The 1005552-nt window shown below is 38.9% G+C and overlaps 63 protein-coding genes, 5 long non-coding RNA genes, 2 other non-coding genes and 1 pseudogene across 169 annotated transcripts; 36 read left to right on the top strand and 35 right to left on the bottom strand.

Moving 5' to 3' along the window:
* Positions 1–6508: 6508 nt before the first annotated feature.
* On the top strand, positions 6509–42988 carry LOC105838663 (zinc finger protein chinmo; the record flags this gene model as incomplete). The annotated part of the gene is given in 6 exon segments (XM_036289858.1): positions 6509–6736; positions 20730–20950; positions 21334–21722; positions 22181–22428; positions 22549–22845; positions 37472–42988. Coding segments are annotated over 6 exon segments (1613 nt in total), but the record flags the coding sequence as incomplete, so codon positions are not given.
* Positions 41441–143519, bottom strand: LOC105838656 (neither inactivation nor afterpotential protein G). 11 transcript variants are annotated; one of them, XM_036289849.1, is made up of 14 exons: positions 143234–143509; positions 142886–142948; positions 142260–142317; positions 141983–142038; positions 105622–105707; positions 84555–84639; positions 49553–49755; positions 48884–49243; positions 48457–48627; positions 48240–48393; positions 48015–48136; positions 47624–47807; positions 47269–47491; positions 41441–47177 (listed from the first exon to the last, which is right to left on the bottom strand). In XM_036289849.1, exons 1-14 carry the CDS (start codon positions 143283–143285, stop codon positions 47030–47032), a joined length of 1965 nt encoding a protein of 654 aa, XP_036145742.1. In that variant the 5' UTR covers positions 143286–143509; the 3' UTR covers positions 41441–47029. The 11 variants fall into 11 exon arrangements, with proteins under 11 accessions (XP_036145742.1, XP_036145740.1, XP_036145741.1 ...); XM_036289847.1 differs by having other exon boundaries at positions 48240–48627; positions 143234–143519; XM_036289848.1 differs by having other exon boundaries at positions 48240–48627; positions 142943–142948; positions 143234–143519.
* Positions 51464–53009, top strand: LOC105838668 (probable ribosome biogenesis protein RLP24). The gene is made up of 2 exons (XM_012684390.3): positions 51464–52047; positions 52345–53009. Exons 1-2 carry the CDS (start codon positions 51967–51969, stop codon positions 52789–52791), a joined length of 528 nt encoding a protein of 175 aa, XP_012539844.1. The 5' UTR covers positions 51464–51966; the 3' UTR covers positions 52792–53009.
* On the top strand, positions 68462–137567 carry LOC105838666. Of its 3 annotated transcripts, none has more exons than XM_012684385.3 (5): positions 68462–73194; positions 122414–122651; positions 134517–134632; positions 135291–135624; positions 135806–137567. In XM_012684385.3, the coding sequence occupies exons 2-5, from the start codon at positions 122619–122621 to the stop codon at positions 136040–136042; spliced, it is 720 nt and encodes a 239-aa protein (XP_012539839.1). In that variant the 5' UTR covers positions 68462–73194; positions 122414–122618; the 3' UTR covers positions 136043–137567. The 3 variants fall into 3 exon arrangements, with proteins under 3 accessions (XP_012539839.1, XP_036145753.1, XP_036145754.1); XM_036289860.1 differs by lacking the exon at positions 68462–73194 and adding an exon at positions 84652–92738; XM_036289861.1 differs by lacking the exon at positions 68462–73194 and adding an exon at positions 113500–122013.
* On the top strand, positions 137913–141703 carry LOC105838662 (BTB/POZ domain-containing protein 1). Its single transcript, XM_012684380.3, has 6 exons — positions 137913–138545; positions 138689–139375; positions 139624–139783; positions 139873–140030; positions 140105–140339; positions 140423–141703. The coding sequence occupies exons 1-6, from the start codon at positions 138205–138207 to the stop codon at positions 140582–140584; spliced, it is 1743 nt and encodes a 580-aa protein (XP_012539834.1). The 5' UTR covers positions 137913–138204; the 3' UTR covers positions 140585–141703.
* Positions 143520–143653: 134 nt separating the features above from the next.
* On the top strand, positions 143654–145576 carry LOC105838657 (trafficking protein particle complex subunit 2-like protein). Of its 2 annotated transcripts, XM_028191420.2 has the most exons (7): positions 143654–143885; positions 144061–144184; positions 144636–144679; positions 144837–145018; positions 145092–145179; positions 145268–145347; positions 145437–145575. In XM_028191420.2, exons 1-7 carry the CDS (start codon positions 143847–143849, stop codon positions 145477–145479), a joined length of 600 nt encoding a protein of 199 aa, XP_028047221.1. In that variant the 5' UTR covers positions 143654–143846; the 3' UTR covers positions 145480–145575. The 2 variants fall into 2 exon arrangements, with proteins under 2 accessions (XP_028047221.1, XP_012539819.1); XM_012684365.3 differs by lacking the exons at positions 143654–143885; positions 144061–144184 and adding an exon at positions 144271–144532 and having other exon boundaries at positions 145437–145576.
* Positions 145577–145935: 359 nt separating this feature from the next.
* LOC105838671 (T-complex protein 1 subunit beta) lies at positions 145936–148676 on the top strand. The gene is made up of 7 exons (XM_012684398.3): positions 145936–146090; positions 146418–146727; positions 146799–147235; positions 147318–147395; positions 147507–147731; positions 147838–148219; positions 148340–148676. The coding sequence occupies exons 1-7, from the start codon at positions 146088–146090 to the stop codon at positions 148510–148512; spliced, it is 1608 nt and encodes a 535-aa protein (XP_012539852.1). The 5' UTR covers positions 145936–146087; the 3' UTR covers positions 148513–148676.
* Positions 148677–148805: 129 nt separating this feature from the next.
* On the bottom strand, positions 148806–153101 carry LOC105838672 (NADH-cytochrome b5 reductase 2). Of its 2 annotated transcripts, none has more exons than XM_012684399.3 (4): positions 152692–153101; positions 150381–150710; positions 150122–150310; positions 148806–150007 (listed from the first exon to the last, which is right to left on the bottom strand). In XM_012684399.3, the coding sequence occupies exons 1-4, from the start codon at positions 152713–152715 to the stop codon at positions 149624–149626; spliced, it is 927 nt and encodes a 308-aa protein (XP_012539853.1). In that variant the 5' UTR covers positions 152716–153101; the 3' UTR covers positions 148806–149623. The 2 variants fall into 2 exon arrangements, with proteins under 2 accessions (XP_012539853.1, XP_012539854.1); XM_012684400.3 differs by lacking the exon at positions 152692–153101 and adding an exon at positions 151107–151427.
* A 1602-nt stretch (positions 153102–154703) lies between these two features.
* Positions 154704–157656, top strand: LOC105828417. The gene is made up of 7 exons (XR_004964124.1): positions 154704–155022; positions 155265–155269; positions 156087–156273; positions 156508–156756; positions 156887–157021; positions 157096–157201; positions 157283–157656. It is a non-coding gene; the product is annotated as an uncharacterized LOC105828417 (transcript).
* On the bottom strand, positions 156361–160810 carry LOC105828416 (anaphase-promoting complex subunit 4). Of its 3 annotated transcripts, none has more exons than XR_004964123.1 (9): positions 160540–160810; positions 159974–160353; positions 159694–159894; positions 159236–159517; positions 158917–159137; positions 158280–158839; positions 157722–158199; positions 157267–157399; positions 156361–156700 (listed from the first exon to the last, which is right to left on the bottom strand). XR_004964123.1 is itself a non-coding variant. In XM_036289846.1 (8 exons), exons 1-7 carry the CDS (start codon positions 160643–160645, stop codon positions 157754–157756), a joined length of 2199 nt encoding a protein of 732 aa, XP_036145739.1. In that variant the 5' UTR covers positions 160646–160806; the 3' UTR covers positions 157195–157399; positions 157722–157753. The 3 variants fall into 3 exon arrangements, 1 of the variants encoding a protein (XP_036145739.1); XR_004964122.1 differs by having other exon boundaries at positions 158917–159140; positions 160540–160806; XM_036289846.1 differs by lacking the exon at positions 156361–156700 and having other exon boundaries at positions 157195–157399; positions 158917–159140; positions 160540–160806.
* A 43800-nt stretch (positions 160811–204610) lies between these two features.
* Positions 204611–535255, bottom strand: LOC105839983 (zwei Ig domain protein zig-8). Of its 4 annotated transcripts, none has more exons than XM_028191742.2 (7): positions 534958–535255; positions 490396–490523; positions 335001–335188; positions 283280–283502; positions 217936–218063; positions 206737–206905; positions 204611–205262 (listed from the first exon to the last, which is right to left on the bottom strand). In XM_028191742.2, exons 2-7 carry the CDS (start codon positions 490457–490459, stop codon positions 205171–205173), a joined length of 864 nt encoding a protein of 287 aa, XP_028047543.1. In that variant the 5' UTR covers positions 490460–490523; positions 534958–535255; the 3' UTR covers positions 204611–205170. The 4 variants fall into 4 exon arrangements, with proteins under 4 accessions (XP_028047543.1, XP_012542121.1, XP_012542119.1 ...); XM_012686667.3 differs by lacking the exon at positions 534958–535255 and adding an exon at positions 496322–497814; XM_012686665.3 differs by lacking the exons at positions 490396–490523; positions 534958–535255 and adding an exon at positions 337082–338771.
* LOC118646482 lies at positions 259894–266675 on the bottom strand. Its single transcript, XR_004964056.1, has 2 exons — positions 262250–266675; positions 259894–262177 (listed from the first exon to the last, which is right to left on the bottom strand). It is a non-coding gene; the product is annotated as an uncharacterized LOC118646482 (long non-coding RNA).
* On the top strand, positions 320399–323689 carry LOC118646481 (myb-like protein X). 2 transcript variants are annotated; one of them, XM_036289473.1, is made up of 7 exons: positions 320402–321381; positions 321533–321744; positions 321878–322033; positions 322117–322270; positions 322450–322634; positions 322983–323211; positions 323279–323688. In XM_036289473.1, exons 1-7 carry the CDS (start codon positions 321009–321011, stop codon positions 323407–323409), a joined length of 1440 nt encoding a protein of 479 aa, XP_036145366.1. In that variant the 5' UTR covers positions 320402–321008; the 3' UTR covers positions 323410–323688. The 2 variants fall into 2 exon arrangements, with proteins under 2 accessions (XP_036145365.1, XP_036145366.1); XM_036289472.1 differs by having other exon boundaries at positions 320399–321381; positions 322983–323689.
* On the top strand, positions 357669–361298 carry LOC105829739. The gene has a single exon (XM_012668799.3). It carries the CDS (start codon positions 359777–359779, stop codon positions 360977–360979), a length of 1203 nt encoding a protein of 400 aa, XP_012524253.1. The 5' UTR covers positions 357669–359776; the 3' UTR covers positions 360980–361298.
* LOC105829738 lies at positions 363345–365509 on the top strand. The gene has a single exon (XM_012668798.3). It carries the CDS (start codon positions 364200–364202, stop codon positions 365412–365414), a length of 1215 nt encoding a protein of 404 aa, XP_012524252.1. The 5' UTR covers positions 363345–364199; the 3' UTR covers positions 365415–365509.
* On the top strand, positions 366161–367895 carry LOC105829926. Its single transcript, XM_012669010.3, has one exon. The coding sequence runs from the start codon at positions 366602–366604 to the stop codon at positions 367811–367813; it is 1212 nt and encodes a 403-aa protein (XP_012524464.3). The 5' UTR covers positions 366161–366601; the 3' UTR covers positions 367814–367895.
* Positions 535256–539891: 4636 nt separating the features above from the next.
* On the top strand, positions 539892–542788 carry LOC105829237. The gene has a single exon (XM_028191693.2). The coding sequence runs from the start codon at positions 542004–542006 to the stop codon at positions 542427–542429; it is 426 nt and encodes a 141-aa protein (XP_028047494.1). The 5' UTR covers positions 539892–542003; the 3' UTR covers positions 542430–542788.
* Positions 542789–543040: 252 nt separating this feature from the next.
* On the bottom strand, positions 543041–545337 carry LOC105829238. Its single transcript, XM_012667942.3, has 3 exons — positions 545169–545337; positions 544117–544773; positions 543041–543956 (listed from the first exon to the last, which is right to left on the bottom strand). Exons 2-3 carry the CDS (start codon positions 544749–544751, stop codon positions 543449–543451), a joined length of 1143 nt encoding a protein of 380 aa, XP_012523396.2. The 5' UTR covers positions 544752–544773; positions 545169–545337; the 3' UTR covers positions 543041–543448.
* Positions 545338–546206: 869 nt separating this feature from the next.
* Positions 546207–552080, top strand: LOC105829239. Its single transcript, XM_012667944.3, has 4 exons — positions 546207–546375; positions 547077–548038; positions 549056–550730; positions 550934–552080. Exons 1-4 carry the CDS (start codon positions 546210–546212, stop codon positions 551968–551970), a joined length of 3840 nt encoding a protein of 1279 aa, XP_012523398.2. The 5' UTR covers positions 546207–546209; the 3' UTR covers positions 551971–552080.
* A 1234-nt stretch (positions 552081–553314) lies between these two features.
* On the bottom strand, positions 553315–563535 carry LOC105832175 (tyrosine-protein kinase CSK). 4 transcript variants are annotated; one of them, XM_036289406.1, is made up of 9 exons: positions 563232–563535; positions 561272–561315; positions 560192–560694; positions 556274–556686; positions 555210–555863; positions 554937–555132; positions 554775–554858; positions 554605–554697; positions 553315–554533 (listed from the first exon to the last, which is right to left on the bottom strand). In XM_036289406.1, the coding sequence occupies exons 3-9, from the start codon at positions 560411–560413 to the stop codon at positions 554438–554440; spliced, it is 1758 nt and encodes a 585-aa protein (XP_036145299.1). In that variant the 5' UTR covers positions 560414–560694; positions 561272–561315; positions 563232–563535; the 3' UTR covers positions 553315–554437. The 4 variants fall into 4 exon arrangements, with proteins under 4 accessions (XP_036145299.1, XP_036145296.1, XP_012528342.2 ...); XM_036289403.1 differs by having other exon boundaries at positions 554775–554861; positions 563232–563534; XM_012672888.3 differs by lacking the exon at positions 560192–560694 and having other exon boundaries at positions 554775–554861; positions 563232–563531.
* A 535-nt stretch (positions 563536–564070) lies between these two features.
* On the top strand, positions 564071–568335 carry LOC105832176 (ufm1-specific protease 2). The gene is made up of 10 exons (XM_012672889.3): positions 564071–565091; positions 565309–565524; positions 565696–565923; positions 566112–566279; positions 566371–566464; positions 566599–566859; positions 567062–567199; positions 567274–567400; positions 567506–567759; positions 567874–568335. The coding sequence occupies exons 1-10, from the start codon at positions 565053–565055 to the stop codon at positions 568083–568085; spliced, it is 1737 nt and encodes a 578-aa protein (XP_012528343.2). The 5' UTR covers positions 564071–565052; the 3' UTR covers positions 568086–568335.
* Positions 568132–569180, bottom strand: LOC105832173 (mitochondrial import inner membrane translocase subunit Tim8). The gene is made up of 2 exons (XM_012672887.3): positions 568922–569180; positions 568132–568750 (listed from the first exon to the last, which is right to left on the bottom strand). The coding sequence occupies exons 1-2, from the start codon at positions 569033–569035 to the stop codon at positions 568583–568585; spliced, it is 282 nt and encodes a 93-aa protein (XP_012528341.1). The 5' UTR covers positions 569036–569180; the 3' UTR covers positions 568132–568582.
* A 114-nt stretch (positions 569181–569294) lies between these two features.
* Positions 569295–574106, top strand: LOC105832177 (microprocessor complex subunit DGCR8). Of its 5 annotated transcripts, none has more exons than XM_012672893.3 (7): positions 569295–569439; positions 570499–570962; positions 571330–571413; positions 571494–571878; positions 571956–572224; positions 572330–572766; positions 572866–573198. In XM_012672893.3, exons 2-7 carry the CDS (start codon positions 570542–570544, stop codon positions 573196–573198), a joined length of 1929 nt encoding a protein of 642 aa, XP_012528347.1. In that variant the 5' UTR covers positions 569295–569439; positions 570499–570541. The 5 variants fall into 5 exon arrangements, with proteins under 5 accessions (XP_012528347.1, XP_028047576.1, XP_012528344.1 ...); XM_028191775.2 differs by having other exon boundaries at positions 569360–569439; positions 569996–570962; XM_012672890.3 differs by having other exon boundaries at positions 569361–569784; positions 572866–574106.
* A 135-nt stretch (positions 574107–574241) lies between these two features.
* LOC105828942 (RILP-like protein homolog) lies at positions 574242–578848 on the bottom strand. 2 transcript variants are annotated; one of them, XM_028191780.2, is made up of 6 exons: positions 578039–578848; positions 577809–577929; positions 577528–577655; positions 576910–577280; positions 576687–576785; positions 574242–576619 (listed from the first exon to the last, which is right to left on the bottom strand). In XM_028191780.2, the coding sequence occupies exons 1-6, from the start codon at positions 578348–578350 to the stop codon at positions 576496–576498; spliced, it is 1155 nt and encodes a 384-aa protein (XP_028047581.1). In that variant the 5' UTR covers positions 578351–578848; the 3' UTR covers positions 574242–576495. The 2 variants fall into 2 exon arrangements, with proteins under 2 accessions (XP_028047581.1, XP_028047580.1); XM_028191779.2 differs by having other exon boundaries at positions 577785–577929; positions 578039–578844.
* Positions 578849–579021: 173 nt separating this feature from the next.
* LOC105828955 lies at positions 579022–581586 on the top strand. 2 transcript variants are annotated; one of them, XM_036289408.1, is made up of 7 exons: positions 579022–579164; positions 579549–579821; positions 580318–580495; positions 580578–580713; positions 580811–580960; positions 581047–581176; positions 581248–581586. In XM_036289408.1, the coding sequence occupies exons 2-7, from the start codon at positions 579738–579740 to the stop codon at positions 581443–581445; spliced, it is 876 nt and encodes a 291-aa protein (XP_036145301.1). In that variant the 5' UTR covers positions 579022–579164; positions 579549–579737; the 3' UTR covers positions 581446–581586. The 2 variants fall into 2 exon arrangements, with proteins under 2 accessions (XP_036145301.1, XP_036145302.1); XM_036289409.1 differs by lacking the exon at positions 579549–579821.
* Positions 581587–581610: 24 nt separating this feature from the next.
* LOC105828954 (dynein heavy chain 7, axonemal) lies at positions 581611–601015 on the bottom strand. Its single transcript, XM_012667552.3, has 51 exons — positions 600465–601015; positions 599791–600301; positions 599462–599610; positions 599223–599376; positions 598999–599145; positions 598723–598914; positions 598154–598530; positions 597844–598065; positions 597350–597647; positions 596800–597147; positions 596475–596740; positions 596210–596363; positions 594508–594734; positions 594223–594424; positions 593911–594145; positions 593711–593826; positions 593314–593592; positions 592792–593049; positions 592420–592704; positions 592115–592363; positions 591667–592012; positions 591423–591592; positions 591210–591341; positions 590915–591136; positions 590332–590783; positions 589974–590168; positions 589682–589829; positions 589369–589590; positions 589120–589286; positions 588730–589039; positions 588369–588614; positions 588043–588272; positions 587755–587974; positions 587419–587607; positions 586934–587308; positions 586624–586796; positions 586285–586530; positions 585919–586206; positions 585446–585637; positions 585147–585373; positions 584700–585073; positions 584454–584634; positions 584191–584379; positions 583537–584134; positions 583257–583467; positions 583119–583127; positions 582952–582969; positions 582566–582800; positions 582244–582395; positions 581891–582172; positions 581611–581817 (listed from the first exon to the last, which is right to left on the bottom strand). Exons 1-51 carry the CDS (start codon positions 600791–600793, stop codon positions 581611–581613), a joined length of 12204 nt encoding a protein of 4067 aa, XP_012523006.2. The 5' UTR covers positions 600794–601015.
* A 152-nt stretch (positions 601016–601167) lies between these two features.
* LOC105828956 lies at positions 601168–606412 on the bottom strand. Of its 3 annotated transcripts, none has more exons than XM_012667556.3 (5): positions 606174–606412; positions 605598–605835; positions 605458–605476; positions 604675–604779; positions 601168–603862 (listed from the first exon to the last, which is right to left on the bottom strand). In XM_012667556.3, the coding sequence occupies exons 2-5, from the start codon at positions 605796–605798 to the stop codon at positions 603816–603818; spliced, it is 372 nt and encodes a 123-aa protein (XP_012523010.1). In that variant the 5' UTR covers positions 605799–605835; positions 606174–606412; the 3' UTR covers positions 601168–603815. The 3 variants fall into 3 exon arrangements, with proteins under 3 accessions (XP_012523010.1, XP_012523008.1, XP_036145304.1); XM_012667554.3 differs by having other exon boundaries at positions 606270–606407; XM_036289411.1 differs by lacking the exon at positions 606174–606412 and adding an exon at positions 605923–606167.
* A 2342-nt stretch (positions 606413–608754) lies between these two features.
* LOC105828944 (dmX-like protein 1) lies at positions 608755–627671 on the top strand. 8 transcript variants are annotated; one of them, XM_028191769.2, is made up of 32 exons: positions 608755–609139; positions 609636–609833; positions 609949–610102; positions 610368–610454; positions 610974–611186; positions 611278–611413; positions 611727–611924; positions 612058–612236; positions 612361–612591; positions 612676–612829; positions 612915–617545; positions 617629–617943; positions 618035–618136; positions 618225–618422; positions 618505–618738; positions 619131–619268; positions 619437–619669; positions 619775–619956; positions 620047–620416; positions 620494–620727; positions 620811–621063; positions 621150–621354; positions 621427–621694; positions 621849–622022; positions 622102–622200; positions 623621–623707; positions 624832–624892; positions 625008–625216; positions 625302–625446; positions 625559–625776; positions 625875–625958; positions 626032–627671. In XM_028191769.2, the coding sequence occupies exons 1-32, from the start codon at positions 609053–609055 to the stop codon at positions 626146–626148; spliced, it is 10194 nt and encodes a 3397-aa protein (XP_028047570.1). In that variant the 5' UTR covers positions 608755–609052; the 3' UTR covers positions 626149–627671. The 8 variants fall into 8 exon arrangements, with proteins under 8 accessions (XP_028047570.1, XP_036145291.1, XP_036145290.1 ...); XM_012667532.3 differs by having other exon boundaries at positions 608756–609139; positions 612379–612591; positions 618508–618738; XM_012667530.3 differs by having other exon boundaries at positions 608756–609139; positions 612379–612591.
* A 476-nt stretch (positions 627672–628147) lies between these two features.
* Positions 628148–638160, bottom strand: LOC105828947 (asparagine--tRNA ligase, cytoplasmic). Of its 4 annotated transcripts, none has more exons than XM_028191777.2 (11): positions 638148–638160; positions 631212–631282; positions 630909–630971; positions 630323–630730; positions 630099–630256; positions 629861–630004; positions 629608–629756; positions 629413–629541; positions 629079–629328; positions 628742–629005; positions 628148–628671 (listed from the first exon to the last, which is right to left on the bottom strand). In XM_028191777.2, exons 3-11 carry the CDS (start codon positions 630931–630933, stop codon positions 628540–628542), a joined length of 1659 nt encoding a protein of 552 aa, XP_028047578.2. In that variant the 5' UTR covers positions 630934–630971; positions 631212–631282; positions 638148–638160; the 3' UTR covers positions 628148–628539. The 4 variants fall into 4 exon arrangements, with proteins under 4 accessions (XP_028047578.2, XP_028047579.2, XP_012522995.2 ...); XM_028191778.2 differs by having other exon boundaries at positions 631212–631278; XM_012667541.3 differs by having other exon boundaries at positions 631212–631288; positions 638148–638159.
* LOC105828945 (uncharacterized protein PF11_0213) lies at positions 631719–638993 on the bottom strand. Of its 4 annotated transcripts, none has more exons than XM_012667539.3 (11): positions 638770–638993; positions 638519–638686; positions 638030–638343; positions 637202–637772; positions 636865–637096; positions 636569–636765; positions 636387–636497; positions 633409–636285; positions 633092–633333; positions 632700–632952; positions 631719–632607 (listed from the first exon to the last, which is right to left on the bottom strand). In XM_012667539.3, exons 3-11 carry the CDS (start codon positions 638107–638109, stop codon positions 632548–632550), a joined length of 4623 nt encoding a protein of 1540 aa, XP_012522993.2. In that variant the 5' UTR covers positions 638110–638343; positions 638519–638686; positions 638770–638993; the 3' UTR covers positions 631719–632547. The 4 variants fall into 4 exon arrangements, with proteins under 4 accessions (XP_012522993.2, XP_012522994.2, XP_012522992.2 ...); XM_012667540.3 differs by having other exon boundaries at positions 638793–638993; XM_012667538.3 differs by having other exon boundaries at positions 638746–638808.
* Positions 638994–639102: 109 nt separating this feature from the next.
* LOC105828957 lies at positions 639103–642512 on the bottom strand. 2 transcript variants are annotated; one of them, XM_028191781.2, is made up of 4 exons: positions 642354–642512; positions 641957–642284; positions 640941–641206; positions 639103–640750 (listed from the first exon to the last, which is right to left on the bottom strand). In XM_028191781.2, the coding sequence occupies exons 2-4, from the start codon at positions 642037–642039 to the stop codon at positions 640158–640160; spliced, it is 942 nt and encodes a 313-aa protein (XP_028047582.1). In that variant the 5' UTR covers positions 642040–642284; positions 642354–642512; the 3' UTR covers positions 639103–640157. The 2 variants fall into 2 exon arrangements, with proteins under 2 accessions (XP_028047582.1, XP_012523011.1); XM_012667557.3 differs by having other exon boundaries at positions 641957–642267.
* A 480-nt stretch (positions 642513–642992) lies between these two features.
* LOC105828943 (pyridoxal phosphate homeostasis protein) lies at positions 642993–644556 on the top strand. The gene is made up of 4 exons (XM_012667529.3): positions 642993–643248; positions 643433–643793; positions 643895–644136; positions 644218–644556. Exons 1-4 carry the CDS (start codon positions 643156–643158, stop codon positions 644284–644286), a joined length of 765 nt encoding a protein of 254 aa, XP_012522983.1. The 5' UTR covers positions 642993–643155; the 3' UTR covers positions 644287–644556.
* Positions 644557–646911: 2355 nt separating this feature from the next.
* On the top strand, positions 646912–648185 carry LOC105828952 (neuropeptide-like protein 32). Its single transcript, XM_012667551.3, has 3 exons — positions 646912–647070; positions 647429–647555; positions 647768–648185. Exons 1-3 carry the CDS (start codon positions 647062–647064, stop codon positions 647929–647931), a joined length of 300 nt encoding a protein of 99 aa, XP_012523005.1. The 5' UTR covers positions 646912–647061; the 3' UTR covers positions 647932–648185.
* A 186-nt stretch (positions 648186–648371) lies between these two features.
* LOC105828951 (cuticle protein 67-like) lies at positions 648372–649197 on the bottom strand. The gene is made up of 2 exons (XM_012667550.3): positions 649056–649197; positions 648372–648929 (listed from the first exon to the last, which is right to left on the bottom strand). The coding sequence occupies exons 1-2, from the start codon at positions 649065–649067 to the stop codon at positions 648522–648524; spliced, it is 420 nt and encodes a 139-aa protein (XP_012523004.1). The 5' UTR covers positions 649068–649197; the 3' UTR covers positions 648372–648521.
* Positions 649198–649837: 640 nt separating this feature from the next.
* Positions 649838–651248, bottom strand: LOC105828950 (MORN repeat-containing protein 4 homolog). Of its 2 annotated transcripts, XM_036289410.1 has the most exons (5): positions 651093–651248; positions 650704–650887; positions 650494–650603; positions 650165–650358; positions 649838–649964 (listed from the first exon to the last, which is right to left on the bottom strand). In XM_036289410.1, the coding sequence occupies exons 1-4, from the start codon at positions 651100–651102 to the stop codon at positions 650210–650212; spliced, it is 453 nt and encodes a 150-aa protein (XP_036145303.1). In that variant the 5' UTR covers positions 651103–651248; the 3' UTR covers positions 649838–649964; positions 650165–650209. The 2 variants fall into 2 exon arrangements, with proteins under 2 accessions (XP_036145303.1, XP_012523003.1); XM_012667549.3 differs by lacking the exon at positions 649838–649964 and having other exon boundaries at positions 650095–650358; positions 651093–651247.
* A 27-nt stretch (positions 651249–651275) lies between these two features.
* Positions 651276–655366, bottom strand: LOC105828948 (MMS19 nucleotide excision repair protein homolog). Its single transcript, XM_012667543.3, has 9 exons — positions 655270–655366; positions 654730–654968; positions 654313–654645; positions 653639–654233; positions 653260–653541; positions 652441–653156; positions 652094–652351; positions 651858–652022; positions 651276–651604 (listed from the first exon to the last, which is right to left on the bottom strand). The coding sequence occupies exons 1-9, from the start codon at positions 655364–655366 to the stop codon at positions 651404–651406; spliced, it is 2886 nt and encodes a 961-aa protein (XP_012522997.2). The 3' UTR covers positions 651276–651403.
* A 358-nt stretch (positions 655367–655724) lies between these two features.
* On the top strand, positions 655725–658142 carry LOC105828949 (cytochrome c oxidase assembly protein COX15 homolog). Of its 4 annotated transcripts, none has more exons than XM_012667547.3 (6): positions 655725–656429; positions 656520–656646; positions 656897–657029; positions 657104–657228; positions 657439–657731; positions 657794–658142. In XM_012667547.3, exons 1-6 carry the CDS (start codon positions 656271–656273, stop codon positions 658046–658048), a joined length of 1092 nt encoding a protein of 363 aa, XP_012523001.1. In that variant the 5' UTR covers positions 655725–656270; the 3' UTR covers positions 658049–658142. The 4 variants fall into 4 exon arrangements, with proteins under 4 accessions (XP_012523001.1, XP_012522998.1, XP_012522999.1 ...); XM_012667544.3 differs by having other exon boundaries at positions 655725–656161; positions 656270–656429; positions 657104–657731; positions 657794–658048; XM_012667545.3 differs by having other exon boundaries at positions 655725–656176; positions 656270–656429; positions 657104–657731; positions 657794–658048.
* A 412-nt stretch (positions 658143–658554) lies between these two features.
* Positions 658555–662428, bottom strand: LOC105828958 (ubiquitin domain-containing protein 1). The gene is made up of 4 exons (XM_012667558.3): positions 662237–662428; positions 661291–661650; positions 661091–661209; positions 658555–660983 (listed from the first exon to the last, which is right to left on the bottom strand). Exons 1-4 carry the CDS (start codon positions 662316–662318, stop codon positions 660822–660824), a joined length of 723 nt encoding a protein of 240 aa, XP_012523012.1. The 5' UTR covers positions 662319–662428; the 3' UTR covers positions 658555–660821.
* Positions 662429–668502: 6074 nt separating this feature from the next.
* Positions 668503–678530, bottom strand: LOC105828689. Of its 8 annotated transcripts, none has more exons than XR_004964031.1 (14): positions 678516–678530; positions 675160–675398; positions 674822–675095; positions 672907–673043; positions 672695–672824; positions 671807–672022; positions 671392–671536; positions 671218–671247; positions 670285–671082; positions 669972–670150; positions 669515–669627; positions 668945–669422; positions 668664–668839; positions 668503–668578 (listed from the first exon to the last, which is right to left on the bottom strand). It is a non-coding gene; the product is annotated as an uncharacterized LOC105828689 (long non-coding RNA). The 8 variants fall into 8 exon arrangements; XR_004964032.1 differs by lacking the exon at positions 678516–678530 and adding an exon at positions 672366–672527 and having other exon boundaries at positions 671807–672090; positions 675160–675289; XR_004964036.1 differs by lacking the exon at positions 678516–678530 and having other exon boundaries at positions 670285–670604; positions 670802–671082; positions 675160–675279.
* A 2950-nt stretch (positions 678531–681480) lies between these two features.
* On the top strand, positions 681481–699023 carry LOC105835213 (protein unc-79 homolog). Of its 7 annotated transcripts, none has more exons than XM_036290214.1 (47): positions 681481–681737; positions 682358–682477; positions 682618–682791; positions 682870–683040; positions 683454–683543; positions 683772–683957; positions 684160–684392; positions 684492–684706; positions 684796–685106; positions 685768–685909; positions 686002–686178; positions 686263–686534; positions 686662–686807; positions 686927–687151; positions 687251–687397; positions 687775–687904; positions 687996–688168; positions 688395–688543; positions 688711–688868; positions 689060–689241; positions 689418–689619; positions 689755–689949; positions 690092–690163; positions 690954–691102; positions 691263–691384; positions 691584–691821; positions 692025–692166; positions 692252–692447; positions 692795–693062; positions 693192–693421; positions 693699–694135; positions 694211–694300; positions 694423–694599; positions 695016–695101; positions 695235–695488; positions 695595–695708; positions 695789–695929; positions 696014–696168; positions 696410–696504; positions 696638–696889; positions 697012–697239; positions 697371–697532; positions 697623–697795; positions 697871–698132; positions 698220–698360; positions 698471–698593; positions 698673–699023. In XM_036290214.1, exons 1-47 carry the CDS (start codon positions 681716–681718, stop codon positions 698859–698861), a joined length of 8316 nt encoding a protein of 2771 aa, XP_036146107.1. In that variant the 5' UTR covers positions 681481–681715; the 3' UTR covers positions 698862–699023. The 7 variants fall into 7 exon arrangements, with proteins under 7 accessions (XP_036146107.1, XP_012533765.1, XP_012533757.1 ...); XM_012678311.3 differs by having other exon boundaries at positions 690092–690205; positions 698673–698861; XM_012678303.3 differs by having other exon boundaries at positions 684796–685145; positions 687787–687904; positions 690092–690205; positions 698673–698861.
* A 604-nt stretch (positions 699024–699627) lies between these two features.
* Positions 699628–710100, bottom strand: LOC105835250 (angiopoietin-2). The gene is made up of 10 exons (XM_036290220.1): positions 707066–710100; positions 706138–706409; positions 705327–705856; positions 704939–705201; positions 701854–702130; positions 701451–701582; positions 701096–701283; positions 700814–700957; positions 700054–700178; positions 699628–699900 (listed from the first exon to the last, which is right to left on the bottom strand). Exons 1-10 carry the CDS (start codon positions 707230–707232, stop codon positions 699794–699796), a joined length of 2205 nt encoding a protein of 734 aa, XP_036146113.1. The 5' UTR covers positions 707233–710100; the 3' UTR covers positions 699628–699793.
* Positions 710101–710843: 743 nt separating this feature from the next.
* LOC118646716 lies at positions 710844–719447 on the top strand. 4 transcript variants are annotated; one of them, XM_036290224.1, is made up of 6 exons: positions 710844–710977; positions 713119–713287; positions 715636–716224; positions 717784–718053; positions 718156–718320; positions 718431–719447. In XM_036290224.1, the coding sequence occupies exons 3-6, from the start codon at positions 715838–715840 to the stop codon at positions 718845–718847; spliced, it is 1239 nt and encodes a 412-aa protein (XP_036146117.1). In that variant the 5' UTR covers positions 710844–710977; positions 713119–713287; positions 715636–715837; the 3' UTR covers positions 718848–719447. The 4 variants fall into 4 exon arrangements, with proteins under 4 accessions (XP_036146117.1, XP_036146118.1, XP_036146116.1 ...); XM_036290225.1 differs by lacking the exon at positions 710844–710977 and adding an exon at positions 711085–712034 and having other exon boundaries at positions 712394–713287; XM_036290223.1 differs by lacking the exon at positions 710844–710977 and having other exon boundaries at positions 711085–713287; positions 715658–716224.
* On the bottom strand, positions 719436–724727 carry LOC118646511 (SURP and G-patch domain-containing protein 1-like). Its single transcript, XM_036289582.1, is given in 6 exon segments — positions 719436–719615; positions 719708–719788; positions 720186–720298; positions 720300–720375; positions 720378–720418; positions 724651–724727. Coding segments are annotated over 6 exon segments (519 nt in total). The 3' UTR covers positions 719436–719484.
* Positions 724728–726868: 2141 nt separating this feature from the next.
* On the bottom strand, positions 726869–735035 carry LOC105830836. The gene is made up of 6 exons (XR_004964172.1): positions 734550–735035; positions 733151–733276; positions 729767–733004; positions 729103–729374; positions 728716–728979; positions 726869–728564 (listed from the first exon to the last, which is right to left on the bottom strand). It is a non-coding gene; the product is annotated as an uncharacterized LOC105830836 (transcript).
* LOC105840589 lies at positions 734212–741415 on the top strand. The gene is made up of 6 exons (XM_036290221.1): positions 734212–734341; positions 736317–736472; positions 738083–738553; positions 740067–740336; positions 740437–740601; positions 740709–741415. Exons 3-6 carry the CDS (start codon positions 738164–738166, stop codon positions 741123–741125), a joined length of 1242 nt encoding a protein of 413 aa, XP_036146114.1. The 5' UTR covers positions 734212–734341; positions 736317–736472; positions 738083–738163; the 3' UTR covers positions 741126–741415.
* A 114-nt stretch (positions 741416–741529) lies between these two features.
* LOC105829690 (SURP and G-patch domain-containing protein 1) lies at positions 741530–746840 on the bottom strand. 5 transcript variants are annotated; one of them, XM_036290217.1, is made up of 9 exons: positions 746384–746833; positions 745005–746233; positions 744633–744735; positions 743152–743333; positions 742731–743071; positions 742270–742594; positions 741986–742070; positions 741761–741890; positions 741530–741678 (listed from the first exon to the last, which is right to left on the bottom strand). In XM_036290217.1, the coding sequence occupies exons 1-9, from the start codon at positions 746602–746604 to the stop codon at positions 741652–741654; spliced, it is 2643 nt and encodes an 880-aa protein (XP_036146110.1). In that variant the 5' UTR covers positions 746605–746833; the 3' UTR covers positions 741530–741651. The 5 variants fall into 5 exon arrangements, with proteins under 5 accessions (XP_036146110.1, XP_036146111.1, XP_036146108.1 ...); XM_036290218.1 differs by having other exon boundaries at positions 742731–743068; positions 746384–746832; XM_036290215.1 differs by lacking the exon at positions 741530–741678 and having other exon boundaries at positions 741685–741890; positions 746384–746835.
* Positions 746841–747328: 488 nt separating this feature from the next.
* On the bottom strand, positions 747329–750574 carry LOC105829692 (zinc finger protein GLI1). Its single transcript, XM_012668734.3, has 4 exons — positions 750331–750574; positions 749734–749834; positions 748579–749565; positions 747329–748510 (listed from the first exon to the last, which is right to left on the bottom strand). The coding sequence occupies exons 1-4, from the start codon at positions 750430–750432 to the stop codon at positions 748381–748383; spliced, it is 1320 nt and encodes a 439-aa protein (XP_012524188.1). The 5' UTR covers positions 750433–750574; the 3' UTR covers positions 747329–748380.
* Positions 750575–751320: 746 nt separating this feature from the next.
* LOC105829688 (Meckel syndrome type 1 protein) lies at positions 751321–758688 on the bottom strand. Its single transcript, XM_012668726.3, has 5 exons — positions 757230–758688; positions 755519–755821; positions 754730–755150; positions 752152–752513; positions 751321–751992 (listed from the first exon to the last, which is right to left on the bottom strand). The coding sequence occupies exons 1-5, from the start codon at positions 757304–757306 to the stop codon at positions 751587–751589; spliced, it is 1569 nt and encodes a 522-aa protein (XP_012524180.1). The 5' UTR covers positions 757307–758688; the 3' UTR covers positions 751321–751586.
* LOC105829689 (rhomboid-related protein 3) lies at positions 753019–762861 on the top strand. Of its 4 annotated transcripts, none has more exons than XM_012668731.3 (6): positions 753019–753476; positions 759521–759599; positions 760041–760229; positions 760363–760475; positions 760647–760865; positions 760958–761468. In XM_012668731.3, exons 1-6 carry the CDS (start codon positions 753424–753426, stop codon positions 761466–761468), a joined length of 1164 nt encoding a protein of 387 aa, XP_012524185.1. In that variant the 5' UTR covers positions 753019–753423. The 4 variants fall into 4 exon arrangements, with proteins under 4 accessions (XP_012524185.1, XP_012524182.1, XP_036146106.1 ...); XM_036290213.1 differs by lacking the exon at positions 753019–753476 and adding an exon at positions 758894–759221; XM_036290212.1 differs by lacking the exon at positions 753019–753476 and adding an exon at positions 758894–759360.
* A 1005-nt stretch (positions 762862–763866) lies between these two features.
* LOC105832307 lies at positions 763867–846252 on the bottom strand. Of its 11 annotated transcripts, none has more exons than XM_036290198.1 (19): positions 844043–846252; positions 826244–826357; positions 823343–824053; positions 815683–815977; positions 798206–798974; positions 795835–796308; positions 795005–795301; positions 794361–794780; positions 793289–793333; positions 792448–792804; positions 791730–792205; positions 790407–790621; positions 774422–774733; positions 773480–773856; positions 772969–773223; positions 772316–772784; positions 769925–772170; positions 769598–769785; positions 763867–769516 (listed from the first exon to the last, which is right to left on the bottom strand). In XM_036290198.1, exons 4-19 carry the CDS (start codon positions 815955–815957, stop codon positions 768718–768720), a joined length of 7974 nt encoding a protein of 2657 aa, XP_036146091.1. In that variant the 5' UTR covers positions 815958–815977; positions 823343–824053; positions 826244–826357; positions 844043–846252; the 3' UTR covers positions 763867–768717. The 11 variants fall into 11 exon arrangements, with proteins under 11 accessions (XP_036146091.1, XP_036146098.1, XP_036146099.1 ...); XM_036290205.1 differs by having other exon boundaries at positions 772316–772781; XM_036290206.1 differs by having other exon boundaries at positions 795005–795295.
* LOC105829906 (protein PRRC2A) lies at positions 783313–790161 on the top strand. 2 transcript variants are annotated; one of them, XM_036290210.1, is made up of 4 exons: positions 783313–786039; positions 786842–787274; positions 787769–789085; positions 789203–790161. In XM_036290210.1, exons 1-3 carry the CDS (start codon positions 785718–785720, stop codon positions 789036–789038), a joined length of 2025 nt encoding a protein of 674 aa, XP_036146103.1. In that variant the 5' UTR covers positions 783313–785717; the 3' UTR covers positions 789039–789085; positions 789203–790161. The 2 variants fall into 2 exon arrangements, with proteins under 2 accessions (XP_036146103.1, XP_036146102.1); XM_036290209.1 differs by having other exon boundaries at positions 785718–786039; positions 787769–790161.
* Positions 846253–856996: 10744 nt separating the features above from the next.
* Positions 856997–859439, bottom strand: LOC105834733 (39S ribosomal protein L44, mitochondrial). The gene is made up of 5 exons (XM_012677411.3): positions 859235–859439; positions 858389–858755; positions 858220–858304; positions 857766–858069; positions 856997–857682 (listed from the first exon to the last, which is right to left on the bottom strand). Exons 1-5 carry the CDS (start codon positions 859302–859304, stop codon positions 857558–857560), a joined length of 951 nt encoding a protein of 316 aa, XP_012532865.2. The 5' UTR covers positions 859305–859439; the 3' UTR covers positions 856997–857557.
* Positions 859440–859626: 187 nt separating this feature from the next.
* Positions 859627–887065, top strand: LOC105829334 (ankyrin repeat and BTB/POZ domain-containing protein BTBD11). Of its 4 annotated transcripts, none has more exons than XM_036290182.1 (15): positions 859627–859963; positions 860632–860926; positions 866802–867045; positions 880132–880336; positions 880526–880771; positions 881145–881624; positions 881773–882103; positions 882388–882623; positions 882781–882983; positions 883147–883881; positions 884065–884330; positions 884430–884635; positions 884737–885030; positions 885193–885375; positions 885461–887065. In XM_036290182.1, the coding sequence occupies exons 2-15, from the start codon at positions 860890–860892 to the stop codon at positions 885665–885667; spliced, it is 3873 nt and encodes a 1290-aa protein (XP_036146075.1). In that variant the 5' UTR covers positions 859627–859963; positions 860632–860889; the 3' UTR covers positions 885668–887065. The 4 variants fall into 4 exon arrangements, with proteins under 4 accessions (XP_036146075.1, XP_036146074.1, XP_036146076.1 ...); XM_036290181.1 differs by having other exon boundaries at positions 859627–860521; XM_036290183.1 differs by having other exon boundaries at positions 859820–859838.
* A 150-nt stretch (positions 887066–887215) lies between these two features.
* On the bottom strand, positions 887216–891829 carry LOC105829333 (syntaxin-12). The gene is made up of 6 exons (XM_036290195.1): positions 891680–891829; positions 890445–890648; positions 890168–890333; positions 889911–890041; positions 889349–889482; positions 887216–889186 (listed from the first exon to the last, which is right to left on the bottom strand). The coding sequence occupies exons 2-6, from the start codon at positions 890645–890647 to the stop codon at positions 889011–889013; spliced, it is 810 nt and encodes a 269-aa protein (XP_036146088.1). The 5' UTR covers position 890648; positions 891680–891829; the 3' UTR covers positions 887216–889010.
* A 619-nt stretch (positions 891830–892448) lies between these two features.
* Positions 892449–908561, top strand: LOC105839260 (eukaryotic translation initiation factor 4 gamma 2). Of its 5 annotated transcripts, none has more exons than XM_036290188.1 (8): positions 892449–892560; positions 902462–902573; positions 902717–902933; positions 903015–903972; positions 904068–904208; positions 904306–905195; positions 905321–905626; positions 905982–908561. In XM_036290188.1, the coding sequence occupies exons 4-8, from the start codon at positions 903054–903056 to the stop codon at positions 906054–906056; spliced, it is 2331 nt and encodes a 776-aa protein (XP_036146081.1). In that variant the 5' UTR covers positions 892449–892560; positions 902462–902573; positions 902717–902933; positions 903015–903053; the 3' UTR covers positions 906057–908561. The 5 variants fall into 5 exon arrangements, with proteins under 5 accessions (XP_036146081.1, XP_036146078.1, XP_036146080.1 ...); XM_036290189.1 differs by lacking the exon at positions 892449–892560 and adding an exon at positions 893322–893471; XM_036290185.1 differs by having other exon boundaries at positions 902462–902933.
* Positions 908562–910339: 1778 nt separating this feature from the next.
* Positions 910340–916207, bottom strand: LOC105839261 (V-type proton ATPase 16 kDa proteolipid subunit). The gene is made up of 3 exons (XM_012685442.3): positions 915938–916207; positions 912843–913032; positions 910340–912640 (listed from the first exon to the last, which is right to left on the bottom strand). Exons 1-3 carry the CDS (start codon positions 916014–916016, stop codon positions 912436–912438), a joined length of 474 nt encoding a protein of 157 aa, XP_012540896.1. The 5' UTR covers positions 916017–916207; the 3' UTR covers positions 910340–912435.
* Positions 916208–917197: 990 nt separating this feature from the next.
* Positions 917198–922312, top strand: LOC105833244 (periodic tryptophan protein 2 homolog). Of its 2 annotated transcripts, XM_012674821.3 has the most exons (15): positions 917198–917529; positions 917734–917864; positions 918227–918339; positions 918465–918559; positions 918668–918796; positions 918876–919146; positions 919295–919720; positions 919823–920327; positions 920477–920814; positions 920895–921042; positions 921164–921332; positions 921403–921546; positions 921613–921687; positions 921785–922004; positions 922089–922312. In XM_012674821.3, the coding sequence occupies exons 2-15, from the start codon at positions 917847–917849 to the stop codon at positions 922219–922221; spliced, it is 2784 nt and encodes a 927-aa protein (XP_012530275.2). In that variant the 5' UTR covers positions 917198–917529; positions 917734–917846; the 3' UTR covers positions 922222–922312. The 2 variants fall into 2 exon arrangements, with proteins under 2 accessions (XP_012530275.2, XP_036146077.1); XM_036290184.1 differs by lacking the exon at positions 917198–917529 and having other exon boundaries at positions 917656–917864.
* Positions 922313–922316: 4 nt separating this feature from the next.
* LOC105833245 (glycine receptor subunit alphaZ1) lies at positions 922317–934306 on the bottom strand. Of its 6 annotated transcripts, none has more exons than XM_012674826.3 (9): positions 928643–934306; positions 924473–924540; positions 924275–924368; positions 923942–924096; positions 923714–923869; positions 923493–923633; positions 923072–923301; positions 922793–922927; positions 922317–922718 (listed from the first exon to the last, which is right to left on the bottom strand). In XM_012674826.3, the coding sequence occupies exons 2-9, from the start codon at positions 924507–924509 to the stop codon at positions 922461–922463; spliced, it is 1206 nt and encodes a 401-aa protein (XP_012530280.1). In that variant the 5' UTR covers positions 924510–924540; positions 928643–934306; the 3' UTR covers positions 922317–922460. The 6 variants fall into 6 exon arrangements, with proteins under 6 accessions (XP_012530280.1, XP_036146083.1, XP_036146086.1 ...); XM_036290190.1 differs by lacking the exon at positions 928643–934306 and adding an exon at positions 927241–927456; XM_036290193.1 differs by lacking the exon at positions 928643–934306 and adding an exon at positions 927125–927238.
* Positions 927733–949729, top strand: LOC105833246 (elongation of very long chain fatty acids protein 4). Of its 2 annotated transcripts, none has more exons than XM_012674827.3 (7): positions 927733–928236; positions 945934–946015; positions 946323–946510; positions 946651–946731; positions 947036–947207; positions 947771–948048; positions 948137–949723. In XM_012674827.3, exons 2-7 carry the CDS (start codon positions 945937–945939, stop codon positions 948311–948313), a joined length of 975 nt encoding a protein of 324 aa, XP_012530281.1. In that variant the 5' UTR covers positions 927733–928236; positions 945934–945936; the 3' UTR covers positions 948314–949723. The 2 variants fall into 2 exon arrangements, with proteins under 2 accessions (XP_012530281.1, XP_036146087.1); XM_036290194.1 differs by lacking the exon at positions 927733–928236 and adding an exon at positions 941376–941556 and having other exon boundaries at positions 948137–949729.
* Positions 949730–950309: 580 nt separating this feature from the next.
* On the bottom strand, positions 950310–953416 carry LOC105833242 (coiled-coil and C2 domain-containing protein 2A). The gene is made up of 3 exons (XM_012674820.3): positions 951366–953416; positions 951135–951286; positions 950310–951024 (listed from the first exon to the last, which is right to left on the bottom strand). The coding sequence occupies exons 1-3, from the start codon at positions 953077–953079 to the stop codon at positions 950485–950487; spliced, it is 2406 nt and encodes an 801-aa protein (XP_012530274.2). The 5' UTR covers positions 953080–953416; the 3' UTR covers positions 950310–950484.
* Positions 953417–953535: 119 nt separating this feature from the next.
* On the top strand, positions 953536–957485 carry LOC105833251 (squamous cell carcinoma antigen recognized by T-cells 3). The gene is made up of 6 exons (XM_012674834.3): positions 953536–954075; positions 954159–954352; positions 954450–955324; positions 955409–956039; positions 956235–956382; positions 956535–957485. The coding sequence occupies exons 1-6, from the start codon at positions 953631–953633 to the stop codon at positions 956969–956971; spliced, it is 2730 nt and encodes a 909-aa protein (XP_012530288.2). The 5' UTR covers positions 953536–953630; the 3' UTR covers positions 956972–957485.
* Positions 957458–971253, bottom strand: LOC105833240 (annotated as a pseudogene).
* Positions 958110–962947, top strand: LOC114254704. The gene is made up of 4 exons (XR_004964173.1): positions 958110–958331; positions 958703–958892; positions 958969–959503; positions 961806–962947. It is a non-coding gene; the product is annotated as an uncharacterized LOC114254704 (long non-coding RNA).
* LOC114254705 lies at positions 965098–970032 on the top strand. Its single transcript, XR_003626032.2, has 2 exons — positions 965098–965421; positions 965722–970032. It is a non-coding gene; the product is annotated as an uncharacterized LOC114254705 (long non-coding RNA).
* A 210-nt stretch (positions 971254–971463) lies between the features above and the next one.
* Positions 971464–973218, top strand: LOC105833252 (vacuolar protein sorting-associated protein 37B). Its single transcript, XM_012674835.3, has 4 exons — positions 971464–971789; positions 972013–972184; positions 972260–972342; positions 972399–973218. Exons 1-4 carry the CDS (start codon positions 971658–971660, stop codon positions 972660–972662), a joined length of 651 nt encoding a protein of 216 aa, XP_012530289.1. The 5' UTR covers positions 971464–971657; the 3' UTR covers positions 972663–973218.
* LOC105833241 (dnaJ homolog subfamily C member 30, mitochondrial) lies at positions 973080–977817 on the bottom strand. 2 transcript variants are annotated; one of them, XM_012674836.3, is made up of 6 exons: positions 977547–977799; positions 977243–977447; positions 976319–976906; positions 975996–976220; positions 974125–974866; positions 973080–973968 (listed from the first exon to the last, which is right to left on the bottom strand). In XM_012674836.3, exon 6 carries the CDS (start codon positions 973848–973850, stop codon positions 973221–973223), a length of 630 nt encoding a protein of 209 aa, XP_012530290.1. In that variant the 5' UTR covers positions 973851–973968; positions 974125–974866; positions 975996–976220; positions 976319–976906; positions 977243–977447; positions 977547–977799; the 3' UTR covers positions 973080–973220. The 2 variants fall into 2 exon arrangements, 1 of the variants encoding a protein (XP_012530290.1); XR_003626027.2 differs by lacking the exon at positions 973080–973968 and having other exon boundaries at positions 974319–974866; positions 977547–977817.
* Positions 977818–978796: 979 nt separating this feature from the next.
* On the top strand, positions 978797–990082 carry LOC105833250 (ornithine decarboxylase 1). 2 transcript variants are annotated; one of them, XM_012674831.3, is made up of 9 exons: positions 978797–978934; positions 987732–987905; positions 988020–988259; positions 988326–988402; positions 988485–988658; positions 988769–989108; positions 989176–989381; positions 989478–989686; positions 989770–990082. In XM_012674831.3, exons 3-9 carry the CDS (start codon positions 988073–988075, stop codon positions 989984–989986), a joined length of 1410 nt encoding a protein of 469 aa, XP_012530285.1. In that variant the 5' UTR covers positions 978797–978934; positions 987732–987905; positions 988020–988072; the 3' UTR covers positions 989987–990082. The 2 variants fall into 2 exon arrangements, with proteins under 2 accessions (XP_012530285.1, XP_012530287.1); XM_012674833.3 differs by lacking the exon at positions 978797–978934 and adding an exon at positions 986929–987178 and having other exon boundaries at positions 989770–989986.
* A 412-nt stretch (positions 990083–990494) lies between these two features.
* Positions 990495–993970, bottom strand: LOC118646718. The gene is made up of 2 exons (XR_004964174.1): positions 993295–993970; positions 990495–991588 (listed from the first exon to the last, which is right to left on the bottom strand). It is a non-coding gene; the product is annotated as an uncharacterized LOC118646718 (long non-coding RNA).
* Positions 993971–994138: 168 nt separating this feature from the next.
* On the top strand, positions 994139–996119 carry LOC105833249 (12 kDa FK506-binding protein). The gene is made up of 4 exons (XM_012674830.3): positions 994139–994372; positions 994779–994826; positions 995189–995375; positions 995538–996119. Exons 1-4 carry the CDS (start codon positions 994336–994338, stop codon positions 995593–995595), a joined length of 330 nt encoding a protein of 109 aa, XP_012530284.1. The 5' UTR covers positions 994139–994335; the 3' UTR covers positions 995596–996119.
* Positions 996120–996263: 144 nt separating this feature from the next.
* On the bottom strand, positions 996264–1001523 carry LOC105833248 (protein EFR3 homolog cmp44E). Its single transcript, XM_012674829.3, has 16 exons — positions 1001338–1001523; positions 1001143–1001219; positions 1000614–1000729; positions 1000203–1000365; positions 999983–1000135; positions 999791–999897; positions 999568–999711; positions 999407–999485; positions 999200–999335; positions 998781–999052; positions 998536–998708; positions 998073–998433; positions 997785–997984; positions 997573–997669; positions 997267–997422; positions 996264–997188 (listed from the first exon to the last, which is right to left on the bottom strand). Exons 1-16 carry the CDS (start codon positions 1001342–1001344, stop codon positions 997036–997038), a joined length of 2394 nt encoding a protein of 797 aa, XP_012530283.1. The 5' UTR covers positions 1001345–1001523; the 3' UTR covers positions 996264–997035.
* Positions 1001524–1003036: 1513 nt separating this feature from the next.
* LOC118644156 (chymotrypsin-1-like) lies at positions 1003037–1004626 on the top strand. The gene is made up of 4 exons (XM_036289884.1): positions 1003037–1003384; positions 1003508–1003821; positions 1003972–1004223; positions 1004354–1004626. The coding sequence occupies exons 1-4, from the start codon at positions 1003342–1003344 to the stop codon at positions 1004486–1004488; spliced, it is 744 nt and encodes a 247-aa protein (XP_036145777.1). The 5' UTR covers positions 1003037–1003341; the 3' UTR covers positions 1004489–1004626.
* Positions 1004627–1005552: the final 926 nt, after the last annotated feature.

Below are 1005552 nucleotides of genomic sequence, written 5' to 3'. Positions count from 1 at the left end.
GAAAATTTATTGCGCTGCCGTTCGCTTTACACGGCGACCAGAAAAACCGTTCCTTCGCGGCCCCGGGCGCACGAAAAAGTCAACGCGACTTCCGCGACGCTTTTCAAGATCGTTTGCTTGACGAATCTTACTGAACGGACTTTTCGAACAAGGTTACTCTATACTGTGAAAACCGAGCTAGAAGACAATTATCAATGAAACAATTTTTAAAATAGAAATTTGATCGTCAGATACCAAATTAAAGTAATTATTTGAATTTTTTCTATATACCAGACAAAGACAAAAAATGAAATAATTTTTATAAAGAATGAAAAATTTAATATTATAAAAAATACAAGCCTAAAAATAAATATCATTTTATATTTTGTAAGAATTAAATTATGTAATTTTTTTGTTTATGTTCGACCCAAATTATTACTGAATTTGATACTTTATTTAATTTCACGTGTATGTATAACATTAATTTAGATATTAAAATTTTTATTAAAAAATAATCATAATATGCATGCTTTTATATTAAAATTAAATTTATACAGCAAATTCGGTTATATTATTAGTTATGCTAGATAATTAATTATTCGGGTTCCTTTCGCGCGCCGGACATATTTATTGATAATCAGTACTAAATACAGCATACATGATCCTGGTCCAAATTTTTAAAATGCAGAAATACAAAATGAGAGGAGCAAGCAATCGCTTCGTACCTGCAAAAGAATGACATTTGGTTGCTCGCGATAAGAATTTCGGGGAAGGGAACGTGTCGCATTCCGGAAGCTTATCAGGGAGCACTATGCAGCGGAGGAAGACATCGCGCTGCTCGCTCGTGTGACGGTCAAATCCACTAGTAGGGGCACACTGTTAAGCCGACCCAAAACCATAGGGCCGCCGGCGGGGCGGAGGAGGAACGAGCCCGCGAAAGAAAGAGAAAGAGAGGGGAAGTCGGAACGAGCCGGGCATAACCCGTAGAACAGTCCAATTCAGATCGTGCTTCGCGCTGGGCGTTTTCGGTGCCTATCGTGCTTTATTTGCGCGCCTCCGGACTGCGAGACTTGACGAAGAGTGGTGCCTATCGTCCTCCTCGGAGAGACGATCGACGTTGATCTCGCGTACACGCTGCGGCTATCCCGTCGATTGTCGTAATCGCACGCCGCAGTTACCGCGCCTCCCTGCACTTCTGCTCATTGTCTTGTGAATGAGTCACGGTGATTTGTAAGCGCGATTTCTCTTCCCGAGGGACGACGACACGCCAGCATGACCGGCGCAGCGAAAGCGCATCCCCGGACGCGTTGCACCGAGGACTCGTGAAAGGACGTGTAATTACGGTGAGGGTGTTTCTTCCTTCTTGTTCTTTCCTTTGAGCTTTCGCGTATATTTCCGAGTCGCAAAGCGATGACGTCTGCTAATTGATGGCGAATTAATTATTTATTGCTAACATATGATATAATCAATTATTTGTTACTTATTTACTTGTTAAAAAATCGGCGAAACGCCGATCGAAATATCCAACGTGACGTCGACCTTTCACTACCGGAGATATTTGCCGTCGTTCCGTGAAGGCGTGAAAGGCAGAATTTTACGAGATATGAAAGTTGCAAGCTGCACGCAGATCGTCCCCAGAGGCCGTCATCCACATTGACGTCCGATCCTCGATTATTTGTCGCCGGCAAAAATGCGCTGACGTCATCGCGCCTGATTGAAATAATTTACGACGACGATCCCACGAGAAAAAAAAACTCGTGACTTTTTACCTACGTCGGCGAAAGCTGATTAGCCTTTCTTCTTCCGCGACTTCACTTTAAAACGCTTATTTCATTACGCGCTGGCAACCTGTTATCTCAAACTAGTCCCGGAGACATTGACCTCCAAATTAGCTTCCGCTGTGCCAAGTTACGGCTCAATTAGCTCACGGTGATATTATATTAATTATCCATATTTCTTTATCTCATATGTAGAAGTCCTTACAAAAATCTTTCATGCAGTGCCAGCTTCCTCAATAGCCGTGCAGTTTTCAAAATATAAGTCTTTAAAAACAGATAAAATAATGAAACGTACGTCACTTATATTGTTCTCCTAAAATAATGAACGCTGCAATTTTCAATTTACTCAATTCTTTCCCAATGGAAGATGTGCAACGAAACGAAATCAGAGCGAAATTACGTATTGTCTTCACGCGAGTTATCTATTACTCGGTGTAAACAGAGAACGCGTATCTCCTCTTCTTCTTTTACTCGAATCGTTCCGTTATCGTCGAACGTGTTTGCGTCTCTCGCTCAGGCATTTTCGTCAGCCCGATCAACCCTTTGGGTGCGTTTTCTCCATCCCCGGACGATTATTCGTGGGATTCGTGCAGATATCTCTTCTTCCTTCATTTCTCTTTCGTATCTCTCGCCGAAGGCAATATACTGTAGCAGTTGGCTTTAGCAGAGACCGATTACAACATTGAATTCTATCGAAGCAACCCTTCCATAGAATTTATTTTCCACGATTTTGATGCTTGTCGTTTTCAAGTCGGCCTGAGCACAGCCGATACTTCCTTCCTATTTACATTTTTCCCAGTACGTGATGTGAATTTTCGTCAAGTAGATTAACGAGCCTAATGAAAATGCACATACACGTTTTCGGTGATGTAACAGGATCGCTGTATTCGGTGCCGCGAGCGCAACCATGTTGTAGGAATTAAGACTAGAAACTCCCATCTATCTTTACGATTGGATTGTCGCTGATATCCCCTATACGCGACTTCAATTTGCCCAAGTAATAACGGGCGGCACTTCCTATGAAAGCGCTAGCGCGTTCTCAAAGCGCATTGAGCGTATCAAGCACGCGGCGTTGCTTAGTCGAATCGAATTGGGGCTCGTATTCGTTGTAACGCGCTAATACGGTTTCCTTCCTGGGCGAAAAAAAAAGAGAGAGAAAAAAAAAGATGAAACCTACGACAATGACGACTTTCTCCTATTACCCATATACGGCGTACGCGGTTATTGCTAAGAGACGCCCCACAAAATAGCATTCACCGAACCAGGCGCCGTTCGTGTTTTTCTCGTTGAGTCGCGATACGCTCTTTTCATATAAGAGACCACCCTTCCTCCCTCTCTTCGTTTGCATTAACTCGACATCACGACGCCATCCTTTTCCATATACTTGCCAGGCAATACCGTCGTCGCTATGCCTCGTTGTACTCAACCATCCCCGTGACGTGAAGGAAAACGACACTCCTTGTCGACCACGTCGCGGTCTTCTTTCATTTTTTTTTTTTTTTTTTTTTTTTTCATTTCGCCGAGTTGCCCAATTTTTCTCCTCGCGGAAGTTAGATCGCCTCATATTCGCCCGACCACGCAAAGTCGGCTGCCATCGGCGCGGCATGTATATATCGAGTTACGCTATCGCGTGATTACGGAAGCTTACGCGTGTTACATTGCGAATGCAGGATCGGAAGAAGCGCCGCGTCTATTTTCGTCCGCCTTCGTCGATTTTTCACGGCTTCTGCGAAATTTCCTACGCGAATAGAGGCTCGCTGATGGCGCGAGCGAGAGAGAAAAAAATGCGGACGATACACGCCTACCTATTATCCGCATCTTTCTTTCGGGACGAGATGAAGCGCAGAAAATCGCCGATATATAACGCACACCCTTCCGCGTATATACAATTTTTTTTTTTCGAGAAGCCGCTCGCGAGAGGAGACCAGAGCTCTGTTTTTCCGACGCGCGTATGCGATGACATAATACCGCCGCCATAAGAGCGCCGAATTACGACGCTGGCGGACGCGCGCGCACACATTGCCAAAGACACGCACACACGCACGCACGCGCGCGCCCGCGACCTACGCTGCAGCGCGCGGGCGCGCATCCGTGCACACGCCCGTGTTGCAGCGACGTATGTATATACCGGCGTGCGTGCGCAATGCGGAGATACGCGTGCGTGTGTGCGCGCGCGGTTGAGGCGCGTGTGCGGCCCCGCAGCGACCTTGAGCCTCCCTCTCGGACCTTTCTCTCTCTCTCTCTCTCTCTCTCTCTCTCTCTCTCTCTCTCTCTCTCTTTCCCTCTCTGCCGACCAGCGTGCGTTTTGCCACCACGCGATACCACGAACCCCCACCTACTTCACCACCGCGGTGCGTACATCCCCCTCCTCTTTTTTCGGCCTCCTCCTCCTCCTCCTTCACCTCCTTCACTCTCCGCGCTCCTCCTTTCGCGCGGTTCCGGAGCCACGCAACTCTCGAGGCGCCTCCAACGCCTAAATTTCCTCTCTACCTTCGCTTTTCGTGCCGCCGGTGGTTCTTCTAGCGATGGGCATCGATCGCGCAGCTCCACCGATTTTTTTATTTCAGTTTAGGCACGCTATGATATGACTGTGCCGAGCCTGGCGGTTTCGCCTACACAAGATACACAAGAGCGATAAATAATGTCGAGATGGCCAAGAGACGTTTTCGAACTTTACTTGGAATATGCAAATTGTTCTCCAGACATCTGCGCGCACATGCGCTTATCAAGGTTGTCGCTTGCACGCAGCAAAAGATTCCTCTTCTATTGCGTGATGTGACGTTTCGCTCCCGCGATGCGGCCCTGGACGAGAACAAGCAAGTGGGGACGCGTGATACCTTAGAAACGTTAGGGGCCGGGGAGGAAGAGGGAGAGGCTAATGTCGAAAATGAGATGAAACGAGATAGAACGCGCGGGAGCGAAAGAGTGAAAAAGTTCTTCAGCGTAGAGAGAGAGAAAGAGAAAGAGAGATAGAGAGAGGGAGAGAGAGGAAGAGAATAGGAGGGGAGAATCGCGAGAGTCGAACTCCTAGCCTTAAGCAATCGCTTCGCCGTTCCAACGATCCCTACCCCTCCGAAGAAGAAGCCACCAAATCGTCAATCCCCCGCCCCTGGCCACCCACCCGGTGCGGTCCTGTTTCCCCTTGCCCCGGTGATTCCGCGTTTTGCCGGGTGCTCGAAGAGAGCACCGAAAACCCCCCCTCCACACAAGCGCACACGCACACACGCGCGCGCTTAGGTTCCGTGTAACCGTCGCATTTGCATCGCCACCGATGACCCATATTCACACTCTTCTCGACGATACACTAGCATACGGCGGCGGTCCCTCAGCGTTACGTTCTCCCTTGTCCCTCTCTCTGTCTTCCTGGCTCCCTCTCGAGCGGTCCGTTCCCGTCCCCTGCCGTCCCGCGTCGTACCGCGTGTTGCCGGCCTTCCCCTCCTCCTCCTCCTCCTCCTTCTCCTCTCTCGTACCCGTTCCCTCTCGCTCGCGCCCGCGATTTTTCGGCTCCCGCGCGCACGGCGCGATGGACCCTCCCGCACGGCGACCGCGCGCACCCGGGCCCGGCCGCACCGCGAACGACGACACAGTCACGCGCGATTCGTTCATGTGCCGATGCGCGATGCAAGCCGGTGGTGACTCGATTTCGGCCGGCGAGTGCGTATAGTAGTCAGTCGTCGTCTATTCGGTGCGTCGGTTGGTCCCGGACCAACACCACGACGAGTTCTACTTTCCCGCGGTGCCGCATTCCACACACCTCTCTGGGTCGATAGGATCAGTCGGGACCGGCGATACGATGCACAGTCGATACACGCGCGGATCACGCGCCGCGTAGAGAACACGTGTCAAAACCCGCGGCGTCAAGCTTTTCTCTACTTCTTCATCCTCTTCCGGTAGCGGCGGCGAGTTCCCCATCCGCCGCGCGAAACAGAGACTAAAGTGCATTTCGGAGTAGCGTCGCCGGTTGCCGTTTGTCGGGCACCACATTACGCGCCTCCGTGAGAGATCCGTGAATGAAGTCGCGGAGCGGCTGTTCCGCTGACACGCCCCTTGCCTGCCATCGGCAAGGTCTCCTCTTCTCGCTTCTCGGCGTTTTATCGCGCGGAAATGCGGTGGAATTTTGACAAGGCGCCGCCGGCATCGTGCGATCGCCGGAGTTCGTGACTCTCCCCCCTCTTCCCCCCTCCTCCGGATTTCAAACTGGCAGAACACTCCGCTGACGCGGTGAGCGACACTCTGGACAACTGGAATTCCGTCCGTGACGCGCGCGTGAAAACAACGTCGGCTGGTAGCGCCGGATCCCCCCGCTGCACGCCCGATTTCTCTGTCACGATAAACACATATTACGTACGGAGCCAGTGAATCGCGTAAGAGGTATGTCGCATTTGTGAGCGATATCTCGTATCTCGGAGTCACCAACATCCGACACTCAAAGCTGGTGACACTCGGTCGAACTGTTATATGTATATTATTCTTTCGTGAATCGCGCGCGTTCATTCACGGACGAGAGATTTCGTTACAGCGTACACACCAGCTTGATAATTGCGTAGAATGGCGAATAAATTGACGAGGAGGATACGAGTTTCTTGATGCGAAACGTTCCCTTCCTGATTGTCGACTTTTTTCAACCTCTTGACAATTTTATTGAATTATATTTTTATCGAAATTTAATTACTGTAACATCCGTGAGTGTATTCTCTTTGACGAGAAAGAGAAGGAGGACCGGTCGATAATCGAGATTGTTTTCTGCGTAGCTGGACGAGCAATTGGGCACGAGCGCGAGCAAGGAGGTAAATACCTACTGGAAGGTGGCTGCGAGAGGAACGGTGAAGGACACGGAGTTGAACCTAAGGGTGGCACCATGGACTCTCATCAGCAGCAGTTCTGCCTCAAGTGGAACAGTTTCGGCAGCAATCTAGCAACGACGTTCTCGAATTTATTCAAAAGCGAAAGTCTCACCGACGTCATCCTGTTCTGCGAGGGTAAGTTCCTTCCTATGTGAAAATTATTACCTCTTTTTTTTTTTACGTCTACGTGCGTCCTTTTGTGATGTGAACACGATAAATTTCTCCCTTGAAACGATTCTTCAACGCGGCATTATGAGGGAAAGGCTTTTTACAGACTGACTCTTTGAATATTTCGAGGAATAATTGAACGTAAAACAATCACTAAATATTCCGAAGAGTTATTAGTAAACGTAAGATGAGCGAAATGTAAACATAAACTTGGAGAGTAACGGTTAAACTGAAGAATTCGACTGACTCTATTCAAGGCCTTGACTCCTTGGATCATTTATGCAGGCAGAAGGACGACGGCAATTGGCAACACGCAGAAAGAAGCTTGACTTCGTGCAAATTGCATTCGTTCGAAGTAAGATTTCTGACGCTGCATTTTACTGATTTTTGCCGAGTCGGATTTAAGCGACGAGAAAGTGTCTCCTCACGCGAGCATAGAACAGTTTCGGGCTTTCACTTTTTCGACATCGCACTCTCAAACGTCCGAGGTGCGCCTGTCTGAAAGTTCCATCGTTATTCGCTTTCGATAGAACGTCGCGTTACAATTGATGCAGCACCAGGCGCGTAATCCGTCCATCAATTCGACGCGGTGACGCAAATTAATTCGATATTTAATTATTTCCCAATGTAAATGCCGTGCGTTACACAAACGATGATCAAACGCAGCGGCGAGCTCTTGCGTCACCGTATTACAAATTGGCTTCTCTCTCGTATGCCTGAGACAGAGGAGATGGGCCAAGTTATGCCAGTCTCAACTCGTTTTCTAATGGACCGCCGTAACGATTATTTAATGAATGAGCTCTCTTTCTGTTTCTTTACTGACTAACGGAATTCTAATTAAAAGCGTGATAAATTCTCAGATATTACATATTATATAAAGATTAGTATAAAAGATGAGCGACAAAAATTAGATGATAAAATTTCAATCTGCTACTGGAAATAAAATAAAAGCTGTAACTCTTAACGTGATTTATGTGAGAATTTGCTGAAAACTGTACTAACGGAAGAAGGAAATTCACACAAATATAATTTGGTTCGCGTAAAAATAGGGCAATCATTTCGAGAATTAAAACGGCGTGACAAGAAAACCGATTGAGAATCTTGCAACGCTTGTTTTGGCACCTTGCAGATCGCGTCCGATCAAACGCGAACCGCGACTCCTCGCGCGAAAGGGCTGCCGGCTCACGGCGCGTTGCATTCGCATCACTCGCACCGGCAAGTGGTACGAGTTCGCGATTGCATAGGAAGTGCAGGGGGTAAACGCCGGTTGGGTCGGCCCCCTCGGGGACGGCCCAATCGGTGCGCAGAGTCACTTGGCGCGTATACGCGCGAGTCTCTCTCTCTCTCTCTCTCTCTCTCTCTATTTCTCGGTTGCGTTTCTGCCGAGTGCAGTGAGTATACACATGCACATGCACGTGCACACGCAAATTTCCCCACCGACGCAGCAGCGAATGCAGCGGGCGCTCTTGTGGCCTGTCCGCGCGAAACCGCAGTTTGCACCGAGCAGCGATGCAATGCGCTTCATCGTGGCGTATCGCGGATGCGCGACTTCGCCAACTGCGATTTCGTGAGGCAACAATCGGCGTGGAAATCTTTCGCGGGAATCGTAATGAGACGCTCACGTCGCCCGGAGCGCGATAAACAAGACGCGTAATCGATGCTCTTAAAAGTGTAAACAGATCGCCGAAATCGCGCGACGCACTGTCGGTGTCGAGGAACTTTTCGTCAGCCCCGAGAGGTGACGTAAACACGCGTTATTGCATATAATTTACGTCCGTGCAGTGTTTAACCGTGCACAAATATACGCGTTCACGGACGGCAAATACAGACGAATCTCTCGAGGTTACGCGACGTCAATAAAATTCGGAAGGACTTATCAGTGGAAGTGCGCGATAACGCCAGCATGCGAAACTAGATATTCGCTTCTTTATCGCGAATTCAGTTCGCGCTGAATAAACAACAATGTGCAACATTTCGTGACAAATGTGCTCTTACGCTTCGCTTTTTGACCGACTGATGCAGGACGCACATACACGCTCGCGAGCGCGATAACGCATGTGTGTATTTAAAGATTCCTTGGTGTTTCTCTCTCGCATGAAGAGCGTTCTGATCGATCGACTAATCTCCATCGCGTACGGGGACCACGGAATCGGTCAAATTAATTGACCAGTTGGTCCTACATACGCACACACACACACACACACACATGCCGCCCGAGTCGTTTTCGTCCGCCACGATCGTTCGTAGTTGTTCAGTGATATCAGTGAGACATCGTTGAGCTTCTCGATATTTTGATTATCGTCAAACTTCCACATGCAATTGTGGTGACCTCGGACTTCGGAACTCTGGAAATCCGGAGATCCAAGAACGTTGAAACGTAAGTTTTTAACGCTTCCTGGATTTGCGCGCAGGAATACAACACAATTTCTATTAAGAAAAATTGGGTCTATCGTTTTTATATGATCATTTATTTCCATGCCGTCATTCATTCGTCTTAATTGATAAGGATAAACGATTTTAATGGGACACGTGCAGTACATAATCGGCAAAACATCGGACGATCTAAACACTGCCTCGAGTAAACACTAATTTATCACGTACGGGACTGATATCTATTCGACGTACAAACTGGATAAGTATACCGCATAAAAGCGATAGTACTATCTCTTGCACTTGAGCCGTAAACGTACGAACTTATAGTAGGGCTAGTCAAGCAGCGAGCTACCTTCGCAACAGTTTTATTACTATTTTTCGTTGTTGCGATTCGTGTTGCATTATGAAGCGGAGTAGCCGATTATTAGAAGAAATTGCGTGGCAATTTTTTCATAGACATAGAAATGATAGAGCGAGCGTAAAGCGCGAAACATAAAGATCACTTGGAAAACGGTTAACGATGAAAGAGAGAAGAGACAATTGTCACAACTATCTTTTTTATATCTGATCTTTCTACTTGACATTAAACACGCTTGGTCTATTCTTATCGTTTATCTGAACTTTATAGAAATTTGCGTTAAAAAATTCCTGCCCTTTCCCCCTCTCTCTTTCTTACTCTCGCTGGACTATTTTTCTCAGCAGATGGACGAGCGAGGTCTGTGTTGAAATCGAACCAAGTTAAAGTTCAGTTCATGAGTATCGATTCGTGATAACCCTCGTTGGCTGCCCCCTCTGCTTTCGGGATCGCACTTCCGAGGCTCTCCTCACGTTTCGACGTCGATATTAATTCTACCACGTGTGCAACCGACATGCTGTCGCCATCCGGAGACGACCCGTTATCCAATCCCCGTCTAACGCTTTCACCTTGCGAGTCGCGTGCGCGTCCTGATTTACGAAAACCGCGATTGTGAACCGCGTTTTTAAGAAGATTAATGTGTGAGAGACAATACTTTCCTTCACATTGTGGAATAAATCGAAGTAAGGGATACGTTGTTTCTCATACGAAAGGATTAACAATTGCATCTCTGTATATTCAACGCTGTCTCTGAGCGTCGCTGAATAGCGTAAGACATGAAACTGATTCCTTTTCGAAAGGCCAAAGGGTGAAAATTTGAAAGGAAGCACGCGAGTGGGAAGGGTTCAAGGACGAGAGTCAGAGTCGGGAAAGGAGCGTCAAATCGTAGCGGCATTACGTAGAGGTGCGTTAGGCAACCGCCGAGGGCTTTGTAGGCGCACGCGCGCGCGCGCGCGCGAGCGAGCTGGTGTGTAAGTACACCCGCAAGTGCGTGTACGTAGGAAGCTGAAAAAGTAGGTCTTGGTTACAGTTAGATCTAACCGTCCTCTCTTCTTCGTGCTCGTCGCTCGTCGATGCACGCGGCGCGCGCTGAACGCACACCGGTAGAAATGTAGAAACGGGCCGTTTCTCCTCGGGAACCTTGACGGCGAATCGAGAATCCCGATCGAGAATCACGCTCGGAATTCACGAAAGAAGGGACGAGCGATATCACACCGAGAGATAGAAGGTAATCTCCGCGGGCCATCGATCGATCGATCTCTCTTTTCCGCAAGGGCGCCGCGGAATCAAATTGTTTTGTGATATCAATTTGCAACTAACAGTCGCGATATATCCTTATCAGAAGCGATCTTATATAAATAGATAAATGCTCTCACACATACGCACAATTCTACTTTTTTTCTATGCGTGTGATTGAAAAACACGGTGAGTAGTAGAACCACGCGTGTTTAGAAACTGTGTTAATCTCGAGTTTGATCGTGCGGAGGAATTGTATGTATACGCAAAGAAAAATTTATATTATTTAAGAATTACTATAGCAAATAGTGAGTGCGAAGGAATTATGAAAATTTTTGCTATGTTTTTTATTAAACTATCATAGTATTTACACTTCTTATGTTACAATTCTCTGAAATTTCTGGTCCGTGTATACTACTGAACAGGGAGAGAAAGATTTCTTTAAATTTAATAAACCGTTTCGACTATTCTAATAAATTTTACTAAAACTAAAGGAATATGTATAAAATTTATTAAAACTAAAGAAATATGTGCTTTGGAATAGTCGAACAAAACTGTTTATTAAATCTAAAAAAATCTTTCTCTCTGGGTACATAGTAATTTCTGATATAAAATTTTCTTCGTGCGGAGCATAAAATTAGAGCGTGATAAAATAACAAATTAAACATTGCATAAGCGGGAGCGCTCTCGTGTTATCAATAGCTTCACGTCGCCGACAACAGTTTCATCAAAACATTCAGGTGGCGAGTGCGCTCTGCGCGCGCGGCTCCACTGTTTGCCGTGCTATTAGCGCACGCGGCACCTCAAATTAGCGCTAAGAGGAAGCGCACAAGTCGGAAGTAGTACACGTATATATGTCGGGAAAAAGAGGAAGGCAATCGCCTATACACGCTCATTAGTGTCAATCTGTTATGAATCGTCGTCGCCGAACGATTACGTACTCACGTTCCATCGATCCGAAATGGTCATACGAATGGGCACCAGGAAAGCTACTCCAAGGTAACCGCATTCGTTTCCCCTTCTGAACGCGGGATATCGATCGAGACGTCGATAGGCGCCAATCGGCCCCGGGCTCTATCGGGCACTATTCGGCATGCATGCGTGTGTACGTGCGTGCGTGCGTGCGTGCGTGCGTGCGTTTGCTCGCTCGCGCGCGGATGTCCATGGCTCGCTGCGATAGCTAACAAACTTTACAAGCGGCGCGTTGAATTTAGGACCAGAGAGCCATGTATCTGTCCCCCACGCATCAGAGGCAGACGCGCCGAAACGCGCGTACACGCACACGCGCGCGTATGTGACATCGACGTTAGACAAAGACACTCGCGATGTTTCGCAAGTAGCTTAACCGTCTCTCGAGTCAGAAGCTCGTACGAACGATTGCGCATACATACATATATATATATATATATATATATATATATATATATATATATGCATGCAAATGACGGCGATATTCGTCGTTGGTTTCAAATTAGAATTCCGGCGCATAACTCACGCACGCCCTGCGTCCGCGGCTATGCGTGCCGCGCATCGCGCGCTCGCAGTTACGGTATCCGCGGCGTGCTGCAAGGCGACACGTGGAGCGTTAGAAACGGCATACACACACATACGTACCGTTTGCCCTCGGCCGTATTTGAAACCGCGGCTGTTCTTTGTACTGTCGTTCTAAGTGCGAGAAACCACGCTGCTCCGCCGTGAAATATTACGATCCGCACGTGTCACGGTTATCTTAAATATTACACTTATCCGGCGTTGCCTAGGTAACGGTATGGATTAGAGGAGTTTCCGCAAGATCCTCGAGGGTTACTCTGAAAATTACGATGTTTACCATTTTGGCGAGTTGCCACAATTTGTTGTAATGAATCGAATTTTCGAAATTACTGTGTGTACGCTCGAATAACTTTGAAAGAAAATTAAATGTCTAATGTCACGAAAATTTTAGTTGTATATTCGAACAGTTTTCCGAAACCATTAAAACTTCGGCATTTGAAAGACATTATTACAAATTTCATAGATAAATGTTATAAATTAAATTTAAAAAAGTTATAGTGTATCTACAGATTTATAAAATTTCATAAAATTTTATTTTAATTTTTAATACAAAAATTTTTGAAAATTTGCAATCATATCCTCTTGATCCTAAACGGTTGAAAATTCTGAAAAAAGTGCGAGATGCGGAAGTTTCAATTGTCTCAGACATCCGTTCGAATAGTCCATTCATGTTGTGTGAGAGAGTACGTATCCGTTTTCTGGGTCAGTAGGGCCTAGTGCAGCGCGATAAGGTAGTGCTCTCATTTTTTTTTTCTCAAGCGACGCGTTATCTGGGCGAGCCAAACACATTACGGGAATTAGGCCGTACTTGCGGTTCACGGCACGATTGGGTGTTGCAACAGCACCCGAACAGTAGCCGCGTGAAGTGACACGCATCGATGCTTGTCTGGCGTTCGCCCGTTCGCGTACGCACCTGCACACGCATTGTGCGTACGATTAAGCATTTCGTCAATCGATTACGGCCGGGTGGCCGCGGCGCGAGCCTGAATTATGTACATTCATGCAAGCCATGCATCCGGTAGTGATATCGCGAGATACTTAATATTGCATCCGCCCGTGGCGGATACCGTTTGCGGTCACGCGACGGACGTGTCCGCCGAAAAGATCCCTATTTCATTGGTTTGGTTTCAAAACCTCGCAGTAAACGTCAAAAGCAGAATCACATTATGTAAATGGAGCGAGAACTAAATATATTGAATACAGGAAATTTTTTATCAAAAATTATGTACGATAGTGCCTACGGGCCATAAAAAGAACTCTTAGAGAACTGTACTAAAAATAATGTAAAATATGTAAATATGTAAATAATGTAAATACTATGGCAATTCGATGAAAAACACAGTAAAGATTTTTATTATTCCTTCTGTGGTTCACGCTTACTGTTTATCATAGTAATTTTTGATATAAAATTTTTTTCGTATAAAAATGTCGGGTGCAGCATAAAAATTTCTAATACTTTGCAATAATAAAAATTAGTTATAATAAAAAAACCGTAGATAACGCGAGATAAAAAATCTGCATTTAATTCCAGCGGCAACAACCAACAACGGTTCAACGGTTAAATTTGTCACGTCAATTGTGTTTCTCCTCGCTTTTGGTTTTCTATGCCTCCGCATGAATGAGAGATGCCATTGAGTGCGTCAGTAACCTAAGTAAAGCGCACACAATGCGTGCGGTAATATCGATGTACTTCGGCGATAATAGATGAAAATGTTACCGAAAGATTCTAAAGTGGCTCGCGTGTGCAATTCAAATTTTTCACAAAGTGAAGTATATCTTCGACATCTCGGTGAGATACCGATCATAGTTTCACTCGTCGTTTCATTAACTGTATAATATTTTTTTTTTTTAAAGACGTACTCGTATTTATACAAAGATAAAAATAATTTCGCGTGGTGAAATGATAAAAAAAGTGGGGCTGCGATATCCGGAGGTTAAGTCACAGCTCATCTCGGAATAATAACTCGGTAATATCGCGCGAAGACCTCGGAGCTATCTCGCTATCTCGGACAAGCCGAGCCGAGAAGCCTCTACGCGCTGATGTTATTCTTACGTACGTCATCGCGGAATGCAAGGCGAAGCCACGGCGGTATAGTACGGCACGTAATTCAAAGAACCTCGGATGCGTGACCGAAGACTCCCCCCCCCCCTCTCCCCGAAGGGGGATAACCCGGAGGGAGGCAGGAAAAGAAGTTTCGTACGGCGAGTGAACGAACGCTCGCAAAAGTTCGCCGCGCTCGTGGCAAAAGTACACTTCCTGGAGTCAAGGTTAGCCGTTATAGCGAGCGCTCTGATGCAACAGGATTGTGCGGGCGTTGACTTCGCCCGCTTAGGGTCATCCTCCCCTCGTCCTTGTCCTCGCGTTCCTGCGTCACTGCTCGCGAAAGCTCGCGGGCACCGGGTGAGTGCACCAAGTGAATGACCGATTGAGAGATATGGAAACGTCGTACACTGAAGAGCTCGCGATTTTTAACGGACGACCGGTTACGTAAGTGTCCGGTCCGATATCGATGGACTTTACCTTAACTGACTATAAGTTCACTGGACCTTGTTATTTTTCGAATGATACTGGACATTTTCCAATTCTAATCGGCGCGGAAAATTTAAGAGAGAAAATTTTAAAAAGTCTAAGTAGTTCAAACTTAGTTTACGCGAGCGTAGAAATACGTGCATATATATATAGATCCCGGTGGTTAATGACTGTGTCAATCGGGCATTCACTTGATATACATATCCTCTTCTCGCTGGCCTTCTCTGGCCGGGTGGTCGGTGATCTTCTCGTTTCTTGGCTGAACACCGCGTGGCCTTCTCCGCCGTTGCTATTTCTATTACAAACATGTAATCCGGCCGGCCGCGTGCGTCGTTAAACGCGGAACTCGCTAGATCGCGGAACTGCGCGACGGACTTTTTTTCTCGCCGTACTTTGTTACGCTATAAAGATTAGGCTTTGCCCAACGCGAGATCGTTGCAAGAATGAAAGGCACGCGGCACGAGATCTTATCTCACTCGGCATTCTGCTGTATCGCAGAAAATAAAAATCGACGTGTTTCGCTTAGGACCTCTAAAGTTTTAGTAGCTCAAAACCGGTTCTTGAAGTAATCCTCGCTATTAAAACACAGCACGCTTTAATCGTTAGACTATTATGATGCAATTCGCGTCGCCTCCCTCGCCCCTTCCTCCCCCTCTTGCTTCCTCCCTTCCCCCGTGCTTGATTCCGTGTTTCGTCACGGTGTCACACTTTAATCGCATTCGAGGCGGACCGCAGTCAGCACAAAAGTCAACAACGTTAGATGCGTGGAGGTGCGGCCTAGTCAAGGCCTAGTTCGTTAGTATTACAAGGCGAGCGCGGAGTTACGAAAGCGCGGCACGACAGCACCCTTATCAGATTATTAGAGGCTTGCTGGCCGCGTTAATCTTCGGGCGGAAGAGCGCCGACGCCGAGGAGGAGATAAAGAGGCGGGATAACATTCTTCGGCGGAATAATATTCTCCGATGTGCTGCCGTGCAGGATAACGCGATGCGAGAAACGACGTATTAATTATGCGTACACGTCGTGCGTAAGAAGCGCGGGCGCGGTCGCGCTGATAAACCCGGATCGAGCTCGAAATCGCTCATCGAAAATGGGTCAACGACATCGGCGGTGAATTGCGCAACGTGCCGCGTGCGTGCATTTGCGCGCCCCAACGACGAGCGCTCGTGACCGTGAATTAGACGAACGACCGGAATTAGAAGCCGTTAGAGGTTGCTTTGTAAGCGCGCGGCATTATATTCGCACGGCGTGAGTTCCATCGTGGAACACTGATTATTATTCTCGCTCGTCGAAAATCGAATCATTGGCCAAGGCGGCGAGTCACCGTCCGACAGTTAATATTTTACATTCGGAAGATAATACTACCCTAATTGAGAAAAGAATGTATCGTTATCGCGTTTAAATGTTAATTGAACGCCACGGTCTTATTCTCGGCTGAATTGGGATGCGTTCTCATCCGCTTTTCTTCCGGCAACGGATTCCCACGAAATTCTCGTAACCCTCGGGTGAATTTTCGTGGAACAAAGATCACGCGCGTACGGTGCGGCGCGGTGGAGCTCCCGAAGCTTCATGGAGGAGAGGCTGCGAGCGAGAGAGGCCGATTTAACATTCACGGACAAAGAGACGCGCGCGCGCGCGCGTTCTTCGTCTATTTTCCGCGTGTGCTAAGCGTTGCTCTTCCTACGCTCCTCGGCGAGCGTGTGCGTCCGTCCGTATACACGCATACTCTCGCTGATTTATCGCAGGAGCAACCTCGAGATTCACGGTCGCCTCTCCACGTGTCGTTTCTTGCCCGTATCGCGATGCGTGTGTATGGTGCTCTCTTCTCTCCCCCTCCGCCCTCTCGTATCTTTTTTTTTTCTTTCGCGCTTTCGCCTTTGCTGTGCAACTATGTGCGAAGCGGATGGCCTTGGTCCCACGCGGCCATTGGCCGGGCCTAGAGGAAGCTCCGCACCACGATTGGCCTGTCATCTTTTCGTACGGGCGAAGTTGAAACCGAGCCGAGCCGAGCCGATACGATACGGCAAATACTATACATTCGCCCGAGCTACTACGCTCTGCATTGTCGGCCTTGACGGGGCATTGACCGTTGTTCCCTCTTCCTCCTTGGCCGCGTATTAGAGTTTTGTCTCTGCTCTAATCAAATCGGCGACCGCTCTTATCTGCTCGCGAAACTTGGATATCGCGAGCGCAACGCGTGTCGACAATCATGGGACGGACCAGCGCCTCGTAAATTTTCCGATTTGATTGAGAGAACGCGCGCGCAATATGGTCTTAATCTTTTTTTTTTTACTTTTTTAATAACAAAAAGTCATACCGAGAGTATCCTCATTTTATCCAAGCTTAAACGTCTCTCAATGACGTTCATTATATTTGTTACGTCGAGTTTAACCCAGGCGGAGTGGAGATTCCTCTCCTGTGGAGCCATTAAATTCACTCTTGTGAAGTTGTCCTTTGATAGATATCGCGGTAACTTTTACGACGTATCGGTCGCTGACATCGCCACGCGATTGACATTGAGTTAAGCCGGGTAATTGCCGGGTTCTTCACCTACGTATGTGCGTATTACACGCATTCGATCACGGTGCACGTACACAAGGCCCCCCGAATTATCGTTGCGTAGTAGGGGGAACGATGACCGTCGTGTAAGAGGCTTCGTCGAAAACCCTAACTCCCAAAGAGCTCTACCAGCTGGCCTTGGAATATGAATAGATTGCTCGCGAAGAGTGCATTGCACTGTTGCGTAACTACGCGTGTATTTTATTTGCAAGTTTCGTGACGGCAGTCACGCCGCCGGCAATCTCGCCTCTTCGTTACCCAATCCTCACGTAATCCCCGTGCGTCGTGGTGACAATATTTGCAACGTAATCTCTCAACTAACGCGCGTATACGAATAGGCGCGGATGCGATAACATTAGAAGCCCGCGGTGACTGCAGATAACGCCCGGCGTAGACATCTAATGAGATAATCTAACGACACGCACGTCTGTTGAATAAACACGAATAAATTTAACAATTATGCAGCTTCCATTTATTCACACAAAAATACGGCGCGTGTATGTCGCAGATAAGGAATATTTTTCTTCTCGTGCCGACGCCGTCGAGTCGCTATTATCGCTTATCCGCAATAGACAGCCTTCGCGCTACGACAGCGGGTGTTGCCGGCCGCATTCCAAATATAGTCTCCGGACTATGAACACAATATCTAAATAGATAAGTACGCGTGGACAACGCCGACAGTCGCTCGTGTGCTCTCTTTCTGTGCGTTATCTCTACCCGCTCATTCAGTAATAGCCAGTACTCTCGCCTCGCTCGGCGAGCCCGAGTCGATGATGACAACGGCGTCGCGGCCTGTCGTAAACACGTCCTCGAGGAGGCGCCTCCTCGCGCGCCCCGGCGTTACGCAACGTGTACGCGCCCCGCCGAAATTCTTTGCGACATTTCTGCATGCGGCCTGATAACGGGAACAACAACGCATGTGCGTGAGAAGCATGCCGCGGGCCCGACCCCGTCGGCGCGACGCGCCGCATTACATGGAATTTATTAATAGTCCCGGGACTATACGCCCATGAACTCTGCATACTTCATTATTTCCACAAGTGTGCCGGCGAGCTGCGCTACCGTCCATGTCTGTGTATCTCCGAACGCAGTTTGCAGATGTACTCGAGGGGAGACAGAGAGAGAGAGACCCGCGCACATCTTCGCATTACGAGCGACTGCCAGTAAATTTCGTACGGGATTAAAAATGTATGAACAATGACCGAGAACATAGACCGATAAAAATTAAAGCATAAAGATGGTTAATCAATTTTGTGCCTTTTCTTGTGTGATTTTATATGGATTTTTAAATTCTATAAAGAATCTGTTGCGAAAAATAATGCTTTGCAGTATTTCGGGAAAGAAAAATTTTTATTGGCATCATTTTTAGCTTCACTATTGTTACTAAATTAATGAACTTGAAAGTGTGTATAAAATCACGCAAGAAAGTCGGCAGAAGAGCTAGTCGTAATCAAGCAAATAAACTCATCTTAAAATTTGTCTGTTTAATCCGGTGAAATTTCTTTTAATGTTTAATTTTCTTGCTCTCACTGCACAATATTCGATACCTGTCTAGATTTTTTATATGATCGTCGATATGAGAAATGAAACGAGTTGCGAATCGTCCACTTACAGACACACGCGACTCGGCTATTGGCCCTTGCATGATAATGTATAATAATGAGCTGTATATTTGTTCCAAACACCTGTAACATGCATCTTACATTGGACAAATTAAAAGCGGAATTATTATAAAGCGATAATTAAAATAACGCGGTTATTAGCAGTAGTACGGAGAATTGTTTCTAGATCGAAATTCGATATCAAAGATTGTATTCGTTGAGTAAAGAGACACTGCCACTATTATATGCAAGGCAAGTTAAGGATCCCGACGTATTCTGACGAGCACCGCGGGTGAACGCGAGCTATCACAGTCGAGTCGTTGAATCGTCTATCATTGAATCCTCTCTTCTCCGGATACGCGGTAAATCCAATATTCGTCGGATAAGAGGTTTGAAATTGGGCTCAACGGGGAGTACACGGAAATATGATCCCGCGCTGGGAGGAGGCTCAAAGAGTTGGATACACTTTGTGTATCGGAGCCACTCGGAAAGACAGGTGCTTTGAGCCACCTGGTCCGTGCCCTCGTCACCTTCCTCCTCCTTTCTCCTCTCGCACTCGATTTCCTTATTCGGAGGAACCGATGAGACTTCTTCCCACATCCGTCTAAACGCACTTCAACGCTCTTTCATGAAACGCCTCGTTCACCTGATTCGCACGGAACCATCGCGGAATAATGAGGCGCGGAAAGAAGTAGCGCGAATAGTTCGATAACGAGCACCGTACACATTTACGTATGCAGCTAGTTTTCGTTAAAATTAAATCAGTCAAGAAATTTGAATGAATCAGAACAAAGTACTTTAGATCGAGTTAGATGTTACTTTATGAACATGATATACAACAAATATTTTTGAGAGTTTCTTTTAATCGTGCAGTGCTATTGTGAGTGAATTTTCAGTCAGGTGCTAATTCAAGTTTAGTACCGTTTTTGTTATTAAAATTTTGACAGTTTAAAATTATGTAACCAGTTTTAATTTTTTTATATTAAAGTTGTCTTGATTCAATTATTCTAATACACCTTATAATCCATAAGGTAGAAAAAATTTTAAAAATTCGTATTAACGTCAGAAAAATATAAGTAGCACTCTAGGGTTAAAGAAAAATTTTCCCACATGTTTAGCCGCGTCGCGGACGGATTTTTAATCGTGGACGGTCGGTTACAGTCACGGTTTCTTTTTTCCTTTTTACACGCAGCCGTTTCTAGATACCTCGCTTTACGTGCAGCGGTCGCCCGTGTCATATTACACGCCCGCACGCTGGCGGACGCGCATTATACTTGCGCGCGTGAATTACGAATTACGGAAGATCCGTGTCCGAAGATGACCTACATACGCAGCGGGCTGCGAGAAAGGGCATCGACGTCGTGCTCTAGCCTCGGTTCCTTTATGTCGCGTCGTAGAGAGGGAAATGGTGGGCCGGTTGAAAAAAAAAAGGGTTCGTCGGTCACCGGCTTCCTTTGCACGCTGAAATTCCCGCGCTCGTTCGCCGCGCGCGATGGCGCCCGTTTACATTGTAAGCCGTGAGAAAGAAAAGACCCGAGCATCTTGTGCATGCACCAAAAATTCTCGGGTTTGCTACGCGACGATTCGCGCGATTACTAATTTATTCTGCGATACGCTTTTAATTTGTTGAGCTATTCAAAAACAAATCGGCGATGACTCGTCGAACGTTTACTTTTGACAACCGTATGTTGGCAACCAGTCGATCTTCTTACACCGCTTACATTTTGAAGGCAATGCATCATATTTGTGTTACAGGAGTTACGTTCAAGGCGCACAGGCTAATCCTCGCGGCATGCAGCAAGCACTTTCAGGAGCTTTTTGAAGGAATGCCGCCTTCTCCCGCGGGATTGATCGTTATTCTCGATGGGACGAGTGCCCACAACATGGCGTCCCTCCTCGAATTCATGTACCGTGGAGAGGTACATGTGTCCCAGGAATCCCTCAGCTCCTTCCTCAAGGCAGCTGAATGCCTTCAAGTACGTGCCTGTCTCTTTTTCCGTAAATAATGACCCTGAATAATGTTCCCCCCCGAATAATTGTACACGTGGCGTGGCGCCCCGACGCGCCTAAAGTCTATATGTCATTTGCGTCGTGGAAGCTCGAGAGGAGTCAAATCATTTATCAGGCCCTCCTCGAAAATGCGCCATTGAATTCTGCGTATCACATGCTCGACATTTTCAAGTATTTACAAAAATGCAAAAAAGCATGATCTTACTTGATATACATGACATTAGTTACGCGGAATTCTTATCGATCTCAGATGTGATAAATGTTTTTATAATTCTCTAAAATTATTTTTGACAATATTTTTCTAAAATATATATACATTCATTTTTACGCACAATTCTCGCAAATCCAGGTTAAGGGTCTATCGATCATTGAGCACGAGAAACTGGCGGTGGAGCAGAGGCACGCCGCGGAGGGCAGCAACACCTCCGCGGATGCTGAGAGCAACAGCGGTGGCGGGGGCAACGGAGGCAACGGCGTCGGCGGCGGCGGCGGCGGCGGCGGCGGTGGCAATGGTAGCGTCGGAGGTAGCGTCGGTAGCGGTAGCGTCGGCGGTACCATCGGCAACGGGGGCGGCGGTGGTGGCGTCGCTGATATGAGCGACATGAGCGAGTCGGGTGAAGCCACCATGGTCAAGAATATCATGAAGAGAACCGCGTCGTCGCCCCCTCCGGAGTACTCTATGCCCAACGTGTACTCCAGCTCGCACTACTACGACAGCCCGCCGAAGAAGCTGATGAGGTGAGGACCTTTCTGGTGGCGAGGTGCCATAAATACCTTTTATGCGCGATCTCTCTATCGTTCTAATGGCTGCAATGACGGATGTGACAGTCCGCGAATCCGGCAGAGCGATAAACCGTTTACGAAACGGTTGTTTTGACCAAGCGACATTTCTTTACGATCTTTTTACGATTTTTTTTTTTGTTGGATCTTTATCTCGGCTTGTCGAAATATTTCATTTTTCGATGAAATTAGTTTTTCGCCGAATCGCGAGTTCATGTGTTACGTAAGTGTTACGCGAGTCAGAAGAGCATGTAATCTTTCAACGAGCTTAGACGCTCTTTCATTCGCGCTGCACTGATTCCCCTCCTCCTTATCGTATTATGTGCGTGTTTACCAAATATTCGGGCCGTGTTACGTGTTTCTGCCGATTCACTCGCCGCGTAACTTTTTGTAAGCTACGGCCGTCGTATTTTTAGATCGCCGAGCGACGTCGATACGCTGGGAAGAGCGAGCGTGTTGCGCGACGGCGCTGCCTTCCGACCGGCGTCCGCCCCGCATCCACTCCTGTTGGAGAACCACTTTTACCAACCGTTCACTCATCCCTCCGAACCTTCTTTGCATCCCCACACCGCGCCACACACGCCCACGGAATTGGAACAGCAGTTGGAACGAGCGCGGTCCGAGGAACGCAGCAACTGTGATCTCAAGGAAAACGTTGCCGAAGGTGAGAGAGATGTTCAATAAAAACGGATGTAAAATCGAAAAGTTTCCTCTCCCTCCTCCCTTCCCCCCTTTCTCTAACCGGATTCGCAGATAGATATCTCGATCTCGCGATTCTTCGCAGATCTTCGAATAAAACAGGAGCCAATGGAGTTGACCGATCGGGAGAGGACGGAGAAGCTGGCGGAGAGATTGTCGAGGCGGGATGACGAGGTTTATCCCGGACGGAGGTTTGACGCGGGCTCGTACAGACCGAACTCGGATCATCTGTCGCACGGTGCACAGCTGGGTCCGACGATGGTCCCGATGCCGGCGGCTCATCCGCCGACTCCCGATCAGAGTCCCGCCGCGCCTACCACGCCCGCCTCTATGTGGAACATGAAGATCAACAAGGCCGCCACTGTCTCTACTGTCGACGGCGGTGAGTGCCATCCATTGTTTTTTTTTTCATCTATCGCGAGATACGTATACTTACTGGCGAGGCGGCGCGGTTACAATTTTATAATGATTCGGCCAGTGGCCGCGCGTACGAAATGCGACACGGTAATGCGTTGGATCGCGAAACCTTCGCAGGCAACAGATAACGACGCAGCTAAGTCTATTGACACGTGGAACCAAGGATAATGTACCGAGTGAACGGGCACATGAGCCCGAACCGATGAGTAGAACCTTGCAAGTTTGTTGAACTCCCGTGCGCGCGCGCGCGCCCGCGTTCGCACACGTGTGTCTTGATTCATTGCCAAAATATACAGCGTGAATGATTAATTTTCTTGCACGCGCGCGTTACGATCGTTTTGGAAAATTAGATTTCACGACCTAAAAAAAAAAAAAAGAGAGAGAGAGAGAGAAACGGGCGCGACATTCAACCGGCGGGCGATTTGATTGAGCGACGTGTTGCTCAACGAGTTCTCACATACGGCGGAGCGTTCTAGATATCCGATAGACATTATCTGGCTCTAACAAGCCGGGTGGAAGGCCTTCTGGCTCCGGAGTTACAAAATGCACGGGCGTTGCATCATCGCGGCTGCACGTGGAGCCTGACCGCGGATGTTGCAACTGCCGCGTTTCTCTCATCCTTGTGACCATTCTCTCCTACCGTTTTTCTCCCCCGTTTCATCTCTCGGGCGGCGAGAGATAAAACGGTGCATCGTAAAAAGAGGCTCGCTACGCGTTGTAAGGCGCCGCCTGATGCTCTCTCTCTAACTGTCCCCTCTCTTACGAATTTTTCGAACGGATTCGAAGTGAATTTGGAATCTTCCTTCTCGTTCGATTTCTTAAGCTCTCGAAGGGTGAAGGGAAAAACCGATTCCAGACTGATCGAAGAATTTATAGCCGGCAGATAATGCGACACGGGCGTTTTCGGGACGGTTTTCGTGTAGATCTTTTTTCGTCCACGTGTACGTCAGTCTCCGCTTCGGCGACGCTCTAACGTGCAGAAAGAGAAAGCGACGACGCCGTACGTGGATATACCTGGATTTACCGAGTCTCACCCCGTCCGTGCCCCGGGACAGAGTGATGCCTTACGACTTGCCTTCACGGTGTGAACAAAGTGTACAAAGAGGATGCAGGCGACGGTGCAGCCACTGGGAACATCTTTTGCTCCGGCGAGCAAATCACCGAGCGTGACGCTACGACGACGCCACGTGAAACAGGGGCGCGGACCGGCGCCGGCCACCAACACCGACGTTCGGCTCGACGTCGGCGTCGGCGTCGCGACGGCCGTGTGCCATCGCGGATGACACCCCGACCATTTTTAATCGCTCGCTCGGCCGCTCGCTCGCTCGCCCGCCCGCCGCAAAGAAAGTAACGAAGCGTCAACTAATGCAACGGTTATTGACATTAGGCCCGCAGAGGAGAAAGAGCAAAGAAACGGGAAGGACGGGAAAGGCGATCCGTGCATGTTAAACGTGCTCAAGGAAGAGTGAAAGAAGCCCGCTGATAGGCGGAGGAAGCTATTTATTAATGTACCAAAGTTCGGGGCGCCCATGCGGTCATCTCGAGAGCCTTCCTTTGCACTTTCAGCCACGTTACACGGAGATTTTCAAAGATGCTCTGAATGTATATTAAAAAAAAAAAAAATTAGATTATCGTTGCTGCGCCACGAATGTGACGCCGAGACGAGATGACATTGAAACAGAAAGATTTTGCTGAGGCTCAAATTATTCAAAAGTCGTACGAACAGAGACGCAGGCGCGCGATGAATCTTTGAAGAGATTTGTTGTAAAAAAAAATTAGGTGAGACAGATGGGGGCCACACTTTATTGCGTTAATGTAGGTGTGACCGCGGCAAGAGTGGTTCTTTGAAGCTCTCGTCGTGTGCGAAGGAATGTGGCGAGAGAACCGCGCGGTGAAAAAAATCGTGACCGCCGCATTGTTGAGTTATTCTATCGGGAGTACAGTTATGCTCACCGAGAGCTCGCCGTTAAAACGTTACTTTTTGTTAGATCCTTCGCGAAGAGTCGTTAGAAACCGCGCCGCTTCGCCGTTCCCGATCATCACCTCGACGTGGAATTTATGTGGCATCGCAGTGTGCTATTGCGCAAGCAAGCTATTTGGCAAAGAGAAAAAAAACCAATCCGTGAGGTGTCCTCGCGTGTCCATAAGATTTGAATTTTATGGAATCTTCTCAAGCGGCCCCCGAATTAGAGTCACTTTTTATTGCTTTTCGCCCGTGAAATGGCGTCTTCTTAAACTTCTACGTGCTCGGTAGATGACTGTCTGTATTGCACGGGAGAGACGGTTTTGCTCGAGTATCGTATAAAAAATTTAGCTGGATACACACGTAGATTTGAAAGTGATTTGTTAGATCATTAAAATTATTATATAAAAGACGTCACAAGTGTGAATAATGCAATTAAGTTTTAGCATTCTATCACAGTTTGAGCATTCCTACGTAATTATTTGAATGGAGACGTGAATTGATGATTCGATATAAAAAGCATCGCCGTGAATAAAAACCTCTGGTAAAATTATCTTTCGAAATATTAGGTACTTTGATTATTTGAAGAAAATACGTAGAGGCTACTTCGTATTCCTTTTAAGTCGTGACTTTTGACTTTTGCCGCTGATTACATTCTGAAGAACGAACGGCAAATGAAAGTTATAACCTTTTTATATACATCATACGAGATCATCGAAATTAAACTACAGAAAAAGAAAGCATCCCACGATCATAAGACTGTACACCTTTTTTTTTTCTTTTACGTTTTCTTTTTCTAACGTCCACAGTACTTTCTCTTAAATTCCAGAATACCTTCTCTCGACTTTCTATTACGAGTACGAACTTTGTAAAATGGCTGAATTAACATTGCTCAATATTGCATGATTGTTTTGCATAAAAAAAAAAGAATTGATTTATAAAGGTTGCCTATTTACATATTTAACAGAAATTTCTAAATTTACTATTATACGATTGTAAGAGTTATTAATCAAACAAGTCACATTTATTCGATGTGCGAAAGATATACGTGCACCGTGACGATGCAACAGCATGATTCGAAAATGTCTGGCATGGAACAAAATTCATTATTATTTTATTCCGAAGTTCTCGTTCTGCACTTGCAACGACGACGACATGGTAGCATCACTTATTTATGCTTCTGCCATCGCGAGTAGCTCGTAACTTATGCAGTCATGGCAATTACCGCTCGCGCGAGCAGTGGAAAGAAATGGCGAAATAGTTGGACGACATACGAAATGACGCGGAAAGTGAAAGCGCTCTTTCAGAGAGGGGGGAGGACTAAATGCGTTTTTTTTTTTCCTTTCGCTTGCATCAGTTTGTTCCGTCAAAGCAGAGAATACGCGATGTTGTTGCTTAATCTGGTCTCTCGCTACCTGGTAGCCCTTCGCAAGATGGAAACGACGACACGCGAGAGAGAACTCCCATCCCTCGCTCGCTTCTAATTCGCCCCCGCTAAATTATGAATGAAGCTTCGTGCGAGGGAGGAAGGAAGGATAGGGGTAGTGCAGTTGCATCGGCGGACACGTGCGGGTTCGCACACAGGTGCATGTCGTCGTCGACCGGCCGGCCGGCCCTCGTCTTCCCTCGGCCGATTATTTCTCCTTTCGCTCTTTCCCTCCCTGTCTGCTTCTTTTTTTTTTCTATCTCTCCTTGCAGGAGAAGACCCTGCAACCCTTCTGCAATTTCGCGCGCGTGCCTCGTAAAAGTTTCAGCCAGGCGTGCGACGAAACTCCGGCGAGAAAGCTCGTGGCAGCACAAGCGGCGACTTGCTTAAACATTAATTCGTCATTCCCGAGTATTAATTCCACGTGCGCCGTTGCGGTCTACGACTCTACGTCATTTGGCTGGACGACGATCTCGCATCGCCGCGGTAAGCACGGAGGGTTTGCTTGACGGAGGGAAACATTGTAAGCGATTGCGTGGAGTCACGAGAGAAATCATTATTATCGATATAAGTGGAGGAGTATTTTTTTTCTCCTGATGGAAAGCTATTTTTCAATCCGGGAACGCATTATACTTCTCGTCTGAAAAATTTTCTGATATTAATTTAATATTTAATTCTTTTTCGTCAAAATTCCAAAGAGATATTTATGAAATTTTCGTACTTAAATTTGATCGACGTTATTATTATGGTTACATTGAATGATTTTTCGGCGCCCTTCCCGTTTCGCATGCACGCGAGTTGCCATTACGTAGCATTTAAAAGAGAGGGCCGGCTCATTCGGCTGACAGGTTCTTAGAAGCGATTAGATATAATTCAGCCTTGCCGCGGCGTTCTATCGCCGTCACGAGACCTTTCATCGCCGAAAATCGTTGCACAAGAGGAATGCGAGACCTTCGCCCGTTACGTTGCGGCACTGCGTCGAAAGTCGTGCAACCGTCGCGCACCAGCTTTCCTTCCTACGCAGCAACGCCGATTAGGCGCCCGAAATCCGGTTACGTCAGGGCCTTGGAACAGTGTAAAATTAAATGCACGTCCTATTTTTATGCCCGCAACTCGCAACGCGGATTAGTCAACTCGTGTATCGGCGAATACATTATATTCCCCACTGTGCCCCGTTATCATTGGCGAAATAATACGGAGCAAATCTCCCGGGTTCCGATTTGTACGATCTTTAACTTTGAACGGATTTTCATTTTTATTCGCGATGCGAACTCTGAAATTGAGCCGATCAACCGCGCCCTTTTGTGCACGGCGATAAAGGTAGCTATTTTCGAGACGTGAGAAAATAGCGGGTTCCCTCCGAAGACAAGGCAGCAGATCCCTCGTGAGTTATGGGTTTAGGCTGTTTGGACGTTCCCGGGAGAGGATGCGAAAGGCAGGCGGCTATGTGTGTCACGGCCAGGCGCGGTGTTTTAGAAAGAGAGTTAGAAGAGCATGAGTCGGCCGTTCTATTCGCTGCAAATTATCTTCGTAGAAGAAAACGTCCGTTTCACGCGTTCGCGGTAGGCATCCTAAAACACGTCGGCACGATCCTCCCGGAGAAGACGTGAAAGGCATCGCCATTCGAGCGAAAATAAGTCGCGAAATTTTTGGATCTGCTACAAAGGTGTGGACATTTTGTAGAAACACGGAGGGATTATATATATATTCGCGTGCTCGAATCTATCGACATTCCCGGATATCTGGCGTAGCGTTTGACGAGAGTGTGAGACATAGAAAACGACGTGACAGACACGTCCCCACGTGTACAGTTCGTATTGATCGGGGACGATGGAGTATGCGGTAGAATCGCAGTAACCTGAATTAGAGGCCAACTGCGGCCTAAAATTGTTCGATTACTTCGTAGATTGCACGAAATTATTATCTGCCCTTCGTATAGCGGCGGGCATTTATTCGACAAATAAGCCGTATCTCACTCCACGCGACAATAATGGTGATGTAGTTATCGTATAGTTATCAAGGAGACAAATTCCATATATTGAACGATAATCTTCACCCAAATCCGCTGGATCGATTTATCGATCGAAAATTACAGTATCGCGGAATTCGCGGCTTAATTCTGTCGTGCGTCGGCTCGCGAGAGAAACTCGAAGTATTAAATTACTTAAATGTAAAGAAAAACAGCGGCTTTCATCAAACGATCGCGTGACTTATTTGCCTCCCTCGACGTCATTTCGAACTGTACACGGAGAGAATTTTCTCATAAAATTTACCCTCAAAATTTGGTAATTGTGGGATAATGTGTGACCTCGAGGAATTTTACTATACTTCATAATAAAATGTACTAAAAGTATAGTAAAATTCCTTGAGATCACACATTATCACACAATTACAAGATTTTGAGGGTAAATTTTAAGAGAAAATTATCTCCGTGTACAATATTTTTGTGCGTAACCACTCTTTGCGCAACTATAGAATAACAACTTCATATCTAGACGCGCATTATACTTAATCGGGAAATCGAAACGGGTTATGCCATGCGTAAACGGAGCTTATCAGTGATGTCGTAACGATTGCAACGATTGCACGTAAGCGCTTCTCAGTAGGTCGATGCGCAGAAATGGCGGCGGCGAGGCGGAGGGCAGGGGGTGAGCGAGATACGATCATTTGTGGCTGGCCCGTGATAACGCCCAATCTTGATGTCGCACACACGCACACACATACGCGCGCGCACAACGAGCTCTTCGCGTTTTCGTGGGGCCAAACATCAAAAACTTCACGTACTGCACGTATTGTTTCGTCACGCGCGCACGTACATGTACATGTAAATCGTAGTACACACGTACAGCACGCTGTTAACCACCGTTAGACCACCGGATACGATAGAAGGAAGGAGGGAAGGAGCGAGAGAGACGGAAAGAGGGAGTCCGCGGGCACACACAATGCTGAATTCGGGTCACGAAATAATTCATGATAAGCCATTGGAGCACCCGCTCGTTATACGAGCGACCTGATAAATGAGGCATGGAACGCAATCGACAAAAAAAAAAAAAGAAAATACACATACATACAGAGAAACAAGGAACACGCGCTCATTTTCTCTTGAAGGTCTTGTTGTTTTTCGTGAGACAGAACGTGATACATCGCGCTTTGACGTAACGCGGATGTGTGCGTACGGACGTATGGATATGCATTATTGAGCAGAATAATGACTGTCAACGACGTACATGATGGACGCGGAATCGTTGATAAACGACGTGCTGCCACGAGCGAAGATTACTTATATATGCGATGGGGCCGGAACGACGTAGTTACGATTGAACTCGGAGAGATTAACGCTAATTAAATTAGGAAAATAATCCAAGAAATGGTAATGGACGGCAATTTTCGAGGAAGGACTCCACGAAACGCCACAAACTGAACGCAAGTCTCTATACGCTTCCCGATAATTTGCGGAGCGGTTTCTGAAACGTTGACGAATGGCCCGAAAATGTTGTGTAAAAGGCACGTGAGAAAAAACGCACTTTGCACCGGAGAATGCTACGTTCAATTAAAGCGGGGAATTTACTCATGCCTTTCGGCTCGCGGTATGTGACAATGGATCTCATTTGCATAATGTTATGCTCGCGTACATTTCCGTATGTTTAATGATCGTGACTACCACGTGGGCAATTAACGGAACCGCTTTCGATGGAAATACTAGAACTCATTTCGATTATTCATCGTGCACTAAAAGCGTGTACAAATGTTACAACGGGAGAAATTGCAACTACCTTTTTCGGTTTCGTATTGGCTATTATTTTCTTTTAAATAATTTTTAATTATCGACTTCGCTTATCCGCAATCGTTGTAATTACCTTCTCGCGATTTTTCTTCGTTTCGTCGTAGTTTATATTATATGAGGCTGGATTTGCAGAAGCCCGGACAAAGCATCGTCGATAGTCGCGGCCATAAATTTTTCATTCATTTTCATTAACCATCGCCCACCCTTTGGAGGGTCGAATTTTTTGTCGTCGCGGGTGCGCGCGCGACGCATTTTTTTCGTGCTTCCTCCGTACGGACGAGAACAAAATAGCCGGACTGTAGCCCCCTCCGAAACCCTTCCCCTCACCCCCTTTTCGCGAGCTTTATTACCATACTCCCCGTACCGGCAGGTTCGAATAAAACAACGAGCGCGACCGTCCTGCGAACCGGCTTGTGCGTTACCCTCCGCCCACGCACAATGTGCGTAACCCTATCTTCGCTGAATATCCTCTGTTCCGCGTCGCTCTCTCTCCGGTCCAGGTTTTCCTATACAAAGAACAAACGTTGCCCGGTCGCGAGCGGGCGCGCGTCTTCTTTCTCCGTCTTTCTTATCGTCGTTGCATCGCGCGTGAGAAGAGGGAACCGCAGCTCTCGAGAGACCGGTAGAATGGGCCAGGTCTCACGCGTGTGCGCGCACGCACAACCGGCATTATGTATTCCACAAAATAAAATTTCTATCTCTGCTTTAATAATAATAATAATCTTTTCGCGGTTAATTAATTTTTGCTTCGTCTTGGGTAAAACTTTGGCCTGAAAAAAAAAAAAAAACACATGTATTCGTCGAAAATGGACGTGGAACATCCGGCCGGCGAGCTCCGCCGAAATTCGTGCGACGAGTACAACGCGCTAACGGCGCCGTTTCGGTGCACGGGCATAGAAATTAGGCCCGCGATGTACGCACGCTCACGCGCCTCATGCGTGTTGCACGACGCATCGCATGCGCTGCGTCATTGCGTGAGGTTCGCGACGCGCACGCAGGATAGCGCCAGTTGCTCGACGCCCAGGCGCGTATATTTTCGTGACAGGGAAGGTGGGGGTGAATCGCCAAATTGAGCGGGTGCTCAGGCGTGGGTGCAAATTTACTGCACCACCACCACCACCACCACCATCATCACCATCACGTCTCGCGACTTTGCTCGGAGAATTCGTCATAGCCGATTACTACGCCGCTTCTTTTCCGGCGATATTCTTTGCACTGATTGTGAGACACACGACCGACCGTTCATCGTTTTTATTAGTGGCTGTGATTTAAATCGCGTCCAATAAATAGCAGTATAAAACATATTGCGCAATATTATGACATGTTGTGTAGGAACAAGAACGTGCAAATAATATTAATGTTCTTCTGGACGTGATTTAAATAAAATAAGAATTATGTCCATTTCCATCAGTGCAGATTACCATTGATCTCGGTTCATATATACATTCTTTATCCTCTTCTATAATAGATCTTTATTTATATAATTTTCACCATATATGTTAGAGAGTGCTTATGGAAGTCAGTATAATGTAATACTAAATGGTATTAAATCTATATTTTTCGGAATGTGGAAACGCGAACATTAGTCCTTCTTATAATCGAGAGGAAATCGTAATAAAATTTTGCGAGAATAAAATTCTGTATATTATTACCGTAATGTCCTCTCTCAACAGACTGCGAAATTTACCAGCGTCAGGAGAGTGAAGTAGAAATATGATAGTTATTTCTGCCACTTTACGCACGTGCGGAATGTGCACCTCGCTATCGCGAGGAGGGCCGGTATAGATGCCTTCGAAGGTATTCGTATTTTCAGGAATTCGCGTTTTCCGCTACATTATGGTGTAGGGCACCGAGCGTCCCTCGCGTCGAGCCTACCAATCAATAACGAATGCGTGAGTGCGTGCGTGCGTACGTGCGTGCGTGCGTGCGTGCGTGCACGGGGCTGCGTGTATGCGCGCGCGCAACGGTGTGTGCGTGCACGTGCCGCCAAAACTTTCGTCGACTTTGCGTGCTTCGAACGCATCCGTAGCGTTGAATGCGCGCGCGCGCGCGTTCGCGACACACGTATGTACGCGGATCGAACGATGGAGGCGTGTATGCGCGCGTTATATGTTCATACTCGTGACACCACACGTAGCCGTGAACAAAGTAATCGCACGTCACCGTGGAAAATTATGTCTACACTATTTTCATCGCGGACACGCAGACGTTCGGAGACACGCAGCTTTTTCAGAACGTACGCCCGCGCGTCTAGGAAGTGACGAGCTTTCGTCGCGTGGGAGTGGGCGGGCGTAAATCGAAAATTCGCGTATTCGCAGACGAGATAATCGATCATACAAAATTAGTATGTCTCGAAATTAGTGCAATAATGTACCATATTTGACAATTAGATCTCTCGTTGCTCTCAATGTCGTCGAGCGTGAAAGTAAAAAGTTAAATTTAATGAAGATTTAAATTTATTTATTAGAAAGTAAATTCGTCGATTCGTAAGATTAACTATTTGCAATAGGCATATTGCGCTTTGTACTTCAATATTGTCAATGTCATCTTGTTACGTCGACGCATCGGGATTCCAAGAAGGATTTATTCTCCAGATTATTCCGCGCGCTTGTAGAAACGAATTTTTGCGGTCGGCCAAGCTTCCTGCGAAGATAATTGTTCTTGAGATGAAACGCATACATAAAATTTTTTTTCTTTCTCTGCACCGCTCAGTTTCTAAAATTAGAAATCTTGGTTTTACAATCCTGTGCACTTTGACAATCAACATGCTTTGTACCCGTGAGTATAATGGGCTGAGAGATGCATAGTCGAGGCCTTTCCTCGAATTCCCTCCGATTCTTAACTATTTCCGAGCCCCACGGGTCGCTTCGCCGACTACACGGCCAAAGTATTTCAGAATTTCAACAAGTTTTAACTCGCGCTGTTCATGGCCCTGAGGAGGTCAGGAAGACCTTCGTCAACTCCCTGTCCAAGCAGCGTCGTTTTCTTCGCATTCTCTATATTTCGAAAACGGAAAGCGGTATTCCGTTTTAACGAGCGGCGATCGTCCTTCATCTTCGCTCTTAATAGCGATAACCCGAAACACCCTCATTATAGCAAAGTTACTTGTATTGCCCATGGTTGTACACATATACAAAATACGATCTTTATTCTCGTTGGAACTCGAAAGAAATGCCGGTAGGTAGATACCGATACTCGATACGCGAAGGTACATCGTAAGGGCACCGCGATTCAGGGAGGCCCGGGAAGTGGACCGTTGTGCGGGTTATGGTTCACTCCAGTCTCCGAGGGGTTAAAAAAAAGGGAGAGGGTGTGCGCTCCCGTACCGCCGTCCCTTGCAGAATCGACCGCCGGGTGGCAAGCCGGGATAGGAATAGCGCGGGAGGCCTGGGCTCCCTTGATTTCGGGTTGCAACGCACGTTGCTGACATTGATTTTCCTCCGCCTCGCCCTCCTCTATCTTCTCTCTCCATTTTGGCTCTCGGCCTCTTCTCTCTCTCTCTCTCTCTCTCTCTCTCTCTCTCTCTCTCCCTCCCTCTGTAACTCTCCTCTTCGCTCTTATCGCGCCGCGGCCTCTCTTATCCTTCCGATTCGTCCGTCCCTTTGTCCCTCTTTCTCCCCTCTTCTAACCGTTCTCCTCTTCCTCCTCTTCATTCTCTCCCGTTCGGAGCGAGTGCTCGGCCGAGCGGCGACCAATTTGGCGCCACCGAACGAAATGTGTCAAGGCCTGGCGAGATCCGCAGCGCCACACAGCGCTCTTCACGTATATACGTATACACGCACACGCATCGTCCTATTCTCCCCGCGATGCGCAGCGTTTTTAACTTTCCGCAAGGTGGACGCTCGGCCGGCCGGCTCGGGACCTCCATTTCTACTATAATGGAATCCTACAACGTATCCGGAGGCTGGATCCGCAGTATTTCATTCTTGTGTCGAACCGTGCCGCCACGAAGTAGATAATCGTTATCGTACTATCTTTTATTTCGCGTTCCCCGAAACTGTTTTGAGTTATGCGATACCATCTTGCGCGCTCTGGGCCTCCATTTTCCCAGCCCGCTCACGCACGCGTCAGCGCGTGAGATATCAGGCGGAGGCGCGGGCGAGAGATCGCGCGCTATGTATCCGGGAGGGCCGAAAATGAGGACTGGGGAGGAACGGGAGGAGGACGGGACCGCACGCTGATAACACGCGATACGCTTGACGAGGCAGCGGCGGCGGCGGCGGGCGGCCTGGCGATCGATCGCAGTAAAGCCCGCGGTGAGTTTGCTACGCGTTGCGGTAGGGCTGCGTGTATATCGGGAGTCACTCTTCGGCGTTACACGTTTGTTCGATCCATTCAGTCGAAAAGGGAAAAAAGGGTCAGGTCGTTGCGCGGTCGGCGAGGTGTGGGGGGAGGGGGGAGACCTTGGAGGCTGCCGTTGCGTTTCGTAACTTAACCTTTCCATTTTGCCGCCTCCCGACCGCACGTCCCTCTCCCTCTCTTTCTCTCTCTCGTACCTTCTTCCTTACTCCTCCACCCCCTCCTTCCTCGAGCCCTTCGGTCAAACACGCACGACTCCTCCGAGAATCGGAGGTCCGCTCCGAATCGTCGTACATCCCCCTTCGCTATCCCTTTCAGACCATCGACTCCCCAAGATCCTCCCCGGGAAGACGTGACGGTAATTCGAGGCGCGAGCGAATACCCGGCCTCGGCAGACTAATTGAATCGCTTACTTTCGTAATAATAACGTGCCATGCGTGCGGAGGCGAGGACGCGCCTTCCCTCTCGGCGAATGACATTTTCTCGAGCGACCTAGAGAACCGCGCGCGCCTTCATTTCTCGTCGAGAACATTTTCGCGTTTTTCGAGGAACCTCGGCGCCGCACGGCTCGCATCTCTCGATACACTACGCCGGGCTACGTGTGGTGTAATCATCGATAAACACGAGAAGACCCGGGCAGCAGCGGCGGGCGGATCGGCGATTTCTTGGGCGGCGCAGATGGCGCGATACCTTTCCCAGAAGCGCGCTCGTCCCGCTTCCTGGCCAGCACCGTTTTGCGTTTCTGCATGTCTCTCAGGGGCGTATCTACCCCGCAGCCTCGTCCCGCCTGCCCTTTCTCCTTCTGCCAATGATCCTCTTCACCAACTTTGGTCTCTTTCTATCTTTCTCTCTCTCTCTCTCTCTCTCTCTTTCCTCCCTCCTTCTCGCTCGCTTCTCTTTCGGGGCCCGTCCGGCCACACTCTCCTCTCTTTCCCTCTCTTCCGGCTTACGGCGTCTTCGCGCGTACGTGCCCCTTTGTTCCGGCGCGCGGATCCTTTGTGAATTTCATAGTCAGCTGCACGAGACCGTGTGTGCTACCCCGCGGCCCCGTTTACATTTTCTAGGATGCCACGGCACATACTATTTTTAGGCGCTGTCCGTCGAGAACTCGGCGTGGCGAAGTTCCACGCGTACACGCGCGCGTGGTTCTTTTTTTTTTCTACGCCGCGACTGATACCGTCATTCGCCCGTATTTTCGGCGCACGTTTAATGATAAATGTGGCCGTTTGTTTCGCGCGCGTCAGGTACACATCGGGCGCAGTTTGCGTATCAAGCGAATAAATCTAGGAATGTCGTTGCATAAATGATGACGTTAAAAAAAGAGGACAAATTTCTCACAAATTTGTACAAAGTTTACTATACTTGCGCCACGACTTGATTATACGTTGAATATTACCGTCGTAACAATTTTTACAGCGGTCTACCGTTACGTGTGATCGGTTCGTTTGAGCGGCGATATCTTCTCATCGCTCGCATTTTTCCCTGCCATCTCTCGTGGCAACACCTGAATACTACGACGAACGAAGAATCGTTTCGTTCAGGAGAGAACGGGCCCGATGATGGGCGGTCCCCTCGTTTTTTTTCTTCTCCAACTCTTCACCGAACTGTTTCCGATTAATCTATATAATTCCGATAATGACACGGTGTGTCACGCGCGGTCCGCTGGTGAATGGCCCCCGTTCAGCTCGTAAAACGCAAACGCGAATTTCGGCCAATTCATCGACTGCGATTCAGCATAGAATTACGTTAGAACTTATTATTACTGTTAAACGCGCGCGCGTGCAATGACGTGGCCACGGTTAGGGACCGATGGTGTCACACCATGGGCCGAGATGTTAGAGAAGATATATATATCTATATGGACAAAGAGAAACCTTCCTCGCATTAGTAAAACAAGCGCGACGAAACGCGCGCATTTTATTCGGAAGTGAATTCGTCATTAATACGCGTAGTCTCTTCGACTTTTAGTAATAATAAGTTTTTTTTTATATATATAATGAATTTCTTGCTACGTCTATGGCTACATGAGATACAAGTTCAAAGACGGTGTCGAGATTAGATCGCGCAATATTTGTTGCACCGACAAAAATGTTTTATTTATTAGGAACATATTTTTATTTTGGTATCATTCTCTTGATAAAAAAAGTATTTCGTGAATTTATGAAGAAATTTTATACTTGCTAATATCCAAGCATAGGAAATGTATGTAACTCCCGGTAAGTAGCTAATTTAATTGCAAAAAAGTTCCGTTGCACAATAATTGAGAGCGGCGGAAAAATTCACGTTAAACCTTTGTATTTAGGATTTAGTAACAGAATTTAGGAAATATGCGGGCTGCGTTGGAGAAGCGTTACACATGACAAAGATCATTTATCGATTGCGCGCGTTCGCGCGTAGCGAGGAGGCCGAACCGGTGGTCGCCGTAAATAATACTTCGGGCGCAAGTTAATCGGGCTAGATGGGAAGCCGTATTAGAGCCCGTGGAGCCCGAGGTTGGCCTTGCACGCGCCAACAATCTCGAAGGCATTGGCCTAATGCTTCACCATGAGTCGTCCGCCTGAGCCTGAACTTTGTTTTCTTCTCGCCGATGGGACTAATGGCGAAGCGCGGACAGAAAAAAACTGTGTACGTGTGTGAGAGACAGAGAAGGAGAAAAAGAGAGAGAGAGAGAAAGAGGGGGGAACGAAAAAGAGAAGCTAGGTTGCGCAATCTGCATTCACGCTTCCTTCCACGAAGGTTTCGCCGCGGCATTACACGCGCGTTTATACGCAGAACGCTATGATTAGCTCATAGGCTTACGTGTCAATTAAGTCGGGCAATCCTGGGCGCGTAGAAAAATTTTAACTTTATTTTACGAAAGAAAAAAAGAGAGGTTTTTACGCTAGGCCTTCCGTGCACGGATCTACATCATTTAATACAGTTCTGTAAAGTATACTTTTGTGTCCATTAATATTCTTAACCATCACGCGTACGTTATTATAAATTATATAATTTACATTTATCGTCTATGTACAGGTAATGTAGATACTTTAGCCTAAGTTATCGCAAACCGCGAATTAAACGCAGATACGATTTACCAAAGGTGGATTTGTAAACAAAGGTCTTTTTGATCTTTTCAGGTAGGAAACTGAAGTGCCCCTACTGCGAGAGATTATACGGCTACGAGACGAATCTACGCGCTCACGTACGGCAGCGTCACCAGGGCATCAGGGTGCCGTGTCCGTACTGCTCGCGAACGTTCACCAGGAATAACACCGTCAGACGGCACATCGCGCGAGAGCACAAAAACAACATCAAGGCCTTGATAAACCAGTCTAACCATTCGGTCTCGGACCCCATGCCTCAGTAACAATGTCTTCGGCGTCGCTGTCATCCTCGCCGTCGCCACCGTGGTCGTCGTCGCGGTCCGCGCGCGGTGGTACCGTTGGGTAACAATCCCGCCGGTGACCACCTCGCCAGAGAGCCGACCGTGAGACTGGACCGCGGTGAGTGCGCGCGAGACGAGAGGAGAGGCTGCAGTTAGGTACCTTCGTTTACCCTTCGTCGTCGTCAGCGAACGCCGTCCCGGATCCTCGGCCGCGAGGACAATCTCTTCGCGTGCGCGCCTGGAAAATCGCACGAGAAATCGTAACTAGGGGCACGACCGTGAAGATTCGTACGGGGGAAGAGGCAAGTACGGAAAAGAGACGTGAAGGAGGAACACGGAACAGCAAGGACAACGCAACGGGGCGCCTCGGGCACGCTCGCGAAAAAAAAAAGAAATAATAATAACGCTGCGAATCACAAAGCTAGTCAATGAAAGTGCAACGGTCAAGTAAGGATTATTACTAACTAAGGAGCTCATTAAGCGAGGCGGGAGAAGATAATGGGTGGAAGATAACGAGCAGAGCGGCGAACGGCGCATAAGCACGTATGTACACGCAGAGCCGTTATAGCGCAGGCGACTGCGACGAGAGAGAACCAAAATGCACAAACTCAGGTAAACTTGAATCCGTGGCACGGACACAGCGCCAGGAGTAAAACAAAACAAAAAAAATAATAATAAAAGCGCTACCTTTTCGATAGTTCAACATTACCATAGCTCGGATTACTCGCCGTCGCATTTCAATCGTTAAAAACGCCGTTAACCGGTTTACCTGTTTTCTGGTACTACTATCGCTGTTGAAGAAGTCGAGCCTATAGGATCGCGACGCTCCGACGGGCGATACCTGTCCAATAACGTTTACGTTACGTTACGCGCGCACCAGTGCCAAAGACAAGACGCTTTTTCTACTATACTGGAGTAATCACACGTCAATCTCTTTTTTTTTTTTTTTTAGTTTCGCCTTTTCATACACCCGCGTACAACACGCACCTCACTACTATAATATAATAATAATAATATTAATAATAATAATAATCGCGGTGGGACCCACATATCGCGCCGAGACGACAACCGACCAAGTACACACCTTTTATACAGTTACGATTTTATAGAACGTTTACGAGATTACTGCGATTCTAGGGCAGACGACTGTCGTGCGATTAGCCGCGAGGGTGCCGCGCGACCGCTCGCGCGCAAAGATACTTTTTGGCGAACGCGCGATGCAGAAGCAAGTCGACCAATAGCAATAATCACGTTGATACGCCACTACACTACGTCGACATCGATTCTTCTGGAGAGGAGAAAAAAAATGAGAGAGTGGAAAAACGGAAAAACGAATCATGGCGTTCGCCACGAAGAATTTGTCGCGCGGCGGTCGCGGCGCTTCGCGGCGAAACGAACACTACCACTTTGTTACCTGTTTACAATGTTTAAAATGCGGACTTTTGTCCGGAGCAATAGTCGCGTACCGTGAAATATAAAAATAGAGTATAGCCGTCGATCACACATGTGTGATTTTGAAACAGTGCGCGCGATTACGCGCGAAATAGTTGCTATCCCGGTTGTATAAGATGTGATCAATGCAATAGATTTATATTACACATTACCTATATGTATAGATATATAGAGATATACTCCTAGTCAGGATAGCACCGACGATATTACTTGTTACAGTATTTACAATTTATGCAGATTAATCTGTATCTTATTTTTTTTTCCTTTTTTACTTGTTCTCCCTTTCGTTTGATTTTGTTCTTCCTTTCGCAGAAAGTTTTTAAACGGTTATATTCTCACAACGACGCCCGCCTACCGTAAGTTATTCAGAGACAATAGAGAGATATAGAGAATTATTTAGTATTTAAAAGCGCGTTGTGTGCGCGAGCTGGGGTTATAATAGTGCACGCGGGATAGAGGACCGAAGGAGAAGTTCATTTCCAAGTTGTTTTTATTTTACTTCTACTGCGTTTCGTTTTTTATTTTTTTTTTCTCTTCTTCTTCTGTTTCTTTCACGTTAATTTCTTTCTAGTAACATGCCAAATATAATACGTGAGCACTCGTCGCGCACGCGCGCGCATAACTCTGCCAAAAGTATGTGACAGTACTACCTCATCGTTTTGCAATGCATTACACACACAGGGAACACAATAGCGATATATTATACAGTATAATAGAAACCTGTACATTCCGTACAGCCGCTACTACTATTACTACTACTACTACTACTACTACTACTACTATTACTACTACTTTGTCCGGTTAGTGTCGGAGCAGTTCTCCTGCCATTGCTACCCTCCTGCAGGGTAACGCAAGATCGTAGATCTCGGAGCTCACAAACCGAATCGCTACATATTTCGCTCACTTCGTAAGTCAGAACGAATCGATCCACACTAGTCAACCGCAACGTACGTTCGATATCCTGTTTCTGTAACCGCCGCAGTTTCATTCCTGTCCCGCGAGGTCCATTTCAACCGCGTAGAAAGCTCCGGGATCTCCGATTCGCGCACGTGATGTCTGTCTGTACGTAAAATAGATATCCGTTTTCTTTCCGTATTTCTTTTTGTCGCGAGGGCGCATTATTAAGATGCAACATGTATGTACAACTGTGAAGCCGTAGTGAGTGAGCGCGAGAGCGAGCGAGTGCGTGCACACGCATGGTGCGTGAATAGCCGTGAAGCGATTCGCGGGTAGGAGATGGAGCCGCGATTGTCGTCGCGGCTCGTTGTCGAAATTTTGTCGCGAGATCGTCCGACGTGTGTCTCGGACTGTTTGCTAGGCGGTTGCGACTGGTTGCACCGTTTTCGTTCCGGAGATGAGAAGCGAGAGAGGTGATGGGGAGAAAACGTCGAGCTCTCGCTGAGAAGAAGTTGACGAAATCAGCGCCGATGCGCTGGCAAAAACGGTGGTAGTGATGGGGAAAAAGCGAAAATTATTCGAGCGTAGGTGACATCGATTATCCCGAGAGAGAAAGAGAGCGCAAAGAAAAGTTAACCGGGGGATGGGATTGATGCTGGACGACGGAGATTACATAGTCATAGGGAAGTTAATTCCCGGAGGGGGAGAAGCCGCGGGAAAAGGATATTCAAAGATGTTATGTGTCGTTTACGTATGTGATGATAGGAACATACACACACGCGCACACACCTACACACGTACATACACGTACACGAAGGGTTAGGGAGAGGGAGAGAGAAAGTTATGGGAGATACATACGTACACACGCACGTGGATATAGCACACATGCTCGTGTAAATAGATATCGCGTATGCCAAGTTATATAATGAATCTTTTACTTAATATATATACAAAATATATATATTGTTTTCGGCTGTTCTGCTAAGCAGAGGCAAGGATGGACGGGGGAAAGGATACCTTTAAGTGGTACAATGAATTAGCGTTAAGTTTAAATAAAGGGATCGAGTTATCGGCAGTGGAGCGGCGAAATTTGGCAAGTTAGAGTAAATGACGTCACAGGCGCGGAATTTCCGGGGAAGTCGGTTAAACCCAGGGTTTAATTGTTTTGTCATACGTAAAGAGTGCATACGTAGTAAAGGTATTTCAGACACTCGACACGTACGCGAGAATACACACGCACACGCACATACACACGTACACATGTGTAGTAGAAGATCGGAAGAGCGAGAGATAAAACGTCGGTCGAGGAAGTGAAACAAGATGACACACGTACCTAAAAGATAAACGGGGTAGAATTAAAAAGTGAAAAATTAGAATTAATTAGTCGTATATTATCGCGACATCGGTATTAGGCACGTAAACATACGTAATTCGGGACGGCCGGAAATCGGCAATTGGACTCAAATCGATTTTTAATCGTTGATTTCGTCGTCGCTTTGCTCAAAAAAAGAAGTAACCGAACGATTCTTGTGAACGCGCTTTCGAAACGAAATTACTCTTATTGTTTTACTCTTTACTCTCGATTCTCGCCGATCTCGTCAACCTCGAGCCCTCTCCGGCTCGAGGACGATATTCCAAATTCGCTGTTACAGTCGATTTTCGTCGAGGTACGGATCGGCGATTGGAAGTCGAAAACGCGGAAAACGAACGCGCGCTTCCGCCTTCCATGCTTTCACGGTCCGTCGTGCATCCGGTGTAAGAATTATATTTGGTCTATATGTATATATATGTACACGCAAAAATACATACACATACACATACAGACAGCAGACACGTAACACACGCTACACACGTACACGACACTCGCGCGACGCGCGTACGCGCAAAACGCGTGTACGCGTATGTATGTACCATTATTGTATCACGGCGGTAGGATAAAATGTTGCATGTTGTTTCTATAATATGTGTTTTACGGATTGAGAATCCTTTATAGATGTCGTGTGTGACACAAGGCTTGACACGAGAGGCGAGAAAGATTCACACCGTGGCTCGCTCGCGCGCGCCACGCTTTCGAGGAGCAAAATGCGAACGCGTTTTGTGCGAGGAAGCTCAACGGATTAAAAATTTGACAATCTTTCAAAACGCGTCACTCATTTCTAAATTGATCGCGCGAACAGTATCTTCGAAATTAAAAAAAAAAAAGAGTGACCAAAGTTACACCAAAATTCCACGAGACGAGACGTAGAGGAAAGTCTCGCACGTATTCGGTTCTTTCGGCAAGCAATTCGAACGTTGATGACTGTCATTAAATTAAACAATGACTTACGATATTTCGACCGCTATATTCGAAAGCTGCGCGTTTTCGAGCACGTTCGAGATGAACGACGGTCACGGTGTGAACGGGCTTTCCGTAACGGGGAACCTTCGTTATCATTCACGTCGCACGGGCAGCTCCGGTAGGGCAGAGAGAAAGAGAGAGAGAGAGAGAGAGAGAGAAAGGAAATCGCGGGCTGCCCGCGGGCGAGGAGTGAAGGAAAACAAAATTGATGTCATCACTGCACCTACACCGCGCGCAGAGAGTGCACTGGCAACTACTGTACCGTTTGCTCGTATAGTATATAATAGTACTATACCGTAGTTGATAATGATTACATAGTACATGTATCACGCACGCATTAAGCATATTTAAAAAAAAATTGACGGAGCAAGGAAAGGAAAAAAGGGGAAAAAAAACAAAAAGAAGATACACGGTAGATGGGGGGACAAAACGAAGGAGACAAGGGAGATAACAGACACACGGTGTATGTAGCGATGTCGCAGAGCGGGACCTCGAACGTCCGGGGAAACGAGCGGCCGTCGTTTTCTCGGCCGCAAACTTATAGTACAAAGTAAACGTAATGTTTAATAAGAGTTAATTAACAAAAAAAAAACAAAACAGGACAGGCAGGATGTGTGGGTTTTATAAACTTACTATACACGCTGTACAAACAAGGGAAAAAAAAGGGCAGAAAACTGTGAATACACGTAGGGGAAGAAGAGAGAGCGAAAAAAAAAAAAATATCAAGCGCGCCGCGCGGCCGGACGCGTGTCGGTGACGAGGTGCTCGTCGTCGCGGGGACCATTCCGCGCGATCGGCCTCCGCCGCTCACGGAGCCCAACGCGATCACGATGAACGATTTCTTTTTTCCCTCGCCGTACCCCTGCACCGTGTACCTCATCGACATCGGACACATCGACGGTTCGAATGTCGTTGAATCGGAGAATCCGTGTCGTACTCCCGCGCCGCGTCTATCTCTCGCGTTCTCCCCCGTTCCTTCTTATCTTATCAACAATAAGACTGATCTCTCATCGTGGCGACGTATGCGAGAACACTGCCACAGAGGGGCCGGGACCTCCCGTTACCGTCGATCCTCGTCGCCGATCGCGCTCGAATAACGGCCCGCGGCCGCCGCCGCAATAACGGATCACAATACTTCGTCACACACTAGTACAAATGCTACCTCACACACGACATACAGGGTGCGCAGAATGAAGCTTACGAAAAATCTCTGTGTATGAACACGGTGAAGCGATAGTTTTTGCAAGATCGGACGGGATCGTCGCGTCGCGTCGTCGTCTTCGCCGTCGCAGTTTCATTTCGGGCGAGAGGAAGGAGTGGGGAAAAAGTAGAAAAGGTTGTCATTAATCGGACAAGCCTCCTCTCCCTCCACCCCCCCGAAAGAACGACGACGCGGTGTGCGGCGCGCGTCGCGGATCCTTTTCTCTCAGGAATATGAAAACCAAGTACAAACTACAAAGTATAATAGTCGATAAGGTTCTTAATAAACATAAATCAATGAATCAAGTGATGCAATAGTCGGGTGTATAGTAGGGACTGTGTCGGTGTGTTCGTTCGTTATATTAAAAAGGACCTCTTCTCTCCGATGTATTAATACATCGCCGTTGGGTCAAACGCTTGTTGATTGACCGCGAATTTCTCGATCGCTCGCCACAGAAATCATCATCGGACTTGTCGCCGATTTCTCTCTCGCGATTTTCCCGCACGACAACCGCCGCGGTTTACGCGTACGTAAAAATATTATGCATACAGCGAGTCCACGCGCTTCTCTCTCGGAGTTTTCTTTACGCGAATCTTTCTCCGGCACACGTTGAAACGCGTGCGAATGTGTTCTCGTTTCTACAATATATATATATTTATTCCTCGTTGACTCCTGTTTCTCGTCCAGCGACGTTAGCGTTTCCTTTTCTTTTGTGGCAGCGGCACATTCGTCGATCGATCGATCGTTCTGTTCGCCGATTTTCTTTTGACCGGCCAATTGAGGCACGTCGCTTGTATAGCCCACCGAGTTATAACGATTTTTTTTTTCTTAATATATACATAAAACGTAACGTGGTTACTTAAAAAAAAAACCGTAATAATAATGAAAGGAAATTCCGTACAACATAGACGCAAATTAGGGATTTGCTTTGCTTTTCATTTCGTCTCGGTGGACGCGAAGATCATTGCCACTGGTCTTAGAGGAATCCTCTCCTCTTTTAATCAATGAACAATTATCAATTTAGATAATTAGCTGCCGCTCTTATCATTTTCTTTTGTTTTTCACGACGCCGTGTCGGCGGAAAAATGCGAGTTTTTTTTGGTTGTTGGACGCGAGTCGTTTACCTAGTACTCGGAAAATACCTATAGATCAGACCAATTTTCACCAAACGCTTACACACACGCAGATGTACACGCATACACACGATGATACAATATATTGATAAGTATACGAAACCGCTTCTACCTCAGACTCCGTATCTATATTTATATACATATATCGATATATATATAAATGGTTACGCGCATTACCTACGGTTCCTCCGGTTTTTCTGTTTCCGCGAAGTATTATTTTCGTTCTTCATTTTCTCTATCATCGCGCCGCATATTTACGCCGAGATGAAGTCGTAGGTATGCCGGCAACACATAGGAACAACAGGCGAATGAGATTTATACGTAAATATACATATATATTATACATATTCATATATATTTAAAGAGAGAAAAAATAGAGAAGGGAATATATATATATATATATATATATGCCCGAACCTTCCACGATTGATATCACACACCCCTCCCCCTTTTCTACCCGAGTATAATGTAAATACATCCGTTTATATTTATTTATTTATGTTTCTATGCGCTGGACGCGTCTATGTTACACGCAATTACAAATTAATTGATAATCTATCCCTATATTAATAACGAAAGAAAGAGAGAGAAAGAGAGAAAGAGAGAGAGAGAGAAAGAGTACACTCATTTTTCAATATAAATATATATATATATATAAAAGTATATATATAAATACATATAATAGATAGTTATATACGTAATATTAAGGAATACTTGTTTAGATCTTAAGCGATCCCCGTCGTCGTGGTCCCGTGATGCGACTGCACACTCTTCGAGAGAGCCGAAGCAAAAAAAATCTATCTATAGTAAAGCGAAAACGAAAATAGAAAAAGGAGACAAAGAGAAAAAAATATTTCATGCATCCGATGGCGCGGTGCACGTCCGGCGAGCTTCTTCCGCGCGCCGGAAATGCCGCGAGGCCCGAAAGTCACACGGCGAACGCTTCCCCGCGCGTGTTTCCCGTTGATCCGAGCCGACCATGTCGCGATCGAACGATCTGCCCCTTCCGGGGTTACGAAATCTCCGCGTTGAAACGCACGTAATCGGATTCGCTGATTGAATATAGATTTTAATTGTAAAGCCGAGGCTGACCGATCAACGTGAATCACGTCGATTTCTCGACAGCGCTCTTCGGGTCACGTCGGCCACGGCACAGATCAATCGTCGTCAAATGATAACGACCGAGGAGGATGTCGCTCGATCTATGGATCCCTTTCTCGTTCGACTCGCGCGTTGCTTTTGTTCGTACCATTTTTCTCCTCCCGCACACGGATGAAACTTGTCGAGAAAGTTTTACTTTTCCGGAGCGGGCGTGAGGTTCGCGGCGTGCGCCGCGAATTATATGTGGTTACCAATTTTTGTTTTTAAGTTGAGAGATTAAGTTTACGTTACGTAATTATTACTGTAAATGGAGTGAAAGAGAGAGAGAGAGAAGAGAAGAGAAGGAGATGCGAGGCGCCGAAATCGGGCTCGTTTATTTGCGACACGAGCGAAGCGCGCATGGGCATAGTTGCGTTTTGAAAACTGCGAAACAACAGTTTATTGCGAACTATTTTATTTATAAGAGGCGACACAGGTACGCGTGCGTGTGAGTATGTATGAGTGTCCGAGAGACGGAAGAGAGAAGAGCTAGAGAAGCGATCGATGCGAGGAGAGACACAAATTCATATGAGACGGAGGAGGAAGAGAAACGAAAGATCAATAGAAAGGAAAACGCAGAGAGGAAAGAGAGAAAGAGAGAGAGAGAGAGAGAGAGAATGAGAATGTGTGTGTGTGTGTGTGTTTGTGGATATGTGCGAAAGAGAAAGAGGTAAAACGCGGAAATGGGATAGGAAGAACGCCGAAACTCTGCCATCGCAAGACGATCCCGGACGGGAGATGGGGTTGAAAGAAATCCTTTCGAGAGGAGAGGGCGTGTAAAAAATGTATGAGTTTCTTTTTTTCTTTATCCGAGCGCGGACGGGGTGGCAGGGATTCGTGGCTATGCCGTTGAGTGTAACTCACCCTTTTTGTTTGTATAAAAATTAATCGAAATTTAATTAGATTATTAATAACTGTTCGATTACTGTAAAACAAAAGAAAACTTTACCATTAATTATAAATTACAAAAAACTTGGAGCATCATGGATTTTGTTCATTTACAAACCGATTTCTTTGCCCTTTTCCTAAATCACAACAGATAACAGGTCACAATAAGTGTAATTATAAAATTCACGAGTTATGTGAATTGCCAACATTATTATTTTTACAATTGTATATATTACATGTTATATATATATATATATAAAATTAATTGGCTTTCAGTTTGGACGACCAGTCTAAAATTATATCAGACGCGCGTTCGGCCATCGCGACAAGAACTGAATTCGGATTGCCGGAGATTGGAGATGGCACTACGCTGGCGTCCATTATCCTCAATCCACTCACGCCTTTTATCCTAGAGAACGTAATTATAATTTTATTACAATTACTCCACTCATCCCGGAGGCCTTTAAGATGTCCATTAAATGCGCCTCATCATCTTTTACCTTAATTCCTCATCTACAACCGCGTTATCGTCCGCGCCTAACCTGCACGTGCCACACGGATGGTAGCTCGTGAGTCCTGAAATTCTCATGACGCACTCCGAATAATCGATGTCCCGATAATCCTGTCGCAAGTGACGACACTCCTCGAAATCGGGGATGTGAACCTTCGCGCCGTACTCGCGAAACAGTCTCGTATCAAGAGTATCCAGCGCGAAGTTTATAGCTTAGCGAATAAGCAAAATTAATTATCAATTTAATTAAAATAATTCACGCTAAAGAAATGAAAATAACTTTTGCAATTTATTCTATTTAGCAGAGTAAAATTTATTTTGACACGTGAAACGATCACGTTTACCTCGATAGGTGCACGTAATGTCGTCGGGATCTTGAAGGTACGCGGGATTAATTTTTGGAGGGTCGCGAATGTTACTCGATCTCAATGTTATGCTTCCACGACTCTTCGGTTGCAGACACGTAACGAGATAGATGAATCCCTCGTGCATGCTGTCGTTATACGACGGAAACAATGACCTGTACGTCTAACGAACGACTGTTAATTCTTTTCGATGTAATGATTATTAAATTGCTACTGATACTCGCTATTAGATAACCGAGTAGAAAACGTTATCTATAATTAATAATTACGCGATACGACGAAAAGTGCGATTGTTCATCATACGAAAAAAGCAACGTCTACGATATTTTAGTTAACGTCCAAATATACAACTGCCGGATGGTTCATTCACCTCGGTCTCGAAATTTGAGATGGCCTTCAGCAATTTTTCCTCCGCGGACGCCACACCGAAGAGGAGGAGGCCACTGTTATTAGCACGCCCCAATCCCATTACGCCGTTAGTGGCCAACCATCCTTTGACATGCAACGGAGAAAAAGATATACGATGAGATTACAACATCGACCGCGTAGAGGGTAAATAACAGCGTCGTTACCGCGTATGCGTTATCGCATTTACCGGTTCCAAAGGCAAAATAATTGAACACCTCGGATACAGTTTGCAGCTTCACAAGCGTGATGCTAACTCGTTCTCGTAGGTTCACGTAAACGGGCACGTTCAGATGATCGAACAGATTCCGGCCTACTTGAGAAAGATCTCGTACCACGGGTATCTGCAGATCGTATTTGTCGCTTTTAAAATTGAAAAGTCTGACGATGATATTTTCATTTATCACCTTATGTTTGTTTAGTTCGCTGGCAGGCCCTATGCCTGAAATTAAAAGTAATTGCGGAGTATTGATAGCACCCGCGCAAAGGATCACTTCCTTTCTAACGCCGATTTTCCCGACGGAGCCGTCTTTATATATCACTTTAATTCCATCGGCTTTATCGTTTTTGAAAAGTACCTACAGCGTTTAAATTAAAAATATATATTTATATGAACAAAATTGAACAGCTGGAATATATAAATAATTATTTTTAATAAAAATTGTTAAATATATGATTTATATAAAAAAAATTAAAGAGCAAAAATATGAATGATTACTTTAGAAAAAATTTATAATATACTGATTATTTTCTAATATAAAGAATATGTTTTTGAAAAAGAAGATAGCTCAAAAGAAAGTTTTCTCTTTTCAGCGTGATAAAAATGATGGAGACCTTGGCGACGAGTGTATTCATTAGAATATGTAAATTCTTGCGATTCCAAGCCTTCCGCAAATATGCGTGTAGAGTACTCCATCTGCTTCCCTTTTTCGCGGTGTACATCGCTTTTCGTAAGGATATATTATCCAGCTTTAACGATTCCTCGGCGAGAACGAAGGCCTTCGTTAAGTACTCTTCCTCCGGCATCGGGCTAACGTTCATAATATCGGACACCTTTTGAAAGTAGGGAAGCAAGTCGGCGTGCGACCAACCCTTCGGCCATCTTTTGTAGTCCTCGGGCCTCCCAAAAGAATGAACGAGATAATTAAGCTGCCCGCTCCCTCCAAGTCCTCTTCCTCTTGGATAATTTTGTCTCTAAACAAACGTGACCAATGAAGAAATTCCGACGCCAAAAATACCATTCCAAATTCTGTTATGTATGAAAGTTACTGGAAGATTCATTTTGCATTACTTTTTATGTAATACATGTCAAAAGACATTTCATGAGACGTGATATAATCTTTTAGATTAATATTATTATTACGATGTTATTATTCGTCAGCGTATAAAATGTGCTGCACGGTCTGTGGGAATTATGATCGATGTATAGTAGAAAATTTCTACAAAAATTGTTTTCGCGAAACGGAAATTTCTTCACTGAAAGAGAAATAGAACTTTAATTACATAGCCGTAGAGCCCTCGGGACGAGAAGACTTGCGGCTCCGTTTGGTAGGCCCAATCAACCTCGGTGCCTTGCATCATCGGTGCTAAGAGCGGCATAGTAGATAGCCATCCGAAGTATCCGCCGGCCTCCACGAGCAAAACGGTCACGTTCGGCATTTTTGAGAGCCGTGATGCAATCACGCAGCCAGACGTACCAGCGCCGACTTGAACCCCGTAGCAACGAGAAGCGCAATTAATTAAAAAAAATATATATATATATATATTAGCAATAATATATGAAACGTCGATCGTAGAAACTTATTAAATTTTAGATATGTAAACTTAAGTCTGGAATACAAAACAAGTAGCATTCAAAGATGTGCAATTAACAATTTTATATCTCAAACTTTGTTTATATAGAACAAAAAGAGAATTGATGTTTCGTCATAATTGATATTTTTTTCGTTCGTTTTTCCTGCAGCATTTATCAATCCAGCACAATGTGATTTGCGCTAATCCTCTTTGATTAAAAATCGATGCTGTGTATTTCGGGACACGAAGCGGAGGAGGAAGAATCGCGACGAGACTGAGGGTTCCGGCAACCCGATAAATATAAACTAGGAAGCGAACTCACCGACAATGTAGTCGTAATGCGTTTCGGGATAAACGATAACGCTAGCCGGTTCGCTGAAGTGATAATGATAGAGCAACGCCAGCAGGATTGTGATCGTGATCGATATGTGGCCCCACATGTCTCCTCTTATTAAAAAACACGGGAAAACACGTTCGGCCGATAGTCGCTGCACGACAATACTGAAGCAACGTGCAAGACAACGCGGAACTGCAGCGACTACACGTTCGATCCCGATATTAAATTAGTAGCTCTTCGTAATCGATACTAGTCTATAAGTCTAACTCTATAAGCGGTCCGAAGCATCCCAACGACGACCGGCAACACGGCATCGAGGGTATGTAATTGTTATGTCGGATAAACTCGTATAGTACCTCTTACAATCGGCTTGTTGTACTCATATATTAAATATCTTGAAGATTTATAATTTTAATTATTTGTTATCAATATTCGTAGTTTACTAAATGTGTTCATATATTAAACTTTTTATTATCTTCTAAATTAAAATAATTTTTTTAATGTGAATTTATTTTTCATATAAGTCTATTATAGTAAACGTATTTGTATTAATATATTCATTCTACTTCAAATAGTAATTTAAATTATTTATAAATTTTGTTAAATATTTGTTATTAATTTGGTATTAATACATTTTTTAATTACTAAATATAGAAACGCAAACATTTAATTTTTAGAAAGCTTGTTATAAAGTAGAAATAAATCTCCGTGAAATTAATCTATCTTATTGTTCTTATAACTTTTATATAATCAGATGTTATATAATCGAAAGAATTTTAGCTTTCTTCGATACAAGTTTAAAAACGAGTTTTAGCAACTAAACAGAATAACAAAGAAAAAGATGTAAAATTGTTAATTTAACACTTATATCACTATAGAAAATTGAATTAATCAAATTAACTTTTCTATTTAAATTAAGTAGAATATTGGCATATGCACAAATGAGAATTAGAAAAATTATTGTAATTATAATATTGTATATACTATTTCATTTACTGTATAAAATATCGTATGGTGTATCTTAGTATTTTGTATGCCTAAAGTTAATTATAAAAACTGATTTTTTCATCGTAAATTTTCCATTAAATATTTTTTTATTTTAAAATATATAAAAGATTCTCTAATATGAATCCTGATAAATCTTTTATAACATGTTGCCGTGATCTATTGCAGTGATCTCTATTACCAAATGTTGGAATCATCTCACCATCAACGGGGTAATATAATTTAATTTTTTTTTATTACATCGAAATTCATAATATTATAGTGCCGAAGATCAATTGTTCTCTTATCTCTATTAAATCACGCGTGAAGGTCGATGACTATCAATATTATTCTCATTCGTCAATAGTTCTCTTATCCCTCCATCTGTTTTTCTATTCGATAACACCGTAGGATTGCGTTCAGAAATATCACTTTATTATCCTTATTTAAAATTCGGCGAATAACAAATATAAAATATTTGAGACACATTAATGCTCGTGAATGGCAATTGCAAAAAGAAACCTAGATATTGAACTATGTAGTCAATATATCTCTTATGAAACCTGTAATGCGTTCATAATATTTTAGTTCTCTTCCGTGCTATAACCAGCAGAGTTAGGTCGCCGTAAGCTTCATGATTACACCACGATCGTTAAAGGGAACGTACCCTCACGCACCTCCAAGAACGCATTCTAGAGTCTGAACCATTCGAGTGATTGGTTTCGGAACGCAGATCAGAGAAGCGCGTGTCTACGTGACGTAGTTAGGTTAAATTAGGTTAACTCTCGCAACTTCTCGCAACATGCGTATAGAGACATGTTATTTCTGCTCGTCCCGGATATTTCCGGGACATGGAATTCAGTTCGTAAGGAATGATTGTAAGGTAAGAGCTGCACAATTAATTTCATATTAAATAATACGATAGACTTGTAGAATAAAGAAATATCACGTGTATAGCGTGTTGTTGATTGAAGTTAGGTTTGTTTATACACATCAGAATAAGATAAAATATAATTCTTTCTTGCAATTAACTTTTCAGATTGAAATGTGAAAAGTAAATCTTTTTGAAAAAAATTATCGCTTTTGATTCTTTACAATATCGCAATTGTAATTTTCAACAACCCATTGTTTGTTATGTTCATCGAAACGATATTGTTGCATTTTATATATGATGTTTCAGATATTTAAGTTCTGTCGCTCAAAATGTCACGCTGCATTCAAAAAGAAGAAGAATCCCAGGAAAGTCAAATGGACTAAAGCCTATAGGAAAACCGTTGGCAAAGAATTGGTGGTGGATCCTTCATTTGAGTTTGAAAAGAGAAGAAATACACCTGTTAAATATAATAGAGAATTATGGAATAAGACTATAGAGGCAATGAAGAAGGTAGAAACTATCAAGCAGAGGCGACAGAATTTGCACATTATGCAGCGATTACGCAAGGGCAGGGAGCTCGAACAAGAGAGAGATATCAAGGAGGTGCAGCGTGACTTGTCTCTCGTCCGCTCGCCAGCTGCTGGCCTCAAAGAAAGGAAGAAACAGGAAGAGACAGCCGAAGAGCAACAACAGATGCATGTAGATGAAGATTCTAGCAGTGAACTTGAAGCCGAGGCAGTAGAAGTGAATTAGATCATTGTATATACTTTATAAAGTATATACATTGTACGTGTCTAATCGTCTTGTTATTTTTGTATCTCTCTACGAATTACATCCACTGTGTTAATAAATTATGAATTATAATATGTGTATAATAATTTTATATAGACGAATTATAAAACAAGTTTTTTTTTTTAATTTATCGATTAATCTATCGCTTTATGCACAAATAAAGGTTTTACAGAACAAAATTGTGTATATAATGCAATTAATCAATTGATGAATTGAAAATCCTGTATTGGGGAGAGACCGGGAGAGACGGGTAGAGATGGGGAGAGACCGGGAGAGACGGGGAGAGATGGGGAGAGACCGGGAGAGACGAGTAGAGACCGGGAGAGACGAGTAGAGACCGGGAGAGACCAGGAGAGACCGGGAGAGACGAGTAGAGACCGGGAGTGACGGGGAGAGATCGGGAGAGACGAAGAATGTTTCTAAATCCATGGCAGCTTTTAGAAAAAAAAGTTAGAAGTACGTGAATAAATGAATATTAGATTTATTAAAGATAGATAAATGCTTATTCAAAAATAAAATAAAAAGAACAATAGTAAAGCAAGGCTCTTGAAAGTTAAACAACGAAAGCAAAAAAAATTTGAAAAAAATGCATAAGAATAGAGAGCCACAGCAACGCGTGGCAGGGCATAGCTAGTATATATATATAAATATAGGTAAAAAGTTGAAATAATTTTCTTTAACTTTATATTACAATCTGTTACTTTTCCAAGTTTGGCAAATAAATAATCATATTCATATTTATATTCTCTTAAATTTTTTAATCTGAAATCTGCATTTCAGAATTTTCAAGAGATTTCTACAGATGGAGCTACTAGGACCGATCAGACGTGAGCAGACTGAAATGTATTCGATTTAACACACATATGATTCCTGTTGTCCTAATGTCCATTCATTCCATTCATATCCATTTTATCATTCATGCATTTTACAAGAGACATACTGTACAATGTTCTCGTCATCGAGAATACTGTAATAAGAATAAATAATGTTCTCCTATTATAATATACAATTGTACATACAATAGACGTGCATAATTGCAGTACCCACGTCCCAAGATTTTGACATCAATCGGTATTGTGTGCAAGTACCGTTTCTCTTTCATGTTTTATTACGTGTCAAATGCGTAATTATAAATCTGATATCCGCCTATAATATATCTATAATATATCTAAGTGACTCGGACAGTACGCAGGATTTATTGCGTGTATAGACATTTTTTCCCATAAATGAGAGAAAGAGAAAATAAAATTTTATTGCGTAAAAGAATCACAAGACAAATTATATTTGATTAAGAACTAAAAAATATTATGACACTTTAAAACCTAAGGACGACTTTGATTAAATTTTGATTAACTTAATTAATGATTATCTTATCGAGTAATACCAGTAATATTTTGTTAACATAAAATTGATAACTTCGTTTTAAAAACAAAAAAGATTAAATAAAAAACAATAAATATTTTAAAATCTTTTTTTTATTAAATAAGATTTCTGAGAGTTTCTCATAAAGAGAAGAGAAGATAGATAAAGCTTTTATTGACATTCTAGGGTAAACTCTCTAAGAACGTATCATGACAGAGTGCAGGCGCAAAGTACAAGTAAATTACATCATTAGGATTGCTGAATCGAGATACAGAAAATAGAAGCGTAGGAATACAGACGCATAAAGAAATAAATCGCGGATTAACATTGAATACATAGACGGCGCAAAGTAATTTGAAAAACTGGCAACCTGTAAGAAATGCAAGTAACATGCGTAGAGATAAAAATTAGATGTTGAGTGCAATATTAGCGCATATAGGTATAGATGAAAGATGATATAAATATTGTAGAATGAAAATAAGGTAAAGTACAAAGAGATGGAAATGAAATACAATAAGATGGAATGAAATTAAAAGAGATGAAAGTGAGTGGAATGGAGTGAGCTGAGATAAAAATGATAAGAAATAGAGTTTAAAGTAAGATACAAACGTGCGAGAGATGATATATTTAAATATAAATAATTAAATAAAATGGATTAATACATGAGTGAGAGAGAAAGAGAGAGAGAGAGAGAGAGAGAAAAAGAAGAGTCGGAGTCTCGTATTCAAAATTTCTCAGCGGTCACATTATGGACCGTGCATCGCTTATCTCGTGACGGAACACAAGCTTTCATAGGACCCGCACGTCGCCGAGGTGCGACCGCGCCTCGATGACACTGTAAACACTCGCAAGGTGTTTCCAGCAATTACCAGGCAAACCACGGAGCGATGTTTGCCCGCGAGCGAAAAGCCTTGTAGGAAGCGTCCAAAAGGGAGCACCGCGACGGGCAACTTATGGGACGGCACTCGTGTTACGCGTACAAAAAAATATTTTCACGGGCGTGAGCTTGCAGATTCCAAGGAGGAGAACGCGCCGCGACCGATCCTTTCGACGAAAAGGCCTTTTTGAATCTCGCCGACGACGACGTCGGCACCAGCTCAGGACCGAAATTGCCTGGTAACGCGACGCTGATCGACTTCGGATTGATTGTAGATGACAAATAACAATGTTTCTTTTCGTACGTCGAAAATAAGATACAGAAGTATTAACAGGTCTGTCACGGTGAATGAAAATATCATATCGTACATGCACGTGTAAATCGCGGGAAGGTGATTTTCTTATTAAAAAAAGATTAAATCGATACAATAAAATGTATAAAAATCGAGTTTAGCACGACACAAAAAAACTGCAATTTTGAATGATAAAAACTGTACGCTTCTGGGCTGCACCCAAGAATTAAATACGTTACGGTGCACGATTTTCAAGCGCATTTTTTTCCGAGTGCTTCTTGAGAATCCCTCGAGGGACCACGTGCGCGAGAATTTCGTACGAGACCAGAAATTCGCGAATGAAAAGAAATGCTTTCGACCACATGCGATGGTGCGCCGGTGTTTGCTAAGGAAACAGACATATATGCATTATGCGCGTGTTACGAATACAACTCGTGTGCATTCGGTCAAATAACAAAATGGAAAGCCGTACGCGTCGTTGTTGCATCTACATCGATCGATTGATCAATAGTCCGTCTCGCGTATGGCACATCTGATAAAGTCATTCTCGCGTCGAACAATGAAACGATCGTTTTATACGATGTGAAAGGAAATTATTTCCCGACGAAGAATTTGTATCCTGCTGGTTAAGAGAGACATTTACATTATTGCCTCGTAAAGAAAAATTTCCAACAAGCATATTATAAATGTTTTACAAGTCCGATTTTTTTTTAATTCTGCGACAATTGATTTACCATTGGTAATCGCGATCAGGATATTTTATTGTCCATTTGGCAATTTCCTTTTTGTCGCCCACGCAGCTCCGAAGAAAAAAAGGCACGAGAGGGACGACGAAGCCATTGACAAAACCGACATTATCCGGGCCCTACCAACGTTTATGTGATCGTCGTCGCGTATCGTAGGAAGGTCCTTGTAATAACATCTTCTACTGAGGTCACGAGAGCAACATAAATAAATATATATGAGGCGACCACGCGGACGGACTGGAGAAATAGTTTGTCCGGATTCCCGAGTCTCCGGCATTTGGTTGGACAATATTTTTTTATGACGACTCCAACGGTCTTGGAAGTTTCTTTAGATCTCACCGATCCGCGGTCCAATCGTAATTGTAGTCGCGTATGCATGGAGAGGCCCGACTAATTGATACGCAGTGCGCATTTCCGAGCTTAAGAGATACCGATAATCGTGGATTTATCGTCTTTTAACGGTAATATTTGTACACATAACATTTTTTATCTGCCCGTTTAATCTGGTATGAATCGTCCGGTTACTTTTTTAGTAAACTGTATTGTTACCAAATCGCCTGGAATCATTAATCTTCACCGTATGTTTTCTTAACGCGGGTGTAGCTTCATTTTCTCGAGTTCGGTCGCGTGGAAAGCTATAACGGTTCGAGCTCGTAAACATCGTGGCTAAAAGGCACTAAGCTCCGTCAGACGGCGAGGCACATTTAATTAAATTTCGATGTCGCGCCTTATCACAATGGGATTCAAAGTGGGATGAATCTTTTCGATAAAGACCTAACTCACGTAGCTTTCACTGTCCATAACTTTGGAATTCTCTTTTTCTTTTCCTCCCTTTTTTCTCTCCCTCCCCTTCTATCCCTCTTTCTTTCAGCATATATTACATAGTAAAAATATAGGCGACAAATTGTTAAATTCAAGATACAGTTAGATATGAGTTGCTTTAAAATATATAGTGTTTTAAGACTGATGCTCTTTTGAAATTGAATTCTTATTAACTTTCGTAATCCTCAGTCCACGATACAGATAACTTGTCCCGTTCGGTAATATTATTTATTTTGTCAAAGCTTGATCACGAAACACAGAATTCAACTTCCTTTACATCAAACTCTTCGATCTAAAGTCGCGGTTCTTCCCCAAGGGATGAACAAGGGATTCGGTTCACACGTCCAGAAAGTTCACGATTAGCTCGATATCTCAACAATACGGTCGTGATTTGCGACAGTGTCGTAGCGCCGACTATTATTTACATCAAGCGTCTTTCATCTCTGTTTCTCTTAATTTGGACCCGCGTGCGGCGAGCAGACAGACTTCGAGACCGCTCGCCTACTTCGGGCTCACTCGCTCTGATCGGGCCAGATAGGGCAGCGCGATCACCTGGCCACTCACGACGATAATGAATAAAGGAAAAACGTCGTTTCCGAAAGCAGCATACCTATTACTATCTCCACGGGAGAGGATGCAACCTACCGGAGAGAGATGAATGTTTGACATTCCTGTCGCAGCCCCTGTGACGAGGCTTCTGGTTACTAGACGGCACAGGATCAAATTAAAGGATAGAGCTAATTAGCTCTGTAGCGCAAATTAAAAGTAACATTATATATAAAAGTTACGTTACTACATTTAAATGCATTTATACTTTTTTAATTTGTTTGATTGTTTCGATAATTTGTATTCTTTTGTATCTTACTTTTCAATGTTGAAACATCACTCTTTTTAATTTCTATTTTTCAATCGTTATCTTTCTCACGAGGAATTTTTATATTTACCCCCTGCTTTCTTTGTTGTTATGTCAAGGGACTGTATATTGTGGAGGATATAATGGGCGCATTCTAGCGCGCGTGTGCGCTTTCGCTTGCCTTCACCGATGCATCGTCTCTTAGGCGTGCGGCGTCGCATTCGAGCGCTGTCGCCGACGTCATTTAAACGGATTAGATGGGATCTCCGGGACGATTGAGTTTCCTCGAACAAGTTGGCGTTTGGATTATCCGCGGCCGACGAACATAAAGATGGTGTCGAAGCGATAGATTCGCTTGTTTGCACACCGCCGACGTTGTCTATTGTCCCGATCAATGCCGGTTAATGTCATCTTAGATCTTAGATCCCGTTCGAAATAAGATTCGAGATCCGCCTGTATATACATGATCGACCAGAAAAATATTTAGAAAGATTCGTTCAAGCCAGACTCCCAGATTTTCTGGAAACAATCGGAGCTCGTCTATTCTCGATAAACATCGAATAGAAATAATCACGCGCGCGAGCATCCGTCTAATTGTAATGTCTAAATATTTTAATAGAATCGCGATAGTCAGCCTTAACACCGTCTTGACCCGAGTCGTATCTCGCTCAGTCGACGTTACGTTCGATTCAAAGTGCGTTGATACATTAAACATGAAACATTGTTTCAAAAGCGTAAACGGAGGAAGGAACGCATACTCCGACGTAAGAGAGTGCCGGACACTTCGGTGAATCGATATTTTTATGTATATCCCACGCGTATGCTACAAAGATCCTGTCAGTTTTTGGTTTTCAGATCGGTGCATCGGAACGTAGCTTTCTGTTAAACGAGTGACGTGAACCCGCATTTCATTCGTATACACGAGCCGAGCGCAACGAGCCAAGCGCAACGACCGAATATTTCCGAGTACGAATTATCGACGAGTATTATTTCTGTGAATTCCGAGATGTATATATACGAGAGGGATTTTTTCGGCGATCTCGTAAGTCTTTATACAGGCTGCCTCGAAACATTCAATGTAATTATCAGAATAATCGAACAATTGTTCTTTATATCAAATAAGTGATCGATTGTCAAGATTGCTTACGACGTATTTACAACGCTGTTACAACTTTTGTATTTGCATAAGGTGTGACATCATCATCGTACAAGCGTGAGGTATTAACAATTAGTCAATCGTTAAGTCGCTTAACACGGGAGATACTACGGGAGATAGTGTGTATTGCGCAAACAGTCGTGAATTTGCATTACGCTTAATTTATGCAAATTGAAGCTAAAATGAAGAAAAAATGTGAAAGTAATTAGCCCGTCTCCAACTTAATTATCATCAGGCGGCTCACTTTATGGTACGGTGCAAAGGAGAAGCCAGCTTTCTACGCTTGCGTGAAAAGCTGTGCGATCAGCGGCTGAAATGAATGAAGTGAAACGTGACGCTTGTATACACACACATATTTTAGAGGAAGGTCGCCAATACTGTCGCATAAGCCTAAAGTTCCTTTTATTTCTTGGAAACTAAACATTGTACTATAAAAACTCGATCTGCTTAGATAATTAAAAAATAATAAAAATCTATAGTTCATACGTTTATGGCTCTTTATAAAATCTATTAACCTAATCCAATATTCATAGTATTTGTATAATTTACGAAAAAAATGTTTTACATCGAAGTGAAAGGCTTTTAGAAATCTTTTTTACATTAACTTGTAAATATCCTGTACAAATAATTCTATACAAAAAAAAACTACGGACTCCAGCAAAAGCAGCTCTGTTCGTCATTTTTTCGTTTTAAGGTAAAGGTTAATCTCAGGGTCTCTCGAGGAATCTTAGCGTTTCGATGAATGATAATAGATTATTGTCAGCCACCCAGGAAGAGAGAGAAAAAGTGAGAGAGAGACTCACTGTGAACTAACTGTTAACGCTAGCAATACTCTCGTCGGACAACGTACCTCGCGGTGGACGTCAACGTAAGAGGCCCTCGATCACGTTAAAGTCAAGAAACGCCGGTGCGCACGTCGCCTTTCCTCCATCAAGCGACGACCGACGTCTCAGCATGATATTACGCGATCGTATTTCGTACATTCGTTCCGTCCCGTTCTCACGAGTAGTCAGGAACACGTGGCGATCGACGGACGAATTGCGAAAGAAGAGAGTACGTCGGGGCCGTGAAATCACGGATTAAAAACTTGAAGAGCTCCGTGGAAGCGTCGCGATATCGAAAACTAAAAAAAAAAAACACACGCAATTACAATCTTTATTAAACATTTCCGTGTTTGTCGATCGGTTTTCCAAACGCAAAATAAAAAAATCGGTCAAGTCGCTTATTATTTAAAGTTTTTACATTGATATTTTGTAAAAAAAAAAAAGGAAGCTACGAAGTTTCTATCGACGGGTGGTCATTCGTTTTTCTTCCCCTTCCTCATTACGTTTTTACGATCGAGATACGGCCGATGATATACTAATGCGAGAACAGTAAAGTTTATGGCGGCGGCAGCGGCAGTGGCGGCGATCACCCTGTCGCGATGGAATTATGTAAACTTATGTAGCCGCACGTACGACACGGCACGTATTTACCGCCCGGCTCCCACGGGAGGCCGGGGATTGGTAGCCGGCTCTCACGGCTCATCCTTCGCACCTCCGTGCGCGTCCCTCTCTTCTCGGGAGGGAGCATCTCGTGGAAATCCACTTTGTCAAGGCGCGAGTCGTTTCGAGCCATGGGCCCGCGCGATGGAGAGAAAGAGAGAGGAAGCCTTTTTTACAATCTGATACATTATGGGGTACCGTGTACCATTAATTACCGGGACAAACAAACGCCGGCAAATTATACGTTCACGCGGCCACTTCACGGCCCCTTATCCGGCATCTTATTGTGAACGCCGTGGTTTATAACGTCGTGGAAAGGGATATCGGGATGCTTTACGGATATCTCCGGCCTCTTTTCGCTCCTTTTCTCCTCGATCCCCGTGGTAGATAGGCATCCGCGCTTCGTAAACACGTTGCCCCGATATGATGGAAGGCGGGGTTTTTAGCATAGGTGTAAACGCGCGACGTCATTAAAAAAAATCCGAGAGGTGGAGGAAGCGGGAGGGAGGGAAAGCTTTTATTTGATAACGCGGATCATGCGCTGCGCATTTGAATATCACATTACCGACCCGGTCCGTCGCCATTAGTCACGCGAGTGGACGTTTGCGATCCTTCCCCCCCCCCCCTCCCCGCGTGAGAATGCGATAATTGCATAGCGCAATATTATCTCAATGACAATCTTAACGGCGTAATTGGGGCGTTGCAATATCCGCGCGCACAACAACTGCCGGCTCCCTAATGGCGGGAGGTTAAGAATTTCCTTTGAATCATCCGGCTGTTAATCGCGATCGTTCCTCGACACCCACGCGTTATTTTTCGCAATACTCTGTGAATCATCGGGGCGCTATGCGCACATTTCGAATGGCCGTGTAATGGCCCAGAGAGGTAAATGCTCGTGAGCGATCGATGGCTTTTCGCGAACGCGCCACACGTGGTGTTAAGCATCGTATCGGCGTCATCGCAGCAGCCGTCGGAGGATCCTGTTTTAAGAGTGCGGTGCGCCGCACCTTCGGACACAAATTTCCATAATTAGAATACGCGCGTGGTGTTTTTTAGCGCGATATATTTTTACACGAACGGCCTGCCGAGTTCTTAAGCGATTCCGCGATTTGCTTTTATATTTCGTGCCCCGGCCAAGGTAGGAACGACCGCCGTTTCCATTTAAATCAGACTTTATCATCTGTAGCCGAAGGAACATCCGGTTGGTCCGGAATACACTCTGCGTATTCACCTCACAGTCTTTCTCTCTCTCTCTCTCTCTCTCTCTCTCTCTCTCTACTCTCTGTTCTCGTTGCGCCACCGGGCGGAATCGTAAGCACGGAATGATCCGTTGTTGAGAACTTGGCTCGGCGAGAGGCTATCGGCCATCTCGGTGCACGGGACCGACCGGTTACAGTTTCCTAGGGGATACAGATGAGTAGGCGCGATGGATACACTGCACAGAACACGCCCGACGCGCTAAACGCGTTCGCGTCCGGACTCGTGTAAACAATTATTCATTCCGAGGTCCGGACTCTCGCCAACCCCCGCTCTTCCCGCTCTTCAGTTTGAAATCCGCCAAAGTGGCGGGGGCTTGAATCATTCCGCGTTGGTGTCTGACTTCCGGTCCCCCAAGTCTCCCACAAACGAGGAAGTATTTAGAGAAGCGCGCGCGTGCTCGCCCTCCACCTCTCGATAACTGTAAATATTTAACGTTTATCGCGCTACCACATTAAATGTTTAAGAGAAACGTACGTGTATTTACAGTGGTGTCGGGTATTTCCCGGAGAAAGAAAAAAAAAGATAAGCAAGACCGGTCAATCAATATTCGATAAAAGAAGCGGCGTAATCTACTTTGCGAAACGATCGCCAAAAAGGCCGACAGGTGACGGGAAACGTAGATCGGGGACGGCGTCGCACGTAGATCGTGTAGACACACGTGAACGCGATAGCCAGGATACGTGGCGCGAATGCGGTATTAAAAAGGATTATTTATCGGCGGAGATCCGTGCGACACAACGAGCGTAACGGGCGGTCATATCCGCGCATTAAGATTCCCGGCGCGCCGGAGGCGAACTCGACACGGAGAAAAAGGGAGGACCGAATTTCTTCGAGACCGCGCCGCGGTCACGGGGAAGACGCGGGGAAGACGTACGGTCGACATCGTCGGGCGATGCGAGAGGAGATGCGACTCCACGACGATTCCCCTCCCTGAATCGAACGGCCGGGAAAATCGGCCGCCGCGGTCCGGGCGGCGAGATGGTTCTCTCTCTCTCTCTTTCTCTCTCTTTCTCGTCTCATAATCCCTCTAATCTCTCCAATCAGGACGCGAGTTCTCCGTTACACGCGTGGCACGTACTACTAATTTATGTCCGTGCCTCGAAAGCGAATACGACGTGGAAGACGCACCGCGGTCTCGGCCGACTTGTTGTTGATGCCTTGAGAAGGGATAGATAATCGCCGAGGCGTAGAAAAATGTCCGACGGAATCACTTTTATCTCAAGAAAGTAGTTATTCTACTTTATAGTTTCAACTCTTCGGGCCAAGCGGTGCAGAATTTTTTTTTTTTCGAAATTCATAGATATAATATTTTACGTTAATAAACTATTATTTGTGTTTCATTCTTTACAACTCAAGAGATCGACATCTGAATGATTTTCTCGTTTTCCTGACAGCATCTGCAATGTCCGTATTCTGCGAGATGCCAAGCTCGAGTCGTAAGTCGATTTCAATTCAGCGCGGACTTTGAGCGTGCTTTCTCGATCGCCAAAGTTATATGCACCACGCGTTGCGCCATATGGAAATCTCTGCACCGTATGCAGCTTTCTTTCACCTAGCAACGAGCATTTGCTCACGGAAACCGCGAAGTGGCGATGCCTCCCCTTCCTCTCGCCTGATCGCAATAAAAACGCGGAAGTTGATGTGCATTAAAATGAGAGAGGATAGAGAGTGCACTTAAGGGATCAAGTGAAGCGTCGACCCAGCACTTGCGTTTGCGTGGGCAATCGACCGTCACGGCGAGTGATTTCGACGAAATTTTGAAAGCCGTAATTGCGGCATGCATTACACGAATTACTCTAGCATCTCTAATTTTATTGTCGAGAGTCAGAGAGTCCGCGCGAGGGCCGTGGCAGGTTTCGCGTCACGTCACGTTCATCTCGCAGACGGGTGCGGATATTCCGCTCCAGTACGCAGGCGCACCCACGCGACGACATGAATTATGCGATTTACGAGCTGATAAAAACGATATATTTCAATACAATGCGACGTGGGGAGGAAGAAACTCGGCCTGCCGTCGTCACTAATCGACCGGATCGTAAAATTAACAACTACCGTTAAGCTGCACTGTCGGCGAGACATATCGACCGGGTCGCCGAAGGTGAAGAAGAAGAAGACGTTTCTCTCTGCGACTGCTCTTCGTAATTCACGATCGGCGCGGCAGAAGAGGAGGCAGTCGGGGCAGGGCAGAGGGCCGGTGGAGGAGAGAGAAGAGGAAGAAGCTTGTAACCGCGCGCGGCGATACAGATTTTTATGGGGGCGTAAATCTCGGTGACGGCCGCAAGAAGCGACTTAGGAATCGTGAAAGGCGCGGCCAATTCCCTAATGATTCTGATTTACCGCCGCCGGTCCGTTCCGATGAAGCCGCCTCGTAACGCGTACCTGAACCCACTTGCCGGGACTTCACAACACGGAACGGAAATCGCGAACGTGGTTTACAAATTACGAAATCTTCCGTTCCGTTTATTCCTCAAACAGAGAACCTTGCGAGAGCGGTTTCAAATGAATCTTACGAAAATTTACAAACACCTCTTTCTGCACGTTAAATAATAGTAAAGTAATTGTAAATGTTTGTTGCTGAAGCGGCAAGAATTGCAATCGCATTACAGAAGTTTTCGTCTCGGCGACAGATGTTCAAGGTATTCCGCTGGACCGCGATCGAGTTGGCATTTCGTTTTATTTCTAGAAATTCTCTCCCGTGTTGTGAAAGTTTCTTGATCGGATGGCGGGAGCCCGCTATAAATTCGAGCATGCGGCAACGAATCTCACGGGAAGCGATCTCGGATATCGGATATCGGACGGGCGACAATGCGTCGGAGATGCTATCTGAAAGGTGCAGGTGTAAATCTTCAGCGGAGGCGACGGTGGTCTCGGGATCGTCGTTTTAAGAGCGCCGGAGATCTGCATTAGCAGATGCTCCAGCTAATAATCTGTCACCGCCGCTCTTCGCCGACGGGCTATTAGGTGGGCGTTTAGGAGCCTTCTCTAATATATTTTCTATCGCATTGTTGCCGAAAAGCTTAGCCGCCGACCGCTAATTCCCATCGCGTTCGCGCTCCAGCGTGAACGATCGTGAGAATTACTTTCACGGGATGCGTCGTTCGATTTTCCCTTGAGAATCCTACAGCATTTCGCGTGTTGCGTAAATGGCATGTAATAATTCTAATATGTATTTTTTTCTACGATCGATAATTACTAATATCAAGTTGAGTTTTCAAGTATGTTTCGCACGCTCAAGATGAGATGATTGTAACAGTCGCTTTACGAATTGGGCGCATTATCTGTGATGAGAAGGATCAATCTGCATACGCGTTGGTGAATCATGGATGTGATCAGGACGCTCGAGACTAATTGTAAGCGAATTCACGCTGGCGACGATTGTTGTTTGCCGCCGCTGCTAAATTTGCGGCGTCCTTTCTGTGACGCCGGCGCCACGCACGTCGTCACGCAAACCCGCCAGCTGAATTCCGTCTTCGTTCATTCCCGATATGTTGCAGCTGAAGCTCGCCGTCTGCGAATGCAACTCGTCATTAACGTCCCCTTGGCTTTTATCATTTCGGTGGCCCGGAGATGAAAAAATATGAGATCACGCTGCGAATGTTTCATTGAAGAAGAAACTTTAAAAAAAGTATCACGAAAAAGAAAAATTGCGAACGTGACGTTTCGCTAAGAACCTCTTGCAATAATTTCATATCAATGGAAAGCAGAAAATTTTTGTTCAGCTATAAAAAAAGATGCAATTTTTATCATGTCGCAGCGACACACTTCTGATTTTTACGCCAATTAAATTGAGAAGAAATGTGATCGTCTACGCTCTCTCTGTCAAGGAAAAAAAAAACACATTCGGATTATCTTTATTTATTGTATGGAGATCAGCCAGCACAGCAAGGAGAACCGGGTATGGTGATGGGTGACGAGCAGGTCGCCCTCGGCGCCGTGGGCTGTTTAATTTTAAGGCATTACGCGCACAGGCGGCAGCCTGGCCGATGCTAAAGGGTTCCCCGGGTCGGTATTTGCCGAGATATTATCGCCAGGAGATAGAGGAAAGGGAGGCGGCAGCCCCTTCGGGGTAACGAGGAGGGCGTGACTCTTTCTCGGAGCTCGGCAAAGAGGAAGAGAGAAGGAGAGCGAGCTCTATGATGCATCCGACACCGTTTCGCGAATTAGCCCCGGTGCTCTCATCATCGCCTCCATCGGTCTGTCGGAAGGCCGAGGAAATCGCTCGGCACCAGAGGCAATAATAAGTTGTTGCCTCGCGTCCCGCGGAGAATACCAACCGCAAGATTGCAGTTGGAATAGGCAGGCGCCGCACAGGAGGACCATGCAATCGCGTGGCGATCGAGCTCGAAACACACGATAAGAACCAACGCCAAGTCTATACGCCGCTGCGGTTTTTAAATCATTCATCCGTTACTCACGTAAAAATTGCGATAAACGTTTTCATATAACGTATACAATAAAAATTTTTAATCATTTCTTAACAATATTCTTAATATTAATTGTTATTGTACGTGTATTAGATAAAGAGCGATATTAATTGGGCCCAAGAACAAAGTCTCGGTCATATCTTCAGGAAATTGTCTTCTCGTTGAAAAAAAAGAGACTCTCTATGCCTAAGGCTGATGGTATTTCGGCCGCCGTGGCAGTTAAAATCTTTAATTATGACGTCTAAAATATGCAACGTGTTTCTGTTCTGCTGCGAACGATCAGATTTCACGTGGTAAGCGTAACCTTTCATTGGCATATCAAAATGATCATCTCCAATTTTAATTTGCGCCTTGAGTGAATAAGGTGCAGGTAAGAGAGATCATCCACCGTATGGCGTACGTCTGACGCATTAATATGCAACAAACATTTTAATTCTTAATTTGATCGGCAGTAATTAATGAAGTCTCCTCTTAGATCAATATGAGTAAGAGCGTATCTTTATTTGCCTATGAGTGTGAAAAATAGTCGTTCTTTGTCGGCAATTGCCGCGAGTCTAAGACTCAATTAATCATTCCGTTAATGCCAAAAAAAAAAAGGAAAGGAGTTTTATTACCGGAGAAATTTCTCGTGTTCTAAATACGTGTCGTCACTTATCGCGTCAAAAACTTCGTGAATGCAAAGATAATAATTTATTTCATAATTATCGTAAATAATGGCGCATGTAACACGCGGCGGCTGATTGTTTCGCTGTACGTGGGTTTGTTTACGTAGATTTTTATTCGTTCTGCGATCGGCGATCTTCTCTCTGAGATAGTTTATCAGCACAAACCGTTATCGGGTTTTATCGTGTTTCATTGTGAGAAAGAAAGAACGAGATTTCGCATTATCGTCCCCGCAATTCTTCTCGGATAAGTATCGTAATTTTTATCTAGCATCTATTGAAAATATCTTGAAAAAAAAATGAATAATATATCTATACGCAGATAGCGTCGCGAACAACAAACATCTCGAGGCGACATGGCGCATCGACGCCGATGATTCGCTCTTCGTACGTGGTGCACGAACGTTATATGCAGTCATCACGGTGCGTTTCGTGAATATTCATGGTTCGATACTTTCGTGGACAACGGCGAAGTCCGAGAAACGAAAATCTCTACGCATGGTCACGTGTTTTCGTCAATATGCAACACTTGGAACGCGATTGCAGTGCATATCAATGTGAAAGGCCTGAGCTCCACATAGTTGCATCGTTTCAGACTTGCTGTTGCATATATCTAAATCAACTGATGTGTGATGCTTTCTAATTCTCAATGTTGTAACTATATACAAGTTCAATAAATAAATAGTCAAAAAGTTAATATTTATTTATTCGACATAATTATATTTTGTTCTTCATTTCCCTAATTCAAAACGGAAGTTTAATTATTTACTACTGACGTATAAAAATAACAACTTTTTATATTACAAATCAGAATACAAATTAATCGAATAATCAGCGCAACGGTGGTGAGATCAAAGTAAATGGGTTGCGATCGATGTTGAAGATTGCAGAGCATCGAGACGGATTCCGGTCGTCGTCCTCGCGCGTTTCCAAGACTTGGGGGAGATTCGATTCGCGTATTTCTTAGCTTCTTTAGCTTTACGTCAACACGTGCGCGTTAACGTACGCTCGCCGGTAGCCAGCAGCCGAGCTAGGTCGTGCACGCCTCGCGAAACATCCGGTGCTTTAAAACGCGGCTCGTGAACCTAACACCCCGTCGAACCTAACACTCCGGGGCGCGGAGAGCCCCGCCGCCGTTTTCCGCCCGGGACGAACGATATACACGCCTCTCTCTCGCACGAGATATCCGCGTTTACTGCGCCGTTCGTGAGCGGCGAGCGTATACTTATCGCGAGTCGCGGGCTCACAGGTGTTAAGTGCATGCCTATCTACGCGGCTAAGTATACAGGCGGCACGCAAGCCCTGCCAAATTAACACGCGAAAGTCACGAATCGCGGCCGGCCTCGCCTTCGATTCTCGAGCCGCTCTTTCGCACGGACGGAATAGATCCCTCACATTGGCTGTTGGCGGAGATGCCTGCGGGTTAAATCGAAAGCTGTAACGCGAGGTCTGTAAACGCATTTAGGTATATACGTTTGGCTCAAGGAAAGATCGCAGAACAGAAGCTTATTTCTCAAATCGCCGTTATACATATGTAGGTCCTCCTTCTCAAAACTCGACTTTTTCTTTTTAGAATGGCGTTTTCGAAACCTCGAACCGTTGCCGCGTAAGAAACGTCTTTGGGAGCAGAAGCGCAGGAGTAAAATCGGCAGGACCCGTAAATTCCGCGTGGTGGACGTGTCCGTTCCTGGAACAAGAGCGTCGGTAATTGAAGCGGACGCAATCGGGAGAACTGAGGTGCCGAAACGGGTCCTAAACGAGTTCCAACGATGAGATAAGGACCCCGTAATACCGGGCGAGATCGATCGGCGCGCGCGCGCACACGCGCATATGTATAGGAAGGAAGTCTCGCCTTGGGCAGTGTCATATTTTACGACTCATTTTGCTATGTCCTTTCTCGCACCTCGGCATCGTGTCCTCAAACTCGCACTCGGATACTTGACGGCGTGAGTCCCGGCGACGCCTCTCGATCGCTCACGCGATGTAACTTTTTGCCCGTATTTCGTTCGCGCTAAGGACCGTCATAATTCCAGAAGTAAATGCGCATAAATCAGTTCGTAGGACGCGAATACACACCCCAGCTTTCAACGAGGGTCTAACACGTTGGGCGACGTCGGTGATAATTTTATAGATGCGCCAACGAAGATTACGCCAATCTCTCTTGCGGCAGTCCCGAAGGTGAGATAAGCGAGAGCGTGCAATAACCGATCACGTAAATATTCTCGATACCTCTGCGAGTTGCAAGGCAACTTGTCGATTTTTTATATTTTCATTGTCAGTATGAAACTACACCGTCCCCTCGTAAAGGACAAATACGCGCGCGACAGAGTACAATTATCCGACAATATCCCTGGACCAGTCATCAACTGGCGCGTCCGCTGCAAGTGGATAGACCTCTTCATAGCGAGCGAGTATCAGCTTCTCGGGAGACGTGGGTTAAGTTTAACGAAAATTAAATCTCGCGTAATTTCGCCGCAATTAAGCGCAGACCGGTAATTTGCGTGCCTCTACGTAGCAATCTTTTAGCGAGTATTTTTAGCGAGCGCGAGCGCGAGAGCGAGAGAGATCTCGGTTTCAGGTTCAAGGAGATAAGCGGAGATCTCGCGAAGAAATAAGTAGTTTAAGACGGTTCGCGTGGCCGGAGATTGGTCTGACGCTGACGTCGTTCGCCACCGGGAGTGGGGCAGGGCATTTTACGCTCTGGATGTTGATGCATCGTGTACCCACAGGTGCATCCCGGCCGCTCGGACGGAGCGCGTCGAACCTGGCGGTTCCGTGTCAGGGAAGACACGACGCGTCGGTTTGTCGTGCGGTTTTGCGTGTATCGGAAATGTTATCGACGCGGTGGATTCCAAGGTGCGAGCGCGTCGATGCTATCGCGGATAATCGATGTGCGAAGTTAATTCGGTGACCCGGAGAATCGGCTAGGGCGAAAACAAACCTTCCCGCTTGGAATCTCGCGATTCTTCGAGGCAATTTTCAGGAGAGAAATCGCATCACGCTGAACGAGTGCTTTCGATCCATCGGTTCGGAAGATTCAGGATGCCCTGGAAGATGTTACTATCGATGGTCGTGTGTTTTATATTTTACATTAACCGTGCGTTACTTGTACAAGTACCCGTCACTCGAAGATAGAAGAATGATTTTACAGAAACTTTCTGTTCGCGATAAGTGAGACCCGACATGGATGTGTAAGCAGAAACGATAAAAAAAAAGAAATTATAGATTGCTACTTGTTTGAAAGTATTCATAATCGTAGCGCAGATACTGGCAAAAAATAAATATCCAACGTCGTTAACATACATATCGTTCCGCGACAACGAAGTGATGAACTTGACTTTCAAATCGTGTAGAAAGCCGGGTTTCGTCAAAGCATAATAAAAGTCGCACAGACTTTTCCGACCGGACTCAGTTACAATATTGTCGTTGCTCAAGTTACGAGTAATCGTGCTCCGAGCTACGTACGCGGGGAACGGACATTGCTCATTAATCCCGCGTCGCACCTCGAGAGAGGGTAGACGCGGGTCCAAGCGTATAGGGACCGAAGGAAAAAACTCGCTTGTTATTCGCGTGCCGGTGTGCGTCGGGATCCCGTCCCCGGCACTCACCGGGGGGATGCCGGGCATCCCGACGCGATGGTGGGGAAGAACGACGGCGGTGCGGGGCGGGGAGAGCGGGAGCGTGCGACGTGCCGGGCTTTGGGGTTCCGTCTGGTGGTGGTGCCGGCGGTTCGTGAGAGGAGCCGACTGATCGAGCCGATGCGCTCGTGTCGCGCCGTGGCGAGAGAGCACACATCGCACTCGCAACGCGCGCAAGGCGGCCACACGCTCGCTCGCTCGCTCGTTCGCTCGTTCGCTTACTCGCTCGCGCCGCGCCGCGCCGCCAGTCTAGTCAGCGGACGGTCGTCGTTGCGGTGCTCTCACGCGAAGTCTCCGCCGTATGGCCATGCGTCGCCCCGTCGACCTGGTCACGATCATCGCAGGAGTACACATCGTCGATCGCCGAGTCGCCAATCTCCGGGCGCGCGCGGGGACGAGCGGCAAACGCCGCGCGGCTCACCCCGAGCGGAACAGCAGGCGGGACGCGTCGCCGAGCGCGTCGAGAGACGCAAAGTCGCCTCGTCCTTACGAAGGAAGGCTCTCACCTGACCTGAAGTCGATCGTGAACGCGCGCATTGCTGGGTGTTCCGCCGCTTTACGAGGGGAGTCAGGGAGAGAGGACCGTCGCCTGGCTAAAGTAACTTTTGCCCCGTCGCGACACGCTCAGCATCCCCGAGAGATCGGCGCGCCGCACGCGGCACACAAGCGGGCGGGAGGACTCTGCCTATCGCCACGTTGCCTCGGCCGAAGCGAGTTAGTGCTACTCCCGATTTCCGCGCGAGTGCCTCACCTGGTCGAGGACGGTTCGCCGCGCGATCGTCGTACAGGTTCCGATTTCGCGACGTGTCGAATTCCGCGCCGACGAGACGGCCAGTGATATTTCGCCGAACGAGCGAAAACAACAACGGAGGAGATTCACGAAGGGATAGTCGAAAAGGATAGTGCGAGTCTCGTTTTCAATATCTAATCCGATAGCGGACATCGTTCGTAGGATCTGTCGAGTGACACGCGTCGTAATTATCGTGGTTCGACCAGTTTGACGTCTTGCGACCGCGAGAAGAGAGACTCGGCGCCTCTACGACAGGATAGTTTTCGTTTTTTTCTCGCGCGTTAACGCGTTATTGCTGCCGCTGCTGGCTGCTGCACGCCGAACACCGCAACACCGTGAGGGAGAAGCGGCGCGAACGCTCGCTCTTTGCCATGATTACGTAAACGGGCGCCGACGGTCGTTGCGCGCTGGACCGATCGCAGAGGTGGTTTTCTCGCGGGAGGAAGTGAAGGAACGGGACGCCGAGATCGGCGGCGCCGAAAAGGAAAGAAAACGCCGCGGTGCCGCGGGAGACACGTGTCCATTATCGGCGATCGAGAAAATCCTGTCCTACCTCCGACGACGACGATTTCTCCGACTGGTACTGCGGAAAAGCCGCGTAAGGAGGCGAATATACTTACGATCTCTGGAACGATGCGTGATCTACCGTCGACCGCCTCTCGGCGCGGTTTTGTGCCAGCGACCAGCCGGGCGTCGACGTAGCGCGTCGTCGAGCGTTTGGCATTCGCCATATTTTATCGTCCTTCCTCCCTCCTTGCGAGGACGAAAACGATAATACGACGAGGGAGGACAACGCTCGTTGTCGAGGCCGCGGGACATCAGACGCTGAGACGGTGATCGGAAGGAAGTAGTAACGCGTACAGTCCTCTTCTCCTGATTGCGCGGGACCATCTCATATATCTCTACGTAATGCGCGTAAATTATGCGCCTCGCGTTTCTCTCTCCGAAGGAACGGAAACTAGAGGCAAAAGAAGAAGAAGAACGAGCGAGAGGCGCGTTTGCACTCCGAGATAACTCCGCCTGTTGCGCTTCCTTCGAACCTACGATCTTCTCGCGGTGAGAGAGCCAAGTACGGTTCGTGCGGACTTCGACCACGGCACGCTCGATGGTGCCATCCGCGGCTGGTTGTCAACGTGACCAATTCACGTGATCAAACGTACCCCGCGGATTATGTATTTGCGTAACGCTGTTGGCCACGTGTGTCCCGTCGCGTGTGTGTAAGTGTGCCATGCCGGCCGCCTCGCCTTTGAAATTCGTCCAGGAGGCCGATCTTTCGTGATCCATGCGATTCGGGGAAGCCCGCGGGGACGCCCGTCTTGCGATCTTCTCGGAAGCTTGGGAGAACGGCCACGCGATAATTATGCGCTCCGACGGGGGATACACCGCGTCGATGCAACGTGAGAGAGCATTTTTCAGACTGGCGTCAAGAGTGAATGGAGGTCGCGCATGAAGATTTGAGAACGGCGAAAGTCAACCGAGGGCGCAACTTCGAGGCGAAGCGCGATTTTCTCATTTTCGACTTTAGATTGCCCGGCGTCGCGACGACGAGGACGACGAGGACGACGAGGAGGAGGAGGAGGAGGAGGAGGATCATCGCGGAGTGACATTTCTCTCCTCGCGAAACGTCCGGTACCGTTATCCGAGCTCGCACGCGCGCGCGCTTGAGAATCCATTTGCTTAGATCTCTCGAAAGCAAACCCGTCGACAATAATATCTCGAGGAGTGTACACGTCGAGTAACTCGCGCGACGGCTCGCTCTTTTTCACTTCACACGAGCCGCTCGCGCACAAATACTCCGGATCGCTCTCCACGTCTGGCCGGATCTTTTTGTTCGAGCTCTTCCGGCTAAAGATTCTTCGAGAAAATCGTGAGGATTCGTCCGGAGGGAAGCTCCAGCGTCCGTGCTCTTGCTGCCGTGCAGAAACCGAACGCTTCGATCTTGGGAGGTGGCCTTTGAGTTGCAGTTGCGCAGGAATCCCCTACGTTGCCTCCGCTCCGGTAAGTGGTTTTTGAAGAGAAATTACGCGTGAATGCGATCGAGTACGACATCGAGTACAACATCGAAAGCGTTTGCACGCATGTCAATCTCTGGAAAAATACGCGAACGTGACATATCCGACACGTGAATTGAATATATGCTGACATATTTCTCTTAATTATTGTATAAATTAAGAGTAAAGTGGCGATCGATATGTATCTAATTCTTACAGTCGTGTGAAAATATTTTTGCGATAATTATTCCGCCGCCAGGATTTGCAGAATCGTTGACAGGATAATTTATTAATTAATCACCGCCGCCGCCGTCGCGACCATCGAGTCGCGCCGTTAATTTTTCGCGCCGCGTGTCGAAATTAACATAATCAAGCGTACGCGCTAGGTACGCAGCATATTCCGAGCTAGTCTCGGGTAGATAAGGAAAAAAAGGGAAGGCAAAAACGCGAGAAACGCGATATTCTTGCATAAGCGCGTGAGAGGCTTTATCTTAACGTCATCGGCCGCGTGCAGCGCAAACAATTTGAGGGAGACGTTCAACCTTAACGATGCACCGCATTTCGATGATCGTCGTGTAATAATCATTGCGCGAAATAATAAGTCCTCGTGCGCGTCGAGCGTGAGATGAAAGAAGCGAGGGACTGAGAGGGAAAGTGGTCAGAGATATGCGAAAGAGCGAGAGAAAGGTACACGAGGTGTATCCAAAGCTGCGTTTGAACTGCGTGCACATTTCTGTGCAACAATACATTGATATAATAAACTTTTAACAGTAATTTATCTGTTGAATATATAACAATTTTATCTTTTTTTTTTCTCAACTCCTATTCTTTTTATTTATTGTTAGGATTAGATGGTGACTTTTAACTTGATTAATCCTAATAAATTTGTCTGCTTCACATTACAGTTGTTTTAATTTATATTAATACTGATGTCAATTTAGCTTTAAAAAATTACAAATTTCTAATTTCATATAAATAATAGTTTTCAAAATTAAGTAAAAAATTAATCATAACTTTTTGACTGCGCGTTTTTTTCATGCAACCTTCAATGTAACTAAAATTAATTTTATAAGTAAAATAACTTTATAAGTAACTGTGATTCAGTCTAAAAAAAATATTAACTTACCCAACCTTATTTATCGTATTTGCGTAAAAGAGAATACGGTCGAATGAAATTATCCTGTATAAACGATGCGATCACGAAACGTGAGATCGTAAATCGTGGTTGCACCGTTTCGCGGGATACGCCCTGTTAACTCGCGGGTTAAACGGCATAATCCGCCCACGTTTCGGGGTGAACAACGTTCCTCTCGTTCGCTCCTTACTCCTCTCACCTCCCCCTCTCCTCTTTGGAATCGGTACGCAGAATCGGGGGAGGAGATCGTGTTCGACCTCTCGTCGATTTCCGATCGGGTTAAGCAAACATCGGATCGGTTCTCACCTCTATCGCGATAATGGCTGTAATTTCGGCAGCTTCCCGGACCCCCCACCTCCATTCTTACCTTCCCCCTTTCCTCTCGATTTCACGTACGCGCAGATTGCAGAGGCCGATCGCGGCGGATTTGATTGCACGGCGCGCGACCGTCGATTTATTAACGCTCTGAGCGCTCGGCCTTCCTCCTCCCACCTGCACCCGCGCCGATCTCACGAAGCGAAGTAAAATCGCCTTACCCCGAGGTAACATTCTTAACGTCCTCCTCTCTCGCGAAATATAGTCAACGAGCTTACTACGCGTGACGGCACTTCGTGCCCGCCGCATTTCCATCGTCGTCAAGTGTGCTGGTTACGGAGGGCTCAAAGCACGCGCGCGGTACCATGTTGAATCCGTTTTATCCCCAATAATAATAAAGCGACGTATCAGCCACTCACCGATTTTGCGGTGACCGTATTATTAATCGCCGCTGTCCGCGACGCAAATGACTGGCCATCCATTAACTCCGCATTTTGCTATTGGTTTTGCACGACGCGGGGTGGTCCACCTCCGTGCGCGTGCACGTGTTGCATGCCCCTGGATCAGTTTCCCTTCTACGTGCCTATGTACGTATAACAATCTAGCCGCGATTGCCCGCGAGAGACCGGCTACATTGCACACTCTGTTGTGCAATGAAGTGCACATCCGACATGCGCTCGCGTCTGGACGTCGACTTCGATGAGCGTCATCCGGCAGAGGGATCGCAGAGATGAACGACGATGCACGTTTTCCGCGCAACATGTTACCACGTGTCAATGGCGGCTTTCAGAAATTTTTTTTATCCGCTCTGCGCGAGCAAGTGACACACGTCGCTCGTCTCTTTCACTTCTAAACCGGTATTACCTCCCTCGTACAAAGTGGGATGCGCGTGAATACGAACACGATACGTCGTGACGAGCCAAAGCGAGTAAGTCACTTTTTTCTTACAAAACGTTTCACTTTCAAATCCCGTTAATCCGTTCGCTATTGTGGTTTAAGATTGTTCTCGATATCAGCGTAAAAAAAAATGGATTATCGGAGAATCGCATATATAGGTTTCAGAAAAAAGCGCTACATGTCTCAAGCTAAGTTTTATCAAACTACTCGACAGATATGTATGTGTCATTCGCAGCGGTTTTTCGAAATATCTGGCTAGAATTGCGCGATATTGTGTATAAGCAGTGTTTACTATTATCTACATAAAATTATGCATTAATTAGATAAAGAAGTATATTAATTAAAATGCATATTAACTTTATCTTAGAAGTCTGATCCTTTTCAAATTATCTTAGGTAGTATAATATAATATGTGTACAAGAAGTATGTCCTTAGGCTTCCAAGTTACCGTTTATTCTAACAGGGGAGTTTTTCAAACTGATAAAACCAAATGTAATTTTATCGTTTATCTAAATAGATTCAAATTAAAACATCTTTATCTTATCTGAAACGTTTACATGATTTATCTTATCTTTAGCTAGTTTTAAGTTACCTAAACGCTGTGTGTAAACTGTCGCTCGAAATGCTTTGTATAACGGAGAGACGCTCTCGATAAGTGAGAAATGTACTAATATAAATATAATTGTACGAAGAGATAACAGAGTCATCCGAGGCAATCAACGCGATTCGCGCTGCAATCTCCACTCGATCGCGTTATAATTAGCGACTCGAATATACGTTTCATCTTCCCTTTTTTTTTTTTGAAGCGACAAGAATTTTATCGTTGCAAGTCAGAGCGCTGATCGGAGGAGGGCGAGGCGTTATTCTCGACTCATGGCCTTCGTTAAGTGACACAGTGACAGCGCAGATTCCGCGACGTTTTTCATCCCGGCGTAATTATTAATTACGCTTTTCCCTCGGTTACATCGGTGAAGCACAATATTGATCGACGCCAATCGCGGGATCTCCATTAGGCTCATATCAGACTACGGACTGAAATTAAATTGAAATTTGACCAATCGGGATAAAGCTGTCAAAACTCTAGATTAATTTACTTGCTCTGATTAGTTGGATTTCAATCCGTAGTCCTGATTCGGGCTCTAGGGATGAGATATCCAAGTACAGTACACGGTTTGTTTAGCCACGTCCGTCCGCACAGCCGAAAACATGCACGCGCGTATTAAACGCGCGGGGGTGGGGATTAGCTGTGAATGAAACTAACCGCCACGCGCAGCGTCTGAATGGGCAATCGTCCGCCGCCGCGGGGAGAGTGTGCGAGTGTATTTCCGTTCGTGTTTATAGGCCGGGGATGCTGTCGGGACATTTGAAACGTAGCAGATCCGCGGCGCCGTAGCGGATCCGAGGGTGGCTAGGACCGCAGTTACGCAGCGAGTAACGATCGAGAACGAACGCGGGAAAGGGGATCCTGCTCGCCGACTGTCTTCGTACAAATAACGACTATTTTCAGCCGCGCTGCTCGTGCGCGCGTGACGCTTCGTCGTACGTAGGAAATTTATGTGCGGCTGGATGACGACGACGTCAAGGGTCAACCGCTAAACAGCCGATTCTCGTCGCTCGCGCGGCCATTATTCGCCGGCTGTCGATTTTCTTTCGTACGTCGCCGTCGCCCGCGGGGAACATCGATCTCACGGGCCCGATGACAAACGCCTCGATGGAGATATACGTTAAAGCCCACGTCGTACGCGTCGTACGTGCGCCTCCTCGTTGTTCCCATCGAGAAATGATGATCCTACGCGGAGTAATATACGGCGCTTTCAATAGAGACATCCCCGAGAGACGGACGCACCTGTATTCTTTCGCGAGCGCCCACGCGGGCGCCGCGTCTCGTCAGGACACGGGAGGGTGAGGCGCGGAGAATGGTTGCCTTTTATCTGCGGAATGTGTGCTCGATAACTCGACGCTCGTCCGATAATGTTCCTCAGAGTTTCGCGGAGGCGAGACCGGCGGTATCTCTCTCTTTTCTTCGCTGCATCCCTCCAAGATACAGAAAAAGGTTTGTGTTATCGGGGGAAAAAATCGGGAAAACGATCATCGCGAGATATCGACTGCTAATTTTTATTGGTCTTTCAACATGTATCTGTAAGATTCTTGCGGAAACGTATTATCTCTTATTCGCGAGATTGATAATAATCTTCCCCGGCGTTTCGCAGGCACGCGATTGTGTCGGTGATTTTTCTCGGCGCGTTAAACGGTTTACGTCACAACCGGGAAACTCGAGGCGGCCGGTCTCGATCGCGTTCGATAAGCGAGGAGCGTAATCCACCGTTCACATTCTCTCTACCAAACAGATTTTGACATCTCTCCAATCTGGATGTACCGTGGGAAATCGCGACGCTCGGCGCGCAGATCGCGGCATTCGAGAGAAAGTTACGAGAGCGCGGCGCGAATACGAGTTCCTCTTTCCCCTCTTGACGAAACCGCCGACGATCGTCAAAAGGCCGATTATCGATTATCGTATCGGCGGAACCGGCCAGATCGGGCTTACGGTACCGTTCACCTACCGTTACCGGCACACGCCGTGGACCAATGGCGCGGCGCGAGCCCGTCGATTGGTCGATCGCGACGCAATTAACGAGATAAATTTACCTACGAGGTGGCACGACCGGTTGCGGAGGCCGCGATCGAAATCGCGCCGCGCCGGTCTGGCGATTCGCGACGGCGGATTCGCCGCGGCCGCGATAATTACGCGCGTCGCTAAGCCGATCGACCGAAATAGCCCTTTGTAGGGCCCAGGATTAATCAGTCACGCCGCGTGCCGCGCGTGACAGACAGACCGACCGAGCTGTCCGTCTCTCGCGCGCGAAATTCCGTCGCGCTTTCGTCGCGGCTGCTTATCCGCCTTAACGTTTTTTAAGCCGACAAGCGTGCGCCCGACCGCGAGGCATGCGGCGAATTTGCACGGCTCACCCTGAATGATCGCGCCCCGCGAATGAATCACGGACGTCGGCTAAACGCGCACGTCGTACGAAACGAACGACTCTCGGGTTTTAGCTTGGATTTTTGGAGACGCCTCATTAGAAGTGACAAACCGCACGATCTAATTCCACAGGCATTTTCATGGCCTCGGATCGAAAAGGTGCATTTGCTTCGATAACCGGATCGCGCATCATCCCCCTCGGATTTTTTTACTTTTCCTATTTGAGGGACGGAAAGTGCGTCGAATCGTTCGCGCGATTTATCCTGTTTGGAAGTTTTATTTAATTTTTGTAAGGACGCGCCGGCGAGTTCGTACGTACGTGTTCAACGCTTTTGACGTCTCGTTATTTCGCAGGAAGCAATGTATCATTGCTCGCGACGCACTTCCTGAATCCCTATGATCCGCTCGTCAACAATGGTGCGATCTCGACGTCGAGATAAGTTATAATTGCGCGCGTAAGAATTCGAACGAAGTGAAACTTGTGAAATATTTGTTTACACGTTCGCGTATACTCGCGTAATTATACTTCTACTCGCAGTATCACGTGATACTCTACGCTCATTATATCGTCTTGCTTCCATCTGCGATTATTAATTCGCGAATAATTTTCACCCGAGCGGCATGCAATCAGATACGCGTCCTGCAGGATTTTCCGCGCGCCTCGGAATTACATTCAGGTGATATCACCGCGCTCCACGTCAATTAGCGTTTGATGTGCCGTACGTATATGTAATTGGGAACGATCCGCCGGGAGTTTCGAGATGTCGGAGGACGCCGGAACGAGGACGAGGGGTTGCCGTTGCGTCTGTCACTTCAGTTGACAAAAGATACGAGCCACGTGCGTCCTCGCCCCCCCGAACGAAAATATTCGAATGAAAAACAAACCGGTGAAGCATTCGCGACGACATCGGTGCTACAAGCGGTGGAATACCGAGTGACGGCGAAGCACTTCGATGACACGCCGGCATATTCAAATTTAAGTACGGAATACTCTCGACGCGCGACGGGAAGAAGACGGGTGACGTATACCGCACGGGCATTATAATTCCCGTTTTTGTGGACACTTTCTCTTCACGACGCGCGTATCCCACCCGAACGGAAAAAGCTCCGGGGGAATTATCCGGAGGGAAGGGAATTCGAAGACGCGGTTCGCTCGCGCGGATGGAATCCGTGTTGAAATCTTAAACGCAACGAGAATTCGAGTCCGCCTTCGCATAGTTTAGCGTTACATTCCTACGTGACAGTCCACCCGGTGCTCGATCGAGAGGCCTGCGTGTATACGAGGCACCGCTCGAATATTGGCACCGGTCGGCGTTCGTCGACGAGCGTGTAAATCGGGTGGAGGGTTTAAAATAGCACGGCGTTGCCGTGTGCTGCCCTGCACGCGCGTTATACATCTTTTCCTATTAGGCACGTATTTATCTCTCGCGGAATGGAATATTCTATCTGTCGAGATAACGCGCGCGCGTATCGAGGCCTCTCTCGAGCGGCCTTAAACCGATCCGATGATGCGGCACCCGAGCCGCATCGAAACCGCTGCAATCCTCGTAGGCGTGACTTACGACACTCGGACACTCTTTCGCGCGGCCGTGAGACACGTTATCATAACTTAGCGCGACTAATTGGACGCAGCGGGACGACGATCGCACGGAGATATCATTAGCGGTCATTATAGCTCGGCGTCTCGCGCGGAAACGGAAATCGACTCTCTCTCTCTCTCTCTCTCTCTCTCTCTCTCTCGCTCTCTCTCGCAATTGTTGATTCGCTGTTATGTCATCCGCACGTAAATCGAGTATACGTGCTCGTCCCCGATCGCATAGAGATATCAGCGAACGACAGATTTAAATTTGTGCAGTTCCGCGGGAATGCGAGACGTAAATCTAATTAATCGTTCAACGATGGTCGATCGTCTGTGAATTGCCTCTTGCGAGGACACCTGCGCGAATGTAAAGTGACGTAAATTCGCCGTCGCCGTCAACGTATTCAGACGTAAATGAATTATGCATGTCTAAAGTCTATCGTATATTAGTTACATACGTAACGTATTCACAATGCATAAGAATTGCAATTGGTCACTCGACGCACGCGGCGAACGCCGGTGAATCGTCTAGGGTTTATCGTCGCAAGAGTGTCATAATTCATAACGGTCGTCGGTACGGGAAGGGTCGTTATCGGGGAATTTTCGTAATATCATACTACACCTGTGTGCGTTCGGCTACCAGCGCGAATCGGCTGCGAGCCCATCGTGGAAAATTTGCATTACCGTTGCACCGCCGCGCGGACTCTCTTTCATCTCGCCCGAAATACCGTAAACTCTCGTCAATTCGACTAATTTAGTTTCGTGTACAAATACCTCGCGTCACGTGTGAATTTCACCCGGAGCCACGCGAGCCACGTGAGTCGCGATTTTTCGCGATTTCACGTTCGCGGTTTAACGTGGCAACTTTTGCGGCGAACGTTGCGCGAACTCGTCACCGGTAAGTACCGTTGCGAGAGGTGCAAATTAAACGGTGATTAGCGGGTGAAACCGCGACGAGCTCCCGTCTGCGAAGCGATTAGTATAAAGATGTTCGATAAGTTTACGAGTCTCGGTCTCGTGAGCAGTCGCCATTATAGGTCAACAGATAACATTTTTTTTTTACACTCCGCTCGTCACTTTAATAATGTGTTAGATGATGTTTTATTCAACAGTATTTTGAGCGAGATTTTGATACGCTGATTCCGTTTATGATTCATATTATATTATTTACCGAGGCTGCATCTGTGATTTTACGACAGCCATTGTGTATTAGAACGGAAAATAATTATTATTGACGCACATTTTTGCATCGTTCAGTTCTTAATTAACGTTAACTGTCAAATAATTGAAGTCCAACAACTTGTACAAGTTTTAAATATAGTAGTGTTGATTTTTTTAAATCAGCGTTATATCGAAAGACGAGAAAGCGCTACATGAAGCTTCTTACACTCGCGTTCCTGACGCACAGCTTCACGACGAGAATTATTAATAGACATTTCAAGGAGTAAACGAACAGTGGAAGATTGATTTAAGAAAGTACGATGCTTTTAATTAGATTCTCGCGACGAATGACATCATAGCTGGCATAAATCCACGCGTTTTATTGCTCGTGATTTCTCAGTTTTTACCTCGACATATTTCGACTACTTTGCATTATAATTATAATCCTTCCGTTATAATTATGTCTTTCTCAACTCATTCCACAGAATAGTTTGTTTAGCGTTCGCCGTTATTTACGCTCACCTATAAAGCAGACCGATAAAGAAGGCATTTTTTTATGACACGGCTCTGTGAAAAGCGCCACTTGATATTCTTCAGGCATGTCGTTAGCGTATCGATATTTTACGTTACGTTGGCTGTGTACAAGAGATCCTTTTTATTAGACCTCAGCGACGACGTATCGGACGACGACTGGCGTATCAGTTTGACGCAACGATTCGATTCGTCGAGAGGGATACATGAGATGACGACGGTCGTACAATCGTTAATCTCATTTCACGGAACTCATTTTACCGTCCGCAGAAATATGCGGCGAGATAATTTGACGACGATGAACGGGGCTTCTACCTGGTCTGGCATCTCATATTATTTCGCCGTCGTCGCACTTTACAGCGCTGTCGCGTATCTCGAGCGTGTTTCAATCGTTTCTAATATGTACACTTAATAAATTGGACGGATCTTCGCGCCCGTAAACATGTCGTCGAAGATACCCGGGATGCTCGGAAAATCATAAACGGCGCGGAATCGATTGGTAGCCGAGGCGCGATCGGGAACTTATTGGCCGTTTATACGCCACTTACGATAAGTGGCGTCGTAAATGCGATTGAATGCAGCGCTCGCGCTCGCGCGCTGCACAATGTGGCGTTTCGGCACGCCTCGTTGGGAGTTCCCGCCGATGAAACGCCAATGGAACGAGTTGCAATTGCGCGTAAGGTCGAGATACACGGTACAGAGAGTCGGTGTGCAATGCACGCCGATACGTTCTATTCGCGTTAATAAAAACGAAAGAGCTACCACTCGGTATCCTACAATTAAAAACGTCAATCGCTTTTTCGACTGCGTAAACGCGAGATCTGTTTGGGGGCAGCGCGCGACTGAAGAATTATATATCTAAAGCTGCAAGGATTACGTGACGTAATAAGAAGCAGAATGTGGAACATTACGAGCGATAAATAACAGGCTCGGGATAGAATAAGGGCAAAAAAAGCCGAGGCGAATATACGAGACACGTGATTTCCCTGGTGCGCGGTCGAAACACGTATACGCACGCAAGTGGTCTGACCGCCTTCGATTGACGTCGCGTTTGGCCCCGGCGCGCGTATAGTAATCCCCTCCCCCTCCTACCCCGTTTTACGAAAGCCGCGCTGTTCTTGTGCCTAAACAAAATTGTTCGCTTAACAATCCGAGGGCGCGTTTCGCGCGCGCGCGCGACAACGTGCGTGTTCCGCGAATTAACATTTGATTTTGTAAGTAACGATGTCACTTTACGCCCACTTATGATATACGGCGAGATAGTCCCGCGCCGGCGACAATAAAATTTTAACGCGGGCATAAAACGCGCCACCGTCCGCCTCTCGATATCGCCAGGCGAGCCCAGACGGATATTTGAGTATACGGCCCCCTCGCCGCAACGCGACGGCCGTAAGAGCATAAATAACGGAAATCCAACGCGACCATTTTGCAGCGTGCGCGCGGCCGATGAATATTTACGCTGACATTTAGACTTCCATTACTCCGCTCTCGCTGTGTGTATGCGCCCGCAGCGCGACAGGGGGGGGGGGGAACAATAGTCCGGTAACCACCGCGAAGAATCAATCCCTGTGATTTACCGTCGGTCGCGGATAAATAATTTAAGTAGATAAATACAGCCGCGGCGGAAGTGAGAGAGAGAGAAAGAGATCCATCGGTCGGAAAGAATTACTTCTTTTCGCGATTGACAACCTGCCCCTGATCTATCCCGCGCTCTCACTGCCGCCAGAGAGGCGTCCTTTATTTCCGGGGAAGCGATTTCTCTGCAGTCTCTACACAATTATGTGTAATATAATAAGGCGGTAAGGATTTACAGGAATTTTTTTGGCGCAGTCGTTGCATTTGGTTCTACACGGCGGATTTAATCCGACGCGCACGAGCGACGCGCGATCTTCGTTAAAAATTCCAATCATCTGGGCACGATCCTTATCCGGGACCGACAAAAATTCTAATTGCCGCCGCACGATCGTTATCGAGTGCTCGGAAAAGTTCTGACGGCCGGTACACGATCGTTCCGCTTCCTCCGTTCCGAGAAAAAAAATTCTGATTACCGGGAAGCGAGCGAGGACAGCCGGCATTAATCCGCGCTAATCGCGCCCGTGCGGGAAGTACCGTTCGATTAATGCCGCGGAGCAGGGGGGGGGGAGGGAAAGGGAGAGGGGAGCAAACGTCGAGCGATCGCCCGCTCGTTGGGACGACGGACCTAATTTACGATTTACCCTCGCGAAATCCGCGCGCGAGTGCCCGCGTTCGTGGACCGCGCGCGCGAATGACTAAGAGCTCATTAGCCACGCGCGTCAACCCGCGCGCCGTCAACCCTTTTTTCTCTTTTATGATTTCGATACGCGGGACGCGCGCTTTATTAGCGCGCGCTCCGTCCGCGAACTGCATCAATTAGAAGCGTCGCGAATACGTACGGGGACTTGATAGACGCGTAATTAGCGAATACCGGCCGCTTATCCGCGATACCCGCCTAACTCGTGTACCGATGCTAAATTATGCGCACGCTTCTCCAACCGCGGCGACACACGGAACTCTCGTTTACGCTGTTCGTTATCATTGATCGATCGTATGATCTCTCTCCGCCAGTGAATATACTCTCGATATATATTACGTATGTATGAGCCCTTTTTTTTACATTGCGTGAGTAAGCGTCGTCGTTAACGACAACCGGTATCGTTTCTTAGAATACTGTCTTCGTCGTTTGATATATCTATTATCTAAGAATTTTTCATATCGCATAAAAAAATGTTGTAAAAATCGTACGTTACCCACGTCCAGAAGTCCCTCGTAGTCCGGATTTCCTCGTCTGCCTCATCCTACCGCGCTCGCTTTCGCACACGGCGCAGCATGGGACCACCTAGGCGCACAAAAGAAACGTCGATTAGCAACCCGCAATAAGTCACCGAATGCCTTGGCTAGCGGCTATGTGCGTTCCAGCATTACCGGGCTCATTTGATTCGCACTGTCCGTAATTTCGGCCTCGCGAAAGAATAATGGCAAAATACGCAGACTTTCACCCGGAGGGAGCGCCAGTTCTCGTGGTTGCACCTGCCAAATTTACATGACACTCGGAGCCCAAGCCGGGTTTCGGCCGAGACGGCGAACAGCCGCCTTCCGTTTCTTCATCCCTCAATATCACGCATACACACGCATCGATAAATAATACACAAGCTTGCGAAAACATGTATAATTTGGGTTTCAAATAGCGAACGATAATTCTTTAATAATAATAGATTAGATAATTTCTCCAAGATCTCGAGATTGAAAATAACAAAGTTTTATTTGACGTTACTTTACGCTTCACAATTGTTGTTCCAAATATTTTGCGCGCAGCAGATAAAATTGTTTGAAAGTTTGAGTTAGATTTCGATAGCTTACTCCGCGTTATCTACAATCAGCTATGTTTCCGTTCGAAGAAGAGATATACTACCGACGTACGCAGATATCTGATACGTCGTGAGAGTATGGGAGAGTAACCGCCATAAATATCAAGCGGTCGCGGAAAGAATCAATCAATATAATCGCGACATTAAATCTCCGTCAATAACGGTGCCGATGAAAAATCAGCTCCGTTTCTCAGGAATACGTTGGAACAGTTGTAGATCGATATGCAAATAATGATCGTAGTCGAGGGCTGCCGATTACTACACCGATCAAGACAGCCGTTAAATTTAACGTAACGTGAGCAATTGATTGACGCAATTAAAAGGTTATTTTTTTTATAGCGATAATGCGGCGCGTAGTCGAGTGTTCCGCGACTTTGCAATCATTTAATTTGAAAATCACCGATTAGCATTTTTAAACCGGCAATCATTTCTCATAATATTAGTTTTATAGAAGTCACTGATTTCTCTTTAACCTCGCGAGCGGATAAACGCAGAAAAAGGGACGCGGACGATTTATGCGACGTTTCAACTCTCGCTGTGAGAGACGTTGGCGATTTAGATTTAGGACCCGGAGGGAAATCCTGATAAATTCTTGGACGAAAAGTAGCGGTTTCTCGACGTCCGACAGCCGAACATGCGTCCGCAAATACGATAATCACCTATAAATTTACGGATGGACATAAATTTCTTCGGAATTCCGCTTCGTCGATTATCAATTGAAACAAAACCGTCATACGTACACATAGGATTTCAACCGTAAAATCGGCTCGCACGTTCAAAATCGCGCGACAATGTAGGCTGTACAGTCAACTATTAATCAACCATTCGAGCGTATCCTTCCGCTCTAAATGTCCTCCTCGCTGCGAAAAGCTTACAGGACTCATTACATCGAACCTGTTCTCCATATGTATTTTTTCCACTTGTCCAATAATAGTATCGATATACTTGACTCTCTCTTGAAATTATAGATGTGAAACTGACCGCAAAATCGCACAATAAATGTCCCTGTCTATTGTCAGTTGATTAAACAAATTGTTTATTGTGCAGTGTAAAATCATATAAAAAAGTATCCCTACTACTATTCAATAAAATATGTAGATTTGCTGTTTCTTCTGTTTTTCAAAATGTAGACGAAAAGAATATAGAAGAAAAATTTCTCAAGTTAATCATACTTGTTTTTTGAACTGACAACAAAATTTACGTACATAAATTCATAAAAATTGTTCTGACTCTAGCAAAGAAAAAAAATCACGTTTTGCTACTGCTAGTTACTTGGAGTCATTGTACAGTCCCGTTTTTGCGCAATATTTTATCCCGTCATTTAATTATTACAAAACTGAATGCCGCGTGCAGGCCCGCGTCTGTTAATATTTTTTATTCACCGCGAATACGATACCTGTTGTGCATTAGTAATTTGAAATAATGCGCGATGACGTGACTAAGGTATCGTTTTGTTTCTGAGCAAAAAGGTAAACGGTCGTTGTTGATTGAAGTGTCGCATTCATTAATAACGCGTAAAATTACATGGTGCAGTTTTGTAACTGTAGCCAACATATTTATGACATTTAACCCGAGACATAATGTCTTTAGATATTAATAAATTATGTAACAATCAATGACGTACAAGTACAATATTTAGTTAATAATAACTTTTAATTAAGTTATAAAAATTACCTCAAATGCAAAAAATTTAATGTTCATTCCCGAGTTAAATATCAATTAGATTATAACTTTGGGATGGAAATATTTAAGTATTTGCGCTAACTTTTATTAATTTATTGTTACAGAAACTATGTATTGTTTTTAATTACTATGACCTGCATCAATATGTTGTAAAATGTAGCTTTAAAAAAATTTGCATTAGTACTGTTACACTTCATTAAAATTAAGAGTGCCCAATTACGTTTTATCCCGAAGACAACTGACGAAATTGAAAGTCGATTGTCGGCAGATTTGCATTTCTCAAAGACGCGTCGATTAAATTATCGTTAGGCCGGCGCGTCAGATTACTAATTGAACGAATCGATTGTTTCACTCTTATGTCGGACCAATTGATCGCTCGTCTGAAAGCTTTAGCCTTATAATGGTACCGCGGCCCGATTTACAAACTTTCATTCGATAAAGCAAGTTTCTAGATGCGTCGAGCATCTTCATTCCTCGAGCTGATAATCTCGGGTCGTTTCAATGTAATTATATGTGTGACTGAAACACTACACGCTAAGTACAAAAATTATTTTATTTTAATATACGATGGTCATGAAAAGTCTCGCTTTCACGCTTGAGAATTATCATTTAAAAATTATATGTTCATAAAAGTTTTAATGTATTTTGTAATGTGTAGCATTAGAAAATAGAATTAGGACAGTTATCTATCCTTTTTTATGGTTTCATACTGCAATTAATTATAATTAATATTTAAATTTATTATCACCACTTGTAAAAAAAATTAAATGTTTTCGATCGTAGCATATTGTTATTGATATTTTATATTAAGTTATTTCTTCAAGAAATTATTGATTACAGCAGAGCAATAAACTCGTCCTCATTCTATCTGTTTAGATTGATTTCACCAGATTTGTTATTCGCTCTCGGAGAGTGTATACGCAATGATACGCAGCGTTTATTTCTACTCCCCGGCACACACGTGATATCTCACGGAAGTAAATGCATGGCGTTAGCGATTGCAACGTACGTTCGGTGCGGCCAAAGACCGGAGAAATCGATGGATATTGTAATAGATTATCAAACTATTTCATCGAGCAATTTGAACTGATTTTCTTACCGTTGAAAACGAAATGAGAACGTTAATCGCTTTTCGTATCTTACATTTGCATGTTTACTTGCTGCGTCATTGTGGTTCTTGTATTGTTACATGCGCATATCTGCGATATTAGTGAACACGTGGTTGTAGTTGAACAATCGATTAATCAATTAAACTTACGTAAGATATTAATACGTATGCCATTTATCATTTTATGATTCTTTGAATTTTGTTAAGTTTAAAATTCAATGGTCTCGAAAGGAAATGTTGAGAACTTTATGACAGACTTCCAGCACGTTTCTCGTGCATGGACAATGACATTAGTCAATCTGTTCGAGTAAGAAATAAAATCAAACAGTCGCACGTACCACGTTATCTTTTACGGTCTCCCTTCTCTTTTCCAGATTCTTAGGACGCGCCTCTTTATCCCCGAGGATTTCTCGAACTTGTTCCCTAATGTCCACGGAGAGCGAGTTCTCGGCAAACAAAGCGCATTAGTATAATTATCGGGCCAGCCCTAGAACCGAGCTGTGGGAAAATGTCCACTGTGTGTAACCTGTCGATACCCGACGTTTATCCAATCAATTATGATCTCTACGCGCGGACTGGACCATACTATCGGTCGATAATGATCTTTAGAACAATCGGCAATGAAACCTCGTAATCTAAATGCGTCAACATTCGAAGGATCTACCGAAGCAGCATTGTTGTTTACAGTCTCAATTCATATTATTAAAATTCCCCGATTGATCAAAAACACTTGTTCTTACGGAAAAGAGTATGAGAATATAGTTTTACATATTAAATATATATGTAAAGAAAAATATCTTCAATTTTATGCTTAAAATTGAGAAAAAAACGGGATACATTATTACGCAAAAATATAGTCCATTGTATAAATTTGAAAGAGAAATAAATTATTTGCTACCGCACTTATTCTAAGACTCTCTTACTTTCTTTACAATTCTATTTATATGACGTTGCTGAATTTTTTATCTCCCGTGTAGTTGTATTCGATTGCGTGAATAGAAGGCGATGGATGTTGCCATCATCATTTATCTGGTTTATCGAGCGTTGACATTAATGGCGACGATCAGTTTACGACAATCACTTCGGAGAGTGTGAAAATCTTAAGGCGCCATCGTTATCTCCTCGAGCTCGAGCTTGAAGCCTCTGCCATGATTTTTCTCCTCGTTCCGCATTCAAGGAGGCCCGCTCCTCAAAGAGTATCGCGTAACGTGCGTTCCGCAGCGAGGAAACGTTCAATATAAACATTCGTGGGAAAGAGTTCCACAAACTGGATGATTGATGATTATGTTTGGAACGCGAATGGCACCAACGCGAGAGAGAAATGGCTCTCGTTAAAGAACAAATCGTAAACATGCCCAAGACAATCGCTAAACAGTCATCTGGCGCGTTCCTGCAGGCCTCATTGCCTTGTTTCAAGCGTAAACGCACGTTTCGTACCGCAGTTCGACGGTCATTATTGCCGCATGTCGCTCCGAGGCAACAATGAAACATGGAAATAAGACTCGGAAGTTACGGTACAGTTATCTTGACTAGTCACGATAGATGATTAAAGCGAAATTTGTTTACTGAATTGTACATTGAATAATTGGCTTTATAATTTTTGCCTTTCCTTTTATAATCGTGGAAATAACTGTACGTTTTTACATTAATTTTAATATTTACGGATCTAACAGTCTTTAATATCGCGTGATAATTGAGGCGTGATATTGATGTCACTGGTATGAGTAAGTTTTGATAAATCATCATGCGCCACACAAAGTGTCACATGCGATCAAAAGTGAACGTGCGCTATCCAGAAGAAGCCGATTAAAGAAAAAGAAGTTCAGCTGCGTCAAGTCCGAGCGTTCTCGCTTCGTAAAGACGATGACGCGACAAATTAGAATTGTCGTAAAAGTCAATCTGGCAGTATTTTGATCGTCTAAGTACGCATTTAAAGATGATTTCACTCATAAATTGATGAACTGTTGTGCATGTAGTATATAGATTTATTTCTCTTAGCACATACGCAACGGAGACTCACATTTAAAATATTTTCTAATCCTTCTATATCCTTGCAAAAAGGATATGAATATAATCTAAGATCGAGCTACGGAATGCACCAAACGGTTTATAGAAAATTCGCTTCAAGGGAAGAAAAAGATGGAACCTGAGATATCCGGAATTAGACGGAATTTCGATGTAAAATATACATCGATTGTAAAACGTACGTTCGCCTACCGGGGTCGATTCTAACGAGTCATCGGTTATCTGCGGGTTATATCGAGTCGTCGAGCCCCAAGCGCGCAGGCGGCTTGATACACATATATCGATTGATACGCCTTGATAGCTATCTGAGCTTAGAGGCACCGTGGTAGTAGTCGTCTGGGACGAGTAGCCGGGTAATTTGCCGGCGACCGCCTCGAGAGATACCGAGTCGCGCGGTCTCCATCGGGACGCTCCGGAACGCGAGTAATGCGCCTTCGGGGGATATCATCGGGCATCACGGTGACGTCGCGTCACCGTCGCGACGGTGCTCCCTATGGACCGAGGATCGATCCGCGCTGATAAATGACGGTTCACGAGAGTGAAACGTGTCGAGCGATTTCGGGCGGATTCGCTCTTAGATTGTATTCTAGCGCGCGCCACGCGTTCATTAATCTCTCTCTCTCTCTGGTTCCACAGACGAAATTATAACGTTTCCGAGACGGTATCTCGGCTCGGGAGATACGAGACATGTTAGACTAAAAAATTCCAATCCCCCGTGATTCTTTTCTTGTAACGCGGTCAACTTGAAAAGAATGATCCCGCATTTATTACACGAGAGGATATCACATTCAAGGTCGCGACGAACCTGCTGCTTGTCTATCGTGTGCTCTCGATAGGATCTGCGGAAAGCTGGTTTTCTTTGCGGCGTTTCCCTGGTTCCGAGAGCAAAAGAGGAAGGGAAAAAAAGGAGAGAGAAAAGAAGGCGCCCGAAGCGCCAAGTCTCTTGTTCTTTCTTTCTCTTTCTCGGACATCGAGCAGGTTTACGAGACATTTATTTCCGCTCGGTTGGCGATTCATAGGGCGTATCAGAGGAGCAGTGGCAGAATTTCCTCGTTCGTCACGCGCTCGTAAATCTCTCGCTCAACGAGACCAGGGGACATATTTCGCGGATGAATTATCGGACGAGCCTCGCCGCTTCGAGGAAACCGTCGCGTCGACAAATTGATCAAGTTAGAATTCAGAAACGCTGCACTTTTTGCAGCATCTTCGCGTGCAATTACGCGCAAAGGACGTACTCGGGGTGGATAGATATACTGCGGTTAAGTCTACCGTGTTCTCACTTCCTACACAATGCGATATATAAATAAGCGATCTCGCGGATGAGATAAAAATCTGGACAATTGCACAGCGCACAGTAAACATTCGTTTTGTAATACACATTTGAAGAGATGTTTCAGTTAATCTCTAGTATAAGATAAGAGTATTGAGTGATAAGATTTTATAAATGGGAAATCGTACATAAGAAATGCCGCGTGATGAGGATTTTTGTGGCTTAATTATAATTCACAAGATAAAATACTTATTATTTTTGCACAGAAGAATTAGCAAAGTACGTCTCGCTCCTAGATGGTATCTCTATTTTGCTGTCGACTCTCCTGTGCTTATGTGACTTTCTCGGCTTACTCCTTCCGAGAAAAGTAATTGTTATCGACTTCAAAGCGCCACTAAAACGACTGTCGGTTATCCCACGCAAGAGTGACCGGTTACGAGCGAACGTCTCAAAAAAGTCCCAAGACCCAAGCCTAATCCGAGTTACATAAATAGGCACATAAACAGCTTTTTTCTATCTGCTGATGGTTTAATTCGATTAACCCTTTCGTTTGCACGCCTTGCACGTGCAAGAATGAAATAATATAACACAATGTAATACAGAATTTGTAGGAAAAATAGGTTCAATTATATTCTCATATTTTTATTTGTACCGTGGCTGCAAATGCCTGGATAAATAATTAAAGTCACGTAATATTAAATTGATAATCAAGCCAACGATAATGGTATTAATAACCTTTTATTATCTCTTTCCTCCAAATGCTGTATAAAATTTGTTGTGGAGAATAATTTATATTATATAAATAATTAATATTATGTGAAAAGAGATATATGCATTTCAAAATTTAATTTATAAAAATATGAAATAAAAAATCGAGTGTTTTATTGAGCTGTAAATCGAGATCTATTAAACGAGGACCATGACTTTTCTCTCCCACGTAATCAGAGTTTCGAAGTTGCGTCGGAGAAGGGAGTCGTCGCGGGGACATCCGGAGTAGTCGGCATTATCTTGCATGAGTAGACACGTAGACACGGGGCCGCGTAAGGGGAGGGTGAACAACTCGGAACAACTCACTCAACCTGATCCGAAGCCGGCAGGCATCAACATGGTTTCTCCGCGCCGCGTGTGCTGCGTCTGTCCGGTTTTGTTCCTTCATCCGTTCGTCCGTCCGACCGGGCGTCCGTCGGGTCCCTGTCCCGCTGTCTGTTCCTAGGATGATCCTTAACGCGTGTTTTGACGCAATTAGTGGCCGCGTGAACAACGCCGCCCGTTGTTCCCGCGACGCGTGATCTCGCGTGTGAATCCGTTCAGTCGTGGTCCTTGCCAAGGACACGGTTGGTTATCGAGAGCGGCGAGAAAGTCTCTTCTGAAAGAAACTCCTGTTGTAGGCCTCGAAGGTCCTTATCGCCCTGACAACGAGTCGGCGACGACGGTCATTGTACGTATCGATGCGTCTAGGTTTCTTCGGCGCGCTATTTCTTTCGGTGAGTGCATGCTTTTAAATTGAATCAATGAAAATTTTACGGACTTTTCAAGGATCTGCCAAGTGTTTCACTTATTTTCACACTTTACTTTCTCATCTTATATCTTATCAATTATGGAAATAAGATTTTATTATAAGAACGGTGGCAATCGCACATATCAGCAAAATATAACTTTAAAAGCATTTTACACTTTAGGTTGCTGTTATTTTTTTAAATTTATATTCAAACTTAAATTAATTACATTTTTTAATTCTTAAGCTATTTACAGCAACGTTTCAAATAATATAATCATCTTTCAACGATAATATCATTGATTGAAACAATTCATTGATCCACTTCCTTTTACTGAAATTTTACTAAACTATAATTCTTCGTTCTCAGTAATAATTAATTTAGTTTAGTTTAAAGAAGGATCTGTATATAAAGAAATTTGTCAGCATTCGATCTTATCTTTCTACCTGTACATAATTGATATTCTGATGCATAATTTAGCGCCACTTTCTCTTTTATGCGTGGCTTACTTTTATTCCTATATTAATTAAATATTAATTAACTATCGGTGTTTATCAAGACCTGCCACCGCTCTTACCGCCCGGAATAATATAATTGAAAGTATCAATTACCCAGTTACGAAATATTGGTGTTATTAACGAGAATATGCGAAATATAAAATTAATGTAACACGACATTTTTCGCCGTAACGTGTTCCGCTCGCCCGGCAGCGTCGCCGTCCGACGTAATGGTGGAAAAATTTGCTAGAAGATTAATCGAGGACGCTATCGGTATATTAACTGCGTATTAATCGGCTGTCGGTTATTGAACATGCGTCTAAGTGAAATTGAAATCGCGGCGAACAGCCACTGTGTAATTTGCTACCGCGTTTTAATTGACCAACGATATTAAGCCCCCTCCCCCTCTGCGAGAAATAAGAAACGACGCGTGACTAGGGGATTAAATTCAGCGAATAGGATATCGGCGGCAAAAAGGATTAATTTGTTATTCCGCTTTAATTACATCGGGGAGCACAAGCGTTGCTTAGCGAGTTTCCGCCGATAACAAAGCTATCGGTGGCGCGTGTCACGCGGAATAATAATTATTCCACCGCAGCGGATAGTCGGCCGTAAACGGGATCGCTTTCGAATTCCCGCTGCAGGCCATAATTTGCAATACCGACAGATAATATACCACACGTATTAATGTGTCTCTCTCTCTCTCTCCTTCTCTCTCACGCAAACGCATGCTTGCCCGAGCGCGAGAACAGGTACTAGCAATTAAACTCTTTTTTTTTTATCGGCGCCAATCGACGCGAATACCAATGTTCGTCTATCATCGTTGTATTATCGTTGTACTAATAAACTCGCTCCAAATGCAGACGTGATTTTATTGTGACACGAGACACGACGTTTATTCGATTCGCAAACATCTTGTTCAGTGTTCTGCTATCAATTTTCTCTTTGTAGACAAGCACTCGAGGAAACGCGACTTTAGAGTCTCGTGGATTTCTGTCGGAATTTTTTGCCCGTGTATTGTGCACGAGGCACGTCCTATCTGCTCGCTTTCTTTCTTCCTCATCGGTCGCGACAGCTGACTGTGCCCAACCGGGTATGTGGAAATTGACAAATGCCCTTGCGCGAGCGCCGCGGCACGTAAATTAAAGCTCGTAGTCGACTCGCGTTCCCCCTGCGTTATTAATTTTCCGCGCCGTTAATCCCGATCCGCGTCCACGTAGCTCGCATTATTCGACGGGTGTCCGGCGTGAAACTGTTGCGTCGCTATACCTTCATAAAGCCTCGACGAGAGATGCCTCCTTCGGCCTCCTTCTGAGAATAAACAGCGTCCGATAGGCCCGGCCCGTTATCGCGCGAGTCGATTTTAAAGAGTTCGTAATGTATGTGAAATCGATATTGAACATGCGAATACGTTTCTTGGAATAATTAAAAGTAAAATAAGCACCCACGGCGAGGAGCTCACTGAGATGTATTCCTAAAAATAATTCTCTAACCGTGCGTTTCGTTGCGGTAAATTCTAACAACATCCCCCGCTCAGGCACGCTCGTTATCAAACTTTGGCTCTCCGCCTCGGACTTCCATTTATTCTGCCATCTATTTATTCCTAATATTTTGTCTACGGCGCCGTCGGCCGTGTAAACGGTCGTGCCGCATAATGCGTCAATCGTTGGACGTCGGGTGTGCGTAAGTGCACGCGTATTTACGCACGACACGGCAACCCCGTCTACCTGCTCGACCGTGTCTGGCACCTGTACGGTCGCGTACTGTTCCGCTCGCAAAAAGAACTTCATAAATTGTATATTTATAGTGCAGTTGCGGTGTGCTTTCGCGTTGACGTCAAGGCGGGAATGAGCAGCAAAATGGAAAGTTTGGACCGATCGTAAATTCGCAAGTTTCGCGGAAATTTGAGAACGTATCTCGCAAAGGCGGTAAATATCGCATGTTATTTGACGCGTTATTCGGCGTGTTGACGGCGTGTACTTGTTTCTGAAGCACAGATACGGTGTCTCGTTGTCGGATTACAACGCGGATTACGAATACGCAAGCGATCACAATATCTCACGCGGCGAGAGAGTCACGGCGGAGGAATATCGACACAAAGTTGGAGAACGCGCGGGTTGGACGACGCGACGGTTGTCGCTATAACGCATCGTCGCGCCGGTTGACAGTGGCATTAATTAAGACGCGATTCCGTAGCGGTAATCCGACAGGCAAATTGCCGCGAACACACAAACCCTCATCCCGCCGCTGGCGACGCGTCGAGGCGATTTTGCCGCTAAGTTCACGCTGATCCATTGCCGCATTTGGCGGCTGGCGCGCTGTCGCGTTTTGATAACGCATGACTGGCCGCGCGAACATGATGCCGGGAGATAACGTTTTTCGGTGAGGATCGTTTCCCGTTCCTTGTCGATGTCACTTGATCGTTGCAGCTCGAGCGTAATCGAACATATCCAGTACGAATGCTCATTTATCTCGAATGACGATGAAGTAGTTTAACACGAACATAAGAACGTCGCTCGACCCATATATGGCTCGTTCTTATTATTTGAATCCTTCCCGCGAGAAATCGAATAATTTTTCAACCTGGACCAGTCACTTTAGCCAAGAAATTTCTCGGGTCACGTGGCAAGTTTTTCTCGTCAAACATCTTTAATACTTATCTTTAGAAATTAAATTAAAAATTAAATATCTCTTTTTAACGATTGCAGAGATCCGCCTAGTTTCTACTTTTTAATTACATCTAAAAAAAAAATAATAGAAAAATAGTTTTAATTCCTTGAGACAGATGAAACACGTAGGAGAAGGAGGGGGATTAAGGAATGCGGCATCTCGCTGTTCGTTCGCCATCAGCTGGCATCTGACAAATTGAATTTACTTCGGCTCGATGGAAGGAGATCATCGTGAAACACGACACGCCCTCCTTACGCTTCTAACTACCGGGGAAAATCAAAGGAGCGACGGAGAAGCCTCCGCGCCGAGCGCCAATAAACCCCTTATGTTATTGTGACGCTACGATAAGCCGCGCGCCAAGGCAGATGAAAGGAGTCGCCGAAGATATCCGGCGTTTTGAGAACTGTCGCCCGGATATTAATGCCGATATTTGATCCCGCCCGATATCACTGTCACAGTATCTTACTCCAGATACCGGCGTGCGTGCGGACGCGTGTAGATTTTACGTCGGAATTTTTCGTGGCGCTGGTTTATGACGCTCAGAACTATCGACGGAATCTAGTGAAAACGCAAGTTTACTCGGACGGGCGCTTTAGAGGCCGGGGAATCTCGGTAAGAGGTGTATTGACGCTTGTAAATTACTGTGAGGTTTTCGCTGTCACGGTCACTGTCGTCCAAGGTTGCTTCGTAGAAATGTAGAAACGCCTCGCCGTCCAACGGCTTTCTTTTAATGACAAAGATTGCCATTGTCAGCGCCGTTAATCCTCGTTCATATATTTTTTCTCTCTCTCTCTCTCTCTCTTTCTCCCCTCTTACATCTTGCACTTCGAGAAATTTTCGGAGAATTGTCTCGAGGTGCGAGCACACATTCAGTTGACTAACAAGTTACAATACCGCGTCGTAAAACTCGTTACGTACATGCGACGAAAGAAAACGCGAAGAGAGGAGCATCGTGAGGCACGCGAGATTTTTCAAATGTCTACATTTCAGCGGTAACAAATTAACATATCCGCCGTGCGCACTTTACACGCACGGCAGGTCTTCCCGAAGCACTTGTAATCGCCCCATTCATGCACTTAAATGCTTTGCAATCGTAGAAGGGGCCTACTCAGACGCGTTTAAGCGATACGGCTGCTAAGGTAGGCGAATCCTTATTATCCACTCAGACTACATCCTTGTCAAGGAAGAAAATCTTAGCAAGCGGATAAGCGGCAAGCCATGCTATTTGAAAGGAAACGTTAAGTCGCGTCTGCACTTGAGCACGCACGAACTGTACGCGCATAAACGTGCGAGAGGAAGAAGAAAGTAATCTTTCCTTTTTATTTTTATTTTTAACTTGAAACTGTACGACGATAAAAAACTTTTGCAAAAACAGAAACGTTGTGTAAGCGATCAGTTAATGTAGATATTATATAAAAGATATCAGAATTAAACCTGTGATTCGAGTGCGATGACAAGAAATATGCGAACGATTTGTCGGCCGGTACACGGAGATATAAAATATCGAGACGCATCCGGTATGAGGCCGATGCTGTTTCGTATGAGGAATTTCGCTAACCTGGCGAGCAAACACACGGCCAGCCAAGTGGCCATTGACTAGGCTGACCGTTTAATGGCGCCGGAAATACCGCGCGAAACGGTCACACTCTCGCGTACTTTTAACGCCGCTTCTCCACCGCAGGTAGTCACTTTATGCACTACGTCTGGAGAGAAAGGATATTCTATCCGCGGCATCTTCAAGCGCCAAACGTCGAGACGAGATTCCGAGAAAGTTAAAAGGTATTGCTCGCGTTTCAATGTGCAACAATGTTTCACTCATCCGCAAGAAAATATTTATTTCATCCTTGCTAATTCAGTCATTAATTTATATATATATTTTTATAAATAATCTACTTTAGAAGAAAGCGTAATTTGGAGAAATAGAAATTCAATATATACATTAATTATATTCTCGTAAAAGATCAATTGAGGTTGTATAGGTAGGAAATTCTATGAAATGGATAGCAATATACTAAATGGCTGGTAATGTTGGACAAACGAAAAAAAAAATACCTAGGAGGCACTTCCAAGAGGCTAAAAAATGTCTTTCTAATAGCTGGAAGAAGAAAAAGAAGACGTAATCAGAAAGAGGGAAAAGGAACAGCGTCATTGATTAAATCTACCGTTTAACCACGGCAACTTATTACGGTGGTAACGCAAAATCTTCCACTTAGAAACGGTCTTCTTCTTGAACCGGTACCCTCGGCGGGAGCGAGAATGAGGATCGAGAGGTAGGCAGACAGCACGATAGACGAGCAGAGGCTAGAGGAGAAGCTCATTGATCGTCGCGCGATTTAACGACGTTGGGACCGTTGTGGACATTACGTCGCTCTTTTATCTCTATTTGTCCCGAGACAGGCACGCGTGTTACAGCGATGTTACCGCCGGCAATTACCGGCAACATCTTCGTCTGTCCGAGTCGCCCACGGGGCGGATTACGAGGAACTGTCATTGTCGGAAATGATCGCGCCGATTTAAATCTGTCCCGTTCGCCGTTCGTTACCATTATCAAGTCATACCGTGCAGCGATAGTAATCGCTCTCCCTCTCCCCCTCCCCCGCCGGTCAAAGTACTGGTGGCAGAACTGGTTTGTGTCCTTTTTTTTTTAATTACCCTGCCGTAGCTAAGCGCGCACTAGTTGAATCCTATCGGGAAAAATGCGCGACAAAGATAGCATTAAAAATTTACGCAAGCGGTCAAATTACTAATCTAGAAAGTTATCTTCGTGGATGAATGAAAAAAAATATCGTGGCATTACGTGTTTTGAATTCCAATCCTTTCGTGCGTCCCCGCGCGTTCGTTCAATTTCAATTTTGTCCAGCGGGCGCGCGTATCTCTGCAAATCTGTTATTACCTGTGTGGTCGCGTTTTGTAACTCGCGTCGTATCCTGCAATTTGAAGATACGGTTCGCCAGAGCCGGTACTACGTCGATACTCATTATACCAACGATACTTCTCTACATCGCGCTTTATCGGCCGGCCTACGGAAGTCTACGTGTTTGTCTATCAGTTTTGATATCGATTACCGCTCGTCGTAGTCATTTGCATAATCGCTCGTGCCGTTTACTAATGGCGTTCACTTAACGCGTCACGCGATTGCTCAAAAGAGCGGGACAATCTTTGGAAATCTCCGCGATTCAACGAGTTTCGGCAAGACCGAAAATATCGCGCGATATTTATTCGCGCCAGTTCCAAAGATTTTTATCGGCTATTTGTATTCGTTTGCACCTCCATGCGGAATGTCGCTGATCGAGTGCGTAAATGTCTCGCTATTGAACACATATCTCTGTCATTTCACGGCGCCAGGACACCGATTTCGTCGCGCGTGCGTTGCTGCACCTCGCCAACCTCGCGAACGTACTTACCGATCACCCGATTGATTTATTCTAGCTTTGAATGGCGCCCGTGCGGATGACGGGCGATCAATAAAGGCGCATACCTCGTGACAAGCGTGAAAGCTGGACCCGTCAACCGGCGGCGGTATCGCGCGGTACACTACAACATCATTAACCCACTTTTTCGTTATCCGCGGCGATCAACGGAGTTGCCGCTACCTCGGGTTAGAATTTCGTGGAAACGCGGGCAAACGGTAAACTTGTATTGCGAAATCGTCCCGCGGAGAATGCCTCTTCATATTAGAGTTCGCACTTTACGAGAAAACTCTAATCACTTTATCGATCTCGTGATAGTTAGCTGACGATTCCAATCGAATTATCATCAAGTCGATAATAAGACGCTTTTAGTTGTTAGTCGGCATAATTTATCGCACTTTCGACAGCTCGGTTATTTTTTCGTCTTTAATATAATATTAAACGTTTAATTTAATTTAAAAAATTAAACGTCATTTAACATGTTAAGTGGCAATCGCGTTTTTTTTCTCAAAGCGCTTTGCGCTTCTGTGAACTGACACGTAAATTGTTTGTCACGCGCGAAATCGATAGAACCGAATAGATTTATCATCGGATAGTGCGAGATTCAAAGAGACGACGTTTCTTATTACGATGATGCAATCTCGTATGATCCGCTGCCTGTCTAGAATGCGTTCTGGGTACCTCGACTAGATAGAATTCGAAGCAGAGGTTGAGATGTAAGGTAACGGGCCCCCCGCTGTGCACCCTGTCACGACGGTCAGCACTCTCATGTTTGCCACGTGTACACGTGTTCCAGATGACAAGAAATCGCACACGAAGAATTTCAATTCCGAGTACAGTAGGATTTTCGAATAAAACGAGAGAGATAGAGAGAGAACCAAAAGGAATAAATTTCTAAAATAATATACAATCAAAGCACAAAAGAGCTTTGTGAGTGACTTCAGTTACATGAAACTAAATAAGATTAAAAAATGAATAAATATGTATTCTTTATATACAAATACATCTTTTTTTAGAGGTCTATTCGAATTTCAATCGCAGATTCTGAGCGGTTAAGCGAATCGAATCCTTGTAATTCGATTCTACGTCCCTAGGGACCGCAGCGAAAAAGGGAGCCTAAAAGACGAGTGTAAAAGTACCGGGTTCTGTTATTTAAACAACGGAGATCTTAACCAATGCGAACTCGTAAATCACATTTTATCGAGCGTGTAATACGAATGAGAGTCCCGCCATTATTAAATTTCTACGCTGCGGCTTAACGATGACATAATTTTATTCGCCGCGGCAAGATCTCCCCGTTTGTAGTTACACACATGTGTTATTCTGTTTAACGAAACACTCGGAAGCTTACGAAGACGCGTAGCGTGTGTATTTCAGGTCATAAAACAAAACCCGCATTCGTACGTTTCTTTTTCTCCGTGCACACCGCGTCGACTGATTTATTCACGGCAACCCTGTTTCGTAATCCGCGTAAGCTTTACATTTCTGACATTCAAGATTCAACACGTGGTGTTTCTTGTCGCCGATTTCACCGAGGAAAGAACTGGCGGTTGTGATAGTAAAGGGTTGATCGTAAAGCGTCATCTGGCGATACTTTCACCCGAGGAAAGCCCACGTGGATTTAATAAAGTATTGTTTTCACAGCTGAGATACGTTTTCGTTATAGACTATTATTTTTTGTTGTCATTAACATTACTCCGGCGTGTATATCTTTAATAACAATTTACAAAACTACGATTATTTCTAGTATCTTACGGAGTCGTGAGATACTACAGACGTAAAATCGCATGCTCGGTATGTTTAACGCGGAGATTGCGTTTTTAATTAATAGAGAGAACCAAGATGGAAGTTAGTAAAGTGTCGAAATATTTTTTTGTGAGTCTGTAACACTTGAAACAGCATGTTGTTTCAAACATACGTGTGAATACGGTCAAGTGGCGTAATGTAATATTTAACATATATTTTCATAAATTAAGTTTTCGTTCTTCTAAATTCCATCTATAAATACTCTTAATGAGGTTCATTGAAACAACCACAGGTGGTCATTTTTTAATTCGATTTCTGTGTCGTATAGTTTCAAGTAGAGAGAAAGAATTATCGCCATTGAATGTATGCGTAAAAAACTTGTATAAAAAACTTAAATATTCTTTATCGCATAAGAGAAATTTCCAATAAAATGTTCAAATTATGATAATAATAAGCTTCTGGTGTCGCGTATCTTTGCGTCTTAAGCCTTAGTCTTAAGTCAAAGCCGATATAGAGACGTTAGCTAGTATTAATATCTACAATTTTCCCGCGTCAAAGCGAATCTTCGGCTCGCGCACAAAATCGAAATGTCTTTCTGATCAAAGCGAGTTTCCTCTGTGATTCCTCTGTGAAATTTTGGCACGACGTGACGCGCGGAAGGCGCCAGATCGGAACCGTCGTCGCATTGCATTTAGAGATCGTAATAATTCGCATAAGCAATCCAGTCGTAACATCGATTTCTAGAGAACCTAGAAATCCAGAAAACCGAGAAATAGAAGCTATTTTAATATGTTTACTTGTGCAATCGCAAACATAATACATTTTGCAAATTGCATCGGCGAATGTATTATCTAAAATTGTATCAACTAGTTACGAAATGAAATACAATCGACGTCGGACAAGGCGTGTGTGGGCACGTTCCAGTGTGCTAAATGTGTTGCAGCCGTGGCATGACTCGGGATCGATTAGGGACGCTTCTCCCGCGGCGCAGCAAAGAAGCCAAAGGGTCTCCCCGGTGGTATGGTCCTTTTGTTCCCGGCGAATCGCCAGCGCGTCAGAAGGCACGCCACGACCTTGCCGCCCACAATCCCGTCGACTGTCAGAACTGTCAGTGTTTTGCAGGTGCGGTTGTCTTATTCGTTTTTCCCCCCTCGTGCATTTTGCACTTCCATTTCGTTGTTTTCGTCTTTGTTACGCTTGCTATTTCGCCCGCGATGGGCTGCTTCCTCGACTTTCTGTCGCACCGTTGTACAAATCATTTCAAGATAATCTTTGATAATAAAATGGTCGAGACTGTTGGATTAAATTTACAGCATTCTGCCATTTCAGATTTACTTCATCGTAAACGAGAAAAATATTGCACGAACGTTTCAGTGATCTAATAAATATTTCGTTAATTTTGTTCTGAAATATTCTATAATTCTATATATATTGCATTTTATGCGTGAAACGCGACTCGCGGTAGAGCAGAGCTCATTTAACGCCTATTCAAGTCCGGCCGCAGTTTGTGCGGTCGTCGTGACACACACGTGTCCGTGCGCGCTGTGCATTAGACGAATTACAGGTCGAGATCCGGTGGTTCGTTAACGAGATAAAGCATTCTCCAGCGCTCGTTGGTCAGCCCGTAGAAAGCCCGCGTTGCCATCCGACACTCGTCGCAGTGTTATTCCTTTGTGTGAGTCACGCCGTCAGAATTATGAGACCACCAGTTCGGCGAAGTTAATAGAATATACATCAGAGTTATTCAATTACATATTTTGGAAATTGCGTGAGATAAATCGTGGGGAGGAAATATAATCTTCGTATACACATTTTTGTCCAAGGAGAGAACATATACACATATCTCTCAAACACCTCTTGGCTGGCACCTAAATTCTGTATGGTATAATCGCGAAAAATCCGACGACGAGCGATTCGAGATTAAGACGCGATTTCGGGTCAGACGGCTCGCCTCATCCCTTCTGTTGTAAAAATATACGATTCCGAGATATATAATCTCTTCCATTGCTCGGCGGTCGTCGAGCAAGTCGCAATATATTCTGTCGCGCGTTATATGTACCGTTGCTGGATACATTTCTTTTCTTTCTTTTTTTTTTCTTCAAGGCACATACGCGACAATCTTTAATCGGCGTTCGTAAGGTGGACTGTATCTTTCCGGCTTTTATCGCGTCACTTCGGGGCCCCGACCGACCGGGCCCCCGTAATGCCACAAATGAGGTCCGGTCTCTCGGGTTCGCGGCAACGGCTACGTAATCATCGGTATCACGAAATGGCTCGCTTAATGCCGGATTTGAGGTAGCCAGTTTCATTAAGCGCCCTACATCCGCCTTCGCACCAGTTCTCGACTCGCTCCCGATGCTATCTGACCGCGTTCCTCCCCCGGCTTTTAATAAACGGTCTCGCCCGGGTAATCGTTATTTCCATCATTTCGTTCACAAGTTATCCCGTGAGAGACGAGGAGTATACCCGATGATTAATTCCTCGCAACGATTTTGCGCTCTTCGCCCCGTTTTTTATAATTATAATAAAGTTATTTGTAAAAATTGCGGTAAAACAGCTACGTAGCCGCGTTAAGTGGCGCGGCCAGCCACTCTCGGAGCGTGTTTCCAGCACGGATTCCTTCGTTCGCAACATAGCGCTTCGTAAACAATGAGAAACTTTTCTAGAAACGGCCCTCGCTAATTTGCCGCAAACAGTAGTAGTCGCTTTCGGGTAAGGTAAAAGTATCAAATTCTTCGAAAGACGATAGCGTGAGGTGGCAGTTCTTTTTTTTTTTTTTTTTTCCTAAGAGCTCCGTCGCGTCAGTGAGAGGCTTTCCCGGCGGAAGACACTCGAAAGTGTGCCTCGAAGACGGATAAACTCCGCGGTCAGCATTTTCGGCACTCGGGTTTCTCATAGCTCGTGCTAATCCAAGACACGGCCGGTGCATCGCGACGAGGAATTGTGAGATCCCGAGAACAAACACGCAGCGAAGGCCGCCTCTTTCCTATCTGGTGGACTGTTTGTTTTCTCTCTCTCGCTCGTCCGTCTAAAATCCACATAATTACTGTGAGAACCGAGAGCCAACAGCAGCGCATAGCGCCTGCACACGAGGTCGGTGAGAAAGGGAGAAAGATTCGAGAGGACCGTGCCCTCAAAGGGATACGTTTGCTTAGGTGGTGGTCGATCTTTTGTTTCTGTATCTTGTCTTGGGCGCGAGAGAAGGGTTGCCCCGTTCTTCCCTCCCGTTTGGAGTGGAGCCACTCGGGAATGGGAGCCTCGTCGACACTCCGTCGTCGCCCGGGACCGCCGCTAACGCGCGCGCGGCTGTGTGTGAACGGAATGTAACTCTTCCTCTTCTTTTTCTTCTTGTGTACGGCGTGTCGCGGGCCAGCGTGGTCAAATATTGAGGAACATGTGAACGGTAAATAATCGGGAGGCCTTAGGAGAAGTTAAGCCCGGCGATTCCCGCCCGATATTTACTTCAATTTAACGGGGGCCCGTAGACGAGAATTTTTCTTTCCACGAACGAACGATCGTCGCGTGGATGCATTTCTATTTACTACTCGTAAACGAAGCATCCAGTGAGAATGGACGTATATATATATATATATATATATACTGGATGTCCTCCAAGCTCTGTCAGCACTCCCTTTCTCAGCACGCTACAACGGACCATGGGGGATTAAGGCACGCAATCACATCTCGCGTTTTATCGTCTCGCGGACGTCTCTCAACGTCTCGAAATGGCACGTACACGGGACGCTCAACAGCATAAGCAATTCTCGCTTTTTTAGCGCACGTGAGCCCAGCCGGACGATGGGGGGAACTTGTCATCGATTGTCGCAAACGTTATGACATGCCGAGAATCGGTGACGATAATCTTAGGATCTAATGTCGGCAATCTATTTGCGGCCGATGCTTTACGTGCGCGTGATATAATATACGAATCAACGTTTGGTCAAATAAAATGAAGCCATAATAAAGCGCTTTTCGTAAAACTGTTACTTGAGTCTCCGAGATTAGAGAGACGTTTCTCTCTTTGATGAGACATTTGAAACAATATTCAACTAAGAAATTAAAAATTTAAAAATAAATAAATTGCTATAAGAATATTTTGTTTCTTTTGCAGAAGATAAATGTTCATGCGTCACGGTATAAAATAAAATTGAGCAAACTATGTTTTGTTTTAAAAAGTTTATCTAATAATTTTCATAATGATTATTATATCGTAGAGAAATGTGTTTATTTAGATCAATTTTAATTTAAATCCGTGGATACTATGTACATGCAACCTACGCATTATTTAAATATAGCACAGATATCGTAAGAAATAGTAACGATAAGATCATTAACTCTGGTCGTACTATTTCTATTTCGCGTTCATTATATATAATTACAGAAACACTACTTGCAGATTCGATTTAATCTTAATCTCCGGAATGTCTAATGGGCAATTTGATTTTGATTTTCCCCGTGAAATTTATGTCACGGATCTGCTTACGTATTTATTCACGTCCGCCTGCGCGAATGGATTTGTATTAATAAAAAAAATTTTTTTCAACTTACCCCCACGTGAACATGTCGACGATGTTGAAGACACCGGCCGCCTCCTGGCTTTATTGTCCGCGTTGTCGTACCGGGCAATAACACGTCTGTTAACAATAACAATACTTATTAATAACCGCTCGCGCATTGATTTGGGTTGAGAGACAAACTGCTGGTTGGTAATGCATCATCGCCGTAGGGCGCGGATGCAAATTCACCGGGTGACATGTGACATATTCAATAAGAGAGCCGGCTCACGGCTCGCCGTGCCCCTGCGTATTAACGTATTCGCCATTCGATGCGCTCCCTCGAAGCGCCGGAGTTGATAAAACAGCAACTCGTTTGTAACGCGGGCTTATAGACGACTTACGATATGGTAATGCCCCGGTATTCGTGGTGCGTGACATACTATTGTAACACGCTCGTAAAACCGATGCAAATGTACAGGCGTTGCTAAATGCCTTCAATCATACGTTTAGACACGTTACAACCGTAGAACCTGCGCCGAGACAAGATTCCAATGCGCTTGTATGCGAAAGACACATGAGTTTCCGCTGGCGACTGTTGTGCGTTCAGATAAAACGAACAGATTGATAAAGAGAGAAGGATTATATTGTATATAATTCTATCGATAAGATCTATCCGTTCCGTAATGTAACTCTATCTGGAAAGAGAGGTCCAATGAGATATTCGAAATTTCCAAACGTGCTAACAGTGTTATACGCGCTATTGACAGGGAGAAGGAGAATTATTGCCCGTTAGTGGCAATGCAACTGCTACCAACAAGGTGCGATTTGTGTGTCGCCAACTACGGTTTCCCAGGTGTCCGCCCACAACCATTTCTCCGCGATGGTAAGCCGTAGATACTATCTACGAGTCAATTCGTGGGCCGTTCTTGTCTGCGACATGCACCTAGAGAACGATTCTGCGCTGCGAATAAGTATTGATATTTATTTATACTCGACTCGAAGTTGACCGATAAGATGCATCCTGGAGGGAAAAATACCGAAATTCCGAATGCAATTATTGTTAAAGAATGCACGAGTTTGTGCACGCTGGTCCAGTTTATTATTCATATTGTAGATAAGACGGTAATATTAATACATGAAATACAATCTACATTTAAATAATGTAATCTGCATAATTTTTTTTCGTCCCCTCTGTCTTATAAATTATCTCGTAAATATTATTTATGAACGTACGCCGTATTTATACGAAAATAAGTATTTTAGCTCGCGTTATTGATTAAAATTTTTCAGGCGTAACCCAAGCAGTAAGAGAACGCCGTTAATGCATTAGCCGAGGTGGCGAGAAGGTGAATGAGAATAAACGAAGTGAGAAACATTTGAGGAGCGGCCCTTTTACATTAAAACCCACTCTCGACATTTATCATCACTGTAGCTGCTCTAATCCCTCGATTAAGCCTCAGCGCGCGATGAAACTGGATTGCCGAGGTATATTTACTGGAATTTCTGCCTTCTCGCCGATTTAATCTACGTTACGTTACATCTATTGCGATGTAAAGCAAGAAGCGATCGGCGGCCCGACGGAAAAAAAGTCACGGGATAAAATTAATCACTTGTCGGATTATCGCGATCTTGAGGAGAGCGCGGTTTCACGGGGCGCTGTATGAACATCTTTTGCACACGAGCCGAATATAAAAATGACGCGACGACATGTATCCGAGCTTGCTCTTCTTCTTCTGACAAATTGAATGCGCACGATGTACATACATCTCGTAGGTGATGTATCTTTTCGTTAACGGTTTCGTTACTGTGTTACGGAGCATCACTTTGTATTCCGCGAGAGAGGCACGTATATGCACAACAACTGCAATTAATATTTCTCTTAATTATATTGCCCGCGTACGCAATTACTCAGTAAAGAATTCTCGTTTTGATGCCACAAAACAGGTTCACGGCGGGTATGGCGTTTCACTTACGATAATTGCAAATAATAATAAATAATACGCGGTGGCGAGTTAATATCACACAGCGTAAGCTCATAATGCGCGACTACGGACGCGACGCGCCTTTAATGATACGGTAAAAACTTAACGATAATCCGCGTGATAAGCTTCCCAAGAAGATATCGATCTTTGCGAAACGTTGCGCGGTGTGCACGTGGAATTAAAGTTCCTACTACCTTATGTTGTGCATGACCCCGCGGATTTTTTAATCGGTCGTGTCTGTCGATGCAAAGGTCTTCTTTGAAAAGTAACGTCGGAACATGGGCATTATAATAATTGAAGGAAAAGTGAAAGATGCATGCCGCGTCGCGCATTATCGTCCCCCGTTAAGTGATTATTTACATAAGCTTGTTACTTATCACTATTACTTTAATTATTGACGTAATTTTTTTTCCATCGATTCCACACCTAAATCTCTATTCAATTGAATTGCATTTTTCCCTTTTAGATTCGGCTTTGGCAAGTAACTTTTTTTTACATCCACGTCGATTGAAGAAAAAAATGTCGGTGAAACAAAAAGAAATGCAAATATAGCTCTCGTGTGAAATCGCGGCGAGGTCCATTTTCAGGAGACATCCCATTGCATACCGGCATAACAAATCGCCGCGATAAAAAGGCATGAAATCAAATTGGAGACACGACGCAGAAATAACAAGTGTGCCGCCCTGCTAATGCACGCGGGCTCGACGTAGAAGTCCCGATGTACCGATGCGATTTATCACTGTAAAACGGTCCAATGAGTGTTAGCTGTCAGGTCGACCGATCGCCGATTTGTCAACCGGCGGCTGGCTCTGCGCTTTGACTAACTTTGTCGCGTTGAATCGCGGTGGCCGGCTTGATGCCGCCGGTAGCGATGGCCATCTCGACTTCGCGCTAATGCGACCGTCAGAATGACACGCTCGAGAGTGCATAAAAGCGCAGATCGTATATCAAAGAGGGGTCCCCTCTGTCCGTTTTAATCCTCTATAGCTCGTGCCGCCTTGGTTGCACTTTCGCTCGGGTATCTCGGAAGAATTCCTAGCGGTTTCTACGATTCTTCATCGGGCGCCATAATATAATCACAATACCGTTTACATTTAATGTTCAAAAAGGGAGAAAACTAGCGGTACTAAATATACGCGAATTGAAAATAAATTTCAATTATCCCTTCGCGTAATAATATTATGACTAGATAAGAAATTGAGTTTCTCCAGTCGTGACAACTCGGTGATATTGAAATAATGCAAACACGGATTACATGCGCGGATTACATGTGCGAAATGATATTGCTTGAGTGAAGACGTGGAGAGGTAGATTTTAATCAATTCCGATCCAAGACTTGCGTTAATTAGTCGCGTCTGTTAAGGACGAAGTATTCCGAGTCATTTGTAGTCAACATTTAATTGCTCCCATCCTGTTGCGGCGCGACGTACAGACCGAGGGAATTTACTGCTAAAATTCTATCTGACCATTTAGATTACGACCGGTGGTAAGTACAACGTGCGTGGATAGGCTTAATCGCTTCATAATATTCATTGACTCTCAGTACCCTCCTGTTACAAGTATTTTGCGAATTGAAACGCCCAGCTGGTTATAACTCACGCGACCGATATTAACTCTTCACCGTTCTGCTTTGGACTCGTCATATTTCATCCGCGCGGGATGTCATAAATTACCAGTCATATTTTTAAGTCAAATTATTACGTCCCTATGATAAAACGAGTTACATGTCCGTAAATTCCGTATAACCCGTAATCGTACAAATTAAAAACGAGAACATACATAATAATTGGACACGTGAAATCTTCCTAATTGGTAAATCGGCACGACGTAAGTTCACAATGTTGAATAAAATGCCGTTTATTAAAAAAAAAAAAAGTTTATAAAACGCGGAACCCTACGATTCTCTCCTGGCCGTCTCTCTCTTGTCGTGAGAAAAGAAATTACGGTCTTTACGGTAAATCCGTAAACGAGAGCTTTTATATTCCGGCAGCTGGTTGGTATGCCATCGGCGCGGCCCCTCACAAATTTGCAGTCTCTTTACGGCGTAATGACATTACGCCGTTACGGCATCCTCGTGTTTTCACCCTAGTTTATGCATTTATGCACGAGGGAAAGGGGGAGGAGGTGGAAAGGAGAAGAGGCGGAGGTGAGAGACGCATCTCTTCGGGAACGGGCAGGTAGGGATAATGAGAGGGCGGCCGATGGTGCCGGTTTAATCATCTCGCGAAACACCTAACGGCTGTTACTCACGACGTCGTTGACCACGACCGCCGCTGCAAGGAGTCGTATCCTAAGGTAGTATAAGTCTGCTCAATGTCTCCCGGCATGAATCACCCTCGCCTCGTAAGTTACTTACTCGGTCGTGCGCTTTTTTCGAATCAATCACGGTATCGAATCGACGCCCTCGGGTGAGTTTGCATGTAGAGAAAGTATTATTGATTTTTGACATCAGGGATAATCCTGGAATCCTGCGCGGAAAGAAGTTTTGTTAAAGTATCTGAAAATTGAGCTAGATATAAATATAAAAACAATCATTTGGGACTCTCCAACACTGATTACTCGATTGTCAAAATTGTTTGCAATATTGCACATTATGCTTGGGTATTCTACATAATTATTATTTTCGATTCTGTATCTCTAACTAAATTTTTGGATGCTTCAGCAAAATCGTTCCATTTTGCCTTTTTATTTTATTTTATCTCTCTCTATTATCTCTCTCTCCGTTTAGTTTCTAATCTTACGGTGACTAACGTCGACATAGATTACGTAACCATTAAGAAAACGCACGCGAAATGTTACACCGAGACCAGCTGAAATGCCACATCGGCGACTTATCATGAGACTGAGTACTCGAGGTGAGAAAAACACGCGAGGCCGAAACGGAGCGAACGGAGCGCGTTTGCATTCCGCGCGAGAAAAATGAGGTCCAATCTGACAATCTTTAATGGCCGACGATTACGCTTACATGGATATATATTGTGCAGTCGGTAATTACACCTTGCACAACGAGATATACATCGCGTCGGAGGACAACGCGTCGTCGTCGCGCCGACAACGCGTGCGCGCTTTAATCCCATTCATAAAACCGGCGCCGCCGGTAATTACGAGGTCAACATGATATACGCACGTACAATTGTCGTCCTGGTATCGATTTCTGATTGCTATCGGCGCACGAAATCGTCGCCGATGCCGCCCCCCCCCCTGTTATTTCTGTAAAAAAATGCAGCGACCGCCTGAAGAAACGCCATTCGATCTCGTTTGCCTCTTCTCGGAGGCAGTCGAGAGCGAGGGAGAAAGACCGAGTCTTCCTCTCTCGGAAGCCGCGATTAGGCGCGGGTCGAATTAGGCGTAAAGGAAGCGCGACCTCGTGCGCTCGCGCACGATCCACGGTAAATTATCGAACGACAAGCGACGAGATGGGATCTGACACAACATTTTTACGCTCGTCCGACGGCACGTACGAGGCCCCCATTACTTACTCGTAATGGGATTAAGGGCACCGCGTAGTGATGCAATCCGCTACGAGAGAGGTCCGAGAAGCTGACCGAAGGCGCAGCGAAAAGTGATAAAACAGCGAAAGTCGTACGGCGTGTCGTTTTACGGAGCGTTAGGCCATGAAATTGTAATTTAATTGCTTCTCCCGTTTCTGTGGCAGTGATTGCGGTCGGTCGGTCGGTCGGTCGCAATTTGCATCCTAAATTAAAAATCTCCTGAAGATCCGGATTCGCCGCGAATCGAGCCGCGCGATAAGTCTGGCACGCCCGGCCGCTCTTCGTTGATTATGCATGAGCGCGTTCGGTATAATATTCGGTCGATTTTGAAGCAAACAATGTACAAAACACACTCATCTGATTATGCCGCTGCGTGTGGCTGAGTCGCGTTCGCGAGATATTACGATCTGCCGCGCTAACGAGCTGAATCACACGAATTGACATTCGACATGATTTTAATTTAAATAATGTTTCCTTCGGACAACGCGCAAAAAAAAGCGCTGGGAAGTATTAATATTTGTGGACTCGCAGCTCACTTTTTTTCCCCCTACGGGCCAATTAGAGTGTTGATTTACACTCGTCGGGTCACCGAGCTCTGAATGAATTAATTATTACGGCGGATGATTATTTTGCTCGTAAAAGCGACCAATTAAAAGGCTGCGCTTGCATCTTACCCGCTTTTACGACTGCTCGCAAAAAAGTTGCCCGCGGAGAATGTTTACATTATTTATTGCACAAGCGTACACCTTAAGTAACTCGATTACAATCGGATTTATATGTTGAGAGTGTGTCTTGAACCAGCTTGTAACTCTCGAGTAACATAGGTAAAATGGTTTCCCACTCTCATTAAAATACCAAATGCCTCGTCTCCTTTGTAGATGTTCGAATACGATAGTATCGAATGCCCGAAAATTAGCCGAATTAGTAGAAACACATGGCTAAATGCGTGAAGACGCTAATGAACCTCCGGCGTAAGCGTACTTTTCGCTTTTAAAACGGCGCAGATCGTAAAAGACGAGCGATAGCGAATGATAAAGCCGGCTGCCAACACGCACGCTCTGACTTTTCGACGAATGACTGGTATTATAGATCATAATTTATCGGTTTGTCGAGTTGTCTCGCGCACACGCGTGGATCATTCTCGCAAGATAAACATGTAAAACGCTGTCTGTCGTAGGCCGCGCGAGGATTCATCATTCTCTGTTTCGTATCCTTTTCTTACCCCTATTTACCTTTCTCTTTCTCTCTTTCTCTCTCTCTCTCTCTCTTTCTCTCTTTCATCTCTTCGCACGCGATTTGTCTTCCTTCGAGTTCGCTGCGACGGCTGTCAACTCCGCTGACACCGAGATCACGCTCGATTATGTTTCCCTTTGCCGATATTCGACCCGATAATGGGAAGCTAGTTTGCCGCGTTGCGCCCACAGTACGCCGGATGAAATTTGCATAAACATTAGTCACGTTCCCTTTTACATTCCGATATGTATCACGGCGAGCAAAGTGGATTACGATGCTAGCTGTGCGGCGTGACGAGGAAACGTCAGCGATTCGCAAAAAAAAAACAAAAAAAAACGGACGTCGCGATAATGGCAAGATAATAACTCGAAACAATCGTCTCTTATTAACGAAATTACAATTTCAAAATAGTCATTGTGAGGCTACTCGGTCAATACTAATTGCCATTCAAATCGAAACGTCTCATTATAATCGACCACACGGACGCGACGTGTATCGCCAACAGCGCCGTGAGAACTTACTACGAAAAGCAGGACGGCGCGAGAAAACCGGACAGTAACGAAAGGAGGAAAAAAAAATATAAGGAAAATGAAACGATGCCCCGAGATACGGCTGAAATGGTCTCTGTTTGCCTTTGAAGTTTACCGAGACGTTGACATCGATGCGACTCTATAGTGATGCAAATGAGGTCTACCCCATACTTCTATCTATCTATGGGAGTCCATAGCTGACGCATTTAAGAACATAAGCGAGTTTAATGTCAATTTAAACGTTATGTAATATTCTATAAAGCCCCAGTGACAGCAGTTAGTATTGAGGTGCAGGATTACAAAAATATCATCGGCGCGTCTGAGATGTTGCCACTTTATTATAAACAGTTTTTGAGCGAAAGCAGTGTCCACTCCGAAATGACGCAAGGAGCCGTGACGTTTACGTGCTGATACTGGCGCGATTTTTACGACAGCGCTCCGGTATTCCAAACAACCCGTGAGTTCTAGTGTTTATGGCGCGTCTGGTAGCTTTTACTATTGCGCTCTTCCGGTGATTTCGGTGGTTAATATAATTACGTATGTGTATATAGTGCGTAGCTATGTATATCTGTACAACGTTGTTCTTTCTCTCTTTCTTTTTTTTTTTGTAAATAAGAATTATATGAGATTAAAAAATCTTTGGTGAAATCGACGGAAAATTTGCATTTTTTTCTTCAATTGTCAAGTTTGTTGTAGAAAATTATTGTAAAAAAAAGATTTTTACTATTTTTTAGATGAAATAAAATAAAATGTTAAAAATGTAACTCTTGTCATTGATTTGCGGCGATTCCACGGGATAAAATTTCACAATCAGTGGTTTCGATTTTTTCGTGGGTCAGGCTCTGAAGCATATCGCGGCATAAAATCTGCCATTAAATCTAAACTCAAAATTAACGGCATGGAAACTCGGCCACTTGGGAACATGGTCACGTCAGAAAAGGCCATAAATGCAAAAGCGGAAAGAGTAAAATAGAATTAACAGTGAATCGGAATAAAGACGGTTGTCAACATATTCATTGTCCTCATTTGCTTTACAGCACATCGTCCTTATTACAAAATTGTTAATCTTTACTGCAAGAACAAAATTTTTCATCGTTTTCTTTTTTGCAATTAATTTTAGGACCAATGTTTAAGTATCACAAAAATTTTTGTTGATTAGGAAAAAAAGAATGAAAAACCTGCTATTTTTTAATTTCGAACTTTTAAGTTTTTCGAACAAAAATATCCTTAAACAAATTGAATTCTTATTTTTATTATAAGCATTAAGTGATCTCTTAAGTTGAATTCTTAGATCCAAATTAAATTAAATTAGATTTAGACAATATAGTATAATTAAAATCATACTGTAGGTAACCCGGAATTAAATTTACTTAACAGTCGCGAAAAAGTTATTATAACATGATGCAGTATTTCTGATCATACCATTAACGTTGTGGTACTTAATCAATCAAATCGAATTATTAAAACATGAGCACGACTGCGCCATATTGCGTGGAAAATGATCGATCTCCCAAAAGCAAGGAAAAAGCTGATCTCGTGCGTCACGCGCTATTAAGCCCAGACTCGTGGCGTCGCGCAAAACGCCGAAAAAAAATTGTTTGAAAATTATAAACATGTCACTGCGGTCGCCTGCGAGTCCGTTCTCGCTCGCGGTTCGCGGTTCCAAGATTTACGCACCCGGCGCTAAATCAAGGAGAAAGAGAAACAGAAAGAAAGAAAGAAAGAACATTCTATACTCTCGAGGTACCGTGGTTAAAAACGCCGGACGTAATGCGTACCGAGTACTCTCGGCATTGTAAAGGCACAAAAAAATCATTGCAAAAAAAAACTGAAGAGGTCGATTGTTCGATCAGACTTTTTACGCTTGCAAGGCTTAAAAAATTGGCATTATGATATCATTACAACCTAAATATTAGTCTTCTAATTTAATTCACACTACAATCCATGACTTTATCCATGACTTTACGATTCCCCATCCGCGTATGATGTATCTCGATTTTATTTCTAAAAATATATAAGTGTTAAATATTTTATTATACAACGTGATTTGTATTTATGTTGGGTTGTAAAGTTGATTGTAAACGGCAAGAAAGCGGGAATGCGTGAGAACACGTTAGGGAAGCGTGTGTATTGCGCAAGACGATCTGCAATTATACTGGGATGCTGCGCCTCTTTATTTATGACTTTAAAACACCTTTAAGAACTTGCTCCGAATTGTATTTCAGCCACCGCGTAACGGGTTCGTGGACCCTAAAATTGATTTATTTTGAAAGAGCAGCAAAGAGCATCTTAAAACGCGGATGCCGTTCGCCGATCGAAGGTGGCGACTAGACGTAGAAGTTAGCGCGAGCGCGTGATGGTGGAGTAAAAAAAGATCTTTACGACGAAATCACAATTAACCGTCCCCTATCTTCTCCTCCGATCTTTGTGGTTTCGGTACGAAGGATGAGAGAATCCGGATGAAAATCCGCGGCGGCGGCGGCGGCAACGCGCGCTCATTGCAAATCTCGCAATAAAAGTGCAATAAATTCATGCAGTTTAGATGCGTCTGACTGGCGACTCAATTTGCTTCTGGTTCTGCCGCCTGCTCATTGGTGGAACGGCGATAAACTCGTCCGCTGTCGTACGTATACGTAAGCTTATCTCGCGGCTCTAACGTGATTTTTCACCGTAAACCGGCAGTGAATACCGTCCTATCTAAATGCCATGGGATATCAATATCGTTGAAAAAATCCGAATTTCACAAGGATGACCAAATCACTGAAAATACGTGGCAAAAGAGGCGATATCAATCATCGAATCGCGACATTATATAAACGTATGTAACGCGCTATTATTAGCAATATGACCCGATTGCAATTTACGATACCCCACTTCTTTGTTCCAACGTTGTTCATTATTGTCGGGCATCGCGTTTGTACTTGTTGCACTCGCCGGGTTTTACTCGTTGATCTCTAAACAGATTTCACCCGCCGCAGGCGGTGCCGCATATATCGCGATAATGAAGGCAATCCATTTGCTTATTCACCATGTCACTCTCGTGGGAGTAAAGACATTAGCGCGGCAACGAGTAAATCGTCTGTGCGACAGAGTGAACGTAGGCGCCTCTTTTGCACGACACGCATCCAAGTTCCAGATTCATCGCCGCGCGTATCGGGTGAACGGATCGCGAGCGGTTGATTTACACTGGGCGAAAGCCCGGTTCAAACAAAATCCATCAGATGAATCGAATGCTAATTAATATTATATTGTCACAAAAGTGTCAAACAATTATCGCATTATCGCGTCATTTGTTACTCTAGTATGTTTTAATATTCTCCAAGTTGCTGAAGCGTCTTGAAATTAATGCTGAAACGTGGGGAGTCTTAAATCAAGAGTGCGTACATTCATCGTTCGCGATCAAGGTCACTGCGCCGTCGCGGAAACACGAATTTCAGGTTTTCGTCACAAAAAATCCACAATTGCTTAATACATAATAAGTACGGAGCATCGGCTTTGTCGGTGTCACTTTAATTGGCGACTGGTCCGGGGAACCAGTCCTCCCGCCGGACCCGATTCACCCAGTGATACCTCAGTCTGGGCGAGTTTCCTGAGGGCCATTCACAAATGATATCATGAATGAGCTTCGTTCTGAATAAAACCTCTCGCGGCGAATCCGCTCGGCCGCGCAATATCCGACGATCCGTCGCGTTTAATATCATAGAGCCGGTTTTGAAGGCGAGTCGGCCTATTTGCGAAAATGATGAAAATGAACTTCGACTTTTACGCAGGATTTATTTGTATCACTGCCGATTATTTATCGTCGGGTCCAAGATGTAAATTCGTTTAGTTAACAAACTATCGTCATTACACAACAGTTATGCCACCCAGGTTTAACGTTAATAGTCGAAATTTAAATTCGCTCCCGTGGCAGCCGCTGGTTTTCGTAAACACTGTGAAATCGCAATTATGCAGAATCAACCCTGATTTATACGACGGTCTCTCGAGTGCACTAATTATGCGACAGCCACGAGGAAATTATTCTCAAGAGACAGAGTTCGAATAAGTCGCTTAATTACATCGGATTTGACGATTAGGTAACCGCGCTTTACAAGTCTCCCTATAAGCGTTTACACCCGGCAGTTATCAAACCGTCGTCAACCATTTAGTGTTTCCTACACGGTCGATTAAATACGTTGAACCTGTCATTTGAATTGGGACAAACTTGTATCACGATAAACTCGATTGCATTACTATCTTCTTTCAGATATTAAAGTTTGTATTCTTCACGAAAAAAAACTTCTTTTATATAAAAGTCAAGGTCTCTCTCTCTCTCTCTCGTATTTATCCCTTTATGTACTCAATATAATACCGAGCAATCGTTCGTCGAATGTCCTCCGCAATTTTCTTGCTTATTAAATTGTACATAGACTTTATTTATTATTCACATTTAATTTTGCTTTAATATATTCACGCTATAGATAACCGACGGCAGATCGCGAATGATGATAAAACCATGCGGAATATTGCGGTAATTTATCGCGTCGGCACTAGAATATGAATCGTAGCGCAAATTGATCTTATTTTCATAACTAATCATATGTGTCTGTACGTATTACGCCTATTAGAGAAGTCGGCCAGTCCTATTCACCAGATTTTCCCAAAGATTTTTCCCAGAGCGAATACACGAGATGTCTATTTACTGATTAGCTGTCGATCTCGGCAATTTGCTGAGCAAAGCCATTGGAATATATTAAACAATATTTACCGTTCACGTTTTCATAGACTTCACTTCGATGTGAAACATCAACTAATGAACGTTACATGTCAAACAGACATAACGATACGTCGATAATTCCTGCTTCAATGAATATAGCCGGTACTATTTTTACGATGTTTTCGTATTTTAAATGATTAACGTAGCTGTAATGAACATCGTAAAAGAGCAACTGCGGAAAAAAAGAACGTAGATGACCAATATTTCATTGAATTCGAGATCGCGAGAAATTGTGCTGGCAGCAAGAAAGTTAAGAATCATGAACGATGGCGTTTTCCCACGTGGAAAAAAACTCGCGCGGAGTTCCCGCGGATTCTCCGGCTGACTTTAACGAGTGCGGTTGCACCGCCCCGGCTTCATTATTTATTCTAAGTACGCGACTGTCGGTGTAAATTAAAGATCGCGGATTCGTTAAGGCGGATTCGTCGCGTGGGCGGAAGGAATGGTAACGTCAAGGGGCTCGTAAAGAGAATATACGACGCGACGTCGCGAAATATGTAAGCCTGCTAATGTGTCGGGAGCAGCTTATCACAGGCACCGACTGCTGTTAAATTTTTGTTATAGAGTCTCGCGAAATTCAATTCCTGATCGGTAGCGATTATTAAATATCGACTGCATGAATAATTGAGAACAACATGGACAACTTTTTTTTCAAGAGCTAGTCTCTCTCTCTCTCTTGGTTACCAATCTGTTTCACCACTCGCGCTCACGATCGGCATTCTCCTTCACCAAGGGCTCGACGTATGTAGTAATTACCGCGAAAGTTAACGGTAATAAACTATTACTAATAAATGACAGCTCAGAGATAGAAGGCGCCAGGTAACCAGGCTTAACGCATTCTCCACTATGTTTTTATCGCTGTGTAGTTAGGCGCCGATAAGTGACTCAATGCAAATCCTGACGGCGGCGGCGGCTCCGCCTCTGCTAAATGCCAATGGGCTTCTACGTACTTCGTACTTATCAATGCGTTACGCGGCAATTTCGCGATACAAAGTCCCCGATCACACGTCACCCGGGCGAAATTCTCGCGAGTCCGCAAAAATTCGAATTATTACGCTTATCGTGTCGATTAAAGTTCTGTACAACTGTAACGTCATCCTACAAAATCGTATCATGACCGATTCTTACGTCACTACGTACTTTACCGTCTCATTCATATCTTGTCGTAATCAAGCGAAAAATTGCAACAGTTATATGGGTTTACCCGCGACTTTAACTATCAACTCGGAATACAATAATCGCGATTTGTTCCGCTCGGCGGGATATTAATGCTTAACGATACATACCGGGATAATCTCGCGATGGCGAGATAATCAGCAGTAAACCATTGAGAATACTCATGCAGGCCAAATTACCGGGACTGCAAGTCACCGCGCGAGAATTATGCGTCTCGTTCGTTACTCGTAAACGATACCGTAATTAAACCGCAAGCCTTCGCCTTCGTGCCCGTGTCTTCGAGAGCAGGCCGATTGACTGTTTATCTTGCGGCATCGGGATCGTTAATACGTCGATCGATGATGATTGCGCATCCGGCTCGACGGGGTGTTCATTTGACGGACCTTGCTCGTACGTGTGCACGAAAGAGCGAACGAAATGAAGGACAAGGCAAAATCGGAGGGTAAGAGAAAACCGATGTTTTCACGTGGGTGGACAACATAATGTCAGATCTAGTTCCCGAAGGATTAGTTACGCTTTCTTGCTATAAAACATTTCACTTCCCGTTGTGCACCGGCGATGACCATCATCCACTGTCACGCGACATTGATCTTCGGCGTTAAATCCGCGGCTGTTTCCTGGTGGAAATCCTGTTTGACAATCGAACAAATTGTCGCGACTGTGTAGTTATTATGCAAATTATCGTAGAGAACTGATATTAAGATTTATCCGGGCTTTATTGGGGATTTAGAGGATTATAATTACTTATCTTCTCCCGTGGGATTGTACGGACCCTTAATGCCGATGTTGTTTATGACATTTTAGCCGCAGCTTTAAATCCGATATTATTTATTTAATGCTATTTTGTTACTGTCGGCTATCGGTTTTAAAATTTTATTAAGGAATCTATCGACAATGCAATTATACATTTACATAATTTCATATCATTCTAATCATATTGCTTTAGTTATAGTTTTACTAAAAATTGTATACTATAAAATTTTTAATGTTCAGCATTTATTGTATAATTTTTGTAATTGTGAATAAAATCTGTATATTATATTTATAACTTGATTATGTGGAACGCTTTCTCCAAGTTTGTAACCGTCTATCTATACCTATCGGCACGAGTAATCCACTGTATTTTTTTCTTTGAACCGGAATAAAAAAATTATAGTTGCTAATCCCTTTCTAAAAAAAGGGGGAGAAAAGGAAAAGGAGTTATATAGTTATAAAATCTATAAAATCATGGCTGATACGTCAATGGAGCGATCATATCCGTCAATAGCACGTAACAGCACTCGTAAATCTACGAGCGGTGAATTGCATGAATGGGTAGCGCGTGATAACGACGCGTTAAAGACCGTTCGGTTATCGTTAATCGACGCGAGATCGACCGCACGTGTATCGCCACGTTTTGATAAGTACACGCAGGTACACGCACGAGAGAACGATGCGTAAATCGCGAAGGAATGCAGGCCGACGCGAATTCTACGTTTCCATCGATATTCCATCGTGAGTTTGCGATAATGTGTTCAGTGTCGAAACGAGAGTTACGTGTCTTTTTTTATTATTGTGTCTGTCTACCCCCCATCGTCTTTACATGCGCCGGGGAAACACCACGATAAGAAACCGTGATACGTTTCGCCAACCGTGAACCTGAGCATCTTATCAAACAAATTCCACGCGCCGTGACTCACTGGCAACGATACATATGTATTACATTTCCACCGTGCTATGTCGGCGCGATAATCCGAAATTATAACCTTAATCCGCTTACGATTACGCACCACGCCGTCGCGCCGGTCGCTTTCATCGATCCCCGAACTCCGCCTACTGGAAGCAATCGAATCGGTAATGGATACCACTATTTTGATGATCAGCGGAAGGAGGACTCCGATGATTCATGACGACGGACGAGCCCACGGACACCCAGGCTGATTGCCTCGCCACGGAACATCTACGTCATCGAATTGCCCCATAATTATTCATAATTGCCTTTGATAAACGCCTTTAATTGTGCCGCTGTAAATTTTGCTTCTGATAATAAAGTAATAAATTAATTTCAAGTAATAGACAATTAGTTTTCTTCCCGTAAACTTATCGCAAAAAAAAGGTCATTGGAAATTACATTTCACATATACTTGACAACTTTGTTTCGCTAAGCTTTCTTCACGCTTTGTATACATAGATAGCTTTGTTTCATTCATCATTCTTTGCATTTTGCATACAAAGTGCGTGTAGCTTGCGACAAGTTAGGAAACGCGCGATTGCAGACGGATCTCGTTTCTGATCGTGTCGCGTCACCTGATTTCTTAAAGGATTCAACGGAACCCGTGAGGTTCTACAATTGTTGGTGACGGCTTTCCTTCGCATCTTGTCGGCTCTCAAAGTAGTTAGTTCCGTTTCGTTAGCTCGGAACGGCGAACGCGCGCACGCGTGAAGTCCCGTCCATTACAGCACGGTGAGAAGGCGTGTTTCCACCGTGTGAGAGGCGTCGCGACTTCCAGACGGGGACCAATCGATGATTTCTCGAGAGTCATTAACTCACATAACGAATGATGCCAGGAGAGCGTCGATGCCGATACCGCCATACTGTTGTGCATGGCGCTCGCACTCTTCATCTTTATCAATCAAAATTTATGCGGCTGCGGAATTATCGGGATTTAGACAACGAGCCGGATTATCACTCACTTCACGGTTTATCATGTATTAATTGATCGTGCGATAGTCAAAGCCTAGCGTATAGCACAAATAAATAAGTTTAAGGATCATGTGAATAACATAAAAAAGAAAAAGAAGAAGTAGTTGTCGCGCAATGAACATTCATCGAGGCTCTCACGAGGGAATATATTCCTGTCCGGTAGGTCAGTAACATACGTTACTGAGCGACGTAATCACCGGAATTGTCGGAGACAAGTGAACATAAGATAAGATATCAGTTTGGCAACATCGTTGCAATCGAGTGACGAAGTATATAGACGACGCCCGCAACTTGCACGCCGGCGTTCAGCTTCGTTAACTTTATCGGCAAATCTCGAATATCGGGTCCAGTTGGTTGTGACACGTCGCGGAGAACGCATCGTCCCCTCGATTCACGCGATTCCGTCGTGTCGTTCACGTAATTAGCTTGAGATTTTCGTGGACGAGGACTTATCGAAGAATCAAGTCTTGGAGTTTCAGTCGCGATATAGCAAAATTTTGCGTTTGTGTAGAATCGATTGCATAAATATCTCGAATAAATTTGAGATGACACGTTGCCTATAAAATTCGCCGGAGAATTTTTGTACGTGCCAGGTGAGAATATGTGATCGCGATAAAAAAAATCGTGAAACTTTGTAAATTGATATCGCATATTTGCATCCAGGATCAGGACGCTTTCGTATTTTATGTTTTATGGAGTGCAAAAAACTTATAGTTCATAATATTATGGAATAATAATCTTATCAAACGAAACTAAAAACGGGATAAATATCTATTATTATCTAGATATCAAGAATATTACTAAATCTATTTGAATAATTCGGAATTCAGAATTAATTATCGAGATTATCGTAGTTAATAATAGTGAACGATAGTGAGCGAAATGAAAATCGATCGCAGGTATTGATAATGATTCGGACGGCGCGATGATTATCTCGTCGTGATTAGCCTAGATGTAAGAAGAGAATAATATGTTTATCAATTCTGTCGGCAGATCGGCGGCGCGGTAGCCATGTCATCGCCGGATCGGCACGGCGGATCATCACGAGAAATCGGCGTGGAGCCGGGAGAGTGCCGTCGTCGTCGGCCCGATATATTTGGGGCCACCGAGTAACAGCCGACAGCCGAGGGATCGGTAACCGAAGGGTCGATCCACCAGCTCGCAACCTACGGCCTCCTTGCTGGCCTGGCCAGCTACTATGCGAATTGAAGCTCTCAGCACCCTCGTCGCGGTAAGTCCTAATTGGAAGGTAAACGTTTGGCGAACTGCCACTTGCACATTTCATCGCGGTATATTTCACGACGAAGCTCTCTCTCTCAATACGTTTAGAGAAATTACATACATGCACGAAGAAATGTAACGAGTAATCTGGAAACTTAGAAGAGGATTCAGAGAACAAAGATATATAGTAATTGAAAATCGCATTCGTCGTATCAACTTGAAGTACAACTTGACAACTGCGTTGTCATTAAATTAAATCTTGAAAAGATTCAATCGAAACTTGCCCGACACTTGGAGTGTTAACAGTAGCCTCACCATGAATATCTCTTAATAAAATCTTTCATCGGTGCGCCTGTTGCGTGCAGAGTGCATAAGGTCACCCATAATTACAGTCGCGCACGAGAGCCCCCGTACGATTGATGCAATACGATCGACGAACGCGTAATGCACGTTCCTGCCGGTACATTGTATCGGATGTGCGAGCAGCGAAACAATAATTACAATGTCCAACGACTACGTAACGATCGTAAAGTACCGCCCGCCGCGTGCGTATTTGCATATTATTGAGATAGCGGCGTACACACCCGCCGATAGAGCTGTGGATGTCTTAACGTTTCCCTCTGCCGACCGTCACAAGTACGACAGTAAACTTTTAAGATTACGGTGCAGATCGCGTGTTTCACGTCTTTCTTCCATTTCTCTTTTTCCACCCCACGTTTCGTCACAGTTGAACGTCCTCGTCACGTTTTTCCCACAAATAATTTTTGGTAAAAATGTCATCTCGTTTAAAAGAACTGGAGAGTCGAATTGTTCTAAAATCTTTGACAATTTTTTCTAACAAAGTGAATAAATATACAAAAGTGAAATTTTTTGATAAATGTATATATTAAGAGTAGAAGAAACTTTTTCATTAACAAACACTTATAAAGATATAGAACTCAGATACACTCCGTTTCTTTTAGTATGGATCATTGTTTTGCAATTGCATCTTGGCTTTCAGTAACCAGTTTTTTAAAGCAATAACTCGCGCGGGAATCTTTTTGACGATATTCGAAGCTACAATCTATCGGATAAGATATGACAAAAACTTTTGGCCAACATATTTACTATCTTGTGAATGACTTGTAAATAAATATACTTTGCCGACGTTGATTTCAACGAAGCGATCAAAAGCCATATTTGAAAACAATATTTCCCTTAGAAATTTCAATTGCGTTATATAGAATCTCGATTATATCGTTCGACGTCGCGATTATATAGCGTTCTTAGGACCGCACGCGGACCTGCGTCCAGGACCGGCTAGCAGATTCTGCAACGGGAAGAAGGAGCAATATCCCTATCACCGGTCGGCGTCGCGCATACCGGTGTTATCTACATAATATTACGTACTGACGACTTACGTACAGATACACGAGACCGACGGCGATCTCGCAGCGTTACTACGCCCGTGATATTGATAAATGATAATCATTGGTGCACCGCGCCGCTGCTGCACCGATAATTTAATAATGGTAGATTAGTAGCGCACGCACACGCGCATAAACCGGGCACGCAGCGGGCCGGGCCAGCCGCTCTCATGGCGGCATTACTATGCTAATCGGTCTACATCGGCGCCGATGCCTTCAATAAATAATCCTCTTAACGCGACGTTAAACAAGGGGGGAGGGAGGGGGAGAATGCAGCCTATATTCCGCGTGCATCCCAGTGATGTGACGACGATGCATCGACGCACGACGACGACAACGAGTCCCGCCGATTTGTGCGAATGTCGGATGCTGCCGGTACACGATGAAGATACCGTCGGGATTTTTCGGAGAGCAAGATCTCTGCAACGTATTCCCGATTGCCTCGGATCATCATAAATATATTACGTCGCCGTCGGCTCGTCGTCGGCTACATCAAGCGCGCGGGACAGCGAAGCTTTAAGAGCGCGTTTAAATTCCCGCAAAAATGCAGCGGCGCTTATTAGGGCCCACAAGGAAACGAAAATAAAAGGTCTCAGAGGCAAGAAGCCCTGAGTTATCGATTTCTGGACCTTGACGCGGTGCACGAGATCTTAAACAAAGTATCAAATATGTAGGAATATAAGTTTTAGTAGCGTCATTTCGAACACGAGATTATATCCATTGCGAATTACCGAAGAATGACTGTAAAGAAACAGTTCTTGATTTGTTCGATCGATACGTGCCTGCATACAGTTTGATTCCCAATGAGATCGTATACTGATCGCGATTAGCATTGGTGTCGATTTCAAAGCCGTTGGTCAGTCTTTCCTCTGTTGAATCATTTGTACTCTTAGCATTTTGTGACGGTAGCAACAATATTTTTTTGTCGCTGATATAATATACAAAAAGAGCTAAAATCGACGACTGGCATCGAACCAAACCGGAAATAACTCTGCCGCCGCACCTGGCTTTTATGCAAACGCTAATGTCTCGGTTAGTGCGTTAAGGCAACTCGTACACTTTTGTATTCTAATTTATACGCTAACTGGAAATATATGTATATATAAAACTTAATTAGATATAAGTTCTAATATGTCAAGACAACTCCATCGTTCACAAAAAAAAATGAATACTTCTATATTAATTGTTCACATCGTATCTTTGATAGAGCGAGCTCAATGATAAAAAAGTGAAATTTTTTTGCGATTTATATTTATTTGTATATATGGAATTTATATGAGCTATTCGGCACGATGCTCCAGGTGCCCACGCAAGAAGATATCGTCGAATGGACGCCTTCTCCTACTTACTCGTCGTAGTCTGTAATTTGAAATAATTTGGAAATAACATATTACGAATCGAAGTTAGGCGTATAATATAAAGGGGGTTGGCTCTCTAAAACCCGCGTGGCTCACTCCGTGCTCTCGCGCGAATGATTTAGTGAGTCGTCGTGGGTGTATTTCGCCGTCGGGGCATCGTCCTCCAATAGTTCCTTTTTTCGTACGGTCTAACTTGATACACGATGCCGGGGAGGAGGAGAGGAACGCACCGACGAGAGAAGGACGTTAACCGCGAACGGAGCCCCGATGTTCGTTAAGTTCGGTTTCGCGACGATCCACGTGTGTACAAGGAGCGCATAAAAAAAAAGCGTAGCGCTTCCTCGTTTTCCCAATTAACATTCTATCCCGACATACCAAACAGCCACGACGTCACGCTGCCGAGGACAGGTGTCTCGCGATGGGAGACCCTGGTAGAGGTACTTGTTTTACGGAAACCATCGTCGCGTCTCTCGGATTCCCGCTTTAATGACGACTTCGCGACAGACTGCGCGAGAAGTATACATCGAAGGGGAAAAAAAAAAGGAAGAAATTTACGACGCTTCTCCCTTCAGATTCCGATTCCGCTCGAATCTGTCGGCTGGCACTCGGCTGGCCATCTGTGAGCTCTCACGTGGCGCGTATAACGAGCGGATCGTCATTAATTTGCCGCGTACTCGAGGAGTAGGAGGAAAGAAGAGTGTCCTGTGGTCTCACGCGCGCGCGTAACCGTACGCACGATTACGCGTCGTGCCGCGCCACACGCACGTACGCACGCACGCACGCACGTACGTACGCAAGGCACGAAACGGCAAGGCGACTAACCAAATATTTATACACGTCAATCATAACACATGGCGAAGCATTCGCTGTCTAAACAGTACCGCGGTGCCCTTCCGTGCGAGCCACTTCGCCGCTGGCTGTTCATTATGCCGGCGGCACGCTGGAGGACCTTTCATTGCTCCTTACCTATCTCTAACAGGCACTCGATAGTTGCCGTTTGTCATGCGCTCCACGATGTTTGCCTTTCCACAGGGGGAAAAAAATCACATCGCGCTCGTCCGACTCGCGCCGTACGTCGCTCGCGCGCGTCGCCGATACGTACGCGGTATTAAAACGTGAACACTCTCGTCGTGCCGTCGTTAAACGATCGAAATCAGAAAGACGAATGGCCGGTAGTTAGAGATTCAAATCGCTGTTACGATCGCTTTGAGAATGACAGAGTGACACTTGCCGGTAGCGCTCGACCACCAATAATCAGCAGAAAATTCAAGAAATCTGTACATGCGAGATTATGGTTAGCGGATACCGATATATATCAAACGTTATTATAATGCAAAAATGTGGTATAAAGTATGCGGAGGCTCGCAAGCCTCGCAAGCGGCGTGCAACGAAATGCAACGGAATCAGAAAAAATCGAGTGGACGCGGGCGAGGGTCGAGTGACTCTCACAAAACGTTCGATAAATGGCGGGACGACGGTGTTGAAACCACCTTTGGCACTTTGCAATAAGCCGGGAGTGCCTCCGGTCCTTATAAACGCACAAAGACTATGCTAATGATACGAGCGTTGCATTGACGGCTGGGTAAATACGAGCCTGCCACGGGTCCTGCCGCGAGTTTATCGTGTAAACTGCCTTTAATGATCGCCAGCAAAGGCGAACCGGCCGGTTTCAGCGCGTTTTGCTATTTCAGTGGCTCGAGTTTTATTTGGCGTTGCCGCTATCCGACCATTTTAATTATCCGGAAGCGCGAAAGCGTAATTATCGAATGGTCGTCAACGCGTGGAGATCATCTTGAAAAGTCATTAGCACCGATTTCCCTCTCACCGAATGTGACAGGTTATTTGTCGCGACTATAATTGTGCATTATAACGAAGGTAATTGAACTTTTGTAAAGTACTTGTATATGGAGAGCGGAGTGTTCTGCGAATTCGGTCGTACCGGAACCTTCGTTCGACCATTATACTATATATTTTAACGTTAGTCAAACAGGCGATAAAATCTTGTCGGAATGCAATTCGCGAGTTGTTACGAGCGCGTAAAAGTCGAAAACACCGCGGCGTGTGCCAAAGCGCGTGCTCCTCTTCGGATGTACTAATCTGAATGAATGGAGTAGTAAAGTCTCGGAAGACTGTTCTTCTACGATGAATCAATTATATGCAGAATCGCCTTAAGCAACGTGTCTTTCACGTGTCGGGGCAAAAGTGACAGTCAGCTTTTTTTTCTCTAATCTTGATAAATAACCCCCTTTCAATAAAATAGATTATTTTTAAAACAAAAATTATGTAAGACACTTTAAATCTTTTAGCATTTTTAATTGATAAAGTAATTTAATATGTGTATAGACTTTAATTTATATTCTTCTTTTTTAATTACATTATTTTTTTATCTCTAATTATCCTCATCTATTCACTCTCACATGAAAAATCTCACGTATATAGAAGTGAGCGTTGAGCTCGGTTCCGTGGGTTCGCTAAACCTAGATGATTATGCGAATCAGTCATCCCCGCTGGAATATTTAGTGATATATTCTCAATCGTTAAGACATAACATATCCCGTGCACGTATATCGTTGCCGCCCGCGTCTTATTGCGAAGTCTTGCTACCCGCGAGTGCGATTAAAACCAAGTAGGACAGGATATTTTTTCCTATGCATTTCGAAAGAGAGTCTTTCGTCATTCGTCGCGGCGCAGGATTGATATTCAACTAGCGATGGCTTATTAATTGTACGATACGATATCTCATTATTTACGACGGAGCGCCGGACGCTTCTGCAGGCGCACAATGTAACGGTGCAATTTCTGCGAACGGAAAACCCCGCACTCGGGCACTCGAGGAGGCCCATAAATTAATGCCACGCGTTTCTCCAATCGCTGCACCCGCGGCACCCGCGATGAAAAATCTCGCGGCCAATAGCGGGAGAGAGAATGCCCGCTGGATTATGCTTGCGCGCGTAACTGCCGCCTCCAGTCGCGCAAGTGCACGGTAGAAGGATCGTGGATTTTTTTTATTGGGGTCGCAGTTTGCCGCCGCCGTCGCGATTTTCTGCGCACGCATATATCTTTACGATCCGGCACTCACCACATTTCGCGCGAATATCGTTCCCGATATTTGCGAGCGCGTGTGTTTTACGATTTGGTAACCTCGTATTTCTCTAGTAAGCCTTTTAAATATAATAACACCTTTGCTTAGATCTCCCGGTGTACCCTGTAAATCTCGCTGCCGCTCTCGACAGTGGTGATAAATAACGCGCACCGATTACGCTATTGAGACTTGACATTAAAATGCCGGGGTTTTAATTAAATGTTTACTCGCGTTTCGTTGAGGGGATTAGTAATCTCTGCGCGATAAACGTACCTATGAATTATAGGAGAAAGTTCTTTTTTTTAATGTCTTACACGGAAAGAACGGTGTTATTCAAGTATCTAAAAATTTATATATAGATACAGATCTGAAAATAATTTTGTTGGATGATAAGCAATACTGGGAAAAAATGTTGAAATTTTAGCAGTCACTTTGAGCGTCCAACATAATTATTTTCATTCTAAGTTATTTTTCAGATCTATGTCTAGCCAAATTGTTAGACATCTCAGCGAATCCGTTCTTTCCATACAAAAGTAGACAAAGTGAGCATAAAATATAAATATAGCGTAAAATATAAAGTCGAGCATGAAACACACAAAAAATTTCCTAAAATTTCATCTCTCCGGAATTTCGATCGAAATTCTTTGCTGGCGTAATTTTATCGCGTAACACGTCCTTTCGACACATCCTTCTCTTTCCGAGAATCTTAAACAGCTGAACTTTTAAACAAATTTTGATGACATCAATACATTAACATCACCGGTACACTCGCTTAGTGTGTTAATCACCGATGATTTGCGTGTATATGTATACATACGAAAGAACGATCGTCATTGATTTTTCGGATCAGTAAATCGCGACAGGAAGAGAGAATAGGATCCGGAGCACTGCGACCCACGTGGCGCGGAGACATAAACACACGTCAGCCGATAAACCGCGTCCTCGCGATACCGGTCTTCTCAGGGTTCCTCGAACGTTATCGGTACACCCGGGATACCCATGTAGGGTTTTACAATCGGCTCAGTACTGCGCCAACAGTAGTGAATACTGGCCGTCGGAGTTCGGGTACTGGTGCGGTACTGAAAACACTATTGGCGCAGTACTGGCGCAATGTTGGATGATAACTTGGGTCGACTATTGACAGACAGTACTGGTTCAACCGTCGTAGCCAGTACTGCCCCAATACAAGCATTACGATCGGCCCTGTACTGAGCCACTACCGGTTGCCAGATTTTCAATACCGGCGCACTACTGGTAGCACTAACGGTTTAGTACTGGTCGCAGCATCGGATTACAACTGATCTGGATGTCGGCAACTTATGCTAGTTTATAGACATTAATTTGATGAATAATTGAATACATGTATTTTTATGGATATGACATTTTATTGTATTAATAATCTGTCACATATATATATATATATATATATATATATTCAATTATTCATCAAATTAATGTCTATAAGCTAGTATTAAAATGTTAACAATGTCAAATATTATAAATATTAATATTATAAATATTATTTATGTATATAAATATTATTTTACACAATGTTTTTTTTTTTCTTTCTTTCTCTCTCTCTCTCTTTCTTTCCCTTTCTTTCAATTTGACAATAACACTCTTTTCAACATACATTAATTATAATTTACTTATATGTGTACATATGTATATAGACTTACTTTATTTTATTCTTCTTACTTTTCTTTCTTAATTTTTCTTAACTATTAAAATTTTTTTTTCTCTCTCTCTTCTTACCGACTCTTTCTTTCTTTTATCTATTCTTCTTCTATTCTACTTTATCTTCAAATACAGTGTTTCTTCCTCTCTTTCTTTTAATATATAACTAAAAATAAAACATGGCACAAAGTATATTGACTTATCATAAAATAATTATTTCCATTAAAAAAATGGAAAATTTTATATACTTATCTGATTGTACAATGGATAGTACGTTATACTATAATCTCTCCTTCCGAAATGTAATATGCGTACAGAAACTAAATAAAAACTTGCTCGCCATTAACCTCGCGCATGTCACATCATTAATCCCGAACTGTCACATTATCGCCGTGAAGCTCGCCGCGGACTCGTCTGCTAACGTCAAAGCATATTCGACTGTATATTAGTCTGGCAGTAGTGCGCCGGTATTGAAAATCTGGCAACCGGTAGTGACTTAGCCAGTCACTTGCCAGTATTGGCCCAGCATTGCCTGACAGAATCTTGGCAAAGAATCGATTGCCGTAGCATTGGCCAAGCATTGGTCTTCGTTGTAACGCCGGATTATTTTATTAAGGTTATGTTAGATAGACAGCCAGTCACTTGCCAGTATTGGCCCAGCATTGCCTGACAGAATCTTGGCAAAGAATCGATTGCCGTAGCATTGGCCAAGCATTGGTCTTCGTTGTAACGCCGGATTATTTTATTAAGGTTATGTTAGATAGACAGCCAGTCACTTGCCAGTATTGGCCCAGCATTGGCTGACAGAATCTTGGCAAAGAATCGATTGCCGTAGCATTGGCCAAGCATTGGTCTTCGTTGTAATGCCGGATTATTTTATTAAGGTTATGTTAGATAGACAGCCAGTCACTTGCCAGTATTGGCCCAGCATTGGCTGACAGAATCTTGGCAAACAATCGATTACCGTAGCATTGGCCAAGCATTGGTCTTCGTCGTAACGCCGGATTATTTTATTTAGGTTATGTTAGATAGGCAGCCAGTCACTTGCCAGTATTGACCCAGTACTGTGTGCCAGAATGTCGAGCAATGTATGGGTGTTAACCATCGGCCAAGTACTGGTTTTTGTTGTAAGTAGACAGCCAGTCTTTTGCCAGTGATGGCCCAGCACTGACTGACAGAACCTTGGCCGACAATTGGCTGCCCTAGTGTTGGCTAAATCTTGGTTTCATTGTTACATCCGGCAACCCTATATGGGTATATCGTAGGTATAGGTATATCACGGCGGCCTCGAGTGCATTCCAGGAGGCATGGAGATACGAAGCGGAGAACTAGTCGGTTCCCGGTGGGTCCGGCGGCCGGTATGTAGCGTCATCGCCAATGCGTTATGGGACTCTAATTGCATCACAAATTATTTTCCGCCGCTTCCACGTGGGAGGGACGATATGTCGTTGAGATACACCGTGACAGTGAAGATTAATCGGAATAAGGGAAGAAGAAAGTAAATGTTACTTTTATCGCTATTTCGAGTAAGTTTTTAAGTAACTTTTGGAATTAGATGTCATTAGTGTAATCGGTACTATCAGTATAATTAATACAATCGTCATTAATTACACTGATACGCGTGATTCAACGCATCTCTAGTAATTATACGATTGGCCTTTTCTGAAAGATATTTTCACGATCGTGTGAAAAGCGCGAAGAAAGAATTTTATTAATAATTGTTACTAATAATCGAAACAAAAAATTAAAAATAGATATTTTTAAGAATAAATTAAAAGACACATCTGGTTAATATGCTAGTATTGGTAAGCTTACTTTACAATTTGTAGACAAGTGAACAAATAAAAATAATGTAGTTTTGAAATATTATAAATTCTAAAATGAATTAATACATGTTTTTTTGTGTCAACATATTAGAAATGTTAATTTTGAAAAAACATGCTTCCATAATAGACATGCAATGTATGTTAAATTTAACACACGACATATTTTTTTCGACTGTGTACTCAAACGAACGCGACAGAATTCGGAGAACGTAAAGGAGCCGTAAAAACGTCATCCTCACTTAATTTTACCGTCACGTGGTGACTTATAATGGACCCGGACAAAACGGTCCGTTCGACGACCGATATACGAATCTTCCGTGTACACGTGATGCAATACTCGTAAATGTAGAACGAGTTTGCAATCCAAGTGTCGTAGCTCATGCGGCTCTTACGCGGGCGCGGACAGCCGCCAGCGGTAAATCTTTATCCACCGAAGATTGATAATGATCGGGGCGGGTAGTGGCGAAGTGTCAGACTGTCATTATATAGTTAGTTAAAAATTGCCAAGACGAACGAAAGATGATTGCCCACCGGGGCGAATGGGATTGCGAAAGTATGTATCCGAAATATATTCGGGATTATCTCGTATTCTCTCACACAGGACCCGAGAAACGACTGGCCAATTTCGACTTTCGCAAAAGTGCCTCTCGCGCTCAGACAGGATCGTTTCATTATCGCGAGGGAAGGGAGAGAAGAATTCGCGGACGCGCTAATTGACGTTTTCTTGGCCCGGGCACAACCGCGAGGCTTAACTTAACATTTCTTTAGGAGCGTCGCCGTGAAACTTCGCGTCCGTCTGCCAGAGAGAGGAAGAGAGAGAGAAAGAATTTCCGTCGTGCAGGTAGTGCAAGTAGTATAGGTACAGGTTTTATTGCACGTGCCGACTTACTTTATTCCAATCTTAATACAAATGTTAATAACTGAACCCTCTCATCGACGCTCGCGTATACGATCGTACAATTCAGCCGCGGTGGTGCAATAATCGTTTGGTATTTCGATTTAGCGAGCAATTAACGCTAAGTGTCATTAAGTTATGCCGCAACGTCCGCCACCGCGCCACCGGCTACATCTCTATACGATTAAAATCGCGCTGCTAGTGTGAGAGAATTCCTCCTCCATTCGGTTCTGATGCAAGAATCCGATAAGGATCGCGGAGAGCGTGATGTGTGGTCTCGCGTGTATGAATATCCGTTTAAATCCTTACGCGCGCGCGATCTTCTGCCCAATACGAGTTCCTCGTATGGAAGGCGCCGCGCCGCTTAGTTAACCGTTCACCCCGCAGGAACGATGGCTTAATTAAACGTCGGCGATGTGCCGTTTATATCACGCTGTCTCTCGTTCACGTGAGTCTCGCCGAGAAGCTTTCGTCTGACCCTTCGATAGTGTTTTGTAATTATGTGAAAAAGAAATGTCGATAATGTAATGCAGCTCTTTCTCTACTAAATTAGAATTCTGATCTGTAATTTTTTTTTTTTTTTTGCTCAAGTTTAACTGTGGAATCCATTTGCGATATCTTTATATCTTCTTTTGAAAGAAGTATTTTCTTATCAATACCACTTTTTTAGCTTGCATAATAAAAAATCATAAATATTACATCTTATGCGCGAGAATTCTTCTGCTCTGAGAAAGAAAAGAGGTTTAGGTTCAGTTGGGTGAATGAAGCGAGCAGGTTCTGGTGTGGTTTCTGTGTGGTGACGCTATGTTATGCGGCGCAATTAAATTGAAAGTGTGGTATACTGCGAGAAAGAGGCATGCTCGTATTAACAAGCGGCGAACGGCGACGGCGGCGGCGGCGGCGGCGCCGTGAGGCCTGTTTTGCATAAAAATTATAAGCCGAATTAATGTTTTCACCTTCACGTAAGCTTACACGTATGTATGCCGCGGATTCGGGCGATGCGTGACTAACATCGTGCTTTATTGCACGTTCGTACCGATCTCCGACATCCTATCCGGTATTTTCTCACGCGCGATCCTTCTCCGCGATATTATTGATGCAATTCTAATCTGACAATTCGCAAAACATATTTATGCACATTAGTTATATCCGTCAGATATGACTGAGAGTTGTTTACACCGCGCCGCGTCAAAAATACGTTCGTGGCGTTAAGACATGCAGTCAATATACCTGTTATGATAGAAATATATTTATTTGTTAAAGTTATCTTTCTTAAAGCGTTGAGTTGTTCCACTCCGAGAATATTCACAGCGGTGAAATCAAGGAGAAAACACAGTGTTCTGTTACACTCTTAATAGATATACATTTGTTACTTCTAAGACAGTGCAAAAGTGTATGCGTTAATTACGCAAAAATCACACACATACACCAGAATATATCAAACGAATACAAATGCACTAATTGTTATTTTAATGTAAAAATTTAATTTTTTTGTATTAGATATACAATCACAGCGATGATCGGTTTTCTATTATTAACATTTATGTTTCTAATTTGTAAATTTAATGTAGAAAAATTATATCTTAGATATGCGAACACAATTTGAATCATTCTCATGATTCTCGTTGCAGGTGGTTTGGCTGACCGCAGTCCTGTGCCCGCGGCTTACTGCCGCTAATAATCTGACTTTATCCTTCTCCTCTCGAAGGCCTAGGGAACATCCTTTCAGAGGACATATCTCTCGCTGGTGAGTAAAAATTTTCGGACGAAATAATAAAATGAGAAAATATTGTTTTCAAGCTTACTCGATTTAATTTGAGCATAAATTAAAATGAATTTTTTTTCATTTTTTAAACTCAAAGTATTAAAATATACATTTTTCCATCTTAACTTTGCCATTTTCAATAATCATTTAATAATATTTACTAAAACGCGACGTGCGTCACATTTGGATTTATTTTATCGATCACGTAAAGCCCACTATCTTAATTATTATCGCCGCTGTGCATAAAATGTTAATAATGTATGCGAAATGAAGTAAAATATCATGTTTTGCGAAACTTTTTTAAACCGCTATAACATTTTGCCTAATTTAGATATAAGCTATTAGTGCGATCGGCATGAGATGAATATCGACGTTTCCCTCGGTAGCAAGTAGAATCCGATTTAAATTCAAACGGGACACACACATGTACGGCGTAGCCGAAGCATGCTTTTATTTTTTTTTTTAACATATATTTCCCATTAAGTCGCCTGTTAACACGACGATCGTACGCGCGATTAGAATTTATGCCTGCACTCTCGAAGAACATTAGCCGAGTGGAAATACGTTTGATTAGGGAATGATATCTATTGAAAACAAGAATTGATTAAGTAGGAAAAACCGTTGCCATTGCAAATCGCAGGGTAGAACCACTGGAGGAGCCGACGAACAAGCGGATGACATATCGGGAGATGCAGATGATTCTGCGTCAGGAAGGGGGCGAGGATGGCCTCCCGGTTGACTGCTGTCCTACGATAGAGGAAATGGTGCAACCGGTCGGCGGTCGAAATCGAGAAGACATGTACGTCGAGCTCTATCGGGACGGCGAGAACGTCCAAAGGTTCTTCGAGTATTCCTGCAGGCCAGACGTCCTCGGCAAGCCGTGCAGGTTCGTCGACCGGAAGTTCAGCAACCAGTCTAGATGCGTGCAAAAGTTCTCGTACACGTACGCTATCATCCAGAATTCTGGATCAAAGGTACGGTCAGAAAAAGTCAAAATTCTATCATAATTTCATGAAGAACATTTAAAAAAGATTATATATTCTTTCAATTGTATTTTTTGCGAATATTACTTTGAGAAAAACTCCATAGGGTGCTTAAAAATTTTCGAAAGAAAGTCATCGAGAGATATTAATTATTGTTCTAATTCTCGTTTAGATTGGAATGGAAGAGCACAGAAGGCATCATCACAGGGAACACCATCACTTTCCCGCATTTTCCAGTAACACCGTGAGCGGATCCGGATGGACGTTGGACTACATCAGTGTGCGAAGTGGCTGCAGCTGCGAGATCATGCCGAAGCCGAAGAAGAAGAAAATCGTAGCAACCAAGGCGAGGAAAGTGAAGAGCAAACAGCGTCAACCAAGAGATCAAGAGTTAGACCTTGAGACGTGAAAAAAGTGTCGATTCTCGTTCTAATGACAATACATTGTGCAGTAATTATGTTGCGACGGACAGATTAATGCGCGTGTGAGATTATGTACGAAACGTGGGGACGTGAGCGTGAAAAATATTACTAATCGTCGGACGCAATGAAAACGTTACCAACGATCATATCATCAATTTTTCTGATGACAGTTATATAATGATAATTTATTAGACATTAAGCACAGGCGTAAAAACGCGTTGTTTTGTGAATGGCACGTTTGACGTCGATCAATCGATTTGTACTCCTTGGTGCTTCATTTACAAATATCTTTCTTAGCGTATTTTAAATATTTTTCTATTTATTATCAGATATTTTGATAGGAATTTTTTATGAATTAAACGTAAGCATGATTCATCACATTTCATCAACATTTGCCGATTTTGAAATTATGATCTTACAATAACAAACCGACGAGAAAATCGAGAACTTTTAATTTAACGAATGTAACAGTTGACCGATGTCACGATTCAAGAACAATATTTCAAGATAATATACTTCACATAATTTTATTGATTCTTAATAAAATAGGCGCGTGTCTTGACGCGCATTAATTTAATTATGCTTTAGCTTAATTAGATCTAATATTCATTTTATCGGCGGCCAGTTTTCATTTTTTTACTGTGTGTATTATAAATATTATAAATTTGTATGTACCCAAGTAGCTTGTGAGAGTTCTCTCTAATAAGATATATAGTATTTTAATTAGAATATAACTCTTTGCATCTATATCTAGATCTGCGAGGCACGTTATTGTTCAATAACGAAGATGCAAATCATAGTACTACTAAAACCTATTTAATTAAAATTGGTGTAAAGTATATTTTATTTAAACTAATATGATTCAGCTTAGGAAACATTGACTATAGATGAATAAAACGTGCCAACAACCCCATGACAATTATTAATATATATACATATATCTGACTATCGTAAAAAATGCGAAAAAATACTGATATAAAACCGTAGATTAAGTAACCGTAGATTTTTTTCACTGCACGAATTTTCATTGCACCTCAATACGATGCGTATAATAAAGATATATTAATAATGAAAATATTTCTCCTACTATTTTTCTCTTATATATTTTGTTGCACCATACGTCAATAGTTTTGATTAATCCCTGTATTATTGCGATGTGCAATGCAGATTTGTGGAGAGTATTTTTAATTTACATATACTCGCAAAATAACTTTATATTAGTGCGTTTCTGAAAAATCTGTAATGCACAGCTGTACATATTTCCGCGGGAAATAAGGAATTTGCTGTTTTATGTCACAATGTCTATGTACGTTTCATAATATTAACATGCTTTTTTAATTACTTTTGAGACATATATTTCTTCACTATAACTGCCATATTAATAGTTTAAATGATTTCCAGATAATATTTGTTGTATTATACGTAACACCGTAAACCTGCGGACATGTTTTCTGTATCACCGTGTAAACATTGTACATAAACGTCATTAATACACTTGTTACAAAATCTGACTTAATAATATTTTTTCCACACATGATTCCTTTCGATTAAAAAAAAAAAAAATATATAGTGTCGCGTTTTGCAATCGCAAATAAAATTATGGTGGCGAGAAGAGTAGCTTCTTGACAATTTTTTAACTTGATTACTTTTTCTGTCTCAAGTTACTCAATTAATAATAATACGCGTTGCTTATATCGTTTATATAAGTAAGATTCTTGCGATAAACATAACGTAAATAATTCATGTATAGACGTAAAGAAATTTACAGGGCACAACTCTGTCGCAACTTTTAGCACAGACTCGAACCACAATCCATTCTCTGATGTTATCGGCAATCTCACAAAATGTATATGCTACGTATAGGTCGAGGAAAACGGATCGCGGGTGAGGGAGTACGGCAGGATGTCGCTGCAGCGCGTCGCCGTTGCGTATGTTCTTGAGTGACATTTCTCACGCATCTCGGCGAGTACCCGGCGACGGCCCCGGCGCGCTTGGAGAGGAACGGAGAAGACGGGAACGCGAACGCGCGGCTTAGCTGAGGGTGATAAGGTGAAGAAACCGCGCCCGCCGCCGCTCGCGTTGGCGCGAGGCGACGCGATTAAATGAGACGGGGCAGTACTTGGTCAGGTATTACGTCTGGTGTGCGAACATGTCTACGGAGGCCGCCCTGAATGACGTGTCGAACGTCGCGTCGAGGCTGCAGGGCCTGCGACTGGCGACGCACGCTGAGGACGAGCGCGACGCGGCCAGCGAGAACGCGACTGCGGTTGCTGGTGGCTCGACGACAGCGGCCGGCAGCAGCGTGGTGGCCGACGGCGGCGGTGGACCGTCATCGTCGTCGTCGTCGTCGTCGTCGTTGTTGCGGGAGCCGCTACGGAATATCACTCTCATCCGGGCGCGGCGCGCGCTTAACTTTGTCGGCGACGAGGATCAACCGTTGAGCTCGACGTCCGCTGCGCGGAGCGAGCCCTCCATCTCTAACAGCGACAAGTAAGCAATTTTAATCGCACGGAGAGAACTAGCGTTGTTTATCTAAATTTCTTCTGAATTAACTTGAAGTATTTATTTTGCGATGTTTGACGAGATTGTAAATATGTGTTATTTGATATACAATTGTACTCTTATACTTTTAGCCGGCCACCTACCAACGCAGCAAATATATCGTATCTGGATGGACGACCACAGAATAATGCTACTTTAGAGAACTCCACTACGCAGAATCAACCTGCAGTTATGTACAACTGGCAAGGTACAAAGGCAACAATGCGCGAGAGGATTGTATTCCTTTTTAATAATGAGATACTGTCAGACGTGACTTTTCTGGTGGGAAGAGGAGCGCAGCAGCAACGCATACCGGCTCACAAACTAGTCTTGTCCTGTGGAAGTGCTGTATTTGACGCAATGTTTAACGGAACGCTTGCAACAGCTTCTTCGGAAATAGAAGTACCTGATGTAGAGCCTGCTGCATTTTTGGCAGTGCTCCTTTTTCTATACACTGATGAAATACAGATAGATCCTGAAACTGTGATGACGACACTATATACTGCTAAGAAATATGCAGTGGCTGCTTTAGAGAAGCATTGCGTCGATTTTTTAAAGAACAATTTGACAAGTGATAACGCTTTCTTGCTGTTGACACAAGCTCGTCTGTTTGACGAGCCACAATTAGCCTCTGTATGCTTGGACACCATAGACAGATTCACAACTGAGGCCTTCAATGCGGATGGATTCACAGATATTGATATTGATACATTGATGATAGTCTTAGAAAGAGATACTCTCCGTGTTAGGGAATCTAAATTATTTCAAGCTGTTTTAAGGTATGTTGTACTGTGTACAATAGAAGAATATTAGATATTAGGAATAGGAATTAGAATCTTAGAATCAGTTTCCTAAATGAACATTAAATATAACATGATACAACATAACTTATTATATATCTATGATAAATTTAATCATTGTTCAATGAAAAAATTGATTCTAAAATTCTAATTTCTATTCCTAATGTTTAATATTCCTTTATTATACGTAAGGCCTTATTGTATATAATGTTTATAATTTTTAATAGGTGGTCAGAAGCTGAATGTGTGAGACAGGAATTATCAGTCACTCCAGAAAATCAACGTCTGGTTTTAGGCGATGCTTTATCTTTAGTTCGTTTTCCTCTTATGTCTAAAGAAGAGTTTACAGCGGGTCCAGCGCAATCTGGATTATTAAATTATTCAGAGGCTAGTATTGCAATATTCTTTCGATATGCTAATTGTTATATTTAGACTAAAAAGATTACACTCTGAAAATATGCAATTAAATTTTATAGGTCTTATCTTTATTCTCATATTTCATACTAAATCCTAAACCTTCGGTGGGATTTCAAACAATGCCGCGGTGTTGTATGACGGGCAAGGAACAAACTGTATGCAGGTTTCAACATACAAAAAGTAGATGGGGATATTTTGGAACTAGTGATCGTATTCGGTAAAAATATGATTTTGTTTATAACAATGAAAATTCCTGATGTGACCGATATTGTAACATTTGAATTCTTGCAGATTTAGCGTGGATAGACGTATCTTTTTGATCGGTTACGGCGTTTACGGTAGCACCCAAGAACCAGCGATATATGAAGTAACAGTCGAATTAATTCACACTGCATCAGGAAAAGTGATAGCTACAAATGCAACAAGTTTTAGCTGTGATGGATCAAAGTACACATACCGTCTAATGTTTAAAGAATTAGCGGAAATCTTACCCAATACGATTTATACGGCATCAGCAACTTTTAAGGTTGTTATGATGTATCTTTTTGATTTATTATTTAATTATTATTATATATGCAATTTCTAAAAAGTTACATATTTATTTTTCAGGGGCCATATTCGTATTATGGCACAAAAGGAATGAAAACAGTGTTGGTAGATTGTGATTCAGGAAATGGAAAAGTGAAATTCAAATTTAGCAGCGAATTAGGAGATAATAATGGCACGTCTACTGATGAAGGTCAAATACCCGAGCTTATCTTTTACACGTAATATCATTCGCGTAATGACATTCCTGGTACTTGTTTGACTGACTATCATAAATTATGTAAATTATGTGAAAGTATGCCGGATTTTGTCAATTATATATATCTTGTGATCGTTTAAAGCAGTGATTTGATTTAAGTGATCTATGGGCATGCCAAAGGAATTAACCCAAGATTTTTTCATACTCTTATATAGTTGATATCGCTTGATTTTATTGAATAATAAGTTTGATAAATTTAACATTTTTACGAGATACGCCAATCTTACAATCAACCATGTTATTATATGCGTTTGATCTTTCTACAAACATAACGTAATATATTACTCGTCTTTCAGATTTACATATTAAGATTGTTTCAATATATCAACTGTAGTTGATATGTTAATTATTAATTAATTGTACAAGTAAGATTGATGTTTAGAATTGGAGATGTATAATCTATTTTTCTATCGTTTTAATTAAGATTCGTGAAAACCAAAAATATAGTTGTATAACGATGTTAAAAAAAAGATCACGAGAATAAGTACAAGAAGGAGATCAATCATGCACACTCTGATTTTGCCTAAACATTTCTCTCATTCAGAATATGTATATCGACATAATTTGAAATTGTAAGTAGTTAAATGTATATCCTTTCTTTCAATGCAAAAGTAATTAACACAATAAAAGCCTAAAGCGTGTGAAATATTTTTTAGTAAATTAGTATTTTGGTAATCACAGTGCGCAAAGCAATGTAGAACCCAATGGAATCTTGTTACTGCAATTAAATACGAAAAATAGTCAAACGAAAGTAGTATAAAACACCATTTTTTATTATTTTCTAATAAAATACTTGTATCTATTCGGCGATTTATTTAAATTTTGATAGAACTTAATATATTCCTCTTTCTTTAACGAAAGAAAACATTTAAAATTTTTATTTTTGTTAGTAATAAATGGTGCTAGCTAATGAGATAACATTGTTATCCTTAGCATTTTAGAGATAAGCGTACTTCGTAAGTTCAATATTGTGTTTTTCTTGAGATAGCGTGTATGATTTCATTTGTGATTATATTTAATTTTTAAAGATGTACACACATATACACATGTAACGTTAAATAATTAAATAGATTTATTCCGCAAAATATTTGTTATAATATTAATATATCTTTATGCTCTTTAACATGTCCCTTTTTTACTAAAATAAAGCGTGTATTGTATTTTAAAAAATTTATATACTTTTCAATGATTGTCTTTTGTTATCAATAATATTAATGAAATAATATTAGAAATAAAAAGTATTTTTACAGATAAAAATTTATGTAAAAGTACCGCTACGCGACACCATTCGCGCTCGTGAATATCGAGAGTGAATAACGCTCTTAAACGAATTATGACGGAAAATTAATGTGCGTTACACTTACCGGTGATGTGCAAGTCCATTCGCTCCGGGGTCGATCCGTCCCGCGTTCGCCGCGTTCTGTAAACAAGAGGCAAATGAAAGATGAATGTACGCCGTTATGGCTGAATATCATGACGCTGAAATATCCGCGTTAATTACAATGCTTAAAACGCGATCATCACGTTGTCGATTGTCCACGGAAATGAAGATCGTATTATCAGTTATTGCGAGAAACGCGAATATATATTTACTCATTCGCTTGTTCTAGCACATTCTAGCATCATAATAATTTGACTTACCGAGTAGATATGGCGCAACATTTTCCCCGGCACCGGTCTATATTGGACTTGCCGCGATCTGCAAATGAGGAAGAAATGCTGTTAAGATGGCGGAAGGATTCCTTCCTGCGCGATCGATTTCGCGTATTACGAATATGTCTCGCTACGAGTCGCGATCTTCACTTGAACAAGTGTTGACGGATACGCATTCGAATGAATTACAACGCAAGGTTGGATACGTGTTATATAGTTACCAATTAAGAGATTCGCGATGCCACTTATTCAGGAGCCGGTCCATCTTGCGTCCGTTACGTTCTAACAGCGATATGTAAAAGATGGAGTGAAACGGCTTCGTCATTCTCGCGCGGTCAACTTCACGCGTTAAAAGTGACGCCACGTCGCGCGGTTAACTTCACACGCCAAAGGTAACGCCGCCGCCGCGCGATCGGTACGCCGAATCTTTTTGCAGCATCCTTATTGCCAGCCATGCATCCTTACATGTCGATTGCTCACAGAAATAATCGATAATGCGACGACTGTTTTTTTTCCCCGATATTGCGAGTAACGCGTATTGTCCAATGGAAAATACACGAGCGCAATGTTAAGACTGAGAACTTAACCCAAGTTATGATGTAGATTTGATTTACCGAGTAGCCATGGCGCGACATTGCTCCGGCACCGCGCGCGGTCCACATCAGACTTACCGCGATCTACAAATGAAAATGAAATGCAATTAAGATGACGAAGGGATTGTTTCTCGCGTGATCACCTTCGCGTATCGCGATTAATGTCGTTACGAGCCGCGATCCTCGCTCGAACTAGCATTTACACGGCCTGTTCTTTTTAGCTGCACTGCTGCATTGGTGCAATAAGTTAAAATGAGAAAAAACATATTTGTCTCACTTTAACTTGTTTGTGTGCAGCTAAAAATAACAGGCTAACAGATACGCGTTCAAACGAATTACAATTACGCACTGTTAATATGTTATACTTACTAATTAAGAGATTCACGATGCCACTTGCTCCGAAGCCGGTCCATCCGTCCATCCTGCGTCTGTTGCGATACGCAAAAAGATACCGGTATGAAGCCAGCTGTCGGTCTAACGCTTTTAATAATTTTAAAACAAACCATATAGGTCTTTAGCTACTACTCACTCCAACGCATTCTAATAGGTTGGCGTCATCGGAATCAACGTATTGGAGTGCGTTGGGGTGAATAGGAGCATGTTGGGGCATGTGACGCGAACAGACCCATAGTATCTCTAGATAAAGTAATACCATAGCGCATGCGCTATGACTTCTGCATTCTGCCTTATGGCTCCTGTAATTTTATAGGTGCGTTCGGGGAGACGCTATTAGCGCTACCAACATTAGTCCATCTTCATTACTCATTAAAAATAGAACAAGGCTAAACTGATGCTGATAGCGCTAATAGCGTCTCCCCGAACGCACCCTATGTGCTTCCACCTTTAAAGTTATGTTAATTCATGTGTGAGGGCCTTGAGGATCTTAATGGAAACGATCGCAGATGATAATGATTATCATTTTTGTCAATTGACTTGCAAGAGCCCAAGTTAGTTGCTGTTAGCTCAAGATTTATTATGTGTCATGTCACAGCGCACTAAAGTCATTCATTTGTACAAAACGGTAATAACAAGTTATTTGTATATATATTTAGTTATTATCATTTATTCTAATTAATAATTTGTTAGATGTAGCTTATATTATATGAGGCATATATTTTTTGGCATGCTTTCTTATTACACATTAGCTTATTAAGCTAATGAATCTAATTAGAGATTTATTTTGTACTATCTTTTAGCTGTTGTACATGGGCCGAGACTATCCAAAAGGATATCAATATTTCAGAACAAAGCTAAAAAGGGCCTTTGATAAAAACAAAACGGAGACCGATCCCGAAAAGATAAATAAGATGATAAATCATGGTAATTTTGTAATCAAAGAATTAGAAGCCTTGTATATGTTGCGCAAGTACAGGACTTTAAAGAAAAGATATTATAATGATCAATATTAGAATTTACATATATTAGAATGATACATATCAGATGTTCAATAATGTATGAAATACTTGTGTTTTGTATAAATGTAATTGACATGTAATTGTTATAAATTAGGATTACTATATGTGCCTAATGTACATATTTTTTGTACCATGCTACATTTCTATTTTATGTACTTTATACCAGTAAAATTATTTGTAAAAAAAAAATGTTTCTCTTTATTCAAATGACATTGACACGGTGGTGTCGTTTTAACCTAGCATCATTAAATTGGTACGGAACGTTCGCGTTGCGTACTCGTGATTATTTTCGCTCAAAAATACATCCAACAAAAATGTATAGTGTATTTTAAAAGATTTTTTTTGCGTTTTTGTAGAATCTTCTAAAATGGCCGCTTGCGTAGCTGTTATCGGCAAAGATGCAAGTATACGTGTTTTCTAATTTTATAGGTTATAACGTAATATGACAAAAATTTTTCAGCATATATATATATATATATAATAAAGCACTTGTATAATTAAATCTCTTTACGAGTTGTGAACATTTAATTAATGCAGATTTAATAAATTTTTTATAGAATTCTCCAAAATTTATTAAAATATATCAATGTGCGGACGAAGCTGCTGGATTGCAGTTTCATTACAAAGTACATACGTCGATTGATATTATAGAGGAGAAGTTGAATGTAGGAAGTAAAACAACAGTTGACATACGTGATTTATATTTAGGTTTATTATTTGCAACTGAAGAATACAAAATGTATGTAATGCAACGAATCGCTCCACGATAGATACAAACTGTATTAAATACATTCGAAAATTTCTATTTTCAGATATGGTTATGCTACAAACACAAAGATCAAATTTGTCATAGTATTACAATCATCCAATGTATCATTAAGAGATAACGAAATAAAAACGGTAACTCTTCATGCTTTATATAATTTTGATATTTTAATTGCAGTATATAATTAATATTGTGAAAATTTTTCATAATCTCGGTTGACAGATTTTTAAGAAGTTACACGCTGCATATTCCAATGCTGTTTGCAATCCATTTTACATTCCAGGTGATGAAATAAAATCTAAGTAAGTATATACATTCTATATGTATTTAGATAATTAAATATTTTGTAAGTAATAAGAGTACTATAATTATTTATATTGAATTTTAATAGGTCATTCGATACATCAGTGCTGGAAATAATGGGCGTTATATAATCTTTTACAAAGATATTTAAAAAATATTTTAGCAAGCAAGAAAATATACATTACATAAAAACTATATGTAGCTAATAATAAATAATATAAAACTCTCTTGTGTTGTAAAATGTAACCAACTTTAATATCCTAAATATATTTTTCTCATTTGCATATTTATCATTATATATTTATATATTACTTTGACAAGTAATTATATTTGATATTTTATTATCGTTAAAATTCCTTTATCAGAGGTAGTGAATTGATTTTAATCGCGCTCAAATCTGACCTTAAAAGGAATTAAATTCAGAAGCTAATAATTCGCTAAAGCAAGCCTCACATCACCTACACTTCAAAGTTCTTGATTGGTTCATGCAAGCATTCGTCTTCACAATCGAACTTTACAATTCGTTTGCATAACTTGATGTCCAAAAGCAGCGAATCGTAAATAAGCCGGAAAATAATCGCTTCATAGAAATGGTTCAAATATCATCCAGCATGGCGGTTGCCTGAATTGTAAACGTTTGTCGTCAACGTGTATCTGAGCTGATCTGAGCATTTCCTTTTTAGAACTAACGTGATTTTTCGTTGGAGAGAAGTATCCACGTACACCGTATTGACTCACAATGGTAATTATTGCAGTTCTTATATCTCATATGTTGTAATTTCAGTAAATGGTAGCGATTGTCAGAATGTTCCGGTCTGAAAGCGATAAATGACTCACGTGTCAATGAAATCACGAAGGAATAAACAATACGCGATAAATAAAAATAATTTTAATATATTCTATAAGAAAAAAGTATTTTTGTTCAACTTTAAATTGATTTCTGATACTATGTTCACAAGTGGTGGTTACCTCTTAAAAGCATTTTACAATCTTACAATGAAACATTGTAAATGAAGAATTGTATTGTGGATACAAGAAAATGAATCGTTTTATTCTATTTGATTTTAAGGTCTCCCTAAATCCAGTACGGATTCTCAAAAATGAAGCTGGAGAAGAGAAGGCAGAAATTGCTAGGTTGAGCTCATTTGTTGGAGTTATAGCTATTGGAGACTTGGTGAAATCTACTCTTGGTCCTAAGGGCATGGACAAAATACTCGTGTCTCATGGTAGGTCCGAGGGACAGGTACATGTTACTAATGATGGAGCTACTATCCTTAAGAGTGTTGGCGTTGATAATCCTGCTGCCAAGATTTTGGTGGATATGTCTCGTGTCCAAGATGATGAAGTAGGCGATGGTACCACTTCAGTCACTGTTCTTGGTACGTACAATGATTTTATTCACTTGAGTTTTTAATTGTTTAATCTTAAATATCATTTAATTTTTTTGTAGCTGCCGAGCTTTTACGAGAAGCTGAAAAGTTAATTGAGAATCAAAAAATTCATCCACAAACTATCATTAGTGGTTGGCGAAATGCTACAAATGTAGCAACTGAGGCTTTAAAAAATGCAACTACGGACAATTCTGCTAATCCTGATCGTTTTCGAGAGGATTTACTAAATATTGCGCGTACAACACTGAGTTCGAAGATCTTATCTCAGCACAAAGAGCACTTCAGCAAGCTTGCAGTCGACGCAGTGTTACGTCTTAAAGGTTCTGGTAATTTGTCTGCGATTCAAGTTATAAAAAAACGTGGTGCAACACTCGCGGATTCTTTCTTGGATGAGGGATTTTTACTAGATAAAAAACCCGGTGTTCATCAACCACAAAAAGTTTCTGATGCGCGTATACTTATCGCTAATACATCAATGGATTTGGATAAGATCAAGGTTTGTTACATTTCTTCTGTTATATATAATAAGATATTTTTCTTAATTATTTAATAAATCTAATATATACATTTATTTATAGGTATTTGGTTCTAGAGTACGTGTAGATTCAATGGCAAAGATAGCTGAATTAGAAGCTGCGGAAAAAGACAAGATGAAGGTAAGAGACAAATTTTTTAAAGTTTCACGCATATCTGTAAAGTTATAATCAAAATGTGTAATAATTTTCTTATGTGTATAATAAGATAATTTTCTGAAAATCTACACACAGGATAAGGTTGATAAAATCTTGAAACATGGATGCAATGTCTTTATCAATAGACAATTGATATATAATTATCCAGAGCAATTGTTTGCCGATGCTGGAATTATGGCTATTGAGCATGCTGATTTTGACGGTATCGAGAGACTTGCGCTTGTTACTGGTGGGGAAATTGTTAGTACTTTTGATAATCCAGAATTAGTCAAACTGGGAAAATGCGATCTTATCGAACAGGTAAACTTATGATTCGTTTTCGCAATTCATGTTGCACACGACAAAACAATACATTATATTCACAGTGTATATAATAATTACTTTAATTACATACTAATTGTTTCAGGTTATGATAGGAGAAGATACGCTCCTAAGATTCTCTGGAGTTCCATTGGGTGAAGCGTGTACTGTCGTTATTCGTGGTGCAACGCAGCAGATTATCGACGAAGCCGAGAGATCGCTGCATGATGCACTCTGCGTTTTAGCCGCTACAGTACGTGAGTCGAGAATAGTTTACGGTGGTGGATGCAGCGAAATGATAATGGCTTGCGCCGTTATGCGAGCGGCCGCGGCCACGCCGGGTAAAGAAGCGGTGGCGATGGAATCCTTCGCACGAGCGTTGCAACAACTGCCGACGATTATAGCCGACAACGCTGGCTATGATTCAGCGCAATTAGTTAGTGAGTTAAGAGCCGCACATAATTCCTGTGGCAATACTATGGGATTAGGTGAGTTTCTCATTATTACGTTTTTTTTATCATTCATAATAGTATTTATAAATAAATGATGCCTAAATAGTTTTTTTACATGACATAATATCAAATTAAATATATTCACTAATTTTACAGATATGGAAATGGGTAAAATTGGATGTATGAAGCGCCTAGGAATCACTGAATCTTGGGTGGTAAAAAGACAAGTGCTTGTGAGTGCTGCTGAAGCAGCAGAAATGATACTTCGAGTGGATGATATTTTACGCGCGGCTCCTAGAAAACGCGTACAAGATAGAGGACGTTGTTAATTCATTAAGAAAAGAAAGAAATTTTTACTTTTGCTTCAATTTCATAATTGCTTGAAATGTTTCATACGTAACGTTCGTGTGGTCTCTTCAATTAATCAATGTGTTTAATAATTTAAATATTACATTGTATTAGTTGCTCATCGATAAAAATGCATTTGATAATATTAATGTATTAATAAAAATATATCCGATTTTTTAAGATTGTCATTTATATATATATATATATATATAAATTATAATCTATACTTGAGATGTCTCACAAATAAAGTATTATACAATAAAAAGTACATCTGTACATTTTCAATTTTTTTTAATAACATTATAATGAGTTTAACATTATGCCTGTTCATGTTATTTACATTTTTTTGCACTTAGAATCTTCGCTTTCTTTTCAGCGGCTAAATGTATATTTCAAGTGCAAATATTTTTGAAGGTTTCAAGCAACACGAACAAATCTATTAATAAATGCTTTGAGATACATAATACTTTATATGAATATTCCTTTTTGCACTAGCAACATACTTTATTCATTTATTTTATATATAGATTATTTGTATAAAATAATATATGCAAGTATTATTATAAATTGAATAAAGGATTGAATAAAGTATATTTTAGTGATCAAAGGCAAATATTCATTTTACAATGTATTTTATTTGTAACCCCTTTCTCTTACATTAAGCTCTACTTGAAATATAAGAATTAGGTGTCATTTGCCAATCACAGCCTATGTCCCAATAAAAAAATGTAAGCAAAAAAAGGACAAGACTTTTTGGCGAGTCTTGTAAATCTTTTTTAAGATCATCGTTATATGGAACAGTCACTATGCTATTAGTATGAGTGCATTTCAATGATTAAGTTAATAATTTTTATGGCAATTTTCAATACTGTTTAAGGTTTTTATGAATAAACTTATTTTTTTTCTAATAGATCTTTCTGACATTTTCGAGCACATTTTCGAGATCTTTCATTAGTGTGTATGTATAGAATCGATTATATATTTAATTAAATAAAAAACCTTTAATCTTTAATTTTACTGAAGTACTAAAAGCATGTAAATTTCCATCAAATGCAACTGTCTACTGTATTTGTGATCTTAATGATAAATCAATTAATACGCGAATCGTAATTTACTATCGTAACCAAGTTTATCGAGATTCGGAGTACAAGCAAAATTGATCATCGGAGGTGGCCCGCACATTAATACGATAGTATCAGGTGATGGTGGAAACATATGCTTTTCTATCATATCAGTGCTTATGTATCCCGTACTATAAGACCATCCTTCGCTACTCGAGTCTAGAGTATACCAAAGTTTTAATTTATTCGGATATTTTTTGGCGATTCCATCTAATTCGTTTTTCAACAAAATGTCTTTTTCTGTTTGATTGGCGAACAGCAAAGAGGTTTGAGTTTCGTCTGTAGGATCCTTTATTATCGCGCGAATTAGCTGCAGCATCGGTGTGATGCCCGTACCACCAGCGAGCATAACCATCTGTACAGATTTACATAAACTTGTCATTTACATGTGTCAAAAACAGAATTGTTCTTAATATATAATAACAATAAAAATTAATAAAAAAATATATATATATACAGCAATACTTGCTTTTTTAACATTATATTCCACAGGTGGTTCCTTCCTAAGAAGTTTTATACTGACTTTTCCATGTCCTTTATAAATCAGTCTACCAGATGGTCCTCTAAAGTCAATGGTATCCCCTATTTTCATGTTTTCCAAATATTGAGACATTTTTCCTCCTTCGGGGAATTTTGGATGAACATTTTTAAAGTATACCTATATAAATCATGCACGATTAAAACATGTTTTCTCTCATCATCCAATCCTATATTGTTATTTTATTTACCTTAATAACAAGATCAACATAGCCTCGATTATCATCACTTGAAACAGGTGTATATGATCGTATTACAACCTCTTCTCCAATTTTTGCTGTTAAATGTATATGTTGACCAATTGGCAAACCCAAAACATGATTTGGCGTTGGTAATCCAAATCTGAACTTTCTGGTATCATGACTTATTATCTCTTTTTGGATTAAAGGTAAACTATACTTAACTACTGGATCAACCAGTAATATTGGCGACTTTTTCTTTTTGTCATTCCAGGATTTATATATTTTAAATGCTACTCCTATAACAACCACCGTTCCTATCGCAGCCACGACTGGAAGCATCTAAAAGCATAAAATTTTACCTTAATATTCTTGAGTTGTAACAAAATTCTTCCTTTTAAAGTACAAATGTGTTACTTTTTACATTTTTTAAAATGTTACATAAGGCAAGAGAAAGAGAGAGATTCAATTAAATTTCAGATTTTTACAAATTAAGCTTCAAGAATATAAATAGAAAAGTAATTTCCTACATAAAAATTAATATTTGCATTTAAAAAATCGGATCTCTACGAAATAATCACAAATCGATGGATGCATCCCAAAATTGTCAAGTTACCCGACTTGAGTTGTTGTTAAAGAAAAAAAAAAACACCACGTCTACTGTGTAAATCGTTGTGGCAATAATCACATAACAATATCATGATATCGGATGAATCGAGTCGTTTTGGCAGGACTTACCAACGCTCGTACATTCGACATCGCAACCGACGGTGCACGTGGACCAGATCGAGGTTAAAGGACAACGCGATGGAGCCAGTGGAAGTCCGCGTACCGCGTAGACGCTTCACGACGCAAGTTGACGCAATCGGGATTGCAGATCAACTTTCGTCAGAGCGATAACTCGCCGGCGTGGCGTCTACGGGTCAATGGGACGAGTGCCGTCAACTCCGGAACTCGCTCTAATCCGTTAAAATAGACTCGGCTTCTCACGTTTTCGGAATATAGGACCGTTAGGCGCGCGTATTATTTATAGCCGCATTTACCCGCGGCAATATTACGTTAAGCTGAAAGCGCGTGGTTTTGTCATCGGCTGATCTATATGTGAGAGATAGCCGCACAATCGGTCTTGCCACATGTGGATATCTCGATCAATGCATCTCATTATTATAAACAATTATAAATTTCGCGCAGTCAGCCAGGAATACAAAAAAATGTCAAACTTGACGATTGTTTTACTAATTCATCATTGCACACTGATTAGATCATTTGTTTACATTTCGTTCAATTAAATTTATCATCCGGCCTTGATCTGATTTGAATTGTATTTTTTTATTTTGTGCCGTTGTATATTTATTTATTTCTTTTTCCTGAACTTTAAGGGTGTATTTTGATATATATGTGTCACATAATTCAAAGTGTTACTAAAAAATAAAATTTATTGTCCTATTATTGTTTGAGTATGTGTAAAATTGGACCATAATTCTCTCATTGGTTTAAAATTTATTAAATTTTTTGTTTAATTCTTAATTCTCATATAAAATCATGTACATTCCACTGCTATTACAGGGCGCTTTCCAACAAGTGACACGAAAAGACATAGTGTAACACAGTGGATTATTTCATCCTTGTTTAACATTGACAAACAACAAGAATGAAATGATTCACTGTGTTACACTGCGTCCTTCGATCGTATCGCTCGTTGGAAAACGCTCATATATAATATTATAGTTATTTGCCTCTTTTAAAACGATTGAGCATATTTAATTCTAAATTTATTTTAATACAATCATTATCACAAACAAAATACAAACACGAGAGCGCTTATATAACGATTATCATATCAATTATTTTTCTTGCTGATTATGTAAAAACATGGTTGCATTGAGTTCTCTCTCTCTCTCCCTCTCCCTCTCTCTCCTTCTATTACGTTTCTGTAAATGGGTACATTTCGTCTCATGCATGTTGCGCATGATACATGAGCATTTATCCTTGTTCAACAAGAATAAGTGATGCATCATGCGCATTACGCGTGAATCGAAAAAAAACCTACACTCAATACATTAATTTTCAAGACGCAATTTATGCTCCAACATGCATTCAAAAAGATTCATCCGCGTCGAGATTTAATACATCGATTAATCAATAATCCACAAATATGACCTGCGTACGTAAAGTGCAGTATCAGTCACTGATAAAATGGTTGTTCAGCGGCGTGTATTATTGACGAGTGTATTGAATTAAAATAAGCGAAAAATAATTGAAACTTTTTTTTAAATCCTGACAAATAACAATTTATCTTTTACGATATATAAAATATACGTACTTCAGAATTGGTTGTCGCGTCCATTATTCTATTTCAGTTTCATCAAAGGATGCGCGTGTACACAAATTGCTGCAGTTTCTCGAATAGTTTTAAACTGTTTGACTTTAAGCAGTCCGACGCACGTTATGTCATTCGACTGAAAGAAACAGTCAAATAAATTTATTCACGAGAGAGATTTATTCTTTGGTCTTTGGATTTCCGAGCGAGAGACGAGTAAGAAATGAAAGACTGCTCTCGAGTACATGTCTAGAGAGAAAGAGAGAGAGAGAGAGAGAGAGAGAGAGAGAAAGAGAGACACATATCGCATATCCCAACATTGTTATCACCAACAGTAGTGGAACTAACATTTTCTGCGCACCGCTCCTACTTTGTTTTATAAAGAGAGACATTTTACGGCAATTTAGGGAATTTGTAGGCTTATTTTGATAACTTAAATTTACTTTCATCTATAGTGCACGCAGATTATAATAATACTAAAAGTGAAAAACAATACGATAATATATGTGAAAAAAATTATTAGAATATTATAATGCGAATAAATTTCTATTTTTTTCTTTCCTTTTTTTCTCTTTTATTTCCTTTCCATTAAAAAAAAAATTTTTCCTCCTTTCGTATATCCCCCTCCCCCAGATAGCACAAAATATTATCATAAATATTTATAAATATTTTACAAATTTATTTTCAAAAAATATTTTTTAAAGATTATATGATTATTTTCATAAACCATTTAGAAATGATACAAAAATTAATTATTATCAACAATATTATGGAATATATTTTTAAAATGTACTAAAAAATATTTATGATATGGTATATAAACTTGAAATATTTTTTATATTCTTTGATAATAATATGGTATAAATATTTATTTTAAATATTTTCATAAATATTTATCATAATTTTTTTTATACCTGACAAACTCGGACATAAAAATATGTACAAAATATTTATCATAAATATTTTTCCTTCTTATAAATATTTTATAAATATTTTATAAATATTCTGTGCTATCTGGGATATTCCGTGTTATATTCTTGCATTCGTCTATTTCTGCTTCGTTAATTTTTTTTCAAAAGAAAATTTCAGGCTACGATGCATTAATGCCTAGCTGCATGTTATAGATACATAACTGTCGTTTAGTGATCTCACAGTGACGTTTTCTTACACGAATGCTTCTATTGGCCGTTGGTAAACAGCAGACAGTTAATTTATCTTTGGCAGTTCAATAATGCAATAAACAAATTTATATTTTGAATTCATAATAATTGATCCGAGTTTTTTCCTATTTTCTATATTAAATCACTTTTAATTGCCACTCTGTAAATTGATCCTTTCTCTGTAAATTAAATTTGCATGTTGCTTAATTTATGTTATAGTTGCATTCTATATTACGTTTAGGCCGTATTTAGGTTTGCGAATGAATAGAAAATAGCATGCAATATTTTTATTCTGCTTATTAGAATTGTAAGAGTGAGGAATATTTTATTTTAATAAAAATTAAAAAAGGAAATGAAAAGATTTGACTAGAGGCAAGAGCTTTAAATGATATTTTTGGAATAAGGAGGAGTTTCTGTAATTTATAAGTCCATGCAGTCCAGTGTAACTTTATCACACTAGCACGAAGAATGTACGTAATAATAATAGATCACTGTAAAAAATCATTGAAGTTCATGCGACGTAAAAAATTTTACGTTTGGTTTTCTTATCACCTCAATATCTTATTAAAAATTTAATTGTTAAATTAATATATATTTATTGACTCAATTAGAAAAAATCAATTAATATGTATAACAACATAAAATAATTGTTACTATTAATATTTATTTTATTTTTTTATAATCATACTTTCAAAAGTTCACGTTAGCTCTGCATTGTTTTCATATTTATTTAAAAAAAAAGACGAAATTAAATCTGCAATGTTATCTTATATTTATAAATTCTTTTAAAACACTGCAGCGTTTGATAAATTGATAATACCCGTCGATAATACTTTGTCGGTAAAACAGACTATTGTAGCATGTTTATTATCAGGAGGAGTAGAAGGTTAGAATTGTCAAAAGTCAACGTACGAATGTATGAGTTTTATAAAGCTGTATATTATTAATTAAATATAAGTCTTCCATGGCGGTTTTACATCGCGCCTTGCTCACGTGGTTCAATTTGCTTATATTCTTAATTTTATTGGTCTTGAGGCTTGACCAAAGAATACAATGGAATTGGGTTATAGTTTTCATTCCAATGTGGTTCTACGACAATATTCTTCTTATTTATATTATTTTTAACATGATTTCTCACTGCAAGAACGGGCGTATCAACAGTTTGCAACGAGAAGTAAGTTTTTCATGGCTTTAACAACCTAATGAGATATAATTTTCTTTTGTCTTTTTTCTCATAATTGGAAACATTTTATTCAATTTGTATTAATGCATGCTTTTATTTGATAAAAGAATCCAATATTTTATATAAACAGAAGAGCATTTTTGCAATTGAAAAAAATCTCTATATAATAAATTTTCGACTAATTAAATAAAGTCAGGTTTTAATATATGTATGATAAAAACAAATTCTTTCAGGCATGGTACATGGTAGCTGTGCTTTTAATATTATGCGCTGAAATCTTGATTTGTTTGAAATTGGAAGCTCCTCATTGGTCTCTACCAGCCAAAGCAGTACTGGCACCATTCTGGCTGCTTCTTCCAGTACTAGTAGTAGACGTCTTCATCCATTTGATACACCAATCTAGATATTGACAATTAACGAGCTTCAGTTTATTTCAAATTACTTAAAAGTATATGTTATATTAAAATACTGTTTGTAAAAGTATACGTTATATTAAAAAATTATTTTGTATTTTGTATATAACTATTGTAATATTATTTGCTATATATGTATATATATATATATTACATTATATATAAACACACACACAAAATCAAATGCATAATTAATGTTAATGTATTTATTATTTTTATAAATAATTCAATTTACATTTTACCATTATATTAAATAATAAAACATTACGTTTGTTTCATCCATATATATATATATATATATATATATATATATATATATATATATACATATATATATATATAATATAGTATAAAAATATATAAATATTTTATATCTGTTGAAGTTATTCATTTATTTATTCAAACATAAGATTCTCTCCATAAAAGTAGATTGATTTACAACAGAATCTTTGAAAATGTATACCAATTGCAAAGTATAAGTCTAGTCTACTATAAATACTTAGTATTGCACAAGGCCAAATAGGACAGTTAAAAATAAATAACTCAAGTAATGGCAGTGCTTGTTGTAGCAATCTTCTCATCAGTAAATGAAATTGCGTTTTCCAATTTAAAATCATTAATTTATATTGGTGCTGTCGTCAGTGAATTCAATTGCATAGAAGAAATAGAAACAAGTCAACTGAGAAAGACAAGAGAGAGAAAAAATTGCTTTTACGATTACATAACATTCACTCAAAAAAACATTTTTGTGTACTGTGTAATTAATGTGACAATTATCTGTGAACAAACTGGTTTTGCAGCAATTGTGAAAAAAAGGTAAACATTAAGTGTAATTAGAATGTAATAATGAAAGAAGACAGGCTAAAATAATATCTAACAGTTTGCCAACATTGACTAGCAGAATATCATAATTGAATAAATTTCTGTACATGTTTATTTTCTCGAATATTCATTTTTTTACATGTAATACAATTTAAATAAATAAGAAAAAATTTGTAATTGACTTTTTCTGATATTCAACTGTGAAGTAATATATGGAAATATTTATAATATCGATTTTTAGGTGACCATGTGGCTTTTTGTACTTTTTTATTCATTATTTATATTACAAAAATCCGAAACTGCAAATGACTTAGTAACAGTGAAAGAAGTGATAGCTGGACACTTGGCTGAGCTTCCTTGCTTAAGTATTGATGACCATCATCGTTTCATGTTCTGGCAATTTGGAACTAACAATGTTATTGGCCCAGGAAATCCTTTAAATGAAAAGAAATATAATTATGAAGTATTAACTGGCACGCTTCAAATCAGAGTAAGTTTATAGGTATATTTTAATGTATCATACTCTAAAATTCTTTTCTTTTAAAAAGACACTTGTATGTAGGCGATATATAACAAAATTTTATGTTATTATTTTATAATATATTTTATAATTTTTATAGGGTGTATCGACAGCAGAATCTGGGTTTTATAAATGTTTTTCAAAAGGCCTATTTGATGATTCTCAATTAAAAGTTAATTCTGTTGAATTAATAGTCACAAACGATTGGGAGCAACTTTGGGAAAATGATTTTGAGGTACTTTAATACATAACTTATATAAAAACAATCATAAGGTTTTAAATTTTATTAAAAAATATAATTATAAATAGACAAATCTGTTACGGGGAATGACTGCTGTTATGGTATTGGTGGTTGCAGTAGCTGTTGTTCTTCTAATTATTACTGTTAAGAGAAAAAGAAGTCAAAGATTCTTTGGTAATTTTTAATAATAATTACTATACAAAAAATGCACTTTTATATTACAAAGAAGATTGTCTTACGAAATCATCTTTACAGATCTGGACGAATCGAGAGAAAATTCTCCGGTACACTATACATCAGATAATACACCTGGTGTTTCATCAAGCATCGAAAACGTTGGAATGGATAACGCTGTTCTCGATATCGATTTCCCTAAAGTGTTTAAACAAATGCAAAAAGAACAAGCGATGCCATAAGTAGTAATTGTATTATAACACAAATTACATTATATTTTAGTGTTTTCTTTTATCCTTAAATGTATATTTTGTGATAGATATATCGATATCTTTCTTTTATGCAAATAATAGTTTAGTTCATTTTTGCAATACATGTAAATATACTTTAAAAACATATCTTGTGAATATTAACTCTATATATTCAAAATAAATGAGTTTAAAATTAATTTTGAGAAATAACTGAAATAAATTAAGTTATTTGTAGTCTTTTTGCATGCATATATACAAATTATTCATACCTTAAGTATATTGTACATATTCTATTTCTACCTCAGCTTTCTTCCTTATAAAACTCTTGCATGTCAATTTTTGTTGTTTCTACTGGAAAATGTGTGGTAGGTGTAGTATCCATATTTTCCATAAAACGTCCTTCTTCATCATCATCATCTTCTTCATCCTCAGGTTCTGCTTCAGTCTCGAGCAAACGAATCTTTCTATTATTTTCACTTAAAATAGCAGCTACTTTTCGAGGACCGCTGACCGCTAATCGTCTTGCAGATATTCCTTGAAATGGTTTTGGCCACGTTGTACCAATGACATCAGTTATCAATATTATTGCATCATTGTCTTGATATTCAAACATAAATATACCATGTAATGGCATTTGTATGAGAAACGATGCATAAGTCTGTCTATTTAATATAAGCAAGCTAAGATAATCTTGTGAGTAAAATTGCAGATCTACTATCACAGTATCGATTTCTTTTAGATGTTCTCCTAGATAAAAAGAGGAGTTAATTATTTTAATAAAGGGATATTTTTTCAATATACATTATAATTATATATATGCTACTAACCTTGTTTGTGATTCACTTCTATCGTGACCATTTTTGAACCAAGAGACATAGGTTCTTCAGGTGAATACTTTACAGTAAAAAGTTTCAAAAGTTTGCTGTCACTATCGCTCATAGCTAACAAAAGATTTTCATCATTTGTTACAATTTGCGAAGACATGAGAGATGTAAATGATGGTAAAGAGATGGAATTCATCACAAAGTGATCTACCAGACTCTGATAAGCTTCATCAAAAACCTTTTCTACAGCAGCGACTAATTTTTCGTGAGATTGTAATAAAGATAAATTAAAATTCTGCTTTACTATATGTGGATAATTACGCAAACAATCAGTTGTATCAAGCATAGCAGCCCATTCACTTCCTTCTGAAGTCAGGGGAGTCTGTAGATTTTCACGACGTAAATATTGACCCAATTTTTCTAAATTTATTCTTCCATTTGCTCTTGGTTTATCAAAATCGCTCAGAAATTCTGCGATAAATGTTAATTCCTGTTGGCTTACACGGCTCACTTCTGATGGTGCTCTTTCATCCGTTAATTGAAGAATGGCTACGTATAACCATCTGTAAACGCAAAGGCAAAGAGAAATTAAAATAATTCTATGTAAGCAACGACAAATTATTTAATTTTTTATTCATACCGAAAAAATGCTTTGTAATTACGCATACTCTGATCTATAACTTGCTCGATTTCATAAGATTTTGCCAGAAAAGCCTCAGATTCATTAATAGCATTAGTTATAAGCATTTCATCACGTAATCCTAACGCTTCATATGTGCCACCTACTCTCACCATACCTCTTAATTCAGCTAATTGATAAACTAAGGCCATACCGACACTAGTTAAATTTTTTGAAACTAGCTTCTGTGAAAATAATTTTCTTAATATTCAAAATTTATACATACATATACGTAATATACATAATTAAATTTTTTAAAAATATAGTATTTTTACAATACCTGTATGTTACTATAACACATTTCAATACTGTGTCCAAATTTTTTTAATCCTTTCTCTGTGAGATCTCTAAGTAGAAAGGTCTCTAAATTTTTTGTGGGTATTCCAATCATTAATAATTCTAAAAAATCTGCAGACATAATACCAGGTTGATTTGCTTCTGAATATCGCGTGAGTTTTTCATCCATTTCTAAGAGTATTGTCTCCCAAGCTTCGCAAGTGGCCATCAAGGTACGCGCGAGATAATCTTTTAAACATTCTATGTTGGCTTGAGTTTGTGCAACCTAAGACAAAATCAATACATAAATTTCAATCACAAAATTTAAAATTGTCTTTTCATAACAAATTTTATGTTATCAAGTAAAACATTTTAAGGAAGTCTTGTTTTAAATCTTTATTATAAATGTTGGATAAGTGTAATAGTTACTTAATACAATTGTAACATATACTGTCAAGATACCTTGAGAAATGCTGTGCTTTTTTCAAATAATGGACATGATACTCTAGTTGTTTTAATATAGTTATTATCCTTCCAGGTAATCCAGATTGGATTAGTAGATCCACCTGTAATCTGCAAGATTGGCCCATGACCTACAGTTATGGTACCACAATAAAACATACCAAAAATATACATTAATGCTGTACCATTTTTTTGCCCAATCTACAAAAAAAATACATATAGCTATTAATCACAGTTATAGTCACAAATATTAATTAGAATTGTGCTTTATAATATTTACAAACAGCATATCTAGGGTATGAGATAAAAATTCTTTTCGCTCAGGTTCTAAACTGTAACTTCTGATTAAATTAGGCAGAGGTGGCAGGTATTCGCCTGTAGGTTTATTAGTTTTATCACTTGTCAATAAATTTTCATGTTCAGTATTGGACAGTGATAACCATTTGACACAGACAGTCACTTCATTTGTAGGTAATTTGGTTTTATGAATGATATTTTTAGTCTCAACATCAACAAGACACAACAATTTGGAAGTTTCATAGCACACTGCAAGCAACTTTCCATCTGGTCTCCATGCCAAATAAACAGAGGTATCGGATTCTTCTTGAGGACTCAACAACCATACTCTCTGCCATGTGAGTCTGTGAAGGACGACTTCACCTGTAAAGTTTTTTGTGGATAATGATTAGTTTTTTTCTAAAATCTATTTCTCATTGATGTTTGTTAAACACATATGTTAAAATTAAAGTAATTTATTTTTATTTTTTTATAAACAATAGTAAAAAGAAGGAAAATAAATATTAATCAGCGTTTATGGCCTTTACAATGGTAGTTTTCGAATCTAACCTTTGACATTACTAACTGCTAAAAGATCCATTTTCGGTGACCACAGCATTGTCGTCACTTCTGCAGAGAGTTGACGCTCCTCCAATTGTCTCATGGTACCAGCCATATCTCGAAATCCTTTTTAAACCTCCTTTTTTTCTCCTGTAATTATCAAATTTATATTAAGAGCCACTGCACAAGCTCTTCCATAACAAGATTGGGAGCTTTCCAGCAGGACACAGTGGGTGCGTTCGGGGAGACGCTATTAGCGCTACCAGCATCAGGCCATCTTCATTACTCATTAAAAGTAGAACAAGGATAAACTGATGCTGATAGCGCTAATAGCGTCTCCTCGAACGCACCCAGTGTAACACAGTGTCCATTAGTGAGAGAAAGAACATATCAGCGTGTCTCGCTCACACTAGTGGACACTGTGTTACACTGTTGGTCTGTTCTTTCTAGCTGCACTGTTGCACTGGTGCAATAAGTTAGAATGAGAAAAAATATACTTGTCTTAGGCCGGTATTCATAGTCAAATCTTATTTAAAGATCGTCTCAAGCAATGTCTTAAGATGCTAATACGGCTCTGTGATTGGCTGATGACATCTTAAGACAGTACTTAAGATGATCTTAAATATAAGACCCGACTATGAATACCGGTCTTACTTTTGGTCTGTTCTTTCTAACTGCACTGTTGCACTGATGCAATAGGTTTGTTCTGGTTGCCTACACTTTTACACTTTTACGAGAAATATAAGTTCTTATTGGTTTATATTTTTAACCAGCCAATGAGAACTTATACTTTTCGTAGAAGTGTAAAAGTGTAGGCAACCAGAAAAAACCTAATAATTATTGCACCGGTGCAACAGTACAGCTAGAAAGAACAAACCATTGGCCTGTTCTTTTTAGCTACACTGGTGCACTGGTGCAACAAGTTAAAGTGAGACAAATATATTTTTTCTCATTTTAACTTATTGCACCAGTGCAGCAGTGCAGCTAAAAAGAACAGGTCTCATGTGTCTTGCTGGAAAGCTCCCATTATTTATTATGGGAGCTTTTCAGCTTTCCAGCAAGTGACACAAATTGATACAGCAGTATAGTTCTGGACGCGTACAATAGTTTTTGAAAAAGTTACGGTGTTATAATTAATTAAAACATTTTTTAAACAATTATTTTGCCCGGGAAACTTGAATATTGAAGGCTAGACGTGAAGTGCTAATAGAATATCGACAGATTTATTTATTTTAACGCAGTTTTCATATAGTTTGGGACGCGTACAATATGTATCTATACAGTTAAGATGATATAATTAATTAGAACATTTTTTAAACCATTATTTTGCCCGAAAAACTTGAATTTCTAAGGCTACACGTCAAGTGCTAATCGAATATCGACATATCTATTTATTTTAACGCAATTTTCATATAGTTCGGGACGCGTACAATATGTTTCTATAAAGTTCAGGTGATATAATTAATTAGAACATTTTTTAAACAATTATTTTGCCCGAAAAACTTGAATTTCTAAGGCTACACGTCAAGTGCTAATCGAATATCGACAGATCTATTTATTTGAACGTAATTCTCATATAGTTCGGGACGCGCACAATATGTTTCTATAAAGTTCAGGTGATATAATTAACTAAAACATTTTTTAAACAATTATTTTGCCCGAAAAACTTGAATTTCTAAGGCTACACGTCAAGTGCTAATCGAATATCGACAGATCTATTTATTTTAACGTAATTCTCATATTGTTCGGGACGCGTACAATATGTTTCTATAAAGTTCATGTGATATAATTAATTAGAACATTTTTTAAACAATTATTTTGCCCGAAAAACTTGAATTTCTAAGGCTACACGTCAAGTGCTAATCGAATATCGACAGATCTATTTATTTTAACGCAGTTTTCATATAGTTTGAGACGCGTACAATATGTATCTATACAGTTCAGATGATATAATTAATTAGAACATTTTTTAAACAATTATTTTGCCCGAAAAACTTGAATTTCTAAGGCTACACGTCAAGTGCTAATCGAATATCGACATATCTATTTATTTTAACGCAATTTTCATATAGTTCGGGACGCGTACAATATGTTTCTATAGAGTTCAGGTAATATAATTAATTAAAACATTTTTTAAACAATTATTTTGCCCGAAAAACTTAAATTTCTAAGGCTACACGTCAAGTGCTAATCGAATATCGACATATCTATTTATTTTAACGCAATTTTCATATAGTTCGGGACGCGTACAATATGTTTCTATAAAGTTCAGGTGATATAATTAATTAAAACATTTTTTAAACAATTATTTTGCCCGAAAAACTTGAATTTCTAAGGCTACACGTCAAGTGCTAATCGAATATCGACAGATCAATTTATTTTAACGCAGTTTTCATATAGTTTGGGACGCGTACAATATGTATCTATACAGTTCAGATGATATAATTAATTAGAACATTTTTTAAACAATTATTTTGCCCGAAAAACTTGAATTTCTAAGGCTACACGTCAAGTGCTAATCGAATATCGACATATCTATTTATTTTAACGCAATTTTCATATAGTTCGGGACGCGTACAATATGTTTCTATAAAGTTCAGGTGATATAATTAATTAAAACATTTTTTAAACAATTATTTTGCCCGAAAAACTTGAATTTCTAAGGCTACACGTCAAGTGCTAATCGAATATCGACAGATCTATTTATTTTAACGCAGTTTTCATATAGTTTGGGACGCGTACAATATGTATCTATACAGTTCAGATGATATAATTAATTAGAACATTTTTTAAACAATTATTTTGCCCAAAAAACTTGAATTTCTAAGGCTACACGTCAAGTGCTAATCGAATATCGACATATCTATTTATTTTAACGCAATTTTCATATAGTTCGGGACGCGTACAATATGTTTCTATAGAGTTCAGGTAATATAATTAATTAAAACACTTTTTAAACAATTATTTTGCCCGAAAAACTTAAATTTCTAAGGCTACACGTCAAGTGCTAATCGAATATCGACAGATCTATTTATTTTAACGTAATTCTCATATAGTTCGGGACGCGTACAATATGTTTCTATAGAGTTCAGGTGTTATAATTAATTAAAACATTTTTTAAACAATTATTTTGCCCAAAAAACTTGAATTTCTAAGGCTACACGTCAAGTGCTAATCGAATATCGACAGATCTATTTATTTTAACGTAATTCTCATATAGTTCGGGACGCGTACAATATGTTTCTATAGAGTTCAGGTGTTATAATTAATTAAAACATTTTTTAAACAATTATTTTGCCCAAAAAACTTGAATTTCTAAGGCTACACGTCAAGTGCTAATCGAATATCGACATATCTATTTATTTTAACGCAATTTTCATATAGTTCGGGACGCGTACAATATGTTTCTATAAAGTTCAGGTGATATAATTAATTAGAACATTTTTTAAACAATTATTTTGCCCGAAAAACTTGAATTTCTAAGGCTACACGTCAAGTGCTAATCGAATATCGACAGATCTATTTATTTTAACGTAATTCTCATATAGTTCGGGACGCGTACAATATGTTTCTATAGAGTTCAGGTGTTATAATTAATTAAAACATTTTTTAAACAATTATTTTGCCCAAAAAACTTGAATTTCTAAGGCTACACGTCAAGTGCTAATCGAATATCGACAGATCTATTTATTTTAACGTAATTCTCATATAGTTTGGGACGCGTACAATATGTATCTATACAGTTCAGATGATATAATTAATTAGAACATTTTTTAAACAATTATTTTGCCCGAAAAACTTGAATTTCTAAGGCTACACGTCAAGTGCTAATCGAATATCGACAGATCTATTTATTTTAACGTAATTCTCATATAGTTCGGGACGCGTACAATATGTTTCTATAGAGTTCAGGTGTTATAATTAATTAAAACATTTTTTAAACAATTATTTTGCCCAAAAAACTTGAATTTCTAAGGCTACACGTCAAGTGCTAATCGAATATCGACATATCTATTTATTTTAACGCAATTTTCATATAGTTTGGGACGCGTACAATATGTTTCTATAAAGTTCAGGTGATATAATTAATTAGAACATTTTTTAAACAATTATTTTGCCCGAAAAACTTGAATTTCTAAGGCTACACGTCAAGTGCTAATCGAATATCGACAGATCTATTTATTTTAACGTAATTCTCATATAGTTCGGGACGCGTACAATATGTTTCTATAGAGTTCAGGTGTTATAATTAATTAAAACATTTTTTAAACAATTATTTTGCCCAAAAAACTTGAATTTCTAAGGCTACACGTCAAGTGCTAATCGAATATCGACAGATCTATTTATTTTAACGTAATCTCATATAGTTTGGGACGCGTACAATATTTATCTATACATTTCAGAATGATATAATTAGATTAGAACATTTTTTAAACAATTATGTTGCCCGAAAAACTTAATTATTTCTAAGGCTACACGTCAAGTGCTAATTCGAAATAATCGACATGATCTATTTATTTTAACGCAATTTTCACGTAATTCTCATATTGTTCGGGACGCGTACAATATGTTTCTATAAAGTTCAGGTGATATAATTAATTAGAACATTTTTTAAACAATTATTTTGCCCGAAAAACTTGAATTTCTAAGGCTACACGTCAAGTGCTAATCGAATATCGACAGATCTATTTATTTTAACGTAATTTTCATATAGTTCGGGACGCGTACAATATGTTTCTATAGAGTTCAGGTGTTATAATTAATTAAAACATTTTTTAAACAATTATTTTGCCCGAAAAACTTGAATTTCTAAGGCTACACGTCAAGTGCTAATCGAATATCGACAGATCTATTTATTTTAACGTAATTCTCATATAGTTTGGGACGCGTACAATATGTATCTATACAGTTCAGATGATATAATTAATTAGAACATTTTTTAAACAATTATTTTGCCCGAAAAACTTGAATTTCTAAGGCTACACGTCAAGTGCTAATCGAATATCGACAGATCTATTTATTTTAACGTAATTCTCATATAGTTCGGGACGCGTACAATATGTTTCTATAGAGTTCAGGTGTTATAATTAATTAAAACATTTTTTAAACAATTATTTTGCCCAAAAAACTTGAATTTCTAAGGCTACACGTCAAGTGCTAATCGAATATCGACATATCTATTTATTTTAACGCAATTTTCATATAGTTTGGGACGCGTACAATATGTTTCTATAAAGTTCAGGTGATATAATTAATTAGAACATTTTTTAAACAATTATTTTGCCCGAAAAACTTGAATTTCTAAGGCTACACGTCAAGTGCTAATCGAATATCGACAAATCTATTTATTTTAACGTAATTCTCATATAGTTCGGGACGCGTACAATATGTTTCTATAGAGTTCAGGTGTTATAATTAATTAAAACATTTTTTAAACAATTATTTTGCCCAAAAAACTTGAATTTCTAAGGCTACACGTCAAGTGCTAATCGAATATCGACAGATCTATTTATTTTAACGTAATTCTCATATAGTTTGGGACGCGTACAATATGTATCTATACAGTTCAGATGATATAATTAATTAGAACATTTTTTAAACAATTATTTTGCCCGAAAAACTTGAATTTCTAAGGCTACACGTCAAGTGCTAATCGAATATCGACATATCTATTTATTTTAACGCAATTTTCATATAGTTCGGGACGCGTACAATATGTTTCTATAAAGTTCAGGTGATATAATTAATTAAAACATTTTTTAAACAATTATTTTGCCCGAAAAACTTGAATTTCTAAGGCTACACGTCAAGTGCTAATCGAATATCGACATATCTATTTATTTTAACGCAATTTTCATATAGTTCGGGACGCGTACAATATGTTTCTATAGAGTTCAGGTAATATAATTAATTAAAACATTTTTTAAACAATTATTTTGCCCGAAAAACTTAAATTTCTAAGGCTACACGTCAAGTGCTAATCGAATATCGACAGATCTATTTATTTTAACGTAATTCTCATATAGTTCGGGACGCGTACAATATGTTTCTATAGAGTTCAGGTGTTATAATTAATTAAAACATTTTTTAAACAATTATTTTGCCCAAAAAACTTGAATTTCTAAGGCTACACGTCAAGTGCTAATCGAATATCGACAGATCTATTTATTTTAACGTAATTCTCATATAGTTCGGGACGCGTACAATATGTTTCTATAGAGTTCAGGTGTTATAATTAATTAAAACATTTTTTAAACAATTATTTTGCCTAAAAAACTTGAATTTCTAAGGCTACACGTCAAGTGCTAATCGAATATCGACATATCTATTTATTTTAACGCAATTTTCATATAGTTCGGGACGCGTACAATATGTTTCTATAAAGTTCAGGTGATATAATTAATTAGAACATTTTTTAAACAATTATTTTGCCCGAAAAACTTGAATTTTTGGGCTAGACGTGAAGTGCTAATAGAATATCGACAGATTTATTTATTTTAACGTAGTTTTTATATAATTCTGGACGATATATTTATAAATCCAATGACTTTAACTTTGTCCTGTTAGCTTTGTGTGTGTAGCGATACGAAAGTAGTACTTTTTTTTTAATTCGGAATTTCGTGTGCCACAGTTTGTATTGCTCGCTTTACTATTGTGTATTTTTGCTTTATAATGAGTTGTGGCGCAGACTGCGCTAAGATATTGTGAGAAATATCGTTGTCGCGTGTGCGCGAGAAAAGAAAACGTCAATTTTCGAATTTCATATGAAATTACGTATAATCCGTCGTATTTGAAGTTCTTCTACTTTTTGAAGGTGAATTGAATCCAGATTCAACATGGCTTCAAATTTTCGATTTGGTCTATTGTTCGTTTCCCAATTTGTTTCGAAATTCTAGATTTGAGTTAAAATATTTACCAAAAATGAAAGATTTGCATGCTTAAAGAATATTTTTTAAGCACGGAACTGTATGAAATATGTATGTCAATTGCCGCGAGATGAAATGGACCCAGTAACACCGAATATAACATATACTACATGTAATGTTGTATAACATATATGTGTTAGATATTATATGTATATCTATGTTATGTAGCATATTGCATCTACATTTAGTGTTCGCTGGAGAGATACATGATTCAAGTGACCCAAAAATAATGTTTACACGTGGTCACGCTGGAAAAATGGCTCAATAAATTTTCGATAACTTCTCATTAGTAAGAATGACGTGAATTTTGATCCAACTTGCGTGCATTGAAGCGCATTGCACTTACGCGACGCGATCAAGACGTATACGGCGACGTATGTTCTCTAAAGTGCAACGGGCGCAGGAGCAAGAGCGGCGATAGGTGACAGGAATACGGGAAGGCGATAAGAGAACCGGCCCGTTGTTTAGGTCTGTTAGCGACTGCGTTACGTTGTCGCCGTCTCCGGACGGTACAGAGGTAGATATCGCTTCGTATCAACAGACCAGCCGCCCATTGTGACTCGCGTGCATATACGTACGTACGTACGTCTGGCGTCTGGCGTCTGCCGTCTGCATCTTGCATTTGCACAGAATACCGCGCGCGTATTCGCGAGAAGCGACTGCGTATCACACAGCCGATCATCGGCGCCGAGTGCGTGTGAACGCCTCGATTTCGATCGCCCAGCCGCTTCCGAATGTTTGCGAATGCTGTTTCTTCGCGAGACAGCGCGATCGACTTCCGACAGTCGACTCACGTTGGGAGAATTGCAACCGCAATCTTTTCAAACATCGTACATCATTCAGGAGAACGGAACTATTTTCGAAAATAATCTCCCATCTCTCTATTCTATCGAAAATTGGCAAGTTTTAGTTAAAATGTATATTTCGGGCGCCGTTTCTCCATCACATAAAAAAAATAAAAAAAAAACTAAACCTACGGCCTACTTTATCTGTAATGGATTTTTAGGAAGAGATGGGTTACGAGAATCGCGGATACACATTATTCGCGCGCATCATCAATTGCGCGCAATTAATTATTGGAGGTGATTAATTATAAATGGACAAAAACAAGAATACGAGGGTCGCGCGACCCAGTTTATTACGCGTGGTAATGTTTTAAATGCGACGCTATTCATTTCGTAGGATTAAACGGTCCGCAACGGCAGGCAGTCTTTGGAACATATAACACGGTTCTCTCAATAACTCTGTACGCGCGTATACAACATCACTGTGATATTTTGCCATGAACGAGCTCCGCTTAAACATGTATCGGATAATGTAACAATATCATTTGTACCATTAATACCGTTTGCCCCGGTTCGTGTAAATTTCATTATACTTGCATTCGCATTGTCGACCGCAATTATCTTTATAGCGACATAATGCGCGATATTATACGTCGTTAATTTACGTCGACTGCCCTTATGGACTGCAGGCTTTCGGTAATATGAGAAATTCTAAATATCCAGCCAATGAGAAAAACGTATTAGCACAATTTTGTTTCGATGATGTATAGTATGATTTTCTCGTTCGGACGTGCCGATGGCTCTTCGTAGCCTTTAATAGTTGGCAGACATCTGCTTTTTGTTTCATCGATCAGTTTTCATCTCAATTTTTCTTGCACACGGCATTGGAAACAAATTAATAACTAAAATAACGTTTTAGATATTGACATTTCTTTTATTAAAACGTCCTGTCGACGATAAATTATTATCAGATTATTTGATTATTATCAGAAAACAATATCCGCTTTTAAATATGTAGATTCCACGCTTTCAAATATGTTGAGAAAATAAGTACAAAGAGAATAATTTAAAAAATAATATTGTGAAATAATTCAAATATATTGTGCGAAGATGTAGCGCTTCAAATTAATTCGAGGATTATTTAGGAGAAAAAAATTCAAAGTATTGTTAGTGTGAAAAAATAAAAAAAAACTCAAGCATACATATTCTAGAATTATGTAAAACCTACACTTTTTAGAGATTTTACGTTTAAGTATAGATTTTCTTAGGTAGGCAGTTTAAGTATTTATATATTTTTTTCTCAAAACAGCATGTGCTGTAAGCTTAATCGAGAGAAGAGGCTAGCAAAGGAAAAACGAGACTGAGAAATGAAGAAAATGCAGATGGTATGAGAAAAAAAGTGGCGCAGAGTAAGTTTGGCGAAGGAAAAGAGGACGAGAAGAGGAAATAAGAGGTGAGTAAAAAAGGAATGACGAATGTTATTAACACTATGCATCATATACTAGCTAGGTAGTCCGGGAAACGAGTAGCGAGGCTTTTTATTGCTCAAAAGATAGGTAAATCATGGCGAAATACCGGAAGTTGACGACTTTTCACCGCACACTTTACCCTGATTAAACTTGGCTATATTCGCTCGCGAACTGAGACATTTAACTGTAAGGTTGTCCCGAGAGTTTCTACTTTGGTCTATGCTGCATGCTTCCAGCATAGTATTAACATCTGTAATTTTGCGACAAGAGAAAGAAAGAGGAGACGAACTTTTGCACGATCTCTTCAACAAAATTCGTAAAGTAGACGTCTCTAAAGTAATGCAGAAGCCATTAAATACATCTTTTTTTTTTAATAAAAAGAACCTGATTAGTTTACTGTTAATACATCACTTCATAAAAGTAATAGGAAATAATTATTATTTAAAGAAATATTAACCCTAGGTAGACACCATAGGTCTGTGGGACCCCGAGAGATTTTTCAAAACTCTGTCATTTTTGTACAATGTACTTAAAGCATTTGAGAAGCATATGAAAAAAAAAAACGAAAACTTAGCCTAACTTTAGGCCTACGGAACACTAGTTTATGATTATTTTTGCTGAAAAAATACCGTCTTTGTTCCTTTAATATGTAAAACGATTTGCGGAATATTATATTATCTTTTTCTATCACCTATTTTATCTGTATGACATAATTTTACCGACGATATGCGATAACTTTAAGTTTTTTTCGAATATTCATCAATTATTAACAGTTTAATTATACTCTTGTGTTTTTTTTAATTATACATACAGTTATTTTTATTACGACTGAGGACTTTATAAAGTCGAAACGTTTCAAAAGTTTGTTTAATATTATATAGTACATTAGTTTTTATTCGTGTTTATATTTATATATTTAAATTATATTAGTCAATAAATTATAATGTATTGGGATAACTGTTCTTGACTCCATGCACTAGCGGATTCTGATAATGGGGGGAAGGGGGAAGGGTTTAATAAAATTTTTCTCTGAACATCGTATATCGGACATCAGACAGTTTAAATACAGTAATTCTTATGCATAAAAATTTGATCCACAAGCGCCCGCGTTAATCGGTCTGTATCATTTTACTTAAATTTTTTAAATAAATCCAGTAAGACTATCCAGTAAGAATTTTTTAATTTGGAAGATATAGTCCCCCTCTCCCTCTCCCTTAGAATCCGCTCGATGCATTGACCTGTATTTTCATATTATTTATTGCTTTGTATATACTAATCTCTTTATAATATATGTTTTGTTTATTACTGCTTATTTGTTTATTTTAAAGCAACTTAAAGTTTATTTTGGGTCTGATGAACCCATATGCGTCAAAGGCGTAATATTTTCTTGAAAAAGCAACTTCTTTTTCTTATTAAATATATATTAAATATAACTGATAAAGTGTATGTATACATACCATAAAGTATAAAATTAAAAAAAAATTTTTTAATTTAAAATTTTTTAAAAATTATTTTAGTACATAAGATTTACAGAGCAACTTAAAATTTTAAATATAGTGATTTTATGAAAGCTCTTAAATTTCTTATTTTTTGGTATTTGTCTTTTGTATTTTTTGTATTTTTCTTATAATAAAACAATATTATACGTTAAGTACTTATGTGTGTCAAATAATTAGGTTTGATTATGATTTTAGCACTATAAAAATACATGATTTTCATCACTGGAAATAATTATATTTTTTGAAACATATAATACTATTACATTTTTTTCTATTAATTTTAAGTATAATAAAGAATTTATCGATTCTTTTGCTTAATTTTTATTTTAAAAAATTGAACATTTTAAAAATGAGAATTTAATTGTTCTTACAGTTTTTTCTCTTTTATTTATTTGTTTATTTGCTTTCTACTTTTTATGATTTGATTTTTAGTATTATTTATATAGATTGTTATCTTCCTCTCTTTCTGGCATTTCAAAAATCATATTTTGGGCCTTAAAATATAAATCCAGTCAAAAGTTATTAAACAATGAAGTTCTCGAGTCTTATAGACTTACTTTATGTAGGTGTCTACATAAAGTACCAAAATATGACTAGGGTTAATACATATAGTACTCTAGGATTAATATAGTAATTTAGGATTAATATAGTAAAATAGTGTCTAAATAAATAGAACATTTTACAATAATCGTTTTGAGTCTATTGACACCGCTATTTTTAAGATTACATTAAAAAAAAGTAATTTAATTTTAAAATGTTAAAACGTTTTGTTCTCTCTTTGTTTTTTTACACTTTAAAATGTTTTAATTTTAAGTAATGTTTAGCCTTAAAAGCAAAACATTTTGAGAGAAATGTTAAAAACCGGAAACAGAAATACGACATTAAAAAATTTTTAAATTAAATACCTTTTTTTGGTGTATCTATTATTCCGGATGGATATATATACAACGACGATTACAATGAGATGGAATATAGAGTTTCTTCTTGTCCACGTGGCGTTGCTTACAGCTGTGTATCGAAGGTAGATCCGTAAATATAAATCAGTACTCGCAAAATCGATGGCGCGCACGGTACATTTCTCGCGCTTTACCGCCGTAACGTGTTGCAACCCTGTGCTCGCCCCCATTTGTACGTCTACGAAATTTCATTTCCAATTCCAATGGACACCAATCTCCAAATTGAGCGCCGTTGCGCACGCGGTTCACGAGCAATCGTTTGCTCGACAGTTACAGACGGTCGTCTCTTACGAACTTTATGATTTGAATTCAGAGCGTAGTGCCGATGCCGCGGTTGCGTAAAAGAAACGTGGTTTCGCTTCAAGTTGATTGCAGCTCCGTGAATAAAGATCATTTGCACGCGATAAAATTGGTATTTCAGAAATTGAAAGTCATGTATTCTTGATAGAATAGCATTGACAAAAAGTAGATTGAACAAAATCCACTCAATCAGATATTACAAAGTAATCAATAAACTATATTTATGTAACCACTTTTGGTTCATTTGTTATTAAAGTAATTGCCTCGACAAAATTTACCATAGTTAATATGCAATTTTTTAAATAAACTTGATTTTTCAAAGACAAAATTATTAAGTTGGTTCATTGAAGCATCTTATCCTTTCTTTTAAAAGTTATCTGTAAAGAAGAAATTTAATCAATATGTACGATCAAATTAATAAATCTAACAGTATCTCAAAACATAATTCGTGGCTAAATAGAAGTATAAAAAGTATAAAAAGTTTCGCGAAAGCTAGTAAAATTGTAGTTTATAGATGGGTAGATTGAGTATAGAAAAATATAGAGAAACGCTAACTTGGAGTAGCAAAACTTGATTATCTAATAATTAATTTTAAAGATTACTCTTTTGAAAGATATTGTCAAAACTTAGGCAGGGAGTGAATGTGACGAACAACTGGCACCATTTAGAATATTGCATTCTACTGGTTGACACGTTTAGTTGAATAAGGACACGACAATTTCCTGATATCTTTAATGCACAAAATGGAAATTCGGGCGAGCGACTTTGGGAGCTGGGTTGAGAACTCGAGAGTTCGCGGGGACTTGTAGGAAACGCGAAATTTGACATTAACTCTGCACCAACAGCAGTCTTAAGCAAAATGAGTTAATCCTCTCGATATGTTCGACACTCAACTATATCGCGCCTCTAATCGTTTAATTTAATGTAATTTATTTCAAGCGCATTTATTGATCGCCCATATGTTTATTCGTGCCACGTTCGTGTCTCTTTACAACAAAAAATTGAGAAGCTATCGCGTAACGTTGCTTCATCGAGATTTTGCTCCACAAACAATGCGATTATTGAATATGTGGCACTTTATTTGAAATTTCGCGCTTGGCTTGACAGTTTTGAATATACCCTACAATAAGAAAGTGTCTCGTCTCGCTGAATAATACGGTAGCACTTCCAACAACTCCGGGCTGTCGTATGTAAGATTCATCGCACGTACAATGTGCATAACTCGTGATAACAATTTTTTATGTACATTACACGCAATGCGCGACATGAAGCAGATATAAAAATATCGAATTAAAAAGGCGCTTATGTTGAACAGTTTGTTTAAGTTGTGCAAAATGCGATACAACTATGATTAAAAAAGCGCATTTTTAGTACCTTTCATATTTTTATCGTGCTTTATTATCGTGCCTCGAGCACATTAACATCAATGGACGATTCGATTTATGTCAAGATAATAGTTTGTTCCGTCGATAGTGTCTTGAATGAGATTGTCTTTCCAGTAGATAGTGCATTAGCATCGTTATTATGTCAACGATAATACGTTGTAGATCCCGAAAGTGATAAAACAAAAACTATTTTTCTCTAATATAAGCGCTAATATAATAATAGAGAAGGAATTCGTTACCGAGAAACGTTAACTGAATCTCGCGCTCTGTATTGAAATGCATTTTGCGTCAAGCCACGGTCGTCTCGCATTACAGCATTTCTCCACGGCGAGAAGCTCAGCGTCGGTGTCGCGTATAACAAAAAAAAAAGAATCCGATTTTATCACTCGCGGTACGTTTTCCGCGCATCACAGTTTCACGTTTCCTCGCATTGCATCGTAGTCGCGCGACTCGTCGATGAATTTTCATGCATTTGACGCGTATCTCGCGCAGCAATGTATGTCATTGCAGCCATTATTTCGGACGGTGAAACGGCTAAGTCCTTAGAACGCCCGGCTCAACTTCGGATGCGCTCCGCTCCTGTCCCAACTTCGCTAATTGTGCTTTAGACGGTGTTCCGGCATTTATATCTTTGCTCGCGCAGTTCAAGTTATTTCGTGGCCCTAAACAGTACGAGCATGCTTATCGTGCTTCGAGGACATTAGATTGGCACGGCAAATGCGTTCTGGTGAGCAAGGTAGTGCCTATCATCTCGTTAGCTTAACGGCACATCGTTGTTAAAACTGCCGCGTTAAAGAATATTAACGTCTTTGACGTTGCACATTCTGATTTACATTTCAGTTTAGTTTTGCCGAGGTTTACAATTTGTTAAGGAGATCTTAAATAAGTTGTCCTGTTTACCGATCGATATGATTATTTTCCGAATTCGCTAATCTTTTAATTGCATTTACAGATTTAAAAATCCTTTTCCACAAATAAAGTACAGACGGTAACGTAATGCGCACGTAAAAATTTTCTACAAAAAAAAAAACGAGAAAAAATTTCAATTTAATTTTTTACGTTAACGTTAACGCGTTTACCAACATACGTTTATTGAAGTAAGATCGATGGTGTAGTCGACTCATTAAAATATTTTGGGGTTTTTTTCCCCTAAAGTATTCACCCAACAAAAGTATATCTCTTTTTGCTAAAAGTTGTGGCACAAATGAAAACCAGTAGAGATATTAGAACTCTCGCTGGACGTTGGTATGTTTCGCGAAACGTGGGAGAATTCGCTGACGCACGAAAGGCGCATTTCGTGAAAAATGTGTTGGACTTTCGGCAAATAGAAGCGATTTGCGTGACGTAAGGATCGTCTAAATTTGTCGGCTATTAAACAACGTGTGTGATATATCTGGTAAATTTTGAACTCATTGTTGAAAACTTTCATCACAGCCAAACACGATCGAATTATTTCATTCGCGTTTGTACGACACAATTAGACTACTTTGATTGGTTTACATAAAACAAGTAAAACACTCTCCCCTCTTTTTTTAATAACAATGTATAATAAGGGAAATGTCGTATTTAGAGTCCCTTTTTAAAATATATATCGAATAAAAATATGTGTCGTCTTTCCACTTGCGCGATGAGGAAGGTACGATATTTATGCTACGGAGCCAACTCTCTTGGCCAGATGATGGGAAATCCTAAGACGTACACATATGCACGTACGTATGTATCTTGGCAAGATTCCTCTCAGACGACCGTCTAGGGAAACATGTTGTCAAATATTCCAGAGTACCCCTCGAGGCTCGTTCCTCTTCAGGAGCGACTTTGGATTCGTCTCTCGACCGCTCGTTTCCTTCCGTCGTCCCTGAAGAACTTTCGCGACGGCTAGTGCGCCGATGGCAACTTGTATGACGACAACGGCGATGGTGACAGGTCTCTTGACCTATGCCGGAGGAATGAACGATCTGACTGTCTATCTGGTTATTCTACTTGAAATTTTTAGGCGGGTGTTTTCAGTTAAAATAAGAAACCTTTCTCCCCACACAAAAAGTCGTAAAACTATAATATAAATTGGATATAAACTATTGTTAATATTATCATATTTATAATATGATAACAAATGTGTATATATGCTTTCATTATAAAAGAAAAATTGAATTTTTGGGGAAACTTTAATATGTACATATTATATTCATATTTATCTATTCAATATGTAGATATCAAAGGTGTATTACATTATACAATAAATATTAAAATATTAAAAATGGATTATGTGAAATACTATATACAAATATTAAACGTAATTTTTTAAATATTTTCATATTTACATATTAAACTGAAATATTCTCTGGACGCTTGTATTATTGGATATAATGTATCAGAGTAATTTCTTCTCTAATAAATTGGAACATGCGAAGCGAAAATTTTCCTGGGGAATATTTCACGGCGCGTAACCACGTCATTGTAATGCGATTTATTGTCATCGAGTTAACGTGGTTTTTCGAGTGTACCTGTCTACGTATCGAATACGTAGTCGTCACGTTCTCACGTCGTCTTCGCGTCACTTTGCGCAGCTCATGTGTTCCATTTACGTCGAGGTTTCGCGAAGAATCGCGACGTGTTAACACGCCTGTGCGGCGCGTCGCGTCGCGTCGGCTGCAATTTGCACGCCAAAACGGATTAGCCCGGCGGAAACGCGAAGGGCCCGAATTCCGCGGGACAGGACGCGGACGGAGGACGGTGGACGGAGCACCCATCGGTTTTGCATTTAGTGATTGCGGCGACGCTGTTGCGGTCGTCCGTCAATCGCAATGGTATAGGACGCGCGACATATCGAAGCTGACCGCAAAGACAGAGGCTGTAAGCGACGTTTCGAGCTCGCGTTGTAACTCGATGCATCAAAGTCTATAGCGTTGAAACGGCGCGTGAAATTGTTTGAATAATACCAATTGTATCGGAATCGCTTCTCAATCACTTTTCACTGTTATTCTGTATACTCAATATTTCGCTAGTAAGTTATTTCTTAAATTACAAATGTCATACTTGTAGGGACGTAAAACAAATTTAATCGATTAAATCGAATCCATTAATTATCCCACTTTCATTCGGGTGTGCGTTTCTGTGCGATTTCATTCTAATAATTGCCCATGGCAAAGACATGTTCCGCGTAATGGCTCGTCAATGGATAGGATTATCGGATTCGAAATCAGCTAGCTGGACGTAAAATCGATCACGTAGCGCTCAGGCGTAACGCAGATACATCGATGTTATCACGCGCATTCTAATATTGTAACGAGGTCCTTTAGCTGCACTCGAGTGTATTTACTCCAAGTGGATTTATGCACCTGCACGATTGTGATGCACTTGACGGAAGAACGTACTTCTTAAAAGCGGCCATGGATTTATACATCTCGGGAGCATTGCTTGCCAAGTTACTCCTTGGTGTCTGGAAATATTTTAAAATCTCGAATGTGTGTGTCGTAAATCGTATTTTACCAGGCTGGTGTGAGTGTAATGTGTGATTCGTTTCGAAAAATATATAGGCATAAAAACGGTGACACGGGGGAAACGCGTGTTAACTTTTATTATTAATTTTCTGTCGATCAAATCAATGTGCTTTTTCGGAACTAAAATAATTGGCTCTATAAAACATTCAATTTCGCCGTTTCACGTGCAATACCTTTACCGTTTATTTCCTCGCAAGCGCATCGGTATCTATTAATCCCTTTTTTTTTATTTGTATCTAGCTTATTACATTGCTTACATTTTTTATGAAAATGCAGGATCGCCGTACGCGATGCCTTTAAAGTATTGTGGAGTATTCGCTAGGATTTATCGGTGAATGCAATGGATGACTGGTCGAAAGGTTGGCATCTCTCTCTCTCTCTCTCTCTCTCTCTCTCTCTCTCTCTCTCTCTACCTCTTTTCCCTTCCCTTCTTTTTCGCGATCGTGTTGTGCATAATCCCAATCCTTCGTTTTCCTTCAATTTTATCTCTACGTTGTGTTCGCTTCCGTTCTACCTTCTCTCTCTCTCCACGCAGTCGCGGTCCCTTTTTTGCGTCTGTTATGCATCATGAGATTAGTTATTCGTGAGTGCATCACGCGTCGTATATATAGTCGCATGCAATATTCCATATTTAAGTAAATTTTGCCTTGCCGGAAAAAATTAAATATTTTCGATGGAAAAAAATCAAATGCCTCTCCCGTCTCATACGCCAGTCGTTGCGAGCTATTTTTCGCGTACAACTTTAGGCTTTTCCTGAAATTGCTCGATGTGTGCACGTGCATGATATTTTGCAGATTCGTTATTCTACTTCGAATATTCGTTATTTTGGCGAGAAAAAAAAACACATCGCGTTGATGCGCTTAACGTGAAAAGTTACGGTTTCATAGATACGCACAAACTTACGCTTTCGTATCAATTATGCAAGAGCATGTTAAAACGATAGTAAAGCTACAAGTTATAATCTCATTTAATACGATGTTCAATCCTTAATTCCCTGCTAAGTACATTTTTTTGCATTTTCTATCATACTTTTCTCAATTTTATTATATTTTCAACGTTTCAAATCTAAAATAGGCTAGCTATTTCGGTAGAATAAACAGAGTGTTAACTGCAATTGATATGTTTATGGTGCGTCCCATCAACGAGCGGTTTACAAACTCGTGAGAATTGCCGGAACGCACGATAGTGCATTTCATTCCGCTATACACGTAAATCACCACAATAAAAATCAAATATTTCAGCCGTCACGTCCATACCGTAACTTTCACGAAGCTGCTTGTCGCTATTTGAACCACGAAAGAGAGAGAGAGAGAGAGAGAGAGAGAGAGAGAGAGAGAGAGAGAGAGAGAGAGAGAGAGAGAGAGAGCCTTAGCTATCTAATGCTAACGTTGTATCGAAGCCGCGACACTTCAGTAATGGATTGATATAACGTCTGTTACGCGTACTTTTAGGTTGATGTGATATTATTGATATATTTTGCTATCATCAAATTCAGGAATTTCTAGTTGTACGTCACCTCCAATATCTACATATGAAGCTATTTGAGTATATAAGTTTATTGTTCTGAAAAAATTATGGTAACTGATCTGTGATTAAACCATCTATATTTAATTTTTCAACTCTCAGATCAATTTTTTTATTTTCTAAAAAGAGTAGAGTAAATCAATACAATTATTTCAGTTCTTATTGTATTAAAAAAAATTTTGACGTGACAGTATTTAGAAAATTGCTCGATAAGACATTATACGTTGAAAAAGAATGTTGTTAATTTGACTAAATTTTCCAACTAAATTAAATTTTATCTATTCAAGTATTTATATATTTCAATTAATTATATAAATACTTGAATCAAAATCTGTGCATTTAAGTTAAATGCATAAACTCTTGAACTGATAAAATTTTAATTTAGTTGGAAAATTTTGTCAAACCAATAATATTTTTTTCTCAATGTATGTACGTCAATTCGGTAACATTTTCCTCAATTTATGATCAGTCGATCGATTTTCTTTGCGTTTTTTGGGAGGCGATCGTGTGTTATCTCTTCTGTTGTTCCCTTTCTCTTTATTGTCCGAAGGATTAGTAACATCGAATTCACATACGTATGTACATGTTCGTGAAACTACATTTTGGATACGGGTTCACATGTAAAAGAAGAATACGAGAATGGGTAGTAGAGGATGAGGGTGATCGTGGGGAAAAAGTAAAAAAGAGAGGGAAAAGAGAAGGAAAGAGAGAGCTGAAACGGACGAACGGTGAATATTTCAGTCGGCAAGCATACTGGCGTCGAAACGAACTCTGGCTTTAGTCAGAGTACAGGTCAGGGTTCAGCTTAACCCAGCTTCAACACGAAACTCTAACCGCGTAAAATATACAGCATCAGAAACACCCCACCTCGAGAGACGCCACTCTCCTCTTTGCCGTAGTCTTTCAACGTTTCGGTTGAAAACTCGCTAAGTATTTAGATTTACATTGGGAAGTCGTTTCCTTTTGATTTAAACGGCCGCGATTAATCCTTAAGTATATTTAGATACGGTCTCCTCGCTGACTTCTGTGAAAACAATGTTTAATTTTTAGGATTTTGATATGAAACAGGCTTTTGATTCTTTTCCGAAGAATCTTGGTTCTTACATTTTCTTGAGAATTTTAGATAAAATCTTAAAAGTTTTATTAAAAGGAATATATCAATTTTGATTAAAATAGAAAATTTATTATCAATTTCAGTATTTAAAACATAAATTTGACACATTTCGTTGAATTTCCATTTTTTATATTTAATAACTCTTTCAAGAATTTTATTAATTATGTTAAAGTTATATATATATACATATTTATATATATATAGATAAGATGTATATATTTATATATAGATAAGACTAATTTTCTAATCGTTTTTGTAGCGCTGCATTTTTAAATAAATTTACCTTATGTACACTTTTTGAGAATTTACTTTAGCTTCTGAAAAAAATACCTAAAGGAGTAAATTGGATGGAGCAAAATAATTGACGCTATTAAATAAAACAGGTCAATTTAAATTCAATGATTTTCCGATGATAAAATTGAAAGTTGAATTATTTAAGTAACTTATTCAGCCGCACTTATCAGGCTGACAATTATGCACGAAATATTTTGATATGCAATAATAGAAAAGCAGTTTGCTCTAGTCTAATGTACGTTAAACGTATTCACAGTAACTAGAGATACAAAATTTCAATGAATTTTTTAAATAATCTTGTCATCAAGAACTTGGCATTAAAAAACAATGTAACATTTCATTATATGATTATGAGCATATGATTAATCAAATCAATAAGATATGCGCTGTTAGCATTTTTATCATAATAGCTAATGAACAGAGAATTATAAGCGAATGTTGAAATTTAAATTATTTATCATCGATTTTTTATTTCGTATTAACATATTGCTAGAGAGTAGGGAAAAAAGGCTAAAAAATTGTTCCTCTCTCTCTCTCTCTCTCTCTCTCTCTCTCTCTCTCTCTCTGCGTGTGTAATTATTGTAAGCTTTGAATCACAAATTGATATATGAACGATCAAGAGACTAGGAGATAAAACTGTCATGCGAACGTGTCGGTTCCGCTTTGCTTTTATAATTACGAGGAAATGTTTGACACTCTTTCTTTTGTCTCTTTCTTTCGTGCTTTGGCGACCCGTCAACCATTTCACACTGGCATCCGCACTGGTCGACTTTGTGGCTTTAACGAGCTCTCTCTCTCTCTCTCTCTCTCTCTCTCTCTCTCTCTCGTATGGATAGCAATTAGTGAGAATCACTGAAATGTCATGTCAATATCGACAATATCTCCAATCCATATTTTGAATCAATTCAATTTATATTTTACACACACACACACACACACACCGAATCTACTCAAAATATAGATCGAATATATAATCCGTTATATTTATTAAAGTTTAATCCCTGTAAATGTTTCGCGAGCAATATTCTGTTCGATATTATTGTTTTATAAATATATCAATCATATATCATAACATTCTAGTTTTACTAAATTTTTGAATATATAGACAAATCGCGATTTTTGCATGACTTTATTTTGTTGAATTTGCCATGAATATCTACTATTGTGCAGACGATGACATTAAAACGTCGACCAACAAAATAATAAATAATAAATGTTTTATAAAGTTAGCGCCCGTAGAAACAAACGTGAAATGATAACTTTAAATATAGTATCCACTGCAACGTATGGTTTGCAATAAGCAATACAAGACACGTATTCAATCGAGCACTATGAGGTTTTCCTATTTTTGTAGTGTCAAGAATTTGATTCGTCGAGAGAACAATCTCGCATGCAAGAATCGTGAAACATACGAATGATTCGTAGATGTACGCGAAAATTTCCCCTGGCGAAATCTCTTTTAGACTTTCTATATTATCTCACCAAATATAACAGAACCATTACATTTTTGCACCTGCATTCTGGTGAAAATTTCACCGTCATTTTTTGTCTGCCATATTTTTTCATTGCATTTTCTGTAATATCTTTTTACATTGTCTGTTAATTTATCCTCGCGGCCCGTTCGTAGTTGAAGGAGCGTGAAATCACTCGACCTATTATACGACACCGTTATACGAGAGTCTCTTCGTTGGCTCAGGAGAAGAATAAATGGCGTGACGCGTCTACATCACGAATAAAAAAATATCTTTTAGAAAAAACAATTTCTTATGGTTTTAGAATCTAGATTTTTGAATCAAAAGTTTACATGACATATTCACATGATGAAATTTGAAAAAGTGTAAAAAATATAAATTTTGTTTAAATGTCTTGAAGAAAAAATTATCCTATCTGAATAAACTTGAATATCAGATCGATGTTATTATTGATATAAAGAGTAGGATTATTTTTTATTATTATTATATGATAAAGCGGATTCTCTTTTAGTTACAAGTTAGAGATTTTAATTTATTTTTTATTGATTAATAAATAAAAATTTTAAAATTAGATTTTACAAAAATTTAAAAATAAATCAACAGAAAGAAGAAACAAGTTATTAGCTTGCAATGTACTATCACGTAAAATGTTACATTATGAATGATTATTGCTGATTGTGAGACACAAATGTGCGTTCTCACGCGAAATTAAAGGTAAAATTTTAAAATAGTCGCACGCAAACCAACTGGTATTTAATGCGAGACATCGTGAGGACGGGTTGTGGTTTAAGAACAAAAACGAAATTACCACTAAGCGTTAAAGTGTACCCCACAGTTTAATTAGTACTTCCGAATGGCGGAGAAGTTTCTTCTGTGTAATTCACGATAAACATGGTCGTTTGATGTTAACTAGCTTGCCAAAATCAGCCGGTTGATTTTTTTTTTTACGGAAATATATTTTCCGAATATAATTGCGCCTGTCTGCGTTTGCATGCATACGCACACTACCGCAAGTATGTACACGTGGATTAAATTCTATGGTTTATGTTTCCCTTTCCTAGTCTTTGCACGAACAATTTTCTATATGGTATATGCGATTAAATCCAAATAAAGATCCATATACAAGCTACAGATTAATTTTATGCGGAAACATATACAATATGCAAACGCTAATGGTATTTTAATAACATACATAAAGTATGTTACGGAAATAACGCAGAAAAATACTAAATATATATTTGCGTGTTTTCCTGAAAATTCAAAGTATATGTTGTGCATATATTCGAACTCTACGGAAAGTAAAGTACACTCAATCAGCGAGGAAAATATTCTTCATTAAGTAATAATTTCCTCTGTTTATGTAGAAATGCAATTTTGCATATCTCTTTATTTATGTATGGTTATAATTAATGGATATGCTAATAAATTTTATTCTTTCACACACATGTAGATATTATAAATAAAATTAATGAAATATTTCTTTCAAAGTTAGTTTTGATAAAAGTCTTACAGCATAATAAACGTGTTTAAAAAATATATTTAAGAAAATATTTGAAAACTATTTAAGAAAAATTTAACGATATAATTTTGAGAGAAAAAAAATATATTTATTGTAACACTCATGTTATTTTAGTAGAAAAGAAAGACTGTTGTAATCTTTAACTATTATATATTTTCTTTTTACGAAACTTAATATCTTTTGAAAAATATTTCTAATAAAACCAATTAGCAAATAAAAATTGCAACTTTTTTATTTTACTGTAAAATTATATATTTTAATTTGAAAATAAATACATTTTTTTGCTTTCTTTTGGAATAAAGTATTTTTCTATTTATCAATGAAAATAAATTATATTGTCTCTGATATTTTTCGATATAACTAAAACGTAGCTGAAACGTAGTGTGTTTTACATCTGATTGATATCTATGTGATATCTTTATACAATTATCTCGGCACTTGCGCAATCCTTTTACCGGCGTTGGCTGCAACTACTCACGGAATATTTCCATTAATTTTTAATGACATCGTTCTTTTAACGATTTCGATCGCATAAATTATGCATTTGGTTTCGAGTGTTCTCTCTGAAGGTAGATACGCAGAAATTCGTCCGCTCGTGTTTCTACCATCCGTCCGCCCGTCCGCCCCAGAAACGGTTGGAGCGATCTTACCCTTTGAAGATCGGCTATTTTCATAATAACGAAATATATCTTCCCCTCAAGACGACGTCCCATTCTCACGCGATACGGTCCGTTTCAAAAGTAGGTCGCCCGGGGCGAACGACTCGCAAGTAAAAAGACGAAATCGAGAAGCAGGAAGAAGAAGACGCGCAAACACGTACGTACGTACCTTCCATGACGGCCTTCGTGAAAAGCAGACGTGCATTAAAGTGCAGACGGAATTTAAGCGCACGCATTGTGCGCGCTGTGATGCCGTTGCGTCGCCAGTGATGAATCTCGTTGGCACGATGAATGGACAGTTAATTATTTTTTAAAACATTTAATTCAGTCTTTGGTCTGCGTCAACAAACAAAATTTTATTTATTATCAAATGATTACCGGATATATGCATCTGTTACACGTAGTAAATATTTGAATATTTTTTAAGCCGATCTGCGCTTATAATACCATTAGACAATATACAACGAGAGACACAAGTGCATTAAAATTATATTTGTGCTCAATAAAGTTTTTAAACATTGTGAAAAAATGTAAACTTTTATACAATTTATATTAATGCTTAACTTTTTGTCACGGCTTTACGGATCTTTTGTATAAAACTTAGAGAGAATAAAAATTTGTCTTCATTTCTACGCTTTCGCTTTCAACGTCGCAATTCCGTTGCAATTAAATGTTGAACGAGCACACAAAGCGGCACTGCTTGTGATCCGGATTATAGGAAGGAGAAGTTTTTGTCATTACCAAAAATTTGTCATTTGATATAGCCGATTATCTTGCAGTCGCTTAAAGTAAGATTAATGGTCCGTTATTAAATCTTTTCCGGCTCGCGGCCGCGACTTCGAGACGTAATTTTCGAGAATACTATGCGTCATTAACGGCATTCGAGCACACATCACGTTTCCTTTTATGACGTGGCACGACCACGTCTTATATTCCGACGGGGATTTTCGTAATGCGAGAAATAGGACTCCCGGGACCTGTAACCGTTTCGGAGTATAAACGTTTTTATCGATTGTTTGCGGCACATGTTCGGCTTTTTCCACGGCGTTTTAAAATGCCAGTTTAGTTGCGGATCGTGAATATATGAATCTCGCTCTACGTAGGCCGAAACCCGCGTAAACCCTCCCCTGTCTGTGTATAAATCTCCCCGGGCCTTTTAGACAATCGGGTTTAGACAACCGTTATTTGAACGCGGCGCGTTTATTGATTCTCTCGGTGTGTGTGTGCGTGCCTGAATTTAATTCTAACAAATTTAATCTGTGCTGCGGTTATGCGCGAAGATACTCACATCTAACATTAAAACTTATACTAAAAAACTTAATACTTGTCGCGAGATTATTTTCTTTTATCTTTCCTTCTATCATAAATTTTTTTTAACCCTATCAAATCATTTCCGTTACTGTCTCATATAATGTAGCGATAATGTAACGATAATTTATTCCGTATTAAAATAATACGAGAAAGAAAGCTGATCTGACGCAGTTGGCCATTTTATGACGCAATAATTAGTGATACGCGTGAACATTGTAAATCTGGTTCGAAGAGATGGCGATCTGAAAAACTTTCTTCCCGAGCCAGATACATAATTTAAAATGTACAACATCTCTTTTTCCAGTAATGATATGTATCTCATTAAAATATATTACTAATCCTTTACCTATATGCAAAGCGACAAATAAAGTTGGTAACTTGGATTTAAAGAGAATTTACAGAAATGGCTTTTTCTCAAACAAAGAAACTTTTTAAATGTCACGTGTGATACACGACATACAAATTTATATGTAAATCATTTTGACAACGAATATACATTATAATTATAAGTGGATCTGCATGTACATTATATGTAAAGTAAATTATCTAAAATTATTAACAGATTACGTAATATTGCGATTACGAGATTGCAACATTGTCGCACAATTTTTGGAATATGCTGCACGATACCTATTATGCGTGTTTTCGAATGGTATCGTGTTATCGAGATACGCAATACCATTCATTATTGTTCTATTACCATGTAAATTAGTGAAACCGTAGCGCAATATTATCTTATTATGTGCAAAATATCTCGTGATATTTTCACGCAAGTAGCGGCGACTTTCGGACGCGTGCGGTTGCTGTAAAAAAATGACTTTTTAGAAAACTAATTCAAATACCTTCGTTCGGCTTCGGTTTAATTAGAAACGTGAGTCGAAACTTCGTGATGGAACTTCTGAAAATTAATTATACGTTCCCCACACATTCTGCCAAGCGATTAAAAGCCCATTCGAAACGCTCGTGCTGCGAAGTTCCATAAAAATAGTTCGCCCGACGTGCAACGTCTACTTGTATCGACTGTTTCGATCGTGCAAAAAAAAAAGAAGATGCAACGTTTTATTTGCCGCTGTTTAATTTGTTTCAGTCACATACATCGCTCCTTTGTCGCGGCATTACGATTCGAGAAATGTAACTAATGGAACGATTCTATCTTTTTCTTGCCTCTCAGTGTATTAATTAATTCAATCAGTCAAACGATGCGACAAATTTGTTTCAGTATTATTCCATCATTTACATGAATATAAATGACTATCTAAAATTATATTTGAATTTAATTGTATGTAACCATTTACGTCAACCATTTACGTCAATCATATTTTACAAAAAAATATTCTATTCCTATTTCAGCGACACGATATATTACATTATGCATTTTATAAATTTTTGCTTGGATTTACTTCCATTGTCCCCAATGAAGAATATAATTTTTTTTCTCATTATTTGAAATATTCGACGTATACGTTCTATTAGCAATGACAGATTTTCAGTCATCTAATTTCATATTTCCGTCGAATTCTGGTAATCTTGAATATGCTTAATAAAAAATAATTAAAGCAATAAAAATAAGATTCAAAGATTAAAACTGTATTCTCTTTGAATGCCTCGTATCATTGAAAGAAAATTTAATCGAATTAGTTTTTTTATTAACATAAGCATTTCGGAGTAGTTATTAGTAATTTTAACTTGAGTGATAACAAATCAGTCTAATAAGGCTTATTGAAATCCTTTTAGATCGAAGTGTTTTAATTTTAAGAAGGAGCGAGGTAACGCGAGATAGCATAAACATTCATGATTCTTATATTATCTCATTCCTATACTCAGCGAGAAACGATAATGAATTCGACATCAATTCGATGTCGAATCGACATCGAAATGATAATTTCGATGTCGAATCGATGTACTATTTCTCACTGAGATACATCTACCTATAATATCATTCTTATATATTGTATATTGCGTTATAATATTTATAGACAAAACGTCACTCTCGACTTGCTATTTTGGCTTGTCGGCGATCAAGTAGCCATTTAACGTTAAATGCGCGGCGAGGACTCGCGCTCATACACTTGCCGAGATCTCCGGAGATTCGTAACAATTTCTAATTCGCGAAATATGATTCGTTACATCGCAAGCTGCAAAAATATATTCACGTGCTTCCGCATTATACAAGCGCTGGTTTGGGAGTCATTCGAGGTTGGCCACGGTAAATTGCGACCGGTAATGTCATGTTCTTAATAACGGCACGGCCAGCTGGTAATATCGATCCGTAGACGGCCGTGGCGAGTGCGCGCGATCGTACATTTTTCAGGCCTAGACCGCGCGCGCCGATCGGGTACATCTGTTTACAGTCACTATATTACAATGTTAGCTCATACATTAATTAAACCGACGGTGCATTCTCATTACGTGGTAACGGCTCCATGACGCACAATTTTGATTTGAAATCTCGCGATGGTTTCCTTTTTTTTTATAAATATTCAATCGACAAATACGTTAATATTTTTGACTTTACTTAGGGCAAATGTGCAAAATTTGTGTAACAGAATGTTAAATTTTCAATTTGTCAGGATGTGTCGAAGATTCACGTTGGTACGAAGACGTGTGTAAATTCTATGAAGAGCTGCAGTATACTTTCCCAGGATTAACCGAGAGCACAGTCCACGTCGATAATTCACCGAAATGCGCATTGCATTTGCCTGGTAAATATACCGGCGCTATACCTCGAGGTCCGCCCTTCGATTTCCATTCGTCGTCCCGCGCCGCAACAGCAGTAGCTATGAGGCAAAGGGAGAGAGAGAGAGAGGGAGAGGGAGAGGGAGAGAGAGAGAGAGAGAGAGCGCGAGAGAAAAGGAACGGACTTCCGCATTAACATAAACGTATTACGGGGCACCGACGACAAGTTCGAGAGCAAAAGCGCTCTAATGAGTGAAAAATCGACCGATATAGATCGTCGTCGTGACGTGTACGGCCTCGGCCCTCCTGGATTAGATCGTAACGAGTCCGGGGGTTGAGGACTCGTTTCTTTTGCCTTCGTCGAGGAAAAAGGCAGGCGCGATCTAATTACGGCGAGGGTAGCGAGCGAGTCGCGGGAATTCCCCGGGAAAACTCCGGACCTTTTCTTCAGCAGCTCGGCAGGCGAGAGACCTGTTGTTGTTGCCGGTGCGCGATAGCTCGCGCTGGGGATGGGCTCGATGCACTCTCTCGAGGTTGCATGGTCGCTCGCTAGCTTTGCTCGCACTGGCTTGGCTGGCACTGGCTGGTGACGATCGATGCCACTAACATTCAACCGATACCGACGACATAATGAGGATGAATCGACCGATGGCAGTCTAGGCTCCAAGATCGATTCTATATCGAAGGCTCGAAGAGGGATATATGTACGATGCGCGACGTATATACGATATGTACGTATGTACAAATGAACGCGAACGTATGTGCCAGCCGAGAGATAAACAGCCGGGGTCGTCGGGAGTTATGGTTCTTCGCTCCGCATTGTTTCTTCCTCGCTTTTGTGACGCCAAAAAAGTACTTACCAATGTGAAGAGACGACAAAAAAAAAAGAAAGATAAAATAACTATAAGCTTGAAGTAATTTGCTTGATAGTTGAAGCACTTTAGTTGTTGAGATTTTGTTAGAATATCAAATGGGATTAAATTTTGGAAAACTAAGCGTCGTTTTTTCTTTTTGTTTGAGCGTATCGTGTTTTCTTCCGTCGGATAAATGCGCGCGATGGATATTTCTTCGTTCGCTCGTCACAGTTTCTATTTCGATGACGAGTCACATGCAAAACACACGCTCTGGAATCTATCTACGATTACATACGAATGAATGCATCTAAATCTGCCCGATGTGAGAGTGACTATAGAGCGTGTCGATGTACATATTTTCTCTTTCTCTTTGCACTCGATATGCGCGCAGATGGGGCAGCGTGCCAGAGCGAGGGGGACCGAAGCGAAGAGAAACGAGAGGCGAGAGACGGAGGAAGAGAGAGAGAGAGAGAGAGAGAGAGAGAGAACGGCATGAGAAGGAATAGGAGAGGAAGTGGAAATGAGATAGAAGTTGGTAGTGAAGGAGAGAGGTTGGATCGCTGGATAGAAAGGGAGAGAAAGATGGGACGAGAGAGGGTTAGAGTATGAGAGGGAGTGGAGAAAGGGAGACCAGGAAAAGGGACGAAGAGCTACCAGCAGAAGGGGTGGATGAGGAGGAGGAGGAGGAGGAGGAGGAGGAGGAGGAGGTGATGGCGGTGGAGAGAGGGGCAGATTTGACCCTGCTTGTGCACCTGGATAGGAGGCTGTAATCAATACCACAGAAAGCGCGCGCTGCGCCAGGCTCACCCCTTATCCGTTCGCCTACCGATACCTGTATAAACGGCAGCACACGCAGAGGTCTACTTGCGAATTTTTTTTTCAATAACACATGTGTGTCGTTCGACGTACAATAAACTCCGTTTTCAACTTGATCAACTATGATAAAGTTCACCTGACATCACTGACGTATATATCCTTTTGTTTTCTTCTAAAGGGCAACGACAGGTCAAGGGATGCAACAGTTGCATTTTACTTTTTAAAAAAATCATATTTCTAATTCAGTTTTAGTATCTTTGTCGATGATGTAAAGAATTGATGAGAAAGTAAATTATTAAAATAAAGAGTTGGTGTTGAAATTGAAAATTCTTTTCAATTTGACGTCTCTTTGTGAAATTCCTGGAAAGTATTAAATAAATTATAATTTATCAATAATAGGTATAGATTAATACAACTAATGTACAATGTTCTCAAAGTTTTTGTAAAATCACTTGCGTAATTGACTGTTTCTTATTTATCTTATGTATATATATAAGACAATTTCTATATTTATCCGTTTGTTAAATCCGCTTGTTTATTTGCATGCTTTCATTATATATTCTTCGCTGAAACAGATTGCGTAATTTTCTTGTTGATGAATCTGTAATTTATAATTATGCGCCATAATTATTCCACGTTATAACATTCTTTGATTAACTCGAAGCCGATTTTTTTCTTAAAGAGAATTCTGATTGCATAGCATCTTTTCCAATTTTTCAGTATCCGATATTAATAATACCATAACTAAACTGTAAATTAAAATCCAGTTTAATTAAAATCTACTTAGAGTAAGAAGAGGATTTTATTATCCATTAACAGCTCTAAAACATAGGGATATTCTTCAGTTTTATTCACCCATCACGCTGCTAATGATGCAGTATTTTTACTTTTCTACTAGAGAAGAAAAGTGGAAAGATTGCGTGTGATGAATTAAGCAGCCCTCTCTTTCAAATCTGACGTCACAGATTTTGCGCAAGTCATAATATAAGCAAGCTCATAGAATAATCGCCCAGCATTTCCGCGAGTGGGGCGTTGGTCGCGACATTTGTATATGCCGCACACGCGCCACATTCCTGCAAGTTTGTCGCAATGCATCTTCATTGCTACTTTTCATAGCGAGATGCTGTCTGAATGTGGAATCGCGGTTGTCTCAAAGAGACGTATTTCGGTGTCGCGACATCTGGCGAAGTACAATCATTTATTTTAATGGCTTTCCTCTCCGCAGTCAAATCCGGGATACGAAAGGATGGGTTGCAATAAGGCCGTTTTTCGATCCCCCACCAAATAACACGAAACTTCGTGATTTTGTTGTTCATGGTGGGACTCATTAATCTCCCACGTGATTTCCTGAAGAAACAAGTGGTTACTGTAAAATGACAGTTTGAAAGTTTGCATTTTACATGGAATTTACGCTATTGACGTGTTTGGCAGTTTATTTAACCATATTCTAAGGCGTGACTGTTCACCATACTTTTCCAAAAACTGTCTCAGGGTATCATATTTAAGATATAAAATCCACCAACAAATGCATCTATGGGAAGAAGGTAATCTAACGCTTTAAACTTAAAGTGAGCAGTAGCGCGGTACTTGTGTGCCGCAGCCACACATAAAGATACTTACTCTACCAAAAATATTCAGACGATTCTTCCAATTGATTTTTGGTGTAATATATATTTTTTTCTTAACGATCTGAAAATAAAGTTTATCGATTTGATTCCCATACTTCTCATGCGATTGCACGCTATACACACGTGCGACTGCAACAAATTAACGGACCCGGAATAAATTGAAAGGTTTAGCGAGGCTCGACAGAGGAAAGCGGAATAGGTAATCGTTTGAGATCAGCTTAGACCAAACCACAGGCGGTCTAATTGCGAGCGAGCTTTCCCTTCGGTAATCGCGCGATAGGGATGTCACATTACACGTGTAGAGATAATGCATCGTCCATGCAAATTCGTGTCTTGCGTGTCTAACGTTTATCCTTCATCGGCGTCGTTCTCCCTCGCGCGCGAGATTCTCGAGTGGGTGCCGACGATAGTTAGCGATGGTCAGGACACCTCATTTTAATTACACTACAATTATCGATTACTCGTCGAGTCTGATCTCATTAATTGCCTACCATTCTTTTGCGGATGATACGTATATTATACATATATGATCATTACTGTTTTTTACTAACGATCAAACGCTCAATTGTTTACAAGCGATTCTAAACTCTTGATGCTTCACTATATATGTATGTATGTACATTATACACGTATATATTTTGAAATTAAATCGACGAGGAAAAAAATAAAAGAATAAAATCTGGTATCCCATACATTTAAAGTATTTTTTTATTCTTCACATTATCTGCTATTTATTTTCAATCGGTTGATGAAATCTGCGTTTTAATAATTTTTCTATGGACGATAATTATAAATTGCGAGAAAAAAATATCAATTTTTTCATGGATAGAAAATTAGATTTTTTTCCTATTTATGGTAGAAAACTAATTCTCCATAACTGTAACGTGTCATGTGCGATACAAGATTGAATCCGATTAAGCTGACACAAAAAAATTGATTTGTACACTTACATTATGTAGGATAGGTGAATTTGCTGTGACGTTGCAACATTAAAACTGTCGACAATTAATTTCTGTCGATAATTTATTTCTGATTATAGATACAATATACATCGTAGGCTAGACGAAACACTTATTAGGTATATTAGCCTATCTATAAATGGTACGATGTGAACGCAACACAACGAGTTAGGAATGTAAAACGGATAGAAACTTAATACACCGCCGTGTACAACGCGACGTTGTCCGAGGAAACATAAGTTCGATCGATGAATGCGAGGATGATCTCCTTTATAGTTTTCTCGTATCCCGCGTTAATAGAGGGATTTACGCTCGCGCGCTCGAGCGAATGCATTCTGCGTGTTGTCTGTCTGTTGTCTGCGTATGCGTGTGTGAATAAATGCGTGTGGGTGTGTACGTACGCGTGGGTGTAAACGGCACCATGTTTTTTTCTTTTTTTATTTAACATCATTGTCGCGACACATTTTATCACTCTTGTCTTATTTAATTTAATTAGCTACTCTCGCACGAGCGGAGAGTGAATCGAAGTAATTCGATAATATTTACACGGCCACTTATTAGTAAACGTCCAACACGGAACTGGCAGTGTTCCGATATGCGGTGCTCGATCCGATCTGTGCTTGTGATCTATCTCGGACTTTACTGAAAAAATAAAATTATTGATCCATTATTCTTGATTTCAATATTCGAATACTCTATCACCTCTCTCTCTCTCTCTCTCTCTCTCTCTCTTCTGTCCTCTGATATGAGCAGAAATTGCATTATTGCAGATTATGTTTTATAATTCACAGTATTAAATTATTTCTCGTTATATTAAAAGCTATTAATTTAATGTTAAAACATTTTTGTATAAAATTATGCGCTGTTGCATTGGTTATTAAATATTAATTAAACTTCAAATAGAACAAATATCTTAAAATATCATTAAAGTTATGTACACAAAATCATCAATTTAATTTTTTTAAATCTATAAAGTAAGAAACATTAAATATAGCAAATATTAAAATGTGAATGATTAATTATTAACAGGGCATATTTTATATACGTAATGAAATTCAAATCAGTTTCCAATATCTGTTTTCGGAAAGTATTTCATGCCGATTTTTTCGTGCGTGGCGACCATCAGAATTTTTATTGAAACCGTACGTCATTCATTATCACGTGCACTTTATCGGAACCGTCGTTCATCGTTCGAGAGTCAGTTACTAATTCCATATACATTCGCGAACCGATCGTTCCTCACAATTAACTGATACGAAGGGAACTCCGCGCGCGATCCCATCTAAAATTCAAATCCGCGTAACCAACTATCCGTCGAGAGAAAGTCTTTTTCTCCTTCTCCCGCGATATCTGCCGCCTGTGCCGTTGCATCAGATTAGATCGCAAATCGAATCGCACCGCATTTCTTCGCGCTACTGATCGCGCGACGACGCCCGATAGCAGCCGATGGCTCGACGTTCCTCCGATATTACCCCTCCCGCACGGGGGATTCGTCGAGGGTTGGAGAAGCGCGACCTTGAGGAGAATTTCCGCGTGGTTGGGATCGCGAATGGAATGCGAAGTTTTTTCGAAACTTCCACGAGCAATTCCACTCGCGCGCCCTTCTCACACTCGTACGTACTTGCGAGCTCCGCTTTGATTCACCTCATCTGTCTTTATTTCCCTCTTTATTCTCCCTGTTTTTCCGTACGGACTTCTGTGATTCGCACGGTAGTGGCCCCTTTTCTTTTTTTTTCTACAACATGTAACGCATTTTAGATGTATTCCTTCCCTCTCTTTCTTTTCCGTCCCTTATCTTCGAAAGCTGATTTAGGAAAGAGAGAGCCTTGAAATTTCCCCGCTTTTTTCCCCTCGCCATCTTTCCGATCGGTTCCCCCCCCTCCCCGATGCGAGACAAATCGTACTTCCGCGCGTCAGGTTTTTTCCGCTTACTTACATATTCACAGCTATAATTTCGATCCTGTCTCCTTTCCGCGAGAGAGATCGGTAAGTCCAGACGAAGCTTTCCTCGGTCAGATCGGATTGATCACGCTTGGACGCCGGCATTCTGGCCGGAAGATCTAGTCTTGGATATTGACATATTTACAATGTGTAAAGTTTTATGAATTATTCTAGTCTCGCGTGTGTGATTGTTGATATCTTCGACGATAGCGTATCAGAATATTGTGTTGCACGAACATGTGCGCGCATTACTCAGGAAGGAATCAGTCGACAGAGTCATTATTGTTAATTAATCCGATAGGGATTGTCGGTTGGTTCCTTTCTCTCTGTAAGAAGATCCACATAACTCTTTCATCTAGATTTGTCTGAGGAGCAAAAGTGAAATATTAATTAAATGTTAGAAATAATTTTCTGACCTACAATGGAAAGCATAATAAATTTCATTGTTTCAGAAACATTATTCAGTAATTTAATATCTTGATTCCATATCTAATATCTAGTTAATATCCGAGTTTTGCTCCTCGTAGATGTCTCGAAATCACGTTGACATAAATGTTAACTAAAGTTTTTCGATAGACTTTGACGATTGTATCAGAAGTGGTCACTTGAAGGAGGCAAATCCTCGAGTATTGCAAATGTGTCGTACGCATTCACGATATCAGGAGTTTTTGGACGCAGTTCGATGTTTTGTGTAGTTCGTCCGCGTGCGATTTCCAAGAGCAGACGCGCACGAGATATGGAGAAAGGATGCAAGAAAAGAAAGAGGGAGGGAGAGAGAGAGAGAGAGAGAGAAATAAAGGAAAAGAAGAGAAAAAAAGTGACCGTCATAATTATCGCGCGACAACACTGTTGTAGATCATTAAAAAACAACTCACTTCCATTCGTGTCTGGCCTGCTAAAGGTTAATGAGAGCGTTCGTGGGTATGCAGCGGCAAATCGAATATCGGAAAAGTGATCACGCGCCCAATTCTGCTCATACATACGTAGACATTCGCGCACACATGGAAACATGGAATATTTTAAGATTACGTTAAAGCTATCCGATCTGGCACCCAGCCATCTTCGGTGGCCGCGTCATACGATTTCGTGTGAGATTTACGAATGTAATTAGCATAGGCGCACTCTTTCATCCACTGGCAGATTCACAGTTTCTCTCTCTCTCTCTCTCTCTCTGTCTCTCTCTATCTATCTATCTAGCTCTCTCTCTCTCTCTTTCTCTCTCTTTCTTCCTCCGGGATTTCAATGAAAGTTCACTCTTTTCAATATTTTTGGTGATTAATTCGAGCGTTATGCTTGGCCGGGACCGTACAAAAAATGAAAATGTTAATTATGTAATAACAAAGTTCTAGGAAATATTTTATCGCGACGGTCGGGCCATTGAAGGTCTCCTAGATCCGCCGCTGGTCTAGACAGGAGCACATAAAGCGAAAATCACCTCGCGTATATACAAATTTATCGTCGGTTTGAGGAGCGAGGAGTTTTTCGTCTTTCTCGCAACGACTGAATGCAAATGTTACAGCAACAACACGTTGCCACGTGTTTGCACGTGTGGTACGCCGACGTCAGTAGCATTTGCATTTAAGTCCTTATCGCCGCTCGATTTACCGAATTACCTGCGGTGTTTCACGTTATATGCAATTACCAGCGCGGCACGTCGCGGCGCGTTGCTTCTTCATCTCATGCTCGGTATAGTTCATTTAAAACGCCTAACGTTACACCACTAAATTCCCAATTTCCCTTGATTTTTATTACCATCGTCGCCGCCGCGCAATAGTCAAGATTATACACACATGCATGCACGCACGCACGAATCACACACACACACACACACACCCAGGCATGTCGTACAAAATGAATCATAGTATAGTGATAAATGCGATAACGTCGTAATCGTCATATTGTCGAGACCAACTAAACAACTAAACAGCCTTTTAAGTACATATTTACATACGAGAGAAGTAGTGTCGATCGAAAGTCCGTCGTCGACAAAGATGGTCTGTTTGTGTGCGTATGCCAGATGTAGCTTCGTGTTTAATGTTCGTTTAATTCATCAAACTGGCGAATTCCGCCCGAGCGAGATGTAACGCACGAGCGGAAAATGCAGATTGCGCGTATCAATGCCTGGCGTCGTGGTCATTGATTTAATCGTCGAAATTAGGCTGAGGGACTGCCCGCACTCGGTTTCCATGACCTGCGTGTGCGCATAATTATTACGCGAATATTGTACGAAACTGAATATCATTAAACGATAACCGCTCGATTATTCGTCATTAATTCCCCACTATTATTAACCATCCATTAGGAACATATAATGGTAAATTGCGTTAAATCTGCGTTTTGCCTCTTTTAAGCATACATGTTGTACTTTATTCGGAACATCGGAGGATAACATTTACAAAATCTTATGGCATTTTGGTACCATCTTTACGCCAAGTACAATTCCGTCTCTGATTACTTTACAATTTAATAAAATTGAATATGAGAATATAAAAGATAAGTTTCTCGTAAGATTTAAACGTGTTTGTTTGATTTAGTAAAAGGTACCTGTATCCAATACGGCTATATACCCTATTTAGTGCTTAACTCTCATTTTCAAATAGTTACACAACAAATTTCACAGAAAGCGCTAATATATCGCTTAGGAAGTACGATGTATTTATGTCAGTTAAGTGATCAATATCTGCTTTCTATGGCTTGTAATCGCACTTTATTCAAATTGTGTTCTTCCGAATCTAAAATTTCAGAAGTAAGATTTTTCTTTGTGAATCTATCATGTGACAATTATAAATATCCGCAATTCATGTTATTGTAGCTCTTTATTTATGCTTTTCAACAGTATATTTACTTTACATTCTCATTAAAACATCTTGTTTATAATTAAAGAAAGAAAACTCTTTGTATTGTAAAATCATTATGGTCAGAAACACTACTAAAAGCACAACATATTAATATACAAAAGTTTAGATTCTATTTCTTTATTTAGTGTTTAACTTTTGATTAGTAATTTTTGTTTCTTTTCTAGTCAGTTGAAGCTTTTTGACAGGTAAAGGTTGAAATAATACCTTTTGTAGTAAATAAACACAATTTCATTATTTAATAAATAACAGTATGTGCAATTTTTTCCACAAGTTGTATGAAAATACATAGCTGAACTACATTGAGTATATATGTAATCAACATGGACCAAGTGCTATCTTTACTATACTTAAATAAAAAATTGAAAATGTTCCATATATTCTTTTTAGTTTCAGAAATGTTTCCTAAATGTTTAAATCTGATCCTTATTTTTCAATTTCGTATTCATCAAAAAATTAGGACAATCTCCAAAACATAGGTGGAACATATTGGATACAGGTATTTTAATAAATGTTTAGTACTAATGTTTAGTACTAATGAAATTATCTGAGAATCCTCGTCTTCAATATCAATGACGAAAGTATAATTTTAGGAAAAATGTGAAAAATTGTAAACAAATGCGAGAAAATTTTCTGCGTGATCTCACGCATCGAAACGCTAACGAATCGTCGTCATCATCGTACGTCGCGTCTCGCAGTCGATAGCGCACACAATGCGTTGACTTTTTATAAATCGTCACGTAAAATTCTCTTTCTCGTCGCCGGATCGTGCTGCATACTAATTCGGCGCTGTGCCGAACGAATGAGAGTGGCTTTTTCGCATTTTCTTTTTCATTTTTTCTGTTTATATTCTTTTTTATCTCGCCGGTCAGATTTTTGAACCAAAAATATACACATCGCAGCGTAGTTATTGGAAATTTGCACATGCGAAAAATTGACAAATACACAGCCGATTGAAAAAAAAGGGGGTCGGTCAATCGATTCGTTATAAATCGCGACGAATCTTATAGTGAACCGAAATGATTGATCGAGAAAGATGGAAGAGAGATAAATTATCGCATAAATACGAGAAACACACGATTCGATTCTGGTCTGGTCTAGCTTTTTTTCACCTGCTTCATTTATATATACGTATGTTAGTCATGTTCGGAACTATAAATCACAAAGAACAATATTACTACAGCGACTGAAGAGGATCGATCAAGAGTAGAAAAAAAAAAATAATAAATGCCATGTATATTTGCTGAGTCGATAGAACGGGAGGATTTATCAAACATCGAATATCGAATGAGCGGACGCTGATCGCCTGACCTCCGCTTTTTCCACGTGTTTTTCCTCACGTACGACAATCAGTTTCGGCACTCGCATAATTAGGTTTCTCGCTCGAGATACGCTCTCGCAAGTACCGAGATTCGACGGGGAATCGTAACGGAGAATTTCCTTCACGGGTACGGGCTTATTCGAGCGTGCACACCACTGATACCAGAGGGGGTGGAATAACGAAACCACGGCACGCACCGTTTCTTTTATTTGCGTATCCTCTGCTATCCGAATGAAAAACGGCAACCGCCCGCCGCGATGCTCTAAGCGTATCGCGCCTCTCCATGTTAACTGTTACGCGATTATTCGTTTTACCCCCCCCCCCCCTCCCCGCGTTCTCGTTCTTCCTTTCTCTATTCTTCTATCGCAACCCGCGTTACTCGAATCTTCGCTCGACGTTCACATCTAGTGTTATACGGGAGTGGAATCTACCGCGCGCAGTCGGCCGATTGTCGCTGAATACTAACGCGCGCGTCGCGACTACCGGGCACGATTCAATCTGCTTTTTTTAGTACAACTATTTAAACTCCAGTAAATTAAAGGCGAGCGCGCACAGCGCCGAATAACGTTGTAAAAATTCACGGAGAATTGCCGTCACTTTTTTTTTTTACACGCGAAATTGCATTTTGACCGATAAGCATTTCGTTCTCGCGTGAGCATCCATGTTTCGCGAATCCACTTTGGCAGTGGCCGTTCCGTCTCGGTGCTGGTATAAAAACCGTGTAAAGTTACCTTACAAACCTTATAAACTGCTACGCGGACAGATCCATCTCTCTCTCTCTCTCTCTCTCTCTCTCTCTCTAGCTGCGGAAGAGACATGAAACGCGCAGGGAAGGCAAAGGTTTAATCCGTAATCGTTCGCATTCGTTTTGAATTTAAAAATGATGCGCGTACCGTGTTTGAATATTTTGCGACGCGACACCGACACGTAAAATGCGCGACCGTAAATATATCAGTTTTTATCTCTAAATCGCGGAGAAAATAATACACTGTCATTCTTCAAAACGCAAAACGTTCTCTGACATTTTTTCCTCGACGGGAATTGTTCTTGTCACAATAAAAGGACTCTTGTAAACGAACCAGAAGTAGAGACTTGCGATATGAAGGAGCAGACGAGGGTGCCCTTATCTCTCTCTCTCTCTTTCTTTCTATGGACAGACGTCCTTTCGTTCTCCGGACTCGGTATCGTTTTCGGTCAATGTTCGGGAAACGCGCAACGACGTCGTTCGCCGAGCGAGTTTGCTACGTCGGCTTTGTAACGCGACTCTAATTCGCGGCGGTAACGACCTCGCTGCTGTGCTTGTAACCGGAGTCGGAAATTATACCGACGTTTAGTTTTGCGCCTTAATGAGTGGCGCGCTCTTCGGAGAGGTAGTTGTCGGACGATGTACTTCGCGGACCTAAGTATCTAACATAAATGGCGACGTAAATTGACTCAAGTGGCAGATTAAGTTGGAAGATTCCGGCTCCTCTGTGTTTATTCCTCCGATAACGCGTTTATTATTGTGCTTACGATGCGGAAAATTCTCAAGAAAATATACACATTCTAATCTTTATTCGGCTCACGTATCTCAGAACAATCTCACGGATGTAAAGAAAAAGCCGTTTGCTCTTTATCCCTTTGGTCTGTGCCAATCGAGTTATCTCGAAAATGTATTTTTTTCTTATCCATTAAACAATTTTATGAAATAATTATTAAAAATTGCTTTCTTTCGAAATGAAAATGTTCTAGCAAACAATATTTGCTCATTTAAGTTTTATGCCATTACATATTTGTATTCCATGGAGATAACATTTGATGTAACGTTGATCATATTTTTCTGACTGCCTCGTTCATTCATATAGAAATATGATTACGTATGAACAATTCGTATAAAGACAGTCGGCAAAGTAACAATCAGAAATGAAACAATAACATTTATCCCGTTGACGTAATATGAGAAAAAGTGCCGCTCATTTTTAATTAAAGCCGGCTGCACGTACGTGGAGCTGCGGACGTCCCGGAAAAGCGAAACGAGAGGAAAAACGAGCACGTCCGACCAAGCGCGAGCATATAGAAAGTCTCGTTTGCCGGTCACGAACGGCATTCTCATGTCGGATGCTATTATAGTAAAGAATAAAAGTGGATGGAAATACCAAGAAACGGCGATAGGCACGCGTTGCATGCACCCCGAACCTCCGGTATTGCGCGGCGCCCATGTTCACTTCCGAGGGGCTTGCTCCCCTCCTCCCCCTCCCCCCTCCTCCCCCACCATCCGCGATTGAAAATGTATCGAGGAATACGATGCTCTACAACACAAGTAGAGACGGCTGGCGATCTTGAATTATTACAATGCCTCGAAATCACGTTCGTACATAAATCAGCCGGATCTTTTGCGCGGGAAAGTCGAGAAAAGCTCCGTGCGTGATAAGAGATTCTAAGGTTGTCCTGTTTTACTGATCAATGTGATTATTTTCAATTCACTAATTCTTTAATTCGTTAATTGCACTTAGAGAATTAAAAATCCTTTCCCATAATTAAAGTACAGACGGTAACATATATAATGTGCACGTAAAAATTTTGTACAAAAAAAAAACGAAAAAAAAATTTTTTTAATTTGTAAATTTTTTTTTCGTTTTTTTGTATAAAATTCCCATGTGCGTATTACATTACCGTCTGTACTTTAATTGTGGGAAAGGATTTTTAATTCTGTAAGTGCAATTAAAAAATTAGTGAGTTGGAAATAATTAAATTAATCGGTAAAACAGGACAACTTTATCATCCAAAACCTCGCTACGATGGTTTTATCATAAGTTCAAAGAGTCTATAAATTTTTAATATGAGCTTCTTTCGTCGTCAATTTTATAATGATTCGTATACATATGTTTATGGTGTGATATAATAAAATGATGCTCTCGAAGTAAGAAACGTGGGAAGGTGCTCTTATGCATGAGCTTTCCATTCGTCGTCGTGAAAACGCTGGAATATTTAATGGATCGGTCAAGGCGCAACTTTGCGTCTTGGTACACAGTGGTGTCATACACTCGCGTTGATACTTTCCGCCATATTGATACATCGAATTAATGCCCCCGATCGATGTTTAACCGCGTGTTAAGTCGGTGCTCGTGCGGGAAACAGGAAGGATTAACGGGCATGTATGAGCGATCGCGTACACGCGCGAGAGCGCGTAGAGTACGAAGCCGAGCGTACATCGCGCGTCCGCTTGGAGAATCTCGACCGACATTATGCAGCCGCACCTCGCGTTTAACTTGATAAATGAAGGCGGATCGCGGTGAGTGTCGTACCTTCCTCCTTCGATTCACATCCCACCCTCGCACCCTTTTTTTTTCCCCCGTCGTAGTCCGGTAACCGCCTGATCTTTCCGGCCAGAGAGAAGAATGGAGAGGTAGCCGGTCACGCGGACGGGAGGCAACGGGGGAAGGGTCCACTAAACGTCCACCTCCGGCCGAGGGTCGCTGTCCTTTTTTGCCCGGGAAATAAGGGGCTGGAGACAGGGACTTGATTATCCGGTCGACAACGACAAGAGGCGTTCTTACGCGTGGTCGAGCCATCATATTACTATGGCCGTTGCAAACTTTTTTAATCACGTTCTTCCGTTGCGGATATTGCTCGTCTTTCGCGCTCACGCGTTTTCGGCGTCACGACACGTTCATCCACACTTTTTTTTCCATTCATTATTCATATTTTCCTCTACCATTTACTCCCGCTCGCGTTCGCGACAGCTTCAAGTTTTATTAATGTTACAAACCTTTCCTCCCTCCTCCTCCCCCCCCCTTCCTCCCCCGTTGTCGTTGACGGTGGCGAAACGCGGGCGTACTGAATTATGCGCCGTCCCGAACAAGAAGTCGTTTACGAGTTCCTAAATGTATTTTAAATCGGTCATCCCCCCCTCCCCTCCCCTCTCCCGGGCTATAATAGCTATTCGCGCGCATCCCGATCGGGCGTAGTCAGTAGACGAGAAATATCTAAATGTCATATCTTATGATTTCCGTTAAAAAGATTGATAGAACCAAAGAATATCAAATTTTGCGAGGTTACTTTTTAATAAGGTCCTTTTTTTTACGATTATGCATCCTGATGTACGGGAATACGTTTCTTACACCGCATCAATTTTCGCAAGAATTTTTTGTCAAGCCGTTTCAAATATGAATGAAAAAACTTATGCGAATTTTAATCTCAGTATTTAAATACGATTTAAGGACGGGAGGGTTGAAAGAAAATAATGAGCGATGAATTTTTCCGTAACGGCTTTTACGTGTTTCGACGAAAGGCAGACAAAGCACGTGCAACGTAAGAAACAAATGGGACAGCAATAGCGCGAGCAAGAGTTATGAGTCATGTTGAGGGCGTCGCGTAGAAATTCGATATTATACTCGAAGCTCCCAGCCCAGCAGCGAGTCGTAAAGACAAATGGACAATATCGTTTGTAAAAAGAAAATGGCAGGAGCTAATTGAATCGGACGCATCTCGCATCTTTCGCGCGCATTTGATCGACCGACGATGCACTCTCGTTGCTACTCTCACCGCGTACACGCCATTCTTACGCTCGCGTGCACGCTATATATGGATTGCACGCATGACCGACTTTTCTTCATTATCTTCTGCCTTCTACGGAAATGCTCTTCCGAGAAGTAGGAAAATAAATTCACTTGATATCCCGCATGATTTTTTTTCTGCCAGCACGGACAGATCCCGTACTTGCGGAATTGCGTAAACAAATGCAAATACACGAGGGGGGAAAAAAAAGGAAAGATTCTGCATATTTGAATTAATTAAGAGGATTTCATTTTAATCCCGCGCTGTAAAATATTTTCATCCGACGTTCCGTGCATGCTGCTTTATTTTTATTAATTCTGACAGAAAGAAGTGCGTTTACGAAATTTAATTTGCTTTATGACAAAGACATGATCGCTAGGCGAAATCTCGAAAGCTCGCAAGCGGTAGGATGAAAATTTTACTTGCGCAATACTTAAAAAATACCGCTGTCGATTGTAGTTGTATTAATATTAATATTTTTTCGAAAAATCCTCTGCTACATTGTTGTCACATGAATGTTGTTTGCTTTGTAACGTAAAAGATTCCGTTCTTCCGCGAATTTTTGAAAGGCGCTCAAATAAAGCAATTGCATTTAATGCAAATATCGTTACACGCGGCGAATCTCGCTTTGTCTCTTTACCTTTTGAGGTAACTGGCGGAACAGAAGCGTAATTACTGTTGAATCTCATAACGCGCAATTTCTATTTCGCGTAAGCTAATTGCGCCGCTTTAGCCTCAACGACGTTCCTTGATTGTCAAGTAGCGCGATCGTGTTTAGCCGAGACCGAGAAATAATCCGAAAATCGCTACCTACCGCATCGGATCGATAATCGCGTGCGATAAAGGCTTTTATCACCCGCTAATTGATTTGCGAGATGCTGCGCGGGGAGGGAGAGGGGGGGGGGGGAGAGAAAAAAGCGATAAGTGAAAAGAGAGACACGAGACGCGAGACGCGCGATCCGATTACGTGGTAATCGTCTCCGCAATACCTTCCGATCTCAGCGTAGAAATTCGAGATTTCGCCCCGCCGCGTCGTTCGCTCCTTCCTCACCAGTGGCCGGAAATGCGGGGTCAATATTGAAACACGAGACTGGAGGATCAACAAAAGGTTCCTCGCGCATGCCGCTAGGGAAGAATCGCGGTACACAGAAGTATACAATCCCGGTCGCAGTGGCCGATGGTCACACGGGCGCGGATTCCGGAGCATATACTCGGTCAAAGCCGCGGTTGCATGGCAACGATTCGTTCTCTCGTTCTCGGTGCACTCGCCGCCACCAATCTTGCCAGCTGAAAGTCCATGAGTCGGCAGATGCTTCGAGTTCATTCGAATTAATCGCAAAGAGAAAGACGAGCACTGGAGCGACATGTACGTACTCTCTCTCTCTCTCTCTCTCTCTCTCTCTCTCTCTCTCTCTCTCTCTCTCTCTCTCTCTCTCTCTCTCTCTCTCTCTCTCTCTCTCCGCTCCGTGTTCTCGGCCGCTTTTCGCTCAAACGTGCTACACGTACGTCCCTTTGCTATATGTGTGTTGTGTACAACATGTCCCAGAAGACTCACGTTTTCCTCGAACTAGAGGTATTTGCAGTCGTAGCGAGAAGAGAGTTGATTGTTTCGAGAGTCTCTGAGTTGTGAACGATTGGAATTCGAGAATCTTCAGCGAAATACAAATGAGTTAGGCGAAAGTTACGTTCCGATGCCTTCGAGAACTCGGTGGGAATTTTAAATTAAGTACCGATCATCGGAATCTTTAAAGAAAATCTGAAAAGCAACGCGAAAGAAAGCGTGGTTTCGGCAACATCATTTCAATCACACTTTATTTACTTTTCATCAACATGGAATTATCTTTTATATGACGAATAATTGTATTCATCCATTGTGTGTGTGTTTTTTTTTTTTATCGACTTGGATTCCGTGACTGTGATGCGTTTCTCTTACATGTATCACCGCATATCTTGTAATCTCGAATTGCGCGCAGTCTCATCGCCAAAAGCGTCCTGTCCTGTGGTCATCGCGGTACTCTTCCGGACGCGCCGTCGTCGCTCGGTTGCATCGACAAACGGCGCGTCGTTGCAAAAGAGTTCATCGTTCCGGTGCACAGTCAAAAGCGTCCCCGTCGGATGCACATCGTCGCACGTATCTCGCCACGGTTTCCATGACACCTGGGCAATGTTCGCGCAATTCGTGACGGAAATAGCTCTCTCTCTCTCTCTCTCTCTCTCTCTCTCCCTTCTTTGCTTTCTCTTTCTTTTTCTCTCTCACACACTCTCACTCATTCATTCTTTCTCCTTTTCTTTCGAAAGTGTCTTCCGATTTCTCCCTTCGAAAATGCGCGATGGAATGGAGCAATTAGTAAAGTAGCAGACACAGGCAGAGCAGAAGGGAGTACAACCTCGGTTGCTTGGCCTGACCGCCGTGCTGCATTGCCGCGGGATACTCTCCTGAAACAGAGGGCAACACTTAAATTTTCTGAAGACCCTCGGCGCTTGGCATTCTCGCTCGCCAAGCTTCCTCTCCTTCTCTCTTTTCCCTTCACATTGCCCTTTTTGTTTCTCAGCCGAAATGGAATGCAATTTAGCTAATTATTTCCCGTAATTGGCGCGGTTTCTCCTTGCATTCTCTCATTCCGAAAAGAGAATTTGCCAATTTTATATGAATCATATATAAACGGACACAATCTCCGAACTATTGAATATTAATTTTATGTTAAAAACTATGAAAAAATATACATATAGTGTTTATTCAAATCAACGACAAATTAACGATAAATGATATTATATCCGATATGATATTAAAGTACCTGTACCCAATATGCCTCACCTAAGCTTTTTAATGAGTACAAAATTAAAAAGTAAGGGTCAGATTTAAAATAGGAAACATTTCCGAAACTAAAAAAAAATATATAAAATATTTTCAATTATTTATATAAGTATAATAAAAATTTAAAAAAAAGGTATCACTTGGACCATGTTTATCACTGTATATACTCGATATGGCCCAGCTATGTATTTTCCTCTTTTTTGTAAACATTTTTGAAAATATGCCAAATAAGAAAATCAACATGTTTAATTAGGCATTTATTAATATACTTATGAAAAAAATTACACATACGGTTATTTATTCAATAATAAAACTGTGTTTGTTTACTACAAGAGACGTTATCTTAACTTTTACCTATCAAAACCTTTAACTAAACTAAAGAAAGATAGGAAATACTAATCAAAAGTTAAACACTAAATAAAGAAATAGAATCTAAACTTTTGTATATTAATAAGATATGTTGTGTTTCTGGTAGTGTTCCTGGTTAATAGTTTCACAATACAAATTTTAAATCATAAACAAGATGTTTTAATAAAAATGTAAAGTAAATATAGTGTTGAAAAGTGTAAATAAGAGCTACAATAATACAAACTGTGGATATTTATAATTGTTACATGATAGTTATACGAAGCAAAAACTTATCTCTGAAATTTTAGGTTCGCAAGAGCACAATTTGAAGAAAGTGCGATTACTAAAGCCATAGAAAACAGATATTGACCAGTTAACTGACATAAATACATCGTCTTCTTAAGCGATATATTAACACTTTCTGCGAAATTTGTTATGTAACTATTTAAAAATGGGGGGAGAGCCAAATTGGATACATGGCCATAATTAGTACAGGTACTTTATATTCCGATAATACAAAATTATTCAACCAAAATTTAAAAACTGCATCGTTACAAAATGCTAATGACAAATTAATGCAGATAAAAGATTTCTTAATAAAGCTGCGGTATCTTATATCGCATTTTTACATAAAATTTCTCAAAAATTGATGCTAAATTCCGATATTATCCAACGTCCTGGGATATTTTTAATCACGATCTGACAAGAAACCGGCGGCGCATTGTCCTCGTATCATCGATTACTCACCGTTGAGTACGTGTACGGTGATCGATTTCGGTTGAGCATTACTGGGGTTACAAGTGTACCGTCCCGAGTCCGACGGCTTCGCTTCTTGCACCAAGAGGAAACTCGTCGTGCTGTCACCCTTCTCCGTGACCACGGAAACGCCGCCTCTGCTCGAGTCGTAGCTGATTATCTGGAACAGAGATCGACCGATCATCCTGAGACAAGGTGACGTTTCTCGGGTTGAACGAGAAGTCGCGGTGAGGATGGAGGCGAATGAGAAACCGGCTAGCCAATGCCGGATACAGTTTTTATTGGGCAGCCCCGATGGGTATTGGCTATGAAGACGACAGGCGCGGAGATAAGCCCGTCGAAGGACTCCCTTTCGGTTCGCGCGGAGAGTACGGGTGAGGATGGAAAAAATACGAGGTTTCTCTCCTTTAACGAGAATTCTTAGCGCGTTCTACAAGATCGACGATCGGGAAGAGGTTGTAAAGTACGGTATCCCCGGACGTCCGGTGATACGAGGGAGGTTTGGTGCAAATTACTTCGCCGGCGACTTACGCCTCGAGGATATTTTCCAAGATAAATATTATTCTAGATACGGATAATTTTCGGTGGCGGATCTCCCCTTGTTGTTTAGCTTTCTATCATTTTTAATTATCCCCTCAAGTTATTGGTAGTTGCGTTCAATTTTCTTGAAATATAAGCGCGTACTTTAATCTTTATATAGGAAATATATTGAAGAAAGTGGGAAAAAAATCTCTATAATATCTTTTAAAGGTAAAACCCGGCACAATTTCTTTGTTATAAAAATCAAAATATACATTTTACTGTTTAAAAAAAGGACAAATTTTTTCGCACGCAAAAAACACTTGGGCCATTAGAATAATGAAAATATTTCACAAATATTATTAGAGTCCGTGCATTTACCCTGGAAAATTGGATGCAACTGCTAGTCCAAATGCTAGTAGTGCACTCATCTCAAGACCCCGACGAACGTCGTGTTTATCCTATGTCTGTTCCACTTGACAACGCTCACGAGTGTCGCTTTAACGCGAAGTTGGCAGAATCCAACGTTCGGTATACGCGAACGAAAGGAATAAAGAGCGCAGAACGTCGCCGGAGATCCGAAAAGGATTTTTAAATAAATAATCCGCAGCTAGAACCTTACGACCAGTATGTCTCCGTCGGAGAGGCACGTAAGCCTTCTTAAGGGATTGAGAAACGTAGAGCATTCTTGACGACATGTTGTTGGATATTTGCCTCTTGGTTGTGTTTCACTGTTAAAAAATTCAAACGTCATGTGTTCATGTGTTTCTTTCAAGATTACATATTTTGATTAAACAAAAAATGTCAAATCAATAATTATTGTAGTTTAATTTCTTTTTTATACTTTTCATAGGATTTATACTCAATATTTAGTTTTTCCAATACTTAAAATTAAGAAAAACAGACACAGTACTTTCTTTACAATGCAAAAAAAAAAGATCTAAAATTATTGTCATGCTATAATTAAATTAAGTAATATATCAGTATATTAATGCACGTATTAATAAACGTGCAAGTGATATTAAACAATCTCGCCGTTTTACTTCGAATTATTTGCTTCGATGCACCGATTTTGATATTATATTGCAAGCTCAGATTTCACCGACTCGCAAAAGGGCAAATCTAAACGTACAAAACGTAATTACCTCGTTCAGAGAGAAAGAAGAAACGCTTTTTTGAAGTCTCTTTCAGTAAACGTGCAAATATATAAGTTGGAGAAAATTTAATCTTTCCAGACTGATGTATTTGTGGTGCGCGGCATCGAATCCCGGGGATAAGAATATATATTGGTTGCCGAGCTGTTTATCCCCATCGTCCCCATAGTCTCGAAGCGCGCGATTAATCGGACGAAAGTTAGTAGTCGCGCACCGCGCCGCCGCCGCGAGTTTGATAAGCGCCGCGCCATGCTTCCTTCCGTTCCGTTATCTAAACCGCGCGTTGCGGTCTAACGCAGAATAATATGCGAAACTTTCGTTCGAAAGTCCATAGTTAATCCCGGCCTTATATATACGAGGTGCAATAATGTCGGCGTACTCAGACACGTGCATCCACGACGCGCTCCTCTGCCGCTTCTCAGAGAGCAGAACTTTCCTTATCCTATATGAAACGGGGCTCGGCGTTGGGGGGTTTTTACAATCCGCCGGTAACTCGCAAATTAATGTTTCGAAGAGCGTTCGTCCTTTCAGCTGCTTCGTATACAAGCACAAAATTAAACAGCGCCGACAAAGTTGCATTTCTGAAATTTACGTAACGCAAACGAAAACTTGCGTTTCAAGAATTCGTTAAACTTTTATGATCCGCCCGATGTTTGAAAGTTTGTGCGTCTCCTTGTAATGTAATGGCGACGTACGCGATAAACCGGGCATGATCGCTCTTAAATATTTTGCTATTGGCAGTATATGAATATGTGTATTGAATGTTTAATGTGTCCCTACGTTGCCGTTTTCTACCTTACTCACATTCGCGATACGCGCGAATTATTATTGTAAACGACGTTCTTGTAATTACTCGGGCGAGCGATGTTTCGAATTGAATTGATTTTTATTTAATTCTACTCGATCATCAGGATGGATAAATAATATCCAATTTTCAGTTCATTAATCGTATAAAGTGCTGACTCTGCATTGACGATTGAATTAAAACAGCGACCAATTACTCACCGATTAACTCTCGTGACTGTAAATCGATCTGAAATATATGAGCGTTACATTTAAATTGAATATTTACATTTTTTTTGTCCTGTCAGTTACAAAAACGTTTGTTAACAATATTCCTCTTTTTTCTCTTTCTTTCTTTGATAAAAGACAATTGTATTTATGTAATTTTAAATTATTATATTTTAATGTGTTAGTGTGTTAAACATTATCTGTAATTATTGAAAATAAATGAAATTACGTAAAACGAGATTAATACAAAAAAGATTATAATCACTTTCGATTTTTATTTTAAATAATATCAAATTTACAAAATGCAAACTTTTTTACTTAAAAAAAATGTGTAATACTTTACTTAAAAAAATTTCAAAATGTGAAAGGCCCACGCAATTAGAAATTGTTATACAGGAATTTTGTAAAGAAAATTAAAGACTGCTAGTTGACACAGATTTATTCAACCCATAAATTTAATATAATCAACAGTGTGAGAGAATGCAGCTCAACGAATCAGATAATTTTAGTGCGTCTTAGATCCCATAATTTCCCCAAGTTTTAAAGACGCATACGGAAGTTTGTACGACGGGATAAGGAGACATAATGCTGATGAGGGGGGAAGGGGGAGGTTCGTCAACCTCATTACATGCTTTTACTGAAAATCGACATTCCACGGGATTGTCGGTCGGCACCAGAGGAACATCTTGGGCTCAATGGTCCGTGGGAATGGTTTTCCTCCCTTCCGTTTCTTTACGGTTTAGTACTTTTGTCTTATCAGTCCTCGCCGCGCATTCTGATAGCGTATCCTCCGTTCCGCACTCTACTGTCACGCCATATTTTTATCCTTTCTATCGCGATGTTTGCACGCACATTTTTCCTCTTATCCTCCCATCATTCATCAAATTTTGTCATTTTTAGCTTAGCCCTTAAATAGTATCTTAATCTATATCGTTATCGTTAGTTCTTATCGCCGGTTGTATACACCGTGTGTGGTGGAAAACTGCAAGGGAATAAAATCGATCGCTTTGTCGAGGCAGATTATCGTCGCGTGATTGCTGAAAACGTATCAAAATTATTAACAAAGCGGTTGAATGTACTAGTCACTCGTATTACACTCGTAGCCGCATATTGCGTAACTGTGTGAGTTTTTAACGAATTTGCACGAAATATTAATTTGATAACACATTAATAAATCGACTGACATCGTAGGCAGATTATATGAATTTAAATATATATTTCTGCGTATATAAAATACAAATGAATTAAATAGAATTACAATACGGCAATGTCGTTTGCAGGTATTGCACAGATGTACGAAATAAAACGACGCTACGTTTGTAAATTATTATTACAATCGCCGTTTTTGCATTGATTTCAAAAGGTACAGTCGTTTTTCGAATTGTTCAACTAGATTTGATGTACCTTGCACAATTCCTCCTTAGTTTTCTCCCACATCTCTATGTCTCACTTCATTTCACATATATGTCGTAACTAATTTTGCTTCTCTAAACATTTCCAACTGCCGGCGAGAATAGAGCGGAATTAATTCTAATAAGATTACAGTAATGAAATTACGGAAGCGAAATTAACTCACTGAGTCCCACTTATTTTTCACCGGCATTTTTACCGATATTTTTCTATGCGACATTTGCCGTTTCCATATATACTTATTTATTCTTCTTGTTCCCCGCGTCACCATTTGCTATTTCGTTTGCTTTGCGAAATTCAACCTTCAACTCCCGGAAGTCTCTCAGGCGAATTTTTGACACCGCTCAGCCCGCGCCTCTCGCCGTAGGAATAAGGAGGAATAAAGTTGCCGGTTGTTACGTTGAAATCGGCTGTTATTTCAGGATTTCGTTGTTCCTCGAGGTGGTGGCGAGCATCCAGCTGCACGTCGAACGCGTGCAAAATGTGAAAATGTTACCGAAAAGCGACGCGACCGACATACGTACCCGTACCCCGCTGTACGGTATCGTAATGCCTGCTGCTGTATCCTCGAGAGCCCTGACGTGTTTACCGTGGGATGTATTCAATACCGCGCCCGAAGTGACGTGAGTTTCACTGTCGACCAACCAAACGTCCCGTTTAATAGAATGCAACCTGGATCATTCCATCCGGTTAGGCGTATCATTCGATATTCGTGTTGGGCAGCAGCAAGAATATCTACTCTAAGGTATACGAGAGGTACTTTTTGGCGACCCGAAGGTACGCTTCTGTGCGCGCGCGTCCGCTTGTCCGTATCTCGGAAAATTACGCGAATCTGTATTTCTCTCGCAACACACTCCCGCCGTTTATTCCTTTCCCTAATTTTACTTTGGGTTTCCTTATGCTGGAAAATTGCCTCGTCTTATTCCACCAAGTGCTCCGAGGACAAAATCTTATCTATTTAAGTACTCGTCGCGCGCGCGCGTGTACCACGAGGAGCAGAAATTTCAGAGAAATCTCTTAATTATTAATTGTACCATTGTAATCTCTGTTATTGCGCTTTGCAGCGTTACTTGAATATAATAATTTTAACATTATAGCAGCCTAATGATGTTAAATAAGCACGTGTAGTAAAATACGAATCTTCGTACGAGTCGAATAAAGATTTACTATGGGAAAGCGGGACTGTACATTGCAACCAAATAAGGTCAGCAATGTAAAATATTATTCTTTCATTTATTCAAATTTTATTCCCGACGCTTCACATTCGCGTTGAAATAATAAGTTCGTTATCTCTCGACTGGGCAGAGTATGGTCTCCCGATTTCTCATAGAGAATGTTTCAGGCCGCGTAATCGCAGTTTTTGTATAATTAATATCTATCTACCGATGTTATTCCGATGAGAAGAACCGTGAGAAAATTGCAAATTTTTCACTGATCGAAACTCGATTCTTGCTTTCTGTGTCGTACATAATATAATGCCGAGTTTCATCTGACTAATCGTTGTCAATCTAGCATACCGCCGACTAAAAGGTACCTGTACTCAATATAGTCATGTTGCCCATACTCAAATTGGCTCACCCCCATTTTCAAATAGTTACACACAAAATTTCATAGAAAGCGCTAATATATCGCTTAGAAAATCGATACAATGTGTTTATGTCACACGGAAAAATAATCTTCTTAGAAGAATTTGAAAATCTTGAATTTCAACAATATTACAGTCTTATTTCAATATTATAATTGTTATTTCAAGAATATAATATAATTATTTTGATAATTTTATTCTAAGAAAATTATAATCTTTGATTTGAACATAATAATATTTTCTATCCAACATTTTTTTGTTTTCATTCAAGAAAATTATTCTTAAATAACAAGAATATCACATTTTCTCGATTAAACTATATAAAATCTTAAAATAAATCTTCATTGAAGTACATTTTTTTGATTTAACGCAATATAATCTTGTTTCAAGGTTTTCATTTTAAAACTGTTACAACTGTTCAAATAACAATATTCTTTTTTTCTGTGCAGTTAACTGGTCAATATCTGCTTTCTATGGCTTGTAATCTTATTTTATTCAAATTGTGTTCTTCTGAACCTAAAATTTCAGAAGTGAGATGTTCCTTTATGTAACTATCACGTAACATTATAAATATTCGAAATTCATATTATTGTAGCTCTTTATTTATGCTTTTCAACAGTATATTTACTTTACATTCTCATTAAAATTTTGTTTTTAATTAAAGAAAGAAAACTCTTTGTAATGTAAAACCATTATGGCCAGGGATACTACTAGAAATACAATATATCTTATTAATACACAAAAGTTTAAATTCTATTTCTTTATTTAATGTTTAACTTTTAATTAATATTTCTTGTCTTTCTCTAGTCAGTTGGAACTTCTTGACATGTAAAATTTAAGATAACGCTCTTGTAAATAAACGTAGTTTCATTATTTCATAAGTAGCTGTATGTGTAATTTTTCCATAAATATTTTAATAAATATTTAATTAAACATGTTAATTTTTTTTATTTGGCAAAGTCTTTTCAAAAGTTTACAAAAAAGAGGAAAATACATAGCTCGGGCACATTAATTGTATATGTAATCAACATGCTTTTTTTAAATCTTTACTATACTTATATAAATAATTAAAAATATTTCATCTTTTTTTAGTTTTAGAAATATTTCTTATTTTAAATCTGACCCTTATTTTTCAATTTCGTATTTATCAAAAAATTAGAAAAATCTCTAAACGTAGGTGGGACATATTTGGTACAGGTACCTTATTTGCCAAACTATTTTGCTTCCCTCAAAGCTGCGTAAAAGGAATCCGTTTTGCGAGAAAAACTAGGGGAAAAAATGTCGCGTTCGAGGTATACGTATCACGCACGGAATGTAACACGAGGGCACTCCGAATGATCTGTTAAGTGCTACCTTTTCGCCAAAGCTTTTCGCACTCGACATCGGAATTGTAACAGCCGTAAATAAAAGCGGTCAGCGCTTATCCCCGCGAAGGGCTCCTCTCATTTTGTACGTGAATAAACGAAATAAAGATTATACCCGATTCGGATGTTTGCACGAGGATGAGGTGTCTACGTGTTGTGCGCCGTACGATAAATGGCTCCGGATGGACTGAAAATGAGTAGGTTTCACGAGTGTACATAAATTGCTGTTTGTCTTGCACGCCTTACGGCTGTTTGGACGGTATCGGCAGTTTTCTTTGTCCAACGGGTTACACATTTTTCATTCAAACCGAAGGATTAACGATCGATAACGACGTCAACGCATCGAAAAGTAGCATCATTTATTTGAAAATGTGTTCGTCGTGATTACGTAAAGTTAATGATAAAGACATTTAAGTTGCTGCGGTCTGTGCAATATGATTTAATTGCGATTCCGTTTGCGGGTATTTTAACACTCGCGCTTCGGAGAGCCATTCGTCGTTCATCGGACAAGCGGTAACCACAGATCTGTGCAAGGCAAAACATGGTTTTATTCCTGTCCTCCTCGTAATACCGCGGAAATTGATTTGGCAACAGCATCGGCTCCTCGCTCTTTTCTTTTGGCAGCCTTCCATGGTCGACATACAAATAAAATGAAATGTTACCCTGTTTAACTATTTCGTAACAGAATATCTTTGAAATCAATCAGTTACCTCTCAATTGTGCTTAATAAAAATATATTATAGAGCCAGGAATAAGTATAATTCAATAAAACTACGAATATTACGCAATGTGCTGGCTAAAAATTGATTGATCACTATACTTAAGCACGATTAGCGATAATGAAAAAAAAAATGCATGTTATAATATCCTAAATTTTCAATGAAACGATCAATTTTTCCTTTTGCTCCTTTCGAAAAAGCTTTCCTTTCATCAATTTTTAGCATACTGTCGAAATATTATTCACACATTTTAAGATACTCGAAACTTCTTTAAGATATACAGAGGTATTTCAATATCGTATCGTTCGTCGCGCGCATCGACAAGCGACGGGCCCGTCGCTTCGGGGTGCGGTCGTCGCAACAGACGCGGGCATGAAATTCAATCAAAATCAAAGGGATAAGGTGTATCGGAGCGTAAAAGCAAACGCGCCCGGGTGGCTCCGGTGGATTCCTTGCGGCCGGAAAATGTTTCGCGTCGCGGTGGATCGATCGGGGGCGACTTTATTATCGGAGGAGAATTTCAGCCGTTCCCCCCGGGACGATTCCTGAGGGGGTTGTCCCTCCCGTTCCTTATCGGTCGTAGCGGCCGCAGGTTTTATCACGTTCAAAGGCCAACATGGCATCCTTCGCGAACGTATGAATCATTATATGAGCGCGCAAAATCACGATTATGGATACGAACAGCGCGGGTTATTTTACCGGGTCTTTTAATCGATCCCTCGGGAACTCGGGCAATCTCCCGTGAGGTCTCTTTGCCAAAAGTACCGAATGTACTGACGAAATATTTAAAGAGGATCGTCGAAGAGACGCACCCCGGTCCATTGGACTAAGCGAGCGAGAATCTACACGCGTAATCCTCCGAAGTGCAAAGTGAAAAGTAGTCAAGATAAAGCGTGCTCGAAAGTGTAAAAAAAAGATACGCCAAAGATACCGATAACGATATTTTAATTAGAAAACGGAGCATAATACGATATAACCCTTTCGAGCTTGTTTTATCACGTTCGGTATCTTTTAGATAACCGATATGTCTACGTATACGAAACGCTGCTTCTGCGAAGATACCTCGGCAGGAAATATTCCGAGAAGCGGGATCACCGTATTAATTATCTATGCACGAAGGTAACGTTACTCTATCTTACGCGGTGCTGATAAATCTAGGGTCTCGCTGATCGCACGGGATATTATCAATATCTTCTACGGCAAGCAGCTCGCACGGGAGGGACGGGATGGGTTAAACCGACGGAATGATATCCCGAGGAATTAGGGGGTCCCTCTCGGCTCATTTACGGTCCAGAGCCCTGCGAGACTGCACGCGTTAGTCACGCACGACGGAGTCCTCTTTAAGGCTCGCGAGCGAACGTTGTTTCTACGTACCCAGGCGAATCCCAAAGCTCTCGGTCAGGGCTTAATGCGCCTAATGGAACCTCCTGAGTGCCGTTACCAATTTTGCCGCGACTCTCACGATTTAGCGGCAGACCAGCCAACCAGGACATTATCAAAATTTATTGGCCGGTCAGCCGTTCGCAAACAGTCGCTGCCACCACCGCAGGAATGTTTTATGATCTCCCTTTGTGCGCGCGCACACACTTAATTCGTCCGCCAGAAAAAAAAACCTAGTGTGAAAGATTCCAAGTTCGCGTATACCGATCCAAATAAATATTCAAATAGGAAAACGATAAAATGTTTTTTCAGTCTAATCCGCACTTTGTTTTCGCATCTTTAATGCTTTGTTATTTTTAACGGAGATATTTAAAATTTTTTAGAAAGAATGTTTAAGAAGAAGAACATTTGCATATCTGCGCACAGCACGTTTTAAGAATTTAAACTACTCAAGTTTTTAGAATATATTTTTGGTTGGTTTAAACGTAAATGCACACCCCAAAAAAATTTTTTGCTATAGACTGATTTTTTGATATTACAACCTAAATATATCGCTAGTTTTTGTACCAGCTAGAATTTTGGCTGTCACGTATAGAATTTGAAAATTCTGCTTCTATCAGTTAGATTGATGAGATGCAATACATATACATATCACAGTATTTGGTAATTATTCATCTATTTCAACTAAATTTTACACATAATTTTTGTTAAAATTGCAAGATCTTTTTTTTTTAGTGCATATAACTCGTGCGTTATATTAATTACGTACCCATGCACGCACGTGCAATATTTTGCGTGTTTTTTTTTTTTTAGCGTAAACAGGCAAATTTTGTATGCTCTTTATCTTCCTTTTCGGTGGTCGAAAATGTGACGAAAATATTTCAGTCGAAATTACATAAACAGAAGAAATACTTCGCCTCAAAAGATGCAAATACCGCTCAATTAATTCTTAACTACGGAAACATTTCAAGCTGCTCCACATTCTTGTATGACAGCAGGTGGTTAAGTGTGCCTACCGTCCCCTATCAGTGCCCTAATCGGAACTGTTCGACTTCCTGGAGTTCCAGGCGAAGTACCTAATTAGGAACGACCTTCGCCGACGCCTGTACGGCCATTTATCACGCATCTCTTCGTGACTGTTACCCGTGGCGAAATTCATGAGAGGCAGATTTCATCTCAAGTAGCCATTCGGAATTTCTGCTATTCATATTGTCATCTCGATTCTCGAAATTATACAGATGGAAAACAGAGAAAAGCTTATTTCTAACAGACGAGCTTCGTTCTACAAAAAAGAATTCCATCATTTCCTCTACATTAAAAAAAAAATCGTAATTTACTTTTAAAATATAATGATATAAACTTTTTCATTAAAATTAATAATAATCACTCCTATATTTCCTGTATTGTTTTTTTGTATCGTTATATTTTTTTCTAAACGTTATTAATAAGATAATTTTTCTAATATAATTGTTTTTAATAATGAAAAGATCTACCCGGAAACAAAATTGTAATTTTAAAGCAGAAAATGTAAGTATTTCTTATCTACAATGTAAATCACTGAGTTATTATATATTTTCGAACTGTCATTTGTAGAGAGTAAATGACATAAAAATTTCTAGAATGTAATAACAACGACAGCAGCAACGACAATAATAATCTCGAACAACTGTGTACGCAATAAACATGACGAAGAAAGACGGAAGTTTCAGCCGGCGCTGAAAATTTCATCTCGCGGAAACTTGGTCTCGCGGCGGCGAGGCAGAAACTTATTCGACGCGTTGCCTTCCGTGATATTAGAATATATCTCGGGAAGTAGGATCATCATTAATTATCCGTGCGCAAAGTCAACGTTGGCCAGAATCGCGCGCGTCAGTAATAAATCTAGGTCTCGCTAATCGTGCGATATTGCAGCGTCGTCTGCGCATTATTTGTTGCGCGTAAACTTCGTATGCTTAAGCTCGGAGTATTTCCCAAATGTCGGTTCTCGTAGCAGGGCAACTGCTATAGAAATGAAAATAATAGGGATCGGGAAAAAGAATCGAACTTACCGCATCGTTGTGATTCCAGAAAATATAGGCGGGTGGTTCTGGACTCTGCAGAACGACGCATGTGAGATTGATGGTGCTACCTCGATTGATGAACAACTCTGGCGCACCCAGAATCTCGGTTTTTGGCTCTGAAAAGTAAAAATGTGATTTTTTTACATGATCTATTCTTTGCACTCAATTTATCCCAAGTTATTGTAGTAAGTTTGTTCATGTCTCGTGAGAAAGAGAGAGAGAGAGAGAGAGAACTGGGGACTTTTAGTTACAGACTGTGTACACGCGTAATGGTGACTTATTATCAGGACTATTTTGCTGGCAGAAGAGAACAGTTAGGTACTGTAATAAGTTACGGTCGTGTAATTAAATATTACATTACACGAGAGGAAGGGGAAGAAATATTTCGTGTTTCCCCCCCCCCTCTCTCTCTCACTCTCTCTCTCTTTTTCTCTCTCAGCAAATGAGAGCGCGTAACTCTTGTCTGAATTAAATTCACGAATCCAAGTACGGAATTACGTCTGCACTTAGAATCCTTATTTCATGCAAATGTCAGACAGTTATCGCGGAACACTTCCTTGGGATACGTTATGATTTCTCAGTACCTCGGTCGAGCCGCTTTCGTCGCGAGTATGTATCGCGAGATGAAGAGACGCGCGAGTTTCTTCCGCATTAAACTTCAGAATCCGAATACGTTGGATCCATATCGCGCGTCTCATGACTTTATGCGTGCTTTATGTAAATAACGGATATTTGTTACGTCGCGCTTCGGGGCGACAGTTTACCATGCCCGACGTAGAAGGCAACTTGGTCCTCTCGCGCGCCGGATTAAATCTAAAGATTTGAAGATGAGATTCCGTCGCGGCTCAGAATTTTACGTTTCTTTCATGTAAATGTCTCCTAGCTCGACGCGTCCTGTTTTTTTTTTTTTGCGATTCTTCAGCCACGCGTTAGCTTAAAAAAGTGACGCTGACAGGATATAAGGGGTGGGCTCCGCCTTTTAACGCAAAACGTCGTAATACTGAATCTTATTATTCATATCGTCACAGAAGATCTAGCTATGTGTTTGCAAAACGAAAAGGCAACATTCATTACCGTCAGCGTACTATAAAAACAACAAAGCTAATCTTCTCTATATCTTTTTATCTCGAATATCTTGCAAGAGAGAACTTACCTCACCTGCCGTAAACGCCGTGTTTGGATAACAAAGTCTATTTTCTGATAGCTCGCACATTTTGTTCAAGTAAACCTTTTTGCCATTGCGGTTTAAAAATTATTAACGTTAATTATTTAAATTATTGTTTAACACTTACAGTGGGAAAATATACATATGGCTTTAACGATTCGAAAGTTACATCACATACAGGAATATGTTTTCAGTTAGAGATGGTATACAATTGCAATGTATACATTTTTGTATATCCAGCACGTGGAGTAAATCACACGCTGTTGAAAAGGATCGCAATAAACTTGTCGTTCATTTTCTGTCAAAGTTCACATTCGAAATTCAAATTGGGGAATCGAAGCGGCAAGATTGCACCGTCGCCGTCGTGGAGACGGGCTTAGGATGAACGACTCGCGGTTAGAGAACAGCACACACACACACACAACACACAACACACACACACAACGAGCTCGAGGAAGTTGAATCAGAGGCTTGCATCTGTTGAGAGAATTATGCATATTACACGTGGTGATCCCGACGGACAGAATTATCCCCGGAAGTCTCTATCAACGTCCGTTACTCTTTTATACCGCGTCCACCGATAATAGTCCGTCACGGAGGGTGAATTAGACTGAGATTACGCGTGCGTCGGGAATTTATTTATAATGCCGAAAAATGCCGGTCAAAAATGTCTGGGTATTTATAGTTCACTTTCGAGCAGACGGAGAAGCGAAGACTCCGTTTTGTGTCCTTTTGTGGTGCCGAAGAGTGATGCGGTTGACCTGGCCTCTGTGCCTGTCTTCGAAAGAGCACTTTGAGGTGCTTCATATATAGAGAGTATCCGGTATCTGTTACTGTGGCGACGAACCTGTTCCCGCTACGCGTGCTTGTATTCGCACGTAAGTGTGTACATGTACACGTATTACAAGGGAGAAATAGGGAGAGAGAGAGGGAGGGAGAGAGAGGTCAACGGTAGATCGATGTGAATATTTTCTGGGCGGTCTCCTCCTCGAGGATTGACCGAAATAACCGGGCAGCGTGCTTTACGGCTTTTGTGCAACGGATGATACCCGGGGACGACGGTTAACCCCTTCCGAGTGGTTAACGGTACCGAGACATTCCCTCTATCTCCGTCCTCGCGTTTGCGCTTTCTCTTTCCTCCATGCTGCGAAAGCTCTTCCTTCCGGATTTCTCGCTGAATCCGGATTTCGACTTTAAAACCTTGCGACGTTTATTTTTAAGTCTACGGCACTTCGTTATATCTTGCGTCCTTGTCGCCTGCCTTCTACCCGTTAAGTCTCTTGTTCTTTCTATTTTTCTATCTCTAAGCTCGCTCCTCCAATATATGCTTCATGTTTCCATTTATTTTAAAATTGTTAAGTATTGTGAAATGCGCAATGAATACCCTAATGTTTTTACACACTTTGTATTCGTATATTTCATTAATCCAAATTATTCTGCTCACATATACCTTAATTTTTAAGTAATTTTTATTATTAGTTTTCACAATTAACATTATTATCTATTTCATTAAAATTTTCAGCGTGCCGAAGGGACATTGGATCGTATCTCCCCAGCTTTTCTTCGTATTCGTGTTTTAATGTAAGTAAATTCAGTTATCTGTGCACGTGCATTTTCCTAATCTTACAATTTGTTTTGTTTCCTTATGAATAATATTATCGAGAGAAAGAGAGAGAGAGAGAGAGAGAGAGAGAGAGAGAGAGAGAGAGAGAGAGAGAGAGAGAGAGAGAGAGAGAGAGAGAGAGAGATAAAGGTGACGCCTATGAACTGATCGATAGCACGAATGTACGCTTTAATATCGATTAACCGAATAAAAGCCGACCTCTCATCAGACGGTAAACTTCCGAGACTTGGTCAAGCCCTTCAACGAAGAGTTTCCGAAATTCTCAATTTGCTCGTATACTCGTTACGATCTTGGCCCGTTTTAAATAAACGTAAAGAGATTTAGTAACGTCGGACCGTAGGCATTGCTATTTTTCTCTAACCAACCGTAATTATTTTTTCGAAGAGTTCAACGAGAGTGTTGATAAGAGATCATCGTCCATCGACGGACACTGTTTGTTTCTTAGTAAATTTTTAAGTATTCGTTGATACACATAATATGAATCATTTATTTACAATTAATTTTTACCCAAAATCATAATCCAGATATAATCTCTAAAGAAAATCAAATTCATTCTTTGAATGAGAAAATGTAATAATTGTCCACTTCCAATAAATATAGAAATATATATAATTATTACAAACAAGAAATATCTTCAAATTTCAGTATGTGGAAACTGATAATAACGTTTCAGCAATAACTTTGCAAGAGAGAAGAGGAAGAGAGAGAAAGAGGGGAATAAGAGAGAGAGCAAGAGGCGATGTCCCGCGTAACGCTCTCATTTGAAACTTTATTAAAGAAGTTTGTCACACGATTTTGCGACACGGGTGCTCAGATGAATAAAAGATGTCGATAGACGACGGAAGTAAAATGTAAACTAGGATAAGTTGGACGTTTTGAAGCGTCGTTCAAGAAGCATTCGCAAAGAGCATCGTCCCGAGAAATCGATTTTGTCTTTGCTTCCCGTGCGACGCGTTTTGGAATTGGCGCCTTTTGGATCCGGGTTAATAGGTTTGACGAATAAACGTGAATAGAATTCTGAAGATGCAGAAAAGCTAAAATGTATCAGAGAAAGTCAACTCTATCCTACCTGTAGAATACAAAATTAAAAAAAAATCAAATAAGGTACCTGTACCTAATATGCGAATACGAAATTGAAAAATAAGGGTCAGATTTAAAATAGGAAATATTTTTGAAACTAAAAAAAATATATGAGGTATTTTTAATTATTTATATAAATATAGTAAAGATTAAAAAAAAATAGCACTATATACCCAATGTGGCCCAGCTATGTATTTTCGTCTTTTTTGTAAATATTTCTGAAAAAATGCGAAATAACAGAATCAACATGTTTAATTAAGCATTTATTTACATACTTCTAGAAAAAATTACACATACAATTATTCATTACATAATGAAACTGTGTTTACTTACTACAAGGGGCGTTATTTTAACTTTTACCTGTCAAAAAGTTTCAACTAATTAGAGAAAGACAAGAAATACTAATCCAAAATAAAACATTAAATAAAGAAACAGAATCTTAACTTTCTTGTATGTTAATAAGATATATTGTGTTTTTAGTAGTGTCCCTGTCCATAATGGTTTCAAAATACAAAGAGCTTTTTTTCTTTAATTATAAACAAGATGTTTTAATAAAAACCTAAAATAAATACAGAGTTGAAAAGCATAAAGAGCTACAATGATACAAAAATACATCGTATCAACTTCCTAAGCGATATATTAGCGCTTTCAATGAAATTTGTTGTGTAACTATTTGAAAATGAGGGGTGAGTCAAATTATGAGTACATGGCCATATTGGGTACAAGTACCTTAATTAAGTTATAATTATATATCCTTTTTACAAAATTCGCAAAAAACAAATAGTAGAAAACCTTGATAAATTTAAATAATCGATAGCTTTAAGGTTTCTAATAATTATTAAAAGAAAAAGTATTAGAAAGAATTAAAATCATTAACAGTATAAAAAAATTAATACTACATCTCAAACATGGATCTTGTAGATCCAAGGATTAGCAGGAAACTCGTACAAACACGATATTAAACTCCTTTATATAAAAGAAACAGCAATTTGTAGAAGAAAAGGCAAACTCTTTCCAATAATAGATTCTTCTCCTTGCCTTAAAAATGCGTTTTTTTTCATCCCCTTGAAAAATTTAAACTTGCATTTGTAACAGTACATTTCTAAGATATATATTGGATCATTTCCAGATACCTGTAAGACCTTTATCCGCTTTCTCGATTTACCTGTTACGATCAATCGATCGATCCGATCGAGTACATCACCGATATATGCGTCAGTCGTGCAAGAGCTTCGCATTCAGAATCCGTATTTGTCGAGCACGTAGAATACACTCGCTCCCGATGCTTGACCTAAATAAAGCACAATCGTGAATGCCCGTTCCTTCCTGCTGCGGTTTCAGCAAGGTGCAAACTGCATCCGGTCAGTTCGACCCAGTCGATCCAGTTCGGTTTACATCTCGGTCTTGGAAAACGTGCGCTATACGCGATAACAAATGGCACACTGTCCGTTGCATCGATTCAATCCCGTATACTTTTCTTCGTCGCATTCACTGCGGACTAGCAAAGCGAAACTTAAGATAAATGCACCGAATGTGATTTACGCCGCTGCATGTTTGTCTCGCGGATTCTCTTTCTCTCCTTTTCCCTTTTTCCCCTAATTCATCAAACAAGCACGCGAGCTTGGTTATTTTTTGTACATTGCATTACAATACAAATATCCATAAAAACTCAGCAAATTCACATTATTTTCTTTTGGATGTCGTTAAATTTATGACAAGCGAGTGTCTTTCGGGGAAAAAAGGTTCTAATGGGTCAATGGAAGTCGAAACACACAGGTTTACACCGATCTTTTGTAAGTGCGATTGAACTACATCGAACTTAAGGGACGCAGTTGTACTTCCTGCTTTACGAATACGATGGACGATCACGCGTTGGACGAGATGCTAAATTGCGTTTAAGCGACCCCGATCTCACGGTGATGTACGTGTCTGCCGAATACAGATGCACTTCGATGCAAATAGACAGTGATTTCGAGTGAAATAGGGAAACGCGCGATTGACTAGGAACGGAGTGACTATGGTTGACATGGTGGTCGAGGCGAATGAAAGGCGCCGTAGGAAACGAAGATCTGTTTCTCGCGCTACAACGAACGGACGGAGCTCGATCTGATTTGCGAAATGAATCTTTACGTTCGGCCATTCTCGGAACCGTCTCGTCGGCAGCTTCTCCCTTTCGTAGTGTTCTCCATCTCGTTATCCTCCTTCTGAAAACCTGAGCTTTTCAATCTCTGGGGGAAAAAAAGTACGTCTGGAGAGATGTAATTTCGTGATTGTGGTTTTTCCGTTTTATGCTCTTCTCTAACCAGATTAGAAAAACGGTAAAGAAATCGATTGTCGACTATGGGATCTATTAAAGAATGTTAGTATCGCGATCGTTATTTTTAATAATTTATATTTTATCAATAACAATGGTGTTATGCTGCTGCTAGCGGCATCCATTAATCTCGAATCACATATTTTAGAAAAGTAATGTACCGGAGCGCCGTAACACATCGAACTTACGGTTACGGGTAAGCACGTCGGTAAAAACAGGGAGTCGCGTCACGAATTATGATACTCGTGCCGGCTACGCTTGTCGAAAGTGGGTCGCTCGCTGGTATCCCCTACTGGGAGTAAATTGATTCTACGCTCGGGGGAGGAATACGGTAAATGCAAATCGTCGCGTTCTTCTTCAACCCCAATGGGAAACGCCCCGACTAGCCTAGGTCGGGCCCGCACTTTCGATAGCTCGAATGTCGCCCTCCGTGCTCCCGTTGCGTCCGTCGAAATCGTGTTACACCTTCGTCGAATACCATCATCGAGGAATGGCGCCCGGGCCCGGCTTCTTCCCTCGTTCTCACGCGCCACGGCGACGGAATGCAAACTGGTTATTTCTTGGTCGCCCGTTCGAGGTCGACGGTCGAGTCGGTGGATAGAGACACGAGCGTACAGATGGGGACCGTACAGCGGGAGCAAGCAAAATGTAGAGGTTCATGAATACAGATTTATCGATGTTCCTTACTCTTTTCAAGAGAGAAAGATACCGAACGATATATTGTAAAAAAGCTTCATATATATATTGAGATTTTATTTTAATTTTTAATATAGCATTGTATTATGTATGTATACTTTTTTAAAAACTTGTGTAATCTACTTATTTAATCAAATATTAAACGTGTGTAATTACAATGTTTTGGAATACATAACATACAAAATGAGTACTCATTTCATATTGATGATTTGCTACGTAACGAATTTTTTATTCACTTCATTAGACAAGGATAAATTGAATTCGATCGGAGTTTCGATGAGCATGAGCCAGCAGGTAACATCTCAAGTTCTCCTCGATTATCTTTTTAAACGGGATTGCGACAAGATACAATGACATCGTTCAGATTTATTAAAATAAGTGTACAATTTGTTCATTTTGTTGTCTTTATTCGCAATTTAATTGCTCGATTCAGTTATACACATATGCCGCCTATTAAAAGACTCGTCGTTTTTAAGCGAAGAGCAAAATCCCGATATTACGATAATCTACGCGATCGCGATTGATTTCCGTGGGGGAAAAAAAAGCATTTTTTACGACGAGCATCAAACTTCCGCTACAAACGGATTGGACTACGAGTCTAAATGGATTTGACGCTTTTTTCTCGCGGGCCATTTGGACCTTAGACGGAAGGATATCATCGATAAAAGCAAGTTCTCGCTCGCATCGCTTCTCGTCCGAATGGAATATAAACGGAGCCGGTTTCCCCCTACATTCCTGTTTGCGTTCACGTAACGTGATCGAAGAGGCGGCCGAGCAACTTCCGCAAGCTCTCTCCACGAGCAACTTTACCCGTTCTGGATTGCCATTCGCATTGGTTATTTTTTTACTAACCATCAGGAGCAGTGGTCCATGCAGTCTTTCCCTCTCTTTACGTTTCTTTTTCTCTTTTAAACGTAAGAATGGACAAATCGCTCGTATGGAAGATCCACGCTACTGGCGTATTGTAATTAATTTCATAATTGACGGCCTATGAATTTTCACGAAACCTTAACAAAACATTTTTTTTTTTTTTTTTCGTTTCCACAAAACTGCCGTGTATAATTTCGCTCGTAACAATCGCTTTGTTCTCACCGAGCGTATCGTTTGTATTCTATAATTTAATATAGCGCATGTTTGCTGCCAAAATTTTCGATGGTATTTAAAGCGTTGAAATAATAATGAAATCTAGAGCCGCAGTCGGTTTGGTTAAGGTTAATTAATCTGCTCAATTCGTAACGTTACTGGCATTCATAATTAGACGTCAATACGACTATTATTGGCGATGATATGGTATTCGCGCGGTATTATCGCAGGTTCTATCGATCCCTCTTTCACGAGTTCCGTGGATCCTGTAATCACGGGCATTTCCGCGATACATATGTACCACCATCTCGTCGAAAAGCTCGAAATTAGTTTTACCGTCGCAATTACCGTCGCCGAGCGGCGGAATTTGATTACACGCAAACATCGATTCGGGGCGGTCGGAACGAGCGATTGCGATTTTATTATCGTGTATATCGCGGTCGTAGCCGGCGGTCTGCGCGGCATAAATCGAAAAAGCCGTTCTTGTCGCGTTTCTATTACCAGCGATATAGTCGACGGCGCGAGGTCGATCGAAGGAGCGTTCTAAAAAATATATATATACCTCAAAAATAGTAACACGACCACTGTAAATTATCGTGTACCCGAGGATCTGAGATAGTTTTCAAATGGCCAATAACGGTGCGTTATTGATCATTCTGAAAACTGTTAAATCAGCAATAACTCACACACGGCCGTCGCCATGGTAATGTATTCAAGTTTTAGTAATCAGTAAATAGTTTATACGAGTAGTTTATGATGTCACATTCTGTATATTTTTAAAACATACGACAATGTTTGTTTTACCAGCCAATAGATTCGAAAACGCGTTACATGTTTTTCCCCGCGAGCTGTTTCCCAGTTCCGTTTTATATTTAAAACGTTGCTTTGACAGCGGCGGCGACGCCAAATTCTTCGATCGAACATTAGCAAACCGACTTTGCACTTTCGTGCGACGTTTTCCCAGAGACAACAATATTGTTTAACCTCTGAAGCACGTCCCGTGAACTTTGGATGGTGCTTTAATCGTCTTTATCATCACTCAAAGATGCAACGCCGTTAAGCGAATATATGGTGACACGGTAAATAGTCTCGTTTTCCAAAGTTGGCGGTCTTCCTCTTTTCCCTTCCTTTCCGCCTCGAGAGTACTTTTTATCAGCGACCGTTTGCGGAGGCGTCTCCCTCTCTCTATCTCATCTAAGTTTTTATTACTTTCGTCGATGGAAGATTATTATGTTTGCTACGTTTCTAATATTGAACGATACCCCCCCCCCCCTCACATTCGTGACGCAATTTCAAATAGACGGACGGATTTTTCTATTGCGATTTTACAACAGGAGACCATTCCTTACGTTTCGTTAAATATATCATATGATAAAAATTTCAAACATAAAACAGATGTAATCCGATATTTGTATTTCTATTTTACACGTATCATTATAATACACGCATTATATATTTAAACATACAGTAAAAAATAAGGGACGTAAAATATTCTGAGTGATAAAAAATAATTCGAATATATTCTGCGAAAGTACAATGGAAAGATCGAAGTAAAGGTCCAATTTCGCGTAAGGAAATCTACTTTCTCAGTTACTAAGCGCTGATTTACGTAATTATTTATTTTGCTTGCGATTGTTCCTTCGTGCTTGTAGAAGTTTCATTTTCCGTGCTTGAAGTTGAAGTAGCCAATTACTATCAGATTAATGAAGAACTCAGGAGAAAACTGACTTTTCACATTGCTGACGGGTTGAACCTTTCAAATCTACGATGAAAGAGAAGAGATGTAGCAGGAAAATGTAACATAACGAAGAAAGATAGGTAAAACGATATAGCACGGGTTTAAAAAAAAAATTGTTTGAATTATCTCGAGAGCAGAGAAAAATTAATTTAAAGGTACATTTTTGTAGATTAATAACTTGTTAACATCGTTTTTTTATATTAATTACGAAAAATGATCTCTATATGTTGTACGTTTACTTGCAAAACTCAACTCAAGCGTAAATACGCGTCGAAAAAGCTAATAGGGAGAAATTATATTTACTTGTTTTTAAAATTCTTGAAATCGAAACGGTTAAAAAAACACCTCGTACGCAAGAACTGATTTCTATTGTTTCGCCAATGAAGCGAGCCGCGTCAGAATATTTCACTCGCTTCTTCGTTCTCGCTGTTTTCCTTGTTCCCGCGAGTGACAGTTTTCTACTTGGTCGCGCATCGGTCTCAACGCCGACGTCGTCGTCGAAGAGGAGGCACCGAGACACTTCGCGAAGCGCGAACGGCGGTGATGAAACGAAATTATATGGTCTCCTCAATATCATCACAGAACGATGTGCTGTTCCTCTTTTACAACGCATACTCTCGCAACTAACTCATCTCTGCAAACACGTGACGAATTCAAGAAATAAAGTCGAATCTATCGGATATGTTAAGCCGAAGGCTGTACTGAAAACTTAAACGAAATCTTCGTTGGACGGTACGAGGTAGGAATAACGTCTGCCACAAAACTTAACGTTTATTATTTCAAGCTAAAAGCTCGGCCATTCCTCTTCCACTTCCGTTCTATGCTCCAGCCTTTGCTCGGTAGAGGAGGCTTTAACGCGTCCTCTTTTCTAAAAGGCATCACGACCTGAACTTTCTCGCGTGCTCGAGAGCTTTTCTTAGGACAGCGATGCCTTCTGTACGGAGCTAACCACCGAGGGTACTCCGCGAGCCACTTAACGCGAAAAGTCCTTTAAATCGCAACGACACGTATGCAGATGTTCCTTTCCGTAACTAAGATCATCCGTGGCCAACGAACTCGAATGAAGGAATCCGCAATAATTGTGAAATCGACGTGAGAATACTTTGCGCACGGTTAATTTTTTATTTCGCCTCGCAACGGGAATGTATATAGATACATTATTACGTAATATATTGCAAAAACGCGTTCTTTGAGGAATATCCGTGGGCAACAAGACTTTCCAAATTAAATCTCTACTTCATACTTTTCGCCCCTCTGATCTAAAGCACCGTTAATAATAATACCACCTTGCTATTTTCGTGTTCTTTCTTCACGTACTAAAAAATATCCCCTTTGTGATGAGGTAAGTAGAAAACGCGTTTACGTCAAGCACTGGTGGGATAGTAGACATTAATGCGTAAATGTAATTTTCTTCTAATTACACGAGAAAAAAGGAGAGTCGCAAATATTTTTATAATACTTCTTATACATATATGTCACAGTAACATACTTTACAAATGTGTAAAATTATATTGTGCATATTTGTGTCCACCGCCTCGGTGCTTCATGTAAACGCGTTCCCTACTTGTCCGGTCACAAAGGAGACTGTTTACGACTGATACACAGCGTATGCTGGCGAATGCAGAATGCAATGGTTATATTGCGGGAAATTGGAATCTGGTCAAGCTGCTTTTATCGAGTAAGGAGATTGTGCGCTATCGCATATGTACGCCCTACGTAAGCATAGCTGCATTCTCTCGCGAGATTGCTTGTATGTCGTATAATCATTACGGTGCCCTACGGCTCGTATCGCGGAACGGGCTCCTCGCAAAATACAACAAGTTGCACTTTTCTTCCGCGGACAATCGAATATTTTCAGTGTCCCGGAAAGAATAACGCTAAGAAGCGCGGTGCTTACGCAGTAAGTAGATATACATGCATGTACGGGGAAAAGATGTAGCGCCGAAAGTCGCCTACTCCGGAATATCTTCTCTCTATCGAAACGTTTGTATTCCTCACCGTTTTCCGTTTTGTATTTTTCAGAAATTTTTCCCAACCAGCAAGCGCGCTGCGAAACGTGACACGCACATCGGGACCGGCGAGAGAAATAAAAATCCCAGATTACGTTCCTTTTCCCGCGTCATGTAAAACAGTGCGGTCTTGGAGAGCCTCTTAGCCGCGACGACATGTACGTGCGAGGTTGCTCCTTACTCGAAATCCTGGGGGAACTGCCGCGCGGATGCATATGCGATGGGGAGGCGAGAGTCCCGGCGGCCTCTTACGATTCCTCTATCCGCTACATCGGAGATATGATTTTTGTTGCGCACGGATAAGCTCGACTTATACGTTGTCGGGCCGGATAGAGAAAGTTTCCAATGGATGGCTATTAGATCAAAAAAGATATTTTTTTTTTTTAAGATCTGGGAACATAAATGTGAAAATATACAACGCCAAAAGAGCTGTATTTTTGTCCCTTGCACACTGAGAAAAAACTTTTTGTTGGTAAAACAAAAGGAGTGATAGCTAAAAGAAAACAGTTACCATTGCAAATTATTTGTTACTTTAAGAAACATATTGTCTGAGATACAAATCACATTTGTTCACTTAGAGTTCAACGGCTATAACAGCAAATCAAACATAACAAATTATTTATTCTTACAACAGAGTTATTTGTTGTCCCACATCAACAAATCATTTGCTACAGTAGTTTCTGTCTTGTTAATTTAATAAAAATATGTAAAAATCTTAGTGTGACGGATTTAAAGCCGGACACTTAAAAAATTTTTTGAAATGCACATAAGAAACTATTTTTTTTTAAATACAAAAGCTAAAATTCCACACAAAGATTTGAAGAGAAAGCTAGAGAGCTCTCCAAGAAGTGGTAGCTACTAAAAAAAATTAACTCGGACGCATAGTCATTTACGGTTCTTAGAGAATACTTAAAATCTCCGAGAAGAAGTCGAGAGTGTTGTATCTTTAGGAACATTCAAAAATTGTAAGGAATCAACGAGCCATAATGCGCGGCGCTTTATGATACTCAGCCATTTTCTTGCGAGCTCGCGTTCCTTCGCGATATACGTTCACTAACGATACCCGGTGTATACAAGCGCACGATGCTGCTAGCTTGTCACTTCGGTCAGAATGGATGACACTCGGCCGGGGCCATAATTTATGGTGCGCCCGCGAAAAGAAGGAGTGATACACTTCTTACCGCCGAAGCTCAGCGAAATAAAAGTCGTGACGCGGCCCCGTGGCGCGCTTCGTCTTTTTGGCAAAAAAATGCCGGATTTCTGCGATACGCATGGCGACGAGCAACGTGGAATTTCTCGACGTTTATCCGAATGCATACGTAATCGTAAAATTACGAACGGACGAGCGAGTGAGTTTTTGCTAATCTTTCAACCGAGAAAGACTGCCGTGATGGATGACGGTCTCGCGTCCGGCAACAAACTATGTCGTTTCTCGCGATCATTTTTTTCGGAAGCCCCTAATTATACTTTGATAAAGTGCATTCATGTAAAATTGTAATTTATAACGCGGCTTGTTGTGTTCCATTTGCTTCGTCAACCATGATAAAATCTCTTGTGCAATATAATTAATAATTTTTCATATTATCGTATCATCTCAATCGTAAGCTCGATCCATAAAGGGAAGAGATTTAAGTAATTTAAATTGAATTTCAAAGATTGTGATTGATGCAAACTTTTCTCTTATACGATATATCTTATAAATAATTATCTCGATACAGTGTTTTCCGCACTTTTCTTCAGTGAACTCTTTGTATATGAAATAATGAACTCTTTTGCATAGTAATATACTGTATAATGTAATGTAAGCGCACAAATAATTTGTAATGATACCAAATATCTAGTATACATGAACATTTCTTCTTTTCTGTAAGAATGAAAATAGTAATATTAAAATAAAAACTTGACGTAAGAATAACGAAATATTTCGAGACAGACAGCTTTCGTTCGTTATCGAAGACGCACGATCCAGGAATGCAAGGCGGAAGCCTTTCTCACTTCGCGACGCAGGAAATTCCAGGATTTTTGCCATCTCGTTTCTTGAAAGAACCCGCGACGTAAACTTTGATCTCGCGAGCTTCACTTAAGGGGAAGAAGCTTCCTTTTGGAGCTGTTCCTGGAGCTAACAACCGATGGCACTCGTGTGTCACTTAAAGTGCCGACCTTTAAGCCGCGACGTGTATGGAGATGTTCCAACAGCGATAGGGTCTCGAAAGGGCGGCTCCATAATGGATGACGATATATATTAGACAATTGGTTTGGTGCGTTCTTCCGTGGCCGTTCGCGAGGCCAATCACAGCCCATCGAAAAATTACGTGAGTACGGTATCAAAATTTTCTGCTGCAATTTATCTGCCGCCTTTCCGCCTCACGCGAATGAATTGCTGTTGCGAATATAACGCGTTGAACTAACAAATGGGTTAAGTAATTATTCCAGGACGTACCGTGTGTCCTTTAAGTTCTTGCGTAAATCACACCGTCGACGGAAGTCGTTAAAGCTACTTTTATAGCTGACGATACCGAAACGCGTCGTAGGAGGCGATCCGCGCGTACTACTTTCTGCGCGAAACGAAATTATTTGGTTATTTTCATTTATAAACACTGTATGTACATACACATACATATACGCAAATATCAATTTTCTTTTATGCAAAAGAGTCGACCGCATGTCGGTGTAGTTTCTTTTAATAGCCGAGTATTACCAATCTTTATTCGTAGGAACCGTTCGTATTTTTATTGACAATATCGTGCCTAGTAAGTGGCAATATCGTACATATTGTGGCAAAGAAGGCTATAAAAAAAAAAAGTGGACGAACCTCCTTTAATGGCTTGCGCGGCAAGCATTTTTCTCGCGTGCGTCAGAAAATCCTACCGCGGTACGAGACGTGGTTAAATGCGAATGTGCAAGTGCTATGAACATTTGCGGTCGCAATTATAGCTTTTACTGGTTTCTTGGACTGGAAAAAATACGAGGGACATCGCACGTTGTACAGTCGGTAAACAGCGAGTCATTTTCATCCATGAAGCTTGCAGATAGGCATATAGAAGTGTTATTTCTTTTTATTAAAAAAAAAAAATTGAAATAATGTTGAATCATAAAACATTTTTGTAATGTTTCAAATATTGATCCTTCTTTTAAGTAGAATAACTTCCAATTTACGGTACAAGTATTTGAAAAATTTACTAAAATATGTTGTTTATTATTCCTTCATAAATTTTTTTATGGGAATATTTTTGCGTCATTTTACGCGCACCTCTCGGGTGAACGAATCAATATGTCATCATTATAACGTGTAAGAATATTTGTTTATCGATTGACATAGCGCACGGTGTAGACGTCTTTCTTTCTTTTGTTAAGAGATACAACTTGAATATTCATTGCATTTCGTTCATATTTAGATAGCACACTCTGTCAATCCACTCGTTTTGCTAACAATGCGAGGATAACGAGTGGCATACAGTTCATCGTATCAAGTGAGTAGTTATTACGTATAATTGACAGCGCGTTGGTTTTGGGTCAAAGCTAAACGCGAAGTGGGAATGGAATATCCCTGAGCGGAACAGTTAATGTCAACCAATAACTCGATTGCCCTTTCAAAAAGTACTCGATAACAAAGGTTGGTTGGATTCATTCATCCGTGCCGCCGCCAACTATGGTGATAGGTAGCGAGAATAAATCGAGGTTGGTTGCGATCAAGTTTTCATCTATCGATATTTTTATTTGCAACGTGAACCACCGGGCAAACCCCACGTTCCCGATTGAACAAAAAGCATAATTGTTTTAATTGATGAGAAAGATTATCCTTATCAATTCGAACGATTGTAAAAGGGGGCGACATTACATCACAATTGAGAATCTTTGAGAAGGCTATGCGGTGAAAGATATCTATTTCTCGCGAGAATTTCCGGTGGGGAAAGGATTTTTATGAGGACGCTAAATCCTTGGCTCGATTTTTCATCGGCGAGAATGTATGTTTACAAACTTCTCCAATTGTGTGTGGGAGTAACAGTTGCGGGTCTATTGAGAACAGACTCCATTTGAGAACATCGAACGGCGGAAAATATCTCTCGGAGGAAGGAAAGCTGGTTGTCGCGTTTTCCTCGATGGAGGCGGCAAGTGGAAATCACAAATGACTGATAAAGCTCAGGCGGGCTCTCTTCAGCTTCGCTGCTCCATCGTCGTGTTCGGCCTCGTCGTCTCTTTATCCGGCGAGTTTGTAAAGGCTTTTCCCCTTATCGGCGAAGCGACTCATCTTCTAGTCGTTAGACATTCTTCTCGCGCTCTGAAACCGTGCTGCTTTCCTTTCTTGACTCCTAGTCTCTCAGGCCTCGTTACGACTCACTCATTTTCTACAGATATACGTGCGCTCGCGGTGTATGGTGTAATACTCGAAGGTAGAAGGTGAGGGAGAAGGAGAACAAGAATCCGTTATTGCGACAGTTTGATAATAATTTTGACGATACCGCGATAATGACATGTCTAGAAGCGCAAGATAGACCAACTAAAAGGATTCTTAAACGCTTAAATATAATGGAGGCTAATGAATGTAACATGATTCACGTAGAATGATAAATTGTTCTTGTAATTCCAACAATAGAATCATCATTTTACATTCCATTTTAAATTGTAATAGAAGAGATATCGTTGTGAGTTTAAATGGAGAAAAGATGTCGATCTTCAATTATTATTAATTAATATTAGCATAACTATCGTTTATCCCGGAGTTACTCTCCCATGTTTATACATTTATGCGCCTATAAATTTTGACATGACGCTCGACAAGGCGCAGTAATTCGAAACTAATGTAAGACATTGTCTCACTGATTAAGCGTACTTTTCAGAAATTCCTCGTGTCTCACTTGGTTCCAATTAGGGCGGTATCGCTTTTGTCGCGTACTTCCAAAGCCCGGCGATAATTGGTTCCCCGAAAGTTCCGTTCCGACTGTGAAAGACGTCGTCATCCGGTTCCTTATCCCCAAGATATCCCTCCGTCCGCAAGAGGGCCGTCGTCTCCCCTCCTACCATCCTCCTCTACTCAAAACTTTTCGTCGAGACGACTCGAATAGCGAGAGTCGTATTTTACGCGAGCTCGTTCCGCGGCTTTATAAGCGAACAATAACGCGCCGCGCGTCCGGCGAGCGAGCGTCCGAAATGGTTCGAAGAAGCGCGAGAACAAGAAGAGCCGGTTGTTTCAACGAGCTGCAATTGAACTTCTAACCCGCTTCTAGCTAGCTAGCTAGCTAGCTAGCTAGCCTGGTTTTCATGATTAATAAACCTGCTGTTAATCATCTACGTCCCTGCTTCTCCTCCTCCTCTTTCATTCTCGACTGCGCGACCTGCTGCCGGCTGCTACTACCCTCTACCACGATCTTTTTCTGCCTTCCTGCGCACTGCACGACCTGGCTCTCTCCCTCACGTGCGATGAACTTGGCCAGAATTGCCATGTTCACCGAGCCGGATGCATCGCGCGCGCGCCTCGTATAATTGGGTGCATTAGGTACACCGGAGGTCGCGGCAACGCCTCTCACGCATCTGCTAGCAACTATCGCAATCTCTCACCCGCTCGCCGGCCACCCCTCCCCCCTCCCCCCAACCTCTTTGACAAAGAGAAGAGTCCCTTCGTTTTTCCGCTAGATCGGACATGGCGCGCATAGTCGTATCGCGCGAACCGTGACCACGACACACTCCTCCTACTCGTGCCGGTCTTGATTGATGACGCCAGCTTTTACAAGCTTAATCCTCCCTCTAATGTCGGGGCGACTCCACCGAAGTTTCGTGAGAGACGAATCGTCGGTCAGCATGACAATGAGTCTTGCAGAATTTTCAATCTTAAACGCGACTCTTCCAGTCTGATTTTGCTTCAATGTTTCCAACGGCTTAAAAAGTTATTACCAAAAAACTTATCTTGCCGAAAAAGGCAGACGGAATATTTCTATCCGTATTCTCTTTTGTAAACGTTGACTATTTAATTTGGATCGAAAGCAATTTTTTCCCCCACACGAATTACAAGAAATCCCTACGTTACCGTTGATGGTGTTGTATCTTGTACGGACGTTTTCGCGAAAGTTTTATGACGCTCGCGTAAACTTTATGTTAATACTGCCGTCTTAGTAGCAACGTAGCGACAAGTTATTATAAGTAGCGTAGTTTGAACTTTGTTCGCGCGCGCGAAACTTCGATGGATCGTCAGCGGCAAAATTACGAGAATGGCGCGTACATCCTAGGAAGACGTGCATAACGTAGATCCCATATCTAATGTAACAAACAAACTTCTATACTCAAAGCGATAACATTCCCGATCAAATTACTGAAAACTTTATTCGTAGAAAACCAATCTGCCGATAACGATTCTACAAAAGAGAAGGGAGAGAGAGAGAGAGAGAGAGGGAGAGAGAAAGAGAGAACTTCGTTTAAACTGTCCATTATCTTAATTTTCATCGGGTGCGCAATTCTCTCGTTACTATCGCTGTTCAATAGCGCGTAGTTTGATAAAATTTTAAAGATTCGTAAAAAAGGAAATGTTTCTCACCTTGTTTCTCATTTCTCGCTGCTAAAACGAAATGACGAAATTGCTTTCTTCACTGATTTTATTAAAACAATCATTCATCAGGCACAAATCAAATTTCAAGTGAATCCAATTTGGTCGAATCGAACTTTCCATGAGTCAGCAAGACTCCTCTCACCTTTCTGCGGGTACAAATCGAAGGTCGATTTCAGCTGCATTGTACGCTGTTTTCGAGATCAACGGTGGTGATACCACGTTTTCCTTTAACATAAGCCAGCGTCAAAGAAAGTGGCTCGGTAGAATCAGATATCCCTTTCGTTATCATAATACGGTTTTCTCATTGTGATACGTCATCCGATTCGTAAACTTACGGATCATCGGTTAACGTTTCGGCGTAACATAATACTATATTGCGATTAATACGCCAAAACATATCTTTTATTTCACAAAGCATTCTTAACAGGCATTTACTGTTTTATTTATTGGCTATGAATAATACTCGAAAAGAAATAGAAATAAACCTGAAATTTAATATCTGTCATTAAAATCGATTTTATCTATCGTCTCATGAACGTAATCAAATAAATCCTTATACCAGTTTATCCATATCAATGAAAAGTTTTATACCAAAGGAAATATTGAGTTAGGAGAATTTTTCATTGTGAATATATATTAAGTAAATCAAAGTAGATATTTTCGTAAAATTATACAAACTTCTCTATGTGAAAAAAACTGTTTAGCAAATTTATTGTATACATAAAATTATATACAAACACTATTTTGCTCATAATAATAATTAAATTATTATTAAAATAATTATTTACGCGCGCAAGTCAAATAATTTACGTAATGTTTATTATACGGAAACCCATGAAATGTGTGTTGCCAAGAGAGTCTACCACTGGTAATGAACATAATACGGAAAATGTTTCGAATTTCACTCGGTAAATGTACGGGCAAGTATCTCGCAACGTACATACACGAACACATACTTTTCTATGCGTGAACATGTGTGCGTATATTTTGTACTTTCTTCCTTCGGGAATATACATTCTCTGTGATATGTTTTTGACATCATTACATCGCGAGATGCATCTAGTGATAATCCTGCAGTATTTTCGCGCGGGCACGCGAGCCGTGTATTTAACTGTATGAACGATGAAAGAAATTGTAAAGCGAAAAATTATAAAAGCGACTACACGTCAAAATTAATATTTTCAGTTTTAACTTGCAAAAAAGCTTGCGAAGAAAAAAAATCTTGAAATTTACACGATATAAAATAATACACGCACAACTATGAAAATGTAAACATTCAATTTAAAATGTTCGGTTATTTCAATGGCTCTTTTCTTCCTTAAAAAAAAACTACATACAAAACTAAACAAATCGACAATAGTAAAAAGAGTTCAAAATCGGGAACATTGATCTAATCATCCATATCGATATGGAACTCGGCCGAATGAAGTTCAAACAAAATTTGGAAAGTCCCAACTTTCTTTCTATCTCCAATTTTCTTCCGACTGAAATAAACTTCGTCCCAAGGGAAAATGTAATATTCGGTTTGTACGTCTAGAGCGCGTAGCAGATTCCATTCGCCGAGGTTTGTGCATCGTCCCTCATTCCTCCCCCCCCCCTCTCTCTCTCTCTCTTTCTCTGGTGTGAAAGCCATGTTCTCGCACTGCGTTAACGCAAGGAAAACGTGTGATGTCAAATGGTAAAACAGCAGATGTCCTCTCTTGAGGCCGCAGGCAATTCGAAGGAGAAGAGAAAGAGAGTAACGGGGGAAACTATGTTCAACGCAATCACGAGAGTGTCCCGCGCGATTACGTCCGTACAAAATTCGGGGCAACGTGGCCGTAAAGCTCCGCGCGTCATCCGCGCAGCGGTTATATTTTCCAAACGAGCGTACCCACCACGTGGCCCCATCTCCGTCCTCGTCCACGGTATACAATCAGCGATGAAACGAGTCGCGTGAAACGAGGCGAGAGATGAGGTAAGAAAATGGCTGAGGCTTGAATACGAAAGTGCACGTAAACGTCTTAAAACAATCAAAATTTTACAACTTGTGTGCGCTAAATTTGTCAATGTTCCTCTCTTTTTAGATGCAAATACCGAATAATAAAAGAAATCATATTCCCCAAAAGATTGTAAGACAGTATCGAGTATCACTAACATATCCATAATATATTATAACATTAATAAAATTATCAAAATTTCAAGATAGTAAGGTACTTGTGCCTAATATGCCCCACCTATGCTTTGGAGATTTTTATAATTTTTTTAATACACGGAGAGAATTTTCTCTTAAAATTTACCTCAAAATCTGGTAATTGTAGGCTAATGTGTGACCTCGAAGAATTTTACTATACTTTTTAGTAAAATTTACTAAAAGTATAGTAAAATTTTTCGAGGTCACACATTGTCCCACAATTACCAAATGTTGAGGGTAAATTTTAAGAGAAAATTCTCTCCGTGTACAAAATTGAAAAATAAGGGTCAGAAAATAAGGGTCAAAATAGAAAACATTTCTGAAACTAAAAAAATATATGAAATATTTCCATTATATATAAGTATAATAAAGATGAAAAAAAAATAGCACTTGGGCCATGTTTATCACATATATACTCGATGTGGATCAACTATGTATTTTTCTCCTTTTTGTAAACATTTTTGAAAATATGCCAAATAAGAAAATCAACATGTTTAATTAGGCGTTTATTAATATACTTATGGAAAAAATTACACATACAGCTAATTATTAAATAATGAAACTGTGTTTACTACAAGAGACGTTATCTTAACTTTTATCTGTCAAAAAGCTCCAACTGACTAGAGAAAGACAAGAAATACTAATCAAAAGTTAAACACTAAATAAAGAAATAGAATCTAAACTTTTGTATATTAATAAGATATGTTGTGTTTCTGGTAGTGTTCCTGGTTAATGGTTTCATAATACAAATTTTAAATCATAAACAAGATGTTTTAATAAAAATGTAAAGTAAATATAGTGTTGAAAAACATAAATAAAGAGCTACAATAATATGAATTGCGGATATTTATAATTGTTACATGATAGATTCACAAAGAAAAATCTTACTTCTGAAATTTTAGATTTGGAAGAACACAATTTGAATAAAGTGCGATTACAAGCCATAGAAAGCAGATATTGATCACTTAACTGACATAAATACATCATATCGACTTCTTAAGCAATATATTAGCGCTTTTTGTGAAATTTGTTGTGTAACTATTTGAAAATGAGAGTTAAGCACCAAATAGGGTATATAGCCGTATTGAGTACAGGTACCTTAATTTATAAATCTACCGGCGCACCGTTCCAATAAGTGCACCAATGATATCTTCGCGATAGATAATTTTTTTCACATCGCGTTCGTTGAAATTAGCGATGAAACGTAAATCATTCGTTTGGGTAATTTCTCGGGGCGAACAGACAGCGTCAACTTACATTTAGCTCTGTGTTTATTCGATACAGTAATACACAATGTTTCATTTGTCGACGAAAAGTCATATTTTCAACCGTGTCGCGCCAGATTATCGCCCGAGCATAAAAATATTTTCAGGCCTGTGGCGGAGATACATTCAGCGGTGGAGTTTGGTTCTCTTCGTCATTACACGCGCGAGAAACTTCGAGCGAGCGTGCCATAAAGTTGTCGACCGCGTTTATGTTCTCGTGGAGAGGAGAGGAGAGAGAGAGAGAGATAGAGAGGGAGAGAGAGATGAGTTGCGTTTCCCTCCTCATTTCCGTCAGCCATCTCGGGGCTACTTCCGATCGACTTGATGCCACTTCCGTCGCCAAATGACCGATGTTTCATTTATAATACTGCAGTCGCCCGACGTTCGACGTTATTACCGCGCCATCAGTAATTAGAAGATAACGTTTGGCAAATGTCGATATAGCTGACGTGACGCTTCAACATGGACAGCATAATAAACGCTAAATGATTGTTAAAAATATCGGAAGAAAACAACAACCAAATATCGACGATCCGATATCGTTCGTATATGCATTTGTTAGCATTTTATATCACAAAAAGCGATATTTCGCGGAGGGATTTGATTCGAACCGGCTATCGCGTAGAACTGCCTACCGTAGCACGTAAATATCAACCGATATTTTCTGGCGAGTGTAACAAAAAATCTCAATATGTTGCTGATAAAAGGAAAAGCTATCGCTCTTTAAAAATGCCGTTTAAAGCATACAAACTGTGTACTAGACTCGCGTTGAGATACCTCGTAAACTCTTCTCATATTTATGTAAAACATATAACTATTATTGGATATTTTACTGTGTTACGCGGCATGTTGATTATCCCGCATATTTTGCGATTTAATAACCGATATGCAGAATAATTATATATATATATATATATATATATATATATATATATATAGCTGTGTTATCGAAAATCTATAATTAGGAGACGTTTGCGAATCTCATCGAGATAAAAACGTACAAAAAATAAATCGCGCGCCAGCCTAGTTCGCGATATTCGGCAAAGATTAATTATACAAAATTCGGGTTAGATTATAATAAACGAGTAATATTTCGGCGCGATCTCGACGTTTCCCGTTGCACAAAGTCCATTAATAGGTATTAATGGGAAAGCTGTTTTAAAAGCGGCTATAAAATTTACGTGTGCGCGTGCTTTTATTTTCCACCGCATGGCAGGTAATAATTTCGCAATTGGAAGCTTATCCGTCGACATTGGCGCAATAAGGGTCGAAACGTGAATACGCACAGGGAAATACTCAGAGCTGAACTACAAAACGCAAAATAAAATCTCACACTTATTACTATAGGTAGAGGATCTACTTAACTGTAATACCTTCGAATACGATGTACGTCGCGTTTATCGAGTTTCCAAGTTTTCCTCGAAAAGTTCGAGCCGGTTGGACAAACGTGATCGTGAGAAAAGAGAAAGAAAGGAGAAGAAAAAGCTTCCGTTCTCTCCGAAATTCCGCGTAAAACTGGAGTAATAATCGGCTCCCGATATGCCCCGAAATTCGCGATTGGAAGCGCCGGGAAGTAGACACTCGCGTATTCAAAGCTCGACAACCTTATTATTATCATGGACCAGCGGGGAGATTTTCAAATATTATTGGAGTTTGCCGTAAATTATACGATAATGAATAATGCGATAGTGTTCATATTAGCGATTAATATCGCAAACGCGAATCGTTTGCAAGTTTATATTTCTAGTGTTTTAGTTAATTACGCGCATTGATTAAATCGTTATTCCCTCTCGTTCGTGATTTAGTAAATAATTTTCGGATTTGGTTTTACGAAAGTCACTTACAATTAGATAAACAGATTGTCCCAATGCGCTCGACTGACGCTTTCGCTTAGCCGTGCACTGTTTGGTGAGTAAGTACAGAGACGATTCGAACAATGTTGTTAGAGGATGTAGCAACTGTTCCTCTTCCACATAGAATAGCTTGATAAGAATCTATATTGAAATGCGCGTAAAATATGTTTTTTTTGCAGGATGATTCTCCCGTATAATTACATGATCACCTTTACATAAAGCTTATTGTTAGTGTGCTCTTTTATCTCTTCGCGCCTTCTAGCCGCGGTTACACATGTAAGATATAAACATGCGATTCAAATAACTAAATTTGACCACTACAATTCTCAAAGTGCAGTGCGCACGTTGTATACGAAATACACTAATTTTCGCAGCCCCAAGAGAAATTATATCGCATATGTGATGAATGCCTTGGCACTCAAATAATATCTAAAGTCACACAAAACATATTTCGTAACTTACATTTAAAATCTTCACGTTAAAAGATGTCTAAAAAACGTTGAGAAAATAGAATACCTCCACAGATAAATTTCATATATCGCACATAAAGATTCTGTATTTAATTTCTACTTGATTTTTGTATGGTGGCACACTAGAGTGCCTCGGATCTCTTTCCTGAAAATTCAATGTGGAAATTAGAAGTTATATAACTTGTCGGCGTTCAATTTCGGTGTTGCCTACTTCAAGATTCAACTTTGTCGGAAATTTTTCAACTTTGTCGGGAAGTGTGGTAACGATATATATATATATATATATATATATATATATGCATAAACGCGAAAGCGTAGTTATTAAGTCCAAGTACGCGGAAGCATCTCAGCTTCGCCATGGGGAAGCCAAGTTACGAGAAGCTTCACCATTGCCATTGTGGTTAGCGAGACCGACTGGTTGCGAGAGAACGTGAGACGGCAGCGACTTCACTTTTGCGTTTCCGGATATACGATGACGTCGCTCTACGAATACTATATCACGTACTTCTTGAGAGATGATCCTTAGAAACCTCCACGAAGTCGAAATAGGTACAAAGCAAGACCGAAATTGGATCTCGAAAAATCACGCTTTTCGATTTCCAGTGAAATTCACCGAATTTCCTTCAAAAGAAAAAAAAAAGAAAAAGGTACAAAATAATTTTCTATTTGATCCGCTATGGCAAGGAAGTAATAAGGTTATCCATATAGTCGTATTACGTTTCCTGAGGCTTTCACGTCATTAAGCGCCTGAAGAAATATCCTACAGAAAAATATTTCAAGATTCCAATACATTTTTCTTCCCTATACTGATACATGGTAGATAATTCCTCTTTTACATAAATCATTTAAATATAACATTGGACATTTTGTTTAAGCAATATATTAAATCGCTCGATTATATACCTTACAGCACTGTAGCAAGTAACGTATCCCCCTGCACTTTATGGGCAATAGAGAGACACAAGTGTCATCTTGCGAATGCGTTACATGCATATAGATATAGAACTTTGCCTCGTAAACCACGTGGAAAGCCGGCGATAGGCGTCGGTGTTTCCTGAATAGGATTTTTGTCCCTCTTGGATAAGATATGATACGTTACTTCTTGCTTTCATTTCGTGTTTTATCGTTGCATGAATTTAATATTTTTGAAAAATAAAAAAACTTTACATATACGTTAATGAATAGTAGACGACGTTACGAGTTGAAACGTAATTGTAACCGTAAGTGCCGAAAGAAAGAAAATGTGATGGCACTGTTCACATTCGTCGCAAAACCAATTCCTCGCACTCGTCCGCTAGGCCCTGGTTTCTGAGTGGCATCTTCTCGTTAATGTAATGTAAAACAATGTGTAATAAACGTTGCCATGTTGAATAAGAGTTCGTCCCGGGTGTGGAACGATATGGTACGTTCGTGTCAGTAATGATTCGAATACGCCTTTGCGGGTCACGCTATCGCGATAACTTGTACCACCGGCGCACACCGCCGTAATTATTTTTTGCTTTCCTCTTGTCGTAACTAGCTTATATCACGGCGGTAACCGTGTCGTTCGCTTCGGCTTTGCGCATTCTTCAGATGACGGGGCTTTGCATCGGCGCGCTCCTTCTCTTTGTACCTTATTACTCTCTCAGAAAATTTAAAAAATTCCCCCTCAGCGACAACGTGAGCAATATCACCTTTCTCTTCTAAAATATCTCGATTATTTAACGGAATTGACATTTCAAAGCTTTTATATATATTAAATGTGTTACAATTACAACTTGTGCGATATATAATGGAATTTTACGTAATATATTAATTTTGCGCAATATATATATATATCGGTCACTTCAGCATTTCTTCAAATTGATATCAGATTTCTTTTTATCAATGCTGGTTGCGCTTAAATTAGTTTTTGTCGATAAACAATTTCTCGACAACGAATTCTCTTGTACGTTATAAATTAATCAATGAATAAACTCAATGATGATACAGCTAATGGGTGCAGAATAAATGCGGGTGTTTTTCCCTGCCATTGTTTGATCGCTCGAGTTGTTAAGAAACGCGAGGAAGCCAGGCAAATATAATCGGTCATTGTACGGGGCTATCGATTCGCCAATATTTTCTAGTCGTGCTTCAAGTGTTCCAATTATTTTCACAGCAACGTGCTAATTTCGCCGCACGGTCGCAAGTGTTACTCGCTCTCGTATTGGCGCGCTCCTGAAAAATGTTCCCGTTTACCAAAGGTAACGTGTACGCTGGTAATATTTTCTTTTCCCGCTGTGCTATCGCGTAGATGCAAATTTGTCGTGCACACCGATATGACGATATTTGTATATAAATATACAACAGTAACTTTTCTTTTTCGCGCCATATCGCAAACGCAGCCTCGCGCTGCGTCCGATATATCTGTCCGTGTTAACATTACTCGCGTGATCTTTTATTCTCCGACGTACGCATTTCGATTCTCATACAATAATATTTTATGAAGGGATACAAATATGAACTGTAAAAGTGGCATCCAGTTCTCCCGCATACGTCACGAATACATCAAACCGCAGGCATGCACGGGAAAGTCACCGCAATTTCGTCGGACTCGACGGGACTTCTCGTGTGCAAGTCCGAAGCAAGTCCGGGGACGCTGGAGAACGTTGCATTGCGCATTGCAATGCAACTCGGTTGCAAACATGGAAACAACGGTGGCTATTTCACGAAACACCAGCATCCGGAACGAATAAATTCCGCTGCAGTGCCCTAAATTTTGGAATTATTCCAGAAGAATGTCAAGAAAAAGTGAAAATAAAAATATTTCAATTACATTCAAATTAGATGTTGAATTGTATGCTGAAGAGTGAGATGAGGTTTACATATACATAATTGCATAATCGGATATATAAATCGTAATTACGCGACTAGAGTGATTTATATAGACAAGATAGAATTGCTTATCGTGACAGATGGGAACGATCGTAAAATAACTTGTGTAACTTTTCAGCTATTTAATTATTCATTACGATATACTGCGGATTTTTACAAACCAATAACCTTCTCTCGTGTGAATTTCGCAGCCACTTTATAACGGTTTACGCGAATCCTGTAAAAATCTCGTATATTTCCTTACGTAACGACGACGAACGCAGTGGTAAACGTTGGACCAATACGCTCTCCGGTGTCTCGAATGTTACATCCTTTAAAAGTCCGATCGTAAACGGAATTCATGAATCCGCCGCAGTTTCGTCCCGTATTTTTAAGTGTTCGACGCGTTCTTCCGAGACATTTTACGATCTCGGAGCTCGGGGCGTATAGTGTGCAGCAACGTTCTCGTATCATATCCATTAGGTCGTTACAGATAAAACGATTCTCTTTGGAAAACTTATGTTTCGCGGGAGGTTTTCATAAAATAAAAATGATAACAGCCATTTATTGCCACATTAAAATAACAAAATTTAGCAACGGAATATGTGTCTCGGTTATCGAAAAGCGCCAGCCAGTTTACAAATTTTTGCAATCTAACGATACATCCGTGAGACAAAAATGCAATGCGAATATGAAAGAAAAAAATTAATAGATCTCTGCAATAAACGTACCTCCCGCATCCAGCGTGCCATCAAATCGCACAAATTTTTGCGGACAATTTTTGCAGGCATTTCGTGCCTGTTCGTATTAGTCGAATATATCACGTACATACATCAAACGATGAGAAATCGCTACGAAAGTATTCCGGACCGTATTGTTACGCAGAGTGACCCGCATTCTTTTGTATCGCTACTCCACGCCCTCCCCCTGCCAACGGCAGGAAATTGTAAACGATCGCTATAAATCCGCGGGAGTGAAGGCAATGTAGTGGCATGAACCCCTGATGACCCGTAGAACGGTCCAGGCATAAGTTTACGTATAGTTCACGGGGAAGAATTGCTTGTGCGAAGAGGGGAGAGAGGGACATGACGCTGAAAGCGGCCTTTTAAGAGGGAACGGTGTCGTTTGGACGTGTGCCTTGATCTCGCGTTGCTTCCGCCTCCCTCTCATTCTTCCCGCCACCTTATATCACCCCCTTTACTTTCTTCCGTAGTTACGTCACATTCTGGCGATTTTTCCGATGCCGGGGCTTGACTTTCTCTCGTACTTTAGGCATTCGACTTTCGAAACAACCTCATCCTCGAGATAGTCGTAATCTTTCGATTAATTCGATTAATAAATTATACGTATGTATAAAGTATGTGTATTTTTTTATTATTGTTAATTACTATTAATTTGCTTTTATTTAAATGTTTCCGTATTTAAAAGAATCCTTAGTTAATTAGTTTTCATACTCGACTTAATTTTCCTCTTTGCCAATTCGGTCTGACCAATATTGTCTAGAACTACTGCGTATAACTGACAGAAGAAGTTTTAACAAATGCTAATCATGAAAGTAAAGGTTCATCACAGTTTGTTGGATTAGTAATGAAGAGCACTAAGTTTGTTGAATATTAAATGTATTCGCTAACTAAAATATTTAATGTAATCTGTGCAATTTCTCGAAATCTGAGATCGACCGTGGCAGATGCTGGTACGGATGTGGCAGCATTTGATCGATATTAATCTGATGATCCAGGTTGCGTTTGACATCTATATCTACATCTTGCACGTGTAGAGGAGAAACGCTAATCCCAGAGTGTCCCAGACGTCACGATGACAATAGAATGCCGATTAGTGTGGTTGGTTTGATAATTGCTTGCAGAACCATAAACTACAAATACTCTGATACCCACGATATTGGCGCGTTGTACTTAATTGGCGAAACTATCACCGATCAGCGTTCGAGCATTCTTAATGAACTGACGTCATTCACTGCTTTGATACACTAATTATCGACGTGTTTGTTGTAAGAGAGAAGTTATTATCTATTCTTTGAGAAGGTTCTCTCTGGAGACATTTTGAGAATGGAAATCCTTTTCATTTGACACTACGCGTTAAAATAAGCAAACGTCATTGAGATAAGATGTGAATATGCTTTATCAATATTAATTTAATATTTTATACACTGAGAAAAAAATATTGATTTGACAAGATTTTTCAATTAAATTAAAATTTTGTTCAGTTCAAGAATTTATCTAATTAACTTGAATGCATAAATTTCAATTTAAATATTTATATATATAGTTAATTGAAATATATAAATACTTGAATAGACAAAAAATTTAATTCAATTGAAAAATTTAGTCAAATTAATAACATTTTCTTTCTCATTGTACTTAACGACTATTTTCCGTGCGCCTCATTAGAAATTCTATATCTGAATAAAAAAATACAGCACCAATTAAATCTTGAATTTCACTTCGAACAAACTAAACTTTGCACAACAAACGAGCTTTTCCTTCTTCTTCCCGTCAAGCCCGCAAACTCCGTAATTAATTAATCTATTATCTTACGTTCTCTGTCCTCTGCGGATTGTTTTGCTCTTTGATTTCCGATCAGATCTTCAGCCTCTACAAAATTCAACGTGTACTTTCGCAACGCGAATCTGCTCTCGACAAAACGTACAACCGGATAGTCAAACGGGAATATCTCTCGATCGCGTTTACGAGTGTCGGAAACGTATCGGCCTCGTGATTTCACGTTGGTATCGCTGGGAGCAGCGAACAATTTATCAATGTGTAGCCCATTTTCCCGGAATTTGCTCCGTGAATATAACGGAACGAAAGACGCGAGGAGTTACTACCGGGATCAATGAAAAATTTGTGCTGAATGAGATAACGGCATCAAATGTTTTTGCAAGTATTCGCCTCATGAATTATTGGCACGAAGAAGTCGCGCGTCGTATATACGAATTAGCGTAAGCTATTTTCCAGTCAGAATAGCATGATAAATCGTCGGCATGGAAATTTATCTAATTTACGAAGATATGGCAGTGATCTTTCACGGAGCATCAGTGGACTTGAGCGTGTTCCATCGGATAAGTAAGGCAGATTGCAGATAAAACGATTGCAATGTGTGTGTGTGTGTGTGTGTTTTGTGTGTGAGAGAGAGAGAGAGAGGGGGGGAGGGAGGTGCGGTTGCGAAATCCGCGGCTATTCTGCGTATCTCGTTACCGAAACGCGTCTCATATTAGCCGGCGGCAAAGCGTGGTTAATTAGCCTTCTGGGACACGGTGACTTCCTGATGTCAGAACGCGGTTCTACGTAACCTAATTTGCCATCCAAACGTTGCAAAAAACGGCGCATCGAGCGAGCCAGAGAGAGAGAGAAAGAAAAAGGGAGATGAAACGTAAGAGAAGGAGAAAGAGAACGCTTGGGCCGTTGCACCCATGGACCGACTAGAAGAGAAGAGTAGTAGTTGGTGGCTGAGGGAGGGGGAGGGGGATGTGGTAAAAGAAAAATGAAAAATAAATGCGCTCGGGGCAACACGCTGCACCGCTGAGCTTGCAATGCTTTTAACTTTCCCCATAAATTTATTTACCGTCTCTGTCTTTCTCTCTTCCCCTCTCTCTCTCTCTCTCTCTCTCGCTAGCGTTTCCCCGTCTCGCCGTCTCTCTCATTTCTAGTCTATCTCCTGTTCCGCGATACCGCTAAAGTTTCGTCAAGGAGCAACCCTCGTTTCCGTTTGCCTCTGTTTCCCCGTCGGTACTCTCCCTCTCTCTCTTTCTCTTTTCTCGCTCTCTCGCCCTCCTGCCTCCTATTTCGTGACCCCTTATTCCTTGACCATCTGTTTCCTCCGGTTCTTCCTTCGTGGCTTATCTCTCTATTGACCTTCTTCCGTTTTCGCTCTCTTGTTCCTTCCTTCTCTCTTTTTCTCTCGCTCTCGCTCTCACCGGGCATATAGCGGGCTCGGAATCGCGCTCCAACAGTAGTTTCTTAAGATTCTAAAAGATATATTACATATCGTGTACCCAGGAACACGTCCATGGGATCTAGCGATAAACAGGAAAATATTGACGCTGTGTCAAAAAGCCAACTTTAAGGAAACTTTAAACTCTCTCTCTCTCTCTCTCCTTTCAGAGGACAGTATGAATAGAGCGGGCCCGACGTTATGATGAGGTATTTCGCGGTATTAAATCATTTTAACTATCGTGTTACGTGATTAAACGCCCGCCGCTGCTCGACGATAAACAATTTGGATTGCGACTTTCTATCGGCCGTCGTAATTCCTTGGCTTCGCGACCCCCGCCGTTCACGCCCTTCTTTTTAACCCGTTTATCTATTAACTTCCTTTCTTTTCGAAGTACCCCGTGTAAGTTCTAGTATCGTGCTTTTATATGCGAGGAGTATCGATAAAACACGCGACACAGAAAGATTGATAAATTGTTTACGACGAATAAAGAAAATGTTATTATTAACTATCATATTGTCGCATCGTCATTGTGCTTTCGTATTAATCGCGCGGAAGAGCCAACAGAAAAGATAAGCGGTGATCGTTCCAAAATGTCGATCATGCTTTTATTTTGAGAACTATGTTCTATTTGCTAACAGCACAAAACACATCAGGCGGTTACTTTTCTCGATCGATTTCCGAATAGGACAACATTTGAGAATTTAAGACGGCGTTTCATTTTATTTTATTTTAAAGTTTAACTTTTATTCGCTTAACGAGCATTTTAAAGATTAAAGGTAATTTATTCATAGATAGAACAAATCTTTTAAATTGATGAACAGTATCTCTGGGATAATGGTGTATCTACTCGAATCAAAGGATCAAGAATATCCGATTACTCGGAGTGTAGATGGTCATCGCTATGACAGGCTGCGATGATCTAAATATATTCATCTATCCTGACAAATAATACGGTTATGAATTTGATATACAGAATAGATTCACTAATCATTTATTTCAAAAAATATGAACAATATTATACTGGCGCAATTTATTTCTATAAAGCATATTTGTCTGAGCAACTCTTAAAAAATAAAAAAAAAAAACATTTTCAATTAAATTGGCTGTATATAATAATAAGTTTTTTGATATTTGTAACCCAGCCTAAAGAAAAAAAGTAATGGTGATAGAATACATAATATTCCTATATATTACTTTACTTCCATTAACATAATTAATAGAAATAACTATTGTGATTTATTCCAAACAATGCTATCAACGTTATTAATGTAATGACGCGCAACACAATATGCAGCGGTATAACACTAATAATAATAGAAATAACCCACAATCTGTTAGGAAAATATTTAAACCGCTTCTTAGATATTTAGCCGATTAAAAATTGCGGCCGGAGGAAAAACTAGCAATATCGAGATCGAAAAGTTACAGAGTCACTTCCCATATCTATTTTTGTCTCTGCATAGTGCTTTCGCGTAATTTTTAGTGCGGATCTTCCCGTGGTGGTCTTTACACGACTTTTCACTTAACCCCGAAACCCGTAGAGTTTAAAAGAGCACGCCTCCCCCCCCCCTTCCTCTCCCCTCCCCTCCCATTCTATCTGCCCGCTTCTTTCTTTCTTTTTTTTTCAAACCGCGTTTTCCGTACTGGTAACGCGACTCGACCGTACGCCGAGAGTATCCGCGCGAATCGAGCGTGACTCACAACAGGATTAGCAGGAGCCTGTGCCGCTTCCGGTTCCACAGTTCACGTGACCGGGCCGTACCATTCGCCGCAAATAAACCTCACGGCTGGTTTTGCAGCCTGGTCACGCATAACTCCGGTGACGTCTACGTATCCGCCCCGCCGACTACCCGGCTGTCACACTCACGTCGCCGCTGGCTACGATTATTTTATTAAGGGAAACGAAGCGGCAGCGAACTAGACAGTACCCAACGCGACCCGGTTCAGAAAAACGTTAACGTACTCCGCGAAATCGAGTTTGACCTGCCATCGGACTCACTACACCCGGCATTGTTTTTTTTTTTTGTTTTATTTTCCGAGAGAACAAAGCCACAGAATCGTCAATTGACGTTGAAGTCTCGCTGCGACCATCGAGATTGTGACGTAACAAATGTTCTTATTCCGTGGGACAGTTTTTGCCGCTATCAGTAAAAAAGAAAAAAAAAAGACGGAAACCTCAGGCGCATGAAGTCTGAAGCCATCCACTGGTAACTGCACCGTGGTAATTACAGTAATGTCGAATATATTATTAAGGGGTATACAGGGGCTTTATCTAAAGTGGATAATTAAGCTCTATACTGCATTTAACCGCGCAATATGAGAGTCGAAACCTGGGAAGTCGCGGCAAAGTTTACCGGATAACATCGCGGAGCGTTGTGCGCCGCACCAAAGTTCAAGTAAAGACTGTCGTATCGCATGCCCGCTACGGTGGACGGTATTTATCGTGTCGGATGATTTGTGAGAGGAATGGCCGTCACTGCGAAATAAACTTGGAGTCTGTTTCGCCAGGCCAGTCACGCTTGCTCTTTCTCAAAGTCCGCGTTCTTCTAAACTCCGAGTGACGCGCGCGGTTCTACGTACGAGGAGGTGGAGAACCATCTCTTGTTTTTCTATTTCGCTTCGCGTTATATCCCGCACGATCGTAAAAGTTGTATCGGTTCTACACGAGCGGGCGTAACGGCGATTTCCACGTCGTTCGCTCTAAAGTAGTTTGTACGTCCTGCACCGTTCGGGATAGATTCTTCGATTGCGTCGCTTCTTCACAGTACAGAAACTTTAAGAGCCCAGCTTTGACTCGAGAACTTGGTAATACAAAATCAACGCAACGTTGCGGGATGTAGGAATTCCAACATCTCATCGAAATAATTAAATAACATTAACAATTAAAAAATATAAAATGTAAAATATATTTTTATATCATTTGCGACATGTGTTATACATATGTGATCATTCTTTTTTCCTTATTAAGGGGATGCTGGAGTCTGTTTTGTCTGTTTTACCGACAAAAAGACAGTAATTTTTGTTTCGCATTATTTTTTTATTATATTTCTTTTATAAATTTGGAAATCCTTATTCTCCAGAATATAAGTATACGCATAACTACCAGTTTGCAGGATGGAGTTTCTATCAAAAACGGAAAAAAATTCGCTGTCACATCATAACAATGTTTGTTTAATATAAAGATCTACAGTTTGTACTTACGAAATTTGTATCTACAGACTTGTAGACGATGAGAACAAACAATGTCGAGTTTCAAAAATTAGATTTTGATGTTTAATTGAGGCGAAATTGCAAAACGAAAATTTAGGTTATATACAAAGTCAATAAAAAGTCGATAAGTAGAGCAATAAAAAAATATTTTTTCGTTCTCGATATAAAGTCTAATTCACAGATGGATATTAATATGTATACTTTAATACTAATTATAACTAACATTATCGACCCCGATCAAATTTGAGAGACAGTCCAGCATCCCCTTAAGGGGGATTGACGATGCTCGTTAAACTTAAGGGGATGCTAAACTGTCTCTCAAATTTGATCGGGGTCGATAAATGTAGAGTCATTCGTGCACATGCATCATTAACGAAATATTGTATTTTTTTTTATAGATTTAAAATCTTTTCTAAATTTAAAGTACAATACATGTATTAATATCAGCTTATGAATTAAACTTCATATCAAGAATTAAAAAAATTTTTTCAGACTGTTCTTTTCAGACACGAAATTTTCGTATTCATTAAGCTTTTTTTATTAGAACGCCTACGCTCAATCTGAAAGCGTAGTATTGTTCCAAAATGTTCACTCAACAATGACCCAGGTTGGATTTATGTGTACAAGATCTAAAATTTTTACATTGAGCACATTTTACGAGTCGACGCCAGAAGTCGATAATTAAAATTTTTTTTTCGTTTTCTTTTAAAATTGTTACGGTCGGACTTTGTTATCGTCTATACTTTAATTCTGGAGAAGAATTTTTAATTCTGTAAATGCAATTAAAAGATTAGTAAGTAGGAAAATTATCGGTAAAACAAAACTTTATAGCATTCCCTACGAATGCTAAAACCTTCTGTTTTACTGACATTCTGTTCAACCATTTAGTTTCGAATTGAATTTACAGAATTGAAAATTCTTTTACACGTTTAAAGTACGTATACTAATAAACCCGGGTACAATTAGATCAAGACCAAAAACGCAAAAAAATTTTTAAGTTTATTCAAATTACAAGTTATGTAACTTATACGTACAATAAATAAATAGTATCCCGCGATTCGGTTTAGATTGAGGAATATTGGTCAAATTATGAAAAGCTGTAAAGAAAAGTTATTTGAAATCTGTAATAATCAGAAATCTGTAGTAAAAGCGCTTAAATGAATAAAATTTAATCACACAAATAACTTTTTTACGACTTGTAATCGTAACTTATAGTGACTATAGTCTTATTCCTCAATCTATTCCGAACCCCGGGATACCATTCATTTGTTTGTATAAGCTATACATTAACTTGTATTTTAAAGCGAATATTTTTATGAACAAGGATAAACGAATGACTCTACATTATCGACCTCGATCAAGTTTGACGGGCACTTTAGCATCAATTTTGTTTTAGCTTGCGTATACATGTATACAAACGGATTTCGGGACGCTACATTTAGAATCGCTTTCGTAACGTTAAACTTGAGCAGCACACACACACACACACACACACACGCGCGCGCGCGCGCGTGTCTAGACTTTCATCCTCAAAGCGCTTACATGCCTCACTGACGGCGCGTGACCTTCGACATCGACGCGTATATACGGGGCACGATGTCGAGGGTAGATTCATGACCGCCATCGGAGCCAGGTCTGCCATGGTACAGCCGAGGCTATGTGTAGGTACTCGCAATTTTCCCTTCGCCATACACCTGCTCCAGTGCGCGTTATAGCCAAGGAAAGAGTCCTTTATCTACGGCCGCGCGCCGCAGCAAAGTAGCGGGGAAGAGGGTGTCACAGTTAAGGGCTCAGGTGCCCCGATAAAGCGGTCGATAAGATGCTCATATCTTCGCTCCTATCTGTCGCTGAGCTCGGCACGCGCGAGCATTCTCGATGTGAATACGCGGGAGCGAGGACATTTTTGCGCGAGGTGCGAGATCCACGCTCGACGAAGCATAAGCGAGAACAAGGATGAGTCGAAACCCGCGTCGCGAGACCTCCAAATTAGCGACAGCGATAAATAAATCCTTTTTATTAAAACGCCAACGTCCTTGAACGATTATCGATATCAGGAGCAATTGGCGACGGTTTCCGATTTTATCGCAAGAGATTTTGATATCTTGCAAGAAGAGAAATTACTTTAAATTATTGCACGTAGAATTCTTTTAGGCGCATTAACGAAGCTTGATCACCTTTTTTTACGATCGGCTATTATAAGCGTCATATTCCAATTTCGAATGAGAGCGGTTTAACGAGCCACGTTTCTCGTACTGTACGAAAAATTAACTTAGCGTGATTGTTAATTCTATTCTGGTGGGGGCTTCGTTTGCGGAGGCGCGCCAATTTAAGTATTATTGCGGGGAAATGAGAACCAGCGTGGACAACATTGAGCGAACGTAGGGCAGTTCGATTATTAGAAGGCATTTACTTCGATCAATCGAATAATTACGTCGCATTTCGTCGCTTATTGGTTTATTGGACTCGGCGAAATCGAACGGCGCACGTGAACGCGCCGAGTATTGGTATACGCGGTTACCGGTTATCCATGAAAGCTGGAAAGCTGGTTCTCGCGTCGCATTTAAACGGCTCCTTAGAAACGTCGGGGGTAATGCTCGCCGGTATACCGGATAAGAAAAATATTAACAAGTGGAAACGACGACATTGCATTTTCCGTATTGTTTCACGCGCGTAAATTTTCACCTGTGCCGAAACTAGAAAACCCAGTTATAATAAATACCCTTTATGATTGCGTTATAAAGTTTTATAGTTGGAGAAATTACACTTGGGAAGGATTTACACGCTAAGATTGCGAAAGTTTCGGGGTTATAGTTTCGGATTTGATAAAGCCCAAGTCGGTTGATTTTTTTCCTTTTGCATAGCGCGAGATGAGGACTGCAGATCGAAAGAGGAATACGCGTCGGGATTCTCCTCGAGAAATGACATAGCGGTCGCTTCTCGCAGAGTTGCTTATCGCAGCAGGCAGTTACATAAAATAGATTACGTTTCGTTACCTTCGCTCGCGGGCGGCAAGAAATGCGCAATGGATAATGCGGAAACGAGCTTGCGGCGGACGAAGAGCGCGGAATTAGTTTCGTTAGCCGGATAGCCAGACAGCGGAGATTTTACGTTGTTGCGCGGTATCTATATGCCGGATAGCGTTACGTGACCGAAATTTCTAACGCGGCCGCACATAAATTTCCCCGCGATTATTCAGTGAATCCTATCCCCGAGGATTCTTTGTCCTTCCCCGACAGTGCGGAACGAACGAAATGATAAAACGGGCCCGTCCGATAGGAAGTACTATCCTCGTGAGCGAAACGCGATATTTCTCTGATCCCAATTATTCACTATTTGGAAGATTCTCCGCGGTCTTTTTTCTTTTTTTCCCCGCCATCGCGGGGTTGGTTAAACTCCGCGATGAGATATGACGAGACGTTGCGTAACGTGCTACGACGACATGCGAGCTCGAGTTCAAATTTCGCGCACACGTATGCTTGCGTACGTGCACGTCTAACGCTATACATCTCTTTTCCATGCAAATGTAATGTTTCATATACTTTCATCATTTCAGTTTTACCGCTACACGTGAAGCCATACTAAATTGTACTTGTTACTAAAATGAAAACGCGAATGCGTTACATAAGGTGGGCAGGCACGTTTCTTTGTCGCAGCTAGGACATTAGATTTTTTTTTTTGCCATGAATTTGTAATTGATTTTTGCTCAACGAAAACTCGGGATAATAAAATATTTAGCGTTAAACATTTTGATAAAGATGAACGTCAAATGAAGATTTTATAATACTAAAATACTGTTTACTATAAGAATATTGCTTAAAAAGATTTGAATTAATTGAAGAACAATATTTTATTATCATTATTATTTCTGTAGCTAAAATCTATCTCGTATTTCATATTAAATAAACGGTTTATCTACAATTGCATGGTGTTTTAAATATGTTATATATTTTATTATATTCGTTGTCAGAAAAAGAGTCTCGTCTGGTGATATCCGTTCTCTTGATACCAGAACAATCGATAATTAAGCGCTCACGCGTACGTACTTGATCGCTATATCGCAGCTGTGACGTCTATTCAACGAGTTCAGTAAAAATAACTTGCTACTGCGTACAACGCGCTTTTAGCGCCCAAAGTGCTTTTTGTTCCTGCAGCAGGATATGGGCTTCTTTGTACCGCGGTCAGCCGTTGATACCTTTCGAAGTCGCCGCGTAAAGCTTTTCATCGACCCCTTGCACCCCTCCCTCTCGCGGTGTCCCGAGCTTTTATGAATCACTACAGCCCGGTGGCGCGACCGGGGGTGAGGTGGGTTTTCTTTTCACGAATCGTTTCTGGTAATTTGACACGATTTCGAAATGAAAACGAGCGTCACTGAAATATCGCCAGACACAATGTGGACCGTGTCTCGTTTTTCTTAATACCCGATACTTTGATTGTTCTTTTCATATCGTCGGCCCGTCTCATATCTCTTTGCATCGATCCGTCCACTAACGGCAAAAGACATATTACAACGATTGTTCGAGAAAAATGCCTATGCGGATGTTAAAAAGATAATGTTCGAAGAATTAAATTTTTCTCTACAAAAGATCACTTTTATTCTCAATTTTTATTCTTCACGATGTACGATATTAACGACTAATATGAAAGAGTAACCATTTTATATGTACAAACATCCCGTAGGAAACATACATTTATACATTTGTGAACGGTCGGTTGAAGGCAATTAGTAATAAGACAAATTGAAACGATTATGTAGAATTTCCCTTAGTTTCCAATCGGCGCGGCAGTTTACATACGTATGGCTGAATAACTGGTGCAAAAAGCTAAAGCATCAAACTGTAATTTCCGGGAAGCAAAAGGACGTGTTTACCGACGCTCTACGGTATGTTTGCACAACCGAGTCGTCTTGATGTCGCGGATGCGTTTTATTACGCGGCGCGGGTTCAGAAAACGCAATGAGGACACGATAACGATTCGCCGCGGTAAGTAGCGAGCGATATCGCGACAAATGTCGTCCGTGCCATTGCTCTAGCGTCGCCCGATACCACACGAGCGTAGAACGCGGAGCGTCGAAATCGATCACGATCGATTTTAATGCAATTTCCATCGGCGTGCTCTCCGGTCGCAAAGTGCACACAGATTTCCTCTATCGAATCAGTCGCCACCATCGAAATCGACATAATTCTATCGGTGGCGCCGGCAAAACTAGGCGGGAGCGAGCTTTCCAAACCTGATAATAGAAGGGAACTTTCACTTAGTAAATTGGACTATCCGATAACTCCATCTCTGAAATCGGCGTCTCGGAGAATCCCCCTAGCAATCCCCGTCTTCCCACATCAGCTAAACGTAATATAAAAAAAAAAAAACCAACTCACCGCTAAAAGTGCTGTTATCAAATAAGAAATATCGTGGGAATATCCCTTGTGTATATTGTGGAACGCACATATTGTGACGTAAATCAATTTGTGGAACAATGTGGATTTGAGATACATTTACCGATACTGTGTAACAAGATGTTTAACCGAACTCTCATAACTTGACTTACATCGCTTTCAAAATACAACACAAACGATATTTTCTCTCGATACTTACATTCTTCTTGAGAGTTTATTCGAGATCGCGAAACTAATATTTCAAATCGATCACAAATTCTCTTTTCATTCATAGTACGCGCAAAAGTTTATAGAAATACAGCTGAATTTGTAGAATATATTCTTTTTCCAATTCGTAGTATGCTAATTTACGTAATTACAATTCCACTTTCGTAATTATACATTTTCAAAATTTATTTTCTATTCTCCATAGATAACATTTCTCACATTATTTTACTTACTCGTGGCAAAAAATAGTTTTTGATTTTTTGTAAAACGGGAATTTACACAAAATTGATACCTGTTGAAATACTTTTGAAAAATTATCTGCGCCATTAAAATCTGCATTCGCGTTTGAGCACCTATTTGTATGTACATTGTTCTCTCTTTACATTTGCCGAGAAAATAAACTGGATTTTCGGTCGTTTTTTTTTTTAAATTTAAAGATACGGTTTATCGATCGCAACGAGTGTACCGTGAACGTCCGACAAACGGCAGCGGGAGTCGCCGCTCCAGAGCTTTCTCTTTCCACTGGTCGGCGCTTTCGCGTAACGCCCTTGTTCTGTGACACTTTGGAAATTAAATTTACGAGAAATAGCGCTTACTTCGTTCCGGGCGCACGCGCCTGGAATCGTAACGAACGAGTTTTGTGCGGGCAGTTAGCGCTAGGGGCGCTGAACTATTTTCCACGTAAGGGATGCTAGACTCGCTAAATATGCGACGGCGATGTGTGAATGCATGCATTGTCTGTCCCGCTACTTCCTCGGAATCTTCACTTTCAAGGTAATCGTAGGAAAAATAAAATCGGACGCCCCCGGTCGAGAACAAAAATGCCCGGAAATATCAACCATTGTGTACGCAAACGTTCCACTCTGCTCAGCTATTAGATAAACGGGTACAATTAAAGTAATCACAATAATTACTTTAGTCTTTGCGCGGTATTTACGTGTGTTGGTTAAGCTGCACGTAATTGTTTTCTCTCGCGACACAATGTGTTATTACGCGTGATATCTTTCCCGTTTATTAAGAAGAAATCGCGACATTTCGCTCGACGATTAAATTTTGTTTAATTTATTAAAATCACAAAGAAATAAAATTTATTCTCGATTTGTTAACGTCATATTAATTTCACTCCCTTAGGAATTTAAAAGTTGAACAAAGTAATCATAAATTAATTGTTTGCGTGCTTTTAATTACGCATTATTATGGCTATATTCGTTTAAAGAAGAGAATTCTATTTAAAAATTCCATATCGAAAGATATTCAGATTAGTATCGCGTGGATTCTTCCATATCGTTTATATTAAGCACGAAATAGCGGTCGTGATACCGGTAATACTTAGATGCCGATTAAAAAGTTCATCTCCAGGTTAACTGCAGAGCTTTGTCAGCAATGCGAAATTTTATCTCGAAGAAATGTTAATGAAGTTTGGTTGAGTTTAGATAGCAACGTGCAAATATCTTGGATCGACTATATTTGGTCTCATTAATATACAAAACTTTTTCTTTACATACACACACACACACACACACACACACACTCTCTCTCTCTCTCTCTCTTAAATCTCAGATTTTGATCATTAAATATATTTATAATTAATCTGAATTTTCAATTGGTCTTTTTCTTCAAAATAACTATTTAACTTTGAGACATAAATAAATTTAGGATAGCTTTCAATATCTCCCTCGCCCACGTGCATATAAGTGATATAATTTGTGTGAATAGTTAATATCAAGCCATTTAATTTCAATTAATTAAACCATATAAAAACACACATGTAATAAAAATTGTAAAATAAATTGTATTTTAATAAATAACATGTAATATTTATTATTTTATTTCAAATATTTGTTCAAATAATATCTTAAAAAAAAAGAATAGAAAGTAGCTGTACAGATATATTACCGAGTATTTTGTAACAAAAAGTCTTGCTCATGATATCCGATATTTCCTCTTCGATGCGCGCGTTTTATTCCAGTAAAAGCAGAAAAAGAGAGCTATTAAACTCGAGAGTTTACATTTTGTTGGAAATACCACGCCCTTTGACAATACTCATATTTATTGAACGTCTAAAATAATTTATCTAGTGCAAGCTTGGAAATTAGGTTATAATTCCCGAGGACCTTATAATTCTCCGTGTTAATTCTAATGTTCTCTGACAAGTGTCAAGTATATTTTTCTTAAAAGCAAAAATTTTGAGAGAGAATTTGCAATTTTTCGCAATTTTTCAATATTAATTATCTCGATAATAAAATTTTAGAATAAAAAATTTTCATTTACATAAACAGATTGCAGTATTATATTTAAATATAATTCAGAAATTTAATTTCCGGGTTCCTTTTTTCCATTTTTTACAAGTTAGTTGTCGATATTTTGTCACTTTTGCCGATAATAACTAAATTGAGGAAGAGTTTATATAAACAGAATTCTCAGAGAAATATGTCTCGACATGTTCATTAATGATATTCAGTGTCACCCTGTATACATTTATTCGATTTATTTCAATATCGTATTACCTTGACCATAAGGTACAGCGGTCTATGCGTTTTACAAGAGCTTTATGGGATTTAAGAAAGATATTATATAGTATTGTATCGGAGCAATGCGAGGAAGCTCGTTCGGGAATAGCCGTAGCCGAGAAAACTCCCCGATGAATTTCCAAACGAAATTTCTTCTGCAAGCGAGCTATGCTGTCCAAGGAATGCTGCTTTAGGTCAAAAAGATTTCACGGAGTGCTTTATTTTCTTTGAGACAGCGCATATACAACTGGAAGGGGAGGGGAGGAAGAAAGCAAAGCGGAAGGAGCATCAGCGAAAATGGCAGAGAAAATCTGCGAAAGGAATACGATGAACATGACTGTCAATGGCTGATATTACTTGAATCTAATCCGATATCGAGAAAATACCACATGAATATGATCGCATTCTGCGTACAACTATTTTCGTTCGTATTTCGCATTCAAAGTCTATGAAAGGATATTATATCAGTAGTCCCTACATTAAATATATTTTGTCCAAATTACGTATTATAAGTACGAACAATTTATCTTCGTTCTCATAAGAGCATTTGACATAAATAAATTATTGCGCTCTTTTGTATTTTATTCATTTTCCTCAGCGCAGTAATAACATTTATTTAAGTCGCTCTATTTAGATAATAGGTTATTTTAGGGTCGCATTTATTTAGGTCGCTGCTGCGATATTTGCAATTTTTACCGTCAAACTTCTACGACGCGACAGTGAAGAATATATAGCCACGCAAGGATCGAATATAATGCAGTCACGTTTATGAGCGTGCAATAAAAGAATTTATTTTTCGACACGATACATGTATAAATAGAAAATGGCTGCACGGTTCCACAGAGTAATAGATCATATTTCCAAACGAAACGAAGTAAACGAAAATTTCCCTTCCGTTTATCGTACACACGCGTGTTATCGTACCGCGATCGAACTAGTTTTGTCGTCTCGAGAGAGTTTAACATTTCCCCAAGCAATCAGAATTAGATAACCTGAATGCTTCTTTCTCACAAAGAAGTTTTACTAATTTCGTTACTGTCAGAGATCTACATTATAAAATATTATTTAAATAGAAGAAAATCATCTACCAATTTTAGTTATACATTATTAATCTTGGTCCTTCATTCGTGCTGATGGAATCGACCCAAAGTTTCTTTATTAGCAATTAAATATCGAGAGCATGACAGACACATATCGGTTTTTTAATAAGCGGCGAATGTCGAAATAGCGGTCATCGTATAAGAAATTAATTTCCCGAGAAATAGCGCGGTTAAAAAAATAGTATTATGTTGTTAATTGTTACTGTGTGTGTGTGAAAACCAAATACGGTAGAATTGACTGGACAACGCGCGTTCGTGATGCACGACTCTTCAACGCGGTAACCTCGAGAGACGTTTCTCGCGCCCGTTTTTCATCGTAATCATCGTCACCAATTGTGCGACATGACGTAACGAATGGTGACACGGAACGGTATAGCGGACGTTATAAAGTCCGGCCGCGTGTCACGAGTGACGTACGTGAAAAGCGTGTCTAACGCGTGTCGCAGCTCGGTGTTTGTGTTATACCCCCGACGTGAATCGAAAACATTCGGTTCATCCAGGACCGAAACATCAAAGACTCCATCTGTGCCGTCAGCGCTTGATACACAATAATTCGCTCTCGTCGTAATTTTGTTGCCGGAATTTAATATTGATAAACACCTCTCGCTCGTGTTGTTTAATTCCAGTCATTTACGAACTGATCGTTAAAGCCGATTTTATTTATTACACAACCCAGTTTTTTCCTTTCTCCGTCGCCAATATACATGTAATTACGTTACTCGGTTTCGCATTCTCATTCGCATGAACTCTGGAAATTTCTCGACGTCGGTGTATAATAGATCGCGAGATAACATCTCGGGCCGGTAATTAAACGACGTCCGGCTTGCTTATGAAGCCGTTCGGCTGCATGATGCATCGTCGCGACGACGTCGCGCGAGATTATTGACGTCGGTGGGAAATCGATAGCCACGTTTTCTGCTTCAGGTGATAGATGAGCATGCTCAGCATCGGATTACGGACTAGTCGAAATAACTTGGCGATGATATCGCATTTGCCTTATTTCATTCAGAACTTTCCAACTGAAATCAGAAAGTTTCTCTGAACACACATTTTTTTCACGTTTAGCTGACGGAGAGCGAACACAAAATTACCTTTTTTTTTTCCTTTCGCTCGGAAAATACCGCTAAAAGATAAATAAAAAAGTTTAAATAGTTAGAAGATATATATTAAGGGGATGCTAAGGTTGTCCCGTTTTACCGATCAATTTGATCATTTCTAATTCACTAATCTTCTTTTGCGTTTACAGAATTAAACATATTTTTCCACAATTAAGGTGCAAGACGGTAGCATAATGTAAATTAAAACGTAATCGAAGAAGTAATGTAAAAATAATCAAATTGATCGGTAAAACAAGACAACTTTAATATCCCCTTGAGGATTGCATCCGTATGTGTGTTTGGACGTGTGATTGTGAACTGGTACGCGCTGATGTACTCGCGAGCGTAATCGTGACGTATGACACTCGGGCGACACCTGCACGCCGAGAGATGGCCATTTGAGCATCGTAACATGAGATTGATGGATGTGCTTATATCAATTAAAAAGTAATTATCGTAAACCTTACGATAGAAATTATTATTAACAAAATGAATATCGATGACGAGAGGGGGAATTTATCGCTCGTTCGCCGGTCATTTTCGACGACGTGGTAATTATCGCGCCCCGCGGAGTGTCCGGTTAAATCCCTCGGCCATTACTAAAGCCGGTTGAAGTGACAATTGCGTTAATCTTCCGTGCAATGTTAGTGCCACCTATCACGGAGAGGACGTCGTGCTATTTTACCGCCGCGCGACACGCGCCCAAAAACCATTCATCTCTTTTTCCATTATTCTGCTGTTCCCGTCGTGGATATTACATCGCGCGCTTCGTCTTCTCGCTGCGCCCGATGGGCCGCGACTGCTGTGACATCACTTCCCGTTATATGCAAAGATAAAGATTCCCTCTCTCTGGGGGGGGGGGGCTTTTACTTCTCTCGTCGAGATTCGACAACGTCACTTTCGTTACGCAAAATTACGGGTTTTCCTTTAAAAACAGATTCATCTTTTTTTTTGTTATTACATTCGAACTCTTGAAAAGTGTTCGCGTACCTCGAATTTATCAAGTAAAGTATGATTAGTCTATCGGTGCCTGGGTATGAGAAACACTGGGCGCGGATGACAGTTGCAGTATTATCTCGCGTCACGCAAGATCAACAAATATGGGAACGGGCAAACGGTGCGGCGGCGATGAGTGCGGCGCGCATGGTCACGGAACGGGCGTGATGCAGCAGCAGCAGCAGCAGGAGCATGGGCGGCGCTAAACTCGGAGTTTTATTTAAAAGCGAGCGAGGATGGCCGAATGAGCTTCAATCTCGGGGCGCCGTGTAAACACGGCCATAGATTCCTTTTATCTCTCGGCAAAGGGGCTCCTATTTTTCTTTCTTCCCGTATCGAACGACTTTCCACGGTGCGCGCCCTCAGACTTCGTTTACCCTCCGGCCGGATACAGTTCTTTGAGAGGGAGAGAGGGAGCCAGGGAGGAGAGAGAGAGAGGGGGGGGGGGGGCGCCTAGCGTATGAGCGTATCCGCCGGGTATCCGAAACATTTTCCCAGCCATCCGCGTGATGATCGTAAACATTCGGTGTGATGCAGCCGATACATCTTCATAAAAATAGTGCTCTCGGGCCTTGCGCGAGGGACAAAGGAGTCGCGCGATGACAAATAAACCGACCGTTTACTCGCGACGCGTGCCGAAAATAAGCGCAATCCAGTTGTGGTAAAAATTAGAATCGTCCGTAGTAAATTCGTAAATGTCGGGAAATGATATCGTAGAGATATCTTATTCAATATCCAACTCTAAATGTGATCTGATCTTATCGAGCAATAGAAAATATCAGATTCAAAGTAGCTCCGCGTAGCGCTAAACACAAAGGTGTTGCGAAAATACCGATGTCTAATTTTACAATTTTACAATCTTCCGAAATATATTATAGGAAAGTTAACTAATTAAAAGTGAAAAATATGTGTTTACCGGAGGCAAATGCAGGAACGAATTATCCGATTATTCGTTTTTTGAAGCGAAGTTAACGCCCCTTACCCACGACAACTTGTCTGGGAGAAGGAAGGAAATTTTAATCGCGACTCGCTGGCTTAATGCAGATACTTTGCGCTCGGACGTCTCCGGGTACTGCTGCAGGCAGTTTTAAGGACGGGATCTCCCCCCGGGAAAGTAAATTAACTAATGGAAATGCAATCCCAGCGATCTCCGGCTGCCGCGCATCCTTTTCCACGCTCCAAGCCAGGTGATGTATCTAGTTATCAAGTCTCGCCCGGTTCTGTCTATCTTATCCTGTTTGGCACTCTCAATGAAGTCTCTAATTTTTTGAGACGATGCGCTCGCGAGAGAGAGAGAGAGAGAGAGAGAGAGGAGGAAAAAAGGGAGGAGAAAAGCGCGAATCTTCGCAAGAATATGCCGTGATACGCTATTTACGTGCGTTATAAGAAAGGCCTCAATTCCTCCATCTGAAAACTCGTCTCGGTTTTCGCACTATGATCTTCTTTTACTCTTCTCCTATGTTGCGCGAGGCGAAAATAATGCGACGCATTATCTCGCGATATCAAAGAGCTCGTGTGATTTTTATCAGGAACGAGCGATAGTATCGATCGGCGTAAAACTAGGTTGAATGCGCGAACGAGCGGATAAATACAGGCGAGAGACGAGCGTAGCCCGAGTTATCGCTTGTTTCTCTATTGGAAATCAGCCCGTGGTAATCCGTTAAAATGATGCGGGCTAAAATACCGTACATCGACCCGCAAACATATTTAGAGGCTATGACGTTGATAATATCCTCGAATTATTTATAATCTAAATGAAGTATTTGGCTTCATAAAATTATTCATATTGGTATGAAATGTATAGATATTTTTGTGAGATTTATCATGCATTGATCGCGACATAAATACGTTGTTGGAAATCTCGAAAATATGCACAGAGAATTTTGCTGTCGCAACAAAACCATTGGTGCTGCTGTTGCATATTCGATATGAAAACGTTCAAACTTGGCCACAATCGATTATTCGATATTACACAAATCCGTTTTGTTAGCAAAATAAAAAGGTCTTATTGAGTAAATTTTAACAAAAAAATGAATTTGCCGCTAAAGCAAAATGGTCCATTCTTATCAAGTACGTTTTAATATTACAACGAAATCATGACTACTTTACTACCGAAATAAAAACTATAATACGTTATTATAGCGAAAAAAGATTTTAGATTCAGCAAGGGTCTTTAAAATTTCATATTTTTATATGCATCGACAAACTTTCTTTCTTCGTTTATTTTTGGCAAAAATAACTTAATAATTAAAAAATCGGAACATTAATATTATGCAACCTGAACGTAAGTCCAAATAGGAGCACACGCGGCAAAGAATAACGATATCATCATTTATAATTCAATAAATAAAAGAAATAAAAATATAGTTTCAAGAAATGGCAAGTTTTAATTAATTTATCGTGTTATCTCGGATAAAATAGCAAATGGTATTCAACGAGGGACATTGAACAAAATTTAACAATGTAGGAGATAATATTTGCACACACACAACAAATGTAGTAAATCGATTACGTATATAATAAAAATAAAAAGAACTGCAGATGGAATTAACAGAATATGATAACGCAATGACAGAAAGCAAATACCATCTATATATAATATTAATCGATATTAATACATATTGGATATATGGAAGAGAACACGTCCGGAATGCAATGCAGATACTCTTCTGGTAAATAAAGTGGCTGCTATTAATCGACACGCACTTTGCGCGAAATGGATTCGCACCCGATAATTTATCACTCATCATAGTTATATCGAGCGCAATTTTGTAGGGTAGACCGAGGCAATCGTTTTGTTATTATCGTAGCGCCTCGGCACGATGATTAATACCCGACTGATTATTGCCGCGAACTTCCCGTGTAATCGCTAACAAAACCAGGAAGTGCGTTGAACGCGCTTGGCAGATCGACACTTGGCAAAAATCAACGAGTAAATTCGTTGCGCCGGTGGTATCCAATTTAAGCGATTTAAATAGATTGTGCGCGCGGGAGTGTGTGTGTGTGGGTGTGAGTGCGCATACCTGTGCGCACATCAAGCCGTGACAGGACTCGATTATACTTTAATGACTGACGGAACGGACGGGTGAGCGAATACGGTTCGCCGCAGAATAACATGTAATAATATTTGATGATGGTAGAACAAAATGTCACTGCATAAATACGAGGTCATATGCCGACAATACTTTAATGTTCACACATTTATGACTTTAAAAATATCCTTCCCTCCCCCCCCCTCCTCACCCGTGTACGATTCGTTCAATTTCATACACCCACGTTGCACGTACGTCGTCTTTGACGTAACGACTATCATCGCTAAGTGTATCGGAAGGGATACCCAAATTATCGTTTTCTAAAAAATTTATACACAGAAAAAAAAGTAATATAGCCAAAAACATATGTGATTGCGGGCTACCAACTACATAAAATACTCAATGCAATAATACTTGCTATTAATGCAAGTACAAATGTTGATACTGCAATATCATATATTATTGTATTGAGTATATCTGTAGTTGGCAGCCCGCAACTACATATCTTATTCAATATATTACATTTTTTTTTTCAGTGTATAAGAACAGATTGATGTGCATTTTGCAACAAGTTTCAAGAAAGTTTTTATCGGATTTCGTAATTTAAAACGAATAATTGGATAATTTAAAAAGAACGTATATGGACTCCAAAGCGCGTTGCGCGTAATAGTTCTCGCAAAATAAGAAAATAATTTCCAGCGATTTGTTTGACCCTCAGCGTGAAGTTCCAAGATTAATTCTTCCAACATTCAACTTTCCAACGTTAAATATCTCGATAAGTAACTCCCGAACTAGGTCCCTATCAAAGTAAACTCCCTTTGAAATTAACTGGAAATGAAGTTTCGTTACTCTTATAGTTTGATTCACGAAAAGTCTTTTAACCGTGTATAATTATACTGTCGTTTATATAAATATCCGCTGAGGAAAAGCCATCTTTATAAATTCTTTATCGTGAAACGCGATACACCTTCATTACTCACCCTACAGTCCTTCATATATTATATTTTCCTGCGCGAATAATACAATAATCGCGGTTATATCACCGCCAGCGTCAGCTCTCGTTATCTAATCGCGCGCAAATTGGACCGCGGCTGCGAAAGGACCAAAGCAAGGGCCATTTTGTGATTCGGGTAATCCGGAATTAACCGATTTCGTTGAGCGCGCCCGACTCGATGATAGAGAATACCGGTGAATGAGCGCGGCCGAAAACGAGGCAGCGGGTTAGGTGAGCTCCGCCGACCGCAAATAATGTGACGGCAATTAATTGAGATAGCGCGAAGCCCGATTACGAGGACGGAATGTATACAGGGTGTCCTAGAATCCCCTGGCCCCTAATTTTAACGACGGACTCTCGCGACCGATTAAACTCGAAACAGAGGATCTATAGTCTTTCACAATTTTAATCGTAGTTTTCAATGTAGTTTCAAATGTGGAATAAGTTGTAACAAGTAACGGCTCGTTTGCGAGTTTTGTTAAGCACGGCAGAATCGGTCGCAAAGAGTCACAAAAAGAAGAATGTATAATTAGAGTCTGCCGAACACCGTGTGCATGTACCGGTCGTCGAGCTATTACGATCATTCGAACGGCCATTGCAACGGCCGCGCCGATGCGACGCGTGTACGCGACGCTCGTTCCGCGCTATTTATGCAAATTCGCGGCCGCCCCTAATTGAGTCCCACCTGCTGACGAGCAATAAAGAGCCCGCGTTTTGCGATGCGCGGTTTCGTTCACATCCGCGTTAAACACGGGCACGGCGTATTCGGCCCGCGTCGGAGCTTATCGCGCGAAATACGTTAAACACGGTATCTTCCTCGCGAATAACAGGATTATCTGTTGTTGCAGGCATTATATCCGTTATTGTAGGACGACGCTGCCGATTTCATGCTAATGCCCCAATTTCCAATCATTTTTAAGTTACACATCTCCCCATCGCCCGCGTCGACCAAAAAAAAACATATATATCGAGCGAATGTGGAAGGGAGATTTATGTATTGTAGAGATGCGGTCGACCACAAATTTTAAACGTGACTGCGGTGACGATTTATTGTCCGTTCACGTCGCGTGTTCACAAACGCGCCGAACTGGCCTAGCCTGGGTATTAATGTTGTCTCCTGGTAATAGCGTGTGTTGCGCCAAGTGTCGATACTTGATAATGGAATATGTATGTTTATGCAGTCGCACGCGCGTATATGGCAAACACATCGCTTAATTCTCGGATGCTTTTATACAATTTGCTCGTCGCGCGTGCAACTTCAGACCATTGCTCCGTTGTTGCAAAATTTTTGCCACGCCATACCGCACACTTGCTGGATTATCTCGCATTAGCCGGAACATGAAACTTTGATATTATTTAAAATTGTCACGCATGTAAATTCTGGAAAAGCTGTAAATTGAATAGCGCCTCGCGCGATTCAGGTGTGCCTCGCCAGCCACGCGAAATCGAGGGATTTCACACGTTACGTTATAATCGCGTTGCATAATCGCGGGAACGTCGGCGGAGGAAATGCATCAATTTCCGCCGCTTGTCGTCACATCGGCCGTCTCGGGAGAAACTAGTGTCAAGTAACGCCACGGAGCTCCTGTAACTGCATCACCCTGCAATAACATCTGTAATTTTCATCTATCCTTTTTTTCCGTATGGCTGCAATCTGCCCTTTTTATTACTTTAGAAAGCGAAAGCTTGTATATCTTTTATTACAGGCGACATCGAATACCACTGAGAAATTGTAACTGCAAAACTACAACTATTCAAAAGATTTACGTGGCCATTTTTAATCGCCCGAAGGTAGAGGAAAAAAAGACATATGTATAATTTTTGTACAGGCATATAAAATTTTTTTTACGATCCATGCTTTTATTTAAGCGATACTGAAACGCAATATTTTTTTTACTAGTATATGTAAATAATAAGTAATATAATTGGAAAAGTATTTAAACTTATACTCGAACAATTTTATTGCATTTGTTTTTTATATGTTTGTATAAAGAGCGAAAAAAAATGTTTGTACCATTAATGGTTGTACACAACGAAAACAAATCAAATTTGCCAAAGCAACGTATGGCATGCGTGTATATCGAAAATATCTCTCGTTTTAACATTGGAATATGAATTGACGAACCGTCAACCGGAAGGATTGTTTGAGCTATTCCTAAAGAAAACACAAGCGTGACGGTGAATCGGTCCGTAGGCGGCAACCGAGAAAACTTTTAAGTGGAGCACTTAAAACTGTCCTAACAGTGAGATCAAAGGCAGCAAAAATATCAAACTCAGAAATAACTCGACCAAGAATTGTTATAGCGGACTCTGGTATACTCCTGGTTATTATTTTTGCGCGCTATTACTATTTTTAAATTTACGTCAAAACCTCTACCGAGGGAACATAATTAAGTGTAAACTTTTATCCCGCTGGCTTTATCCCTAATAGCGGCAATTACATACCCCCTTGCTTTTTCGTTTCTTTATATATCTCATCTCGAGACCGCAAAATATATGAAACAAATAATACACCTACGCGCGTAAGAATAAATATCTTTTTTATTCTTTCTTCCTTTTGCCGAACGCCGCAATGCGGTTCTTCGTGCACTTTTCCGACACTGCAACGTGTCCATGTTCGGAGCAAATATAGAGCCATAAAGAAATAGAAATTTACGGACTGCTCCGTGTACGGAGCGTGAAGTACGTAACACGCGTGTCGCGGTGCATGTACACGTATATTTTGAGCGACGACGAAATGGAATAAAGGAAGGCGGGATATAAAGTTTTTCGTACTCTCAGCTTTTATGATATATAATATATTCCATTTACTATTTACGTTATATAATATAGTGTCAAAGGGGATCGATAGCATTTACGATGAATATTTTCTTTTAGCATCTCAAAAGTTTCTTGAGACCATCAAGAAAGAAACGTCGATGGGAAATTTATTCAAGTCGTGACATTGTTTTATAACTGTTTACCAAGTCAATCTTTAATTCAATTTTCCATTAAATATCTTCCCTCAATTTTCCTACTATGAAAAATGTACGATAACAAGAAAATTGCATGGTATATCTTCCGCATGTCCAATTAGAAAAAAAAATCGGATCACGATAAAACGTAATTAATTTGATCTATAAATGTGTGATCTCGCGAAACCTTCACCCGTCTCGAGCGGGCTGCCGGTCTAGCGTGTCTTTCTTGATTACTTCCTAATTTATTATACCCTGAATTGCAAATCGAACAGCGCCGTTCAAGGCAATGGATACTGGTCGATTCTCGTTCTCTTCTTTTCTGAATTCCGTTCTGTCGCAATTCTCTGTTGCTTCGTGCCTGCATTTAGGATAACTCCGTTACGTGATACTTTGTCGCTGCCATCGAATTTTCGCTAAGAAAGAAATTAACGAGTAAACTATTCCTCCGGGATTTCCTCACGATAAATGGGATCTATATATTTTGAGAGAACCCAACTTTGTTAATCCCTCTGAACATTGTTTAACAAACGCGCTACAATCAAAAGCAATTTCAGCTCCGCGCAAGCTTTAAATTCGCAACGTCGAAAAACCGGGATGTAATAAAGATAGCGTGATATCCAGCAATTGTAGTCTGATTCCAAACGAGGAAGCGACGTCAGCCAACTGTTTGACCATGTCGGTCGCTAGCCAATTATTTTACTGAACAGAGCTAACTTATGCGGATTATTATGCAGTCTTCTAATTCTATCCTGGCGCCACGTTCTTTTTTGCCAGTGATTCTGAGTTTAGAAAGAAACGATGATAATTAGAAACCTGAAATTAATATACTTTTTATTCGTGAAACAGTCCCTATCGCGTAAGTCATAATGGCAGAAGAAAAATGAATGCACCAAATCTGTCAAATTTCATGCTTTTCTGTTTCTTCTGTTAGTAGAGATAAAAAATCATATATTGTTGCGTGTTAAACCCTGATGTTTTGACTTTTACCTTACTCTTACTTTAAATTAACGTAAACGTGCTATGAAAATATGAATAATCTAAATAATTTTGATACACGAACCGTTTGTAATTTGCTATCATTATAATAATCAGATTGTCACGTATCTGTAAATCGTAGAAGCATGATTTGGATCGCGAATATCAGATGTGCACTGTCCAAATCAAAGTGCTATTTGCCATTCAAGGGCAGAAAATGGTCTTCCGCATATCTGGCCATGAGCAACGTATTGTAGGATCGCCAGTGAAGGACATCGATGTACAATTATGACGCGCAATCCATGAGTTTATCGAGTTTCAAAGTGCACGAGCGAATTAACCGCATGGATTGGCAAGGACCCGAACTTGGTTGCTTCGGAGAAACTCCAATAACTTACGATCGGAACGTTGCCAGTAGCACGCAATTGTATTCCCCGATCTGCACGCTGAGAAAGCGATATCAATTTTACGCGCGAGCCAATTAACTTTCACTTTATCGTGCATGACAACATTTGAATTTGAAATGTGCACGAAATATTTTTATAATAGAATTGATTAGAACACAAGACAAGTGGTTAATTAAAGGAAAACAAAGCGTATGATCTTTCGTAGATACACAAGTCTGATTGCCCCTTCAGAATCATTGTTTCATCGTTTGATAGTGCTTCATATGCACTTGTATTGTTTCTACATGAAACTCTTGCAATCAGTATTTCGAAAGTAGTCATGTAGATAACTCATTCGAGTTAACTACACGGAGAGAATTTTCTCTTAAAATTTACCCTCAAAATCTGGTAATTGTAAGATAATGTGTGACCTCGAGGAATTTTATTATACTTTTTACTAAAATTTACTAAAAGTATAGTAAGATTTATTATACCTTTAGTAAATTTTATTAAAAGTGTAGTAAATTTTAGTAAAAAATATAGTAAAATTCCTCGAGGTCAAACATTATCCTACAATTACCAGATTTTGAGAGTAAATTTTCAAAGAAATTTCTCTCCGTGTAGGAAATTAAGTAACATACTAAAAACAATTTTTTTTTTTTTTATTTCTTTAGACGTAACCTCCCTTTTTACAAATATTCCGATCGACATGGCAGTAGCAAGTGCATTAAAAAGATGAAATGTCATTTCTGGTCAGAACCACCAGATTCCGAAACATGAGTTTGTGGACGCGATTAAGTTTGTTTTGAACTCAACGTTTTTTTAAATTTAATATCAGTTCTATAAGCACAATTTTGGGACCACATGGGTTCCCTTTTGTCAGTTATTATTGCGGATATTGTGATGCAAAATCTTGAGCGTAAAGTATTAAAGGCAATTAATTTCCCGGTTGCCTTTTACATACTTCCGGTATGTGGACGACATTTTAATAGCAGTCTCTTATTCATCTACGTTTTCGATTCTAGATATTTTTAATTCCCTCCACCCGAGATTAAAATTTACCGTGGAGAGTAATGGTGATAAGATCAATCTTTTGAAAACTACCATTTTAATTAAAAACGAAATGTTAATTTTTTATTGGTTAGATTTCATAAACCAAACTTTTTAAGAAGGTATTTAAATCGTTTGTCTCAGCACCCTTTCTCTCAGAAGAAAGCGGTAATTACAAGCATGGTAGCCAGAGTCTTTCCAGCTCTTGCATCTTGAATTCCATAAAAAAATCTTAATTTTAATAGAAACACTGCTAAATAATAATTACCTGATCGATTTCATTTTCAAGACGATTAATGAAAGGATTAAAAAAGTGACCAATGAATATGTTTTAAGGGAGTTCCGCTGCTAAATCAAAATGAACAGATTTTCATGAAACTTTGTAGAGAATTCAAATTAGTGATATAAATTAACTGTCAAAATTTTAGAAAGCTAAACTAGCTAATTATTTAGATATTAAATATTTTATTAACATGGGCTTTTATGTACGGAGAGAATTTTCTCTTAAACATTATCTAAATTTACTAAAGTTTAGTAAAATTTTAATAAAATTTTAATAAATTTTATCAAAAGTATAATAAAATTCTTCGAGGTTTACGTTGTCTTACAATTACCACGATTTTCAGGGTAATTTTTAAGAGAAAATTCTTTCCGTGTAGGAATGGATAAATTTTCAGGATTTTTTAGTTTTCACAGAAGTAATGATAAGATGTTAGTGAAATTTTACAACAATACATGTTAGTTGTCCAGAAAAGTACTGTTAATATTTTTAAACGATGCACTTGCTCATTTGAGTGAAATAATTGCTAAGATAAAAAAGTTTACAATTTAATCGAAGTAATACAGCACGTAAGTGTGGTAAATGTGTGCTAGTGATATAACATGAATTTCAAATTGTTGTATTCAGTTATCTAAGAATGGTATAATAGCGAAAAATGTTTATTCTCAATTTTTAAAAAAATTATTTCAGTAATGAAGGTAGTACTTTATAGCCGATTTTTTTCTTATATTTATCATTATTAACTTTAGACCATATACAGCAAAAAAAGAAGGCAACAAAATGGTCATTTGAATATTTTTCTTTACTTAAACCCCTGTGCCACTTGTTGTGCTGGGCCTGAGCAGAGGAACTTCCTTAAACACTAATGACAACAATGTAGTTTCGGAAGATGAAAAGACACATTAATTTACGATTCCTTTTGTTAGTGGTGTTTCAGATAAATTTTAGAACATTACAAACAATTTTAATTCAACATTGGCGTTATACAGCATAAATAAATTGCAAAAATTTATTAAAGCACACAAAGGTGCTCCTCTCAAAACCATGTTCATAAAAACGTATTTATATGATTTCCTGTAAGGATTCCTATGTAGGCCAAACGGGGCAACAATTGAAAATGCGTATTTCAGAACACATCACATCACGTAAATAAAAATCACATAAATAAAAATTCCACTACAAGCTCGGTAATTACGGATCACACGATACAACATGGATATCATTTCGATTGTGATAATGTGAGAGTTCTTGATGAATATTTATAAAAGATTAACCTCAGAGTTGCTGTTTATTAAGTTGCAAAAACAAGGTTTATTAAATTTGCAGACGGATACCGATTTCTTAGACTATGCGTATACTTCAATTATAAAGAATTTATAATATTTACTGACACTTTCACTTGTTGACCTCTGAAATAATTTTTGACGGTTTTGTTTTACTCGTTATTGGACTGTCCAACATCGTTCTTTTTACTATTACTTTGACTCTCTATAATCGACACATTTTAACTTTATTTTATTCAGTTATTTATTTGTTATATTTATCTATTATTTATTGTATTATGTTTTGACTTTGGCAATTGCTACTTATTTTGTAAGAGTGCGAGATGAGGAGCATCTATGAGTAACTCAAAAGGTTTTGTGCGGTAATTTAACAATGCAATTGCATTTCTATCTAGTATGCTAACTTGGATGGACGATTTGGAATTGATGTTTCACAACATGACTTGAGCCCATGGATTGCCGTTGTTTCGCGCTCCCTTCTTGTCAACGATTTCCGTGACATAAAGTCAAATTAAGATTAATTTACTGCTCCGTTAATTTAAATGTTTTATATATCATTAAAAATGACTTTAAAGCAAGTCGAAACGCGTACGTTTTTTATATTGAAGCGTTGTGTCATCTTTTATATACCAGACAATTGTTTTGATGTTTTAAGTTAAATTAATATTTTTCATGTTGTATATTAATTTTTAAATTTTTGTTAATTGCGCTTTGATTTCCGCGCTGATCCATATCACCCGTGTATTTATCAATTTGTATTTTAGAGAAAAACAATCCAGGGAAATTGTATCAGATGATATTTTTTAATTGTCAGCTAATGAATTTCATGATATTAAAAAACCTCTTCTCCACACATATAAAATATTTTTTGTTGAATAATAAATTTTTAAAAATTGTATCGCAATACAGTTGATGTATCGCTTTGTAAGCTGCCGAGAAATTTTTCTACGCTTCACAATGAATCGAAGTCGGATATTCCGATATGCACGTATTGATTTGCCTATTGCGAATATGAACCAATAACCGGTTTTCCATGTAGCCGAGTAAATAGGAAGGTTATATGCGCTCATGGAGAAAGCCCGGGCACATTGCAAGATATTGTCCGCTCGTCTGTTTATTGTACTGACTGATACGTCGCCCGTCGTCCCGTGTTATGTCGTCCATTTGATGCGTGTGTTGCAGCACTGTTCACATGTAAACGTCGCTGCTATGGCCTACTACGATTTAATCAAGCAGGCTAACTGCCTTTCGCACTACCGCGCTTTGCGTCTAGACATATTTATCTTACTTGTCGTAAAATTTTTTTAAACAAAAAAAAATTTTTTCTATCTAACTGCGTATTATTTACAATAAATGTACAACATAGCTGTATTATCTATTGTATATTTTGTAAATTACATTTGCCATATTTTTGGGAAACTTGTGTTTTCCGTAAATTCGTAAATCTTTGCAGAAGAATAAGTTACAGACACCGACCGTTTCACGAAACGATCTCGTCCCACAAACGTACTTCGTACTTTTGTATTTCGTGAGGCGAAATGTAATCTCGACATTCATCTTACTTTCGCCAAAGCGTATCGCGGCTTCGCGTGACGTCGGTAGGCAGGCAGAAATTATCAGTTTCCTGTCGAACGGGACGATTCAAATGCGTTCGTCCTACTCGCAATCGCGATAGTCGGGAATACAAACTTCATCTCGTGCGCGTGACACAAAGATTGTGCACGTGGCCCGCCATTGTATCACCGCCGATACCTATTTCGCTGCCACTTCGTTCGGACGATGTGAAAAGCAATGTCAACGGCAGCCACCGAGAAGCGAGTCCCCCCGATCGAGCGGAAATAACGGCCGAAGAATCGGCGACCTCTTCAGACTCTTTCATCGCGTTCTTCTTTCATTTACCCTCCTCTCGTAGTTTCTCTCGTGTCAGCTCGTCGACAGCTCACGATAAAGGGGACTCTACTACTATACAACTGATTTAAATCACGAAGATTAAATAATGACAATGATAGATCGCGCAGAACTACTCGACTTTTAATTTTGTCAAATTTGGCAAACTGACTGAACGTGATTCTCGATGCTATGTGACAGATTTCTCAATAGGTCGATTTAACACTTAAAAACGAGGAAGGAGAAAACGCTAAAGGTCTTTATTCATGAATAATTATATTTAAGAAATCCTCTTCAAAAGAATAGCGCCGATAACGAATTGCACTCCATTGCAAAATTGAATATGCTGATTGCAAATCTGGTAAAAGATACACAAGCCTTTATTATATTACATGCTTACCCTACCCGTAGTCGCGCATGTTCATTTACGCATATGACATACAAGCTGCTTGCCTTCTGTGTTAATGGAAATGCCTTTGTCTTTCTGCCTGCGCTTGGCACGGGATTTACTTCGCAAGGATTAAATCACACGTACCGCGGATGTCCGTCTGTGAAGAGGCTGGAAGGGGCGGGCAACAACGTAGTTCCTAGGGGTCCCACTGGGAGGAAAAAAAAAAAAGCGCGTAGTCCGGACAAAAAGCGGCGAAAGGGTTGGGAGGATTAAATTTTCAAACTGTGCAGAGAGAGCCCGGGAGCGCACCGGCGCATTGTGAGTGCCCCCGCGCACGATCGTTGAATTAAAAACAATGGAAATGTTGAATTCTCGGTAGCGCGGCTCTTGTTATGGCGTTTGTTTTCCATTGCAGAAAATAATAAAAAATGCATTAATCGAATGCTCGCAGCCGCCGGCGATGACACACCGACGTCGTCGACACGGCGACCAAAAGCGAGGGCGGCTCGAATTATCGAACATCGTTCCCACTCGATTTCGTGTTTTACGCAAACGAGTTTATATATTTAAAAAAAAAAAAAAAAAGGAATTGGATATATTTCGGCGAGAATTTATTAGACACGTATGTGCAAAATTTAATATTGTACATTGAGCTAAACTCTTAAAAATACACAGATTTGTCTCGTATAATTTTTTTAGGGAGAAAAACGTAATTATTAACCAAGGACGTAATTCATAAAAAACGGATTCGAGTTCGGTAACGATTACGTGACGGCAATTGCATGGGATGGGGGGAAAAGAATTTCATTATAACTACAGTAAACATCTCCTCGGCGATAGAGAAGATTCGAGGGGATAAATCAACTGGAGGAAAGTTGGTTAATCTTCATCGGGAGTGGTAAAGACTTTACGGATTGTTTTCATACGGAACTTTCGAAGCGGTTCCGTAGACGTCTGCCAGACTTTATCGGAGGTAGATCTATCGTTATTACGAAATATTCCCACGTTCTTCCGAACGTCCGCGAGTAACTTGATTACGGCCGAGTCTTACGAAGAATTCATACAATTTCCAGAATGCCGAAGCTTGATCAATCATCTTCCTTTCGCGCGAAGAGAATGTAATGATAATATTAATCTTCTTAAAGTGAATGTCGAATGTTACGTAATCACTCGCATATTATATTTTTCCAAACCGAAAGTTATAATAAATGTAGACACGCGTTATAAACATCGTATTATTAATAGTTTCTAAGGACTATTAAGTTGCCGTTTATAACTGTATTTTATTTGTCTAGCTAAGATTTCTTGTAAATGGATCATAGTCGCCTAACGTATTTCTCTTGAATGAACGCGCTCTTGGATCGTCGTGTGTTTCGTACTATATTCCTACCGCGTGTTCGTAATGCAATTAGAAAGTGTCCTGGCACAAACGGCAGAGAGCGTAGCTGGGCAGGACTCAAAGGAGCCTTTAACGTTTCATAAGTATGCGACTCTGGCCCGGAGCTCTCCGTCTCCCTCCTTCTCATACGCGTTTTCGAATAATTCTCTCTCTCTCTCTCTCTCTAGGTTGCTCCCTTCAAGTGCGAGGCTACGTTAGATCATAATTAGTATACACGAGCCATCGTACAAAAGCAGCTTACATAACGAATACAGTGTCGTGGAGTCGTCGCTTCCGCAAACTCATTTTGCACGACGTAGTTTCCATAATGAACGTTTGGTCGGCAAGTTACGCTAAAATCTGCGAATGCCGTTTATTAAAGTTCGCGAGCGGAAATGATTCTGCGAACAAAGGTCCAGAAAAATATGTATCCCAGAATACTGTAATAAAACGGCTCCCTTCGCTTTGTGCGATGTTGGCACCAAACTTGTTCGCGAGTCAATAGAAGCGTCCTGTATACGAACGATATTGTCTTTTTCGACTACCGCCGGCAAAGATCGCGTTTGCACGTTCCAATCGAAAGTCTAACGGAATCGCAATTCGAAATATATCCATATTTCAGGTTCGGGGGTACAGACTGCGGCACCATATCAAAGTATAAATACGTGCTTGGAAAATTACATTTTACTAAAAAATTTACTGAATATATGTAGTTGAACTTCGCCTCGTCTCGTTATACGAAATTGTCTTTCTTGTTTTAAATCCAATTCATTCTTTCTCCAATTTAACTAATCAAATTTAATTAATCTAAAAAACTGATATGAAATATATCAATGGTATTTTGCGATTGTATAGATATCGGACAAAAATTGATAATAGGAGAGAGTTCACGACTTATTTTCTCAACATTGCGATATTCAGTTTCGATATGTTTGAGTAATGCACATTTTAATGGAAAGTTATGTATGTACAGAATCTGTGATAGAAAATTTACATTATCGCCTCAAATCGAACAAATCGATTGTATGTATAATAAAAAAAACAGACAAAACAGACAAAACAAATTAAATTAATTTCCGTTGTTGAGACATCATCACTTCTCGGATGTTCAATATTTACAACTCTCGATCATGAAACAAAGGATTGATCGTAATCAAGAAACGAAATCGTTTCTTTCAACGGCACAACAAAACGCGTACTGCAGACTTTCTTCTTCATCAGAAATAAAGTTTCTCGAAGAGATGCAAGAAATATATAATACAAAGGAAGGAAGGAGAAGAAAGGCGTTCGATTTGAATGCGTCTAATCAAAGTTAAGATAGAAATAGTAAGGAAACTATTCGACCCCAAGTCTCACTTAAGATAGACCGAAGTGCACTTTACCACGAGAACTGACACTTTCCTCCATGAATACTTTTCCAAGATCTCAAATTATACCCGATAAGAGGCACTCGCGACTAATGAAAAAATTGCTTCCAGATTGCGATCGTTGAATCACGATGACTACCCCGTTTCCGCGATAATTTGCACTGTTCGCGGGATTGCACCTTGAAATTTGACACTACAAGAAAATCAAATTTGAAAAAGACACTTTCCTGATAAGTAATATGATATTACTCATATTATTGTAAATTCCATCGTAATTTACTACTCAGAATAGTTGATTTTATTAATTCTTTTTTCGCAGAATTACTTTTAGATATGTAGATTTGATTATTGTTTCTATATAGCAATTCTGTTCGTTCTACAATCTCGATAGCGGCAGTTGTTTGTTATTAATTACTGCAAGTCGTGCACTTGGTAATGAAATATTCCCAGTCTGTGCGAAAATGGTTCACGGCCGGTTCACGACAATATCATTATGAGCTTTTACGCGCTCGTAAAGGCAGAAATGGAGTGACGGAGGAGAAAGCGACCAATAAGGGTAGTAGGGATAACAAGAAAGCATGGATATTGCAAATTTGTGAGCCGCATTACCGGAGAGAAAGCATTTATAGCTGTAGGGAGCAGACATGGGTTGAGATACGAGGCTATACTGTGCACCGGTGCGACGTCTATCTGGAGGACATAAAGCTTAACGCGTTAATAAAGGTCGGTAGTGTTGAGTCGTTAGCCTGTTCATGATTGGAAGATATGCATAGATTCAGTTACATTTTGCGGTTATGTGGAATAAACGCAATAACGCATTTCCAGAGAAAAGTATCGTTATTAGAAAACTGAATATTGCACACGCCACTCCTATTGTGTTTTATGCAACAAGTATTTGCGTTTTTACTCCACATAGTTACCTCGCGATAAAAACAATATGAAACAAGCTGAAAAAAAAAGACAGTGCACAACTTAAAGTGTGAGAAAATGTACCGCAATAATAAGAAAAATTAAAGAGGCATGGTCGTAGAATATTGATCAGAAAAGTTATCGGCAGGTATTCTTTAAGTATCGATATCGCAAAACTTTAATTCAATAGCTGTAAACAAAAGGCAATTTAAAGATGGGTATATAAGCAGGCGCGATGATAAAGACGTTTTATGATCGCAGCGCGAGCTTGGAAACAATTTCTCAACGGAAGATTGACGAAAAAAAGGAGAGAGAGAGAGAGAGAGAGAGAGAGAGAGAGAGAGAGAGAGAGAGAGGCCGACACCCCATCGCGCGGTGCTTTAACGAGAAAAATACCTGCAGTCGTCGAGCAATTTTATTTACAATGGTTAAACGAAATCTTGAAGAATGTAAGCAGCGAACTCGTAAATCGCACCGCGGAATCTATTGTGCTTTGACTTAGAAAAATAAACCCCGTTACATCACCGTCGTGTATTTCAGCACACAAACACGCGACTGTATAATTCGGATGAAAAGCAAGGCAACGCTGTTTTGCATTCTCCATCACGCTTCGCGTATTCAGGGCACGATGAAAAAGCATATTTTTTTAAATACAATGCGTTAAAAACTACCAATTAGTCAGTCCTTCGTGGCGTTCTTTGAGAGATGTTAATAGCGAATATCAGCGGGAAGTTGCGCTTGGAAAACAAGTGAATAAATACAATCACCGCAAAAGACATCGCGTGAAAGCTCCGCGTGAGACGGTAAGTGAATGTAAATACCGGCACAGCTTAAGCCGAGGATGTCCCAGGAAACGGAAATATTTGCGGATGGTTTAGTGCTACGAAAGTTCGGTATTCATTTAAATGGCGATACCCACAAGTTCTCGACTCTGTAATCAGCTTACTGATTTTCCTGTGCGTTAGTTTCGCCGATATTAGTTTGAGATATTTATCGCGAAATTGTGCTGTTAATAATAGAATTAATATCCGTGAATATAAACCAAGAAGATTCACGATTAAAAGAACGATAATCCATACCTAACTTTAAATAGAAATTTTAAATAGGCAGTATATAGTTTTATATAAAATTACTTTGCATTTAAAAGAATAATAGTAACTCGATAATGCGTTAGTAATATAGTATGGGATATAAAAACTGATCTCATTATTTTAAAAAAATATTTGTTTCTTGTAATAGGTAATATGTAGATGATAATTCATTTATAAAGATAACAAAGAATCTAATGAAAATTACTTAATAATGTTTTATTATAATTTAGCTCCGAAAAGGTAAATTTTTCATCGTTTCACCGCAAAAGTTGATAGCGCTTTTGTATTTTTTTTTTCTAATTTGAAAAAATACAACGGTACTTTATAACTCTGTAAACGTACGAGTGGTTCAAATTGCCTTTCGATTGTCGTATAAACTCATTGATCCGATTATATGAGGTAAGTCGCGAAATTTATTGGTTATCGCTTCATGAAACCGATAGTTATCGATTCGATATAAGAGAGTATTTCTGCGAACGTCTCCGCACTTCTTTGTTAATTCTATATATAGAAAGATCATGTAGAATAACATCAAAATCGAACGACGATGTTAACTATAACAAGGGAAATTCCGACAAGGACGTAAAACGGACTTGCAGTGTTATTTATCGAAGACAGTGATAGTTCGATTAATAGAATGTTGGGCGCGATTACACGAGAGAAGGTTTTTTATCAACGTAAGTTCGGATTCGTCATGTCTGTTGTAATTGCGCGTACTCGCAAACTTACCTCTCCCCTCCCCCCCCCCTCCGAACGATGAGTAATTGCGTTATCATAGAAGAAAAGCTACAATGCTCTCCGGAGGAGGCGATTTTCTTCGAGCAGGCGTGTATTAGTCGTTTCTCTAAGATCATTTGTTCAACCATTGCGTTAAGGGCCAGGGCTAAAAATGATAAACGACCCGTTCTGCCCTTTACCCACCACCAGGTTTCGTCGTCCCGTGTGTTTCTCCAGCGAGAGATCACCTCCAAGGGGAATATGGGCGCGTCGGAGGAAGGAAAAGGAAAGACGAGAGAAATACGAGCGCTCCGGTCCCTTCGTTCACCTTCGTCTTTATGCAGGCGAAATTTAAAGAGGCAGCTTCCCGACTAGCGAGGCTTAAAGAGGGAATTCAAATTGTGATGACAATTAAGACGACAACGATGACACCGCAACGAGAAAAACGCGAAAGGGGGAAGGGGGGAAGGGAGGGAGGGGCACACGCGAAGACGATTTAAATCAATTCGCCGCGCGCCGTAGCAGATAAATCCCCGCGGTCTGACGTTTAAGCGATCGCCAAAGTTTTTCGTAGCGAACCGTACGTGCGATATGGCCTGGTGTAAAAGTTTGCTCTTCAAACGATCCAGTCGGCAAACTTCTTTCCGCGTTCGTACTCGGGCGCATGATTAAATCGGTGCACGCCGGCATCGCGAATGATGTATGCGAGTCGCTTGCGTTCTACGCTGACGTATACGTGCGTTCGATTATCGGCGAGTAATTACTTATGCAAACTCGAGGGCGCGAACTCCTCGACACGTCGGCGCGTATCTCTCCAAATTTATCTCACCGAGGCGTGTGACGAACGGCAGCGGCGATAAAGGAAAGCGAAAAAGTTGAGAGGTGTCGTTATCGAATTTAAGTCCGCGCGGATAATTTTGCGCGGTAATTGGAAAGTCCTATCGCCCTAAAAGAAGGGCGGGGAAAGAGCTTAGCTCAACGTCGGTATCAACCAATCCCAGGTGTTCAATTGGCGCTCCGCCAAAATTTAAGCTCGGCTTAAATTTCGCGCAGTTGCCACGGTAACTAGGGCAGATTCAGATTAGAATTAACTAATTGTTGCGTACACCGTCGTAATTAGGCGGGATTCCCGCATGCTCCCCGCATACTAATATTTGATAGAAACCTAACCGCGGGATATCGCGCACGAGAGCAAGTTAAATCTATTCCGCGGCACGTATAGCCGTGACTTCCAATCGGTAATGAATAGCTACGTGGAAGTCTGCTTCTTAACTCCCGGCGCTTATTTAATTGATCACCAACCAAAAGGTAAATTCATCGTGATAACTTACCGATTACATTTAAATGGACTAGATGACTCATGTGGGGCGTCGTGGAGACCTGGCACTCGTAAATACCGCTATCTCGATGCTGCGGATACTTTATTTGGAGCGTCCAGTCGTCCGAATGAGCGTTGTGAATCGCTCGAAATCGCTGGTCGTTCGTGTACGTGTAACGGCCAATCGTGAGCAAATGGACGTCTCTGTGCCGTACCCACGATACTTGTAGTGTCATCTGCAAAGAAAAATGACACCAGAATTAGAAGCCGGGTGGAAAAAAAATGGAGAAAAAAAATCGACTGTGAGAATCACGACTGTGATTTCACGCTTGTTAAGCTTAGTCCTAGAATCTTTTGTGTGCTTGATTAAGGATTGCCCATATTACCGGGATATGTAATTAATAGTTCGTTTGTATTTGGCGTGCTGATAATTACCAAAATATCGGTTAAAACGTACAATCACGCTCCCAACCACCTAACCAAGAGTTTTCAACGCGCTGTTGGTGCAACTTATAAAATAAGCAAATCCTCTTCTTGATTAGCATAAATACACGTTGTCGTAGTATACGAACAAATAATTTTTTTTCTCAATTTGTAAAAAAATTTGAAAAGATCTGGAAAGATAAAAACTACAAGTAAAATGTTATATTCCACGTGTATGTTAATCGAAGAGAATATTAAGTTTTTATAAAGAAACGAAACGTTCTGTTACGTGAGAAATTTGGAACTGTAGGAACAGTGGAAATCATAACAAGTACGGACGAAAGAATCGTAGGTTTCGTCTTTGCATTGGAAGGTAAAAGGTGCAACTGTTCACACTCCGAAAGCATAATTCGTCGTCGCGCAAAGCAAACTGTCGTCTTTTGACATATGTAACGCGCGTGTGCGAGACAGCGACTCGTAAACTGATATCGCTGTCGCGGTTTCCGATGGCACGTGTAATAGAATAAATTACAAAGCATACGCGAGATCTAAATTCAGGACTAGCGAACGGGATATACGACGCCACATCAGATACAACTTTCGAGCGCGTGCGCTCTCCGAGCGAGCGTTCCTTCCTTCCTTCCCGTACGGAGGAATTAATAGAGTCACTTTGCATATCGTTGCGAAGTTAGCGTGCGAGATAAAACGCCTCGAGCTGCGATAATTGGACACCCAGACCCGGCGACGTGTAAATATTTGCATCCTTCCAGTAAGGTCGATACGCATTACTCGAAAGGCATATGGACCTGTACCGCGCAATAACGGTTCGGATGCGTTTTCAACATGCTACTGCAGAAGCACGCTCCGAATGTAGTTATCCTATGCGGGAACGCTCGTTTCTGTCCGATATTGCCGGACAAATTGAATGTCGCGGGATATCGAACGCTAAGTTCACATCGAAGGTCGGAATTAATTAAGCTTTCATTAAGGATTAATAACGCGAACGAGGAAACACAGGACACGTAACACACTGCATGGAATAAAAATTAAATTAATCGAGTTAAAATTGCAAACGGAGTTCTCGCCCAACTATACCAATCGTCTTAATAGTGGCTTGAAAGTTTACAATGCTAAATATTATAAACACATGAAATTGCCATAGCATAATCACTGGTACTCGTCCTCTGCATTGTTTCGCGCACCCTTAAATTTTAACGTTCGCTTCAATTTCCGTCCAAAGTCTTTCATTAAGTGCGCCATCGTCCAGATTCCGGGGGACCGATATACCTATCTACTAACAACTGTTCTCTCTCTTTCCCTCTAACTTTATCTCTCTTTGTTCTCTCCGAGATTCGCTTCCTTGGATCCTTATCCAACTCACTTCATAGTTTCCGAGAGGACCTCACTCGGTTGGTCCTGCCGGACGAATACGAGTTGCCGCGGAAGTTTCGGCGACCTGAAGATGTCCCTTGTTCGAGAACTTGTGCAGTGATATCCGAGCAGATAAGGAGGAGCTAGTCCGTAGATAAGGATGTCTTCTTAGTGGGAACGAAGTAAGAGAGAGAGAGAGAGAGAGATCTTCATCCTTAATAATGAAAGATGAAATGGCAAAGACGAAAGCAAAGCCTCGTAAATAGATATATTCGAGTTTGATCAGATGAGATTTGCTATCTCATTTCTGTCGCGCGTCGTTTTATTGCGGTTGTCGTGTGTGCGTATCGCCCGCACCCGTTATGTCTTCTGTTAATTTATGATACGCGGCCGACATGAAATGCCATAGTTGTCGGGCTCGAAGGCTTCCGGCCGGGCCGGGTTCAGGACGGTGGGTCAAACACTGTCGACTCTGCATCCTGCGTTCCTGGTTCTCACACCGGTTCCTGACGCCGCACCGCATAGTTGGCCTTTGCATACCGATTCCGCTGTCGCCGCGCAAATACGATTTATGCGAATTTCCTTTCTCGGAGCTCGCCAAATGCAGATAGGTAGATGGACAGATTTATTCTACATACGCCCTTTAACATATAATAAATTTAAGAAAAGTGAAGGATACTGAATAAAATAAATAACCTCATATTATAGTTATAAAAATAAAAATTTGAACACAAATTATAACAATTAATAATAATCTTATAGTATTCAAGAAATACATTATTGAGACTTTATAGTAATAAAGATAGGCGCCAAATATAAACGTCTATTCGTCTCAAATAAAGTAGTAGAATGGTAGGTAACTCTAACTGTCTGTGTGTGTGTAAAACAATATTTACTAGGGACCGTAAATAAATAAAACAGCATTGTCCAGAATAGTGTGGATGTTGTCTCGTTTGATGAAAAATCGATCATTCTACTATTTCGTTGTGATGTTATATTGCTTGACGTGCAAATCATTGGAATCGATGTCGGGCGAGATTTACCACGTTAGTACCCGCTAGCAAATCAAACACGAAGCGCTACGAGCGGAATTAATAAAATTACCGGTCAATTATCCCGCGTAAATGAATCCCGCGTAAGAAGATTCTGACCTAATTTTATGCTGAATAAAATAAGATTTTGACACGAAAAGATGGAAGGTAAATTACTCTTAGCCTTTCTCTCTCTTTCCCTTTCTCTCTCACACACATACACACATCATGAAAACATATTGCAACACACATCTGAGAAATCGAAACACCCTCGCGGTATATTCTACTGGGAAATACAAATCGTTACACGAGGCGCCTGTAAAGCATTGCCATAACATGATTTTGGTTAGTTCGATAAATGCTAGATTGATTCCAGCTTGATTATACAGTTATTCTCGATTATTTCTAATTACCCATCAAAATGTAATTTCCATAATATATTTTATATAGTTTTGAAATTGAATTTAAATCGCGCGAATAATTATTCTCGAATAAATATATCAACAAAATCGGACAGTCCAAATCATAAGCAAGTAGTAAAGTTAATATTTTTCGCACATTGGAATTTAAATGAAACTATGAAGTGTATTCGAAAGTATCAAATATGTATTTATTATAAGGCAATTAACTGAAAATAGTGCATCGATACAATACATTTAACATTTTATTTTACCGAACAGAGTCAGATTATCGACTGCTATCTTTATAAATATAATTTTATTTTTATATAAATATAAATATATTACCTCTATAAATATAAGTGAATATAATTGCTGTGCCAGTGGCATTCGATTCGTTTGATTTCAAGATAAAAACACGATTTAATTATTAAAAATTGGCAATTTTTAACTAGCAACATGAAAGACGCATTTCATACGTAACATTATCCCGATCAATAGTATTACGAATCTTAAGCCGATTAAAAAAAGCAAGTATCAAACCGGAACAGCAACTGTTAACTGTTGCGTAACCGTTTTTTTTTTTTTTTTTTTTTTTTTTAGTCGGACCAAAACCGTATTGAAAATCTGTTAAATATAAAACACCGAAATCATAACCGGATCATGAAATTAGTTTCGATTTACAGTTCTTTTTGATACATTTTCGGTTCTTGAAATTATTTTCTACAAGCTTAGACGACTTATTAAAATTTTTTTCTAGTATTTGTAATATGTTCCTTGTAATCTAAATTTTAATTGACGATTATTCAACATGCCGAATAAAAAAGTCATGTCTACTAAACGCTATTATGATTTTTTTTAAATTGCCTAATAATGTTATTCGCGTACGTTGTTACAGATAATGTAATTCATTTATGCTGATGTCGCAGCACGATTCGCATCAGTTACCAATTTTCAGCAGGTTTATCTTGAGACAATCATCCTAAGGGTCAATGGGAACGAATAGTCTATTTATCCCATGGGATTGTGCCTACATCCGCGCAATTTTATCTCGACAATCTCCGTTCACGACAATCGAATCGTCCATGAGGCTGTTTCTTACGATAACATCACACCTTTTCATCCTTTCGCAGGATATTTTATCTCAGCCAGAAGTATCTGTAGGAAAACCTTATTGCTTTCTATCACGCGCGATTGTTGCAAAAACCCACTCCTCTTCAGCTTTTATCATGCAATCCTTGTCAATTATAACTTTGTCGCGTTTATTTTATCTTATTATATTGAAAGCATTGCGCTTTCCGATTTATATTCTCCAACTTCCAAGAAAGACATACCCAGCATTAATCTCAACGAGCGAAATTGTATCAAATCAAAATATCAGATGCATAATTGTAGAGATGTGAATATACAACTTATATTAAAACAATAAGGCTTTCATTGTGAAAGAAACCCGATCAGTTTTGCTGCGAACACATTCGCCGGTGACAAAACAGGATGATGACATGAGAAAGAGATGCTTTTAGCGGAGCTTTGCGGTAATCTAGAGGGGTTGCGCGCGCGTACGCGTATGTACGTACATTAGCATTTCTCGTATATATTTTTCCGTCGGTTTATGCGCATATTGCCAGCCGGAGGCGCTAATTGCCGTTGTCCCACTCGGCTGGTACAGGAAGAATGTTGTTTTATTCACGTCCGGATGTGCATCGTGCATCCTGTACAGACGAATGCGACAATACACGTGAACGCGGTGTCCCCCGTCCGATAAGCCTCTCACGAGGATTACGATGTCGCGCGCAATTCACGTTGTCCTTATCCTATACTTCTGCATTTTTTATTGCTTGTAGAATTTTCGAGACGACTCGCACACGATTAACGGAATCCTGTGCGTGTTTTGCGTTCTAATCTTTTAATAAAGATTGCATCAAGCGGAAACGAATAAATGATGACTAAAAAAATTAACTTTTATTTTATGTACGACTTTTTTGAAGGAATAAATAATATGTTATAAATTGTTCGTAAAAAATGTAATAACACTTGTGTGTGTGTGTGTGTGTGTGTGTGTTAGGTGCAAAATAATATATATATAAAATTTCAATATTTTGTGAAAAAAATTCGAGAAAGCAAATGTTGATTAGAATCTCTTTCAAAGTAAATTAATTTGCCTCTGAAATATTACAGTCACATCTATTCTCAATGAAGAAGATATTTTAAATATAATCGAGTGAGATAAAAACTTGTGACTGGCGAGGCTAAAAGCTGAAATTATTCAAGCAGCGCCACGTTGCAATCTTGACCCTCTGTCTTAGGTGTTACACGTTTGAAACGATCTTTTTTTTTTTCGAGAGATTCTGAAATATGCTATTTTTCATTGTTTTATGCTCGAGTCCCGAAATATTCTGAAATTTTGTAGATCGTAAAAGGGGACTCGTTTGACAGTTAAGGTGGCTAACTACTACCAATTAATGATCTTTAAGGGCATAACGGATTTCCGATATCCTATAGTTCATCAGAACGTGTCGAACCACTTTCAAGCGCCATCAGCCTTCTCCGTTAAGACGCTTCTCTCCCTCTTGACGACAAGGAAGGTAAGGTTTCACCTTACTCCCTTTCATCTACTAATCGATAAATTTTCTTGCGAAACCTTCATCCGCCACGGTGATATTTCGACGTGCTTAGCATCACTCTTAATTGAGTTTTTCAGGATTACGATGGATCGGCACAAAATGTCAGCTGACCAGAATTGGCTGTCTGTGCATTGTTAATTACAGCCAACTATGTATGTCGAGTCCTATTTTCACATAGGCTATTAAAAAAACAATATGCGATAGAAGACAGTTGATTTAAATTTCTACATTTCTAGGATAAATTTTCAAATAAAGGATCCTCTTACAGAACTATTCTTACAATACATTTGTAGGGTATTCCTAAATTTAATTACTCATCGAATATCATCAATATCGTAAGATATTGCGCGAGATCATATCTCAACGGAAATAGGCGTAGACGCGAAATGTGCACACGATGTACAACGTACCTTCGGATATTTATATATACACATTCCATAAAAATGGTTACCTCCCGCGATGTTGATGGTATTTATTTAACATCTGCTTGACGCTCACCAGCATGTAAGATCAAGCGATGCCAGACTTGGTCTGGTAAAATAATATTTTTTACACATTTAACACCCTTCTACACATTTTGCATCGAGTTTTACACGCTTCGGCGAAGAATTGCGCAGGCCATTTTTCGACGTTTTGAAACGTACACGCGCTGCGAATATATGCGTGTCGACCGCATGTAAATCGACTCAGCTGGCTGAACGAGGTTACGTTAATTTCGTAGCTATCACAGTTGAATAAACGCTAGAAACGCTTACGGGGGCGTTGTCAGCGAAATTCTCCGGCGCGTGCACACAATAAAATTGGAAATCGGACGAGCATTTCAACCGGGTCGCAACAAAAGTGGCGCGGCCGCGCTTCGGATTACGAGTCACTAAATACGTAGATATAATTCATTGCTCGTTAGCGGCACTTTGATAATTAGCTCGACCGCCAAATTGTATTTCGGGCGCGCAGATTATGCGGCGTTTAATTGCACGGAGCGAAATCGCCTCGCATCGCCGCATACCGCCGAAGTACCATTGATTTTTTGTTCGTGCCTTCTTTTTACGGATAGCTTTGTGATGAATATAACGAAACAATTGTTGCAGCGTATACGCAGCATCAAGATTAAAGCACAGAAAACTGGAATTATCTGCGGCAATCTCTCTCTCTCTCTTCCTTTCTCTTGTTTTCTCTTTTCTCTCTGTAAATAAGCTGGTATATAGTTCCAGTGTGACTCAGGAGTACGAATGCAATTAATGTTCGTAATATTTAATTCCTCGTTTTCACTCCATATCTATAATTATTATCGTATTCAGCAAAGATTTTATTCGACAGATTTTATTCATGGAAATTGTGAAAATAAAATCTACACGTAATATAATAAAACAAATGAAAATTCAAGCAAGGTACAGTATGAGTGTACGGTACATTTCCGGAACATTTCATCTTTTATAGAGATGGTTAAATGTACCATCTTTCTCGCAAAAAATGGGATCAACATGTAATATAATAAAACAAACTCGTGAAAAAAATCAAGCAAAGTACAGTGTACGCTAAAATATTTCCTTGTATAGAGATTGTTAAATGTGCTGTCACGAGGAAAATTAAACGTTTATGCATCGATGGCAATAGCCGACGAAATTAATGTCGCTTAATAGTAATCATTGAAGTGGCAGCATGCGACTATTTATGTCTGCCTATTCTGGGAAATGCAATCATTCGATGTTTCCCGTTATTACACATTAATTTCGCAACATCAAATATTCTACTAATACGATGAATCTATAAATGTCGGTCGTTATTTAAGTCCGTGCAAATGAAAAAAGGTAATGCTTCCAAAATAAAAAACTAAAAAAAAAAAATTAAAATTAACAAATAAATTGAAATGGTAATATCAGGAACATGTGACTCGTCGATTGCTAGAATATTTATAAAGAATACAGACAAGGGAGGAAAACAGACGAGTAAACAAAATGCAAAATGACGAACTTTTTATGAACAATAATAGAAAAACGTTTGCTTCGAAAGTGTTTGCGACCAACAAGCACTTTTAATCAGTAATCTGAATTTTCGGACACAAAAAATCTCTGACATAATTACAAAGGTAGACACATTATAAATAAAGTTTTGTGTGTGTGTGTATATATATATATATACATACATATATTTATATATTATATACATATATACGAAGAAGAAGATATGACAAACTTTCCTCTATCTTTCTTCTACATGCTTTCCATGCTCACATTGCTGAATCGACATGTTCCATTCGATGAATTCTAAAGCGTCCGACTGGAAACTGCTCGTAGCTTATCAATCGCGAGAGTCACTGATAATGTTCGCATGTTCCCGCTTCCGGTATATTGTATCGATTCAACGATATACGACGATATCGAACACGGTCGGCGTATCGTGCCGTCCCACGAGCATCACCATCGTCGATACTTAATTAAGCCATATTGTTAATTACCGTCCGAACATCAGTAGTGTTTTACTATTCTTCTCGTCGACGCATATTTAAGTATGACAACAAGGGAAACTCGGTTTTCCTCGATTTTCAGATCCGCAAGTAGATTTCGCGGATTATGAGTTTCAATTAATTATACAGGCTGTCCCAGAGCTCGAGGAATATTTCAACAACGCCCTTGATGAATATGGAGTCGAAGTTTGCTTGACAAGAAAAATAGAGATAGATATATAGTAGAAAGAGAGAGAGAGAGAGAGAGAGAGAGAGAGATTTCGAAAAATAATTGAAACGAATTAAAAAAGAAGTGTTTTCAGTACTAAACCGTAATTTCAACGGAACTTTGTGGGAATCATTATCCGAGAACTTGTTAATCAGAAATTCGAAATGATATAATTATTCGCGAGAGCGTTCTCACTCCGGAACTTGAATGCTTGATTACGTGACAAGTTCAATTAGCAATTATCGTCCTGAAGCGGAGCGCATTGGGTAACGTATAAATGCTTGATAGTAGATAGTTCCCAAGTCATCGCGTTTTACATCCCGTAGGATGGACGAGGTTAATTTGATCCCATTTGTGAGTGCGGTATGCATTGCGGATGCAAAAGGTCAAAGGACATGTCCCCTGTACGTTCGATCGATTAATTCGAAGTTCACAATTAAGCTTACCATCGTGCGTAATAATTAAATGTGCCATTAGCATACCTCGTGCAAAAATTCCGAGAGCATGAATAATTGTAAATTGGACTTTTTGTCAATTTGTGCAAACTCTCAGAAAGCGGCAATAGCGATACGTAATTAATGTAAAAAGAATATTTCTATAATAATAGTTGGAATTAAAAAATGCTACATATAATGTAATAGTTATTTTGTTAGGTATATTTTATCAAGCTTATTAATTATAACAAAAGCTGAGGAGCGTTAATCCCTTATTTTCGGGGACAATCTGTTAATTACTTTAATTTCGAAACAAGTATTTGAAGTAGAACTGATACTTTTATTTGCCACCCTCGCTGAGTTTTCTTTTGCAATAATGAAAAAAATCTTTAACTCGCGGTACATAAAAAAGTTGTATTATTACGACAAGTTTTGTTGTCCAAAGTATTGCCAAAGCAAAAGCGTCCGTAACCACGCCTTCACAACGATTTTCCGGAGACCACTTTCATTTTAACGTAAACGACTTTCGACGCACAGCAATGACGCCTGCACGGAACGAGCTTGCGACTAAACGTGAACGCACGTGCGCGCCTTATATTTGTATTTTGTAGTGAAAATGGTAGAAATGTTCGCAGCTAATACAATGAAATATTAAAATGGGGTGAAAGAAATACTTTGAAGATACTTTACATCTTCCATTGTTTAAGGGGATTGTTTAAGGGAATAAGACAGATTGAAATAAGAAAATAATAAATTTGTAAATTGACATATTTCTTTCTCTTCGCAAAAAGATATCAAGAGAGGAGCTGACTGCGTATTAATTTAAGTCTCGGTTCTTGGGTCAGGAGGTTAAAGTCGCGGTTGCACGCCGCCGTCGGGGAAATCGCACGACGTTCTCTTGCCGGCGAGGAAACGAGGGTGGAGACAAGAGGGAAGAAACGATGGCGACTCGAGGGAGGGTTGCGTATCGCGAACTAGTTTGTCTACCCCGTTCTATCGGTTAACCATTCGTCTTCGTGCTGCCCTGCTCGCCACAGTCTTTTACAGTGTCCCACCAGCCATGGAAGAAGCTCCTCCGCTTTCCGTACCCCCGGGGAGAACTCAAATTTCTCCCCGGTTTTCGTCCCTTTGCTCTCAGCCCCTTAGCGTGCAAAGTAAACGTGACGCGTATGGGAAATTCGATTCTTAAGAGTCGGTCGCCAGCGTCGATTTATCCACGCTTACCCTCGCGCGAAGGGTCGAATTTCGGTTAGGTGTCCGTGGTATTGTGCTCTTTCACCGACAGCTCTTTCAAATTTTTATCCAACGTACGTTTCGCAGATTTGCAATGCGCTTTCCAGTGTCCAGGAAAAAAACATTGTTGTACTTGTGCTTGTGATACTGTTGGAAAATTCTAACAGAAAATGCCTGATATTGAAAATATTAAATCTAACATTTTAATCCTTAAGATAACAAAGTATTAAATGTTACCGAGGAAAATCGTTGACCTAATTAACGGAACTTCACTAACCGAGTATATCCATCTTATCGTTAATTATCGTATCGGACGGCGAAAAATAAAAAATGCATCTTTAATGCACTTTCCTGCACCACTATTTCTCCCTCTTAGCATTGGTATTTAATGAACGTACTTCGGATAAATACGGACGGGGAATTGAAAAATTACTGAATCGACAAGAAAACAAGGTAGCAGAAAAATTAAATAAGTAATAAAAATTGAACGGCCGCCCGTTTTAAGTAACAAACATTTCTCTTACCTTTTTACTTTTATAAAGACTTGAATTTCTTTCATTCTCTGATCTAGTCACGATTTCCGTTTACTACTCATTATAAACGGAATTAAAAGCTATGAAGTTACACTTAATTGTTACATTAAATTCCCGAACTTGTTGGAAAATAATTAAAACTATCCATCGTACCAACACATTATAATTTAATGTTTCTCCTCTATATGTATTTTTCATAATGTAGACATTTTATCACAATAATAAAAGAGTAATAATAGTAATAGTAATAATTTGCTAAGCTAGAATCTTAGCTTTCTTCGACTATAGCTTTGTGCTATCATATAATTTTATATAATAAAGCATCCAATTTAGTCTTTGAAGACGGCTTACGCGTTACATTATCATTTTCAAACTGGAAATAGCTTCGGGATTGTCCACGAGAGATTGCAGAGGAACGTTATCCCGAATGGAAGGTATCTTTAAGATTTTATAGCTGTAGCAGTTAGGAAAGCGTAGAAAAGTTTGCTGCGCTATTTGGTCCAGATTCACCAACATCGAGAAGCGTTCTACCGCGAGCGCAAGATTCCACCGCGAGCGTTCGCGTGCCTTTAACCTTTACGGATATATTTCCGCGACGTTTCCGTACCAGATGGCTCATACACGATGGTACGTACGTACGTACAAACACACGAAAACGACGACAAACGACCGAAAGTAAAGACGTTGTGCCGCAACCCTTTCAGCGAACGCGGAGAAGGAGCGAACGGACAAACGCAAAGCCGCGCGAAGAGGTTTGGCGTTACGGGTAAGGCCAATTAGACTTTTTAACGGAACAAACCGCGATAATCGCTAATAACATTTTTGTATGTATTTGCTGCCATGTTCACGAACGCAAACGCATGGCGTAACAACGTACGTAAAAAATAATTGTAATTATGCTTAATTTCACAAAGTTTCCTGTAGAAATTAAATTCGCGATACATCTCACCGTTCCACTCTCGCTCACAAATTAATTATCATGTTTTGCATTTCGCGATAATATTACGTCTCGCGGTAACGGTCGCGTCTCACATTTTACATGTCTACAGTCATTCGGCCGCAACAAAACGTACGCGACCGCCCGCGGGAGCGTTGCATGCAAAATTTTATGCGGGAAGGTTAGCGGCGTTAATCAAGGGAAAGCCGAAAAACCGTGTCCGCCTCCATTCTTCGTTTCCTTACTGACGTGACTTCTTTATCTGCATTTTATTCCACCCCATCCGTTATTGCATTATGCATATCACACGGCCCGATGGACGGCGCGCCGCTGCCGTCCAGTCGAACACGTACAGAAGAAATTCTAGAAAAGAGTACAGCCTCCGTCAAGAGAGATGCAAGATGGATCAAGAAAGAAAAAGCAAGAGAGAGAGAGAGAGAGAGAGAAAACAGAGAAAAGGAAAACACGGGAATAGAGATAATCGGGTGGGGCACGGGGGACAATCGATGTACTTCCAGCCGCAAATTGTAACCGAAAACTGCTTGGTATTCAACTCGCAGCGTCTTTTCGCCCCGCGTATTCCGTTTTTCGCTTCGGTCGTGTTGAGGCAGAATGGAAATGCGGATTGATCGATAGTCCCTTGCGGACCGCCGCAAAAGGATTCGGCGGTCACTCGGCGAATAAAGTGGCGGAAACCTTTGCACCGTAGTGACTCAACGTAATCAAACTTTTGAGAAGCTAGAGAAGTGCACGTAGCGCGAATAATACCGCTTCTTGGCTGTTAAAACTCTCTGATTCGCCCCTCCTTTTGTTACCGCTCCGCCCAAGTACGACCGACACGTGCCTCTTTGTCTCCCTCATTGAGTAGTTTGTCCCTCCGTTTTCCGATATTCATCCCCCTCCCCCCCCCCCTTCCTCCCCCTCTCCCCGCTGCGTACGCTCACAAAAAAAATCAGCGTGCTTCGTCAAATGAAATTTATTTTCAATTATTTTTCTGTATACGCGAAAATTAATATATCTTTTTTCAGAAAAAACTATGTTATAAAATTGTTAAATAATTTATCTCTATAAAATATCATCCATTTTATATCATATTTCTTTTCCATTCCGCGTTTATATATATATATATAGTTACCATTTTTTAATAATAAAGTTGTTAAATAAATTGCATACAGAAAGAGACAGATTTTTGTGCGTCTGTATTATTTGTTCTGTACCAGAGTGTTCAGAAAATTAAAGGACGCATATGCATGAGAAGGTTTCTATGTAGTTGTGTACATTCGTACATGATTGATACCGAGGACGTTGACCGACTCCTCGACGCGACTCACGTCTGATCTTGCTTTGTTTGACCCAATTTCTCTTGACGACGCTACAAACAGACAGTCAGATTTTCATTCATTCTTTCTGAGACGAGCGTCAGAGTAAGACGTTCATTCAGATTACAATACACACGTATTGTAAAGGTTTTCGTTACGTGCCACGTATCTCGTGCAAATTGGTTGCACATTCAAAGTAGAGACTTACCACGGCCAAGTACACTGCATAATCAGTTTCTGCAGACCCTACGGGTTGCTGAAAGATAGAGTTCGAGTTCAATTCCTGCAGTCACCACGACGAGCAGAAAGAGTGAGAGAGAGGGACATTCGACTCTAAATTCTACGGCCTGCTGAGAGAGAGAGACCAGGAGATCGAGCTCCAGGTACACGGAACCTCTGTAGAGAGTTTTCAATTGAGTTCTTGAGAAAGTTTTCATCCTGTTTCGGATTAGCACGACGGCGAACCGACAGGACAGAACTCAATTCAGAGGTTCCCATTCAGCTGTACTATTCAGCAATTATTCAGAGACATTTTCATACCGTCGTACTTTCGAACGTAATCTATTTAGATGCGTTCACATGTTGGCGTCACTATCAGACGTATTCAATCAACTGTTTAGAGACATTTTTTGATAAATGTTAAACATGTATGAATCAAAAGTTTCAGTGTAACCTTCTTCTGCATATGCGTTAATTACTTGAAACATTGTAAATTCATTTGAAATACTATTGATGTAAAAATCTAGAATCACTGTAATGTTCCGTAATTCTCATTACGCTTATCATTCTCAACTAATTTTATGATTCATTTGTAAATATTACGATTATAATATGATTGCATAAAGCTTATGGTATGGAATGCATGATTATTAATTTGAATAACCGTTTGACGTTATTGTATGAATAATTTTATAATTTATTAACCCTAGTAATTTCTGATTGTTGTGTATTCTTATATGTATTCTATTCTATATGTGTGTAATTCCATATGTGTTATTTACTATATTTGTTGTGAACGTCCGTCATTAACCGAATTGTCATAAAGTAATCAGAATATTCATAGATTATTCAGACTTGTCATAGATTAAATTTTATATTCTGCCAAAATTATTTTAAAGTTATTAAATTTTTCTGCCACCTTTATTTGACTCTGTAATCATTTTCAACCGGCGTGCTTGTTTATTAAACATTTTTTGGTCCTTCGAGCCGGATATATATAAAAAAAAAAAAAAGAGAAGAGAACGGAGAATTATTGAAGATGAGGCTCAGCCACGTGCAAGCTCACATTGAGCAACAGTTTATTTTATCTAAATTCATAACGAAGGCATATGATAGTTTTGTTGGTGACGGATTGTCAGATGTTACTACGAATAGAGTAAAGTCTCGCTTGTCGACCTTGAAAGATGACTGGGAGCGTTTCTGCTTGGAACACAAGGCAATATTAGTAGCAATGCACGAATTAAATGACGATGATCGTCTTGTTATTCAAAGTCACGTATATTTTACTACAAATCTTTATTCTCAAACTCATGAATATTACGTTAATGTAGTTGACAAAATAAATTCTTTACTCGAGTCTGAGCAGGAAGGCGTTCCTAGTACACCGTCTACTCAGGTCGCATCATTCTCCTCTCCTGAAATTCCGGCATTCTTTCATCATGCGCGTCTCCCACGACTTGATCTCCCAAAATTTAACGGAACTCCGTCGGATTGGCTTTCATTTAAAGATTTATTTCAATCGCTTGTTATTTCAAATCCGACATTGTCATCCGTAGAAAAGCTTCAGTATTTGATAATCAGTCTCACTGGCTCCGCCGCCTCAATATTAAAAAATACAACGTTATCAGCTGAAAATTTTCAGAGATCATGGGATGCACTAAATTCATTTTATGAAAATAAACGTCTTCTCGTTCACGCAGCAATGAATTCATTGTTTTCAATCAAGCGCATGACGAAAGAATCTGCCGTGGAACTAAAGAAATTATATACACAAGTTATGCAAATTTACCGAAATTTCGAAAGTTTAGAACGCCCTGTCTCGACATGGGATGATTTTCTTATTTTTGTCGTGGTGCAACGTCTCGATTCCGAATCTGTTAAGGCTTGGGAGAAACAATTAGGATCATCCAAGGAGCCGCCTACTTGGCAACAATTTAGTGAATTTCTCATTTCTCAATTGTTAACTCTTCAAGCATTTGAAAATTCTCGATCTGGTTTACTCCCACTACAGCCAAATTCAAAAGCAGTCAAATCTCATTATCAAGGAAAGTCAACCGAAAATAAAGTAAATAGTTCATTCATCTGCCCTATCTGCTCATCAAATCATTATGTATCTAAATGTTTACAGTACACTTCGAAATCTGTTCCGCAAAAAGTCGCGCTTATCAACAAGCACAAATTATGCTTCAATTGCTTAGGAACGCATCGAGTCTCGGCCTGTCAAATAACAAAGCGCTGTCAGAAATGCGGACGGCGTCATCATACATCAATTCATAAAGAATATAATAAGTTTAATTCATCTAAACACGACACTACTAAAAAATCCGTCGAATCATCGGATAGTTCGACACCTTCAATTTCCTCTGAAGCTCAGACTCTTCATTCCAGTTGACTAAATAATAACATTCCGTGTGTTCTTCTTGCTACGGCGAGGGTGCTGGTTATATCACCTACCAAAGAAACCTTCGAAATCCGAGCCTTACTTGATCAAGGATCGGAAATCTCTTTGATTTCAGAACGTATCGTTCAGCAACTTCGACTTCCTCGAAATCACTCATCAATTTCTTTGGTAGGAATCGGTGCACAACATTCCAATAAAACTAAGGGTGTCACAACTATTAAATTAAGAGATCGTTTTAATAAGTTTGATTTTTCAATTCAAGCACACATTTTACGTAAACTTACTACATCAATTCCTTCTACTCAAATTAACAAACCAATATGGCCGCACCTAAAAGGACTGCAATTGGCAGATCCGAATTTTCTTTCCCCTCGGTCCATCGATTTAATTTTAGGCGCCGATATATATGGACATATTATTGAAAATAAAGTTATCAAGGGACCCCCACATTCACCCACTGCTCAATTCACAAAACTTGGATGGATTGTGTCCGGTCCAACAGACACTAACGTTTCTAGTAATACCTCGCACAGCTACCATGTATCTGTCGATGATGAACTTTACAGATTATTACATCGTTTTTGGGAAATAGATGAGATTCCTTCCGTAAACACTTCATCTTTATCTTCCGCTGATCAAGAGTGCGAAAATCATTTCGTATCTACACACAGTCGAGACGCTCATGGTCGATACATCGTTAAACTACCGTTCAAACGGTCTCCTGATCAGTTAGGCAACTCACGAAATAAGGCCGTTCGATTAAGTACAAACTTATCCAACAAGTTTTCAACTAATTCTGTTTACGCCCAGTTATATTCAAAATTCATGTCCGAATATGAAAGCTTAGAACACATGCAAATAGTCCCTGAATCTCAACCTGAACCTCAACCTGTGTATTACCTTCCCCATCATGGAGTTATGAGAGAGCACAGTCTCACCACCAAACTCCGGGTTGTTTTCAATGGTTCCAGTCGAACTACCTCCGGCGTATCGTTAAATGATCTTCTTCACACAGGAGCAAAACTCCAAACAAATCTATTTGATGTTCTCGTGTGGTTCAGGAAATTTCATTGTGTCTTTGTCTCTGATATGGAGAAGATGTACAGGCAAATCAAGGTTCATCCAGAAGATTGGAAATTCCAACGTATTCTGTGGTTCAATCAGAGCAACTGTCTTCGTACATATGAACTAACTACCGTCACATATGGACTAGCTTGTGCTCCTTTTTTGGCACTTCGTACTTTACTTCAACTTATTGAAGACGAAGGTCAAAACTTTCCTCGTGCCATTCCATCGTTGACAAAAGGGCGATATGTCGATGATGTATTTGGAGGCGCAGATTCCATCGACGAAGTTCAACCGATCATTACTCAATTAAATCAACTCTGCATGGCGGGCGGTTTCACTCTCCGAAAGTGGATAAGTAATTATCCTTCCATTCTTAAAGACATTCCAACTGAACATCAAACGAACCTTACATCGCTAGAATTCAAAGATAGTACAGTTTTTAACGCATTAGGATTATGCTGGCAACCAGCAATTGATGCCTTTCAATTTACCTTAAAACTTCCTTCTACAAAACACATTACGAAACGATCTATCTTGTCCACCATTTCAACATTGTTCGATCCCCTAGGTTTGCTATCTCCAATCACTATTAAAGCAAAAATACTCATTCAAGAATTGTGGGCCATTAAACTCGATTGGGATGACCATCTTCCTATGATGGTAACCAACAAGTGGACCACGTTTCTCAATACTCTTCAAGAAATGACTCATCTCACGTTTCCTCGTTGGCTTGGATGCAAGTCAACGGATAAAATCGAAATTCATGGTTTCTGTGATGCTTCCCAACAAGCAGCTGCTGCCGCTGTATATCTTAGATCTACAGATTCAAATGGCATCATTTCAATAAATCTTGTGGCTTCAAAGACAAAAGTCGCTCCATTAAAGAAACTTACGATACCCAGACTCGAACTTTCCGGAGCTGTTCTGTTAGTAAAGTTAAGTTCACACATATTGAAGGTACTTGAAATTGGAAATATTCCTATTTATCTGTGGACGGATTCTGCCATTACATACACGTGGATTAATAATCATCCATCTCGATGGAAAGAATTCGTTCACAACCGAGTGTGTTACATTCAGGAAACCTTACCTTCCGCACGTTGGAAATTTGTTCCGGGTAATGAGAATCCGGCTGATCTTGCTACCCGAGGATTGACTCCCATTCAATTATCGGAACACCCAACATGGTGGACCGGACCCCCATGGCTGTCACAAAATTCCTCAAAGTGGCCACAGCCACCCAAGGCACTTTCTGTTAACGAAAACCTTGAAGAACGTCCAGTTAAGATTTTCACAACTAATCTCACGCCTCCACCACTTTGGGATCTTGTTCATAAATATTCCACAGTAATGAAATTGTTCCGCATTACTGCCATTTGTCAGCGTGTACTTGCTCGAATGCGCAAGCATCCACAATCATCATTAACAATCCCACTAACCACACAAGAAATAGACAATGCACGATTTTTCTGGATAAAACATATTCAAAATTCTTCATTTGGTCAAGAAAAAAGACTCCTTTCGAGCGGACAATCATTGCCTAAATCTCATTCACTTGCTAGACTAACTCCCTTTCTTGACGCTACCGGATTACTACGAATAGGAGGTCGCCTTCAGGCCTCATTATTACCTCCGAACGCAAAACATCCTCTGATTCTTCCGAGAAAGTCACCGTTAACCTCGTTGATTATTTTAGACTCCCATTTACGAACAATGCATGGAGGAACACAACTCACGCTTAATTATATCAGAAACAACTATTGGATCGTTGGAGGGCGGGCTCCTATACGCTCTTTTATTTTGAAGTGTGTAAAATGCACTCGATATCGACAAAGTCGAGCTCAACAACTAATGGGACAACTTCCATCTGAACGAATCACACCTTCGCGTCCTTTCTTGCACTCAGGCGTTGACTATGCTGGCCCTTTCACTATAAAAACCTGGAAAGGAAAAAATGCCAAAACGTATAAGGCATATATGGTTTTGTTCGTTTGTTTTTCGACTTCGGCAATTCATCTAGAATTGGTCACTGATTATACCACCGAGGCATTTATTGGAGCATATAAACGTTTCACCTCTCGAAGAGGAATATGTGCGACGTTGACTAGCGATTGCGGAACAAATTTCACAGGAGCAGATTGCGAATTGAAAAGATTATTTTCTTCCTCAACAAAGGAACTAGGCGAGTTGGCATCCGTCCTAGCGAACGACGGCACTCAATGGAAGTTTCATCCTCCGGCTGCTCCTCACTTTGGAGGAAAATGGGAGGCTGGAGTTAAGTCCGTCAAATATCATTTAAAACGCGTAGTGGGAGATACATTGCTCACGTTTGAGGAGATGAATACGTTGCTAACTCAAATTGAGGCAGTACTCAATTCACGGCCCTTGAGTCCTCTTACGGATGATCCTGATGACCTTCAGGCCTTGACTCCTGGGCACTTTCTCGTGGGAAATGCACCTTCAGTCATTCCCGAACCATCGTTGGAGACAGTAAAGTCTTCACGACTTTCTCGATGGCAATTGACCCGTCAAATGTTGGATAGTTTCTGGTCGCGATGGTCCAGGGAATGTCTGCAGCGCTACTATTCTATTCATAAGTGGAATCAACCATCTCCATCTCTGTCAAATGGCTCCCTTGTGCTAGTCATTGACGAGCGCTACCCTCCGTCTAAATGGCCTCTAGGGCGCATAATTCAAACTCACCCGGGCCCTGATGGTCTTGTACGAGTCGTGTCCATTCGGACACAAAAATCAATTCTAAAACGACCAATTGCAAAACTCTGCCCATTACCTATCAACAATGATAGTCTCTAATTTGTTCATTAACGGAGGTTAATGAAGGCGGGCGGTAATGTTCAGAAAATTAAAGGACGCATATGCATGAGAAGGTTTCTATGTAGTTGTGTACATTCGTACATGATTGATACCGAGGACGTTGACCGACTCCTCGACGCGACTCACGTCTGATCTTGCTTTGTTTGACCCAATTTCTCTTGACGACGCTACAAACAGACAGTCAGATTTTCATTCATTCTTTCTGAGACGAGCGTCAGAGTAAGACGTTCATTCAGATTACAATACACACGTATTGTAAAGGTTTTCGTTACGTGCCACGTATCTCGTGCAAATTGGTTGCACATTCAAAGTAGAGACTTACCACGGCCAAGTACACTGCATAATCAGTTTCTGCAGACCCTACGGGTTGCTGAAAGATAGAGTTCGAGTTCAATTCCTGCAGTCACCACGACGAGCAGAAAGAGTGAGAGAGAGGGACATTCGACCCTAAATTCTACGGCCTATAGAGAGAGTGAGAGAGAGGGACATTCGACTCTAAATTCTACGGCCTGCTGAGAGAGAGAGACCAGGAGATCGAGCTCCAGGTACACGGAACCTCTGTAGAGAGTTTTCAATTGAGTTCTTGAGAAAGTTTTCATCCTGTTTCGGATTAGCACGACGGCGAACCGACAGGACAGAACTCAATTCAGAGGTTCCCATTCAGCTGTACTATTCAGCAATTATTCAGAGACATTTTCATACCGTCGTACTTTCGAACGTAATCTATTTAGATGCGTTCACATGTTGGCGTCACTATCAGACGTATTCAATCAACTGTTTAGAGACATTTTTTGATAAATGTTAAACATGTATGAATCAAAAGTTTCAGTGTAACCTTCTTCTGCATATGCGTTAATTACTTGAAACATTGTAAATTCATTTGAAATACTATTGATGTAAAAATCTAGAATCACTGTAATGTTCCGTAATTCTCATTACGCTTATCATTCTCAACTAATTTTATGATTCATTTGTAAATATTACGATTATAATATGATTGCATAAAGCTTATGGTATGGAATGCATGATTATTAATTTGAATAACCGTTTGACGTTATTGTATGAATAATTTTATAATTTATTAACCCTAGTAATTTCTGATTGTTGTGTATTCTTATATGTATTCTATTCTATATGTGTGTAATTCCATATGTGTTATTTACTATATTTGTTGTGAACGTCCGTCATTAACCGAATTGTCATAAAGTAATCAGAATATTCATAGATTATTCAGACTTGTCATAGATTAAATTTTATATTCTGCCAAAATTATTTTAAAGTTATTAAATTTTTCTGCCACCTTTATTTGACTCTGTAATCATTTTCAACCGGCGTGCTTGTTTATTAAACACAGAGCATCGAGCCGCGAAAGTTTTGTCACTCAACCAACCTGTTTCTTCTGGCGTATACAGCGCAAGATACGTAAAATAGGTCGATGTAATATAAAGCGTCGTCGTGTCATCGGTCTTTAGTTCGGGAAGCCTGCCGGCAGCAAATATTTACCGTTTACGTACGAGGTATTCGGAAACGTGAGTCGCATTGCATTCCCTCCTTTCGCGATGTTTACGCTCACGTGGGACATGGGAGTTTGTTGCATACAGGCGTAAAACTGCAGAGGTAATGTGAATTTATATACACACATATATATATATATATATGCATGAATCAAATGTGGGGCTAAATTATGGAAGATCGAACCGCAAATTAAAATGTGAATATAGTCAACGATGCTTTGGATGTCTGATATTTGTATAGGTACATTGTTCGTTAAAAAATACGTTATTCTTAAAACAGCTGACGCGAACATAACCAGAGGCTGTTGTACACTCCATGCGCGATGTAACAACAAACTTGCATATATACAATTTTACGATTATGCTGCACTACTGCATATACATATACAATACAAACATGTGATTCACCATCGAAAGCTACCGTGCAGAAATATCCCGGTTTTCTTTAACGTTTAAATGTTCATTGCCAGTCCGCGTTTAATTCCTACATTTTACTACGCTTTTATTGTATGCTAAAGGAGAGCAAGGTTTCCGCGATCTTTGTCAGATCTCCACAAAAGCATAAAACTAACGAGCATGTGCGTACTGCATTATATACATGTATGCATTGTATTGTAAAGCGTTCACTATTTAAATATTTTATTTTTACGTTATACGAGGTTTACACGAGAATACGAGGTTTACCCGGGCCCCTTTTGCGGCCCTCGATTTCAGAGTTGAATTGTATGCCAAACATTACTTTATGATGAGACATTAATCACACAAAAGTTTTAACTTGAGGTGACAGTTGGTTTCGAAAATATAAAAGGTGAAAAGTTACCAATGTGATTAAATTACGTGGAAGTATGATTTTTGATGTGACTTAAAAAATTCAAAACTGTTTTTTCTGACATTTTTGGATCGTTAAAAACGAATCTGAATTCAGCTGATCCAAAATGGCGGACAAACTTAAAAAAATGCAGCAGTTTTTTTAAATTCAGTTTCAAAACCACTTACTTTGGGGTTTTCTGGGTCGCTACAAATAAATTTGAAGTCAAATTTTTGAAAATCAAAATGGCAGACTCAATATAGCAGACCACATTGGACACACAACTATTGTTTGGCATACAATTCAACCTCGAAATCGAGAGCCGCAAAAAGAACAAAAAAAAAAACAGCCCATTTTGCGGTCGCTCTTTCTCCATACAATTATAAAGAGAATATTTGTAAAAGAATATAATTATCCTCACATATTTATAATTTTCATAAATATATATTTAAAAAAGAATACATTTTTTTAATCAATGAAAAAGTAGAACGAACAAGAAAGTTTTAAATCAGAATGTAAATTTAAAAAGTTTAATTTGTAATCTATGACGTAAGAGACAAGTCTGAGATAACTGTTTGATGAACCGAGGTCTAAAAAACCAGTTCTAAAACAGATAAGAAATCGATTAATGCACGGACAGAATTTTCTCTTAAAATTTACCCTCAAAATCTGATAATTGTGGAATAATGTGTGACCTCGGGGAATTTTATTATACTTTTTTAATAAAATTTAGTATACTTTTAATAAATTTTACTAAAAGTATAGTAAACTTTACTATACTTTTAATACATTTTACTAAAAAGTATAGTAAAATTTCTCGAGGTCACACATTATCCCACAATTACGAAATGAGGGTAAATTTTACGAGAAAATTCTCTCCGTGTGTGCGAGGAAAATTGCAGGAGTGTATTCGGGCTGATCTTGTCATTTGTGCGCATATTAGGCACTTTCATACCGCGAGAGCATGGCCGACGAATATATAAACGTCGAATTGGAGTGCCTCGTGAACATAAACCAAATTTCTGATGTCAGCTTCAAGTACATCCCGCCGGCAGTCACCACGTCGTTTCGCAAAGCACTTTGATACCAGGTCGTAATGCGTCTTAATAGTTCGAGAGTCAGGGTGTTGCCTGCGTTGTAATCCAGATTGAGAGCAGACGGAGGATATATGTCGACTAAATATGTACACATTATCATTCTGTTTATGTAACACAAATTGCGTTTTGATTGACACTAATAAAGAAATAATTCGGCATTTTCCTATGCAATATTATTAATTGAATTATTTTACCAATTATTAGATATCTCACAATCAGACAAATTTAAGAAAGCCTACATAAGACATCGGTAAATATTGTGATAAGATTAACAAAGCGATACAATATTACAAACTACAATAAAATGATGTGTATTATTGTATATGTGTGCATATTATTTTTGAATATTTTTGTCGTTCACGCAATAAAAATACTGTTTTGCTGTAAATAAGCTTGCTCGCAAAAATTGATATTTTTAGCTTTGGCCATACGTCTAAGAATAGGGTAGTGCGGGCTTGTTTTATTTTTAAATGTGAGCGGGAGATAGGTGGATCAATAATCTCTGTATTATTATTATACCGCGCTATTCATTGCACAGGATTCCTTCCACGATATAAAAATAAGCATTAAGAGCATCGTCGTGAGCATGAAAATTATTCATTTATTTTCGCAGAATTATATATTACACGCCGTTGCACCTGTATTGATAATCCGCGCGTCTATGTAAATTAACGTATATGTGTATTTTTCTCTTTTTCTTCCTTTATCCCTGTAAATGTGTTCGTTTTCAAACGACACTGACGTTGTATATCGATAAATCTGTACAGATGAATTCATGTACAGATTTATCACTCGACACACATAATGTACACGTGATTAACACGTTCACAAATAGATCAAATTTCCAACAATACAGAGTAATGAAGTAATTGCATTATTCAAAGGACCACTGTGTCCGTTGCGTGAAATTAATTTTAATTTAAATTTACAGACAATGATGACGAAAATTATTGTGGTGCTTCGCATAATTTCTACGCAATGATTCTGAAAATATTTCACATCCGTATATAGATTATAGAAAATAACGATCGATCGAGCTGATGCGACGGGATTTGTAACGTTGATTCGCATTGAGGAATTAAAGAAATCAGAGATATATTCGTAATATCCACCATTGCACGGAATACCAATGATTCTTAAAAATTCATTTATCAAAAACGTAACGTGATTTCGATCGGTTTCGTGTTATTTCCCATCACGATGTCGGCATTCATTTTTATTTTCGTCACAGTCTGCCGCGCGTATGGACCGCTCGATGAAATACCGAATAAAAGGGCCGGCTGCCGCGCCCGCACGATCTTTGACTCCTTACGTATTTTAATCGCGAAACGAAGGGAGAAAGAGCAGGTGCGCGGTGTACAAAGAGAAAGTGGGCGGGGGATGAATATTCTCATAAGGAGATCAGACAGCCACGCACACAGACGCGCGGAAATGCACGTGGGGCGAATAGGAAATTATGCTCTCGAAGGGAAAGTAGAAATCTCTTGGCGAGAGAAGCGTGGTTTCGCATTCGCGCTTGAGGGCGAGATGATGACATTTAAGCATCGGTGCAAATTTTTAGACAGTGCAAGTTTTATAGGCAGGCAGCAGGGCGATCTGATAAAACGATCCGTGCACATTAAATTTGAAACGAAAGATGGCCATAAATGTCGCGCGACGGTCTCTAAGTTGTCTTATATTACCGGGGATCAGGTGAGGTGACGCGGTTTGTCGTTTGATATTTACGGTTATCTATCGAGAGAAAAGAAACGAGGAGGATCGCGAATGTGAAAGCGACGAACGGCTTGTCTTGTTAATCGCATCCTTGCGAGACTTTCGAGAGTCCCTTGAATTCTCGTGAAGTGTCCTCGATTAGACCAACGGAAAAAGAAAGAGGGAAAGTAAGAAGGGTACATCGTATCCCGGGACATCTCATAAGAATTCCGGCTGGGCGCGGCGATAAATCACCGCCACCGAAATTCGCGAGAATATTGGCTTTTGCATTATTGGTTTTTGCCTCGCGAGCATTCGAGGGAACGTCTGCATCCGCACTCTCATTCTCTATCGCTCGTCTTTCTCCGTCCCACGTAGCAACGCGAATTCTCCTACAGAGCAGCTGTTTCTTCCGGCAGGCGACAGATTCGTCGAAAAAGAGCAACGACTCTCTCTCTCTCTCTCTCTCTCTCTCTCTCTCTCTCTCTCTCTCTCTCTCTCTCTCTCTTTCTCTCTCTCCTTTGTTTCTGCTTTCCATTTTCTTTATCCATTTAGCCAGCTATTTATGCGTCCTTATATTTAATCCATTTCTCAGCATCCAACGACGTCTCGACATTTCGAATAGATTGGAGGTTTTAGCATGATAGGAAATTCTACGCCAAAGCACAGCTTTGCCCCGTGACAATTTAGACAAGAACGGTTTTGCATCAAGTAAATATCAAATAAAATATTTCTTGTTGATTCTCTTGATAAGGAATCCGCTTAAAATGACATTAAATTATAATATATCTCCTTAATCTTTTTTAATGATACGTTGCACACCAGGCGCCAATCATTTCAATCTTGTCTCGGGGCAAAAAATATATTTTTCTGCGTTCATTTATCTCATTAAATTTAAAAAAAAAAAAGATTAGAAAGAGTATCTTTTTGGGGGGAATTTTGCGTGACTCCGCAGTAATGTCTAGCCTTCTGTTGCACGTCATGCGACTTGGAGATTCAAATAGCGAAAGAAGATTCGCAGGATTCAAGATGGAAAATAAAGGAGAAATTCGTGGGCAAATGCTTTCCAATTTTCTCACGAGCAGCTGTTCCGCGACGCCAACCAGATGCGTCGGTAGGAGCAAAGAATCGTTTGACAGTTTTCACGTTCACGTCAGATCCGAGATTCCAAGGTGGTACGAAGATCGCAAGGAACGTCGCCGTACGAGCGGCGATGTTCGACAGTCGTCCGAGAACTCGCAAATTTTTAACTGATTGTCTACTTTCAAAATCCGACACCTTCGATCTTTGTGGAAGTAAGAATGTTTTCTAATACGATAAAAGCGATTCGATGGTTTAGATTTATTTGTGCATCGGGAATGTTCTCGATAAAAAAATCGGAGACAAACTTTTGAAAACAGATTTACTTACTTCAAACCAGAAAAGCTTACTAGAAAATCTTTTTTCGAAAGTTCCCCAATCTAAAAAGATCACCAATGTCGATATAGAAAAACGTGTCATTTCGAATCAAGAAAATAATCGAGAATTTGGTGTGTCATCGCCACGGAGTTCTCGAAGCAAAACTTATCGGTCAATTTACACGCTTTTCTCACCTCCTGAAAAATGCCAATCTTCAGAGGTGGCGGCTTTTGGAAATAGACGACCTAGATTCGAAATTGCCCTCGGAATTTCGCTCACAATTTACTGTCTAAAAGAAGCGGTGGCTTTTCGTAGTGAGAGAACACGTACGTCCTTCCGAATTAAAAAAAAAATGCGGAAAAAAAGAATAATAGAGCGTGCTGAGTCTTTTGTTAGAATAAATGAATTAATGAGTGGAAAAAGAATAATAAAACTTATAAAAACTCCAATAAAAGGTATTTCAATTTGGAATTTGAAATTTATACGATATAATTAAAAATATTATATTTTAACTTTTAAGGGGAATATAATTATATCATTTTTTACATTGAACATAAAAACTGACATTTTTTTCATTAGCGCAATTATCCAACAATTAACTTTAAACCAATGACATAAAATTCTCTACTGCGGCGTTCTATCCACTTTTAGAGCGATGTAAAACTGCAGACGTATGCGGTATCTCGGTCGGTTACGGGGTGAAAACAGTTGTCGTAAATTATTCGTTAAGACGGAATCAGTGGCTGCCTTGCCATGGAACGCACTCGGCCTGATTTATAGCCGAAAATCGTGCCGCGGTAATTTACCCCCGACGTTTTCCTGGATTACAACATCTGTGCGTTACGTTGCGACGATCAAACACAAGCACAAATAAATCTGGTCGAGACGTATTAATGAATTTCTCGATTCAAATGTTTGATTATCGTTTCACACACATTAGAATCAAATATAATTGATTAGAATCAATCTTTTTAATTCTCTCAAATATATTTACCGAACCATTTATTTAGATCCATTTGATACACACTGGTATGTCGTAATGAAAGTATTTGTAGTAGTATTTAATTTTAAGGATGCATCGGACTGAAGTTCAAAATGGTACAAAGTTGCTAAAAATTTATGAAATTGTTCTCTTAGTTTCCCTAATGTACTGCAAAAAATTAAAAACGCATCCACTAAACGGTTGCTGAGTTATAACTTTTAATTTTCACTAATTTTACATGGTATCCTTTTCTATCTTATGGAAAAAGACGATCTTGACGGATAAAACAGCTAAAAAAATATAGAAGAAATAGTACCAGTGTTTTGAATTTTTTTGTACATCTAGTATATGAATAGATGAAAATATCTGCCAAGTTTCAATTGTCTTCACTACACCGTTTTAAAGAAATAAAATATAACTTGAGATAATTGTGCATTTTCACTGTCAAAAGTTTAAACTCATAAGTGAAAAAAATCGCAAATACGTGAAAAATACCTTTGTAAGAGTAAAAATAAGACTCCAACTATCGTTCAAGTTTCTTACATCTGGATTTACTATGCGTTAGACGTAGATATTTAAGTATTTCAAATTTCATGCACTTTTGTCTAAGATTGTATGTCCGATACACCCTTAAAATCTATTAATATACATCCTTATATATTTTACTACTATAGAGTTTGAACATGAATGTGAACACACGTGCGTTTAATGACGTGTGAAACGGCAAGTATAAATTCAAATCTATCGCCATATGTTCCGAAACTGCAAAGGGTGTGATCTCACATCTAGCGAGATTCACATTCGTGTAAATCTCTCTGCGAAACGTAATTAAGTGCGCGCATCATTAATATTCTACTTGAGTCTCTAATTGATCCGTTCATAGGAGTCGCGCGTCTCTACCAACGGTGACATTCGGGTCCTCGGGGAAACACCGACACCTCGCTCGCTACCAGATGGATGTGATCAAAAAGCCATCACCTCATCTATTATTTCCTTACAGCTTTCCAATTTTAAAACTTGCAAATTGTACAAAATTAGATTTAACTTTTTGAATTAAAGTAAATCTAAAATAAAGCTACAATTCAATTAAAACTAATGGAAAAGTACATATATAGGTGGGCTCTTCAAAATTAGATCATTCCATAATTTTTTAATCAATCTTAATAATTAATATTTAAGAAAATAGATATATATTTTTCACCGAAATTTCGCAAGTCAAAAACTTTGTATAATAATGCATAACGTTTTAATCTTACATTAATCTTACAAAACTATCGCGACGATTGAACGCGATAAGACTAATGAGAAAAAAGAGGCACGGATTTCGCGGGGATCATTAAGCCGAGAGTCACTGATAATTTCGACGAGACAGTCGCTGACTCGTTAGAAGGATTGGCCTGGAAAAAGTCACCAGCGCTTTTTAGACGAATACAAATCGTGTAACATGAGAATCGATCGCTCGAATCAGCCAGATTCCACCTTTCTGTTCGTACGTGCGAAGTCTCTTTCTAATTAACATGATTGCAATAAATTGAATTTATTGGCTAGTAAATTTTTCTCGTCGGCCAATAAGTTGACCATGTCAGTTTTCAATCCCGTAACAATTACGCTCATATTTGATATCGCGCGGTGTCCTTTATCTCATCGCGTTATTTTTTTTCCGTTATTCTGATTTAAAATCAATTAAAACTTAAACAACGGGACAAATAACGAAACATGGCTGACCGATTAAATTGCTAGATATAAAGTATTTATAATAACTGCAACAACGATCCGTCAGGACGGATCACGAGAATATCGATTGGACAAGGATTGCACATCAAACGCACTGACTGCGTGAAATACTTTGATATCCATTCGTATAAACGCCTCAGTTTCCGATCTTCATTTTATTACAGACGCCCGTCGGGAATGTTCGACGAAAGTACGACGATCGATTCGAAGCGGTTATAAAGACGCCTCCTCGAATGACGACGTTCCGGCTTTAACGATCGTCCGCAAAAAGGGAAAAAAAAAGGTCGGAATTATCGGCGAAAAAACTCGTTACGGACGCGAAAATCCAATTAGTTTTAACGTCCTCGCCTTCCGCAGTCACGGCGTTTCTTCGGCAGTCGCAAGAAGATTTCGAACTTAATGCTGCCCTCTCTCCACCACTTTCCCTCTCTCATTCTCTCCGCGTTCCCTCGCGGAGACGAGGAGAGTCGCGTTTGCATACCGCCACCGTTCTGACCTCGTTTTAAACGCAGCACCCCGGGTGCGCCACCCCCGGCGCGGCGATTCTCTCGCGCAGCCATTAAGAAGTACACGTGGTTACGCCGCTCTTGGCGTTTTTTCTTTTTTTTTTTTTTAAAGCTCTTTAAGCGACGCCTTTGGTCGTGCGCGCACGGCCTGCAACCCCCAAGTACGCTTTGATGCATTTCCTGAGCTTTTAACGAGATCCCTTATTATAAAAGGACGTCAGATCTGCGAGCCACGTCGCCGTAATCGGCGACGCCGCGTGTTCATCCCGTTTCACGTATCTATTGCTAATCCGATATTTGCCCTTCGTAGGTAACGTCGTTATATTACGTAAGCCATTTCATCGATATTATGTACATAGATTAACATGATTTGTGGTAAGATTAAATAAAATTGAAAATAACGAAGTTGGGATTTATTTTGTGAGTACTTAGAATGCAAGTTAGATATTACGCACAATATGTCGTAAGCTGTAAAGAAGTTAACTGAGTATTACAATTTTCCTATATTAATTATGATGGAGATAATAATTACATTTTAGTCTATAATATACGAGTACAGAAGAGAAGGTGGTAATATGGCCATCCATCTATATTTTATTTAATAACTTCGTTAATAATTAATGTTTTGAGTTGAAATTTTACGATTATATTCATCAAAATGTTGCTCATTAGATTTTCAATTCAAAGTTATAAAATATTAATTATATTATATATTATTTATAAAAATGTAACGATACTGCATAATGGCTAAACAGAAATAGGGAGGGTAATATAGCTACCACAAAAATAAATGTAAAAAAAATTGGTTTTGTTTAAAAAAAGTCATGGTATTTTGTTAGAAACATAAATATTTATATAAAATAAGTTGTTACCTTAAAACAGGTGATTTTTATTCACATTTAATAGAAATTAAATAAAAATAACCTCAAATCTAAAGAACCTTATTCATATAAAGGATTTTAAAATATTAACAGCCTTAAATTAAGCCTTTAATCGATTTATCGAGGAATTTTGTCGATATGGAGATCTCGAAAAAGTGACCATATTACTAGCACACTTAGATGGCTATATTGACAACATCTTATATAATCGTTTAATTTTGTATAACTCGAAATATATACAGCCGAATAAAGAGTTAAATAATAAGAAAGTGTACATACATTTGGGTGATAATGCGGTTAAGTTTAAAAAGAATGAGGAAATATGTGTAATTAAATGTTAAAATGTACTTAAAAAAATTCTTAAAAGTAAAAATGCCTTATAACAAATGTTGACTGTTGTGTTTTGTCATATTAGCATCATTATATAACAGTAGGCTACTAAACAAATGATATCATAAATATTTACTAGAATTCGTCAGCTAATAACAAAGATAATATGGGTAGCCATATTATCCGCACTGGCCATATTACCTTCTCCTCTATATATTACACAATTACCTGTACATTAACATTTTTCTTGAAAGCAAAATTTTATCATTATTCATTAAAGATTCATGATATACAAGAGGAAAACGTCAACTTCGAAAAAAAAAAACGAGTTCTAAATACTCAAAAATGGCTCATAGGAGGTCGGAAAGGTGTCTAATTGCTGCTCAGAAAAACGTTGGACGCTTCAGCGTTCACTTTTCTTTCGGTCCCTCATCCTTCGTCCTTTCTTTCGCTCTATCCGTCTTTGTGACATTCGCCCGTTTCTTTCACCCGAAAACCCGCCACTGGACAAAGAGGATCTACTCGCCGAGCTTTCTGACTACAGTGCCACTTTTTCAGAAACCGTCATCTAGAGTTAACTGTTAAAAATTAATTTGTCATTTACCTTGGCTAAGTCCGGGCAATATCGCGACGTTCGTGTTTTGCACTAATTAATTCGTCGCGCGGTGACTTGATAATTTAGCAACTCATTAACCTTTTTACATTGAGTGAAATTTTATATTCACATTTACAATCGTCCCTTTACCGTTAGGTAAATGTAACAATAATTTTTTCAACTAGTTAGAAATAACATTTTATTTGTATCACGTAAGTAATTTAGTAGAATTCAACAGAGAGAGAAAGAGAGGGAGAAAAACATGCATTTTTTGCTCAATGTATAAAATATAACATACAAAGGTCACTTTTCACGATAAAAAGAAAACACGACACAGAAGTTTTAAAATCCGTAGTGTTCAGCAACGCAAGGTAGATTATGGTAGATTATTTCTTATTAAGAAAGCTACTATGAGCCCAATTAGTGGAGTTGATGTCCAATCGGGTAGTTGCCGTTCGTAAAGACAGTTCCATAAAACTTATAAGAAAGCTTCTTACAAACGTGGCCGCAGCGCCACGCCTTCCCAAGAAAATTACGTTAGCGAGAAGCGTCTTTACGATGGTGAACGGAAGAGATAAAAAGCACCAGCCGCACGACGAACGGGAGAATCTAAAAAGGTGTGAGATCAAGCAGTTGCTTAATTGCTGGCCGGGAAAACCTTTCAAGATATCCCGTTTCTCCTTCCCCCCTCCCCCGCTTTTCCCTCCCCCTTCCTACTCCTTCTTCACCGGCGTTACCATTTGTCTCCCGAAATGCGTCCGTCCGTTCTCGCGCGCAGAGTTCGCAACCTCGCTCCGAATCATCTGTCCCGAGAGATTCTCGCGCTTCCTCCTTAGTTCACTCTCAGTCTTCCTCAGTTGGCCGCGACATCACCTACTCGTCCACGCGGACACCTTTACACGTGCCACCCTCTCTTCGTCCCCTACCCTTCCTCTTGTCCCCTTTGCTCTGTGCGAGATACGCTCCTGAAAGGATCTGATTCGACCCGATACGACGGGGACGTCTGCCGGAAGCCAACTGCGGGATTATCCGGCGGATCCCTTTCGGTTAGATGCCGTTCTGCAGATCCCATTTCCAACTGGGTGCGCAGCGTATCTAAGTATAGGACCCGACTACGTTCCGCTCTGACGATCAGAAGCGCTCGGGCAATCTTACTCGGCCGGCAAATATAACGCGTGTCGTGATTTTTCCCAGAAAAGTAGTTATTTTTCGAGCTAGCGGCACGATGATACTCGACTATTCTTTAGTGCCGTTACTCGACCATTTTTTCGCTGTGCTGTGTTTCACGTAGAAAGTATTCTAGTAAATTTAGAAAACTAATAATTTATTAATAAGCTAGAAAAATATCTCAGCTAAACGCGAAACGATGTGATTCAGGTTGAAATAAGTTCATTCGCTGGAGCCAATATATGCAATACATATATGAAGCATACACGCACAATTCTGCAGCGCGCTTATGCCAACGCGTCGTTGATGGTTTTACCGAAAGTAATTTCACATACGTTCTTTAAAGTCAAAGAGAATTAGATCGCGGATAAAACCGTGCGCTTAACGTAACCAGATCTTTTTTTCTTTTACTTGCGTTCAACGAACGAACGACGCGTCCGGAATCGTAATGAAACTTCATTGCTTCCGGCGGACCTCAGTTCTTCGAGCGGTTGAAGATATGCATGACACGCGATAGCAACCTTCTCACCCTTCTCACCCTACGACCTACTTTACACCAATCTAACCCGTTACGCGCTGTTACCGATCGCCTTAGCCACCATCCTTAATCGCCTTCCTTATCTGCGTTTCTGCCAATTTTATTCGATGCTTATCCGCCCCGACTTATTAAATCTTCACCGTGTCCGTCGTCTAATTCTTCGACTCCATCGATTAATATCGGTCAACTTCATTTCGATCAATTTGGTCATGTCCTGTCTCGCCAATTTCCAGGAGGCAATTCGATGAGATTTTGCAGGCGGATCGAGATATTACATCCGTTACTTCTGATCGATAAAAATACCTCACCATTTGCAAAGCTTCGAGAGAACGAGATTTATTTTTGATTCTTCTTTCCCCAGCGAGATCGTTCAACTTTGATATTTTAGAGTTTCTCCGGGGAATCGTGGTGGATTCTTCTCCATTGTTAAGATCGACAATCAAGATTGACCTGATTGACAAACTTTATAATTTTAAGAAAAATGTCCCAGTTGTAAGGTAATATTCATCCCTACACACGATTATATATAAATTTATAGATTAACTTGAAAATATTAGATGTATTATATTCATATGTTACTAATTAATTGAATATAAGGTACCTGTATCCAATATGGCCCTGTACCCAACTTGACTCACCCCTATTTTCAAATAATTAGACAACGAATTTCACATATATCGCTCAGGAACTCGATACCATAGTTAATTGATCAATATCATGCTTTCTACGGCTTGTAATGACACTTTATTCAAATTGTGTTCTTCCGAATCTAAGATTTTAAAGGTAAGTTTTCTGCTTTGTATGATTATCATGTAACAATTATAAATATCCACAATTCATATTATTGTAGCTCTTTACTTATGCTTTTCAACACTATATTCACTTTACATTTTTATTAAAACATCTTGTTTATAATTAAAGAAAGAAAACTCTTTGTATTGTAAAACCATTATAAAGGGACACTACTTTAAAAACACAATATATCTTATTAATACAAAACAGTTAAGATTCTGTTTCTTTATTTAATGTTTAACTTTTGATTAGTATTTATTGTTTTTCTCGTAACACCCCTTCTAGTAAGTAAACACCGTTTCATTTAATAAATAGCTGTATGTGTAATTTTTTCCATAAATATGTTAATAAATGCTTAATTAAACATGTTGATTATTTTTATTTGAAATTTTTTAAAAAATATTTACAAAAAAAAAAGAAAATACCCCGTCTAAAAATGAATTATGCATTATAATACATAATAATATGTAATAAAGCATAATCATATATATTTATATATAGTTGTACACATAATTATGTATGTTTATGCATCGCTATACATGATTACTATGGTTCCATAACGTAGAAATACATGATCATACTTAACTGTTCATGGTATCATATATAATGATGTATGATCTGTTAATGCTAACACGAAGTGCAAAGGTTATTATGCATCATTACGCATAACTATATTCATTTATACATAACTTAACGTGCAATCATGCATGATCGTGCATTATTATGCATGATTAATTGTCAACAAGTAATAATAATATATTATATATATATAATTGTTTGTTGACAATTAAAAGTGCATAATCATGCATGATTGCATGTTAAGTTACGCATAATTATTATTTGTTGAAAATTAACAGTGCATAATAATGCACAATCATACATGAGTGCATATTAAGTTATGTATAATTGAATATAGTTATAATAGCGCATAAAAAAATCACACACACACACACACGTGCGCGTGCGATTACATAAACTTGCATATACTTAAATATAAATAAGGTTAATAATTATTATACGTCATAATAAAAGTGTAAAGTAAACGAAAAATATATATTTTTATGCATGGTTTATTATTATACATATAATATGAGCATATAATATACATCATACAATCATAACATAGCTGTTTTTATTAAATTTGGGCTCTTACAAACATAATTTGATACTTTCACTAATTGATGTAAAGACATAATATCTGAGATTTTAATAACAATAAATTCATTTCTTGATTCTTGTATCGGTAAAATATGTTTTACTATTTTCAAAGTTTCAAAGTGGTAAAACATATCACTGTGTTTAACAGAAAAAAGACGCAGAATAAAATGTAGCTCATTTAAAACATAAAAATAAAATCTTATCGAACCATATAGTCTTGATTTATCTTTGAAATTAACTTCTACATTGTAATTATTTCTTTTGGTTTGGAAATTATACATTTCTGAGGTAAAGATTTCATTAAAAATTTTAGCTTTAGCAAATGTCTGTAGCTCAAAAATATTGATATTATAATTTTTCAATAATCCACACTCAGTTTCACTGAGCATCACACGCATACATTTACCAACTACTTCGTCAGATAAAGTAGCATTTTTTGATTTATTGTCAACTTTATTTTGCAAAACTTTCATTCCTTGAGCAATTGCTAAATTATTTATTACTTCTTGACCTACATTGTTTGTACCATGAACAATACTTGCAAGAAAACCATTAAAATTTTCGAATGCAAAAGCTGAAGTCGCCCATAAAGGACCCCAACGTCTCACGCACAATCCGAGGTGTAAAAGTTGATGTGCATTGTACGTTAATTGCTTATCGCCATATAGAATCTCGATATCTCGTACAAATAATCGCAACAAGATTTCAGTTTCATCAATTTCTGATAGTTTAATATCTTTTTGCAATAACGTAAATACAGAGATGACAAGAAGCATCCAGTGTTGAAAGTATTTTTCTGGTAAAAAATTAGTCATGGCTGGAACTGAGTAATACAATAACCAATTATAAAATTCAGAGGCTTTGTAAAACTTTAAATGATTGGCTAAAGATCTAGGTAATCGTTTAATGTTGTTAGGAGGACATACATCCAATAAAAAGGAATCAATTTCTTTTAAAAAGTTTTTCAAGGACCATTCTCCACTTTTAGTGCAAAATAAAATTGTTAATTGTTTGACAATCCCAAGGAGAACTGAGTGCATGTATTCGGGTAAAGTGCATGTCGCTAAATTTACAAAAGGAAAAGATGCCATAATAGTTAATCCTTTCATACCACGAATACTTTTGTTCTCAACAACAGCTTTTTTGCCTTGACTTTTCATTCTAGCATCTGTTCTTAAACATAAAATATTTTCAAAAGGATATATACGGGTGCGCCTTTTTGAATTATGTAAACTATTCGATTTTTTACTTTTAATTTCACAAATGTTACAACCGTAGCGACCATTAAAATTAACTTGATTAAGAATTTGTGCTCTAGCCGGAGCATCAGCTATTATTATTGGAGCAACAACTTTTGATATAAATGTTTCATTATTTTCTGGGTGAATCCAAGTAACACCGTGTTCAAAACATTTTTGAAGTTTTATGCTAAAGGGATGCAGAAAAGTGTTCATTGTTGGTTTGCAGTTATCGTACCATAGCCCAAAGATCACGATAAATGAGTTCCTTATATATGGTGGTAATTCAGCGATTGTGAACATCAATGGCCAAAAGCTGGCTTTTGAACTTTTCATAAGGGATATTCCATCTGTATTCATAATTAGAGTCAAATCAAACGGTCCTCTTCCTCCTTCCCTTTCCAATAGTTGACTCGAATATATTCCGATCCATCAGTTACATCGCTTATAATATTGGAATTAACAGCCACCGGTGGCTTAATCAATTTACTGAGATGTGCATGCTCAAATAAATACTTTAGTTGATCGATTATATCCAACTCGTAAAAAATACCATTATGTTCAGTTGATGAACATATTTGACACTCGCGGACCGATTTATTTTTATCGCCATAATAAAAATGACACGATTTGCAATAAAAATGTTTGATGACGTCACGTACAGGGGCTTGACTTTCTACGTATTTAAATAGTTTAAATATTGTTCTCGGCATATTATTAGGCGTCGGTAACAAGTCGCAAATTATTTTGAGCGTATTTTTTAAGCATGTTTTTGTCATTTTGTTGTCGAGAAATAATTGCAAGAGTAATAAAACACTTTCATCAGTGCTTTTAGTACTTTTTTCGTATAATAGCATACTTTGATTGTCTTGTTGTTCATCATCGTCGGAGTCAATTTCATTTTCTTTCGCTGCATAATCGTCATCATCATTTATTCTATCATTTCGAGCGTCGTAAAATTTTGACTCATTGCTATCTGATGGATCACTGATTTTACTAGCAGTTGGCTTGTCATCGTTGTATTGATTCGATGCGTTGTATTGATACGAGTTCATATTGCTATTAAATGTTTCTGGGGTAAAATTAAATCAATTATCATTATTTAAATATTTTTATAATCTGTTTTTATCTATATTTATTTATATTTATTATGTATACCTTGAACATTTTTGTTTTCTGTTGCATCTAAATCAACATAAGAAATATTATTTTCTTTTTGTTTCCACCTTGAGAGGGTCCTTACTGGTATCTAGAGAACAAATATATATTAGGAATAATTTATATTTAAAAAACAAAATAAAAACTATTTGGCAATAGTAACTTAATTATGATTACAAGTTTAACATATTTAGTAACATAATGTTTGTAGGCGAGCAAAATATTTGATCAACTATTTGTCCATGCAAGCATTAATAAACATGAAAATCTTTTTCAATTTATATAGATATTTATAAAACTGTAATTTAATTACCTGAAGGTTTTTATCCTTGATGTAAGTTTTATATTTTCCTCTTGTAAAAGAGGGGGAATCTTTTTTTCTTTTATCAGACATGTTATTATTTGTCACTAAAAATATACTTGGCACAGTCGATTGAAAATCAAAAGCGAATCTTTTTAAAAGTTTTATCTGTACATTTGTTCAACACGAACGGCCTGTTCGTCCGATCTGGGTTTACTCGGAGCAGACTCAAGCAAACCTGGCCAATCACCGTCTTGCTTTCTGTCTTAATACTAAATTAGTATTTGCTTTGGTGCTTATAGCGCTTGAAGCATTATTTCAACCTTGTTGTTTATTAAATATTAAACAAAAACAAATGATACTCTTACGAGCGCTGCGAGTGCCAAAGCGAACGCAGCCATACACTCGCATGCATATATATATATACATATATATATATGTATATAATGCATGCGCAGAGGAGAACGTATCATACGTATGGATAGACGTAGCCGGTCTTTGTTTCACGCGTGTTATCTCGGCATCCCTAATTTTGTTGATTCTGTTATTAGTGCCACAGATTTTTACTGTGCACATCATGTTTATTATTAATTGTAAGAACGATGGTTCTTATTGCCTAGTGAATGATAACGCGGTGATTTGTGATTACGAAAGTGTAAAGAAAGGAGATGCAGTCACATTTTTTTACAATCAAAAATCATACCAGGGAGTTGTTATTATGCGATCTGGTAAGCGAATTTTTAGTATTTATGATTATATTATTTCTGTATTTATAGGTTAACAAATATTAGATAAGTCCATATAGAGGTTATATGCAAAAATGACAAATTCACTACGTGCTGTAGTGAAGTATAAAAGTATATTTATTTTATTTCACAGATAACGTATCATCCATAGAAGAAGAATTTCAGAAGTTAAATAAACGTCAAAAACTGAGAAAAACTAATCGAAAACGAGAGGCATCAAATAGTCCAGATGATAATTGTGATAGTGACGTACAGCAAAGTGATGAACCTGCACTGAGCCAAAAAAAGAAAAATTCTTCAAAGGACGATCAAATCAAAAAGTCTGGTACAAAAAGAAATGTAAAGGTATTAATTACATAACATTTATTTATTTATTTTATAACATTCTTTTAATATGTACCTATAATTTTGATTTTTTATACAATTTAATTGATTTTTTAGTATGTTGTAAACTAAATTCAAAATTATTTGTCTATAGGGGAAAAAGATAGATGTAAAAAAAAATAGTATAGCACATCAGAGGCAAGTGCAGACAACTTTTAATCATAAATATAAGGCTCAAAACGATGTACATGCACAGCTATCGTTGTCGTCTGATACGAGCACTGATGAAGAAAATACCGAAACAAGAAAGGTAAAAAATATTGAATATTAATTGTTTTTAAAACGAAATATTATACGTTTATACGTTGACGTAAATTTTGTCGAATTATGTAGACCCAGTACTCAGCTACAAAGAAAGCTGACATTAGGGCTTTAAATACATTGAATGTCACAAAAAAAAGAGAAGGCAGTCCTACCAAAGAAGAACTCAAACGACTACTGCAAATAGCATTGGACAAGTCATCAAAATCGTTAGAGGATGATATTGGTATATAACACTTTTTTTTTGAAACGTGAAAATATTTCTTATGATTATTAGCGTTAATTTTTATTCCATTTTTTTGTTTTTCAAATCATATTTTAATTAACAAATTAATATAATGAATTCAATATTATATTAATTTGTAACTGTATTTGTATATTTATAATTTGTATATTAATGTACAGATACTTCTGGTGACGACACAAATTCGTCGATACAATTACAGCATGACATTGCTACAAAATCTAACAACAACGATAATAGTACTAGCGACAACAATAAGGATGAGGCTGACAAAGAAAATGATATGTTTGTATTGCCGGATGATAGTACCGATCAATTATTTGGAAAAAATTGCCCAGACGATAAGGTTAATTCAATGATTATAATTAATCAATTTCTTATTTTTATTTTATATCTCATCTAAGTTTCTCCGACGAATAAATATAGTTAATTGAAGTAGAATTTTGATTACAGTTTTAAATCGATAAAAAAAACCTTATTTATAACTACATTTAATTAAATTCAAAAACACCAAAAAGTATTATTTAATACTTTAATCTCTTACACGCGGATACTAGGATAAAATAAAATTTAAAAAGAATATAAAAACAACAACTTAGAATAGCACAATTGAAAATGTAAAACAAATTATATTTTTCCAATAAGCTTTAATTAATTATTTTTTCGGTATATTTGGTCTATTAACTATATATAGATGATGCTGTTAATGAGTGAGATTTACTGCCAAAAACGCGTCCTTATGTCAGCGATAGCATCGTCACTTAAACCATCTCATCTAGCTCGTCGACTACTTTCTGGCGTTTTTAAGCCTGAAGCTCTTTTGCGGTGTACGATAACAGGTCAATCTGTTCGATCGCTAGGAAAGACTCGATATGAAGAAAAATTCGACTGCCTTGATCCTATCGCACGAGATGCTATTATTGGTAAGCATTATAATTTGCAACAGCAAAGAATTAATAACAATTTTCAAAAATTGATTTACTCTTTCAGATTATTCTATAAAACATGGAGTTGCAAAACAGTGGCCGACACAAGAAAAAAAAACTATTATTGCTGCAATGTCCCAGCGGTTAGGGGAAATGCGGAGGACAGAGAAACTTAACAAAGCTGAACAAAAATAACAAGCGACTTCTATACTCGCATCTTTAAAGACATTTTTTTTTAATAAAAAATAATATTTATTTCAATTTTTATTCCACACAAAACATTCCATTCAAAGATATATACACTACCGCTTAAAAATATTTGTCTATACTTATTTAACTTTTTTAATTCAATGATGAGAATTTTAAAGAAGAGTGAATTTCAATCTTCTCTCCTAATGATCTGGATGTTAATAATAATCTTGATGGCTCAAAATATTACATTAAACATATACAGGGTGTTCCGAAATTCGCAAATAAAAATACTATACCAAAAATCTCGAATAATTAAGTAAAATAGTTATTTGCATGTATTTTTTCAAACAGTAACTTTTTAGATATTTTAATCTTATATCTCAAAAATTACTGTTTAAAATAATACAAATAATTATTTTACTTAATTTTGTCGAGAACTTTTTTGCTACATCAGTATTTTTATTCGCAAATTTCGGGACACTGTACATGTTTAATGTAAATAAGCCATGAAGATTATTATTAAACATTTTTTAATTAAACATTTTATTATTAAACATTTTATTTTAAACATTTTATTATTAAATAGGAAATTAGAAAAGAAGATTGAAATTCATTTTTCTTTAAAATTTTCATCATTGAATTAAAAAAGACAAAGTGGGCAAATACTTTTGAGCGTATGATAAAAAATTTGACAATTTATTTTATTTTATTCATTTGTCATTATTACACAATTGTGATAAAAAAATTTTGTTTTATTATAAAAAGCTATCTTATGATCTGCTTTGTAACGTAAATGGCAATTACAATATTTTGTTTTTATGCTTAAGAACAAATGATAGCAGTGTTTATTTCATAAGAGATCGTTGTAGCGGTAAGAAATTTAATAATTGTTATGTAATTTATGCTATATATAATTTTTTGTTTATACATTAATTTCTGTTGCATAGGATGCTTTGTGTAAAAATATACGTGTATTAAGTATAAAATATATATGTATTTACTTTGCCTAAAAATGTAATATTTATATTTGATAAGACTAAAACATGTTTATATTATTTTTATTGCAGTATAATATAATAATGTATAATGCATAAACGGTGATGCATAATTATGCATGAATTTTATCAATGGTATAATCATACATCGTAATGCACGATTGTACATCGTAATGCACGATTGTACATCGTAATGCACGATTGTACATCGCAATGCACGATTGTACATCGCAATGCACGGTTGTACATCGCAATGCACAATTGTACATTGTAATGCACGATTGTACATCGTAATGCACGATTGTACATCGTAATGCACGATTATACACGGCCAAAATTCGTGCATGATTATGCATCGTCGTTTATGCATTATTTTGCATTATTATGCATTATTATTTTTAAACGGGACATAGCTGGACCACACTGAGTATATATGTAATTAACACCCAAGTGCTATCCTTATTTTAAATTTTTACTATACTTATATAAATAATTGAAAATATTTCATAAATTTTTTTAGTTTCAGAAATGTTTCCTATTTTAAATCTGACCCTTATTTTAGAATTTCGTATTCATCAAAAAATTAGAAAAATCTGCACAGCTTAGGTGGGCAACATTGAGTACAAGTACTTTAATATTTATTTAATAAATTTTCTATGTTGCGATGTCTTTCGCGATTTAAGTGATGTCTCTCGCGATTTGGAAATCACGATAAAATAATTGAAAGAATTTTGAAAGAATATTTTCTTGAATTAAATTTGATATGGAGATCGCCAGGAAAAAAATTCCAGGGCATTAGAATTCGTTCTTTTCTTAGCCTCTTCAAGGAAAGAGACTGGTCAGATTGTTCACCTCCAAAAATCGTCGATAGAATCGTCTGCCTGCCAATCGACGGCGCGTTCGTCGTAGGCAGACGTTTTCGCAGACAAGGCGGATTTATCGAGCGTTGAGATGCCACGGAATGTTCAATTTCCTGGCAATTACATGACCTGCCGCCTTCCAGCCGCTTTTTCACGTTCCTCCTTTGTACGGTCTGGCATCGAAACGGCAATGCAGCATCGCATTCCTCGTCAATGAGAACCGTAAGATCGACCGAGGGGGATCCGAGGAATTCGAAGCTCATGAAAGAAATCAATGTGAAATTCTCATCGCGGTATGATAGCGAATTCAACAACCGGAAGAATAGTTTTCCAAGAATTTAGATGATATTACGAGTGTAATAACGGGAACGCTTTATTTTTTAAGTCTCAAGCGTGACTTTAATCAATCGCGATAATGGATTCTCTCCGAACCAAAAATTTGTTTATGTAAAATCGAAACTTACACACGCACACGTGATATAAACGAATCTATAAAACTTTATATCTAAAACATATCTGACGATAGCCGGCGATATCGCATTCGTTAATACTCGCCTTATTAATAAGTCATAAAGTCAACCATAAGATACTTATAATAAATCATTATTATATCCTCTTACAACTTTCAAAGTACCTTTCTGATAAATTATAAAGCCGTCATGAAGTTTATGCGGAAGTTTCATAAATTACGCCAACACACAAGTCTAAAGTTTCGGCGTAGCAACGTCGATTCGCGGCAGTTCCGATCATTTTCAGCGCGCGCAAACGAACATAACGCGAATCGAATCGAGTCGCCGGATACCGTCCTTTGATTGTGAACGTCCAACATGATTTCCCCAACTTCGGACATTTTGGGCGTTCAGCTCGCTGATTGCTCATAGATAGAAGCTCGCATAATATCAACGCGCCACGATGGTTTCAGCCGGAACATATGAGAAGTGAATAAGATTATTGGAGCGCGATCGAGGCATCGCAGAGTTTATTCGCTCCACATTGCGCCGCGTTTACGACCCACATACATACATCTCTATCCTTTGTGACCTTTCCCATTCGGTTTCTCAATTAATGCGATGAATTTCGCCCAAATGCAAATTTTCCACACGCAGCGGAATGGACGATTAAAATGCAACGAATCAATGGAACTGAAACAATTTCCAGATTTGTTTTCGCTATACCCGCGATATCGCGCGAATATTCACTATAACGTTCATTATTCGATTGGTGTCGACGGAAATGACTTTGCGGCGCTGGTCACGGAAAATCATGAAAGGCACCTCCACCGCGAACGTATGCCCCCCCTAATGGAACTAGTGTCGATTAAATATCGGTAACGAACGTTCGGTGCGTTCGGATGAATGCGTCATTGTCCACGGTGGTTCGCATAATCGGAATTGGAATGTCTCGTTGCGTTTTGTCCCGCGCTCTACGCGTAACACCGTGCCCGGTCTTGCTGGCTCAGATTGTACCATCGTTGCTTTGGCAATATTTTCAACAAGCAGATATATCTTTTACGTCAACTTGTTTCCCATAATCTCGATACTTTGTTGCTATTTCAACGTTGCGGACAAGTCAGCTTTTTTTTTCTTTAATTAATCAATGAATATCCTTGTAGAATTTTCGCAATTATGTTGTAAATCTACTCTCTATGGGCAAATAAATTACCTATAATGTAGCAGAACAGCTATGAATTTGAGCGTACATTTCACTGGTTTGCACTAACAATATGCACCGCCGCTATCGCTTTCCACTATTGTATCGAATACGGAAACTCGAAACGAAAATCGAGTGCTCTCGGATTAATTCACTCGAGATGTGGACATAACAAATTTCAGGTACAAAATACTTATGCGATATGAATTTACGAATTTTTCTTCAGCGACGAAAAATTAGTTAATTAATCGCAACAATTTTATTATTTTTATCTTGTCCTCCCCATAGCAAGCTTATTTAAGAGACCGAAATAAATTTAAATCTTACACCCCGACAATAGACATCTAAATATAATATAATTTTAAATATAAAAAAAACGTTACTTCGATTTTGTAAAGTTTTGTTTTACAATCCCAAATAATTTTTTACTGCGAGATCACAATGTTATCCTCGGTCGTTATTGTAATTTTTACACACGTCATGTATTTTTCTGTGTACAATTTTGAATAGCGTAGCAGAGAGGTTTTCTCGCGAATAAATTTCCCTTGAATTTGCCAAACACGTTACAGAAAGCGCAGCTCGTTATAAATATCTTTTTTTTTTTTGTAGTTTAGATATTCATTTTTCGACTATGGCTGGTGTGGAATTGGGCGCTCTCGGCGCTTTTCGTTGTTATTTCTCTCGCTATTCGTGATGTAGTGCTGTCGAACACGTCAGAATGCAAACAAAAGAGATCACCCATTTAACAATTTTACTCGCAATCGTGCATTACGTCCATTATAACCGTATTGAATCGCAATTCAGTTTGAAACTGGGCTACGCGGATAAACAACTGGTTTCAAGATATGTAAAAATAAGACAAATTTGCTGTGTTCCAATGTTGAGGGAAGCTAATAAACTCGAGGTAATTTGAACGTAAAGAAAGGGCCGTCCTAAGCCCCCCCTAATTTCTTTGGAGAAATTAAAAAGGAAACTTTGTAAAAGAATTATATGCTGTTTTACAATTAATTTCACCAGCGTCCATTTTAATATTGTTGTTTAAAACGTGATATCTCGCGCGATAATAAATGAGAAAAATTAGCAGTGATGCATCGTCCTTTGTCATAGAAGCAACGCGCTAGCGCGAGGATTTAGGATCAAAGATTAAGGCGGTAGATTATCCGCGGCGGGCGAATATCGGGGAGCGGCGCGTACCCGGATTTTAAGAAGTGCGCTACGTCGCGCCGGGTTTTCCTCCCGGCCGCGGTTTCTTCCCTTGGTATACATTATGGGATTATTTCAGCGCAGCGCAGGACTAATCTCCCCGGGCAAAATTGTTCGCTATCCCCGGCGCTCGTTTCTCGTCGCGAGACCGTGTAATAAACTTTTCTGTGCTTTACGGCCGCCGTGGCAGTAATTTCTTTAAGGCGCCGGCTATTAAGCTAAATTCTACGAAAAGAAGGCCGCGCCGCTCGTCTAGTTCGTTCACTGGCTCATCCGCTGGCTCGTGATCAGCTAGAAGCTAGAGGATCGCTACTTTGCCGGTGTATGTCCAAATTCTGCAGCGTAAGCTGCAACGGAAGACGGTAATATTTTACGCGGCGAAATAGTTATAAGACAAAGTCAGGATATATCAATCAAGGTATAACATGCACACGAGCGCTTTTATCGTTTAAGATTCTAACGTTAACGCGGCGATATAGTGAATTAAAAGCTTCAAACGTTCCAAGTCTTTTATATATAATAAATTCGATTAGAGACGTAACGTCGTTTCAAGCAAAATTATTTCAAAGTTAAATCAAAGAAAAACCTATCGTTTTATATATGTGTTCTGTATGAGAGAGCAAAATGGAATTTCGTATGGTCGGAGCTTTATCGACTGTACGTTTGGAATCTCTCTTTGGAATACTCCGATGATGCTCGACCTAATTCACAAGGCGAATATAACTGTCGCTAGCTTGATTCGTAATACCGTAAGGCGGACCTGCACGAATAAAATTGAAAGATGTCTTTTACAAAGTGGATACCGACGTCGCGCATTGACCGCGCTCTTATAAATTTTTAATAAGACATTTTAATAATATAAATGACATTTTCTCGTTATGCCGGGACATTGAGCGGCACAAAAATTTCTCTCCCTTTTTCCTCTCTTTATTCCCTCGGTACGGTATACACGCAAAGAGATATCTGTATCTTGCCCTTGGTAGGGATCGCGCGCGACAATCACTAAAATCGAGGTTGAGTATTCTGCACTCGTATATATTTGATTACAACTAAGAATTGCCGAGGCATGAACGAGAAGCGGGACGGATCGCGTGCGCGTATCACAATCATCAAGCTGCGAAGTTAAGCAAAAAGGGACAATATTACCTTCCCTAGTACCTTCCCTAGTAGAATAGGAAGGATCAAAGTATAGCGGAAACGACTCGGTAATCAGTAAAGCTTAAACTCAACGGCGGAATGCGTATTGTCGATCCTCATATAAGCAAATGACGTTTCACGCCCCGGCACTTCCTCAAAAGGATCTACGTGTCTCGTGTCTCCTACTCCCCCCCCCCCGCGGAGATTGCACCTCTTCAGGACACCTCGGGAATATCCTCGGAATATATATCCGGGACAAAGTAACTCGCGCTAATGTATACGTGACACGTGCAACGAGAGTCGCGCGGAAGCTGCACGGAGTGCAGCGAGATAAAGTACGTCTGTCATTTTAACAAAATAACAAGAAGCACGTTTCCTTCCGCCGCGTGTGTTTGCACTGACTCTCGATTTACAAGCTGCACGCGATGACAAATCGATTCGCGAGTTCTAACGCGCGATTTAATTCAACATTCGGCATTTGCGAATTCATGAGGTCAAATGGATGCGTAATTAATATAACTAATTTTCGGAACCGCGCGACGGAGAGAGAGAGAGAGAGAGAGAGTGAGAGGAAGGGGTTAATCTATTTGTAAAGCTATATATTTGCAATATTGTCACAGCAATTATGTAGATTCTTGTATCGTTTTACATGACGTGTGTTTTTTGTGTTTGATGCTCGTATCAAATGAAATAAATTCCGCATTGTCAAAAGGAATATTCGATTACCGCCGATTCTCATTATTCCACGCGTACAAATTAGATTTCACCATTATACCAATATAAAGGGACCGGATTATTTAATCAATTCTACTCCGAATGATCGACAGTGAGATAAATGAAATGAAGCATCACTGAGACAAGGTATACGAAATTACGATAATTCAAATAAGGCCCGACGCAATTTCAAAGTCGCGAGAATCGCGTAAATCACACTTATGTTTTGTTGTGCGGACAGCTTTGATTTACTGAGGTATTTACAGTGCGGTAACTCGAAAATTGTGATTTACACGTGGTTCCCCTAGCGCTGGCAGACGCATAAAACACTATAACGCACGTGGCCTCTTCCTCAATTCCTCGGTTAATACTGATTAATTATCGCATCGAGAAATCGATGTCGAATAAAGTGCGAAATTATTAACCTTTTCCAGCTAGATTGATGGGGTTAAAATTAATCGCACGCTAAAAACGTTAATTTATTTAAATAATTATTTAATTATATATATATATATATATATATATATATATATAATTTAGCAGCAATAAACCAACTGTACGGCAGAATACTCGGTAGACGAGATTGCCAATCGATAAGACCGAAATCGATATGGTGCGGCGATTCTTCGCGAAGATTATAAGGCCGATAGAAAACTATTGTCGAGGGACGCGTCTTTTTAGCTTGAGGGTATTCCTTGCAATCGAGGTACGTTTGCGGAAAAGGAACGAGGCCGATTGTTCGTTGCGGATGACCGCCGACGTCGATCCCCGCAACAGTCAAAGATGTTGAAAACGCAATAGAATCGGGGCTCTCTCCTTTTCGTTATCGTCTCATTCGATTGTGTGTTCGCACGCGTATTCGTCTTTCGCTTCACGTTGATAGCGAGCTTGCGTGCTTTGCCTGAGAATCCCAGAAGCTATTGCGGGTCGGGCAAGTAGACGAAATTGGTAGATTGATCGTATACGCAGACGGTGACATCGGTCGACATCAAAATTGACTACGATGAAGAGTGTATAACCCGCTAAGCAGAGCAGCGAACAGTTGAATAAAAAATCGCGCGAGTTTGGCAATTAGACTGTATAAATTAAAACTATTATAAAGAATATTTTTACTTCATATTACAGTATTTAATGTGTACATACATTTTAAAAAGAACTATTTTCTAAGTAAAAAAAAAACAGAGAAAGGAAGATGAAGAATTTAGATTCATTTAATTAATATAATGAAAGTGATCGATTGGCAAATGTCTTTATTTCTTAAGCATCGTTCATTCAACACGACATGACACGGTGAACGTCTTCGTCATTGAGTCGGCAATTAAGTAGAGATATTCGTGTTCTCGTCGATATGCATGATAAGCGAAAGGGGTCGACTAGCAAGTACGGCCCTCGACAGTAATTGGAGCGCGAAGAGTTAAGTTGCATTTCCAGAAGGCTAACGGTCATCGAACAGGAATCCCTGTCCACGAGCGCGTGGCGTATCGTAATCGATGAAATCTCAATAGACGGCCTCGGACTGTGTCTTTTATCCGCTCATTACGGGCCCTCGTGGAGTTACAAAGGATTCCCGCTTCCTTACGTAACAATGTCCTACGCCCGTTTCTTGGATTTTAAAGAGGTCTCCGGCCGAGAGTACTTTGCCCCAGCTCGTTGAAAGCTTTGATCTTGAATTAATGTAAGTCAACTGGTGGGCATATAGCGATAATCGTCCCGTTTATATCGAATCGATTCCATCGCAGCCGATGTTCACTGTAACGAAAGGAAATCTTTTTTCTTCGGGCATTTGTTCCCCCCGCTTCCAAGGAGAACTACAAGACCTAACCACCGAGATTCCGTATTCTCTCTTTCCTTAGCTCGTCCCTTTTTTATTTTTTATGCATGGAGCATATTAAGCTTCCTCACAAAGTGTATCTCGCTTCTCAATGATAAAACAAGTTATTTATATCAATTTAACTCCAAAGACGGAATGGATAAGAAGAGTTTCTCATTTATCCGTCTGTAATTGTAATTGTATTCCCTCCAGTAGACATTTAAGTGTTTGAAATTAATTAAGCTCTAGCCAAGTACAACTTTCTATATGCGGTTTCGATTCGACTCCGGATTTCCAATACACTGCCAGGTCAAATCGTAACCGTCGATGAGCTTCCGGCGAACGCTGACAGTAAACACGATTTAGAAATCAAATATCTATCCGCGACTCTGATAGAGAGTTAAGTTAATCGGTAAAATAAACACAAGTGATATTCAGTATTGCCGATGTCAAGATATGCTTGGCATGGAAATGAGGTTTCTCGAGAACGAACACGCGGCACGTGTGTGATCTCGCGATAAATGAGTGTAAAAAATGAAAGAAAAACAAGAGATATTTCATTTAGATATCGCGAAAGTTTAACTAAATCAGCCTAAAATTTATAACAGGAAAGGAAAAACAAATATAATCAAAAGTACAAAGAATATTGCGAGGAGAATGTAAATATATTGCAAACCTGTTATAGATCTTTCAACTAATGGCGTCGATTTCCCGACGGTGAATAGAAAAATTTTTTTCAGGAGAACTCATGAGAGGTCGTTAGCGCACTCGCGAGTGCCGGCCAATGTCTAGAAACGCCTCGTTCAAGTTCCGAGGCAAATGCCACACATCTCTCTCGGGCAGAATTGATTTCGAACTGGGTTACACGGCATACATATGAATGAATCTGCGCCTCTTTTTGAACGTCGAACTCCGCGCGGTGCTTGGCGATTCATAGATTAAGTAAAGCACGGGCCGTGGAACACGCCCGTGCCAGAACCACCCCCGCACCTCGACGCACATCCCCCCCCCCTTCGTTGAGACGGACGTACACTTCACCCAATAAATCTGATTCCGGCGCTGTATGATCCTCGCTGGAGTTTCACACAAGAACGATAAATCCGGACGTCGTATTCGAAAGTCGGTCGATTCCCGATACCGAGTACGTTCCCTCCCTTTCTTGCTACCAACTAAGCAGCTGCATCGTTGTATAAACCGGCATGCATTACCAATTCAATTGTTACAAAGTATTATGTCCCAACGTTTCTTAAGCGTCTTTCGCTTTTTGCAAGGTACAGAAAATGCGATTGGCCGTTTAAGGCATTCTCAAATTAGTTAATGGATCCTAAAGATTGTCGTGAAATTTTTATCGAAGCTCTTAAATAATTTCTCCTACTGTAACATTCAATCCTTATTGAAATAACATTAGATTCTGTTTCTAGTTTATTAATGAATACGTCCTAAAAAGAAATTTTATAAATTAAATAATGTAACTATTTAAAAAAATATTTTTGACGTGAATTATAAATTTATAATTATAAATTTTGTGTGTGTGTGTGTGTGTGTGTGTATATATATATATATTGATAATTTCGTATACTTTGTCTCAGTGATGCTTCATTTCATTTATCTCACCGTCGATCATTCGGAGTAGAATTGATTAAATAATTCGGTCCCTTTATTGTATATATATATATATATATATGACACAACTCAACAATATTAACTCTTTCATATAGTCTCTCGGTAACTATGAATTGGTAAGAAACCATCGTGAATAATCCAAGCGATCTAATCGCTCCCACGACGCACGAGCAAGCAAAAAGAGACGACTACGTGAGTTATGGCTAGGCCAATCTTTCCCTCGCTTACCCCTGAGTTATATCTAATCCTTATATAACGATGAATTCGTCTGCCGTCATATCGTTCCCAACACGTATATGTGACGTATCTGCTTAATGTATATACCGTGCGGCATAAAATATTTCCGAGTGCTTAACGAGACTATACCTCATGACTGATGTTTAAAGGGAAAGTTCTACTGTACGGCAATGTGCGATCGAAACGCGATACATGATAAAATAAACGGGATTCACCCCATTAATTTTCCAGTACATGAAAATTACGTGGGGGGAGGGGTTTACTTTTACCACTTTTTGCTACCTCAGGGGAAAGAGCTGACCGCGAAGCGAGATCAATCTATAAATTTTATCGGCGCCCACTCATAATGCCATATTCCATAATCCTATTTGTCTTGCGCAAAGCTCCGTCTGTAGCTGGCCTAATTGCACGGCTGCCGCAACGACCAAATGTTATACATATACATATACTAAAGACACATGCATGTTCAATGGCATTGTCGAGAGACCATGGTTTCGTGCTGATGCCCGAGTGCACTTCCGGCGGTAACCCCCGCAGTTTGCCCACGACAGGTGACGCTCCATTGTGTCGATAAAATATTGACACTCGATATTTCGCCTCATTCACTCAGACTGAGCCGGAGAAAGCGTTAAATTCGTTGTGTTTACATTAATGTACGTGAATCCAACTTTTTATCCGTTATCTCTAATCTACTCGCGCGAGAACATGTTACCTTTATCCCCTTATTAGCGAGACTTTATCGCGAGAGGAAAAAAAGAAAGGTGGTATGTCTTTTATGTTTGTCTCGCCGCATTTCTGAATTAAATTATGCGCTTATAACTGATCGAAGTTAATCCTCTAATTTGTAATATCAAATTGGCTTTTTTTACTTTCGACTTTTTAAGAGACAAAAGCGCTGGTTTTTATCTCCGTAGCTACTGTTAATATTCGTACTTCTTTATCTCTTTCCAGAGTTTCTCAATGTTTCTTTTCAGTATAAAAATTTTTTAACTTGTCTTTCCTCCGGAAAGGAAATTAGTTATCGCGCAGTAACATCGTGATTTTTAAATTATAAAATGTTAAGAAAGTTATATGTTTCGCGCAAAAAGTAAAATTGCCTTCCTTTAATTCAGTATCTACTTCATCACCGTTTCCTAACTCTTCTCTCTGAATTAACGAGTCACGTAAAGTTAATATTTTATTTAAATGTAATATCGGGCAAATGTTATTATAATGCCTCCACAAGCAATTTATAAATAATCTTAATTTTAAAATGAAAAAAATCATAAGTAACGAATGCCATACGAATTTTGATATAAATAAATAAAAAGAGGTATCGACAAAAAATATACGGACTCTTCGCAAATAGGCGCTTGTCTCACTTACCGTTTTGTTCCCCAAATTTTTGACACGGCAGTTGAGGTACGTGGTCTTTCCCAGCAAGGCGGTCACGTTCTTCGAGGCCGATTTGTCGAAATACGGCCCCGATCGTGTGGTCTCCTCCAGAGCGTTCTGGTTGTATGTGTCGCTGTTCTTGCCGCTGCCGCCGTATGGTACGTTGTGGCAGTGCACTTCTGAAACACGGGAAACCGAAAGAAACGCTGTGTAAATGCGGCAATTTCGATGCTGAAGGGAAGAGGACATTCGTTCGCGACGACGTATCTTAAAGCACCATACGTATTCTTTGTTCCTGCGATTCTTGCATGCTGGGTATCGAGAAGCGAAACGTAAGAAACGAATCTCCTTGTAAAGGTACAACATTGACTATAGTTGCTGCATACTACTATTCAGGAAACAACGTCGCAAGTCTCCGACAAGACAGAAAAAGTTAAAAGTTTAACAAAATTTACCCTTATAGTGAATGAAAATCAGAATGCACAGTCGATTTTTGTGTCACAAAATTTTATATTTTGTGCCATGTATATTATTATTTAAAGCAAAATATATTTGATCTATGTCAGTGAATGCAAAACAAATTCTTTGTGAAAGAGTCATATAATGATGGGAAAATTAAAATGAAATAATGAATAGTAGATGTTATAACGAAAGCAAATCTATATAATGTTTATTCATTTGTAATATGCAACAAAACACTTTATATACATCATACAATATAATTATGATATCAATACTAATAAGAGTAATAATAACAATATTACCATTGCTTGCATGAGTAGTTACCATATTATGCTAAACTATTAATTATGCTCGTTAGAAAACGAGATTTGCAATGCGTAATGATTCTCGTTCTCATTAAAGAACAAAAGTGTGGAAATAATATGCAAATAATTAATGAAAAAAGCTGGGAATCTCTAAGATTTCAATTAAATGTGCACTGCCGTTGATAAATAAAATAATTCGACTGGCATAAAGAGAACGATCCACTTATGGATTCGGATGCGCAAAAAAACGCGATAAATCGCGCAAAAAAAAAACGTTGAAATCGTAATCAGCGAAGTACAAACAAGTGCGCTCGCGTGTTATTGTAAGACCATTAATCGCATTGCTTTTTAGTACTTGACATTTAGAGACAACCCGTCCTCGTGTCAACGATTCCGCTTTCCTGTTTTTTTTTGGTGGTCTCTTTGCACCTCTCTCTGTCTCAGAAATAGAAAATAAGAAAATTTCTTTGTCATCATTCGTACTGCAAAAATGTTTTCATTGTAACACCGCAATAATAGCGCGCAACGGGTCAAGGAAAATGGCGTGTGCATCGCGTAATGCACTTCTTCTGACAGAAACTGCCTCGCTTTATTCGATTAAACTACGCTGAATGCATCGCAATACCGACAATAAATGAGTTGTTGAGCGGAACAGCAATATAAGTAATTTTCTCCGTTTCGGGAAATACTAAGTAAACTTTGGAGAACTGTCCGATATAAAATATGATTATCTTATTACAGTTTACGAATAGGGAAATATGTAAAATTTTACGCCACGTATGCGAAACAGTTCAACGGGGGAAGTTTACGTTGAGCTTTTATTTTTATTACCCCATATCGCTTATCTAACTCCCCCTCCCCACCACGCTAAATATATTAATTTGAGGAAGGTAGACGAAAAAGGGAGCGTTGAGAAAATTGATCGATTAATGGCGCAAATATTTATACTTACCTCGGATAAACCAAGTTAAGTGTTTTGAACTGAGAGAGTAAGCTGGCAATAAACTTCTCGAAGCAAAGTATCATCGTCGCGGACACCCCGGGGAGTTACGGGAATTGTTTATCGGTTCAGCAACTTCCGCGTTGAATCGACGACAAGGAAATAATTTTCTCAAGACGATATCATCTAATTTGTCGCGAGTTTAAGAACTTTTGTTCGCGTTTTGCGAACCGTTTCACGTTTGCGAGTGCCCGCGCGCGGAAACGAATTAATCGCGATGATTCGCGCAACGTGGAATACGTGCCCACGTGTTCGAGATAGACGAGGTAGAATTTGTCGGAATTAAAAACGTAATTTGCAATTACCTTGGCCGCCCATGCGCGCGACCAGGATGAACCTGGTCGTTTCCCATCGCCGCTTCAAATTTGTCAAACTCATTCAAACGGGAGCTTTAAACGAACCGAGGCGTTCGAAAAGTAGCTAACGCTACGAATTATTACGCTTTTGTGCGGACGCAGTTTATTCATCTCAGCCGACGTGATCGAGAGAGACCGGATATAATTGGCAGTCGTTGCTATGATCCCGGCAGGCCGACTGCTATACCGTCGACGCGACGGTCGCGACCGGCTTCGGCCTGGCTCGTTTCCACCCGAGCCTCGCTATCATACGCTAGTTACGCTCTATTGCCAGGGACTCGGCGAGTATATAATCGAATTTCCTCGCTCTTGATTAGGTCGTGATTACACGAGGAGACGCGCTCGCGGCTGATGCGGCAAATATTGAATCTCCGCGCGGCGCAGCCGACGCGCATAATCCAGCCCGTTTTCTCTTAGCAGCGACACTTTAGGCGCTTCCGAGAACGTCGCCGGTTATCCCCCTCGGGGTGGGCCTGGAGAACTTTATCCGCGACTTTCGTATCGTCAATTCTCCACGGCGTTACTTACTCAACGTTAATCCATTTTCCTTCCCGCTTCGGTCCCTTCGCGCTTCTCCGTCGCAATCAGCCGGTGTCTCCGTCGTTAGATAATATTCACGTGAGAATCCACGGTCGCATTGAACGGAGACGACGCATAACGAACGGGGCACAAAACTTTCCAGGAATGATAATCAATTATACATGTCAAAGCTGGTTAATGGCAGAAATATCAAATACGAACGAAAGTTACCCGAGAATTTAAACGTAACGTTTTCTTTGCCAGTATTCAGTTGGAACTGTGATAATAATGATAAAACAGCAATGGGCTCTCAGAGTCTCGCGTTATATATCTCACAGAATGATGAAATATAATTTTTAATCGCCACGTGCGGTGAAATGTTATTTCGCTTGAAGTTGTCACGTGTTTATTTTATACATAACCGCGCACGGTTAAATTTCGAATCGCCACTTTTTCGTGCGGATCCAAAACTATTTAAAAATTGTAATAATAATGAACTTACCGCATTCCCTTGTCGCGCTACGTATAATATTGCACGTATATGACGTTAACTTTTATATACATGTATGAAAGAAGTACGTTCCATCGTGATTGCGGCGTACATGTAACGAACAAAACTTTAACTCGCAGCAAGTTGCGACAAGTTTCTTTATTAAATTTAGCGAAAGGCTACGAGCAATTTCGACGGGTCTGTTTTATTTGGCGACAAGAAATTCAAGCTCTTACGAAAGGCCGCTGGAATTGGCCAAGTTCGGAACGAACGGGTTACAAGAGTCGGCCATGCTCGTACAATGGGCTCAAGCTAATTTAATTATGAGTCAACGCCATTGACCACCTTACCAAGACCTCGAGATCTGCTCCATTTCCTCAATTTCCTTTCCTTCGCCCGTTCATACGCCCATGACCAACATTTTACTTTTAACTTAATTTAAAAGAGATGCAAACTCAATTTAAAAAGATAATATACTCTATCCTAGTATGGGTACCACTTAATTTTCTTATTATATATTTAATGCGCTTTTCTAATTGCAACTTGAATTGATTAGTTTGATGATTTCCCACAAAAATAAATTTTTTGTTATATATAAAACCAACCAGGATCTGTATCGTACAGTAAGTAAATAAACTGATAAGGTACCTGTCCCCAAATGCGGCCTAAACTTTGGAGATTTTTCTAATTCTTTGATAAATATGAAATTGAAAAATAAGAGTCAGATTATAGGAAACATTTCTGAAACTAAAAAAAATATATAAAATATTTTTAATTATTTATATAAATAATAGTAAAGATTTTAAAAAAAGATAGCACTTAAGCCGTGTTACATGTATACCCGATGTAGCCCAGCTATTTTCCTCTTTTTCGTAAATATTTTTTTTAAAAATGCCAAATAAAAAAATAACATGTTTAATTAAGCATTTATTAACTTAATGGAAAAAATTCCGCATACGGATTTATTTATTAAATAATAAAACTGTGTTTATTTACTACAAGGGACATTATCTTAACTTTTGCCTGTCATAAAGCTTCAACTAACTAGAGAAAGACAAAAAATACTAATCAAAAGTTAAACACTAAATAAAGAAATAGAATCTTAACTTTTTTATACTAATAAAATATGTATATTGTGTTTCTAGTCGTGTCCCTAACCATAATGGTTTTATAATATAAAAAGTTTCCTTTTTTTAATTATAAACAAGACGTTCTAATAAAAACCTAAAATACATACAGTATTGAAAAGCATAAATAAAGAGCTACAATAATATGAATTGTGGATATTTATAATTGTTACATAATAATTATACAAAGCAAAAACCTCTGAAATTTTAGATTCGGAAGAACACAATTTGAATAAAGTGTCATTACAAGCCGTAGAAAAGAGATATTGAGTAATTAACTAACATAAATACATCATATCGACTTCCTGAGCGATATATTAGCGTTTTCTATGAAATTCGTTGTATAACTATTTAAAAATGGGGTAAGCCAAATTGGGTACGTGGCGATATTGAGTACAGGTATCTCAAATAATAAAAAGAACGAAGAGGAAACCTACTAGAATTGGAAAAGTATAACAATTCGATGTGGCGTATTTGAAATCGCGTTATCATTCACTGTTGTTCCTTGCCTTTTTGTTCCCACTCTACGGTTCTCGTGTGTATCGCGTCGTCGACAAAAATAAGAATTTATCGCGTCGACTCGCGAGAACGAGCGTAAATCCGCGCGCTTCCTCTTCGCGCTCGGCGGACACGGTAACGCGCCGTCAGATAGCAATGGCAGGTTTAATCGCACTTTGTAGCGCGTTTATCTCACTCGATGGTCCATTAAATCCTGGTGGCTCCGGATAATATCGAGTTATGGCTGACGAGCCGCGGAATGCGCGCATCAGCGATTCCCCGGCTCATTTCGAATTACACGCCAGAAGCCCGGGGTCGAGACGCGCCTCGTTCCGATTCGATTCTATCCGGGATAATCGCGCTCCTTCGTAATCCCGCACCCGAATCAAAAGCGGCGACAACGCCTCTCGGTTGGTGTTTCGCGAAGGACGTATGTAGGCACGCGTGATGGCCCGGTGCAGTGGGTCGCGTCCTTGTAGCTAGATCCTCTCCTAAATTTCGAGATTTTACGGGCCGCGTAGTCGAAGCCACCTCGTAAAATATCTGTGGCAATGGAAAGTCGGACAGGATAAGGACACACAACCCTGGAAGAGACGCGACATCAAGTACGAGATGCAACGTCAGTAAAAGCTAGGCAAGAAGAGAAGAAATAGAAAGGGAGAGAGAGAGAGAGAGAAAGAGAGAGTCTCGTAGAGTTATCATTCAATCTATTCCGAAACCTTCCCTTACCCGGGCAAGGTCGCGAGTCTCTCCTCTGTTTTAAAATTTAAATTCACAACTTTTGCTTAAACGCCTGGTAGATAAACCAGCAGCTACAATCCCATAGTTTTGATTTTTGTTTCGAGCGCGTAGTGTAGCCTGAGCCTCGGTGCGCTCCAACCATTGCACGAGTTCAATTATCATTGCCGTTATAAATCATGCCAGTTTCAAATTACTGATTCTACGCTTCGAAAATTTATTAGTCTGCACAAGTAGTATTGTCAAATTACGCTAATTTTTTAACGAGCCAAGCACGAAACGTGGAACACGACACGCAAGTGAGAAACTTTGCTCGATACCGATATAGAGATGGCGGGAAGATTTGCACAAAGGCCTCAAATCTATATCCTAAATTTTCTTTCTCCTTCCAAGCAAATTGGCCCCGGATCGGCAATTCCTGCCGCCATGCAATTCCGATGCGCCTTTCGTCTGAATTACGTCCACAGCGCGCACGTCGACGAAGTTTATCCATTATTGGCCGAGTTTGAAATTATGGACCGTGTTAAAGCTTGGCTTTGCCAATTCATCGCAAGACATCGCACGTAGCACGTCCAACACGTACGTGTAACCTTCGCCAAGGATTCGTCGCAGGAGCAGAATAATTGCCAAGAGAGTAAAATTTGCCCCGCGATATACGCTAATGTGTTACGGTCGGCACGCCCGCGCCGATTTCTATACCGGTAACAAACGATTTTATATTGTTTGCAAGTGGATACGTCTTAATGGAAAATAAATGTCGCCGGGAATGGTCGTTACATTAAACGAAACGTTCCCACGGGAACCACGGGAAGAAATAAGAGCGATGTAATAAATAACACGCAATAAGATGCTATACCAATTCTTCGTAAATATGTATTCATTATATAACCGACTGCTTTTATTGTATTAAAAATAATTATAACAATCTGCATTAGTTTTGCTGATCGACATAATCAATGCAACGCGCTATAAAAAATAGATTTATAATATTTGAAACGATTTTTATTGCGTTTTGTATTACAAAAGGGATTTCTAAAAATTTGAACGATTGGCAATAAAAAAAATTTCCTTCAACTAGAACACAACAATGCGCGCGCTTCGCGCGCGCCACTTAGCATTTTTATATTGAACATTGCACTTTTTTTTCTTCTGTAATATTACTCTCACACACTTTATCATATTTAATGCCCTTCTCTATCTCACGCTCCTTCTCCCCCTCTCTAAATTACTAATTATATTATTAATGATATTAATTATATTATTTTCATATTGTTCAATATTACTCTTCAATACACTCTCAATTTTACTTTCTTATTTAATCCTCGTCTTTATCTCTCACGCTCTCCCACTCTCCACCCTCCGCCCCTCTCTCTCTCTCTCTAAACACAAATTAGAAATTATATTATATTTTCATGTTTCTTAATATCACTCTTACATACTTTCACTCCATACTTAATCCCCTTTAAATAAATTAAAAATTATAATATATTATATGTAATGTTACCTGTCAATTTTCAATCAATTTTCAAAACTTTCACTTTCTGGCGAACTCTTTAAAAAATTATTGTACGCGTCCGGAACTATATGAAAACTGCATTAAAATAAATAAATCTGTCGATATTCAATAAGCACTTCACGTCCAGCTTTCAAAATTCAAGTTTTTCGGGTAAAATAATTGTTCAAAAAATGTTTTAATTAATTATATCACCTAAACTTTATAGGAACATATTGTACGCGTCCCGAACTATATGAGAATTGCGTTAAAATAAATAGATCTGTCGATATTCGATTAGCACTTGATGTGTAGCCTTAGAAATTCAAGTTTTTCGGGCAAAATAATTGTTTAAAAAATGTTTTAATTAATTATATCACATAAACTTTATAGAAACATATTGTACGCGTCCCGAACTATATGAGAATTACGTTAAAATAAATGGATCTGTCGATATTCGATTAGCACTTGACGTGATGCCCTAGAAATTCAAGTTTTTCGGGCAAAATAATTGTTTAAAAAATGTTCTAATTAATTATATCACCTAAACTTTATAGAAACATATTGTACGCGTCCCGAACTATATGAGAATTGCGTTAAAATAAATAGATCTGTCGATATTCGATTAGCACTTGATGTGTAGCCTTAGAAATTCAAGTTTTTCGGGCAAAATAATTGTTTAAAAAATGTTCTAATTAATTATATCACCTAAACTTTATAGAAACATATTGTACGCGTCCCGAACTATATGAGAATTGCGTTAAAATAAATAGATCTGTCGATATTCGATTAGCACTTGACGTGTAGCCTTAGAAATTCAAGTTTTTCGGGCAAAATAATTGTTTAAAAAATGTTCTAATTAATTATATCACCTAAACTTTATAGAAACATATTGTACGCGTCCCGAACTATATGAGAATTACGTTCAAATAAATAGATCTGTCGATATTCGATTAGCACTTGACGTGTAGCCTTAGAAATTTAAGTTTTTCGGGCAAAATAATTGTTTAAAAAATGTTTTAGTTAATTATATCACCTGAACTTTATAGAAACATATTGTACGCGTCCCGAACTATATGAGAATTACGTTACAATAAATAAATCTGTTGATATTCGATTAGCACTTGACGTGTAGCCTTAGAAATTCAAGTTTTTCGGGCAAAATAATTGTTTAAAAAATGTTTTAATTAATTATATCACCTAAACTTTATAGAAACATATTGTACGCGTCCCGAACTATATGAGAATTACGTTCAAATAAATAGATCTGTCGATATTCGATTAGCACTTGACGTGTAGCCTTAGAAATTTAAGTTTTTCGGGCAAAATAATTGTTTAAAAAATGTTTTAATTAATTATATCACCTAAACTTTATAGAAACATATTGTACGCGTCCCGAACTATATGAGAATTGCGTTAAAATAAATAGATCTGTCGATATTCGATTAGCACTTGATGTGTAGCCTTAGAAATTCAAGTTTTTCGGGCAAAATAATTGTTTAAAAAATGTTCTAATTAATTATATCACATAAACTTTATAGAAACATATTATACGCGTCCCGAACTATATGAGAATTACGTTAAAATAAATGGATCTGTCGATATTCGATTAGCACTTGACGTGATGCCCTAGAAATTCAAGTTTTTCGGGCAAAATAATTGTTTAAAAAATGTTCTAATTAATTATATCACCTAAACTTTATAGAAACATATTGTACGCGTCCCGAACTATATGAGAATTACGTTCAAATAAATAGATCTGTCGATATTCGATTAGCACTTGACGTGTAGCCTTAGAAATTTAAGTTTTTCGGGCAAAATAATTGTTTAAAAAATGTTTTAGTTAATTATATCACCTGAACTTTATAGAAACATATTGTACGCGTCCCGAACTATATGAGAATTACGTTACAATAAATAAATCTGTTGATATTCGATTAGCACTTGACGTGTAGCCTTAGAAATTCAAGTTTTTCGGGCAAAATAATTGTTTAAAAAATGTTTTAATTAATTATATCACCTAAACTTTATAGAAACATATTGTACGCGTCCCGAACTATATGAGAATTACGTTCAAATAAATAGATCTGTCGATATTCGATTAGCACTTGACGTGTAGCCTTAGAAATTTAAGTTTTTCGGGCAAAATAATTGTTTAAAAAATGTTTTAATTAATTATATCACCTAAACTTTATAGAAACATATTGTACGCGTCCCGAACTATATGAGAATTACGTTAAAATAAATGGATCTGTCGATATTCGATTAGCACTTGACGTGTAGCCTTAGAAATTCAAGTTTTTCGGGCAAAATAATTGTTTAAAAAATGTTTTAGTTAATTATATCACCTGAACTTTATAGAAACATATTGTACGCGTCCCGAACTATATGAGAATTACGTTACAATAAATAAATCTGTCGATATTCGATTAGCACTTGACGTGTAGCCTTAGAAATTCAAGTTTTTCGGGCAAAATAATTGTTTAAAAAATGTTTTAATTAATTATATCACCTGAACTCTATAGAAATATATTGTACGCGTCCCGAACTATATGAGAATTACGTTAAAACAAATAGATTTGTCGATATTCGATTAGCACTTGACGTGTAGCCTTAGAAATTCAAGTTTTTCGGGAAAAATAATTGTTTAAAAAATGTTCTAATTAATTATATCACCTAAACTTTATAGAAACATATTGTACGCGTCCCGAACTATATGAGAATTACGTTCAAATAAATAGATCTGTCGATATTCGATTAGCACTTGACGTGTAGTCTTAGAAATTCAAGTTTTTCGGGCAAAATAATTGTTTAAAAAATGTTTTAGTTAATAATATCACCTGAACTTTATAGAAACATATTGTACGCGTCCCGAACTATATGAGAATTACGTTACAATAAATAAATCTATCGATATTCGATTAGCACTTGATGTGTAGCCTTAGAAATTCAAAGTTTTCGGGCAAAATAATTGTTTAAAAAATGTTCTAATTAATTATATCACCTAAACTTTATAGAAACATATTGTACGCGTCCCGAACTATATGAGAATTACGTTCAAATAAATAGATCTGTCGATATTCGATTAGCACTTGACGTGTAGCCTTAGAAATTTAAGTTTTTCGGGCAAAATAATTGTTTAAAAAATGTTTTAATTAATTATATCACATAAACTTTATAGAAACATATTGTACGCGTCCCGAACTATATGAGAATTACGTTAAAATAAATGGATCTGTCGATATTCGATTAGCACTTGACGTGATGCCCTAGAAATTCAAGTTTTTCGGGCAAAATAATTGTTTAAAAAATGTTTTAATTAATTATATCACCTGAACTCTATAGAAATATATTGTACGCGTCCCGAACTATATGAGAATTACGTTAAAACAAATAGATTTGTCGATATTCGATTAGCACTTGACGTGTAGCCTTAGAAATTCAAGTTTTTCGGGAAAAATAATTGTTTAAAAAATGTTCTAATTAATTATATCACCTAAACTTTATAGAAACATATTGTACGCGTCCCGAACTATATGAGAATTGCGTTAAAATAAATAGATCTGTCGATATTCGATTAGCACTTGATGTGTAGCCTTAGAAATTCAAGTTTTTCGGGCAAAATAATTGTTTAAAAAATGTTCTAATTAATTATATCACCTAAACTTTATAGAAACATATTGTACGCGTCCCGAACTATATGAGAATTGCGTTAAAATAAATAGATCTGTCGATATTCGATTAGCACTTGACGTGTAGCCTTAAAAATTTAAGTTTTTCGGGCAAAATAATTGTTTAAAAAATGTTTTAATTAATTATATCACCTAAACTTTATAGAAACATATTGTACGCGTCCCGAACTATATGAGAATTACGTTAAAATAAATGGATCTGTCGATATTCGATTAGCACTTGACGTGTAGCCTTAGAAATTCAAGTTTTTCGGGCAAAATAATTGTTTAAAAAATGTTTTAGTTAATTATATCACCTGAACTTTATAGAAACATATTGTACGCGTCCCGAACTATATGAGAATTACGTTACAATAAATAAATCTGTCGATATTCGATTAGCACTTGACGTGTAGCCTTAGAAATTCAAGTTTTTCGGGCAAAATAATTGTTTAAAAAATGTTTTAATTAATTATATCACCTGAACTCTATAGAAATATATTGTACGCGTCCCGAACTATATGAGAATTACGTTAAAACAAATAGATTTGTCGATATTCGATTAGCACTTGACGTGTAGCCTTAGAAATTCAAGTTTTTCGGGAAAAATAATTGTTTAAAAAATGTTCTAATTAATTATATCACCTAAACTTTATAGAAACATATTGTACGCGTCCCGAACTATATGAGAATTACGTTCAAATAAATAGATCTGTCGATATTCGATTAGCACTTGACGTGTAGTCTTAGAAATTCAAGTTTTTCGGGCAAAATAATTGTTTAAAAAATGTTTTAGTTAATAATATCACCTGAACTTTATAGAAACATATTGTACGCGTCCCGAACTATATGAGAATTACGTTACAATAAATAAATCTATCGATATTCGATTAGCACTTGATGTGTAGCCTTAGAAATTCAAAGTTTTCGGGCAAAATAATTGTTTAAAAAATGTTCTAATTAATTATATCACCTAAACTTTATAGAAACATATTGTACGCGTCCCGAACTATATGAGAATTACGTTCAAATAAATAGATCTGTCGATATTCGATTAGCACTTGACGTGTAGCCTTAGAAATTTAAGTTTTTCGGGCAAAATAATTGTTTAAAAAATGTTCTAATTAATTATATCACCTAAACTTTATAGAAACATATTGTACGCGTCCCGAACTATATGAGAATTGCGTTAAAATAAATAGATCTGTCGATATTCGATTAGCACTTGATGTGTAGCCTTAGAAATTCAAGTTTTTCGGGCAAAATAATTGTTTAAAAAATGTTCTAATTAATTATATCACCTAAACTTTATAGAAACATATTGTACGCGTCCCGAACTATATGAGAATTACGTTACAATAAATAAATCTGTTGATATTCGATTAGCACTTGACGTGTAGCCTTAAAAATTCAAGTTTTTCGGGCAAAATAATTGTTAAAAAAATGTTTTAATTAATTATATCACCTAAACTTTATAGGAACATATTGTACGCGTCCCAAACTATATGAGAATTACGTTAAAATAAATGGATTTGTCGATATTCGATTAGCACTTGACGTGTAGCCCTAGAAATTCAAGTTTTTCGGGCAAAATAATTGTTTAAAAAATGTTCTAATTAATTATATCACCTAAACTTTATAGAAACATATTGTACGCGTCCCGAACTATATGAGAGATGCGTTAAAATAAATAGATCTGTCGATATTCAATTAGCACTTGACGTGTAGCCTTAGAAATTCAAGTTTTTCGGGCAAAATAATTGTTTAAAAAATGTTCTAATTAATTATATCACCTAAACTTTATAGAAACATATTGTACGCGTCCCGAACTATATGAGAATTACGTTCAAATAAATAGATCTGTCGATATTCGATTAGCACTTGACGTGTAGCCTTAGAAATTTAAGTTTTTCGGGCAAAATAATTGTTTAAAAAATGTTTTAGTTAATTATATCACCTGAACTTTATAGAAACATATTGTACGCGTCCCGAACTATATGAGAATTACGTTACAATAAATAAATCTGTTGATATTCGATTAGCACTTGACGTGTAGCCTTAGAAATTCAAGTTTTTCGGGCAAAATAATTGTTTAAAAAATGTTTTAATTAATTATATCACCTAAACTTTATAGAAACATATTGTACGCGTCCCGAACTATATGAGAATTACGTTCAAATAAATAGATCTGTCAATATTCGATTAGCACTTGACGTGTAGCCTTAGAAATTTAAGTTTTTCGGGCAAAATAATTGTTTAAAAAATGTTTTAATTAATTATATCACCTAAACTTTATAGAAACATATTGTACGCGTCCCGAACTATATGAGAATTGCGTTAAAATAAATAGATCTGTCGATATTCGATTAGCACTTGATGTGTAGCCTTAGAAATTCAAGTTTTTCGGGCAAAATAATTGTTTAAAAAATGTTCTAATTAATTATATCACCTAAACTTTATAGAAACATATTGTACGCGTCCCGAACTATATGAGAATTACGTTCAAATAAATAGATCTGTCGATATTCGATTAGCACTTGACGTGTAGCCTTAGAAATTTAAGTTTTTCGGGCAAAATAATTGTTTAAAAAATGTTTTAGTTAATTATATCACCTGAACTTTATAGAAACATATTGTACGCGTCCCGAACTATATGAGAATTGCGTTAAAATAAATAGATCTGTCGATATTCGATTAGCACTTGACGTGTAGCCTTAGAAATTTAAGTTTTTCGGGCAAAATAATTGTTTAAAAAATGTTTTAGTTAATTATATCACCTGAACTTTATAGAAACATATTGTACGCGTCCCGAACTATATGAGAATTACGTTCAAATAAATAGATCTGTCGATATTCGATTAGCACTTGACGTGTAGCCTTAGAAATTTAAGTTTTTCGGGCAAAATAATTGTTTAAAAAATGTTCTAATTAATTATATCACCTAAACTTTATAGAAACATATTGTACGCGTCCCGAACTATATGAGAATTACGTTCAAATAAATAGATCTGTCGATATTCGATTAGCACTTGACGTGTAGCCTTAGAAATTTAAGTTTTTCGGGCAAAATAATTGTTTAAAGATGTTTTAGTTAATTATATCACCTGAACTTTATAGAAACATATTGTACGCGTCCCGAACTATATGAGAATTGCGTTAAAATAAATAGATCTGTCGATATTCGATTAGCACTTGACGTGTAGCCTTAGAAATTTAAGTTTTTCGGGCAAAATAATTGTTTAAAAAATGTTTTAGTTAATTATATCACCTGAACTTTATAGAAACATATTGTACGCGTCCCGAACTATATGAGAATTACGTTCAAATAAATAGATCTGTCGATATTCGATTAGCACTTGACGTGTAGCCTTAGAAATTTAAGTTTTTCGGGCAAAATAATTGTTTAAAAAATGTTTTAATTAATTATATCACCTAAACTTTATAGAAACATATTGTACGCGTCCCGAACTATATGAGAATTGCGTTAAAATAAATAGATCTGTCGATATTCGATTAGCACTTGATGTGTAGCCTTAGAAATTCAAGTTTTTCGGGCAAAATAATTGTTTAAAAAATGTTCTAATTAATTATATCACCTAAACTTTATAGAAACATATTGTACGCGTCCCGAACTATATGAGAATTGCGTTAAAATAAATAGATCTGTCGATATTCGATTAGCACTTGACGTGTAGCCTTAGAAATTCAAGTTTTTCGGGCAAAATAATTGTTTAAAAAATGTTCTAATTAATTATATCACCTAAACATTATAGAAACATATTGTACGCGTCCCGAACTATATGAGAATTGCGTTAAAATAAATAGATCTGTCGATATTCGATTAGCACTTGATGTGTAGCCTTAGAAATTCAAGTTTTTCGGGCAAAATAATTGTTTAAAAAATGTTCTAATTAATTATATCACCTAAACTTTATAGAAACATATTGTACGCGTCCCGAACTATATGAGAATTGCGTTAAAATAAATAGATTTGTCGATATTCGATTAGCACTTGATGTGTAGCCTTAGAAATTTAAGTTTTTCGGGCAAAATAATTGTTTAAAAAATGTTTTAGTTAATTATATCACCTGAACTTTATAGAAACATATTGTACGCGTCCCGAACTATATGAGAATTACGTTACAATAAATAAATCTGTTGATATTCGATTAGCACTTGACGTGTAGCCTTAGAAATTCAAGTTTTTCGGGCAAAATAATTGTTTAAAAAATGTTTTAATTAATTATATCACCTAAACTTTATAGAAACATATTGTACGCGTCCCGAACTATATGAGAATTACGTTCAAATAAATAGATCTGTCAATATTCGATTAGCACTTGACGTGTAGCCTTAGAAATTTAAGTTTTTCGGGCAAAATAATTGTTTAAAAAATGTTTTAATTAATTATATCACCTAAACTTTATAGAAACATATTGTACGCGTCCCGAACTATATGAGAATTGCGTTAAAATAAATAGATCTGTCGATATTCGATTAGCACTTGATGTGTAGCCTTAGAAATTCAAGTTTTTCGGGCAAAATAATTGTTTAAAAAATGTTCTAATTAATTATATCACCTAAACTTTATAGAAACATATTGTACGCGTCCCGAACTATATGAGAATTACGTTCAAATAAATAGATCTGTCGATATTCGATTAGCACTTGACGTGTAGCCTTAGAAATTTAAGTTTTTCGGGCAAAATAATTGTTTAAAAAATGTTTTAGTTAATTATATCACCTGAACTTTATAGAAACATATTGTACGCGTCCCGAACTATATGAGAATTGCGTTAAAATAAATAGATCTGTCGATATTCGATTAGCACTTGACGTGTAGCCTTAGAAATTTAAGTTTTTCGGGCAAAATAATTGTTTAAAAAATGTTTTAGTTAATTATATCACCTGAACTTTATAGAAACATATTGTACGCGTCCCGAACTATATGAGAATTACGTTCAAATAAATAGATCTGTCGATATTCGATTAGCACTTGACGTGTAGCCTTAGAAATTTAAGTTTTTCGGGCAAAATAATTGTTTAAAAAATGTTCTAATTAATTATATCACCTAAACTTTATAGAAACATATTGTACGCGTCCCGAACTATATGAGAATTACGTTCAAATAAATAGATCTGTCGATATTCGATTAGCACTTGACGTGTAGCCTTAGAAATTTAAGTTTTTCGGGCAAAATAATTGTTTAAAGATGTTTTAGTTAATTATATCACCTGAACTTTATAGAAACATATTGTACGCGTCCCGAACTATATGAGAATTGCGTTAAAATAAATAGATCTGTCGATATTCGATTAGCACTTGACGTGTAGCCTTAGAAATTTAAGTTTTTCGGGCAAAATAATTGTTTAAAAAATGTTTTAGTTAATTATATCACCTGAACTTTATAGAAACATATTGTACGCGTCCCGAACTATATGAGAATTACGTTCAAATAAATAGATCTGTCGATATTCGATTAGCACTTGACGTGTAGCCTTAGAAATTTAAGTTTTTCGGGCAAAATAATTGTTTAAAAAATGTTTTAATTAATTATATCACCTAAACTTTATAGAAACATATTGTACGCGTCCCGAACTATATGAGAATTGCGTTAAAATAAATAGATCTGTCGATATTCGATTAGCACTTGATGTGTAGCCTTAGAAATTCAAGTTTTTCGGGCAAAATAATTGTTTAAAAAATGTTCTAATTAATTATATCACCTAAACTTTATAGAAACATATTGTACGCGTCCCGAACTATATGAGAATTGCGTTAAAATAAATAGATCTGTCGATATTCGATTAGCACTTGACGTGTAGCCTTAGAAATTCAAGTTTTTCGGGCAAAATAATTGTTTAAAAAATGTTCTAATTAATTATATCACCTAAACATTATAGAAACATATTGTACGCGTCCCGAACTATATGAGAATTGCGTTAAAATAAATAGATCTGTCGATATTCGATTAGCACTTGATGTGTAGCCTTAGAAATTCAAGTTTTTCGGGCAAAATAATTGTTTAAAAAATGTTCTAATTAATTATATCACCTAAACTTTATAGAAACATATTGTACGCGTCCCGAACTATATGAGAATTGCGTTAAAATAAATAGATTTGTCGATATTCGATTAGCACTTGATGTGTAGCCTTAGAAATTCAAGTTTTTCGGGCAAAATAATTGTTTAAAAAATGTTCTAATTAATTATATCACCTAAACTTTATAGAAACATATTGTACGCGTCCCGAACTATATGAGAATTGCGTTAAAATAAATAAATCTGTCGATATTCGATTAGCACTTGACGTGTAGCCTTAGAAATTCAAGTTTTTCGGGCAAAATAATTGTTTAAAAAATGTTCTAATTAATTATATCACCTAAACATTATAGAAACATATTGTACGCGTCCCGAACTATATGAGAATTGCGTTAAAATAAATAGATCTGTCGATATTCGATTAGCACTTGATGTGTAGCCTTAGAAATTCAAGTTTTTCGGGCAAAATAATTGTTTAAAAAATGTTTTAATTAATTATAACACCGTAACTCTTTAAAAAACCATTGTACGCATCCAGAACTATATGAAAACTGCGTTGAAATAGATAGCATTGTCGATATTGGATTTGCATTTCACGTCTAGCCCAAAAATTCAAGTTTTTCGGGCAAAATAATTGTTTAAAAAATGTTCTAATTAATTATATCACCTGAACTTTATAGATACATATTGTACGCGTCCCAAACTATATGAGAATTACGTTTAAATAAATAGATCTGTCGATATTCGATTAGCACCTTACGTCCAGCCTTAAAAATTTATGTTTTTCGGGCAAAATAATTGTTTAAAAAATGTTTTAATTAATTATAACACCGTAACTTTTTAAAAAACTATTGTACGCGTCTAGAACTATATGAAAACTGCGTTAAAATAAATAGAACTGTTGACATTTGATTAGCATTTCACGTCTAGCCCTCAAAATTCAAGTTTTTCGGGCAAAATAATTGTTTAAAAAATGTTTTAATTAATTATATTACCGGAACTCTTTAGAAACTTATTTTATGCGTCCGGAACAATATATGAATTGCGTTAAAATAAATAGAACTGTCGATATTTGAACAGCATCTCACCTTTAGCCCTCAAAAGTCATGTTTTTCGGCAAAATAATTGTTTAAAAAATGTTTTAATTAATTATATCACTGGAACTCTTTAGAAAATTATTGTACGCGTCCGGAACTATATGAAAACTGCGTTAAAATAAATAAATCTGTTGATATTCAATTAGCTCTTCACGTCCTGCCTTCAAAATTCAAGTTTCCGGGCAAAATAATTTTTTAAAAAATGTTTTTATTAATTATAACACCATAACTTTTTTAAAAACTATTGTACGCGTCCGTATCTATATGGGAACTGCGTTAAAAAAAAACAGAACTATCAATATTCAACCAGTATCTCATGTCTAGACCTATAAATATAAGTTTCCCATCTAGATAGTTGTTGAAAAATACTTTTAAAATTTTTAAATTAATTAATTTTGTCTATCTGAGATGCCAGTTACACCATATCCACGTGCGCAGACGTACAAGCATATATACATGTTTTGTAACAAAAAATTATTTTTTTATTAATTTAATCATCAGAACTATTGATAGGACGTCTCTAAACGATAGAACTCTATAGATTTAGTCTTCTCTGTGGTCGTATATTCGAAATACGGTGAGATGCTATTATGTGATTTTGGAAGTTAGCATCTCATTTATAAAAATTTAATTAAAATAGATAATTCAACGGAACTATTGTTGAAACCTATCAAGAACTGTAGAACTATGCTGGATGCATGTAATTCTGCAGTATTTTTATAAGATGCTAAACTTTGAGATGCTAACTTCACTCACGTTTAATCGGCATCGCGGAAAAGCGACAACAATACTTCGAGAGATGCGAGTATCGATGCCATGCCCTTTTTTAGAAAGGATTCAAAAGTATATTCAGATACTGTTCAATAGACCTAACAATTAATAGGTTTATCTCAGATCAATATCTTATAATTATAAGCAGATAAATGAAAAAGATTTGCAGAGGCATCTCAATACGCATTTACCGGACATCATTCCCCTTTCCCCTCTTTCCGGATAAAATAGTGTGATCGATAGGGAATGTAGAATGTCCAGTCGAAACCGTTCAAAGTGTGTCGCATGAGAATCAACTCGAAAGGTTTATGATTGGCCCGCGCGTCGGGGTGCGAACTCTCGTGCGCAGCGGGCAAGAATTTCCGATGTAATGCAGCGGGTGTGTAAAATGTCCTAGCTTGGAGTTCCCGGTTGGTGCCGTGCCGTTCGGGACGGATCTCGCCGATAAATAAGCTTGACCGTGGGGTGTCATATTTCTTTGTCGCGCCGTTGCGCCAACGCGCTATCTCGCGGTGCACGGCGCGCGGATATTATTTACGATCCGCCCGGGGGGAGATTTATTATAGAATTGATTTCCCGCACGGCCGATCGGATTAATTTTCACTTTCGAGATGCGCGTAACGTCGCGATTGGTTGCCATTTGTTTCGCACGGAACGCGCGAAATTCATCGGTTCTGTTCCGTGTCTTTTCTGTGCAAGTCGGCGAGATGAATTTCCGATTAGCGTAACAAAAATGCCACGGCATGACGTGAAGGAATCGCAACAAATATTGTAACTTACTGTTTGTTATTTTGAGAACAAGGTACCTATACCTAACATGTCCCGCCTAAGCTCTGGAGATTTTTCTAATTTTTTGATGAATACAAAATTAAAAAATAAGGGTCAGATTTAAAATAGAAAACATTTCTAAAACTAAAAAAATTTATATATAAAATATATTTTCAGTTATTTATATAAGTATAGTAAAGATTTTTAAAAAAGATAACACTTGGGCCATGTTAATTACATATATACTCAATGTGGCCAAGCTATGTATTTTCTTCTTTTTCGTAAATATTTTTGAAAAAATGCCAAATAAAAAATCAACATGTTTAATTAGACTTTTATTAACATAATTATGGAAAAAATACACATACAACTATTTATTAAATAATGAAACTGTGTTTATTTACTACAAGGGATGTTATCTTAACTTTTCCCTGTCAAAAAGCTCCAACTATCTAGAGAAAGACAAGAAATACTAACCAAAAGTTAAACACTAAATAAAAAAATAGAATCTAAACTTTTGTATATTAATAAGATATGTTGTGCTTCTAGTAGTGTTTTATTAGTGGCCATAATGATTTCACAAAACAAAGACTTTTCTATTTTTAATTATAAACAAGATTTAATAAAAATGTAAAATTTACGTTTTAATAAAAATATAAAATAAATATAGTGTTAAAAAACATAAATAAAGAGCTACAATGACATAAATTGCGGATATTTGTAATTGTTGCATGATAGTTATACAAAGCAAAAACTTACTCTGAAATTTTAGGTCCGGAAGAACACAATTTGAATAAAGTGCAATTATAATATATTATATAGAAAACAGATATTGACCAATTAACTGACATAAATACATCGTATCGACTTCCTGAGCAATATATTAGCGCTTTCTATGAAATTTATTATGTAACTATTTGAAAATGTGGGATGGGTCAAATTGGATACATGGCCATATTGAGTACAGTTACCTTAATTGTTATTAAGAGAGCAACAGATAGAAATTCAACAAAAACATTTGTGTTTATTTATTTTTATTATTTATTTTCTTATTTTTTGCACAATGGTTTTGTAATTATTTTTTACCGTTGTTAAAGATGAGAACGACAACAATGCTGAACGACAGACCATGTCCGATGAAATAAAGACCACCTGTGAAAGCGTCACTAAGTCTTCATTGAATAGCCCGACGCCTTAGAATAGCGCAAGAAAGCGCGTATTTTTGAGGGCTCATTAGTCTAACGAGCACTTAGTCGCGTATTAGATGCAAGAAGCTCTCGTTATCGTTCGTTCCCACCACTAGTTCGGCAAGAACGGCCAAGAAGTTCAAGCATAAGATATCCGTGACGCGCGATACTAAGAAAGGGAAACCTTAGAAAAGCTGCCTTCGAAGTTACAATCGTACTTAGTCTCGCGTCTGTACCATATCTCAGTTATCTCGTTTATGATTGTTAAGGTCGGTTACAGCGGATGCAACGGACAGTTATCTACTTCATGAATGGATCGTTACAGCCTCGTGTAGACTGATAACCTTCGACAAAGAAAACGGATAACGATGCTTAGATGTACACCAACGATTCAACGTTTATCCCGCAAACGCTTCGTCGTTCCTCGCGTAAATACTATACTATAGTCGCCTCGTTCATCTTGTCGAGAGACGACGTTATACTGAGTTGTCGTCACGTCGTTGAGAATGAGAGAAAGAGAGAGAGAGAGAGAGAGAGAGAGAGAGAGAGAGAGAGAGAGAGAGAGAGAGAGAGAGAGAGAGAGAGAGAGAGAGAAGTAGGGTGTGAGTAAGGTATGAAGCAGTCCGTTGAATGAAATTTGCAATGGAAATTTAATCTGACTCGATTCGTCCCGCGTAGCCGGCAGTCCTCTCCTTAACGCCAGTCATTGTTATGTTTTGCGGAATTTTCGACAGGGAATTCTGCGCCCCGGGAAAAGAACGCGGCAATATCGCGACGAGCAGCGTCTCTCTTTCTTCCTCGCTTCTCGACCAAGTCCGTAATTATGTATTCCGCCGAGAGACGATGGGCTCTTCTGAATATCACGCAGCCAAGAAATATCATGGAATGAATCATCATCGTTTAGCAAAACGTAGACAGAATGCGTACGACACAAATGTTTTATCTTTACTCTGATAAAATGTTATTTTAGCGGGCAGATAAGATAATTTTATAATAATAAAATTGTTGATTTACAGTATGAATCTTTCTATTCTTATCTTACCGTGATTAAAGTATAATTAGAATTATTTAAATTATCTTATGAATGTATAAAGTCAATGTGATAATTTCATAATTGATTTACAACTAGTATTAATAACCTTATAAGTAACTCTGTTTGAAAAATATAACGGAAAATAATAGAAAAAAATCTCCTGTAGCAGTAAAAGTTATAAAAAAAAAATGTGAATCCCGTACAATCCTAAAAACTTAACAAGGTTGAAATGTCACTTTATAAAAGTATTCATTGCTGTTATTTAAAAAATATAATAATTCGTTGTTTCTTTCTTTTTAAAGGTGTATCGGACATACAATCTTAGACAAAAGTGCATGAAATTTGAAATACTTAAATATCTACGCCTAACGCATAGTAAATCTAGATGTAAGAAACTTGAACGATAGTTGGAGTCTCATTTTTACTCTTACAGAGGTATTTTTCATGTATTTGCGTTTTTTTTTTCACTTATGAGTTTAAACTTTTGACAGTAATAATGCACAATTATCTCAAATTATATTTTATTTCTTTAAAACGGTGTAGTGAAGACAATTGAAACTTGGCAGATATTTTCTTCTATTCATATACTAGACGTAAAAAAAATTCAAAACACTGGTACTATTTCTTCTATATTTTTTTAGCTGTTTCATCCGTCAAGATCGTCTTTTTCCATAAGATAGAAAAGAATACCATGTAAAATCGGTGAAAATTAAAATAGTTATAACTCAGCAATCGTTTAGTGGATGCGTTTTTAATTTTTTGCAGTACATTAGGGAAACTAAGAGAACAATTTCACAAATTTTTAACAACTTTGTACCATTTTGAACTTCAGTCCGATACATCCTTAAAGAAATTTTAATGACTCCTTTTTTTAAAGTGCCATCTATGTTGCTATTTGACGATATTTAGAGTGGTTTTCATAATTACTCACAATATAATCCATAAACGTTATAAATGTATACCATACATTTATAAAGTAACGATAAAATTCTTTATCGTTACCATTACAAATAAAAAATAATAATCAATATAAAAAATCTGTAACGGCAACAATGTTATAAGTAATGTATAATAAATGATCCATTATTTTACAAATCTAGCTTTAGATTCATTAATATTTGATATTAACCTATTTTAATATAAGCAAAAGGAAAGAGAAAGCATAAAATGCTTGTAAATCTGCTATAATATTTATAAGCTAACACAAAATACGAATAAAATCTTCGACGGAAATATACGAGAAATAACGAGATAATGCATGTTAATATTAAAATTTAGCAACGTCGTAATTTAACGCTGAAAATTCTCACTAGGCTAACTGAAAGTTTTTTCTCATCAAAACTATCGTGTAATACAGTATTTAGATAGCATCATAGCTTGTGTCCCTCCTCGCCGTTTATCGAATAAGCCACTTAAATATAATATTAGTAATTATGCAAAATCCCTTTACCTAAAAAAATCGCTGATGTTTTTCCGACATCAAAACCTGCGTAACTTACTTCTGATAAGAGGCGAGGAGATGCAGAATGAGCTAGTTCAGAATGGATCTCGTACTTTCGCAACGTGAAACGTTTTCGGAGTATGAGGCTTTAATGCGCTTTTATCACGTTACAAGATAAATTCTCAACTAAAATTGTATTATTGAGAGAAAATTTTAATACGCTTCACAAAATTGTATGTAGATTCACAAATTTTACGTCGCGATTGTATGATCACGCTTTTATTTTTACCTCGTTTCTTCTGAAATATTCAATATTTAGATTTTTGTTGCTAAATTTATCCACCATTTTTCTTATCAATTACGGCAAACAGTTGAATATAAGAGACATTTAAATTTCATAACTTTTCAATGATCTTGTTATATCTAGTTGACGTTTATGCAGCGATAATATAAACTTTAAACATTTAACTTTCAAGTATTTACTTGAAAACGTCAATCGCAATTATTTTTTCAATTTTTCTCTTGGAAAAACAGAACGGGATATCTCTTCTAAGTGGAGAATGCAAATACTATTTTTATTCGACAGCAGCACCATTGGGACGCACTTTATCGGACCAGAAAAACGTCAACTTCCTCAGGCATATGTGTAGAACTCAATTCGTTTCGCTAGTATACAATCAAAAATATTTTCTGTTCTTTTCATTCGAAGACAGAAGTTATATACTTATAAATAGCAATAAAATATGTTACATTGTATCATATAAGGGGTTGTTTTTCGCTCATTTATTTAATAAGAGCTATTCTATTAGAATAAGGCTTGGTTGCACAAACATTATATTATCTTTAAGTGAAACTTGAGTCTGTGTTTGTTTTTATTTATTTAAAGAGAAAGCTAAAGACAGGCATATGGTTAAGTTTTGCTTAAAACCAAAACAATATTGGTGCAACCGGACTTAAATCTATTACGATACGAAATTATGTAAACTGTTTTTTTTTTAGATCCTTATTTTTAGGGAAAATTAATAAAAAAGTTTCTAGACAGCATACTTTTGTTGTGACTTAGTTATGAAATTGACATATAATATTTAACAAATGTATAACCACGTATTTATGCTGTATGATGTAAGAGTTTATATTATTGGTTATCCACATACGTAACACGTAAATTACACATATAGACGTGCGTTCGTGTACAGTCTATATTTTACAATAGCATTCAAGACAAACCGGTTTTTAATTGATTAGGTAATTCTGCAGTGGTGGATATCTCATCGAAATGGACAGGTATCGTACGATAAAAAGAAGATCCGTTATTTATGCTCAAGGCTACACAGTGCGATTCAAGAACGTTAAAATATGACAATCAAAAACAGAATTAATACAAAAGATAATTTTATATATTCAATATTTATATTATATATTTATAATTTTAAATAGCAAAATAAATAATAAATAAATTTTTCTTTATCAATAAAGCGCAATACGTACATTTAATCTCTCCTCTCTCTCTTTCTCTCCCCCCCCCTCTCTTTCACACGATACAATATATTTTATCTAGAATATACTTATCAAATATTATTATCTAGTTATCTATAAAATACGCTACAAGTTGAGATTAGCTCGTTATATAATGATCACTTATAAACACTGAGTCAGTATTATTTGAACTGCCAGCAAGTCGACTCAGTAAACGTCTATCGCTCGCGCTGGACGGACAAGCCTTAACAAGACTTAACAAGCATATCCAAATTGTCATCGTACAACTAAAAATGTCTCCCAACGAAGATTTAGAGAAATGGATGAAAAAGGTGATGTCAAAAATTATTGAGAGTTTTGGACCAAACATCGACGAAGCTCAATATGAAATAGACAAATTCGCCGACAACATTGCGATGTCCAGTATATGTTACGTGTGCGTCAAGTTTAAAAATAGAATGACGGGCCTGAATGAGGAATGGAATGTGATACTGAAGAGACCCGTACAGTTAGAAGCCTTGAGACAGAGATTCAACAGTGACTTTCAATTTCACAATGAAATTTTGTTTTACCAGATGTATGCCCGACCGGATGAGAACTTTCCAAAATGTTTCTACGCTGACGAGAAGCCACCAACGGACTCGGTAATCGCTTTGGAGAATGTTAATAAACGAGGATACTGTCCTTGTCCATATAAGCGTGATGTTCCTTTGGAGTATACGTTAGCGGCAATGCGCGAATTGGGACGATTCCACGGTAAAGGATACGTCATGAAGGAGCTACAGAAGGAAAAATTCTTCGATATCGTAGGGCAGCTTAAAAATTGTAGGTACGACAGGCCAAAGTACGAGTTTGAGATTCTTGTCAACAGTCAGGCAACGCGAGCGGTAGGGTATCTTCGTACTCGCAATTATGATTCGGTTTTCTGTGACAAAATGGAGGCTGTACTCTCAAACGCATTTGATGAGGTGATGATGAAAACGGTTCAACCGCTAGAACCTTTGGCGACTTTATGCCATGGCGATTTTACATTGAATAACATACTCTTCAAGATGGAGGATAATGGACAACAACACGCGATGCTAATTGACTTCGCACTTCTTGGATACTCAACTCCTGTCGTCGATCTTTCTACATATCTTGGTTTGTGTTTCTCGAATGAAATGAAGGACAAGTTCTCCGAAATAATGCAAGCTTATCACAATGCATTGAAAGAATATCTACTGGAAGCTGGCGTTTGGAATGCAGAGAAATACTCGTACAATGCTTTCCTGGATGATTACAAGAGAGGGGGTCTTTTCGGTTATGTTATCGCGTCTTTCTTTTTAGCACACGAATTGGGGTATAGCACCGTAAGTGCAGAACAGCTAGGAAACATGGATATAAAGAATTTTAGCGAATTAATCAAGCAGAACGGTGGAGATGAAGTGTCTAAGATATTAGCGGATTTATTACTATTTCTGAGGGATCTTGGTTGTTTGAAACATTTCTTATAATCGCATGGTGTTTATATACGTACATAAAAGAGATACACATAATAATTATACAAAATTAATAAAAATAATCAAAAACATTTTTTTTTTAATAATTGAGAATTCAATTTTAAATACTTATGTTAATTATCAAAATTTTTTGTAATTCTTTGTTATTAAGGCACATATCATTATTAATAAATTGTAATAATTAAAGTAAACAGTACAAATTTTTATAAATATCCAAATACACAATTATGTTTCTAAGATGTTTCTAGGATGTATCTAGTGTAAATAAAAAGAAAAAGTATTTTTTCATAAAGTATTTTTACATATAAATATATAATAGTATGTATATTTTCTATACCTTAAAAATTCTTTTAATTTTTTTCATCATTTTTCAATTCAAAATATATTCCCTTACCTTTATTATTAAATCGTTCCCAATTTAATTATTTATTTGTTAACTTATTAATATTTATTTTTATATTTTTTATATTAATCTTAAACAAAATAAATACAACTGAAAAAATTCATATAAAGATTCATTATAAATTATACGAAATTCTTAGCGCTTTTGAATTGAAAAAAGACTCCAATTAGAACTGGAATTTTAATATTAGGGTTAGGTTCATACATGCTAATTTTTTAAATATTACAGACATGTCACAAATTTTAAGACATCAAACATTCGTTAAATTGTGTCACACTTGCATTATTTTCTCCGTTAATCTCATGTTACAAACCAACAAAAGATCTCATTCTTTTACATTGAGTCATTCAGTTTCCACAGTCATTCGTTACTCTTCCCACGATTCCGTATTTCATCTACTTTCTTTTAGCTTTCTTTGAGTGGCCGCGTATTGTTCGCGAAAGCATCTTTCGTGACCCCATTTTTTTTGCACCTATTCGAACGCCAAAGAAGAGAGACTGAGATGAACCGTTTAATCCTCCAGAGTGAAGCTCGTAAAAAGACATTCGTCTCTTATTTTGGGGTATTTTATCATTTCTTAAACACACTTAACAATAGAACATAGATAAGCTGTTAAATACATACATTAATTATAATTATATGATTATAATGAAAACTAAAGTTTTAAAGAAGTTAGCTAATAATTTGTGTGAGTTTTATTACATGTATCGTCTTACCATATGTTTTACTTAATTTTTTGTAAAATATATTTCGGTAAAATGTATTTAATTTTTTGTGTATAATGATGTTGCTACATTAATCAATAATTTTGTTAAAATTTACCAATTTTTGCAAAGAAATTGGAAAATCTATATACCAAACCTTTTATACCACCCGATTATATAATTTCTTATTTTTAACATTATTTTTAAGATTGTTTCATAAAATATCATATTTTAAATATTATTATACCATTCTCTCTATATAAAACACTATAATTTTAATTGATAAACGTGGTTACTAATTCACCAAATACAATCACGAATCGCAATTACATGCACTATTATCTAGCTCTATGAAGCTGGCAGGATCAAATCAGTAAAATCGAATACGGCCTAATGGAATATTTAGTACTTTTTTGTACTATTTTGTAGTACAACACCAAAATTAATTGTGTACCCTTTGCCGTTTAAGGAAAACTCGTAGCGCTGCTAGGTTAATATTAAGCTAGTAGGACCACAAAAACATAATTTAAAAAATTTAAATAAAGTGGATATAATTAGTACTGAATATGTACTAATTTGTACCATTCAAAACGTAACAAAATATTTCTGCCATCCCCTTAAAAAAAACCCTATTTTAGTTAACCTTAAAAGTAACATTTTCTTCTGTGGTTTCTTAAGAATTAAATCAATAAAATTGAATTGAATTTATGGTACCATTTCATACTTATCGTGTACCATTTTGTACCATTAAAAATAATTTTGTACCCTTTGTTATTTAAAAAAAACTTGTAGTCCTGCTAACTTAACTTACAAAACTGACAGAATAAAGTTTATTACAAAACAGAAAATAAAAAGTAGATTAAATATATATACATATAGATAAAAAATAGATTCTCAATTAGATTGAATTTAAACAACCTAAACAATGTATCATCTAAACTTAATTTTTGTACTTAATTTTTGAATAATTAATGACTGTTTTATAATTTAATGTTTAATAATATTTCATGATTTAATTATAAATTACAATTAAAAATTTTTATCTATCTTTCTTTAAAAAGCAACCTATATAATAAATTGTTTTATGGTGTTCGTTATTCACAGTAACGAATAAATTGTTTCTTGTTGCAAATTATATTAATAAGTGTTTCAAAAATGTATCAAATTTGTTTTTATGATATTTCACAAAATTTTTAAATTAAAATAATCAAAGTTAGAAAGAAACATTCTTAATTTAAAGAATATAAAATTTACTTAAAAATATATGGCTTCTGGTGTACAAAATTATTTTTAATAATACAAAATGGTACACGATAAGTACAAATTAGTACATATTCAGTTGTATTTAGTACTAATTAAATCTGTTTTTATCTTCAATTTTTTAATGATCTTTATTCTGTCCGCTTCGTATTAAGTTAACAGGATCAAGAGTTTTTTTTAAGTAACAAGGGGTACAAAATTATTTTTAATGGTACAAAATGGTACCCAATAAGTACAAAATAATACTATAAATTTAATTCAATTTTATTGATTTGATTCTTAAGAAACCAAAGAAAAATGTTACTTTTAAGGCTAATTGAAATAGGAGTTGTTTTAAGGGGACGACAGAAATATTTCAATACGTTTTAAATGGTACAAATTAATACATATTCAGTACTAATTAATCCACTTTATTTAAAATTTTTTAATTATTTTTTTGTGATCCTGCTAGCTTCATATTAAGCAGCGCCACAAGTTTCTTTTAAACGGCACAGGCTACAAAATTAATTTTAGTGGTACAAAATAGTACCAAAAAAGTACTGAATATTTCATTAGGTCTGATTAGGTCGTATTCGATTTTGCTGATTTGGTCCTGCCAGCTTCATAGAGCTCTATTTATCTCATCTTGATTCGTGACCGTCAGAGTAATTGGTTAAAATATGACCCCCGTCATATTTACACTCTCTATCAGGCTTAATCATTCCACTCACGAAGTCTCTGTGAAGACTGTTCAGTGAAGATATATTAAAGTGACAATGCCGTACGTGTCACAGTGTAACAACGTACAGTATCTCACGTTTACAGACTCTTAGATTCATACGATTTGCATGTTGTACTACTAATTAAAATGGCTCGCACTGAAGATTATAACAAATGGAGTGAAGAGATAATATCAAAAATTGTTGAGAAATTCGGACGGAACATTGACGAAGTTCAATACAAAATATCCGGACAAAGCGATTTTGTTATGTCTTCCATGTATTATATAAACGTAAAGTTTAAGAATAAGACAAAAGATCAGAGTGAAGAATATTCTATAATATTAAAAAGATCTGTACAGGAAGAAGTTTTTAGCGAGGTAACCCGCAACGACTGTCAATTCCATAATGAAATTTTATTTTACCGAATGTACGCCCAACCTGGGGAGAACTTTGCGAGATGCTTCTACATCAATGAACAACCACCCAACAATTCAGTGATCGCTTTGGAGAACACCAATGAACGTGGATATTATCCTTATCCACGTAAATACAACGCTCCTTTAGAATATACATTGGCGGCGATGTGCGAAATGGGACGATTCCACGGTAAAGGATATGTTATGAAGCAGCTGCAGCAAGAAAAATTTTTCGGTATCGTAAAGCAACTTCAAGAAACTAAATACGACGAAACAATGGATCACGAGCGAAAAGCCTTTTTCAACATAACCTCAACGCGAGCGGTGGAATATCTTCGCAATCATGATTATGATGTAACTTTCTGCGACAAGATGCAAGCCTTACTCTCAAATGCGTTTGATGAAATAATGATAAAAACATTGAAGCCGCGAGAACCATTGTCCACGCTGTGTCACGGCGACTTTACATTAGCCAATACTCTTTTCAAGACGGAAAACGGTGAACATCACGCAATGCTGATTGACTTCGGGGTTCTAAATTATGCAACGCCTGTAGTCGATCTTTCCACGTATCTCTGTCTCTGTTGCTCGAATAAAATAAGACGAGATAAATTCTTCGAGATCATACGAGCCTATCATGATGCGTTAAAGGAGTATCTTTTAGAAGCTGATATTTGGGATAACGAGAAATATTCGTACGACACTTTGCTGGAAGATTATAGGAGAGGTGCTCTTTTTGGTTTCGTTATCGCATCTTTTTATTTACCAATATTAATAAAATCTCAAGGCCCCACCAATGATATGAAAATATTAGGATTTGGAAAAACAGGACTCATTGAAGGAGCAAAACGAAATAAGCAATTTGGCGGAGATGAAATGTCCCAGGAATTAGCTGAATTGTTGTTACATTTGAAAGATCTTGGCTGTTTAAAATATTATTTATAATAGAGCAATTTTATTTCATAATGTCAGAGTATTAATTAATAATTATAAATTACAATAATTAAACTTTAAATAGTTAACTAAACAACAATAATAAGTATAATGTAAATATAATTCTATATAAACTGTAAATAAATTTAGTACAAATTATTGAAAATCGTAATAAATATGTCTTTGTTTGATAAATGTATTTTAATAAAAAATTGTACCTTTTAGTATCTTAAAATATTTTAATAGTTTAGTAAAATATATATTATTTAGTAAGAGTATTTCTTATTAAGTAAATGTATCACCTTGCTCCTTGCATAATTACAATATGAACATAATGATAACGATGATAGCATCATTTTACACGTTCGTGTTAAATTGCTTAACATATGCTTAATATGTAAATAAACATTAATACTTAACATTAATACTATGATAACCGACAAATATTAAATTAATATGTTTAATTTTTTATTTACTAGTTATATGTTTATTGTTCTTATATTTATTAATTTTGCTTTTTTACTTATTTTCCTTTATTTTTATATTTATAATTATATTAGACTTGCGATATTTAGGCATAAGGCTACACAATGAGATTTACGAATTTTTTAATATGATAATCAAAAACACAATTAATACAAAAGAAAATTTCACATATTCAATACTTATACTATATATTTAATATTTTAAACAGTAAAATAAATATAAAATAAATTCTCCTTTATCAATATAGCGCGCGCGCGACATATACATTTAAAACCTCACCGTCCCCCCCCCCCCACACACACACATGATACAATATATTTTATCCAGAATATACTTATATAATATTATTAACTAACTGAACCTATCATATATGCTACCTTCGTCTATATATAAATTACAATAATTTCATTTGACTAATTATGGTTGTTAATCCACCAGATACAATCATAAATCACGATTACATGCGCTATTATCTGACGTTGATTTGTGACTGTCACAGTAACGGGTTAAAATGTGACTTCCACTTTTGACGTCATGCTTACACTGCCACTATCAAGCTTAAACATTCCACTCACGAACTCTCTGTGGAGATTGTTCAGTGGGAGTACATCAACGTAGCAGTGCCGTACGAACCACAGTATAACGATTTACCTGCAGCGTTTCGCGTTTGCAAACTCTTAAATTCGTACGATTTACGTTGTACTGCTAATAGAATGGCGCGCGCTAAAGATTATAACACATGGAGTGAAGAGATAACATCAAAAATTATTGAGAAATTCGGACAAAACATCGACGAAGTTCAATATGAAATATGCGGGCAAAGCGATTTTATTATGTCTTCCATGTATTATATAAACGTAAAGTTTAAGAATAAGACGAAGGATCAGAGTGAAGAATATTCTATAATATTAAAGAGACCTATACAGGTGGAATTTTTTAAAGAGATGACCCGTAGCGACTGTCAATTCCATAATGAAATTTTATTTTACCGGATGTACGCCCAACCTGGGGAGAACTTTGCGAGATGCTTTTACGTCGATGAACGACCGCCCAACGATTCAGTGATTGCTTTGGAGAACATCAATGAACGAGGATATTATCCTTGTCCATGTAAGTACAATGCTTCTTTAGAATATACATTGGCGGCGATGCGCGAAATTGGGCGATTCCACGGTAAAGGATACGTCATGAAGCAGCTGCAGCAAGAAAAATTTTTCGCTATCGTAGAGCAACTTCAAGAAACTAGATACGATAAAATGATAAAGTACGATGAAATAGCCTTTATCAACATAACTGCGACGCGAGCGGTGGAATATCTTCGCAATCATAGTTATGATGTAACTTTCTGCGACAAAATGCAAGCCTTACTCTCAGATGCGTTTGATGAAATAATGATAAAAACAGTGAAGCCTCGAGATGAGCCATTGTCCACGCTGTGTCACGGCGACTTTACATTAAGCAATAATCTTTTCAAGACGGAAAACGGTGAGCATCATGCAATGCTGATCGACTTCGCGCTTCTAAGATATGCGACGCCTGTCGTCGATCTTTCCACGTATCTCTGTCTCTGTTGCTCGAATGAAATAAGACGAGATAAATTCTTCGAGATCATACGAGCCTATCATGATGCGTTAAAGGAGTATCTTTTAGAAGCTAATATTTGGGATAACGAGAAATATTCGTATGATACTTTGCTGGACGATTACAAGAGAGGTGCACTCTTTGGTTTCGTTATCGCATCCTTCTTTTTACCAGTATTAATGGGATATGCAGACGTCATCAATGATGTGGAAACGTGGTCAAAAATAGGATTCATTGAAAGAGCAAAACAAAACAAGCAATTTGGCGGAGATAAAGTGTCCAAGATATTAGCTGATATGTTGTTACATTTGAAAGATCTTGGCTGTTTAGAATATTTTTTATAATACAATTATTTTATTTCATAATATGTAATGTCAGAGTATTAATTAATAATTATAAATAATTGTATTATGATTGCAATTTTAAACTTTAAATAGTTAACCAATAATAAATATAATGTATATACAATTCTGCATAAATTGTAAATAAATTTAATACGCAATATTGAAAATCAATGTAATAAATTTGTAATAAATATGTCTTTATTTAATAAATGTATTTTTATAAAAAATTGTTTAGTATCTTAACAATATTTTAATAGTTTAGTAAAATAACGCTGGCATATATATTATTTAGTAAGAGTATTTCTGATTAAATTTATCACCTTGCTCTTTGTAATCATAATAATACTGATAACGATGATGATAACATCATTTTGCACGTTCATGTTCAATTGCTTAACGTATCATGCTTAATCTACAAATATACATTAATACTCTTAGTTAACTGACAGATATTAACATAATCTTTGTTAAATTTTTTATTTAATAGTTATGTATTTATTAATATATTTATTAATTTTGCTTCTTTACTTCTTTTCCTTTATTTTTAATATTTATAACTATATATATTTTTATATAATTTATTTTACTCTTATCTTATGATAAGAGGGAGAGAGAGAGAGAGAGAGAGAGAGAGAGAGAGAGAGAGAGAGAGAGAGAAAGAGAGAAAGTTGTCGCAATAAAATAAAAATTGATTTAAATTAAAGCATTTCTCTTAAAATAATGTAAAAACATATATCTCATTAATTAAGAAAATCTTATTTATTGTATAGCGATAGTATTTTTAATAAAATAAACATCGCTTATTTTTTCGTAATAATAATTCTGATAGTATATGCGATAATAATAACATCTAAAGTGATATAATTGCTAATAGATAATTTTATAAGTCACGTTATATATGTATAATTAAGTAAATTTAACGAACACCTGTGTCCACTTTTTTTTAGTTTCTTTTAATATTTTTAAATCAATTATTTATCTCAAGCATGAAAGTAATTAACAGATCTTATCTTTTTACATATTGATTTAGAAAAAACTCGGCTAGTTCTCCACATATCATAATGCACTATCAGTCTCCCACTCTCCACATATGTTCATAGTTGCACTCCTTTATACTATTTTACTTCTTGCAATACGAAATTAGTTTGTTATGATCAGTCTAATGGAAAATATCACCATCAGTATTTAAATACGACTAAAATCGTACTTGTAGAGCGAATAAAACATCACACGAGGAAGATTTTAAAAAATGGGCCAAATATGTAATGCCAAAGATTATCGAAAATCTTGGACTAGACATCGATAAAGTTTGATACAAGTTATCTAAATATACACATGTAATAATATCATCCACATGTTATATACTCTTACAGTTTGAGAACAAGGCAAAGAAACAAAATGAAGAATTTTCTATAATAGTGAAGAAACCCGTACAGAATTTCATCGAGATAATGCACATGTCTCTATTTCATAATGAGATTCTGTTCTATCAAATGTATGCCCAACCGGACGAAAACTATGCAAAATGTATCTACACTGACAAACGCCAACGGATTTGGTGATTGCTCTCGAGAATGTCAACAAACGAGGCTATTATTCCTGTATGTATAAATACAACGCTCCTTTAGAATATTGGCGGTGATGCGCGAGATAGCACAATTTCACGGCAAAGGATATGTCATGAAGAATCTACAGCGGGAGAAGTTTTTTGATATCGTGATGCAACTTCAAGAAACTCGATACTTTAAAACAAAGAAAAACATCTACAAAATTTTATGCAACTTTGGTTCGGTGCAAGTAACAGAATATCTTCATAATCGCGGCCACCATGTTTTCTGCGATAAACTAAAAGTTGTACTCTCCAACGCATTTGAAGAGGTGATGATGAAGACGGTAAAACCGATGGAACCCTTGGCCACGTTATGTCACGGCGACCTTACATTTGGACAATGTTCTCTTCAAGACGGAAGACGATGGACAATATCGCATAATGCTGATCGACTTTGCGCTTCTTAGGTACTCGACTCCTATCGTCGATCTTTCGACATGTCTTTGTCTGTGCTGCTCGAATAAAATGAGGAAGGACAAGTTCTTTGAGATAATGCGAGCCTATCATGATGCATTGAAAGAATATCTACTGAAAGTTGGCATTTAAGACACAGAGAAATACTCATACGAACCTTTGTTGAACGATTACAAAAGAGGTGGTCTTTTCGGTTATATTCTTGCGTCCTTTTTTCTATCAATGTTATTGGGGTCTGTTGATTCGGATAAAATTCAAAATGTATTAAGTATAGGCGTGTTGGAAAGTGTAAAACAAATTAAGTACAATGATAAAATGTGGAAAATATTAGCTGATATATTACTGAATCTGAAAGATCTTGGCTGTTTAAAGCACATTTTATAGTTGCGTAAAATAATTCTGATGCATAAAATAATCTTTACATTGATTAGCACATACTTAACTACAAAGTATGTGCCAAAATACATTGAAGTAACGTACAATACATTTTATAAATAATCACATCAAGAACATATAATGTCAGTATAAAAGAGCCATGGTGACCTCAGATGGATTGTTAATATTATTTCGTGAGCTTATGCCTCCTATAGCAGCGTAATTTAGAATCACGAACAGGCACTTTGCACGAATTCCCTTCAAATCAACGGATTACCTTCACACACAAAAGATTGATAGATTAATATTTGTTGCTTATAAATCTATGCACTACAAACTTTTTTCATTATTAAATAAAAATGTGAAAGATACGTTGTAAAAAAAAATATTTTTATATTACTTTCAAATCAATAAGAACATCGTTAAAAAATTTATACAAAGTACTGAATCGTGATTTCAAATTATATCAGTGTAATATCACAAAATAACATATTATCATGATCATTATAGTTTCTTTATTGCATATTATATTATCTCAGTTTAATCAATCAATAGTATCAATGTTTGCTTCAAACTATCTTCAGTTCAGTTGAGCAATTTCTAATAATAATAATAAAAGAAAAGCATTATTTAAAAGCATTATCTTACCATTCAATCCTACGATTGTGGAACAAAAAAGAAAAATAATTTTTAAAGTTTATTTTACTTATATATTTACATCTATTTTACATACCATATTTCTATATTGTTCAAAAATAATTTTTATTTACCGTTTAAAATAAGCCTTTCAATAAAACAACCGAATACGTTAACGGATTTAACACACACACACACACACACACACACACACACACACACACACACACACACACACACACACACACACACACACACACACACACACACACACACACACACACACACACACATATAGCGGAAATGAAACGACATGATTAACGAGCGGGTTGAAATCCACTTATGTATGTGTGAAAATAATACTCAAAACACATGTGGTATTGCGGCGTGCTCCATGCGCATTGACAAAATTATCTTTTTTTCATTCGGATCTGCCTTTCAAATAAAGAAGCCCGTGCGTTCAGAATAACTTTGTCGTTTCCATATATTTTTCCAAGCCAGTAGCAGCGTTTATCATGATTCATGAAGCTAACTTACGTCCGAGGTTCATGCACGCAGTTAAATTTCCTTCTATATTAGTATAAATAGTAATAAACTCATGACCCAGGAAACAGCAAAGTACCGCAAGACACAGTTTATGACATAGATCCATAGTTATATCCGCGTATTTCGATTTAAAAAAATTTTATTTTATGTTACAGTAAAATGAAAAAATACACTTTATAAAGAGTTTATATGACATTTACTGCTATTACTACAAGTCGCATCACGTTGCAATGTTGCATGGTTGCGTAACACTCTTGCGATAAAAAGAGATATAGACACAATGATTAGATATAATGATTAAACACAATGTGATGAATCACGTATGTTTTGCAATATTTCATGCGATATACACATGTGTATGTTAATGACTTATAAGTCATGCTTGACAATCTAGGTGAAAATATTCATAGTTCGTTGTCTTTCGACGTTGTCTTGCAACAGATTAAACATTCTAACGAAATGGGAGATGTTTTGTCGATTGCTTTAAGCGACCAACGCTGTTACGACAGTTCGAGAAGCCACCAATCGCCAATGTTAGCGTCCCCTTGTCGTCTTTCGCATAGTTGTCGAAGCGTCATCCGGATAAGTTTGATCGTTAAAGCCAAAGAATGTGACACCATATACATCGCCTAGCGCGAAACTTTTCGAGGGCCGCCCGAAGCTTACAGAGTTTAACAATCGTTGAACTCGCCGAATGTGATATCGGGAAAAACAGGCGAGGTACATATACCCCGATAGAAAGACGAGAGAGAGAGAGAGAGAGAGAGAGAGAGATGAGTGAGACGGAAAAACACAAGATAAAAGGGTTAGGGAAAATCGGGATAAGGAGTAACAAGAGCAAGCTAAAACAAGAACAAAGCACAAAACGTGCTGGAACACTTTAATCGGTCTGCAGTTACGAGTTCGAGTAGAGCATTGCGCCACCACCGAGTTCATCGATGGTCTTCTATCGATGGAGCTCGAGGATGAGAACGCTGCCACTCTGTAACGATTCCAAAGAAAGTGATTCCCGTAAACAATCGTTTGTCACTTCTCTGCTACCTTCTTGAAACAAATCAAAAGCTTCGGACAAATCAATACTTCCCATTCTCGCCAATTGCTTAACAATTGTAAATAGTTGAAAAAATATCGTAAATTGATAACATAAATTGCGAATTGCTTATATTCTCGTATTCTTTAAAATATATCTGTATGTGTTTTATTATTAAAGTTATTTGTCTAATATGTGACACATATTTTAAGAAAATTTTAATTAATTCGGGAGGTAATAATAAACTAAGAAATGATTATTTTAAAAAGTTAAATTAATTTTTAATTAGATAAAGAATAACAAGTCCTAATTATTCAAATTATTATAAAGAAGGAAACAAAATATTTGTTAGCTTTCCCTTATATTTTTAGCTTTGTATGTATGATAGATTAATTACTGTGTACCTACCTGTATATCCTACTGTATATTTGTCTTTTCGATCGAATATATACAGTATAAGAGACTTTGTCCTTATTCAGTATCAATAATACGAATGTGGATTCTTAACAAATTTTTACCGGGACAATTTTATTCTGAGAAACATCGGTCTCGATATCTAACCAAGTCAAAATATTTATACAGGTCGACCTATTGCTATAAATACAAAACAGTTTCAAGAGAGAAAGGTTATTTTGATAATATAATATTAACCATCTTGACAATCGGAAACAGTCGGGAATAAGGGCTAAATAAAGTAATTTAATAAATAAGTTTATTTAGTGCTTCGCTCAAATGGACGGACGTGCTGTGAGAATTTTATTTCGCTATTTTATATATTCTATATCAGGATATTCCAGACTCGTTATTACTCCATTCATTTTGGAATTACTAAATAACATGATGTTTCGAGTTACCGTATCGCTAAATTCAAACGTTACTCACGAATAAATGGCCCAATAGATAAGCAGATGTACGCACATTTATTTAAGGTTTCAATAAATTACTCGAAATACGGATATTCCCGGCAAATACGTCTGCGCGAGAGCGAGACAGAAACTACTCGATTCGTTCCGATAATCAAGCGAGTAGTCGAGCAGGATGAATAAATCCATTCCACCATCCGCATTCCAAAAGGAGTATCCCGCGGGAATTCCGTGGCGGTTTACCTTCGGCTCTCGTATTTGTCTCGTGAAGGAGGTACTTCCCACTGCCTACAGCGACCTTACAGTTGCTTCGATCGTCCGTCGAACTATTTCAATCGCCCGAAACATTTCGCTATGATTTCCTCGTACAATGATCGATATAGTCGTCGGAAAAAATTCTTGCGGTCATCCCTCACACTCGTGGAAATCGATTTTTGTTGATGCCGATTCTTCGAATATACGATCGACATTCCCGAAAGGATTTTGCAAGGAAACATTTTTCCACGCCAGGCCAACCAGGCCATTTGGCCCCGATAAATGATGGCCTCCTTCGTGAGATCCCGTAAAAATGACGACTGACGCTCTGGACATCGCCGCATCTATCCCGCGAGTATTTGTCGTAGTTCTCACTTCCGATCACGTGCACGTCTATTCGGCAAAATACACGAACTAAACGAAAGGAACGGAACGAAAACCGGAAGGAAGACAGAAGGATGGCAAGAAGGCGATGGAAGGGAGAGAGAAGGTATATAGATAAGTGTCGGATAAAATCTTGAGCGGAGAACCGAACGCCGCCGAGAGGATACCGGGGACCGTGAGGGCGAGAAGTATGCAAATGCGAGAGTACATTTATCTCAGCACCACGCCCATGTATTTCCTGGGAGCTTCCGGACGCATTGTCGGGGACGAATCGAATACCCACACTCCTCCGCGACACCCTGCCGTCGGCGACACACGCGCAAACACACGCTCATCCCCACCCACGCACACGTGTGTCTGTACGTGCGTATGTGCCACCGGTCCGATACTCCGGAGATTTACGAGCAAACTAGCCCGGTCCCCAGGGCTAATAGACCGGCAAGTTATGGGCCAATTCAATTTAATTTCGAAAATAAACAACCACCATTGGCGACGTCGGTCAATTTATTCCGAGGTCTCGCGAGCCGGCCGCGGTGCGGCCGGGTTGCGCTCGGACACCGTCGGAGTACGGGCCTCGCATGTGAAAGTTTCCCCGGTCACCCCACTTCATCATACAGCCAACGTTTAGCTTATACTGAGAACCCTCGTAAGCTGGTGGTATGTCAAGTTTCGCCTAGATTTTCGCCGCGATAATAAGGGGCTTAATAAGAAAGCGTCGGCTGAAACAACATTGTAAGTATCGTTTCGGAAATTTGTGTATCGCGATTTGTGTATACACAATGTTCATAAAGTAATTGATATTGATGTATGATGTGAAACTGCTTCTTCCGAATGTACTTGTAATTTATAAGAATATTAGTTCTTCACAATTTAGTGATGAATATAATTTTTCTAATTTTAATTTAAAATTCTTAGCTCATTTAACTTATACTTAAAATTATTTTAAATAATAGCCATCGGGATTGTTCTTCTCGAAACTGCAAAACTAAATTTAAAAAAAAACAAAAAAAAATCACAAAATATTACATATACGATTTAATTTTCTGTAATGTAAAAGAAATTAGAGAGGCAAATGAAAGAAAGACGATAACAAATTCGGATACGCTTTCGTTACCCAGAAGCAGACAAGTTTAATGAATTATCGCACTTAGTTCCTTGCAATGACAAGAAATCGATGTACGTTAAATTACGGAGTGGTAATAAAGCCGCGCGGGGTAGTAAAGCTGGCACGGCTCATTAAATTCTCTCGATAGTTTTCCCGGTCCGATTTATCGATGCACGCGCAGCGTACTCTACATCCTCGCCTAAGGTATTGTCTAAGAATGCATCCTACCGCCACAATAAAATTGTACGTTGCACTTCACCGTCATCATATACCGGAACGAATGGCTTAACGCGTGATCATTAAGTAATATATTTAGACATTTTTATTATAAGGATGACATAAAAAATTCATGTTAACAGGATAAAATATTCCATTGATTTTTCTTTGTCTTGAATAATATCGCGATACGCCCGCACGCCGGAATTAACATGATAATTTAAAAACATTTTGCGCGCGCAACATTAACCGCTCCGAATACAAACCATTTCGGTAACCAAATGATTTCGTCGACCAAATGATGAATGTACCCATTGTAACCACTAAATTACGATATAAATTGTACAGACTTTTAGCACCGTTTTCACAAGGATTGCACTCCCATGGAACTTTCTCGCGGGTAAAATTGGAAAACTGCAGCGTGAACTACATGTTAATAGCGTGTGATTTTCTGCAAAGCACAGCTTGCGTTCTGACATCATCCGCAAAATTGCAAACTTTACGTGATAACGCGTATACAATTGAGCGCCATCCAACGGAATGCAAATGAAAAAAAAAAAGAAATGTGTTTTATATCGCGGGACAGTCTGTTAATATCATCGTATATTTTTAGAAAGAAGGGAGATAAAGAACACCTCTCTATCTCCCCCTCTTTCAATTTGTATGATTAATGACATTTTTTTTTCATTATCAGATTGAAGTGTCCGTTCGATCAAGTGCTTCGAGTGGATTACGCTCCGTACATAAAACTCAGTTTCTTTCTTTTGTCACTTTGGGGCAAACAGCGGCGCCGGTCCATTATTGGATGCCGATATTCATCGTGCCTGACCTGTCGATAGATTCACGAGTGTCTGCTATCTTGGGCCAGCACGTACCATATTCCCCCGTAATCGCGCTGTTACAGCGGCCGTGTTGATCGTCACACGTGTAATTGGGTCTCTAAGACTATGTATCGGGATACAGTTCTGTCCGATTTCGCATCCTCCAGCATCGTAAATATGCTGTTTCCATGCAAATACGTGTTGACAACGTTGCGCATGGTTGTCGCCGTAAATACATAAAATAACAGATTACTGTTTTCGAAATAATCTAGATAGAAAAACGCCTGTAAGAATAAATTTCTTGTTGGCACATTTTTCGACGCTAAAATGAATCTCGACACGTAATAACATATAATATAGTAACATGTAATAAATGAATAATAGTAATAATCTATAAAACAAGTAATTACAAAATAAGTTTTTTTTTTAAGCTTTTCTTTGCGACAGACATTGTTGAAGTGCGTCGATCAGACACAGGAAAAAAAAATGAAGAGCATGAAGCGATGACAGAGTTGTTCGCCGCAAGAAAGAAAAACGGACTGCGCAGCGGGAATTCGCGATCGGATATCGGGCTGTATCTTCTGCACATTTTCTTTAGACGACAAAAGACGGCCAGGTCGTGAATTCTTCCGCGATCGGGGTTGAAGACGAATCCAAGGCATCTGTGCGAGAATACGATATAGTTTGCGCATCGCTGGATAGCATCAGCAAAAGGAGTAAAATGTGATATCACAAAGTTTATCTATAAAAATTTCTTTCTGAATCATTAAATATTTAATTAATTCCAGATGTATGGAAACAAATAAAAGCTTGTCGATTATCAACCATAGCTTGTCGGAATTGATAAATTTTCTATGTTTCGTGAAATGAATCGTCTAAATTCACCAACAGATTTATAATATAAAAATATTTTTAAAAATGACATTCTAGCCTAATTTAAACATTAAACACTTTCTCAAAAGCCTATAAGTATTTATTCATTTTAGAAAGTGCAAGCAATTTCATCTCCTTTTCCAAAAAAAATTTTTTTTTATTGAATATTAGTCATTTCTCGATTATAGAATGAAATCGATTTAAATGGTTTACAAAACTGATATCTCCATCGTATATTCATTTGATATTTAAGACACAAGTGAAGACGTTCAATAAAAAGTGTAGATAGATGGAGAAGTTAGAGAAAAAGGAAGCCTGTATGCGATCAGATTACCATAATATCCGATTACGCTCCTTTCGACAGACGTCGAGACGTTAACAAGTACAAACTATGGCTTCGTACTACTTACATTTGTCTATCCTCAGTAAAAGCCAAAGACAAAATAAGAAGCTAACTTAACGTATCAATCAGTAATATTGTACAAATTTATACCGTTACGTATAAAAATATTGCAAATCTCTGACTATATAAATTTCAATATTAGCATTGCGTTATATAAAAATAGTTTATTATTGAATGCAGCAATCAATAATTTTTATTTGTTTGATAGCTAGATATGTTGTAAATTTCCATTTAATTGACACATATTCCTCGCGGGAAAAATAAAATAAAAAAGAATTACACGTATAGGTACGAAAACAAACGGTACGGTTTCTTCGAACGATCAATAAGTAGTACGACCTATTACTCGAGATGAATATTGCGCATAATACTCAGACATTATCTAACAATTCAGGCGCTGATTTTCAGTTCCTCCGGGGATATGCGCTGCAATAATGTAATCTAAATGATAAACGATGTAGCAGCAAGATGCCACTTTATGCCACGAAACCTATACTAACAAAATTATTTCTTCGATATTCAACAGCAAATTCAACAAGAGATTTACGTTGCCGCTTCGAGAGCTTACGTTGAAATGAAATTTTAATTTACGGTTCGTCCCAACATATCGAGATAATTAATATCAACATTAATATCAAAATTTCATGAAAAATGAACACAATTTGAGGAAATTCTCATTAAAAATGGATTCCGATGTGGCTCAAGGAGTTCATCGTGTGGATCATGCGAGTGAAATTCTCTGGAAAACGTCACGTCCGCAACGTGGCGGAAAATTTGATTTTACTAATGGGATCTTTCATCCTGGCGTTACATCCCGCAGAAAATACTTGGCGGAGTAAAATTGCAGAATTTCGAACAATCTCGACATTAATTCTACCTGCGCCGGTGGTCCGAGTGCTCTCTCTCTCTCTCTCTTTCTTTCTCTCTCCCTCTCTGGCGTGCGTTTATAGAAATATTTTCTATAAAGCGCGGTCTCCGGGCACAATGGCGACCACGCTGGAAGTGAAAATACTTTGTCTTGTTTTCAAAGGGACTTAATATTTATCATAGCGCACGCTTAAAAGACTGTTGCCGACAGGTCGCATAATTTAAGTGTTCCCTCCACTCACGCTATTTTGCATGCTGTCTCGTCCAAGTGTGCCGCACATAGTTTCATATCGAAGGCGGTACTCTCTGCCCGCTCGCGGGTGGAATCGATAGTTTTTGCGAATGTTGGAAATGCATATTCGCGACTATCGCCCATCCGATCGCGACCGGTCCTTTATTCCCCTCTCGATATAAGAAAGAGTTACCGCGGTATAATATCATTTTGTTCCACCCTGAATTTTATTTATTTGTACAAGAATTGTACAGCGGAGAATTATTAGGGGCAAAGTTATTTGTTACTTGCCGTTTCATAAAAAATCCGTTTCCGTTTCCTCGATAAACTTTATCTATTATATTTTCGCATTTGCTTTATATTCTTTGTTTTCTGAACACACAATACGCAAGTATTCTATATTGAAATCAAAGTTTTTTTTTTTTTTTTTTAATTGCTATTTAAAATGTTTTATGATATAATTTCTCGTAATTATTCCGCCGACAATGATCAACCTCTATATTGAATAATCACGATATCGTTTCGCGCATGATCACGTTATGTTATTTGCACTGATATTTTTCTGTGATTTTCATATTATTCGCAAACACTTTTTCAGCTGCCGCGAGAACACTGGATTGTTGATGTGAAAAAATAACATTCCGCACGATGCACGCTATAACTCTGTGTAATCACGCTTATTGTTAGGACAGGCCGATTTATTTTCCCATATACCATGTATACTTTTCTATCGAGTAAAAACGTTCGCGAATCTAATTAGGCTGCGTTCCCTTAATAAAACAAGATGCGTCCCTCGCGTTCTTGCGTATGTCTGTCTATCGCACGGAAAATTAATTTCCATATACGAAACTCGTAGCGACAATTAAAAGCACACTTTGCCTCATCGCGATCCGTCTCGCTAATAAATTACGCGTCTGATTAACGGCGGCGTGGCGCGGCGCCGCTGCTAAACTGATCGGGCGCAGAAAACTGATAACCGTGCGAAATCTGTACAGATAAATTAAGCCCTCTACGAATGAAGACGTTAGCGCGATATTAAGGATAACAATGGCCCCCGTTGTTCTTGGCGCTGAAAACAAGGCTCCCCCTGTCCACCCTGTATTATTCGATCCGATTTACTTAAACCTTTTAAGGTTGGAGATCGTTCTGTCACGTCGCACGGCGGGTTTTTCATGGCTCGCGGCTCTCCTTTTTACCCACGTTCGCGGATACCGGAGTATGTCGGAACTCGCGTGTGTCGCGCGGTACGTTTAAACGGCTTTTTAACATTCGTCGCGTGTCCTGCGTTCGTGTGAGCGTGAGGGCAGCGCACCTGCAAAAAGTACACACGTACTCTCGGGGCTAAGCTACACTACACGTAGAGTCGAAAGGGACGGGGAGTCGAAAAGCTTTATAGAACCGCGCGACATATACGTACGTACACAGCGTCGCGCGCGCAGGTTTTGCCTGCGGTCTCTTTTACGTGAACACTTTTTGACCAAGTAAACGTTGATTTTCCCCACAATAAGAATATATCCAAAGGTAGTTACCTTTTCGGATCAGAAACAATTGAAAATTTAAAAATAAGTACATACGAAAAAACAGCAAAAACGAATTATGGAATCTTATTATCTTCATTTACACTTGTGTGTACTTTATATTAGATTAAAGCTTATGTAATCTATTTTAAGAGAGCTCCGTGTTTTTACAGATATAACACAAGAAAGGAATATATCAAAGTCACTGTTCAAAGTGATATATCTCGAATTTATAACGGTGAGCTAAGGTGTAAGCTGCGAAAACCTTGAATGTAACTCTGTCACGTAAATAGATGGCGATAAAATTATCGTATAGTTGTGCAAAAAAATAAGATGGAAAATTTTAGCGTATTAAAAGTTAAAAAAATTCGACTGTTAATTCCATTCAATTGAATAATATAAGTTCTTACATAGCGTCTGGAGGAACCTCAAGATATTTCTTTTTAGTCTAATGCAATTTTGCAATGTGAATCTTGCTATTAATGCATCTGCACGATCGTCTAATGTAACGAAATTCTGTATCATAGCTCGTCTGTGTGCCAAAGAAACAATGGGAATGGCGTATATCGAATTTATAAAAATCTCATCAATAATACTTTCGAGGGGAGCTCGTTATCATATTCATTATCGACGGGAGTTTTCACTCCTATGCAAAAATTGCGTCCGCATAAGCTCTCGTTCAAGTGCGGGAATATTAATGTACTTACATTGTGAATATGAGCACAAAGAGGACATCGGCGCGATAAGCGGCGGATCGATAGGGCTCGGAACAAGTCGTTCGTATGATAAAGTACTAAATTGCAGCCGCGGCAATATTTCATAACGTATCCACGCCGGTCATTATCGCGCTCTGTGGATTGTGTGTGCGAACATTTTCGAATCAATTAAGCGCACTCCGTGAAAATCACGAAAATCGCGCGAAAAACATATCTCGTTCGTGGAAAATAATATCGCTGGCGAGCTATTGACGAAAAAACATCGCGTGATAATATTCCACTTGTGATTATGCAAAATTTCCTTCTGTAAGAGACCGTTTGTATTTCCAACTGGTGGATATAATTTCGTGTTCGTACGCTCATATCACAGAATAAGAGAGCAGGGTAGGGAGGGAGGGAGGAAGGAGAAAGGGAGGGGGGGGGGGAAAGAAAAAACGCAAATCGAGCATCAAAAGCGCATAATTTTAGCTTAACACGGACGCCACTCGAAAGAGCACTTTTACCTCGCTTCGTTATTGGCTATAAACCTCAACCTGGTCTTTGCGTGTACATACACGATCTTGCGCGCGCACGCGCGGCCTCTCCTATGTTGGCTGTACAATTCGTGCGGCATCGAACGGAGGTGCATTTAACTCTCCGCACGTGTGCAAGCTCACGAGCCATTGAGATAAAACGCGCAGTAAATAAACAGGGCCGCCCCGTGCTGTTATTTGCGACAAGAAATGTCGAATAGGCAGTAGGAAAGCCGACCGGATGTATCGCACGCATGCATTCCGTGTGCACGTATCAAGTGATGCTAATACATCGCACGTAGACGGTTTAAGATGATGCGTGCACATTATTGTGACACCTGATGTCCTTAATTACTTAATTTCTGCTTACAGATAGGACGAACTCGAGTATGATGGCCATTATTAATTATTCTCGTTTTTTCCATCTTAAACTGCGAAAGAAAGATAATCCTGGTATTTATTTTAAAAAATAGAAAAGAAAATAAAATATACATATAATCACGCAGTACAATCTACATATCCTCGTTACGTGTCTAACGTTAATTGTGACCGCCCAACTGTAACTTATTCAACGTTGCGGCAATTTTTAATGAATATATGAAAAACTTTGCGGACAGTCAAAAGTAAAAACGATGTAATATCCACAATATTGTCATTTCGAAGTATACGAACATAAACTATGATCAATATCGATTATCTTAGAAAATAATTATAAGAACATATTATTTAGCAATCATTGAAGAAATCGTATCCATTGGCCATCATATTCTAAATTGTCTTATCATTATATTCACGTTGAACATCCCTGATCATTGTGGCAAGTTATTCATTTGTGTTCGTTTACTTGATCCGACAAGAAATCCGGCTTTAATGTCACGAAAAAAAAAATGCTCGCGTCTATTAGCCTTCCTTTACGTTCGTGTTTTTGCGCAATCGCGTGAAAATTTTGATTAAAAAACGAACATCTTTAAAATCCCATCACAGTATGCTTACAGAGTATAATTTAAAACAACGATATTATCGAATTGAATAATAAAGTTTACTACAGCATCAGAGTATGATTACATTTCCTCGTTACGAACTGGAATAATAATAATAATGATAATAATAACAATAATTTGTTGCAGGACTATCGGAAGCACATTTACTGAATCCGAATTGAGTTTGGTTATTATTAAATTAAAATGGTTATAATTTGTTGTTGTAGATTTATCTTGTACATTTATCGAATCAAATTGAATTCGGTTACTGTTAAATTAATATTAGACGCGCGATATTTGAAGAGAGATAAATTATTATCTACAAGAATTTTCGTAAGAATCTGACCTTTTTTTTTTTTTGTTTTTTTAATCGCCTCTCACGAAATAGTCCTCGACGGGAAGTTCTCTGACCTAAATAACGAGAGCAGATATCCGCGTAGCGGAGCGAACCAAGAATCGGGGATTAAAGAGTTCCATCACGCCGCGCGTAGGACGAGATGTCAGATCGCGAATGGCGGTGGGAAATTGTCGAAGTTTTCAGGTCGATAGGGCGTACCAAGGAGGGGCGACTCAAGAGGCCGGCCAGGAAATGCAAAGAGTGCGAGGAAGAGAAGGAAGAGGCGCGGACGCGAAGTGGAACCGGAAATCAGAAGGAGTGGCAGGGTCTCCCACTTGAGAGTGAAGGAGATAGAAAGGGGAGGGAAAGAGAAACGAGAAGAATAGAGGAACAATTGAATCAGCGAAATCAAGCTGCCGCGATCGAGAGGGGCTGGTGCGCGCTCAACCGTGATCACGACCACTCGCGAATTTAAATGCCACCACCATCTCGTGTAGTACAAGTCGGCGTGCTCGACCCACGCGACCACCGACCGCCAACTAAAAAGCGGAGACGGGAAATTTAATGGACGTATGCGCGACACGACGCCCAACATTTCCGGCGAGCGGCTGCATCGCCATCTCCGGAGATGCATATCCGCTCGAGTTCATCGCTGGCTCGCTCAGCGCCCCCTATGCGCGAACTATCAAGATCAAAATTATACGAATGGATCCCCTCTTTTTTTTTTCTACGTTCCTTCCGATTTGTTTTCATTCCTTTCGCCGGAATTAAATGTAATTAAGTATAATCGCGGATCTCTACGGAATTTAGAAATGAAACGCATTGAAACACAAATTTTTATATAACGTTAGTATATTTTGCAGGCACATTTAGATTAAATTCAACCGTGACATTGAACACTCGATATCGTTAAAGTCCTGCCGCGCTTGCAAATCGTGCAACTCGTGCCTTAATATATAATTTGCATTTCATCGGTCAAGTCAGACAGGCGTGACATTACATTATTTTCGCCGAAGTATCGTAAATGCAAAGTTTCTCTCGTGTATCAAATTTTATTTACAGTTCAATATTTATAATTGACGTATCATAAAACGCAATAACTCGTAATAAATCGCGCAATAGATAGCTTTTTCTTTCTGTTTTGACCATACGTAATAATAAATCGAATAATAAATTGAAATAAATTGAATTGTAAAGAGAAAGATGTCGCGCGTCTCGCAATTACCTAGCAGCAATTAGACTAAATAAAACGTCGTCCACGTAATTATGTACGGCGAATAAAATCTCCGTAGGTCGTTCGATCCGTGATATATAACGGTCATAGATGTGACCGTAATCATAAAAATTTCAAGAGTCACGGTTTAACGAGCACTTTGCCTCTTTTCTTTTCGGAAATATCCAACTTTAGCTTTCAACGATTCTTACGCGTCGTTGCGAAGCTTTTGTTTTCAGCCAAAATAATCCGTTTACCTCCATCGGATAGTAATTGACGATCGATTCAGCCATCCGAATTAACGACGTATCAAGAGCCAAATGTAGCTCTAATATTTAACGGATATCCGGGAAGAAGCTATCTTTCGATGCGAAATTGTACGTCGTCGTTGCAGCGAGCGTAATCGAACGAGCGGGACTCGATTGTACTCGATCGAGTGGGCCATTGACCTGCGCGCGATCGACCGGACTCAAATTTAATCTTCTAATCCGAAGAGAACAGAGAAGAATCACAAGGGAAGAAAGAGTAAGAGAAAGAGAGAGAGAGAGAGGGGGGGAGGGGGAGGAGGAGAAAATGTGCAGGCACGAGGTAGGATCCTTGCTTTCGTCACCGTGTGCAGCTTTCTCATGACGGCAAGTCAGTAGCGTCGAGAATTTTCCATTGGACTCACTTTTAACGGAATTGGACGGCTCGCTCGGATTTTACGTCGTCTATAGCTCTGTCTTCGTTCGGTCGCCCGGTTTTCTCGGCGCGTCCGAGAAAATAGAGAAAAATATAGGGGAAAATATATATCGGGGCAATGCCGTTCCGCTTGCGCGCGCGCGAGCTCGGCGCGCATATTGAGCCAACGTCTCATCCCGACAGACGTATGAGACGTTTATACGATATCTCTGGGTGCATTTAGGACTGGCTCAACTTAATTCTTGGATACGTTCGATATGCCAGCGTGCGTTCCACATACATAAACAAGCTCAAATACGCTCTTGCGAGCGCAACACAAAATTGCTGCCTTACGCGCGGAACAAACTCGTATCTTAGTTGAGTTTCTCAAATAACTTCGTTTACCCGTCACGTATCAGCATCGTATCAAAGCATCGTGCACAAAAATCATCGTAATTAATCATCTCAATGACGTGCGGAATTATCCAAAGCATAGAAAAGTATTTATTATAGAAAACAATTCGTTTAAATAAACCATAAGTTCGCTTTACCGTCGGGGCGCGCGATTTCCTTATCAAGACGCGCGTGTACCATGATTTTTTTTTTTATTCGTCAACTTATCAGAGAGCGGAGGTGGGAATCCTTAGGATAGACATACCGAGCGAAATATAGGTCGACCACGAGAACGCAGACGACTTATCATACCATTGAGTTTTGTTTCCACCATTCTCCGCTATTTGAATTACAAGAGTAATTCAGTTGGAGTCCAAAAGGTACACGCAATCCCGGCATACCTGGCGTTAGCACCAAAAAAAAAAAAGGCGCGATTTCGACGGCTTTCATGAAACAATTTCTACGCGCGAACGGCGCGCACGCGGATTTCTACTTGAAAAATGGCAGGCGTCTCTAGAAAATAGTGACAAAAAGGCAGCGCTTTTTTATTCGCATCAGTGTTTCCCGCGTGAAAAAAACTGCAGCGTGTACATTTGTCGGACGTCACGGCACGCCGCGCGCAATTTCCGCGGGCGACCACTTGAAATTTTTTCTCCCTCTCTCTCTCTCTCTCTCTCTCTCTCTCTCTCTCTCTCTCTCTCTCTCTCTCTCTCTCTCTCTCTGAGCGCGCCGGACAGAACCAGCACTTAATACGTAACGCAAATCGGGGAGGCACGAGCACCGAGATTCACGGGGGCTATGCGGAGCTTTGCGCTCTGGCCGTGGAATACCAGCCACGTTATTTCGGTCAGTTACTGACCGGTCGGTCGGTAGCGTGCAAACGGCCCGCAATTACTCCGCTTTCTAATTCGGCTCTGGGCGTCCTACCGACGATCTAACGATCAAATCACGTGACCTCCGAAGGACCGAGGGTAGGTTAAAACGTGCCGTAACGTAAGCCGCGTTCCTTCACTTTTCCACCTTCGCGATATGATACTCGTGTTCTTTCGCAGTTGGAAGAAGGTTTTCTGACCGCGCGAATATTGACGTTAAAAGACGGGGAACTCTATTCCATTTCAGTCTTTACTTGGTTCTCTTCTCAATTTATTTTACTCGATTTTTATTTTCAAATTTTATAACTTCTACCAGGAATCTCAGATATATATAATACGTATATTGAAATAGAATATATCTTACAAATCGATAATAAGCTCACTCCATTCTTTTGTCCACAAGTTGAAGAGGAAATGAGGTTATTAAAAATTATATAGAGGAGAAAATAGTATTATGACCACTGTCGACGATATGACCATTATCTCCGTTATTAGCTGACGAATCGTAGTAATTACTTGTGAAATCATTTGTTTAGTAGCCTGCCAATATAAAGTTGCGCTAATATGATAATACACAATATCCAACGTTTGTATAAGGCACTTTTACTTTTGAGAATTTCGAAACTTTTTTAAGGTATATTTTAACATCTAATTACACACACTTTCTCATTCTTTTTAAACTTAAACGCATTATCATCCAAATGTATGTAAACTTGATTATTTTCTTTTTGTTATTGAACTTTTTATTCGGTTGTACACATTTTGAGTTATGCAAAGTTAAACAATGACATAACAGAATTTTGTTAATATAGCCACCTAAGCGTGCTGGTAATATGATTCAATCGTCTCTATATTGAGAAAATTTCTTAATATATCGATTTATCAACTTAAAGCATGGACTGCGCCATCCTCATATTATTCATATGCGAAACTAGGTTCAGAAAAAAAGAGTAAGAGCGGTGACCGCCAATTAACTCTGTCTTCCCTTTTTTCGTGACTAGAAAAAGACAGAATTGACCATCAGTTTACGCTGTTCTTCTTCTACAGTTGAATTCACTTTCAATTCACGTTGCGCAATCCAAGCTTTATGTCGATGTATCAATTGTTATTTTACTTTAATTAATAATGTGACATGTATAAATTATTATCGCGACAGAAGAAAGATAAACCTAAAAATCCTACTTTTATTAAGTAAGTCTATCTACCACCTTCACAACCATGCTACAGTTTTTTCTAACCTAACAATTCATTTTATATAAATATATACTTTTGTAACAAAATGTGAGAAAATTTGTCAGCAAAACCAATTTTTTTACATTTATTTTTACGGTGGCCGTATCCTTTTTCTCTTCGATCCGTTATACAGTATACCGTTAAATTTTTGTAAATAACATGTAATATAATAAATATTGTACAACTTTGAATCTAAAATCTAATGAACCACATTTTCATGAATATAACCATTAAATTTTAATGTAAAACATTAATTATTAACAAAGTTATTGTATAAAATGTAAACATGGGTGGCCATATTACCACCATCTCCTCTATATAATTTCGCCAAGAAACACAATGTACAATTGGGAAAGTTTCGCGGAGGATCTGTTGAACATCGACGACCGTCAATGATCCATTTAATCCACGGGTAATTGACCGCCGCGGCCTCTCTAATCTCAGCGCTAAAGAATTCGCGAGTAACTTTGGAAATCTGTCGCGTTGCTTTATACTTGGCCGCACGGCGAAACTACGGGCAAACTCCATCTTCGGGAAACATTGCTTTCGGGCGAACGGACGATCGGGTGCTTCCTGCTTCCGATCGTGATTCTGCACGTGGACATTGAAGTTTTACGGAGCGTGAACGAAATACGTGGAGGGCGGCTTGGGCGAGGAATCGGGCTGAATCGAGAACGACTCGCGCGTCGACGGCGATATTATAGATTCCCTTGAAGAGTATATAAGGTAGCTCTGCCTGCCTGCCGGCGATGAATGAAGCACGAGAGAAACGAAGGGATATTTTCCATCCGTCGAATCTGATGGAGCAGTCGAGATTATCGATGCGGGTAAGAAAAGAACAGGCAGTAGAAAGCTAGTTTCAATCAGCAAGAGAAATATACACCGTTGGGCTCGTGCAATGGATATTACGACTGTGTCTCTCACAGTTCCTACCCGCATTCGGTTCTCTTAGGTATCTCTATTCATCTGATTATTCGCGTCTTCCCTCGACTATTATAACGATTTGCGCCGCTATTACGTTGAAATTGCATTGGACGCTGCTATATTTCATACGCTGTAGAATACTGAATAGTAACATGAGATATTTACTGAATCGTAACATGAGATATGAGATATTTAATGTATAATGCATCAGCTGAGCGCACAGAATTTTTACGACATTTTTCTATAAATTCCGCAAAAGATAGCGCCACTGGCTGTATAATTTTATCGATGCAATTTAAAAATTCATGCAATTACGGATTAGAGAAATGTGATGTTTGCCGCGCGTTCCATTCTAGAGGAGAGTCTACAACGTCAGTGGATTTAAAAGTTCCGAAAAATTTCTCCCTTTCATTCCGCAGTTTTAATGGAATTAAGAAATCGTTTTACGCGTTTGCAAACAGTGGGTCTTTTCAACCGGAATTTCCGGCGGACCGGGCGCATTTGCGTAAAAATATGTTACGACCAGCAGCGGCATACTTAAACATAAAATGATATTACGCATTTTTCAACGTTATCCCAACGTTGAAAAAGATATCGTATCGCAGACAATATTATATCATCAAATTACTTCATCTTACGCTAACGGAAACAAAAGAAAACGAGTAGCCTATATCTATCCATTTTACTCGTATATATACACGTGGAATTCCGCGCGTAACAAATTTTATCACGTAATGCGCGAAATTATTTCACACACGCGACAGAGAATAACTAAAATTCCTGTAACTGTATCTAGTGTCGCGGGAAAATGCAGCACCGCTAATATAAAACAGAAACACTCGCGACCGGCCCTCTCGCCGCTCCTTCTCACCTCACCTCAACCCCTTTCCCCCCCCCCCTTCACCTGTCCTCCCGACGCTGGATCATAATAGTTTCCGCCGAAAATTCATGTCCTAAAAATGCGCCACGACATATCCATAAAGTCTGCCAGTCGTGAAAATTCGGGAGCGGCTCCAGCCGACGTATACAAATACGGGGCCTGGTATACCGAATTCCGAGTGAAAGCACTAAAAGAAATTTATTCATAGCCCGCATCTATCCGCGGGATAACATCTTTCGGAGCCACGCTTCAAGAAGAACATGTACGTCCGCGAGAGAGAACGTCACGCGTTCGCGCTCGCGAACGCACGCGACGATCGATCGACGCGAAGAGTTACAGACTTCGCTCGTCTGCCCTGGGTTCTTCTGGAGTCCCTTTCTGAAATCTATGAATATTCAGCGGGGAGAAGACTGTTTTTCTCCGGTTTTATGCTCGCACTTTTTACCGGCGCAGCCGGTTCATAATCTCTCTCTTTCTCTCTCGCTCTCTCATTGAGAGTTAAATCAACGTCGCTCGTGTGTGGTGCATTCGTTAACGACTGATCGACGTGCGCGAGGAGCAAATCCGGTCTACTTAAACCGTCGGGCGTCGACTAAATTTCTCACATCCTTTTAAGACGTGCAACACGCTGGAAACTTTCTTTAATTAATTTTGCACGTCGCGACTAAACGCGCGACTAAAAGGCAAATGGAAGCTTTAGACGCGAACGGCAACCGTCGAACTCCCTATAGCTCGTGAATACATAATGCAGCTCTCTTCGACTGCAAATGTAATCTTGCATAAAGAGAACAGCGGAAGATGCAGCCTAGAGGAAATAAGAATTGCGAAAGCAAAATGCATTATAGGTTGTACCAATATTTTCGAATCTTGGTCGAATGTACGGGGGGGATTTTAAGTTACGAAGGCACGGTTTTACGTTTGCCAATTAATACACGTTGTCTTGTGTATAATGAAAGCGAATTCAATAGTCGGACCCCGGACAGTCGTTACGGCCGATAGCCACGAGGAGCACCCCCCCGTTTTCACGTGTGCGGTTAATGAATGCGGGAGCCCGTAATTAGTTATTGGTTTTAGCACAGCGGACATACGTTTATGCGCATTGCGGGCCAATAACCGTGGCGACAGACCTCCGGACAGCACCTGACGCAACACCGCCGGCCGCATACTAATCGGAACCCGCCATGACGGAGGCGTTGAAGATTGATGGAAAAGTCTCACTCCGTGGCGAGTCCGCGCGCTCACGGTGAAAATAAAAAAGAAAGGGGAAGGAACTTAATTTCTCGGATCCCCGTCAACGAGAAATACGACTGTGCCCAACTGCGGCAAGTTGAAAGGGAATTTAGAAGCACGTCGGGAAGTCGGGTCAGAGGCTCGCGTTCGCTCTCACTCGAAATAATTAGTCGGGACAATTTTATGTCGTGGATGTTAGCGCGAGATTCAGCAGAAATATCACGGGATATCAGTGCCGACGAGCCACTCGCTCCCCCCCCCCCCCCGGTTGGTCGTAACGTAGTTCCGTGGCATGAGGTTAACTGCATCTGTTACCGTGAAACAAACTGAATACTAATAACGGTGTCTCGCATACACCGTCGTATTACAACATTGAGTGCCAAGTGTGGCCCCAATGTCTGCTATATCGCACCGTGTATCTGCAGCATCCACCCTCGTAGATCTGATAGGTGAACTAGGCCACATCTCTCTCTCTCTCTCTCCCTCCCTCTCTCCCCCGCCTCCCCATTTTCCTACTGACATACCACGCTGCGATACCGCCGTTTCTCGAAGACCCCGCGAGTTAATCTTCCACATTTCGCGGAATATCGTTGACAGCGACGAGATACGCGCCACACGCCGTGCGTGATTCGTCTGCCTAATTAGTTCGCGGGCGTAAGATCGTCTCGAAATTTTGCGCGGATAATACATAATAACTGCCTCAGATCCACCAACGGTTATTCGTTTGACTTGGGCGAATTTCATTCCACCACCTCGTAACGTAAAATTGCGCGTATTGACGCACCTACATCTGTGTGCCTTTCATAATTAGCTGCAATCTCACACTACCGTTTTCCTTAATTAAATCTGTGCCACATACATGTGGAAAAGCGTTTCCTCTTAATATCAGCGTGTCCCAGATACTTACGTTCTAAGGTAATCTTCATGTGAGCGATAATTCACTCGTATATGTTACTTACATAATCTTCATTTTCACCTCCATGTCTGATCAATGTCCGATTCCAAAAATAAACCTCCCTTACGCTGTTTCCATATTGAAATTACTTACCTGAAACAGAAAGAAATATTCACAGTTCGTAACATCGTCCATAAAAGAGGAAATAGTAAGTAAGAGTTTATGAATAAAAATAGAAATCTATATAAAAGTTATAGAGTTAAGGCAAAAAGAGTTTGGTACACGGAGAGAATATTCTACTTTTTAAAAGAGAATTTTAATAATTTTTTAGTATGATAAATACCACCTAGAGAACAATTATACATTCAACCGATTTCTAGAAATCACCGTACCAAAAATCAGTAATGTCTCTTTCAATAATGTCTCTTTCTCCCGTCGCATTGCCATTTCGCTTTTCTCTTTCCTCTCTCTTCTAAATCTAAATAGTATTACTCAAAAATCATAAAATAATAAAACAATCATGATTTTTAAAAAACTATATTTAAAATATTTATTCTTAAAAAACATTTTTAAACATATACATACCTACTTCTTATATCCATGTTTTTTGAATAAAATAACGATTGTTTACATTAATTGGCATGGTAACAGAGTAAGTTTTAGAGTTTTCGGTATTGTTTTTTCATATTTCAATTGTCAATTGAAATTTTTGGTATGAAACTAATCTAAAATTAGAAAGAAATCTACTGTTTAATATTTTTGTCAAATCAATTTTCTAAAATATGACAAAATTGGAATATTAGTTATTAAAAGTTGGTATAGTTTCAATCCATAATATAATATATACACAGCCAGTTATTGTTATAAACATACTGATTTTTGCAACAATAACGGTCTGTTACCTCGCCAGTATGCAACCATACCAATTTTCGGAAAAAAATTCTCTCCGTGTACTTAGAAGGTAACTGTAACTAGTAACAATAATTAATATTCCATCTCAATAATTAATATTTCATCCGCTGGGAATAATCATATTTCTTCCAATATACGCAAGTAACCCCTCGACAAAAGATAACATCTGAATCGAGCGAAAGTCAATCCATCATTCGAGCTGGATACGATCGTTTCCATCTCGTCGTTTTGCCGAGCCTCACGGTCGGTGCGAGTAATCGGACTCCCGGCAGCGAGATTCAAAGCCAAACGTTGCCGTTCGCGTTCTCTCCGCCGGCGCATAAATCCGTTCGCGGCAATTACGGTAAAAGGGGGGCAGTTAATAATTGACCGTTGGGGAATCGTCAAATATTTAGGACTTGCATGTGGCAACAGGAGTAGGGGAGGGTGAGGACGAGATCCTCTAGGCTCACCCCGGCACTAACCACTCAGCGTCCAGCCTGCGGGTTTCTGGCATTTAATGGCAATGCGGTTTACGTCGGCTAGGCTCGTGAACGGCACCCGCCGAGGTCAGGGCGGAACTTTCCCAGGGATATTTGTAGGTTAGTTATGGCTTTTACACGCGAGGTCCCGGCCGGGTCAGGCCGCATTATGCGGTACTCGCAAGGCGCGCGTCGCGCTACTCAATTTAGCCCCCGGCTACTCCATTGCGAGGTGGGTGTGGAAGCTTTCGCCTCGCAGACCCGCAACGAGGACGACACGACTCAGCGTGTCGATCCGAAAATTCTTGAAGTCTCAGACCGAGAGAGGGCTGAAAGCACCCCTTGCAAACATCAGCTCGCGGATCGAATACCTACGAGAGTCGCAATCCAAAAAACTTGGATACTACAATTTCTTCAATACTAAATTATTTAAAAATTTACATTGTTTGCTGATTCAAGAGTGCTTATCGCGTCTGAATATAAACGGCGATATTATTCCACGTTGTAATATTCCACCAAAGTTCACCAAAGTATATTAATTTAATATACATATTTATAGCGCGCGTAGCGACGCACGAAACGGGGCGGACGCGGGGGTTGTACAGCGATGCAAGAAACAACGGGGGTTAATTAATGATAGAAAAGATACTCGAATCTTATTTTCGCGTGTACGGCGCGAATGTGAACGATAGCATTAAAATTACAATAGGAATACGTAGCACGGACTGGGACATTGTAGTTTCGCGTAACAAATGGCAGAGGCAAAGCCTCTTATCCGGGCGTTGCTGGTGTGGTTTTGATTAAAACCACTTTTAATGAGCCCGCGCTGTTGCGCGCGCTATCCGACGATCAAAACGTGCGCGCGCGCGCGCGTGCGCGACATTTAACGTCCGCTAAGTACAGAGTCTTTCATTAATTGCGATCGGGATAAAGGCTCTTGTTTTGCATGCAAACCGGCACATACCCGGCGCGGTCCGACCGCGGCGGCGACGCCGCCGTTACATCGTTGGTGGTGGGTGGAGGGTGGAGGTCGCTTTGCTGTCCAGCCTACGTGACATCATCGGGAACACCTGCACACGAACGGGCCATTAGACCGGTCAACCGATCGTCGGCTCGATATATCCACCTCGTGGTCTCGAGACGCCCTCGAGACACAAAATCCAACGCGCGCTTATCGTCGACAGCAGAGAAAATTCGCCCGAATATTTGCCGTGTTTTCGGTCCCGGCCGCGGGATTTATCGCGCATCACGTTACGGATTTCCATCGGACAATATACGTAATCCGCGGAATTCAATTTACGGTTGGCGAATGAGCGCTGGTCGATCGAGGGCGATCGTGTTTGGTGGTAGCGCCAAAAATTGAAGGCCAGTTTACAGACTCTCTTCATCCTCTCGATATATCGAGCTTCAATGCTATATAGGTATATGTATGTACATTTATATATATTTCGATTATGGTTGCTGCAGGCACAAATGTGATCGAATTTGTTAGTCTTTGTCGTAAACAATAGGTGTCGGGCAATTTTAAGTTAATCAAGTTACCGAAGAGACTCCGCGACTTCTAATTGAAGGCGCTCTGGAATCCCCTTTGGAAACCTATAGCAGGTTTCGGGAACCACTCGCCCGCGCGCGCTTCCCAATTCGTTAATGTTCATTCGTCGTGATTACGCGGGCGCGCGGTAATTCCCGGGGCTTCTTCTTCTCGTAACTCCGAGAGTCCTTATGGATCTTGAGAAAAGCCGGGCACGTACCTAGTTTGGTCCTGTAATTTGTGACCGAGGGATTGGAGCCCGGCAATACGATAGTGGACCGGTAGAGAGGGGGGGAGGGAGGGGGAAAGAGGAAGAAGGGTGGGCTTGCGGGTCAGTAGCATCATTAACGTCGAATAGGATATTCGGGCAGTTTCGCGCACACAGTTTCGCCTTGGTTGAGTTTCATCTGAACGGCTCTTCTCCATGTAATTAAGCTGCGAATCGGTATGAAACGACTAAAAGCTTCCGAAGTACAGCGGCGTTCGCCTGCGCATACACCACATCGTGTACCTGCAGTGTACGTGCAACACACATACACGTACACACACACACATTTGCACCAACACCTAACACCGCGTTGAGAGCATAGTTGGTGTTGATCACGCAGGAGCGCGAGATACGCGCGGCCGCAGAAATTCCGGACGTACGTAAGCCGATTTACGTGGTTTGAGGTCCGAGCAACACGATTAATTTCCAAAATCGTTGAGGGAGAGACAGCACGAGAGTGCACCATCAAGGGTTGCACTTGCAAGGGCTGAATCATTTAGGTTGTCTAGCAACGATAAAGAAAATTAAAATTTTCAAGTAACATGATATTAAAAATCTAATCGTAAACAAATTTGTACGAAATATTTCTCTCTAAGAAAAAGGCTCTATTTATTTCTTCCAGATATTTTCAAAAAATATTCAAAATTATCAATTATCTTATGTAAATATATTTTTTATTTATATGAATGTAGTGCTTGTTTAAAATAATTATCGAAAATTAGAGCAATTTTTTTTATATAAATTTTTCTTCCCATAGTAGCCTATATTGGTGAGAGTTGCTGCTGTCTGGTTTGCATTATCAAATGAAATATATATCTTTGCCGAAGCCGAATCGAATAAACCACGTCGAATCGACATTGTATCGATTCACGATGATAATGCGGATGTAATTCTGTTTTTGTAATTTTTTGCGCGACACACGCACTTTAATTTCTCATTTTATATAAATGGACTGTGGTCTCGGCTCGGTTTTATTACGTATAAATTGAAAACTTCACGTTTTTCAAATGAAAACAGTAAATTGATTTTGACTCATACGTGTGAATATTGCGATAAATGTAGCAATAATACAACAATAATTTTCAGATTGATCGCATTCGCGAGTAAAAGAGAGGTCGAAAGTGTTAGAAAATAATAAAAACCAATTTCAAATACTTCCGATATTCTCATAATGGTGATGAGCGAGGAACACGATCGAACCTCTTCCGCAACACGAATAAAAATGAGAATATCGTTATAATATATGAAAACTTCTTCACCCTTAATTAATTATCCTTCATGTTCCTATGTGCGATTATTTTTTTAAATTAAAAAGTTTCGCTCCTCCTAATTCAGACAAATTAGATTTTATTTCGAACCACGCGTGTAATTTTACATATTTTATGCATCGTTAATTTTAAGCATGCTAATACGCAAATACCTAAATTTACATATTGAATATTTCTTACAGAAAATATTTCTCGCTAATTCCATGAATAAATATTATTACAATTAGGAATATTATCTGTGCCGTATTTTTAGCTTACGTTACTTAGCCTGCCCATGTCCCCCTTTCTTTACAGAGCCATTTAGAAATATATTCCACGCAAAAGACAATTTTTAGTAATAATTTCAAATACTTGTGCTATTAAATAAACAAAGGTCAAAAGGAATCTGATCTCATGCTCCAATTCCGAGGAAACAGCCGCGTCCGAGTTCGATGCGCAATTAAGATACCCTAGGGGATAAGAGAAATCCCGATTTGTGTACAATCGATACCGTGCAAAATTAGCGAGATAATTTAGATCGGCAATCGAGATTGCGCGCGAGGTAGAAGCGGATTACATACGCGAGGCGACGGTGGTACCACCCCAAGTAGCCCGAATTTTAAAGACAGCTCCGCGGGAACTCACCCTTGACCTCGCCCTCGATTCTAATCCAGAATGTATTTCGCGTGTCCCTTGCCAACGGCAACTTAAAACTCGCCCGCTCGATTCTCATCGCGATTACTAATGTTTGATAACAGTTGACGGACGGCCGGAATTTCTCGTACGATTTTCGCTCGACACCGCGCGAATCGATACAACCGGCCCAGAGTTACTGCCCCAGCCCGTCCGGGACGCGAGCGCTTTTTCGTCGGCTTCATCGTAAATCTCGAGGTCACTACGCCCGAAGACAAACAGTTCCGGATTTTTAGTCGACGGCCAAGGGACTCAACCGGTCAGTGCCAAGAGTCCCTCCGCGAGAGAGGAGGAACGCTATTCTTGTCGAATAAACCCGATCGTGTCACGGGGACAAAAGTACTGCTGGAAGTATATCTTCTCGTCGTTCATTGCTGAGCGAAAGAGCAACGTAAATGTTTTCCTAACCGAAATGAGATAAGTGTCGTCTCTATAAAGAAACTATTTTTGTAACCGTTAGGTTACACGAATAATTAAATTAAAAACTGCGCTAACGGCTCGAGTGCGCCTCGTGAAAAAATTGTGCAAGATAATAATAATAAATTTATATACGCGTTGCCATTGTTTCTAATAAATTGTCGAGTTTCAGGACTTTAATAGAAATTACGTTAAATGTGAGCGATTCAACGCTATTATTTTGCACACCCGATGTTGTCGATGTTTTACCATGGGCAATAGAAATACACAGCAAACCCGTCCGAGCATAGTCGACGTGTTCGATGAATACACGGCAACAGGCGTAACAACACTTTCGCGAACTATTAAATCCGAATAATTGCTTGGCGCTTCGCATGGATATCTGTATTTTTGCAAGCGCGAGAAAGAGATAGCGTTACAGTGCAAAAAATCGTACGCTTTAGCATTGTTTTCGGAAGTGCGGAATGAACGAACGCGTCGCGTTAAAGCAGGAGGATCAGTATATCCATTCGGTTTGGTTCAGTTTAATTCAGTTCAGTTCAATTTACCTTAATCATGTATAGTAAGTTCGCTGTGTATACATTAATGGAGACGAATGAGTTGGGCATTGAAACAGAAATTTTACAGTGGTATAAAAATATTATGACAACAGCTCATGACTGTATATTATACTACACGCATGTAGCGTGTTGAGTATCAAGTGCGTCAATATCAACTGGTTTATTTTGATTGAATTGAAGAATAAATTAATAATTATAATAATGTATAAAAGTTCAAGATTTACAATTGTAATCTCATTATAATTCAGAATAAAATATCATGCTCCATCTTATACATCCACATTCCCTCTTCTTCCTACGATAATGTACAAACACAGAAGATTCAACAACTGCAAGGTCTGCACACCGTTTTTTGCGGCGGCGATTCCGTGACGTGGAAAAAGCAAACCATTCCCCGTGGTGGAAGAGTAAAGACGGTAGACTAACAGACAGGAAAGAAGAAAGTGCCCGGGAAACCACGTGGAAACTCTACCTTTCCCGTACTTTTCCCCGAAGATTTTTTTAAGACGCTCCTCCACGTCCATCCGGAGTTTTCACACTCATCGTACTTCTCGTTTCAACCGCTTAAATAAGAAATACAATACGGAGCTTTTAACGCCGTACACGTTGCCAAAGAAACTCGTTTTATTTCTTGAATCTACGTTGCGAATCGACAAACTTGTCTTCAATTTCCTTTTGCATTCTCTGCAACATAGGTGCATGTACGGTCTACGCATTGCATAATAAATATCAATCGACCGCTTCGCTTTCATCGTCTAGCCGAAATAATAAAATAAATATATTAATTACACCAACACATAGGGAAAAGGGAGAGGTCTTTGTCGATTTTTCCTAATTTCTGTGATGGTGTAAAAATAATAATCTATTTTTTTTTTAGATTCACTAAAGTCCTTTGTATCTACTATAAAAATTAAAAGCTGTTAAATAAATTAGAATTTTAAGAAACATATAATCTACAACATATAATTCTATTAAGCCTCGTTTACAATGAGTCGTTAGTCGTTGGCGTAAGAAATTTAACCAATCATATTCACTTATTCTTCTCTAAGATCAACTGTGATTGGCTAAATTTCTTACGACCAACGACTAACGACTCATTGTAGACGAGGCATTATTATCTAAAGCCTTTAATGAGTTTAACATCGGGTCGATATCTGTTATTAGTTTAGAAAAATTAGCGATTTGTCATCTCACCCTCCCCCACCTTTCTCCTATTATTGATTAAAAAAACTAGTTAGATAGTCAGATTTCTCACTAAAGTAATTTATTTATGAAATAAATTCTTTTTTTTTTCAGTAATGCAACGTCACATTTTTTTCAGCTCTCTAAGGATATATACGAATTTGACTGAACAATTCGAGGGCGGACTCATACAATACGTAGGATCAAACGGCCCGAACCACCCTGTGAAAATACCAAAGTGTTTTATTACTCTCGAGTACAAACCGGTCCATAAAAAAGGTTTGTTTGAAAATATGCCTCTACATTCGGCGCCGCAACTTCCACTGTGGGCGGCACTTTTTGAATGCATATGTGTACAACGGAGTACGGACCATATCGAGAGTGCCCGTCTATACCCATAAAATCTCATGCCAGCCAGGGTCTGTTATTTTGCCGTCCAAACGATCGAATCCTCCCCGAATAGCGAAGTGCTTTATCTCCGGCGCGGCGCTCCGATATGTTGCGTTAAAGAGAACACCGCCTTCTCGCACAATTTTTTTAATAATGCATTTTACAATATTTACAATTAATATTTTTTTCTACAGTATGTATGATAGCATTGTCGATGACAGATTTGTAAAACTCTGTACCCTTTCATTGAACATTAATATGTAACGAAATAAGTAAAACACAAAGGCAAACGAGATAGGAAATCGTAGTCGTTTCTGCAATTATAAGAGCAAACCGATAATTTATTGCTCCTTTGCGCTAAGATTCTGTAAGAGGCGAATGGGACAAGTCGAAACGGGAGATTGAAAGAAAATAGACGAAAGTAACGAATAAAAAAAATACAAAAGAGTAGTGACAGAGAACTGAAAACGGCCAAATATCACAATAATGATGTGTGCTTAGAATAATGATAAAATAACCGAAGCTTTCTGTTCATGAAATGATACTCTCATTCATTCATTTGTTCAATCGGATTTCAGTATCTTATGTAATTTGCTGTACATTTAATTTTGAAGTTAATTACGTGAAGTGATATTACAGTGACTATAATACCGCAGATCAATAGATATGTGGCATTTATTAGCAATTCTATAAATGTAAATAATATCGTTATTATATGTACGTATGCCATCGTATCTTTGGTTATTCTCTGTGAAACGATAATTTATAATATATATAAATACCTGATTAATAATTCCACAAATTAACTCTATGAAACAATTATTATTTGTTATTATTAATATTTTGCAGTAGTGCAGCCGTCATATTTATTAACGACAGAATTTCTTTTTTTTTCCTCGCATCCTCGTAAAAAAAAACTTATATAAAAAATTGAAGCAATAGAGTAACGTAGCTGTCGTGTCTAAAAATAAATCGAAACCAGTTTCAAAAACTGTCCTACAAACAAAGTGGTTAATGACAAATGCACTTGAAGCGCATAGCGCGATCGAATTTGCAACGCTGATAGTCACCGAATGCAATAACAAAAACCCGATCGCGCAATAGCGAAGCAATTTAGCAAACACGATATTTCCGTATTAATTCTAGGGATATTAATCAACAAACTCCATTAAAGCTGTACGAGATAACTCCTGTCAAATCGTGTAATGTCCGGACGGGACATTCGTAGATTACTATTAATATAACGCCAGGCAAAATGGAGGGGCGTATTTTAATCCTTTTAATCAGGCAGCGGGATGCAATGGCTTAATTACACCCGAGCGTTATCGCGTACGAATGAGCTGGAAACCCTTTATGAGATCGCACTCTTTTATTACGCTTTTACGACGAAACGAATTTAGCGGCTGCCAGAGACGTATCTAGAGTCCCTTACGCCCTTGGCAAGAAGCTGTAACCCTCCTCTCCTCTGAAAGAATTTCTCTCCTGCATTTTTTTTTTTTACCTTTCTCGCTTTGGCCAAAGAGGTTAATAAATTCGAAATGCAGTCTTGACGTTTATATCGATCGACCAAATGTACGATAGCTGACTAGTAGAAGTGCCGGCCGTTCATCAAATGCTTGACGTATAGAGTAGTGTCACAGTTTGTCGTTTTACCATCCTGCAATTGTACCTTTGGCGGGGATCAGTTTCGCCAACCTTTACGCTTCTAGTGACTGTGATATTTCAGAAACGCGAATCGAATTTTATCATCGAAATATAGAACGGTAAAAAAAAATTTAATGTCAGCCGCACTAAATATTCTATTGCATTAGCGCAATTGCATTGAACGCGAAGGATAATAAGATAGCCGATGAAAAAAATCGGATTGGCATTTATTTTACACATGCGACATAGTGCACAACTATATGTACGCTAGCTCATATGCATCGTACTATTCACATAGAAAAATTGAAATATGATACAAAGCCTGCGCTACTGCAGTGGTAATTTCACGGTGGTCTGCGCTTCGTAGTATCGCGCGGGTGTATGGGGAATGACCATGGGACAGTACCCATGCGGTAGCGTGGCATTTAAATGACATTTAACAGGCTCTATTACGGCTTTCTATTTCACGCCACGATCCAATCTTGAACACCGCTGTAATCGCGCTGAAATTAATCAAATGCGATTTCAACGCGTGTTGATGCAGTGTGCGGCAGAACGTGCGCGTTACACGCTCTTAGATCATTTTCTGTGGTATTTGTCACAATTAAAAGGAATTAAAGCGACATTAAAGGACACACACGCGTGCGCGCGCGCGCATTCTAAAATCAAATGTATCCAATTAGAGAAATAAAAGATTAAATTCCGAAACGATTTACGAGACACCAACAGCGTGAACAACGTTGCAAAATAATTTCGATACAAACGCGGCGATTTGTTAAATGGATCGCAAAAAGCTTAGTTTACCAAACGCTGATGACGAAGAATGATGAGAACGTGACTAGAATTCAATTAAATCAAATGGACCGGGGGTGGTGGAGTCGAGCCACCCCTCCTCTGTCCGACTGACGATTATACAACAGTTATCCCTTTTCATGCCTCGCACAGCGACCCCTTTCAAGCTGAATTGCCATAGGCGTACGTTGCCCGATGACCTAAAGTTTTAATGCCCGAATCAGTGAGCGCGCAGGATTTAATAGATGGCCAAAGCCACCCCCGCAGCCATTGCACTTTACGGGTAAAGCCAGGGCCTTTGAAATGTCGCGCGTGCCATGCATCGAACGTTATTCGCAATTTATCGCTCCGCTCGGAACAAAGAGACCGCTCATCTCTCGTCAGAATTTCTTGTATATTTTTATTATTAACTTATGCACTGTATTACACTCCAGAGTGGGCGTTTTGCCTCGCGCAATTAATTTGCCAAATGTGCAAAATATAGAAACGTTCGTCGAATAAAATCATATCTGACAAAGAATTTGAAGATAATTGACAATTCTTTTAGAAAGAGTGCAAATAAATTGCAGGCATTTTTCCCCTCCCCAGAAAACTGGTCAACCAGTGCTAATTGCATAAAACTGTCATAACAGCAGATGTTATTAAATGAAAATTGAAATGTGATTCGAAACATTCATATTATAAATATATTCGAATAAATAATATAATCCATAACAATATTCACAATATCCGGTGTATGTTTTTGAAAAGAAATATTCGTTAAATCAACAAAATACATTTGTCAGATTTTGAAGCTTGCACGTTTTGCGAGAAACGTGATCTGTTTAACTATAAATTTTATTTGGCTGTAAAAAAAAAACAAGGATTGCTGTCAGCGTGAGCGTAACATAAAAATAAAGTAACGCCTGGCAAAACGAACTCAAGAATCGTTGTTCGTTACTTGAATTTCGTGAAAACGCACGGGAGACAGCGCTGCTCATTTAGTTAAAATCTTCACCGAGGCGTGCGATCGATAGCCGCCAGTCGCAACGTAACGGTTGGGAATCATTCGTTCGCGAATTCCGTGTCTCGAAGGAGTCGGGAGCGGCGCTGTCGATTCGCATGTCGGATTACCAGCTGCGTCGCGCAATTTTCAACAACATAATGCCAATATACATTTGCATCCCATAGTAGAGTATGGCTTTGCCGCCGCAGCACCGCGGTTTCGTGTCCCGGGGCCGTCGCCCCGTTGCAGCTATATTATGCACACATGACACACGGACACGAGAGCGCTATTCCCGCGCGAACAAATGATACGTGCGTAATCGGGCTGCGGCCAGTGCGGCAACTATTTCGTCTCTGTTTATACGTTTTCGCTCGTCGCATGCGTGCGAAAACGTAATAATTCTGCAATCTACTTTATTAGGTCCGGTTTCGATTTCCTGTCGCCTGTGAAAATATATATTTCGTTTCTCTCTTTAATCCTTTGAGCCACGAATTATTCTTGCTTAACAATTTCGATAAAGTCGTCTGTATCCAGGGACCGCCGATTACGAATTTAGTGTCAGGTTTTCAAAATTAAAAATGGCGGATCCAATATGGCCGACGTAAAACTAAAAATTAAACCAAATCCTGTAAAACTTAGTATCTAGGGGTTTTTCGGAGTGCTAATTACGAATCCGTTGACAGATTTTCAAAATTCAAAATAGCGTCTCCAATATGACAAAACTTCTAGATACTAAATTTCACGGAAATTAGTTGAATTTTTAATTTTATGCCCGTCATATCAGATCCACCATTTTGAATTTTAAAATTCTGATAACGGATTCGTAATCAACACCCCTAGATACTAAGTTTTGTGGAAATTGGTTGAATTTTTAACATTGTGTCCGCCATATTAGACCCGCCGTTTTCGAAAATCTGATAATAGATTCGTAATCAGCAATCTCAAAAATCCCCTAGATGTAAAGAGTTTTGTAGAAATTGGCGCTCTTCTCTGAGAGAAAATAAATTTATTTTTAAAAAACAGCAATCTTTGAATATTTGTTTATTTATAGCAAGTAAATAAATAAAAATTTGTGGTCATATAAACTTTTTAAAAGTACCTTAAGATATCCCAAACTATCAGAAAGCAAAAAACTGACTTTAAAAGGTTAAAAAGCCGTTAAAATAATTAAAAACTAGAGATCCACCTTGATAGATTACTCAGTGACCCACTATGACGCAAAGGGTTGAGTAAAAAGTGATTTTTTTTTCTTTCTTGAAAAATCTCCATCCAGTACCATCGACTGTCGTGTGTTTCACTAAACAAAATTTATGTCGGTAGTAACATTTGTACACTTTTTAATCCGTTCCCGGGTTTCTCACGTGGAAAAAATTGGTATTCGAGATGTTAATGGACCACGTTCCCATCGATTTTCTTCTTTTGTTGAGTTACACATTCAGTTTGAAAAGTTGCCAATAAAAGGCATAGCGAGGCGCGAGAATTCGCCCGACCTCTACGCCGCAGTTTGTATGTAAATGCATGCGTTACAGCGCGTATGGACGTTTTATATCCCCGATGGCGATTCAGCTTGTACACGCGATTTTAAAATGCACGACACTCGTCGCATGCGATGATATTAAATATTTACGACAACAATTAGTTAGTACAATTTATCTTTATCTCACCATTGTAATATCAACGCGGCAATACAGATTCACAAATTAGACCCGAATCCGCTAATGACGTAACACGTTCTTTCGGCCTTTCCATTTCTCGGCTTCTCGCGAAATTCCACTGCCGTAAATGAATACTTCAATAGAAAAGCTAAGAGACAATTTGTGTCTATTGTGGTTTCATTTCGCGGACGTGTGCTTTGTATACAATGCAAATGCAATGTATGCGCGCGCGTAAATTCGTGGAGGAACGATTAGTACTGTTGGCGTGAGCCGCTTTATCACGTCGCAGGCAGGATTTACTGTTACCGATCGGAAAGATAGGAACAGCAGCATCGGAAAACCGGCACAAACCCGCACTTTTCTCGAAGCAGACACCGCCAACAAAGTTCGATAGAATAATGGAATCCACCAACGCCACACACCGGTGGCAAAAAAAAAAAAAAAAAAAACTGGGAGAATTTTATACGAGTTTCTCGTAAACAGATTCTACAGGATTAAGTGTCAAGATTTCATGGCAAACAGCCATTAAATATTTATCAGCGTCTTTACTGTGAAATATCTATTTTAGGAAAACTATCTTGTCACGTTACGTTAATCGCAAAGTCGTTGAGGAAAATATTCGCCTCTAAAATCCATCCTGAAACACCCGATAAATGACAAGCATCTATTCAGCGATTTTCTGAATGAATATGCAAAGCCGTTCGGGTACCGAGGTCAGGTAAAGCGAACGATGCAAAAAGCAAAGGTGGCAAATGGAAAGATTAAAACAACGGTGAATTGTGAAAGATCATATTCAACTGCTTAGAAGCGAAGGATCACGTGCTCACTGTGGCAGCTCGTATGCACGCCGGCGGCTGCGGTAATATCAGCATAAGGGATTTCGAAGTCACGTCATTACGATGCGTGCTGGTTACTATATATGCAGGAACGCATTAGCATGCGTGTATATCGACGAATCGCATGCGGGCGATACATACTAATCTACAATTTCTCATTAGTCGGAAAGCCGCGTCTTAGCGACATAATCATTCGATCTGATTGACTTCTACTTACGTAGCCGTTTCCACGATAAGCACTGATTAGCTAATCCCCGTGCTTCTGAATCCATTAAATCTCAGAACAGATTATTTCGAGTCTGTCTTAGCAAGAGAGGCTGCGTTATTTGAGCAGTCACGGTCTAAAAACTCGCAGAAAAATACCCATATTGCACTTATTATATCTCTTTACCTCTGTGTTTCGTTCAGACTTTTAACCGCTGAAAGATTATACGATGATTTTAAAGTGATAGAAGGGATTGGGATTTCTCTTTTAAAAAACAATCCAATTTAATCTATAATAATTCAAGAAGCGAAAGAGAGAAAGCAGAGCAAGAAGATCAAGCAATAAACTCTTACCGAGATTCGGACGCCGAAAAATAGCATTTCTGTCGGCCGTTAAAAGATGCGCGTGCCCTGATCGATACGTTACTTTCATGGGATATCCAATCTCGTACGTGCAAATCGTATCAAGCATGTTGGACTTCTCTAAAGAAAGCGATCCTTCTAAACTGCAACGGTGCTGGCAACAGAAACTCGATCTTCCGTACATGCATCGAGTACATGCACCAAGTACATACTCGTATAGTTTCATACGAGAGATGCGCTCACGTGACCATCAAGGAATATGATCCTACGTATACAGGATGCCCTGGAGAAAATGCTTGATAGTATAATACTTCGAGGACTTATTCAATTTTATCTGATGACGAGCGAATGTTTTTTATTGGAATTCAATTAGTATATAAAACTATTCCATTTTATAAATTTAAAACCCCATAGTATTTTGCGCTTACAATTATTTCTAGAAAATCATACGATTGATTACGACAAGCCGCTAAGGTGTATTATTAAAAATTAACTTTTAACTTTCAGATTCTATCGTGATATCGTTAATATCGTCAATATAAATATAGGCAGATGTTGTATATGCATACATAACGTAGCCCATACAACGCGGACAATGTGCAAGTTCTTGATCGTGATGAAGTGCCACGCCGTAGTCACAGTATACGAAGCGTTTTCGGAGAATCCAATTTTCTAAGATTCTCAGCACCTTAACCCGGTATTATCTCTTAAGAGCGCTTGCTCCATAATCGCCTTGGCTAGGCCAGGACACGAGCGCTTAGTAAACACACCTATTTCGCAGCCGTAAATCGCCGACGTAAACGGCGACGAGGCATGCTAGATCCCTACAAAACATCGAGGATACTCTTTCCATGTAATCACATATCTGCGGTTTTCACGCGAGAAATAATATCAGCGGTTGCTCTCGAAAATATATTACGTAAAATTGAAGCGATCGATTTTACAAATCATTATCGGAAATAACACGCTCAAACGAATCGAAATGATGCGTAGCATTATGCGAGTGGCTCGATGAGTAAGCGAGTAAATAAGAGAGAGAGAGAGAGAGAGAGAGAGAGAGAGAGAGAGAGTTCGCAGCTGTATATGTAATATTTCAATAAATATACATAAATAACGTTAATCACGTCGCACGCTCGCGTAATGAGAAATATTACGTAAATGTGCGCGAAGCGCATCATATTTATTAAAATTCACATTAAAATATTATGGCATGGCGGGGTCGCGCGTAATTTTAATCATCTCCCGATATGCTGTGTAAAAACTGGAAAAGATGTTTCACGTAAAAACTGAGACATCCGTGCACGCAGATAAGAGCATGGTCGGCTGCCGATTTATGCTAAAACCGCCAGGCAGTAATCGGGGGAGGGTTGGTTGCCAAGTTATTACATTGTTTGCTCAAAAGCTCCAATATCTACCCTTCGCTCTTATCTTCTCTACTCGTCTTTCACTTTACGCGAATTCGCTTAACGATGTAAAGCAAAATATTAATCTCTCGTTAAATGTCTGATATAAGTTATATACACTTCACATATCTTTCCCAAAAAACTATTTTCAATTTTTAATATTACCTGATTTAAAGATCGATTCTTAATTACTGTCGGTATTCTAATTTAAAACGCGCAATGAAAAAATTAAATAACAGATTAAATAGATCTGAAAATCTCGATAGCAGTAGATTTAGTACAAAATAATTCTATTGCATTCTGTTCTATTTTATACTTTGTAGTTGTGCCTCCGGAAACGTGATTTTAATAAAGTACTTCCGTCAAACTGTATGCAGCATATAAAGAATGATTTATTCCAAAACAGTCCCGAACTTAATCGAAACTTCAATACTGAATCCATGAATAATACTGTCATCTAACTTCATCTATAATCTACAATGAAGTTTAAACCTATTCCCAAACCCGTTTGCAATTCCAAATTGTAGAATGTGCCATCGGGCTGTCGAGGCAAACGATCGAACTGTAATAATTGTTTGGAGATGCAGCGACCTGCCATCTCTCCACAAGCGATGACCGTACAAGGGAATTTGTGATTTCGCTTCAACGACTATTCGTCGAACATAATCTTTATTGTTCCGAATGCTGTCAATGCAAGTCTCCAGCGAATCCCCGGTCGAACATTACAGGCCATTCTAGGTGAACTCAATTATATGTAAATATTTCGTTGCATCAGCGATATGCACACACACACACACACACGCGCGCGCGCGCGCACATATATATATATATATATATATACATACAAACTTTATGGTAACAACGAACGAAATAACGTTCTCGTCGCTGATCTCTCGATGGAAATTCCCGCTGCGGAATCATTGGAATCTGACCGACGATGTATCGATTGATACTGAATAGAAACATTCTAATTTCACGTAGGCGTAAAAAATTTCGGTCGCAAATCCCAATGGAAGGCAGATGCTTGTACACCACAAATGTGTGTTCGGAATAATTTTGTTTTACTTTCGACTTTTTAATGACAATGCGCGCGGACGATGCCAACATTTCTCACTTTGAGAAAAGGTGTTCCAGTTTCCCGTCCTTTCACTCTCTCTCCCTCTCATCGCATAAGCTTTTTCGTCAGTTTTTTGGCCACCGCGAAACGACGAACGCGGACAACGAGAACGACCGAAAAGAGCACCTTTTTTTGTTTTCCTGGTTGCCCTTCTTTAAGATTAATTCTCTTAATCTATAGAATTTCACACATTTTTTTCATATATATATGTATGTATGTATGTAACGCTGTGCTTCAAAAGTAAGCAAAAAAATATATTTGTGTGTGACATCTTTTAAAAATTAATACTCTTATTCTGATAATTTTGCAACTTTATACTTAGCACTCTGGAAAAAATTACGGTTATAGTTCACTTTTGGGCTCACGATTAAATAATCAAATTATTAGAATTAATTAGTGCCAATTAAGTGTAAGTTATCTTTACCTGACTGGATATCGACAAAATTAATTGATAGATCTGATTAATATAATTTAAGAATCTTTTAAATAGATTAACTAATTACAATTTTTAGTTACACAAAATTAATTTGAAGAAATAAACGTAAAGTTTACGATCAATCCAAATAATTTGATTACTTAATTGTCGGCCCCAAAGTAAGTTTATAACTGTTGCCTTTTTTCCTCCCAAAGTGGGATATTTTTTGACAACATATTTCAAGCAAATTAAAAAATTTATGTCTATCCTATTTGTGTTAGTGTTTCAACGAAAAAATATGTTTTCGCGTTAACGCGTAAACTGCAGATACAATTTCTGTGGAGATAAAAATTAGAACAGTTTGAAATTAAACAGAAGATAAAATGTTATCCATTAATAATCTTTAATTTCAAAAGAACCTCTATCCGCGACGAGACTTCCGAGGTCTTCGCTGGATAACGGACGCGTGCAAATCACCGAGGCGATTAATGGACGATATGAAAAATATTGCGAGCTTTCAAGATCCCATAATCTTTGGGGCCAAGGTATTACACGTGCGATCTCCGGTATGTAGCAAAGCCGAAGTGTAATCTTTCTTCGAGCGATCGTGATATCGTAAACGCGCGGCGTATAAAGCACATCGCCCGGGCCGGGGGTTACATAATGCGCGAACGTAAATAAAGGCATAATTCAAAATTGCATAAGACGGCAAGTTACGGTCCCTGTAACTTCTGCAGTGAAGTGATTGCATCCCGCCGATACGCGTTTCGTTCCGATAAATATCTAAAAGTTGTACCGTAAGTTCGTCACCAGCGTCGTTTCGCCTTTATGCAACTTGTATCGCAATCCCGCGCGCATCCTACTACTACCGGGTACTTCGGCATCGATTTTTCGCGGGCGACTTTCGCGCGCGCGGTCCTCCTCTCGGAGATCGTGCCATATACCGTGCCGTGTCGTGCCGTGACTAAAAATGTACCGAATTAATATCACCCGTCAATCTCCATAATCCCGGGACGTGCCACGGTACAACGGAAATAGCGCGTCCTCTTTCAAAAGCTTCCGAAACACTCTGACAATATTCACGGGCTGCACAAATTCACAATGGCAGCGTCATTTTTGTAATTCGACGACACTACGCGACGTACAACCCTCTGTGAAAGCTTTCGCGACAATAGCAAAATTTATACGCGTCACAATTTCCAACGTCAGTATGCGTTTTGGCAATCAATCCTATGTTTTATAATTTACTCAATTGTCACGCGCAATATCTTTTCCCGCGTGTAATTAGTCGATCTATGAAGACACGTTAATGAAAAGCTCGCAAAATATGCAACATAAAGTTCCGCGCGTTCAAACTTTTAGATAAAAATTCTTGTTGCGTGACAAAATTGACTTTTAATCAGCCGATCTTTAAACCCTCTTGTCCCTCGATGTATGTCACCTAATCTCGACGTGTTGTAATAAATGTCAATAAAATAACCGTATCCTACATTCTTATCTTCCTTTAGGTTTTCCAGTTTATCGTGAAAACGGACGATGCCAGATGGGAGTAGCTGAATCGAATGTGACGAAAGAGTTGCCGACAAGCTTCGTTTACACTACGGCTGGATGCGGTCCTCTCGGCGGATAATGCGAGAAATAACACGTCTTTGGAAAAATCGCGGAAACCCATCGTGTCGACAGTGCGATCGCCGATGTGTGTTGTTCGTTTCGGGGCAAAAACGTGTAACGAGTCGACGTCTATTCCCGATGGTATACCTGGAAAATAAACTAGGCTGCGCCAGCCACCTGCTTGTCAAAACTTCCGCCGGTGAATTTCGCCGGATGGTGTACGAGAACCTTGCGCAACCTGTCGAAACGGGGCACGACTGCATTTGCGAATATGCACGAATAATCGCGGAGGCGTGGCAGATAACAGCGAAAGGGCGCGTCGTTCGTGAAACGCGCGCGCCGATTAAACTCTTCGGGGGTCTTCGCTAGAGAAATTATGTAGAGTGTCCCACAAAGTCCTTATAATAGTAAAACTTGATTCTCTAACGAACCCCGCGGGGCAATTTTCTCTCGGGGAACATTTGATCGGATGTCGTCTTTTTTTTTTTTTAAACATCTTTTCAATGTTCGAATTTAAATATTTTCGTAAGAAAAACTTGATAATCCGCTCTAATTAAAGTTCCGTTAAAATTCATTTGAGATTAAACGGAGAGCAATATTTTGCTTCTCGTTTGCAGTTCTCGGGCGCAGCCCTTAATTCGCGAAATTTCGTAGGTTTTAAATGGCTTACATGGCGGAAATTAAACTTTAACTTAATTAATGGATTTGCAAATAAAAGGAAACAGAAACGGCATGGGAAAATGCGGAACATTTTGCATGTTATAACGCAGATGAATTGGAGGAAAATTGGGTTGTTATCTGTGATAGTTTTGACAGAGCAATCGTGTCGTTGTTACATTGTGGTACTGATGCTTAAAATACCCGATGGTGAAATTAACCACGCTGGCCATGTTAAACAAAGCTGGCTGTATAATACACAAAGCGACCTCGCGCAACAAACGGAACATCATTTAACGATAAAGACGAAATTATTGTGGGCTGTGTATCTCGGCATCAAAATTACGCTCGCGGTCGGCCATCGACATTTCGATCAAAGGATATATTATATTTGATAAACGAGCAAAACGCCCGTGTGTGTGTGTGTGTGTGTGTGTGTGTGTGTATTAAAAGAAGCATGACGGCCGAGAATACTCGATGACGAATGCGGCGTAAATGTAGCGTGCGACACTGTCGCGGAATAATTTGCGGAGAATACGTTGTCGTCGACGTGGATAAACAACCGGGGATGACTGCAGAGTATCACGGTGACGGCTGCTCGGAAACTCGATGACTCGTCTCGACTTTCATTCTTTCGCGTACACGCGAAAATAAATCAGGCGCGGTAAACAGCCGAGATTCAATTAAAAGATAAAGCGTATGAGCTACCGTTGGGTACATAACGCGCCTCGCTCGCGTTTCAATCGATACAGATACACAAAGTTGCAGCATCACGCGCGTTAAAAATTCTTATCGCGTGCGCGAAATTGTCGAGAGCCGAAGAGAAAAAAGTCGGCGAAGATAATTATCGGACGCGTTGCGCACGCGATTCCGATCCCCGATACGATTTGCGACGATGACAGATCGCATTTTCTGCTAAATATAAATTACTGCCATTTATCGATCACTCTGGACTATAAGATAAATACCTTTGCGGCTAGAAAATTACTGCGATAAGGCTATACGGCAGTAGCAGCTTCGTTAAGATCTAAGTGTTTTCACACTTATCTTCAACTTCCCTCTGTCCTTTCTTGAGCTTTATCGAAAGAAAACACTGCTCGAAGCATCCGCCGCGCACGCTTAGAATGACAAAGAGAAAAATGATAAAGTTGCACAAATTGGCCTGGCAATTAATTACACTCTTTCAGAATTATTAATTTTTTTTATTACCGCGGTTTTCCCGCAGACTATTTGTCCCTCAACGCCTACTTTATAAAGATGTCGCATCGTATAGTTATGCAATTTTTTTGTAACATTACATCGTCTGCTTGTCTTAATGATATATCGCTTCTTTTATACTACCATTGTTTGCTTTTGTGCGCATTTCGCGGAAAGTATTCTGCATTGGTAAATAATCAAAGATACAATTTATCTAATCATGTGACGTAAATTAATAAATATTGCGACAAAAATATTGTTAATTTAGTATGTAATCGACTTTACTATAATTACACATGTCATTAATGAATAATTTGACATTTCTGTTGCACGCACGAAGGAAATATAGATTAATAATTTGAACAATATTTATGTATGCAAGCAGAAACGCGATGCAAATAATTAATAAAGAGATGCAAAGAATCTAAAAATTAAAGCGTCATGAAATCTCCATGTAAATATTGAAAAAGTTTGTCGATGCAACATGCGATAATTACTAGTACAGTATTATTAATTATAAATAACAATTATGGAATAGCAAACTCGTTCGTTTAAAATTTAAAGTCAGCATTTTTTTATATCAAACTGTAATTAGTTTTACAATAATAAGTGTATATGTAACAAGATAATATATAATACTGACATCAAAATAATGACCTAAAAGTATTTTGATTCAAATAATTTCATTAAAAAATTCTCTTATATATATATTTGATTTTAACTACATGTTTGTATGTATACATTCTCACATTTTCAACAAGTAAAAACCTTCTGCTTCCACAATATTTTAAGAAATCTGTGTTATATCGAATTATTTTCCTTTTATTTAATTACCTATTGTTAATTATTTATCTATTGTTATAGTCGAGAAATAGCAATGTCTCTTCCTGCCCGGGCATACCTTCTTGCCCGGGCTTCCCCTACAGTATATTTTATAACACAATATACGTATAACTACATATATTACAGTATGAATTTTAGTCATATGTCTCAGTTAATTATATGTGCAAGATCATTTTCATACTAATATGATGTATGTAATGATTGATGATACTAATTTTGCGTATTATTGACGTAATTATTGATAATATATGATGATAATTGTCCATTATTACATTAGTTGTTTTGCTGACCTAATATGTCGTTAGTAATACACGGATATGCCTAATGATCGTTAAATTATATCTTTTAATAAATATGGACATTGTAGGTACGTTCAGACATATTTATAACTACACTATATTATTCTTTATACAGCCACTCGATGATCAAAATATGTGACATTATTTATTATTTACATAGTTATTTATGAAAATCATTTATCGTAGCACATACATAATCTAGAAGATATTTAAAGCAAAAGTATTTTAAATAATAAAAATAATATTAAATAATATATATATATATATATATTATTAAGTAACTAATTGTAAATGATAACTTGATTTAATGTGCCAGAAGAACTAAGAATGACTTTGTTCACTTGATCTGAAAAATGTTTCTCTCGTCGCAAAATTATAAGAATTATAGAAATCTCGTTGTCAAACGTGAATCTTGCAACATAAAAAAGAAAAACAAAACGGAAATTAATCAATTAAGTTTTACTCCCGTATCAAGACGAAAGAATCGCCGCTGTCGCATTCGTAGTTTGTAGTCGCTCTCAGGTGTGTCTCGTTGCATATATTTGACAGCGTGATTGCCCTGAGGGCCATGACACTGACGATACCCAGTGCCAATAACGTGCTTTTAAGCGGGTTAAGGCAATTTGCATTGAAGTGACCATGCGCGCCTGAAATAGGTCGCTATGCCATCCGTCCGCGAAACCTGATGATTTTTTACGGGAACAAGTTCGTCGGCCGCGAGCGGTCGACGTTTGCATACAAACCATGGGCGGAGGCTGGAAATATCCTAGAACCGAGTTCGACTTGGAACTTCATGAATATGTGAAAGCCCTTGCACACGCGCTATACGTAGGCTCATGAAAGTTTTAATCAGACGCGTGACACTTGATATTGAGCCGCTCGTTGCCAAAAGACCCTCTGATAGTTGACTGTTTAATGTTTAATCTACTTAGGTACCGGTGACAAAACGACGGTAACAAAGCGACGCACGGTGAACTTTATCCCGCCAGTCGAAATAAAACTGTAACTGCGGCTCTGTCCATTATCGATTGGATCTAATTTAATTATTAAACGCAAGCAATTGCCGACAAAGCCCGTCGGCGGATCGAACAATTGAATTGCCCATTGTCTTTCTTCGTGATTGTATAATATATTAATACGTCAGAATACATTAGCTATATACAAAGTCCAACGTTGTATTGTACGAAATAAGGGATGGCAATCGATTTCAGTTGAATTCAAGTCCGACCTAGTTTCATTAATTGCCTAGAAGACGCAAACAAGTATTTATGATTCGTATTAATATAGTTATAGTTACAAGTCGGAGCGGGATAAAATTTTGTCATTACCTAATCCTTATGTTGCAATACATAAACGTCTCATTAAGAGCCAGAGTTTCTTTCAGCGGGTTTTCTCTGGGAGAAACGACCGAAGTTCGTTGAGATCAGAAAATTGACTCGATCGTGATTTCTTGTTTAACTGCGCCAATTGTGAGGCAGTAACTCGCAAGGACAGGAGGGAGAAAAGGGAATTCTAAGGCCGTCGCGGAGCGCACCGCGATCTTTCTCCCGTCTCTTCCTGACAAATCGGGGAGATAGGTTACCCACCGAGGGAAATAGAAGGGAAAGCTTTTGGAAGAATTACGAGAGGCGAACGATGTCGCGGACAGAGACACGCCGTGTCGATATCTCTTGTACTCCGAGATAAGAATGTCCCTCGTCGAGCGCACACGGGGCACGAATGAAAATGGATCGGTCCACGAAAAATCCACGTATGCAAGAGACGAATCTGCCTAACGAGAAGAACTCGCGAGCAAAAAATATGTTTGGGCCCGGGGGAGGAAAATATTCAAATTTCGGAAATGGATTTATTGCACGCTTACACATCTCGAGATTACGCCGTATGCGTCACGGTTTGAATTAAATAAGATACAAAGTGATATCATTTTCAAAAGACCTTACAATTTACTGGAACCCGTCGAGCGTTCCTGCCTTCATCTAACGGCCTGATTTTTCTTAACAAGTATAAGAAAGGAGAAAAAAAAACGAGAAAGACATTTTTCATTGCGGATTTTTTATCTCGAAATGAAGTTTCTCGGCCACAAAAAGGGAGAGATAAAAATCCAGTGCGAGATAATCGGGATGTGTCGCAAGATACTCGCAAGCGGATTCGTACTTTGAAGATGACACTTTTTGCAAAAGCGTTTTTCGCGACGGGGACGAGGAATGAAATTTTACCAGTTCGAAAAGCGCGAGCGAAGCAACGGTTTCCCGGTGACAGAAGTTTTCAGCTTGGTGAAGGAACAAGTGAAAATGTCTGAGATGCCCCGGAAGTTCCGCGGCAAGTTATGGCAGCTTTTTTCCGCGGTGGACGTCAACGCGAAGAGGCGGTTTGTTACTATCTCCGGCGTTCCCGGACGAATTTCAGCCGGGAGAAGGAACAGGTGGAGGACGAAGAATAATGCTCTCTTCGTGGGTAGCTGCACCTCCTTGTGCCGCCAATTCGCGAAGATTGAATTGTCTGCCCGACGGAGTGACTTGTCGTTACGCGGCTTACGCCGGTGACGAGCTTGCGACCTCCATCTGCGCGATGAAAAATCTTTACGGCGCTGCACGTTCAACAAAGCAGTCGTAACGAAAGAGACACGCTAAGACTTGGATTCCTAGCCCCGTTTGGATGCAATTCTTTAGTAATAACTTCGGGAATGTCGATAATCTGAAACAATGGATGTGCCACGACAAATCATGACTTTGAAAAAAGAATTTAGTTCATTAATTTGGTTTTTTTTTTTCCTACCCTCGCATGTGTGTTTCGTTGTGTGTAAGATTATTTATCGACAAAAAACTGTAAACTTCGAAGGGAATAATTGTGATTTATTAGTGTCCAAGCTTTAAGGGTGCACAATTATACCCTATGGTATTTTCGGACTTATCTACCAATTCTTTATTGGAAAGCGAAAGGGATCGCACACTTGTTCTTTCGAAAGTATACCGCGTTGGCAGATATGATAGTCGGACAGAAACTAATTAGCGAAAACTATTCGCACAGGAGAAGACCTGTGGAAGAAAAGGAACAGGAAGGAAAAAAAAAAGAGGAAAAACGAAGAAAAGCCATCGATCGTGAGGGAGCGGTACACACAGAGGATATTGGGGCGTGTAACCATCAGCAGAGAGTACGAGGAACACTCGAGACATTCGGGCGCCAGTAGCGAAGCAATTTTTTGATAGAATCAGTCGACTCGCGTCGGGGCCCGCCCACTGTTTCTTCGTTTTACTCGCGCCTCGTAGACGATATGAAACATCGAAAATGGACTGCGGTCTCTCTTTTCAACGGGGAGGACTATTGGGAATTTTCTCGCGATGCAGCCAACGAAGCGGACATATGGGGCATACGGAGCCCCTTTGCACTTTCTTTCATTTACGGATTCTTTGAACAATTTAAAATCGAGTTTTCCTTAACGAAAAATTCATTTAGCCGTCTCCTTCTCAGTAATTCTTTAACATTCAGCTTTAGCTATTGCAACATGCAATTTCAGTTTAAACCCAGCATTAAAGTTAACTCGATTAAGTATAGAAAGAAGAATTTTACATTTCTGCGATAGTCATCGTAGCTCAGTTGTTAATAATTAATTGTAAGGGAACTGTTCTTTTTATTGGACTTTTTTTTATATAACATCTCGATTTTTGTTTAACTCAAATCTCTAAATTGATCCAACAATCCACTATAAGAATATCTACATGTGATTGGACATCTTTCATATTTCTGAATCGTGCAACATTTTCTTCAGAAATTATGCTCAACATCATCATGGCGAGTATCAATTCGTACCAAGGTGAAAATGTCTCTTATTATCACATAACAAATTCGAGTCGACGAACGTATGGCGTTTCTTTTGTTAAAACGAGAAAATACGAGCGGTTAAGGATGAATTGAAGACACGCAAGCTATTCTCCCACATACACGCCAACGGTAAATCCTCGTCCTAAGAGATTGCAGACATAATAAGCGAATTACAGTTTCTCTTGTCTTTCTGTTCTCCGATCAAGCGCAAAAACAATTCTCAATGTTATATCACGATACATTTGGCGTCTCAGTGAAATTATACTTCTAAATCACTCACGAAATGATCAGAATTAAATAAATTAATTCCACAAAACTATCTGATAAATGGAATTGTACAACCTCTTATATAATACTTTAATCAAATAATGATTATTGTTAATAATCTGTTAATAATTTGGGAACTGCTAAATGTAAATATTCAGTTTTAATGTGATTTTCTAAGATATACCTAGGTAAATCTAGATATCATCTAGAATAATTATTTTCGTGGTTAATCCATACATAAGAAATTTGTATATATATTTCTTGTTATCCGATGACTTTAACCTGCTTTTGGCATTGTCATGGACTAGAGACTGTACCATTAAGCATGCTAATAACAAGTACTACATTTCAGATTTCAAAAAAAAGATAAGGAAAAAGAGCTCATAAACGATTTCTCAAAAATGAGATTTTCAGTCTTTTTTTTTTGTCAGAAAGGTTTAATGTCAGCTTCCCTCTGGGCTCGATAAAAACCCCGACAAAATAAAATACAGGGGACTTGTGTCGCCGGAGCGACGCGTAAAAAGCGATGGCCGGTATTACAGAGGCATTAGAGCCAATCCAGATCTCTGCGATGGACCAGCGACAAAATACGTCGGATATTTTCGACGCGAAAAGCGCCCAGGTCAAAGTATCGCGAATACCAGACGAAGCTTACGCTTTCGCTCTCGCGCTGAATTACATTCCGATCGTTTCGCTTGCCGGTACAACGCTGCGCTTGATGCATCCGCTTATTGTATAGGGTGTCAAAAGTATTCGGCGCTTGAGGCAGTACGCATCTCTACGAAGCAGCGTCGATCACTTTCAGAAGCAATCATAATATTCATCGTATATTAATTTATTCTTTCTCTCTCTCTCTCTCTCTCTCTCTCTGCCCCCCTCCCTCTCTTTCTCTTTCTCTCTCATCGAATATTCTTCTCTTAGCATTTTTTATTACAGTTAAAATATCTAAATTAAAATGTAAAAACTTTTAATTAAGATAAGAAGAGAATAATTTTTCAATAAATATTTTTTAAACACAACGGTATATAGTAATTACCGTGAAAACTTTGTCGAATATTACCTTAGAAATTCCCTGCCCCACTTTTGTACGCTATAGCATGAAGTTCCAAAGATTTTTATCGTAGTTTCCTGATTTTCCGGTTTTCCAGACTTGTAACAATCTTAGATACTATCTCACGCTGTATATTTACCCCACGCTATATATTGGGTAAATATACAGTGCTTTACTGAAATCGTCGTCTCCCTTGTTCTTTCGAAATGTTTTGTTCTCGGGAGAAAAAAAATTGGCCCCGGCAAGGTGCCTTTACATTCATCGGCACTTAATGCGCTCTCGTGCATATTGAAAACCGAGGGAAAACTCAGAGCGTGGCCTAATATCGGTCGCGTGCGAGGTAATAGCGGTGAATATAGTATCGTGGAATAGAAACTCCCTTCGACGTATATACGGAAGGCAAAATCGACTCGCACGCGAGGGGAAATTCTTATTTCGTGAGTTCACCAAACCGATCGTGGAGGAAACTTTTTTGGTTGGAGGAAATTTTCCAAGGAATAAAAGCCTCGTTGAGCTAATTAAACGTACGGGAAATTTAGGCGCAATGCGACAAATAAATGAAAATATTACAAATTAAAATGAATCGAACCAAAGCTGAATGATGACAAATATTTATGATCGAGCATAACGAAATCTCTTCCCGTTGATATAACGACAAGAGATAGAATATCTCAATAACCCACGGCGCAATAATTAATCGTCGTCAGAACGCGGGATGCGCGTCGTAGGCACGTCAGCCGTTGTATACATCCGTATATTGATATTGCGGGAGGATATCCGAATCAGCGAAGGCGGAACAAGTTAATCTCGTGCGCGCGAGAAAATCTGGCATTAAAGTTTCATGAGTGGGGGTTGCTGGTTTGCTTTCGCAATCGCTCGGTCGGTTGCTCTTTTTCCATCGTAGCAGCGGACCGCGCAATATTAGCCGAGCCGTTACATTCTAGCATACATAGCAATCGAAATCGATGGTACGTTGCCCGATAAACGAAGGAACCTTTGGCACGATTGCCGCGAATAAGGACGATGCACCCGGAGCCACCGCCGACGCCGCCGCCGCCGACGTCGTCGTCGTCGTCGTCGTCGTCGGTGCAGCCGCAGCTGTTCCGATTCCTTGGGAATAAATTATTCATGTTTTCCACCCCAAACTCACCATAGACTGGTGAATACGGTCGCTCGCGCGCACGGCCGCGGCCTTCCGGTCGAAATGCGGTTAAGCTCGTCTTTGCGCGGATCCGGAAGCCGCGCTGGATGGCCTTCGTTATAATTGAACCGAATCTGAATCCGCGCGCAGCGCGCGGAAGCGCAATCGTCGCGATCAATGTTTGATCCCGGCGATTGCGCCGGCGATGATTAATAATGGGCAATTAGCGCGGCCGTATCTAATTATTCATGGTTAACGTTCATTAGCGCCGACCGACTAGCTTGATTCCGGGGTAAAGAGAAGGCGGGAGAGACAAAGATAGATAGACAGAGAGAGAGAGAGAGAGAGAGAGAGGAAAATGCTTTGGCTTTCCACGTGACTACGTCTTACTGTGATCCCGTCACGTTAGTCGCATAAGGTTTTGGATAATGAATGAGGCGCGGGATATTTCCAGCTACGGTTCGCAAATAAGAGATTGATGTAACGGTGCACTATAAAATTGCAATGGTACCATTAAGCATGAATCGATATATCCATCATTTAGAAAATGTGAAATTGAAATGTGATAAAATTAGACAAGAATATATAATACATATTTGATATGACATGTCAGTTTTCCCAAGTAATACAAATCCATGCGAATAAGCTTAAATAAACGTATTTAATCAGTTATTTTCAAAATTAATCTTTAATCGTTTCTATCCATTTCATATGTGATGGAAGAAAAGCTTATTTAAATAGCAGTAAAAATATGTACATACGTTACTTAATTGTAATGATATAGCAAGCATATGAAACTGTATTTATGCGCGACATACAAAACCTGTTTCCGAAAATTATCTTTCTTTTTTTTCTCACCTGTCACCCCGTGCTTCGTTCATCGCGTTATCCATTTCGTACTGGTGATGTTTAAAAAAAAAAAAAGTAAAGTTTGATATTAACGGAATTCGTAGGGACGTGGGCTCATAGCGGTCGTATAACTGGTCATTCGCATTCTCTTCAATAGGTTCATCGACTATTTCGCGATGATCTCTCGCGCCAACAGCGGGCGAACGAAACCATCGGCTTTGAAAAACGAGAGCATCGTGATCCGATATCGCCGCCACCCGCTCGCATCATCCCTCTCTCTAAAGCAGTATAACAGAATAAGAGTCGAATTACGTACATATGTCGTCGGCTTTACTCCCGTCGTAAACATCCGGCGGATGCCTCAGGTTCGCGCTCGTCGCGCGAAATGCGAGTCGGACGAGCGAGTGCCCGCGCGTTTTCGCTCGCAATCGGTGCGACCCGATGGAGAGCTGCCGCGGGGATGACTCTTTCCGGATGGGAAAATGACGTACCAAGAACCCGACCGTTGCAAGTTATCTATGCTCTCCATCGATTCACATTACGTCCGCGAGTCACGCTTTCACATCGTTTCTGGGCGTTTTATCGGAACGCTAGGCCAATGCAAGGCTAAATGGCGAACATTAACTGCCAGTCAAATCCGGTCGTTTGCGCCCTTTCGATTCGCGACGAATTGGCCATTTATTTGCAAAACGTGTAACTTTTGAACAAAAACGTATATAGAAATTTTAGAAATAAAAACAATTAACACGAAAAATAATTAACACCTTTTAATATTATTATCGAATTATAAGATTTTTTTGGCATAAATAAGTCTATTGAAATAACTATTTTGCACCTTCGTCTAATTTGAATATGAATGCAATCATAGAGCACACACGTCCAATCAATAAAACACTAGTTAATTTTATCGAGAAGAAAGGTCACCAAATATTTTTCTCCTGCTAACAATTCCTCGCCAATGCAGTGAAAATTTATAGAGCCATAAAAAATTTAGTTTGACAGTACCCGCTTTTGACTTTGATATAGGTAATTTGGTTTTGGTAACATTCGATATACAACGAACGAGATCGACATACAACGTGCATTCTACTGAAACTGAGTAATTCATTAATTTTACTTTAGTAATAGTTATTTCAATTCTTCCAAATTTTTAATTTAAAATCTTAATTTTTTATAATCTATTTCCATACAGACAAAAAATTTGAGAGAACTTTTGTTTAAAAAATAATTCTCCCAGAAAGCGCAGTTTTTATTGTTTTTTATTGGAAAAAAAAATGAATTAATCACTCTAGAACGTTGCATGTTCTACGCTACATAAATGCAAAAGCATGCGCGAAGATCTGAATAAAGAAATTTGCTTTAACAATCACGTCACAAGCCAAGTGCGATTTCGAGAATTGGCTATTCCCCCAACCGCGAATCACCAAAGACACAGACATCCTTGTGTTCTGGCAAACGAGCATACTTCGACATCAAGGAATGGAACTCTTCCCTTAATTGGAAGAAGTTCTTAGGAGAGAAAAAAATCGGCGAACAAAGGCAGTCGATCGGCTTTCCTGCTATGCTGTCCGAGATCGCCAGAGATGTGTGTGTGTATGCGCGCGCGCGCGCACGTGTGTAGTAAATATTTCAAAAGCCTTACTATTTAAAGACACAAAACAGCTGAGACTTATGGCAATTTTTGAAGTGTCCTGACAATTCTTGAAATATTTTTTTTATTACGAGTAACTACAAATTAGAACATTTATCCTTAAAAATATGACCGATAAAAATAAGGTAAATCTTATTAAGTTAAATTTTGATTTTGTCAAGAGATTTTAATTAAAAAATTATTATTAAAATTTTGTAGGCAACATTTAAAAAAGCAGACCTAATTCAACTTTAAAATAATTATTTAATTAGTTTCTAAGAACTCGTTAAAAATTATAGGACTAATAAGACACCCGGTATACATGCCTCAGAAGGAAAGCGATAAGAGCCACAGAGGGAAGAAATAGTGTAAAGGGTTGACCGAGGCAGATAGTCGGGGGTGAGCAACGGGCAACCTCGTAAGCCAGACATTTTCCGCTCAATCTGGTGGCCAATAGCTCGAAACTTGGGCTTTTATATTCAGAAGGCGACAAATGCCTCGAACAAAAGGTATAGAAAAACAATTGCAGATATTCCATTGTAACAAGAAGATGAAAGGAAAAAGATTTACGCAACTACACTGATATTCGATACTTGTTCTCAACGAGACAATGAGCTCGAGATAAAATATAGTTCTTTTAATACTTATTAACAGAGTATTAGCACGAGATGTACAACACAACAGAGAGTAAAAGCTTACTAATAATTTTGATCATTATACGAAGAAATATATTCTTAGCAATCATAAAAAGAGTAATCATTCTATCTATATTATATGTATACAAAATCACTATATCTATATAAAAATTAAGATAAAAAAGAAAGAGATTACCATCGTTTATCAAAATTAAATTTCAAATCATAAAATCTTTATTTTATTTACCTATTTCTACAATTAATCCTTTAACGTAATCCGTTATCTTCTAATACACAGTTCTAACAGTGAACATATAGGCACGAAATGATACACTGGCAAGGAGAAGAGCCAATGAAAAGAATAATGACCCTATAACAGATTCTATGTGCCGGCGTCAGAGACGAACAATCGTCCCAGATCCATTGCGCCATACAATGGGCGACGATTTATCGAACAGCCGACCCGATCCTCTAGTCTGACACTAAAACCTAGCGCGATAGATTCGTGTCGCACATTTTATTCGTATATAAGATAAAAAGTCACGATATATAAAATTCTGTATTATTATGTACAATCTCTCTATTATGTTATTATCCATCATAAATAATTATTGCGCAAAAAAAACAAAAGACCAAACAAAAGAGAGAGAGAGAGAGAGAGAGAGAGAGAGAACATTCTTTGAGTTTCTCGTAAATTTGTGCGATAAATCAGAGAACAAATTTCCCGTTTATACAGTATGGAAAAGAGTTATATATTGATAAGAATTATACATATATAATAAATTAATATAAACGATATCAATTATCTTTAAAAATTATATAATATAGATTTCTTTTTTAATTATTAGCTTGCGCTTCGTAATAAAAATTCCAGAAGAACCCACTGTTATTTGACATTCAAGAGATATTTCACCGTTGTAATTTCAAGCCGTCGCGTCGCTACCACAATGCAGTGCGACATTAATGTCATATTAAAGGCGAGAGAAGGAATAAGTCTCGAGAATCTTCTATGTTGCTAATACAGATTTACGTAACAACTGAAATTCAACTGCCATGGATAAAAATTGCGTCAGAAATCTACCTCGTAATACAATTAACCACAGACAATAGTAAAATTATTGAAGATTGTGCTTTCTGAAAATTTCAAATTACACGTGTCAAAATTGGATACGATATAAATGCAATATTTCTAAGAAAATGATTTTTTTTTCAGCTATAGATTTCTGTAATTAAAATTGTTTATAATAATCAAAATATAAAATAATTTTTGTGTTGTAAATTACTGAATGTGTGTGTGAAGTTTTCTCAAAATTAAACTTTAGTAAAATATATAAACAGACAAAAATACAATTATATTTAAAATAAAAATATTTTATTAATATGAAATAAGTTTTATATTAATAAAATATTTTTATTTAAAGTTTAATTATAGAAATCTATGAAGAAACTCATAAACGATACAATTCTTCGATATTCTTTCTAAAGAAAACTGATAAAGAATAGTTGAAGAATTCAATTTTGTAGTTGAAAGAAAATATACTTTGCGAAAAAGTTTGTTTAATCAATATAAAGCTATATATCAATATTATTATTGTAACCAATAAAATGAATATTTTTTATTAAATAAAAGAAACAACAGATAAGTTAGATAATTTGACAAAAAATTATTTATTTCGTGTTATATTAAATATATATACTATTCTCTACTTTATATGAAACACGAGTACACCAAATGTAAATGTTCTTTATGTTTATATTCATAAACGCAGTTTCAACGTTTTCCTTTTAATGCGCCTCTAATGCGAATAATTATGAGGAATGCTTCTATTAAGTTCAATATAACTAGTCGAAAAAAATAACAAAAATTATACGAATAATATGATAAAAGCATTCCTTATAGCTATTCGCATTAAAAGTGTATAAAAAGTATTTTATAAAAAAGCTAAAACATAAACGTAAGGAACATTTATCTAATAGTATAAGAACATACATCTAATATACTCGTGTTTTAAACTAGTATACTGACTAGTTTATTAAGTAGTTAGTAATTGCCGCGAATTCGTACCGCCATTACGGCTAGATTTTGTGGCCCAGAAATATCAATAATTTATAATTATTAGACATCTGCCGCAATTTATCGAGCGGAAGAGAAAAATCGCCGCCGAAAGAATGAGAAGGCGTTAACCGCATAAAGGAAGCATGGAATATTTCTTCTCGCGCATTTACATGCAACGGGTAGCCGTCGCTTCTGTACATTCGAAGAGTTAACGATCCGTACTTTCCACATTTATGCAGCAAAAATTAAACAGATGAAAATTAATCTTAACAGATGAAAATTAATCTTGACTTATGTAACAACGACATTTATACGCGTATTTATTTTAAGACGGTAAATCATATAAATTATTGTAGAATTGTTTAATAAAATGTCTAATGCTTAAAATGATAAATGATACATTTTTTGGAAAATCTGAATCGACTAACTTCTCTTTTTTTCGAAATTTTGTACAAAAATTCACGAAACTTTTTACTCGTTTAATTGTACCTGACGCCACGTGAATGTTATCGTAATCCATGTTAACGTGGCCGAATAGGGGATCGCAGAACTTGCACTGTCGGTGCAAAGTGTTAAATATCGCCGTTACGAAGTTTCGACGTTTCGAAATTGCTCACGGACCGGATGAAGTTCCTGTCGGTTGGAATCGATGTTCCCGACGTGGCGCATCCTGTATATTCTACAACCTACAGACAACGCCACGCGTTTACAACACGATCCGTATCCCGTAATTAGCAACGTAAAGCGTAATGTCGAATTGCGAAACTTGTGATTCGAAAATAGATGCAAAGGCAGAAGGAAGTCGGACTGGAATTGACGCGTCCTTCCACACTCCCTTTGTCTTTAGAGATTTATGAAACTGTCACGTGCAAGCGAAAAGAATAGCCGGGGTTTGAATTGAATGGACTTGCTGCGTAAGTCCGCGAGCAGCTGCTTTATTTAATTAAACTGACAATAATGAAACTCCATCGTCTCCTTCATCCTATTGTTGAATCGCGGCGCCATATTATAAAATAAATTTCGTGGAGTAAAGTTGTTCGGTTTGACAAGTTTCTGGGTCGTTTCATTAACTAATTAAATAAGATTTTTCCCCGCGATGTCCCCCGTCCCTTCTGCTCCAATTTCTGTACTATATATTGATTAATTAATACATAGTGCAGCGAGATATATGTCGAAATAAAACCGCCCATACACGATTTGATCAATAACTTCGGGTTTTTAAATGAATACGAGGAAAAATGGAAGCGCGCGCGCGCGCGCGTTTTTCCCCCATTTAGAAAAACATACCATTGATTAATGTGCAAGCACCGTTCGCATAAAATTGTTTATCCCGTCGCGCTACCCCATCCCATTCTTGTACGTTTAAATACATTTATACCTCATCGCGTAGAAATGTATGATTATTGTACACTTTCGTCGGAAGTGTCGCCAAGTAAAACAAGAACATCGTTATTTACTAGTTTTCGCTGCATTCCCAGAACAGAGCAGAACTTTCAAGGTAAGTACGATTGTCAACGTTAACATCCTTAGTACTAGCGCTGCTTGTACACATGAACATCACCCGGCTGAGTTTCCTCTTTAAACGAATCGACGCGGCACGAACTTCCTTATCTGCGGCAGCTTTTAGCCCTCGCCTCTAGGGATAATACGAGGCAAATTACTTCGGCGTATCCTTCTCGGCGATGTATACCATATACCCGCACGAAATGCTGGCAAAAATCTTGGCCTGGCTCCCGAATTATTTTATAGCGATCCGAATTAGCTGCTATTACGGCGGAAACGAATGATTCTAAATTGCTGGCAATCTCTCCTACGTAAAATATAAATTGTATTCCAGTATTTTCCTCGAAGAATTAACGCTGCCGTCGGAGAAAGTAATTATATCGTAACATATAAATCGCGGGGTTAAATAAATATCGACGATTCCAATGAGAATTGTCTTGAATTACAATATCGATATATAGAAATCGTCGATTGGCCAATAGCTTCGTCGAATCCTCACTTGTCGAACATTTCTGGCTCTCGAAAGAAGCTTGTTGCATTCCTTATCTTCTTTTTTCGCGTTCTGTTATTCCGGATCTCGATCGAGCCGCGGAACCAGCCTGACATGTGTGGTTCTCATCTCCGATCCGCTCAACATATTCGTCATGCCCAAGGGATTTCGTTCAATTTGTAACTGTCCTCTCGTCCGATTCTGCCCTTTTTTTTCTCATCCTTGGCCTCCTATACCTAATCCTCCGCTCGCTTTCTCTCTCTCTCTCTCTCTCTCTCTCTTTCTCTCTTTCTATCCCGATCGTTCATTTCCAACTAGTGTTAAAGCTGCAAGTCCATTCGTAATACGCTGCGATATTTCGAATGTAACGCAGCGTAACGTGAACCGAATGGCTTTCCACCTTAATACTTCTTCAGCCATTGCCAAGACGTCAAAGTGACTCCGACATACAGACAGGTCCAACTGTTCTCGAGGACCTCGAGGATACTTCTGGATTACTGGCACCGTGGTGAGACGCTTCCCGCTCCCGCAGGAGGTGGATTCGGCGGGTGTGGAGGTTGTGCGAGTGTGGGGCGGAACGGGGATAGGAAATCGTCGAGATAAGTCGCAGATACCGGATGCGACTACGACGGCAATGTCAACGACGCTTTCCCGACGCCGATCGACCTGATATACCCGTGGCGAAGTTACCAGAGAGATAAGATCGCTTCGTCTTACGCCGGAGAAAGATAGTTCGCGATCAAGCCATCGCCGCTTCCTCTCTCGAGCACCCCTTTCACAGATCATACGATTTTCTTTATTCGCGAATACTCGCCTGGCGGATCTCTGCTAGGGAATCGACTCGGGTCGGACTACCACGACAAAGATAACGACGACGAGTATTCCTTCGTCTCCCAAAGGACCCCATTTGCGATATTGCGCTGAGGTTCGAGAATGCGCCGATATTTTTACCGCAGGGCGGGAGTGCGGTTATTCGCGTCACGGAGTGATAAGCGTCAGTACGCGTCGATCCCGTGGAAATACTTTAAGCAATCCTCAACCTAAATATATCATTTCCTACTATTTACCTCTCGGTTATTTTATGGCCAATTTATTAAAGGCACTGGCGCAAATATAATTACGGTCTGTGGCAAATTAAATTTCAATTCAAATGTGTTTTTTGAAAATTCAGACTCGCAATTCAAGATGAGAGGAGGAAAAACAAAAATCTTTAATGACGTGACATAAATCACCGGCGTGTATTGTGGGGTAACTGTGTGTATCAACCGCGCATATTCTGAGTTTAATCTGGATCTTCGAAAAAAAATTACGTCAACCGGCAAAAAAAATACCAGCCGACGAAAAACACCTCGATGGAACTCACACATCGTCGAGACGATAAATTGAAGCCAGCGCAGCTTTGAGAAAAATATTGAAATACTGAGAGAGCAAACGAAGCGGACTAGCATGCGAGCAGAACTGTGGATAAAACATCGAAATCGATCCCGATGATAGTGCCTCCGTGCAAACTGAATGATATTCGTGCATTCACGGCAATATCTCTCTTGCTCGATATACAAATATAATAGATAGAAATGTATGCTCGTTTGTAGTAAATTTGTCGCTAACGCTCTGACAAAGCTAACAAATAATTGTGCAAATCCTATATCAATTATCGTATCTCATAGCGCATACCGATTTTAAAAACACTATTACAAAGCTAAAAGAGCTTTGGCGGAAAAATCAAAATTAATGTATTTAAATAAACGTAACTTCGACTTCCGCGAACGTAGCTTAAGAGAAGAGCATAATTAAATTGTTCCCTGTGAAAAACGGTAATACTTGACTATAAAATTGACAAACGGTCGTTTAATATTACTCTAGAAAAAATAAGTACGGTTATAACTTTGGGGTCCATGATTAAAAAGTAACCCTACGGTGGGAACACTTAAGTAAAAATTGTCTTTGCGTAATTGGATATCGACGAAACTAATTGAGAGGTTTGATTAGTATAACTAAAAAAAAACCTTTGAAATAGATGGAATACCTAATTGCAATTTTTAGTTACACAAGGTTAACTTAAAAAAATAAACGTAAAATTAGGATTTGGGTTAATCGTGAGTCATAGCCCGTACTTATTTTTCCCAGAGTGATAAATTTGCTAAATGGGTTTAAAAAAAAAAAACTGAAAAGAATCGTGAATAAAAATATCGCAGAAACTAGATACGTGAATAACTGTAATCGCAACATTATAATGACAATATAATTAAAGGCTTTTCGATCCACGACGTAATTGCAACGCCGTTATTTCGATCGATCCTGTTCCCCGTATAAATAGCGATTGGCAGCGCATAAGATCACTCTAATATGGTATGCGTGTGGGCATACAAATGGGAAATTTCTTTTGTACAACGTATCAAAATTCTCTTATAAACGATCTTAGCCGCGCTCGTGCGAGCGAGATACGTGTTTGCACGTAGCCCCATTCCACGTGGCGGTGTTTAGCATTTTTCCGGGAGAGCCCGAGGCTCGCTTTACATTCTCCCGCGGGACCCACACCGATGATTCCGTTTTGCGTTTGTGTATCGAAGGAATATAAATAGAGACTTTATCGTCTCTCAGACATATCCCCGAAAACGTCGTTAGCATAATGTTTTTTGGCGCGACGATGATGCGGAAGATGTAAAGTCAACCGCGCCGAGAAGTAGAGAGAGAAACGGCGTTCTTTTGAATGCCTTATTTAGAATATACGTAGCGACACAACACCGCTCAACGAGCTCGGCTCTCATTTGATTAATGGCAAATATTTTACGGACACGTGTGCACAACACGCAGAGGCGCGATGAATAATTTATAACTGACTTCAAAAAGCTCGTCATTTGATATTATATATTTGGAGACAGCTTTCAAAACTTATCACTAAAACTGGAATCATGCGTTTTAAACGTCGTAAGATTTGTGTATAAATATTTGTGATAAATATTTCAATGTTTCGTACTTTAACTAGAAAATTTATGCGCGATATATTTTATGGCAAAACAATTTGTGACGAAATGTATTAATTTAATCAAAGTTAAAGCTTGAAAAAAAAATGTAATAAACATCAAGTTATTTATAATAAATTATAACGTATTATGATAAATATCGTAGTCTAACATTTATCGTGGTTATTCTCTCAATATCTGTGCATACGTCTATTTTCGCGAGCTTCCGTTTGCTACTCGTGAACAACTTTCATATGTAGGATATAGGAGAAATACTGGGCCAATTAATCAAATCGCAACTTTGGCATTGCTTGCTAGGATTCCTTATCCATCGGTAATGACGGTTCAATACCGGTGGTTATAACGCGGCCAGCGCATATCTCCATTATTGACATTTTGCTGACAGCGAAGTTGCCCATTTGACACACTCCGTGTACAGACAGTAATTATGCCAATTAGAACTACTATGCAAACACATGCAAGGTTAATAACTATTGCAAATACGTACGATAAGTTACTGCGGATCGCCGCGTGGCGTGCCGCGTGCCAGCTTTACGACGATTGCACCGATTTCGAAGGTATAATGTACATTCGCGGCTACTCACCTGAAAATAAAATAAAAAAAATTAGTTATTCATTACATAAAGTTTAAAATGAACGTACACCGGCCGTCTACCGCCAGCTGCGTATTTTCATCTCTCGCGGCCGCAGAGCGAGAAAGGAATACGGGTTTTCATTTCAATATAATTTCAAGTAGAAACTTTACCAATATAAGGCAATTAACAGAGCGAGCCGAATGGTGAATACTAAATGAGAAGAGTGATGCAAGTGTAAGCGTGAAACGAGGCCAAAAGCAGCGGGATTCGACATCGCTGCTGATTTCAACTTCGTTTGATATTTTCGATGAAAATGTTTCACTACCAAGTCGCAAAAAGCGCGCAGCTTTCGCTCTATACAATATCTATTAATCCGTTGTATCAGATACGCGATAATATAGTTCAATTTGAAAAAAAAAAAAAAAAACACGATAATCCTTTTGTCAAATTTTTCACACGTAATTTTCGCCCTTATAAATTATATTTTATACGCCTCTATCGTGCATCGTTTGCACGCGTCAAAACATCCTTTTATAAAGTATAGAAGAAAAGTATAAAATGGTTCCGTAAAAAAAAAACAAAAAAAAAACCTAACAAAGGCCAGCGCGCAACAGCATCGGTTATCTACGATAGATTCTCTATGCATCACAAAGGAGAATATAAACGCTAATAAGAATCAACCACGAATAACTTTGTTCAATAGCAGGCGTTCAACAATGCTCCTTTGTGATACACGCACTTACGTTATATAATACGTTATACATAAATATTTGTAAATATAATTTTTTTTTTCTCCTTGCGAAAGAGAAAGAGACTTCAACGAGTACATATATACACAGGAAAGAAAAGGCAAGCAACTCGAGGCATCTCGCGGTGTATGGAAAGAAATTATTTTTTCACGACAATACAAGCGATATACTGGCGAATGTCACCCAAAGTATCCCATCGAGAATATTAAAAGTTTTCAATCCCCTCATAAGACACTCCATGTATGCGACCTGTCTACGAACTACCATCGTGCATCGCCGCGAAACCTTTTATCTCGAGTGAAAGGTTTTTCTCGATGCTTCCGCCGGGTTACTATTCTACGTAAGCGCGATTTCAAGTACGCATATTGATTCTCGTAAGTACAATATACATCGTTCTCATTCCCCGCGATATGAATAATGCATGGGAGTGATTCTTATCGCGCCAAAGTGGCGCGAACGAACTTCGAACGGTGAAACTTTTGAGGGTTTTTTTTTTTTTCACCTTACGCGCTCGCGAATCCGGGGGATATTTCAACTCTAGGCAGCGTCGAGAGTTACGCCCTGGTGGAACAGTAGTCTCACATCTATGTGCCGCAAAAGTTCGGTGGACTCGATCAAGCACTTTCGCATGATGGCTTCGTATTTTTCAGCCTCTTCTCGTCGGTGGGCGAGGGCGCGCGGTGTTTCTTTATTTAAAAAAAAAAAGAGGGTGGGGAGCATCCAGACACAGAGCGAGATGCACACGGTCGAACGCGTTAAATGCCTACGAGCACTTTGTCGAAACCATCAACGTCGAAAGCATTCTTTCTTTCTTTTTTTCGGCGCAAGAGTACAGGCGCACGGGGAATAAAAATTAAAAAACGCCGAAACAGAGACACACACACACACACACACGTCGATGAAAGGAAATTACTGCGCTGCAAAATGGAAAATATATTTTGCCGCGCATACCCCACTGTTAGATCTGGATATATTATTCAAGCGATACGTGACGGAAACGCAGATATCGTGACCTCCATTCCGCTGGAAAAAGAAACGCCAGCGGCACTCCGGGAACGAAAAAAAAACGGGGTAGGTAAGGGGAAAGGTAAAACGATGGAAAACGTTGCAAACGCGGCTGGGCGTGTCCGGCACGGATCTCCGACCCGCTTTTCCCTTTTTTTTTGCCCTCCCCTATCCCACACGCGTATTTGATAATAGGAGCTGCTCGTCCCTTTCGTCGGTACGTCCGCTCAATTCGCTCACCACGTCTCTCTTTTCGGGATATACGCGCGGACGATTTACTCGACAGTTCGATTTGGGAAAGCTGTCAAAGACTGAATCACGGTGGCTCCAAAGAAAAAAAGGAGATGAAGGCAACCACGAACACATGCGCACGCGAAAGCACGCGATGCTGGAAACACGCACGCAAATCAACGCGCCGAAAAATTGAAAGCTCCGTGCGCGACCGAATTTACAGGATTCCTTTACGCGGCGCTTAAGGAGATTAAGGAGAATCGTGGCCATTTACTGCGGCGATTCATTTCCTTTATAACCTCGCGTAATCAAATACTATCGTAAAATTTGCAATTCCACCGAAATATTTATCGCCGCGGGCAAGCGACAAAATCGCGACGGTGGGCAAAAAATTCTGGAGATAAGCAACGCCACGACAACCGCTAATGCCATTTAGCTTTACGTGCATTTCTTGTTCTTTTTCGTCCCAGATAAAGTATTAGATATCATAGGCGTACCTATACACAAAATAAAGTATCGTTTTGTAATAGACTAAAGAAATAAAATTCAAAAAGTGGAAATATATTTGCCACTCGTATTTCAGAATACATAAAAACGGTTTTTTTTTTTTTTTTAATATATAAAAAGACAATCCAATATATGATAATTATAAACTAATATAGAACTAGAATTTAATTTTAATTTTATTTTATATTTATTTTTTTATGTAAGAGAGAGGGAGAGAGAGCGATCCATTGTAAGACTTAGCGATTGCCTTTAGCCGACTTAATTGCATATAAAGAACGTAAATAAAGCAAGTTTTGATATTAAATCAATTAATCGTGCTGAAAGTAAGTAATGCTTTTTTAATTACGTGGGGAAAATGTAATGTATTAATGAGATAATGAATAAACACCGTGTACCGGGATTAACCGAGGGAAGTGAATTTCACACTGCGATGACGTATCACTCACGTTAGCATAGAAAGGATAATGAGATAGGCAAGGGCGCATCCTTACGGCAAATGAGATGCGCGAGAGCCGTCGGTTGTTTAATGTTTTCCGAGGTTGCTGATGGACGGCTGGCTTACGCGATGATGCGCGCGAATAACGCCACTCGATCATGTCTGGGTTGGGCTATTTCAGCAGCCTAGACAGAATCGTGGCGTTATAATAAAGATGATAAAAATACGCGTTGCGCTGCAATTAACTCAGATGCAAAATTAATAGACATCAAGGCCTCGAGCAAATTGTTTCTTAATTAACTACAAGTAGGCGTTTCTTTAAAAGGGGAGAAAAAAAAACATTGTAATTCATTTCTTCGACATTAAAGTAAGACAGTTCCGCAGTTAATTGAAATGTAAAATTGAAATAAAAATTATTAATTACGGAGAATTCAATTAAAAAGCTACTTATCTATACGACGAGTCTCTTTGTTTAGACGAAACAGTCTCGGAATCCAATCCGGGAAAGGGGGGGAAACAAGGGACAAACGAGATATGGTTGAAGAAAAGTATTGATCGGTGGACAACCACTTTATACAATAAAAACATTCTATTAATCAGGAGTCCTTTCAATGTGATTCCGGAATCTCGCGGTGCGATGTCATCAGAATTCACGTCGCGCTCTTTGACCGGGAACGTACTTCATTACCGAAACACTACGAGCTCTTGTGGCCGGTGCTACGACGTTTTCATAACTTTGCGGAAAAGATTAAGTCCCCGAGAGCGAAAGCCATGCAGCGGAAAAAAGGTTTTCGAGGAGGGTAGGATCTCGTCGCTTAAAGGAGAGTGGCACAGCAAGAGGACGAGGAGGAGGAGGAGGACGACGACGACGACGACAACGACGATGACATCGACCGCGATCGGTGCTCGCTCTCGGCGAGATCGCCTTGAGCTCTCCGGCGGAAAGTTCAAGTTTCGCAGAAACCATCCAATGATAGGATGGTAGGATGAGTACGTACTTGAGAGATCCAATATACCGAGGATGGCTCTCCCTAAAGCACCCGCCACACGGCAGTGTGTTGCTTGGTTCCCGTAAATGTAATTACGGGAAAATTACGTATCGCGTTCCTTTTGGAAACCAACCGCACAGCGCCCGACGCCGAGATTACTCACGCTAAGAATTTTTAATAACGAGTACGTCATCGAGGAAATTTCGCTCTCGCCCACCCGCCGCGACTCGGCGCACCGGCGCGCGGCGCGGCGCGGCCCGGCGATTGATCCAGAGATATTCCCGAATGCGGCTTCTCAACGCACGTCGGCGCTGGAGACCGAAACACTCTCAAGTGTCATCGCACTTTCCGCCGCTGGCTCAGCTGCAATTCCGGAAATGACGAGAGAATTATCATCGAAGGCAGAATTCTAGTATGAGTCCACCACTGCCGTATATCGGGAATCAATAACAATAAGCAGTGATGGAGATCGATATAAGCCAGACTAATCGATGAGGCTAAACTTAATGGGGAACTATTCCCCAAAGGGGAATACATAAATGGACGATTGTTATGTCAGCCGGCCTACGGTCTCACACATGCATGCGCCTTTTGTCAACCTTGTATTCACTCGGACAAAATTCGTATTCAAAGAAAAAAAAAAATGGAAAGACGTTCCAAGAAAACTAAATCAATTTTGCAAATCGTTATAGCCTGCAATCACGACTAATATCGGTCTCGGTGTAATGCCTTCGGGTACATGTGGCATCACGTCGTTGTCACGTTAAAAGAAAAGTTAAAGCCGGCTCTTAGCGCGCATTAAACGTGCCATTTTTTAACCATGAAGTAAACGCGACGCGAAAGCGCAGCAAGGGGGATTCATCGTACCGGCAAATAAATTTCTTCGACAGATTTTCACAGGGTCGCGCGCGTGCACGGGGGTGCAAATTACCTGGGAGAGATCGTGCCTCTCTAGGCTCTCCGGAATGCACCGCGCGGACGATATTCCTCCTCCGTTATACTTCCGCGTGAATGTGCATAGTAAAAGGGACGTCGTCGTTCTTTATATAAAACGCGCTTTCGGTATTCCTTCCGCCGCGCGGCTGTGACGCCATAGAAAATTTCATACGTGTATTTCACCTATGGGAGAGAAAAGGGGAAAAGAGAGAGAAACTGTTAAAAAAAAAAAAAAAAAAAAGACAGTCTTGCTCGCGCGGCTTACAGATGCGGAATATTAAACAGCTGGGACGAGCATGAATCTCCTGTCAGGCGATGACGATGCCGCCCGACATGTATATCGGAATTAACAATTCGACAGATCTGGCACACGCCCGATTTTTTCACTGTTACGAAAAACAGAGAAGAAAAAACAATTTTCAAGACACTGCCACAAGATGAAATAGGTATTTTCTAGCAATATTTAAAAAAAACGAATGTATACGCGCGATATATCCATAATTATCCGAAATTGATGAAATAATATGAATAATAACAAACTAAAGAAGAAATTATTTTAAAAACTTTTTGCCATTTTTCAATCTTGCAATTCAATGGAATACGCGCAAGATGCAGTACAATAAAGAAAAATACAGAGAAAAAAGAATATTATTATTCTGACAATATCTTTAATTTCAAAATAAAAATCTTGAAATAAAATTATATTGCGTTAAATCAAACAAATTTAAGCAAAAATAATACAATAACAGGTCAATATATCGAGCCAAGACAAATCTTCCTAATACAATATAATTTATTCAATAAACATTATATAGTTATAATCGCGACTAAAAATGAGCTATGTTAAGAAATGTTAAACTTTGAAACGTTTCGACTATACTTAGTCCTCTTCAGTCATAATAAATTACCAATATGTATAAACTTAAATATGAATAAAATAACGCAAATGAAAATATAATCAAACAGTTAAAAAATGATGACCAAACAAATTTACTTAAATGAAGATTTATTTTAAGATGTGATATAGTTTAATCGAGAAAATAATATTCTTATTATTTAAGAATAATTTTCTTAAATGGAAAGGAAAAAAATGTTGAATAAAAAATACCGTATGTTAAAATCGAAGATTATAATTTTCTTAGAATAAAATTATCAAAATAATTATGTTATATTCTTAAAATAACAATTATAGTATGGAAATAAGACTATAATATTGTTGAAATTCAAAATTTTCAAATTCTTCTAAGACGATTATATGTAAAACAATAAATTTAATTTGACACTTGCTTTTTCTGTGCGTAGAATAAAATGCCAGAAATGAGTGAGATTTTCACGAAGAGGCAAAATTATATCTAAAATGTCGTTTCCTTGTTCGGCATTCGAGAATTGACACAGAGGTATCCGGATGGCGCTTAAGAAACTTACGAAGCATCTACGGTCGACTTAAAATTACACGTCGCTCGATCATTTCCCGGCGTGGCGTCTGAGAGCATCGCGATATGCCGCGTATCCAGCGGAATGGCAGCTTGAGATGACCGCGGGCAACATTGACCGATCGTTTTATTAACCTGATCTTCGGTGAAGTAATAGTCATTTTTCTACGGGTCACCCTCACCAGACCGCCGTCGCCGCCGCCGCCGCCATGACAGCGGCCTGTCCGGTGACCCCGATCCATTATCCGCCGGTTGACAGCGCAAACAGCGTCGTCGTGCTCCTCGCCTACGACCAATGCATTTCAAATAGAAAGGCGTTTACGGCGTCAGGGCTTTTATGCGGCATCGCGCGAGAGGAAAAGGGCCCAGTGTAAGTAGATACAGTGTGTACAGGATCACACCTATCCCGCTGTTTAAACAGAGACCATTTTGGCAAAATCGAGAAGCAATTCTGACATCGCGTAACGCTCCACGTCGTAAAATATTATTATCCATCGCGATATTCTTAAGCAAGTTCCGTGCAGTTTTGCGAAACGCATTATGGTCACTTCGGAGAGGAAGCTGAGGGAAGGAGAGCCACGTTCTCGGCGCAAGGTGAAAGAGAAGAAAGATAGAACGCTCGATGTGACGTAAACACTTCGATGGGCGTCGACAAGGGACCCGGTAGGAATTCATTAGCAAACTTCCCCTCTAGAACAGCGCTCGGCGTTTAAAGAAATTACTCCAGGCACTTTGAGAGAGACCCATTATATGGGGTTTCTCATTATGGTGATGCGACACAAACACATCTTTAAATCTCTACTCGTACACTTCGCCAAGAGACAGATGAACCGCTGTCAACGTCACGCTACCTATAGATTACCTCGTGAGGAATCGGCATATTTTTCCGGGAACGAGAGAGAGAGAGAGAGAAAGAGAGGAAGAAAGTGACATGCAAAGAGGCGTAGTTGTTCGTGTTTCCTTTACGCATTCCTGCGCCAAGAGACGCATTCGGTATGTTGTCGAGACTAAGAGACGCGCGACTCGGAATGCGCGGTCGCATGGCGGCAATCTCGCTGGGGTGTTGCATCTGCGTGCCACTACGACACATTGTTCTCTCTCCAGATGGGAAATATCCCATCCCGTGTTCGATAGAATCGGTTTATTCGCAGCACGAGCCAATTATCCGTTTCGTTTTGCAAAAAAAAAAGAAAAAACAAGAACACGCGAATAACAAAAAAGGTACATTAATTAATATAACGTTAATGGACATTGGCAATTAACGTTAATGTAGATACTGGGGAATTTGGCCGATTGTACATTATTTGAATTATTATTGCCCTTTAGTATTTCTAGATGCTCCTCCACAGAATGCCACTTTGTTGTGTCGAGCACAACTCTCTTTGATAGAAATTTTCATCTCTTAACTTCGATTAACTTTGTAACAAGGCGCAAATCAAAGCACCAACCGCATTACGTCCGGAATTAAAGTGTTAATTAACATCGTAATAAAGTGCGTGACATGATGTTAAAGCGATCGGTTGAATGCTTTGAATATATTTTGCGATCTTAAATTCTAATTTCCATTGAAGGTGTAAAGGGAAGAGTCGCGTGCGGGAGATAACGGAAGGTAATCTTTTAATAGGTAAATTTATTTAACTGCTAAACATTAATTGTATTAATGTTACACGAAATAATTTGTTCAAATAAGGAGAAGGATAGTTTCACTCTACTCCTACTTCGTAGTTGCAAAATTCAACGATTCGCGGTAGAATTTGCTCGGCACAACGAAGGGAAGAGATTTCGGATTAAGTGGCGAGTGACGGAGGGTTGGCACCGGATTAACCCTTAACACTTCTGTATTTTCTCATCGAAGGCGAGTACGAACCTCGTCTTTCGCGACTAAGCCTTTGATGACCCGTCGAAAACCTTTCCGAGCGTGATCGAAATGTGAATCTCGTTCGGTTTACGTAGTCCGCCGCGCCGTGGGAGTTCGAATGTTGGAAAACCGTCATAACCGTCAAAATTGCAGTATTATCTCTATAAAACAATGTGTAATTAAAATATGCAAATAATACGCGAAAAGTCAAAAAGATTAAACGCACGGGATTAAACCTTCAATAAATATTAATAACATAGTCGACAGTGACATTAAATACAAATTAATCAAAAACATTTAACGAAAGTGGCATTTTCATTAGTCTAATGATTTAAATGATTTAAATAAATATGAGCTTAAGTAAATTGCTGTCGACGCCCGACATTTTTATATAAATTAAATATTCAAGGAAATGTAAAATTACGTTCCCCTTTAATGAGAGAGCTACTATATCGATTACAGCTTAATGAACGATATAAATTTCGTTGTGTTCCATAACGGCCATTATCTGTGAAGCATCGCTGATGCTATCAATGACGCGATATTCAAACGACGAGACGCTCGCATTATAATGCACTTAACTTGTTCCTCCGAGCATGTTAACTCTCTGTTTTGAGATTACGTAACACGTTGCACAACTTGTATGGCACTGCTGTTGCTGGTGCAACTTTTCCCTGCCTGTCACCTGGCCTATTAAGAGGGTACATCGCCAATTCACCCCCCATAATGTGCGTCGCGATGATTAACATCGCCCGTCATTTAAACCGTGAACAAAAGCAATCCATATAGAACATGGCGTCGTTTAACACGCTCCATTAATTAAGCGCGGCGATCATTTTTCTTTCCCCTCTTTCCGCCGCGCGTATTAAACACATTACAATAGTTGCTCGTCGCATTTCTCGCGTTTCTCTCCTACGATAATTACATCCAACTTACAATTAAACATTTCGTAAACTGCGACGAAAAATTGCCATAATCATTCCTTGGTAGAATTACATATGCGTGTTATATATTAATACATGATATATTGTATATCGTACTATTCTATATTTACATATTATCTGAAAGAGGGAAGCTGTTTTGATTTAAAAGCGATGTATAGCGTCTGCTTTTAATATATATATATATATATATCTTCTGAAATATCATGTTAATGGCACGTCTCGTTAAACGTTCTTACGAAAACGACTGTGCAGCGTGCGAGCGAAAGGCAGTATTAATTACCTTTAACGACGTAACATAATCTAACATCTTGGTTCCCTTAAGGGATTGGTGTTTGAGTTAGAACGGCGGGTTGTTTGAGGTCGGATAGCGCATCTAATCACCCTGCGCGAGTGATGCTACAAGCTTGATTAGTCCCACACACTCACAGATTCTATGATCGATACCTCACAGACCACTTATCATGCACGAAAATAGTCAAAGATTCGTCGCGGACATTCAGTTAGTTTAGATTAAAATTTATGTTTACATCGCGCTTTTCAGCACTCCAAGCACTGTGAGCTATATGTGCCTCGATCTTTATCTCGCGCTTTTAATTTAAATAATAAGCACAAAGAGTAATTCTTAATCTAACCGAAAAGTAATTTAAGTATTAAACAATACCTTCCTATCTAGCAGCGCGGAGCGAACGGATATATTTTATAAAGTAACTCGTATTTTGATGCAAAGTTTGGCGAGATAGTTTAGTGTCGTATACTAACAACATAGTTATACACGCGAAAAGTTTACTTCACCCCGCAACTGTATTATCTAACGGAGCATTATCTCAGCGAAGAAATTCTCTCTAGGAAATCTCTCCGAAACTCATCAGGAACGTCTATAAACGCGATTTAATCTGGGTAGAGTGAGCCATACTCCGAGACTAAAAGTTTTACTATTCGGCATTGGATTCGAGTCTCGAAACGCTCGTATTCCCTTTCCGATTTGTCACCGCACTGCACCGAAGTGCAGCGAGTTTTTGCAAGTCGTGCACGGCGTAAGGAAAGTGATTAATCGTTCCGATGGGCACCGCACTGCTCATTTGTATACATTTCGGTGTGCACGAAAGTTCCAGCGCAAAGTTCCAGCACGGCATGCTCGCGTATACACAACAAAGATACTTTCCCATTTCAATTCTTAAGGAAAACTGTCCTTACGAAATGTCATTTGTAATACCTGCACAAAATAAGGGCCATGCATTGTCGTGCAAAAAAATAAATATTATTTACTATTAAATATAATATATAAATATACAAAGTTATTAATGTTACTTGGTAAATTATTCATAAGAGAAGAGTAGCCGATTAATTGTAAATTTAAATTTAAATTTTCGCCATTCTGTAATCACGAAAAATTAATATAATTTGCGTAATTTGATCATATAATAAAGTTAATATATTATATTTATAATATACAGCGGAACGTCGATTATTAGTGCTCCGTTAATTAAAGCCCTAATGAATAGTGGAAAACAGCATCCCTATCGGGCAGAAATTTAAATTTTTCTTGCAGCCCTTGCGTTTTTCTTGCACGATTCCAGATTTTTAATCGGCACTGCGTATTCAAACAAAAGTCTTTTGGACGACTTCGAGACAAGAACTGCGTGCAACTCGGTAACTCGGCCAAACTAAAATTGCAGTGGTTGTCGTTCAAGCATTTAGTGGATAGCCCGTGGTGCGGCGAAGACAGCTTATCCCTGCCGCATTAAAACTTTAACGTTCCCCGTAGACGCGGAGATGGAACGAAATGGCAGCGGATAGCGTGCAGAAAATTCGCGGTTTTCGACACTTAATGCTTAACGACACGAGCGCGAGTGGCTTTCGCCAGATAAAACAATTTTGCATTTCAAGACATTTGCAGCGGGGCAAGTGAATAGCACGGAGTTTTTGCGAGGGGCGCCGAGCGACGTGGCTGTTACATTCCTTTGCGGCAGATAAATTGCTACAGCAACAAATAGTTGTAACTACGTAATGGCCACTAACTGCACGATGCGGTGCGCTTTGCGCTATCGATACTAAATTTCACGCGCGACACAAAGTACAAAAGGACAACCAAAACTTGTACCGTAACGGGGGGGGGGGACGTTGATGTAATAGCATCGATATATCGGCACGAACGAGCATCGAGGCTTCCGCATGACACGGCTCCCGGGATCGTACATAAGCGCCAGCCTGAACAAATGACCGTCCGTCGCGGGTTGTTGCGGAAGGGCACGACATCCGGTTCTACAGGGCGGACGGAACGTGTGATCGATCATTATTCGAGCGCCCGCCTCCTTCTTTCGCTTCTACTTTTCGCGCCGCGCTCTCGCGTATATACTTCAACTTCTCGCTTGTATCTCCCACGCGTCTATCATCCCTTTCCGAAGACCGGTTTATTTTGTTAGACAATTTTCATAACTAAACTTCGAGATCCAAGCGTCAGAGTTGACTATAATATTTATTCAGTAAACGGTACTGGACCATTTCGAAATTTTTATTTTCAACCGACTTTTGCGCCGATGCGGTTTCAACAATTGTTTGCTCATTTAAAAAAAGAATACGTGCGGATGAAATAAACTTCCCTTCCTATTGCATGAGAAAGAGAGGGGGAGAGGAGGGGACAGAGCTTTGAAAACATCTTTGGTTCGAGATAAAAGAAAAGCTAAGCCGAGAAAAATATATAATTAAGAGAGATCTCATTTTCGCGCTTTTCATCGATCAATATTATCCAGTTTTAGTAATAATTTCGAAAGGATGCAACGATGAGGTCGCGGCCTGTCACTATGCTGACGTAAAGCAAAGCGGACGCAAATTGGTATCGGAATTCCATTACGCTGCAGATGGGTGCGTGCGTGCGCGTGCGTGCATGTGGACCGACCTAATTCGATCGAAATGATCCTTAAACAGGGTTTATAGGGTCCTTAGAATATCCATAGAATACGAGAAGCCTGCAATGGCGAGCAAAGAGCAACGCCAACGTCGTTTGAAGAGGTTCGACTTCTACGTCGGCCGATAATAGATCCCGACGCGAATCTATGCTCTAGATTGATCACCGTTGATGACCCAGTCCACGCTAGGGATCCATGTAAACGCGAACAACCGAGTATATCGCGTTCGCGATTGCGGCATTCACTTTGATTTTGATATCCAGTGAATAGTAGCAAAAGATACCATTCATCGACACGAAAAACTTATCGATCGTGAATGCAGGATCGAACTGCAGTCAATGCGCATCAACCACGCTGCTTTTCCATTTCCGGATTTGGATATACGAATTGCCTTTCTCAGCTTGACCTAGAATCGAAAAATAAATCTTCTATCTTTCTATCTGGCTATTTATTAATTTTACCGGAATTACGGAAATATCTGTGCTATTTCCCGTCAAACACATTATACGATTTTAGCCTGTCGTTTGAGAGCGTACTGCGAATTAAATTACGGTACGTGTTTTAATTTCAGTCAAAACGTTTTTGGAATTGCCAATGCAAGGTCATCAGATCATTCACAATCGGTTTACGAAAAGTACAGCGCGATTCTCGTTCAGCGCGGTTGATCTCCTCATTCATCTATTCGCCACGCCGCCGCAACCGGTCAGAAGCGGAAAGTAAGGAGGCTCCGTAATTATGATGCCATTATCGTCGCGCCGAGGGCACTTAATTACACGGCGTTAGCGGGCCCGGGCATACGTTGCGAAGCGAGTTACGTTAAGACGCTCGCGGGAATACTTGCACGGGAGACGAGAGTGGCGAGGGCGGAGGCCGCGGGTCGCGTCGTGATGGAAGTAAACGGGGCAAGATCTGACATAATTTTAACCCGCTGGCCCGTGTTAATTACAGGGCGCGTCGTGCAAGTGCGGCAGTTCATGATCACCCCCGTGATTCGAACCAAGCCCACAACAACGTCGAGTTTCCTTTCATTGCACGTTACATCGGGAAAAATATTTGCGAGATTAATCTCGCGAAAGCACGAGAGGGAACTCGATGAAAGGATACGGCAAAAGTTTATGGCGAAGACTATTTTTTATCTGTTTTACAACTGTATTTACCTCAGGTTATAACAATCTTAAAATATATCGTGCTTATTTATGTTATACTGTATTGTCATGTATATCTCACGTAATATAAATTGTGAAAATTCAATTTGCACTGAAACGAATTCCCTCTAAAATTTAACGATTCTTCGGAAATAAAATTCATATCAATAAAATGAACGTCTGGAAAATATACATATCGCAAATGTCGGCGCTCACGCTAATTGGATGCGTTTGGTTATAATGATCATTAGGAGACTATCATACGTGTATACCTTGCTTCAACTTGCCTCCTTGTTGCGTAATGATGGAAGAATCCACGCGCCATTTCGCCAGAAGCCAAGCAAAGTGAAACGCACGAGCAAAAACGTACAAATAGATCCGTTGACGTATGCACAGAAATGCAATTGCAGGTACACATCGTAAAATAACGCTAAAGATGCTGCTGCATCTCGTCTCCTGCCAAAGCGTATGCACTTTATTAATACAACAGCAGATGCAAAGAAAACATTAATAAAAATTTATCCTCCAGGCTTTCCTTTCCGCGCACAGGTTTCCTTAGAAGGTGCGCAAAGTTACACACAGCACGAATTTACTTAATTAATTAAATACCGTATACAGTTACGCTCTTGATTGAATTCATAGGCCATTCGTGGCATCTCATTAACATTAACATTACTTCACGCCGGTACATATGAAGAAATAAAAATCCAAGATGCTAACTTGCCGAAAACTAATGAACGGTAAACGCAATACTTGAATACATACACTGAGAAAAAAGTTGTTAATTTGACTAAATTTTTCAACTTGATTAAATTTCTTCAATTCAACTATTTATGTATTTCAGTCAAATATATAAATAGTTAAACTAAAGTTCAAGTATTCTACGTGTTTAAGTTAAATGCATAAATACTTGAACTGAAGAAGTTTAATCAAGTTGAAAAATTTAGTGAAATTAACATTTTTTTTCTCAGTGTAGGACATGCGTGCACATACGTGCGAATGTACTATACGCATGTCCTGCGATATAGCACGGTTAACCGCTACGCAAACGACCCACCTTCCATAGGCTCTTTCGCTCTAACGATCGCACTCCAAATTACGGGGCGAATCTGGGGCATAGCCGCAATACGGCATTTCGGCTGGAATATGAGACATGGGGCTAAAGAGCCCTCCTCGAAGAACGAAATTACTCCCTGGTCCGCGTCGGGAGTTGTCGTTCGCGAGGACAACAAGTGATGCGCGCGCGCGCAACTTCCGCAGGGGCTGTAATTTTTCGATGCCAAAACGGAAGTGTCGAAGTACCCGAAGCACGACCGCGAATTTAAACTCCCGAACAGTGGCAAATAATAGCGACTGACTGTTAAAAGGGAATTGCGAGATGTTCGAAAAATCGCGATAAATTGGTAAAAATGCGCGCTGGCCATTGTGCGAGGCTTTATGTTTGAGGGCCGTTTAGCCGGCCATTCTCCGGCGCGTTCTATATCGCTAAATAGAATACAAATTGCGTCATAGAGCAAATTAGCTCGGTAACACGTTTTCGCTTAATTGCGGCAAATATAGCTCCCCCCCCTCCCTCCCGGATACCGGGAGTACCGGGGAGAGCGCGCGTCGCGCAGCTGATAATTCGCGAGATAATTCGCGAAATTTCAGAGTAGATTTCTCGGTATTACAGCAGTCGATATAATTGACGGGTAGCGGGCAGTCCATCGCAGCGTGAAATTGAATTAAAGCACTGTCAACCGGCCTCGGCACCGATACAACTGTTACTACAAATTTGTACGACGCGTTTAACAATGTTCACAGCGCGACGCCTCGTGTCAACGGATATAATAAACGTATATCGGAAGTTACATTCCGGATCGGTTTGCCCTTATTTTTTCAGGAAACACAATTTATCGGCAAACGCGGCGACGAGCTCGCACACCGTGTCGTTAATAGGGTGCCGATCAGCCTTGTTGTCGTTTAATTCAAGTCGCGGTGACGATATTGCTGTTTAATCATACGTAATTGCATACCGCATGGTTAGCGCCGTTCAGAATGATCCCAATGGTCGTCGAACCGAATATTCGAGTACGCGATATTTCGCAGAATTTCCTGCAATATTTCCAGAATTTATTTCATGACCCCGAGTAATAGCCATACGTAAAATCTAATTTATTATTACCAATCACACCAGAAACAACTTGGCAAAAATATTTCTTTTCCGGTGATGTTGCCGTAAAACGGTGATTGTGCGATTCTTTTTATTTGAACGTAATTACGGCAAGGCCAGAGGGAACCTTGGTAATCGAACAAAATGTCAAAAAATACTCCGCGCTCGGCGATCGATTCGCCATCGTTAAGTAGAACAAGCAGAGAGTTATGGTACTCGTGATATACTTCTATTCCGCAAGATCGATTTAAAGTTCGTACATCCCGACAGAGTTCGGACCGTCTGAAATCCAAGGAAACTGCTGAGATAGCGAAATCCTAGATAACTTCGTACTTTCAATGAGCGTCGATAAAACTGAAATTGATAACAAAGCGAGGTACGCCAAACATTCCCCGGACATTCTAAATTACACAACTTCTCAACAAGTATATACAAATTATGAGGATTATAATTAATTTTAAAAAAATGTTTAAAAGACTTTCACATTTCTTCAAAACGTCCATTCAACTTGCCCATAAAGAAAAATATACAAAATTAATGGCACGAACTTACTACACAAAGAAATATATCAGAAAACACTTCTCTCTCTCTCTCTCTCTCTCAACTTCTCAGCTACACCTTGAAATGTAAATTAAAACTTGAAAAGTCAAAGAGATGTCGCGGAGAAGTAAATTTGCAAAAATGTTCCTCGCTCAAAATTACCAGAGCAGCATTGTGAAATTTCATTGGGGAATCGCGTGAATAGTAATACGGGTTGTATAAATTCGCGAGAAGCGAATTCGTCCGTTAAGAGAGAACTAACTCAAACCGAGTGGGTCGCCAAGTTCTTTAAACGTAACATAGTGCCCGCGTCTCAGCTCGAAAGCAGCCCGAGGATTTAAGTTCAGAAACTTCGAACTTTGTCTAATTACGGTTTTCAAAGATCTTGATATTCGTAGCACCTCGTCCGCGCATTAGCCCGAACGCATCGACTAAACTAATGCCTGCATAAAATCTATAAATACTAAATTTTTGGCTTGTAAAATCTACAAACTCATAATAAAATGGCACAAATAAGAGCTGCTTTCCACAAAAATGTGAATAAACGATATATATATGTATTAATTTTATAATATGCAACCAACATATTTATGTGCCCTCTTGTGAACATTGCAAACTTAATTCTTTCCAAATTCTTTTTACAAAATTCACTTGGCACGTTTATTCAATAATTTATTTATTCGTTTTTATTTACAAGTCGATTTCAAATTGACCATAAAATCTCTCCTCGCCAGGCATGAATGCGAATTTATCTTTACTCTGCAGAAACTTAAATCGGACGGTACTTGAGGTGCAACGCCGCATCCACCGGTATATAGACACTAAGAAAAATCCGCTTTGCGAATTTTTACGATATTATGCTCGCCGATGGCGTCTCCGGAGAAAATTCCCACGATGACTAGACGGTGGGAATGTAACGACGTGTGCACGTGTGGTGCACACAAAACGAAGATGGATATTTTAACGCAAGAACAAAATCAGGAAATATGATTCAAGTCATATTGACGCGTGTCGCGCTCTATTGAATATGGGGCTGGCACAAATATTTCGAGCATCGAATGTCAAACGAGTCGGCAAAGTGTAAAACGGGAGTAAAATGGGATTATTGTAGTGTACGAAAAGCGATTTGAGACTTCGACGTTCCTTACTTCGCAGATGTAGCACGAACGCACATGGCATATCGCTTTAACGAAAAAGAAGAGAAATCAGTTTCGAACGAGGCATGTTTACACATTTTTACGAATAAACAAAAAACAAGTTGGAAAATACCCATTAGAATATCGAATGTTTTTAAATAATTAGATATACGTACGTGGATGATAAAAAGTATTAATTTAACTTCAAATATCGTTAAATTGTGCAATATCACTATTGGAGTCCGAAATTGGAAATTATTCAGAGGCAAATGCGCAAAATTTCCATGTACCAATAATTTTCTATAAGCACGCTAATTATACGAAATCATTCGTACTTTCCATTACAATTATATTCGGTGTATCGTAACTCGTCACAAATTAAAAAGGGGATCAGATTCGGCTGTGCATGGGCAACGGCAATGATTACACGAAAATTATTATACATTTGTAAAGACCTAGCGATCCAATGGTTAGAATTGATTGCATTTAACAATAATTAATCGTTCGTGCCGGATTTTAATGAAGGATGCCCACAAGAATAACAATTCGATAACTTAGTTTCCCCGCGCGCTCCGTTTGACGTGCGGGGTTTCGAGTCCTTCGCTATACGACGAGCTATCGCGCGACGCGAACGATATTTCGTTGTCGGGCTCGATAATGTTATCGGTAATATGCTCGCTAACATACCGGAGGGAAACACGCGGTCGTCTATTCGATGGCAATACACGCGTACTCTCTCGTGTACGATCGAATGCAGCGGGCAGATAGAGGTATTCGTATCGGGGCGTATTTAAGTCGGAGGCATTCTCCAATAACAGGAATAGGAGCCGCCCTGGAATCCAGCATAAATACGCCGTGGCATCTTCTCCTATATTGCTTTACTATTGGCTGAATGCGGCTCGGAAAAATTCACGAAGGGTTCGTCGTACGCGATTCCTACCCAGCGTCTCTTAGACCGCACATCGATAAGCGATAAACGATGTGAGTTATATGCGTGATGAAAAGTAACAATAAATATACTTTTCTTTTTATCTTCAAATAAAGATATTTTTATCAGCTCGCGTACATGTTAACATTAGGCTACAAGATCATTGTAGACATTGCATAAATATACCCTGCTTATTTGTATCTCTCTTTCCAAATACCTCACCTGACAATTGATTTTATTACGATATCAAAGTTCACGTTTCGAGAATCTAATCGCGATTCGCGCGCATTCGATCGCGTCTCGTCTTTTCGTTCCCCGAAAGAAACCAATATAATTACTTGCTCCGTTAGTTTTGAGGAGCGCCGAAAACGTTCAGTCGAACCTCATCTGCAGTTACGCATTCCTACCGCATGCCAGGCTTTATCCCGATCGTTCGTTGTATAAATTGGTCGCGTTTGAGATGCTTGGAATTTTCTAGGTATTCGGACACTGCGAGATGTTGAAAAGCAAACATTTTCACCACGCGGCGGATGTCCGTCGTAGAAAACTCACTTAACATTAAGCAAAAAAAAAACTAAATTTTAATGTAACGTCTTCGATTCGGTTTGCTTCTTTAGGCATGTGCTGGCATTAGCCAGCAATGAAAGATTTCGCGCTTATCCGATCGCAGGGCGAATAATTGGAGTATAACTCATTCGTAATCAAATTGGTACAATTCTACAGGGAGGGAAATATTATACATACTACATTCAAATAAATATTACTTGTTTTAAGTATATCATAAGTTTGTATATCCGCAAATCTATCATAAGCTCATCACAAGCAATAAATTTATAATCAAAAGCAAAATATATTTTCAGAAAATGTACTTTTTAATCAAGAATATTAAATAAAACAAAAAATTCGATTTACATAGAACTGAGTTAAGAAAACCATATAATTCGCACCAAAAAATGTATTCTTTAAAAAGTGCAAAAATATCTTGATTCAAGAATATCTTATACTTGAAATAAATATTTGTTTATTAAGAATTAAATAATCCTTAAGAAAAAATAAAGAACTTTTTAATTAAGAGCAAAATTTGCTTTCACAATTCTGTCCTTCTCATTTTTCTCAATATCTTTTAGAGAGTGACATTTCAGTCTATTATTATATGTCGATAGCGAAATCTTACTTCCTTTCACGTTCTTGGCGAGCCTCTTTTATTATAAAAGAAGTGCATTTTGTTCACGAAAAAAACACGCCACGTAGAGATGGGTAGTGATGAAAAGAAGAGAAAAAACATTTTTTTAAGTTGAGAAAATAAATTTACTTTAAAGAAGAAAACTTTCTTAGACATCATAAAATATTCAAATTAAGTAAATTCAATTTTCTTGAATAAAGTTTTACAATATTCTTAAAGAGAAAATAAATTCTTGTTGTATAGTAAATGCAGGATACCGAGATTTTCTAATAATTGTTATGAGTATATCTTAAAATTAGTATCAAGAATGTACTCTTTGTTGAAGAAAACAATTACTTAAAAGAAGAAAGGAAAGCCGAATAATCGCTTTACTTAGCAGTAGAAATGATATTTTTCTCCGTGTATAGGCACAAAAGTTCCTCGGCGACAATCAATAAACAGCAAAAGACTTAATCTAATTGCCAAGTCAAGAACCCGCAAGCTGACATTCCCGCAAAACAAGATCATTAAGCTTTATAGTTTCGAAGATTTATGATACAGATCCGCAGGGGAAAAAATACGGCATTTCCAGTGATACCGAGACATCTTAAGTCGGCCAATGTCTCCTCGCGTCACGCGCAAATTATGAGCGCGACGAAATTGCCTTCGTCGGAGTTGCGAAAAATCGTCGACCGCGAGCGACCGCCGTTTTCCAAAGTGAGCGGCTTGTGGAGGCCGCTGTGGTAACGAAGTTCGCGGTAACCGAGCGGCGATATTTTACAGCGGATAAACTAAACACGATAAAATGCTGGCCGCTTCGTTACACGCGCGGCGGAAAGTTTTCTTTCGTCGTAATTCGCCGCGCGATTTTGTGGCGGGTTTTCTCATTCCATCCGCGCCGCGAAATTCCCCTTGCGGTTTCGCTCCTTTGTTAATATTTCATATATTTCGCAACAAAAACATATTGCGGCCACGCAGCGTGCTTAATGCTATAATTAGCTGTCATATGAGAGAAATAAATATTGATGTTCCACATTTCATATTGGTATTCAACAAATCGATGAGTCAATGAGCAGATTTGTAGGCGATTATATACTGCATTACGGATTAGATATCCAAACGAGTGATTATATATGATCAAAAGCTTTGCTGCATATATGGAGTATTAAACGGAATTTATGATTGCACTTGGTTGAATATAATTTAGCGTATTTTGGTAATATTTAAAATCTGTTCACACAAAAAGAGAGAGAGAGAGAGAAGCACGAGATTATTCAATTGTCTTAATAACATTATACAGAAATAATTTTAAAATATATATATACCACAAAAAATTATTTTAAAAATATATAAACGATTATTATTTTAAAAATGTATATAAAATTGTTTATTATAAAAAAATGAATATTTAACTATGCTTAGTTTATAATTTAACATTAATGTACTTCATTACGAAAGTAAAAAAAAGACTTGATTTTAATTAATAAATTTTAAATATCACTTTACGTATCTAGGCTGGATTAAAAATAAATAAATAAATAAATAATAGAATCTTAATACATGTGTACCGCAAGCACATAATATATTATAAAAAAATAATATTAAAATATCATTAATTTTAAAGTTTTTTTACAATTGCGTTAAAAAAAACTACCATAGTATTGTACTGGGCTCGTCTTTTTATAATCAATTTGTCGGTTGTGACTTCAGAAGTTTGTACCCTGTTGGCCTATATTTTAGGTAGCCGTCAGACCGGTGTTTCAACCGTGCCGTCATCACCTTTGCTCGAACTCGCCGGATGTCGTGCTACTTTATCCTTAGTCGACGTAACAGGCTAGACAGGCAAGATTGGCGTTGCGGCAGGCACTATCGTGTTCCTAGTATTACTGGCCCTTCGTCTCTAATTTCAATCAAGTCGGCGACGTCGTTAATCCACCCATCCACTTACCGTAACCGCGAGCTTCTAGATCGGAGCGAAACTTTATTTCATTTTATCCCATGTATAAAAGCATATTTAACCATATCCGTGGTTATTGGAGAAAGTGCCTTCGAAAGTGGTCAATATCAATTTTTAAAAATTCAACGTTATATGACATAGTTTGATATATTTTAGAGCAAAATGTACCGTAAAAATAACACGCGACCCCTGTCGAGAATAAAGAGAGAATAACGAAAAAATTCCTTTCCCCGTAAAAAAGTTGTTCCTCTTTATTTTTCCCCGTTTACAAAAATCATCGTACATAAAGAACGCTGCAGATGTAAAAAGCGTTTTATCAAGCGTCGATTAATTAGTCATTATTCGTGATTATCTTTGCGGAGCTAAAATAAGGTAAATTGCATGAAAATCTGGATCGTGGCACCAACGAGGAGGCGGAGATTCGTGCATTGCGAGTACCGGCGATCGATCGTGGACGATCATGAGGTGTAATTCGTGGCCCTCCGCAGAGCGACAGTGCTACGGATGGTTTACGACGGGTCGAGCAAAATAATTGCCCGGATTTAATTAACAGTAGTCAACGCCGACGCTCGTCAACGTGGCGCCAGGCTAATAAATAGCAGAGGAGGTCGGCGCGCGGCGACTTGGACCAAGCGAGAAATGCGTATTTCACCAAGATATACGCCCCACGAATTCTCGTGTTCGCGCAGACTCCGCGAGTCGAGCGGACGTACACGCCCGATTGCGGTACCAATTCCGCTTTCTTAGATCGTGATTTAGGGATAAACGATACGGTGCACTTTCACCGGGCCAATCTAACCCCGACCGGGCTTTATCGTCGCCTCGTTTGCTGCCCATGCAGGTGTATCGATAAGTAATCGCGCTTTAGATACGCAATCCCCCCCGTATTTCGCGGCACACTCGGCTCCGGCTAATGGCGGAAACACAATTTCTATGTGCCTAGCACACGGTAAAGTAACGATTAAACATTGTAAACGGGCATGTTTGCTCGTTACTATCTGGCGAGTTTAGCGACGGCTACAAAACTAGCTTTGTGTAATTATGTAAACTGGTAAACTCACCAGATTGTAAATACGGGGATACACAACGTAGAAATCCTGTCAACTTTCGCTACATCTCTGCTGATGTTATCATTCTGATAATACCATAAATTCGTCAAAAATCACGTGAAACTTAGCTTGAAACTGTCAAATCTAACGTTGCACGCTTACTATTTTACATATAATAAAAGTTGCAAAGTTTAGAAATTCTCTCATTCACACAGCAGTCTGTCACTCTTACTGTTACTCTCTTTAGTGTTTCGTTTCCGCGACAGTATACAGTAATCTAATAAATTGAGCATATTTTATCGATAAAATTATCACGATGGTGTCTCTGACAGCGTTCCTGGTAAGACTTAACGTTTAACTAAAACGTGGCTGACTTTTTTTTTCGCCTGCATCGCTACCTGCATATTTCGCCGGTTCAATATCGTACGTATGGTTAGTGGGTTGTACATGCATATGCATGATACATGGCGATGAATGGTTGTTCGGCGTAAAAAAAAGACGAGGTTAACGGTGAGAATATTCCCTGTTTTAATTATCTCTATTTTAATAGTCCACAGCGCCAGCAGCCAATCCGATCTCGTGAGTGGAAGGAGTGTGGGATTATTTCTTTAATTTGCGAACGATCTTTCTTTTTATCGATAATAAAATGCTGGGGACACGCGCGACGCCAATACAAAGTATTTCTTATTGCTCCGAGCAGAATGCAAATATCAATACCTCGTTACCTCCCAATGTCCCGCGAAAAAGTATATAAAATCGGTTATATATAAAGTCGGTTATTTTCGTTTTCGAGATTATGGGGAAAACGTTGCAATAAAATTTAATTACGTCTGCGAGGTAGCGAGGACGCTGGAATTTCGTTGATGCACCGAGATTATCCGATAATTTGCGTTGCAAGCGGACTGTGAAATAGAAGCGGAATTGATACGTAATAAAAGCGCATGATAATAATTGCATTCTGTGGCGGCGACGTCGCGCAAGCCCGATCCCGCGCAGCAGCAGCAGCATCATCGCCGATAACGGCGATGCCTCTTCACGCAAAGGAGAACACCGCCTTAAAAATTCCCGAGGCGAAGACGTCGCGAACGTCTCGTCTATCCGTGTCCCGTTTCAACGATCCCGAAACCCGAACTACTTCGGATAACGCGCGGTAAACGTCGTATCAGGACGCACTATGCCCAAACATCGTATTCCAGACGTCGCGTCGCGCGTATACGTGTATACGATATGTGCCGCGTACATAATTCAGCAGCGCAAGTGACAAGTGAGAATGAGAAAACAGACGTTTCCTTTTCCGTACTGAAATGAAGATAAGTTACATGGAAAACATACCAGATGCCCAGGTACATATCTACCGAGGATGCGTTATCGTCGCGGAAACGCGCGCGCCTTTTCCTCTCTCGCGTTCTGAATCTTCCATTGTATACGCAGCGCGCGAGGAATACCGCGAGGGCGAGAAGCAAATAAGATTATTTAGCAATTGATTTGTATTAATAAGCGGTAACGATGTCGCCCGAGAAAGATGTCGCCGCGATAGTTTTAAATGGGACTTCTTGGCTCAACTATTCCAAACTAGATAAACGTTTCCGCTTGTAACGCTGCCGCACACTTCTCCGGTTTCCGACTTCACTGTAGTCGTTATTCCGAAATAGCCATGCACGTTTAACTCGCGTCTCCGTGCTTAGTAAAACACAACGTTTCCCGTAATAAAACGCTTTATGATCTCTCGCCATACCGCTTTCGGGAATCTCGCGAAAAGGGGAGAATGAAATGACGAAAGTAGCGACAATTATGTATTGAAAAATCGAAAGGCATATTTATTGTTTGATATATGCCAATGCGTCATCATTGCGTTGTTATCCATAAATCGAACATCGGGTTGAACGGATGGATTAAAAAAAGAACAAGGAGAAGCTTTCATCGTTTCGAACCTGCAAAACTTGCAGCTGTTGTTGTACATGACGGCGGAAAGTTTATAGCTATCGCTACTACATCGGCGCGAAACAGGTCGGCTCGGTGCAGTTGCGGAACGAAAGGGCGGAAAAGGGAGGAAGCGGAGCGGAAGTTGAGCTTTTCGCCCCGGCATACCTGACAAAGAAGCTGAAATCTTCAACATCAATGTTTCACAATAATGGATTTTCATGGAGAGAGGCCTCGAGCGTGGAATAAAAGTCTGCACAGCGCGGCATGCTATATACAACTAATATTATACAATCTTTCCTTCTTTTTTTTTTTAAGTTTTCGTAGTGTTCCCGACTTAATAAAATTTTTTTGTGCACACATGTAAATTTTAATCCATTTTTCTCTTCGTCTTAACTACACTATTGTTTTTTTTTTCTCCCTGTTTCATTCACTGTTCCTTCATTAAAAGTATATGTATATGTGCATTTATGTGTGTGCGACCAAAATTTTCAGACCAAAATTTTCAGACCAACAGACTCCCTTTCATAATCCTTCCGCTTCACAAAATATAAATTAAACCATTGCATTTATCAAAATAAATATTTAATAAACAGTCGTATGTAATTTCTTTTTCATAAGTATGTTAATAAATAGTTAATTAAGCATGTTAATTTTTTTTATTTGTGGCATTTTCTCAAAAATGTTTACAAAAGAGAGGAAAATATATAGCTGAGCCACATTGAATGTATATGTAATCAACATGGCCCAAGTATCTTTTTTAAAATCTTTACTATACATATATAAATAATTGAAAATATTTCATATATTTTTCTTAGTTTCAAAAATGTTTCCTATTTAAAATCTGATCCTTATTTTTCAATTTTGTATTCGTCAAAAAATTAGAAAAACCTCCAAAGCTTAGGCGGGGCATATTGGGTACAGGTACCTTATATACATTTTCTTAGACCATTTTGTACTCTAAGATTTAATCAGCGGTTTGTTTTGCAAATGATATCGACGGTGATATCACGTCGCCGGACCGATTCGAGCAAGATGATTATCAGGTACAAATTTGTAATGCATCGTCGAGCAGATGCTGAGGGACGGTATACCCATAAGGAGCAACAGGCTACGCGCAATTAATTGGTGCAATTTACGGCGTCTTAACTCCGTCGCAATATACGCTGCTCTCGATCTCCGATCGGGAATAGGGAACCGATATAATCCGGGATTACCGGGCAATGATCACAATGTTAGTACCTTCTGTCGAGATATGTTATCCGCCATCATGTCACGATAGATATAATATCAAATAATCATTCTTTAATTTCCTAATAAGCCAATAGTAAATGAAATTGATTTTTCTCTTCTTTTCTCTCATTAAGAAATGAAAGGTAACTTATTCTGTAAAAAAGCTCGACAAAATCTCATTCTTCCTCAAAATACGAATTTATATTTAAATCATTATTTATACAGTAAAAAATCACATCTACATTAAACAAATATTTTATATATGGTTTTCGTGATAATATAACATTGAAAATTTTACGATAAATTTATTATTTATTTACAGGTAAAAATTCATATAAAAGCTTTCTATTTTATAAATTGCAATTGTAGAGGGTTTTTCGTGGAACAATTATTATAAAATAATACTTTAAAATACAATAGAAATGTAGCGAAATTGTGGGTCTAATTTTAATCTGCTTTAAAATTATTATCAAGAAATCTACTCGTGGAAAAAAAAACATACATTAATGAGAAAGCAAGCATATTGTCTGAACTCAGTGAATGCACGGCGTTTGTCTCGGATCATCCTGCGGTCGAAAGCTCAAGTCGTACTAAATCTCTACGGAATAATTATTTCAGAAATGATACATTATTAAAGAGACGGATTTTGAGAAAGCTCAAGCTAGATAATGACTACAAACGACGACTATGAGAACAGAAATAATGAACGAAAAACATTTAGGAAGACATAATATAAACTCGCTTTACCTTTTTCGTTGTCACATATTCTTTTTGTCCTCTCATAACGCCAAGATTATAGATCGACATTTCTTGCACAATTTATCATACTATATTCTCATTGCATAATTCCCGTGTCATTCGCCCTGTTGTAAAGAATCGTTAAAAATTGGACAGAATTATCGGGTTTAATATTTTGAATGCAAAGGAAAGCGGAATTTTTCGCGAATGGTTACCTTGTATCGCGAACATCGTTTTCAGTTCATCTTTTTAACGACGCATGACAAAGGACCCTGCGCGAGCTATAATGAATATTTCGCGGTGTTAACAATCTCGGTTTTAAATCGACTAGGCAAGCACCGTCGTCTGCTAATTCGTTTCCCGTTCTGCGTAATGTGCCACGTGCGACTGCTGGCGGAGTTTACTCGGGTCACGCGGTATACTGAAGTTTGTATTCCCAAGATTTACTCAGACCCGGGCTTTGTATCTCGTACACATTGCAATTGTAGCGGCAGGTGCGATATTGCGTCATGCTATATGCACACAGTAATACGATGCGGTATACTAAGCACTATGGTTTTGGCTTTAATTGCACCACACGATCAGATACGCACAACAGGAAACTCGATAGTTTGGATAAAAGTATAATGGATGTAAGCGAATGCAAAAATGTAAGAAACTGAGGCATGATATTAGTCGTTCCAGAAAAAATTAAATGTAAAACTTTCGAATAAATGTAATTACATTTAGTTTATTAAAATTAAATGATCAAATACGAAAATAATTAAGAAATGCAAATTAAAACCATAATTGAGAATTTTATAGATACGCACAAGTGTAACAACTACGTCACGTAGTTTTTCTTCTGGATTTTTTATACTGCTGTTCATGGAGAATAATTATATATTAATATTTAGTACCGCTGTCTTGCTCGACAGCAACAATTTACATTCAGTACTTTAGATATAAAGTTTTTATACATTTATGTAAGAAAAAGACCAAAGTTACAAACTTCATAATGAATATTACTTCCACCCGTAATACTGCAAAGGACAGACGTCCTTTATTGCGTCAGACAGTCCAATAATTTTCTAATGCTTTTTCTCAGTACTTCCCTTTTCTCTAAAAAATTATTTCATATAAAATAACAAATTACAAACAATGTTTTAAAATACTTCGCAATCCTATTTGTAAGATGTAAAATCTTCCTAATCCAATATTTCACAACTCGGTTGTTGCTTTCGAATTCGTGTCAATGATAAGCGAGTGGCAGATTGATCTAATCCTCATTAACTATAAAATGTACGACATAACCAAACCTTGAAGAAGGTAGCTGAGGCAGAATGTAAGTGGAGCGTTCTAAAGATAGATGCTGGCATAGACGAGTCGAAGCAACGCCTGTTAAAGCGGAACTAGCAAGGCGGGATCATCGCAATGCTCGGTCTATCCGCATTGGGAATAACTACTTACAAAGTGAAACAATATGTGCTACATCGACGCTTCAAACTCCCACAATAAATACACAACCGTGCATCAATTTATTTCACTGTCTCGTCGCTCGGGACGCACAATACGATGGACTGACTCTATTGTATCATTGACCAGTTGGTCCGATAGTTTCCCTAGATGTAATTACAAATCTGCTTCCATCTGCTGAAAACTTCATTTATGGTAAAAGTTATTTATTAAATAATTTGAGAAAGAAAAGAACGAAAAAAAGAAAAGAGAAGTTTATTCATAATATTGCATAATGCCAATAAAAAGAAAAACAATTCCTGAAGCATACTTCGCTCTAAAATTTTTCAATTCGATTTAACGAAGATATTTTTATACTAAAATAAACATCACTCTTTCGCGAACAATATCAACCAAGGATTTAATGTTGAAAATTAGAAAACCACAAAAACGACATTTTTCTATGGAAAAGTTGACTCGGGGTTCATTAAAAGTTCTTAAAATATCTTTCACTGGTTAAAGGTTACCCTACGTATATTTGCAGACCAAGCGTTACGGACGTTGAATCTTTTACTACATAGTTTCGTCCTTTGAGTTAGCCAACGAGCTTTGAAGCATCGAGCGAGCTTACAGTGCCAATTCCTTAATCTATATGATGGTACTTTCCGAATCATGCCGCGCCGTAAATTCGAGCGGTGGGCTACGAATGAAAGGAGAGTCCGAGGAAACTCGGGGAAACTCATTTCGTGTGGTACATGGCGAAAGAATCGACAGTCGGCAGCAGCTATTACGCTCATGGCGCGCGGGCCGTCCCTCGCTTCATCTTCCAAAATTCTTCTCGATGGAGCCGTTATGAACCACGTGTGGGGTCAAGAGATAACTGGCCGCGCCGCCTGAGAAAAGACTTTTAGAAAACAACGCAGATCGACGTCGGAAGGAAGAAGGACAACGTTGGAGACGAAAAGCTCTCCCTCCCTAACCGTCTCTTCGTTGAGAGACTGGTGACGGTAGATTGGAGGTAGTTACGGCGAACGACGGAGCCCTGGGTAACATCAAAAATACAATCTACGGAATTTCGCCTGCGATACACCGATAACGCCTGGGCGAAGATGTCGGCCCCTCGCCTTTTCTTCGTAGTTTCGTCCAACTATGACGACTACCATCCCGCTAATCCCTCGATTGATCATCGCACCCTCGCCCTTCAACGTCGCTTCTCAAGCAAATACCGAACCAGAGTAAAGCCATAGTGTCTCGAATTTAATTTTAAATCGATTCTGACAAACCAACTGCCATAAAGAATATTTTTCGTTACGTTTTGAATTAAAATCTTAAAAAAACACAAATGCCCTATTACTGTAATTTTGTACTTTTTTTATGCATGTAATATATTTTTATCGTTATGATATATCTCGGTTTTCTTTTCTCGATTTCAAGAGTTTCTAACTAAAACGTAATAAAGCACCTGTCTGCTTGCTATTGAAAGAGTGAAAAAGAGCTCGACGAGTGACGCTCAAATTACCGACGATGTCCGAATATGTATAGAATCGCAGTGACTTGCTCACCCCCTAACGAGGGTTAACGCAGGCCGTGGTCGATATAATGGAGAAGAGTGTTATTGTTCCGAGTAGTCGCGCGCTCAGAACGGGATATAAAAGTCGCATCAGTCTCGATTTCCTGCGCCGCGGGAAACTTTTGCTCGGCCACTCGTCCTAAAAGCGATATACTTCTTTCTCCGCGTTAATATCCGTAACGGAGTCTCGCGACGAGCGTCTTGCGACGCTCCCAGGTGCAAAATGTGCGGAAATACGGCTTCTGCGAATTTATTGGCTTAATGCTGAGTTGGGACGAAATATATGTCCGTCAGGAATCGAGCGGTTTATCGGGCTGCATTGATACGATTTCTATACAGAGCTTCCACACTGAACCAAAAACTGTACATAAATTCCAATAAAATTCATTCTATTAATGAAAAATTTATTGAAATAGTTCCAATGAATTGTTTTATTATCATGATGTTTTATTTATTGTAACCAAAAATAATTTCGTTATATTAATAAATTTATTTATGGCTAATGAAAAGGTTCAATGTATTATTTATACTATTGACAAGAAATTTATTGTATCAAAGAATTTTAGTCAATAAACGTCATACATTGATACTATGAAGAATATTTTTTTCAGTGCAAACGTGATCTGGTATTGTTACTTCATTAATCTCCAAATGTTGATAAGAAGAGCGATTTATCTTAACAAATTTTACCTATTGGATTAATATATTTACATCTGATTTCACTAACAAGAAAACCTCGCAAACCCAAAAATTCTGATTTTAATGAAACTTGGCATAAATGTAGAGGAGATAAATACATGAATTTAGAAATTTTTTTTTGGTTTTTATAAATGGTTTAAAAAAAAGGTTGAGACCAAACTTCAAAGGTAAAGACACTTTTGCTTTTTCTCGATATATCTCGTAAACGTAAATCAAACGAGATATCAAAAAATATTTTATACAAAAGTTTTACAGTATAAATATCTTTATTTAACTATTTATACTATTTATACTATTTATTTAAAAAAGAAATTTTTTTTTCAAAAAACCAATTTTTTCGAAAAATGAGTAGCATAGTTAAATAAAGTATTTATACTGTAAAACTTTTGTGTGAAACATGTTTTGATATTTTGTTTAGTTTACGAGATACATCGAGAAAGGCAAAAACCTTTAACTTTTGAAGGGTAGTTTCAACCCTTTAAACCATTTATAAGCCCAAACAAAAAATTCTAAATTTATGTATTACCCTCTCTACATTTATGCCAAGTTTCATTAAAATTAAAATGTTTGGGTTCCCTTGCAAGATACCATATTTATAACTAAAAAATTGTGAGTTTAATATATATAAGAAAGATCTTATGTATATTCATTATTATTATCTTAAAAAAAGGCAATTTAACACTAATAATCTTTGAATTCACCATCCTTAACTATTAAAATTTATAACAGTAGTAAACGTGTAAAAAATTCTCAGTTCGGAAGAAAGAGTTAATAAAATAACAAATGAGTAACACATCTAAAAATAAAATGCACGCGACATATCATAAGTATTATCACAATACGCAGCACGTTAACCAATTATCCTGCAGTATAGCGCTGTTTATCGAAATGCCGTGATGCCTATTAATTATCGTCCACGCAGTTCCAGGAAATTTTATCGATATTCCACGCCTCCTGACACGGTTTGCAGAATATCGAGAAACATTTCCCTCCACAATGTTTTCCAAATTGAAACGTTTTACATATGCAGTGCGCCATTAATGTGTTTTCTATTTTGAGTAAATCCGTGATCCGATTTGAAGTGCCACTGCTTTATGACCAAAAGTAATTTATATATAAATCTGGTCTCGCGCTTTCGGAGGAATACGCGAACGGATTAAATTGAGTTGGATGAATATAAAATGTTGTAAAAAAAAAAAGCGTCGATCGTGCACAATGAAGAGTCGAGGACGGTTCCGAAACATTTTCAAAAACGTTAACTAGCGTGCGTGCATGCGTGTATGTATAATGTATGCAGTATGCAGTGTGTATGTATGTATGTGGGCGTAATAAAAAAAAAAGAGATACGACAAATCTCGCCGGAAAATAACGGCAAACTCAATTACACCGTGGACAACAAAGGCACGAGAATCGAATACTTTTTTACTCGTGGTCGAGCACAATTCTTTACAAAAATGTAGCGATAGCTTTGTTCAAAGACTAACTGTGTTCTTTATTATCTCGCTAACTATTCGCGTTCCATGCATAATTTATAGGTTTTATCGGAGGGAATTTCCTATTCTCTTCTACACAGATGATGCAATTAATGAACCGAATATTAAAGCCGTTACACTTCGCTCTAATGCGTCCAAGCAAAACCTCAAACATTTCCTTCATCTAAAAATATCCCTCTCTTTTTTCAGACCATATTGGCAAAGAGTATCAAAGGCCTCCGTTATATTATAACTCGTAATTTTCTTAAAATATCATAAATTTCTATTTCATTGTTCAAGCCGTGTGGACGATTTATTATTAGAAAATCAAACATTCTATAAAGTATTGAAAAATACGATCTTTCACACCGTATGGAAAAAAAAGACTTCACCTTTACGAAGTTCTATTATTGAAAAATTTTGCATATTTAAGGACTTTGTGGTATTCGTACAATACCAATAATTGAGAGAGAGAGAGAGAGAGAGATAAATAAAACTATCGATACGACTTATAAAGTTTCCGTACCACGGTAGCCGCATTCGTGCGCGCGTTTCTCTCGAAAGAAAAATTTACCTCACCGCATTGTTATCGATCAAAACGATATAATTCTAAAGAATGCAACACGAGCGTCGCGCGGACGGCTGTAATAGCGACTGCGCACGCAATTAGACAATACGTATTGTCAGCTATGTGCGGCACAAAAGCTGCATCTGGAAATCGACCGTAAGGAAAATAAATTCGTTGCGCTGGGACCTATCAGCGAACCGTTGTCGTTTCGCGAAGAGATCGAGGAGTATCACCCGGCGCGCCCGGGCGAACGAGAGCAAAAGTACGTCCCAATGAGATGAGATGACCCGAATTTGTCACGCTCGCGATCGAGAACACTAAACGGCAAATGTGTCGTCGGTGTTTTAGATTTAAATGAATTCCGATGCCAATACCAGGCGCCGATTGCTCTTCCTACCTCCCGGAAAACGTACAAACGGGGTGTTCCTCTGTGGTTGACGTTAAAACACTTTTCCGTTTGTCGATTCCCCGCGAGAAGCGAGCGTGCTTTACCAGCCGCGATACACTGCGCGCTGCATGTGATCGCACCATTATCTCCCGGGGCATATCAATTTTCTGAGAAAAGAGATCTCGCGGATAAATCGGCGATGAACGAAGAGTACATCACGAGCGAGCAAAGCCAACGCGGTAGTAACGTAATTGAAAAAAAAAAACATATATAATCCCGTTACTATAACTGCGCGTTGATTGAGGAACACAGTTTAACAAACCTATGGATTTATTCCTCCGGCTATCACTCAATAGAAAAAGTACCGGACTTAATTTACCATCCCCGATGCATTTAAAGAATCTGTTTTCCATTCACGTGCCTGCAATTCACTTTGCTTCGTCTCTCTTTCATATCGCATCCTCTGTGTCAATGCGGGATCGAATCGTCGGTACAGACCTACTACTATGAACCGTCGGAATGAAATTAAAATAAAAAATTTGCGGTCGAGAGTCCTGCAAGCTCTCGCCACGGTGAAAACACCGTTGAATTCCGATTGCGGGAAATATCGAGCCGGACAGAGAAGTCGTGGGAGAAACGAGTACGTACGCCAAAGCCGTAGTAGGGGCAATCCAGCCAATTCGGGAATCAGCTGCCATTCCTGCTGCCAAGTCAGCTCGGGAGGAGAAAATTAAATAACTCTCCTCATCTTCGGCGATGCTCGCTTTCAAGAACGACCGGACCGGAGTTGGCGACTCGCGACCAGGAGGCCAGTGATGGCCGTGTTTACTCGGACGACAGAGATTCTCGCCGATACCTAACTGAATTTAATAGTTTCGTTTGCAGAGTGTCAATATATTTAAAGGTCTTTAACCGCGAAATTCGTAAATACTATCACTTCCGACGGTTTCCGACTAGAAAGATATGCACATGTTTATTTTCAGATACACATACGTCTATGCTCTTTCCATATTTTATTAATAATGACATGTCGTTGTCAACGTTTTATCAAATCGAATTTCCACATCAGAACAAATCAATTGGTCGAACAGAAATACGCTTTGCGTTCTTGTGCTCGATTCGATCGTGAGAAAAAGATCCATGACAAAAGTGGATACTGAGAAATATGGCCGCAAAAAAAAAGAAGGCCGTACGAACGAAACTAATTACCACTTTTCGCATTGGGCTTTATAAAGGTCTTATCGAACTACTGCTATTCAACCATTCCCTTCCTTCCCGGCGACTTATTTCTTCTTCTCTCCGTCTTCTCTTTCTCTCTGCCTGACTTCGCCGTAAATCCAAATCCAATATGACGCGAAACATGCCACGCGCGCGAAACAAACTTATCTGCCCTAGTAAAGTTATTCTACTACAGTCGTACGAAGATGGTTCACTTATATTGCCGGGTTAGCAACATAAATTCAAAGTCTCGCAAAGATCTCGAGGCCTACTTTAAAGATAATAAAGCAAAATGTGCAAACGTAACTACTCTTAAAAACCCCTCCTCTCTCCTTCACGCTAGATAAGAGGGTCACAAGAAATACATTATATAACTTTAAGATAAAATGTATATAAAACGAAGATGTCACACAAATTATAACTTCGCAGTGCTTTACGGAACTTTTGTTCCCAAGTCGGATTTAATATCGCTATAATTAATATTTGACAGAAGTGAAAGATCGTCATACCTCGGATAAATATGCGTTTAAAATTAAGGCCTCGTTTAAAATAGATGCATGAAGTGTTGCGAAATATAGCGTAAAATCGGATAAGATGAACATAGTTTTTTAAAATGCCAAAAATATACTTTTATTTTTATTATTTTTTAACAGCGTTTGGTATATTACTTTGCTTAAAGTATGTAAAACTATCGACATTAAAGAGAAAATAATTAATAAAAACTTTTTTATTATCAAAATATGGAAACATTGGCCATCATTCACAACTTTTAGGGAAAAAATGACCATAGTATTATAGAACAGTTGCCTATACATATTTCATAACATTTATAAAATAATTTAAAAACTTATAATTTTACATATTTAGTTTTATTGCCACATATTATCACATATTTAATTTTATTTTTAAACATTTTTAATATTAAATGTTCATATATACGTTGAGGATCAATTTAACTCATTGTCAATACCAAAAAAAACATCTGTGATCCAAGTTTAAATATTAGATATACAACTTAACTCTCGTCTTTTTTATAAAATATATGCACAATTACCCGAAAAGTCATATCTTGCCCAAACTGTGAGAACAAGAGAAAGATAAGCATAGTATTTATTTAAAAAATAGAAAAGAAAATAAAAAATATAATTACACATTACAACTTAATTTATTCGACATTGTGACAATTTGTAATAAACACATGAAAAACTTTGCAGGCAGTAAATTAAAAAAAAAGCGTGATACGCACAGTATACAATAGTATATAAACTACAGTAAATATCGATTATCTTTGAAAATAATTACGAGGGACACGTTATTTAACAATTGGAGAAATTATAGCCATAGGCCACCCTTGCCGTATAGCCATCATCCCCTAACTTAGAACGCCCTACGGGCGTTCGGGGGACAGATTTTTCTCGCGTAACGCCGATACATCGATGCTCATCGATGTACGCGAATTACAGGTGGAAAGGATTCGTCGCGCGACCGAAGTCACGACCCTGCGGTGACCGGAGATCACGCGTCTATCGGACAGACACGTCTCATCGTGGTTGATGCTAACCGGGGGAAGAGAGCGGGTTGGGCGGGATAAGGATAAGGCTTTGCCGCTCGATCTACCGCCTAGCCCGGAACCCGGCGGGCTGCCGACTCCCTCCGACTCTCTATAACACGGTTCCCTCCCCTGGGGAATCACCGGACACCGGGGTGTCTCGGCGACATTCCTGCATACGTGCCGGTATTAAACGCAGCCGCGCGCCTCGCACGCGTGAGTTGCACGTTTCTCTCGATATATACGTATGCAGCTGTCTTCCTCCGAGAGCGTTCATCCGTTTGGACATTCGCCAGGAGCCTCCTCTATTACATTCCGCCTAATGTCCGAACGTGGGGTGGACCCCAAGGCTATATCGCGCGAATCGCGCCCCCGAATTTACGGATATATTCGCTTACGTGGCGTCCGCCGCGTGATATCGTCAAGGGAGGAGATCGATCGCGCTTTTCGCAATCCTATCGCGTTCTTCTCGAATCCATATAGTTTCTCCTTCCCGTCGTGAACGTGTCCCCAAGAACAATGTAAACGATACGTACAGCGACACGTACGAACACGTACGTGAGATCTCGGAGAACCCGGTGCGCTCAAAGGGTGCGTGGTTGAATGTGTGGACGTGGGGTGACCGATAAGTCGTCCAGAACTCGCGACACGAGAAACCCTGCGCGCGCTCGATCCCGTGCTGTGCACGTACGCGTTAAAAGAGTGTCGCGCACTCGGTGACCCGAAAAAGAAAGGATAAGGAACAAGTAAACGAGTTGGGGAAAAGGCGGACCGACGACGCACAGTGGGTTAAGACTAGACAAAAATCGATCTTTAACATTGTTTTTTTTTTTTAATTAAATTAAATTAATTATTTTACAGCTTTAAGATTACTTTAAAAATTATGAAAAACAAATAATATATGTTAAATATTATTAAATGTAAGTTGATATTTATATTTAAACGTTGTCATTAATATTCATCTTTTAAGTTTCGTAATATTTTTATGTCTCTTCAAACACAAATTCGCGTAAAAAAATTTCAAAAAATTCACTTACACGCCTATTTATATATTGTATCAATGAAAAACAGTTTAATATTTTTGTCGATTATTTATAAATTAAATGGCAAATCAATTCAATTTTGCATTAAAAAAGTACTTCCAATGCGTTTTTTAATAAGTGTGTCTTTTAAATTAAGGAACAGACTTTGTTGCCCGTTTTTTCCCGTTAAAAATTATTAATTATATTATATAATAATATAAGTATTTTCAAGTAGAAAGTTATTAGAGAACACAGAATGTTCGAGAAAATTTGTTTGTGTAAATTGTTGTACAAAATGGATGTTTTGAATTAAGTTTAAGCTGTATGTGTTAATTTAAAGTTTATTTTTATTTAGAGACTATTAATAAAAAATATATAGGTATATATAAAAGACATTCCATATACACACAGATGACTGTCTTCCATATTGGATCTATTATTAATCTTACAATTTTAATTTAATCGAAGTCAGCGCTTCGTGAATATTTGATTACTATTTTCGAATAATTTAATTCATTATTTAATAAGATATTGATTTTTGTTTTTCTGAATTTCGCCTTCTAATCTAATTCATATTGAATCGATCACTTTAAATTTGGTCAATTTAATTAAAAATTTTAAATCTACACTTAAAACAACTTAACAGTACTAGTTTTCAAAAAACTACTGCAGATTTCACAAAGTTATCGAGTTTTGTCCATTTTTTTAGATTTCGTCCACTCGACGAAGGGCCAAATAGCGCGTACAATCGACGTATCAATCGTCGGCGTGTTACGCACGCGAGATATTCCCGCAAAACTCGGACAATCCAATTTTTACATGTCGAGAGAAAGAGAGAGAAAGAGAGAGAGAGAGAGAGAAAGCGCGCGCAAGGAAGCGCGCACTTTTGCGCAGAGATTAAATGATTGTTGGAGGGATGAAATATTCGAAGCGCTGTGTATTTGAATTGCAGATAACCTACTTTTGCAAACTCCACTTAACTTCACCGGGGAAGAGGACTCGTCGAGGACGTTGCTACGACGTAAACTCTAATCGAATGATCGAACATTCTTCGCGTTTCCTTCAAAAGTAAATTGCGTCGCGGAACGACTGTCTCTACCGACTGTCTCTACGCTCGCCAGAGTATGGCTTAATTCTTGTTACGGAACGCTCCATCTTTCGCTTCTTCCCAACTGTCGGAGAAATTTTCTTTTAAATAACGCCGCTGATTGTCCCGCCAAGTGCCGCTCTCGGCATTTAATATTCGAGATGGTTGTCGCAATTACAGAATGCGCTATCATTATACGCGCGTTAACTTTTGCATAATTTCTCCTGCCGAGCTCTGCTTGCAGTTAATTATGATCATTACGCGCGAGTAATCGCGCGCGGGAAAAGTGGACGACAAATCTCGCTTGAAAATTTCATTCGCACTATCCCGTGGCCGTGTAATAAGCTGACATCTAGAAATTTCGCTGCGTTATCATTGGCTCCCTCTCGCAAAAAAAAAAAGGTATAATATACCGCGCACTCGTATCTTCTCGCGGCAATCAATTCGCGTTACCGACTCAACGTTAAATCTGAAACTCAAAGATATTATCGCGTCGCGTAGATTATGATTGATTTGATTTAAAAGACAGGGTCGGAAGTGACGCGGGGAAGACATATGACGGTCGAACCTTTGCGAAGGAACCCCGATAAATCTCTCTATTATTTACTCGGAAGGCTAATATTTATTTATATCATTTTCACAGTGTCTCTCTTTATGTCATTTCGATTTAATTTTCCCTAAATGTTCACGAATTAATAGCCATCAGTGAGTAGGTGGTATTAGCATTTTGATACTGTTAATGGACTGAAATCTAATTTTCGCGAAGCGATATCAAAGATGTCGAGTTTTTCTTTCAGCCCTCATGAGCAACGAATTATAGAGCCAGATGTTTATACAAGAGATTCGGCGAGGCACACTATACTAGGCTTAGCAAACTGTCATAAATTTTCAGGCTACAGAGCTTAAAGTATTACCCGAGCACGCGCTATCCTCTCGGAACACTTTCGGACCAGATGAATGGCCGATATCGTCTTTGCATTAAAATAGATTTTGTCACTTTAAGCAACAGATATTGTTGGAAAAATAATTTACGTTGAGAAAGATCTGTGGCATACGTGTGAAAAAGCAAAACTTGTCTATTAATTTTGTCAAGAAAGCGCTGAATGATTGACATAAGACACAAAGAGAAATTCTTTAAGCGAGAGAGAGAGAGAGAGAGAGAGCAGAAAAAATTTAAAAAGTTATATATATAAATCGAATAATAATAATAATCCTGATATAATTATTTCAATCAACTAAAAGGTATAAAGTCAAAGATATCGTTACCTTTTCTTAAATGTGGCTTAAAATCTCACGAAATTATTACTGCAGTGATAGAAATTGATGTACAATGATAGAAATAGAAAGATAATAAACAAAACGCAATGATAAATCTCTTTTCACCGCTTTTCCGATCCTTTAAGAGGAAAATGCACTCTAGTTGGTGTAGCAATATAAATCCGGAATCACTTCAGAATTGGACAGCCAAGACTTATTCGGGATTAGCAACCGTGAAAGATATGATTTTATGCGGTTACATCCAAGTCGCCCAAGGAAATGCTTGGCGAATTCACAAGGAGGAGGAGGAGGAGAAAGAGGAGGAGGAAACAGAGGAGGTGGAGGCAGTCGGGCGTAATATATGCACTTTCCAGCGAAGGATTATACGTCCTTCCACTGTTTATTTGCTCCGTGTACTACTTAGAGCCCTGACATCCACCGTGTCGCATTATTATTCATAGGCTTTCCCTTTGCCTCTCCCGGAAGTCTCGTCATCCTAGGTTCGTCTATTGATCCTTCCTTCGCGGTACAATTTTTCCTTCTTGTAAATAATACCATTCAACGCTTTATTGCGGGTGTGCGTAAAAGTAACCAATTGTTTCAAACTGCATTACTTTCATTATTCGTATGACAAACTGGCAAGCAAGCATAAACCAAGATATGTAAATGTCGATCGTAAAACACAGACACGAACTATCCGCCGATGTTCGAGTATCGAATGGGACAATGTAAATCAGTCATTTTTCTTTTACCAATTCTAGGAGGGTAAGTCCTAACCAAGTGGAAAGATCAAATAAAAACGATACGTATTTTATCATATCCAAATAAATAAGCTAATTACGTAAAATTAATTAATATTCGAGAGTCTCGTTCAATTCGTAAACAAGTATATAATCGAAATGTATAGTGATGATATTCAATCGCGTCTACATGTGAACTATTTTCACGACAATTACAATTAACATGTCAGTTAAATTTCGTAGTATACGTGTCGAATGAAACTCGAAACTACCGAGGAGGAAACTATCGTAAGCTAGCAAAGCGATCGGATAGACGACGGGTTAGCCATCCGATTGACTTACCGCACGAGTGTCTTGAATTTCTATTCGTCACTCCTCGGGAGACCCGGACAAGAAAGCTGACACAGATTGCGCGTGCCGGGATCAATACGTGGATTCAAAGCAAATAGGTTAAAGTGCTCGACAGCCATCGATACGTTGCACGCAAATATTTAATACAATGCTCATATTGTTAAGTTCTGGTAGTCGCTACGCTATGACATCGTAGTGCATTGCAAACGTAGTGACATAGACGGTATAGAAAGAGAGATCAATGAAGACATGTTGTAAATTTTACTCACTACTCAATAAATAGAAACACATTTTATAAGAAACAACAGGTTTGAATACTTCTGCCTGGTTTCGACAAGTTTAACAATTCTGCTATATACTCGAAGGTGTGTTATAACATTTAGATCGAAAGACAAAATTGATCTTTTAACTTCGTTACCGTTCAGACTTACACTACTGTATAATTCAAGAATAATGCAGGTAATATCTGATTGAGCTATATTTATCGCATTACAAAAGATTTGCAGTTATATACTAATAACTGATCAGGAACTTTTCTTGGTGTGTAAAATTGACGAATAGTTTCTAGATTGTTTCCTTTTCGCTGTATAGACCTCGGTGAAAAAAAAAGACGTTATAAAATACTCTAGTAAGAATATTACAGAGTAATCACTCATAGTATTAAACTAAAAAGAAAAGTAATATTCTTATAAATATTAAAATAAAACTCCAAACATTCTGGATATATCCGATGTATCAAATCACGATCAAGAAGAACTAATGTTGGAATATATAATGTTTAGATATTTAGTCCGCAATTGTACACAGACTTCCAACAAATATTTATGAGAAATAAAATACCTCATGTGTCGAAAATAGCTCTGCATCTCTTGAGATGCTTAATTAATTGTCAAACTTAAATAGCTTATAGCAATTTAAATCGCAATATGATGAGGATCTCTATTAAGGTTTCTGGTAAATTATGTATGCACAACGAGAATATTTTACAGTCAGTAATATATCCTCTATCTCCTTTTTAAGCTATCCTCTTGAGATTTAACTCACATTTATGCAAATATAAATAGCATTTAAGTCGACACCATTTATGAATAGTAACGAGAACCTCTCTATTCGTTTCAGTAATTAAAATATTACCACAATTACCCGCGCGCCAAATTTCAAAGTAAAGAAAGATTATACTTTGAACTACATGAAAATATGGATATTGCGAGAAGCCAGCAAACTTATCGAAAACTTTCCCTCCTATCTTGTTTTTCTGGCATGAATCCATGTCTCGAAAAAATATGCGAGCATTGTTTGAACGAAATCCAGCGAGTTCTCATCATTTCCATCTTGTTCTAACGCACCGTTGATTCGAACGGTGAAAAGCAAAAGGGGAAATAAAAGGATGGATCAGTAAAAAACAAGTAATAACTACCGATGTTAATTAGGGAGTAAATGAATAAAGGTTATCTGAAGATCGGTCAAATATCGATGGAGAGCACGAAAATAAAGAGAAGGAGAGAACAAGAATGAGAGACAAGGCCGAAGAGAATTAATCTCTCTTGAAATGCAAATTCATTGAAATGAGTTCCGACGCGATGTAAGACTGTCGCAATACTCTGCGGAGAGAAAAGAGAAGAGCATCACGCTGCTGTCTGTTTCTCTTCCTTCTCTCCCCTTTTAAGTTCACCCTTGGCATTGCGTCTTCTTTGTCTCTGCTTGCTCACCAAGAAGGAATTTTTCGAGTTAATTTTCTCGCGGCGGCGCCGAGTGATATTCCCCGAACGGGTATTTACATTTTCGTCGGCCCGTCGACTTCACCCTCCTCCCCCTCTTCTTTTTACTCTCTACATTGGCCTTATTTCTTCTTTTGATTTCTTTTCCCTCCAGCTACCAATCTTACTTAAAGATAACTCAAAATAAAAAGAAACGCGGCCAATTTGTTCCTGCACAGTAAAAAATTTTGTGTTAAATTTAATACATTTCACATGTTCCGAATCACCCACTCAAATTTTTGTGTTAATTTAACATATTAAACATATAGTAAATAGCAACATAAATGTGTTATATTTTAACATAAAAATAAATTTAAATTTTATAATTTGACATAATTTTTAAGTAACAATTTAATGAGAAAATTATGTCAAAGTAACACATATAACATGTTACTTTAACATTGTAATAATGTTAATGTAACATATATAATGTGTTACAATAATATATTATATATGATATTTTAACGTTATCATATTATTATTTTAACACGTTATATATATATATATATATATATATATATATATATTTATTTATTTATTTTATATATATTTTATATATATATATTTTGTGTTAATTTAAAATAGCATATATGTTTAATAATAATTATTTTAGAAGTGCTAAAAAAAATTTTTACAATTGCATATATAAATTGTTCCAGGATCATCCATAAAAATTTTATATGTGCTCTCCAATTTTGGGAGTGAATTATTTTTGGTTTGCCTTAATCGCGCTGCGGGTGGTCTTTACGTAACGCGTCGGCTGCATTTTACTCCCGAGAGAATTAAGCCGCTTGCCTATCGGCGGCGCTATGCACTAACTGGCGAGACTTATAGAGTAAACTCAACATTTTTTTCTGTCAATTTTAACAGATAAATGCTATCATTGATATTAAGGAACATATTTATTGTATAAAATTAAAAGTACGTGCACGTTATGTTACTTTTTTTCAGTTATTCTAATAATTTAACACTTCACTCGAATTAACACAACAGCAATATGTTAAAGTAACAAGCAATTATGTATAATTTTATCGTCATAGCACATCTCATAATATCAAATATCAAATTAGACTAATCAATCCACATGGAAAAAGATGTTTGTTTTTGTCTAATATTTCATTTAGAAATTACAGAAACGAATCATAAAACTTGGCTCTTTTGCACATTTCTAATTACCGTTAGTAATCGTGCACCGCGCAATAAATTCTTACCATCACTTACAAAAAGAGACAGGAAATACGATGAGGAAGAAACCCATCTAAAGTAGTTTTCCCCTCTTCTGACACACATTCGAAAGAAACGGCAAAACTCGTAAACTCAAATGATACTTGGACAATCGTTCGCAATAACTTTTTTTTTTAACGCCAAAATATAGAAATAAGAGGACCACCCGTGTGGGCGTTCGATAGATAGCAAATGTACACTCTCTCACCGCGGTCCAGCCGCGACGAGATCGATACGTCGAACGCGACGCACGTCGATTCCAGAAGCGGTTTTCGCCCACCCACCCCCTCCTCCCCGCGCCACCGCCGCGTTCCGGGTTCTCGCTCTCGTAGGTTTCCAGTATCTCCGGGTATCTACGATACGGGATTATACCAGCCATGGGACATAGACGGGCGACGCCGATCTAGGCGACCGGCTTTATGCAAATCATATTTTACGGGATATGGGCACGCGCCATCTGTCTGACGGGGAATCGAGAGGGGTTAGTCGGAGGGGGTGGCCAGATATCCTTTATTTAATAGCGGTATCTCGTGCTGCCGTACTTCCAGCGGGAATGCTCCTCATCAAATCGCATCAGAACGGCGTTAAAACAATTTATAACCACCCTTACGGCGACAGGCTTTTCTCGTGGGTGCTGTTAGGGTGATAGGGGGCTGGTCCTTAATTCACAGATTACATTCCCCTAACTGCTATAGTTCCTCCAGACTTCGCTGTCAACCTGCCATAGCATTTCTCTTCGTATCGGATCGGATATTCATTTCCCGTATGAATCATAATTGTACGCGACGATGCCATTTGTATTTTAACATTTCTGAATAAAGATCAATAATGTCGAAATTTACAACACATTTGCTATGCATTTTAACGAAATGAACAGTATAAATATTACAGGGCTCGGTATCAGAGCTTTTGTTGCGCATTGTAACGTAATATTATATTTTTAAAGGCCACCTCTTTATTTTGCATAACTGTAATTAACTTGTAAAATTCTGCATCTATAATAACGTGCAAAGCAACTAAAGTATTATAAAATCAAATTAATATTGTACGTTGATTAGACGTTCATAGATATGAAACGAGGCCGTTCCGAATCACTATTATATAGAAAGCTCTTTTAAGAATAATGATTATCGAAAGCAATTTTTAAAAGCGAATTACTTTCTAATTAACACTCAGACGAGATCTGAAGATATATGTTTATAAACAATTCATGACAATTTCAAAAAGCTCCCCTTGAAACATTAATGGTATCGCAGAGCGAAATAAAGACTGTTACAAAACTAAAATAACTTGAATGACTTATGCATCATACTTTATGTATAAAAAATTAACTTTAGAGAAAATATTCTGCCGTGTTAATAATGCCAATAGCGTCGCAAAACAAAGTAACCTTTGTGCCCTCTGAATCTCTACGAAGCTTTAAAGCTCTCTCGCGGTGGTTATGCGCGCGTAGCGTTTTATGCAAAAATCGCGTGTGATATAATGCAATCAAGACGACGGAGAAGTCGCTAGCTATGCTTGCGAGCTTTGCATATTTCTCTCATTTTTTTCATTATACATCACTTCGTTAATCCTCGCAATGCTGCAGCTTTTGTTAACCCGACGTCTCTTTCTAGCTGCCTTTATGGACGAAATGCGTCATACGTGAAAGAACATATCGCGCAAAACCTTCGTCAAGTCACATATACAAAGTTTTTTAACTCGCTTAGCAATTGCGTAGTTCTTGCATAATAATCGAGACGATAATCAAACTCTCGCAATAATCAACAAAATCTCGGCATAAAAAAACTGGTTCCATTCATAAAGGTTCGCATCAGTAACATTGCATTCACAGAAAAGATTTCTGGACCTAACGCTATCACTCGTCGATCTATCATAAAATATGATCGATATAGCACCAACCATGTTTATCATCACAGAAGGAATATTTTATTCTTAAATAAAAAGTTCTTAAATATAGGATAAAATAATTTGTGATCTATCTTATTAATTCTCCTAGAATGATTGAAGTGTGACAATCTTATAATATTCTAGATTTAAGAATAGACTGATTTGAAGATCTTAATCTGAAAATTTGATTTTAATATTTCTGGAAAGGTCAACTTCATTACATCAATATTAACACTAATATGTATTATAAACGTATGTATTATAAACCTCATTTTTCTCGATTTCTATTATAGACATATTTCAGTCTAATATGTTATATGTCAAAATTTTATTCATTAGATAGTGTATTTTGTTTACGAGAAAACGCAAGAACACGCCACATAGCAGGGGGGAGGGGGTAGTAAATAGAATATCATATTAAAAATAAAATATATTGTAAACATAAAAATATACTGTAAGCTTATATTTATATATATTCTCTCAAAATAATAAGTCAATCTTATTTAAATCGAGAAAGAAGAATAAAAATTTGTAATTTAATCTTAATCTTGTTTCATTTTTGTGCTACGTGAGGTTGTAATAAGATTAAATATATCAAGAATACGTTTTGTCTTGGTATCAGAAATCCTTTCTGAGAGGGTGCACTTGTAACGTTGTTATCCGAAACAAATTGTGTATGCATAGAGTCGCGGAAAAAAAGGCGAGCAAGTAAGCTACAGCTATCGATAGAGCTGTCAACAGACGTAAAGCTTATCCCACTTTGAGACATGCCAAGAAAGTCTTACTAAATGCGCGCTGGTTCTTTTGTAGGTGCGACTACGGTCTATAACGAATTCTTGTAAAATTAATGGAGCGTCTGCCGTGTTGTGGGTACGGTTACAGCACGGCGTAGACATCAACTATTCAAGAAGCGCGATAGACGCGCATTTAGTAAGAGTGGATACGGGCGATGCTTAAGGGGCCACTATATATTTTCTTCGAAAGAGTATCGGGGGCCGACGTCAGACTTTCGAAAGCGATGTAGGCATCAGGTGCGGCGGTATCGGTTTATCGAAAATTTCTCAGGGCGCACTCGCGCGTCCGCAGACGGCGGAGAGAAGACGTTTCGCTCTGGCACGGGCCGAGAGGAAGTGTCGTAACTCGGTGCATTTACAGTGATAAAGTATCACGATGCCGCACGCACTCCGCCAAATTACTAACACTTTTCTCGAAAAGATGTTTCCCTCTTCGTACCGATATGCGAGCATAACTTGCAAGATGGGCGAGAAATCGTGAATCGGGTTAACGATATAGAACTTGAGCCGGATACTGCGAAGCATTGTAGACAGCGATTTTTAACGATGATTATATATTGTGAAGAATTAACTTCGAAAAAAAAAGGTTGAGACCCTGCCAAGTTATTCTTTTCCAACAAGTTAAAAAGTTGATGCTCGAATAAATCCCAACGCTAGAGGTAAAAAGAAAATACATAAATTTATTAAAGAAAAAACTTTTCTCGTGCAAGATATTATTGACTTATATTGTGGAATTTCTTCGAAATATCCTTTCCTATTATTAATCGAGGCTCGATACTGCATCAAGTACCAAAATAGTAGAAAAGACGTAGCGTAGATATCGGATATCAGAAAAAGTTCATAGATCGTGCAAACATATTCTAGGCTACAGCTCGAAAGTTACTTCTGATCCATAAACATTTTAATGGTCAGTGGTTACACCTGCAGTACGTATTTATGATGGGCATAAGTACGATATCATTGCGCTCACGTTGCCTGTGCATTCCTTATCCCAAACTTCGAAACGAATATCGAAACAAATGTGGCCCGCGTTCCGACAGGTTTACATCGCCTTTCCTCTGCCTCACGAACACTTTTGTAAATTTTGAAATTTTGTTACCCATCTAGTATCCAATTCTATCAACAAAAATGTATTACTTATTCGTACAACTTTTTATTTAATTGCTCAATGATGGAAAATATTTTTTCTGTAGATTCGGGTTCAGAGAGAATTCAAACGAAAAGCACTTTCTCTGAACATTTAGCTGTAAGATGGCGGAAGTCGCCTCGAGGCACGCATATAGTAACATTCCGTTAATCGTAACGGGTATACAAATGCAGCACGGTGCGCGGGAATGCAGGAGACATCTCAACACTGCCGAGTAATTACTCTAAATGGTGTAGACGGCGGTATTCCGTACACGTAATGCGTCGCATTTCGAGAGAGAACAAGGTAGTCACATTTTGCCAGCGGAACGTTTATTAAATGAAAGGACGCATGACACAAATAATGTTTGTAATAGGGAAGGTGCTTTAAAGCGATGTAATATATGGGATAATGTTTCACGAGTCGAACAAGAGAAAGCTCAAAGCAATGGGTTTAGTCACAATTATGCGAATACGCAGTATTGACCGCAATGCAGGCATATCAAATTTATTTTAATAAATGCCGACATCGCAAATCTAATATTATAATGAATATTAATATCGAGAGAAATTAATGCCGATCCGTAATAAATTCCACGTTATTAATGCATTAGATGTAACTCTTAAAGTTACGGAAGTTATATTGATTTTCGTAATGGCGATATGCAATCAATGAAAATTACTACAAAAATATATTATTCTAAAAGAAATTTATATAACATGTAATATATTACTCTTCATTCATAAAATATATTTCACATCTGATCGTAACGTATAATTCATGAAAAATTAACAGTGTTGATATAATTTCATGTAGATAAAAATAATTTCTATAATTATTTGTACCAATGGAAACGCGATGACCAATATATAATAATTTTTTACAATTTTATAGCATCGAAAATTAAATTCAATAAAGTTACATTGGTTTCAATTTTTGGTGGCGAAAAATATCGACTATGAAAGCCCCATTTGTCTCATCTTCAAGACAGCTTTCGCTCTTTTCCTTTCCCACCCTTTTCTTCGCAAGCCTCGGCAATCCGAGACTTGTCGAAAGGCCAATTTTACACAACGCGCAACTCCAATACTCCTATCCGATAATCCTCTGGTAATTGGATAAACCGCAAAATAACGCGAAAGATTGACTATTGTGGCCGATGAAAGTTCGTGTCGCGATATCGATATCTCGCAGCGAAGAAGATATAATCCAAACTAAGAGAACATGTTATTGCAATTCACGAAAACAATATTCTTCATGGAATCCATCACTTTTAATGTACGCTGTCTATTGCATATCTTTCACGTGCGTATCTTCCAAAGAAAACAAAATTTTTCTTTACATTATATATACATCCGAATAACGTATCCTTTTTTTCATCTCGTTACATGCATACATTCCGAGTTCCAAAGCACACACATCCATTCTCTGAAACTGTAATTCAATTTAGGAAATGGTTGGATAAAATAAATTAAAAGTGGAAAAAACACGAAATAAAATACATCCTAACAAGAATATACTAAATGCATATACACTCGCGTATCGCTCGGTCGCCATTTTCCTTTCCTACGAAATGTATCACTTAAAAGGGCTCATAAAGCCTTTCCAGTTTATGGCTATTTCAAAGGCGGTTTACGGCTTCATGGTAGAATACAGCTCTAAAAGCGATTGTTTTGGTAGAGCATGTTGTACAACGATATTAATTTTATATAAATTCATCATACTAAGAGGCGGCATTCACGCGTGATAGAAAGAAAAATAATAGGGCGAGACAAATCGGAAAGCCGAAACATTTAAATGTAGTACTGTGACGATTGCAACGCGAACAAAAGAGGACACTTTCAGTTTCCGAGGTCTAAAACCCGGAATTAAACTCCAGAATTCTTGAATTGAAGAAACTTCAATTATCGAAGAGCGAAGACAAGGTTCGTCGAGTAAGTCACTCGATACAGGAGTCCGCGAGCGAGAAGTGTTACGTTGTCGTTATCCGCCATCGCCGAGAAAGTTGGCGTTGCGCGAACTCTATTTTGTTCTGTTATTAATAAACCGGCGAAGCTGCATCACTGCTACTCCGCGCACCGTATTGTCCTACCTCGCACAAAGAACTCGTACACTTTCAACTTCGGCCCTTAGCAACTACCATTCGTGAAAGTTAATTCGGTCACGAAGTCGATAAAATGCAATCTGGCGCAAGTAACAAGGATCGAATCCCCTTGGGAGATAATGCGAGCGTGGCAATACAGTTAACTGGATTATACTGTGGAAACGATCGAGTTTAGACGTGCGAACAAATAATGATATATTACTCAAATCGAAAATTTCTTTCGAATGCACAACTTTCTTTTTGTATTTGTCTGCCAAGTTACAAGATAGATACGAAAGCGTGTGTAAGTGTATAGATATACGCGTGACGTTTCATCGCGGGAAAAAAAAGTTAGATCCTCCGGTGACCTTTCTATTCGCGGGATACTCGCGGTGAAAGCAAAGTAAAACAAATGACCGCGGCTTCCCACGGAAGAAAAGGAATTTCCCCGTCGGGAATATGTGTCAGCAAGAAACTTCCGGATGAACTTTGTTTGACTTGTATCCGTAAGAATCGACGTATCGAATCATATCGCTTAAGTTAAATAAGTTTTGCCGGAGGAGCTCGCGAATGTATACAGCGTTATGAGCAGAAGATGAGATGCCAACTTTCGATGGAGGAAACAACGGGTGCCGGGGGAGGAACTTTTTCATAATCCGGTCTATTATCACGTTCCACGCGGGGCAAACGACCGCGGATGCAATCGCTCGCCCGAATACTTTAGAAGAATCACGTACAACAAAAGCGACAAACTACAACGGCGTCGATATTAATTCAATTTACTCGAACCGAGGCGATCGGAATCTCTGAAATACTCCGAAAAGATTCTCGCGAGATACGTTTCATAACTCACCGTCTTCTGGGCTGGTCGCAAATAGTAAATTTTCAACAACTAGGTCAGAACGAGAAGCGCGCACTAAACTTGATAAAATTGTAAATACCAGGTCGCGATCAAATACTTATATTAAGTGCATACGTGTTTCTCGTACTTCCCCTTGATCCTGCCGCATCACTAGTTATTTCCCGCCGTCTAATCTTACGGCCTCAACTTATGAACCGTGGATTAACTTTATTAGCACACGACAATTTGCATACAAAGCAGCGCTCGCATCAGATAGGATTATGAAAGGCAAACTTCCTATTTTATAATAACCGCTGCTCCTTTTCCATTATTAATGCATCTAATTAATGCATCTTGTCTTGTCGATGTCACCGCAACCTCACGATAAAAGATCTTGCAACGCCTGGGAAAAGAAGCAACTTAAGTTGTTTTTTTTTTTTGTTTTTTTTCCCCACAAAGATGAAAGAAATCTGAAGCACAATATGATATGTATTTTACAACAGAGATAGAATGAAATCCGAATCGACCGAACTCAAACAATTCACTGCCGTTACACCCGCCACAAACATCCACGATCGATTAGCTTTGTAAGCCACCTCGCTATCAAGTTCACTTCGAAAGCTGATGGTCGGTTTTGAAACATGGTTAACGTAGAGTCTAGTCAAGAAAAGAGACTCCCTTTTTTTTAATTATTTTGTCAAAAAAATTAAACAACTTTCAAAATATACATGATATTACATAAATTTATAAATTTAATCAGATTATTATTGCAACAAAAGTTAGATTATTTAAAACAAGAAAACAGATAACATCCATCCTCTTATAATATTCATCTTTTTTTTTATCTTGCCGTTAAGTTGTTCAAAATATTGTAAATATATCCAAGACGATCTATAAAAATAAAAAGACGGCGCATTTTTTTAATCTAAAATTTAATCAACCAGAATCATACCAGGTCATCTAGTTTGTTCGAAATCAATCTGCTTTTTAAAGAAATTTACAAAGAAGATTACCGTTTCGACAAGCGAAACTAGCGGAAGGATGGAAATATTGGACAGGCGTGTCGGGATGGCTTCAAACGGAAAGAAACTAAACAGAGGATAGATAGGTAGATGGGTGGGTGGGTAGGCAAGTAGGTAGATATGTAGGTAGGTAGGTAGGTAGGTAGGAAAACTTGCTCTTTCCCTCTTGTAGATCCGCGATGTCGTCTCGCGGGGACTCTCGAGACTCGCTACGGCAGATAAGGTAAGAGGAAAGCACGAATTTCTACGTGCTCGACATACGAGCGCGGTCGACCTCGCGTAACAGAACCGGATTTCAGATTCCCGGGATCCCATTGAACAACACACGGCTATATCAACTGGCGCTGGGTCGTATGCAAATCGGTAATCGCGCACGTGCAGCACGCACATAGCGCACGCAATTCCGAGATCCCTCCGCCAGCTAGTGACGCGAATGCTTTCACGGCGCAACGTTTCCAAGGGTCAAGCACATTCCTCCTTTTTATGCGCCGCTCCATCAATGCGCTTTTCTCAGATGTTTTTATATCGATCGCAAATCGTCATCGAGATGATTCAATTGCGAGGTATTGTGAAAACACAAAACGTTTGTCTCAGATTTTGGTAAAACATGCTTGGTTTACAAACAAGATTTATGAATATGAAGAGAAGGTTTTCACTAAAATAATCGAGATATATCTAAAGCACAAGTTAGAATCGCAAATTTAGAATAGAACTCAAATAGCACAATGTCTAAAATCGGGACGTAAGACGTCCTTTAGACATCTTTTAAAAATAGGGCTAAAAGACATCTTAAAGACGTTTTTAAGACGTCTCATGTCCCGATTTTGGATATTGTGTTGTCTGGGAGATTAAACCAACCAATTAGTAAGACGAACGTTATAAAATTGATTAAGGGACCGCGGTGAACAGCATTTATAATCGTGTCAAGTACACGCTGTGATCCGTATAATTCCTTTATTGGTCGTGCTCGTTTAACGACATCGACGTCGAGCATTGACAAAGAACAGAACAGCGACATACCGCTAATAGTCGCGCTTTGATTAGTTTATTTAATTAAGTTTTGAACAAGTTCCACGCCACTCTGACCTTAATTTCGCCAAGAAGTTCACCAAATACCGAACGCAGAGAACTCGTGGCAAACGATCCCTTTGGAGATCACTGTGGTCAGCGAAACCAGTATTGGCGAACGAACGACGCAAATGTCATCGAGAGAATTCGCTAACTTCGTGTACTTAACAGGGACTCGATACCGCAGATGCGGTTCTCGTGAATGAAAATTAGAACATGAATATATATCGGCGAACGATTAATTACTTGCAATTCGCCGCAATGACATTTTAGAAAATATTGAACTAGAGTTCGGCCGGATGACCTAGATAAAATACAAATGTAATATTTTTACAAATGAAATAACATTTAATTTTTCCTCATGTGTGAGCCAATTTATTGAAATAATATTTAGTCAATTTATCGAGAAAATGGATTTAATATGGTTATTATTAATTATTAATCAATTTAATAAAAAGTTATCGTATTATATATTAAAGTTATTATCGAAAATAACACTCCGGAAAACAATCAATGTACCATATATGTGAAAGCATTATAATATTCTATAATATGGCAAACGGTTAATTTTAATTCTATAGAATTCACGAGTGAAACACGAAAAGGTATTGAGACGCTACACGCGGGGCATTGAAAATATATCGCCATCAATACGGTAGTCCCAGGAATCCAAGCTTACTTTTATAAGCTCACCTTTCACCTGTCGCTTTATGAGCTCGGGAATAGTGTGACCGACTTTATGCCGAGATTTCCGCTAAATAATGGGCATACATAAAGAATAAAAGAGGAAAGTCGAGTTAGACGGGCACGCAGAGGAGCGTCTGTGCGGCATACACCGGGCATTTGATTTTCATCTAACCAAGGCGGAACAAGACTCGGCTTGAATGCGCCTTTCAAAAAACGGGGAATAAAAAAGGGAGGGGGGAGGGAGCCGAAGGAACACGAGCGCACACGGGGAAACAGGAGTGCACGGTGGAGCTTGAAACGAGAAACAGGCGAACTAGGAAACGCGAGTGCAGCAGTTACGGGATTAAGCACAACTAAACATCCCTTAAACAACTCGGTCATAAATTCACCGGGAAGATTAAGACGCCCTGTGCCGCCCCCGGTGCAGCCCCTCCTTTCGGCGTATGCCCCCGAGGCTCCGAGACGTTTGCAGGAATACGAGAGGAAGGAGCTTGCGGTTCTCGCAGCTTTCATCCTCCACCATTTCTACTCTCTCTCTCTCTCTCTCTCTCTCCCCTTCTTTACTCTCCCCTACCCACGTGCACAACATATGCATATTCTTCTCCCTACTCTCCCGCTGTTATTCTCTCGTCCGCCAGGCGCCTCAAACTTCTCGGGAGTATCCCAAAGTGAACGAGCTTCAACTAACTACATCTGATTATTGCGGCTAAGAAGAGATGGAATTCGGTTAATTTCATCCCCCAGGCCTAACACAATGTCCCTTGCGAGTTGCGAGTCGCGGCTGCCTCGCCGCTGATGTTGAGAACCCGCGAGGAAATAGCCGCGTCGTTTAGCGGTTGGAAGCAGCAGGACTATTCCCGATTCGCCTAAAGGCTCCAAAGTTTCGCGCTCGACTACAACAGCTCACGTCCGCGTTCGTTAATAACGTCATATCGAATGACGCGGGCGATCGATGAAGGGTGGTGAAAAGCACTATGGATACCGCCACTACGTCGCGTCGTCGAAACGGCGCGGGGATCATCGCGTATATTATAACGATGTTTGCGCGAGACATATGCAGCGATATAGTGCGGCACAAAATATACGATGATATCGACGGTGATCGATATACGCGGAGCTCAGGCTCACGTCTTTACGTTGTGTTTAACTTGGCGTAAGCTACTTAAGGCTTGTATGCTGCACCGTATATATCTACCGTACGTATCTATCCTCCGACTTATTGCCACGGGCGGAACGAATCGCGGACTCGCTCGGAAATCGACGCTCAATTAATTTTCCTTATCCCGCGCCTCCTCTTCACCGTTTTACCTCGGTGATATATAAATAGAATTCCTCGTGAATTCAATAAAGGAGATCACGACCACTGATAGCCGACCGATAGGGCGAGCCGATAGGTGCGCGGGGTGAGTCCTCCCTCTCTCTTTCTCTTTCGCCCCATTCGGTGTATCGATTTTCCTTCAAAACGTATTAAAGGTATTCCGAATATACTTTCCGTGTCGATGAGTAGCCATCCGAGGTGATGGGCCGTTAAAAGCTGTTCTCGGTCAAGTGTGGTAAAGTGCTTGCACGGATCGATGGAAACGAACTCGCGCGACGTTAAATGAATGCCGCCAGTGTCTAGTAGAAAATCTTGGAGGAAATTCTCCTCTCAAAAATTCATCATCCTCTTCCGACGGTACGTACGCTGTTTCCAAAGCAAACACGGCGAGTTAAACGTTACCCTTAGACATAATATTGACAGTGAAGCATCTACGGCAATAGCAGTTGCACTGCATTTAGTCTTTAAAACAGAGAGAGAAAGAGAGAGAGAGAGGAGGGGGGAGAGGTCCGTCTGCTTATTTTTCTAAATACATCTTTGTAAATCATTATCAATCGCCACATACGGATATAAAACGCCGGGTTACAAAGGTAAGAGCCTTTTTTCTTCAGTGAACCGAAATAAATTTTGCTTCTCAGATGGGATACGGGCCCTCCCCTCTCCTATCGGGATATTCATTTTCTGTCTATCCGAAGCCAATGTTATTGCTCATCGGATAAATTGAAAAATAATTCCAGCTCGTTTCTCAGTAACAATATCTATTCAGGTCACGTGAAATTACGTTACATATCGATGGTACCGACCAGAAAAGATGAGAGTGAAACAATAATCAAGAATTGATCATGAAGAGGAAAAAATCCCAAGCATCATACAGCAACGCGCTGATTTCAATCAGTTGTCAAAGAAATTTTTCGTTTTTAATCACCCCCTCCCTCTCCCTTTCCTCCTGCTTGACTATATCTATGATTCTAATCTGTCAATAAAAAAGAAACTACGAGTATAAAAGTCAAAAGAAGCAAAATATCAACTCGCATTAATATTTCGCGATCTCCCCTTTTTTTCCCCTCTCTTTCTCGATAGTCTCGTTGGAGAATTTCCTCTGCATGGCTTAGCATGTTATTATCCCAAGCTCTTCGGATACTAAAACATTTTCCGTGATCTCCTTACCAAGTCTCGGTGGATCAAAGAATAACTCTGCGAAGAGGGAGGGGAAAGAATGGCTCTCGTTCGCTCTGGGAACGTATGTCTTCGAAGTTACCCAGTGACTCGGGCAAACTCCGGCCATTTTAACATTAGCCTTGTAGGCGCGCTCCTTGAACTTGCGAGGTCGTTTCGCCGGCTCGCAACGGCGTTCGAACCACCGTTAATGGCTTCGAACAGAAATTTTGCCGTAACTGCATGCGTTTCAGTTTACATGCTGTAGAGCGCTGTTAACATCGCGTTTTGAATAGACGCGAGTGTAACGAGCTACCGTGTATACGCATTGATTAATCGATGCGGCAACAACCCGATTTATTAGAGCGCTAACGAAGCTTAAATCGTGACCTGGGTATCAATGCTAAACTTTAAAGAGTCCACGTATCTACATAGCATTACCCATTTTTATATTCATCTACGGCTCATTCGCCCGGCGCGTACTCTCGCGGATGATCGAAATAAAGATAAAGGATAAAGAGTTGCCGATAATACTCCACCTCACGCGCAAAGTTTACCTTCCCCTTAACAGAATTAAAGCATCCCTTTTTATAAACCGACGTCAAGTTTATAAGCTGTTATACGACCTTATTAAAATTTGTCCATGATGTCCACGACAGTATCTATATACTTTGCCTAGTTTTAAGAGAAAACTTTGGCCTTAATCTTCATGCGCGTATATCATCAGCCGAAAGACACTTAAAAGTAAGTTTCGTAAACTCGTCAAGTATATCAGCGTATCGCCCGTCGACCATGGTATAGCTCGATATCTCGAGCTACAGCGCAAGTGGATACTTGTCTCGCCCTACAGCGCAGATTTTTTGTGAAATTCGATTCCTTCGCACGCGAATTCTCCCCCCCCCCCACTCTTCTCTCTCTCTCTCTCTCTCCCTTTCTCGTATACGCGTACTTATTCTCATAATCGATTCCCGTTTCACTTGAGCAACGTGAATAGGAAAACGACAATGCGTGTTATCAGTGGTACACTACTCTTCGAACATGTCCCTCTATTTCTTTTGCCGATACGCCTCCCGATACTCATCCCGCGCGGAAGATTCAATACAAGTGTGTCCCCAAAGGGACAAATTCGGATACGTAACGAAGACTCGTATCATTATAAGAAAAAGAAAAAACAGATTGGCGTTTCCGATTTCCCGCCTGTCGTATTTTACAAAGAAAGCAGAAAGCCCTTCCGTTTATGCTGGAAAGAATAAAGAGCGTGTGCGTTACGGATCTTCTCACCCCAATATATTGAACAAACTCAGAAACAGCGATATGACCCGCGATAAATAACAAATCTTTTGACCCGTTATTCTATTTCTTTCCACGTGCCACCCGATTCTCCGTCTGTATATCCATATGTTTTACAGTTTTTCATCACAAAGATGCTTGAACTAACAATCTTATTACCAAACTGTAATTTTAGCAGGTGCGAAAATGTTCTTTTCCTTATTTTCGCAACAATCGAATCGGTACAGTGTAAAAGTTGTAAAATAAATCAAGAAAATGGATTTATCTTCATAAAATAGTATTGCGGCAAAATTTTGAAGATAATAATAAAAAATGTCCAGATTCCGCTGTATTCGTTATAAAGCACAATGTGTATGGAAGAATACACGAGGGAGAAACATTTCGAGAGCCTCGTTTTATTGCTAAAAAAAATGTTTCGTTGCGACATACCATACATCCTCGACACAATGACGGATTCAATTATTTTTCTCCTGATATCCCATCATCCCTTTCCGCGTGACAAATCTCTTTTATACGGAAACAAGAAGGGAGTAACAGCTTACTGACGTCAGAATAAGCCCGGCGACGTGAATTCTTCCTGGAAAGTGGCGTATACGGTAACGTCGGGAGATACCCCAACGGACGGAGAGGCGCGACACGTAGTTAAGTAAGTAAGGTAAAAGGCGGCTCTTCGCCTCCCCAGGCCAGGCACCCAAGTTACGTCGATATTTCTTCGCTCGACGTTTATAATAACCGTCCAACCCTATCTCTCCGTTTCTCTCTCACTCTTTCCTTCCGTCTCCCTTTCCACGCAAGCGTGGAACAATACCGAAGGCGCCAGTTTATATACTACCGGCAACACTTTTATGCTTGAACGCGCGGCAACGTCAACGTCGCCGATAGCCCAACGGCGCGCTAACCGAGAGTGGTCTGTATAAGTGCGACGAAGTTTAACGACAAACGAGGTTCATTATACTCGAGAAAACAAGCCCCCAATGTATATACACGATCGAAAGAAAAATATAACGGTATCGATCGCGTGTAACGACATATATCTTGATAGCTAGACACCACGCGGCTTTGTGTGCTTGCGCGCGTGTGTGTATACATACACACACACACACACACACACACACACACATGTACAGTATATATAGATGATATACCGGAGAGCGTTCGATATCACGAGGATTCTACGGCTCCCAATTTCATCGACGCGACAGAAACTGAGGTGCATATTCCCTAATCGCGACGAATACAAAGACGTATGCCGGATAGAAGTGATTAATTAATTTAATCACGCCAAAGCGCCGCCAAACGTTGATCAAAGAGAATTATGTAAAATATAGCCAAGATAGTGTGTCACACGCGTAACCCGCTCCGGCGCTCGCGTATACTCGCGTAATGCCGCGTATACATGCAAGGAAATGAAATTACGCGAGCGACGTGACGTTAGATCATTTTCTCTCGCATTTGTCGCGCGCCCTCCGAGGAAACATTTTACATCTTACGTGTTCCGACTTGTAAGTCATGCGTCCGCCCTCCACCCAAAAACCGGATAAAAACATGATCCGCCCAACAACGACGTTACGGCCCTCAATTATCAGGGAATCACGGAATAGGATTAAAGATATCGGGATCCGGAGTCATAAGCGAATGATCGGATAGGACAGGCAATGTAGATGGGTATCGGTTAAATCTATACACCTTTATCTCGGCCGATTGCATTGTTAGCATGAAGCGTATTGTTTGAACGTCATATCGGCGTGAGGCCTCGGGCGACCAATCAGCGTTTGCGGTAGCCGTGCCTTATCAAAGATTTCCGCCACCTAGCCGCGGGGCTTAAATCAACCTACCCTCCGACGATCCTTTCTCCAGTTTGCGGAACTCTGTCGTAAGAGAGTAGAGCAAACTGGTACCGATGGCAATAAGGGATCGGCCCTAATTGCCAGACTTTGGGGGCAAGAACTCGTAATGAGCGCCCGAGATATCGCTGCTCGCGATCTTCGGCCGCATATTCGGACGATCAATCTGTCACGTATCGGCGAGAGACGTGTGTGGAAAAATTTTTTGAAACGGCCGTTTTTCGCGATAACGCGTATAATAATTATCGCCGCGTTTCGAAGACGCGTCCATCCCGCGTGGACCCGCGACAATTTATAACAATTTAATTATCCGCGCGCGATACACACGAGCGTGACATTAATTAATATTCATCGATAATGGAATATTAGACAACACGTCTGTCACGATATAACCGTGTGGTGCTCATCAAGCAATAATAAGCAACGGTAATTACTCGTTAATTGGATGACGCCGCGTTTTAATAACCATTTCGCAATATGGAAGCGCGCGCGACAAGTCGGTGACAGGTCGGTATGCGAAAATCCTTGGGACATTCATGAACGGCGATTGTGCGGAAATGTCATTCTAACCCTCGTAAAAAAAAGAAAGAGAAAAAAAGAGAAAAGGATATTAAAAGAATGGATACAACTCGGAGAATTTATAACTGCACCGCGGTATTTCGCACCGCGTACGTCGCCCCGGCGCCCATCTCTCTCGCGTTTATACATCCACTTTACCTACGGTCTCGGAAGTAACTCTGCGACTTTAACGTAAATCTCTCTCGCACAAGGTCGTCTTTAATGTCATATCCGACGGTCGCCTCGTCAACGAACGTTCGGTAAATTAGTGACGTAATTAGGGGTCTCTGCTTGCTCACGGGCTTACCTGTCTTACGGAATGGCTCGTAATGGCCGATCGGCACACCCGTATCGTTCCACCGACGAAAATACATATAGGAACACGTACGTAACGAGCCGTGCCGGCGACGTGCTGGTACAGCTGTCGAACATCCGCCGGTGTACATACGTGTAACTACCCTCGAAACGATGCACGGGCAACGTGTATACGTGTTTGTTGCGTGTGCGCGTGCGTGTGTGTGTGTATATGCGCGAATAGGACGCTCGCGCGGAAGGGCAAGGTATCGAAGGGATGAAAGTACCGAAGATGAGTTTGAGTTTGGCCCCGTGACGCTGCGCGTCTCTCGTTAATTTTTCGACCCGTGTCGCTGCATTGTTTGTTCGGGCAAAGGGGCGTTTATTGCCCGCAGCTCGAGACGCAGGCGAGAACTATCGTGTCGCCTGTACGCGTTATTTGCGCGAGTGTTACGAGAGAGGGCGAGCGAACGAATGGGCGAGCACGGCTCGGTGCCGCTGGCTGTCGTGCCACGTTTTAATGATCTCGATTTAATGGGCGTGGTGTAAGCCCGCGTTCGACTCTCGAGAAAGGAACGTACGGAATTTTAGATTAAAAATCAGATTTCGTTGAGAGATCGAAAAGATAGCACGAATTCTTCCCTTCTTTTTTTTCTTTAGCAAATGTTTTAAGATCGTTATATTAAAGATGGTGACGCGTGCGTTGTATCGCGAGCGTAGTTGCGTTTAAACAAAAGTAAATGTACCTTCAATTGTTATGAAAATTGTCATGTAGAAATTGAAGGCGAATAATGAAACTTTCTTTCCTGCAGTAGGTCGAGCATTGAAGCAGATCGCAGACTCTATATATTTTGACATTTTCGCTCTGGTGCAAACGGGAGAGTCGTACGATCGCGGATCAGCGTGCAATCATACTTGAATAGGCGCCACGCACACGAGAGGCCGATATGCGTACAAGCGTGGACGCATGTTGATTCGAAATCATTGTGCCATGCCCCGTCGACAATCGAACCCCGACGAACCTCGAATTTCGTATGCCGTCGCACGAATTTTCCCCTCGAAACGAATGATTCGCTCGGATGGATCGGGTAGAAGGTCGATCTGTTTCTTCTCTCACGGCACAAAAATATCATTCCCGGCAAAACCCGATAAACAAGACCACCGTCGCACTCGCGGCAACAATCAACGGAAGGATATACGTTCTAAGGCTCTCGCGTGAATTGGCAAATTAAATTTTCAGATTTACCGCAAAGAAATTCTCGCACTTGTGTCGAAAACGGTGCGCGGCCGGTGATACCGTGTCGCTGAAATGCAAAACCTTCGTGACAGAATCGCAGACAATATCCGCGATTAAGCCTCTGTAAAAAGGAACGCACGCGATAAGGCACCGAGAATATTAAATATGTCCAATCCAGAAATGTGTTTCTGGATCGTAACTGTTCTGCTTGTAATATTGATGCAGAACGAAAATTAGATTAAACAAAATTACCTACCTCAATATTGACAATGTTAAATTTACGTAGATTGCGGTTTAGTCGTATTTTCAAGATTTCTTGACATAACGTTAAAATAAAGGTTGCACCTATCGGAAAAAGAGACAGGTCCCATTATTGGTCTAATTGGGCATGTCTAATTGTTCATATATGAATTTCTACGATTCATCCGCACGTTTTTTCGCATTGCTTTTTCCACGATATCGTGTGCCGCGTGTGTATTATAGTATTTATTGAATATTCTTAAAAGCTAGTACAACGCATTGAAAAATACCACAGATATACATATTTCATTTAGACACTACTACGCTCGTAATACAAACAACGCGCTACGCGAATCCATCAAACGCGCCATCGCCATAATTCAACCGTGTATTTCGACCATATCTCTGAGTTATTTCACGTTTCGTGCGGCTCGTAATAAAAAAATACAAAAGAGCGCAAAAACCAAAAGCAAACGGATAAATTGTAACTGTTATAAAACTGGTCATTTTGTATATTTTAAAGCGTAGCGAACATAAATACGTTCGTTCTTCGTATCCTGGATATTGTTGGGTAAACAATAAAACCAAGCTCTATATAATTTAAATATTATCCTCGAGCAATTCTTTAAATGTAGTCATGATATTTTCGATGCTTGTCAAATGATTTTTCTATAAAACGTTTCTCATCAAAGCACAGCACGAAAAAGATTGCAAAGCACCACCACCTTTTTACGTTATTCGTTTGTTTAGTTTTTCGATCGGTTTGATCGATACGCGAAAACAAGCAAAACTTTTCAAAAACATTATTACAAAAACATAATTTCAATTTTTTCCTTATCACAAATTCAATCCTGGATTACGTCGAAGCAGTAAACAAGTTAAACATATGTACAAAATAGATTTTACAAATCGTAAAATTTTACAAATAACAAATTAAAAACATTTATCTGATTTTGGCTGCAAGTCTGCAAATATTATAAGCAAAAGCTACTTTCGTGTATATAAACTAATAGTATAAAGAGTATAAAAATATTATAAAAAATAGTAACACACATGTATACTTATGCAAAGCTTTCTCGATACAAAGCATAACTTTTTAAAATACGATGCTCACAGACTTTTACGCGAGCAAATTTCCACATTCTCACCGTTGATTTTGAAACAAAAAGACTCACCATTATTAATTGCAACCAAAGCGACGGCGCCGAGTAACCATGCGACGACGCTGACGGCGGACATCTTCGTTTTCCCTCGTCGCGGTTTCCTCCTCACATAATACGCGCCTTCCGTGCGTTAGAATGAGCTGGAACAAGGAAGACGCATTACGTTAAACCGCGCGTGTGCGCTATGTCACAAGATATTACAAGTTCGGTCGCGCGTTTATCTTACAAAGGCGACGTTTTCGTAAACGCCTGGCTAAGTGCTGCACGCCGCGCCGTGCCGGTGCTGCCGCTGCTGTTGCCAGAGTACTGGCGAGGAAAGCCGAGGAAACGATTGTATTAACGTCGCAATTTGTTACGCGTAATCTCACGCTTCCCACATGCATCCTTTTACCGACAACAGCGAATGCCGCGTAACGATAATTACTCGATTAGGCGCGCGTCAACAAAAATATGATAACAAATAATTGCAACTTCCAATTTTCATTTCCTTCCAAATACGTTATACAACAATTTAAAATAAATAAAGTCTATTTTTCTAATTATGTAGGTTTTTATCAGCAATTATATTTAATATGTAGAACACACACACACACGCACACAGATAAAATACGTTTTATTGTTTTACCGTAGATAGTTGGAGAGAAAAGATATTTTATTTGCAAGTTATCTTATCCGTAAACTAAATATATTATTGAATAAATATCACTTCAGTAATTTAAAGATAACTCAATATTCTTTCCAACGAAGACGTTTCTGAAATAGAACTCTTGAAATATTTTATTTAGCTTACGAATAATAAAATAACTTGCAAATTAAATATCTATCTCCGACTATTTACAGTAAACCAATAAAATTTGTTAAACCTGTTATGTGAACTTTTAAAAAACTTTTAAAAAAGAGAGCATTTGTTGGAATAATTATAAAATTGGTTTTGTTTTTTTAAAAATTAAATATAAACATTTTTATGGAAGATTTTTATACAAGAAAATATTACGGGAAAAAAATTAATTGGGAATGAGAGAGTGTCAGAAGCTAACAACTCAAGAATTTTTACTCGCGACACTGTGTTAAAAAGTACAGGTTAAGAAGTTAAAAAAAATTGTGACGACTTTATTTATATCGAGTACAAATGTCATCATTTTAGCGATTAATGCTATTCGTATAACAATTAAGTTATATATGTTTGCAGAAGAGGCGACTAATTGTTTAATTAAAAAGTAAAATTTCAAAGAGAGATTTACATAAAAAATCTTATTTTTACATTTCTGGAAAAATGTAAATCCACTCCAAATAACTCTAAAGTTCTTACGTAAGGGAAAGCGTGAGAAATGTGGAGAACACCATGTATGGCCGCACACAATCTACTAGAAATTTTATTCGAGAATTTCCCGGAACACGCGGATGATTTTCTCGAGTGTCCGCGCTCTCTACTCCGCGAGATGGTCCCGGGAAGCTGCTCATTCGTCACGTCGAGATAACGTCGTCCTCGGACGGATCCGCGGAAGGCGCGACGTCCTCCTATCCTTATAACCGGTATAACCGTTAGCGAAATAGCTCGCCGTGCCTCCCTCGAGTCGCTTTCAACCGTGACATACTCCATTTATACAAATCACGCGCTGTATCTTCGTGTCAAAACGTAATCGCCGCCCCGGTTTCTTCCTCCTGTTTATTTTCGCTAATATTTCATGTAATCTACTGAAAACGCTACAACCTGAGTCTCGAGCTGGCTCCATCAGGAGAGCTTGTTATTTACGGTGCAACTAAATTACAATGTCACAAAATTTACAAATGAGTAGATTGTTCTTCGGCGAAAACTAAATATCCCCGGCAAATTTTATTTTATATCATCCTTTAACATTTATATATGACTAAAAATTCTAGATGCTCACGAGACTGCAAGGGCTAAATTAAATATTTATTAAATTATATCGCTTGTAAATGTCGTTGAGCGGTAAAAGTCCAAATAACGCGGAAGAGAAAAAGTTGTAATGTTAAAAAGCTGTCTGCATCTTTTGTACATAGGTTATCGCGTGGGTGAATAACCCTGGTCCTAGAGCAGCGAATAAATGATTCTTGTCTTTTTCATTCCTTCTTTTTACGCCCGAGAACGAGAACGAGAACGAGAACAGCGAAAGCGAAATAGGTAACTCTATCACTCTATCCGCACCGACCGCTGCTCTCGTAGCTTTCACACGAACCAGGCAACCCTTCAGACGCACGTTTCCCGCTAGTTCTCCGCTCCTTTCATCCCGGTCCGCTTTACTTTATGCACCAGTTGTGCGCACGCGGACTTTATATATCGTCATACACTGTGTGCTTCGAAAACCTGAAATTCCGCTTTGCTACGGTTTCGCAAGACGCCACAAGCCATACGTTTCGCGCAGAATTTCGACGTGCCTGCGCGCCGCGCGCGCATAACTAATATGAATAATACAGAATGAATTTTTTCGCGGTAGCTCCAGTCCGTAATAAAGCTACGATATCACACGTTCGCATATTTTATTTTCATAATCCTACGCGATGGGCTCATGCATATTTATGCAATGAGAACATAAAAAACATATACATATATATATATATATATATGTGTGTGTGTGTGTGTGTGTGTGTGTGTATATACATGTAATATCGGAAAAATGTTGCCAAGAAGAGCTGTCATATAAAATGCATTAATCAATATATGTATTTTAAAAAAGTTATTATCGAATTCTTTGCTGTTTCTCTCCTCTCATAATACATTCACATACTATAAAAGATTCTCTTTATTCGCTACAAGATTTTCATGATAATACAGAATAGACGACCCCGATGAAAGCGTAGTCGTTTCAATGAATAACAAAGAAATGTAAGATTATCAACATTCTTGATTAGGCTACAACAAGAAGCAACAACGGTAGAAGCGCACAACAACTGTTGCTTCGTTTAAGCATGGACGAAACGCGCGCACGCGGACAATCCTCATAAAATATGAAATTGTATCCGGTGCATTTTTCAAGATAAAAGACTAAACGCGCTTTCGCGAATGCACGCGATGCGACCTATACGACCAAAGTAGCGAGCCGGAACGTCATGGATTTCCTGCAATGTCCGCGCTATAGAAACGAAAACGTACGCTGAGAGCCAGAGATAAAAATAATAGCATTTTAAAGAAATTTTACAACTGATCAAAAAAAAATCCATAAGAAATCTCAAAAGAGAACATGAATTGCGATGCAGCAATCTATATGCTTTCAGAGTAAAGAAAAATTTAAAGGGGAATTTAAAGGTATTGACATTTAAAGATAAGGTAAAGCACTCTTTTGCAAACGCGGTTTTTTCGCATCGCTAATAAATGGTATCTCACAATTCCCTCGTTAATATTCTCAATGGACAATTATAAAGAATACGAATTATAGGAATACAGGAATCACCAATATAGATCGTGTAAAAATAAATATTCTTTTGATGTACGTTATCCTCCGTGCGCAGGATAATTAATTTTAAATCCCGCTCAATTGATCACTCGCAGCGATATATATATTTAATCTCTCGAAAACACGAGCCGGCCGCGATCGTCGCTACTGCACAATACATGGCAATAATATCGAACATCAGAAGACGTCACGTGAGACATCAGGGATGCGTGCTTTGCAGATTTCACCGCGGCGAAGGAATCCCATCTCCATAATTTAAAAAGTTAGATTAGCCCCCCCCCCCCTCCCAATACCTACTCCCTATCCAAATTGACGACGTACGTTCGCGACGTAATCTACCGACTGAGTCAAACAATGATCATGATTAGCGTAAGCGTAATTAGCGTAAGCGTACGCGTCGCAAGAGCGTTATTTTTCAACGAGCGCTTTCCGAAGCGAGACAGCTGACCTCGTATTATTATCTCGTCGGGACGATCCTCGTCCTCGTGCGTCCGCGTGGCATATGCTTTCGTGAGACCTGTCGGACCGGCCGCGCGCGGGTCCTCTAATATTTATTTACGTGGCTCAAACACATTTTTCACTTTCCGCGGGTATGCAGACGCGACGGGAACACATTATTGGCCGCCACGTAACCGGCGTTCCACCACGGGCATCAACATCATTACCGGTATGAGCAATAACGACGCGGCGGCGGTGGGATCGCTATCGCACGAGATGTTGATCGATCGTTCGGTGAACGTCACGGCGCGGCGGCGGCGAGGCCAAACGGTATAGGCGCGGGATACCGATCTCACGGCAAACTAAACGGGGCGGCCGGTAATAACTCGATGTAAACGCGTCTAAGTGCTATTAATAAGAGCCGGAAGGGAAGCACGGCTTCCCGAGTACGATCGTGAATGTATGATTGAATAACATAGCGCGCGGGCACGGGATACGAATGTATTACGCGAAAAGCTTATTTTGCGGGGATTATCTGATATATACGTTGATGGAGTCGAGTGTGTGTGTGTGTAAAGACCTACGGAGTAAAATGTATATGTTAAGCGATCGTAACGGAAAGATCCTGGTAGATCACCCCACGGGCCGCGGACGAACGGCCGTACTACATTCGTGTAGAGCGTAACATCGCGAAAGTAGAAACGCTCGTTACGCGCGTTTCAATTCGGATCGCTCGCCCAAGTAATGCCGTAGCGTAATTTCGGCAGCCGCCGCCTGAAACGAAATGGCCGGGTGTTTATTCATGCAAAGCCAACATACTCCGAAACAACTCACCACCACTCTCTCTCTCTCTCTCTCTCTCTCTCTCTCTCTCTCTGCGCTACGTAAATGAGGTACTCGGATACGTCCGGGTAGCTCGTTGTTTGCTATCTTACGGGCGTCTGCGGATGCTTATAAAATGGAAGATAATTAACGCAGCGTTTCTAGAGATAACGGGCACACCAATTTGCGGTTATCACGGCCCTTTTGTCTTAGGTGTTGCTTCGCACCTTTCTAGACACCAAAAATGCATTAAGATAACGCGGCGCGATACGAAGATTCACGCGACTTCGCGCGTAACTTTTACGCAAAAACGTAAACCGCGAACTTCTCCAAACGCACCTCCCGTAAATTCACGCGGTTAATATAATAGTGCTACCCGCCAGCTAATTATCAGCCAGAAAAATTCTCCCCTCCCTTTCAAAATGATTGAAACGATTGTTTCTGTTGGTACATACAACGAGAGCGTTTTCGTTCGTTTAATTTTGGTGAATTTAAATGCGCAATGAATTTCGCAAGTATAATATTCGCAAATATATAATATCCTCGCGGCTGTTGTTAATAGCACCGTATTCTCGGTCTCGTTTATTTCAAATTATATTTTTACCATTCAATTTATAATGTTTTAACGCAGAAAATAAATCTACATTTTTCGTAAAAGATATTGCATTTATGGTTCTGTTGCAACACGCAATTACATTATATATTACGGAATAGTATTTTATTTCACACGAATAAATCGAAATCACTTACTTGAAGTTAATAGAATTGTAACCGCGCGTTCGATCGATGTAATTAGCTGCGACCAATATTTGATGAGTCTAAGGTACATACTCTGCTACGAGCTGACAACTAAATATCACATTTGAGCTTTTGACGGTGCATTGCGACGAAAAACAAAGGAAAGCTCGACAATATGTTGAACACTATGTAGTAGCGTATTTAATAGATTAATGAATACGTTATTACGTTATTATAATTTGCAACTAATCAAATATACTAAACAAAGTAAACAAATTGGGCAAAATAAAATTGCGTAACACGAGAAAATTTAAAGGGTTACTGAGATAATTACGGAAGACAAATATTTCGCAAATCGTGTAAATTATATTCGTTTACAATATAATTTACACCTTAAGACTTAAGACAATAGTGCTACGTTAAAAGGGAAACGAACGTTTCGCAGTTTTAATATTAGTATTATATTAAATATTAATATACTTAACGAATTAACCTTTTGCGAGATCGCGAATTGTGATTTCGCTTACCTATCGTCAATCGCGAGGAATCGTCCTAATTGGACGTCGCGCCGGAAGCGCGTCAGGTATAAGACATCAGCTATTACCACTTTCTCTGCCTGTCTCTGGCACCGAAATGACGATTTTCAACTCGCGTCACGCAATTGTGCACTATCTGTCACTCGCGACGGTGCACTCGTAATCGGAGTGCCGGCGTTAAAATCGTCACGATCCACTTAACCGAGCCAGCCGCAGCGCGACCCGAGAAGAAGCTCGTTCATGACGAACGGGAACGGGGCGGGGGGAGGGGGGGAAAGCGCCCTGACGCTCCTTGTCACGCGGATGTTACGAGCACAACAACACACGAGAGCCCAGCGGCGGCAATCACGTCCTCCTATATATCTCCTCTCTCTCTCTCTCTCACCCTGGTCGCTGCTCTCGTTTCCGAACACAGCTAATTAATCCCGAATACGAGGTACGCGCGCGCGATAATGGGTGTCCCGCGATGGGCGAGTTTTAATTAAAACTCCAGCTCCTCCCGTCCGGCCCGTCGCTCGCATAGCGTACTTGACCTTCCTCGCGGTAGACTTAATTGAATCCTCGTCGGTGACGGGACGCGACGCGGTTATTACGCATGTTACGTGCGTATAAGACTTAAACGTGCTCGCATGTTCGCCGTTATCAGCGGATAATAGCGTCACAGATGTACGTGCGTTCGTTACGCGCGCGAACAGCTCGCGCGATGCCCACAGCTGATCCCACACCGAAGGCTCTCTCTCTCTCTCTCTCTTTCTTTCTATCAGCCGGTCGTCCGATCAGCGCTCGAGCGCTATCACTGAATCCCCGCTGGCGGCACAGTCCGCCGCGCGACTACTGGCACCCGCCTCCAATGTCCTCCGCTACTATCTCCTTCCCGTCACTGGCTTTCAGTCTGCAATCCTGTTTACCGTCCGCACTCCTTCCTGACAACGCTCTCCCGAAACGCTCGTCGAGCGGTCTCTCGCGCGCGCGACGACACTTGACCCGCGAGATCCGATCGGTCGAATCGGGGACCCTCGAGTATGTCACTATTCAACCCTCGGCAGCCGCCAGCAGCGTCCCGGCGGCCTGACACTCGCGCGAAACTTGGCGCGTACACTCGACACCGGGTGAGCACACGTCGCGCGTTTAATTGCGACGCGCGTTATCAATTATCATCGACGTGCGGTGATTAGCCGGGACGTGTACGAGCGCGATTCACTCATAGTCGCGCGCGACTATAGTCCCCTCGTTGACTGGAATCGCGCGAGGATTGCCCGCACGCAATGGTGCGCGCGCGCGCGCGCGGGCGTGCGTGCGTGCGTGCCTGCGTGCGTGCGTGCCTGCGTGCGTACGGATGTGTGTCTGTATATGTGTGTGTACATATATATATATATATGTGTGTGTCTGTGTATGTGTGTTTGTGTAGATGTGTGCGCGCGCGCCTATTGGATCCAGGTCCTACCCTGGCGCGATACGATGGAGAACTGACGTCCTGACGGGCTGCAGCGCCCCGACGACGGGCGTCCGGTGAACCATCCGCCGTGAAGCGAGCTGGCGGGAGATCCACCACCCATTCAACCCCACCTTCGTATCCGTACGCTCCCCCTCCCCCTGTCATCCCCGCCATTCCCATCCGGAGCGGCACGGTGCTCCGCTTTCGCCCGTACCACCTTGTCGTCGAGAGGGCACCGTCGTATGCGCCGCTCTATACGCGAAATTGCACCAAATTTTTTTGAAAGTCGCCATTCGAAAACGAAATTTTTCAAAATCGCGCGGAAAAGAATTCGCCGAGGATGTACAACGTCAAAAGGACTTTGCCAATTGGCCAGACGTTTAAATCCTGAGGTACTAACACTATCGCTGTCAACGTGTTATTATATTCTATTGCTCGATATTAAATTATTCGAGTAAAATTAAATTCCGGAAGAATAAATTTTTTATACTAAATTATCGAAATTATTTTAAATGTATAAGATAAGCAAATATAACTTTGTTTAATTTAATTATACTGAGAACTTTTCTTCCGCGCATAGAAACGTTTGAAAATACGAAAAACGGAAATGAAGATAAAGTGTATACACAGAATTCTCGAAATACCGTCATAATTAAATTAAAAAACCAGATATGGCTCTCTCGCAGGCAATCGATCGACGCTACAGATACTCCGGTATAGAAACAGGACTCACGGAATTGAGTCTCTTTGATTATTTCTGTTTAAACATATCTGACGATACTTGATATATATTTGATACATTTACTTTACGTGCAAGAAAGATCCAGAATGGCCTATAAAAATTGTATACTGCCTTACATACATATATATATTACAATTCTTATATATTAATTTATATACAACATATAACGCGCTGGACGCTCAAAAGTGGCGAATAGGCAATCTAAAAGCACGAAAGAGAATAGGTTCATGTAATTTCTTAATCAATATGGCCTAAATCATTCTTATGACAGAATAAGGCTCGCGTTCTGAGCTGCGTGTTTTCCAAGACTTGCATGCATTTGCGAACGTCACGTGATTCACGGAGGCCACGTAATAGACGGCTTTACATCATTCCGAATTGGATACGGTACGAACAGTAAAATCCTGATTCTTTCAATCCGCGAGGGCGTCGTCGCTCTGTTCCTCGATTATTCCAAAACGGTTTTTTATTTTTAGACACGCTCAAAAAGAAACATACCCTGATCCTCATGAACCAAGCAATGTCGACGAAACTCTGTTATTTCACAACATCGTTTCGTATTATTACATTTTTCATACAATAATATTCAGGTCACTATTATTCAAAAGAAACAATTTAAAACTTTTTTTAATATTTTACAAAAGCAAGGGAAAAAACTTGCATATATATTACATACACAGAAAAAAATTACTCCCAAATTGAAACTTATATATTCAAATTAACGTGATTATTGTTTCATACATAAGCAGCAATATATAATCTTATTAGAAGAATTTAAAAATCTTGAATTTCAAAATATTGTAATTTTATTCCATACTGTAAGTGTTATTTCAAAAATATAATTGTTTTGATAATTTTATTCTAAAAAAAATTATAATCTTTGATTTAAACGTGTAGTATTTTCAACATTTTTTCCTTTCCATTCAAGAAAATTATTCTTAAATAACAGGAATATTATTTTCTTGGTTAAACCATATAAAATTTTAAAATCTTCATTCAAGTAAATCTTTTTGATTTAACGCAATATAATCTCATTTCAAGATTTCCGTTATAAAACTATAGATACAAAACAAGAATATTCTTTTTTTCTGTGTATATATATAATTTGTAACGCAATTTTAATTTTATGTTGCCGAACGCTCACATGAATAAAAGCGACTCGCCGTTTGCCAGTCGCTTTATAGTCTTTACATAAGCTATATTATTAATTAGAGGAATTAACTTACCCATATATGGCGCGACTCATGCTCGAGGAAAGGAAGGTCGAACGCTTATATCATAGTCTAATTTCCAATTAAGGCGTTATTAATACTGGCGCCAGTAAGCGTTATACCTCATGGATTATATTACAATTTACATTTCGTATGTAAAGCTTGTTATCACCCCCCTTTAGAATTTCTTATTTTAATTATATCACACAAGCAATGCAAAATTTATCAAAAATAGTTTGCAGAAAATACTAGAATCTACGTAATTAAGAAGTCATGCTTCAATATTTATAAATTAAAAAACATTTTTTTACACAAATTATGTAGATCCAAAATCTCAAGTTTTCTGATTATCACCAGATTTTGTATTTAAAAATATGAGCTTTCATCATATTAGATGGCTAATATGCTATAGGTATTGATATTATGATACTGATATTGTATCTAATTCGCTACATTCATATCGACCAGTCGCAAAATAGTTTTAGAAATTACAAAATAACTCAGTGTGTATAACTTAAAAAAAATAAAATTACTCTTTAGATAATTTGAAACTATAATTTTATAATTAGTTTAATTTAATTTAATTTAATAGGGAGCTAGTTACATACGCAGAGCGATAATTAAAGTTACATTTTTAAAAATTGAAAAAGTATCCAATCAACTTTTCAAAAAAGATTAATTTTGAAACTAAAAGTGTTTTTTAATATATTATTATTAAAAGTATAAAACTTTCTTTTTTACGTATTGACAATTTTAGTAGCTTAAACAATTAAAATATATTATTATTCGATAAGTACTGTATTAATAAATTTCGACATATTAAATTCAATGTATACCATGATCTGAATATCAATTTTAGATGTTTCATTAAATATTATACATCCAATGTTCATAATACAGAATTGCATGAAAAGCGTATATAATTGCGTAAAAAAGTAATCAAGCAGTACGCACACGAGAGAACGAACCTCAATTAAAATTCAATATACATCTTTTTTCAAATAAGAACTGCTCGGAGCAAATGATAATTATTTGGTTGATATGAATAATATATTTTTCTCGTTTTTGTCACTCAAAAGAATTACTCATCTAGAAATATTAAATGCCTTAAAAAATCTGCTACTAAAAATTGGTGAGAAAATACTAAATGACTAATACGATTTTACGATACGACGTTTTGTTCATCGTATCGTAAAATATGATAAAGTGTGTGAGAATAATATTGAACAACATGAAAATATAGAGCAAGAGATTTGGCAAGTAATTAGAAGGAGACACAGCGAGCGAGAAAGAGTTTTAGAGAGAAGAAATAAGAAATAGGAATAAATAAAAAGCATTCGAGAATAAAATTATTTGCATATAAACTGAATATAAATACAGAAGAATAGGTGCAATGTTCAATAAAAAGCTTAAATGGCGCGCGTCATGTAGTGTTCTAGTTGTGGCCAAAAAAAAAGGTAAAAATAACGATTGTCAGGATAAATATGTTCTGATAATCGGGTGATTTGAAAATTGAAATTGAAGTGCAAAATGTTGTACGTTTCCGATTTGTATCAACGGGTAAGACGGCACACGCGGGCACGGGTGTGTTTCATACCGCAACCTTCAGGAACGTAGAAAGGCGCGAGGAAGCAGGTAGCTGGGTCGTTTCACACAGCAGCACCTCGCTTAATTACTAGTTACTAGTAACAGGAGTTAGAAGCGTTTAGCTCACAGTTCACGCCATCCAACAAAAGCTTATAATGTTACGAACTATTCCCATTGCTACCCTAGATTCAACAACGAGGCTTCACCCGGTGCGCCCGGATTCGTATTACTTCGGAATCATATCAAATACGGAAACGAGTCCGCGAGTTCGCGAACTGCAGTTGGCTCGGTTTACAATATAATTAATCTCGTGACTAGCCGATATGAGTTTAGCGGGCTAAATATAATATCGGTGTCTGTAGCATATTATCCGCACAACGAGTGAGAAAGGCTCATGTTTTATTATATAACGCAAAATGCGTCGTTAAGAAAACTCAAGACTTTAGCGATCCAATGTAAAAACCCAAGCTAACGTGTCGCGAATTCAATGAAGGACAAGTGACGCAATTGATTAGTACTATTTATTGCATACTGCTGCACAACTTTACTCGCTAGTGCGGTGATTTTCAGATTGTGATCATAAATCCCGCACTTCTTGCGAATCACTGACGGAAAATTCATGGACAATAAATCGGAGCTTCGACAACGTGATTCAACGAAAACAAACGTCCGGATGCAAATCACAAATACGTTGTTAAAAAATCCTTCGCCCATAGCTCGCGAGATCGATTTACCAAACACCGTTTGGAAGAACTTTGCAGCTTTGACATTTGCCCGAGTCAAACTAATCAAACATTTCATTCGATACACTAGTGAAGCACTCACACTACCCACAACCATTTTGCTCGTCTCAAATTGTCACGATAGATGTAAACATCTATTCAATTTGGAAACAATATTTTAAAAGTTCTATTACTGTAAAAAGAAAAAGAGAGAGAGAGAGAGAGAGAGAGAGAGAGAAAGAGAGTAAATTTTTACAAATTATATAAATTCTGAAAAGTACAAAATGTGTGTTTGCACTACTAAAAAATTCATTCTTGGTAGTTTCACAATTGCATTTGCTATTTTTAGAGAATATATAATGCACATAATATATATGTAAGTTTACACACGTATAATATGTAAAATAAATAGTCCGTTCCTTTCTTTTACATACATTATTCTCGAAAAAATTCACTATATAAATAAACGAAAAGATATTTCTCAACAGCTAATAGATAAATGCATTAAAAAAAAAAAATAAAAGAAGCTTAAAGATAAAAATGTACTATAGCGTAAAAAGATCAACGAATAAATTCCCCGACGCATTCCGCGTAAGCTTCAGGGTCGAAAAAGTATAGCTTATGTAAGCAAGGGCGGCAATTTGGGCTAGCTGACATCCCTTGTCGCCTTTGGCGAGGCTTCCGGGCCGACCATCCCGTGCCGCTGAACACAGCGTTCTCGGTCGACTGTATCCACATGTGTGCTAGTTACATTGGGCTTTGCGCTGCCGATGCGTGCATGTAGATCGAAGGGAATAGCGATACTACGTACACCAGGATGGTTAGACCTGGTTGGCGTCCGTTAGCCGTAGCCCTACCCCCTCCCCCCATACACACGCAGATTGGTTCGGACATTGCACGCCGTGCGGCTCAGCTTCTGAACAGGGAAACTGCGTTCGCCGCAGCTATACCTATCCAATAGGATACGGACTAACGCAACCGCGCGTACATTTAGGTTATCGAGTTGTAATGTTCGATACGAGAAAGGCAATCTGGACACCATTGTCCTGACGAGATACGCCATCCTGAAATCCGTGTCAATTTCGCTACGTACGCGTAACCTTCGCGCGACTTTTAATTCCGACGAAATTGCTAAATGTTTAAACGGCATGGGATCATTCGCCGCGTATAGCTGAACCCAAGAGGAACCCACACGGTCGTAACAACGGGCACCGGAAACGTGGTGTCGTTTGCCGCGAAACCGCCGTAAACTTTACTGTAAAGTTACAACGAACTTGTAACTTCACTCGCGGTCGTTCGTTAATTTCGATTTCAAAGGGGACAGTTTCGCACTGAAACTCGAAACGTCGAAACAAATTCCGAAGACGCGCCGGTCCGTTCGCCTGCGAAATCGCGCGGTTTCTTCGCACCGGTCGTAAATGGTTAATGGCTGCGCGTAATTTAATTGCGACTCGGCACGAAGCCGTGGATGAAGTGCGCGCCGTGTTCTCGGAACGATCTCAACATTTCGCTCCCTAATCCACTGTGCGCGTTGTACGCACAGGGCTTGTACGGCGCGGACGGGCGGATGAAGACAAGCGAAGGCGGAAGCGCCGCGCACGGGTGCCAAGAAGTGCAGATTTGCTATTTCCGCCGACACCCTCCCTCCCCTCCCCCTCCCCCCGGCCCACGGTAGCGTAACCGACGTACGACCCTTTAACGGGTAACAAGACCGCCAACAGTGGCTTCATTTGCATTTATTTCTAGCAGACTTAACGTCGACTGCGACGCGAAAGTAACAGGCGGCCGCGCGTAATTTCCAACAGATATACATTCCCGAGGATCGCACGTAGCGAAATCCGATCCAATCAAAATGTGGAACATAAGCCGTTACGCTTGTGGTACGTGGCCTACACGTAGTAGAAATATCCGTGCCGAGGCGAAGTTACAAAAATTTACTTTCCGTAACTGCGTCAACATGCCGCTTTGCTGTTCCGTTTATCAAAATAGAAATGCGTTAAAAAAATAAAGTTTTCCAAAAAAATCGTTTCTCAGTTTTTGTAATCAAATTAAATAAGACTAGTAACAGCAATACTGAAAAAAAAAAAATGCTGTTTCCAGAACAGAATAAAACATTTAAAAACATACTGTGCAAATTGCTTTTCTCTTTCACGTAGTCTCTACCCATTCAAAAAATTTCATACGTACAATTTTGAAACATTCCATCGCTGTGGTGTACCAATAATTCTCACTGTAAATTATGGGACATTTTTTTGAAATTGATTATAAAACTTTTTTTTTTTTTTTTTTTTTTAATTTGGTGCTTTCGGATCCGAATTGAAGTCGAGCACGCGAAAAAATTGCAAGTGAACCAATAAAAAAAAAAAAGAAGAAATATTGGCAGCGAGAAAATGTCAGGGCTGAAAAAAATATCGGCAACCCTTCACGAACAAAAGGAACATGTAGATCGAGATATACCTCTCGATACGTTTTATCGCCTCTCATTCTATCCCGTGAGAAATAGCTCCGTAAGATTCTCGGTAATTGCGCGCAATTCTTCCGTTCTGCTGTTCGGCTTCATCGTACATTCTAATGAAGGCATCAACCTTCGGTGAGAACAAACGGTTTCGCATCCTTTTGAAACGACGGCGGCGACGCCTCAACCCACCGTTCGTCGCCCTGAATTCACCAACGCCTCCTCCCCCATCCCCCCGCCAACCAAGATCGGTTTAAGTGAAAGAAGAAGCGGCGGAATTACGTAGGATAGGTGCAGTAACGCGAATCGCCGCCGTCCTCTCCCGACCTCAAGATCGAGCATCGTGGATTTCAATTTCTCACGGAAAGAAGCGTGGAAGCCCCGCCATTAAACGCGGAGGGTAGAGGGAAGCACGGGGAGAACGCGGCGCAATTCGTGGACGACGACTAGTTGCTTCCCTTCCATTATCCTTCACCTTCGATTTCCGTTAAACCACGTTGGAAAGTGTGCGCACCATTGGCCGCCGTCGTCGCTCGGCTCGTCGGAAAAATCGATAGTTTAATGCGACTTTATCGTCACCGGGCAGCGTTACGGTGCCGCTCGCTCTGGCATTGCCGGTGAATTTTCGCAAAACGACGTGAAGCACGAGGGTTACGGCGCCGCGGCGCGTCGTTAAGGGCTCTCGAAAATTACAAAAGGAGCAACCGCCCGATTCGAGTAAACGCTCGCATGGTCGCCTCTCGTTGACGTCCCCGCGGAACTTTCTGGTCGTCAACATTGCTCGTCGCACGCTCGTACACTCCGGAAATTTTCCTCCAGTAGAAAGCGTAAAGATCTGCCTGCGTCGCGGTAACATAAAATCCCCTCAATCGTTTTCTACAACCGCTTTCATTTTATCGCGAGTACAATTACAAATGCGAAATTTTATGTACGAAATTCCTCTTCGAGTCATCCTCGATAATGGCAAGGCGGCAACGCCAATTTCAGAGAATCGGATTCAAAATTAGCGTGCCAACGCGCGCGCGTTGCGTGTGACGAATAACGCCATAAATTTCCACGCATATACGGATACGCGCTTTCGGGAAGAGAATGGTGGATGTACGCGAGGGAACGAAGGGCGGCACGCGGCTCTCGTCGCCGTCCGGTGGAACTGCGTGATGACCGGTTGTCACCTGCTGCCACGGCAATTGTCAGCTTATGCGGGACGAACTCTGGTATTGCAGGCCGCGCGCGAGCTGCCGCTCCACAAGCCACTCTAATAAACACGTCGTGAACCGGCGGTATTATATGCGTGTATACCGGAGTGCCGACGACACGGTAGAACGCGGGGCGTTAACAAACGCGCGATAATCCGTCTCGAAACCCCGCGTTCAATGGTGCCGGATAACCTTCGGAGATTTGATATTAGATTTATTTCTTCGTAATGTCAAAAAAACCGATTGCCAAACTAAAATATAGCGGAACGTTTTACCAACGTTTCATTTATCCGAACATTCGATTATCCGGTTAACGGCGTTTCTTTCTCTCCTTCTTTCATTCGAGAAACGAAATAAGCTTTTTATAGTTGTAATAGTTTACAAAAATATAATGTTATACACGGGGAGAATTTTCCCTGAAAATTTACCCTCAAAATCGAGTAATTGTGGGATAGTGTGTAATCTCGAGGAATTTTATTATGCTGTTTAGTAAAATTTATTATACTTTCAGTAAAAATATAATAAATTTTACTAAAAAGTATAGTAAAATTTCTCGAGCTCACACATTATCCCACAATTGTCAGATTTTGAGGGTAAATTTTCAGAGAAAATTCTCTCCGCGTGTACATCTCCCCCCTCCAATTCATTATTGATAACCAAATTCCATAAAATTATAGAAATGTTGTGTGTGCGAGTAATCCCCGCGAGAAAATGATAATGGAGTCGACGTCGAAATTATCAAATCGACAGCATTTCGGCGTCGATTCGATGGGTCATTTCTCGCTGAGTTGCTCTGTTGCAATACAGACGGTATAGACAATGGAGACCGTTGAAAGATTTGTGAACGATCGAATGAAATTGCACACGTCCGTTACGAAGATTTATGAGAGATAAACAAGAGGCGGACGGGTAAGAAATAAAATTAACGCAACGTAGTTTCAGCCACTCACGAGACTCCCACGTGGAAAACGTAAAAAAAAGGTAATAAAAGCCGAAACTGCGCTTTCTTATCTTCCGGCACGCATAGCAAAGTTACGGCGAGCGGCTTCAAATTCTTTCCATAGCTTCCATCCGTCGAGACAACCCGTAGTGTCCCTCGGGCCAACCTCTTTTCCTCTTTTATTTCTTTCTTCTTTTCTCTTTCGCGACCGAAGCAATATTACAAACAATCGCGACTTAATATGGCCAACCATAATCATTAGCCGTCGACCGGACAAGGGGATTGGAAACGCCATTCGAAACTAACGAGTGTCGTACCCTACCCGCCCGTTTGCTCGCTCGCAGAAACGATTCGGAATACCGAGAGAGCGGAAGGAGACGGGGTGAAATTGCAAGGGGGTGGACGGGCTAGAGATACGGGAGTTTAAATAACTCCAGTACCGGTGGAGATAAGGAAGTCAAGCAAACGGGGCGAGACAGAGGGGAGGAGAGAAGGTGTTATAGGGTGCGCGAAGTTGGCGTGTTCGTAAGCACTATTGTTTCGCTTATTGCACCAAACGCTTTGGATTCGCTTCGGCATAAGCGTCTGCTTTTCCTCCCCCCTCGTATACGCGATCGTTTTCTTAGCCCTTCGTTAGGCAACGTCGAGGTGATGTATCGAAAATCGAAACGGAAACTGCATTTAACTCGGCCGTTCGCCGAAATAGTGCCCCGCCCTTTGATTTAAAGGATAAGTCGCAGCTTTCCACCGTGCCTAGTTTTCCCCCTTCGTTCACGCGTACAACGAGAGAGCACTTGATAGAAACGAGGAATCAATTCGACTGCAGCTACGTGCACCATATAAAAATTATTCGAATTCGAACATCGATCTTTTTTTTTTTTCTTCGAGAAGAGCGGAATCGCCGATTCTATAGCGACGCTTTCCCATTTAATGTTGCAATTCACAAATTGGAAAAAAAGTACGTGCCACCTCATCCGATAAAAGAGTGATTCTATAGCGAGATAACGCTTACACGTGACGATCATTCCCGCGCGCGATATTATCGTACAATCGAAGACAAAACGCAAATGAATAAGCAGCTGAATGCCATTGGAAAAACGTAACGGTCGCGTAACGCATCGGCAAATATATGTACAATGCACTGGCGGGGACATGCGGCGGTGACGACGTTTAATTAGCGGCGGGCACTTTATGGCATCATGGCGCCTGCAAATCTATCGAACGTTAGCGGCCGGATGTCCAATATATCGCAGCGGAACTGCACAAGACCGCAGTAACGTTTCATCGACCCTACTTGTGCGTATCATATACGTATGCGTACATGTACGTGGTGCATTCGTACGATTTAGCCGAAACGCCTAGCTCCCCCATTTTCTCCGGCGAGCGGTAATCCAATGGCACGCGTTACATTACGCATTTCGACATCCGCTGGATCCCGCGGCACGCTTCAATGGCCGAGGCACTTATAGAGCCTCATCGAATTTAATTCGGGCGGCATTATCGGGCGAGTGCGTTTCGCAGCGGAGAGACAGGATGATTAATGGAAGATAAAGCGCGAAAGCATGCTCGATGCGCCGCGAGCATGCCTGCTGTTAACATAATCGGCGATATACGTCGATACGATCATAAAACGCATGATAAATGACGATAGATAATAAGGGAGAGTTCCGGCGAGTTCGAAATAATCAAGATTCTTGTAATTGTGTGCAATCTAAAATGTATTTAATAAGGTTAATACACTAATAAGAGTCTGATCAATTTGCATCCCATACTTCAAGTTGAACTTTTTTTTTAATTAAAATTTTACGTGGTTAAAAAAAGGCAAACGATTCGAGATATTAATCTTTTCCTTTTTCTTTTCCTGTGGAGGGGGGGAAGAAAGAATTGAATTTTTAAGAGAGAATTTAATTGACTTTGTAAGAAAGAAATTGAGACTTTAAAAAACTTTTGAGCTGTGTAATGTTGTAACTCCTCCATATAACTATAAATATTTATTACGTTCCTTTTATTGTTACATCCTATAGTTCTGCGAAAAATTTCTTAAAAAATTAGTTAACATCACTATGCGCCCCAATTAAACTACGTCAATAAAAGAGTATTTTTTGCAAACAATGGAAATAATAAAGCAGTTTTTATAAAAAGATAGTAAAATCTTTAAACATACTTGTATAAAAAATTTCGTTGTAAAATATTCTTTCCAAAGCAAAAATCCTAATTATTAAAACATTTAATGTTAAAAATAATAAAGCCGGAGGCACATACGTAAAGTTTTGCAAAATTTCCCTTAGATGCAAAATTTCGTGCAAAAACACGGCAAATGTGTGATATTCTTGTACCTAACATTTATTTCTATCCAACATGCGCTATTCGCATCTGTAGATCATTAAAGAAAAGATGTTTCGCTTGAATGTCGACAAAAGAGTAAGGGGAGTGGTCTGCGACGGACAGCGGAAAGTGATGCCGAAAGTTGGATCGTCTGAGTCAGAAAACAGTCGTTAAAGCTAAAGAGAAGTGAGCTTCTTACATTCAGTCGGCAGGGAACGACGAGGAAGGAAAGATGACGGCAGACGGAAGAACGAAAGGAGTTATCAACTTCGATCTCTGATTTCTTTGCGAGCTTTCTACGCGGTGAGCGAGTTGATATGACAAATTGTCGCCATTTCATTCGCCGGTCACGAACGCAATCTGGTTAGGGACCGCTGCGTTATTTACAGCGGGTTCCTTGGATGCAATAATAAAAAGAGAGAAAGAGAGAGAGAGAGAGAGAGAGAGAGAAAGGGAAAGGGTAATGCGCGTTCTTTTTTTCCAGCGAGATAGTCCCCCGCCATAATCGAGGACAAAATTTACGAAAGGTCAGCGATTGCGAAGATGCTGATATATATCTACGAGTATTAGCACTTCGGGAAGTCCGTACCCCACGCCATACGTTACGCCGAGACCTTTTGAGGTCCGCCTTTCGTGTCTAATACGATGGCGGTATATTATCGCGCCGAGTGAGTCATACATTTTCCACGACAATGATTCATAACGTGTAAATTTCAATTCCAGATTCCCTGGGGCCTTTTCCCCCGCGACAGAACGTGTACCGACGATTTCGCGAAATTAAAATGACTTCCTTAAAAAAAGCCTTGCGAAATTTTGTCACAAACGGCAATTCTGCGAGTGATTCATCGAGATGCAATAACTGATCAAGCGACAGTATAAGGTAACTCGGATTTTTTGTTGTAATAAAAGTAATATTTCTTTTTTTCACTTGATGAAAAATGTGTCGCGCAATTTAGTCGACATTGTGACCGTCCGGTGTTCAGTAATGCGCTGCGCGATTAACATACGTAAACGAGCGTCACGTAACTAATTTTATGGCAAAAGGAATGCAACACCATGCAGCGGCAAAGCAGCAACGACTACCGCCACGCGCGGTATACACGAAGTTTCCAGTGCAGGCTCTCCTCCACCAAGACTAACGAAACGGTAATACGACTTCTGAGCGTGAGGAGAGAGAAAAAAAAAGCAACCCGACACTCGCGGGTCCACCAGCGGTTCGGTAGTTACGGCTCGCGTAATGACGTTTAATTAAGATAAAAGCAGAGAGCTTTGAAGAAAAAAAATTACTTAATTTTCATCTGTCTTCAAAATCTGTCTTCATTTTTTCGGAAACGATGATATCCTGTCAATCTATAGTTTTTTAGTTAAAAAAAAAAAAGAATCGCACGTATTTCAGTAAAGCAAATAATTAAAGACAGCGTCTCTTAAGAAATATCAAATCAAATTCGCCGCAATATAATTTGAAAATTACATACGCATAGATTAAAAAATTTTGATATTTTCTATTTGGTAGCGGATGTTTACATGTCTATAAATAAAACAAAAAAGAAAATATTTCAACTTTGCTAAAATAACAGTATTTTATTTAGAATATCGATTATTCATCCTCAATTTTTCAATTAAATAAAAACTGAGTTTTATCATGCGGTCTGAAAAAATTTTTGGAATACCAAATTTGTGTGACTAAGCCGTCGCATCACCTGTGTTTTTATCAAAATTATTTACGGTCATCGAATGCTAAAACGTCATCGGCATTAATGTACAAACAAAAGCGCAGATGATTAAAGTTCATTATTCACCGCGCAGCCAACGATGGCATACATTATCGTTAATCATGGATGAATATTGACAGAATTTTTTAGGGACGATTACATTTAGCGAGAGATATAAATATCGTGGACGCACGTAGTAGGAGACTGAGAATCTATTGACTAATTTTTCACTTGCGCTCTCACGAATGTAAACGACGTTATTAACTTTCATAATTTTATATCTTAATCAAAATAGATTTGTGGAATTATATTCCGGAAGATTGTTCAATTATAAGAGCTATCTGCTCACGGCATCTCCTGTATCACCCTCTGTCGACCCTCCCTCTTTAAATCCACCCTAGTGCAATTCTGTTGGCAACATCGCGCTTTTGTGTTCCGACGAGATAGTCGCATCCGGAATTTCGCGTGTAAACGCGACTAACACGCAGGCTTCCAATCGTCGTGCACCGCAGAACGATACAATGGACAATTTGTCAACGAACCTAACCGATGCCAGAATCTGCTCAACGGTCTCTTTGCCAGCTCCGCCGTGCTGATGTCGGCGACCCCAACGTGAGAATTAATTTCACGTTGAAGGCAACTCAAGTCATATCCAATAACTTTATCAATGCCACTTCCTCCACCGTTTATTCTTTCAAATCAATTCAACAATTAACAATCGCGTAAACACATTTTTATCATACCGAGCCATTACATTAATATTAAAACTTGGATCTCATTACATTAATAATACATTATAATAATAAATTCTCTTTATTTTCGCTCGCAATCAAGCGTCGGGAAAGCTCGCGACATGTCCGTCAATCGTCATTGTACAAAATATGAATTATAATTAATATGTCGTACTAAATAAATTTTGTTACGAGTGATGTAAAGCTGCAAAAAGTGACCGAATTCGAGGATTGCCGGCTACGCTGCAACATTGGTATACATGTCGGCGAGGCGAAAGATAGATTCGACCGATTTCATTTTCATGATTTATGAACGAATCGCGAACACGGGCGCCGGCTCGTAAATCTAAACATCCGTCGAACGAACGGGTGTTAACGAACCGCTGTCCGGCACGGTAAAAAATATCGCGCGCGCGGCCTCGATGATGCCTTACTTTTCGTTCGTGCTAGTGTCCAATCGGTAGAGTGACGAGAACGTCGGGGACGATAGTATCGATAAACGATATCTAAATAGCTTAATCGACAGGCGCGAAAACTATTTCGCCACGGTCCAGAGATCCGCGACCATAACGGTAATTCATGATGCATTGGTCCTCGCTGCCGCGCTCGTAAGCGAGCGCAGTTACCCAAAATGCCTGTACGCAATCGAAACAATGGCCCAATCGCGATTGCTAGTTTCGGTAGCCTGCAATTTCCATTTAACGCAGTTGTCTGTAAGCCGAATGTAATTCCGCGAACGTGCGTGATTAGGTTTTGGTCCTGTACTGACGTGTCGGCGCGGCATTGACCGCTGCCGTTCGCATTCATTAACACCCGTGTTAGAGCGTAATTGTATCTATAATAGTATTTTCCCTGAGTCACAGGCATGGCGCGCAAACGATGGCGATACACTTGCAAGAAGATGCAAAATTACACGTCGAAATGTGCTTTGCGTGGCAAACGAAATGAAAATGATCGACGAAAAAAACGTCGAGTCGTTAAGATTTCACAATAATGGGGAAAATAACGTTGTTTTGTTGCATAGTTACTTCCGTCATGGAATTACGAGTAGCTTAATTATGTTCACATTTATTAAGCTCGACAATGGCAATTGTTTCATTTTTAACGTTAAATATTTTCGTAATTACATCAATTCGGAAATTTCTGTTAATATGATTCGATTTTCAGCCCCTGACAAAGAGCTCTGTCATCGAAATTTGATACACAGTGAAGATGGAATATACCATGTATTCCGTTTAATCCATTAAAAGCAACAGGGTGCGATCGGCTGCACGCGCATTTCACGGCAGAAAGTCCGATTATTGGAAGGTATAGCACCGAGTCGAGTTTTACACATTTATGTATCAGCTATACGCGATATATCAAGTACGGCACACACGTTTTTAAAGTCCCGTTAGCGTCAGGAGCGTATATGAGCGAACATACAATTCGACCCCTGCCGCCGTCGAATTGCATGAATTAAGAATCAACGTTCAACATTTCCCCGGCATACCTTTCGCGGGTTTTATGTAAAACAAGTTACTTTTCTCCCCCCCCTTCCCCCCGTCACTCTCGCCGTCCGTTGATTCACAGCTGACAAAAAGACCCGTGAGCTATGAAATTTTTAAACGTGCGTAATTCGCGGGGCTTTTTTTTTTTAACCTCGTTCGCTTGCGCGTCAAACATCTCCTCGAAATTCGGTAACGTCAGAGATAAGCCTCCTCGTCGAATCCGAGACCGGGCCTCGGGTTTCATCGGTCTCGAACACACGTGCCGCCGCTTGTTTAAATCACAAAACACTCGCGCGCGCGATTTGGACGCAATAAACCATGCTCCCGTGGGAGCCCATTCGTTTGAGCATGCCGCGCGCTTCAGGCTTTTCCAGGAGGAGGGACTCGCGCGCACGGGGGTCAAAAAGAGTTTGAAATGGAACGAACCGTGACCGAGGCAGAGCTCAGCTGTCGCGCACAGGCAGTCCGTGGAGAATCATACATCGTACAGTCCTCGATGGAAATTTCGTGGTCCCAAGCACTACCCGAGCGATAAACGTGATTGTACATTAAGTCTCTTTTAAACGCGATTTCACACAGTTGTTCGCAAAACGGATACACGTAAAATTCGCAAACTTCGCACGAGTAAGCGTAACAAGAAGTTCACGAGAATAATGGAATCTATCCGTGTACCGTGGTAAAACTTGCGTAATATTTTAAAACATAAGTTTAGGAAGTAATAAATCCGATATCGCGAAAGTTTACGACAGTTTAACCTTATCGATTCCATCGGAAATATACTCATAAAAAATTTCATTGCACACGTTTAATCAACGTTGTTTCTCCGATTTCATTCGATAAACCTCACAATCCGTTACTAATTTGACATTTAAGATACATTTTGCATAGTACTGCTCTTATATCAGCAAGATACATATTTTATACTAAGATTTATACATCAAAATCATCAGAATCTGTCTCACTATTGATTACGACTGTACCGTTCTTGATTTCGTTCCTGCAGGATATACAGGACCCCTTTCACGCATACATGGTTACGGATGCGTGCCACTGGCATCTATGTTCTTAATTTATACCGGGAGGCATTGCATCCTTTAGCGTTTCGCATAATGACTTAACGATACATCACTTGGCGCGAATGTAACGACGAATAAGTTCATTACACACAAATCGTTTCGTTACACACTTTTTTTTCTAACGAGTAATCCTTTTAGCAATACAAGCCCATCATATTAGAATACAAAAAGGGGTAATTCCCCGGGATTATTCACATGAAATCTAATTTTGCGGACGATTAAACAAATGATTAATTAGCATTTTCATTTCCAATACGTTTCACGTAAATTTTGCATTTCAACTCAAATTAAATTCTATATTTGAAGAAATATAGAATTTTCAAATCTAAAAAGATAAATGACTACATCATGATACGCATCACGCATGTCAAATAACGGTCGATATTTCAAGCTTTTAACGAACTAGTTAACTAGATTCGGATTCAGAATCTGTTGTTCAATTATTTTGGCGCGCTGGTATCTCGACGAAAAACCTATTCTGTATCTCTCTAAATTCTCACGAAGATCGCTCGCACGCGAGGCAATGTTCGGGTTTTCGATTTCCCACTCCCACAGACACGCATACTCGGTGTACAATTGTTTTCTGGTGCTCTTTTGTAGCGACGACTCAAAGTCTTCTGTTCTCTTTTTCGTTCATCCACTGCTCGCCTAGTATGGCCGTAATCAGTCCCTCATCTTCCCCATAGCCAAGCAGTCCGATCAAAGAGTATAGAGAATTGAGACGTGGCGCACACAACACATACACACGCGTATTCATGTCGCAGTAATCGTGTATATGTGAATACGTGTATATGTGAATACATGTATATGTATATATGTATACGAAGGTACATGCAGGTAAAATCGGCTTTAGTCCATAGTGCCTTCAAAGTTATTTCTCGCGTTCATAAGACCGTCAAGATGTTTTAAAGTTTTATTTTATAAAATATAATATTTTTCAATAAATTTTATCGTTATAACTTAAGGAATACACATGGAAAAAAAATTAGCTTATATCAATCGATCAAAAATTTAAAACAATAATACTTATTGAAAATAGAAATAAACGAATAATGATTTTTTAATAAACAATAATATTATAAGTTTTTTCTAATTTTGCTTAATTTTCTGTAAATTTTTATTTGTAACGACTAGAGAGATCTCGTTAAAAAAACTGATGTACTCCATCATATCTGTGTGTGTGTGTGTGTTGTTGTTGATAAAATTGTATATCCACTTTCTCCAAATTATTCAATGTACAATTAATCGAGCGGTCTGACAGACTCTTTGCGAGGCAAATTGTGACTTTGTATATTTCCAAATATGATGCAAATATTGGTCGAAAAATGTTTTCTTTGTGTTAACAATATTGGCAATTTCTCGAACAATGCCGATCTTGTTTCGATGCATGTGGCTAAACGTAAAGATCGAAATCAACGTTTCGCATTTCGACATAGTCCTGCAGATAAGACAATGGAGTGCAATCGTGAAGATTAATTCACGATGCCCCAATATTACGATTCTGCAGCGTACAAAGCCAAAGGGCTCCGAACCAAAGGGAACCCTTTGTTAACCCTAGATATCTATATCCCGCGTACAATCAAGCGCGCACTAGGATCTAATAGACCCCACCACGTTTAACCGCCTCTAACCTTTTGATTTTTTTCAATTACTCAAACAGACTTAGTGCTTGTATTTTCGTTGAGACTCTCAAAATATTTAAAAGGAAAAAATAAATAAATACTGAATGAGAGTGAGTTCGAAATATTTTGAAAAATAAATACCTCAGTCTATGCCGCAATTCTAACAAAATAAAAAAAACATGGTGCCCGTTGGGTCCCCAAGGTGAAACATCTAGGGTAGACACGTGAGTATTATCTGCTCGCGATATTAATTATTAATAACGCTTGTGACACTTTTACGCGCGATGCTTTATTTAACGCTATACGGTGAAATTGCGCGACTGTTATTATAAGCACTGTTAGAAAATTCAGTGCTTACCCGCCGCTTGTTCGCGGGTTTACCATCAAGTAGGGTGAAAGTGAGAACCAGGTGTTCAACGTTCCTCGATTACTGCTGTTGCAATATCAGAAGCTTCCACATGACAAAGTAACGCGGGCAGACAATGTATTAACTTTTTATTTTAGCTTCGGTGAGTATTCATGTCGGGCGACATCTGGGGCAAGCTTTCGTCTGCAAAAATGGATATAAACCAAACGAATTTTACGACGATCGCGACAACCATTGAATAATACATCGTAATCTCCGTTACTTACGTTAGTAATGCTGCCGCTAAACATTAATTAAAGTCAACTGGAGTTTAAATGATTCTTCGATTCTTCTATCTCGCTCCTGCCTAGACATTGCAACGTAAATCTAAACTTTATTAAAACTTTATTAGTTACGTCAAACTTAAAAAGGGAACTTTATTAATAAAAAAAAAAAAGATAATTAAAAAAGCGTAGGTGCATTAATCGGGAATGCGTTCAAACGTAGCGATCTTTTCACAGAGCATTCTTTATATCTCCCATAATCCCTTTAATCTTCGACGTTTCGAATGCAGAGTATCAGGGTGAACACGCAACTGGGGTGAGCATTGACCAATTAACGTTATAAACGCTGCTTGGTCGTTCCATTTTTCCAACCGGCAAGACCTGACAGAAATCGCTAGGGACAACAGCTAAGGCAATATTCGTAAATTCCCTCGGTTCTTTGCGAACGTAACGTACATTCGATAATAGTTTTATCTATATACAGCGAGAGGATATTCCATCGTGACATTTCACGTTGAGACGTTCTTTTTGTAATTCGTAACATTTCTCTTCCCATCCCCAATGTGCAATCTTTAACAACGATCCTGTTCATCAAACCCTTGTTCGTTTACCGGCGTCGTCTAATTAGAGCAGCGTTTTTGCTACGCGACATCGTTTGTCCCTTAAGGACTCCCCGCGGAGAAGAGAACAGTCGTCATAAATTACAAAAACGGGCACGCCATCCTATTTACAGCAATAATATACGTTTAATTGCAATGTCAACGTTACGGCGAGAGACAAGCGCATCTTTCTCTCCGGGGGTAATAATTACACGAGCGCCAAAGTAAGGATATAAAAGAAAAGATATAAGACGAAATCCGCACTTCGCGCACGTAAATACACAAATTCTAAAAAAGAATACGACTGATGTGCATATATATATATATATGTATCCCAGTTGCAATGTCTTTCGTCATACGACGAGATTAACGCCGGTGCATAAACGCGTCGCTCTCCGTGAGCGAAAGACAAGCTTTTAGCACGGCTATTCCGTATCACCTTATTCTCGCGGGATGTTAGTTTTTCATTAACCGCGCGCTCCGTGGGAAGCGCGAGAGCTGCACGGACGAGCTGCTCAATATAAAAAGGTCCGCGGATAAATATGCGAGGAGCTTAACGCGACGACCAACCCGGGTGTGCGACAGGTCGCTGGAAAAAAGCTCCCTTCGATATGGAAAAAAAAATATACATCGCGAGGGCACGCGCCTGTGTCGGTGTTTCCAAAAAAAAAAAAAAAAAAAAATCACCGAATAGTTACGACGCGAGAATGGCGAACAAATGCACTTCTGACGCAATCTAGTGGATGTAAACTGTATTACAATTTTCAATTATTGTCCGCGTATTACTCAATTTTTTTCTCCTCTATATATTTCAAAAAACTCGACTCGAATGATTCGTAACCCGTCACCAGCTAATCATTCTCTTTTCAATTGTTTTCAATTAATAATTCCGCGGGGCTGTCAACGTGCAATTTCCTCCCCGTTGTTATCAGCCAACAGGTGCCCCCTCGATACCATGTCATTTTCCTCATGAAAAGTTGAGAAGAAGAGGGGGGAGGGGGGGAAACGAGGAAGGAGACTTTGCGAAAGATTGTTTGCCGAAGAAAAAAGAGAACGCTTATAAAACTTGTATCTCGGAGACGAGGCGAGAAGAGGCGAGAGATCGGGAGAGAGTGGGAAGGGGGAGGAGGGATGAGTTTGACGAGCCGCGTATTGGGCGTATGATGGAGCGCAAGGCGGAGGATCAAAGTGCGGATATCATTTTAAAGTATGTCTCTAAGACCCGGTGGAGTGAAACACGCCGCGGCACCACGTCGTCGACCACGCGGTAGGGGCAAAAGTTTCCGCGCTCTGTGACACCGCTCAGGTCGGACGGAGCCTTAGCGGGATCGTCGCCGCGATGTGTGACGATACGAAAATGTGCCTCTCGTCCAGAAGGGGCAGCGTCACGCTAAACGTACATTAGTTGAGCTAAAAATAATGTAGCCTTTAGAAATTATTTATTAACATATAGCGATATCTGTCGCGGTTCGCCTTTATTTCAGGGCTATAAGCGCCGCGTCGTGTTTATTTTATTAGATCGCGAGGCACTCGAGCTGACGTAAGCGCAAGCTCTCGCGGATTTTGATAGAATAATTAATGAGGAGAGGGAATTTAAGTTTTAACAAGTCGCGAATCAAGCGCGAGTCCAAGTTTCATTGTAAAATCCGGATAGCGCGCGTTTGTTCTCGATACGGATCCGGGAAACGAAGCGCACAACAATTATATCTAACTGAATTAATTACACGCGGCTTTAATTATAGAATGCACGCGAGCGAGCGAACGAGCGAGCGAGCGAGTAAACGAGCGACACGTTAAGCGTCGACGTTGAAATCCAATTTCCCGCATATTCGCGTACTCGGTCGCCCGCGGACATCAATTTTAGGACGCCCCTTGTGCCGGAGGATGCGCGGGCCTAAGCTCATGTCGTCTTAATTAAATTGACGGGAAAGGCGGTTGGCATACACAACTATAAACTAAATTCCCGGCCGTGCTCGGAAAGTCGACACCTGGCAAAGTTTCCTTCGGCCCGTAATGACTCGTAATTACGGGGTGGAGGAGCGCAGAAAAAATGATCGCCATAGAGAGAGAGGGAGAAAGAGAGAACTCGCTTCGTGCCATCGATCCGACAAGCCCCTCTTCCTCCCCTCCCCCTCCCCCTCGCCCCGTTCCACGCTTCTAATCTCTATTATGCTTCGGCTCGATCGCGAAGAAAACTTTCGGGGGCCCCCCCAAGTTTCGCGTGGGGCAACTTTTATTTCGGAAAAGTTACGAGAGGCAGATACTCGCTCTGATTTCATCGATTAACCTATGAAGACACTTGTGCCTCGAGTATTAACGAGGAGGGCGAGTGGACGCGTGTAATAATGTCCCTTCTTCTCGGCTCGCACGCTCGCTTCGATACCCCTTTACTGATTATATTCTCTAACGGCAGTCTCTTACAACAGAATTTCAGATCGGAGTACGTGCGCTGAGCTGACGCAACAGTATAATTAATTCCTTTCGAGAGCGCACAGTGACCTCGCGCGCAAATGCTAGCGGGTCCAACGTTATCCGTTGCGAACTGCGAGACAGGTATAAAGGCGGAAATACAGTTGCACGCGACGGATATAACGATGCTCGCCTCCCTCTCTCTCTCTCTCTCTCTCTCTCTCTCTCTCTCTCTCTCTCACTCTCTCTCTCCGAGGGTATTTTATTTTTACAACGTTGCCCGTACCAACGTACGTGTATACGCGTACGCTTGATACCGTATATAACACGATTACCGTTGCCACTTAATTATATCATACAGATAAATTTTACAGCGAGGTGAGCCGGGGTGGAAGACACTTTGCGAGCGATGATTTCTATTTTAACGACGTTGAATTTTCCATTACAGAAAATCCCTCTCGCCGATTTCGTTATCAAGCATGCTCTCTCCCTGCTTGCTGAATATAATAATCACACGGCTGCTCGGGCGCGAGAGATAGGAGCGCAAATATTTATTACACACCCGACTTGCGCGCGGCTGTTGATAACGATCACCCCTATTGTTCGCCGTTCACCTCAAAGAGAGATAACTTAACTATTCCATCGAACAAAGCGTATAAATTTTTCAATGCTCAAATTTTTAGTTTATTCCTCTCTTATTACTTTTCCGCATTGAAAAATAAAAAAAGTTGTTGATTTAACAAAATTTTTCAACTTGATTAAAACTCTTCGGTTCGAGTATTTATGCATTTAACTTAAATGCATAAAATATTGAACTTTAATTCAGCTATTTCTTGTATTTGACTGAAATACATAAATAGCTTTGAATTGAAGGAATTTAATCGAGTTGAAAAATTTAGTCGAATTAACAACGTTTTTCGTTCCCATCGCGATATCGTCGTCGAACGTGCCGTATTGAAAAATTTCCTCACGATTGACTTGTTGTTTGCGTGTCGCAACTTGCGAAGACTTTCATATTATGCGAAGGACCGAATGCGTTAATCGTTACGCTTTACGAAGTTGCGAATCCAATATTTTATGTGCAAGGTGTTTTCCAGCTGCGCGCCCGCGTCGCCGTTATTTCTCGCGACTCGGCGTAGAAACGATTTGTACTCGCACACCTTTTATTGGATCGTTATTCGCGCGAGATTACAATGCCGCACGAACAAGCGCTCGCCGTGTCCTGCGGGCATGGCGGGACGTCGCCATTTGTTCGAGACGTCATTTTTCAGAACGTACCATTTCTGGAATTTATATTCTTCATCGGTGACACGCGGGGACGGGAGCGAGCCTATCGCTTTTCTCATTCCTCCGACTGCTCTCGTGACTGCGACGAGGATTTAAGACTCGCATATCGTACCGTCCGTAACGGCAGATTCGGATATTTCGATCTTTTCATCTCGTAAATAGAAATTTCCTGAATTTTCCGTGTTTACCGTGCGTGAAGCATTATTACGAAGCATCGGGGATGCTTGATATTTTCTCTGCGTTATGATGTAATAAATAACACATGATGTACGCATAATAATGAACGTAATAAATCAATAATGGAAATAAATAAAATACATCGGAATATAACTATATAATTTCACAAATTTCAAGCAAGTTTTTCTTCAAAACCATTTTCAGGAAAAAAAAATTAGTCTGTTTTATATTTGCCAATGAATAAATTTGATTTTACGTATAAATAGAGAAATAATTTCTACATTTACGGTCGAATTTTCTTTCAAATTTTCCCTTTCGACAACGAGCACGGGGACGAAGGTAAAGCAAAAAAAGCACATTTTGAATATTAATAGAATGGAGCAAAGTGCATAAGAGCATATGACCGCGCACGACGAAAGGCGAGGGGATCCCTCGATGCAATGACCAATGCAGTTCGTAAAAGTAGCGATAAATCATTCCGGCTGTAGGTGAATCGCGGAGATCTTGGAGTAAAGTGGGTCGAGTTTCGAAAGGGTGCTCGCTCTCCTCCCGATTTGACACGACCGAAGGTAGATACGGATATTTAGTCCCCGGCTGTGCAGTGGAAACTATTCGCGGCCCGTATTTCGAGAGAGAGCGAATAATTTGGGTCACGAGTCTGGCACAATGGCCGATCGTAGAGTACCAAAGCGTGAAATTCAATTGAACGGGTAAATTCAGAAAAGACAACGGACCCGTCGTTGCCGATACCGTGGCGAGACGCCTCGCCGCGCGTTCTTCGTATGCATGCGAAACGTTGCGCAAATGCATTTCGTTGAATGCGAGATACGCGCAGGGAACGGAATCCGCATCCAAAAATTCAAATTGAATAGTGCCGAAGAGGAGATAGATATAATCCCTGGAAGAAAAGTCACATTTTTATTTAGAAATTAAAAGAAAAAGACTCGCTATTAAATACTAAAGCGACTAAAAACTCGAGTTTAAATTTATGATAAGGCAAAAAATTTGAAAATTATAAATTTATGATAAGCCAAAGAACTCACAAATTCAATTCAATTAATACTTTAGTCATAGAGATATCACCACTAGATAGTGATGGAAAACTGATAACTGACCTAGGTCAAATAAACTCTTTTGCACTTGGATTGTACGACTAAATCCATTTCCGAATTTCTTTCGTAAAATCATGACCATTTATGAGACGGCGATCTCCATCGTGGCGATCACACAGAGGCTTAAACGCAATCGGGCACTATCACCTACATCCCGTCTCCCTTTACGCTTTCTACTACGATTTACGACCAATCTGCCGCATTTTAATAACAATCGATGCCGATAAGTGCGCGTAACTAATAAGCCGGTCGACGATGACCCACTTGAAAACCGATATAGAGCCAAAAGCGTTCTCACGGCCGCGGCCGTTTCCGAAACGATCGATAGAAATGCGCGCCAAATATATGTGCGCAAGGCTTAAATCGCGGGTACAGCATAAACGCTGATAGAAACTGGTGAGGTATTCCCCCGCCGACTGGCTTGCGTGACTACGCATAATAATCGAGCGTGGCTACGCGTTCGTTCCTATCGACGTCTCGAGTGTGTGCAATGTGTGTAATACGTGCAAGCATAATGTTAGCCGAGCTTGCTCTGCTTTATCTCTCTTTCTCTCTCCCTCCTCCTCCTCCTTCGCCCCCCCCCCTCTCTCTCTCTCGTGCGCGCGCGCGCGCGCTTCCGTCCGGCCGAAGTTTCCTTCATTAAAATAGTCAGTCAATGCTCTAAGGTGCATAAAGCGTATATAAAGCGAGTAATTATTCGGTGGACCGAGTGGCATATATGCACACGCGCGTGCACGTGTATACGTAATACCTAGCCGAGCGTACTGCCATGCCGCCGCGCACGGGCGTGTCTGTGTCCGTCTCTTCCTCATAGAATAATGCGCATATTAATGCAGTAGGGTATAAATTAGTTGGGATCTGGCTAGACGAGCCGGTAACACACGTGCACACAGAGACGAAAGGTATCTACCTCGGCGCACATACGAGTCTCTCGCGTGCCCGCGCCCCTATCTCTCTCTCTCTCTCTCTCTCTCTCTCTCTCTCTCTCTCTCTCTCTCTCTCTCTCTCTCTCTCTCGCTCTCACTCACTCATTTTCGCGCGCGCAATACCGAGCATATGTGTACTTATAAACGTGACAAGTAGGACAATGAAACCTGCACGCGTTCTACGTGTTTCCTGGCAACCTCTGCTCTTGATTTATCTAACACTGTTGCGACACCCCGAAGTCGCGCCCGAAAGCATCCCCTTTTACGCTCTATAAACGAGACAGAAGCGGTGGATTTAACAGGTGCAAAACGCGCGCGTCACAAAATACGCGACAAGTAAAATCGCTATTTTGTAACGCGTGTGCTATTCTTTAGGTCATATCAGAGCGAACGGCACCGAAAGGGCAAATAAGTTTCACTTTTATGTTGCAAAAATTATTTTCGCATACCTGAGAAATTTTATCGGAAATTATATAACACGAGAGTTTAGCTCGGCAAAAATAAAGCGTAATGCGCATTTGTTTCATATCCTGCGTTTATGTGAAGAAACAAAAAAAAAACCAGCAGATCCATTTTTGGCATTTATTGCCGAAGGAAAGGCTAATACTGAATCCCGATATAATCGGATGATCCGTTTTTGGGTGATCGTGTTCATGGAATTACCGATACTCACTGATACAAAAACGCCTGCACGAATATCATCCCAAAAATGGTGAAACCATGTTTAGGGATTAAAACATGTAAATCTATTAGAGTCTCAAAGTTCAATTTTCAACCAATCCCCCCGTTCAATGCGCCGCGCTTCGTGTAAATGAAAGTGTAGATCAATTATTATTTCAATGCATCCCACGGAACATGCTAAATCTGGAAACTGCAATGGCGAATGGGGGGGTACCAGCCGAATTAGATGATACTGCGTCCAGTTGCACCAACGTTGAATGATGATTCATTCGTCAACTGTTTTATATGCGACCTGTGTCGCGCAAGCATGCGAATCCAGATCATTTCGATTGGTTACTCTACGTGTATTCCCAGTCATTTTCTCAACAAACAAAGAAATCAACTTCTGCACGCGGTACTTTTACTGTGTTGCGTGCGATTTTCAATATGACAACGATGTCAGCTGTTGCACATCGATTGATACCGAGGATCTCTTTGATGCCTTTTAACGGTAAAGCTTATATTTTAGCCCGGGACTGGGAAGCAAATTGGCAAAGCTAATGCCGAGAGAGATCGATCCGCTAAAAGTAATTTAATGGCAGGCTCCACTTTAAAAGTACTATCGAACTCGAAACCGATCGACTTGGTTACCTCGAAATAGTTCGTAAATACGAACTAAATATTCCGGAACGTAAAGCACACGAATCTTCGAAATCCAAAATCGAAATCAAATATGGTAAATCAAATGCAATGCATTTTTATTACCGTTATACGTGATTACGTCTATACGTGATATTTCCTACAATATCGCTTAAATATCTCTCTAAATCTTGTAGAGGAAAACTCGAGGTTGTGCAATTGTTCAAATAATTTTGCCACTCTATAAGTCAAAATTCATTCGCGTAGGACTAACAAAACTCCTACTTTTGACTCTTATTAGAGTGACAACCACTCGAATAATTACACAAGCCCAGTTTTCACTCCTTCATGGTGACGTTTTTATTCTACGAGAGATTTAGTACAAACGCCAGATAAGCTACATTTAGGGTTTCGTAGAAGATCAATTTTTCAAGATTGCACAAGGTTTTTCATAAAGTACAGAATGAGATTGTAGAATTATCGATAAACCGCAATAATTATTACCCTACATAATTATTATTAAGCAAGCTGTAAATTGTTTGGTTATTCCATATCGATATAATAGGCTGAGCATTAATAATTCTATTTGCTTAATCAACCATGACATCAAGAAGTATTTGTGTCGATGATTATGGATCGCATATTACACTAGGACTACAACAGACCACATGTCGAAGAACTAATTGATTAACTACGCGAATAAATCATTTCGCATAATCGCGGTAAAGAGCAGTCTATCAATTATAGATATGTATGTATATATACGTACACCCACACACAAAGGATCAAATAACAGATTAGACTTCATTTTTAAAAGTAATATATACACTGAGAAAAAAATGTAATATATTCAATAAGATATGTTATTGCGGACTACCAATTACAGATATACTCAATACAATAATATATGTTATTGCAGTATCAATATTGTACTTGCATTAATAGCAAATATTATTGTATTGAGTATTTTATGTAGTTGGCAGCCCGCAATCACATATGTTATTGGCTATATTACATTTTTTTCTCTGTGTATATATAATATATATAAAACAAAGAATATTTTTTATCGACATTTTCCTTAGTACTTATGTTGCGATTTATTATAACAACACAAATGCGACAGGATATTAAATAATCTCTAATTATTAACTTTAAAATGGACTCTTTAAAGAAAATCTCACTCAAGAACAGTTTAAATATTTAACATGTAGTCTAAAGCATTACGTAGCCATGATAATTGTATCCATTATGTAAGAAAAGTAGTCTTACATAGAATCTGGTTTGGAAGACTCATTCAAAGAATGAAGAAGATCTTAGCAATGGAGCTTCACGGTGCAGGACTAAGTCAATTTAATCAAGTAATGCACCTAGTACACGGTGCAGGTTGAATAGACCTTCAGAAAGACATTAATGGACCGCGATCTTTATAATCTTCGTTTAAGCTATCTACCTCGATAAATACGTCAGATGAGTATGGATTTTTCGTCACGATGTAAGGACAATGAACTTTTAAACTACTTTCTCAAAGAATGACAAATTGATTCATCTTGACATCAAATGAAGCATTATGCATGTTATATTTAAAAATTATGAAAACTACTTTACAATCAACCGTGTCATAAAAAAGGATAATAAAATTTTACACAGGAAAATATTTATATACAAACTTTTACACTGACGCACTCTCGAAATATCTCTGTCAAGAAATTCTCAGACACTTTACACAAATATAATGTAAATTTTCCGTGATTCGTGAGCTAAATAAACATATTTGTCCGTGTACACGATCTTCTTAGCTGTGCTAGATAATATAAAGCATTAAAACGTCGCACGACTGCGCATCACTGTGAGAATAAAAGTTTCCTTTGCGAGCTTATCGTAGGCGGCATTTTTCAATGTCCTATTTGCCAACGACGAGAGGGAACGGCTGAAAAACCGCAGCACGTAGTGAATTTGATATAATACCCCGCGCAAATGAACTTTTCTATCGACTAATTACAAGCGCAGGAAATTCGCGTAAACGGCCCGGCCCAGAACGAAATAATTAAAATTAACGAGCCAATTTTTGTGCCCGTTACACCAGGGCGCGCCGCGTTTGATTAAAACCGAACGATTAGATGAACGGGGTCACATTTCCGTGAGACCTTATCAGTTATCTTAAATTGGCCCATTCGCGTCTAATTAAGCTGTTGGTAAGTTTCATGATGAAAGTGCCGTAATCGCAAGTAAAATTATCGCTGTACATTCAAAGGTGAGCTCCGTTATAAAATCGCCCGTTTTCCGAAATACGAAGAAAAAACGCACCGACTTATCTCACGAGCAGGCATCCCGTGCGCCTATATGTATATATTTATTAAGCCGTTACGCGCGATACATAGACCAAATGACATTTGATAGGAAAATTGAAGGCAACCCTATATACACAGCCCAATAAACGTCTCACTGACAGTCGCGTAATAATTTGACGTCATGAATAACGCTGTACGTATGACCACAAAACTGATTACACTCCCATTAACTGTCGATATCGATTCCACGTATACTATTGTACCTATATATACATATGCATACAGCTAATACCGTCTCATGGCCGTGTCGCAAATATGCTTTTAATATTTGCGATATATACGAGAAAATAAATTGATTTAAAAGCTTTCCAAGATAATTCCTTTATTGATCGCGACATATCATTCTACAGCTGTGTCTCGATACCGAGCAAATGTTTGTTTCCAAACCGTATTCTATTCTATTGTTTCGACACATAATCACGTTTGTAATATTTCTGATTTTAAAAAATGCAACAGTTATAAATAAGAAGTAGAAAGAAGTAAAAGTATAAATAATTGAGCGATAGTCAATAAGCGAAACGTACTTTATAATCTTTGCGATTTAAAATATGGCCAACAAATGCCTTTAAATTATTTAAAATCGATTAATGAAACGCGGTGATCCACATTAAGAAACAAAAATGCTGTAATTTTATATGAACAGTTTGTATTTCTTAAAAAAACAAGAATATAATTAGCTAATTTTCCTCGAAAGTACCCAAGTCGCTGGAAGGCTTTCAGACTTTTACTGAAAAATAGCAATTTCTTTCTTCGTTTCAAATGCAAATAAAATAAATATTACATAGGAAACGAGTGTAGCAAGCTCGAAAATAAGAGCGCAGTTTAATACAACATACGTATAAGAAAAACTGATTATCCGACTCGCTCGGTATAACCCTCTTGTAATTATAATTCAACCAAAAAAAAAACCCCCCTAGAGACTTTGCTAGAGATGTTACCTTCGAATTGTCCCGCAAATGTCGTTAATGCCTCGTTCTCCCCGAGAATACCGCTCAAATTCTTCGAATCATCTAAGTGTCGTTAATGCTCGCTGTATTCGCGAATGGCATTACGCTGGAGTAAGTATATACCATTCGTCGCGAGAGCGACGCGCTGCATTGTTACACCGAAAGATAAATACTGTAGGTTGAATTCCATTTCACTCGGTAATTACTATTCTGTTTGCTCTACTGCGGAGTTATGCGACCAAATTTTTAAACACGATCGACAGAGAATCGGTAAACACTTAACAACGAAAAGTCCCTGTCAGATCGTCACAAAGTTCGGAGCAGGAGATATAAATTTTGAGAGCTATCGTCCGTTAATGTATAATCAATTTTTCTTTCGCAGTTACGCTTGATTTTCACGAGATAAGTCTTTGATGCAAGATGTAAAACGATTTCATAGCAATGAGCAACTTGAAAGAGCATGTACTTAGTCTTCTCGTGTACTTGGTTCTTCCTATAAAATTGTCGAGCTTAAAGGGATCTTTATAGATGTCTGACGTGCGAAAAAGACACATCGCTTTAAGGATTGAACATGCTTGTTAATATTATGGAATTACTCACAGCAACGTAAGATAAGGAAAGGAGAATTTCTATTAACCTGCGACGTTTAACATTACATTTCCATTTCATGCATCGGTGTAATGAAGAGTAAATTCCGAATTCTTTTCCACCGCTGCTGAAATTGCGCGAGGAAGTAAGAGACTCGCGGTCGTTTGCGAAAGAACCGACGGTCGTTTCGTAACGATAATAAAAATTGGATTACAAGTTTCTCAATCTTCTCTATACTACTTTTTTCATATGTAAGAGAATTTTGTGAATATTCCGATGATGATGGTTGTAAAAAATGGCACCATAAAATTCGTTGACTTAAATTCTGAATATAATTTCAGAAAAGGTATGTTCCGCGATAAGAGAGATCTGTACGAGAGGAAAAAATTTTTGCTTTTTTAAAGGCGACAATTTTATGCAAGGCTGCGGTCGTTAAATATATCTACATAATTTTATTTAAATTCTTTAAGTAGCAGTAATTATTGTGTTTTCTGTTTTCTTAAATTAAAATAAACAATTTAAGAAGATAATTTCAAAGACAATTTCAATTAATAAAAAAACCAAATTAGTCAGATAGATGTAATGAAGGTGTACAAAGGTGTAACGCAATATAGCGCAAAGTAATGAAATATAAAACGTTTGACGGTCGAAAGTTAAATTGCAAAAATTGCGTGCTAATATTTTCCACGCTGATTCACATTCCCCCTTTTCTTTCCGGGCTTTTTTTCCCCCCCGTTGTGAGTCATTTGGACTTTTTTTTTCTTTTCGTATTAATGCAAATTATAATAAAAGTTGATTTTACGCATACACGCGTTATTCGTACTTGATTTAATAGGAAACAATAAGTCTAATATGTACTTGCACTTTTTACAAAGGTCTCTGAATACAAACGCGGTATATTTTAAGCCTGCGAGGTATCTTAAATCTTCCACTTTCCTTACAATGATAAAGCGTCGAAAGTAAGCGAGTGTGTGATACATTACACCTGACACGCGGTAACCACGTAAACTCATCTGTAAGCTGCTCTCGCGCGATCTTATCCGCACGGCCATGTGCCCGGGTGAAAATTTCCGGCGATAACATTTTGTACAGCTGCATTGTTAATCAAAGAAAACATCGATTAATTAACGTTTCTCGCAGCGGTTTGGCAAGAAAAAGGGGGGAGGGAAACGACCGCTAACGTCGACTTACGATAAACGAGATGAGCAGGGGCCGTCGACAAAAATAAGACAAACTCGTCACTTAGTTGGGAAAGGCACGAGGGAGAGTACCATCGAATTACGGTCAGTTCATCTTCGGAAGCAAACGTAATAAAATGTAATTGTTCCGTGGGAAAAAGAACGTGCGCTAAAACGATTTGGCTCGACGTTTCCTTTTATATTGTCGGAACGTCTCGATAAATGTTCACGCTGTTCGCGAAAAAACAGATTGTGAACGATTAAAAACAATAAGTGAGAAAAAGTAAGTGATAAAATTCACAAGAATCTCAAAATTAATACATATAAGAGATTGTACCTTTGTGTAAAGTAAGACTTACAATTTTTCACTTTGTATAATTATTGATTTGCCAAACTCGCGTTTAAAGTATAGCGCGTTTTATAGGCAATTTGTGGAATTATTAGCGCCGAACGGAAATTTCACTGATCCGAGGCAGCTCGTACAGGAATTTACGCGAATTCCAAAAGATAATTCCGACGGAACACGATAATGCACAGCGGATAGATTACAGCCGATTACGATCACTTGAAAATTAGCGCAAACGCGGAGCGATAAATCGGCTCTTCCCAGCGCATCATTTCTTCATTAAACGTCCGCGTTTAGGGACTTGTCGATAATCCTCCATGAACTACGTTACGCCGGTGAGGCGCGGTTGTCTCGGTGAACGACTGCTTGCCTTCACCATCGACATCCGGTATCCAGAGCACCGTCATTATCGCTAAAAAGACGGGCATTCCTCGCCGCACAATACTCGACGGCGTGCTATGTAATAAAGGGATTCCTTTGGCTGACTGGAACGCAGTTGTGGGTGTCATTTCTATTTTCAAATTAGTCCTGTTCATCTCCACGCGATAGACGGTATAGCGGAAGAATGTGACCCGTTCTTAAGTCACGGATGAGAAGAACGATCGCGAGAGACGAACTTCAATTTATTAGAACCTTCGCGCCAGACGCGCCGTTGAACGAAAAGAGAGGAAAAAAAAAAGCTTTTCGCGTAGAATCTATATTTCATGTAGAATTAATCGTCGCACGTCGCCCATGTACAATAATTAATTATACAGGATCTGCCTCGAATCGAGCAAAAAAATATTTGTTCCCGAAATATTTTTCTTTTTTTTTTTTTTTGCTAAATCCAGAACGCCCCGGGTGTAATTAATCGTTACACACATGACAAGCTTCGATCACCTGTGTATAAAATATAGATGCCGCGCAAAAAAAAATAAACTACTAATTATTTGCACTTTACGGCCGGCAAATTAATCATTAAATTTTTTAGTAACAAAAAAATCCCCGCGCGCAGGCGTTCGTATCGTGGAATAATTATTCCGGGCGCAGTGAAACGCAACGTAATGACAGTAATATTTTAATGCAGACGTCGTTAATCAGCTATAAAATGTCGGTCATAACGTCAAACATCCTTACAATCTGATTAATGAGAATTGTGTTTATATTGTTCACGGACTATCGCATTGTAATTTCATTTCTGAGCAATTAATACGCCGATCGTAACCGATGCGCGTAATGGTACCAACGTTCGCGGAGATTGACAAACGGCGAGCAAATAGAAATAGCGATGCCGATATTTGCGTACAGCCGCGGTGTAAATAACGCGTATCAAAGGACGTGCATATGAGCATATAACGCTGCCGGAGCCCTGTTTGGCGTGCCACATTTGACAAGGTCTACGATAAATAGGTCAATTGCTTACTTTGTCTACATGCATAAATAATCTTATTTACCGATATGATTTCTCAAGTAAATAGTTAAATCGCGTTTCACAATTAATTATTTAATTAACATTTCCCACGCATTAAGGTGATATTCTAGTTTAGCTTGTCTATTTTTGGAAATTACAAAAAAAAAACTACCGCACATTATCTTTCTACGTTTCTACACGTCTACTTGTTTTTTTTCGCACTTAAACGGGAATACGTCCTTAATTTATATTATTGCAAGATGTGACGTGAAAAGGATAAAATAAATGGTTATCACGTTACATCGTGCTTTAAATCACTGATCGCGCGGCATGAATTTCTACAAGACAAACTATCGTACTTCCGGTCGATTATAGCTGCGCGACGCTGTCGCGACAGACTGTCGTGATCGAGCTGTCGATCGAATCGATCGAGGGGTAAAACTCTCACTGTATGTTGTGACGGTACGGTAACGTATGCGTACTAAACAGGAAACGAATCGTAGATGTGCCATAGAATTTGAGTGCCGATTGTATATGCCATAGAATCGCGTCGTTCGTGCCGTACAGTTTTTTTTTTTGTGCATTCTGACGACGGTACAGGCATAGCGATCGGTGAATTACGCGAGCTGCAAAATCGTCCTCCCGCCCTCGGGAATGCTCCACAAATCCCTCGATAATTTATCGATTAAGTCGTGCGTGGAATACGGATCCCCGGTGCCTCCGGGCCCATCGCGGATTAAACCGCGCGGTGCATTTGTCAAATTGTCATTACTCATTGTCAAAATATCGCGAGCCGTTCTCTCCTTTTTTTTTAATTTTCGGCGAGCGTTGCCGAAAGTCGACTCTTTTCGAAAAGGGTTCCGCTTCCCGAAATACGATATTCCGAAAAAACGTTATCGCAAAACCACAAAAATTTCTCCCGCCCAAAAATTTATACAGCAATATATTTTATTTTTCTTTTCTATTAATATCATATATAATATATATATTCATCGTAATCGTGTTACATGGCCGTCCGAGCTGCGATATTCCTTCATTAAATGAAAGATCCGGAAAAGTGTACCAATGGAAAAAGAAGAAGCAGAAATGTCACAGGTTTGAGAAGATAAATACCGTTATGCACGTGTGAACGACAATAATGACTTGTCACGTGGAATCGCGCGTCGAAAGTCCACCGTACATCGTCGCCCATCTCGAGTGCGATCTGCGTAAAGAAAAGGGACACACACACACACACAGACACACGAGAAAGGTTAATGACGTGTAAATTTCATTTGACTCTACAGTCGGCAGATTTCGTTAAGCACAAAAGCGTCAACGAATGACTACTGTTAAGTTTAGTGGCACGTTAAAGATGGTAATCGCAGTCCTACGTACAGAACGTGTTCGCGCGAATTGCGGATTCTTTCAACAACTTAGAGTGTTTCTGGAAAAATTATACTTTGAATTAAACAAGCATCCCTCTTGATTTAGCCTCTAATCTTTAGGCACCGCACACCCGATATAAAATTTTAATGCTATAACGTGTTCACGCGCCATAATGCGCATATAAAAGGGCCTACTAAGGTAACGTTAACTCTCGCGTTAATTCTACCCTTTTATCCGATACAAAATGCGAACATAATGAACGTCATTCCGTACATGCTCGCGAGCCGTATAATTTATTTCGGAGAAATGGAAAAGCCGCATGTCGAAAATGAATGCAAAAATGAGAAAATTAATTGCGCAACGGTAAATGCCTCAAATGTTATAATAAATATATAAAACTGGGGAGCATCGTTTGATTTTTTTTTTTCAATATAAAATACGAGCATAAGATACATTGAAAAGGACGAGTTATAAATTTTACCGACCAAATTGTGTCAACGCGTTTATCAAATAACGGACGGGATCGAATATGAAAGCATTAATAATTCGAACGTACTTTAATTGCTAATTATCTGCAATGTAATAGCGCTTTCATTAATATTTTAATATGTTAATTATACAGCCTGTTCCCAAAAACCTCTGCTAAAGACGAGCGTGACTGTCATCGCACAGCAGCTATAGCAATTCACGTAAATTACCGGCGCCGGATAACCGTCGGATTAAGATCGTAGGCACGGAACTTACCCCGACGTACATATTTTGACAAGGGCAGCAAGGGTTAAGACCAAGATTTAGCTCGTCTATGTAGACATAGTGCCGTGGTCGTCAACATAGTCGATATCAGGCAGGGGAGCCCCTTTCACGGGGCGGGCTTTCCTGCTCTTTATTTTAAGTTAAACACGAGGAGGAAAAACGGACGTTCAACAGCGATGGTATCGTAATACTAATTTATTCAATACCTTCGTTAAGTTTATCGAGAGATTACAGAACGCGGACAAAAGCTCAGGGAACAATTTATTACCTCCACTGAAATCTTAATGTAATTATTAATTTTTTAAATTGAATTTTCCACATTTCTCTTTGTGCGGATTAATTAATTTTATACGGCCTTATTCCAAAATTATATCAGCATTTATAATGTACGATATAAAAGCAAATAATTTGTAATTTCGACTTTCTAAAATGTACAAAGTCCCCTCGGGAACGTATGAATAAATTGCTGCGACTTTATTTATTGTAAAATTAAAATTGTAAAAATGCTAAGTGTCCGTTTTTCGTTAAACACTTTTTATTTAGAAATAATACCGGAGGGGAATAGTAAGAAATATATGTACGCACGGTTGCAATAATTTGAAAATCACCAAGCCAATTTGAATACGATTTGGACACGAAAGATTTTATTCATCGAGATCGCCTAACGAGCACACCTAACAAACAACCGCCGCTACGTCACGGGAAAAAACCAGTGCAAAATGCGCGCGGGAATCCTTCAACGGGGTGGGAACGGAAAACGGGTAAAAGACGGCTAAAGATAATGTACTCCTGCATACAGATGACGTTATTAAACGGAAATCTGCAGATGGAGCGAAAGCATAAAGCACTGTCTACCGTCGTTGTCTGATTAGGCATGCAACGTTTTCCACCTCTATTCCCCCCCCCCCTTCGCCCCGTCCCTCTTGCCATCGGCGAGATACGAAGCACCCTCCCCTCTCTCTCTCCCCCCTTCTCGCTCTCAAATGCACACACACACACCCTTTCTTTCTCGTTACGGACACGCGGCACGCCGCATCGCCGCATCGCGCCGCCACGTAAATTCCGTAAAACGATAACGGCGATTTTAACACCGCGTACAATGCAGCACTGCGCGGCGGCAATGCAGTTCGTTCGCGGTAACGAACCCGAGCGGATCGCGCGCTTTTCTCGAATTCCGACGTTCCGGAAATCTGACCGCGAAATTTAAACTCCTCCCTTCCCCTCCCCCCCCTCCACCTCCGCCCCTTCGCCTGCGCGCGACTTACGTACGAAAATACTTCGGTCGCGCAATCGATAAACAAGATGCAAATGCGATCACAGATCCGATGCAAAATCCCACATTAATTATACGTGTGTTCAGCGTCCTCTGTCCCGATTAATCAAAATATGAAATTGCAGGCTGGTCAATAAACACACAAGAGAAGGACATTTTAAATACACTATTAACCGTGTAAATTAACTGTAATATAAGAGAGTATTTCTAGTGGCGCTATATATAAGTATATATATATATATATATATATATATATATATATATATATATATATATCGACATTTTTATGTTCTCGATCAATAAACTGCAATAAATTCTTTTTTCTGAAGGGTGGGAGGGAGAACATCAGATTTATTAATTCAATTAATCAAGACATCGGTGCCGAGAAGCATAAATATCACCGTGAAAAACAAATTCTTCGTAGTACCAATGTATGACGTTTATCGACTAAAATCCATTGATACAATAAACTTTTTGTTAATAGCAAAAATATTACATTGAACCTGTTCATTTAAATCAAATAAATTTAATTAATATAACGAATTATTCTTTGTTACAATAAATAAAACATCATGACAATAAAATGATTCATTGTATCAATTTTAATAATTTTTTTTCATCGGTAGAATGAATATTTCATTAGAATTTACAGTTTTGATTGTGTACAGTTAACCATTCAAAAATTCTACGCCAATCATCTCGGCGATTGAATTAACAATCGAATAATTTATTTCTATTGCAAAACCAACTCACCGGCTGACGTCTTCCTCTCCGTCGAAGCAATAACGTGACTGTCATCTCCCGTCCCGAGCCATACCGTCGAAAAGCGGTCCTTCCTTCCTTCCTTCCTTTGTACGGAGACACAAACTCACCGGAGATTCCAGTTCGTCACCGAGAGAGGCACGTCCGACACGCGCGATTGGCTTTTAGCGAGTAACAACGCTAAAACCTCCCCCCCGTTGCCGGGTCCCGCGTTGTCGCGACACTCTCTCGACAAGTTCGAAGTCTATCCCGACGGACGCGCGACGCGCCAAGGAGAAATACCTTCGATACGTAACGCGCTAACTCGATACGGCGGAATGTTCGTTCCCGACTCCCGGAGATTCACTCGCACGCGAAAATCACTGTCTAGGTATCGGGATCTCGCGCGCGCGCGGTGTCGAGGGGGGAAATACGACGGCAGCGACTTCCCACCGTTTACGTGCACTTCGCGGCACTCGCGGGGGAGGGGGAGCGGGAAGAATTGCAAGATTTTTGAAATATTCCTCTCGACCTAACCTGACCTAACCTTCGAGTCGTACGGCACGCGGGGTCCGTGGTATTCGAACGTGGCTAACCACGTCGACACGTCACCCGCGACCGCGCGCTCCGCGATCGTCTGGATCTCGAGGACGCGAGCCATAACGACGACCCGACAACGCTCCACCCGACGCTCCCGATGTTTGTTTACCGCCGCGCAAAAAGAAAAAAAAACAACACGCAATTGTAACCCGCGAACCGCGCGAAGCCCAACGTTTCGCTCCGAACCACCAAGCGGGGGAACCGAGCGAACTTGAGATGGCGCCACGTTACTTGTTACATACGTAGCAGCGCACCTCGCGCCGCGATTAACAATTCGGCAATTAGAATATGGTCGCACGACCGCACGGGGAATCATTAGCGCCTATCCGAAATGCATTTGCAGCAACCCGTCTGGCAGTATTTTCATCAATTCATTCCCGATGCAGAATCACGTTATTATGCAATTTACACGCTGCCGCGGTGAATAATAAATGACGCGAACCGCCAGTTGTTTGTCTATGCAGTGTGCGAGTGAAAAAAAAAGGGCAATTCGTAACAAAGACCCGCGTAACAGAACCAGATAGAACGATATCCCGGCGCCTTTGCTCAACGATTCCGATATTCATTTATTCTCGTCGCACGAAAAGTAGTAAAAATAATGCGGTACGACACCGCTTCCGATGCAAACTGTCGCGATTGCGAAATAAAACTGGCAGCGCGCATTAAAATAGCAGTACACGTTGTTAGAAAAACAATACTGCTATCCTTCTAACCTTAATATCGAATTATTAATTTGCATATCTTAATGTTTCCCGATAAGAGTTCGCAGTTGTGACAATTTTATCGTGATATATATAAAACATATTTATTGTATAATCATCAATCGTGTAAAGATGTTCATCTACATTTTAATAAACGTGACAAAATTAAGCTATTTTTTTATGTAGATGATTATCTAAATATTTTTATATAGATAACAACAAATACTGCTCGTGTCACAAGCGTTGAACAATTCATAATTTAAAGATAGAAAACTTATTACAAAATATATTTTTAAATTTAAATTTCAAACAAATCTGATCTGTTTATAATAAAAATTGTAGTCATTATTTTTACACATTATGCAAGATAGCAATATATTATAAAAGAAACTTTTAAAAAATTTACACAATTTGATAGAAAATCCGTTTTTTTAAATAATAAGAGATGCAATTTTAAAGCATAAGGCAATTAAATCGGTTTAATTTTTAATAAACTTTCCTTTTAAAGATATATATTATTTACTTTATTTAGTATATTTCATAACTCATACAACTTATATTTGTAATAATAAAGATATTTTAATTGTATAAAAAATCAAATATCTCAAAAATATAACACTTTCTTAATCAGATCCAGTATATTTAAATTCAATTCAACTTTGTAAAATCATTCGGTTTTGTTCATTATTTCCAGTTTTACAGTTATTGACATTATAAACATGATCTCAATGAATTTAATGTCTCGTTGTAACATTCGTCTAGCAATGATCTGGAAGGTAATTGTAAAATTTTGATACGTTTATATTTATGTTTATATTTGATATGTTTAATATAAAATGTTATATTAATATGCAATTTGTTAATGTTTTGTATGGAAAATTTTAAGTTGATCATTTGAGACCACGACTTATGCAACTTCGGTTTACAATGCTTTCTCGGTTTATAATGTTACTCGATTCTGAGCACATTGATGTATCTTATTTCGCAGCGGGTATCGCTGCGCATCTGTTTAGTGACGGCTCCTCGAGCTTGGTGTGATATGCCGTCACAACCCAGCAGGGTGCAGTTAATTATTAGATCAACTGGTTCATGCTGTAACTCATTGGCAAACACCACAGGAAGAGATGGTTGCCTATCGTAGCTTCCAGCTATTTTTTCCACTGTTACGTTGTACAGATGCATATCTAGTTCAACGCTGGGCAGTATGGACAATTCATCATGTGTGCACAAAGAACCGTAAGCTTAAAAAGAATATTTTACATTATATAAATTATTTTAGAATGTATCTGTTCTAATATAAGACTTAAAAAATTATATTTATATAAAAATAACTATATATTGGCTACAAATGTAAATATATTTATTTTTTATTCAACTAGACTAGACTAGACTAGAAATACCTAGGAAAGAACTTTGACAAAATATTTAGTAATATTATGAAATATGTCTCGATCATAAATATTTTTTTCAACTTATATTTACAGTATTTAATTATAAAAATTTGTAAATGCTTATATTTTTAACTTACATTTTAAATTACATTAAAAATAAATTGTAATGTAAGTATATATATATATATATTTGTATTATAAAACATTTTTATTCACATTTTTCTTCATTTCATAACCAATGTTTTATCACATTTTTACATTATTATTTAACTTTATGTAATGTTATGTAAAAATGCTAATAAAATCGAATTAATGGATATGAAATTGATATAAAAATATTTGTTGATATAAATATATCTTTTATGTTGTAACAAGGTATTTAATAACCTTAAATACCTATTGAATAGCTCGTTACAACATAAAAAATTGCTTTACAACTGTTATACGACTGTTATTCTTTAATATGATTAATATTTGTTTATATTATCTAATTCTTCCGATTTCTTTAAGATGTTCTTGCCCGGAGTTTGATCGGAATTAATATACGATATCGCATCATCTAATTAGATCTTGGGTGTCTTAAACTTTTGGCTTATTTTCATAGCTGCAAATAAACTGCTCATTTTTTTAGATTGGTTGGAAAATTGCACTTTTCTAGAATTTCTTTTCCCACAACTTCGTACAAGATATGGTGAAAAAATGATGAGTTCTTTCACAGTACAATTTTCTTTCTCGCAACATCTCGGAGTGATCTTTTATAATAATAATTCCAAAACGTTGTAAGAAAGAAATTTTTGATATCATCGTTTTGATATCAGTGCTGCTCGATAAAGAATTTTCTTCTTACATGTCTATCTGATTTTTGACCTGTTCTTTTAACGATAATGTTGTTGTTATATTTAACTTATTTGAATTACAAATAAATTTATTTAATAAATAATTTACTTGTAATTTAAATAAGTTAAATAAACTTTATTTAATTTTGTGGATGAGTTTTGTTTTTATTTACTGGTAATCTCGGGTTTGTGAAAGTTTTGAAGTTTTCTATCGTGTTGTCAGAAGTTTGTATATTTTTTTGTAGCGATATATGTATATTTCTCTTGTTTGTTTTATTGGTATAAGACCAAATAAAAGTGTTGCCTGCAAACCAGGTGAAAGTTTAAAACAGTAATCAACAGGAGCAAATGACGTTTTGAGAGGCTGTTTTGTTGACACCAAAGATTGATTTTTTATTGGTAGCTTAGCAGCAGCTGCTGCTTTAGCAAGTAATCTTTTTTCTGTAGCCCGTGTAATTTATTTCTGGACGCCATTTGTTTTTGGTTGTTCTGTGTTTTTCTTTGATATTTTTTTAATGCTGCTTTTGATTCATTAATTTGTGAGAAATAAAAAAAGTGACGAACAACGTCAACTTTAGTGTAGTACATCACTCGTTTTCAATATCGCCAAAAAAAAAGAGTGATGAACACCAAAGGTAGATTTTTTCTTCGAAGCTTCCAGCTTCTTTCTCTCACGTACCTCTTTCTATTTTATTAATTTTTCCATGCGCTTATCAGTAATAATAGATACATCTGTTAAAAATAATAAAAGTTTGTTTAACTTAACAGCACAAAATAAAACATTCACGAAAAAGATAAGATCAAATATATATGTTAAAAAAAATAATCCTGTAAACCTTACTTATTATGTAATATGCATATGCTATTATAAATGTATTTAGATATTTTAGTTACTAAATCTAAGTATATATTTTTATGTAAAACATATTGTTTCTTACTTATACACGCGAAATCTGGCACAAAATGCACACCAAAATGCGCGAATATTCATCGAGCATGTACCGCGCGCGTGCGAACAAAATGGCGGGCGCACTACTGTTCTTCGGTGCTTGCTACCAAAGGCACACAATTGAGTATTCTCATAAAAATCGATTGTGATTGATTAGTTTCTTATAGCTTAAAAAAGCTTCATTGTAAATTTTTATTGTAGACTATGGGTACAGTAACGTTAGCAATCGTGACAATATTGACAACCTAAAAACTGTGAGGCTATATGAGATTGTTGATATATATATAATTATATTATATACATTATTTATTATATATACGTTAAAAGCAATATTAAATTCATTTATAGATGCACGATTAATTCATATATAAAATAAATTACATCAAATTAAATCAATCCATATATAGTATATCTGTAGTTTAAATACATTATGATGTGTTGCATATTATTTATTGTTATTAGTCTGCCGGGATGCTCGCAGTTATCGTAAAGCTTGCGATCATCCCTCACGAAAGCGTGACATTAAGATGCATTCGACCGCGAAGAATGTCCGCCCCGGGCATAATGTTGGTATGCAAGCGTGAAAAATTTAGTGGGCCGAGGGTGAGAAACACGCGGGCGTTTGGAAATTTTTCGAGGGACATTCCTCGCCGGGATATGCCGGATAATAATTTCACCGGTCACGCGCGCATTCACGTACGTTATACATACATTCCGTGAGCGACTGACGGGGAAGAGTCTTCCAAGATTAACGATTCCGTGAAATTTTCAAGCAGATTCCGCGCCGAGGACGAGTCGCCCGGTCGGGGACGGTTATCGAGCGATCTGTTTTATTTTTCATGTATTTCCGTTTAGCGCTGCATCAGCGAAATTTGGGTCGCGCGAAGCCGTTAAGTCTGCAGGTCGATAAAATTTTAATAAATGCTAATTCGCGCCAGGCCCGACGTACGGGCCGATATCCACAAAATTAAATCGTCTACCTCCCGTGGAGATCGCTTCATTATGAAACGCGCGCGGCCCTCTTAAAAAGGACGTTTGCCCTTTCACTCCGTTTACGCGGAATTAAGTAGAGAGGGAGAGCCGAGAAGAATAGACACGAGGGCGGTGTCCTCAACTTTGTCGGTGGTCCAATCTTGGAACATCGCTGTCAACCGTCTAGTTAGTCTTTACTTGGGAGATCTGTTTTTACTGCTTTCTTCATTCATTCGGGAGGTCTTAAAATAACACGTCGCGAAAACAATCCTTTGTGCAAGCGTGTACTTGCTTAAACGATTTATAATTCCCCCTCTCCCCCCGCCGAGTTTTATACTCCGAATGATATAAAAATAATTTTAAAAACTATTTTATTGTAAAAAAAAAATACAAAGTTACGTATAACGTATAACATGATAATCGTCCAATACGTGTTTGTGTAGTAATCGTAAAAATTCCATTTTAAATCCCATATAAAAATATCATTTAATATCAATTTGCTTTTGTGCTTTGCAAATAAAATAATTTAAAATTACGATGGAGTCATAAAATTCCACGATGCAATTTTATTTCAAAAGGAATATTAAATTTATATATTTTTGTTATCGCGTGTAAATTCTATCGATTTCACAAGAAAACTGTTACGTCAATTGCGATACAATTTTTCGCCGGGAAATAATTCGTGGCGGTAATTAAAAAGTAAAAGTGATAAAAAGGGATGTGCCATCCATTCTTATCACTTTGTGTACGCGTGTGTGTGTGTGTGTGTGAGAGACGAAATAGTGTGGCGGCTAACAACCTGTACCTTACCATTCGACAGTTATGAAACTGGCGCACTGACATGCTCACGGTAAGTTGTTCAAGCGAAAGCATAAACGTGGGCGAATGTATTATGGCTGCGTAAGAAGCACAATGTTGTTCTATATGCGGATGCACCGCGGGACCGCGATCAACATGCCACAAACATCTGTACCGTAAGCGCAGAGATAGACGAACGCCAAAGCCGTAAGGGGGTCGTCAACTATGTACATAATTTCCAACTTCTGACTCTATCCATTCCTGGAACGGACGATCCGGACCGCCCGGAAGCAGGAAATCTCTCCGCGCCCAGCGCGCGCGGTCAACCCCAGATATATGTTCACCTGACGCGCGCGAATAGTACCGCGCAATGGGAATAGTCTCATTTGTATTTGTTTGTACGCTGCCTCATTAATAAAATGGATCGGCGGCAAAACAGAAAATTGCTCGAATCGCGATACGGTGCCGTAAAATCAGGCCGCGGCTATCGTGTAGCTACAATGAAATATAAATGGCCTCGTTGTTCCATTAAACAATATATAGTATATAGACGAAAAGGAACAAAAAAAAAGTACTTCTAAACAACTAAATATTAATCTAATATGCAGATACAATTAATAATTTGTTTGCTGGTATTAATCTAGCGCTTTTCTTAGTTCTTTTTTTCTCAATATTTATTAATTAACTTTAGAAGCGTATACTTGTAACGTTTAGTTCAAATTCGCAATTCGATTCTACATTACAGAGATGTGTTTTGATTTTATTTATCGACTACACGTATCGTATAATCGATTGGCGATCCTGCGCTCGGATGATCGTTCGTTGTCATGACCGTGGCGACCTGATTTGGCTTCGATTCAACTTCAACGTGGCTACAATTTGGCTTACACCCATTTTTCGGCAGCAAACCGTCAAAATTACTAAATTCCAAATGGGTTGGGGTCTGACAAGGACGCAATGCCAGTGTAACGACAGTGCATCGGCACGAGCGCAAGCTCCATCAAAGCAGGTCCTCGCGGCATGTCCTCCCATCATAACGGCGGTCAAGTCCACTTGCGGAGTAAAACGGATGCTCGTTTCTATCGTCATCTTGATCTTCTTGCTGGCCACTATATATTGGGTATCCTCGCGCCAGCAAGCGAACCCCGGCCAACGTCGACAAATAAGAATTCAACCTCAGGCTTCACGAAATATCGCATCGGAACGTACCGAGGCTACGGAAATGTCTGAGAGATGAGGTAACGTAAACTAATAATTCTTTAAAAAAAAAAGAAAAGAACGTGCAGGATAATTTTGTAAAGGAGGTAGTTTGTAAGAAGAAAAATCCTCACCTGTCGCAATTTTCTTTTGACATATAATTTTTTCAGCTCGAAAAGTGTCTTTATATTAAGAAAACGATAAAAATAAATGTAAGATAATTTTTGTCATTATAGCTACAACTTTGAAGGCTACTCTTACAATGATAATACCAGGCACGTTCCTTTACGTAACTATTTTGGAATTCATCCTGAAATTACCTTGATAGACAGAGATTTCAAGGAGTGAATAAAAAATAAAAATTAATCAAATTAATAGAATGTAAGTTGCAAATAAATTTAAAAATATCTAACTAGGTAATCAGCATTGAGAGAGCAAAGAAAAAGTAATCCAGAGTAACAATATGGCCTTGCATATCCAAGCAGCATGCCATACTGCATTTCATCGCCGGGCACTGATACTATATATCGTAGTAGCAGCTGTGCTACAACGTGCATATGCCGCAGAAAAACAACCAATCTTGCAGGTCTAATAAGCTATCTAAAAGAAAAGGCTAAAACGAAGAAAAACAATAATAAAATTTTCATAACGTCCTGTATATTACAATATTAATTTATTGCCCTTAACGCTAATAAGGTCTGTTATGAAGCGATTAGTTTGTACTTCTCGGAAGATGGCGAGGAATCTGTCTTCACATGCCGACGTAAGAATTGCAAACGGATAATTCCATAACGTTAAAATTTATTTTTCTTACAAGTTTTAGATACACGAAGTACCGTGATACTCTACGCTCTATTATATTATTTGTGACACAAAAGTACAACAGATAAAAGTAGACCTTTGAACTTAAATCTACCATTCAGTTTCTATTCGCGTGCGTCGCTATCCACGAATACGCACGATAAAGTCGTGACAAGATTATACATATATGCGAAACAAATATCGCGAAAAGACTGTGAGGAATCGAATAAACTGTAACGATGAACGACGAGAGTGATTCTATCCGAAGCTGCCCAAACGGTCGAGCGTATATAACATTATTCCTGCTTCTTTGAGCAGCCGGTTTCCAATCGTACCGTACGCAAATGGTAATTTGGCGATAATGTCTCGTTCCAAAAGTTCACAATCTACTTCCGGATATTCATCCTTCACGGCGTCTAAATAAATCTGCAAAATGGTCCGGCAGAATGCCTCGACTTTCGGCAGATCGTGATCGTCAGGTAGATTTTGAAGGAGAATGTGACCGAAATCGATCGACGGTGAACAGTACCTCATTGTACTCCAATCGATCACTTTTACGTCACTCGGCCTCCCATTCTCGTACCTGAACAACAAGTTACTCCGCGTGAAATTACCGTGACAGATGGTCCAAAAATCGTTGAGCTCCAGTTTGGTCGTTGAATCCAGTTTTTTTCTTATTTTCTCGGAAAGTTCCGCCTCGACTGGCGGTACGGTATAAAATGAAGAGTCCAAACCTTCGGGATCATCTAACTGTGCTTCGGATGTTCTACAAACAGCACAAGGTCCGAAGATATGTTATATTATCTCTTTCTAATTACATTACTTTCTAATTAACATAACTTTTTCATCGTGTGTTTGATATTAACACGTTATTATTGTATTAACAATCGAGAATCGATATAATACATACAAAAAGCAAAGCTTACGTAACATCGTCTGTCTGAACGCTCGTACGAAGGTGCAGCCAGTCCGTCGGTACAGACAGCTTCGCATAGAACTCCCTGAAAATAGGAAACCTATGCGCCTTAAGCTTCAGTCCCTTGCCGTGAAACGCCGCCAAAGCTTTCATGCACAATTTCAGGTGATCCTCGTCCAATTTATCATCTACTTGCACGTAACCAAGCGCGGCGAGATCTTCCAACGCGATAGCAGCCTGACCATCGTATCGACCCAGGTCGGACAGGTAACACTTGGGGGCACCGTCCGTTCCGTAGCTGAGCGTCATCTTGCTGTAAAACATCTCCTCGTTCAGAAATGGACCGGACGGTGGAGAGCCCGGGTGCGATTTAAGCAGCTTGATAATAAGAGGAAAGCTACGCGTCACGCCGGAAAACTTTACGCGCGCCGTCACCCGGTGTAACACGTTCCTGCGGCTGCTCTTCGAGTCGAGATGCTCCACGTCGACGGAGTCGAACTCGACGAACTCCCTGGACCCGGGCTCGCAGAAGCGCCGATCGTGGACCATCTCTGGTATCAGTACCAACCTTATGAAGCTGCAATATTTGCAGGCGCACTCCCTTACCGGCCCCGCCGATTCCACGCGGAGATCTGGGTCGGCCATAGCGAAAGGGAAAATAATATCACTGTAATAAAACACGGCAGCAATTAAGGACACCGGCACTGCGAGAGCGCGCGCGCTTAAAGCCGGAAAGTCGAGAATTATGAGGATTTTTTTTTTTCTACGCGGGCTCGCTCGCTCGTTCTAATAACGTTGTCGCGACGAGTGCCGCGCGCGTTAATAATGTTTATCGTCACGAAGTGCAACGAGTCAGCGGGCGACGAAATAATTAAAAAACATTTTAACCGTGTCGTTAGTCTCGAGAGCGAGTCAAAATGCAACGTAGACGTTGACGTAAATAAGCGTTTCTACTGATAATTAAATAGCTGGCATATGGCGAGTAGCTTCTTGGTAATTATACAGGATTTTATTCGAAAGTAATGTAATCAAAGATTTTACACCGGCGGCTTCTAAACTCACTCCAAGTATCTCCCGCTGCGACCACTCGACTTCAACTAAGTGTACACAAGTTGTATTACGCATTCCAAAGACAGATCCTCCCCACCACGCATTCTTCATTTATCTGATACTGGTATAACGGGTCGCTCTTTAAGACGCAACTTTAAGACGCTATATTTAACGTTTTCTAGAGCCATTCCAGAGGAAAATCCAATAGTTTTACTTTCTATATTATTTACACAACAAGTAAAATATTTATCAGTCTATGTCAGATGTTATTTAGTTCCTTATCCGCTTAAACGATGATATGAAATATTTAGTTGCGTTTCCTCTTTTCGATTTACTCGATTCAGACTCGGCTCTTATCGGTTTTTAATGACGTCGCAAATAAGTTTACGCCGTCCTGAGACGTGACGAACCGTTTAGAAAACGTCGTCGTCTCTTTAAGTACATTTTCATCGGCATTTAATCGGAGAAAAGGTATCGATCTGAAGAAAAGTGGAAGTAACTTTAAATTGCATTATACAGAGATTATCATCGTTAAAGAAAGTACTCACTCTAATCGGATCTATATAATTAATTGGATTTATTTTAACCGAGTGACGCGTGAGTCTTGGACTTTAAATGCTGAGAGAAAAATTTTCTCTCCCATAATGAATTTGAAAGTTTGAAGACAAAGCACAAATTGCAAAGTTTTCATAATAGCAAACGTACGAGAGAAACTGAGAGAAAAAAACAAATTAAGAAATTCTCTTTTAACAAATTCTGTTGAGTAATTGATAAACGTGAAGAACTATCGATAGCGTGCTTTATTTCGTTCGCTACAAACTTCAAATCTTAACGGGAGCAACGACAAGCACCGAACATCTCGTGCTTGACGTTTCCATCATTTGCAATTCAAAATCTAAATTTTCAAGTGTAATTTTCCCAAATTTCGGATGAACTCACTCCGCGAATAGAATAATGCATTATTGATCACGAAGGAGAACAAACACGGCACGACAGCTGCAGCTGGGGATCTAAATTCGTTAAAGCAAATCAATGATCTAGCCTCTGGTACCGATGATTAATTTGCCCTGTAACGCGGCCTCGATGTCACAGGTCACGCCCTGTCAGAACGTACCCGTGCAGACGAGTCAGTATAATTTTCCAACATGTCAACAACGGCAAACCAGCACTCAGCAGATGCAAACTGCAGCATGCGGTCCGTGTACCGGAACTTCTCAAGGTACAAGCCAATCATGTCAATCGCATTAAATTACATAATAATTTATAATGTTGTAAATAACAAAGCAATTTATACATGTAAATTGTTTAAAAATTATTTCACCCTAAAGTGCTTTAAATAAAATTCATTCTGAGTTGGTCCCACTTTTTACCCGTTAAATTGGCGTATTTACTAAAAATAAAGCTGAGAAGTTTATATATTTATTTGTTTGTTTGTTTGTTTGCAGTAAAATTAATTGAAAACTAAATGAACCTGTCAAAATTTTTAACAGCCGATGACTCATATTCTTTCGCAGTTACATTATTAATATTTTCAAACACAATAATAAATTATTATTTGTTTTTTAGATAAAAATTAATCACAATTAAAAACAATTAAACGTATCTGTCGTTATCACGGTACATATCCTTCTGTAATTACATGTGTAGCAATAATATTTTTGAAATGATAACTAATTAAATAAGTAATTATTGGTTCCCTTTGTTTATTTATTTAAAATAGCATTAATTAAAAAAGCATTAAAATAGCATTTTAATTAAAATCAATATATGAAATATGGACAGTCGGGCTAATTTTTAATAAAATACTAAATAATAAATCTTGTAACAAAAAGCAAGCACAAATGGCTCGAGTGCCCGAAATGGCCGATATAAATGTGATTAATTGTTTCTTATTCATTATGATTTTTCCTGTCCATCCAGGACCCTTCACTCACGTTTGTCACCCGGACACTTACATAGTGACCCACCAATGCGCACCGGGTGCATCGCAACCAACAACGAATCCATGCCATCCAACCTTTCAAGGTTTACCGCCGATTCATCCCGGCTGCGGCCAGCTGCCGCAGAATATTTTGGACCAGATTCGTGCGTGCGTTAGTAACACCGCGCCTATCTTTATCCTACCCGGCAACTGTCCGCCATTACCAGCACTCCAGCAACAACAACAGCAGCAGCAGCAGCAGCAGCAACAGCAGCAGGCCGTGCCTCCTTTGGCACCTCAAATAACATCTTCGCCTCCAGCGACATATCCACCGAGCGGATTAATGTATCCCACCACCTGCTATCCGCCACCACCGCCGCCGTTCTATCCCTATCCAATGCCCGTGCCGTTCTGCGATCCGTTTATTCGCACCCGTGAGGCCACGGCGAATTGCGGATGCTGCCGGAAAGGGGACGTTGACTCTGCGGAAATCAAAAGTATCCTACGCGCCGGCTGTCGTTTCGACGCCACGGCCGATCTGGACGAGCATCGTTGCGCGCCCACCGTCGACGACACTATCTGCTCGAAGAGGAACTGCCCGTCCTCGCTACATCTGCAAGCTCTGGCATCTCAATTTCTGTCAATGCAGGGCGTCATACCGTGCGCCGCCACACGACTGGTGTTACGTAAAGTGCCGGGTTCGAATGTGACCACCACCATGGAGGACACGATGGCGAGGGCGCAGAAAGCGATAAGCGCACTGACAAAGGATCAGCTGTTAACGGAATCGAGGAACGCGCAGCAAGTGAACGCGCTGATTAATCTACACATGACGGCCAATCCGCCACCGAATATCATCCCGATCCTCACGCTGGTACAGCTGAAGATGAATTTGCTGAAGGTACAGGTCGAGGGACTTGTCAATCAGAAGATAATGGAGATTCAAGGCGTTGGTGTGGAGGTATTGACGTCAAATTATTGGAGAGAAATGAATTTTCATTTTAATAGAGGAGAAGGTGGTATTATGGCCACTCGTATTATCTCCGTTATTAGCTGACGAATCGTAGTAATTACTTATGGAATCATTTGTTTGGTAAGCCTGCCAATATGAAGTTGTGCTAATGTGACAATACACAGTACCCAATGTTTGTTATAAGGCATTTTTACTTTTGAGAATTTCGAAACTTTTTTAAGATATATTTTAACATCTAATTACACATACTTTCTCATTCTTTTTAAATTTAAACGCATTATCACCGAATTGCCTGTAAACTTGAGTATTTCTTTTTTATTTAATTTTTTATCCGGCTGTACATATTTCGAGTTATACAAAGTTAAACAATGACATATATAAGATTTTATTAATATAGCCACCTAAGCGTGTTGGTAATATGGTCACTGTCGATCGTCTCTATATAAAAAATTCTTTGATATATCGATTATCATTCTATTAATTGTTAAACAATAATTCGTGACATGTATAAATTATTATTGCGACAGAAAGAGGAGATTATGTATAAACCTGAAAAATCCTATCTTTATTAATTAAGTAAGTCTATCCACCTTTATCTCTCTTCACACTTACAACAGTTTTTTCTAACCTAATATAATTTATTTCATATAAATACATAATTTTGTAACAAAGTATTGTGACTTTTTTTGAACAAAATTTATTTTTTACATTTATTTTTGTAGTGCCCATATCACCATCCCTTTTACTCTTCGACTCGTTTTGCAGTGCCGTTACATTTTTATAAATATTTGAGAACCTTGAATCTAAAATTTAATAAACAACGTTTTAATGGATATAACCGTTAAGTTTTAATTTAAAATATTAATTATTAACAAAATTATAGTATAAAATGTAAATGGGGAGCTATATTATTACCACCTTCTCCTCTACATTTATTAATACATCAAATTCGGTCTTGCATTGCAAATTTAAATATGACGCTTTTTATTTGCGGTGTACCCGAAGGTGGAGACCGATCTCATAGATCCCACGATCCTCGCCCTTAAATCTGACGCTGAACTGCGAGATTTCCTATCGGCGCTACGCCAGAAGGAGTGCGACGAGCGAGTGAACGTAAACTTTGCGCCGTATCGGTCGCAGCGTGCGATCGCGGAGACTCGGCTGAGCAACGTTCAGAATAAGATCCGTCAAGTGGAGGCAGAGTTTGATCGCAGACGGTGCGCGATGCTGCCGGCGCCGACGTTGACGTCGCGCATCGTCCAACAGTTCACCAGGCCGTGCTACTCGCCGAGGATCGAGGATCCCCGGAGGTTGTACGGCACGTTGCCGCCGGACACGCGCTCGCCAGACCCGTTCACCTACGTAAGACCGCGAAGCCCCAGGAGACTGCTGCTGAAGCCATGCACAGGCAAACCGGAGACCGTTACGCGACCCGTCGCCACTCCCGCCGCACCCGGCACGCGTAGTAACCCCCCCAAAAATCCACCGGACGATGGTGCCGGTGCTGACCGCGCGAAGGAGGAACGCCCCGCGACTCCCGTACGACAGCGTTCAAGCACGGAGAACTGCGCGTGCTGCGACAGGACCACGTCGGAGGAGAGTATCGGCGAGGCTAAAAAAAAACTCCGACCTAGGATCATCGAAATAGACGCGGCGGCGATCAGTGATGTCGAGGATTTGGAACGCGTGCGGGCGTCATCCCTGGCGACGCCGGACGTTTGCGTGAGGATCGACACGGAGGGATGTGACGCGGTCATTCCGTGTAGCGCAAAACGCTGGATGGCCGAGGCGCGCGTCAATGTCGACGACGACGAATCGGTCAAGACTTTAACGGATTCTGAGAGTGATGTGATTGCGATCAGCGAGAGGGTCGATGCGGAGGAGGATGTTTGCGAAGCGCGAGATGTCATCGGGGTGATTCGAAGCTGCGATCGGGCAGTGCAGAATCGGCAGGAATTTGCAGGTTCAAATTTGCAACAATTTAAAAAGCAAGTAGAAGATGAAATTACAGTTACGAGGGGAGATGAGGCAATTGAGGGCATCGAGATTAAAAGATTGCGAGATGTCTCACCGTCGAAAACTGATCGAGGAGAGGTGAGAGCTACAGCTACCGCGGGAGTCGCAAATGAAGATCTAATTTCGGATGGGCAGAAAACGGAACGAAAGTCATCAGACGGTATTTCAAAGGAAACATTACCGGAGACAGAGAGACGCGTGGATGAAACGGAAGATAAAAACGGTGAAATTGTATCATCAACCACGATGATAGAGAGAAGCGCGAGTCAAGTACCAATAAACAAAAGCAAGAAGAAAATAAGATTTCATATTGTTTCATTAATGACGAATATCGTATACGATAAGAACCATGAATACGAAAGAAAGCAAAGAATTGAGGGGGAAATGGCAACAAGCGAAAGAGAAATGAATATAACCATCGATCCGGATATCGAAAAATTAAGTAATCGCAATTCAATAAAAAGTCTTGCAAGAAGTCCCGTCGCGCACAATATTACCGGAAAAAATCACTCGGAGAATATATTCTCAAAGAAATTGAATCTGCCGAAGCTCTGCTTCGATCATCAATGTCAAACTATGTTCAAAGAAGATAAAAATACAACCGCTGCATTATTAGGAACAAATATATTTCCTCCATTCAAAAATCTACATAAATGTGTAACAGGTGAGTCATTAGTTCTTTTTTTTTTTATATTGGCATACCTATATTTAGAAAGGAGAAAAAGTAATTTCGTTTTTTCGTTTTATAATTTGCAATGGCTTTTTATTAGCCTGCGTCAGAATATAATTCCAGAAATTATATTCTGCACACTCCTGCTCAGAATATCAAGTATAAAATAGAATTTAAATCAAATTTTTTTTACTCAGCTAATGAGAAAAACGGAAATGACGTGGGAACTTATCCAAATCCGATAACGAAAGCAAGAATTACGACTACAAAACGTTTATCTCACTGCAATGACGTAGAAGGGAGCACCTTAGAGATTCTTTCCAAGAATAACGTGCCTTATCATTCCAATACGGAATACGAAGAAAGCTTAATTTGGAAACTACCTTCTATAATTAGCAACCGCGTAACGGCATTCATTAATAAAATAATATCGCTGAATGAAAGACTGTTATGTGCGATTCGTTGCGCGATATTTCATAAAAACGTTGATATCGTTAGAAGAGACATTCCGATAAGCGATCATCCCGAATCGATCTCGCAAGACTGTGATCCCTTCGCCAATGCTCCTTTTAGTACGAATTATAAAACTTCCAGAAGTAACAGACGTGATTTTCTCGACGAAAATTTATTACGGATTTCTACGAAAGAAGAATCTAATGAAATACATAAAATAAAACATTCAATAATTGAAGACCAAAAAAATGATACAAGATATTTATTGGTCGATACATCAAATCACAGTTGTGACCTAATACTTACGCGCGATCTGGGTCGACCTTACAAAGTGCAGAAGAGTCTCTTGATACGTAGTCGATTGAAAAATTCTCTAAATTCGCAGGATTATCCGCATCCCTTTTCTCTTTTGAAACATACTGAAAAAAAAGTACTTCAATCTCGTCAAGCGAAATATAAAAAGAACATAGAAACGATCAAAGAAAACGAAATACGCGAATCGAAGAGTAGCAATAAATTCTGGGCATTATCAAGAATTATAACGAGCAGCAAAATATTAAAAACAAGGAAATATGAAAATGAGCCTGAAAAACAATTTTTTAATGGATATTCGTACGATGATACTAAAATTAATAACAGATCTACCATACGAGAATATACAGTCGTTGATAATACTACAGCCAGTAATGAACTCGTGATAAATGTTCACGATTATCTCGGATTGCAAACTAAAATAAATGCGAATATGCACGAAAATCAACGCATATTTATTGATACCTAATACCTGATAGAAATTAGGATAATACGTAATACTAACAAATAATTAAGAATTATAAAGGTATGTTATGGTTCTTTATGTCTCGTTAAAGGCTGATTAAAATACGCAACTATAGTGTAACGTCTTTCCTTTATTAATAACTTTTATTCTTTCGTCAGTGATCTATTCTCTTGTCGCTATAGTTGTCTAATGAGAATCTTTAGAATCGTGGCATAGCAACAGTACGACGATAAATATATTTCAATACTTTTCCAAAATCATTCATTCCAGACTCTATAAAAGAGTTGCAAGAATGGAAAAAGTATTTGTCACACGTACCATACACTCACATCAGCACACCATACCGTTACAACGTGAACACATGCATATCAAGTACAGTTTAATTCTCTCGCATAATTTTGCAATCTCTCTAATTTATTAATATATATTATAGATTTCTTACATTCTAATCGATCGATTATCAGTATAAAATAAACGGACACATTGGTTGTTATAAGAAAACTAATATCGCAACAACGAAATCCCGTGTACATATCAAAATACACAAGTATAATAACAATGTCATACGCGACATTGTTTTATGTATATATATATATATATATATATATATATATATATATATATATTTATATATTTATATAAATATAATGTTCTTCAACGAATAACAAGATGTTTTATCTTGGATTTGAAATGTCAAAGTGGAGATGACATTGGCGATTTACATGAGTAATATGAAATTTATAGTTGGAAGAACTCATGCGTATTTGAAGATTATAAATACGTACAAATATTAAACTTCGCAATAAAAAAGCAATTCAAAATATCAGTTAGAGCCATATTAATACATATTATTAATACGTGTACCTCAAGTACATACCGTAATATCAAAGTTACAAACGGATCTTAAGATAAATACTTCTAAATTTCTTATAGAGAACTATGTCTAACCGCAGACTGAAGAGACACTTGTGGAAGAGAAAGATCGAACCTATTATTGTGAAATATTTCATCAGTCAAGACTATCTCTGCTTCTATAAAAGATTTCGTATCAAGGAACTGAGTGACCCCATGTCACTTTTTAAGTTTAATAAATTATTGCATAACATAGAGTGTCAATTTAATACACGGCATTTCACAATTGTTATAAAGATATATATTAAATATCTTCATTTTTAATAAAAAATTTAATTTTTTAAATTACGTTGCGTACAAGAACGTAATATGCAATTTTATAGATCTTGTCACATGCCTGAAATTTTAAAGCATAAATATTTGATTTCCTCTGTAGCTCACGGCTACCATTTAGCGAAATACGGCCGTCAAATAGTTATAATTAGTCCGTTATTATTATTGGCAGAATATATATTTTATGAAAAGTAAACAATACAAAAGAATGGTATAGAATGATGCTGCCATAAGATCACGAATTATTTATTAGCGTGATACAATTATGTATAATTGTATAGACATTTGTTCGTAATACGTGTTAGTCTCGAATGTAAAGATTTTTTTTATTAATCAATATCAATCTTCTCTTAACCAATATTAATTATTCTTGAAATATTATCCTTTTTCGATGGATAAATTATATACAAAAATATTTACAGAGAGATACATTTACACCACTAATGCAGTCAAATATTTCATAAGAAAACTTAAATAATGGTGTATATATTGTAATGTAATATAATTTAGTTAAAAATTAATACTTCTTACGACAAATCTTTGATCAAAGAACTTAAGCAACTAAACATTTAAGTTTAATTACTTGCAATATAAAACTATAATTGCTTAGGCAAAACTTTCTCATAACAATATAAATTGCAAATGAAATTTTTTTACACAATTTTAACAAAAAACGAAATACTAACCGATTAAAACTAAATGGACGAGATTGTGAATAGCATATAACATAGTTAAAGTATAAGTTATAATTCATCTAAATTTAACATAGTGTATATAATACGTCACTTTTTTGTGCTGTAATTTAAAATAACCTTGAACCACTTGGAACAATTGATAGTCACGAAGCTGTTTTTATCATAATAAACTTCCTAATGTGACTATCGAAAATTAAGTAGTAGGCAGATTACGGATCTTTTATATCTGTCGATTTCTTCCCGAATACTATTCGGATTTCATTATGTACAAGTTGAATTTCCTGGTCAAGAACATCAACTTGGACAAAGGCACAATTGACCATAGGTAATGCTTGTGTGTGCAAAATATTATTATATAAAAATTAAAATTCTTCCCACACATTTCAAGAACTAAAGTAACAATAAATATAAGTAAAGCAAATACTATGTTTTGTATACAATGTACACTCGAAGTCCTGACACTTCCCTTCTAACAGAAACATTAAAAATCACTATTTTCGTCCTGAAAACGAGAAATTATTCGGGCGTTCCAGTCCCCGCTTTTTCAGTTCTCGCTAAGTATATATAAGTTGTATTAAATTCATTCTTTCTTAATTCACGCCTTTGGTGTACTCAGCTCTTAACTGGCCGAGTGTTACTTTTATATCATGAAAACTCGGTCTCTTTTCTGGTTGTAAATCCCATGCCTGTTGAAGTATAGCATACTTGAGTAAAACGTGATATAATATAACATATAAGAGATAAAAATTTAATCTACCTGTCTCATAATATCATAAACTTCTGCAGGACATCCATCCGGTGGTTCCATCTTGTATCCTTTTTCTACACACTTTACGACATCGGCTAAAGGCTGTAATTAAAAATAACATGAAGAAAATATATCGTATATGTCTCTCGTATAAAAGTTTAATGTACAATATCACTTACAATTCGCGGATACGGCACACGACCAAAGGAATAGATTTCCCAGAGAAGAATTCCGAAACTCCACATATCAGACTTATTTGAAAACTTCTGGAAACAGTAACATGATACATAAGTATAAAAAGTATGTTTTCACTCGTAACTTCCAAGTTATAATATACTTACGTTTTGTTTTAGAGCCTCTGGTGCAGTCCACTTGATCGGCAGTTTTCCACCGTCAAGAGAAAAGTTTTCATCCCGCGCCAAACCAAAATCAGATACTTTGGCAGAATTATCCTCCGCTACAAGAACATTTCTCGCCGCTAAGTCTCGATGTACAACATGTCTGGATTCCAGATACGCCATACCGGCACACGTATCGCTACAATATATCAAATATTGTACAATCCATACAATGTAGGTACTAATTTTATATTTAATTTGCTTCTAAATACATACTATGCAAAATTAATTTGATCCTTTTTCGAAACGTGTAATCTTCCTCTCGACCGCAAATAATCCACCAGGGATCCTTTGCTCATATACTCCGTAACCAGGTACATGTGTTGATTATTAAAAACGAGACCGAGTAACTTAACCAGATTGTCATGAATCAAGGAGGTCATTAAGCTTGCCTCAGCCAGAAACCTTTGTGCCGCTTCGCTGTTATCCTTCAGCATTTTCACCGCGACTCTTTCCCCTCTGTAAACGCCTAGCAACACATCCCCAAATTCTCCTTTTCCAATACACTCTCTTAACTCTAATTCGTGAGTCTGAATTACCCATCCAGCCTCTACGAATGCCTTTGGGTCTACGCAGAAATCTTGCTTGCCCTGTTTTGGCAAAGATTTCATCAGTTGCGTGCATAAACCATCCGCATCCTGTTCGTAATGCTCAACCAAGAGAGCCAGATTTTCGAAAAATTCCTCGTCGTCGATCGTTAATTGGTTGTTTTTATATTTCACCCTATAGTGTTGTACACGCCCTTGGTAGCACACACAGAGCGTGTAATCCCCAGGGAAATTTGTCGACTCTCGAACTAGAAACAAACCGTCCTCTCGTGGTCGTAACAACCTTTCTGCCGTTTCCCTCGATATTTTCCCATGAAACCATCTGCACATTTAAATTTTAAATAAAAGTTTATAATTTTTTAAAATAGTTTAACTGCACTTTGACAGCATCAAATTTTTTATCTGTCGCATATCAATGTGTATTGCGTTTTAAATAATTATTTTCACAAACTGTTATATTAACTTCATTACTATAGCTTTCCTCAAAACGATTTACATTATTTAGAACAATACACATACTAGTGACTTTTCTAAATTTCGATATTTGTTTTCGTCGTTGTGTAAAAATTGTAACAAAAACAAAATATTTAAAAGTCTCCCTTTTTCCTTCTCTTTTTATGATCCCCTGTTATGATCGCGTTACGCGGCCGAGCTGTATGTACAGCGATATAGCTCCCGGTGTTCAACTCACCCGTAGCTAAAGGATTAAACTAAGCCAATAATGATACATACGGCATTGCATTCAGTTTCACTTCGTGTCGTGGATTAGCCGGCAACGCAGTAGTATTGGCCGCCGGATTAATGGCATTCGAGGTGAGAATCACTGGCGAAGACGTGGTGTTCATATGCGTCGTGATGTTCGAGGTGGTGACGCTTGAATGCGTGGTCATCGTTGGCGACACTGGAAGGGACGGAATGCTATTTACAGTCAGGTTGGAAGAAACGCTATGCTGCTGCTGCTGCTGCTGTTGCTGTTGAATGTTGTTTTGTATAAGGGGATGAGACGCTACGTTTGAAGGGATAGTGTGATGATTTTGATTGCCGTCGAGCTTTGCTTGTCGCGCTGGCGCTGACACATTTGGGTATCCACCACCCGCATTGTGGTACGTTGGCATGGCAGCTACCACACAGTAGGCTCTATCAACCTGCGAAGAACGAAGCGCATTCATGAATCTCAGACATCATTTATCAGCCTGCCTCATTAAATAAGATGCTTTAGTAATGTTCTATCCATAAGTACATTCATAACTCGTGTAAAAGTAATGCAGGGAATAAAGAACACACAAACGTGATAGAAATTTACAATATCAAAATATAATTTTAATTTCTTTAAAAATAAAAGATTTTTTATTACTTTTGAATGATTAATATTATTAATATTAAATGATTAATAACATTAATGTTTTATGCCTATAATCTCTCTCTCTCTCTCTCTCTCTCTCTACACACACACACACACACGCGCGCGCGTGTGTGTGTGTGTGCGTGCGTGCGTACGTGTGTAACCATTTGTTTTACATTTTTTAATGATTGTATCTTTTAGAATAAGTAGACAATCATTTTTTATTTTTTTATCGTGTTTTTTGAACAACAAATTAGATAATTAAACTAACTCATTCGACAAATCTCGTCAACAGAGGATCATCGAGTCGAGAAGTCACAAGTGAAGTATTTTCAGTAAAAATAGCCGGTACTTTCGACGAAACAACAGAGTGTGTCGTCTTATAAAAATACAAGGTGCAAAATGATGGACAATGTTTAAAGCGGAGACAACTCAATTATCCCAGGCGCGACGTAACGCACGGAAGCGATAATTAATAAAACTCGTTAGGCGAATTGAGAGCTCGATGCATATTCAAGCAGCATACGTATCCGGTAAACCGCCTGTCGGGTTTTAATATACAGTAGTTAATCTAAGTGCCTATTGTTTCAAGACGCGTACGCTATCGCGATGCTCATCCGCCGTATTACGATGCGCCGCACGACCGTACATGGAACGTGTATGATAGATGAGTCACACACCAGCCGTGTATTTTTTTTTTTCGCGACGATTGTAACACGAATAAGCGTGGTAGAGTAGGCCTATTATTATCCCGAACCTGACTAAGCGCGACCTACTGATTTCCACTGCGAAATAAATACATTTCCGATAGAGGAAATCTGCTGCGAGAAATCATAAATCATTCACTCTGACATTCGTATTCGAATACGTTTTGTTGTATCTCAGACACACAGAAGTAGCGAATAAAATCAATCTGTCGAAACGATGCGAAAGACGTGCGGAAATATTCCTGCCGGCTGGAATGAATGAAACATACGTAAGAAGCGCTCGGCAACGCAGGAAAATAGCTTTTAAGGGAAATGCTCGCCGGCTACGGATTCTCGACAACGATTTCCCGTCAGTATCCGTATTATGATCAAACGCGGTAACAGAAGAAACAAATCCATCGCGCCGACGAATATTGAATAATTCAACCGAGTCTATCCTTGGCTCACACCGTCTGTGAAATAAAAGAGAGAGAGAGAGAGAAAGAGAGAGAAACGAGTGAGTTATGTCACGCGAAAAGGTATAGTTGCAGCGCAACATAATATGCGAATCGCTCCCATTACGTAAGCTCAAATAGTCGCATTTCTGTCATGTGCCTGCTCAGTATTTCGAGAGACGGATAAATGATCAGCGTCGTGGGGAGTACACAACACGCAGAAAAGAAAATATCAGAGACGAGATGACTTAGTTCAAGATATATGTTAAGGAAAGCTTGCAAGAGACTATACGCTTCGTGTTGCTCTTTACAACAGTAATAAATATAAAAATCATGATAAACGTAAGGAAAGAAAAATTAAAGTCCAATTTTATGGGTCAGATATGTAATGGGACCACCTTCCCTCATCTCTACGTTAAAGTGGAGTTTCGTACAGTCAAAAACCTACCAAAAAAACCGCGCCCGACAGGCACGAAACGCCTTGAATATCAATATCGAATCTGAATGCAAGGTGCGTACGTGTAATACACGTTCCATCGCGCTTGTCAGGTAACCCGACTGCACAGCCGCATAGATTTCAGGCTAATGAAATTTATTATCGGCTGCACGCGACGTTAATTTCTACCGGTATGTAAAAAAAATGCACTATACAAAACTGTTCTATCGCGTGCAGCGAGATGCTTAAGAGAGTTACGTGCTACATATTTGCAATCGTTTGTGTGCGTATGAATGTATAAGTAACTATTTATGCCTCCAATATCTATGATTCAGAAAAAAAATGCGCGTCTTCTAAAACTCTGCGTAACGTATCACACACACACTCGAAAAATTGACAAATAAAACATATTGTCAATAACTCAATGATAAAAATTCTACTTTCGTAGGTACGTTCTACATTAATATACTTGTACAAAAGTTTGCATCGATACTCGAATAGTGCATCATAATGCACTATTTATGAAGATCGTTTGTTACCGAGAGAATTTTTATATTCCTTCTGTTTCAAACTGACGATGTATGAATATCGCTTCTTACATAACGAAGTGGCTCTATTTATTTCACGTCTATCGGAGAAACGCGAGGTAAGACAAATATTCTGGAAAGCAAATATTCTCGCACACTCGGCTAGCCGCGATGAGAACAGAGGCAAAGAAAAAGGCTTCAAGAAGCCTCGTTCGATAATGACGGCGATATTTAACGCGCATACGTATAAAATATCTCGGAATGCTCGAGGGAAACGGCAACGCGGTGCAGCCTATGTTAATTTCAATAGATTACGCAGTCACGATAATTATATGGTTCATACGCATTTCAAGGCCGACCCGGAGATTTCTGTTTACATCAATGTTTTCTGAACTCCGGCTCGTGATTCATTATTGAAACGCCTTTGTACGAGCCGCAGACCACAATCCACGTCGCGCACATTTCACCAGGAACGACGTGGTTTCATTCGCGCGTGGAAAGTCATGTTCATCGACAAAAAAAAAGACGTTTCCCCGTATCCGTGGGGCGATTGTGGTCCGTGCGAACACGACCGCGAGCTTTCAAGGCTCGAACAATAACTGCAATAACCGCAATTCTCATGGCTTCTGATAAACAGGACAAAAAATTTTTGTGTGCGAACAACACTGCGAAAAATGTGCGCACTAATAATTCCTTTTTAACAATTTTTGTAATGAAACATTTTTCGACAGATAACTTTCCTTTAGATTTTTCAGAGTAAAAGTTGTATAAAAGTCTAGAACATATATTATGCAATAGACTTTTATCTTAACAATCTTTTTTTCTACTAACGCCTGAAGATCTCAAACGGATGTCGTTAACTATATCCAGAACATTTAATATTTATCAAGCATTACATACTAATTAAGAATGCTCCGCATGGGGATTCACAAGATCGTCTATGAAACGCGAAATTCACTGATCGCTGATTTCGCGAGAGGCATTTAGACTCGCATGCGTGCCTGCGATAGCACGCACCGCATCCTATTAATATCTTGCGCGAGAGAGCGTAAAAGGGCGAAAATGCGATAGACAGGCACAGGGGTTGGAGGGGTGAGGGGGGGGGGGGCAAAGGCACGCGGGTGCGTGCAACAGATTCGCGCCCGGCGAACGAGCTCGTTGTTGCGCGCTCTTTAACAGTACACATTACTGTACCGTGACCCACCACCGTTTTCCATCTGACGTTGCCTCGTCTAACATGACTCTCCGGGGGACAAACCTCTCTTCCTCTCGCGCGGAACGCTTTCTTCCTGGCTCGCGAGAAACTTCCGAACACGCGACGCGCGGTGGAACAACTTCTGCGAGACGAATCGCGTGTCTGATCGCGTTGACAGTCCGGATTAGCTCGCTCGTGCAGAAACGGGATCGCCGAGAGACCCGTTTTCATTTCATTTTAATCCCTTCTCCATCACGGCAACGCGAAAAATATCATCGGGCATGAGTTCCTGAAGCAATTTCAAGTGAATTCCTTCTCAACGAAACAGCCAACACTATCTAATCTTGCAATTAAGAGACAGTGACCGAGGAAGAAGGGACTGAATCATCCGGCCTGTCCTTCTAGCCAGTCATAGTTTATCGTCTCTACTGTCGCATCTATCTTCGATCAAATCCTTCTCAAAGTTAACCGTCTTATTATGCGATGAAATAAGCGTTACGTTAACAACGGATCTGAAAATAAATAATACATAAAAATTTTAACGAATGACAACGTTACTTATTCAAGAATTATAAACTTTTTTTTAAAAGAATAACGTCCCGGTCGTAAATCGCCGTCTCGCGTTCCTCGCGTTTTCGCATCTTTCATTTTTTTCTTTACATTTTTTGAAATCCCACTTCCATGTTTCATTCATATATCTCGGCCCTTAACGACGTCGACGCAAGCGGAGTCGAGCTATCCGGAGCGACGTGGAGGGTCCGCGTAGATCGTATCGTGGAAATGCGAATAGCACTACTACTGAATAGCGGGATTAAACACCCGGCACTTGACTCCCTCGTATAAAGGAAGAATTGAAGTTAACGCAAAAGGCAGCGTTTGTCTTTCATTTCTCGAATCTCTCGCGCTTCCGTACGCCGGAACAGAGTGGCGCTAAGTAGAAAGGCATTGCTAGTATTGAGCTGGAACGCGAAATTTCTGCCTTCCACCATTTATAATTATGAGTTATTCTCGCATTGTCTCGCCCGAAGACGGAAATCAATTCACAGTACGATAAAAGGTTTAATCTAAGGCGAAATCTTGAAAGCATACCTATGCTTTGCATCGAGTATCCATTTTCCGAAAATATTGCCTCTCTGAAACAAAAACAAAAAGCATAGTCTTAGCATAAACTTACCAGAATTCTTTAGTTTAATGTTTAAAAATTATCCTAATTATTCTAAACATTATATCCTCTTCAATATCCATAATAAATAAACTGGAGGTCATTAAACAACATGCAATTGAAATATCAAGTAATAAATAAACGTCAGCTAAATTGAATATCTTCCAAAGAGCGTATATGTATCTTATATATAGAGCATTCGCGTGCCAGAAGATGAAAATACGAAGCAGCTAACCCTTTAAAACGCCCCTTTATGTAATGATCAAGGTTGTTTTTATAGATATTTGTGAAGGCGCACATTTTCGCGACTCGCCCTTCTCAGGCCGAACTTAATTAGGTAAGAAACACACGGGGTAAAACCGCGTTTGTGTTCATGGCCGTGATTCGGCGGAAGAGGAACGTGGAAAAAAAATGCGCGACTGGGAAGGAAGAGCCGTTCCATTTGCGGCGCGCAATTAAGCGCCGCGCATTCGCGCGACTGCGTTATTCATCGCTCGTTAACCGTATAATTAGCCAATTGCTAATTGCCCGAGTTCACATGAGCCTGAGCGACCAGGGCCAGTTTGCTTGGACCAGGCGCATTAATCATTCGGTCGTCTCATATGATCCTCTTCCTCTCGGCACGAGTCGAACCGGGTCAACGTAATGTCAGCGAAACATCAAGTACCTTGGTCAAAGTATGATGTGCAACTGTGACAAAAGCTTGATAGTTCGATAAGATGAGCATAAATTAGCAAAATTAATTCCCCCTTCTATTTTTTGCTCGAGCTCCATAAGCATGTAATTAACATTGTATAGTTAAATACAAATTGATCATTTGTCTCTTTCTCTCTTTTATTCTGACTCAGTATTGTTGAAAAGAGTAGCTTTATGTTAACTAACACTTGAAAGATATCAATGCAAAATAACTTAGAAATTATATTCTAACATTCCATTTTCAACTTTTTACAGTAATTAACAAACTTATCCTGAATATAATAAGAGAATGACGAAATAAAATTGAACAAAAATTTTTTACACTATAACAAATGATAAATTCATTTGTTCTTAAAACATTTTTATAAATATAAATTAAATATAAAATTTTTTAATTTTTTATACTTATTATTAGAAATAATGAAGCTAAAGGTATATTTGTAATTTATTTTCATCAATAAGTAATTTTTAATCATACAGTTTATGTTACATGTATCATAGAACCTCGGAAATAAAATTATGTATTTATTGATACACATGAATTGAAAATATGAGCCTACAAATTGTGAAGCAGATAGTTCCAATTATATTTAGCTCAGCACATTGTTAAGGTCTCCACTGCTAATTCATAAAATTGTTAGTCTCTGCCATTAACAATGCAATATTTTAAGTACTTTCAATCTAAGCATAATTATTTCAATAAGAAAACTAAATTTTTTAAAATGTACTTTCTCGATAATACAATTAAAGGCCAAACTAAATGACAGTAAAGAAAAAACCTGCGAGCTAGGAGAACGTATAACATTTTCTGCGTCTTTTCTTTACGGCAAACCCGAATTCTACGATGATCGACAAAACAGTCGTTCCGATTGAGAAAACAGACACAGATTCGAAGTCAGTCGCGTCGCTCGGGTCCAGTTCTGTCATTTAAATGTCGCCCACTGAAAGCGACAAGAAAAAAAATCACGTCCACGAAGTCTAACCAAACTCTCCCTCTCTTAGAGAGAGAGAGAGAGAGAGAGAGAGAAAGAGAGCGAATGTGTGCGCGCGCGCGCGCACGCCCGCACGCACGCACGCACGTCAATTTCAGGGCGTGCGGATATCGCGAGTCGCCGGTACAGGTCGGCGCCGCGCGTCGACGTCCCGTGCGTCACGCGAACGTACGTGGACGCAAATGCGATTAATACGCACCTAAATGCACCTGTTTGCGGCGAGACGAGCCGTGCGGGCGGAACGCGACCGCACTCACCTGCGGCCGCGCAACGATCGGGCCACCTTCCGCGCGGGCGAGGCAGATGGATACGTGACACGCTGCGACGGCCGTGTTTTGCACGTTTACACGCGCGAATATTCATGCGCGAGAGCTGCGCGCCGAACGATCGCAAACACCCTGCGAGAGAAACGTCACTCACTCACTCATTCGCTCGCTCAACTCAGGCGGCCATTTTGCTACGTACGACCCGTGCGACTGGAACATCTTGACTAGCGCACGAAACCCGAAGCGGCCGAAGCCCGAAGTTTTTACTCTCTCTCGCCTTTCACACGAGCGCCACTCTAGAATCGACAGTGATGCCAACCATCAGATTTCGGGAACCATTGTGGACAAATGTCTTTTTTTCTATTACTTTTGGAACGCCGAACAGACTTTTTTTCCGATTTTTGGAACGCAGAAATATGTGTAAAAGCTCATTTATTTACCTACAGCAATTTGCGATATTGTTCTCGAATATCACGTTAGGATATATGCTACAATAATTCTTTGATAAGATAATTTTCCGAAAATCTTGAAAAACACGTGCTCTACGTTTTCTATTTTTTATCTTTCATCAAGATATAGGTTCTGATAACCGATTTTTTTCCCCTTCGTCATTTCTGTTCGGAAAATATAATTTCAATAATTTTCCGAACCTTTCGAAAAAGACAGATATTTTAACGCTTACTATCTGGATCATTGAAATAAGTTCTGATAACTATAACATTTTTCTAAAAAGATATATTCTTCAAAAAAATATATTCCAATTCTCTATATAGTTAATTGGAAACACTTTGGAATACATTATTCCAGATAACTTTGATAACTTAATTTTTAAAAAGACACGCGCATTTCAATTACCGAAATAGTTTGCATCGCAACGTTGTTTAAATTTCTTTTTTATTTGTTAACGTTGAACATTGGCAAATAGGAAATTTCAACTAAATTTCTTTTTAACCGATAATATAGTATGTGAATATCATAAATAAAATATAAATGCGATTGCACATTTAATCCGAAAGTAGCCATTTTTAAGTGCGAAGGCACTTGTGGGGCACTTGTACGCGTCGTGTGTCAGTGTTCTTTTATCGACATGCAAGTTACTTTTGTACGACTCATGAAATTTGTTGAAAAAAGAACAATATTTCCTTCCTCTCGTTTCTAAAGATACATCTGCACGAAACGGCTTTCCGCAGTTTCCAATAATATACAGTATGTAAAATCATATGTACGGAAGATCATTTGGGATCAAGCGCTCAAATGCTTTGGTATAAAGCGGATTTTCACAGGATTAATAAAAATACAGATTCGAATGTAAATGACCGTATCCTCTTGTTCTCGGACCTGAAATATTGGCATTTGATTTAGATCGATGTCGAGTAGTTTGTTATGTTTTCTCGAACTCTGACAACGAGAACGGATCTAACCTCGCAATTCAGGTTCGCGTCTGGAAGATTGAGGATTGGAAGAAATTGTACGTGATATACAAGTTTGTCAAGAAAACAGGAAGAATAATTTAAAATTGAGTCTCGAGAGCGAGTAATCTTTTTACACCTCACGACGTCATATGACCACATATACCCGTGGGAGGTCTAGTACGTCCAGTTTTCGTTCTTTTGACGAAACTAACCTCAAAAACCACTCTGCGTTTGTGAAAATTTAATTGTGATTTCCCGTATTCTCCATATGGTGATTGCTTTAGTTGGCAACTCGAAGAACTTCTCATCGTAAAATCTTGCTTCTAATTCCGACTCGACACAATGGCACCGCAATTGCAGATTTTGTCAAATATTCTGCAGGTAAGCACATTTGCATCAATAATTATTTAGAATATGATCTACATTCATAAAGTTTTCAAATATCATCTTGCAATGTTTTTTGCGAGTAGTATTTTGCAAATGTTTTTGTACTAAATTTATTTGAGATAATATTGTATCAGTGATTTTAACAAATTTAAAATAGTTTGCATGAGCTATTATATTTAGTATTTGTACTTAAATGAAATAATATTTTTAGCGACTAGAAAATGAGGAAACTACAATGACTGGTTATCTTTATGGCATTATGTACAATGAGACACTCATAGTTTTAACATTCAGTATAAATTCATGTAATGACAAAGATAAGAATATGATAGATTATACAGAACTACAGTTGAATTTACCTGCAGATATATATACATGTGGCATATTACATATTGAATGTGAAGAAATAAATCCTGATGTTTTCAAGGTAATTGTAGATATCACTTGCGTTGAGATTATCCATTTATATGTTTTATGTGTTTTGTTCATTTTGATATTAGTCTATTATTATAAAAAAGGAAAATAGTATATGCTTTACATTAGAAACTAGCAAGTAGAATCAGTAAAATAACATACATATGTTTATTTGTTTGTTTAGGATATTGATATTACAGATAATCCATTACTTTTAAAATATTCACGTAATACATCAGATATACAAGCATACTTTTATGTCCATCAAAAATTGGAAGCTGTAAATAATTTCAGTATTATTAGCGAAGATGACCTTTCTCGCCAGTTTGTGTACATTAGATTACAAGCAACTCTGCCGTTAGTTGCTCAGGATGGAAATGTGTTGGAAGCTTTACAAGAATCACGAAAAAATGTGAGATTTTCTGCTTAACGTTTATGTATTAGTTTATCTTATAACTATTAACTATTAACTAATAATTATTATTTATTATATGTACATATACAATTCATTTATTAGCAATATATAATATATATAAATTATTATTAAATATACATTAATTTTATATGTACTGTATATAATATAATTTTGCATTACTATAGATTGCATCTGGGAAGATAGGAATACATTTCCCTTTAAACAATGCATACCTCTTTAGAACTGATGACAATGTGAAAGATGTAATGTTAAAAGATATTTTGCCTATATCCAAAAATCAAGAAAAACTTTCAACTGGATCAAGTAATGTAAATTATAATATTGGGCCTGTGGTATGTACCTTTAAGCTTATATTACTACTTATAGTACTACTTTTAACAAAAATTATCTCCAGATATTTTTACATATTTTGCTAATTTTTAGGACATTATACATGCAAACATGCTATTAAAAATATCAAACGAAAGAAATTCTGAAGAATCTATGAGATGTGCTCCTGTCTTACAACACATTAAAAGTGAGTACTATGGAACAATACAATTTATTAATATAATGAATATTCTACAAGTATTGCAGTATACCGTAGATATTATTTACAATATATATCAATACATTGTGTTTCTAATTCATCAAATTACATTTATGTTGCAGAATCCTTTGACAGTTTAGAATGTAATTTACAAATCGATGCATTATCACTTGTAAATTTGAATGTGAAATCAACTGAATTGCATGCGATTCTAGTAGAATCCACTTGCCGAAACATCAGATTGATTGAAATGCAACAAGAAAATCATTCTGAAGATACAAAACTGCTTATAAAATTGCCTGAAGTCATGCATTTTAAACCTCAAGGCTGTGGACATTTAATTACAGTAGTGTATCCTAGCAATTCTACTAACGATAGCACAAGTAAGACCTAATATCAATTGTCTTTGTTTGCGTTATATATTGTCAATCATGTCAAATATGCAATACCATCCATCATTATTAGGTTTTGTGTTGATCATAACATTCTGTATCATCATTGCATAATTAACATTGTCAGACTTTTAATCATAGTAATATATGTGTCATCTATTTGCTTTTATACAGACCAGTCATATAATTTCAGTGGAATATCGTAAAGCTTTACACAAGGCTTTAGCATTAGATTTGACTAGACCATATTTTCGTCGAGGAAATGCCGTCAACTTTAATACACAGACAAATGGAATACTTGTAAATCCTCATCAAGCTCTTTTATATAAAGGTATATATTTATATTCTCAAATTTATCACAATTTAAAATGTTATGCAATTATTGTAATATTTTATCCTAATTAGGTGTTGTGGGAAAACTCAGTATTGTGGATGGTTTATATTCTTATCATCATTATATGCAAGATAATTTTGATGATAATGGATGGGGATGTGCCTACAGATCTCTACAAACCATCATTTCATGGTACAGGTAATAAAATGTCAAAACTTACATTGTGGATAACATTGAAGTATATATATATGTGTGTGTATGTATAATATCAATATACATGCGAGTAAACTATATCTATTACAGATTACAAGGTTATAGTGACATACCAATACCATCTCATCGTAAAATACAACAATGTTTAGTCGATATAGGCGATAAATCTTTCACATTCCTTGGCAGTAAACAATGGATTGGCTCAACCGAAGTTAGTTTTGTATTGCAGACTCTTCTCAATATAGATGTAAAAATACTTCGTGCATCTAGCGGGGAAGACATGCTGGCCCTAATCCCACAACTTGCAAATCATTTTGATACACAAGGTACACCTGTTATGATTGGTAAGTTTTTAAGTTTATTTTGTACTTTATATATATTCTATGAACAATTAAAATTAAATATATATCCATCAGATATTATAAAATAATAAATATATTTTTTTTTTTATCTTGTAGGTGGAGGAGTACTAGCTCATACAATTCTAGGAGTTAGTTACGACGAAAATTCTGGAGAAGGAAAGTTCTTAATTCTAGATCCTCACTATACAGGAACAGAACACTTGCCTACCATAATAAATAAGGGATGGTGTGGATGGAAAGCGAAAGACTTTTGGAAAAAGGATGCATTTTATAACATGTGCCTTCCACAAAGACCTATAGCCTTCTGATATTAAATCAACCGCATTGTACAAAATTTAATTTTCTAAATAATCAATTCTCTACATTCACATTACATTATGCACATATGTATAGACTAATTTTTGCAATGTAGGTATTGCTCCACTGCAATTTGTAACATTTTCTTTTATTTGTGCAATACATTTAACAGTGGAATAAAAACAATGAATACATATATGTACTTTTATCTCTAAATATAAAAATAAATTTATTAAGATATATAATTCTTACATAATAAAAGTGGATATTTTATTGGGTCTATTATATTAAAAAATGTACTTTATTTTGTTGTCATAATATATAACTTTATTATACATTTTCAAATAATTAAATTAAAAATGTGATATTAAATTTAACATTTATGATTATAAATCTTATATTACTATTGGTTCGTTTTACATGCACACACACACACACACACACACATATATATATGTATGTATGTATGTATGTATGTATATGTATAGTATACTCCGACATGCAAATGTTACTTTGCTACCGAGTTTAATAGTTGTGCGAAACGATTTGTAATAAAGAGGGTAACATCTATAAATCTATCAACGCAATTATTTATACATGTTTCTGTGCGGCCATCCAATTTGTTTCCTGGCTTATCGATGCATCTATCCCAACAAATGTTGTTGAACTCATGAATCTAAGCAAATTTAGAAACTTTTATGCAACCTCTGTACAAGAGCAAAAATTATTTTTCAACGTAAGTGCATTTCTTAAGAATATACATAAGATAATATTAAAACAATTTAGAAAAGAAAATCAGATATAATTCGATTTAATAAAAATTTATTTGTACGTCAAAATGTTTCACCTGAGCGTTGAATTGTGCCTTTTGTTTCTCAGCTATCAAAAACTCCGCTAATTCGGGATCGATCTCTTTATTATCCTTGTCGGAAAAGGAATCGCCGTCAAATAGATTTGACATCTTTAAAAATTACGATCGGTTTGCAAAATCTTGCGTACGAAAAAATTTTTCTATTTAGAATTTTTCCTCAAGTTTTGCACGTGGTACTCGTGGACTGCAAACCCTATTGACCGTACTAACGTAAATGAATAACTAATAAGTCATGCACGCATAAGGTTAGAAATTCTAACCTAGAATAACGCATTATAACCATAAACATGACGTAGTTTAGATGCTGTACGCGACACGCGACACGAGAAGCCTGGGGAATCTTGCGTCTCTCGGGATGGCAATGGCAGCTCCGCTGAATTCATAAGTCGACGACCTAACGTAGACTGTTCACTGTTCAGTTCCTTTCCATCCTCCTTCGCTGTGCTCTCGCATATCTCATTTTTTTTACAATGTACATACAGTAATAATAAAGAGTAAGTAACTTGCACAGCGCGAATAGAATTGTAATTTTATGTAGCACGTGGAAGCGTATAAACTTTAATAGTGGATAAGCAGTGTACGTTAAAATGTGTTAATCGTTATTATATTGGGTGTTCCTCTAGTAGTCTGGTATTCTCTCCAATTCTCTCTCGAGGTGTCGGAAACAATGAAGGAAGGAAATCCTCCTTTTTCGAAAGATCAGAAATTAAATGTATCACGATCGCGTTTGTATTTATAGGCCGTTTTTATTTTATTTTATAGGTTTATCAGCATTCGTATTGTGTTAGAAATAGGTCTTTAAGAGATTCACAAGAGGATCGTTTTATGTCATGTCATAGGTATGGCCGATATACGTTTTTACATGATACAAGTTTACGTTTCAAGTCTGGTTTTATTAACGTTATGTAGACGTTTTGCGCGTATTCGCGTAAACTGTCAAGCGTGCGATTGTCAGCCAAGCCGAAGATCGAGCATACGGTTGTTTAGCTAATATCCTCGCAGAACTCCAGCTAGTAACAGCCTCAATCTTTCAATGTTGTTTCTGTCTAGATCTGGAGTTTAAATAATGCGATGGAATTCTCTCAGCCATCTACAAAATCTGATAAAGTAAACAGCTCGCTTGTACATTACTCTTATGGATATGTAATAGGCCCCAAACTGCTAACACTAATGCAAATGTCCAATTTTTATTGCCATTTGTGGTTTCAAATTGATTGGACTTTGGCCTCATTGGTGAAAGTGGTGTGGCCATACAACGCGCTTAATACATATTAATCCTGGGATCGTTTTGTATGGACCTTGGATTTAAGTTTGCTGGATATTGTTGTTTATTATTGTTAGCAATATTTACTGTTAATTTGCATGTAATATGCAATTATTACTCTATATAATGTGCATATACAACATGAGATTGATACTGTAAGCTTTGTCTGGCAAAGTGTAATATAATAGAGGATTACATAATATGGGTATATATTTTGCTGTTTTTGTAATCGTATCAATTCTCTCAGCTAAATATCTGAACTTATTTTATATTGTTTATATTTTTATAGTACTTTTATAGTTCTGAGCAAATACTTTGTGACATACAACGCAATGGAGGTAGAACAGACAATTGTGGAAGTTATGACTTCAGAAGACAATCCAAGTAATGAAAATCAGAATACTTTGGATTACGGGGGAATCTCCAGCACACAACATGAAGATCAAAATTTGGAACCATGTATAAAATCAATGAAATCAGATCATGATACTAGATCGACTGATACCGACAATAGCCACTGTAATGATATCATGGATGAAGAAACTGCATGTTTCAACAATAAAGACAGTGGTTTACACAATGGCTTATGCCAAGAAGATTCAGAACATAATGATGATTTACGGCAATTTGATGTATTAGATGATCTAGATCGCCATCCAGAACAAAATGATGGTTCCGATGATGAATCGGATACAGATGAGAGTATGGACTCTGATGTACCGGATGAAGAAATTGAAGCAATGCTTGAAGAAGGTATATTTTAATGTTTTCATAATTCTAAAAGTTTTTATATAATTGTAATTAATGAAAAAGGGTAGTCTAAAGAATTTTCACTTATTGTTATAAAAGGCTATTGCACATTGATATGAAAATATTTACTTGTATGTTGCTTTTAATTATTTATATAAATTGCACAATTTTGAATTTTATTAACTACATTTTTGTATACAAAAAAATTTTCACAACTACAATTCAAGACTATTAATTTTACATTCTCAATATCAGATCAAATGTTTTCTGCAGTAAAGAGAATAAGAAACCAAGTAAGATTATTTGGTTTCTTATTTTTTATAAGTATAATTTACAATGGTTCTTATTTTAATTAAGTTTTATGTATTAGGTCTTCCAGAAGAATTTAAAGGGAAAAGAAAAGATAAAAAAGATCGCTTGCCTTATGAGGAAAGAGAAAAACTTGTTTTGGATGGTATGCAAATATAAAGTATCATATATGATGCAATGTGCAATTATTTAATATTTATGTTACTTTTATTGTTCTTTTTTTAGAAATTGGACATAATCATTTTGACGTTTTACCTGAAGGATGGGTACAAGTAACACACAACAGTGGAATGCCATTATACCTTCATAAACAAAGTAGAGTTTGTACATTAGCAAAACCCTACTTTCTTGGTCCAGGGAGCGTTAGAAAACATGAAGTTCCTGTAAGCGCCATACCTTGCCTTCAGTACAAAAGAGCATTAATGGAAGAGGAAGAAGAACGAAAGAAAGAGATGGAACGCGCACCAAATGCTGAAGCTTGCAGTCTTCCCAGCGCAAAGATTGAAACTATACAAGAGAATCGTGCGGCACATTCATTAGATAGCGAACAATTAAGAAATTATTGTCAGTCTTTGTTTCGTTTTAAATCTATTAAAGTAATGAGATTTCAGTAAGTATTCAATAAGTACAAAAAAAGATAATTATATCAGACTATTCATTTTATATCAATCAATTTTTCTGTTTTAGATCTTGGTCAGCGCGTCGCAAATTTACGAAAATTAAAAAACATCGTAAACAACTTGAGCGTCCAACTTTACCGGATGGTACAAAATTAATAACTTTCCCAATCAGTAGTTCTAGTGGAAGTGGCAATTGGAATATTGCGGACGATAATGGACAAAGACCTGCAAAACACTGGATAATGAATCCATCAGGCAAAAGTTATGTTTGTATTCTTCATGAATATGTGCAGCACGCATTAAAAAAACAACCAACATACAAATTTAAAGAATTAGGTAATCACAATATTATTTGATATATTATTTAATAACATGCGAAACGCGTGATGTTTAATATTTATTATTTTATCGTTAAGATGGAATTAATGCATTTAATTACAGAAAATGCAGCGACACCGTATTCTGCGGTAGTTTGTATAAATGATATGGAATATGGCAGTGGATTCGGCAGTAGCAAGAAACAAGCGAAGGCTAATGCAGCTCGAAAAACCCTTGAAATTTTGATTCCTCAAATGAAAGATAAAATTTCTGGTGAAAACGGCGGTGATAATGGATCAAATAATGACAGTCGCACGATAAAAGCATCAAGAGGAAATTCTGATGCCGACCTTTCGTTTTTCGACGAAATATCCATCACGGATCCGCGTGTTGCAGAATTTTGTGCGAAAACTACAGAACCTTCCCCACATGCTATTTTAATAACTTGTCTTCAAAGAAATTATGGTTTAGGAGATATGCACATTAATTATTCGGTAAATACGTTGAAACATCAACGAAATGAATTTACAATGAAGGTTGGAAAACATGAAGCTACTGTTGTACGTACAAGCTGTTTCTTATATATGAATAAGATTGTTAATTTTAGAGAAAGTAAAGATTAATTAAATAAATTAAAACTAAATAAATAATAATTGCAGGTTTGTCGTAATAAGAAAGATGGTAAACAACGAGCGGCACAAGCAATACTACAACTTATACACCCACATATACAGTCTTGGGGTTCCTTGCTACGTCTTTATGGATCGCGAAGTGTGAAGTCTTTTAAGGAAAAGAAACAATTGGAACAAGAAATAACCCTTTTGCAGGGTAAAGCTGCTGTTAATCAACCAAATCATGCTATTTTAGGTAAACTTAGGCAAGAGATGCGAAGATTAGCTGAACAACGCGAAGCAATACAACCTATTGGTAAGTTTGTACCACCAGATTTACCAACAGGATCTGCAGCCAATCTCAATAATGTAGATTTATGAAGAGATAATTAGATAATTTATATATATATATATATATACATATAGATTAATTATATATTCAGGAAACTATTCTAATAAATTAGATAATTTATATATATATACATATAGATTAATTATATATTTAGGAAAATATTCTAATAATAATATACATAAATAATATACATATTAAATCTGAAACTAGAAATTATCTTCTCGTCACTCTTGAAAATTATATTACCATTTTTGTACAAGTATTTTTACATTGTATTAAAATTAGTAACATTAACTATTTTTAAGTTTTTTTTACGAAACATTTCTTAAATAAATTTCCTTAATCAAAATTGATATGTTAAATTGCAACATGCTGGATATTTAAAATTTATGTTTCTATAATTCTCTCTGGAGAATTTCAATCACATTTTATTATATATACCATTATTTTTTTATGGTATATATAAAAACAAAATAATTGTTGTTTTTTACTCTTTTTTTTTTTCACATACTAACATGGCAATAGTTGCAAATATGAAAAAATAAAAGAGAAGAATTTTAATTTTTAAGGGAACAGAATATAGAGTTTTATTGTATCATAAGTAACATATAAGTGCAGACATGAATATAATGTAATTGAAAAAAACATTTAACATTGACGATTGCCTAATATACAATAGATGATAGACTACATTTATATTCTGTTCCATAAAAGAATTAAACTTCAATTTTCAATTGTAATAAAAATCAAATTATTCTCATGAAATTTGAAATACTGTACTGTAGACAGATCATATAATTTTTGTTCGTATGTGTATGAATGTAATATAAACGTAAATACGATTGTACATTTATTGTAAAAAAAGTTTATCCTTGAAATAAATGATGTAAACATGATGTAAAGCCGAATATAGACTTAATAAAATCATTTTGTAGATTATGTTTCTGTTTATTAATCTTCAGCTGAACATTGAAAGATTAAAACGTCTAATACTTATTCAAATCAAATTTTATCAAACTAAAATATAAATTTTATAGCAAATTATTATTAGTAAGTTGTATGCAGTACATTGTTCCAGAAAGATACTATTTATTTTTTTTACAGTCCACTAGATTTTTAATATCTACTTACAACATATTATGGACAACGTTATGTAATTTTTGTGTCACACATTTGTTATTTTTTATCTCTCTGATTCTACATCTAAGATTGTTTTAAAATCATATATAATCCTATATTATAATATGCATGGAAAGGGATAAATCTGCTTATTTATCATTTTGTTGTATAAAGATATTCAACAATTCTAAATTATCGCATTGGTCAATAAAAATTTGTTTATGTAGCCACGGAAGCAACAAATATATAAATATCTTAATGTTTATTCCATGATTGACATTTTTATTCTTCAAAAAATGTAATTTGTTGCTGCCTTGGCTATTTTGCTAGTATAAAAATCTATACTAATATAAATGAATCCTTTCTCTCGCTGTATACAAGATTAAAATAAAGCTATTTATGTAAATTCAATTTACATTTAAAAGATATACTCACAAAACATTTTTGAGGATATATTGTCTGATATAAGGTGGATAAAATACACTGATATGCATGTATGTTATTTCATTCTGTTATAAAATATTTTTAACAAAATTGGAACTTACTCTCCTTTAAATATATCAAATATTAATTTAATGCCTCGGGTTTACAAAATAAATGAAAAATGTTTCATCATGAGCATATAACTATTCATTAATATCTTCGTAGTCGCAAAAATCGTACTCTCACTACAATATTTTCTTCATTACAATTTATATTATAATTCATTCTACATATGTAAACTCGTCTTTCTTGTACTACTGGAAAATTTACTGAATCGTTCAAAAATTGATAAGTTAATACTGAATTAATACTGAAATAGGCACTACACATAACACAGTTATTTTTCATATGTATATATATATATAAACAGCTAATTTTTAACATATAATATAGATTACAACAAATCCTCTGTAATGAAACTTTTGGCATTCGCAAATTTATATAATATTTTTCTTGTTATATGTTATTGCAGAATAAACTTTTTTGATACTTTTTTGTATTTTAATTCAGATATTCTTATAAAATAGCAATATATCCAATTTGCTATTCTTTTAGTTATTTGGATATATAATAGGTAGTAACAACTTATTTATATCTTAATTATATCGTCATATATTTATATATTTGAGAAAGATGTAATATATTTTTATACGAACGTATCATATATTGAAATAAACATACAATCAAATCAACTTGTGTTTTATGAGTATATTTACAATTGTGACATGGAAAGAAAAATACTATTTATTTTTACACATGGCACAGATGTGAAATATTAAATTCAATATCATATCAACATTTTAAATAAGATAAAAAATTAGATGTTATAACGTACAAAAGATAAAAAATGAAGTATAAATCCAAACGTGTTATGTGTTTTAATCACATTATAAATCCATTTTGATACAATAAATATAATATATACTAAAAATATGATAAGGTATAAAAGTACCATGATTTTCTTTATATAGAATATACTCTAAAAATGACATTTAATTGTAATTAGATAGAACATATTAGTTCATTTATAGATAATTAATAAAATAAAGAAAATTATCAAAAGATATAAATCTTTCTTTGATAGCTTAGAAAGAATAATCGGATACTTTGGTATCTGCGCGCGCGCCCGTGTGTGTGTGTGCGTGTGTATGTGGAAAAATGAGACCTGTTCCACATTAGACACAATTAGAACCTCATCAATGTACCTTTGAAACAACATGCACCTAGTAGTTTTGAAAAAATTGGAATGTTATTTTCTAATTATATTACGATTTTTTGCTACATGCATTTATGAATATTCTGTATATTTATTAATCATTAATTACAACAAATTCAACGTCTAAAAGAGAATAAATGGAGAAGTAAAAAATGTTACATAATGTACTAAGGTCGTGCAGCTGAATACACATTGTCCTTTTTTTACATCTATACAAATATATACATGCATACAAGTCTCTGCCGTCATATCATAGGGTTATACAAATCTAATGTGTCTAGTATGTATTTCACTCATTGCATGCATATCTATCTACTATGAACCAGGTCTCAATATCTTTATCTTTTTTTTACAGGAATCAATATCTACGTTCAAATTATCTATGTAAAATTGTATGTATATCGAGCAGTGATTATGTAAATAAAAAATCTAAGCGACGTCGTCCTTCGTTATCGTCTTTGACAAGTTCTAATTACTTAAAATTATCCAATGCACGTTTAAAAAAGCATTATATAGACGTATCACAGGTACTGCTACCAGATAGGGCCATCTTTGAAAGACTAGAAAGACTTCGTCTGGGACTGCTACCTCCGAGAAAACTGCTACTGGATTCGGAGAATATTTTTCGGAAACTATAAAATTAATGCACTTTAGATATATGTTACATAAAAATATGAAACAACAATAATAAACACGTACAATTTACGAATTCCAGATTCAGAGGATTTTTTCCATGGAGCATCATCTGGTTCATAAGGAAGTGGTCCTTGTACGGGTGCGTCTTTGTCATCTTCAGGACTGAAACAACGTAGAAATGACACAAATATATTTCATGTAATGAAGGAGATATATATATATATATATATATATATATATATATATATATAGTTTCTATCTAAAACTATTCTATTTAAAAACATACACTTCAGGTTTTGGTCGGTACAGTTCTAGTTCGTCTTCGAGATCCGAAACTCTTGCCTTCAATTCATTTCGTTCATGCAAAATTTCTTTTAGCTCGGCAGTTGTAAATCTGGGTCTATCAGGATCATCTAGATCATAAATTGCTTTGTTTGTTAAATCAGGACAGCCTTGCAATTTACTTAAATCCTCATTTTCTTTCTTAGCCATGCCAAGTCGTCCCCGAAGATTTATAAGTTCCCGATTTTGATCTTGCAGTTGAGCTAAGAAGTCAGCTCTTTCTTCTACTAAACCTCGGGCTTGCATTTGCGCTTGTCGTTGTTTACGTTTCAATTCCCGTCCCAGTACGGTAAGTTTCTCCACTTGTGCACTCAACTAACACAACACATTACATTATTTATCTTGTACAGTTCTTATAACAAAATTTATCATATTACAATATGTTAGATATTTAAAGATTTTAAAACATCTTAAAATCTTTAAATATCTAACAACTTCAAATTTTTTTTTAATATCTAATTTATCACAATAAAAGTGGAATTAGAAACAAATAGAATTAAAAATATATTTTGTGTCTGTTATCGTGAAAATCGCCAAATTACATATATAAGTACCAATTTACATTTTCAATTTCTGCAGTTTTTTGTGACAATTCTCGATCTCTAGCACGAATCTGATCTCTTTGTTTATCTATCATGGACCTTAAATGTTGCAAAACTGCTATATCAACCTCCTGACTAGCTGTGATAGCTAAAAATTAATGCAAACAGTTATTTCAGCAGTTTGTTACTTTGTCATTATTCTGTTAAACATATATATTTATACATTTAACAAAACTTTTAATGATTGGATTAGTAACAGGTTAATTAGTGTTAGTACTTGTTTGTTTACTGCTGTACTGACTATCACTACGTGACTCTTGCAGAGATTCGGCTAATCGTCTATTTTCTTCTTGTAATCTGGTAACCATGGCTACTAAGTCACGAGATTCTTGTCTCCAGTGTTCTTCAATTTGTTCTAATTCCTAAAAAAAACAAATTTGTTAATACGTAATTATCCTATCAAATATGATCATAAATCAAAGTCATTGCAATTATGTTACATATAATATAAACAGTTAAATCATGAATTACCTTTTCAAATCGTTGTCTATCCTCAGCCTTTCCAATTTTATCACTCTCGAGCTGAGAGATCTTGGCACTTAGCTCTTGCACCATAGTATTTTCACGTTCATTCTTAGTGGCGAGATTCTCAAGTAGCTCTAAAGCATTTATCACCTTTGGCATCAGATTGGTCACCGACTCCACTCCAAACAGGTCTATGAGCTTCTCGCATTCCTTTCCTATCTCCGATGCGATGTCGTACACGTCCACCACCGATACGTCAGACGCGACAGAATATTCTTCCATTTTGCAGGTCGCGTTACCTCTCAGGCAAAAAGGCATGAATACAACTTTTTGCCGCAGCACGCTCTACGCGTAGATCTGCTCAACAGTGGAAGAAGGAGGTTTCATAAAGACGTTTTGCACGAAGAATTTCGCCTTCCTACGAACTTGTGGTCCGGAATTCAAGCGGTTCTATACACTGTGCGATCTCCGGCAGGAAATCGTATTTATACAGTACAAGAAATTATAGATAATCACAGCCAAACTATACGGATCCTGTGCATACGTCTTAGGTGTGTCTCGGGAAAAGAAGACTCCTCCTTGTAGTCTATGTGAATACGCGCCTACCTCCAGGTTTGCAATAAATAAATTGCGTGACTTAGGTGTGGCGTTAATTGTTAAAACGACAGGACTCGCAGTTGCACATCGATAGACGTTCGCATTATGCACTCGTTGTTTCCAGATCGAATACTAGTCCGAGAAGTGCAACGGACCCCGGTGATGTCATAGTAATTCCATCAAAACGTCATGTTTAAATTCCGGTCGCGCACACACAAAAGTCACGGCGGAGCAGATGATTGAGATTATTCACGGCATACACAGGTGTATGTGCGCATGTGCATATGTGTGCGATTCGTCGTCTCGAGCGCCCCGAAGCATCGAGAAGAGCGCCTTCTCCCGGAGCTTCGCGAAACTAGAAAGAAATTGTTTTTCTTATAGGATAGGCACTCCCTCCCGTAATTTGTATCTATTGCACAACGATGTGAAACCAACCGTGAAACTTTGGAAAATTTATATTTCTTTTCTTATTAGAAGCTTATCTCCATCGCCACATGAAAGACAGTGACCGCGTTTGACGATTGCCCGATAGAAAGTAAAATAATCCGACACTTTAATACATATATCTTAAAAAAGGAATCTTTTGCGTTAAAGAAATCTTTTTATCTCTTAAGTGAATCAATTTCTCTGTCTTCATTTCTGAAGGATTTGATATCTTGATGACTTATCTTTATCAATATACGTTCGAGTAAAAAAAAAATAATCACGCGACGACAAGAAGAAATAACGCTACAAAATATAACCTTAAGATTTGAAGAAAAATGTTTTACGTCTGACTTAACTTTATTTGAATGTTACGGAGGGTATCAATACGAATTGCAGTTTTTAATTTTATATAATAATCCGATTCTTAGAAATTCTTAGAAAATGTTCGATGCCTTGAGTTTCGAGTAACAAAAGAATTATGTAAATTTTAAAGCGGTAAAAAGTCGAATGGCGCTTTTTCAACACTGCGAAAGGCACATTGGAATGCAAAAGGACGGTAACCATGGCATAGACGTTACGTATTAATTGTTAGATCGTTAGACGTATTTTGACATATCCGGATAATTTCGCGAGTAAAGAGATCATAAGAAATCTCACAGAGGAAGGCGGTATTTATTTAATTATGAGCGAGCAAGAAAACATCGCCGTTTCGATAAATCGAATAGAGAAGCTTTTGATAGGTGTTACGAGCAAGATAAAGAAATTGGTAATTACTAACTTTATTATTTGTATAAATGTATAAACTTGTATTAAATTTAATTGAATAAATTTTTTCGTTCTCTTAAAAGATTTCTCTTTTATGGAAATTCTCTTCTTTGTTCAGAAAAATAGATACATCTAAAATTTTTTTATCTTAATTCTATATTTGATATTTTAATATATCTCAGCAACTTCACTCGATCCCGAGTTTAATATTTCGCGTATGTAATACCACAAGTTTTTCGATCGTGCCGATTGGCTGCCGCGTAGAGAATTTCCAAAGTCACGAAAATTTTTCTTTGGTCAGCCAATTGGCATGTGCGAGGACGAGGTCAACCTGATAATGCGCCAACTTCGCGCTGAAATCTCGTCATCTTACGTTCGTAGAAACTTTTAGATTCTATAAACTCTCGGTTTCAAAATTATCCGCTCCATAACAATTGAATGTTGAATGTAAAGTGTGAAAAATACAATCGTTCTGTTTGTTCATTATTATCTCATAGATTGAAAAGCGTGATGTCCGCGATTCGGCGTTACTTCGAGAGATCATCGATTTCATCGAGCTTCTCAAAAAATTCGTCGTATCCCGCATGAAGAGGACTCCTGAGGTAGAAAGCGCATATGCTATCGATTTGCAAGATTGTCGGACGAAAATAGCGGAAACCTTGGCGGAACTTGAAGGTGAATTTAACCAAGAGAAAATTCTTTTGTTATGAAGTAATATCGCATTATTTCGGACGTGGGCTAAAGTATCGATTGGCAGCTTTACAGGAAATATCTGACGAACAAAGTTCAAGCTTCGACATCTTTCTAAGAGATATCGTTACTTGCGTAAACGACGAGAAAGAGATAATGCGAAGCATCAGGGAAACATCAGAAATAGAGATACCAAGAGAAATGTACCGAGAAATTTATTATTTATTTAAAGTAAAATTATGCTACTTTATTATATGTGTGTTATAATTTTATAATAAATTTTACTTTTACAATTTGTAGAGAAGAATCAACCCGAGAGATGCTGATTGTAAAGAAACGCGAGGAGACGCGAAAAAAAGTACTACAGTCTGAAATAGATTTGACAAAGCGCAAATTGCAAGATATTATAGAATTCAATGCAGAGGCCGAGAAGAAGCTTTTTGATATATGGTAAATGCAGAGTTTCTTTATAAAAAAACGCTTTATTGGAGAAAATTTGAGGAATATTCACAAATGTCTATTTTGTGTTATTTTAGCGCAGAAATTGAACGTGAATATGTCGCTGTTCTTGCCAAATACGACTGCGATATCAGCGCTTGCCATGCATTGACAGAGAAACTGTCGAAAGACAATGAAGTTATTAAAGCAGAAATTAAGGAAATGGAGGTTTGTCATACATTTGTTCTTAAATTTAATATTTGCAACTTCGCCAAATTGTCATTAATTCTTTATATTAGGATCAGCTGGTCATGCAACGGGAATTGTATACTCAATTTAAGAAGGAGCAAGAAATTGCAATGATGAAAGCTTTTGCTGAAAAACTGGAGTTCTTTAGGCGTAATCGAGCCGCCAAGATTATCCAAAGAACATGGAGAGCGTACTTCGAACGTATTTCTCTAAAGAAACGACGAAAAACAAAGAGAAAATTGCTTTAAGTCAAGAAATATCACATCATTAATATACGCAATTTTTGACAAAGTGAAGATACAACATTGAAAATAATTGTTTAAGAATATGCTAAGACATATATAATTTGCTGCTATAATGACAAAAGGATTAGATTGGAAGGAAAAAAACAAGTAGCGTTACGTTGATTTATTTTATTCACTGAGTTGACAAAGCAAAGCTGCTCCTCTTATAATCCAATGTTCAGGTGGCTTCTCTGTGGGCAATCGTATAGCTATAACGAAATTTGTGGAGTGGCCAGTGGTGGATAATACTCCGCGACGTTCACTAGTTTTATAGAGCGGACAAACGTATGATCGTCTTTCTTCGATATCCTGCCTCTTCATCGGTATCAACATCAGCTGGAAATATCGCGAAAAGGTAAGTTTTGCTATTGATCTGTAAACCTTTTTTTGGAAAATAAAATCTACTTACAAATGGGACATTGTCATAAAGTACTTTAGGAAAGCTTTCCTCTATGCACATTTTCATTATATCGAATCTTGCGCCGTCCAAAAATAATCCATAAATGTAGACACCATCCTCGGGCGCGATTGTGAAGACAGTTTCTTTCAAAATTTTGAAATCAAACGCGAGAAGATCTATAGGGATCTGATACTTTCGCGCATAATTTTGCAGTATCCCAGTTAGAAACGCTTGTGTGAAATAAAATCCAGATAACCAGAATGTAATCGGTGGTCCCTTTTCATACCATTTCTAAATAACGATAAATTTATATGTACGTCAAAATATTTCAGAAAAAACTAAAATAGTACACTTATAATTACCTGTAAAAATGCCAAACGTTGTAAAAAGTCATTGATATAACTGCCCAAGGGTTTTAAGGAGGGGTAAGAATTTGTTTTCCACAAACGAGGTAATTTGCTAGTTAAGATTGCTTCATAAATATCTTCAAGCTCGAAGGACATTATGATCAAACCTGCAATATTGCAATATACATTAATATAATTTTAAGATGTATTATTATTTTCATTATAATAGCCTTTAGAATATATTAAATAATTAAAAGATTAATTTGATAATTTAAATTAATTGAAATATCACTGTGTATAATATAACTTTTCTTTCTTTGAGTGTATATATATATACCTTTAATGGCTTTTTGTACATTGATAAGGCTATTCCTGATACAGCGTAATAATTTGTTAAATCTATCCATCTCTTGCACTAATACAGTGTTCATGCTTTGACTGTATAACGTAGGATATTTAACAAGTGCTGCATTGAGATCATAATCGTTTGGAAGCTTGCTCAAGATTTCTGTCGCGACATCATAAACTATCTCATCGTCTGAGGTCTGTCTCACACCGGATTTAACAGCTTCCTAGGGAAAAATATAACAGAGCATTACTTTTACTCAAGTCTTGGTTCAATCAAGCTTTCATCTCACGCTCAGGAAGAGAATACAGGCTAAGATTTTTTTTTTAATTTATGCATAAGATTCGGTCATAAGTTCGGAAAACGATATGACATACCTCAATTTTCCAAAGATCCTAAGGTTGAGCAATAATACAAAAAAGATAATTTCATAAGATACATAATATTTTATAATTTTATATATGTTAAAATTTATTAATGATTAGTGTGTAACTAATCATAAATTAAAATTTTAATAGTTTTTGTATATTACATGACTACATACCGTCCGATCCTGAATGATGTTTGACAAAATCAAGAAAACAATGATAATATATATATTATATATGTATATAATAATTAATGATAATATTAATTATATGTATATAATAATTATCGTTGTTTTCTTGAAAATAAAAGTTACCTGAGTGAGTAGCAACGAAGTGAATAGCAGGTCTGTATCTCGCTGATCTTTAAGAATGTCAGCATTGTCATTCATGCCAAATACACTGGGTTCTGTAATTATCGGAAGTTTCCTCGTGTATGCAACATATTCTTCGTATTCTCTGGCGATTGGACAGTAATAAATAGTAGACGATGTGTCAAAGTAATATATTTCATCGGCCAATAGTTCCCTGATTAAAAATATACGTGATTTCTTGATCGATTGATAAAAGTTATACAATTAATTCGCTAATACTCACGGACAATAGAACTTCGATAAGATAGTATTTAATGTTCTACGATCCCATTCGTCTGTAACTCTGCCTCCATAGTTGCATTCACCCGTGAGATACATTAAAGCGTCGAATTGCACATCCTTGTAATCATCCAGGAACATTTTTAATTGCATAGCACTAATCCTCAGATCGGTTTCGTTGAATTCATACGGAATGTTCCACCCGATCGGGCCGAACTTCCGTCTCTCTTGTACGATAGCATGGAAGAAGCATAACGAGTACAAAAGCTTCTTAAAGTACTCGCTCTGAACGCAACCCTCGAAGAACTCCGAATTACTGATCGGATCACTCGCATAGGATCTCAAAACGTTAGCCCTGAGTCCTTTAGGTGGCTCGTTCGTAATCTTAATGCCGTTCTGGAGAACTGATATGGGAAAGTGTTCCGCCGGATAACTAGTCAACCATAATCGGAAGTCAGGGTGAATCACATCGGGTATCAGGCCTTCGCATATCTTCTCCAAAGTTGGCATCCAGCTCTTGGCCAGATGACAGTTTTGCAATACCACCCAGTTACCGTGCAACACACCGTCCTTTATTAATCCTTCCGCTATTGGTCCTTGCCCTGGGATAATGACAGGGTCAATTTCACACGACAGATTTTCATTGGCAAACACTTACCTTGACCGAGCGATAAATAAAAAAGTCGTTCCGCGCCGTAGCCTTGTTCATCGGCAAACGTCAATAAGGTTTGTGCCGGATCGGCACCGGGAGTCAGGACGAATATCAATGGAATACAACAGTTGGAATCCGCGAAAGAGGATACCAAGTCGAAAGGTGGTACTTCCATGTATTGCGCGCCCAGTTGTTCTACAATATCCCGATGATCGTAATCATTGATGTCCATCCAATTTCTTCAATTAATATTTACTTGTCTTTTTTACCTTCCACGAGCAATTGTACCGCTGGGATAATTTTATCGGGACGGATACATCGTAGAATTATCAATCGTTCGAATAAATTCAAGTTATTGTAGGGTGCTGGGAAAACCTCTTTCTGCGGTTCTCTCGAGTCGAATATCTTCTTCCACTCGTCAACAGCTTTGGAGAATGATTCTCTGATCCCCTACACAATTGATAAGTACATTTGCTATAAATATCAATTTTCTGATCGATTATATAAAAATTTACTTCGAATCCTTTGACGTTATCCAGCCTGCACAGTTCATCCCAATGTTTGACGAGCAGCCACTCGGTAGGATTAGCGTACGGATTCTCCAAACCTATTCCGCCGGTTAACAGAAACAACCATTGACTCGCAGTTTCCGGGGTATCCCTTGTTTCGCGCAGATTGAAAACGAGAAGTAGCGTGAACAATAGTTTATCCTTTTCAAATAGAGATCTGCAGATGTTAACGTAAAGGGAATATGTAAAGTATTTAGTCAGGTCCTTCAAACGTTGTTCGATTTTATCGGTTGGTTCCGTGTTATCGATAGCCATATTAAAAAGATTCACAAACCATATCAATGAATATTGATACATTGGATCTATGTTAGCTAGAGACGCTGTGAAAAGAATAATTCGATTTAAAAATGTATTAACGATTTTCATATTATCGATCTTCCATGATTGATTTACCTATCGTGAAGAAAAGTATGGTCGAATAGGCCGCGATGGGTTGATATTGTGATCTCGCAGCGTCGATCGATCTTTCTGTAGCTTCCGTGGCCGCTTGCTTCACCTGAATATCGTCGCTCAAATTCTTAGACACCATTAAAATGTCGATAGCTTCCTCGTCCTCCAAAATATTACCTTTCGCTACGGAGAGTACCTCTAAAATTTTATCTTCTGTCTCCTTCAACATCCTATTAGATAAAGTAAAAAAAAAAAATTATATAAATGAAACGCATCAAACGGAAATGTATGAAAGAACGTACTTTTTGTTCGCGGCACTTTGCACAATCAAAACATTCTTTTCCGATTCCAAGTCGGGTCTTTCCCTCGCGACTACAATACCGAGCAACTGATCTTCCAGACCACTCGGTGTTATCATGAAATTCAACAGAGTTACTCTTACAGTTATTTCCGGCAAATAATGAGGATTTCTTAACTTAGTCGTGATGTAAAGCCTGCATACACGTCAATGTGTTATAATTAACATTATTATATATTGCATAGAAGGATATTTTATTTTAAGTTTCCTAATTATATATTCTTGTAACTCAGTTTGTCATGGAAAAGTAATCTACAGTCCAACCAAATTATTTTTAACAAATGAAATTAATACATTTTTTTCCATAATAATAAGTAACAAAATTTGTTAATAAAGATATATTGCACTAATAAGCTTTTTCTTGCGTAACTTAAGATATAAAATATTTTGTATGAATTAATTTGATGCGGCGCCTACCTAAAACTATTATTATATTCTACCACGGCATCGCCCAACTTTATACATAATGCACCAGCATGCTTGAACGTCTGTTTGAGAAGTATCGGTTCAAGAATGGCGTCTAATTCCTCTTCTATGTTTTCCAACAATACCGGTTGTCCAAATTGTATCGCGTTTTCCAAGACCCTCACGTAATCAAGTTGGCTCAATCGAATAATGCTTATATTGTTTCTTCTCTCCATATTTCTTATCCATTTATTAGCTTGGCCTTGTGGATCTATCATCAGAGGCCACCTTCTGGCATTTCTAAAAAAAAAAATTAAAAAACAAAACGGTATTATGCGACACATACATGTCATGTTACTTGAATTACACTTAACTTACGTAACGATAATTCCGTTGTCGATAGAAAATGCATCGGCGGGCAACCCGGCGATGTTCCAAGATCTAATCAAAACGGGATCGCCGAGTACGTCACGCAGATAGAAATCGTAGGTGCAAATCATTTGCATATCCGAACACAGTTGTACCCATTCGCTTATCTGCTGCACACGAAATGGCATGGTAAACGGGCCCAAGTAAGCCACTATGCCGGAAGCGATTAGCACATCTCCCGTTAACCGATAATATCTATGGGGGGGGGGGGGCAGGAAAAATCAAATTTAATGTGAAAATTTGATTCTAATAATGAAAAATAAAAATCCGCTTTGAACCAGATCTCACTTGTCGCCCAGTTCCTCTGCAGTTTGAGACCAACGTGTATATTCTCCGCCTAAACCCCCAATGAGATCTTCGGCTCGCTTTAACTTCATCTCACAATCCGCCACCTGATCCGACATCACTTGAAATTCCACTTTCCTTTTGTTTAGAGTTTCTTGAAGATCCAATAACTTTTTCTAATAGTGAATTTTTTAAATTAATTTTTTAAATATAAGATATTCATTATATATATTCTTTTTAATTAAAAAAAATTTTTTTTTTAAGTTAAACTTGATTTATCGTTATAATTTTCACGGATATTCACAATGCGTACCTGCACTTGGCGCAATTGTTCTCTCTTCATGTTTAACTTTTCTACAGCATCATTATAAACAGCCTCGGCTCGCGCCAGAGCTCGTTTTTTAGGAGCAACTATCTTCGCGATTATATCGTACTCGGACATTGCGATAACCCAACGACATAATCCTTCGCAGGCTGTCGACACTTTCTTGATCTTCTCTGGATCGAAGGCCGGATTGGTCAGATACTCTTTTCGTATTGTTTCTATTACCTTTTCTGGTATGTTGTCCTTATCAAAATTAAGTAGCGAGTCTAAAAATTTAACGTCGCTGAGCATCCTCAAGGCGGCCTTCCAATAATCATCGGTGTAGGCGCCCTCCTTTGTCAGCACTCTTTCTGGTTTTATTTGCTGCAATGATTAAAATGATTAAAATGCGCCGAAATAATATAATTCGAAATATTAAAGCTATATTTTTTGCGAATGACAATACACATTTTTCATTGCGCGATGCCTTATACCTTGAGAACGCAAACACTCTCCACAATGAGTTTCACGCCATATGGCGGATGCTTCATTGCTTTAACTATCGCGATATCTGCCAATGTTAACGTGTTCAACGCTTCTTGGGCTCGATTCAATATAGGCATAGCTTCGGCCAAATCAGCATCGCATTCGGCTCTTATCACTGCAGCTTCATTTGCGATTACCTATACGATAATAATTTTATGTAAGAACACAATTTTGTTAAATTTTGTATTTTACATTCGGTGTCAACAACATGTTATTAAATTAACAATATAATACATTAATATTTTAACGTCCGTGATATATCAGCAGGTATTGTATGATCTTACTTCAGCCGCGGTTTCATCGACTTTGACCACTTTCTCAAACTCGGCGACTTCCTGACTTTCTTTTTCTACGTCAGCCAGCATCCGCTGGATATCCTGCGTAGCCGCAATCAATTTTGGTTGCAGTAGCTTTAACGTATTCTGCATTTCTGTGACCTGATGCTGCGTGCTGTCTAATTGTCCTAGGCCACCCTCATATCGAGCCTTAGTGTGCAGTACTTCTCTGTAACATAAAAAATTTTTCAAAAAAATAAGGAAGAAAGTTAAATGGAAAAATCGAGTTGTACCTACCCACGCTTTTTGTCGAGTAAGGTCTGAAAAGTCTTGATCATTTCGAGATAAGACGTAGGCGTCACATAATTGCGCCTATTCAAACGAATCAAGAATTCGCTACTTAATTTTTGCGTGGATACGTGGAAGACTTGACACATGTCAATACCGACTTTTCTTTCGTGATCTGTAAGTTCGACCGTAGACAAGAATTTGGTCGCGACAGCCAACAGCGCATCTTCAGGCCATGGCTTAAACGGTGAAATTAATTGTGTAACAACATCATTTTTTATATATCTTGTTGAACAATATTATTGATAAAATTTTGTAATTTTATTTAATGATACCTGAAGCCAATCTATGGTGCAACAATTAACTAAAGCCGGGAATTTCCTAATTCGATTTCTAAAAGCGTCGCCGATGGGAGACATAGTGACAACAATATGTAACTGATCGCGACAGATTTGTACGAACAGATTAAAGAGCGCCGCAGGGCTACCGTCCGTTTGTAACGCTCGTTCTCGTTGTCGATCAATCAGTCGCATTTTCTCGCATATCTCAACCTTCTCATCGGTCGTGAATATGTTAGGAACCTAAATCAAAATCAAAATTACATATTTTTTTTATTATTGACAAGCACAAACATATAAACTGATGAAGGAACAAAGCGGATAAGAGTATCATAAGAATAATATTTATGTTATTTACTTCTCCTGAATTAAGCATATTGCTGATATCTTCCAAAAAGGTTTCCTCCTTAATCTGCGTGTCGCTGAAGAGAAAAGTCGAGTGCAATTCGGTAGCGGTGACTTTTCTCAGGATGGTTTTAATATCCTCGTACCACTCGCGCTGGCCGTATTGTTGCGTAAGTTCGACCTGAAACACGTCGTAGTCGCAAATGTGCGATGCCAATCTGGTTAAAGACTGCCTTCCAGAACCACCGACTCCGACGAGAAGAGCATGACTTCGTGGTTGCTTGATGATACGGGCTATCCTCGATAGATGCTCGATCGCGTACCTTCACATTGACGTTGAATTTAGAGAACAAGATCGAGTGTTTTAATTAATACACTTGCCAAATACATAGGACAAACTTACCGAAACAACACCAGATTCATAGGCTTCTTTGTCATCGAATTATACTCGGAAAGATAGGTTTCCACGATCTCTCGCAATTGTTCTAGATCACTAACTTCTTGATACAATCGAATGTCCACTTTGGCAAAATCGCAAAATATCAGATTTCGCAATTCGTTCATGGTGATCTGCAACAGACACGCAAGAATATGAGACGTCAAGGCTTAATTAATTATTTTTTATTAGTTAATAAAATGATAAAAATCTCACTTTTTTTATATATTGCTTTTTCTCTGGAAGCAGATCTTTGAAGAGATCATCCAATGAGACTTCCATACGGGTCTTCAATGTCACACTTATTTGCTGTATCAGCCAATTGACGTTGACTTCATCGATTAAACGATCACCAAATACACGCAGTATCTCGTGAACCCATAATCGTTTCATATTCGAAAGTGCAGGCATAGTTTCCGGGACTGATAAAAGCACTCCCTGCATGATAATTATAACAATTGATAGACAATTTTTCTTGAAAATGATGAAACAGGTTAATGACAGAATGAACAATAAAATGCTCTCCAACCTGGATAACTTTAGAAAAATCACGAAGATTAAACATGTAATGGGATTTCGCAGGTGTCGGTAGTAGATTGCACAAACTCTCTTTGTATATGTCTAATGTTGCTAGAACAATTTGATCGATGCATGGATCAAATTCTTTGCTAAAACCCCTAGAAAATACGCAAAGAAATGTATACATATATTATAGACTACTGGATCTTTAGAAAACAAGATATTTTCTCGGGATGAATTTATAATGTATTTTCTGAATATATACACTGTTATTAAATATTTTTATTCTTTTTTTAACTGACCTCGTATCGAGATGCCACAGAACAATCTTACTAAATATCGTGATCATAACGTCATCCTCGAATTCAGATATTGCCAGAACGACGAAGTGTCGTTTAAATCGCGGTGTAACGTCTTTGCCGGCGACTGGTGGAGACATTGCGCACATTAGTTGAATCTCGATCAATTTTATTAATGCCTCTTCCCTTCTATCGTACCTGACAGTAAAAACTTAATGAAAACTTGAAATATTTTACTGGAACTAAATTATGTAATATTTCACTCAGAAGTTAAAATATGTTAAAATATCTTCATAAAATTATAAATAAAAAAAGAATAGATATTAGCATCAGTAACGATAAACAATTTGTGATATTTTACCATTGCCAATGATCCAACCATTGTCGTAATAATTCTATAGGCGGTTGTGCCCCAAACGTTTCTTTCAGCGGCATCGAGACGTCATCGACAAAGACGATCCATCGTTTACCTATAGGAGGGCCATAAACGCCCTTACGCCTGCGATCTAACTTGCTCAGAATAATATCTTGCGTCTGATTAGCAGTGGTTTGTGCGGAAAAGGTAATCAGTAAGGGCTTATTCACCGCGGCGTTGTTCTTCTTCAATAAGAAATCTATTATGTACACCGATTTTCCGGTGCCTGTCGGACCTACAAAGAGCACCGGCTTCTCGTGTTGTACCAGCATCTGAAAAAGCGCCGTGTACCGTATCGTTTCTACGGTTGGCACGATTATTTGATTGACAGGAATATCGCGGGGAATCGGCGGCGCCAACATTAACTCGTCCGACCATAATTTCCACTTTCCTTTGCCCTGATAAAGAGAAGTAACAAGCAAACTTAGCAGGTTAAAATTTTGCAAAATAAAACGTCTTCTTAAGAGATCGAAATACTTTTTTTTTTAATCTGGATGTTTAAACTAGGCAAATAAATCTTCGCATTTACCTCCTTAATAAATCTGTAATCGAATACCAGATTGTGCTTCGGCATAATAAATATGTAGGGTTTTAAAGGTGGCGGAACCGATTCTTGTAACTGAAATGTGTTCATTAGTGCAAGTGGAAATTCTCTTTCCAGAAGCCCATGGAATAGAATGCTAAATGGTTCTCTACATTTGGCTTCCAAAGTGCCTCCCATTGCCCAGATGCACGAGAAGAAAAACGAACCCTGCATAAATATTTAAAGTTATTTTATTGCAATTTTAAAAAAATTAATAGGCATTTGATTATTCAATTCCAACTTCTATCTGTGCTCGAAGATCAAGTTCGCTTATATTTTTTACTACTTCTTCATTATAATAATCATCTAAGAAACAATCCATGAGATAAGTGACGGATCGTAAGAGATTTGAATCAGGCATTGGACATATTTCCTGCAAATTAATAAAGTGTAAAAAAAACGTGAACAATATCCCGTTACATAATTTTATTTATGAAAAGAACAAACGATTTACCTTTACATTGCACCGGCGTAAAAGATGAAAAAGGGGTTTACAAAACCTAAGGAATAGCGATTCGTACAGGAAGACTCGTAGCCATTCATCTATCACTTCTGGTAATTTGGCTATCCAAGAATTTAATAAGGGCTCCCATCCCAACGCCCCAGGCTCCATATAAATCATTCCTATTTCGTACAATTCATCAATCATCCGATTTCAAACGTTTAGCTTACTTATTATCATTAAAGATTCTATTTACCGCAGCGAGATACAGTGGCTGGTGAAGCAGCTTCCAGATCCAATGGCTCGAATATCAAATTAGTCGTCGGCGCTAGCTGAATAATCTCCCCGCTCATCAGGCACAACTTTTTGTTGTCGTCAAGAACGGTGTTCATACTCTCTATCCAGAACGAGTCTATTGGGCCATCGAAGACCAACCACTTTCGATTGTCATTCGTTGAAGTTGCAAAAGCCCGATAGCTAATAGCCAAAATACCATCGTTCCATTCGTGGGACGCTGGATCGAATTGCCCGTACAACTGTCCCAGAGTTATCGCCTTCGGATTGATCACCGTTATCTCCACCTTGCGCTCGTTTATTAAATTCTGTTTTGCAAAATAGACATTGAATTTAATCGACTTATATAATCACTCTATCATCCTTCGACGGGTCGCTTTAGTGTAACAATTAACTTTTGGAGTGCTCACATTTTTTTCGCAAATTTCGAGTGCGTCAGCTAGCATCCTGTAGGCCGTAGTCTTGCCGGCGAAGGGATACCCGACGATCATGAATCCATGCCTGACCAACATCATCTCGTATATTTGCTGGATTTTCTCTAAAAACACCGGCACGCACTGAATGTTCGCATCGGCGCACGCTTTACGTGCGGACGCGTTCAAGTGCACATAGTCCGGCTCAGGAAGTTGCACGTTTGGAAAGAGATCCGAGACGATACCCTAAAATGATATGTTCCTCACGATCCTTCCTTTCACGCATAAATGCATAGACGTACGTGAAACAGCGGTATATCTTCGCTAAGGAACTTTGGCAAATTCACGTCCTTGATACTGCGCAGGATTAAAATATCCTCGTTTTCTTCCGGATACTTCAATTTCAAGTGTCCCGCCGCTATTAAGACAGACTTCACCGCTCGCATACCGTAGTCGTAATGATTTTGGCTGGACAGTTGCTCCGAGCATAATTTATAAGCCATAACTATTTTAACGGACAGAGGCCTGGCATTGTAAAATCCATATGAGTACAGAATGTTCTCCGATATTAAGGCGTAATCCGGCACCTATTGAATGCCGATAAAATTAATACAACGTCATTACACGGGAAGATGTAGCATTTTTTGTTCTTCAAAGCTCGTCTCTGAGCTTACCATCATAGCCACCGGTCGGAATAAAGCTTTCAAATTGTCCGGCAACTCTGTTCTGCCAGCGTATCCCGGATTCATCGTGGTAAATACCGCACAAGTACGGTCTAGCTTCAATTCGGTTTCCTCGAATACCAAGATCTCCTTCCCTGCCTGTATAGCTCGTTGAATAATCAGTATCTGTTGCGCTACTACTGACAGCACTTCTAGATCAATGCGGTTGAACTCGTCGAAACAAGACCACGCACCCGTGCTAGCTAATCCCTGAGGAATTTGTTGATATTTCATATAATAAAATTTAGAAATAAAAGAATATATTTGTTACATAAAGGGCATACTGCTTTTAGTGTCTACACTGAACAAAAAATTTACTAAATTGAAATAAATATTTTTCAAATAGTACCATGCAGAAGTTTAGTAAAAAATATATATATTACTTGAATTTGAAAAAAAAAAAACATAATTTAAACTTCAGCTTGACATAGAATTGTGTTTGTGTATCTGAGATCCAATGTTTCTAGTTTGTACTTTGAAAAATTTGCCAAGGGCGATATAATCTAGTCCCTCCGAGCAATTGAATACGACGCATTGCTTGGCGACTGCTTTCGCCAAGTCTTTGGTAGTCTCGGTCTTTCCTGTCCCTGCGGGTCCTTCCGGAGCGCCACCGAGATGCTGGTTGAGAGCACCGAACAAGGTGCGATAGCATCGATCGGTGAGTGGCGTTATCACTAATCGCGACGTATTGCCTAGATACTCGTATGCATACCCTAGCTTAGAGTTTATCATCATCGTGTACAAATTCTCGTCCTACAAGGCAGAAGCATAAATCTTATTATTGACGATATTGCAGTTAATATATAAAATAACAAACGAAAATGTAAATTACGACAAAACTAAAAAGAATCGCATATCTGAATCTACTCACTAGCCAATAGTATCTCAATTGGCAAAGCCACTTAAAATCAGTGATTTGATTTACAAGTTGCTCACATAGCTGCACCAATACATCACGACTATGAACATCTAGGGTTACTAATGCTTCTGCAAATAGAAAGAAGAAAAAGGAAATAAATAATAAATCCCGGATTAACATATAACTGAATTCTTAGCAAACAGAACATCTACCTAAAGTCGTTCGATTTTGCGTTGACAATTTCCCGCGGATGATCGTGACGATTTCATTAAGTTCATATGTGCACGTTTCCACGTAATTTCTTAAACTTTCGGAGCCCTCCGGAAGCTTATTGGTAACATCTGCCGTCCAATATAGTTTGCTAATGCAGAGGACGGTCTGCCCCGGCCATTCCAGAGCCCATTTACTCCTAGCTTTAGTCGGGAAAGCATTTCTGGCTCGTATCACCTAGAGGAAGATCAAATCAATTAACGATTCCACGTAAGGACTGATATAATTTGAGATTGTTATCGATTCCAATTGACCTGAGCCTTTACGCTTTTTTTCATATCAGTTTCAAGTTCAAGGAGCCACTTTTCCACTTGTCCTCGTGCAGCAGTCGTATCGATTATGTCCTCGAGAATAATCTGCTCCTCTTCAGATGACATCATAGCTGTGGCTTCCATGGCATCGGTGAAATTTAATTTTGCAATGCCCTCGAAGCACTTTTTCAAATGCGGCTGTACACTGCGATAATAATTAAAATATAGACTTATATACGTGGACGGTTAAATATGTATGATATTTAAATTAAAAATAATAAAGCGTACCGCGTAGGATCCTTTGTCTCGGACAAGATTTCTAAAAGTTCGTCGTTAGAGAGGAAGAAAAATCGCGGAAAGAAAAGCCTCTTTTTCTCTAAATAAGCGGCAAGTCCTTTTTGCACCAACTCAAGTAAGTGGGTACATTTTTTCAAACGGTCCAGCATCTTGTCGATATTGACGACGATCATGACTGCTGGATTAACCGCAACGATTGTCATAAGTTCCCTCCAGATCTATTTTGCGCATAATTTAAAATTTAAATTATTTAAAATTTGAACATGTCTATGAACACTTAATCCCTCAAAAAGTGGTACACTCAAAATGTAAGAAAAATTTAGGTCATATTCAAATTATTGTATCTTAGAAAAATGGTCGTGGAAATATAAACCAAAAAGCATTTGAAACCTTAAACTCTCTAGTTTTTTAATCTTTTGATTGAAAACTTTGAGTTTTAATTATAACATGACCATTTTTTCTTAAGACAAAGCACAAAAGAAAAATGTTAAAAAAATAGCATCAAATTAAGAATGTGTCTATAGGCTGAAATAATTTTTTTTTTTACCTAATCTGATAAAAGATTTTTATAAATTAAACTCTTCTCTTTAATTTGCTTTTTTTCAATTTTTCCTACAACCATTTTTTACTGAGTTATGAACAATCAATGAAAAAATGGCATTTTAAATTTAAACGCTTGTAACTTGGTCAAAAATGCCAAAATGGTCGCATAGAAATTATGATGACAGATTTGAAAAGCTAAAAACCTCTACTTTGGGATCCTTTATTTGCTTATTTGATAAAAAAATGTCTTGTTGTTTGAAAACCACCTTAAAGCTAACTGTAAAAATTCCATATTTTTCTTTATTTTGGAAATTTGACGCTACTTTTAAAATAATCGTAGAACTTTAAAGGTGTCCACGTTTTCTTTAAGTTAAAAGTATCCTTAAATTATCCAGGGCTTGGAATATTTTTTCCGTATGTTCTAGGACTTGAAATATGTTTTTTTTTCTGCGCGGCAATGTTGGCCGAGGTGTAAGGGATTAAAAGAAAAATTATTTTAAAAGTAAAAAATTACAAATTTTCTTTTATTCTTAAAACATGGCACCATTTTATGATTAATTATGGGATCTTTATTATACCGTTAGCATTAGCAAAGCGTATCACGAGATTTCAAATGCCGTTTTTTCTTTAATCATTTATAACTCAATAAAAAATGGTCGTAGGAAAAATTGAAAAAAGCAAATTAAAAAGAAGAGTTCAATTTACAAAAATCTTTTATCAGATTAAATAAAAAAAATTTATTTTAGCCCATGGACACGTTCAAATTTGATGCAAATTTTTAAACATTTATTTTTGTCCTTTGTCTTAAGAACAAGTGGTCATGTTGCAAAACTCAAAGTTTTTAATCGAAAGATTAAAAAACTAGAGAGTTTAAGCTTTCAAAATGCTTTTTGGTTTGTATTTCCACGACTATTTTTCACAAAGTTTCGAATATGACCTAAATTTTTCTCACATTTTGAGTGCACCGCTTTTTTTAGGACTAAGTGTACACTACACGTCAATGATTCGTTCCATTCCCTTAGCGAATTTATATAGAATATGTGACATATCCTATGTAAACTCAGTAGGAAAATGGAACGAATCATTGAAGCGCAGTGTACATTGCGTATAAGCGGTAACACGAGAATTCACATTGAGAGTAATTACGAACTTTATCTACGGCGGTAAAGCGTCGATTCTCCTCTGGCATCTGTTGCTGTATATCGGGCGATGAGAAGATTGGTTCAAGATACATCCACGTCGCTTGAACCTTGAGCCAATAATCCATAATATCTTGTAACAATAGTAATTTGGCTTCCCATTCTCTGATAGCAAAGGAGATAATGGCCATAAATTTGATTTGACAAATTAAAGCAATAAAACTGATTAAAGAAATTAAAATCTTTTTCTCTAAGAAGTTAATAAAGTAAACCTACAGGGTTTCTTTCTCAAAGGGCTTTATATAAAGAGAATTTTTCATAGTTTGTGCTTTTGTTAGATGATCGTCGAGCAACAACTGTATCTCTTCCACACTGGCAATGACATATGTGCCGGTGTCGCGATAAAGATTGACGATAAACGCGATATCCGCCCAATCGGAATACATTTTGAATAAAGCCCTTTCCAAATTACCCTCTTTAGTGGCCGCTTCGGATATGACATCAAATTTCACGACGTAGTCGCCTAGACCGTAGTCGAGAATCTGCGAACGTAAATAAGATTACGATCTATAGCCAATGGCAAATCTAGGTTTGCCTTTACCTTGGCCAACGTCATGTATTGATCGACTTTTATCGGAAACCCAACAATTTCCGAAACCTGCTCCCAATGACGACTTTTCAGGGAAGGATTGCCAAGAGTCAGTATCACCGGCATATGCTCTTTAAAATCTTCAATTTTCATTCTTACGATTTCTGCTAATTTCTTCACTGCGGGTTCTTGAAAAGTCTTTTCTAATTTAAATATCAAGCGATATGCAACGCCCGTTTCGTTCTCGATCTCTTCGGGATCGTATGAGCCTATCATAGCTTCGATCCAGTTTTCGTAGTTAGTTAAAAATTCGCAGGCAATGTCATAGAATTTTTTATAGGGTGCCAATTTATCGGCTATCTACTTATCAATCAAAATAATTTTATTGCTTTTAGAAAAAGAATGGAAATGCGAGATAGAAAATGTAAATGTAAGACATTGAGTTTTTGATTTAAATAAACGCTTTGAGCGTGTGATAATTTCTATAATTATACATTAGATTAAAAAAAATTTTTTAACGTACAGATAAATGTGAATCAGTGAAATTGAACTATTTTATTACCTTTTTTCTTAAGGGATATTGTGACATCTCCCAACCGAATAATCTCTCCTCGTCGTTGAATTCTACGATTGTATCCATAGCAGCAATCAATTTTTTATCGAGACTCGTTGCTTTCTTTTTGTATCGTTGTATCTCTTCGATATTTCCCCAGTATTGCAACTCATTGCAATATTTTTCATAAATCTGAAGATCCTGTTCAAATTTTTCGATTCTATCTTTGAGTGTTGCTTGATACTCGCCCGTTTTACTTGCAATTATCTCTCGATGCTTTTCGAAAATTTCAGACATTGTATGATACCTGAGTATGCAAAAATGTCAAGAAAATTAAATGTGAACATCAAACATTATTCAGTTTTTAAATATGAGCTATAGATTAATTAAACGATTCTTTGTTATTACTAGTATTGGTTAACTAGTACGATTTAAGTATATTATGTTACGTTGCAGAACAAATTTTATTGCAAATTAAATTAATATAGTTTAGATACACTCACCAATGAAAAGCAAAATTATTGCTCTTCAATTCGACCGGTGTTAAATGGTGATAATCTGATAAAAATATGATATATTTCATTACTTCTTTTAATCGAGTCTCTAATTCAAAAACAGTCTCTGTTTCAGATTTATGTATAAAAGCTTGCAGTTTCATGAGTTCTGACGTATTGAGCGGTATACTTAATGCTTGATCTGCGATGTTTTGATAAACATCTCCTATACTGATAATTAAGAATTATTATTAATGAAATTATTTAACTTTTTAAAACTGCAGTTATATTCAAATGTAAAACTTGATCGGAAACATACGCTCGAACTTTTTGTTGATAATCGGCAACCATTCTTGAAATCAATTCGTCTTTGAGTTGAGCAGCTGTAGAAGCGAGATGCCTTATAATATGATGTCGGCGAACTTCAAAGAGATCGGTAAAAGATGTCCAATGAAACTCTAGCGGAATATTTTTGCTCAATCGATCATAATAATCAACGAGTTCGCAATATTTCTGATATGGATTAGGTGGTTGTGTCTTCAAAAAATCCCGAACGTATTTGACATCCGCTTCGTTTATCAATCTGATGTATTTATCGAACTCGTGCAGTTGCTTTTCCGGATCAGTTTTATATTGCTGAATTAAATTTGATATGACGTTTGCATATTGCTCAAGAAGGCTCGAAGAAATTACTGGCTACAGAAACATTTAATAATTAATAATAATATAATATTATTAATAATTTCTGATATATTAAGTGCAATAATTATTTAAATAATAATTTAGAAGGTTTTTTTTATAAACTTTGTTTAATAATTTTACAATATAAATGTTTAAAACATTATACGATATTTCTCGAACGATTCAATATTAATAAGAAATATGTACCGTAAGCAATTCAGGAAAACTACTGTCTCCGCTCGTTTCAAGTTTTATCTCCGCTCGCGGTAATGTTGTTACAGCATCGTAAAGAGAATTCAACAGCGTTATAAGTCCATTCGTAAATACTTTAAATGTGGGATCAAACATGACGGACGTGTTTCGTACCACAACCTCTATATTAAAGCCGCAATTTGTGTACTGTTCAAGATAATTGTATTTAATATATTCGGCCGAAGTATATTAAAATCAAATTTTTACTGGGCTTATAAGACTTATACTTACACCGACGTCTACGAGATAATAAATGTAATCTTCCATCGAACGCAAGCACAAGTCTCGCAATTGATCTTCCATGACGTAGGCAAGACAATTGAAGAATCTATTATATCGCGGGTCATTCACCGGTGGCAAATTTCCTTTCTTCGATGCCTGAAGATTTAGATATCAATCCTGAATTAACTTCGATGAAAATACTTTTTACCTGAATAATAAAATGAATTTCTCACCGCGAGTAAAATATTGTGGATCTTTGGCAGCCACCGTTTGAGAAGATTATCGCTCGTATCTCCAAGGATTCTTGAGAATATCGAATCGAATTTCGAAAAGTCATACGACTGCCCGTACGATGTCAGCTTTCGTTTGTCTACTTGTTTGGACTCTCTACGAATTACGAAATTATACCGGACCAAGAATCATTTCATATTTAAAAATATTCCGATGCTATGTGCCACTTTAATTCACTAACCCATACTCGCGATACCAGTGGTCCAAAGTTTTGTGTATGCACGGGTGATACACGATGATCGATCTTCTCTCCAATTTTGCTCTTATTTTTTGGTATTTAGCACTGTGCTCGGGCGACAACAATTCGGTGATTCCCCGGGAGGGCAACGGCTACAATGTGCACAATGTGTAAGTGCAAAAGCAATCGAGTGTGAAAAGCGACCGTCGGGCATTATCGACGAAAAGGCATTCTGTCGAACGCCGCCGAGCCAACATCGGACGTCCAAAAAAATTTTATATTGCGCGCAAAATAATACTTTATCTCCCCTTATTGTGGACAATTATGCTTACCGTAGCGCAGAATGCCTCGTCGAAAGGTTCCTGCAGCACAAAGTCCACGATGGATTTTTTCATATTCGTAACATAGTCACTTTTTAATTCCCGTATCAATTGATTGAAGCACTTGTTGTGTCTCTTCTGCCATTCAGCGGGCACCATGCTCGTGATCTTCTTTAACGTGTCAGAATCTAAGGTGCCTGCGTGAGTGTCGTCAACCTCATGAAGAATGTAGTAATAATACCTCAACAGATTCTTGTCTTCCTCTGTGAGCCAGATATCGACGTCGCCCCCAATTGCCGCCGTTCGTCCGCAAACGCTATCGTCGTCTAAAGCCGTCCGCTCTTTTGCATAGTCGCTGCAAATTTCCATTTTGCCCTCGCGCCAACTTTCGCCGTGTCTCACCAGCCCTTTGATCTTCCTGATCAGATGCGTACGAAATTCGGCTCTCCGCCGGCATAGCGACATATAATAATCATCCTTAGGGGAAACAATGTCTTTTTTCTTTTTCTTCGGCATCGTGCTCCTTTAAATTTATTTAACAGAGTTTTTAAACGAAATTTCATTTATAGTTTACGTCGAATAAACATACGAAAATATTTATTCACATGTCAAAGCGTATAATGTTATATTTTGCAGCAGGCGATATTCTGCAATGCGATATATTTTACGAACTGCCGGTGACTTACCTCGACAAAGTTTCATATTCTTGTGGTAAATCGGAAAGCCTCGATTCATCTTTAATGTATTTTTTTAATCTGTCATACGTCTTTTGATGTACGTGATAACTTTTTAAAAGTTTGGTTTTTGGACAGTACGTGTCGGAAGTGGATTTTATCCAGTCGCAATGCTTTTTCTCTCGAGATTTTCTGTCGAGTGGCTCCGCGATTCGCTTAGTCAATCCTGTGCGCAGTTTCGATTTATTAATGTCAATTTCTTTGTCAGTTTTATCTTGTTCCGTGGCTTCTTCTTTTTCTTGAGATTCATCCTTCTCTTGTATACAACCCGAATTCTCCATCGTGTAATTAAGTCTTTACATCTTTTTTACTATTACACTAATATAAATTAAAGATTACTCATTAATCGTATGATTTAGATAGGAAATTATAAAATGAGTGACTCAACCTCTCTTCTTGACGATTACACTCACCTGACTCACCGTCTTGCAAGGTTTGCGTTACCATAGCAGTCGCGATAACATGGAGACATGATACGTCAATTGTAACGTAACTCGTATTTGATATATCTATTTTTAACAATAATAACGCAAGGAATAATTAGAAACAAGCAGAAACAGTGCAGAAACAAAAATCTGTTCAGAGAAATGTATAATCAAAAAATGAGGATTGAGGGATATATTTGTGCAATAAAAAAATGACAGATCGCTGTTTCTTTTAACATAAATATTTATTGTGTATTTATATGCGTGACATCGTTTTCAGAATAATACTTTCATAAGTGCAGTAAGTCTGTCGATGATACGTATCCGGTAGTGTGATATCTATCAATGACCGCTAGCCTGAGAATTCACGGTCTATCGGAGATGTAAAGATAACAATGCAATATAATACATTTCCTTTATATATTGGGTGTTCCGGTAACGCAAAATACAAAGTTTATCGCGATAATATTAAATTTTATATATCTGTATTTATACATATAACGTATATATATATATATATATCTATATATCTCTATATGTACATATATCACGACAATTCATACACATTTGATTGTCACTCGTCTCTGATATACATAGTACACTGTTGATCCCTCTATACATCTAGATAGGCAATGTGGAGTAAGTACTTCTTTTGCGTAGTCTTTCTCTGTTCCAGAAATATGCGAACGAGAATTCAGTTCCGCAAATTATCAGGGACAATCTGCTTGTGTATGTGTGTATGTGTAGTATATGTGCGCGCGCGCGTATGTGTGCAAAAAAATAAACAATATTGGACCCCCGCAACCTCCTAGCATGCCCTTTGCATACTATGATCGGAATTAAAATATGCACACGTAGAACGATTAAGAGCGAAAAGGCGATGCTTTAAAGGGGGAAAAGCACTCGCTCCTGTTAGCTTTTGCCAATGAAAATATGTAGGCGGCACAACGGCGATTCGTGGCCAAAACGAGGACCGCGTGGATATATTGATTTTCTTTCCAACACCTTCCCGATGTTCCGCCAATGTTTCAACGTCGAAATATAGCCATCACCGTTTTACGTACGCAGTAGGAACGTTACACAGGGATAAATCGCAAACGATTTGTATCGAATTTTTCTCTTGGCAGAGAGTGAGCCCATAATACTCCAAAAAAAAACCAAATGTTAAGGAAGCTTGCCTCAATTTTTTGTCAAATCAATTGTTTATGAAATCAGAATATATAAACCAGTTTAAATATTTATTGAGAGAAATTCAATTTTGAATTCCGCTGCGAATGAAGCCACTGTCACGTGTATATCACGTATATTTTCTTGGAGAAAACCCTGTGTAACGATGTATAATAATTATACAATTATATCTAACATCTTATATAATGTTGACACAGGTACATTCAATATGAGTATGGATAACACAGCGCTCTAAGAACATAGTTGCTTAATTATTGAAATTTATTTTTTCAACCGATTAATTTCTCTATTACGTACGACGCAAACCGCGCACAAGTAATTTTTTCCACAGCCTTAATGAGCTCTTACAAATTCGAGAAGAGTAAAATAAATATGATAATACTACTCACACACATCTACATTTCTGATAATGATATACATGTGTTGATAGTTCCATACCAACGGTATTGATCCGATTCTCTTGTGCCCAACAAGCAATAGCGTTACCTTGCTTATCTATAACGAAATCCTCTTTGAACATTTTCGAGCCAAAACTAATATTGACGACATCACGAAGCACGATATGTTTGACTAATTCTCTTATTTGATGTTCTATGACACATAACACACGTAAAATGTACAATTTGATACAGATTTCCTAGTTATATTCACATGCATTATTGCTATGCTTTAAACTTGAACAGATATAACCGGTTAATTGAAAATCATATCGTATTCGTGTATCCTTTCCAGATATATTCAACAAATTATAATCAAGTAGTTAAAATATCTCACAGGATATAATCTTTTTACCAATTTAAAATATTCAATATGCTAAATTTTATTTATCCCATAGCCAAGCTTCGTTGGCGACGGCGTCGTCATATCTTTTTCTTACTTCTTTACATTTTGTCATTCATAAATTTCAATATTTAATCTTTCAACTTTTGTATAGTAGAAAATTAGTTTATACATATAGTTTATTCACTTTGTTAACTTTGCAGAGGAAATTGTAAAAACATTGAAATTAAAACATATTTTGTTTAATTGTATATAAAATTTTTATGTTAGATCAAAACAAAAGTTCAATATATTACAGAGAATACGAGAGGAACCATTTGTCACGCGGCATTATTGCCAAGGTGCTCGTTTGAAAAACTTATAAAATCGAAAGGCATAAAAATGACATTTATCCCAAAGTTAAACGACATAGTAAACTGACTATTGCCACATTTTATTATTAAGCTGCTCCTCACAATGCGATGCTATTTGCTCCAAAATAAAGCAATCGAGCCACTTCCAATTATAGCTATAATTACCTATTCCATTGAACACTAATGTAGCTTCCTTCGCGCTCGGCTGCACAGCAGCCACAGCAGATTAAACGCTCGTCTTTCTTTACGGGACACCAGGAAGATTAATCAGGGCATATATCGACAACGACGATTTGCATGCCGTGTAGTAGTCTTCATTGTTTACACGCGATTGATATTATATACCTTCCTCAAGTGTGGTTCTACTTCAGATCAAGATTAAGAAAGCCGCGGCAATTTTTTTTTTTCAGAATAAAAATGACGACGTCTTCAATTGATTCGCACGAAAGACGCGAATATACGAATTGACAGTGGAAAGAACTTAATTCTAATTTTTGCCTCTTTGTTCGTGGCAAGCTTGCACGACGGAACGGAAAATCCGAGGTGTCATCGAACAGTTACGGTCTTGTGAAGCGATACCGGTACGGAGTCCAGGTGAACAGTTCTAAGGGAAAAGAATACATATCTATTGTGTATCCAATCCAATTTACTTGCCACATCTTCTAAATACTTTTAGCATGCAAGTGGTACCGGCGCGGTCATTATCTCCTCGTTTCCGCGCCGCTTATCGGGATGCAAAACTAGCATGCACTCTGAAAACGCCCAGCTCGCTTGCGCTCGAAAATAAAGTACTTCTCCTTTTTTTTTTTTAAACCTCAATTAACTTCCGCTCTCTATAGTCTCAGTCTGTAGTCTGTTTCGACTGCAAGCTGCCGTTTCCAGTTGATTTTACTACTCGATGATGAAACATACCGGATTGCTACGGATCTGCTGGCTGATTAAAATGTTTATGGTGAGATAGGTGACGTGACAATTGAAAGATTTCGCGAGTGTCGCGACGAAACATCATTGATCAGAACATTCTGATGACAAATTACGTGCCGTAAACATTTACATCAAAGGATCGGATCGAAACGAGTAATCAGAATAATGATTTATCGAATGATTAGTATCGAACGATTCGACGGCAATCGGCTATTGTTTCGTACGAGAGTTAATAGCTCAATTGATACAACAACCAAGACCATATCATTCTTCGCTAATTAGCGAAGGAATTAAAAGGAATCTCCTTCACAGAGACCGACTCGAATTGATCGATTCGTTCTTCATCTACCTGGTAGGTGATATATGGAAGGATATCTGCAGTCTGATCGATGGTGATGCGATATGACGATGATCGCGCGATGCAAAACTACTTGTTTGTAAAGGAGGCTGACAATAGCGTGGCGTCACTACATGACTCGCTCTACGATTTACCATGGTTAGTGAAGCACGGGCAAAGCGCATTCAGAATACGATTGCAGAATCCACGCGCTCGATTGTTCCAGCCAGCGATGGTATCGCCACCCTTCAATCTACTACCTGTACACACACACACGAATGGCCAATGTGTTATAAATATCAATCTCGAAAGATAATTATAATTGCGCGACGTTCTACTTTGCAAGTAGCTCTACGGGGTGTCCCACCCAACTTTGAATCATCTGAAATATCTCCGTTGCTATTGATGGCGCGAGAAAACGTGTGAGGAAGAAATTGTGAAAGAAAACAAGTTAATAATACGTGCACTTAAAACAAACACGTTGAAACGATTAATTTATATAAAATCTTGCTTGCCTCGTTAATTTGTTTGTCTCGTTAATCTTTTCTATACAATGACTTTTTATATCAACTACCAACAACCGAGATATTAGACGAACATAAGCACACTTGTACTTAAGCTGATTCAAATCTCCCGTTGAGTAAGTTATTATGCTTATTTGATTATTATCTGTTGACCTATATATTCACTAATTAATTTCTTTAATTATCTCTATCTAGCGATCTAGCCGTCTACACTTATCGAACTATCTGCCTCTTTTTGCACACTCTTTACCTACTTTTTCTTCTGCTACCTCTCGAGAATGTAAAATATTTACCGTTTCATTTATATGCTTCTTTTCCTTCGTTACAGCCGACACGAATTAATTGAGAATGTTTCAATCCCGTAAATTAGAATAATATTTGAGTCGTAAGAATGTAAAATCGATGTGTACTTACCTTCACCTGCGTTAGCTCCCTGAAACACAAAAAGGAAATATTGTCGATATCTATAAATAGATGGTCATTAATAATTAATGTATCTTCGTTTGTCATTGTGAAATTTTTCTTATTAAATAATAAAATGTGGGTTCGTTTACCTCCGATTGAAGCTTTCTTTTCGAAGCTTCTGTAGCGGCAGTCTCTATCACTTCGCTGATGAATTTCGTGGTTTCCCTCATAAGCTCCTCATCTTCCTTGAAGGCCTCTTTTCTCTGCTCCAACGTTCCTGTCATCAAGTTCCTCTCGTGTTCGTCCATATTGGTGGTGGAATGGAATGATATGGACATCTGATTGGTCATAGTGTCATCGATGATGGCAATTCCCGCGTCCTAAGTCCTTTTCAATTAGAATTGTTTTCAGTCAAACGAGAACATCTTGTGCGAAAATTTTTTAAATTTATATATGCCACAAACATTTAATTACCTTGGAAAATTCTATGCGTAAGAAGCATATAGTGTGATAACTAAAGTAATTTAATAAAAGATAAAAATCCGATGGTGAACGATACGGATAATCTTATAATTATTTCACAGTAATTGGTAATTATTTTTAACTATAAAATACATTTAATGTTGAACAAAATTTCTAAAATATACTGTATTGCATATATTTCTGGATGTTACGATAGCAAATGCTCTAAGTTGCTTTCCATGTTTGAAAAAAAAAATGCGTACATTATTCTATCTACGTGCGTGTGTGATTCCTTCATCTATCCGATTTATTGTCCACACCGAATCCATTTCGCACGCTCGCACGTCGGTAGAACTCACCGAAGTTACACCGGTTACGATTCCAGCATCCAATCTGCATTTGAAACGGTTTTGTCTTGGACGAACGGTATCATTTCTGAATTTCCAATTAACGCAATACGCGTGACAGAGAGACAGCAACGTAAATACGACGGCGGATGACGGATGTGCCACAGGTGGTGTGTGTTGTTTCACCGCGCACGCACGCACACCGACACCATATATACAGCACACACTGGTCCCTAACGTACACGCGCGTGCAGGTATCCCGGGGATGCCGATGACGTGGTCGCTGGTCGTCCAAGGCTGCAGGCCCAGGGCGAGTCGACAGTCGGGGTCGGCCGCGTTTATTTAATCGCTGACAATACCCCGGACCCGACGTTGTCCAGCCAGACAAACAGCCGGTCGCTCTGACGGAATCCTCCGGATCCAGGGGACTCGTCGACGCTTCCCAGACATGGACTTGGCTCTCTTGATCCCGGGGTGGAAACACGGGGACGGTGTTTCTCAGTACTCGCGACGCCGAACGGGGCATAAAGATAGCACGGTTAGAGACGAGTAAGCCCTCATCCTCTCTCCCGTCGCGTCCTCGACGGGCTCTGCGCTCCGTCAGGTAATGATCGACGCGGACCAGACGAAGCTCTGTTACCCGACTGGATATCACCCCACAGTCAGGCCCTGTAACGGAGCATGCGTCGGGGGAGCCAAGCAGCTATTAGGTTTTTATATATCTTCGCTTCTGTGCCTCTCTTATCTACGCGATGTGTACACATGCGCGTGCACACACGGCATTTACGGTTCTTACCTTGCGGATACGCTAAGTCTGTCAACCCGGACTGGAGCAAGGTGAAATTTCACTTCGTAATATGAACCGTCGCGCAAACACACTCGCTGATTACCCACATGATCCCGAAGAGAGGATGAATTAGAAACTTGTTTCGCAATCTACAGATTTATTCTATGTCAAGCCATAACCCAGGTTTCTATTGTAAAATTAATATGCGAAGCTCTTAATCCAGTGTTTTAATAATTCTGTTTAAAAATTATGTTTTTTTTTTCCTCGAATTGGAGAAATGACCGTTTATCTAGAATTGCACGTTGTTCACCGTTAGAAGTATGAATGAGATACTTGTTGATTCTGCATCTGCTGAAATAATCGCGTCCCTATCGCTCAACATAATTTTATTATCAGTTATATATTTTCTTTAATATTACAGCTTGAACAATTCTTTCGCTAAGTTTTAACAAAACTTAGACCACACGCAAATATCGCATACCGTGTACAGAGTCAAATATGACATTTGTCAGCCTGCGAAATGCGAGCTGTACGAATATTTTTCAAGCATTCCGCTCGGTTACATCATTAGGGACACAGTGCCAGCATATGCCTTCATAATTGATGTCAACTGGTCGCAATTAATGACACGCGCATATATAGCCGAGTGTCAGTTTCTCCCGAGATAAGCAATCGCATCGCCATTCCACGTCGATTCCAAATGCAGGATGAACTCTTTCTCTTTCCCCTCTCGAATCGTCAAAATTCCAAACCCAATTCTCGATTTCTCCTCTTCTCAAGATCTTTCCTATTGTTCACCGGCGCCTCAATTACGCTTTGTAGTAAAAAGACACGGGGTTCGGAAAGACACACCGCGCCGCTAAATATAGCACGGAGGCGGTTAATAACAAAGGATCGATGGTGATCGCATGGTGAATAATTTTTTTTCCCCGAAGAAGCTCGCCGCCGCTCGATTACAACTAGCGGGCATTTTTCTTCTTTTGCCGTTACGACGTTGTTTACGTGAGCGACATGCACGTTACACGTGTTGTTCACCTGCCTCGCTTAAAGCGAGTTTCTGCCGCAAGCGATTACAATGTATATAACGTCTACAAAAGACCGATCCTTTCCTCCCCCCCCCCTCCTCCGTCAGTGTTAATCTCTCAGTCAATTATTTTTGCTGCAAAAGTTGTCACTGCAATTTCATGTTACTATAATAGATTACATGTATTTAGAAGAACCAGAAAAAGTAACTACAGAGCGCAATTGTGCAATTAAATTAAATTTTGCATTCGATTGATAGACGTTGCACTAATATTTGAATTATAAAAGAAATCCGAATTACTCATTAAATTCGAATACTCATTCTTTAAAAACAAAAAGATCCACAATTGGGTACAATGGATAGAATAATTAAATTTTTATTTTTACTGTTCCATACCCGATCCATATTTTTGAAACATTATTAATTATGATAGATCATTATTTTGTAGAAATGTTAATTTGAGGATCGATTTCATACCCCAACGTTTTTTCATAATTTATAGATTATCTAATTGTATCATCTATCTATATCATCCCCATCTGCCTTTCGCTGAAGCGACGTGGGAGGCTCAAGTCTTAAGTCGTCAGCGGCATATCGATACGCGAATTCGCAATACGCGCGCGCGGCCGTCGTCGGCGCGATCGTTCGCTCCGGAAGCCACCTTCGGCCAGTCATCCGCACACAGCCGCTCGCGACGACAATGTCGCTCGTGTGGACGTCGATTTAAAGATGGCCGCGTCGCGGCCGCCCGATCATCGTGTCGCGTCGATCTTGAAAGGCGCGTGACGCGTCTCTTTCGGGGGATAGCGGAGCCTTAGACTGACGAGGGGCCGGACCGTGCGACGCCCGGACCCGGACGTCGACGTCGACGCACATTGGGTGGGCGCACAGCTTCGACACGAGCGCGGACGGAGCGGCGGATCGCGCCGCCGGACGATGATCTAACGTCTCGCGCGTGTGTGTGTGTGCGACGCGTGCGGTACCATGAATTGTCATCAGATACTCAGCGGCGCCTGCAATGCGGGTGATCGCTGCTACGCAGTCGGCTCCGTCGAGGGAATATCCTTCACCGTAAGTGCCAGTGAGGTTCCGCCAACGATGGCGGTGCGCCGATACGGCGCGTCCTTGGCGATCGGTCGAGCCCCACGGCCGACATCGTCAGCGAAATTTCGTATTTTGTATGCGATCGCAAAAGTCGATACTTACTCTCGCATTATGGAAGTCAGCTGATCGAATGACACTTTGATTAACCATACGAACGTGAGACGTTCGCGAGTTCGCGGATTTTCCTTGACAAACGACGAAAATGTATACCTTTTGTCGTTCTACATGCTATATCTTATATTTTTTTATGCGATGCGAATTACAATATTGATCATTTTTGCTAAACGTTTTGCAATTAGTTGTTAAAAAACTTTATCAAAACAATTAAAGTGATAGTATATCACATTGAAAGATATGGAATCAAGATATGATAAGTTAATATGATAAGGTTTAAAAACTATTTGAAAATACAAGAGTTAAAAAATATTTAATAAATTATGATTTATTATCTTTATGTATTCAGGCATACGCAGCTGGTTGCAATATTGTGATTTTGGCCAATAATTTCGAACGAGTTCAAATAATTCCTGGAGCTGTGCACAATTATATCAGGATCAGCTGTCTAGACTGTAGTACGGATACAGGAAAAATAGCCGCAGCCTATGAAAATCAAGTTTGCATTTTTGAGCCAACGCCACTTATACACAGCACCTGTTCACACGTTTGTATTAATACTCTTTTCTGTTTTATTTTTTTATTATAAATATGTACTTAAGAACATATGCTTAAAATTCTTTACTTTTTTTCTACTTATTTTTTCTAAATGTTTTTTACAGCAATTAGAATACAGATGGGTTCAAACAGGAAGTCTGCAAACAGAATCAAATATTACTTCTTTATCATGGAATTTAGAAGGAACAAGATTATTAACAGGTGGCGAATTGTTACAATTATGGCATCAAAATATCACGCCATTTCAAGAAGAACATAGTAAGTTTACTTTCTTAGATTCTTTTTTCAATAAAACTGATATTTTAAATGGATCTTGTACAATAATGAGAAATTATCTCTCCGAATTGGACTAAAATGTATTGATATTCTGTGATAAAAGATTTTACATTTGCATGATATAAGATATATGATTTCTTTCCCCTTATAAATATTTGAATTTTTCCTTATGAGTACTTGAAATATATATTTGATACTTAAACTTTTAAAATATTAGAATTATCATGTTTCTCATTACTTGATACAGCAACATTACCTACAGCTACAAAGCCGAAAACAGAAGAAATCAGCACAACTGGAAATCATAATGTTACAGCAAATACTTCTCAGGATCGTGAGTTCATTCGTTTCGAGAATGAACGTACAGCTTTGCATGTTAACATTTTACAGCTTTACTAACGCATTGAATTTATAATTATAAAAAATACAATTATCTGATTATCTTAACCAATAACAATGAGAACTAGAGAATTAGAATGAATGCATCTGCAAATGAACCAAATAAAGTTATTTCTGTGACTGATGTTATTGCAAATATTGTGATTTTGTTTTACATATATATATATTAGTTGCAAATAGATAAAGATTGATTATTTTAATATATTTTAAAGATTTTTTAATTCTTAAGCTTGCTACATTGAAATTTTTAATAATACATCTTGCTATTGCGATATGAGTGCACATTATTATTGCAAAATATATTAAAAATTTTACACACGAATGATATAAAATATTTTTTTGTATTATAAAGATGCTATTAAATATTTAGCTTATTTTATTTGAGTTCCAGATATGTATTTTATTGTGTCCATAAACAATTATACTATATTAAAACAAATTTATTTTTTAACAGCTGGTACAGTAACATTCTCAATTGGGGGAGAAGCTGAGAGTCCTGGGCCTGGGGACATGTCTGTTGCAAATGATCCGGGTGGTTGGAATTGTGTATGGAAATGTCGTACAGCTACACCAGTCCATCTTATGAGTTTTAGTCCCGATGGCACTTTGTTTGCAACAACAGGAATGAATGATAGATTAGTCAAAATATGGTTCGAAAATAAACAATGTATGTATTTTTATTAAATTGTATATATTATATAATTAATGATCTTTTTATATCTATGAACAGTTATTATAAATTTATTCTTTGTTTCCAGTGTTTCCAGCAAGAAGCTTAGATCATACAAGTTTTTCTCAATCTGTGGGTAGTGACAATTTTAGTTTTGTTTATGTTGCACACCCACGTGCTGTAACACACCTTTCTTGGCGCAAGACAAGTAAATATATGCCAAAGTAAGTCAACAATTAAGTGGTAACTGATGTTATTTGTGAATAACACAACAAAACACTATTCTACTTTAATATCATTCTTTCTTGCTAGTAAAATTGAAATATTTAATTTTATATATTTAATCTTAAATGAATATTTATACGAATAAAACAATCATAATAATTTTTTATACATATATATATAATGAATATACTATTTGAACTATTATGAAATGACTCTTTGTAGTCAAAAGATTATCAATTTATATATATTAAATTATATAATAAGTAAATGATATTTGCTTTTAATTTTTTTTTTTTTGTTTTTTTGTTACAGAGGCTCTGTATCCAATATGTTGGTTACTTCCTGTCGCGATAATATTTGTCGAGTATGGGCAGAAACTATACCACCTGAGATTGAAGGTTTAGCTAATATGAGTCAGTTTGAGGGTTCTGACAGGCATGGTCACCATGGCAAACATCGTCATCATAACATGCACAAACATCGATTTATGCAACGACTCAAACATATGAAGTATAAAAAACATTTTTTTATTATTTTAAAATACAAAGTACAGTTTAAAGTACAGTTCTATTTTTACAATTAATTAATGTGTATGAAATTTTGGTGAAATAAGATAATAAATAAAACTTTCTTCTTTCTGTAGAACATGTTTTCATATTCGACGCCATGCTAAGCAGCAACATCAAGCTGGTCATACTGCACCGACTTTACCAACGCTTCCGTCTACATATTCTGTACACGATTTCCATAACAATTATCAAACTTCTGGTCATTATCCTGGAATGCATTTTCACTTAGCAGCAAGTATCAACGCAGAAACTGGTAATGTTAATTATGTAATACATAAAGTAATGTAAAGGTTTTATTTTTATTTTGATATTTGTTACGTTGGTATTACATTCTTCTGAATAATATTATTAAAATATTGGTAATTGTCAGTGGATAGTATACGTTCATGTTATAGATATACCACTAGTACCAAGCCTAATCACTGGAGATCCCGAAAGAGAACCAAATTTTATTTTACACTGGCTAAATAACAAAGAAATGCACTTCACCATGCAAGCTGAAAATATATTGCAAGAATTAACTCGTAAAGTAGTGGAAAAAGAGGAAGGTTTGCAACATCAAGATGCTGAACATGTGGAACATGATTCTGAAGATGAATGTACCCCGAGTATGCATTTGATTTATCTTATTGCATATATTTTTGAAAATTGTTTTAAAAAGCTACAATTATTAATAATAATATTTGTTTTAGAAAAAGGAGTTCGACTGCAAACCGCTCAAAAACCGGTTGTCGGTGGTCGATCAATGAGTCAAGAAGAGCACAGTAGCGATGAACATCATACCGCACATACTACCTCATCTCATCACAGTTTAGCACACAGTGTGCACTCTCATCCCAGTCTTAGGTACATATTCAAATTTTCTTTTTTTCTTATTAATTATATCAACATATATAAAATTCTATTTTATTAAAACAAAAATACGTTACAGCAATACAACATCCATTAATTCTATAGCAACGGATGCAACATCTACAATGAACCACGCACCAGATTCATTAGACACAAAGATAGAAACATTGCTGCGTGACTGGCATCACAATCCAGATTTGTTGTTCTCGATACATCCAATAGACGGGAGTTTTTTGATTTGGCATATTGAATGGTTGGACGAGTATCATCCTGGATCTTTTCGTCAGGCACAAATTTCATTTTCCACTCGTATTCCAAATGCATTCCCGCTTGGCGATGCATCGACGATGAGTCATAATGTATCAATGTACTCTCATAATACTGGTGGACCTTTATTGAATATTCGCGAAGTTGCGAAGTCTTCGACAAAAAGCGACCCTAGTGAAGCCGTGACTCCTTTACCCAGTCTTATAGAGCAAGACGAGGAACAGTCTACCTTGACCTCAAAAGCAGGTCAGGAATTATTGAAAAATATAGAAAATTTAAACGATCAAAATCAAACGAAAACTGAAACTAATGCATTGGAGAGTAATAAAAATGGGCAAGACGCAGATCTGTTGGCTCATCCCAGTCCCATTGTTTCTATGGTTTCAAAGCACTCAAATGGTACTTTGAATTTATGGCAGTTAACGTTTGCGGATAAAACAAAATTTTCGCAAGTGTTAAGCATAGGACATGCATGTAGAGCTTCCGGACATCGCTTCCGTGTAAACGACATCACTTGCCATCCCGTCTTACCTCTACTTGTGACAACTTCCCATCACAATATACCCGAATTTTCTGGTACTCAATCAACGGAATCGCACGAAAATCTCAGTAGCAAACATGATTCATGTAAGGATAAGGATATCATGTCGCCCACTGGATTTTGCAGCGAATTGATATTATGGCGCGTAGATGCTGTAGGACCTTTATCTAAGAGCGGTGGAGTTTCTGAATTGGCACGTATTAACTCACCTGAGATATCGGCGTTTAGTAACGTAGCCTGGATTCCAACATTATTACCAAGCACGACATTGGGTAATTTATCCAATTCTCCCAGTGCCTGCTTCGTAGCTAGTGATGGAGAATGTTTAAGAGTTTATCAAGCTGTCATTGATGCTAGAACATTACTGGCAGAGGTATCGATCAGTGAGAGAAGAAGCAGAATGATGGATTCCATGGCTAGTCTCTCGACAGATATGTCATCGGATGATGGTGTCAGGCACTCTATTCATGACAGGATAAAAATAGTGTCTCAGCAATCGACTGCGAGACCAGGATGCGTTATACAACTTGATGCTATTTCAGACGCCACTCACGATTGGCAGAATACGCAGTTTCTCCACGTCTTTCAAGAGCAATTGATCACAGGCGAGAGAAGTGATGAGAAACAGCCCGGTATCGACACATCAGCCAACGACTTAGGACTCATGGAATCCACATTGGATGCTATGGTGGACCTACAGCAATCTGCAATCTTTGAAGAGCCATTTTACATAGTAGTTCTTGAGCGTACACAGCAGGGCACAACCGTGCACATGTGGCGATTGGTAATAGCATCACAACCGGAAACTACCGGTTTATCAGGCTCGATGATGTATGTGCCAGATTCTCACTTAGTTCAGGACGAAGATGATGAGGGAACACCCGGTAGATTAAGCCATACGGAAGGTAGACGATCACGCAGAGCCAGTCAAACTGGCGGCCGGAGTCGTCGTGAAAGTCAGGCCGATCTAGACTCGACGTTTCTATCTCGTCGCCATCAAAACAGCCACGTTCTCATCACTACTACAAAAGTTTGCACGCAAGAATTGCCGTTACCCGACGGTGTAGAAGTGATTCATGCTGCTCCTGCCGCGGGACATTTGAGTAGTTCCTCAATATATCCTGCTTGCTTCGCACCATATATTATCGTGACAGCCTGTAGCGATAGTACTGTGCGTTTTTGGAAATGCAAAGTGACGAAGAAACCGGACAACAAGCTTGATTATGAATGGTGTGAGTGGGAAATGACGAGGAAAGATCAAGAATCTACTATTGATATCACTGGTCAACCATTGAATATAAGCGCAGCTTACAGTGGACGCATCGCTTGCGCCTATAAATACGGAAAATCGTTTACGCGTCCGACGAAAAACGATCCGGATTCACGCTATGTAAATCTTTGCGTTGCTATATATGAATGTGAAAGTACAGGTGGCAGCGAATGGATCTTGGAAGACACGATTCATCTGAAGAATATTCATCTGCCGCGAATACCGGTAGATCAACATCTAGATCTTAGCTATTTGTACGATAGCAGGTTCTTGCAGAAAAAGCAACGGCTCACTCAGGTGTTGCAAACTCTCAGTCACGAGGATATAAGATCTTCGAGAAACGGAGAAAATGGTGATTCCACGAAAGCGAATGCTGGCCTGCTAGCGGTTCCATCGTTTAGTACTCTGCAGTCTTTACGGAAATCGATCATAGAGAACGGTAACACGTGTCCGCTCACGCAGAAGCATCTGGTGCAACTCGACTGGGTATCCAAAGAGGACGGTTCGCATATTTTAACCGTCGGCGTTGGTTCCAAGATTATGCTGTTTACTCCGGTATGCTCGGATCTAGCGCAAGCTAACATGAAAGCAATGAAGGAATCCCAGAGCAATAATAGACCGATACTGAGAAAGACCTCGTCATTGGCTCAACCTCAATTCGTAGATGAGATTCGATGGATGAAGTTGCGTAAAATTGAGCTGACAACGGCAGATGGTTTACCGCCACTGCCTATGCAAATATCCTGGGTGCGAGACGGTATTCTGGTCGTCGGCATGGATTCCGAGATGCACGTGTACTCGCAGTGGAAGCCGAATCCGAAAAATGACTGCTTTCATTCGAATCTGCAGCATCAAGAGTCTGACGAGTTTCAAGCGAGTCGAAATTTGCGTGATGAGGATCTACGCACATTAGCGCACGAAACTTCCCAGAGACGGCTAGCAAACGTGTCTTCCATGCCACATTTGTCACGCGTTAGCAGCATCAATTTGACAATGTTAGATGCCAAGAAGAAGCGCGGTATGCAGAATGAAAACTTGAGTTTTGATTACATGCCGGATTACGGACTGTTTGAGGCATCGAGGATAGCTTGCCCTGTTTTACCGCAATATCACCCTAAGCAGTTGATGGAACTGTTGAATTCAGGTAAAATCAGATGGGTAAAAGCTATATTGGCACATCTCGTCCGATGTATAGGTAGTTCGTACTCTTTGCGGGCCGATGATGAAAGTCTAGTGAAGCAGCGCGGTTGGTCACGATCGAGAACAATGTCGGTGAGTTACATGGGCACGACATCGCCACTGGAACCGAGAGGTTCCACCACACAGATACCAGAGGAATTGACGCTAGATTATGCGGAGATTACATCCATCTCCCCACTTCCGTTATGGACTCTGTTGATGGCCGACAAAGAAACGAATCTACCGCATCAGCAGAGCGAGGATAAGCACGATTACAATGAGCTATTCGACAGCAATTTGGATGAAGGAGAATCATTGGACGATATGTTGGACGAAAATTATGAACGTTCGCGACAGAAGGATAGACGGTCCTCGGTGCCGGAAAGACAAGGAATATCTCATTTTGGTCCCAGGCAAGGCAGACTGTTGTCGCGTCTTTTGACTCACACTCATCTTCCAGGACTTTCCAGTCTCGATCAAATGCATTTGCTCGCCCTAGCAGACACCGTTTCGACGTGTAATGTCGATTTCGCGGAAAGATTCGCGATTGATGCGGCGAAAAATGCGATAGCTAAAGAGAATCTAACTGGTATTCCGGACGGCGAAACTGTATCCACTGATTCGCTAGACGATTGCGGCCTCAGGTTCCTCTTAGCAATGAAACATTACAATTACTTGATACGCTGCTTACCATTGGCGCAAAGAGCACAATTCCAAAAACAGGGTGTTGCGTCGAATAATCTCGTATGGGCGTTTCATTCTGAATCAGAAGAAGAATTACTAGGATTAATTCCGTCTTATGCCAAAGGTCAACCAAAGTGGTCCGTGCTGAAGGAACTTGGCGTTGGTTGGTGGATTAGAAGCAACACGGTGCTGAAAAAATGTGTAGAAATAATAGCAAAGGCTGCTTTCCAGGATAAGCAAGATCCTCTAGACGCAGCTGTCTATTACTTAGCAATGAAAAAGAAGAATCTGGTATGGGGTTTGTTTAGGAATAAGCGAGACGAACGAATGACCACCTTTTTCTCGAATAATTTCACCGAGAATCGATGGAGGAAAGCGGCTCTGAAGAATGCTTTTGCTTTGCTTGGAAAGCAGCGATTCGAGCATGCAGCCGCGTTCTTTTTACTTGCCGGAGCACTGAAAGATGCCATCGACGTGTGCTTAAATAAATTAAATGACATTCAACTCGCGATGGTGATAGCTAGGCTCTACGAAAATGATACATCGTCTCCTAATATGAGAAGATTATTGTATGAAGAAATCTTAGGTTGCGATAAAGACGGGCAAAATCAAGATATGAGCAGAGTGCATCCTGATCCATTCTTGCGCAGTATGGCTTTGTGGATTTTGAAGGATTATTCTGGTTCTCTCAATACTTTGTTGTTGACCAATGTCGGTCACATGCATCCTCAGTATAACGATGAATCTGATAAGCCAGAAGGAACAACAGGTAAATAATCTTGACTTTGTACATTACGTACATGAATTAATATTTTAGAATAAATAGATTTTATTCTTGAACATTTATTTTAGCAAATCCAAACGTTTTCAACTTTTACGTTTATCTTCGTACGCATCCATTATTAATCAGACAATATATCGCATCCACTGCACAAGATAAGAAGAAAGGACACTCTGTAGTAATTTCGGGATTTAGTTATGGCACAGAAACAAAGAGTCAACCAGATAAACAATTATTGTTAGAAGATAGCATTACACCCCTGGAGAGGCAACTTTATTTTACAACGGCACACGCACACTTTAAAGCTGGCTGTCCAGCTCTTGCTCTTGAAGTTTTATCTAAATTGCCTAGTAAAGTTATGGAAACAAATGGCGAAGATTCTCCAAGTAAATAATATTTTCATATATATTTACAGTACATTAATTGATAATCTATAATTTCTAAATTAAAAAGATTGCGATCTTTCTATCCTAATAGGCTTATTAAACAGCCCAAGTAAGGCCAGAGCTCAAGATGCTCAAATAGATACTGGTATTATTAATTGGGGAAATGAGTCAAATGCAGTAAGCAATAATAAAGGTACGTAGATATAATATTATTTTGAATAAAAGAATATAGTATTAAGAATATGTGCTAAATGATTGATAATTTTAACTATAACGTTTAGAAACAGCTGCAACTATGGATTGGAGTACATCATCATTTGATTGGTCTCAAAGTAGCAAGCGTGTGGAAGAAGATAAATTGGAATTAAATTGGGATGATGAGGAACCGGCTGAGGGTGAGGACGCCGATAGTCCTCCCATGAGTATGAAACTTAATAAAAAGGAGCAGGATAATGCGCATAAATTAGAAAACGATAATAGTAAGGCTTTCCTTTTTTTTTTGTAAAATTAACATTAATTAATTTTTATATGACTAACTAACAAAAGTGACTAATGTTTTAGAAGATGTCGTAAAATCAGCTGGACAATTAGATATTATGGCGCAACAACTGAAATTCGTAGCCTGTTTGAAAATTTTAATGGAGGAACTGTCTACATTAGCGACAGGTTTTGAAGTGGACGGAGGTCAGCTACGATATCAACTATATGTATGGTTAGAACGAGAAGTAGATGCATTAAGACAACTTTGCAGCTACAGTACTAATGCAGATGGAGACGTGAACAACGTAGCAGAATGTAAATTTTTCTCTTTTATTTTGTACACATAACTATTAGGGGAATAACAATAATAACTTTTCTCCAAGTTACTCTCTAAATCGAAATCACAGTGTTATTTACTGACAGTGTTATTGAATGACAGTGAACAGTCTGATTTCCTATACGTACAATTATATCAATTAGTGATAAATGCACTGTTTTCAATGATAGAATACTAATGGAACAGTGATTTTGATTAGTGAGAATACTTTCTTTTTAATCACTAAAAGATAATAAAATTACTGATGATTGCAATTATAAGTATATAGCATTATAAATAAATCAGTAAGATTTCACTGATTCTCAGATTTAGAGAGTACGGATTAATAAAAATTAAAAAATGGTGATACTAATAAAAGAATGATATTTAGATGAAGGTGGTATGGTCGATGATGTACCACCATATAAACCCGGTGAGCAGCCAACGTTACATCAAATACTTGTGGCGGAGAAGTTGGATTTTGAAGCTAAAGTACAGAGAGCTGCAAAGAGGAAAAAATGGCTGAAAGGTTAATTGCATTAATTTTTATTTTAATGATTTAAACATTTTAATTTTAGAAATTGTATTTTTAATTGTAAATTTGTTGCAATTCAATATCAATATTGCAAATATTGCAAACTCAATATGTTAGCTTTTAGAAAACAAGTCTACTAAAACAATATTGTGTGATTTTCAGCTAATGAGACATTATTGAGGACACTGTTGTCATACTGTTCATTGCACGGTGCATCAGGTGGTGGCTTAGCATCAGTAAGAATGGAATTGGTACTTTTACTGCAGGAGTTGCAGCAAGAAAAGACTCAACAACAATTGCTTAGTCCTCTTCCTTTCCCCACTACACTACCTCTATTGAGCGCTAGCGTTGCTTGCAACAAAACTGTTGTTGCTGATCCAGTTAGACATCTGCAGGTTTGTCATATCAATTTTCTTATTAATTTTACCTTATCAATGTTCTTTTATTCTTTTTTATATTGATTTTATATTATATAACACTGTATTATTGCTTTTTTGTAGTCTCTCGCACATGATATGCTACAGACTTTAGTAGAGTTACGCAATCCACCGATGCCTAACAGAAATACACATTACTGCGAAGTATTTATCATGAGAGATTTAGCGGTGGCACTTAGCGCCTGTATTTACCAGTCACTTTGCGATTCAGACACGTTCGTTATGAAACATCACCAGCCAGATAGGTAAGTTAAATGTTTATAATATAGTAAGTTAATTAAATGTTAGATTATTCCTGATATTCTAAATATATATATATTGTGATCATATTTTAGTTTCCCAGCAGTCGCTGAAGTAGAAACGTTTTCGGGTGGGCATTTGGTTGCCTCAAATAGATATCATCGACGGTATTCAACCGACGACGGTATATGTATAACTACCTCACCTGCGAAGTGGCCAGGCGTGACAAATTTGCGTGCATTGTTAGCTCGGGAGAAAGACGAAGATACCCCAAAACTAAATATTCTGCTCTGTGAGGCATTTGTGGCGACATATATGAGTCTCTTCGTTTACGCTCTGTCGAGTTGCGATAGTCACATTTTATACAGACTAGTAGGACAACACTTTGATAATAATACGTGGGCTTCTCTCTTTGGCGGAGGAGTTAAGAAGCTGCTACGCGTAGCGAGCACCACTAATAGTCAGGTACAATTAGTCCTTGATTCTCTCTGTTTTATATTTTATGAGTGTTGCTTTTTTATTTTTGCTTTTTTTTTAATCAGGGCGGTAACACGGTTAGTGTTGAGCGGACGGATAGCGTGACGAGTGAGATTCAAAGTACCGCCAGTGGTATGTGGAACACTATGACGTCGTTGACTAAACAACGTGTCAAGCTGAATATGAAACTATTAGGACAATTTACGGGTCAACAGCCAAATATGAAAGAAGATAAGCCTACGTATAGAGAACAATTTGTTTCGCCACAAATGAGCATGATTTCCTATTTTCTCATGAAGGTATGGTTGAGAAATATCGAGACAGTATATCCATTATCTCTGTCTATTTTACTATTATGAGTAATTATACAATACTTTTTCAGCCACGCATAGAGACTGAATATGCAGATGAAATTGATTATGATTCTTCCGATTCTGCAGTATCTGATTTAGATTCTACAGACGACGAGGAAGACGTATTCGACACGGGTTCGAAACCAAAGAGTAAACCAAAGGATAATACAGAACATAGTAATTCGAATTCGTATAGTTGGAGTGTAATGAGATTAGCAATAGTTAAAATACTGCAACAGCAGTTACAAGATTTTTTGACTGTTGCCGGCATAGAAATGCAAGGTATGAAACGCGATATCTGTAAATAAAATCTCAAATATATAAAAATATATAATAAAGTGTTTTACGTAACACTTTTGTTATTCTAGAATTACCTGTAAGCAGTCCGCTGACTCACGGTACGTTGGGTATTGTTGCACAATGGCAAGAATCTTTGCGCGAAGAATTAGAACTTAAAGGTCCACCTCCAGTGAATTATATACCCGGCTGTGCGCCAGATCCTTCTCCTACGCCAGGGAAACCAGCTATTCATAAATATCGATCGTTATTAGAGAAAGGAAATACACCTTTTAAGTGAGCAAATTTTGTTTAATTAAAAATTAAAAAAAAAAAAAGAAAAGATATAAAGAAATATTCTTATTTCAGCACACGATTAGCATCCGCAGCGCCTACCAATCGTCTATGGTGTTATTTAGTCAGACAGGAATTGGTTCAGGATATTTTCATTCGCGCAGTATTTGGAAAACGAAGATCCCTGTCAACGATACTTGAAAGTAGTCAATCAGTTGTTGACAGCGTACATCGTGGAACTGGAGAAGATAAGGGTAGTGATAGTGGCACTACAAGTTTGCCAGAACCAGTCAGGATCATCCATAAAGAACAAGATAGCATCAGTGCCTTCTGTCTTAATCAGGTATCTGATTTTAACTTCTTTTCTTGTCATGATAATTACTTTCTCTAAAATAAACTTTTAAAGAAGTTTTAGATTTTAGATTGTCTTGAAAATATTTTTATTCTAAATGTTTTTAATGTACTAGTAATATTGTATGTTTAATAATCGTGTACAGGTTAATCCAGGTTTAATGGCCCTTGCTACTCCTCGGGAAGTGCAAGAGATGAATATTTCCCTGCTCCTAGAACTTCCGTCGTGGTTGGAAGATGAGTGCGAATTTGATATTATCAATTTGAATAAACAACCTGATCCAGAACCTGTACCGCCAACTAGTTTCTTAGTTATACAGGTACTGCTTAATACTTTTCGATTAGCACGATAATAAATTTCATTTTTCAAATTATTTTACATACACATATTGTTTGCAGACGGCAGCAGATCGTCCTTTGTTGGCGCAGAGTCCTCAGCAAAACAGTCCTCAACCCCACTCAGGTATAGCCAGTCAGAGTGGACGTGGCGCGAGCGTGGTAAGTTTCGCATTATATCATTATTTATAAATAGCGTCAAAAGTGCCATTATTATATATGTTATAAATTAAGAGATCTTAAAAATTGATGAAATATTTGAATAAAAAACATTAATAAGTATTAATAAATATTAAATATTAAACTATTCTTAAATATATTAAAGAGATAAAAAAGTCATTTTATAAATATAATTTTATAAGTATAATCCAAAATTTTGTAAATATATTTTGAATTAATTTACGTCAAGATTTAATTTTTTTATTTAAAAAATTTTTTAATATTTTTTATATATGTATTTGTGCTTATTGATTTGATATATCACTCTTGAATGCTGAATTTATTTTAAAGTTAATAAAAATAAAACAAATTTCACTTTTTCTCTGTTATACCGTATTTATTTATTTATTATTATATCTCAGAATAATAAGAATTTATTTTTGTTTTAAGTGTAACCGTAAATCTCACTATGTATTGTTTTAATATGCATATGTGTGCGTGAGTGTAAAAAATGTGCAGTTAATCATTACTATGCAAGAGATTATATTTCTAGTGAAATTAATTATCATAAAAGAGCTTGACTTACTATAATAATAACTTAGCAAATATTTGCAGTATTTTCGAGATATAAGGTCTAAATTGCTTACAAGTATTTGCAATAAGAGTTTTCTGGCAAAATAACAGGTTTTAACGAACAATTTTTAAGCTTTTATTCGCAAAGATTTATGCCGATTTAAATAGAAAATGTGTTGTCTATTCAGGGTATTCTTCGAATCATTATATGTGTACTAAGTTCCTGCATATACATTGTATATTGTTTGCCATCACTCCATCTAAAATGTGCCTCTTGTAATAATATCCTTGTTTTGTATTTTTGATACGAAGATAATATTATTAGATAATATTATTAGACAATATTTAATAGTCAAAATGATGCGAGTTTAGAAACAGTATTTTGCATCAAAGACAAAAGAATTATGATTATAAAGAAAAATCATTCATTGCATGATATATATATATATATATACATATATATTAAGACCAGAGTGTGCACTGTCTCACATATCAGGATACGGCGGAATTCAAGGCTTGCTCGTTTTATATGATAACTAATTGAAACAAATTTATCATATCACAATTTATTTAAAATAAAAAATGTTGGTTGATTATTTGATAATTATTTCTTATCTGATCGAGACTATAACGGTAACGTTTATCGATTAAAAAGTATAGCACTTTTTTAATATACCACTTGAATGTATGAAAGTAAAAGAAATTGCGAGACAAGCCTTGTAAGCCGTGAATGTGGTGTACTCGGTTAGGGTAGCACAAGTGGTGACAGAGACAATGTTGCTTGTTCAATGCTTGCCTAACATCTAACTTGGTCTGCGTCACTGAACTGGCGGCTCATTCGCTCGCTCAGATGAAGGGGATGCCTGCTTTTCCTGGCTCCCACGACCTGCGTTTCTGTCAATTTGTTGCCGATAGGAGCAAACACTTGTTAAAGCCGGTGAGATTACATCTAACAGACCCTAGTCTATTCTAGTGCGAATTTCATGTTTAACATTTTTGGATAACAAGCAAATATCTGATTTGTAATATGTTAAAGCTCGTAAGCTTATAGCTTGCAATTTTATTGTTGAAAATTTGATCTAAAAAAATGAGAATTTCTGACAGTATTTAACATTTTCTGGTTTATGTATATTGCAAGTCAGATATATTTTGAATTTCCGAAAGATCTTATAGTTCAACCATAAGCTCTGTTTTTAGAAATGTTCAGCTATTATCATTGTATCTAAGAGCTCAACATGCACAGTGCATTGATTTATATTTTTCTTTGCTTACATTATATCAGTTTAACAATAATAACAAAGATTTTGTAAAAAAAGAAATACTTTAGCGTATACTCGATTTGCAGTTATGGTGTTTCATCTACTCCTAGATTTTATAGATATTATTTATAGTCCATGGATGAAATTTATCACAAGTATTACATTAAATATATTACATAAACCTGATTTTAAATGTGGATTTAATGCATGTACTATCCAAACTCTTCGACTGATTGTACATATAATCTTTTTTGGATGATGTGTTAAATTTAAAAACGCTTTTCATTGTTTAGTATAAAAATCATAAGATGAATGCGTAAAGATCTGTTATATTTCGTTGTACAATATGACCCATGTTTATGTACATGACCACACATGTTAATTAAATGTCTGCAGTACGCTAATTCGTAGAAACAAACAAAATTAGAAGCTATTCCTAACAGCTAATTCCGCAAGCTAATGGGCCGAAAAGCAATTTCAGTTGCAAATTGTCTTAATTGGAAATTCGCTACAACTCGTTTGAAACGCATGCTACATGTTCATTATGTGCAATTCCATTAAATTTACTTTGCGTTAACACCCAGACTGCGTTATACCTTAATATAATTGCTGAATGTATGAAGTTACTTATTTAATTCTATTAAAATATATATATATATAAATGAAATATGTGCGTGCGTGCGTGCGTGTGTGCGTGTGCGTGCGTACGTGCGTGCGTGCGTGCGTCTGTGTGTGTGTGTAAATGTGTGTTTTTTTCTCGAATCTTTATTTACAAATTCAATCGACTATTTTATTCTGACAGATCCTGAAGCATAAGATCGATGGAATCAGGAGAATCTCTTCCCATCCACTTTTACCATTATGTGAGTAAAATTGTCATTTTGATTTCTTTTGCGATCATGCAAAAACAGCGAAAAAGTTTTAAAGTAATTAATGTTATGTGACAAATTATTAATATTATGTTTTTTATGGCACTAGACTTAACCGGATCGCAGGATGGTTCTGTATCGTTATGGGAGTGGGGACATCAGACAGCCGTCGCTACTCCGAGAGCACCTGGTACTTTTGCTAAAGTGACCCGCGTGCGATTCTCTCAGCATGGTAATAAGTTCGGTGTGGCTGATTCCGATGGTCATCTGAGTCTGTTTCAAGTGGCCTGCCGAGAAGGAACGGCTCGGCCGTTCTTCGTAAGAATCTAATCTGTTAAAAAAAAACATTGGAAGTAATATTTAGTACGTCCGTTTGCTGTTAACACTGTCAAATTTGTTTCAGAATTATCAATGTCACAGCAAAGTCACCTCGGATTTCGTCTTCCTCGGCGCGTGCAGTCTTGTAGCCACCGCAGGTCACGGCTCGGAAGGACGGAACGTAGCATTATGGGACACGTTACTTCCACAAAATAAATCTCTTGTACAAGGTACGAGTAATCGATGCATATTATACATTTAATATGATTTAACTTGTTAACAAATGAGAGTCTTTTCCGTAATTATGATGTGATTGTTCTTGATCGGATTGTTGTTCGTTAGGCTTTACGTGTCATGATCAGGGAGCTAGTGCGTTGATCTTAGCGCCACAGCATCAGTTGCTCATCAGTGGCGGCAAGAAAGGTGACATTAATATATTTGACGTGCGACAACGGCAACAAAGACAGAGATTCCAGGCGCACGAATCGGCTATTAAATGTCTAGCACTCGATCCGCACGAGGAATTTTTCGTTAGCGGGGCAGGTGATGGCGATATTAAGGTAGCATAAGGCATTGCCTCTTTAAATTATGACTTCTTAATTAAATATTTTACACTCTTCCGGTTTCGAATGATAATAAGCGAACATTTTATCTGTAGATATGGGGTTTGACCGTCCATTCTCTCCTTTACTCGTTTCCTGGTGAACATCCACGATCTAGTTTCTTCAAAAACATAGGACAGGTATTGAAGTACATTACGATTATTAATTCGTTTAAACGTGAAACAGAGATATAACATTATCATTTCTCGCCAGGGCGTTACCCAATTACACGTAGATTCTGCGGGTCGATTGTTTTCGTGTGGAGCAGATGGTTCAATGAAAGTCCGTCAACTGCCAGAACGCGATTGTGTAATACAAACGCTTTATTAGGATTAAAAAGAAGAAACAAAAAAATTGATGAATACGAAGTGATACCGTGTAAGTATATTATGCAAAAGAGCCGATATTTATTGATTATATACATATACATAAATATGAAAGGCGAATCGTTAAAGAAATCCACGCAATTAATTAATTGCTGTTGTACAATATACCCACTACTTTTACATACGAACCGTGCAGACGGTACAGTATCTCTTTGCACGGCTAGTGTGTTGTGACTAAGCTAATATATCAGGTGTTACCTTTATAAATATATATATATATATCGTTTCATCCAGAGCTACTTTATTGCATAATAAAGTAGTGAATTCCGCACGAATATTGTTGTTGTTGTCCAAAATTGAAGCTCTTATAGTCTAAACATAGTAAAAATCTGTAATCTTAGATAATGTCTTCAAGTGTTTCCCCGTTCTAAGGAAAAAAAAGAAAACCGAAACAGATATACAAATAAATAACTGTAGCGCCGATAAGGTTGCAAACGACACTGTATTTTCCCTAACGTGCATTTCGTACGGAACAGCATATAATAATACTAATGATCATTCCTTTCTCACATGAAAGTAATATTAAACGATTCGATAAATGATATGTAATAATCCTTCTGTACCTTCATATTTTAATATATGTAATATATGTATTTATAAAGATCAGTTGATAAATTCTATTGTTTAGCGCCAGATAATTTAAAGACGATTTAGCCGATTTCATAACGGTTATTGAAACACGATGTTTCTTTGTGTTAATGAGAAACTGCGGTTTCTATGTATTATTTGTTGAAATAGAGACAGTGTGCGCAATGTGTAAGTTATTGTTCTGTAATATAGTTCGATAAATTAGTTTGAATGAATCATGTATTGAAGGTACTCCATTTCGATGCTTTTTTGTCATCGCTAATACTATACGATATATTCGTAAGGGTATAAAACATGGCAATTTTGGGTAATGAGTAAAATACAGAGCTTAAAATATGTGTTGCCTTTTAATAAACTCTTTCTATCTCTTGAAGTGTGTAATATATATAGTCTTTTGACGAGAGAGATAAGTATAATGCTGTACAATGCATTTATCTTATCGCGTATGTATAGAGAATTATTTAAAATACATGTTACCGGATGGACAAATGATAGACTAATAGCTTCGAGAATTACTTTTTTTCCAAATTATTTAAATCTATTTTATCAATTTTACAAATATTTTACAGATATCTAGATAAATGTATTTTCCTCATATCCAGTTTTGTAAATATCACATGAATTGTGATCAAAAAAAGCATCGTTTAATACGAACTTGTTTACAGTTGTGTAACGCCAATTTTTAAATTAGTATTGTTTCTGTCGCTATAAATTTTAGGACTTTTCTGCAATTAATTGTTGCAAATATAGTATGATTCTGTTATAAAGTATGTATACATAAAATTATAAACTGTAACAAAGAATTTATTTTTGTTAAATGCACTTGTTGAATGACACTTATTAGTTCGTATATATACATATATATGTAATGAAGTTAAATCCGCTGTTTGATTTACACCTAATGCACTTATATAGATACTTATTAATCTTTTGCACTTTATTTCAAAATTACAAAATCTGTAACATACATCATAATAAAAAAATAAATAATTTATATCGCCTAATAATTTTAAGCTTTCTGTCATGAAATATATTATGAAAGAAAACTTTCTATAAAAAAATAAAATCAGTATTTATACAATGCATATACATATATGGTTATGTAACATTTTATGTAAATTTTTATTTGAACCGTTGTATACACAGTCGATGGTATTGTATACTCGATTATACAATAAATATGTGCAAATTATAAGTATCAGAAATATTCAGACTTTTGAAAATATATGTATACTATTCGTTATACAAATACTGTATTATTGTTAAGATCTTACAATAATACAACATATTTTACATAATAAGGATGAAAAATAACAAATGCTCGAGATATATCACAAAAATTCCCTCCATTTAAATAGTTTTTATGAGTTTTTATTGAGTAGTTTTTGGTATGTTATTCGTGTAACATTTTTGAATATAAGCATAATTATGCAGCATAGACTATAGTTATAATAGTCATTATAATAATAGAAAGTAAAACATGTTTATTAACCTTAAGTAGACGTATGAAATCAGTCGCTTCAATTACTAAAAAGATATAGAAAATAAAAGTGATAAATATTAATTACTAATTTATTTTTATATTTGAATATCTCTACTTAAATTTTTATTAAAAAAAATAATTTTTTTAAAAATTTGTATGTATAAGATCACTACACTGATGCGGCCACTCATGTGATTTTCCCAGTGCGCCTACTTAAGGATTAAACTTATCATTGACGTAATATCTGTATTGAAATACACTTTTTTATGGACGACAACGCTCTAGGAAACGCGGATACAAACACACCTCACGTATGTGATATCTGTTCAACAGCCAGCACAAAAATCGTTCCAATCCCAATCCGTAACCACCATGAGGGCAAGATCCATATCTTCGCTATAAAATAACATTAATTATAAAATCTATAATATCATTTCAATTATAATTTAGAATTTTTTGTATTTACCTGGTCTGTGTACCAGTAGTATGGAGTTGGATCAATGTTTTCACGTTTGTAACCCTCCATCATCTCTGCATAATCCCAGATACGCATTGAACCACCAGCAATTTCACCCACATTCGGTAAAAGTATATCGACAGACTCCGTTAAGCGTCTATCCTCCGCACAACGTTGCATATAAAATGACTTAATTTCCACAGGAAAGCGACAAAGCATTATCGGTTCATTGATAGCATCAGTCATTTTCCTTTCTGGCATTTCTGGAATATCCTATAAGAGACAATAACAATTATACATTTTGTTTGGAATAAAATAATAAGATATACGAAAACTTTATTCATACTTCTCCAAACTCATAAAAGCTGCCATCTTCTTTTGTGATATTGTTTTCTTTTAGATATTCAATGGCGTCGCTGTAGTTCATTCGCTTGAAGGGTTTCTTGGGTATTTGAAAGTCAGGATTCAATTCTTTGACAAGATAACCAAGCGGCGATTGTAAAACTCGCTCAACTACATCACAAATTAAATCTTCTAGTCGATCTAGCAAATCCTCAAATGTAATAAACGGACATTCTCCCTCTATATGTGTGTATCTAAAAATTCCATAAATAAAAAGTAGTCACAAAAAATAGGTATATACCAACTTTTTTAATATAAAGAAACATTTATATACGAACTCTGCGAGATGACGACGCGTTCTCGATTGCTCTGCCCGATACGATTGAGCAATGCAATAAACATCACCCATTGCTGGAATGCACGTTTCAAGATACAATTGAGAACTTTGAGTGAGAAAAGCGTTCTCTCTGAAAACAATATTAATTAATTCATAATTACGCAGTTAATAATTCATTCCATTTATTTATGCATACCCAAAATAATCTAATTTGAAGAGAGTTGAACCACCTTCCACTTGGGTTTGCACTAAAGTTGGTGGAGTTACCTCATGATAACCACGGTCCTTATAGTGATCTCTGAATGCTTGTGTCAATATAGATCTCATAATTAAAATTCTTGATGTCTGAAATTGATAATATATCACTTGTCTAATTATAAAATACTGAATTGATTTAAATCTAACAAAAACTATTGAGAGCTAAAAGTACTAAAACTTTTCTATCATACATTTTCGCCTCGAATCATTATATGCCTGTTGTCCAATTGTACATCAGGTAGAGCTTCTTCGTTCAAAATTGAATCGGCGCCACCAGGAGGCGACGGTCCAATAAGTTTCCAATAATCGACACTTAATTCATGTCCACCAGGTGCCTACAATTTAATATGATAAGATGTAAATATACATTATTGAAATGTATAGCATATCAATAATCTATATAATGTATTAATTATGTCAAATGTATACATTTTTTCCTTCAGGAACAGTTTTCAAGATCCCAAACAGTTGAACAGCAGCTTCTGTAGCAAGAATCAAGGCATCATATGTTTGACAAAGCTTATCAGTCAGTACACACTGCAGAAAACCTGTCCCATCTCGCAACGTGATGAACATAAGGGCTTTGCCTATTAATAAATTATTCAATAAATTATCTGACAGTAAAAGAAATAAAGTTTCAGTATGTTACACACCTTGTCGCCTTAGTCTATGGACCCATCCATATATCTTGACTCTTTGATCTCTGTGATCAAGAGCTTGTTTTATCTTGATTCGCTTTGCTTCTGGCAGTAATTTATCCTCTTCTATAATAATTGCTTTAGCTTCTTCAAGATTCTTCAATCTTTTTTCTTCATCTTCCAATAATTTCTTTTCTTTGTCCTCATTCTTTTTCTGTTCTCTAGCCCAAATCTTGTGTATTTTTTTTAACTGAGATTTAGATGCTGGTTCATATTTTTTGTCATTTTCATGGGAATCCTGATAGATGATTGGAAAGGGTTCCTTATTGGCATGACGCATCGCTCTTAAAATAGTTTTAAAGGGATTGCTCTCAGTACCATCTCCTGTTTCATCATTACCATTCTTGTCTGATGTATAAATACCTTTTAAAATATTTATTGTATTATATATTTTAATAAGTATTACTCATAATTATATTGTTAGTATTAATGACACATACATTAAGCTAATTATATATAACTTTGTACTATTATTTATATATATTCTTATTATTTTTTTACTCTGTTGTTATCACTATTGCATCAGTCTGATGTAACTTACCTGCCAATGACACTTTCGCAGACATATTGATCCATATACTTATTTGACAAACCACTGAAGAACCTAAAAAAAAATTTTAATTGTTAAATTATAATTTTGTTTATACTACAGATCAATATCATATAATGAATAAAAATGCAGATTTTTTTATTTGCAAACATAATTGTAGTTATCTGTTTAACATGGTATATTAAATATTACAGTAAAATTATAAATTATAATTAATATTATATTAGATTTGTAATACATTTGTTTTTTTTACACAATAAAAGAAATATTAGCTTATTTTTTGTCAATAAATACCTTATCCGATTTAAATGCAACAAAATGCAACGTGTCCGAACTCGGAACACCTATCTAAAAATCTGCACTCACTCGCACTTGTGGAAACGGCAAAAATTTCTAAAGGCCCTCACACATGAATTGACATAACCATAACGTAAGGTTTTGACGCGTCGGATTGGGCGACCATAACCGTAACCTGCCGTAACCGGCTAATTCAAGTACGTGATTGGTCGAAATCTTACTGTTACGGTTATGTCAATTCATGTGTGAGGGCCTTTAACACGAACCTCCCATTTATCATATTTGGTCCCAAGGCTATGCTAAATGAGAGGTCCGACTGTATTCCGCAGCTCTATTCCGCATCATGTGATTTCGGCCTTAGAGCGGGTATTTGCGCATACGTTTCTCTTGCGAATGAATTCAAGAATCGAGCTTCTATTTTTCTTTTGATACGCAAAATCAATAGAAAACCCTCTGCTGAAATAATTGTAAATTACAAATTTATTTTGATGAGTTTTGGAATATAGTTTGTTTTGATAAGTTTAGGAACACGATATTAATAAGAAAGTCTTCTATCGGAAATGTCGGAATAATTGTAAATAATTTACAGATTTATTTTAATGAGATTAGGGCCACTTGTACCAAACTCTGATTAACTTAATCGTTGATTAGTCCATTGGAATTGACCAATCGTATTTGTCGTTAAACAAAATTAACAAATGCGATTGGTCAATTCCAATGAACTAATCAACGATTAAGTTAATCAGAGTTTGGTGCAAGTGGCCCTTTAGGGCTGATTTCACCAATTCCGATTACCTTAACCGGTCGGTTATTCCATTGGAATTGACCAGTCACATTTGTTAATTTTGCTTAATGACAAATGCGATTGGTCAATTCCAATAGAATAATCAGCCGGTTAAGGTAACCAGAGTTGGTGAAATCGGCCCTTATTAGAAACACAATTTATCAAACAAGCTTTCTAGAAAATTGTGAATTACAGATTTTCTTCGAAAAAAAATTCTCATTTGTTGATTATTTGTACGATTATGCTCCAAAACTGATCAAAAGTTTAATAAGTAATATTAACAAATGTTATTAAATTTTACTGAATAATATTTATTAACTGAAGTTAAGTTCCATATATATTTTAACTTATATATAAATTATATTATCTCATTAGCTTATTACAAATATACAATATAATATTATTAAACAAATTGTTATTACATATGGTACCGTATAAAATTTAAATATTTTCTCTTAAATACACATTATCTTAATGTTCATTAATTACATCTTGTATATGGATGTTATTACAAATTATAAAGAAATTATAAATGTAAATATGGATAAACTATGATTTCCTGCGAGTTCTGCTCTTTGCGTTCTGTTCTAGTGAATAAAATGTAATACACTAAAAGAAAGATTTCATATTATTTGTTTTTTAATATGCGCTTGCATATAAAAAGTTAAATTAAAAATCACAGAAAAAAAAGAAAAACGTACCTGTTGATCTAGAAAGCTCATTAGATTTGAGAGGTTGCATTTAAATCCATGTGTTCGCAACGTAGAACGTAATTGTTCAATATTTACAGGTTCATATCTTAATATTTTATTATGTAAATCTTTATCAACATCAATTAATCTCATAAAGGCTTCTGTGATGTTTGATGACTTCTCTAGTGGCGATAATGACACACTTTCATAAAATTCCATTTCTTTATTGCTTGTTCCTTTTTCAGAACTTATACTATCGTTGCTGTAATAAACATACATATTATATAAAATGTTACTTGTACATATACATAAAACATATATGATGTTATTTCATATCTTAATAAAATGCCACTGTATTAAAGATACATAAAAAGATTAATTAATATTTATATTAAGTTTACCTATCTTGAGAACAAGGCAATTCATCACCACTGTCTTTCATAATATCCAATTTATCCAAATTGTTATCGTCCATGTTTCGTTTTTTTGGTGGAGGACCTTCGTCTTCACTCGAAAGTTCAGTAATTTCCTGTCCTATCGTTTTCTCAGGTAGTAAAGGATGAAGTTCATTATAAATATGCGTTAACAATTTTACAGCTCTGATACGTTTTTGTACCTTTAATCCATATTTCTTCATTTCTCTCTAGAAATTAATAATTTGCTTATAAGAAAAAAAGTATTTTCTGTTATAAACATTTAATATTGTCATTGCACTTACATGTAATTCAGGAGTATTCATATTGTTATAATCAGGCGGAGGTGTAACATCTTTATCAATTATTTTAGGTACTTTCGCGGTTTCAAGGTTTTGAACATAATTACATTGTAATTGCGTGGATGTATGTGCAGATGTAACTCCTTGATTGCACAATCTACTTGTATCAATCTGTCCCTCGGATAAAGATTTTCTTTTAAATTTCTTAATGCTTGTAAAATTTTGAGTCAAAGTTATAACATTATCATTTAAATTTCTATTATCTGTTGCTGTATCTTTACCCTTATTTTTATGATTACTTTCATTATCGCGTCTGCATGTATTATCATTCCTTAATTCTCTCGTACTTAATGTGTTAAATGATTGACTCTTCTCCATAAAGTGTTGTTTCTCATATTTAGCAATATCCACATTTGCAATATATATATCGTTTTCAAAATTAAGAGAAAAATTTTTTAATTTACAAGCATCTGTTTTTGATACATAATCAGCACAAAGTTCATCTTCAAGCAAACTTCTCATATTTTGAACTGAATTGCAGCTTTCATTATTTAAAAAATCTGGACTGGAAGACACTGTGATCGGACTTAGAATAGATTCTATTTCCTGGTCATTATTTAACTCATTTAAGCTAGATTTTTGTGTTATAGACGTTACATCTGTGATATTTAATTTATCTCGATTTGATTTATTTGCACTATTAATCCCCTTTTCTTCCGATTTTGTTACTGCTTCTGAAAATTTTTTAACTTCGAGCAATTGATTGCTGTCTTCTATATCCTGTATATTATCTTCTGTCTCTTCTTTTCTAGACTGTTGCAGAGAATGAGACATAATATTTTCATGATTAGAGTCATCGTTTTCTGAAATGTAGCTAACATGGGAAGATATACTTTCAACCTCTGTCTCTGAAAAAATTATATTTTCATCTTTTTGTGTTAAAACAGACCGAGTCAAAATTTCATCTTTCTCAGCCTGATCAAAGTTACTATCTTCATTGATAGAATCAGATGATGTACTTTTATTAGACAGATTACTGTCAGATTTATTTCTACTTATTGTTGGACGATATTTTGCTATGCTATTGTCTTTGTGATCTCTTATATATTTAGAATACATAGAAATCTCTTTTTCATCTGTTTCTAAATCAAAGTTGGTTTCATTGAACGATTGATTCTTTGTTTCAGTGTGTTGTGAACATACTGCTGATACAGTTGTTACTTGTTCTGAAATGTTTACGTGCTTCTTGGGTGCTTCATTTAGTAAAGTAAAATTTTGTGTATAATTCAATGTATTATTATGGAAAGGTTCTATTATTTTCTTAGGTGATGAAGAATCTATATATGAATTATTAATCTGTTCAACATCTTCTACATATTTATTAGGATAAAATCCAGAATAAAATTCTGGATTTTTGGCAGAATATGATCGCATACGCTGCTCTATTATAGTTAATCTACCTGGCTTTTTTTTCATATTGATTGGTTGTTCAACATTATTGTCATGAAGTTGAAATTCAGAGTTATCACGTATATTTACATAAAATGAATTTTTCTGTCTTACAGGAGATATTTGTAAAGGATATTCCGCTTCAGAATTTAATTCCGCATTCAATTTGGCATTTTCCTTCTGGATTTGTTCAATAAATAATGAAAGATTACTTTTCTGTTTTATTATCTTCGAAGAATGATCTTGGCTACATTTCGATTTAATACTGTGAGGAGTATCAATTAAAGAATCTTTATTGCCGACAGAACATTTCAGGGAATTTGATTCGAGATCTGGATCAATTTCCATTATATCTTGTTTTACATTTTTCAAACAAGTAGATATATCTTTGTCTAATTCTAAATGTTCTGCGTTCTGAGATTTTGCAGTTGATACTTTTTGACTATAAATATCAATATCCGCATCTTGTTCGATCAAATTCAGTAATATATGAATATTAGAATCTTCAAGATCTTTTGGATGTGATGTAAATTTATCGTTGTATTGCGTTACCGGCGTGTCATCAAACATGTCAGGGGATGCACTAGTTTCCAATTTTGTAGGAGTATTGGTTCTAGAATTAATTTTTTCCAATAAATTCAATGAAGTATTTTTTTCGTCTTGCAAAACGCACAAGTCCTTTGCAAATGTATAATTGTTTTCAGTTGAATGTAAATCATCATTAATATCCTTCTTTAATAACACTTTTTGAGAACACGGAATATTTTCCACATTGTGTGTATAATTCAATGATGTATTGCAAGATTGATCAAATTTTGATAAATTTAAAGTCGTTTCTCTATTTGAATGTACACCTGTACTTTTTTCATAAGTATTATGATCATATTTAATTTCTGCTATATTAGATTTCTTTTGGCGCAAATAAACAAACAAATCATTAATTTTGTATTTTCTTCCTAAAATTCTAACACCAGATAAAGATGTCTCAGAATCAAATACTTTCGAATATTTATCGATTACCCCACAATAAACAAATTCTAGAAAGGCCAAGGCAACATCATAGTCTGCATCAAGCCAACAAATCTTTTCTTTTGCAATAGAGAATTCGGTGTCGTTGGCACTTACATCAAGTAAAATATTTGTACAACGTGTATAAAAAACCAATTTATGCGTCCATATGTGTCTACCATTTTTCACGAACACAATAACGTCACTTGCAGAACTATTATTAAGCATATTTCTCCAACTTGTTGCTAGATCGTCAAGAAATTTCTTTTCTTTGCAACATTCGTTTACTGTACTTGAAGAGAGTGTTAATAGTTTCTCATTATTTGTAGTTTTAACAGTTTGTACTTCGTTTATTTCCTGCATTTGTTCATTACCTAAAGATTTTTCAATGCTTACATTCAGTTCCATAACATTCCGCTCTTCCTATAAAACACAATGCTATTATTATGTATATTACATATTATTTTTAAATGTATATATATATATATATATATAAAATTTATGTTAATGGTACTTAAACTTACATTTAATTTGTGTTCCTTCTTTTCTAATGGTGTTATTTGAGATGATAATTCTTTAACATAAAACATATTTTGAGTTTGAGTTAATTTCGTCCTGTCCCATAATGTATTCTCCTTTAAAAAATATAGATTTTAACGGATGTTTAAAAGTAATTTCTAGTACATAAAAAATTAAATATAATTACAATTTGATGTAACCGTTCAAGTAATTGACTTTTTATAATAATTTTTTCTTTATCGTCAATAGTTTTTTCCATTTTTTCTTGAGATCTTTGAGTAAAATCTTTACATCCCATAAGTATCTCAGCTATCCTCTCTGTTAAGATACGTTCTCTTTCTGCAGCTGTTCGTCTTTGCAAAATAGTTGGTTCAATAGGCTTTTCTTTTTAAACAAAAAAAAAAGAGAAAGGAAAAAGCAAAATTAAAATATAAACTTATTAATTATAAGATTTATCAACTGCATCAATTAATATGTAAGTACTTTTCTTGGATTTATTGGGCCAATTATTTGTCGGTAATGTATTTCTATTGCTACTAAACCCAAAACTTTGCAACGTCATTTTCGGAGGACATTCCACATTATTATCTGGCACTGATGAATTTGAGGATATAGCCACAATTTGAGCTTCATCCCATTGTTTCATTTCCTCTTTCTCATATAGAGATTTAGAAAGCGCTAAAGCAAGTTGGAGATCAGGATCATCCTGCGATGTCTAAAAAAATCATTATTTAAAAGGTTTAGGTTCTAAGAAAGCTGTCTCAATTAATTTCCAATTTTAACGGTTTTAAAAATAATCATTAAACAATTAAATACCTACCATTTTACGTGGAGCAGGTTTCTTCTTGTCTTGCAATATAGGTGCAGAGAGTAGTCCCAACGATTTTCTTTCTGCGGCTTGTCGTTCTTGCAGTTCCACTGCGTTCATTAACTTTTCCGTTGATATATTATTTTTCGTAGCACAACTCTTCATATGTACAGTTTGTAAACTTTCATCTTTAAAATTTTTAAAACACAATGGGCATACATAAGCTGTTTTCACATCAGCTGAACTCTGTGGTGACTCTACTTCTTTCTTTTCAGATTTGAAGAAAGATGATTCAATCAATGGCTGTTGTACATTATGAACAATCTTTTTATTTTGTGATGTTCTTTGGCTTTTGGATTTCTTTTCATTATTAATAATTTTAGGTTTAGAGTGGAGTACATTTTTCTTGCATTTATTTGGAAGTTTGTTACTGTTAATAATTTTCGACTGCATGGAATGTAGTCTTTTGGGCGATTTAAAATCCAATATACTGTCATCATCGTCATGTGAGGATTGGGATGTAGTATCAATTTTTTTGCTTTCATTATCAAAATTATCAGAAAGACAAGCCTTCTTATCTACACTAAATAAAGAAATATTCTATATTACTTTAAATATTTTACATCTTATTGTCTTCTGTTAATACAAAAAATAAATATCTTTGCAAGATGCAAATTTAAAAGGAAAAAAGAATATAATAAATACATTGCAGAATTTTTCATATATTTTACATATATTTTGATGTAATATATTTTCTCAGAAAAGTACAGGTTACATTAAGTCAAACTACAAAAAGCTATTAATTTAACATATTTTACATATGTCGTATATATATAATACCTTTCTTTATCATTTTTCCTTAATCTCAATCTTCTTTCTGGATTAATAGGCTTACAGAATTCATCCTTTTCAACGTTCATTATTGTTATATGTGTTACAAATGTTCTGTTGTTTAAACTGTACTCTGCGTATCGCCGTTAATTTGTGTATCCTTTGATTCGACTTCTGCTTTTTCTCTAACTTGCTGTCTCTCAATTAGCTTCTCAATAGTACCTCTCAAAAATGGAAATTCAGCATAATCTTGTAGCATAGCCTGCTGATCCTCGGAAAGTTGGCTGGCTATGTATTTTTCGTCATTTAAAAAAGGTCTGACACTGCAGAATAACATTTAGTATTAAATTTTTTATTAAAATAGAGTAGCTAACATTTATCAAACAAAGCAATTATAAACATGACACCGACATTAAATGGAGTTGAATGTGAATAAATAATGCAAAGCGTAGATTTAAATGTTTGAAGAATTTATGCATGTATAAGAAAAATAATTACTTTTTTCTCCAGGAAATATACATTGCTCCAGCGTAACAGAGGGTTATGGCGAGCGATATGAGTCGAACATATTTCTGTAGCGGTGTGTTCCTGAGGCGACGTGGTTTCCTGTATGTCTCGTCCGCGGGATCATCAAGCATTTCACAGAGACCGGACAAAGGAAGAAGACTAAAATAATATCAGCGCAATTATTAGCGGCAATGTTTCTACAATACGACTCTACGTACAGATTGACGGTTATGCGATCTAACCTAATCTGACATTCTGACCTGACCTGCTTGTGCTTCGACTAATTATCCGATTTAAAATACTTAGAACTAAATAGCATCTCCATTGGCAAAAACTTGCTGACACTAGCAGCATTAAGTAACAATGAGTTTTATACACTTTAAGCATTCAGTGCTGTTAGTGCCAGAAAGTTTTTGCCAATGAAAAATGCTATAAATATTAATAATGTCCAATTTATGAAATATATACTTACTCATTGTTAAAATTAATTTGATATTTGACTTTTATTCAGATTTAAATCTCCGTTAAATAGTTTTCAAAATTTTAATTCAATTAAAATAATGAGAACAAATATATAAAATGTTACTCCATATTTTTATTGACATAAATCATTTCACATAAGTTGTGTATATATTCGTATATAACTCATCTGTGCTTTCGATACAAATTTGTCTTTAATCGACGATATTTTTCGTGCAAATTTATAACAGTGGAATTTAAAGTAGAGTTATACCATATAATTTTTACACTTCACGCCTCTTGTTTCATTATATCACATTTTACAGTACATCAGATTGTTATTTAAATGCATCTCTTGCAGAATACATTTGATGCATTTCACTTATGCTACTGTTCATATGTAATACATAGAGAATTAATAATTATAATATAAGCTACCATTAACCCTCTGTGTGTACACTTAATTTCACTAACAGTCTGTGCACTGACCCCCTTTTGTCCTGTCCCTTTTTTTATGTTAAATACATTTTGTTTACAAAAAATTTGGAAAAATTCCTAATTACTCTTGAATGACATTTTAAATTTTAATGTTATTTTGGTCATTTATTTAAAATTTTTTAAGCTCCACTTATCACCCAACTCATGGCTACACAAGTGAAAAATTTTGCTTGTTTCCTTTTGGGGGTCAGTGTACAAACAGAGGGTTAAAGTAAGCTAAATAACAGACAATATTGCATTTTAAACTCTCAAGATATCTTTGAGAGTAAAAGCATGATATAACACAATTATGCAAATACAATATTTATGTAATACGAATATTATATAGCAAAATTATTTGAAAGTATATCTCTTACGTTCAGAAAAAAATTGCTAAAAAAAAATGTTGCAATAGTACTTTTTAATTACAACGATAAGATAATCCTGTTGTTTCGAATAGACAAATACTTTCATCGTTACTTTCCAAAGATTATAAACTTGTAGAATTAAAATATATGATCATGTCAATCTCATACGAAACATTGTCAAGTTATTAGTAGTATGACGCAAGCTAAATTTACAACTACATGCTTTATTAACGTGGAATTAAATTTATCTAAATGGTCTAAATATGCTTTGGCAGAAGCATGATTATCAACTATTATGTAGCTAAAATTAAACAAAATCTAAAACTTCACATAGAAGTTGGTGACCAAAAATTCATCTCTCTTAATTCAGACGGTTTAGCTTCGAATACGTTTACGTAAACAGATTTATCTGCCGATTTTTCTTCCTTTCCTATATATGTAAGATTTTGCGAAGATATCGACTTTTTTCGATGTAGTGGTTTGGGTGGTTCCATGTCTGGAAAGAGCTCGTCTTCCTCATCTATTTTTGCTGGAATGACTTCTCTGGATTGACCTAATATGCTTGACAAAAGCCAATTACCCTGATATTTTTCTTTATCTGGTACAAACGGGCCCGTAAAGTATCGGTTCACATAAACTTTTCTGCGTGCTTTTGGCGAACTATCAGGAGTTCCTGACGGTGATGTCAAAGGTGTTGCTGGCAACGACTTGCTGACACTTTTCGTTGTGTTTTCCATTTGCTGAGAACGTGAATCCGATGTGAATATTTTGGTGAATTTACCAGACATCATTTGATTAGCTACGTGAACAATCGATTTGCCACAAAGCGCTGGTTCACCATGAAAACCGTCGTCCGTCCCCTGTGATTTAGGTTTTATATTTCCACTTGCTGAAGATTTATGTGCTTTAATATCACCAACTGAAACAACATGAAGAATTAAACAAGGATTGAAACTTCTTGTCATTAGTAATAAATAATAAGAGAATGTTTATCATCAACACCTGGCAAAAAATGTTTTAATAAAATGATAAGCATTCTCTTAACATTAAGAATTATATGTATTAATCATTATATTTTATGTAAAGATAAATTTTTTTATGATATATACCTGTTTTATTATTTACAACAGGTATAAATGGTTGACACGGCAAAGGGTGTTTACTAAAATCAATCTGCTTCACTTCTTTCAAATCAGAAATAGATTTTTCATTCGTTATCTGATTTGAGGAACTTGCAATATTTTCGTTCAAAACCTCATTTACAATGTGCTTCAAACCTTCTTGTGGTTGAGTATTTTGTGATCTCGGATATCTTACATAAAAAAAACTATCGTCATAAGATGGTGGACTGAATGCGGCTTCATCAAAGTCAAATCTAAAAAAAATACAAAATAATAAATATATTATTAATTTTAAACTAAAATTTCATGCAGCAAAGAAAAGCTAACGTTTACCCTCTCCATCAATAAAATGACTATCAGAGAAGGTGTATTTAAATTTTAATTTAAGCTATAGGCTGTACTCTAAAATTCACTGTCAGTACTGGAAATTTATAGTTTATGTTATATATAGGTTTTTACTAGTAGTGAATATCGAAACACAATATAGAAAACAGTCGCACTTATTGCACAGATAGATAGTACCTAATTATTTATGTTGTCAACTGGTCAATTTAAAATAAAATTTTCTGATTGGTTGGCCCAGTAAAAAATTCCAAACATTGAACTAAAGCTAACAAAAACATAAAAAGGTGATAGTTTCTTCTTTTTTTTTGCTATGGTGAGATAAAGTGGATAATGGTAACGTTTCTTTGCTTGTATAAAATTTCAGCTAAATATTTCAGATAAGTATCAACCAAATAAATTTTGTCTCATATAATATTTTGTATAAAATAATATTAAATTTTATAAGAAACAATTATTCAACTAAGTATATACAAACATACAAGTATAAATAACACATTTTGAAAAAATATCAAATACATGCACATAATGCAATAACAATTTCAAACAGATATCTCAATATGACAGCTACAAATTGTATTAATTGAATATATATCAATTGTTGTAACAATATCTCTAGAAAAACATGTTCAATGATAAAACTTATTAAAAATAAAACCTACTTGTTATCCATTTTTCCTTTCATCCATTGTGGCAATGAAATTCCACTACCGAGAGATCTATCTTGCTGGCTCGAAGAACCCATCTTCGTGCAATTTTGCAAACCCAACGGCAAACTTGACCTTTTTATGTTAATTAATGATATACGAATGCACAAAGTAACACACCAAGGAATAATGCTTTGTTATCCATATTATTCTTAAGTGGTTGATACACGTGTACGTGCTATTTGTTTGTACAGTTGTATAATACAAAAAAATTAGTAGCGGCACTCCAGTTTTTAGAATCTCGACTAAGTTACCGTTCGACTGATCTGCAATTTGACAAACACTTAGAACACAGAAAGATTAAAAACAATGTGTACAATAAAAACAGACGTATAAAATAATCAAAACTTACCTTTCTGTTGATGTTTATAAATGAAATTTTAATGATTATCTTCATAATTATAACCTGCAGCTACTATTTTCGACGGAAATAGCAACGAATAAACGCAATATTGATAACATAATAAGATTACGCCATGTTGATAATCATAATGGCTGTCAAGCAGAAATGGTCTTATTGTCCATTGGTCCCTAAGGACGCATGCGCTGACACGCACAATACGCGGTGAAGAAATAAGTATGTAAGGCCGGTATTCATAGTCGGATCTTATATTTAAGATCATCTTAAGTACTGTCTTAAGATGCCATCAACCAATCACAGAGCATCTTAACTGTATTAGCATCTTAAGACATTGCTTGAGACGATCTCGAAATAAAATTCGACTATGAATACCGGCCGTAGATACTTAAATTTTAATATTTTAGAAAATGTGTCCAATTTTATTGTTACGTCGCAAACAGCCGCGACTTGTAGACGGATTTTAAGCCCGTTTTAGCCCGGATCTACAATAGGTATAATAAGCCTTAAACCATAAGGAATTAACCAATTATATTCGATTATTCTTCTCATATTCGATTATAATTGGTCAATTTCTTATGGCATAAGGCTTACTACACCTATTGTAGATCCGGCCTAAGGCTTATTACACTATTGTAGATCCATGCTTAAAAGAAGATAAGAGACCGACCGATAAGATTAGGTTGGAAAGAACGAGAATGTACGGGGAAAGATATTAGAAAGAAAAAGAAAAATATTTTCATTATTTTAAACAAATAAAGATGCTCGATTATTAAGCATACTTAGCATACAGTTTATGGCAACATTTAAATTTGGTATGGCAGAAATAGCAGCAAATTTAAAATCTATTTGCGACAAGATATCCTATGCTGCCACGAAGAGAGCACCGGTATTATTTTTTATACTTAGCGGTTACTATTAATTAAATATATAAATTTTTTTAAATAAATTGTGTGTGTGTGTGTGTGTGTGTGTGTGTGTGTGTATACGTTAAATAAATTTATAAAAAGCATTACGTTTTGAAATGCAAACGTTTAACTGTGTAGATCAAGAAATTTATTTTATTCTTACAGGAGTATCGATATTATGAACCACGACTGGTAGCAGTTAGCAAATTACAATCCACAGGATCAATAGTAACTGCTTATGAGGCTGGTCAGAGACACTTTGGTGAAAATTATGTAAACGAATTAGTGGAGAAGGCATGTAGCCCACTAATCCTTGAAAAATGCAAAGAAATTCAATGGCATTTTATAGGCAATTTACAAAGGAATAAGGTCAACAAAGTTTTAAGTATACCAAATTTATATGTCATAGAAACTGTCTGTAGTGACAAACTTGCAAATGCGCTCAATAATTCATGGCCAAAATTTCGAAAAAGTGATGACAGCAAATTAAATGTCATGGTACAAGTTAACACAAGCCAAGAAAAGGGTAATAAAATGTTGTAGTTTATTTTAAAAAATTATATGAGACAGTAATTTTTTCTTTGATAAATGTTGGATTATATTACAGAAAAATAATTGTAATTACAGAAAAAAATGGTTGCGATGTTGCACAAGTATCAAGCATTGTAAAATATGTTGTGCAGAATTGTCCTAATTTGAATTTTATGGGCCTCATGACAATAGGAATGTTTGGCTATGATATTACAAATGGACCAAATCCTGATTTTATTTGTTTAATAAAATGTAGAGAAAAGGTGTGTGATGAATTGGGGATTAACATAAAAGACATCGAATTATCAATGGGAATGTCCAATGATTATGAACAAGCAGTAAGATCTTTGAATTTACTTATAAGCAATATTATTAATAGATTCTATGTTTTTATACAAATGTATTATTTTCTATTGTAGATTGAACTTGGCAGTACAAACGTAAGAGTAGGAACAGTTATTTTTGGTGAAAGACCACAAAAGAATTGAAAATATAATGTATTATAAATCAGCAATTTTATCTTTGGGGAAAAAGATATTGGGGGATAGGGACATATTTGTTTATATCAACATATGTCAGAATCAGATATGTATAACGAATATTCTTTATACAACAGCTAATATTTTTTCTGTTCTAAAACTATTGAAATCAAATATTTCGAACATACTGTCTTCCATTTTTGTTACTTTAATCTAATCAGCAATATGGATAAAATAAACGTGCAGCACAAAAGAATAATTCTGATATTTAGAAAAAAACTTGAAATAGAGAAAATAATAAAAGATATAATATGTTGATATTCTATATATACATATACATATTTTACACACATACACATACACACATAGATATACATATGTATATAAATGTACAAAATGATATATATAAAGTATTAAAGATTATAAAATGTGTCAAAATTATATTTCTGCATTATTATATATTGTTAATTATAATTATCTTATTTTTAATAACAAAATACAAATTTTGTTAATAAATATGTCAAGTTATTCAGTTTTTGTTTAACTGTATAAACTCTAAGCATATATTGCAATAATATCGATAATAAACAAATGTTATTTATAATTTAATAAAGTTTAAGAACTATTGACTTTCGGAATTTGTACAAAAATACTATGTACAATATTCTTTTTTATCTTTTTTGATTTCAAGTTTATGTGAGAAGCAAGAAATTTTTGTAAATAATTTACCTTATTCCTTCTTTTGTATGTCTTCAATAATAATATAATAAATTATAAATTTGATATTAAAACTTTTTAACAATTAATAAAATAAATTAATTAAAATAAGACAAAAATGTGTTTATCTTTTGTTTTAATATAAATTTAATATCTTTGTAATAGAAAAATACGATCTTGTACATTTTAAAACAAAGATCCTTTTTTTATTTTTCTTTATGTTCATTAAAATTGATTTCTAGATTTATTAATTAAATATCTTGTTTTTGTAAATTCACTGTTCTCTTAAATCACTTTGTATATAAAATTCTACAACTTATATAAATACAAGTGTTTATAAAAATTATTAAATAAGTTCTATGACTTTTATTAATTTATTGTACATATATATATAAAGTTGATATGATGAAAGGGCGTGGTCCAACGTGATTTCAATCTTCAACCTCATTATAACGTACAGACACACATATGTAGGTCACCTTCACCGTTTTTTTTATAGGAGTATGGTTCAAATGGTATCTTGTGCAAGGTCACGAATTACGCAAGTTACCGCTCTTAAAAGTTATGGAAGTCAGTCAGTCACTTTCTTCGTAAAATCATAGGTTGTATGTATTCGTTGCCCATTATTCGCTCAATAATCGATCAAAGCTAAAGCTATTCTTTTTTATAGAATAATATAACAAATGCTAAAGATGAAGGAAAAAAGAGATAATAAACTTACTAAAAATTATTATATATTAAATTTTATCTTGCAATTTTCATCCCTTAAAATTGTAGTATAAATTATTATAAAGTATTTAATTTTAAAGGATGTAACTTTGTTTTTTTAATTAAAATTTTTAATGTGTGTAATGATATAACGTGCTTTTCAATGTCAAACAGTTTCTTTGACACGTTCTTTATACTCTAATACAACTGGTGTTTTTAAAAAATCCACAAAAGCTTATTTGTGAGGAAAGATATATGTTCTGGATTTTAAAAACACAATTATATTTTTTTTCAATTAAAAATTTTAAAAATATTTTGCGATATATATGTTTCTCTTATATGTACTTCTCCGCACGTATATGTTGCAAGCAACTAAAGAAAAATTAGACACAAGTTGCCCTTATAATATGCGTCAATAAAGAGACAACGTTGCAACTTGACGTAAGCTTGCATCAGACAATCGTAAATGAGGAGATTGGTGCACACTGTAGTATTGTATGATGAAATATTCATAATGCGAAGTACATACACGTATTGCAGTTTAGCATATAAATTTAAAAGTGACATGGGAATTTCAACTATATGGTTCGATATGAGTGTACAAATGTAAACAACTTAATTACTACTGTTATTACTGTATGTATTACCTCTCATGATTTAATAAAATAAAATTTACAAATTGAAACATATGAAATGCATTATGAATTTCTTTTATTTTTTACTTTTATATTTTTGTACTTTATAAAAATTATGAAATAACATTAATTATGTTATTCTTGTGGATATGTTATAAAACAAGAATGTATTTGTTTGATTCATTTTACGTTTAAAGTAGCAAACGTGCAAAAATATAAGCAGTGTAAAAATTGTAATAAACGAATGAATTAATTGCGATATTCTCGAGAAATCAAATTCAATTTTCAAAAAGACGAAATCAATTTATAATTTATATAAGATTTAAATTTGTATATTTCTGGTATATTTCATCAATCTATATCCATCTTATAAAATGCAATTCAGTAAATAAAAAACTAATTTATTTTCAGTTTATTATAGAAAAAAAATTTATATTTTACTTCTGACGTCATAATGGGACATGATTGCAATAAGAAAACAGGAGCTTTACCACCGAAGGCGTAAATTGTAGTCATGGCTTAACAAGATACAATAATTTATAACCATGTGATGCAATAACGCCTTACTATTATAGTAGTATGCGTACACGCACAATACTAAAGAAGTTTTTGGAAAAAATTGTACCATGCACACTAGACAGGTTTGCTGCAGCACGTGTATAAATAGGCTGTTAGATTTAGACAGAGCAGTCAATCCTTGTATTCCAACAGGAAAAGCGACATCATGTTCAAAGTAAGTTTCTTCAAAGCAGAAACAATTAAATCTAATCTTAAGATTAATTATTTGTATAATTCTGCTGTATTTTTTTCAATTTGTAGAAAAATTAGTAAAAATAATGAGACTTTTAAGTTAAGATTACAGACTATTATTTCTAGAATTATTATAATATTATAATATGAATCGTAAGAAAAAATATGTATATATGTAATTTTTATATTACATGCTTATAAACATTTTAATTTTAAAATTATTTTTAATTTTAAGACAAATTTATAAACAATGTTAATTAATATCCTAGTAAATAAGATTTAAAATCTCGAAAGTTAAAATTGAATGAAAATGAATAAACGTTTTTGTATTCATCTTGCAGCTTCTGGTAGTCTTCGGCCTCTTGGCCATCGCAAACGTTTACGCCGGCTTGGTCAGTGCACCTGCGCTCGCTCTCAAGCCAGCTGCAATTGCCATCGCTCCTGCACCTGCGATTGCTGTTACTAAAAGTATGGTCGATTCTTTATTGTTTACAGAATACATGGAATTCCACACGATATAGCATTAAAAGAATTATTAGCATCCTACATTTTAACGATTTTGGAACCATTAAAGCCATCACATACACGAATGATAGTGGATAATTAATTGCTAGAGAATGTAAATTCTCTTTTTCATTTTTTCCCTTTGTCTATTTTAACATTCGTTAAATTTGTTGCAGCTGCGTGGGCCGCTCCCGCGTGGGGTGGTGCTGCCGGTTGGGGTAATGCTGGCTGGAACGGTGCTGGCGCGTGGGGTAACAATGGCGCGTGGGGTAATGGTGCGTGGGGTAATGGCGCGTGGGGTAATGGCGCGTGGGGCGCTGGATTAGGACTTAAGGGCTAAATCTAGATCTCTTTTACGTTGACTGATATAAAAAACCCACCGCCAACCCACTAGCAACTACACATCACAAAATGTACCTCGCCCCTAATATTGGATACATACGATTCGCTGATGCATTTCACAATTTCCCCTGATAAATTCAAAATTTTCTTTTTCTATTGGAAAGTTTTCTTCCCCGTCCCATTTGAAATTGTTAATAAATTATTGATAAATGTCGCGGAAAAGACATAAAATAAAATTTTATAGATAAAAAACAAGTGTTGTTTTATCTTACAGAAAGTATTTTACCCTCTGTGTCTCTATTACAAATTAAGATTTTCCTAAAATAATACATAGTTTTAATATTCTGGCATCTCCTCTGTGCCATCCTCTCATGATCCGTAATTAACTCAATCCCTTTAGAAACGAAACATTCATGGGAAACAAAAATTAAATACTGATTATAGAGTAAGGTATAATTTTTATTGCGTAACTACCTACATTGTAGTGCCATTAATTTGTCACGTACAAAAGTAGTCACAGATGTCGAGAATTTTTGAATAAATATATATGTATTATGTAAAATCGCGTCTGATGTGAATGTGACCGGTCTAGTAGGCATAGGCGATTCCGATCGGGCTGCTGTAGCTCATGTGAGATACTTCGACGGCCGGCGAGTAAGCGACTCCGAGAGCTGGGCGCACAGCTTGTAGAGCTGGTACAGCGGCCGTGGCGTATGTCAATGGGGCTGGATGAGCAAGATGAGCGTAGGTGGTGATAGCCGGATTAGTCACGCGAATGTCGGCTTTGCTCGAACTAGAGAAAGGCGTATCGATGGTCTTGGTTTGCGTTGCTACCTGCGCCAAATTACCAGGGCTGCGTAGTATATTGTCGGATGTCGACGTGATGGCATGGGGTTGAACGTGCGCTATTGGCGCGATCTGATACTGCAGAGCGGAAGGCAGAGCTCCGATGTAACCGGCATTAGCCGCAGCCAGCATGCAGGCAATTACGAACAACTAAAATAGAATTTTTCTCAGCAACTTGATTTGAAATTATAAAGTATAACATATATTTATTCTTATTTCTTAGACGTGTATATATACTCGCCTAGAATCTAATTCATCGCAATTGATCATACGTACCTTAGCTGCCATTGTGGTGTGGGGGGAAGATTTTGCGATGACTTCAATCGCTTCTGAGTCGAAATACGAATGCTACAATCCGTGACAATCGGTACTTTTATACTTGGCGGACAAACGAGCCACACGAAATCTTTCGGTATCCACAGTTCGCCATGGTGGGATATAGTGTCAAGGATATATTTAATATTGCGCCATTACGCTGAGAGCGTCTTACTCCCCTTGAATCGTGTGCCCTTCAAATGATTTATAAGTACCTAAAGTATTTTTTCTTGTTAATATAACGTTTTCTTGTTAATATAATGTCCCGGGAGATATTTAAAATTTATTAAAATTAAGTAAAAAGAGTAAAAAGTTATATTTACCTCTATCTCTAACTTAATTTAAACTTTATAAATTTTAAAACTCATGCATCATCCTTAACGAGAATAGACTACGAATATAATAGTTTAGAGTAAAATTTTGAATTACTTTTTCTTAATTTTTGATATGACTCATTTAATGAATTTTATTTATATATATTAAAGTCTTATATTTTCGCCAAAAAGATATAAATAAAAGGAATACAAAAAAAGTGATACAGAACACTTGTTTCTTAGCCTGACTTTCAATTAAATGTTTCTAAATCTAAAAATTCAATTTTTATATATTGTTATACTAAAACATTACATATGCGAATTTTATACATCAATTGATGCCACACCTTGATCTTCAAAACTGGAACATCCGGCTTGGCCACGCCTCTCTGAGCGGAAAGTAGTCTAGCCTTGTGTTCCCTCTCAAACTTTTCTTTTTTAGGGCGTAACTCGTTACAATTATACTTCATTGGATTCAGAAAACTGGTATCACTCACATTACGCGCATTCTTAATTTTATATAAATGACGATAAATCTGCATTTCTTTTTCCAATCCTGTACAAATTTGAGATACGTTTCGGACACTAAAATTTTATTTGTAAACGGATACTATGGGAAAGATTTAAATACATCACGCATCTAATAAGATAAAGAATATTAAATATAATAATAAAATTTATCCAAATATTATAATGCAGGTTTTTATTTCTTCTATATCAATGAGAAATATTAACCGGCAAATAAAGACTACATACGTTCTATTTTATTAGTTATGCTTCTACAATTTATTCTATTTCCGCTTAACTGCATTGAGCACGTGCCATCATAGAAATTTTTTGCGCTTTCTGTATTATGTCAGGACAACGTCGTCGTCTTACTAATCTGCAATCTTGAAAGAAACCTTCGTTTCTCGGAAATCCATGCGATTCATCGGCATAAGTTACTAAACCTGGTTACAAATTTAAAAAAACATAATTTACATCCAAATTACAATTAAAAAACAATATTTAGTTAAAAAATTGTTGTAATGTTTTATCTACAAAATTATAAATTGATAAAAAATTATTGTAACTTGACTATGTACCTAAACCCCAGACACGTCCTCCGCGAAATTCTCCTTCAAATTTCATTCCGTCGGCTCGCCAGAAAACACCATGACCGTGAAACCATCCTTGCATAAATTCTCCCTCATACCTGAAAAAGAGAATTTAAGTGGTTTTATATAAATATATACACGGGACAATATTTCTGAATAAAACGCACAATTTTAAAATAAACTTGCAACGTAACTTACTTCGCTCCGTCGGGAAATACAATAACTCCCAAGCCGGAGCATAATCCATTTTGAAACGCTCCATCGTACCGCGTTCCATCCGGTAACACCAATAGGCCAGCGCCGTGTTTCAATCCTCTACGGTTCCAATCGCCGATATATTTTGTTCCGTCGTCATATTTGTACGCACCACTCTTTGCTACACCTATAGACGCGTATTTAATTTAAAAAAAAAACAAACATTTTATTTAAAATAACAAATTTTATAATAAAAAATTCTATTTATATTATTTTATTCTCGATCTTTTGTACGTAACAGACACTTTTTTTTAAATTAAATTAAAAATTGAAATAAAATTTAACATAATCATATTCTAAAACAAATAAAATAAATGTTGCAATATTCTTACCATCACCCATGCCTGCACTGCACTGTACGCATCTAAGCCAGCCGCGATTCTTAATCCATTTATAAAGATCAATTCTTTATTCAATTAACAAAGATATTTAAGGGGAAGAGAGGGAAACCCTAGGAGATGCTTAGGAAAATATATTGTCAATTAAACATATAAATGAAAATAATCGCATGTAAATTTAGATATAATATGTTGATATTTGGTGAGAAATTTACATTTTTCACAATGTATATAAAAGTAAGGCAAAAAATATATATAAAATCACGTTAGAGATGTATTTATACAGAATCGAACTGTGATATCGTTCATTCCTTTGACTGTTCTTCAGATGCACCCACTAAGTACCATCGTGTTCTCGCATCCACTGCAGCCTTCCTAACTAAGCGTTTGCGATCGTCGATTATTATCCCCAATTTATCTAACACAGTTTGCTTGTACGGGTTTATTAGAATAGTTGGATAATTAGCATAATGCGCTAGACATTCTAGGGCCGCAATTCTAACACCCTATTAAGTACCAAAATATTTATTTACACAGTGATGTGATAAAAGTTTGAAAAGTTAAAGTTCATGTAAATAATAATGTAAAGATAATATTTGTGATTATGTCATAACAGTTTCACGCATGAACTTTGTGCCAAAGATCGGAAGGCAATGGCAAATCACCGAGAATATCTTTGCCAAAACAATCATCACGGAACATGCATTAAATAAAAACTATAATCTTAAATCAATAAAGTTTAATTAAAAAAGTAATTACCATAATCCGATGCGTTGATAGTTGCATAAGCCGCGGTATAATACATTGTAAATTATCAGAAAATACGTCATGTTTAGTATCAAGTAATAGTTTAAATGACATCAATGTCCAGAGAACTAAATACTCATTACTAAGAGAAAGAGACTCGATCAACAGTGGCACCAACTGACAATATAATATATCAAAGTATTATTTCCATTGCAAGATAATACTTTTATTATTGCATCAAAACTTACCTTTGTTAAATGCAAAAATAATAATTCTTCAGGTATTTGTTCTAGTAAATGTACTAAAGCGATAAGATAATTCTGTCTTGACATGTTTTTAAAATTAATATTTTGCCGCAACAAATATTCAAACACTCTTTGTTTGTAAAAAATTTTTACATTGCAGAAATTTTCTGTTATCAAAATATCCTCATATTTATTTACTAAAATTTGATATTGTTCACCTATAAATTGACCTAGTTCATCGTGACTTAATAAGTGTGTAAGCTGTAAAAACAAAGATAAAAGAAATTATCTTATCTGCACTATTTGTATTATAACCAAGTATTAAATTATTATAATTTAAGCACACGTACATTTTCCAGAAAGTATTGAGATTTTGCGTATCCTCTCATGATAAGTGCTTTAGTCATCCAAATTTGAAAGTTAACTGTATGTTGTTTCAATTTAATGTCATTGTTTGCATTTAAATTATTATTTATTTTATCTTCTAAACAAGACACAATTCTATCAAGCTCTGACACTTTCATTTTATTTAGTAACACAGATAGAAATTTACAGCTTGTTTGCCTTATATCCAGATTACAATTGTTAGTTGCTAGATTATACAAATTTTCCACCATATTATTATTTATATTTAGATCGATATCTTTCCGTAAAGAAATGAAAAGATTCATCATTATAGTTACATCAGTTTCAGGATTTTTTGTATTCAAAGCTGTAGTGTATTTCGCTACAATTGCACGTTGTTCTTCGATTGTTATATTTCGTATAATTAACTGGCATATATTAGATATTAACTTTTTATAATCGACAACATTTGTCTCATATAAAATTAATTTATCAATAATATGGCATTCCTTATACAGAAATTGATGTATATTGTAATCAGATTTCTTTAAACCAATTAACTTCTGGATATTCAGTAAAGTCGTAATACATATATCAGTATTAACAGTATTTGTTATCATTGTAACAATTTTTGGAAGTATCACACAGCCTAGTTCACGTATTTTTGCAATTGCTGATAAAGCTTTTATTCTACGTTTCAGTAATTCTATTTCCGTTTCATCTAAAATATTTCATTAACATTACTCTTCATGGTTCTAATATATTCTGTTTTGTCAGAAACAAGTATATAATATGTCAATATTATATATCTACATTTAACTTACCTATGTTGGACAATAATCTCTCTTTAACTAACATTGATATTTCTTCAAGATATAACACAGCAAAGTCTATAATAGTTGTATGACATATAATTTGTATTTTATCGCATCCTTTTTCAATTTCATTGCATATTGCATTGTATAATATAGAACGTTGCACGTCGTTTAAACGCATCTTTTGAATTGTTAAACCAAAGAATATTTTACTTTTTAATTCAATACTTTCTGCTGTCAAGCTATCTAAATACATTTGAGATATATTTGTCCATGATAATTCTGGAATATCTAATTAAATTTCATTATATTTATGTTCAATGAGCAATAATAGTAGTGCAAAATAAATGCAAAATCTTTATCACATCAGTTCACTGTTACAACTTACCTTGAATGTAAATGTCATGATCGGAAGATATCTTCATGAAATTGTTTAATGTTTCTATCAATACAATTTTGTCGTTTAACGAAGTCTTTGTAGAATATTGTCCAATACACAGAGGTATTACAGCTTTCAAGATTTGTACACATATCGTTTTGTTAATTGCAGCTATTGTTTCCAATAGCGTTTGGGCAGGTCTATATAAACTCAGTTGCACATCGCATAACGACCATTTTAGATCAGTGATTATTTTGTCAATAAAATTTTTGCAAACAGTCTCATCGACTGATATAACTTTAATTAAAGACGTCATTGCTTGTAAAGCAGCGTCTCTTGTTTCAATGTCCCTTCCTGGCATTACTTCCTTCTTCAAAACTGCCCATAGGTCAGGTAAATATGATTCTATTTTTGATAACCCAAACGTTTGAACACTTTCACGTAATAGGTTGAAGGAATCCAGTTTAGCAACAGTGAGAGTAGAACATGATTTGTCAATTATAAGAGGTAAACAATAATTCGCAAACTCTGGAACGGCACATAAACAAGGTGCTAATTTTTCTGCCAAATCTTCTCGTGTTACATTTAGAGCCTCCATACCAGACTATAAAACACATGTATAAATGTTATATTTATGTAAATATACACAAAAAATAAGATAAAAATTTTGGTAATATAATTACAGGATTAAAATCAACTGGAAAATAGCATGCCATAACTTCAAACATTTCTTCAGTTAAATGACCTAATGGAAATTCTTTTATAAAACGTGGTAGCATATTAAACAGTAACATGAGATTATTTGGATCTCTTTCACCATCCATAGAGCTTATAATACCATAAATTAAATCTGAACCCATAGATCTCAAATTATCTGACCTAGTGTCTATTAAATTTTTAAGTATTAGATATATTTTACGACGTTCAGGTAACAGCTGAGATTGACACTGAACATGCTCAAACATAATTCTTAACAAGGACTGTGATGCGTCTTCAGGCAAATGACTCATAGTCACCTAAAAAAAAAAGAATTGATAAAAATTCAATAAAAAGAAGAAAACAATACCAAAGATAAAAGGACATCTGAAATAAATGCTCACAATTGCTTGAATACCATTTAGTACAGATGGTATAATACTATAATGATCCTTCATCCGGTCGCAGTAAAACATTGTAATAAAATGTAATTCTGATTCAGTAAGATAATCTTGGGATAAATGGGATAAGACAGTAGACAGTGCCGTAACCCCTTTTTCCCTTGTGAGAACATTTTGGTCTGTCATGTAAGAACCTAGTATCTCCACAAATGTGCATAGTTTCATAGAACCTGATTCTATTTCTAAAACAAAACAGTGTCTTCCATGATATAATTTTATATTGATTTTGTATAATAAAATATAGAGATTTCAATATATTTATTAAATCAAGAGATGTAACAGCAATTGTAAGATTTAAATTGATCTAAGTATGTTTGAAATTACATATTTCTCTGAGTTCAAAAAATAATAAATAAAAAAAACAAAATATATTATTTTTTTACTCCAAATTTGTATTTCTTGCTACAAGTTCTTTAATATTTTTGTATGTAACATACGTAACACAGGACAATGTGTCTAAAAAAGATTTTTTAAGATACGTACCGGAAGCTATATGTTTGCATAATGAACTTAGAGCCGTTGTATCTTTGAAACTAATTTCCAATCGTTCGATTAAATCAAAATTCGGAGACGAGGCCATAACCAAAAACTGTTGTTTACACGAGACAGTCAGCACATGGTAGGAGCCGTAGGAGGTAGGAAAGCAACTACAGGAAAGTCGTATGCGTAAAAAGAGTTCTATTTCACTCTGGCGTTTCGCGCTGATTGGCTCTACCGAAGTAAAGGTTTGGGTAATTCAGAAATTCTCTATCGTAAGGGCCATCTACAATGGAGTGTTTTAGCCGTAACAGCACTAAAACTACGGCAATGCTGTCTAGAATAAAAACGACGTAGCAATAACATACAAGCCGGCCATCAAAGAAAGGCGACCAAAAACTAATCCCGAATGCCCCAACGCTCATTGTAAGCACGCAATGAATTGGCTCAATGTCTGCTGTAGGCAGTAAACAGTAAAGCAATACGAAGTGGAGACATTTTCTACGACTACTGCTACGGCCTACGACTCTCCATTGTAGATGGCCCTGTACGCTTTGCCTGAATGGTTCATCGTAAAACACACATGTGACATCAGTGTTCTTGTTCAAGCTTGTTCACAGTAGTCACACAATAGAAGTGTCGTTTCCGCATTCTGCCTTTTTATTTATCTTCTCGTTTTTCCAAGATTTATGATAACCACGTGATAAGTGAGACTGGAAGGAAGTGAGAGAATATCAATTTAAGAGGTGGGAGAGAGGACAGCTGTTTCGGAATAGAGTGTGTTCAAGAATTGTCCAGAATAGGGAGATTTCAAAATAAAGAGCTTCTGCTGCACGCGCGGGAGTGGATTAATTTCGAGAGGAGTGTGCTCGTATACAACTGTGCCGGCATCTGCGAGGCATCTAATCTTATCGTATCTTATTTTTGCGTTTCTGGAAATTAACGCCTCACGTACAGGCACTTATTTTTCATTAAGTTTGTCGGATTAATTGTATTTTAATTGCAGCATGTTTAATGTCGTGAGATATCATACGAAAGTATTAGGAGTGTATAACGCTACGAGACACATACTTGGCCGACAGCAACACCTGTTTGTGAGAGCCGACGTCGTGCGATGTAATAATGTTTCCTTAAAGGAATACTGTTCAAAATTTCTATTACAAAAGGTAATAACAAATTCTCCTAAAGGTAGAACACACCCGACAGTGCTGTATGTATAAGCTGATGTTTAATATGCTCATTTTAATAATTAACAGAGACCACTTCAGCGAGTGAACGTCGTAATTCGTAATTATGCCTCAAAACCGAGCAGTAAACGTGACAAAATTGTGGGATCCTGGTTGCTCACTTGTGGTGGCATGGTTTTCGTAGCGGTCGCACTAGGTACCCTAATTTATTTCGTATATTATCACTACATCTGCGCCATAGTGAAGAACATTGTAGAAAAGACGTATGGAAAATAGTATTTCAAATGTAATTATTTCCTTCTTTATAGTCTGGTATAGCAGTACCTATATACAATTTCAATTTATGTAATGTTTAATCATACAATAGACATTAAATAAATGTTAAAACAAATAAAATTGTATTTATGAAATAACAAGATTATTTCTCCTCTCTTCTGTGTACTTAGGTGGTATAACAAGACTTACCGAATCAGGCTTGTCTATGGTCACTTGGAAATTGCTAGGAGAGAAAATGCCCCTCGACGAGACCCAATGGCTCTCTGAATTTGAACGTTACAAACAATTTCCTGAATATAAAATGTAAGAAATAAAGTGAAGAAAAAATAATGTCAAGCCAAGACAAAGATGTATCTATGCTATTAATTTTGCTGTAGCACCAACTACAATATGACATTGGAAGAGTTCAAACGTATCTGGTGGATGGAATATTTGCATAGAATGTGGGGACGTTTAATTGGCGGTGTATTTGTAATTCCAGCGACATACTTTTGGTATAAAGGTATGCTAAAACCTGGAATGAAAACGCGCGTTGTTGTCTTAGGATCGCTAATTGGCTTGCAAGGACTCATGGGATGGTACATGGTTAAATCTGGATTGGAAGATCGTTTTATAGAACCTTCCGACGTTCCGCGGGTGTCGCAGTATCGTTTAGCTGCACATCTCGGATTGGCATTGCTTTTGTATACCGGATTTCTTTATAACGCTTTAGATCATCTGATTCCTGCTGAAAAGCTAACTGCTAATCTGTCTGGTACCGTAATCACAAGTAGTGCACTGAAAGCAGTGAAAAGGTTTAAAAAATTAATTCACTCGACAAAAGGGCTGGTATTTCTCACCGCTCTATCAGGAGCATTTGTAGCTGGAATGGACGCTGGTCTTATTTATAATACTTTCCCAAAAATGGCCGATAAATGGATACCTGATGATATACTTGGTATATCTCCAGTATTAAGAAACTTCACGGAAAATCCAGCTACTGTTCAATTTGATCACAGGATATTGGTAAGCTATATATACAGTTGTTAATTATGTTACATGATTTTATATGTATATTACTTATGCAGGGAATCACTACCATAGCATTGATTACTTGTTTGGGTATTCTGTCTCGTAAACATAGACTTCCTGGTCGAGGAAGAAAGGCTGTAGCCGCGGTACTTTGTGCCGGTTACCTTCAAGTACTTTTAGGTATTTCGACTTTATTATATCATGTTCCTCTAACACTAGCTGCGTCGCATCAATCTGGTAGTCTCATACTTTTAAGTACTATAATTTGGTTGTGTCATGAACTGAGATATTTAGGAAAGTTTGCTAAGTAAATTTGTGAACTAGCACAACTGTAACAACATAATTATAAATTTGTAACATTTTGTACAAAGTAAAGATAAAAAAGATAATTATTCATAAAACATTGCAGTTTTCTTATTTATTTCATATTATTTAAATTACTTATAATTATTTTAATGGAGTAGGATATAAAACTTTCCAATGCTTTCATAACGTTTTTGCGCTTTATTTCACAATATATTGTTATAATAATTAGTAATTAATCTTAGGAATTATTATATACACAACTTTATTTTCTAAACAACATGTATATTATCAAACATGTAACATGAAATAATTATTTTTGTATCATTTTTTGTATAATTATAATTAATTTTACGTTTTCAAAATGTGATATAATTTCAAAAAATATCAGTGCAAAAAGATCATGAAATACATATGTGTAACAATTATTCCAAAACAAAATTGATTAATTCAATATCATTCAATTACTTTGAAATGTGTATGAATTATACCTAAGCGAGAAATAAATCTTTTATGTTATTAGAGATATAATTTATTATTTAACTCAATTCTTCAGAAAATATCTTTACATAGGGCACTTAGTCTATTATGGCCAATTATTTGTTGATTTTAAAATACTTCGCATGCATTGGTCCAATACAGTATTATTAAGTATCATTTTTATCAGGCAGTTAAAATTACATTTCATTATTGTAACAATTTTTATTTACATAAGAGTTATTTTTTTCCTAGTTTGGCGACGTTTGACATCACACTTTTGCTTAATATTAAACTGAGCGCTAGTATTGATAGGCATTTTATTACTTAATATAAAAGAAAGTCTTGTTACAAATGACCAAATTTTATATTGATTATTGTTACATGTAATCTACAAATATAAATGTGATTATAAATTATATAATTTAGAGATCTTATTTATAGTATCTTTAAATTTATTACATTGTTGTGTATTACATACAGCATATCTTTTGATGAGAGAAATGATTACTGCGCTCAATTTTTTACTATACAAGTTATACTTTTGGACATTTTAAAACTGAAATAATTGTACCTGCTAAACCTTATAACATCAATTTGATAAAAAGATTTATTATTATTGTGACTCTTTTGCATTGAACAGTACTTAATAATTAATACTACATATTAATATGTGTGTAAATGCAATTTTATAATTTTTCCATAATTTTCAAATATATTAGTCTCTTCGTCGCCTTTTTGTGAAAAAAAATTTTCACTTTATTGACACACATTTGTAGAAGAAGAAAATTTGATATCATAGCTGGTAAAATTAGATACCAGAACTATTATTAAAATATTAAAATATTAAAATTTTAATGAACTAGTCGAAATTGGGCAGTGCAATTTTTCATACGCACAATTTAAGTGATATATATAAAATACAAGATTATCATGATTAAATCTTATTCAATAATCATTGACTTGTTTGATGCACTCTGTGAGAACTCGTCTCTCTGATATATACAGTACATGCAATATACATATTGCATATATAGTAAACTTAGTGGTTACATAATTCGTAATTTTGTTTATGTGAGATAAATGCAAATTTACCCTTAGTCTTATATCATAATTCTCTTCTAAACAGAATTCAGTTGTCAAAATCTTATTCAACATCTTAACTATACTTACAAAACAATGTTAGGCCTACAAAAATTTAGATTTTTATGAGAGATAAAATGTGAGTACACAATAATTTAAAATTATTTCACTATATAATACGTTAATGTAGGACAATAAGTGTATTAGAAAAGAAATATTAGTGAATATATGGATTAAAAAACAAATTAATTCTTATATTATTTTCTTATGTAAGACTAACTCGTGACAAAAATTACGAAGAAATAAGTCAATAATTGCAAGTAGAACATAGATTGTTAAAGAAGTCTAAGTATATAGTATTTTGCAATGAGTATTATATTTTCTTTTTTCACTATTGTCCATTGAATATAGTTCTGCTTTTCGTATTCGTACATGATGTAATTACATACAATGACACGAACAGATTAAAAAAAATTACCATTTCCCCTCGTTTATAAAAGCAATATTTTATACTTTATATAATATAATATAATATATATTATATATATATATATATATTTTATAAAATATTATCTCACATAATAGCTGTTCTGTTTTAATGTATAATACAATTTAATATGTCACTTTTAGTGAATTTTGCAATCATAATAAAAAAAAAACTTTTGAAAATGTGAAAAAATGCATAAACTCTTACACATTAATTAGAAAATGAATTATAAAAAAAATGTTTATATGTGTATACGTGCGTGTGCGTGCGTGTGTGTGTATGTGTGTGTGTGTATCTTACGTAAATATAAATAAATCATTTCAGTCAATTTTCTTGATGAAAAAATTCATCTTATTGAAAAAACCGATTTTATACAGATATGCTATTTTTGTTCTATTAATAATTTGTCTCTTTTTTGCTTTTATTCTTATATAACTTTTTTTACATTTTTATTGTATATGATAATGTGTATATAAGTAAATATATGATACACAACAAAAAAAAAATTGCACTTAATTCATGGTTTCATTAAGTAAAGAAATTTATATTAATAGGAAATTTTGTTATGTCCAATTTATCCTAAAATGATTTATTATTTGTGACAAATACAAAAAAAGTAAAACCATAATATTCTTTGATATGATTAACAAGTTTTGTTAACAAGCGTAAAAATATACTTATTACTGATTGCTGGTTGAAACATACTTTGTTGTGTGCTTATGCATATTATCAGTTCAGCTAATCCTCCCAGAGCTGTTATCTAACTTCTCTGGATTTACAATTACTTGTATTACGTAACCTGGCTGTACCTTCGCTTCTTCTATATGCATTTTATCGCCAAGCAATTTACCTCCAAAGAACCACCTTTGACGTGAAGGTTCTAAACCTTCTTGACTCTATCAACATTACAATTGACTATTATTGTTTGTTATAAACCATTATTCTACTGTAATATGCATATACATATGCATATACTTAATCAAAATTAATTTTTTATACAAACCTGTAATTTTTTCTTAGCGATAGCAATGGTGTCATTGCTATAAACAGGTAGTTTAACTTCTCCTAAGGTAGTTGACAGTCTAAGTTTTAAAGTTTGTTCTGTTCCTTCATTGACTGGTTCTGTATAGAATTGATACAACAACAATATATAAAGTTGTAAATTATTACATTGCAAGATAAACTCTTTCGTTATTTTATTACCTGAGCAATCAGCAGGTGAGTCTCTTCCACTATCTTCTTTTACGATATTAATTGGATAGGATAAACAATAAATAGGTACTTGATAACGAGTTCCTAACTCGTCGTAACATTCAGTTAAGAAACCATTTGGTACAGAAATATTAGCCCCATCTAATATGGCCTGTGCCAACTGATAATCCTGTGCTTCTGCTGCAGTTGCACCTGCTCTCAGTGCATCCCAAATCTCTTTACGGCCATCAAATGCTGGTGCAGTGTCCCAAAATTCATCTCGCTTACTTCTCAGCTGACCCTCCGTCAGAGGTACATCAGATTTCCATCTGATTACCTCGTGACATAAAAGATGATTTTTTCTTGTATTTCCTAGAAAAATGAGTTATTTCAGTAATCGCACAGAAAAATTAAAAGATTAATCAAAGAAATCAATTTATTAAAACTTTATCAAAATTCTTTTTTGTATAAATGTATATAAAATACATATTTTTACGTATCATGGAATTGTTTTATTTAAATAACACAAAATCTATGTATAATAATAATAATAATAATATAATTCTTTAGTTAGTCCTTATATATTTTATATTTGTATAATATAGATAATATAGATAAGAATATAATTGTTATGTATTATAAAATTAAATAATACGAGCATCTAGTCAAATCTAAATTTTGTAACAAATAAAAAGTTATTGAATTAAAAAATGACAAATAAAAACCAATAGAGCCAATATAATCCACACATGCATTACTATTACATTGATATCATTACGATGATATTACTCGAACCTCATTTTTATAAATACCGAACTTAATTAAGTAGATATGAATGACTGTACACTTAACAGATAACATATACTTCAGATACAAAAGCAAAAATAAAGTTAAAGTGACTTCAAGGTTAGTTGATGTTCAATATATTTTCTACAGAAGATTTCGATGGCAATCTCACCCGAATTAGTTCTGCTCGCATTTTCTGATGTATCATTGATCGAGGCATTTCTTGCCCTTGTTATACCTATGCAGCCTCCCATTCTACACAACCGGAGCAAGTAAACATTTCACTAAAATTTAATAACACCTCGCATGCCATTTTCTTCCATCTTATCCAATCGAACTCCTGCCGTAGCCATATTGCATGCTTTCAAGGAGAAATGGGTTCACATCTCAGTTAACTGAGATTCGAGTCTTTGCTAATTATGGTTCGAATCTCTGTTAAATAAGGTTTGAATCTTTGCTAAGTAAGAAGCGAAGAGGATCAGATCCTCTTTGGTAAGAAGTTTGAATCTGATTGCTAATGGGAGGTTTGTGTCTTCGCTAACTTTGAATCTTTCGATGTCTACGACATCGAAGTTTTCTATTCTCGAAATATCCATCATGTAAATTCCATATAAATATTTCTTAACATATAAATTCTAATAGATATTTCGAAGATAAAAGAATTCAATGCAGTAATGAAAAAAGAACATTACATCCACGTGGATACCCTGCATAAAATGCAGTACGTTTTATTCAAAATTAAGATTTTATCGCGAATTTTGCTTTGCAAAATCTCGGATTGGATCGTGGCCAATTTCAGTGCGATATTGAGAACATTAAAACCATGAAATCTTGTATGCCTCTGAATCCGATAACAATTAGCAGCTAAAGGTTAATATCTACGTATAGACATTCAATCGTTTAAATTTTGACGTTGCTATCTAGATATTAATATCTATAAAACATTTATTTGATACAATAGGTACATTTAGTTTTACAAACGTTCGATGAACATATTATTTTGTTTGGAGCATGATTTTAGATGAGATACAATTAACTTAAAGTACAAAATAATATTGTTTTTATTAATATTTTAAAAAAGATTAGAAAAATGTTTATATTTTATATAAAAATTTTGCATTTATATAGTTTATATTTAGTTTTAGTCAAATCTTTATTGTTGCGCCGCTAGTAATGTAATAACAATAATTCATATATGTTACACGCTACATAACGCGTTACATTATTGTGTTTGGTGGATACGTAATATTTTTGAAGTATTTCAAAATATTTCTGAAATATTTCACTGAAAACGTTGAAAATGATTTTGATGAAATGTTTTAAAAATATTTCTGAATGATTACAATGTTATATTTCAATATTACTTTGCAAAATATCTTTCAGAAAGCTTTCTGAAAGATGTGCTGTGTAGGGTATAATACATAGCGTAGTCTCGCGTTTACTTAATGTGAGTCAATACCGTATCTCTTTATATACACATTTGTATATTAATTTATATATTTATTTAGTTATGTATTTATATATTTATTACATTCTACTTAATTCAACATAAAAAATATATTTTTTGCCTACTTTACATTTTAATAATGTCTATTGATCGATCGTATATAACTTCTATCATTTTTTAATAGAATTCATGGCAATAAAATAAGACAAGGACGCATTTGTTAGCTAAAACAGAAAACAGTTTTATGTTCTTATCTTAAAATATCTTAAAATATAAATATATTATGACATATGTGCACTGAGAGAAGAAAATGCTGGATTCAAATAAATATTTCTTTGAGAGAGAGAGAGAGAGAGAGAGAGAGAGAGAGAGAGAGAGAGAGAGAGAGAGAGAGAGAGAATAGTGCTAATAACATATTTTATAGAAAATTAATAATATTTATTTCAAACAAGTAATATTTTCTAAATTATAAAAAACTATTACTTGTTTTAAATAAATATTATTAATTTTCTATAAAATATGTTATTAACACTATTCAAAGAAATATTTATTTGAATTTAGCATTTTTTTCTCTTAGTGTAAAATGTTTTATACCGTAGCAAAACATTGTAAGAACCCCACGGGCATTTTACCAATTTTCAAATAAAAAGGTTTGTTGCCTCTTAATAACAAAAATTGTATTAATTTTTGTATATATAGAGGAGTTACGTACCACCGGACTTCGTATCTACAAGCAGTAACATAATATGAAGTAATAATATAAAGTTTGACAAAAAATAAACAAAATATAAAAAGCTTGTTAATGCTAAGCAAAAATAATAAGATAAATGGGTCAATATGTCGAGCTAATACCAATTTTCACAATATAATATAATTTATTAAATCAAAAATATATCATTATAAACGCTATTAAAAACAACTATGTTAAAATTGTTAAGCAAATTTCGAAACAATTTTAACACAGTTGTTTTAATAGCGTTTATAATGATATATTTTTGATTTAATAAATTATATTATATTGTGAAAATTGGTATTAGCTCGACATATTGACCTGTTTATCTTATTATTTTTGCTTAAAGTAGTTGAGAAAAAAATATTTATAATCAATTTTTAACCCATATTGTATATATATATGTGTGTGTGTGTGTGCGCGCGCGCGCGCGCGTGTGTGTGTGTAATATATTAATTTTTACATTTGTTACTAAAGTCTGTAAAACAATTATAGTAAATTATGATATTATAGTAAATTATGATATTTCTTACGCAGTGATAAATATGAGATTATAATGATCTGTAATTTCTTGTCCGATAAAATTGGAAAAGAACATGTATGTATACCGTTTGCGCTAGGCCGTAGGGGAAGATGGGGCACATTGTGACAGATTTTGTTTTTCCGCTCTTTCTTTTTGGTGTAAAAGAATATTCAAATTCTTATCAGTTGATTAAGTTCTTCTTTCAACAAGGAACAATTAGTATTTTTTCCAAATTTTAATCTTTGCATACAATTGAGAAATAGTTACTGTTACATAGTACCCCATTTGTCATATACTGCCCCACGTATGAGGTACTATGTGACAGGCATGGGGCAGTATGTGACAGGCCAAAGTTGGGTGTTTTAAGGGGATGCTGGAGTTGTCTGTTTTACCGACAAAAAGATAGTAATTTTTCTTTTGCAATATCTTTTTATTTCTTTTATAGATTTGGAAATCCTTCTCCAGAATAAAAGAATACGCATTGCTACCAGTCTGTGGAGTAGAGTTTCTACCAAAAATGGGAAAAAATTGTTAATTTGCTATCACATCATAACAATGTTTGCTTAATATAAAAGATCTACAGTTTGTACCTAATTACGTAAGTATTTACGCAAGTACTTAAGTACGTGAATACGAAATTTGTATTCACAGATTAGTAGATAAAAACAAACAGTGTCGAGTTTCAAAAATTAGATTTTAGTGCCTAATTGAGACGAAATTGCAAAACGAAAATTTAGGTTATATACGCGTAAAAAGTCGATAAGTAGAACAATAAAAAAAAAAATTTTTTGTTCTCGATATAAAGTCCAATTCACAGATGGATGTTAATATGTGTACTTTAATTCTGGAAAAGATTTTACATTTTTACACATCTTTATCTTTATTATTTGCCAAGTTATGATCACTGAAAATTTAGTAAATTTTTCCCACATTTTAAGTGTACCGCTTTTTTAGAACTGAGTGTTTTTTTTTTCTTCAGTTAAATATAATAAATGCATAATTCAGATGTTTTCCATAAAAAAGACATCAAAATTTATGTAATAAAAGAAAAGAAAATAATCGTAATATAATGGAGGAGAATATATGGCTACTCATATTATCTCCGTCATTAAAACTGACGAATTCTAATAATTATTTATGATATTACTTGTTTAGTAACCTACTATTATATAGTGACGCTAATGAAACACAACAGCCAATATTTGTTATAAGGCATTTTTATTTTCAAGAATTTCAAAATATTGTATGCAACATGCATTATTTTCTAATGTCATTGATCTCTTAAAGATTGTCCTCGTACCTGTACATTTTTGTATAAAACGCAGAAACCGTCAATAGAAGTTTTCCTGCATATTCAGATGCGTATGGGTACCTTGTAATAAACGAAGCGCTTTTACACTTTGATTGTTAATAAATAATTTTTCTTCTAACACTATTTATCTTAAACATTGTTTTTACACTTGCACATTTTGGCACAAGAGTCAAGAATAGTTGTTGGAAATTCTTTATTTCATATATTAATGTTTGTGTGGCGAATTTAAAGTTCTCACAATTATATTGACGTAAAACGTTGAATGTGTCATAAATTTTTATTTCATTTATACAAGTATACTTATACATAAGTGTAAGAATAAAAAATTTTACTCACTTAAGGAGGGAAACTCGTGTAGATCGAAATTTTTTATAAATAGCAATTTTTTGTTTAAACTTATAGGAAATCTTCCGTAGCATATGAAAAAAATAGCAAAAACCTATTTGAGACTTCCTTTTGTGTTATTTTCGTCAAAAAGTGAAACGGTTGCTCTGAGCGGAGAGTGTAAGTACATGGCATGCGGCGGGCGCTTAATCGTCGATCTTTTTTATAATGATGGAAAGAGGAGAAAGACATAAGAATGTGCAAGCTTTTTTATGTTTATTTGTTTGTTTATGTTTGTTTGAGTTTAACGGTCGTGTTAACTTTAAACGCGTTTTTCTTCAAACGTTAAATTTTTCGCGCCGGGACGGATTGTTCGAAAACTACTCGACCGATTTCGATGAAACTTTCAGAGAGTATTCTTCAACTTATTGGCCATTACATGAACCTCTCTAATTTTTAATTTTTAATGTTGAACAAAACATTTATTTTATCAATTATTTATTTAAAAAAGGTCAATTTTTTTTTAAACATTGTCATTTTTACATTTTTTGTAAATTTTAATAATATTGGAGATTTACGCAATGCGTTTGACAATTGAAAAAATTATTTTGGATTTTCTGTTTCAGACCATTTTTGCGATCTCTATTTGTCCCGGCGCACTTTCGAAGTGTCATTTTTGAGTCGCTATTGCTAGCTTATTTGTCGACATTTACTTTTACAATTTTACAAAAAAATTATATCTTATAGTTAGTAATGTCAACAAAAAACACAAAATTTCAAATAATTCCATCCATTAGTTTTTCCTCTCAAAATTTCTGAAAAACTCATTTATACGAGTTTCCCTCCTTAACTTTAATACTAACATAATTAATATTCTAAATTATTATTTCTAATTATTTTTCATAATTATTTATCAAATTATAACAATTGTCAAACTGATATATATTATGAATAATAGTATGAATGGACATTATGAATGAATAATAATCATATTATTTCGATGTTTAATTATTAATTTTATTTCAACTGATATCTATTCTAGCAATATGAAGTAAACCGAGCAAAAGGATTAATTAACACCATGGAGACTTTATTACTTACCATTTTTTAAAGATGATGATACATGGTTTTTTTATGAAAAACACCTGAATTATGCATACGTTATATTTTGCTAAAAAAAAGAAAATATTTTAAGATAAAATTCAAAAAGTAAAAAAAGTTAAGACAAGATGAGAGGAAAAAAAAGTAGGACATAATTTATGAATAAATTGTGCTGCATTATGTACAATTAGCTCTCTGAATTATCTAAATACCTTTTTAAACACCTATCGTTAAGAGGATGCTAAAGCCGTGTGTTTTACCGACATTCTGTTTAATCACTTAATTTCGAATTGAATTTACAGAATTGATAATCCTTTTACACTTTTAAAGTACGTACACAAATGAACCCAGGGACGATTAGATAAAGACCAAAAATGCAAAAAATTTTTTAAAGTTTATTTGTTCATAAAAATATTTGCTTCAAAATACAAGTTATGTAGCTTATACGTACAAATGAATGGTGTTCCCGGGTTTGGAATAGATTGAGGAATAAGATTATAATCGTCAAATTACGATTACAAGCCGTACAAAAAAGATATTTTTTAAATACCATAAAAGCGCTTAAATGAATAAAATTTTTGATCACATAAATATGTTTTTTTACGGCTTGTAAACGTAATTTGACAAATATAGTCTTATTCCTTCTATTCCAAACTGCGAGACACCATTTATTTGTAAGTATAAGCTATATAACTGGTATTTTAAAGCAAATTTTTTTATGAACAAGAATAAATAATGACTCTGCATTATCGACCTCAATCAAGTTTGATGGGCAGTTTAGCATCCTCTTAAATACCTTTAATAAATTTTGTGAAGTTTCTTGTAGTACAATATCATCATCTTTAAAAAATAGTATGTAATAAAACCTCCATGATGTTGATTGGTCCTCTTGCTTGGTTATATAAAAATATATATAAATAAAACAACTGTAAACTTAGATTTAAACTATAAAATTATAAATAAATTAAGATTTTAAAATATAAATGGTGGCTCTTCGTTAATTGCATCTAAGACGTTCCTTAAGATTGTCACATGATTACCCTTTGTGTAATGTATCTTTACCACATTTTGAGTTACCTTAAATAATTTTATACATTATTAGCAAAAAGTTTTTTAGAATTTAAATAATCAAATACAGATTAGTATAATTATTTTGAAATACCTTCTGCAAACCATAATCTTCGTCGAGTACGGGAATAGGCAATGAGTATGTAGATTTTAGCAACATTATGAGAGATATAATGGACGCGCGGCGTAATAAACAAGGATCATATTGTCGAAGAAAAGATAAAAGATGACAAATCGTCATAGAATACGTTTTTAAATTGAAATGCTAAACTAAAAAAAAAATTAATAATAATTTTTACTAAAAGAACAATAAAAACATAAATATAGTAATATTCTATAAATTAATTTTGCTAGATAATCGAGACAAAATTATACCTCTTTAATCGTTTCCTCTTTAAGAGGTAAATCAACTTTTAAAATAATAATTAGAACATTAATCTGAAGATCGACATCATTGTTAGAATCTGATATTAGGTGTACGGAAAAGTTTCCGCCATTTTTTATCAAAAATTGGGCATTTATTTTGAAAGAACGGAACCTTATGTTTTATTCGAAATATAAAAGTAAGTGCAAGTTCTTCTTGCGTTTGGTACGAATCTTAATCCAATAATGCTTCCAATTCCGCGTCTTCGTCCGCGTATAATGTTTGCTTATCATTCGGATTTGTTCAGGAGCGCCGTCGATAAGAATCAAACGGCCTATAAAATTCATGGCTTCCAATATTTTTAAGAAGATAGAAGCTATGAGTTTTAAAGGTCGTTTAGATAACAATTATTAATTCAATTGCAATAATAAACCCAAAAGAGTATACCATTACAAAGTCTTTTCCATCTCTCAGTTTTGTTAATACGTGCTGTAAAAATATTAAATGTTTGTAAAATTTTATGTCTCATAAAATAATAAAAATTTTTCGTAAATATAATATGAAATTATTAGTTGACGTACATTGATGAGACGATCAATTATCCATAATATAAGGTTTGCAGCATTGTATTATAACGCTTTTGTAACGTATTATGACGTTATTTGTATTATAACGCAAGTAACGCAAGACCTTGCTAAAAAATTAATATTTGGTGTTAAATGATTAAACACTGTTCTACATCCGTCGTTGCCCGGCACAACTTGGTTTTGTTGGTTTTGTAAACGACTTTATTTCCAAAAATTATCTTAATCTTCCGACTAAAATATCTAACTTTTCTGTATCAAGATCTTTTTTATTATTTATGTTATCATCACTGTATTTCAGAAAATTATCTTGATCTCCCGACTAAAATATCTGAAAATTATCTTGATCTCCCGACTAAAAGACAAAATACTACAGCTGAAGTTTTTCTTGTGCCGGACAACGACGGATGTAGAACAATATTTGATCATTTAGCACCAAATATTAATTTTTTACCATCACTGATGTTCGTATTGGATGCATCATTGAGCTTTGCAAAGTTGAGATTACGAATCTCAGAGAGAAAATATCGAATTCTCGTTCCAGAGTTTGCTTAATTTCCACTGCCATCATGGAATCCATTCCAAGTTCAGCCAGAGATGTATTTTGACTTACAACTTTCATGTCTTTTATATCTGTAATTATAAATGAAAAATTATTTTAAACTGTTATGTACTTAAACTGTGATGTACTATCGGTAAGTAATTACATAAAATATTATAGAATAAAAGATAAGTATATAAAAGAAAAAAAGAAAATATGAATTTACTTAAAATATTAGCGATAGCTTCTGCCGGAGTTCCATGTTCGACAAATTCTGATTTCTTTTCAGCTACTACCATGGAGCGCTTACAACTGACCAACTTTGAAGTAAAAACTTATCAAGTTCGTCGAGACAACAGAATACTTTTTGTTGTAAGGTATCGCCGATAATCAATTCCTTCTGATCTTCCTGCATTTCAGCGACGAGACCCACGTCACCAACAACTCCCCATTGAATTGCCAATCCGGGTAATCCTTCCTCTTTTCGCAAACTCTTTCCATAATAGAGTTAGCCATATGCCATAATCAGTCTGTCCAGGATTGCCCCTACCACAAGAAACGGAAGAAAACACTACAAAATGTCTCAGTTTAGGACAAAACTTTCTGGAAAGTTTGTCCAAAGTTTGCGTTGCCCGAGCATTTGACTGAAAGGACTCTGCAAATGTCTACGCCGTTTGATTCTTTAGAATCAAACGACGGAGACATTTGCAGAGTCCTTTTAACATTATCCTCCAACATCACACCGAGATTAAATATCGCGTTTACTGGTGCCTTGCTTTCCGCAGTTCGCAAGAGGTATTCACAACCTTCGGTATTAGCGACATCGATATTCTTGACGATTAGCACATTTACACCATACGATTCCCATAATCGAATCTTTATGCGTTGGTAACCGTTTTTTACCCCACTTCGTGAAACCAATACTATGTTTCTGGCACCACGAACTATTAGCCAGTCTGGCCTTGTATTTATATTCCACCCGCTATAATCGCGCCTCCATATATCTGTATCGGCAATAATGTATCTAAAATGGTGCATGCAAGTTATATGTATATTATTATACAGATTTTTTGCAATTTATATGTTACAAGTTTTACATATATTGTAAAACAAAAGCATTTACTAATTAACGTTTATGTTTTATCCATGTCTGACATACCTTTCACATAATCTGCATTATCCCGTAGCCCTGAAATATGAAGTTGAGAATTAATTACTAGTTTCTGAATATTCGTTAGAACATATAAATCTCTAGTATCGTATCCGATAAGATGCATTTGTAGCATGGCATCCATAAACGTTACCCAATTTTTCCAAATAATATGTCCCTTACTGCCTGAAACAGATGCACTCTTTAATCCACGAAACCAACCATTGTATTGATAACCGCGGAGTTTCAACCTTTTGTAGATGTCTTGGGTTATCATTTGTTCTTCTTTATCTTCTTAATTCCTAAAGGTTAGGTCTACTAAGCCAATCTACAAATATATATAAATTATTCTACAATCGACTTTATATGTATTTAAAAATAGTAATTAATCATAAAACAGTAAATTGTAATTTAAGATATATGTTCATAAATAACATATATCTTTATTAAATTAAAATATAATTTTACATATCTTGAGTAATAAGATAATAGATAAAGTAGAATAAAATATAACAGAAAATTTATATTTTTGTTTTAACAATAATTATAATGTAATTAACATATATTTATAACTTTGTAATATAATATAATATCTCACCTAAATAGCGACGATACCAAGAAGCGCATATAAAGCATTTTGCACACTTTTTTGTCTGTCTTTTTCAAAATATCACTAACATTTATACCATGTGGTTTTAAAGTAACATCGCATATTTTTATTGTATTTGCAAAAACTTAAAATTTTAGTAAGTTTTGTCCTTTAAATTTGATTTAAATTTTAAAATTACATGTATTATTCTGTTAGTCAATGTTGCTGTAAATAACGTGTGTTACTGTAAATGACATTATATATGTATATACCTATTTCTGGCCATTGCGAATCTAAAACAGAAAATATGAACTAAATCTTTTTATGCTTTCACAATTATATATTTCTTTTATTGAATCTATTGTCTGCATGGATGTAGTAAAAAAATACCAAAAAAAATGTAGAATATATTCGTTTACTACATGTCATGTAGTAAACCGATGTATTCCACATTTTTTCGGTAATTGATAACTTAAAATAAAACATTTCTTAAAACAAAAATTATAATATAAAAAATAATTCCGTTTTTTTAAATAATATTAAAATTAATTTTAAAATATCTACTAACGTCGTTTAAAAATAACTTTACGGATTCTTCTGTACGTCCAGATAATGTTACAATCTTTAGCAAGTCATCATTCGGTATACCATTATTAACTTTCTATTTGTGATTCCACTTTAATAATGTATGAGCATTAGTTCCTCCGAAACCAAAAAAAAGCGTTAATACCTATATAATTTATTATACTTAATAATATGCAACAGGATTCAATAAAAGAAATATACAATTATGAAAGCATAAAAAGACTTATTTAATTTATATTTTCTGTTTTGGACATGCAATGGCAAGAAATAGGTATATATTTAATGTCATTTATAGTGACATATGTTATTTACAGTAATTGTTTTTAAGTGGCATCGGTTCTTGAACAACACGAACAGTTCCATTTATTAAGGCGTTTATATCATTTCGTGTTGTATAGTTAATATTTGGAGGAACAAAACCGCTTTCGAATGCTATTATTACCTGTAAAATTAATAACAGTTTTTAAATAAAAATTTAAATTAATTGATTAAAGTTAGGTAGAGAAGAGAAGGAGATTACAAACCACTAATTTGTTTTATTCAAATAACTCAATAAATATTTATGTGACACAATTCTTGTGGGTACAAGTTTGTTACCTATAAAGTTCTGTGAATCGTGTTTTAGACAAAAGTTCTTTGGCTATACATAATTAACAATTTACTGAAAAGTGAAAAAAGATTGGAGTTATGAAATTTGTAGAGTATATAGAACATTACCAACAAATATTTTTTAAACCATTTTTATTCTTAAAAAATAAAAAATTAACGCTTTTTGACTAATCTTGCATATCAATATTACAAAGGCATTAATATCCTGTATGTACACAACACATAAAGAATAAAAAATATATGTAAAAAAATCTTTCGTTTTTGCAACTTTACGTATTGTAGAAGTATTATGTAAGTATTGTAACAAACAATATTAGTTAAATATTAGCTAAATGGTAAAAATATTGTAAAAAATATTAGGTGCGAAAAGATTATGGGACTCAGACTCGTGACATTTGCAAATTGTACATAACTCTGACCACAGGCAATATAACTTTATACATGTTAATCACGTTACGTGAAAGCCATATTCAAGTCTTTCATGAGTTACACTAAAGTTAAAAAATAATATCCGACATATTTCTCAAAATAAGATAAAAAATAGACACGTATAAAACTTTTGGCTACTTGCAATAAAGAAATGCAACTTTCATGACAACAAAACAAATACTAAATGACCAATGGCCATGTCATATCATTTAAACGTATGTAATATGTAAAACAGTATTATAAAGAACTAATTTGGACGGTTGCGAAACTGTCGTTGCGCATATATTTTTATATATCGAAATACATGCGCAACGACACTTATCTAACCGATAACTATCGGTAACCGTGTACGGAATACTGACTCTGGTTACAATTAATATAATGTAGAACATTAATAATGTACGATTAAATAGACGAAAAGAAGTGGTTATGGATTAGATGTGAGGTTCTAGAATTTATGATATCTCATATTATAGTGTTGAATTCAGAGGATAACCGTCCAAATTATTTCTTTATAATACTGTTTATAAAGTGTATGTAGCAGCCCAGAATAAACTTTAGAAAAGTTTTTTTTTATCTTTCAATAAATCTTTATGTTTCGATAATAAAGTAACAGATCAAACTATTTTTATGTAAAATAGTTTTTGTATTTTTGTATAAACGTATGTGTAACCTGTATAAATAATATATAAGTAATACGTAATATACACTGAGCAACAATATCAGCGCACCAAAAATTTATACCAAAATTTCACTCAACTTCAAATAATCTTAACTTTGCGAAAAGTTATCGTATTAAAAAATTTTATTTTTTATTTTAAAGTTTGAAGTCTCTATTTTAAAGAGCATTTGTCAGATTTTGGTCCTCTTCTTTTCCCTTTTCGGCATTTCTTAAAAAGTAAGAACGCATTTTGTGTTCAAAAATTTTCATATTGTACTTTGACGCGATTCACGGGGTGCAATAAATTTTTCTCGTAAACTTGTTTTACGATAAGAGAGACATCTTAGTAGAAACTTATGCAGTTTTACTGAATACTTTGCCCTTACTGTTTAGTATTACTGATACTAGTTTAGTATTTCTCTATATATACAGAAATTCTCAAGGAAATTCTGTAACATTTGACAAATAACATGTCACTTAAATTATAAGTTACTTCTCAATTTACTGTTCTTTTACCGTTAAATAATTGTGTTTAGTTATTATAGTTTTTTATATAATTTTTCTCTATAATAATTATAAGAAAGCCGTTACGTCTTGATTAGAATGCTAAGAAATTTTGCTATTTAATTATTAAATAAATAAATACGTTATAATTGTCCAATAATATAATTAATCAAAAGTTGCACTATGTTTCTACAAGAGTAATGTAAAACTATAATTATAAGTAATAAAATTATTACCTTTTTTCCATCGATCATGATTTGTTTTAACAACGTCAACTTTATTAAATAGATTTTTTCGAAACTGATTCATATTGTGATCTGATTAATATGGAAATCTACCAGACTAATACCAGAAATAACGATCTCTTCCCCGGATTCAATACCGAAGTTCCACGATCTACACATTTTTTTATCATCCATAATGAAAAAAAAATGTAGATCGTGGAACTCCGGTATTGAATTCGGCGAGCAAATCGTTATTTCTGGTAAAATTTTTAATTATTGCTTTGATCTAGAAAAAAAATTATGTGTATATATTATATACTTTATTATATCTTTTGTACTGTAAACTATACCTAGATTTGATAATCACAATGTCACCGTGATATTGTTTAAGTCGTGAGCAAGAAACTGACTGTGAGGTTATTTTCTTAGGTTTCTGTTTATATAAATGTCAAATCAAATAATTATTGTAATGCATGTTGATTTAATCATTAAAGTATTCCGAATTAGTTGCACTTTTCGAGCCAATTCCTGCGTTTATTATATCTCCACTACGCTCTAGGCTCGACGGTCGGCCGCCGATTGCGCTGATCTGTAAAAATAAAAATTATTCACAGCGCAAGGACATTTTTAATCACGCGGATGGATCCAGGCATATCTCTCATAGGACGTCCCTGAAACACAGCGTTACGCGCGCAATCGGCGGATTTTATTAAAATGCATTTAAGATTTTTAAGCTGTAGATTTTATAAATATTTTTATGAATATGTAACTTCACTATTAAATCCCTAGCCTTAAATTTAATTCAAATTTAGCTCCTTTGATTATTTTAATAAGTCTCGTTACTATTATGTTTTACTAAATGATTAAATTAAGACACTGATGTTAAATAATTAAACTCAAAAATATATTAAATTTAAAACTAAAATTTAGTTTATTTTTTAGTATACTAAAAAGTAACACACATTGTACTGTGTGCATTGTACTGTTATTTAATTTTATATTAATTAAATATAAATATAATTTAACACAAACTTTATAATTTTAGTTTAAATCAACTGCTTTAATTTTTTTTTTACAACCTCTTTTTATCACACAAACTGGAAAGTGTTGTATTGATTCTCAATTGTCCAATTTAACAACAGTAGACGACACAGACTAAAGCAAGTTATAATGTACGAATTTTTAACATCCAATAACCAATCACTATCACGAAAAAGCGACAAAATTAATAACACATCTTTTTTAAGAGTCAATGTACGCGTAAAAGCTTCTCATACATTTTCGATCTTAATAGCAATTTTACATGTACAAACAAAGCAGAATATGTAACAATCTGAACAAAATTTCCCAGAACAGGTAATATTGTACAAAATCTGTATTGTTTCTTTAAACTTCTGTTTTTATAACTTAATTCAAAATATATCTATTTAAAAAAGTAAATGAGTAAGTAAATAAGTGAGAAAAAAGAAGAGAGAGAAAGAAAAAGAGTAGAAAGGAGAATGAAAAATGTTATCTAAAATTAGTATGCAATCTACATTTTTTAATAAAAAATTTTTATTAAAGTTGCTTAAGATTATTTTTGCTCAAATTTCTTTAAATAATTTTATTATTATGCGATAATAAAATTAGGGCAAATATATACGATTAATTAAAGATACATGGAATATTTATTTTCATATATTATTATACAAGTGATACACCTATACATACAACAGAATTATATAATATATACATGTAAAGATGAAAGATAAAATCACCAAATTTTAGCCCTAAAGATGCAACTCTTCTTATATATATTTCTATATATTTTAGAATGTACTAAATCGAAATTAAGTGTTATTTTCAGTGTACCAATGAAAAAGTAAATCGCATTAAATTGTAGCTTTGCTTTTATCATAACCTAGGATCAATGATGTACAAACATAACAGATATCTGATCCCAAAATCTGGTAATTTTACATATCCTTAAAAAAATCGTCTTTTTTATTAAGTAAATAACTCCTTTTAGTAAATTTATACCTACTCTGGGGAAAAAAATTGAGTATGGTTATTATCCATTTTGGGGTCCACGATTAAGTAATCAAATTATTTGGATTGCTCATAATTAACCCTAATTTTACGTTCAATTTTTTAAATTAACCTTGTGTAATTAAAAATTGCAATTAGCTATTTTATCTATCAAAGAATTAAGTTATACCAGTCAAATCTTTTATTAGTTTTGTTGATATTCAGTTACGCAAAGATAATTTTTATTTAAGTAACACTAATCAAAATAATTAAGTTAAGTGGGTTAACCACAAAAAAGGACCAAAATTTTCTCAGAATATATTATTGTATTTTGAAATTTGTATAAATAAAGGAATTGAATAAAAGTGAGGTGTGCAAAAGGAAACGGAGAACAAAGAATATGCAAATATGGAATATTCCAGATCCCATTTTATTAACCTTTCCTTACCCCGGACGGCACATTGTGCAAATTAATGTTGCATTATAATCGCTTCATGAATTGATAAGAATTTTGAATAATTTCTAAAAGATGATATGCAATAACGCAACAGTTTCTTTGAAATAAAGTTTCTAAATAATATTTGTCAAAAATTATACAAATTTAAGATATCAATATTTTACATTTATTTCAAAAACTGATTCTTTATTTAAAATGCTATTCTCTTAAATACATAATATTTTAAATTGGAATATCCGTATATTGTAATTTATAAATAATTATGCATTTTTAAATAAAATTATTGAACGTTTACTGAGTTTCCCGATCGAAATCACAAACAGTAAAAATATTATCAGTAATTTTGATACTTAAAAACAAAAAGTGAAAAATTACTTTATTTGTATAAATTAGAATTATTTACACTAATAATCATCACTTGCCAGAAACTCTGAAATTGTTGTAATCAAAACCGCACTGTTATTATAATAATTATATCATTATACAATGCGTTGCAATGTATGAATAACTTTGTGATGCTTGCCAAACTGTCGACATTAAATATATCTATATATATAAGTACCGGGTGTCTGTATGTCCGCGATTATTTTCGTTATTTGATGTCCTCATGCAGCTGGTCTCATTTTGTTACAAATTTCTTCTAGATTGAAATTAGGGGTTTATTATTTTCACATACAGGGTTTTTCAAAAATTTTCTTTAAAATGATTAGTAACGGATATGCGTTTGTCTGTATGACCGCAAACTACATCGTCATTTGTGTACTCTTACAAATGGTCTCATTTTATTCCAAATTTTTCGAGGATGGCTGCCATGAGTTTGGATTTTCCATACACAGGGTGTTTCATAAATAATTGGCGTAACTTTAAGAAATATAAATCCTTAAATGAAACACCTCGGTAGATTTTACTGAGCAACTCAAGTGAATAGTGGGGCATTCTTTCTACTCGGTCACATCGGTTGTTTTTACTTGTCAATGGAGAGATACATCGTATACAATGTTTTTAGAGATTAATTTTTGAATATAATGTCAACAATTCAGTTCAATTATAAAAAATAATTTGTAATAAATCTAAGAAGAATCAATGGAATATTAAAATGAGTCATTATAAGTTATGATAACATAACTCAGTTAAAAACTGTCTCAGTTAAAAAAGTCTAGGTTATATAGATTATTTTTTTCTACACTTACGCTCAAATATATCTGCGAATTGTGACATAATAATAACTAAGAACTGCTTTACCGTCCATGATCACTTAATTACAGATCTAATAATTGTTTATTAAACTTCGCAGACTGCAGTAAAACTTATAGTACGCAGTCACAAACTTACGCTGCCGTTTACCAAGTAAAAATCACCGCAGTGCTCAAATAGAAACAACGCCATCATTTACTTGAGTTGCTCAGTAGAATCTATCGACCTAGTTGATAAAATCAACTGATTTTTTTCTCAGTGTAGTTGATTGATAACATCCACACTCCCCCGCCTCTCAGCTTACAGAGCGAATCGATGTCCACGCTTGTACTGTACCACATGGGTTTGCGACTTCAGATTTGAAATTATGGCTAAATAGCGACTAAAATTTGTTGGGTTAGGTTAGGAAAAAAAAACGGTGTGGGCGTGCAAGGGGAGGGGTTGAGCCTCTCCCCCGCCTACGCATTCTCTACACCACATGGATTTGGAAACATGCAAATCACGCATTTCATGTATTATTAAGTTATATAAAATATATATAATCTGAAAATTAAGATAGAAAATACATAGTAATTGGCGTCTAGCGAGGTCCACCCACACTCTCCCTTCCCCGCTTAAAGAATAGAACGACGTCTACGTTTGAAAATAGTTTAATTCTTTTTACATCACAATAATGAAGATTAAAAATTAAAGATTTCCTACTTACTGACATTAAAAAAAATTTTTGAGTCGCCAAAAAGCTTTCTCGCATGTTTCTTTTTCGCAAAAAAAAATCTATTTCCAAAATTTGGCATTCAAAGAAAAATAAAATATTTACTCCAAAAAAAAATTCTCTCCAAAATAAAACATAAAAATGTTTATTTCTCGATAAAAAGTGAAGAAATTTATTCTGTAAAAGTAAGAAGTAACTCCACTTCAAATGACTCGATGTCTCACCCTATATTATTTCAAGTGAGATTTTCACTCTAAAAAATTTAGAGAGACCGTTTCGTATTTCTGCATACTTGTACAGTAATATTATTAAATATAAAATCTTATTTTATACAAGTTTATTTTGTCTGTATTATATAAAAATTATAATATTTATAATATAAATTGATTATCCCTTAAAAACGATGTACATTACGATAAATGCAATATAATATTTAATCAATCTTTAATACAAATAATTTTACATGGATTTAGATTTAGCCATAAATTATTTTTATGGACACAACATTTATTTTACATCACGACATCAAAGTTTTTTATCCCTAAAAAATCCATGTAAATTCCCTATAAATATTTTTTAACAGATATATTCATAGAAAATCTAATAGATATTTCGAGGATAAAAGAATTCGATGCAGTGATGAAAAAAGAACATTGCATCCACGTGGATAACTTGTGGAAAAATCTGCATCCACGTAAGTCATGTAAATCACGTAGATCTCACGTGGATATCACGTTTTATTAAGAAATCGGCGCTGTATAAACAATAGCGTTTTAAACAATAGCGTTTTAAACAATAGCGGATTAAACAATAGCGTTTATCATTAACCTTTTAAGGTTTCCGCACTGCATTTGCAATCTATGACGTGCATTCTGCGTTCTATTTTGAATGGCTTTTGTACTTGGAAGAAAATTAGTTTGAACGTTGAAATCAAGTACATACTTAAACCCAAAACTAACATATACTTTGATGTTATAAATTATTTCTATGAATCTTTGTACATGCGTCATAAAATATGATAAATATTAAATCAAGAAGTATGAAACTTTTAAAACATGTCCACATCAAAGGGAAGCAAATGTTAAAATGACAATGTCAAAAAGAAAGACTGACAAAAACAACTAATTGGTGATTTAATAAATCTGTTATATATATAGATTAAGATTTTATGTATCAGTTTGTAGATTAACATTCCTATTTTTTTATATAAATTTACTTAAATTTATATCAAATTTATATAAATTTAAATGTATTTCTGCAAGTTCCTTCTTTTTCGTATGTTCTTCAAAGTGTAAAAATAGGTTTTTTTCAATTAAACTTATAATTTTTATTTAACCGATGTTTGCTAACTACAGAACGACAACCATTATCCCGTGAAAAAAAATTTTATATGGCTTTAATATAAATTAATATAAATTATATTAAAATTAAATAAGACACTAATAAGATTTTAATAAAAACTCAGGTTTTAATTAAAACTTTATAAACATTTAATTTTGATTATATGTACAGATATATGTATACAGGGTGCGCTTTCAGATTGAGCGTAGGCGTTCTAATAAAAAACTAAGTTTAATAAGTACGAAAATTTCGTGTCTAAAAAGAGTAATCTAAAATTTTTTTTTAAATTTTTGGTATACAATTCAATTCATAAGCTGATATTAATACATAAACTTTAATTTTGGAAAAGGATTTCCAAATCTATAAAAGAAATACATATAAAATTTTGTTAATGATGTGCACCAATAACTCTACATTATCGAATTCGATCAAAAGACGTTATGGAAGAAGACGTCTTTAGATGCTTCAAGACATACGCATGCTGAGTTATTTCTAGCTGCTAAGGAAGGTTTGAATCGCTGCTACTCAGGTTCGAGTCTTTGCAAGCTGGGGTTTAAGTCTCGGCTAAGTGGAGCCTTTGCTATAACCAAGTTTGATGAGAGCCTCCATTGAATGAAATTCGAAACTCTGCTAGTGAAAGTTTTTATCTGTCGCAATATAATGTTAGTCATGCAATCTTTAATAAGTAAATATTTTATAATTTAATTATTATTTAAATAGATGGTAATTTTGTTTAGAAAGTCCTACAATAAATAAATAAAAATGACAACAATTTACAGTACAAATTATAAATTTTACCCTGCAGTTAATATAAAATATATTTAAATAATAGCTAGCTCCATTACTCATACCCTCAAATATGATTATTAAGAAATTGTAAATGACGAAAAATATTAACGCGCAGTATCGCAGAGCGTTCCAAATGGATCAATACGAAAATGCGCGCACGTCCGTTTTCCTCTCGCACACCCTGGCCAGCTTGCGATGGCTTGCAGATGACTCCTGTGAGCTCGCCTAGTATGGTCACGCCGAAAAATCGTCGAAGGTATTATCATTCAAGATAATCCTTTTTGTCGACTCGCATTCCAATAAAATATTGATCTTTACTTAGAATTTTATTGGCAAAATTAGAGTTTAACTGCAATGCAATGCGTTATATTCTGACACGTGAGAGTGAGCCCGTTGGAGCATCATAATGGGAACCAGATACGCATCATGTAATTACCATATATTTACTATACATTTTTGTCTGTCAGACAAAGAAATATATATATCTTCCTTTGCAATGTTTATGTACATATAATTTTTTAAATAATAAACGATATACTTATTTCTAATCAGGATTTAATTAGAATGAGATATTTACGCGTAAAATATAAAGGTAGTTTACATTATATAAATAGTTTACATTACGTTTATATTATGGAAACTATATATATATATAAACTATGTTTTAAGTGTTATGTATGTAAACAATGATCCATAGTTAGTAATAGAAATTCAAATTTTATTAAAAATAATAAGAATTATTTCATTTTTTATTTTTAATATTATATATTTTTGTTTTCTCAATGCTAAAGTCAGATACATTAATAGTTTTATAATTTAATTTTTTTCTGTATTAAGTTATCCTTATTTATAATAATTTACATTGTTTGCATTATTTACATAAAATTTGTACAAACATAACGTAAATATAGTACATAACTAATTTATGTAGACGTAATCTTGAAATTTACTGCACGGTTATAATTTTAATAAACAAACATGAATTTTAAATATATAAAATAACAATTTTTAAAAATTTTGCAATATTTAATAATGTTTAATATTTTAGACAGTTTAAAGCTCGCTAGTTTACATGATGCTTATCAAAGGCTACTTTATGGGACTCAGCCTATACCTTCCGGTTTAGACATTGCAAATATATTGAAATATTTTTCTCAAACCTTACTATGTAAGTATAATTAATGTACGAATGAACTATTTGTAACAAATTGCGATGTATGTGCTCTCTTAATTAAAGATTTGTGTTTCTCGACATAATCGTTCGAGTAAATTTGTTTTATGAATAAGATATAGCAAGAAAAATTTCAGGTCTGTTAAAAGAATCCGAATTAAAAGAGTCCGTGTCGCCATTCGACATGATCAAATCGCAACAGCTCGATGGAGAACGAATGGCGTTATTCCCAAATTTGGACTACAAGCAACTTTACAACGCGTTGACGCAAATGATCGATGTCGTGCCGCTGATTCACATCGGTCTGCCAGGTTAGTCCTCGGAGCATGCTTGTCGAGCGGCCCTTAGTTCGATACGCGTAATAAATATAATTTACGTTAATTTTTCAGCGTTCGGGAAAGCCTTGCTACAATGTCTGGCGTGCATGTTGCTGTTCCTCGATCACGATCTGATCGACAATCTGGCATACTTAACTGCCAGCACGATATCGGTACTTCCTGTGGAGTTGCATGAAGAGATCGTCAATTATCTCTGTTTTTACATTTTACCGTTTACCATCAGTGAGTTTTTCCATTACATTTACACTTACATTAGTATTATCTGAACTTGTGTATTATATATATGATAAGCACACGTTCGCTCGTCTTTCTAAGAGAGAATAACAGCTGCCGGAAGGGAATGTGAGTGTGGAAAGAAAGTTTTAGTATTTTGCCGATAGAAGCTTTTCCGAAAAATTCGCTTGCCGGCTAAAAGACCAGTTAATAATTAAAACTAGTAGAATAGTGCGCATTTTATTTTAGGATTAGTATAATTTTGAGATATAAGCTTCATTCAGATTTACTGCTTTTATTTTTATAAGATACGATTTTATCAGATTAGCTTGTAGCTACAATTTTTGCAAGATTTAATCACAGTAACTAGAAAGCTACAAGAAAGGGAAAGTAGTTTTTATTACAAATATTTAAATTTTCAGCAAGGAAACCCGAAATTGGAGACGAGAGTGCCGCTAGCCAATCAGTGGCTGCTGTTATAATGATGGTCTTTCAGTATTCCAATAACCCAGGTATACACGTGTCATGGGGAAAAGCATAAAATTAATGCGAGCGTATAATTCATGAAATATAATATATATTAGTTAAAAATTGTTGAACCAAACAATTAATTTGTACTAGCATTTTGCGCATTTATGAGTTTATTTGTTATTAGAAAAGTGTGGGTATAAGTGTGTGATGTGTAAAGAAAGAATTAAATTTGCTGACATATATTACGAAAGAGAACATCTTTTTTACAGCGCATCACTGTCAACTGCTGGAGTGTTTGATGGCCCTGAAGCCGGGAGTCGTGAAAGACATACTTTGCGTTATCGCCTACGGCACCGCGTCGGCGAGAGCGTCAGCTGCGAAATTGCTATTCTATTACTGGCCCTCGTTTAATCCAAATCTATTCGATCGCCGCGCGGTGTTGGTAAAATTTGCTAGTGAGCACACAAATTAAGTATATAATTAATAATTAATCAAAACAATGCATTTATATATTTTTATATATAAATATATATTGTTGCAGTTTATTAAAGCTCCGAGAACTTTGATACTTCTGATATGTCGTTTCCTATTATATATAATTATCGACATACATTGCGAGCAAAAAATAATAAACAAGGATTATTATTTGCATTCCAGACGATTTTACCCCGTTCGTATGCCAGCGGGACAGCTGTCCGAATGCCGGCAATGCGGAAGCTGCAAAAGTTTGTTACAATCATCACATTTCCATCACGTACGCCGTTGAATCCCCACCACCTCTTTACCTTTGCATCGAATGCGCGAACGAGATCCATCGGGACCATCCGAATCAAATGTTTTATGACATTTTGCATCCGATGCAACAGGTGTCGATGGTCTGCGAGAACAAAGTGAGCGATAGACCAGGAGAGGATAGATAATTCATTAGCGCACGCCTGTTTGTTCAGGTATTTAGAATTCCGATTAATACGTCTGTCCTCCGTTTGCAGAATTGCAGAGGAACAGACAAATCGGCTATTAGCGTTTGCTTCTCGACGGAATGCGCGAGTTACAATGGTAACCATCCTATAAGATATTGCCAGCAGTGTCACAGTATCCGTCACAACAACCGCCGTGGCGGCGATCACGTTTATCACACGGCGCTTCCGCACATCTCGCAGCTGGACCCGCAAGCGCAGACTTACATGGTCCAGGCGATCGTCAGGCAAGCTGTCATATAATCGTCATTTAGATTTTTAGTTACCTCAAGCAAGCTCCGAGTTCAATTATAGACGCAACATTTCTGTCTTGCAGTTTGCTCAGAGAGGCCGAACCGATAAGTATCGATAGCAATCGAGATACAGACATAAGTGCTAGCACTAGCAATAAGGGTGGCCTAGGATTCGTAGGAAGTAGCAGTGGCGGAAGCGGTGCTGGCGGTATCGGAAGTACGTTCGGTCATTGTGACCCTACGAGCCTGGAGGAACGACAGCTCCTCGGCAGATATGGCGTATGGCTGCTAGTGGGACTTTGTACCCCTAACGAGGATACCCCGGTTGAAATACTGGGCCGTTTATTATCAATGTTATTTCATTGGTTTCATGTCACTGCCTACTGTTTCGATGGTATTGAAAAAAGACTTATACACCTTATCTTTTCTGTTGGTAATTTAACACTTTGCATATATACACTTTACTCAAGTAGACGTAGAGAGCCAGACGTAGGTAGTAGCGTGGTATGTCGGCTAAATATGTTGCGAGATGTACAAGGAGATGTAAGCATCCTCTGTATACACACTAACACGTGAAATATATGTTGTTAGCCCTTTCAATGTTTGTCTCAAGAGAAATTTATGTCGATATATGTTGAATATGTATATCTGTTACCGAAATTAGGCCGAAATAACACCTGAAATATTTAGCCGAATTCAGTATGCTCCGTCGTACAAATTAAATAAACAGAAAAGACTAATTCGAGGTTTTATTGATAAAAAAAAAAAAAAGAATTGCATGCGATGTGTCAAAGATATCAGCACACAACTCGATACATATTTGAAATTTGCACTTAAATGTCGAATCTTTGAAAAGTGTAACCTCGCATTACTGCATGCCATAAGTTCGGGAAACAAAAATAAATGTCGAATCTGTTCGTGTGTTCCAATTGTGTTGTATGTAGCTCGATTGGTAGTTTAAAAATAAATCATAATAGTATTTCCCTAAGTCAATTTTAATATACTTTTCTTCTTCTTCGCGATCAATTTTTCAATCAGGATCAAAAACGTTTCAGGCCAAGCGGAAAGCGCGCTTGAGAAGTTAAAGTCGGAGTACGTTTGCGACTGGCTCACGGAAGTTATGAAAACGCATTACGATGTATTCATTTCCTGTCTTCTACCACATCCCGCGGACTACGTCAGGGTCGGGGGTCATTGGTAAGGAAGAGATTCTACGAAACAAGTAGGATAAATGAGACAAACGTAAGACTACATATAATTAATATTACTTACGTTATGCTTATCGAAAGGGAAACCCTGGCTTCGCGGACGTCGCATTTAAAAGACGGACTGCATCGGCTATTCTGTCTGGTACCGTACGAAGTGATTACGCCCGATGTCTGGGATTATGTGATGCCGCATTGGATGGAGGCGGTGGTAAATGACGTTCCAGAAAATGAACTTCAGGAGCTGAAGATAATATTGAGGTACGGTGTGTTTCACCTGTCAAAAACTTTACGCATTTGAAATTCTCAGTTTACCCGAGAGGTTTTTATCAATTCGTATTGCAGCAAGATCTTGGATCGGGACATGAATTCCTTAGGATTTGACGTGAAGAAAATGTATAACTTTATAGCGAAACGCTTCGTCAACACGAGCGCTGAGGTGCAAGAACAGGCCCTCCACTGGCTGCAAACCCTCACTATGCTGGAGATAACGTTGCCCCTGGATCAATTGTTTTCGATATTCAGCGACGGGGTTACGGTTATGCAGATGATGAGCGCGGAAGAATCGGAATTAAAACCAAGCAAGTCTACAAAGGAAGATGACATAAACGTTACACGTATGCGACCATAGGACTATTTTAATTACATATACAATTGATCGAAAGGATCGGCATCTTTAGAAATGTTAATTTTATTTTAAATCATATGGAATTCACTTGCGATTTATTATTACGAAATGTTCAGGTCCCATAGTGAATGAAAATGATTCCGGGAAATCAACACCACTTTCCGACGATGTAGTGCCGATACCGAGGCACATGGAATTCACGACGAACGCGGAACTTAATTTATCTTGTTGTATTCTCATGCTTGATGTATTATTGAAACAGGTGAGATGTAAATTTTATAAAACTACTTTATGCATATACATGTATTCAGATAGAGAATGTCTCTTTCCTTGTGGGCTGAAAAAGAAACAACGACAAGCTTTTTTTTTTTTTTTTGACAGATGGAACTTCAAAATGTAGACAAGCATACCGGAATTAATACAAAGGTTTGCCGAGACGCTTGCCATTTAATGAAGTCCATAGTTGCGTCCAACTGGAACAATTCTCACGTTTGCGAGACGTCAGACATCGAATGCTCTTATTGCGAATCGAGAGTAATCTGGCATCAATTGTGCCTACAATTGATTACCTACATGGTACCGGAAAATCCGGCGTATCCCCCGGATGTTAGTTGACTTTATAATTATTTATTGTTTATTCTTCTCGATATTGGAATCGCTTGATATTATACGAAGAAATTAAATAATTTTTTAAATACTTTTCAGACAATTGTGGATGAAACTGCGGAAGATAATGCACGCAAAGGTTCGCCGGAAACGTCAAAGAAGGGTGACTCGAAACCGGATGTAGTTATCAACATGCCAGTGCCAGAATTGCATTCTGTCGGCGGGGTCTTAGTTCACATGCCACACGTACGTCTCTTAATAAATGAATTTCGAAAAAAAAAAAAACCTCTCAAACTCGAACGCCATAATAACATATGTTTGATGCTTGTCTCATTGGCGAACAAATTTCCGTGGCTTTATTGAAAAGGGAAGGAGAAAGTACAAAGAAATTCACTGCGCAATGAGATAAACATTACAGAAAAGAAATGTCGTTTCTATAAACGTCACTGCGTATTACACCTTCATTAATAAAGCAGCATGCTACTTAAAACTGTCTTAATTGTGTATATGTGTCCGTATGCGCTTCTCTCTATCTGTCTCTTCTTCTACGACACGGCCCGATCACAAAGACACGGTAGGCTAATCTATGTTACCGGAATAGCTATTTTGATCGTTTATGTCAGTTCTTCGAACAGATTATGACAGCGACAGTAGAGACAGTTTCGGAACAGCTGGACCTCGCGGCTATCATGCCAACGGAGAAGATTATGTCCGCCGTTGCGAGAACGGTTACGCTATCGGAAACAGACGTCGGTAAGCGAAAGCTCTGTGCGTCGCGCCTTTTTCAATAATTATATAATTGACAATTAGTGTTATGTAAATGTGCGCGCGCGCATGCTTTTAGCAACCGCAACAGTGAGCGTGGCAAAACCACATTTGATTGGCGAAAATGACGAACCCGTGAGTCTAAGTCCGGAAGCTGATTCGGACGACTTTTGGCACACCTCCGTGGGAAAGTTTCGTTTTACGATAGAAGAACTGCCGGAGCAACTTCAATACATTCACAAACTGCTGAAGGTATACTAATACCGTGTTGTAAATCTTTTTATACGCCCTCACTTTTCACAGATGACTATAAGCAATAGAGTTACGCTCATTAATTTGTTTAACAGCTGTCTGTAGCTATTTAAGTAAACGAGTTGCAAGTCGTATTTATAATTCTCTAACTACAAAATTAGATTCTACAATCGTTAAAGGCGGGTATTTAATTGAAAAGTTACTTTAAAAGAAATTCCGTTTGTAGGAAATAATGACGATCGACAAACCAGACATTCTTTACTACATGCTGCAGTGCTTGAATGTGATGTGCCTGTACGGCGACGCGTTTAATACGGCGGTGAAGGATCATCAAGGATTCTTTATATGGTGCCAAGAGAATTTATTAATAAAGAAGTATGTATTAGACGTGTATTGAAAATGCGGAGATAATTGGTAATGGGGAAATCACGAGAACTTGGTTTTTAACCTTCTCAATCATTTATTATTCCAACATAAACATATGGCAGCCACTACCGGGCGCTAATTTCCCTCATTATTGATGATTTATTATTTGGTTGTAGCTTATGGGAGCTTCTGAACGCGGAGCATTCGCATATAGCACAAGTGACTGTTCCGTTGTTACTGCATTGTGTAACGTTACCCTGCGGCACTGACACTTTCTGGCGGCTTGTACAAGAGGAATTTCACAATTCCGATTGGCGTGTTAGATTCGTCGCAGGTAATCATGTATAATATGAACGAATCGACCACTTGATTTATTATTACTTTATAATTAGATCTTTCGCATTAGCATAGAAACTTGTATAGCTTTAGACGTACGTTACTTCATTTTCCCCTTTTCAATTTTCTGTGTTTTATATTTTATGGTTGTAGATTAAATTTTAGAAAATAGACGTTTCAATATTTCAGTCGAACGCGTCACGTTAATCGCGAGATTTATGGACTCGACGCCATTGCGGAACGTGTTAAGTCTTCAGGCTGCGTTGGCAAATGCGTTTTGTTATTTAATTACCAGCATGGACGACAACAACGTGTACGTTGCACAACGTGCTACCTTGTACCTTGGTACCGTTCACGACATAGCAATTAGAGTAAGTTTTATCAGGTGCTTAGAACGTTAAAACTTTTCCGGAATAGAATTTTCAAACCGCGACCTGTCACGTTCTCTCAGGATAAAAGAAAAATTGTTGTTCGTCGCAAAGTTTTTCGATTTTGCGAAAAATACTTTCTTACATTCGAATTATTATTATTTATAATTTTATTTCAGTCGTTGATATTGTGCTTGGAGACGCAATTCGATTCTGTAATCGTGGACCGGCCAATGGTATTGCAATCGCTTTATCAATTACACAATAGTCTTAGCGATCGGCGTATCCTGACGTGGGAGTTTTTCTTGAATCGATTTGACACGCTATTTCTCGAGGCTCAAATCAACTTGGAGAAGTCGGGAGACGTGGCTTACCTGCGCGGTCAGTACCATTCTATTAGCGAAAGAGAATATAGAGAAATGTTACACCGTTTCAAGCCGCGTGTTACAAATCTAAAAGAACTACGTTGCCTAAGTAAGATATACCGTCGTTCTGAATAAGGGTTTTCCGTCGTAGATCTAAAGAATACGGATATGAACAGCGAGGTGTTCATGAAGAAATTGCACCGCGCGCACGAGGCGCTATCGCAATCTGACGGTAGCGGGACAAGTTCCGTGAAGACGCTGAGCGCGAGCTTCGGGACGAAGTGGCCCTACAAGCGTACGATGTCCGCGCCCGCGTCGATGATACCACGACAAGACACTAAGCAGGGTACGTACTCCTAAACGTTTCCCCCCGGCTTTTCTCAGTCCTTTTATCCCTATCGCCTTTTCGCGCACATTTCACAGACTATGTCGTACACTGTGTGTTACTTCTCTCCTTTTGTTTTTCTTTTCCCGCAACTTTCACGCAGAAAAGGAAAAGGTGTACAGCCGACAGTATTCCGCGCCGATCTTGAAAAGGAAGAGCTCGAGATTCGGACTGGGTCAGTTGTTGGGGTCCACCCCGCCTAATAACAGTATTCCAGGTAGAGTAGCGTGTGTTGCCTGCGTAGCTGTAGACGAGACATAAATGTATACGCGCAAATATGTTGCTCGTTTGTATTACACGGACTATTAAAGGATGTTAAAGCAAACGCCTCCAGACGGATCGTTCGGTCGAATCGGTCGAACGGTAAGTAGCAAAGCTAGCAGAATCGGCAGAAATGCTTTTAGTATTAATGTCTGTTCAATGTACGTTCGAAGTGTGCTCCATCAATTCGCTTTACAAAATTCGTAAAGCAAATCGATCGAGCAGGTCAGAAAAGTTCATAAATTGCTTGTTGATGTTTTTGTAAATGTACAAGTGATAACGAGGATTTAACAATAAAGTTATCTTTTTCCGGTTTCGTAAAGTACATAAGTATATACGTATAAGTTTAGTCGGAAAGTCTTTTTTTTTTGTATGCCAGAAACAAGAAAATTGTATACCTTATGCAATATAAAAATTAAGTTCTTTAGTTGATCTCGGGAAATAGCTTGGAATTAATAGTCTGTTCTTCCTTCGTGTATCGCTTCAATTAGCCTTTGATATGCACGCTTTTCCTTTGCTTTTAACATAAACTTATGATTTTTATTTAGCAGATAGATTTATGATTAATTCTTTGAATCGTGAAAAGTAATAGATAGATATAGAAATATAGACAATATTAAGTTATTCGTACTTTGTAGATCTTATTTCTTCCTTTTAGCAAATCTCCCGGCAGAACGTAATTAATATTAAAAAAAACTTTGCAGATGGTCACATACATTCGTTGAACATGGTCGACGAAGCTAGCACGTTACCAGGATATACTCACAAAATCGTGGATCTTGAAGAAGCAGATAAAGAAACTATGCACCTACTAGTCTTCCTCTTGATGCAATTCCTATCGAGACCGGATCAGGTATATCATCAATCTAATCGTCACCAATCTTAAACTTTAATATGAAAAAAGAAAGAGGAGAATTTTTAAGAGAGAAATGTGTATACTTAAATTTTTTAAAAATAATAATACAATCTTTTGGTGTTGCATGTAAATTTATAAATCAATATTATTTGATCAGGCTTATCCGACGGACGAGAAACCAATGTCGAAAACGCAGGGCATAGTCTTGCGGCACTTATATCTTCTTTTGGGATACAATCAAACTGAGCGCACTTTTCATACCACTCCGCAACGTCTGAGGTGAGATGTCCGTAATTATTTTATTAATTATCAACAAGTAAGCAAATGAATTATATTGAGCAGGCTCTAAACGATTTCTAATCTTCTCAATATCCAATCGAAATGTACGTCAAATTGCACATCGAGTGCTTGTACTCAGTTTGTTGTTAGATTTTTTTTAGTAAAATTCATAACGACAGAATGTCAAAAATTATTATAGGCTTTCACCGGCGTTTAACGTCTTTATCGCCAATTTGCCACAACTATTAGACCAGAATCACGTAATGGGCTGGCTGATGACGCCGCCGATTCTGGCGATATTACAATATTGCCCTTACCCCCCACAAACTATACCTCCAACCACCACCGATCAACCACCGCCGAATTATAGTCTTTGGTACTTGGAACCACACATCAGGCGATCTTGGTTGATGTCTCTGCTTGTTATCTTATACAAGGTGAAAAAGCTTACAAGCAAAATTAATATACATATAATACACTTAAAACAAAACAAAGCATAATTCCTTTCTGTGAATGTTACTTTTGTGATAAGTGTAAATTTGTATATTTTTGCAAGTAATAATGCAAGTGCAAACTTTTATGCAAATTAATTATTACAGATTAATTTCCTATATTAATAATTACAAGTCATTTTTTTAAGTGTCAGTACGGACAGCAGCCATGGTGTAATCAGCTTCAAGCGTTAGTGAAGATAGTGTTGAATACGCTCAGTACGCAGCATCATCAGTGCAAAAGGATACCAGCGACCGTAGTTATGAGTGCGCCGCCCTCCAGATCTCGTGGTGAGATTTCAAATAACATGATCTCTTAAACGATCATAAGTATTTGTCTCCCGAAGGGATAATCATAAAGCAACGTATCTCTCAGACGTTTCCCAACCTTCGCTCGGAGTAGAACACGAGTTGACAACGAACACGATGGGAGAAATAGATACGGAGACCCCGCCGATGCGCGCAATCTCGGTGCACCAACGCAGCCCCGGAGGAATGCACGGACAAATGGAAACCCATTGGGAAGAGAATAATAGTCCAGCGTGCCGTTATTTCAACAAACATTTTACCAGGTCAGTCAGTTTATAGTCACACAACTCTAATGTATCGGAGACAGTTTATAACTTTTTGTATAGAGTATTGTGGCAAGAGATTATACAGTTAAAAGTAGACCAAAGTAATAATATTTTATTTAGTAGCAATTAGTATTTTTTTTTTTTTAGAAGATTATTATTCTAATTTTTATACATAAATAATATTTATACATATAGCGGTTAACCGCCTAGTTATTTTCTTTCTGAGTGATATTTAACGGATATTTGTACTAATGTGTGTATGTTAATTAAGTTACACGTGCTTCCGTCTTTATTTAAGTAGTGGCATGTTACAATTTGTCGCTATTGCGAATGCTTTTGTGAAGCTATTCGATCAATGATGATACGGAGTCCGAATTGGCGGCGATCCCTGAGAGCCCCAAATCTGACAGCACCTTACATGGCAGCAGTGGAGGATCCCTTGGGGAAATGGAGGAAACGGTGCCGAGAAACGCAACCCTTCAAGAACCACGTATGTCAATTGTTTCGGATGGGACGAGTATGGTCGAGTCAAACAATCGAAACAAGACGAAGGCGGAATCCGTGACAAAGCCCACATGGTTCTTAGGTGGAAACGAAGACGAGGTTAATCAGGTAATTATTCCAAATCAATTTGCACAGAATAATGTCTGTACATCGGCAACTTTGTCATTTCAAGTTATTATAGTGATAAACCGAAATAATTGAAATTTATTCAACGGCTTAAAAACGTATGATCTCCAGGGAAATAAAAGCGGCCCTCAAAAAAAATGGAGCGTATATGAAGGAGTGAAAATGATGGTTACGAGCACATTTCTCACTGGACAGCAGGAGCCGTCGAGACATTTGGCTAAAGCAAGTATGCCGTCGATAAAAAACGGCAAAGGGCATTTGCCTTACAACGGAGACGCATCGAAGACATACGATTTATCAAGCGCCTTAGCTCTCGCAACTAGCATTCCTCATATTCAAAGGTAGGATTAGAAATCTTTTCAGCTATTACTTAATGTCACTTTCTAATAATAATGTGTATTAATTTTCATTAGAATATTAAACAAAATATAATAATTCTTTATTCACTTCAGCATTAAATTGCCAAGAAAGAAACGTGGTTTACATAAATCTAACACTCAACCTTCTATCCATCCGCAATCCTATCATCTAACCTTACCACCTTCTAAACTATAATTACCTAATCTAATAAGTCGTAATCACTGTTAAAGAAAATATATTTATACTCAAAATTTTCAGAGCTGAATTACCAAGGCTAAAGGATAAGGAGACGGAGAGGACCAAGGAAAAGGAGAAAGAGAAGGAAACGGAGAGGGGAAAGGAGATGGAAATAAAAAGGGAGAAGGAAAAAGACAAGGAAAAGGAAAAAGCAGCCGTGAAGACGGCCGGGACTATCAACAATGTTCAATTCGAGCCTCTGAAACATTTAGGTAGACAGAAACACGTGGAGCAGATCACAATTACAGCGACGTCGCCGATTTCACCTTGCCAAGTGATTACAGTGACGAACAGCGACAATTCGAGCTCGCCAGCGCTGAGTTCTTCCATATCATCGCAAGTCATAAGTACAGAAAATGGACAGCAAACGGGCGATCCTCCTACCGTTAGTCCGCAGCCTTTGATTACTCCGACCGTCGAGCGACTGCTTCCCATTGGTACAATAGTTCGGGCAACTGGTAAGCACAGTTCGTATTATCGTTTAATTAATTATTAGTAAATAAGATTTTTAAAAAAAAAGCAATTTCTTGTAGGATCGCGAACCACGCAACGTGTATTGCGATGCGAGGACACGTACGGCTCTCCGGAATCACCATTGTCGAAGATGGACATTTTGACAGTCAGTAAGTAAACGTTTAGAGCGGTTGTGACATAATGGCATGTATAATTAATCAGGCGAGCAAAGTAAAATGGAAAGAAGACTGTCTGATCTGAAAAGACTGAAGTTGATCGTAATTTCATTTAGGTTCTTCGTTCGAGCAAGACAGCGAAACTTGCGAAACCAGCGATATTACGAGCCCGCATAGCATTTCCCAACTGGAATTTCCAACCCCAGAGCGACTGCTGCCGGTTGGCCCTCCACGAGATTTCCCCAGCTTAGTCGAGCGAGTACGTCAGGCGCTCGATATTTCAGACGTCGAAGGTTCGTACGCGCCGATCCTATAATTTTTCGCGATAACGAGTATCCACGTGTGCGTAATCCCTAGTAGCAAAAAACATTGGCGCAATATTCCCAATATCAGTCCAAATATTGTAAAGTGGACGCTTCATCTTATTTAGCCAATTTGCCTAAGCGGCAATACTGATTCAATATTGGTCCAGCATTGGGCCAATATTGAACCAATCGATTTTTCATACTGAACATTAATTGCATTATAACTTGGAGTCAATATTTTATGACCAATATTGGCGTTACATTGGGAAACATTGAGAAAATTTGCCAATGCATTCCCAAAATAACCAATATTTAGCCAATATTAGCCAATGTACTACCAATGTATTTTGCTATTAGGGATGTTTTATCGAAATTGTTGTCGGAAATAAACATTTCCCTTTCAGATATGAATAAATCAAACGGAGATGCGAAACATGACACACGTGATCTGGCACTCACGAAGCAGGATAGCGGAGCCTCTGACAATATTGTAAGAATGCATTTTTTAATTGCACTTCCTGTATAATCTCACGTGATCTATGAAACGCAAGATAGATATTTATTTTTGAGGCCGAATAAAGTATAAAAATAAAAACATCTTTTATTTATTACGCTTATCGTAGTCAACATCACTCGTGCCGACGTGCAATGAAATTCACTCGAGTAGATCGCCAAGTCCGAGAAGGCTAATTAAACAAGTGGCTTTGGAATCGTCCCCACCGGCGATCGATCCCGGCGATTTCGTCTCAAAAATAGCAGAATACGATCAGAGGATTAAGTCGAAGGATCAATTTCGGATTCAACGTGACAGGGGGAGGAAGATCACCGCTTTAGCGGATCAAGACATGATTACGCACGCGAGGCGAACAGAGTCCTGGTAATAATCTTGTATTATCGGTACTTTTTCTAAATTACTCGGGTGATTCACATTCGGGATATTACATTTTAATCCCATATATATATATTTGTCTCTTATTCGATAGGTCTGGCCCGCAGGTTCAACAGAACCTAGACTTTGCCTCTCAACAAGCGTATCATGCGGATTTTAATTTGAAGCAGAGCTTATTTCGCATCGGCGACGATTGCGTTTACGACAGGTACAGTTTAACATGGTTGAATTGGATTTATCGAGCGAAATTGTTAGAATCGTGTTGAATTTGATTCGACACTGCTACAGGTGTTCGGAGTGCGGAGCGATAAGAGAGGAGTATTCTGACGAAGAGCTTGGATTGTGCATAATAACGTTGGGAACGTTTATTCATCGAGAGCCATCTCTAGCGGCACCGTTATTGCCGGAAATACTCGGTGTGGTTACCAAGTAAGTATTATCTTCATATTCAGTCTCAATTTTTTCATTAATAAAATGAAATATTAATATTCTGTAATATTGTCTATGTGCTAGGGTTGCTCTTCACGCGATGTATCCTTGGCAAAGTGAAACAAATATGCACCTGCCAGGTGGTGCGGTCAGCGTAGCGCACCAATTTCTCAGATGCGTTCTCCACCAATTAGCACCTAACGGAGTGTTTACGCAAATGTTTCAGACTCATTTAAATGGTAAGAACGTTACGCTGTTGACATGGCTAATAGGTCAATTTAAATCATTTCCATAATTGTCTAATTTTAAAACGTAAACGTATATGCTGCAATAGTTTTTTTTTTTTTTTTTTTTAATAATTACCACCCATATTTAGTAATTAATTTAAATACAGTTCTTTTCCAACATCAATCTTCCTGAAAAATTTCAAATAACAACAATAGGTTGCTTTTTCTATTGTTATATTCTTTTAACTTGCAGAAACGACAAGGCTGCAGTTTTTCAAAAGCGTTGCGCAAGCCTTGGTTGATTTTAACGAATTAAATCCCATCGCACCCTTGCAATTGTTGCTTGAGGTAAGGAAGCAATTTAATTATGTATTATACACGTAAAAAAATTCTTAATTAAATGTTTTTGTAATTCACGAAAAGCATTTTTTTTAATGTATGAGATAATAAATTACATGTGTTTTGTAAAATTCAATTTCAGACGCTAAATATGAAAAAGTCATTGCCGCTGGAACGGTTGCCAATAATATTATATAATATTGCTTGTTACTTGGATTGTTTGCCATTGGAGGCGGGATTGGGTCCTGCTACGGCTACATGGAGCGGACTGCTGGCACAGTTCGATGGTTTATTTCGAAGACTCGTTCTTATGCTTCCTTCCATCGATGATATTACTCCACTTTTGCGGATTATGATTTCGATATTAAAGGTTCCAGGGATTCAACAATCAAAGGTACTTTGGCCATATAAAACAAAATTAAATAAAATTCTATAAGAGTCTTAGAATTCATTTGTTTTTTTAAATTACTTGCATGTTATATTGAATTAGCATTATATGTCTCCATATTGTTTTAGGGAATGCTGGATCCGTTCTCCAAAGTGTTAAGTTACGCCATACAAAACTCAACATTAAAATATAGTTGTTTAACAGACTTGTGCTATTTGTGCCACAGAGGATTTACTCGTGATCGCGACAAACACTTTTTCGGGAGGACGATTGTATTTGAATTAATTCAGGCAATTAAATTTAAAACTACAATACCGGACTCTAATTTTTTGTTACTGCTTCAGTTTGTGCTCCAAGTAAGTACTCGTAATATATTTATCATAATATACGTCGAGGTTTCCAGTTTAAACTTTAGACGTAATATAATAATTCTATAACGAAAAAAATTATAAATCAAAATATATTAATTGTAACGCGATTAACGCAGGATATTGGGGGATCCTTACCTAATAGTGTCGTTACGATGGAAAATAATATTCAAACAGACGTGTCACCGATCTACAACACAAATGCCTCTGAATCATTAAAGAATCAGTTGTCGGATGTCCTCGACTTTTTAACTGATTTTCACACTTTGAGCAAGATTAAGGTAATACATTTAACTGTGCGTAGCTCGTTAGTAAGATTCTGCGGAATTTACTTTCGTCGCGGTTTAAAGGGGTTGTTTCTCTTCTCTCAGAGCTACAGCAAAGGTATGCAGGCGGGATTAAACGAGGACACGATAGGCGGGATGTTAAAGTGCGGCCTTGCACAATACGTGGCTTTAGAAATTACGAGAGGCAACAACAGGGAGAACAGAGCTGTCGCGCGTTACCTGCCGTGGTTGTACACCGCGCCGTCTATAACGCAGGGGTAAGATATTTCTGCTGGTTTTAAAACCTTTTATCTCTTTAACCAATGTAATTGAAAACGTGAAAACATTTTTAGAGCTCGCGAATACGTCGATTGTATCGGACACATCAGGCTCTTATCCTGGCTGTTACTGGGCTCGCTTACGCATATAGCAATGAACACCGGCCACAATAACAGTCATTCACATTCAACAGTACCGTTGGCGCAACCGATACCACAAGAAGTGTCTTGCCACATCGCGGATCATATACAAGTCATTTTCTCCGGGTTTCCAGAACAATCGAAAACCTCGGTCCTTCACATGTCATCGCTCTTCCACGCGTTCATTCTTTGCCAAGTACTTTTTATTATTAGATTGTTAGATATTTCAGTCGCATAATCCTCACTGAATTCATATTAACGGTGCGTCACGCTACGGTTTCAGCTTTGGACGATGTATTTGGAAGAAATGTCGAAGAACAACGCGACAAATAGCGAGAGCCACAACGTCACCATGAATATCTTACTGGAATTTTGGGGCAAGATAACGCCGTGCATTTTGCAACTTGTTTCCTATTCGAAAGCTGTAAGTCTCCAATTCTCAATATTGGCCGAGTTGCAGTTTCTACCTATCTTGAATTGACACATTTGAAATGAGCTCGAGGCAACGACATGAAAGGACAATTTGATTTTTAGCTGTCTGAAATGCTGAATTTGCATTTCCTAAGCCTGTTGGAGGCCTTGTTGGAATGCGGATCAATTCTGCTGAGTAAATTACTACCTCTATGGAATGCTATATTATTTTCTCATCACGTTCAGGTAAGGATAAAGAAATGAAACCGGACAATTGAAGTAGAAGGACAAAATACCTTGATCTTTGACTTATTCCACTTTTCAGTTACCGGGACACTTACAAATGCGATTGCAGAATTGCCGCGATTTCCCACCGAACAGAATGGCGGAGCATTTTGTTTCCAATCGAAGGGGATCAAACGCGATACTCCTACGATGGTTACATCGCTTGCAGTTTAAGATGGGCCAAATAGAAATGCAATCTTCCACCGCCACGCAATTTTATTCTATTTAAAGGAAAGGAAGAAGAGCTTAAATACAATTTACGAATTAGATATTCTCATATTAATTGATCGAAAGCGTTGGAAATAGATCAAATAAAATGGGACATTGTAAAAGTAGTGCTTTAAAAATTAAAACTATTATAATTTTAATTGTTAAAAAATCGTTAAAAGAATTTAGACTGGTGTTAAATATTTATTATACTTTTTATATCCTATACTGCATATATATGTACATATATATATTTTTTTATTTTATTTTATATTACGGTTAACATATTTAGTTTGTTCAGATACTTTAATATAATTGTTACAACATTTTATATACTTTTCAGTTACGTGATCCAATTTTTAATCAATCTTGTATCTCGAGTTCCTATTTTTACGTCTAAAATTACGATAAATTGATGCAGATATAATAAGGTGTTATTAAAAAATAATTTTTATTGACATTTTATACAATATTATTTTACTATGTCAAATACAAAATCTGAATTGCAATCGTTTAAAAATGTTAAATGGATATAGTGAACGAAAAAATGATTGAAAAGTGCTTAAAAATTTCATATTAATAGTGTGTTTATACATAATTTAATTCTCAGTTCTCTCGCGGCGATAATATCATAACGATTTTCAACAACTGAGAAATCCATCACCTTTACTGCAAGAATTATCTCATACTTTTACGTGACATATCGAACAAATCTCAGTTTGCTGCATGTTTTATAGGTTTCAGGAAGTTTATTATGTTTTCAAGGGACAGAACTAAAAAAATAAAACTGTACTTAGCAACTAATTTATTGCATGTTCTTTCTCGCTTTTGACGTCATACAACCAATGTGGCGCCGCGAGAGAGCTGAGTCTTAAGTACTATGTGCAAGACTGTTATTTAATAATCGCGTAAGAAATTTAGGAGTTAACATTTCAAATTTAACAATTTCAATGTTTATATCGTCGTTGTCGTCGTCGTTGTTGATGGACCTTTTGGTTTAATCATCATCATTGCACGTTTTAGAGTATAATCCCATCCTCGCCAACGAAACCATACGATACCTTTAGTAATAATGCATATAATTTTTATTCCTTAATACAATTTGAAAATTAACTTTAATTCCTTCATAATTTACAACCTCTATTTTATTCATAATAAATATATAGAAAGTAAGTTTTATTTTAATATTTTTATTAGCGATTTTATAGACATACCTTGTCGTGCAGTAATGTCTTGTGGATCATTCAAATAAAGACCATTTAAACCACGCCCGCATGATTTCCACCACCAACCACCCTTGAGCATCGAAGCACAATTTAAGGATGATCTGTCGTTATCCCTAAAAGCATAAATATCTCAAAATACAATGAATTTTCATAGCAAATACACTTTCGCATGTCATGATATCAGGGAAGTTGATTTTTTTTAACTAAATTAAATTAAAGCTAATTATAAAATTAATTCAGTTTAGTTAAAAGTTACATAAATAAAAACCTAACTCAGTTAAAGTTACGTTAATTTAACTCAAGTTAAAGTTAATTTTGAAAAGCTTTATTTATATTAAATTAAAAATCTATATAATTTATTTAAGTCAGATTACCAATATAATTACAGTATTGATCATCAAATATATTTAATATTTTATTTATAAAGTTATAATATTAATTACATGAAATGATTAAAAAAAAATTTTTTTTCATGCAAAAATGTATTTTTATTTTACAATTCTTTTTCTTTCACCCAGACAAAATTTTCAATTTGGAAAAAAGTTAATAAATTAAAGTTTATACGTTTCAAAAATAACTAGTTAAAGTTAAAAATTAAATCATTTAAAATTAACTAAATTAAATTAAAAGTGATTAATTATTTAACTTTATTATTAACTTTATTATAACTTTTTAACTAGTTACTACCCAACCCTGCATGATATATAAGAAGACATCTATTTTATTTATTATGCAAGAAGTAATTTACCTGTTGTAAGTCGAGAATGGGCTATTGTTTGATCCGTACCAAGGATCGTTTAATGAATCTCCGGCGTTTCCTTCGTATCCATCTATCTCCAATTTATAATACTCTCCTTCTGAATAAATCTTAAAATGCGAATACTGTGCATACCTAAAATTAAATTGTTATTATACTCAGTCGATTTTAACTTATATCTGCATAATCTATTGTCAATGAAAACTGTAAGGCTATTCGTTGTTAGTACCCTTTAACAAGTTATGATAATCAATTTGCAATTTAGGCATATACCTTTTGTTACCTTCGAAGTCCTCTAGTTCAACTCTGAGCATATAATCTTCATTATTTGTTAACATATATATGTTTTCATTGCCCAGCCAAAATTCTTTAGCGGGATCTCCAAATCCGTTTTTATAATCGGCCCAATCTCTGTTAAAGTTCTCCCTTGGTTCTCCAAAATCATCTCTCCTTTGAATAACCTTTAAATAAAAATTTATTGTAAATCCTTATTAATTATTAAATAATATTATATTTCTTATTATTCTTTTATTTCTTACTCCATCTTCTCATAACATAATAAATAACGTAATGAGACTTTTATTTTAGTCATTATATTAGTATATCTCGATATTGATAATAAGCTCACCGTCCAGCCACCATCAGCAATTTCTTGTTCGCAATAGACTTTAAGGAACCAATACGTCGTGCCGCGTATTTGTAGATAATATACGCCACTGTCTCTCATTCCTCCATTTAATAAATCCACGCAAGAATAACCCTAAATTCACAAGAGATACAAAGGATAACAGTAGAAAATTAAAAATCTAGATATTTATTTATATCCAGATATTCAAATATCGAAAGATCGTTTTCTCCTCCGCTCTCTAACATAAATCTCGCGAAACATCTGATATTTAATATCTGTGATGTACCAAATTAAATTAAAAAATATATATCGGAATATCTTTTCTTTTCATAATCGCACACTTTAGCAACTTCGAGACGATCGATACTTTCGAAAAGGAAAACGGTATGAAATATTAAAATACCTTGATATCTTTATAATTGATTAATATGTCGCTTGCGAAAGTAGAGTTTGCTAAACTCGGTTTGTTTTTAACACTCGGGAATATCACTCCTCGATTTCTGCTATTTGATCTCACGGTACTCGAGGACGTTGCCGTCATGGGAGTCGTGGAGCTTGTGGGATTGTTCGAGGGTGAAGCGACGGACGATATCGATGTTGTAGTTGACAAGGGCGGCGAAACAGTGGATAGCGTAGACATGGGCATCTCCGTTACAAAATCTTCGGTTACGCTAACGTATCTTGGAGTAAATGACATAAGGATTAATTCGCATTCGAGATGTTTCTTCGGCTGCATTATGGAAAGTACTTTCGATCACTCGGAGAGATTTGTAGCGAAAGTTTTTATTAGGAAACAATTAAATTATGCAATCCATCGTCGCACTACTTTTTAAGGGGAAAGAGTCAAGTAAATTCAAATATTTTGACGGTTCTTTTCTTTACTTAGAAAATTAGTTTATCATCTGAAGAATGTGTTTCCACAATTTTAAATCGAAATTTGAAGTCTAAATGTGCTGACCTACAAAGACGTGCTGAGTGCAGGTATACGACAGCTTCGAGAACACAAAAGAATTGAGAACAGCAGAACAAGTGGCTTTGCTGGATGAATTTCAAAAAGAGGAAGGCTTATTGTACGTATAATTTTATAATTTTTTTCGTTTTTTACATAAAATTGTAGTTAGCCACCGTTTGTTATTGTCTAATATACTTTAATTTTCGAGAAGGATTTACAATTCTATGAAATCAATTAAATATTAAATATTAAATATTTTATTAAAATTTAAAAGTTAATAGAAAAGTTAAAAAGTTAATAATTGTAACTTTTAATATTGTTAATTTTAAATTTTAATTTTTAACTTTAACTGCCTGGGAAAAAATGTGTCATATAAAAACATACATAAATATTTATAAAATATGTCCATATATGTTTCTATATACTAATTTCCTTTCTTTTGTAAAATTTCTGTTAGATATAAAAAAATAATAGTCATACTAAAAAGACAGAAATTAATTATAAAAATAATTTTCGCATTGCTTCTTTTAGGAATAAAAAACAAACCTATGCATATAGGCGATCGACGACTCGGCCTCCGAGCCATCGCACCTATATCTCTCCGCCGCGCACTGTTTTAATAAAAACAGTAAATAAACAAAAAAGGGTTAGACAAAACGCCTATACTTTTTGTTTATTCTCCGTCTCACTCTATCGAGATAGCAGCAGTGGACAGAGAAGTAAAATCCAAGTGCATTCTGCTCGCGACTTTTGCGCAGTGAGTTGGGACAGACTTGTAAGTATACAACTGTAAGGGCCTAAACACAATGCCAGGCAACAGGCAATAGGAACAGAAATAATGAAAGAGAGAAAGAGAGAAAGGATCTTCTTCTCTCTTTCTCTCTTTCTTTATTTTCTATTCCTATTGCCTGTTGCCTGGCATTGTGTGATAACCTTAACTTTGTTTTAATTGTAAATTTTGTAGTTGCACGTTAATTCCTAATCTGTATTCGTAAAAAGAGATAAGCATATAAGATTGTTGCAACGTGATTACATATAAAATTTGTTTATCGTGAGTTAGTTTTAAAAAAATGTTAGAGGCGCTTGTCGTGAGAGTTGGCTATTTGCAAGAAAAATGCTCGCGACTCTTGCGCACTGAGTTGGGACAGACTTGTAAGTATGCAATTGTAACTTCGTTTTAATTGTGAATTTTGTAGTTGTACGTTATATTCCTAATCTGTATTCGTAAAAAGGGATAAGCATATAAGATTATTGCAACGTAATTACGTATAAAATTTGTTTATCGTGAGCTGGCTAGTTTTTAAAAAATGTCAGAGGTGTAAATCGTGAGCTGGTTAGTTTTAAAAAAATGTTAAAGGCGTTTATCGGGAGCTGACTATTTGCAAGAAAAATGCTAGAAGCGATTATCATGAGCTAATTTTTAACTTGTTGCCAGAGGCATAAATCGTGAGCTGTCTATTTACAAAAAAAATGCCAAAGGTGATTGCTATAGGCTTGATATTTTTAATTTACTACCGGAGGCCATAAGTTGACTATAATTATAACAAAATATTAAAAGCATGTGTTGTGAAAAAAATGTTACTGATGTTTATCCATACGAACATAATTTTAAACGTTATAAGTCCATAAGTATATAATTACAGTATATATTATAATGTGCGTGTGCTTGGGTGTACACGAGAGAGGGTACATTATAATACACCAATTGAAATTGTAATATTGCATACAAATATAATTATATCCATGTCTGCATTTGATTAGAGCAATATACAGAATTTTTTTAAGAATAAACAGTATATGTACTAATTTATATTTTAATACAAGCTAAGCTAAGCTAATAATTTTTATCTCTTTTATTCTGCGCGGCGTAGCACAAAAAGAGATTTAAAAAATATGTGCAATGTATATGCAATGTGTTGTCAATACGTCCTGACTTAAAATGGTATTGGACGTAAGGAAAAGTGGCTACTACATTGCATGATAGTACAAAGGCGTGATCTACTTGATACTACAAACGCTTCGAAACATTTTATGATTGGCCAATTCGTAAAATTCTTTGTTCTGATTGGTCACTCAAATGCTTCAAAGCATATGTAGCGTCAAGGGATCGCACCCCAAATGATGTACGCATAGGCCATTTGAAATAGGACATCTTTTTAGATGTATTTCTAAATCATATGTTATATGAAGTACCGCTAATGGTAATGCAAAAAAAAAATAGAGTTTACATATAACATAAAAATCGTGAATGTTGACATTATCGACATTCACGATTTTTATTTTTAGTTTCGTAATTGGCCGCGCAGGACTTGAAGAGTTCGATCTCTCCAGCCTCGCCAATTATTCTACTTTATTGATCCCGATCAAATGTGACCATCACTCGATCCAGCATAAAAAAACAACCGTTTACTTAACCCGTCCCCCTTAAATTAAACGCTACAAAAACTATTGTTTATGCATATTGTCATTGTATTATAGTCATCACCTAATCCTCGATAATTATTCTAAAAGTTATTTGACGTAAGAATGTTTTTACCTGCTTGGATCATATTCAACGAGTCGATCGATTGTCGGATCCAGTAACAATTCAGCCGGAATCGGGCGTTGCGCGAGAGTGGCCACGTCGTCCTCCTGCTTCCTCAAGCGGCTTTCGACGCCCTCAAGATTTTCAATGATCTTATTTGTTTTGGATCTTAGATCGGCGTGAATCTCGCTGATCGCTCTCTCCTGCCTCTGAGTTTGAGTAAGTAATTCGTCGGATTTTGGCAGTAGGTCGTCCACTGAGCTCTTGGTTCCCATCTAACGTTGGTCAAATTAACACACTACATTATTTTTGAAGTAATTCATTAATTATAATGTACATTTTTTTACCAATATTCATTTGCCGAATTTCTGATACGCTTTTCTTATTCAAAAAAACTTACCACTACATTCCAAACTTGGTCCATCTTTTCAGAGACGGTAAGCATCGGATACATTTGTTCGGCAAGACGATCGATTTTACTTTGTTTCGTCGGGGCCTCGGTCGTAGTAACATTGGGGCGATTATGCCGATTGTTCTCGTAATTTTTCTCGACAATAGCCTCGTGCACGTCACTAATCATATTGTACATCGCTCCGATATTATCCGACATTAGGTTCATGTGGAATTGAAGCTTTCGATCCATGTTACTTGTCGCTTGCTTAAGATTCCCAATCTCAAGCGTCATATGGTTCATCACCTCGTTACTCATAGCCTTGGTGATCTCGATGACGCTCATACTGACCGGCTTCTTTTCACTCGCCTCGGCGTTTATGTCATCGTTTTGTAGGAAATTGTTGTCGAGTTGATTCTTAAGATTGACAAGCTTGTGATCAATGTCGGAAACTTTCTGATCCAGAGAAACCAATTTCTCGCCAAGGGTTCCTGGAGCTTGTTCAGTCTGATCGTGATGAATCACACGTATCAAAGGGGCTATAACGTTTTTAATTGAATACTGTAATACCGCTCTATTTCAAACTAATATTTTCATAATGTGGCGAAAGTAAAATACGATTTTGTTTTGAAATAATCAGTCCGAATTATCTTCCTAACTTATACCTTACTTAATTATGGAATTTATGTTTCAATAACTCATAAATATCTTAAAACAGTGTGATACAATTTTTTTTTGTATTTCGCGTGCAAAAGAAGAAATCGAGATCGGCTAGATAAGTGCAAGTGGCAACAGCTCCGTGAAGTTTACGTATACTTACTATCTTCCGTATGACTTCCGCCCTTACTTTCGGCAATCCTCGTTGCTGTCTCCGTGGAAATGATAGGATACGCATTGAAAAGCTTCAAATCTAACGTCCTAAGCTTAGTAATGACCGCATCTGTCTTGTCAATGTTATCGTTCACACGTGAATCTAAAGCCTCTACTCTTCTCATCAAATGCTCCACCGCCTTATCTAAATTCTCGATTCGCTGTAACTTGGACTCCAAAGTCGACACTATTACTTCGAAGACGTTGAAAAGATATTGCTCTCTACAACAAATAATATTCATCATCTTCGTTTCATTTTACATCTTCGGCGTATATTTACCCATTCGTTTATCAAATCGTGTAAACATTCTTTTGGTATCCTTTAGCTGACTGTTACCGAATGAATGTCCGTTAACAGGTTTACCGTTGGTAAACGAATTAGCGGTCACATTATAATTTCATCGTTGGAAAGGATTACTCAATTATCCTGCTCGTTATTACGTTAAATGAAAAGGACTCATTATGGTGCCGCGAATCAAACATTTGCCAACGGCTCTCGGCCGTTCCACGGAAGATACATCGCATTTAGTGTCATTAACGTGAGGCTACGGAGCATCGCGTGATGCACGATTATGAATACATTCGCAAACTAAATGGAAAGTTTCGTAAGCGGAGTATCGGCAAGCTTTGGGAGTATGATCGACTCGGTTTACGTAACGAGGCGGTTAACTGTTCGGTTCTCCCGTCTATAAGAGACCTGTTATTACGGTTCATTTTATACTTTATTCCTCGCGTAAAAAGAAAAGGGGAAGACATGCGAAGGAAAGAAAGCGAGAGTGATCTCCTCGCGTTCCTCTTCGGGGAGAAGAAACGAGAGGAGAGGGGAAGAAATATCGGAACGGAGGGGACATCGTGGGTCCTCCTCGCGAAATTCTCACCTATTTCGTTGCAGATTGCGAGAGGACTGCTGCACCGTTGTCCCGCCGGTGCTGTTGTGGCTTGCGCTACGCGTGCCACGCTGATCGGCGGATGTTCGAGGTAGCCTAGGACTTCCCGCTAAGACGAAGCCCAAAACGCACGCGATAACGAACACCGTCCGTTTCATAATTAATATCTTGCGAATTGTCAGTTAAAAAAAAAAAAGAGCCTCGGATTGACTCGACTACGTTTGAAGGCGTAGGCGCATAGCTACACGTGGAACAGGTACACGTAGGGAAAACTTCGTTCGAAACTTCACAATCGGGTCCCCCCGGTGTCAGGAAGCACGGCGAAGGGCGGACGTGCGCTTCTGACCCTCCTTCCTTCCTTCCTCTCGTCCGTTCTGTTCAGCCTCTTCGAATGCGTGGATATACATTTAACTTCCGATCCGCGCTCATCTATCGCGTTGCATGTGCACTCCGATCGATTTGTCACATAATGTCGCAAGGGTTTGTCTGAGCGACTGAGGGATTACGCGTCTACGCAGCGAGATCCACTCGTCCACGCATTACTTCAAGGACAAGGACCCCGCGCGTATATTTATGCGTGCGCGAAACACTTAAACTTTTCCGCACGGACGCGTCACAGCGAGCATACCGAATGAAAGTGGCATATCCGTTGAAAATGTCAACGCGAATGTCTCGCCAACCAATTTTCAGCCTCAAAAGTAATATGAGAAAAAATTATTGTTACGTTTTGTCACGTCACACCAGTCACACACCTTTCTGTATGTTTAAATGGAGTTCTTGAGCTCGGGACGGAAAGATAATTTCGATGTTCGCGCGCGCTTCCCTCCGCTGTTCTTTCAAAAGCGAAAAACTATAACAAGATTGCGGAAATGCCACGTGAAACACTGTTTTCGTTGCTGCGCGCGAGGAAGGAAATGTAAATTTAATCGAATTTAATCGGGACGGCTTCACCTTATTTCACCGCCGCCAACTTTTATTCGCTGTACGATTGAAAAGGGATCATCCCTTCTCTCCTTTTCCTTGCTTCCTCTTGTGGCCTCGATGCTATAACGTCACTACTCCCATGCGTCGTCTTTTAGATCGAATCCTTCAAAAGTGCGGACGCAACGTGTGGGACAGCTGACGCGGTCGGAAAGATTGACTATGACGAAAGAGCGTCGGACAAGTGTATAGAAAGTCGTGTGGCGTACGTCGAGCGGCAAATGAGATATTGCGTTGCGCACCGTGGATGAGTCAACTCGCGCGTCGATATGGGAATTAATTAGCGATGCGATCAGAGAGCGGATCTCCCCTTTTTCTTTTCAGTTTTCTTCTTTACTCTCCCTCTCTCTCTCTCTCTTTCGTCCCTTTTTTTTCTTTTACAGCGCGCTGACCGCGGTATCGGTCGATTGGAGCCGTACGGGTGTGCACATCGCACGATCGGACGGAACAGCGCGCGCGCTACGGCATGGCACGTCGGTCGCGGATAGTCGACGAGAGCACGACGACGGGCACGCAGTTTTCGGTCAACTGTAAGACTTACTTTCACATTAAAGTGGCCGCGCGCGCGAACGCGCGCGCAAACGTACGAGCGAGCGAGCGAGCGCACTCAAGAACCGCGACAGCCGTTCGTGAAACCCATTCCTACCCTCCCGCTTCCGCTGCCTCTCGGACTCTCACTACCATTCCTTTTTAACTTGGAGAACCGGCGGCGACGGCGGCGGCGGCGGCGGCGGCGGTCCTGGTCCCATTCTCCAGTCTCGGTCGACCTGTACAGGTGGCGGTGAACGCGGTGAAAGGGTGGGGTGTAAGACCCCAACGAAACCCGGAGGGGGGGGGGGGGGAGAGAACCTTTCCCGCACGCCACAGGCCTCGCAGCCGTGCGCAGCGAGTTGCGACCGGGAACCTTTTGCAGAAAATGAAACCGAGAGTGTGCTGGCCGGAATGAAAGGAGACCGCGTTGCGTCGCCCGTCCGGTTATGGATTTTCATTCAGGAAATACACACATACACACGCGGGCCCCGCGGTCCGCCAGCCGGCCCACTTCAAATCTCTTCGGCGGCGATTATCGTAACGCTTTGTTCTCAGGACCCTTCGCGGGCCCCGGGGAGCGCCAACGGGAGCGTTCACCGCGATATATCGAGATCGAGAAACTCGATCTCGTGGGATAACGGTCCCTTTCCTTATTTTCGTCACTGTATATTTTAGAAGATTTATGTAACGCCCGCCGAAAGCGAGCGTTGAACTCACTTAAATGAGCTCGTATTTCTTTACAGCAAATCTCTGTTTCATCAGTTTCTCTCTCCGTCGTAGGTCAAAAGGAAAAAAAGAAAGAGAAAAGACGAGGCTTGCAACAAGTTCAACTAACAAGAACGAACCAATTATTTCCCGCAAACATAGAAATTAAATCATTATTTTCAAACACGCGGCGTTTCTTGAGCAGTATCTGAAACCTTGTATTACGCGAGAACCAATCGTGCCCGAGCTTTCCTCGTCGTAACGCCTTGTTCTTGAAACACTTATACAAAGCAGACGCCAATGAAGTCATTCTGCAGCAGGCATAAAACCGAAGAGGTATAAAAACATTTTCCCCGCGATGACTCGTCATATTATAAGTTGATGAACCTTACATGTAAATGTGAAACTTACCCGACCAGAGCTTATTCTTCTCTCAATAAATTATATCGTAATTCTAGTATAAATATTAAATACCAGTTATATTAAAACTGACGAGTCACCACATTCGAAGATAAGATTTTCTAGAAACGCATGTCTTCTATGTCAGCCCGCGAAACTGCATTGTGCAAAACTAAACTGTATCTGACCTTTTATCGTTGATCTGCAAAGATAAATATATAGATTTTTATGAGCAACGCAATAAAATGTAACGTAAAAAATTAGCACGTTTATGATTGCAAGTACGTATGCATCGGCTTGTTTGCTTATTAAGTACATGCGTACTTGCAATTCAAGTAATCTTTTATGCGCTTTTTAATTTCTGTTTTTGCCTCTTTGCGCGTCATTTTATCAAAACTGAGGAGATAACAGATAATGAACTCTGAAACAGACAAAAAAAACATGACGAGAAACATGATTGTTTGATAAACTAGTGCATAAGAAACAAAAGTAATAGGCAGAAAAACAAAAGACTAGAAACAGCAAGAGCTCGAAGTAGATTCGCCGTTACGTTATTCATAGATAATATACACGCGTGATAATAGTGTAATTGCACTCGGCTATGATCTCATCTCACTACGGAACCTTGCAAACTCGAGAATTCTGATTTTAATAAAACTTGGCATAAATGTAAAAGGAGTAAATCCATGAATTTAGAAATTTGCCATTGATTCTCAAAAACGGTTCAAAGGGTTGAAAACCCTTAAAAAATTGAGGGTTTTTGTGTTTTCTTGATATATCTCGTAAACTAAAAAAAGCATCAAAAGATATTTCATACAAAAGTTTTACAGCATAAATACCTCTACTTAACAATGCTATTCATTTTCTGAAAAAATTGTTTTTAGAAAAAAATAAATAATTAAATAGAGGTGTTTACCTACACTGCAAAATTTTTGTATAAAATATTTTTTGATATCTCGTTTGATTTACGTGAAAAGGCAAAAATGTCTTGTTTTTGAAAAGTGATCTCACTCCTTTTTTTTGAACGTTAACGTTTCTGAGCGTCAATAAAAAACTTCTAAATTCGCATATTTACTCTACATTACCGAATTTTATTGTCAGTTATATGGCGATGACTAGCCGCGTCTAGTCCAACGTAGGCTCAGACATCACATGGACATTTTCATATAAGAAGTAATCTCGCAGTTGCGCTGCGTCCGACTACAGCTATCGAACGTATCGGATACGTTCCGTGTAATCGTGTAACAGAGTGAAGATAACGAAAGGGAAAGCGGAGAAAACAAAGAGGTAAGAGGCGTCAAAGTGGATCGGGCGAATTACGAAGCGGGCGGGGCGGGAGGGGGGGGGCAAGGGGGAACGTAAGAGCGGCGAGTAAAGACAAAAATTAAAGTGTACGGGAAAAGGAATTAGAGAGAAATAATGGCGCACGGGTGGCGGTTTGACTCTCGACCGAGCGTTCGATCCGGTTTTACCGCCTCGCGTCCGGGCGGATCGCGAGAAACGGAGGAAACGAGCTCGACGATCACGACGACGGCGGCGGCGGGTCCGGATTGCCGCGGGCGAAGTCTCGTTCGTTTATTACGTCGAGGATACTGGAGTAAGGCCGAATCGCGCGAGTCCACGACTCCGGAGACTTGCCCCGGAGAACGGTTGTATCGCCTTGAAATAATCCGCGGAGCCCGGCTATGATACAATCTCCGGCGATTATTATGTGCCTCTCGATTGTTGGGCAATCGGGATCGATGGAAAAAGCGGATCTCCCGCACACCCCCCCTCCTACCCGCTCGCGCCACCCCCGAGGGGGAATCCGCTCGCGCGGATCCGAGAGGACATTATACGTCGCACCTCGCGATCGTGTCAACGGCCGCGCGAACGCCGGTCCACCTGGTCGACAGACGGACTCTCGCCGCGGAAGATCCGAGTGTCATCTTGCGAACGGACAAAGGGAGAGTGGGGGAGAATCAACAACGGGGAACGACATCATTTCATCGCGTGCAAAACGAGCAAGCCACGGAGCTTAACGCAATAACGCTGATGAGAAATGAATAAGTTATAAGGGCCGCGATACTTATTACAAACTATTCTCTTTTTTTCTAATGGCACTACTTACGCCACAATGAGCGACGAGGACAGCGAACGACTGTAAAGTAAGGCTTAAAACGGTTTATAACGTTACCGACGTGCGAGATTCATGATGTATGGAGACGATATATTAATCCTGTCCTCTGTTATCTAACACGAAACGAGCGTGCCCGTTTGAAGAGAACACGGAAGAAACGGTTTTGCTTCCCAAGCAAGAAGCTCTACTAGTTCTTTTGTAAGACCGTCGAAATAATTATGAGAGGTAATATAAACATAATGAGCAATGCAGTAAAAAAGTTTTGACATTCTGGCAACCGGTTTCAGTGTCCTACATAATCCTTTTGACGATCTTGTAAAATTATTTCTAGATCTGTGCACACAAAAAAAATGATCTTGCAACTTCTACAAAAGTTATATGTGTATAAAAATTAGCATAGATAGATAAATAATTACCAAATACTGTGATTTGCATATATATTGCATCTAATCAGTCTAGATGATAGAAGTAGAATGTTCAAATTCTATACGTAACAGTCAAAATTCTAGCAGATAGGAAAATTAGCGATACATTTTGGTTGTGGCATCAGGAAATCTGTTTATATCAGAAAAAAATTTTTTTAGGTGATAAAGTAAGATTCTTATGCAGCAAGCACTAATTGGAAGCTAAATTTTTGAATACTTTAACAAAATTGTTCTCTCCGTGAGAGAGGAAAAACTGAAAAACGCAGACTTCACTGCTGTAAAGAACGTACGAGAAATATTCTCGCGACGAGTGACCTCGCCTACCTGTCGAGGAAAAAAATATAATGGGGCAAGGTGCCACCTCGTAATGCTTTACCGTATGTTCCCAGAGTTCCATCGAATGCCTCGACAGGCTCGTTTTCCACGAGCGCCATTATCCTTCTGACTTTCCGCCGAATAAAATTTTTCGGACGCTTCCGCGAGAAAACGTTGACCATAGTTTTCTTCTTTCTTCTTTTTTTTTGTTCCATCGGATTCTTCTATCTAAATAGCGATTACATCACACTTTTGAAAACGAAAGTGCAACGTATGAAAATCACGATTACGCAACCGGTTAGTACAAGTTGGTAAATTGTGTAGGGTCAACATCGTGTTACGATTGCCACCGTATTGAGACATAAAGATCTTAGCCAACTCGCAATCGGTATAAGATACCAATTGTTTCTCCAATTCATCTTCCCGTTTGCATCACGTTTGCATTCCGGTCGTCACCGTCGCTTTTTCGCACTTCCGATAAGAAGCGCGGCGATCCTTCTCACCTATAACTTTCTGTTTATTTAAATTCAGGATTTCTTTCTTGAGAATTTCTCTTATTTATTTTACAGGATTTTGCACGATATCGCCGCGCCGTTTTTATCCGACCAGTAAAGTGAGCGGATCGAATTGTTCACAAGACCGTTTAAGATCATTTGGGATCTAGCGTGATATATGCGCCGATAACTAGGATTCGATAACGAGCATTTTACGCTCGTGTATAAAGAAAGAAAGAAAAAAGTAAGTAAATTATACCTTGTTATCTACAGGTTATATTTTTCGTTTGGAACCGGATGAAGATATTTTTTATTACGCTTTTCTTTTTTAAAAAATATACTTCCTGAAATCTCTACTTGAGAAATTTTATCTATTTTTGCATTTATGTATATAAATATATGTATATACTTTTTTAAAGACAAACGTGTTAAGCTATATAAAGAAAACTTAAGTAGACTATCGTAGGAAATACCGTTTCTCGACTGGAAACGGGTAAAGGCACTTTAATTGGAGAAATGGTGGTCAGTATCTCGCCACGCCTCATACTCCTCTCTTTTCCTTCCTTTCGCTGTTGCGCGTTCGGTATAAAAATAACTAACAGATGTAAGCGACACGATCATACTCTCGAGTGCCTTTCGTTCTAGGTAAACGTTAAAGGTGAACGATAATAGGGCTAAACTGATCTTAGAATTTTTTAATAGTTTTAAACTTCTTTTTTATAATATGACAAATTTTTCAAACGTATTGATTAGGTTCATTTATGCTGTTTGCACTTTTTTTGCACTTGAAATCTTCGCTTTCACTCTCTCCAACGTTTGAACGTATACTCGTTTCAAAAATTTTTTTAAATTTTTCGCAGCATAATAGATGGCCATAAAAAATTTCAAGAATTGAATTTATCGAAATGTTATAGCCAATTAATATATCGATTGGCTATATGATAGGACATTTAACATGCCTGATCAGCTTATCGTATGACCATGAAATTAACCTTACACGAATGTATAATTCGTTGAATGTATAATTAATTATAATTCCATATTTATTTAATGTTTGAAATAAATAATAAAAAGAGAAAAAGAGAGGGAAGGGAATGATTGCATATTTAATTAACACATTTATTCTGTATTAGTGTGGCATTTTTTTCATACAATTTCTAAGTGTATTTATTTTCTACGTCACATATTTGCAATAACAATATATTTAAGCTAATTGTTTTTCAGAATTATTGGTCTAGTATTTATTTAAAAAATTCAAAAAAGATACATAATTCCTTTTTAAATTTTTTAAACATTTTTACAAATTAATAAACGCATTAGACATAACTGATCCGCATCATGGTCTAAAAGTGCAATGCAGTGTACAGTGTACAAAAATAGCAATACAGTGTACAGAGTAACTATTATAACTATTTGAAATTTGAAAAAAAGAGAGAAGGAAACAAAAGATTCGCCAACAGCGCGGACCTCCAACGTAGAACGTTCTAAAGACATACAGTTCTTTTAGAATGTCCTAAGGACGTTTTATGACTATCATGTGCTATGAACGCACAGCACATAGACTTCACTGTACTTCTTTCAGCGATAAATTATGATTAAATTGAAAATAACTAGGCATTTATTTTGTAATGTTTGTAACATGTTTAGTAGAGATTTACAAATCAAGAATGTGATAATGGAAATAATAGAGGAGAAGGTGGTAATATGGCCAAAGCGGATAATACGGCCACCCATATTATCTCCGTTATTAGTTGACAAATTCTAGTAATTATTTATGATATCATTTGTTTAGTAGCCTACTGTTATATAATGATGCTAATATGACAAAACATAACAGTCAACATTTGTTATAAGGCATTTTTACTTTGAAGAATTTCAAAAAATTTTTGAAGTACATTTTAACATTTAATTACTTCCTTATACTTTTTAAACTTAACCGCATTATCACCTAAATGTATGTACACTTGAGTACTTTCTTATTATTTAACTCTTTATTCGGCAGTATATATTTTGAGTTACACAAAATTAAACGATGATATAAGATGTTGTCAATATGGTCATCTAAGTGTGCTAGTAATATATAATATGGTCACTTTCCGAATCTCCATACCGACAAAATTCCTCGGTAAATCGATTAAAGGCTTAATTTAAGGCTGTTAATTTTTTTTAATTCTTTATACAAATAAGGTTTTTTAGATCATTTTTATAAGGTCATTTTTATATAACTTCCATTAAATGTGAATGAAAATCACCTGTTTCGATATAACAACTTATTTTATATACCTATATATGTTTTTAACAAAGTACTGTGACTTTTTTAAATAAAACCAATTTCTTTACATTTATTTTTGTGGTGGCCATATTACCCTTCCTATTTCTCTTCGACCCATCGTTACATTTTTATTAATAATATATAACATAATAAATATTATATAACTTGAATTAAAAATCTAATGAGCAACGCTTTAATAAATATAATTGTAAAATTTCAACTTATAACATTGATTATTAACAAAGTTATTAAATAAAATATAAATGGACCATATTACCACCTTCTCCTCTATAAACGATGCTTTTCAATAATTGTCCTAGTAATCGTTCTTTTATCATCGAGGTGTGGCAAAGAGTCGCGTGCTGGGCAGAATTATACCCGTTCGATTCCCTGTGCCGGCGATTTGAAACAAAGTTTAGATCTGTTACTGCCTCTGTTGTAAGGAACAAAATAAGCAACATCCGCTCGATCTCCCGGAGATAAAAGGCATCGGGCGAACAGGAAAGGCAAGGGGAGAAAAAAATGGCAGAAAACGAGAAAATCGTGTCGGACGAACGATTGTATGATTATTTGCGTACGTATGCGAAAAGCATCCAATTGAGATCCCCGAAATTTCACGTAATCGAAAGCAATAAAGGCGATAGTTACATTAGTGTCGTTTATCGCGTCACGATCGAGGGAATCGAGGAATGGAACGAGGCCAAGAAACTCGAGCTCGTTCTCAAAACCACGCGGAACTACGGCATCGACAATATTTTGACCAGCGGCAGGGTCACAGAGCTATTCCAACGCGAGGCATCTTTCTATCAGGACGTGTTGCCTATTTTCAAAGAGACTATGAAGGACCACGGCGGAATGCACGACCGCTTCCCCATTTTATACGACGTCAACGATGAATCCGGAAAAGAGGTAATTTGGCGTTTGAACCCGCCGTTAAATGCAATATCCATATCAATGAAGCATTGAGCACGTACGGCACCGAATATCATGTAATCGCATATGTAAATTTCATACATATCTTTACATAATCCCTTTTCTTGCGCGGATGTAGCGCGCGGCCGTATAATGGGACCGTAAAAAAAAAACTGAGATAACTGCTCGACAATAATTTCTTTAAGGAAGTTTAATTATTTATATCTATTATAATTGAACGAGTAAAATCTCAAGCGTTATTTCATTGGTACATTGCTACATTTGGAACATTATCTCATATTTCGATCGATTAAGTTTGTAGATCTTGTATTCCGATTTACCTCGTATTCCGGCCCACTCTCCCTGCGCGCGCGTTCTCGAAGACAATGCGTTTCGTGATGCGTTGCTAAATTGACCCGACGAGATTTATACGTGTAATAAAACGCAGGCATCGTGTCGCGAAGTGAAATGTCGATTTATAATGACACACACGGATACAGACGGGCACGCGTATGCGCCCACCCGGTCATAATAAACTGGTTTAAAGATTATCAAGTAAGACATAAGGTCCGGTTAACCTTTGCATTACGCAATATTTTTGCTAATGGCCAATCTGCATTTGAGCATTATAGCGAAAGAATTCTCTTATATTCCATATATCGCGGCTCCATTTCGCTTGCAAAGTTGTCGAATTTAAATTGTCAAATTTGAATTGTCAGATTTAATCAATTTCAAAATTTCTAAAGGGAAGTACCTCGAGCAGCTTCCTTTTAAATCGCAACCGCCCCAATTGTTCATTTGAGAGCTACTGCATTTCAAGTTTATGTAACAATCGACCTACAATCGCAATCGGTATAAGTAATGCCATATCTTCCGCAATTTTTTTTTTGTTCGAGTCTTTTCACCGTTTATAGTTAGTAGTAAAACCCGACATAATCAATGCTAGGCACGCGGTAGAAGAGCAAAGTGTCTAATAATTAGATGGCTCGCGAAAGTACACGTACGCTTCTTTAAAGACTTAATTCTTGTTTAGTACGTAACTTCGCGTAATATCCCTGACATTTTGATGAAAGAGCCTTAGCGCGCACGACACAAAAAAAATGAGTTAAGGTAATTACATTCTAACAACAGGTATCCTTATCTTACCACAGCTTGCACAATAAGATGTAACTTTACATCACTTGTCTAATAATCTACTAATCATATTTACTTAACGATAAGATCTTATCAGAAGAAAAACTCTATTTCATCAATTTAATTTATATTGCAATTCGCAGCTGGTTTTCAGTGAAGAATTAATTTACATTATTGTGCAGCGATGTGCATACGTATAGAAGGAACCTTTGTTCAGCAATAACAACTACAAATCCTACTCGCTCATAAGATGACGTGACTCAACAACATTGCAATTATCATCCTCGGTTATCTCATAACATGATAAACTTTCACATGTTCCTCATGTAGCGCGATTACCGAGATTAGATTTTTTCTCGATAAAGAATACTTTAAAGCAAAGAGAAACGATCGTTTAGATAACGACATATAATTTTCTATAGATACTGCTGTTAGAAAATCTAACGCCCCAAGGTTTCGTGATGTCAAAGTCAAAAATTATGGATTACCCGCATCTCAAGTTAGTGATGCGATGTCTAGGTGAATTTCATGCGTATAGCTTCATTACGAAAGCGGCAAATCCGACGGCTTTTGAGAAAATGAGGCAAATGAAAGAACACATATTTCTAGAAGTAGTAAATAGTGGCGAACAATTAGAGGCTAACGAGAGAATGAAAAAATTGGGAAAAATGCTTTTTTACATCGTGCTTAAAGTACTTTAACATTTCGTTGCTCTTTTGAAAATTAATCTTCTAATTGTCGACATTCATCGAAATTTGAAAAGTTTTTTTCTTTATTTCTTATTCCATGTATAGGCTTTAGCAAACGAAGACAAACATTATTCCGAAAGGTACCAACGATTCATGGAGAATATGCCGCAAAATATGTTTGCCGCAACTAATGGAAAAGAAGCTGAACCATACGCCGTTGTAAACCACGGTGATTGTTGGACTAACAACATGCTCTTCAAATACGACCAAGTATGTACAGATACTTCCTCGATGAAATATACGTCATTTACATTAAGTCAATAATACAGACATACATACAAGTATACTTTTACATCTTATCCGGCATTGTTTACTTTCAGGAGAAAAATCCGTGCGACTTGCGTTTCTTAGATTTTCAGTTATGCCGTTATGCATCTCCCGTTTTAGATCTAGTTCATATACTCTTCTGCTGCTGCACGCAAGAAACAAGGAGTAAATGTTTTGATCAGATAATTAAAGACGTATATTACAAAACACTATCTGACACTATAAAGAAGGCCGGTTACGATCCTAATGTACTCTTTTCTTACGAGATATTATTACAACATTTTACCAAATTCGGGAAACACGCAGCGGGAATTGCTACTTTCACTGTACATTATTATACTACTAATGACGTAGACTTCACAAGTGTATATGACACTAATAGGCTCGAAGAAAGAATAGAAAAAGATAGCTTTTACAGAAATATGTTAATAGAGACCTTTAAAGATATTATTGATAGAAATTATATTTAAATTACTACTTTCACAATAACATCGACATATTGTGATACCAAAAGAAAAAAAAGGACTCTTGTAGTTAAAACAAAATGCTTTATATTAAACTTAGACACCAATGTAGCTAATTACATATATTCATACAAGCCTACCGCATCAGGTTAAGAGAATTTCGTTATGACTTATCGTGAATGACTTATTCACATAAATATAATTTATAAAAATTGTATATTTTATGTTTCTGAACAGTTAGAAATATCGGACATTTTATTGTCACTTTTATCAAATAAAAATTTATTAAAATTACTAAATTTTTCTTTATAAATACTTCATTTTGGTCACTAAAAACAATAAGGTGCAATAATTCTTTACACTAAAGTGCCTAAAAATTAACGATGAACAATTTCATTCGGAGAAAGACAAAAATTGTATAAGAGATATATTTTTAAAAAAATGTACAGTCTCAAATATACAAAATAAAGGTAATCTATTACATTGTTTGATAATGAAAGGAATACTAGTTTAATAGTAATGTATCTTAGCTCTTAGTAATAAAGTCTTCTTGGATTATTTTGAAAGAAATTTGTAATAATAAACCAGATAATATTTTCTACTTAATATCCTTGTTATTTTATTGTAACGATCATAATACTTACTAATGGATTAGGTCTAAATCTATAAGCAAGCATAATTCTTTTTCTATATGCATCAAATTCATCGTCATCCCTAGATACTCCATCTGGTCTTTCAGAACGTAGACCTGCACTATCGAGTCTATTTGTCGCTCTAGAAACAAACATTTGTTGATCAAGAGCTTGAAAATATTAGTCAAACACATTTGACATAAAAAAAATAATTAGTAATATAAAGAGTATTACTTGTTAATTGATTCAATACGTTCCTCTCGCTACCCAATCCTTGTCCTTCGCTCCATCCAAGCTTTTGTAACATCTGAAATCCTGTAACACAAGTTATGATTATTAATATCATTTGTAACAAGGAATGAAAACTAATGTTAGTGTTATTAACATTTAGCTTGACATATTCAATTTAAGAATAGAAGAATTAATAATAGTTACGAATTAATAAGATGCAATCACCAAATTTTAGTATTTTATATTATACAGGGTGAGTCTTAATGGCTGTCCCAACTTTTTACCATGAGAGATGGAATTACCGACTGCAATCTTAGTGCACACATGTACCACATATGCATGTGCAAATGCCGTACATGTGTATACTAAGATTGCAGTCAGTAATTCCATCTCTCATGGTAAAAAGTTGGGACAACCATTAAAACTCATTATCCTGTATAAATGTAATATATATTGATAAAGAAAAAATATAAAGTCTTACCTATATTATCTTCCTTTAATTTATATTCCTTATAATCACTCAAATCGGGTTCTTTTCCCTGTTTTACAGCATTATATTGTTCCATAAATTTTTTTAACTCATCCAGTGGTAGAATTACCAATACGGTGTTTGCCTTCCGCTTGCGCAGTTAATTCTTCAGCCCACATTTGTGTCGCCTTCATTTCAGAGATCTCAATTTGTGTTCCCAAGTGCCTCCTTCTGTTTCTTCATCACTATCATAAAAAGAGAAAGAAAGATTACAGGAGATAAGAAATTCGAAGGAGAATCAGCGATTTTTTCAGAAAGAAGAAATGAAAAGAGAAAGAGAGTTTAAGAGATAAGACGTTATAAGAAATATCAGGTAATAATAAAATAGGAAATAACATTACAACATTATATACTTTATAATTTAATTAAGAATTTAATTTAAAATAATATAATATAAAATACCCAGCAAACACAGAACATAGCAGCAACATTGCGGCAATGTTATAACATTGTAGCAACATCACAGCAATATTACAACATTGCCGCAATGTTGCTGCAATGTTCTGTGTTTGCTGGGTAGATTATATAATTATTCTTTTTCTATATAAAATCATAATTATTATTTTAGTTTATAAATTTAATTTTTTTGAAGTGAAAAAAACAAGAAAAATGATACAATAATAAATAATAATATTGTATAATGATGTCTATGTATGTATTTATGTATGTTGTATGGTGTATATGCGGGAGCGTTACGAGGCAGTACGCATTATATGCTCCAGCGTAGAGCGCAAAATTTGGAGGATTTGACTCTACCAGCAACTGGCAAGGCAACTTTTTCAAAATTAAAATTAATTTTTTCAAAATTAAACTTAATCAAAATTTATTTTAGAAGTACAATGACACAAAAGCGACTATCTAATTTAGCACTTTTATTAATCGAAAGTAAAATAGCTAACAATTTTGATTAAAAAGATGTTACAAAGATATTCGTGAACGTTAAAATCAGAAATCACAACTTTTTAATTGTTTTTCTTATTTTTAAAATTTTCTATTATTTCTATTATTTTTTCGTATATTTTCTTTTAATTCTCATTTTTACGAACTGTGTGTATTACTTAAAAATATAATATAAAATATATTAACATCTTATGTTAATGTTAAAACAAAAAATAAAATTATATATAAAATTTTAAAAATATAAGAATTATTTAGAAATATAAAAATATACAAAATTGCAAAAACTTATAAAAATAAAAAACAGAACTATTTTTTGCCTCGTCGTGATTCTGTTGGTACGTAAAAAATAGAAACTTTTCAGCTTCTTTTTTTGCTTTGTAGTTTCGTACTGGAGCGCGTGAGCAATTCTCAACATATGCTGCTTTCCATTTATCTAAAAGTGAGACTGAGTCACTCAGTAATGTGAATATTTTATACTCACATAGTGACGTCATTACTCAGTGATTAAAAGGAACGCGTAAGTGAGAATATATGCTCAGTACTTTAATAAATACGCGAGACTCAGTAAGGCATAAGGTCTTGAAATCGCTCAGATTGTGAGTATGAACTCAGTTCAATCTCACTTGTGAGAATGCAAAAGGAATGTGCCTTCAACTGAGTTATGACACGTCACAAGTGAGAATTATCTGAGTTTTTGTGTAAATGGAAAGCAGCAATAGGGGCGCATAAGCGAGTCGTAACGGCACCGTGTGTATGTGTGTGTGTATTTTAATATTAGTATTTAAACCTGAAGAAGAAATAATATTGATATTTAAACCTAAAGACGAAATAAAGAACAGTCAATGTTAAATTAAGAAAAAGAGGGATTGGCTAACTTATAATACTAACATTATGTTAGGTCCGTTCCAATTCGTCTCGTATGAAAAATACTGCAATACAATTTTTATTATCCTATAAAGGTAGCACTTTGAAATGCGATCGAGAATCTCCCGTTGAATCCTCAAGTGTCAAAAGTTGTTATAAAAGAATAAGCAGAGTACACAGAAATATCTAAATGTACAGTGCGCGCATGAAATATTCAGCACGGAAAGAATAGTTTTGATAAATCGAAAAAATTTAGCTGGATACGAATCTAAAAAATTTTTTTTTACATTATAATTATGTTATTTCAATATTTTCATAATGGAAGTGCTGCATATATAGGACATGTACCCAAAATATTTTCTAAAACATCAAAATAACGGCGACTTTTACTACCTGAGATAGTCATGTTCCCGTAATATTTTAGAAACGTTCTTGCGGACCAAAGCGCACATTTTGACATTGCTGCAACCTTACAGAAACATTGCAGAGACCTAACCAAAAGCTGCCACAGCATATTTCTGTAATATTTTAGAAACGTTCTTGCAAATCAAAGCGCACATTTTGACATTGCTGCAATCTTACAGAAACATTGCAGAGACATAACGTAACATTACTGCAACAGTTTCAACATTTCAGTGTTATGTCTCTGCAACATTGCAGAAACTTTTATGTGCTATCAGGGTTGAATACCCTCTCCCCCCTCAAATGTTTTTTTATTGTACTCTTCGATCAGTTCTCCAAAACCCGAAGACATTCCATCCCCCACTCTCTCCCGCGCTACTCCTTATCCTCTTACGATTTCAAGCATCCCTGTTTTCCTCATGAAACCATTTAGTAAACCCCTTCGACTATTTCTTTGCTTCGCGTTTACCGTTATAACTATAAATTAAAAAACAAAAATCTTTGTTTCCCTTTCTCCGCCCACCACATACTTATATAATATTTGTACAACTATATACATACTCACTATGCGTTTTAAATTTGATTATACCATTATTACAAAATTGTCAAACCATGATCGACTTCAGGGCTTATTTGTATTTTCTTTTTATTTTTATTTTTATTTGTTATTAGAATAAATACTTTTGTTTTAATTTTATGTAAAACTTCATCATTCATTTAAGTTTCAACGACCTCGCCCCTCCCGAACAAAGACTGTACCTGGTCCGATCCCGAGTTAAAACGATTCAATTCGTTGACTCGAAACTTGAACCGACGGACGTACGACTCGAAACGGGTTATAGCGGGCCTATCGGCACGTTGAACTATATTTTTGAGTCATAAAAGGTGCGTTCGACCCGAAGCACCTACTCTCTCTTAATCTGTGTGCCTACGGAAATTCTACACGTTTTGTTACGTTCTTCCCTGCCTTACCTGTTCTCCCTGAAATATCCCAGCAAACACAAAGTTACATGTAATGTGCTTGTTAATTGTAATTTCCCACTCAATAATATAATTGCAATATAACACACGTGCTATATTACAATTACATTGTTGAGTGGGAAATTACAACTAACAGATACGTTACATGTAACTTGGTGTTTGGTGGGATCCTTCCTACCAAATAAAGAGTTAAATCCTATAAGGCTGGACGTAACACTACAATATTCCTGCAATATTAGTTATATTATGCACTATTGCAATATTTCTGCAACGTTGCAGCAATATTTCATGCTGTAGAGAGTATGTGTGCGTATGACCGGTCATACGTCAAAGCGACTCCGCACACTCGGATTTCGGATTTAAGGTGCAGTCCCATTAAGCACGGATCGGAATGACGGATCGGATTTCTCACTAGAATTGAGCAGTCCGTTCCAGTTCCGTTCCGTAAAAGTTTGCTCTACCAATCCCATGTAGCAAAAACGGAACGGAATGTCACATCGGTCACAGGTTAATAATGCTTATATATTTCGCTTATATATATTTCGTTATTTTAATGCGACTGAAGCGATAACATACATAATTTGTGCAATTATCTTGCCGATAACATTGATGTGAGTACTTTGAAATACTGAATTGTAAGAATGAAATATATTTTGTAACCAGATTCCGTTCTGTTTTTGCTACATGGGACGGGTAGAGAAATTTTTTACGGAACGGAACAAACATGCGTGGTTAAGTTGAGAGAAGAAATTGAAAGAAACGTATACAATATTTTGTAATATTAGACAGGTTGAATTTTAACGTGGGACTGCGCACGTGCTTCTTGGACCCGAGTTTGTGATTTCAACTACGTATTTTTGGCGAAGTCGTATTGTCTGGACAATTCTACATCTATATCTGGACATTGCTGAATATCAGCTTGCTGGAGCTTGTATGAAAATATATTTTAAAACACATAACAATAGATGAAAAAACAATCTTATTAATTATGTTAAAAAAACTGCAAACGACGAAGAATTTGCCAACTTGGCATGCTGTATCGGTGTTCGAGAAAGTGCGAAAGCCGTATTCAACATAACAAGTATCGTATTTGTATCGTTATAACAATATAACGATACCGAACTCTCGTTAAGAATAGGTCTACTAATGATGTTTTTCCAATACAATGGTGTTTTAAAACTTGTGCGATCAGAAACACTCGCCCGATCCGTCCGGAATTGAGAAAATATACACGTTCCGATCGGACGGAACAGCCGGATCAAGAATTCACTAGAAGTCTCTAGCAGAATCCGTTCCGTCATTCCGATCCGTGCTTAATGGGACTGCACCCTTAGGGTGCTGTCCCATGGCCTCGGAAAACGGAATCGGAACGAGCAGATCATCAATCACGGGACCGTTTTGACGGAATTAGTAAAAGGGTTCTATCAGAACGAGCCCGTGATTGGTGATCCGCTCGTTCCGATTCCGTTTTCCGAGGCCATGGGACAGCACCCTAACCTGCGTACGCGTATCTAGTAACTTATAAGTATCTATTGCACATGGAGCGTATTTTTCGTAAATTTTCTTAAAGCCTATCAAACCTGATCAATAACAAATCAAACCTTCTGTTATACAATAAAGCAGAAATATTAAATAGATTCTTGATTGGTTGTTATTATTTTGATGTTCCGCTAAATGCGCTCCATGTGCAATAGGTACTTGTAAGTTACTAGATACGTAAATTACGCGTACACAGATTACGCCGCATGTAAAGTCACCCTCAGTTATATTTCGGCTGCCAGTTCCCTTAGTACGAGAAACAGCCACTGCGAGGTGCACGCACGTAACTTTCTCTGTACTAAAATCATCACTCTTATACTATAAATACAAGCTCATGCTAATCTGTCGCCAGTGATAAAATTGTATATTTTGCAATTTTACTTACCCCTACTAAGTACCAATCTTCTTTATTAAATCAATTTTTGAAAGTTTCTGCGGAAACTGATAATTTGAATCAAACAAATAATTTGAATTCAAATAAGAAATAAATCTTTACAATGGAATACAATTTTCAACTCTTCTATTCTTCTTTTAAAGATAGAAATAAATATGAAAAAAATATCTTTAATCTTAAGATTCTTGACACATACTTTCGTTCCATATTCTAACTTCGTCTTTTATTTTTACATATGTAATATGTTTTTCTCAGATGCTTTATATTAGGCGATTTTTGGCGATCGTTTGGTACATGTACCAAGGTAATATTGGTAGGGGTGGAGCTTATCCTGGTACGATGTATTACTACTATGTACCACTATGAACGCTAAAACGGACTGGTTCTTTTCTCTTTTCTCGTACCGCAGATTTGGAAAAAACTACCTTACTTTGTTGCAAAGCTGGTATCAACCAGAAATGTACCAAAATGGTTAACCACGCCTTAACCAAAAAATACCAAACACGCGAAAACGCTCTGGTACATATTGGTACACTTTGGTACATGTACCAAACGATCGTCAAAAATCGCTTTTTATCATACAGTTTTCTTTCTCTCCTCTCCTCTCCTCTCTCTCTCTCTCTCTCTCTCTCTCTCTCTCTCTCTCTCTCTCTCTCTCTCTCTCTCTCTCTCTCTCTCTCTCTCTCTCCTCATATATATATATATATATATATATATATATATATATATATATATATATATATATATATATTTCCGGTTGCTTGGCTGTTGACCGCTGCTGCCGATCGATATCCGGAATCGGACAGCTAACTCGCGGTTGAGAAGTATACCGGACAATGCATGTAACACTATATATTCCAACAAAAGGAGAGAAGAAGGGAGAGGGAGGGGGAGAGGGAGGGGGAGAGAGAGAGAGAGAGAGAGAGAGAGAGAGAGAGAGAGAGAGAGAGAGAGAGAGAGAGAGAGACATATTCGAATGTACGCATAAGCTCGATTGTTCCAACTTCTTGTAAACTTACCTATCAAGTAAATATATATGTTTGTCTTTATTAATTTAAGAAAAGAAATGAAGATAGACACCTACCTGTAGGTAAGTTTACCAAAAAATTGGAACAACCGGCCCTAAGAGACTGAGATATTAAAAATCGCTTTCTTATAAACAAGATTATATACACATACACACACACGCACGCACTTACACATTCAGATGCACGCACAAAAAAAAAAGAGAGCTGGCAAATTATTCGGTATAGCGGCGCCAAGTTTTTGTAGTAAAATTTGTATTAAAATATTTATTTGTAATATTTGTACAAATAATTTAATTAAAACGTGAACGAATAAATAATACAATCGAAAAATAATAAAAGATTTCTGCCTCTGACTACCGAACGTTACAGTCGTTTTTAATGCTTAGTCGAAACAGTTGGCTTCTTTACTTGTGTTAATATTGTCTGGAATCAACATATGTAAGTTTATAGTTTTTTTACAATACGCATATCAATTTATGTTGTTCATAAATTACACGTTTACCATCGGTTTGATTTTTTAGATTTCTCGACAAGATTTTTGACTGTATTTTCTGACTACATAATTACTAAAAAAAATTTTATTATTTTTTGATTATATTATTTATTCGTTTACGTTTTAATTATTATGACACATTTTTATAGACTATGCATTGTTTTTATGCTTATTCAATTCTCATCATTTTTTAACTGCTTAAATTATATTTTCGTTTGCGTTATTTTACTCATGTTTATAAATTGGCAATTTGGCACGACTGAAGAGGACTATGTATAGTCGAAACGTTTTGAAATTTGTTTAACATTTTTTAACACAGTTGTTTTAATAGCGTTTATAATTATATATTTTAATTTAATAAATTATATTGTATTAGGAAAATTGGTATTAGCTCAATATATTGACTTGTTTATCTTATTATTTTTGCTAATCATATTATATTTGAATACATATAATAGTACATGGTTATATAAGATCATATCCCATTTTTCGGATCTTATTATATTATAATATATATGGCCAATTATATATATGATCATATATAATTGCATAAGTCTATTTTTTCTCTAATTTGTATAAATCGTTATGTATATAATTATTAATGCAATTTATTTTCATAAAATAAAGAGTTAAATAGCGCGGGCGCTTGTAATGTTCTAGTAATTGTATAATAAATTGTTTAGTTGCACGTTATATTATTCCTAATCTGTATTCGTAAAAAAGGATAAGCATATAAAATTATTGCAACGTGATTACATATAAAATTTGTTTATTGTGAGCTGGATAGTTTTTAAAAAATTCAGAGGCGTAAATCGTGAACTGATTAATTTTTTAAAAATGCCAGAGGCGTTTGTCGTGAGCTACCCATGTACAAGAAAGTGTTAGAAGCAATTGTCATAAGCTAATTTTTAACTTGTTGCCAGAGGCATAAATCATGAGCTGGCTATTTACAAAAAAGAATACCAGAAGTGATTGCCATAGGCTTGGTATTTTTAATTTACTACCGAAGGCATAAGTTGATTATAATTACAACAAAATATTAAAAGCATTTGTTGTGAAAAAAAACAATTTTAAACGTTATAAGTCCATAAGTGTATAATTACAATATGTATTATAATGTGCGTGCGCTTAGGTGTACATGAATACATTATAATACACATAATTGAAATTCTAATATTGCATACAAATGTAATTATATCCTTGGACTGCATTTGATTAGAGCAATATACAGAATTTTTTTTCAAATAAACAGTATATGTACTAATTTATATTTTAATACAAGCTAAGCTAAGAATAATTTTTATCTCTTTTATTAGGCGTAGCACAAAAAGAGATTTAAAAAATATGTGCAATGTATGTGCAATGTGTTGTCAATACGTCCTGACCTAAAATGGTATTGGACGTAAGGAAAAGTGGCTACTACATTGCATGATAGTACCAAATGATGTACGCATAGATCATTTGGAATAGGACACCTTTTTATATGTATTTCTAATTCATATGTTATATGAAGTACCGCAAATGGTAATGCAAAAAAATAGAAATATATTACATGTAACATAAAAATCATTAATGTTGACATTATCGACATTCACGATTTTATTTTTAGTTTTGTAATTGGCCGCGCAGGACTTGAGGAGTTCGATCTCTCCAGCTTCGCCAATTATTCTACTTTATCGACCCCGATCAAATGTGACCATCACTCGATCCAGCATTCCCTTTAATGTTCTCTTTTAAAAAAAAACGACCGTTTACTTGACCCTTCCCCCTTAAATTAAACGCTACAAAAACTGTTGTTTATGCATATTGTCATTGTATTATAGTCATCACCTAATCCTCGATAATTGTACTGAAAGTTATTTGACGTAAGAACGTTTTTACCTGCTTGGATCATATTCAACGAGTCGATCGATTGTCGGATCCAGTAACAATTCAGCCGGAATCGAGCGTTGCGCGAGAGTGGCCACATCGTCCTCTTGCTGCCTCAAGCGGCTTTCGACGCCCCTCAAGATTTTCGATGATCTTATTTGTTTTGGATCTTAGATCGGCGTAAATCCCGCTGATCGCTCTCTCCTGCCTCTGAGCCTGAGTAAGTAATTCGTCGGATTTTGACAATAGGTCGTCCACTGAGCTTTTCGTCCCCATCTAACGTTGTTCAAATTAAAACACTATATTATTTTTGAAGGAATTCATTAATTATAATGTACATTTTTTTACCAATATTTATTTGCCGAATTTTGATACGCTTTTCTTATTTAAAAAACTTACCACTACATTCCAAACTTGGTCCATCTTTTCAGAGACGGTAAGCATCGGATACATTTGTTCGACAAGACGATCGATTTTACTTTGTTTCGTCGGGGCCTCGGTTGTGGTTACATTGAGGCGATTATGCCGATTGTTCTCGTAATTTCTCCCGACAATAGCCTCATGCACGTCACTAATTGTATACCGCTCCAAGATTATCCGACATTAGACTCATGTGGAACTGAATGAAGCTTTGGATTCATATTACTTGTCACTTGCTTAAGATTCCCAGTCTGAAATGTCATATAATTCATCACCTCGTTACTCATAGCCTTGGTAATCTCGATGACGTTCATACTGACCGGCTTCTTTTCACTCGCACGATTATGAAATTCGCAAACTAAATGGAAAGTTTCGTAAGCGGAATATCGGCAAGCTTTGGGAGTATGATCGACTCGGTTTATGTAACGAGGCGGTTAACTGTTCGGTTTGCCTGTCTATAAGAGACCTGTTATTACGGTTTATTTTGTACTTTATTCCTCGCGTAAAAAAAGAAAAATATGCGAAGAAAAGAAAGCGAGAGTGGTCTCCTCGCCTTCCTCTTCGGAGTAAAGAAACGAGAGAAAAGGGGAAAAAATATCGGGACGAAGAGGACATCGTGGGTACCATCTCGACAAATTCTCACCTATTTTGCTGCAGATTGCGAGAGGAGTAAAGTGAACTTCTGCAGCGTTGTTCCGCCGGTGCTGTTATGACTTGCGCTACGCGTGCCACGCTGATCGGCGGATGTTCGAGGTAGCCTAAGACTTCCCGCTAAGACGAAGCCCAAAACGCACGCGATAACGAACACCGTCCGTTTCATAATTAATATCTTGCGAATTGTCAGTTAAAAAAAAGAGCCTCGGATTGACTCAACTACGTTTGAAGGCGTAGACGCATAGCTACACGTGGAACAGGTACACGTAGGGAAAACTTCGTTCGAAACTTCACAATCGAGTCCTCCCGATGTCAGGAAGGCCGGCAAAAAGCGGACGTGCGCTTCTGACCTTCCTTCCTTCCTTCCTTCCTTTCGTGCATTCTGTTCAGCCTCTTCGAATCGTGGATATACATTTAACTTCCGATCCGCGCTATACGTTGCACGTGCACTCCGATCAATTTGTTACATAGTGTCGCGAGGATTCGTCTGAATGACAGGGATCACACGTCTACGCAGCGAGATTCACCCGTCCACGCATTACTTCAAGGACAAGGACCCCGCGCGTATACTTATGCGTGCGCGAAACATTTAAACTTTTCCGCACGGACGCGTCATGGCGAGCATATCCGTTGAAAATGTTAACGCGCGTCTCGCCAGCCAATTTTCAGCCTCGAAAGTAATACGGGAAAAATTTATTGTTACGTTTTGTTACGTCACACCAGTCACACCTTTCCGTATCTTTAAATGGAATTCTTGAGCTCGGGACGAAAAGATAATTTCGATGTTCGCGCGCACTTCCGTCCGCTGCTCTTTCAAAAGCGGAAAACTATAACAAGAATGCGGAAATGCCACGTGAAACACTGTTTGCGCTGCTGCGAAGAAGGAAATGTAATTGAATTTAATCGGAACGGCTTCGCTTCACCTTTTTTCACCGTCGCCAACTTTTATAATTCGCTGTACGATTGAAAAGGGATGCCCAGTTCTCTGCGCGAAATCTTCACGTATCCCTCGCTTTTTCTCCCTTTCCCTCTTTTTCCTTGCTTACTGTTATGGCCTCGATGCTATAACGTCACCACTCTCATGCGTCGTCTTTTAGATCGAATCCTTCAGAAGTGCGGACGCAACGTGTGGAACAGCTGACACGGTCGAGAAGATTGATTACGACGAAAAAGCGTCGTAGGACAAGTGTATAGAAAGTCGTGTAGAGTACGTCGATGAGTCAACTCGCGCGTCGATATGAGAATTAATTAGCGATGTGATCAGAGAGCGGATCTCCCCTTTTTCTTTTCAATTTTCTTCTTTACTTTCTTTCTCTCTCTCTCTCTCTCTCTCTCTCTCTCTCTCTCTCTCTCTCTCTCTCTCTCTCTCTCTCTCTCTCGTCCCTTTGTTCTTTCTTTTACAGCGCGCTGACCGCGGTACCGGTCGATTAAAGCTGTACGTTAAGGGTGTGTACATCGCACGATCGGACGGAACAGCGCGCGCGCTACGGCATGGCACGTCGGCCGCAAATAGTCGACGAGAACACGACGACGGGCACGCAGTTTTCGGTCAACTGTAAGACTTACTTTCACATTAAAGTGGCCGCGCGCGCGAACGCGCGCGCAAACGTACGGACGAGCGAGCGAGCCCACTCAAGAACCGCGACAGCCGTTCGTGAAACCCATTCCTACCCCCTTGCTTCCGCTGTCTCTTGGACTCTCACTACTATTCCTTTTCAACTTGGAGAACCGGCGGCGGCGGGGGTAGTCCTGGTCCCATTCTCCAGTCTCGATCGACCTTTACAGATGGCGGTGAATGCGGTGAAAGAGTGGGATGTAAAACCCCCACGGAACCCGGGAGAGAACCTTTCCCGCACACCACAGGCCCTGGCCGTGCGCAGCGAGTTGCGACCGGGAACCTTTTGCAGAAAACGAAATTGAAAGTGTGCTGGCCGGAATGAAAGGAGATAGCGTTGCGTCGCCCGTCCGGTTATGGATTTTCATTCAGGAAATACACACATACACACGCGGACTCCGCGGTCCGCCAGCCGGCTTCAAATCTCTTCGGCGGTGGTTATCGTAACGCTTTGTTCTCAGGACCCTTCGCGGGCACCGGGGAGCGCCAACGGGAGCGTTCACCGCGATATATCGAGATCGAGAAACTCGATCTTGTGGAATAACGGTCCCTTTCCTTATTTTCGTCACTGTATATTTTAGAAGATTTATGTAACTCGCCGAACACGAGCGTTGAACTCACTTAAGGGAATTCCACTGCTAAATCAAAATGAACAGATTTTCATAAAACTTTGTAGTGAAGTTCAAATTAGTGATATAAATTGACTGTCACACTTTTAGAAAAGTGAACTAACTAGTTATTTAGATATTAAATATTTTATTAACATGGGCTTTTATGGGAATCGATGAATTTTCAGGATTTTTCAGTTTTTATTGTCGTATTTATTGCCGTCGTTTAACATAGAAGTAATAAACAGATGCTAGTGAAACTTTATGTTAATACATCTTAGCTGTTCAGAAAAGTACCGTTAAATTTTCAAAATGATGCAATTGTCGTTTGAGTAAAATAATTGATAAGACAGAAAAGATTTACAATAATCGAAGTAATACAGCACGTAAGTGTGGTAAACGTGTGCTAGTGATATAACATGAATGTCAAATTGTTGTATGTAATTATGTAAGGGTGGTATAATAGTGAAAAATGTTTATTCTCAATTTAAAAAAAAATTATTTCAGTAATGAATGTAGTACATTATAGCTGATTTTTTTCTTATATTCACCATTATTAACTTTAAACCATATGCAGCAAAAAAAAGACATTTGACATTCAACAAAATAGTTTGAATATTTTTTTTTACTCGAAACCCTGTGCCACTTGTTGTACCAGGCGCTGAGCAGAGAAACTCCCTTAAATAAGCTCGTATTTCTTTATAGCAAATTCCAATGATTCATCTGTTTCTCTCTCCGTCGTAGGTCAAAAAGAAAGGAAAAGAGAAAAGACGAGGCTTGCAACAAGTTCAACTAACAAGAACGAACCAATTATTTTCCGCGGACATTGAAATTAAATCATTATTATCAAACACGCCGCGTTTCTTGAGCAGTATCTGAAACCTTGTATTACGCGAAAACCAATCGTCCCCGAGCTTTCCTCGTCATAACCTCGTCGTTTCCTTGTTCTTGAAACACTTATACGAAGCAGACGCCAATGAAGTCATTCTGCAGCAGGCATAAAACTGAAGAGACGTAAAAACATTTTCCCCGCGATGACTCGTCACATTATAAGTTGATAAACATTACATGCAAATGTGAAACTTATCCGATCAGAGCTTATACTTCTCTGAATAAATTATATCTTAATTCTAGTATAAAGATTAAATACCTGTTAAGATTAAAACTGACGAGTCATCAAATTCGAAGATAAGATTTTCTAGATACGCATTCCTTCTATATCAGCTCGAAACTGCATTGTGCAAAAGTAAATCGTATCTGACCTTTCATCGTTAATCTGCAAATTATAAAGATTTTTGTGAGCAACGCAATAAAATGTAGACGTAAAAAATTAACACGTTTACGATTGCAAGTACGTATGCATTGGCTTGTTTGCATATTAAGTACATGCATACTTGCAATTCAAGTAATCATGCGCTTTTTAATTTGTTTTTGCTTCTTCGCGCGCTATTTTATCAAAATTAACGAGATAACAGTTAATAAACTCTGAAACAGACAAAAAATATGACGAGAAATGTGCATAAGAATGCAAAACTAATATGCAGAAAAACAAGAAACAAGAAACAACAAGTACTCGTTGCAGATTAGCCGTTACGTCACTCATAGATAATATACACGCGCGATAATAGGTATAATTGCACTCGGCTATGAACTTATCTCACAAGGAAACTCGCGAACTCGAAAATTCTGATTTTAATAAAACTTGGCATAAATGTAGAAGGAGTAAATACATGAATTTAGACATTTTTTCATTGGTGCTCAAAAACGGTTTAAAGGGTTGAAAGCACCCTTCAAAAATTGAGGGTTCTTGCGTTTTCTCGATATATCTCGACTAAACTAAACAAGATATCAAAAGATATTTTATACAAAAGTTTTACAGCATAAATACCACTTTATTTAACTATGCTATTCATTTTCTGAAAAAATTGTTTTTGGAAAAAAATAAATAGTTAAATAGAGGTATTTACCTATACTGTAAAACTTTTGCATACAATATTTTTTTATATCTCGTTTGATTTACGAGAAAAGGCAAAAATGTCTTACCTTTGAAAGGTGGTTTCACCCCTTTTTTTGAACGCCGTTTTCGAGCGCCAACGAAAAATTTCTAAATTCATGTATTTAACCCCTCTACATTTATGCCAAGTTTTATTGTCAGTCATATGACGATGACTAGCCGCGTCTAGTCTGACGTAGACTCATAAATCACGTGGACATTTTTATATAAGAAGTAATCTCGTAGTTGCGCTGCGTCCGACAACAGCTATCGAACGTATCGGATACGTTCAGAGTAATCGTGTAACAGAGTGAAGATAACGACAAGGAAAGCGGAGAAAACAAAGAGGTAAGAGGCGTCAAAAATTAAAGTGTAGGGAAAAAAGGAATTAGAGAAACAAAGGAAACGAGCTCGACGATCACGGCAGCGATGGCGGCGGCGGGTCCGGAGTGCCGCGGGCGAATCTCGTTCGTTTATTACGTCGAGGATACTGGAGTAAGACCGAATCGCGCGAGTCCACGACTCCGAAAACTTGCCCGGAGAACGGTTGTATCACCTTGAAATAATCCACAGAGCCCGACTATGATACAATTTCCGGCGATTATTACGTGCCTCTCGATCATTGGGTAATCGGGATCGATGGAAAAAGCGGATCTCGCGCACCCGCCCTCCTTCCCTCTCGCGCCACCCCCGAGGGGGAATCCGCTCGCGCGGATCCGAGAGGATATTGTACGTCGCACCTCGCGATCGTGTCAACGGCCGCGCGAACGCTGGTCCACCTGGTCGACGGACGGACTCTCGTCGCGGAAGATGCGAGTGTCATCTTGCGAACGGACAAAGGGAGAGTGGGGGAGAATCAACAACGGGGAACGACATCATTTCATCGCGTGCAAAACGAGCAAGCCACGGAGCTTAACGCAATAACGCTGATGAGAAATGAATAAGTTATAAGGGCCGCGATACTTATTACAAACTATTCTCTTTTTTTCTAATGGCACTACTTACGCCACAATGAGCGACGAGGACAGCGAACGACTGTAAAGTAAGGCTTAAAACGGTTTATAACGTTACCGACGTGCGAGATTCATGATGTATGGAGACGATATATTAATCCTGTCCTCTGTTATCTAACACGAAACGAGCGTGCCCGTTTGAAGAGAACACGGAAGAAACGGTTTTGCTTCCCAAGCAAGAAGCTCTACTAGTTCTTTTGTAAGACCGTCGAAATAATTATGAGAGGTAATATAAACATAATGAGCAATGCAGTAAAAAAGTTTTGACATTCTGGCAACCGGTTTCAGTGTCCTACATAATCCTTTTGACGATCTTGTAAAATTATTTCTAGATCTGTGCACACAAAAAAAATGATCTTGCAACTTCTACAAAAGTTATATGTGTATAAAAATTAGCATAGATAGATAAATAATTACCAAATACTGTGATTTGCATATATATTGCATCTAATCAGTCTAGATGATAGAAGTAGAATGTTCAAATTCTATACGTAACAGTCAAAATTCTAGCAGATAGGAAAATTAGCGATACATTTTGGTTGTGGCATCAGGAAATCTGTTTATATCAGAAAAAAATTTTTTTAGGTGATAAAGTAAGATTCTTATGCAGCAAGCACTAATTGGAAGCTAAATTTTTGAATACTTTAACAAAATTGTTCTCTCCGTGAGAGAGGAAAAACTGAAAAACGCAGACTTCACTGCTGTAAAGAACGTACGAGAAATATTCTCGCGACGAGTGACCTCGCCTACCTGTCGAGGAAAAAAATATAATGGGGCAAGGTGCCACCTCGTAATGCTTTACCGTATGTTCCCAGAGTTCCATCGAATGCCTCGACAGGCTCGTTTTCCACGAGCGCCATTATCCTTCTGACTTTCCGCCGAATAAAATTTTTCGGACGCTTCCGCGAGAAAACGTTGACCATAGTTTTCTTCTTTCTTCTTTTTTTTTGTTCCATCGGATTCTTCTATCTAAATAGCGATTACATCACACTTTTGAAAACGAAAGTGCAACGTATGAAAATCACGATTACGCAACCGGTTAGTACAAGTTGGTAAATTGTGTAGGGTCAACATCGTGTTACGATTGCCACCGTATTGAGACATAAAGATCTTAGCCAACTCGCAATCGGTATAAGATACCAATTGTTTCTCCAATTCATCTTCCCGTTTGCATCACGTTTGCATTCCGGTCGTCACCGTCGCTTTTTCGCACTTCCGATAAGAAGCGCGGCGATCCTTCTCACCTATAACTTTCTGTTTATTTAAATTCAGGATTTCTTTCTTGAGAATTTCTCTTATTTATTTTACAGGATTTTGCACGATATCGCCGCGCCGTTTTTATCCGACCAGTAAAGTGAGCGGATCGAATTGTTCACAAGACCGTTTAAGATCATTTGGTGATATATGGGCCGATAACTAGGATTCGATAACGAGCAATTTACGCTCGTGTATAAAGAAAGAAAAAAGTAAGTAAATTACATTTTGTTATCTACGGGTTATGTTTTTCATTTGGAACCGGATGAAGATATTTTTAATTACGTCCATCTTTTTTAAAAAACGTACTTCCTGAAATCTCTACTTGAGAAGTTTTATCTATTTTTGTGCTTATGTATATTAATATATGTATATACTTTTTTAAAGACAAACATGTTAAACTATATAAAGTAAACTTAAGTAGACCATAGGAAATACCGTTTCTCGATTGGAAACGGGTAAAGGCACTTTAATTGGTGAAATGGTGGTCAGTATCTCGCCACACCTCATAATCCTCTCTTTTCTTTCCTTTCTCTGTTGCGCGGTATAAAAATAACTAACAGATGTAAGCGACATGATCATACTCTCGAGTGCTTTTCTAGGTAAACGTTAAAGGTGAACGATAATAGGGCTAGACTGATCTTAGAATTTTTTAGTTTTAAAGAATAGTTTTAAACTTCTTTTTTATAGTATGACAAATTTTTCAAACGTATTGATTAGATCCGTTTATGCTGTTTGCACTTTTTTTGTACTTGAAATCTTCGCTTTCACTCTCTTTAACGTTTGAACGTATACTCGTTTTAAAAATTTTTTTTAATTTTTGGCAGCATAGATAGATAGTCATAAAAATTTAGAAGAATCAAATTTCTCGAAATGTCCTATCTTATAGAAAATCAATATATCGATTGGCTATAAGATAGGACATTTAACATGTCTGATCAGCTTATCGTATGACCATGAAGTTAGCCTTACACAAATGTATAATTCGTTGAATGTATAATTAATTATAATTCCATATCTTTAATGTTTAAAATAAATCATAAAGAGAAAGAGAGAGAGAGAGAGAGAGAGAGAGAGAGAAAGGGAAAGATTGCATATTTAATTAACATTTATTCTGTATTAGTGTGGCATTTTGTTCATACAATTTCTAAGAATATCAATTTTTTACGTCACATATTTACTATAACAATATATTTAAGTTAATTATTTATCAAATTTATTGGTCTAGTATTTATTTTAAAAATTCAAAAAAAATACATAATTTTTTTTAAATTTTTTAAATATTTTTACAATTTTTACAAATTAATAAACGCGTTAGACATAATTGATCCGCATTACAGTCTGAAAGTGCAATGCAAAAATAGCAATACACAGTACAGAGTAACTGTTACAACTATTTGAAATTTAAAAAAAAGAGAGGAGGAAACAAAAGATTCGTCAAAAGCGCTGACCTCCAACGTAGAACGATTTCTAAAGACATACAGTGTTCTTTTAGAATGTCCTAAGGACGTTTTATGACTATCATGTGCTATGCACGCACAGTACACAGCCTACACTTCTTCCAGCGATGAGTTATGATTAAATTGAAAATAACCAGGCATTTATTTCGTAATGTTTGTAACTTGCCTAGTAGCGATTTACGAATCAAGAACGCGATAACGGAAATAATATAAGCGATGCTTTTCAACGATCGTCCCAGTAATCGTTCTCTTATCGTCGAGGTGTGACAAACAGTCGCGTGCTAGGCAGAATTATACCCGTTTGATTCCCTGTCCTGGCGATTTGAAACAAAGTTTATATCTGTTACCGCCTCTGTCGTAAGGGACAAAATAAGCAACATCCGCTCGATCTCCCGGAGATAAGAGGCATCGGGCAAGCAGGAAAGGCAAGGGGAGGAAAAAAAATGGCAGAAAACGAGAAAATCGTGCCGGACGAGCGACTGTACGATTATTTGCGTACGTATGCGAAAAGCATCCAGTTAAGATCCCCGAAATTTCGCATAACCGAGGGCAGCAGTAAAGGCGATAATTACGTTAGTGTCGTTTATCGCGTCACGATCGAGGGAATCGAGGAATGGAACGAGGCCAAGAAACTCGAGCTCGTTCTCAAAACCACGCGGAACTACGCCAGCGACGATATTTTGACAAGCAGCAGGGTCACAGAACTATTCGAGCGCGAGGCATTTTTCTATCAGGAGATATTGCCTATTTTCAAAGAGACTATGAAGAACCACGGCGGAATGCACGACCGCTTCCCTATTTTATACGACGTCAACGATGAATCCGGAAAAGAGGTAATTTGACGGTTGAACCCGCCGTTAAATGCGATATCCATATCAACGAAGCAATAAGCACTTACGGCAGTATCATGTAATTGCATATGTAGATTTCGTACATCTCTTTACATAATTCCTTTTTTACGCGGATGCAGCACGTGGCCACATGAGATCGTAAAAAAAAAAACAGATGACTGCTCGACAATCGATCATTTCTTTAAAGAAGTTTAAATATTTATATCTATAATTATTGAACGAGTAAAACTTCAAGCGTTATTTTATTGCTACATTGCTACATTTGGAACATTCTCTCATATTTCGATCGATTAAGCTTATATATCTTGTACTCCGATTTACCTCGTACTCCCACTCTCCCTGCACGCGTTCTCGAAAATAATGCGTTTCGCGATGCGTTGCTAAATTGACCCGACGAGTTTTATACGTGTAATAAAACGGAGGCATCGTGTCGCGAAGTGAAATGTCGGTTTATAATGACACACACGGATACAGACGGGCACGCGTATGCGCCCACCCGGTCATAATAAACTGGTTTAAAGATTATCAAGTAAGACATAAGGTCCGGTTAATCTTTGCATTACGCAATATTTTTGCTAATGGCCAATCTACATTTGAGCATTGTAGCGAAAAAATTCTCTTATATTCCGTATAGCGCGGCTCCATTTCGCTTGCAAAGTTGTCGAATTTAAATTGTCTAATTTGAATTGTCAGATTTAATCAATTTCGAAATTTCGAAGGGGAAATACCTCGAGCAGCTTCCTTTTAAATCGCAACCTCCCCCCCCCCCCCAATTGTTCATTTGAGAGCTACTGCATTTCAAGTTTATGTAACAGTCGATCTACAATCGCAGTCGGTATAAGTAATGCCATATCTACCGCATTTTTTTTTTTTTTTTTTTTTTTTTTTTTTTGTTCAAGTCTTTTCACCGTTCATAGTTAGTAGTAAAACCCGACATAATCGATGCTAGACAAGCGGTAGAAGAGCAAAGGACCTGATAATTAGATGGCTCGCGAAAGTACACTTCTTTAAAGACTCGATTCTTGTTTAGTACGTAACTTCGCGTAATATCCCTGACATTTTGATGAAAGAGCGCGCAAGACACAAAAAAATGAGGTAAGCCAGTTAAGGTAATTACATTCCAACAACAGGTATCCTTATCTTACTTCAGCTTGCACAATAAGATGTAATTTTACATCACTTGTCTAATAATCTGCTAATCATGTTTACTTAACGATAAGATCTTATCAGAAGAAAAACTCTATTTCATTGTGCAGCTATATGCATACGTATAGAAGGAACTCTTGTTCATCAATAGCAACTACAAATCCTGTTCGCTCATAAGATGACGTGACTCAACATCATTGCGATTATCATCCTCGTTTATCTCATAACATGATAAACTTTCACATGTTCCTCATGTAGCGCGATTACCGAGTTTAGATTTGTATCTTTTCTGAAGAAAACTTTAAAGCTACGAGAAACCGTTCAGATAACAACATATAATTTTCTATAGATACTGCTGTTAGAAAACCTAACGCCCCAAGGTTTCGTGATGTCAAAGTCAAAAATTATGGATTATCCGCATCTCAAGTTAGTGATGCGATGTCTAGGTGAATTTCATGCATATAGCTTCATTACACAAGCGGCGAATCCAACGGGTTTCGAGAAAATGAGGCAAATGAAAGAACACGTATTTCGAGAAGTAGAAAATAGTAGCGAACAATTAGAGGCTAAAGAGAGAATGGAGAACATGAGTAAAACGCTCTTTGACGTCGTGCTTAAGGTACTTTTACGTTTCTTTGCTCTTTTGAAAATTAATCTTCTAATTGACGACATTCATCGAAATATGAAGTTTTTTTTTTTATTTCTTATTCCATGTATAGGCTTTAGCAAACGAAGACAAACATTATTCCGAAAGGTACCAACGATTCATGGAGAATATGTCACAAAATATGTTTGATGCAACTAATGGAAAAGAAATTGAACCATACGCCGTTGTAAACCACGGTGATTGTTGGACTAACAACATGCTCTTCAAATACGACCAAGTATGTACAGTCAGATACTTCCTCGATGAGATATAAGTTATTTACGTTAAGTCAATAATGACAGACAAGTATACTTTTGCATTTTATACGGCATTGTTTACTTTCAGGAGAAAAATCCGTGCGACTTGCGTTTCGTAGATCTTCAGATATGTCGTTACGCATCTCCCGTTTTAGATCTAGTTTATATACTCTTCTGCTGCTGCACGCAAGAAACAAGGAGTAAATGTTTTAATCAGCTAATTAAAGACGTATATTACAAAACACTATCTGACACTATAAAGAAGGCTGGTTACGATCCTAATGTACTCTTTCCTTACGAGATATTATTACAACATTTTACCAAATTCGGGAAATACGCAGCAGGAATGGCTACTTTCACTGTACATATATTTACTACTAACGACGTAGACTTAAAAATTGCATTTGACACTAATTCGCTCTTAGAAAGAATAGAAACTGATAGCGTTTATAGAAATATGTTAATAGAGACCTTCAAAGATATTATTGATAGAAATTATATTTAAATTAATACTTTCACAATAACATGGACATATTGCGATACCAAAAGAAAGAAAGGGACTCTTGTAGTTAAAACAAAATGCTATATATTAAACTTAGACACCAATGTAGCTAATTACACATGTTCATACAAGCCTACCTCATCAGGTTAAGGGAATTTCGTGACTTATCGTGAATGACTCATTTACATAAACATAATTTATAAAAATTGTATATTTTATGTTTCTGAATAGTTAGAAATATCGGACATTTTATTTTGACTTTTATCAAATAAAAATTTATTAAAATCTCTAAATTTTTCTTTGTAAAAACTTCATTTTGGTCACTAAAGACAGACAAGGCGCGATAATTCTTTACACTAAAGTGCCTAAAAATTAACAATGAACAATTCCATTCAGAGAAAGACAAAAATTGTACAAGAGATATATTTTAAAATGAAATGTACAATCTCAAATATACAAAATAAAGGCAATCTACTACATTGTTCGATAATGAAAGAAATACTAGTTTAATAGTAATGTATCTTAGCTCTTAGTAATAAGGTCTTCTTGGATTATTCTGAAAAAAATTTGTAATAGATATGCCAGATATTTTCTACTTAATATCCTTGTTATTTTATTGTAACAATCATGATACTTACTAATGGATTAGGCCTAAATCTATAAGCAAGCATCATCCTTTTTCTATATGCATCAAATTCATCGTCATCTCTAGATACTCCATCTGGTCTTTCAGAACCCAGACCTGCACTATCGAGTCTATTTGTCGCTCTAGAAACAAACATTTGTTGATTAAGAGCTTGAAAATATTAGTTAAACACGTTTGACACAAAGAAAATAATAATTAATAATATAAAGAGTATTACTTGTTAATTGGTTCGATACGTCCGCTACCCTCGCTACCCAATCCTTGTCCTTCGCTCCATCCAAGCTTTTGTAACATCTGAAATCCTGTAAGAAAAGTTAAGATTATTAATATAATTTATAACAAAGAATAAAAACTAATGTTAGTGTTATTAACTTGACATATTCAACTTAAGAATAGAAGAATTAATAATAGTTACAAATTAATAAGATCTAATCATCAAATTTTAATGTTTTATATTATATAAATGTAATATATTGATAAAGAAAAAATATAAAGTCTTACCTATATTATCTTCCTTTAATTTATATTCCTTATAATCGCTCAAATCGGGTTCTTTTCCCTGTTTCACGGCATTATATTGTTCCATAAATTTTTTTAACTCATCCGGTGGTAGAAAATCACCAATATGGTGTTTGCCTTCCGCTTGCGCAGTTAATTCTTCAGCCCACATTTGTGTCGCCTCCATTTCAGCAGATCTCAATTTGTGTTCCCAAGTGCCTCCTTCTGTCTCTTCATCGCTATCGTATTCGTATTTATGTTTCCCTTGTGCTTCCAAACGTTTCACTTCTTCTCTTTTCCTTAAGAGATTTTGATATAAGAGATTTATCTAAAAAATATTTTTTTTCTATGTACAAAATAATAATTGATCGTTAAAATTCACTTTTTCACATTTTCATATATAATCGGATGGAAAAAGTGAATTTTGATATATCTTTTACAACTAATGCAACAATAATTTCTACCTTATAATGATCCTCTGCCTTTTTCCATTGCTCTTCACTTAAATCAAGTGTACCAAATGTCTGTCTCGCATAATGAATAAGTGCAGGATCGTTCCGCGAAATTTTAGTAAGCATTGGATTCTTTGATTTAACATTCTGTCTCTTCGATAGAGAAGGTATTATGACTGCGGGCTGTCCAATTTGTCCTGGTATAGCTATACCAGGTTGCGGAAGGGTGGCACCTGATCTATTACCAGCAGATACATTTGTTTCTGTAACGAGAACTTTATTGTCTGGATCACCCCAGCGACTACGTTTTCTTCTTTTCCGTTCTTCCTTATTTTCTTCTTTTAACTGATCTACTAACAATAGGATATTATATAAAATATGTATTAATAAAACTTGTCCTAAATATTATCGAATTTTTGTACATATAATTTACCATATAGTGTTGAATGAGATTTCTGAGATTTATCCGCCTCATCGTTGTCACTAAGAGCTTCTTCAGGACAATAAAGTTCTGCACCACTGTTTCTCTTATCCTTATCTGGCTTCTCCGCACGTAATTTGGAAACCAATCCCCTGTACTGCAGATACGCTGCACTTTGCTTTTGGTGCAGAAACCTTGATTAAAATGATACTTAAAACGCTGTCTAGTAATATGTATTCCTATAGATACAATACTTTCAGAAGAAGTATATCGTTATTATAGACGAAGTAAAAAGTAGCAGAATAAAATCTAAAATTTTGTTTAGATTAAGAAAATTTACAACATTGACATTACATTTAATATATGTCTGACATTTCAGAATATATGCAATATATAAATATCAAAAACAAGAAATAACATAAATATATATAAATGAATGTATAATTATGTTTCAAAAGATACGATTATTATTTGAAATATATGATAACGTTTTTTTAATAATAATGATGGAATATTTCTTTTGTTTTAAATTAATATTAGAACTGTATCACATAAAAATTAAATTTAGAAATGTAAAGCATTTGACATTAACATAGAATAAACATCTAATGGATATAGAGGGATGTAGATTTACAAATGTTTTGTGAATATCAAAATATTATTTAGAATTTTATTATTTTAATATATCTTTATTATTTAATCAATTATTATATCTTTCTTGACACGTAACAAGACACCCAAGTAAATACATTAAAAATGAGAAAAATTAAAACTCTAAGAGTTTTTAAGAAAAAAAATGTATTTAAAAATGAAAGAATACCATTTATTTTAAATGTATGTAGTATTATGAAAACTTAATTAGAAGATAATATCCAATATTTTGCTTCTAGCTTTTTGATATAGTATATCTTTTGTAACATATTTATAATTTCATACAAATTCCTAATTTCTTTCATGAGGAAAATATTTTGTTATATTAGTAAAAGTAAAACATTAAAGTTCATAACAAAACAATTTTCTATGCTAAAATTTATGGATTGTAAAATACATGTGATACAATTATTATAATTTTAAGAAAAAAATATGTTTAAAAATGTTTAAAAATGAAAGAATACCATTATGAGAATGCATTCATTATTGACATTTTTAAAAACAGCTTCAAATTTAGCTACAAATAGCTTGCTTCGTGAAAATAAAAAAAAACATCTAGTCTAATTTCTGTAATCGGTAGATTTTTTTGTAATACAATTAATATTTAAGAATGCAAGCACATATTTGCAACAATTCACATTAAGCGGACATTCACCAAAATTGTACATGAAATTATTTATGTTACTAAAATGTCAAGAATTATATGATAGAAATTTGTACAATGTCCTATAATACAAAATAAAATATTATATATATCGTCCTAGACATTATAAAAGTATTAATTATATTATAAACAAGGAATAGGGAAATACAAAACGAGGACCAGTGAGGACAGTAGTTACCATAATTTAGGATCTTGGGCATTCTTCTCTCGTACTTCTTGTTCAATCTCATCCCCACAGTCAGCCACGATTCGTGCCAGCTGCTCAGCCTCTACTAAACACACTTAGAATCCTTTGTCAGATACTTTGTATAACAATCCATAATCCCAAATCTATGTATATGTTTGTGTAATTTTATTAAATTATTACAATAAAAAAAGTTATGTATACCAATTCTACATTAATTTTTAATATTGTATCTTACAAATTATCATCCAAACATCCCGCAATATTGTTAAAATTGTGCAATAGATAAAACAAAGTGTTTTTATAGATAACATTAAACAGCTATGTGCGACACAAAAGAAACATTTCTTAATTGTGATATCGTACCTTGTTGTTCAGAACTTTGTAGATTAGCCGGCGGTCTCACAGGCGGTGGTATCTGTACATTAGGAGGACCTACCGAAATAGGTACCTGATTGGAAAGAGGATAGCCACTGGTCATAAGACCGCGCGACTGCGGTGCCGCATTAGGAATGACATTGGGAGGTGGGATGTTTGGTGGAGGAATATTCAGGTTTGGTGGTGGAACCGAATTAATGGTTGATGGTACAGTGTGCACTGGCGGGGGTGCTGACATTATCATAGATGTGATCACGTTTGGAGGTGGAACGTTGGCTACATTTGGTACCGTTACCACGATAGTTTGTGAGCCTGTAATAGGCATCATAGTTGGTGGAGGCATTTGCGACATTGGTGGTAAAATGTTCGGCGGTGGTATGTTAGGTGGAGGAATATTTGGAGGTTGTAAACTGGCATTGCATGCTGGTGGCGGTGGTACACTACATTGCTGTGGTGGATTTTGTATAATGTGTGGTTGTGCGTTCGATGGCGAGGATAAACTGGGCATAGGCATAGCTTGGGACATTTGCATATTTGGTGGTGGAACATTCGTATTCGGTGGAATGCTCTGAATAGAAGGAGGGGGTGGAGGACGTATAATATGTGGTGGCGGTGCAATTGGCATTCTCACGTTATTAGAATGCGGCTCGTTCATGTTAGCATAATTATTGCTAAAGCTTTTCGACACCGGTATCCTCTGCATGTGCGCAGATGGAATATTTGGTGTCAAGTTCCTTATATTTGGAGGTGGGATATTCGTTATTTGCATCTGTACCGGTTGAGACATAAGGGACGGGATGGAAGAAATGTTGTGATTGTTGTTTTGAATCGGGAATTGTTGCTGATTGAACTGCTTGCGCTGTCCATTTTGTGATTGATTGTAGCTGTGTCGAATCTCTGGACTAGGTGGTGACCTATGCCTGGTGGGCGACGGACTTGACGACGAACTGTGCTTCCTATCTGAACTTCTTCCCCATCGTGTATCGTTTCTTCGACGATCGCGTCTGCTTTCCCAGTCTCTATTCTTTTCGTTACTGCGCTTTCTCTCTCTATCTCTTTCTCTTGTACTTTCATAGCTTCTCTCGTCTTTTCTCTTATCTTCCTTATCCTGTTCCTTATCTTGTTTACTACTTGTTTTATTGGCTATCTTTTTAAATTGATCAAGGAAACTGCCGTCGTTGGCAAATACATTCATAGTAGGCTTTTCATCATCCTCCCTACAAATAAACAAGATTTTACTTTCAACACTTGTGAGTAATCGATATTAAAATTCCATAATATGTAAATTACAAATGTAAATTTCATCTGGAAGATCGAACTGACGCAACGTAATGTGAAGACACAGAAGAAAAGATCACTTCACTTACTTTGAAGGAGCGCTCTTACTGATTGTTGGAGCCGAAGCCGACGAGCTTGACTTTTTCATGCATTCCACAGCTTCTTTCGCTTTTTGTTCCTGCAATTTCGCTTGAATCTCCATCTTTTTCTGTTGAATGATCTGCTCTTGCTTTGACATCTGCGCGAAACGTTCATTTCGCGACGTTTTTGACACAAACGGATCGGATCCCTTCACACCGCGATACGCCATTTTTTGCCAGAGGGATTTTGTCTGTCAATCCTGCGACTAGCTCTACGAGCGAACTATCGGAAGGGAATTTTCGTATTCTCAAACTATTTTTTATCGCAGGATCGCGCGTCAACTGATACAAACGATTCACGCTCGGCTACTCGCAACAGAGTTTCATATTTCATTCGAACAATGTCGATGACGTCGGCCATTTTTATTCTTTACTTGCGTAATGTCTACCAACCGAAATCAAATTGAGATGGCATCGTCATGTCACTACTTCTAGATATTCCATTGCCAATTGTTCCCAATTATAACCGTTTGTATTCGGCGAGGCGGCCTATCTATAGTAAACATGCGTAACCAATTAAAATACATGCATCGAGAAACGAGCCAATCGCACAAGACAAATCTCAAGAACGCAATATGGCGCTTTTGACATAAAATAATAATTCTCAATCATAATACAATCTTCATTTAAGTAGTATTGAGTTGCGATTGTAGAATTGAATTGCGATTGACTTACTTAAGAAAAAATATTATAAATAACTTCTATTTTATTTTAATAATAATTTATTATTAATTTATAATGTTAATAATTATTTAAATAATTTTTAATAATTTAATAACAAAACAAAAAACGTCAGTTTTGCTAAATGTAAAGTTTTAATAATTATTTTCAATTTTGAAATAAATATTATATATATAGATTAATTGTTAATATTTTAGGAGTTATATGATTATATTTTGTCTCTAATATTGCACTTTATTTTTAAACATATAGACATACAAATAAAATGCTATACAATTCTTACATTATTATGATATACATATCGTATGTATATATATATATATATATAACAACTATGTATATGTGTGCATGTGTATATATTAAATATATACACACCGGTATAGTAAATATCGACATATATATTGGTATAGAAGGAATATAAGTTACATAAAAACGACATAATTATAAAATAGTAAAAATCAGTACAGAGAGTCTCGTTATTATAAGTGCGAATCACAACAGCGGATTTAGCCTCTTATAGCGACGAGAAAAATTTATATAGAATGATATATGTATATACTTTTGGACTGAATTCACTATTTATCCGAGCTGCTAGTCATTCCGCCACTGCATACACAAAGCTGCTCGATAAAACTTTCTTAAATACCGGCAATAGTATATTTGACTGATCGATGTCAGAGTATCCTACAAAGCCCATGTCACTTACAGTTACTAGAAGAATCTATCGATCATAGTTAACAGCGTTCAATTACAGACCAAACACGTAAGCTTAAAGCGATTTAATCGCATAAAATTGGCTATATAATAATCTCTGTAAAATACTCTGAATAACCATGACTTCTCGCTATTCCACGTCGCAAACGAGAGAACCTCCTCGCGAGATTAGAGTTAATTTCGAAAAAATTCCCTTTTTAATTATTAACGGTTATGAATGGTGCATCCGTCGCCGCTTCCGGCGTAGTTATTCAAATTAATATTATGCTTGGCTTGGAATTCAGTCTTAAAATTTCTCTACTGGGTAGTAGCGTCCCTCTGTAATACCTCAGTAAAATGAATGCTACTCCCATTGCCAGTCTTTCTGTTCGTGTCGCTCGGTGGAATCGTCAGAGTGAACTTGATCGAAATATGTTTGTACAACATCCTTCAACTCTACCTCGCATTCCGGTACCTTGTCTCTGAAATATCGGCTTATTACGTTTACTCACGCTGTGCGTGTGCGCTGCCCGTAATAAGCGGAATATTACGAAAATTGAAACGCAAACACTTTACTGAAATACTTCATTGTTCTTGGTAGTTTGTACAACTGGCGGCTTGGAATTGGCATGATTGTCCTGATAATGCTTCCATAGGCCAGTTACATTGTTTACCTGCGCGCCACATCCAGGCATTTTGCATCTAAATATTAAATACTCGGATTTTGAAAAAGCTAAACAAAACGTATGTATGTATACAAGTTTACTTACATGAAAAAACTGACAGTAGATGCCTTTCCTTGCTTTACCTTTGGCATTTGCTTACTGGTATTGGAATTAATTGCATTTGTGACTAATTTATGACTGTCTTGATGATGACGATAGTGCGATATGTATTTGTACTTCTTTCCGCAACCGTTGATGTCGCATTTATATGTTTCCTGTTTATACCTAGACATACGTTGCTTCTTTGGGGTGTACTCCTCGTCATCCGAACAATTGCTATTTGTTTCTATCGAGCTCTCTTCGAGCTTCAAGGAGTTATCACGCTCAAGACCGCTTCGAAAAACTCGTTCCATATTTCCTAAATCTATTCTATGCTCCTGATTTCGTATATTTAAGTTGCATATTTCCGTTTTCATGTTCTTCGTAATGGTTACGTCGCTATTTATATAAACCACATTATTCTTATCCTGTGTGCATTCCACCTGAAGAATCTCTTCACATTTTGGTGTTCCAGTATCGTATTTTCGTAAGAAATTATCCTTAATTATAAGTAAATCTTCACTGTTTGAAAACTTGTTAATACTATTCAAAGATTCATTATTCGAGTAATCCTCACTGTTTGTAACAGTCGTAATTTTATTCTGCTCGTGACAAAACTCGTTCTTCACTTGAATTTTAGTTTCACTTCTAATAGGACAGTTTTCTTCCTTATTCCCATATTCTTCCTTTATGGTAAAGTTTTCGCTTGGCAGTTGTTCGTAACAGCTTTCATCAGTCTTTTGCATAACTTCTTCGTCTATTGCGTTTTCAGGGCCTTCAAAACAAATTATCTCAGGCTCCATTGGCAGTGTAGGTGGTTGTCTATGACAACTCTCAATATGCTCCTCGAGATTACCACTGGTAGATTGCAAAGAACCGCAATTGGTATATGGACATACAAAAACATTTGTCTCATTGTTATGCCATTCTTGATAATGTCGCCACATGCTACCTGGATCTGATAATTCCTCTCCGCAACCTGGCTCACGACATCTAAGAAAAATTCATTTAAAAAAAACATTAATAAAATCTGAAAACTAATTCTAAACTTATATTGCTAAAAATGTCTATCAAACATTTGATACAAATCACATTGATTAATTTACAGATATTATTTCTTTATCTGTACAGCGAGATATAATAAATCGATTTTACACTCACATAAATCGAATTTTCAAAGCCTCTAATGCCTCATGTGTCTTATATTCATCTTGATTAGTGAACACTTTACCACAACCTCGTTGTTTACAAGTGTATACTTCCTATATTAAAAATTGATTTGAATATTAGTGAAACTTATTGAATATAACACAAACTAAAAATTTTAATGTGATGATTCCAGTTACTGATGATGCAAATATATTCCATATCATTTTTATCATTATCAACCAAAAGAAAAATATATTTCTATAGATGTTTAACGTTAAAAAATCTGAGTTTTCAGAATTTTAAATTTGACATGTAATAAATTGTAGGCTGAAACAAATAGAAAACCAGTTTCCACTCAATATAAATATATACACACAACATAATATATACACACAAAATAAAAAATAAATACAAAGAAACAGGACCTATTATATTTCTGCAACTCATCAAGACAAATGCATGAACTGGCTGCTTATCGAGTATATGTTGAAATAAAATAAACTCGTCGAGAGAAAGGTTTCGCTTTTACACCCGCTCCAGTCTACTCTATTTGTTTTGGCTTAGGGGTCATTGACCCTAGGCGACCAATGGCTCTATCGTAAACTTCACCTTTTTCGGTGCGATTTCCTCAATGGTGCGATTCCGCGAGACAAATCTGATAACGCTGACCTCCGTGGGCCGATCGGCACACGTCTCCGTACCCTGGCCCATCCTGCGGTAACTCGCCACGACGAGCGGCCGCAAGTAGGGGGAGGACGAGCTCACTCACTCCGCTCCACTCGCGGAGCTCACATAACCTATATCCTCGTGCGGCGACAAGTTTGACAGAAAAAATCTCGTCCCCGCTGAATAAAGCCTGCGCGAGGTTCCACTGTCTCTCGACGGGGTTGACGTCTGAGTCGCGGAGCTCATCGGCCAAACGCGTCCTCGAATACGCACAGAAACGCGCCGTCGATTCCAGCTCACATTATCACTCTGTCAATAATAACAATTACTTATGTTGTCAAGTCAGTGCGACGGAGCCTCATCGTTCCGGCCGCAACGACGACGCCGGTCGTCTCAGCGCATTGAGAACCGCTGCTTCGCGACCTGATGGAACGCGCATATCACACGAATGCGTAGAATGTAGGGGAACGTAAACAGAGTATTGAATTAAGTATCAATAATTTTTTAAATATTCAAGAATTATCTACATCCCACAAGAATTGCCATTGTGAAAAAAATCGGGATTTTATATCACGAAAATTAAAAACCTCGATTTAATTTTCTTTTTCAATGAGTTTTGGAACGCACTTGAAACGACAGAGACCTCTTTCAGAATACGATGACGAGTTTTTTGTTTTCCCGAAAGAGATCTCTGCTGACGATAAGTTCGTTCCAAAACTTTCTTTAAAAAAACTCCGCGTACTGCGCGATAAACGATATGAAATTTTATAAAAGCTATACTACACGTAGCAGCTCAGATCCATATAAATATTATAAATAATACACATTTTTACGGTATTAATTATTTTGACACTCAATTCTCAAAATAATAATTTATTAGCGATAAATAAATATAGTTATATACAACGGATCACAATATAAAATTATCTCTTATATAAATATAAAATTCTCTTTTTTGTATAAATTTATAACTTTCTTTTACTTACAATATATATTACTTTAAAAATATTATTTTTTAAGTAAAAAGGCCATACAGCACAACAAGGTTTCTGAAAGATATCTGACAGAAGATATCTTTTCGATATTTTTCAAAAAGTTTTCTGAAATATGTGTGCTGTATGGGTTGTGATAAAGTTGAGTTTTGACAAACAATAATTTTATTAATCAGTACTTTTAATTATTATTAGAATAATTTTTCTCTAAGAATTTATTGCTCTTATTCGTAGCATGCGTTCTTTAGCGATTTTAAATTGTTCAAGAACATTTTCAACATTATGCACAAGTGTATCGGTGCTCACTTTATCCGAATCATCTCGCTGATAATTGGAATATTTTGTATATGTACCATCTTGAAGTATTATATTCATATAAATTTTAATATCCCCACTCGGTACAACCTTCAAGTTTGATTTATCTAAAACTTTACCCTCGTGACTCATTGGAATACCGCAATATGTCATATCTTCAAGCTCGTAAGAACCACCGACAAAAAAACGTCTCAATGTATCAACAATACTTCCTTTCGCACGCCACGTAGGAATTGTAAATTCGTATCTACCAGGTGTCATTGGTATTGACAATGCTGCGTAACCCTCTATTCGATACCTATATTAAAACAAATTAATATTCTATATATCATAATATTGATAGCAAATAAAGAAAAAGTATATATATGTAACAATGTAAAATGCAATATAACATTTTACGGCTGAATACAGGATACAAAACTCAACATCGAGATGCATTTCGCACAGGCGCAATTACCTGGTCCAACTATCCAGAGATGCTGCGGAGAACAAGAAACGTGGCCAATGTGTCGATACATTGTCGTTTAATTGTTGAAATTCATTTGATGGATAATGCAAGGATATGTCTGTACAATAACTGAAATGCGCCGTTCTCTTTTCCAAAAGGCATTTCTGAGTTCTACCGAATAATCTCTCTTTCTGTTTTGTACTCCAATGTTGCGGCAAATCGATGAAATAGGTAACGAACAATCCATCGTAAGAGAAATTATGAGCTGATGCAATATCTAAGCTTATAAACAGCGTAGATAAACCCGCCGGTGGCAATTGTAACTCCTTATACAATTCCACTTCCTTATAGGCAAGTTGCTGTTGTACTTCCTGCAACGAACAAAATATATATCGAGATTTAATTAATTAATTAGTAAATTTTATTAATTTTATTAATAATTTATTTATTTTTAATAATCTTGCATATTGCATATGTTTAACTTGTATATCTGTTTGCGTGTTTATTACTTAAAAAAATACAAATTATTATAAAAAATTACTGTGTGTTAATGTCTCAATTATATCAATTTCTAGTTTCAACAAAAAAAACAAAAAGATGCTTTTTAATAATAAAAATTAATTGTAGCAAGCGAATATTCGAAGATTCAACTAATTCAATTTATTAAACGCAATTTTGAAGAATGCGCTCCGCATATATATCGTAGCTATATCTAATAGCGCGCTATTACGAAATTCACTAATCATCGCCGCTTTGCAGTCAAGTGCAGTGATAATAGTATATATAGGCTACTACTGCCGTGAAAATAGTGTGCGCGAAAGCCGTTCCTATGTTCGCAGATATATTGCCTGCCCCACTGTGTGCACGTATTATAAACACACGTATAGGCTGATAGCGCTACGTACAGCCTCATGTAAGAGAGCGTTCAAGAAGACCAGTCGGGGAACCATGGGCTCCAGTCGATTGTAGGAAGTGCAGTGATCAACACGGCTCCGGCGGACACGTGCTCCGTAAAGAAATACAAACGCACGCGACGTGATTATATCATTAATTACATGCCGAGCATTGGCAAGAGTTCAGTCCCGCCGCTGGTTGTTCCATCATGCCCGAAAGCATGACGGGGAGATCGATAGGCGGCAAGCAAGCTGGGTGTGTCTTGAACGACCGGAAGAAGGAAAGAACATCGGTGAACTGACGCGGATTTTGCCGTGAAGATGCCGTAATCCGCGCCGAGTTACACCCGGGAACAGTTACAGTGTACAAAACGACACGGCGACGATCATGTTCTATCAGCAGCGAGCAATGCGTCAGATCTCGGAAATTTCCTACGTGGGGTACGTACGCCATCCGTTCCTCTTCCTCTCTTTTGTTTCTTTTTTCCACCTCCTCCGTTTTCTAAGCGAATCTTATTGAAAAGCTTTCGACGCGCGCTCGCGCTTTTCGCAACGTCCTCCTCTGATACCGGACAACGAATGGGCTTCTCTTGATCGCTCCGATTTTCCCGCTGGGTTTCTTCGCCAACGATAGAAATTAGAAGCGAGATATCAAATTACTCCCGAACGCGTTCATCATACACGCGTTACTTCATCGCGTCTGTCCAATTCGATAAACATCCGATAAACGGATCCGTCGCCCGGCCGCCTCTCCACGTGCCGCGTCACGATTGCCCCGCACTTGACTGGACGTTACTGCATAATCGAGAACTGCTTCTACAAAGAGTAAAAACAACTGCTTCTATAAAGAGTAAAAACAACTTTTGAAGCGAAATAGGATATAAGTAATTATGCTAGTTTGATGTCTCCATGCAACTGATTCATTGTAATTGCAATAAATTTATGACATGCAATTTAAAATGCGCTCCAATGAATTTAATGTAATTTAAACTAAATCAAGTTTATTAGTTGATCGTCGATAATTAATAAAGTATGTTTTTCGAAAGTTTTTAGCTGTATGGACGTTGTGAGAATGGTTCTCAGTAACAGGCGCGTCATCGTTGTGAAATACCGTAATTATTTGCGCCACGCGGACCTTCTATTGCTGTTAAATTTTCGCGAAGTAACGATGACTAGCGCGTCAACAATATGTTGCAATAATCTAAAATTAGAATAAATCGAATAAATAAAATTAATTAATTGAAGCAAAAATAAAAGGGACAGTCTTAACGATGTGATTTACTTACATTCGCCAGCCAAGTGATATACGAATATATTTTCAAAATTATTATGATAGCATACTATCTAATATATTAAATATTAATTAAATAATTGAAACTGTTAATTATTGATAAATTATAAATAGTGCTGCGTTATACAAGTTTCAAAAAGAGCGACAGAGAGAAAAGGAGAAAGAGAAAGAAAGGAAAAGAGAGAGAGAGAGAGAGAGAGAGAGAGAGATGAGTCAGAGCGGAAAGAATTATCGGATATTAATGTAACTGCGTTGCAGGGCAAATAAACGGACGTCGCTCGGGAATGCCGAGATTGGTCTTTCCAAGAAAAGACCGTCTTTTTGATCGGCGCGAGCGCGCGCGGTGTGACGCGAAAGTTTGGTATGCCGCTCGTACACGCGGCGTAAATAGCCGCATACTTACACGCCGCGCGTCCTCGAGGTGCTCCTGCAATTCCAGGGGCGTTCGCACCTCGGAGACATGCTCGATCCGATAATTAAACCTGACGCCATAACCGTTGGTGACGCCGTAATGCCGTTCGTGCTTGTCGTCGATCGTGAAATCGGGGCTAATCGTCAGCAGCTTGCGCGCCTTGTCGTATGTCACGGTGCAGAGCAACGTTTCCGAGTCCGTCGACCCGCTGCTGGTGGCCACGGGCTCGTCCTTGCGCGACAGATCGGCCATCACGTGCATGGTGGTGCATTCGGTATAGAGATAATGATTCGATCGGATCTTGGTATCCGTGCTCCTGTCGTCCACCACGTTCTTGTTATACCGATCCTGGAAAGACTTGCGATTCCGCATGGCCGGCAACGCCGTCTGATTTTTCACGGACAGGTACGACCTGCAAGCAAAAATGAGGATGTTTAAAACTTTCGGAAGTTACGAAAGGCAAAAGAACGAAATAAAAACCATGTTCTCTAATATTTTTCAACACCGTGAATTCGATACGCCATAAATTAAACAAAATTAATCGTGATCTAAATAAAAAAAAGAACTCTGTACTAAAATCTTTTTATTTTACAAAGCTTGAATCTTTTAGATTATTCTTCAGCCTATTCTTCCGCCTATTTTGCTTCTAGTCCCTTAGGTGGTGAATTTATTTTTAAGAAATGTTAATGTTTGAAATGAAAATTTTGCCAGAATTCTCTACAAATAGCAAATAGCAAATAGCAATTCGTACGGTATCTAACAATTAAACTTAATCCCTGCCTGTAAGGCATCGTCAAGAGATCGTCATCGGCATAGTAAGTGTCATTCTCCGTGTACGAGTACAAACGTGCACCCTGCAACTGTTCGTCACGTATACGCCGATGGTACTCTCGTTGACATTCGGTCAGGCAATTCTTCTCGTCCGCATAGAAATCGATCTCGAACAGGCTGAACACCTTATCTTGCCAGCTAAAAATATGGTCCTCCTCCTCCAAGAAATTGGAGTCTCTGGTCTCATCAGCCTCCTCGGACTCCTCGGCCAGCAACTTGGCCAGCGGAGTCCTCTCCTGCACGACTCGCACTCTGAAACAACAAATGAACAGCGAAATGAAATCGAGGGTAATTCGGAAAAGGTGATTCGCGGCCAGATGCCCAAAATCATTCCTGGGATTCCGCGAGAGCGTAGGCCGAGAGATTCCATCGATAATCGATATATCTTGTTTTTGCGTTAGTGATCGCAAATTAGTTGTAAAAAAAAAAGGAATTAAAAGCTTGTAAATAGTTTTACGTAAGAATTCTTACGTGAGAAACTTGTAAAATTTTCGCAGTATCATGAAGAAGATAAACACGTGACATAGAGATATAAATATCTCAAATGTATCTTGTTAAATTGTTAAAGCAAATTTCTCAACCTTTCAATTCGTTGTACATTTTTGATTGAATCTTTTACGCTCCAATAAATGTAATAACTGATAATTTTTTACAAATTCTCTAATTTCATTATCGTTAACAAGGACAACGTCAAAGTTCGTAAAAGTAAACTCTCCAACATTTCTTTGGAAAATTAAGAATTAATTTGATACCGGAATCTCATTATCTCGAAACAAAAGACAATTACTGACGCGAATGTTAGTGATAATACATGACGATGAAAAAGGTGGCTGGTATACACGCTAGTTACGTAACATCTCGACATCGGAAGTTTATATTATCGCATCAAACAAGTACGCTCTCTCTCTCTCTCTCCCTCTCTCTCGTTCTCTCTCTCTCTCTCTCTCTTTCTCTGTCTCTCTTCTTCGTTTTCAACCTTCGGGTCTTTGGTTACTTCTCACATAGTTGAAAATGCGGAATTTTCTGCAATATAAAGATTAATTCAATGTCTGTCATATGTGAAGATAATTTTAATTTTTTATTCGCGTGCATACAAAGAGACTTATGTTAATCTACACACATTTTCATAAAATTGAATAGGAATGTAAAATTTTATAAATCTTTCATATATCATAATCATAAAATGACATTTAACCGAGGTGTGGTATGAGCTGGTTTTTTTTAATCGATTATATAAACCTCTCTACTCTCAGGTACAGGCCTAATGGATCCATATGATAAACAGAGAGTCAATATCACAGCCACTTTTCTAGCCTTCACAAGTTTCCCGCTAATTTAGAACTGTCAGATATGCTATTTAACCGCAAAAAAATCTACACAAGTACAATTACAGTTATATTTTTATATTAAATTACATTCAATATTCAATATTCTCTGTAAACTTTTAAATTAAAAAGATTATGACAAATTGTAATTTAATTTAGAATTAGAGTTATAAGTATACACATGTCACGCATGTGGAAGAAAAGAAACAAGAAATAAAATGCAATTTAATATGGAAGAGATTTTTCCTTTTGTAATTTTCCAATCGCATTTTCCTCGATAAATACTGCGATCTCAACTTTTGCATGTCTCACGTATTTAAATACAGAAGACACACCTTATCTTCAAATTCTGTATCGGTTCGTTCACTCTGTAGCTCGCCGCTATCCTCATCCTCTCCTTCTCGGACGTCATCCCCGAGGCCTCCGCGCGATATATCACGCGACGGACTGATTGTTGTTACACCTCGACTCGATTATTTGCTGTAAAACAGAATCGGAACTGCGGAAAACACGCTGAATGAGCCTGCGGCGGCGGCTGTCAATGATCTCGGATCATTCGGCTACGGTTTGTTGATTCGCTTCGTCGCTAAGCAACCTCGCCGCTGCTGGCCACTGCTGGTAGCGGCACGGCACGTAGACCAGCGTCATCGCGAAATTCGTCTGGGAAGAAAGGAAGGAAACATACTTCGTTAGTCAACTTGGGCAAAATATCGCCGTTGACATGAAAAATACATCTCCGTGTAGATTTGCATTTACATGAACAATACGCAATCGTGACAAGCATAATTATTTTTTCATACCGTGCGCGTGTGAGGAGACTCTTTTTTTCTCTCTCTCTCTCTCTCTCTCTCTCTCGTTATTTCTTTTAATAGCTTCATTAGCAAATTTCCAATGAGTCAGAGCCGACGAATACCTCGGTAAACGATCGACGCCGCGCGACTCCTCGCGATTAAAAAAAAAAAAAACGTATTCCCCGGACGGGCGTATTCTCCGTGTAAACAGCCCCGACGTGTGTCGCCTCGCGAAATCCTTGAATTGTCTAGAGTACATCCTGTATCTACAAAAAAAAAAAAGACAAGCGGAGTCCCAACAGAGTAGATATCTTTCTCTTTTCAATCCGAGGCATTGACGTCTGTTGGCGCCCCGTATAAGATACATTCATGTATATATGTACATACAACACATATGCAACCGGAAAAAAAGAATACGGAACGGTCCGGCTAAAAAAAGAAATCACCTTGACTATATTGTTTATCCATCCTGTGCGTACGATCGAGAGGAACAAAAAAAAAAGAAGAGCGAGTCAGAGTACAATAATCCAGGTAGGCGGTCGAGGAAAAGGAGAAAGCCCCGGGGATTTCTCGCCGGAGGACTCTGGAATTCGAGATCGTCCGAAAAATTCGCGACAGACGAAGAAGAGAAAAAAAAAGTAGGCCGATTAACCCCCGCGGTACACTTTCCGTTCGGTGTCTTCGCCGCGAGTGTTTCCGGCCGTCGTCGTCGTCGCGGGCTCGGCAAAAGAACGCCGTTTCAAACGGTACCGTTAATTCTCGCGCTCGCTCTCGAATCGAGACACCTGCCTGCGCTCGCCTGGCCCATCGTCTCTGAAAGATCGATCCGCGGAAAATTCGATTCTAACGGAGAGAGAGAGAGAGAGAAGGAGAGAGTGAAAAAGAAATAGTGAAAACGTTAAAGGTCGGTAGCGCGTCTCCCTCTCAAGGTTTCCCAGTTTCCCAGTGCTTCGATCTCGGTGAGTTCTCTGGCTTCCTTCCCTGCTCGGTCATTCGCGGCAGCGGCCTGCCGTCCGAACCTCGAAGGTTAGGGTACGTAAGACGCGTCAGGCACGCTCCATGCATACATGTATATAGAATTTGGCGAGAAGGCGCGCGCACGCGGATGCTGCGGCCAACAGGTGGGACGGCGGCGGCGGTGTTATGGTTCCGGGACAACGTCCATCACGCCCATGACGTCATTGACAGGACGCCGCGCGGCATGGCACGGCCGTGACAACGCGTCCCTATACCGACTTTTCGCGCTCGCGCCGCATTGCCGCGTATCAGCGGGAGATAAGGGAAAATGTGTCATCGCGGCGTTATCGGGCCCGAGTGACCGTTCGATACGCAAGATCTGTAATGCCACGGACGGCGCAGGTGCGCGTGCGGGTGGTCGTGGCTCGTGGCTTGTCCCTTGAGCAGAGGAGTAGTAACTCCGCATATCTCACGCCGAACAGGGCGGGAGTCACGCCTTTTCTCGTGCGAACGAACGAGCGAGCGAACGAACCACCTCGCACACATTGACGTGCCTTGTGTGTCCCCGGTACTTGTCAGGTAAAACGTATCTGTTGCGTTTCCGCTATCTGATCTCGTCGCCGCATGGCGTCCGCCTTGCAATGAGCCAGGGCTTTGTGTCTCCTCGGTATTTCCTCGAGATTCCTCTTGTGGTCTTATGTAGATCTTATACCATTTAGTAAGTAGATACCCGATAGCAAGTGATATGTTTCGGGGACAGAAATCTGGAGGAGTAAGAGATTATGCCATTCTAGCTTTAAGATCTACAAATGTATGGATTATTGATTGTATCAGACAGAGAATTGCGTACTGATGTTTATCTGATGTTTACTTTGCAGAGGTTTTAAATTGATAAGGATGTCAACTAGTCGAGAGGGCGAGACTGCGGTGACCATCCCACTGCAGTATAATGAAGCTGTAAGTAATGTTTTGTATTTGTTAATGATACCAAGAATCAGTGCATTAATCTTTTCATGGGATGACTTCTTAAGAGATAAATTTAAAATTCTTATTTCATATAGAAAAATATCAAATCGTGTAATTAAAAATAATGTTCAAATCTGTTTATTATATGTTTATCACGTTAGTTTCACTTTTTTCCTTTTCTTTCTCTTTCCTGCAATTACTTATTTTCACTTGCTAGCCTAGTTGAATGACTCATACGTGAATCGACAAGCTCAAGTGTATGATTCATATTTGTAAGGAAAAGTCTATGTATTCATAGACTTTTCTATACTATTGATTTGACATTATTGCTGGCAACATCTGATCAATTATGAGAAATTTTTTTAAATACAATATCTACTATGTTTGTACATGCCAAAATAATAATTTATTCATTTATTCTTTATCTTATAGCATTGGAAAGCTATCTTTGAAAAGTACGATCTCGATGGAGATGGAAAGATATCACTCCAAGAACTAAAAGCAATGATACATGGTCCAGATTTTTCCAAGGACATCCCTGCAGGGGTAATCCGCACAATAATGCGTAAAGCGGATCTGGATGAATCTGGTTACTTGGAATATCCAGAATTTATAGCAATGGTTAGTCGAGATTCTTTCAATTCTTTACCAAGATACTAAAAATCACATCTTGTTTTTTTCCTTCCATAATTTCGTTAAGTAAAGCATACACTTTGGAGATTTCTAATTATAGTTTTTTTTAAATTACATTCAGATTCATAGAAAGGACATGCAAGGTATATTCGGACACCTCGTGCAACGATACGTACACTGTTTGGTACCTCAACGACCAACTCACGCGCTACGACAAACTTCCCTTGGCTCGAGGTATTATCCCCAGCGACAAATCAGTATTGTAATGCACGCACCACCTTCTCCTCCTCCTTCGAGCTTTGGCGATTCTCCCCAGGCTATAATTAAAAGCAGATGCCGTTCTGCACGTTTTACTGGTCTACAGCAACAAACAAGTACAATAACGGAATCTTCTCTATACTCTAGCGATTATCCAGATGGACTGTATGAAGAAGAGTACAGTTGTCGACCGCCAGCTGTAGCAATGATTATCATATCGATAATAGAAATCATTTTGTTCATGTATGATGTGATTAAGCACAAATCTCTTTCTGTAGAAGGACCAGCGGCTCAGTTATTTATTTATAATCCGCACAAGCGATACGAAGCCTGGCGGTATATAACATACATGTTTGTACATGTCGGGTATGTATGATAATTCCATTTTATGTGCAACTCGTGTATTTCCATACTTGAATGATTATCTTAACGTTCATAATTCCTTTTGTATTTGACAGAGTCTTTCATTTGGTCGTTAATCTACTGGTACAAATCATGTTGGGAATTCCACTGGAGATGGTTCACAAATGGTGGAGAGTATTGTTAATATATATAGCTGGAGTACTGGCTGGTTCCCTTGGTACGTCCGTTTCAGATCCAACGGTTTACCTAGCCGGTGCATCGGGTGGAGTATATGCGCTAATCACTGCTCATGTAGCGACCATCATAATGAACTGGTCACAAATGGAATTTGCTGTTTTACAACTATTAGTGTTCCTTGTTATCACAAGTGTCGACATCGGTCAAGCCGTGTACAATCGTTACGTGCTTGATACCAACGATCAAATCGGCTACGTGGCCCATTTAGCCGGTGCTATAGCAGGTCTTCTAGTAGGTATAAATATTCTCCGAAATCTCGAGGTACAAACTTGGGAGAAAGTTATTTGGTGGGCCAGTATAATTACTTACACGGTTCTCATGACCGCAGCTATTTTGTGGAATGCATTATACCCTTCATATTACAAATGATATTCGAATCAGTATTTATCTCGTTCGAGTTATTTGACAACATACATACACACATTGATAGAACCAAATTTATTATTGAAAGAAAAATAACATGTCTTGAAATTGTAGCTATATATGCATGAAATTACTATATATTTTTATACGTTAGTTGATATAAAAATATACTCGCGTTATATTATTTTATATTAATATAAATTTTTAATATAAAATAATAGAGTCTTAGAATCGAGCAAAATAGTTTATATTTTCGTATAAACTTTATTGCGAAAGAATAAAACTAGTATTTGTAATAAAAATATAGTAAAGTAATTTTTTAAACACAGTATTTTCTAAGTACACATTTTCGAAAGCAAATAGTAGAACAACAGATTCTGTGATACTTTTGCTACATATATTAAATGCATGCAATCATTTGCAAGTTCGACAAATTGAAAGATGACATCGAAACTGTGCGCGAAATATCAATATTTCTATTTTAGAACTATTGTTTGAAAATGCATGGAAAAAACTACCTCTATTTAGTATTGCATAACAATCTATCACGCACATAAATTATCAATTAATTTTTCAATAATACTTCATGCATTATACAAATACATTCTATTATTTAATAATTCAAATAATGTACAGAATCTGAAATCTAAATTAAATAATACCGCAATGTACTGAATTACTAACATTCTAAAATTCACACATACACACACAAAATCATTTTGTCCAATTTTTCCATTTAAAAACGTGCCTTGTGATTAAAATAGAATTAAGAAGATCCTTTTAAGATGTCTTTTCTTAAACAGTTGTTAAATGCAAAAAAATATATAATTCAAAATTTGTATGTATTTTGCAATTATATATTCATGTATTTTATGAATCGTTACTTATTAGAAATATGAATAATGTTATACTCACAGATACAAAATAGTGTGTTAACATTTTTGGAAGATTTATTTATTTTACCTTAAATTTATATGAATAATATACCTGAGCACATGGTTTATTTTATGTACCTGATTTGCACGGATATATTAATTTATAAAACAATTACTATTTCGAATACATAACGTCAAAAGAAGTAATCAGAACAGTCAGCTTTATAACTTGTGTTCACGATACAAATATTGGAAACAAGATATTACTTTGACATTTTTTGAACAAAGGATATCTGTGAATAATTGTTTTAAAAAATGTAAACTATAATTAATCTTTAATTGGGACTGCAACTATCCACTTGTAATAGCTCCAACTTAGTAATATTTATAAAAAGAATAATTGTATAAATGTTTTAAGATTTCTATATTTTATCTAATCGAGATAGTGCAGCTATTTATATCTTCCTGGAAACAATTGTTTTTATTAATTTGAAAAATATAACAAGTAAGGCTGCTATTACAAATTAAATGTTAAAAAATAAAGGATATGAATTATATAATTAAACAATTTATAGTATAATTATAAAAATATTATTTACACATAAGTACATATTTACATTATAATTTATATTAATAATAACTATTATACAGGATGAGTCTTAATTGTATATTTCAATATTTTAGATGATTGATCTAGAATCCAAAACAAAAAAAAAGAATATGAACATGTTTTAACTAATATTAAGAATAGAGTCGAAAGATAGATAAATATCGTTTATTATTATTCCGATAAAATATGATTTATACATAACTTACCTGATTTTTTAATTGTACTTTTTTTCCTTAAGCATCCTGGATATTACTTATTATTATATGATTATAATATTGACGACAGCGGAATTTCCACAAATTGATTTTATAAAATAGATATAGTCTTAAATAACAGCGATAATGTATTGTCTAAAATATTTTTCATCCACTTCTCGTCTATTAATGCGCATGTTTTTGTAAGTTAAGTGCCTTGGACGTACTCCTCATTGTATAATATTTTAATATATAATGAAAGTATATGACTTTTTACCGCGAAGAGACGAGCATGTCCCATTTTTATGCAAGATAAACATAGATTTATGTAATATTTTATCAACGAATTTGTTATTGTTCAATGGAGTGACGAGAATGTTTGAACTGTGTGTATATTTTGTATACGCTTTGTATAAAACAAAATAAAATGATTAAAAAAGAAATACGATAATTATCATCTTGTAGGTGAGATGACGCAGATATTGTTTATATCTTTGGATGAAATATCACTACTCGTTTCTTAATCGAGTTTTCTTTGTTTTCAACACAATGACAAATCCACGTAATCACAACCGATAAAAAAAATATAGATATATATTAATTTCTCATTTGAATTTTTCGCTCACCCCATCTTTTGTAAATATTTTCTTTTTAATAAAATAATACTCTCGTTTGAGAGAAACGATACAAAGCGAAATCAAAAGGCGAAAGCGAGAAGATGGTCCTTATTATAACGGAGGTGATTTTTATTTCAACAAAAATAACAATTTACATTGAACTGTTTTGATAATAATATTATCGTGTATGCTACATCTGTAGTTTTACTGTAGGCGTGGTATGCTCTCGCTCGCTATAATTAATTTTCAGTTACTTTGTTTTGTAATTAGTCGCATTAACAGAGCGTGTTTCGTGGATAATAATCACGTTTCGTAAATAGAGTCTTTCACTTCTTTTTTTCATCGTCTTTCTCTCTTTCTCCTTTTCTTTTTTTTTCTTTTACCCTAGCTTGACAATTCTGCGATCGCGCCGTATGCGTTTATTATTATTTTTTTATTAATATTTATATTATATGTTATTATGATACAACAATCGGGAGGGAGCTGTGTGTACCTCAGCGTTATCATATCACTATGTACAGGTTTGTCGTCTTCCGCGTACGTCGTAGGGATCGAACGATAGACACACCGAACAAATTAGTCTAGCATCTTTCCTCGACATGTTACAAATGAGTCTAGGTACATATACATGTGACGTTCGCTTTACGTCGCCTAAATTTTTAATCTAGATGATACTCGTACAGTAGCTGCAGCGATAAAGTTTGCTTTGCCTTTTTTTTTGCTGCGAAAAATGCGTCTGTCTCTTTCTTTCTCTAATTTTCAAGGAAGAGATGCCCCCGTCGGTGTTTCATTCTCTTTTCTTCTTACATCTATTGTGTTACAGTACCATATCGTACCTGAGATTGCTTACGCACAGACGATTTCCCTCGAATCAAATGCAACCGAAGACTTCACAGCAACAGTTATCTAAATCATTTTTCTCTTCTCAAACACTTGTCAAAGGAAGTTTTATTTTCTAAACTTTGAGTCACTATTACGATTCACTATCGAACGTCAACTTTAATTCTTTAACTTTTATTATATTATATTTACATATTTCGAAAACTAATTACATGTACAGTATAATAAAGCTGAATATAATAAACAAGAAATAATTTCGACATTTTTAATAAATTTCATATATATATATATTAGTGATACAAAACATAATTTTTTACAAGAAAAAAGGAATCAATTTTTTCATTGTGCTATAAAATTTCCTCGAGCGCTTGAAAAAAGTAGATTAGATCACTGTTGTATATACCGATTGTGAATTTTTCGAATATTCCTCTCGCAGAGGAATATTTTCCCTGTTTGGGAAAAACGCGAAAATCGCCTGCGAATAATCGACCCGTACGAAAAACTCGACACCCTGAAGATCTTCTCTAGATACGCACCAACAAAAGGGAGTTTCGTGTATATTCGCTAAGTGTCGCATATCATATGTACACGCCGATTTTTTTTTCTCCTCTTCAACAGAGCGGGGGTTTTAAGTCATAACTATCCTCTGCATGTGTATGTATATGTGTTTGTCCTGTACGTTTTGCGCTTTATATGTACACGCACGACACCCGTCTCACACGTGTGTTTAAAGTTGCTCCCGAGGTCAAGAGGTGTACCTCGATCGCGCGAATAATCCTTATTCCGAATGGTGCGGTCTCTCCAGAACTCGCGACGAGTATTTGCAAGTTTATTTATTTTAATCAAACGAGATATAAACAAATGAATGTAACAGACGCGAGATATGATAATAAAAAACCATTCGAAAGAGTACACACCGAGTTTTCTCGCAACATCTTATTCTTTAGGCGTACCTCAGAAATATGAATAAAACGTTCTTTCATTTTCCCTCATGTCTGTGCTTGGACCATCCTGCACCACTCTCGCGCTTCATTACGGGGCGATCGCGGGGTAAACGCGGGCTCTGTGTGTCGCTCAGGTACTAAACGAGGAGGAAAAACGTGACGCCGGGGACAATCCTCGAAGTACGAAGATCGGAGTCACGGCTGTCATGTTGCTGTTATGTTTGCAAATGTTATGCATACCTCGGGCTAACTAGATTAATTCGCTTCTGTATGTGTGTACACGTGTATCTGTATGTGCATATATCTATACGATCTATATATTTCAACTCCACTTATACTCTGGAAGCATTCGACGGTTTTTTTTTCAGGAGCTCAACAAGTTATGTTTTGTACAATGAAGAATCCTTGGAGGTGCGGCGTCTCTGTGACGGGGCGCAATGTTCCGCGAGACTCGTCGATTCTCTTCATTATTTAAGATCGAAAAACAATTAAACTACATCACATAAAATCGATCGTGAAATGAAACAAATACTTAGCTTATATAATTATGATAAGTAGTTAAATCGTTTTAATTAAATCCTCAGTGCTACATTACTGAGCTGTTGTTTTCAAACTGTAAAAATACACAATAATCTGCGTATTTTAAACAGTAAAAAAAATGAAAAAAGATAATTTATTATATAATTATATATAATGTAATAATTGTTATTACATTATATATAATTAAAATATAATTTTTTAAGTGTATTTTATGTACAATTCTTTTAGCTTTTAGCTTAAGCGTGTTTACTCATTTGTATAGTTATATTACATGATTTAATTTAATTGTTTCATGTGAAGAATAAAAGAATCGACGAATTACCCTTCGAATCAGGACGCTTGTTATGGAAAGTGTTAAGAAAATAATAAGTTAAAAAGTGAATAATGTAACGAGGATACACTTGCTGTATCGAAGATGGTAAGTGAAAATACAAATGAACGAGGGCTAATCGTCTGATCGCTGGCATGCGAATGGAGGCAGTCATCTTTGTACAGCAAATCTCTGTAGTCTTAATAGTCGTCCGAAAAACGACAGGGAATATATATATATATATATATAATTGAGACGCAATCTGGCAGAAGTGGCGACTCAGTGATTGAAAGAAGCAACTCTCGCCATGACGTTTGAAGAATTCGAGTGTCACGATGACGAAGAAACGAGGCGCAGATCGCAAAATAGTTGAAGCTATAAATATAAAATTAGGCTGTATAAAAAGTATGCATGTATACGTGTATATGTCGTGTGTGTTGTGCGTGTAAGTGATAGAGCGTTCTTTCATTCTGTCCGTCTCTCTTTCTCTCTCTCTCTCTCTCTTTCTCTCTCACATTCTTTCAGATTTGTTTGAAACAGATAAAATAAATCTACATTCAATTTCGCTTCGCGAATGATAATTCCATCAATTTAATCGCTTGCATGTTTGTTTTGCCATTATTTATTTTAATAAGTAAGTCCGGGAGAGTTTCTTCTCCTAAAATCGTGGCTGTTTAAACTCCTAAATGCTGGCTACGTCGATTTTATTTCTAAACCTAAACTCCTTATATAATAGCGTGTACGGATTATCTAGCCATATTACTTGTTCAACTTAGAAATTAATATGTACTATATGCTATGTACAACACACTTTGTGTTACAATTTTTTGTTTTTTTAAACCCACCTCACCAAGATGAAAACGATCGTCGAAAGTTGATTCTCGTCGCCAGGATATCTCAATTTATTCACCCGTGTTAGAATACGGTATTTTCCTCGACATATTTCGCGCTTCTCTTCTCTCCCCCTCTCTCTCTCTCTCTCTCTCTCTCTTTCTCTCATCTTCAATTCGAACTACAGGCTATGTTTTGCACTGGTATGTAACACAGTTGAACCTATTAATCCCAGATACATCACAGACTCATTCCAAATAAAAACACGCACGCCCTCATCAGCGTTGTATATTACCGCTTAACGATTAGATATATTTTTTTTCCAATTATGTACAAAAGAAGCGTCTGTATTGTGAACATATGGGATATACATATATAGACCTAGATGTTTCACAGATCAAATGCTTGCGCGTATACCGACGTCTTTTTGCGGACTAATAAAGCCCAAGTCAACATAAAAAATAATAATTCACCTCGATTGAACGACTAAAGTTTCGCGCACTCGGTATATTAGTATATATATATATTTCATACATGTATATATTCATATATATATATATATATATATATATGAAATAGAATGAATATATTGAGTGCCGATCCAGGTTTATTTCCTTTGCTAAATGAAACGCTAACATACACATATACATCTGCGAGTATCGAAAAACCTAAAGGTGAAAAATATGTATATGTATAGGCGAGTATATGTTATTTAATATATGTAATAATTTCTTTTTTTGAAACTATCACGTTCATAAAATTTCGCTAAACTAAAATTCGAACCTATACAATTAACTCACGGATTTTAAAAAAGGAGCCCATCCAAATCACGGCGGTCAAATGTAATCGGTTTTTTCACGTTCACGTACATATACATATATATTTATACAGATAACTTTAATGTCCATATCGGCATTATAAATTATACATCGCAAATAACTAATTATTAGATAAAACTATTCGTCGCTATGTATTTAACTGAAAGTCAGCGCAACACCGCGAGAAGGCAAATAAAATCAAGTATTCGTTTCGTTAGTGTTTACCTCTTTTTACGTAACGCGGGAATGATGTTTGACTAAAAATACAATTACAAAGAGTTTGTAAAACAACATGTGTGAGACTTTAAAACATATTTCTCCACTTACCTCGCCGGAGATCGCAAATTCTCATATTTATATATATATCTACATATGCATATATACATATACATACATATATATATGGGTATATATGCGTATATATAAAAAAAGAAGTCTCTTAAATTATATTAGGATTTGGCGACAAGAACGCAGTGTGGCTTCTGATTGCCCATAAAGCGTCGATAAATCGTCCAATACAATGAATCATTATTTTAATCGATGATCATCTGCGAGTATCCTAAAAAGACGTGTGCCACAGCATTTCTTTGCATTCATAATTGCCGTGCATCGTCGTGCTAGCGTATGCCAGTTTAGCGTAAGAACAGTTATAACGCTGAGCAGTCATAGAGGACTATCAATCCTCGTCCGAAAGCGGCTCGTATTGCGAGGAGAGCAATGGTGCCGGCTCGGCCTGCATCTGTTCCGATTTTGTCACAGAAGCAGTTGTGGCTGTGGCAGGTGGCGGGGCCGGCGGTGGTCCCGTGTGTACCCCTAACGCGCTAAACGGATAGAACGTAGTGGTAGCTGCGGGCGTAGGCGGCGGTGGTTGTTCACGAGAGGTTGGATTCGGTCCACTTGCATCGTCAACTACCATCTCATTGTTTCCGCTGCTATTGCCGCCGCCGCCACTGTTTCCGTTGCTGCCGCTACCGCTGCCGCTGCCACTGCCGCCACTGCCACCGCCGCTGCCGCCACTACTTCCGCTACCGCCACCACCACTCGATGGGCTTCTCTCCACACTTCCCGCACTAGCTCCCTTTTCATCCTTCTCTGATATAACGGAATTACCGCCTCCATTTCTGTCGGAGCTCACACCACCATCACTGCCGCCACCACCCGTCTTATCGTCCGCAGTGCGCATACACTCGACGATTCTATTCTTCACGTAATCGAACAAATGCGACTTGTTGGAGGGAGTTCCGGAAGTGGATGTGGCAGTGCTCGATTCATAGAAGCGACGTTCATAATGATTGGTAGTTGCCTCCGGTGGCGAGACCGGCTCGACCGAATGATATTGCTGTTTTCCCGATGACTGATGTTGCTGTTGCTGCTGCGTCTGCTGCTGTTGCGCAACGCGTATTATTTGACGCTCATCCCCGGTCTTCACAGAGTCGGGCTCATTATATTTTCGTCTCTTATCGGTAACTTGAAATCTATTGTTTAGAAAATAAAAAAAGGTTTTTATTATTTTCGCCAATATTGCAATTAACAAGAAATATTTTTAGGGGACTTACCCGTATCTATACGACGAATGTGGCGGGCCATAATCTTTAGAAACAATATGATCAACATGCTCGCCGAGAGTGATCGCTTTGTTACTGCCACTTCCATTGCCGCTTCCACCACTTCCACCGCCGCTGCCTTCACCAGCGGGACTGTGAGCTATGCCATTAGGTTCTTGTTGAGCTTCACGATGAAATCCCTACAAAAATGGTTCCAATTTATCGAAAAGAATGGAACAACTGCGCTACTAAGAATGCAATGTCGAAAAATGAAATTTCTTCGAAATAAAGCATACCTTGCACAAAGAACTAGAGAAAAAAAAAGATATGTTCGTTTACCTGAAAAAGACGATCGCCAGCACGTACTGGCTGATTAGCTGAGGATCCACTAGCACTAGGATTATCGGCACTCTGATTAATCTGATGAGTGATGATAGCATCAATCAGACTGGCGGCTGTAAGAGTCGACGAATCGTTCTGCTGACTGGAGGACTGACTCTGTCGCGACGATGACGATGACGTCGACTGTTGCTGTTGAGATTGCTGAGATTGCTGAAGCCTAGAGGACTGTGAGGAGAATCCGAGGCTTGTTAGTCTCGACGAATCTCTGTCAATTTGCTGTTGTTGTTGATCTCTGTACAGATCTCTGTATTGCGCAATGTGTCTTCTCTCGGCCTCCAAACGTTGTTGCTGAATATGCTGCTGAATCTGCTGTTGTTGCTGTTGCTGTTGTTGATGGAGATGTGCTAGATCCCTTTCGCGATGCGCTTGTTGCATAGCTAGACGTCGTTCGGCATGCTCCTTCTCATGCTGTTGCTGCATAGCAAGTCGCTGTTCCTGCTGTTGCATCTCCTTCTCGCGTTGCTGCTGTACAGCCAATCGATGTTCGTGCTCCTTCTCACGTTGCGCAGCAGCTGCCACCATTTGCTGGTGTATCTCTTTTTCCCGCTGCTGATGTACGCTAAGCCGATGCTCGTGTTGAATATCCTTCTCTCGGACTTGTTGTACGGATAAACGAGCATGCTCGACATGCATGTCCTTTTCCCGCTGCTGCGCAAGACGATGCTCTTGTTGCTGAAGATCTTTTTCACGTTGATGATGTTGCTGCACCGCAAGACGGTGTTCCAGTTGCTGCTGCAATTCTTTTTCACGATGCAAACGGTGTTCCTCCTTTTCTCTCAGATGAACGAGATCGCGTTCTCTATCTCGATCGCGTTGATGATGCGCTGCCACAGCCGCTGCTGCTAATCTGTGTTCTACAGCTTGCATTGCCGCCATACGATGTTCCTGCATCCGCATTTCTTGATGAAAAGCCCGATTATTGTCGTAATGTTGACGATCGGCCAACAAACGATCCGCCATCGTCTTGCCGAGCCCTTCGTGACCACCACTACTGGATGCAGCTGGATGACCGTGCGGATGTGGCACCGGAAGACTGGGTTGCTGTACTGCCACATCCACTAAACTGGAGAACGCCTCTAGACCAGGTGGCGGTGGTGGATAATGCATTTGCTTCTGCGTATTGTGCCTCTGGATGACACCTTGCCGCGGTTGCGTATGCGTTTGTGATGGGGGAGGCGTGCTGGTATAGTAGAGGGTGGACGATGGTGGCGGTGGCGGCTCGCTCTTATTGGTTGTCTCAGCAGCGACAGCAGCACCAGAACTACTACCGCTACGAGCACGAGCATGCATCTGTTGACTCGTAATATAATCATTCATGATAATCTGCCGACTGGATAACTGTTGCTCCATTGTGTAACTGGGTGGTGGTCGTCCAGAGGCAGAATAAGAATTGTACTGGCTGCTGCCGTGGCTCACTACCACGGCTGGCGATGCCGCCTGGCTCGTCGGACACTGTCCCGGTGGTGGCACATTGCCACTGCCCGTAACAGGCGAATGTCGGATGGTACGATGATAATCGTACATAGGCGCGCCGCGTTTGTCTACCGCAAACGGAAGCACCGGTGTACCCTGAGTGATCGAACCACTTGTATCTTTTGGCGTCCCTGGGCCAGCGGAACCGGCGTTGATAGCACCGCCGCCACCTCGTTCACTAGCGTTCGGAGCGGCACCAGTAACCGAGGGATTACCAGGTGGCGTCATTTGCCGCAACAGGCCTTCATAACGCGTTGTGGATACTGGCGTACCATGGGTGATAGAACCACTTTTGTGACTTGGCGTACCCATGCTGCTCAATTTTGGTGATAACTTAGGATGAGGCGGTGGTACGGTGACTTTGTTCATCTTGGGCGTAATGGGTGCTTGCGGTCGCGGTGACGAAGCATAAATCAATGGACTCTTCGCGCCACGTCCTTGCTCGGGATGAGGTGTGTGAGGATGATAATACGCCCCCGGCGGTGGTTCCGGCCGATAGAGCGTGACCGTCGGCGGCTTATGAAGCTGCATCGAATGATTGTAATCTTGTCTTGGTTTTTTGATACTCAAATCCAATGTTCCTTCCGTTTCTCGAAGCGCTTGTTGCACTTGCATGACGACCAAACCTTCCTTAGGTAGCAAATCGGATGACGCAGCTTGACTACTCGGTACAGATGGCGGGCAAGGAGTAATAGTAGCCTGCATCTGGCCTATAAGGAAAGAAAATATAGTGAGTTTATTTAATCTTTTAAAGAAATCAAGATATAAACACTTAAATAATATTTACAAAATAATTTTAAAATTTCATACAAAAATTCTAGATATAATAATTTTAGACATTATTAATAGACCTACCAATTTGTTGCGGACTAGGAGCAGAACGATGACCATGATGAGATCCCGAGACTACAGAGAGCGTTGCTAGATTTGAATCTCTATTAGTCAACGTAGTGTTCGCCATATTTGATGACGATTTGTAGCCACGGACATATGTTATGTCGTTACGATGATCTGTTTTCAAGATACTAGATATCGTCGGAGTGCCAGAGCTATTGGGTGCTGACGAACTACCGTCGGCTGGACTGTTGGGATTACGTTTTAATTGCATCTCGATGACTCCAAGCATGAGATCTTTGACAGTGAGCGGATTGGAATTGGAACTTGTCGTCGAAGGTGGCGAATGAATTGGTGGTGGCTGCGGATGTTGGCTCTGTTGTTGACTCTGTTGTTGCAACGATGTCGAACTATTGCTGGAAGATGTCAGAGTCACCACAACACTGCCATTATCCAAGTCAGCACCACCCTGACCTTCGTCCGCTGTCTCCTGAAACAATTAGCGCACCTCTATCAGACGGTCCTATCGCGCAAAAATATTGTTTAATGTTTTGTTTTTTTTAATGCTATCTTAACATTTTCAATACAATAAGACTAATTGCACGTTGCGTTATATATGTTTTATGCAAGACAAACTAAAACTTGAGAAAGGAAGCTCAAGAGCTTTGTCTTACCGTGGCAGAACTATCGTAATCCTCCCTGCCACCGGATGTAGCGGTAGCAGTTCCGCTACTGGAAGACTGGTGAGATGATCCAGGTGGCACGAGTGATACCACGGCTATTTCCGAGAGTTTATCACCAAGTTTCTGATCGGTGGACCGTTGGAAAGTCATCGCCGACGTCGCCGCAGTACCACTCGACGCCGCGTTACTGCCTGTCATAGTCGTTGCTGGACTTCCTGCACTGGCTGTGTCACTCGAATCGTGAACCTGAAAGAGAAAATAGAGTAAAGCTAACTGATACGCAAATAAATTAAATATTTAATTTAACGCAATCTTTTATCAAAAAATAAATGTAAGTTAACAATTGTATGAAAATTAATTAATGTTAGCTAATTTTATTTGTAATTCAGAGTAGCAAAACGGTATTTTTTATGCGTAAATGTACACACTTCTCATTTCAAATTCTGACTTCAGAATGTATATTTGAATTAAATTATTTTTACTAATTCCAAAAAAAACTTACAGCTAACTCGTCGCAGCTGCTAGTACTACTGCCGCTTTCCTCTTCGTCAGTCAAACACGGTCTCCGTTCTTCGCCCAATGAAGCGTAATATTCGGCCACGACCTGATCGAGACTCAGTTTCTTTCGATAAGCAAAGTAATAGTTTTTACATTGATGGTTTGTCTTGCCGGGTATTTGCTCGGCGACCTTTGGCCAATTGGTGCCGTGTTCCCGAAGTGCTCTGCGAAGTTGCTCGAGCTCCTCGTCCGTCCATTGGCGCGACAACGCATCAGCCCCCTCCTCGGACGCTTCGGCACTGCCCGCAAGATGCGGCGCTAAACGACGCGATATGCGACTGAAGCAGGCCGAGCAACATTTCGTCGCGCTATTCGGTATTTCTGAAATAAATGATTTAGATACGAAAAAAAATTAATGCTTGGATAAATTTTACTCTGTCAAATAAATTTTTATAAAATACAGACAAAATATAAAACTCGTACGTATATAAATAGAAATAATATAAAACGTGATTGAATTATCAATTGTATATAATCAGATCTATAGATAAGTATTCTCCGGACTTGTGGAGTTTCTCGGTCTTTTACATTTTTCTGAATTCGCAGAAATTAAGCGCACACATACATACACGTGCAACACGAGCGCGTAACATTCAAAAAAATGATCTTGCAGCTTCAACAAAAATTATATGTGTGTAAGAATTAGCTGAGATAGATAAATAATCAGCAAATACTGTAATATGTATACGTATTGCACCTAATCAATCTAGCTGACTGAAGCAAAATTTTCAAATTCTATACGCGGCAGTCAAAACTCTAGCAGATACAAAAATTAGCGATACATTTTGGTTCTGATATCAAGAAATCTGTCTGTACCGGTAGAAAAATTTTTTTTCGGGTAAATAATGATAATAAAATTCCGTGAAAACTTGCAAGGAATACTCACGGAATTCTTGAGCGATTGGTTCCCGGATCTCCGGTGGCAGGTCAAGCCACTTAGAGGGCAATGCTCTCAGCCGCTTTACTCTCGACTTGGAGCTGCTCAGGTTCGGACAGCCTGGCAGCGGACAGGCGGTGTAACGTCCTCGAACGGCCTTGCAGCGGCAGGTGTTGCAGACGCGCGCACCAGGCGGCACTTGATCCTCCCGTAGACCGTACTGCGACGCCTGGCTACGCGGTAACGCGCGGCTATGCGCGCTTCCCTCGACGACGCTTTGGCACACCGTGCAAGCGTGAGGTCCTATCTGCCTGCCACCCTCTAAAATCATAACGAAAAGAAATATGTAAAACCAATGGGGGGAGAAAAAAACATTAAAATCATATTTTTCATTTGAAGAGTACAGATGGATCCAATTTGCAGAAAAGATTTGCAGGAGAATTATAATCAATTGAGGCAATTTCTAAGAATAAAGAGGACTAGAGTCCCAAATGATTCTCGATAAAACAAATTTGCAAGATTGTAACCGGTAAACGCTTTGTCTCGCGAGTAAACTCTTCCGATCGTCCCGCGCGATCGAAAACGTTTCCAAATCGTGAGCGCGTGTCTCGCGCCGATACGCCGCGATGGGCGGCTGATAAAAATCAAATAAAATATAAAAGCGCACGGAGGGGGGGGGGGAGGGGGAAGAGGGAGACCAGGCGACGATACGCTTGTATCAGATGGTGCATGTGCAACGGGGCACCGCCGTCGCGCGTGTTAGATCCTATCGCGGCGCAATTGCGATATGACGCGCACTGTCGCTAAAGCGTCAAAGGGGCCGGGTCTATTGACGCGATTCGGCAACGCCAGGCTCTGTCTGCGGCCCGCCGTGAAATATAAATGCACGCGCGTACAAAACGCGCGACGGGCACGCGGCGCGATAATGGCCGATCGTGTGCCATTCCGAGTCGTTAGAGTCGCCAAATGAAATTTCGATGAAGCTCGGCCGGCAAATTGGGGTGGACGAGATAAATAAAGATATCCGCCTCCCGGTACCAATATATTCCCCCCCCCCTCTCTTTTTTTTCCTCTTTCTTAAAACGCAAATTCGTATCGGTTGGCAAATTAATTCCAAATAAACGGGGAAATACTAGAGGACACTGATAATACACGCCTCTTCCGTTTATTTATTATTTAAAAACACGAAAAGAGCGTCCGTTTGACACGCACGCACAAGCGCGGATATCCGTGATTGCGGATCTTGATGACCCGATTACGTAGCGGAACACACTTCAATTTAACGCTCAAATCGAAACGTTTCATCCCGCGCCGAGTTGCTTTCGTAATTCTCTTCGTTAGGACGGTTAGGTGTCTACATAATATACAGTTGTTAGAGTAAAATTCGATGATTTCCCCAGGAACGTTAATTCGAGCGACAATTTAGATATTCGCCCAGGACTCACGCCGGACAATAAACGACGCAAACGGAGCTGCCTCCGACGGCTATTTAGAGAATGTACTCGCGTTTATCTGCTATGAAATTGAGCAAATATAGTTAATCACGAGCCGCGGAAGGAACCCGAGTGAAAACGGGAGCGGGGAGGGCGAAAAGGGAGTGCGAGGAGAACGAGAGAGAGGGAGAGAGAAAGGGAGAGAAAGGGAGAGAGTTGGCGTACGGAAACGGAGCGAGAGACAGTATAATTACTCGGGACTCGGCTAATTAAGGACGCCCAATTAAAAAGTTCCGACGTTCGTTCTTAGCCTCCCGCAAACGTCGGCATCGCTCCGCTCCTAAATAAGATCGCTTTGATAGTTTCTCCGTTTCTCTCCCCCTTCCCCCCTCTACCCGCGCGAAACTGCGTAAATTTGCTCGCGCCGACAATTATCGCGGGACGCGAAATCGACCACACCTATAACATAATCCTGCTGCTGCTGTCGATGAAGCGACGAACTTTCGTGAGTCGCCGAACTAATGCATCAACTTAAGGGCTCCCGGGAATTCGAGGAAAAAAAAAAGAAAAAGAAAAATTCATTGCCATCCCCAATGGTTTCCATAGAGAGCTCGTATAACGTGTTTTATAAAATACTTATTCGGCGAAATATAATTGTTTCCTCCACGAAGATTCGGAAATCCAGATTGAACGGATAAAAAAAAAAAAGGGATTTGACGACCGTCTTTACCAAGAACGCCGTTGCGCGCCACGTTCCCAGGTTCAATCTCTAATTCAGCGAAAATACAGATGAAAATCCGGAAATTAAACGATGGTCGCTCGATGCTTCGACAATTATTTAGTGTTCAGTGCACCTGAGAGGGGAAGGGGAGGTGTATCTCCCCCTCTCCTTCTTTCTCTGTCGAAACCCCCGTTCGCGAGGGGGAGGGGGGGGGCGAATCGTGAATCCGGGATGCTCTCCGGTGACCTGTCACACACCGAACCCGCCCGTCCCGCGTGTCTTTCCGATCATACGCGGGGATTATTGTTGACACGGAATTACCAATGTGACGTCGCGCTCGTGGAACACGAGCCTGGCGCACGTCGGGCAAGCGGGATCGCGGAATCAGGCCGGGGCGCGAGTGGTACCTAGCGAATACATCAACGATTGGGAAGAGTTGCCGCGGTGGAGAGCCGGATGGAGGATAGCTGCTGCAGAGCCCCGTGTGAGAATTAGCGACACTGATTGGCAGGTATTCCCGAGAGCGCGAGAAAATCGCTCCCGCGTAATTCGCGCGCCTCCCCCTCCCCCCTCCTCTCCCCCCTTGTCCCGCGATCGACAGGCCAATCCCCGGCCAAGTAGGATGCTGCCACGGCAATTTTTGCGCATTTCCATCCTCCAAGTATTTGTATCTCGCAAAACCCCGGAACACCGGATATACCAGGCGCCCCCCTCTCCATCCCCCCCGTTCGAGAATACAATACGCGGAGAATGCATAACGTGCCTGAATTTTTGCCTCGCGACCTGCCATTTACACCGCCGACAATAATGTAATTACATTCGAACGCGTATAGTGTAAATTCCATGTTATTTTAGATATATAAATATTTAGATTATACACAAATTCGATACGTGTATTATTTAATTAATAAAATATCTTCGTGAACCGATATATATTATTAAACATGTTAATAATATTAATATTATCTAAATTTCCCTCTTTTATTTCTAGAATTTCGGATTATCCTATTTCGTTGTAATAGAAAATTTTTTCGAGGCAGAGGGAGAGAGAGAGAGAGAGAAAGAAAGAAAATAACAAATGTAATAGAAGAGATTCTTATATCAAAAAGATGGAGAAAGAGACGAGTTTTTCATTTTCATGAAAAATATGTCGCTCGTGTATCTTTATAATAATCATATCCTCGGCGTTTCAACGAGATTTCTCTTCGTGCGCACGCCTCACCGAGAGCAATATCAACAGCGACCCGTTAGTACAAAGCGAATACAATATATCCGTGGAATACATAACGCAATAGCACACATGTCACGTGAAATAATTCGTAAAGCTCGTTTCCCTGTACGCTCAAAGTAATACGCGGGGAGATCTCGGGTGGGCCGGGGTCGGGGCAGATAAAGGAGAGTTAAAACTGGATGAAACGTCGTAACGAATAATTTATACGAGAGCCCATTCAATACAGAGCCCATTGCGCAGTTACGCGATATTGCAGTCGGGGGCCGATGTTAGGCGGAAACAAATTAACTCGTCACGTCGAATTGGTTTGCCGTGGCCCGTGGTAGTTTCTCGATCGCATCTAACCTTTACGTTTCCCCGAAGGAACCAGAAATCGGTGGAACAGGAAGAAATAATTAAATGTTTTGTTTTTGGTTTTTTTTTGTGCGTAACAAGATATACCTTAATGATTTTACCGAGACGCGTAATTGAACGTGTAGCGAAACAAAAGCCACCGCGATCAAAGTCAAACCCCGCTCAAACGATAAACCCGATGAAAAAAGGATGTGGCTCGCGAGAACCGGGGAGACATTACCTCCGCGCTAATTAAGCTCGTTGATGGAGGAAAGGTAATTTGAATATTTCATAAAGGCCATGCCGCGAATAATTCGCCACTCTGCCTCCCTCCCCTCCCTCATAATAAGACGCTATTCGTGTAATTCGTCTCCTTTCCACAATCTCGCGGAGTAGCCGGCATAATTATGCGTTACGCGCGTATAATTATTCTTAGGGTCCCCAATTAGAATTGCGAACCGTGCATCGGATTACGGCACGTGGATTACTTCTTTTTGCGAGCGACTAAAGGTGATCATTAATTGAACCGATGGGTGATCAAATCCGAAAGGACATTTGCTCGCCTTGTTTCTTCGCGGAGAGAGATACATCCCCCGAATAAAATATTCCCTTTGCTTTAGTCTCGTGCTAGCCATTGTAAAATCTCTCTCTCTTTCTCTCTCTCTCTCTCTCTCTCAATTTTTAAACTAATTTTAAATTTTCTGCTTAATCGGCATTTCCTATATATTACAGCAAAACATCAAAGTAACGGATTTAACGGCGTTTTCACGATTCGTTCGGCGATCTTTCTTTATCGGAACAAGCCCCTTGCATTTTGGCGTTTCTCTATGCGGTTTCGGCTTTAGAAAACCCGTCGATCGGCCACGATTTGTTCAGAGGAGAAAAAGCGGAGAAGTCTAAAGTAAACGCACGGCGGACTAAAAAGGGAGGCGCGCCCGCCCCGCGCGCGGCCGCGGGGCGGATTCGCTCCGGGCTGACATTTTTGTATTTATGTATTTATGAGATTTACGCTCTCTCCCGCGCTGGCTCTCCAGCGAGAATGATTAAAAACAAACACGCGCCGCGATTCTTCGCGGTACCACCGCCGACGCCGCGCGCCGTCCGGCGAACAAAAAGAACGGTCGATGTTGTGAGGATGCGGTAATACGCCGCAATAAATTCCACCGTAATGCCACGTTCCGCCGGAAACGCGTTCTCGTTGCAGCTTAAAAAGATACACACGATCTTATATACAGGGGGCGGGGGAAGGGAGCGGAAAAAAAACCGTCTAAAAAGATGCGTAATTTCTGACGGTACTGCAAACAAAAATATATCCCATCGTTAAGCCGCCTCTTCCGTTTCGTCATCATCGTTACAGCGATACCGTAAAATTATTGTACCCCGGCAATTCATTAAAAACCATCCGTATTTCTTTTTTTTTTTTTTTACCTCAGAACGAAGTAATAAAGGAAGGTACTTAATATATAACGCTTTCGGCCAAAAATATCTCGAAGTACGAATCGGGATGCTCGAGATAATCTTGGGCTGATTGAATTAATTCAAGGTAATCGTAGACAATTTCGTCCTCTAACGAGAAATGTCATCGGACGTAACGAAGTAACGTGTAAACACGCTTCTTTATATTTCTCTTGCGCGATGCGTAATGGTCCGTCTCTCTGTCCTTTGACGAAGCCACCTGCGCGATTATCGTTAGCCGGGGAACGGGCCGTGTAAATATGGAATCGCTTGTAGCGTTTCGGTGGTGCGCTCGGAGCTGCGCCGGATCACGGGCTACTTGTGTAAATAACATCTGTCGATCGCTATACGTGGGACGAGGGTGCGGGAAGCGAGAGGGGGATGCTTGTTGCCGTCGCTGATGACGAAACCGTCGGTCCACCCTCCCGTGGGCGCGCGACCCTTTAAAACATCTCGTCGGCTGATTGAATTACGGTGATTAGCCCACCATGGATGTTCTCGGAAACGATGCAAAGTATACCACCGCGACGGACAGCGCAATATCGATCTACCGCATGCCGATACTGCGAATTTATCCCACGGGACTGTCATTGACAATTTGATACGCCGGCAAAAATAATAAATAAATAAAAAACATACGAGCGCCCCTTCGATCTTACTGTCACGATCACGTGAAAGAGAGAGAAGTTATTATTGTACTTTTGTACCATGAGGTAAAAGATAATTAAATACGGCAAAAAATTCAACTGTCATGAAACATAAGACAAAAGTTTGCTTTATCGTTTCTGGAACTTGAGAGCGATGCAGGAAGAAAATTACAGGCGTCACACGAGTATGCGCGCGAATTGTCTTTTCATATATATTGCCGATTTCTCCCACGTAAGAACAGAGGACAGAATTTACCCTCGGACTCTCCTTCTGGTCTCCACTTTACCTTCCCCCTCATTACTGTATTGTTTCGAGTGTGCAAAACACGCCCTTTGCCCTATCGCGTGCAATTACGCGGAACGGATGGATAACCGCGGCGGAGAAGCGGAACGAGTCGATAATGCTAAGTAGCGTTAATTCGTACGTACAGGTGAACGCGCGGTATGCGCCACGGAGAAGTTTCCGGCGGCCTCGGCACATTAGCCGTGCCGTGTGTATCCACACGTGGATAATCCAGCGGTATTTGCGGAGCGGAAACGCGCCGCCCGTGCCGAATTCAAGCGATAGCGCTCCCGCACGCTGCCTAGTGCACACAAGAACGCGGAGAGAGAGAGAGAGAGAGAGAGGGGATGGCATAACGGAGGCATTAATTGGGATTAAGTAAATCAAGACGCTAATTAGCTCGTGCCAGGTGCGCGCGCGCAAATTTCCACCCCCATTCGCCCCCTCTCCCTCCAGTTCTCATCGCTACCACCACCCAATGCTTGACCGGCATGACGAATGGATCCCCGGGCATTTAATTTTCACAGCAATTTGCTATAACTATTCTGCGATTAAGATGTATATGTAATCTAGGAGTATAGACCCCCCGCGCCATTTGTTCGCGTGTTATCGAATTATCGCTGCTCTCGCGGCATATTAGTCGCGGGATATTGGCAGTATTGCCGGATTTCAAACGGGGAAAAAAAGGGATAGCGATTTGCATGTCCTACGGTTGTAAGAAAAATATACATTGTATAGAAAAATTTAGTAAGAAAAGGTGTACGTTAATTTTGCAGACATTAATACCTGAAACAAAATTATGATTGCTAATAATTCATCTTCTAAACTTTTTATAAGGAAATCATATTTCCCTAGAAAATGATATACCTTTGTTTGCACGTAAACAAATTTCTGTTGAGATCATGTTTGCGTATTTCCATCAATTTTACCTACTAAAATAGGATGCCTTCAATGTATACCTTCGTTATCTCGTTGGAAAAATCTATATATCAAAAAATTATTCAGATGAAAATAAGTTTATTTAGCAAGGTAAATAAATTTGACATTTCAACTAAGCATTTTCAATTCATATTTCCCCAGAAAATGTATCCAATTTTCAAGCAAAGAGCGCATTGCAATTAAATTATTGATCCCGAAGAAAATACTACCACATGATGATACAATAAATACAATTAATAATTCCAATCTTTTGAGCCTTTCCGCAACAAACTCGCTTTTTGTTTTATTTAAATATACAAAAAATGTGACACAGTATACACAGAAAAATATTTTGAAGATTGGCTTGAAAAAGTTTAACATCGATTTACATTACTCCGCGATGATTATCGTTGTTCGTCGGGAAACGATCACGGAGGGTTGATAACGCATAAAGGAGCAAATAAATAAGTAAATCGAAATAGTGATTTATTTCCTTACCGAGAACACGAAGAGGAGTCAGGAGGATGAGGAAGACGAGGAAATCGAGAGAGAGAGAGCTTCTCCGGAAACGCGACGAAGAACATGCGGTAAGCCCGCGCACAGGCCCTGGTAATATCGCGAAAAGTGTTTGCTTAGCTTGTCTCGACCGACGTTGGAAGCATTAAACCGCGAGCGTTCTTTCGTCTCCTCGAGAGACGATCCCGGGAGCGAGGATCGCCCCTCCCCCCTCTCCCCTTTTCTTCCTCGCCGATGTGTACTCTTCTGCCGCCCTCGATTATTTCCAGTGCGGAGAGTCCCGGGGCCCTATACGCGCGAATTCTCATTTTCCCCCGATTAAAGTGATCGTTGATAATGGAAAACGAGCCAATTAAACGAAAACGTATCTTTGAAACAATCCCAACGCGAATGTAATGTATATCATTGTTATATCACATCGTTATTCTCAAGTCACTTTCCTGAATAGCTTGTATAAACCATTTTATTTGTACCATTTCAATCTTATATTACTGCTGTTATTGCCAATTACTGTTATTGTCGCGTTTTGTGTTGTTGGACGCTTCACGTGAGGACACTCCCGAGGAAGGCCTTCCGCGACACCGTTCTTATCGTGGTATACCCTTCCTTTTCTCGAGGTATTCTATTGTATTCCTCTCCGATTGCTATTGTAATAATCTCGACGATACTCGCTGATCGCGGCGATGTTTTGCGGCAGGGGGTCGACACTACAACCAGACGAGCGGAAAACGCAGAGGGGTGTTGCCTCTGTTAGCTCTCCGGTTTGGGACGGGCAGCCTCCTGGGAAATGCGCGTAATCGCCGAGTCTCCATTCTGGACCCCTGGATTCTCGCCGGCGACGACGACGACGATCGAACTTGTTTATGAACGCGAGCGCATCGTGAAAAATCGACGACCGAATTGGCTGACGGTCATCGAAGACGAGCGGGATGGAATAAAGACAACGACGTCTTTCTTTATGCCGTTGCAGCAACGTAAAATTGAAAACGAATAACTTTCTCAAGGCAAGATATACCTATAAATTCCAACGTACATTCTATATAATCACCCATCTACACTGTAAAAAATTTTTGTAAAATCACAACTACAATGGCGGGTAATTTTGTGACCAACTATAACAGTTGTAAATTTACTTTTGTCTATAATTTTGCAATGTACAAGTAAAAAAAATTTAACTTGTCATAAATTTGTTTACAGTGTATACACAGGTGTAAAAAAACAAATTAAGAAATTATCGCAAAATTTATTATATAAAATTACATACACAAGAAAATTTACAACTATTGTATAATTGGTCTCAAAATTACCCACTATTATAGTTGTAATTTTACAAAAATTTTTTACAGTGTATTCTTACAAAAAAAAAAAAAAAAAAAACAAACGAGCCTTAGAATTCTCCCTCCTTCTCCTCCTCCTCCTCCTCCTCCTCGCATTTTATCCGGAAACGTACGAAGGTGCAATCAACGATGATCGTGGGTCTATCATTCGCGAACAGGACAGCCTCTCTTCTGAAGGGGGAATAAAAAAAAAGAAGTGAACGGAATACCGCTCGGTTTTTTTCGCGTAAATGAAAACCGAAACCGCCGACAAGATGGGGAACAGGGAGAGGACGAGTAGCAAAGGTGGCACCGAGCACCCAGCGCGCGCGCGAGAGATGGAACGGGGGGGCTGCTGCCTTCCCCGGGACGGAGGGTATACGGATGAAAGAACGAGGAAGAGGGCCGCGGAGCGAACGATCGTGGCTCCGGAATAAAGTGGAATTCAGCGCGAGCTGAATTATAAACGATATTATGCAAACACGGCGCCGCGGAGTGAAGAGAAGCGCGTACTCTCTCATGCTGCGAGAGTTAATTTGATGAAAAACATCAGAGGCCAGGCCAGGCGCGGGCAAGAGGGTCTCGAAGAGAAAGAGAGCGGAAAAAGGAAAGAGAAAGAGAGAGAAAAAGAGAGAGAAAGAGAGGGAGAGAAAGGAAGAGACCAGCAAAAGGCGCATCTCGCGGCGAAAGATCGCTCTCCGAAAGGCGAGAGCGCACTTCTCTCATTATCCAGTCGGCTCTCGAAAGACGTTTCCCTTCTTCCTCTTTATTCGTCTTTTCCTATCGCTTCGTGTTTAACGTCTCATTTGAAGCCGACAAACAGATCGGCGTTTATCGCGTAAATGTCACAACTGCGATGCTGTTCTCTCAACGCGCGAGAACGATCTCCGTTTCCTATATACATGTCTTTTTTTTTTTTAGATTATTGCTCGATAGATCATAATTCAGTCTAAAAATTCTTTTTCGCTTGAGAGAACTTTTAGTTTTTAATCACGTCCTTAATTGACGAAACGCGTTGACGAATCGCCGGGTATTTTGGCCAATTGAAAATGGAGCGATTTAACCGCTGATTATGTCGACAATGTAATATTTCTATCATCGCGAGCTCTTCTTCCAATACAATCTTCGTGCGCAATCAATTAATATACATCCAATTATTAATATCCTAATATTCTTATTAATATCCATTAACATTCAATTAATTAATATACACGTTCGCGCAACGTTGCCGAGAAATAGCATCCAAGTTTCAAGATTCCCGTGTGATTTTCAACGAGGTGAGTTGATATATTATTATCTTGAGTCTCATAATTATAACGTAGCGTGACATAATGATACGATTGCATCCTGGATTGGGACGGCACACGCATTCGCATAGCGAATACATGTTATCGTCCGCATCGTTCGTGATAGCGTGTGTTTTACGTGCCGCTTAGGTTCTTTGCGTGTCATTGTAGATGTCAACTCTTGCTCGCGTTTGATGCAAAAAATTTTCGATCGGGGGAAAAAAGAGCCTAGTCAACTCGTCTACATAATTGTCTAAATTCTTAGTTCAGGCGGAGAATCGATCGCGAGATAAACGACGCTTATAATTAAAAAAAAAAAAAAAAAAACGCGAGAAGAAAAGAGATTAATCATCGTCATCCCTTCTAACGAGTGATAAAGAGTCTTTCGGAGTCCGCGAATTTTTCGCACCTCTCTCGCATATCGTGCGTGAAACAAGGGCGCGATCAGGAGCGCATCCCTCGCGGTATCGCGGGTAGAAAGGACCTGATCCTTCGGGCGCAGGTGCAATTCGGCCGCGAGCGCGACGTCCGCCGCCAATCTGCGCTCGTTGGGGGCGGTTCTCGGCCGCTCCGAAGGGGGTTGAGCCAACCCTACGCGGTGCGGCGGTAGGTGGTAGAAGCTCGGCTCGAAAAAGCCGAGCGCGTCTACGCGCAGCTGATAAACAGTGCGACGATGGTGCGCCTGCCAGCCGGCGTTCCGGCGTTCAAATCACGAAGAGCCGCGAGATCGGCGGCCCGTATCGAGAACGGTACCGCGTCGGTACTCGGGATCGTGGTATCCCCGGGCGACTTGTTTACGCACTAATTTCACGTATCGAGACGCATCGAACGGCGTCCTCCGGATCGTCACGATCTGAGAAAGAATCGGAACCCCCGAGCGGTTGAAGCTTGGAAATCGCGGAGTGTTCAACGGAAAGGAACAGGCGATTGTTCCACGAGAGAATAGGATAACGATGACGTCAATATGTCAATTGTCACCAGCCAGGAAACGGTCGGTGCTTGTAACATCCTAATCATGGAGCTCCTATCCGTTCTCGTATTCCCCACGTTAAGACGTTAATTTGAACGTCCATGAAAATCCAAGTCGAAAGGATTCTTCTTCCCAGGAATCTACGTCGGGTGAACAGAATCGTGGATTGAATCTGCAAGAGGGCCGAGCGGACGAGATGTATGGTTTATATAGAGCGTGGTTTGGCGGCGGTGCCACCGGCGGTACCACCAGTTATCCCTGTCTTCAGGACACGTTTTCACCGCCCGACACGGTGGTGCGAGTTGGTAACGAGGGCGAGCATCAGTTCGTCGCGCACAAGGGCGTGCTCGCGGCTCACAGCGGATACCTGAAGGCCCTGCTGGCGAGCGCGACGACGACGACGGCGGCGACGCCGTCGACGAGCTCACCCTTCGACCCTGCCTGCGCGACCGTCGCCGTGACGGCGACCAGCGGGCAATCGCAGCGACCGGTCACCTCCGTGTCGGTCTCGTCCATCGGTAAATATAGATGAAGTTAGAAATCGCTAATGGTACAACGATTGGCAAAATTCTATAGATCTTTGTCTATAAAATCTATGTGCAGAAGGAAATTTATTTGAGGTAAATTGTTGAAAGATTTAAAGAGAATTGTTACTCGACTTAAAATTATGTAAAATTAAAATTCCCCCCAAAATTCTGTTGATATTAATATTTTCCGCTCTTCTGCGGGGGATGCCTTTTTGTTGCGGCGCGACGAAATGCGATATTTTCAGAATTACTTTCGATTTGATAACAATAAGCCAACAGTGAAACGGAATAATTAACAAACTTTCAGCGCGCATCGTACCATTGTTATTTCCAATCTCTCATTGGGATTTTCCAATAGTTACCCAATTCAATCCAATCCAATCCAATCCAATAATTGAATCACTTGGTTCACAAGTGGCATAAGTCCACTTTTTTTTTGCTTGCAAACAAAAGAGCTCGCAAAATATTCTCTAATAAAATAATATCGAATTATTTTATTAGAGAACACTTAAATTGTCAACAAAAGTGTCACGCGATTCCAAAAGCAATCTATGAAAACGTATTTTAATCCACCGCTTGTAATCCAAATCTCAGTTCAAAAAACGAAGATCCCCCGAATATGACTGAAATATTCGCGTGGTGTAGACGACTGAGATTAAATCCTCAATTGGAAAGGTACACATGTTTGCCAGAAACTTTTATTTCAATTCGCCGGAAACAAACGGAAAACGCGAGGGGAAAATGTCCCAGCGTTAATTTGCACGAGGAGTGTTTATCCCGACTTCTGACCTAGGTGGAGAGGCGTTCGCGCCGTTGCTCAACTACATGTACACCGGGCGACTGGAGGTGACGCTGGACAACGTTTACAGCGTGCTGCTGGCGACGCATTTGCTACACATGCCGGGTGCACTGGAGCAGTGCAGGGCCGCGCTGCTGAGGCTGCGGGCACCGCCGCCACTGCCGACGCCGCCGCTGACGTCGGCGACAAGCGGCTCGTCGCCGGGGACCGCCGGCAACATCCTACGGCCCATACCGAGCCGACTGGTGGTGGGCCCGCCGCTCTGCTGGCCACCCGCGGCCTCCCTCGCGTACCCGCCCGCCGCCCCGGCGCCGACCGCCCTGTCGCACTTGCCGCCGTCGATGCAGCCGTTGATGCAACCGACCATGCCACCCGGGATCAACGTCGTCGCGTCGAGGGAGAAGCAGGAGCAGTGCGCGCGTTACAGGTTCGCAGTGTGCGATTGAGTCTCTTTGCATGACATCTTTGTTCCGATGTGAAAGTAGAAATCAGGATTATATGTATCTTTCACACGCTAGAGATTACGGAAGGTCTGTTGTAACAATTAATCCAATGTGATTTTTTAATCTTTCGAGATTTATATTGTTATTATTATCATGATCATACCTATACGAATTTTTTTTAAACCAAGATAGCGTGCCAATTAGAAACTTTGATCGTCTCTTCGAGAAAGTGAATATTCGGCGGATTGTTCTTAAATTATTTTTAGAATAGAAAGTTTCAAATTTTTATCTTCTTTAATCATAACTTGTGTATTCTTCCGAGACAAACATTATATTGCATTTGCAATGTGATTCACATCGTTAGTTTCCAAATCAGTCTCCAAAGTACAACGATAAGCGCGGTAATAATAAGATTGTTTAGAAGTTGTTAGAAAATGTCCGAGACTAATTCGAGAAAATTCTACATGAATGTTCGCAGCACCGGGGAAATGTCGAAGTCGCCGGAGTCCTCGTCAACCGTGGCGCATCACAAACGCCCGAGATTAAACACCAGCAGATCGAGAACACCGGAGATCGTGTCGACCGTGTCGACCCTGCCGTTCGTGGCCGCGGGCGCGGCCGCGTTCACCGCGTTCGCCGTGACGAGCAGCACGGCGAGCTCTGTGACGAGAGCACCGCCGCCGTCACCGTCGCGCTCGGTCTCGCCCGCGTCGCCCTCCTCCGTGTCGCGAACGCATTCGCCCGTGCATCACAGCAGGGACGACAGGTTGACGGAACGCGATGCCCAACGAAGAGGAGGAGCAGGAGGAAGAGGAGAAGGAGGAGGAGGAGGAGAAGAGGTCGAGGATTGTTCCGCTAGATCGTCCAACGATCAGCTACGCAAATCGGTTGCCAGCACATCTACCGACAGCAGACCGCCGAATAATCGCAACGGTAACGACGACGACGGCAACAACGACAACGGGAGTACCGTGATATCGGAATACGATCGGGCACGTTCGTCCCGGCGCCGGTCCCGAATCTCGGCCGCGAAGGAGACCCCCACCACGAGCACCGTCTTCTCCGTCGTGTACGATATCGCGTGCTGCGACGGGCCGGTGCGCTTTCATCGCGTCTTGAACGAGAATTATACGTCGGCGACGTCGCACGGGCCGCCGAGTACGCCGGCACGTAGGAATTGCCAGCCGGAGAGCGAGGATCCCTCGAGCGAGAACGACGAGAACGGCGGTCCGGCGGCGCGTGGAGGCGGCGGCGGCGGACACGCGCGCAGCAGCCCCAGCCACGACTCGAGCAACGACGGCAGCAGCAACGGCAACAACGGCGGATGCTACACCTGCGGCTATTGCAAGCACACCTTCAAGTCACAGTACTGCTACAGGAAGCACGCCAAGCGGCATTTGCTCCCGACGAGGATCAACGAGGCGATCAACAGCGGCGGCGGCGTCGGCGGCGGGGGCGGCGGTGGGGGCGGCAGTGGCGACGACGGCGGAGACGGCGCCGCGGCTATCGTCAGTCACGGACCGCGGCAAGATCCCGCGCGCGGTGCCAGACGGGAGGTCAGACTGCTGGATCTGAACGTGCAGTACTATCCCTGCAAGATTTGCGGCTGCAAGTTCCCGAGTTATTACTTCGTGCACAAGCACAGGAAGCTCTGCCACGCGAATGACGAGGAGAGGCAAGGCGCCACAGATGGAGCGAATGCATCGAGCCGTGACGCGGACGCGTCGTCTACTCAGGATGCTCCGTGAAACGAAAACGGACACGGCTCCCTCTCTCTCTCTCTCCTTGATGCCAGGTAGATATCGAGATACATAACAATACCATAAATTCTTGCCCTTAAACGACAAAAAATATAACTACGAAAGATATAATTACTATGTCCTAATGTGTGTAATTCTAATTCTCTTTCCAGATTTATTTTCCCTTGACTGTTCCCGAAACTCGTGGAAAGCAGAGAAGATATTTTCCACCCGGAAACAAGAGGAAAAATTTCACAGATTGGAACTCAAAGTACCTATCGATATTTGCGCGTATGGCGAATATGTAACTGTCGAATAAAATAGATTGGCAATTAAATTAAATTGTCGTAGAATGTAATATGCTGAAATTTACATTACGTTTAATATTCAAAATTAAAGCATGTTCTTAAGTTACCTCGGAAATGTATATATAGATATAAATCATTGAAAACACATCATGTCCTACGTGTTAAAGATTTGTATAACTACTAATTTATGTTTAATAGATAGCACCTAATCAGGTTTGTCCCTTTATGTGTATTCTTTATCATTACATATATCTTGATGTTACGTACATCAATGTTTTGATATACATTTGGTACATATTTTGGGTACCAAAAAATTGTACAAAAAAAAACAAATCCGCGATGTAGTTACGTAGTGATATAAACAAATCACCAATACATATTATAGTTGAATTTAATTTAAGAAAAGTTATAGTAACAAATAAATGAAAAGAAATGCTAGTTTCTGAATGTAAAATAAAACTGCTCGTATAAATTGTATTTCAATGTTACATTTAAAATTAAATGTAAATGAAACGTTACTGCTATATTTTATTCGATTTTATGTAAAAAAAAAAATTTTTATTTGCCATGGACAAGTTCTACGTTTGAATACGATGTATGTTTCAATAATGTACATGTGTCGAGTCTGTGAATTTAAGTGTACAATCTAATAATGCGGTATATCAATATGTCGGAAACAATTCTTTAAATTCACAGAAATAAACTACGAGACGAGAGACTGCATTATTAAATACCCCACCATTTCCATCGGAAAAGCGACGTAATAAAATAAATGCTTACCCGGAAGTATATCGATAATGGAATAAATATGATAATTAAAGATATATTATTTCGGATATATTAAATTAACCTTTAAAGATACGGGATAATTTAGATAAATGATTGAAGTCAAGCCGAAAACTTCAATTATTTAACATCAGTCTAATTTTTAATACATTTATATATAAGAGCAAATTCTGTAATTACGTATTAATGTAGATGTTCGAAAAGCAAATGTTTGGATTAAGACTCCAACAAATCCAATTAATGTCCAACAAAGATACAAAATATCAATTAGCTCTAGACTTACCGATGACGTCGATCGACGGTGTCTCCTCGTCACTGGTCTCCATAGGAGTATGATTCTCCTTCTTCTTATCTTTTATTCTACCACTAGCTGCCACATTAGCACCATTGCCTAGTTTCTTTTTACTTGATTCCTTGAAGTCTGACTGGATGGTCGAAACATTCGTCGCGTTGTTCAACGAAGACGCGGATGATGATAACGCGCCTTTCCCTTCCATTCTGTAACAATGTCGATACAGATAAATTGGATTTGCTTAAACAAATACAAATAGTATGAAATATAAATGTAAACTTTGCGCGCACTCGTGTTAAACGATAATCCATTAAACATCCTATTTCAATCGTACTTGTACTTTTCAAAAAATAAAACGTGAGGTTTTGGCATAATAAAAAATTATTTTCTCGATAAAATTTTGCTGACTGCATATGTCAGCCCTTAAGATGCAGCGGAAAAGTCCGACACTTATCGTTCTCATTGGACAGAATCACATTTCCAACGATCGAGTCAATTACGGTGATGAGAGCCTACGTAAACATAATCCACTAACCGGTAACCATTGATTAGCATTACAATCTGCTAATAATTGATCCCCTCCCATCCCTTCTCAGGCCGCTACCACCGTCGCATTTACCTCACTCCGCCCCACAATTTCTGGCGTATCCTCGTCACCCCAAAGCCAATTTCCACCTTTCAATGACTTGCTTCTTCATTCGCGCGAACGAAGAACAGCGTCGATAAAAGTAAAACTTATCTCTATTAATATACCGCCCGAAAAAAAGCAGATTAAGCTCCTTTTTCCACGCGTTTTTGTAATATCTGTGCGCCATCGAACGGCGTATTGTAATCGTTAAATGGGTATTCGCGGGTCGTCTCTCCCACCGTGGATAATATTGAGATTGGTTCGTTGGAGTGGGGTATGTTTGCGGAATGAATATCTTTCGGCCGATGGATACGGTTCATTCAATCAGTCCGCGTACACGCTTTTATATAGATCAGAATCGGGACCAATTGATATGCGTTTCGCAAAATGAGCCGCGCAAACTTTTTTATTTCTTATTCGCGTATCAAAAATGATTAATATCGTGCTGTGAAAACTTGAAAAAATTATAAAATTAAAATTAAGAATACGAGATTCACGCGACAACGTATTCGTATACATTAAGAGACATCTTGTCGTTCTGATTTTAAATATTCTATACGCTATCTCAATAATTTCGAAATTTAATAACCGTATAATTAATATGTATATATAAACATGTATTTAAATTACGTGAGACAAAATATTGCATAAAATTTAATTATAGATTTAAAAACTCATACACGTACATTACTTTAATGTCCTTCCCCGATGCTGAATCCGATTGTGGCTCTTCTTTCGGTTCTATCTTTACAAGATGAGATTCCTTCGAATCGACTTTATTCTCCTTATTCTCTTTACTCGCGTCCCTGGAATCCTTCGCGCTGGACGTTGTCGACGTCGTTGAGACACTCGACGTCGCGGTGGTGTTCAGGACAGATGTCGTTGTCGTTGTCGTTGATGCCGTTACAGAATCCGTCGTTACGCTAACGCCCGACGCTATCGAGCTCAAAGGAGTCGTTGTCGTCGTCACTGTCGTGGTTCCGACAGTTGTTGACGATACGCTCGATGTTACCGTGGTGCTCGTTGTAGATGTAGACGTAGCCGTTGACGAACTATTCTGAGGATTCTCTTGAGTTTTCTGTTGCTGTTCTCGCTGTAATCTTGTCGTTACGCCTGTCGTTAAAATATCTATAGGTCCGATAGTCGAGCTCGTATTATTTACCTGAAACAATTACATGAAACATTTATCCTACATGGTATTATAATTCGAGAGTTTGATAAGTATTTTCTAATTTCTTTATGTTATATGATTGATACAGTATAAATACAAGATATAATTTAATTATACATGCGTAAAAGTAACTACCTCAATTTAACTTTATAAAACATTAATATTATAAAATAAAAAGATCGTCAAAAGATAATTGACACGTCTTATATATAATATCGATGATTAACACTTACTTTGTTATTTGGATTGTTCCGAGAGCTACGTGTCCGTTGACGCGATTTTCGTAGAAGTTGTTTATAATTTTCTGCTTTTTTAGTGAGGTAGTAGTGATGTACACAATCTGGAACGCACTTATGTTCTAACGATTGAGCTATCACTCCATAGTTCTTAGGGTGCTGAAGATATTTTTCCTTAAATAATTCATGTTCCACCGAACTCCATACATTGATCAATTTACGTTCACTATGAAGAGCTTCTAATTCCTCTGGTTGAAGCAATCCATTTCGATTCTGAAATGCGATTCTTCGTTGCTTCGCGTCCAACAACAGAGGCGGTATGACTGCATATGAACGCATCTTTTTATCCTCCATCTGTCAGAGATAATATCATTTTCAATATACTAATTATTTCTTTATAACATTAGCACTAAAAGACCTTTTATCAACATACTTTCACAATCCATTCTTTTTTAAAGTAACTTTTAAATGATTTTTAATAAAATAATATTACTAAGCAAGTTGACTGTATGTTGATAAAATATGTTAGTATATGTCATGAGTAATGTTTTACATGAAATAAAAAAAAATTGTTAATTTTGTATAACCTAAATATAAAAATTTCTATGCAAAGAATGTACAATACTCAACTATGGTTTTTGATTTTCAACAATAATTTTTAGCAATAATTATGTTGCTCTTTAAGTTGGTTACATTAAGCGTTAATTTGTTACATTTATTTAATTCACCAATACTAGTGTTTGTTTATTTCATCGATTTGATGCATTTCTTGTATGTGGAATTGATCTATAACTAATGTATGAGGTAAGGGTGAAGGGAGCAAGCGCACGTTACTAACCTGACGAGCTTTAATGGAATTTTTTAAATCTTGCAATGTTTCTTCCTGGGGAAACAGTAAAAATTAGATGTCTTCCATGAAGTATAATTATAAAAATGTGTCTAGCCAAAATTAATCAATAAGAAAACACAAAATAAAAAAAAACAAAAATAAATAACTTTAAAAGAATACTTTTTCTTAAAAATTCAGCAGTAAAATATTAATTACACAATTTTTTAAATTATTTATATTTAATGCAATATCGATTGTAAGAAGATATCTTAAGAATATCTTTTTTAACCATAAATCTGAATCAATTAAAACTTTATTATCCCACACGTCTATTAGTCCGATGGTAACTTCCAATCATCTCCATCCATTTATCTAGTTTGCCATCCTTTTCCTGGTCAGCATACACGAGAAGACCAAGAGAGAAAACAAATGTCTAAAGATGGGAAAAAACTGCCAGTTACCATCCTTTACTTATAATCAACTAACAAACTCTTTAATCCTTGGATGTAAAAATAGTGTTTCTATAAAATGGGTTTTGGAAAAATAAAGAAAGAGATGAGAGACAGAATTCATCAAAAATATAAAAAAAGTACTGCGACATCTGTAATCTTTGCTGTGTTAAGGATATAATAAGACTATTCGCGTATATTTCGGTACAAATATCGAAAAATTTGACAAAACAAAGCTCAGATTTGTCATTAACATGTAAATTTAGCTATGTTTCTGCATGTTATCTTTCTTTCTCGTAAATAATTAATGGTAGCAAAAATAAGAATAAAGAATAAAAAGATAGATATTTTTAAAAAATAATAATAAATTTAGTATCTCTTAATTCTCTCATTCATTAATTTACAGTCTGTTTAAACAACATTCAAAGTATCCCCTTTCTTGTTTTTCTTCAACATGTAACTACTGAAAAACGTTCATCTAATGAACACTAATTTAGTAACGTGCCTTTCTTTTACTTCTCCCTATACCTGTTTATCTTCACTATACTTTTGTTTTTCTCTTTCGGAATGTGTCACGTGGCTCGTTTCGTGACCATTCTGTTACAAACGTATTCCACAATAACAGAATGTACCTCTTGTTCTTGTAGACCGTCCATTATCTCTTCAAGATCGGCTTCACTCTTGATGCGAGCACCAACTCTGTTAAAACGTTCCTTGTCTTCCCTCTGTTTTCGCAACTCGGGGAACACCTTCTCGAAGAACTCGCGATTCTTTGTCTCCTTCGATTTTCTTTTTTGCGTTGCCTCCAGCCGTTCCACCTTACGATGCCATTCTTGAACTAAAATGGCGTATGTTTGTGATTGCTGCCGATGAAGGGACGCACGCTCGGCATGTTCTCTCCGAAGCCTAGTTATAAGTCTGGCTCGTATACATGTTTGATGCCGTGTACGATTATCTTGGTACACGCTTGTATCCGACGGTTGATTATACAAAGGTAGTTCTACTTTGGGGCCCAGTCTTTCTAAGAGTCTATGAGCTTCTTCTGCCTTTCTCTGTTAACAAAAATATACCAAATTAAAATTCAAACCTCTTGTTCTCTATACCTCAAATATTTAAGTATAATCTATATTCCAACAAACAAAAATTAAAATATTACTTATATTACTTATATAACACACACCAAACACAAAAGACACACGCGATATTCAAGTTTGATTCAAGTGTTTTTGATGCTCAATATGTAAAAGTATATTTAAATATTATTTACATAATTTACCCTGTTCTCAGCGTAGACCTTTTGCGCCATCGACTGATGCTTTGGTTGCTGTGACTGTTCCTCAGTATCCTTTACCTCGAGAGGTTTATTCGCTGTTTCTTCTAGTTCTTTTAACCTCTTCCGCAACATATTCAATTGATTCTCCCTTTTAGCGATCTCCCTGTCGACCTTGCCAATTTGCTGCAAAAGATCGTCCTTCGTACTTCTATATTGTGCATCCTCTTGCGTATTCGGCTCTGGAAGCGTAGGCGAAATAGCTTCCGTTTGTGGCGTATACGCTCCCACGGCAGGCTGCTCCTAGCAAAAATTCGTCATATCATATTGTATTCAACTTATTTGTTTAATTGTTTGTCATATGTCCAATCTATGTTACATTTATTTGTTTAGTTCATATCCAGTTAATCTAAAATATTGATGTGCATTTATAAATCATTCTATATTTAGTTACATGTTAATTTATTTATATTTATATACAGTTATTCTCGGAAAATGTAAATTAATCTCAATTTATAACCCATACCCATCACACTATAAATGTGATTAACTGCAATCCGATTTATTTGTTTAATATAATCTCGCGAAAATTAATACTATTTCTCCAATGTTTTGATTTTCAATAGTATGTAAACGAATGAGATATCATTTAAAGCGATATAGTCCTAACTAATAACAAAAATAAAAAAATCTAAAATATAATTTTATGTTACCGACGATCAAAAATTAACTTGTTATCGACAATAAAGTAGCGCTAAAATATATATGAAATAAATACATAGGCGAGCCCTGGTTACATACGCTAATCTGTCGATTATCGAGCAGATTGTACCCACCCTGGTGTCTATCCTAAGTGGCTGTTGCAGCTGTACGACATGTTGCTGTTGTTCCTGCTTGGCTCCGCATGGGTCCGCGGGCGACAAGCAGCGCGGCTGAGATTGCGACTGCAGCTGCTGGACCTGCTGATGCGATCCCAAACGGATCTTTTTGAAGGGTGGCGCATCCTGCTGCAGACTGGACATGTCGACGGGGGTGCGACTGCAATACTGATCAGGCTGGACGGGCATGAGGCCTACTCGCGGCGGGTTCCTTGCCGCCGCCGCATGTTGTTGATAGTCCGATGCGGCGGCGGCAGAAGGCGATGGTATAGACGTTACCGAAGAGCCGACAGGCGGCAAGAGGGATATCCTCTGCCGATCACCTCTGCCACCGGCACCCATGCCGCTGTATTCCGCCGCGGACACTACCCCAACGCCACCAACTTGCGACAGAGGACTGCTGTTCACATTGATGGCGAGCCTCTCGTTTACCTAAAAAGAAAATACCACTGTTAAAAGTCTATCCCAATCCTTTCCTTTTTGCATCTCCTCCTCCCCCTTCTCTTGCCTCCTCTTCCCTTCCATCATCGTTTCACTCATTCTTTGCCAAAGGTTTAATTTATCTCCCGCGCCTCTCTAACCTTCTCGCCGGAGAAACTATTTCAGGAAAATCGATGACCCGGTTCAAGAAAGCACGCGGTACTGATATACCATGCGACCGCGGCTCTGTCCCCTACGCTCTGTCTACCGCAATCATCTGTTCCAACTTTTTCCCCCCTTTTATTTCTGCCGGTAGTTTTGCGTTACAACGTCGGTTCATTCGTTCATCATAGTTCACTCCGCGAGGTTTGCGTAGATAAGTTTGTACTTTGAACTTCGTAGTCTCGGTCATACCGTAATGACTCTTAAAAAAAAATAAAAAAAAACTGCGAGTTGTGACGGCTAGATAATCGACTTAAAATATACATAAGAAACAAGATGCAGTTTTGTGTCCTTGCATACATGCGTACACATATGTGCAGCATATGAGTAGGCGACTGTAACTTTCTCCCGCCTACTCACATCGCGCTACAAGCTAAGTACGATTAATGTTCGCTAGAACTGCGTTACGCCGTGAATTTAACTTGATTTAAGACCAATATAAAAATTAAATGCAATATAACAGAAACTAAAAGATACTGTATATCGTCGTTTTGAAATATTCTTAAATAAATTTCAAAATATCTTGAAATATGTATCTTTTTCGAGTTAATTGATTTATAAACAAGATATATATCATAATTAAGTTACAATTCAGTTGGGTACGTACATAAAAAAAAAGAAAGGTTTCTATATTATTGTCGAGTATTTTTATCTTCTTCATTTAAATATCTCGTTTCATATATCTCTCTTTAATATAATTTTATTTCTATAATTATATTTAAATTTAATTTTGAAATTTATATATCTGCATACGCGTACGATCTCACTTTTTCTCTTTATTATAAGAAAATAATTTGTCATATTTATAAAATATATTTGAACGTTTGACAAAACGTGCATCATTTAGTTGGAGCAGTTTTGCGTTAACGGTGTCATATTTAAAATTGTCGAGCGTCAGACGCGTGCGGATCGTATTGTTAAAAGGGAGGGAAAAAAGGAAGAGGGCCGATAATCGGTGAAAGTCAAGGACGGGGTCGACCGATATGGCATGCGTGCGATTGCGTTGCGCGATGCGTGTCCCAATTAGTCTAACGTCTGATGCTACGAATTAATATTGATCTCTATTCCATTATATATACTCCTGCACTAGATTGATGAAAATGGGAACAATTCGTTGAATATCAAATAATTTTCATAGCATACGATATTAAATTAATCGTCTAGAAATATTTATCTTGTAAGTGAATTAAAGTAAAGAAAATTCAAGTATTTTATTTAAATGTTGCAGAAAAGATTATTCGGGTCAGCAGCAGTCTTAAATTATAACAAAAGCGGATCGCAAAAGAAAAGACTAAAAATATAAATGTAATATTCAAAAATAGCCTCCGAAAGTGAGCTACCTAGCCACGCGATTGCGCAACTTAATATTGAAGTATCTCTATTAAGGACATTGAATGAAGCTATCTCTTAATTTTCTCGAACACAATTTATTATAAATACTTTAACGGTGCCCTACTATTCTCTCTCTCTCTGTACCATGATCTGACGGTGCAACGTTCATCAGAGAGAGAGAGAAAAGAAGAATCCCTCTTGCTCCCAGGCGCGTTTGCATGACCATGACCGCTCGACGCATCGCGGCGTCGTATCGGGGACCCGCGGAGGAAAAGGTGGCGAGGAGGCGCATCTCGCGCGCGCGCGGGCGGGGGGGAGGGGGGTAAAAGTGGTTCGCGTTCATGGAAATACCTACGTTCGTAGTGCCGGCACGATACGCGTCTCTCGCGGCGTAGGTAGTCCCGGTGAGTGGCGGCGGCGGCGTTTGGCTGGCGATGACGGTAGGCTGACTGTGAGGTGGTGCGGAAACGGCCACAGGTACGGGCGCAGGCACGGGCACAGGCACGACGGGTGCAGCCAGCGACGGTGCGGTGGTGACGACCGCCGTTACCGCCGGCGACGACCCCGAAGTCGGAGGGTAGGAATGAATGTAGCGGAGCATCGGCACGGTGACATAAGAAGCGGCACCCCCGGCACCGCCAGCACCACCAGCACCACCTCCTCCTCCTCCGCCAGCACCGCCGCCACCACCGCTGCCGCCGCCGCCGCCGCCACTGCTGTTGCTATTGCCACCGCCGCCACCGCCGCCACCACCACCGCCGCCGCCGCCGCCGCTGCCGCCACCACCGCCGCCGCCGCTACCGATGTTGCTCGCACCGCTGTTGTTCGTGCCGCTATTGTTCACGCCGCCGCCACCGCCGCCGCTGCCGCCGCCGCCGCCGCCGCCGCCGCCTCCTCCCGTTGCAGAGGATAAAACGTTCGAAACACCAACCAGACCGCTGCTACTCGTCGCGGTAATTCCACCGGCTGCAACGGCGGGGCCACCCGCGGTCGCAGCGGCCGCCGCAGCAGCCGCCGCCGCGGACGACGCGGCCGCACCGCCCTGCACGTACGTCGCTCCCGTTCCTATCGTCCTCGGTGATACCGGGCTACTGCTCTTGATGTTGGCATAGCTCTGCGTCGGTCTGCAATCATCCAAACATTTCCTTAGCTAGACTTTTCGCAGCGGAAGAGAAATTCTATATGACGGCGTCATCCGTTATTACATATCGCTGGGGGTGTAATCTTAATGAGGGAAAAATTCATTTTGTTTCTCGATAGATTCCAGTTGGCGATGCAACTGTAAATTCAATCGTCGACCGCTTTACTCGCGCGCAATTGTCACGCGACTCAATTTTCAATTGTTTCTTTTTTTTTTTTTAACCATTATCTCCTCGACAATAACGTGAGAAAATAAATGTAAAAGAATAAGTTGTCGCGATGTGTGCGCGTCTATATTACGATAACGAGCGTCATTTGCAAACTTAAGTCTTCCACGAATAGACGAGTTGATACGATATTCCGTGGCTGACAACTAAAAAGATAGTTGCGCATTGATAATATTGCCACGTCTAAAAGTCGCGTTGCAACTTCTTCCTTATTAAAGATCGTGATAACGTCATCGTCGTCGTCGTCGTCGTCTCTAAGAAAATACGAAGCATCGAAAGGAAAAATCTAGTCGCGCGGAACATCTTATCGATATTATTAATCAGCTTGGCAGTCGATTTTAATGCAACTTATTTTCCTGCCGCTGCAGCTACGACCGAGATAACGAATTCCAGTCGCGCGTTTCCCGATAATCTACCAATATTAAAAAAGAACGTAACGCTTGCAGAAAATGTGTGTAACATGCAAGTATCAGATGAAACTGTATATTGATCGATCAATCATGTATATTAGTCATTCGACGAGCCTGTTACAGCAGAAGCGTCGCAGCGGTTTGTTTATCGGCTCGCGTGTCACTGGCACACACGTCATGCACACGGTTGATCCAATTTGATCGGCTTAGAAGAAAAAGAAAACTGTCAAGCAGCGGCGATTGACAGTGGCCTAAACAACTTTGTAGGGCCGATCGATGGGGACGACCATCCGGGGTCTCCCCCCCCCTATTTTTTTCCTTTCTCTATCCAATCACGATTCCATCAAAGTTTCTAATTCTTTTTCCGAAGGCCGCCGTCCTGTAACCCGAAACGTCGAAATAAACGGGACCTTTTTCTCGTTTTTTCACCGAACATTTCGCCGATTAATTTTTCCGCACAGCGCGCCTTCCTCCCCTTCTCTCGTTTCGGCCAATAAATTTAACGAAAATTTAATGAATAACTCGTATCGCGGTGCCCCAAAAAAAGCGCCCTGTACTGTTTTGCATTCGTATGGACTCGATTGTCGTACCTTCCGCTTTTGCACACCGGGATGTTATCGATGTGGAAATAAAAAAATTCTGCGAGAGATAACAAAATCTGCTCTCGAGCCCGTTGGATTAATAACCGACTCGTCGCAAAATGACTCTGAAGTGAATAAGTAAAGCTCGGCAACGATACCTTCTCTCTCTCTCTCTCTCTCTCTCTCTCTTCCCTTGCAAATTGGAGTTAATTCAACAACGTGATTCCGTTTATACATCATTACGTTCGCTGTGAATTTTCGACGACGCTAAAAAAAAAACACAAACGTGTTGAAAAATTACTCGCTTCCTATCGCTCACTTGATAACTTACTTTCGCTAGAAGAGAAAAAAAAGATCAATTTAAAAGAGATATCGGGAGTCGCGCGCTTCGTGGGATTGATAACCCAGTGTTTCGAAATAACCTTGTGTATTGGCATTCGCGCGCGCTTGTACTGTTTCGTCACAGTTCCTCTATAATAACTACGAACTAAAATCGTATCTCTCGAGCGGCCTTAACGTTGCAAATAGCTCTCGACCCGAGAGAGGGGGAGAGAGGGAGAGAGAGAGAGGCAGAAAACGGAGTCGTAATAATAATTAAAATACGCGTTTTAATTCAACGATTCGACCGATTCGATTGTAACGCGATTCCTCGTCGACTCATTAACTCGTCCGATGCTCACGCGGCTAACGGTACTCTCTCCGACGGGATTTCTCGCGAGTATCACATATCTCGTCGAACCAGTCAATAACGATGTCAAATTCGCGGCTGGAATACGTCGCGAGCATCCCGGAAATCATTGGAATTAGTTTAGACTCAAAGCAGGCAGAATTTTGAGAATCATCGTGCAAGAATGAACAAAGAACGCGATAAAATTTGAAAGATATTTAAAAAATACTAGTATTTCTAGTTACATTTGGTATAATTGATGCTTACATTTCATAATTAAATTTATTTAATGTATACCTCGAAAGCATTAGGGCGTTTTGAAAAAAAAAAGGAGGAAGGAGATTTGGTCGAATCTCCGGTTAAGGAAAAACCGAACGCAATTAACGGGCGAATCGACAGATCTAGTTAACTCCGAATAAAAAATGTGATTGCAAAAATTGCAATTTCTCCACTTCGGTTCGCCTCGCCGCACCAGTGGGGTTATTAATTTAATTGAACTAATTAGTAATCCCGACGGAATCGAGCGTCAGGTATTAAATGCGATCGATACCAAACGCTCTCGGAGTATTGATGTTAGAAGAAGAGAGCGTTGTCCACACCTTTGGCCAAATATGACCAATCGGTGCACCGCAAGCGCCGAAATATCGTCCGGACAATCGGGTTCAACAATTATTTTTCCCGCATTATCAAAATGACGTCAGATTTAAAAAAAAAAAAAAAAAAAGAGCCGAGCGATCGGCGCGGTAAAAGCTAAGAACAAATGACATTCGCGTTATTAAATACCAAACAGGTTATTCCGGCCGAGATTTATGGCGTAAATCGTGGAAAGTTTCGCAGAAAGTTTCTTGCTATCTCTTTGCCACCCAACAACGCACTGCTATCCGTATAATGGCGTTTTTATCGAGTTCCGCTAAGGAGAAAGAGATTACGAGAATTCGGAATCCATCGCTCCGTTCTGCTGGATTAAGCGCACACTGCGGAATGTTATATTTTCTTGAGCGATTCGATTCTTATCGGTTTCGCGGGCGCAAATAAATGATGGCCACGTCTAGCAACGACCTCGCTCCCGACATATATATATTTCTCTCTCTCTCTCTCTCTCTCTCCCTCCCTCTTTCTCGTGCGTACCTCAATCCCGAAGGTTTCCATCGATCGCACCCGGCAAAAGCGAGTCGTCGCCCCCGACCCGCGACAATTATCGCGAGAAATTGTCGACATCCACGCCGGCCAGGCGGTTCCTTCAATGTTCTCGCGATCGAAGACTTGGAGGGGGGAGGGAGGCTTTATTTCGAGATCCGTAAGGATTATGGGTTTCCTAATGTTAGATCCCTCCAATGTGCCCAATGTGCTTTCCCGCGACGTTTCGCGTAATTCCACGCAAAAGGAAATGCACCGAAAGTTTCGCCAAATGGGAAACGCGATTCCATTTCGCTGGACCAATTAAGATTAAATCTGCGGAAGGTTTAATGCAGTTGTGTCGCATATTACCATTTGCAATACCGGAATCCGCGTTCTGGCAGTATCGTGCACGCTCCTCCCGTAGCCGTGAGAACGCGCGTCATCTCGCGCGTTTTCGGTTTTGCGTACAACACACGGGAGAAGGGGGATCCGCGGATGTATTACGGCAGCATTCGAAATTGGGATCTAGGTGAAAAGATTCTCCGCGCGGCGCGAGAGCCGACAAGCCGACGAAGGGAAAAGGACGTGTGGCCGATGGCCCGGCGCAGACAGTCGGAGCGAAGGAAAACGTTCGTAGGAAGTGGCCGAAGTGGAAAAAGAAGGACCGTGAGAGAAGAGGCGAGAGAAACCCGAAGAAGAAACGAACAGGTATACTCTCTCTGCCCGCGCGCGGCCGAACGTTCCCGACCAATCGCGTGACGCGTCGAAAATACGATTCGCGCCGGAATAGTTGCCATTGGCGTTCCGCGCGGCAGCGGCGGTGGCGACATTTCGGCGGCGCGCCACACGTGGCACAATCCTGGCTGCGCGTGCGCAGAGAGAGGCGCGCTGCTCTCGCGCGGTAGAGGGAGGGGAGAGAGGGGGGGACGCGCGAGAGGGCGCTCGTGCGCGCGGTTCCGCGTGTCGGGTGCCGACAACGCGACACACACAAACACCGTCGAGTGACCGCGCGCAGGCGCGCTGCACCCGCCGGGAAGGGTGAATGTGCCTGCCTGCCCGCCGCCGCTCTCGAGAATGCAACGTTGCCGCGACCGCCGCGGTGTTGCCGAATCTCACCGGCGCGGACCCCATCAAACGCCAAAGCCGAGACTCTCCCGCCCGCGCTACTTGCTAACGGATTACGGTGGAAGGTTAATCGGTGACGGACGAGAGTTCGTTGTTCAACCACGATTGCTGCTACTTCTCTCTTCTATTCTTTTTTTTCTCCCCCTCCCCCTCCGCTTCCTCCCGACCGAAGATAGATGAGGCCATCCTCGACTTTTCAGGCGTACGCACACTTTTTTCGTCCCCCCCCCCCCCTCTCTCATAGGAACCGCGCGTATCGCGAGGAATCCATATCGTAAGAAACGCGCGAGCACGTCGAGCGGACGAGTGATCGCTGGCTGACCGTTTCGAGATAAGCCAACGGCTGCGCGAGAAACGATCGAGACGAAAAAAAAAAAGGCCTGCCTCTTTTCAAATACAGTCGACCCCGAGCGAACAATAGGCGCGCTTCTTGCGCACCGTCGCGAACACTCGTAACCGGCGAGCTGCATTTAGCAGCACCTTACGATCAAAGCGAGGCAAAGTACGCTGCGAAAAAAAAAGAGGAAAAAAAAAGAGAAAAAACAGAGCGACTTACAAATGCGTACTTTGCGATGTAAAATATTCTTCGCCTTCTACGCCGGCCTTACCACTTTGAATCTATATTTCTACCGTGCGCGGTACACTCGACACAGAAAGAGTTTCGTCTACGTATTGTACGCGCTGAGGACTGAAGTTAGAGAGTTTCAGTCCTTCGCGCAGTATTAGAAGCGCATTACGCATGACGTTCAAATGGTTTCAGGAAAAAAGAAACGAGGTTAAAGTAACGTAAAATTCTTCGAAAATTTTACAGGGCGTTTTTTTTTTTTGCATCATTGAGAAACATTAATAAAACGAGACTTCGCAAAGTGAACTTAATAAGAAGTGCAACCGTGTCGCAATGTGTGAAACGTGGTAATTAAACCCTCGTTCGCGACGTAGGTAGCAATTTTTTTCCTCCGGCCATAACGGTATCGTCAAAAAATAAAAGTGCTCCCGCACCGATGGCTGTGAATTTATTTCTCGGCCTCCTCCTGAAGGGAGTGGAATTACACGCCGCATGAAGGAGATCGGTCATCGTACAGAATAAAGGACGTGAAATAGAGCGAGCCAGTCGTACATCCGAAACGCTCTTACCACGCTAGAAACTCTACCTACTTCGCGAACAAAGAGATATATGCGCGATGCACGAGCGTATCCAACCGCCTACGATCGATAACGCGTGATGCACGGGCGAGCTCCTTTTTTTCGTCTCTTTTTCAAAATGTAGGAAGTGCAAAGTGAAAGTAAACTTCACGGCTAAAAAAAAAAAGCCTCTCCCTCCCCTCCTGAGCGCGACGGGCGTTCAAAATTTCAAACCACTCCATTTGTCATATTTTTGGTAAATTATTGTCATTCACCTTTTACGCGTTTATTTTTAGATTTAGCTTCAGAGGGATTTTGGTCTAATACATACATTTATACCTCGCGCAGCGCGCGCTCATTCCGGTTAATAAAAATGTAGGTGATCTATATCTAGTGCCGACAACGCCCTCCATTTGCGGCTCTCGATGAATGGAAGGTTGTTACTTATGTCACTTTTAAAGAGAAAGTGCGACATACATATTCATCGTTAGACGCGCCCGTTCGTGAGGAAAATGTAATTGAACGTAACGGTAAAAGCGCGTCCCTGGTAAAATTAAAAATCTCTTAATACTTTCCTCGTTTAGTGCCCGCCTAAAATTCTTTACGTATTCTAACTCTTTTTCCCTGCTCCGATTTACACCCTCCCCCCCTCTCTCTCTCTCTCGGGCGTCATCCCAGAAAATTATCCCGTTTAGGCATGCAGCTTGGCAACTATGCGCCGCCAGCACATGGTCTATAATAATTTTCGCGCCCCCGGGCTGGTCCCGTCGCCTACTCTCTTCTCGTTGCCCCGTCCACCAATTCTCCGTCGATCGAAATCGGCATTCGCTCCAACGACCGATGGCTCCTCTTCCTCCTGGGCTATGGGCTCTCGATGACGTAACGGTCACTGACCCCCTCCCACTTCTAGCAAGCCCTCTTCTTCCCATCTCCCCCCCTCCCTCCCTCCCTCCCCGCGCGCCACGATGCTTCTACTCCCCCACCATACCGTTGTCATCTATTCTTTCTCCCTCTGACGGGTGATGCGCGCGCGATACGGCGTTCGTTATACGCACATGAATGCACGCACGACGTATGGATGCGACGAATGCAACGCGCGCAGCACGTCGTCGTCGTCATCGTCGTCGTCGTCGTCGGCGACAACGACGAGGACACGATCCCGACGCTGCGGACGTTTCACTTTACGACGAATCATTAAGTTTCGGATACCCCCGGCTCCACTACGCATCTCTAGCACGAATAAAACGAATGCTCTTGCTCCTACTTGACGCCCCACATCTATTTGTGACTGACGACGCGATATGCGCTCCTCACCGTCTCTACGCCCAGGGATTTTCGGGATTATCGAACACGACACTTTCCGGCGCCTTCGATTCGTGATAGATATACGACGAGTTAAATGAAACAAAATGTGCGGGGAAAGATTTAGCTCGCGTTTCTGTCGGACAAAGATGTCACATTTAATGGAACGACAATATGATAAACGAATTCCAAACGAATGGATATTTATATAAGCGTCACCAAGTTTCTGAAATGTAGTTTTTAATTTAAGAAATGCAAACACGGTTACGTTTCAATATGACTTGAATTTCTCCATATACATTATTAAGCGTTAATACTCTGCCTTTATGAGTATCTATTTCTGAAAAAATGGGTCACAATGAACCAGATGTACACAATAAATGCGAAATGCTTGCCCTTTAAATGCAAAAATTCCTACACATGTTCGGGTTTCATAGTATATCATAACATAATCAAATTACTTAATACTTTTCATTCTCGGGACGCTTTCAAGAGAATTTGAATTCAAACAAACGTTTCTATGTCAAACAATAATTCGATAAGAATACTAACTGTACGTAATAATTTGTTATTGAAATCTCATCCATATTACAATTCAAGAATTAGTCACCTCGTGACTACGCAATAAACATTCTAGACGTATTCGATAATGCGCAGAAAGGTGACGTAACGAACAAATTTGTGCAGATCTTGATAACGGGGCAAAAAATAGAGAATATTAGTATTGGAAGAAGGAGATGGAGAGGACAGCTCGACCCCGTGTATCGCGATGCGTGTGCATCTTGCTCACGTACGTAGAGATAGAAAGAGAGAGATGAGGGGAGCAGGGGGAGGAAAGGAAGGGAAGCAGAGGCAAAGAGGCGGGAGAGAAGTGTTAGGATCGATAACCCATGTACACACACGCTATATGGTATATAACTCATATGAAAACACGCATTAAAAAAAGACAGACAGAGAGAAAGAGAGAAAGAGAGAGAGAGAGAGAGAGAGAGAGAGAGAAGATAGATAGATAAAGGATAAAACGTAAATGAATCCGCGTTATCAATGACACGTTAAATACTTATGGTATACCGAAGAGTGTACTACAGTTTCCGCCAATCCTATCATCCCTACTTGAATTTTTAAACGACAACTTTCCACAACACAGCGAGCGTTAATAGCAGTGCCGAGTTTTGAGTACGCGACCGGTCCATTTCTTTCCCTTCTTAATAGCACGACTCGTCCGTTCCGGATACTTATGACCGAACGCCATTGGCTTGTTCTTTTTCGCTGCACTGCTGCAATAAATTAGAATGAGAAAAAATATATTTGTCTTACTCGTAACTTGTTACTCCAGTGTAGCAGTACAGCGAAAAAGAACAAGCCACATGTGTCGCGCGAACTCGCGAGAAACGATTCGACCTATTTTACGCGGCCCTATTCGCGTTGCGCGATCGAATTAACGCGTCGAAGGAAAGGGTGGGATTCGCTGCAGAGATCGTCTTAGCAACCGCGATATTTCTAGCCCCTCTATATTCTCTCGTAGTGAAAATGTACGAATACACGGGTCTCTTAAAGAGAAAAAAAAGAAGGGGGGAAGCGTCGGGAATAGAAATCTCTGCCACACTATGTCATCTGCATCGATTTGACCCACGGTCTCATATTCTGGGATCAACATCGCGAAACGGACCGCGACGAAAAACAACGTAAACACAAGCTCTCGTGAGGGGTCTCACGAAATTCCGACTCTTCAATGCGGGGAGTCTGCGCCAGAAACGAAGGAGAGGGGAAAAAAAAGGTAAGGAGGAAAAAAAAGAGAACTGACGCGTCCTTGGGCCTCTTCCATCAACCCTGCCTTCTTTTCCCGCCTTCGTTTCCACGCCTCCTACTACGTCCTCGTCTTTCTTTTCTCGCGGTACATATAAATATTTATCATTCGCGATCGCAATCAACAGCGACAATAGTAAATATTTCTTCGACGTCTCCCCCCCGCCCTTCTCTCTCTCTCTCTCTCTCTCTCGCGCACGCGCGCGACCGCCCACGGATTTGCAAACCTCGTTTCGTGGAACACGTAAACGAGATGATTACCTAATTATTGTGCCGCTTTGTTGCGAGCAAGCACCTGCTTTTCGAGACCACGAAGCCAATAGCTAAATAGACAGCCTATCCACCGAGAGAGATATTTCAAAACGAGGTGTACCGTGAAACGTGTCAGTGTCAGCTGTCACATTGTATTCCTGGATTCGTTAAAGTCGCGCGATATCTTACGCAACTAAAAATTCAATAAAATTGATAATGACTTTTCCAAGTTCTATATTAAATTCCTTTCGATAACTAAGTTATAAGTTTTAACTTATATTTCCGTCAAAGGAGTTCACTTTTAATCGTCGATCCACAAAATAATTCTCCATAATTGAATTTCGCCTTAGCTTCATCTTACGGGAGGAGGTGGGGGAGGAGGTCGATTTCGAAGTCGGCTAAAGAAAACATTCCTATCATTAATTCTCGAATATTTTGCGACGTACGTACACCGTGCGACTTTATCAGCTTCTCTTAATTTATTACCCTAAACTTTATTCATTATCGCCTGGTGAAACGTGATTAATACTCGAAAGTGGACGCGAGACAACATTTTGTAAAGTTTAAACATCTTCGGATTTTAAGTCTCCGCCAAGCTATTCCCCCTTTTGTTTTCGTTTTTACCCCACTTGTTCGCTCGCTAAAACAGAACGCGAAGAATTGGTCTTCAACTTGTATGCCGAGGTCCCATTTAAACATACACGTTTCGCGCGTGCATATTTTACGATGGCGCGCTTCTTCTTTTTCCCAGGGCACCGTTCACCATTTATTTACGAGACATCGAGTCGTATAGCGGCGCGTATGGCGGACGTCATAAATGTACGCCTGTGTAATTTAAGGGCAAACTATTCGCAAGAGAGATCGAGTTTTAAGCATCAGCGTTATTCCATAACGTGAAATACCGCAGCTGTTAAAAAAAAAAGAAGAAGAAAGAATGCAAGTGTCTTTCATTGTCGCGCTCGAAACTTTTGTTCCGCCAGTAGCGATCAGGTCATCCATTAAGGATGCTAAAGCTGTCCTGTTTTACCGATTATTTTGATTATTTTCTATTCGCTAATCTTTCCAATTGTATTTACAATCTTTGAATTGTATTTACAAAAAATTTGAATCTAATTTGCAAATTTTTATTTCGTTTCTTAGGTAAAATTCTTACGTGCGCATTATGTTACCGTCCGTACTTTAATTGTGAAAAAGGACTTTTAAATCTGTAAACGCAATTAAAAGATTATCAGTGAATTGGAAATAAACAAAATAATCGGTAAAACAGGACAGCTTTAGCGTCCCCTTAAGAAATGAATTTTTATACATATATATATATATATAAACGTGTCAGGCATATTGATATTTTACAAATAATTTAAGCTATTTGCGTCGTCTTGTAATCCGACGTAAAAATTTCAACAGATTTAACCGATCGAAGGTTCCCGAAGGCTACCAATTTTAACGGTACTCGGCCCGATATCTTATCTTCAAGAGAGAAAACAAACTTTATTCCCCCGATAATTTTTTTACTATCGTAGGACTTACGAATTTACCGATAGGGACCGACGGGAGCAGTGGCGCAGGTATGTTCGTATTTTGTCCAGGCGGTGTATGCGTAGGAATTGGAATCACGCTGCGTATATGCACGCGTGCCGCACGCACAGAACGTCGAATCAAAACGCCGCGAGAGCGAAGCGGCGTGCACACACGCGTGTTCGCGTGTCGCGGAGACCCGTCGCGTTATCAAGCACATCCTTTATCCTCGCCTTCGACTCGTACCCGCCGACTCCCCCCCCCCCTCCCTCCCATGCTGTTGTCCGTCGTCACGCTGTTTTCCTTCGCCAGACGGTCTGATTCATAATCTATATACAACGGCGGCGCATTTGCTGTCGCCGCCGCCGCCGCCTCCTCCTCCTCCTCCCCCTTGCCCGCCGCCGGGTTAGCCAAGTACGTACATGTGTTGACGAACCTAACCTCAACCGTCTTCCCGCGTGGCGGGAGCCCTCGGCTCCCACGCCACGCCGGGTCCGAAACTTGACCGTTAAAACGTCACCGAGAAGGGCGCGCGCGTTGCCCCGCGACCCTAGGAGTTTGAGTAATCGAGATTCCGAGTTGTTGGAGGAGAAGGGCGAGGGGTAATGTCTCAATGGAGACGGCAAACACACGGGGGACGAGATAGCAAAAAGGGGGGCTCGATGAGAGGATGGAGGAAGTGCTGGAGTAAAGAGAAATCGAGAACGAGGCATTCCGAGAGAAACGGACAGTCGGTAAAAGAATGCGCGGAAAGGGAGAGAACGGCCGATAAGCGCGAGCTGGCTGCTGGGTTTCGTAAATATTATGAAAATCCCGAGGCACATCTCCGCCCAGAAGGCACATTACCCAAATCGACCTCCTCGCGCCGTCTACAACGATATAAAAAAGAAAGAGAAGCAAAAAAAAAAGGAGAAGACTGGACAGCGCGTGACACGTGCACGGCTCGGTTACGTGATGCGAGGGACACGCTGACGAGTCGCTTGAGGATCTTCCAAAAGCGTCGGAATAACATGGGGGTGAGGAGAAAAAAAGGAAGGTTAAAGCGCGAACAACTTGTGTTGCGGACTTACGTGAACTCCGGATAATCGAGATAACTGGTGGTGCCTGTCGGATGACCCGGGTAACCCGGGACCGCGAGGTAACGGGGGTTACCTGGGTCACTGAAGCTCCCGGGATCACTGGACGATCTATAGCCGTGGCCATACGAGCCGTGATAGCCACGCGCCATGTGGCAGTAGCCATACGTATCAGGTGCGCCATGGTTTTCGAGTGGGATCCTGCTCGTCGGATTTGTTCCCCGCATTTCGCGCACATTCCGCCCTCGCTGCACGTGGTATTTTTTTTTTCCAAGGCACCACGGCACGGCAAAAAGCACGCCCCGACGGCAGAGGAGAGACTGTCCCGCGCTTCCTCCACGACGCGGCGGTTAGGAATCAGTGGTGGTTTAAGGTTAGAATCGACAGGTAGCAGTAGTGACGTGTGGCGCGCTCATGACGTTATTCGCGTTTGTCTCGGAACGTAAAAATGCCAGGCCGCTTTCCGTGTCTCTTTCACCGGAGATGGAGGGAGACGGAGGGGCAATTGACCTCCGAGATACACAAAAATAGACCCGACATTAGCTAAATAGATGCCCCGTCCCGAAAACATTTCGTAGAAGAGGGAAACGCCGTTGGCGTTTGTCGGCCAAATGTAATTGCTTCATTGCAAATGAGGAGGGGAGGGGGGAATCCAATATTCCTTGTGCCTCCACTTTTCTTTCGTTATACGTGCATCGAGAAAAATATAGAGTAACTTCTCCCACGTCGATTTCCCCACGCTTGTAATTAAACGCAAGCCGGCAACTGATGTTCATTCGCTCGTAAACAAACCGATCTGATCAGAAGGTTAAATAAAAATTAAAATTTACTTGTCCTCAAAATTTAAAAGCCTTCCAACGAGGGCCGACCCCGCAGGCTCGATCTTGATCGTCACTGATTACACGTCACGATGCGTCTCTCGGTCTCTCTTCTTCGAATCGAGCAATCGAATCGGAGTCGAGAGAGATAAAGGAAAACCGGGCACATCTCGGAGAAGCGACCGCATCTAAAAAAACGCACGTTTCATGGAAAACAAAATTCAAGAGATTTAGTTATATTTTGTTAAAAAAAAAAAAAAACAAAAACAAAAAAAAACGTTTACAAGATCGGACATTTACAAAACATACATCGATAAATGTGTAGAACGGTAGAACGCAAAAAGCTTCTCCATTTCGCAAGAGGTTTCCCTCGAGCTTCGAGCACTTTGGTAAAAACGCCGCGCGAAATGGATTCAATTCGGGGATTCGATTCGCGCTCCTTTTTCCCCCACACGTCGCAGATTTTGAGAGATCGCGGGGAGGGGGGGGAATAAGCGGGCAGGTAACGTGGGCGGGAGTACGCGTGCATCTGCGTGATGACTAACAGATGTGATGGAAGCGTAGTTCCGAAGACTTTGTACTTTTCAGACGGCTGCGTCGAGTTTATAATGACATCTCAGGTTCGTAGATTAGATGGATAAATTTAGTTCGTGGGAGTATACAGGCGCGACAAATTTTTTTTCTTCTTCATTCTACCATTTTTGCTTCATGCGCGCTAATTGTATCGGCGTAATCTTCTTTTATCTCGAATGAGAAACGTCTCGTCGAAGGATAGGTATAAGAGTCACTTCGCATAATCTGCGTAATTATTCAATGTAAATGTTATCCCGTTTAAAATATACAATTAAAAAAAATAAAGGAATTAAATGCAAATCGAGATGAATAAATCTATCGTAAAACCATCGACACGGTGGCGAACATCCTGTGTATCGACAAATATAACGTTAATCATGTATCATTATGTAACGAACTTTTTTTTTTCTCGCGAGACAAGATATCGCTCGGAATTTTTATCTAATCGTTAACCTTAATTGATACAAATCACTCAGATACGAGATATTAAATGTTGTTCTTTTATCTTAAAAACGTATATCGTAAGCCGGATTTCGAAAGAATCCATCTGCCACTTTCTTTTGTGCAATAAACAATTTTTCACAAACGGCAAGATATAGAAGATCCTAAAGAGGCTTTGTCGCGCGGGCAATTATTTCTAATTAACAGGTGCAAACAAGTTGTGCAAGCACTTTAATTTCCGACACGGTTTTTAACACACGAACTCGGCGGTCTTGTCGAAATCGATAATACCATATATTTGCGCACACGTTACAATAAAAGCGAGAGTATCTCTCGCCCGCCGCGCCGGCGACCGTGCGCTTGAGAAATAAATAAACCGGCTCCTAATGTCTAATTTCGCAGCTTTCTCGTCCCTTCGAACTTCGCGGGCCCGCGCGCATTGTACACCCCGTGAATTCCCCGAGCGTTCGTGCATTCTTCGCTATGTAATAGGCTTAAAATACGATGCAAATGGAGCCAAGAGGCTCGCAGTTCGTACATAAAGTATATTCTAAGCCGCGCGACACTTATATAACCCACATCAGCTACAACTTCCGCGCAGATTGCGTTGTCCCAAGCAAAAATATCTCACCCTTCCCGACGCGATCTATCTACAGTTACAAACATGATAAAATACATCCCCCTCCCCCCTCTCTCCCCCTCTCCCAATGTGGCGCTAGGTAAATATGCCGATAAGCGTAAACAAAAAGTGTGCACTCTGATGAAATTCAGCCACAACCCCGATCGATTGAAAGTAAACGTCACGTTCTCTAATGAACAATCGTGCGTTTTGAATGGAAATTGAACAGCGCCGGGGACGGGATTTATCTTTAAAAGCGTAGGCGTGCAAATTTGTTTGCGCCGTAAATATTTAGAATATTTATTTTTAAATAATACAAATACATATAGCGTGTATCTGCAGCTGCGTGGAGCAGGTCCAAGCGAGACCCCGGGTGAGTCATCGAGTAATAAAATGGCTGTCACTTTTAGGCACATTGACGAAGCGATATTGATGGAGCGAAAGACCGCGCGCTCTCTTCCGCGGTCACCGGTAAAAACTTATTTACAAGAAATGTAAATGCGTCATTTATCATCGGACAGACGTGCATGATGTGTGTGTGTGTGCGGAACGTCTGCCGTTCCCAATCGACGTAATTTTTTTTACCCCCCTTTTTTTTCCCCCACCCAGACTACGGAGACACGATCTAGCGTCACTGCGTCAACTGCGAATGCCAATATACTCAGTGATGTCGGGGACACGTAGAATCATGCGCTACGTTACCCGGAGGGAAAAAAAAAGGGACTACAGTCGCATCACGTCGCAGCGTTCTCTTGTTCTCGGAGTATCCGTTCGCCGTCGCGCGGTTTCGTACGGTACGAGACACGGTGGTAGAAAGGTCATAACGATCGCATATCTTTATTCATAAACATCCCACCAGACGTTACACGGGCAACGGGGACAAAAGTATCGCGTATTTCTGATGTTATCCATTGTACGGGGCGCTGCGTTATTAACATATGTGTTATCACAGAATTTTGTGGGGGGCCGTAAGCTACTCCTTTCCGTAAAACGATCCTAATGCTACGCGCGGACGAAACGTGTATGATACACCACGGCAATTCGCTGAGGTTCGCGAACATTTCGATTTGTAATAACTTCAATTATAACTCGTCGATAATAAATTTAGAGGGACCCTGGAAATAGAAGCTTCCACCAACTACAAAAGTCATAAGCTTATATAATAAGGAGCTTAAGTTAAAGCTAAAGCTTGTGTAAGTGGAAGCTTATATATCGCTATAATATTCCCTGATCGCGGAGTAATATTACGAGTTCGATAGTCTCGCAAAACACAATTTCCGGACTTTTCGTGCTAAATTTCCGGCAAAATGAAAAATTTTGTGTTAATTACAGTTGAATAAAATATCTCGATTTTTAAAAGCGTTTAAAATCGTAGAAAGTGCAGTAATTTTAAATTAATGTATGCAACCGAATAATTCCCCTCTCGAGATTAGTCAATACCGAATATTAAAGTAATCATTATTCGGCTTCACGTAACCGCGTCTGGTAAAATTTTTCTCGCTTATTAGTTCTATTTGCAAAAGGCACACAATTATTGAGATAAGTGATCCAGTGAATTCATTATTATCGTCGTATATGGAAAACAAAATACACCAAGTTCGCCATTAGAGATATTTGCAAACATTTTTATCACTGTACATACCGTAATTTTGTTTTAACGTGCGACAAAAAGAGTCACAATTATATCGTGACCGTGTCAAATTATAGTTCAAGATCTGTTATTCTTTCGCTAAGCTTTTCTCATTCTCATTCTCGATTCGCGATAATTAATACACATTCACGGCTATTCACTTGGATTCTGCAATATTAATCCGTCGAATAGAGGAAATATTTCACGAACTGATCTTCGGATTACTTCCCGACGGATCTCAAGAGTTTGTGTAAATATCGTCGTTCTTTTTTTTCCTAGATAATAACAGAGCTGATAATTTCCGAGTATGAAAGGCGCAATTGAAACCGTGATAATTCCTGGTTTCGATATAACTAGCGTGACGACTGCGTAACGTCGACTTTTATGTCTGTCGCTACTTATCTTAATAGAGTCTATACTTCCGCAACCGGAGAGAACCCGACGAAACGTCTCTAGTCTCGTATCACGATTCTACGGTATGGCAGCGTTACTCGAGAAATCGCGGCTGTTGCATCCTGTATAAGGATGCAAATGATCTCACGTGATAAATCTAAATCTCGACGGATCCTGCATATATAGCAAAGGCCCCACGCGATTGGACCACGTTCCGTGCGGAGGGTACGAGAGGCTAGTTTTCACAGCAGGTACCCGCAGAATCAGCAGGGTCTGGTCTTGGCCCTTTGAAAAGCGTGTACTTTTGAATTCTCCTCCCAAAGAGAGGCCAGAACTCTAGACAGACCATCTCGCACGGATACCTGACTGCTGCTACCTGCCTGGTACTCTGGCTCCTACACACGCGCCCCCTCCTTCATTTTCCTCCTCTGTCATTCTACACGCACGTTCCTAGGCATCGCCGTGATGTCGGACTTTGTCCGTGGACTTTCCTTCTTAAAATACACATGCCACCACTGGCTCGGTCGTATCAGCTTTCAATTCGTGTTCTCTGTTCGCCGCGTATGACACGTCGAGAGTCGTGTGTGAACGAGAGTTAGCACTCCCCTTTTCAGTACCTTGGACAGAAACGACAGAGTTGTACGATGTTCTTGAAATTATTTCCCTTGGGAAAAAAATTTTATAAAAACGGGAAAGAAATAACATAAATGAAAGAAAACTCTTTGGTACAAGTCACGGTACCGAGGGAAGAGCCAAAGTGAGAAATTTTTGCAGCTTGGGACGCGTAATTGTTTACAGTAACCATATTATCGAGAGAAGAATCACGCGAGAACCACCTTTCGGTTCACTTCCTTAATGGCTTCGAAAATATTTGTCAGATAATCTTTGTCGGAAGATATTTTGCCATTTCTGTGGCATTAGTGAAATATTTTACCTTCACACGACCTTAAAAGCCGTCGAGATCGACGACTCCGGCAATTCCAGTTTATGTACACAAGAGGAGAAAAGGGACTTACCTGTGCAGCTGTACTGAAGTGGACCTCGCAGGAACGTGCTGGTTATGCGAGGTTGGTGGTTGAGGCTGACCTCTGCCGGGGTTCGACGTCGCGAGCGAGTGGCCATGAGACCCATGGGGGTGACCGTGGGGGTGGGAGTGCGGGTGCGGAGGATGGGCGTGCGGGTGTGGATGATGATGGTGATGCAGATCTCCCCCCACTGGGCCCACAGGGCCCACTGGACCCCCCACCCCCAGTCCACTCACTACCTGAACTTGCTTGCCCACTGTCTCCATCACCCCTAGCGCATTGTGAACTGAAACAGATATATGGATCATTCTCGTAGAATCATACGCATCCATCTTGAGCTGGAAGATTCTTCAATCGAAACGTAACGAATAGGAGAGGAAATATTTATAAAATTTCAGAATAAAATGTTTGGGGGGGAAAAAAGATGAGAAAATTCATAGGACAAAAATCACGTGAAATGAAAACAAATTCACAAGATAATAAATGTTACATAACGTAAAATTTTTTGACGTGTCGACATTTTAATCGCCGTTCAAAAGAAATAAAGCAATGAGAAAGGTGTCTTGGAGAAATTTCGCGCGGGCGTCGCAAAGACGATATTTGAGTTGCCTTTCAACTTGAAATCTGTCGGACCACTGTGACCGCTATGACCATTAATAGCGGATCAATTATGGCGATACACACGTCACCGATATCGCTCAATTATCATTGACGTAGTTTTTCATATGTCTACTTAGCGTTGAATAGATTGAATGCATCAATAGCGACCCAGTCATGACACTGCGGAAACGTACCGCGGTCTGTTTATCGTGCCTTTCCTTTCGCATTGGCGAGGTATATCAATCGCGCAGATAGAAATTAAAAGCAACACGAGCGCGAGAAACGCGCATCGCGCAGTATGCAATTACAGTTACATTGAAAACGGGAAGTAGATCGAATTTCTTGCCGATTCACCTCGAGTCTTTGTAACGGCGCAAAATTCGCGTCCATTAACTCCTTACAACACGAAGAATCGATGGTAATTTATGAAGAACAATCGATGCAAAGTTACATTACCGGAAGAAGACGAACCATACATATATTCCCTTTTTTCCGAATGTGAAATTGTGATCGCTGTAAATTACGTCACGGGATAATTAAGTTTGTCCGAATTTAACAAACTCGTCCAATACACACACACACACACACTCTCTCTCTCTCTCTCTCTCTCTCTCTCTCTCTCTCTCTCTCTTGCGCGCGCTTAAAATTCTCAAAAAGATCAGCTTAGCTTTTGCAGACATCCCGATATCTTGTATAACGTATATGTTTGCATGAGTTGCACATTTATAGAAATTCTTTACTTTTCGCGTGGCTGGTATAAATGAACTTTGAGGCACACCGTAATACATATATTCATGTTGGATAGCCGGATAGATGCCGGTAGAAGAGGAAGGACTGCATACGGATACGATAGGATAAAACATCGAATGTGTACAGTTCGGCGCAATACATAAATTTATACGCGGCTGCATATCTCCGTCAAAGTATATTGAGAAATATTCCGTAACGCAGTACTCCTCTCTCAAATTCTCGCGGGACGTATACCTCCCGATGAGATCCTTTCATCAACTAAATTTAAGTTTGAAATTTTTAATATTTAAAGCAATTGATAATTAAAACTTTGTCTCGTCTCGATCGATAATACATTTCCTTGCCGAATACGAACAAATGTGGCACATGCTTGAAGAGGCAAATCTTTACAAAACTAAACATTTTGAGCTTTCAACAAATCTGTATGTTAGTGTAGTAATAGTAAATGTTACGTACGTATATTGATTTTTATTATTATTAAGAGTATTGTTTTGAAAAACAAACAAGAAACGTGTCCAATGTTCTAGAAAATAAAAACTGTTACATTTTGTCAAAAGTCGACTAATCGAAGTTAAAAAAAAATATATATATAATTTTGGAAATAAAATTTTAGAAAAGTTTATCTGAAGCGATATAAAAAGAAAATATCGATGTGATATTTTATTAATGGCTCAGTTTACAAAGAATTCTAAGATAGCTAAGCTAAAGATAGTCGACCTCATAAATTTTCAACACCAACACTTTTGATCGAATTTCATAGAATTTTAAAATATAATCTAAGATACAGTTTCACTTGCTTATAAATATTTTTTGTATTAGTTATTCTCACACAAAGATATTCTAACATATATCAATTCGAAACATAAACACACACAAACAAGGTTCTAAAATACATTCAGTTCATTCAAAATTCTTTAAGATATTAAAACGTGCTATTAAATAATCCCCCCCACCCAAAAAAATACAAAAATAAAAACTAATTTATTATAAAATAAGGAACTGTTGTGTCGACGATAATATATTTAAATTTTATGACTTGACTTAAAATATCAAGCAAGACAGGAACTCAGCGGCTTAAAGTAAAATAAAAACTTAACAATTTAGGTATTTTATAAGAAAATATATAATTTCTATATAAAAATTACACGTATTCCATCGGTTTTGATCTTTTAGATTTCTCGATAAAACTTTTTGACTATCTATTCTGTTCTTTTAATGTGAAAACTGACTTGCGGAAAAATTTTATTATTTATTTGATTGTATTATTTATTCGTTCACGTTTTTATTTGTTATGGCACATTTTTTATAGACAATATGCGTTGTTTTATGGTTGTTTAATGGTCATCATTTTTTTAACAGTTTAAATATATTTTCGTTTGCGTTTTTTCACTCATGTTTAAGTTCATAAATATTGTTAATTTGTTACAACTGAAGAGGATTATGTATAGTCGAAACGTTTCAAAATTTAACATTTTTTTAACACAGTTGATTTTTAGTCGCGTTTATAATTATATACTTTTTATTTAATAAATTATATCGTATTACGATAATTTGTCTTGGCTCGATATATTGACCTGTTTATTATATAATTTCTGTTATACATATACCCTCCGTCATTTCGATAGGTTCATTAAAATAATACTTCTACGTGTTGTGCAAATTTTTAAAACAGATTTAAGATAACAAAATTTTTATCTCAACTCTTTACGACAGCAACCTTTTCAAATCCGAAACGGGTTTAATCGACATGCAATTAAGATTAATGAGAGGGAAGAATACAGCACCGGCGCCATTCTATAGAATGGCGGTGTAGAGTCGTGGACTTTGGCGCGATATTATAGACCGGCGGTGTTGCCCTCGGCTCCTTCTACACCAGACAGCAAGCCGTCCGTCGTCACGCGAGCCCGCCGCAATTCCGCAAAGAAAGGAAAAGTCCGCGATGTGCAATAGACACGTCGGCGTGCGCCGCCGTATTATAACGGCATTAATAGTAATCGAATGTGCTCTCTAGGCGACCAGCGGGAGAATCGCTCGCGAGAACGGAATCGGGAGCGAAATCAAATTCGCGAGTGACACACAAGTCAGTTCGCGCGGAGCGGGAGCGGGCGCGATCGATGATAAACGCGGGCGCGCACGGACCGAACAACGTAGGAACAACCCTGAACCCATCGCTACAAGTGAAATTACGGGAAATGTGTTCAATCGGTTGGAAATGTATTTAATCGCTTCATCATCCAACTAAATTTACAACGCCTTCGGCGTGCAATTTCACACGCCGCGAGAATTTTATTTATAGTTTATTATTCGATAAATGCGCCGAGCTCTATTAAAAAAAAAAAAAAAGATAACGCGAATCTCCAATAATAAAAACGTAAAGTCATCCTATACGTCTTTTAAGGGGGGGGGGGGGGAGAAACCAGGATTCCTTGGCGAAGATTCAATTATATCAAAATTCCGAGAATAATTTCAAACGGGAAGTTTTATTTCTAAAGGTCAATCGTGAAACAATTAATAAGAAGCAAGTAATCGAGGCGGCCGAGATGCGTAATGCAAGTTTGAGGGAGAAAAGTACACCACCGAATTCGAGACCTCGATAAACGAGTCGTCGGATGCCGGGTGCCGGTGACAAATATAATCCACGTCTCTTTTCTCTCTCTCTCTCTCTCTCTCTCTCTCTCTCTTTCTTTCTTTCTTTCCGGGGCGAGATGCGGGGTGCATTGCGTCATGTCCACCGGCTATCGGAAACGCTCGCACGCGATAAAGGGGAAGGCAGGGGGGATAGGGGGGGAGAAGAAGGGAGAGGAGCAGACCTTACGAGCCGGGCGTGTACGTGCACCTGTTTTGTGCGTTAAACTAAAAATGATGTTCGAACGGCGATAGCGTATAGCGCAGCAGGGCGGCCGGGCATATTAAAGCGGAACTGCTCGGCGGCGAAGGCGAGCTTCCCTCGGGCCGGGGGAATCGAGTCGACGACACGCGTATTTCTGTCGCGCGTCATTAGCCGGCTCACTCCTCTCGTCTTTGAATCAACGCGGCGCGCATCGTGCGCCTTTCATATTTCCAACTTGACCGTGTCATCGCCGAGCGGCCCGCGCGCGTGAAACATCCCCCTCCCGCCCCCCCCCCCTCCTCCCCGCTCGGCGAAATTACGGCATCTGTCTTTGAATTCAAAGTCCGAAATTAAAATTCAACGCTAACGGTCTCCATACGTTCGCATGAATTTTTTTTCCCTTTCTCTCTTTCTCTCTCTCTCTCTCTTTACTGTCGCGAGTTATCATCGTCCCGCGGACAGAATTGTCCGAACGGAACGTAATTCGGAAGAATAGAGAATTTTAGTGTGGCGGATGCGTTGACGAGAGGATCTTTTCCACCTTCGTGCCATATATTCCCTTTTCGCTTTCTCTTTTCCGCCGCGCCCCCCTCCCCCCGTCCCACCCGACCGCCCGGCCCTTCATCCGTTTCCACGCTTTCCCCTCCCCGCGCCGGCCCTTTCTAGTTCGTCGCTCGCTTCCCACTCCTCTTCGCGCCTCGGCGGTCTCTCCGGTCGTCGCGTCGCGTCGCGTCGCGTCGCGTCGCCGGCCGTTTTGTACTGGAACGCGGGATCGATATCCGAGTCCTATATAATATGTCTATAAAAGCGGGGTAGAGATACACGTATACGCGAGAGAGACGCGAGGGAGACGACGCGCACGTTGAGGACATTCGCACGGCCGTGACAAACGCGCGGAAATGGGGGGGAAAAAAAAATTAATTAAGGGCAACGTCGCCGCCGCCGCCGCCGCGCGCATCGACGCTAGACGCCCAGACCTATATAACCGACGACGTAGAGAGTCTCGTTGCTGGAGAGAAAGCTACGGAACTTTGCGAGGGAAAGAGCTGCGTATTCCCGTGCGAAAGCGGCGCTGAACTTCGCCACCGTAACCGATCGCTCAATATTATGGCAAAACTCGTTTCACGTCTCGAGTAAGAAGAACGTTCCGAGTTCCAAGATCAAGTCTAAAATTGGAATTCGATGCAGTCCGGTCGTTTCAGAAGAATTTCAATCAACGTGCGTTGATTTCGTAATTCTTCCTTTTTTTTTTCCTTTTAACACAACGTCACGCTCTAAAATATCCCGAAAATCGATCCTTTACGTTGTCTATCCTAGATAACGTTAAAATTCAATTAAAATCACTGCCGTTTAACACGCCGTTAATCCCTCGCGTCGCGTTAATTAAGATGTAAAACGCGTACGTGATACGCGTTCACTTTCTCAGCCTCCGCGTACATAAAATCCATAATCATCGTTCACCGACGGTATAGAGGGACCTTGGGTTAATGCTATTCGCTGCTCGAGCCTCTAAAAATCGCTCGACGAGCGTTTATAATGCGCGTTTTACTATTCTAAAAATTACCGCCCGGCGGCGGACATGTGCCCTTCATTATACATCCTTCCCTCGCTGCAACTTTCTCTAAAATCGTCTTGCCAGTCAGCGTCTGCGTCTCGTCTAACTGCACAAAGAAAGAAAGAAGAAGGGAGGGGGGGAGGAAGAGAGAGAGAGAGAGAGAGAGAGACGCGCGAACCGTGCGGCTCGCACGGGCGGCCATCTTTCCTCGCGCTTGGAAAAGAAGAACGACGGACTCGGCTGACGGAGTAGCCAGCCAGCAGCGCGAAGTTGACGCACACACCGACGCACCGAGAGAACGCAACGCTCACCTATACACATATACACGAAAGGCAGGCCACAGGCCGACAGGCCGGCCGTTACTTGGAGAGGATCAAACACGCGTCCGGATCGTGCAAACATACGCGCGGCCAGCCAGAATCTTAAACTATACCGGGCCATATGTTGGCGGAAAACGTCGGGATTTTGATTCTCTCGGGGAAAACCTCGTAGACAATCGGCCGCGTGTCGTCGGTGCCAGGGACTTTAAACTCGGGAGGGAGGGAGGGAGATTCCGCGAAGATGTTTCGCGCTCACCATCAGCAACACAACGATACCTCGAATCATTGAGGAAATATCGTAGACCATTGTAGACGCGACTCACTCCCGGAAAGTAACCGGAAAAGTATGGTGTCCCATTGACCGCGGGTGTTCTAGGCCACGTGCTTTAATAAGCAGGACGGATACCGCGGCGGCGAATATCGTTATACGAAATACCGCTAGGAGAAGAAGAATGACGTTATTAACAACGCGCGCGTCTCTCCCCGAATACATTCATCTTTCGACGTTCCCATACGTTAGAGCGTGCGCGCACGCCCGCGAGCTGCAGCTAAATTACGGTAATTGCGTACTTTCTCGCTGACGCGTACACGTCACGCGTATATTCCGCGTGCGCGCGCGCGCGCGCGCGCACGCACGCTACAACCCCGACGGCGCTTTGGTAATTAATGCCATGACGGACCAATGGCCCTCGAGAAACTCACTCGCGGAGTAACGATCAACGGTTAATTTGGCTTGCCGCGTTTGCATTTATCATACGACGACGAGGACGCGAAGGACGAAGGGTAGCGCGCTCCGCGCCTCATTTCTTATTGAAACTCAATTAAAAAGCGAATGCGGGCCGGTAACCGCGACATAACACGGCGTGCAGTAAAATAGATATTTATGCAACTAGTGCGGTAAATCGGCTAATTGCCCGTAAGTGCGGGATATGGACACACTCGCCGGAGGCTCGTGTGTCCACCCGCACGACCTGGTGATATCCAATTCGCACACGTCGCATACGATATTTTTTTTGTTACCCGTGCGTCGAAATATATTGGTCCTTTTGTGTTAAGTGACACGTGAGAAAAGGATCATTTTTCATGCACTGATAACGAAAATACTTTTTCCCCTCCACGTGTGACGAGATGAATTTTTACCGTCTTACGAGTAGCCTTTTCTCCCCGTTCCAAATTCACGACGTTAGTTTTCTACGACTTTGGGTGGATTCTAAGCTGAAAACTTCCGAAATCACAGAAATTCCAAAAGTTCGACCCAACCTGGCCCTAAAGTGGTTTAAGCTCGGTGCCCATCGATCTTGCATAACAACGCGAGGAGAAGAAGAAATGGAACTTTGGCGAAAGGATTTTGTTAAGGATTATAAAGGCGGGTAACTCCTCCCTGCTCCTCCCCCCCCCCCCCGGTTCTTCCTCTCTGCGGTCGTGGAATTTCAGTCGGCCGGTGTTTGCCTCGGCCCAACAACAAAAGAACATGAAGCTCGCCGAGTGTTTTCCAAGCGCGCGAGTTTCGGTCACGTCAATCGTTCCGTGGCGGGAGGGGAGGGGGGGAGGAAGGAAAGAGGGAGGGGCAGAGGGAGAAAGGGAAAAATGACTCACCGGTAATGACGTCAGCCGTGGAAAGCGAACCGGGTCTCGAGTTTTCCCGCGGCGGGCGGCGGTCGATCCACCGGCGCGGCGATTCGATTCACCGGCCGGGCGGGGACGACGATTCCTCTTCTTCTTCCTCCGTGCAGCAGTTACGACGCACACGCGCGCGCCCGTACACATATGGTACACGCACACGCACACACGCACGCACACACAGACGCCGTAGGGTGGGGGGTGTGGGGGCGCGCGGCGCGTATTATATCCCTATTTAGAGAATTCGATCGGCCGATCGATCCGTGAAATCCGCGACGCCGCGACGTCACCCCACAGCATACTCCTGGCGTCGGCGAGCGTGCGCGCGCGCGCGCTCGCTCGCGCGGAAAAGTCGCCTCCTCGCTTCCTGTATTCTCTTTTCTCCTTCACCTTCTCTCGTCGCGTCGCACCTTCTCTTTCTTCCTCTCCTCCTCCTCCTCCTCCTCCTCCTCTTGCTCCCTTCCCTCGTTGCCTGTCGCACTGCACCGCGCGCACTGTCTCACACACGCGCGCTCCGTCCACGTGCACTGTCACGCGGTACCGCGACGCACACACATGCACGCACACACAGACACACGGTGCACCCTGCCCGCGTAGAATCGCCGAAACTCACGTCTCTTCCTCCTCTTGTGTCCTCGTGTTGTGTTTCGCCGCCTCTTCCTCGTGTCGCCGCTTCCGCTGCGATCTCTGCGGAAAGGATGACGGGGTCATGAAAAACTTGCACGTTGTGTTAATCGTCCCCGTGAACGTGGACGACGCAATCAACGTCGTCGTCGTCGTCGTCGTCAGCTACTCAACGCCGCGCCACGCGACTCGACGAATGCGCACGCGCTTCTGGACAAGTGTGTGTGCGTGTGTGTGTGTGTGTGTGTATGTGTGCCACACACACACACACACACACACAGACACACATACACAGAGGTGCGGAACTAATCGCGATCGCGATTCGAAAAGCGGAAATATCTTTTCGCCTTGCTTATTTGTCGATATCCGTGAGATATTTCGAGACCCGCTTGCTTCGAACGTCGCTTTAAACGTTTTCACTTGCACGGCTATTTGCTCGCTCGTGCGCGAGGTGTATTTATATACATAGATATCGCTTCTTAACAGGATACCCACTCGTCGGGGCCCCGAATTCGTAATGTGCCGTCCGTTGTTTATGCGACGTTACGTCACGTTTATTTTTACGCGCAAATAAATTTGTAAGCCGAGAACGTAAATTTGGACGCCGGCGACGGATGCCAAACGTCTCTAATTGCGAAGGGTTTCCCAGGTTAGTACACCTCGGTTACGCAATCCCCGGGGTATTTCGAACGTTTATCGTCCGGCTTCGTTTCACGGGTGAAAAGCGGACCGGAGTGGCCGCGCGACACGCGTTGTTTAATCGAAGAGCGTTGCACCGCGCGACCAACGCAAAGTCACCCGCTCGCCCGTCCGCGTTCGTCCTAGCGGAAGGCACACACACACACACACACATACACACGTGTGTTCCCGTGTTCGCGAATTCAACGTGTACGCGAAATCCACGCGCGTTTATTAATACCAAAAGTACACGCCGGCATATACGCGTCTCGAGAAATGTCTCCTTTGACGAGAAACATGGCGGAGCTAGATTTAATCTCGTTTATATTAATATTATATTTCAGCGACTTGACTTGAAAAGTATCTTTGACGTGACACGCGCCGCTGCGGCCCGGCAAATTAGTTTCTCACATTTTACTCGCGACATTCGGACGAATTTTGGAGGATCGCGACACCGTCGAAATAAAAACCTTGGTCCGACAACATTCGGCGGTTGGAACCGCGGGTTTTTTTACGACGTATTCCCGTCCTTCCGTTTCGGCCGGCCTGAACATGGTTCACGCGCGGGGAGACACGCCGTCGCCTTCGAGCAGCCGTTTTAACCGACTGACCCTATCGGCGACGGCGGCGAGTGGCGGCGAGTGATTAGACCGAGGCGCAGTGCTCGACTTCCGGTTCAGCTGTTCGCACAAAGATCCGCATGTTTCTCCGACCCGCGTGCCTCGCGCCACACAGTGTGTTTTGTTGCCCGTCGTTTGTTTCCGCTCGGTATGCTTCGTCCCACTCTCGGTCATCCCCTCTCGAGCGCGCTTCTCTCTCTCTCTCTCTTTCTCTCTCTGTCTCTCCCACCCTCTCGCTCGCTCCCCACCCTCTCGTTCGTTCCACCGCTGGCGCTCAGAAGGTAGGCGCACCTCGTGCGCCCGAGAATTTCCTCATTGACCCGCGCGCTCCGTATTCCACCTGCGACTCGTCATCACCGTTATTAATATCGTTCCCCGTTGCCGCCGCGCGGACCTCGTTATCGTTCCCACGGCGGGAACCGCGCGCTACCGTCGTCACCTCCGTTTTCATCGCCGTCGTTGACGGTCGCCGCCCCTCCCTCCCTCGCCGGGGCAAAATTCGGCAGAGCTGCAGCCGGATTAACGGCCGGCAGATCCGCCGAACAAAAGCGCGTATTAACGATTAATGATTGCGATCAAGTAATTTGCAATCATGATTATTAAAGCTACGGGTTAAATAATCAACGGTTGTGACTTTTCAATGAGGAAGCGACCGCACGATCCGCGATTATAATTAGGTCGCGAATTTAACACGTTAAAAAAAAACAAAAATACCGAGATACTCCGACATACTCCGGTAACATCTTACACGTTTGTTAATTAACAAATCGAATTGTTTCACATTTCATGAATAAAATGAAAAAAGAGAGAAAGAGAGAGAATCGAGAAGAGTCGAAAAAAGCTCGAGAGAAGCGCTCTCTCTCTCTCTCTCGTCCGACAAGATCACAACGAATGGTCCTCAGCGCCTCCCTCCTTCCTCCCCCTTTCACGCGGCTAGACGCGACTCTCCCGATACCCTTTGCGTGCCGCCGCCTCTTCGTTTGTTTCTTCTTGCCGTCGTTTCCATCCGAGACGTCGAGTGTCGACCCCGGTGACCGAGAATCCTTCTCTTTCGACAGCAGCAACAATCCTACAAAACAAAATGTAACCTCTCATTAAGGAATGTTTCCACAATGTATGTCGACTAATAATAAATCAACTATTTATTTGAATATAATTTTCATTGCAAGAGTCCATGAAATTATTCCAATTTCATAATTCTCGAATTTTTTTTTTTTTTTAAAGAAAAATTGCGGGGTTAGAATTAGCCATGGAGTGCGAATAAAGGAAAATGGAAACAAATGCGACTACTGTCTAGACGCTATGACGCCACATTGTGAGGAGATTAACACAGAAATGTAATAAAATTCGTTTTAATCAGTCATGAAAATTATTAAAAAGGTATTAGAGCGACGCTTACAGTCAGCGCTTGTCTTCCCTACCGGTGGAGACTAATTACTTTACAGATTCGACGGTGAGCACGATACGCGCGGGTCACGCGATACGAAACACTTGTAACTTCGCGGAATATTCTGTTTCGGTCTCTCTATTTTCCGCGTAATCGACGGCAATCGACGGCCCGTGTATTTTCTTTTATGTTAATACATATATATAGAGATAAATTAACACGCAAATGAGTGATTGAACGTGTATACATAGTATATATAGTAAGGTAGGGAAAAAGAACAAAGATGCGCGCGTTGTTAGCATCGATTTGATACGTTGTTACACACTCATTACCCGTGAGCTCGATAGAGGACTACTGAAAAATACACCAGATGGAAAATGGCAGAAAGAAATTACGATTGCGTCAAGTTTAGGATAAGCGCTCGATAATGGCCGGTTATTGCCCCGCCGTTAGGCACGGTTTATAAATTCAAACAGCTAGAATACAATTAGAAACATAATGTAAGGCACGTATAATAACAATAAGATGACAGAAATGATGCATGCCTCGAAATATATATAATGCAATATTATTCGAGCGTAGATAATACTTGGCAGTGTTGCATAGCTCGTAAGAATTTTATGTATTTTACATCTCTTTAATATATATATATATATATATATATATATATATACCGCGTGTATATAAATACCGGGATCGCATCCAATACCCTGAGCAACGTTGGAAAATGAAAGGTTTCCGTGAGAAGCTCTCATAATAAAGACATCGTTAAGAGTCTCTCTCTCGCGTGGAAGTGCGAATTATCCTTTACGATAAACGAAATTTGCAAACCACGGACCGCCGATCGGGGGGGCCGCCGGTTTGCGTCCCGCCCGTAAAGAAACGTAATGTATTTCGCAGGAAATCCGCAGCAGCCGACGGAGATACGGCAATTACGGTCGGGATACGTGTACCAAGCACGCAACGGGGGCGATCGATCGTTCTCCTCGCGCAGTGGGAAATACTGCGGGAGAAAGCATCTGACACGCGTTTGCGAATTGCGCCGCCGGTGCCGGCGCGGTCGAAGGGACCCTGGGTCGATTCGTCGGGTTGAATACGCGACAATAGCAAAAATGGCAAATATCAGCTGTGCGGGACAGCCTAGCTCCCCTCGCGATCGATCCTCTCTCGTTATTGCGGCGCAAAACAACGCGACGCTGCGCCCGGTCGAGACGCCAAGCCTTGGGAGAGACGGTGACTTTGCCTCGAAAGTTATAAAAACTCCGGTCACGTTAAGAACAAAATTCAAGAGAAATTTATTACGACCAAAGTACAGCGCTTTGAATCAAGCTGGAAATTAATAATCGACGTCGTTCGCGTTTGTTTCCCATTCGTTTCAAACTCTCGGGCGTAGCACTTTGCAAAAAAAAAAAAAAAAAAAAAAAAAAATCCATCCAATTAAACGCGCGGTGAAACTGATGAGAAAATTTACAAACTGGAAATTAGTCGAGAAATCATCGCGCGCGCAACGGGGAAGATACGCTCGCGCGTACGATATTGAGGAGCAGACGGATCTCCCGACGGCCGTTTTAAATAGCGCGATCGAAAGTTCTCTCAAGATCTAATCGCACGCGTTATTACGCGGGTTCTCGCCGCGCGGCAGAAGCTGAGTCATCGCGCATCGTCGTACACGCTAATGGTCGTCCACCTTGAGGACGTTTCCTTTAGGGTACCTTACGCGACCAACTCCCCCCTCCCCCCACCTCCGTCGCGAGCGCAACGTGATCGGTCCCTCGTGATACCTAAGTCACGCCGGCTCGTTCAGGTGGCAGGCGAATAACAATATGACGCAAGAATTTCGGTCTTCCGCGCAACTTCCCGAGAAAGTCGCGCGCGCCTACACCCGGCGACACTTCGATTTGGGAAACGCTCGATGAATATAAAACCAAGCGTCAACGTTACTTTATCCTGGAACGCGCAATTTTTAGGAATTTCTAGTTTATTAGAGAATCGATGAAAACGCGCTCGTATCAAAAAACATTACTTGCCGTGCCGTTTATATTTAATTAACAGGGAGGCGTCTGTGCGCTTTCTCCATTCGATACTATCTTCCAAGTGCCCGTATATGTACAGATAATATCAAAGGCACGATACAAATAGACTGATATAAATTAATGTGCGCATTTCCACTAACCATTTTATTTTACCGCGGTCGAAGGTAAAGTACGATCACTGAGAATACTCAGTATCGAAGACGAGGCGTACTTTAATAATACGCGTTTCACACATAAGTAGTGCGCTAGGTGCACGCGCGCGCGCGCGCGCGCACACGCGTGTGTCCGTGCGCGTGTGCGTGTGCGTGTGTCGAGCGCACACAGCCGAGCGCAAAGACTCTTTCGCAGTGACGCAGCCGGACTGGAGGACATCTTATTGGCCGGCTAACGTAAACACGCGTATAAGCACACCCCTTGTCCCCTTACATCATAGAGTCGAGATATCTCTTCCGATCCGCGTCCCTGCCCCCTCCCTCTCTCTCTCTCTCTCTCTCTCTCTCACTGATCCCACCCTCCTGCCCCTCGCCTCTCGCCCTGACGCTCGCAGCCACCGTACCCACTCCCGCCCTCGCATCTAGCTTCACCCATTCACCGCCGGTGCGCAGAGCGTCTCGCATCTCTTTCACCCCACTCCGATCGCGCGCGGCCGCGCTCTTCCCTCCCGATCTCCCCCCCCCCCCGACTCGCCGAGAATCCCACGAAGAGTAGGTACTCTCCGCAGCGCGCGCGCGCGCGCGGCTCTCCCTCTGCGCGCTCTGCACAACACTATCGCAAGCCACACACACACACACGCACGCGAGTGTTCCACACTTCACGACGGTGCCGCGAGGGAAAAAGAGAGAACGAGTACTCATTCCGTACGATGACTGTGATGACGACGACGAAGGTCGTGGAAAAAAAATACCCCTCGACTGACGTGGGGTGGTCCACCTCACCGTGTTGTCGAAGTACATCTTACGCTTCGGAATCTGGATGAATGCGAAACGCGCGAGAGAAAGAGAAAGAGAGAGAGAGAGACAGAAACGTTCGTAAATCGCGGGCATGCAGCAGAATTTTACGAGAAACGTTACCCCAAAGTTTCCAAGTTTCTTACTTCTCGTATAGAGATACGTACCTTGGGGTTTACTTTGCTCACCCCTCTCCCCCTCCGATAAAAATAAGTCAAGTAACGACGTTAAAAATAATCCGGGTAAACAAGGTATCGATCGACTTGAGGAAGTATCGAAGCTTTTCTGCCTACGCGTCTAATCACGTTCGTCTTTCGCGAGTGAATGCATTGTGCGTCCCGTAGGAAGGAGGACGGCGGGGAGGGGAAGAGGTATATTTATACTCCGGATTGATTAAAGAATTCAACGGAGTTGAAAATAAAAAAATTAAAAAAAGCGCGGAGGAAGACCGCACGAGGATTCGCGGAAATCGACAATTCGACGCCTTCCCCGGAGGAGGGGTGGGGAGGGGAGGGAGGGACGTATCTCGAGCATTCCCCGATACCATACATTCCGCCGTGCATCCTTGACAGGAGCCTTGACTTTTCGGCGACGAAGCGGACCGCGCGAGAGCGGTTGGCGGCGCGTTGGCGGATTTCGTAAGCGAGAGAACCGCGCTCGCTCGCTTCCCCACCCCGTAAAGCGAGATATCTCCGCACGCTCGCTCTCCTCTCGCATCTCTTCGCAACACGCGCGTATATATATGTATGTACACTTTCGCCCGACTACTCTTTTTTTCCGGCCGGTATCGATTGTAGCGCGCGCGCGCGCGCTCGGACAGCGCGACGGCGAAAGTAGAGGTGATCCCTGTATCCAGGCGAAGCCCGGCGCGCATGAACTTCGCTGATATAACAATGAGAGCCCATCGGCCCTCCCCGGTTACACGCTGTGCCCATCGAGTGAATTTTCCCTCTTTAATTCGCCGGCCGCCCGCGCGCGTTGGACCGCAGTCACGGTTTCCTACATCGAGCGCGCCCATCTCGCTTCATCTCGCGTCAACAATCCCTAGCGAACGACCCAACAAAATGTACGAGGAGGGATATAAAAGCGCGAGAGTTAAATTTATCATAATGTTACATTAAAATGGACGCCGGAACGTCACCTGTTACAGTCTATTTTATATTTTTACCGCTAAAGTAACGGATTGCACGCTGTCCCCTTTATTGTTAATTGAATAAAAATATTTTTTTTTAAATGTAACACAGATTTCGTTAAAATTGAAAAAAAAAAAGGTAAAAATCAATATTTTCGACGAATGTCGAGCCCTGGGAAGCCGGCTAGGTGTAACAAGTTGCGGATTGTTGCGCAACGTTGCACGTTCTACGGACGCAAGCTGATTCTCAGATCGGTCCCCGAGCATCGGGAATTCGATGTTTTATTTCTCGATTTCGTGGAACAACAACCGCGTAAACGTGGAACAGCCACTTGGACATTGTCGATTTACATGGACCGCTCCCCGCGTTCAGAGATATATTTAGAATCGTTGCATCGCATAAAACACCACGGAGAGAAAGTTCAGAAACGCCATGTCAAAGGATATTTTCGGATCGTTATAGCGCGCGCGCGAGACGGTTTACGCTTCGGTTGAAAATGACGACGGCGACGGCGACGACGACGGCGACGGCGACGACGACGACGACGACGACGACGACGACGACGACGACGACGACGACGACGACGACGACGACGACGACGACGACGACGACGACGCTGGTTGCGCTTAGTGGTATCGACTTTCTCAAAGCACGGGCTCGCGAGGTAGAGACGACGGGTAAATCTCGCGGGGAAAGCGACCGTAGGAAAAATTAAAGGTACCGTTCTCGCGTATTACCGGAGTGAGAACCGCGCGCGGTGCGGCGGGACGGGAGGGGGGGGGGAGAAGGAGACGACGTGAAAAAAGCGGGACGCGCTCTTGCGCTACTTTAAACCCGGAACGGACGATTTTTGCCACCACCGTCGCAGCCGCCGCCACTCCGCAATCTCTCTCTCTCTCTCTCTTGCACCGTTATCGATTAAAACGCCCCACCTGCTGGAGGTTATAAAAACCGAAAGGGCCGTTCCGCTCGCGTACTTTACTCTTACTGCACACTGTACGATTCGAACCCTGTAAATCAGCATCGGTCGGTTGGTTGGTCGGTCGGTCGGTCGGTCGGTTGGTCGGTCGGTTGGTTGGTTGGTTGGTTGGTTGGTTGGTTGGTTGGTTGGTTGGTTGGTTGGTTGGTTGGTTGGTTGGTTGGTTGGTTGGTTGGTTGGTTGGTTGGTGACCTCGCGCGACGACTCCGACACACGACCAGCAATTATTCATTCCGCGAGCTTCCGAATCTTGTTACGTCTGGGATATGACAGCGATATTCTACCTCGCGACTCCGCCGGCACTTTCCCCTCCCCTCTGTCCCTCTGGGTAGTCAACTGACGTTTCATTTGAACCGGTCGTAATCTGACATTCGTAGAATCACGTAGAATCCTATATTGGCTCCTATTATTAAACCTTTGCCAAACGACCACGGCCGCGAAAAAGAGATGTCAGGTTTTCCCCCTCCCTCTTCCTGCGCCGCGCTAAAGGGACATAGGGTGCGTTCGGGAAGACGCTATTAGCGCTATCAGCATCAGTCCATCTTCATTACTCATTAAAAGTAGAACGAGGATAAACTGATGCTGATAGCGCTAATAGCGTCTTCCCGAACGCACCCATTGTCTCAGCTATTCGATCTCCAAAATCGGACACGGAGAAGAAAACTCGGAGGAAAGAATCGTACTTCGCGTTACGGGGAAATTCTTTTCTCGAAAAAAAGAATCAACGTCAACGTGAGTCAGAACGAAGCAGAAGCTGCAGCCACGCCGGCGCAATTGCGCGCACAAACGACGGAACGTTTCAATTCGGCCATGGCCGGCGCTCACGCTTGATCCGCCAAGTCAAAATAAACGATGTTCTCCTGTCTTCATTGCCACAGTCGTCGTTGCCGCCGCTCCCAGAAGCGGCGGGAACCGCTGCTGCTGCTGCTGCTGCTGCTGCTGGTGCAACGCCCCGCCCAGCAGCGCGGCTCTCATCTTCCTTTTCCTCTTTAATTCTCAACGGGCACACACCGTCGAAGCTTTAGCCCACTTTAGACGATTTACATTTAAATCGCGACGGACCATCGGGCAAGATGTTTACAATTTCCGTTCCAACTCTTCGGAAACGTTTACCATATCGGACGGCGGGTGAAATTGTCATGAGAAGCCAGAGGTATATAGCGTACATTTTAAAGAAGAAAGACAGAGAGAGAGAGAGATAAATCATCGCTAGAAAAATTGGTAGCAAGAATACGACGCTCAGACGAATTCCGCGACCGCGATTCACATCCGTTCGCGGATTTTGACGAGTGGTTAGAAGGGTAAGGCCTAAGTATTTTAACGAGCGACGCGTAAACGGAGGGGAAAACCGCCTGCTGCAGCAGCACGGCCAACTTTGTATCCGCGCGCGCGGGCGTGTTTTCCGCGGCGTTTCTCGTCGCGTCGCGCGCGCGAGCGGCGCTTTTTAGAAAGTGCACGTCCCCCTCGTCGCCAAATATATTTCAACCGGGGGTTATTATTATCTCTCACTCGCGAAACCCAGAACGGTCGATAGGTCTCTCGTCGCCGTCGCCGTCGCCCGTCGTCGTCGTCGTGACTCAAAGCCGCCGAGCCGAGCCGAGAGCAGTCGAATCGAACCGAGCCGAACCGAATCCGAGAGAACGCGCGAGGTCGTGTCAACTCTTTGACGTGTGAAAAAAGGCGATTGCCTCGAGGCGCGTCGCGATAAAGATGTAAGATCCACGGAGCCGCCGTCGCCGCCGCCGCGACGCGTTAATTCGCACGTGACCGTTTCGCGTTTGCGACGCGTTGAGGTCACGACTCCTGCAACATGGCGACGTGTTATCGATAATATTGCCGGGAATTAATCGTAGAAGAATAAATAAGAGAGAGAGAAAGAGAGAGAGAGAGAGAGATCCACGCGATTCAATATCATCAAAATCGAGAAGAGATCCGAGAGGAATCGATGTAGTTTTTCCTTTTTTTTTCCCTTCTCTTTTGTAAAATTTCGATGCGACACTAAAATTAGAGCCCGTTAAATATAACGGGATTTACTAATAAAAGATCTGCCCTATTTAAGCCGCGTATACCGTATTATTTAATATGTAATACTTAATCGGTTCGACGTTTGTTTTTGTCGCACCGGGCACCGTCTCGAGTGCTCCAGCGTTTTAAACGGCCATTGAAGAAGACGTAACGATATATAAATACCCGATCGCGCGATATATTGCGGCCTAACGGCACGTTAACACTCATTAAGGAAAAATAAGACCATTAACACTCGCGCGCGTCCCTGAGCCGATCAATGTCGCGTGCATACGAATAAGTTTGTACAGTTGCAATGCCTAATGCCAGACGTTAACCAAGTAAGTAGAATCTATTTTTTTTTTTCTTTATCCAATCGTTCGTACACGTTGCGTAAGAGAGGGCTGGCGAAACAAGCACCGCGTTTTTGCGCGGGACATCCCGTCGAGACAAGATACGTTTTGCCAAATGCATTTCTACGTGCGAGTAATTTTTATTATAATGGAAAATTCTTTTTAATTGCACGTTCCATGTGTGAGACACACGTAGAGAAAGATTTACATCATTACGTATACTAATCACGGAAATTAAATGGCGCGTCATAATGGATGTACAGCGCGAGCGCCTCCTCTCTATCTCTCTTTCTTTTTTTTTTTTTGTGCTAATTTTCTATGAGTCGTCTCGGAGTTAAATTTTGTATAAAATCCGACCGTGTCGCACATTGCGAATAACGTTAGCATTCGTTATCGCGCTTGTATCCGGCGAGAGCGAGAAATATCGGGCGCGGATATCGATTTCAGGCGACGCGACGTCGTCGTCGTCGCCGTCGTCGTGGCGGCTCTGAATAAGTCAACGAACTATAGCCTTCACTCCGATAGGCCGTGTTATTTTCGAACGAGCTTACTTCCGGTACATTTTCCGAACCAGTCTCCCGGTTTTACCGCCGCGAAATAAGATCATCGAGCGGGGATATTTACAAAACGTCTACGTACACAGCTCTCTCTCTCTCTCTCTCTCTCTCTCTCTCTCTCTCTCTCTCTCTCTCTCTCTCTCTCGCGCGCGCTCAATTCTCGATTTTCCTCGCGAGAGCGTAATAAAACGTTTCAATGAAATCAATTAACGTAGAAACGACGATAAGCGGCCCAAGTAACGTGACGGACAAATATACGGTACGTTACTTCGAGGTCACATTAGAAGGTTAATCTCGCATGAGTAATGTGGACTGTAACGGAGCCTAAGCTAATGAACTCGTCATTGCTAGTTGACAGCGTCAGCACTAATATTATATACGCGACCTTTCGTTCTTTCCAGCAAAACGTGTCTGAGCGAAACGTAGACACGAGCGAGAGGCGGGAGCGTCGAGATTGGCGGCGAGAATAGAAAGAAAACGCGAAACTTAAAAAGGGAAAAAAAAAAGGATAATCGTTATTTCACGTCAAATTTCTTTTAATGGTATTTCCTGCGCGCGATGCAGCCGCGCTGCGTGAATGAAAGGGTTAAGAAGCGGCAGAATAGAACCCGTCGCCGTGAGGAGAGTCTTGCCCGTGCGCGCGTCTGCGAGCGACACAAAAGAATTCAATTCGCGACAAACAAAATGGGACTCGTAATGAAGGACGTTGCGATTCCACGCAATACCCCTCGTCGCTTACGTCACCGTGCCGCTCTAACTCGTTAACAAAATAATTTTGCGCTGCCCGGATTCTGCAAGAGGCATGAGAAATTAGAGCCCATCTACCAAAGTCGAAGATCAGAGCGAAGGGACGTGTTACAAATGTATCTCCTGCCATTCAAAAAAATTATTTGCTGATATAGGCAGATTTCTCGATATCACAACCAGGATGTACCGCTAATTTTTGTATCAGCTGGAATTTTGGCTGTCACGTATAAAATTTGAAAATTCTGCTTCTATCGGCTAGATTAATTACATTGAGAAAAATATCTCGTGAGATTAACCAGAATTCTGGTTACACGATTAATTCACCATACGGTTTTAATAAGCTGAATCTGAATTCTGGTGAGATTAACTAGAATTCTGGCTACACTGAAAAAAATATCTGGTGAGATTAACCAGAAATCTGATCACACGATTATTCACCAGAATTCTGGTTAATTTCACCAGATACTTTTGTCAGTGTAGATACAATGCATATACACGAAGAAAAACTTGGTTAATTTTTATATAGAAAATTCATCAAAATTATCGTATGTGTAAAAATGTGGGTACAAGTGCTTTTTCATATTTCACTGTACCGAATTAAAAATTTTATCCTAATTTTTTCGAAAAATTGATCCATTTATTTGAATTTGTGTATGAAAAATAGTAATTTTCCTTTTATTCCTTTATAAATTTACATTAGAAAAGGCGTCTGCACTCGGTTTATAGTCGAGCACGGTACTTTTTCTATTATTCTTTTCTCAGCATACATATCACAGTATTTCCTAATTATTTATCTGTCTCAGCTAGATTTTACACACATATATTTTTTTTGTTAAAGCTGCAGGGTCACGTTTTTGAGCGATGAGATTCCCCGTAGGAGTTGCACACTTTTAACAAGAAAATAGAATTTTATTCAGTAACGTTTAACAAAATACCAAGAAAAAAAAAATAATGGTCGAATTTGTCAAGCTACTAACGATGATAGTAATTATACGTATTTACAAATTTTGAAAATCATATACGTTCACCGCTTTTTCACTGGCGCTCCCTTGCCTCGCGACAGACGTGCCTAACACGTACACCGGCAGATCGATGGCTGTATGCGTATACACGGCACAGCACTATAGACGGTACCGCAAGCAAGTGCTCGCTCGTGCGTGTCGTGAGTGCGTGAGTGTGTGCGTGTGTGTGCGCGCGCGCGTGCTTGTGCATGGAACGGGGCCAAACTAGTCGGCCGCGTTTGAAGAAAACCCGACGCGAGTCGAGCGAGCGATAATCCGTCGGGTTTTCTTCGCTCGCAGATGCCCGCCTCGCGTGCAGGCGCATACGGGAAAAACTACTTTTCACTCGGGAACACCTGTCCTTTTGGATAAGACTGGTCCCCCCCCCTCCTCTTTCCCCCCGTGCCTTCTCGCGCAGCCTTTTTTTATTGCGATCTCGGCGGAAACCTGCAAGAATCGACTGACTAGTTGACGGATTTCAGCTAACGAACGATGAAAAAAAAAAAACATTCGCGAGACGTAGTAGCAAACGCGCGCGATCGCGCACGATAATAATTTCGATTCGACTTTGATCCCGGGGGGGGGGGGGGGAAAACGAGCAACGCACTCGATGCGTCGAAACAACGTCGAATTTTCGCTTAGAAAGAAAAATATGAAATAAGACGGGAAGAAAAATACCGCGGGGCAGAGATTCGTTCGTGTTTTTCTTTTCGTGATATACTATTGTGAAAGATTGATATACTCGTGGTGTGGTCGGCGCCATCGCTAATTGCGACAGCTCCGATTATATTCGCCAAAAAGCCGAACAACGTTCGTATCCGTCGATACGCGATACACGCACACGCGCGCGCGCGCGTGTGCGTCTGTGTGCGTGTGCGTGCGTGTGTGTGTGTGTATGTGTGTGTGTGCAGACTTTTTACAGCTTGTATACCATCTGAGTCACGCATGACGACGCAAAAGTCTGATAAACGAGAACGTCATATCTTCCGATATAAATTTTTTTTTCGCCGAACAGGAAATCGCTAATGGCTTTGGCTGGCTTCGGAATAAAGTAACGTCGCGCGGAGAGTAGCAAGTTCGATGAGATCGATGCGAATCTACGCAAATGCGGATTTACTACCATGCGATATCTCGTAACAGCGTTCCCCCTTTCCTGTCTCTTCGCCAAAATACCGAGTTGCACTTCCAAATCCACTGACGTTACGGTCACAACGCAACGAAATCCGGCGTGACTCGCGCATTTTTAGAAAAACAGATATTTATCGCCACGGGCGGATAGAATTAATGTAAAATTATCACTTTTCACGCGCGAAGTATAATTCAAGAAATAGGTGACATTTAAAATTACAAATAAAATGTTAAATGTTGATAACAAGATATTATCATGTGTCTGGGGAAAACTAATTATATGCAAAAATGTTTAAATATAACTCACGCATATTATCGCAGATCATCAATGTGTTAACTAAATACCTAAGCTCTTCTTCGAATTGCAAATACGAGCGTGTATATATCGCGAAAAATCACTCGTTTCAGCGAAATGCCGTAATGCTTTCGGGCGTTGCGATGTTGCCGAGTTCTCTCTCTCTCTCTCTCTCTCTCTTTCTCTTTCTCCCCCCCCCTTCTCTCTCTTTCAAGCAGCAAACGGAAGATACAGACGCAGGTAGATCTGGCAACGCAGGAAGAAACGCCGTTGCCTGGCCGTGCTCAGTTTTCGTGACACACGTAGCTCTAACCCTCCTCGAGACTCTCCTGGTACACATCCAGCCAGCCGGAGAATTTTAAAATATTTGTAATTTCCTAACACATCTATCGGTCAATTTTCATTTGCGAAATAACATTTCTTCCGAACGAGAGAACCTTATCGATAGGATGCTACGAAAAAATATTGCACGTAACCCGCGTGAATTTTTACATTTATTTCGCATTTCGCGTGTACCTTGTAACAAAAAGTTTTCGACCTATTGTGCAAATAATTCTGTTTGAAAAATTGCAGTCCAATGCGGTTACGGCACTTTCGTTTGGTGCCTCCCGCGTGATATATTGACGACATAAACGTTAATATACTTTCGCGAGAATAAAATTTTATTTTATAATTATTACTCAAAACAAAAATGTAGGCGAGTAAAAGAGAGTGAAAGGGAGACGAGCGTTGGTCGGCGGGGGTCGGAATTGAAACCGTACTTGAAGCCATTCGATAGCCAATTTCAGCGGGCTTGTTTCTCGAGATAAAATCCGACCGCGTGAAGAATAATGGAACCACCGCGCGATCGGCGCAAGGTCAATTTCGTTCTTATCTACAGGCATGGAGAGTTAAAGTCACCGAAATTTGTAACGGTTTCTAACGGCTCTGAAACCGCGTGCGAACGAGGGCGAGAAGTCGTTTTTGTCCTTTCGGGACGGATAGACGGGGAGACGTTGTCATCACGCGATAACGCGAATTACATAATTGTCCTCCTATCGAAAGGAGCTAATAGCCCTGACGCAAGAGAGAGGGTGGGGAGGGGGAGACGGGGGGGAGGGAATTAAACGAAATTTATACGTATGATAAAACTGTTGGTTCGCTAACGCGGCGTCTCCCCCGCATGATGAGACGAGCACGTGAATTCTTGCGAAATAACCCCCGATAGCGTATTGCATATGGTGAACGAACATTTGCGCGGAATCGACGGTGTATTCTTCTCATGTGAGAATTTATAACTTTAGGCGCCGCAACGAATCTTCAAAGTCCAAAAAAAAAAAAAAATAACGTTTAGAATCGTGAAACGTACGACTTAATTGAAACGTTCGATTCTAACAAATACAAAAAAAAAGATCCCGATCTTACACAATTACGCGGTGCTGAAATCGCTGAAATAACACGAACGTGGCAAATAACCGCTGTAAATACAAAACAAAAATGGCTGTTGAAACTTTTCGGTGTTTACCGTATTCGAGTGCGCGCGGCGTGGCGTACAAAAAAAAAAAAGAGGTCTAATAATTCGCTCGGGCGCGACACATGCACAACTTCTTCGTCGCGGCGTGACCGAAAAAGTTTCGAAGCCGAGAGTTGCTCCCGACAAAAGCGTAGGACGATTCCACGTAAGATCGACAGTGTCGCGCGCGCGTCTTGTTTTTCTCGATCGAAGTACGTGGCAGATAACCGATAAGGTATATACTTCGTCGCCCGTTCGACTTACATAACGGTGGGCGTGCGCTCGAAATTAAATGTTTAGAGTATTCTCGGTATTGGAGGGGGTGGGGGTGGGGGTGGGCGATTATAACGTGAATTCACTCTTTTCTATTTATCTTTCTCCAGATAACGAGCGTGTACTTTTGTGCAGCGCGAGATAGCCAAATGAATAGCGGAGAGAGATCCGTGAAAAGCCGATTCCATGTGCTCTGCTATAAAGCACATTGAACGTTACTTTCCATGTAAAAGGAAAGGGATTTGGGCGAGGGATTAACATGAAGTAACGAGAGAAACGTGTTAAATTGTATTGCACATATGAATAGCTGGGCGATTAAAAGAGGAAAAGAAGCCTCGGGAAAGAGTCAAACGTTGGAAATGATGGATTGGACGATGATAAAGGTAGCTTAGGGTACACTGAGAAAAATATCTGGTGAGATTAACCAGAATTCTGGTTACACGATTATTCACTATACGGTTTAGTAAGCTGAATCTGAATTCTGGTCAAATTAACCAGAAATCTGATCACACAATTATTCATCAGAATTCTGGTTAATTTCACTAGATACTTTTCTCGGTGTATGTTTGTTAACGCGTCCGTTTCGATAGATCATTACTGGGACGAACAATAATCGAAAGAACAATTTCGCGTTTCGATGTTATATAACTGACCCGCGATAATTTTTATCATCTTAGCTACACCTACGCGCAGTTAAGCGTATTCAGAAATCTGGATATCGCGCAAGGTACTCCGGCACATTATTCAGGAATGTCGGGAAACTAGAGCTTTCCCAATAGAGCACGAGAGCCACGGAGGCCAAAAATGTTTCGCGCGCGCAGCGACGGCGGCGGCGGCGGCGGCCATCTCGTAAGGTCGTTTCAAGCTGGCCAACGTATACAGGGTGTATCAAATGTCGCGCACTTTCTCTCGGCCAGTCGGACGCTAAAGGCCAAACCGAGTAGAATGTCGATTATTGCTTCAATGTCGAGACGCCCATTAGCGTCTCATACGCGGGGAACGGAGCGTTTAAAGCGCAAACGAACGCAAAATAACGAACTGAAATTTTGTCATCCGAGAAACGAATTATTATTAGACGAAAAGTGGTAGAGGATTTAGCGAGGAAGCTCTGGATGACTGCAATCGTTTTACGTTCCGAACGCCAGCGTTTTGCCAACAGATTGCGACGAGAATCCGATGTAAACAAAAATTTATCAATAAAAAGCATTCGCCCGTGACGAAGTTTCGAATGCATAAATTTGTTTCCAAAATGTAAACCATGCATCACCCGTTTCATTACTATATTTGAAGAGCTTCTCGTAGCTTTTATTAATACCATTTCCTAGATTGCTTAAAATAACAAATTATATGAAGGAACAGGTCAATAACATCTTTTATTTATTGATTGATATAAAAAAGTAAACAAATCATGAATAAAAGAAATCTAATACGCATTATAAGGCGTTTCGACTCTACAGAATCATTAGTCTGTATTATAAATTACATAATATTAAATTAATATTAAAAACGTTACCGATGAATAAAATAATAGATATGAAGCATTGCAATATCGCCGGAAAAACCAGTCATACAGTCTAAAAAAGTAAAATAGTGATCCCGGTCAATGGTATTAAATATTAGTCATAGTGTAGTCAATGAAAATGTGTCAAATTCTAAGAACCGGAAAAAGTAATATATATAATCTACGGGGTATATGATATACGAAAAATAAGGTATATAAAATGACCAAGCAGACTTGCGAAAATTATAGTTGCCAAACCAGAGTTATTTAAAATAATAAAATTCTCAGCTATTTAAAAAAAAAAGTCAATACCGATTATTAAAATCTCGCGAGCACACAATGGATTCCAACGGAATTTTTATTAAGCAAAAATCTATGACGAATACATTAAAATGCTAAAATGATTCGAGGGAAGGGGGAAATATATTATATTTCCAGTTGAAGAAAATTTTTCAACGTAATACTCGCGAGGTAAAGACGCGCGATTTATCTCTCGATTGCCGTCGGCGACGAGCAGCATCCCGACTCCCTCGCGTACGGCGATTCGACAAGATGGAACACCGCGACACTGTAACATCGCTCGTTATAACGTCGGAATTTACGCGTGCGAACCAATATCGGCGAAACCATCGTCCGCGAAAGACCGTCTCTCCTCTTACCCCCCCCCCTCACCCCCTCGGAGCTTGTGGCCCTCAACTTTGCGAGGAACGCGATTACGAAATTCAACGTGCGTGCGTCACAAAAGCCTAGCCGACTTCATTTATTTGCGACAAAACAATAAATTAATTAGGTGCCTCGACGATTAAATTGAGTTCCCGTTCAGATAAGGCCACGTTGAAATTAACCGACAAGGTCTCCATTTCCAACGGCACTTTCTCCGCTCTGCTGCACTTTTGTCCCTTCCTTTCCCCCCCGCGCCCCATTTCCCTCGGATAACGAGCGTTTGTTCATATTTGCTTCATTTCGAGCGCGGAAAGTGTAAAGAAAGGATGATACACGATCGAACGGGATATGAATCGAAAAGGACCGCCGATGCTGTCCGCGAAAGTTCTGTTCTTTAACCACTCTACACTTTTTACGTTTAAAGTGCCACATTTGGGGAGCGCACGGGAAGACACGGGATAGAATATGGATTAAAGGTGTAAGCCCGCGCCGTCGCGGCAAGTCGCGAGAGGAGAGCGAATCTCTTTCGAGGCAAGGTAGCAGAAAGAGCGTGTCGAATACAGAAGCGCGAAAATCATTGACAATTTGTTGGCCCCGTGATCGGCCGTGCCACGCGCGCGATTGTTTTCGACTCGCGCGGCACTTTCACTTTCGTACCGCCGAATAATGAACCACACGGGCCCCCGAAGTAACGAACGATTGATGAACTTTGCGGGCTGCATAACGAGCGATTCTCGCGTAAGGAACAATGCGATCGAATCGATGTCGTAAAGCCGTCGTAAATACGACGACCCGCGGCGCGTGTGCTTGGCACAGCGAACGCGAACGTTTAAATTAGCAACGGCAAGAAAATCATCAAGCAATCAGGGCGGCGTGTCCGTGCGAGTTATGAAGAGAGATCAGCAGCGACGAGCGAGCGCGATGGACCCAGCGGTGGAAAACACCGTCGCGGCACCGCGATTGACGACGCGTCGTTTCGAGATATCAAAAGTTACGGTTGAAAATGGCGAGGGAGATAAAGCGACAATACGAAGAAGGGGGGGGGGAGAGGGCAGAGACGAAGGAAATAAAAATCATAGAGCAAGTTCTTGACAATGAAAATTAAATGTTGGGATTGAAAGATTTGGGAGACATACGTAACTGAAAACACGCGATTGAAATTTAAACGATCGAAACTTCCATTTCGGTTTGCGAGTTTATTCAAGAGGGGGGGGGGGGGGGGATTCACATAATAAACGAAACTTGGACTGTGACCTTGCGGGCCTTGATCTTTCTCGAACCGGAGCAGCCTTTCGGAGCTGCGCGGCCTTTCCGATCGCCAACACTCTCATGTATCATTCGCGTTGCTCGGCAAAATATATTATTGAGCGCACTTCACACCAGTCCCACGGGGAAACCATAATCGGGCCCATCGCAAGATTGCACCGACCATTTGAAATTCCATTCCACTCGACAAATCGGGACGCGAGACTCAAAACTACACGAGCACAGCCAGTATCCGCGTCCAACATCGATCGGGAAGAGGAGATTCGTTAAGAGAAATAAAATAAAATAAAATAAAAAAGGAAAGAAAACCGAGAGAAGCACAGAAGCACAGAGAGCGAAGGATCCACGCGTCGGTGCAATCGCGTCGGGTCGAGAGATCCGTTGTATCCTCCTGGGAATTTCGAGTTTTTTTTATTTGTCACTTTGAACGCGGAACGATCGGGAGTCGGTGTACGTGGCTGACGCGAGATCGAGCGCCGAGCGAAAAGATTTCCGAGTAAATCAAAAGTAGAAGTAGAGGCCAAAGACGCGAGAGAGAGAGAGAGCCCCGCGTCCTCGGCGTCCGTGAGCACGCGACGTATGCAAAACTCGGCCCTCCCCGATCTCGCGGGTTCGCACAGACACAAAACCGTTCCGTCGTGCACAAAGTTCCGTGCACAACGTTTCCTTCCCAGGACGGATACGAGGGGACGTTAAGGAGAATGCCACGAGCGTGCCGACGGTTCGACGCACCGCGGCTTCTCCAGATTTCCACGAATCCAGGAGAGAAGCGAGCAGCGCTATCGCGTCGTTCCACGAAGGAGAGAGAGCCGTTTCCTTCTCCCTCGGAGAAACGGGTGATATTCGTCCCTATCGCGACAGGGAACACACAGTGCCGCTCTTTCAGTATCGAGAGAAAGAGAGAGCGAGGGAGAGAGAGAGATGTTGCTTCTCCGCTCCGTGGTCCTCGCCTCCCCGCTGGATCCGTCGCACCATAAAACGCATAATATACGTACGTAGCGAACGTCGGTCGGTCGGTCGGTCGGTCGCTCTGCCTCTCCTCTCTTCTGTTCTCCTCTCGCTTAATCTTCAAGTTCACACGCGGAGCGGCCGCCACGCCGAGAGATATCTCCTATTAATAGGCCCCGTTATTTTCGGGATACTTTTGCGACGCTCCTGGCACAAAGATACGTTGCGATACGACGGGGGGCCACCGCGTCGGTCACACGCGGTACATCACTGAGAAGCACACTGAGAGAGGCGGCGACGGCGACGACGTTGACGATGATGATGATGATGATGACTCCGTCGACGGGGCGGACGAGCGGCGGGCACACAGGCACCGAACGGGGTTCGGTGGAAGAGCGCGGGGCCGAACTCGGGGGTGAAGGGGCACCGGCACCACCGGGCAGCCTGCTCGACGGTGCATCACGTTCACGGAGGAACGGGACACGGGCGTGATAGCGTCGCGTGCACTCGGTCGGTAATCGCGACACCTTTGCGCGAGTCGGCACACAACGATCTCGGCGGCACACCGAGTGTCATCGGCAGCTAATTCGAGATCGGCGCGACGAACGAACGAGCGAACGAGCGAGCGAACGAGCGAGCGAGCGAGCGAAGAACGAACGATGAAACGCCAGGAGAGCACGTACGATAAGGATTTAGAATATGAACACGCGAACGTGCACGCGAATGTGATCGAGGCAAACGCGGTCACATACTGCGGCGCGACGCAACGCGACGCGACACGACGCGAAACGGCGCATAGCGTCGCGGCGTTGTTCCCCAAAGACCGCCACGGCGACGACGGCGACGGCGATTCTCGCTTGTAGGAATAGACGCCTCGTTATTTCACTGTACACACTGCACGGCGGGGCACTGTATCGCGGCAGCTTGGTAACTTTTGGGCAGTTTTCTACTTTCGGACGCAGGTGCGGCCGTAGGCAGCACCACGTTTCACGTTGTCGTCGTCATCGTCGTCGTAACGAGAGGCCGCTCCTCTTTTTTTCTTCCTTTCCTCTTAATCCTTATCCCGTTTTATCCTGAACGAAGAATAAGCAGGATACACGGAAAGCGGGAGAGAGAACGTGGGAGCGAGAGAGAAGAGCGAGCGGATTGGGTGGAGGACGAGAAACGGCGAGAGAGAGAGAGAGAGAGAGAGAGAGAGAGAGAGAGAGAGAGAGAGAGAGAGAGAGAGAGAGAGAGAGAGAGAGAGAGAGAGAGAGAGAGAGAGAACGTATTCGTGGCGTGTAGTTCACGCTGCTGTATGCGTGTATGTGTGTGTGTGGGTGCGTGGATGTACGTGAGAAAGAAAATGAGAGATTACGCACACTCGCGTGATTGCCTAAAAGAGAGAGAATGAGAAGCGGAGGAGCGAGAGAGCGAGGGAGTGAGAAGACAGATATCGACGAGAGAGAAAGAGAGAGAGAGAGAGAGAAACAGAGGGAAAGCCAATGGTTGAGAGAGAGAGAGACAGAGAATGGACAAATGTGCAAGGACAAAGAGAAAAAGGAAGAAGCAATGATACACTTGACAAAAGAAGCACAAAGTCGGGACGGAGCACAAGTCTTCTCTCTTGGATCCACCAGGTTAACCTCGTCGTGGCGAAGCTGTTACCGAGACGCCGTGAGACGTCTCCCGTGGCGCGACACGTTCGCTAGCGGCCACGACGATGACGATGACGACGACAAGGATGACGCGCGACGGCAACGAGCATCTTTCCCTCGTCGCTCCTACCCGCGGCGCACATTCAATCTTACCCGCGGCAAGCTATTCCCTCGATACGACTCTGTATTCCCTGGCCCGGTAGAGCCGTTCGTCGTCGGCAGCAGCAGCAGCAGGGTTAGCGAGTAACGACGACGACGACGTCGACGACGACGGCTGCGGCTGCGGCTGCGACGGCGGTGGTGGCGGCGGCGGCGGCGACGGCAACAACGGGCCACCGCGATTAAAAAACACTCGCGTTCTCGCGCACTCGCGACCCGTCGACAACGACGACACGGTGTCTCGCTGCTGCGGCACGAAAATCGGCGCGGCCGGTCCACACGGCGTTTTCAGGGCCGCCAGGTTAACGTCACGAAATCCACCGCACACAACCATAGATCCAAACGGCGGACGGACGGACGTAAGGACGGACGGGCAGGCTGGCAGGCAAGCAAGGCGGAATCACGGGTGAGGCGGCGGGCGCGGGGAATGGCGGAGGGCGTTCGGGGCGGGCAGCGGCCGCGCGGCGGGGTGAGGGTAACGGGACGGCGGCGGGAGCGACGGGCGCGGGCGCGGGCGCGGGGGACTGTGCCGCCGGACGAGAGCGGCGCAGCGGTCGCGATGTGCGCGCGCGCGCGCGAGCGCGAGGGGAACCGCGCGTCGGCCGCTGGGGGAGGGGGCGCTCCCGAGAACGACCGAGAGCGAACGAACACGACCAAGAACGAACGAACGACGTAGCAGCGGCGGCAAGGCGGGGAGGGGACCCCCGCCCCGCGCGCGCGCGCGTTAACTCAGGCCCGGCTCGAGCGACTGGCGCGCGGTGGCGCCGCGAGGACCCTCTCGAACAACGGGAGCGTTTCTCATTTTCGCTTGAGTCCGCCGGATTATCCGCGAGAGTTCTCCTTCACCCTCCGAAATCCATCCATCTCGCCTGACTACGTGCTCGCCCGTCGTTTTGGCATCGCGATCGAATACGTATTACTGCAAACGCGCATACGCGTGACGCATAGACCGTAATTCCTACGTATCGCTCGCCGCTGTTTTGCCTCGACGGCGGCGGCGGCGAGCAAAGCGCTCCGCTACATCCTGAAAGATTCCCGACTTAAAGCGGATAGATCGAAACGTTAACGCTCGAACTTATTACGGAATGCGTGTATTCGAGAAATCAATATATATAACGGGGCGACGGGAGAGGTGTACGGGATTTCCTTTGACGTTTTCGATGGCTTTTTTGCGACTCGCGCCATTTGTCAAAATTCCGTTCGACGGCGCGCCCCGTCCTCTTTGACTCGTACTTTCACTCGGGCTTCCATTTTCTGTTATTTTCGCTCCGCCGAACGCGCGCTCCTTCTTCTCCTCGCGCGCAACAAAAAGGTAACAAAAGGGACCGGACTCTCACGTCCGGAGACTTGAATCTTGATTTCCACGCGCGCGAGAGAGAGATAGATCGATATTCCCCGTGTTCGTTTTATTCGATTTTCAATTTGCGTCGGTTGCCCATGTGCGCCACGGCGAGAGAAGAGTCATTGGTATATCGCGAATTTTATCGGTCGCCAGACGCGTCTAACAATCGCGGAACAAACGGATCCGCACGAATAATGCGCCGAGAGGAGCAATACGTTCGTTGCAATCGAGGCTCCTCCGCTCCGTCTTTGCCGTTTCTCTTTTTACAAACGCGATGACGGACTCACCTGCGTTTTTCTTTAAATTTAAACGACACAACGATACAATTTTATACAAAACTCTCGCCATACATTTAGAACACGATCGATGTTAATAAATTCCTAACGAGCCGCCTAGTTCTGAAGCAGCCTGAAAATTTTTCAACAGTTTAAACGTCGACGAGTCTAGAAGCTTACTTAATAAATGTACCGTACGTTATTTCGACATTCATACGAGGTATTCGCCTTGGGGATTGGACGCACTTGAATTTCGACGGGGATTATGCAACGCGATGTTTCGACGTAAATCAAATGGAATCCGCGAGATTCGGGGGAGAAGGGACGAGGAAGAGAGAGAGAGAGAGAGAGAGAACAAACACGTCGATAGGCGCAGCTCATGAATTTTCTCGTCTATCGGTGCGGGCACATAGAATCGCCGCGTACGGCATTGACATGGAGAGCCAAGCAAGCAGGCAGGCAGGCAGGCAGGCAAGCAAGCAAGCAAGCAAGCAGGCAGGCTGGTTGCCTCGCGGGCAGGCGGAGGCGCACGGCGTGGAGCGGCGCGACGCGGCGAATGCCTCGGCAGTGGGGGGGGTGATATGCCTGCCGCCGCGGCGGGGGAGGGAGGCGTACGGTTGATCCGGGCCGTCGCGGAGGGAAGAAAGTCCGAGCGAGACCGAGCGAGCGCGACGCGGCGCGTCGCGCCGCGCCATCCCGGAGAGCCGAGAGAGCCGGAGTCGAGCCCGTGGCAACATGGCCGCGTCCGTGCGCGCGACGCGGCAACGCCGCCGCGGCGAGACCCTCACGGACGCCAGGCGATCCTACCACACTCAACGGGCGTACGGAGAACGGCGGACCGGAGGAGGAAAGAATCCCGTTTTGCCGTGCTGGAAGAGATGAAAAGAGACGCGGCGAGAACGGGCGCGCGCGCGCGCGCGCGACGGAGAAAGACGCCTCGAACGAGCGGCAACGTTCGTGGCTGGAGGGGGAAGGGCAGGGAGGACAAACGCACGGGATAGAGAAAGGGAAAGAGAGAGAGAGAGAGAGAGAGAGAAAGAGAAGGAGAGAGATCCTTCGAACTCGTAGCACAGGCTACCAAGTTTTCCGCCCGATCTCTTGAGATTTCAGGAAAGCGTTTCGTGCATTTCGGAATACGTATACACGCGTCGGCCGCGCGATTTTTATTTATTCAATGCGTTTCCCGCGTCCTAGTACGCGGTCCCTATCGTCGATGCCATCGTCGTCGTCGTCGCCCCGAAACCGCTTTGTTTCGAGACTACGATAATTTCCTCCGGATATCGCGGACAGGAGACGCAAGGGACATTTCCGCTTCTGCGAGTTGCGCGAATCATTTTTTACGCAACGAGAGTCGTCCCTCCGCTCGCAGCAAAAAAAAAAAACTCTGAAAGTCACTGGAGATCGAATCACCCGCGGTGATTTCAGGGAATCGTGTTTGTATGTTTTTTTTTTTGCAGATACAGATAAAATCTCGCGATTTCGTTGTCACCAGCAAAACTCCATTTCGAAACCCGAACCTGCCGAGCTTGGACTTCTAAGATTCCGCGACGAATCGCTATTAATACGTAACGACCGCGGGACGGTCGTCGTTACAACGGCGTACACGCGAGGTTCCGCAGGCCTTTTTACGACCTCCGTTCGCGTTACGGAGCACCGCGATCGGACGATGAATAAGTTAAACAAAACGAGTTAGTAGGTCAAACGCCCCGGCCGCCTGCCGAAGTTTCACGCGGATAAACACACGCGTCTCTCTGTTCGCTTCGGAAAAAAGAAGGAAAAAAAAAAGCGAGGAACGAGATCGTCGCGATCGGCCGCCGTTGCACGAGCGAGAGATCCGATTTCCCCGGAGGAATCTGCGCGTGGGAGATCGATTCGCTCGCCCTCGCGCGCATTCTCGCACGCGGGAATAGCCGGCGACAGCCGCAGCAGCGCGATAAGGGAAATGTGTGCAACGCAAGTGCAACGTTAAAATGCGTCATTGTCAACACTTTGACAACGCACAATGTCGTGCGGCGTCGTTCGCGCGCGAGAGACGGCGACACCGGGGGGGGGGGGGGACAGAGAGGGGGAGGAGGGGAGGAATCATCGGCGACGGCGAGAGCTTCGCGTAAACACGCCGCTCTCTTCTCCGTTATACTCCCTATATAGATATTTGGAAAGGGAATTTTGAACTCGCCGGTTATCGATTAAACGCGGGCGGCCGCGCCGCGTACTTTAATGCGCGGCGCGCCGAACGCTTCAATGTCACGCACGGGGGAAAATTGTTCCCTCGCAAGCGTAACCGTAACGACACTTCCGCGAAAGAAAGGGGTTCGAGGCACTTGGAAACTGGGCGACATTCCTTGAAAAAAAAAAAAATGTTTCCCTCCCTTCCGTGCTCGTGGAACGAAAACACGGCAAGATGTGTATCTTAAATTCGATCGTTAGACGTTACTCCTCGATTCCCCTCCTCCCCCCCCCCGTCTCGCTATATCGACGTCGCGGTCGAACGTATTTTACACTTTGACCGAAATAAACCGAAATGGTGGCGCCCGGTTTATTTGCGCGGGCTGCTATTGTGACATGTATTATTATAACATGCAAGTTGGAGTAACAATGCGTTATGTGTAACGTGCGGTATACGCGCACTTGCGTTACAATCGACGAGAATAAGCAACGCATTAGCAACAGATGAATTTACCTTGTTGCATTAATTCGACGGTATATTACCGCGACGCGCGCGTACGGTATGACTCTTCCCGGCCGCGAGGGGGAATTCGGTTTCATTTCGCTCTAAATAAGCTCACAGCGGAAAAGAAACGAGAGAGAGAGACCTCCGTCGGTCGGTCCAACGCGGCTGACCGACGTTTCCCATGTTTTATTTCGAAACGCGCGTTGCGTCGCGTCGCGCAGGGAATCCTGCCGGATTCCGTCGTCGTTCGGAGGATCGCAGGACATTCCCAGAAGCGGGCACAATGCGGTAACCATTGCGGCAGAAGAGAAAGAGAGAGAAAAAAAAGCGACCCGCCGAGCGACATTGTGCCGTACCCCGGGAAATTCGTCGGGCAAAATGGGCGCGAGAGGTGATTGACGTCGTCGTTCGCCGTCGATTACGTCGCGCGCGATAATTCGCGGAGGCAACACGGGAACGTGTTTGCGAGCGGATTCTCTCTCTCTCTCTCTTTCTCGGCGATCTCCGATGTCCTTCTCGGATCCCCGTGTCGTTCCACGTCACGGCGATCCTGGATCTTTATTCTTTTGTCGAACGTAAGCGCAGTGGCAGCGTCTCGTGGCGATTTTCGAGGGGGCGACGCAGAAGTCCATCGGAAGACCGCGCCCCGAACCGAACGACGCTCGGGGGCCTCTTGGAAGCGCGCTGCGTCGCGTCGTATATCGACAAGAATATCAAGTCCCTATATGTCCACGTCGGAGGTGCGTTTTATCCGTGGTCGAGCGTGTCTCCGCGCGGCTCATCCGCGCCGCCGGCGGCCGGGAATCTGACGCGCCGCGCGTCCACGATCATCTCGCTTTGACACGATCGTCCTCGCGACGGAAATCTATAGACGCGATATTATCCCTCTCTACCCAGGACATTCCTTGGTGGACATTCGGATCGAGCCAAGAATCATCTCTGAAACACGTCCGTGCGTCTGTTGGAGCTCACGCTCGCGCGCGCGCGTGGCGCTTAAATGCGGGCGTTAAAACGCATCTGGAGTCTCGGGCCGACGGCCACGTTTATCTCGAAATGCCCGGCGAGCGAATACGGGCTCCGGTCGGCCCGTAAAGAGCCCCGTACCGCTTCGCTCGGCTCGGTTCAGCTCTCTCGACTCTCTCGCTTTTGCCGAGGCGAGGCGCGGCGAGGCGAGGCAAGGCGAGGCAGGGCAAGCAAGGCGAGCCGAAGCGACGCGACCGCGGCGTTCCCGAACCGACTCGGGGATCGATGGGTCGCCTTTCCTAGTATCGAGAAGCAATAGCAGAAGAGGAACTATAAAACAATAGCACTGATTACTGGATGGCGCAAGGGTGTGGCAGCGCCATTGAGTCGTTACACGCAGGAATAGAGAGCCAGTAGGGGGATAATACGAGAGGGAGAGCGAGCGAGCGAGAGAGCGAGAGAGAGAGAGAGAGAGAGAGAGAGAGAGAGAGAGAGAGAGAGAGAAAGAGAGAGAGCGTGGTGCGTCTGTACAAACGTGTGTACGTGTGGCGTTGCGAGTGTGTCGCGTGTGCATGTGTGCGCATGGGCGTGCGAGCGAGCGAGCGAGCGAGCGAGCGAACGAGCGCGCGTGAGCGAGAGGGAGGGACGAAAGGAGGGTGGCGAGACGAAGGGGAAGATGCGCGCGCGCGCACGAGAAGGAGAGGGAACGCCGGTACAGATAGGGACGAGCGGCGGCTGTGGTGGTAGTGGTGGCAACGCGGGGCGGTACGGCGCGCGGACGGGGACAAGGATGAACCACCTTAAAGGGGATAGGATGGATAAATAATCAATATTATACCCGCGACCGATATAGAAAAATTTCGGATCGCATTCAATTTGCACGGCCATGACTGGAGCCCACTTCCGATCGGGCTCGTGACTCCGCGGGCCCCGCGGAATTCGCGCGGCGAAAATCCCCCTCTATCGAATTGCATTTCGTTGTGTAATACAAAAAGCGCGTTTGCGGAAAAAGGATTATGTTATTCGCGGAGAGCAGGAACGAGCGGGAGAGAGAGAGAGGGAGAGACAGCTTGATCCGTTTCTTACAGATGTAAAACGCGCGACACGGACGGACCTTAACAAGCGGCAATCCGCAATCCGTATGATTCGAAAGTTAATTGCGCATGTAGTTTGCCTCGGGAACGAGGGGAGCGCACGTCAACTACTATTTTTATTAAATTACTGTAGACTCGTCCGATAGTCACGTCTGAGTGTGGATTTGCGAACGCAAAATCAACGAGGGAAAACTATTCGTAGTCGTGTATAATTTTCGTACGATTCTAGCGACGTCGACGCAAAAAGGAATCTTTCTTTTCGTCCTTACGCGTCAACGATTCGATGTGTCGGAAAATGAATTCCCGAATATCTCGTCGACGCGTCGTTAAAGTTTTATCCGCGTTAAAACCGAGCGCTCCTCAATTATGCGTCGCGTTGCGACGAGCGCAACATCTGCATGGCCAAAAGTACCCGAAACGCGCAAAGCTCGGCGAGCGTCGTTTCGTTTCTGTTTCGTTTAGCAGCGGGATGCGATTGTATATCGGAAGTCTGCGCTCCTCGCGATCTGACGACGGACGTACGCGTTTTATGCGCCGTCGTCAAGCCGCAGCAATATGCGTTTCCCGTTAGCGACGCTACGCTTCCCGTTCGCCGTGGAAATATATTACTTTCCGCATTTACGATCGCGCGTTAGACGCGTTTTTCTAGTCGGAGACACGCATCGATTAGAAAGGCCGCGAGAGAGAGAGAGAGAGAAAAAAAAAGAAACTGCTTCTACCATTAAAAATAAATTAAAGATGAGGATACGACCGGCCGGAGAGACGTTATCAGTCGCTGCTTTATTTTATCCCGACGCGCAAATTCTTTTTCTTTTCCTTCAAGCAATTACACTCTATTACAAAAATTACGCGGTGGGAAGCCGAGGAGTATTACAAAAACTTGTACGTCCGAGGCAGCGACGTTGCACATCAGAGGCAACTGGAAAATTTTTCCGATTCGCCGTTGGTTTTTCCACCTGCGAAAATTTAATCGAATATACCCTCCTCTTTCGTGCTCATCGGATACCGAGCATTAAATATTTCAGTACGTTAGTCTACCGTTTTGCATGAAATTTCGTCAAAGTACGAGCGCGGTATTTGAACTGTCTTTTACGGTGGCGGACAAGTCAAATATATCTTTTGCATTTTTTAATTTTCCCCGCAACCCTTTCGCGGATCGCACACGCGAGCGATTTCTCGGCACCCCGTATAAGGAGGTGACGTTCAACGTGGCTATCTTTCGCAACGCGAAGCCGACGCGAGCGGCGTTGAACCAAAGAGAGAGAGAGAGAGAGAGAGAGAGAGAGAGAGAGAGAGAGAGAGAGAGAGACAAGGGACGCGCGATAATCGCGCGCGCGAAAAGTATAACTCATTCTCTCTCGGGCAAACAGTTCGGCGGGCGAAATTTATGCCGTGCGAGGAACCGCTCGGGGTTCGTTAAAAGGGACGATTCTCAGATTCGGAATGATTTACGGGCCGACGGGTAGTCCGCCGGCACTTCCCGGGAAATCTCATTGTCGAAGAGACGCGAGCGATTGGCTGTCTTTCTTGCATTCACGAAATTATTCCGATCCCCTCGTCGATACGTCGGAAAGTATTTGATAATCCTCCTTTTCTTTATCTCACGACGCGTGCTTATCGAGACGTGACTTTGCGCTACGCTTTCCACGTTTGTCGCGCTGCGAGGACAACGAAAAATCACGATCGCGGAGAAACCGATGGTTCTGAAACCATCCAAGGAAATCGGGACATTTCTGTTATGTTGTAAAAGGGACTTTGGGTTATCCTGAACGATCTAGAAAAGGACTCCGCTTAAAATACGCTTTTTTTTACGTAGGAAATAGGGATCGAGTTAGTTTTATCAGCATTTTTATTAATTTTGAATTTTAAAAGGAACGACATTCGGAAAAAAATTAATGAATCGCGCTTACAATACCGAATACTTGGAAATTGAGGCTCAAAATGGACTTATTTTGGGGGATATATTTTCAACGGCGAAAACGGGACAAGAAAATATCATCTAGATTGAAACTCAGCTTCGACGAGGCTCGAGCTTGGTCGACAGACCATCTCATTTATTTATACTTTTGACGTCGTCCCGCTACAATGATACATCTCTTTGTCGTTTAATGAACGATTACTGCATTTGGCGCTGAATAAACATCGTCCGTTCTCCGCGGCACACCACGCGTTACGCGCGTTAGCAGCTGAATAGTTCAGCCTCCATTAAGTTGCATCATTTCCACCGAGAGCATCGGGCATCGTCATCGTTAAAGGCGGCTGCAAGCGGCCGCTTTCGCGGAAATTCATTTTCGGTGCCATCTGCCAGGGAGCCATCGTCGTACCGGAGCTCCGATTGTTATTTCGCGGCGTGCCGGGATGTCCTTTCATCTCTTTTCGTTAACCACATCCGCCGACGCGCGACGACTATTCAACGACGGCCCGACGACAATTCGCGCGTAAATCTCCGTTTCCCCGTGCACCCGGTCGGGACCCCGGCGGCGCGGTTCACAAAATGGCAGAGGCGTACATTTTTAGAAGGAACCTCTAGCTAACTGGACTCCGGATCTTAAGAAATTAGAAACCAGCGCCAAAGAGAGAGAAAGAGAGATCGGTCTATTGGCATTTCCGACGTCTACGTGCTCTCTGTAAAATGCACACCACGGAAAATGAGGGAAATTGAATTTCCGATGGAATTCCGAGTTTGGCACGGTTGAAATTGCGACGAGCTCTCGCGAGTCCCGGGTGCCATTAGCTTACATCTATATACGCGAGAGGAAGGATCGTGATCGCTCGTCGCGTTCGCGCGAACGTAGAACCCGTGATTCTATAGTCCCAAAGAGAGAGAGAGAAAAAAAAGGAAGAAACAAAGAAACTAAACTTAACCAAAAACGTGGAAAAATTCGAGGGAGAACGACGGAAGGTCGAAGGAAGCGAGAGTTCCGGCGGCGGGGGCCTGAGCGAGCCTCCAACTCGCGCAGTGCAAACTCGACGGTCGGATTCTAAGTCGCAAGTCCCGAGTACAGATCCTAATCGCCGACCGGAGATCGCAATGGCTCCGAGGCTCGACCGGAGAGGCTTGTCTCCGGCTCGACGTGCATTTCCAACGCGCGTGTTTTCGGTCAACTAAGATCAGATAGAGTAGAAGAGCTTACGTAAGGATGTAACGCGAGCTCGGGTTGTCGTTGGTGCCCTCTCGCGAGGCAAACGTCAGAATCTATCATGGACCCGTTTACATGAGATTCGCTCGATTCTTATTGAAGAATTCCGTTGGCACCGGGCCGACTGGCCAATCGTTGATTTCTGAATTATGTAGATGGAGCTCGAGTGTTTATCTAAATGTGGTCCGCCATTGTAGGGTGGAGAAATCAGCGCGGAGAAATCAACCAATAACGAGTCCGAAGCATATAATGTAATTGAGACGTTATTTTGTGAAATCATTCGGCTTTGTTTAATATTTCCAGTTTTGCAGTTGTTGACATTACTGGCAATATTAATGAATTTAATATCTCGTTATAACTTATATATCATAACTCAAAAAAGTTATAACGAAAGAACAAAAATTTTTTTATGGTAAAAATGCCACAACTTTATTCTTCCTATTTTTTTAATTATTTTACAGGCACTTTTTCATGAAATTATTTTTTCCATATATGCATTCAATAGGAAATTTAATTTGCAACAAAAAAAGTGTCTTATCCTTTTTTTCATAGAATGTATAACTTCAAGATATAAAATGCGATATAAGAAAATCTTTTTTTTTTTTCAAATTAAACCGCAAAAGTGAAAAACTGAGTAAAACTGCTTAACTTACGTCAATGATATCTCGGTGACTATTAATGGAAAATACCTTCGCGAGTGTTTATTTTGTTTGTTATAATGTATATACTTTAAGTTTTGAGCGTATAGTCGATTCTATTAAGGTAAATATTAGTTATAAACAAAAATGTATAAAATTTGAAATTTTTACAATTTTTCGTTATTTTTGTTTATTTTCAAAAATTGTAAAAATTTTTTAAAAATACGTATCCGAAAGAAAATTTAATTTCCTACAAAAGTATTTTCTAGCAATTTTTTCATACTTGTCTTTATTTGTGAGATATTTCGAATTTAGGGAAAATCTACCCTTTTTCTATATATTTCGAAAACGTATCACTGAATATAATAGCATTTTGCGACTTTTTCACTTTTTTGGTCCAATATATCATAACAATCAATAAAATTGCTTGAGAGAATTAGTTACTAATTAAAACGTCCAGTCAATAGCCTATTTGTTCAATCTCTTTTAGCGAATGAGCGTAGTGTAGTGCATTGGTCTACTAGGCTAAAGGTCCTAAATTCGATCCCGGTCAAAACCAGAAATTATGTTTGTTGTCATACATTCGTTCTCCTCTTGATTGAAATGGCAGGTCGTCAAAAATATTCTATGCCTATAGATCTCTTTATCGGAACCGGCGTTGTAAGTCCTGTCCCGTATTGTAGGTCCGCGTACATGTCCATCGAAAAAGCATACGCAAGAGAGAAAGACCAAGCTTTTCTAAGCTTCTTATTACACGAGGAAGAAGTATTAACTGAAAATATCCTTCATCTTTTTTACAATATCGTTCGAATTAATTCGTACCAATTATGAAGATGATGAAGAATATCTTTTAGTTATACATATTCCCTTATTATAAAAAAATTAATTAACATTTTTATTTTAATAATTATTTCAATATAGTGTGATAATTATAGATTTAAATAAAAAACGTGAAATATTATAGAATACTATACAAGAATTACAAGGCAATATTGCCTTGTAGTAATCCATAATTCTTTTGTAATTCTAAATGTTTATAAAGTTATTAATTGTTTTGTTTGTTCTAAAATCAATATCTCTTGTTTTTTACAATTGTCCTTATATTCGCTCAATTCACGAGAAAGATTTATACATGATTCTGCCGATTCCTTTAATCGTTTTGCCAAATTTCGTTTTTCGAATTGTAGATATTTCTACTTTGTATTTTGCATATATGTAATGAGATTATTACATATATGATCCAAAGTAAAAAATGCCATTACGCTCTCTTTGGATTACCAGAGAAGCCTGAGAACGGCCACAAAACTGTAATTTTACTTTCAGACACCTCTATGTTCATAAAATGTGGATATGGAATTAAGTGATGTCTATGAAATTTGTAGATAATATCCACGATTTTGTAGTTTTCTTCTGTGTTAAATTAAGATTGAAGTGTGCTAGATAAATTAAGACGAATAATCTATTTTTTAAACTTCTTTGTTCATCTAATCCACTTCCTCGAATAGCCGTACTGTCTTAACTTTTTTTTAAAGAACCATTCTCAGGTCTCTCTCTAGTATTTCATATATTTTATATTTCATATATACAAGAAAGATAATTTTAACATTACTGCGCTAATTTTAAAAAAATAAAATTTGCTTTGTTTACAAAGCTAGATTTGTTGTTTTATTAAATTGAAGTGGTTTACTAGATTCTATTATTCCAAATATTCGGCCTAAAATATTAATGGCAGTCACATCCTTGGCTTCCTGTATTGTTTGACCAAATCCTAAAGAAATATGTTAAACGATGAAACATTTAATTGGAAAAAAGTTTATATCCTTATATATTATGTTTGTATATTGTATTTACCTGATCCTAGAAATTCTTTATCGGAATACATTGCTACATGATATGTTACTAAGAGCGTATTTTGCCCCGCATGTCCGATGAGTCTTGGTTCGGCAGGCGATCTATTTCGTTTTCGTAAAACGTCGTTTAAAAGTTCTACTGGCTGATCTGGCTTCCATATTTCCAGTAGATCCTTCTCAGCTAATATAACAATCAGGAAATCTTTAACAAAATTGGCTGCATGATTTACATCTACACTTTCCGCGAGTGCCGTGACAAGTGCGAGAAAAGTGTCGGCTAAAGTCTTCTGAGTCACCGGATGTTCCTGAAAAAATAATTAAAAAATAAGGATTTAACAGAACATTACCTTTAATTTTATAAATAAATAAAATCTGCTGATGGATGTATACAGCACACTAAAATGTGTTGTAATGAATTTATATAATTACAGATTTTTAGATATTTCTATACTTGCCTCTGTTAAGATGATATCTTTTGCTCCAATATGGGAAGCAGCTTCAGCCAGAATTTCCTCGGAAAGAAGGTAGTCGTGTAATGAGCTAAAAGTTACACGATCAATTGTTAATTATTCCAATATTACAATATGTAACATTTATCCTTGTAGATTTTTTTATGGCACATACTTTATGACATCCTCGGGTGCCTGTGGTAAACTTTGACCCAAGTAATTCTGCACAATTTCCGATATGAGCTTATCGCCTTTCCTAACAAACTCAGTGTTGTCTTGTACAGTGAGTACGGGATCTTCTATTCCCATGTCTTTCTGCCTCATCTCCTCTTGAATGATGTACGACCTGTGAGTGAAGGCTTGCTCCAATTTTTCCGTATCGAAACTTTCGGACAGTCGTTCGTTGAAGGCGTAAACCTCCGCGGATCTATTCCAATCGAGAAAGGTGCTACGTTTCGGCTCCGGTTGTTCACCGAGCTTCCTCTTGCGTTTGGTTATTTCCTTTTGCGTTGGTGCTACAAATCTTTTGATGAATCTCTGTCCTGGCAGACACAAAAGGGTAAAAATTCGTGAAATTATAATTGCGGACAAATGTGCTTGTCAACTTTGTTCTTTAGGCCTGGTCTACAATAGCTGGAATAAGCATGGAATAAGAAGTAAGGCCTATATTCATAGTCAAGTCTTATTTAAAGATCGTCTCAAGCAATGTCTTAAGATGCTAATATGGCTCTGTGATTGGTTGATGGCATCTTAAGACAGTACTTAAGATGATCTTAAATATAAGACCCGACTATGAATACCGGCCTAAGACTAGGCGTAAAAGAGTTAATCCAGTGTAAGAAAGCTGGTGTAAAGGCGTAAGCAAAATAAATAATTTTCATCTTGTCTTACTCCTACTCCTGCTTTTCTTAACGCTCAGTCAATCACAGTGAAGAAGGAAATTACCTTACTCTTACTTCTTACTCCGTGCTTACTCCAGCTATTGTAGACCAGGCCTTAAAATAAAATTGTAGATTCTAACCTTGGTAATTCGAAGTTCGTACTCCTTTACCCAGAATAACAGTCTTAACACACGAACGTAAGGCGTTCATGTTCGAATTTGGCAATTTACTCGTTCAAATTCCTCGAGAAATCCCTCGTCAGCAAATTGCGGCCAAATAATAAACAATTTATAGCCGGAAAATTTGCCGATCTCGAATAATCTCGAATTATAAACAAGTGCGGTTTCCTCCCTGTTTCGTATTTTAGCCGCAATTTTTGGCGAGATGGCGCTAATGTACAGCGAGACTATTTCCGCCTTTTCCCATCATTTTATTCTTAATTCGCGAAAATTTGCATGGAGCCAGAGCAGCGATCTTTAGTGTTATATTTATGGATACAAATTACAACGAAAAACCGACAACAATTTTTTTACTTATCGCATTTCGATAAACGCATACGTACGACCGATAACTCGTACGTGGCATTTGGTACTCGCAAGAGTTTCCGGCAGGTGGCGACGGTGCAATTAACAATCTCGCGCGAGTCTTTTTTTCCTCTCGTCCCTCTTCTTCGACGGTCTCTCCGCTGGACCGAAAGTCGTCTCGGGATCGGGATGCTGCATAAACGCGGCAACTGTGTTAGCGGTAATTGACAGCCGCCGAAAAGCGCCGACGACGACGACGACGGCGACTCGATCGGTCGCGGCGCGCGCCCTCGAATCGGCGGAAAAAATAGACCCGTCGCGAATTAGATCTCGAATTAACGGACGGTGGGTGCATATCGAGTGATTTATCCGCGCATCTCGCGGGAGACGTCTCTCTCCCGCGCGGCTGCGCCCAGGCGCGTCGTATCGGATCGGATCGCGTCGGTCGGCATCGAGGCGACCGTGCGGCATCCCGCTGACCGCAAGAGAAAGAGAGAGAGAGAGAGAGAGAGAATTTTTTTAAAGACCCGGGCGTGTTTACAGTTCCACGCTCGCGCGTGTCGAGAGGCTTGTTCCCTGCGGAAGGCTGTGCCCGCTCTCGTCCACCTTCCGTACTTTAAACGCAGCAGAAACGGCGTCGTCGGCCCAGGTTCGATTCGGGCGTTTAAATACGGGGGATCATCGAACGCGCACGATCCTTTCAAACGCTCCGCGGAACGGGGTCGAAGTGGACACGCGCGTTCGAGGCGCCGCTGGTGATTTTTTTTTTGTTTTTGTTTTGTTTCGGTCGGGCGTCGGGGATCGAGATTTTTCTGTGCGCGCGTCGGGAGCCGAAACAAATAACGGAACATCCACGGTTCCACGCTCCGAGAGTGTACTTGGTTTTGATCTTCAAGGTGCTCGGTGAGCTCTCGGCTTTCGAGACATTTTTTTTTCTTTTTGCCCCCTCCCCGTCCCCTTTTTAGGATTCGCACAATTCGAGCAAATTGTGAAATGAAACTGGATGTTCGTAGGGAAGAGAGATTAATAGGTCTTTCTGTGCGGGAGCCTGCGACTCCGAAAGTCGGATCCGAAAGGGAAAAGATTGCAGACGGACGGTGAAAAGTGCGGCTGAAAGGGGACGAGCCTGTGCCGTCCATGTCGGACAATACGGTGCACGACGAGTGAGACGGAAATTCTCGTTGGAGGAGACGCGAAGACCTTGGTCGCGAGAGTGCAGCTCGGTCCCCTCGTTTCCTCCGAGATATGTGCCCTACGGCGCGAGGACGTAGATGCGCCCCTTTCTATCGACGCGTCGAACAACTCTGGGTAAGTGTATTCGACTTTTTTTTTTTTTTTTAAGTTATGCGTTGTGCTCCAGGAAGCCGAACCGATCGATTCGCGTGGAACAGAAAACGAAAATTGAAATTGTGAATTACAAAGTTATAATCGTACGCTCCGAATTGAAAAATTACGAACGATAGAGCCGATCGGTTTAGCCTCCTGGAAAGACTCGTATGAATTTTCAGTCGAGTAAACGTAGATCGATCGTGTGTGCGTCTGCTTATTTTGCCGTTTCAAGAAATCATCCGTTCGAGATGAACAAGTAACGTATTTTTCTGCGTAATGTTTTTTTTTTAATTTTGCATTTGCTTTACCTTTGAATGCAGAAAATGAATTTAAGTCACTCAAAACTTGTATATAAAAATCGTTGTTCAATAATCGAGGCTATTAAACAAGTATAAAATTGTATGCAATATATACTGAAATACTTTTTCTGTTACTGTCTATTGAAAAAACGTGTATAAAAGATATGTACGTGACAAAAATTCTATCCTTTATGGGTCGGTTGTTCCAACTTCTTGGTAAATTTACCTATCAGGTAAATATATGTTTGTCTTTATTTAGTTAAGAAAAGAAATGAAAATAGACACATGCTTACCTGGTAGCTAAGTTTACCAAGAAGTTGAAACAACCGACCCTAAATCTTGCTTAACTTCAAGTAACATTTTTGTGGGTTACTTAAAACGCACGAACCGTTAGGCCCTGTTAGGAGCGGTCCCTTTAGTATTTATTCTAACCGATTCTGATCGCATTTCATCTACAATCCATAGGCATTTGCCTATGCAAATAATCAAGTTTAGATCTTTTCGAATTCAACTTGTTCTTTTTGCTCTTTTTGCTCTCTACACTGAGAAAAGTGATCCGTTCAAAGGATACACTGAAAAAAAAATGCAATATATCCAATAAGATATGTTGTTGCGGACTGCCAACTACAGATATACTCAATACAATAATATATGCGATTGCAGTATCAACGTTGTACTTGCATTAATAGCAAATATTATTGTATTGAGTATTTCATGTAGTTGGCAGCCCGCAATTACATATGTTATTGGCTATATTACTTTTTTTGTCTGTGTAACAAACGGATATATATCCGATCTCTTTACCGAAAAAAATAACCGATAAAGGCCAAGATAACTAATTAAAAGTATTCAATCAAGAAGTTCCGATCGGATATTTTCCAATTGAGACTTTCCGTTTGAATGTTTTTGATCGGTCATTTAGGCTCTTATCGGTTTTTTTTTTTTTGATTAAAGAGATCGATAATGTCCGTTTGTTACTTTTTGAATGGATTTTGGTTTATTTTTCTCCCAGTGTACGCGTAGAAAAAGGCCGAGGAAAAGCAAATTGATTGTGAGCCTCTCAATTGAAGTGAAATCGATTCTTAGTCTACGCCGAAAAAGAAGGAAAAGTTTATAAGGGTAGAGCAATGCGCGTTGTCTCGTAAAATTTCGCGATCGAATGAAATTCGATGATGCTGACGGAACCGTACCGAGTGTCGCGTCACCACTTGCAATCGAGAGACCATGAGAGAGAAAGAGAGAGAGACGGAGAGAAAACATGTAAATTTCCGTCCAGTACGGAGGGACGAGATTCGCGCGTGGACGGTAGGTAGGACAGAGAAGAAAGAAGGAGAGGAGGAGAGAACGAGAAAGTGGAGTAAGAAAAAAAAAGCGCTACGTAGAGGTAAAGGGATGCACGAGGCGCGGAGGGAGGATATCGCGGTGAAGCGTGTGCGGGGCGAAGAAGGGAAGAGAAGAGAGAAAGAGAGAGAGAGAGAGAGTCGGTGTACAAGGCTTCAGTTTGGGTAGCCCCTGTGGAATGCAGCGGCCGCGTGCACGTCGCTTTACACCACGTCCCGTGTATGCGTGTATTTACGGGGCCCAACGCCGCGCCAAGATTGCATCGCGCCCCGAGCTCCCTCTCTCGCCCTCGAATCCTCTTCCGAGAGAGGGTTGTCGCTTGGTCTCGAGGTGAATAAAATTTTAAGTTCCTTATACTTTTACGCACGTAAAGGAAACGCGGGTGAGAAATTGCAGCTGCGCGCTAATGAAAAGAAGATGTTTTAGACGCGCGCATAAATGGTTCAATTACGAACGAAGAAGAGGGGAGAGGGGAGGAGATCAATTTCCATGACTCCCAATTGACTCCGAAATGTCTTTATAGGACGTCCGGGAAATGCCGCGTCCAATTAACAATTGCGAAGACGTGACTCCAATTCCGAACACACGTGACACCAATTCCGAACACGTTTCCATGCGCACACAGATATCCATACAGACGTGTACGATGCTCTTTGCGGACCTAAAGCTTCCTTCGCGCATAATTCTTCAAGCATAACAACTGCCGTTGACGTATTTGAAACAGTTACGGATTATCTACTTCCTATACTTTTTTAACGATTTGTATTTTATACAGTTTATATTGCAATCGCGAGAAAAGATCAAACAAACTGAATTCTGCTGTTCCTTTTTAAGAATTGCAGTTTTATTGATATAACGACGTAAATAGCGAAGAAACATCGAAACTACTATAAATATGCACCGCGTGACGTTGACGCAACCGGCCCTCCGAGCGGTCTGTAATCATCGGCGATTTGATCGAGACGAATCTGTCAGCTGTCGCCTCGAAGGCATCGCCGCACATCGTCTCGATGCACTCGGCGACGTTGCTCGTATATATACTCTCCCGATCTCAAGTTTTTGCTTTGATTAATACGCAATAAAAGGCTAATAGATACACCTTTTCGCACGCGAAAGAAACACGCCCGCGTGCGTGCGTGCGTTGCACTTGGGATTTTAATCATTATTGAAAGTAAAAGGTCGAGCAAAAGTCGCAGCAAGTCATTTTTGTCATGGGAAATACATGTTATACATAATATTCTTATGCCTTTCTTCAATTTATCTGAATGATCTGAATTAGAAATTATACGCAACGCCGTAGAGAGATCAAGTTAGTCGAGCCGGCATGGAGAAAAGAAAATGTCGCATACGCGTAAAACATGCGGCCTGTTGCCTCGCGAGCTATTATTCGCGTGACTGTAGCTTTGCGCGCGAGGGGGGGGGGGTAGCGGGGTGACTTTAATGACGGCGGGCCGCGATAAGTTGTCCCTTCCATCCAAATAAACGCGGGCATATTTCTCCGGGAATCTTCGACGTCCAGCTTCGCTCTTTTTTTTTCTTTTTTCTTCTTTTTTTTTGCAAAATCACTTAACGATTACCGGCTGACCCTGATTTTCTTCTGGCAAATGATAGGTTTACGCCGGGTTTACGTTCGTGCGTACGCGCCTTCGTTCGTCCCTTCCAAAGTGTATGCCCGTGTGCAAAGTATATAACCGCCCCGACGGTTAGAAAGGCAGATGCGTGGTGGAGACTCCAGTCGAGGTCAGTTAAATACACTTCGGGACACAACGCCACTTTTGGCGAGTCCGTTTACATTAAACCAGTTGCCTACGGTCGCCGCGTGCGGATTAAAATCAGTCACACCGTATACCTAGGTGGGATCCGTGAAACCGGTGTGGAATCCGTTCATCGCGCTCTAGAAAGAGCGCGCGTGATCCATTGATTAGAATTTTATAAATACACGTTAAGAAAGAAATAAAAAAAAGGACAGAGGCTCCCACCTTTCCACGTGACATAAACGGGTCTACTCCCCTCCTTCCTTGGACGAAGGGAAATAAAATTTATAACTGTATTTAACGCGCTAAGGCTCGCCTTATCCTGCCTTCTTTTTTTTTAACTTTGACGACAAGATCGCTCTTTACTTTTATTTTTAATTAACAAAACGTCAACTCTCCTCTCGCTACCCGCACGACTCTCGTTGGCTCTTGTTTGGCGTTTTACGATAAAGAATATCGGCTTCGCGACTGCCCCATCGTCATTCTGACTGTCGCATTATTACCGTGATGAAATTCGGCGAATATTACATCGATAAAGGTCCCCCCCCCCCCGAAAGCGCAGCCGGGCGAAGCGGGCACGTCATGGGGTACACTGGGTCGTCCCTCCGTCTCGAAACGCACGCTTAAGGAAGCACTTTGGGAGCTTGGCAGAGTAATTGCATACAAGAGTCCGTCAAAGCGAGCAACACGAGCGTGCACAAGCACGACACGTACGGGCCCCCGAGCGTCTCTCGGGGACGACGTGTATCGAGAGACGGGAATTTCTTTCTCATCGCGCGAGAGACGATCGCGTTTTCCACGGCGCACATCCGACAATGTATTCGAGAAGCGGGTTTTTTGTGTTTTTTGCTTATCCGATTCATTTACTTTGGATTCTCCCAATCGGTCGCCTCTCCGTCGTTATAAATAATTATAATTTATTTCTTTTTTTGATTATACACAGAAAAAAAATTACTCTCAAATTGATATTTATGTATTCAAATTAACGCGATCCTTGTTTCATATATAAGCAACAATGTATAAACTTCTTAGAAGAATTTGAAAATCTTAAATTTCAAGATATTATAATCTTATTTCAATACTATAAGTGTTATTTCAAAAATATGATATAATTGTTTTGATAATTTTATTCTAAGAAAATTATAATCTTCGATTTAAACTTGTAGTATTTTCTATCCAACATTCTTTTCTTTCCATTCAAGAAAATTATTTTCAAATAACAAGGTTCAATCATATAAAATTTTGAAATAAATCTTCATTCAAGTAAATCTTTTTGATTTAACGCGATCTCATTTCAAGATTTCCGTTTTTAAACTGGAGATATTGTCAAAACAAGAATATTCTTTTTTTCTGTGTAAGGTTGTCGTGTATGCGTAAACGAAATATTTTTTCGTACGCATATGAAACTGTAAATAATAAAGTAAAAATAATAAATAAAGCGAACTGGCAGATTAGAGATAAGCGATGTGAGTCATGTGTGTAGAATGGAAAAAATAAATTTTCACACTTTTATTCGAAGTAGACGTTGCGGAAAATATAAGCAGTTTGTAATTTCTAAAGTAAGTACGGTCCCCCTTTTCTCTTTCTCTCGATCCATTTTATACATTTTTATAAAGTTCTTTAATATTTTCTGGCTCACGAATTACGAAATCGACTTTCCGTTTTTGTTCCTTTCAACTTTCTCTTCCCCTTTTGCTTTCCTCTCTCTCTCTCTTCTTTCGAATATCTTTTTCGCTGTATTCAAATTCAAATTCACAACGAGAACCGGACACAAGATATTATTTTTTTTTAGTCGTTTTTATTTGACATCCTTTTATTTTTTTTTCTTATACAGCCTGAATAGTTGTTTTCCTTAGCGTGATAACATCTCGGCGTTAATTACTCCCCCACAATTATCCGACTCGTTAATGACCTTCGCGCTCGAGAAAGTTTCGCATAATTACTTTCTTTCGTGGATTATTTCTGCTTAGCTAGATTTCTCGTGCGAAATATGGTGAAGTTTCTGCATTATCTCGAGCGACGTGTTTGTACAACATTTCCTTTCATTCGTCAGGCTTGGAAATGCACATTGCAATGTTTTTTTCCCCCTTGTAGCGACGAGCCGACTTGTCAGGCTCGTTGACTAATAGCTGAACGACGGAGTTCTTCGTTACACTTATCTAGATTTGCGTTTAAACTCAATATATTCGCTCAACCGTGTTAACGCAAAACTAAGTGAAGGGTAAAATAAGTAAAGCGAAGTGACACCGATAAAATCAAGGAAGTGATATCGATGTAAAATGTAAAACTGACGAGTTTATATCTCTCCGCGATGCCCATGTGCGAACCTCATCTCGTTCGTTTCCAACCGTAAAAGCGAGTTAAACGACGACGACGACGACGGCGGCGGCGGCGGTGGCGATGACGATAATTACGAGGTTGATGTTTTGCAAGGCGTGTAACATGCGCGTTAATTTGCAGGTTTTTCAGCGGTGCTAGCTCCCGGAGACATTATGAATCTGGAACGGCCGACGATGGACGGCGGTTGCGGGCAGCAGCCGGCGCTCTTCCTAGGCGGCACTTCCGGCTGGAGCGGCATCTCCAGCCCTCAGCAGTCGGCCGTGCAAACCGCGAGCACTCCCACGGAGAACTACGGGGGACCACTGAGCCTGAGCATCTGCATATCCGATTCGGGTCACGAGATACTCCGTCCGAAGCCGCGACGGTAAGCGCCCTTTCCCCGCGTGTCCCGCCGCTCCCGATCCTCCCCTGCCTCTCCCAATTCCGCCCGCTCGTGATAATCACTGCCAATCTTAATGAAGATCTGATTAATGGTCGCCCGTGCGGCAGTCACGGGCCGAATGCGATAAAGGATCGATTAAAATCGGTCCGGGAGTATCGCGTCCGACCGTCGACCCCACGCGTCCCCACGGGAAATTGGAAACCGTTCAACGCGTTATTTACGCCCGTCGCAATTGCCATTTGTCATCTGTCGCCATTATACGGGAATTAAATCCACCCCAATTAACTGCCATTGTATAGGACGAAATAAACTTGGAAAATTATTACCTTAAATAAAATTTAAAACAGACGTTAAAATGTCTTTCTCCTCGTACTTTTTCAATGGATAAATGGGAGAAAAAAATATTTTCCTGGTTTTCTGGGTCAGGTCCTGTCGCCGTAAAATGGCGCGAACATAAGAGAATCTGAAAAGGAACGTCGAACACAATGGGTACGTCTACGATAGGCATCGCTGAAAAGCCAGAAGATACAAAGCCCGAAGACGTTGAGCCCGTCTAGAGACGTCTTGGTTAACCTTTCGGGTCCTCGCACCTGCGATGGTGTGCGAATTCCTGAATGTATTCGTGAGCCTCTACCGTTAAAGCAAAAAAAAAAGCAAAAGAGCGAAGCCTGTTGATCCCCGGTCGCAATATCGCATCGTTCATTCGTCGACCGTATGACGTTTCGTTTACGAGATAATTTAAACTTAGACTTTACGTAGCTTCAATAGACCGATCCCACTTTCATCTCGGACTTTCATCTGACACACTTTAGCAGCGTATCACGAGAAAAAAAGGGGAAAAAAAGTTAGAAATACTTTGATCAGTCTCATTGTTAGTCGCGATATTCGATTTGTGCGTGTGGACTTTTTAGATTTAATACATAATGACGACGAGGTGTTTAATTCGTGTTAAAGTATGTTGTGCAAGTATGAAATTTTTTTTTTGCAGAGAAGATTGATGTATTACTATAAAATATACACATATGTCGAGTCTTATTTATTTAAAAAAATACAATCAATTAATAATAGCTTATTATTTTATACAGGCTTTAATTACACCGATAAAAAAATGTGTTGTATTTGTAACTATAATTGCATAGTAGAATAATTACAGTTAGAAATATCATTTTTTAAATGATTATTACTATAATATTGATAATAATAACTATATATTTATAATAATTACTTTATGGTACAACTAACTATATATTCAAATCTTCATTTTGGTTATAGCAACCATATCGTAAGTCGCATAAATCAATATTATGGTTACGAGAATTGTAATATAGTTTAAACCAACGATAATTTACATTGTTAAATAACTGTAAAAATATTGGTTGGGTCCAAAAATGATTATAAATTATAGTGATATTATTACCACAACTATTTTTTTCTATCGGTGTATCTCAGAGATGTGCAACAAAAATCCCGTTATCTATATACATAGTAATTTACAATGATGAGTTAAGTGTCAATGAATTTTTATCAATTTAGGGATTCCATTCTCGATAATTAGCACGAATAATTGAACCGCCATGGCAGAGCGATATCCACATTCCGTGAAACTTATTTCGTGCAAAATTTTTGCGTGCAACGCGACTCATAAATTCGATACTGTTATAAAATGCCCATTGTCACGTATACGTCCCTTTGCATTTCATTATTACCCTTGCGATGCGGTGCAAGTGGCCCTATTTCTCCTTGCTTTCCGTCGCGCGGAATTAAAAAGACTGCCGGCGTCGTCGCGAGAAAGCATCCGGGCGGCGCGCGCGTGCGTAATGGGGATACAACCGAACTGCAAAACGCATCCGAATATCCGGCGTTTTACGGTACACTGGGATGCGCGTTTCGCGAATTCTCCGCGGAGCCTCGAGTGTGTTGGTGACCGACCATTGTGCGCCGCTATTGTATACGCGCCCCCTCCCCTCCCCCCGGCCATTGTGCGCCTCACGTCCCGTGTGCACTAACGCTCGTTAGCAGAAACTTTTACTCTCGGCCCCGCATCTCGTTATATTCCGCGCTCAATCGTCCGATTCATTTTTCTCGGCGGGGAATTAGGATGAAATAGAAATTAGCCTGCGCCATTATAGGCCGTGCGCGCGCGCGCGCGATCGTGCGAAGGGAGAGCTCGCTTTTAATTAGTTATCCGAAAGTCTCGGAAACTCGCGGGAAAAGCCGCGTTTTATCTGGGAACACGACGACGGGGGAGGGGAGGGGGGGGGGCGACGCGATTAAGAATGCGCACGCTTCGAGGGGAAACGCTGATTCGAGGTGAATCCGCGACGGATATTTGGGTTAATGACTCTTTCCGCCTCACTTTGCCTTTTTTTTTTCTTTCCTTCGTTGCACCTGCGTCGATCTCGACTAGCTTTTACTAGCAGCGGTGACGTCGGGAAGGGCGGGAGGGGGAGGGGGAAGGAAAGAGAGAGGTCAGAGACGAGACGCATCCATTATCTTCGCGCGTGTTAGATTGTACCACATGTTGCTACTGCAATGATTACGGCCGGAAATGAAGCAGCACACGCGGCCAGAAATATAAACAGAATCAAATAAACAGAGAGACAAAGTTTCGTTTTTATATTCATCGATTTAGGCGGCGGTCGACAGAGAGAGAGAAGCGAAGGAAGCGGAAATCCCTCCAATTATTTTGACTTCTCTCGCCGGTCACATCTTGTTTCTTCTGAAATAATCTGAAAGATTCATATGCACTGCCAATCATACGCCTTCCGTTATCACCCTGCTGTACACATACACAGAAAAAAAGATTATTCTTGTTTTGACAATATCTCCAGTTTTAAAGCGGAAATCTTGAAATGAGATGATATCGCGTTAAATCAAAAAGATTTACTTGAATGAAGATTTATTTCAAAATTTTATACAGTTTAACCAAGAAAATAATATTCTTGTTATTTAAGAAGATAATTTTATTGAATGGAAAAGAAAAAATATTGGATAGAAAATACTACATGTTTAAATCGAAGATTATAATTTTCTTAAAATAGAATTATCAAAACGATTATATCATATTTTTAAAATAATAATTATAGTATTGAAATAAGACTATAATATCTTGAAGTTCAAGATTTTCAAATTCTTCTAAGAAGATTATATATTGTTGTTTATATATGAAACAAGAATCGCGTTAATTTGGATACATAAGTTTCCATTTGAGAGTAATTTTTTTCCGTGTGTATATATATTTTTTTTGTGTAACGCTGCGGTGGAAGAAATCTGAATACATTCTGATCGAAGAAAATATCAATTTTGAAGAATTTCCCTTAATTTCTTGCGCGTTTACTCCCATTCGCGAAAACCGTTAGCCGTCAAGCACGATGGGCTTCCTAGCTTATTACTAACTATGCCCTACGCGAGGCATCCGAGAGAGAACGGGCGATTATTAAAATCCCCCCCTTCTCCCCCGACCCCCAAACGTATTATTACATTTTGATCCTCCGCCGGATATACCTCTTAGGCGAATAATTATCCACGCGAGCGATTTAACCTTTGCGACTCACGAGGCAAAGCGGGGTAACATCCTCAAGAATTCGCGACATTTCTATCGCGTCGAGTTCTGCACGCGTTTTTTTTCCCTCCTGCGTGCGTCATCGTTACGTTTGTGATCTCACGTTCGCGAGAAACTAAATTGACGGCTCCGTCCGACTTTTATGCAGGCGGATCGAAAAGGCGCACCGAGGCGGCCGCCAGCCGACGTTGCGGAACTTCCGCCTGGTGCGCTCCGTGTACTGTACGTACGCGCCACTTTCGCGTGCGGGGAAAAAACGTTTACGGGGAAAATTACAGCGCGCGCCGGCGAACACGCGGCGTGCAGATTCTAGAGAGGCCGTGTAATATTCCCCCCCCGTCTCATTCTTTGCGTCTCCTCCCGCGGAGAACCGGCTCGACGTTATTCGGCGTGAATGGAAGACGGGAACCTGGGGGACGGGGACGACGCTCCCCGAGAGAATATATTTCGGGCGCAGACACGCTTCGCTAAATAATTTAATATCCTCGTAGGAGCGCCCGCCACTGCCGCCGCCCTTGACACCGGAGTTTCGCCCCGTGAGCACGGACAATATCCGCCTTGAACTCATCCTCCTGTGCGGTCTGCCTGCTAGGGACACGTGTTGCAGATTTGCCCCATTCTTAAAAGTATATTCATTCATCAAACGTAGCCTCGGCACACGGTCACCTTGGAGGACTTTGGTTTTTCGATCCACCTCGTAGGAATATCCCGGTGCCTTTTAGCTCGGGAGGAAAAGAAATAGCAGGATTTGTTCGAACTCTCTAACTCGTGTCCCTCCATCGGAATCCATTTTCGCAATCACCGTGCGAATAAGCAGACGTTCAGTTATGTCTTTCACGTGTGTGTGCGCGCGCGCGCTTTTTTTTTTTAGAAACTCTGTTATTATCATCGTTGTTTTTATAGCCTGAATTTTAATGATTCCTCGTGTACGATGAAGTCGACTTCGATAGATAGATTTTCGACGTGCGATAAGGAATACCGGTTTATCTGGATTGTAGAAGCTGTCTGCTTTCGCGTTAATTTACGGTAATGCGAACTGAAGGTGGTCGCGATAGTTCTCGCTGTAACTGACTTTAAGGCCTTTACATACAATCCGTGCTAACGGAGAAATAGAGATAATGCATGTATGACGTATGCCGGTGCTCCGGAAGATTTATCTTTAAGGCGGAGCATTATTGTTAAATTTTACGGTCGAAAATGTTAAGAAATTTAAATTACATTTGTTACAATGTAATTAGAAAAATAAAAATATTTATCCATCACAAACGGTTTAAACGAGCTAAAGATCCGATCAAAGTTTTAAATCAGTCGATCGCTATTTAGGATACATAGACAGAAAAAAAGCATGTGTTAAATTAAGTCTTATATATTCATATAAACGCGTTCATTGTTTCATATATACGCAACAATATATAATCATCTTAGAAGAATTTGAAAATCTTGAATTTCAACAATATTACAGTCTTGTTTCAATACTATAATTATTATTTCAAGAATATAATATAATTATTTTGATAATTTTATTCTAAGGAAATTATAATCCTTGATTTGAACATACAGTATTTTCTATTCAACATTTTTTTTCTTTCCACTCAAGAAGATTATTTTTAAATAACAAGAATATTATTTTCTTGATTAAACTGTATAAAATCTTAAAATAAATCTTTATTCAAGTAAATTTGTTTGATTTAACGCAAGGTAATTTTATTTCAAGATTTTCATGTTGAAACTAAAGATATTGTCAAAATAACAATATTATCCAGTCGGAATCTGGTTCTAACAGGTTTTACCACGCTGGGTCCTCATTGACGCGCTCTTCTCTCCGAGAGAAAATACCGCGCCTGGTCGTGATGCGTTACGTTCAATTTACCCGTTCGCATTATCAATTTCGACACGCAAATTGCCTCATAAGTATTCATAATTGCGCGACATCGAGGCACTAGTTGCGTCAACGTCAGGGGAGCCCTCGCTCGCGCTATAATAATAATAATCCTCGTGGAAATAATTCCACACAACGCATACTCAACGCATGCATTCGGAGGAGGGGGAGGGAGAGGGGAAGGGACAAGCGACGCCATATAATTCTAATGGCGACGATTTTAACGCTGACCCACTTCGCTTCCTGTTTTCCGCGAGCGAGCGTCGTGCACCCCGTGTGCACAACTGTACGCATTTAATTGCTACTAGGAATACCTCCTGGGAATCTTCCTCGTACGCGGTAAAATAGTACCGGAAGGAATCAACAACCACGGCGCGGGGGGGTACTCACGGTCGACCTTCTCTGCCGATCGCGTGGACAGATTTCGCGCGATACAAAAGGTTACAGTACCGTATAAAACCGCCAGGCGTGAGATGTTATTAAGACGCGACATCCCCTTGTACCGTCATTACGCTATCTCGGAGACATCGCTGTCTTAGGAGAGGGAAGACTATTGCGTTTATCGTTGTATCTTTTATCCAGGTGTCTGCATTGATCATCAATCTTGCCCTCCCAGAAAGGATGTCTGATGCCAAGACAAAAGTATTCTTGACAAATTTAATTCCTATTACAACCTCATGTAGTATAACAGTAAAACAAGATTAAGATTAAATCAGAAATTTCGATCTTCAGATCGGTCTATTCTTAAACCCAGAATATCATAAGATTGTCACAAATTTACTAAATAAATCTAAGAAAATTAATAAGGTAGGTAATCTTTTCTGTGGGATACAGATTTTCTCGCTGTCAATGAAAGAAATTAATGAAAAAAAAAAAGAATTAACGGATAGGAGAGAATACTTTTAGAATTAAATTAGAAATGAACAGGAGCTTTAGAAAGAATATCATTAGATTTTTTAGAAAAAGGAGAGAGGGACATTTCTCTCGCAAGCGTTAAGAAGTACAAGTTTGCACTTTGAATTGTCCAGTTGCATCTTCAACTGCAGCGCTGGACGTTTAACTAAACTGAATTAAAAAAAAAAAAAAAAAGCGATGTCAGAGTCCGTCACGGACGGTGACTAGGGCGATGCGATTTGAGTACACGGCCGTAGGAAGTAGGATGGTCGCCGGAAGTCCTCCCCCGAAACATATGGTGGGGCTCTCTCTCTCTCTCTCTTTCCTATCTCTCTCTATAAAGACACATACTCGTTTGTGCTCTCCCGTTTCCTGCGGCTCGCGCAGCGAAAAGAGCATGGCAGAGCAGTTTACAAGTGGCGGCCGGCACCTATGCACGTATCGCGATCGAGTTATAGCCCGCCGAGCCAGCTCGCTCTCTCTCTCTCTCTCCCCCCGCGTGATAAGCTTCCGTGATAAAGTCTCGGTCTGGTCGCGACGACCGGGAGTTTCCGCACGCGCGAGAGTCGCACGGTCAGTCTTTTGTCAAGTCCAGCGTTGCGCGCAATTAGCGACGTATTTGATAATCACGTGATATATTCCGTTACGCTATTACGCAATTAATTGGCTTCTGTATCGGGTATGCGGGGTATATCGTAATAGCGTCTCGCGGGACCGGCGATCGAGACGGACGACGATTGGATCCCGAGCCTCGCGGGGACAATGGCGAGCGCTCCGGGCAACGTCTCCGAGCGTATATAATTTCTACGTTCGCGGCGCATGCATGCATGCACGCGGAGACGCGGGTATAATATATTTTTGCAGGCGCGGCGAGGCTATGGCTTCTTCTTTTCCCGTGATATCATAGTTACGCGCGGCGGAACAAAAGATAGAAACGGCTGGGGGGTGGGAGGGGGGGGGGGGGAAGGGGGGAGCGCACACATACGCGCACGCACACGCACGCACGGTGAAGGTAGGAAAGTGATACGGATATCTCTTCTTTTCCCCGACTCCGTGCGGTGCACCGCGCGAGGGAGGCGCGTTACACACGTTTCACCTGTGCCGATGCACACAGGAAGCCGTAGACACGTCCTCGTCGTCGTCGCCGTCGTTGTCGTTGCCGTCTCAGTCGCGTGTTTACATCGAGTGCAGCACGACATGACTGCCGCACTAATGCAGCGGAAAAGAGTAACGTTGTAATTACACGGTTCGTTCGCCGGTACAGTTTTCTTTTCCACGATCGCTCGTATTGATCCGCGATAATCCTCGCGTTTTTGGTTCGTTTGTTTCTTTGGTCGCGTTACGTATCGTCACGTGCTGTCGGGGGTAACTGCGGACTGGAAGATCGAAGCCCCCATCGTGCTGTCAGTGGTCGCAGAGTGATCGATCGTTAATAGGTGTAATTAGAATTCGACGATTGGCCCGGTCGATGAGATCTCATCCTTGCGTCAAGAAGGTGTCGTTTTTTTTTTTTTTTTTTTTCCGTTGAACCAGCGGGGAAATTTTCTGCGGCGTGAATCCCCGCTTGAAACTGGAGCGATGAACGTTATCGCGGCAGGATGTGAAACCGACATCCCCCTTCCCCGGGGCGAGAGGAAAAGTTGCGGTGGATTCTAATAATTATATTTGCTCGCGAGAGCCAGCTGAGCGAAATAAAAGTAACGTAGCGCGATAGAGGGGGGGGGGGGGAATTTGTGAAGCTACAGCGAAATGTAAGTCTGCGATACAATCGAACGGGCTGAGCTCGCGTTTGTAAACGGAGTAAGTGCGAGATCGCTATTTTTTTTTTTTTTTTTTTTTTAAACAACAGTGCGACTAACTGAAAGTCGCGACTCTGCGACGGTGAAACGTGTACAATTAAATCGGGAATTGATTCGATATACCGTCGACGGAAACCGGATCTTTCGGTCACGCTTTCACATTTTTCGGATCTGCGCGGCAGATAGGCGCGAGGATTCCGCTTTGCCGGGGGGGAGGCCGTCGACGACTGGAAGCGGCATCCTAGAGAATGACCCCCGGCCGTCGTGAATGACATGCCGTCCGCGAGACGAGCCCAGTGCACCGAGGACTGCAGGTGCGTGCTGTGCCGCGAGCTGAAGGGATGCAAGATGAGCGCCAACGGCGTACAGGTTCACCAGCAAATCGGCCACGAGGGCGCGAACTTTATATTGCGGCGGGCGATGCCCTTCTTGCCGAAACCACCCCCGGCGCGAGATGAACGGCGGGAGGTCGCGAGGTACGGCGATTACGAGAGAAGCCCGACCTTGGAGGACCAAAGTCGTGGCGGCGGCGGCGTGAACGGGAAACCGGGGAAGGACGTGGGTCACAAGACGGTCATCTACTTCGGGGATTCGAATCCGCGACAGAAGGAAGATAAAGTGAGGCAGCAGCAGTCACTAGCACCGCCTCCCCCGCCGCCACCGCCGCCGCCGCTGCCGTCGCCGGAAGCGTGCGTGCAGATGACATCAAGATGCAACGAGGATCCCGAGACGGAGGCTCGTCCGCGAGACGCGTCGGAGCGAGAAGAGGACGCCGCGATGGAGAACGGCGATCCCAAGGCCGCGCACGAGATCGTCGTGAACGTCAGCCCCAGCAGGGAGGACGTGCTGAGGATAGAGGAGGACGAGAGCCAGCTGGAGGACTATTGGTCCTTGCCGGGGGACACGAGCGGCTTCAAGGCGGATTGGAGCTTCGTGCAGCAGTGGCGACTCAGGGGGTAAATTCACGCACGCGTGCACCACGCTTGTCCGCTGACCGTGGAAGAAAAAAAAATAGATACGCTGTCCTCTCTCGCTGTTAAAACGCGATCTACTTCGTGCCGCGGGCCATGCTTGTCGTTCTAAGTCACGCGTGCTAATGAGGAAGATTGATCAAGCTCCCCAACGTTTCGTGTTTCAGAGACAAACTATTAAAATCATTTTATTAACGAAAGATCCATTACGGTTTTTTTTTACATATATGAATATTAAGTTGCTAACCATGTTTGATGATTGTAGTAAGAATATGGGCGTCAGTCGAAGGTACTCTCTAAATTTCCTAGAACTAGAAATTTCCTAGAAATTTCCTAATGAAACATTACTCTAAAAGAGTGAAAATCGAACATATCTAAGTTCGAGTGATTCGTCATCTTAATTAGAGTGAATTAGAGTGAAAATGCTCTATAAAAGTAAATTTTTACTCTAATTAGAGTAAAAATCACTCTTATAGAGTGTATTTTTACTCTAATTAGAGTGACAAATCACTCGAACTTAAATATGTTCGATTTTCACTCTTTTAGAGTAATGTTTTACTCTGGAAAATTTAGAGAGTAAAGACAATCAAATTAAAAAATAATTAAATTATTGTTCAATCGTTTCGCGATTTTTAGATGATAGCAACGTATTGAGACTGATAAAAGATCGATTAGCACTTTGCAGACGAAAATAAAGCGAAGTTTTTGCCGGCTCTCAGCCACGGTGTGATAAGGTAATGGAAATCACGCGCTCTTACATTTATCTCGCGAGGGTCGAACGCATATCCAAACATGTCACCTATTTTGCGCACTCACGAGGAGCGCTCGCCACTTTGTAATTCATGATTCACGAGCGACCAAAAGACAGCATCGCATTCGCGGAGCTCGCGTTTGAATATCTTATATCTCTCTCTCTTTCTTTCTCTTCGCGTTCATTTAATTCCCCCCCCCCCTCCCCCCGCGTGACTGACGGATGTGCGCGCGTTCGAATGAAACGTTCATCGCGCGCTGTATCGAATCGATATCGTGTAATGGGACGTGCGTGTAAATCGTCGTGTTGGGGGCCGCCTCGAATCGGTATTACGTATCGCGATTACGAGTTGTTTTAAGACTCCTAGCCGCGCGCTCGCTGATTTATTCCCCGACGTACAAACGATCCGTTCTTCGCGCTCTCCAAGGAAATTCAGATGATGCGCCACTAATGCTCGGATACCAACAGTGAGGCCTCACAAAGTGCATAATAAGTGCATTCGAGTTGAATGCCTGCGGGTGTCGTCGGTGTGCGTCTGTGTGCGCTTTTTCTTTCTCGTCACTTGCTTCCTTGGTATTCCCCTTAAAAATAGATGTTAAACTGCATATATTTTTTTTTTAGACATCGGATTAACGCTCCTTCTAAAGCGAACAAACTGATATACTTGAGATACATACGATAGCGCGAAAGGGGATATGCATGCAAAAAATTATTTTACGTATCATGCAGGGTTCTAAATAAAATGCATTACTTTTTGTAATGCATTACGGTTTTATTAAAGAATATTTTTTCAATAACCAATATAATACGAAGGTTCTTAATTACGTATTATTTTTGAAATAATTAATGCAATTTTTTTCATTACGCATTACTTTTGAAATAATTACTTATTAAAAAATTACTAAGTAATGCATTATTTTTTAATTTGCATTTTCATTACCCTGGTATCATGTTACAATTATGTGTACAAGTTATGTGTGCACACCATTTTATTATAAACTACGATAAAATGAACGTAAGAGAGACGACTATGATTTCGCCTCCGTGGTGTTGCAGTTTTGAATAAATAGCACGTTAAATGCAATTATTACTTCTTGTAACACGAATAATAATATTTTTAAGCTGACTTCCTCATTGCCGAACTGAGCCTAATCGTTTCATGTGATAACATGTCGTTTGGATAATCGCAATGTTGGTTCACGTTTCGCAAGAGTCGCGTCTAAAAAGTGAAATGAGAGGAACGAGTTAACGGTCTGTGTATACTATATATGTATATATATACATTGCGCACTTTTCGCGTAATACCGTCTATAGTTCTATACCATAACCGGGAATTGATTTGCCCGATACGCTACCTGCATTGCTGCGTTTTCTGCCTCGGTATCTCTCCCGGGCGCCAACGGGTGCCGTTTGCGCAATATCTAATGTCGGATTTGAAAGTTGTCGAAGCTAAATTCTCGACGTTCGATATCGGTCCCAACAATGGTCGCGCAATTCAACATAATAGCGTTCATGGGGATTGCGAAAACGCGCTCGTCGCATTACGGCTGCTTATTTCAGCGGAACCTTAATTGAGCAGACGCGTTATTAGTCTAAATAATTTCGGGATCGCGATACCGGCGGTTTCTTTTCGTTTTCCAACGGACGTGCGCGCGCACTGTCTCGATTCTTTTCGCAGGCGCTTTCTCTTGGGGCGCGAAACATGCATATTTATGTGCATCGCGAGGAAGCTGGCAAAATTTAAAATAATCCAACAAGATGCTTCCTGAAAATTTATTATGCACCAGGAAGTTGTACACCCACAGAAAAGATTCCTGGACCTAATGCTATTATTCTTTGATCTATCATAAAGTATTCTCTAAATTTCTTAGAGTGAAAATACTGTCCCTACAATTTTTTGAGTAATTTTCTACTCGATAAGAGTTAGAATTTACTCTAATAGAGTAAATTTTTAACTTTTATTGGAATGGAAAATCGCTTGAAAAATAACTCTTCTTGGAGTGGAAAATTTAATCTATTAGAGTAAATTTTAACTCTTATGGAGTGGAAAATGTTTATTATCAAAGGGGAGGAATATTTTATTCTTAAATGGAAAGTTCTTAAATCTATTAGAATAAAATGACTTTTGATGCTACTTTATTAATTTTCTTAGAATGATTTAGTAAATTTGTGACAATCTTATGATATTCTGGATTTAAGAATAGATCGATCTGAAGATCGAAATTTCTGATTTAATCTTAATCTTGTTTTATTATACTACATGAGGTTGTAATAAGATTAAATATGTCAAGAATATTTTTTGTTCTGATATCGGAAATCCTTTCTGAAATAGTAAAAATATCTGACGGAACGTGAGCGATTTCAAGTTATTGTGGCACGTGCCCTCGTTAACTCTCAATACGTTTTGGCGCGTTCATGGCCGAGTCTCGCGGGCGCAAGCTAATATGAATTTTTCTCCGCGATGGTGCCGCATGTATCAGCGGTAGCTCCGTGTCGCTGGAATTCTAGGGTGGAGAAACCTTTCCACGTCTAAAGAGCTTTACGGTCGTTACAACGGTTCACAAGTGACGCGAGTCTCATTAGGACAACGCGAACGCAGTTCCGTTTATCCGTTTCTTCATGGACGTTACGCGACTCTTATCTCCCGAGTGCGTCTCGAGTGCTAGGAATCAGACGCGGCAGTTAGCTGCGTAGATTACGACTTTTCGAGAGCATAACTTCCACGAGACCAGTGCCTCCGCGGAATGCACCTGTCCGGACTCCGTATTATGGGTTTGCTGCCTCGCGCGGGGGGGAGGGGGAGGAGGTTCGATAAAACGGCGCGAGCCGCTAGGATTATTCTCCTGCGACAGCTAACGAGGCGCCGACCTATCCCACGGAATATCGGGTATCGTTTCTTGGCGGTTCAGGTAGAGAAACCCGTCTACCGGGTGAGATTTTCAAGTACGCCGGCCAGGAGCTGCGTACTCTTCAAGCCAGGCTCGATCTTTAAAAATCCCGATAGCTTCCTTTAAAAAATTTCCCAACTTTTATTTCGGCGACTAAACATGAAATTAAACTCTGCCAAATAAAGAAGTCGAGTCGAGAAAAAGTTAACGTTAAATTTTTTTGTCTCATTTTATATAATGAAAATAGATCATGTGGGAGGGGAGCAATGTAAATAAACGGGGGAATAAATTATTCGCTGAACCAAGATAAAAATTCTTTTGCAGGCCGGGCGGTGGCAATAACCGCGAGATATATAGTCCCTCTTACTCTAAGAATTTCACGGAGAATTCCTCTAAAAGTGGGGTCCACGACATGGTCCATATGATACCAGAAAGAGATACGGACAGCGTGGCGCCGACACCGACCCCACAGCATCCGCGTCACTCCCAACACCACCATCTCAGTTTACACGAACTCCGTGCACTTCAGGTATATGGAAATATGTTGTTTTGCTTATCTACGGCGAGGTATTCCGGGAAATATTTAATTGCTACATTTAATTCCTAACGTTTCTTTGATTATCCTAGTAATACTTTTAATGAATGCGTACTAAGAAGATCGCGAGGAGAAATGGAAAATTCCATGACGCCCGTCGTAAAAGATCACCTACTTTTGCAGAGGCGGCCGGAATGCACCGGCAACAGCTCCTCCGATGAGAATCGATCGTCCGGACACGCGAGCATGTCGGACACCGGTGGCCACACGAGCAGCAGTTCGCCACCGCATCGTCATCACAGAACTCACAGTCCTCAGCAACTAAATGCCGTGCCTGAGGACGACCGACTCTCGGCATCGGTTACCCAAAGGAATGGCAGGAGTCGGTCCGGTCAAAACCGCAATCGGCACCGGGCTACTCCCGCTAAGGTCCGTTTACTCGATTCAACTTTTGTGTATACATATTTTAGTTACATACATTCCTACATATTTTAATTGATAGTCCAATTAAAATTATCTGAGATTTGAGACGAATAATTTTTTTATTCTCACTCTGTGATATTTTTTTGAAAATAAAACAGTACCCTCGTGTATAATATTAAAATCAAAGTAGATATTGAAGTATAAGTATTTTATCAAATATCAGTGAGTATTGATCTTTATTCTTATACAGTGTCATAAATTATCCAATCGTATCCTTAATTAAAGTCAATTAAAGTCACACTGATTCTCGACCAATTGAAGTTCTCTCGTATTACTCTATCTCTCAGAATCAATTTTCAATATTCCATTTCGCTTGCAGCTGCAGGTACCATGGTCGGGTTCTGGTTTGGAGGATATAAAATTAGCGATCCAACAGCTGACGATGCGCTCGCACAAGTCTTCGTCCACATACTCTTCGTTGAGCGGCTCAGAAAGCTCGGAACCCGCAGTGAGGAGGCTGATGCGACACTCCAGCCTGGAGACGATCAACACCAATGTGACCAGCGCCGATGAGTTCGTCTGGGTAGATTCTCACAATCGTCTGGTAGAACTGCAGCAGCTACCGTGGACTCATCACGATGTGCTGCGTGTACTTCAAAACGGTCGCACGAGGGAGCACATGGAACAAGTCTCGATGGAGACGATCCCGCGGCTTTCCTACCTTCTTCAACGCGCGCTAGTCAGGATAGGCCGCGAGACTCAGAGATTGGCGAAGCCCATAGGTCTCTGTAGTAAACACGAGGTGTACAGCGCCTTCAAAATCGTACTCTGTCCGGCTCTAGCGGATTCTTGCACCAAGGTACGTAGAATTATCTGCACGATATCAAATAATAATATCTCGTTGTTAATATCCTGATAACTGGAGCAATATATTCCAATAATAACTGATGATAATCCAATCGCGATGAACGCCAAACCTAGACATTTGATGTCCGCCTTATTTAAAGGCTTGCCTTCGAGCTGCCGCAATGTTCGCTGTATCTGGCGATCAGTTGAAACAATCGAAGGCATCCCGTTCGGGGCTGCAATTGCCAGTCGGACGTTTCTTACGTTGGATGTCCGATGTGAGACTCGGGCGGATGATTCACGAGTACGCCGCGATATATCTGACGGCCGGGATCGAGAATCTCCTAGAGGAGATACTGCTACAATGCGTGCCGACCGAACCGCATACGACCCTCACGGCGACAATGCTGGAGCACGCTATAGCCAACAGCGGCGACTTATGGGGCCTGTTACAGCCATATGCGCATCTCAATGCTGGTCGAACGGCATCGGGTTCGTACTTTTTATTAAGAAAAAATTGTTTTCAGTATCAGTTTTTCATTACATTGTCGACAGATTATTAGTTTTCTTTTATAATTTGATTTTTTTTATCCGTTTATTTAAATTTTTTAAAATTATTAAAAAAGTAATGATTGCGATTTGAAAAATTAAACGAACATATATTGAAAATTATATTTGCGTTTAATAACGTTTCGTGTAAATACTGTTTAAATGCGAATATTTTAATTAATTTAAGTTAATTATGCACTTAATCGAAATATCTTTTCCTACTTCAGGCGCTCTCGCGATGCCTCGTTGGGCAAGTGTAAGTTCTTTGAACTCGTCATCGTCGTCGCGCAGTGGACGGGACGTAACTCAGTCGGCTTTGGAACCGTCGTTGCTTACGACCTGTGTGGGATCGATGGCGGAATTGATAGATTTGATTTCTAAAGTAGCGCAAGCGGGACGCTGTCCCATACCACTGACAACGAGAGCATTACATGCCCTATTTTATTACATGAGATGCTCACAGGTATGGAATTTACTTTGAGAACTCGAATACAAATAGTGTATTGATTTTTCGACGAATAATCATTGTTATTAATCATTGTATAATATTACAAGATGTAGTATTTTAAACCGTACTTTTATGTTATTGTAAACCGTATTTTTGTATTCAAATGTTTAAGCTGGAGCACGGAGAACGTGGATCTGGAATTCAAGAATTAGCATACGAACGAGCATATGTAGTACTGCCACCGTTAGTAGAGTGGTTACGGGTAGCTGCAGCACATGCCGAGCACAGACATGGTTTGGTCGTGGATCAAGATGACATTAATCAAGCTGCCCGACTATTGTTGCCTGGAGTAGATTGTCCCGTTCGACCGATAAGGTCAGTCAGGACTTTTATTTGAATAAAATAATTTTAGTATGTAATTTTAGAAGATTTAGATATTCACATTTATTTTAATTTTTTATGATCATACTTATACCTAAAGATTTCTAACACTCTATAAGACAAGAAGTTGTTAAAGTTTGCGATATTATATGTATAGCTCTGAGGAAATCGCAGTGTGTTCAAAGCGCATCGATGATACCGAATACGTTCGATTGCTGACGATAGACATGGCCTTTAAGATGTTGCTCAGCGGACGAACGGATCTCATAGCCCAGGCAATGTCACTGCTGCCTTTGACGAAAATCAACACGGTGAATGACGCCGGATTCACGGCTCTGATGTTGGCGTGCATTAACGGCGATGAATCAGCTGTGATAACTCTACTGGACGCCGGGGCAGATTTGAACATTGAAAGCCCGCCACCCATGACAAGCTCATCGTCAAACACACCTTCCAAGATTCCACAAACGTCTGGTATATCGAACGTTAGAAATCCGATTAATCAGACAGCAATGATAACACCCAATAAAACATCGAACGCGAACGTAGCGTCTAATAGTTCCAACAGTCCTGGTGGAGTTACCTCCAGTGGCATGTGTTACGCGCAAACCGCCTTCAACGCGGAAACACAACACTGGACTGCTTTAACTTACACGGCTTTGTTGGGCCATTGCAATATCGCTAGAATATTGCTGGAAAGAGGTGCCGCGGTGGAAGGCGGTGCAAAACTCAGTGAGGATAAATGTACAGTTACGCCTTTACAAGCAGCCACAGCATCAGGAAACAATGAGATGGTAGCTCTACTCTTGGCACACGGAGCGCAGCCGTTTCTATCTACTTTAATTAAGGATTCATTCTCCTACTCTGGTTCTGTACAACGTGGTTCTTACAGGTAATTCAGTTTTTTAACACTGTTGTTTTATTATCGTAGTCAGATTTTATTGAATAATGCAATTTATTGAAAGAATCACTATAAAAACTAGTTTTCAATATTAAAAATAATACTAAAATAAATATTAGATCGGATTGCTTTTAAATTAACGAAAACTAATGTTTAATTTTGTAACCGATAAAGCGCAATCTCAGTGGCCACAGCGCATGGTCAGAGAAGCTGTCTTCATCAATTGTTATCGCACCCACTCAACTTCTCGGCCAAACGAGGAGAGAAAGAGATATTATCATTAGAAGAAATATTAGCTGAAGGTAACGCCGGTAATAATTCTCAACAGACTGCCGAAGAAAGAGGCGCTCGCAGAGAAGGCAAGGAACCAGTATTTAATAAGATACAAACGAAGGCGTTACAGGAAGCGATGTATCACAGTGCGGAAAGCAATCATTTAGGTAAGAAGATAATAGAAACTTGAGCATATAAATTATATATACAAAATAAAATATTAAAGTTTGTTTTATATTAATTATGACGATTTATTATGTTAATAGATATTACCATGGAACTTCGTGGACTAAAAGTAGGCTGGACATTGCATTGCTGGATGCACAGTCTCGCGACAGCTCATGAAATGCGACTGGATTCGGTTATAGATCAATTACTTCAAGATTTTCTCCAGGTCTGCCCGGACGATTATTCTACGCAGTTCGTGCAGGAGTGTTTGCCACTTTTATTCAATATTTTTAGATATAGTAAGGTAAATTATATTATAAAAATTAATTTCGAGATTATTTATATGTCATTGTAAATAAAATAATGCTATTTATGCCTTATATAAGATGTATATTATTTCCACAGAAGGAAGGTACGACGCTCTTGCTCGCTGATATATTTTGTACATATTTCGGATGGGAGCCGATCAAGCCAATTAGAGATACTACACTTTCGAGCGGATCAAGAATTGATCCAAAGTTTGTGAACAATCCAGAATTAAGCGATGTACAATTTAGAGTCGAAGGTCGCGTTTTCTATGGTCATAAAATTGTACTGGTTACATCTTCCCCGAGATTTAGAAATATGTTGAGCTCTAAATTATGTGAAGGCAATCCTCCCATTGTGCAGATTAATGACATAAGATATCACATATTCCAGGTATGCAATTATTATATCATAATTTATACATGTTTCACATAATAAGTGTATTATCTTTTAGTTAAAAATAATAGTATTTTTTATTCACTTGTACGTTCGAAATAATTAAGATTTATTAAGAACAAATTAAGTTATTATCGTTCTAAATATTTCAATTTTCAGATGGTTATGGAATTTCTTTATCACGGTGGTTGCACTACTTTGGAAGTTAATCAAAGTGATGTCCTGGAATTAATGGCAGCAGCCAATTTCTTTCAACTCGATGGCTTGCTCAGATACTGTGAAGCACAGTGTTCCACGATGGTGGATCTTGACAATATTGTTTCTATGTATATTCATGCAAAGGTATATTTTTATAACAACGTATTTTCATACTAATTAATTACTTTAGATTCTCATTTAATAGATTATCATGTATTTTAATTTGCAGGTATATAATGCGGCACAGCTCTTAGAATATTGTCAAGGATTTCTGTTACAAAATATGGTAGCTCTTCTGACGTATGATGATTCAGTTAAGCGTTTGTTGTTCGCAAAAAAGTTACCGAATCACGATGTTCTTGCGGGGTTACTACTCACACTGCAATCGCGAATAAAAGCCAGGCGATCTCAACAACAAAACAAAATAAAAGCTTAGGTGTCCATAGACTTCTTTGTATTACGATATACAATGACCTAGTTTACATCGTGCATTTGATACGCGTATCAAGTACTATATTTGTAACAAAATCGTACTAAATATGTAGTACACACGATGTAAACGCTGCCAGATCAACTTGGTACGAGCGTATCAAATAGGAGTATCGTACTAAACTGATACGCGTATCAAGTGATGCAAATGACGATGTAAACGCATGAAATGTAGTTTGAAGAAAATTTAACATTAAGCATAACCTCAATTAAAACTGGTTATTAAAATGTCTTGTAAAAAAGGACTGAATTGGGGAGAAGAAACGCGAACGTTTATAGAATTATGCACAGAGAAGCAAATAATTTTATTAATGGACGGGAAAAAAATACAAACATGTGGATATTTTTAATTCATTAGTTGAAGATATGGAGAAAAAAGGAAAACTGCCCAACAGATGAAATTAAAATTAAAAAATTTAAAGCTTGCCTACTTTAAATGTAAAAGAGAAAATAGTGTTAGATAAAAAATTTCTTAGATTATATAAACATAATTTTAGTAGACGTAATAAGGTTCACCGTTTTGCTCTTATCATATTTATCATTCGTTTTCTTCGAATGTATTGTAAAATTTTAAACATAAAACTTAGCCATACACTTTATTATGCGTATTTTTTCGTTGTTATTACATGAATTAAATTCGTATTATATTTTTCCCTTGGTACATTCGATGTAAACGCACTCGTACTAACGCTTTGGTGCGCACCAAACTTAACACGCGTATCAAGGTTTTGACGATGTAAACTAGGCCATTATATGTAAGAGCTGTGTAAAATAATAACTTTATATAATTTCTATCTAGAAGTACTGAGATTTAACATTATTGAGACTGGTATTAATACAAAACTGGATATTGGCCTATGTTAAAAGGTCGTGTACAAGTTTTATTGCATTTGAATAATTTTAAATAATATAATTTTGTTAGATAAAATTGTTAGAAGAACGTATTTATATATGTATATATTAATATATTAATTTAGAACGTTATAGAGCACGTATATGTGCTGTATTCATGAAGACAATATCTCTACGAGAATCGTGTCTTTCATGAATATTCCTTGTAAATAAGATTATATTAGTGTAAAACAACTTTTATGTGGATATAAATTTTTCACACATATGTCAATAGAAATCTTATAGAAATATAGAGATTTTTAACCTTTTACTGAATACGAACTTTCTGATGACAAAAGTTCTCACTACTGTAGTATGCATATATCTTGCCATAAATTTTGTTATGTTACAAATTACATAACAAAATATCTGTTATTGGACGTAAAGAGTAATAATTTTTGGTATTATTTTTCTATTAGCGACTTGGAAATTTAATAAAAATGGATATCTCCAATATGTATGTATAACTCTTCATGCACATGTGCTTTTACATGATACAACGCCGCGACAATGGGGCACTTTTAATGCATTTTTATGTATTTCTTAATACAAATCAATATATTATATAATCATATGATATATACAGGGTATAAAAAAACTTTTATTTGCAAAGAACAAAACATAATTTAATGCCTAATATTAATTTAGCACATACAAATCAACAATGATAATAAAGCTATTATACTTGATATTAAGCGTAAATATTGATATCAATATCATAGCACTATTTATTTAAATGATGTTAATGATTAGTTGTATGTACAATATTCAGATTATAATCTTAATAATTATGTACTGGATTTTTAAGATCCGGAATGCCTAATAATTATATCAGAGTAATCGTAGGAAAATGGCTGTCTCAATCATTTTTTTGTGTCTGACAGTATATAAATTTTAAATATAGGCGGCATTTTTTAAACAATTATTAAAACACAGTGATTAAATAATCTACGGCGCAATAATATCCCATTCTTAAAGAAAATTCAAGACACAATTAATACTTTGTATATATTTGTTACAATACATTACCTATAAATCATTTTTTAAATGAAATTTAATATAAATTTTAAAAAATATATAATTCTGCTATTCATAAAAATTATTTCATATAAATGTGGCATATATGAAATAATATATAATTATTATTTTTAATAATTAGCACCTGCATGTTTTATGACAAATTTCCAATAAAATTGGAATTTTATATTTATTAGATAGAATAAACATACAAATTTGAATATATAAAATATACACGCGACTTAAATGATACTGCTATTCAGAAAAACGCATAATTTTAATCTTTAATTTGCATTAACTAAGTCAAGTAATACAATTTTATTATAAGAGTTGCCACAACAATACTTTCCTAATTGATTACATACCAATATGTGCCAATTACAGTACTAATTATAATGCTCTTGTAATTTTCGTCTACTTTAGTTTGACCTTGTTTTACACAAATTTATTAATTACGATTATAGTATTCATATGTTGAATAATGTTGATTTATTCTGTTCAATAATTCGGATCAGTATATGAAATACTTGATATAACGTGATTAAAATATATGTAATTTTGTATCAATTTGATTATAATTATATGTCTTACTAATATAATTTTTTCATGTGACAATAGACATTTTACTTGTGCAGTTTCACACTCATACGCAAAACTTATTTTCTTTTACCTATTTATAAATCTGTTTATACATTTTTGTGTTTAGAATATAATTCTTTTAATTGCAACGTTAAATATGTATGGATTTTGCTAAGAAAACGCGCCAATTAAATTGATATGTAATAATATATGTTTCAAATTATAAACTTATATCAACAAATTTCTGTTACTGACGCGAATATTTTTGTATCACCATTAAAGCTGGAAGCAGTAGATAAAAAAAAATTTATGTAATAGAAAAGAAATTTTTATATAATCAATCGAATTTTGTTTTTAAAATAAGAAATTTTATTCAAATATAAAAAATTATAATATTATTTGAATAACAATTATGTAACATAAGATAGGCATGTGAGAAAAATGATGAAGGCATTATTAGCCTTTATCAATGTTCTAATAATTTATTCAATAATAATTCAACTAGACTGTAAAAACAGAATAAAAAAAGCTTATAAAAATTCATATTTTACATGTGAAATTATTATATAAATACTGTTTTATAAAATTTAAAAATGGCTGACATCTCCAAAAATAGAGGAGACAATTCCATTCATAAGCAGATATAAAATAAGTCTCTATACTCTCTTTCGTTACATCTCCAATATACAAAAACGGGCAAAATGAGATGGTCCTTGACGAAACTACTTTTCAACGACATGTGAGATAGATTGAGACAACCCTTTTCGTTTATTAGTAAGACCCGCGCACAAAGGCTAGAGTCGCTAACTTAATTTAATGACTAGAATAACAGTTAATACAATGGCAACTATAATTGCAAGTAACAACAAGATATAAACTTTCCGACGAAATTTACTTTGGTAATTACTTCCCTTCTCCAATTCCTGCGCCCCTAACTCGACATTGCCGTGCACATTTTCTATATGGTTGTCAATTGTATCTATAAAAAATCATTACATTCCATTAAGTATGTACATTTTGTAACAAAGCAAATGCCAACAAAATAAAAAACTACATTTCTAACGTTTTCTTTTTTTATGTAATAAAAAAAATTGCAACTGTTACTTTAAAGATTGCTAGCAATAAAAAGAAAGATGCTTACCAATAGTATCACCTTGTTGATGCACCAGTGCCGCGAGTTCACGCATAATTTGATTAACATCCAAAATATCGCCCTCAATACGTTTTATCCTATCCTCTCTTTCTAAGAGTAGTCCGTGTTGAAACTCGAGTGTCCTGTGCATGCCATAATATAAACAGATCACACATACAAACACACACATGGTTTTTCTAATACCTTTGTTATTGTTACTTCTTTCACAAGAGATGCATTGAAATTGACTTACCATACACATTTTCATAACTTTTCTATATTAATATAACATGTCGCGTAATTAATTAATCTTTTCACTGAAATTTTAAGTCTTTCTTTTGTCGGACATGCTATAAAATCCACAAGTTATATCGCTATCTTATCCAGAAAATCTTACAATCTCCATTAGCTGATACAATCACGATAGCTTCTATGTTTACAGCATTGTCCAAAATGTATAACCAATGAAAACCATTGTTCCAACTAAGCAAATAGGTAAGATTTTCTGCATTACTTATAGCGTACGAACATTTTATTGTTTTACGTGGAATGCCAAATATTATTTGCAAACCTTTGTGTGGTCTTGTGCTCTTGTTCCTGCGCTAGAAGTAGATGATGTGTCTCTTCAGCATCCTCCGCGTCCATTGAATTTTCTATATTAGTCATAGCTAAAATATGTCTCTTCATCTTCTCAGCAATTGACTGTAAATAATACTTTGTTATTAATATGAAGCAAAATGGATGTTTTATAATTGTAACTTAATAATTTGTCTGTAATCAAAACTACTTAAATACTCATGTCAGAGGTACATTTTATAACTTGCATACCTTCTGCATACTGGAATATCTCTGTAATGCATCCTTAAAGTCTGTCGTGAGTTTTTCAATTTGTAATTTTTGCTGCTTCTCTCCACGCCTCATCAGCATTGTCAGCCTTGCTATGTCCTTGCTCGTCTGCGTGACCATCTGATTGGTATTTGACTGTGTTATATGTCTGAAAGATGTAAATATACCAATATAAAATTCAAGTTGGACATACAATTGTTCTCAAATATCAATCCTTCACATGTGAATTATTATGGATAATACTTTTGATGGTGCTTACACTTGGTCTCTTAAATCTTGAGTATCCTTGCTTGTTCCAATGCTTTTGTAAGTTTTTTCCAAAAACCTCCAACTTGAATTAATTTTATATATATTAGCGGTAATATTTTCACAGAGATTATAAAGTTCAGTAGGACTAAATCCTATTTCAGGTACATCCATCCGTTGATCCGTAGACCCATAGTTTTGAGGACGCTGAGCCATTCTATAAAAAACATTCCATTTAGTTTTGTATAAAATATTATATATACATACATAATCCAAGAATTTTATATATCTCTATACAAGTAATTAAAAAAAAATTTGTCAAACTTTGCATACATTAGCATGATAAATCACATTGTAGGATAAAAGCATTTAATCTCCTATTAATATTAAAACTGCAAATAATCTTTTACAAAATAAGAATAACAAAACAATAAGTAAAAAAACAAATACTAAAATTATATAAAAAATATAATACTTTTTAAAAATTACACATGTAATTATTTCAAATATTATTCGACACAATTTTGTTATAACATATCAATATTTATAATGTGACTTTGTATGTTACTACATGAATTTACTACATGAATATTTAAGCTATAGATTTACATCAGCTACATGAATATGAAACGTGATTATATACAAATTTCTTAATATTTACAACTGTTGCTCATCAAAAGTATAAAAGAAAAGTTTCGTGTCCTTCTTGTGTTTCAAATATTCTATATTATACAAATCTATCAACAGAACAAAGGCCTTGTCTACAATGAAGATTTAAGCTTTAAGCCGTAAGAAATTGACCAATCACAACCGAGTATTCTTATAAAAAAACTACCGTGACTAGTCAGTTTCTTAAAGCTTAAATCCTTTATTGTAGACTAGGGGAGAGATTTATGCAGCAATTAATTCGAACAAGTGGAAAAACGGAAGAAATTATCTTCGGGAGGTCGTCGCCCGTTTCTCGCGATACTCGAACGGTTACAAGTAACCGTTCGATACGAACGTCACGATCGGGGAAGCTAAATTTACGAGACACTCTCCGCGCAACACGAGGTACACATGCACAACGAGGGATTTAACGGGGAACGGAAATCGGGGGCTAGAAAATCTCTATGGGGGAAAAAAAATCACCTAGTCCAAGGGGTTAAATTAGCGAGCAAGGACAAAGAGGCACGGCTTCCGCGGGTCGCGGGTGTCGACGGGGATTGATGACACCTCAATGACACCGAGACGAGTCCGATTACTAACCTGAATCCGCGTATCACAAGTGTCCTTAAACGTATGTAAACGTAGATCGTCCCGTGGAATCACATTTAAAAAGCGCACGAAGGATATCCACCTGCGCCCCGAGACTCCCGAGAGAAACTGACAGTTGTCGAAAACGTGTCTGGTGCACCGGCCGTGTGACAACAGACCCTTTGTATTCCCGTCCGTGAGCGCAACGGAGAGGGGTCTGCTTCACCGCCGCGGGCTGATTCCGTTCTTCCGTCGCTCCGGGCTCCGGGTTTCGCGCGATTGAGTCGGAACGGCGCCCGGGGCGAGTCCCTCTCGCTTTTCTCGCAACCACCGTGGCTCGGGCGGAGTTTAATCCCCGGCGCTATCGGGTTCTCCATTCGGATTTCCCGTGGCAACTCGGGCGCACCGCCGGAGTCAAGTCGAGGCGGAGACAGCCGACTTCCGGCCGTCGGAACGGCTGGTTCGCAATCGCGAGAGGGAAACCTCGCGACTCGATCGGAGCTCGTCAGGACAATTCGTCGCGGTGGACGCGGGCGGGACTTCCCGGGGCGGCTCGCCCGCGCGGGCGGTGGGACGTGCGCCCCGACGACGACGACCCGCGTAGTCGCGTCTGGCGCACCGTCCATCGGTATCGTCACCGACGAGTTCAAGGGTCGCGCCCGCGGACGTGCCCAAATCGGCGAGTTTTCCCCGGGGTGGGCGCGCACGGCCCGGCGAGAGAATTACCGCGGCGAATTTTCCGACCGGGCGGCGCGGGCCGCGAGCGGCGCGCGGCGCGCCCGCAGTCGCGCGACGAACGCTGGCTTGACCAGACGCGTCCCGCGGAAGTTGCCGAGCGCGACCGACAGATTGCGAAAGCAGCGGAGCCCCTCAGAAACAACAACGGTCGGGCCGTAAGTAAACGCTATTGTGATCTCTCTTGGCTTTGCGCGGCGAATTTGCGGTCGTGGAGCGCCGTGGGCGCGGCGAGGCGCGTCGCGGGCGGACGCCCGGGTCGTGGAGCGCGGCGGGCCGTCGGCCGGGCACCACCTCGGGGGCCAACGCGCGTCGAATCTTCTCGAGGCCTCCGAGAGCCGTGGCGGCCCCCCCGAGCCACACGCACGAGACCCCGTGTGCGGGCACGGTAGGTCGCGGCGCGACGCGTCATGTCGTCGGTCCACCTCGGCGAGGAGGATTTCGCGACCCGACGCTCTTCCTCTACCCTCTTCCCCGGCTCTCTTCTCTGTGAAACGTGGGGGAAAAAAAAGGGAGAGCGACTCGTCGCGAAGCGTCTCGCCGTCGCCCACGCAACTCCTACGTTTGACACCTTAACTAACGTGTGCGGCGGGGCGAGGGGTCGGGGAGGCTTTCCTCTTCTCTCTTTCTCGCGTGCGCGTGTGTAAAGAAAGAGTGTTTAAAAAAAGAAAGAGAAAAGTGCCTTCTGGAGCTGAGCTTCCGTCGCACGAGGAGGCGAGGAACAGCAGCAGCAGCGGCGGCAGCGGGAGGAGAAGGAGAAGGATCGGGGCGTTTCTCTTTGTCGCACGCACGGTTTCCTCGTGCGCGAGGCAGGCAGCAGCACGAGAGGAGAGACAGCTAGACTCCTCTCCCCGCGCCGCCGCCCCTCTCGCCTCGTCGCTCCGATGAAATTCCGGATTTAGTACGTGCGCCCGAGACGCCACGCTTCTCTCCTCGGGGACGCTCTCGTCGCTACGTGCGAGCCCTCTCGCGCCTCCTCGACGGCCTCGTTCGCGCGGTCGTGTTCCGTTAGGAGTCCCGGATTCCTCCAATAATCTGCAGTGCGTGCGTGCGTGCGTGCGTGCGTGCGGTGAGCCCCACACTCGCGTGCAATTGTCGTCCTCCAGGGTGGACAAACTCGCTCCAGACCGAACGGCGTGCTTTCCGACAGCCTCCCCCCCCCCTCCCCTATCCGTCTCCCCTCGCGTTGCGTCGCATTGTTTCGTTAACCCCTGGCGTACCGACCGTCTGGCGGCACGGGCTGAATGGAGACAAGAGGCTCGTTTCGACGAGCACCTCGAATCTGCCGAGCGTCGATTCGATCTCGGGGCTCTTTTTGAAAGATCGGGGAGAAAAAAGAAGTGTTTAAAAGGACGCGCGTGTTTGCTAACCCAAAATATCGAAGCACGTGCTTTCGGTACGCGCGTCGTTGAACCTGTGTGCCCTGCTCGACGTCGGTATTCCAGGGCTAGAGTCGCGAAATTGGTTGTTTAACCCGCGACGAGGTAGTTTTTCCTCCCCCTCTCCCCCCGGTGTACATGCGCGCGTGAGAGGAGTGACGTGCAAAGGAATTCTGAGAGCGTTGCGATTACATTTCTATTGCTTCGTCTAAACGCATTATTTTTCACTTGACCGGTGGAGATGGGAGGGGATAATAGGGAAGTGATTGTTTTCGGTTTAACAAATCGTCTGATGATTCGATTTTAATAATTTAACAACTCTACGTCCTTCCCTTCCCCTCTCCCTTCTCGCCGGTCCTCGGTATACGCGAAGGGGTTAAGGCTCGGAATATGGCGAGCGAGCGAATCCTCGCCATTACGCGTCGCCGAAAGAGAGAGAGAGAGAGAGAGAGAGAGAGAGAGAGAGAGAGAGAGAGAGAGAGAGAAAGAGGGAGAGAGACGCGATCCCCCCCCCTCCCTCTCTCTCTCTCTCTCTTTCTCTCTCTCTCTCTCTCTCTCTCTCTCTCTCTCTCTCTCTCTCTCTCTCTCTCTCTCTCTCTCCCTCCCCGGAAATTCTGCCTTCTCGGAAATGCAACGGGCACTCCTTCGTCCGCGTCGAGCGCGGTGTTCCAAGGGGCAAGCGTGTGTTGCCTCCTCGTCGATCGATGCCGACTCGACTCGACTCGAGTCGAATCGCGGAGTGCCACATGCACACACCCGACCGACTTGGCCGAGCACGAGGGCAGGCAGGCAGGCAGGCGGGTGTCACGTCGCTGACGTTTTCCAGAGAGGCCTCAACCGATAATAGGCGATTTTATTAGCTTTCGATCATGCGCTCTCGAAATAGACCCGCGCGCATACGATCCTATCGTAAAAAGAGAGCATGTCGGTTACGCGGGTGTGTAGAGAGCGAGGGCGCGAGGGGTAGAGAGTTAAGAATAGGAAAAATAATTCCGTGTATCTTTCAGCGTGCTTTCATTACCCGCTCGTTAATTGGCCGCATCGATTATTTTTACGCTTGACGCGCGCGCGCTTCTCGTTTGCAAATCTAATCAGCTTGCTCGTGTGGGATCTAATCGAGATCTATTAATATTATCCCACCCCAGGCTCGGTGGCTCGGCAGGTTCGACTCGCGGGGAATTTTTTTCTTCCTCCTTGGCCGTTGCGACGGGGAAAAATAAAGGGACGACGGCGCACAGTGGGCAATTTCGATCACCTTTTGGATAAAAATCTTGCCAGAGCTTAATTTCTCGTGAAACTGAATGCATTTTTTTTTAATACTTGTAAGGGCTTATACTTTAGGCAAGAACTGTAGAAATAGTTGTCGTTAAATCTACATTAAAGAAAAATAATCAAATGCGAGTAAACCTTTAAATTCTAAATACTTAACTCTTTGAGAGGCATATTTTTCTTATAAATAAAATATTAAAATCGTAGGTCATTTATAGATTTTTGGCGTCGTTGATTACGATTTTGACGTCAAAATTCAAATAAATAATTTCAAAAATTTATTTCGAAAAAACTAGCGTGCAGAAAATTCTGAAAAAATACATATTATAGTTTTGAGATACAGAATACATACACAAAAAATTTCGAAGCTCTAGAAATTCGCGTTTAAGAATAACCAAATTTATTCGTTTACTCGCATTTGATTATTTTTCTTTAATGTAGGTTTAACGACAACTAAGGTTGTTCCAACTTCTTGGTAAATTTACCTATCAGGTAAATATATGTTTGTCTTTATTTATTTAAGAAAAGAAATGCAGATAGACACGTACTCACCTGGTAGATAAGTTTACCAAGAAGTTGGAACAACCGACCCTAAATGTAGTTCCTGCCTAAAGTATAAAGTCTTTACAAGTATTAAAAAAAAAAAAAATACATTTAGTTTCACGAAGAATTGAACTCTGGCAAGATTTTTGTCCAAAAGTGAGCGAAATTGCTCACTGTGTGGTATCGTTCCTTCTTCGGTTTCGAAAAGAGAAAAGACGACAGTTTTTTTTTTTACTTCATTCAGATAATTCCTCTTTTTTTGCGATATTCTCGAATTTGTAATTCGTCAAGTGAGAGCGGGATCTTCGCAGTCGGATGTTCGAAGGGGGGAATTTGAGGAATGCTCGCGCAAAACACCTGGCTGGAAAACCCGTTCCGTTCCATTAAACGCGCGCGCGATTGTGTGCCGTCGGTATATCCGCCTTTAAACTGTGTGTTGCTGCCGGTGCACCTCGATCGCGCGGCCCTCTTTTGTGTTGCACGGCAGACTTGAAAACGCTTATCGGACTATGAATAGACGCTCTGAATAGATTTTCTTTCAGCCGCTCGTTCCGCGAGGCCGTATCTAGTCTATACGCTTGCGTTACGCGCATCAATGAACCGCGCGCGACGTTTTATAGATTCGAAATAAATTCTTACGCTCCGTCGCGATGTGCCTCGACATTTTTTTCCCTTCTTAACGTCTCCCGCCCGATTTCGAGTAACTCGATTAAACCAAGTTAATTGGAGTTCGATCGAAGTAAAATATCTCCACGAGGAGCTCGACTCGTGGATCCTCGTCGCGTTTACGCGATTTTCCTTCCGCTCGATTAGAAACAGCTGGAGCAGATGCCTTTTCGGGCCGGATTTAATGACGCTCTTACGACAACGTTATCGCGCGTGGCCCGTATATTTAGATGACTCAATTCTCGAGTGTTCTTCTGAAAAACGCACGGCGCGAGATAAAGACGCTTATCGACGTTATCGCGCTTCTTTTTTTTCTTCTTCTTCAGTCTACTCGACTGGCCACTCGACGTACGATTTTGCATGCGCTCCAACCGCGCAAACGTAAATTGCACGAGTATTTAAAATTCACGCGCACGTTTTTTTTCTCTTCCGTTCTCGGAAGAGATGGGAGATGGTTTTTCTATTCTCGCGTATTCGTCTCTCTTTCTATCCTTCTTTCTCACGAAATATTTCCGGGGAACATCGTCGGGCCGAGATTCCGCGTTCTTGAGAAAAGTCGCGCGACATTTCCCCCCTGTTGCCGACGCTAAATGCATTGTTCATTCAGTCGGTTCAGAGTGGCACGACGAGTCGCCCGTTCATCATTTCCATTGTCTCTTATTAGAAGTACTACGCGAAGAATTTTTTTTATTATCCCAGTTTCTCTCGTCGGTTTTGGAGGCAGCCCAAGTAATTTCGTTATCTTTTCTTGGACGGGCAACCCGCTGCTTATCTTTTTTATTAGTTTCGACGTCACTCTCGTGCGGGGCAAGGGAATCCACTCGTCCCATCTCCTCGTCGCAGTTTCTAGAAAAGTGTAAGTGGACGTTTCGCCGCTTATTTTGCCTACACTTCGTGTTAAATTCTTCCTTGGGATTTATAGCCAAAGTGTTCACTCGTCTCTTTTCTCGATATCGTACGAATTTCTCGCGTCGTTAAATTCTCCCGCTCATCATTATTTCGGTTAATTTTTTTCCCCCTCCCTGGGAAAAGGAATGCTCCTTCAAAAGGACCTTTCCATTTGCACCTGCTCGAAATGCTTTCCGGCATTGTTTCGTCGAAGGCCACTCGCTACTTTTTGTCCTCCATTGTGCTTTTTTTTTATAGGCGAATAGGCGATTAATTTGCCATGCGATTCACCTTCCCTGCTAGTCTTCCAACTCTCGTTGTTGGTTGGCAGCCCTAGCATGTCTGCAGAGAGCAGTCGTCACGGCGCATCAGTGACGTGTCACGAGGAAACGGAAAGTAATGGTGTACTCGACGAGGAGAGACCTGGGGGGGGGGGGAAGGGAGAGATGTGGAAGTTTTGCGCTCGCTCGCTCGCTCGCCTTGCGTCACTCTGTCGCTATCTCTTTGTGCGCCGTCGTCATCCACCTTGTGCATGACGATTTCTCTCAAGGACCCCGTCGGCGTGTGTCACACTGTCCGTCCGATCGCGAAAACAAATTCGTAATATATATATTTCCGTCGTTTTTTTATCTTTCCGCGCGAGAGGTCGACTACACTCCGCTCGGCGCGCTCTTCTCGGAGGTTCGAAAGGGAAACAAATATACGCACGGCGAACGTTAATTCTTACATCCGTTAAAACCAATGGCCGTCCACGCGGTTCCGATGTTGATTCTTATTCTATTTATTTTAACTTATTAATTTGTTTTCTCAACCGTTTTCTCAACTGATACTCCACGGAGAAGATTTTACAGTAAAAATTACCGTGTACGGTAGTAGTCACCGACCATGAGAAATTTCAGAGAATTATACCGTCAGTAGTATAAATACTATGATAATTTGATGGAAAACATAGTAAAAATGTACGTAATTCCTTCCTTGGTCCGCTCTTACTATTTATCCAGTAATCACAGAGAAAAATGTCAAAGTATTGAGAACCAAATATTTCTTATGACGTTTTCTTTGATATTATAAACAAATGTATTTGTGAAAACAAAATATGTATTTCTATAAAATACATCTCATTTTTCTTATTAATTGCTTTATTTTCTACAAATAAAATTTTTTTAGTAGAATAAATATCATGTCACATAAAACAATAAGTATTTTTCTCTAATAAATGGTTTTTTTTAATACGGCAAATTAAATGTTTTATTTCTAGCAAATAAATTAGTTATTTTTGCGCATACTGAATGTTATCTCTTTAAGTAACGTATATTTTACAAAATATTTTATAGAAATGTATATTTCATTTTCACAAATAATTTTTTCTATAACAATAAATATTAAGGAAAATGTCACAAGAAATATTTGATTCTGAATACTTTGACATTTTTCTCTCTGATATTAAATTTATTATTAAATTCTTTATTTGTTAACAGTACCGACGGCGATAATATCGGGAAATAGAAAACTGCTTTACGTATTCTTTTATACGACGTCCTTCGAATACGTACACTGAGAGAAAAATATCGAAGAAAATACTGAGAACCAAATATTTCTTATGACGTTTTCTTTCATATTTATTTGCCATAAAAAAATTTCTTTGTGAAAACGAAATATATATTTCTATGAGATGCTTCTTATTTTTCTTTATTAATTGGTTCATTTCCTACAAATAAAATTTTTTTTTAGTAAAACCAACATTGTCGCATAAAAAAATTGTAAGTGTTTTTCTATAATGAATGGTTGATTTAAATACGGCGAATTAAATGTCTTATTTCTAACAAGCAATTATTCGACATTTTTCTCTCAATTTTTACTATAAAATTTTTTCCGTGTTCAAATTGACAAATATTATAATAAAATTGTTAAATCCTTTGTTTGTTAATAACACCGACGGCGGTAATGTCAGAGAATAGAAACCGCTTTACGTACTCTTTTGTACGACGTCCTTCGAATACGTAAAATCTGACTTTCGTATTTTGCCAGCGGAATTAACAGTGTGAGTCCAGCTCCATTTGATTAATTCCGTTATTTCATTTGGCGATGTTAATCCGTCTGCCTAAGCAGAGAGCAAATTAATTCATCGGGGTCCGGCGCGCAAACATCGGAACAGGAAAGTCCGCATTCGCGAAATTACCGGACGATTATTCATGGTACATGGAAATACGCGATGAGAGGTAGAGAGAGAGAGAGAGAGAGAGAGAGAGAGAGAGAGAGAGAGAGAGAGAGAGAGAGAGAGAGAGAGAGAGAGAGAAAGCCTTTATCCAAAGCGCAACACAGATATATTCAAAGCGTGTACAAGGTGATCTCGTTTTCCAGAAATTGCGGATCTCGAAATACGAGGAAAACGTGTTTGCTTTAACGTCCGTAAAAAAAAAAGAGAGGGTAAAAAAAGAAATCGTCATTTGCATCGAAGACTAGTTAATCTAGCCTTTAGAATTCTCGCTCGTTACGTGTTCCCTCGGTTGAATTATTAATTGTCACTGTTTGTCCAACATTTTTTTTTATTGTTCGTTATCGCGGGTTTATCGTTACTGCGATGCATCGTTTCTGCGCTCCGACGACGTCAGGCGTGTAAATCTTCCCTCCGCCCCCCCGCCCCTCGACCGCGGCACGTTCGCGGATATATTCGCGGAATCGACATTGGCGGTTTGACTAAACTAAACTGACTAAACACCTCTCCGGGAGGGACACACGCGCGGACATCTTTTTTCGGATAATAAGCCAAAGTAACGGGTAATCTCGACTGTAAATATGCGCTCCGGAATTGTATTTGCCAAGAGAGAGACGGAGGCCACGCGCGCGCGCTTCTCCTCGCGCCGCAGCCTCCGCGTCTCCTTTCGTTTAATTATCCCGCGAATTCCGACACGTGCGTACGTCCTGTATGACCGTCGGTTCCGACCTCGCGGAACGCAATACCGACTGCAAGCTCGTCGCGTGGAAATCCCTTTTTTCCCTCCCTCTCTCTTTTTTTTATTTCTTTGTCCTTCTTTTTCCACGTGCCGCCGTCGGTTAATCGATTCTGCGTGTCGCGATTTGACGCACGAGACGTGCTTATGAAGTAAATGTAAATGAATACCTCGTGCGAAGGCTCGAAGGTCGATCGCAATTTTTTTTTTTTCTTTTACGGCGCGATCGATCGCACGTGGTGGTCTCCTCGCGACTTTCGGTCGCGCGGACCGAGAATTCAAGACGGAATCCACCCTGCGTCTATGCGTCACGTGGCGAGTGCGTGATACACGCTCCGTCGTTTCAAAGTCCGGCGCGACGAGAATTTTGCTGTGTCACGAGTATTTTTTTTTTCCCCCTTTTTTTTTCGACGTTGTATATTTGGGGCGAGCTTCCCTCGGTTTCTTTTTTTCCTTTGCATCTCCCGCACTCGGAAATTCACTCCGTTACGCTACGTTCTTGCTGCAGCAGAATGATTTCTTTTTTCTTTTATCTTCCCTCTTCTCTCTTTCTCTCCGTCCTTCCCCCCACTCTCTTTCTCTCTCTTTCTTTCTTGGTATTCAAGCTCGCGCTTGTCCGATGCGTCCGTGAGAGACCGGATATTTTCATTGCGCATTTAGCCAGGCAACGTACCAGGCCGTCAAGTTGAAACCAAATGTTTAGAGAATGCTATTTTCGTAAAACCCAGCCTTGCGCTCTCGTTATACGTTTAACGCTAAACGCGGCCGTCAATTTCTCTCTCGTTACGAGCGCCGTCGGGACGCTGCATTGACGACGAGTGCCAAGTCGCGTCAGAATTTACAATCTCATAATACAACGGAAAAATCTAATCTGTACAAAAACTGTCCGTCTACCGGGTACATCATTTTAGATTTTCGCGAGACCGTGAATTCATTTCACAAGTGGCAAATTACAATTTGTTTGCTCCTCGTGTTCTATCTTTCAAATAATTTTCTCTGTCAATGCAACACTTCAAAAAATTGTTTGCTGACATAGACCGATTTTTTGATTTATCACAGATTTGTCACAATCAAAATGTATCGTTAATTTTTGTATCGGCTAGAATTTTGACTGTCACGTACAGAATTTGAAAATTCTTTTATCTTCCCTCTATCAGCTAGATTGATTAGGTGCAATATACATATCACAATATTTGCCAATTATTAATTATTCTTAGCTAGATTTTTACACACATATTATTTTTCGTTAAAGTTGCAAGATCATTTTTTTTTTTTGTGAAGGTACCTTTGTATTACTTGTATCGCTCAATTCGCGCAGTCAGCCATTTCTTACGGATCGTTCTAATGGAGCGCTTTCAGGACACCCGGTAGACGTCCGGACAGGCACGACCTCCGAGCAGCCCGGCGAAGTCGTCCGACCTCGGCCGAACGACGGCGAGGTCCGCGAGATGATCGGTCGAGATGAAACGGGAGGGAGAAAAGGGTTCATTGACCGTCTGACCATGAGCCGCGCCCCACATACGCTCCCCTTCGACGTTCCCCTTGCCTCATGGGTTTCGATCGTTTTGTTCTCGGGCGAGCGAGCAGGCAGGCAGGCAGGCGAGCACAAGATCAAAGCCGTCTTCTTCCCCGGGGAAAGAAGGTCCTTGCCTCGTCCGCGCGGAAGGTCTTCCGAAGGCTACGGGGTGTCCCGAAACTATCGGATGCATTCCTCTCATTCACTAACGCTCGTGATGCTTCTTCCTTCGTTTCCTTAGGAGCGAAAGCTCTGCCGCTCAATCTCATTTACAATTTGATCATCGTTTCTTAAATTTTATTTTCACGGTCTTTGGAAAAGAATGTTGTGCAAAGAGTGGTCTCGGTTAATACACATTAAGCGTAACGTCCCCCAACGTCTGATGATTCTATCCTTGAACCACTTTGTTCGAGTGCGTTAACCGCGTAGGATTCGCGTGTACCATTTATTGAGCGCGCGAGTAGAGCCTAAAATTGCGCTCGCATGCGCAATTATGATTGTAAACGGCACATATGGGTCACGGTAGCGATGAAAGGAATGTCCTCGAATATTATTGAACGAGTTCATTGCAACGGCACGTCGCTGAAGCGATAGACCGTGTTTGCGATCGCTTTTATCTCTTTTAGCAAAGGAAAAGGGGGGAAAAAAAGATTGCGCTTTCGGATCACGTTTAAAACTGCGCATTTTAATTCAAGCGTTAAAAACCTTCGGGCACGCGAATCAAATTGCCAGGCGTGAGAAATAACATATATCTTTGGGATAAGTTGTAATTGAGTAATGTTTGTAAGCAATATCCGAGATAAGTGTGTGGAATAATAAATTTCACGTACGAATGCAATTTTTGCAGCTTCCTCAAGGAAGATCTGTGTGCTGTGATTTATCACTAAGGGGGCCAAAACACGCGCAACAACGGACAACCCCACAGGACCGGGGGGTGCTTCTCGTGTCTCGGGAGGAAGGTCAGGGTCCACAAAGTTACCTTGACAGTAAAAAATAACAGAAAAAAAAAACAAACGCTAGAAAGCGATTACTTATTACATCCGCACAAATCGTTGCGTTGCTACTTGTGACACTGACATTAGAAAAATTCGATGCCTTCCAGGGACGATATTCGCTCCCTATCCACTGAGCAACGCTGGATCCCTCCTTCAACTGTTAGACGCGATGCACTCACCCCAGAAAGCCGAAATGATCTCATCTTTAGAAAGGTGCGGGGTATTCTTAACAAGCTCACACCGGAAAAATTCGCAAAGCTGAGCAACGACCTGCTCAACGTTGAGCTTAATTCCCATGTGATTCTCAAGGGTGTTATTTTCTTGGTACGTACAATAACGCATAACAACACAACTACTTATACCATAAGACATAACAATTCGGTAAAATGTTAATTGATTTTTCAGATCTTCGAAAAAGCACTTGATGAACCCAAGTACAGTTCTATGTACGCACGGCTGTGCAAACAGCTGTCTGACGAAGCCGCAAACTTTGAACCCCGTAAACCGATCGATGAAAGTCAAAAAGGCCAGAGCACATTCAGAGTTCTTTTACTTAACAAGTGCAAAGACGAGTTCGAAAATCGTTCAAAAGCAAGCGAGGCATTCGAGAATCAAGATGAGCTTGGTCCCGAAGAAGAAGAGCGCCGGCAGGTGGCCAAGCGCAAGATGCTTGGTAACATCAAGTTCATTGGGGAGCTCGGCAAGCTGGGTATCGTGTCGGAGCCGATTTTACATCGTTGCATCCAGCAGTTGCTGGAGAAGAAAAGGCGAGGGGGACCCCGGGGGGACGCCGCGGAGGATATCGAATGTCTCTGCCAGATTATGCGTACCTGCGGCCGTATCCTTGACTCGGATAAGGGCCGCGGACTCATGGATCAGTATTTCAAACGTATGAACTCTCTGGCAGAGAGTAGGGAACTTCCTCTACGCATTAAATTCATGCTGCGCGATGTGATTGAATTACGCCGCGATGATTGGAAACCGCGCAAGGCCACGAGCACCGAAGGCCCGATGCCGATTAATCAGATCCGCAACGACAACGAGGAGACATCGCGGGGAAACGGTTTCCACAGAGGACGAGAGGATCGCCTCGGTGCGGAGTTTTTACGAAAAATGGGACGAGGCGGATTAGACGTGGAAATGATGGGAAGTATACCACTGACTTCCCCCTCATTCGGTATGCCACCACCACCACCATTCAGTCCGAATGGATTCGCGGGAACTCCTGGTGTTGGTTATGGCCGTCATAACCAACGTAATCAGCCAGGAGGGGGCTACTATCAAAACCAGAGTCGTCATCAGAATAATTTCGAAGGAAAACGTAATCAACCGCAACATAATTTACCGCAAAACTTTAACAACAGTGAGTATCGATTAATTCGAATGTTCCTTGTTATTAACTAATAAACAGTAACGCCAACGAACAATTCTTATGGATGTTTTTTTTTTTTGTTACAGACAGCAATAAAGAACAACTTCGATTCAACAAGAATAAGATGCTGATCGGAGGACAACCGGAAGAAGTGTCTCTAAGACCCTCGGCTAATTCGATGATGTTCAAACAAACCAACATCAACTTGAACCTACCTCTCAACAATGGTAAATATTCATATTCTTCGATATATAGTGAGAAATTACTCTTAAAAGATTGATTAATAATGTAGAATAATGAAAATTAATCGTGAAAAATTAAAAGATATGTTCCCAGGACGGGGCTCAGACATGCCTCTCTTACGTACTACCGCTCTGAAGCCCAGCTCACCTTTACTGCACAAAGAAACACCACCTGCTATTGTGATCAAACAAGGTCCTGTAGACAAACGGGAGAAGGCTAGGGACAGAAAAGACAAAGGACCGACACGGGAAGAAGTGCTGAAGAAGGTGAATGCCTTAATGGACGACCTAGCGTCCCATACAAATGTATCGGACGCAATAACAGCCTTCAAAGATCTTAAGATACCCGAACGATTCCTACGTCACGCGATTTGCACGGTGTATTCGAATACGTTGGATCGTGGAGACTCTGAACGCGAGTTAGCTGCCAAACTCGTGGTTGAGTTAAAAAAGGAAAACTTGTTGACTCTGCAGCAAGTGAACGAAGGATGGAAGGAATTAGTGGCCAGTATTTCGGAGAAGGAGAGCACCGTGCCTTTGGTAGCGTCTCACGTTGCCTTCTTGACAGCTAAGGCTATAGTGGATAATTTAATCCACTTGACGGATCTCGCCTCGGAAACAGAAAACGGTCGTCATCATCCGCTGTTTCTGCTAACGCTACAACAACTCCACAAGACCCAGGGCAAGGCGAAACTCACGCAAATCTTCAATGACAGCAAGGTGGATCTTATTAGCCAACTGCCAGAAGCGGAGAAGACAAAGGAACGTTTGGGCGAGATTTTGGAAGATCGGGAATTGACTTTCCTCTATCCTCTTCTCAGAATCCAGGGTGACATGTGGCGTCAGCTAGAAGCTGATCCGGCGCCCAACGCTCTTTACAAATGGATCAAAGAGAAGCTGGATCCCCAACATCATTCTGATCCTGCATTCATTAACGCTATGATGAATGTACTTTTTAAATACATCACTGGGGTTAGTAAACCTTATCGAATGTACTTATATTTCTTATTCTTATTTTAAATGACATTACTACTAAAATTTTTTTTATGTTATAAAATCTTAAAAATGTATTAATTTTTTTTATGTATATGTGATAGGAGACAACATTGGCACCCGGTGTTGATCCAACCGTAAATCCAGAAAAACAACTACAAGAGAAGGAAAGTGCGTTACTGGGGAAATATTCACGCTTCATTCGCACATTCCTGACCACCATCGACTCACAAGTTACGGCTCTTCATGCGCTTCAAGTATTTTGCTTCTCGCACAATTTTCCAAAAGGGCTGCTACTACGATGGTTTATAGCACTCTACAATCTTGAGGTCATCGAAGAGGAAGCATACCACAAGTGGAGAGACACCGTTACCGATGCTTATCCGGGCAAGGGCAAAGCATTGTTCCAGGTAAATAAGCAAACATTATTTTTACTTGAGATTTTGCTGTAATTAATATAGAATATAATAGTATTTAGATAAATCTTTTAACTTTGGGTTTAAATCAAACTAGTTTTATATTATAACCGTTTTAGTAAAAAAACACATTTTTTTAGCTGGTAATTGTTACGTCAATTTTTCTCAAATTCAATTCTTCTCGAGATTAAATTAAAGATATAATAGGAAATATATTTTCCATTATTTTATTTTAACATTTTCATGAAGTTTGCTTGATTAAATAATTCAGATCAAATTTAATATAATTTAGAAATTTAATAATTTAGATTTAAAATTTTATTTGAAATGTTTATTTTGTTGTTTATAGGTAAATTCCTGGCTAACTTGGCTTGCTGAAGCATCAGAGGAAGAAGAGGAAGACGACGAGGATGAGAAGAATTAATCGCAAGAGCGTTATTCAGACTATCTATGATTTGAAATAGAATTTTACTATCTATATCGCTGAATCACCGGAGGTGTTTCAGTTTTATTAATTGAGTTATCATCATCCAGAATTACAAACATCTTGTCAGTCTGTCTCAAGCCCTCACGTGGTTGGAGAAAAACGGACTTTACAATCATGTCTGAAAGGAATACGGTTTTTGTAGTCGACGAGTGGTATACGACAGACGTTTCAAGCAAGACGTTTTAGAATTTTTTTTTAGATAATTAAATATTGGTATAATTTATAAAATATAATATTGGGCCAGCAGATATAATCAAGATACTACGCCACTGTATGGTCGTCGGCGCAGAAAGCAAAAAAAAAAAAAGAAAAAAGCACGAGAAAATTAATCTGGTCATTCTTGTGTTGTCCGAGTTTTTGTCTAGTATTGTGCATGTGTCACGTTTTGTAGGTATCCTTTTTGTTCGCGGCAATAAGTGGAGTCATTTGTTATCTCTGTGTACCAAGCATTACATTTATTACGAGGAATTATTAATATGATTATTACTGATTATTAATATTATTATTATTAATTATACATAATTGATTATCAATAACCAAAATATATTTACATCTTTCTAATGAAGACAAAGAAGGAAAAATACGTCGAAATTAATCAGAAGCAAAGGGCCGATTTAGTAGTGTACGTAAATCTCAAAGAGTGAAGCACTTTTCTTTTCGAAATCCTTAGATCGCAGTTTATAGATACACCAAGTACGAGCGTTATTACTACTAAGTTAAAACGAAAGCGAGGAAAAGTGAGAAACTCGGTTTGTCCGTGTATCTACTTGCTGCGCTATTTGATTCTAATAAGTACTAATTAATTACAGTTATAATAACAACCAGCAGCCAACATCACATCCATTTAACGTAATAATTAGCGAACACTAGTGGTGACACGACTAAAACTCGTATTTAAAAGGAAAAAAAGAATAAAATATGCCTTGGTGTAATTTATTACAGATGGCCCTCTGGTTGTTACGTTGATGACCGATTACCACCACCATTACCTCACCTCACCTCACCTCACCTCACTTCACTTCACCTCACCACTTCACATTTCCTGCCTTACACACAAATACACACATACACACAATGATTTTTGATATTTCGCTCGATCACCGAATACAAAGAGATCAATGCGCGCAAAATTATCATCACGTATTTGATCGAGATAAATGGATGGAGAACAATTGTGTATCTCCCGCACCGTCGCCGAATTGCAGTTGATAATTTTCAAATCGGCTCGAGACGCCAGCAATTGAAAAAAAGCCGGAAGTTGCGTGCAATAATATGTCGCGTCGATATTTTGCGCGATCAATTTTTTTTTCTCTCTTCGTCCGAAACGAAGATACATAGCTCCTATATACTCAGCGTCTTTCGTTTTTCTTCCGTAGTAACTGGCTAGTGTTCCTATTATCAAACTTGTAAAACTAAGTGAGTGTGTAGAAACTGAATACCCGGCGCCGAGAAAATTTGGGTACGGTTTTGTTGTCGTTATAAGATATTGTACATACGTATTTCTGATTGTTCCATGGTTTCTACGTAACTTTATCGCCGGACTGGAAATGTTTCCTTCTCTCCGTACGGCGTCTCTTTAAAAAAAAAAGGAAAACAACGGAAAAAAGATGTTAGATCAAAGCGTCGGTCGGTTAAGACTCGCATCTCCGTTACTTCATCCAAATATGTCATACTGTCATACATTATTCACGAGCCAGTTTTGACGACAGCACTCGGATACACACGTGCGTCGAATGTGTTAAAACCAGAATTTTTCTTCGCAACCGAAGCGGCGTATAAATAAGTAGGTCCTAATGTGACAACACTCAATTCGTCGGAGAGATTGGCGATAGGATGGTAGCGTATTATTCGCGACACGTCCTCATTTCTACCTTGATCCAAGGAATGTTAAAATTGGATCGATTTCCCATTCGTAGCGATTTCGAGAGGCACACGCCGGCCACGTTGCCTGCGACGGGGGGAGAAAAAAGTCCCTTCGCACGCGTGGGAGAATAAAAAGAAAATGTAACACCATTATAATATGTTAGCGGATTACATTCGTACATTCATTATGTTTCCCGTCGACCAACGTTCATGTCTATTTACCGAATTACAAACGCATATATGTGGGTACATCTCGTCGCCGTTTCGCAAGAGAGTAACTGTGTGCGTGTATGCATGCGTGTACCTGGACATCGTTAATTTACTTTCTCACGCGTAACTACGCCGCCGATCAGCCTTTTTTTTGATCGAGCGTAGTTATAATCGCATACCGATTGATCCATGTGTAATGTCTCCAATATTATTTCGCGAATAATCGAGCCACATTATGTAGAATCTTAGTGTGTTTCGCTCCCCCTCCCTCTCCCAGATATTAAAACGCATTTAATATTAACTTCCCCCTCCCCGATTTTAAAAACGCATCTCTTTTATTTCTATCAATAAAAACTGTTCCTAGGACCATTCGTTGTGTGTCTTCGCAATAATTGCCGTCGCACCTCTCGCGCCTTTGAAAAAAGAAAGCGAGTTGCAGTAGCAACAAAATGATGTTCCCCCTTATCTCTAGAGTGACTGAATTATTTTATCTTATTGCGCGGAATCCGTGCTACTCGATCACGTGTGATACCAGATAATCGAGCGATCAGATACCAGAAATCGATCGAATAGATACCAAACAGAATAACAAGACTTCGTCACGCGATCACGAGGAAGTACTCGGGATAACGTGCACTTACCGTACTTACGGTTTGCGAATCGTCCAGACACGCGCGTATCGTCTCCGATTACGTAATTGGGCATGCGTCACGCAAAAACATGATATCGCGGCGACTCGCGTGAATGAGGTACATGCATTTACGATTCGGATAAACAAGAAATCAATTTTATTATTCATTCACGGAAAACCAGAGTATCGAGACTTCGTGAAACGTTGTAAAGGTCTCGCGTGTTCTCAGAACATCGATCTCTTTTTTTTTTGTTCCTTTTTTCTTCCAGATCGAACGAGCATCAAGCATTCGCGCCGCAGAATCTGCTGCATTGGATGATATTATTGAAACGGCATAAAAAGTCTGACTGAAAATGCGTGAATGCCGGTGGCAGACGATTAAAGAGAGCGTGTACCACATGCCGTTTCCATCGAATGATAGAAAAAAAAAAGATGTCAAAATCAAATTCGGAGGCGTTTAGCTCCGTAAAAAATGTAATTCAAACAGAATGCTACCGGATAAGCGGCTCGAGTTCTAACGATCTTTCTTTTTCTCGCTCTCTCTCCTGCGGTTCAATTTAACAGGCCAATCGATAATCCTTGAAGTTTTTGAGATCAGCGAGCAAAAATAAACACTAAAATATCGTTTTAATTCTTTTAATCTTTAAATCTCGCAGCATCTCGCGGTTCTGCACGAATGGTTTTTCCTTGACAATAGTATCTCGTTAGAATTCGACCTGCTTATCTCGATCTCCCAGGCAAGGCTCGGCGAATTGGTTGTAAGTAAATATACCAGATACCATCATTTCATTTCTTTTTGTCCAAATGAAATTTTTATTAAACACGGTTCTTCTGTAACATCGAGGACGAATTATAACATAAATAATCATCGTCGATCAGTATCACTTTTTCGCGCTCAACAATGAGTCTATTAGTAACACTGGAAGATAGTAGACTTGTGGGAATTCGAGGGCGGGGAACGGGGGGGGGGGGGGGTGGCGACGGCAGCGGTTTCTCTGCTCCCTCTGCCAAGTGCATCTTTCTCTCGCTCTCACACATCTCTTTTATTCTCTCTCTCTCTCTCTTTCTCGCAATCTCTCACATGTACTCGAATAATTACCGTTCATTCAGCTACACGAGGTTTTGGTATACAACAATACCTAACCTAGGTCTAGCCTAAATTGTAATTATCGTAGCGTGAAGCATCATGGTGGTATATACATACATTGCACGCGCGCACAACTATAATTAAAATCTCTGTCTCTTTCACATTTTCTTTTCTCTCCCTCTCGCCCTTTCTCTCGCAGTTTTCCGATACAGAGTATTCGACATATCGTACATATATATTAAAATATACAACGGACAAAAATATAAAGGGAAGAAGGGTAGTTGGCGGTAAAATGTGTCTAGCGTGCTTGCATTCTTCCGAGCGTAATGTGATGATGTAAAGATTCTCCTCCCCCCCCTCCTAAAAAAAAGAAGAGGCAAATGAACCACCACCACCGCTCCCCGGCTCACTCGCGCATAGTTCGTTTCCTTTTTTTTTTAATTTAAAACGACGTGAGTTTTCCGAAAAAATTACAATTTCTCTTCCATGTTAGCGATCGCTCGTTCTTTGGTCGAAACAGCTATTGTTGTTTCCGATGTAATCTCGAGGGATATGTATACAGGTGCATTTCCAGGACGAGAGCGGCGGTTCTTTGGACACCGTTGTTGAATTATCAATTATTTTTTTCCTCAAATAACAAGATTTTGTCAACTTAACGATTTCGAAATTCTCTTCCTCTCTCTTCGCCAGAAATACACCTGTATCGTTGAGCTTGTTTGCATCTTTCTTAGATAGAGAATACTGCGCAGTCGAAAGTGGCAAGCGGGCGCTCTGGTTCCATATTTTGGATTTGACTTTCTTTTTTTTTCCTCTTTTGTATTCAAATGTGACGAACGTGAGGAGAGGTGGTGATTTATCAAAAAGCCGTGTGCGCACAAGGGATCCGATTGTCAGCTCCCAAAAGACTATCCGTCCCAGGACGACACACGGTTCCGTCTACCGGCTGCTGCTGCCGCCGCACGTGAGGTATCTGTGCACGTGTGACCGGTTAATTTTGAAGACTGCGACACAGCGCGGGCCACAACTATTTTCCTGAATTTTGTCGTCAAACGCCCGCTCGCCTATACTGAACGAACTTAATATGGAATGTACAAATTATCCTCCGTTTATATGTCACTATCAGCGTATATATAACTTCTCTCGGATGATCATTAATTTCGCCATTATACAGTATGTGTATATTCGCTCTTTCTTTCTTTGTGTTATTATGTGTGTACTGATGTGCTTGCTGGTACATACGTACGGTATCCGGTTTTACATAAGCTTCACATATACTCGTTACTCCATTGACATACGATGACGTTTCTCTCATGCGATGGAAAATAATGCCAAATTGAATTAAAATCGCGAACTAATCGGACGTCGGCCGCTGGCCTTTGCGGCTTTGAGCCCGGTTAGGCGAATCTCATCTACCGCGTAACGTATCGTTGTCTATGAATAACTGTGAAAATGTGAAATCCCGTCGTGTCCAGCAGCCTCTCTCAAATTGACTTAATACTATCATGTGTACCTGTTGATCAACTACTCACATTCATACTTTTTTTATCTTTTTTTCCTTTTTACTGAAGTTTCATTCATATCACGTCATTCTTTATCTAATAATTTCTAGTTGCACAATCTCCGTTCATGCGAGATCTTGTCCGGTACATTCTCACTCTTTCATACGCGCGCGCGCACACAACACACACACACACACGCACACACACGCGCGCGCGCGCACACACACATACACACACTCAATCTTTCTTCCTCTCTTCTTTTTTTCTGTTATATTACGCCGTTTTACCACACGCGCAATTTGCGTGTCGCTTATTCTTACATATTTCTATTCCGATGATATAATTTCGTTTCTTTAGAGTTTTCTTTTGCTCTTTTGTGTGATTCCTATATCGCGTACCTGCCGGTTGCATTTATAATATTTTTATATTATATATAATTGTGCTAAATATTCTTTTATCAATAACATATTTTTCCTTTATACACTCAGTAGAGCCGATTACTTTAACTGGTAATTCAATGTACTAAGCTATAAATGATTACTATACAGTGAAAGAGAAATGTTCGACAATGGGATTAACACAGGAGATCTTTTCTCTAAATATGAATATGTATTTCCCTGTCGATCTTTGCTTTTCCACGCTTCCTCTTGTTTTTTTCCCGCTATACATTCGCTTCTTCGTACACCATAGCGTTGATGTCGCGAAATTAAAAAAAAAATTGGCCGCATTTCTCAACAATCGCAACACCTTCAATATAATCATGCAATCCGTGTGACAATGTGTGGCGTGGTTAAATGTCCGTACGCTAAATCTCGATGGATCTTGTTCCTTTTTGAATATGATATTAGAGGGGTACGCGCAGAGATGAGCCGAGATGGTAATTAGGTATGCATGGAGTAACGTGATTAAGTAAAATATGTTCGAAACAAGTTTTGCAGCATAATAGTAGACGGGGAGCGCTGTTGGTTGCAGGCGACATGTCTTGCATGGAACCATGGCAGGTAGTAGGATGCCGCTACTGACCATTTACTTGGTGTACAGGTAGATGGCGACGATCAGGCCGTAGAGACCCAATACTTCGGCGAAGATTAGAATCAAGATCATGCCGACGAACAGACGAGGCTGCTGAGCAGTACCTCTCACTCCGGCATCACCCACAATGCCGATAGCAAATCCGGCTGCTAGACCGGAAAAGCCTACAGCTAAACCAGCACCCAAATGGGTGAAACCACTATCGAGCGAAACAAAAATATCATTGTTAATTATACAATCATTTTTTCCATAAGTTGCAAGCGTTTTATATTCTTTTGTCTCAGAATGTGATTAAAACATTAAAATACTTCATTATAATCACATGACAAGTTGTAAAACGCTGCTTAATGATATAGATTTAAACATATATTAATAGATTTAGATATATAAGTGATACATACTTGTACAGGTCGTATTTAGGAGGTCTGCCCAGAGAGCCGGCAATGAGTACAGCCACTACAAGACCATAAATGGCAATAATACCTGCCATGACAACGGGAATGATGGATTTCATAATTAACTCTGGCCTCATGACAGACATCGCTGCAATTCCTGTGCCAGCCTTTGCTGTGCCATACGCTGCTCCCAGAGCTGTAAAATAAAAGTAATTCGTTACAAGTAATTCACACAATTACGGTGAGAATTAAATTATTAAAAATTATATTCTTTACACACACACACACACACACACACACACACACACACACACACACACACATACACGCGCGCGCGTAAAATAATCAGATATAAAATATCTTAAAAATCTTTAACTTAAAAAATATAATGTTAAATAAAATTCAACGTTAAATATAATAAATCAACAGTGCACCTATAATAATAAGATAAGAAGTATTTTAAATGTTAAACATTCCTTTCAAAGTTTCCTTCCATAATAAAAAGGGAATATAACAAATTGTCTATAAAATAGTAATTGAACTTTGTCACAAAAGAGGTACGTATCGAGTGAATCACATCGAGTGAATCACGTGCTCTCTGCTTCCTCTACTATTAATCGCTTCATAAATTTATTAAAAATTTATTCATTAATAAACGAGATAATTTCCTCTGAAGTATTCAAAGGGGATTATTCAGTTGTTCAAGACAATACAGGTGATCTCTTAATTGTCAATGAACATGAATGAATTCCGTCGTGGAGAAGAGCCTTGTGAAAAAACAAGAAAAAAAAAAGAAGCAAATTATAAACCACGCGCCGTTTCCGTATGCACGTTTTTTTTCCGGACGCGCGTTATATCTCTTGGCGAATTCAGCCGAGCGTGCCACGAGGATTATCGATCGAGCTCATTTGTGACAGTCCCAATGGAGAAGCGACGAAAATAAATTTTTCCGTCCCGAGTCATTCATTTTCCGTTTCTCCTCTCATTGGCGTCGATCCGCACCTGAGAATCGGTCGGGGAACCCGCAGGTGTACATACACCCGTAACACCGGGTACCCAGCCCAGCTGGAAATCACAGTCACATGATTCTCACGTTGGCAGTCACATGACAATCGCACAAGTCCCATCTCGTGAGTAGGGGGGCGTGGCTGAGAGAGGCGATCGTGTCATTTCTTCTTTTTTTTCCCCCCTCTCTTTCTCTCGCGCTCTCCGCCCTCGTGTGCACGTATAGTACCTTCGGCCCTAACGCGCTTCCTGCTCCACTTACACGGTGTGGGCATTTAATCGCCGTTACCGCGAGGCTTATCGTGCGCGAGCATATGCGCGGCCTTATCGTGTATAAATAAACACCTCTCGGGCGCTCGTGGCCAGTCGATTGCGTTCGGCTTGCACGAGGCGCAGATCAAACAAGTGGGCTACCTTCTCGCGTTTCAGGATTCGTCCGCTCGCGCGAAGGGAAAACATCGAGCGCGAGCGAGCGATCGAAAACGGGATTCCTTTCGCGGCACGCGCAAGCAGGACGCGATTACCGAATCGGCGCCCACGAGCAATTTGTATGCTTCCGTCGTAGCGCACGTCAGCTCCTCGTATAAGTCGGCTCGAGGGACAAACCCGGGGGGAGAAAGTAGCGAGCGATCGATCTCGGACAATGGAAGAAACATCTCGATGAGTTTTCTCGATCGGCACCGATGCCGCACGGGGGAAGAGAGGAGAATCGCGACTGCGATCTTGCGTTTCCGTCGACGGAAAGGCCGAGAGAGCGCACACGGGAAAGGTACATTCGTATTGATCTTCCCGACGGGTAAAAGCGACCGCACGCTGCTCACGGTGGTGGTAGCGGCGGCGGCGGCGGTCCCCCGGGGGTCACCGTTTACCGTGAATTCGGGGAAAATCATTAATTGCGAATCGATACGCGCGAGCCGGGGAGCACGCTCGATTTCGCGCGAGGAAAAAGTGCGAGGAGCTGCACCTTCCTCGCGTCTCCTCTCGAACTCCCCGAGGTGCTCGCGCGTCCTCCGGCGAGGCGCGAGGGAGAGGCGTATCGATTCGCGTCGCGACGTCGAAAGCTTTTTCGAAAACTAACGCGAGAAAGAGCGAGGAGTGCAGGTGAGGTGCAGGTAAGGTGCAGGTGGCGCGGCGCGGCGCGGCGGGGAAACGCGCGTCTCGTGACACGCACGAGGCGCACGCCCGACGGCCGCTCGCGCGTACACTCCGTTCTGTCCCCCGTTCGCCTCTTTTCCGTCGCTTTTCACGTGAGGCTCGCTAAAATTCTAGCGGCGTGCCGCCACCGCCGAGGTCAGCATTACGAAATAGCTGCGCCCGGTCCGGCCGCGGCTATTCCGCGCTGATTCGCGAATAAAACGCCGCGGTCCCCTCCCCCTCTCCCCCCTCGCAAGAGCGAAACGCTGGGCCGAACGCGATTCCTTGGAACTTGCCAAAACTCGCTGACCGTGCGAGCGCGAAGAGAACGTACTTTTTTTTGTTTTCAAAGAGGAAAACGAGAGCGAAGATGGGACGAGGGGGGAAATTCTTCGAGATAAGATAACGCGGCTAAAATTTGACGCAGCCTCGTCGATTGCGGATGGAACATCGCCGAATCGCCGCCGCCGCCGAGACTCGTCACGCGTCTCGCGGCACATGACGTCGTCATCGCCGCGTACGCCCCGTGCGAAAGCGAGCTTCTCCCCCGCGTTTCTTCTTCGCAGGGAGGATCGATAATCCGCGCGCACCGCGCTCTTCGCACGCGTCCAGTCGAAAATTGGCGTTTGTCTTACGCTGCATGAGAAAATGGCGTGAGACGATACGTCGGCGCTCCGGTGTCCACGGCGACGACGTCGACATCGACGTCGACGTCGACGTATATGTATATATATATGTATGTGTATATATGTACATATATATATATAATTTATATATATACAGTATATATACAACGGTGTCGACGATGAGCAACGTCGCGATGAGCGAACGTCGACGAGCACCGAGAAAGTGCACAAAGGCGCAAAACGCGGCGCCTCTCGTCGCCGACGTCGCCGCGAACGGGCGCACGTACGGGCGAGCGTGATCACGAGGTTGGCGATGGGCAAACAGTCGAGACTCACCAGAAAATACGATGGCAGAGGCGGCGCCCATAACGCCGAAGAACGGCGAGTATATCGGTGCTTCTTCTGTAGCACTCATTGTGGCCTGATTTGTCGGGTCTCGACGTCGAGTCGACTCGCGGATGTATTTACAGGTTGTACAGGGGGATCGGTCGCGCGAGCTCGTCGAACGTGGAGCGATCTTCACGTCACTCACGTCGCTAAACTAGTGGGCCCACTGTCAAATATGGCCTACCGGAGTCCAGTGGCGCGGGTCATGTGATGAGTGACGAGCGATCAACGCGCACGGTGGAAGGTGGCCGCCGCCGCGGCGTGTCGCGTCAGTCGCGCGGCGATTGGCCGGCGTTACAGCCGGCCGGCCAATCGCGCGCCGCGTCTCATCCCCAGCCGGTTGACGTTGGACCGCGCGATTGGCCACGTCCGACCGCGCAACGGTCACGCGCAGCCATGCGCCGCCACCGGGGCGCCTGACGTCGCGAGCGCGTGACACGCGCGCGGCGTTTTCCGCTAAACTTCCCGCACCCGTGGTGTAGAGATTTCTCTTCGGAACGATCCTGTTGCTACGAAATGTCGCGCGAACCGTTTTTCGGGATCGCGCGATATTCGATCGGCGGTGTCGCCGAATCTGAGAGCGACTTTTCCAAACGGGTTTGTCGTTTACGCATGATGAGGCACATGACCGAGTGTTTGAATTGTCAGCTGAGTCGCTGCCTATCGCGTAATTTCAAAGAGTAGGGTAAACGACGAACTCGTAAGTAGCGATATAATCATAGAGATAACGAACCGGAAAGAGATTACGCATTTCTCTTTATGCTTTATGATAAAAAAACTTCCATTGATATATTCTACGTCAGCCACTATTGTATTGTTCAGCTCTCACCAAAAATTGTATCGCGGCCCTGACCTAATTGCATACGTCATTTTACGTAGAAACTTTCAACTTCAATCGAACTACTAGATTTCTGCGCATAAAAATATTTTAGTGGATTTAAATTATATGATTTATAAATAAATAATTAAATTGATTCAATAATTAAGTTGATTAAAGATTAAAACAATTGATAATCAATAGATAAAAGAGAACCTATATACTTTATGTGTACTTTGACAATTTTTAATAATTTGTTACCGTGCTCTATTAACTTTTAAACTTAAAATTATAGGAATTTTTTGAAATTGCAATTCTAGAAATTTAGGATTATATATCTTTTATTCCAACATTTTGTAAATTTATAAGTTTTTTACGATTTTATTTGAGATCGCAGTGCTCAGAATTTTAATTAGTGTTACCTATTAGTTGATAATATTCTTCTGGAATTTTATCGATTTGAATCTTTTCTATACAAATTATCAGAGGTTTATCTATATATTTTATAATATATTATATATTTTTTGTAGCCTCAACCGTCATCTAAGCAACCACTTACGATAGCATTAGATAATACAAAATTGAAAGCTCCACAACTGTTAATAAAAAATCAAAATATAAAATATGAATCTAAATATGAGGACGTGGAAGACGAGAAATTAGAAACCAAATTGGAAGAGTTGAAGCAAAAGCTTAAGGAACATGAAGGAACAAGAAGAACGCCGTGTGTACAATTGTACCAAGTCTCATTTGTTCTGTTCTTTTTAGCTGCACTATTACAGTGGTGCAATAAGTTAAAGTAAGACAAGTATATTTTTTCTCATTTTAACTTATTGCATCAGTGCAACAGTGTAGCTAAAAAGAACAGACCATCTGATTAGTTGTCGACAAGTACAAGTGGGGAATATTCTTTGTTATTCACTAAAAGTTTCAGTTTTGCCAACTTAATCATTGTCGCTCAAATGTTTCGTAAACTGCGTAAACCTTAGTAAGTGCGTATGCACGTGGATTCGATTTATATTTGATATTAATGAAGGAAAGATGAAATTCTCATATAAGGTAAAATCTTTTTTGTTTTAAAAGTTAGAACTTATTTATTTTATTGTTCTATAAATTAAATTATTTAAATTGCGTGCATACAACGTTTCTAACCTATAACGTCTATATATACATTTTATACGTTTATAAATCTATAAACTCTCATATTTATACTTTTTTTATTTACGATTATAAAAGATATAAAAATAGAAGGCTTTGATAAATGTTATATTGTACATTAATTGTGATAATAGACTAATAATTCTTATTAGTCTATTTACTAATAATCATATGTAAATAAAGAACACATTGTGTAGAAATTTTAAATATGTACAGGTTTATATTTATAAATTACAATTATGTTTTCTATTTCTCTGTTATAGTTCAGCAATTTACTCGGCACAGTTTATCGTAAAGGAGATTTACTCTTTTCTCCAGATGGATCGACAGTTATTAGCCCTGTGGGCAATAGAATTACAATATTTGACTTAAAAAAGTAAGTAATTGTAAAAGTATTGATTATAATATGTTTCAAAATGTTTAGAAGTTTCATAGAACTTATAAATTTTATATGGCAATAATTAGAACAAGTTTTTTATATGCAAAAATGTTTTTTTTAAGCAACAAATCTATGACCCTTTCCGTGGAAAGTAGATTTAATTATACAACTATTGATATATCACCAAATGGTAGTATGTTAATTGCGATTAACACAGGTAAGATTTCTTTTTATATACACATATGTATATTTGTAAAAATTAGTTATTTAATATTTGTAAAGGAGCACTTTTAAAAGAAAAAATGATTTTATGATATATTTACAGATGGCGAAGCTCATATTATTAGTTTAATAAGCAAAGTAATTTTACATAAGTATAGATTTAAAGGACATCCTAAGCGTGTAAAGTTTTCTCCAGATGGAAAGCATTTTGCAGTTTGTAAAGGAGGTGGTGGTAAGTATTTACTGCTATAAACTTGTGGGAACATACATACGAAAGACATGTAATAATTATCTAAAATTTTACGTTTCAGTTTTTGTTTTTAATGCACCTGGCTTACAAACGGGGGATTACAATCCATTTATTATGGAACGTGCGTTTCACGGAGCTACCGCTGAGACAACATGTGTTAGTTGGTCCTTTGACTCGAAACTGTTAGCGGTCGGTTCAAAGGATACCACTGTAAAAATATATAGTTTACAAAAATGGGCGAACTTTAGGTGGATTACATTAGGTGGTCACTCTGATGTAATTATAGCGTGTTTCTTTGAAGCAAATCAATATGATATGTATACTATTAGCAAGTAAGCGACGCAGTTTAAAATATTTATATTATTACTTTTAAATATCAAGTTTAAATTTATTTTATAATTATTTTTACTAGTAGGCAAGAATTTTTTTGTATAGACATTTAAATTTGTTTATTGTACATTTTTGGGGATTTTTTTGTAGAAATGGTCGGGTTTGTGTCTGGGAATGTACACTTGAACCAGACGATTGGATTGAATGGGAACCACCTTTAAAAAAAGAAAAATCTAAAGATAGTGATAGCGAAGATGATATTGATATAGAAAGAATTGTAGAGAAAACAGAGAGGCAAAAGGCCCATGCTGAACGTAAATTATTAGGTTCTGATGATTTGCCGCAAGATAATGAAGAAGAAGTATCTACAGAAACGGAAAATAAGGAAATTAAAATGTTAGGATATAAAAAGCAAGCTACCTTTTATTTGGCAAACGAAGTTCAAAAACAAACTAAAGATGCGAAACTTACTGCAGCTGCTTATCATCAAAAGACTCATATATTGGTTATTGGATTTAATAATGGTTCATTTTATTTGTATGAAATGCCGCATGCTAATTTGATTCATTCATTAAGGTACTCTAGCATTTTAATTATAAAACATAATACTTATATTTTATTATATTATATAACACATGTGAGATATTAGAGAATAATTACACTACTTGTGATTTTCAGTATTTCTCGACAGCGTATTTCGTCGATTGCATTAAATTCTAATGGAGATTGGATAGCTATAGGATGCTCCCATGCTGGTCAACTCTTGGTTTGGGAATGGCAAAGTGAAACATATGCTATGAAACAGCAAGGGCACAGAACTAACATGAACTGTTTGGCGTACAGCCCCGACGGTCAATACATCGTAACAGGTGGCGATGATGGAAAAGTCAAATTGTGGAATACACTAACTGGATTTTGTACGCTCACGTTTCATGAGCATACTTCATCGATATCTAGTGTTCTCTTTAGTCACAATCGTAAATTCATCGTGTCTGCCTCGTTAGATGGAACGGCACGAGCGTACGATCTAGCGAGGTACAGAAATTTTCGTACTCTCACTTCGCCACGTCCGGTACAATTTTCTTGCTTGGCGATCGACGCGAGCGACGAGTTTCTCGCTGCGGGTGGTCAAGATTTCTTTGACGTATACCTGTGGAGTATGAAACTCGGAACTCTTTTAGAGGTGTGTATCATGTCTTCTTTTGTTTGTCTTTGATCTTAATTTGCATGATTCTAAATTTTATGCAGTGTGAATTGGTATATATCTATTGCAGTATGTAATGTATATTGTAAGTTGCGGTCAAAATAATGTAATAAAATACGCAATTTCAGATACTAAGTGGTCACGAAGGTCCTATTGCAAGTTTGGCATTTAATCCCAATCCCGCCAGTACAGAATTGGTATCCGCATCTTGGGATAAAACGTTAAAAATATGGAATGCTATTGAAAACGGATCTGCACACGAGACTATACAATTGACAGCTGATGCACTATGTGTAATTTACAAACTAAACGGAGAAGAAGTTGCTGTTGCTACTCTGGACGGACAGATTACATTTTTTGAATGTAAAACGGCAAGACAGACGGGTTTTATTGAAGGCAGAACAGATTTAGGTGCTGGTAGGTCTAAAACAGACCTTATCACGGCGAAAAAAAATTTGAAGTCCAAGTAAGTAGCTTAGTTCAAGAAATATCTGGTAAAAATCATGTATGTCTAAACAATATGCATCATTAAATTTTATTTTTTAGAGCTTTCACTACGTTATGTTACTCGGCTGATGGTACGTGCATATTAGCTGGCGGTCGTTCAAAGAATGTGTGTATCTATAACGTTCAAGAATCGATATTGTTGAAAAAGTATGAGATCACTCAGAATAGATCTTTGGATGGTGTGGATGTAAGTAAAAATAATATATATTGTAGAAAATACTTTAAGTTTTGCTTTCTTTATTGGTCTCAAGTGCAGATCACAAAGTGATCTAGTGTTTTTATATTTAAAGTAATTTCTATTTCGGCAGGATGTTATAAACAGGAAGTATATGAGTGAATTTGGAAACAGAGCTTTAATTGAGCACCGCGAAGGCGGAAATATATCATTACGATTGCCAGGCGTTAAAAGTGGAGACATGGCAAGCAGAAGAGTCAAACCGGAAGTGAGAGTGTTTTGTTTACAATTTTCTCCCACAGGTACAGACGAATGATTTGTTAATTATATATTTTATTTAAAACAAATGTACTTAAATACATTGTAAAATAGGACAAGCATGGGCTGCAGCGACAACAGAAGGTTTATTGATATATTCTTTGGATGTTGGATTGATGTTCGATCCATTTCAATTGGAGCTTGGAGTTACTCCAGATACCGTGAGAGAAACACTTGAAAAACAAGACTACGCAAAAGGTATAGACATCTCTTTATACTAGAATTCGTAATACTTCAATTGACAAATAAATGCAATTGTTTTAGCATTAATGATGTCATTGAAGTTAAATGAGAAGCTATTAACACAACAAGTTATAGAGACCATTCCTTATAAAGAAAGTGAGTTCTTACATATATATCTTTTAATTAAATATATTGTGATGATTATAATGGTTTAATATATAATAAATACTTATTTTATTCCTCGTTATTACAGTTGAATTAATAATGACGAGTATACCAGATGTTTATATCGAAAAGCTTCTGAAATTTATAGCATCCGAATTGGAATTAACGAGGCATATACATTTCTATCTCTTATGGGTGGAAACAATCTTAACGAAATACGGATCACGGATCAATACTGCGCTTCAGATGCCAGTATTGTTAATGTTGCAGAAGAATATGCAAAAGAAATATGACGATCTTAGTAAAATGTAAGTTACTCTGTATTTTTTTATTTATATATACATATGCATATATGTATAAACTTGGAAATAATTGAAAACATATTTTTACAGATGCGATTATAATCAATACACGATAAATTATATACTGAAGATAGGAGACTTAAAATCTGCAAAAAATATAATGAAACATTCTGTAATAAAGATAGAGGACGAGTCTGATCTTTCCGTAGAGGAAATAGATTAAATCTTGTTTAAAAATTATTATAAGATTAAGATTTTTGTATATATAATATTTATGAAAGTACTGTATAAAAAATAAATACATACCGAAAGAAGAAATATATTTCTCTATTGCACGCAAACTTGTGATATATTTTAAAATACTAATCGATGATAGCTTTAACTTGCTCAAATTTCAAATGTGAGAAATGTCGATTACTTATATGTATAAAATACTAGTTAAAAGGTTCAAAAGAATTTATATTATTTTGTTTCAGCGCTTTTAAGCAATATTATCGGCCAATATAGAACGACAAAAAGCAGAAAGATAATAGGAAACACAATTCTGCTATAGCAATCTATTTTTTGAGAACGTGTTTTGTGTGTTTGCTGTATCTGGCATTCGGGATCTTGCCACAGAGTTGGTAGTAGATGTTTATTGGTAGGCTTATTCTTCGGTATGTTTGCATGAACGAATTCGTCGTTCCAAATGCTTTCTTTCTTTACCATCGTCATTAATTGCTAAAAAAATTCAACAAATAAAATACACAGTTTTTTTAGAATCACCGATGAAATTACTATATTTAGAAACAAACCGAGAACGAGTGAAATTCCATGGAACTATGCGAATCATTTTTTATGTGTCGCAAGTCGAGTACCTTGACTACGACGAATTCGCCCAAAGCTGCGAACACAAACATCATACAGCCAGCCATCCAGACGTCCAGTGCCTGCGAGAGCAAATTTATATTTTTATATCAGAAAAGATGGATATCAATATGAGGTACATTATACAGAAAATTCGTTTGCGTTATCTAAAAAATTTAATAATAGATACATAAAACAAAAGCCTTAGTATATATTGACCAATTTACTTTGATATATGCCACTGGCGGAATATCGCTCTTAAGTCCAGTGAACATCGTCACCAGTGTAAGCATACTCGTCACCAGAAGAGCCACTCGACCAGGAATCGCGTCCAGATCCAGCCAGAAGCTGAACCAGGAGAGCATCACCACCAGAGTCGACGGTGCAAACGTTTGTATCAAATGATGACCGATCTGCCTCTCGAAGCGAAAGAAGACTACCAGTCGCGAAAAATTTCCTGTAAGAATTGTGCAAATTCATTATTCTTTATTTTGCATGTAATCTCTTAATTTTTAAATTATACTAGAGTTTGATTTAATATATTTAATTCAATGTCTTATAATAATTGGAAATTAATAATGACAAGGAAATCAAGATATTCATTAAATTTCAGATTTTAGATAAAAAAATACATAAATTTTAATGTACCATTTTTCTCGTGCATATAATCTATAGTTTCTTCGAGTACCACGGGCTTTCCAAAGTCGTATTGCAGAAGCTTTAATTCAGGATTTACCGTAACACCGTCCGTGCCCCATTTTAAACGCAACTTTTTTCTGTTATAGGAAACTATAACAAATAATTCGGATTGTATAACAGTTATACATTGTCGGTTGCTTTTTGCATTTGCATGATACAAGCTCACTTACAGCTCTCTATATAAATTGGGCAGATTTGAATATCCATCGGGTACAATCGAAATTCCATTTGACAGGCGACAATAGCATTAATTCGTGCAGAATATTTAATAGTTTTATTTCGATATAGTGTAACCAATGAAAATTTATGGCTTAAAGTCGCGATCTCTGAAAAATTATCACGTAAATCAGTACGAAAAATTTATCAGTACGCGAGTCATCTTTATTGTTTACGCTTACCGGAAACCTTCGAATTTAAAAAATACGGATCTGGTTGCCAAAGTTTATCCAAAAATTCGGAGGGAAGTATGACATAATCGTCGTCCTCCTCGAAAATATCTTGAGGTGTATTAAGCCGAGATTCTATCCAACTTTGACTGACGAACATGTCTACACTAAATGTAAATATAGATACTTGTAATTTTACAGTCTTTTCCATCTAAATTTTTTACTTTAAATTAAGATGAGGATTAAATATATCTTGGCATTTTAATTAAATTATATATTTTTTACATGTGTAAATTTATTTGAATTATTTCCGACAAAGAAGAAATCTCTGTCATTTTAGCCTACCGAAAATCCATATCTTCAACGTTGATAGAGTTAATGTCGACCACTAAAATGTTGAAGTTCACCACTACAGGCGCATCCGACGACGGTCTAATTTCTGCAGAGAGTTTTATCTTTTATATCATCTACATATGGTTTATTCTTATTATTAGCGCGAGAAATACAAGTGCCAACACGTCTCTTCAGCAAATTGCGTATTACCTTTGACATAATCTGGCAGAATTAGCCTCGACGTCATGGTGCAATTGTTGGCATCTTCGCTGAACAAACTGCGAAAGAAAAAATCCCGTCTCTCATTAATCATAAAAATTCTTTTATTCGTCATCGTTAACGCAATTTGTTTATTCAACAGTGTCAACGATCGTCGTTTTATTTGCATTTTTGTATTGCATTTTTCACCACTGACTCATCGGGAAGTCTCGTTAAACGCGGGAGAATATTTTGGTCTTATAAGGCACTACGTACGCCGGGGATAAAGGAATGTTTATCTTTTCGGTTAGGTAACTTATTTAATCGCACGAGAAAGAGAGGTTGTTAATAGCGAACGACTTAATATTGCATTTCTGCGGAGAAGCGAGAGGACGGAGTTGTAGAACTCGTTTCTCTCTCCCAGCGGGAAGTCGGCAAGGGTCTGCAATTCGAGCGCGTTACAAAAGCGCATCAAATTAAACATCGAGTAACGCAAACACTGATCAACATTAATCATCATACGATTTCTCGTTGGATCTGCCGCGTTCAATCGGCTTTAAATCGTCACTATCCGCCGGCCTCTGGGAAACAGCATCTCGCTTTATCCACTTGCGGCCCGTTTCTTTCCGACAACGGATAATATGGAAAGAAAAAAAAAAACTCCAGATTAATCGCGCAAGCTCGGACCCACCACCTCCCTCCCACGCGTCAGACGGAAAATTGCCGTGCGCGCGATTTTTTGTCTTTTCTTCGCCGCGACATTTCGAAAGCGACAAAAGAGACGCCGGCCGCGGTTTGTCGCGCGTAATGCGGCGAAAATGACTTTTGGAAGGAGCACGAAGCTGTTTACCTCGAGGAACATACTTCCGGGAGAGAATTCCACCATAGGTGAAGCAAAACCATTGGAAGCACGCGCCTCATCTCAGCCGGACGTGGTCAACTGACTCCGGGCATCCCTCGCGACGTCCAGGGCGCCGCGGCAATTAATCAATTATCAATCATTTACCGTTGCAATCTAGCCTAATTGCAGGTATCGTCATCCGCTTTTGTCGCAATTGTCCGTCGCAAATTGCGTAACGATTTACTGTTCCGCGTAGATGGTGCTTATTCGTATCACGCGGTTCGAAACGCGGCTCGCGCGATGAATATTTGTCCGTGTATCATTTCTTAACGCCGTTTTTAACACCGGCCCGCTAATGAGACGTATCGACAATGATCTGCATCCTCCTCCCCTTCCCCCCCTTTTTTTTTGTTTGCAGACACGTGTGCCGCTTCTCCGCTCGCGCGTTTCATCTTTGAAACTCAATTATCATAATCGCGCGTTGCCCGTAACCGTTAGCCTCGCGGTTCCAATATTTTGGCAGTCTCTTTCCCCCTCCCCCCCCCCTTTCCTTTTATCTTCTCAATCTCGAGTAGCTGTATTTGCACGCGCAGATATAGTCAACTGTGGAATGTGTGTGTGCGCCTATCTTATCATTTCGATAACGGGCGCGAGAAGGCAGAGCCGCTGTTGAGAGGAGAAAATCTAAAAGGCGGCAGAGGGAAAGAGAAAGGTGAGAGTGAGAGTGGGTCAGTATAGGCGTCTGGTCCGGGTTACGGATAGCAGGTACCGATGCAGACTCCACGGATGATCGGAGAGGAGGGAACTCGCGAGATTGCGGTCCGCCACGGCGACGAGTGTCCTTCTCTTCCTCCTAGTTGCGTCCTGAGCAACGGTACCGTTCATTTAGACGTCACGCGAGTCTAAAACCCGACCTCGATCGTCGGCCTCGATGAGACCTCCCGCATTCCCCCCTCCCCCCCTCCCTCTCCTCTTCGCTTTTAGCTCTCTTCTCCAAGGGCGGAGGGAGCCGGCGCTTTCAGATCCAAGAGGCGGAAAAGCTACTTGTGATTTATTTTCGATTGTGCATTATTTATGCAAAAGCGTAGAGCTGAAAAGGTATGATTAATAAGAGAGAGTCTTCCCCCTCACACCTTCAATTATCTTCAGATCTATCTTGAGATGATTTTACAAAATGGAAAATCACGCTGTAATTCCATTAGAGAGAATTTATCGTGTGTTAATACGCGCGGTAAAACACTTTGGGACACAGGATTCGTGCAGAATCATCTTGGAAAATGAATGCGAAATATTTTTCTACACAATGTAATTAATTTTGTTTTTACAAACGAATCTTGTACTTCGAGTCTAAGAAATTCATAATTACACGTCTTTGCTCTTCTTTGTCAGCTTCCAGCCACTTTTTTCCAGTTGTTTGCGTGGCGCAAACAATTGGCAAGTGTTTCTTTGAATGCGAATAATCCCAGACTATTCCTGCCGGAAGAGTGATCACTTAACAGATTATTGGTCATTTTATCTCAAAAGAATCATGTTTTCATGTGTCTGCGTTAGAAGGAAAACTATTGAACTTTGAAAGGGCAGTTTAGATATAAAATATAAGAATAGGATTAAAATAACTGTTAAATTGACTAATTTTTTCGACTCGATTAAATTTCTTCGGTTCAAGTATTCATGCATTTAACTTAAATACATAGAATACTTGAGCATAAATAGCTGAACTGAAGAAATTTAATCAAGTTGAAAGATTTAGTCGAATCAACAAACTTTTTTTCCTCAGTGTAAGAACGCGACTAAAGAGGTATATAGAAAAATTGGGTCCAAACTCCAGTTAACTTCAGCAGTTTGTCCCTCGATATTGATCATCGCTGCTCAACCGAGAGAAAAAAAAAACAACCAAGAATAATCCGCACTTCGTTGCGAATGTAGGCTATACTGTTACCATCGGAAGGATCTCGCACCGCGCGTGGGTGGACCGGCGAACAGTAAAGCGGATACTAAACAATAAGTGAGGCGCGATGAGAAAGATGGAACGCGCAACAGAAAGTCGTCTTGCACATCTATTTCCATATCGTTCCCGTTACTCTCTCCCGGCAGATACACATTCCGCCTCACTTGGCCCCGGCTTAAGCTGAGGTGGAAAGGAATGAAATTTATTTCCGCGAGTGAAGATTGCCCGTCATCGGCCGGCTATGATATCCAAGTCGAGTTTACACCTAGGACGTCGAATCCCCGATAATCCCCGATTTCTCGCGCGTCGCTGATGGCAATCAGCGTTGCAAGGACGCAGGCCGTTCCGTCTGAGGGAATCCCCCGTGTACACGGGGGTGCAGGCACCCCTGTTGTAGGGTTGTATTGATTTCTATGATGGCGGCCGGCCGGCGCCTGCACCCACCGCGATCGGAGGGATGGCCAGGGAGCGTTGCTCCGTAGTGTTTTTCTATTCGCCGACGGGGCCGGGAAAAACCAGGTGACGAGAGAGGGATACCGAGGGTGAGGTGATGCCGCGAGGCGCGTGAAAGCTAATTATTATCCCGCTCGGCGGAAACGGCGGGATCGCGGTCGGCCGCACGTTGTCACTTTCGATTCCGTCCCCGCGGGGGGTTTTCCCCGGGACCGCCAGGGCGAGGGTCCCCTCCCCTTCCCCTCCGCTCGCGGGTGATGGTAACCGTGCTCGCGTACGGGGTGGCGAACGACCGCGCCGCTTCGCCGAGACCGCCGGCGTGCAGCTGGTGCAGCCGTCGCCGAGGGACGGATCCTCTCGAACGAGAGCTCTCTCGCGCGTATCCCGAGGGGATACTCCGCGGACGCTACTCGCCGTAATCGCCATCGGAGCCCAAAAAGAAGGTCGTCGCCGCCGCGAAGTGAGGAGAGGTCACGCGTGATCGTCTTTGATCACGCCGGAGGAGAAATCAACGGGGGAAAACGATACTCTCGGGTAAGAGATTACCCCGGCGTAGCCTTCACCTGTAGCTGGGCGACAGAAGTAAGAATTTCGCAGGGATTATCCGGTGGCGTGCCAATTTCTCGTAAAACACGCGACCCCGAGTGATAATATAACAGCCTCTTTATGTCTTCGCCGGCTCTCTGGCCGAGAAGTGAGGCGTACGACGGTTCGTCAGGTCGAATCGGATGAATCGGCGGGCCGAACGATCGTACGTTATCGTTATCTACCGAGGATCAAAATTGAAAGAGAAGCTTTTTTTTTTTTTTTTTTGAATTGTCGTACATGCCGCCGCGTGATCCGGCGAGGAAATCCCAGTTTGCTCGAGCCGCCATACGTCACGCGTAATTTTTATATATTTTTAATACAGCGTATATCGATTTCCAGCTTGATAACATACGTGGTACATATAACCGCTCCTTCGTGGAAATGGTGCTTTCGCGTTGCGTGGAATTGATCGGTTTAATAATACTCTTTCGGGACTGGGCTTCTCCTTGTAAACCGCCATACTCGCGATACTCGCTCGAGTTTTAATTGCTGTCGCCCACCCATTTTACGGCGCGGCCCCGCGGAGAAAGTGTTTTCGCGCGGACGACGAAATCCATTTTACGCTACTCTCGCCCCGTGTGACTTCGAGGCCGCTGGGCTAAATTCGTCCGTTCGATTTGTGTCAATTAAATCGCAACGCGCAACTCCTCGCGGTTGTCAAACGGTAACTGCACGTAAAGACTATGCCGCAATTGTCACCCGTCACCCGCTTTACGCGAATGACTCGTTACGCAGCTATAGTTTACGCTCTATCGACCGACTTATATCCCCTTTTCGTCACTTGTGTGTGTCTTACTTCTAATATCTCGGTCATCGACTCATTACCGCCGCGTTACGTGCCCGATTCGCGCGATTCCAGAGAAGGCGGAGGAAAAAATTCTCGACCGACGTCGATTTGACGTCGAATTGTCCATCGAGAACCGATCGAAGTGCTCATCGATTTCGATTCGATTGTGGTCACGGTTTCGATGACTAGCATCGAAACGATAACGAATCGATAAAATTTCGATGTCTTAGAAAAAAAAGTGTCAAACTTACTTATTTAACGTCCTAATACCAAATGCTTATTGTAAATAATGTGTATCTTCAAAAACCTTTATATTAAAAAACTCATCGAAACCCACTGTCATTTCGAGTGCTATTTCGATTCGATGAAATATCGATGACTTCGACGTCGAATCGACGTCGATTCGATGGGTCGTTTCTCACTGGGAAAAGAATAATGATCGCGAAATTTCCGCGGGTCCGCAGGGTTGCTAAATTAATTGCGCGTTGCCATTCCTAATCTGATTAATGCGAGACGAGGAGTCGTACAACGTTTTAGCCGGTCGGCCGACGAGCGGGGCTAATGACAATCGTTCGGCGCGGATTGCGGAGCGTTGCAGCGCGCGCGCGCGCGCGCGGGAGGGAGGAACCGCGATGATCGACGATTTCGAACAAAAGAATTGCGAGCGGCCGGCGGCTCGATTGAGGCCGCGCGTTCAGTAATTCGCATAAACACCAATTTTCTTGTTTAATATGCTGTTTGACGAATCGCGGGAAGAGGCGCGAGGCCGGTTTCGAGCGCGGCCAATCGCGTCATCCCGCGGCATTTAACGAGACAACAACGACGACGACGGCGACGACGACGACGAGACCGCGTTCGAACGCGGTCAATCGCGCACTTAGTCATGTGACATGTGACAGTAGAAAGCATCGCACCGCGAATCGCCGCGATTCAGCCGCGGCCCGATGTTAGCAGCTGGGATCGAAACCGCCACGCTCGCGTCCACCCACATCCGAGGACCCAAGGCGTCGTTTCCCTCCAATTCGTATAAAGACCCCGCTTGTTTTTCTTTTTTATTCGACTTTTAAATCCGGTTTAATCGAAATCCGCGTTTTTCCCACTGGACTCTTAGCGGAAGGTGTACCTTGTTTATTTTTGAGTAACAGGCAAGAGGCACGCGGCGCTTTTCCTCGCGTGGAATTCCTCGAAAGGTGCAATCGCTCCGCGCGTATTACGCCATTAACACCGTAAAATCGCGTGCGGGGACGCTCACCGTGTCCGAGGGGGTCTTTTACTTTCGCTTCTTCTTCATTTGTCAGACGCACCGCGGGGGGATACCGGCCGCGCTGCGTGGATACGGAGAAATCACCGTGGCCGAAAGAAACATCTAACACTCGGCGTTACGAGATCGACGCAGTTCCGTCCGTGGTTCGCCGATCCGCGTTCTGTTAGGTGAAACTCCGTTTGTACATCTGTGACACGCGCGATTAATTCGTTTCAGCGAGAACAACGGAAATAAAAAGGGCAATTAAATCGCAATGTCCCTGTTATAATTATAACCCGATGTCGTTTCGTTTTTCTGTTACCCGACACCTTCGCTTTCAAACCACTTTGTTTTCGGGCCTCTCGAACGGCAATTAAAATCGACAATCAGAGATATGAAAATCAAATGTGAAAATAGGAGTAGGCGCGAGTAATTAGTATGCAATTTCTTTAAATGAATATAATTCCTTGATGCGAAATTACATTACGAAAGCACAATTAGACACGTTACGAAAACACAATTTAGGCAGTTACATTACGAAAGTACAATTAGAAAAGATAATTAGACGTCAAGTCATAATGGCATACGAGCTATGTCATCCGTCAAACGCGAATAAAAGAGAAATGTCAATCCCGTTATTTGCAATCCGCACGGGTCCCACGCGCCGTTGGCTGGGTGGAATCAAAGGGACTGTTTGCATTTCCGAGATTGCAACAAACAAGCGGCACCGCAATACGTATGTATTCAACGCAATCGATCTTTGCGGCCGTATAATTAAAATAATCGGTGAAGACACAGTCGAGAAATCGTGAAATGTGCCAATAAATAAGTCAGGAACACAAGGGGGAGGAGCCACTTATTTGGACACCGTCAATACTTCAAGTGAACGACAAACGAATAAAATTATTAACAAAATGGAATCATTTCCCCCCCTCCCCCGCGCTCTTCACGTCGCTCCAAACGTATAAGAAAATTTCGCGTGCCGTATATCAATCCGATGAAGGAAAGTTGCGCCTATGCAAAAGGAATCGCATCTCTCTCTCTCTCTCTCTAGGTGTATGTACGTATACACCAGGCCTAGACATTGACCTCGAAAGCGAGGTGATCATAGTCGACGGTATCGAAGAAAGTGCGCCGATCAGCCTCCAACCGGTTTGCGTCTTACGTGTATCACTATGATCGAACGTTTTACAGCCGGTTGCCTCCCTCGGGGAATTCTCTTCAGCCGATCAATCGAGTCGACGATCGGTTGCGCGACGGACGTCACGTTCAGAAAAATATGTATTCGAATAATGCATACGTTCGGATAATGTATATAGCTATTAAACTTTTATGAGTATAATGAGGGGACCAACAAATACATTATAATTATGACAGCGGAGCTAAAAGCAGCACAAATTTAAATTTACAGGAGTGACAAAATATTTTTAAAAGCTGTAATATAATTTATTATATATGATTAGTTTTTTATTACTTAAAGTACGGTATCTTTTTTTAAAAATAATTCGTCGTTGTTCTTCAACTTGTGCGTACGTAAGGAACACAATAAACGATAATAAAAGAAGTCGGCTTCTACGTTTAAATATCATGGTTATCATTACAATTACGCTCTCTTCATTAATTTTCTTCGTTTTGATTAGCGGAAGTGCCATTTAGGGAAACGGTGATTGCAGAACTTCAGTGGAAAAACAATCGCTTTCACTTTGTTTTTGAGAAATAACAGCCGTATGTCGTTTAGCTCCTTTTCCTGATTGTCTCTACGCGACGCACCGATGTTGCGGCTCGGACGATTACATTCGTTTTCTGGATTAGGACCCGAGATTCCTGGCGGTATCACGCAGGCGGTCCGCGCGTTACATCTGCGGTTTACGTAGAAAGCGAAACTTAATGGCCACAAGTATACTATAATATATAATAAAAAGGCTGCAGTGAAACCAATCATCAGATCGATATTATCTCTCCTCTACCGCGAACGGTACGCGCTACGCGATATGACCGGTATATCCCTGTATGTAACATTTCACTTTTCGTACGACGCCAGAGTCTATTGCTGTCCTAGAAATTATAAACTTTCTCGAATTTAAAGAACGAAAACGGCACATACTGTGGAAACATCTCGTTAGCGTCGAGACAAAAAATTAATAAGATTTGCGCGATGAGAACTATCGCAATTAATTGGACAGTGTGCATGCGCGTCTCTCTCGAGGGAAGCGGGGGGAGGGGAGAAAAGGAGGAAGAAACAATTTGTTAACGTTCACAAAATACAGACCCTAGAGCGCGGGACATTGATCGCGTCGGATGTCTCGAGGATGAATTGGGTTTTTCTGATTACCGTGCTGTTTTAGTTAGGAATGTCAATAATTACAATAGATCCTGCCTCCACTCGATGCAGGAGAAAGGAAATGCAGCCACTCTCTGTCGGACAACTTTTCCCTTCTTTTCAAGCAGGCGTTAACTATAGACTGGTTATCGCAAGAACAAACACGTCGAAAGTAGTTTCACTTATTAGAATTGTCAGCGTTTTGCATCGCGGATGACAATACCAATCGCGCAGGGAAGGCACGAGTTTAAAATTTTCAACGGCCGTTGCGCCAAAAAAAGAAAAATTTTTTTTTCTGCCGTAAGAGAAATGATCACCGACTATTTTCCTTTTATAGTCAGTCTTTTCAATTTGGATGGTTATTTTATACTCTTTAAGCCGTTTAATAATTTCAAACCAAAAGTTATATATAATTAAATTGGTATAATTTTGTATTCTTGCGGGACAATAACGTATCGATTATTTGTAGCTTCCTGAACAGAGTCTTAAATCACGTCTGAAAGAACACCGTGCCTACTGTACGTCTTTACGACATGTTCGAAACACTTATCTCTTCGAGTCGCGACGTATTTTACAGCTACTTGCGATCTATTCTCTCTTACGAGAACTAACGTTGAATAAGATTTACAATATATGTATTTTATCCGTTTTGGTGTTATCGGTTAATTTTAATTGTACGGTTGGCATCAATATTATGTCAGATCACAGCAGCAATTACTTTGTACGTGCAAGCAGGTGATTTGACTAAGTGACACAGTGGCGGGGAATAGAATTTCTTTCTCCATTCAATGCACAGCGTGTCGAAATGCTTGATCCTGAGCGACGAGTTCGCCGCGGATTTAGGTTTCAGGTTGGATGCACTACTATTTTACCTGCGGGAAGGTTACGTGGCTTGAATGACAAGGGGAATTTGAATCTTGCAAGTCTAAGATATGTTGATATTTAACGTGCGACGAGTTCTCGGAAGATCTACAACGGCCGCGCGGCAAATATTTAAAGAGACGCCAAATATTATTTCTTAAATTCGTGGTTGAGTAACGTCTCGCATATTTCCGCAAGAGGTGCCAAAGTGTGTCAGCTATCATTTTCCCAGGAAGTATGCGACATTAAAAATCTGCCGCGTGACGTTTCGCGAAGTTTATTTTCTCTGTCGTGCGAAATTGCGTTTGCCGAGATAGACGGTGCGCGTTTAAGGCACCGCCGCGCATTGCAACACATGTATATAGGCTGCGTACCGATATTCACTGCCAGTACTGAAATTCTACAGTGTACGTGACGTAAACTATAGACCTTCCGTACTGGCAGTGAATATCGGTACGCAGCCATAGTTACCGTATCGGAACGCGGGATCATTTCGAAGCTTTAAAAGTAATGAGATTAAAGAGAGATCATCATCGGGGCATTGTTAAAAGTTTCCTTTTCCAATGGCCGGGCGTTCCTTTGCACATAATGAATGTGTAGGCATAGTCGTTTATCTATTAGGTAATTTATTACATAGTTTATCGGGGAATAAGACAAATGGCTCTTAATACTTTCTATCGGAATATAAATTTTTGAAATAAATCAGGAAATCTCAATTAAGTCAGATACCAACATAATTACAGTATCGATCGTTGTATTAATTATATGAATATTAATCATATGAAATAACAAGAAATATTGTTTTTATGCAGGAATAAATTTTTATCTTATAGTTTTTTTTTCTCTTTTGATTTATTTTGAAATAAATCAGGAAATTAATAAATAACATTAACATTATTTACGCATTCATTAGAAACACAATAATCTGACGTACGGAACACAAAGGTATCAATCAATTTTGCTAGGAGTCGTAAATATAAGTGTGCAGTTAAAATCAGCATTCATGAAGCTTTCAAACGCTATAAACATTTTTTATCGTATAATACGTAAAACGCGGCCGTTAAGGAGCGAGAATGTAATGTATCTCCTTATTACATTCTTAAAACGTTCTTAAAAATCGTGTAGCGTACTATTCCAAGGGGACACAAATAAATCTAGTTTTTTTTGTTTCATTAATCGCTGTCAGTCGCTTGTAAAATAGAGAGTGTAAAGTTGTCGCCGCGCTAAGTCGCAAAGCGACGAACGAGGTCGTACAACATGTGGCATTCTGTCTTTTTTTTTCTCTCTCTGCTTAAGAGAGATGTCCACTGCTTGAAGCGCTGTTTATTCATGAGGAGGCGACACATTCGTCTACGGAGATGATTTGGAGAAATTTACTGGAGTACTTTGTGCGTATAACGTGCCCTAGATAGGCCCTAGGCGTGCAGGACTTAAAAACAGCTACGAAGAATTTCTGGAATTAGTAGATCATACCTATTCAACTTCTCCGTCGCGAGCGATAAGTCTTACAATTAGCCTACTTCCGTTTATTAGGATAGAAAATATTTAAATTATTAAATTGAAGTAAAAATTGACAACAGCAATGTTAATGCCGCTTAATGATGTATTGCTAATAATAATAGTAGTGCATTAATACTAATGTATTATACAGTTAATAATATTATAAAGTTAATACCTTACATTTAGGAATGTAATTGCTTACGTGATTGCTATTTGATCGCGCTGCTCGAAACGTTATAATGATCGATATTTCATCGAGAGAAGTGGGTCGATACCTATTAAGCGTTCTGTTATCAAATGCCTGAAGATCCCGGCAAAAAGATCCCGTTATAATTCAAGCACGTGCATTAAACCTAAGTCCGTACGTAAGCGATAGTGATAAGCCCCATTTGCTGTGCTTCTACGGCGGATCGTTAAAATAATTTGTTGCAATAATTATTTTTGTTTAGAGTATTCTTTGCCGCGTAATAAATGATACGGCGCAATAAATAATATGTTCAACGCGCGATTGAATGTATCTAGAATACATGGATATAAAATACCTCATTATCATGATGACATACCGGTTCAATTGCCGAAGTGTGACACTTTCGAAATACCTATGAGATGTTCATATAAATGTTCTAAACTTCTCTGAAGTGTCAAGAGTTTTATTCAACCAGACAACCGATATGAAACGTCACTGGCAAATTGAGATCGTTATTTTATTAATACAGTTGTCAATTTTATTTAAAAAATATCGAAAGACATTCTACATTGCATGCAGAATTACTGTTTCTGTCAGATAATTGACTTTCACAGTTTTGATTAATTAAAAGTCGGTATTTCATTAATGCACACTAAAATTAACATGAATTTGTACGTTGTTAAGATGACACGTCTGATACATATTTTATAGACTTATGTAATCCAATGCAAAGTTTAGAATAGAGGAAAGATTTATTTGTCATGGCTTATGTTATAAGAAAGATTATATCTAATTTTTTTCTGCTGTGTCATGTAATATAGTTGTATAGCAAATTGTTCAGAATTGGAATAAAACGTTCGTGTATTATAAAAAAACCGATAAAAAAAATACTAATTATAGATATGTTTATAAATTTATTTTGCACGTTTTGTTAAATTTTTTTAAATAAGAAATGACTTATTTTGCGATAATTCCATTTCTTTAACCATTCTATGCATAATTTTATTTTCAACTTGTTTTGCACACGTTATGCATATACGCTTTATAAATCAAAGACTGCATAAAAATTACGGCGGTAATATTTCTGGAAAAATAACAGGGGACTTTTCGACGTCGCTTCCGTTTAATTACATAATTATGTCATTTAAAAGGTGATACCAAGAACATCTCACGTGCCTCGCAAACTTGTTTTATCTTCGAAGATTCCAATCGGTAGTCCTTCCTTTTGGCGCAGAGCCAACCGAAATGTACGCTCGAACGAAAGTTTGCTTCGGGGGACATATTAGCCAGATTTCTTTTGGACACACATGGATTTATGTTATTAAACATTAAATATGAAACATTTATTACAATCACGTACTCAATATTTAACTTGTAATTAATAATCTAAAATATTTTACTATATATTTTCGGGAAAAAATGTTTTATATAAAAACATATATAAATATTATATATACAAAATATGTCCATATGTTTATACTAGATTTTTATCTTTTGTAAAATTTCTGTTTGATGTAAAAAAATAATAGTCATGCTGAAAAGACAGAAACTAATTTAAGAAATAATTTTTGCATTGCTTCTTTAAAAAAAAATTAAGTATGAAAAATTGTCCATATACAATCATATATATTCTGGAATGCGTATGATTATATATTCTGGACAATTTTTCATACTCAGCTATTTTAAAAGAAGCAATGCGAAAATTATTTTTTTAATTAGTTTCTGTTCTTTCAGTATAATTTATTTTCTTACATCAAACAAAAATTTTACAAAAGAAAGGAAACTAGTATAAACATATATGGGCATATTTTATTTATACTTATATGTATGAAACGTTTTTTCCCGGGTTTACAGGTGTTTAATATCAAAATCTAATATTCCTCGTCAGATATTTTTACGTGAGCATCTATGCATATTAAAAAATTAGTAAAATTAAAAAATGTTATAATACAGTAGACTTATAATATAGTATTATAATATTTTTTTAATTTACTCATTTTTTAATCTAATAAAAATAAATCAAAGACTAATAATTTGTTTTAATTTCTAAACTTGTCGATTAAAGTTAGTCGAAACAGTGGCTCGTTCAATGAATAAACCTTTGCCTCTTGACCAAGACCGAACTCGCTAATTTGTAACGGTACATGCTTTACCGCCTGTCCTGCCCGTCGTTCGGAATTAAATTGGTCACAGAGATCCTCGCTGAAAGCGAGTGATAAGTGATTCGCTTTCCTCCTCCGTCAATCCGATTCCGGGTGACCTTTTTCCTTCGGTCCATCTTTGGTGCGCTTCTGCCTCGATGAAGAAAGCAATTCGGTGACAAATTGCTGACAGGACCAGTACTCGTTTAACTTGATATGGAGATACCGTGATGGTCATCGGTACCCAGTAACCCACCTTTATACCACAATTATCTCACCTGCTGATGCTGATCCGGGCCTCCGTCGGCCCACTAAGCGAATCCGAGAGATCACGTGAAGCAGGTTTCATTTTACTTCCTTTTTTTTTAATTATTATTTTGCCGAGGCTCGTCTTTTTAGCCAAAACGTTAAATTAGAATATTTAGATCAAGACACCAATTATTCTTTAATTTTTTAACTCGGTGTTATTAAAATTGCGCGTGGGGCGTGTAAATTAGCGTCAGATAACTGTCACGTATCAAACGTTATCGAGGCACGTGAGTTATTGACAGGTGTTTTCTGTGTGCTTTTATGAACGTGATTGAGAGATGCGAGGGAAGCTTGTAAATTAATTGAAATGTCGCTTCGTTAAATACAAAGAAAACTGTACGATCGAATGTTTCCGGCGATTCGTCGTAATTATTTCCAATTAATAACTCGATTAAATATTCGCTTCGTAATTGTCTTACAGAAGGTAATTTACTCTTACGTCCCTTCTCGAAAGGCGGGAAATACGTAATGACAGCTCGCGAAGAGGAGGAGGTCGTCAGGGTCGTTAAATTTTCTGGCGCTACTACGACGAAACGGTCATTTACACATCGTGCGCGGACGTGACGAAACCACTTAGCTTTTCTCCGTGGACGTCTTCCAAGGTCTCTCGCGTAGCGGAGATCCTTACGCAATCCGTTTCTGTTTCTTATCGGTCGGGGTTTCCGGATAAAAAATTTCGGGAGGAAGCGGCTCGCTTTCCGGTATAACCCAGAAGAAAAGCCTCCTCCTCTCCGCGAGTCGCGCGAATCGATTATCGAGACCGGACAGAACGGACGTATAGGCTTTTTTGCCTCGAGACAGTTTTTACCGGCGGTGCCGGTGAAATCTGTGCGAATTCACAGATAAGTGCCGCCGGTCCATTTAAGCGTAAATGGTAAATCATGACTAGGTGAAAGGTAAATAGGAACCGATAGAAACCTCCGGTGCGTGGACCAAAACTATTTGGATTTTGGAACCGTGCTACACAGTTGGCGAGCGGTCCATTGACCCGTTTCAATTCACCGGATTATCGTTGACATAGGTTTTGTGCCTTCCTCCATCGCTTTCTCCTTGATCGCCGTTTTTCTTTTCGTGCCACGTTTACCGAAGCCACGTAGGAAAAAAAAATGAGTCTCTTTTCGTCGCGTCGGACGAGGAAACATCCGACCGATCGTCGCGCTTATTCTACATTTCAGAGCCAATGAAACGAGAGGCACAACTTACACGTGCACGCGGAAAAAAAGCAAGTGTCAAATTAACTTTTCATTGTTTCATGTATACGCAAAAATGTACATAATCTTCTTAGAAAAATTTGAAAACCTTAAAGTTCAACAATTATAGTCTTATTTTAATACTATAATTGTTATTTCAAGAATATAATATAATTATTCTGATAATTTGATTCTAAGTATTTTCTATCCAACATTTTTCTCTTTTCCGTTCGACGAAAATTATTCTTAAATAACAAGAATATAATTTTCTTGATTAAACTATAACATATAAAATTTTTAAGTAAATCCTCATTCAAGCACATCTTCTTTTATTTAACGCATATAATGTTATTTCAAGGTTTTCATTTTGAAACTAAAGATATTGTCGAAATAACAATATTATTTTTTTTCTGTGCATTAAAAAAAAAAACCCAGCGTTAAACAAATTTCTCTCGTAAAAAACTAAGGCACCTAATTTGATTCGCTGAGATTAACTGCAGGTTCTCTTGTATTTGCGCTTCTATCATTCTTTTACGATACGCGTCAATTTTACCTGTACCGTTTGGAGATCGCCGGGTTAACGAGAGGGAATCTCGATATTTCTCGCGCGTTTCTTCGTCCTTGCCGCGACGCCCCAGCGCCCACTTTTCTGACACGAGGCTCCCGAGCTGCAGAAACTCGCAAGAGGAGGCCTCGTGGTGAACGCGCCGCGAACGACGATGCTGTACGACTCTCGCCTGGGAAAACGAGGCTACAACAGCAAACGTGTAGCCAGTGGCACCTACGTGGCGGCATTCCGCCATCATCGGCCCGAGAGACGAATCGCTCCGCGCACATTTTTATTCGACGGATTCTCCCGAGATGGTTATCACCGTTGTGCGATCGGGGACTATCTCATGTAATGATCGATGATCGATCGTAATATCGACGTCAACGTAATAGCAAAATAGATTTCTGAGACAGAGTGTCCTCTTTTTTTTTTTTAAAGGAGATTATTGCAAGCACGATTCGATCGGATTGATATGGCTTATTTCGACAACGGCAAGGCAAAGCATGATGAAATCATTAAGCTTTGTTTGTCGATTTGTTGAGTGCAGAAGGAATTCGCTGTCATGGTCTATTTGTTGAAATTTACAGGCGATGTTTGCGCGATTCTAACGGGGAATATAATTTCTGCGAGTGCACGAGCCCAATGTCGGAAATGAAAATTCCGTTAAGAAGTATGAAGGTAGAATTTTTACGTTTACCGGTTGAATTATATCTCTGCCGTTGTCAAGTATACATTGTCCTTACTGAATCGTAATTTTTGTAAAAATGTGTTTAGACTGGCTTCCTAATACCACGTCTTTTTCGTAATGCTACGTCTCAAAGTTAAGTTTCGTTTAGCATTACATAGTAGCACTAAAAATCACTGTAAATTGTAATTTAGAAGATTTTTTTTATAATTAACAAAATAAGATTAGAACTTTACAAAAGGTAATAAAGTTGAAATATTTAACTCCAAGATAAATGGTGCATCCCGCTGTTTATAAGTAAAATTACAAACATTTTTGATAAATATTAATAAAAATATACATACGAAAAGGCAGTGGTTACACAAATTTTACTTTGCACTCGACGAATTTATTTTACGTATTTTTTGTATCAGATAAATCACATAAAAATAAAATCAACGATTATAAAGAACACCGAAAAAAATTGTATTCTAAGAACCAAGAGGATATTCTAAAAATAAAAGGAAAAGCCTAAATTCGAGAATAGCTACTTAATTTTATTATAATTTTAATTTTAACTTTAGAATTTTTCTTTTATTTTTAGAGTATCTCCTCCTTGGTTCCTAGAAGACAATTTTTTTAGTGAATACATTCGTTACGAAGCTTTAGAAATTATCCGAAGAAAAAAAAAATCTCACGGGTATAGCTCGAAGAAGTGAAAACTGGAATGTACCGGAATGGCGATTCTTCTCTCGTGCCTTATTTATCTTATTTCGCGGGGCCCAATCCGCGCGCGGAAAATAGCCTCGGACAGATTCGAGTTCGTCAAACTGCACGGGCGGAAGTAGAAATCGTAGAGTCGAAGCGCAGAGCCCCGCGGGGCCCGTCGGCAGCAGATCCGGGCAGATCGGACCGAGATCGGCAACGTAGGGGGGCAACAGATCGGGAGGCGACGCGACGGTCAGAGGGTGGGATCCCTGCGGAGGGGAATCCCCGATCCTACCTCGCGCTTCGCCTTGACCGATCCTCGGCCTGATCTATCCCCACGATCGATTTCCCACCACGGCGATCCACGGGCCGCGCGGTTTTGGCCTCGTTTGCGTTTACATCGCTTACACACGCTCGCGGAAGATACCACCTCCGACGTGCCGATCGACCACCACCTTCGCCACGGGTGGCGGAGGATACCGTGGCACCAAAGTTATAAAGCGAACCGGCTAAGCTGGCGCGCGGCGCTGCCACTTTGTCGAGCGACCACGACGTGCCACGGTTTGCCGCCCGCTTTCGTGTAAGAGAAGAGGAGAGGCATTATTTTTTTTTTTTTCCCCTCCGGGCGGACGGACACCTGTCTCGTCGCGGTGTCATCCTCTGAGGTGCACGGACGTCGGGCCATGTCATTTTGACAGTGGAGTCGCGGGTGCGATTGTAACAACTCCCGGAAACGATCCCTGGCACGCCACTACGCAACCCCCACACGCAACGAGGTGAACGAGGACCCGAGCTCGCGGCACAAGGTACTCTTGACTAAAGAACCGCGCCAGGTAAGGAGAGACCTTTTCACCCCTAACGAGAACGAAAACCTCCTTTTCCCGAGTCGGGCGAGGCTTTGTAATAGGAAACTTGATCGGCAAGTTTTTTTCTGATTTTGTTCAGTTAGCGCAGTACAAGGTACACACACACACACACACACGTATATCGGTAAATTATGGAGAGATCTTTTCTTAAAACTGTGACACAACTGAGTCAGCCTATATTGCAAAGTAGAACAGAGAGGCAAGAGTAACATCAGTTTTTAGATTAACATAAATCACTTCGATTCATAAAAGTTACTCCCAATTAATAAAAATATCCAAAATTTAAATCCGACTTTAATGTTAACAAAAAAAAAAATTAGAAAGTGGAACAATGAGAGAATACAAACTGAGGTATTTAAATTAAGACAATTATATATCTTGAAGAAAAACACTTAAAATAAATGTTCTGTTATACACTGAGAAAAAAAAGTAATTGATTTAAAATTGATTTGTTGCGGGCTGTCAACAAAAGACATACTCAATACGATAATACATGGTATTGCAATATAGTTCAATCAAGAACCGTTGTAGGTGCATTAACAGCAGATATTATTATATTAAGTATTTATTTTGTTGGCAGCCCGGGTTTTGTTGAATCATTTACATTTGTTTTTAGTGTAATAATATTCTTTACACAAAAATGTTCCGTCATTAGAGAATCGATAAATGTTGTATACTCTAAAGAGGGGTAAATAATAGTAAGATAAAGTTTCGGGAAAAAAAGGCTTTTTAATATTATATAGTGTTACTACAATTACTTACAGTTTTTTGTATAATGTTAACAGTTTTTAAAGTAAAATTACATGACTTTTTAATGTAATATAATTTTTTAATTTATTCAACATATAATATTCATATAGAGTAATAAAAAACTCAATATTCTATACATTATTCTAAAATATAAAATATTGCACTTTATTTAAATTTTAAATATTAAAAATATTAAAGTAAGATTTTAGAAAATTATTTTTTCTAACTTTTTTAAAAATACTTTTATGTACAATAATAAAATTAATTTGTTGGTGTACCTAAAGAAAACACACGTTACAAACATAGTTACTTTTCAAAAGAATTATGCATTTAATATGTAAATCATCATATATCATATATCTTCTTTTCCAAGCAACTGTGCGTTTTCTTTATATTAATTGACTTAACTTATTATTTTGTATATAAAAATATTAAGATAATTATCAAAAAATTAATAGTTTATGAAATATTTACATTTTATATTAAAATATGATAAAATGAAGAATAAAGTATCTTATAAACTATTAATTTTTTGATAACTTTAACTTAATACTTTATATGTAAAATAATTATAAAAATCATATTATGTAAAAAATTATACAATTCTATTAAAAAATGGCAATTATCCTTAAGCAATTCTAAATAAACTAAGAAAAATCGATTTTTTAAATATTAATTTTATCTTTTTTTTTCTTTTAAATTATAATTTTTGTCTAAAACACGTTTTTGGTACCTTCTTAAAACATTATTCTCAATTTAAATATCTTAGTTTATATATACCATATCATAATATAAATAATTGTTTATATTGATTTTCTGTCGCAACGTCACGTCTGCATATGTGTAATATACTTACATTGTCGTACAAATGTACTTATAAATTCTCAAAAATCATAGGTAAGCATTTAATTATTTTGCAATGCAAAGATATTTAAATTTCGTTTTAAGTGTGGTCATATTAGTTACGTAATTCTTTTCACGATGAACGATTATCAAGAAATGTCAGTAATAAAATATTTTATCATAATACTGTTATTAAGTTAAATATTTAGTTAAACGTTAAAAGAACACACTTATACTACTTTGCAGTATACAAAAAGAAAATGTATTGAAATATTTAAAATATTTAAAAAATCAAAAGTAAAGAAAGTATTTGAATTGTATTGATAGAATGTTTATAAATTTGACAAATATAATATTGACATATAAATTGTATTTTTTTTAAGTATTAAAATAAATGTATAATAAGAATTATGTTATATAATTAAAAATAAATTTATTATTTTAATTGATTAGTAATATAAGAAAATTAAACATTTAAATAATAGTATAAATGAATGAAAATTAACAGCTCAGTTAGCAGCATTCAAGTAATTTAAAAAGGTAAAACTTTATTAATTAAATATTTTATTAATATAAAGCATTTGTTAAAAAAAATATGTATAATTTTTAAAAAGGTATTTATAATTTTTCTCATTACTTTCTCGTCAATTTTATAAATAAATTTTTTATTGCTATAAATAAATGTTATGCACGGACGTTGTATTTTCTCCCTTTTCTTCATGCTTTCTCTATCTTTTATAAAAAACATTTTATAAAGAAGTTGCGTTTATTAATAAGCTTCTTATAGATTTATTAAAATTATTAATATGGTTTTATATTTACATCGGTCTATAGATTTAACTTTCGCTAAATCTGTATTGTTCATCTGTTTCGCGAAGCTACATCTGTCAAGCAAGACATACTTGAATATACTTTAACAAAGAATTTTAAAGATTTCTCTTATTTCTTTATGCTTATCTATGCCTCTTGATTCAAAATGAAAGTGCAGTTTTCACATTGTCACGTATCATACGGTACTTAATGACCGTATTGATAATTATATTGCGATGAAGATTCTAAGTAATCATATTAAATGAATAATCGCATTTCTCGTTATTAATAGTTGTATAATGTAAATTATTTTTGTAGCAATTAATAGATCATTATCGTTAGCATTGTCATTAACATGTTCGTTCATTCGGCTCGCGTGTTGAAGGAGAAACGCTGCATCATGAGTTATTGGGAGTTCAAATGGTTTTAATCAAGAATGTTGCAATTTTCCCCCGTTATTTGTTAAAGAGCTTTCACATCTTCTCTCAATTTATCATCTGTAAAGGGACGAAGATCTCGAAGATCCCTGACTGTTTTATCACTTATTCCTTTTTGTATGAATAATAATTAATCTAAACATTTAAATAATCAAATTTTGTTAGGAATACCATCTCCCTCAGTGATGTTAATATCAAATATTTAATATTTGTCGTAATATTCAGGAAAAAATTGTATATTCGGTTTGAAGCGTACCTTACAATACATACGAATACATATATTCGCGTTTGCTGACATATGCATAATGATGTATTGGTAAATGATATGTTGCAGTGAAGTAACAATTTGTTACGCACCGTAACTTTCACAGCTGAAACTTTTGCAGAATGTATTCCTTTTTTTTTTCTTTTTCCCCGAGGAAATCTTTCTGTACATAGAGAGATAAGAAATACATCTCATTTCTCTATGAGATAGAGACTCATCTTTAAACAAAAGAGAAAATCTCTTTTGTCATTCTGCGAAGTAATTACTTTGACTGTCGTTGCGAGACAGATCGCGAGGGAGAAACAGCTTAATTCCCCCTTTTTTTAAACGCGCGGCTCACCTTCAAAATTGTAATAATCGCGAGTTCAATGCGAAATCGCTCGCTCTATAGGAAAGTAACTTTCCTTAAAGGATATGGTAGTTGATGGATCGTCGACTTGACAACAAGCTGCATGGGAGAAGGATAGAGAGAAGAAAAAAAAACAGAAAGAAACAAGTGTTCGCGTCGGGACACGTTCATAGCGACTTCGGGAGATAGCGGTAATAGTTTCTTCGGAGCGTGAAAGTTATGTTCCGCGGTACATACGGCGAGTGAACGACCGGATGATGTGCATCGAGGAAATAGCTATTAAGAACTAATTGCAAGCTGATGCACGTATAGCATGTTTCGTTTAGCCGATCGACGCTGCGTCGATCTCTCGTGTATGTGTATAATGCATCACGCGCGTGTAAACGTAACGATTTACTCGCTCGAGCGCGTATACTTTCTTCTGCACGTTAAAATATATTTTTAAAGATATTTCTTTTCGGGGGGAAGCTATTCGATTGGGAAATTACTCGAGATAGGAGAGCTCGGTGCTCGTTATGTCTCAAGCCAAATCATTTTATACGTATGTACATCGGCATGCGGTGTGCCAATTATTTTTCGCGAGGTGGCAATTTTCAGCCGCGCGTTTATCCAACTTGCTACGTCAGTATAAAAAGAAATGTATGTCAGCGATAAAATGCACCAAATGCAAAACGATGAGAAATTTTGCCTTACTTGCCTTCTCGTTTAAAAGTCTCAATGCAGTCAAACTGAACTCTAGAAGTCAAATTAGATAATTATGTACTATCTCGTTCTGAACATAAGCTCAATCAAAGGAAACAAACTCAATTGCTCATTCCCGAGTGTTATTAGAATAATAGTTATGCAATTTTTTTTTTTTACAGGAAATGGCGAACTTCATTAATTCAACAGCACAATTCTTCAACGATGCATATGACTACTACCTCTGGACGCTATCCCTCGCGGGTAATCCATTATAGAAATTTCGTTACGTTAGATTATTATAGAAGTTCTGTGATACTCGGCAATATTAAATTGTTTGCTCTTAAACAAAAGTTATCTTGTAGTGTCGTTTAGGAGTTGAAGGAACTTCAATTTACATAACATTATGACGATACAAATTTATTTTTAATTATATATTACATAAAATATATAAATTTATTTATAAAAAATAGGAATCGATTTAATTATTACCGCGGCTATTTAGTATTATAAACAAATAAAATATATCAAAGAAAATGTTTACAATATCGTGACGCGGTCCGATTTCCAGATGAGAGGACGAGGGGATGGTTATTGGTTGACTCGCCGAAACCAACGTTAATTTATACGATGCTGTATCTCCTCATCGTCTGGGCGGGTCCTAAGGTCATGAGGAAACGAAAAGCCTTCAAATTAACGTGGGCATTGGTGCCCTACAACCTTGCCATGGCCTGTCTCAACGCTTATATTGCCATTCAGGTGAATATCATTTCGTGGCCTCGATGATGGGGAAAATATTACGGAACTTATCTTCATTCTTCTTATTTATCTCTATGCAGAGTCACTTTCACTCGAAAGTGGGTTTCCATCACTTATCCATCTCTTTATATCCTTTACAGTTGTTCGTAGCTTCCACAAGGTTACGGTATAGTTACGTGTGCCAGCCAATAAGGCATATCACGCGTCCCGATGAAATTCAGGTAAGATAATCGTAAACTAAAATATTTAAAGGTCTTTTTCCTCTTTCTTTTTCTGTGTTTTAGCTTAAAAAAGATTCCCCCTAAAAAAAATCCTCTCTCTTATTTTGTCGTGCTAAAATTAAGACAATGTGTCTAAAAAAAGAGAATTAATTTATTGGTATTTTAGATTGGTATGCAAGATGCAAGAATATGCTAAGAAATTGCTAAGAGAAGCATATTCGAACTAATTAAATATTAATTAACAAGTTTTTCCAAGCGTTGCGAATAAAGAGAAAAAAAAAATTTGATAAACTTTTATGTTCAGATCGCTCACGCGGTTTGGTGGTACTACTTTAGCAAGCTTCTGGAATTTTGTGACACGTTCTTCTTCATTTTGCGGAAGAAGGACAACCAGCTGAGCTTCCTTCACGTCTATCATCACTCCACCATGTTCTCGTTATGGTGGATTGGGATTAAATGGGTACCGAGCGGATCCAGTAAGTGTTTCTACACTTCGATATTAATTCCACAGTGTGCGATTAATTATTTTCTTAAGTTGACTTATTACAGCTAGTTGGCCGAGCCAAGTTAGTCGAGTTATTGACACACGGAGAGAATTTTCTCTAAAAAATTACCGTGAAAATCGTGGTAATTGTGAGACAAAATTTATTAAATTTTAATAAAATCTAGCAAAGTTTTAGTAAATTTTGTTAGAAGTATAATTTACAAAATTTTACTAAATTTTATTAAAATTTTAGTAAATTTTGTCAAAAGTATAGTAAAATTCTTCAAGGTTTACGTTGTCCCACAATTACCACAATTTTCAGGGTAATTTTTAAGAGAGAATTCTTTCCGTGCAGCAATAAGCTTTAGATAAATGTTAATAGTCGAAAATTCGTGCAGTGAAAATACGTAAAGGCCATTGTATACGCTTTTCTTGTTGACAAAATTCTCCGATAATTATTAAAATTCATTATTATGGACGATTATTTAAATTTATCATAAAAAGATAATAAGGCTCACCCGACAAGGTTCTTAAATTTACGCTTTATACTTGCAGCTTTCCTGCCAGCGATGGTAAACAGCTTTATTCACGTGCTAATGTACTCGTATTACGGACTCGCCGCGTTAGGGCCTTCGGTAAGCAAATACCTCTGGTGGAAGAAGTACTTGACGATCCTTCAGCTCATTCAGTTCACGACCGCCTTGATTCTGGGAATCAACGGCATCCGTTCGGGATGCGACTTTCCCCTCTGGATGCAGTACGCCCTCGTCATCTACATGCTCTCCTTCATCGTCCTGTTCGGGAACTTCTACGCCAAAGCTTACATCGCGAAGGTCAGAATTTTCACGCGGAAAACGCCAGGGCCGTTGTCCCGCGCCCGCGCGCTCGTCGGTCGGGTGACTGATGGCGTTTTGCTTGCAGGGTAAACAGGTCTACGCGGAGAAGCGGCTCGAGAGGCTAAGAGCCGCTGGGAAGAACTCGTCGGCGAGCCCGACGCAGCTCGGCGGCGCGGTCAGCAACGGGAAGATCGCGAACGGGCACGCGAACGGGCACGCGAACGGCTACACGAACGAGACGTCCAAGAAGAAGTCTCAATGAGAGTATTCCCATGTTGGGAGACTCGATCCCCACGACGCACGACGAAGAAGGTGTAGTCACGGACATTAGTCGGCGTCGGGCAGTGCGCTGTGTCGGGGGTAGTTTAACGTAAAAAGGAAAAGGATAAATAAATAAATAAAAAAAAAGGATAAGAAGGGGAGAGGGAAGAAGTGGAGTTCTCAATTTTTTGGATTCCCGCACGTCGTCGGGTTTTTGTGCTTTTGCAAGGCGAAAATCAGCATCGTGATTCCAAAGGTTATCCAGGATCAGCAAATTTGTATATTCGCGGCGCCACGCTGATTCCAGCAACTGTACATAATTATTAACGATTATACCCTAAGGAGAAGGTCTAGAACCGAGTGCGTTTTGTAGCAATTAGCGCGATGGGCCTGTAAGGATGAGAGAGCTTTCGTACATAAAATATAATATTAAGCCGAAGCATGGAAGGATTTATATATTGTATGATAATCCAGGTAAATATCAAAATAGCATCAAAAAAAAAAAAACAGAAAAAGCAAATCGATCTTTCTTTCAGAGAGCAAGTCAGAGTAGGCGAGTAAGTTTTTCTTTTCTCTAAAATGTAATATCATCTGGAAAAAATAGTCGCGTAACGGGAAGGAGGGAAACGGGCGTATGTGCGCGTGTATAATAGATAGATAAAAACAAATAAACGAATCGTCAAAGAAAAAAAAAGAGGGAACGAGAAGACGCGAGAGAAATTTGTAGTAACGAAGAGTCTACACAAGGGAAGGTTGTCGCAGGAGGGTCGAGGTTCCTTAGAAAGAGAACGTTTAGAATTCAGTGCAACCCCACACTTTGTAAAAATTTCATAACAAAATGTATGTATGTGTGTGTGCGTATAATACAGGGCAATTGACTCGCATCAAACTTCGCAAGTGCCGTTTCGCGAAAACGAACAGCAGTACGAATTAATATTCAGAGGTTCCGATCCGGGAAGCCTATCACGCAGCTAATATTCCTGATCGATTCGCATAAAAACAGGGGATGCACTTTTCGTCCGCTTTCGTCAAAACGTACGAATGTAACAATTTTATCTATTTTAGATTTCTATTTGTTTTAAGTATAACAGATTTCGATAACGAAAAAAGAAAAAGAAAAAGAAAAAAAGGAAGTATCGATTCGAAGGTTTTTGTACCGGCGCTTTTTCTACAACAAATTATTCAGACGCGTACATACAAGTCGCGTATTTTTGTCGCAATAAAGACTATGCAGCAATAAAAATTGTATCAATGAAAGAAAAAAATGCAACAGAGAAAACGTTCGCTGCATTTGATTCCATTTGATAAATATAAATCACGGAAGTCTGCTCTTTATCCAGCGTACACAATTTGTATTCTTATCTCGAAATTTACGAACGGTAACTGACAACTGAATAAATTACAAAGTAATTATGGATCACGTTTATTTGCGCGGGAATCGTGTGTTTCCTCCTATTTCTCTTAGGCAATTATATTGTTAATGTGTTTATATAAAAATACATATATCATTATAATATAACGGATGCAATTGTTATAGAAATGGCATTGCTGCGCAATGCTTAGAGCAAAAGAATGCATTGTGTTAATTATTCACGGCTTACATTTATTTACGTCCTTTTTAAATTTGTTTTTTCTGATTAACCATCTGACTTTTAATTAATTGTTAGATACGAAATATCATGTATAATTTTTTCCGTGTTATTTTATTGTATATACCTTGAAAATAATAAAATTACTTTGAAGCAAGCAATATTGTACAATATTGGACATTAATAGCCTGCATCAGACACGTAAGTGGCTACACAATAAATCATAATCTTTCACGACGTAACAATTTATGTATGGTAAAATAAAATATTGAGAACGATCTGATGGTTTTCAATATATATGAACTTTTAAAATATATTTAATTTTATTTACATATACATTATACATATATATTGTCCTTCTTTTTTTATTAATTTACATTACATTTTTTATCATGTAAATTTGTAAACTATTTATTTATTCTTTGGGAGACAGTCTTTCTCACTTGCATTGTGATTAAATAATCTAATATTTTAAATATCTGCTTAGCTCTTAAGCAATTAAAAAAGAACCAGATATGAATTTCTGGCTTCGAAGTGAGAAATTTATATCGATGGGAAGGGAAAGCAATTGAACGTGTCGCGATTAACCGCGACTCCGTAAAACTGCTAGAGCCAGCCACATCGAGCACGTCTTGCCAGCGTACCGTTGCACGTGGCAAACGAGAGCAAATTCGACGGGGCCCGTGATATCGTGGACCTTCGTCGCGGCTACTTGCTCCGCCAGCTCGTCGGGGGAGGTCTGACGCAGGTTCAGGAGGAAACCGTGCGTGTGATAAGCCCTGTACAATTGCTTCAGATCCCTCTTGTCCACCTGGCGCGTCACGTCGTTCGGAATGTCGGAGACGAAGCCCCGCAGAATGCTGACCGCGTGACGATTGAATATCGTCGTTAAGCCGAGAGCGCTACGCCAGCCGGACAACTTGTCGCGCAGGTATTGCTCCACTTCCGGCGCGTCTTCCTTCGCCCGCGCGTCTTCCTCGGGTATCTGCAGCACCGTCGGCTCCAACGTCTGAGCGGAACGGCCGCTGACCGACGTGGCGGCGAGCGGCCGCCAATCCTTGCTAATCGTCACGTTGTATTTCAAATTGTGAGGCAGAACGGACTTCTGCATGTTCTCCCATATCTACAGTGAAACATTCTTATGTAAGTGCAGGAATAAAAAATGGGGGAAATAATTAAATAGGACAGGGGATTCGCTCGCAAGAAATGAATCCAATTTGTTTTTGTACTAACGCCCGAGTGACTGACCAAGCGGTGTACTTTCATTAGCGAACAGCGACTGTCGCTCAGCTTACAATGGTCCCCGATCTCGGGATCCCAGAGGACGACGTCGTTTCCGTCGACGCTTAAAACAAACGCGGTCCATCGGCTTGTCTGCGAGGAGCCTGTGAATATATAACGTTCCAAGTGTATTTCGTAAATGAAATTCACGTCACCCCGGAGGGCGAACGATAGCTCGCGTACCTAACAAAACATACGACTGCAAACCGAGAGCGTGCAGCAGCGTCGCCAGCAGGGCCGCTCTGCCGTAGTGGTCCACCTTGTTGACGTTTAGGGCCTGGCGCGGTGGGACCGGGCCGTATTGCATCGGCAGGGACGGCAGGAGCATGGCGAGCCGCGCAGCGTCGTCGGGAGTCTCCACCCCGGGTACGCGGTAGGCCGTCGCCAGGCAGCGTTGGATTCCCTTTAACAAAGCATCGATGGCGTTAGCCTCCAGGGACTTCGCCGGCTGCTCCAGCCTCATCAGTATGTAGATCCGGGTGTGCGAGCGGCCCGGGCTGGCTTGGACGTAGCCGAACGACAGTACGGGACTGTAAAGGGGCGACAGGGCGACCCAGCGCTCCAGCTCCTGATAATTCCGATGGCTCTCCAAAGGCACCCTCGCCTCGCCGAGCCACTGCTGGCCCCAGACCGGGTGCTGGTCGTACAGGCGGAACTTCACGCAGTTCTCGCCGTTCTGCCTTGGCAGCTCGAAGTGCACGGTCTGCTGCCAGACCGGCGCCGGTCCCTCCGCCGTCGCGGTCGCGCGGACGATGTTGCCCCACTGCACCTCCAGCAGCGGGGCCACCAGCGCCGACTCCTCCCTCACCGGTATCTCCACCCCTCGCAGGATGGTGACGGAGAGGATCGTTCTACCTACGGGATGGCGCTTACGGCCGCTCGACGACGGCCTGAGCGGCCGGCTGGCCTGGAGCAGATTCTTCAGGGACACGTCCAGCAGGGAGAACGCGGACTGCTCGGCCACGACGATGTCCGGCGGCTTCGACTCGCCGCGCGGTGACGGTACCTCGCGCGCGACAACACCGGCCGCGTCCGGGTCGAGGACCAGGGCCGGCTCCGTCAGCAGGAAGTACTTGACGTCCCTCCTGCTGGCGGAACGTTGTTGGTGAGATCGCGACAGGGTGAGGCTGTTATGCGGATCGTTCGGGTCGTTGCTCGGTCTGTAAAGGCACGCGCCACCCTCCTCCGGGGGATGATCCCCGCTGTCGCTGCCGCCGTACGCCGACGAGGAAACGGTGCAGACGACGGTGCCGGCGTATATCCCGCCCGTGCTGCCGGCGATCGCGAAGTCCACGTCGACCCTGTGATCCCGGACGCTACGCCGTGGCAGCGGTAACGGCAGCACGCCGGACGCCGCGTGTCGCGCGTGCACCTGCATCGAGAGGCCGTGGCTGGATCCCGATTCATTTCGCAACAGCAATCTGTACAGCTTCCGATTGAACGGCCCGTTCGCCGTGCATACTGGCCGTCCCCCGAACAGCAGGCCGACCGAGACGATCTCGGGGACGTCGTCCGCGGTCCCCGTCAACCGCTGTTCGTCGCGCGGCGCGTGAACGCGCACGTCCCGCACCGCGACCTCGACGAGCCTGCCGCGGAAGCGCGGCCGGGACGACTCGTACTCCAGCGGCCTGACGTCGTCGAGCCGATAGGGCTTGACCAGCTTGTCGGTGAACGGACTCGGGGAAACGTAGAGCCCGTCCTCGGCCGCCGACGACGACGACGCGCTTCTGCGGTCCGACGCTCGCGAGGCTCTCTCGACCCTCGCGAGCACCCCGCCCGTCTCCCGATCGTCGTCGATCACCGGATACGCGTAGCACAGGCTAAAATCCCCCTCGGTCTGGTGGTCCTGCGAGCCTCCCGCGAATCCGGTTACGAAATCGACGTGCGAGGAGGACATCGTCGCGGTTACGGAGAAGGGAAAACGTGAGGATTTTACTCCGAGAGGATTTTTTTACGCGCTTCCCTACGCGATTTGTGCCTACCCGGATATAGCTGTTATTTATTGTTTAACTTTCAGTAAATAAGGTCGAATTTCTAAAAGTCTTTCTAACAAGTTACGTTCGCGCGTTTCATTTCTCTCGCCGCGAGCAGGTGTGAAACTGCTGCAGGCGTAAGCGGGCGCGGTAAAGGTCTCGTGTGTGTCACGCGGGAACCAAAGTTGACGTTTGTTTTGGCGTCCTCGGTTTCCATGGCAACGCGAGGTTCGTGACAGGTGAGATCATCGATCAGACAAGCGGCGACATCTCGTTGTCCCGAGAACGGACCTGAGAGAGAGAGGACCGCGGATCACTCCGTCGATAAAGTTGCCGCGCGTCTCGGGCGAACAGAGAAAAACACGAAAATATAACCTTCAACTCGTGGCGGCAGATCACGGCAGATCAACAATTTTGAAGTCGGAGCGATTTTGTGAACTTAATCCGCTGTTTGCAAGGTCGATTCACGAAGAAAATGGACGAGGAGATGGATACTTTGAACGAGGAAGCTTCTCTTGGAGAAACGCCAGATGAGGAAGAGATGGTTATGAGCGAAACGGAGGAGACAGCCGACAAGGAAGCAGTGGAGATTGAATCCGAGAACGATGATGATGATGATGATGATGATGATGATGATGACAATGACGAGGATGTTAACGAAGCGGAGGTAAAAGCTCTGGAAGCTTCCCTGTCGACGAACCCGTATGACTATACTAGTCACGTAGCCTTGATCAACAAATTGCACACGATGGGCGACCTCGACCGCCTGCGAGCCGCCAGGAATAATATGAGCAATGTTTATCCGCTGACCCCAGAGCTCTGGCTCGTTTGGATAAACGACGAGATCAACTTGGCGACTACCGACGAGCAGAAATCCGAAATAGTCGAGTTATGCGAGCGAGCTTTGAAGGATTACGTATGTAAGTCTTTTCTCAGTTGTCTCCGATTGTAGGTTTGAGACGATTATTCATGCGGATAAGATCATTGCGATATGTACTTTCAGCTGTGGAAATATGGTTGGAGTATCTGCAGTTCAGTATTGGATACATAGGCAGAGATGAGGAAAGTATAGAAAAAGTTCGTCAACTCTTTGAACGTGCGCTGACTGTTGTTGGAACACATATCACGAAAGGGGCAATAATATGGGAAGCTTATCGTGAATATGAGAATGTGATACTCAGTTCTCTATTGCCATTGGTAAGAGTTTGAGTAGAGACAGTTGAATAGATACAAATTCTTCCATGGATATTGCCTATTTTTCTTTTTTCCTATACAATTATTTTTTAATTTTTAGGAAATCAATACTAAAGATACAAGAAAGCAGGCTCAATTGGAACGCATTGTCAGTCTATTTAAACGTCAATTATCTCATCCTCTTTTAGACATGGATAAGACATACGAGGAATATCAATTATGGTTTACACAGTACAGTACAGAAATGGAACCTGATAGATCCATTTTAAAATACTATGAACGGAATTTTGAAAAATTAAAGTCATACCTTCCTTATGAAGAGAAACTTATCTCTGCGCAAGGTCAAAGTGAATTGCTTGATGCTTACAAAGGATATTTATTGTACATAAAACAAAAGAATCCAGATCTTGTTAAAATTCTATATGAAAGGGCAATAATTGATCTAAGCATAGAGGCATCCATTTGGTTGGATTATCTCACTTATCTAGAAAATGAATCACGACTTGAGCATGTATTAAATTCAATTTATCAAAGAGCGTCAAGGAACATTCCTTGGTGCTCAACAGTTTGGCAAAAGTGGATAAGATCGTATGAGTATTGGGACAAACATATATCGGAAATACAAACGATATTTGAGAATGCTTTAGCCATTGGTTTTTCAACGGCTGATGATTATCGCAATCTATGGATTACATATCTTGAGTGTTTGCGGCGGAAAATGGCGCAATATCCCAAGAATGAAAGGGAAACACATGTAGAGGTTGTACGTAAAACATTTAACAGAGCATGTGAGCATCTGGCAAAGTATTTTGGCCTGGATGGCGATCCCAATTGCGTTATTTTGCAATTTTGGGCAAGATTTGAAGCAATTTATGCACATAATATGGAACAAACTAGACGGTTGTGGGCTGACATTCTTTCACAAGAGCATTCTGCATCAGCTTCTTACTGGTTGGAATATATAGCACTAGAAAAGTAATTACATTTAAATAATGATAATTTTTCTATTCAATAATTTATATTTAACTCTGTTTTGATTTTTCAATAATTTATTTATAGATATTATGGAGATTCAAAGCATCTAAGGAAACTGTATCAGAAAGCTTTGAATGCCACACAAGATTGGCCAGAAAGTATAGCAAATTCATGGATAGATTTTGAACGTGATAAAGGAACTTTAGAGCAAATGGAATTTTGTGAAGCGAAAACGAAGGAGAAACTTGATCAAATTATGATAGAAAGACAAAAAGCACAAGTTTTTTCTCAAAGTGAATCGTCTACACAAGATAAGAAAACAAGTAAGAGAAAGGTGGATGAAGGTGGAAAATGGAAAAATTTAGGAAGTTCTCCACCGAAAATGGTGAAAACTGACGTGCGAGTAAAACCAAAATTACGAGAAAGTAAATTAAATATTGACAGCGAAACGGTAAATGATCGAGAGAAGTTAAAACCAAAAGTCGCTCCACCACCTGGTTATAAAATGACCGAGGATAAAGATACAGATGATAAAGATAGTCAGCATGAGGTAGACGATAATATTACAGTTTTTGTGAGTAATTTAGATTATACAACGACCGAAGACGAAGTAAGAGAGGCTCTAAGATCTGTTGGACCGATAACATTATTCAGAATGGTTACAGATTACAAAGGACGTAGCAAAGGATTCTGCTATGTACAATTAAGTAGCGTAGTACGTATACTTTATATTGCTTAACAAATAAACAAAAATTTAAATAAAAATGCGATTTTTAGAGGGGAAAGTAAAACAATCGTTGAAAATAGACGCGTATAAATGATCATGCTACACATTTAATTTAATATGATTTTCAAATTTTTAAACATTTAAGTAAAGATATAAAATATTTAATTACTTACTATTTTACAGGAAGCTGTGAAACAAGCTTTAAAATTAGATAGAACGCCTGTAAAAGGACGTCCTATGTATGTTTCAAAGTGCGAGTCTAACAAGAGTACCAGAGGTTCATCATTTAAATATAGTTGTACACTTGAAAAGAACAAACTCTTCGTTAAAGGTATGTTTATGTAAATCATGCAATAATTGTAAAATTGTTTTTTTTTTACACAACTCTCTGCTTAGATTATATATTGTTAAATTATATATTCTCAAATTTTCCCAATAATTTTCTGATAATATCACGTTTACACATCTAATATTATATTTAAGGACTTCCACTTACGACGACAAAAGAGGAGTTGGAAGAGATATTTAAAGTCCATGGAGACCTGAAAGAAGTTCGCCTAGTTACTTACCGTAATGGTCACTCAAAGGGCTTGGCCTATGTTGAGTATCACGACGAAGCGACTGCTGCAAAAGCTCTTTTGAGCACGGATGGTATGAAGATTCAGGACAAAATAATCAGCGTTGCGATAAGTCAACCACCTGATCGTAAAAAAACTCAAATAGAAGAAACAATGGAACAGACAAAGTCGCTAGGCGGATCGTCAACGAGCCGTACAGCATTTGGTGTGCCCAAGACTTTATTGTCTATGATTCCTCGTAATGTTAAAACAAGTAGCAGCAATGGCAGTGCAGCTCCAGATAAAAATGCACAATCGATGAGTAATCAGGATTTCAGGAATATGCTTCTCAATAAAAAATAACTTGCATCATATAATCATATCTTTTCACGGTTATCTATTAATGTCACATTAATTTTAAAACTTATATTGGTTATGCCGGTATAAAATGTGAAAACTTATATGTTAGTAATACTATGTGAATGAATCTACTGTTAAAGATTCATCTGGCAAAAGTGCGTTGTGTTACGATATACATGTGGCGTTAAAAAATTAAATGTGCAGTAACTACAAAATACTATACGTTAAAAATTTTAACGTATAAATTGTACTGAATTATGTATTTATATTTTGGTACTCTATTTTTCAAACTTTTTCTACACATATGTAAACATAGGTCATTTTTTAATAAAAGATCTTATGTTCTAGGATAACCTAGGAGATGCCACAATCCATAGAGATAGACAATTACATAATTCAGTATTAGTTGATTTAAACTGTTGGTACAAATCACTTTCCATTTCATATTAAGATGTATATAAAGGAAAAAATATATCACAAGATAAGTGATTATATAAAATAAATACTTTTAATACATATATATATAAAATTATTGATGTATATATACAAGAAAGAGTATGTGCTGAGTATGAAGATATATCGCTTGAAATACAGTCTGTTCTTGACCGAACGTTATTTACGCGTCTGCGTCATGTTCGAATGTCAGGCTTTAGAGTTAGGACAAAATGTACTTCATATGATGATATCACACGTCCATTGAATCGGAAAAATCCTTTCGAGCTATCTATTTTCCAGAATGCAATACTGTTAATTTAATACAGAATTCTACAGCTGAAGCTGAGTGTTCGATACGTGATGATGTCTTTTGTGCCTCGGCGGGGCAACTGGTGGTGGGGTCTCCTGCACCAGGAGCCTCCTCGCCATGAGCCACTTTTTGGCTCTACCGGCGTGATAGTAGTACGTGTAAAGCAATGCCATAGCGGCCAGCACCACCAACAGGCACGTACCAGCGATGACAATGCTGAACAACCAATACGGCCCGGATTTCGGCAACGGGCTCGCATCCGTCGGCAATCTGTCCGTGGGTGTAAAGCTGGTGGTTGGCTGCTTCGGTAGTCTTGGTGGTAACGTCACCTCGTTGTCACCAATGACGATATCGGCACAAGCTCGAAACTCTTCCTGAGGACCACATCCCACCGCTCCTAAACATCCATGTGACTTTGTAAAAATTTGACGTTTTGCGAAATTCTATCCGAAATTTTACTTAATTTTGTCCTATAATAAAAATTGTTTTCAGATATTCAGCTTATCCTAAAATTATAACGAATTATTAGTGTGCCAATTATTTACATGGAGTAAATGCGCTTTGCCTTACTAAATGAAGCCATCAAATAAAAGCCATGGCGATATTATGCAAGAAGAGGTGAAATTCTTGAGTCATTCTTATTATGTAGGATAAAGTAATAGCACTTTCTATTACTCCGATAGAATTGTAATGACGTATGGCAGGATTATTGATTGTTACGTCACATATGTATGGTATTTAAAATTAAAATATACAAGTTAAGAATATAAAATAAAAGTCTTGAAAAAGTATTTAGATTACTTGCGTTACAGCAAAATAATCCTATCATGGTCTTGCATCTCTCGCGCGAGAATTTTATATACCGTCATTGTGTATAAGGGATTGTCCCAGATCGTCTTTCATTTGTGAACTCTGACCCACTTTGAGTTTATTCTGTTACCATTTTCTCTGTTACCGTTATAAATTTAACAATACTTTATTTTTTCCAGAGCTTACACGCGCTTAATAACAGATAGCGTCTTTAAAGCTACAGCAGTTTGTAATATATATTTTACATTGTGACGTCGCATATGCATTCCGTAATCGAATACATACCTGTACCATTGCCACAGTCACCCCAGTTATTCCCTGCGATATATCGCCACTGGAAGACGCATTGGGCGCAGGTCAAATCCTCTGGTAATTTGTAATAGCCTTCGAAGACCCGGTTGCCGGGACCAGGGTAATAACGAGTGGATCCATTTTCGGCGTGCAGCAGGTGTTGGTCCAGGCATTCCTGGGTGACTTCTCGGTCACGATAGGTCATGGCGCAGGTGCGGAACTCGAAGTAACCGTGATGGTTCGCCGTCAGCTCCACGCGGACAGGTATGACCGATCCGGTCCGATAACGCCGGACAATCACGCCGTTCCCATACTTGCCGCCCGTCTCGTGAACACGTGGCTAAAAAAAAAAAGCATAAAATGGAAACTAGAATATTTGCTGCACGTATTTTCTTTTCACGTTATATTCACTATATTCATTATATTTATTACATTATGTATTTCTTATGTATTATACTGTTAGAATATTTCTCTTTCGGGGCATCATTTATATGTAACCAGGAAGAGAATAACATGAATATTGAGAGAGAAAGAGGAAAACAGATTTCACTTCTGTTTCGGGCTACTTTCGTCCGTATCCGATATCAAGTGTACGTATCAAGGCCAAGCATCCCGCATAAAACGTCCCGCAACGAAATGCGAACGGCAGATTACAGGGACACGAGACTGGCTCACGGAAGTAATGAAAGGTACGAGATTAGTAATCGCCGTCATTTTCTTCTTTCTTTTTTAAACGTGCACGAATTCTGCAGCCTATCCCGTGCATAATCAAAGCGAAAGCACAATTCTAGGTCTATAATTTTCTATGTTGTAACTCGATGATTTAATTGGTGATTAAATCCAGAGAGAACGAAATCTATTGTTTAACATCCTACTTGAATAAAGGTATCTTTCAACAATCTGTAATTCGAGATAAAATTCTGCATTTTAACTCTTGTACAAAAAATATTTAGAATTAAAAAGAATTAGATTTATAGACAATTAAAAGATCATACACTTTTCTGCTTCTTTTTCTTTCACATACACCTGGAAAGAACAATTTTGCTGAAATAAATATCTTGGAAAATTTTTAACTAGATATAGATTTAGCTAAAAATGAATGAAAAAACTTTTATCGGATTATTAAAATAATTATAAAGGATATTAAAGTATAATGAGCACTGCTGCAAATTGTTTTAAAATTCCAACAACCAGTTTGCATTCTACATAGTTATTTTCTAACAAATGATCCAACAAAATTATTTTCAGGTGCTACCAGTTAAATTTTTAACAAAACGGTTCATTGTGCATGATTTCGTTGTGTGCTCGAGTTCATGATTCATTAAAGCAAACAATGTATCAATAATCGTTCACGATTGCAAAGCCGCTCTATTATGCAGCGAGGAGAATAATTACGTCTTTCTCTTGTGTCACGAGCCATTGAACGTCGTTTAATTCAGAGTAATAAACCGCGCTTCGCAGCAAAGTGCATTTCACTTTCATTAGGGATAGAAAGGGAGAAATGAACAAATGTCTAATAGTAGCGTCGAAAATGTTGTTAGCATAGCCGGTAGCACTTTCCTTCGAAACGTGAAAACGCCTGATGAAAGTTTTTCCCGGTTAAGAATTATGAGAATTAGACAATCAACAATCGCGAGTCGACCGAATAATTATTTCGTGTTAATCATGCTATTTATTCCATCGGAACATTTGCTTCGAGCTCTGACACTCGCTTTCTCATCCGAGTGACTTTTTTTCCCCGTGTAAATTTCGGTTTTATGTCGTCAATATTTAGATCGCAGGTAAAAGAATCGCTCCACAAGATCTCCCACATTCGTACCATATAATTTTGGAAAAAACGTGTCGGCATTACGGCGGTATTGTGTGGTACTCCACGGTCAACGGAGCGAAGAATCGCGCGTAATGGTGTGTGGTCGGTGTTGCAAGAGGAAACGTCGGCAAGTAACTGTATGTGTAGCCCTGGCCTATCATCTTTGACTCGCTAAAAACTACCTTTGCTGACTTTTCATTGTCACTCATTACAATCAAGTCTGGCGGATCCATATTAATGGGCAAGGCCGCATTGTGCGACGAAAGAGAGACCTGTATTAAAGCATAGCGTTGATACTATATGTTGACTCTAAGCTTCTTGTTTCGGAAAACAAACAGAATTCGCTAATGCGTGCCAATTTATAATTTTCTCTAACGTTCGATTTTTTAGGAAGACTCACCGTTGGAGAATCCCAGGGATCGCCGCAGACGCCGCATTTCCCTTTGTTCCGTTGCCACTGCCGGGTGAAGCCGCCGCAATAGCACTCGTGGTCGTTGTAATCGTGAGGTGTGTCGAAGCCGTACCTCCACATGGAGGCCCTCGAGGGTGGCTCTATCAGTCTTCCATGGGCAGAGACCCTTCTAACGACTAGCAGGCTTACGATTAATGTTAGACCAAGCGCGAGGAGACGCATGTCGGTCACGGAAACGAGCCGGCCTCTGTAAAAGATCGTCGAGTTGTCAGTTAAATGTCAAACGAACGATCGCCAGTGCAATGCAATCGTGACGCGATTTGTATGTGTACTCGGACGTCGCGCATTTGAATTAGAAATTTTTTTTTTTTCATTGTGCCGTGGATCGTTAGATGTACCCGCACCAATGATTCACGCTACATTAACGTCGTTCGAAGCTATGCTAATCACTTTATCTGAAGGCAAGAGAATGCATCGTTTCCTTTAATAATTACTTTATTATATCTTATGCATCAATCTGTTTCGCACCCGTACTCAACATCAGTTGTTACATTTAGCAGACTTTTATTGCTACACGTTTGATTTTAATATTATGCGTTCTGACATACATACACACAATTGATTACATCAATCTGTTATTATTTCAAGCAAAGCAGAATTAATTCGCAGTGTTTCGAATACTGTTACAGGCAAAACAAAATTAATATGCTACTCTTTCAACATTGTTACGGGCAAAAGAGTAATGATTAATACAGCAATGTGTTTGCAGATGAACAACCACATATGGAAATAACCGAGCGGAGGTTTGATGACCTCTCTCAACGCGCGCCACTATCGAGCGTTTCGCTCGAAAAGTAACGGAGGATAACGCACACGCGAATTACAACGACAACGATTAGCGGCACGAAAGTCGGCGCAGCGTACCTTAGAGATCACAAGAATGAGAATTAATCAAGGTCAAAAGTGGAGTTTCCACATTTTCCGTCCGTAATACGAACGCCGTGGAGTATTTTTTACGCTGGACGTAAGCATGAACTTCATTACTTAATCGATATCGCCGTCTGCACGCCCGACCAATACTAAAAGGAGTCACGAAACTGCATAAAGTTGGCGTTTAAATGTCGACATTCGAAAGCTACGCGAAAGAGAAAGAGAGATACAATGACGAAGGGAACCACTGAACCGGTTATTACACCGACACTCCACGCGCATGATATCCCAGATATCGTGAGATAAATTCGTCAAGGTAAAAACCTAGAAAACGTATAAATATGTTTAATCGAGATAAGGATACGAATAGTTGTAGGTTGAAAAAAAAGAAAATTAATTATGATCCTTTGCTACATTCTCCCGCAAGGACTCTCATCTTAGATTTAAATAGTTCGCTTTTAATCATTTATGTATGTTGATATAATTCCTCTTTACTCCATCACGGAAACATTCGCGAATATTTCAAGATAGAAACGTAAATGTATACCTAAAAAATGTAATATTCAATATTAAAAAAGATGTGGCGAATGTGGGCGGCCTTCCGTGACATCCTTGACGTGAAAATTTTTTATCTTGGATTTAAATAACGAATCCGGTTTTAATTCTCGTGAAAATATTAATAATAAGATAAAGTAAAGATAAAATAGAATTGAATTTCTTGTTCAAATTTTAAATGTGTCTTCAAATCTGGAAACTAGTCGCTAGTTATAAAATTGCTTTCCTTGCTTTCTTCATAAAATCAGACATTTATTATTGTGTGTAAACAATCAAGCATTGTGAGATAATGAAAGTAAATAATAAAGCATATGTGAATCTGTGAACAAAGAGAGAAGTGCAGAGAAAATTCAGCAACTCTATAATTTTTAATGATTTAATGCATCTTTCACCAATATGTATGTCAATAAAAAAATTCTAAAGTTATGGATCCTTTAACGTTAATTTTTCCACAACGGAATTGCCAAGAGTTCTCTAATAATTAATGAATAAAAATGAAAAATACTTTTCTCGAGACAGTAACTATGACAAAATGTAAAAAGATTATGGTTTCAGTAATTCGATGATAAGTGATAAGATAAGAATTATTCTACAGAGAACTTGATATGAACAACAGAAACGTTATTTAAACCTTTATTTAACAGCGATTTTTCTAACTTATTAATAGATTAACTATTCCTCGTGCTTACCTGTTCGTGGGAAAGAAGCGAAGGCTCCGCTTTCCGGCGGCACTACTCTCGCATCGGCCACGATAGTGAGTCAGACCCGTGCGGCGAACAGGGGCCCGGACCTCGGAACCGGTCGCTAGACGACTGAACCCGACTTGGGACTCGAGGGACCAAGCGAGCACTCCGACCGTTCGGCGGTGTGGGAGTAGGTTATTAGAACGAGGCGTTTGTCCACATTCACGGCACGCTCCGGCGAAGGTGATACAGATGGTCCTAAGCGTTTTTTTTTACCGTTGAGATTCACGAGTTTAAATCACCATTTGGCACTTTCAAAAGTATGCAGTTTTCTTATTAGACGCTTATATTAAGAATCTTTTTTGCAATTATGTACAATGTATATCAGCATTCGGAATTGTTACGAGATTATAAATTGTTTAATTTATTTCCATTTATTTTAATTTCGTTTTTCACTCTTTTTATTTATTTCAGAGATATTTTGATCAAATACTTAGAATTATATTTAGAAAAATTTATTTAGAAATTAGATCTAAAATAATTCATTACCAAGATATTTTATATTGCAACGACTCACTAATAATTAACAAACTGTAATTAATAATACTACTTCTGAAATTCAAACATCAGGATATAAAATTTTGCTATTTAATTTTCTAGAATACACTAGCTGCATAAATTGGAAACTGCCTTAGGCACGTCCCGACATGCTCGATGAAACGTTCAGGTGAAAACTGAGTTCAGCGATCGATAGCTTCTTTCTATAACAAACCATGGAATTATAAGATAATATAATGTATAAAGTAAAAGAAAGAATTGGCAATGACATACTCTTTTCAACATATCTGAAAAATCTACCTTAGAAAAAGATCTGATTTTTTTATGAATTATTGAAATATTGATCTTTTGATAATCTCAATAAGTTTCTGAAGAGGCGACAAGAGAGGACCACCTTAATCGGCATACGATTCCTAGCTGGGATGTTAGGAGATTAGAATTTTTCACACATATACCGTCTATAATTAGCATCCAGTTGACACGCATCTCACGCGTCTAGGCCATTAGGTGGATAGGAATAATAGACGAGGAGGAGGTTCTTCCATTTCTCAATGAAAGACCAGTGCCTTTCACGGACTTCTCTTCCTGTCACGTCGCCACAACGAAAGCGTTCACGCACGCATATGCGCCCGTCGTGTTTCGATCTGCACTTTCGCGAGACACCGTTTGAAACGAGACGGAAAATGTTTCCAGCATTTCGCACTATGCGACGAAGCCAGCAAAGCGGCAAGACCACCAAGGAGGAAGATACAAATCGTGTAGACGCGTCGTGTCCACTCTCGCTCCTTCCCGCAGGATTCTCTATTCTAGTTTCCGGCCAGCAACTCGACACGCTTCTCGAACATCCGCTTCCTGCTTTTGTAGGCGCTCAGAAATTTCATCACTACACAGCGGTCCAACGTTATTGCCTAAAATATTTTTTTATAGAAGACGTAGACAATAATAATTTCCAATTTTCCAAATCATCTTTTGTGAGTTATATCATGCTTATAACTATAATATTCATTTTATAACATTCATATATCAGTTATAATTATATATTTTATAATTATAATATTTATTTACATTTACACTTATAATTATAAGGATATTTAGACATTTTTACCTATGACTTATTATCCTTTCGAAGAATTGTAGATCACGTATTTCGTTGGATTGGAAGGTAGTCGAGCGACACGGGATGAATATTGCAATCCGCGGCGCACAGCTCATCGTTGCGCGTGGATACATCTGTATCACAACCGGAATAAGAATACTTTCCCACGGACAACAGTGGAAATTGAGCGGAAAGCGCCGCCCGCTGTAACGGCCCGCCGAAGTGCAAATGTCCTGAAAAGAGGAAGTGCGAGGACCTTTTCTCGCCGGGATTGCCCGTTCTACAGTGATTTCTATAAATTTCTAATCGACGAGCAGATCCGCACGGCTCACCACTGATACGCTCTTCGAACGTACATTCGACACGCGGAAATTATTGCCAGCTAATTTTTTTCTCGCTATTCAATTAACTACGCGAACTGGCGGACTAAAACATCTTGGAAAGTCCTAGACGATTTTGAAACTTTTAATTATATTTATATTGATGCATAACAATCTCTCGCAAACTGGAGTTTTAATTGCCCGACGCAACAGATTTTCCACGAAAAAAAAGCGCGCATTATGGTGAGTCACCAGAAATTTTAATTTAAAATTTTATTACGAAAGCATAATGTTAAGAGTTAGAAAGCAGTAGTGTCGCTAATGACAACTTTCCTCGACATTTCCGTTAAGGGAAAAAATTCTAAATTAGCCAGGAGCCATAATTAAAAAGGCGCCCAGTAATTCCGGGACACTCTGTAATATCTGGTTAATTATAATTGTAATTAATGACAATTCGTTAGAGGAAGCTTTGCATGCCTATGCGATTGGTCAAGTTCGCGATGCACGGGCATTAATATTCATCGATCGAACCTAATGTTGCAGGAAGATCGTCACGAGTGCGCATTGAATGCACATTGTGTGAACGCTGTTGTCTATCGGCCCTAACGCGAGAAGAGAATTCCGCCGTAGGTGAGGTCTACAACCTTCGCTCCTATTTGAAGTCTTTCCTTGATCCGCGCGCGGAATAACCGGTCTTCGCTCGGGTCCACCTACGAGGTCAAATCCAACTTGCAACATCTCTCGCGTGCAGCATATTTCCTAGGACGGATCATTGTATCCGAATGTATGCGCTCTAGTTGATGAATCGGACAAACCGGGGGACAAATACTTTTGTTTTTTGTAGTGAAAGGCTTCTGACGGTTTTTTTCTATCTGGCGAATCTTTCCTTATTCCCTTCTTTCCGAGAGAGTGTGTGTGTGTTCAAAATAGTCCGAGCTCTTTGAGAAGCACTCCGTAGGCGTTACGTGGGAAAATAAGTAATTGATTAGGCTCCTGCTTGATTCATCTGACTGCGTACGTGACATTTTAAGCAAGGTCTACCTTCTCTAGTCAAAGTGAAACAGAAATTTGCGATTTTTTCCTCGCAAAAAAATGCAAAAAATTATGTATCGCTTATTCTATTCAAACCATAATTATATTGGGATCGTAATAGTAGAAAATAATAGACTCTCAGAAGATTGTTAAGTAATAACAATTTATTATGTAATAATACGATAAATACCTAAAAAGATACAGTTTTCGTTTTCACAGGTTGTAATTTTAATACTTGTTAATATACATTGAAATTTTGAGCAATTGCATATAGATTATTAATTGAATAATAATTGATCATTTTAATATTTTTGTATCTCGCAATTGCACGTACACTCTATTCCAGTACGTTAAGTGATTATAACGCGAATAAATTCATTTAAATAAAAATTTTGAAATAATAAATTGTGTTCAAATATATATTATAATATATATTATAATAATTATAATTATGAATATATAAATATACATATATTATATTTTTTACATGTTGAATATCTTCTAAAGAATGTAATGATATTTACTATTTTCTATCCGTGAACATCTTCAATTAAATTCCAAAATACTGTAAATCAATATGTCGAACAATACCCATTTCGATTTACGATCTTAACTGTACTGGAATTATAATTGTACAATAGATATATTTCTGATTTTAGTGAATAAATTGAACAATGTACTATCAAATAATTAATTGTACCTATACGTGCAGCATGCAATGAATATAATGGTTGTACGCATTAGTTATTAGCAAATATGTGTACAAGATGTTTATTTCAGGAACATATACGTAAAATCACATGTAAACAGAAGTATTTACATATACTGAAGGTGATATACATTTGCATCTCTCGAGCATACCAAAATTTGTATCATAAGAAATTTTTTGTTTTTTAGAAAGTAATTTTTAATTTTGGAAAAATAAGATCTTGAATATCAGATGACTTCTAGAGTAAAAACATACAATAAACCTAAATCTAATGTGAGATATTACAAGAACCAGTTACCTTAAAAATTTCTTGTTTAATTTATATAATCACTTACGTCGATTATTTGTTTTAATAAAAGGCAGTCATGAATCTTGGAAATGTGATAAAAATTGTCGTATATTGTGTTCAAAAAGAGATTTAAACATGTGATATGTGTAGATTTCGGAAAGAAACAAATCGGGAGCAATTTCTTTCCGGCGAAACGAATGAGCATTTATTGTTAATTGACCAAAATTTTGGCACATTTTTAATGTGTTTCAGACCATTTTTCTCTTAAAACTATTTTATGTCATTATATTATTAACAAACAATAGGCTATCTAAACGGCTTAACAAGTTATATAATATTGAAGGATAAAATTGAGGGTGCGTAATCACTTAATAAAATCGTAATTAATTAAAAATTGCGCATTATGTGTCTCTACATTACTTTAAAGAGATGGTAATATGTATCAAATTAAGTTGTATTGAAAAATAGTGAATGCGTAAGATTCCAGTGCTAGAGGGGATACATATTCTCTCTCTCTATTCCGTAATATGTATCTAATATTTTGGATAAAAGTTATGAGAGATTGTACGACGATTAACTTGTATTACGATTAACAAGCGGAGTGCAAAAGTTAACATTCCTCCTATTTTTGATGCTAGGTATGTCCTTGATTAATCGCAATATAAAAAGTCGATCCTAGTAAATAATGCGAGTCACTGAGTATCACAATGTTCTCTCTCGACGTAAATAGTATTGACTTCGAGGAGTTTCCTACGAGACACATCAAATGCATGTAAAAGAAAACATATATAAATCAATAGCAATTTTTTGATTATGAAACTCAGTTACTCCATTTGTGATAATTTGTCTTACATTAAATTACTCCATTTATCAATGATAAATAAAGATGATAGCGCTGCTGAGATCCGCACAGTGAACCGATATATTGGTAGAAATAATATTACATATTACAATATTCATGTTTAACATGAGATAGTTTATTATGCACAAGCATTTTCTGAATAAAAAAAAGAGAAGACACTTTTTTCCGATTCATCAGACTTCTCGAAAGTACATTAGAGTAAGTTATAGTTACAGATTAATGTATAATAGTCGTACATCTAATTCCGAGATATTAAATGCGCATCTATGAGATCTTAAGGCAATAGTGTTTTCCATTCTCTCCATTTTTCAATGCTAGTTTATACATTTTTACTCCCCGCGTTCATACTACATTCATTTTCTGTAAATTAGAAAATATTGAAAACACTCCATATTATAAGAGAGAACACTAAGCGTGCTAAGAACCCATAAGCATTTGTGTGTATTCAAAAATCTGTGAGAGTTTTCAGAATTTCTGTTACAGTTGTCCATAATGTGCTTTTCAGTTAAGTATGTGTATATATGTATATCTTACTATATAAATTGCATCCAGGAAAAATTTATTAATTTTATGCAAAAGAAAATAAATAATTGTATATGCATCTATTAAAGCCATATATAATAATTAACTTATTTATATTAATATATTTTAGTTCACTGATTTGAAGAACCTATTCACATTTTGCCTGCACTTTAAACAGATTTTATCTTAAAATATAAACGCGACAGACAAACATTCTATATTTTTATTTAAATAATATATAATATTCTATATTTCTGATTTAAACATACAAAAATATTTTATATTTAAGCAATTTAATTTTTTTATATTATATAAAATAAGAAAGTGCTAAGCTACGCACGTCACTAAATAATACGTGCCAGTGAATTATACTTATTGTTAGTCACTTTTATAATGAAAGATTAATTTATTCTGTATCACAATAATGATAAATAAAAATACAGATGCAAATATATTGATTATCGGGCCTTAATCGATGTAAATGCCACACATAAGCATGATATTATATCATGTGTAAACTCATTTAATTATATAATAATTGTGTGTAATATAGACGTTAACAATAGTATCGAATAATAATATAGAATGTTATACTATAACCATTTAACATTGCTTTACATTTTTGAGGTGCTGAAATTTCTCGAGAATTTGCCAAAATGAATATTTTTGAAAGTGTAAATATTTAACTTGCCTAAAGCTAGATGTGTATACGCACAAAGATGATCATGCTAAGCTTGTATTTTCTAATCCCAGTGTCTCATAAAGCTTTTTGATTGGAAAATAAATTTTTTCGTAACCATTGTCCTCAAAATGGTGTGGAAATATATATACAGATAAATCTAATGATAATGAAAAATACACAAATGTCGCTCTTTAGCCATTCAGTTGATGCACTACTAAAAAGATTTTATATCATCATTCAAAGATCAAACGTATTGTTACGTATTGTCCATTAACGTGATTGAATAACAAACAGGGCTCTGTGTGTAATATAGACAATGTTAATTCAAATATGAAAGATTATTTCGATATTATACTTTCAACATATCAGCATACCTATATTGGCCCCATCGCCACACTTAAGGCAAAATAAGTTATTTGTCGAGAATACCCTTAGAGTTTGGAATGCCAATTCTATTTTTCAGCCCATCTCAATTTCCATGTCTTAAAAATTGTCTAATATTCAGAAACAATATTATAGAATATAATAAATATAATTTTGAATTTACTATAATAAAATTTGGATTCTGAATTCCTTCAGCAAATGTTAAGTTATATTTCAACCACTCAGATTTTCGTTTCTCTCCGAGTTATGGGTCGTATCGCTGTTTGCAATTTATTGTACTGTATTACGAGTATAAACAAAAAGTTCCACTGAACTGGTGATTACTTAAATTTCAACTCGCATCTCGTGAAAAATACGCGCATTAAAAAAAAAAAGAGAAAAAAGGTATTGGAACCATACAATAAATCTTGCTCTTATTTCAGTTGCGGTGACTTGTTCCCTACAATCTTGTTGCGCAATAAATTAAAGTGTCCGTGCACCTGTGTAAGCTGAGCTCTAAGTGAATTAGAAAGCTGTTTTTGTAACTGTTGAACCTCCAAAATTTCTTGACGGAGATTTTGATAATCTTTCGTAACCTGATGGACAGAATGTAATAGCCGAAGCACAGACATCTGGGAAGCACAAAATGAAAAGCTGATTTGATGATTGAAGGTCCGAAAACATCGCAAACAGTAAAAAGTGCATACGAAATAATTCACGAAAACGTGATGTCACACAGGACATATTGTAATGCTAAGTAAAACGGATCACCCTGGCTTTAAGCAGGAATTGTCCGACAAACGCAATAAACATCATGGTTTATTTAGTACACTGTCACATAGGACTGTACAGACATGATACATTTGTTCCTTTCAATTATACTTTTTACAGTTATTTTCTTTCTGCTTTTGTCTAGCATTTTGTAATCATAAAATATGCAGATTATCACAGATCAATTGTCAACTTTTCTTTGACAAATTTAAAATTTACTTTTGCCAAGTACATTTTTAGTTTTCTGATCTTGAATGAGGTCTTTATTAAGAACTATAAAGGAGAATTCTAATTTTTCATGATTAAACTTCTAATGTTCAGTAGCCTGATTTATTTTGTATTGAGCAAATTGTACAAGGTACAGCTAAAAGGAACAATGTGATCAAACAATAATATGCGATTGATACGTGATCAAGTAATTTCTACTGATAAAAGCGGAAAAGCGAATTCCTACCTCGTCCTCCGGGTCCTCGAAGGCCTTCTCAAACTCGTCTATCTGCCATGCAATCATGTCCAGCTTTCCGTCGGCTTTCTGTACCTGAAGCATGAGAAAACAAAGTAAATTTGACAGGCAAGCAAAACGTTAGACGTTTCACAAACAGACAACACCGCGATCGTTACATCGTCGTTTGAATCGTAAATTAATCTCTCACGTAGGAAATACGATGATATATACTCACACTCTCCTCGAGATGTCCGATCGCGGATTCCATATTTTACTTTCTTGGCGTAATCAGCTTCGTCCAAGATTGAGAAAATAACTCCGGGATTCCCGGGGCGTTCAGGAGAGCAGCCGTTAATGTGCCGAGACTGTCGAAGATCGATTTGTCTGGTTTGAAAAGCTGAAAAATAATTGTATATTCTGCCGTGTAACGGCAGCACTATCCACTGAATGGGATACGAGATTAATTTGGGTTTGAATCTCTGCTGTGTTAGTGAAGATTCGAATCTAGTTAGCGGAAACTCAAAATTGTCGACTGTTAATGTTATAAATATGTAGAGTATAATTTGATCATTTTACTATCGAGATGGCATTGTAAATAAAACCTTCCTTCTCGACCTCTTCGGAAAGTTGACGAAGTGCTTCGGAACAATCGAAATACCCGAAATACTTCAGGAAGTTCAGAGAGTATTTGGTCTTTATTGCAAATGTGTGTTTCTCAGAACTTTTGCTTTTAGATTAAGAAAAAAAGAAGGAAGAGATCCAAAACAACGATCGCTGTCTTGTATGTAAATTAGTATTTAAGCGATGTACAAATCAAATCAGGAACCAGATATACCTGCAGCATTGGGTTTGTTGTCTCATCTGGATAACGATGAGCTGAAAGAATTGTTAAATGACGACGGGAAATTTGAAGATATCGTGAAAGATATAAAACAGGTAGGACGGATACACAAAAAATAGCAATATTACTTATATGTCAAATACAAAAGAAAGCTATAAATATATACCACTTATATTTAAAAGTTTCATAGATTCTCCTAAATACATATCTTTTCCTTTGTGTACAGTCATTAGCTTGTAAAAAAGGTATATATTATACATCAATTATGCATTGTTTGTATTATTAAAATAAAACCATCTTGATGTAATAAAATATTAGTTTAAGGATTTTGAAACTGAAAAGGAGATGTTAATGGCAAGCAATAGATCTTTGGCAGAGTTTAATTTGGCCAAACAACCTGAATTGGAAGATGGCAAACAGGTCTTGAAGGAACTAAGCGAACAGGCCAATCAATTGTGCACCAGTGTCAAGAATAAGTTAGATGAAATGCGTAAGTTGTGCATATCGATAATACTTAATAGAAAGGAGAGATTCATTAAGCTTAAAGCTATATGTATATTCGCAGGTGATAAATCTGGTACAATGACTGTCGATACTGCACTTGACTTACTGCAAGCAGCAGCTGCTGAGATTGAAGAAGAATCAGAGGTAAAAATTTTCATTAGCTTTTCGACAAGGTAACTTAATTCTAATCTTTTTAATAGGGAATAGCAGAGAAGTTTTTAGCTGGTGATATTGAAGTAGACGAATTCCTGGACCAATTCCTGTCGCGAAGAAAATTGATGCACCTACGTAAAGTGAAAGTGGATAAATTGCGAGAGTTGATAAGGAAGGGTCATTCAAACAGCACCCCTGGCTATCCAATTGCTTCAAATTTTCCTGGATTAGCTCCCTCAATACCATATCCAACTGGGCCTGTAGCTATGCCGATGCCATTGCCAGGATTGCCAGTTTATAGACCATATTAATGTAAAGTCATATATTTATTTGTTTCTATTTGTTTCTTTGGTCGTAACACGCAACAAGTATTCAAAGCTGAGAAATTCAACTGAAGAAACATCAAAGTTGGAATGACATTCACACATCTTCTGCACATTAATTTTTTACTATTTTTTTATATTAGTCAATTTATGCTGCATAATGTATGTCATGCAGTATAAAAGTTGTATATTATTACAATTTATCCGAGTCTTTATACACCTGTTGATAACAGACAATACTTCAGAACATTAATTATCTCTGAAATATTGTCTATGCTCCATTTGCGAGATAGATTTCTATATTTGAATATACATACAAATGCAGTTACCTGCATGCTTGTTAATAGCAACTTCTATCATAGTATGTAGGAATTGTTTTCTTTTTAAAGAATGTACGAAATGATATTGTCATTCTTCATGATCTATTTAATGTTGTCCTTTTACTTTACTAGTAACGATAGGTGAGCATAAAAATAACATTTGTACATTCATGTGAAAACATATATACAAATTTATACTATTCCAATAAATAAACGTGGACTAATTTCAAGTATCTTTACTTTCTCTCTCTCTTTTACGTCTCGGCACATCAGGATTCTCCCGCAGGATGTAAGTAATCATTATTAGAGTGAGGAAGAACACTGCAATTTCCATGAACCGAGGATTGTCTTTAGAACCACCTCGCATCTCCTCCGTCTTCTTCTGATACTCGTATGCCTGTCTCCTCATCCGTGTCGCATGCATTTGCTGTCCGTAATGCGCCTGTGTCCATGCATCAAAATTATAAATCTTTGACGACCCTGAGTAAACCTTATCCCTGTAATTGGACATGGGTTCCTCAACGGTAGTACTCGACATCGGCTGCCGACGCACTAGGATACTTCGGTCGTAAATCCTACGCTGCTCGTGGTTGCTGAGCACTTCATACGCATCAGAGATATCTTGAAACCTTTGCTTGGCATACTCGGTCTTGTTTTTGTCAGGATGAAATTGGAGGGTCAATTTGTAGTACGCTGACTTTACCTCGTTCTGGGTGGCGTGCGGCGTTATGTTCAATGTGTCATAATGGTTCTTCATCCTGGGGCCCTGCTTCATCGAGTAGAATCGCGTTAATTGTGACTTCGCAGAGTGCAGCATATTAGATTTGAACGAGAATCGCATGAAGGTTGTAGGCATATTAAGAATCAGGTACTAAAAGATGTGAGTGAGTTTCATTCTAACAATTCTCCTTTTTTTTCTTCCTTTATTAAAGATTATTTCGATAAAACCCGTAGTAGCTCGTAAAACGATCTTTCTGAAATGATACATATTAGTGAAAAATTTCCTTGTCAAGGAGAATCAATCGTTGTTAGATTGCACACGGCACTATTTCAGACAATAATTCTTTTGCTTCAAATTACAGATTATTCTGTCACGTTAATTGTCTATAATATCTATATTAATAACTTACGATGTAATGCCCTACGGTTCATATTGAGGTTATGTAAAACCGTCATGAACCGTCACGAGCAAGGATTAAAAGCAGCAGTGACGCCACAGTGTGTGAATTTCGCAACCATTGGGATGAAGTTAAACTTGAGAACAGCCACCGCGGCCGATGAAGGTATTCATATACATTTTAATAAATGTAATAAAATTAAGTTATTTTTTAGATTATCTAGATAATTTTATAGAGATAACAGCAAATATTATAATACTTATGTTACAAGACTACAAGCATTGAATAATTCATAATTTAAAGATAGAAAACTGATAATAAAATATATTTTTAAAATTAAATTTCAAACAAATTTGATGTGTTTATAATCAAAGTTGTTTTTATTTTTACATATTATGCAAAAGTATTTTTAAATGTCGAATAAATCTTACAGCAGTATATTGAGACAATATACATTTAGTAACATCAAAGTTTTGGCACTGCCTCCTAGATAAGAAATGAGTAAATGCGTTAATTTCTGTAAGGAACATGTTCCTGTTTCTTCAAAAGCGCTAAAATGACATTGCCAAGATTTGCTAAAGACTTTGTTGATTTTTTGTGTCTACCATTCTGACAGGTTCTTTAGTCTTCAAACAATTTAAACGTTCAAATTCAGCTAAGTCGATTAAATTCAAATTTTCTATTGATACTTCTCGTTTTGTAGTGTATGTACCAATCAATTGTATTTTTTTCCACTAAATGAGATTTAGATGATCTAAAATGTAAAATATTATATATTATTATGCATATTATATATTCTAAATTAAATTCTAAGTTAACTTATATTATAAAGAATTGAGTTTGTTTCGAACATAATTATTCAATAATAAATGAAAACCTAATGAAATTCTTTTTACTATTCTAAGGTATTGGGACAACAACAAAGTCGGATTTATTATAACAATACATAATTAATATCTTTTGCAGCATAATGCTGTTTTGCATATTTTGAATAATGTGATCAAAACATCATATTTTTATCATTGATTATTATGATTCCACAAATTTAATTCACAGTTAATTCATGTACATTGAAACTTTGCGCAGTGAATCCGGTTTTTCTTTTAGACTCATAACTTTTGGTCTATTAAAAAATTTTAAATATAATATATATTTATTAAATCTTATCGCTAAGTTTTTTATAGCTCCTATGCTTTCTTAAAACCAAATGCACATAATTTATGCAAATTAAAATTTAATACGTCAAACATATATATTTATAATTAGAATAAAATTTATAGTTGCATCACATTTTTTAAAATCAACGGAAATCAAATTTTCCTTACAAAATTTTAATGAATCTGCGATGGATCTACTTAATAATTGTGTCACAAGCTTTACTTTCATTTTTTGTCTAAAAAAATTAATAAGTTGTTTTTACAATTTATTTGCTAAATGAAGATTTTCAGTTTCTGGGAGTTTATGCAACTTAATAATAAAATTATAATCACCATTTTCATCGATCATATTTTTTTTATCAAACGTATTTCGAATTAACTTTGCCATGTGAGTTGGATCAGATAATACTTGTATAGTATTATTTACTATTTTAAAACTAGTTTTCATATTTTGTAAATTCAGTGTACATCCTAGCAAATTTGCTATTACAAAATTATTTTAGCAACCATCAAAAGTTAAACTTATTGCACTGATATTACAATCTAAGAGTGCTTTCAAACATGATGTAACTAAATTCTATTTTTGTGTCCCATTAAGTCCGTTTATAAAATAGTATCCTACTAAACATTTCCACGTATCATTTATAATAACAATCATGAAAGACAACAAGAGTTTCTAGTGCAATATTTCTATCTTGATCTACTGAAATTCCAAAATCTACATACCCATAATATTTATTATCATCAAATTCTATTTTTTTATTTATGGCCATTTCATCCATTATTAACGAGCATACAATCCGATCAGATGATTTTGCTTTTGCTTGATCATTTTTAGTGCTTCTGTAGATAATCCTAGCAATACGTTAATAGTTGAATACCATTTGCTAAGTGTTTTAGGATGTGGTAAAGTATTGTAGAATTTTCTTCTCACATAATCATATGCCTTCCCTGAGAAAAAGTAAAATGTTATCACGAATTTTCTGATTCTCTCTTCATATTATTTATATTATTTTATGAGTAAAACTTTTGGTAGTTTTTTAAATAACCTGTTAAGTATTTAATTGCTTATTTGGTCTAAATTCATGCATTAATGTGTCATCAGATATAAGATTTTTTTTACTAAGTTCTGATATTATTGATTTTAATTTAGATATTCGTTTTTTCTGCTTCCAATTTTTCTTTTGTAAGTTTCTAATCAGAGCCGACTTTTCAACAAGTAATTGTCCCATCAATATAATTTTCTTCTTTAATACAATCTTTCTCGGTGTATCGCTTGGTAAAATGTTGAATGAAACATTATTTTTAAAATTAAGTGGCAGCAACTCTTCATTATTAGATATAATATCAGTTAATTTTTGATCATCTGATGTATTTATTGGTAAGAGATCATTCACTTCACTATCAATTGACTTTTCTGCCATGTCATTATCTTCATTGGAACATATTGTTGCAGCATCTGCTGATATGTTTACAACAGATGTTTCACAATTATTTGAAGAAATTGATTTCTCCACTATTTCATTATTTATGGAATCCATCGCTGTAGCATCTATTGACACATCTGGTACAATATTTGCAGCAAATGTTTCATTCTCTGAAGGTGCAGTTGTAATAACTTTAGTAAAAGTGTCTTCCTGTAAGAGATAAATTATTTGTATATTATAGCTGCGTTCAGGGATAATACTAATGTGTTATCAGCATCAATCTATCTTCATTGTTCATTAAAAGTAGAACAAGGATAAATTGATGCTGATAGCATCTCTCAGAAAGCATCTATTGTGTATAATAGTGTTTAGACAATAAGGACTGCATTATGATATTTATTGTCGTTAATGAAAGTCTATAATGTATGTAATATTAACTATAAATTTTTAGTAGTGATAATTTGAATACAGTCTATTATATACATAAATATATGTGTGTGTATGCAAACACAAATGTTTATTTTGAATTTTATTTTCTATACTTACATATTTTGAATATTTTGCTCTTGAAATGTATATTGTAGGCACAGAGAATGGTTTTAATCTCATTTTCACACGTGATGTTTTGTCAAAACATGAATCTTCAAAGTGTTGTGAGCAGAGCATAGTACACTTAAAATTTGTATTTGATTCCTTTCCCTTATTTACGAAACTGATCCAGGCATTCCTTTGGCTTTCGTTTTTTGGAAACCTGTCCCTCGTAAAAATTATCAGATTCTATAATTTTAATGCTATACAAAAAAGATAATCTTCAAAATATTAAATTCTTTTTATTATATTAAGTACAAACCAATGAAATGTTATTCCATAATTTCGAGCTTTTCCGGTCACGCCACACGCTTTACAATATACCATTTTATAATTTTCTTTTTTCAATGTTTTTTTTTATTCTTCAAAGTTATACACGTATAACATGGCATTCATACACATGGAAGCACACTATAGAAAACATGTGGTCTGTTCTTTCTAGTTGCACTGTTGCAATAAGTTAGAATGAGAAAAAATATACTTGTCTCACTTTAACTTATTACACCAGTGTAATAGTGTAACTAAAAAGAACAAGCCAATGCTGATGCGCATGTCATAAAAGTGGCTACTTAAGATGGCTGCTGTGTCGACTAGCGCTATAGACCTTATAGATATGGACCGGCAATTGCCTACAGTTTGTGTATAGAAAACGGTGTCCAGAAGAGGTGCGAGAGAGAAACAGACTTTTTAGTACTTCTTTCCCTAAAGTTACCGGAAATAACTATCGCGCATGTTAGCACACATGCATACATATGTATATACATATATATATACACACACATAAGTTAAAACATGTGACCAAAACGTATCCAATCATTGGATTTCAATGTATAATATGTACAAGCATGCGCGAAACATATTTCCGGACTCTTTAGAGAGAGAAGTATGGACACGGTTTTGCTTGGTATTGCCAGTTCATATCTATAAGGTGTATGACTAGCGCCGACTATAGATTACAATTAAAGTGTCTTTTCACGCTGACGCTTGACATTTTCAGCGTCAAAAGATATCACGTGACTAAAAGTAAAGATACCCATTCGTCATTTTTAGTCACGTGATGTCTTTTGACGCTGAAAATGAACGCGGTCAAGCATCAGCATGAAAAGGCACCTTTACGTACTGCGGCTAGCAGCCACACGACGCAGCAAGGAATGAAATTCCCTAAACCCGGACGTTCACACCATCCTTGTCAGTGCGATCGACTGGTGGTGGCGACTGGTGGCGTGTTGGCGCCATTCTCTGCGCGCGGCGGCCGTTCCCGTTGTTCTTCTAGGCTTTCCTCCTTCTATCTTCGGGGCCGAGGTCGCGTTGTGGGCTTGTGGGGACGACGCGATTTTGGGACATTTTGGGATTAGAGGAATTTGGACGAGGGTTTGCGATGCTCACACGTGGCGCATAGGACGAACCCCTAACTTGTGAGCGAAACGGATGTTCATTGCCGATACGCCGTGCGGGGTGTTGCGCGCGCGAGAACTCGACGGCCGGCTGGCGGCAGCGACGACGACGACGACGACGACGGTGGACGACGGTGGTCCGCCGTTCCACACCCCATCACCGTTCTGACTGATTTTTGCGATCCGGTCACCGAAAACCTCCATCATTCCGTCAATAACCGTGTGCCGACCCGCAGGGTGGCGATTGTCCGATAAGGTGCGTATCCGCCCGGATCTCCCCTCCGTTGGCTCCACCGTTGGGGTGAAGAGGGAAAGGAAACTTTGTTCGTCACACCGATGACTCATAATAAGATCTTTTCTTCTTTCTCGCGTTTTTCTCTTATCGAGAAAGGACCCCCACGATAATTGCATAATGATACGCAGGTCGAGCCCTATTGAAATCGGTCTCGCCTTCTGTTTACTGGCTCGTCCAGTTCGAAGTTCACCGATTAACTGACGTTTGAAGTTAATTGACTTTTTCCTGTGATGAACCTCGTACTCGTTTTAACATGTCTTTCTCTGGAGCGAAAAAAGCTACTTGTTGCTATGGTACATATGGATATTTTATCTATATCGCAACACTTCATATTGATACATTTATATTATTGATGTTTCCTAAAATGTTCATTGACCATGTAAGATTTATTTGTTAAAATAAATTAAAGTTTAAATATGTACAGTATATTTTATCTTTTTAAAGAAGGTAAAAAAAGGTACCAGTGTGTGTATGCTCCTCTAAAAAAACACATCTTATATCTAAGATAAAACTTTATCTAATTTAACTTAAGTAATATCACAGACCTTATTCCAACCAAAACGTAATTTTAATTATTAAACTAACAATTATTTTAAATGGAGAATTATATACATACACAGACGCACATTAACCTTTTCTCCAAAAATGGTATCAAAATATCTTGCGCCAACTATAATAATGGATATTTATATGAACTGAAATATCTACTGTATTACTATTTTTTAACCAGTACTTATAATTAAGATATTAATTGCTTTGCGCCCATACAATGATGGAATAAAGAATAATAATACAGTAGATGTTCCAGTTCATATAAATATCCATTATTATAGTGGGTGCAAAATATTTTGATATTATTTTTATAGAGAAGGTAATGTGCATCTGTGTATGTGTGTGTGTGTAATTATTGAAAATAATTGTTAGTTTAATAATTAAAGTTACATTTGGTTGGAATAAAGTCTGTGATATTACTTAAGTTAAATTAAATAAAGTTCTATCTTAGATATAAGATGTTTTTTTAGAGGAGCATACCATACTTGGCACTTTTTTTCATCTTCTTTAAAAAGATAATTTTGTTTGGATATCATGCATTTTGTAGTGTAAAGCATTTTGTATGATAAAACCATCTGCTTTATATCATAATCTTCTTTATTTCATTCTTATATTAGGGAGCAACAGTTTTTGTATGGGCGCACAGCAGTCAATATTTTGAAGTCAAAAGCTTGTATTTATAGTTTAATCTTATATTGAAGATCGTCTTAAGTTCAACTTTAATGCTTTATAGTAAAAGAAATGATATAGTGATAAACTAAAGGCAATCTTAATATATAAATAATAAATATAAGATGAAACTACGAATACCACCTAAAAAGTAGTAATAAAGTAGATATTCTAGTTTGTATAAACTTAGTATTGATGCACAGTAACCAATATTTTAATCATATATTCTCTAAAAATATATATTATTTAGGTTGAATTAGATTAAAAGATTTTTTCTACTCTATTACATTCTTTAATTTTTACTTGTAACTTTTTTCTAATAATGTAATTAAAATTTAAAATATAATTGTCAATTAATATTAATAACTATTAATTAGCTTTGTTAGTAAAATTTTTAAGTAACTGTTTTTGATAATATTAATTTTTATTCCTTGCCATACTAGCAACATATAATTGTTGGTACCTAGGCAATAAACGAACTTGTCTTTGTTGCAATGTCATTAACACAACTGATTCACAACTCAATATCATGCAGCATGTCATCCATCTCATAATTAATTCCAGTGTAAAATTTATCAAAGAGCTCACTTATAATAAATGTTTAATATGTTTAATAATTAAAAAAAAAATAATTTTTGAGAATAACGTAATCTGAGAACATTTTAAGATAAAGATTTCATGATAATGTAATAACCATTTTTTTTTTAACATCAAATGTACTGGATTAAAAATATATCCCAAGCGTTCTGCCCTTAAATATAGAATATATTCAATATATTATTAAAGTAAAAAAAATTATTAAAATATTTTTATGATTCAAAGTGGCACTTGCCACTGTATTGTCTCCACTATGGTTTTCACATACAGGAATGTTGCAACTTGTACAAACGTAGACCGATCTTTTTATAGCGAGTGCCTATTTGAACGAAATGTAAATACAAAAAAACTATGTAAATCTCAAGCTTCTAGTCACCAGTGTATAAATAATAAATAAATTTGATCTTGTTGTCAATCCAACTGGCAAAATTTTATTGTTAAATCTACAACGTTTCGACCTCTACTTTAGGTCTTTATCAAGTAACTAAAACATACAATATAACGCAATGGACATTAAAATCTACACCTATTTCAAACGAAGTAAAATAAGAAACGCTACTTTAAACTAAATCAACTTACAAGAGTCTGTTCACACGTTTGAGCAGTAAAAAAAAAGTTGTGTTGATGACATTTTTTTTACTGCTCAAACGTGTGAACAGACTCTTGTAAGTTGATTTAGTTTAAAGTAGCGTTTCTTATTTTACTATCGTTTTGAAATAGGTGTAGATTTGTTCATTGCGTTATATTGTATGTTTTAGTTATTTGATAAGGATCTAAAGTAGAAGTCGAAACGTTGTAGATTTAACAATAAAATTTTGCCAGTTGACAACAGAATCAAGTTTATTAAAAAAAACTATGTTTTGTATGGCGGTAGCCGAACTAAATGCATACATAAAAGTCAAATTGGGGTATAAACGTGCCCCATTTTCACTTTATGTCTGCACTGCTTGGAAACTAATAACGTTCTAACGCCAGCTAGTATTTCTCTAGATTCTTAAGACTTTAAATTAAATTATGGTCAGTGTCCAGTGTCAATCCCTTCGTCTGCTAAATTAGGAGATAAAATCAAATTCGCCTTGTGTGTGTGGGCTACAAAAATATTCTGGTGACATTCTAGATTTAATAATGAGATAGATGAGATGCTATGAGATATGCAATTGTGTATATATATATACACAGCAATAAGAAAAAAATTATAATTTCTTTTGTGATGAATCATTATCTACAATTAATAAATAATTTTAAAGATATGTATTATTAATATAAAAATTTCTGTTATAAATATTTATAATATAATATTTACAAATATAAAATCTTTATGTTAAGCCTTCCGTACACGATACGATTTTTCATGCTAGATCGCATACGAGGATCTTACTACGTATCCTCATTGGCTTACGATTGGTGACATAATCATCTGAGCCAATCAAGACATGTATTAAGAGGCCTCGTATGCAATCTAGCATAAAAAATCGTATCAAAGGCTTTAATCTGTTCTCATATATCATTTTTGAAAATTAGTTTATTAATTAGAATTGCAATTATAATTTAAATAATTACATTATTAGTAATTGGGATTAACGATTAATATAAGTATAATAATATAGCACATAAAACCGATAGTCAGTAGGCGGTACAGAATTGAGCCCCAGTAGTGTGATTCTGTAACTCGTTAAGAGGTATCGGTATCGTTATACAGTTGTTGCGCAGATATTTTATATGGTAAAAATGCTGCACAACGACAGTATAACAACACCGACACTTCTTAACGAGTTACAGAATCGCAGCCCTGGTCGCGTACTCGCGTAAAGAATACGGTCGGTCTTGCGCTGCGCGTTTACTTGGCGCGAGCCATGTATACGCGTACCATGATACATCTACTGTAACATGCTGATTCACTTAATATTAATAGAAATTAATATTAACTGAAAATTAGCAACTGAATATCTTTAATTACATTAGTAGTATTATTAAAGTTCACAAATGTACATTTACTGTTATGTACAAGATATCAGCATAAAAGTTTTGGTTTTATGGATGTAAGATTATTAAAAGTTTATTAAGGTTTTTGGGTTTTCGACTTTCACATTTTATTCAGCAAAGGAATTGTAAAATCGGCCTTGAAAAATCTCTTAGGAATTCAAATAGCTTTATTTAAAAAAAATCATTAAGTTAAAAATTGACGGGTCTAAAGTAACTTAATTGTTCTTAAATATTCGATTTTCGAACATTGCGCCGGGCCGTATCTCCCATTTTCCTTCGTCATGCGCCCAAAACATGTATTTTCCTCGTGTTTTGCACGGCGTTTTTGCATATATATCACGTGAGACGTTTATATATATTTATACCAATGTTTATATACATTTTGCATACGACACGTGCGCATAAATTTAGCCTTTGCAAAACGTAAAACCCTAAAACCAAAAAACTTGAGTATTGCACCATGCAAATCTGTGAAATTACTATTAACATCTATTGCTGTATTTTTAAATCGAGTCCAATTTAATTGACAAGAAGTAATATTAGTTGCAAATTCGATAAAACATGATTTATATCAATAAAAACTGTTTCTGAAATATGTTTTATATATAAATAAATTAATAAATAAAATCAATATTAAATATCCAATCAAATAATATTAAAAACATCAGTCGACGAACATTTTTAAAACTTTTTTTAAATTCTATCACAACATTAAGAAACATTTACATTTGAAATTCGCATTTGATGCGTAAATAAATATTTCATATTTAAAAAATAAAATTTCGAACGAAATTTCGAATTATGATATGAGAGGAAAGGGAAGTAATACAATGAAGGAATCAAAGTAATCAAGTAATAATACGATTTATTATCGATTCCTTTACTGTATTATTTCTTTTTTCTCTCATAAAATCCAAATTTTGTTTATTTTATTTTCTAAATATGAAATATTTATTTACATCAAATGCGAATTTTGAATGTAAATGTTTCTTAATATTGTTTGTGACAGATCTTTTTGAAAAAAAATTTTGGAAATGTTTGTTGACTGACGTTTTTAATATTATTTGATTGAATAATTTAATTAATGTTGATTTTATTTATTAATTTATTTATATATAAAATGTATTTCAGAAACACGTACTTTTTATTGATATAAGTGATGTTTTATCGAATTTGTAACTAATGTTACTTTTTATCAATTAAATTCAATTTGATTTAAGAATACAGTAATAAATGTTAATAGAGATTTCACAGATTTGTATGGTGCAGTTTGTTCGGCACCGTGCCGTTTAGCGGTACTCGCCAAAGTGGCCGTTTGATTGCACCGCTCCTGACGGCGCGAGCTTTACGGCTTGGGGTTGGAAAATTTCCAAAGTTCACCGTTTAAAAACTATTGATCCTTCAACATTTGGCTATTTGACATTTTCGACTCAGTTTTTTATGAGGAATACATACATGCCGTCTTCTCCGGTTGATCTGGAACCTGTATATATTTATACACCCTGTATATATTAATATGCATGTATTAGTCTGAACTATTTTCCTTTGAACTATGTTTTAACACTGATTGAACTGATGATCTCTGTGCAAACGCTGCCTTGGATATGATATTTTTTTAATTTAATTGTGCAGAGGTAAATAATCTCTATTCTAATATTACGCATCACAGCACTATAATTGTAATACCGTACACATACGTACACATGTATGTTACTCTTGTTGTATACATGCATTTATATTTTAAGTATATCATGTAATACATTGGGTATTATGTAATTAAGATTAATCTGTTTTTATGTTCTAATATAAAAATATACGCAGGAGAGGCACTTATTAATTGTGACGCGACTAAAGAAATAAGGCAACACTACTTCTAGCGCAGCGCCTATAGCACGAGATTAAAATCTCGTTTACCAATAATTGGGAATGGTGGAACCCATATATTATTATATATGAATAGATTCGATTTTCAATGCTCTTTAATTTTTGTCTTTACAAAATTTTCAAAATTTTGCAAAAAAAGAAGGTGGAGGTAAATTTAAAAAATTAAATTTTTTGAAAAATAAAAGTGTACCATTATAAAGAGTATAAAATGCCATAAAACTTTCTTATAGAACATTTTTTAATAATTCTTATATTTTCAAAGATATTTGTCAAAAACGAAAAAATGCGTTATTTCCGTGGGGTGGTTTTAACTCCTAAACGTCGAGACACGCAGCTAAAAAGATATAGGTCTAATATTTTTTAAATGTTCTACAACATTTAAATTCCAATTTTAATTTTATATCCAAAGCTCATTAAAATCGGTGAAAGACTCTTCTGACCATTCCCTTGTTAGTTTACATGTGTATATATGTATAATCAGTTACAAAAGCTTGCATGCTTTTTGTAATAACACAGAATTTTGTTATATCACACAAAATGCAAGAGTTTTCATATTTTTATCAATATTATTAATTAAAAATCTACAAATGCATAATATATTTATATCAGTTTCCAATTTGAATAGTCTTAATTTTATTTTAACCAATTAAATTAACTTTTATCTTTAGTTATTTCTAAGAATTAGAAAAAGATAAAGAATAAGTTAAAACGAGATTAAAGTTTATCTGTATTAGTAGAAGTAAACGTTACTAAATTCTTAAGAAAATAATGATAAATAGGAAGTACAATGTTACAAAAATTTACTCATATATATTAAATGTGTCAAAGTTTCTACGAATTGTTCTGGTTATTTGATTTTTTTTTGCTTTTTTAATGAAGTAATATTTAATAATTTTTATAATATTAAGACTTTATTTTATATTTTTGCAATGCATTTTTTATACTTGCAATTCTTATTTTTTAACTTATCACAGTTTAGACACGTTTAATTGGATTTAAATTCAATGACTGAAGAGGGGAACGCAATAATCTATATCATAAAAAGACCCTTTTCTAACAATGTACAAACAATATAAAATTATCACAATAAAAAATATAAATTATATATATATATATATATATATTATGTATGTGTATACATATATATATATATATTTAGAAAGTTTTGTTAACTTCTTTAGACATAAATGTTTATTTCCGTTCAGTAGCAAAATAAAGAGCAAATTTCAAACATTTCGGAAGAGATATTAATTAGTTATCAATTTATATCATATCTTATAATTATGTATATGTTTTTACATATTAATCGTTATTAAAGCATATTATCCTTGTTACATTTATGAAAACTTTAATCTGTATGACGACGATAAGACGTGTTTTTTGAAGTCTCTCGCTTGCTTTGCACCACGTGTTTTAACATCAATGTCTGCAGAATGGCCAGTAGCCGTATTTACTCATATCTTGAGACCCTGTGCTATCTTACTCAGACCAGTATTTCCCCTTCAAACCGGCGGAAGCCATTGTTACGTTATGTAAGAACTTTCCTTTGTATGTGAACTTGTTTAATAAAACAAGGAATTATCAATCTCAACTTTAAAGGACTTTTATATACAATTATTATTAAATGTTTTTTTGCATGAAGAAATAATCTAAGCTATTTTTATTTACTTTATAAATACTTACGATATTTTAACATACATAAGATGTACATAAGAACAATATTTTGAAAAAAATATTTTAAAAGTTATAATTTATACAAATTTAGAATTTGTGAATATGTATTTTATAAAATTCAGTAAAAGGTACTTCTTCATACATGTCTTAGGACATTTATTTGAAAAATGCGTACACATATTTTTATATTTTTATATTGTTTGTATATTCTGTATTATTTGATAATTATATTAATATTATCGATAATATTATCGAAAGAGGAAATGAATATTATGAGATGAATATTATTTCCCGGAGAAAAGAAGATTTGTATTATAATTTTTTTGGACATTCCTTTAATACGTCAATGATATGTCAATCTCTGAGTACTTTAGACCAACAATCAATTATATTGCGTAGATTAATTGACGGTATTTCCCACCCCCAAGTGGAGTTTGGCTCTTAAGTAACATTTATATTAGCCTTCCAGTCTAATTTGGTTTCCTGATGAACCATCTTGGTTGTCAGATAATTTTGTATAAGTAGACTTGAACGCTACAGACTGATACTACTTATCTTCTTCATATAAATAATGGCCCAAATAATAGCTTCGAGTGCAGTATCGTTCTGACTTTCTCTCTGCTCAGATCGAAGTTAAACGGAGTTTCTCACATATACGTGTATCGTAAACGTATTTTACGTTTTAAATAATTTGTGAAATATTTATATTCTACTTTTGCTATACATAAGTACATGAGACGCGATAGAGGAATCGCTAAAATTTAAAAACGCTACCAAAATTTTTAAACCGTGATATAATTATTTTTTTACTGTTTACATAAAGAAACGAGAATTACTTCCCTGCAGGTAGGATCTAATTGGATTTTATCTAACCTTATTGATTTTATTTTAATATTTTATTGTATGAAACTTTTTGATATAATTATACTTTTGTGTGTGTGTGTGTGTGTGTGTATGTGTGTGTGTGTGTTTTAAAACACATAGCATGTATAATTGCAATGAAAAGATAGTATAGCTTTACATATTTATAAAAAACATATGTAAAAGATTGGGCAAAATTAATATCAACATTTTTTCTTGTGAACTACATACGTCACAGGAAATATCGGATTTTACTGGCTCTGATAAATTTAAGATAAATGGATAAGATAAAATTCTGGTCAATATGTGATAGAATTTTAGTATGTTACCACATATGCTAATTTATAAACGTATATTTAAACAACTGTTTTTTCTTCTTAATTAATAACATATTACAGAGTTTTAAATTTATGTAATTTTACATTTATTCATGTTTTTTATTTTTACAAATTACAGTACAAATTATGACAATATTGGTTTTCCATATGATAAACCATACAATAAGTATTTAGTTAATCTAATGATTGCTTTTTTGCAGGATTCTATCTGCGATAGACTGGTCGACCAGTCTGTTCGTGGGTGCTTGAATAACTCCGGCAACTGGAAGTTGGCCCTGAATGCAGAGCCCCCGTGGCTTTGCTAGCACCCCCACATTGATCTTGTCGTAATCCGCTTCCTTACGACCCACCTAACTAGCATTGACAGCTGCCTCGTATGTATTTTTGTTATATTAAATTTATTAAAGTTAACAACGTACAGGGTAAAAAATTAATTTTTATTTTGTACGCCTATATCTATTGTTTAATAATGTTTGTTTGATTTTCAGTTTGCTGCCTAGCACCTACAGAGTACTAATTAATTTAATCAAACTCAATCAACATGAAGGTAACAAATCTTGATGAGCGTATCCATGTTTTGGACAGTGAGTCTAATGTTATGACCGTTATCAAAAACATTGCAATGAGTGGTTTGCAAGAAGAAGCCTTCTACGTGTTGGATATAGGAGATATTGTCCTAAAGCATCAAATCTGGAAAGAAAAATTGCCACGAGTCGAACCCTATTATGGTAAGTTATTAACATTTAGAATTTATTTTACGTATAGTGTTATTCATAAAAGTTATTCAATTTCAGCTGTGAAATGTAACGACAATTTGATTGTAATTGAGGTATTAGCAGCCCTTGGTACCAATTTTGATTGTGCATCTAAGGTAAATATAATCAAAATATTAAATGTATCTTTAATCGTATACTTTTACATTAAAGATATTTATATATTTTTTTATTTTGCAGAATGAAATAAACAAAGTATTAAGCCTTGGTGTAGACTCTTCAAGAATTATTTTTGCTAATCCTGCAAAACCTGCTTCACATATTCGTCACGCTGCTGCAGTAGGAGTAGAAACTATGACTGTAGACAATGAAAGCGAGCTGCACAAGATAAAGAAACTTTTTCCAACTGCCAAGGTAATTACGCATCATTTAACTTCTCTAATATTGCATTTTTTTTTTAAATGTGGTTAATTTTATTTTGAAAGTGTTTGTATCATATTATTGCAACTTTCTCATTTGTGCAGATCGTTATACGAATTCGTTGCGATGCAGAAACGGCTCAATGCCCACTCGGCATGAAATTTGGCTGTGATCCGATATACGAAGCTCCTAATCTATTACATCTTGCGTATAACTTGGGCCTTAACGTGGTGGGCTTCAGTTTTCACGTTGGTTCCGGATGTCAAGATCCACCGGTGTTCTATCGCGCTATTCATCATTGCAAGATATTATTTGACATGGCTACTGATCTTGGTTTCAAGCCGTATCTCTTAGATCTTGGTGGCGGTTATCCGGGTAACAAAGGCACAAGTATTGACAAAATCGCAGAAGTTATTAACAAAGCTCTCGATGATTACTTCAACAGTAAGTTATTTTCTTGTTATGTTTGGTATATTTTTGGATCGCATTTTACAATAAAAATTTTTTTTAGCTGATGCTGTTCACATAATTGCTGAACCAGGTCGCTTTTATGTCGCATCTGCATTTACATTGGCAACGAGTATCCATAGCAAACGTTCAATACGCGGAGATTCCAATGCTGTTACGCACAACATGTATTACATCAATGATGGTGTTTACGGATCATTTAATTGTCTGTTGTACGATCATCAACACGTAACTCCCATTCCTCTAAAGGTAAAGTATTTTATTTAGATTACTATTTAAATTAATAATATTTGTTAACACACTTTCTTCAAATTAATATCTACATATCTATATATTGCTCTTTAGAACGGTTGTGGAAAGATGATTAATTCGAGCGTATGGGGTCCAACGTGTGACGGATTGGATAAAATTATTGAAAATGTTATGTTGCACGAAATGGATCTTGGTGAATGGATCATTTTTGAAAACATGGGGGCCTACACATTGCCTGTTGCTTCACCATTCAACGGATTTCCTATTCCTAAGGTCCATATTGTCGCTGATGAACAAATTTGGTAAGAAAAATTAGAACACTATTTTGTTGATTAGTTTTTTTGTAGTGAAGAAGATAATAATTTTGCATTAATATTTCTTACAGGCTTTTATTGAAAGATGCTCTACCTTTAACTGAAGATCACTTTGTTATTGGTAATACACCAGCTAATTTGCGACTCGGACTAGACATCGGTGGAAATGATATTGATCCGTGGAGGGTCGCTCATCCAATAGAATTAGCACCATCTGAAATGTTAACCGACACTCATAACACTCCGCCACATTTTATCTTTGAGTATGTCGAAGCGCCACTAAATTGATTTGATCATTTCATAAACATTTGAGAATACGTACGTGCATTTCAAAACGGATGTATTCAATCGTAAAAGAATTTTATTTCTTTTTAATTAGAAAAATGATAAATATGTAAACATTTTTAAGATGAAGTATAATTACATATAATTTCTCTAAGATTTTGAAATAATAAGTATTAAATGTAATTTTACACATAAAAATGTGCTGATTTTAAGATAATTTGATAATCTATTTTTCTCTTTCAAACAATTTACAATTACTTTTTGTTTGCTTTTATTAAAAATACATTTAATTTAATAATAATTAAGAATTACAAACTCTAAGTAGAATGCTAAAAATTGCTCTTCTGATATTACTGTTAAAGATTAATATTTGTAAATGTCAGATATTTCTCTTGTAACGCATAATGTATGAAAATATGATAGACATTTATGTGGCATTACGTGTGTCTCCATGTATATTATCTGTGTAATGGAGCGTGTTATAGCTTCCGTATAAAATATTTTGATTTATGAAAATTGATATTTCAAAAAGCAACTGCTCAGTGTTTTTCTTCTGCAGTTTTTCAATGCATTTATCATAGAAGAAAGCTATAATTCGTTCGGGCATGAATTATATACGGATGGAGCAAACGTGATTTGACAATAGAAACATTTATGCTTTCTGTATGCGATAAGAGAATGAGGCGGCTACACGTAGAAAGCGTCGATTTTAAAAGTGCTATGATTTAGTTCTGTATTTTAAATATTCAAGGATTCTTCAATTATTAAAAATATGCTTGGGCATATTCGGGGCATGTATTAATATATTTTTTAATTTTCTTTTTAATTGATATTTTAAAATATTATAGAAAAGATTAGAGAATTCGTAAAGAATTGACTGTACTACACGAGATATGCAAATGTAATCTCTGAAGTACTTGCACCAAATATAAACTCTGTAGGATTGCTAGGAACTTTACGGCATTGAGGCAGCTGTCACAAGAACCGAAGAAAATTAATTTTTTATTATTCTATTATTACTATTAATATTATTGTAATTATTATTATTGTCAATTGATCATGATTTATCGAATAATAAATGTAATAAAGTACAAGAACAATATGTACAATTGTAGGTGTATTTATTTTCCTATTAATTATCTACTTTAATTTGATATGTATTATATATGTATAATGTAAAAAACAAGCGATTTTTTATTGCATTTATTGATATTGAAAAATTCAAAAACATTTTGTATAGATTACTTTCACACAAAGTGGCTAATATCTTTTATTAAACTGTAAGAAAAACTAACGAATGGTTTCTCTCAAATTTATCCCGAAAGAATATGAACCATTTCTCCTACAGAGCTTATTTCATGCGTGTTATTTTTCTTCCATTAAGGAAGTTGGAAAAAAAGAAGACGCTGCAAGTAAGATTTGCTGACAAAGTAAATAAAAAAATTATGGATATTTTAAATAGGAGGATCACAGCGTGAGCGTCATGTGCTTGACCTTTCGATAATGTTTCCGGTATTCCTCTTTCGATCTATCAACTTTGCGCCATGCTGCGTGTGCGAAACGTGATTTTCAGTTTTGACGTGGAGCAATGTTGAACCATATTGCCTGAAGAAAAGAAAGTATTGTAATATTAACATTATGGAATGCCATTTACTAAAACAATTGCTGGAGCGTCAATATAGTATATGTATATTAATAATTATAATTATGCAATAAGGCATATCTAGATTGTTTTATCACTCGACGCAGAAACTCGAGTAGCAATTGTTAACGACGTATTAAATCTTGTGAGTTTTGATAAGATAATGACGTGATTTGATTAAGGGCCGGTTGGTTGTTTCATTTCCTTATCCCTCAGGTAAGCATATTACCCAGTAAACATCAATATCTTGTAGAAATCGAAAAGACATCTTATTCAAGACATTTCTAAAAGATAGCTAAAAGATATCTAAGAAGATTTTGTTGAAGATATCTTCATAGAATTTCTAAAAAATATCTAAAAGACATCTTAAAAGATGTCTTAAAAATTTTCGAATTAGACATGTCAAAGATATCTAAATGAAAGATCTCTACGAGATACCTTCCCAGACAGCAAGGAGACATCTTATAGTAGCTCTTTATGAATTACATAAATTTTTATGAGTTTCTCAATATTCTAAAAGAGGTTTTAAGGTGCTCGTATTGTGATCTTATGCGTCACCTAAATGAGCACTTTGTGAGCTGGTCATAATGAGTTCTTTAAGAATGTATTTGTTTCTTTATTTTTGTAGATAACACTTGTAACTTTTTTAATTTTAAATTTCAATTTTACCTTAATTTAAAAATAATTATTTTTTATTTTAATTTAAATAAAGTAAAATTAAAATTTAAAATTAAAAAAGTTAAAAGTGTTATCTATAAAAATTAAGATATTCGTTTCTTTATTTTTGTAAATTTTAATTTTACCTTATTTAAAAATAATTATTTTTTAAACAAGGTAAAATTTTAGTTTTTTAAATTATTTTTTAAGTAAGGTAAAATTAAAATTTACAAAAATAAAGAAACATTATATTCTTAAAGAACTCATTATGACCAGTTTACAAAGTGCTCATTTAAGTGGCGCATAAGATTACAATACGAGTACCTTAACACCTCTTTTGGAAAATTGAGAAACTCGTAAAAATTTATGTACTTCATAAAGAGCTACTATTATTTTTTTTTAATAAATAAAGACAGACATTTTTCTGATAGGTAAGTTTATCAAGAAGTTGGAACAACCGATCTTAAGGAAAAGCAATGTATGAACGAGCTACTAATCTAATCTTGGTTCTTCACAGGGGGGATTATTAATTAATACAATCGGGTCATTGAAATTTTATCTAAATTTAAAAGCAATCAAATCACTGTAATTGCGATGAAAAAAAAAGTTACTTATGAATATTTATATTAAAAGTAAAAAATATATATATATAAATAATTTGCATATTGAGAGAGAGGGAGAAAAAGATATGCATAACAGATGTTCAATAATATACAAAATATTCGACATTATAACAAAATAGATTACAACTTTATATTAAATAATGTCTTACATATCTTGTAAATACTAAAAATATTAATATTTAACTAATAGTAAAATTATATGAATATTATAATTTAACAGCATAAAATATAATAATTATATTGTTAAGCATAAGAAATTATAATATCGATATAATATTGAGTTACTGTGATATAATATATATTGAGTTATAAATTAACATAATCGAATAAATCTAAAAAATCAAAAATTAAAATTATAATAATCGAATGACTTTGTGTGTCTGAAGTACCGTTATCAATATTGCAGCAAATGTACTTGGGAATTACGTAAATAAATCTAAATGCAAACGCTGACGTTATTGCGACAATTAAATTGAAACTGATTGCAGATTATGAGTAAATAAATGTCATTCGTCATTTATCGAAGCGTGACAATGACTCGAGAGAATCAAATAACTTCATCAGATATTAACGATTAATATTATATAATTTATCATGAGATAGATCGAGCGTCATGATTTCTTATAATAGAATTTTCACATGTACAAAATTTATATTATCGAGATAAAATGATTATTATATAATACAGTAGTCAAGATTTTGCAAGAAATGCTTGAAAATTTTATAGGTATATATATAACTACTTTCGGTTCGAAAGACGCCGTGATTGAAAGATAATTAAAAGTCGAAATAACCAATATGTTATCAAAATATAGGTAATTCCAAGATAATAAGAGATAAACTTCGAGGAAGACAAATTTTTCGAAATCCTCAAAAGAAAATTCTCGTCAAAGTTATTGCGAGAATATATTCAGATTGACAGTTAATGGAATTGAAATTTCAGTTGAATTCGCGATTGATTGGACTTCCGCATTCCTTCCGAACGTTCCAACATCATGACACGCAACTGTTCATGCAGTCACAAAGATGACTATAAATTTTAAATCAGAGTTAATTTCGACTCTGACGAAGAGTATTTTATTCCCCATAAATTCAATGAAAATATGAGTTTATTTTTCTGGACAAGAGACCGCCATGACACTGAGCCGCCATCTTCGCCTTTGCGCGCATCATCGGTTTCGGTTGGTGCTCTAGCTACTTCGTATGCTCGGCCCATATTCATTGAACGGCGTAGTGGAGTGGTGGAGCGGCATCATCCTCATTTTTCGAGACGCCGCGAACAGTTCCTTCTTCTCACGGTGAGTTTCGTACGACCGTTCCTCCAACGCGAGTCGATCCCGCGATCAGCCTTTACGATCTTCGCGCACATCTCGTCATCCCCGAGGGAAACGAGCTTTCCGCCGTAACAGGGAAAGGAAGGACACGCAGCCATGGGCGTGGATGTCGAAATCTTGAGTCCTGGAGATGGTAATTATGCATTTTTATTTTTCTAAAGACTCGAATCTCGTCGTTCGCATTCCCATCGCGAGAACTCTCCCCGCTCGCTTATTCTCTCTCTCTCTCTCTCTCTCTCTCTCTCTCTCTCTCTCTCTCCTTCCCTTCTCTCTTCCTTTCGCTCGCTCGCTTGCTCGCTCGCGCTCGTAGGTGCGCGCGCGCGCGCCACACCATGCTTGATATTCCGGAAATTTTACGTTTTATACTTATCGTTAATATAGACTTCCAATTGTGCTACGGTGGAGCGTTCTTTATTCGAGATAAAATAAACTCTGATCGACGACATGATTTACCTTATTTATTCCTCGTTGCTAATTTTAAATGATACATGTTCGAGTTTTATCTATGTTATTTCACGAATATGTTTTTCTATGTGCAGGTCAGACCTACCCAAAGACCGGGCAAACTGTGGTCGTGCATTATACAGGTGAATATTTCATCGCATGAGATTGATATCCAAATTATATCTATGGCTGCGTTCCGAAATTCACTGCCAGTACTGAAAGTCTATAGTTCATGTTACGTGAATATATTTTTAATACTGGTAGTAAATTTTGGAACACAGCCTTTGTATGAAGGAAAAATGGAGAAACAAAAGAGAAAAATAAACTCGCCATATGACAATATTATAAGTTACGGTCCACTTAACATTAGAAGTGCTTCCAGGTATTTGTAACATCAAATGGACTGAAATTACAATGTCGCGTATAAATTCTATATAATGTATACAATTTTAAGACCTTGTAAAGATACAATCAACATATGTTTTGACTTCATTAATGTTTGCAGGTACTCTTGACAATGGAAAGAAATTCGATTCCAGCAGGGACCGCGGTATACCGTTTAAATTCAAAATCGGGAAAGGTGAAGTAATTAAAGGTTGGGACCAAGGAGTTGCACAAATGTGCGTCGGGCAGCGGGCCAAGCTAACTTGTTCTCCAGACTTTGCTTATGGTAGCCGAGGTCACCCTGGAATATATCCTTTAATGCAAAATGATATAATATAAAAAATATATTAAATACACGAAATAAAAATATATTCAGTATAATTTTATCAAATAAAATAATTAGTATAATTATTCTATTTGATAAAACTAACGCCAGACCATGAACTGTATTAGCCTTGACAGAGACACACTATCCCACCAAATGCCGTTCTCATCTTTGATGTGGAGCTGCTGAAGGTGGAGCCTTGAAATACCTCTTAGAGTGTACCAAACTTGACCAAACGCATTTCAATACAAGAAAAAGAAAAAAAGAAATTCATCAAATTATGTTAAGTAGTTGTCGCACGAATGGCACATCCTACTCTAATGCCTTAATTCAATCGCTCGTACATTAAAAGTTATATTCACGAAGTAATATATGAACGACGTTGAAAACGTTTGTTTCCTACAACCTCCTGCGGAAACGACGTACAATTTATACAATGTATAAATTACAGATCAATAATATTCGACATTGTCGCATAGTTGTTAGATTGTAAGATCATATATCTATTAATATGTAGTTCGATTTACCTGCTCTCTAAGAGATGCTACTTAACTTGTGTACTTGATTTGAAACAGACTAATCGTGTTCCTACAATGAGCGGTTGAATAAAGGAAACCACCAGATATTTGCAAAATATAATCCGTGTTCATTCCACTCATTACATATTTGATGACCTTTCGAGTATTTTGTACAAAGATTCAATAAAGAAAAGAACAGTTGATAATGCTACAGGTTTTCATAGAACGAAGTACAAGAAAAAAATTGCTCTGCTCCTTCAAGTGTACACCTCTTTTTTTTTTCATATATATTATATGTGAACAAGTGATTGAAGAGAAATGTAAGAAGGATAAGCATTGCACTATAATAAATCTTTTTCCAGGTTGACAACTTGTATTTTTTTAAATGTATGCATATTTACAAAATATTTTGAACCTATATTTATAAATATACATTGTGCAACCTTTTTAAATCAACTTTTGACGCGAGAGAAAATTTCTTTGATCCGGATTATACATAAAGAGATATACGCAGATATACACTTTTTAACTTTACGTCAACAGGTATAACTAAATAACAGTGCATATTTAATTAGTCTCTACTGTCGAAATATATATAAATTATTATTTGTCTTATTTTTGTTAAAATCTGTTTTGTACATATATGACTTCTTATTATGTCAATGATTATGTGAAAATTTCGTTTTGTGCTCATTCGCTGAAGTATCGACAGATTAATCAGAATCAACCTATACTATATGAAAATAGTTAATTCTGTAATATTATAAAATCTCAAATAATTCTATTTTCTAATAATCATTTTATGTGCATATAAGGAATTGACATCTCTCTTTATACATTTTTTAATTCTATAAAATCCTTGATTTTATAAAAATACTAATTAACCATTTTCATAATAGTTTACACAATATTTGAAAGCTATTCATTAAAAATAAACAAGTATGAACAACTTATCAACCTCAATTAAAAATATAAATCTAACAATAAGAAACAAAAATATTTTCTCTATTATGTACATAAGTCAATCCTTAAAGGACAGCTATTGTGTGGTTCATACTTAGTAACATGTACACAGATTTAATACAATCCACTACTTAATATTAATGCAACAAGAATAATAGCTGTTTAATATACAAACAGCTCTGGGAAATGAATTTCATAAGCTGGAGTTTGACTTGGCTTAATATCCGTTTGTGGTCCAGTTGCAGGAACCGCGTTGCGCGGATCAACAGATAATGTATTAAATATCTCTGACAACTTGCTCTGTAAAACATCGTGCTGTGAATAGAAAAGAAAAGATTAGAAAGCTTACTAACTGTGATAATTATCAAATATTATATACGCTCATTAATGAACCTTTGGTTGTGTTTTTGACACTAAATCCTGGAATGGTGCATTTCTGAAGAATTGAGAGAGTTGCATTCGCTTCTCTTCTTCTACAACTTGGTTATTATTGTTCTCTGTCAAAATTCTTTTCATACTTTCAAAGGTTAATTCTTCTCCAGGTAATTTCTGCGAAAAATTAATTATGAATAAGAAGATAATTAACAAAATTGTAAGATAAAATAAACCCAAGAGAGATTAGGAAAAATGATATATAATAGTTGCACTAAACAATCATATATCTCTCCTAATTTAGTATAAATTAAACTTAAATCATACTTTTTGTACACCAGGTGATGAACCTCCACTGTCCAATTCTGGACCTCCAGAATTAATATCGGCTAGCGAATTTCGTCCAGCGTCAACCCATGAATGCCTAGTAAAGAAAGTTTAATATGACATGACAAAACTTACACATAAAACGAGGCAATATTTTCTGTGCTAATGCTTAATGTGTACGGTTGATTATCGACTACTTGGCAGGTATTTACCTGTGCTGCAAAGAATTGCCGTTGTAACCTGAACCTTGTTGTAATTTGCCACTGTCAAGTCCAGCTCCCTTCAGGCATTCGCTGACAACAGTTTGATCGACTAAAAGAGCTGGCGCTAATCTGGACGTTAGACCAGTATCATATTGAGATTGTAAATCTGGTAGCAAATGTGGGCTATCATTTTGACGCGCTTCTATCACCTTAAAATGGATTTATTATTTTATTTTTAACAATACATCATGATCTTAATATAAGATCAATAGAAGTTGAAAATTTCAAATTACTTACCTTTGCCGCATAATCCATAAGAGCAGTAATATTACAGACATATGATATTAAGACTAGTAGGCTGATAACTATTGCGTGTAAATTGAACTTCAGTGGAAGACTAATTTGACTACTCGTCAACGCCAAGTCTTGTAGGCTCAACACTAATCTCAATAACTCTAATACTGTTTCCTCAGAAGCCAATTCAATGGCAAGTAATGCCAACGTGGTATAAATAGATTCCACATTTTCTACTGTGTTACTAGACAGTTCTAATGATTCATACAACGCTAAGTAGATTTCAGGGCCGTGCTTCCGAATGAAGATTACATCAGGCCTGGATGCTTTTTCAATAACAAGATCGAGCTCTGCTACATTCACGCTAAAAGAATAAATATTTTCAAAAATTACAAAAAAGGGAAGATATATAAGTATTAACAAAACATTTGTTTGGCAAAATTTATTGATTAAAAAGTAAACTTACGTTGGCTTAGCGAGCTTTGTAATATTTCGACGTCTGTCAATTAAGGTATGGAATATTTTTTGAACGAGAAGCCTCATTTGAGCATCTGCTGCCAGTGACATTCTCAGTAATGGGTCCAAAAAACTGGGTGGGAACGTCGTGTTCAGGTGAATTGTTTGATACTTTGTACCAACCTGTATATAAAATTCGTATTTAAACCTATACCTTTATTGATAATTTCAATAATAAAATAATAAATGATGTACCTTTAACAACGATTTTAAAAGTATGCTTTGAAGTAACACGTCTCCTTTACCGACCGATACAATACGATTTGGCTGACTGTATGGAACTTTACTCATAATGAACATCATAATCTCAATTTTTTGATAATCGGGAAGATGATTTGCGAATTCTCCAAGAGCATTAATAAGAGCTTCTTGATATAATTGCTCATCACTACTTGACGATTGGTTTCTCGTTACACTAACCCGTAGATGAGTCAATAAGGAATTTATAATCTCTAATACAGAGGGTCCTAGAAAAAGAATATATTGTTAAGATATCCATAATTTATTTTCTGCCATAATTTAAATTTAATAATTATCGTTTATGTATATAAATTTATATCAACTAGACAATAGAATTTACATCGAATGTATTTAACTTTTCTATATCTACTTACCAACACTTTCACCTGCAGCAATTGATATAATCTTAGATAAAGTATCTGCAATGCTAGTGCGAATCTTAGGGGATGACTTTGAATGATCATCAAGATGCGTCATTAAAGCTTCCACTACAGTGTAGGAATACTGTGACTGAAATATACATTAAAGTAAAATTAATTATTCGATATGTCAAATATTATTTGACTTATATTGTTACATACCTGGATAGAAAACATAATTATCCTAAAAGTATGAATTGCGAAGTAGTTAGGGACCCATAACTGATGATTATCCAGATGCCTATAAAAAAAATAAATATTAATTCAAATGTTTCTTATACAAATATATTTACATAGAGACTTCCAAGGAATTTGTCTCATACCTCAATACAGGTCTTATAACGCATTTAATATGGCCAAATGATGCGCGCCCAATCAATTCTCGCATACAAGTTTCCGCAAATTGTGGCGGATCCGATCGTTCTTCGGTTGGGCTGTCTGGTGTCGTATCTTCCTTATCAGCGTATCTAAAGATACATACTTGGTGTCAACTTATGCATGCTCCATAATATTTGTTTCTTCTTGTTTCTCGTTTCTTGAAATTACCTTGAATTTTGCATATTGTACAGCAATGATGGCACTATCTTGTCCATATGTACAGGTTCCCAGATGTTCTCGACCAAATCGTCAGAAAGAGTTTTTCTCACAACGCCCTATAAAGATATATATGAATATATACAGATGCAAATTTTAATGTAAACAATAATTTAATATATAATATTTAGTAGAGCGTTTTACCTGCAACCCTTGAATTCCAGCAAGCCTAATTTGCTTGCGTGTAGTGGGATCGTCATTATTGGAATGGCACATTGCCGAATATTTCGACACGAAGAAATCGTAACGGGTATGATAAGAGGGTGTGTCTTCCTCGATATTGGCAAATCTGACAAACTAAAAATCAATATATTAATAAGTAAAATCAGTGAAAAAAAGAGTAACATCAATAATCGTTACTTACAGACTGCGTCGCGAGAATTTGTAACTGAGGATCTGTGGATTCCAATAGCTTTTGTACCATTTTCAAGAAGCTTTCGACAAATAGATTCAGAGTTTGTGCGTGACAAGCCACGAGGAGCTGATCCATTGCTTCCATGGCAATCACGACAAAGCCATTTCGTCGCCTATCAGGATATATTCTTATTAGACAGGATCCTTATTCTGTTTTCACAATGTATTGACTATAGATTAGCACACTATATACATAATGTACTGTACTTATTGCCCGTCATGCTTGCAGTAGTCATCAGGATTAATTCTTCTAATTATGTGCGGCAGTAGTGTATGATTATTTATATAATCACTGTTATAATGTGGCTACTTGTGTATCTTACAATGAAAGATGTTATTATATTGCATGTTTTTATCTTACCTATAAATATCCCTGGAAGCTCGCTGAAACAAGTATTCACCAATTCTATCCAATTTCTCAGGACTGCTCAATGAATAGAATGTCAGTTTCTCCATATTATTCTTGATTAATCCATCCTATTTGTATAATTCATTAATGTATATCATATACGAGTCAGTAACAAACTCGGAAATTGTATAAAACATGTAGGCTGTATATATGTATAAATTTAATATGAAAAAATTCAAAATTTTAATAGAAAAATGCTAGCTTTCTAAAGGCTAAATAGTAAAGGCTATGTATCTACTTTAGTGGCTCATATATGAGCCACTCCAGCCTTTTCAAAGTTAATAGAGATTGTCGCGTGCGAGACATGTGTCAATACGATTTCTCATACGTCGCAAATATCACGAGTTCAGCCGTAAATAGAATAATCATTTTGGTCTCTTTCGCGTGTCAAGGACAGCGTTTCAGTATTGATTTACTCGTGAATAAAGCTATAAAATGTACCGGTCAACAAGAAACGAAAGAAAATATAAAAATATCTCACCTGTGGATTGACCGGAAAGATATTGTCAACGAGCCTCTTGTATCTCGGTCGTAACGCAGCGAAACACCAACAACAGCCTGATTTAAAAAAAATAAAGAAAAAATTAAAATGTGCTGACAAGTCGTCGTCCGCTCGCGATTCAATTGGCGTCTTCGAAAATACATAATTCTGGCTACGTAAATTATCGGTACTCACCAAACATTTTGACAGCTTTCTGGGTTTGACACTTGTTTGTAAATCGACAGCGATGACGGCACCAGGACGTGTGCGCGTATATGGCACCTTTTGATCGATCAGCCAACTATCGATAGGTTAGGGATTAACAACCCATCGAAAACACACCCAGCTGTGAGCTGGGACAACCTTCTTCTGAAGCATGAAGCAAAAACGGCAAGTGCCCTCTGACAAACTGGACATGAACTACAACATTCTCTTTGATTTAATGTCTGAAAATTGCTCCGCTAGCTGGCGTGCGCGTCTGCGCGTGTGTTGCGCTTGCATTTTACGATCAGAATAATATATTTTTCAGAATAGACTTGAAAAATAATAAAAGATTTATAGTTTTCATTCAAAATGTAGATTTTCTTTCAAATTAAATTTCTAACAATAACACTTAAAATATTTATTATAATTGCATTTTAAAACATGGCAAAAATCTCAATAAATACAAGGCTTTTTTAAATTTTTGTGTTTAATGTGTGTGTGTGTGTGTGTTTAGAATCTATAAAAAAAATATATAAAAAATGTAATATCTTAAAATAATTGTATCGCGATAAAAAAATAATCTAAAGTTAAACTTCCTTCAATCTTTTTATAAATAATACTGTATAATTGTCATCTTTTATAAATATACTATATCAATTTTTATTTCCAGTTTAATATTCCTTATTCTTTAGATTCCTCGAAATTAAAGATATTTACATTTACACAGCCGCGGCTTTGAAGTTGATAAGTAAATGTCAAAAGTGCAGATTTCAAGAATTCTTTTAATTAATCATAATCAAGGAAAAAAATAATTTTTTTTAATAAAGGGAGAGAGATCTTTTACATTAAAAAAGGGTTGTGGCTTTTTTACTGCTCCTATTTAGTTAATTGTTTATTCAAGCATATGATATATATATATATATATATATATATATATATATATATATAATATATAATCGTTTCTTTTTCTCCACTTATCGCACATATGTTATACTTGCTCGCCCAAATTGATAAACTTATCGTTTTACTTATAAATTATTTTTTTATAAAAAAAATTTTTTAACTTACATAGAAACATGTAAAGTAGAAAAACATAGATTTATGTCTTCACTTTCTAAATCTTAATCAGTGGATATATATTCACTGATTTGCAGTGCATACTTATAACTTTGATAATCAGTGAATATTCACTGTCTTTCAGTAATTTTCACTTTAGAATTAATGTATATAGTCACTGAAAGATCAGTGTATTTATTTCACTGATTGATAATCAGTAAATGATTATATGTACATCATTGAAAGTCAATATATATTTCCACTGATTTTGTCGAGTTTGCACTGATTGTGATTTAGAGAGCAAGAAATATTGATAAAGAATAAAACGTGTTTGAATTTGAATTTTTATAATAAAAGTAGTAACATACCCTTTTTAGACATTTGTTTGTTTAGTGTTTAATTGTTTAAATGTATAATGTAAATTGTTAATAGTTCCCATACTAATTTGTTAAGTTTAAGATGTTGAATTTTTTTATTTACTAATACTGGCGCCTTACGTTTTGCTCGGATAAACAAATAATAATAAGAGAAATATGATTCATATGTTCAATCATTACTATAACAAAGAGTTTAATCTCTTCATTATTATCATTATTATTATTATCATCACCGCGAGCTCGCTCATCCGCACAAAACGCAAGATATCGAAAAGCAAATAGAGAAACTTGACTTATGTGCGTTCTTCTTCATTTAAACTATAATAAAATCGCAACGTAATTAAGTCTGTAATTCTTGATCTTATCATATATCTACCTTATTAAAATGCAAAATAAGAACGTCATTGTATTTAGAAGAAATGTAAGCAGCTGTTCGTCGAACTCGAGTGACAAATACGAATAATAATAATTAATCCATTATAAAAAGGGAGCGAAAATTGTAGCTTTCATTTTACTTTTTTATCTGGTTCGTTGAGCTTGATAGCTAAGTTACCCATCGATCATGCTACCATTCATTTTCTTGGTGATCGGCGTTCTCGCACAACGTAAGTAAGAGCGTATTGCACATCTCCATGCAGCACACGATAATATTTATAATAAATATTCATAAATATTTATTAATATTTTTTTTAATCATTATCAGTCGTCAATCATTCGTTTACTTACAGAGACGTTCGCTGAGGAACCCGAAGCGATCGTCGGTGGCAAACCCGCTGAGCCAGGTGAATTTCCGCATCAAGTTTCTTTGAGATTGGATGGCTCACACATTTGCGGTGGCTCCATCATCGGCCGGCAAAAAGTCCTGACTGCCGCTCACTGTGTGCACGGTCTTGCATATTACCCTTATCGCAACTTTAAAGTCGCTACCGGCAGCATTGATAGGTACGGTGGACACCTCCACGCTGTGTCGAACGTCGTCGTGCATCCGGATTACTCTGACCAAGCGGAAGACGCTTGGAAGAATGACGTTGCGGTGATCACGGTAAGTCAACGTACAGGATTCACCACTGCGATTTGCCTTTTAATAATTTCGAAAGCGTCAGCTTGTAAGTTATTCCTAATTTTTTCTCAATGTCTTCCTTCGTCCATTTTACGCGCGTTTCGATATCATCGCTTTGGTAATTCGTTTCAGCTCGCGTCGCCGATTAAATACAACGAATACCAAAAACCGATCGCTCTGGCCAAGTCTCGACCCAAACCCGGACAGCCCTGCACCCTGTCCGGATGGGGTCAGATCAGCACCCACGGACGGCTCCCGCGTAATCTCCTGAAGATGAACCAGGCCATAGTCTCGCAGAAGGAATGTCAGGAAGCTCACTATGACATGCCCTTGACCGGCAGCCACTTGTGCGCGTATAATCGCTACGGAATTGGAGCTTGTTCCGTGAGTAATGGTTCACAATCGGACAGACGAGAGTATTATAGTTTCTGCGGTCCGACAATTGGTCCACGAATTATTGAAGAGGTTCCATAGTTAAGTGAAAGTTAACGAAAACGTCGGTTTGCATTTTCAGGGCGACAGCGGTGGCCCGCTCATCTCCAAAGGCGTACAGGTCGGGATTACTTCCTGGGTTCTTCCATGCGCGAAGGGCGAACCTGATGTCTACACCGACGTCTCCTATCATCTCGATTTTATCAATGAATCGTAAAGACACGTAAAAGTAATCCACGTAGTACGAATAGCATAAAAATCTATTCGATGATATTATAATTGATGTCAACGCGCTGAGAAAAAAAATACGCTGTCGCGACGTCGAAGTTAAACGCAACTATGCGTTGGTTGCATTTTTAAATAAAAAAAAAATGAAATACTTTTGTATAATATTTTAGTAAATAAATAAACGTTATATTTAAATCTATGAGTGTTATTAATTCTTAATTAATATTAATATAAATCTTCCCAGTTCTTCGAAGTATAGATATAATGCAAGTTATTATTCATCTTCAATGTATCCTTAACACACGAAAAGTAAAATATGTATGTATGTAAATAATAATTAACAATTTTATGTTTTTCTCATTGCAAAGAAATAATAAAGGAAGCTATAATTTAATATAAGTCTTTAATAAAAATTAAAATATATGATAAATAATTTTAATAAATTTTTGCCCAAATGTTAAAATATGTGTTCATCATCAACACAAATTGAGTATAGAACGTGCTTAAATTAATTATTAATTATTAATAATGATATTACAACTCGCGTCTCGTGAATTCCGTAATTATGTACATACATATAATAAGCAAACATTGATACTAAAGAGCATAAAATGTTAAGACGTTTTTTAAACGTACTAGAATAACACAGACGCGCGCCAAGCTTTTTACTTTTTAAAAATATTAATAATTGCAATAATAATTATATAAATAAATAATTGTATAAAGAAGGAAAGGAAAGAGAGAGAGAGAGAGAGAGAGAGAGAGAGAGAGAGAGAGAGAGAGAAACTATATACTTACATATATTAATTTTTATTTTCTAATTTTCTTCTTTTTTTTAAAATATTATTTACATAAAGAAAAGAAAAAGGGAAAGACAAAATACATAAACATATATAAATCTATTTTTTTAAACAGTCATTGATACTGAAATGTAACGAAATGTCAGCTCTTTTCCGTTGTTGTTTGGTTCTCTTACTGCGCTACGTGCGTGAATAAAGAGATAATAAACGTTTGCATAATTACTTCTAACGCGCGTGTGTCATCTGTTTATCA

The sequence above is a fragment of the Monomorium pharaonis genome, chromosome 7 (genome assembly GCF_013373865.1).
Source record: "Monomorium pharaonis isolate MP-MQ-018 chromosome 7, ASM1337386v2, whole genome shotgun sequence".
In the NCBI taxonomy this organism is placed as follows: domain Eukaryota; kingdom Metazoa; phylum Arthropoda; class Insecta; order Hymenoptera; family Formicidae; genus Monomorium; species Monomorium pharaonis.
This window is presented reverse-complemented; position numbering and strand designations above follow the sequence as displayed.

What these genes read in the sequence shown, in the direction of transcription:
- LOC105838668 (XM_012684390.3), top strand. Translation starts at nt 51,967, where the DNA reads ATGCGTATAGAGACATGTTATTTCTGCTCGTCCCGGATATTTCCGGGA. An exon ending in TCGTAAGGAATGATTGTAAG is followed by an intron (nt 52,048 to 52,344) that starts GTAAGAGCTGCA and finishes ATGATGTTTCAG; the next exon opens with ATATTTAAGTTCTGTCGCTC.
- LOC105838666 (XM_012684385.3), top strand. Translation starts at nt 122,619, where the DNA reads ATGCGAATTGAAGCTCTCAGCACCCTCGTCGCG. An exon ending in CTCTCAGCACCCTCGTCGCG is followed by an intron (nt 122,652 to 134,516) that starts GTAAGTCCTAAT and finishes TTCTCGTTGCAG; the next exon opens with GTGGTTTGGCTGACCGCAGT. An exon ending in TCCAGAATTCTGGATCAAAG is followed by an intron (nt 135,625 to 135,805) that starts GTACGGTCAGAA and finishes ATTCTCGTTTAG; the next exon opens with ATTGGAATGGAAGAGCACAG.
- LOC105838662 (XM_012684380.3), top strand. Translation starts at nt 138,205, where the DNA reads ATGTCTACGGAGGCCGCCCTGAATGACGTGTCGAACGTCGCGTCGAGG. An exon ending in TTATTTCAAGCTGTTTTAAG is followed by an intron (nt 139,376 to 139,623) that starts GTATGTTGTACT and finishes AATTTTTAATAG; the next exon opens with GTGGTCAGAAGCTGAATGTG. An exon ending in CGGCATCAGCAACTTTTAAG is followed by an intron (nt 140,340 to 140,422) that starts GTTGTTATGATG and finishes TTTATTTTTCAG; the next exon opens with GGGCCATATTCGTATTATGG.
- LOC105838656 (XM_036289847.1), bottom strand. Translation starts at nt 143,285, where the DNA reads ATGGACGGATGGACCGGCTTCGGAGCAAGTGGCATCGTGAATCTCTTA. An exon ending in CATCGTGAATCTCTTAATTA is followed by an intron (nt 142,949 to 143,233) that starts GTAAGTATAACA and finishes TTTCATTTGTAG; the next exon opens with ATCGCGGTAAGTCTGATGTG. An exon ending in TGTTGCGCCATATCTACTCG is followed by an intron (nt 142,039 to 142,259) that starts GTAAGTCAAATT and finishes TCTTGTTTACAG; the next exon opens with AACGCGGCGAACGCGGGACG.
- LOC105838657 (XM_028191420.2), top strand. Translation starts at nt 143,847, where the DNA reads ATGTCACAGCGCACTAAAGTCATTCATTTGTACAAAACG. An exon ending in AAATAAGATGATAAATCATG is followed by an intron (nt 144,185 to 144,635) that starts GTAATTTTGTAA and finishes GCGTTTTTGTAG; the next exon opens with AATCTTCTAAAATGGCCGCT. An exon ending in GCAACTGAAGAATACAAAAT is followed by an intron (nt 145,019 to 145,091) that starts GTATGTAATGCA and finishes TTCTATTTTCAG; the next exon opens with ATATGGTTATGCTACAAACA.
- LOC105838671 (XM_012684398.3), top strand. An exon ending in CACTTCAGTCACTGTTCTTG is followed by an intron (nt 146,728 to 146,798) that starts GTACGTACAATG and finishes ATTTTTTTGTAG; the next exon opens with CTGCCGAGCTTTTACGAGAA. An exon ending in CGGAAAAAGACAAGATGAAG is followed by an intron (nt 147,396 to 147,506) that starts GTAAGAGACAAA and finishes ATCTACACACAG; the next exon opens with GATAAGGTTGATAAAATCTT.
- LOC105838672 (XM_012684399.3), bottom strand. Translation starts at nt 152,715, where the DNA reads ATGGACGCGACAACCAATTCTGAA. An exon ending in ATGTTGATCTTGTTATTAAG is followed by an intron (nt 150,311 to 150,380) that starts GTAAATAAAATA and finishes TGATTTATATAG; the next exon opens with GTATACTTTAAAAATGTTCA. An exon ending in TGGAATATAATGTTAAAAAA is followed by an intron (nt 150,008 to 150,121) that starts GCAAGTATTGCT and finishes AAATCTGTACAG; the next exon opens with ATGGTTATGCTCGCTGGTGG.
- LOC105828416 (XM_036289846.1), bottom strand. Translation starts at nt 160,645, where the DNA reads ATGGCTGGTACCATGAGACAATTGGAGGAGCGTCAACTCTCTGCAGAA. An exon ending in AGCAGTTAGTAATGTCAAAG is followed by an intron (nt 160,354 to 160,539) that starts GTTAGATTCGAA and finishes AAAACTTTACAG; the next exon opens with GTGAAGTCGTCCTTCACAGA. An exon ending in AAAGCACAGCATTTCTCAAG is followed by an intron (nt 159,518 to 159,693) that starts GTATCTTGACAG and finishes ATTTTGTCTTAG; the next exon opens with GTTGCACAAACTCAAGCCAA.
- LOC118646481 (XM_036289472.1), top strand. Translation starts at nt 321,009, where the DNA reads ATGATACTCTTACGAGCGCTGCGAGTGCCAAAGCGAACGCAGCCATAC. An exon ending in GTACAAAAAGAAATGTAAAG is followed by an intron (nt 321,745 to 321,877) that starts GTATTAATTACA and finishes ATTTGTCTATAG; the next exon opens with GGGAAAAAGATAGATGTAAA. An exon ending in AAAATTGCCCAGACGATAAG is followed by an intron (nt 322,635 to 322,982) that starts GTTAATTCAATG and finishes AACTATATATAG; the next exon opens with ATGATGCTGTTAATGAGTGA.
- LOC105839983 (XM_012686665.3), bottom strand. Translation starts at nt 337,154, where the DNA reads ATGAGTTTGACAAATTTGAAGCGGCGATGGGAAACGACCAGGTTCATC. An exon ending in AGTCCATTTAAATGTAATCG is followed by an intron (nt 218,064 to 283,279) that starts GTAAGTTATCAC and finishes TTTACTTTTCAG; the next exon opens with AGCCAAAAACCGAGATTCTG. An exon ending in TCTGGAATCACAACGATGCG is followed by an intron (nt 206,906 to 217,935) that starts GTAAGTTCGATT and finishes TCTCTGTTCCAG; the next exon opens with ATAATCAGCTACGACTCGAG.
- LOC105829739 (XM_012668799.3), top strand. Translation starts at nt 359,777, where the DNA reads ATGTCTCCCAACGAAGATTTAGAGAAATGGATGAAAAAGGTGATGTCA.
- LOC105829738 (XM_012668798.3), top strand. Translation starts at nt 364,200, where the DNA reads ATGGCTCGCACTGAAGATTATAACAAATGGAGTGAAGAGATAATATCA.
- LOC105829926 (XM_012669010.3), top strand. Translation starts at nt 366,602, where the DNA reads ATGGCGCGCGCTAAAGATTATAACACATGGAGTGAAGAGATAACATCA.
- LOC105829237 (XM_028191693.2), top strand. Translation starts at nt 542,004, where the DNA reads ATGATCGTTCGTTGTCATGACCGTGGCGACCTGATTTGGCTTCGATTC.
- LOC105829238 (XM_012667942.3), bottom strand. Translation starts at nt 544,751, where the DNA reads ATGGCCGACCCAGATCTCCGCGTGGAATCGGCGGGGCCGGTAAGGGAG. An exon ending in GTTCAGACAGACGATGTTAC is followed by an intron (nt 543,957 to 544,116) that starts GTAAGCTTTGCT and finishes TGCTGTTTGTAG; the next exon opens with AACATCCGAAGCACAGTTAG.
- LOC105829239 (XM_012667944.3), top strand. Translation starts at nt 546,210, where the DNA reads ATGATTAATTTGCCCTGTAACGCGGCCTCGATGTCACAGGTCACGCCC. An exon ending in TTCAAGGCGTTGGTGTGGAG is followed by an intron (nt 548,039 to 549,055) that starts GTATTGACGTCA and finishes GTGTACCCGAAG; the next exon opens with GTGGAGACCGATCTCATAGA. An exon ending in TCTACATAAATGTGTAACAG is followed by an intron (nt 550,731 to 550,933) that starts GTGAGTCATTAG and finishes TTTTTTACTCAG; the next exon opens with CTAATGAGAAAAACGGAAAT.
- LOC105832175 (XM_036289403.1), bottom strand. Translation starts at nt 560,413, where the DNA reads ATGAAAACGGGTCTCTCGGCGATCCCGTTTCTGCACGAGCGAGCTAAT. An exon ending in ACGTCAGATGGAAAACGGTG is followed by an intron (nt 556,687 to 560,191) that starts GTGGGTCACGGT and finishes CGTTCTTCGCAG; the next exon opens with GTTGATAGAGCCTACTGTGT. An exon ending in CAGAGGCTCTAAAACAAAAC is followed by an intron (nt 554,862 to 554,936) that starts GTAAGTATATTA and finishes TACTGTTTCCAG; the next exon opens with AAGTTTTCAAATAAGTCTGA.
- LOC105832176 (XM_012672889.3), top strand. Translation starts at nt 565,053, where the DNA reads ATGGCACCGCAATTGCAGATTTTGTCAAATATTCTGCAG. An exon ending in TGTCTTACAACACATTAAAA is followed by an intron (nt 566,465 to 566,598) that starts GTGAGTACTATG and finishes TTTATGTTGCAG; the next exon opens with AATCCTTTGACAGTTTAGAA. An exon ending in TCAAGCTCTTTTATATAAAG is followed by an intron (nt 567,200 to 567,273) that starts GTATATATTTAT and finishes TATCCTAATTAG; the next exon opens with GTGTTGTGGGAAAACTCAGT.
- LOC105832173 (XM_012672887.3), bottom strand. Translation starts at nt 569,035, where the DNA reads ATGTCAAATCTATTTGACGGCGATTCCTTTTCCGACAAGGATAATAAA. An exon ending in AGGCACAATTCAACGCTCAG is followed by an intron (nt 568,751 to 568,921) that starts GTGAAACATTTT and finishes AAATTTGCTTAG; the next exon opens with ATTCATGAGTTCAACAACAT.
- LOC105832177 (XM_012672890.3), top strand. An exon ending in ATTAAAGTAATGAGATTTCA is followed by an intron (nt 571,879 to 571,955) that starts GTAAGTATTCAA and finishes TTTCTGTTTTAG; the next exon opens with ATCTTGGTCAGCGCGTCGCA. An exon ending in ATACAAATTTAAAGAATTAG is followed by an intron (nt 572,225 to 572,329) that starts GTAATCACAATA and finishes ATTTAATTACAG; the next exon opens with AAAATGCAGCGACACCGTAT.
- LOC105828942 (XM_028191779.2), bottom strand. Translation starts at nt 578,350, where the DNA reads ATGCCTTTTTGCCTGAGAGGTAACGCGACCTGCAAAATGGAAGAATAT. An exon ending in ATAGACAACGATTTGAAAAG is followed by an intron (nt 577,930 to 578,038) that starts GTAATTCATGAT and finishes TGTTTTTTTTAG; the next exon opens with GAATTAGAACAAATTGAAGA. An exon ending in GTACAGCAGTAAACAAACAA is followed by an intron (nt 577,656 to 577,784) that starts GTACTAACACTA and finishes ATTAATTTTTAG; the next exon opens with CTATCACAGCTAGTCAGGAG.
- LOC105828955 (XM_036289408.1), top strand. Translation starts at nt 579,738, where the DNA reads ATGAGCGAGCAAGAAAACATCGCCGTTTCGATAAATCGAATAGAGAAG. An exon ending in CGAGCAAGATAAAGAAATTG is followed by an intron (nt 579,822 to 580,317) that starts GTAATTACTAAC and finishes ATTATCTCATAG; the next exon opens with ATTGAAAAGCGTGATGTCCG. An exon ending in AAGAAGCTTTTTGATATATG is followed by an intron (nt 580,961 to 581,046) that starts GTAAATGCAGAG and finishes GTGTTATTTTAG; the next exon opens with CGCAGAAATTGAACGTGAAT.
- LOC105828954 (XM_012667552.3), bottom strand. Translation starts at nt 600,793, where the DNA reads ATGGAGAATTCGGGTTGTATACAAGAGAAGGATGAATCTCAAGAAAAA. An exon ending in TCCACAATATTTTACTCGCG is followed by an intron (nt 599,146 to 599,222) that starts GTGAGAAATTCA and finishes CTAAATCTTCAG; the next exon opens with GCATCGAAGAAAGGAAATTT. An exon ending in AGCCACTGTATCTCGCTGCG is followed by an intron (nt 591,593 to 591,666) that starts GTAAATAGAATC and finishes TGTACGAAATAG; the next exon opens with GAATGATTTATATGGAGCCT.
- LOC105828956 (XM_012667556.3), bottom strand. Translation starts at nt 605,798, where the DNA reads ATGACCAATCAGATGTCCATATCATTCCATTCCACCACCAATATGGAC. An exon ending in CCCGTGCTTCACTAACCATG is followed by an intron (nt 603,863 to 604,674) that starts GTAAATCGTAGA and finishes CTTTTCCCTTAG; the next exon opens with AACTGTTCACCTGGACTCCG.
- LOC105828944 (XM_036289397.1), top strand. Translation starts at nt 609,053, where the DNA reads ATGAATTGTCATCAGATACTCAGCGGCGCCTGCAATGCGGGTGATCGC. An exon ending in CAACGACTCAAACATATGAA is followed by an intron (nt 611,925 to 612,057) that starts GTATAAAAAACA and finishes TTCTTTCTGTAG; the next exon opens with AACATGTTTTCATATTCGAC. An exon ending in GAACGGCTCGGCCGTTCTTC is followed by an intron (nt 625,217 to 625,301) that starts GTAAGAATCTAA and finishes AATTTGTTTCAG; the next exon opens with AATTATCAATGTCACAGCAA.
- LOC105828947 (XM_028191777.2), bottom strand. Translation starts at nt 630,933, where the DNA reads ATGTCTGCGAAAGTGTCATTGGCAG. An exon ending in TGCGAAAGTGTCATTGGCAG is followed by an intron (nt 630,731 to 630,908) that starts GTAAGTTACATC and finishes ATATTTTAAAAG; the next exon opens with GTATTTATACATCAGACAAG. An exon ending in CTGTTCCTGAAGGAAAAAAT is followed by an intron (nt 630,005 to 630,098) that starts GTATACATTTGA and finishes ATTAAATTGTAG; the next exon opens with GCACCTGGTGGACATGAATT.
- LOC105828945 (XM_012667539.3), bottom strand. Translation starts at nt 638,109, where the DNA reads ATGAACGTTGAAAAGGATGAATTCTGTAAGCCTATTAATCCAGAAAGA. An exon ending in AACCTGCTCCACGTAAAATG is followed by an intron (nt 637,097 to 637,201) that starts GTAGGTATTTAA and finishes TGATTTTTTTAG; the next exon opens with ACATCGCAGGATGATCCTGA. An exon ending in TTGCCTTGTTCTCAAGATAG is followed by an intron (nt 632,953 to 633,091) that starts GTAAACTTAATA and finishes TGTTTATTACAG; the next exon opens with CAACGATAGTATAAGTTCTG.
- LOC105828957 (XM_028191781.2), bottom strand. Translation starts at nt 642,039, where the DNA reads ATGGGTTCTTCGAGCCAGCAAGATAGATCTCTCGGTAGTGGAATTTCA. An exon ending in AAAGGAAAAATGGATAACAA is followed by an intron (nt 641,207 to 641,956) that starts GTAGGTTTTATT and finishes TATTTTTTTTAG; the next exon opens with ATTTGACTTTGATGAAGCCG. An exon ending in TGTTGTAAATAATAAAACAG is followed by an intron (nt 640,751 to 640,940) that starts GTATATATCATA and finishes ATGTTGTTTCAG; the next exon opens with TTGGTGATATTAAAGCACAT.
- LOC105828943 (XM_012667529.3), top strand. Translation starts at nt 643,156, where the DNA reads ATGGCAACATTTAAATTTGGTATGGCAGAAATAGCAGCAAATTTAAAA. An exon ending in TAACACAAGCCAAGAAAAGG is followed by an intron (nt 643,794 to 643,894) that starts GTAATAAAATGT and finishes TTGTAATTACAG; the next exon opens with AAAAAAATGGTTGCGATGTT. An exon ending in CCAATGATTATGAACAAGCA is followed by an intron (nt 644,137 to 644,217) that starts GTAAGATCTTTG and finishes TTTCTATTGTAG; the next exon opens with ATTGAACTTGGCAGTACAAA.
- LOC105828952 (XM_012667551.3), top strand. An exon ending in TGCGATTGCTGTTACTAAAA is followed by an intron (nt 647,556 to 647,767) that starts GTATGGTCGATT and finishes AATTTGTTGCAG; the next exon opens with CTGCGTGGGCCGCTCCCGCG.
- LOC105828950 (XM_036289410.1), bottom strand. An exon ending in GTATTTCCCGACGGAGCGAA is followed by an intron (nt 650,604 to 650,703) that starts GTAAGTTACGTT and finishes TCTCTTTTTCAG; the next exon opens with GTATGAGGGAGAATTTATGC. An exon ending in AGGACGTGTCTGGGGTTTAG is followed by an intron (nt 650,359 to 650,493) that starts GTACATAGTCAA and finishes ATTTGTAACCAG; the next exon opens with GTTTAGTAACTTATGCCGAT.
- LOC105828948 (XM_012667543.3), bottom strand. Translation starts at nt 655,366, where the DNA reads ATGGCCTCGTCTCCGAATTTTGATTTAATCGAACGATTGGAAATTAGT. An exon ending in TATTTTTGCATTTAACAAAG is followed by an intron (nt 652,023 to 652,093) that starts GTAAGTTTTGAT and finishes TTATATTGTCAG; the next exon opens with TTGGTGCCACTGTTGATCGA. An exon ending in TATCAACGCATCGGATTATG is followed by an intron (nt 651,605 to 651,857) that starts GTAATTACTTTT and finishes GGTACTTAATAG; the next exon opens with GGTGTTAGAATTGCGGCCCT.
- LOC105828949 (XM_028191783.2), top strand. Translation starts at nt 656,271, where the DNA reads ATGTTTAATGTCGTGAGATATCATACGAAAGTATTAGGAGTGTATAAC. An exon ending in CAAAATTTCTATTACAAAAG is followed by an intron (nt 656,430 to 656,519) that starts GTAATAACAAAT and finishes AATAATTAACAG; the next exon opens with AGACCACTTCAGCGAGTGAA. An exon ending in CAATTTCCTGAATATAAAAT is followed by an intron (nt 657,030 to 657,103) that starts GTAAGAAATAAA and finishes ATTTTGCTGTAG; the next exon opens with CACCAACTACAATATGACAT.
- LOC105828958 (XM_012667558.3), bottom strand. Translation starts at nt 662,318, where the DNA reads ATGGGAGGCTGCATAGGTATAACAAGGGCAAGAAATGCCTCGATCAAT. An exon ending in TGCGAGCAGAACTAATTCGG is followed by an intron (nt 661,651 to 662,236) that starts GTGAGATTGCCA and finishes TCATTTTTCTAG; the next exon opens with GAAATACAAGAAAAAATCAT. An exon ending in CTCACCTGCTGATTGCTCAG is followed by an intron (nt 661,210 to 661,290) that starts GTAATAAAATAA and finishes AATTCTATACAG; the next exon opens with AACCAGTCAATGAAGGAACA.
- LOC105835213 (XM_012678276.3), top strand. Translation starts at nt 681,716, where the DNA reads ATGGGAACCAGATACGCATCAT. An exon ending in GGTGTTGGTAAAATTTGCTA is followed by an intron (nt 683,958 to 684,159) that starts GTGAGCACACAA and finishes TTTGCATTCCAG; the next exon opens with ACGATTTTACCCCGTTCGTA. An exon ending in CGATGGTCTGCGAGAACAAA is followed by an intron (nt 684,393 to 684,491) that starts GTGAGCGATAGA and finishes CTCCGTTTGCAG; the next exon opens with AATTGCAGAGGAACAGACAA.
- LOC105835250 (XM_036290220.1), bottom strand. Translation starts at nt 707,232, where the DNA reads ATGAAACGGACGGTGTTCGTTATCGCGTGCGTTTTGGGCTTCGTCTTA. An exon ending in ACCAAGTTTGGAATGTAGTG is followed by an intron (nt 705,202 to 705,326) that starts GTAAGTTTTTTT and finishes GACCAACGTTAG; the next exon opens with ATGGGAACCAAGAGCTCAGT. An exon ending in TCAATTATAAAGATATCAAG is followed by an intron (nt 701,583 to 701,853) that starts GTATTTTAATAT and finishes TTGTGAATTTAG; the next exon opens with GGTTATTCTTGCGTGGATTT.
- LOC118646716 (XM_036290224.1), top strand. Translation starts at nt 715,838, where the DNA reads ATGGCAGAAAACGAGAAAATCGTGTCGGACGAACGATTGTATGATTAT. An exon ending in ACGATGAATCCGGAAAAGAG is followed by an intron (nt 716,225 to 717,783) that starts GTAATTTGGCGT and finishes AATTTTCTATAG; the next exon opens with ATACTGCTGTTAGAAAATCT. An exon ending in TGCTCTTCAAATACGACCAA is followed by an intron (nt 718,321 to 718,430) that starts GTATGTACAGAT and finishes GTTTACTTTCAG; the next exon opens with GAGAAAAATCCGTGCGACTT.
- LOC105840589 (XM_036290221.1), top strand. Translation starts at nt 738,164, where the DNA reads ATGGCAGAAAACGAGAAAATCGTGCCGGACGAGCGACTGTACGATTAT. An exon ending in ACGATGAATCCGGAAAAGAG is followed by an intron (nt 738,554 to 740,066) that starts GTAATTTGACGG and finishes AATTTTCTATAG; the next exon opens with ATACTGCTGTTAGAAAACCT. An exon ending in TGCTCTTCAAATACGACCAA is followed by an intron (nt 740,602 to 740,708) that starts GTATGTACAGTC and finishes GTTTACTTTCAG; the next exon opens with GAGAAAAATCCGTGCGACTT.
- LOC105829690 (XM_036290215.1), bottom strand. Translation starts at nt 746,604, where the DNA reads ATGGCGTATCGCGGTGTGAAGGGATCCGATCCGTTTGTGTCAAAAACG. An exon ending in GCCCAAGATCCTAAATTATG is followed by an intron (nt 743,334 to 744,632) that starts GTAACTACTGTC and finishes ATTTTAATCAAG; the next exon opens with GTTTCTGCACCAAAAGCAAA. An exon ending in ATTAAAGGAAGATAATATAG is followed by an intron (nt 742,071 to 742,269) that starts GTAAGACTTTAT and finishes CTTTTCTTACAG; the next exon opens with GATTTCAGATGTTACAAAAG.
- LOC105829692 (XM_012668734.3), bottom strand. Translation starts at nt 750,432, where the DNA reads ATGGGCCAGGGTACGGAGACGTGTGCCGATCGGCCCACGGAGGTCAGC. An exon ending in AGGAAATCGCACCGAAAAAG is followed by an intron (nt 749,835 to 750,330) that starts GTGAAGTTTACG and finishes TTTTTAATATAG; the next exon opens with GAAGTATACACTTGTAAACA. An exon ending in TCTACTGTCAGTTTTTTCAT is followed by an intron (nt 748,511 to 748,578) that starts GTAAGTAAACTT and finishes TTTAATATTTAG; the next exon opens with ATGCAAAATGCCTGGATGTG.
- LOC105829689 (XM_012668728.2), top strand. Translation starts at nt 753,424, where the DNA reads ATGTTCTATCAGCAGCGAGCAATGCGTCAGATCTCGGAAATTTCCTAC. An exon ending in CACTGCAGTATAATGAAGCT is followed by an intron (nt 759,600 to 760,040) that starts GTAAGTAATGTT and finishes TTTATCTTATAG; the next exon opens with CATTGGAAAGCTATCTTTGA. An exon ending in ATCCAGAATTTATAGCAATG is followed by an intron (nt 760,230 to 760,362) that starts GTTAGTCGAGAT and finishes AATTACATTCAG; the next exon opens with ATTCATAGAAAGGACATGCA.
- LOC105829688 (XM_012668726.3), bottom strand. Translation starts at nt 757,306, where the DNA reads ATGACGTCCGAGAAGGAGAGGATGAGGATAGCGGCGAGCTACAGAGTG. An exon ending in ATACAGAATTTGAAGATAAG is followed by an intron (nt 755,822 to 757,229) that starts GTGTGTCTTCTG and finishes TTGTTGTTTCAG; the next exon opens with AGTGCGAGTCGTGCAGGAGA. An exon ending in ACCTCGAGGACGCGCGGCGT is followed by an intron (nt 752,514 to 754,729) that starts GTAAGTATGCGG and finishes TGTTCGTTGCAG; the next exon opens with GAAGTACAACAGCAACTTGC.
- LOC105829906 (XM_036290210.1), top strand. Translation starts at nt 785,718, where the DNA reads ATGTATGGTTTATATAGAGCGTGGTTTGGCGGCGGTGCCACCGGCGGT. An exon ending in CGTGTCGGTCTCGTCCATCG is followed by an intron (nt 786,040 to 786,841) that starts GTAAATATAGAT and finishes CTTCTGACCTAG; the next exon opens with GTGGAGAGGCGTTCGCGCCG. An exon ending in GAGCAGTGCGCGCGTTACAG is followed by an intron (nt 787,275 to 787,768) that starts GTTCGCAGTGTG and finishes GAATGTTCGCAG; the next exon opens with CACCGGGGAAATGTCGAAGT.
- LOC105832307 (XM_036290198.1), bottom strand. Translation starts at nt 815,957, where the DNA reads ATGGAGACAGTGGGCAAGCAAGTTCAGGTAGTGAGTGGACTGGGGGTG. An exon ending in GGGAAGGACATTAAAGTAAT is followed by an intron (nt 790,622 to 791,729) that starts GTACGTGTATGA and finishes ACATTGTTACAG; the next exon opens with AATGGAAGGGAAAGGCGCGT. An exon ending in ACCGTCGATCGACGTCATCG is followed by an intron (nt 774,734 to 790,406) that starts GTAAGTCTAGAG and finishes TTATGATTTTAG; the next exon opens with AGGGTGGCAGGCAGATAGGA.
- LOC105834733 (XM_012677411.3), bottom strand. Translation starts at nt 859,304, where the DNA reads ATGAACGCCTTACGTTCGTGTGTTAAGACTGTTATTCTGGGTAAAGGA. An exon ending in GCACCCGAGGATGTCATAAA is followed by an intron (nt 858,305 to 858,388) that starts GTATGTGCCATA and finishes TGTAACTTTTAG; the next exon opens with CTCATTACACGACTACCTTC. An exon ending in AAGATATCATCTTAACAGAG is followed by an intron (nt 858,070 to 858,219) that starts GCAAGTATAGAA and finishes TTATTTTTTCAG; the next exon opens with GAACATCCGGTGACTCAGAA.
- LOC105829334 (XM_012668089.3), top strand. Translation starts at nt 875,471, where the DNA reads ATGCCGTCCGCGAGACGAGCCCAGTGCACCGAGGACTGCAGGTGCGTG. An exon ending in TAAGATATCACATATTCCAG is followed by an intron (nt 885,031 to 885,192) that starts GTATGCAATTAT and finishes TTCAATTTTCAG; the next exon opens with ATGGTTATGGAATTTCTTTA. An exon ending in CTATGTATATTCATGCAAAG is followed by an intron (nt 885,376 to 885,460) that starts GTATATTTTTAT and finishes TTTAATTTGCAG; the next exon opens with GTATATAATGCGGCACAGCT.
- LOC105829333 (XM_036290195.1), bottom strand. Translation starts at nt 890,647, where the DNA reads ATGGCTCAGCGTCCTCAAAACTATGGGTCTACGGATCAACGGATGGAT. An exon ending in GATATTCCAGTATGCAGAAG is followed by an intron (nt 890,042 to 890,167) that starts GTATGCAAGTTA and finishes TATTATTTACAG; the next exon opens with TCAATTGCTGAGAAGATGAA. An exon ending in TCAACAAGGTGATACTATTG is followed by an intron (nt 889,187 to 889,348) that starts GTAAGCATCTTT and finishes GATTTTTTATAG; the next exon opens with ATACAATTGACAACCATATA.
- LOC105839260 (XM_036290185.1), top strand. Translation starts at nt 902,706, where the DNA reads ATGCCTTCCAGGGACGATATTCGCTCCCTATCCACTGAGCAACGCTGG. An exon ending in TCAAGGGTGTTATTTTCTTG is followed by an intron (nt 902,934 to 903,014) that starts GTACGTACAATA and finishes TTGATTTTTCAG; the next exon opens with ATCTTCGAAAAAGCACTTGA. An exon ending in TTTTTAAATACATCACTGGG is followed by an intron (nt 905,196 to 905,320) that starts GTTAGTAAACCT and finishes TATATGTGATAG; the next exon opens with GAGACAACATTGGCACCCGG.
- LOC105839261 (XM_012685442.3), bottom strand. Translation starts at nt 916,016, where the DNA reads ATGAGTGCTACAGAAGAAGCACCGATATACTCGCCGTTCTTCGGCGTT. An exon ending in CTCTGCCATCGTATTTTCTG is followed by an intron (nt 913,033 to 915,937) that starts GTGAGTCTCGAC and finishes TTTATTTTACAG; the next exon opens with CTCTGGGAGCAGCGTATGGC. An exon ending in CCTAAATACGACCTGTACAA is followed by an intron (nt 912,641 to 912,842) that starts GTATGTATCACT and finishes TTCGCTCGATAG; the next exon opens with TGGTTTCACCCATTTGGGTG.
- LOC105833244 (XM_012674821.3), top strand. An exon ending in AATTTGATTCATTCATTAAG is followed by an intron (nt 919,721 to 919,822) that starts GTACTCTAGCAT and finishes TGTGATTTTCAG; the next exon opens with TATTTCTCGACAGCGTATTT. An exon ending in TTTACAATTTTCTCCCACAG is followed by an intron (nt 921,333 to 921,402) that starts GTACAGACGAAT and finishes ATTGTAAAATAG; the next exon opens with GACAAGCATGGGCTGCAGCG.
- LOC105833245 (XM_036290190.1), bottom strand. Translation starts at nt 927,368, where the DNA reads ATGGAAATAGATGTGCAAGACGACTTTCTGTTGCGCGTTCCATCTTTC. An exon ending in GTTGAAGATATGGATTTTCG is followed by an intron (nt 924,097 to 924,274) that starts GTAGGCTAAAAT and finishes ATTTACATTTAG; the next exon opens with TGTAGACATGTTCGTCAGTC. An exon ending in CGCCAGTGGCATATATCAAA is followed by an intron (nt 922,928 to 923,071) that starts GTAAATTGGTCA and finishes TTGCTCTCGCAG; the next exon opens with GCACTGGACGTCTGGATGGC.
- LOC105833246 (XM_036290194.1), top strand. Translation starts at nt 945,937, where the DNA reads ATGGCGAACTTCATTAATTCAACAGCACAATTCTTCAACGATGCATAT. An exon ending in CTGGACGCTATCCCTCGCGG is followed by an intron (nt 946,016 to 946,322) that starts GTAATCCATTAT and finishes TCCGATTTCCAG; the next exon opens with ATGAGAGGACGAGGGGATGG. An exon ending in CCAAAGCTTACATCGCGAAG is followed by an intron (nt 948,049 to 948,136) that starts GTCAGAATTTTC and finishes TTTTGCTTGCAG; the next exon opens with GGTAAACAGGTCTACGCGGA.
- LOC105833242 (XM_012674820.3), bottom strand. Translation starts at nt 953,079, where the DNA reads ATGTCCTCCTCGCACGTCGATTTCGTAACCGGATTCGCGGGAGGCTCG. An exon ending in GCAGTCGTATGTTTTGTTAG is followed by an intron (nt 951,287 to 951,365) that starts GTACGCGAGCTA and finishes ATATATTCACAG; the next exon opens with GCTCCTCGCAGACAAGCCGA. An exon ending in GCTTGGTCAGTCACTCGGGC is followed by an intron (nt 951,025 to 951,134) that starts GTTAGTACAAAA and finishes GTTTCACTGTAG; the next exon opens with ATATGGGAGAACATGCAGAA.
- LOC105833251 (XM_012674834.3), top strand. Translation starts at nt 953,631, where the DNA reads ATGGACGAGGAGATGGATACTTTGAACGAGGAAGCTTCTCTTGGAGAA. An exon ending in TCAGTTCTCTATTGCCATTG is followed by an intron (nt 954,353 to 954,449) that starts GTAAGAGTTTGA and finishes TTTAATTTTTAG; the next exon opens with GAAATCAATACTAAAGATAC. An exon ending in GAATATATAGCACTAGAAAA is followed by an intron (nt 955,325 to 955,408) that starts GTAATTACATTT and finishes ATTTATTTATAG; the next exon opens with ATATTATGGAGATTCAAAGC.
- LOC105833252 (XM_012674835.3), top strand. Translation starts at nt 971,658, where the DNA reads ATGTACAAATCAAATCAGGAACCAGATATACCTGCAGCATTGGGTTTG. An exon ending in TCGTGAAAGATATAAAACAG is followed by an intron (nt 971,790 to 972,012) that starts GTAGGACGGATA and finishes ATAAAATATTAG; the next exon opens with TTTAAGGATTTTGAAACTGA. An exon ending in AGATTGAAGAAGAATCAGAG is followed by an intron (nt 972,343 to 972,398) that starts GTAAAAATTTTC and finishes TCTTTTTAATAG; the next exon opens with GGAATAGCAGAGAAGTTTTT.
- LOC105833241 (XM_012674836.3), bottom strand. Translation starts at nt 973,850, where the DNA reads ATGCCTACAACCTTCATGCGATTCTCGTTCAAATCTAATATGCTGCAC.
- LOC105833250 (XM_012674831.3), top strand. Translation starts at nt 988,073, where the DNA reads ATGAAGGTAACAAATCTTGATGAGCGTATCCATGTTTTGGACAGTGAG. An exon ending in ATTTTGATTGTGCATCTAAG is followed by an intron (nt 988,403 to 988,484) that starts GTAAATATAATC and finishes TTTATTTTGCAG; the next exon opens with AATGAAATAAACAAAGTATT. An exon ending in GTCGCTGATGAACAAATTTG is followed by an intron (nt 989,687 to 989,769) that starts GTAAGAAAAATT and finishes TATTTCTTACAG; the next exon opens with GCTTTTATTGAAAGATGCTC.
- LOC105833249 (XM_012674830.3), top strand. Translation starts at nt 994,336, where the DNA reads ATGGGCGTGGATGTCGAAATCTTGAGTCCTGGAGATG. An exon ending in AATCTTGAGTCCTGGAGATG is followed by an intron (nt 994,373 to 994,778) that starts GTAATTATGCAT and finishes TTCTATGTGCAG; the next exon opens with GTCAGACCTACCCAAAGACC. An exon ending in AGCCGAGGTCACCCTGGAAT is followed by an intron (nt 995,376 to 995,537) that starts ATATCCTTTAAT and finishes ACAGAGACACAC; the next exon opens with TATCCCACCAAATGCCGTTC.
- LOC105833248 (XM_012674829.3), bottom strand. An exon ending in TAATTATGTTTTCTATCCAG is followed by an intron (nt 999,336 to 999,406) that starts GTATGTAACAAT and finishes TGTATATTTCAG; the next exon opens with TCACAGTATTCCTACACTGT. An exon ending in GGCAATTCTTTGCAGCACAG is followed by an intron (nt 997,670 to 997,784) that starts GTAAATACCTGC and finishes TTTCTTTACTAG; the next exon opens with GCATTCATGGGTTGACGCTG.
- LOC118644156 (XM_036289884.1), top strand. Translation starts at nt 1,003,342, where the DNA reads ATGCTACCATTCATTTTCTTGGTGATCGGCGTTCTCGCACAAC. An exon ending in ATGACGTTGCGGTGATCACG is followed by an intron (nt 1,003,822 to 1,003,971) that starts GTAAGTCAACGT and finishes AATTCGTTTCAG; the next exon opens with CTCGCGTCGCCGATTAAATA. An exon ending in ACGGAATTGGAGCTTGTTCC is followed by an intron (nt 1,004,224 to 1,004,353) that starts GTGAGTAATGGT and finishes TTGCATTTTCAG; the next exon opens with GGCGACAGCGGTGGCCCGCT.